The 1,106,566-nt window shown below is 38.4% G+C and overlaps 5 protein-coding genes, 3 long non-coding RNA genes and 3 pseudogenes across 39 annotated transcripts; 6 read left to right on the forward strand and 5 right to left on the reverse strand.

Moving 5' to 3' along the window:
- Window positions 1-512: 512 nt before the first annotated feature.
- MIPOL1 (mirror-image polydactyly 1) lies at window positions 513-363,773 on the reverse strand. Of its 28 annotated transcripts, none has more exons than XM_063697688.1 (16): window positions 363,216-363,392; window positions 348,712-348,838; window positions 341,365-341,503; window positions 321,575-321,697; window positions 314,915-315,052; window positions 314,247-314,325; window positions 295,001-295,232; window positions 293,369-293,504; window positions 291,644-291,749; window positions 276,717-276,846; window positions 254,105-254,138; window positions 253,675-253,845; window positions 192,620-192,727; window positions 129,090-129,184; window positions 48,011-48,241; window positions 513-1,268 (listed from the first exon to the last, which is right to left on the reverse strand). In XM_063697688.1, exons 6-16 carry the CDS (start codon window positions 314,263-314,265, stop codon window positions 1,202-1,204), a joined length of 1,329 nt encoding a protein of 442 aa, XP_063553758.1. In that variant the 5' UTR covers window positions 314,266-314,325; window positions 314,915-315,052; window positions 321,575-321,697; window positions 341,365-341,503; window positions 348,712-348,838; window positions 363,216-363,392; the 3' UTR covers window positions 513-1,201. The 28 variants fall into 28 exon arrangements, 27 of the variants coding, with proteins under 27 accessions (XP_063553758.1, XP_055216752.2, XP_055216768.2 ...); XM_055360777.2 differs by having other exon boundaries at window positions 321,575-321,711; XM_055360793.2 differs by lacking the exon at window positions 48,011-48,241 and having other exon boundaries at window positions 321,575-321,711; window positions 363,216-363,394.
- LOC115930760 (uncharacterized) lies at window positions 117,507-117,607 on the forward strand (annotated as a pseudogene).
- LOC129526519 (uncharacterized) lies at window positions 251,870-295,007 on the forward strand. Its single transcript, XR_008671178.1, has 4 exons — window positions 251,870-251,922; window positions 293,111-293,169; window positions 293,876-293,986; window positions 294,688-295,007. It is a non-coding gene; the product is annotated as an uncharacterized lncRNA (long non-coding RNA).
- A 10,280-nt stretch (window positions 363,774-374,053) lies between the features above and the next one.
- Window positions 374,054-374,151, reverse strand: LOC115930629 (uncharacterized; annotated as a pseudogene).
- A 12,416-nt stretch (window positions 374,152-386,567) lies between these two features.
- On the forward strand, window positions 386,568-884,850 carry SLC25A21 (solute carrier family 25 member 21). Of its 4 annotated transcripts, XM_055361151.1 has the most exons (12): window positions 386,568-386,600; window positions 388,371-388,456; window positions 388,577-389,090; window positions 686,311-686,359; window positions 749,672-749,755; window positions 829,826-829,892; window positions 834,833-834,892; window positions 838,715-838,822; window positions 852,895-853,059; window positions 879,803-879,984; window positions 880,848-880,900; window positions 884,012-884,850. In XM_055361151.1, the coding sequence occupies exons 3-12, from the start codon at window positions 389,021-389,023 to the stop codon at window positions 884,071-884,073; spliced, it is 900 nt and encodes a 299-aa protein (XP_055217126.1). In that variant the 5' UTR covers window positions 386,568-386,600; window positions 388,371-388,456; window positions 388,577-389,020; the 3' UTR covers window positions 884,074-884,850. The 4 variants fall into 4 exon arrangements, with proteins under 4 accessions (XP_055217126.1, XP_055217124.1, XP_055217125.1 ...); XM_055361149.1 differs by having other exon boundaries at window positions 388,371-389,090; XM_055361150.2 differs by lacking the exon at window positions 386,568-386,600 and having other exon boundaries at window positions 388,213-388,456.
- Window positions 711,409-714,718, reverse strand: LOC129526549 (uncharacterized). Its single transcript, XR_008671224.1, has 3 exons — window positions 714,594-714,718; window positions 713,681-713,758; window positions 711,409-711,516 (listed from the first exon to the last, which is right to left on the reverse strand). It is a non-coding gene; the product is annotated as an uncharacterized lncRNA (long non-coding RNA).
- A 518-nt stretch (window positions 884,851-885,368) lies between the features above and the next one.
- On the reverse strand, window positions 885,369-903,018 carry PAX9 (paired box 9). The gene is made up of 4 exons (XM_004055093.5): window positions 902,622-903,018; window positions 901,199-901,825; window positions 898,129-898,268; window positions 885,369-888,536 (listed from the first exon to the last, which is right to left on the reverse strand). The coding sequence occupies exons 1-4, from the start codon at window positions 902,623-902,625 to the stop codon at window positions 888,282-888,284; spliced, it is 1,026 nt and encodes a 341-aa protein (XP_004055141.1). The 5' UTR covers window positions 902,626-903,018; the 3' UTR covers window positions 885,369-888,281.
- A 79,004-nt stretch (window positions 903,019-982,022) lies between these two features.
- NKX2-8 (NK2 homeobox 8) lies at window positions 982,023-984,637 on the forward strand. Its single transcript, XM_004055092.5, has 2 exons — window positions 982,023-982,404; window positions 983,178-984,637. The coding sequence occupies exons 1-2, from the start codon at window positions 982,248-982,250 to the stop codon at window positions 983,738-983,740; spliced, it is 720 nt and encodes a 239-aa protein (XP_004055140.4). The 5' UTR covers window positions 982,023-982,247; the 3' UTR covers window positions 983,741-984,637.
- A 1,983-nt stretch (window positions 984,638-986,620) lies between these two features.
- On the forward strand, window positions 986,621-987,127 carry LOC101136464 (large ribosomal subunit protein eL29-like; annotated as a pseudogene).
- Window positions 987,128-997,251: 10,124 nt separating this feature from the next.
- LOC134757107 (uncharacterized) lies at window positions 997,252-1,023,867 on the reverse strand. Its single transcript, XR_010130718.1, has 3 exons — window positions 1,023,789-1,023,867; window positions 1,017,127-1,017,202; window positions 997,252-997,416 (listed from the first exon to the last, which is right to left on the reverse strand). It is a non-coding gene; the product is annotated as an uncharacterized lncRNA (long non-coding RNA).
- A 14,273-nt stretch (window positions 1,023,868-1,038,140) lies between these two features.
- Window positions 1,038,141-1,041,867, forward strand: NKX2-1 (NK2 homeobox 1). 2 transcript variants are annotated; one of them, XM_063697695.1, is made up of 3 exons: window positions 1,038,141-1,038,217; window positions 1,038,896-1,039,281; window positions 1,040,247-1,041,867. In XM_063697695.1, exons 1-3 carry the CDS (start codon window positions 1,038,141-1,038,143, stop codon window positions 1,040,987-1,040,989), a joined length of 1,206 nt encoding a protein of 401 aa, XP_063553765.1. In that variant the 3' UTR covers window positions 1,040,990-1,041,867. The 2 variants fall into 2 exon arrangements, with proteins under 2 accessions (XP_063553765.1, XP_055217116.1); XM_055361141.2 differs by lacking the exon at window positions 1,038,141-1,038,217 and having other exon boundaries at window positions 1,038,709-1,039,281.
- The last annotated feature ends 64,699 nt before the right edge of the window (window positions 1,041,868-1,106,566 follow it).

Here is a 1,106,566-nt window from a genome sequence, read left to right on the forward strand (position 1 = left end):
TAAAAACGTATAGACTTAGAAAATATTTTACTTCCCTACAAAATTTTTGCTAATTAAATCTCTACTTGTCTATTTCATCCTGTTCCAGGCACAGTCATTTCCTCTTGGTCTTTCATCTGTCTAATCTAAAAATATGAAAGTACTTTGCCTATAACTAATTACATTAAAATCTCAGTTCTACTCATAACTTCATATGACTGCTATGCTGTAACTATCTTATTTCTGGAATAAAATAAAAAGCAGGTAACCTTAACCAAATGGCAAGTTTACTTTTTTCTAAATTCTTATATTTCTACATTACAATTGTATTGAATATTATATATTAGATCCTCCTCCTCCACAATAAAAATCAAATGGCAATTAAAAAAAGATAATAAGAATACTTAATAGGTTTGATGGTCTCTTTTAAGACAGAGGCATGCTAATTTTCAAGCAAAAATGACAGACTTATAGCTTAAGTAGAATTTAGATAATTATTCAGACCCAATATTAAAAAATACTGACAATGTGAATTTATAAGTACACATTAACAGTCTCTTTTTATTGAAAACAGTTTGCATTATTTGTAGTGAAACAAAAATCATGCCTTGATGAATGTAATTTTAATATATCCATCTCTTATTAAACAAATTATACATTTAATTCTTGGCACCTATATTTAATATCTTTTATACTAACAAAGATTACATACATGCATTGAAGGAAGACTACACACTCATGTTTAAGCCTCTCTCATCAGTTAAGAAATATACCCTATATTGAAAAATGCATGTATTTGAAGTTTTGACCTAACACAGTGGATTAAAGCTTAGACAATATTTACTTTGCCGCACTTTGATTCAGAAAGGGCCATATGTGAAGATATGATCCTAACCAACTTTAACATGTTTCTATAATGATCTCTCAGTAAAAAGATTTATATGAAAGATATTGAGATATAAAATAGTTACAAAATAAGCTGTAACCTTATAGCTACCCATTGGTAAAAGTCTATAGTTAATATATTTGGATAAATAACTCAAGTCAGCAGCAAAGTGGTTAAACATTTGTGATTTGATTTTATCTCAGCTTGGAATGTGGTTGGAGTGTCCCACTTCTAACAACTGTTTGCTAAGTTAAGGCTTTAGTGTTTACACAGTGTTGAATGAAGCAGCCTGGTCACCAGATGTGATCGCTTCCCCAGACTGTCGTTTTTTTTCAATCAGATCACTGTCCTCACGGTCCCGGTTCCAACCTTCTTCCTCAGTACATCCACCAGCCTTTCCAACCTAAGTTGGGGTTGGGATGGGGGTGAGAAGGGGAAAAAAAGGGCAATTATTGTTAAGAATGTCCTGGCTGATAAAGGACAGTATTTGCCTGTGACCAAGCAGTCCTCACGGTCATGTTAAGAAACAAAGCATTACTGTGAGAGACACTGCTACAGAGTGCCAAGTATTTGAGGTTAAAAAAACCCAGCAACGACACAAACTTTAACCCAGATCCTTGAATTATGTCAGCATTAGATGCCACACAAAGTTTATAAGACACTTATTTCAATACATTTAGCTACTTGCATTAAGGTTGTGAATGGATCATTTACTATGCAATGACAGGATCACATATTAAATGTAGAATAAACTGATTTTACCTAAGAAAAGCACATATTTCAAAACACAAATACCAGCAATGCTTCACCTGTTACTTAGATAAGTGATTCATTGGTTGGTATACTGTGTAACTTCTATGTACTAAATTCCCATCTTTTCATAGAATCAGCTGATAAACATAAAGCCAGAAATAGTGGTTAGGTGGGAAACATTTCAAGTTACAGTAGCATGGAAATAATTTAAATATACACAATGATTTGATACTAATAAAACCAGACTTTTTGTTCTAATTAAAAAAAAAGTTTCTATTTCTGAGTAGCATAGATGCACTAGAAATTACCTACATAGACATTTTAGTCAAAGAAAATGATTTTTTTAGTTGATTAAAAACTAGTCAATTAAATTGAAAAGAGAGTCAAAAGTTCAGAAGTCCATTCTGCAGTGTTCTTAGACTGCTCTATGAGCGGGAGGTCACATTCATGTGGATCAGTAAGAGATGCTTGACAAAAGATGATAGAATCAGACCATTAATTGGTTTTCTTCTTTTATTTTCTTTACTGAAAGCATAAAACCTCAACCAAAAATCTTGCTTGATGTTATACACATAGAAATCTTCCTTATAAGTAAATATCATGCCTAGCAGTTTTCATATACACAATCTTCCTCTCTCAAAGACTTTACGGTAAGCGGCACAGTCTAGTCTGCTTCACAGTTTGCCTCATTTATATGGATCCATGCATGAGGGTCCTCTGCAAATAAACACAGCACAGAGCTAGACACTAAAGGAATGAGGGTATTCTTAGTGTCACACAAGCTGGTTTAGATGATTTGGAAGTTCCACTGAGGAATGGACAAATCAACGGCATGTAATGCTGAAAACTAGCTGAAGTTTATTGGATGATTTTGTATCTATCAAGAATTCTGTTAACAAAAAACAGGAAAATAAAACAAAATTATTCAGTGCATCAAAAAACTTTGCTTTAAGAACACGGTAATGATCTTAGAGTAAAAAGGCAAATCTTGTCTAAGTTTATTACTACAAACTTTTCTAAAATGCAAACTATACATAAATGTTGTATATCCACTAAAACAGTCTAGTGGTACAAATACCTGAACTAGAAGAGTCATTAGAAAATTCACTGTATTCTCAGATTAGTCTGCAATACTTGAACCTTCCCTAGTGGTTAAAAACTAGTGCTAACTTACACACTCTGAATATTATGACTCATAGGACTAAATGAATCCCTTAAGGCAATGTTTAATTAACTTGAGTTGTGCAATGAGGGGAAAGAAAAATGTGAGTATGAATTATAGAACTACACTATGAAATTTTAAGTTTATTGTTAAAATCTGATAGTAACTTGAAATAACCATTAAATAGCTCCCAGCAGAAATCATTATAAGATATTAGTAGCATTGCTTTGCATATATTGTTAAAAGCCAGAAAATATTACTTGCAAACTGGCTAAATGTATCCCTTCTCCATAATATAATTTATACTACTAACTAGTGATAAAACCTTTTTCACAATATAAAAGTCAGCTCTATTTTGTCTAGTTATTATTATTGTTACTACAAATTCAGAATCACTGGAATCCCAAATTACTGAGATGAATCTGTGTTGTGCTTCTTCTGGCTTCTCCTTTACAGACAGGCTCATCTTACTTTTGTTTCCTTTTTCTACATTAGGACATCTTTCCATTTAGAACTCTTATATCTTGTTAAGGTAAGAGATTAGGAGGAAATAGTTAAATATCATGTTTTGCAATGTCCTCATTGTATTTCAACAATTACCAGATCAACAACAATCTCAATTTATCCAGGTCGAATGATTTATGAAAACCTGATCTCAGAAATGAGAAAAATGTCAATTACTTAGTTTTGTGAAAGCTTACTGACTTCTGTAACACAATGAAGCACCTATTCCTTCCTGTAAGGAATGGAATACACCTGCCAAACATGGGCTGTGCCAACAGGAAGGTAGACGTGTGTGTCTGTTGAAGCACCTTGCAGGATTTGCCTGCAGGCTATTCTTACTGTCCAAATCAATAATGTCCTTAAAAAATTATGTAGCTCACTAAAATAGGCTCCAGCTGCTTTAAATATTACTCAGTGATATCTTCTCAACCGCTTCATGAAACAGGAAAAGGGCTAGAGCTAGGATTAGGATTTCTCCATTTTAAATATGAAGAAACTGAAGAACAGACAAGTAAACCCTTATACAAGGTTGTGAGGAGGAGGAGACAAAGTCACTAAAAATGCTGCACCTAGGGTTTGCCATTAGTATTAAAAGATCTTGCCCTCTCTCAGTCAGAAGGATGAGAAGACTTTAAATATGATTTTTGTTTCTTTTATCACTATGGTTGTTGTTTTGTTGGTATTTTTAATGTTGATGTATTTTATCATCTTTTCTTTTCATTTTGCTCCCTTGATGACACTTAAATGCTCATGACTTCCAAATCTAGACCCCTTTCTCAAAATTCTCTTGAGTTTTAGACTCACTTATCCAACTGCCTTCAAGAAATCTCCTCTTGCTTATACAATTGGCCTATGATACTCAGTATATTTAAAACAAAACTATTTTACTTCTTATGCATGTTTCAGTATTTCTTATCTTGATTAATGTTGCCATCCATTCACTCACTCAACCTTTCAGCTAAAATATTTAAGAAAAACTTGGTATATTGTATTTTTTTCTTTACTTCAATTTGAACCTGTGAAAACTTTGTGATGAAACAACTGATGTAGACAGGGGAACACAATGAAAGGGTTTTAACTCATCTAGTAACATCATTTGCATTTTAGAAAGTTCATATTGCCAAGAATGCAGAGATGGGATGAAGGCAGGTTGACCTGTAGGTCAGAAGACCACATAGCCTTTTATTTAAAAAATATCCTAATGAGCACAATGGTGTGAATGTACTTACTGCCATTAAACTATACACTTAAAAATGGTTAAGATGATAAATTTATGTTATGACATTTTACCACAATTAAAAAATATGTCAGGCCAGACAAGGTGGCTCACGCCTGTAGTCCCATCAATTTGGGAGGCCGAGACGGGCAGATCACTTGAGGCCAGGAGTTCAAGACCAGCCTGGCCAACATGGTGAGATCCTGTTTCTACTAAAAATAAAAAAATTAGCCAGGTGTGGTGGCACATGCCTGTAATCCCAGCTATTCGGGAGGCTGAGACACAAGAACTGCTTGAACCTGGGAGGCCGAGGTTTCAGTGAACTGAGATCACACGATTGCTCTCCTGCCTGGGCAACAGACCAAGACTCTGTCTAAAAAAAATAATAAAATAACTAAAAATAAAAATAAAAAACAATCCCAGTGAGAGCTGAAGGCCTGAATTAGAGCTGTACCAATGTAGATGGAAAGAAGGAGATGCATTTGAAAGATATTTAGGATATGGGATCCAAAGCACTTCATGACCTCTGAGGATAGAATGAGGTTAGGTGGATTGGGCAAGATGGCTGACTCCCAAGATTCTGGTTTTGGTGGCTATGTAGATAGTGATGCCCTAATCAAGATAATGGAGAGGAAGAACAGTAGATTTTCGCTGGGGAGTATGTGTGTGGGGGGAGTATGTGTGTAAGTTAAGTCTTATACATTTGTGGTATCAGTAGGACATAAAAGTGGAGATGTTAAGCAGACACTTGGATATAAGAGTCTGTGTTAAAGAGAGAATATTAGGTCTATTTCAGTTCAATCAACAAGTATTTGTTGGGCAATTCCTATGTGCCAGGCATTGTGCTGGGCTTTGATTATTCAAAGAACAGGACATAGTCCTTACTCATAAGAAGCAGTAAGGTGGGAAAGCAGATCTTTATATGGATAACTCCAGTAAGTTATTGATAAATGTTATAACATAAACACAGGTATTAACAGAACCTACCTTGGGTACGGAAGGAGAGGAAAGGTCTGTAAGGTCTTCCTGATGATGCCTAAGTGTTGAAGGATGAGAAGGAAAGAGTTACCTCAAGAAAGGTGGGAATGGAGACAGGGCATGGATGTGCATTCCAGGCAGAGGAAATAACACACAGGTATAAAAAGCTTGATGTGTTTCAAGTACTGCCAGTAGTATAGTTGCTCAGAACAACAAAATAAGAGGTTAAAGATGGCAGGAAATGGGGCTAGACAGGTAGGCCATACTACATTTTACTTTCGGTTGCAACTGAAGCCAGAGGAGTGGATGGAAATGTTTAGAGAGAGAAGAAATAAAAAAGGAGAAGAGAGGGAGGAAGAGGATAGAACCAAAATGACAACAAATATATAAAGAAAAGAAATTTTAAAAATAAATTGAGAAAGAATGGTCAAAGAAGTAAAAGATGAACCAAGAGTAGGAAAGTCACAGAATCCAGAGATGAGAACTCCAAGAAGGGAGTGATTAAACAAGATTAAAGTGAAATGTCCATTTGATTTGGCAGGAAGTGATAACCTTTTTTGAGTGCAATTGTAATGGTATGATAAAAGTGAGAAAAAGCATGAATGGAATGTGAAAAAGTGAAAACTAAGTATAGGCTGCTTTATAAGAGCTTGGTTAGGATGTAAAGAGAATTGTAGTTACAAGGGGACGTATGGCTGAAGAAGTCTTGTAAGAAATGGAAAACATGTGAATGTGTTGATAGACTATGGGAAAGGAGTCTAAAGAAACAGAAACATGCTAAGGTATAAGGGAGGAAGGAAATGCTTTTTAAAATGGGCTTCTGAGGAATGGATCATAAGCATAACTTGTAGGATTATCCTTGAAACTACGACTGGTTAACTTTTCTTGCAGACTAAAAGAACAGAGGTAGAAAGAATATATCTGTGGATAATTCTGTAGGTGTGGAGGAAGGAAATGACTGATCTCATACGTGCTAGATTCAATTTTCCTCATGGAATAGAAAGGTAAGATCTCTGCTGAAAGCATAGAGTGAGGAAAAACGCTGAAAAAGAATAGTGAGGGTTTAATAGGACAAGAAAGGGAGGTGACCAGGGATTTGAAAAAGGATTTTTAGGTGGTATTGATGATCTAGCTAAAGCTAGATACTACAGTCTTGTAGAAGACATAAACCATCATAGTGGTATAATTTTTCCCCCCATCAGCTCTATACTTTGGGGGTAGATTTGCGGAAAGCAAGTTATAGAAGTAACTCAGAGTTTATGACTTACAGGGCAGTAGGGTGAAAAAGACGAGGACATAAGGAAACTGTCTTAGGGAGAAAGTGATTAAACCCAGACTCCAGACTGAGGGGAGAAGAAAGCAAGTCAACAAAGGGCTGTTACTCTATGGGGAGAATGGAAGGAGCAAGGGACTGGATATTTTGATTTGTGTTGAGGCTAAAAAGCAAGAAGAGTTGGAATAAGACTGTGATTTCTGTCAGAGAGGCAACTTTGACCTTAGGATTTCAGATGTAGAAAAGTTCTGAGTGACAAGAAGATCCAGAGTGAGTAGCTGAAGTGAAAAGGTAAAGGTCATTAACATTCAGGAGGCAAATGAATAATGCAGGTTATTGACATAGATATTGAAGTTTGTCAGCATGAATGCAGAAGCTGGAGTAGAGAGGAAGACACTGAATGAGATGCCCGAAACTCATATTAAATAAATGGCATTGATCAGGAGATCAGAAGCAATTACTGAACAAGAGGGATAGAGAATGATAGAGATGGATGATGTAAACCTCAAAGGGGTTTTACACGGATGCAGAAGGTATGACAGTACTAAAAGGGAACCAGAGCTTTCCTTCCTATTACATGGGGTAAGGGAGAAAGGCTGCTGTCTAGTGGGCTACTGGGAAAAAAGTGTCCTTGGCAAATTCAAGTTTCAGGTAAAATGTGAGTGTGGCACACTCAGTGCAGAAGTTGTGGATAGACACAAGTAGAAACAATGGAAAGAAGGTTCATGAAGACCGATTAAAAGGAGCTGAGGTGTAAGGACAAAAGGAGAAGGAGGGAAAGATGGGGAGGGGAGGAAGCACAGAAATGTAAGGAAGAGGACAGGCAATTGATCGGCTTACCCATTCCTCCATGCAGAAGCTGTAACTAATGAAATAAACTTCTTGTTCAGTTTTAGCCACAACCGAAAGATACATATACAGACTATAATGCACACAGATACATATAAAAATGTACATACGCAGACATATTTATGAATATATACACACTACCATATAAATATGAATACACACAAATATGCTCACAAAAGTACATGTAAGACATCAGGGAATATAAAAAAATGAAATTGATAAGAGAAAAGTAAGAAGACTTCGTATCTGAAAAAGACTGAAGAATGAATCCATAAGTGAAAAGGTGAAGGTAGAAGTAGATGGGAAAATGGGTTGAAAAGTCATACAGAAAGTGAAAACAAGAACTGTTAGAAAGTGGTAAGAATGGTGTATTAGTCTGTTCTCACACTGCTATAAAGGGCAGCCCAAGACTGGGTAATTTATAAAGGAAGAAGGTTGAAATGATTCACAGTTCAGCCTGGCTGGGGAGGCCTCAGGAAACTTACAATCATAAGGGAAGGGGAAGCAAATATGTCCTTCTTCACATGGCAGCAGCAAGGAGAAGTGTAAAGCAAAAGGGGGAAAAGCCCCCTCTAAAACCATCTGATCTCATGAGAACAGGGAGGGGGAAACTGCTCCCATGATTCAATTATCTCCATCTGGTCCCTCCGATGAGACATGAGGATTATGGGAACTACAATTCAATATGAGATTTGGGTGGGGACACAGCCAAATCACATCAAATGGGGAGCTGAATAATAACTATATAGTCAGAGAATTATTCCTTATTTTCATAGAGAGCCTTGTTGGCTCTTCTACCTATCTGCCTACACCTACCCTTTAAATCATTACCCTACTTGATTTCCTTTATGAGGTGTTGTCAAAATGTTAAGAAAATTGTTGTATCTTTACTGTGTTTTACTTTTTTTGAGGCTAACACTTTCAGTCCTCAAAGGGCTTTGTATAGGTTAATAAATTGCTCACCATTATTGGTTACTCTCTCGGCATGTCTAGTGTTTTTAAAAACATAGAGTCCTATACAACAATTCAGTATGGTCATTACAAAGGGAAATGGAACTTATATCTCTCTCAATCTGGGAATTTACTTCTATCTTGATGCTGCCATGTTTCACTATGGGCTTAGACTGAGCGTTGGGGCAAAAGGCTCACCCACTAATACCTGGGCCTGCTTTGCCAGCAAAACCAAGGCAAACACTTCTCTTTTTTTGACATCTACAATTAATATTTCCATATCAGAATAAATCACCCAAAAGTCAATAGCTTAAAACAACTCTATTTTATTTAATCATGTCAATTTGGGCTTGGCTCAGCTGGGCAGTTCTTTTTTTTTTTTTTTGAGACGGAGTCTCCCTCTGTCACCCAGGCTGGAGTGCAGTGGCGCAATCTCGACTCACTGCAAGCTCCGCCTCCTGGGTTCACGCCATTCTCCTGCCTCAGCCTCCCGAGTAGCTGGGACTACAGGCGCCCACCACCACGCCCGGCTAATTTTTTGTATTTTTAGTAGAGACGGGGTTTCACCATGTTAGCCAGGACAGTCTCGATCTCCTGACCTCGTGATCCGCCTGCCTCGGCCTCCCAAAGTGCTGGGATTACAGGTGTGAGCCACTGCGTCAGCTGGGCAGTTCTATAAGCCTTGCCTGGAATCACTCAAGTAGCTGTAGTCCACTGGGGTTGGGTGGCATGTGCTAACAGTTGGTACTGCCTTGTGGCTAGGACTCTCTCTTGATGTGAGATCTCACTCTCAAGTAAGCTGGCCCGGATTTATTCACATGGTCAGCACAAGTCAGCAAGAGGGCAATGCCAGAATCAGTGAGGCCTTCTGAGACCTTGTTCAGAAGTTGTACAACATCCCTTGCTTTCTTTTGTTGGTTAAAGTGAATCACAGCCAGCCCAGATTCAAAGGGTGGAGCACGAGCAGCTCAAAAAAATTTGTGGCCATTTTTTATCCCACTACAGTATTGATCCTAAATTTAATATTTTTACATTTATCTCTGTCAGATTTCATCTTAGTAAATATAGCTCATTTTCCCCAGCAATTCATATCTTTTGGCATCCTGAATTTGCTATCACTTTTTTTTTGTTCTTTTGAGAAGTCTACTCTTTATGTTTTTAACTTGGGTCTTCAGAAAAATGTTGACTGGGAAAGAACCAAAGATAAAGTATAGAGAAAAGCTCTTACAGGCAATTTTACAGAGTATAATATGTATTCTTTTTCAATTAGCTATAAATTCTCAGAACTGTGCAATCATTTCTTGATCTTTTCCAGAAAGTTATTATGAGACAGTTTGTGAAATGACTCCTGAAATCAAGACATATTAAAGTTCATTATTCTTCCTTACCTACTAGCTATAGAGGTTAATTCCTGAAATGTAGCTAGACCTGCAAGGCTCATTATATGGCAACTAGGACTGGTTTGGCTGTCAGAGCATACTAAGTCCTTAGTGAGTAGATCACTGAGTTATTAGGTCAGTCTGCAACTAAAGAAGCTGGACCAGCTACAGGGTATCATCCAGAAGCACTTATATCTATTTCAATTAGAGTATTAAAGGGCTTAATTAGGGCTTTTACAGATATCCAAAAAAGCCTAATAACCTAATTTCATGATCTGTGACACAGAAGCAGAAGTTTCTAGACTGTTATGATACTTGGCAAATACGGTGTGTTTGCAGACCATTTCTTGTTGAAGTTGACATTATGCCTTGTATGGCTCACAGCATACAGCATTTACTTTATTTTTAAATTTAATTTTAATGAGTGGTCTTTCAACATTCAATATATATTCACTGGAAAGCTATATTGAAGAGTCCATGAGTCACTTTTATCAAAGCCAAATCGTGAATTCCAAAATACTACCAACCTAACAATGCTGTGTTTGGTATCATGCATTTTGCCTTATTAAAAATACATATTTTTTTGAACACGTTCACTAATAAATGGATAGGAACTTAAAAATTGATCTTGTTTTACACAATTTTGAGACTAAAACATTTGTAATCTTATTAATAGAAAACTCAAATTTAATAATGGGTTGTGATTGATTCGGCTGTGGGCATAATTTATTTACCTAGAATTGGACATTACAACAATAATAAAGTCAGATTTCAGCTATCATTATACTACAGAAAATGCAAAAAAAAATTGACACTAGCAGGGATGTAGAAAGCCAAAGTAACTATCAACTATGACTTATACCATACATATAAGTGTCTTCCTTGACAAAGGATAGTGTTAAAAATCTTAGCCTAGCTAAGGTGTCATTGAAAGTTTACATGGATATCATACTTAGAATCAAGCATTCTTCTCTTTGTTAATCTTCATATCAAGATCTTTGAGATTAAGTAGAAACCAAAGAGTGCATTTTAAAAGGCCCTCTTACTACCTACTTCATCCACCATGTTCAGGTATCTCCAATATCTTGTGATAGTCATGAGATTTGAGAATTTTCATCAGTACTAAAATGTTGCTAAATTTAGAGCTTTATGTAAGTTTAAGCAGAGTAGATACCTAGGTTTTGTTTAGATACATTTCAGTAAAAAAGCCAACTTTCAGCAAAAGCATTGATTGCATTATCAGTCTAGTTTTTGACCTAAAAATGATGACTCCCAATTCAATACTTATGTACACATTGTTTCTACTACCAACCCCCACTATCCCAAACACAAGGGGATACTCAGGAAATGAAGCTTAGAAAATTATTATGGTTCTTAAAATGATTTTGGGCCACATTTTTTTCTTTTACACCTGATATCAAATAGTCAAAGTAACAATTGTTTGGGCTAGTCATGGGACAGAACTATGAAAGTGGAAAATTTGTCTTTATTTCTCAAAGAGCAAAGTCTAAAATAATTTGGTAATAATAATTAAAATGGAGTTCCAACAGTAATAGAGAATTCTAGAGAGAGCGAGAAAAAACTCAAAACAAAAACTCAATGCTTAGCAGAAATGTACCCGAATGATACTTCACTCATTTCCCATCAAGAATCTAAGTATCCTCATATTCTCCTCCTAATGATGCTTAGCACTTGCCCTGAACTTTATGATGATGTTATGTGATTCACAAAAAGGCATATCTATAATTTATTACAGTACAAAGCTTTAACTCAAATACAGGAATATCTGATGGAGAAATTTCAGGTATCAATTGATAGATATCAAAATAGATGTACTTTGGGATTCACATTTTTCTCTTAAACGACTCCTGGGATGTGACTATCATCTCTGTCTGCATATAAGATTGTCCCTTACACGTCCCTCTTATTGTCAACTGGTATCATTGGCTGGATATACACGTATCTTAGAAAAGGGAGAAAAGCAAGAAAAACTTTGGAGATACAGCCAACAATATTTAGCGTTAAAGCCTCATTACTAATCAGGTATGAATTAGTTTGTTGATTTCTCCTATAACTTCAAAATTAATCAAATCTAATTCAGCCCTTTCCCCCAAACTATTTTGCTATGTAAAAAGTTATCAGCCAGGTATGGTGGTGCATGCCTGTGGTCCCAGATACTAGGAAGGCCGAGGTTGGAGGATTGCTTGAGCCCAAGAGATTGAGGCTACAGTCAGCTGAGACTGTCCCACTCACTGCACTCCAGCCTGGGTAACAGAGCAAGACCCTGTCTCCAAAAGAAAAGAAAGGGACAATAAAGGAAAGGAAAAAGAAATTGAAAAAAGATAAAGAATTACTGGAATAAAGGATACAAAGAAATAATGTAGATAAATTAATTTAGTTCCTAAGATATGTAATTATACAAAGCACTGTCATTCATTCATTTATGCATATTTCTTAGGTAATTATTTTGTGAATAGCACCTTCTAAACACTTGTTCTACACAGCCTTTTAGGTGTTTCTACTGTAGATATATATCATATGAAGTCTTTTTACAAAATTCTCTGTAGGGATGGATTATAAAAGGAGTTTTCATCCATAGCAAGTTATAATGTAGGGAGTTTCACGTTATACCTTTTTCAAGTGGCTGAAAGGTTTTAAATACTGTGAACGGGAGAGTGTGTTACATAGGAAAACAGTGAGAAAGTGAGAATAAGCTGTACTCAGATCTCACAATTCCTGGGTCATTTTATTTACCATGCTGCATTAAGCTTGTCTTTTAGATTTACATTAACATTAAGAAGTTCCTTCACGCCTTGAAATTCAGCAAGAAACTTGGATTTATTGTTGAGATTAAATAGAACACAGAAAAAACTTGATATGTGTATATTCAACTGTGCTTAGATTAGATATATGACATTCCTTTTTCAATGTCATTAATATCAAAAGTAGACAAGGCACCAAAAAATTACCTATATTTTAAACATTGACTAACTACTTTAGGTAACCTTGAAAAATGAAGCTCACCAATCAATCATATCAATTAATACCTACTTAGGTGAATAATAAACATAAACGTTGGATATAAAAATTAAAATATGTGAAACTTTGTTTTATTTACTTTTATTTCACCTCTTTTAAAAATGAGAACATAGAGAATAATTAAAGCAATATTTCCTTCTTTATAGTATCACTAAAGTACTTTTATTTCAACTTTTGGATTTTAAAATACTACCTTTGGTATAATTTTACTCAAGGCTTAATTAAGACTTTGTAAGTTAGATATCTAGATTAAAGTACTACCTTTGGTATAATTTTACCCAAGGCTTAATTAAGGCTTTGTAAGTTAGATATCTAGATTGTCCCCTGGATTCCAGTTGGAACATGGCAGCACTAAGTGTATTAGATGATACTATTAGGAAAGTACGTAACAGAAGATAATGGAGTTATTTTGCTTAATCCCCTAACAACATTAGAAAGTGATTGAGATAATAGAATAAATTAAGATTAAGTTACAATTTTATTGGGCTCCTTCACTTTGTCTCTCAGGGGATATTTAAATCATATGTAACATTCCCAAGAAAACTCAATTCCAATAACAAGCCCATGAGGCTCCATAAGGGTAGGGACAATGTGTTTACCACTGTATATTTGGTAACTAGCCCAACAGGCTCTCAAAAATCAATAGAATATTGCTTATGAATAAATATCACACACATATGTTGAGAATAAGAAGTACATTTACATTTTCTATTCTAAAGTAATGGGTTGAAATTTTGCTGCTGACCTCCTAAAAGTAGATTTCAAGAATAAAAGAAAGTCAATTAATTAATGTGAAGATTTGTAGTATATATTTTGTCAATAACCTTTGCAGAAGAACATTAAATGATAGAGCAGTTATCTAAAAAGAACTGATTTCTCTCACTTTAAATCGAAGGAGTTTGGGAGACTTGGTGAGAAATATGTTAGATAAAATTTCACCCTAAGTAATAACTAAGTAAAGGTTAGCCTTTCTGTATCAGGAGGAATTTATTTAATGTGATAACAATGAATCACTGCTTCTGGAAAACCAGAATTTCAGATCATCATCTTCTTCTTTTTCTTCCTTTTTTTTTTTTTTTTTTTGAGATGGAGTCTCGCCAGGATGGAGTGCAGTGGCATGATCTCGGCTCACTGCAATCTCCACCTCCTGGGTTCAAGCACCTCTCCTGCCTCAGCCTCCCAAGTAGCTGAGATTAAGGGACGTGCCATCATACCCAGCTAATTTTTTGTACTTTAGTAGAGATGGAGTTTCACCATGTTGGTCAGGCTGGTCTCCGCTCTTCTTTAGATTTCATAATTTGTCAGAAGAAAAAAGAAGCTTACAAAGGAATGAAGTCGCCTTGAATGTGTACTGCTTATGCATCTTCTATGGAAGAAGCATCGGAGTCAAAAATAAGCAGGCATGTGACAGAATGTAGGAAAAAACAAATTCAATGTCAACCATTTCAACGATCCCATTTAAAATTATTTGATTTCTAAGAATTGTAATGGGATACATCAGTGGTATTTTTTAAAAAGGATGTAGATTAGTGGGAAAGTCCCTCTTTTTGCCTTATTCTGGTGTTTGTGTTTTACTCCTACTCCCCATATGAGCATTTGCTTAAGTTACAACTGAAGGCTTATAGAGTATCTTGATTTCTTTTAGCCAGAAATGGAGTTTGTTGGTTACATCACTGTCTCATCTAAAACATCACAGTTTCACTATTTTTAGAGGGTCTTTTGTTAAAAATTAAGAGTGATAAGTTGTTTCCTTCTTAAATATTGTTTTGAAAACTGCTCAATTATACTTTCCTCATAGGCTTTTTCTTATGGGGAGTCAATCCTTGGTTTCAAGATAAGGATATAATAAATAGAAATCTGAAGTATAATTTCATTCATGGTATTACTGGACTTTCAGACAGTCACTGCTTCTTTCTGGCAGTTTAAAACTGCATGTTATTGGGCTTAGACATTGTAAAAAGTCCTAATCTTTTTACATAAATAAGAGTGATTCATTTTTCTAAAACATCAAATTTAGTTGTTATATAACCATGAAAAGGCAGATTGCTCTGAAATTATTATGATGCATACTCATCAGAGACTATACTTTATTTAATTAGTATAATATCACAACATAGAATATAGAAAATGTTATAAAGCCTATAACACATATGCTTATATTTTCATTTATCACAAAATAGTGTACAAACATATACACTTTTTTTGTATTTTATAGACAAGGAATTCTGAATGCAGAGAAAGATTGAAGAATTAAGAGGTTACTCAGAACCATCCTACTCTATGAAATAATAAATGAACAAGAAAAAACATATTAATATGTTACTAGCATGATATATATACATAAGCTAATAAGCAAATATTTACAGCAACTACTCATATTATCTAGGTGATTTACTCAAAATAGGTATTTCTATCAAAGTTCAGTAACAAAACACATACCAAAAGAGGTAGCTACTGCATACTGCCCACACCTAAACTAATCTGAGGAAAAATAACAAATTACCATGTTCACATGTCGTGTTTTGTAGAGTTTCTGAAAATCCTTGAGGATTTTACCAGGAGACAGGTTTGAGACTATTCTCTTAGTAAGACTGTAAGACTGACTTTCATTTTTTTTCCTGATTCCTGATTTTCATATGCCACTTGCAAATGTAATTTTCATTCTTTAATATCCATTCACTTCACAGTTAATACTTCTCAAGCACCATAGATGACTTGAAATTAAATCACATACATCTTTCCTTTATGTGTTAAAGTGTTAGTATTAAGGATTAATGGGCTTTATTCTCAGTACCTAGATTATTCTTTGGTAGTAAGTTAGTAACATAGGAACACATTAAATCTTTCAAACTGACAGGACACTAGTAAACTATATCAGGGACTGAGTTACAATGATCTTAAGTGTGAATTACACTTATGTTCAAATTTATTTACTGTGAGTGATCACAGAGATGGACTTTTCATGTGATTTCCTTTAGACTTACAGTATTTGTATTGTTAACAATTTATATAGATCTATATATTCTAGAAAACATCTGGAAATTGGCAGCAAACAATTAAGGCCTCATTTATTTATAATGATTATGATTTAGAGAGTTATGAAAGGAACTTTGTCAATTTACTCAGAAATGGGTAAGTAATACACAGTCACCCTCCATCCCTTAATGCCTCTTCCTCTCCTTTTGAATAGATGGGTAATGTACGGCGGGCATGGGAGGTGGAAAGGACATAAGGACTGGCCCACCACCTTCTCTGTCCACCAAGATGACAGCTTATAGAGCAGAGGAGGCATATAGGTCCCCTTCTCTCCCCTCAATGTACCATATAGTCACCTACAGCGCCAGCTCTGTAAGGCCAATGAAAATTATTGTTTCATCTTAATTAGTAGAACAATTCTCATCTGTGTGCTAAGAGAATAGCCACAAACCTGTCTCCTGATAAAATCCTCAAGGATTTTCAGAAACTCTACAAGACATGACATGTAAAAGTTGTAATTTGTTATTTTTCCTTAGATCAGTTTAGGTTTGGGCGACACGCAGTTATCTGCCTCTTCTGGTACGTGTTTTGTTTCCCAACTTTGGTAGAAATACCTATTTTGAGTAAATCACCTAGATAATATGAATGAATAGTTGCTGTAAATATTTGCTTATTAGCTTATATGTATATATCATGCTAGTAATATATTAATATATATTTTTTTCTTGTTCATTTATTATTTCATAGAATAGGATGGTACTAAGTAACCTTTTAGTTGTTCAGTACAGGTAATACAGAGAGAAGGAAGGCTTCAAGGAAATTGAACTTGGTCCTGTAGAATGGGTGGGATACAAATAAGCAAAGAGGAAAGAAAAGAGGGTAACGTAGAGGAAAAAAGCAGCATAGATAAAGCACAGGTACAAGCGCGAATATAATCTATGAGAGGAACTGCATAGAGGTCAGTCTGGCAGGAACAAAGAGAGGCAAATAAGCAAAGATTTACAACTATTCATTGTCCATCCTTCATCATGTGCCTTCTTAAACAAAATAATTAGTATAATTCTTTCTGGCTGGGCGCGGTGGTTCACGCCTGTAATCCCAGCACTTTGTGGGGCCGAGGTGGGTGGATCACATGAGGTCAGGAGTTTGAGGCCAGCCTGGCCAACATGGTGAAACCCTGTCTCTACTAAAAATACAAAAATTAGCCAGGCGCGGGGGCGGGCACCTGTAATCTCAGCTACTCGGGGGGCTGAGGCAGGAGAATTGCTTGAACTAGGGAGGCGGAGGTTGCAGTGAGCCGGGATCATGCCACTGCATTCCAGCCTAGGTGACAGAGTGAGACTCCATCTTAAAAAAAAAAAAATCCTTTCTACATGCAGCCTCCAGCTGCTTATATCTGGACTTTAAAATATTCACACGTCAGGCTACTTCTGATAATTCTCAATCTGAATGACATCACTTCAGAAAGTGATCTGCTGTTTGCCCAGTAGAGGAGTTACATATTATTGCCTTCGGAAGGATGATACCTCAAACTGCAGCCTTGACATCTGGCCTATCTTTGAACGGCTTGAGATACAGCTCTTATGAATAATCTTTATCATTCAGAATAACTTTGGACATTCTGACTTTTAGCACTAAACTCCATGGAAAGAGTTTAATTATTTGGGAAATGGGGTTATACAATCTAAATTGCTATCATTCCAAAGAAATTCTCATGGGTATTTCTATTATTCCCAGAGAAGAATCCTTACAAGCCCTTCCTTTCTTTTCCTTGTCAGTTTCTAGAAGCCAATTTTGATGAGTTTTATATCTGCCATCTGGCCGTACTTTTCTCAAACTCAACTTAATATTTTTTCTCATAAGTTTATAAGTTAGGGTTACACAAAAGAAAATGAAATTAGTTCTTAGTATTGAAATAAAGACGTTCTATTAATGGCACTGTGTTTTTCCTATCTCTTATGCAGAGAACCTTAAGATGCTGAATTCTTTACCCTTCACATCTAGTTGGTCATTAAATCACATTTTGTCGATAATGTTTCTGATATGAATTTCTTCCTCCCATTCTCACTGCTACCAACCTACATCAGCACATTGTTTGTCTATCTTAAAATACTATACTATCATGATGGCTTCTTAGCTGGTACTCTTACCTCTAACACCAACCTGATTTAATTAATCTTCCAATGCTAAGTGAGAGACTGATGCTCCTAAAATGCTATTTTCATCAAGTAATCACCACTGCTTTAAAAACTCTGCAATGGCTTCTTATTTCCTATCACAGGAAATCTAAATGTCTTTGCATACTTTTGAAAGCTCTCAGTAATTCAGACTAGTCTCGCTTATCTGATCTCATGCTCCAGGAGCCTCCGCTCCTGCCAGGGTGACCTCTGCAGCTCCTCTCATAGATTATATTTACTCTTGTACCTGTGCTTCATCTCTGCTACTTCTCTCCTCTGTATTACCCTCTCTTCTTTCCCCTATGCTAATTCATATCCCACCCATTCTACAGGGCCAAGTTAAATTTCCTTGAAGCCTTCCTTGTCGCTGTATTACCTGTACTGAACAACTAAGAGGTTACTTAGTGCCATCCTACTCTATGAAATAATAAATGAACAAAGAAAATTATGGTAATATATTACTAGCATTATATATATACATACATATACATAAATTACAAGATACCAGATACTTTTAAACTTAATTCTATTTGCAGGCACTTGAACCCTCTCCAAATATTTAGGTACAAGTATGTTTACTGCAGCAGTATTAGGAAACAACTCAAAACCAGTGGTATAAAATTCTCATGGGCAAAGGAGGTATGAAATGCTTTTAATGTATCCAACCAGTAGTGCTAAATACATGACACAATTTTTTTGATTTAGCTGTCTTTATATCTTGTAATAACAGTAACAGAGATGAAAATAAAATCAATTTTGTTGTTTTCTTACACTAGTCTACATTTTCCACTAAAATCCTACATCTTTCCAAAAAGTGATAAAATGTTTTAAATTCCATCCAGCAAGTAGTCAGACTAACAAGACATTTTTTCTGTTAATGCTTACAATGAAATGGCAAGAAGAGGTGTTGCCAACTGTAAAAAGCAAGTTGAAAGAGTTATTCATACTTGTCACCTTTTTGCCAAAAACTTCCCACAGGCATAGTACTTCGAATGCTACATTCCTATACCTGAAGATTTAAATCACTCACATTAATCGGTCAAAAACTCTGGTCCACTATTTTGACATGCTTACTGAGGACAGAGGATGACTGACTATTCTCAAGGAAGTTACTAACTACTGTCCAAACCTTCTCTCTCAGTCTGTGCAAACTATAGCAGTGAAGCTCTTTGATGGGACACACACTGCCTTTTTCAGCTTCACATCATTCTTTTCTATTAGGTACCAGTGTTTTTGAAAGTTATAAAAAAAGCATATTTAAAAAGTACAGAAATTTTGAATAGTTTCTCAGTATTTGTACCATAAGTAAATCCAAATTAAATTCTAGCTATTACTATATATCTTTATGGCTTTTGCAACTTAGATCACTCTTAGAGAATATTATGATAATACACTTTATAATTAGACGGCAAGATGAAATGTTATCTTTATGCTATAAAAAAGTACTGTATTTCTCTCTAATCCATATACTTAAAGGGAGTTAAAAATACACAGTTCCTCAAGGATATCTCTATAAATAGCCTAATTGCTTTTCTAATTGATAGAAACTTTTTCTAACAATTCTAAATATTCTTTAACTCAAGAATTCCATTTGCACAGATATGTGCAAATATCCAGCTTTAAGTATTTTCACTGCAGTGGTATTTGAAAATAACAATTAAATTATAGTACAATCATATAATAGACTTAAAGCCATTTAAATTGTTTATTCTTCATATGTAAAAGATTATATATAATAACATAGGAAGTTTTTCATAATATGCTAAGTGAAACAATCAGGTCATAATATTATATGTATTGTATGAAAACATTTTGTAAAAATGTCAAGTTGCTTAGCTATATTTTAAACTTTTTCTAAAATGAATGTGTATTACTTTAGTAATTTGTAAAAATACGTATGATGGATGAAAAAAGCATTTTCTGATTGGCCAATCAAAAAGATATTAAAAGATATTAATATTTCTTTTGATCACAATAAACACTTGTATATAACTGCTAAAGTGAACATGAGGGTATTTAAAAGGCTAAAAAATGCAACCTTTTTTTTTCATCCTATTCTCATTTACTTTTTGCTGAACTCTCCAAGGGTTTTAGGATCTTATGAGCCTGACAGAGAATTAAGCTCAAAAACTACATGTGGCTGTGTTGCTACAGAGTTTATACTAAATATATATATTAGGCAGGTTTTACAGTTTTACTTCTTCATAGCTAGACATAAATTAAGGGGACATGTGGTATACAAAGATGTTATTTTATTGTTCTTTTCCAACATCATAAGTCAAGGCCCTACAATTTTGATAATTAAGCATTTACAATATTTGAATGAAAAGAAACAGAGTTCTTTACACAGTTAAGGCTATCTCAGAGGCTTTCCTTTAATCTCTCACATCCAAATGAACCCAATATAGAATCTAAGGGTTCAAACCTCTCACTGTGTTTTGATCCTGTTTGTTCTATCCTTGAAGGATATTTGCATTGGAAGAGATGATTTATGACTGAAGAACTATGACAGCTTATTTGCTAAGATAAACAAATCTGAATTAGTATTAAGTTATAAAAACTATTACCTACTGGGCTTCTAATTAATAAAAATAACTCTTTTAAACGGAAAAAAATAACACAACGGCTAAGTTTACAAACAGTTCTAATGCTTTCTCTAGGTAATCATAAATGATAATAATAATAACCTCAAGCAACTCAAAAGAAGGCAAGCTGTTTGTTATCATAAAATACCACAATTTAACACAATTCTGACACTGTAAAAGAAAAATAAAACCTCTCTGTTAAAAAAAAACATGCAAAATTTCAAACAGGAAAAACTGCTTACAGTGCATATAATAAAAAGCTAATTTATTTACTACTCAGAGTTTTTATAAATCAATAAAAATTGATTTATAAACAATTTTTTGTCCAACACAAAAATGGGAACGGTCAGGAATAGGCAGTTCACATAAAAAGAAAAATAAACTGCTAATAAAATATTTTTAAAAGCTTAATCTTATTCCTAATAAAATAAGTGCATATCAAAACAATATAATTTTTTACCTTTCACACTGGAAGGCTAACAACTTACTCAATAGTAGCGAATGCTTACAGAAATAAGCATTCTCTTAGACACTGTTGTTCTCAAATATTGTTCACATAACTTTTTAAAATAACAATTTGACAATTTTCATCAAAATTAAAAGAACACACATTTTTTGAACCTCAAAATGTTCATTTCTAGGAATTTATCTTACAGATTTATCGAAAGAACTACACAAAAATATGTTTGAGGAAGGCTGCTCATTTACAGCACTGTCTGTAACAGCAGATTTTAAAAATTAAACCAGGCCAGGTGCGGTGGCTCTCGCCTGTAATCCCAGCACTTTGGGAGGCTGAGGCAGGCAGATCACAAGGTCAGGAGATCAAGACCATCCTGGCTAACATGGTGAAACCCCGTCTCTACTAAAAAAAAAAAAAAAAATACAAAAAATTAGCCAGGCGTGGTGGCGGGCGCCTGTAGTCCCAGCTACTTGGGAGGCTGAGGCAGGAGAATGGCATAAACCCGGGAGGCGGAGCTTGCAGTGAGCCGAGATTGCGCCACTGCACTCGAGCCTGGACGACAGAACGAGACTCCGTCTCAAAAAAAAAAAAAAAAAGAAAAGAAGTAAAAGTCCACTTTGCCTTTCCAAGTGCCTTCTCACTGTATAGTACAGCAATAATTCTAAACACAGCATAACAAATTCCTTATCAGGAATAATAGTCATTCTGTGTAAAATGCAATTAGTTGATAGGTTTTGTTGTGTTCAGTATTTCCAAAAAGAAAAAAAAAAGCATATACACAACTACACTGACTACAGAGGCTTGATTATGAGAGACTAATATTTAGTCAAATTATTAAGAAATCATATTTTAAGTTATCTATCACATTTTTGGTGATTCTTCTGTCTCTATAATTTTAACAACGTTTGATATGCCATAATCTCTTAGAAATACTATGATAAAGAAGCCATTAAGAGTATCCTCTACTTTTTCCCATTGATTCTCTCCATCATTGAAGAATATTCAATACACACCATAGAGGAACAAATTTAACTGAATGAGTTCTCCTTAATTTCAACAATTAATATGGGCACAAAGCAATGTAAAATCTTCACTGGGTATCTTTATTGTTAATTTATCAGGTCCAACTTTTCTTACGGACAAGTAGGCTATATGCATAATCCTTTAATGTACAATTTCAAAGTTCAGAAAGCTCTGAAAAACAAAAAGTACTTTTATAAGTTTGCTGCACTCCTGTTGCAGCAAAACCTGACCTGATTTAGGGTGACAATTCACATATATCTCATTGCAGAAACATTCATGTGTTTGATTATAGGCTGCTTCCTGGAACAACATCCTTTTATAAGATTTGGAAAATTCTGAATTATGAAACACATATAAACCCAAGGGTTTTAAGTGAGGGATATGGATCTGATTAGGTTCTGTGTTATTCCTTTAGTAGGTGAACAATATTGTTCACATGCCATAGCAAATTCAATATTTTAAAATCATATTTTTGGAGGGTCTAAAATTGATTATACTCTATGGTACACTCTAAAATCTAATCAAGACTTACAGCAACATAGCCCAAAGAGTTAATGGAATATATGGTTTTCACAATGATAAAACCTTCCTTGATTCACCAAGTCGGAGATAGATGTCCTTTCTAAGTGTCCACACAGTACTACACACTTCCCCTATTATGATTGCTGCTTACTGGTCAGTATCCCTTGCTAGACTGTATGCTCAGTGATGTCAGATGCTGCTGCCTTGAATTATATTTAACCAGTAATTCCCAGTGCTTGCCTCAGTGCTTGGTGCATAGCACATGCTTGATTAAAATAATAATTGAATTGGAAGGCAGAAGAAATAAGTTTCAAATAATTCTCTAAGTACCTTCAAATAACTCAAGGTAGGACACGAACTACTCTCATTCATCTTCTATCCTTTCATTATTTAAGGACCCCTTTTATTCTTATTTCGCCAAAATATTTTAGCAGCTGTCCATTCACTGACATTTCTATTGTGGTAATAATCATGCTCATTTTATTTCCAGTTTTTTTTTTTTGTAGTCTTTCAGGTTAATGATTATACTTCCTTTGTCTTTTTAAAATAAGCTTCAGGCCGGGTGCGGTGGTTCACGCTTGTAATCCCAGCACTTTGGGAGGCTGAGGCAGGTGGATCACGAGGTCAGGAGTTCAAGACCAGGCTGGCCAAGATGGTGAAACCCCGTCTCTACTAAAAATACAAAAAAAATTAGCCAGGTGTGGTGGTTGGTGCCTGTAATCCCAGCTACTCGGGAGGCTGAGGCAGAGAATTGCTTGAACCAGGGAGCCAGAGGTTGCAGTGAGCTGAGATTACGCCACTGCACTCCAGCCTGGGTGACAGAATGAGACTCCATCTCAAAAAAAAAAAAAAAAAAAAGACAAAGAAAAATTAAGATGTCAAGAAGAACATCCACCTGGATGTTTTATATACTACTGAAATTTACATACTACTGAAATTCAACCTGCTAAAGATGTCATTCCATTTCACTCTGTTCTTCCTCCAGTCTTCCAAATCTCAGTAAATGGTATTCCCATTTATCAGACTGTTCAAGACAATTATCTGGGAACTCTCCTCAACATCCTGTATCTTTCCAGAAAGTCTACTGTCCAAATTTATCTCATCTCACTATTTCTCTCAATCTCCCCCACCCCACATCCAAATTATCACAATTTCTCATCAGTTCTATTACTTCCTAGTGAGTCTCTCTATTTCTACTCTTGTCTCATTCCAATTATCTTCCACATAGCAGTCAGTGTTAGTCTTTTAAAAATGCAAATCAGAATATATCCCAGATTGAAATCCATCAACAACTTCCACTGCTTGTAAGATAAAGTCAAAAAATGGGAAATAACAGATAAAAACCACAACGAAAGTTAAATGGTTCTATAAGATCTGACTCTGCATACTACTCCATCCTCCTTTTTTGCTCCAAGCAGCCATTATTTTGCTGCAAAAATCTTCCTTCAGTTTCTCCAACAAGCCAAGTTATTTGCTTTGGCTTCCATACAGAAGGCTTTTTCTCCTGGCTAATTCCTATTTATACTTCTGGTCTCAGAGAAACACCTCTTCCCTTACCACAAATCTAAATCTGCCTGTTATACTTTCCTAGCATTCCTAGGAATTTTCCCTCATCATATTAAACTAAGTTATAATTACACACTTCTGTGTATGAATATTTTAATATGTCTCTCCTGAAAGATTTACGAGGTCAAGGTACAGTGAGGTCAAGATACAGTTTGAGTTTGTTCATCAGTGCCTAACACAGTGCCTGGAACACACAGAAGATGTTTTTAAAAAATCTGTTGAATTAGGACATGAATACAATTGATCAACATCTATTATAATTATGAAATAGAAAAATATTTAAATCATGACCTGTTTTGAATGTGCAACAATCTTTCTTCTTTTATCCATTAGGAACTTTTCTCTTTCATCTTTTTTATTTGGAATGAAATAGATTTGTATTTGAGATCTGGAAAAAAAACTCTAATATTTATATTTGGCTTAGCTATTATAACTCATCTATTTACTTCCTGGGATATCTGTAATGATTTGTGTTTAAATTTTCACTTTACAATAACTAATTAGGACACCTAGATCACCATTTAAAAAATACAAACAACCACTTCCAGTAGTCAAAAGGGGCTATTTTTAAACAGACAAAATCCATCACAAAACAGTATCAAAGCTAAGTTTTATCATAGAAGTATGGACTCATTACATAATTAGGCAGACAGATGGGCTAGCTATTATACTTAGAACTTGGCCCAAATTCTAATGAGTAATGAAACTTGTTCATTAAGCCATAAGCAAGGTGACATGACTGTTAACATAAATCTTTGATGCACTGATATGATTCCTTTCTAGAGACATTTACTTAGAGTAGAGTTTATTGTGTTTAAATTGTTACTTAAATGATATTTTAAAGTTCTTTATTTTTATTTTCATATGATATAGAAAATGTATGAAACCAATATTAAATTCAATTACTAAGGATAAAAATTGTATTAATGGGTTCCAGTTTCACTCCCTAAGTAAGAAAATAGGATTCATATCTATTAATTTGCCACTAACATGTAGCTCTCCAGAATAACTACTTGAAATGTATTCCTAGGATGCAAACATTTTTATTATTTTACTATTCACTGGATTCATTATTCAAAAAATTATGAGCAATAGTACAAACAATTTATACTACACAATAAATGATGTATTCTACGAAAGTCAAACGTTTTCAGAGTCAATATAATCACAACATACTTTTTTTGGATTCATGTGTTCATTCACAGTTTGCTTTTAACTGCTTCACAGAGATGGGAGTTTACATATTACAATGAGGATTTATTGATTTATCGGTTACAGAGTATAATAAGCATTCTCAGTAAACTGGAAAAGCTAGCTCTGAGGCTGGTATCATACAATAGTAAGTTGCAGAATACTTCAGAGCAAAATCAGAAGGTTGGCATAAGAGAAAGATATATGGTGTAAACTAGACTAGCAAAGACTAATATTTAGTAAGTCCACTAACACAAACAAATTAGGTTTTTAAGTTGTACACTTTGTCCACGATGGGAAAAATATTTACTTAGTATTTTATGTTATATGGTCAACTATTCTATAACAAACTATTAAATTTCCTTTTTGGGAAAATGTTTTCTTATTTGAAGACGCGTAAAGTAACATTTAACATTAATATGATGTAACACATACTTTTTCTAGCAAACAAGTCCTTTCAATACTGTATCTGAATTTAGCTAACTCAGATAATTTGACTTTTGCATGTATTTGTGGGGTGTGTTTTGTTAATAAATAATAAAAGTATTTAAAAATGTTTTTTAGTATTTCAAAATAAATACTTTTAAACAATAAAACGTGTTAAATTGATGAGAGTAAAAGGGTTGAGCAAAAACTACACAATGAAATTCTCTAAAGCATCATGTAAAAATTTTGTAATTTAAAAATGTAAAGATCATGTAGCCAAAGGTGGTAATGTTCTCTGTTCTGTTTTATTTTTGAAGCCAAAGAATCTATTTATCTATTTTTTCTTTAGATAAAGTCTTGGTCTGTCACCCAGGCTGGAATGCAGTGGCATGATCTCGGCTCACTGCAACCTCTGCCTTCTGGGTTCAAGCAACTAAGAATAACATTTTTATTAAACTTTTTTTGCTTTTTAAAATGGAATAGTTTGAGGACTTCTGAGAGCCCACAAATGAGCAAAGTGGAGGACTGGAAGAGATCCGCAGAGTAGTTCATGACTCAATCAGCTGACTGAGTTGTTTATCATTCAGCTGAAGAGAACTGGCCAACATGTTGTTTTAGAGCGTAATTTTTTTCTTTGGTAGTTGTAACTTGTTTAATTTCCATCGCTAATAGGCCATTGAAGAAGTAAAGCAAGCAGAAAGTATATGGATGTTGAAATACAAATTAATGAGGAGCATAAAAATAAATCTGTAAATTCACCTCAGGATTCTCTTCACGAGATCTATAAATTGTGTTCATTTGATCACACTACTCACATTACCTATTATGTAGCTGCTTCTTAAAAAATGAAGTTAAAGAGAGAACAAATTAGAATAATAATACTCAATTTAGTTTTTCATATGCTGGCATAAAGGCCAAAACACCCACAATGTGCTATTTGTGAAAATATTCTAGAAAATAGAGGCTCTATTGTTTTATTTTAAAAGTAAAATGTGGCTGGGCACCGTGGCTCACACCTATAATCCCAGCACTTTGGGAGACTGAGGCGGGTGGATCACCTGAGGTCAGGAGTTCCAGACCAGCCAGGCCAACATGGTGAAACCTCGTCTCTACTAAAAATACAAAACTTAGCCAGGCGTGGTGGCGGGTGTCTGTAATCCCAGCTACTCTGAAGGCTGAGGCAGGAGAATCACTTGAACCTGGGAGGTGGAGGTCACAGTGAGCCAAGATCTTGCCATTGCATTTCAGCCTGGGTGACAGAGCGACACTCCGTCTTAAAAAAAAAAAAAAAAAAAAGTAAAGTGTTAAGAATTCCAAATATCATCTCACAAGCAGTTATTTAATGTCATAATATGTTATTAAATTTTAATCTACTTTCTTATTTATATTCAGTCCCTAAACCCAACTTAATATTTCATTAAAAAATATAACAAATTGTGATTTTTCTTATATAGCTGAAGTTAAACATCATGTGATATTACATATTATAAGTATTAAAGATTGTTTTAAATAAAAGTTATAAAACAATCAATGTAAGTTAACTTCTTTATCTTATACCAATGCAAAAAATATGTTTAAAACACTACCTAGAGAATATATATTGAAGAGATTCAAGAGGCAAGAAAGGTTCAGAAATGTTGCTTTAACATTGCTAAGGGTTTTGATCATTTTAAACCCAGAAAAGTTTCAATTAATGATGGAGGAAGTGAGTCACTGATTTTTATACTGCCAATGAAATGCAGCAAGCTAGAATAACTGGTTAGTTTTATTAAGGTATCTTATTAAGATGGCTTATTAAGCTACTCACTGTTGTTTTCATAGGGCTTTAGGCAGATACTAAACTTTAAAATGTAGGATTCGTTCCTTCCTAACTTTCATAAAAGTCATATATAATTAGCACTGAATGAAATTTTCTAATGTCAACATTTCAAATTTTGATTAACAGGGAATACAAATCAACCTTACTCAAGTTTAATTCAAAAGACAGGCAACATCCTTTGGGAGACTAGCAGAGATAATATATCAATGCAACTTCAAATTTTAGACTAAGCCATGGGCCTACAAAGTAAAAGTAATATTCAACTTATTAAGCTGGCATCGTCACAGTCATTTTCCCTACCTGATTTAACCATGATTCATAAAAACCATATATTCTCATATTTAGATCAACATTTAAGGTCTAGAAGGCAATCAGGCCCCTGTTGATAGATATGATGATTGATCTATATAGAGTATAAAAGATGATTGAAATAAAGATAAAGTAACAGTTGATAAAAGTGGTGCAGGTTCCAAACATGAATTGAGATATAAAAATTTAGACAGTGGTAAGGTTTATGGACATCATATAATTAAAAACCTGGCCAAATTCCACAAGGTGGAAGAACCACAATTGTTCAAGTCTACGATATCACTATCATTTCTAAACATAAAATACCATTCAATAGAAATCATACAAGTCAGGATAACTTAGCAAGTTAACATTATCATTATTACTATTTTTAAAGAGACTAAACTAGGAGTGTCTTTTGTTCCCCTGTAACAGTCTTTTTTTCCCCCTGTAACAGTGTCTTTTTCATCTTTTATAGGGTATTCAAGGCTAGAACTAGAGTGAGGTGAATGAGGCACTCATCTCAGGTTAAAATTTAAAAGGATGTAAAAAAAAGTAATCAAGACGAGTAATATGTTAATAAAAATAGTTTTGAAATCACAAAACAAAAACTTCATGAGAAAAATACCAAAATTTTAAATAAGGAAAGGATCAGTACCTAGTCTAACACTGACAGTCTCTAAAGCAAAACTTCTTTACCTCGTGGTTTCTTTAAAAGATGAATTCTGATAAAGTGTTGAGTGGTTTAGGTCTATCTGCCATCACTTACATAAGCACAGAATACATGAGTGAGAAAAATACCCAAAGTAAATTTTAATAATAAATCCCTAAATTATTGTTCTAAGGCAGTTGCTATCCTAAATCCCTATGTCTAAACCCACCCTGATTTCTAAGCTCTAAACCCCTTGGTTATACTAAGTAATGTCTCTCAAACTATTTAGACTGATTGATTCTAGTACCAAGGTTGCTTCTTTTAACTAATTTTATAGCTGATTCATGGTCTTTGCTTGAATTAATTATACTGCAAGTTACAAGGTACTGATTTTCTAATTGTATCATTCTCTCTACATTTATTAACTGACATTATTCTGTACAAAAGGCTGTTTCCGCTTTATCCTTCATCTCTTGTTTTTGAGTACGTTTGTAGACTCTAAGATGTAAAATTTCAATATTTTGTAATCAAATAGAGTTTATTTTTTGATTCACAAGTCATCCCAAATTTGGTCAGTGGGAACCTTTTCACGATGGTTTATGTGTCCTTTCTATATAACCCCCATTAAATCTTTGAGCATTTGCTTGTTTCTTGGCACAAGAAGACATCCCAGATTACTCTGTATTTTCCCTGACCCAGACCTAGAAGCTTGGTACTTTTTAATGGGAAATGGTACTTAGAAACTAAAATCTGGATGCTAGAAGTGTGCATTGCTTTTAAGCCCTTTTCAGTGGATAGAGCTAAGAAAAATATGTGTATATTTAAAATCATGCCAGGTGCGGTGGCTCATGCCTGTAATCCCAGCATTTTCGGGGGCCAAGGTAAACGGAACACTTGAAGCCAGGAGTTCAAGACCAGCCTGGCCAACACGGCAAAAACTCATCTCTACTAAAAAATACAAAAATGAACTGGGTGTGTTGATGTGTGCCTGTTATCCCAGCTACTCAGAAAGCTGAGGCAGAAGAATCACTTGAACCCGGGAGGTGGAAGTTGCGGTGAGCCGAGATCCCGCCACTGCACTCCAGAGTAAGACTCTGTCTCAAAAAAATTAATAAATAAAATAAAATCATGAGATTTATTTTGATATTTCTAATTCAAATTTAACATTACAGTTTCTATTTCCTAATTCCATTTATTTTATGGTGGAAATCTTGGTTCCTAATAACATTTATTTCTTTATTTGCTCAATCCAACAATATACATAAAATCATTTCAAAATGTTAATACCAGTAGGGCTAATAACTGTTAACACAGTAAACTTTAAAATTTCTTTGCTTGTATTTCTGTTCTTAGAATATATGCCACTAAGGATGTATAGTCAAAGTATGATGATCAAAAGATACTTTTCTGTATCTTATCAATTTGCTATACAGTTAGGTATGTTTATTTCTATTTATAGTCACTTTTAAGGCTTTCTTTTTATCTTTTTAATTTGATTTCAATTTCTAAATATGTAAAAGATTTACATGGCTCAAAAGTCAAAACTATACAAAAGGGCACACTCAGAAAAGTTGCACTCCCATCTTTGCCTGTATCTCTTTCCCATATACTTCCAAAGGTAATCATTTTAGTTTCTGGCTGATCTTTCCTGTTCCTTTTATTCTTATTTCTCACACAAAAGGCAGTACATGAGAAGCACTTGATTTTTTTTCAGTTAGCAATCTGTCCTGGAAATCACTCAATATCAGTTTATAGATATCGTCCTTATTCTTTTTTACAGCTGCATTGTATTACACTATGTGCACGTACCATCATTTAACTACTCTCCTGTTTGGGTTATTTTTATTTGCTATTAAAAACAATACTGTAACTCTTATGTTGCTTCATACGCATGGAGGTTTACATTCAGGATAGAGTCCTAGAAGTGATTCTCCCTTGGTCAAAGGGCAAAGGCATATGTACTATTGTTAGACATTGCCAAATTCTCCTCCATAGGAGTTTTACCATTTCACGTTCTCACCAGTAATGTATGAGAATGCACAGAACCCTCTTTACTTCCATTTCAAGATCTATGTAAAGAATCCCTTTCAAAAGTTACATGGTTCTTATATAGTTTCTGAGGCTACAATATAATTTTTCTCCCTTTCTGTTTCCAAACAGGTGATCATAATGTTTTAATTAAAAATATGTAAGTTGAAGGTATTAAACCGCTTATGTTTACAGAGCACATTATACTTTTCAAAGCACTTTTATGCACACGCATTTCATTTGATCCTTATAGCCATGTTTTGAACTAGATTAGAGCAAGTATATCTTCCAGATGAGAACACTGAGAGCAAATTTAATGATCTGTACATACCTAGTTACTGACAGTTGAGGGTCCTGTTAGTTCACTAACATTTTTACTCGATACTAAGTTGCCTCCCCTTTAACTTTGAATTTTAGTGTCTTAATTTTCTATATGTTAGTGTAACTTTCTAGATAAAAGTATTAGGAATGCAGACCTAATCATTATATTTACCTCATAAATGGCAGAAACAAGAACGCAATTATTGAGTTATTTGAGCTTGTATTTTAAGTTTATTTTGGATAATAAAGCTTCATTTGTTTGGTTTAGCTTAAATATTTTATGAACTACAAAGTGCTAACCAAGTGTAATATGGTTTATTCTAAAAAAATACAGCATATTTCAATTTAAAGAAAGACTTAGTAATATAAAATAAGTAACAGCTTAAACACAATGAATTATCTTTTAATACATAAGCAATTGCTGTACATTTCTAAAGTCATAGCAAATAAAGTAAAAAGTAGCCAACATTTAATTTCAGGACTGAATTAAAGTTCAAAGTCTTCCTTTGTACTAAAGAATGTCTCCTTGCATTCTGTGAAAAGGTGAGAGAAAAAGTTCTATTCTGAGAATAAAATGTTTGAACTAAATTTTAATTAGATTGATTCATCCTTGAGAATGGCAACATATATTTATCCTATCAAGTATACTTCAATAAAATATTAAAGAATGACATTAACAAATATAAACTGAGAGTCCTCAAATCAGAAGAAATGAAATCATTGAGCATAAATATAAACTCTAATTTTGGCCTCTGTTTCATAATGTAAACTGTACTCCATAAAACACAATCTGTATATTAAAGATGCCATTTATTTTTGAGGTTGAAAAAACAAAAAGACTTTAGACCCACATATAAAAGGTACTCTTTTCATCCTTTTCTGAGACACTGACCTGTATACTCATTTAAAAATGAACACCACATCTTTACGTTATTAAATCTTTGTTTTGATCTATTAGTATTCACCAAAGTGCCATTTTATAAAACCCCACACTGAATAGACAAGGCTGGAGGTGACCATCTGCAGCTTTAGAGTCTGCGTTTGAATTGATGAAAAGAGCTTTGTGTTTTCATTGCCAAGTTTGATTCTTCCAGTCATTAGGCATTCCCCTCAGATCGCATCAATGAAGCCAGACTCTCTTACACCCATGTGTTAAATTCTCTTCTCCTCATGGTTTCCTTTACCAGCTCTACTCAAGAATGACTACTGGGTCTTAGCCACATTCTTCTCACAGCTGTGTTAAAAAAGAGCATCAGAAAGTCTTCCTAAAACCCATATGTGTATCTGATCAGTTCTCTGTCTTAGGGTCACCTCACATTGTGGTGTGATTATACAGAGATTCATTCTTGTTCTTGAACTGTGCTACTCCCATCATTCTGGGAAAGATTTAGGCCCTCTGAAAGTCAGTACTAGAGAACTTCTTGGACGTTATGTGAAATACACATAACTTAGCTAAGAAGGCAGATTAGTTTAACTTAAGAAAGATTTTTCAAGATACTAAAAATGTTTTATGTTATTTTTACCATTATATAGCTTGTTATATGGCACACGGTAACAGAAAGAGATATAACATATGATTTTACATATACACAGTATACTGTTGTATGAGGCAAAGGAAAAACTAAAAAGATGATGACGTTCCAAGAACTATTAGTTTGTATTGTATAAATGCCACAGCAACTAAAAAAATTAAAATTAGATTAGTAGGTTCCAAAATATCATTTACATGAAATTTGTAGAATCTTTTTTTTTGTCGCTTTTGGTCAGTCTTCCTATAGAAAGACCTGCTAAAGTAGTCTACAATAGTATAGCTTTTTTTTTTCATTATATTTAGGTTAAGAAGTGAAAAGTGCCTCTGTTGAGTTGTTCAAGAATGTATAATACTGAAGGAAGAAAGAAGATATGCTTCAGCTGTAACTATATTCAATATTGTTATGGAAAGTTTTTTCTCCTTAAATGTAAATGATCAAGAATAAAGTTAATCTATGGACAATGTTTATGATTTCGCCATCAGACAAAGTTACACTGAAACAAGCAAAGGATTCTTCATTCTGTAAATTTACCAATGGGCAAATATGGACATCGGCAAATCCCTGACCCAGTAGGGATAAATAACCAATTACGGAATCTTAGAATCCAAGTGAAATTTGTATTTCTACATGCTCTTGGGTTCAATTGAGTTTCTCCCAATTATATTTTGGGAATAAAAGCTATACCTAGTATACCTATGTGTCTATTTAGGATAGCTGCACAACTGTGAAATCAGATTTTAGATGAGTATACCTGACCAACATGGAGAAACCCCGTCTCTACTAAAAATACAAAATTAGCCAGGCATGGTAGCACACGCCTGTAATCCCAGCTGCTGGGGAGGCTGAGGCAGGAGAATCGCTTGAACTCGGGAGGCAGAGGTTGCTGTGAGCCAAGATCGCGCCATTGTACTCCAGCCTGGGCAACAAGAGCGAAACTCCGTCTCAAAAAAAAAAAAAAAAAGTGTATATTTTCTATATTAACCAGTAGATACATTATATCTAATCTGTGTGTTTAATAATAGAGACAACAAAGGGGAAAGTTTTGAGTGAGTTATATAAAGTATCAAGTTAAACGATATGTTACATCAAGTCTAATGAGACTGAGCAATGTTTTTGCAGGAATGACCAAAACTTCTAAAAATCTAACTTCTACACCTTTCTTTTCACCTTTACTATAAAAATATTTTAAAGTACACTACCAATTAGTGTCATTTAGTAACCTTTTCCTAGGGAATTCAAATCACTTTATACATCTTATTTTTATCAATTCTTCAATGAATCTCAGGTAAGGTAGTTGAGTACTCCTAACTTCACAGAAGTACCCAGGAGCTATGTAGCCTGTCAAGTGATAAAAAATTAGAAAGCTTTTGACTGCAGCTAAGAACAGAAGCAAGGAAAAGCATACCTGTTAGATCATATATCCCTCTAAGGAACTCATATTTCATGTAAAATAGTTATGTGAAAATCACATGTAAGTGAATCTAAGGTATAAAAAATGTGGTATTTTTCCCTATCAAATTTTAGTTAAAATGTACATGATCATCGTAAGTGGATTCTATAATTTCCCTAAAATAATAAAAATTCTGGTCTTTTACTTTTAAAATCACTGTAGTACTGGCATTAATAAAAACCAAAAGCCAAAACTCTTGTATTTAAACTGAAACAGTATGGTATCTCATATTTAGTCTTTTGTTCTTTTTCTTCCATTCCTCTCTATTGTGTTCATCTGAAACATGTTTTATCTATCTGAGTATGCAGAAACATATAGTAGCTCAGCTCTAGTTCTAATCACTGGAAGACAGCCTCTGAAATGAAGAAGTACATTAAATGCAAAAAGCCATGTTGTAATTTAAAATTTTGATTCCTACTTTTATGCTCATTTTCATTCATTCCATAAGGTTAGTTACAAAAAGGATCTATCTTATTAGGGAAAATACAGAGTCTAGGTTTAAAGAGCCCTTTTTCTTCTTTAGCCTGGATCCTTCACTTTGCACTCCATTGGAATTCTTATATTCTGGGTTAGGCGCCAATCCTAATAATCCTACATTAATCCTTCCCTGGCACAAAGGAGTTAGCCAGATAATTAAAACTATGTTTCTTCTTCATACTAACATGAGACATTCCCCATAGTTAAGATATAAGCCCAAATTCTTTAGTTTTTATAAATAAATGAATATAATTATGTATTTGTCAAACATTGTAGGTATATCTATGTGTATAATAAAATCAGCTCTAAAGAAACCTACTTTATACATAGATGGATGGGAAAGGTGATCCACTCTACAAGCATCTAATGGAATTGGTGATAATTTTAATGAAATGCTTGTTTAAGAGAGTATGAGATGACATATTTCACAAGTTAAATATGTAATCAGATAATTTAACTTTTATGATTCACAAATTCAGAATATTAAATTCTTTAAAAGCATATCACATGTCAAAGAATAAAAGTTAAGCATGTTTAGATGTTGTACATCTTATGATGACTGTTTAGGAGCCATCTGAGTCCATCTTCCACATATAGATGACAATAAAGCTATCTCTAATTAGATTTAGAAGGTGCCTTCCAAAGCTAATTAGGGAGGGCATTTGTTGATAAACTATTACAAATAACTATTTGACTTATTACTTGCTGAAGTACATATATTTCACAGCTTTTAAATTTCAAACACAAGAAAATATTTTAAAGAGCAATTTCTAGAAGTTTTACGTCTCCTCCCACTTATTAATAGTATTAATAAATCAAAGCTAACGTTCAACATTATATAAAATATTGATTTATACCTTCTGCTGAGTTGAGGAATTATGAAACTTATTCTTTGATTCAATCAACAAGTACTTATATTGTTCGGATATGTCTAATTTTGCCTTGACACTTACAGTCCAACAAAGAATTTATAGGAAAAATATCACATGTAAAGTTGACAAGAATTAGAATAATTTTAATGAAAAGACAATGAAATTATTAAAAAAATTCACTGAGGCCTTTCATTTTTTAGCATAATTATTTTTCACTATGGTTAAAATCGGATTCTGGAGCCAGCAACAAAAGTAAAAAATCTAGTAAAATCTATTGATGAAAATAGCAGGCTTTTTTTTTTTTTCAACTGAGAAACTTTAGAAATGCTCTGTTCCTCTTCCCAGCACCCACAGTCATCTATCCTGTTTCATAATTCAACCTACAAACAGATTAAGCAGCTGAGTTTGTGGAAAGCATGTTTGCTCTATGCTAAGAACCCTTGTGTGACACTATGGTGACTCCCTTGACACTTCGAAGAGAACTACAGACGGTTCTTACTCTTCAGCAGGAAAACCAGGCTGAGAATTCACAATTTCTTTGTAACACCAATTTCTTTACAGAAATCAGTATTTGGTCAAATAGCAGAAAAGACTTTAAATAGCTGTGTGTGTGTGTGTGTGTGTGTGTGTGTGTTCGGTCAATAGTGCTCAAAAGATATAGGGTGCCCTATATTTCAAAAGACAATCTACAACTTCACAAAACCTATAAATTGAAATGTTTTAACCTGATCTTTGATGTTATAATTATGTTATAAAAATTTAAGACGAGCAGAACTCCTGTAAATTTTAAATAATGGATTTTTTCTTTTTAGAAAATTATGGAAAGTATGAAAGTTCTTGAGTTGATACATCTTTTCTTACAAATCTGTTTAAAAGTTTACAATTTTTTCCATATCTCTTTGTCTCATCTATTCATTATATAGTTACAGTATATAACTCTTCATATAGTTTATGAGGGAATTTGAATCATATCACTGTAAATCTGGCCCACAGTAAAAATGACATATGACAAAAGTTATTTCAGTGTAAAACCCAGATCTTTAAGAGTTCTAACCTTATAAGCCTGGTTGTAATTACTTTTACTTTAAGTAACTATGTGGAGCTTAGGTATGCTAAGTATAGCAAAATGTATTTTTAAAAGTCCTTTGGAACTTGTTCCAGGCCACAAGAAGCAAGCATACTTGTAGATGGAAACGAAACTATAGCATAAAGAATCACAAAGTTTTAAATCTCTCATGAATAATAAAAACATCTCTTAATGGACTGATGTGTCAGTTTTCTCTTTAATAAATGGAGATTAGGGATAGTCTTTGACAAAACTATTAAGAGAAGTTTTTCCTACCAAGTTTCTGTGCTCTTAGCTGCTCTTTAGTTCCCTTTACCTCGACATAACCCCTCTGTCCAAAACCAAGCACATTCAGTACCAGCAATCTAAAAGCTAAATCACAATGGGCTATTCATCCACAAACATACACATTTTCCAATAAAAGTACATAAAGAAAAGAGAATGAATTTCCACTGATAAAAGATTAGGCTTTATGACAGGTGGGCCAAGAAGATATTTTTTGGTGATGAGGTATGGCATGCACTGACTTTTTCCCTGTAAGTGATGATATGCCTATACTGGCTAGCTTATGGATGGTAATCCTGTACAACTTGTCTTTCTAGGAATACTCCTATAGGCTGAAATATTTCAGAAAATATTAAAAATTTTTATGACTCTGAAAGAAAATAAATTTATAATTCTATGAATAGCAATAGTAGATAGTCTCTACTACTACCAAAGATTTCAGGTCTTCTAAATGTAATTAAATTTGATGGAAGTGCGTGGTTAAAATCTGATCAACAGGAAGTAAGCACTGCCAGCTCCTCGGAGAGTGAAAGGTGTGGTAGTGGCAGTGAGGGGAGGGAGGGAAGGAACAGCCATAGAAGTCATGCTTTTCTATGAAACTAGTAAACTCTGGGCTCTGGGTTGGGAGAAAAAGTATTTGTCATGGGCCTAAAGCAGAGGGGAGTATATCTGAAATTTTCCTGTGTATCTCTAACTTGACCTGCTTTTACTTTAATCTGTTATTCTCTCAAACTATTAAATTGTTATAGTTGATTTGTTCATCGATTTACAGAGTACTTACTTTACAGCAGGTATCTGCATGAGTTTTTAGAAGAGATGGGGAAACAAAGATGAATAGAACACAGTCAATGTCTTAGGAAATCTGGAAGAGAGTGCAGTAGGTAGAAAATAGATATTAAAAAAATACCACCTATGCCTGGTGCAGTGTCTCACACCTGTAATCCCAGTACTTTGGGAGGCTGAGGCGGGCAGATTGCTCCAACCCAGGAGTTTGAGATCAGCCTTGGCAACATGATGAAACCTCATCTCTACCAAAAACAAAACAAAACAAAAAAAACACCAAAAATATTGGCCAGGCGTGGTGACGCATGCCTGTAGTCCCAGCTCCTGGGGAGGCTGAGGCTGCAGTGAGCCATGATTGTGCCACTGTACTCCAGTCTGGGCAACAGAGGAAGACCCTGCCTCATAAAAACCCCCAAAACCAAAACAAAACTATATATATACACATACACGTATATGTATGTGTATATATATAAACCATATATATATACAGTCTATATCTATGTCTATATACATGTAGCTTATAGATGTGTGTATATATAAGCTTTATATATAATATAGACATATGTATAGTTCATTTATTTACACATACATATAGTCTATATGTATATAGACTATACAAAGATGAATAGACTATATAGACTACATGTGTATATATACATATATAAACTATGTATGTGTGTCTATAAACTATGTATGTATGCATATATATATATAGTTTTCAGGTTGAATTACAAAACATGATCAATGACTGTGGGTGCTGGGAAGAGGAACAGGGCATTTCTACAGTTTCTTAATTTTAAAAATGCCTACATATATGTACATATACATAGTTTACATATGTATATACACATACATATATAGTTTATACATAAGTATATAGATATACATACATGTATATACACACATACATGTATGTGTATCACATGTGCATGTGATACACATGTGTATAAACGTACATAAACATGATACATATATATCACATATAAGTATATATACATATGTACATGCACATATATAAACAATATGTGTATATACACATATAAACTATAATGTGTATGTATATATGTATCTGTACTATATATCTACATATATATAGGCTTTTTCTAAAATTGAGAAACTGTAGAAACGTGCTCTGTTCCTCTTGCCAGCACCCAGAGTCATCTATCCTGTTCTATAATTCATCCTGCAAACAGATGAAGCAGCTGAGTTTGTGGGAAGTATGTTTGCTCTATGCTAAGAACCCTGTATGACACTATGGTGACTCCCCTGACACTTCAAAGAGTGATATATACATACCACTCTTTGAGTCTGTGTGTGTGTATGTGTGTGTGTACATATATATATATATATACACACACTCATGCATACATATAATATATATATATATAAAACTCTCAGAATTGTCAGGGGAGGCAGGAAATACAGGAGAATGGGCAGGACTTTACTTTCAGGGGAGTGAGGAGTGAAGAGTAAAGAGTTTTGGAAACATGAGACTGGATCTCAGGGGAGAGGTGAGTACTAAGATAAGTATTTGGAAGTTATTTGGCTAATAAGTAGTAGTTGAAGCTTAAGGAAATAGATGACATTCCCGGGAATTGTGTAGAGGTACAAGAAAAATAAAATCTTTAAGCAACCATTATGTTCGGATAGCTGGGAGATGTAATCCCCGAAACAAATGGAGTAGGAACAGTCAGAGAAGTCATAAAGGTAGAAAAAAATGGTGCTACAGAATCTAAGAAAACAAAAGGCTTCAGGAAGGAATGATGAACAGTACTAAATGATGAGAGTTCAAGTAGGATAAATATTCTAAAAGTTGACTGCATTTGTGATTGGATGCTTGCTAACCTTAAAAAAAATCCTAAAATAATATTACATGAGCACAGGAACCAATATACACAAAGGCATTTAGTCCTGAAAAGGCAGAGACCTTCTGAGGAATGAGATAGTACAGTGTGGAGTGAAATGCCAAGAGAAGGAGGAATTACGTAACACATATTCTTCTAAAAGCATTACATGTATTAGGTCATCAAATTGTCATGGCAACGTTATGAGATAGAAGCATTATTGTCCACATTAGCATAGTATTTTATATCCAGGTTCACATACCTATACATTCTGAATTCAAAGCTTGAGATTTTAAACCACTATGCTATATTGCTGAAGATACATGAAGGTCTTTATTTATTTTCACCATAAACATACGTTCATTGTATAATAAAAATATTGTTTAAAATGAGCCATTGAATGTAGTAGTTAGAAAATTACTGGTGATCTTAAGAAGAACAATTTCAGTATACAAACTAGACATACTGTACTGAGTAGCAGAGGAGTAAATGGGAATTGAAAAATTAGAGATGGTGAATATAGATCAGTTATTCAAGAAATTTGATTGTGAAGGGAAAAGGGGACAGTTATTTAAGAAATTTCATTGTGAAGAAAAATTTGATCGTGAAGAAATTCCTTTAGTTTAAATTTTAAATTCCCTGGAATACTGAAATATTTTCAAAGAACTTTCTAAAACATTTGCTAATAATAATGATTTCAGATTTTTAAGGAGACTATGAATACCATCTTACGAAGTCTTATAAGTTGGCTTCCTTTAAAAGGATAACATTTCTCTTAAACTCAATAAAATAGGCTAATATCCTCATGAAGATACATTTTGCCAAATTGATGGCAATTAAATATGAAATACAGTGGATCAAATATGAAAAGGAAAACCCAATAATACTTCATCTAGCTCTTACTGTTGGAAATCAGAAGAAAAAGGGATTTAACATTTAATTCTTTTAATGACATAGTTGTGCTTAAACTCTGATCCATGGATTAGTGCCATTCCATAAAAAAGTTTTCATCTGTCTATGGTTAAATGCAAAAACTAAGGAAGAGACAGTGAATTTTTCAGAGTTAAAGTTATTTTATTTATTAATTTTTATTATACTTTAGGTTCTAGGGTACACGTGCACAATGTGCAGGTTTGCTACATAGGTATACATGTGCCATGTTGGTTTGCTGCACTCATCAACTCGTCATTTACATTAGGTATTTCTCTTAATGCTATCCCTCCCCCAGACCCCCAGTCCCTGAGAGGCCCCGGTGTGTGATGTTCCCTACCCTGTGTCCAAGTGTTCTCATAGTTTGATTCACACCTACAAATGAGAGCATGTGGTGTTTGGTTTTCTGTCCTTGTGAAAGTTAGCTGAGAATGATGGTTTCCAGCTTCACTGATGTCCCTGCAAAGTACATGAACTCATTCTTTTTTATGGCTGCATAGTATTCCATGGTGTATATGTGCCACATTTTCTTAATCCAGTCTATCATTGATGGGCATTTGGGTGGTTCCAAGTGTTTCCTATTGTGAATAGTGCCACAATAAGCATATGTGTGCATGTGTCTTTATCATAAAATGATTTATAATCCTTTGGGTATATATCCAGTAATGGGATGGCTGGGTCAAATGGTATTTCTAGTTCTAGATCCTTGAGGAATCGTCACACTGTCTTCCACCATGATTGAACTAATTTACACTCCCACCAGCAGTGTAAAAGCGTTCCTATTTCTCCACATCCTCTCCAGCATCTGTTGTTTATTGACTTTTTAATGATCGCCATTCTAACTGGCATGAGATGGTATCTCATTGTGGCTCTGATTTGCATTTCTCTGATGACCAGTGATGATGAGCATTTTTTCATATGTCTGTTGACTGCATAAATATCTTCTTTTGAGAAGTGTCTGTTCATATCCTTGGCCCACTTTTTGATGGGGATGTTTGTTTTTTTCTTGTAATTGTTTAAGTTCCAATAAATTATGTACATTCTGGATATTAGCCCATTGTCAGATGGGTAGATTGCAAAAATTTTCTCCCATTCTGTAGGTTGCCTGTTCACTCTGATGATAGTTTCTTTTGCTGTGCAGAAGCTCCTTAGTTTAATTAGATCCCATTTGTCAATTTTGGTTTTTGTTGCCATTGCTTTTGGTGTTTTAGTCATGAAGTCTTTGCCCACGCCTACGTCCTGAATGGTATTGCCTAGGTTTTCTTCTAGAGTTTTTATAGTTTTAGGTCTTACATTTAAGTTTTTAATTTATCTTGAATTAATTTTTGTATAAGGTGTAAGGAAGGGATCCAGTTTTAGTTTTCTTCATATGGCTAGCCAGTTTTCCCAGCACCATTTATTAAATAGGGAATCCTTTCCCCATTGCTTGTTTTTCTCGAGTTTGTCAAAGATCAGATGGTTGTAGATGTGTGGTGTTATTTCTGAGGGCTCTGTTCTGTTCCATTGATTTATATCTCTGTTTTGGTACCAGTACCATCCTGTTTGGGTTATAGTAGCCTAGTATTATTGTTTGAAGTCAGGTAGCATGATGTCTCCAGCTTTGTTGTTTTTGCTTAGGATTGTCTTGGCTATGTGGGCTCTTTTTTGGTTCCATATGAACTTTAAAGTAGTTTTTTCCAATTCTGTGAAGAAAGTCATTGGTAGCTTGATGGGGATGGCATTGAATCTATAAATTACCTTAGGCAGTATGGCCATTTTCACGATATTGATTGTTCCTGTCCATGAGCATGGAATGTACTTCTATTTGTCTGTGTCCTCATTTATTTCATTGAGCAGTGGTTTGTAGCTCTCTTTGAAGGGGTCCTTCACATCCCCTGTAAGTTGGATTCACAGGTATTTTATTCTCTTTGTAGCAATTGTAAATGGGAATTCCCTCATGATTTGGCTCTCTGTTTGTCTGTTATTGGTGTATAGGAATGCTTGTGATTTTTGCACATTGATTTTATATCCTGAGACTTTGCTGAAGTTGCTTACCATCTTAAGGAGGTTTTGGGCTGAGACAATGCGGTTTTCTAAATATACAATCATGTCATATGCAAACAGGGACAATTTGACTTCCTCTTTTCTTAATTGAATACCCTTTATTTCTTTCTCTTGCCTGATTCCTGGCCAGAACTTCCAATACTACGTTGAATAGGAGTGGTGAGAGAGAACATCCTTGTCTTGTGCCGGTCTTCAAAGGGAATGCTTCCAGTTTTTGCCCATTCAGTATGATACTGGCTGTGGGTTTGTCATAAATAGCTCTTATTATTTTGAGATACGTTCCATCAATATGTAGTTTATTGCATAAAGGTTTTAGCATAAAGGCTGTTGAATTTTGTCAAAGGCCTTTTCTGCCTCTAATGAGATAATCATGTGGTTTTTGTCATTGGTTCTGTTTATGTGATGGATTACGTTTATTGATGTGCGTATGTTGAACCAGCCTTGCATCCCAGGGATGAAGCCCCCTTGATCATGGTGGATAAGCTTTTTGATGTGCTGCTGGATTTGGGTTGCCAGTATTTTATTGAGGATTTTCACAGCGATGTTCACCAGGGATATTGGTCTAAAATTATCTTTTGTGTGTGTGTGTCTCTGACAGGCTTTGGTATTAGGATGATGCTGGCCTCATGAAATGAGTTAGGGAGGATTCCTCCTTTTTCTATTGACTGGAATAGTTTCAGAAGGGATGGTACCAGCTCCTCTTTGTACCTTTGGTAGAATTCAGCTGTGAATCTGTCTGGTTCTGGACTTTTTTTGGTGGTAGGCTATTAATTATTGCCTCAATTTCAGAGCCTGTTATTGGTCTATTTAGAGGATCAACTTCCTCCTGGGTTAGTCTTGGGAGGGTGTATGTGTCCAGGAATTTATCCATTTCTTCTAGATTTTCTAGTTTATTTGCGTAGAGGTGTTTATAGTATTCTCGACGGTAGTTTGTATTTCTGTGGGATCGGTGGTGATATCCCCTTTATCATTTTTTATTGCGTCTATTTGATTCTTCTCTCTCTTCTTTATTAGTCTGGCTAGCAGTCTATCAATTTTGTTGATCTTTCCAAAAAACCAGCTCCTGGATTCATTGATTTTTTGAAGGGTTTTTTGTGTCTCCATCTTCTTCAGTTCTGCTCTGATCTTAGTTATTTCTTACCTTGTGCTAGCTTTTGGATTTGTTTGCTCTTGCTTCTCAGTTCTTTTAATTGTGATGGTAGGGTGTCAATTTTAGATCTTTCTTGCTTTCTCTTGTGGGCATTTAGTGCTATAAATTTCCCTCTTAACACTGCTTTAAATGTGTCCCAGAGATTCTGGTATGTTGTGTCTTTGTTCTCATTGGTTTCAAAGAACATCTTTATTTCTGCCTTCATTTCGTTATTTACCCAGTAGTCATTCAGGAGCTGATTGTTCAGTTTCCATGTAGTTGTTCAGTTTTGAGTGAGTTTCTTAATCCTGAGTTCTAATTTGATTGCACTGTGGTCTGAGAGACAGTATTTTGTGATTTCTGTTCTTTTACATTTACTGAGGAGTGCTTTACTTCCAATTATGTGGTCAATTTTAGAATAAGTGTGATGTGGTGCTGAGAAGAAAGTATATTCTGTTGATTTGGGGTGGAGAGTTCTGTAGATGTCTATTAGGTCTGCTTGGTGCTGAGCTGAGTTCAAGTCCTGGATATCTTGTTAACCTCCTCTCTCGTTGATCTGTCTAATATTGACAGTGGGGTGTTAAAGTCTCCCATTATCATTGTGTGGGAGTCTAAGTCTCTTTGTAGGTCTCCATGGACTTGTTTTATGAATCTGGGTGCTCCTGTATTGGGTGCATATATATTTAGGATAGTTAGCTCTTCTTGTTGAAGTGATCCCTTTACCATTATGTAACGGCCTTCTTTGTCTCTTTTGATCTCTGTTGGTTTAAAGTCTGTTTTATCAGAGACTAGGACTGCAAACCCTGCTTTTTTTGTTTTCCATTTGCTTGGTAGATCTTTCTCCATCCCTATATTTTGAGCCTATTTGTGCCTCTGCATGTGAGATGGGTCTTCTGAATACAGCACACTGATGGGTCTTGACTCTTTATCCAATTTGCCAGTCTGTGTCTTTTAATTGGGGCATTTAGCCCATTTACATTTAAGGTTAATATTGTTATGTGTGAATTTGATCCTGTCATTATGATGTTAGCTGGTTATTTTGCCCGTAAATTGATGCAGTTTTTTCCTAGCATTGATGGTCTTTACAATTTGGCATGTTTTTTGCAGTGTCTTGTACCAATTGTTCCTTTCCATGTTTAGTGCTTCCTTCAGGAGCTCTTGTAAGGCAGGCCTGGTGGTGACAAAATCTCTCAACATTTGCTTGTCTGTAAAGGATTTTATTTCTCCTGCACTTATGGAGCTTAGTTTGGCTGGATATGAAATTCTGGGTTGAAAATTCTTTTCTTTAAGAATGTTGAATATTGGCCCCTACTCTCTTCTGGCTTGTAGGGTTTCTGCCGAGAAATCCACTGTTAGTCAGCTTCCCTTTCTGGGTAACGCGACCTTCCTGGCTACCCTTAACATTTTTTCCTTCATTTCAACCTTGGTGAATTTGACAATTATGTTTCACGGGTTTGCTCTTCTCAAGGAGTATCTTTGTGATGTTCTGTATATTTCCTGAATTTGAATGTTGGCCTGCCTTGCTAGGTGGGGGAATTTCTCCTGGATAATATCCTGAAGAGTGTTCTCCAACTTGGTTTCATTCTCCCCGTCACTTTCAGGTACACCAATCAAGATTTGGTCTTTTCACGTAATCCCATATTTCTTGGAGGCTTTGTTTCTTTTTACTTTCCTCTAATCTTGTCTTCTCACTTTATTTCACTAATTTGATCTTCAATCACTGATATCCTTTCTTGCACTTGATTGCATCGCCTATTGAAGCTTGTGCATGCATCATGAAGTTCTCCTGCCATGGTTTTCATCTCCATCAGGTCATTTAAGGTCTTCTCTACACTGTTTATTCTAGTTAGCCATTCATGTAACCTTTTTTCAAGGTTTTTAGCTTCCTTGTAATGGGTTTGAACATGCTCCTTTAGCTCAGAGAATTTTGTTATTACCGACCTTCTGAAGCCTACTGCTGCCAACTCATCAAAGTCATTCTCCATCCAGCTTTGTTCCGTTGCTGGTGAGGAGCTGCGAGCCTTTGGCACAGAAGACGTACTCTGGTTTTTAGAATTTTCAGATTTTCTGCTCTGGTTTCTTCCCATCTTCGTGGTTTTATCTACCTTTGGTCTTTGATGTTGGTGACCCACAGATGAGGTTTTGGTGTGGATGTGCTTTTTCTTGATGTTGATGCTATTCCTTTCTGTTTGTTAGTTTTTATTCTAACACTCTGGTCCCTCAGCTGCAGGTCTGTTGTAGTTTGCTGGAGGTCCACCCAAACCCTGTTTGCCTGGGTATCACCAGCAGAGGCTGTAGAACTGCAAATATTGCAGAAGAGCAAATATTGCTGCCTGATCCTTCCTCTGGAAGCTTCGTCCTAGAGGGGCACTCACCTGTATGAGGTGTCTGTCGGCCCCTACTGGGAGGTGTCTCCCAGTTAGACTACAGGGGTGTCAGGGACCCACTTGAGGAGGCAGTCTGTCCGTTCTCAGAGCTCAAATGCCATGCTGAGATAAGCACTTCTCTCTTCAGAGCTGTCAGACAGGGACGTTTAAGTCTGCAGAAGTTGTCTGCTGCCTTTTGTTCAGCTATGTCCTGCCCTCAGAGATGGAGTCCATAGAGGCAGTAGGCCTTGCTGAGCTGCGGTGGGCTCCACCCAGTTTGAGCTGCCCAGCCACTTTGTTTACCTTCAAGCCTCAGCAATGGCAGACGCCCCTCCCCCTGCCAGGCTGCAGCCTCACAGGTGGATCTCAGACTGCCATGCTAGCAGTGAGCCATGCTCCATGGGTGTGGAACCCACCAAGCCAGGCATGAGAGAGAATCTCCTGGTCTGCAGGTTGGTAAGACTGTGGGAAAAACACAGTATTTGGGTGGGAGTGTACCGATTTTCCAGGTACAGTCTGTCACGGCTTCCCTTGGCTAGGAAAAAGAAATCCCCCGACACCTTGTGCTTCCCGGGTGAGGCGACACCCTGCCCTGCTTTGGCTCGCCCTTGGTGGGCTGCATGCACTGTCCAACCAGTCCCAACGAGATGAACCAGGTATCTCAGGTGGAAATACAGAAATCACCCATCTTCTGTGTCGATCAACACTGGGAGCTGCAGACTAGAGCTGTTCCTATTCGGTTATCTTGGCCATTCAATAAAGTTATTTAATTTAAAACATTATCTGAGATGATATTATTTCTACTTCTTGGTGTATAAAAATTGTTTTTTTAAATGAAATGATGATGATAGTTGATGAGATCTAAAAAATAAAAGGTTGATAACACATCCAAAGATTTTTTGAAAATCGAATTGGTCTGTGGGAACCACTGTTTTAGGGAATTTTGGTCATGTATAGAAATTAATGGATTATATATAAAGAAAAATTTGAAATTTGTATTTATTTGTAGACTTTAAGCAAACAGAGCCAAATCAGATCCTGTCAAAAGTTACTGATTGTGATTTACAATGAAATGAGATCTACCTATACATCATAGTGTTCTTAGAATATTAACATACATTGTGAATAACTGCATATAGTTTCTGACTGAATATAAACCCCATCTTTAAACTTACAAATATATATAATACCTACATAAATCAAAAGTTTCAAGGTACATGGCTAATAAAGATTAAAATGCACAATTTCTAAACTGTTTTAAAATGGTCTAATTTAAAACTACTGACTTACATAACTTTGGCTATTAATCAAAATATAACTTCAGGGATATTGAGGAAATGGTCAAGATGACATTTTCAAATAAGAGTAGTGGGAAGTAAGAAACCTTGATGTGAGCACTGCTTCATAGTGTAAAACTGACATAAAAATTGTTAAGGAAAAAGGTATATCTTTGAAATTGAAGGTGACTAGATATGTGAATGCTGTAGTGCTGTTAACAATACATAAAGAAGGTTAAAATATATTCTATTACATGTGTTCTATGTATTCTATTACAGTGGTTCTATTACATTAAAGGTGTCTCAGAAAATTCTGCTACAATGTTCAAGTCCATTAAATTAACAAGTGACTTCTTTGCCTGGTAAGCTGTTTGTTAACATTTTGCTGGCTGTCAAAAGGACTGACAGATTATGCAGCTTTATTTACATTTTAATAAAAATGCAAAGATCATTCAAAATAAACACATACAATTACGCACTGTGAAAAGCAGTGTTGAATACTTCAGAAGAACAACACAAGAAAATTAATTTCACCCTACTGGTTTTTATGCACCTACAAGTCTCAGGTTGCAATGTCACAGATGATCTCAACTCAAGCAGGATTATTGTAAAGCTAAATTAGTTCAGGTGGTAACTTGACTGCCTCCTCCCCTTGCTAATAACTTTGCCTATTAACTTGTGACTGTGAAATGATTTAAATAGTATGGCCTCCATGAACTGATGATCAGTTATTAAATAAAAATGGTTTGCCCTACGTGGTAACAATGGTTCCCAAGAAAATGACTTTTTTGACCCCAAATATGGCATATGGTATCCAATCTAAAAAAGTTCACTAGGTTAATTCTACTTTTGTTCTAAACTATTAACATGATCAATAAATACATATTGTTTAGTTCCCAAAAGAAAGTGTTTTGTTTCATGTATTTGAAGTATTACAAGATCATTTAACTTACTTTTGAACTTTTTCATTGGCCACTTGGGAGGCCTCTGTGGCATGTTGAAGTTGTAATTCCATATTTGCTCGCTCTGTCAGAGCTTGTTGCAGCTGAGTAGCCAGTTCCTCATTTTGTTGTTGAGTGATGGAAACAATGTTCTCTCTGTTTTTTAAAGCTTCTTCATATGTACTAAGGGTATAGTTAAACTGATCCTTCAGATTTTCTTCTTGAGATAAAGATTTGTGTAAACTGAGAAAATATTAAAAAAAATTTAAAGAGAAGTAATGTAAACTGAGTGATCTATGATCTATTTAACAAAAACCTCCATTTAGAATCTCTAGTTCTAAAAATCAATAAATACTTAAATGAGCAAATGAAAATAATTTTTATGTCACAACATTATAATTGATAATTTATCTGCTTCTAGGCTGAAAGCTACCCAGACAAATGATTATGCTACCAAAGCATACAAAAAGATGCTGCAAGATGTTAATTTAATTATATCAGTGTAAATATTACATTCAATTTTCTTTAAAAGGAATAGCAGAGAACTGGAAAATAAAGTATCTCTAGGCAAATAAAAGAATGTAATAAGCTGAAAGGAGAAGAGAATGGGCATTGGTTTAGGAGATCGAGGGTCTATTCTGCCAAGCACTTAATGAGAATGGATGAGGTTTATGCAAACACTGACCAGCCTTCTACATAGCATTTTCTACTTGATTTTCTACTTGTCACAGTTGAGATATAAATGAATTTAAAATCACTAGTCAGATTGCACAGAAATAAAATGTATTCATATATACATGTGTATATATTTTTTTTGGCTAATGAATCTCATAACGAATACATCTACTCATTAAGTCATACAGAGAAATAGCATATAAATTAAGACTAAATGAATGCAGAAGAAAATGCAGACAAATAGAATCCTAAAATGCTAAAGGTCAAATCTTTGATATGTCATTACACCTACCACCTGAGGTTATTTTGAAATGGCACCAAGCACCTCACTCAATTAAATAAAGACATTTTGAAAATATAAATATTTAATAAGAGAAATTTAAACTCCACACAGGAGATGTTCTTTTTTATTAAATATCATTTCAGTATATGCATACAAAGGAAATGTCGATTGGAGACATTTGAAGTAAAACAACTTAACTATATAATATAGATTGATAATGGGAAGGAAAGCAATATCATTATTAAACCTGCAAAAAGCTAGTTAGTGAACTTTGGCATTGTCCTAATATCTAGCCTGATACTTTCTTTAAAACTGTTCAAACTAATTATAAATTTCCTCTTTTAGTTTAAGTTACCTATAAGCCTTTACAGTATGCTTATTTTGGAGAAGGCGTCCCATAGAACTAGGATGGACATGAAACAAGGACAGTCAGCATACCAAATGAGATCACTTCAGGATTCAAACCCCTAAGAATACGGACTGTTACTAAGCCCTGGTCAATTGGTTACTACACAGAAAATTAGAATAGTGTGTAGTGCCACATTTGTAGAGTGCAAAAAATACCTTTTTTCATGGTTTGCACATTGTTATTAATCTAACTATCCCTACTTCATTTCTTCTCAGTTTTTTCTACCAACCCATATGCTTAAAGGCTGTCTCTTGCCCATTTTACTATTTTTTCTGTGTTCTCTCACTTTCTGCATTCTTGTCTGTTCCAAGTTCCAATTTTCTTCAGCTCACCCTCTTTATCTCCTTGAAAGATGCAAGAAAGAAAGAAATTAAAAAGAAACAAACTAAAAGCTAAACCTTAAAAAAGGTACATGTTTATGTTCTTTATATTTAAAACATTAGTTATATTTTAATTGTTAATTACGTTTTAAATTACACAAAGTGCATATATACAAAGTATTCAGCTTGAAAAAATGTGAAGAACAAAATACAGAACAAATGCAGAAATCTAGAAGACCCTCCAGTGTTCCCTCCCATTTTTCCCCTCCCCAAAAGGTAAGTACTAATGCAACCTTTATCAAAATGTAAATTGCCTATTTTTAAACTTTTTGTCTGGCTTATTTTCCTCAACAATTGGTATGTGAAGTTCACCTTGCTGTTGCATATAATTAATTGCTTTTTATTGCTATAAAATATTCTGTTATATACATATGCCGTAACTTATTTAACTGTCCACAGTCGTTGCTATGAATATTCTTGTACATGTCTTTTGATGGACCTAGGTATTCATGTCTAAAGTAGAATTTCTCCAAAGGGTATGCGTTATTTTCAGATTTAGTACAATGATAATAGATGCTGATTTAGATTTAGATGCTGCTAATAGTCTTCCAAATTAGTTGTACCAATTTGTACTCCCATCAGCAAAATATGAGTTTCAATTGCTTTATATCCTCCCTCAGAATGGCACTGTCAAATGCTTTTAACTTTAGTTATTGTAATATGGATGCAGTGATGTTTCATTCTCTTCATATTGTCTTATGTATGTGTATATTGATTGATTGGTTGAGACAAGTTCTCACTATGTTTTCCAGGCTGACCTTGAACTCCTGGGCTCAAACAGTCCTCCTGCCTCAGCCTCCTGAGCAGCTCGGACTATGGGCATATGCCACCATGCCTGACTCTTAATGCTGTCTTTTGATGAAGGTAAGTTCTCAATTTAAATAAAGTTCAATTTATCATTGTTTCTTTAATGGCAATGCTTTTTGTAAACTGTTTAAAAAATCTTAGCCTACTCCATTCCCTTATATTTTAACTTTACATATATGGCCTAATTTTTTTTTCTTTTTTTTTTTTTATTATACTTTAAGTTTTAGGGTACATGTGCACATTGTGCAGGTTAGTTACATATGTATACATGTGTATATGGCCTAATTTAAAACTCAGTGAGACAGCTTCGTTTGGGAATTCTGCATTTGCCTATCATGCCTAAAGCAGTAACCAGTATACCGTAACCAATTACATATTAAGAATCAATGATTAAGTTTTAAAAATCTCACCATTATTAAAATTATGAGCATCCTGATTTAATTTCCTAATCACTCCTCACTTTCTAGTCTTCTATCATTTAATTTTTAGGGGGCAAATTTATACCTGATTTTGATTTTTCTCTCAGATGGACATGTTTGGATTGTACCCGCAAGTTCAAAAGCTGCTTAGCATTCAAAATACCTTGGAAACCTGTTAATTACCATCAAGGCTTTCCCAAACAATGGACATGATCTTTTTAAAAAGATGGAAGTAGACAATGTCACTTAAAAACCTGCAATAGCATTTCCTTGCATTCAGAAAACAGTCTCTAAAAATAATAAATGCTGTATTTAACTCACTAAATGTCACAACTTGCATGAGAAGTCTTATTAATATTCCTTTTTTTACTGATAAAAATGGAAACAGAGATACGTAATTTAATACATGTAGCAGAGCCAGAATTTGAACCTACAGTCTTTATGTCTGCACTGGAAACCTCTTCTATAGTTGCTGTGGTCTATAAAGCCCTGCATCACTGACCTCTCCACCTCCTTCCTCACCTTTTAGCTAGGCATTCAGATTCTCAAGCGTGTCAAGTTTTTTCTGCTGAAGGTATTTGTTTGGAATGCCTTTCCATCCATGCTTCTACCTGACAAAGTCTTACTCATCCAGTAAGACAAAGCAAAAATATCACTTTCTTAGATACACCTACGTGGGTCTTCAATCTAAATCTTGATTTTCCTCTTTGTTAGTCTGTCTCATAGATCCTACTCTTCCTTCTCAGAACTTGTAATTTGTAGTTTTTTTCCATTTCATCTTGTGGTTTTCTTCCCAATTCTAACATATTAATACTTCATTTATATATAGCAATTTTATTTTATGGGAAGAATACATTCCTTAAGAACTTCAGTAAATCAAAACATCTATAATTCTAAGGAATTTTCCAATAGGAATAAAGGTGAAGCAGGAGAGCTATATTCCAAGCATTTATAAATCTGTAACCAGTGAAGCACAATTTTTGCTTTAGTACTTCTTCCTCAGAATGGTCTTTCCTTAATTGACAACAAGGCCTCCTTGTTTAGCTTTCTTCACAAAGACATATTACATTTACCCTCTTTCCAAAGTTACTAATTTTCAGGTGCATTTTCAGCGTAGTAGTAGTATTATAACTCCTCAAAGGCACTTAAGTTGTATAGGAACATATTTTAAGTTACAGTAAGCATAAATGATGAAATAACAGCCAAAGAGTCACTGAATCACTCTCAGAATTTCTAAAGCATGTAATCAATAGTGCAACTTACACAATATCCACATAGGATGTTAACTATTTCTGTTAACCAGGAAGTTAATGAGGTAATAAGATAAGCAAAGTTTAAATTCGCTCTTCCAGTTTTAAAATTATATAATTCTTTATAAATTTAAGTTTTATAATTTAGTGTAGAAAGTAAAACTTTAAAAATATTTTTACTTACTAATGTTTGATATGATCATAATTCTAATTCACATCAAATAAGCCTGCACATTATCTCCTTTGTTGCTCACCACATTGAGTCCAATGGCAGGCCAAGGTAGAAAATGTCCTTAATGTGTATTACTCCAGTGAGTGCCATGTAATAGATTTCCTGTCTGAAGTGGTTTCTGTCTTGGTTTCTATGTTCCCTGGTCTATTACTTTATGTCTGTGGCCCTGACTATTTTCCTGGTCCCTGACTGTCTATGCCACCTCAGCTAAATGTAACTTGGAATTATAAGGTTTATGAGCCACTTATATGTTTTGCTTGCAGATATTTATATTCTCTTCAACTTGTCTGCCTACCTGTTCATTGAACTCTATCTTAATTGTAATGTTAAACATGGATTAAGCTTACTTTTGCAATTAGTATTTTTCCATTTATACCAAGTTTTGATGCTACTTTTCCTGACTTCCTCTCTTGTCTCCATGATCAGGTATTGGCCAAGTCCTTACAGGAGATCATTTTACTCATCATCCTACAATATGCACTTATTATTCTGTTTATGCTTCATTTATTTTACAGTAATTGCTCAATCATTAGTGTGTTGTATATATGCTATTTATTTTAATTGGATAAATATTTTTGGATTAAAATTTAGAGATGAGGTACAACAATATAGATCAGTAGGTCTTAACCAGGGGTAATTTTGTTCTTCAGAGGACATTCTGCAACATCTGAAGACATTTTTGTCACAACTGGTGGGGATGGCGGGGAGGGTGAGATGGTACTAGCATTTAGTGAATAGAAGCTAAAGATGCTACTAAACAGAGGATAGATTCCTACAACAGAGAATTATCCAGACCACTACGTCAACAATGCTGAAACTGGTGTAGATGAAGAGATGTTGGGTTGAACTTAGAAGATAAAGATTCAAATTTCAGTCTTGTCATTCGCTCTGAGTGACATTGGAAAAAAAACTTACCTACTGAATATTAATTTCCTCAACTCGAAAACTATGAGAAAAATATCATGGAAATCATGAGAATGAAACGAGGTGATCTACATATGTGAAAATAACTGGCACAATACCTGCCAAAGAATACGCATTCATATCTGTATACTTTTTAAAAGGAGTTACTTATATCTAATTAACTTTGTACAAAATGTTACACAATACTCAAGTATTTTATAAACATTTTACTGAGAAAAACAACTGCCTGTTCCTACAGGTTTTTCATGAATTGGGAGAAGGAAACTAGTTTTCTCAACCTTTGTTCACTTACTGATAACATTCTTAAATCATTCTTTTTTAAAAAATGGGCAGGTTTGGCTTGTTTTACTGAATTAAAATAAATAAAACCTAAGCAAATATGAAATGTAGAAGTATGTGCTGCTTTTTCCTAAGAATACATTTCTGAAAGGATAATGTCTACTTTTATTTCCTGGTTTACTACATCAATTAATTTGCTAAGACCCTTTCAAGAAGATAGTTGAAGCTGAGCATGGTGGCTCATGCTTGTAATATCAGCACTTTGGGAGGCCAAGGCAGAAGGATTAGACAAGGAGTTCTAGACCAGCCTGAGCAACACAGTGAGACCCCATCTTAAATATTATTTTTAATTGAAAAAAGAAAATCACTGACTTCCTCACTTATTTTTAAGGAAATCAGCATATGCTCCAGTATAATAGGCCTTAATTCTGAATGACATACAGAGAGAGGGAAATATATTCAGAATGGATAAGAGTGTGTATGAGGAAATTTAATCTGCAAATCAGACAGTCTAGTAACTTCAATGATTTGCTTCCACTGTTGCTGCAGTTGGTTTAGTTTAATAAAATAACCTGCTAAAGTACTTTCAGAGAAAAAATAATTTCTTTATTATAAAGTAAGCCAATTAATACTGAACTTAAAATTTCAAGAATTTTAAACTGGATAAGTTGTCAATATATTTATTAATATTTATTACAAGTTTTCTGGATGCTATATTTCACAATATAAATTGGGTTTCACTAAATATCTGTTGAATTCATGTTTAGAAATGTAACAACCTATACAAATAATTCTAAGGAAGCATTAAAAAATATCTAAATTTTTGGAGGTTTTTTTGAGACACAGTCTTGCTCTTTCACCTAGGCTGGAGTGCAGTGGCATGATCTCAGCTCACTGCAACCTTCACCTCTGGGGTTCAAGCAATTCTACTACCTCAGCCTCCTGAGTAGCTGAGACTACAGGCACATGCCACCACACCCAGCTAATTTTTGTATTTTTGGTAAAGACGGAGTTTTGCCATGTTGCACAAGCTGATCTTGATCTCCTGATCTCAAGTGATCCACTTACCTCGGCCTCTCAAAGTGCTGGGATTACAGGCCTGAGCCATTGCGCCTGGCCAAAAATATCTAACTATTAAATATACTACAGTACCTGGAATTAATGTAGGGCCAGCTCCTGATTATCTAAGAGTATATTGTGTGCTTCATAAATTTGGTGATGTGGGAAGCAGAGTGGTAGGAGATTATACTCACAAAGCCACTTATATTTATATACCACTGTATAGTTCTCAGGCAACAAAGTTTATCTTGAATTTTGTCATATAACACATAAATATAATTGTATGGGCATCACTAAAATGAAAAAATTATACTGTCAAATTTAATAGAAGGAAGACTTCTGCTTTTGAGGAGATGGAAGAAATAGAAGATGCAATTAAGAAACAAATGGAGGATTTGCTGGCAAGATGGCCAAATAGGAACAGCTCCAGGCTGCAGCTCCCAGTGAGATCAACGCAGAAGGCAGGTGATTTCTGCATTTCCTACTGAGGTACCTGGTTCATCTCATTGGGACTGACTGGACAGTGGGTGCAGCCCATGGAGGGTGAGCTGAAGCAGGGTGGGATGTTGCCTCATCTGGGAAGTGTTAAGGGGTCAGGAAATTCTCTTTGCTACCCAAGGGAAGCTGTGAGGGACTGAGCCTGAATAACCGTGCATTCTGGCCCAGATACTGAGGTTTTCCCACAGTCTTCGCTACCCACAGACCAAGAGATTCCCTCTGGTGCCTACGCCACCAAGGTCCTGGGTTTTAAGCACAAAACTGGGTGGCCGTTTGGGCAGACACCGAGCTAGCTGCAGGAGTTTTTTTTCTATACCCCAGTGGCACCTGGAACGTCAGCAAGACAGACCGTTCACTCCCCTGGAAAGGGGGCTGAAGCCAGGGAGCCAAGTGGTCTGGCATGGCAGGTCACACCTCCACGGAGCCCAGCAAGTTAAGATCCACTGGCTTGAAATTCTCATTGCCAGTACAGGAGTATGAGGTCGACCTCCAATGCACCAGCTTGGTGTGGGGAGGGGCGTTCACCATTACTGAGGCTTGAGTAGGCAGTTTTACTCTCACAGTGTAAACAAAGCCACAGGGAAGTTCGAACTGGGTGGAGCCCACTGCAGCTCAGCAAGGCCACTGCGGCCAGACTGCCTCTCTAGAGTCTTCCTCTCTGGGCAGGGCATCTCTGGAAAAAAAGGCAGCAGCACCAGTCAGGGGCTTATAGATAAAACCCCCATCTCCCTGGGACAGAGCACCTGGGGAAGGGGTGGCTGTGGGCGCAGCTTCAGCAGACTTAAACATCCCTGCCTGATGGCTCTGAAGAGACCAGCAGATCTCGCAGCACAGCGTTCAAGCTATGCTAAGGGTCAGACTGCCTCCTCATGTAGGTCCCTGACCCCTATGTATCCTGACTTGGAGACACCTCCAAGTAGGGGCTGACAGACACCTCATACAGGAGAGCTCTGGCTGGCATCTGGTGGGTGCCCCTCTAGGACGAAGCTTCCAGAGGAGGGAACAGGCAGCAATTACTGCTATTCTGCAACTTCTGCTGGTGATACAGGGTCAAACAGGGTCTAGAGTGGACCTCCAGCAAACTCCAGCAGACCTGCAGCAGAGGGGCCTGACTGTTAGAAGGAAAACTAACAAACAGAAAGGGATAGCATCAACATCAACAAAAAGGACGTCCAGTCAGAGACCCAATCCGAAGGTCACCAACATCAAAGACCAAAAGTAGATAAATCCATGAAGATGGGGAGAAACCAGCAGAAAAAGAGTGAAAATTCCAAAAAGCAGAATGTCTCTTCTCCTCCAAAGGATCACAGCTGATTGCCAGCAAGGGAATAAAACTAGATGGAGGAGTTTGATGAATTGACAGAAGTAGGCTTTAGTAGGTGGGTAATAACAAACTCCTCTGAGCTAAAGGAACATGTTCTAACCCAAGGCAAGGAAGCTAAGAACCTTGAAAAAAGGTTAGAGGAAATGGCAACTAGAATAACCAGTTTAGAGAAGAACATAAATGACCCGATGAAGGTGAAAAACACAGCACGTGATACATACACAAGTATCAATAGCTGAGTTGATCAAGCGGAAGAAAGGATATCAGAGATTGAAGATCACCTTAATGAAATAAAGTGTGAAGACAAGATTAGAGAAAAAAGAATGAAAAGGAACAAACAAAGCCTCCAAGATAAATGGGACTATGTGAAAACACAAAATCTACTTTTGATTGGTGTACTTGAAAGTGATTGGTGTACTTGAAAGTGATGGGGAGAATGGAACCAAGTTGGAAAACACTCTTTAGGATATTATTGAGGAGAAATTCCCCAACCTAGCAAGACAGTCCAACATTCAAATTCAAAAAATACAGAGAACACCACAAAGATATTCCTTGAGAAGAGCAACCCCAAGACACATAATCATCAGATTCACCAGGGTTGAAATGAAGGAAAAAATGTTAAGGGCACCCAGAGAGAAAGGTCAGGTTACCCACAAAGGGAAGCCCATCAGACTAACAGCAGATCTCTCAGGAGAAAACCTACAAGCCAGAAGAGAGTGGGGGCCAATATTCAACATTTTTAAAGAAAAGAATTTTCAACCCAGAATTTCATATCCAGCCAAATGAAATTTCATTAGCAAAGGAGAAATAAAATCCTTTACAGACAAGCAAATGCTGAGAGATTTTTGTCATCACCAGCCGTGCCTCACAAGAGCTCCTGTATGAAGCACTAAACATGGAAAGGAAAAACTGGTACCAGCCACTGCAAAAATATACCAAATTGTAAAGACCATCAACACTACAAAGAAACTGCATCAACTAATGGGTAAAATAACCAGCTAGCATAATAATGACAGGATCAAATTCAAACATAACAATATTAATCTTAAATGTAAATGTGTTAATGCCCCAGTTAAAAGACACAGACTGGCAAATTGGATAAAGAGTCAAGACCCATCAATGTGCTGTATTCAGGAGACCCAACTCACGTGCAAAGATGCGTAAAGGCTCAAAATAAAGGGCTAGAGGAATATTTCCAAGCAAATGGAAAGCAAAAAAAAAAAAAAAAAAAAAAAAAGCAAGGCTTGCAATCTTAGTCTCTGATAAAACAGACTTTAAACCAACAAAGATCAAAAGAGACAAAGAAGGGCATGATAAAATGGTAAAGGGATCAATGCAACAAGAAGGGCTAACTGTCCTAAACCTATATGCACTCAACACAGGAGCACCCAGATTTATAAAGCAAGTTCTTAGAGACCCACAAAGAGACTTAGACTCCCACACAATAATAGTGGGAGACTTTAACACCCCATTGTCCATATTAGACAGATCAACGACAGAAAATTAATAAGAACATTCAGGAATTCAATTCAGCTCTGCACCAAGTGGACCTAATAGACATCTACAGAACTCTCCACCCTAAATTGAGAGAATATACATTCTTCTCAGCACCTACTGCACTTATTCTAAATCTGATCACATAATTGCAAGTGAAATACTGCTCAGGAAATGCAAAAGAATGGAAATCAGCAAACAGTCTCTCCAACCACACTGCAATCAAATTAGAACTCAGGATTAAGAAAACTGCACAACTACATGGAATATGAACAACCTGCTCCTGAATGACTACTGAGTAAATAATGAAATGAAGGCAGAAATAAAGATGTTCTTTGAAACCAATGAGAACAAAGATACAACGTACCAGAAACTCTGGGACACGTTTAAAGCAGTGTCTAGAGGGAAATTTATAGCAGTAAATGCCCACAAGAGAAAGCAGGAAAGATCTAAAATTCACACCCTAACAACACAATTGAAAGAACTAGAGAAGCAAGAGCAAACAAATTCAAAAGACAGCACAAGGCAAGAAATAACTAAGATCAGAGCAGACTGAAGGAGATAGAGACACAGAAAGCCCTTCAAAAAATCAATGAATCCAGGAGCTGGTTTTTTGAAAAGATGAACAAAATAGACTGCTAGCCAGACTAATAAAGAAGAAAAAAGAGAAGAAACAAATAGATGCAATAAAAAGTGATAAAGGGGATATCACCACTGATCCCACAGAAATACAAACTACCATCAGAGAATACTATAAACACCTCTACACAAATAAACTAGAAAATCTAGAAGAATTGGATAAATTTCTGCACACATACACCTTTCCAAGTCTAAACCAGGAAGAAGTCAAATCCCTGAATAGACCAATAACAAGTTCTGAAATTGAGTCAGTAATTAATAGCCTACCAACCAAAAAAAGTCCAGGACCAGATGGATTCACAGCCAAATTCTCCCAGAGGTACAAAGAAGAGCTGGTACCATTCCTTCTGAAACTATTGCAAAGAACAGAAAAAGAGGGAATCCTCCCTAACTCATTTTATGAGGCCAGCATTATCCTGATACCAAAACGTGGCAGAGACAAACAAAACAAAAAGAAAATTTCAGGCAAATATCCTTGATAAACATTGATGCAAAAATCTTCAATAAAATACTTGCAAACCGAATCCAGCAGCATATCAAAAAGCTTATCCACCACGATCAAGTCGGCTTCATCCCTGGGATGCAAGGATGGTTCAACATATGCAAATCAATAAATGTAATCCATCATATAAACAGAACCAATGACAAAAAACACATGATTATCTCATTAGATGCACAAAAGGCCTTCAACAAAATTCAACACCCCTTAATGCTAAAAACTCTCAATAAACTAGGTATTGATGGAACATATCTCAAAATAGTAAAAGCTATTCATGACAAACCCACAGTCAATATCATACTGAATGGGCAAAAACTGGAAGAATTCCCTTTGAAAACTGGCACAAGAGAAGGATGCCCTCTCATACCCACTCCCATTCAACATATTATTGGTATTATTGGAAGTTCTAGCCAGGACAATCAGGCAAGAGAAAGCAATAAAAAGTATTCAATAAGAAGAGAGGAAGTCAAATTGTCTGTATGCAGATGACATGATTGTATATTTAGAAAACCCCATCGTCTCAGCCCAAAACCTCTTTAAGCTGATAAGCAACTTCAGCAAAGTCTCAGGATATAAAATCAATGAGCAAAAATCACAAGCATTCCTATACACCAATAACAGACAAACAGACAGACAAATCATGAGTGAACTCCCATTCACAAATGCTACAAAGAGAATAAAATATCTAGGAATACGATTCACAAGGGATGTGAAGGATCTCTTCAAGAAGAACTACAAACCATTGCTCAAGGAAATAAGAGAGGACACAAATAAATGGAAAAACATTCCATGCTCATGGATAGGAAGAATCTATATCTTGAAAATGGCCATACTGCCCAAAGTAATTCACAGACTCAATGCTCCTATCAAGCTACCATTGACTTTCTTAAAAAAATTGAAAAAACCTACTTTAAATTTCATATGGAACCAGAAAAGATCTGCATTGCCAAGACAATCCTAAGCAAAAAGAACAAAGCTGGAGACATCACACTACCTGACTTCAAATTGTACTACAAGGCTATAGTAACCAAAACAGCGTGGTACTGGTAGCAAAACAGATATATAGACGAATGAAACAGAACAAACAGAGGCCTCAGAAATAACACCACACATCTACAACCATCTGATCTTTGACAAACTTGACAAAAACAAGCAATGGGGAAAGAATTCCCTATTTAATAAATGGTTTTAAGAAAACTGGCTAGCCATATGAAGAAAACTAAAACTGGATCCCTTCCTTACACCTTATACAAAAATTAACTTAAGACGAATTAAAGACTTAAACATAAGACCTAAAACCATAAAAACCCTAGAAGAAAACCTGGGCAATATCATTCAGGACACAGGCATGGGCAAAGACTTCATGACTAAAACAACTAAAGCAATGGCAACAAAAGCCAGAATTGACAAATGGGATCTAATTGAACTAAAGAGCTTCTGTACAGCAAAAGAAACTATCATCAGAATAAACAGGCAATCTACAGAATGGGAGAAAATTTTTGCAATCTATCCATCTGACAAAGGGCTAATATCCAGAACCTACAAAGAACTTAGACAAATTTACAAGAAAAAAACAAACAACCCCATCAAAAAGTGGGCAAAGGATATGAACAGAAACTTCTCAAAAGAAGACATTAATGCAGCCAACAAACATGAAAAAAATCTCATCATCACTGGTCATTAGATAAATGCAAATGAAAACCACAATGAGATACCATCTCACGCCAGTTAGAATGGTGATCATTAAAAAATCAGGAAACAACAGATGCTGGAGAGGATGTGGAGAAATAGGAATGCTTTTACACTGTTGGTGGGAGTGTAAATTAGTTCAGCCATTGCGGAAGACAGTGTAGCAATTCCTCAAGGATCTAGAACCAGAAATACCATTTGACCCAGCAATCCTATTACTGGGTATATACCCAAAGGATTATAAATCATTCCAGTATAAAGACACATGCACACGTATGTTTACTGCGGCACTGTTCACAATAGCAAAGACTTGGAATCAACCCAAATGCCCATCAGTGATAGACTGGATAAAGAAAATGTGGCACATATACACCATGGAATATAAAAAACGATGAGTTCATGTCCTTTGCAGGGACGTGAAGCTGGAAACCATCATTCTCAGCAAACTAACACAAGAACAGAAAACCAAACACCGCATGTTCTCACCCATAAAAGGGAATTGAACAATGAGAACACATGGACACAGGGAAGGCAGCATCACACTCTGGGGCTTGTCAGGGGGTGGAGGGGAAGGGGAGGATAGCATTAGGAGAAATATCCAATGTAGGTAACGGGTTGATGGGTGCAGCAAACTACCATGGCATGTATATACCTATGTAACAAAACTGCACGTTCTGCACATGTACCCGAGAACTTAAAGTATAATAATAGTAAAAAAGAAACAAATGGAAATTTTAGAAGTGAAAATACAATAACTGAAATGAAAAGCCCAGAGGATAGGCTAAATAGCAGAATTGAAGGGACAGAGAAAGAATAAGAGAACTGGAAGAGAGAACAATAAAAATGATTCAATATGAATAACTGAGACATAGACTGAAAAAAACTATCAAACTTCAGGGACCTGTGGACTATAATAAAAGATCTAATGGCTGGGTGTGGTGGCCTACGACTGTAATCCCAGCACTTTGGGAGGCTGAGGGGGGCGGATCATGAGGTCAAGAGATTGAGACCATCCTGGACAACATGGTGAAACCTCATCTCTACTAAAAATACAAAAATGTGCTGGGCTTGGTGGGACGCTCCTGTAGTCCCAGCTACTCAGGAGACTGAGTCAGGAGAATTGCTTGAATCCGGGAGGCGGAGGTTGCAGTAAGCCAAGATTACACCACTGCACTCCAGCCTGGTGACAGGGCGAGACTCCGTCTCAAAAAAAAAAAAAAAGATCTAACATTTGGGTCATCAAAGTCATGGAAGGAGAAATGGAAGAGGATAGAGCTAAAAAAACAAGTACTTAAAGAAACAATGGCTGAAAACTTTGAAATGTGGCAAGACACAGAAACCTACAAGAAGTTGAGAAAACTCCAAATAGGGAAAACCCACGTAAATGAATTCAAAGACACATCACAATTAAACTTCAAAAAACTAACGCCAAAGACAAATGACAGAACTCATAGCTTCTTTTCCAAGGTTGACTAGTATTGCATTGGATATATATACTACATTTTCTTTATCTGTTCATCTGTTGATGGTTCTGATACTTAGGTTGATTCCATAACTTGGCTATTGTGAACAGTGTTGCAATGAACATGGAAATGCAGACATTTCTTTGAAAAAATAATTTCAGGACAGTTGTGGTGGCTCACACCTGTGAAGTCAGCACTTTGGAAAACTGAGGTGGGAGGACTGCTTGAGGCCAGGAGATCAAGGCCAGCTTGCACAACATAGTGAAACCCTGCCTCTACAAAATTTTTTAAAAATCAGTCAGGTGTGGAGGCATACACTCGTAGTCCAGGTACTCGGGAGGCTGAGGCAGGAGGATTGCTTGAGCCCCTGAGTTTGAGGCTTCAGTGAGCTACAATCATGCCACTGCACTCCAGCTTGGGCCACAGAGCAAGACTCTGCCCTTAAAAAAAAAAGATTTCAAATCTTTTGGGTAAATATCCAGAAGTGAGATTGCTGGATCATATAACTCTATTTTTAGTTTTTGGAGGAAACTGCTTTCAGTCATCCATAATGGCTATACAGTTGGCCCTCTGAATATATGGACATACAGTTGGCCCTAGAATACATGGATTCTGCAATTGTGGATTCAACCCACCATGGATGAAAAATATTTTTTTCTTTAAGGAAAGAAAGATTGTTGTTGGCTGTGCATGGTGGCTCACACTTATAATTCCAGCACTTTGGGAGGCCAGGGCACTTTGATCGCTTGAGCCCGGGAGTTTGAGACCAGTCTGGTCAACGTGGCAAGACCTCATCTCTACTAAAAAATACAAAAAATTAGCCAGGCGTGGTGGCATAAGCCCATAATCCCAGCTACTCAGGAGGCTGAGACAGGAGAATCGCTTGAACCCAGGAGGCGGAGGTTGGAGTGAGTCAGGATCATGCCACTGCACTGAAGCCTGGGCAACAGAACGAGACTTGGTCTTAAAAAAAAAAAAAAAAGGTTGTGTCTATACTGAACATGTGCAGATTTTTTTTGTAGTGATTATTTCCTAAACATATAGTATAACAACTATTTGCATAGCATTTACATTGTGTTAGGTATAAGCTAGAGATGATTTAAGGTATACAGGAGGATGTGCATAGGTTATGTGCAAACACTACAACATTTTACACAAGGGATTTGACTATCCATGGGTTTTGCTATCCACATGGGGTGCTGATACCAATCCCCTAACAGATACTGAGGGACAGCTGAATTAATTTATGTTCCCACCGAGAGTATACAAGGGTTCCCTTTTCTCCATATCCTCACTGACACTTGTTCACTTTTGTTTTTTTGAAAACAGCTGATATGGTTAGGCTTTGTGTCCCCACCCAAATCTCATCTTGAATTGCAATTCAGGTGTCGAGGGAGGAACCTGGTGAGAGGTGACTAGTTCATGGGGGTGGTTTCCCCAGTGCTGTTCTCATGATAGTGAGTGAGTTCTCAGGAGATCTCATGGTTTTATAAGTGTCTGGAATTTCCCCTGCTTGCACTTCTCTCTCCTGCCACCATGTGAAGAAGGTCCTTGCTTCCCCTTTACCTTCTGCCATGATTGCAAATTTCCTGAGGCCCCCCTCAGCCATGTGGAACTGTGAGTCAATTAAACCTCTTTTCTTTATAAAATACCCAGTCTTGGGCAGTTCTTGACAGCAGTGTGAAAATGGACTAATACAACAGCCATTCTGACTGGTGTAAGATATCTTATTGTGGTTTTAATTTGCATTTCCCTATAATTAGCAATTAAACATTTTTTCATATATCTGCTGGCTATCTGTATGCCTTCTTTTGAGAAGTGTCTATTCAAATCCCTTGCCCATTTTTAAACTGGGTGTTTTGTTTTCTTGCTATTGAGTTGAGTGCCTTACATATTTTGGATATTAACCCTTTATCAGATGTATGGTTTCCAAGTATTTTCTCCCAATCCATAGGCTGTCTCATCATACTGTTAATTGTTTTCTTTGATGTACAGAAGCTTTTTAGTTTCATGTAATCTCATCTGTCTGTTTTTTTCTTTTGTTGCCTATGCTTTTTGGGGTCAGATCCAATAAACCAACATAATATAGTTTCCCCTCCTATGTTTTCTTCTAGTAGTTTTATAGTTCCTGGCCTTTCATTTAAGTCCTTAATCCATTTTGAGTTGACTTTTGTGTGTGGTGAGAGGTAAGGGTCCAACTGCATTTTTCTGCATGTAAATATCAAGTTTTCTAAGCACTATTTATTGAAAAGACTATCCTTTTCCCATTGTGTATTCTTGGCACATTTGTCAAAAATCAATTGATGATATATATGAGCGTTCATTTCTGGGCTCTCTATTCTGTTCCATTGGTCAATAGGTATATTTTTTGGCAGTATCATGCTGTTTTAATTGCTACAGCTCTGTCGTATTATTTGAAATCAGCTATTATGATTCCTCTAGCTTTGTTCTTTTTGCTCATGATTCCCTTGGCTATGTGGTTTCGTTGTGTGTGTGTGTGTTGGGGGGGGTCCATATGAGTTTCATGATAGTTTTTTCTATTTCTTTTAACAATGACATTATAATTCTGATAATTATTGCACTGAATCTGTATATCATTTTGGGTAGATCACTTGGTGTGACATTTTAACAGTATTAACTCTTCTAACTCATGAACATGAGATATCCTTCCACTTATTTGTGTCCTCTTCAATCTCTTTCATTGACATTTTAGAGTTTTCATTGTGCAGGTCTTACATCTCCTTTTGGTAAATTTATTCCTAAGGTTTAATTTTTTTAGGGGGTAGCTATTGCAAATGGGATTGTTCTCTTGATTTCTGGTTCAGATAGTTTGTTGTTAGTGCATAGAAGTGCTATGGATTTCGGGGTGTTGATTTTGTATCCTACAACTTTACTGTATTTGTTTTTTGTGTTTTTGTTCTTTTAGAGGATCTTTGTCTGCCACCCAGGCTGGAGTCCAGTGGTGCAATCATAGTTCACTGTAACCTTGTACTCCTGGGCTCAAGCAATCCTCCTGTGTCAGCCTTCCAAATAGCTAGGACTACAGGCATGTGCCAACATGCCTGGCTATTTTTTAAAATTTTTAAATAGAGACGAAGTCTCACTATTTTGCCCAGGCTGGTCTTGAACTCCTGGCTTCATGTGATCCTCCTGCTTTGGCCTCCCAAAGTGCTGGTATTACAGACATGAACCACTGCACCCAGCCTGTTTTATTAGTTCTAAGAGTTTTTTTTTGTTTGTTTTTTGTGGAGTCTTCAGGGTTTATGATCCTGTTCTCAGCAAACAATGACAATTTCACTTCTTTCTTTCCTATTTGAATGACTTTTATTTCTTTCTCTTGCCTAATTGCTCTGGCAAGAATTTCCAATACTATGTGGAAAAGAAACGGTGAGAGCTGGCATCCTTGTCTGATCCCAGATCTTAGAGGAGAGGCTTTTAATTGTTTACTGCTGAGTGTAATGTTAGCTGTGGGCTTCTCATATGGCCTTTATTTTATTGAGGTACATTCTTTCTATACCGAGTTTGGTGAGAGTTTTTTTTTTTTAATCATGAAAGGATGTTGAATTTTGTCAAATGCTTTTTCTGCATCTAATGAGATAATCACATGGCTTTTGTTTTTCATTCTGTTAATATGATGTATCAAATGTATTGATTTGCATACGTTTCACCATCTTTGCATCCCAAGAATAAATTCCACTCGATAATGGTGGATTTATAATGTGTTGTTGAATTTGGTTTGATAGCATTTTGTTGAGAATTTTTACATCTATGTTATCAAGAATATTGGCCTGTAATTTTCTTTTCTTGTGATGTCCTGGTCTGACTCTGGGATCAGGGTAATGGTGGCCTTGCAAAAAGAGTTTGGAAGCATTCTCTCCCCTTTAATTTTTGGGAAGAGTTAGAGAAGGATTAGTAGAAGGATTAGAGAAGGATTAGTTCTTCATTAAATGTTCGGTTGAATTCAGCAGTGAAGCTGTCAGGTCCTGGGCAACTTTTTATGAAATTTTTTTTATTACTGATTTAACCTCTTTATAGTCATTACTGGTCTGTTTAGATTTTCTACTTTTTCATGATTCAGTGTTGGTAGGTTCTGTTGTCCAAGAATTCATCCATTTCTTCCAGGTTATTCAATTTATTGGCATATATTTATTCATAATAGTCTCTTACGTTACTTTGTATTTCTGTGTTAGCAGTTGTACGGTCTCCTCTTTCATTTCTGATTTTTATTTATTTGAGTCTTCCCTCTCTTTTTCTTAGTCTAGCTAAGGGTTTGTAGATTTTATCTTTTTAAAAAACCAATTCTTAGTTTCATTGATCTTTTGTACTGTTTTTCTAGTCTCTACTTAATTTTTCTTCTGCTCTGAGCTTTATTATTTCCTTCCTTCTGCTAATTTTGGGCTTAGTTTGTTATTCTTTTCCTAGTTCCTTGAGGAGAAATCTTGTTACTTATTTGAAATATGTCTTCTTTTTTGATATGGGCATTTATTGCTGTAAAATTTCCTTAGAAGTGCCTTTCCTCTATACCATAAGCTTTGGTATGTTGTGTTTCAATTTTCATTTGTCTCAAGATATTTTTAAATATTTCTTTTAATTTCTTCATTATGCATTGGTTGTTCAGGAGCATGTTAATTGCCATGTAGTTGTGAATTTCCTAAAATTCCTCTTGTTCTTGATTTCTAGGGTTCATACTAACGTGGTCAAAAAAAATACTTGATACGATTTCAATATTCTTAAATTTGCTAAGGCTTGTTTTGTGCTCCAACAGGTGATCTGTCCTGGAGAATGTTCCATGTGTGCTTGAGAAGAATGTGTATTGTGTTCCTGTTGGACTGAATGTTCTGTGTATTTCTCTTAGCTCCATTTGGGCTAAAGTGTTGTTCATGTCCAATATTTTATTAATTTTCTGTCTGTATAATCTGTCCGTTGTTTAAAGTGGGGGTATTCTCCAACCCCACTGGAAACAAAAAAAAATAAAGTGGCATATTGAAGTCCCCTGCTATTATTATGTTGCAATTTATCTCTCCACTGATCCTTTAATATCTGTTTTATATATTTAGGTATTCTGATGTTGCATGCATATATATTTGTAATTGTTATAACCTCTTGATAAATGGATCTCTTTACCATTATATAATGTCCTCTTTGTCTCTTTTTTTTTTACAGTTTTTGACTTAAGGTCTATATTGTCTAAAACAATATTTACAACTATTACATTCTCTTGATAAACCCTCTCCTCTATCATTATTATAATGTCCTATTTTTTACAGCTTTTGAATTAAATTGTCCAAGAATAGCTATCCCTGCTATCTTTTGGTATCCATTTACGTGGAATATCTTTTTCTATCCTTTCACTTTCAGTCTATGTGTCCTTAAAAGTAAAGTTAGTCTCTTGTAGATAGCATATAGTTGGGTCCTGTTTTTTTTTTCATTCAGCCACTCTATGTCCTTTTTAAAGATTATTTAATCCATTTAAATTCATGGTAATTATTGATAGTAAAGACTACTGCCATTTTGCTAATTGTTTTCTGGTGGTTTTGTTGATACTTTGTGGTATCTCTTGCTATCTTCCTTTTTAGTTTGATGGCATCAGATTTTCATCAGTAATGTCCTTGGCAAATTTGTCAATGAATTTCTCTGCTGCTTTGTGATCAGATGTTTTATCATCACAAATCTTTAAAAATTTAATACCATTCTTTTTCTGTTTCTGTAACCAGCCTGTTGAATATTTGCAGTTTTTCAATTTTCAGTTCATTGTGCTAGATCTTTGCTTGTTTCATGACCAGTACACTATTACGTGTCATATATTCACTTCAACACTGATGGATCTACTCTTTCAATACATGATTGAGGTCTTCATTTTTAGCTTTATGTAGTATTCTATTTTTCATCACTTTAAGCACAGAACTTCAATGGCTTATCTTTCTGTGACACAGGTCATATATGGTAGTCATTCTAGCACCATACTCTTTTGTAAGACATTTCACACTTACACTGCTGTCCAGTTTCTCCAATAGCATGACTTTCTGAGCTATGGATAAACATAAATGCTTCTTCTTTTTCTTATCATTGTTCCCAATGGGGCATCTGCAGACCATTTAGACATTTTCAACAATATCTTTATACCACAGAGCAGAGAATAAGCAAAGCAATAGAAAACAAAAACACGCAGTGATCAATGTATGTAAATCCTGGCCCCATGTGGGGCATTACAGTGACCTGCTGTTCATGCATCCAGCCTGCACACATGCCACTTTATTACACTTTGTAGGTGTGCTTGTGTAGGGGAATCTGGGTACACACAGAAAAGATACATTGCAGCTGAATGAGCTGGGAGGGTCTTTTTCTCTTGAGGATGCTGAATAAACTGTGTGTTGTGTCCCTGCATTTTGAATGTGACTTGTCACATGAGGTCAGGTGTGTTATTTTATATTTGTGATGTCATGTCAGCACTCAAAAAGTTTTACACTTTGAATTTTCAGATTAGGGATGCACAATCTGTACTGATCTCAGGGACATTAAAAGCATAATAGAAAAATGTTATGAACAACTCCATGCCTGTAAATTTAATAACTTACATGAAAGAGATCAATTCTGTGAAAGACACAAACTACCAAAACTCACACAAGGAGAAATAAATAATTCGAATAAACATTTATGTATTAAACAAATTCAATAAAATAATAACATTCCAAAAATGAAAGCACCAGGCCCACTGGTGAATTCTACCCAATATTTAACAAAGAAATGATGTCAATTCTCTACGATCTCATCCAAAAAAATACAAGCAGAGGAAACGCCATCTAATTCAATTAATGAGGCTAGTATTACCCTAATACCAAAATCAAGTTAAGAGGCCGGGTGCAGTGGCTCACGCCTGTAATCCTAGCACTTTGGGAGGCCAAGGTGGGTGGATAACCTGAGATCAAAAGTTCAAGACCAGCCTGGCCAACATGGTGAAACCCTGTCTCTGTTAAAAATACAAAAATTACCTGGACGTGTGGTACACGTCTGTAATCTTGGCTACCCAGGAGGCTGAGGCAGGAGAATTGCTGGAACCTGGGAGGAGGAGGCTGCAGTGAGCTGAGATAGTGCCACTGCACTCCAGCCTGGGTGACAGAGAAAGTCTCCGTCTCAAAAAAAAAAAAAAAAAAAAAAAAAAAAAAAGACATTACAAGAAAGTAAAACTTACAAACCAGTAAACATAGATACAAAAACCCTAAACAAAATATTAGCAAATTAAATCCAACAAAATATATAAGGAATTACACACTAAGACCAAGTGAGACTTATTCCAGGTATGCAAACCTGGTTTAACATTGAAAAATCAATTAATGTACTCCATCACAAAATAGTCTAAAGACTAAAAATCATTAATCATATAAAAAAGAATTAGAAGCATCTGACAAAATCCAATGCTCATTCATGATAAAAACCTCTCAGCAACCTAGAAATAGGGAGGAGCTATCTCAATTTTATATAGAACATCTATAAAAACCATACGGTTATCATACTTAATGGTAGGATATTAGATGCTTTACCCCTACGATCAAGAGAAAGGTAAGAAGTGCCCTCTCACTACTTCTATTCAACACCGTACTAGAAGTCCTAGCTAATGCAGTAAGACAAGAAAAGAAAGTGAAAGGTATAAAGATTGCGAAGGAAGAATTAAAACTGTCTTTTTCTGCAGATGACATGATTGGCTATGTAGAAAATCCCATGAAATTGAAAAAAAACATTCCAGACCATCCAACCAACCAACCAACCAACCAAACAAACAAAACAACTCCTGGAACTAGTAATAATTAGTAATTATAGTAAGATTGCAGGACATAAGATTATTTTAAAGTCAATTGCTTTCCTATATAGCAACAATGAACAATTTTAATTTGAGATTACATTAGTGCCGAAAAGAGAAATACTTAAGTATACATCCAATAAAATATGTACAAGATCTATATGAGGAAACCTATACACCTCTGATGAAAGAAATCAAAGATGTAAATAAACTGAGTCTTGGATAAGATAACTCAGTATTGTTAAGATGCCAGTTCTTACCAATTGATCTGTGCATGCAACACAATCCCAATAAAAATTCCAGCAAATTATTTTGTATTGACAAACTGATTTTTAAAGCTTATGTGGGGAGGCAAAAGACCCCAAATAGTCAACTCAGTATATAAGGAGAACAATATTGGACGACTGACACCACCTAACTTCAAGACTTACTATACTGCTATGGTAATCAAGACAGCATTGTGTTGCAAAAGAATAGAAAAATCAATCAATGGAAGAGAAGAGAGCCCAGAAACAGATCCACACAAATACTGTCAACTGATCTTTGACAAAGTAGCATAAGCAACCAAATGGACAAAGAATAGTTTCTTTTTTTTTCAACAAATAGTGCTGGAACAATTGGATATCCACATGAAAAAATGAATCTAGACAAAGACCTTGCACTTTTCACAAAACGTAACTCAAGATGGACCACAGGACTATAACAGCAAAACACAAAATTATACAACTTCTTAAAGAAAACAAGAGAAAATCTAGGTGACCTTGGGCTTGATGATCAGTTGTTAGATGTATCACCAAAAACATGATCTATGAAAGAAAAAAACAGGTAAGTTGGACATCATTAAAAGTAAAAATTTCTGTGCTACAAAAGGCACTGTTAAGAGAATGAAAAGACAATTCACAAAATAGGAGAACATCCTTGCAAAACACATACTAATAAAGGACTGGTATTCAAAATACACAAAGAACTCTTTAAAATCAACAATAAGAAAATAAATAACTTAATTTAAAAAATGAGTAAGCCTGTGATCCCAGCACTTTGGGAGGCAGAAGCGGGTGGACCACTTGAGGTCAGGAGTTCAAGACTAGCCTGGCCCACATGGTGAAACCCTGTCTCTACTAAAAATGCAAAAATTAGCCAGGCCTGATGGTGCATGCCTGTAGTCCCAGCTACTCAGGAGGCTGAGGCAGGAGTGTCGCTTGAACCCGGGAGGTGGAGATTGCAGTGAGCTGAGATCACGCCACTGCATTCCAGCCTGGGTGACACAGTGACTCTGCCTCAAAAAAAAAATAAAAATAAAAATAAAAATAAATGAGTAAAGGATCTCAACAGACACTTAAGCAAAGAAAATATATAGATGGTTAAGTAAGCATATAAGAGGCTCAACATGTCATCAGAGAATTGTAAATTGAAACAACAATGATATACTACCACACTAATTATTACAATGGCAAAAATCCAAAAACCTAAAAATACCAATTGTTGTACAACATCCTCATCCATCTCATTCATTGCTGGTGGGGATGCAAAATAGTATAACCACTTTGAAAGATAATTTGACAGATTCTTTCAAAGCTAAATATAGCCTTACCATATGTATTAGTCTGTTCTTGCACTGCTAATAAAGATATACCTGAGACTGGGTAATTTATAAAGAACAAGAGGTTTAATAAACTCACAGTTACACATGGCTAGGGAGACCTCATAATCATGGCTGAAGGTGAATGAGGAGCAAAGGCATGTCTTACATGGTGGCAGACAAGAGACTATGTAGGGGAACTGCCCTTTATAAGACCATTAGATCTCATGAGACTTATTCACTATCACGAGAACACCGTGGTAAAAATCCGCTCCCATGATTCAATTACCTCCCACTGGGTCCCTCCCCTCCCACGACACATGGGGATTACGGGAGCTACAATTCTGGATGAGATTTGGGTGGGGACACAGCCAAAGAATGTCACCAAATGATCTAGCAATCATGCTCCAAGGTTTTTACCCAATAAAAACCTACGTCCATACAAAAACCTGCACAAGTATGTTTATACTAGTTTTATTCATAATTTCCCTAGATTGGAAACAACCAAGATGTCTTTCAATAGGTGATATATAAACAAACTATAATGTGTCTATACAATGGAATATTTTTTAATGATAAAAAAGAACTATCAAGCCATGAACATACATGGAGGAACTTAAAATGCATATTGCTTAGTGAAAGAAGACAGTCTCAAAAGGCTACATACTGTGTGATTCCAACAATATGACATTGTGGAATAAACTAAACTATAGAGACATTAAAAAGATCAGTAGTTGCTAGGGATTCAGAGGAAGGGAAACGAATAAAAAGTATGGGCATGCATAAAAAGCACATGGGTATTTTAGTACGGTGAAACTCTCTATGATACTGTAATAATGAATATATGACATGCATTTTTCAAAGCCATAGAACTGTACAATATAATGAGTGAACTTTAATGTAAACTATGGACTTTAGCTAATGATAATACATCAGTATGTTTTCAGTAGTTTTAACAAATGTGCCACATCAATACAAGACATTAATAAAAGGGGAAACTGTGTGTTGGGGAGGTTATGTGGGAACTCTGTGCTACTTCCTTAATTGTGCCGTGAGTCTAAACTGTTCTAATAAAGAAAGTCTATTAATTGAATCCCTGCTCCACCCCTACTCCCATTCACACACACAGAGTAGGAGTGAAAACTGAATTTGGCTAACCAAATTCAGTAGGAATGAAACTAGACAAGATACAAAGGAACAGTCAAACATGGCCAGCAATAGTATAGTGTCTGTGTTCATTTGCTTTGTGTTGCTATGAAATAATACCTGAGGCGGGGTCGTTTTAAAGAAAAAAAAAAGGTTTATTTGGCTCACAGTTCTTATGTCTGGACAAGTTCAAAATTGGGCATCTGGTGAGGGCCTCAGGCTGCCTCTGCCCATGGTGGAGCTGGCTTGTACAAAGATCACATGGTGAGAAAGGAAGCAGGAGAAAGAGGTGGGAGGTGTGGGATGCTTTTAACAACTATCTTTAATCGAGAAAGAACAAATAGAGTGGTAACTAATAGAGTGAGAACTCACTCATTACCATGAGAAAGGCACCAAGTCGATCACGCAGGATCTGCTCCCATAACCCCAACACCTCCGACTAGGCTCCACCTCCCAGCACCACCACACTGGGGATTAAATTTCAACATGAGGCTTGTAGGGGCCAAACAGCCAAGCTACAGCAGTGTCTAAATTGGACCTAATCAGACCTGAATTCAGTTATGCCTGTTACAATTTATAATAGGGATACATTGAAGCACCTCCATAGGCGGGCTTACCAGGTAGTGAGTGGTCTGTAAAACATATTGGGTTTTATGGAAAACTGCTGAGAAAACATACTGGGCAGGAAGTGAGAAGAAATTAAAGGTCTATGATAAATCTCTTCAAGTATTTGAAGAGGCAGTTTACAGAATTCTGTGTTGCTTCAGAGGGTAACATAATCCAGCTCAGAATAGGACTTATTAGAATTGTACAATAGGATGTTGATGCCTTACAAAAAAAAATAAGATGCTCTCACTATGTTGATGTATTCCTGCCTAGTATTGAAGGCTAGATAAAATTATCTTTACATGATTTTTCAGTGAAGACACTTAGTTAAAAATAAGCTATCATATCATTTTTCATCCTAATTCTACTTAGATGGGGGTACTCAGTCAGAAAAGAATAGTGCCATCTGCATAAGGGTCAGTTCTAGCCAAAAGAATTTTTGAGGTGCTCTGCACACTCTCACTAGTTAGTTTCTCCATAATTGGAAATTATGCCCTATAACATCAACATGAATATATTTTTATACTAAAAATGTATAGGCTGGTGCAAAAGTAATTTTACTTTTGCAAAAACTACTTTTGCACCAGCCTAATAATAGCAAATAATCAATTGTTCTTACATAGGGCCAATATTTTTCAATTTTATTAATGATCCCAACTCCCTTAGGAAAAGTAAATCAAGTCTTGTTAAATACATAGTTTTATTTTACATTATATACAGCTTAGGGACAAGCACTGATGCTGATTTCAGATATGAGGTCTAAATAAACTCATTTTATGAGACTATTACAAATGCACAGTGCTTGTACACAGCTGTTTCTAAATAGCTACTTGATTAATTGAATTGCTGAATATAGGGTTCAGCTGGTACATGCCTACTGTAAGCATATGCTTTGTTTTACTTGGAATCGGGTCACTGCATTGAGATACCTCATGCCCTGCTTCCCTTCCTCCTGTAAATGAGTGACTACTATGTGCTGGGCGCTTTGCTAGGGCTAGAGATGAGTACTGACTAAACACATGTTTCAAATTATTATAAATGCTACAAAGCAAAGGAGGTGACATTTGAGTTGAGATTTAAAGATAAAAAAAGTAGGTATTAATTTGAAGGAGGGTGGATGAAAATTTTTCAGGTACAGGGAGGAACACGTACAAAGGCCTATGGTAAGAGAAAGGATGGCTGAAGAGCTAAATGAATCCCAGTTAGGCAGTGTTCAGAGAGCATTAAAAAAAAGTGGTTGGGATCAGATCACATAGAATCTTCCTGAAATATAGAATATTTTGGTCTTTATCATAGGGCAAATGAGAAACTACTAAAGGATTTTAAAGAAAGCATAAGAATATTTGCCTTTCAAAAAAATTGCTTTGGCTAGGGAGCAGTTTGTATAGCTACAAGTGTTCCCATTCTCTAATAAGACACCAGATCTCTAACTGCTAAGCCTCACCTCGCCCTTCTCTGAGTAGGATAGCTTTGGAATTGTAAGAGAACACGGAGATATACTGAGGCTCAAATCCGGGAAATATAACAAAGTCCAGGAACTTACTTTTTTAGTTAATTGGACCAGACATACTACTTAGAAGATTTTGTTGTCGTTTTCTATCAAGGATTTTGACTCACTAAATTATGAAAATATTCCTGTTTATTCTAAAAGATGGGATTTCTCTTGGACCTGGTTTGGGATCATCTCATTTAGAATCAAATTGTCTATGTTTGCTGTCTTTATCTTCTCAACTTCAATTCAAGGGTCTATAATCTTCTCTGTTCCCAAGTGTTCCAATGATGTTACTAAATACAAAAGACACTTAAAAATTTATTTGTATAGATTCAGTGAGTACATGTGCAGTTTTGCTACATGGATACATTGTGTAGTGGTGAAGTCTGGGCTTTTAGTATACCCATTACCGAAACAGTGAACACTATAACCAATAGGTAAATTTTCAACCCTCACCCACCTCCCAACATCCCTCATTTTGGAGTTGCCAGTGTCTAATACTCTCTTTTGCATTAAAAGACACTTTTCAAGTATCTTATTTGACCTGAGACCAATTCTCTCTAGAAATGCCTTTTTTCCCTGATTTCCATGACAATACACTTCTGGTTTCTGCTTACTTTCCTTGATGCTCTTCAGTCTTCTTTGGGGGCTTCTCGTCCTCTACTCAACCTTTAACTTGTGTCTTCTCATTCTACCTACTCCTGATTGCAACCCACGCTGACGGTGTATTAGTCTGTTATCACGTTACTATAAAGAACTACCTGAGACTGGGTAATTTGTAAGAAAAGGGGTTTAATTGGCTCACAGTTCTGCAGGCTGTGCAGGAAGCATGGCTGGGGAGGCCTCAGAAAACTTACAAGCATGACGAAAGGTGAAGGGAAAGCAGGCACATCTTCACATGGCAGAGCAGGAGAGAGAGAGCAAGAGGAGGTGATACATACTTTAAAACAAACAGGTGTCATGAGAACTCACTATTACGAGAACAGCAAGGGGGAAATCCGTCCCCATGATCCAATCACCTCCTGCCAGGCCCCTCCCGTAACACTGGGGATCACGATTCAACATGAGATTTGGGCGGGGACACAAATCCAAGCCATATCAGGTGTCTTCACTTGATCATCTATATAACTAATGACCTTTTACTCTGAAGTATTTCTCTCCAGCTCAGATTTCTATCCTAAGCAACAGATCCTCATAACCACCTCATAAACATCTCCATGTGACCATTCTTCAAATATCTTAATTCAATGCCTAAAATTGAACTCATGATCTCATTTCATACCCCTCTGCAAATTGGCTCTTTCTCTTCTTCCTCCTTTCCTTAGGCATCACCATCTACTCAGTTGTTCATGCACGAAACCTATACATCATCCTTAATATTTATCTCTCACCTCACAGTCTAATTATGCCGTTTTACACATAAATCTCCTTTGCATCTTTCAATTTCTTTCCATCCCCATCTTAGTCCATTTTCTGTGGCTATAACAGAAAACTACAGACTGGGTAGTTTACAAATAATAGAAGTTCATTTAGCTCTGGAAGCTGGAAAGTCCAAGAGCATGGCACTGGCATCTGGTGAGGGTCATCCCATGGTGGAAGGTGGACACACAAGAGAGAGAAAATGGGGGCTGATCTTATCCTTTTTTTTAGGAGTGCACTCCTAAGATAATTAACCTTCTTCTATGATAATGGCATTAAGCAATTCATGAGGGCAGAGCCCTCATGGCTGGATCACCTATTAAAGGCCCACCTCTTAATATTGTTATAGTGGCAATAATTTCCAATCCATAAACTTCTGGGGGACACATTCAAACCATAGCAAGCCCCATTATCACCATCTTAATTTAGAGTGACCGCCATTATTCTTTCAAGTGAATTACCACATGATATGGTTTGCATCTGTGTCCCGGCCCAAATCTCATGTCAAATTGTAATCTCCAGTGTTGCAAGTGGGGTCTGGTGGGAGGTGATTAGATAATGGGGGTGGTTTCTCATGAATGGTTTAGTACCACTCCTTGGTGCTGTTCTTGTGACAGTGAGTGAGTTCTCACCAGATCTGGTTGTTTAAAAGTATGTAGCACCCCCCTGCTCTCTCTCTCTTCCTCCTGCTCTGGCCATGTGACATATCTGCTCCCCCTTTGCCTTTGCCATGATTGGAAACTTCCTGCGGCCTCTCCAGAAGCAGATGCCACTATGCTTCCTACACAGCCTGCAGAACTGTGAGTCAATTAAGCCTCCTTTCTTTATAAATTACCCAGTCTCAGGTATCTCTTTATAGCAATGCAAGAATGGACTAATAAACCACAATAGTCTTTTCAGTTGTTCTTTGCCTTGAGTGAGTTTTCTAAAGCACAAATATGAATATATCACTCCCTGGATTAAAACACTTTGATGGCTCCTCACTGTTCCTAGGATAAAGTCCAAATTTCTTAAACCTCATTTACAAAGCTTTTCTTGCCTCTCTTTATAGCTCATTTCTCATCATTCACCTATTTACCTCTATACTCCAGTCAGGATGAATAACCTTCAAGTCCCCTAGAACACTGACACTATCTCCCTTTACTTAACTAGCTCCTACATATCCTTTGGATCTCAGCGTGGATAGGAGAGTCTCCAAGAAATCTGACCTAGTGTCCAGCTTAGGTCTTCCCCTCATGTTCTCCCATAGTACTCAGACCTTTCAACTGGATAAAGAGTAAACCCCATGAGAAACTGTCTTTTCACCATTTAATTTCTGTCTACTACCTAGAAAAGGGTTTAATATTTGTGAAATAGATAAATTAATAACTTGTTGCTTAAACCTGTTTCATGTTGTTCTTAATTTTTTATGTTTTAGTGGATGACAAGAATCTGTAATTTGCATATGCCCTGCAGAAGATAAGGTATGGATATTTAGGACTAGTCTATAGTTAACCAATGTGGATTACAGACTAATTACTTTCTGGACACTAAGAATAATTTTAAAATACCCCAAGATTTCAAAAGGAAATGAAAGAAAGAAAAGTAAGCAAAACTAACTTCATGAATTAATGTATCCTGGAAGGGGATGTTACATTGACTCTCATTACTATAATATCATTGTGGATTTCAGTGGTTTTCCTGGAATGCCGAAAAGAAGTGCTATTGGAAGCCCCCTGGCAGTTAAGTAAACATTTACTTGTGGTGAAATAATTCCTGAAAGGGGCATTTATTCAATAAACATTTATTGAGCAACTACACACACACAATTGCACACACACACACACGTATATGTAAACATATGTTTATATACTATATTGTCACATAGAAAATGCTTGGGGATACAACAGTAAACAAAGCAGATCGAAATCTCTAATCTGTCTCTTTTTTTTGAGATGGAGTCTCACTCTGTCACCGAGGCTGGAGTGCAGTGGCATGATCTTGGCTCACTACAACCTCCGCCAGCCGGGTTGAAGCAATTCTCCTGCCTCAGCCCCCTGAGTAGCTGGGATTACAGGCGCCCACCACCACACCTGGCTAATTTTTGTATTTTTAGTAGAGACGGCTTTTCACCATGTTGGCCAGGCTGGTCTTGAACTCCTGACCTCAGGTGATCCGCCACCTCAGCCTCCCAAAGTGCTGGGATTACAGGCATGAGCCACCGCACCCGGCCAAAAATCTCTAACCTTATAGAGGTTTTACTCACCATTTTATCTTTAGCACCTCAAAGACTGCTTCATATTTGTGAATTAGTTAATTAATGTTTCTTAAGACCTGCTCACAATCTGTATTTCCTTAAGTCTTGATGGCCTTCCATTCTAGATGTGCTATTGCATAGCAGATCCCATAGATAAGGAAGAAAGGCTGTGATTCTCCCGAAGGTAACTTCTACTTCCGTTTACATTTCCTATTTTAAAATCACTTCACCATAACTTATTATAATTGCCAAAATGTTAGCCTGTGAAATTTGAAGGTTTCTTTATAGAGAATAGACAGGGAGTTATAAAAAATGATATTTATCATAATTTTGTTGATGATTTTGCCTACAGTAATTATAGAGAAGTTTTAATCATTTACACCAAGATGATCCCTAATTTAAGCAAATTATGCAAGTGCTGTATGCATCTTATTTAAAAGAAAATCAATTTGTTATTTATTTCATTATATTTTTCAGCAGTTTTTCTGTACAATATGTGAAAATTGAACAGTTGAACAAAGTCAACTCAAGGTACTATCAGATTGCTTTATCTACAGGTTTTAGGGTTATAAAGATAAAATTAAGGTTATTGTTTCTTTGAGAGCTAAAGCACTTAGTAAAACATTCATTGAGGTTTCTTCTTTGCAGTCTGATAATGTTAAACATGCCTTATATCACATTTATAAGCAACAGAATTATTTCAAAAAATGTAGCTAATGATAAGGATGAATGTCATTTACTTTTGTTTTGATCGCCAGGAAATATTGTTTACTTTACTTTAAAATTTATGTGAGCCATTTGATTATATGCCTTTTTTAATTAGCTTGAAGGAAGCAATCACTGGGGAGAAAGCGGAAATCAATTCTGATCTGATATTGATAGCTACTGTGCTGTAAACTGTGTGTCCTTTCTAATTAAATGTAAACATGTTCAGTTCTAAAGTCCAGCAGCAATGACAACAGTTGCTAGGAAAGATTGCCTAAGTACTGCTCAACTGATTTGCCTGGGCTTTATTTCTTTCAAAGTTGTGCTTGTGCAATCATTGGTGGGGTGAATGCTGGTTGTAACTGACTTTTTTCAGGTCATCTTCAGCGAAAAGATTTGACAAGAATGTAGAGTGCTCTACATGTAATACCTGAAGTTACTTATTAACTATGTCCTTCTGATAGCTAATCAATGGCATTGCATAGAGTGAAATTTGGTGCACTAAACTGCCCCCCTGTCCAAAGCCAAGTCTTGGTAAATATTTAATGGCTGTAAAGGTGTTTTGCTAGTTATCAAACTGATATGTTAAAGGATTCTTAAAAGCAACTTTATCTTGCCTTCCATTCCATAAATAATTTGCTCAGCAATATACTGTGTAGGTGTAAAAGCATTTGGATTATTTCATTTTATTATCTTCCTCAGAAAAAGAACAAATCAGAATTAATATAAAATCATGTTCACTTTAATCAAGTACTTTGTCACTTAAACATAAGAGGGAAAAATAACAACCACCAAACTTCTCTCTTGGTAAAATGCCAACTTAAAAAGCATAAAACAACCCAACCCCTTTCACTTTACTAAACACTACACTAGACTGGTTCAAAACCTGTTGTACAGCTGCTGTCATAAGGAAATGTTATAAAATTTCTGTTGCAAGACACTCTGGAAAAATCAGAAGGCATTTGGATTTTTGCTTTTTATTCAACATAGTACAGGTTGGGCTTTGCCTATTTACTTTTTAAATTATCTGTTGAGCCCCTTGTTTTGTCTAATTTAACTCCTAGCTAAGCAGAAAAACTAGCAGTTTTATTCTTTAAATAAATAAAAGAAATATCCTAAGATTTAACTTTTATTAGAATACTTGATAATTGCTTAGGTCCTGTCTAGAAATGAGTCTAATTTCTTTAAATTTACACTAATTTAATGCTTACAGATTGGGAAGGGAGTTAGTAGTACTTTTTTTTATTATTCTGGCAGGAGAAACAGTTTAAATGTATTTCAATCTAAAATTTAAGACACTTACTAAAGATTGACTGACTTATGAGGTGGGAATTTTAATAGCCTAATTGTAGAAAGTCACAAATTACATTCCTAAGTATGAAATAAGTTCTGGTGACTGAAAATACTACATTGAATTAATGACTCTACAAGATGCATCCAATATCAACAGGGTTAAAATTGAAAAAATAAAGAAAAAATTATTAGAATAAAATCATTAAAATTCAGTTTTCAGAATGAACAAATATTACAAATTTGCCAGATTTGAGGTGGCAATGGTGCATTTCTCAACACTAGGAAGACCTGCTTATTTTACCTTGTGTTGGTCTGAAAGGAATATTTATATATGTTTTTGCCTGCATAGCTGGTGTATGGAAGAGAAATAGTTTCCTACTATTAGTGACATATTAAGTTAGTTTTTAAGATGCTATTGATGGTCTAAGTGTAATGTAATTGTTCCTAAAATCCTGTCTAAAGATTATTTCGGTATTGTATCACTTTGAAAGAGTAAGGCACCATGTTCCACCATGTTCCAACTTCAAGGAGTTTCATTTTGTACATTGCTGACCACAGTATATCAAAGTTTGGAAAGGCAGCATGGAATATTCATGTTTTTAAATTGGTATTTCTGGTTTATGCCTCCTGAAGACATGTCTATATTGATTTTGATCTCTGAAATGTTTATTATAAAGGTATTTTCCTACTTCTCAAATTTTGGCCAGAGATCAACGTCAGATCAGAACAAGGGAGAGGCCAGCAGATACATGTCTGGGGCTTCAATCTAAAATGATAACAAAACTTCACTGAAATAAGTTGAAAATATGATGCTAATTAACTCAGGCTGCACAGGTAACCAATTACTCATGGAAATAAAAAAACATAAATTTGGTATGCTGATGCTAAAATAGGCACTTTAACAGGAAATTAAAATTTTTTTCTGGCACTGAAACACAATTGCTTATATGTGAAAAGATAAGTTGCATTAACTAACCTTTACCAGCCAGCTTTTTAAAAATTCATTTTTATTTTTATGGATTCAGAGGATATATGGGTAGTTCTGTTACATGGATACATTGCATAGTGGTGAAGTCTGGGCTTTTAGTACACCCACCACCCAAATAGTGAACATTGTACCCAACAGGCAATTTTTCAATCCTCACCTCCTTCTTCCTCCTACCCCACTTTGGAATCCCCAGTGTCTATTATTCTCCTCTGTATTTCCACGTGTATCCATTGTTTAGCTCCCACTTATAAGTTATGAGAACACAGAGTAATTGATTTTCTGTTTCTGAGTTATTTCTCTTAGGATAATGACCTCGAGATCCATCTATATTGCTCCAAATGACATATTTTCATTCTTTTTCATGGCTGTGTACTATTCCATAGTGTATATATACCACATTTTCTTTATCCAGTCATCCACTGGATGAGCACTTAGGTTCAGTCCATGGCTCTACTAGTGTTGAGATAAATGCACAAGTGCAGGTGTCTTTTTCTTTGGGTAGATATCCAGTAGTGGAATTGCTGTGCTGAATGGTAGTTCCATTTTTATTTCTTTGAGAAATCTCCATACTGTTTTCCATAGAGGTTGTACTAATTTACATTCCCACGAAAAGTGTATAGTGGTTCCTTTCCTCCACATCTTTGCTACCATCTTTGTTTTCTGACGTTTTATAATAGCAATTCTGACTGGTGTGAGATGGTATCTTATAGTGGTTTTAATTTGCGTTCTTCTTCTGTTTAGTGATTTGAGTATTTTTTTCATATGTTTGTTGGCCACATGTATGTCATCCTTTGGGAAATATCGGTTTATGTCCTTTTCCCAATTTTTAATTGGGTTATTTGTTTTTGTTGTTGTTGAGCTATTTGAGTTTCTTGTAGATTCTTGGTGTTAGTCCTTTGTTCAATGCATAGTTTACAGCAAATATCTCCTCTCTTCTGTATGTTGTCAGTTTAATGTGTTGATTATTCCTTTTGCTGTCAAGAAGCTTTTTAGTTTAATTGAGTCCCATTTGTCTATTTTTGTTTTTGTCACATTTGCTTTTGAGGTCTTAGTTATAAAATCTTTGCTTAGGCTGATGTCCAGAAGAGTTTTTCCTGAGTTTTACTGTAGGATTTTCATAGTTTCAGATCTTATGTTTAAATCTTTAATCCATCTTGAGTTAATTCCTGTATACGGTGAGAGACAGGGGTCCAGTTTAACTATTCTGCATATGGCTATCCAATTTTTCCAACACCATGTATTGAATAGTGTGTCCTTTCTCCACTGTATATTTTTATCAACTCTGTCAAAGATCAGTTGGTTGTAGGCATGCAGCTTTATTTTTGGGTTCTTTGTTCTGTTCCATTGATCTATATGTCTATTTTTCTGTCTGTACTGATATAATTTCGCTCTGTGTCCCCACCCAAATCTCATCTTGTAGCCCACATAATTCCCATGTGTTGTGGGAGGGACCCGGTTGGACATGATTAAGTTACGGGGGTGGGTCTTTCCTGTGCTGTTCTTCTGATAGTGAGTGAGTGGGTCTCATGAGATCTGATGGTTTTAAAAATGGGAGTTTGCTTACACAAGCTCTCTCTTAGCCTGCTGACATCCACATAAGATGTGACTTGCTCCTCCTTGCCTTCTGCCATGATTGTGAGGCTCCCCCAGACATGTGAAACTCTAAGTGCAATAAACCTATTTCTTTTGTAAATTGCTCAGTCTCAGGTATGTCTTTATCAGCAGCATGAACACAGACTAATACAGTAATTTGGTACCAGTAGAATGGGGCATTGCTGAAAAGATACCCGAAAATGTGGAAGTGACTTTGGAATAAGGTAACAGGCAGGGGATGGAACAGTTTGGAGGGCTCAGAAGAAGACAGGAAAATATGGGAAAGTTTGGAACTTCCTAGAGACTTGTTAAATGGCTTGGACAAAAATGCTGATAGTGGTATGAACAATAAGGTCCAGGCTGAGGTGATTTCAAAGGGAGAAGAGAAACTTGTTGGGAACTGGAGAAAAGGTCACTCCTGTTATGTTTTAATAAAGCAACTGGCAGCATTTTGTCCCTGCCCTAGAGATTTGCAGAACTTTGAACTTGAGAGACATGATTTAGGGTATCTGGTGGAAGAAATTTCTAAGCAGCAAAGCATTCAAGAGGTGACTTGGGTGCTGTTAAAGGCATTCAGTTTCAAAAAGGAAACAGAGCCATTCAGTTTCAAAAAGGAAACAGAGCATAAAAGTTTAGAAAATTTGCAGCCTGACAGTTCAATAGAAAAGAAAATCCCATTTTCTGAGAAGAAATTGAAGCCAGTTGCAGAAATTTGCATAAGTAGCTTGGAACCAAATGTTAATCCCCAAGACAATGGAGAAATGTCTCCAGGACATGTCAGAGGTCTTCACAGCAGCCCCTCCCATCACAGGCCCACAGGCCTAGGAGGAAAAAGTGGTTTTGTGGGCCAGCCCCAGGGTCCCTGTGCTGTGTGCAGCCTAGGGACTTGGTGCCCTGCATCCCAGCCACTCCAGCTGTGGCTGAAAGGGGCCAATGTAGAGCTCAGGCCACGGCTTCAGAGGGTGCAAGCCTCAAGCCTTGGCAGCTTCCACGTGGTGTTAAGCCTGTGAGTGCACAGAAGTCAAGAATTGAGGTTTGGGAACCTCTGCCTAGATTTCAGAAGATTTATGGAAATGCCTGGATGCCCAGGCAGAAGTCTGCTGTAGGGATGGGGTCCTCATGGAGAACCTCTGCTAGGGCAGTGCAGAAGGGAAATGTGAGGTGGGAGCCCCTACACAGAGTCTCTACTAGGGCACCATCTAGTGGAGCTGTGAGAAGAGGGCCACTGTCTTCCAGACCCCAGAATGGTAGATCTACTGACAGTTTGCACTGTGTGCCTAGAAAAGTTGCAGACACTCAACACCAGCCCATGAAGGCAGTTGGGAGGGAAGCTGTACCCTGCAAAGTCACAGGGTGGAGCTGCTTGAGACTCTGGGAACCTACCTCTTGCATCAGCATGACCTGGATGTGAAACATGGAGTCAAAGGAGATCATTTTGGAGCTTTAAGATGTGACTGCCTCACTGGATTTTGGACTTGCATGGGTCCTATAGCCCCTTTGTTTTGGCCAATTTCTCCCATTTGAAATGGCTGTATTTACCCAATGCCTGAACCCCCATTGTATCTAGGAAGTAACTAACCTGCTTTTGATTTTACCAGCTCATAAGCAGACTGTTTGGAGGACTGTTCTGAAGGCATGATTGGTTTTGAAATGTGAAGATATGAGATTTGGGAGGGGGCCAGGGGCAGAATGATATAGTTTGGCTCTGTGTCCCTACCAAAATCTCATCCTGTACCTCACGTAATTCCCATGGGTTGTAGGAGGGACCTGGTGGGAGATGACTGAATTATAGGGGAGGGTCTTTCCCGGGCTGTTCTTATGATAGTGAATGGGTCTCATGTGATCTGATGGTTTTAAAAATGAGAGTTCCCTTGCACAAGCTCTCTCTTTGCCCACTGACATCCACATAAGATTTGACTTGCTCCTCCTTGCCTTCTGCCATGATTGTGAGGCCTCCCCAGCCATGTGGAACTGTAAGTCCAAAAACCTCTTTCTTTTGTAAATTGCCCAGTCTCAGGTATGTCTTTATCAGCAGTGTGAAAACAGACTAATACAAGTACCATACTGTTTTGTTTACTATAGCCTTGTAGTATAATTTGAAGTCAGGTAATGTGATGCCTCCACCAGCTTTGTCCTTTTTGCTTAAAATTGCTTTGGTTATCCAGGCTCTTTCTTGGTTGCAAGTGAATTTTAGGAGTATTTTTTTCTAATTCTGTGAAATATGATGCTGGTAATTTGATAGGAATTATGTTGAATCTGTATATTCCTTTGGGGAATATGATCATTTTAATGATATTGATTTATTTGATCCATCAACATGGCATGTTTTTCCATTTGCGTCACCTAGAATTTCTTTCTTCAGTGTTTTGTAGTTCTCCTTGTAGAGGTCTTTCACCTTCTTGGTTAAGCATATTCCTAGGATTTTATTTCTTGTGTGGCTATTGTAAATGGGATTGAGTTCTTGATTTGGTTCTCAGCTTGAATGTTATTGGTATACGGAAATGCTACTGATTTTATACATTGTCTTTGTATCCCAAAACTTTACTGAAGTCATTTATCAAATCTAGGAGTCTTTGGGAGGTGCCATCAGGGTTTTCTAGGTGTAAGATCATGTCATCAGTGAACAGGGATAATTTAATTTCCTCTTTTCCAATTTGGATGCCTTCTATTTCTTTCTCTTGCCTGATTGCTTTGGCTAGAATTTCCAGTATTATGTTTAATGGGAGGGGTGAAAGTGGGTGTCTTGTTCTGGTTCTTAGGGGAAATGCTTTCAACTTTTTCCCATTCAGTAAGATATTGGCTGTGGGTCTGTTGTACATGGCTCTTATTATTTTGAGGTATGCTCCTTCAAGGCCTAGTTTGTTGAAGGTTTTTATCATGAAGAGATGTTGGATTTCATCAAATGCTTTTTCTGCATCTATTGAGATGATCATAAGGTTTTTGTCTTTAATTCTGTTTATGTAGTGAATTACATTTGTTGATTTGCATATGTTGAACCATCTTTGCCTCCCTGGAATGAAACCCATTTGATTGTGGTGTATTAACTTCTTGATGTGCTATTGGATTTGCTTTGCTAAAATTTTATTATTATTATTATTATTATTATTATTATTATTTTACTATTATTTTGAGATGGAGTCTTGCTGTCATCCAGGCTGGAGTGCAGTGGCACAATCTCAGCTCACTGAAACCTCTGCCTCCCAGGTTCAAGCAATTCTCTTGCCTCAGCCTCCTGAGTAGCTGCGGTTACAGGCACCTGCCAGCCACCATGCCCGGCTAATTTTTGTATTTTTAGTAGAGACAGGGTTTCACCATGTCGGTCAGGCTGGTCTCAAACTCCTGACCTCAACTTATCTGCCCACCCCGGCCTCCTAAAGTGCTGGGATTATAGGCATGAGCCACCACGCCCACCCAGCCTGTTTGCTAAAATTTTGTAGCAGATTTTTACATCTATGCTTTTTAGGGATGTTGGCCTGTAGTTTTCTTTGGTGTATGTGTCCTTCCCTGGCTTTGGTATTACGCTGATGATGGTTTCATAGAACGGGTTAGGGAGAAATCCCTCCTCTTCAATTTTTTAGAGTAGTTTCAAGAAGATTGGTACCAGCTCTTCTTTGTACATGTACTAAAATTTGTCTGTGAATCCTTCTGGTACTAGGCTTTTTGTTGTTGTTGGAAAAATTTTCATTACTGTTTCAATTTTATTACTCATTACAGGTCTGATCAGGGTTTCTATTTCTTCCTGGTTCAATCTGGGGAGGTTGTATGTTTCCAGGAATATATCCATTTCCTCTAGGTTTTCTAGTTTGTGTGCATAGAGGTACTCAGTATTTCTGATGATCTTTTGTACTTTTGTGGTATCAGTTGTATTGTCACCATTATCATTTCTGATTTTACTTATTTGAATCTTCTCTCTTTTGTTATTGGTTATTAATAACTAGCTAGTCATTTATCAATTTTGTTTTTCTTTTCAAATAACCAACTCTTCATTTTGTTGATTCTTTGATTCATTTTTTTCATCTCAGTGTCATTTAGTTCTGCTCTGAGCTTTGTTATTTCTTTTCTTCTGCTAGCTTTGGATTTAGTTTCTTCTTGTTTTTCTAGTTCCTAGGGGTGAGGTGTGACATTAGGTTGTTAATTCAAGACCTTTTTATCTTTTTGATGTAGACATTTAATGCTATAAACTTTCCTCTTAGCACTGCTTTTGCTGTATCCCAGATTTGGTATGTTGTGTCTCTATTTTCATTTGTTTCAATAACTGTTAAGTTTCTTCCTGAATTTTGTCATTTGTCCAAGGATCATTCAGAAACAAACTGTTTATTTTCTATTTATTTATTTATTTATTTATTGACAGTCTCTCTCTGTTGCCCAGGCTGGAGTGCAGCGGCACAATCTCGGCTCACTGCAACCTCTGTCTCCCAGGGTTCAGGTGATTCTCCTGCCTCAGCGTCCTAAGTAGCTGGGACTAGAGGCATGTGCCACTATGCCCAGCTAAGTGTGTGTGTGTGTCTGTGTGTATGTGTGTGTGTGTATTTTTTTTTTAGTAGAGACGGTTTCCCCATGTTTGCCAGGCTGGTCTCAAACTCCTGACTTCAAGTGATCCTCTCACTTTAGCCTCCTGGCATTACGGGCATGAGCCACTGTGACTGGCTTCAGTGTATTTACATAGTTTTGATAGTTCCTCTTGGTATTGATTTCTAGTTTTATTCCACTGTGGTCCAAGAAGAAAATACTTGGTATGATGTCCATTCTGTTGAATTTATTAAGACTTGTTTTATGGCCAAACATATTATCTATTTTGTAAAATGATCCATGTACAAATGAGAAAAATGTATATTCTGCCATTGTTGGATAGAATGTTCTGAGAATGTCTATTAGTTTCATTTGGTCTAGAGCTTAGCTTAAGCCCAGAATTTCTTTGTTGATTTTCTGCCTCAGTGATCTATCTAGTGCTGGCACTGGGATGTTGAAGTCTTCCACTATTATTGTATTGCTGTTTATCTCTTTTTGTAGGTCTAGGAGTATTTGTTTTACGAATCTGGGTGCATATATATTTAGGATAGTTACATCTTTTTCTTGAATTGAACTCTTTATTATTATATAATGACTTTATCTTTTTTTAACTGTTTTTGATTAATGTCTGTTTTATCTGATATAAGTATAGCTACTCTTGCTCATTTTTGTTTTCCATCTGTATGGTATATCTTTTTCAACCCATGTCTGAGTGTATGAGTGTTTACCCATGAAAAACATGGGGTTTTCAACCCATGTTTAAGTGTATGAGTGTCTATCCATGAGGTGGGTTTCTTGCAGGCAGCAAATGCTTCAGCCAGGTAACTTGTGAACCCAAATAATTTGTGGTGTGACACTACAGGTGATTTAGTTATATGTTTCCTCAGAAATTGTCTGATTTGGGTAATTACAAAAGACAAGAACAAGGACATATAGGAATACATACAAGGAGCACCTAACCCAGATTAAGTCTTGAAAAAGGAGTAAGAGTTAAACTAGGAAAAATAAAGGGTGTTTCAGGTAGAAAAGGTCATGTGTATCAGCATGGTGGTATGAGAAAATCTTTGCTGAAAATATTTAGTTCATTATGGGATTACAAATACGGCTAGTCCTAAATAGAAACTTGCAGAGTAGAGCACAAGTACCAACTAGTAGAGTAAGGTGAGTGAGGGAGAGAAGATTATCTTGAGGAAAGGATAGTGTCCTCATCTCACTACTGCCAAGTGTTTTGTGAAACCAAGAAAATAATAACCCATTTTCTGATTGCTGGAAACCCAATGTGTGGAAACTTTTGAGTCTGGTTGAAGCCATGTCTATTCTCATTTATTCAGAGCACCTACTTTCTGCCAGACTGTTAAAGGCACTAAGGAAAGAGCAATGAATAAGAAAGATCAAGAACGCTACTTTTGTGGTACTTTCAGAATGAAGATTTTATCCAGATTTAGGAAACACCCACTTGTAGGTAAAGTCCCTTTCTGGAGAGCTCACCTACAGCCCTGGTCTAAGAGGCTGTTATCTCTCATGAATTTTCTACTGTATACTCTACACCAAAGTCCCCAGATGCCAATGCTTTATAACAAATGCTTTATTTCAAATTTTATCTTTTCATGACGAGTCTTTTTACATTATGTATAGCTCTAAAATAAATTATCAACAAAGTATATATTACTGCAATATGTCCTTTTCAATAGTAAAGATATATCCAATTATGCAAATATTAAAAAGGATATTAGTTACAATTTTCAAGAACTAGTCAACTGTAAAAACAATTCCTTGAAGGTTGTCTGTTGAGTGAGTTTTCATATGTTCATACTTTATTCCAAAAGATTCTATATTTTTATAAGAAAATAAAATTAGAATGAGCTTTTTTCATATTAAGAAAAGGTCTGAAATGTAAACACTAGATTTTGTAGTACTTCAATATCTCTGTCTACCTTCTGGTAATCACTGCCTATATGAAATTTACTTTTGGAAGTGACAAATACAACTACGAGATCTCTTTGAAACAAGTCAATAATAAACACACATAAGCCAATCTAACAAGCAAATTTAAATTAAATTAAATTTTAATTTAGCAGGGTAATGTTTATTGCCCTTATAATTCCATATTTACCTGGCTTGGGATTAAAATAGTGGATTACGGCAAGATAGCAATGATGCTGAGCTTACAAAGAATGTTAGGGTCTTTTCACTAATAAAAATTGTATTTCCTTTATCTGAAAAATTCATAGGTACAATATGCTTGTTTTTCATTTAATACGTGTCTATTATGGTTTTGTATAGAACTTACCCATAATATAAGTATGAACAGGGTCCCAGGCTATAATTTCTTCTTCATCTGGGGAATATACTATGGACAGGTATCATTTAGCAACATTTATTTAGGTTGAGGAATATGTATCTGATCTTGTTTACTATTCAAGAAAATACACATTATTTAAAAGATAGATTCAATTACGGAATATATGAAAGAAGACTAATTTGGATAGGCAAAGGACTGAAAACTGACCTATGTCTTATTTATTTTATTCCTGCAACGAGTATGATAACTTCACAAAAAAGTTACCAATATTAATATCATGTAGAAGAAACCTGTATTTTCTTCTACATGATATTGATAAGACCAAGGATTCTACAATAATGCTGTCAGCACATCCTATATTTTTGCAATTTATTGAAACATATTGAATAACAGAATATAAAAAATAATTAATTTAATGGGAACATATAAATATAATAAATCCAATTTGGTAAACATAGACTTACTAAATCTGAATTATTGACATCACAATGAAACACATTTAAAAAATTAAAATCATGTAATTTTCACAGAACAACACCAAATTTCTAAAAGTGCATGAAGAAAAAAATTCATATCTATAATATAAACACATTAGTTGCCCTAGAGTTACAAACTCAATAAGAGCATCCTTGCCTTAAGAAACTCAAAGTGCAACTTGAGAAGGCAGATAATAATAGAATTTGGGAGCAGAGAAGCAGCACACCTAATTTGACTGGTGAATGAGAGGGGAGAGTGGCAGTAAGTTATTTACAAGAGAACAGTTCCTGAAAAAAAGCAGGAGGCAGCATGAGCAAAAGTATACTGGTGAGAAAAATAACAGTATACAGATAACTAAAGCAGTTTGGCCTCAAGTACACGACAAGAGCAAAAGATGAAGACAAAGAGGCAGTCACGGGTTAGATAATGAGAAGGCTTTAAAACTATAATATTATCCTGTGGAAATGGAAGACTATTATTGAATGGTTTTAAGGTAAATGGCAGTCAAGAAAGAGTGAGGAATGAATTTGAAGAGAACAAAATCAGGTGTAGAGAAATTATTTAGGGAGCTATTTCTGTAGTTTCAAGTGATATATAACGAAGATCTGAATAGGATATTAGGATTAACAATTAAAAGAGAAAACATATTCAAGAAATATTTAAGAAGTAAAATTGATGCAATTTGTTGACTCATAGTAATTCAGAAGAAAGAGCAGTTTTAAAAAGGACATTGCTGCCTTCCATTTTATACATTCTGAATTGGGTTTACCATGAAATATCAACTGAAAATGTCCAGCAGATAGTTTTGATGTACAAACTGAAACTAAAGAGAGAGAGATGTGGCTTCTGCATTTGGAAGTCATCAGCATACAGGTTGGGGTTAAAAAATCCAGAGGAGTATGTAGAGGCAGTTCAAGGAAAAGACATATGATAATTATTATTACAAACAGTGAAAAAAATTCCTATAAGATGGTTACAATATATCACAGTAAGAATTTTTTATAATCGATATTGCCCTTTTTCTGGTATTCTAAATGAAATAATCAGAAACAATTATCAGCTACCTCCCATGTGCTCAGTACTGAGAAAAATGAGAGAAGTAAAATTTATTCCCTAGTTAATACTTTGACAATACTTTATTTACCACATGGATTTATACATACATGCTTCTTTATGCTTCATATGATGAAAACTCTCATGTCATAATAGGCACTTTATATATTTTCATTCTGTTTTTATAATAGGATACTTTTATTATCAACTGTCAGCAGCAGGATCATGAACCATGATTGAAAGTTGAAAACAATATGGGATTTGTAGTAAAAACTTGGGCTGTTTCATTCAATATCACTATGACTTTGGGGAAATTACTTAACTGAATTTTAGATTTCTCAATTGTAAAACAGATAATACTGCTTATTTCACACAGCTGTTACTAGCATCAGCTCAAATTATAAATATAAAAGGACTGCCAAAAATAAGGTCTATGTAAGTGTTAGCTAACACTATCACTACACCTTCTGTGGTAGACTGCCTAGGCAGTATAGGAAACTGAGGGTTAGAAGATCCACATCAACACTGCCAATTAAGATTGGCGTCAGAGAAGGCCAAACTCAGGGAGCACCCTGAGGCCTGTAATCCAGGTGGAGTAAGGAATCTGGAGCCATGAGCATAGTTCTGGTCAGAGGGCACACAGGTCATGAGCAGAGCCAGTATATAGAACACGACTGCATGAATCAGCAGATATTGACACTGGGGCAAATGTATGACATAGTGTGTCAATTCCTTATTTATTCCAGGTCATGGCTAACCAGATCCACTTTGCAGAGTCTCATAAACAGCTGTTGAAAAACTTTTGATTATAAAACAGCTTGATAGTATCCCTCTAAAAATGACCAGATTATTTAAATCGCACACATGGAAAAACTTCTGGAATTGTGGCCTAAATGACAACCATTCAAATCCTGAATTTGGGAGATGAAAAAAGAAAAGTAATGATACTGAACAGTGTGGTTTTCACTAATGAGTAACTGACTAAATAGCCTAGATAATTTCAATAAATAAAAGAATGCATCTGCAAAGAATATTGGTTTTGATTAGGATGCTTTGGTTCTAATTGCAAGCTTGTCACTAACAAACCATGTTACTTTTGCTAATTCTGTTTAACTTATTTTTTTAAGGTTTAATTCCAAATGTGCAGATAATATTAAAATGACACTAATTATTTTAGTGAGTACCTTTTTGGGCACTTATAAACATGGTATTCAATGTGTACAATAATTTTGAAAGGTAGTTACCATTCCATTTAAAATGAAAAAATGGAGCTAAACAGGTCAAATAATTACTCAGAGTCAAGCAGGTTAAGGGTGAAGCCAAGATTCCAGCCATAATATGCCTTCTTCCAAAGACTATATAACTTTTGTTTTTCAAAACATGATTTTCTCAAGACTTTTTCACCCTTAAAATTTTATAAGACAAATGTTTAATCAAATACAATGAGTATAAATATAAATTCCAGGTTGTATTAAGTAAGTATCAAAGGTTAGTTATGGGATCCTGAAAAAAACCACTAAGCGCCTCCCTGTTTCACTTTTAAAACCATTTAAATAAAGATAATTCATGCTACTAATTATCTCACAAGGTGTAGGAAGTAAAAAGTGATTATGGCCTTGAAGACACAAAGAATATGGCTAACAATATAACGGCCTATCATATGCCTAAGAAATCTCTTGAGACTTCTTGAAGTTAAAAAAATCATACTTTTAAAGCTCTATGTATGACTTAATAATAAAGATTATCAGATGGGAATTGAAGGAAATTTCTTTCATTGGTAAATAAAATGCACATCCTAACATCATTCATTTTCCAATCCATTACTGCTGCTTCTTAATACCATTGCCTAAGGTTTCTAAAAGAAATTCCTTAGAAGGACATTTATCTAAAAATACCTAAGGAATAAAGCTTAAGGAAGAGAGAATGAACATCCTGCTACTTGACATTAATCCCATTAACTCTGAGAACCTAACAGACGGCTCTGGCATTATTCCTAACTGGAAGACACTGAAGTTAAAGCACAAGGCTTTAAAGTTAATGGGAGTTGCAAAACTGAAAACACTGTACGTCAACTTGATAATATGCCCCTAAGTTATTTTTCATGGATAGTGCCATTCTTCTGTTTAATCAAGAGTTAAAGCATGTGCAGTAATTCCTTATTTTCACAATATTCTTTCTGACAATAAAGATAACAACTATGAGAACAGTTTTCAGCTGGCTAAACCTGATGTACTGGTTTTGTTAATAAAAAATTCATGACAATTAATGAAATGGATCTATTAAGACTGTCCCCCAAAGTAGTACAGCTGCCCCACCTACAAATGAACTTCTCATGACCTATATTATTCAGAAAGAACTGTAGTAACTTGCATTAAAAATTGTTGCATACAAAAGGTTCAAACCAAATCAAAGCATTACTCAGAAGCTGGCAAGATACTTCAAGTGAAGAATGCTTGATATGGCTACCTTTAATCAAGTTTTCATTTGTTGTTCATACTCATAGAACTATTTCTATAATTGATGCTTTTCTGCTATATTAAATTTTAATAAATGCAACATTTAAAAATCATTTTAAGATATTAATAACACTTGGCTGAGTCCCAGATTTCACACATTGTTATTAGGACTGCTTTGAAAGGAGAGACTTTTTAGTAGCCATATCTCTTTCTTTTCATCTCAAATCTTTAATGGTCAAGTGCTAGGCAAAGAGAATAAACAAAAGAACCTTAAGGCTCACAATGATTTCTTTGATACATTTTGGCAAATACAATTCAGCAGAACATTTACTTTCTACAGGTTCCCCCTTAAAAATAATCCTTTAACTAACTCATGCTTTGATTTTTAAAATCAATTGGATGTCAATGCTTTTTCTATCATAAATGTATTTCTTCATTAAACAATCCTATGATTATGATGAGAGAGAATCAGCTCCATTTCCATGTACAAGAATCACCGTCTACAAAGAAAAGCTCATTGTTTAAGAATAACAGACCCACCCGAAATGGCATGTGAAAGTGTTGTCCATAATAAGAATACGAAACCTTTTGATGTACAATCTTTTCTAAACTAAAAAAGCCTTATCATATTTGAGACTTTCATTTAGAAATAAAAAGTTATTTTTAAAAATTCTCAAAAAAACACAAGTAGAAGAAACACTGGCTTCTGACATTAATAAGGCCATCTCAATAGCTGCCTTCATTCTCTTCCACAAATGTTAGTTGAGCACCCACAACAATGTGCAAGACAGTGGAGATAAGGTACAGAGATGAAGTAGGGGGTGATACACAGGTGAACAAGGAAGAAGATTAACTTGTACAAAGTAGCTAATATTGCCCTTGGGAAGAGGTGTCAATAACTCCATAGAAAATGTCAGTCTTATTAGAGGAGCCAAGATGGCCGAATAGGAACAGCTCCGGTCTACAGCTCCCAGCGTGAGCGACGCAGAAGACGGGTGATTTCTGCATTTCCATCTGAGGTACCGGGTTCATCTCACTAGGGAGTGCCAGACAGTGGGCGCAGGCCAGTGGGTGCGCGCACCGTGCGCGAGCTGAAGCAGGGCGAGGCATTGCCTCACCTGGGAAGCGCAAGGGGTCAGGGAGTTCCCTTTCCGAGTCAAAGAAAGGGGTGACGGACGCACCTGGAAAATCGGGTCACTCCCACCCGAATATTGCGCTTTTCAGACCGGCTTAAAAAACGGCGGACCACGAGACTATATCCCACACATGACTCGGAGGGTCCTACGCCCACGGAATCTCGCTGATTGCTAGCACAGCAGTCTGAGATCAAACTGCAAGGCGGCAGCCAGGCTGGGGGAGGGGCGCCCGCCATTGCCCAGGCTTGTTTAGGTAAACAAAGCAGCCTGGAAGCTCCAACTGGGTGGAGCCCACCACACCTCAAGGAGGCCTGCCTGCCTCTGTAGGCTCCACCTCTGGGGGCAGGGCACAGACAAACAAAAAGACAGCAGTAACCTCTGCAGACTTAAATGTGCCTGTCTGACAGCTTTGAAGAGAGCAGTGGTTCTCCCAGCACGCAGCTGGAGATCTGAGAACGGGCAGACTGCCTCCTCAAGTGGGTCCCTGACCCCTGACCCCCGAGCAGCCTAACTGGGAGGCACCCCCCAGCAGGGGCACACTGACACCTCACACCGCAGGGTATTCCAACAGACCTGCAGCTGAGGGTCCTGTCTGTTAGAAGGAAAACTAACAAACAGAAAGGACATCCACACCAAAAACCCATCTGTACATCACCATCATCAAAGACCAAAAGTAGATAAAACCACAAAGATGGGGAAAAAACAGAACAGAAAAACTGGAAACTCTAAAACGCAGAGCACCTCTCCTCCTCCAAAGGAACGCAGTTCCTCACCAGCAACGGAACAAACCTGGATGGAGAATGATTTTGACGAGCTGAGAGAAGAAGGCTTCAGACGATCAAATTACTCTGAGCTACGGGAGGACATTCAAACCAAAGGCGAAGAAGTTGAAAACTTTGAAAAAAATTTAGAAGAATGTATAACTAGAATAACCAATACAGAGAAGTGCTTAAAGGAGCTGATGGAGCTGAAAACCAAGGCTCGAGAACTACGTGAAGAATGCAGAAGCCTCAGGAGCTGATGCGATCAACTGGAAGAAAGGGTATCAGCAATGGAAGATGAAATGAATGAAATGAAGCGAGAAGGGAAGCTTAGAGAAAAAAGAATAAAAAGAAATGAGCAAAACCTCCAAGAAATATGGGACTATGTGAAAAGACCAAATCTACATCTGATTGGTGTACCTGAAAGTGATGGGGAGAATGGAACCAAGTTGGAAAACACTCTGCAGGATATTATCCAGGAGAACTTCCCCAATCTAGCAAGGCAGGCCAACGTTCAGATTCAGGAAATACAGAGAACGCCACAAAGATACTCCTCGAGAAGAGCAACTCCAAGACACATAATTGTCAGATTCACCAAAGTTGAAATGAAGGAAAAAATGTTAAGGGCAGCCAGAGAGAAAGGTCGGGTTACCCTCAAAGGGAAGCCCATCAGACTAACAGCGGATTTCTCGGCAGAAAACCTACAAGCCAGAAGAGAGTAGGGGCCAATATTCAACATTCTTAAAGAAAAGAATTTTCAACCTAGAATTTCATATCCAGCCAAACTAAGCTTCATAAGTGAAGGAGAAATATAATACTTTACAGACAAGCAAATGCTGAGAGATTTTGTCACCACCAGGCCTGCCCTAAAAGAGCTCCTGAAGGAAGCGCTAAATATGGAAAGGAACAACTGGTACCAGCCGCTGCAAAATCATGCCAAAATGTAAAGACCATCGAGACTAGGAAGAAGCTGCATCAACTAATGAGCAAAATCACCAGCTAACATCATAATGACAGGATCAAATTCACACATAACAATATTAACTTTAAATGTAAATGGACTAAATTCTCCAATTAAAAGACACAGACTGGCAAGTTGGATAAAGAGTCAAGACCCATCAGTGTGCTGTATTCAGGAAACCCATCTCACGTGCAGAGACACACATAGGCTCAAAATAAAAGGATGGAGGAAGATCTACCAAGCAAATGGAAAACAAAAAAAGACAGGGGTTGCAATCCTAGTCTCTGATAAAACAGACTTTAAACCAACAAAGATCAAAAGAGACAAAGAAGGCCATTATATAATGGTAAAGGGATCAATTCAACAAGAGGAGCTAACTATCCTAAATATATATGCACCCAATACATGAGCACCCAGATTCATAAAGCAAGTCCTGAGTGACCTACAAAGAGACTTAGACTCCCACACATTAATAATGGGAGACTTTAACACCCCACTGTCAACATTAGACAGATCAACGAGACAGAAAATCAACAAGGATACCCAGGAATTGAACTCAGCTCTGCACCAAGCGGACCTAATAGACATCTACAGAACTCTCCACCCCAAATCAACAAAATATACATTTTTTTCAGCACCACACCACACCTATTCCAAAATTGACCACATACTTGGAAATAAAGCTCTCCTCAGCAAATGTAAAAGATCAGAAATTATAACAAACTATCTCTCAGACCACAGTGCAATCAAACTAGAACTCAGGATTAAAAATCTCACTCAAAGCCGCTCAACTACATGGAAACTGAACAACCTGCTCCTGAATGACTACTGGGTACATAACGAAATGAAGGCAGAAATAAAGATGTTCTTTGAAACCAACGAGAACAAAGACACAACATACCAGAATCTCTGGGATGCATTCAAAGCAGTGTGTAGAGGGAAATTTATAGCACTAGATGCCCACAAGAGAAAGCAGGAAAGATCCAAAATTGACACCCTAACATCACAATTAAAAGAACTAGAAAAGCAAGAGAAACACATTCAAAAGCTAGCAGAAGGCAAGAAATAACTAAAATCAGAGCAGAACTGAAGGAAATAGAGACACAAAAAACCCTTCATAAAATCAATGAATCCAGGAGCTGGTTTTTTGAAAGGATCAACAAAATTGATAGACCGCTAGCAAGACTAATAAAGAAAAAAAGAGAGAAGAATCAAATAGACACAATAAAAAATGATAAAGGGGATATCACCACCGATCCCACAGAAATACAACTACCATCAGAGAATACTACAAACACCTCTACGCAAATAAATTAGAAAATCTAGAAGAAATGGATACATTCCTCGACACATACACTCTCCCAAGACTAAACCAGGAAGAAGTTGAATCTCTGAATAGACCAATAACAGGAGCTGAAATTGTGGCAATAATCAATAGTTTACCAACCAAAAAGAGTCCAGGACCAGATGGATTCACAGCCGAATTCTACCAGAGGTACAAGGAGGAACTGGTACCATTCCTTCTGAAACTATTCCAATCAATAGAAAAAGAGGGAATCCTCCCTAACTCATTTTATGAGGCCAGCATCATTCTGATACCAAAGCCAGGCAGAGACACAACCAAAAAAGAGAATTTTAGACCAATATCCTTGATGAACATTGATGCAAAAATCCTCAATAAAATACTGGCAAAACGAATCCAGCAGCACATCAAAAAGCTTATCCACCATGATCAAGTGGGCTTCATCCCTGGGATGCAAGGCTGGTTCAATATACGCAAATCAATAAATGTAATGCAGTGTATAAACAGAGCCAAAGACAAAAACCACATGATTATCTCAATAGATGCAGAAAAAGTCTTTGACAAAATTCAACAACCCTTCATGCTAAAAACTCTCGATAAATTAGGTATTGATGGGACGTATCTCAAAATAATAAGAGCTATCTATGACAAACCCACAGCCAATATCATACTGAATGGGCAAAACCTGGAAGCATTCCCTTTGAAAACTGGCCCAAGACAGGGATGCCCTCTCTCACCACTCCTATTCAACAAAGTGTTGGAAGTTCTGGCCAGGGCAATCAGGCAGGAGAAGGAAATAAAGGGTATTGAATTAGGAAAAGAGGAAGTCAAATTGTCCCTGTTTGCAGACGACATGATTGTTTATCTAGAAAACTCCATTGTCTCAGCCCAAAATCTCCTTAAGCTGATAAGCAACTTCAGCAAAGTCTCAGGATACTAAATCAATGTACAAAAATCACAAGCATTCTTATACACCAACAACAGACAAACAGAGAGCCAAATCATGAGTGAACTCCCATTCACAATTGCTTCAAAGAGAATAAAATCCTAGGAATCCAACTTACAAGGGACGTGAAGGACCTCTTCAAGGAGAACTACAAACCACTGCTCAAGGAAATAAAAGAGGATACAAACAAATGGAAGAACTTTCCATGCTCATGGGTACAAAGAATCAATATCATGAAAATGGCCATACTGCCCAAGGTCATTTACAGATTCAATGCCATCCCCATCAAGCTACCAATGACTTTCTTCACAGAATTGGAAAAAACTACTTTAAAGTTCATATGGAACCAAAAAAGAGCCCGCATTGCCAAGTCAATCCTAAGCCAAAAGAACAAAGCTGGAGGCATCACACTACCTGACTTCAAACTATACTACAAGGCTACAGTAACCAAAACAGCATGGTACTGGTACCAAAACAGAGATACAGATCAATGGAACAGAACAGAGCCCTCAGAAATAACGCCACATACCTACAACTATCTGATCTTTGACAAACCTGAGAAAAACAAGCAATGGGGAAAGGATTCCCTATTTAATAAATGGTGCTGGGAAAACTGGCTAGCCATATGTAGAAAGCTGAAACTGGATCCCTTCCTTACACCTTATACAAAAATCAATTCAAGATGGATTAAAGATTTAAACGTTAGACCTAAAACCATAAAAACCCTAGAAGAAAACCTAGGCATTACCATTCAGAACATAGGCGTGGGCAAGGACTTCATGTCCAAAACACCAAAAGCAATGGCAACAAAAGACAAAATTGACAAATGGGATCTAATTAAACTAAAGAGCTTCTGCACAGCAAAAGAAACTACCATCAGAGTGAACAGGCAAGCTACAACATGGGAGAAAATTTTCGCAACCTACTCATCTGACAAAGGGCTGATATCCAGAATCTACAATGAACTCAAACAAATTTACAAGAAAAAAACAAACAACCCCATCAAAAAGTGGGCGAAGGACATGAACAGACACTTCTCAAAAGAAGACATTTATGCAGCCAAAAAACACATGAAAAAATGCTCATCATCACTGGCCATCAGAGAAATGCAAATCAAAACCACAATGAGATATCATCTCACACCAGTTAGAATGGCGATCATTAAAAAGTCAGGAAACAACAGGTGCTGGAGAGGATGTGGAGAAATAGGAACACTTTTACACTGTTGGTGGGACTGTAAACTAGTTCAACCATTGTGGAAGTCAGTGTGGCGATTCCTCAGGGATCTAGAACTAGAAATACCATTTGACCCAGCCATCCCATTACTGGGTATATACCCAAAGGACTATAAATCATGCTGCTATAAAGACACATGCACACGTATGTTTATTGCGGCATTATTCACAATAGCAAAGACTTGGAACCAACCCAAATGTCCAACAATGATAGACTGGATTAAGAAAATGTGGCACATATACACCATGGAATACTATGCAGCCATAAAAAATGATGAGTTCATGTCCTTTGTAGGGACATGGATGAAATTGGAAACCATCATTCTCAGTAAACTATCGCAAGAACAAAAAACCAAACACCGCATATTCTCACTCATAGGTGGGAATTGAACAATGAGATCACATGGACACAGGAAGGGGAATATCACACTCTGGGGACTGTTGTGGGGTGGGGGGAGGGGGGAGGGATAGCACTGGGAGATATACCTAATGCTAGATGACGAGTTAGTGGGTGCAGCGCACCAGCATGGCACATGTATACATATGTAATAACCTGCACAATGTGCACATGTACCCTAAAACTTAAAGTATAATAAAATAAAATAAAAAAAAAGAAAATATCAGTCTTGATGAATAAATGTGATATAGATCTTAAAAATAAATTTTTAGAATAATTTGAGTAGAGGAAACAAATAATATTCCTATTAAAAACTATAATATTATGGCTGAATTAACTTTATAAATACAGTTGTAATACCACTTTATTAAATTTTTAAGTGAAGACAGAATAGTTTATGTTATCAGGGTACAAGGCTTCTTAAAAATATTTTTTTATTCATAGACAACTTATTTCTATCCTAGAAAATGAAATGTTACTTAAAAACAATGAGGAAGTAGATACGATTTTATATTTATACAAATAAATATTTCAAATACATTGATAAAAAAAGACTTGAAATCAAGTTGAAGAAATTTCTAAGTCTATGTTTCAGAAATTTAAAGATGAAAGAATCTGTCCAGAAAGTATAACATCTGTCTATTAGGATACCAGAAAGAGAGACATCAAGGGGAAAAACGAAAGAGAAACCTATCAAATAATATTAAGGAAAATTTCTCAGAGATGAAAGCCAAAGATCTTCAAGTTGCAAGCATCTATAAGTGGAGATCACAGTAAACGAAGGAAGATCCATTCCTAGACACCTCCTTATGAGATTTCAGAATACAAAAATGAAAAAAAATTGAGATTAAAAAAATTATCTTCCATGAGAAAACGTCTACAAAGATTGATTCATTCTGAAATCAGTTACTAGAAGCAAGAAAAGAAAAAGAATAACATCTTAAAAGTTTTGAAAGGATGTAATGTTAAAATATGAATTCTATATTCAGAAAATTTCTCTGTTTGGAAATTACTTGAAGAGGAAACAAAGCAAGATAGAAGATACAGAATCCGAGACACAGCAAAACCAATGCAGAAGAGAAGACAAATCCTAGGATGAAAACTGTGCAGCATACTGGAGAGCCACACACAGGTCTAGACAGCAACAGGGAGATGGACTGCCCTGGCGTAAAGGGAGACCTCATAAAACAGAAATTAAGAGTGACAGGATGGGAAGAGCTGAAATAATGATGCACAAGATCCAAAAAAAAGAAAGGTGGCCAGGCACGGTGGCTCAGGCCTGTAATCCCAGCACTTTGGGAGACCAAGGCTGGCAGATCAGTTGATGTCAGGAGTTCGAGACCAGCCTGGCCAGTATGGCGAAACCCTGTCTCTACTAAAAATACAAAAATTAGCCAGGCGTGGTGGTGCACACCAGTAGTCTCAGCTACTCGGAAGGCTGAGGCAGGAGAATCGCTTAAACCCAGGAGGCAAAGGTTGCAGTGAGCTGAGATAGTACCACTGCACTCCAGCCTGGGCAACAGAGTGACACTCTGTCTCAAAAAAATAAATTAAGTAAATAAATAAATAAATAAATAAATAAATAAATAAATGTAATCAGAAATTTAAGGCAGGATAAACAAAATCGGTACAAGAAAGTCATGGCTCAAGTAAGAAAGAAACCCAAAATATGATACAATTTTAAGTAATTGGTTAAGTATTTTAAAGATTCTTTTGTCTTGATCCAAAGAACATTCTATTTGGCACACAGTTGACAAATTCAATCCAAAGGATAGGAGCCATAATTTTAGAATACCACATGGTTAGCATGGTCAGCAATGTTGTTTCCTATTTTTCAAATCTTAACATCAACTTGTATAAAAGCAACAAATTATTTCATTACTAATTCCACTGAAGGACAGGTGAATGATAAAATTCAAATTCTTCATCTCCATTCAGTTTGTTGAATACTTTTTAGAACTATTTGTGACAATATAAATACTTTACAGATTTATATGTTTTCTACAAGTCTACATTATGTCAACGTTTACACTCATAAATATAATTACTTATAATCTGAGTGTATGTAGGTTTTATTTAAGTACTTTGGCAATTATTTTGTGGACTGTCTCTGCCAAAGATTTCTTCCATTTTTTTTTAATGGTAATATCAACTGCAGAACTTATTAACAGGAAGGTTAAAAGAAAATGGAAAAAGCTATTGATTCTTAGAAATGACTTTGACACGGCAAAAATTTTAGCAACCTGTCTGATCAAGTACCCATGTATGGAATGTAAAAAATACTTCTCAAGTGACGGAAGAATGTGATCTTGCTGCCATTCCCTTCTTTGTTGGCATAAACCAGAAATTATTTTAAGGTAGTTCTTGAGAAGATACAAAGAGTCAAAAATGAGTTAGAAATGTTTGAAGAGTTGTGTAAAAATAAATACCTGAAGAACTTAAACTTGAAGACATAAAAGAAAGTGTCTGTCATGGAATTTGAACACATTATACGTTCATTAGAAAATATTGATTAATGCAAAAACTATGAGTGACCTCCATACATATGAAAGAGTCCGCAGAGTACTGATTTTGAAATTTGAGATTCTGTTTTGTTTTTTAGTATAATTAACAGTATAAAGTAAGACTTTTAGTTATCTAAGATCTTTAAAACTTTCTTTCCCCTTGCACTCTCGTGCTTAACCCCACCTCATTGATTTTAAAAGACAACAGCACAGCAAACGACGACATTAACTTCTTCGTAAAGATTTTTCAGACTTTATGCTATGGAATACAGTGAACTGTTAAGTCTTTGAAAACTGCCAGTTTTATTTTTTTGCTAGCTGTAATTATTTATTGGCAAATAAAACAATCCTTCAAGAAGAAAAAAGTCAATAAATATAGTTTGGCAAGCAAAAAGAATTTTGCTATGTATTAGAACCTATTTAAAACAACATCAATGAAAACAAACAGGATTTCCTGCTAGTGATACTGTGGCCACTTTATAAATAAACTACTACAAATACCAGTTTCAAACTAAGTAGCATGTACAGGACATGTTGATTCACATTTCTTACTTCAGATTCTGTGCTGCCTTCTGCAATGATCTCTACACTCCTGCATTAGCCCACACTGGCTATGGCTGCTAGTGCTATAGTGCAGAGACTCCCTTTAAAGGAAGATTGGCAGGTATTGAACGGTTATAAAGGACTATTAGCACCTAATTGGGGTTCTCTCACTAGTGCAGTGACTGAAGTAATAATTATGAAACAGTTTTGGAGAGAAATATTTTAGTTTTGGTTGATCAGACTTTATTTATTTTTGTCTTTAATTTAAGAGCATATCCAGTTTGCAGCCTTGTAATGAGAGGTACTCAAAAGTATGCACTCTTTCTGCTTGTTTTATAAAACCAGTCAAGAGTCCTGAACTTTGGCTCCAATCTTGCTCTTCTGTGTCAATGGCCAAGTCATTTGATCTCTTTAGTTCACCTACCAACATTCATAACTGCCTATCTACCCATACATTAAAAAGATAGGTACCAATATTCTCTAAGTTCTTTGAGCAAAATAAAAGTCACGTTACATCTATATTATTAAAAAAAACAGCTCACTGGAATTAAAGTATTTAAGATAAATGTAGAAGTCATGTTGACTCTAGCTGCCAGTGGGAGTAAAATGCAAATGAGCACCATCAACAAATAGCACTGAATTACCTCCAGTCACATATCACTGTTCTGCCTCTTGTTCCTCTATTTAAATTTAACATGTTCTTATTCCTACAGCTTATAATACATACAAATGCAATGATATAAAGAAATATCTGTGAAACTATAAAGCATTTCAGTGCCTGGTGAGTGCCTCAGGGAGCTATGATTGGAAAGCTACCCAGATTGACACAGTAAAATGAGGGAACTAGAACCAGTCTAATTTGGTTATATCTTTTTGAAGATAAAACATAAAAGTTCGCCTCCTAAAAGTGTGATGGGCATCTTTCACTGAAATTAGATTCAGAAACTAGGAGAACTAGAGTGTAGTTGTTTATTATTATACAAACCATTACTTAGCACCTACTATCAGCCAGATAGTATACTAGGTGTAGAAATAAAAAGTAAAATAAGAAAAAGCAACTGTCATGGTAATTTTTGTGAAGGATGTGAGGTTAGGGTTAATGTTAATTTTTTACATATAATTATTTACATATCCACTTGTTTTATCACTACTTCTTGAATGGTGGCCTTTTCCCTATGAATTGCCGTGTCTTCATTGTTGAAGATAAACTGACCATATATGTGCAGGACTCTCTTTTTTTTATTATTTTATTTTATTTTATTATTATTATACTTTAAGTTTTAGGGTACATGAGCACAATGTGCAGGTTAGTTACATATGTATACATGTGCCATGCTGGTGTGCTGCACCCATTAACTCGTCATTTAGCATTAGGTATATCTCGTAACACTATCCCTCCCCACTCCCCCCACCCCACAACAGTCCCCAGAGTGTGATGTTCCCCTTCCTGTGTCCATGTGTTCTCATTCTTCAATTCCCACCTATGAGTGAGAACATGCGGTGTTTGGTTTTTTGTCCTTGTGATAGTTTGCTGAGAATGATGATTTCCAATTTCATCCATGTCCCTACAAAGGACATGAACTCATCATTTTTTATGGCTGCATAGTATTCCATGGTGTATATGTGCCACATTTTCTTAATCCAGTCTATCATTGTTGGACATTTGGGTTGGTTCCAAGTCTTTGCTATTGTGAATAGTGCCACTATAAACATACGTGTGCATGTGTCTTTATAGCAGCATGATTTATAATCCTTTGGGTATATACCCAGTAATGGGATGGCTGGGTCAAATGGTATTTCTAGTTCTAGATCCCTGAGGAATCGCCACACTGACTTCCACAATGGTTGAACTAGTTTACAGTCCCACCAACAGTGTAAAAGTGTTCCTATTTCTCCACATCCTCTCCAGCACCTGTTGTTTCCTGACTTTTTAATGATCGCCATTCTAACTGGTGTGAGATGGTATCTCATTGTGGTTTTGATTTGCATTTCTCTGATGGCCAGTGACGGTGAGCATTTTTTCATGTGTCTTTTGGCTGCATAAATGTCTTCTTTTGAGAAGTGTCTGTTCATATCCTTTGCCCACTTGTTGATGGGGTAGTTTGTTTTTTTCTTGAAAATTTGTTTGAGTTCATTGTAGATTCTGGATATCAGCCCTTTGTCAGATGAGTAGGTTGCAAAAATTTTCTCCCATTTTGTAGGTTGCCTGTTCACTCTGATGGTAATATCTTTTGCTGTGCAGAAGCTCTTTAGTTTAATTAGATCCAATTTGTCAATTTTGTCTTTTGTTGCCATTGCTTTTGGTGTTTTAGACATGAAGTCCTTGCCCATGCCTATGTCCTGAATGGAATGCCTAGGTTTTCTTCTAGGGTTTTTATGGTTTTAGGTCTAACATTTAAGTCTTTAATCCATCTTGAATTAATTTTTGTATAAGGTGTAAGGAAGGGATCCAGTTTCATCTTTCTACATATGGCTAGCCAGTTTTCCCAGCACCATTTATTAAATAGGGAATCCTTTCCCCATTGCTTGTTTTTCTCAGGTTTGTCAAAGATCAGACAGTTGTAGATATGTGGCGTTATTTCTGAGGGCTCTGTTCTGTTCCATTGATCTATATCTCTGTTTTGGTACCAGTACCATGCTGTTTTGGTTACTGTAGCCTTGTAGTATAGTTTGAAGTCAGGTAGTGTGATGCCTCCAGCTTTGTTCTTTTGGCTTAGGATTGACTTGGCGATGCGGGCTCTTTTTTGGTTCCATATGAACTTTAAAGTAGTTTTTTCCAATTCTGTGAAGAAAGTCATTGGTAGCTTGATGGGGATGGCATTGAATCTATAAATTACCTTGGGCAGTATGGCCATTTTCACAATATTGATTCTTCCTACCCATGAGCATGGAATGTTCTTCCATTTCTTTGTATCCTCTTTAATTTCATTGAGCAGTGGTTTGTAGTTCTCCTTGAAGAGGTCCTTCACGTCCCTTGTAAGTTGGATTCCTAGGTATTTGATTCTCTTTGAAGCAATTGTGAATGGGAGTTCACTCATGATTTGGCTCTCTGTCTGTTATTGGTGTATAAGAATGCTTGTGATTTTTGTACATTGATTTTGTATCCTGAGACTTTGCTGAAGTTGCTTATCAGCTGAAGGAGATTTTGGGCTGAGACAATGGGGTTTTCTAGATATACAATCATGTCGTCTGCAAACAGGGACAATTTGACTTCCTCTTTTCCTAATTGAATACCCTTTATTTCCTTCTCCTGCCTAATTGCCCTGGCCAGAACTTCCAACACTATATTGAATAAGAGTGGTGAGAGAGGGCATCCCTGTCTTGTGCCAGTTTTCAAAGGGAATGCTTCCAGTTTTTGCCCATTCAGTATGATATTGGCTGTGGGTTTGTCATAGATAGCTCTTATTATTTTGAGATACATCCCATCAATATCGAATTTATTGAGAGTTTTTAGCATGAAGCGTTGCTGAATTTTGTCAAAGGCCTTCTCTGCATCTATTGAGATAATCATGTGGTTTTTGTCTTTGGTTCTGTTTATATGCCGGATTACATTTACTGATATGTGTATATTGAACCAGCCTTGCATCCCAGGGATGAAGCCCACTTGATCATGGTGGATAAGCTTTTTGATGTGCTGCTGGGATTCTCTTATCCTCCGGATCTATATATACATTTACTCTTTCACCAATATCAATGTCTTGATATCTGTGACTTTACAGAATATATCTTGAAATCAGGTATTCCTCCAACTGTGTCTTTTATAAAACTGCCTTGGCAATTCTAATCATTTGCATTTTTATATAAATTTTGGAATTACCTTGTCAATATCTACAGTAAAGACAAATGTAATTCTTATTAGGGTAATATATAGCCTGCAGATCAATTTGGAGAGAATTGATATCACAGCAATATTGAGTGTTCCCATTTATGAACACTATGTAATTCTCCATTTACATGGGTCTTCCATAATTGTTTTCAGCAATCTGTAGTTTTCAGAGTACAGTGTTAAATTCATCCTTAAATTTCTCATAATTCTGTATGCAACCTTTAAAAAGCTACTAGAATAAGTTAATTCAGATCAATATGTAAAAATCAATTGTATTTCCATATATTGGCAATGAACAATTAGAAAATGAAATTTAAAAGTTCAGTTTCTTTTAAAGAATCCTTAGGAATCCTTAGGTTGTGTACAACATATCATCTGCAAATAAAAGCAGTTTTATTTTTCCAATTTTTAATAATTATGGGTTCCTTCAGAAAGTTCAAGTGGGAAGATCATCCTTGCTTTGTTCTTGATCTTACATAGAAATCATTTAGCCTTTGTCATTAAATATAATAGCTGTAAATTTTCTCCTGATGTTCTTTATCAGTCAGACTGAACAACTGAATGGGTTTTGAATTTTATCACATGCTTTTTCTGCATCCACTGAAATGATTATTTTCTCTCCCTTATTCTGTTAACGTGGTAAATTACATTGATTTTCAAATGTTAAACCAACCTTGCATTGCCACCCTTTGTGCTGCAGTATCCTTTATATATGCTGTTGGATTTGGTTTGCTAGTTTTTGTAGAGGTTTTTTTTTTTTTTTTTTTGAGCCTATCATCATGAAAGACTTTGGCCTGAGTTTTCATTTCTTGTAATGCCCTCATCTAGTTTTCATACTAATGTAAAACAGATGTTATTGATTGAGTTGGGAAGTATTCCATCCTCTTTTATGTTCTGAAAATGTTTGTGTTAAGACTGTTATAATGTCTTTCTTATATGGTTGGCAAGACTCACCATGAAGACACTTGGGCCTGAAGTTTCTCTACAAAATGTTTTAAATTATGAATTCAATTCCTCCTCCTCTTCCTCCTTTTTTTTTTTTTTTTTGGTGAGATAGTCTCTCTGTCACCCAGGCTGGAGTGCAGTGGTGCAATCATAGCTCACTGTAGTCTCAACCCCTTGGGCTCAGGCAATCCTCCCATTTCAGCCTCCCCAGTAGCTAGAACTATAGGTACACACCACCATGCCTAGCTAATTTTTAAATTTTTAGTAGAGATAGGGTCTCACTGTGTTTCCCAGACTGGTCTCAAACTCCTGGTCTAAAGCTCCTCCTGCTTTCGACTTCAATTTCTTTAATGGATATTGCACTGCTCAGTTTCTATTTCTTTTTATGTCCACCATGGGTTTATTTCTAGACTCCCAATTCTACTCAATTTCAAGATGTCTATTCTTATGCTAATATCACACTGTTTTGATTAGTGTAGCTTTGCAGTAAGTTGTGAAATCAAGAGGTTTGAGTCTGCCTCCTTTGCTCTTTTTTCAAGATCAGTTTGGCTATTCTGGATTTCTTTCATTTCCATATGAATTTGAGAATTAGAATTCAATTTCTACAAAGAAGTTAGCTAGCATTCTGATAGAAATTATGTTGAATTTGTAGATTCTTATCTTAACAGTATAAATAAAGTCTTCTGATCCATGAACACAGATGTTTTTCCATTTATTTAGATCTTCTTTAATTTCTTTAACAATGTTTTGTTATTTTCAAAGTGTAAGTTCTTGGAATAATCTTTTCTTACATTTATTCCAAAGTATTTTATTCTTTTTGATGCTACTGTAAAGGTTATTTTCTTCTTTTTTTTTATGGTACCTTCAGTAACAATTTTTTAAATTATTTATTTATTTATTTATTTTTATAATTTCAGCTTTTATTTTAGATTTGTGGGTACATGTGCAGGTTTAATAAGCTCTTGATAAAATTCAACATCCCTTCAGGATAAAAAACCTTAACAAACTAGGCATCAAAGGAACATAACTCAAGATAATAAGAGCCATCTATGACAAACCCACAGCCAACATCATACCGAATGGGCAAAAATTGGAATCATTCCCCTTGAAAACTGGAACAACACAAGGATGTCCACTCATCATTCTTATTCAACATTGTCCTGGAAGTCCTAGTCAGAGCAATCAGGCAAGAGAAAGAAACAAAAGACATTTTAATAGGAAAAGAAGAAGTCAAACCATCTCTCTTTGTTGACAATATGATTTTATACCTAAAAAACCCTAAAGACTCTGTGAAAAGGCTCCTGGAAGTAATAAACAACTTCGCTAAAGTGTCAGGATACAAAATCAATGTACAACAATCAGTAGCATTTCTGTACAACAATAACATTCAGCTGACAGCCAATTCCAGAATGCAATTCCATTTACAATAGACACACACACACACACACACACACACACACAACAAAGTAGAAAGAGAAGGAAACTTTTTCAACCTACAAAAGGTCATCTATGAAAAATCCACAGTGGTGGGGCATGGTGGCTCACACCTGCAATCCCAGCGTATTAGGTGGCCAAGATCTCTACAAGGGGAATTACAAAACACAGATTAAAGATACTGTAGCTGACACAAACAAATGGAAAAACATCCCATGCTCATTGATCAGAAGAATTAATATTATTAAAATGACCATGCTAACCAAAGAAATCTGCAGATTCAAAGCAGGCCCTATCAAAACACCAACATCATTTTTCATAGAATTGGGAAAAACAATCCTAAAATTTTTATGAAACCAAAAGAGAGTATGAATAACTAAAGTAATCCTAAGCAAAAAACCCCAAAAAACAGAAAACAAAACAGAACTAGAAGCTTTTTACAGTACATTATGTTACTTGACTTCAAATTATACTACGAGGCTATAGTAACGAAAACAGCATGCCACAGGTACAAAAATAGACACACAGATCAATGGAACAGAATAGAAAACCCAGAAAGAAAGCCACATATTTACAGCCAACTGATCTTTGACAAAATTGACAATAACATACACTGGAGAAGAGACGCCCTTTTTAATAAATGGTGCTGGGAAAATTGGATTGCCATATGCAGAAGAAACTGAACCCTTATCTCTCACCATATAGAAAAATTAACTCAAGATGGATTAAATACTTAAATGTAAGACCTAAAACTATAAAAATCCTAGAATAAATCCTAGGGAAAACTCTTCTGTTCATTGGTCTAGGCAAATAATTCATGATTAAGATCTCAAAAGCACAAACAACAACAACATAGACAAATGGGACTTGATGAAACTAAAAAGCTTCTGCACAACACAATAAATAATTGACAAAGTGAACAGACAACCTGAAGAATGGGAGAAAATATCTGAAAAATATGCATCTGGCAAGGGAAAGAAACTCACATAACAACAGCAAAACCAAATAATCCCATTACAAAGTGGCAGTTGATAAGAATAGACATTTTTTCAAAAGACACACAAATAGCCAATAGGTATATGAAGAAATGCTCAACATCACCACTCATCAGAGAAATGCAAATTAAAATTTCAATGAGACATCCTCATTGACACCACTCAGAATGGCCATTATTAGAAAGTCAGAAAATAACATGTTGGTGAGTTGGCAGACATAAGCGAACTCATATACTATTGGTGGGAATGTAAATTAGGACAACCTCTGTGGAAAACAGTATGGAGATTTCTCAAAGAACTTAAGACAGAACTACTATTTGATCCAGCAATACTACTACTTGGTAACCTACCTAAAGGAAAAGAAATCATTACATTGCACTCGTATGTTTATCACAGCACAATCCACAATGGCAAAGATGTGGAGTCAACCTATGTGTCCATCATAGATAACTGGATAAAGAAAATATGGCATATATACACAATAGAATACTACTCAGCTATAAAAAAGAATGAAAAAAGATTCCATTCATGTAGCAACATGAATGGAATCGGAAGTCATTATCTTAAGTGAAAGAAGCCAGACACAGAAAGACAAATATTGTATGTTCTCATTCATAACTGGGTGCTAAAAAATGTGTACCCATGGACATAGAGAGTGGAATGATAGACAATAGAGACTCAGAAAGGTGAGGGGGTACAAAGGGGGTAGATAATGATAAATTACTTAATGGCTACAATGTACATTATTCAGGTGATGGATACCCTAAAAGCCCTTATCTGATCCTCACTTAATTTGCGCATGTAATGAAACTGTACTTGTGCCACATAAGTTTATATAATAAAAATGTATATAAGTCAATTGCAATGTGTGGATTTTATTTAAATCTTGATTAAAACAAATTAGATATTATGACATGAAACAATTGGAAGTTTTAACACTGAGTGGATATTTGATGATATTAAGAAATTATTTGTAGGCCAGGTGTAGTGGCTCATGCCTGTAATCCTAGCACTTTGGGAAGCTGAGCTGGGAGAAGCACTTGAGCCAGGAGTTCAAGACCAGCTAGGATAACATAGTGAGACCTTGTCTTCACACACAAAAAACCCCAACAAATTAGCCAGGCATGGTGGCGTGAGCTTGTAGTCCTAGCTATTCAGGAGACTGACCCTTGGAGGTGGAGGCTGCAGTGAGCTGTGACTGCACCACTGCACTCCAGCCTGAGCAACAGAGGAAGACCCTGTCTCAAAAAAAATAAATTCATTAAATAAAATACATTATTGTTAAATTGTTTTTAAGTATGTTAATGGTATTGTGGTTATGCTAAAATAAGAGTCCTCATCTTTTAGATGATACTTACTGAAATATTTATAAGTAAAGTAACACTGTACATGTGATTTACTTTAAAATAATACCAGAGAGTGGGGGTATGTGCATGAGACCGTGGATGAAATTTGATTGACCAGGGGTTGACATTTTCAGGGGCAAGTGATGCGTACATGTAGAGTTCATTCTGTAGGCTGTTGTATATGTCCAAAATTCTCCATAAGCTTTTCTAAAATGTATTTAGGCTTTAAAGATGCTTTAAATTTTATATAAAGTATTGAAGTATTTCTTTTGAGTATAAGGTTAATTTTTAATATTTGAAAAAATAAGCTCTATATTCCCAAGGCTCTCCAGGAAACACAGAATAAAAACTAAATACATGTTAACAATAAAATTCCAGCAATTTTCTCTCAATTCCATAATATAACACAATATGTTCATTAAACCTCCACTTTTGCTTATTCTGTTCTTCCAGGCTAGAATGCCCTCTTCCTCCTCCTCTCTATCAGAATCTTATTGGTTCATATACTTCAATTCTCAAGTATTCCATAAAATCTTGTGAAATTTATTCAAGCCTAGAAGAATCTCTCCCTTCTGTGACTTGCCATGGAAGCGTCCAATTATTTCATTTAACAGCACATAGTAACGTATGTTCATTTTTAGTATATATTTTTTCTCTCCAGTTAATTATAATCTATTTGAAGGTAGCAATTGCATCTTATCCTCTGTTAACTCTATGTTTCACAAAAGTCTGCACAGTCTTTAGTACACAGTAGGCTCTTAATAAATTCATATACAACTCAAAATAGCTATTTGGTTAATGGTTACTACTAAATATGATTGTTGTTACGTTAGTGATTGTGCTACAGCACAGATAAAACAACAATATTAATACCACAACATACTAATAAACATAAACTGTTATGATTGTATGGATAAAATTGCTGTTAGGCACAGTATTTAGTTTTGTAGCCTAACATATGATATAATGCTAGAGCTTAAAGGTTCAAAAAAAATCAAAGGGCGTGTATTTATAAATCCAGACATCAACTGTGGTTGTAATTTGTGCAGTTTGGTTGAACACAGACAAAGACTGTTAAACTCCAAAGCAGGTCAGATTCTTTTACTGTGTTAACCTGCCTTTAACATGGTCTCAGTGATGTGTTTTGTGCAATAAACATGTCAAGCATATCCAAATTAGGGAAATAATACTGAAGTACCAGTTTTGCTTCAGCAGTATTTCTGAGGGAGGCATGAGTAGAGGAAGGGGTCCAGTAGCAAAGTAAAAGGCCCAGCTATCAGGAGGATTAGATAATATTTATGCCACTGTCGATGGCCTTAATGTAACCTAGGGGATGTTAGTTTTCTCTCTGTTTCAGTTTTCTCCTTTCCAAAAAGGGATGATGCCTTACAAGGATGTTGAAGGGATTAAATAAGATAACATATGTATTGAACTCCAAGATATAAGACAGAAGGAATTACAAACGTAGCTTTAAAAATTATATCTGTATTTTCTAGGGTAACAGTTTTAACACAAAACATTGAAGAAAATGTTATACTTTGAATTTGTACTCTTTGGAAAACATGTTTTTCATAGGTTAGGGGACAAGTGATGAAAATTATTAGATTTGAATTTCTCAATATATTTTTGAACACTAAAATGTTGCTGTGTGAATAAACAACTCCTGAAAACAAACTGTTTATCAAAAAGGGCCAAATCTAAGTTCAAGCATGCCATTTTGACAAAATATTTTTTTAAATGCCTCACAAGAAAAAAATCAACCATCTTAACTACAGCGAAAACTTGTTCCTAAAGAAAAATCAAATGATTGCATATTGTGTTCACAAAATATTGCATTTAATGCCTAAAAAGCTAAAAAAAAGTTATAAATGTATTAACAGAATCTCAAAAAAGAGCTAATGATAACAATAAAAACTCAACATTGGGATTACAATAATAATGGGTTACCTTTATTACATACCTAAGTGTACCCAAGTACTGTATAAAGCATTGTACATGCATTATTTGATTTGGTTATTCTAAAACAATGATATGAGGCAGGTATAATTACAATTCTTACTTTGCAGGTCAGGAAATTGAGGCTTTGAGAGGTTAATTACCCGTTGATGGTCACTCAGCTAGAAAGGCAGAACCTGCACCATCTGTCTTACTGTGGTGTTAGCTCTGAATTAAAACACTGTATCATACAAAAGAATGAATGGAAAACAAAAGTTTTACAAGTGAAAAGGTGAAGGAAGACCTAATCAAAGTAGATTTAGAAATATATGACGTTTTCTTCATTATTAATTATAATTTAAGTGAACAGTGCGTCCAACTTTCTACGACAAAATCTCAATTTTCACCTTTTTTCATGTAATTTTTTCAAAAATTTTTATTTTTTATAGTTTAGAACAGCTAACCAAGCTTGATAGGACAACTAAACTTTCCATAGGTTAAAATAAATGAAAATCTTTATCATATTAACATTGAACAAAACTAAACTAAAAAGCCAGTCCCTATCTCTAGGCTTTTGAACTTCTTGATTGCTTTACACAGTAACTGAATATTGTTCAGTTGTGATTCAGTCAGAACCAGGAAGTTTTAGAAGATATTTTTGGGGAATAACTGGAACTACATTAATAGAATACTGATTGTCATAAAACCCTTTTAAGCCTAAAGAGAACAAGACATACTGTACAACAACATTTAAAGCTTAACAACTAAATAGAATAGTAAATTAAACCTTAATAAATTCATACATTTCATAAACATCTTAGGTTTGGAATAGTCAGTGGGGCATAATATTTTTATACTGAACTGAACTCATAAAATAATGTTTTCGGAATTATGGGGAAAACATTCAGTCAAGTCAATTTTGACCCTTGCAAACTTCTAAATCATTTAAACTTTAGAGAACTAGTTCATGATTTAAGGAATGAAAACTCTAGCTACCTCACATATAATTGAATCTGGAATATTTACACATTTAAATACCTAACTATAGGTAAACATTTATCGTTTTGGGATAGGGCCAGGTGGAAGGGCCTCATGGCAAAATAACAATGTTAAGTCCCGGATATCTGACTGTACTGCCAGTGCCACCCAGTCTTAAAAATACTGCTGGATCGTCATCATCATCCTCAGTCAATATTTACTAAGCTTTTTATGACAGCAGTGGCATTAGAAAGTTTATAGAAATCAAAACTAGCTTAAAGATCTCAGTTTATTGGATCTTGTACTGTATGTTTAACACTTATTGTTTTTGCAATTAATGAATCAGAATGTTCCTGAACAAAGGTCTTCAATTATTAGCTATTATTTTCATTTGCCAAATATTTTTAACTAGTTTAGATTCAATAAAAATCTTTAATTCATTTATTAATGCATGTGTCATGTAAAGAAAAAGAAAACATCTATAATTAAAATATACTAAATAAACCTAATTAAACTGAGTGAAATTTATTGAAATATGAAGGAATTCTCTCCTCTCCTTATCATTTCTGACTATAGCTGGTGTTCACAGGATTGAATTATTTTAAAAAGGCACCCTCTTCATCTCTAACCAGTCACAGAATCCTGCTTCTGTATCAAGTGGAAGAAGAATGTCAGGTTAATAGTTCTTTTAAAGTTGGTAGTATTTTTTTTAACATCTTATTTTACTTTTAAAAACTGCTTGAATTAGTGCCATGTAAAATACCTTCAAAAACAGTTAAAAATATTTGGCAAACATAAAATGCAAGTGAAGATATCATTTATATGTATATTTTCCATAACACAGGTGAATAAAGTCTACTCTGGAATTTAATTCCCTTATAAATCTTGCCTTTTGTAAAGCACAACACTAATAAAATCCATTTTAAAAAAATTAACCACATTGTCATAAATATACATATACCAAAACATGGATCAGTTTTTCATTATCAATTCTAAGCATTAAGCTTAATTTGTGCAGGTTACCATGCATGAGTCTTTTCAAAACTTACAAACTCATTGCTATAATATACAAAAGTAATACATGTACATAAAAAATTTTTAAATTCAAACACTTTATTAGGGTATGAAATGAAAGTTAAAATGTCCCCTTCTCTCACTTACCATGGATATAAGAAATCTGACTGCTAGACTCAGTCTCACTTCCCAGGCAACCTGCTGTTAAGTTTCTAATGTATCACAATGTTTAAGCATACACGTATATTTAATACATACTCATTCATTCAAAACACTTATTGAGCATCAGAGACATGCCAAGCACTGATTCAGGTATAAGATTCAGCGGTCAAAAAAAAAAATCCTAAAGGACAATCCACTAATACAGTATAGTGTCATGTAAGCATGTCTATTATGAAAAAAATAATAATAAAGGAGGGTAACAAATAGAGTGATGTAGTAACAGGGTACACTATTTTAGATAGTGTGATCTTGCGACATTGAAGCAGGAAGTTGAACAAAGTAAAGGAACAGACTCATGTGACACTCCGGGGGTAGAACACTCCAGGCAGAGAGAACACATGGCAGGGCCCTGGGATGGGAGCACACCTAGAATATTTGAGTTATTAAGGAACCTAGTGTGGCTGGAGTGAACCAAGAGTAGAAACATGTTAACAAATAAGGTTAGAGAGGTAGCCAGGGGCCAGAGTATATGTATACGTGTACAAACATCCATTTTATAAGTAATATCACAACATACATCTGGGGTCATAAAATTAAATACCTACAGGGTCGAGGAAGATGACTTTAAATTCACAAAGTAGGTGGAATAGAAAGTGTGGTGAAATGGCAAGTGCATGCCCCTTTTAGAGAGGGTAATTTTTACCTAGCCCTAGTCAATTGTCGAAATGCACGTGTGACGGTTAATTTTATGTGTCAACTTGGCTAGGCTATGGTAATGAGATATTTGATCAAACAGCAATCTAGATGTTGCTGTGAAGGTATTTTGTTTTTTTTGCTGTGATTAACATGTTTAATCAGTAGACTTTGAGCACAATAGACGGCCTCTATAATTATGAGTAGACCTTATCCAATCAGTGGAAGACAGAGATCCCCTAAGGAAGAAGAAATTCTGCATCTTGAGACTCAAGGCCACAACATCTGCTAAGTGCGGTGGCTCACACCTGTAATCCCAACACTGCGAAGTCGAGGCGACAGGATTGCTTGAGCTCAGGAGTTCAAGACTAGCCTGGGCAACATAGTGAGACCTTGCCTCTATTTTTTTTTTTAATTAGTGCTCACCTTGGGTAAACATACTAAAATTAGAACCATACAAAGAAGATTAGCATGGCCCCTATGCAAAGATGACAGACAAATTCGTGAAGCATTCCATATTTTTGGGAGAAAATTTTTGCAATCTATCCATCTAACAAAGGGCTAATATCCAGAACCTACAAGGAACTTAAACAAATTTACAAGAAAAAAAACAACCTCATCAAAAAATGAGCAAAGGATATGAACAGACACTTCTCAAAAGAAGACACTTATGTGGCCAACAAACATATGAAAAAAAGCTCATCATCATTGGTCATTAGAGAAATGCAAATCAAAACCACAGTCAGATACCGTCTCATGCCAGTTAGAATGGTGATCATTAAAAAGCCAGGAAACAACAGATGCTGGAGAGGATGTAGAGAAATAGGAATGCTTTTACACTGTTGGTGGGAGTGTAAATTCGTTCAACCATTTTGGAAAACAGTGTGGTGATTCCTCTAGGATGTAGAACCAGAAATACCATTTGATCCAGCGATCCCATTACTGGGTATATACGCAAAGGATTATAAATCATTTTATGATAAAGACACATGCACACGTATGTTTATTGCGGCACTATTCACAATAGGAAACACTTGGAACCAACCCAAATGCCCATCAATGATAGACTGGATAAAGAAAATGTAGCACATATACACCATGGAATACTATGCAGCCATAAAGAAGAGTGAGTTCAGGGTTGGGTGTGGTGGCTCATGCCTGTAATCCTGGCACTTTGGGAGGCCGAGGCAGGTGGATCACCTGAGATAAGGAGTTTGAGACCAGCCTGGCCAACATGGTGAAACCCCGTCTCTACTAAAAATACAAAAATTAGCCGGGCATGGTGGCGGGCACCTGTAATCCCAGCTACTTGGGAGGCTGAGGCAGAAGAATCACTTGAACCTGGGAGGCAGAGGTTGCAGTGAGCTGAGATCACGCCACTGCACTCCAGCCTGGGCAACAGATCGAGACTTGGTCTCAAAAAAACAAACAAACAAGAATGAGTTCGTGTCCTTTGCAGGGACATTGTTGAAGCTGGAGACCATCATTCTCAGCAAACTAACACAGGAACAGAAAACCAAACACTGCATGTTCTCACTCATAAGTGGAAGTTGAACAATGAGAACACATGGACACAGGAAGGGGACCATCACACACTGGGGCCTGTTGGAGGTTGGGGGGCAAGGGGAGGGATAGCATTAGGAGAAATACCTAATGTAGATGATGGGTTGATGGGTGCAGCAAACCACCATGGTACATGTATACCTGTGTAACAAACCTGCACATTCTGCACATGTATCCCAGAACTGAAAGTATAATTTAAAAAAAAAATTAGGCATGGTGGCATGTGCCTGTAGTCCTAGCTACTCAGGAGGCTGAGGCAGGAGGATCATTTCAGCATGGGAGTTTGAGGCTGCAGTGAGCTGTGATTGCACCACTGCACTCCAGCCTAGGAAACAGAGCGAGACCCTGAGTCAAAAATAAAAAATTTTAAAAAGTACAACATCAGCCCTTCACTGGTTTTCCAGCCCGATGGCTTGCTCTGAGATTTTCAGACTTGCCAGGCCCCACAATTGTTTGAGCCACCTTCTTAAAACGAATCTCTTGCCCTATTTATATACAGTCTATTGGTTCTCTTTCTCTGAAGAACCCTGAATAATAAACATGTCATACTATAATCCTAACGGTCCCACATTGCCAGATCTCCTAGATCTCATTTTGGCAATGAATTTAATATATTTTTTCCAATGATATGCAGACCAAACAAAGCAACCACGGAAAATATTTTAATTTATTTTTTCATTCTAAGAATAATGCTGCAATGAACAGTGGATAATGATACTATTTCCTAAGTTTTTTTTTTAATTCTAAATTTTAAGAAAGGTAAAATCCAAACAAATGTTTCCAATGATAGTTTTCAAATATGAACACTGTAGGTCTAAAAAAAAAAAAGAAATTTTTTTGGTAGGTGATATATTTGCTTTATTATATGGAGACACCATTTTGACCCACATCCGTGTAAATAACTAACCTACATGCTGGACTAGGTTCATGTCATCTAAAATCATTCATTCATTTACACATTTATCAATGAGTTCTTATTATATGCAATGCACACAAAAAAACATTGTGCAGGTGACACTTTACATCTGAATAAACTTTCAATCTAGTGTTAACTTTGATTGTTTATTCATTTGTTGACATATATTTACTAAAGTCTTGCTATACATAAAGAACGGAAGCACCAGTAGGGGAGTTAAGACACATATTCATAGAACTATTGGACAAGAAGGCATGAGGTATGTATTGCGAGAGAGCCACTGTGAATAACTATGGTAGGAATTTTACATAGTGAGATCACTTCTAACGGACAAGATTAGAAAAGTATTAATAGAATAGCTGTTACTTAAATTATGATGTGAAGCCTCAATAAAAACGGGATAGGCAGAGATGGAGTAGTCCAGGAGGAAATGACGACATGAGAAAGCACTGAAGTGGGAAATTGTCGGGTGTGTCCATGGAATACTGAACAATCTATTTTGGGAGTGCACAAAATAGTCAATTCAGTGTAACAAATATTTGTTGAGCGCTTACTATGTGTGAAGCAGTATACCAGTGACACAAATATGAATGAAACTGGGAAGCAAAAAGATGACTGGTGAAATACTAAATTAGAAACAGGGCCGGGCGCAGTGGCTCACGCCTGTAATCCCAGCACTTTGGGAGGCTGAGGCGAGCGGATCACGAGGTCAGGAGACCGAGACCATCCTGGCTAACATGGTGAAACCCCGTTCCTACTAAAAATACAAAAAAAAAAAAAAAAAATTAGCCAGGCATGGTGGCGGGTGCCTGTAGTCCCAGCTACTTGGGAGGCTGAGGCAGGAGAATGGTGTGAACCTGGGAGGTGGAGCTTGCAGTGAGCTGAGATCACGCCACTGCACTCCAGCCTGGGCGACAGAGCAAGACTCTGTCTCAAAAAAAAAAAAAAAAAAAAAAAGAAACAGAGATGGCAGCAATATCGAGGAAGTTCATGAATGTTACATTAAAGAGTTCGGACTTCATTATATATGTAATGTGGTATTGTTAAATACTATTGATGGCTGAATCAGAGGGTGAAAATAAAGTTTCAGGAATCTTAAGTAAGGATGGAGAAGACAAGTAAACAAAGTAGCAAAAAAAGCTTGGGCATAAAATTATTCAGGTGTAGTCTAAGTAGGAAAAGGCAAAAGTGACAATGATTGCAAGGAAAAATCTAGCAAAAGCTCGTTATAAATTAAATTTAAGAAAGCGATGAATCAAAGATTGCCTATGTAGGAGGCAATTGCCACCTGTGGACCTATAATAATAGTGATTCTGAGTGCCAAGACCAAGGGAAACACTGCACTTTTTTAATCTAACAAAATATAAAACTGTATTTTTCTCAAGCTAATAGAAACAATGTTTAGAAACATCAAATTCCAGGACCTATAATTAGCAAGCCCATTCTAATACAAACTCTGGGTCCTTTGCTAGGCACAACTATTAAGTGACAAAATATTTTGTTAAATGCTCTTAAAAGGAGGTTGAGTCACTTTGTAGAATAACAATTAGCAGTTGAGAGCTATACATGTTGAAATTTAGTTTTATTCTTATAACTTACTGTGTTGAATAAGGCGCAGAAAATTGTGAAAACTGATAATGCCAAAAAAGTCCTTCTGGATAGAAAGCTATAGAAGATACAAATTTACTTCAGTAGCAATAGCCTCTTTACTAATTTAATTGTCTTATGTCTCAAGACAGCAAACATTTGTAAGTGATTTTATAAATTAAATTTATTAATATATCTCCTTTGCACAGTGCTTCACAGTTTTCAAAAACATTCAGATGTATCATCTCACTGATTTTCATATTAAGCAGGTTAGATACTATTGCTGTCTACAGGTGAGGCAATCGACATTCAGAAGTAGCTTAGTAAATGCCATATTCTATAAGTTGAGAGGAAGAAGAGACGAATGCTTAATAAATATAGTCCAAATCACTGGACATACAGAAAATGTATAATTTTTTTTTAAAAAAAACTGTTTTAATTTTCTTTTTGTTTTACATTCCAGAGTCACCAATAAATATATATATAGTGACTTGAACAGTGAAGCCAGCTGTAAATTTTTAAATTTAAAGGCCCTGAAAATAGACACAACTTAATGGCATAAAAAGACTGTTTGACTTTAAATGTTACTAAATAAAAATTTAATCTACCATATAAAGGGGTAACAAATTTCATAAAATGTGAGAAGTAGAAAAAGCTTTTCACGTCAAAATTAAAGAAACTGAAATCAAGCAAAGTTGAAACTTGTCTACGGTAATCAAAAAAAAATCTGATTAATGCCAAAGATGGAAGTGTAATTCAAGTCTTCTTGTGTTCTTTTTAATCACAGCTGTTGCAGTATGGTACCATAATGTAGCTCCATAGATAGTTAATTATTAGAGAAAACAGAGGTGTGACAAAAAATTTATGTCACCGGGTAGGCCAATTGACACCACTGATTAGAATATACAACTAATGAGGTCAGGATCAAGTGTTCAACCCCACTCTTGATGAGGGATTTGCATTGAGAAAAATATTGCTTCATGGCTATAGTTTGCATGCTATAATCACCAGTGACTTTTCTTATCAACTCGTAGTTCTGACCAAGAAAGAATATGGTCCAATAAAAAACTATCACTACCATTAAAACAAAACAAAAAAAAACCCCATGGATTCTAGTGACAGTCAGCAGTATTTCTGACTGTTAAGGACAGTATATACACAGACCAAAAAAAGTATATAAAGAGAAAAGGACCTATACTGAATAAAATTTACTAAAGTAATATAGAAAAAAATAAAGAATTTTACTTTCTTTTTGTGTATATTTCATCTGGCCTCTATCTTTATGGTTTCTATGACTTTTAAATGTATACTACAAACCCAGTAAGTAGGGTTAATGTTTATCCCACTTTTCACTATGTTAAACACTTATTTCATATAATTATTATCAAAAAATACTAGTTCAATCACAGGAAACAAATTACCTTAAAAAGTGAAGCATTCTCTTCAACATTTTTGTTCTAAAATGTCAAATTTACCATATTCTGAATGGCATTACAAATTCACACATGGAATCACACAAAAATAATAAAAATTTAAAACACACTGACTTGTTAATTATAATACGTATAATAAATCCTATACTACTGGCGCCAAACAAGGTCTAATTCTTGTCTAAACACTTTAATTTACACTTTCTTTAAGTGAAAGGAAATATAAGGAAGCATTATAAAATCAGCAAACATTGAAACAGGCATTCCCTCAATTAGAAAAGAGTTTGTTATTATTATGCCTCCTGAACTTAGGAATGCAGCACTACAGGTTTATAACAACAGGAAAAAAATCATTACTAAATACAAATCTAATCCCTACAAGTTTAAGATTCTTTCTTGATGAAACTGTCTAGATTTAGATTAATGAAAGTGTTGCAAATGAATTTAGCATTTGCTATAGCAATCAGGAGGTACTAATATTTACTAATAGCACTTTTATAATATGTGGAATTTATTTTAAATCTTTATATTGTTAGTCCTCTCCTGCTATCTTTTCTGTTTTAATGCAAAAGAGCTATCAGCTACAGTGGTAAGTTTAATATCTCTACCCTCCCATCTCACTGGCCACTGCTCCTAACTGCCAAAAGAAACAAAAGGCCAACACTTCATTTTCTTAGCACTCAAAATATTCTAAAACTCAAAGGAAACAAACAGAATAAAGAAACTCATAAACCTGTATTTCCATATTTCCATTTTCCTTATTTCCATACAAGGGAATGGAATGTTTTTACCAGCAGTAGCTCTTACACTAAACCAGAAAAAAAAAAAAAGACTTTTGGAAAAAAACCCACTTTTTTAAAAAAAGGCCAGTATCACTAATTAGTAAAGAAGAAAAAAACTGGGGAGACAGAGTCTCACTCTGTTTCCCAGGCTGGAGTACACTGGTGTGATCTCCACCCACGGCAACCTCTGCCTCTTGGGCTCAAGTGATCCTCCCACCTCAGCCTCCCGAGTAGCTGGGATTACAGGCACACGCCATGCCTTGCTAAATTTTGTATTTTTTGTAGAGATGGGGTTTGGTCATGTTGCCCAGGCTGGTCTTGAACTCCTGGACTCAAGTGATCCGCCAGCCTCCCAAAGTGCTGGGGTTACAGGTGTGAGCCACCATGCCCGGCCACTAATTAGTAAAATCAAAGGAAAGGTAGAATGAAAGCCATCATCATATTTTAATCTGCCCCTAAAACGAAGAGCTAATCATACATCCTCCATTGTTTTGGCTGTTGGAGAGTTGGGAGTCAGACTTGAAGTTTTCTCTTTTGCTGCTTCACAGTATACATGCCGGCTGTATTCTGACTCACTCCAGGCTCTAGCTACCTCTCCTAATCCTATATTTTCCCAGCCTTATTTTTTTCTTAAATATTGGTAAATAACTTTCTCTAATATGACAATATACATGTATAAATGTATATGTAAATGTAAACTGATTTGGATAGCTGTAAGTATTGCTTACCAGACATAATCCATTATCTATGAGTTCTATCTATCCATTTAATCTATCTGAAAATTACGGTTAGTTTTAGGTTCCTTCACATAAAATGGAACCTTTTCATTTCCTCTATAACACAGGAAAATTAGTAGAAAAACCTATTATTTCTATGAATTAGTTGTGTTTCACATACAGATTTGTAAGCACCATTTACCAGGTGTGTAAGAAATACTGTTTACTTTCATTTAAATCAAATTAAAGTAGACTTTGAGCTTGCAGGAAACTTAAGCTTGGTTTTTTTCGTAATTTCCTCCCCCGTCCTAGAGTTGTACATCCCAGGAATCTTATACTGATCCCATTTAAAATAAATTTCTGTATATCCTCACAGAGTGTTCTCTGTACCTTTAAAAAAATGTGTGGTAAAATGACAACATAAAATTTACTATTTTAATCATTTTAACTGCACAACTTACTGGCACTAAGTATACTAACAATATTGTACAATTATCACCATTATTCATTTCCACAACTTTTCATCATCCCACTCTATGTAAATCATATAATTCCCCACTCTTATAACTCCGTATTCCCCTTCTCCAACTCCGGGTAACCTCTGTTTTATTTTCTGTCTCTATGAACTTGGCTATTTTAAGTACCTCATATAAGTGGAATCATACAATCTTTCTTTCTTATCTGGTTTATTTCGCTTAGCCTAATGTCTTTAGGTTTGTCCATGTTGCAGCATGTATCAGAATTTCATTCGTTTTTGAATAATGAATAGCTGGATAATATTCCATTCTCTGTATATACCACATTTTGTTTATTCATCTGCTGAGGGACACTTGGGTGGTTTCCACCTTTTGGTTAATATGAACAATGCTTTCATAAACATCGGTGTACAGTAACTGCTTGTCCTTACTTTCAATTCTTTTGGGTATATACCTAGGAGTGGGCTTGCTAGATCATATGGTAATTCTGTGTTTGACCTTTGAGGAACCACCAAATTGTCTGCCACAGTGATTGCATCAATTTACATTCCCATCAGCGATGCAGGAAAGTTCTCTGTATCTTTTTGTTTTAGGAGAAACATGGAATCTCCTTGGAAGATGCAACTTCCCTTAAATTTTTGAGTGGATACCAAACATTCTTCCATGCATCACACATTGTGCAGGTCTCTTCTTATGATATATCTTCATTCAATATGTACAATTTATCTGTTTTTGGGTCATGCTCAGAACTGAGTGCTTCACTTCATTTAAGCATTTCACTTAAATAGTAACATTCCACTTTCCAACTTCAATCTCCTGTCTCTTCAGCTCTTGAATTATACATACTTGTGTATATATACATATATATATATATATATATATATATATATATATATATGTATATTTTGAGACAGAGTTTCACTCTTGTTGCCCAGGCTGGAGTGCAATGGTGCAATCTTGGCTCACTGCAACCTCCACCTCCCAGGTTCAAGTGATTCTCCTGCCTCAGCCTCCTGAGTAGCTGGGATTACAGGTGTCCGCCACTACACCTGGCTAATTTTTTGTATTTTTAGTAGAGACAGGGTTTCATCATGTTGGCCAGGGTGGTCTTGAACTCCTGACCTCAGGTGATCTGCCCACCCTCTCATGTTCAGAAGCCAACACTGACCCCTACTTTATGTAGGGGGTTGGAGGTGCGGTTAATACTAATTGTGGCCTCAAATTTACAAATACAGCTATTCTTAACTCCTTTACTCCTGTGTCTGATCACAATTTGGCCAGCTTTTTGTTCAAGGTGAACTTTTCTGCAGATACTCTAAATTCCATCCCTTCCTACCTCCTCTGGAATCTTGCTCTATAAGAATTCTTTATTTTGGCTTCCTCAAATTAGCCATAAATATACTCAAGTATTTGCTATTTTTCAAAAACAAAAATCCTTAACCTATGTTTCCTCTCTTCTCAATTATCATTACCACCTTTCTTACTCAAGTTTCTTCAAGGACTGCTCTATTGTCCAAATTGCTATGCTTCTTTACCTCCTAATTACTCTTCAATTCACAGAAAACTGATGTCTATATCTAATACTCTGTTGACTAAACTACTCTGTGGAAGTCACTAATGGCCACCGAATTTCCAATGTAAAGGATACCTTTGGTCCTTATCATAGTTAACCACTTAGTAACATTTGACTCTTTTTTCCTATGGGAAATCTTCTTTGGTTTCAGCGATATATTTTTTGGTTCTACTCCTACCTCAATGATCTTTTGTTTTAAAAAGAAATATATCTTAACATTGGTTGATCAATAACAATAAACCAAACACTGTGCTAAGAACTGAATATACCTAAAACAACCCTATAAGTAGGTACTATTACTCTCATTTTAAAGAAAGGAAAGGAGCTTGGTGAGGTTCATTTATACACGACCACACATGTCATGGCTGTCTAACTGCAAATCCCAGTGGCTTTATTACATCACCATAAATTTTTTTTAAGTAGCAGTGAGAAAAGTAGTTGTGAAGCATATCTTTGAACCAATAATTACTAATCTCTATTTAGAAGAGATCATATAATCCTACTAGACTCATGTAGATTTTAAAGAGTATTTGAAAAACAAGAATTTTAGCTTTATGATTTTCAAAAATGATTCAATCATCTTCCACAATTCAGCAGAGAAGGAGCTTCAGGAACTGGCATCAAGGTTTGCTTGTTAGGAAGTAATGTCAGTTCATGCAACATTATCATATACCTCTTGGAATTCTCTGATACTGTCACTTCATCAACAGAGCACCTACTGTCTTGTCCCATAAATGTTACTGGAGAATGTTCCATAAAAACCTTCCCCATCAATAAGGTGAATCTACTAATTACCACTTTGCAATGTCCATGGTCAGGGCACAAACCACACGACATTCATGTGTTCATAATTGGTTTAATATCTGCCTCTTTATTACTTTACCAAGAAGAGATCCTAATTTAATGCAGCTAACTGAAATATGCATGTAGAACATCAGCTCTCAAACTTGGCTGCATAAAGGAATTTTCTAGAGAGCTTTAAAAACATACTGATGTAATCAGCATGGGGTGGGCTAAGTGTCAGAATTTTTAGAGGCCATCAGGTTATTCTAATGGCAGCTACAGTTGAGAGTCATTGGTGTAAAAGACAGAGGAAAGAGTGTAATATTCATTTTATAGTCCAAAATAAAGTAGGTTGGTAGGATGTATTCATTCACCATCAGGGTTTTCGTTACCTGTATGCCCACTTATAGACACTAATTCTAATTGCAAAAGCAAATGATTCCCAACAGTCAGTGACCAACCAAACATACTTGATGTTTGATAACTGCATTAGTTTCCAAGGACAGCCATAACAAAGTACCACAAACTGTGTGGCTTAAAACAACAGATATTTAATATCACATAGTTCTGGAAACTACAGAAGTCTGGAATCAGGTGTCGGCTGGGCTATGTTCTTTCTGACAACTGTAAAGGAGAGTCCTTCCTTGCCTCTTCTAGTGTTTGGTGTTTGCCAGCAATTGTTGGCACTCCTTGGCTTGTAGATACATGGCAGTCTTCTCCCTGTGTGTCTTCAGATCGTCTTCCCTATGTGCATGTCTGTCTCTGTGTCCATAATTTCCCCTTTTTATGGGGACACCAGTAGTAGAGGATTAGAGCCCACCCTACTGACTTTATTTTAATTTGATTACCTCTGTACAAACCCTATTTCAAAATAAAATCACATTCTCAGATAGCAGGGGTTAGGACATCAGTATAACCTTTTTGGGGGGCATAATTCAACCCGTAACAATAGCCAACTACTGCAGATGTTAGTAATATTGCTCCAAAGCAGGAGTGCTTAACTTGGGGATGGGAAAGAATTATATCTTTATTTTCACCAACTCTCATGGAACTACAGTATTTCCTACAATTATGAACATGAGCAACAAATTGCTGTAGTAATATCAGTGGTTCTTGAGAGTTTGCACCCATAGAAATCACTGGTATTTTCATGTCACATTTCAGCATTTGCAGTTATCCAAAAATACCACTTACAGTCATCACTGGCTTGAAATTAAAGTTGTTAATGGACTTGCTGCTAGATCTAGTTATTTTATCCATTAATAATGATGCATGTATATCGTGATATATCATGACATAATATTTTCTTAATTATACTTCAGTAAAACTTATTTTGATTTAATTGCATTTTATGCATTTTAACTGTATTCTGAGAAAAGGTCCAAAGTAAAACAAAAATCTTTCAAAAACTTAACAGCACCCTTAGTGAATTCCTACATTTCAGACTTGAGGATTTTTTAAACTTAGTAATGAAAGAATATACATGGCATTGTGCATCGGTGTGTTTTTTCAATGTTTTCTACCATGATCCACTGTAAGAATAGGTGTTTTACACATAACCCAATACACAATCTTTTTTCTCTTTCTCACATACAAACCTGAAACAAAAGTTTACCATTACTATAAGAGATGCATTCTGACATTTCTATTCATTTTCATTAAAAAATACCTACCTTATTAATTTATGTTACAGGGGTAGTTGTGAATACTCCTGTAACATAAATTAATAAGTCTGTCATATTAAAATACATGAAAGGTTATTATTATTGCTACTCATGTGTGTTTTAAAATATATATATTTAAATATATATTACATTTATATGTATAAGTATAAATACATGTATATTTTATATTTATATTTACGATTGTTTTAGAGATGATATTTAGATGGGCAAATAGCTCAACAGCTATCCAGGCTTCATTTAGACAACTGGTAATGGATTATGTAAATTTCATAGTTACAATGAAAGTGGAAATTTAAACTTTACCAAATATAGTAAAGAGAAGAGGTAGAATAACAAATACTATAAGCCTGAATCTTTTTTTAGTTATAAAAATGCTTTAAGTGCATAATATTTAATTTCACTGAGGTATTTCCTCATTCACTATTGTAAAATCAGGTAGAAACATTTCCCAAACTAACAATATTTACTTAACCCCAGGCTAAAAAGAATTTTACCTGTAGTAAACTCGAAGGGTCTGGATTTCCTCTTCCAGTTTTTTGTACTGTTGAACTGCAGTTTCTCTGGCTTGTTGCATAGATAACAACTTTGCCTAAAAGCAATTAATATTTTAAGAAATTCAGTATTCATTTTGGTATGATAAAATACAGTACTACAGTAAGAACAGTAGTCTTAAATTACTGACAGTTAAAAAAAAAAACCTATGAATGTTTTCAGCAGTGTCTCATAAGTTACCAGAAAATAGTCTAAAGGTATTAATAATACAAACACTAAAAACTTGAACATATTAAATTTAGCAATCTTGCTCATTACTAAACTTCAACCTTATTTATCTGTGCCATCAGATATATGCCCTTCTGCAATGTTTAACTTTATACACAGAATTCAGAAAGTGGAACATGGGTTTCAGAGCAATATCTATAGTAGAGATAAGTACAATGGGTGTTTCACATACAAATTTAATGTGGCTCCACTGCCTGAACATACTAGATTTTCTTTTAACTTTATTAATAGTAAAACTCAGAAAATTCGAAATATGTTGTCAAGCCATCTTTGATATTGAATGTGAAAACAATACGGCAGGCTACAGACTGATTCTTACAGTTATGATTTAACCTTTTCAATTCCTTCTCTGTGGGAGAAAAACAAATCCCGAAAGGGGAGAATGGCAGCAACCCTAAATGCTAGTGATACTTTATTAAAGGGGCATTATTGTTCCTTCCTGCTATAATTTTTGAGTTTTAAAGAACAGGTAATCAGTTTTTTTCAATGAGGTTCAACGTAGTAATTTAAAAAGAATTTGCCACCCTCCCACAATCATTCCCATAGGATTTCAAACAACACCAAAAACAGTTTCCAATGTAACTTTGAAAATCTGGCACTGGTAAGTCAGGTTTTAGTATTGTTTATTCAAAGTTAAATTTTCATAAAATGGTTATCTTTCACTTTGCTTTAAATGGTGTTTGAAAGGTAACACAGAGCAAATTGTTGTCACAAACCTCACAAAGTAGGACACCACCAACAATTAAAAAGTAATAGAAAGTTTGGAGCCACAGGTTCAGAATTTTGCTGAATTCATATAATTTCAATGGAATTATTTTATTGTGTAAGAAGTCATAAAAAAATTGTAAAACCCTGATTATAGGAAAATTAATCAATGCAATAAAAGTGAACTTTACAGAATGCTACTTTTCTATTTTGATAATAATTTTAAAAACATGCAGCAGTTTGGACCTTTGCATGTAAGTTTTAGCATTAAGATTAATCTGTTCTCTGAACTGGTAAGTTCTATCCAAGTGTTACTTTATAGTTAAATTTAAGATGTTTGAATGCGTGCTTTAACATGACATAGTCCATAATTAGAGATAAAACATTCTAAAAAACTAGGGAAAAGCATCTAAAGTAAAAATAGATGGCTGATTCTTAACGTCAAAGAATGAAAGCTTTTCCAATTTTCAGTATATCATAAAATGTGATTAAAATGGTAACTTAGAAGACACAGACACCCACTGTGACTAATGGCAGGTCAAAAAGAATCACAAATATCACATTCAACTTTAAAAACTTCAGACTTCAGACATGCATTTAAGGGATATCAAATACTGAACGGGTAATAGAGATTTTACTAAATAAATAGGTGCCAGTGCTACGTATGTACAAATGCTGAAATAAAATGATTGTTTTGAAGTCTTTTACTTGGTACCTGTGCACAGAAAACAAAACCAAAACCAACCAACAAAACAAAAATTCTTGTAGGAAAACACTGAAATGTAGTTTTTGTCTAGAAATTTTCATAATGAAAATGGGACTGTGATAAATTTAAATTCCCATGCTTAAGGTACTATTGAAAATTTCACTTTCTCCTCCCACACTTAGTTGACTATGAAGACTTGGTTGCTTTATAACAGTTCACTCAATTCACTCAATTTCTTAATTCCCAGTATCTAATTTTCTTCCTAGGCCCTAGTGATTATGTTCAAAGCTATTATAAACTTTCTGGCTTTACAATATCCTTACTTTATCAGATATATGCTTATCCAGCAGCATTTCTTTTTTCAGAAATACCCTTACCCTATGCTACAGAGATCTTGTTCAGTCTCTGTGGCTAGAATGAACTTCATCCCCCATCACCTCAGGTATAAGATCCAGGTTGTCTAATTGAAGTACTGCATCCCACTAGCCTCAGAAGAAAACCAAGTCCTGATGATATTATTTCTACTCTTGGATTCACATATGCCAGAAAACAGATCCAGATCTGCTTCCTGGACTTCCAGGGTAGATAAATCCTTTGTTGGGGGGTAAGTTGGAGGGTGACTTAGGCTAGTCTGAGTTGGGTATCTGTTGCATGCATTGTTGAAACACTCAACCAATTTAAATGTGCTCTTTACTTCTATAGTATTTCCTAGATTGATATTTATATCATATAATCCTATCATACTATATGTCAAAAATAAATCTCTTATCAAAAATATCAAGGAAATTAACAAACAAGATATTTTTCCTGTTTTTCTTTCAGGCATCCTATTCCCATATTTCTGGCAATTACTTTTATAAAAACTGCATGCATTCATTTACGTGTATACTTGCAAAAATAAATGCATGCATTAAACAAAAACTAACAAAACTCAGTGTAAGAGAATATACAATGTAAAGTAAATCTCCCACCTCCTACCCTCAGTACTACAAATCCCTTCTCCTGAGATTACTAGTTATCTGTCCGTTGTACCTCCTTCCAGCGATAGTCTATACATATATAAGCATATATAGATACTTGCAAATAAATTACCCCGATTTACAAAATTGATAGCGCTTTATACACACTGTTATACACACCTTGCTTTTTTTTTTTTTTTTCAAAAATTGCTATTTTGCATCACATAAAAAAAAATTCAGCCAGGTACAGTGGCTCATGCCTATATGGTAGCTCATGCCTCATTTCCCAGTGCTTTGGCAAGCTAAGGTTGGGAGGATTACTTCAGCCCAGGAGGTTGAGATCAGCCTGGGCAACATAGCAAGACCTCATCTCCCCCAAAATTTTTAAAATTAGCTGGGTGTGCTGGCATGCACATATAGACCCAGCTACTCAGAAGGCTGAGGCAGGAGGATTGCTTGAGCCCAGGAATTCAAGGCTTCAGTGAGCTAGGATCACACCATTGCACTCCAGCCTGGTCGACAAAGTGAGACCCTGTCTCTAAAAAAGAAAAAAAAAAAATCCCCTACCCCATTCCACATATCACACTCATCAGTCACATCCCTTTCTTCCTTCCCAGAGCCAAAGAAAAACACTTCTATGAATTTGGGTTCATTATTTACAAGTATATTTTATACTTTTACTATAGTATAAACATTTTACACAAGTATAACACTTTTTCTTCTTATACTCATATTTTAGGTAAAATTTTATCAAAGTAAACATATATGCAAGTAAGTACACATATGGATTTTTCAATGTCAGACTTATTGAGTCATAATTTATATAAGGTAAAGATTTACCCATTTTCACTATATAGTTCTGTAAATTTTGACAAAGTTATCCAGTCTTGACACAGAATATTCTTGTTACCCCCAAATGGTCCTTGTGCAACACTGGAGTCAACGCCTTCTTTTCACACTCAGCCTCTGGCAATCAGTGATGTGATTTTTGTCCCTACAGTTTTTCCTTTTTAGGAATGTCATATAAATAGAATCACACAGTATGCAGTCTTTTGAGTCTAGCTTCTTTTACCTAAACATAATTTTTTGAGATTCATCCATATTATTTCATGTACTGGTAGTTTATTCTTTTAAACCACTGAGTAGTATTCAATTGTATGAATGTATCACAATCTGTACATCTACTTACCTGTTAGACATCTGGCTGATTTCTAGTTCTTTGGCAATTACTAATAAAGCTGCTATAAATATCGACATAGAGGTCATTTTTGTGGAAATATAACTTTGTTTCTCTTGGGTAAATACCTAAGAGTGAAATTGCTGAGTCCTGTGGTAAGTGTGCATTTACACTATATATAGATATATATATAGCTATATAAAGTTATATATGGATAATAAAGTTATATACTTTATTTTAAAATGCCCAAACTTTCTGCCTATAATGATATCGCTTTAAAACATCCATGCTTAACCACAAATCAATACTACTTTTTGACCACCTACTATCAGTTAGGCATTCTTTCGAGTGTTTCAAATATATTACTATAGTCTATTCTCATAACCAACCTAGAGGTAGTTCCTATTATCCCTATTTTGCAAGATATAAAACATAGGTTCATAAAGCTTAAGTAATTTCTAATTACAACAGAGCTAGTGAACTCAAATAGAAATTCAGACCCGTTTGTTCCAAAATACATATTTTCTTTTTATACCACTGTATACATTATATATAAATTACATAATTCCAGGTGACATAATGGAATGAAAAGATCATTTGATAACAGAGTTAATGACAATAATCAAAGTTCACAGAATAATCAGAGTGTATTTTATTATACCTTACGTGATTGAAAAATGGGTTGGTTAACTAAGGTTAGTCTTAATAGTTACCTATCTTGATATCAGTCTTGACCAATGCCATCTAAATAGGACAGCCATTTGTGTTGGGACTGTATCAGAAATGAACTACATTGTTTCATTAGAGCTTAATCTAGTAACTCAGAATGACAAAGAAAAGACCACACTGTTCACATCACTAAGCGCTATTCTTAACCAGTATTGTGGATAAACCACTTTTATCTCTCCTTGAGATCTTGTTATGTTTGGTTTAAATGTGTTTTTAATAGTTATAGTCTGATACAGTTAAGCCTTGTTTTAGTAACTCCAAGACCATGAATGGAAATTGGTTTTTATCTTAGAACAGAGACATTTGATGTTATGTGTGATATCTGCTAAATAAAGAAGCATACAGTACAAATTAAATCACAGAAGCAAATAATTTTAGACTTGGAAAGGATCTCAGAGGTAATACGGAACCTTACTTTTATAGAGGAGGAAATTGTTGCTAATACAACATGTTCAGGGAAACATTTGGAAATTGTCCAAGGTTTCATAGCTGGTTAGAAAGAAAGTTGGAACTAACAAGTATCCAGAAAACATTGCTTATTTTACCATAGAAGACCACATTTCAATATGGTATAATTTAATATGTGTGATAGTTATTTTAATAGAGTTATTTCCAGAGTAACCATAAATATATATGATTAAGCTAGCACTATTAAACACATCTATAAAATATATAATTGGGTATCTTCAAACAATACATCAAGTTAGATGATTTCTCAAAGAACATGACCATAGACCTACTAGGATTTTAATTTTTAACCTCAGAAGAAGGTTAAGAACCTAGTAAAAAGAAACATAACTAAGTAACTTGTGTAAGGATACCCAAAAAGTTAAAAGCTATTTTCAAAAGGATAAAAATGACCAGGTTTCAATTAAACCTCCACTTCACAGGAAGGCTTGGATTGCTTACCATTGTGTATTTCCATAGTATATTGTTCCCTACAGCTGATTCCTTAGAGGTTGTTCTATTTTGTCCTGATGTCATGTCTCTCTGTTTATCAGACCACAGATAATGAGGTTCCTCAGTCAAAAGTAGTCATATATACACTGTCGAGTGATATATGAGATAGTCTGACATGATGAGAGAGAGAAGAAAAGAGTTTGTGGTGGAAGCAGAACTCAAAACATTCACAGGCAGAAACTGATTCATGGGCAGTGAGCAGAAGCCATAGAGAAGAGAAAGGCAGGGGAGAGAGATGTATGCCAGAAAGACAGTGCAGCAATGGTGACTAAAAGCATAGTCTATGGAACCAGAAAGGCTGGGGTCCCACCCTGCCTTCACCACTTACAAACTCTCCTATCTTGGCAAGTTAGCAAATCTTTATGTGCCTCAACTTCCTCACCTACAAAATGGGGTAACTGTACTTTATATCTTAGAGGGCTGATGTTAGGAAGAACTAAGTTAAAATCTGTAAAACATAACAGTGCCTGGGACATAGTAAATGCTTTAATAAGTGATTATTAAATAAACAGTAGGAAAACAAAAACTAGCTGGATTGCTCAGCAGATGAAGAAGCAGAAGATGTGCTGCAAAACAAGTAAAGAAAATAAAATCTAGTGTGGATCTAGCTGGTACCCTGAAAACCTTTCCACATAATGAAAGATGTCCGAGTCCCTGAGAAGTCTTGCTGTTTACGGTCTTCCTCATGATTCTATCTTCAGCAGAAAGTCTTGTTGACCAAGGTAACTAGGAGAGTTTTCTTTTTCTTTGTCATAGATCATGTAATTTTCCTTCCCAACAAAATTAGTACAGTCACACACAGAATAACAACGCTTTGGTCAACAACGGACCACATATAAGACTATAGTTCCATAAGAATACACCACCATATTTTTACTGTACTTTTTCTATGTGTAGACATGTTTAGATACATAAATACTTGCTGCTGTGTCACAGCTGAACATGTTGTACAGGTTTGTAGCCTAGGAGCAATAGGCTACACCATATAACCTAGGTGTGTAGTAGGCTATACTACCTAGGTTTGCGTAAATACACTCTATTATGCCCATACAATGATGAAATCACCTAAGGATACATTTCTCAAAATGTATCCCCACTGTAAGTGATACATGACTGTATACAAAATGTCATATTCCTCAAGAATCTCCTTTTACTGTATGTCATAGGATTTCAATGATCACCTGTAAAAAGAGAATACATTTTAAAGACTTGATTTTAATGATATTTTTTATTAAGTATAGTTTAAGTTGAATTCTCTTTATCATTAACACCAATACCAGAATTTATACTTTAAATATGTATAGTGATGTGTGACGTATAAGACTTATACTATATTATCTAATTTCAGATAGTAGGAGCTTGAATACTTTCAAGTATGAATGAATGAATAAATGCTATTTCTATTGTTTTAGAAGAGAGGAAAATAAAAGAGAGATTATCAACTACGTAGATTCTCTGTTAATAAGGGGGCAAATCCTGGTCTTCTTTCAAGTCCTAACAATATGGTACTACAGTTATACATAGACACAGCAAAATAGGAAGACATGCCAGACACTAAGTGCATTCTATATTCATATTATCATTTCTCACAAGATATTGTATAGTAGCTACTATTACTATTCTATTATGTAGATGAGGAAAATGTTACATCACTTACTTGTCAGCCAGTTAATGAATGGTGGAGCAAGGGTTTGAACTCAGGAATTATGGCCCAAGTCTCTCCTTTTAACTACTATGCTATAAATACTAGGCAAAATTTGGTGCTTTAAAAAATCTGTGGTTTTTTGTGTTTTTTTTTGTTTGTTTTTTTTTTTTTTTTTGAGACAGAGTCTCACTCTGTCGCCCAGGCTGGAGTGCAGTGACGCAATCCCGGCTCACTGCAAGCTCCGCCTCCCAGGTTCACGCCATTCTCCGGCCTCAGCCTCCCGAGTAGCTGGGACTACAGGCGCCCGCCACCACGCCCGGCTAATTTTTTGTATTTTTTTTTTTAGTAGAGACGGGGGTTTCACCATGTTAGCCAGGATGGTCTGGATCTCCTCACCTCGTGATCCGCCCGCCTCGGCCTCCCAAAGTGCTGGGATTACAGGCGTGAGCCACCATGCCCGGCCAAAATCTGTGCTAATTTTTATCAGTGAATTATATTATCTAATTTGATTTAAATAAATTGGTACAAGAATTATTTTTTTAAACATAACTCATATAGTTTATTTTAAGATGCCATCCAAACCTTTCCTGGAGGCACATATATAGTTTTTGGATGTTAGTCCATTTAGTGACAAAAGGTCATCTATGGTGTTTCCCTCAACTTTACAGACCCCTGGCAAAAAAGTAGTATTACAGCTTCCCAGAAATATTAGTAATAGTATATAATTTATTTTTAAGGAATAATAATGATAAGGATTTCTCTCTACTGCAATAACTAACTCCCAAAGAAGCCTACTCTGTTTTGGGGGCAGGGGTGGCACAAGTTTCCAAGCATTTATCCATTTACACATATGCAGGTAAGGTAAAGGGAAAAAAATCTCTACTGGATCTAGCAATGATTCAGCAAGCGTTCATTCTGCTTGTTTTGCAAGTGTGTTTTTAAGACACTATTCTCAGTCAACTAGCCTGAGTTCCATTCTGTGCTTGTTTCCTAGTACTTGGCTTAATCTTGAATCCAAAGCTGTGCCTGTTTACTTGGATTCGGTTTCTGCCTAAATTTATACCCTCCAAAGTATTGTATCACTTTGGCTTTTTCAAAACACCAAATAGTAAGATATAGAGGCATAAACATGTAATTGTGCTTCTATATCAGCAAAAACAAAGAAGAAACCTTGAAGCAGTAAAAGGTAAATGATTATTTAAAAGGGATTCTCAATAAGATTAACAGTGAATTTCTCATAAGAAACCATGGAGGCCAGGGGCAGTAAGATGGAATATTTGAAGTAATGAGAGAAAAGACATGAAGAGATATTTCACAAGGGAAGATATCTACATGGCTGACAAACATGATACACATGCTCAACATCACTAGTTTTCAGGGACATAAGATTTAAATCCCAATATGCTGTCACTTCACCCACAATTGAAGAGGTAAAATTACAATGACTAATAATAGTAGGATATGCTGGCTAAGATGTAAAATGACTAGAAATCTCTTACATTTTGGGTGGGTGTATAAATTAGTTTCATGCCTTTAGGAAATGTTTGGACTATTGATAATGGATGGCCTATTATGAAAATATGTCATTCACTAAACTGGCAGAAGTCAACTTATCTTTTCTCAAGTATTATGGGTATTATTAAAGATTATATTATGTTAGATTTGATTTTTAATAAAGTCATTAAAATTATATAGGTTAATAATCCTTTATTCACAATACAAAAACTCCAACACTTCTGAAAACAAAAAAGAACTTTAAAAAAATTTTTGGTACTGAAATCAATTGATGTTAAACCTAGGTAAACTGATGTAAAGCTATTTATGGTCTTCCTTTATCTCACTAATTGTAAATATTTACATTTTGTTGCAGAAATACTGTGTTTGGTTAGTTTTTAACTTATATTTGACTCCCTCACATTGTTGCAGGCCTTTGAAAAGCCCGTAGCCTTGAGGCACTACGTTTATGGGATAAAACAGCCTAGTAAAAAAGCCTTTTAAACTAAGGTGTCTTAGGAACTGCCTTGTTTCCCAATCCCTCACTCCAACCAGATGTTGCTGCTTGATTCTACCTGTGGTCTCATGCCCACATGTAATCTGGGAGGAGATCTTATCCTGGGCATAACAGGCAGAATAATGTCTCCCAAAGTGGCCCACATCCTATTCCCCAGAACCTGTGAATATGTTAGGTTATATGAAAAGAGGAGAATTAAGGTTGCAGGTGGAATTAAAGTTGCTAATCAGGTGACCCTGAGATGAAGATTACCCTGGATTATCTGGGTAAATCCAATGTAGTCACAAGTATCCTTTTAAGTGGAAGAGGGAGGCAAAGAATAAGAACCAGAGAGATGGGAGTGTAGGAAAGATTAAGCTGGCCATTGCTCACCTTGAAGATGAAAGGGGGCCACAAGCCAAGGAACATGGATAGCTTCTAGAAGCTGGAAAACTTGAGACAACTTTAGGCATATCTTCTCACTTTCTTTATGGAGTTCTTTTTTTGCTATTGCTATTTGTTTCAATATTTACATTAACATTTATATTTAAATGATTATTTAATACTATTAAAATAATACATTAATATTTATATTCCTTTTTAAACTATGAGCTCCTTGAGAGTTGTATCTACACACATATGCATGCTTTTATACATGGTACAAATAAAGATGTGTATTAAGTATTTGATAATATTGAAATTAGTATAAACCATTCATGCTGGCATTTAAGGCCTTTCACAATGTGGCATTGAACTCTCTTTTATTCCTTCACGCTCACTTTAGCCAAGGACCTGCCATAAATTCTGCCTAATTGTAACATTCCCTCCACCTAGAACACCAAATCTATGCCATGCTATCAAATCTACATCAATCCTTCAAGGCCCATTTTAATTATTACTTCTTACATAAAGTCCTTTCTTGATTATCTTCCCCACTCCAGAAAATTTTTCACCTGCTAAATCCTTAGTAATATTTTTTAAATTTTATTTTATTTTACATGAATGTTTTATTGAAGTATAGTATACAAACAGAAAAGTTCAGGGCTCAATGAATTTTCATGAAGTGAACACACCTGTTTAACAGGAAACTAGATAAATAAATAGAATTATTTCCATCACCCTCACATATCCTCATGCTTCTACCTAATCTTCACCTTCACTAAAGGTAACCATCATCTTGACTTCTACTATCATAGATCAGTTGTGCCTGTTATTGAAACTTATATCAATACAATAATATAATATATATTCTTTTCTGTTTTTTTGCTCAACATTAATCTTGTGAGATTCACCCATGTTGTTTCTTGTTCCTTATTGTATACAATTATAACTGCTGTACAGTATATAATGAACATAAATACACCACAATTTATTTATCTATTCCATTCCAATGATAAACCTTTGGGTTGTTTTTGCCTTAGTGATTTTTAAAGCCTTTTTTTTTATGACAACTATCTCAACCTACCTTACACCACAGTTATTTACATACATACGTGTCAAGGTAGGGACTATATAGTAGTCCCAAAACATGAATACAGTGCTCAGCACATACCAGATATTGGTAGATATTGTTGAATTACAGTATTACATATTATGTCACAATTAAAACAGATTAGTATTTCACATTTCCAAAGAGCTTCCACATACATTGTTTCACTTGAGATGATACGAGGTAATACCATGAGGTGGTTAAGAGCAAGGTCTTTGGAGTTAAGCAAGCTTGGGTTAGGCTTCCAGGAATCAGCTCTATGACTGAACAAGTTAAGGCTTCTGAACCTAAATTTTCTCACTGGTAGCATGAAAGTGATAATATCCATCTCATAGGATTATTATGCAATGATAAAAAGAGATAACTTACTATCTCATATAGCCATATCAAAGTGAATATGTAAGCTATATAAGAGGCACAATTGAACCTTTGATGTGATATTATTATGAAGTAACTGATGTCTGTAAGGAACAGCACTCTACTAAGTGATAGGCGAATAAGGTGAGAAAGGACTTAGCTTAAACTATAAGTTCAAGCCATGTGGTAGTCTAGACTAGGACCATAAAATAAATTATTAAGGACCATAAAATAAATATTTTAGGCTTGTGGGCCACGCAGTCTCTAGGACAAGGAAACAACTGCTATTGTAACAAGAAAGTAGCCATAGACAATATGTAAATGAACAGATGTGGCTGTGTTCCAATAAAATTTTATTTACAAAAACAGGCAGCTGGTCCAGAGGCCATAGTTTACCAACCATAGAGAACTAGAGTGGCCACAGGTTTACATAGTACCCAGAATCTCTGATGATCTTTATAAGCTTTTGGTTAGTTGCCAGATACCTGAAAACATGAGGAATGGAAAAACTGAGCACATTTTCAATACGCTTGTCCTGTCTAGAATGAACATATTTCTAGGGACAATGAAAGAAAATATCTAAAATACACGCTGTTCTAGAACAGGTTCTTTAGAGTAAATAATGGTAGAATGAGGAAAAAAGAAATTCATAGTGGTTGTGTGAAAGAAATCATGTGTTGTGTAACATCATTGCATTGCAACAGGAAACCATTCTGTCAGGGAGACATGACTTCAGCTATTAAATATAATGCAAAATAAACAAAATGTTAAGACCTCATAGCTTCAAATTGTATTTGATGTTAATATAGCTATAACAGCATTCTTTTGAATAGTGTTTGTCTGATATGTTTTTTATATTTTTTAAATTTCAATCTATTTTATATGCCTAGGTTTAGATGTGACTCCTGTAAACAGCATATTTTCTCCAGTTTAACAATCTTTGTTTTTAAATGGAACATTTGATCCTTTGACATTTAAAGAAATTTCCAATAAATTTGTCTTTAAATCTATCATCTTGTTGTATGCTTTCTACTTTCCTTGCTAGTTCTATGTTATATTTTTAAAATAAAAAAATGCAAACTTTTGAATTGATTCATTTATTATCATCCCATTTCCCCCTATTTACTTCTGAATGCCATACATTCATTTTCTATTCTTTTAACAGTTATCTCAGAAATTACAAGATATAGCTTGGCTTATCAAAAATTTAATATTAATACTCTTGGACAATAAGAGGACCTTAAAATCCTTTAACTCTATTTACTTGCCTCCTAATTTATTTGCTATTTTTAAAATGTATTTTAATTCTTTTTACATAGTTTTAAACCACCCAAAATATTACTATTTTGTTGACCGAATATTCATTTATATTAGTCACTTTTCTTTTGTGTTCCGATTCCTTCCTGGTTGGGAGGTTCCTTATAGAACCATGTACCTGTGTCTAAACAACAGCTCCTGGAAGTTTCTTTAATACAATTCTGAAATTGTAAAAATTCAGTTTTTAGTTGTCTGAAAATGTCTTTATTTCATATTCGTACTTGAGGGTTATTCATGTTGGGTATATAATTTTAAACAGGTAGTTATTTTCTTTTTTTTAATTTTATTATTATTATACTTTAAGTTTTAGGGTACATGTGCACGACGTGCAGGTTTGTTACATATGTATACATGTGCCATGCTGGTATGCTGCACCCATTAACTCGTCATCAGTTATTTTCTTTTAGTATATTTAAAGCATTATTCTAATGTCTCCTGAATTCCACAGTTCTATGTAGAGGTCATCTTCAAGTCTAATTGTTGCTCATTTGAAAGGAATCTGTATTTTTCCTTTGGCTGGCTACTTTTATAATTTTATGTTAGAATGCTAGATGTTTAGAATTCCTTCATGTTAGAATTCCTCAATTTGATTATGGTGTGATTGGGTTTAGATTTCTTATCTTGCTGTGGATAGATATTTTCCATTAGTTTTAGAAAAATCTCAGTCATTTTCAGTTCTAATGATGCTTTTCCTGGATCGCCTGTATTCTCTCCTTTTCGGAGCCCAATTAAATGCTTGTTGAACCATCTCACTGTAAATCTCTTAATATTTGATTCATCCATCTGTGTTGAACTATGGGTAATTTTTTAGATATATTCCAACTTATATGTCTTCTAATGTATGAATTATAATAATTATTATTTTGAGACAGAGTCTTGCTCTGCCGCCAGGCTGGAGTGCAGTAATGCGATCTCGGCTCACTGCAACCTCTGCCTCCCAGGTTCAAGACATTCTCCTGCATCAGCCTCCCAAGTAGCTGGGACTACAGGCGTGTGCCACCACGCCCAGCTAATTTTCGTATTTTTATAAGAGACGGGGTTTCACCACGTTGGCCAGGATGGTCTTGATCTCTTGACCTCGTGATTCACCAGCCGTGGCCTCCCAAAGTGCTGGGATTACAGGTGTGAGCCACCGCGCCCAGCCACAAATTATTTTTTTGGCTGTGTATAATCTGATGGTCAATGTCTCACAGAGTGTTTTAGTTCTAAATAATTTTTTTGTCTTTTTTTGTAAGAACTTGCAACTTTTTTTTTCCCAGATTTGCCTAATGTTTCCTAGAAAGCACCTGTGGATAACTCAGGGTTGTGGTTCACACTCTATTTATTTAAATATCATTTAAGCATTTCATACATAGCTACTTATATTCTTTAGATGACTTTATTGTTTGTTTTTGTTGTGTTGTGTCTGCTGTCACTCATGATGGTTTTCTTCCTGATGTGCTTGATTGATCTTTAACTTTGAAATCATATTTCCTGATAATAATCTTGGGAATCCTGCTGGACTAAACTGGGGGTGCCTTCCTCCAAGGAGTACTTGTGTCTGTTCCATGAGGGAGCCAAGAGAGACAATTCCTAAAGTTCGAGAGGCCTGAAATAATGCAGGAGTTTCTGGTTCAGCTCCCTAGCCTTGCTGCTTATCAAGGATTGGGACCAAAATGAAGATACAAAATATTCCTATAGATGTGTTTTCTTAGTGCAGCTGTGGCCCTTCTGTGTGCTTATCATGGGGAAGGGGGTTGCCTCTGGTTCAACTCTCATTTTTTGGTGAAGTAAAATCTTTAGACATTTCATCTACTTTTTGTGAAACCAGCAATGCTGGCATGGATGAAACTGTTTCATCCAGGGCCTAGCAGTTTAGCAGCAGGAGGGTCCCTGCAGTATCTGCCTGCCACATGGTACGAAGCAGAAGTCTATGTTGAAAGTTAACACATATCACAACCATCAAAAATAGATGAAACTGTTTATAATTCTCACATTTGGTAGATTAGCTTGGTTTATGTATTTATTTAAATAATTTTCCTGACTTTTTTTTGTTTTGTTTTGAGACAGGGTCTCCCTCTGACACCCAGGCTGCAGTGTAGTGGTGCAATCTCAACTCACTGCAGCCTTGACCACTGGGGCTCAACGATCCTGCAACCTCAGCCTCCTGGGTAGCCAGGACTATAGGTACATGCCACCACACCCAACTAATTTTTGTAATTTTTGTTGAGATGGGGTTTCACCATGTTGGCCAGGCTGGTCTCGAACTACTGGGCTCAAGTGACCTGCCTGCCTTGACCTCCCAAAGTACTGAGACTACAGGTGTGAGCCACTGCACCTGACCTTGTTTTTAAATAAAAAGTACACAACATGCAAAGTTTCAGATTGACATTTTCAAGTATTTAATGTGGGGTTTTCTAGGCTAAAATAAAAATATATGAAAAGTAAAATAAAATTTTGGATATAATCACTCTAATAATATTGTTTTCTCTTAACATTGTTTTTTAGAAATACTAGGAGAGTTGAGTGTGGTGGCTCACGCCAGTATTCCCAACACTTTGGGAGGCTGAGGCAGGAGGACCATTTGAGGCCAGGAGTTTAGACCAGCCCAGGCAACATAGTAAGGGCCTGTCTCCACAAAAAATAAAAAATAAAATAAATAAATAAATAAAAAATTAGCCAGGCGTGGTGGTGCACACCTGTAGTTTCAGTTCCACAGGAGGCTGAGGCAGGAGGACTGCTTGAGTCCTGGAGTTCCAGGTTGCAGTGAGCCATGATTACACCACTGTACTCCAGCCTGAGTGACAGAGTGAGACCCTGTCTCCAAAAAAAAAAAAAAAAAGAAGAAGAAGAAAGAAAAGAAAAAATAAAGCATACTGGGAGATATAAAGATTGGTTAGATAAGAATTTTGATTAAATGATTAAGAATAGTACAAGGTAAATTTCCAATATTATCACTTTTAAGCTCAGTATTACCTGTGTGACAATATCCTTCCTGTCTAAACAATGGTCTCTCATGTACTACATTAAACACTACATAATAATTATTTAAATAAGAACTATTTAAAGCAGTTTAATCACTAAAGCAGCTGGTGTGGTTCAGTTGAGTGGTGTGTGTTATAAGTCTCTGATATCCAATAATGGCCACATATTCTAACTTACACATAGTTAGAGGTTATCATAGTGTCACTCTTTAAAAGGTAAATATGACCAATTATATAATTGATAAAATGTTCAAAAATAGAAATTGAAATATTCCTCCCAACTGCCTTTGACAATGTGAATCCTTTAGGGAAACAAATCCATGGTGTAGGAAAACCATTCACTAGGAAATGATCTATTTAAACACTCAGTGTTTAAAGTTATATAGAAAGGTCAGTGGCAGAACCAGAATTAGACTTTGGATTAGTAGTGAGTCTATCTATGCAATAACTACTCTCCCAACTTCTCTAACCTCAAATGTGCCACTATATACTATTGTCATTAACTCCAGAGGTGACACTGTTTAGTCCAATTTTTAGCTCTTGTCCATTTACTATCATTTATTTTAACAACTCTATATTTTTATTTTTAGTGTCTGATATAATTTACTTAAGCCTTTTGCAATTTAAAATATTTGTCTTGAACCATTTCTTAGTGCATTAATTTAGACTGTAGAGACTTTATCTTTTCTTTGTAACTTTTAAGTTGAAAGAACCCTAATTCAAACGATACTAAAATCGTAAATCTGTTGCTAGTTAGATGCCCGTTACTTTACTTAAATATTGAGACTTCTTGACTCAAACTGTGAAAGCCACTCTTACCTATATGTAAAAACCACTGACTATTTCACTGGTTTCACTAGTAGTCTATTCATCATTTAATGAGATTTACCACTTTTGATGTCTAGAACAGAGACTAATCACATAGTATTTAATGGTCTTCAGAAAATATCTATTAAATTATTGAATTTTCATCTACCAAACCAAATGTTCTTGAGGTCATTTTCTCAGGAAACAAAAACAAATTACACACAAGAAAATACTTAAAGCATCAGATGGAATGTGGGTTCCTCAAAAAAGTCCACTCTCCTTTTTCATGGCATGATACATTCCTTTCACTAAGCTCTCTGGTACTACCTAAGAACATGAGCACACAGAGAAAATTAAATTCTTATTTAAACTCAAGAAGCAAACATTTCTCAAAATGACACTATTTCCCTCCTTTACACTTGAGTCGTAAACATTTCTCTACATGCCAGTGCCCTTTTATTTAGTTAGAATTTTAGCAAGCAGTATTTTGTTTATTTGTTCAGGATCATGTATGTTTTTTCACTACATCTACAGTACACTTCATCACCTGAACACATGCTGAACCAAACTTGTCTTGCCAGCAAAAAATTTTGAAATTATGCAATCTGCAATTCAGTCCATGACAAGCACCTGGGTAGAATTTCTTCTATACCATTTCAACATCAATTAAAGAACTGCCTGCATAGAAATATTGCCAAATGAAAAGTTAGTGAAGCAGGTTTAATCAAGTGAACTTGTCTATCATTTTAGCTAAGGACTTGCTGGATACTCAAATAAGCACCATAATAATTGTCTATCAAATTAACCATAAAATTATTCTAAAATTTTATGAATGTATTAAAAGGAAAATCAGTATGATTATGTTATCTTTAATTAATACAAACACATTTTTCATTCATCAAAAAGTTTTTTAGGTGCATAGGCTATAAAGAAAGTGTAAAAGAATATGAAAATGACTTGAAAAAACAGCCATGAAAACTGAAAAAAAAAACTCTTAAAAAAGGAAAACATTTTAATCAATATTGTTTTACAAGGAAACTTTTTAAATTGGAGAAAAATTAGCAAAATTTTTGGCATGTACACATTAATTCATATCTAGCAAAGAATTATAACTGCAGAAACACATTAAGATTTATAATCAAGGCTATATGAAAGGCTTTTTTTTACTGAAACAGTTCACAATTAAATGAAAGTACTAAAAGTATTCAAATAAAAGAAATATTAATTTATAAGTCTCTCATTTGTGAACAGTTTTATTCAGGTGTCCATGTCCAAGCCAGCAAATATCTTATTCATTTATTATAAAAATAAACAAGAAATTATCAAAGTTATCTAATTTAAAAGCAACTTTTTAAAAAGACCAAACCACATTTTAACGTAAAATAAACCAAGCAAGATTTCACAAATACACTAAAAGTTTTCTTAAACACTTTTAGTTAACATATAGGCATTAAAATGAGTAAACTGAAGTTTTTAAGAGATGACAATTAAAATGGTTTTTAACCAAAGGAAGAGGCTTTGATGAACCTGACTTCATTTATGTTAATCACATATGCAGTAATTTAAACAAAAATTCTGTATATGAATGTGGAAATTATTTGGGAGTAGTGTCTAAGCATGTGAAAAGCATAAGAAAAAAGAATCCCCTGTTTCCTTTTGGATGCTTCAGACAACAGCAGCACAGCCTAGGGCACACTGCTGCGGATTTTAACTGTTGTATAGAACTACTCAAAATGCTTTTGATCCATTTTATCTTGCAAGTTAGCAAAGAAATGTTGCAATAAGAAACACCAACAAAGATCTAAAAAAGTTAAGCTCTGGATTACCATATTGTGTTCTCCTGCCATTCAATGCTTCATACAAAAGCAGTGGTGTTCAAAGTAAGAAAAAAAAAAGTGAGGAGAGAGAAAAAAGAGAAACTGGTTTCAGAAAGTGCAAAGCACAAAGTAAATAATATTCTTCTACATCCCTTCTTTTTCACAGATTGGATGTTAAAAGAGTTGCAGCAATTAGGCTTTTGTTAATTACCAGCTGTTGAAACAGATGTGTTGACTATCCTTATTAGTCAACAGCTGGGTAAGAAGAACAATTGATGCTCCCTAAAACCAACAGCCAGCTGCTCTGCAGTAATTATCTCCAATTATTAATACAGGTGATAAAGACAAAAAGCTCCTATCCTTCTCTTTCTATAACTTTGACAGTTTCAGTAACTATAGCTTTATCATTACAAAGCAATAGAGAATGCATTTATTAAAACAAGTAACGGTGATATATTAGAGTGGCATTAAATCTATGGTAGTTTCCATTATGCAATTTCTGGAGAAGGAATCAGACAAGTGCTACAAGTAGAAGCAGACATTCTGCAGGCTTTTATTTATCGTATTTCAAATGTCACTGCCAACTTACTTCTCCAGCACTAACAATAATAGCTAAGCACTTAAGTTCTTTGAAAAAGAGAAGCATAACTAAAATCTGTTCTTTCTGATTTCCAGGTGTTTTCACTGATCATGTTTTATATTCAGTTCACTGAAGCAATATATTTCCTCTTGGTATGACTAAATATCAGTGTCTTGTTCCCTAGCTTATATTTCCTAGGTGACTGGTAGAAGCAATTTTACTAAACCCAAAAAGAATTTATTTCATTGCAGTAAACATTTCATGTATACAAACAACTCAGCAAAACAAGCAAGCAAACAAAAAATAAAAACATTTTAGTTTGTAGACACCACTTTCTGAAATATAATATTCAAGTTTCTAATTATGAGGATGTTAAAAAAGAAATACCATGTTGGACCATACTGATAAAATACCATTAATTACATGTTTTTAAATTACTTTTATATTTCCTATTTTAAATATTCATCTTAAATTTTTACTAACAAGAAATGCAAAACAAAGATTTAGACAAGCCAGGAAAACCATCTCTGTCCTACAAAAGAGGTGTCTACAAGAATTTACAACCATATCTATTCACTAATTAGAGAACACTTAAAGACACTGCCTTTCTGAAAACAAGGATTAGAGCTGGATGAATGCACCCCTTTCACAAACCTTCCTCATGTCCCTGTTGGGTCATCACAAGCAGCTTGTTCTTCCAGCATTAAATAGAAAAGCCTACTGCTTATCAGTTTTTAACACCTCAGTTAGACATCAGGACAATTAACAGGGACAGAAACTGTAAATAACATGTAAATAAATCATTTCACCAAGAAAGGTTGTAATAAAAAACAATGAACAGAACCAAACTTTCTAAAGCAATATTACATAGGTTGCCACTAAAGTATTATGGGTGTCTGATATAAAAAATATTAGCTAGAGGCCAAGCACACTGGCTCATGCCTGTACTCCCAGCACTTTAGGAGGCCAAGGTGAGAGGATTGCTTGCAGCCAGGAGTTCAAAACCAGACTCTGCAAGACAGCGAGACTCCATCTCTACTTGAAAAAAAAAAAAAAAAAAAGCTAGAAACCTCTCTTATCACATTCTATGTAATTATGGCTCCTACAGTAGAAATTTCAACATTTACATAATTACAAAACAAAAGAGATAAGCACATTACCAAAACCAAAAAAAATTTATCCATCTCTATAAAACCAACCTCCCATGAGAATTTGTAATATTTAAGATTCTGTAATTTACAGGGAATCCCCTGATATATAGAAGCTAACAAAATGTGTAAACAGAGGAACAAAACATTAGAATTTATGTTTGAAAATCTCTATTAGGCCATATAATTATTCTGTGATTTCTCAATTTTAAAAAAAGATCTAACTTTCAGCATGGTAGCAGTGAGAGTAAATATCTTCCACCCTGATATTGGGCAGCCCTCCTTCCCCTTCACACTAGGCAGGAATATTGGAAAAGTACACAAGCAATGTAACAGCTAATCGTGCTTCTCTCTCCTCTGCGGAAAGGAACAGGTTGTGGCTACCGCCTAACAAGCCTACCCATCTTATATAACCATGCAGAGCAGCCATGGCTACTACTGAAGAAAGAGGGCTGCCCTCTCCTCATTAGATCCTAGGTTTCCTAAACAGGGAAGGGAGAAGTGAAACCTGTTTCAAAGTCACAGTTCCTAAGCTCATTGCTGTTTAAAAATAAGCCAGGAAATCTATGTCTTCCTTCCTTTGGAAAAAACTAATGGCAATATATAATGAACATCTGATTGCTACACACAATTCTTCTAAATGCTGCCTTTTTGAAATTTAAAAATACTTAGGCCACAATTCCTCTAAAATTTAAAAATACTGGAACAAGACTCAAGCATTCAGAACTGCTTTCAATAGGCTGCACCTAAGATATCTCATTTTCACACCAATTTCAATGCATTTCAATTTAAGAATTTCACTGGATGGCTTAATTACCTGGGATAAACACCTGCATTTTCTCATCCATAATACAGATGCCCACTGTTCAGCATGCCTTTCCTATTTTGCTCATTGGCAGACTCATAAACATCCTCACAGCTAAGTCTTTCACATCTTTTTCCTATTTCATTTCAGCTTCTGCATACATCTATTATAGTACTGATCTAATTTTATATGCATTTTGGGGTACGTTTATCTCCCCAAAAGGTGGCAAATTTTTTCCTTTTCCTTCCTGTGTTTTCGGACTGTAGTACATAAGCTTTCATTAAATGTTTTCAATAATAAATATAAATGCATACCTTAAAATCAGGAAGATGTCTTCAATAACTGTTCTGAAAGTACATTTTAATAAATCATGTGATATATAATCATATCACAGAAAGATATTAATTTAGCTTTACCCAGCATGCATATCCCTATGAATAAGAAAATTCATTCTCTTAACGGAAATAATCATCTTTGCTTTACTGAATGTCATATTCAAGACACTAATTCCAGTTTTGCACCATCTCATAAGTGATATGCCATATCAACAAAGGAAAAAATTTTAAAGCAAAAATAAGATTTTTAAACCTCTTCTATCCATACTCCTACTCCTATAGTGTATTTGGAATAATTTAAAACTGTAGTTCCATGCCATATTTTTTATTTCTTATTGTATGTAACATATTTTGAGAACTCTTCCTCAGCACACATCACAATTAAAGTTATCACTGCTTTAAATTTACCTATAAATTTTAAGATAGACTACCTTCCACTGATTCTTATACAATGTTTTATCCTCTTTGGATATCTGTTTTAATTTTCCTTTAGCTATAATACTTCTTCAAGTAATTCCTCCAGGAAGAATGAATGGGTATATTCATAGTCTTAATTGTTTTTAAAAAGTCTTTGTTTTGCCCTCCTCTATAAATGATATTTTGGCTAAATATAGGATCCTTAAATTGCAGTCTTTTCCTCTAAGATTTATAAACATAGTTGCACTGTCTTGTTTTCCAATATTGCAAGTCAGGAATTCTATGCTGCTGTGATGCTCTTTCTTTTGTAAATAATCAGCTCTATACAATTTTATAACAAATGTTATAAAGGTATAACATTTTCTCTTCACCATTAGTGTGCAGATATTTTGCCCAGATATGTCTATATATTTAGCATATGTATATAAATTTACACGAGCAAAGATGTAATTTACTTATTCTACTCAGTCATTGCTATGGACTTTCACTTTGATAACTCAAGTTTTCCTTCAGCTCAAATGAGTTTTCTTCTATTATTTCTTAGAATATGGTTTCTCTTACATTTACTCCTTTTGCTCCTGCACTTACTCCATTTTCCACAAATTATGTTTTGCTTCTGATCATTTCACTCTATTTCCTTGTGTTTTTCTTAGTGCTTCTCCCTTTGCTGTTCCAAATCATTATTTATATTTTTGTCCCTGATCACTGATATTAAAATCACCTATTATATTTTTTAACCAATGGTCGTTTTTATCACTCCTTCAAAATATCTTTGGTTCTCTATAAGAAGTCTTATTTTTGCTTTTAACATTTTCTTCTCCTTTAAATAAAAAAGACTCAATTGGAGCCAACTATGTGGTAGATGTGGTCTTTCTTCATGAACCAATCAAATTCCCTGAATTACATATGGTCCCTCAAGGCTATTCATATCAGATGGCATGGGTTCCCTGAGCACATTTCAAAACCGGCATATTCAGAATAGTGTTGATGCAAAGAAGTGAGTAGTAAGCAGTTTCTTCATTAGGTAGATTGGCAACTTTCTGTAGGGCACAACCATTAACAGGACAAGGGGTAGTTTCTTCCCAAGATCTAAGAAAACCTGGAGTTTAGGTAGTTGGAGTAAAAATAACTTCCATTCCATTGCTTCTTCTCTATTATTCATTCAAACGTTTAAAAATTGTATTTGTTTTCCTTCCATACAAGTGGAAAACAGTCCTCCTTTTGGATAATATTGACTCCATAGGGAATTTATATTGGTCCCACAGAATGGTCAACTAGGCTTTGTACTATCCTTATCAACAAGCTTCAGTCCCAGTATATTCAAATACCAATCATATATCTTACTTATGCTTTAAGTAAGGCACTTTCTAAACTTAACTCACTTGTTTAGAAAACTCAAATAAACTCAATTTCACTGTCTGTTAGTGACATTATTTCTCTGATTAGTCTTAAAAACCTGAAGTTATCTTCAAACATCTCCTCCATTTCCCATATCCAGTGAGTGAGTCAATAAGTTTTGCTACTTATTTCAAAATGCCTCACATTCTTTCCTATCTCTTCCTATTGCTGTTATTTAAGGGCCCCCCCGCAATCTTCTTTACTTCATTCATGAAATACTTTAATAGCCTCCAAGTCAGTCTTTTCTATCTTCCTATGCCTGCCCTAATTAATGCCATTAAAACCTGTGAGATTACTGTCCTCTGACTCTCATATTATCAAGTTACACATATTACCACTTCTCCAGGCAAAATTTTATCTTCAGGGCTTGTCCAATTCCTCCTTCACCAAGAATAATCTTTGCTTCACTTTCAAGAGCCCACTGTACAATATTAGAGTTTTCCAGTGGGTGATCAATCATTCTGGGAAACTTCTCCATGGGATGTAAAAAGTCCCAGTCTTTGGCAATAGGTGACCAGGTTTGGGGGAAAATGTACAAATCCATATGGTGGTACAAAAAATAGAGCTAAAACCAATACTGGTGTTAGTGTCTAATGGACATGGCATAGATTATCTGCTTTCTGCAGTTGCTGTTCTTCCTGACCATTAATGTGAGCAAGCATAATTAATGGTTGACAATAATGGATCATCCATTGTTGCATCACTCCTAGTGATGTGACTTAAGTGTACAACTTAAGCGCATGGTAAATATGAAAGTTAACAACCCATCTTTGACTTTCTCTGTGGATTAACTATTGTGCTTTGTATCAAAAGAGTGCTAGTTTAATTTTTAACATTGTGAATATTATCACCATCCTTTCTAAGAGCTCAGATAATGAAAATGAGAATGACGACAACTCCAATGCCAGCATGACCCAGATATCATAAAAAATGAACACTAAATGGAAGAACGCATCACTGGCTTAGGGAGATAAACAACAAAAACAGAATATACTGTACACTGTACAGAAAAGAACCTGGGATTGGACATACTGGAGAAGGAGATGTGAAAGCATATATGAAGATGGAATCTCATAGGGCAAGTATTTTTAATCAGTCAGAGGATTGTTTTATTTTTCCTCCCAAAATGGCACCAATACTAGCAGCTGCTCTGTTACCTCGGGTCACATGAAACACACATTATTGTATGGTTTCCATGATTGGTCTATGAAACTGAGTGAAGTTATTAATACACATATTCATTCAGAGGTTGCAACTAAATTGTCTTATGGACAAACAAAAATGAAAATTTTGATAAGAGATGCGTTGGCCCCTTATAGTGTAGAGCTGATTCTGTCAGCACTTAATCGCAATCATGCTTTCTATAGTATATCAAGTGATGTGCCAAAATATGGCAACAAGTATTCCCCTACTTATTAGGTATTCTTATTTCAAAAATGAGGTTTCACATTATCATCTTGATTTCTATGGTTTAAATAAAACCCAAGAAATCATAAAAAAGACTATTGATATCTTGTCCAAATAAAGACTAGACTTTCCTCATTTATCTGCCTTTTCTGGGGTACATAACATGTAAGTAAATTTTGGGAGTTTCCATTTAGTCTATAAACTTCATATCAAAGAAAAACGAAAAGATCTTATCCGTTCAACGTCCTGCACACCTTGTACATAGCACTGCTAGAAGGGGTGTGATTTGCTTACCTGTGATATTGTGGTTTTCATATTATAAGTTTTTGGTCACTTTTCAGTTTCCCAAAATACACAAAACTGTTTAATGATTTTTCTTTATTCTATAGAAATTGAAGTAGTCTCCTTAGAAATGTGCCTGAAATGGCTATTATTGTTGATGGCCAAAGAAGATACGAAAAGGTTGGCCTGGGAAGAGAGATCATCATGGCAGATGGGAGGCAGGACTACATTGCAGCTCCTACTCGGATGGACACAGCAGCATGCAGAGGCTCACACTGCGAATTTTAGCTCCAGAACAACTGCAAGAACAAACCAGGAATCCTAAGAGGACCCACAGACCCTGTGAAGGAAGTGGAGTGCTCCTGCAGGACTCGGGAGACACCCCAAATACTGTGAGTGCCCCAACTGCGGAAGTGGGAAAAGGAGATAATCCGCTCGCAAATACCAACCACCACCGTGCCCCTAGTGAAGGTCTACTTTGTGGGAGAAGTTTCCGACCTTACCTGGAGCTGAGTCAATTTAGAGAGCTGAACAAAACACAGGGGTAGAGGAAGCAGCAGAAGGGCCCTGGGAGCCTGCTGGGTCCCCAAGCAGGCCATTCCTGCCTGGCACCACAGGGATCCAACGAGAGGGCGGCCAAAGGCACAGAATAAAACACCACAGGGAGAAGGAAATCTCCAGCTGAACTTTGTATCGATTTAAATGGGGCAAGAAGCCTCCTGGCCAGAACTCACAGGAGGGCATGAATTCAATGTGCAGACTCCACAGGTTGGGGAAGAACCAAGCCCTTTTCTTTCGCAACTCAGAGGCAGGTAGCCTGGGGTAAGTTCTTAAGCCCGGCTCGCTCACTGCCTGGAAACAGACTTGGGGTTGTTAGAGGGGCCACAGCGGGAGTGAGACCGGCCCTTTAGATTGCATGGGAGCTGGGTGAGGCCTGTGACTGCCAGCTTTCCCCACTTTCCTGACAACCTTCATGACTCAGCAGAGGCAGCCATAATGCTCCTAGGTACACAACTCCATTGACCTGGGAACCTCGCCCTGATCCCCTACCCAAGGAGAGTCTGAGCTCAGACATACCTAGCCCTGCCCCCACCTGATGGGCCTTCCCTATCCACCCTGGTAGCTGAAGACAAAGGGCATACATGTACTCCTGGGAATTTTAGGGCTCTGACCACTGCTGGTGCCTTTACATATTACCACAGCTGATGCTCTCTGGAAAGTGCCACCTCCTGGCAGGAGGCCAACCACCACAAAAATAGAACATTAAACCACCAAAGCTAAAAACCCTCACAGAGTCCATTTTACCCATTCCCCCCTCCCCCCTCCCACCACCTCCACTGGAACAGGTGCTGGTATCCAGGACTGAGAGACCTATAGACAGTTCACATCACAGGACTCTGTGCAGATAACCCCAGTACCAGCCCAGAGCTGGGTAGGCTTGCTGGGTGGCAAGACCCAGTAAAAAGATAACAATCACTGCAGCTTGGCTCACAGGAAGCCACATCCATAGGAAAAGGGGGAGAGTACTACATCAAGGGACACCCCGTGGGACAAAAGAATCTGAACAACAGCCTTCAGCCCTAGACTTTCCCTCTGACAGAGCTTACCCAAATGAGAAGGAAGCAGAAAACCAACTCTGGTAATATGACAAAACAAGCTCTTAAACAACTCCCAAAAATCATACTAACTCACCAGCAACGGATCCAAACCAAGAAGAAATCCCTGATTTACCTGAAAAAGAATTCAGGAGGTTAGTTATTAAGCTAATCAGGGAGGCACCAGAGAAAGGTGAAGCCCAATGAAAGGAAATCTAAAACATGATACAAGAAGTGAAGGGAGAAATATTCAAGGAAATAGATAGCATAAAGAAAAAACAATCAAAACTTCAGGAAATAATGGACACACTTACAGAAATGCAAAATGCTCTGGAAAGTCTCGGCAATAGAATAGAACAAGTAGAAGAAAGAAATTCAGAGCTTGAAGACAAGGTCTTTGAATTAACCCAATCCAACAAAGACTAAGAAAAATGAATAAGAAAATATGAACAAAGCCTCCAGGAAGGCTGGGATTATGTTAAATGACCAAACCTAAGAATAACTGGTGTGCCTGAAAAAGAAGAGAAATCTAAAAGTTTGGAAAACATATTTGGGGGAATAATCGAGGAAAACTTCCTCAGCATTGCTAGAGACCTACACATCCAAATACAAGAAGCACAAGGAACATCTGGGAAATTCATCACAAAAAATCATCACCTAGGCGCATTGTCATCAGGTTATCTAAAGTTAACATGAAAGAAAGAACCTTAAGAGCTGTGAGACAAAAGGACCAGGTAACCTATTAAAAAAAGCCTATCAGATTAACAGCAGATTTCTCAGCTGAAACCCTACAAGCTAGAAGGGACTGGGACCCTATCTTAAGCCTCCTCAAACAAAACAATTATCAGCCAAGAATTTTGTATCCAGCAAAACCAAACATCATGTATGAAGGAAAGATACAGTCTTTTTCAGACAAACAAATGGTGAGAGAATTCACCACTACAAGAACTGCTAAAAGGAGCTCTAAATCTTGAAACAAATCCTGGAAACACATCAAAACAGAACCTCATTAAAAAGCAAAAACAAAAAACAAAAAAAAAACGAGGTACACAGGCAACAAATAGCATGATGAATGCAATGGTACCTCACATCTCAGTACTAATATTGAATGTAAATGGCCTAAATGCTCCACATAAAAGATACAGAACCACAGAATGAATAAGAATTCACCAACTATCTGCTGTCTTCAGGAGACTCATCTAACACATAAGGACTCACATAAAGGAAAGGGGTGGAAAAAGGCATTTCATGCTAATGAACACCAAAAGTGAGCAGGGGTAGCTATTCTTATAGCCCATTCTCACCACTCTTCTTCAACATAGTACTGGAAGTCCTAGCCAGAGCAATCAGACAAGAGAAAGAAATCAAGGGCACACAAATCTGTAAAGAGGAAGTCAAACTGTCACTGTTTGCTGACGATATGATTGTTTACCTCGAAAACTCTAAAGGCTCCTCCAGAAAGCTCCTAGAACTGATAAAAGAATTCAGCAAAGTTTCTAGACACAAGATTAATGTACACAAATCAGTAGCTCTTCTATAAACCAACAGTGACCAAGCAGAGAATCAAATCAATAACTCAACCCCTTTTACAATAGCTGCAAAATAAATAAATAAATAAAATATTTAGGAATCTACCTAACCAAGGAGGTGAAAGACCTCTACAAGGAAAACTAGAAAACACTGCTGAAAGAAATCATAGATGACACAAACAAATGAAAACACATCCCACGCTCATGGATGGGTAGAATCAATATTGTTGAAAATGACCGCACTGCCAAAAGCAATCTACAAATTCAACGCAATCCCTATCAAAATACCACCATCATTCTTCACAGAATTAGAAAAAGCAATTCTATAATTCACATGGAACCAAAAAAGAGCACGCATAGCCAAGCAAAAAGAACAAATTTGGAAGCAATGCACTACCTGATTTCAAACTATACTATAAGGCTATCATCACCAAAACAGCATGGTACTGGTATAAAAACAGGCACTTAGACCAATGGAACAGAATAGAGAATCCAGAAATAAAACCAAATATAGCCAACTGATCTTCAACAAAGCAAACAAAAACAAAGTGGGGAAAGGACACCCTTTTCAACAAATGATGCTGGGATAATTGGCTAGGCACATGTAGGAGAATGAAACTGGATTCTTATCTCTCACTTTATACAAAAATCAACTAAATATGGATTAAGGACTTAAATCCAAGACCTGCAACTATAAAAATTCTGGAAGATAACATCAGAAAAACCCTTATAGATACTGGCTTAGGCAAGGATTTCATGACCAAGAACCCAAAAGCAAATGCAATAAAAACAAAAATAAATAGTTGGGACTTAATTAAACTAAAGAGGTTTTGCATAGCAAAAGAACGGTCAGCAGAGTAAACAGACAACACACCAAGTGGGAGAAAATCTTCACAATCTATACATCTTAGAAAGGACTAATATCCAGAATCTACAACGAGCTCAAACAAATCAGTAAGAAAAAAAACAAACAATCCCATCAAAAAGTGGGCTAAGGACATGAATAGACAATTCTCAAAAGAAGATATACAAATGGCCAACAAACATGAAAAAAATGCTCAGCATAACTAATGATCAAGGAAATGCAAATCAAAACCACAATGCGATACCACCTGACTCCTGCAAGAATAGCCATAATTCAAAAATCAAAAAAACAGTAGATGACGGTATGGATGCAGTGATCAGGGAACACTTCTGCACTGCTGGTGGGAAGGTAAACTAGTACAGCCATTTTGGAAAACAGCATGAAAATTCCTTAAAGAACTAAAAGTAGAGTTACCATTTAATCCAGCAATCCCACTACTGGGTATCTATGCAGAGAAAAAGAAGTTATATGAAAAATTTACTTGTATACGCATGTTCATAGCAGCATAATTCACAAAATCTTGAATTTTGTGAATTCAATTTTTGCAAAAATTGTGGAACTAACCCAAATACCCATCAATCAATGAGCAGATAAACAAACTGTGGATATATATATATATGATAGAACATGGAGATATATATATATATATATGCCACTACTAAGCCATAAAAAGGAATGAATTAACGGTATTTGCAGCAACCTGAATGAGATTGGAGACTATTATTCTAAGTGAAGTAACTCAGGAATGGAAAGCCAAACATCATCATATGTTCTCACTGATAAGTGGAAGCTAAGCTATGAGAACACAAAGGCATAAGAATGATACAATGGACTTTGGGGACTTGGGAGGAGGGGTGGGAGGAGGCAAGGGATAAAAGACTACAAACAGGGTGCAGTGTATATTGCTCAGGTGATGGGTGCACCAAAATTTCACAAATCACCACTAAAGAACTTACTCATGTAACCAAATACCACCTGTACCCCAAAAACCTATGGAAAAATTAAAATAAATAAATAAGTAAATAAATAAATAAAAGTTTGGCCTGCCATAAAATTGTATTTTCAAAGGATAGGACAAAAAAAGTCCTCTTTAATTTAGAAACACAATAAAGGTAAGTAATTTATACGCTTTTCTTTAAACCTGCTTGATGATCACTAAAAAACACTACAAGGAGCCTAGAAAAAGAAGAATGAACCACCCAGGTTTGATGTTGTATGTATGTTGCAACAAGTATTCATATAGTAAAAACAAAACAAAACAAACCCCCACCCCTGCCACACACACACACACAAACAAAACAAAACAAAACCAAACCTTAGTTTTTTGGAAAATAAGAATGTTTTAGAACTCAAAAAAATGTTACCAGAAAAGGCACTGTATTAGTTTCCTAGGGCTACTGAAACAAAGAACCACAAATTGGGTGGCTTAAAACCCACAGAAATGCTCTCACATTTCTGGAGGCCAGAAGTTCAAAATCAAGGTGTCAGCACAGTTGCCTTCTTATGGAAGGTCTGAGAGGGAATCTTCTGTGCCTCTCTCCCGGGTTCTGGTAGTTGCCATCAATCTTTCACATTCCTTGGCTTGTGGACACACTAATCTCTGCCTCATTACATGGCTTTTTTTCCTGTGTCTTTTGTATCTGTGTCCAAATTTTTCTCTTCTTATAAGAACACCAGTCATTGGATTAGGTGGTACCCTAATCCAGTATAACCTTATTTTAAATCAATTACATTTACGAAGATCCCATTTCCAAATAAAGTCACTTCAGAGATACTGGAATTAGGATTTGAACATATCTTTTGGGGGCACACAATTCTAACCACTACAGGCAGCCAGGTTGCACAAGACTTTAATTTCTTTAATAAACTATAACTTACTTGATATCTATTTTTGATTTCATAAATTCAAATTACCTTTGTGCCCAACTGATGCTGAAAAAGCCTTCTACAGAGTTCAACATCCATTCACAATAAAAACTTTCAGCAAACTAGTCAGTGCCTAAAACTTTCTCACAGGGATAAAGGATATTTACAAAAAAACCACAGCTAACAACGTACTTAAGGTGAAATCCTGAATACTTTTCCTCAAGATAGAGAACAAGGCAATGATGTCTGTTCTCATCACTATTATTTAATATACCTAAATAACTTACAGCCCATGCAATAAGGAAGGAAAAGGAAATAAAAGGTATACATAATGGAAAGAAATACAAATGTCTCTATTTGTAGATGACATGATTACATTGAAAATCCCAAGGAATCTTTAAAAAACAACTGTAAAACTAGTAAGTCAGTCCATCAAAGCTGTAGGATACTATTAATGTAAAACTGGAAAGCAAAACGTTAAAATAATATTAATACCATTGTAATAGTGCTAAATATTAAATACTTAGGTGTAAATGCAACAAATGTGCAAAATCCATATGTTCAAAACTATAGAATGTTTATTAAATAAATCAAAGAAGACCTAAATAACTGGAGACACATACACTGTTCCTTGATCAGAAGTCTCAATGGTAAAGATGTCACTTCTCCTATCAAAAGCCCAACTGGATTTTTTTTGTAGATACAGACTGGTTGATTTTAAAACAAATAAAAGCAAGGAAAGTAGAATAGCTAAAACTATTCTGAAAAAAAAAAAAACAAAATTGGAGTAATTGGAACATTTAGTCCACTTGTTTTAACAAATTATTCTTTTTTCAGGATTATGTTTATTACTTTAATATTTAATTTAGACTATTTAAGTATATCCTATTATATCACTTTCCCCCTTCATTAGTTCCTAAATTCAAATTCTTGTCCTTTTCATGGTTATCTTAGAGATTCTAACTTGTTTTCCTGCCTTATAACAGTCTAATATAAATATATCACTTCTCCAGTAATGCTATAACCTTAGAACATTTTGAGTCCATTACCCAGTTCTAGGCTTAAGGGTTATTTTTCTCATGGACTTTAATTTCTACATGGATTTGAAATGGCATAAGACATTATTATTAATTTTGAATAAGTGGCCGGGCACGGTGGCTCATGCCTGTAATCCCAGCACTTTGGGAGGCTGAGGCAGGTGGATCATGAGGTCAAGAGATACAGACCAGTCTGGCCAACATGCTGAAACCCCGTTTCTACTAAAAATACAAAAATTAGCTGGATGTGGTGGCATGCACCTGTAGTCCCAGCTACTTGGGAGGCTGAGGCAGGAGAATGGCTTGAACTTGAAAGGTGGAGGTTGCAGTGAGCTGAGATCACGCCACTGCACTCCAGCATGGTGACAGAGTGAGACTCTATCTCAAAAAAAAAAAAAGATTAGGCTTCATTAGATCAATATTTTAATATTTCCAAACACATTTATCCTTCTGGCTGCTCTGAATTCCTTCTTACATTTCTGTGTTTGTGTTTGGTATCATTTTCCATTTGATTTAAGAACCCCCTTTACTATGTTTTTCAATTCACATCTGCATGTGACTAATTCTCTTGGGGTTTGTTTGTCTGAACTACGTTTACGTGCCACTATGTCACATTCCACTTTGAAAGATATTTAAACTAGGTATAGAATTTTACACTGGCTTTTTTTTTTTGGAGCTTTAACAATGTTATTCTAATCTCTTTTGACTTCTGTTATTTCTATTGAGAATTCAGCAGTCAGTAATGCTGTTCTTTGAACAACTTTTTTTCCTCAGTCTGCCTTTAAAATTTTTCTCCTTATCTCTGAATTTATTACCTTAATTATATTGTGTCCATGTGTCATTTTCTTTTATTTATCCTACTTAGTGTACTTAAGAGCTTCAAGAATTTGTGGTTTGAAATTTCCATCAGTTTTTGGAGAAATCTTGGCTACTATCTTGTCAACTTCTGCCTGTCACGTTGTCTTTCTCATCTCCTTCAGAGACTCTAATTATACCTATATTGTACTGTTTTGAGTTTCATTGTCTCTCAGCTACATCTCCTCTCCCCAAATTCCTTTTTATCTTTGCTATAATTTAAAAATGTACTGTTGATTTGTTATCTAGTTTACTAATCCTGTTTTCTGCTAAGCTCATCTAATTTCAGATATTGTGCTCATTACGATTAGAATTTCTATTTGATTTCCATTTGTTTTATAGAGATTACAATCTTATAATGAAATGCTTAATATTTTCATTTATTTTCTCTCTTATTTCTCCTACCTTTTTGAATATTTTCATTATAGCTATTGTAAAGTCCCTGTCATCTAATGCCAATATTGGATCAACTTTAAGTCAGTTTATACAATGTATATTTCTCTTTGTTTTGAGCCTGTGGTCTTATCTTCTTGTGTATCTAGTAATTTTCAATGGAATGTCTTCAATTGTACATAATATATAAGTGACATTCCAGATATTATTTAGTCTTGAGGTTTAACCTTCATCTCTGCCAGGTAGATAAAGTGGGGCTGATCATTTTAATTAAGAACTGCAGAATATGGGGGTCAGTTAGCCTCTAGTTGTTTTTTGTTTTTTTCTTGAGAAGGAGTTTTGCTCTTGTTGCCCAGGCTGGAGTGCAATGGTGCAAACTTGGCTCACTGCAACCTCCACCTCCTAGGTTCAAGTGATTCTCCTGCTTCAGCCTCCGGAGTAGCTGGGATTACAGGTGCCCACCACCATGCCTGGCTAATTTTTTGTATATATACATATATTTTTTTTTTGTAGTAGAGACAGGGTTTCACCCTGTTGAGCAGCTGGTCTCGAACTCCTGACCTCAAGTGATCCACCCATCTTGGCCTCCCAAAGTATTGGGATTACAGGTGTGAGCCACCGTGCCCAGCCTCTAGTTCTTATAAAACAGCTGCAAAATCCATCCTGCTCTTCAGACTTTTTGTTTGTTTTTAATCTCCAAACCTGTGCAGTCACAGATATCCATAAGGCACTACTGGATGTGTACTTAATGCTCCCTCCCCTCAGTATCAACCAAAAATCTGTTTTTTTTTCTTTAAATACCAGACAATGGCTCTCCATGAGTAAAAAGCTAGAATTTTCAGATTTCTGCCTGCAGATAATCAACACATGCCTACGAGATAAAAGTGGCTGCAAAAATAAGCTCTACTTTCAGGTTCATCACTTCAACTGTTTTAGTCTCTCTAGTCTTCTTACTCCAATGAATAAAAGATTCTCAAGAATCCAAAATCAAGCCTCAGAAGATAGAACAATAAATATATAATACAAAAATTGACAAGAAAAAGAGTAAAGAAAGTCTCAGATTACCAGAATGTCAGGAAATCCAGCTGGAAAACAAGAGATCTAATCTATATCAATCATGTGATTAGGTGCAATATTCGTGTACATATATAAATATTATCTACACATACATGTTAACTCTGGGATTATCTTTCTTCCTTCAAGAGTTGAAAAGATAAGAAATAGAAATGAAGTCTGTTTTACTACATGCCAGCATACATTTTTTAGTCTTATGAAGAAGACATATTATTACAGTAAAAATCTGTTTTTTGTTTGTTTTTACCACCCTTCATTCTTTTTTAGTGTTTCTGGTAGGAAAATATTTCCAATTTCTTTTAGAAAATCATTCTTCCCCTATTCATAACATATCCTTAGGAGCAGACCTAGATTGTCCTAAGGCGGTCAGTATATTTCACTCCATTGGTCACAGTAATCATTTTAGAGATAAATGAATAAGCACATGACCTCCAGTAGTCCAATTCAAGTTTAAAAGACCCAATTCTAGAATTTCTGTTTTTATTTTTGATAAACAACTTTTTTTTCCTTCTAGCCTTCAACTGGTAAGTTGAGAAGTCAGAAGCTTCTACCTCACGAATGTTAAGCCAATACATAGAGGAGAGCAAACAAAACCTAGATACAGAAAAAAAGTTTTGGGGTCCTACGCAAGAATTTGCTGAAGTTAAAAGAGAAATGAGCTACTATTACACACGACATGGATGAATCTCAAAATCATCATGTTGAAAGAAGCCAGACACAAAAGAGTAGGTATTATATGACTCTACTTGCATAGCATTCCAGAAAATGCAAGTGAATTTATAGTGACAAAAAAGCAGATGAGTGGTTGGCTGGGCTGGGGATAGAGGTTGGGAGGCAGCACAAAAAAAATATTTTGGTGAGATGATAGAAATGCTCTGTATCTTCATTACGGTGGACATATATGTCAAAATGCATTGAACTGTATACCTTAAATGGATGAAATTTACTGTCAACAAAATTGATTGAAAAAAGTAAAAAAAAAAAAAATAATAATCTCTGGAAGTTAGCCCTGTCCTTGGTCTTTTCAACTATGTGAACAATAAGTTTCATTTATGCTTGAGCAATTTGGGGTGTGGTTTTCTAACCCTTGAAACAAGCAACTACTATCCAATACAAATACATTCATTTTACAAAATTTACCATGGCAAGCAAATGTATTAATGCATTTTTGAAAGATAGTCAATAAGAGTTGAAACAAAAAGGCTTACAGGTGCTTAAAGTCTCAGTTTTCTTTTAAACAAATAATTGTTAAAACCCCACAATTCTTCAACAATGCTGATTACCTCAAGTTTTTTTTTTTATCCTTTCTAAGATGAGAGTCTGACGATGTTTCTTAAGCTCTTATATTGTTTAGGAATTGTTACATAATGTTTTTCCTAATCACTGATAACATTTTTTTCTGGTTCACACTTATAGTTGGACAAGAAATAATATATAATTTTCCAAGTAGCATCATCAAACATTTGCATCGTTTTAAGTCACATCTTTGCTTTTCCCTTCTCTTGGTTCAATTATCTTAATTTCTACCTCAAGTTTCCTTTATTTATTTATTTTAATACATCTTTTGGATCTTAGAAGTTTTCTCATTTTCTCTTTAGAATTACATAGGAAAATATTAGTTTTAGAGAAGCATGATTGTATAACACCCAATATTTTATAATAAATACATTCTAAAAACAAGACTGATAGCTTCCAGATTGAAAAAACCTGCCATAGAGAAAACTATGGTCTTATAAATAGGGAAGTTAAAAATGTCCTTGAGACAGATACACGTATCACATTTTTGTTAGAGAATCTTAAATTTCATATTATACAATAAAGTGAATATACGTAAATTAGGCTGAAAGTTAGGTCACAGGTATACAGCACTACCAAATGGGAATTGTTACCAGGACAAAACTGATACACTCAATGGAAATACTGTATCAGGTTTCATGATTTAAGTTCAACAATTTGAGGTTCTGGAAACAAAGTCTTAATAGCCCTACGAGAATCCTTCCTCCCCTTTACTTCCTTCCTAGTCACAGAAAATAATGAAAATGGAACACTTGAAATAAAATTATTGTTTCCTTAGTAGTTGTTTCATCTGATCAAAATATTTCTTCTGATCCATGTTAAACTACATACAATACAGAACTATTATAAATCCTTATTAATATATTATAGTTATTTTTATGTAATTTATGCCATTTAAAATAAATTTACCACTTTCCTTATATTCAAAAAATGTTTCCTAAATACTTTCATAGTTTAAAAATTCAGTTTTTAGTAATTTTCCTCACAGTTTCATTATCTTCTAGGTAATACACATTGTCATATATAATTCCTTTAAGGTACTGTCTGCAGCTGAGCATTCTTCACCTAGATGGATATCAACACCACACTTAGGGTTTTTGAATGGAATATTATTGAATACTATTTTTATAGCTTTTATGCAATGACACTTGTTGAATTTATTTTGAGATAATAGGTATAATAGATAATAGCCATATTATCAATTGGCTCTGTTGGGAAAAATGAGATAACTATAATTTGTATTTCAAATCCATTGAAAAGCTGGGATTAGAACACAGATATATGTGTAGCCATTATGGAGTATGAACAATATTGTTAAAATACTATTTATATTTAAAGCTAGTAAGATCAATTATTGCTTTATGCCTTTTAATACCTAACATGGTGACATATTAATTAACTAAGCACTTAATTCTGTATATGACTCAGTGATTTATCTGTTCTCTACTATATTAACAACTGTCTAAGCAACTATCTAAACAATTAACAATTATCCAAATAAAATAAGACCTAGAATACAGTTTCTTAACCTAGAGCTCATCAGTGAGCTTGGGAAGGACATAAACTCCTTGAATTCTATGCAAATTTCTGTAAACTTGTATTTTTTTTAGGGAGAAGACTCGACATTTGCACTGGCTTCTCAAAAGGGTTTCAACTACACAAAAAGTGTTTAAAAATCCAGTTATATGGAGAAACAAGATCAATTTATTGTCAAAAGACAGAATTATTCCTCTTTTACATCAACCAGGCTTGACATAACTGTAATCTCATGGAAATGTCTGCTACTGTAATCAAGAATTTGCATGTAGAAGGAATGCATCACAGAATATATGACATCTTGCTATGTCTACTATAGTAAAAAATTAAAGAGGTTTGAAAATAAATACTGAAACAAATCAGAAAGAAACCTCAATTTTATTAAACTAAAATATCATAGCTAGGAACATCTCAAATTGAGAATAAAGTTTATATAATATTTCAGAGTCATATGAATGTCATAAAATAATAAAAATGTACCATATAATTATTTAAAAAGCACAAGTCTATAAATTGGAAACAATGACCAGCTAAGAGATGACAGGTAGGCTGAAACTCAACCTATTTCCAAACCACTAAAGAAGACATAAATCAATTTAAAGGGAAAATTACATTTGTAGGTTTATAAACATATTTTTAAAAACCACTCCTATAAAGCAAAAGATATAAAAAGAAAACTTGATAAATGATAAAAGGATAAAGGATAAAAAATTAACAAAGCTATATGTTAGGCCACTTTGGTTCATGCAATTTTCTTTTGTTTCTCTCTAAAATGGTATATCAATTTTTATTTTTCACAAACTTCTTTCAATTAAGAAAGAAAATACATTTGCACAGGAAAAAGCGTTTTTCATCAACTTTTTCTAGTCAGTGAACAAAAGGCTGAGAAGAAATCTTTTTTTAAAAAAATGGTTACATTATAGTATAATGTATAGATTATATAAATCATGCATTATCTTACAGACATATATAAGAATGTATAGGGATAAAATGTATAAAATAGAAGAACCAAATGCTTGCAACAGAAAATAAAAGTGTAAAGTTTAGTTCTTTTTCTGTACCATAAAAAAACCAGCCATCCTGAAGGCCTGTGCCATTCTTAGGCCACTTTCAGGCAGATTCTGAAAAGCTGGAAAGTAAACACAGGTGTTTTAAAACTAGAGCTGCTGTCACGGACAACCACAAACACCCTTAACTCTGATGTGGCAACGCCTCTTTCCCGCCCTCTGTTTTTTAAAGCAATACCCGAAAAGAAAATGTCAAATGTTTCACCTTTCAACACCTCAGAATAAGTAAGAGCTTAAAGTGTTGTTCTGTAATCTCTAGCAAATAGATCACTTTTTCACTACTTTTAAATGTAGCCAATTAAATATTAATTGCATAAGATAAAAAGTGGAATTTCTTTAAAAATTTCCACCACCCCAACCTTACACACCCTCCCTCTTCCACCATATTTTACAGCAGTTTCTTTAGTTCTTAAAGAAAAATCTTTTGTTTGACCACATTTAGATTATTTCTTCTATCGTATAGTTTTTACAGAAAATATCTGATTTTTTCTTGGAAAGTTTAATGTACAACTCAGAAAAATGCAGAGCTTTAATTGAAATATGTAATTCTCTTTTAGAAAACTGTATCCTAATAGGTACCTAAGTAGGAGTAGAAATCATTTACAGAGAAAAATAGAAGACAGAAAGTAAAATAATTCCCAAACTGCTACAAAACATGGAACTCAGGTTTTGGAATCAATTCATAAATGGAATCAATTTTCAAACACTGAAATATCAATCTATTACTTATAATTGTATAAAATTGCCCTTAAAAAACAGGGATAAAATTCATCAGGAATTGATAAGTTACAACCTAACTAGTAAATACAAGAACTAAAGAAAAATTAATTCTTTATATTTTACCATATACATGAAGAAACAGGTACTGTTAAGGGAATGGCCAAGTAAGTATCAATCAGTTCCCAAATTAATCTTGGAGGTTATTTAGTCCTACCCTCAGAATTTCACAAATAATTCCTTTGTGCAATCCATGTAAGAAATGTTCTCTGAAATCACACTTGTTTGTATATTTGATAATTTTTTTTTTAAAACTGGTAGTTTCTTTGTGCTGTAAGCTTTAAATAAAGAGATGTCTGCCTTTTTAAATAATAAAATAAAAATTAATGAATAGGAATAAAAATAAAACTGAATGACAATTTTATATCAGTAGCTATATTTTTCCCAAAATTTCCTCAGATATTTTATCATTTTCTATTACCTTTTTAAAAATTGTGAAGAACTAATATCAGAGCTATATAATATTTGGCTAAGCAGAAGCAATCAATAATAAATAAGAGAAAAGTAAAGTTTTGCCATCTTTTTCAGATCCATCCATGCATTGCTTCGTCTCAAATGTGAACAACATTATATAGTATTGAGACAAAATAATAATGTTGTGACAAACCAACGAAGTAAAGACATTTAGAATTAAGTTTGACAATTCTTAACTGAGTCCACTATACTCTGGTATTATAAAATATGTATGTTATCTATGGGCACAAAAGAGCAAGGAAAGGGCAGTGTGTCAGTACTGAAGTTAATTTCCTTGCTTTTGTTGGTTTATATTACCATCTAATAGTACACAAACAATCTGTTTCTAGGCAATGAATTTCTTCCTCTGCCATGATGAGCTGAGTTCATTTGTACGTTAAATATCTTTCAGCATATAAAAATCCAGTTTAACAGCAACAGCAACAAAAGCCAGTAAAGGAATGTCATTTAAAAATCAAATTTACAAAAATATAAGATATAAAACATTTGCTTAATTAGAAAGAAGATTACTACTTACATTTTACAACCTCTCAAAAGGTGAAGGTAATTAACACAGCAGAATTTATTAAAACAAATGATATTAATATATCTTAGAATGCTCAAGTTTTCTTGGTAATTTTTTCTTGGTCTTTCTAAAAGTAAAGTACTTATCTGGGAACTTGTAGATCTAGATAAAAACCAGTAAATGACTAACAAAGTAAGATTCCAGCAACTATTACAGTAAGAAAATTTTTAAAAGAGGCACCTCAGACTTAAAACCTGACCATCATATAACGGAGCAAAAACACAATGGACAAATGTACTTTTTTGATGGCTGTGATCATGACTTAATTTCACTATCCTCCTTTTCTAGTAAAAATAATAGTCTTTCTAGTATTTAAAATGAATAATTTATGTACTAAAATTCAATGTAAAAAATTGTCACTTTTAAGAAAGAAGGACAAAAATGCTGATACAACTTGAGAATAAAATACACAAAAATGACTCTGGACTTAAACCTAAAATAGCAAGTATCAAAAGAAAGTGAAGATTAAATAGTCATAAATCACAAACAATACCTGAAACAACATACTGGATTACACTGAAAACACTTGCATGGAATATGTAAAACTATGTTGCATGATTTTGTGAAATTATTAAGAACGTACAAATAAAAGATAATATAAATGCCATTTAGATACGATTATGGTTGTACACGATTCAAAGTTAACATTTTCTAAAGAAAAGGCTGTAAGTTATCAAAACTCCCAGAGGTTAACATTCATCTGAAAATACACGAAATTTTTTTCAAGACTGTGAAATATATTCTTAAAAAAATTTAATATAAATACAAAAGAATAAAAATCTTGGAAATATGCTTTTTGTATCGAATTTTAAATACTAAGTAATAAATTATAGGATCTATAAAATGTGTCTATGAGTCAGTAGGCAAGAGTGATTTTCCAAGATGCCTTTTTTTGTTTCAGTTAAAATTAAAATCCATGCTGTCTAATCCTTGGAGTCAATTTGTAATTAAGGGGATTTGATGAGAGACCAGGCACTGAATTAATGATAAAATTTAATATCTGTTTTAATGCATCAACATAACAGAAAAACTAACCAACACTGAACAATACAATAAAGTCATTTTGTTGTAGAGGACATATCTATGTCAGTCTGTGAGTGTTATTTTTTTGAAAAGAAATATATATGCTAAAGTTCTTTAGATGAACTGGTAAAAACTGTATGTCTAAACATCAACACTCATGTCAAAAATATTAAAATAAAGATTAGTTTGGTATGAAAACTACATTGGTAAATGCAATTACTTTTACTGAGAATTTTATGTAATCTCTAATGAAAGTCTCAACTACTTTCCATATCATGTTTCAAAGCAGAAATACTTAGTAAAGTAAGTTAATTGCATTTGACAATAGTAAGTTTATTTATTAAAAATATATTTTTAGTTAAGAAAGAATGCTTAAGTTTTAAGATCTAACAAATTAAATTTCATAGTATTTCAAGCAACCAATCTGGACTTTATGCTATGCTTTTCACAGCATTACTACACTGCAATTCATCAAAGAATTTAATATATCACTTATTCCAAATCACTTTAGGGCACAGCTTTACATAGAATTCAGTTACTGGAAATAGTTAAAACTCAAAGAATGAGAAAATTTCATTTGACCAGCATTCACCATGTAGCCTCAACCAATTCTTCCCCCTAAAATACCAAGAAAGCACTAAAAAGACATAAAACTGATAATGCTTCCAAAATACTGACATCATCCTAATATAAAAATCAACTTGAAAAATCAAACAAAACTAAGGTTGAGGAACTATTTTGTCCTTACTTTACCTTCCAAACACAAAGTCTACACTAGGCAAGTTTTCAAATTCAGAGTAAGATATTCTAATTCAGGTCAAGCACAGTGGCTCATATCTATAATCCCAGTACCTTGGGAGGCTGAGCTGAGAAGATAGCTTAAGCTCAGGAGTTCCAGACCAGCATGGGCAAAATAGTGAGATCTCATCTCTACTAAAAATAAAAAAATAAAAAAATTAGCAGGGCACAGAAGTGTGTGCCTATAGTGTCAGCTGCTTAGGAGGCTGAGGTGGGAGGATCACTTGAGCCTGGAAGATTGGGGCTGCAGTGAGCTACAACTGTACCACTGCACTCCAGCCTGGGTGACAGAAGGAGACCCTGTCTTGAAAAAAAAAATTCCAATTCAGTAGACTTTGGGTCGGGCCAGATTTTATTATTTTGGAAACATTTTTTTGATTATTCAAATACATGCCTTTGTAAAGAACGTTTAACCTATATTTATTACCTAACCTGACCTCTGCTAGGTATTGTCTTTAAAGCTATCCAGGACATTGTTTCCAAAAATATATCACAGACACCTGCTCTTCTACACCCTTTTGGCCATTGTAATACGAAAAGTCAATAGGGTCAGAAAAAGAAGGGAGAAGATAATGAGCTCCTTAGAAAATAATTTACATTTTTCTACTTTTAAACTTTACATTTACAAGAGTCAAGGCTTCCACTATCACCAATGAGAGTAGAAGGTAAGGAGGAAGATAGTAATGAAGGTACCTACTATTGATGTGGGCAGAGATAGGAAAGGCCTAGGAGGAAGACCTGGGAACACTGAGAGTCTTACATATTCATTTTTTTTTCCAGGTCAGTGAACATTTTCTTATGAAAACAATTTCATTCTACCACCCAAATTCCTCTCCCTGAAGTACTGTGGCCAAACTGAAAAAAGGACAAGTAGGTATTAGCTGAACAAAGTAAGGGAATAGACAATATAGAGCGTTTCCATCAGAGAAAATGCCGGATACAAAGACCAGGTGACACAAAGGTTGGAAAAGCATTCCAGGATCTATCCAAAGTCAGTTAACATACTGATACATCTGCCTGTTGGGCCTAAAATTCAGCCTCCTACTAAAAATTTGTGCCGTCATTCAAGTATTCATTTTTTAAAGTTTGTGGCATATTACAAAATGTATAAAACAGTTCCTGTAAGGAAGCTTGCAGTGTAATTTTATATTTCTATCATTACTTATCAAAATAAAGTATCAAATTCCTAAAACAACACTGACTACGAGACTCGCAATTAGAAAAACATCATCAGTAACCAATGTTAAAAGCAATTATATGCAAGTATCATAAGTATTACATTTACATTTGTCATAAATAATCTCCACAGAAATTTCTCACAGTAATTCAGTATTCCTTTCATGGCAGAGGTTATAGTTCACAGTTGTTTCATCTGCATCTCATCAGTCTTTATTGTGTCTTGATGGACTTGATGAACCTGCATAGGCTATAATGATTTGACTATACCTGGTGTTATAATCCATGGAATCACCTTTCACTGTAGTTGTTCATTTTAGACAGCACACAATGAATGCTGTTAGAGCAATTCCACATTTGGTATGCAAAGACTGTAAACCTGGTCTAGCTGAGAGTCTTGCTTGTAAAGAAAGACATTCTCTTGAGAAAAAAATTATTATGTGGAAAACAAAGGCTGGCAAGGGAACAGAACGCTGTTAGAAACCAAGGCAGAATTTCTCCCCATCTCCCTTGTTCAAAAATTGGTGTTTTCTTTATATACTGACTTCTTTCTCTCCTCTTTTCCAACTGACTGCTTCATAACTTCAGATTGCCCATAGTCTATAGCTGTCTACATGGACCCAGGCCTACTTCATGATCATTTGGTTTAGCATTCAAAACTGACTTAGCTCCCTTCCCTTTCAGTATCCCAATTCCAAATTATTGAAGGAGTAATCTGACTTACTAACTTTTCAAACCAGGCCATACAGCTCAAGGTCATTAGATGGCTTTGGGTTACACGGCCATGCATCAGATTTCTTATAGAAAGAGCATGGTTGAAGGATGGGTAAATGAATTTGAGTAGACAACAAAAAAGATTTGTTACACTCTTCATTCTTTAAAACAAATCTTCCTCAGCATTACATACACATTATACACTAACCTTTCCACTTTTACTTAATAACTGAGCTCCTCAAAAAATAATTTACATTTTTCTACTTTTAAACTTTCCATTTACAAGAGTCAAGGCTTCCACTACCACCAATGAACTGAAATTGCAATGACAAAGCTACCACTGCCTTAGAAATATGCCTGTTCTGATATTTTGCCCATTTTTGAATTGGGTTACTTGTCTTTTCTTTGCTGAGTTATAAGATTTATATACTCTAGATTTAAGTTCCTTGCCAGATATATGATTTGTAAATAATTTTCCCATTATGTGGGTTGTTTTTTCACATTTTTGATGGTATACTTTAAAACACAGAAGTTTTAAATTTTTATTAAGCCCAGCTTAACTGTTTTTTAGTTGTTGCTTGGGACTTTGGTTTCGATCTAAGAAAGCTTTGCCTAACTGAAGGACCCAAAAATTTGCAGTTATGTTTTTTCTTCTAGGAGTTTTATAGTTTTAGCTTTAACATTTAGATTTGCGAAAAATTTTGAATTACTTTTGTATGTTGTATGATGAGGTATGGATCCAAATGCATTCTTTTGCATATGAATAGCCAGTTGTCTTGAGACCATTTGTTGAAAATGCTATTTTTATCCCCATTGAATTGTTTTGTCACCCCTCTCAAAAGTCAATTGACCATAAGTATGAGGTTGAGTTCTGGACTCTCAATTCTGTTCCACTTATCTGTATGTCTGTCCTTATGCTATTACCATACTATCTTGATTACTGTAGCTTTGTAGTAGGCATTACATCAAGACCCATGAGTCATCCAAGTTTGTTCTTTTTCAAGATTGTTTCGGCTATATCAGTTTTTATATTAGGATTACTAGCTTAATGAATGATATAAATTTCTACCTTTCACTGTGGTCTTGTTTAGATTGCATTAGAATGATCTTGGCTTAAGTAGTAAATAGGATCCGTTTTTTAAATCATATAGTCTTAGTGCCTTTTTATACAGTGAATTTTAAATTACTTTTTCAGTTGTTTCAATATATCCGTCTACTTTTCTGCTTCTTAAGTCAATTTTAGTGGCTTGTACATTTTGCTAGGAAAGTACCTTCTTTCCTTTGACTACCAGATTTGGTCCATAGAACTGTAAATAATTCTCTTATTTTATAATCTCTTCTAGTTCTCTATATTACTATCTCATCTTTATTATAGCAACTTCTTTTTCCTTTTCCTTAGTGCATAAATGATTGTACAGTGGGAAATACAATATCAGGAAATAGTTTGAAAAGGAAGAGAATGATACCAGATCTTGTACAGGTTGGATTCATACCATGGAAATGTATGGGAATATTCAGAGGTCAGATTTAGAAGGAGAAGAGAAATAAAAAGAAGAAACAATAGTGAATGCCAACATTTAAGTGGTACACAAAAATAAGTGGTTCACAAAGGAGACTAAACAGTAATAGAAAGATAGGAGGATAACCAAGAGACTGTGTTATCACACAATTCAGAATAGAATAAAATTTCATGGAGTGGTTCAGTGTCAAATGCTGCAAACAAAAAATATAAAGTGTCCATTTGATGTGCCAGAAAACTGACATTGGTACAATGCTATTTAACTCAAAAGATATAGAACTTATTTGGATTTCACCCATTTTTATATGCACCCTTTTTCCCTTTCTCCCTTCTTCCTTCCTTATCTTTCTCCCTCCCTCTCCCTTCTTCCTTTCCTTCCGTCCCTCCCTCTCTTTTCTTTTATCCCTTCCTTCTTACATTCTTTCCTTCCCTCCCTCCCTCCCTTTCCTCCTTCCCTCCTCCCCGGCATATAAGTCTGTGACATTTTAATATCACCACAATGGGAATACAGAATGGTTACATCACTATAAAGAAATACCCCCTTGTTACCTTTCAATAGTCATAGCCTGTTCCCAAACCTAACTCTTAGCAACCACTGATTTTTTCTCTATCACTATAATTTTGTCACTTTGGGACTTATATAAAAATGGAATCATATAAATTTAACCCTTTGAGAATGGCTTTTGCATCATGCCCTTGAGACCCATCTGAGTCATGGGTGTATCAATAAGTTGTTTCCTTTTATTGTTGAGTAATATTCTATTGTGTGGACATTCATCTGTTGACCTACTACATTTGGTTTCTTTCTAGTTTGGGGCAATTATGAATTAAGCTGCTATGATCATTTATGTACATGATTTGTGTTAAAATACATTTGCATTTTTCTGAGATAAAGATCCAGGAGTGCAATAGCTGGGTTATACGGTAAGTATAAATTTAACCTTATAATAAACTGCCAGTGTTCCAAAGTAGCTGTACCATTTTACACTCCTAACAGCAATGTATGAAAGATTCAATTTCTCCACATCCTGTCAACATTTGGTATATCAGTATTTTTTCATTTTAGCCATTCAATTGGTGTGACATGATATCTCAATATGATTTTAATAAACTTGTAAATTTTTAAAGATAATTTTAATTTTAAAAAGTTTTAAAAATAGTAAAGTCAGAGTTAAAGATTTCAGCTACTTTTGTCAAACATTCTGCTTCAGTAATACTGGAACTGAGTCCAGGAATCTGAATTCAAATAGTCATACTGTTATTCAATTACTCTGCTCTTGGATAATCTATCTTGAAGAACTAATGCACACTCTTAAAAAATTTATCCCTCATGCATCCTTTCTCAGGAAATTACTAGAGAATGTGCTCCATCAAAAGGAAAGAATAAATCAAGAAGGAGAAAAACTGAATCCAGGAAACAGGTGATTCAATAGAGAAGAAACTAAAGGAACCCACAGAATGAAGGTAGGTTCCAAGACCAGTAATGTATTGCAGTCCTACAGAGAAACTGGTCCAGATTCTATAAAAGAAAAAGGTAATAATTTTATGTTACCTAATGTACTTGAATGTATTAATAGAAAATTTATATGTCTAATAGAGAGTATATGTATGTATTAGTAATATAGAATATACAAATTAAAAATCTAGACAATAATCCTGAAAAAGACAAAATATTGAGAGAAAAAAAGGAAATCTGTTTTCTCAAGGACTGCAAAGGGTCTGAGATTTTTACCCTACTTGTAAACCAAAAAAAAAAAGGCTGCCACAGTTTCATGCATGTTGGCAAAGATACAAGAATCCTAGGTCAAGGACAAAAGACTTAACTCAGGCACAGCAACTAGCATAAACTTTATGCTTGCATGGGATCCCTTTGCTCCCCAAGTCCCATGGGGGCAGTGAGGAGGGGCTCAAGGAGATACTGCAAATATAGTGGGTTTACATCACCTCTGAAGAACTCCAAGCTTAACTAACCCAAATCTTTTAAAATATGCTACAAGTAAAGCTGCCCAACCTTTGCCTCAGAGGAAGACATTTTTGTCATGTTGGACAGTAAACATCTCATTTAAAAGTAGATGCTAGCTCTATCTTCCAAGGAATTCACTAAACAAAGATCCTTTAAAACATAATTTGGAACAAAGTGTGTTAGTGACTCTACAAGACATATAGAAACACACACAAAAAAACCATGGGAGAACTGACTCCAAACATGGTTAATTTAGAGGGTCACAACTAGCATTAGTTTTTAAAATATTAAATACAGTAAAAAGTGTATACATACATATATATCATTAGAATATGTAACCTTTTCTTACTTTTTCTTTTCTTTTTTTTTTTTTTCAGACAGGTCCTTGCTCTGTCATCCAGGCTGGAGTGTAGTGGCGCCATCTCACTGCAACATCTGCCTTCCAGGTTCAAGCAATCCTCCTGCCTCAGCCTCCCGAGTAGCTGGAAGTACAGGCACACGCCACCATGACCTGCTAATTTTTGTATTTTTAGTAGAGACGGGGTTTCGCCATGTTGGCCAGGCTGGTCTCAAACTCCTGGCCCCAAGTCATCCACCCTCGTTAGCCTCCCAAAGTGCTAAGATGACAGGTGTGAGCCACTGTGCCCAGCCTCCTTATATTTTTGCTTTAGTTTTATATTTATGTGTTTGTATATTAACTGGTTCTGATAGAAAATAGAATTCTTGCTGAGATGTCTGAATACTATATGGTCATCTATGAATATTTACCAATAATAATGTAAATACTAAACATCGAACAAAAAGGTGAGAAAGCTAAATCTTCATAGTAGGAAAAATAATAACTAAAAATGACAAATCAAGAAATGAGCTTTTTATTTAGACATATAAATGCAGACATAGAAGAGTTAAACAAGCTGACAGTGATTTTTTTCTGTGGAGTAGAAATAAGGAATGGTAGATAAGGAAGGAAACCGCCATTTTTTTATTACAACCTTATAGGATCATTTGGCTTTTAAAAATATGTGCTTTATTGGCCAGGCGAGGTGGCTCATGTCTGTAATCCCAACACGTGAGGAGGCCGAGGCAGGTGGATCACTTGAGGTCAGGAGTTTGAGACCACTCTGGCCAACATAGTGAAACCTGTCTCTACTAAAAATACAAAAATTAGCCAGGCTTGGCGGCAGGTGCCTGTAATCCCAGCTACTTGGGAGGTTGAAGCAGGAGAATCGCTTGAACCTGGGAGGCAGAGATTGCAGTGAACCAAGATCCACCACCGCACTCCAACCAGGGCAATAGAGCAAAACTCTGTCTCAAAAAAAAAAAAAAAGGCTTTATTAAAAACCAAAATGTGAAAAACATTTTTTGTTTGCTAAATATGGTTAGATATTTAAATACAACATATTTTGCACAGAAGTATTCATAGTAGTGCAAAACTGCAAGCAAGCTAAATAATCAAGTTTAAACAAAGTTAAAATTATGATGCATTTGTGCAATGCAAATTATATAGTATTTTAAGAGAATATTTATAAGAACACTTAAGTCCGTCAGGTGCAGTGGCTCACACCTGTAATCTCAGCACTTTGGGGGGCCGAGGCGGGTGGATCACGTGAGGTCAAGAGTTCCAGACCAGCCTGGCCAACATGGTGAAATCCCATCTCTATTAAAAATACAAAAAAATTAGCTGGGCATGGTAGCAGGTATCTGTAATCCCAGGTACTCAGGAGGCTGAGGCAGGAGAATCGCTTGAACCTGGGAGGTGGAGGTTGCAATGAGCTGAGATCATGCCATTGCACTCCAGCCTGGGCAACAAAAGCAAAACTCTGTCTCAAAAAAAAAAAAAAAAAATTAAGTATACTGAAGAAAGCTTAAGAAGCGTTAAGCAGGGAAAGTAGGACACTAAACCACACGTGTGGTATTAATTCGCTCAACAGGTATTTATTTATTTAATGGATACCATGTGTCAGGCACTTTTGTAGGAAATTCAGCCAGGGCTAGTTTGCAGTTGGTATGCATGGGTACAGCCATTCAAATTGTTAACAGCTGGCATCTGTTGAGATTGGTCAGTATCTTTAACTTACTGAATATCAATGATTTTAAATGTCATCAGTAGATACAGAAGTGTACAAAGTAAACAAGAATCCCTAACCTAATAGAGCATTAATTCCTATCAGGAAACTAGACACAAAAGTATAATAAATAAAAAAAATTATCATATAAATTATCATCTTACAAAGTAAGATGATGTCAAGTCATCCTGATACATAAATTATCATCTTATAAAGTAAGATGATGTCAAGTACTTTAGAGTAAAAGCAAGGAAGGGGACAAAGAAAATGCTGTTGGGGTATGGGTTAAGACATAGAACAGGTTGGTCAGGGAGCCCTTACTAGACAGGTGGCATTTGAATAGACTTGAATAAGATAAGAAAGTGAGCTGTGTGAACATTTGTGGGAAATGTCTTCCTTCGAAGTAGGAACAGGCAGTACAAAGTCCAAAGATAAAAGCATGCCTGGTGTGTCTGAGAAACAGAGTAGTGCACCTACAATGAAGTATGATATAAGGGGACTGCCAGATCAAGAGATCATGTAGGTTTATCCTCCAGTGAAATGGCAGGCCATAGGAAGGTTCTTAGCAGAAAAGTAAGGTAATCTAATTTACATTTTAATAGGATCATTTTGGAGGCTGTGCTGAGAATACAGAAGGGCAAGGAAAGAAATGGAGACCATTAGGAGGCTTTTGCAATAATCCGGGCAAGAGATGATAGGGGCTTGAAGGATAGAAGTAGCAGTGGAAAAGGTAGTAAGTGGCCAAATTCTTGATACGTACTAAAAGTAGAGCCAAGAGAATTTGTTTACAGAGAGAATATGGAACACAGCAGAAAGACAGGAGTCAAGGCTAACTCCTGGGATTTTTGCCTAAGCCACTGCTAGGTTAAAAGAATGTTCTGTTCAGACAGAGTCTGCAGAATGACCAAGTTTGGGGGTGGGTAAGACCAGGAGTTTGCTTTCTGGTATATTAAGTTTATGGTGTTTATATACACCCAAGTTTTGATAGGCAGCCTCTAGAATGCCTCAAATGATCCTTGCCTCCTGGAATTCATGTCCTTATGTAACCCATTCCCTTTGAGTATGGGCTGGACTACGTAACTCACATTTTAAAAGTAAGTTTGTATTTTGAAATCATTATAAATTCACAGGAAGTTCAAATGTCCAGGGAGGTCACAGGTACCTTTACCTGATATCTTCCAATGGTTTAACATCTTGTACAATCACATATAATATCTAAATACAACAGTAGAATATCTAAATCTGGCACTGTGACAGAGTCCACCAAGCTTATTCAGACTTCACCAGTCTTACATGCACTTGTGTGTGTGTGTGTGTGTGTGTGTGTGTGTGTGTAGTTTTATGCAATTTTATTACACCACACCATCACCACAATCAAGATACAGAACTCTTCCATCATCACAAGGATCCCTTTGTAGCCATAACCCTGTTGTCTTGGTGTAAATATTAATCATACGCCTTTTGCTCTCAAAAATGTCTTAATGATAAACTATATGGTCATTCTACCTATTACCATACTAGCTTGAAAATGACTGCTCTTAATTCAGAATCTATATAGGCCTAAATTCAGATCAACTCACAAATATATATTGAATAAATAAGTAAAACAATGATACCACACTACAAATTCATAAAATCACATTATTTTGTAATTTAAATGACAGAATGTTATTCAACCTCCTCATTTTGAAGATACAAAATACTTTGACAAACATCATACAGTTTGTTCACAGCAGAACAAAGACAAGAACACGGGTTTTTGATACCTGCACCAAATGTAACATTGGCATATGTCCTATTTTATAATAGATTACACATATATTTTATTAGCTGTAACACTATCTCCCTGCTTTTCTTATCGTAAAAATGTAGGAGCCAATATTCATGGAATTTCTGAATTTCCCAATGCTGCATAGCTAGTAAATGGTAAATTCAGGATTTTTAAATTAAAATCTGTTACCAGAATTATCTTATAAAAAATAACCCACGATCAGCCAGGTGCGATAGCTCACGCCTGTAATCCCAGCAATTTGGGAGGCCGAGGCGGGTGTATCATGAGGTCAGGCGTTCAAGACCAGCCTGGCCAACATGATCAAACCCTGTCTCTACTCAAAATACAAAAATTAGCCGGGCGTGGTGGCGGGCACCTATAATCCCAGCTACTCGGGAGGCTGAGGCACAGAATTGCTTGAACCTGGGAGGCAAAGGTTGCAGTGAGCCGAGATCGCACCACAGCACTCCAGCCTGGGCAACAGAGACAGACTCCGTCTCAAAAAAAAAAAAAATAGTTAATAAAAAAATAACCCACAACCATACTCCATTGTCAATAGAAGGTATCCATCTGGGCATATCAAAGATAGTACATTAACATGGCTGCTATAAGAAAAAGGCTAATAACTCATCTCAATATATGATTTCATCTTTTTTTTTTTTTTTTGAGACAGTCTCACTCTGCTGTCCAGGCTGTAGTGCAGTGGCGTGATCTCAGCTTACTGCAGCCTCCACCTCCTGGGTTCAAGCAGTTCTCCTGCCTCACCCTCCTGAGTAGCTTGGACTACAGGCACGTGCCACCACACCCGGGTAATTTTTGAGTTTTTAGTAGAGACAAGGTTTTGCCACGTTGGCCAGGCTGGTCTCGAACTCCTGACCTCAGGTGATCTCCCCGCCTCAGCCTCCCAAAGTGCTGGTATTACAGGTGTGAGCCACCATGCCCGGCCTCAATAAATGATTTCCTCTTAGCAAAATGTATTATTACTTACTATTAAGTAAAATAAATGGTGCTTGCTATTAGTCTCTTAAAAGAGCTTATCTTGCAGTATACTACAAACAGCAAATGACAAAATGAACAAACAGAAGCTCTTTTATCAATATTTTTAAGCCAGCAGTAAAAACCAGAATTCCTGTAGTGGTATTGTCCAGTTTATAAACTGAGAGATGTTAGCACAAAATAGAAATCCTTCCATAGAGTTTTAGTTGGGCACAGGTAGTGATTATTAAGACAATATTATAGCAAAATAATTCCATGTTATCCATGTCTTGAACACTGTGGATAATAAATACCTTGACTTCAACTAGGATATATTAAAATACATTTTTTATTTAAAAAACTGGTTGTATAATATGATATAAATAATGTGCTAAATTCCAAGGGACTAGCATCATAAAAGTTATGACCCCTTATATCCAAGAAGTTTCTGATTTATGGAAAATGACACTTAAATAATCAACTAATAATGAAGACAGAAAAGTGTAAAGTCATAACAAAAGCAAACACCAGAAGAGACTAAAGAACATGACACATTTAGGAAACTCTTAGTAGCGGGAAATATCTGTGGTTTATCAAAGAGAGAGAAGTAGTTCAAGAAGAAAAAGAAAAAGAAAAGCAGGGTAAAACTACAGTATGGAGTCCTAAATTCCATACTTAGAGGAAGCTTGAATTTTCATTCCACAGGCAACAGAATGCAACCAAATGTTTTTATTTATAGAACTGTTATTTCACTCTTTTTTAAAATTTTTTTATTTTTTTATTATTTTTTATTATTATACTTTAAGTTTTAGGGTACATGTGCACAATGTGCAGGTTTGTTACATATGCATACATGTGCCATGTTGGTGTGCTGCACCCACTAACTCATCATTTAGCATTAGGTATATCTCCTAATGCTATCCCTTCCCTCTCCCCCCACCCCACAACAGTCCCCAGAGTGTGATGTTCCCCTTCCTGTGTCCATGTGTTCTCATTGTTCAATTCCCATCTATGAGTGAGAATATGCAGTGATTGGTTTTTTGTCCTTGCAATAGTTTGCTGAGAATGATGATTTCCAATTTCATCCATGTCCCTACAAAGGACATGAACTCATCATTTTTTATGGCTGCATAGTATTCCATGGTGTATATGTGCCACATTTTCTTAATCCAGTCTATCATTGATGGACATTTGGGTTGGTTCCAAGTCTTTGCTATTGTGAATAGTGCCGCAATAAACATACGTGTGCATGTGTCTTTATAGCAGCATGATTTATAGTCCTTTGGGTATATACCCAGTAATGGGATGGCTGGGTCAAATGGTATTTCTAGTTCTAGATCCCTGAGGAATTGCCACACTGACTTCCACAATGGTTGAACTAGTTTATAGTCCCACCAACAGTGTAAAAGTGTTCCTATTTCTCCACATCCTCTCCAGCACCTGTTGTTTCCTGACTTTTTAATGATTGCCATTCTAACTGGTGTGAGATGGTATCTCATTGTGGTTTTGATTTGCATTTCTCTGATGGCCAGTGATGATGAGCATTTTTTCATGTGTCTTTTGGCTGCATAAATGTCTTTTTTTGAGAAGTGTCTGTGCATATCCTTTGCCCACTTTTTGATGGGGTTGTTTTTTTCTTGTAAATTTGTTTGAGTTCATTGTAGATTCTGGATATTAGCCCTTTGTCAGATGAGTAGGTTGCGAAAATTTTCTCCCATTTTGTAGGTTGCCTGTTCACTCTGATGGTAGTTTCTTTTGCTGTGCAGAAGCACTTTAGTTTAATTAGATCCCATTTGTCAATTTTGTCTTTTGTTGCCATTGCTTTTGGTGTTTCAGACATGAAGTCCTTGCCCATGCCTATGTCCTGAATGGTAATGCCTAGGTTTTCTTCTAGGGTTTTTATGGTTTTAGGTCTAACGTTTAAGTCTTGTTCTTGAGAATTACAATCTCTGTAATATCTAATGCATTATTCTTCTTGTTCTCACTGTATTCAAAGTACTACTCCATTATTGCTGTGGAGAACTCAGTGAGTCTGCTATCTTTTATAAATGTCTTTCTAATAGGTTGTTTTTAAGGGCTTTTCTTTAATTCCTATGTTCTCCAGTGGGTTTTTTTCTCCTTTATTATAATGAGAATTCATTTGGAATTCCTAGATCTGAGGTTTTTGTCATTTGATAATTCTTAAAAATGTTAGTCCTAGTTTCTTTGTATCTTGCCTTTTCCCCATTCCCTTTGCTATCTTCTCTGAAATTCTGAATAGATTTATTTTAGCTCTTTCCCTCTGTCTTTTGTGTCTTTTAACACCTCTTTTATAATTTTCATGTATTTGTCTTTCTGGCTTCCATTTTCATACTTGCTTCCGATCTTTCAGTTTACTAATATTTTCCTAAACTGTTTGTAATCTGCTGTTCAATCTATTTGCTACATGTTTAATTTTGGTTATTTTATTTTAAATTTCTATAAGTTCAATCTGGTGATTGAATTAGATTTGACTAAACATGATTGAGTGGATTTTAAGTCATTTTTAGTCAGTTTACTTGCTCTTGTTTTTAAGCCTCTCTTTTTCCTAAAAGATAATAAACATGTTTATATCATATTGTGACAGACATTAAAATATCGGAACTATTTGTTGAACTATATGATTTTGCTGCCATATGTTTTTGCTGACTTTCATTACAAGTGCCTTTTTCTCTTATGCGTTTTCTGATTTCATTTTCTGTGAGCTCAGGGTCTTTGAAACTTATATATAGTAATTATTAGATGCTTAATGTGAAGACAGTTTCCTTTGGTCTGTTGTCTATGGGCACCTTCAGGGCAGGACCAGTCAAATTAAGTCCTCGGCTTTTAGACCCACACATGCAGCAAAAATTCAGGCTACCTATGTGGTTCTAAACTTGCCCGAAAGCTGGCTGTGGATAATAAATTCTCAGAGATTTTTCCCCCTTCACAGTCAAGAAAGTCAAGTTCCCTTGCTATCTTATTTTTATGAAGGGCTTGCCTTTTGTTCACCTAAACACTAATGGTGTGACCATCAAGAATAGTAGTTTCAGAAGAGGATCTGTCATTATAACACTCACTGGCATAAATGCGCTCTTAGTTCTAACTGCTATCTGTCTTGCCCTTGCAGCCACTAATACGGAAGATCAAATTCACCAAGATTTGACAAATTTATTCAGAGTGAAAGATAGCTTCGGGCAATTACTTATTTCTCATGGTTTTTTTCCTTTTTTTTTTCTACTTTCTTTGAGGCCTTTGCAGATTCCTTATTTTATGGCTTTCTCAAGAGTATATTTTTAAACAACTCTTAAAATATAAATTATCGGGCCAGGCACGGTGGCTCACACCTGTAATCCCAACACTTTGGCATGCTAAGGCAGGCGGCTGAGATCAGGAGTTCAAGACCAGCCTGACCAACATGGAGAAACCCCATCTGTACTACAAATACAAAATTAGCCAGGTGTGTTGGCGCATGCCTGTAATCCCAGGTACTCGGGAGGCTGAAGCAGGAAAATCGCTTGAACCTGGGAGGCGTAAGTTGCGGTGAGCCAAGATCATGCCATTGCACTCCAGCCTGGGCAACAGGAGCAAAATGCCGTCTCAAAAAAATAAATGAAATAAAATAAAATAAATAGATAAATAATCACTGTCCTTTTTCATTATTTTTATAAGGAGGGTCACTCAAGATACCTATATCTTCTTACATTGCAGAAAATGCAAGAATTAGCAAAGGTTTTTGAGTAGAAAAGTGTCACCCATGTTTCAGAGTGATAGCTGATGGCAGCGTGACAACTGCTTATGAGATGAGAAACTGAGGACGAAATAATTAGTTAGGAGGGTACTACTATCATCTAGATCATGAATTTAACATAGGATAGACAATAAAAATGGCAGAGAAGTCTGGGCACAGTGGTTCAGGCCTGCAATCCCAGCACTTTGCGAGGCCCAATTAGGAGGCCTGGCTTGAGGCCAGGAGTTTGAGACCAGCCTGGTCATCATAGCAAGACTCTTGTCTCTACAAGAAATTTAAAAATAAGTGGGGTGTGGTGGCATGCACCTGTAGTCATAGCTACTAAGGAGACTGAGGCAGAAGGATCACTGGTGCCCAGGAATTGGAGGTTATAGTGAGCTATGATCATACCACTGCACTCCAGCCTGGGAAAAAAGAAAGAGCCTGTCTCTTTAAAAAAAAAAAAAAAAAAGGCATAAAAATAGGAAAGAAATAACCACCGCATTCCTGTTAAGACTGAATGCTGAATTGCTTTTTGGTAGGGGAAAGCTTGCGAGGATATGAAGATTATATCAACTATCTTAGCCTACATGCCTACAAGGATGGTAGTACCATTAATTGATAGATGTTAATAGACCAATTTGGCAGTAAATAATAGAAAACCATAAAGAATGATTTAAAATATAAGGCTATTTTATCTTGCCCCCCAGAAAGTTGCTGATGATATAGTTGCTTAACGTTCTGTCAGTGGCTCATTGGCTAAGAGGTTCAATGGTGTTACAGCCAGCTACCCTTGGCCTTTGTCTCATGACTATAAAATGACTGCTGCAGTTTCAGACAGCATGTAATAAGAAGGGAGGAAGGAGTGATGTTTACTTCATCTGCCCTTATCTAAGGAAAACAAAAACTTTTACAAAGATGCCCCTCTTTCCTCCTCCCCTACTGCTGCAGATTCGCTTTTATGTCTCCTGGTAAAAAGAAAAGCTGAGAAAGTATTTAACTTTTCCAGTGTCTATAGCAGAGTCATGCAAAGGAGAGTATGACTGGAAATAAATGTTGAGTTATAAAGTCAATAGTGTTTGACTCAGGTCCTGACTCCTTCCCGGGTAGAAGGCTTACAGAGTCAAATTAGGCATTTGGTTTCAAATTTGCTGTGGTTAAGCAGACATTAAGATATTCAAGTGGAAGAGCAGACATAGAGTCATTAGGACAAAAATGATAGGTGATGCCATAGGAAAAGATTAAATTGAGAAGACTACAAAAAAGAAACATCAACTGCTGGTGAGAATATGGAGCAACAGAAGCTCTCATTCATTACTGGTGGGAAAGCAAAATGGTACAACTACCTTGGAAGACAACTGGCAGTTTCCTATAAAACTAAACATATTTTTACGTATGATCCAGAAATTGCACTCCTTAGTACATACTCAAATGAGTTGAAAACACCTGGGTCCATACAAACAAAACGCACATGGGTGTTTATAGAAACTTTATTCATAACTGTCAAAACTTGGAAGCAACAAAGATGACTTTCAGTAGATGACTGAATAAATAAACTGTGGTATATCCACACAATTAAATGTGATTTAGCTGGTGCTAAGAGTTTAGCACCAGCAAACCTCTTAGCCCATGAGCCACTGACAGAACATTAAGCAACTATATCCTGATTTTTTTTTTGAGCGAGAAAAAAGCCCTATATTTTAAGCACTTTAAAAAAAGGAGCTATAAAGCCATCAAAAGATATATGGGAATTTTAAATGCATATTACTAAGTTATAGAAGCCAATATGAAAAGGCTACATATTCTATAATTCCAACTATATGACATTCTGGAAAAAGCAAAACTATGGAAACAGCAAAAAGCTGGTCAGGAGGGATGAACAGGCAGACCACAGAGGATATTTTGGGCGGTGAAACTGTCCTGCATGATACTATAATGACTACATAACATTATAAATTTATCAAAAGCCACTCAATGTTCAACACCAAGTGAATTCTAATGTAAACTATGAACTTTTGGTTATAATGATGTATCAATGTAGGTTCACTAACTATAACAAATGTACCACTCTGGTGCAGGATGTTGATAGTGGGAGAGGTTGTATGTCCGTGGGACCAGTGAATATATGGAAACTCTGTGTTTTACAATTTTGATGTGAACCTAAAACTACTCTAAAAAGCAAAGTTTATTTTAAAAAATAAGAATAAGGAAATAACTAACCCAGAGAACATTTATCCTTTAGAAATAGATGGAAAAATAAGCACCACCAATTAAGACTAAGTAAGGAAGAGCAAACAAAGAGGAAAAAAAATGGAGATATGGTGACAGAAAACTACAGAAAGCCAGTCACAGGAGTAACTGCCTGTAACTGCCTACTTGGCAAGCTGAGGCAGGAGGACTGCTTGAGCCCAAGAGTTTGAGATCAGCCTGGGTAACGTGGTGAGAATGAAAGAAAGAAAGAAAAGAAAGAGAAGAGAAGAGAAAAGAGAGAAGAACAGGAAGAAAGGAAAGAAAACTAGTGTGTCAAGAGGGTGGGACCCAACAAGACTGAAATGAGCTATTCTTCTTAGGTTGATTGGGATGTAAAGATAATACATAATAAATATCAAAGTTTTATTAACAATCAGAGCTCTTTCATAATCTAAGGAAGATTCACTTTCAATGGAATTACATTGGACTGTTCCAATCGTAGGAAGGAAATGTGTGAGTAGGAAGGTAAATTAATAAATTAAAAAGGAGGCTGGGCATGGCAGCTCATGTCTGTAATCCCCGCACTGTGGGAGGTCGAAGCGGAATGATCACTTGAGCCCAGGAGTTTGAGACCTCGTCTCTACAAATAATAAAAAAATCAGCAGGGCATGGTGGCACATGCTGTGATTCCAGTTATGTGGGAGGCTGAGGTGGGGGAACCACTTAAGCCAAGGTGGTTGAGGCTATAGTGAGCTGTGATTGTGACACTGGACTCCAGCCTAGGTGACAGAGTGAGACACTCATCTAAAAAAAATTATAATAATAATGAAAATAATTCTTAAAAAGGGTAGACAGACAGCCAAATCATGAATGAACTCCCATTCACAACTGCTACAAAAAGAATAAAATACCTAGGAATACAACTTACAAGGGATGTAAAGGACCTCTTCAAGGAGAACTACAAACCACTGCTCGACGAAATAAAAGAGGACACAAATAAATGGAAAAACATTCCATGCTCATGGATAGAAGAATCAATATCGTGAAAATAGCCATATTGCCCAAGGTAATTTATAGATTCAATGCTATCGCCATCAAGCTAACATGAACCTTCTTCACAAAATTAGAAAAAGCTACTTTAAATTTCATATAGAACCAAAAAGGAGCCCACATAGCCAAGACAATCCTAAGCAAAAAGAACAAAGCTGGATGCATCACGCTAACTGACTTCAAACTATACAAGGCTACAGTAACCAAAACAGCAAGGTACTTGTAGGAAAACAGATATATAGACCAATGAAACAGAACAGAGGCCTCAGAAATAACACTACACATCTACAACCATTTGGTCTTTGAGAAACCTGATAAAAACAAGCAATCGGGAAAGGATTCCCTATTTAATAAATGGTGTTGGGAAAACTGGCCAGCCATATGCAGAAAACTGAAACTGGACCCCTTCCTTACATCTTATACAAAAATTAACTCAAGATGGATTAAAGACTTAAACATAAGACCTAACACCATAAAAATCCTAGAAGAAAACCTAGGCAATACCATTCAGGACACAGGCATGGGCAAAGACTTCATGACTAAAACACCAAAAGCAATGGCAACAAAAGTCAAAATAGACAAATGGGATCTAATTAAACTAAGGAGCTTCTGCACGGCAAAAGAAACTACCATCAGAGTGAACAGGCAACCTACAGAATGGGAGAAAATTTTTGCAATCTACCCATCTGACAAAGGGCTAATATCCAGAATCTACAAATAACTTAAACAAATTTACCCCCCGAAAAACAAACAACCCCATCAAAAAGTGGGCAAGGGATATGAACAGACACTTCTCAAAAGAAGACATTTATGCAGCCAACAAACATATGAAGAAAAGCTCATCATCACTGTCATTAGAGAGATGCAAATCAAAACCACAATGAGATACCATCTCATGCCAGTTAGAATGGTGATCATTAAAAAATCAGGAAACAACAGATGCTGGAGAGGATGTGGAGAAATAGGAACATTTTTACACTGTTGGTGGGAGTGTAAATTAGTTCAACTATTGTGGAAGACAGTGTGGTAATTCCTCAAGGATCTAGAACTAGAAATACCATTTGGCCCAGCAATCCCATTACAGGGTATATACCCAAAGGATTACAAATCATTCTACTATAAAGACACATGCACACTTAAGTTTATTGTGGAACTGTTCACAATAGCAGACTTGGAACCAACCCAAATGCCCATCAATGATAGACTGGATAAAGAAAATGTGGCACATATACACCATGGAATGCTATGCAGCCATCAAAAAGGATGAGTTTATGTCCTTTGCAGGGACATGGACGAAGCTGGAAATCATCATTCTCAGCAAACTAACACATGAACAGAAAACCGAACACCACATGTTCTCACTCATAAGTGGGAGTTGAACAGTGAGAACATATGGACACAGGGAGGGGACCATCACACGTGGAGGCCTGTTGGGGGTTGGGGCACTAGGGGAGGAGAAATACCTAATGTGGATGATGGGTTAATGGGTGCAGCAAGCCACCATGGCATGTGTATACCTGTGTAACAAACCCTCATGTTCTGCACATGTACCCCAGAACTTAAAGTATAATTTTAAAAAAAAAGGATAGAAAGGCAATATATATGAATTTTCTTATTAAGTTTGATGTCTACATATTTATATCTAATGCAAATTTATTTTAAAAACATTATATGTTTAAGGCTGGGCTTGGTGACTCATGCCTGTAATCCCAGCACTTTGGGAGGCTGAGGCAGGCAGATCACTTGAGGCCAGGAGTTCGAGACCAGTGTGGGCATTGTGGCAAAACCCCGTCTCTACTAAAAATACAAAAATTAGCCAGCGTGGTGGTGCATGCCTGTAATCTCAGCTACTCAGGAGGCTGAGGCCGGAGAAAGACTTGAACCTGGCAGGCAGAAATTGCAGTGAGCTGAGATCGAGCCACTGCACTCCAGCCAGGGCGACTGAGTGAGACTGTTTCAGAACGAAGAAACAAACAAACAAAATCACATGTTCAAAAACATGTTCTTCCAGAAACCAATTTCTTAACATAAGTAGATAAAATTTACTTTAAACAAGAAAATAAGCTGTTTTTTTAAAAAAGTAACTTTCAGAATATATACTAGTATCAGTTTAATTCAGTCCCTTATCCTATAGATACCACTGTGTTTTACTTGTTATTAGGGAAAATAGAAAACATAAAAGTAGGAGAAACAGTGCTATGCCTTGCAATTTTTTTTTTTTTTTTTTTGAGACGGAGTCTCACTCTGTTGCCCAGGCTGGAATGCAGTGGCACAATCTCTGCTCACTGCAACCTCTGCCTCCTGGGCTGAAGCAATTCTCCTGCCTCAGCCTCCTGAGTAGCTAGGATTACAGGCACCCACCACCACGCCTTGCTCATTTTAGTATTTTTTAGTAGAGACGGGTTTTCATTATGTTGGCCAGGCTGATGTGGAACTCTTGACCCCAAGCAATCCACCCGTCTCAGCCTACCTAAGTGCTGGGATTACAGGTGTGAACCACCACGCCTGGCCTGCAAAATTATCTGGTGTAATTGCCTCCTACGTTAAAAAGAATGCTTATAAATGATCACCAAAAATCTAATCTTAGTCTCTACCATAAAAAGTCATTTAGAAAAAAATCTCTGGTTATTAGAACAAATAAAGACATTATTATTAAAATGACACCAGATTATTAAAAAGTATTTCCTTACGTGATAACTGATTTTGCCATAATTATTTTGGAAAGTTCCATGTAATCTATGACCATTAATTGTGATTGTATTCCCCCAAATATATCTCTAGAACTGAAATTCAGTGTAATTCAATAAAATAAACCATGAATTGCTCAGTTTTTACCCTACTCAAGTTGAATTTAATAGTGATATTAATAACAGTACTATTTATAATAAAATACTAAAAATATTATTCGCAGACTGAAAGCTTTAGAGACAGTGAATCGTTTTTAAAGAGTTGTTCCTGACACTTATTAGATACTAACTAAATATTAAATCAGTTAACCAAAAAATGATACTTACAAATAAGTTGTAAAAGATAAACATATTGCTCAGAAAGGAGGCAAACTGTTCTCACCAGATAGCTTGGTAGTAAACTTATTATTCATAACTCATATGATAACTTAAAGGTACATAGTGCTATAATTAATGCATCAAATAAAAAACAAAAACTTCCTGGAAGGTAAGAGTAATTTTTAAAAAATAATTCAGAATAAAGCAAATGTTTTATAATTGACCTAATTTTCAGAACAAATTTAGAGCTTCTCATGAGGAAATATGGCATAAAATTAATAAAAAATTATTCAGTCAGTGTTATGCAAGACAGACCATTTTAAAACAAGCTTAAATGAACACAGATGCTTAAAAAAGATTGAGTTGATGAGTTTTAAAAAATTAATTCTTCCTCTCATCTTCACCAAGAATTTAAGCTAGCTTATTAATGAATGTTATGAAGGATTAAAAGACAACAGAAAAATTTCAGACTTTTGCAAAAAAAACATGAGCAACTAGAAAAGATTTTAATATAGTATATTCGTCAGGAGTGAAAATACAGCTACATTGTTTTAAATTAGATAGTAGTCTTCAGTTAGCAGAAATTTCTATCTTATGGGGGTTTAATGTTTGTTTTCAACTTATCTATTTCCAGCCTGGCCAACATAGTGAAACCTCGACTCTACTAAAAACACAAAAATTAGCCAGGCGTGGTGGTGGGCACCTGTAGTCTCAGCTACCCGGGAGGCTGAGGCAGGAAAATCACTTGAACCCAGGAGGCAGAGTTTGAAGTGAGCCGAGATCACACCACTGCACTCCAGTCTGGGCAATGGAGCGAGACTGTCTCAAAAAAAAAAAAAAAAATTATTCCATCCATTTCTTTATTTCTCTCCATAAATAGCAGCTATCATTTCACTAAATTAAACAGAAACACACAACCAGAAGTGCCAGAATAAAGATCATGAAATTAATATATACTTAACAAACTAGAATTTTTATCTTAGGTGCTGTTTTAAGTGGAGACTGCCATATCATATTAAGCCCATTAAATCTGTCCCCTAACACTGACAATAAATTAGCACACATTATGGAAGCTGCTTTTCAAATACTGTTTTCTATTTTGCAAGTATACATTTTAAAAATTATTATTAGTTTTCATAAAATAGTAAATTCCTTGGGGGTAATTAGAAATAATCACAGCAATCTATAATTTGTTCCTTTCTCATGTATTGTTTTCATCTATCTAAAGCAGAAAAGTGCATTAGACAAATATAACAAAGTTATTATAAGCCTACCACTAAGAATATCAAAATGAAGTTAAATACATTTTGTGGAAAAACCTGACTTCCACCAAATCTCATACTTCTTAGACAGATTAAAAATATTTTCTACATTAAAATGTCACCATTTTCCTCAATTTTGGTACATGATTCCAGCTTAGTGAATTACACAGCTAATGCCATGATATTGCTCTGTAATATGCAGCAAAAAAACAAATTTAAGACAGCAAAGTAGAATATAACATTCTTGGTAGCAAATCTTTTCTTATTGTACAATAAAAACAATGATGAATCTTTTCTGTTTCTCATGGATTTCTTTTTTTAAACCTTAACAGGTTAGCATGAGAATGCAAGCACCTTGAGGGTAGAGACAACTACTGTGTACAGGCACTATACTGGGAACTAGGCAAAAGATAAAAAGTAGAATGAAAAGTCACAAGCACCTTAAGAAAAAAATACAATTAGTAGAATTAAAACCATGTCCTTTTTCATAATTACTCGATCTATATTACAATGAGACAGAACTTTTTGTCATGAAATGTGTATTTCACTTGTTTAAAGTTCTAGTTGAATTTATTATTTAACATCTTTCTTTCTCTTTTATTGTAACATTCTAAGTACCTCTTCATTTCCCAAACACGCTCTTCAAACACATATTCATTTCCCAAACACATATTCTTCAAGGACTGTCAGTTCTGTGAATATTACAAGTCCTTTTAAAAATTATTATAATAAATATTGATGCAAAGCAAAGGCCCATGATTTAATTTTTTTTCTTTTAGTATGGTCACTTTTTATTAACTACAAAAGGTAATGATATAAAAAAGAAACAGAATAAACATTTACCAAAAGTTATTAATATACCACCACTCAAAATTCAGAAAATGTGTTGTTTTCACATACACATACATGAAATAAAATAATACCATAACAGAAGGGTGCTGTATCTGTGTTTAAAGAAGGGGTTGTTGGCAAACACCACAGCTCACTTCTGCTGAAATGTACACAACTGATATATGCAGCACAGAAAGCTGGCACCAAGGGCTTACAACCTTAATTTGCCTGCAAGAAGGAACGGAGATTTACCTTCAGAGCACGTTCTTGATTGTTTTCAGCAGTCAGATGTCTCATGTTGTTTGCTGAAGTCTGGTTCTGCTCTTTCAGATGATGAAGCTCCTGCTCTAACCGTTTGCACTGCCACAGGGGAAGAATCCCATTAAGTAAAGGAGTTATAGCATTTTTTTTCACCAAGCCACATGAATTAATGTAAATAATATCATTGTATTCTCTAAAAGACAAGGTTTTTTTTTTTTGCAACAAGAATGGTAAGTAAAAGTAATGTTAAATACAATAAATAAAAGCATTGCTTATAGTATTCTAAAAATTCAATTATAATTTTCAGTTAGTTTATTAATCTGAATGTTATATAAATCACAAAAATAGTTTTATAAAATTAAGGTCAAACCATATTTAAAATTATTTACTTCTTTGACCAAATGGTTCTGATTATCTATCTGTTGGTTGAATAAAAGTGTGCTGCTAAAAATCATATTGGATTCTAAATAAACTACAATATGATATTGTATGATCACATTTTATTAATATTTAAAAATAAAAATTATAAGGTATATGTTCAGAAATATTTCTAGATTTTATGAATATCTAAGGAAACAATTTTATAGGGAAAAAAGCAATAGCCAAAGAGTGCCAAGACTTGGAAATAAAGAATTGAGTGTTTTTAATTTCTCCCATTTTGACCAAATTTTACTTTTAAGTAAAAGTGATTAACAGATATGTGAAATGACCACTTTCACCTATTTGGAATACAAGTAAAGAATATAAGAGAATATAAGTAAAAATAATAAGTTAAAGTTTCAATGAGCCAATAGAAGCATCTATGTTCAAAAAATTTTTGAAATATCTTGCCATTTGAATATAAGATTTCAATATAAATATGTAAAACACTTCACATAATAATTACACAGGCTATAAAATGGGGTGCTGCAAATCAGGACAATAGGAAGACACATGGGGGATTAAAGAAATAAAGTACTAAACACACCATTGAGGAAAACATTAAAAACCATTCCTTAATTTATCTATTTTAAAATCAGAATATTTACAAAACAACTAATAAGGACACATACTGATTTAAGATCTGGAAAAAGTTCTTTCTAGATTATTTGACAAATGGATAATTGTCATAATAGATGAATAAAAAATAATTACCTATTATGTTACAATCATGACGCAGCTATCATCCAAAATGACATTTCTTACTACTCTGATTTCTTCTGCCTCTGACTCAAATCATATTAGGCAGTACGTATCAATATTTCACAACTTTGAGTAATATACAAAATGTTTTAGAAGAAAAAGTCTTACCAGACTCCTGATATTGACTTAGATTGCCAAATGATGTTTGTGTACAAATATGAAATTGAGTATACACACTTCATACATATATAATACAATTATAAAATCAAAACACACTTAAAAATAAATAAAATAACCATAATATCAAGGCATTTCTAATCAACATTAATTTAATTTAGCAGATAGTTTTGTTGAAACTAAATTCTCCAAATATGATAAAATACTGACTCAGTGCAGATTTTTTTACATTGCCATGTCTATTCCATCATCAGCTGTATGATAACTTAATTCGCCTATCACATTTTTAAAAATTTACTTGAAAATTTTGTGACACATATTATGTGGTATTTATTTTCAGGAGACACATGATCTACATATTAAACTGTGTCTCTGTCTTTTATAGCCAGTAACAAAATATTTGGTCAGAATGCAATCAAATCACAGTGTGTGTTACTGAGGACACAAATTATGACCCAAGAAAATGAACATGGCATAGCACTAACTGTACTATCGTGTGTACTCACGATACAGTAGAGATATTCTCTACTAAATTATCCTTTATATTTTCAATTAAATTTAATATAAAATTATTAAGATTAAAATGTAATAACTAAGTAGGACCTATAAGGATTCAAAGGTGGGGCAGATTATTTTGGCTATGGGAGAAAGAATGTTTCATGGAGCTGCTGACATCTGAGTTGGGCTTGTTTTGGGCATGTGATTTTGTAAGCTGACATGGAGAAAGAAGAATACAGGAGAAAAGTAATGAAAGTAGAAACTTAAGAAGTGTATCTGAAGAAAAAGGGGAAGCATGGTCAAGAGTTATGTGACCACCTATTATTTTCATTCCAAATAAATTAGAAATCACCCAGGAATAGGGATTTTTCCAAACTACATGGTAGAAACATAAAAAATTCACTCATTCATGCTCAAGAAATAAATGCTAAATGTTCTTGTAAAATAAATATTTGTAGCATATTTAACTACATTAAATGTTTATTTAAATTTACGTAATCCTATATTATTTCTTCATTTGACATTATCCTTGAAAATCCTAACATATTCCCCACAATTGCATATTTATGCATAATTTCTACTGGTTTGTTTCTTTTTACTTTTATTAAACTCTGCAATTTTGAAATTTATTTTGAAGCAATGGGATTGAACAGTTTATTCATCAGGAAGTGGCATAGTATATTAATTACTGTCACTATAATTTCATAAAATAGTTATAAAGCAGATAAAGATCCTATCCTTTAATCACATCTCAAATTTTATTGATATTCTCACCAAATTAATTTGTCAAAATGTTTATATTTTTAATTGTTAAACTTGTCATTAAAATGATACAGAAAGGGCAGGAGTAGCTATGCTTATATCAGACAAAACAAATTTCAAGACAAAAACTCTAAGGAAAGACAAACAAGGTCATTATATAATGATAAAGTGGTCAATTCAGCAAGAGGATACAGCAATTTTAAATATATATGCACTCAACATTCGAGCACCCATATATATATATAAAGCAAGTATTATTAGAGCTAAAGAGAGATATAGGCTCCAATACAATAACAGCTGGATATATCAACATCCCACTTTCAGAGATGAACATATTTTCCATAAAGAAAATCAACAAAGAAACTTCGGACTGAATCTGAACTATAGACCAAATGGATCTACTAGACAGTTACAGAACGTTTCGTCCAACGGCCGCAGAATGCACATTCTTTTCCTCAGCACATGGATCATTCTCATGGGTAGATCATATGTTAGGTCACAAAACAAGTCTTAAAACATTAAAAAAACTGAAATAATATCAAACATCTTCTCTAACCACAATAGAAGAAAACTAGAAATTAATAACAGGAGGAATTCTGGAAACTACACAAACACACCAAAATTAAACAATATGCTCCTGAATGACCAGTGGGTCGATGAAGAAATTAAGAAGAAAACTGAAAAACTTCTTGAAACAAATGATAATGGAAACACAACATTGACTACAGGATACAGCAAAAGTAGTACTAAGAGGGAAGTTTATAGCGGTAAGAGCCTACAGCAAAAAAGAAGAAAAACTCAAACAAACAACCTAACAATGCATCTTAAAGAACTAGAAAAGAAAGAGCAAACCAAACCCAAAATTAGTAGAAGAAACAATAAAGATCAGAGCAGAAATGAATAAATTTGAAATGAAAAAAATACAAGAGATCAATATAACAAAAGCCAGACTAAGAAAAAAGGAGAGAAAATCCAAATAAGTAAACTCAAAGATGAAAAGAGATACTATAAACAATATGACAGAAATTCAAAGGATTATTAGTGGCTACTATGAGCAACTATATGCCAATAAATTGACAAATCTAGAAGAAATGGACACATTCCTAGACACAAACAACCTACTGAGATTGAGCCAGGAAGAAATCTAAAACCTGAACAGACCAAGAGCAAGTAATGAAATCGAAGCCATAATAAAAAGTATCCCAGTAAAGAAAAGCCTTCGACCTGATGGCTTCACTACTGAATTCTAATAAATATTTAAAGAAGAACAAATACCAATCCCACTCAAACTATTCTGGAAAACAGAAAAAGAGGGAAGACTTCCAAACACATTCTACAAGGCCAGTATTATCATAATACCAAAACAAGACAAAGACACATCAAAAAAAGAAAACTGTAGGCCAATATCTCTGATGCATATTGATGCAAAAATCCTCAACAAAATACTAGCAAACATGGTCAGCAATACGTTAAAAAGATCATGCATAATGACTAAGTGGGATTTATCCCTGGGATGCAAGGATGATTCAACATACGCAAATCAATGTGATACATCACGTCAACAGAGAGAAGGACAAAAACCATATGATCATTTCAATAGATGCTGAAAATGCATTTGATGAAATTTAACATCCCTTCATGATAAAAACACTCAAAAAATTGGGTATAGAAGGAATGTACATTAACATAATAAAACCCACATATTAGACACCCACAACAAACATCATACTGAATGGGGAAAAACTGAAAACCTTTCCTCTAAGATCTGGAAAACAACAAGGATGCCCACTTGCACCACTGTTATTCAATACAGTACTGGAAGTACTAGCCAGAGCAATCGGACAAAAGAAAGAAATAAAGGACATCCAAACTGGAATGGAAGAAGTCAAATTATCCTTGTTTGCAGATGATATGATCATATATTTGGAAAAACCTGAAGATTCCACATACACACAAAAAAAACTGTTAGAATTGATAAATTCAGTAAGGTTGCAGGATACAAAATCAACATACAAAAATCAGTAGCATTTCTATATGACAACAGTGAAAAATCTGAAAAAGAAATTTTAGAAAACACTCCCATTTATCACAGCTACAGATGAAATTAAATACCAAGAGATTAATTTAACCAAAGAAAACTATAAAACACTGATGACAGAAATTAAAGAGAACACCAAAAAATGAAAAGACAGTCCTTGTTCATGGATTGGAAAAGTCAATATTGTAAAAATGTAGGTGCTACCCAAAGCAATATACAGATTCAATGCAATCTCTATCAAAATACCAACGACATTCTTCACAGAAATAGAAAAAACAATCCCAAAATGTATATGGAACCAGAAGAGATTCAGAAGAACCAAAGTTACCCTAAGCAAAAAGAACAAAACTGGAGGAATCTCTTTACTTCACTTTAAATTATACTACAGAGCCAGAGTAAACAAAACAGTATGGTTCTGACATAAAAACACATAGACCAATGGAACAGAATAGAAAACCCAGAAACAAATCCACACACCTACAGTGAACTAATTTTTAACAAAAGTGCCAAGAACATACACTGGGGAAAAGACAGTCACTTCAATAAATGGTGCTGGGAAAACTGGATTTCCATATGCAGAAGAATAAAACTAGACAACTAACCCTTGCCATATACAAAAATCAAATCAAAATGGATGAAAGACTTAAATCTAAGACTCCAGATTATGAAACTACCACAGAAAATATAAGGGAAAATCTCTAGGACATTGGTCTAAGCAAAAATTTCTTGGTTTCCGTTCCAAGACAGCCAAATAGGAACAGCTCCAGTCTGCAGATCCAAGTGTGATCCACATAGAAGACTGGTGATTTCTGCATTTCCAACTAAGGTACCTAGTTCATCTCATTGGGATTGGTTAGACAGTCGGTGCAGCCCACAGTGGGTGAGCCAAAGCAGGGCAGGGCGTCACCTCACCCGGGAAGCGCAAGGGGTCAGGGGGATTTCCCTTTCCTAGCCAAGGGAAGCAGTAACAGACTGTACCTGGAAAAATGGGACATTCCGGCCCAAATAGTGTGCTTTTCCCATGGTCTTAGCAACCGGCAGACCAGGAGATTTTCTCCCATGCCTGGCTCGGCGGGTCACATGCCCACAGAGCATGGCTCACTGCTAGTGCAGCAGTCTGAGATCGACCTGTGAGGCTGCAGCTTGGCTGGGGGAGGGGCATCCGCCATTACTGAGGCTTATGTAGGTAAACAAAGCGGCCGGGAAACTTGAACTGGGCAGCGCCCACCACAGCTCGGGAAGGCCTACTGCATCTATACACTCCACCTCTGTGGGCAGGGCATAGCTGAACAAATGGCAGCAGACAACTTCTACAGACTTAAATGTCCCTGTCTGATAGCTCTGAAGAGAGCAGTGGTTCTCCCAGCATGGCGTTTGAGCTCTGAGAATGGACAGACTGCCTCCTCAAGTAGGTCCCTGACAATCACGTAGCCTAACTGGAAGACACCTCCCACTGGGGCCGACAGACACCTCATACAGGTGGATGCCCCTCTGGGATGAAGCTTCCAGAAAAAGGAACAGACAACAATATTTGCTGTTCTGCAATATTTACTGTTCTGCAGCCTCCACTGGTGATACGCAGGCAAACAGGGTCTGGAGTGGACCTCCAGTAAACTCCAATGGACGTGCAGCTGAGGGACCTGACTGTTAGAAGAAAAACTAAGAAACAGGAAGGAATAGTTTCAACATCCACAAAAAGGACACCTACACCAAAACCCCAACTGTAGGTCAAAAACATCAGAGACCAAAGGTAGATAAATACATAAAGATGGGGAGAAACCAGAGCAGAAAAGCTGAAAATTCTAAAAACCAGAGTGCCTCTTCTTCTCCAAAGGATCGCAGCTCCTCACCAGCAATGGAACACAGCTAGATGGAGAATGACTTTGACAAATTGACAGAAGTAGGCTTCAGAAGGTCAGTAGTAACAAACTTCTCCAAGCTAAAGAATCATGTTCTAACCCATGGCAAGGAATCTAAAAACCTTGAAAAAAGGTTAGACGAACAACTAACTAGAATAAACAGTGTAGAGAAGACCTTAAATGACCTGACAGAGCTGAAAACCATGGCACAAGAATGTCGTGACACATGCACAAGCTTCAACAGCCGATTCAATCAAGTGGAAGAAAGGGTATCAGTGACAGAAGATCAAATTAATGAAATAAAGTGAGGGGAGAAGTTTAGAGAAAAAAGAGTAAAAAGAAACAAACAAAGCCTCCAAGAAATATGGGACTATGTGAAAAGACCAAATCTACATCTCATTGGTGTACCTGAAAGTGACGGGGAGAATGAAACCAAGTTGGAAAACAGTCTTCAGGATATTATCCAGGAGAACTTCCCCAACCTAGCAAGGCAGGCCAACATTCAAATTCAGGAAATACAGAGAGCACCACAAAGATACTGCTTGAGAAGAGCAACCCCAAGACACGTAATTGTCAGATTCACCAAGGTTGAAATAAAGGAAAAAATGTTAAGGGCAGCCAGAGAGAAAGGTCAGGTTACCCACAAAGGGAAGCCCATCAGACTAACAGTGCATCTCTCGGCAGAAACCCTACAAGCCAGAAGAGAGTGGGGGTCAATATTCAACATTCTTAAAGAAAAGAATTTTCAACCCAGAATTTCATATCCAGCCAAACTAAGCTTCATAAGTGAAGGAGAAATAATCCTTTACAGACAACCAAATGCTGAGAGATTTTGTCACCACCAGGCCTGCCTTACAAGAGCTCCTGAAGGAAGCACTAAACATAGAAAGGGACAACCAGTACTAGCCACTGCAAAAACATGCCAAATTGTAAAGACCATTGATGCTATGAAGAAACTGCATCAATTAACGGGCAAATTAACCAGCTAACATCATAATGACAGGATCATATTCACACATAACAATATTAACCTTAAATGTAAATGAGCTAAATGCCCCAATTAAAGGACACAGACTGGTAAATTGGATAGAGTCAAGACCCATCAGTGTGCTGTGTTCAGGAGACCCATCTCACATGCAGAGACACACATAGCTCAAAACAAAGGGAAGGAGGAAGATCTACCAAGAAAATGGAAAGCAAAAAAAAACCGGCATTCCAATCCTAGTCTCTGATAAAACAGACTTTAAACCAACAAAAGTCAAAAGAGACAAACAGCACTTTGAAAGGCCAAGGCAGGCGGATCACAAGGTCAGGAGATTGAGACCATCCTGGTTAACATGGTGCAACCCGGACTCTACTAAAAATACAAAAAATTAGCTGGGCGTGGGGATGGGCACCTGTAGTCCCAGCTACTCGAGAGGCTGAGGCAGGAGAATGGCATGAACCCGGGGAAGGCGGAGCTTGCATTGGGCCGAAATTGCGCCACTGCACTTCAGACTGCGAGAGAGCCAAAAAAAAAAAAAAAAAAAAAAAAAGAGAGAGGGAGAAATAAAAAAGGCCATCACATAATGGTAAAGGGATCAATTCAACAAGGAGAGCTAACTATCCTAAATATATATGCACCCAATACAGGAACACCCAGATTCATAAAGCAAGTCTTTAGAGACCTACAAAGAGACGTAGACTCCCACACAGTAGTAAAGGGAGACCTTAACACCCCACTGTCAATATTAGACTGATCAATAAGAGAGAAGGTTAACCAAGAGAGAGAAGGATATCCAGGACTTGAATGCAGCTCTGCACCAAGGGGACCTAATAGACATCTACAGAACTCTTCACCCCAAATCAACAGAATATATATTCTTCTCAGCACCACATTGCACTTATTCTAAAATTGACCACATAATTGGAAGTAAAGCATTCCTCAGCAAATGTAAAAGAACAGAAATCACAACAAGCTGTCTCTCAGACCACAGTGCAATCAAATTAGAACTCAGGGTTAAGAAACTCACTCAAAACTGCACAACTATATAAACGCTGAACAACTGCTCCTAAATGACTACTAGGTAAATAATGAAATGAAGGCAGAAATAAAGATGTCCTTTGAAACCAATGAGAACAAAGATACAACGTAACAGAATCTCTGGGACACATTTAATGCAGTGTGTAGGCGGAAATTTATAGCACTACATGCCCACAAGAGAAAGCAGAAAAGATCTAAAATTGACATCCTACCATCACAATTAAAAGAACTAGAGAAGCAAGAGCAAACACATTCAAAAGCTACCAGAAGGCAAGAAATAACTAAGATCAGAGCAGAACTGAAAGAAATAGGGACACAAAAAACCCTTCAAAAAAATCAATGAATCCAGGAGCTGGTTTTTTGAAAAGATCAACAAAATTGATAGACTGCTAGCAAGACCAATAAAGAAGAAAAGAGGGAAGAATCAAATAGACGCAATAAAAAATGACAAAGGGGATATCACCACCGATCCCACAGAAATACAAACTACCATCAGAGAATACTATAAAAACCTCTACGCAAATAAACTAGAAAATCTACAAGAAATGGATAAATTCCTGGACACATACTCCCTCCCAAGACTAAACCAGGAAGAACTTGAATCTCTGAATAGACCAATAATAGGCTCTGAAATTAAGGCAATAATTAATAGCCTACTGAACAAAAAAGTCCAGGACTAGATGGATCACATCCGAATTCTACCAGAGGTACAAAGAGGAGATAGTACCATTCCTTCTGAAACTATTCCAATCAATAGAGAAAGAGGGAATCCTCCCTAAGTCATTTTATGAGGCAACATCACCCTGATACCAAAGCCTGGCAGAGACACAACAAAAAAAGGGAATTTTAGACCAACATCCCTGATCAACATGGATGCGAATATCCTCAATAAAATACTGGCAAACCGAATCCAGCAGCACATCAAAAAGCTTATCCACCAAGATCAAGTCGGCTTCATCCCTGGGATGCAAGGCTGGTTCAACATATGCAAATCAATAAACATAATCCATCACATAAACAGAACCAATGACAAAAACCACATGATTATCTCATTAGATGCAGAAAAGGCCTTTGACAAAATTCAACAGCCTTCATGCTAAAAACTCACAATGAACTAGACATTGATGGAACGTATCTCAAAATAATAAGAGCTATTTATGACAGACCCACAGCCAATATTATACCGAATGGGAAAAAACTGGAAGCATTCCCTTTGAAAACTGGCACAAGACTAGGATGCCCTCTCTCACCACTCCTATTAAACATAGTGTTGGAAGTTCTGGCCAGGGCAATCGGGCAAGAGAAAGAAATAAAATGTATTCAATTATGAAAACTGGAAGTCAAAGTTTGCAGATTACATGATTGTATATTTAGAAAACCCCATCATCTCAGTCCAAAATCTCCTTAAGCTGATAAATAAATTATGCAAATTCTCAGGATACAAAATCAATGTGCAAAAACCAAAAGTATTCCTATACACCAATAACAGACAAACAGAGAGCCAAATCATGAGTGAACTCCCATTCACAATTGCTACAAAGAGAATAAAATGCCTAGGAATACAACTTAAAGGGATGTGAAGGACCTCTTCAAGAAGAACTACAAACCACTGCTCAACGAAATAAAAGAAGACACAAACAAATGGAAGAACATTTTATGCTCATGGATAGAAAGAATCAATATCATGAAAATGGCCATACTGCCCAAGGTAATTTATAGATTCAATGCTATCCGCATCAAGCTACCACTGACTTTCTTCAGAGAATTGGAAAAAAACTACTTTAAAGTTCATATGGAACCAAAAAAGAGCCCATATTGCCAAGACAATCCTAAGCAAAAAGAACAAAGCTGGAAGCATCACGCTACCTGACTTCAAACTACACTACAAGGCTACAGTAACCAAAACAGCATGGTACTGGTACCGAAACAGATATATAGACCAATCGAACAGAACAGAGGCCTCAGAAGTAACACCACACATCTACAACCATTTGGTCTTTGACAAACCTGAAAAAAACTAGCAATGGGGAAAGGATTCCCTATCTAATAAATGGTGCTGGGAAAACTGGCTAGCCATATGTAGAAAGCTGAAACTGGATCCCTTCCTTATACCTTATACAAAAATTAATTCAAGATGGATTAAAGACTTAAATATTAGACCTAAAACCATAAAAACCCTAGAAGAAAACCTAGGCAATACCATTCCAGACATAGGCATGGGCAAGGACTTCATGACTAAAACACCAAAAGCAAGGGCAACAAAAGCCAAAATTGACAAATACCATCTGATTAAACTAAAGTGCTTCTGCACAGCAAGAGAAACTACCCTCAGAGTGAACAGGCAACCTACAGAATGGGAGAAAATTTTTGTAATCTACCTATGTGACAAAGGGCTGACATCCAGAATCTACAATGAACTTTAACAAATTTACAAGAAAAAAGCAACCCCGTGAAAAAGTGGGCAAAGGGTATTAACAGACACTTCTCAAAAGAAGACATTTATGCATCCCACAGACACATGAAAAAATGCTCATCATCACTGGTCATCAGAGAAATGCAAATCAAAACCACAATGAGATACCATCTCACATCAGTTAGAATGGCGATGATTAAAAAGTCAGAAAACAACAGATGCTGGAGAGGATGTGGAGAAATAGGAACGCTTTTACACTTGGTGGGAGTGTAAATTAGTTCAACCATTGTGGAAGACAGTGTGGCAATTCCTCAAGGATCTAGGACTAGAAATAACATTTGACCCAGTGATTCCATTGCTGGGTATATACCCAAAGGATTATAAATCATGCTGCTATAAAGACACATGCACAGGTATGTTTATTGCAGCACTATTCACAATAGCAAAGACTGGAGTGAACTCAAACGCCCATCAATAATAGACTGGATTAAGAAAATGTGGCACATATACACCATGGAATACTATGCAGCCATAAAAAAGGATGAGTTCATATCCTTTGCAGGGACATGGATGAAGCTGGAAACCATCATTCTCAGCAAATTGTCAGAAGGACAGGAAACCAAACACTGCATGTTCTCACTCACAGATGGGAATTGAAAACTGAGAACACCTGGACATAGGGCAGGGAACATCACACACGGGGGCCTCTCAGGGGGTAGGAAGCTGGGGGAGGGATAGCATTAGGAGAAATACCTAACATAAATGACGAGTTGATGGGTGCAGCAAACCATCATGGCACATGTATAACTATGTAACAAACCTGCACATTGTGCACATGTACCCTAGAACTTAAAGTATAATTAAAAAAACAAAACAAGAAAAAAATATTTCTTGAGCAATACCCCACAAGCACAGGCAACCAAAACAAAAATGGACAAATGGGATCCCATCAAGTTAAAAATCTTCTGCACAGCAAAGGAAACAATCAATAAAGAGAAGAGACAACCTACAGAATGGGAGAAAATATTTGCAAACTATCCATCTGACAAGGAATTAACAACCAGGATATATAAGGAGCTCAAACAACTCTATTGGAAAAGATCTAATAACCTGATTTTTAAAAAAAAGACCAAATAATTGAATAGACATTTCTCAAAAGATGACATACAAATGGCAAACTGGCATATGAAAAGGTGTTCAATATCACTGATCATCAAAGAAATGCAAATCAAAACTACAATTAGATTATTGTCTCACTCCAGTTAAAATGGCTTTTAACTAAAAGACAGGTAATAACAAATGCTGGTAAGCATGTGGAAAAAGGGTGAAAAGGGTGAACATTTCTTGAGCAATATCCCACAAGCACAGGCAACCAAAGCACAAATGGACAAATGGGATCACATCTAGTTAAAAATCTGCACAGCATAGGAAACAATCAACAAAGTGAAGAGACAATATGGGAGAATATACTTGCAAATTGCCCATCTGTTGGTGAGAATGTAAGTTAGTACAATCAATATGGAGAAAATTTTGGAGGTTCTTCAGAAAATTAAAAATAGAGCTACCATATGATCCAGCAATCCCACTACTGGGTATATACTCCAAAGAAGGGAAATCAGTATATTGAAGAGATATCTGCACCTCCATGTTTGTTGCAGCACTGTTCACAATAGCCAATATTTGGAAGCACCCTAAGTGTTCAACAGATCACTGGATAAAGAAAATGTGGCACATGTATACACAGTGGAGTACTATTCAATCATAAAAAAATGAGATCCTGGGGGGAGGAGCCAAGATGGCCGAATAGGAACAGCTCCGGTCTACAGCTCCCAGCATCAGCGACCCGGAAGATGGTGATTTCTGCATTTCCATCTGAGGTACCGGGTTCATCTCACTAGGGAGTGCCAGACAGTGGGCGCAGGTCAGTGGGTGCGCGCACCGTGCGTGAGCCAAATCAGGGCTAGGCATTGCCTCACTCGGGAAGCGCAAGGGGTCAGGGAGGTCCCTTTCCGAGTCAAAGAAAGGGGTGACAGACGCACCTGGAAAATTGGGTCACTCCCACCCGAATATTGCGCTTTTCAGACCGGCTTAAAAAACGGCACACCACAAGATTATATCCCGCACCTGGCTCGGAGGGTCCTACACCCACAGAGTCTCGCTGATTGCTAGCACAGCAGTCTGAGATCAAACTGCAAGGCGGCAGCCAGGCTGGGGGAGGGGCGCCCGCCATTGCCCAGGCTTGCTTAGGTAAACAAAGCAGCCTGGAAGCTCCAACTGGGTGGAGCCCACCACAGCTCAAGGAGGCCTGCCTGCCTCTGTAGGCTCCACCTCTGGGGGCAGGGCACAGACAAACAAAAAGACAGCAGTAACCTCTGCAGACTTAAATGTCCCTGTCTGACAGCTTTGAAGAGAGCAGTGGTTCTCCCAGCACGCAGCTGGAGATCTGAGAACGGGCAGACTGCCTCCTCAAGTGGGTCCCTGACCCCTGACCCCTGAGCAGCCTAACTGGGAGGCACCCCCCAGCAGGGGCAGAATGACACCTCACACAGCAGGGTATTCCAACAGACCTGCAGCTGAGGGTCCTGTCCGTTAGAAGGGAAACTAACAAACAGAAAGGACATCCACACCAAAAACCCATCTGTACATCACCAGCATCAAAGACCAAAAGTAGATAAAACCACAAAGCTGGGGAAAAAACAGAACAGAAAAACTGGAAACTCTAAAAAGCAGAGCGCCTCTCCTCCTCCAAAGGAACGCAGTTCCTCACCAGCAACAGAACAAAGCTGGATGGAGAATGACTTTGACGAGCTGAGAGAAGAAGGCTTCAGACGAACAAATTACTCTGAGCTACGGGAGGACATTCAAACCAAAGGCAAAGAAGTTGAAAACTTTGAAAAAAATTTAGAAGAATGTATAACTAGAATAACTAATACACAGAAGTGCTTAAAGGAGCTGATGGAGCTGAAAACCAAGGCTCGAGAACTACATGAAGAATGCAGAAGCCTCAGGAGCTGATGCGATCAACTGGAAGAAAGGGTATCAACCATGGAAGATGAAATGGATGAAATGAAGCGAGAAGGGAAGTTTAGAGAAAAAAGAATAAAAAGAAATGAGCAAAGCCTCCAAGAAATATGGGACTATGTGAAAACACCAAATCTACATCTCATTGGTGTACCTGAAAGTGATGGGGACAATGGAACCAAGTTGGAAAACACTCTGCAGTTTATTATCCAGGAGAACTTCCCCAATCTGGCAAGGCAGGCCAATGTTCAGATTCAGGAAATACAGAGAACGCCACAAAGATACTCCTCGAGAAGAGCAACTCCAAGACACATAATTGTCAGATTCACCAAAGTTGACATGAAGGAAAAAATGTTAAGGGCAGCCAGACAGAAAGGTCGGGTTACCCACAAAGGGAAGCCCATCAGACTAACAGCAGATCTCTCAGCAGAAACCCTACAAGCCAGAAGAGAGTGGGGGCCAATATTCAACATTCTTAAAGAAAAGAATTTTCAACCTAGAATTTCATATCCAGCCAAACTAAGCTTCATAAGCGAAGGAGAAATAAAATACTTTACAGACAAGCAAATGCTGAGAGATTTTGTCACCACCAGGCCTGCTCTAAAAGAGCTCCTGAAGGAAGTGCTAAACATGGAAAGGAACAACCGGTACCAGCCGCTGCAAAATCATGCCAAAATGTAAAGACCATCGAGACTAGGAAGAAACTGCACCAACTAACGAGCAAAATAACCAGCTAACATCATAATGACAGGATCAAATTCACACATAACAATATTAACTTTAAATGTAAATGGACTAAATGCTCCAACTAAAAGACACAGACTGGCAAATTGGATAAAGAGTCAAGACCCATCAGTGTGCTGTATTAAGGAAACCCATCTCACATGCAGAGACACACATAGGCTCAAAATAAAAGGATGGAGGAAGATCTACCAAGCAAATGGAAAACAAAAAAAGGCAGGGGTTGCAATCCTAGTCTCTGATAAAACAGACTTTAAACCAACAAAGATAAAAAGAAACAAAAAAGGCCATTACATACTGGTAAAGGGATCAATTCAACAAGAAGAACTAACTATCCTAAATATATATGTACCCAATACAGGAGCACCCAGATTCATAAAGCAAGTCCTGAGTGACCTACAAAGAGACTTAGACTCCCACACAATAATAATGGGAGACTTTAACACCCCACTGTCAACATTAGACAGATCAACGAGACAGAAAGTAGACAAGGATACCCAGGAATTGAACTCAGCTCTGCACCAAGCAGACCTAATAGACATCTACAGAACTCTCCACCCCAAATCAACAGAATATACATTTTTTTCAGCACCACACCACACCTATTCCAAAATTGACCACATACTTGGAAGTAAAGCTCTCCTCAGCAAATGTAAAAGAACACAAATTATAACAAACTATCTCTCAGACCACAGTGCAATCAAATTACAACTCAGGATTAAGAATCTCACTGAAAACTGCTCAACTACATGGAAACTGAACAACCTGCTCCTGAATGACTACTAGGTACATAACAAAATGAAGGTAGAAATAAAGATGTTCTCTGAAACCAACGAGAACAAAGACACAACATACCAGAATCTCTGGGACACATTCAAAGCAGTGTGTAGAGGGAAATTTATAGCACTAAATGCCCACAAGAGAAAGCAGGAAAGATCCAAAATTGACACCCTAACATCACAATTAAAAGAACTAGAAAAGCAAGAGCAAACACATTCAAAAGCTAGCAGAAGGCAAGAAATAACTAATATCAGAGCAGAACTGAAGGAAATAGAGACACAAAAAACCCTTCAAAAAATTAATGAATCCAGGAGCTGGTTTTTTGAAAAGATCAACAAAATTGATAGACCACTAGCAAGACTAATAAAGAAAAAAAGAGAGAAGAATCAAATAGACGCAATAAAAAATGATAAAGGGGATATCACCACCGATCCCACAGAAATACAAACTATCATCAGAGAATACTACAAACACCTCTATGCAAATAAACTAGAAAATCTAGAAGAAATGGATAAATTCCTCGACACATACACTCTCCCAACACTAAACCAGGAAGAAGTTGAATCTCTGAATAGACCAATAACAGGAGCTGAAATTGTGGCAATAATCAATAGCTTACCAACTAAAAACAGTCCAGGACCAGATGGATTCACAGCCGAATTCTACCAGAGGTACAAGGAGGAACTGGTACCATTCCTTCTGAAACTATTCCAATCAACAGAAAAAGAGGGAATCCTCCCTAACTCTTTTTATGAGGCCAGCATCATTCTGATACCAAAGCCAGGCAGAGACACAACAAAAAAAGAGAATTTTAGACCAATATCCTTGATGAACATTGATGCAAAAATCCTCAATAAAATACTGGCAAAACGAATCCAGCAGCACATCAAAAAGCTTATCCACCATGATCAAGTGGGCTTCATCCCTGGGATGCAAGGCTGGTTCAATACACACAAATCAATAAATGTAATCCAGCATATAAACAGAGCCAAAGACAAAAACCACATGATTATCTCAATAGATGCAGAAAAAGTCTTTGACAAAATTCAACAACCCTTCATGCTAAAAACTCTCAATAAATTAGGTATTGATGGGATGTATTTCAAAATAATAAGAGCTATGTATGACAAACCCACAGCCAATATCATACTGAATGGGCAAAACCTGGAAGCATTCCCTTTGAAAACTGGCACAAGACAGGGATGCCCTCTCTCACCACTCCTATTCAACATAGTGTTGGAAGTTCTGGCCAGGGCAATTAGGCAGGAGAAGGAAATAAAGGGTATTCAATTAGGAAAAGAGGAAGTCAAATTGTCCCTGTTTGCAGACGACATGATTGTATATCTAGAAAACCCCATTGTCTCAGCCCAAAATCTCCTTAAGCTGATAAGCAACTTCAGTGAAGTCTCAGGATACAAAATCAATGTACAAAAATCATAAGCATTCTTATACACCAACAACAGAAAAACAGAGAGCCAAATCATGAGTGAACTCCCATTCACAATTGCTTCAAAGAGAATCAAATACCTAGGAATCCAACTTAAAGGGATGTGAAGGACCTCTTCAAGGAGAACTACAAACCACTGCTCAAGGAAATAAAAGAAGATACAAACAAATGGAAGAACATTCCATGCTCATGGGTAGGAAGAATCAATATCATGAAAATGGCCATACTGCCCAAGGTAATTTACAGATTCAATGCCATCCCCATCAAGCTACCAATGACTTTCTTCACAGAATTGGAAAAAACTACTTTAAAGTTCATATGGAACCAAAAAAGAGCCCGCATCGCCAAGTCAATCCTAAGCCAAAAGAACAAAGCTGGAGGCATCACACTACCTGACTTCAAACTATACTACAAGGCTACAGTAACCAAAACAGCATGGTACTGGTACCAAAACAGAGATATAGATCAATGGAACAGAACAGAGCCCTCAGAAATAATGCTGCATATCTACAACTATCTGATCTTTGACAAACCTGAGAAAAACAAGCAATGGGGAAAGGATTCCCTATTTAATAAATGGTGCTGGGAAAACTGGCTAGCCATATGTAGAAAGCTGAAACTGGATCCCTTCCTTACACCTTATATAAAAATCAATTCAAGATGGATTAAAGACTTAAATGTTAGACCTAAAACCATAAAAACCCTAGAAGAAAACCTGGGCATTACCATTCAGGACATAGGCATGGGCAAGGACTTCATGTCTAAAACACAAAAAGCAATGGCAACAAAAGACAAAATTGACAAATGGGATCTAATTAAAGAGCTTCTGCACAGCAAGAGAAACTACCATCAGAGTGAACAGGCAACCTACAAAATGGGAGAACATTTTCGCAACCTACTCATCTGACAAAGGGCTAATATCCAGAATCTACAATGAACTCAAACAAATTTACAAGAAAAAAACAAACAACCCCATCAAAAAGTGGGCAAAGGACATGCACAGACACTTCTCAAAAGAAGACATTTATGCAGCCAAAAGACACATGAAAAAATGCTCATCATCACTGGCCATCAGAGAAATGCAAATCAAAACCACAATGAGATACCATCTCACACCAGTTAGAATGGCAATCATTAAAAAGTCAGGAAACAACAGGTGCTGCTGGAGAGGATGTGGAGAAATAGGAACACTTTTACACTGTTGGTGGGACTGTAAACTAGTTCAACCATTGTGGAAGTCAGTGTGGCGATTCCTCAGGGATCTAGAACTGGAAATACCATTTGACCCAGCCATCCCATTACTGGGTATATACCCAAAGGACTATAAATCATGCTGCTATAAAGACACATGCACACGTATGTTTATTGCGGCATTATTCACAATAGCAAAGACTTGGAACCAACCCAAATGTCCAACAATGATAGACTGGATTAAGAAAATGTGGCACATATACACCATGGAATACTATGCAGCCGTAAAAAATGATGAGTTCATGTCCTTTGTAGGGACATGGATGAAATTGGAAATCATCATTTTCAGTAAACTATCGCAAGAACAAAAAACCAAACAACGCATATTCTCACTCATAGGTGGGAATTGAACAATGAGATCACATGGACACAGGAAGGGGAATATCACACTCTGGGGACTGTTGTGGGGTGGGGGGAGTGGGGAGGGATAGCATTGGGAGATATACTTAATGCTAGATGACGAGTTAGTGGGTGCAGTGCACCAGCATGGCACATGTATACATATGTAACTAACCTGCACAATGTGCACATGTACCCTAGAACTTAAAGTGTAATAAAAAAAAAATGAGATCCTGTCATTTGCAATAACACGGATGGAACTGGAGATCATTATGGTAACTGAAACAATCCAAGCACAGAAAGAGATCATCCCATGTTGTCACTTATTTGTGGAATCTAAAAATCAAAACAATTGAACTCATGGACACAGGGATTAGAAGGATGGCTACCAGAAGCCGGGAAGGGTAGTTGAGGGCTGAAGGGAAGTGGGATGGTTAATAGGTACAAAAAAAGAGTTAGGAAGAGTGAATAAGACCTAATATTTGACAGTAAAATAGGGTAACTATAATCAATGATAACTTGTACATTTAAAAATAACTAGAAGAATATAACTGTGTTGTTTGTAACACAATGGATAAATGCTTGAAGGGATGGATACGCCAAGATTATTGCATGCCTATATCAAAACACTTCATGTACCTTATAAATATATACACCTACTATGTATCCACAAAAATTAAAAATTAAAAAAAATTGTTAAATACATAAAGTAAAAAAAAAAATAGGAAAGAAAGAAAAGAAAAGAAAAGAAAAGAAAAAGCAGAATGGGCTGGGCACAGTGGCGCATGCCTGTAACCCCAGCACTTTGGGGTTTGAGGCAGGAGAACCACTTGAGGCCAGGAGTGCAAGACCAACCAGGGAACCTTCCAAGACACCACACCTCCACAAAAATAAAAATTAAAAAATTTGTCAGGCATGGAGTCTTTCACCTGTAGTCCCAGCCATTAGGGAGGCTGAAGTGGGAGGATTACTTGAGTTCAGGAATTTAAGGCTACAGTGAGTTATGCTCTTGCCATGGCATTCCAGCTTAGTCGACAGAGTGAGACCCTGTTTCTGAAAAGAAGAAAAAGAATACAGAAAGAGACAGGAAATAATACAAACTGTTATACTTATCACCAATGTTTACCAAATGTAAATTAATCTTTCATAATTCAGATTTTAAAAAAAACAAAATATTAGAACTATGTAACTAATTTATCCCTGCTTAAATATCACCATTCTTTTCTCCTCCAAGGAATGTCTATTCTGAAGTGCATTTTTTTCAACCAATATTAAGCAATGACTCTGTTCCAGGCAGCTGTATATGGCTGCGGATACAGCTTCTAAGAAGCTAGGTAAAAATGCACTGTCATGGAGTTCACATTCTAGTTGGGGAAAAGAGACAATAAACGAAATAAGTAAATGAAATATATAGAATGATAGAGGTGAAAAATGTTGAAGAAAAACAGGTTAAAGGCATACAGAGTGCCAACAGAGTAAAGAAATTGCAATTTCAAATAGAAAAGACATAACTGAGAAGATATTTGAATACAGAGTCTAAGAAGATATAGCAGTAAATCTTGCATATCTTTGGAAGGAGTGGTTGAAGCAGAAGGAACAGTTAAGTGCAAAGGCCCCAAGGTGGAAACTTATTTGGCATATTTGAGTAATGGCAAAGAGAATCCTGTAGCAGGAATGAATGAAGTAAGCAAGGGGGAGGAGAAGAGTGGGAGATGAGGACAGCAGAGCCTTGAGATTCTTGTAAAGACTACGGCTTTTACTTTGAGTGAGATGGAAAGTTTCTAAAGGGTTTTGAGTAGAGAAGCCACATAATTTGTTTGACATTACTGTACATTCACACTGCCTGCTGTTAAGAATAGACACAGTGGCCAGGTGCGGTGGCTCACGCCCGTTATCTCAGCACTTTGGGAGGCCGCGGTGGGCGGATCACCTGAGGTCAGGAGTACGAGACCAGCCTAGCCAACATGGCAAAACCCATCACTACCAAAAATACAAAAATTAGCCGGGTGTGGTGGTAGGCACCTGTAGTCCCAGCTATTCGGGAGGCTGAGGCAGGAGAATCGCTTGAACCTGGGAGGTGGAGACTGCAGTGAGCCGAGATTCTGCCATTGCACTCCAGCCTAGGCAACAGAGCGAAACTCCATCTCAAAAAAAAAAAAAAAAAAAGAATTAGCCGGGCATGGTGGCACCGCCTGTACGAGGCTAAAGCAGGAGAATCCCTTGAACACAGGAGGCAGAGGTTGCAGTGAGCTTGAGATCGTGCCACTGCTCTCCAGCCTGGGTGACAGAGCGAGACTCTGCCCAAAAAAAAAAAAAAAAAAAAAAAAAGGAAAAAAGAATAGACTAAGGGAAGGGAAGGAGAAGGAAGATGCAAGAAGTCTAGTCTGGAGGTTGTTGAGTAGTTAATCCAGGAGAGAGATGAGATGGCTCAGACTAGGATGGTAGAAGTGGAGGTAATAAGAAAATTTTCCTTTTAGTGGTAGTCATCCTTCTCTTGTTTCTGACCTTAATATATAATATATAATGGTTTAAATATATAACCATTAAGAGGCATTTTTGTTGGTATTCTGATCACATTAGGGACATTATTTTTTATTCCTAGTTTGCTGACCTGTCCCACTCCCCTTCTGTAATATTAATACTAGTGTGCTTAATTTTATTGCATGCTTTTTCCAAATGTGTTGCATTAATATGGTGAATTATCTCAATTTTCTAATGTATAACAATCATTTGATTACTGTGATGAGTCCTAATTGGTCGTCACATCATTTTATTCTCTGGGACCATATATATAATCTATTTCTAGAATAATCAGTAGAAATCCTTTATCAAACCATCTAGTTTTCCTTCCAGGCTGAACGCTTTTTTTCAGAGGTACAGTTTTTAAAAGTTATTTTAGAGGAAATCATGTCCTTTACAGCAACATGTATGCAGCTGTTGGCTATTATCCTATGCAAATTAATGCAAAAACAGAAAAGCAAATACCACATATTCTCACTTATCAGTAGGGGGCTAAACATTGGGTACGCATGGACATAAAGATGGGAATAACAAGACACTAGGGACTACCAGAGGGGGAAGAGCCAGAAAGGGGAATGAGGTATAAAACTACCTGTTGGGTACTGTGCTCCCTACCTGGGCGATGGGATCAATTGTACCCCAAACCTCAGTATCACGCAGTATACCCATGTAACAAACCTGCACATGTACCCCATGAATCTAAAATAAAAGGTTTTATTAACGAAGAAAAAAAAAGTTATTTTACTGAGACATCCGGTCTTTGAAAATGCGATTCTTTTGTTCTCACACTCTTTACTGGATAGAACTGCTATGATAAATGGTACTTCTTTGGCACTTTGAAGATATTATCCCATTTTAGTCTGGCATTGATTGTTGTTAACATAAAGTCACCATGAATTTCACAGTAATTCCTTTGTAGGTTGATATGTTTTTTCTCAATGGTTGCTTTAACGTCTTCCATAGGTTAACTTTGATGTTCTACAGTTCTACAACAATATCTCTAGGAGTGGACTTACTTTTAACTTCTTCATACTCTTTGTGCTTGTTAAAGACGGAAAATCCACAGCTATCATCTCTTGGAATATTATCTTGCTCCCATTTTGAAACTCATATTGGCCATATTAGATCTACAACTCATTTTTAATTTAATCACTTTTAATCTATTTTCAATCTCTACATGTGAATTCTGAGCATCTATCATTAGTGATTCAAGATTCTTGATTCTATCTTCAGCCGTATCTACTCTTCATTTATTCACATATTTTTTAATTTCAGTGATTATAGTTTTCATTTCTTTCTTTTTGCATGCTTTTTCAATTCTGTCCATCTTTTTTTCACAGTGATCCTCTTTTATATGTCTATTCAATGGTTTCTGTTTACATGTATACATTGTATATGCTTTCATATTTTGCTGTTATCTCACTTTGTTGGTAGTATAATCCTTTTAATTATTTTTCATAGTGGATTTTTTATGTGGCATATACATTTTCACTTTGCCCATCTTTAGTAGACATTCCTTTTTCGGTATTAACTTGTGTGTGTAGATGAATTGCCAGATTGGTTTTGTATCTCTTGCTGCTGGACGACCTAAAGTTTTATTAATCTAGGTCAGGTTTACATCTTAATGACTTTGTGGCTTCTCACCATGACAGTTATGTAATGTGTTCACTATACTCCCATATGAAGCAGGTGTGGCTCTTTAATTTCTCAGGATAATTTTTCCCCCTTTGCTATGTCTTGGCCAGAGACAAGCTTCATTATCACTTCTCTGAACCAGTAAGTTGTCTATTTTTTTCTAGAGTTCCTTTCGCTGAAGAGGTATTCTTTCTATGGTCTGGCTATATTCAAGATTCTCCACTCAGCTCTCACCTCGCATGGCCATATCATCACTCCTTCTAACAGTAATAAAAATCAAAGTTCCTAGCCCTTGGGATCAATATCTGCTCTTATATCACTATTTACCCAGTATGTCTATAGCTCTTCAGGTTTCCTCTCAATTTTTAATCCTCATGGTCTTTCTCTTTCTTCAACTTTTCTGGAAAGGCTGTGTGTGTATGTCTGTGCTGGCAGGGGGACTTTCAGGCCAATTTTTACATGAAAAATTGTAAATAAAGAGATAAGCATAACATAAAAATAATAAAGCTGTTTTACACTGAGGGCATTTATCCATATTTGCATATTTGGGTTGTTTCCATGGCTACCAGTATAAAAGGAATGGAAGGTAAGGCCCAGGAATACCCAAAGTGGCAAGTCTCTGAAAGGGCCACACCTTCAGTTATTTTTTTATTTTTTTGAGACGGAGTCTCACTGTGTCACCTAGGCTGCAGTGCATTGGCACAATCTCAGCTCACTATAACCTTCGCCTCCTGGGTTCAAGCAATTCTCCTGCCTCAGCTCCCTGAGTAGCTGGGATTACAGGTGTGCACTACCACATCTGGCTAATCTTTGTATTTTTGTAGAGATGGGGTTTCACTATGTTGGTCAGGCTGGTCTTGAACTTCTGACCTCAATTGATCTGTCTGCCTCAGCCTCCCAAAATGCTGGGATTACAGGCGTGAGCCATCGTGCTCATCCACATTCAGGTATTTTAATGATCTCCCCTACTTTGACAAATAAAAAGAGACAGGACAAATGCTAGAGAAGATATGTGTCCCTAAATCAAGTAATGTATTTTAAGTAAATGCCAACTGTATATATGATAGTATTCTGAAGAACTAAGATTCTCACCATAGGAGACAAAAGATACACATGTAAGATACGTTAAGTAAAAATTCTGCAGTTCAGAATTTGAAACATCAGTATGAACACACGTAAGTTTTATTTTTAAAAAATACGAGTGTTTATGTGTATGTACTTCCTAGTTCTGCCCACTGAAACAGACTAAAAACAACAGGAAATTCAGTAGCAATGAGGACCCCTAGCACCTGGAATATGGGCTACAAGTAGCATTTCCTACTGAAAATAAAGAACTCCATGGATGTTTGGCTGATTCCAGATCTGGAACAAGAAGTGTACAGAATGATCTGGGAACATTTAGTCATAGCAGATACCAAGAAACTATTGAAAAGACTTAGAAAAAACTCAGAGGCCAACTTGAAAAAGTTCCCTGCTATCTAAAGAAAATACAATTTCAGTGTCAATAACTGATAGTAACTGAAGTGCACTGAACAAATAAAATTATTGAGTGTATAATGACAATTTAAAAATTTTAAAAACTTGGCCATGCACAACGGTTCTTGCCTGTAATCCCAGAACTTTGGGAGGCAAAGGCAGGAAGATCACTTGAGGCCAGGAGTCAAGACCGGCCTGGGCAATGTAGCGAGACTTTGTCTCTACAAAAAATGAAAAAATATTAGCCAGACATTGTGGCGTGCACCTGCAGGCCCAACTACTCAAAAGGATGAGATGGAAGTATTGCTTGCATCCAGGAGGTCAAGGCTGCAGTGAGCTGCACTCCAGTCTGTATGACTGTACTCCAGCCTTGGTGACAAAGCAAGACCCTGCCTCAAAAAAATAAAATAAAAAACTAAAAATCAAATAGTTGATGTTGGAGGATATTGGTAAACCAAGTATTTAAGTATCGTCCACTATTTTTTTTTTTTTTTTTGATAAGAGTCTCCCTCTATCACCCAGGCTGGAGTCACAGCTTACTGCAGCCTCGTACTCCTGGGCTCAAGCGATCCTCTTGTTTCAGCCTCTGGAATAGCTAGGACCACAGGAGCACACCGCCATGCCCGGGTATTTTTAAAAATTTAGTCGAGATGAGGACTTGTAATGTTGCCCCAGCTGGTCTCGAACCACTAGCCTCAAGCAGTCTTCCTGCCTGGGCGTCCCTAAGTGCTGGGATTACAGGTGTGAGCCAACATACCTGGCCCACTCCTTATATATAAATTTTACCACTGGTTAATCAAACAATAGATAAGAAGATAGCTCTCTTTAGAGAAATATTCTAACTAATAAAGATAATAGGAATGTTATCTTTAGAATATCACAATTTTGAAATTATTAGTATAGTAACAGATCTAGGCATTGAGATTTGCTAACAACATAGAAAGAAGCACAACTTGACATGTGCTTCCAGATGAAAGAACACAAAACCACCTATAAAGTAGCTTTGCTAATAAAAACAAATCTAAATCTCGTTAAGTCTCTAGGTCAAGTATCCATATTTGGATACTCGGGAAAAAAAGTATATATATGGAAAAAAAGAAAACAAAGGAACATATTAAATGATACTACAGAGATGCAATGAAAAAACTGGAAAACTCGACAAGAAAACTGACTTTATTTTTAATTTATTTAAAAAATAAATTCCAGGGGAATAAAAAAGATGAAGGGGAATCTATAAAAGACAGTTAAGAGTCAATCTGATCATTTGCAATGTGTGATTCTTATTTATAGATTCAAAAGAAACAGGTGAAATTATAATATTTATGAGGTATTGGAATTTGAAAATTAAACTGGATGCTTCACAATATTATAGATTTATTGTTACTCCTTTTGGTGTGATAATGATACTGTAGTTATGCTTTAAACAAGAGTCTATATATTTCTGAGATACACTATAAAAGCCATAGATGAAAAGAATGTTATGTCTGGATTTCCTTCAAAATAATAGGAGTAAATGAATGGGAGACATATATTTTAAAAAGATGGAACATTGTAGCAGGCTGAAAATACCATAAGGATTCATGATACCAGCTCTCTAAGCTCACTGTTAAGAAGGAATTTGTCACTGAAAACAAACAGAAACTAATTCTACAATGCTAGTGAACTAATAAAATCCATGACAAATTTTTAGAAAATAAATTTAGCCAATATTTACTATATGATCTGCAATTTCCTTTTATTGATCATATGAATTCTGAAGAATTATATCATGCAGAAAATCGTAATGATTCTGTTCTATGTTCTTTACTTTCTGAAAGATAAACATGCCTTAAGTTCCTAACAAAAAAGTTCCATAACATCGTCTAAGTTTTTAATAGCTGCTGGTTTTCCTCCTGCACAATCTGCTTTGAGTCACAAATCATCTTGATTATATTATAATCAAATATCTTCCCACTTGGATGTGATACAACTCTTCCCTTTGCAGACAAAAATAATATTAGACTTTTCCAGTCAAAACAGAAACCAAACTTTGGTGTCAATGTGAATTATGCACACTGAACTGCAGATGTTTGAAAGTACTTACGACTATAGAAGTTTTTATTCCTTTTCATTTAGAAGAGTTTTTAAAAATCACTCCATTTTAGATGTAGAAATAATAATTACAATGCTTTTTCCACATTACAATAACTTGGAATAAAGAGTTTTTTTAAACTTGAAAAGGTAACTTGTTTCTTCAAACTCTGGCAAAATATCAACAATTTAATTTAGATGAATACTTATAGAAGAATAAGAGGTTTACAAATACCAAAAATTAAGTGGATGAATCTCTGAAACCACATACACTACAGCTGATATGTATGTGTGTATATTTATACTTTATATATAACATAACTAATTTATTCAATAAATAATTATTGAGCTTCCATCAGGCAACGTATCAGCACCCACCAGGCAATATATGCCATGCAATGACATGTTTCTATATATTTATACATATATATAAATATATATTTTAACTACACATAAACAATCCTAAAATACTATATTAAAATAAATAACTAGAGATTTAATAACAAATATAGTAATTTATATTCATATTTTAAACTATTAAATTATCCACAAAAGACTAATTTGAAGGAACATTTTAAGTTACAAAGAAAAATGAGTGAACTTAAAATTATTAAAGAAGATACCAAGATGTATAGCTATTTATTTAGTAAGCTGTGCTATTATCATTCTTTGTAATACTATCTAAGATTATTATGTTAACTGTATTCATAAAAAGCTATTCATTTAAAAAATTGTGAATTGCGGCCAGGCACGGTGGCTCACGCCTGTAATCCCTGCACTTTGGGAGGCTGAGGAGGGTGGATCACCAGGTCAGGAGTTCGAGACCAGCCTGACCAACATGGTGAAACCCTGTCTCTACTAAAAATACAAAACTTAGCCAGGCGTGGTGGTACATCCCTGTAATCCCAGCTACTCGGGAGGCTGAGGCAGGAGAACCTCTTGAACACAGGAGGTGGAGGTTGCAGTGAGCCGAGATTGCACCACTGCACTCCAGCCCGGGTGACAGAGCGAGATTCTAAAAAAAAAAAATTGTGATTTGCATGTATTTCAGAATAATTCTTAGCATGCTTTTTTTTTTAGACAGAGTCTCACTCTGTCACTCAGGCTGGAGGGCGATGGCACAATCTCAGCTCACTGCAACCTCCGCCTCCCTCCCAGGCTCAAGCGATTCTCCTGTCTCAGCCTCCCAAATAGCTGGGGGGCACACACCACCATGCTCAGCTAATTTTTGTATTTTTACTAGAGATGGGGTTTCACCATGTTGCCCAGGCTGGTCTTGAACTTCTGACCTCAGACGATTCACCCGCCTTGGCCTCCCAAAGTGCTGGGATTACAGGCATGAGCCACTCCACCCAGCCAACATGCATATTATTTATGATAGTCAATCAACTCTTGGTGAGAAATAAGTGTGCACCAGGCCCTGTTCCAAATATATGTATTAAATTATTTAATCTTGATGTGTGCCTTATGAGTTAGATATTATTATACCATTTTGAAGAGAAAAAAACAGAAGCAAAGAATAATAAGTAACTCCTCTAAAGTCAAGTAGCTAATAAGCAGGATTCAAATTCAAGCAGTATAAATCAGTTGTCAACAAATTTTTACTATATGTATACATGTACAATAGCAAAAGGAACTCAAACAGCTAGAACTACAGAAAAAGTTAATGATATTTTAAAATAGGACTTTGGGCTAGAGATGTTGGCTCACGCCTATAGTCCCAGCATTTTGGGAGGTTGAGGCAGGAGGATCACGTGAGGCCAGGTATCCAAAACCAGCTTGGGCAACACAGTGAGACCCCATCTAAACTTATAAAAAAAATTTTAAAAATAATATTAGAACTTTGAACAAACAGAGATACAGATATTTTTTAAGTAATACTTAGGTCTGATACAAGGAAATACTTAACAAAGATAAAAAAGGAACTAGCTGATATACAGAATTATTACCTTTTAACTCAGTTCCTTCATTCCTAACAATGTCTATGGTAAACTAATGAAAACAACCTAAGCAAATATTTCTCACCTTTTAATTTCACATTCTAAGGCTAGCATACTTGCTAAAATCAGAACGCTCTTTTTAGAAATATAAAACAAAAAAATAGCTATAGGCATACTGTAGCTTCATTTTATTACATTTTACAGATATGTTTTCTACATATTGAAGGTTTGTGGCAATCCCGTGTCAAGCAAATCCATTGGTGCCATTTTTCCAATAGCATGTGCCCATTGGGTATGTCTGTGTCACATTTTGGTTAATACTCATGATACAGGAATACACTGCTTAACAATGGAGATACATTCTGAGAAATGCATAATTAGGCTATTTTGTTGTTGTGCAAACATGGCATGTACTTATACAAACCTAGATGGTACAGCCTACTGCACACCTAGGCTATATGGTATAGCTACCTAGACAGCATGTTAGTGTACTGAATACTGTAGGCAAGTGTAACACGATGTTAAGTATTTGTGCATCTAAACATAGAAAAGGTACAGTGAAAATATCGTATAACAGATAAAAAATGGTATACCTGTACAGGGCACTTACCATGAATGGAGCTTATAGCACTGGAAGTTACTCTGGGTGAGTGAGTAAGTGAATGTGAAGGCCTAGGACATTTTTGTACACTACTATAGATTTTATAAAAATTGTACACTTAGGCTACACTAAATTTATAAAAAATATGTTTCTGCTTCAATAAAAAATTAATCTTAGTTTACTGTAACTTTTTTTTTTTTTTTTGAGACAGGGTCTCTGTCACCAAGGCTGAGTGTGGTGGCATGATCATAGCTCACTGCAGCCTCAATCTCCTTGGCTCAAGCTCCTCCCGAGGCAGGAGCTGGAACTACAGGCACGCACCACCACATCCAACTAATTTCTGCATTTTTTGTAGAGAAGGGGTCTCACTATGTTGCCCAGGCTGGTCTTGAACTCCTGGATGCAAGGGATCGTCCGACTTGGCCTCCCAAAGTGCTAGGATTACAGAAGTAAGCCACTGTGCCTGGCCTACTGTAACTTTTTTACTTCATAAACTTTTAATTTGTTTTAACTATTTGACTATTGTAATAAGCAGCTTAAAACATAAACACATTGTACAAATGTACAAAAATCTTTTCTTTCTTTGTATCTTCTTTCTGTAAGCTTTTTCTAGTCTTCAAATTTTTATTTTTGCTATTTAAGCTTTTTTTTTAAACAAAGACAAAAACACACACAACCTAGGGTCAGGACCAACTACATCACAGCAGCAATACAGTAAAGCAAGGGAGGCCAAATTAAGGAAAGACAAAGTAGTAAGACGCCAAGATTTCGCACAGGAAAAAGAAAGCACACAAACCAGAGGAAAGAAGATGCAGGAGTAAAGAAAAAATGTATTAAACAGGGAACTTCTGTAATTTTAACCATACCTTATAAGCCAAATTATTATTTTATAGGGGTTTTATTTCAGGCAAGATTACATAGAGTAAAATGCACACATTTTAAGTGTAGAATTGATTGGCTTTTGACAAATTTATAAATCTCTGTTACTACCACCCTAATTAAGATGTAGACTATTTCTACCAGAAAATATCTTGGTACCCCCTTTTAAGCCAGTCTGCACCAATCTCCACAGGCTACTACTATTCTGATTTGTAATAGCATGGGTTATTTCATCTCTTCTTGAACTTCATAAAAAACAATGAAACTTTTAAGTCTGTAATCCTTTGTCTGACTTCAATTCAACATATGTATTACAGATTCATCTATGTTTGTGTGTGTGGGAGACTGTGAGAGCAGTTCATGCTTTTTATGCTAAACAGTATTCCATTTTCATGCTAAATAGTATTCCATTTTATGCATATACCACAATTTGTATATCCATTTTCCTTCTGATGAAATGACTTTCACATCATTTTCAATAGTTGAATATTATAAATCAGCTCCTACAAACATTCCTTTAAATGTCTTACAGCATATCTATATTTTCATTTTTCCAAGGTAAAGACCTAGAAATGGAATTGCTAAGTCACAGAGTAGACCTATGTTCAACTGCCTAAGAAAGTACAAAGCAGTTTTCAAAACTGGTTGTACTATTTCACACTTCCATTAGCAATGGATGAGTTTCAGTTGCTCCATATCCTTACCAATGTTTGCTGTTGTCTTTTTAATTTCAGACACCATAGTGCATGTGATGTAGTAGCATATTTAAATTTATGTTTTCCTGATCACAAATGATAATGAATCTTTTCAGGTTGTCATTGGATGATTTTGAAGTTCTGTTCCAGTCTTTTGCTCATTTTCCTTGTTTGCATATCTTTTTATTATCAATTTATACATGATTAAATATGCATTTAGTACAAGTCCACTGTTTTATAAATGAATTACAAATATTTACTCCCAGGTTATACCTTGCCAATTTATTTTCTTAAGGTTGGCTTTTGATGAGCTTTTACTTTTAATTTTGTTTAAGTAAAATTGACCAATATTTTCTTTATAGTTACAGCTACTTGTGTCTTTTCTTTCAAATCCTCCCTACCTCAAGGCAATAAAGGCATTTTCCTATGGTTTCTTTAACAGCTTTAAAGTGTTAGCTGTCTTGTTGAGGTCTATAAGCCATTTTGACTCATTTTTTAGCATGGTGTGAGGGAAGGGTCAAGGCTCTTTTTCTGATACCCAGCTATTCCAGCACTGCTTGCTGAAAATATTTTTCTTTTTCAAATAGGCTGATTTGGTACCTTGATAAAAATGGCCAGGCATGGTGGCTCACATCTGTAATTCCAGCACTTTCGGAGGCTGAGGCAGGCAAATCACTTGAGGCCAGGACTTCTAGACCAGCCTGGGCAACATGGCAAAAGCCTGTCTCAACTAAAAATACAAAAATTAGCTGGGCATGGTGGCGCACACCTATAGTCCCAGTTATTCAGGAGGCTGAGGCAGGAAAATCACTTGAACCTGGGAGGCAGAGGTTGCAGTGAGCCGAGATCACACCACTGCATTCTAGCCTGGATGACAGTGCGAGATTCTGTCTCAAAAAAAAAGGGGGGCCAGGCGCGGTGGTTCACGCCTGTAATCCCAGCACTTTGGGAGGCCAAGGCGAGCGGATCATGAGGTCAGGAGATCGAGACCATCCTGGCTAACACGGTGAAACCCGGTCTCTACTAAAAAAAAATACAGAAAACTAGCCGGGCATGGTGGCAGGTGCCTGTAGTCCCAGCTACTCAGGAGGCTGAGGCAGGAGAATGGCGTGGACCCAGGAGGTGGAGCTTGCAGTGAGCCAAGATCACGCCACTGCACTCCAGCCTGGGCGACAGAGCGAGACTCCATCTCAAAAAAAAAAAAAAATTAAAAAAAATAAAGCCACTGTCATATGCAAAAGACTGAAGTTGGATGCCTTTTGTAAACCATACAACAGATGAACTTAAAGTAGGTCATACAACTAAATGTAAAGGATAAACTATAAAAATATTAGGAAAAAACAGGAGTAAATTTTAGTGACCATGAGTTAGACAAAGCCTTCTTATCTTTTGAGTGACTGAAGAAAAAATAAATTGGATTTTATCAAAATAAAAAACTTCTGTGCTGCATATGATATCATTAAGAAAGTGAAAAGACAAATTACAGAATGGGAGAAAATTTTGCAAATTATATATCTGATTAAAACAACTTGTATCAAGAATATATAAAGAACTCTTACAACTCAATAAGCAAAAGAAAAATAACACAATTTTAAAATGAGGAAAGAATCACAATAGACATTTCTCTAAAGAACACATACAAGGCCAGGCACAGTGGCTCATGCCTGTAATCCCAGCACTTTGGGAGGTTGAGGCAGGCAGATCACGAGGTCATGAATTCGAGACCAGCCTGGTCAACATAACGAAACCCCATCTCTACTAAAAATACAAAAAATTAGCCAGGCGTGGTGGTGGGCACCTGTAATCCTAGCAACTCGGGAGGCTGAGGCAGGAGAACCACTAGAACCTGGGAGGCGGAGGTTGCAGTGAGCCAAGATTGCACCACTGCACACCAGCCCTGGTGACATTGTGAGACTCTGTCTCAAAAAAAAAAAAAAAAAAAAATATATATATATATATATATATATGTTTACAAATGAACAATAAGCAAAGGAAAAGGTATTCAACATCATTAGCCATTAGGGAAATGCACATCAAGATCACAGTGAGGAGAGTGATTAGCAGTAAGATAGCTGACAAAGAAGCTCCAAGCCATAGATCCCCAATAGGAACACCAACTAACAACACAATATGGAACAATGTTTTGTGGGAATTCTAGAAACCATTTAAGAAGCCATAGCAACCAAGTGATACTACAACCAAGGGGGGAAAAAAAGACCCATTAGTACTCTTTTTACCCAGTACATCATGTCTAGCTGTTAAGATAAAATTACAGAGGCAGAAGCAGGCAGATAACTTGAGGTCAGGAGTTTAATACCAGCCTGGCCAACAATGGTGAAACCCCATCTCTACTAAAAATACAAAAAATTGGGTGGGTGTGGTGGTGCGTGCCTGTAGTCCCAGCTACTTGGGAGGCTGAGGCAGGAGAATCGATTGAATCTGGGAGGTGGAGGTTGCAGTGAGCTGAGATCATGCCACTGAACTCTAGCCTGGGTGACAGAGTGAAACTCTGTCTCAAAATAAAAAAATAAGAAAAATTTTAAAAAGATAAAATTGCAAGGCATATGAAAAGGAAAAAACAAAAAACACAACTGAAGATACAGAGCAAGTATCAGAGCCAGACTCAGAAATGGCAGGGATGCTGGAATTATCAGACCAGAAATTTAAAACGATTGTGATTAATATGCTAAGGGCTCTAACAGATAAAGTAGACATCAGGGAAGACAGATGGGCAATATAACCAGGGAGACGGGAATTTTAAGAAAGAACGAAAAAGAAATTCCAAAGATCAAAAAACACTATAACAGAAATAAAGAATGCCTTTGTTGGGCTTATGAATGGAATAGACATAGCTGGAAAAGCAACTTAGAAGAGACAAAGAGGGCATTATATAATAATAATAATATAATAATAATTATATAATAATAAAAGAGAATGATAACATGAAAGTTTCACACTTCCAAATTTCAAAATTACAAAGCTATAGTAATTAAAACAGTGTGGTATTGGCATAAAGACAGACATGTAGACCAGTAAAACAGAATAGTGGGGTCTAGAAGTAAACCTGTGCATATATAGACAAGTCGTTTTTGATAAAGGTACCAAAACCATTTAATGAGGAAAGGATAGTCTTTTCAACAAATAGTTCAAAGACAACTGAATATCCACATGCAAAAAAAAAAAAAAACATGAATTTGGACCCTTACCTTATACCATATACAAATATTAGCTCAAAATGGATCAAAGACCTAAACATAAGAGCTAATAACTCTGAAACTCTTAGAAGAAAATACAGGGAAAAAATTTCATGACATTGGATTTGTCAATCATTTCTTGAATATGATACTAAAAGTGCAAGCAGCTAAAGATAAAATTGAACTATATCAAAATTAAAAAACTTGTGCACAAAAGGACACAACCAAGAGAGTGAGAAGACAATTCATGGAATGGGAGAAAATATTTGTAAATCATATATCAAATAAGGAGTTTAATCCAGAATATACAAACAATAACAAATCCAGCTTAAAACTGGGCAAAAAAACTTGAATAGAAGATATTTCTCCAATGAAGATATATAAATTGCAGCATTATTCACAATGGCCAAAGTTAGAAGCAACCTAAATGGCCATCAGCAGATGAATTGACAAACAAAATGTGGTATATACAAATAATAGAATATTACTCAGTCTAAAAAAGGAAGGAAATTCTGATATACACTTCAACATAAATCAACATTGATGACATTGTGCATTATGAAATAAGCCAGTCACAAAAGGACAAACACTGTATGATTCCACTTATATGAGGTACCTAGAATACTCAACTTCATAGACAAAGAAAGTGAAATGTCAGGGGTGAAGTTGTCAGGGGCCAGGGGAGAGTAGAATGAGGAGTTATTGTTTAATTTAAGTCTTGCAATATGAAACAGTTCTGGATATGGATGGATGGTGATGCGAACACTACTGAACTGTATAGGTAAAAATAGTGAAGACAGTAAATTTTATGTTATGTATATTTATGTTATGTATATTTACCACAATTTTTAAAAAGACAAAAAACTAAAAACCACAAGATACTACCTCACATCCACCGGGATGGTTATAATAAAAAGAATGATAGTAACAGGTGTTAGCGAGAATGTAGATAAATTGGACCCTTCATAAATTGTTGGTGGAAATGTAAAATGGTAAAGGTACTTTGGAAAACAGTTTGGTAGTTCAACAAAATGTTAGTTACCACATGATCTAGCAATTCCACTTCAAAGTATATACTAAAGAGAAATGAAAAATATGCTCCCACAAAAACCTATACATTAATGTTCATAGCAGCCTAATAGTCACAAAGTGGAAACAACGCAAATGTCCATCAGCTGATAAATGAATAAACAAAATATGGCATATATCCATACAATAATTTGACAATTTAAAAATGATCAATTTTGCAATAAAAGTACTAATACATACTGCCAGATGGATAAATGTTGAAAAAGTTATATAAAATGAAAAATGCCTGTCACAAAAGACCACATACTCTTATGAATACATTTATGTAAAATCCAGAATAGACAAATATATAGACAGATAGATTATTGGTTGCTTAGGGCTGGTGGAAATAAATTTGGGGGAAATAAATGGAGAGTGTCTATTAATGGGTACAGGGGTTCTTTCGGGGTTGATAAAAATGTTCTAAAATTGTAGTAGTGACTACACAAATCTGAATATACCGAAAAATATTATATTGTATACTTTAAGGGTATGAATGGTATATGAATCTCAATAAAGCTGTTAAAAATGTAAAAAACAATTAAGTAATTATATATAAATGAATCTATTTCTACTGTCGATACAGTTCCATTGATTTGCGTACGGATAAGCTACAGTCTTGACTGTCCCTTATAGTTTTAGGGTCTTAAAATCAGATAGCATAACTCTTCCATTTCATTCTTTTTTAAGATTCTCTGAACAGTCGAGGTCTCATATCTCCATAAAATTAAAAATATTCAATTATCAATATTTTTATTTCAAATGTATCTTAACCCAGATGAATAAATTCTTTGAAAATGCAATTTATCAAAACTTGCACAAGAAACAGAAAATCTAAATAGTTTTAGTAAATTTATTTACACTGGGTTACTAAATGTATTAGCATGAAGCTGTGCATATTATTCAGTTATTATATTTTTTCTAAATTTCCCTTTCTACTTTACATTGATCCTTGAATTATTTAAAAGGTGCTGCTTAATTTCCTATTCTAAATATCTTTTCTAGTTAATTTCTCATTCAGCTCCCTTGTCGACAGAACATATATGCCTATAAGTTCAATCTTCAAATTTATTGTGACCTATTTTAAAGTCCAGCATATAGTCTTATCTTTTTTATTGTTCCATGTGAACTTGAGACGACTGTATTTCTATAGTTGTCAACAGGTGATTGCAAAGTCAAGCCTTCTCTAACGGTAATGAATTTTGTTCAAATCATCTGTCAATTACAGAAAGAACAGCAGTGATACCTCCAATTATGATTGCCAGATAGTGTATTTCTTCCCTTAGTTCTCTCCGTTTTTGCTTCTTGTACTTTGATGATCTGCTATTATTTATATATTCACTTAGAATTGTTATGTATTTCTGGTGATACGTCCCTCTTTATCTCTGGTAATACTCCTTGCCTTTAAGCCTACTTCATCTGATATTAATATAGCCATAGCAACTTTCTTATATTTATAGCTCACATATTATATATCTCCACGTTTTACTTTCAGCTTATCTGTGTCTTGTCTCAAGTATGCTTCTTACAGACAATATATATAATTGAGTCCTGACTTTTCACTACCTTTAATATGTCACAGTATCTGTCTTTAATTGGAGTACAGTTGGTCCTTGAACAACACAAATTTGAACTGTGTAGGCCCAGTATATCAGAAAAAATATTGGAGATCTGTGACAATTTGAAAAATCTCACAGATGAACTGTGTAATGTAAAAATATCAAAAAAGTTAAGAAAAAGGTATACCATGAACACATTAAAAATGTGCATAGCAGTATTTTATTAATATAATTTACTACCATAAAATGTATACAAATTTCTTGGAAAAAGTTAAAATTTATCAAAATATACACACACACACAGATTACACACGGAACCATTTGCCATCAAGAGAATGTAAACAAAGGTAAAGATTTATTAATGCCAAAAACCACAACTACTTTTGCACTGACCTAATAGTATTAGATCATAACTGCATAAAATTATCTGTAGCAATACTGTACTACTATAATAATTTCATAACCACCTGCTATTGCTATTGCAGTGAGCTAAAGTATTACAAGTATCTCCTTAAAACACTGTGGGATGCTACTCATCTCCACAACAGCAGTTCATGTCTCCAGTAAATTGTGTATCATAGCAAAATGATCTCTTGCAGTTCTCACGTATTTTTCATCCACTGCAATACTGTAACTCTTCAGTAACACCATGTGACCATACAAAGTTCCACTAGTGATGTTAGAAGTACTCCAAAGAAGCAGAGAAAAGTCATGACATTACCAAAAAAAAGTTGAATTGCCTGATATGTACCACAGATTGACAACTAGAATTGTGGTTGCCTGCCATTTCGGATAATTCATCCTATAATCAGATGGTGTAAATTTATGGCACTGATAAATACAGTTCAGTATTGTAAATGTATTTTCTCTTCCTTACAATTTTCTTCATAACATTTTCTTTTCTCTAGCTTACTTTAAGAATACAGTATATAATACATATAACATATAAAAGATGTGTTAGTCAACTGTGTGTTGTTAAAGGTAAGACTTCCAGTTAACAGTAGGCTATTAGTAGTTAGGTTTTGGGGAGTCAAAAGTTATATGCAGTTTGATTCAACATGATCAAGTGAGATTAATCTCAGGGATGCAAGGATGGTTCCACATATGCAAATCAGCAAATGTGATACACTGCATCAGCAGACTGAAGGACAAAAATGATATAATCATTTCAATAGATTTCAAAAAAAGCATTTGATAAAATTCAACATCCCTTCATGATAAAAACTATCAACAAACTAGGTATGGAAGGAACACATCTCAACATGACAAAGGCCATAAATGACAAACCTACAGCTAGAATCATATAGAATAGGAAAAAACTGAAAGTGCCTTTTTTTTTTTGAGAGGAGTCTCACTCTGTCACCCAGGTTGGGGTGCAATGGCACGATCTCGGCTCACTACAACCTCCGCCTCCCAGGTTCAAGTGATTCTCCTACCTCAGCCTCCCGAGCAGCTGGGATTACAGGCACCTGCCACCATGCATGGCTAATTTTTGTATTTTTAGTAGAGACATCCTGGCCAGGCTGGTCTTGAACTCCTGACCTCGTGATCCACCTGCCTTGGCCTCTCAAAGTGCTGGGATTACAGGTGTGAGGCACCGTGCCTGGCCTGAAAGTGCTTTCTGTAAGATCTCGAACAAGACAAGGACACTCACTTTCACCACTTTTATTCAACATATTACTGAAAGTCCTAGACAGAGCAATTTGACAAGAGAAAGATATAAAGCATATTCGAACTGGAAAGAAAGAATTGAAATTATCCTTTTTTGCAGATGACATGATCTTATATTTAGGAAAACCTAAAAACTACACAAAAAAACTATTAGAATTGATCAATGAATTCAGTAAAGTTGTAGAATATAAAATCAACATAAACAATTAGTAGCATTTCTATATGCCAACAGTGAACAACCTGAAAAAAAGCAAGAATGTAATCCCATTTACAATAGTGAAAAATAAAATAAAATATCTAGCAATAAACTTAATCAAAGAAGTAAAAAGTCTCTACAATGAACACTATAAAACACTGATGAAAGAAACTGAAGAGGACATACACACACACACTAAAAACTGGAAAGAATCCATGTTCATGGATTGAATGAATCAATATTGTTAAAATATCCATACTACTCAAAGCAACCTACAGATTCAATGCAATCCCCATCAAAACACCAATGACATTCTTCACAGAAACATAAAAAATAAGCCTAAAATTGATATGGAGTCACAAGATTCCAAGAGTAGTCAAAGCAGATTCCAAGAGTAGTCAAAGCAATCTTGAAAAACAAAGAATAAAGCTTCAGGCATTATATGACCTGACTTCAAATTATGCTACAAAGCTACGGTAATCAAAACAGCATGGTAACTGGCATAAAACAGATACGTATGGAACCACAGGATAGACTAAAAAACAAAACAAAACCAAACACATAGACCAATGGAACAAAACTGAAAACCCAGAAATAAATCCACACATTTACAACCCACTCATTTTTGACATAAGGAACTAAAAAAGGTAAATATTCAATATATCCCAGATGTCTGCTCCACTTTAGCCCTTTAGATACAACAAATACTCTCCTGAACACAAAAGTCACAAAAACTAATTTATCACTTGTCTGTTTAACCCATCCCTCTCTGATCTCTCCTCCTGGCATTCTAATTTTCTGGCTGTGTACTCTGTGTATTCTAGTGGTAAAAGAAGGATAGGGTAGAATGATAAGTCTGAGGAAGTAATCTAAACAGGTTGCAAAAAAAAAAAATGAAGAGGACACAAAAACAAAAGCTACACAGTCTCTTAACTTTAGAAGTATCTGATGTTCTGATAACAGCCCTTTTATCACACCCACGGCTTCTCAAGATCTCAACCTGCTGGGATAGCCATTGGGTTTAACAAGAGGAAATGGTAATCCAAACATAAAGGCTATTATATCTCATATTTAATGTATGAACTGTTAATTATATTGAGGACTGTTAATTATATGGAATCATAACTATACTTAATACATTAAAGTTAAATTAGAATTATGTTTGTATAAAATTTAAGAACACTATGTTGGTATTTTCCTAGCTTCCAGGTGTTTAGAATATTTACCTAAAACCTCTTTGGAGACTAAATGGATTTGAGATTACAATTATAGTAGCTGAATTAAAAGTTACAATTCACTAACAACACTTCCTCTTCAAAGTCAATAATAAATGTAAAAATTCAAGAACCGTTCTGAATTTTGTTTTGATAAGAATTATACCAGAAAAGTATTGCATTTCTATAGTTTAATATGAATAATCAGAATGTAATTAAAATGTAGAACAATATTTTATTGCTAAAATGACTAAAATAAAGATAATTATAAAATTACCACATAAAAGGTCTGATTTGGCTTATTCCTTTTTTATAATCTCTTCAGTGCTGCAAAAGCATTTATTTCTAAGATGATGACTTTACTTCTCTGGCTAATACAACTACTAGGATGTGGTATTTTGATCCTTTTTGTACAGTTATAACCTTGTAATGCTGAACTCTGTAGTTAGCTAATGATCAGGAAAATAAAATTCAGTAAATAATACCATTGTAATGAGTTGGTTCTTAAGTAAACCTCAATGTATTTTCTCAAAATCCATAAACAAACAACAGTATAACCTAAATGTTAAGTTGGCAGTTATTGCATAAAAGGACAGAGATGTTTCTTATACTATTTTAAAACACAAAGCAGAGTTCAGGAAAGAGTATTAGTGTTTACTGGATGATAGCCACAGTTTAATAGTTTATTAAGCTCTTTTTCAGTTATTATATTCCTGGAATCACAAGTGCTTCCTCTTGGTTTGCAAACTTTATTTGCCATTATAAATGTTGTAATCTCAACAGAGCTGTCAATTACTTAAGTGCTCATTCTTAATTTTCTTGTATAATGTGTGCTGCCCAAACATTGTTAAATCCTAACAGAAGCAACTCTAACTTCTAAGATTACAACAAGGCTAAAACTAAAAGTTCGTATGACAAATCAAAGTATCAACAAGTTGAATACTGTATAAAAAGTCATTCTCATTAAGACTTCAGACTCAAATTATTTCTGAACATGTAAGTATGATAACTAGTGTTATCTACAGGAAGCAAGTAAATATTTGTGTACTGATTAACCAACTACTGTAGCAAAAGCTTTAGAGACCTCAGACAGTTCTCAGGACACTTTCTAGTTTTTAATGAAGTCAATCATTTACCCGCATTCTTTTTTTTTTTAATGTTCTTAAAGTTGTTTTATGGATGTGTATATGTAAGTCCAGGATCATCATTCAAACTATTGAGTGGTGATTAACTTAAGAGCAATCTTAGTGAAAACAGTCTATCATTCAACTCCCTAAAGTCAACTAGTATTTTAAAACTATAATTTTGTACCCTAAAACTTAAAGTATAATAAAAAAAAAACAAAGTATAATTTTCCTATGACTTAGCTCTTTCCCTTACCTGCCCGCTCTCTTTGTACTTTCATCATCTCTGGCCTTTGGAAGTAATTTTTCACTGCCAAGATCATTCTATATATTCTGAAGCCTAATCCCTTTATTTCCTCAGCTCAATACAAAACTGCCCCACTTCCAGTGACACTTCTCTCTGAACCCTCTGTAACTGAGCATGCTCCTTCTCTCACATACTGTTACTTCAGATGCAGGAGAAAAGGACTTGGATTTTCCTGGTTCCCAACTGCTATTTCCAGTCCGCTAATACTTCATTAAATAATGCTGTCATTTTTGAAGTTTTTGCTATCTCATTTAGAGCAGTGCTCCTCAAAGTGTGATCCAGGGACAAGCACTACTCCAAAACTGTCTGTTACTGACATGAAGCTAGTACTAGAATTCAGAGTTAGCAATTAAACATTTTATGGTAATCTGACAAGAAATTTATGGCTGTTAAAGCCAATAATTTAAAAACTATATGTTTGAATTTTGCATATTTTTTTAAATTTCATTTTTTGGCAATTCATTTTTATTATATGTTACAAAAGTAGTAACATATAATAAAACTTTTAAGAAGCTTTGAAAAAAACTTAAAAAATGGTCCCTCACCACAGCTAGTTTGACTGATTTGGATGATTAGCTTCTCATCTGTGACACTGTGAACTACTGACCACCAAGGTTACTTTCCCATATTTTAATGGAAAATTTTCTGGGCTGGGTATGGTGGCTTATGCCTGTAATCCCAGCACTTTGAGAGGCTGAGGCGGATGGATCGCCCGAGGTCAGGAGTTCAAGACCAGCCTGGCCAACATGGTGAAACCCCATCTCTACTAAAAATACAAAAAAATTAGCTGGGCATGGTGGTGGGCACCTGTAATCCCAGCTACTCGGGAGGCTGGGGCAGAAGAATTGATTGAACTTGTGGGGTGGAGGTTGCAGTGAGCAGAGATTGCATCATTGCACTCCAGCCTGGGCAACAAGAGCGAAACTCTGTCTCAAAAAAAAAGAAAACAGAAAATTTTCTGCAAAAATTTTAGACAAAAGCAATGGTCACCCAAACAACACTCTAATCTCACATTTAACCCATTTTTTTTTCTAATGAAATTTACCTTCAAACAATGTTCACGAGTACTGTATCTTGCTCTTAGGTCTCTTTAATCCTTAATTCAAAATTCTTGCTCTTAGATCACAACTTTCTATTCTTCTGCCTTCTTATTAAAAATACTCTTTAAGAAGAGCAAAATAATAGTTTCTTTTAAAAAGGATTATTTTTTGTCTGTGCTAGACCATCTGGTTCACTATTTTGGTAACACTGTCCCAAGCACCTTCAAATTCCTTACACTAGAGACCCTGTCAACTTCAACCCAGGATAAACCCATTATAATAGAAGGCAAACATATATTTTTCTCCACTTTCACTGTCAGCTAAAGACTGCTTGAATTAGCCAGGCACAATGGCTCACGCCTGTAATCCTGGCACTTTGGAAGGCTGAGGTGGGAGGGTCACTTAAGCCCAGTTCGAGACCAGCTTGGGCAACATAAGGAGACTCTGTCTCTACAAAAAAATTAAAAAGTAGCCGGGTGTGGTGGCATGCACCTGTAGTCCTAGCTACTTGGGAAGCTGAGGCAAGAGGATCCCTTGAGCCTAGGAGATTGAGGCTGCAGTGGGCCATGATTGTGCCACAGCACTCAAGCCTGGGCAACAGAGCACGAACCTGTCTCAAAAAAAAAAAAAGACTTTGAATTTTATTATTTCCAACCTCATGTGGGATACTGCATGCTAATCCATTTCATTTTCTTACCTGGATTTCTTCCACACACTGCACAGTTTTACTGACCTCAAGACCCTAAATCCAACCTTCTATCTCCTAGGCTCAACAAATAAAGTACATCCAATAAGAAATAAGGGATTAAGCATAAACTTCTCTGACTTCATCTCTCTTCACTTCTAAATACAGCTATATATTTATTGGTTATTACTCTTGTCTGAGTTCATTTCTCCCTGCCTCCTCTAAGTCTTTGCCAAATCAAGAATTGTCTCTAGCTACACTCATAGCTTTTTTTTCATTTTCTGCTCTTCCTTAGAATTAGTCCTTTATATTAATTACCAAGATTATCTTAAAGATAATTTACATTTCAAGATAAAGCATTCACATGTGAACACTGAGTATTTGTGTTTCACGTGAGTGCTCACCAAAAGGTGACCATAGCAGAGGAGGGCTTTAATAATCAAGTGGACAGGATGATCCATTTTGTGGATACCAGTCAGCCTGTTTCCCCAGACATTCCTATCACTCCTCAATGAGCTCATGAACGCAGTAAACATGATGGCAGGCATGGAAGTTCTGCAATGGCTTGGCAACATGGATTTCCACTCACCAATGTTGATCTGGCTACAGACACTGCTGAGTCCGCAGTCTGCCAGCAGTACAGACCAGCACTGAGCTCCCAACATGGCACCATTCCCTGAGCAATCTACCAGGGGAATAATGGAAGGGTGATTACACTGGACCATTTCCATTACAGAAAGGATTGTGCTCTCTTCTTATTGGAATAGACACTTCCTCTGGATATGGATCTGCCTTCCCTACACACAATGCTTCTGCCAAAAAAAAAAAACAACTGTCTGTGAACTTACAGAATGCCTTTATCTACCACCATGGTATCCCACAGAGCATTGCTTCTGATTCAAGAACTCACTTGACAGGGAAGCACACATGAGCAGTGAGCCTGTGCTCAAGGAATTCATTAGTCTTACCATGTCCCCCATCATCCTGAAGCAGCTAGCTTGACAGAATGGCAAAATGGTCTTTTGAAGACTTGGTTACAGTGCCAGCTAAGTGGCAGTCCCTTGAGGGGCTGGGTAAGATTCTCCAAAATAACATATGTACTCTGTATCAGAGTCTATTATACAATGCTTTTTTATCCATAGCCAGGATTCATGGGCCCAAGAATTAAGGGATAAAAATAGGAATGACTCCATTCACTTTTACCCCTAGTGATCCACTAGCAAAATATTTGCTTCCTATCTCTGCAAATTAAGATGCTGTTAATTCAAGCATCTTAGTTCCAAATGGAGAAAAGCTTTCGCGGGAGGACATAACATGGATATCACTTGTCTGGAAGTTGAAATTATCACCTGGAATTCCTCATGCCTTTGAATCAACAAGTGAGGAAGGAGGCTGCTATACTGGCTGGGATCACAGATCCTCACTACCAAGAGGAAACTGGGTTGCCACTATCCAATGGGGGTAAGGAGGAATATATGTTGAATACAGAAGATCCCCTAGGGTGTCCCTTATATTCATGTCATATATCTATTCATATCTAGTGAAAATATCCTTCAAAAATGAGAGTAAAATGAAGACATTCATATAAATGAGAACTGAATTCAACAACAGGAGATATATACAATATTAGAAAAAACAGAGAGAATAAGAAGGAGAAAAAGAGAAGGAAGAAGAAAAAGAAAGGAAGAGGAGGTAGAGGAGAAAAAGGAAAAAAGAAAGGAAGGAAAGAAAGAAAAGGAAAGAAAGGGAGGGAGGAAGAAGGAAAGAAAAATAAAATGCTAAAAGGTAGTTATTTAAGTTAAGGAAAATAACAAAATTGAAATTCCTACATAAAGAAATAAAGTGAATTTAAAATAAATTTGTAGATAAAAGAGTATATTTTTGCTTCTCCTAATTTCTTTGAAGGAAATTGTTTTATTTGAAGTAAAATGAATATAAAATATATGTCAACATATCAAAAAGACGAGGGTAAATGGAATTTTGCTGTTTAAAGATTATTACAATTTAAACCATGTAGCGCATTATTAATTTGGAGCAGATTGTGATAAGTGAAATAAATGGAGATATATATCATGGATTGAAAAACTAAAAATTCTTAAGGTGTCAGTCTCCCTCTGTTCCAATGATCTATAGATTCAACACAATGCCAATCATAAGCCTATCAGGTGTTTTGTAGAAATTAAAAATCTGACTCTTAACGATTATAGGAAAATGCAAAGAACCTAGAATAACCAAAACAACCTTACAAAAGAACAAGTTGGAGGACTTTCAATGGTTGTCTTAGAAATTTACAGTAATTAATGCAGTGTGACATTAGCATAAAGACAGATAAATAGATCATTAGAAGAGAATAGCACATCCATAAACAGACACACACTTACATGGTCGATTAATTTGTTTCAATGGCATGAAAGCCACTTAATGGGGGAAAATCATCTCTCAACAAATAATGCTGAAACAACTGGATATTCACCTGTTTAAAAAAACGAACTTCAATCTTTATCTTACCATACATGATAAGTAACTCAAAATAAATCACAGACTAAAAGTGAAAACTAAAACATTAAAGCCGGTAGAGGAAAACAAGCTGTCAGCTTTGCAATCTTGAAATGAGGAAAGATTCCTTAAACAAGACAACTAAAATACTGATAAATTAGATGTCATCAAAATTTAAAACTTCTTCCCGTCAAAAGATGGTATTAAGAAAATAAATAAGCAAGCAAAAACTGGGAGAAAATATTTTAATACACGTATCTGACAACGGACTTCATCCAGAATCAATCAGAACCACATCCAGAACCACAAATCAGTAATAAAAAGTCAAATCATCCAAAATAAAATTGGGCAAAATACATAAACAGATGTTTCAATAAAGAAAATATATGAATGGCCAATAAGTATCTGAAAAAGTTCACAACAGCATTAGTCACTGGGAGGTGCAAATTAAAATCACAATGATATACCAATGCATGCCTACTAAAATAGCTACAATTAAAGACAGTGACAATAACAAGTGTTGATTAGTATGCAGAGCAACCAGAACTTCAGTAAATTGCTGCTGAGAATGTAAAATAATACAGTCACTTCCACATAAACTGTGCTGATGTCTTTTAAAAATAAATACATCCCTATCTTATAATCCAGCAATTCCACTCTTAGGTGTCTAACCAAGAAAATAAAAATGTATGTCCACAAAAAGACCTATACAAGAATTCTCATGGCAGTCTTAATCATAATAGATAAAAACTGGACAAATCCAAATGTCCACCAATAGGTGAATGAACAACAAATGTAATATTAAACAATGAAGTATTACTTATCAATAAAAGAAACAAGATTACTGATAGGAAAATATCACAAATATCTTGCTGACATTACACAATACCACTTATATAAAATTCTAGAAGAAGCAAAACAAATCTGTAATTTAAAAAAATCAGAAAAGTTGTTTGGGTGAGGCAGAGATGATTGATAGAAGGAAATATAAATGAGGGAACTTTCTAAGGCTATGGAAATGTGTATACCTTTAAAAGGATGTGGTTACATGGGTGTATGAATTTGTCAAAAGTCATCAAATTGCCGGTTTAATATTTATGTATTTCATTTGTGCATGTAAATTTTATCTGAAATCAAAATTGTGAGCAAATAAAAAGTAAAGATTAACAGTGAAAAACTCTCTGAATTTTCAATGATTGTTAAAACCAAAATAACAAAAGCACTCATAAAAATCTCTAATACACTTAACTACTTAAAATTTCATATGGAACCAAAAAAAACCCCGTACAGCCAAGACAATCCTAAGCAAAAAGAACAAAGCTGGAGGCATCACACTACCTGACTTCAAACTATACTACAAGGCTACAGTAACCAAAACAGCATGGTACTGGTACCAAAACATATATATATAGACCAATGGAACAGAACAGAGGCCTCAGAAATAACACCATACATCTACAACCATCTGATCTTTGACAAACCTGACAAAAACAAGCAAGGGGGAAAGGATTCCCTATATAATAAATGGTGTTGGGAAAACTGGCTAGCCATATGCAGAAAACTGAAACTGGATCCCTTCTTTACACCTTATATAAAAATTAACTCAAGATGGATTAAAGATTTAAACATAAGACCTAAAACCATAAAAATCCAAGAAGAAAACCTAGGCAATACCATTCAGAACATAGGCATGGGCAAAGACTTCATGACTAAAACACCAAAAGCAATGGCAACAAGAGCCAAAATTGATAAATGGGATCTAATTAAACTAAAGAGCTTCTGCACAGCAAAAAAAAACTATCATCACAATAAACAGGCAACCTACAGAATGAGAGAAAAATTTGCAATCTATCTATCTGACAAAGGTCTAATATTCAGAATCTACAAGGAACTTAAACACATTTACAAGAAAAAACAAACAACCCCATCAAAAAGTGGGCAAAGGATATGAACAGACACTTTTCAAAAGAAGATATTTATGCAGCCAAGAAATACATGAAAAAAAGCTCATCATCACTGGTCATTAGAGAAATGCAAATCAAAACCACAGTCAGATACCACCTCATGCCAGTTAGAATGGCAATCATTAAAAAGTCAGAAAACAACAGATGCTGGAGAGGATGTGGAAAAAATAAATGAATAAATGAGTAAATATTTTTAAAGAAAGAAAATCTAGGTCTACTTCACAAAATAAAAATATTAAAAAAAATCAATCCTCCTGAGCAAAGTACAAGTTTAAAAAAAAGATACCTTTCTTATCTATATAAGAACAGAGTAAAACAAATAAATGTGGTCATCTTAGATATATTGTGATGTCAAACATGACTTTCTCAAAAAGATAAAACTAAAGAGTGATATAAAAATATCAGATCAGTGATTGCTGTTGAGAGGTGGGAACATGAATTGATTGGATAGGGCATGAGGAAACTCTGGGGTAACACTGTAGTAATGTTCTGCATCTTGATCGTGGTGGTAACTATACAGTTGTATGCACTTGTCAGACGTAGAGAATGTGCACTTAGTTTTCTATATTTCAATGTGCATAACTTTTAAATAAAAACAAAATAACTGCAATAATACAGAATTCCATCTAATGATATACTATGCTGAAGGATTTAGAAGCCAATATATTGATGCCTGCATTTACATGAATGCATCATAAGTGAGATGAATTGATGGACAGAGGGATGCCTAATAAATACCTAGATAATGTGATAAATCAAGTTTAGCAAAATATAATAATAGATTCCAAGTGGTATCTATAAAAATTTTCCATATGTAAAATTCATACAAATTTTCCATATGTTTAAAATTTCTCATAATAAGATGTTGGGGTCAAGTCTGAACTTGGAAAAGGATGGAAAAGGATATAACATTCAGATATATAAGTAGACATTAAGGCAAAAAGTATTACCAGAAATAAAAGTGGGCATTTCATAATGATAAAAGTCTATTCTATAGGAAGATACAGTAATCATAAAGACCTTAGTACATAATAAAATGGCTTCAAAATAAATAAAATGAAAATTCACAGAATTAAAAGGAGAAAAATTAATCATAATCACTGAATACTTTAAACACCTCTCTTGATAACTGACACAACATACGAACAATACATCTATGCACAACAACTGGACAACATGATTAACCTATTTGGTCTAAATAACATACGGAGACAATACTACACTCAATAACTACAGAATATACAAACTTCATGAATTGTCTAAGAAACAGGGCCTATTTAGGGTCACAGGGCAAGTATCAAAAAATTTCTAAGGATTGAAATAGTATAGCTTATATTTTCTCACCACCAGGGAATTAAATTCCAGCTCAGTGACAGAAAGATAGCCTCAGAATTTCCTAATGTTTTAATATTAAGCAACATATTTTTAAATAATTCATGGGTCAAAGAAGAAAACAAAATTAGAAACTAAAAAATATTTCAACATATATAATAATGAGACACATATACAATAATGAGAAATGGCATATCAAAAATTTATGGGATGCAAAGCAGTATATAAAGAAAAAAGTAATCATTTTCATGAAAAGATCAATCATTTGGAAGACTCAATAGTGCTAAGATGCCAATCTTGCTATAACTGTTCTTTAGAGGCCATGCAATCCCCATTAAATACTACCAGCTTGAAGCATAACAAGCTGAATGAAGAACTGAGAATAGCTGCAGAAATACTGAAGAACATTTGACAGCTGGATCCTTACACTATCACAAATTAAGACTTACTATAATGCTACAGAAATTAAGACCATGGAGTATTATTGCAGGGATAAAAACCTACAAAAACGGAACAGAACAGAGTCCAGAAACAGATCCACACAATAACCTAAGTCATTACATGGGCTCTACTGCAATTCGTTGTTGGGAGGATGGGGAGACACAATTCATTAATTGCATGATGCTGAGACAAGTTGACTAGGCATCTATGTGAAGAAAATAAATGACTTTGACAATATAAAAAGTATTTTGAAACTGATCAGGACCTAAATGTGAAAGCTAAAATAATCAAGCTTCTAGAAGAAAGTACAGTAGAACATGTTCAGTGCTATGGGAATGGCAAGGGTTTCTGAAACAGGATACAAAATGCATTAACCATAAGGAGAAAAAAATGATAAATTAGACTACATTAAAATTAAGAATTATTGCCATCAAAAGACAGCATTAAGAGAATAAAAATGCAAGCCACAGACTGTATAAATATATATAAATTACATAAATCAACAAGAAAAACAACGAAATTTAATAATGGACAATAGCCTCGAAGAGATATTTCACAAAAGAAGATATCAAAATGGTCCAAAAACATATTAAAAGCTACTAACATCATTAGTCATTAGGGAAACACAAAATACAAAATAAATCAACAATGAAATATGACTATACACCCATCAGAATGATTGACATTAAAATCAGTAAAATCACAACTGGAACAACTCACATTGCTGCTGTAAACTGGCACAACTTTGGAAAAACATTTGGCATTACCTAATAAAGCTAAACCTATGACTCAACTATTCTTTTCTTTTGTATGTGCCTGTATATGTATCAAAATAAATAAATGCTTCGGCCCGCCAAAAGATATGTTCAAGAATCTCTATAATACTTCATGCATAACAGGTTAAAAATGAAAACAATCTAAATTTCTGTCATCTGTTTAACATGTTTAATATGCAAATAAATCATGGCATATTCACACAAGGGAACATCACACCACAATGAAAAAGACACATTATTAATAATTATTAACAATACAGATCAACATACAGTAGTAACACTGGGTGACAGAAATTAGACACAAGGAGTATATAACATATGATTCCTTTTATATGAAGTTTTAAAACTTGCAAAATGACCCATGGAGACAGAAGTAAGAGGAGTGATTATCTTTGGTGAGAAATTCTGACTGGGAAGAGACAAGAAAGAGCCTCCTGGAGTACTAGCAGTGTTCCATATCTTGATCGGGATGCTGCTTTCAAGGGAACACACATATATAAAAATTCATCAAATCCTTCACTTGAGATTACTTCCCTTCAAGTTATACCCTCATTTACAAAAATAGAAGCTTCCATAGCTTTCAAATCTATTCCTCTCCTTGTTTTTCTTGTTTAGAACCTCATCACCTCTTGCCTCAATTATAATAGGTTCCCATAATCATTGGTCTCCTCAGACTTATATTCATATTACTCAAGGCACTTGATAAAGTCTTGCCCAGAAATCTTCCTCAAGAGTAGCACTTTCTGCATTATCAGAAAACTCAAAAACTGCAAGTTTCACATTGCCTAGAGAATTAAGTCTACATTTCTTAGCATTTTATCTGCTTAAAGTCCCCAAATGAAATTTCAAATAACATCTCTAGGTACAATTTTTCTAAGAAGGCTATTTAGAAATATATATTTATTTTTAAATGTTTGTATTCTTTGGTCCGTCCTTTTCATTCCTGGGAATTTTCCTTGAAGAAAGAAACATGGATGTACATAAAAATTTAGTTACAAAAATGTTCCCATTCTCAAAACTCTCAATGGCAGGTGAGTTAAACAAATCTTAACATGTCCACATTATCAAAGCATGAGACCAGGTGCAGTGACTCATGCCTGTAATCTCAGCACTTTGGAAGGCAGAAGCAGGTAGATCGCTTGAGCCCAGGAGTTCAAGACCAGCCTGGGCAACATGGTGAAACCCCATCTCTACAAAAAAATACAAAAACTCTAGCGTGGTAGTGTGTGTCTGTTGTCCCAACTCGTTGGAGGCTGAGGTTGGAGGATCACCTGAGCCTGGGACGTCAAGGCTGCAGTGAGCTGAACCACAGCCATGATCACACCACTGTATTCCAGCCTGGGTAACAGAATGAGACTCTGTCTTAACTAACTAACTAACTAACTAAATAAATAAATAAATAAATAAATAAATAAATAAAATGAAGTAAAATTATGAGAATGTCTAACAAAATGTCAAATCAATGTGAAAAATCAGGCTACAAAGTAGTATATACAATACAATACGTATTGAAAAAAGACAATCTACATATAACTTTCTAGGAAGTGAGCTTGGGGGCAATTTTTTCCTTCTTTTTGCTTATCTGTACTTTCTAAAGTTATATATACTTTCAAGAAGTTGTAAAAATTTCACAATAAGAAGTAATTACAACAGATGAACTATCAACAATATATTTTAGCAAGACTGACTGAAAAACATGCATAAGCAAATAATTGTATGATAGGAAAGCAAATTAACAAACTGACAAGGGAAAAAATTAATGAAAATCTTATAGCCACTGTAATTAAGAATATCAAATATGCTCTCTACTTTTCCTGAAAAATGAAACTCTAAATGTTATGCTTTATTTTCCTTTCGAGTATAACCTTTTTGTCAAATTTCTAATATTTTAAACATCATTATTTTGTATCTATTACATGCTAGACACTATGCTAATTATAAGAAGCACAAAGTAAAGGCAACACTAAAAAAGGAGAGGTTAAGACACTAGGATATTTGATTATTTCCTCTGCTAAAGTGAAAAGATAACCTTGAAGGTTACATCATTGACCAGGATTCTAGGTATGCTCATCAAGTGGGTTTGTTAGCTTATGCTGCACTCCCTAATCTCAATCTGCTTTATCACAGTGACTGCTGGTCATGCAGATGCCAAATGAGGAATTCATAACCAGGCTAGGAAAGTTCTAGCACCCATTTCTGAATCTTGAAATATGTGTCATTATATTATCTTCTCAGACCTTAATTTCTATACTTGTTACAACAAGGAGGAAATTGTTTGCAAGTTTTAAATTATTCATACTTTTCCTTAGATATGCTTCCTCTTTTTAACCACTTCTGAATCAGGCTTACTGACTGTGTGATAAAATATGTATCATTTAGGGTTTTTTTCCTATACAACCACATAAAAATTACACAGAAAAATATCTGGAAATCACTAACCCTAATAATTGCAATATATTCAAAATCTTTATTTCTAGTGCCTTTTTCTCTTGACTGCAAATCACTATAGCACAATTACTTGACAAACCAAGAATTCTAATACATGGACTTACCAGTTTTTTACTATCCGGGACCTTGCCTTCTGTGATACCACACTCTCCTCAGTTTCTTTCTATGTGCCTCATCACTCCTCTTCCTCTTTACATAAGGGAGAGTCCACGGTGAGGGAGAGTCTGGAATTCATTGCTGTAATAACTCTCTGGTCCCTCACCCATTAAAATCTCAGTCTTAGTTAAAATCAAATATCTACTACACCACACTATTCACACCACACTCGAGATTGGAATACTGCTAAAAGAAATCACACAACTTCCCTGACACGTTTTTAAAAATTTAACTACCCTAATTCTTAAATGTGCATTCAGCTCTGCCTGGCAATCCTACATTCCTCTAGTTACGTTCATTTATGTAGAAACAAAGACAATGATTTCAAACTGTCTCCACATTTTAAATCTTCAGCACCATCCACTAATCCACTGAAAATCTAAATTAATCTAACATTTTAATAGAGAATGACACTGCACCCCCAACTTCCCTTTACTAAATTTATCAACTTGCCAGCATCTGTATCTATCCAAATTCTTTGCATACATCTGTTAAAATGAAAGTAGTTTCCCTGTTCCTAACAAAAGCCAATTCTTATACTTATGTTCTAGAACCTATTTCCTATCAATTTACTCATCTACTCCAGGACTTGGTACTGCAATTATCTTTTTTTGTTTGTTTGTTTGTTTGTTTGTTTAGATGGAGTCTTGCTCTGTCTCCCAGGCTGGAGTGCAATGACACAATCTCGGCTCACTGCAACCTCCGCCTCCCGGGTTCAAGCGATTCTCCTGCCTCAGCCTCCCAAGTAGCTGGGATTATAGGTGCCTGCCACTGCGCCCAGCTAATTTTTGTATTTTTCAGTAGAGACAAGGTTTCACCATGTTGGCCAGGCTGGCCTCAAACTCCGGAATTCAGGTCATCCACCCGCCTTGCCCTCCTAAAGTGCTGGGATTACAGGCTGCAATTATCTTTTTTATCCCTGAAAACATCACTTTTCCTTTTTCCTGGTTCATTTTTATCAATACAACAACCACATGTGCTAGAACATCCCATTAAAAAAAGAAAGGAAAAAAAAAAAAAACCTCCCAAGATACCATAAGCCCTCTCTCCATCTAATGCCAATTTTTCTGCCTACATTACAGGAGGGGGAAACAAAGTTGTATTCACTGTCTGCACTTCCTCTATTTCCATTTTCTCCTCAAACACTCCAACGTTGCCTCTGTCCTGGACGGAACTCCTGTCAAAGCCCTCAACATCATCCATGTGATCAAATCTATCTTCACTTTGCTTGAATTCACACCACTCAAGGGAACTGACTACGCTCATCTTTCAGAAACAATTTCTGGCTGGGCATGGTGGCTCACACCTGTAATCCCAGCACTTTGGGAGCCCAAGGTGGGTGGATCACCTGAGGTCAGGAGTTCAAGACTAGCCTGGCCAACATGATGAAACCCCGTTTCTACTAAAAATACAAAAAATAATTAGCCAGGCATGGTGGTGCAGGCCTGTAATCCCAGCTACTTGAGAGGCTGAGACAAGAGAATTGCTTGAACCCAGGAGGCAGAGGTTGCGGTGAGCTTATATCACGCCACTGCATGCCAGCTTGGGCAACAGAGCAAGATTCGGTCTCAAAAAAAAAAACATTAAATAAACAGAAACAATTTCCCCTCTTGCCTTCCCTGACACCACACTCATTTCAATGTCCTTCTACCTCATTCAACATTCCCTTCCAATCTCCTCTCCTGGCTCCTCCTCTTTTGCCCAACTGCTAAATGTTGACACACCACACAACTTGGTCTTAGCCCCTCTTCTCTTTGGTGAGCTTTCCCCAGTTTCATCTAGTCCCACAGTTTTACTTATCCATATCCCAATGGCTGCAATAACCAAGTAACTGCTCAAAATTCTCCTTGAATTTTTAAGAATAATCTCAAATATACCATATCCAAAAGAGAATGTAATACCCCTCCCAAAATATGTTGATCCCACCCCAAAGAAACTTCCCCATCACAACAGATAGAGCCAACACAGTGTTCAAGTCAAATACAGAAGTTAGCCTTAATTCTTTCTGCTCCTTTATGTCCAAATCCAATTTGTCTTCAAGGCCTACTTATCGTACTTTCAAAATATTTCCCAAATCTGTCCACTTTTCTTGATCTACACTTGTTCCTCTGAACCACCATCACTTTCATCTTTTGCTTAGACTATCTCAACAGCTTTTTTCTTTCAGTCCCTTCTGCATTTAGATGCAATATCTGCTCCTGACGATTACCTCCAAGATCATACAGACTTGTCTGCTGCCTATGTCTTCTGCCTTATCACTTATAAGTATCTTCCTTGCTCACTGTACTTCAATCAAATGTAAGGTTGGCACATTTGATTTGATGCTTTAAACACCTAAGCTTGTTCACTCTCTCAGGGCACTGTTGATCTCTTCTTTTCTAATGGAATGCTCTTTCCATAGCTCTCTGCACAGCTGGATACTTCTCTTCTTCAAGTCTTCAAGTCTTAGAGCAACAATTCATCTTGAAAAATAGGCCTGCCTTGATCACCCTATTTAAAGTGATAATCCCACCCCCCAGCTGCTGTCACTATACATTAACTATTTTCATCACACCACTACCTGAAAGTACTTTATTTATTTGTTTGTTCACTATCTACATTTCCATATGAAAATGTAAGTTCCATAAGAGTAAGAACCTTTTATATCTGGATTATTGCTGAGTTCCCAACACACAGCACATAACAGGTACTCAATAAAATGTGGATGAATGAATAATATTTCACTAAATGCTTTTAGTTTCATGTATCTTGAAATATCTAAAATAGCCAAGTTCAATAATTCCACAAACATAATAAGTAACTTCACATCCAAGGGACTGTGATTGACACAAATAAATAAACAGCTTCTATCTTCATGCAAGTTCATGATAGTAGGAAAGCCAGGCATAAAATCAATTAACTGTAATACAGTGTGATAAAGGCCTGTAACAGGATACAAGGTAAAATATGGGCACAAATGACATAGTTATCAATATTGCTTCATGTGAGTGATCTTTACAGAAGAGATGATATTTAAAATGGCTTTGAAGTATAATGCAGACAAGTGAGCAACAAGCAGAGAGGAAGTATGTTCTAGTAAGAGGGAAAAACAGGCTTAAAGGCAGAAAGAGTCAAAAAGAACAGACCAATGCACTTTCCATGCACTCTTCAGCAGTCTTCCTAGAATTTTCTTCATTACATCACTAGATTGGATTCATGTCTTCCTCTTACTTAGTTTACTCCTTCAGCTTGGTGCTTGGTATAGGCTTGCAGCCTATATTGGTAAAGGAATCTGAACAGTGAAATGTTTAGCTGAATTTCTTTAATTACCCCTTGATTCTTCCATGGGTTTTCTATCAATGTTGAACATGAAAGATCTCTGGATCTGTACTTTTCATTACAATATTTGATAAAAAAATAAGCCACTAAATTATCACAAAAGGTGTGCTCATTATATTTCATCTAAAGGAGCAATATAAATATCTTAGAAATATTTTCAACAATAAAACCAAGAAACAAGAGTACAGAAATTAAAAGAGTGATAATAAATTTAGATATATAGAATGACTCATTTCTAGAAAATAGTGATGGGTTCAGATTCTCCGTATAGTGTTCAGAAAACACAAATGTAAGATCACTGATTTGGCCTTAACAGGCAAGAAGAAACTAACACCTAGAAGACACAAAAGTAGAAGGAAACCCAAGGAAAGGTTGAAGGATGCGAAAATACCTGAAAAGCAGAAACAGTGCTAGTTTCTGCTTTGCCTTGCTGTGCTTTGCTCCTAGAAGTTTTTAGCCTGTATGCACCTTTTCATATAGTTTCTGAACTAATTATAATCAAGCCTGGCAATATAATCAAAGCTCCATTCTCATCAGTCGATGCCAATGAAATTCATTGAAGAGTCATAGCATATTTTCCATTACGCCTATAATAGAGTCCAAACACACATGTACATAAAGAATTTACCACTTTCTTCCTTTATACCTGCTGTACTCTAAGTCTCTATGACAAGACTTTTGCCTTCTGTTTTGAGTGGTCCATGTGGTTAAAGTCCATAAAGTCCATACAGTTACCCCCATTCTCATACCTGACTTATTCAGGTCTCAGGGGTTGGGCCCCTCACTTAGGTACCAGCAAGGGTCCAATCAATGAAGAGCTCTACAATATTATCCTTCTAACTACAAATACCAATAAGACCCAAAGCCTCCAGGTGCTAGGCCTTGCCCATTTATGTATACCCTTATAAGTAAAACATAGCCCAGAGCTAGCCTAATTTTGCCAGAATATCTAGGAATAATTACTTGAATTACTGTATCTCCCAATAAAGTCAGCCCTCAAAGCTAATAAATCACCAATCCTGGCTAGTTCAATAATTTTCTGTTGCTTATTGATGTGTGACCTGAGTCCAATTGTGCTTCTAAGCCTAGCCCTCATGACTTAGGACATTACTGATAAATATTTGAATATATTTGATGCAATATGATTTATTTGTCAAATGTTCTGAGACCAATTCTAACACCAATGGCTAGATATTAAGAGAAGATGGGTATTTGACTAAAGTGAAAATTAGTGACAGATCAGATTCCTTAATTTGGTGAACAATTTAACTAGATGGCTCCTAAGGTCCTATGAAATTTAAAATTCTATAATTCTATAAAAATCTTTCCAATTAAAATTCTAAATTTTTTGTTTATATAGAATAATAATCTGAAAGATCCTGGAAAAGGAGAATAGTGAAGAAATGGAAGTTTACAGCTTTATCTTCTGATTCCAGATATTTCTACAATTCGAATAAAATAGGGAAGTGTGAATTGGCCAAAAGAATGATAAAGAAAGAATAGAGGACTGGTTGGTAAGATAATTCCTTGATCAAACAATTGCTAATTATAATTTTTAAATTAATTCTATGAAAGACTTTAAGGCTTTTGGCTCTCAGTTTGAGATAGAAGAGAAATGAAAAAACAATTTGGGATAAATAAAGAGTATAAGGATTTATCCGAAAAAGATAACATTTTTAACTAGGTCAATTAAAGTAAATAAATGATTTTGACTTGATTTGAAAAATAAAGTAAGATATCAAGTGTATCAAAGTCAACAAATTATAACTGAATCTGAAATTTTTAATATCTATATGGAATGTGACTAAAGTTCTCCTAGCACTATACAGAAGACATAATTAGAAAATGTCTGATGCTAAATAATAGCTTTAAAATCAAGGCTGGGCAGGTGGCTCACAACTGTAATCCCAGCACTTTGGGAGGCCAAGGTGGGCAGATCATTTGGGGTCAGGAGTTCTAGACCACCTTGGCCAACATGATGAAACCCCATCTCTACTAAAAAAGTACAAAAAATTAGCCAGGTGTGGTGGCACCCGCTTGTAATATCAGCTACTTGTGAGGTTTAGGGAAGAAAATCGCTTGAACCCAGGAGGCAGAGGTTGCAGTGAGCCAAGACAGTGCCACTGCACTCCAGCCTGGGTGACAGAGTAAGAATCCATTCTCAGAGTAAGTAAAAAGTTAATTAAATTAAATTAAGGCAAAATCCCTGTGGTATTCTTTCCCAAAACTCAAAATCTCACTTTAATCATGAGAAAAACAAACAAACCCAAATTTAGATATTCTATAAAATATGTGAGCAGTACCTTCAAAATTATTGAGGTTATGGAGGAAAAAAATACAAGGAAAGATGAATAGGCTGTCACAGACCAGAGACTAGAAGGACGTGACAATTAAATGCAATATGCTACCCTGGATTGGATCATGGAACATAAGGACACTAATGAAAACTGGTGAATTCTGAATAACATCTAGAGTTGAATTGATACTAATGTACCAATGTTGGTTTCCTAACTTTAACAAACATATCACAATGATTTAAGATAACAAAATTAAAGAAAACCAAAACTGGGTAATATATGGGAACTGTCTATATTGTACTATTTTTGAAACTTTTCTGTAATCTAAAACTATTCCAACAAGTTTATTTTAAAAAAATCAAAGTTAAAAAAAGATTCCATTCAGAAATATAAGACAATAATTCAAAAGTGTAAGTATACAATGACTGTAACATAAAAATTGAGTATTTATTGAGCCAGAGGGCTTGCAAATAAGCAAATTAAAATAACTAAACAACTCCTTTCTCATAAAACATAACCATAAATATAGTGTGGTGGTATTTATACATAACAACTTGTCAGCAAATATTACCAAATGTTAACTTCTTATTTATTTATCCTTTCATACCATGAAAGTCAGTGGAGGGAGAAAAGATAGGAAGAGGGAATGAGTGGCAGTCAATTTAATTATGCTCTATGTGATTATTTTAGTTAACTTACTTCCATGTCTAGACAGCATGGAATCATTTGTGGTGAACCAATGCTTCATTCAAGAACAAGAAAAGCCAGATTTAATGCAAAAATCATCTGCCTAAAGGTATCAGAGGGCTGTTGCTGCAATAATGGCTTGAGTGTCTAAGATTCTGAAGAGGAGTTAACTGGAGAGGAAGGACTGGAGTATCTGCAGTTATTTTTTCCCCCTGAGAGTGTCATATTCTAGGTATGGGGAAAACACTGAGAAATCAGGCTTTAACTAGGCAAAGAGCTCCTGCTGGAAGACAGAGAAACCACCCAAGCTTTTGACAGCTATTCAGGGCTGAAGTGACAAAATGGAGATTTGAGACTTGTTTCTGAACCAAATCATTTGCCAAATTCCAAACTTCTACAGGTCTTTAAGTTAAAAAGCTAAGCCCTCAAACCTCTGAAAAAATATTTGAGTTTTCCACAGTCTTCCAGTGCTAAGGAAACAAACACACACTAGAATACAGGATCGTCCAGGAGTTGGGCCCTTGTAAATACTCAGCTCTCAGTTTGGGAGGCCTCATCCAAAACACAGGGGTGAACCACAACTAGGCCAAGACTTACCAAAACTTCCACTCAGCCTCCATGGGAGGTGGTAAGGCATTTTGGATAGCAATGGAAATGAACTAATATCAAACATTTTATGAAGTAGGAGAGAAAAGGAACAAGTGGTTAAGCGATTACCTTGTGAAGGCCAGAAAAGATGTGAACTAGTATGGAAATAGAGAGATTGTCTTTAAATAGAAGCATGTAGTTAGAAAAAAGTAAAGTAGAAAAGGCAGAGCACATGGGTGCAAATGCAGGTAGGCTAGTAGATGAAATGGATGTGGGCATGCAGAAGTTATCTTTTTAACTGGGAGGAGAGGTGAGATAACTAAGGAGAAAGAAGAGATAAAATAGTCCTCTAGAGGGGAGAGTGAATAGACAAGCAAAAGGCAAGAAGTTGCCAGGCAACACTAAGAACCTAACTGAATATATTAACAGTTGGTCATGGATTTAAGGTAAGCACAGTCAGTAAATTTGTGTGAATTTTCTCCTGCCTTACAAAGCTGTGAAGACACAAAACAGATAGAGAGATTCATTTAACTAGATTTTGATTTTGCTGGGTGAGTAGGACAAAGGAAGAGGGCAAAGAGAAATGAGGGTATATTATGTGCAAGTTGGCGATAATTATAATGGGCTATGGAATTTAAGCCAGATGTGTGTGTGTTGGGGTGGGGGAGTAAGGACATAAGGGGTTTGAGGGACAGAAAAGAGTTAGTAAGATTGATAGAAATAAGCTGAGGCCAGGCGTGGTGGCTCACATCTGTAATCCCAGCATTTTCGGAGGGCGAGGTGGGTGGATCACTTGAGGTCAGCAGTTCAAGACCAGCCTGGCCAACATGGCAAAACCCTATCTCTACAAGAAATACCAAAAAATTAGCTGGGCTTGGTGGCGCACACCTGTAGTCCCAGCTACTCAGGAGGCTGAGACAGAAGAATCACTTGAACCTGGGAGGCAGAGACTGCAGTGAACCAAGATCACACTACTGCACTCCAGCCTGGGTGACAGACCAAGACTCTGTCTAAAAAAAAAAAAAAAAAAATGCTGGAGTCAGAGTTCTAGCATGAATGAGCTAGAAAGATAGCAGCTGGTAGTCAGAAAGCGGGAAGCTTGACATTGAGACTCAGAATGACCAGGAACAGAGTATGACCACAGAGCAGATAGCAGATACAGTGTGCAGCACACAATGACTAAAGTAGAGAAATTTAGGAAATAAGAGGCTGCAATTTTTGAAAGGATTATCTACATAGGAATTTACATCACCAAGAATTATGACAGGAGTAGGCTGAAGAAAGAGATATTGGAATAGGCCCAAAAATTTTAACAAAACAAGAGAAGTGACATAGAAGTGTGTACACGACTACAACAATAGTGTGCACTGGGTGGTACAGTCTGATGCATGAGTTTCAGAGCTGGAGGTATTTAGGGAGTGAAAAAGACATTGATCTGAAAACACTAACAAGGCCAGGTGTGGTGGCTCATGCCTGTAATCCCAACACTTTGGGAGGTCGAGGGAGGAGGATCACTTGAGGCCAAGAGTTCAAGAGCAGCCTGAGAAACAAGGTGATACCAAATCTCCACATACACACTAAATAAATAAATAAATAAATAAATAAATAAATAAATAAAATAACAAGAAACAAGCCTCCAAGCCCAGTGGTATAACTGGTATGAGAGAGAGCACAGCCACTAGTTGAAAGGACTGCACTGGAAGCAGTGGCCTGAGGGAGGTAATCAGGTTTCAGGTAGAACAGGAAGGTGTAAGTAGCATTCAGAAAAAATACATGAATAATTTTGATCCATGAATCAAGGTTTACTAAAAGGTACTGAATTAGGCACTGGGAATAAAACAGTAATATAGACATAGTCTCAGCCTTCAGAAAACTAATTTAAGTAAGAAGTCCCATATAAAAGTGATTAGTTGAAAAAATATAACAATTTCCATAACAAGTTAGTCTGTAATAAAACAAGTTTAATTTTATTAAGAAATGAGACTGCATTAAATTTTATTTAAAATGAGGTTTCATATTTTGAACAGTAGTATAATAAAATACATAATTATTTTAATATAGCTAATCACTGTGGTATTAATTATGTGCTAAAAATTAATGTGAATTAAGAATATCTGGGCCAAAGTCAGTTTTTAATGGTTAAAAAAAGAGAGAGGAAAATGGTAAGTATATGCTTTTACAGATATATGCAGAGTTACCTTAGACAAGGCAGCATCCCGTTCTTCTATTAGTGCACTCATTTCTTCTGCAGTTATTCTCATTTTACATTCCTTGGTCTTGTAGATTCTATCCACAATTATAGCTCCATTCTTCTGAATAGCTATCCCTGTGTCTGCATTGTTTATTCTGTTCAGTAATTCCTGTAATGTCTACCAACACCATTATATGTTAGTCAGACATGAAGTTTTAATATATTTTATTTAATATAGGGTTTTAATTAATAGGCACATGTGAATTGTAAATTGACTGAGTGAAGTTATTGAATTTTCATATTGCAGCAAAGATGTACATTATTAGTGTGTCAATTCTTCTTTTTCCCACATCTTAGTTCTTGAAACCCACTCAATTGAACTTAAGCCTCTAAGATATAAGACTGACATCAAGAAATCTCCTCAGAGAATGGCTTACCATGTCATTTTCTTCAGGGTTAATATTTTCTAGCCTAGAAAAAAGGGACACAGAAAGCCTGATCAGTAGCATTTCCTTAGTGCAGCAAAATGAGTTCGCTTTTTAAATCTTTAGAACCTCAAGTAATTTCATTCGACTAGTCTTTAGAGTCAACCATGACACTGAACATATTAAAGTGCCACCTGCTCGACTCCATCTTTCAATAATGCTCCATATCTTCTGCACTGACTTCAGACTGTTAAGTTATTAATGTTTACTGCTATATATGACTACAAGGATCAATTGTTCATATGTGCTTAGATGAAGAAAGTTCCCCAGTGATAAAAGCACTCATTCTCATCATTATATTTATTCCTGGACTTTCCATTTTTATCAGAAACTGTATTTCCTCTCTTTTTTTGGACACCATCATAAGTAAAACAAGGCTAGTATTTTTATTACAAAGTTTAACTATGTTCCCTTAAAAGCAATGACAAATAATTACACTAAATTTGAAGTAAAAATCTCTTGCTGTTACCTATTTGTTATTATGAAACAAATGCATAGGAAGGCTGACCACAATTTTTAGATGACTGTTATTTTCTTCTTCATAATATATGTAGAATTATTCAACATAAAGACAAAAAATACAAACTGGCTCCCCTCAGAAATGCATTTTGTCTTTTAAGAGTCGTAGTGGCTACTGAAATGTTTGCTGATGTTGAGAAATTAAAGAAATGCAGTAAAGGTAAAGAAAGTAGTTTTAAATTACCTAGAAAATGTCTATAATATAATTTAGGCAACCATTCAAAGTAATTAAAAGAAAATTTGTGATATGTGTTAGTGAAAAGGTATAGATTCTAGAAAGGATCTCAATTATTTTAAAATTATACTAAAAAGTTTAGATACCCAAGTTTCTGTTTTCTCAAGTTTTCCCCGTTTCTGTGCTTCTGTGATTTGACATTTACCATAAAATAGGATACTAGCCAAAGATAATAGAAGACACCTAATAAATATGCCACAAAATGGTTCCAAACTTCACAACTGGATAAAATTACTGCACTCATGGAAAAGTAGTACTTTTAGAACTTAGTATTTTAACAGAAAAAATATATACACGTATATTAAAGAGCTATTTCTAGACATAAATAGTATCAGTTAACAGGAAGGTACAGTAATTTTAAGTTATATATAATTCAGTGTATCTCAAACAACTAACATCCACCTAGGTTTACGTTTCAAGAAGGGTAACTACTTTCATCTCTTATCTTTTTTTCTTCAAAATAAATGAACAATTTTCAAAGATGCTGCCTAACAAAAGTTTGCTCTACAAGAATTGTGAAGATAAACACTTCTTTTCATCTCAATTGAAAAACCTAACAGAAAAGTATAAGATAATAAAATTCTTACATTTATTTACTATCATAGTGAAAATATCTGAAGAAAATGAGTGGCATTTAACCAGCAGTAATTGGTTGGCTAAATACGATTTCTAAGGAAGTTATATGTGGTGAGAAATATTTATCTTATGTTATCTTTTATTGCCATTCTTTTTAGCTAAAATCAAAGTAAGATCTAATTATGGCTGCTACCCAATAAAATCCAATTAAAATGCTTATAAACTTCACAATTACCTTGTTAACCTTGATAATTTAAAATGTGAACAGATACAGGACAATGAAATATTTGACTGTTAGATTCCTCTGGAACCTTTGCAACAACAAAAGACATTTAGTTACCAAGGTTATAAATCTCTATTTTTAGTTTCAAAGAATTTTATATGACCAGGAAGGAAATAACAGTAGGTTACCTAGTCTGTATATTCCAAATAATCAACACACACAAAAAATGTGTATGGAATTTCTATGTAATATTTAAGGCTGTCTTCAGGCATTGCAATGTAAAGCATTACTTTAAGGAGAGGAAGATGAAGAGTTCAAACGTTTTAAATTAACAGCTTTCAATAGGAAAGGTTTAAGATAATTGTATTTAGTCTAATATTAAAATTCCCTACTAATAATTTAAACATTTTTAAAAAATCAGAATCAAAAGTTCTTATCAAGGGCTATTCCAGATCCCTGGCACATGAATTTAGTATTCAGACTTTAAATAATTTGTGTGATTGCTGCTAAAAGCACATAATATATACTGACTTGTCATTTTGCTGATAAGTGAATTTCAAGTATGTTTTTGGTAAGGCTACTGTGCTAGGTCTGACACACAGGACGTAAGTGAGCTAAGTCAGCCACTTAGCATTTGGATCTCAATCTTGTTATTATTCTTTATAACTGATATAATTATAGTGATAAATGGCCAGGAAAAAAATATATAATTAGTTAAAATAAAAAAATGATTACTTCAAGATCTGAAAATCTGCATAGATGCAAGTAACTTTCAATACAAACATGAGTCTGGAAAGACAAAAAGTTGATACTTGTATTTCTCTACTTGTATTTTTTTAAAAGTTTCAGGAAATATCACGGATATAAAAGATATTAAAGATAGATTATGTCATAATTTAGTCTCAAGTAGATTATATAGAGTAGGGATCAGCCAAGTTTTTCTGCAAATGGCCAAATAGTAATTATTTTAGGCTTTACCATATGCTCTCTTATCATAGCTACTAAATTCTGCCTCCATAGTACAAAAGCAGCCATACACAATAAGTGATCAAGTGTAGTTGTATCCCAATAAAACTTTATTTACAAAACAGGTAGCAGGCTGAATTTCAACATAAGTTCTTACTTTGCAAATCCTTGATACAGAGTGTTGGAAAATGAGACTAGATCTTTGAATGTTAATGCACTGTTAAGTGCCAATTTGGAATATTTGCCATAATTTTCTAAGCTAGATCATTCAATATCTAGTTAAAGATTAGGAATCAACAAAAATAATTTTCAGAAAATGAAATTCAGGTCTACAGTAAGTATATCACATACTGTGTCACTTAAAACAACACAAAACTCAGACAACTTGCCTTTTCAGAAAAGAGGTGATTTGAAACAGCTATACATGGCTTTAATTTTCTATTTAAAATGACTTTGGGGAAGGTACTAAGGTTTACTAGTGGTATGTACAACACATAACACTTCACTGATTTAAATAAAAACTTAAAATAATAGTTGGTGTTATATGAAATATATCTGATGAACTATAAATTATATCTCATTAATATGGGGTTTACAATTAGACAAAAGAATTTCAACCTTTTGTAAACTTTAAATTATGCCTACAACAGTCTAACTTGACATAGTCATGATAATTAGTAAGAATTTTGCTGAAGTAAATGTCTATGGGCTCAAGTTTCAATTGATTTCCTATACCATGCAAATTCTGACTGACATCCTTGCACTCTACGTGAAAAGATCCATGTGTGAAATGTCGCATTTCTTGATTTATCCCTAAATCAGTCAATATCACCTTTTTCTTTTCTGAAACTACAGTCGTTCACCTTGTTCAATGCTAAGATGCCAAACGTTGACCTCCAATGATAAACAAATTTCACATTTTTCTGAAAATTCTTATTTGTTGGCTTTTATTCTAATCAGAAAATTCTGATTTGTTTGCTTTTATTCTCTCTCATTTTCTACATACCACCACACTTAACATGTTAAAAAAGTACCAACAATAGCAAAGAGACTGAAAAAAAGGTATCATGATCTGAAAAGCTGAAGTATACAAATGCAAACGTGTATCAGAGTACGTATATGTAGGTAATTTTAACTTGAATCCTTTTTTATTTTTTTCCCTAGTTTTTGATAAAAGCCTAAAAAGAGAAAAAGCATTAAAGCTAAGGGGTAAAGAAAAGCAGAGAGAGGCAGAATAAGACAAAGCAGACACTGTAACAGAGATACAATGTAGATCAGAAGTAGCAAAGCAGATGAGAGAAAAAAGACAACAAAGGATCTGAAGATTATAGGAAGAAAAAATTAGGAATTTTTTTAAAAGATGTGAACAATTTATATAATTCTATCGTATACTCGATGCCCCCAAATATACCTTTCAGTCAAGCAAAAACAGTTATGCATTGGTCCTGTTATCAAGATGTAGTCTAAAACACACTCTTGACGGTTCAGAACCTATAGATTCAGCAGAAGAGAAAAGAACCTCATAGAACCATCTGATACTATGCTGACATAATATTCGTTGTTGCTGTTGCTTTTCTTGCTTGGTATGTGTGGCCTTCCCTGACTCTTCCCACTACCTGAACTCCTAGACTCTGATACAGAAGGAGTCCCTCTTGTAAGCTGTTTCTAGGAACCAAAAATTCTTCAGATTAACTGTTAATTGTTTTAAGCATTTATATGATTACTTACTTATTTACTTAAGTCAATTTGACCATAATGCTGTGTCCCCAGCAACTAGCACTGTACCTGACACAGTATAGTCAATAAATATTTACTGAATGAATTAAAAAGAAAAGCCTGAGAATTGAATGCATTCCTTTTCTCCCATTCCCATTCTTCCCTTAATACTAATACTCTAAAAGACAAAATGAAAAAGATTCTGTCTCAAGGAACACTAATTTCAATATACTTTAATAAAAAACTGTAACAAATAAATGTATAAATTAAAGTAGATATGCAATGAAGGGTAAAAAATAGGGAAGAATGATAGGCTAAATTTAAATATTTTAGTTAAAGAGAGAGAATAAACCAAATAAAATATCAGTTTAATAGAAGTTCTGAGGAAGAAGTTTTGGCTTGGATATGTAGGCAGACGGTTGTAACACTGATCAGAATAAGGGATTAAGGAGGAGGATCAGGTTTTAAGAATGAATTAATAAGTTTCATTTTGGATATGCTAAGTTTGAGTTGCCTGTGTAAATCTGAGGTAGACATTCTGACAATGTGTAATTGATTGACTTTGAGTCTTTGGCCAAGTAGTCTAGCCCTCTAAGCTTCTTTCATCTGTAAAACATGAATATACCTACTTCAAAAGAGTTGTGACATTTTATGAAAAATTGATTTGTTGTCTTTTGGAGGTCAATTTGATTTTTTAAAAGCATAAAAATCTTTTTAGAAGCAAATCTCATGAATAAAATTGGTGACTGATTTATGTAATAAAATTTATGAACATAAATTGCATGTAAATATAATATACCACTGTTTGGTGCCTGATAAATTGAACATTATAGTACCTGCAAATCTCCAAAGAAGAGTTCTAAAGTTTTAATGACTATATTACTGAAATTTTGTAAAAAGGTTATCTAGAATAGCCAAAACAATTCTGTAATAAAAGAGCAAAGTTGGAAGACTACACCTGATTTCAAGACTCACTATCAAGATTATGTGATATTGACAAAGGGATCAACATATAGGTTAATGAAACAGAATAGTAAATTCAGAAATTAACCCACAGATATATAGTCAACTTATTTTTGACAAAGGTGCAAAGGAAATTTAATGTAGAAATGACAGCCTTTCCAACAAATGGTGGTAGAATACAAGAATGTCCATAAGCAAAAAAAAAAAAAAAGATTTTTTGATGTTATCAAAATTTAAGTGTTATCAAAATTTAAAACTTGTGTTCTGCCAAACACACTAAGAGACTCAAAAAAACAAGACATCGACTAGAATATTTGCAAGCCACATATCTGATAAACGACTTATATCCAGAATATAAACAACTCTTTTAAACAAGGAAAAAATAATCCAATTTGAAAAACTATCAAATACCTGAACACTTTACCAAAGAAGATATGCAGATGAAAAATAAACATATAAAAAGATGCTCAATATGATTTGTCATCAGGGAAATGCAAATAAAAATACTAAGATACTACTACACACCTGTTAGAATGGCTAACATCCAAAACAAGAAACAAAACAAAACAAAAACAATAGTTCCAAATGCTTGTATATTCCTTGGATATACAGCAACAGGAACTCTGATTCATTGCTAGTATAGCCACTCTGGAAAAGAATTTGGCAGTTTCTTGTAAAATTAACATAGATTTAACTTATGATTCAGCAGTATTGCTACTGGGTTTACTCAACTGATTTGAAAATACATGTCCAGACAAAAACCTGTATGTGAATACTTAGAACAACTTTACTCAAAATCACCAAAAATAGAAGTAACCAAGATGTCCTTTATACAAAGGAATGAATCAAAAACTGTGATATACAATGGAATACTATTCAACAAGAAAAAAAGAACATTACATAAATTAATGCATTAACATGAATGCATTCTGCTAAATGAAAGAAGCCAATTTGAAAAGGCTACATATTGTATGATTCCATTCATACGACATTCTAAAAAAGGAAAGACTATTAAGGGAAGAAAGCAGGTCAGTAGTTGCCACAGAGTTGGGGAGGGAGGAAGATTTGAGTAGAAGAAGCAGTAGGGATTTTAAAGTGGCAGAACTAATTTGGATACATGATACTACCCATTTGTCAAAACCCACAGATATATACAGCACATAGTGAATCTTAATGTATGCACCCAAAGAAACCAACTAGGAGATCAAAGGACACTAGGATAGAATGCAGACTACGATAAATAACTCCAATTACATTAAAAAATATGGCCTAAACTAACTTAAAGAGGTGGGGCAGAGGAAGGGGCCAATTTAAGTAATTTTGGAAAATGGTGTCTTGAAACTATAAGCCTAAACACTAAAACAACTATACATAGTATATTCTCATTGCTAAAGTTATTTCTCATGGAGGTACAGGTTAATGATTCAGAAAGAGTTATAATGTATACTGGGTTTCAACAAATAAGTAAATAGATGGTGGTTGGTGGGGGCCAGTTTTGTCACCATTGGGTAGAGTAATTTACAGATGAACAAAAGGGGAAGGCTAGAATAAACAGTGTGGTAATGGATTAGAATTAAGAACATCAGTGTGAACTCATGTTTAGCTTGATATAGATACAAATGGATAGATGCATAAATAAGAGATATGTGTATGTATACATCAGTTAGTGTATATAGTATATATACAGATGTGTATACATCAGTTAGTGTGTATATATATACACACACACATATATATACACACACATATATATACTATAAGATACTACTATATATATATATGTGTGTGTGTATTTCCTACTCTGTCTGCAGAAAGGGTCTAGAAGTAGTCATACTCCCCCAACAAAGGGCACAGCCCATACCCAGATCTTGGTTTCTAATACTATTTTCCAATAAAAGGATCTAGAGTTCCTTGGAGGAATGACTGAATCTACTGGAGGGGCACAGCTCTATACATCCTTACATAAGGTGACCCTGGAGCATTCTGCCATGCCAAAAAGAAAATGTTCAAAAATCAGAAGAGACCAGGTGTAGTGGCTCATGCCTGTAATTCCAGAACTTTGGAAGGCTAAGGCAGGAGTATCATTTGAGCCCAGGAGCTTGAGACTAGCCTAGGCAATATAGTCAGACTCTATTTCTAAAAAAATTTCTAAAAATTAGCCAGGCATTAGCCAAGTGAGTACCTGCAGTCCCAGTTACTGGGGAGGCTGAGGTGGGAGGACTGCTTGAGCCCAAGAGGTCAAGGCTGCAGTGAGCTGTAATCATACCACTGCACTCCAGCCTGGACAATAGAGCAAGACCCCATCTCAAAACAAAAACAAATAACAGAAAGGAATGGGGACATGTCAAAGAAATATAGGAGCTAACCTGAAGGAGCTTCCAATCCACAAAGGTAGAACATTTCAAGCAACAACATAAATAACATAGTATTAGATTATAATCCAAAGTATTAAATGAACATCTATGAATCCATACTGACACAAATGGCTGAATAAATGAATAAATGGGAAAAGAGACAAATCTCCTGTATTAAAGTATTACATATAATGTATGTAAGTATTCTCCCCTCAGGAGGTGGGGCTCAACAACCTCCCATCTTCATTCTTTAGTATGGACTGTACTTAGTGATTTACTTCCAAAGAGTAGAGTATGAACAAAGGAATGGAGGTAAGTAACTGTACAGTGGAGAAACTTAGCAAACCATATCTTGGCCAGATGATCAAGGTTAATATTACTGGTAGTAAATCCTATTAGGAGAATATAACCTTCAAATGACATGAGGAAAATGGCACTCACTTCTACAGTCTTCATCCTAAAATCTCATAAACCCAACATAACCATGAGACAAACCCAAATTGAGAAACATTCTGTGTAAAATACCTTGATCAATATGCCTCAAAACTATCAAGGTCTTAAACACAAGAAAAGTTAGAGAAAATGTCACAGCCCAGGACAGGCTAGGGAGACATACAAACTAAATCCAATCCTGCATAGGATCCTAGAGCATAAAAAGGATATTTGAGAAAAATTAGTGAAATCCAAAGAAAGTATACAGTTTAGTTAATAGTTATGTAACAATACTGAATTCTCCCCGTGACAAAAGTATCATGGTAATGTAAGATGTTAACAGTAAGAGAAAATGGGTGAGGATTATGCAGCAACTATCTGCATGATCCTCACAACTGTTCTAGAAATATAAAACTATTCTACACTTTTTAAAAAATATCTAAAAAATTGGAATTCCAAGTAAAGATGGCACAGTGAAATCCGAACACCAAAATCTACTTATCCCATCATATAGACTCATGAACATAATATGCAACTTAACCAAATGGTAAAGAAAGTAGGATGTCGTAGAGTAACTTTTATTTTTTTATTTTTTTAATTTTTTTTTTTATTATTACACTTTAAGTTTTAGGGTACATGTGCACAACGTGCAGGTTTGTTACATATGTATACATGTGCCACATTGGTGTGCTGCACCCATTAACTCGTCATTTAGCATTAGGTATATCTCCTAATGCTATCCCGCCCCCCTCCCCCTACCCTACAACAGTCCCCTGTGTGTGACGTTCCCCTTCCTGTGTTCTCATTGTTCAATTCCCACCTATGAGTGAGAACATGTGGTGTTTGGTTTTCTGTCCTCGCGATAGTTTGCTGAGAATGATGGTTTCCAGCTTCATCCATGTCCCTACAAAGGACATGAACTCATCATTTTTTATGGCTGCAGAGTATTCCATGCTGTATATGTGCCACATTTTCTTAACCAGTCTATCATTGCTGGACATTTGGGTTGGTTCCAAGTCTTTGCTATTGTGAATAGTGCCGCAATAAACATACGCGTGCATGTGTCTTTATAGCAGCATGATTTATAGTCCTTTGGGTATATACCCAGTAATGGGATGGCTGGGTCAAATGGTATTTCTAGTTCTAAATCCCTGAGGAATCGCCACACTGTCTTCCACAATGGTTGAACTAGTTTATAGTCCCACCAACAGTGTAAAAGTGTTCCTATTTCTCCACATCCTCTCCAGCACCTGTTGTTTCCTGACTTTTTAATGACTGCCATTCTAAATGGTGTGAGATGGTATCTCATTGTGGTTTTGATTTGCATTTCTCTGATGGCCAGTGATGATGAGCATTTTTTCGTGTGTTTTTTGGCTGCATAAATGTCTTCTTTTGAGAAGTGTCTGTCGTATCCTTCGCCCACTTTTTGATGGGGTTGTTTTTTTCTTGTAAATTTGTTTGAGTTCATTGTAGATTCTGGATATTAGCCCTTTGTCAGATGAGTAGGTGGCAAAAATTTTCTCCCATTCTGTAGGTTGCCTGTTCACTCTGATGGTGGTTTCTTTTGCCGTGAAGAAGCTCTTTCGTTTAATTAGATCCCATTTGTCAATTTTGGCTTTTGTAGCCATTGCTTTTGGTGTTTTAAACATGAAGTCCTTGCCCATGCCTATGTCCTGAATGGTATTGCCTAGGTTTTCTTGTAGGGTTTTTATGGTTTTAGGTCTAACATGTAAGTCTTTAATCCATCTTGAATTAATTTTTGTATAAGGTGTAAGGAAGGGATCCACTTTCAGCTTTCTACATATGGCTAGCCAGTTTTCCCAGCACCATTTATTAAATAGGGAATCCTTTCCCCATTGCTTGTTTTTCTCAGGTTTGTCAAAGATCAGATAGTTGTAGATATGCGGCATTATTTCTGAGGGCTCTATTCTGTTCCATTGGTCTATATCTCTGTTTTGGTACCAGCACCATGCTGTTTTGGTTACTGTAGCCTTGTAGTATAGTTTGAAGTCAGGTAGCATGATGCCTCCAGCTTTGTTCTTTTGGCTTAGGATTGACTTGGAGATGCAGGCTCTTTTTTGGTTCCACATGAACTTTAGTTTTTTCCAATTCTGTGAAGAAAGTCATTGGTAGCTTGATGGGGATGGCATTAAATCTATAAATTACCTTGGGCAGTATGGCCATTTTCACGATATTGATTCTTCCTACCCATGAGCATGGAATGTTCTTTCATTTGTTTGTATCCTCTTTTATTTCATTGAGCAGTGGTTTGTAGTTCTCCTTGAAGAAGTCCTTCACATCCCTTGTAAGTTGGATTCCTAGGTATTTGATTCTCTTTGAAGCAATTGTGAATGGGAGTTCACTCATGATTTGGCTCTCTGTTTGTCTGTTATTGGTGTATAAGAATGCTTGTGATTTTTGAACACTGATTTTGTATCCTGAGACTTTGCTGAAGTTGCTTATCAGCTTAAGGAGATTTTGGGCTGAGACAATGGGGTTTTCTAGATATACAATCATGTCATCTGCAAACAGGGACAATTTGACTTCCTCTTTTCCTAATTGAATACCCTTTATTTCCTTCTCCTGCCTGATTGCCCTGGCCAGAACTTCCAACACTATGTTGAATAGGAGTGGTGAGAGAGGGCATCCCTGTCTTGTGCCAGTTTTCAAAGGGAATGCTTCCAGTTTTTGTCCATTCAGTATGATACTGGCTGTGGGTTTGTCATACATAGCTCTTATTATTTTGAGATACATCCCATCAATACCTAATTTATTGAGACTTTTTAGCATGAAGTTGTTGAATTTTGTCAAAGGCCTTTTCTGCATCTATTGAGATAATCATGTGGTTTTTATCTTTGGTTCTGTTTATATGCTGGATTATGTTCATTGATTTGCGTATGTTGAACCAGCCTTGCATCCCAGGGATGAAGCCCACTTGATCATGGTGGATAAGTTCTTTGAGGTGTTGCTGGATTCAGTTTGCCAGTATTTTATTGAGGATTTTTGCATCAATGTTCATCAAGGATATTGGTCTAAAATTCTCTTTTTTTGTTGTGTCTCTGCCAGGCTTTGGTATCAGGATGATGCTGGCCTCATAAAACGAGTTAGGGAGGATTCCCTCTTTTTCTATTGATTGGAATAATTTCAGAAGGAATGGTAACACCTCCTCCTTGTACCTCTGGTAGAATTCGGCTGTGAATCCATCTGGTCCTGGACTTTTTTTGGTTAGTAACCTATTAATTATTGCCTCAATTTCAGAGCCTGTTATTGGTCTATTCAGAGATTCAAATTCTACCTGGTTTAGTCTTGGGAGGGTGTATGTGTCCAGGAACTTATCCATTTCTTCTAGATTTTCTAGTTTATTTGTGTAGAGGTGTTTATAGTATTTTCTGATGGTAGTTTGTATTTCTGTGGGATCAGTGGTGATATCCCCTTTGCCATTTTCTATTGCGTCTATTTGATTCTTCTCTCTTTTCTTCTTTATTAGTCTTGCTAGTGGTCTATCAATTTTGTTGATCTTTTCAAAAAACCAGCTCCTGGATTCATGGATTTTTTGAAGGGTTTTTTGTGTCTCTATTTCCTTCAGTTCTGCTCTGATCTTAGTTATTTCTTGCCTTCTGCTAGCTTTTGAATGTGTTTGCTCTTGCTTCTCTAGTTCTTTTAATTGTGATGTTAGGGTGTCAATTTTGGATCTTTCCTGCTTTCTCTTGTGGGCATTTAGTGCTGTAAATTTCCCTCTACACACTGCTTTGAATGTGTCCCAGAGATTCTGGTATGTTGTGTCTTTGTTCTCATTGGTTTCAAAGAACATCTTTATTTCTGCCTTCATTTTGTTATGTACCTAGTAGTCATTCAGGAGCAGGTTGTTCAGTTTCCATGTAGTTGAGCAGTTTTGAATGAGTTTCTTAAGCCTGAGTTCTAGTTTGATTGCACTGTGGTCTGAGAGACAGTTTGTTATAATTTGTGTTCTTTTACATTTGCTGAGGAGTGCTTTATTTCCAACTATGTGGTCTATTTTGGAATAGGTGTGGTGTGGTGCTGAGAAGAATGTATATTCTGTTGATTTGGGGTGGAGAGTTCTGTAGATGTCTATTAGGTCTGCTTGATGCAGAGCTGAGTTCAATTCCTGGATATCCTTGTTAACTTTCTGTCGTGTTGATCTAATGTTGACAGTGGGGTGTTAAAGTCTCCCATTATCATTGTGTGGGGGTCTAAGTCATTTTGTAGGTCACTAAGGACTTGCTTTATGAATCTGGGTGCTCCTGTATTGGGTACATATATATTTAGGATAGTTAGTTCTTCTTGTTGAAGTGATCCCTTTACCATTATGTAATGGCCTTCTTTGTCTCTTTTGATCTTTGTTGGTTTAAAGTCTGTTTTATCAGAGACTAGGATTGCAACCCCTGCCTTTTTTTGTTTTCCATTTGCTTGGTAGATCTTCCTCCATCCCTTTATTTTGAGCCTATGTGTGTCTCTGCATGTGAGATGGGTTTCCTGATACAGCACACTGATGGGTCTTGACTCTTTATCGAATTTGCCAGTCTGTGCCTTTTAATTGGAGCATTTAGCCCATTTACATTTAAGGTTAGGATTGTTATGTGTGAATTTGATCCTGTCATTATGATGTTAGCTGGTGATTTTGCTTATTAGTTGATGCAGTTTCTTCCTAGCCTTGATGGTCTTTACAATTTGGCATGTTTTTCCAGTGGCTGGTACCAGTTGTTCCTTTCCATGGTTAGTGCTTCCTTCAGGAGCTCTTGTAGGGCAGGCCTGGTGGTGACAAAATCTCTCAGCATTTGCTTATCTGTGAAGTATTTTATTTCTCCTTCACTTATGAAGCTTAGTTTGGCTGGATATGAAATTCTGGGTTGAAAATTCTTTTCTTTAAGAATGTTGAATATTGGCCCCCACTCTCTTCTGGCTCGTAGAGTTTCTGCTGAGACATCAGCAGTTAGTCTGATAGGCTTCCCTTTGTGGGTAACCCAACCTTTCTCTCTGGCTGCCCTTAACATTTTTTCCTTCATTTCAACTTTGGTGAATCTGACAATTACGTGTCTTGGAGTTGCTCTTCTTGAGGAGTATCTTTGTGGTGTTCTCTGTATTTCCTGAATTTGAATAGTGACCTGCCTTGCTAGATTGGGAAAGTTCTCCTGGATAATATCCTGCAGAGTGTTTTCCAACTTGATTCCATTCTCCCCGTCACTTTCAGGTACACCAATTAGATGTAGATTTGGTCTTTTCACATAGTCCCATATTTCTCGGAGGCTTTGCTCATTTCTTTTCTTTTTTCTCTAAACTTCTCTTCACACTTCATTTCATTCATTTCATCTTCCGTCACTGATACCCTTTCTTCCAGTTGATCGCATCGGTTACTGAGGCTTGTGCATTCAGCACGTAGTTCTCGTGCCATTGTTTTCAGCTCCATCAGGTCCTTTAAGGACTTCTCTGCATTGATTATTCTAGTTATCCAGTCGTCTAATTTTTTTTCAAAGTTTTTAACTTCTTTGCCATTGGTTCAAACTTCCTCCTTTAGCTCGGACTAGTTTGATCTTCTGAAGCCTTCCTCTCTCAATTCGTCAAGTCATTCTCCATCCAGCTTTGTTCCGTTGCTGGTGAGGAGCTGCGTTCCTTTGGAGGAGGAGAGGCGCTCTGATTTTTAGAGTTTCCGGTTTTTCTGCTCTGTTTTTTCCCCATCTTTGTGGTTTTATCTACCTTTGGTCTTTGATGATGGTGACGTACAGATGGGTTTTTGGTGTGGATGTCCTTTCTGTTTGTTAGTTTTCCTTCAAACAGTCAGGACGCTCAGCTGCAGGTCTGTTGGAGTTTACTGGAGGCCCACTCCAGACCCTGTTTGCCTGGGTATCAGCAGTGGTGGCTGCAGAACAGCAGATATTGGTGAACTGCAAATGCTGCTGCCTGATCGTTCCTCTGGAAGTTTTGTCTCAGAGGAGTACCCGGCCGTGTGAGGTGTCAGTCCGCCCCTACTGGGGGATGCCTCCCAGTTAGGCTACTCGGGGTCAGGGACCCACTTGAGGAGGCAGTCTGCCTGTTCTCAGATCTCAAGCTGCGTGCTGGAAGAACCACTACTCTCTTCAAAGCTATCAGACAGACTCTTCAAAGTCTGCAGAGGTTATTGCTGCCTTTTGTTTGTCTGTGCCCTGCCCCCAGAGGTGGAGCCTACAGAGGCAGGCAGGCCTCCTTGAGCTGTGGTGGGCCCCACCCAGTTCGAGCTTCCCAGCCGCTTTGTTTACCTACTCAAGCCTGAGCAATGGCGGGCACCCCCCACCAAAGCCTCGCTGCCACCTTGCAGTTTGATCTCAGACTACTGTGCTAGCAATGAGAGAGGCTCCCTGGGCATAGGACCCTCCGATCTATGTGTGGGATATAATCTCCTGGTGTGCCGTTTGATAAGCCCATTGGAAAAGCACAGTATTAGGGTGGGAGTGACCCAATTTTCCAGGTGCCATCTGTCACCCCTTTCTTTTACTAGGAAAGGGAATTCCCTGACCCCTTGCGCTTCCTGGGTGACACGATGCCTTGCCTTGCTTTGGCTCATGCACAGTGCGCTGCACCCACTGTCCTGCACCCACTGTCCGGCACTCCCCAGTGAGATGAACCCAGTACCTCAGTTGGAAATGCAGAAATCACCCGTCTTCTGCGTCGCTCACGCTGGGAGCTGTAGACTGGACCTGTTCCTATTCAGCCCTCTTGGCTCCATGTAGTAATTTTTTAAAATAGGGAGGGGGTGCAGGGTGCAAAGATGATTATTTTGGCTAGATTACCTATGAAACAGGTGTTGGGAAGATAGTGAGCTAACAAAACAGAATTTTTCACTGATACCTCACAGCTTAGAAATAATCTGAGAATGAGTTGAGTAGACAGCCCAGAGAAAAGTAAGAAAAACTTTTCATGAAGAAAAGCCTTATTACCTAAGAATCTGTACAGAGGAAGCAAGAATCAAGGCTGGCTATGTTTTACTACAATAGTGAAACAAATAAAAGCCCAAAAGCAATATCCCCATGAAATTAGGATACGTATAGAGAGGCTAGATAGCATGAACCCTTAATGCTTGGCACCAAGCAAAATCCCACAGGCAGAAGACAGAACCTCTAGCAAAAGGAGCATACAGTCCCACAGAGGTCTTACCAAACTCCATTCCCATCCCATTGCCCTAGGGTTATATAGAAAGGTAGCAAGAGCAATGCCTTGCCAAGAAATGGCAGCTCAAAGAAGGCAAACAGACCTGAAAATAAAATGTTTATTAGGCTGGGCATGGTGGCTAACACCTGTAATCCCAGCACTTTGGGAGGCCAAGGCAGGCAGATCACCTGAGGTCATGAGTTTGAGACCAGCCTGGTCAACATGGCGAAACCCCATCGCTACTGAAAGTACAAAAATTAGCCGGGGCTGGTGGCAGGTGCCTATAATCCTAGCAACTCCGGAGGCTGAGGCAGGAGAATAGCTTGAACCCAGGAGGCAGAGGTTGCAGTGAGCCAAGATCACACCACTGCACTCCAGCCTGGGCAACAACAGCAAGGTATAAGACTCCTCAAAAAAAAAAAAAAAAAAAAAAGTTTATTAAGGAAATTCACTTGTACCATTCTGTTCTGCTAAAAGTTTTTGACAAAATTGCCTATTTCAAGTATGAGCAAGATGCAAAGAAATGATGTGACAACTATGAATACACCACAAATACAACACAAAACATGCAAAAGAAACTAGTTCATAATAAAACAAGAAATCATAAACCAATGTGCTATCATTTGAATGCCTGTCCTCTCCAAAACTCATGTTAAAATTTAATTGCCAGCTGGGCGTGGTGGCTTGGCTTCACACCTGTAATCCCAGCACTTTGGGAGGCCAAGGCGGGCGGATCATGAGGTCCAGAGATAGAGACCATCCTGGCTAATACAGCGAAACCCCGTCTCTACTAAAAATACAAAAAATTAGCTGGGCATGGTGGCAGGCGCCTGTAGCCCCAGCTACTTAGGAGGGTGAGGCAGGAGAACAGCATGAACCCGGGAGGCGGAGCTTGCAGTGAGCCGAGATTGCACCATTGCACTCCAGCCTGGGTGACAGAGCGAGACTCCTTCTCTAAAAAAAAAAAAAAAAATTATTGCCATTGTAATACTATTAAGAAGTAAGACCTTTGAGAGGTGATTAGGCCACTAGGCTCCTCTCTTATGGATTGAATTAATGTCATTATAGAAGGGCAAGTTTAGCTCCCTTTTGCCTCTTTTTGCCCTTCTGCTTTCCACCATGTGATGACTTGGCAAGAAGTCCCTTGAAAGATGCCAGCACCTCGATCTTGGATTTCAGGCCTCCAGAACTGTGAGCCAATAAATTTCTGTTCATTATAAATTACCTAGTCCCAGATACTCTATTATTGCGGCAGCATGAATGAAATAAGACACAAGGGAAAGAAGAAAATTTTCCTACCCATGGTTGGCATTTTATAAAGAAAAAGAAAAGAAAATCATTTCAATAAAATAAAAGAGAAGGGGCTAACACAATAAAGTGAAAAGAGAAATATAAAACTTAAGGAAGTAAGTTGAGAATCAAAAATAAACAAATAAATAACATTACATACATTAATTAGAAAGACCATGGAAAAGAACAATGACAACTGGTATTACCAACATAAAGGAAAGATTTGCAATCATCACAGTCAATGCAAAAGCAGATTAAAATATTAATCATTATTGAACAGATAACACGTAAGGACAAAAATGTCCCATATAAGTATATCTGGAGTCTCTAAAGTAGAAAACCAAAACATTTGTAGACCTAAAATTTTCATGAGCCAGTTGTGATTGCTCACAGCTATAATCCCAGCACCTTGGGAGGCCAAGCAGGGAGGATTGCTTGAAGCCAGGAGTTTGAGACCAGCCTGGGCAACATAGCAGGACCCTATCTCTACAAAAAAAACTTCTTTAGAAAGTAAAATTTCCATGAAATAATAGTATGGAACCATAAAAAAGCACAAGATCATTTCCTTCACAGGAACATGGGTGGAGCTGGAGGCCATTATCCTTAGCAAACTAATGCCAGAACAGAAAACCAGATACCACATGTTATCACTTATAAGTGGGAGCTAACTTATGAGAACACATGGACACATATTGTGGAACAACAGACACTGGGGCCTATTGGAGCGTGGGGCATGGAAGGAGGTAGAGGATCAGGAAAAATAACTAATGGATACTAGGCTTAATACTGGGGTGATGAAATAATCTGTACAAAAAAACCCCACAACCCAAGTTTACTTATATAATAACCTGCAAATGTACCCCTGAACTTAAAATAAAAGTTAAGTTTTTTAAAAAAGGTAAAATTTCCATGAAATAAAGGAAGAATCAAATAATCCTTTGAAAAGCATGCTGTGGTCCCTAAAACCTTATTAAAGAATGATGAACAATTGCCCTGATTCAGCCCTACTTTAAGAATAAAGGATGAATCCTTCAGGTATCTGACAAAAAAAGACAGACAAACACACACTCACAGCTGGGCACGGTGGCTCATGTTTGTAATCCCAGTACTTTGGGAGGCTGAGGCGGGAGGATCACTTGAAGTCAGGAGTTCCAGACCAGCCTGGCCAATGTGGTGAAACCCCATCTCTACTAAAAATACAGAAATTAGCCAGGTGTGGTGGCACTCACCTGTAGTCCCAGTTACTTGGGAGGCTGAGGTGGGAAAATAGCTTGGACCTGGGAGGCGGAGGTTGTGGTGAGCCGAGATCACGTCACTGCTCTCCAGCTTGGGCGACAGAGCCAGACTCTCTCTCAAAAAACAAACAAACAAACAAAACCCACACACACAAGGGGATGGGGAATCTGTCAAGACTTCTTTTCAGGCAAACAATGTCAGAAGACAAGAGAGTAACATTTTTACAATGTTTAGAATAAAAGGATATTTGACTCAAGAATTATATTCACAAAAAATTTGAAAACAAGGATAACACCCAGCCAATTTGAAGCATGTTAAATCAGAGAATAAGGTATTTATGAGCTCTTCCTTTGAAAGTGAAATTCATTCACCTGCTGTGATATTGTGAAACATATATTTGGTCATCATTCCACCCTTCCACCCCTTTCCTCACCTACAGGGAATCTCCAAAGTGATGTCTTTTTGTATGCTAATGATTAACTGATAGCTGGCAGCCCTTAGATACCTTCTGGATGGAGGCTGGTCATGAAGAGGGTTGCATGATTAAAACGTTGTGACTTTGAGCTTCAACCCCCAACCTCTGCAGAGGGACCTGGCAGTTAAGTTCATCACCAATGGCCAATGGTTTAATCAATCATGCCTATGTAATGAAGTCTCCATAAAAGGCCCAAAAGAACAGGATTCCTAGAGCATCCTAATAGCTGAACATGTGGAGGTTCCTGGAGGGTGGTGTACCCAAGGAGGGCACGGAAGCTCTGCACCTCTTCCCCCATACCTTGACCTCTGCATCTCTTCATCTGTATCCATTGTCATATCCTTCTTAATAAATGTAAGTAAGATTCCCTGAGTTCTGTGAGCTGCTCTAACAAATTAATCAAACCCAAAGAGGGGACTGTATGAACACTAACTTGAAGCTGGTCAGTTAGAAGTTTCAGAGGCCTGGACTTAACGATTTTTGTCTGAAGCAGGGCCAGTCTTGTGGGACTGAGCCCTCAACCTATGGGATCTGAGGCTTTTTCCAGGTAGTGTCAGAATTTAATTGGAGGACACTCAGCTGGTGTCCACTGCAGAACTGATTACTTGCTTGGTGTGTGGAGGAAATAACTACACATTTGGCCAAAAAAGGATTCTGTGTTGACTGTTGTGTTGAATAAGAGAAAAGAAGCGCATTGAGTTTGTGTTTCTGTTTCCACTGACACACCCAGGGATTCCTCACAATAAAAAATTCAGGGATAAAAATGCCATCTATAATAAAACTTCCAGCAATGATTATTCAATCCTTTTAAAGTTAAGATTAAACAACAGGGCACACTTTGGCTATAAAAACTAACGTGGCTATAGAAATGAATACAACTTTTATAGATTTTTTAATGTGAAATTCATAATGAAAAAAGCAGAGTTTTAAAGTGCTTCTTTCTTTCTTTCATATGAGAAAAGAACTTTTATCTGAGGAATGCAAGCCCTTTTAATTATCAGGCCCAGAAAGAATGAAAACGAGACTGCAATCATGTCCTACTTGCCACCCTCTGAGCTATGTATTCATCTTTTTTTTTTTTTCTTGAGACAGGATCTTGCTCTGTCACCCATGCTGGAGTGCATAGGTTCACTGCAGCCTCCATCTCTGGGGCTCAAGCGATCCTCCCACCTCAGCCTATAAAGTAGCTGGGACTACAGACATTTATCACCATGTCAGGCTACATTTTTTAAATAATTTTTTTTGTAGAAACAGGATCCCACTATGTTGCCCACAATGGTCTTGAACTCCTGGACTCAAGCAATCCTCCTACCTCAGTCTCTCAAAGTGTTGAGATCACAGGTGTGAGCTACCATGTCCGGCCTCTATTCATCTCTTCAAACTGCTTGCTATTGCCACAAGTAGCTATAAATTAACCTAATAATGCCATACCAGACACTATGACCCCACAACCTATAGCTTAACAATGTATAGCCAATCACTAATTAATGTTATTTCTTGTAAAGTAATTACAGTTCCTGACAAACTTTGTATCAGCCCACTCCCTGTCTCTCTTTTTTTGCATTTAAAAATTCACTCCTGGCCAGGTGCCGTGCCTAAGACCTGTAATTCCAGCATTTTGGGAGGTCAAGGTGGGCAGATTGCTTGAGCTTAGGAGTTCAAGACCAGCCTGGGCAACACAGCAAGACCCCATCTCTATTAAAAAACAAAACAACAACCAAAAAAAACCTCAAAAACTTAAAAAAAGAAAACAATTAATAAAAGTCCATTCTTAACTCCTGCTAATAGAAGTGTATTTCAGGGCAACGTGAATCTGAGCTCCCAGGCTGCAATCCTCAAGCTTGGCCCCAATAAACTCTCTACTTATATTAATTTTACTTCAACTTCTTCTTTTAAGGTCAATTCATACTTGAGAGTCACATGATATTGTCAATTGAAACAATTTATGAGAAAATTCTGACCAGGCCTGGTGGCTCACACCTGTAATTCTAACACTTTGGGAGGCTGAGGCAGGCAGATTGCTTGAGTCCAGGAGTTCGAGAGCAGCCTGGGCAACATGGCGAAACCCTGGCTCTATTCAATTTTAAAAAATAAATATAGATTAAATAAAAGAAAAAGAAAAAAATTGATGACTCCAACACCTTTTTTTTCAGTCTCATTTGTTAATATTAGAAGAGCGTTTAGAAAATTAATATAGCTTATTGAGAGAAAATATTGCATGAAGTTCAAAATTTTCTTCAGTTTCACCTCAATTGACTATTACTCTTAAATTCAAGTTAATACTTACCTAGCACCCACTATGAGCCACATATTTTTCAATATTCAGTGATTTGGCTAGGTGCAATGGCTCATGCCTGTAATCTCAGTGCTTTGGAAGGCCACGGTGAGAGGATCACATGAGGCCCAGAGTTTGATACCAGCCTGGGCCACACAGTGAGACCCCACCTCTACAAAAAACTTTAAAAATCAGCCAAGCATGGTGGCATGTGCCTGAAGTCCCTGTAGTCATAGCTCCTTGGGAGGCTGAGGTAGGAGGATCACTTGAGCCCAGTTCAAGTCTGCAATGAGCTCTGATTGCACCACTGCACTCCAGCCTGTGTGATATAGCAAGACTCTGTCTCTAAACAACCAACCAACCCATACATATATATATATTTTTAAATATATATAAAATATTTTACATATATACATATATAGTCAACAAGTAATTTAGTCCTTATGACAACCTGTGTAAGTCCTCATAACCTGCTCTATTATATACATTTTGTAGACCAAAAAAACTGAGCCTTAAAGACTTTGGGTAATTTGTCCATCGCTATACAGCAAGGAAGCAGCAGAACCAATATTCAAAGATAGACTGGGTTCAGAATCTGTGCTCTTAGTCTCCACATTACACTGCTTTTCAAATACAACAACATATAGAGAATGAATTGATTTTTATCCAATTAATTTATGGCTACCTCCAATCAACCCCAAGCCATCTATCCTTCTAGGTAATGATGTTTAGGTATGTAAGAGAAAATATTTGAAATAATATTTCCTTATAGATAAAGATGGTTATTTTGGAATAGGCATTGTGGAATTTAGGTGAATTTTTTTGTTTCTTGATTTGTTTTTTTCAGTGAGTTTAATGCTGTATAATGAGCCTATCAATCTTCAAAAAAAATGAAGCCATTAATCTAAACAAAAAACAAATATTACCTAATCACAACTTGGACACATATTATTAATTATTTATGGCTTTTTGTCTCCCCAGTGAACCATGTTTTAATTAGTACTTTACTCTGTTCCTCCACAGAGCCTAGTACAACACTGGACAAAGTAAACATGCCATAAGTATGCTGATTGATCATTAAATATTAGATTACTGGATTCTATCTATCTGTACAGGTAACATATTTCTAGATATTCTAGGGCCTTTCTACCCAAAGCATATTCCTTAGACTAGCATCATGTGTAACATCTGGGAGCTTGTTATAAGGACAGAATCTCCAGTCCCAACCCAGGCCTAATGAACCAGAATCTGCACTCTGACAAGATCCCCCAAGTGGTCGGATTGTACATTAGAATTTGAAAAGTACATATTTCTAGGGCATTGTTTCTCTAAGTGTAGTCCATCATTTACCTATCAGAATCACCTGGGTTGCTTTAAAAAATGTAGATTCTTAGGCTCCACCCTATTCAAGTATCACTCAAGTTTAAAAAACAAAGCTAAAAAAACTGCAAGTAAAAAGCAGTAAAGAACAGGAACAGGGATATTAAGCAGAGAGCAGTGAAAGACTCAGATAGCTGAAATGAATTTTAAAAGTGATAATGAGGAGAAGAGGAGATAATAAAAAGATGAGTCACATATGAAGGAACAACAAAACTATGAAGAAATAAAGAAAGTAATTGTATTGAGAGTGATGTGCATTTCTTTCTTTCTTTTTTTAAACTGACTGCTATTCCTTACAGGCAAACTAGCATGCCAAAGGTTTTAGAAAAAGACTGGAGAGGCCGGGCGCGGTGGCTCACACCTCTAATCCCAGCACTTAGGGAGGCTAAGGTGGGCAGATCACAAGGTCAGGAGTTCGAGACCATCCTGGCTAATGTGGTGAAACCCCATCTCTACTAAAAGTAAAAAAAAATTAGCTAGGCATGGTGGCAGGCGCCTGTAGTCCCAGCTACTTGGGAGGCTGCGGCAGGGGAATCGCTTGAACCCGGGAGGCGGAGGTTGCGGTGAGCTGAGATTGCGCCACTGCACTCCAGCCTGGGCAACAGGGCGAGACTCCGTCTCAAAAAAAAAAAAAAGAAAAGAAAAAAAGAAAAAGACTGGAGACATGCAATTTCCTAGTGTAACACATAAGCATAAGTCACATTTTTAAATATGTAACTACCACCTAAAGCATGCCTTTTATAAGTGTTCTTAATATCATACAGAGTTTTAAATGTGTACATACACTTTTAGAGACATTTCCATATGCTTGGCTCGTGCAATTGCTTCATCTCTCTCCTCAATGGCTAATTGCAGTCTAGACATAACAGCTTCATCACGTTCCTTCTGCGCAAAATACACTTCTTCAACCAGAGCTACCAAAATATATAAAGCGCACAATCAATCATAGAAAATAAAGGACAAATGTATACCTTTAGCAAAAATAAAAGCCATAAGTAATTATTACTGTAAGGACTACTCAATAAACTGAATTAATATCAATTAATCAATTCATAAAATATTATTTTTAATAATAGGTACTGCAAAACTGGGATACCACTTCATACCCCTAAAAAATTTAAAGCAAAAATTTAAAGGTCTGATAATAGCAAATGTTGTAAGCCTGTGAAATAAAGAAAACTCTCACGCATACTGCAGATAGGCAGATATATTTCTACAACCATCTGAAGAGCAATTTGGCAATGTTTATTGAAGTTGAAGACAGGCCTAGGCTAGCAAATCCCCTCTTTGGTATATAGCCTAGAGAAATTCATGCACATATGTAAATGTAAACATGTATAAAAATACTTACTGTAGTATTGCTTATAATAGCAAAAGCTTAGGCATAACCCAAATGTCCATCAACATTAACAGGAATAAATAAATTACATTCAGAATGGAATACTACCCAGCATTTAAAATGACTTGACTATGGACAAATGGACAAATCTCAAAAACAAAATGCTGACAAAAATAGCAAGTTTCAAAGTAAAATAACTCTACCAACTATTTATGAATAGACAGAATTAGTAAAAACAATACAATGAGCGGGCCAGGCACAATGGCTTACGCCTGTAATCCCAGCACTTTGGTAGGCCGAGGCAGGTGGATCACCAGGTCAGGAGATCGAGACCATCCCGGCTAACATGGTGAAACCCCGTCTCTACAAAAAATACAAAAAATTAGCCAGACATGGTGGTGGGCACCTGTAATCCCAGCTACTCAGGAGGCTGAGGCAGGAGAATGGCATGAACCCAGGAGGCGGAGGTTGCAATGAGCAAAGATTGTGCCACTGCACTCCAGCCTGGGCAACAGTGTGAGACTCAGTCTCAAAAATATAAATACATAAATAAAAATAATAATAATACAATGATCATGGAAAGGATGAACACAAAATTCAAAATAGTAATCATCTCAGTGGGAAGGTGGAAGGGGAGAAAAGAAAATGGGTAAGGGAAGAATAAAATAGGACAATGCTGTGCTGTTATAGTAGTGCACATCTGCACAGAGCAGGGGGCACTGTTGATATAGATTTTAATACAAATGGCATCATCTAGATTTTTGCAGCACTATATCAGGAGGTTTAATGTTATCTAAAATTATCATTTCTTAGGCATAATTTTATTGTTTGTATGTTTGAAATCTTACATAATTTTTAAAACATTACTGCAATGTGGGCCGGGCACGGTGGCTCACGCCTGTAATCCCAGCACTTTGGGAGGCCAAAGTGCTACAGAATATCCTTCCAGTAAGGGCAATAATAACAGCTTGGAGAAACCAACATGGTGTATCTTGCATAGTATGGAAAACAGTATGGTGTATGGAAGAATATGAGTTTTAACTGTGATTTAAGGTACTAAAGGTTAGCAAGCTTGTTTGTGTTAATTTCTTAAATTATTTTAGTTGAAGTTCAGGTATATAAAATGGGTAAAATACCACTATTCATGATGTTATGAAAAATTAAATTAGAAAATATATGAAAGCTCTTGGCCAAATAAATAAAATACAGTGGATCATCAACAAATGTTAGTTCCATTCTACCACTACAGTAACCATATTCAAACCACAGACACACAATGTGACTTAACTCCTAGACATATTAATAATGTGGTTTTGATTAATTTGTACTGCTTACATATTAAAAATCTAAGTCAAAATTCCTCAATTTTTAGCCTTTTTCATTGGCAGGCAAAAATTATGTAAGAGACTGAAAGAGAAATTATTCAGAATCCATTCTATATTGTATGCTGCATACCACAATTATATTAATAATAGTTTATCAAAAATATTGGCTGGGTGCAGTGGCTCTTTCAAAACAGCATGAGGCGCCAGGCGTGGTGGCTCACACCTGTAATCCTAGCACTTTGGGAGGCTGAGGCAGGTGGATCACCTGAGGTGAGGAGTTTGAGACCAGCTTGGCCAACATGGCAAAACCCCACCTCTACTAAAAATACAAAAAATTAGCTGGATGTGGTGGCGGGCGCCCGTGATCTCAGCTACTGAGGAGGCTGAGGCAGGAGAATCGCTTGAACCCGGGAGGTGGAGGTTGCAGTGAGTAGAGATTTCGCTATTGCACTCCAACCTGGGCAACAGAATGAGACTCTCAAAACAAACAAACAAACAAACAGCAACATCAAAAACAAAAAAACAGCGTGAGGAATTGATACAGTAGTCCCGTCTTATCTGTAGTTCCTTTTTCCATGGTTTCAGTTATTCATGGTCTGAAAACATTGTGAAACACTTCAGAAATAAACAGTTCATAAGTTTTAAATTACATATTGTTTTGAGTAGTGTAATGAAATTTTATGCCATCTAGCCCAGGGTGTGAACTGACTGGCTAATTAGATCCATGCTGAATACTCTACCACCACTTTTCCACTACTCACAATTAAGAAATACAATCATAACTACCTTCTTTTTTTTTTTTTTTTTTTTGAGACAGGGTCTTGCTCTGTCATCCACGCTGAGTGCAGTGGCACAATTACACCTTACTGCAGCCTCTACCTCCCAGGCTCCAGCCGGGTTTCACCAAGTTGGCCAGGCTGGTCTCAAATTTCTGGGCTCAAGTGATTCTCCCACCTCAGCCTACCAAATTTTTATTTTTTTGTAGAGACAAGGTGTCACTATGTTGCCCAGTCTGGTCTCGTACTCCTGGGCTCAAGTGATTCTCCCACCTTGGCCTACCAAAATGCTGGGATTATAGGTGTGAGCTACCATGCTGGGCCTAATAACTATCTTGATTAACTGTATATTAATCTGTAACAATCCTTGGGCAGGGATCCAATGTGGTGGTGCATGCCTGCAATCCTAGCTACACAGGTGGCTGAGGCAGGAGATCGCTTGAACCCAGGAGGTGGAGGTTGCAGTGAGCCGATATCACGCCACTGCACTCCAGCCTGGGCAACAAGAGCGAAACTCCATCTTAAATAATAATAATAATAATAATATTACTGCAATATTAGACAAAGAGGGCCTCAAATACCTGAATCGCTGAACCAAATTTTATTTATACTGTCAAACTACAAAATAAACTTCAGAAAAATTTTGAAATGCTCTTTTAGTTTGTAAGTGTTATATACAGAGGGCTTCTTTGGTCCTGTGTGATCAAGAGAAAACACTTTTTTTTTTAATGCTACTTCAAATCCAAAGATGTATATGTGCATTTAAAGGACATTACCATTTATGTATTCTAAGGTTAAAATTTAAATGCCAGAAAACACACATGCACAAACACATAAAATCTGGTTATAGAATTTATAAATGATAAGAATGTTTTTCAAATTAAGGTATTACTCTAAAGATTCAATGCAATCCCTATCAAAATTCTACTGTAATTCTTCACAGAAATAGGAACAGAAATAGAAATAGAAAAAACAATCTAAAATTCATATGGAATCACAAAAGACCCCAAACAGCCAAAGCAATTTTAAGCAACTACCATTTAAAATATATCACAAAGCCAGAGTAATCAAAACAGCATGATGGCTAGGTGCAATGACTCATGCCTGTAATCCCAGCACTTTGGGAGGCCAAGGCGGGTGGATCACCTGAGGTCAAGAGTTCGAGACCAGCCTGGTCAACATGGCGAAACCCCATATCTACCAAAAATACAAAAATTAGCTGGGCATAGTGGTGCATGCCAGTAATCCCAGCTACTCAGGAGGCTGAGGCAGGAAAATCACTTGAACCTGGGAGGCGGAGGTTGCAGTGAGCTGAGATCGCACCACTGTACTCCAGCCTGGGCGACAGAGCAAGACTCTTCTCAAAAAAACCAAACCAAACAAAACAACAAAAAAAACAGCATGGTATCGTCATAAAAACAGACACACTGACCAATGGAACAGGATAGAGCACCCAGAAATAAACCCACACAATTATGGTCAACTGATTTTCAACAAAGTGCCAAGAACACACAATGGAGAAAGTACAATCTCTTCAATAAATGGTGCTGGGAAAATTAGATATCCACATGCAGAATAAAAATAGGCATCATCTCATCCCTTATTCAAGAATCAGTTTAAAATGCACTAAAGACTAAAACATAAAAACTGAAATTATAAAACTACTAGAAGATAACACAGGGGGAAAGTTCCATGACATTGGTTTAGACACAGACTTCTTGAATATGACCCCAAATGCACAGGCAGTGAAAGTAAAAAAGACTAATAGGATTGCATCAAATTAAAAAGCATCTGCACAGTTAAGAAAACAATAATAAGAGACAACCTACAGTGTAGGAGAAAATATCTGCAAATGACACATTAATGAAAAGAATAATACCAAAAATATACAAGGAACTCGAACTATTGAATAACAATTAGGCTGACCAACATGGTGAAACCCTGTCTCTACTAAAAATACAAAAATTAGCCAGGCCTGGTGGCATGCGCCTGTAATCCCAGCTGTTTGGGAGGCTGAGGCATGAGAATCACTTGAACCCAGGAGGTGGAGGTTGCAGTGAGCCAAGATCGTGCCACTGCACTCCAGCCTGGGCGACAGAGTGAGGCTCAGTCTCAAAACTAAATAAAATAAAATAAATAAAAATGGGCAAAGAACCTAACAAATATTTCTCAAAAAAAGACACACAAATGGCTAACAGTTATATAAAGAAAGCTTAACATCTCTAATCACCAAAGAAAGGCAAACTAAAATCACAATGAGCTATCATCTCACCCGTTAGATCGGCTATTATCAAAAACACGAAAGACAACAAGTGTTGGTGTGGATGTGGAGAAAAGCAAACCATTACACAATGTTGGTGGTATTGTAAATTACTACAGCCATTTTGGAAAACGGTATGAGGTTCCACAAAAAACTAAAAGTAGAGTTACCATGTGATCCAGCAGTTCCACTTCCAGGTATGTATCCAAAGGAGTTGAAAGAAGTACGTTAAAGAGATGCCTACACTCCCATGTTCACTGCAGCATTACTCACAATAGCCAAGATATGGAAACAACTGATGTGCCAAACAATAGATAAATGAGTTTTTTTAATGTGGTACAATGGAATACAATACAGCCTTTAAAAGCTAGGATTCAGGTTTTTCAGCTGGAAAAGCTGAAAAAAAGAAGGGATATTCTGTCATTTGCAACAACGTGGATAAACCTAGAGGACATTATGCTAGGCGAAATAAGCCAAGCACAGAGAGACAAATACCTCATGATCTCACATATGTGGAATCTAAAAAAGTGGAACTCACATAAGTAAAGAGTAGAACAATAGCTACCAGAGGCTGGGGGTGAGGGTGGAGGAGGAAAGGAGAGATATTGGTCAAAAAATACAATTTTCAGTTAGACAGGAGGAATAGGTTCTGGTGATCTATTACACATCAAGGTGACTTATAATGAAGAGTAATGTATATTTCAAAAAGCTAAAATAATGGATTTTAAATGTCCTTATCACCAAGAAACAGTAAGTATTTGAGGTGGTGAATACATTAATCAGACTGATTTGATCATTTCACAATGTATGTACATGTACTGAAACATCACATTGCACTTCATAAATCTGCAAATCATACATCAATTAAGGGAATAATATATATGATTATTATTTGTCAATTAAAAATAAAACAAAAAAAACCCTCAAAACCAAAATTAAGGTATTTACTGCATGATAATTTTTAACATCTATTAGGTTAGATGTGAAATTTGTTGGTTATAAAAAATCCTGATTCTGGAATTCAGTACTTTTGAAGGATCAATATGCAACTCTCAAACATTTTTAGTAAAGAAAACTTAATTGTAAACACTGAGCTTTTCCAAGGTAGATGACTATTACAAAGTTCACTAGAAAATCAATATAGCATTTTAGTTGGAATTTGCTCATTAAACACCCACAGCTCTAATGCAAATTATGATGGAATGAATAAAGCAAATACGCATGCTTCTTTCTTTTTATTAAATGTAAAATCTACTGTTAATTGCATCTCGTATGTCATACAAACTTTTCTCCTTAACTGTTAAATAGAAGCTTTAACAAAAGTCATTAGAGATTCTCTTTCTTTGACTTGAATAAATTTCAATATTTGTTCAGTAAAGGTTCACAGCAGTTAAATTACATTAACAAATATTATTAGCTACTATGTAAGCCAACCAAGTAAAATACTTATATTGTAGGTAAAACAAATCATTGGGTGTTTACAATAATATTTGGATATCTCCATTTTTAAACACGGTTATCAAATATCCTATAATTCTTAGTCAAATGAGAAAGATTCAGAGAGGATCACCCGTACCCCCCTCAACCAAATACTCAAATTTGTTTAGTAAGCTAATTGTTTTCTAATATGGGCAAGAGTAAATATGAAGAAGCTGAACCATACTAAGTATGAGTTTATTGAGTCAAGGCAGAGTACATATTTTCTTAGTAGACCCAGGTCTATTGACAAATCCATATTCCACACTTTTCAAACTACTTTTAAAATACAGTACGAGTGAGACAGTACCTTGGATAACATTCTAGTTTAAACATTGGCTCATGATTCTCTAAATAACATAATTGGGAGGATAGACATTTCGCAGGAAAAAGAATCCATCTGTTAACATCTTATGGTAGTTATGTAAATATAAAAGGCTAAATTAAAAAGAAGGAAAAAGAAATCATTAGGATTTTAAAGATATTAAATAACTGGATAATAATTCATGTTGGAAAATTCTAAGCAATATAATATAGACAATAATTTTGTAAAAGACCAGACTTTACTACATATGAAAGAATCTCAAATTCTATGAATATCTACCATTAGTTTTACATGAGAAATAACCATCTGGAGAAGACTTATAATGATGTTAAATTGATTTCTTGCAAATATGAGAACAATTAACATTTATAAAACCACCACATATATATTCTAGAACTACAAACATTATATATTTTAATTTCCTTAATAATTGTAATTTTTCCTTCTTCGCATAAACTGGCTATTAGAAATTTTAAAATAGATGCTAGATGCCCCACACCAGTAGAAAATTAACCAAAACCGACTCAAATTAGTTCAATGTTTCTGTTTTTGGCATAACAATGCTGAATTCAACTTATTACTCCAGAACTTCTTTCATAGACCAGACTATTTGTTTTTTTAAAACTGGACTTTGCAACATTTTATACAATTACTTTGTAAATAACTTTTTCTGATTAAACAGTAGTACAAACTCATAAAAATTTAAAGGAGAAAAATATTTAGTATAGCTTTGTAACCCTGTAATTAAAATAAGCAGCATATGTTCCTATATTCTTCAGTATTCTTAAAAAATATAAAATAGCAGGTGAAATTTTATCATTTGGACATGCTATATGTGATTCAACTAAGATGCTCCTAATATTAGATTGTACACCATTTCCAACTATTGGCTATATAAACAACACTGTAATGGATATCTTTGTATACACATCTTTATGTATATACACACCTAATTACTTAAGAAAATTACTAGAAGTATGATGGCTAGATTAAAAGTCAGCTTTTAAAGCTCTTAATACACACTGTCAAATTTTCCCCTGTAAAGTTGCTGTAAATTTATACACTCAGCATCAGTACAGAAAGTGTTCAAGATTAATTTGAAAATTATGCAAAATAGTATGTCTCAGTAGCAAGACAATGAATCAAAAGCATTTTTTAAAAAACCCTCGATTACTATACACATGTATTTACTACAGAAAACTCAAAGACTATATTAAAAAAGTTTTCTGAAAATATGCTCTATGCTTACATTCAAAGATTTAATATATGTGATATTGGAGCTACCTTTTCCAATGTGAAAGAGAAAAGTTTATCCCCGAAGCACTAAAATCAGTATTGATAATTGTATGTCTTTTGAAATATAACTTAAAAAATTTTTATTTACTAAACAGACTATCAGCCTTAAATTTGATACCAAAATGAAAATTCTTTGAAATATAACTGCTATCTAAACATTCTCTAATCTCATTTCCTCTTTAGAATCATTAGACGTGTGAAAAAGTCTTTAGATAACTTTCTAAAAAGTTTTATTTTTGTTATTTTTATGTTTTAAATACCTTAATTACATATATTTTCAAAGGCTTGACATTATGCTAAAGTCCATTGTATGTTAAACCCAATAAAATATTTCCAGCTGTTGGCTATTCTTATGTATAATGGATCCTCCGTCTACTCCAATTTTATTGCTTTTCCAGAAAAAAAACAAACTCTTCTAGGAAGCAAGGATACAAATTGGTTATATTCTTTCCTCAAGTATTATTTGACCTGGAACTCGTCAGAATTCATTCTGATTCATATCCATAGAATTCTGTAGCCAAAGACAGTAATATAATCAATAGTCTATCAATATTTCTACCTGCTGTGTTTCACAGACATGGGCCTTCATGTTCTTATCTGAAATTAGTGTTCATATTCTTGAAATCCTTTTTCTTTTCAAATTAAAAAAAATACAGATATAAATTTAATGTAGCATTACAATTTAATACTATTAAGGCATTCAAGTATTAGGTTAAACGCTATCACATTTTATCGATGCCCATTATATACACAGAAAAATTAGATTCCAATATGTACTATTTCTTAAAGATAAAAATTATGCCATTTTCTGTTCTGGTAAAGAAAATTAACTCTTGTTCCTCTTAATTAGATGGTCAACATCATCTGAGATATGATACATAGTAACAGATAATCTTTTTACAAGAGAATAATGTAAACATTTTCTATAATATAATTTTTTCCCATTTTAATCCACTGGGGTGTCTTGATATACTTGCTATAATGGTAGATTACAAATCTATATTTTTACCCTTTACATTTTAACCTGAATAGAAAAACTTAAGTTGTAAGTTTCAGGGATTCTGTGACTGATCCTTTGAACAATCACAATTAAACTCCTCTTCTCTTTACCAAAAGAAAATAAACATTCTCTGTAATAAAAAATATATTGACAATATGTTTTTTTAATTTACAAAATATCAGTCTAAATTTGCATGCAGAGAAAGAAATCTATGTTTAAAGAGAAAAATCAAATGCTTGCATCATCAGTACAAGTAAGCTAAGCAAATTATGTAACCATTGAATTACATGTTAAAATGCAGTAAGATAGATTAGATGATAGAGAGAGAGAAAGAGAGAGACTTAAAAACACAAGACTTAGGAACTAAGGAGTTCTTTTGGCTAAAACCTAATATTGGCTTTATTTCAGTTTAATTGGAAGAGGATCTCAAATTCATCTTCTCCATGAGATATCAGGAACCTGGATTTCTCTTTGTACCAAAGGTTAATAAGAAATGTGTCTGCAAAAGTCAAACAGCATTAAATACCAAAAACTGATTATTATTCTACAGGAGTTGTTCTGTCATTCATAATCTCTCCATGCTCCAACCTTCCACAGCTAATCTTTAATGGATGACATGCAAGAAAGAAAAATAACTAACATATAAAGCAGAGGCTCTAAAGTGAGCTTTTAAGAAATAGAAAAATAAGGCTTTTAAAGAAATACAAATATTTTAAATATCACAAAATAACATATAAAACACTATTTAAATACTTTTATGTAAAATTCAAGCATCATCTGCATACTATAAAAGCAATAGAATAGAATTTAATAGAATAACAAAAATTAAAGAGACAAAAAACACTAGATAATGCCCACTGTGACTGTTTAGGAAAAATGAAAGGTTTAATTGAACAAGCTATTTTTAAAAGGCATAAAAACACATCATCACTGATATAAGAGCAAATTAATGGATGCAAATCAGGCCATAGCATACTATGTCTCATTGTTAAACTCAATTTAACTAAAATAAATTTTAAAATGCTTGTGTTTTAATGACTTTTTTTAGGTGAGAAGAGATACATACTCAAAGAACAAAAATGCAATGTTTCTTCTCTGCTTCTCTAAAACATCCCCCAGTATTTGAAGGTCATTCATACAATTTTCAAATAATATTACCCACATGTATAATTTAATGAGCTAAAACTCAGTAAAAAGTCTTAAACAGCTACAGTGAAGTAAATCATTAACACATAAGGAGTGAGATGGTCATTTCAGCTTTCCTAAGACTAAATAAGAATTATTTATTACACATTTTAACTTTTTTTTAGAGATTTTAAATTTTAAAAAAATATTTTCACACTTTTGAAATAAGGTTAATTCTAAAAATCTAGGAAAACTCAAAACTGAGGATCAAATTAAATAATAAATAAAAATTCTTTGTAAACTATTTCAACAAAAGAAATAAAAAATCAATTCCTTGTGAAACAAAACCATATATAAATAGCTATCCCATACTTATCTATATAATTAGTATGGGATAGCAATTTACATAACCACACAATTAGGAACACTTTGAGTATGTCCTCTACTAGATGAAGAAGTCTTGAGAAAACAAGATGGTTACATCATCATCTTATCATCATAATTATTATTTATTGAGTGCCTTCTATGGGTTAAGCACTTCGTAAACATTATCTCACTTAAGCATCACAACAACCTATAGTAGATTTTTAACTAATGCTTAGTGAGGCTGTCATTACACATGATAAGTGTCAAAAAGATTAGAACAAAGGTCTGAATCCCAAGTCTGCGCATTTAACCACTACTTACAACATGTATGGTGTATTATGATTGAGAAGTAATACCAGGCAAAAAAATGCCTGAGATCCCAAATCTGTCTTATATGCTGATCTATATTCAGTGTCTAACACAGTGCCTAGAACATAATGAGTCCACAATATTTGTTTGATTTGTAAAGAAGTAAGCATAGTTCCTCTGAAACATTTAAGTGCTTAATAAACAGTATCAATGATGGTGACAATGACAATAATGATGGTGATGTGAGAAAGGAAAAGAAAGGTAGTCAACCATCAGAGATTTTAACATGATAGGGGACACAGCTGAGTTTCAAACTATCATAAAATCACATTAGAATAACAGATTTGTGTTATGAAAAAACCAATGGGGAAACAAACGAAAAAGACTTGAAGCTAAGTAACAGTCTACATGAAAGTTTATCATAGGTACATATTGCATAAAAGCTGAAATCTTTTGCATCTCATTTCTTTTATTTTGAATTCACATTTGAGTAAAATGTATTAGTGATATTAAATATCTATATCTCAACTGTGATTTTATTAATAATCCAATACTGTGTTTCTTCTTTTGCTTGTCCATTTTTCAGTTTAGTGCCCTTTCAAAATCTATTAACAGTAACCCATTAATTTTTAATTAAAAGCCAAACAATAAAATGTCTTTTCATAACTGCTGGAAATGATGACATCAAAGATTTAAGAATTTCATAAACGTAAAAGCAATAAAATAATATTAATTTGAGACACAATTTACTGAGTACTAGTTATATACCATGTCCTTACATATATTAACACTAATCCTTAAAATAATCTGGTAAGTTGGTTAATATTCACATTTTACATCAGAGAAGATAAACCCAAAGAGGCTAAATAACGTGCCCAACGGTAGAGAATCAATATCAAGTATCCAAGCTGTAATTTGAACCTGGATCAATGTGACTCTAAGGATTTTGGTCTTCCCAATTGCTCCAAACTGCCTACAGAGAACTGGACATCTTTTGTTTTATGTGGTCTTGACTGTACCAGATTCTTCTAAATTATACAATCACCTTGGAAGACAAGAGGGACTAATATATATATAGATACATAATAAACATAAAGACATAAAAATAAATACAAGGAAAAGCTGAAAGACTAAAAAAATGGTGTGGGTAAAAAATGGCAAAACTGGATCACAGCCATCATATGGTTTTCATAAAACCATACTGTCTTTATGTCTCAAATTTTAAGATTAGAGTGCAAGTAATTTCTAAAAAAAAAATCACATCTTTTGAAAGCAATGTTTTTTTAACACTAAATCTATGCTCATTATAGAAAATCTGAAAAAGGCAGAAACTGTTCACTGAAAAATCAATAGTTTCACTTAAAGACCACCAACATTTGCCTCTTATTTTATATAATATACATGTATGTATATTTTTATTTTTATAAAATCATACTATAGTTTTCCCCCTATTTCACTTAATAGTTATGAAGTTTTTCTCATATCCTCAAATATTCTTAATTATTACAAAATGTCTCAAATTATAAATGTATCATAACTTATTTAATAATTCCCTTATGGTTAGACTGTTTTTAATTTTCTTGCTATTGCAACTAATATTATATGAATATCTTTAAATATAAATCTCTATATTTTACATACTCTAAGAAAATGCCTACTATTTCCTTAGGGTACCTCATATTTTAATTAACATTTTATTTTTTAAATCTATAGACAGATTGTCTCCTATTTGCTGTTTCCAATGTTTAGTTCAGATGTTTTTATAAGTATTTCTTTTATTGTGAAATGGTTTGATCTTTTTAAACATATATATTCTGCTTAACTACATTATAATACTTATGTATGTGTGCGTGCTTATAACATATTTTGCCAAATACACTTTTTATTTCAAATATAAAAATGAGCAGTCATAGAAACAAACATCCATACATATGTGGATTATTTGTTCTTTCACATTACAAGAAATAAAGAATTCATTAGGTGTCATCATATTCCTATACTGCTCTTTTTTCTATTAAGATACTGACAAGGTAGTTTTTGTTGTTCTGTTTTGCTTTTTGACTGTACCTCCTATTCATGAGATAGAAAATAAGTTTATTTAAGACAAGTTTATTAAGACCATACATAAAATGGGAAAATATGAAAAGGTTCAAAAGTCCACCAAAGAAAGGGTCAGTTACCAAATTTTTTGTTGTTTTAAACCAATGAATTTCTTCAGCAATTCATATTATTTTGACATAATAATAATAATTCTTTCTAATGTTATAGGCAAAATACTTTAAGTCTCTTCTTAAAATGAGATAGAAGTAAAATATTAAAGAGGAAAGATATACTTTGAAAATTTATCCCTTAAAACAACTTTGGGAATTTTCATTTTGTGTCATTTTTATAAGCAAATGGTTGGACATATCTCTTTTAACTAGATTGCTTTGTTCCAGAGAAACTAAATAACACTGTTATTTTCATCAATTTAGAATGCTATAAATATTTTATTAAACATCTTTTAAATAATTGACGTTTATTAATATAATATTTTGTTATTAATGAGAAATATAATAACAAAGTAATCAAATTATTTCCATGTTATGAATGCCTGATTCAAACTGTTCAAATGGGAACACTTAAATATATACCAATAAATAAATATTTGAAGTATCTGCTTAGCTACATTATAAAAAAAATTAAAGAGTAAATATTATTGCTTAATTAGGTTTCCCCTCCAAGAGATAAATGGGCTGGGCAGACACATTAATTCATGATTTTCAATAGGTTATGAAAACCCTAATCTTATTAAATTATTTCTGTAAGACACATGCAAAGTTAACATTATGCAAATGCATCAAAACAAAATTCTTGTAAGAGTATCCAAAACAAATTTCTTCTAATAGTATCCTAACAATTAGTATATTTATATATGATTATAAAAAGCCAAGAAATTGCCAAATTGTTCAAAATTTATATTTGAAATGCTTATTTTTAACAAACTATTAATTTTCCTTAAAATATGTTACTTTCATGTTTTCCCACACACAAAAATAAAAACATTACGGTAGTTTAACATTAACAGAAAAGCAACTATCTAGTATTCAGCTGGTGTATTTATTTATGGTCATCTTTGTTATATTTTCATAGCAATGTTTAGTTCTATTTTCCACAGTCATATTTTAAAGCAAGCTCTCCTAGTTGATCATATTTCTGACCTAAAATAATTCTTTCACCTATGTAATCCCATTAAGTGACTTGTAAAGCATGATTATGACCTCAGACTAATCACAAAATTCAATTGTTTCTTAAAAGCATTCCAAATGATATAAAAATGTTAAAAATCAGTGATATCTAAAATGGGTCTAAATGCTAATGTCTATTACTCCATGAAATTTCTCTTTCCTTAACATACTAAAACAATGTGAGAGATACATTCACAGTGGCATACACAGATGGAGATCATAGACTACTGTGAATCATTTCATCGTATCTATAACATACCAAAAACACATTTAAAAATTTCTCCTTGCAAAGACCTGTGAGTAAACATAGACTTCAGAATATATTTAAGGTAATCATTCATAATCTGAAAGTTTGGCAACCTTTCACTTTAATCTCAGGGAAAATATTATCTCTATTAGCGTCTACATCATCAGATGAAAACTTATTAATTGCACAAAACAGATTTTTTAATCAAATGTAGGTTTCCATTGGCAATGAATATGTGACTATCTTCATACAAAGGAGAAGTATTTCCTCTCAACGAGCTAAAACAATAAGTGGTATTTGAACTGCTGGTTGAAAGGTAGAGGCACTGGTAATCATTATTTCCCCTTGTTTGTTCAGCCCCTTCCAACAAAACAAACAACCTTTTTGTGATTGGATTGACATGGTGTTAACAATGCATTTAATGCCCAAATCAGTATGAATACAGGTAAAGCTCTCACTAATACCAGTACCAGGATGTTAAAGCCACCTATTTTCTAAGCAGCCAAAAAAAAAAAAAAAAAAAAGGAGAGCTTCCCCTCCTTTGGCAAATAAGCCAGTATGCTAGTATTCACCAAGATACATCATATAATAACCTTGTGTGTGATTCTTCAGGCCATGTGTTAATACTCCTCTACTATACCTGCTGTCTTTTCAGCAATTTTAGCTTCTGTTTCTTTCTCTTGGAGTTCCAGCTTAAACTTTAGTTTTCTCTGTTCTTTATCTTCTTTAGCCAATTTCTGCTGAAGCTAAAGCACATTGAAAAAAATCATGGATTCTTATCTGACAAATGTCTTGCAAAAATATAATTAATTTCAAAGTTTTTGGTTTTTTCTTAATTCTTATATTATATTTAACTTCCTAGATAGATAACTCCAGAAAAAAATTTAAAATTTATTTATAAAGTAATAATTACCTGTAGTTATATATAAATTGTAAAAACATCCCAATATACACTTAATTTATGTGTATATGTGCATGAACAGGCAAATTAAATTCAGAGGACCAACATTATTCTTAAAAATAACTACTGCAGTTCAGATGTGGTTGCTCACGCCTGTAATCCCAGCACTTTGGGAGGCTGAGGTGGGCGGATCACCTGAGGTCAGGAGTTTGAGACCAGCCTGGCCAACATGATGAAACCCTGTCTCTACCAAAAATACAAAAAATTAGCTAGGTGTGGTGGCGGGCACCTCTAAGCCCAGCTACTCGAGAGGCTGAGGCAGGAGAATTGCTTGACCCCAGGAGGCGGAGGTTGCAGTGGGCTGAGATCGCGCCATTGAACTCCAGCCTGGGCAACAAGAGTGAAACTCCATCTCAAAAAAAATAATAATAAAAATGACTACTGCAAAAGCAGTCTCATTCATCCTTTTTTCTTAATGCAAAATATTTGGAAGGGATTTGCCTAATAAAATAACAGATAGCACTGCTTTACAGTTTATCTTAGTAAATCCAATATTCTGAAACAAAATTAAGACAATAATCTTAATATCTGATACGAATCTCCCTTTGAGAATACTACCCCATCATATTCCATTTAAATTGGCACTGACACCTGACTCATAATTTGCATGTAATAAATAACTGCTAAATGAAAGTACAGAAAACATCTCATACAGAATCCCTCCACATTTTTTTTAATTCCTCCCTAGGTTTTTGTCATTTTAGTTGTTTTCCTCCAAACATGATCAACATTCCTAACATCATGCTTCAGTTTGATTAGGTTACACAACTAGAATATTAAAATCAGAGAAGTATGTAGAGGTTAAAAAAAAAGAAGACACAGAAAATGCACATTATTTAATAAAATTATTTAATGATCACATGATTATAACTAGAATAAGAGTCAGAACAGAAGATAAAACATAACGTGACAAATTGGACTGGACAAAATGCAGCAGTATAAGATTAACACAAGGTAAATGACAATATTGCCAAGCCTTGCTACTGAAATGTTTAATTACATGTATTATTGAGGTCAAATATAGGATATGGATACTAATAAAGAAAAAAAATTAAGATAGTAACATGAAACCAGTGCATTCTATCTCCCATTCTCTATAATGCTGAAGCAGAGTTTTACTAAAACTTGAATCTTTTTTTTTTAAAGATAGGTATACAAGGAACCAGGGGCTTATGAAAAAGGAAGTGCTAATGTGGACCAGCAAGGTATGAAATCAAAAAAATGCTTTCATTTTCAACCCCTTAACTCAACCATATCCTGATGGCAAGGTATGGCAAAAACATAAAGCTACTGTTAAATGATTAAAGTGCAAAATAAAACTGAATGATGATGGGCAACAAAGGAAATTTAGAAGATCAACAGCTAAACCCATACTATACAATTATCAGACTTTCCATATTATACCTTTTTATTGCTTGTTCTGAGAATATCCAATTCTTTTAGAAGAAATGCTATTGTCTTCTCTTTATCTGAGTCTGAAGTAACTTGACAAGGAGTCATACATTCATAATGCGTATCATTATGTCTATGTTCCATAACGCTGTAATAAAGAAACTGATTAACATTTCAGAGTAAGATAAACTAATTTTTTGACATTTTGTATGCTACTTGAGAACAGTATCAACTTGTAAGCAAACACCATAAAGGAAGGGAAAGGAAAAGAGATGGGCTGTTTTTTTGAAGGCCTTATATTAAATTTGTAAGCATAGGTAAATTTTGGAGTCACTAAGAAGAAATTTAGTGATGGCTGGGACAGTCAGTGCAGCTCTATTTACCATGTATATCTCCTGTTGTAATTATACTAGATATCTCATAATCTGACTTTAGCCCAATCTCTACTATTTACTTTACCCATGTGGTTATAAAATGTTTATCCCTACTTCATTCTTCTGTGCTTCTACTCCTCAATAGGTACTCCAACCTACACCTTAGTAAGAATCTGAAAAAGGGATGGGAACATATCAATACATCTATTTCATTATATGTTACTATCTATTAACATATCTACTGAATAATTTGAAAGTAAGTAGAATAAAAGTTCCTATGCAAAAATCTGTTTAAAATAGTATGCTGTAAAATATTATTTTGTCTAGACTGAAAATATATTAGTCACTGAAACTTCTTTTTAAATCTAATAATATTTTTCTAGCACATGACTAATTATCAAAGTTCCTTAATCTCATGGGTAAAAGTATCAGGTATCACAAATTCAAATCCTTTCATGAGCTAGGTAGGCAAGGTTACTGGGTAAAAGCTGAGAAAGTAAAATAATAAGGAAGGCAAATGGTAGAGAACAAGGCCCTTTTAAAAGCATCAAATTCATTTAAATGAAAAATAGCGCTAACCCAAACCAAAATGCATGTTTGGGCTTACCTTGTCCTGGAGCTGCCAGTTTTTTACTTTCATGAATGATGTGTCATGTATATCAATTTAACAGTTATTTCCAAATACATAAAGAAAGGTCACAGAAAATAATATTGAATAAAATAGAATTAAACCTCACTGTCTTTCTTCAGATGCACTTTGTGCTTTTTCACTTAGTTAACTAGACATATTATATCCATACCATGGAAACAGTAGAAAACCCTGGTAGATTCGCCAAGTTCTAATAAGTTTAGAATTAGCCAACACCAAAAAGAAAGAAGGAAATAGGAAGAAAGGGAAGAAGGGAGGGAGAAAAAGTTCTTCCAATTCTAACTTTCTCTTTTTTTTTTTTTCTTCAGACAATCTTCCTCTGTCGCCCAGGCTGGAGTACAGTGGCACAATCTCAGCTCACTGCAACCTTCGCCTCCCAGGTTCAAGCGATTCTCATGACTCAGCCTCCGGAGTAGCTGGGATTACAGGCATGTGCCACCACACCTGGCTGATTTTTGTATTTTCAGCAGAGACAGGGTTTCACCATGTTGGCCAGGCTGGTCTCGAACTCCTGACCTCAAGTGATCCACCCACCTCGTCCTCCCAAAGTGCTGAGATTACAGGCATGAGCCACCATGCCTGGCCCCAATTCCTTCTAAATCTAAGGCTGTGAGCACTTACTTGTATTTTTCAGTAGTGCTGTAAACAGACTCATCATCTGGATGAGAACTGATGATCTGAAAATTCGTTGATCTCTGCCCTGGCCATTCTGTGTTCTCACATGTTATTTCATTAACTAATTCAGTGGATTTCTGATGCATACTTTTCTCAGAATTCATAGTCAGTTGCTCATCTGGCTGCGTACTTTTATTTATCCCCGTAGTTTCTTGTTCAAGATAACTGTGGGTTATGTCTGTATTTAAACAAACAAGTAACACATGATATATTAAAACACCATAACTGCATATTAAATCTTTCAGTCAAATATTTTTGGAAACACTCTTATAGCTTTAAACATATAGTTTCTAGTCTTACTCCTACTGTAATCAGATAAGCATTGGGATAAGTTGTAGATAACGGTAAATTTGGTCTCAAATAGACCAAAAAGAGTTGGGACTTAAGAGTCTGAAGCAGTTGTGGGGCTGTCATGGGGACCTGGGGGCTTTTATAGTTGGCAGTGGTCCATGGACCATCCTTTTTCCTTTTGAAGAAACATGGCACTTCATAAACTGAAGAATGTGGGGCCTAAGAGTTTTTTAAAAATATGTCCCTAGGGGCAATTTTTGTTATTTTGATAATGCTTTCAGTAACTATTTCTGATTGCTTTTCATTTGAGTTACTTACAATGTTATGTTAGTGTTAGAAAGCATGGTCTGTTAATGATATAGAGGCTTTCCTTAGTGCCCGTTTATAAACTTTTCTCATTCAGATTTTGAGAGTTTCATTATACTAATGCCAGCCTATTACAGAAAAGTAGCATGGTGACCATCTAACGCAAGCCAAGTAAGCATTTTGAGATGTCAAGAATGAACAAGTAATCTTCAGATGTATCTGTTCCTAAAACTGTCAAATTTAAATGGTTGTTTACTAGTTTTATAGTTCTCTTTCTTTGGCTTTAACCTAATGTGAAATTCTGTGATCCCCTGAACTCTTGATAAATTACCACTATTTAACTTGTGACCACACTATCTTCTTCAATCTTAGAGGAGATGCGGAAGCTTCCCAATAAGAGCTTCCTAATAAGAAGACTCTGTGTTGATCCCTCCTGGGTCTTAGTAATTATAACCCCTTGAAGTTTTATTACAATAAATCCATCAATTTATGACACACTCCAGACTTCCATTCTAAAATTTAATTATAAATGTTTAATATTTTTAAAGAACTCATACTGTGTGACTTGGCTCTATTTCTGGATATTTCTCATTTTGTTCAGTAGTAAAAGCTTTCAGATTTCTATTTCAAAAGGCTCATCAGAAATTTGGAGACTGCTCTGCAAATCAGACTATCCATACTCTTCTACTGAAAATTTATTTAAAAAAAGTTTTTTAGGTCAGGATCTTGCAGTGTTGTCCAGGCTGGCCTCAAACTCCTGGGTTTCAGCAATCCTCCCACCTCAGATTCCCAGTCTGAGAATTTAATTTTACTTTAGAATACACATGGCTGACTTATAAAAATTTTCCTGCCTGTCTTGTTTTTTTGACCAACTATTTTGGCAAGTATGATTCCAGCAAATCAATGTTAAATCCTCTGAAGGCTCTCAATGCTCTCCTCTCTGCCATCCTGAATTACACTATATTAGTATTCAAACATTTGTATAAAAAGTTTGACTCTTCTAATTTATTTATTCATTAATTTACTGATCGTTCATTGAAAACTTACAGTGTGATATGTCTTGTGGTAGCTACTGGGAAAACAAAGATGAATAAGAAACAAACACTCCACTCAAAGACTCTCTAGTACAGTGAGGATGGCAAACTCATCTAATGATCTGAATACGGTATAATAAGGACTATGCTTGGGCTATGGAGGCCAAATACATACAATATGCTAGACATACTAATGCTCGCCTGGAAGACTCTAGGAAGACTTCACAAAGGCATTTGCTCCAAAAAAGGTCAAGTAGGGATATGCGAAGTAGCAAACTGCCAAAGGATAGCCAGAGTTAGATGAAATAAAAAGTTAATAGACTATAAAAATAAGAAGACAATAGGAAGAATAGGAATAGATATAGAGGAGAAGAAACAAATTTAGGAAAAATGAAGAGACATTTCTTGTATTGAAATGACAAGATGTTAAAGTCGGAAGAAAATTTCTAAAATCAGTATTAAGGACAAAGTCCAAGGTATGGCTCATCTGGAAATGAGTTGACGAAATAAATTAAGTGAACATACTTGGAGTGGAGAAAATCAAAAAGTCGAACTGCTGAAAGTACCACCTTTGAAGGCATTGAAGTCATCCAGAAAAATGGCAGAAAATGGAGAGAAGAAATGAGAGCCAAACATCAAAGATTTCAATGACTGCAGAAGCAAGCTAAATGAGAAAGCCGACAAAAACTGACATTAGATAATCCTTCATTTGTACCTTTTCATTTTGAAAAAATTTGTCTCATAAGAAAGTTGCAAAACAAAGAATTACTGTATGCCCTTTACCTAGACTCCCCAAATATTAACATTTTATCATGCTTGCTTTATTAACCATTCTTTCTATAACTATCTACACAATTTTTTTTTTGAGAGGGTCTTGCTCCGTCACCCACGTTGGAGTGCAGTAGCACAATCATGGCTCGCTGCAGCCTTGACCTCCCGGGCTTAAGCAATTTTCCCAACTCAGCCCCCCGAATAGTTGAGACTACAGCTGTGTGCTGTGTTGCCATGCCTCACTAATTTTTTTTTTTTCAGAGATGGGGTCTTGCCATGTTGCCCAGGCTGGTCTCAAACTCCTGGGCTCAAGCAATCCTCCTGCCTCTGCCTCCCAAAGTATTGGGATTACAGGCATAAGCCACCATGCCTGACCTTACAATTTTTTTTTTTCTGAAACATTAATGAGTAAGCAACAGGCATGAAACACTTTGACTTTTCAAGACAAATTTTAAGATACTGCTCTATCATCTTGCATTTTGCCTAATTTTCTTTACCTTATTCATAGCCCAAATTTATTTCTGAATTAGTATCTTTTCTAACCAAGAGAAGATGAAAGCAGTTAGTAACTCTAAGTTCAGACTTCAGTTATTTTCCCTAAACTCTCCAGCCCAGGAGAAGGATCTTTATGAAGCAATAATGAGACGAAGCTACTAAGAGCTTTAGCTGAGCTTATTTGTATTGCCCCATCACTTTAAAAAGAACTGCATACAGAAATATAAACACAAGCCAATAAAATGCCATTAAAGTGAAGCTATTGGTCTGTTTTGCATATTAGTCAATTTAAAAGATAAGACAAATGTTAAACAGAAAGATATTCACTTTCGATTCAAACTCTTATCTCTAGGCAGATGAAAACTTAAACCTAAAACCATCCTGTTGATTCCTCTATCTCTTTCATATGGTTTGAAACGGAAACTCTCTTTAGTAATCCACTTTAGTGTTTAATCAATGTCATTGTTAACTCTTCTAACATTATGACTAACTGAATTAATACTATTCAACTTCATTTATCCATATGGACTTAAAGAATAAACTGTCAATCTCTTCTTCATCATTCAAAAGTTATGAAGTCTGACTTTCTTTTCTCAGAGTTAAACAACAGGAAAAAATGTATGATTACTATCAATCTCTTCATTTGCTTTTCTGTGGGCACTGTTTTATTTAGACATAAGAATTCGACCACTTCAAATCAAATATAATTCCCAACCTTTGCATTTACTGTCTCATACCATCACTACCACATAAAGTTATCCTGCTATCAACTGAAAAATGATATTATGGATTACTACTAGGTATTACCCTAAAATGCCACCTACTGCTATTGCTAGACAGTTTATTCATCTAGGCATAGAATCTTAGTACTTAATACATCTGCATAGACCATCTGCATTATATGCTTTGAGGATCCTGTATCTCTCTAGTGACTTTCATGCTGTTTCCAATGAACCATTTTCATGATCTAATGAATTATTGCTTGCTTCTGGAGGTGTCAGTATTGTTAACTGTCTCAATGCTAATGCTGTTGTTAAACCCTCAATTCCTTAGTCTGGAAAGTTAACAGTGTTACAATACCATTGCCTATTCTAGGAAAGAAAGCTTTGAGATTCCCTTTGAGTTCAATTCTTCAGATAATTATACATTTTTTAATATATACTATACTCAGATTGATGCTACCCAATAAATCATGACTCATTGCCAGAAGTAACTATTATTTAATGACCACTATACAGAAGTAAGGCAGTGGCTAGAATCAAATAGGGATTCTTAGAGGCTGGGAAATTCTGTTCTGCCTGGCTTTGTAAATAGTTTGTGACAACTGGTATCTGTGTAAATGGATTTGATGGTCCCCTGGGGGGTCAATACTGTTTACAGAGCTGTTTCTTCAGAGTGGTTGAGCTAGAATTGTCTCTAGGGTTCCTACTGGGGTTACTCAGAATAGCAACATCCCAGCTACCTGGGAGCTCAGAGACAGGAAAGAAAAAGGGTGGATAGAAGTATTAGGGGCAAATACATTCAAATAAATGGATCGCCCGCCTTTTAAGATGAAGGTGCTACTTAGTGCATATACATCTAAAATGAACATAGTAAAGGCAGTTTGTTAATGTGTTCCCTGATACTTGATAACATAACTTCACTATTTCTGTAAATTCTGTCTTCTGGGGGGTGACAAAAGAAGGTTACACCTTAGCATCTGATTTTATAAATATAAAAAGAACCAAATCGCATGCTTTAATGCTTCTTTCCTTCCTATATGGTCCATCACCATATTATATAAAAACATCAAAATATAAGACTTCCTTTTCCTATTGGAGTGCAAATTTGATGTGATGATGGAATTTCTACAGTAGTTCCACATTTTAAACAAAAGATGTCTTTTTTCAATGGGTAAAAACTTTTTTTTTAATGAACATTAGTTTTGAAATAATCAGAACAATGTCGACTAGTGATTGCTCCCAATGACTTCTACAAATTCCTTAAGTAATTTAAATATAGTATATACTTTCTTTCTGTGTGCACAAATAATATTTATTTCCATTACTAAATATTTCCAACTATGCTTCCCTTTTCTGTGGAATAGAGGGTTAGCTTTCCACAGAGATGCATATTATATGTGCTCCCCCACAACATCTAGGCAATACAGATGCATATTATATGTGTTTTTCCCCCCACATAACATTATCAGGAACTTCTATAACATTATAGTAGATCTGCCTAATATGTGTGTACAAGATAAAAGTTTAGACCATCCAAGTGCTCTAACCACTACACCGCTGATATATTTAGACCTTCCAAGCAGAACCACAGTCAGTGCATGGATTCTGAAGACAGACTACAAGGTTTGAATTCTGGCTCCACAATATAGCTGTACAACCTTTAGCAAAATATTTAACCTTTCATCAATTTTCCTAGCAGTAAAGAGTACAAAATGATAGCATCTACCTCAAAAAAATGTTAAGAGAATTAAACTAAGTTACATAAATCTTTTAGAAAAGTGTTAGCACAAAATATGCAATAAATATTAGCTACTATTATCTTTAGAATCTGCTTTGCTAAAAGCTAGTTTCTCTATTTTGATTTCTCTTACCTTTCTGTGAGATAACATCACCATCTTGGGACCATATTCAAACTTACAATTCAAATTTATATCTTTAATTTCTCTCAAATATTAAGAAAAGCAAGAAAAGTATCTATTTTCCTAGTTATTATTCTAGTTTTCATATTTTAAATTTTCTCAATTTCCTGAACAAATTTATTTGATGATCAATAGTCAGCATATAGCTGCACAGCTAAAATCAGTACAGCTGACCTAATCAACCAAGTTGTTATCTAAACATTTACTTTTTCTTCCAGGAAATGTTAGCAACTATGGGGAAAAAATCTCTCAGAAATACTAATGTATCTAATACTTTCTCTTTTTTTTTCTTTTTCTCTTTTCTTTTGGCCCAAATAATCTTATTCTGTTAACAATTGTATGTAATCCTTCTAAAATATCAGAAGACATGGAAATGAAAAATAAAGAGAATGCCACCTAATTCAATGAGAAACATAAACACAAAGAGAAAATACTTAAGATGGTTAAAACTTGTAATTAATAAATAATGGTTTAATAAAGTTTGTATCACATTATAAAACTAATACATTACAGAAATAATACAACTTTGAAATTTAGAAATCTTGACATTCAGGAAAGATTCTGAGAAAATTCACCGTCAAAGAAAGAAAATTAACAGTAAATTCAATCCCATGGCAGGAAAACAAGAAATTTAAATAACATACTTCTATGTTGTTAATTACAATCTGTTATTAATTACATATTCTATGATATTAATTACAATCAGGATCACAGCTGGTAGACCACAGGCTCCTATCTTCCTGAGAATCTAATTTAGGAGTCACAGGAAATTAGGTAACTTAGCTTAAAAAATGGAAACTTTTTACATGAATACCGTATATTAGCTCTCTCAGGGCTTTTTAAATTTGTATTTTGCCTTCAACGGTCATAAAATAAAGTCATAATTTTACTTTCATTGGTCTACATAATTAATAACCTCTATCTGTGCTTTAAACAAACTTGCCAACATACTTTTAGATTGTTTCTACAAACAGCATAAATGAAATTATAAGATAATCTTTCTGTTTCATCTGTTTTTCAATATCACCACCAAGTTAATTACCAACCACAACTATGTAATTATTCTTCTATAATGTGTTCAACAACATTACATTAGCAACTATGTCCAACCACATTATAGAAGAATAGAGAATAGTTACACAGATGTGGTTTCTACAGTTCACAGCCTTCTCATCTATGTGTGTCTCCCTTTCTAGACTGTAAGCTCCCTAATATACTCATCTTCCTAAAATATACTGGAACAAAACAGTGGATATATTAGGTCTTTCATTCAATGAAATGAAATGAATCAATGAAAGGAGATACTAAATTAGGTTTCCTTTTTTTTTTTTTTTTTGAGATGAGATCTCACTATGTTGCCCAGACTAGTCTCTCAAACTCCTGAGCTCAAGCAATCCTCCCACCTTGGCCTTCCAAAGTGCTGGGGTTACAGGTGTAAGCTAATGCATCTGGCCAGAAATACTGAATTAGAAAATCAGCTAAAGAATATATGGAGAGCAAACAAGTATTGAAAATGAGTACTTTATTCAACACTTATTAAGTACCAACACAGTGCCAGGTGCTGTGTAGGATGTAAAGGTAAATTAAAAACTCTATCTGCTCTCAGGGGAAATGACAAAGAATGAGGGAGGCAGACAATATGAATAACCTTTGCAAACAAGTAAAGAAAAGGTTGGTGGCAGAATGAGGTAGTCCCAGTGATATGTTTAATCATATAGATCAGCACTATCCAAAAGATATATTGTCCAAATTGCTTATACAATTTTTAATTTTCTCATAAGCTCATCAAACAAGAAATAATGAGTAATATTATATTTCTCAAATATGACCATTTCAACATATAGTATTAAAAAATTGCTTTGAGAAATTTACATTCTTTTTTGTACTATAATTACAGCAAATCTCAGTTTGGACTAGCCAGATTTTAAGTGCTCAGTAGCCACATGGTGCCCACAGCTACCACATTGGAAAGCACAGACAGTGATTTCTTATGTTTTTGTTTTTTTTTTTCAAGACAGGGTCTCACTCTGTCACTCAGACTAGAGTGAGGTGGCACCATCATGGCTCACTACAGCCTCAACCTTCTAGGCTCAGGCGATCCTCTAGCTTCAGCCTCCAGAGTAGCTAACACCACAGGCATGTACCACCACACCAGGCTAATTTGTTTTTATTATTTGTAGAGACAAGGTCTCCCCTATGTTGCCCAGGCTGGTCTCGAACTCCTGGGCTCAAGTGATCTCAGGTCGATCCCATCTCAGCCTCCCAAAGTGCTGGGATTATAGGTGTGAGCCGCTGTCCCCAGTGCATATGTAATTCTTAGTAAGGTATATTGTACACATATTGAAGAGAAGTCAAAAACATATTGAATGGTGAAGGCTACGTGTAGCTATAAGATACTGAAATAAGCTTTTATTAAGGTTGAAAAACCAGATAATCACTAAATCTGTCAATATCACATAACTCATTCATTTGAACATTAGAGTTGGAGATACAAAATAAACTGCATCCTTTATACTCCTACACATGGTTATATTTAGATAAACACACATGCCAAAAAGAAGTGGTGAGATTATTTTACCTTAGATACAACAATTCAATGACTTGATGTACCATGTTTCAAACTATCTATTGGCTATTCATGAAAATTCTTTCACTGAAATTTTATTCTTTTTTTTTCAGATAAAACAGCTATTTAAAGTGGTGATACTACAAATTTTTTTTTAAGTTTTTGTTTGTTTCACCAAGTCTGAAGTAGTCACGAATGAATCAATATTCATCCTATTGAGGAAAAGTTCCGATTTCTTTGTATGAACTATTTAAAGTACATAAGTATTTTGTGAAATTCTATCATATGTTTAAGCTTTTAAATTTCAACATCCTTCACCATATGAAGGCAATGAGCACAATATAATAGCATAATATCCTACAGCTTAGGCTATATAATTAACTTATAAATCACATAAATTTAGGGTTTGTACAACTTCTATTACAAATATTAAAAACACTACAAATATTATTTAGGCTGAAATGATTGTGAAAACTATCCTAAAATTTGATTAACATAACTCTTTTTGTTGTTCCCCAGTGATATGAGCTATTTGGCTATTTGTAATATATTTGTAACCTTTTCAGCCTTTCTCAAAATTTCTTATTATTAGAATAATTTGTATAAGTTAATTAAAAACATGAGTGAACTGGAAAAGTCCTGGAAATTTCTACAACTGCAATAAAATAGGTTTAATAATTATGTATTTTTTGTTTGTTAAGAATGAAGACATACCAATTGTGAATTCAACAATTTCATAAATAATCTATAAAAGATAAATTTTCCAATAATAAAGAGGAAAAAACAAACTTTCTTTATATGTGCCACTCATTTTGTTTAAGAATATATTTAGATTTGGAAAACAAAATAGAAGAATCACCAGTCAGATACTAAGCGGGAATCACTGAAACACAATGTTAGTTCTAATGGATGGATGATTGTGTTTGGTCTTTTGAAACTTTGAAGTATAGGTAAGTCTTGATCACACAAATTAATAAATCCTAAAGCTGGAGTTAACAATAACCATTACACCCAAATTCTGCAGCTTAGCCCAGCCAATTTTTCAAAAGGTCAGGTTGTGAACTGGAGAAGATCAGGGAGGTCCACCGCATAGCTTTGTTGCCAGGCATCTCTAGTCTGGATTGTTGCAGGCATTTATTAGTATTCGTCAGCAGACTCAACAAAGCAAACAAGAAATTCAAGCACGAATAATAAAATGAAATGCTGCTATATAACCCTTTGTCATTCAGCAAATATGGGACTTTTTAGCTACATTGTTCCTAAACCTGGGTTACTACTTTAATTTTTCTCCACAGCGCTGACTGAATGAGTATGCATGTGTGTTAAATGCAGAGCTCCCCTAACAACTGCAGGACTGCCATTTAATCTGTTGGTAGATGGACCATTTCCTGTGGGAACCGTAGCTATGATTTCCAGATCCACCAAATAAATCTCAGATTAAGATTCCAAATGAAACCTGCCTTTGGCAGATAAAAAATGTCAAGATGGATATAAACAGTAAAATTATAAATTATCTAGGTGTTGCATGACAAACCAATGCTCAATTTTTTTTGTTGACATGTGCCCAGATATCAAAACTATATGAGACATTCATCAAATGTCACACTTTCACAATATTGGAGGCATCATTAAAACTGTTTGACTAAGGACCTCAAAGTGTTTAAGCAGTAGCTCAAAAGTATATTTGTGCAAAGTAGAAGAATAAATTTACATATCAGCAGCAGCTCATAAGGGATGGGTAAATATTCTGTTTATCTCTCATTGTAATTCAGGTTACTTTAAATACAAGGTTTTAGGAAATCATTATACTCTATATGGCATCATTACATAACTTTCTATGTAAATGATATATTTTATTCAAATTCCCCATTTGTTTCTCAAACACACACACACACACACACACACACACACACACACAAAACCAAGAAACCCAAAAAACAAAAAGAAAAACATAAAAGGAAAAGGTAAGACTGCTATTTCATTAATCAACTGTAACTGCTAAACTAGTCCCTTGTTAGTTACACTACAGCATCATCAGCCCCTTGTTAGAGTTAGCATTTTAAACTTTTCAAAAAAGCATTAAGTACTTGAAACAAAAAAAATAAAGCCTCAGAAAAGTAAATTTGTTTTTTGGTAATGTGTTCATTTCAAATGACTTGGGGGAGGGGCAGAGACTTTTTAAAAAAATAATAAAGGGTCAATATAGAACATCATGGAAAGCAAAAGTCCTATTAAAAATGCAGAGGAAGTCTCTGATGCTGGTTTCTACTGCATTCTCAAGAGATCAAAGACTGCTTTTTTAATGAAAAAAATTTTTTGTCATCTTCTTACCTGGGCTAGTGCAGCCTTGTCCTAATCTTTAACTCTATACTGGTTGATTATAAAATATAAGCAATGAAGTTTTCCAAAAGGAAACAGATTTGCTGAACTGTAATCATCACTTTTTTTAACTTTAAACTCTTAAAAGCAATTGAGTAAAATAGCTTCAGTGACTCCAAAGTTGCAACATTTGGTTTTTTGATAAACATTTAAAAATCATCTGATCTACTTAAAATAGAAATTCTTTCAAATTATAACTTCTTTCCACTTTTATAATAATTCATGGAAAGGACACAGAATATCCATACTCCATATTCCAAATCTTAGGGTTTGCACACAGGCCTGAAACCTTAAGGACTACATATTTGTTCTGTCTTCCCTTATCATATTTCTTTCTTCCAAAACTTGTTGTTGGTTCAAGGAAACTAATGCTAAAGGAACCATACCTACCCTAATCTGCTAGGGATTAATATTAATCTGAAAAATTTGAATTTTCTGGAGTGGGGAGAACATTAATTAAAGAAAGAAATAATGGTATCTTGTGCTTGAATGTGATTATATTTCTATACTAAAACTGTTCATATCAATGAAGATTGTTAACTGTGTTAATTTTACAGTGTATCAAATTATCTTGGTACAGACAGCAAAACTGTATTTAAAAGGAGCATTTAATTGTTAATTTTTAAAATATTGAGTAGCAAAAACATTGTTTCTACACAAGTGTAATTTTATCAATACAAATCCATCAGTTTGTATTGTTCACCCATCAGCATCCTAATATTATAGTACTAAATGGTTATATGTAAAAACTAGAATCTGTCAAAAAATAAATATAAAAGTTTAAATACAATTTTTGAAAATAATTACTTTTTAGTTTGCATCTTTTCAACACAATTTTACCATATGGCAAAGTATTATCAATTTCATCCAAAAGCTACAGATAAGAATATTTTTAATTCAATCATTTACACTATAGTCTACTTAATTTCAAAATTTTGAAGCCTGACTTGCTCTAAATTTGTTTTTTCATATTCCCTAAAATAAGCAGAACACAAAGAAAAGCTGTATCTGAAATTCTCCCAAAAAGATAATAACGTCCTACATGACAGGTTGTTTTGATTCGAATAAAACCAAAACACTAAAAGTTGAAGTATTTGGTGAACTCCTCCAAAAGATTTTTATTCTACTACTACAAATTTATTTACATCCAAAGAGTAGTAAGTAAATGTACATAAAATATATAATTTTATCATTTAAGAAACTTTTTTAAAATGTATTTAAAATACCTTTAAGTCCAGGAAGTCACATTAGTCCTACCCTATAGTCAACCTGGACCAACCCTCTAAAGGGCCTTCAATTCAGTCTACATACCAATGTATATTGATCCAGGTCTCCTAAATCAGCAAAATGCCAATGCACACTCAGATCTTTATATTAATCATACTACGGAGGCCACACAGTCATCTGAAATATGACAAGCTGAAATTCTCATGTGTAGAAAATTAAAGATTCAGTAATATTACGTTAAGCTGCATGTTGTAAATATGTGTTACAAGAGGTGTTCTGGCATGAAAGGCCATAACCAGAAATAAATGAGGATTTTTAGCAAAGATTTATTCAGAATCTTAAGCATGGAGAATTTAAAACAAAGCAAAAATCTTTTGACAAAATCAAGTCATTATTTTCTATTTCAAAGAAAAAAATCTTGTTTTCATGACCACAAATAAATTTGAAAGAATTTGCATATTAAAAGTAGAGTTTGTATTTCCTTAACCTAAAGAAACAGACTCACAAGTTCTACAAAGAGGATCATACCAACAGAATAGGAACGGGGGAGAAAAGGTCCTATTAAAAGGGAAATTTACCATTTTTCATGCTCATTCTTCCTAGAAACGATCATTTCTATAAAATGCAGGAACCAAAGATGTAAGAATTCTGCATGAAGAGTACAGTGTGAACTGATTTAAAACATTATAAATTAGTAAAAACAGAAAAAAGAGAAAGAAATAAAGAGAAAGAAGAAATCCTATTAGCTCACAAATTTTCCCCCTACTAAGAATTTATGGATTAGTTCAATGGTTGTAACAAATGTACAACTGTGGTAGAGAATAGGCAGAGACAGAAGTTGGGTGTTTGTGGGGGTAGGGATGTATGGGAACACTCTGTACTTTCAACTCAATTTTACTGTAAATCTAAAACTGTTCTGAAAGATAAGCTCTATTTTTTAAACTGCCAAAACATAATTTAAAAAATAATTTGTGGCATAAACTCACCAACATGAACTATTCATATAGGAAATTATGAATCTTAAAATTATGACACAACAAATGTCATAACCAGTTAGAAAACTAAGTTGCCCTTGCAAACATTTTTTGTTTTTTCATTCCATTTTTCTACTCAGTCCAAGAGTATTAACAGAATCATTCACATCAAGCTTAAAAAATAAAGAATTCCAGAATCGTATTTAATAAACTTATTTATATTAAAGGAAATTTTTTAAAATAAAAGACTATAACCTCAATCATTCTTCTAAGAGTAGCCTCAGCATCTCCTCAGGAAATGAATCAATCCTTGCTGGCCAGCTGCCAGTATTCCTAAAACCACTCTCTCAAATATTCTAGATGGTCATGTGTGAGAAGCTACTAGCACTCTATTAAGCTAGGTCCTATGGAGATAAGCAGTAAATTTAATCAGATCTCAGACATGTTCTTCTTTTAACCCCCAATGGCACATGGAAAATTTTTTAAATGCAATCTTAAATCCACACTTGCCAAAAGGAAAAGACACATAAAAATACTCTGTGATGCCACTAATCTGGAGATTTTTATTGCAACTGGAATTTCAATACATACAAAAATAGATTTTATCCTAAATGAATATTATTAATTATATACTATAGTCTATCAAATATACTAACTATAAGCATACCATTTTGAAAATTAAAGTTCCAGTGATATTCTGAACATTGTATTAGAGGAAAATAGACTTCTTAAAATACTATTACAATCATTTCAAATACTGTTATTAAGGATTCATAATACTTTTGAAACTCAGTAGAAGGTACCTTCCACAGCTAGAAGGAATAAGAAAGACAATCACCACGATTTACTTAAAAGTCCTTTAAATTTGTCAACCACCTTTGTTTTAATTTTTTTTATTTTATGTATTTATTTATTTATTTTAGCATCTGTAACCTACCACCATCACACTGGTGGAAAGAATTACTCTGGTATGTGAAATACAGATTAAATAAATTCATTTCCTGTTTCAGACATTGTAGTAGGGACTTTACATATAGCATTCCTCATCTTCGCAATGGTCCTAAATAGATTATCTCTCTATTTCATATAAAAGAAAACTCAAGCTTACAAAGATTTATGAAACTTGTACCCACATCCAAGTAGGTAGTAAGTGAAAGATTTAAAAATTGAAACTTATGTTTAGCTCCAAACCTGTGTTCTTTCCACCATAACATTTTACTGACATTATTAAAAGTATTGGTTTTCCAACACAGTCTTCTTTCTACTTTAAAATATAGGCAATAAGCTAAAACCACTAACTATATTTCTTCTTCATGAAAAATACACCATTACTTACTAGAAAGCCAATTATTAAAATTTAAGTCCTGTAATTTAATACAGAATGATTAGTTATCTAGACATTTTCAAAACCTTTAATTTCAAGGAGTATATAATCATAATGTCTAGGAAATAGCTTTTTTTCTACCAGCTTATCTTGCTGGTAGCAATGAATGTCCATTCTAAGCAATTTGTCATTTCCTTCTTCTCCGCCTTAAACATAAAATAGTTTATAAAAGTGATATGAGATTCTATAATCATATTTTAGTCATAATGATCAACAACATTTGAAAGCATCAATGATGTTTTCCTACAGTGGTTCTTCAATGTCTACACTTACAAACTGTCTGCAAATCATGGAATAGTTTTAGTTATAATTCAATTACAGAATTGCAGACAGACAAAAGGTAAAACAGAATATGTACTTTGTGAACAGAGAGAAAGATAAATGAATCAATAATACAAGAGGTTGATGGTGGCACACAGGTTCAAAATGCCAAGGACAAATAAACATTATTCTGACTCAACAAGAAACTACCAAACCACTTGCAAGTTACCTTTCGTTAAGTTTCATTTATTTAAAAAAAAATGTGTTACTGTGTTTTATAGAAAAACCGTAAGAATCATGGATACAAATGATACTTGCCAATCCAATTCTAAAATAAGGAAGAAGACAACTGTTTTTTACTTAAATTCAGTAGGATAAAAAATTTTTAAATATTTACTAGCCTCCAATAAGCTGAAAAATGTAAGAATTCTATTTACACAGCCATTCTATAAGTGCCTTCTCACCTTATTTCAAATAAGTACAATGATTCCTGATTTAGAATCATGATCATGTTTTAAGCTTAAAGATAAATTAAAAATATGTAATCTATATCAAAATTTAGATAATAAATAAAAATAACTACTTGTGTGTAAAATATATATTACATATGATGATCCCCCCAAATAATAAACCTAAAAACAATATTGAACAAACTCATTAAATTGAAAGATTTTGGTCAAAAGCTTCTTCAAGGTATAATTCTCATCATTTCTTACCTTAAATTGGTAAAAAATATATATATATTTACAATATAGCAGATTTAATATTTAATTTTGGTAGGCACAGTAACCTTTTGTAACCTTTCTTAGGGAACACTGACCCCTAAAGGTTCTAAATTTAAATAAGTTTCACAATTTTCTAAATTTAACTGGTATCCAGATCTCATTTTTACCTACAAAATTGCAAGTATGTATACTTAGGGCAGACATATTTACCTGTAAATATGTAAACTATTTGCAAAGAATTGTTGTATGCTATAAAACTACTAAACCATGTATCTGCTAATAAAAATCAACAACATTAATTTAAGAAATGATCAGGAATTTATAACAGTATTCCAAATAATTATTCATATAAGATTTATGATATCTATGTCTTTTTTCTTACATAGTTATGTATATAAGTAAGTACAAAAAAGGGCTAAACAACAATAATTTAACAACTCATTATTTCAGAGGGTATAAACTCCTTTGACTATGACATTTCATTTTTTTCTTTTTTTTTTTCAAAAGAGAACCCTTAAATAGAAGTTTTCACAAAAAGGCAAAACATCCTTACCCCTTAAAAGGCCTGAAGATGGTAACACTTTTTTTGCTGGCAATATATGTTTATTCACACACACATTGTTTTTATCAACTTACAAACTACATTCATTCAGGACTGTTTTTTTAACTCCTTAAAGAAAGTTGGGGGCTAGATACAGTTGTTTTCGCCTGTCATCCCAGGGCTTTGGGAGTCTGAGGCAGGAGAATTGCTCGAGGCTAGGAGTTTGGGACCAGCCTGGAGAACATAGTGAGACCCCCCAACCCCTACAAACCATTTAAAAAAAAATTAGCCAGATACAGTGACTCATACCTGTAGTCCAAGCTACTCAGGAGGCTGAGGAAGGAGGACTGCTTGAGCCCAGTAATTCATGGTTACAGTGGGCCATGATCATACCACTGCACTCCAGCAAGGATGACAGAGTGAGACTCTGTCTTTAAAAAATATACATATAAAAAAAAAACTTGGGTTTATTTTGTAGATGTCATCACCCAGCCCATCTACCAACCTCAGCTTTCCATTTTCCAAAATGTCTACAATGACAAAAACAAAGAAAAACATAAATGGTTCTATATGTTACATTATCAATCTTATCAACTCTTTGACTTAAAATATTTCAGAAGTGTTTCTACAGTAAAGCTAGGAAAAAAATGGTCACTTCAGCACTCTTTAAAATCAAATTTGTAAGATGAAATAAAGGCATATCTGTGTAATACAAGTTTTAATTAACTTAATTTCTTTTAAAGTTAGTAAAATTATACTAAATAAAATAACTATTCAAAGGAACCGACTAGGAACATTTATGTAAGATAGAGCTTTGAAGCAATTTGTGATTTAAGATAAATCCCATGAACCCTGCCATCAGGGAGATGACAATGTGAGATTTTACTGTTTAAACATATCTGTTATCCCAAGACTTGAAAGTTAAAATATTTATGTTTAATTTTATTTCCTAATATTATTTAATTTATTGAGACAGTCTCCCTCTGTTGCCCAGACTGGAGTGTGATGGCATGATCTCTGCTCACAACAACCTCCGCCACTGGAGTTCAAGTGATTCTCCTGCCTCAGACTACCGAGTAGCTGGGATTACAGGTGTGTGCCAAAACACCCAGCTAATTTGTGTATTTTTAGTAGAGACAGGATTTCACCATGTTGGTCAGGCTGGTCTCGAACTCCTGACCTCAAGTGACCCACCTGCCTTCGCCTCTCAAAGTGCTGGGATTACAGGCATAAGCCACCGCATCTGACCTTTTTCCTAATAATGTTTAATAATGGATCCTTATAAAAGGGAATGTCTTATTCCTCTTTCCAATGTCAAAAAGATGCCTGTAAAAATGTAGATTTTCCTAATGCTGTATCAGTCATGTCTGCTGTAAACTGTCTATGCATCTGTATAGTTTACTGTGCCTACTGTAAACTGTCTATGCATCTGTATCTTCAACCATAAAACTTTCCTTTTCATAAGTATCCCAGAGCTTCATCAGCTCCTTCCTTGACATCCTTCCTGATTACTGGACATTTATCAGTAGTACTTCCTCTACAGTCTCTATCTCTTTAGATATATTAAAAATAACTCCTTTGACTCCTTAAAGATCGTTTGGTCTCTAATTTGAATATAACTCTTACAGCAATATGATGTGTGAATGAGAAACACAACAGATGCATCATTATTTGCTTCCTTTTTGTTATTTTTTTAACATAAATTGAGTAAAATGCTTTTGAGCTCTTTAAAAGAAGAGTATCTGCTTACTTACTTGAATAAATGAATAAACATAGCTATAACAAATTAGTTCCTAACTTCATACCAATACATTCTTATCCACAACTTGAATATATAGAGCACACCAAAATTAAGTGTCACATAATACATGCACTATTAACTTTGCACAAAAAACCTTTAACTATCTTACCCAGATAATATATATGACTGTTTATATAGAATTAAATCAGCTATCTGGATTCTAAACTCATAATAAGCAGCCCAGAGTGACAAATAAAAAGAGAAATTACTAATGGTGAGTGCAAAAACAGCAAGAAAATTTGTTAACAGTATAAAAATCAAAAACACAATCCAGAAATCAGAAAAAGGCACTCAGATCTTTCTATAACTCAAAAGAATGTATAATTGTTAACTTATTCAGTACAATGATTATAGAACGGTCCTCAAAAATGTACTTTAACCTTCAAAAAAGGATAAAAATGTGGCTGGACTATGCTGAACAGGAGCCCTGTTGGGGGAAGGGGAACCAAAAAAGGAAGAGATGCACACAGTGTTTTAAAAAGAATCCTATTTTTTAAATTATAATACAAGAGGAAATTTTAAAAGATGTACATGAAGGTTTAAGTTTTCAAATATATGTAATATCACATTCAGAAAAAATCATCTCCCAAGGATTCCAAATTTTCAACATTTTACTGTAATAGATCTTAAATATCTCTTGCCCCCTCCCTTATGTCTGCTGCTCTTATCTGTCTGACTGTCCATCCATCCATCCATCCATCCATCCATCCATCCATCCTTCCTTCCACTTGTTTTTCAGGCCATATCTCAGTCTGTCTCTGTCTTCAGACAGTCTTTCCAATTCTATCTGTCTCTGACTGTTCTCTGCCTCTCAGGCTGTGTTCCTCCACATGTGCATACCTGTGAGTCTCTTCTTCTCTGTCTCATATATGTGTCTTAATCTATTTTTCAATGTATGTATCTTCTGATCTATGTCTTTCTCCTCTGTCTGCATATATACATGTCTGTCTCTCATTCTCTCTACTCTCTCTCCTTACTTTAGGTGTGTCTGTTTCTCTGGTGGATTTTTCTTTTTCACTCTGGCATTTCTCTCTCTGTGTGAGGAGAGAGAGAGAGAGAGAGAGATATATATATATAGATATAGATATCAATATCTATATCTTGTCTCTTTTGCTATATGTCTGAAAGAGCCATATCTTGTCTCTTTCACTATATGTCTCTTGTCTGTATGTACATCTCTTTCTCTGTATCTGTCCGCATCCCTGTGTCTCCATCACTCTCAATGTGTCTCTTTTTTTTCTCTGTCCCTCACTATACATCTGTCTCTTTCTTACCAAGTCTCCTACTGCGGTATCTCTCTTTCTCTATGAGTCTCTGTGTATGCTTCTCTTTCTGTGTGCCTCCAGGTGTCAGTGCCTCTATGTGTTTCCCTCTTCAAGTATCTTCCTTCCTGTGTCTCTTTCTCTGAGGATCTCCTTCTCTGTGTGTTTTCTTTCTCTGAATGTGGCTCTGTACATCTCTGTCACAGTCATTCTGTCTCCTCTGTCTCTTTGTATGTAGGCGTGTTTCTCTTTCCCAGTGTGTCTTTTTTTTTCTCCCTCTCTCAATGTCTTTTCTGTGTCTCCTCTGTGTGCATGTGTGTGTCCCTTTCTCTCTGTGTGTATGTCTCTTTTCTCTGTGTGTCTTTCTTTGTATCTCTTTCATAATCCCTGGGTCTCTGTGTGCATGTTTTGCGTGTGTGTGTGCGCACTTGTCTACCTCTGTCTGATATATTGGTTAGAACAAACACACTTCACTCAGTGCCTTGAACTAGAACAACACCTGGGGCTTGGTATTAATACCTTAAAAGTCCTTACCTTTTGACCAGTTCTCCATTTGTATTTCTGTTCTTGTTTGCTCTGGCAATGTCTCTGGTTTTTGCTCCAAGATTTGCAGCTAAAATAAAGCCAACTCTAGATAAATAAACTGAAAACAATATATCAGAACACACCTAAATCTTACCTTTGTTTAACAGAGAATTTACAGGATAAATGGTTTTCTAAAACATTTACAATGGGACAATTAACTGAGAATTTCAACAGGAGAAATTAAATCTTTTTCTCAGAAAAAGGTTCTTTTCTTCACACTTGTATTTTAGTATATACAGTTCAGGTTAAGTTTTTTAGACATTCATGCTGATTTGGGTAGAGAACCATTTAATTTATTTAACTGAAATCTTCTTCAACTACAATTTTAAGCATTTAAGAAAAATACATTTTTACTTTATTTGCCATAAATTTTATACCAAAAATTTCAAATTTACTGATTTGAATTTACTGTGTATATATTCATATAGATTACTTTCATAAATTTTACTTATAAAAGTAATTTAAGAATATTACTCTAATTTTAAAAAACATAAAGACCACCACTAACTTGTGGAATTACTGATAACTCCTCTCTCTTATTTGTTTTTGTAGTAAACATGATAAAACACTATGCAAGTTTTTTTTTATGCTTTTAAGGAGAATAAAATTAGATTTACCTCACAGATAGAACCCTGCGTTCTTTAAAAAGTCCTCAAATAAAGCTGTAGTAAGCTTCTCCTTTTCCAATTTTCTCTAAATATGTTGATTTGGAGTTGGCAATCTTTTTCTAAGTTTCTCATTTACTTTTGGATTAGCTGAAAATATAGGAAGTTATTAATATCAAAGAAATATGTTCCAGTCAATGAAGCCATTTCCCTACATATTGCCCAAAAAGGTTAATAATAATTGCAGTATTTTAATAAGAGATTCATATACCAAGACATGTAGAAAATACAGTCTTTAATAACCTCTGGAGTATTTTAAAACATGTCTTACAGGCCTTAATGTGCTTAGTAATATACTATTTAAAACCATAATTTTATCCCTCTGCAATATACAGTCACTCTTCCTCATCATTTACCCAGCTAATGAATGCCAGCAATTAGTAAAATGTAATCCCATTGCACAATCATTTTAATGCTTTTAGCACTCAGAAAAGTAAACACCAAATTAATACTGCTCAAGCCATATCAGATCCTAGTTGGAAGCAAGCAATTATAGTTCAGCTCCTCAGGTGTAATTAAATGATTGGAATGATTTAGTTCCATAAATGCAAGTTAATTCATAAGCAAGCAACAAATATACTGGGAGTAATTACAAGAAACATTGACAGTCTAAGCAGGGCAAATTCTTTTGTAAGACTGAGGTAGTAAAATGCTGCCCTCTCCTGGGCATTTAAGGGAATAACTCAGAGCCAAACAAAAAAATTACACAAAACCCAAGTTTTAGAAAGCCTCTAGACAAAATAACCAATATATCAATTTGATTCCATGACTTATAACAAAAACCTAAATTAATACCTATATTATGATAATTTATGGACACTGAGATAATTAATGATTTGTCTAATAAAGCTCTGAGTCCCAAACTACATCTATTTTATATAGGCGATGTCTACACTTTTAATGAAATAAAATAATGCTTATGGCAGACTGCAAGTGAAACTTTTAGTACCCAACGAGACTTCCAGTCAATACCTCTGTTCTCTTAATGGCAAAGCGTAACTTGACTGTTATGGATAATAACTAAACTATGCTTTTATATGTAGTAAAATATGCATGGAAAATGTAAAACAAAATATTCAATACTGTTATGACTTTAAATAATGATCTAAAATTAATTTTTTAATAAACTTCAATAACCAAAACAAAAACCTGAGTACTATTATAACTGTCATTACAGGCATATTTCAAAATGTAAAGAGTAACAAGTACTACACAAAAATGCACCCTGTTTTAGGTCATTCCCCACACTTTACCTTCTTAGGCTAAAATTCAGGACAAATGTACTTATATACTAACTACTCAAGTGGTCCTTAACTTTTCACACTGAACTTTCAGAAGCTTATTTATTATACTCTTAAGTTATGCTATAACCAATAAGCCTGTGTTAAAAATATGTATTAGTAGCCTTAAACCCAAACAGTATCATCCCATTGCCTTTCTGTAATTTGAACATGTTCTCTGATAAAATATTGCAATTAGCACAATAAACGTTTACTTCTTCAAAAAATGCAAATGGTCCTTGGCAGAAGATAATGCTTAACACTACACCAATATTTTTGGAGACGGAGAGAGCAATAAATTAATGTCCTTTAAATTTGCTTTTAAATGCATTAAAATAACCACATTCTAAGTCATAACCAGCACAAACCATAAAAATAAAATCAAAATATTAAAAAGTCCTGTCACTAAGTTTAAAATGTACAGCACATTTGCTTTGCCCTTGATGTCACAGTCTTATTTTTCAATTCATATCTTGTACACTGTAAGTTAATTGCTTTTGGAAAGTACTTATTATTCATGTAAAAATTAATGTGCCAATGTGTTTAAATCCTCTTAAATGACCATTCATGCATCTTTCTTCTTTAAGTACCAATGAAATCTGTCAAAAGACATCAATGCAAAATGGTCTTAAAGGAAAGTTCTAATAGAGATTTTTTTTTCTGCTAACACAAGATTTTCATATTCACCAACTTTACTTAAATTCCATTAATTTTTTAAGCTACTTTTAATAAATTCACCAAGTAAAATTTTTAGGCCCCATAGTCTGTCATTTGTGTTCCAGCTGACATTATGAATATTAATAACAGTGTTATCCTGATTAAATAGGCTTCATATGAAATCCCTGTGAATCCTATAGCTCAGACATCTCATTTTTCCAACTCTTTATGAATTTGAATTCAGACATTAAACTGGAAAAATCTTTAAAAACAGATTTAGTGGCACATTTGCATATTCTTCAGCAAAAATTAGATGTTTTAATGTTTCAAACAATTAAAACATATCTACATATAATAGGAGAAGATTTCTGTAAAGATGCAACATATTTATACTTATTTTTTAGGACAAAGGATTAAGACTAATAAAATACTAACTTCTGTCCTTACCTTAAAGATTTGATATCAAGAATTTGTTTTCAGTCAAAAATTATATGTTCACATTAAAACTAGTGGGATGATTTTACAGCAGACAATCAGATAAATTGGGTTTCTTAATCCAAATGCTAACATTACATTAAAGACAAAACATATAAAGATTACGTTATTACTAATCTACACCAGGTTCAAGAAGCAAAGTAAAATCAATTTGCAACTAAAGTTTGTTTATAAGTTGTGATGGAAAAAATCACCTGTTTAAAAAAAAAACTCTACTATAACCAACAGAAGATATATGAGCAGCTGTTAAATTAAAATATTCTCCATAATAAATTCCTAGCCTCATTCCTCCAAGCTATTTTTAATTCTGAAAAATTTTCAGTATATAAAAAAGGAAGTGGCGGGGCATGGTGGCTCACGCCTGTAATCCCAGCACTTTGGGAGGCCAAGGCTGGCGGATCACGAGGTCAGGAGATCAAGACCATCCTGGCCAACATGGTGAAACCCCGTCTCTACTAAAAATAAAAAAAAATTAGTCTGGCTTGGCGGTGTGCACCTGTAGTACCCAGCTACTCGGGAGGCTGAGGCAGGAGAATTGCTTGAACCCGAGAGGCGCAGACTGCAGTGAGTCAAGATTGTGCCACTGCACTCCAGCCTGGTGACAGAGTGAGACCCTGTCTCACAAAAAAAAAAAAAAAAAAAAAAAGAGGAAGTGAGTCTTACATGGAAGAAAAGAAAAATAAATAATAATTAAGCAAACTGCACACCCTTCTCTCTCTCTAGGTACATAGGAATCTCAATATATCTGATAAAGTTTCCTACATGCACTCACCAAAAAAAAGAAGGTTGAAAAAATTTAAACAAACATCCCTACGCTCTCAAATGTGACTTGACTCTCCTATTTACTCAGCATTAAAACACTTCATGAAACAAAATTTGTTCTTTGACCAGTCTGAAATTTCTAATCTGCCTAAAAAATTGTAAGTAATTCTGACATTTACCCTTTAAAATTAAATAATGCCTTTTTTGACAGAGAAGCATTTAAAAATGGGATTTCATTCCCCAATGTAACAGTACCCAGGATTTTAAAAAACATTTTAAATAGGAGATGCTCTTCCTACCTTCCTCCACAAAAGCCACACTTTAGCAAATGTTTTCAGCTGACTTTGGTTTATGCCATATTTTTCATATTTTCTTAATCACAAATTTGTGTAAATTGAATCCAAGTATCAAACTAGAGATCATTTACAATACTTCATTTTATCCAACGTAATTTTAGAAAAACTCTGAATTTTGTATTTTCTAGCTTGAGAAATGTTGATAATTTCTGCATTAAAATAGTTTCATAAAAAGGAAAGCACGTTATTTCAGAGAGCCAAATATTTTATCACACAACACAATATAAGCACATGTCTTACTATTGGATTTTCATCTTATTATACAAAACACTCAAACATTTATAGCCCCTGACACGTTCTCTCCCCAAAAGAATCTCTTTCACCCAGTGTGCCTACTGCTTACCAAGCTCCAGATAACTCAAGTTCCTCAGAGCTATGAAAAGCAAGAAGAGGTTCAGGAAGAAAGGATAAGGGATAATAGTGGCCCTGTACCACAGCTATACAAATTTAAAAGGCATATATTTAAATTATTTGACCCCACAGTTCCATTACTAAAAATATTTACAAAAATATGTAAGATATTTTTATGTACAAAGATATTCATTGAAGCAGTTTTTATTTGTAAGAACAAACACTTATGCTCCAGTCATGCTGGTCTTCTTTCTGTTCTTCGAACACACCAAGCTTATTCTTGCCTCAGAGCTTTTATCTTGCTATTATACTGTATGCCTAGAATTCTCTCTTCTAGATCTCTAAGCCATTTCTCTCACTATGCAGGCCTTGCTCAAAACTCATCTCTTAATAAACTTTTTGCCTGGCCATCCCATCTAAAGTAGAAACTCTTTTCTCATCACATTACCTGCACTACTGCCTTCATGAAACTGATCTGTTCAGATTTTATTTCATTGTTTTTGATATATCTCAGCAACTTACATGTAAACAGGGCCCTTGATTTTTCTCCTCCATCTCTCTATCCTTAGAAGAGTATCTGGCATAAAATATGGACTCAGTAAACATTTGATGAACAGACAGGTGGATGGACAGGTGGAGGGACATGACTAGCAAGAAACTAGAACTAACATAAATGTCCGTCAATAGAGAACTGGTATAAATAAAATGTGGCTCAACCATATGGAAAACCTATATGGTTTATACCATAAATGCAAGAGATCTATATATACTATGTGTATACTATGAGCCAGACAATATTATAGGATTTAGATATAAAATGGTGAATAAGACAAATAGATTTCCTATACAAATATATCCTTGGTCAAAACAATACAGGCACAAAGTATGGATAAATTAAAAACAGAAAAATTATACTCACATATATATACATGCTTGAATAGGCACATTATTTTTTTACAGAAGTATACATAAGAAACTACTACCAGTGGTTAGTCTGAAGAAAGGGCCTATGAGTTGGGGTGGGGAGACAGAGAGAATGAGGGAAAGAAACATTTATATTTCATTTTATATTTATATGTATAATTTGGTTGTTTAATTGGGTGCATGTATTACTTCTAATTTAATAATTAAATATTTATAAATAATATGGAATTTAATAGGAAACCTTGCAGGACGCTACATTACCACCGAGAGGTCCAAAATGAATAGAAAGACAGTGATCTTCATGACACCCTTGAAACTTTGAAAAAACTATTATTGCCTAATTAATATTTTATAATTATACTTTGTTATGATTGATTGACTGCTTGCTTGCTGGTGTGTTTGCTTGGATTAACTAGACTAAAAAGTTCAAAATAAACTAATACATATGGCAAGAATTTCTTGGAATAGAGAAGTTCAAAATGTAAGAAAGAGTTTCTGAGAATTAAACAAATGTTTCTAAAAATCACATTTCTTAGTTCAATTAGGGACTATTTACAACTGTCTCAGAATTCAGGAGTCTAAATTCAGGATTCTAAAGTTTAAAAAATTTATAATGAAAATAAATTGTTTTGTATTATTACATTTTATGTCTATCACAGATAGTTCCCCTTTGTTTATGCTTCAGTGTTCAAAAAATTACCATGAAAAAAGACTAATTACATCCCATCATTGAAGGTCAATGTAACGGTTTCCGCCCACCTCCCCACCCCCACCCCCTCACCCCACACCCTGCCGCACCCGTAATAGAGACCAGTCCTCACTATCTTGCCCAGGCTGGTCTCAAACTTCTGGACTCAAGTGATTCTCCCACCTCGGCCTCCCAAAGTGCTGGGATTATAGGCATGAGTCACTGAATCTAGCCTAATTTTATGTGTCAACCTGACTAGGCCATGGGCTGGCCAGATATTTACAAGCATTATTCTAGGTGTGTCTGTGAGGTTGTTTCTGGATGAGATTAACATTTGAATCAGTGTACTGGGGAAAGTGGACTGCCCTCACTAATGTAGGTGGGCCATTTAATCAGTCAAGGTCCTGAATAGAACAAAAAGACTGACCTCTAGAAAGCAAGAGGGATCTCCTCTTGCCTTACTGCCTTCGGCTGGGACATCAATCCTTTACTGCCTTCAGACTATGAAATATTCACTCTTTTGGGGCTCAAGCTCAGTAGTCGTTAAACTGGAAATATACCATCAGCTCTCCTAGATCTCAGGCCTTCAAACTGGCAACAGAATTGCGCTACTGGCTCTCCAGGGTCACCAGCTTTCTGACTGCAGATCTTGGGACTTGTTAGCCTCCACAATCACATAGGTCAATTCTTATAAACGTGTTTGTGTGTGTGTGTGTGTGTGTGTGTGTGTGTGTGTGTGTGTGTCCTACTGGTAGTTTCTCTAAAAACTAACCATAAAAGGACATCAAATTAAGAGGAAATTAATACTTGGTGCTTCAAATATATGGCTTCCACATTTTCAAAATTTGGAGGGTAAGACAATATACTATTTTGAATACTGCAGTAGTCTTTAGTGCCAGCTGCAAACGACACTTTGAGAATGAATATGGCACTGCAAAGCCTACTGATAAAAAGCAAAATTGTAAAACTAGTATTATTTTCAGAAGGTAATCGCATACCAGGATTTTCTAAAATATCCTGAAACGTTTTGCCCTAAGCAAAACTAAACTAAATCACTTAATCTAGCACAGAACAGAATATAAAAACAAAGTCATCTTACAGAATAGTTTCTCCAGGGAACAAATAGCCTGTTTTCTTAAGATCCGTGTGGGTGCCAAGCTCTGATGCACTGATACACTCCTTCATACAAAGGTTTACATTTCCATACAGCCACCTGAAGTTCCTGGCAAATCAAAGCTGAAAATGTATTAGAGTAAGCTAAATTTATCTATAATGACAACTGTGATAAGTAGCCACTTGAAATCAAACAAAAGAATAGCTATCAGAAAATGTCTTTCAAAAATAAAGTTAAAAATAATCATTTAGGTCTTTAATTCATCATATATTATAATGCTTACTAACAGATTTTTCTCAAATTGAACAAAAACCATTTAGCGATTTTCCATATTTTCTGTAGTTTAACAATAAATACTAACAAAGAAGACCTTAACAAACAGAGGCATATACGGAAGAATAAATATATCCTAATAACAAGTCATACTTTGAGTTTTAAACATGTAATGACAATTTTATAATTGAGCCATAATTGCACACTACACTCCAGCCTGGGCGACAGAGTAAGACATGTCTCAAAGAAACACCAAAAAATACAATATTTATCTATGTAATTTGCTAAAATTACTGTAGCTAATCAATCCCAAAGGACAGTGCTGCATGCAACCTACGTACTTCATTTTTAAAAACTGTAATATTAAAGTCAGCTTACAGGTTATAGAATACAATTACTAGAAGTGAAGATTTTAAAGATAGTAAAATAAATTACACTTATAGTTCCAATTTCTTGTTCATTATCAAGAATGTCACAGCCTCCTCCATTCATTTTTCTGAGAAACTACAAAAGCTGATTTAATTTCTTGAGTCATTCTTAATAAATGTTTTCATTAATGAAAAGCATGCAGTAAAAATATGATCCCAAAACAGATGTTCCATAACATGGGATAAAAATGCATTATGAAAAGAAAACATAAAAGAAGCTGAACTATACATACAAATTTCCTTGAAGAAACAATTAGTTTTATTCTTCCTGCAACTTAAAATTATAATTTCAACTATAAATTTTATGTAAGTGTTGTACTCTTTTTTTTTTACCACATTATAGTTTCTTAGGATCCAGAAATATATGTTCAACTACAAATTTGTTTCTGAAGACACATTTTTTTAAAAGCTATTTCAAAATGACAAATCAACTGAGCTAAAAATATTATCTATAAAATTAATACTAATACAGTTGCACAGTGTTTCTGTCCAAGTATTAAGTAAATTAAGCAGGCCAGGCGCGGTGGCTCACGCCTGTAATCCCAGCACTTTGGGAAGCTGAGGTGGGCGGATCACGAGGTCAGGAGATCGAGACCATCCTGGCTAACATGGTGAAACTCTGTCTCTACTAAAAATACAAAAAATTAGCTGGGCGTGGTGGTGGGCACCTGTAGTCCCAGCTGCTCAGGAGGCTGAGGCAGGAGAAAGGTGTGAACCTGGGAGGCGGAGTTTGCAGTGAGCCGAGTGCCACCGCACTCCAGCCTGGGCAACAGAGTCAGACTCCATCTCAAAAAAAAAAAAAAAAATTGAGCAATGTATGCTACTTTTAAAAGACTTCCCAAAAGACACTGATGACTTTTCATTTTTCATTAAAAAATAAATATATATATTACTTTTTCTTTGAGACTGGGTCTCATTCTGTTGCCCAGGCTGCAGAGCAGTGATGTGATCTTGGCTCAGTGCAACCTCCAGCTCCCATGCTCAAGCAATACCCCTGCCTTGGCCTCCTGAGTAGCTGCACCACTGGTATGAGCCGTCACACTCATCTAATTTTTTTTTTTTTTTTTTTTTGTAGAAGTGGGGTTTCACCGTGTTGCCCAGACTGGTCTTGAACTCCTAGGCTCAAGCGATCACCAGCCTCCGCCTCCCGAAGTGTTGGGATTACAGGCGTGAGCCACTGCACCCGGCCCTGAATAGCACTTCTTTCAAGAAAGTTTCATCTCTATGATGTGGTGATTTATATAACATAATCATGATTACTACCTGCAAAATGGCTGTATGAGTAACCTGACATTTTATATTATTAATTCATTAAGAAAATCTTCTCTCAAATTCAAATAAAATGAAGGGAAACCAAAACTGAATATTTATCCTGTCATAACTATTAGAACTATTACAAAAAGACAAACATTATATGCCTCCTGAGGGAAGTTTGTTTCACTAATAAGTATTATCCTGGGGTGAGAATGGGAGCTGGGGGGAAAAGAGCAGGATTCACAGGACAGGTAGAATATGGGATATATATGAAACAAGATTAACCAACACAAACCATGAAGGATAACTGTCAAACTTGGGTAATACATATATAGGCATTGTGATTCTATTTCTCTACTTTTGTGTATGTTAGCAATCGTTTATAACAAACAGTTAAAAACATATATTGCAAAATAAAAGAGAATATACAGCATTTACTTTCTTATAAAATTCATTGAATAATTATTTCACAGAAGGGAGAAGATAGCGTTTGCCTGTAACTCTCAGCTGCTTTGGCGACCAAGGAAGGAGGATCACTTGAGTCCAAGAGTTCAAGGTTACAATGAGCTATGATCGCGCTATTGTACTCCAGCCTGGGTAATAGACCGAGACTCTGTCTCTAAGAGAAGAAAAAAATTTCAAAATTTCAAAAAAAACAAGCTCAAAACAAAGAAAGGGAAATGTTCACATACCAAAACAAACCATAACAGTCAGTGAGCAGGACTTAACCAAGCAGTCCACGAGAATATGGAGACCAAACTGGCTCAAGGGTTAGAGTTCAACTACACAGATTCTCTCCTTCCTTAAACAGCAATCACATATCTCTGAGCACCTGCACAGTGTCTTAGCCAGACACAAACCACCCACCAAGTTGGGTGCAAAAGTTAACTACTTAAGATCAAAACTTCAAGGTGGCATGATCATTTAAGGCCAGCAGTTGAAGACCAGCCTGAGCAACACAAGACCCAGCCTCTACAAACAACAACAATAAAACTTTTTTTAAAAAGTCAAAGGGGGAGATGTTAGCAAAATAGTGGAGTAGAAAAATGTATGCTCTTGTTATCCCAGAGAGAATTTTTTAAAAAACCAAAGCAGAAACTGTCTGAACCAACTTTGCTGGCTGGAGCTATAGAAAACAGTCAGAGGTTTACAGCAACCAAAAAAAACATCAAATCAAGAAAAACTCATCTTCAAAATGATAGCACAGTATTATATGGCTTTATTCACTTGCTCTTCCCCCATCCCCTACCTGGTGCAGTGGAGGTCTTGTACTTGAAGCAGTTCCCTCCCTCTAACTAGAGGGAGCAGAGTAGATCTGATAGACAAATTGTTGTGCATGTCTGTGCTGACCTGTCTAGGGGATGTTTAAAGACTGACACAAGGCACTCCTCTGTTTCACCTAGCTCAGAACTCAGGTAGGAAAAGTGGCAGGTACTGCTTGTACAGGCTGCAAAGTGACAACAGATCCACAGAGACCCAGGCCTAGAAATGACTGGGGAAGACATATGACAGACCATCTATGGCCTGAAAGAGAAGCTGGAGCAAGACTTTCTGGGAAATTAACACGTGACCACATGACAAGCAGCCAAGTATACCAGGGAATCTAGAAAGCCAGCACATGCCCAGGCAAGAGGCATTCCCAGAAAAGACCTGAGATCTTAAACTTTCACCTCAGGATGATCCCCTGGATCAGATTAAGCCTAACTAAGGGCTAAAGGAGTGTCCCAGCACAAAGCAATTTGCAAAGACTGAAAGAGGCCCTGGCATTCAAGGAAAACTCTATAAAAACACACTAGCTGAACATGAGCTAAAGGAACAGCTGTCACTGATCACACACAACAAGGAACAGTGTGCACAAATAATTTGGAGGCCAGGCATGGTAGCTCACACCTGTGATCCCAGCACTTTGGGAGGCCGAGGCAGATAGATCACCTGAGATCAGGAGTTCAAGACCAGCCTGCCCAACATAGAGAAACCCCGTCTCTACTAAAAATACAAAAAATTAGCCAAGCGTGGTGGGGCATGCCTGTAGTCCCAGCTACTCAGGAGGCTGAGGCAGGAGAATCGCTTGAACCCGGGAGGCAGAGGCTGCAGTGAGCCGAGATTGTACCAATGCACTCCAGCCTGGGTGACAAGGGTCTCAAAAATAATAATAATAATAATTTAGAAAAGCCTCAAAAGAAACACACTACTACTGCCTTCAATAGACAAAAAAAGTGGGAGGGGGGGCTTGATTAGACATTTCTCCAAAGAAGACATACAAATGGCTAATACACACATGAAAAGATGCTCAACATCATGAGCTATTAGAGAAATCTATGTCAAAACCACAATGAGATATGACTCATACCCAGCAAGATGACTATTATCAAAAAATTGAGGCCGGGCGCGGTGGCTCACGCCTGTAATCCCAGCACTTTGGGAGGCCGAGGCAGGCGGATCACAAGGTCAGGAGATCAAGACCATCCTGGCTAACACGGTGAAACCCTGTCTCTACTAAAAATACAAAAAAAAAAAAAAATTAGCCGGACGTGGTGGTGGGCACCTGTAGTCCCAGCTACTCAGGAGGCTGAGGCAGAATGGCCTGAACCCATGAGGCGGAGTTTGCAGGGAGTCGAGATTGCGCCGCTACACTCCAGCCTGGGTGACAGAGTGAGACTCCGTTTCAAAAAAAAAAAAAGAATTCAGCTAAGTGGACCACATTAGACCTCTATCAGTACTGCAGGGACCAATAAATGAGTAGTAACTAGAATCGAAGCCTACTATATTTTAGGCTTTGCTAACACTTTAACAAAAGCAACTGTCAGGAATTAAATTAAAGGTTTGGGGCCAGGTGTGGTGCCTCATGCCTGTAATACCAGCACTCTGGGAGGCTAAGACAGGAGAATTACTTGAGGCCAGGAGTTCAAGAGCTGCCTGGGTAACATAGCCAGACCTCATCTCTACAAATAATTTAAAAATTAAAAATTAAGGCAAAGCATGGTGGCTCATGCCTGTAATACCAGCACGTTGAGATGCCAAGGTGGGTGGATCACTTGAGCCTAGGAGTTCGAGGCCAGCCAGGGCAATACAGCAAGATCCCACCTGAACAAAAAAAAAAAGAAAAGAAAAGAAAAGAAAAAAAGAAGGGACCAGACAATATTGAAGATGAAGCTCACTGCAGCAGATTGTTCACCTCTATTTTCAAGAAAAAAAAAATTATCGTGACCATGCCCTAACTGAACAGGACCAATGATTAACAGCAGAAACAATAACTAACACCACAGACGTCTCAATGGAATCAGCTTACACAATTCTGATTGAAGAATAAACCTGAGCAAACTTTCTACCCGATGGGTGCCAAAACCATTGTACCCAGATCAGCTGCAGACAACAGCAGAGCTTTCAATGGAAATTTTAAAATAAGTAGGATCAAGATCCTGAAGTATTTCTTTGAAGACTGTAACAGAGATAAACATGGTTTTATACCAGTATGATCCTGAAGACCAAGTCCAACCAAAGCAATGGCTACCAAAAAGTGAAAGTGGTCCAGTCAAAGCAAAAGTGGACTGGTCAAGAGCAAAGGCCATGGCAACAGTTTTTTAAGATGTTCGAGGCATTTTGATTGTTGACTTTCTAGAAGGCCAAAGAATGACAACATCTGCTTATTATGAAAGTGTTTTGAGAAAGTTAGCTAAAGCTTTAGCAGAAAAATACCTAGGAAAGCTTCACCAGAGAGGCCTCCTCCCCCACAGCAATGCTCCTGTTCATTCCTCTCATCAAACAAGGGCAATTTTGTGAGAGTTCTGATGGGAAATCATTAAGCATTCACCTTATAGTCCTGATTTGGCTCCTTCTGACTTCTTTGTGTTTCCTAACCTTAAAAAATATGTAAAAGGCATTCATTTTTCGTCAGCTAATGATGTAAAAATGACCGCACTGACATGGTTAAATTCCTAGGACCCTCAGTTCTTTAGGGATGGACTAAATGGCCGGTATCATTACCAACAAAAGTGTCCTGAACTTGATGACACTTATGTTGAGAAATAAAGTTTATATTTTTTATCTTTTAATTCCATTTTTCCATAAACTTTTTGAAGCCTCCACATATAGAATAAACTTTTTCAAAAAGTTAAAAGCTTTCTGAAAAAATATGAAAGTTAAATACAGCCAACTGACTTCTTATTGGGGCCAATTTATATTTAAATTGCACTCAGGCCACAAGTACCTGATGTTAACCTTTGTAGTGTCTGTATTAACACTGGCCCCAACAATCAAAGAACGACTGGAAATTTTAGGGAGTACTGAATTACTGAATCAAGCCCAAATAGTGTTTTCAGTAGCATTTCATCATGATGAAATACACGTGTTACCCCAAATAGTGACACTAGAGGGTGCTCTCTTCCAAAAGACTGGTCAAGACTGGCATCAATTTAAAAAGATGAAGCCATACATGCATGGAGTGGATGCCTCACTAAGCTGATGAAACAGTATACACCTCAGCTACACTGGAGAAGACTTATATACTCACTTAGGATGACTACTGAATAGTTTAATCACTGTATAATCTGGGAATTTTAGAGTGGCCAGATTTTAATCTTTCTGCTTTGGCAGCATGATATAGCAATGGGATTGCAGGTTCATTAAAAGAAGTAAATGAAAATCAAATTTGCTTGATCTCCAGAATTAGAAAATATGTTGGCAGGCTGATTTAAAGGCCCCAACTGACATGATACTTATGAAAAATTGAGGAAAAAAAGTGAATTTGGTCTTAGAAAAGTGATACATGCAAGTAAATGCCTCCATCAATGCAAGTAAATGCCTCCATCAATACTATAAAAAGGTACAAGTATTGCTGAAAGAGAAGAAAAAAATAGTCAAAATGGTAAGAGGATATTAAAAGGTACAAGTATGTGTTGACAGAAGAGGAAAAAGAATAGTCAGAAGGGTAAGATGACATTAGAAGACTTGTGAAGAGATATAGTTGCAATTTCCATTTTCCCATTGGATGGCTCAAGTCCTGGTGATCACTGGAATACTAGTATGTTTCTCCTTTTATATAAAATATTGAGAAAAAATGTGAGACAAATTATAAAAAGATGACTGAACATGTGTAGCAAGATACTAATAAGGGACAGAGAGTAGACTGTGAAGAAAAGAGTTAAGCTGATCTATACCTTAACCAAAACTCCTTATAAACCCTGATGTATGAAATTTATTAGCTGAGTGATAATTCTTCAGTTAGTAACTTCTTTTAACTTCTATTTTCTAGGTATTACTTGTATTCACAGTGTATCTTTATATCATTGTATACTATAAAACAGTATACATTAGGTACACTGCAGAAGTCAAGCATGATTTATATGCCAAACAATAATAAAATATTTTTTATTTTTTATTTTAATTTTTTTTAGAGACAGTGTTTGGCTCTGTCATCCAGGCTGGAGTGCAGTGGTGTGGTCATAGCTCACTGCAGCCTCAAATTCCTGGGCTCAAGTGATCCTCCCACCTCAGCCTCCTGAGTAGCTTAGACTACAGGCACATACCACCATATCCGGCTACTTTTGTAAAATTTTTTATAGAGATACGATCTCCCTATGTTGCCCAGGCTTTTCTTTAACTCCTGGCCTCAAACGAGGCTCCCACCTCAGCCTCCTAAAGTGCTAGGATAACAGGTGCGAGCCACCACTCCCGGCCTGTACGGCTTTTATTCAGTTTTCTCACTCACACCTCTTTGATAGTAATTTTTTTTTAGTGATTCACCTTTATTGATTGTTCCAAAACATTCATCTTAGTTTTCCTAGAGAGAATGCTTTTTATAATGAAATTTCCATTAGCTTACTTTAATATAATTATATAATTATGATCACAGATACAATTAGTATAAACAGGTTTGAGAACAAACACACCTGATACTACTTTTTAAGTATAGAAATCAACTGGTAAATGCAGAAGTATCTACAAGACATTCATCTATTAGCCTTAGTATCAAGCACACCATAGAAATCAGTCACTATGTTAATATCAGTGGGAATGCAGAACTTCCATTATTTTGGCAAATCATTGAGTGGAAGCCATTTAAAATAATTTCAACTGTATATTGAAAATATTAGCTGGGCACAGTGGCTCATGCCTGTAATCCCAGCACTTTGGAAGGCCAAAGCAGGAGTCCTGCTTGAGGCCAGGAGTTTGAGACCAGCCTGGGAAACACAGGGAGAATCCATCTCTATGAAAAATAAAAACATTAGCTGGGCATGGTGGTGAGTGCCTGTAGTCCTAATTACTCTAGAGGCTAAGGTGGGAGGATCGCTTGAAACCAGAAGTTTGAGGCTGCAGTGATCACACCACTGCACTCCAGCCTGGGCGATACAGCAAGACCTTGTCTCAAAAATAATAATAATAATAATAATAATAATAATAATAATAATAATAATAATAATAAAATCTTTTACAATTTCTTGGTCATTAGAGTACTGACTGAAAGTGTAAGGACAGACCAATAAAAACTCACTAACTCCAACAATCAACTGTACACATTCTCCACAGATAACCGGAAAATAACATATAGATAGATAGACAGAGATATATGGAATAAAATTATATTTTGTCTCTAGTTACATAATGAATAGGTAAAATATTGAATTGTATTACATATTGGTTTACTTAAGTTTAATATTATCTCATCGGCTGCATTCCCTTGTTTGCCATGCAGTAGCACAATATCATTAGTATACAGCGCCATCTACTGGAGAAATAGACTCACTTTGCAAAGCTTATATATCAGTCCTTTTTATTAATTTTGCAGTAAACCTAACAAAACTGACTTTTAGAAAACCCAGCTTTTCATCTATAACATGTAATTACCCACATTTTTCCCAACCAAGATTCTGACCAAAATTTCTCATTTGATAAGTAATATTTATGAATACTTGGGATTTCTTCAACATCTTCTAAAATTTTCCCATAGGAAAAAGAAAAGTGGCAGCTGATTTCTCCAAGGAAAAACTTAGTATTCACGCTGTCCCTTTAAGGAATATGATAAAATATACAAAGTTACTCCACAAGATAGAGATATGGAGCAACACCCTGCAAGCACCACTGTAAAACTCTCTTCAAAGTTCCACTGGTCACAATAACAAACAGCTAGAGACATATACAAAAGCAGAAGCAGCGTTTCTCAACACTTTGTTGACCTTTTCCTATTAATAAATAACATAGTAAAACTTTTTTATTTCTTAAAAATTCGGTGAAAATTTTTAGTCCTGTTAGAGCAGGTTTAAGATTATCAAAATTCACCTCTTAATAATGATTTTTAAATGCATATTTATGTATTTTAATTGACAAGTCACAATTGTATATATTTATGCACAACATGTTGTTTTGAAATATACATTGTGGAATGCCTGCATCAAGCTAATCAACATATGCATTATCTCACATGTCTTTTTTGTGGTGAAAACACAAAATCTACTCTCTTAGCAATTTTTAAGAATATAATACATTGTTATTAACTGTAGTCACCATGTTTTACAATAGCTCTCTTGAACTTATTCCTCCTGTCAAACTGAAATTTTGTCTCCTTTGACCAACATCTCCCCAATCACTCCCATCCCCAACCTTTAGTCCCTGATAACCATCATCTTCCTATTTCTAAATCCAACTTTTTTAGATTCTACATATAAATGAGACCATGCAGTCTTTTTGTGACATATATAGTTTTAATGTAAAAATATTTTAATCCTTAATGTAACTAAACTTTGAGCCAAACCCCATTTTTGAATCATGACATAAAGTATGTAAATTTAATTCAATAAAAGCCCCTAAAATCAATCACCAGCATAAAGAAGTATATAATCAGTAGTGACCGTAACAGATTTTTCCTCCTAATAGTTTTATTTCTACATCGCTGCATAAACTCAATATGGAATTTAAGTATATATCTCTTCATGTTGTTGACTTAATTTAATAATGTTAATTGGTCTGCTACTCTGTAATGTTAATTCATATAACCAATGGGCTTTTTGGTTTTTGTTTTGTTTTTTGGTTAGTTTAGTCTTAGTGGCAAAAATGAATAATGGGCTTGGCTGGGTGCAGTGGCTCACACCTGTAATCCCAGCACTCTAGGAGGCCAAAGGCAGATAGATCACTTGAATCCAGGAGTTTGAGACCAGAATAAGCAATATGGCAAAATCTCGTCTCTACAAAAAATACTAGCTGGGTGTGGTAGCACACGCATGTAGTCGCAGCTACTTGGGGGCTGCAGTAAGAGATCACTTGAGCCAGGGAGGAGGTTACAGTGAGCTGAGATCACACCACTGCAGTCTAGCCTGGGCAACAGAGTGAGACCCTGTCTCAAACACAAACACACACAAATTAATCTTTTAATAATATTTATAAATTTAACAATGCACTCATTCATGTCTCTAGTGCCTGTTTTGCACAATACCTAGAAAAGTATATATATGTTTAAATAAGCTATACACTGTAAAGATGTTTGATGAAATTGTTGACTTATTTTAGAAACTTTACCATTTTCAATCTATTAACTTTTCTTTATTGGTCAGGATACTTATTTTACCAAATCAAATCTATTCATTTATTTAGAGACAGGGTCTCACTATGCTGACAAGGCTGGTCTCAAACTCCTGGCCTCAAGCAATTCTCCCGCCTTGTCCTCCCAAAGTGCTGGGATTACAAGTATGAGCCACTGTGCCTGGCCACAAATTGTTTTCAGTATTTCTTCTTTTGGGTGCCTTGCAACACTAATTACACACGAAAAATGTGAAGCAAAGTATTTTTGATAAGTTGATTTTTTAATTATTGTTTCAGACCTTTAACCCGACCTGAAGAGAGAAGATAAATATAGTATCAGTGGTTGAAAGAAACATAATTTGCTTCCTAAAGAAAGACCTACATTTCATAGGTAACCCAATACAAAGTTTTCTGCTACTCTCTGGGTCATGGTGCCATCATGTCATTACCATCATCCCTAGACCCTAGCAATAAACTGTTTGTTCTATTTACGAGGACAAGAAACTAAACGGTTTTTTAGGTAAGGTAAGGTTGGAGTTTTTGTCCTAAAAATGTTTTAATCAGAAGTCAGGAAGGTGTCCAGTTCCCCTTAAGACAATGAACTGCAAAAGGCTGCCGGTTCTCTTCCCCAAAATCCACCTGGAACTACTAAAAAAAAAAAAAAAGAAAAGAAAGAAATCATTGACCTGAGGAACCAACCAAAAAATTCAAGAAATCTGTGTGTCAACTGTCTTGAAATAGGGTTGGGGGCCACCTCAGGTGAAAGGTAGACACTGGTGATGCTGAAAGAATAGGTGAGAGAAAAATGTGTAATGTGTATGGTTCTTAAGTCCCCGATGTTGCCTTAGGTCAATCATTGTCTGTCCCACCAATACAGAAATCCACAGCAACAGCCCAAGCAGCAAGTGCCAAATGGTACTGTCAAGGCAGGGTAAAAATCTTGCTGGAGTAATGAAAAGAGATGAGATCTAACCATCATTTCCTCTCCTACTCTGTCCCTTTCCAAATCCCCATCCTAGTTGGATTATAACCATAGCAGTTCCTATTAAATGTGCAGGAAAATCATATTTCCTAGCCTTATTTATATTTTGGTCACTTGAATTGTAGACAAAATAGTGTGGACAGATGTGATACAAGCCAATTTCAGGACTTACCATTAAAGGCATTCTATGGGCTCCTTTAGCCTTCTCTTCCACAACAACCTTGAGAACCTTGTGATGGTGGCATCACAAGATAGAAAGAGCTTTAATCTCTAAGCCAAACTCTGTATGAGTGAAAAACTTGTGTTGTATTAAGCCATTATTTGGGTGTTATAAGTGCAAGATAGTCTCTCCTATCCTGGTACACAACTTAAAGAGATTGCCAGCCTACTTCCCTCAATGCTGACTAAAGGAGTTCCCTGTTGCAATAACAACAAATGTCAACAGTGATTCTGTGGTGCCTGAGACTCAATAACCTCCAGCTCACCCCACTTCCACTTGTGAAAATACACACACACATACACACATACACACATACACACACACAAACACACACACCACACACTTCATGTTTTAGACCTTGGATGTGTCTCTGTTCTGCTGCACCACCATTTCCAAACCCCAGATATGAGGAGAGATAGTATACAGTGACTCTGTATAGGTTAAATAATTAACTACACTTAAAAAAATTCGAATTATTGAATACATGAATAGACTATACAGTGTTAATTGATCACCTCTTTGGGGGAAATGCACCATTTCATTTGAACAGCAAGCAGTCTCTAAGAAGCAGGAAAAGGCAAGAAACAGATTCTCCCTAAGAGATGCTAAAAATCCCCAGCCCTACCTCCATTTTCATTTTAGCCCAGTGAAAATTATTTCATATTATTGACCTCCAGAACCATAAGATAATAAACTTGTGTTGTTTTAAGCCACCCAATTAGTGATTTTTTACAGCTGTTACAGCAGCAGTAGGAAACTAATACATATGCCTTATGAGTTCCCTAGCTCTCACAGCACCTCATATATTCAGAGACATTTTCAGCTTCTTACAAAACAAATTCAAGAGGCAGCATCACAGTCAAGAATTAACTGGACACTGAATTCTTAATAATCAGGAAGCTGCCAAAAATCTTATCTCCAAACTCCCAAGGAGTATTTCTCACACTACCCAGAAAGGAGTCCTAAGCCAGCATGTTAGCTGAAAGGTAAAACACTTTCCTTTTTTTTTTGAAATAGGATCTCACTCCACTGCCCAGGCTGGTGTGCAGTAGTGCAACCATGGCTCACTGCAGTCTTGAACTCCCAGGCTCAAGCAATCCTCCCATCTCAAGCCTCCTGAGTTACTGGGACTAAAGGCATGCATGCACCACCACACCCAGTGATATGGTTTTGCTGTGTCCCCACCCAAAAGTCATCTTGAATTGTAGCTCCGATAATTCCCTCATGTTGTGGGAGGGACCCAGTGGGAGAAAATCGAATCGTGGGGGCGGTTTCCCCCATACTGTTCTCGTGGTAGTGAATAAGTCTCATGAGATCTGATGGTTCTATAAGGGGGAACCCCTATTGCTTGGCTCTCACTGTCTTCTCTTGTCTGCTGCCTTGTGAGACGTGCCTTTCACCTTCCACCGTGATTGTGAGGCCTCTCTATCTACGTAGAACTGTGAGTCCACCACATGGAACTGTGAATCCATTAAACCTCTTTCTTTTGTAAATTGCCCAGTCTTGAGTGTGCCTTTATCAGCAGCATGAAAGTAGACTAATACAGCAAATTACTACCAGCAGAGTGGGGTGCTGCTGTGGATACCCAAAAATGTGGAATCAACTTTGGAACTGGGTAATAGTCAGGGGTTGGAACAGTCTGCAGGGGTCAGAAGAAGACAGGAAAATGTGGGAAAGTTTAGAGCTTCCTAGAGACTTGCTGAATGGCTTTGCCCAAAATGCTGACAGCAATATGGACAATAAAGTCCAGGCTTAGGTGGTCTCAGATGGAAATGAGAAACATGTTGGGAACTGGAGTAAAGGTGACTCTTGTTATGTTTTAGCAAGAGGCTGGAGGCATTTTGCCACTCCCTAGAGATTTGTGGAACTTTGAACTTGAGAGAGATGATTTAGGGTGTCTGGCGGAAGAAATTTCTCAACAGCAAAGCATTCAAGAGGTGACTTGGGTGCTGTTAAAGGCATTCAGTTTTATAAGGGAAGCAGAGCATAAAAGTTCAGACAATTTGCCGCCTAACCACATGATAGAAAAGAAAATCCCATTTTCTGAGGAGAAATTCAAGCTGACTGCATAAATTTGCATAAGTAATGAGGAGCCAAATATTAATCCCCAAGACAATGGGGAAAATGTCTCCAGGGTATGTCAGAGGTCTTCACGGCAGCTGCTCCCACTGCAGACCCGGAGGCCTATGAGGAAAAAGTGGGTCAGCCACAGGGTCCCCATGCTGTGTGCAGCCTAGGGACTTGGTGCCCTGTGTCCCAGTTGCTCCAGCCATGGCTGAAAGGGGCCAACATAGAGCTCAGGCCATGGCTTCAGAGGGTGCAAGCCTCAAACCTTGGCAGCTTCCATGTGGTGTTGAGCCTGCAAGTGCATAGAAGTCAAGTACTGGGGTTTGGGAACCTCTGCCTAGATTTCAGAGGATGTATGGAAATGCCTGGATGTCTAGGCAGAAGTTTGTGGCAGGGTGGGGCCCTCATGGAGAACCTCTGCTAGGGCAGTGCAGAAGGGAAATGTGGGGTCAGAGCCCCCACACAAAGTTCCTACTGGGGCACCACCTTGTGGAGCCGTGAGAAAAGGGCCACCATCTTCTAGACCCTAAAATGGTGTAAGTACTGACAGCTTGCACCATGTGCCTGGAAAAGCTGCAGACACTCAATGCCAGCCTGTGAAAGCAGCTGGGAGGGAGGCTGTACCCTGCCAGAATACAAGGGCAGAGCTTCCCAAGACCATGGGAACCCACCTCCTGCATCAGCGTGACCTGGATGTGAGACATGGAGTCAAAGGAGATAATTCTGGAACTTTAATATTTGACTGCCCCACTGGATTTTGGGCTTGCATGGGGCCTGTAGCTCCTTTGTTTTGGCCAATTTCTCCCCTTTGGAATAGCTGTATTTGCCCAATGCCTATGCCCCCATTATATCTAGAAAATAACTAATTTGCTTTTGATTTTACAGGCTCGTAGGCAAAAGGGACTTTCCTTGTAACAGTTAAGGCTTTGGACTGTGGACATTTGAGTTAATGATGAAATGAGTTAAGGCTTTGGGGGACTGTTGAGAAGGCATGCTTGGTTTTGAAATGTGAGAACATGAGATTTGGGAGGGGCCGGGGTGGAACGATATGGTTTAGATGTGCTCCCACCCAAATGTCATCTTGGATTATAACTCCCATAATTCCCTCATGTTGTAGGAGGGACTCATTGGGAGATAATTGAATCATGGGGGTGGTTTCCCCCATACTGTTCCAGTTGTAGTGAATAAGTCTCACAAGATCTGATGGTTCTATAAGGGGAAATCCCTTTCGCTTGGCTCTCACTGCCTTCCCTTGTCTGCCACCATGTGAGATGTGCCTTTCACCTTCCACCACGATTGTGAGGCCTCTCCATCCTCATGGAACTGTGAGTTCACTAAACCTCTTTCTTTTGTAAATTGCCTGGTCATGGGTATGTCTTTATCAGCAGCATGAAAGTGGACTAATACACCCAGCTACTTTTTAAATTTTTGGTAAAGATGGGGTCTCGCTATGTTGCCCAGGCTGGTCTCAAACTGCTGGGTTCAAGCAATCCTCCCACCTCAGCCTCACAAAGTGCCGGGATTACAGACATGAGGCACCACACCTGCCTGGTAAAACACTTTCTAAACAGAGTTCTCTTTCACTCAGTCACTTCCTATAACCAGTTCAGAGATGATTCATATAGAATCATAAAATAAATATTTAGATACAGGTGCTGCCATTTATTAACACTGTAACCTTTGAGAAGTCACTTATTTTTCCTGCTTTAGGGAACTGAGGAGATAAATGGTCATCAAAATGCTAGATTTCACAACCTAGTAAAATCTCCAAAATAAAACTGTTGCCAAGTTTTTATTTCATAAAGGAAGGACTTTAAAAAGAAGGAGCAGTTACCATCTGTAAAAACCAGCCTCTCATAAATTAAAGAACATTTTAGCAGTACATAATTTCAATGACAGCCCTTTAAATTTAATAAATTTAACTTTGTAAAAAACACCCATGAGGGGCCAGGCTGGGCGGCTCACGCCTGTAATCCCAGCACTCTGGGGGACCGAGGTGGGCAGATCTCCTGAGGTCAGGAGTTCAAGACCAGCCTGGCCATGGTGAAACCCCATCTCTACTAAAAATACAAAAAATTAGCCAGGCGTGGTGGTACATGCCTGTAATCCCAGCTACTTGGCAGGTTGAGGCAGGAAAATCGCTTGAACCCAGGAGACAGAGGTTGCAGTGAGCCGAGATCACGCCATTGCACTCCAGCCTGGGCAATGAGAGTGACACTCCATCTCAAAACAAACAAACAAACAAAAAACCCAGGAGGATCCTGAAAAAGATTGTGGTAGAGGCAGTATAGTTTTTGAAACTCCTCATACGTCTATACAGAGCAACCAGGATAGTAGACCCAAACCCATAAACAAAATATTATATTTTTAAATATTAAATATTAATATCTACCACAAAACTAAGTAAACACCAGGCCAGGCACGGTGGCTCATGCCTGTAATCCCAGTACTTTGGGAGGCCGAGGTGGGTGGATCTCTTGAGGTCAGGAGTTCAAGACCAGCCCGGCCAACATGGGAAAACCCCAGGTCTATAAAAAATAGAAAAACCAGCCAGGTGTGGTGGTGCATGCTTGTAATCCCAGCTACTTGGGAGACTGAGGCAGGAGAATCACCTGAACCCAGGAGGTGGAGTTTGCGGTAAGCTGAGATCACATTACTGCACTCCAGCCTGGGCAACAGAGCGAGACTCTGTCTCAAAGGGAAAAAAAAGTAAGTGTGGCCCTCTCTGTCTCACTTTCACCCTTGCTTGCCTTTCCACCTTCTACCTTCCACCATAGATGAAGACCCTCTCTTTATAAATTACGCAGCCTGTAGTATTTGTTATAGTAGCACAGTACCAAGGAGTAGGGCTGTTGCTATATAACAAATATCTCAACATCCAAACGTAGTTTTGGAACTAGGTAATGGGTAGAGGCTGGAAATATTTGGAGGAACAGGCTAGAAAAAGCTTAGATTGACATAAATGGAAAGCTTAGGACAATTCTGTTAAGGGCTCAGAAGATGAGCTGTAGGCCAAGTTTAAAACTTCTTACAAATAACTTAAGAGATCATGATTAGACTCTTGGTAGAAATATGGACAGTAAAGGCTATTCTGATGAGGTCTCAGATAGAAATGAAGAACAAGGCATTGGAAACTTGAGTAAAGGCAATCCTTGTTATAAAGTTGCAAAGAACTTGGTTTAATTATGTCCATGCCCAAAAGGCTTTATGGAAGGCAGAATTTAAGCTCAATGAACTAAGATATCTGGCCCAAGAAATTTCTAAGCAAAATACTGAAGGAGCTGCATGGTTACTTTCAACCAATCTGGGCAACATAGAGAGCTATAACCTCTATAATAAGTTTAAAAAAAAAAAAAAAAGCCAGGCGTGTTGATGCATGCCTGTAGTCCCAGCTACTCAGGAGGCTGAGGTGGGAGGATCACTTGAGCCCAGGAGGTCCAGGCTGCAGTGAGTTGTGATTGTGCCACCACACTCCAGCCACCTGGGAGACAGAGCGAGACCCAATCTCAAAAAAAAAAAAAAAAAGGTAATGTTTTCTCTGTTAGGTTTTGGACTTAATTGGGACCAGTTATCCCTTTCTTCTTATCTATTTCTCTGTTTTGTAACAGTAATGTCTCTCCTATGCCTTTGCCACTTGTATTTAAAAAGCATATAGCTTGTTAATTTCACAGACTCACAGTGGGAGAGGAATCTGCCTTGGGATGATAGCACCTTGAGTTTCAACTGTATCTGATTTGTTTGTTTATTTATTTATTTTTATATCTGATTTCAATAAGACTCTGGAGTTTGGACTTTTGAGTTTATGCTGGAACAACTTTTGGGGCTGCTGTTTATGAGAAGAACATTTTTGTGGAATGAGGAGCAAAATGCCGTGGTTTGAATGTCCCCTCCAAAACTCATATTCAAATTTAACTGCCATGTGATATGGTTTGGTTCTGTATCACCACCCAAATCTTACGTGGAACTGTAATCCTCAGTGTTGGAGGAGGGTCCCTGTGGAAGGTAATTAGATCATGGAAGCAGACTTCCCATTTGCTGTTCTCATGAGAGAGAGTTCTCACGAGATCTGGTTGTTTTAAAGTGTATAGCACTTCACCCTTTCCTCTCTCTCTCTCTTGCTCCACAATGTGAAGATGTGCCTGCTTCCCCTTCACCTTCTACCATGACTGTAGGTTTCCTGAAGTCTCCCCAGCCATGCTTCCTGTACAGCCTTTGGAACTGTGAGTCAATTAAACCTTTTTTCTTCATAAATTATCCAGTCTCAGGTACCTCTTTATAGCAATGTGAGAACGGACCAACACACCACGTGACAGTATTAACAGGTGGGACTGTTAAAAGGTGATTAGGTCATGAGGGTTCCACCCTCATGAATGGATTAATAACATTATCACAAGAGTAGTTTTGTTCAATGGGCCTGCTCTTGTTCTCATCTTTCCACCTGTTGCCATGAGATGACAAGCACAAAGGCCCTTGCCAGATGCCAGCACTATGCTCTTGGCTTTCCAGTCTCCAGAACCATAAGTCAAATAAGTTTCTGTTCATGATCAGTTACCCAATCTGTGAGATTCTCTTATAGCAACACAAGATGAACTAAGGCAGGTACATTTACATGTAGAACCTGAGCTTCCAGAACCAACCTGTTAGTAATCATGAGACAAAATATTTTCAAATGAGATTTTAATTCTTAAAAAAAAAAAAATTAACAAAGCATAGGCATCTAAATATGTGTCGGTACGGCTTAGGCAACACAGCAAGACTCCATCTCTATGAAAAAACTTTTTTAAAACAATTAGCTGGGCGTGGTGGTGCACACCTGTATTCCTAGCTACTGAGGAGGCTGAGGTGGGAGGATTGTTTCAGACAAGGAGTTCGAGGCTGCAGTAAGCTATGATCATGCCACTGCACTCCAGCCCGGGGGACAGAGGGAGACTCTCTATTAATAAGCAAATAAACAAATAGAGACATGTAGGTAGATTTTAATTTAAAATAAGATGAAAATTAATTACCTGCATGAAATAAAGACAATAGAAATTAAGATGCTGAAATCCTAAAACCAGTTTCTTACTTGTAAAGAATCAAAAGGAAATTGTGACAGTGCATTTTTGTACATGAACTTTCTAAGCTGCAGTTCACTTACCCAAATGAATTAGAATAATCTAGCCCACTGTGCCAGCTCATGCCACTGAATAAAATGTTCTACTTTGGGATATCATAAGCTATAACACACAATATCTGCACTCCCATGCTGGCAATAAGCTGTTTGACATAAATTAAGGAAGTGGCTTCAATTTACATTAAACTTAAAAGATAATAAAAGTATTAAAGTACTAATTACTTTCAAGACATGCTGCTTAAAGAAGAAGTTTGTCATACTTCAAAAAATAATTCATTAAAAAGAAGGAATTTTGATGTTTAAATTTTTTTTTAGATTATATGTACATGTTTGAGACAATGCAAAACAGCATTTCAGCATTCAAATGCAAAAAAATATCCACAGGAAATTACCTTTCAGATTCCCTCCAAGAATGTAACGTAATAATACAAAAGTTTTTCTAATTATGTGACGAACACTTATATCCTTATACCTTAAAATAAAATTAAAGGATCTTAGGTCACATTTGATAAAACGATACATTCTAAAATCAAAATGTTATTTAAAATAACAAAAGGCACACAAAGTAAAAACATTCCAAAAACTACCCTTTCCTAACGATGTCTTATTTAGGATAATAGAGCACAATGAAAAAAGCATGCAAATACTAATCAAAAGAAAGCAGCGGTGGCTATATTCATATCAGACAATATAAAACAAAGATATTACTCAAACTAAATAAGTACATTAAAAGTTTCAACTTACTAGCTAAACATAAGCAATCCTAAATATGTAAGCATTTAACAAAACAGCATCAAAGTACCTGAGGTAAAAACTGGTGAAAAGAGAAAGACAAATCCATAATTATAGTTGGAAATTTCATCACACCTCTCTCAGTCATCAGAATACATGCTCAGAAAATCAGTAGGGATACAGAAGACTTAATACCTCAGTGACAGAGATCCTTGCCATAGTCAGATGCAGTGATTCACACCTGTAATTCCATCATTTTGGGAGGCCAAGGCAGGGGGACTGCTTGAGCCCAGGAGTTCGAGACCAGTCTGGGCAATATAGTGAGACCTCGTTCCTACAAAACATTAAAAAAATTTTAGGCAGGCATGGTGGCACACGCCTGTGGTCCCAGCTACTCCGTAGGCTGAGGTGGGAGGATCACTTGATCCCAGGTTGAGGCTGCAGTGAACAGTGATCGCACCTCTATACTGTACTCTAGCCTGTGTGACAGAGCAAAATCCTGTCTCAAAAACATAAAAAATAAATAAAAAGGATCTTGCCTTGACCAAACTTTAATGAGGCTCCTTTGAACCCTTTACTATACTAGCCCTCAACCTTTTGGGTTTCTGTATCTGTCTCTGCATCATCCAGTTTTAGCAAGAATTCTGCTAAGTCAGTTTACCGAGAATCCTCCATCTTTGATCACCGTAGCCTGACTTCAGCAAGAATCCTGTCAAGTTGGTTTAACCACAATCTTCTCTAACCCTGATGATTCCTGTTAGTAACTTTCCATCCACTGATCCCCTCCCTGCTCCTTAGCTGTAAAGTCCCATTTGCCTATGCTCATGGGAACCCAACCCACTTCTATATTGGGGTTTCTTTTCCCCTATTGCATTAGTTCCTAAATAACATCTGCTTTTACCACCTTAACTATTAATATTACCCAGCTCTGGTTTTCTTTTTTCTTTTTTTTTTTTGAAATAGGGTCTCACTCTGTTGCCCAGGCTGGAGTGCAGTGGCGCAATTATGGCTCACTGCAGCCTCAAATTCCTGGGCTCAAGCAATACTCCCACCTCAGCCTCCTGACTAGCTGGGACTACCACACCAGGCTAATTTTTCTATTTTTTTATAGAGATGGAGTCTCTTCATGTTGCCTATGCTGGTCTTGAATTCCTGGGCTCAAATGATCTGCCTAACTCAGCCTCTCAAAAGTGCTAAGATTCTGGGTGTGAGCCATCACACACAGCCTCTGTTTTTCTTAAACATCAATCCATTTGACTTAACATTTATTTAAAAACCCCATTCAACAATGGCAGAATACACTATATTTTCAAGTGCACATGATGCATTTACCAAAAAAGACCCTATTCTGGGCCATCAAACAGACCTCAACACACTTATAAGAGATAAAATCGGCCAGGCGCAGTGGCTAACGTCTGTGATCCCAGCACTTTGGGAGGCCAAGACAGGAAGATCACTTGAGGTCAGGAGTTCCAGATCAGCCTGGCCAACATGGTGAAACCCCACCTCTATTAAAAAAAAAATACAAAAATGAGCCAGGCATTTTGGTGCACACTTGTAATCCCAGCAACTCGGGAGGCTGAGACATGAGAATTGCTTGAATCTGGGAGGTGGAGGCTGAAGTGAGCTGAGATTGTGCCACTGCACTCCAGCCTGGGCAACAGAGTGAGACTTTGTCTCAAAAAAAAAATAATAATTTAAAAAAGATGAAATCATGAAAATTATGTTATCTTACCACAATAACTAAAAATAGAAAAGAAATAAACTAGAAATCAGTAACAGAAAGATAAGCTGAAAAATCCTTAAACAATCCCAAATAACCCATCGTTCTAAAATGGAAGCTAAAAGGGAAACTTCTGAACGAGATAAAAACGGAAACACATTTTGAAAACTAGATAATTTTTTTAAATGTGAGATGTAGCTAGATCAATGCTTAAAAGTAAATCCATAGTACTAAGAGCATATTTTTAAAAAGAAGGAAGGCCTCTAACTAGGACTTACAGTACTATGTTGAATAACAGTGGTGAAAGTGGGCATCCTTATCATGTTCCAGATTTCAGAGGAAAGAATTTCAGTTTTTCCCCATTCAGTATGATACTAACTGTGGGTCAGTCATATCTGGCTTTTATTATGTTGAGGTATGTTCCTTCTATATCCAGCTTTGTGAGGGTTTTTACCAAGAAGGGAAGCTGAATTTTATCAAATCTTTTCAGTGTCAATTGAAATGATTGTATGGTTTTTATCCTTCGTTCTGCTCATATGATGTACACATTGATTGATTTGCGTATGTTGAGCCATCACTGTATCCCAGGGAAAATCCCACTTGGTCATAATGAATGATCTTTCAAATGGATTGCTGAATTCGGTTTTAGTATTTTGTTGAGAATGTTTGCATCAATATCCATCAGAGAGATTGGACTGTGGCTTTCTTTTTTTGATGTGTCTTTGTCTGGTTTTGGTATCAGGGTAATTACGACCTCAGAGAATGAGTTTGGAATATTCCCTCCTCCTCTATTTTTCAGAATAATTTGAGTGGGATTGGTATTAAGTTTATCTTCAAATGTTTGTTAGAATTCAGCAGTAAAGCCATCAGGTCTTGGGCTTTTCATCACTGGGAGACTTTTTATTATGGCTTCAATCTCATTACTTATTACTAGCCTGTTCAGGTTTTGAATTTCTTCCTGGTTCAAACATTGTAGGTTGTAGGTATCTCAAAATTTGTCCATTTCTCTAAGATTTTCCAATTTATTGGTATATGGTTGCTCATAGTAGCCACTAATGATCCTTAGAATTTCTGCAGTATCAGTTGTAATGTCTCATTTTCATTTCTGATTTGGATCCTCTCTTTTTTCTTAGTCTGACTAAAGTTTTGTCAACTTTGTTTAACTTTTCAAAAAGCCATATTGTTTTATTGATCGTTTGTATTTTTATTAAAATTTCATTTATTTCTATTCAGATCTTTATTCTTTTCCTCTAGTAATGTTGGATTTGGTTTGCTCTTGCTTTCACAGTTCTTTAAAAGCAATGTTAGATTGTTCATTTGAAGTATTTCCTCTTTTTTAATGTAGGCACCTATAGTTATAAAATTCCCTCTTAGTACTGCTTTTGCTGTATCCCTTAGGTTTTGGTATGTTGTGTTTCCATTATCATTTGTTTCAAGAAATTTTTCAATTTTCTTCTTCATTTCTTCATTGACCCGCTGGTCATTCAGGAGTATATTGTTTAATTTCCAAGTATTTGTCCAGTTTCCAAAATTCATCTTGTTATTAATTTCTAGTTTTATTACATTGTGGTCAGAAAGGATGCTTAATATTATTTCAATTTCTCTGAATGTCTGAAGACTTGTTCTGTGAACTAACATATGGTCTATCCATGAGAATGATGCATGTGCTGAGGAAAAGAATGTGTATTCTGTAGCTCTTCACTTAAATGTTCTGTAACTATCTATTAGGTCAATTTGGTCTATAATGCAAACGAAGTTTGATGTTTCCAAGTTGATTTTCCGTCTGGAAAATATGTTCAATACTGAAAGTGGGATGTTGAAGTCTCCAGCTATTACTGTATTGAAGCCTATCTCTCTCTCTTTATCTCTAATATTTGCTGTATATATCTGAGTGCTCCAGTGTTGGGTGCATATATATTTTAAATTGTTATATCCTCTTGCTGAATTGACCCCTTTTTCATTATATAGTGACATTGTCTCTTTTCATAGTTTTTGTCTTGAAATCTATTTTGCCTGGTATAACTAGCTCCTTTGTGGTTTCTGTTGGTATAGAATAGCTCTTTCCATCCCTTTCTTTTCTTCCTTTTCTTCTTTTTTTTTTTTTTTTTTTTTTTTTTGAGATGGAGGTTTGCTCTGTCACCCAGGCTGGAGTGCAATGGCATGATCTTGGCTTACTGAAACCTCTGCCTGCCAGTTCAAGTGATTCTTCTGCCTCAGCCTCCTGGGTAGCTGGGGTTGCAGGTGCCTGCCACCATGCCTGGCTAATTTTTGTATTTTTATTAGAGACAGGGTTTCACCACATTGGCCAGGCTGCTCTCAAACTCCTGACATCAGGTGATCTGCCTGCCTTAGCCTCCCAACATGCTTGGATTACAGGCGTGAGCCATCACATCCGGCCGATCCCTTTATTTTCTGTCTGTGTGTCTTCATAGGTGAAGTGTGTTTCTTGTAGGCAACAGATTAACAGGTGTTGTTTTTTCATCAATTCAGCCATGCTATGTCTTTTGACTGGAGAGTTTAGTCCATTTATATTCAACATTGTTATTGATGAGTAAAAACTTACTCCACCTACTTTATTTGTTCTTTGGTTGTTTTACAATATTCTCTTCCTTCTTTATTTCCATCCTATCTTCCTCTAGTGAAAGTGATTTTCATTGGTGATGTCATTCTTGCTTTTTATTTTTTTGTGTATCCATTTTATGTTTTTGGGTTTGAGGTTACCATGAGCTGTAGCGACCAGCCCCACAGGGTCGGAGGGTTTTTCTCCCCGTGTGCGGAGACAAAAGATCGTAGAAAAAAAGACACAAGACAAAGAGATAAAAGAAAAGACAGCTGGGCCCAGGAGACCACTACCACCAAGACACAGAGACCAGTAGTGGCTCCAAATCCCAGGCTGCACTGTTATTTATTGGATACAAGACAAGGGGGCAGGGTAAGGAGTGTGAGCCATCTCCATTGATAGGTAAGGTCACATGGGTCACGTGTCCATTGGACAGGGGGCCCTTCCCTGTTGGGCAGCCAAGGCGGACAGAGAGAGAGAGAGAGAAGACAGCTTACGCCATTATTTCTGCATATCAGAGACTTTTAGCACTTGCACTAATTTTGCTACTGCTATCTAGAAGGCAGAGCCAGGTGTACAGGATGGAACATGAAAGCAGACCAGGAGCGTGACCACTGAAGCACAGCATCACAGGGAGATGGTTAGGCCGCCGGATAACTGCGGGTGGGCCTGACTGATGTCAGGCCCTCCACAAGAGGTGGTGGAGTAGTCTTCTCTAAACTCCCCCAGGGAAAGGGAGACTCCCTTTCCCGGTCTGCTAAGTAGCGGGTGTTTTTCCTTGGCACTGATGCTACCACCAGACCACGGTCCGCTTGGCAATGGGTGTCTTCCCAGACATTGGCATTACCGCTAGACCAAGGAGGCCTCTAGTAGCCCTGTCCAGGCGTGACAGAGGGCTCACACTATTATCTTCTGGTCACTTCTCACCATGTCCCTTCAGCTCTTATCTCTGTATGGCCTGGCTTTTCCTAGGTTATAATTGTAGAGCAAGAATTATTATAATATTGGAATAAAGAGTAATTGCTACAAACTAATGATTAATGACAGTCATATATAATCATATCTATGATCTATATCTAGTATAAATATTCTTATTTTATATTTTTTCTTTATTATACTGGAACAGCTCGTGCCCTCGGTCTCTTGCCTCAGCACCTGGGTGGCTTGCCACCCACAATGAGGCTTGCAAATACTATCTATAACCCATTATTTTAACCTGAAAACAACACTATTCTCACTAACAAACAAGCAAAAAGAAAACTAATAAAAACTCTATGCCCTAACTTCATCTACCTGATTTTTAGCTTTTTGTTGTTTCTATTTACATCTTATTGTACTATGTCTTGAAAAGTTGCTGAAGTTACTACTTTTTTGTTGGTTTATCATTTATTCTTTCTACTGAGAATGAGAGTCGTTTACACACCACAGTTACCGTGCCATAGTATTCTGTGGTTTTCTGTCTACTATTACAAGTGAGTTTTGTACCTTCAGGCAATTATTTATTACTCATTAATATCCTTTTCATTCTAATTAAAGTACTCCCTTTAGCACTTCTAGTAGAACAGGTCTGGCATTAATAAAATGCCTCAGTTTTTGTTTGTCTGGGAAAGGCTTTATTTCTCTTTCATGTTTGAAGGATATTTTTGTCAGATATACTATCCTAGGGTATAAGGTTTTTTTGCCCTCCAGCACTTTAAATATGTCATGACACTAACTCCTGACCTGTAAGGTTTCAACTGAAAAGTCTGCTGCCAGCCACAGTGAAGCACCATTGTATGTTATTTCTATTCTCTTGCTACTTTTAGGATCCATTCTTTATCACTGACCTTTGGGAGTTTCATTATCAAATGTCTTGAGATAGTCTCCTTTGGGTTAAATCTACTTGGTGTTCTATAACTTTCTTGTACTTAAATTTTGATATCTCTCTTTAGGTTTGGGAATTTCTCCATTATTATCCCTTTGAATAAACTTTCTGCCCCTATCTCTTTCTCCACTTCCTCTTTAAGGCCAATACCTCTTAGATTTGCCCTTTGAGGCTATTTTCTGGATCCTGTAGGCATGCTTCGTTTTTTTTTTTTCTTTTTTCTTTTGTCTTTTCTGACTGTGTATTTTCAAATATCCTGTCTTCAAGATCACTAACTTTCTCCTACTTGACAACTTCTGCTATTAAACGACTTAGATGTATTCTTCAGCATGTCAATTGCATTTTCAGCTCTAGAATTTCTGCTTGACTCTCCTTAATTATTTCCATATCTTTGTTAAATGTATCTGACAGAATTCAAATTCCTTCACTGTGTTATCTTGAATTTCTTTGAGTGGCCTCAACACAGCTATTTTGAATTCTCTGTCTGAAAGGTCTCATATCTCTGTTTCTCCAGGATTGGTCTCTGCTTCCTTATTTAGTTCATTTGATGAGGTCATGTCTTCCTGAATAGTGTAAATGTATATTTTCTTTGGTATCTGGGCATTGAAGAGTTAGGTATTTATTGTAGTCTTCACTGTCTGGGTTTATTGTAGCTGTCCTTCTTGGGAAGGCTTTCCAGATATTTGAAAGGACTCAGGTGTGACCTAAGCTATATCTGCTTTAGAGGGAACCCCAAGACTAGTAATGCTGTGGTTCTTGCAGACTCACATAGGTACAACCTTGATAATCTTGGACAAGATCTGGAAGAATTCTCTGAAATACCAGGCAGAGATTCTTATTCTCTTCCCTTACTTTCTCCCAAACACACAGAATCTCTCTCTCTGTTCTATGACACGTAAATCTGGGGGTAAAGTGACATAAGTATCCCTGTGGCCACCACCACTATGACTGTGTAGGGTCTGACCTGAAGCCAGCACAGCATTAGATCTCGCCCAAAGCCTGCTGTAGTAACTCCCTGGCTACAGCCCACGTTTGCTCAAGACCCTTGGACTCTACAGTCAGCAGGAGGCAAAGGAAGCCAGGCCTATGTCCTTCCTTTCAGGGTGGTGAGATCCCCCAGGCCCCAGGTGGGTCCTGAAATGCCATACAAGAGTCAGGGAGTAGAGTAAAAAACGCGGCAAGTCTACCAGGTGTTCTATTGTACTATGGGTGAGCTGGAACTCAAAGCACAAGACTCAGTCCTTCCCTCCCCTTTCCAAAGGCAGAGGCGCCTTACCCCGTAGCCACTGCCACCCCAGGCCATGAGGAGTACCACCAGACCACCGTCAATCTTCCCTTACAGCCCAAGTTCTCTTAAGTTAGCTTGTCATGAATGCTTTCTGGGTTGTGACTCACCCTTAAGGGAAGTGTTCTCCTCTCTGGCCCAGAGCAGGTCCAGAAATGTCATCCAAGAGTCAAGTTCTGGAATCAGGGACTCCAAGAGCCCACTTAGTGTTCTACCCACCGGTGGCAATGCTGGTATCTAAGGTACAAAACAAAGTCCGTCCGCTTTACTTTTCCAACTACTTTTCTCAGACAGAAAGAGTTTTGCGTCATAGCCATCACAGCTGGTAATGTGCTAAGTCTTACCTAAAGCCAGCAAATCTCAGAGGCTCACTCAACACCCTTGATGTAGTACCTGGGTATCACTGCTGATTATGCAGGGCCCAAGGGCTCTTCAGTTAACAAGTGATGAATGCTGCCAGAAATGGGTCCTTTCCTTCAAGGCAGTGAGTTCCCTTCTGGCCCAGGGTGTGTTTACAAATGTCATCTGGGAGCTAGGACGTGGAGTGGGGCTCACAACTCTGACTGGTGCCCTATTCTGCTGTGGCTGAGCTGATATCCTTGATGCAAGATAAAGTCCTCCTCACTCGTCCCTCTCCTCAAGCAGAAGGAAAGGGTCTCTTTTGGAACTGGGAGCTACGCAGCCTGGGGTTACATGAGGGGTGATGCCAGCACTCCATTGGTTGCCCCAGCTGGTGTCTCAGTATGTCACATGCCCCCCAACCACAGTCCACTGTTTCTGGGCCTAGTTTAGCACTAGAACTCTCCTAAGAGTTGCAGTCCTTATGGCCTAGACTACCTTTCAAGTTTATATGGAGACATAGAGTGCTGCAGACCTCAGTGGCAAGGTTTGAAGGCACTCAAATTTGGACCACTGGGATCAGCAATTCCCCTCTGGCTAGGGCTGCTTTAAATGTTCCCTCCGTGGGTGGGCATCAGCTGAGTCTGGTCTGCTTTTCCTTTCTGCCCTAACAGGACAGTACTGAGTTCAATGTTTCATAATTGTTGTGTTTTCTCTCCCCGTTCCCAGAGAAACTCTCTGCACTATGCCACCCCTGCTGGGAGTGGGGAAGCAGTGGCAGTGACTTAGGATTGTTTTTTGATCTCTTCAGTACCTCTTTCAGCAATATGAAGTTAAAACCAGGTAGTATGTGTGCTCACTTGATTTTTGGCTCTCATGAAAGTGTTCTTTTTCTGTGTAGATAGTTAACTTGGTGTCCTTGTCTGGGGGGTGGGGGGGTGGGTGGGCAGTGGAGCTTTCTATTCCATCATCTTGCTCTGCCTCCTCATCTCCTATGCTTGTTTTCATCTTTATCCTTTGTAACATCTGAAACAGCCTTTGCAAAGATTATGACAGTGAAGGAAATCAAGCATGGCTGACTCCATCTTGCTTCTAGCTTCTCAGGCTGGCTGTACTCACCTTTCCTGGGTGTAGGCCAAGATAATCATGGCAGAAATTTAGTTTATAGTTTAATTTTGAAGCAGGAATGATAATACTACCTGCCTAAAATGAAACCCTACTTATTCAGGTACCAACACCACTTTTGTAAAACTAATGAAAGGCCACAGAATTAGGATTATAGGAGAGACCTAAATTCTGCTACAATGTAGCTGTAGTTAAATGATAACCAGACATTGCCATCTCGCTTGCCTTTCTATAATCCCTTGCTGTCAGCAGTCATGTGGCCAGAGGTCACAAGGTTTGTGACTTTCCCTATTGCTCCTTTAGATGACTCAACCAGTCCTGCGGCCCCCACTGAGAGGCCAACTCAGCACACACATTCTCCATATCCCTATGATTTCATCGCGTCAGCAAAACTCATTCTCTAGCCCCCTGCCCACCTAATCTTCAAGCCTAAAGGAGACTGATTAGAGGAATCCCGCCAGTCCATCTACTTGGCTAGTTCTGCATTGATAAACCTCTCTACTGCAACAGCATAGTCTCAGTGAATTGGCTTTGACTGTGCAGTGAACAGGAAGAACCCAATGGGCGATTAAACATCCTTTATAAATAACCACTAAATGACTTTCCCTGAGTTCTGTGAGCCGCTCCAGCAATTTAATCAAAACTAAAGAGAAGGTAATGGAAACCCTAACTTGTGACTGGTGTCAAAAGGGATGAGCCATTAAAAAAAAAAGTGGGGCGATGGGGCAGTCTTGGGGAGTGGGCACCCAACCTGTGGGTTCTGAGACTATCTCCAAGTACACAGTGTCAGAATTGAATTGGGGGATATCCAGTTGGTGTCCACTGCTTGTTGGTGGGGAAAAACTCCCTGACATTTAGTCACAGAAGTCTTCCACATTGATTAGTGTGCTGTGAGAGAAGAGGGAAACACAGTTTGAGCGTTTTTCAAAAACACACACGTACAAGATATTATTAAATTAAAGAGGGAAGCTACAAAACAATAGAGCACATCCATTTGGCAGGGTGCAGTGGCTCACACCAGTAATCAGTACTTTGAGAGGCCAAGGTGGGAGGATCGCTTAAGGAGCAGAGTTTAAGACTAGTCTGGGCAACATAGGGGGACCTCATGTCTACCAAAAAAAAAAAAAAAATTAAAAATTAGCCAGGTGTGGTGGCACACTTGTAGTCCCAGCTACTTGGGAGGCTGAGGTGGGAGGACTGCTTGAGCCCAGGAGGTCAAGGCTGCAGTGAGCCACGTTTGCACCACTGTACTCCAGCCTGGGCAACAGAGTGAAACTCTGTCTCAAATAAGCAAATAAACGAAAACCATGTGTATATATTATCTAATTTCTTTTCTTTTCTGTTTTGAGACGGAGTCTTGCTCTGTCACCCAGGATGGAGTACAGCGACGTGATCTCAGCTCACTGCAACCTCCGCCTCCTGGGTTCAAGCGATTCTCCTGCCTCAGTCTATGGAGTAGCTGGGATTACAGGCGAGCGCTACCATGCCCAGGTAATTTTTGTATTTTTTAGTAGAGACGGGGTTTCACCATGTTGGCCAGGCTGGTCTCAATCTCCTGACCTCACGTGATCCTCCTGCCTCAGCCTCCCAAAGTGCTGGGATTACAGGGTTGAGCCACCATGCCCAGCCTTATATTATATAATTTCTAAAATAACAAAAGGTTAAGAAAAAAGGCAATAATAAAAAATACAAAGGGATGAAATCACACAATTGCCAAATGCTCCAACTGGAAGACAGAGATGTCCCACTGGATTTTTAAAAATCCAAATCTATGCACAGATTAATCAAAAGAAAGCTGACATAGCTATATCAAAATAGAAAGAAGTCACAAATAGGAAAAGACACTGGAAACATAACAACTAAATATAACATCAGCTCTGGATTAGTTCCTAGAATAGGAAAAGAACATTTACAGAAAATCTAGTGATATGTAGATAAAGTTTACAGTTTAATAAGTAGTATTATTAATTAAATTATATTTTGTAATTTTATTCAACTTATTCAAATTTATGCAATATTTAGTGAATTACTCAGTGAAACCACAATATTAGTGTTCTGGTTTTGATCACTGCACTATGATTTTGCATAATGATAATGCCAGAAGTAGAGTGACAAGGCCAGGCACAGTGGCTCATGCCTGTAATCCCACCACTTTGGGAGGCTGAGGCGGGAAGACCACTTGACAACAGGAGTTTGAGACCAGCCTGACCAACATGGTGAATCCCCATCTCTACTAATACAAAAATTAGCCGGGCATGGTGGAATGAACCTGTAATCCCAGCTACGCAGGAGGCTGAGGCAGGAGAATCACTTGAACCCAGGGGGCAGAGGTTGCAGTGAGCCGAGACTGTGCCACTGCACTGTAGCCTGGGTGACATAGTGAGACCCTGTCTCAAAAAAATTAAAAAACAAAAATATTTTGACGGTGGCTACATGGGTGCTCACTTTTTATTCATTCATTAAACTGTCCATGTATGTTTTATATACTTTTCATGTATTACTTGCTATGTTTTCTAAAAGTTAATTGATCTATACTATCTACATTAATTGATCTATGTTTTCTAAAAGTTAATTTCTCTATATTATTTATTTATATTTTCATTTATTTATTTTTTCTGCTTTTCAAAACTTGTTACTCAGCAGTAAAATCCTCAAAACTATGAAGATAGGAAACTGGTATGCTTCAATAGACAATAAAATAATACACAGCATTAAGGATTCCAGTAAAACGATTCTTCTTGTACTCAAGCAGCTTCCAAAACTTATAAAACCAAGCATATTAAAAGTCATTCTCCAAGTACTATTTATACATAATCAAACCATCCTAACACAGAACTGCAAATTCATAACAAGAATAGATTACCTGACTATATGCATCCAAAATAGTATAAAATCTAAATTAAAAATGCTTTCAATGCAGCCAATATCTGAATCAGAGATGCTCATGCCAACAGCCTAAAGCAGATCTAAGGTAAACATGTCATATTGGTCATCTACTATAAAAAAACACCAAATCAATCCTTCAAAGTTATAATTTCTTTACGTTGCCAGCTTAGAAATAAAACAAACACCTAGCAATTAAATTATAACCAAAAACAAGTATGGGATTTATAGTTAAAACTGTTAATAATTGGTTTTTCAAGATATAAAAATAGTATGCCCTCAGCCTGGCATGGTGGCTCACACCTGTAATGCCAGCACTTTGGGAGGCTGAGGTGGGTAGATCACCTGAGGTCAGGAGTTCAAAACCAGCCTGGCCAATGTGGTAAAACCCCATCTCTACTAAAAATACAAAAATTAGCCAGGCATGATGGCACATGCCTGTAATCCCAGCTACTCGGGAGGCTGAAGCACAAGAATCGCATGAACCTGGGAGGCAGAGGTTGCAGTGAGCCAACATCGTGCCACTGCACTCCAGCCTGAGCAACAGAGAGAGACTCCATCTCAAAAAATAATAATAATAATAATAATATCATGTCCTCAAATAAGTTTAAACTGATAAAAACAGATTAAAGCTTTTCTGATATTAATGAATAGTGTAGTTGTCTATTGCTACCTATATTAGTCTGTTTTCACACTGCTGATGAAAACATACCCAAGACTAGGCAATTTACAAAAGAAAGAGGTTTAACAGACTCACAGTTCCACATGAATCGAGAGGCCTCACAATCATCATGGAAGGTAAAAGGCACATTTCACATGGCAGTGGCAGGAGAGAATGAAAGCCAAGCAAAAGGGTTCTATAAAACCATCAGAACTCACCTGGACTTATTCACTACCAGGAGAACAGTATGGGGGAACTGCCCCCATGATTCAAGTATCTCCCACTGGGTCCCTTCCACCACATGAGGGAATTATGGGAGCTACAATTCAAGACGAGATTTGAGTGGGAACACAGCCAAACCATATCATTCCGCCCCTGGTTCCTCCCAAATCTCATGTCCTAACATTTCAAAACCAATCATGCCTTCCCAACAATCCCCCAAAGTCTTAACTCATTTCAGCATTAACTCAAAAGTCGACAGCCCTAAGTCTCATCCAAGACAAGGCAAGTCTTTTCCACCTGTGAGCCTGTAAAATCAAAAGCAAGTTAGTTCCTAGATACAATGGAGGTACAGGCATTGGATAAATACAGCCATTCCAAATGGGAGAAATTGACCAAAATGAAGGGGCCATAGGCCCAATGCAAGTCCAAAATCCAGCAGGGCAGTCAAATCTTAAGGCTCCAAAATTATCTCCTTTGACTCCACGTCTCATATCCAGGTCACACTGATGCAAGAGGTGGGTTCCTACATCTTGGGCAGCTCTGCCCCTGTGGCTTTGCAGGGTACAGCCTCCCTCCCAGCTGCTTTCACGTGTCAGTGTTGAGTGTCTGAGGCTTTTCCAGGAGCATGGTGCAAGCTGTCAGTGGATCCACCATTCTGGGGTCTGGAGGATGGTGGCCCCCTTCTCACAGTTCCACTAGGCAGTGCTCCAGTAGGGACTTTGTGTGGGGGATCCAATCCCACATTTCCCTTATGCACTGCCCTACCAGAAGTTCTCCATGAGGGCCCCATCCCTGTAGCAAACTTCTGCCTGGATATCCAGGCATTTCCATATATCCTCTGAAATCTAGGCGAAGATTTGCAAACGCCAGTTCTTGACTTCGGTGCACTCACAGGCTCAACATCACATGGAAGCTTCCAAGGTTTCGGGCCTGCGCACTCTGAAGCCATGGCCTGAGCTCTACATTGGACCCTTTCAGCCAAGGCTGGTGTGTCTGGGACACAGGGTACCAAGTCCTTAGACATAGCATGGGGACCCTGAGCTTGGTCCATGAAACCATTTTTTCCTCCTAGGCCTTTGGGCCTATGATGGGAGGGGCTGCCATGAAGACCTCTGACATACCCTAGGGACATTTTCCCCATTGTCTTGGGGATGAACATTTGGCTCCTTGTTACTTAGGCAAATTTCTACAGCTGGCTTGAATTTCTCCTCAGAAAATGGGTTTTTCTTTTCAACTGCAGGGTCAGGTTGCAAATTTTCTGAACTTTTATGCTCTGCTTCCCTTATAAAACTGAATGTGTTTCAGGCACATGTATGTTTATATGGTACTATTCACAATAGCAAAGACTCAGAATCAACCCAAATGTCCAACAATGATAGACTGGATTAAGACAATGTGGCACATTTACACCATGGAATACTATGCAGCCATAAAAAAGCATGAGATCATGTCCTTTGCAGGGACATGGATGAAGCTGGAAACCATCATTCTGAGCAAACTATCACAAGGACAGAAAACCAAACACCGCAAGTTCTCACTCATAGGTGGGAACTGAACAATGAGATCACTTGGACACAGGGTAGGCAACATCACACACCGGGGCCTGTTGGGGGATGGGGAGCTGGCGGGGGACAGCATTTGGAGAAACACCCAATGTAAATGATGAGTTGATGGATGCAGCAAACCAACATGGCACACGTATACCTATGTATCAAACCTGCACTTTGTGTACATGTACCCTAGAACTTAACGTATTAAAAAAAAAAAACTGAATGTGTTTAACAGCAGCCATGTCACCTCTTGAAAGCTTTGTTGCTTAAAAATTTCTTCCACTGGCTGGGTGCAGTGGCTTATACCTGTAATCCCTGCACTTTGGGAGGCCGAGGTGGGTGGATCACCTGAGGTCAGGAGGAGTTCCAGACCAGCCTGGCCAACATGATGAAATCCCATCTCTACTAAAAATACAAAAAATTAGTTGGGCGTGGTACTGCGTGCCTGTAATCCCAGCTACTCAGGAGGCTGAAGCAGGAGAATCACTTGAACCCAGAGGTGGAGGTTGCAGTGAACTGAGATCGTGTCACTGCACCCCAGCCTGGACAATAAAAGCAAAACTCCGTCTCAAAAAAAAAAAAACAAAAAACTTATTCCATCAGATATCTTAAATCATCTCTCTCAAGTTCAAGTTCCACAAATCTCTGGGGCAGGAGCAAAATGCCGCCAGTCTCTTTGCTTTTGCTACAGTTCTCAACAAGTTCCTCATTTCTATCTGAGACCACCTCAGCCTAGACTTTATTGTCTATCAGCATTTTGGGCAAAGCCATTCAATAAGTCTCCAGGAAGTTCCAAACTTTCCCACATTTTCCTGTCTTCTTCTGAGCCCTCAAAACTATTCCAGCCTCTGCTTGTTACCCAGTTTCAAAGTCACTTCCACATTTTCAGGTATCTTTTCAGCAGCACCCCACTCTACTGTACTAGTCCATTTACTGTGTTAGTCTGTTTACTGTGTTAGTCCGTTTTCACGCTGCTAATAAAGACATACTTGAGACCAGGCAATTTACAAAAGAAAGAGGTTTAATGGGCTCGCAGTTCCACGTGGCTTGGGAGGCCTCACAATCATCGTGAAAGGTGAAAGGCACATCTCACATGGCGGCAGCAAAAAAGAATGAAAGCCAAGCAAAAGGGGTTTCCCCTTATAAAACCATCACATCTCATGGACTTATTCACTACCATGAGAACAGTATGAGAGAAACCGCCCCTGTGATTCAATTGTCTTCCACTGGATCCCTCCCACAACATGAAGGAATTACGGGAGCTACAATTCAAGATGAGATTTGCGTGGGGACACAGGCAAACCGTATCACTACTTAACACATTAAACCCAAATTCAACAGCTTAAAACAATACACATTTGCAATCTCACCGTTGCTAAAAATCAGAAATTGAGTGTTGCTTAGCTAAGTCCTCCAGCCCAGGGTCTCTCAAAAGGCTGGAATCAAAGTGTCAGCCAGGGGTGCAGTCATCTCAATGTTCAACAGGGAGAGGATCTGCTTCCAAACTCTCTCGGTGGTCGCTGGCAGGATTAATATCCCTGAGGGGGCTGGGTGCAGTGGCTCACGTCTGTAATCCCAGCACTTTGAGAGGCCAAGGTGGGCGGACCACGTGGTCAGGAGATCAAGACCATCCTGGCTAACGTGGTGAAACCCTGTCACTACTAAAAATATAAAAAATTAGCTGGGCGTGGTGGCATGTGCCTGCAGTCCCAGCTACTTGGGAGGCTGAGGCAGGAGAATTGCTTGAACCCGGGAGGCGGAGGTTGCAGTGAGCCAAGATCGCACCACTGCTTTCCAGCCTGGGCGGCAGAGTGAGACTCCATCTCAAATAAATAAATAAATAAATGCCTGAGGTTTTTTAGACTGAGAACCTCAGTTCCTTACTGGCTGGAGGTCCCCTTCAGTTCCTTGACAGGTGGGCCTTTTCACAGGTCAGTTCACAACATGACAGCTGACTTCCTCAAGGTGAGTGAGCAACAGAGTGCCAGCAAAAAGGGAAGTCACAGATTTTGTAATCTAATCTGAGAAGTGACATCACACCATTTTTGCCATATTCTAGTAGAAGTGTGCCTCTAGGTCTAGTTCACCCTCAAGAGGAAGGAACTACACAAGAGTGAACACCAAGGTCATTTTAGAAGGCTCCCTATCACAGGTAGTATAATGGAAAAAGCAACTGGAATAAAAATGAGAAAAAAAATAGGTTCTAGTAATTATGTGACTAAACTGAGAAGGTAGCCTAAATGACCCCTACGGTCTCTTGGCAGTCTTTTGAAAAAGATTACCAGAGATTAGAGATACTTCATCAAAATGCCTCATTTCACAAAAGAAAGCTGAGTTCCAGGAAAAGTTAAAACAAACAGGTAGTGAGCCACACTTATTTTGCTCTTATGCCCAGTGCTCTTTCCACTACAGTAAACTGTTTTTGTAATTAATGCTCTAAAACAGTTCTATCTTCTCTTTATGACAGTCTCAAAATCTAATAAATCCAATAGAGAGAATAATAATACAATGCTGACAAAAGCAGCTACAATTGATTAATCTTGTGCATTATCTCTTTTTCTCTCATCAACCCTAAAGCCATCTCTAGATGGTACGTGAAGTTGCAAGTGAAAGTGAGTCATCTGCCCATCCCCAGTCCCAGGTAGCTGGACGTACTAGTAATAAGATTTGCTGGAAATAAATTATAAAAGCAACAAATAAGCAATAGACAAATACATTCACCTTGAACACACAGTCACCCTAAATATGGTAAACAAGATTAAATGTAACCTAAATAAAGTATCTAAAAACTGCAACCAGAAAAGGCAAGGTTTGTTAGTAATGAAATCCTGGAAAATTGTCCCAGAAGTCAACAATGGCAACGTAGTGCAGGCAATATGCAGGGGAGAAGGTACGGTCGGAAGCTAATGACTACAACTGGACTCACAAATACATCCTTACTAATATGAAAGCATCACCTAAGGATGATGGTAGAAATTACATATTTGTGCCACATAAATTCCCTATTTGCTCCCTTATGAAGTCTGAAGCCCTGGAGGGAGGGGACTCCCTTGTCTGAGAATCCCTTCTACTGGCACATGCCCTTTATTACCCATAATAATTTGTAGTGACTCCAAGCTGATTCAAGGAGTGCCATAAAAAACACTGCATATGAACACAATTGCTTTGTGTGGGACTTATAAAGCAGGAAGGTATTTACATTAGTCATTGTGTGTGTGTTTGTGTGTGTGTGTGTGTGTGTGTGTGTGTAATGAAATGCAGTATGTACTGGATCCAGAATTTCTATATGAGAAAAGCTTACTTAACTGCAATGAATTGATAGTGGAAGGTGAGGCCCCTCTTAAATCTATCTGCATAACAATCAAGTAAGACTAAAAAAAACAATTATACATATCAAAGAAAGGATCACACTGATGAAATTACCCTCACACCCTTCATTAGTATTAGCATATATCTAAATGTGCACTAAATTCACTTCTATAAATTACTTAAAAACAAGAAAGGGGCTGGTGCAGTGGCTAATGCCTGTAATCCTGGCACTTTGGGAGGTCGAGGCAGGAGGACCTGAGGCCAGGGGTTGGATACTAGCCCGGACAACAAAGGTAGACTCTGTCTCAACAAAAACAGAAAACAAAATAGCTAGGTGTGATGTTGAGCACCTGCAGTCCTATCTACTTGGGAGGTTGCAGCAGGGAAGACAGCTTGACCCCAGGTCAAGGTTACAGTGAGCTATGATTGCACCACTGTACTCCAGCCTGAGTGACAGAGCAAGATCCTGTTTCTAAAAGCAACAACAAGAACAACAACAAAAACCTGGAAAGTGTTAGCTAAAAATGTTAACATGGATGGTGGGCTGAATGGTATTAAAGTAAAATTTTGGGCAATACTGAGCAAAAGGCAGGGGGCCAAGAGTAAAAGATGAACTGGGCAGCCCAAAGAGACATTTAAGGAAGAAAGGGCCTTCATCCTGGGAAGAGGTGTCACAGTTGAGCTTCACGGCCCAAGTCAATGGCTATTACTTCCTATATCATGAGTGTACTCAATCACTAGATAAAAATGTCAGAAAACCCAAGATGGAACAGCTCAAAGGACAAAACGCACCTCAAAATATTACAGGCCGGGCGCGGTGGCTCACGCCTGTAATCCCAGCACTTTGGGAGGCCGAGGCGGGCGGATCACGAGGTCAGGAGATCGAGACCATCCTGGCTAACATGGTGAAACCCCGTCTCTACTAAAAATACAAAAAATTAACCGGGCGTAGTGGCGGGCGCCTGTAGTCCCAGCTACTCGGGAGGCTGAGGCAGGAGAATGGCGTGAACCCGGGAGGCGGAGCTTGCAGTGAGCTGAGATTGCGCCACTGCACTCCAGCCTGGGCGACAGAGCCAGACTCCGTCTCAAAAAAAAAAAAAAAAAAAAATATTACAATAAGTATATTATATATTTTTACATATTTTTACTCAAACTATCCAGAACTGTCTAGACATTCATCCTTTTCTTTCCTAGCCTTTTAAATAATATCAAAGAAAGACTGTCTCTTCTTTCTTTTCTCACTTCTTACCTGTCTTTTGTTCTTCAGATTTACAGGGTGAGGAGAAAGTGGGAGAAGTAAAAACAATTCAGACAAGAATCAAACTGGCCTCTAATTAGTCTTAAGGTAAAACTGGTAAACCAAATAAAGTATGTTTAGAGACCTGAAATTCAACACCAAAACACTATAACACATGCTGCTTTACAATACTGGCCAGGTGTGGTGGCTTGTGCCTGTAATCCCAGCATTTAGGGAGGCTGAGGAAGGAGGATCACTTGAGCTCAGGAGTTTAAGACCAGCCTGGGCAACATGGTAAACCCCATCTCCACAAAAAAATATTAAAATTAGCCTGGGCATGGTGGTGTGTGCCTGTAACCCTAGCTACTTGGGAAGCCGAGGTGAGAGGATCACTTCAGCCCAGGAGGCAGAGGCTGCAGTGAACCGAGATCACCCCACTGCACTCCAGCCTGGGTGACAGAGGTACACCTTGTCTCAAAAAAAAAAAAAAAAAAAAAATATATATATATATATATATACACACACACACACACACACACATAGATAGATAGATAGATATAGTATTATGGATCTATATTTCTCTAATATAGCCCATCTCAGTTACTGATTTCACATCCAACCAATTGGCAAAAGATTGAACAAACATTTTTCAATAGAGCAGGGGTTAGTACACTATGGCCCACAACTCAAATCCAGCCAGAGGACTGTGTTAAAAAAAAAAAACACAACTAACTGGGAAACCATTAGGTTGAGACAGCTCCAGCACTTTGGGTTCCTATGTAAACAAACCAAAACCCAACTCAATGTAAACAGTAAAACTAAACTTGAGTTTAATCAATCAGAAACCACCAAACAACTTCTAACTAGAGACATTCCACTGTTACCAATCAAATATTTTCTGTTTCCATAAACACCTTATAAACGTTTTCCCCTCACACCCTCTTGGTGGAGTCTTGAATAACTTGTGGTCTGGTGATACCCAATTTATGAAATTGCTGAATGCTCATATAAACTCTAAAATTTCCATGTGCCTAAAGTTATCTTTTAACAACTGTTTTTGTATAACCCATGAGCTAAGAATGGTTTTTACATTTTTAAAGGGTTGGGAACAAAGTAAAGAGGAAAAAAACAGAAAAGAATGTGTAACAGAGACTGTACAGCCTGTACAACCTAAAATACAGGTAGTCCGAGCTTCACACATTACTTGGTTAACTGAAACTCTACAAAGCGAGGGCTGCCTACACTTATTGTCTGGTCCCTTACAGAAATAGAGGATATCCAAATGCCAGTAAACACATGAATATGTGTTCAATACCATCAGTCATTAGGGAAATTATGGGAAAACCCTAATGTTATGTCACTATATTCCTACTAGAATGGCTAAAATGAAAAAGACAGTGTGAAATGTTGCAAGCATTTGGAGGAACCAGAATTCTCAAGCTGCCACTGAAGTATAAATCGACACAATATGAAAAACTTTTCAGTAGTGTATACCACAAACACACATCTGCCTATCCTGTAACACAGTAATTTTCTAGTAGGCATATACACAATAAAAATGTACATATGGCCAGGCGCGGTGGTTCACACCTGTAATCCCAGCACTCTGGAATGCTGAGGCAGGTGGATCAGCTGAGGTCAGGAGTTCGAGACCAGCCTGACCAACAAGGTGAAACCCTGTCTTTACTGAAAATACAAAACTTAGCCAGGCGTGGTGGTAGGCACCTGTAGTCCCAGCTACTCAGGAGGCTGAGACAGGAGAATTGCTTGATCCCGGGAGGCGGAGGTTGCAGTAAGCCGAGATCGCGCCACTGCACTCCAGCCTTGGTGGCAGAGCGAGACTCCATCTCAAAAAAAAGAAGAAAAAAAAAGTATACATAATTTCATCAAAATATTTCTAAAAATCTTTATAGCAGCCCTATTGGTAATAGCCAAAAACTAGAAATACTATACATAGAGCATGAGAATAACAAACTGCTACATAACTTGAATAAATCTCACAAATAAAATATTGAGCAAAAATCAGAAACTAAGGACTAAATACCATATTACTCCATTTATATAAAGTAAATAATAGGTGAAATTCATTGATAATGTTGGAAGTCCAGATAATGATTACCTTTGGAACCATGAAGTGGGGCTTCCAGGATGCAATAATGCTCTTTCCTGATCTAGATACTGGATACATGGGTATTTACACTTTGTGAAAATTCACCGAGCTGTACACTTACGATTCATGCACTTTTCTGTATGTCTTTATACTTTAAATATTAACGCAATAAAAATATCTCTATAAACTCTACTCCTTTGAAGGAAAATTGTATACATCTCCCATTCATTTTGCTGATTGCCATCATTACCTCCCATCAATGACATGTCTTGATTCCTATTCCTCACATTAAAAATTAAACTGTTTTAATTAATTTTATTGGCATACGATTGCATAGAATGATTATGTAATTGTCATTTTAGATTAACTCCATACCACATCACAAGGAAAAACTTTGAAACGACAATAATTTGTGATAGTATATTCAAGTTATCTGGGGAAGAAAAAAACACCTCCTTGAAATGTAGTTTTGTTTGGCCCTTTGTTTTGGCTTATTTCTATCTACTACCACTGTGATTTAACCTGCATAAAATGCTCAAAGGAGCTTTTCCAAACGCGTGTGTTTGTGGAAAGTTGTTCCTTTCTACCATCCTTGTCTAATAATGCGGCTGTCTTGTTCCCTCCATCCATAGAGCTTAAAATGCTTCCCAAACGTTGCACCAGGTCCAGGGACATTGTGAACCAAAAAAAAAAAAAAAAATTCTAACTATCTTTTTACAGCGTGGCTCAGCGCGCTTAAAGACGCCCCTCATTCTTCGCCCACACTTCCACGTGTGAGAAATGAAATATAAAACGACTCTCTCATGGGCACAGAGTCGATCAGAGGTTGAGCGAGGACTGGAACCTTCTGACTAACCGCGACTTAAGGGAAAAAAAACAAAAAAAAAAAATACACCCTTGAATAAATGCTCAGCTGCTCAGGTCCAGTATTAGGAAACTGGAGACAATACCAAAACCATACCCAGAAAGAGCTGTCTGCCACCTGAGGACCCCACGACACTGACCTTCGAGAGAGCCCCATCACTCCCGGCCACGCGGGGTCAGCATTCACTAAGTACAGACTCCGCGCGGCCCCTTCTCCTTCTCCAAGGAAAAGTCTGCGGCCGAAAACTCCAGGGCTGATCTGTGCCCACCACTATCATTCTCCGTTGCCCAAACCTCCCTGCCCAACCGTTTACCTGAGATGCGCCTGGCATAGCCCGGGGAGTCGACACTGCTCGCTCGCCGAGTTTCTCAGGCCGAGTGCGCAGCCACCGCGTCAGCCAATCGCCACTGCCTCAGAGCCTCCTGGCTCGAGACTCACCCACAGACGATCCGGCGGAGGAGCGGGGCGGCGCGCGAGGGCCTACGGGGCGGCGGCGGCGCGCCGCAGGGGAGAGCGCAGGCGGCGCGCACCGGGCATGCGCGTGCCGCGCTGCCGGGCCGCGAGGCGGGGCCTCCAGGAGAAAAAGAGAACTTGGGAAGAAGGCCTAGGAGGAGTTCGGAGAGAAAGTAGTCGAACTTAGTCGGCTGCGGTGGCTGCCCTAACGGGACGCTTATGGTTGTCGAATCCAAGACGACGAGCGCACAACGCTCTTTCTCTTCTGAAAGAGCAAAACGTTGTCTGGACAAAACCTAATAGGACTAGAAGAGGGAGAACGCGGAACTAAAAACGGTGTCTTGTGGCCTCATACTTGGCCTCGTCGAGTTTTCCCAGGACCTGTCGAAGTTGTGCTTTCCTTCTTTGTGTGTGGTTTGGGATGAGAGGTGGGAGGGGCGTGTTTCGAAGCGGCGGTCGAGTGAAAATGGCACCAGATCGGGCTCCGGTTGAGTGAGCAAAAGTACTATCTAGATCCTGGCCAAAGAACGTTTCACACTAAAACCTTGGAGCTGGTGACTTTTTTTTTTTTTTTTTTTTTTTGACTGAAGTGCTGGATGAGATTACGATATGTGAATCCTCTAAGAAAAAATGTTAAACCTTACAGAATTTAAAAATGTCCAAAGTTTTCAATTGGCCTACCTCCGGTGAACTAAGAATGGTATAATTAACTGCTAGTAATTTAAATTTGGGTTTTTTGTTCCATAGTTCAGAATTGCTTTTATAAATGTCACTTTAACTCCTGTTACTCATGATTCCTTCAGACACCAAATACTTAGTGACCACATACCATGTGCCAGGTACTCTTCTGGGTGCTGAGTAATGAGCAATAATATTTTTTAATACACCCCGGAGAATAGGCATAATATGAGATGCTGACGGGTTCCTAAATTTGTGGTTAAAGTTAATGAAAGGAACTTATCCTTTAGTAAATGTACAGAAGAGAGTTTAAAAAACTGAAAAAGGCCGGGCGCGGTGGCTTACGCCTGTAGTCCCAACACTTTGGAAGGCTGAGGCAGTGGGATCGCTTGAGCCCAGGAGTTCGAGACCAGCCTGGACAACATGGCGAGACCTTGACTTTATTAAAAATCAAAAAAATTAGCTGGGCATGATGGTGCATACCCGTAGTCCCAGCTACTAGGGAGGCTGAGGTGGGAGAATCGCTTGAGCCCCAGAGGTGGAGGCTGCAATAAGCTACGATGGCTGGCGCCACTGCACCCCAGCCTGGGGGACAGAGCATGATGCTGTGAAAACTAACAAAATGGAAAAGTTGGATGTAAATTAACTTGGAACAACAGAGGTTATAATATTCACAAAATTTTCGTTATGTATGCTGTAATGAACAGACAGTGTTCTCAAGAAGTTTGTTACAGATTCAGCTTTGAAATGCTTTTTTCTTTTTTGCTTTACTTCAGTCAGGATTTGAATCATATTTATGAACATAAAGTACCATAAAAATCTATGAGACAAAAACAAAGAGTGTACAGTTTATAGAGTAAATACTCCAATCAGGAAGTATATAGCTTGTGCAAAGGCTTAGGGCCAAATCAAATTATGTGTAAAACAAAGGAAAAAGTTGATTTTCCTGGCTAGGAAATAAGAAATAAAGCAGGATAGTGACTACCACAATGAGAACATTCAAACCATGTAATGAATTAGTAGAATAAATTTAGAGAAAAATTATAATATTTTTCATTGAGTAAAGTTCATTTCCTCCTTTTTTTAAAGCCCATTATCTGGGTGCTTACAGTCTCCGGGATAAAGAGAAACCTCATATTTTCTTTCCTTTTAGTAAGCTGATTTTCTCTCTCTCTCTCTCTCTCTGTTTTATGCAGTGAGTTCAAACATTAGGACTAATTCTCCCTATTCTTTTTCCTTTTTCCCCAACATACCTGAAGTAACTCATTAATGTTCTTTCCCTAAACTTTTGATACCACAACAGGTAAGTTTTCCCCTACTCCCCTCCACCACCACCATAACCAACATATCCATTTCTTCATTTTCTATTGTTCTAACAGTTGCCTGTCTATAAGAAATGAAAGAGATAAATTAGAGCTTTTTTCTTTTCTCAAAATGATTATCAAAGATATTGTCTATGTCCTCATATCTCATATAAGCTGGGCTTTTACAGAAATATGGATGAAGATGAGAAGAAGAAAATGAACCACTCTTTCGTTACAGGGAGAAAAAGAATGTCATATTATTAACATTGTCAAGTCTGTTAATGTCAGATCATTAATATTCTCAAATCTATAAATATTGGGCTCCTGCAATGTGTCACACACTGATCAGTTCTGGAAATGAAATAATGAATAACAATTAGGCACACAAGTAGCTGAGAATACCATATGTATTAATCAGGGTTCTCCAGAGAAACAGAACCAACAGGATATGTGTGTATACACAGAGACTACATAGAGAGAGGGACAGTGATTTATTGTAAGGAAATGGCTCATGCAGTTGTGGACTTTTAGTGAGTCCAAAATCTGAGGGAAGAGGCGGGCAAGCCTCAGAAAAGAATTGTAGTTGGACATACATGGAATGTAATCTGTTGTATTCAAAGTCTGGTGATTTAAATGGTAATCTCATCAAAAAAAAACACCTTCACGGAAGCATCCAGGATAACGTTTCACCAAATATCTGTGCACCATGGCCCAGCCAAGTTGACAAAATTAACCATCACACTGTGTAAACTGAGAAATGGCTTTGGGAGAGGGGAGTTCAGGGGATGAGGAAGACAGAGTCAGGAAAATCTGAAGGAGATAATGCCTCCTGTAGTATGAATAAGACTTAGCAAGGTGAGGAGGTGAGGGTGGAGGTGCAGAGAAAACAGAATTCCTTATAAAGGAATCGATATGGGGGTGAGACACTATAAGGAGCTATAAGCAATTTAGTATCACAGTATAAAATTTAACATGGAAAGTGGTGGGAAATGAAGTTGGAGAGATTATGAAAGGTCTTTTTTAAAAATAGAGTTGGGGACTCACTATGTTGCTGGGGCTGGTATCAAAGTCCTGGCCTCAAGCAGTCCTCCCACTTTGGCCTCCCAAAGTGCTGGGATTACATGCATGAGTCACCATGCCAGGCAATATAAATGATCTCCTAATTAAGTACCTTGGACTTGATTCTATAGTCAATGAATATTGAAAGTTAAAACAGGAGTGATGAGATTAGATTTACACCTTCATTCATCAATTTAGAAATACGTTTCAGAATCAAAATTCTCAAGTTTGCAAGACTAGTTAATCTAATTGAAAAACGATAAAAAGGCTGGGCTCTGTGGCTCATGCCTGTAACCCCAGCACTTTGGGAGGCTGAGGTGGGTGGATCACTTGAGGCTAGGAGTTCGAGACCACCCTATCCAACATGGTGGGACCCCCCCCTCCCCAAACCCGTCTCTACTAAAAATACAAAAAATAGCCAGGCATGGTGGCACATGTCTGTAATCCCAGCTACTCAGGAAGCTGAAGCATGAGAATCACTTGAACCAGGAGGTGGAGGTTGCAGTGAGCTGAGATTGCACCACTGCACTCTAGCCTGGGTGACAGAGTTAGACCCTGTCTCAAAAAATAAATAAATAAATAAATAAATAGATAAATAAATAAATAAATAAAATAATAAAATGTATGCGGTAAAGCAGGATAGATGGAAAAGGGTGGCTTGAAGAAGTAGGAAATAGTTTGCAAAATCTGGTAAATAACTAGTTGAGAAAGAGGAAAGCGTTGATGGTATTAAAGAAATTGGTGAATAAGTAAGTTCAGTTTTGATAGAATGAGTTTGAATTGCTAGGGAAGCATCTTAGAGTAGCTTTCTAGCAGTCATATGCAAGGAAGCATTCTAGACTGGGCTAGACATGAGATTAATGAACATAGATATGATGGATAAAGCTATTTTTTAAATTTTCAAGTCAGTCTCATAGCACTTTGCTTGACTACAGTAATCCTTTTAAAGGATATGAGGATCCTTTAGCTACTACCTGTCTAAAGGATCATGATTCATTTTTTAATAGGCTTTTTTCATACATTTTAAGTTCTAGGGTACATGTGCACAACGCACAGATTGGTTACATCGGTATACATGTGCCATGTTGGTTTGCTGCACCCATCTACTTGTCATCAATATTAGGTATTTCTCCTAATGCTATCCCTCCCCCAGCCCCCCACCACCCAACAGGCCCGGATGTGTGATATTCCCCTCCCTGCGTCCATGTATTCTCATTGTTCAATTCCCACTTATGAGTGAAAACATGTGGTGTTTGGTTTTCTGTCCTTGTGATATTTTGCTGAGAATGATGGTTTCCAGCTTCATCCATGTCCCTACAAAGGACATCAACTCATCATTTTTTATGACTGCATAGTTTTCCATGGTGTACATGTGCCACAGTTTCTTAATCTGGTCTATCATTGATGGACATTTGGGTTGGTTCCAAGTCTTTGCTATTGTGAATAGTACCGCAATAAACATACGTGTGCGTGTGTCTTTATAGTAGCACGATTTATAATCCTTTGGGTATATACCCAGTAATGAGATTGCTGGGTCAAATGGTATTTCTAGTTCTAGGTCCTTGAGGAATCGCCAGACTGTCTTCCACAATGGTTGAGCTAATTTACACTCCCATCAACAGTGTAAAAGCATTCCTATTTCTCCACATCCTCTCCAGCGTCTGTTGTTTCCTGACATTTTAATGATCACCATTCTAACTGGCGTGGGATGGTATCTCATTGTGGTTTTGATTTGCATTTCTCTGATGACCAGCGATGATGAGCATTTTTTCATATGTCTGTTGGCTGCATAAATGTCTTCTTTTGAGAAGTGTCTGTTCATATCCTTTGCCAACTTTTTGAGGGGGTTGTTAGTTTTTTTCTTGTAAATGTGTTTAAGTTCTTCATAGATTCTGGATATTAGCCATTTGTCAGATGGATAGATTGAAAAAAATTTTTCCTATTCTGTAGGTTGCCTATTCACTCTGATGATAGTTTCTTTTGCTGTGCAGAAGCTGTTTAGTTTAATTAGATCCCATATGTCTATTTTGGCTTTCATTGCCATTGCTTTTGGTGTTTTAGTCATGAAGTATTTGTCCATGCCTATGTCCTGAATGGTAATGCCTAGGTTTTCTTCTAGGGTTTTTATGCTTTTAGGTCTTACATTTAAGTCTTTAATCCATCTTGAGTTAATTTTTGTATAAGGTGTAAGGAAGGGATGCAGTTTCAGCATTCTACATATGGCTAGCCAGTTTTCCCAGCACCATTTATTAAATAGGGAATCCTTTTCCCATTGCTTATTTTCGTCAGGTTTGTCAAAGACTAGATGGCTGTAGACGTGTGGTGTTATTTCTGAGGCCTCTATTCTGTTCCACTGGTCTATATATCTGTTTTGGTACCAGTACCATGCTATTTTCATTACAGTAGCTTCGTAGTATAGTTTGAAGTCCGGTAGCATGATACCTCCAGCTTTGTTCTTTTTGCTTAGGATTGCCTTGGCTATGCGGGCTCTTTTTTGGTTACATATAAAATTTAAAGTAGATTTTTCCAATTCTGTAAAGAAAGTCAGTGGTCGCTTGATGGGGATAGCATTGAATCTATCAACTACGTTGGGCAGTATGGCCATTTTCACGATATTGATTCTTCCTATTCATGAACACGGAATGTTCTTCCATTGTTTGTGTCCTCTTTTATTTCGTTGAGCAGTGGTTTGTAGTTCTCCTTGAAGGAGTCCTTGACATCCCTTGTAAGTTGGATTCCTTGGTATTTTATTCTCTTTGTAGTAATCCTGAATGAGCGTTCACTCATGATTTGGCTCTCTGTTTGTCTGTTCTTGGTGTGTAGGAATGCTTGTGATTTTTGAACATTGATTTTGTATCCTGAGACTTTGCTGAAGTTGCTTATCAACTTAAGGAGATTTTGGGCTGAGATGATGGAGTTTTCTAAATATACAATCATGTCATCTGCAAACAGAGACAATCTGACTTCCTCTTTTCCTAATTCAATACCCTTTATTTCTTTCTCTTGCCTGATTGCCCTGGCCAGAACTTCCAACACTATGTTGAATAGGAGTGGTGAGAGAGGGCATCCCTGTCTTGTGCCTGTTTTCAAAGGGAATGCTTCCAGTTTTTGCCCATTCAGTATGATATTGGCTGTGGGTCTGTCATAAATAGCTCTTATTATTTTGAGATACGTTCCATCAATACCTAGTTTATTGAGGGTTTTTACCATGAAGGGCTGGTTGAATTTTGTCAAAGGCCTTTTCTGCATCTATTGAGATAATCATGTGGTTTTTGTCTTTGGTTCTGTTTATGTGATGGATTACATTTATTGATTTGCATATGTTGAACCAGCCTTCCATCCCAGGGATGAAGCCCACTTGATCATGGTGGATAAGCTTTTTGATGTGCTGCTGGATTCAGTTTGCCAATATTTTATTGAGGATTTTCACATAGATGTTCATCGTGGATATTGGCCTAAAATTCTCTTTTTTTCTTGTGTCTCTGCCAGGCTTTTGGTATCAGGATGATTCTGGCCTCATAAAATGAGTTATGGAGGATTCCCTCTTTTTCTATTGATTGGAATAGTTTCAGAAGGAATGGTACCAGCTCCTCTTTGTACCACTGGTAGAATTCAGCTGTGATTCCATCTGGTCCTGGACTTTTTTTGGTTGGTAGGCTATTATTGCCTCAATTTCAGAGCCTGTTATTGGTCTATTCAGAGATTCAACTTCTTCCTGGTTTAGTCTTGGGAGGGTGTATGTGTCCAGGAATTTACCCATTTCTTCTAGATTTTCTAGTTTATTAGCATAGAGGTGTTTAGAGTATTTTCTGATGGTAGTTTGTATTTCTGTGGAATCGGTGCTGATATCACCTTTATGATTTTTTATTGTGTCTATTTGATTCTTCTCTCTTTTTTCTTTATTAGTCTTGCTAGCAGTCTATCAATTTTGTTGATCTTTTCAAAAAAACCAGCTCTTGAATTCATCGATTTTTTTGAAGGGTTTTTTTGTGTGTGTGTGTGTCTCTATCTCCTTCAGTTCTGCTCTGATCTTAGTTATTTCTTGTCTTCTGGTAGCTTTTGAATTTGTTTTCTCTTGCTTCTCTAGTTCTTTTAATTGTGATGTCGGGGTATAAACTTTAGATCTTTCCTGCTTTCTTGTGGGCATTTAGTGCTATACATTTCCATCTACTCACTGCTTTAAATGTGTCCCAGAGATTCTGGTATGTTGTGTCTTTGCTCTCATTGGTTTCAAAGAACATCTTTATTTCTACCTTTATTTCGTTATTTACCCAGTAGTCATTCAGGAGCAGGTTGTTCAGTTTCCGTGTAGTTGTGCGGTTTTGAGTGAGTTTCTTAATCCTGAGTTCTAATTTGATTGCACTGTGGTCTGAGAGACAGTTTGTTGTGATTGCTGTTCTTTTACATTTGCTGAGGAGCATTTTAGTTCCAATTATGTTGTCAATTTTATAATAAGTGTGATGTGGTGCTGAGAAGAATGTATATTGTGTTGATTTGGGATGGAGAGTTCTGTAGATGTCTACTAGGTCCGCTTGGCCCAGAGCTGAGTTCAAGTCCTGGATATCCTTGTTAATTTTCTGTCTCCTTGATCTGTCTAACATTGACAGTGGGTTGTTAAAGTCTCCCACTATTATTGTGTGGGAGTCTAAGTCTCTTTTTAGGTCTCTAAGAACTTGCTTTATGAATTTGGGTGCTCCTGTTTTGGGTGTATATATATTTAGGATAGTTAGCTCTTGTTGTTGAATTGATCACTTTACCGTTATGTAATGGCCTTCTCCCTTTTGATCTTTTTTGGTTTAAAGTCTGTTTTATCAGAGACCAGGACTGCAACCCCTGCTTTTTTTTTTTTTCTTTCCATTTACTTGGTAGGTCTTCCTCCATCCCTTTATTTTGAGCCTATATGTGTCTTTGGACATGAGATGGGTCTCCTGAATACAGCACACCGATGGGTCTCGACTCTTTATCCAATTTGCCAGTCTGTGTCTTTTAATTGAGGTATTTAGCCCATTTATATTTAAGGTTAATATTGTTATGTGTGAATTTGATCCTGTCATTATGATGTTAGCTGGTTATTTCACCCATTAATTGATGCAGTTTCTTCTTAGCATCGATGGTCTTTGCAGCTTGGCATGTTTTTGCTGTGGCTGGTACCGATTGTTCCTTTCCACATTTAGTGCTTCCTTCAGCAGCTCTTGTAAGGCAGGCCTGGTGGTAACAAAATCTCTCAGCATTTGCTTGTCTGTAAAGGATTTTATTTCCCCTTCACTTATGAAGCTTAGTTTGGCTGGATATGAAATTCTGGGTTGAAAATTCTTTTCTTTAAGAATGTTGAATATTGTATTGGTCCCCACTCTCTTTTGGCTTGTAGGGTTTCTGCCGAGAGATCTGCTGTTAGTCTGATGGGCTTGCCTTTGTGGGTAACCTGACCTTTTTTTCTGGCTGCCCTTAACTTTTTTTCCTTCATTTCAACCTTGGTGAATCTGATGATTATGTGTCTTGGGATTGCTCTTCTCGAGGAGTATCTTTGTGGCATTCTCTGTATTTCCTGAATTTGAATGTTGGCCTGCCTTGCTAGGTTGGGGAAGTTCTCCTGGATAATATCCTGAAGAGTGTCTTCTAACTTGGTTCCATTCTTCTCGTCACTTTCAGGTACACCAATCAAACGTAGATTTGGTCTTTACACACAGTCCCATATTTCTTGGAGGCTTTGTTCATTTCTCTTCACTCTTTTTTCTCTAAACTTCTCATCTAGCTTTATTTCATTCATTTGATCTTCAATCACTGATATTCTTTCTTCTGCTTGATCAAATTGGCTATTGAAGCTTGTGTATGCTTCACAAAGTTCTCATACTGTGGTTTTCAGCTCCATCAGGTCATTTAAGCTCTTCTCTACACTGATTATTCTAGTTAGTCATTCATCTAACCTTTTTTCAAGGTTTTCAGCTTCCTTGCGATGGGTTAGAACATGCTCCTTTAGCTCAGAGAAGTTTGTTATTACTGACCTTCTGAAGCCTGCTTCTGTCAACTCATGAAATTCATTCTCCATCCGGTTTGTGTTCCTTGCTGGCGAGGAGTTGTGATCCTTTGGAGGAGAAGAGGTGTTCTGGTTTTTGGAATTTTCAGCCTTTCTGCTCTGGTTTCTCCCCATCTTTGTGGTTTTGTCTACCTTTGGTCTTTCATGTTGGTGACCTACAGATGGGGTTTTGGTGTGGGTGTCCTTTTTGTTGATGTTGATGCTATTCCTTTCTGTTTGTTAGTTTTCCTTCTAACAGACAGGCCCCTCAGCTGCAGGTTTGTTGGGGTTTGCTGAGGCTAGGCCTACTCAGCAAGATCCACTCAAGACCCTGTTTGCCTGGGTATCACCAGCAGAGGCTGCAGAATAGCAAATATTGCTGTCTGATCCTTCCTCTGGAAGCTTCGTCCCAGAGGGGCACCCGTCTGTATGAGGTGTCTGTCGGCCCCTACTGGGAGGTGTCTCCTAGTCAAGCTACATGCGGGTCAGGGACCCACTTGAGGAGGCAGTCTGTCCATTTTCAGAGCTCAAACACCATGCTGGGAGAACCACTGCTCTCTTCAGAGCTGTCAGGCAGGGACGTTTAAGTCTGCAGAAGCTCTCTGCTGCCTTTTGTTCAGATATGTCCTGCCCCCAGAGGTGGAATCTAGAGAGGCAGTAGGCCTTGCTGAGCTGCAGTGGGCTCCACCCAGTTCAAGATTCCCTGCCGCTTTGTTTACACTGTGAGCATAGAACTGCCTACTCAAACCTCAGCAATGGTGGACATCCCTACCCCCACCAAGATCCAGCATCCCAGGTCTGTCTCAGACTGCTGCGCTAGCAGCAAGCAGGGCTCCGTGGGTGTGGGACCCACTGAGCCAGGCATGGGAGGGAATCTTCTGGTCTGCCAGTTGCAAAGACCATGGGAAAAGCACAGTATTTGGGCAGAAGTGTACCATTCCTCCAGGTACAGTCACTCACAGCTTCCCTTGGCTAGGAAAGGGAAATCCCCCAACCCCTTGCACTTCCCGGGTGAGACGATGCCCCATCCTGCTTTGGTTAACCCTCCGTGGGATGCACCCACTGTCCAACCAGTCCCAATGAGATGAACCAGGTACCTCAGTTGGAAATGCAGAAATCACCCATCTTCTGTGTCAATCTCGCTCAAACCTGCAGACCAGAACTGTTCCTCTTCGGCCATCTTGAAAGCGACTCCAATAGGCTTTTTTTTTTTTTTTTTTAAAGCAGCTTTAGCTTTAAAGAAAGGTGAGGCTGGACACAGTGGCTCATGCCTGTAATCCAGTCATTTTGGAAGGCCAAGTTAGGAGGATCACTTGAACCCAGGAATTGGAGACCAGTCTGGGCAACATAGTGAGACCATGTCTCTATAAGAAATTAAAAAAAAAAAAAAAGCCAGGCATGGTGGCTCATATCTGTAGTCCCAGCTGCTTGGCAGCCGGAGAGGGGAGGATCAGTACAAGCCTGGGAATTCGAGGTTGCAGTGAGCTATGGTCACAGCACTGTGCTCTAGCCTTGGCAACAGAATGAGACCCTGTCTCTAAAGAAAAAGAAAGAAAAGTGATCGGATAGTACAGAAGTTATCTTATATCATGTCACCCCCAGAGTTTCCCTTATTATTTTTTGTTTTATTTTTAAATTTATTTTTTTAATATGGAACACTTCACAAATTTGTGTCATGCTTGTGCAGGGGCCTAATCTTCTCTGTATTGTTCCAATTTTATGTGCTTTAGACCCCTGCATTAGTGTTTGTTACAAATGATGAACCAATATGGATACATTATTAACTAAAGTCTGTATTTACATTGTGGCTTGTTCTTGGTGTTGTACAGTTTTATAGAGTTTGCCAACAGCACTCTGTCATGTATTTACTATTACAGTATCATACAGAATAGTTTCAATGTCCTAAAAATCCCTTGTGTTCATCTATTCATCTCTCACTCTCCCACACCCCTCTGGCAACCACTCTTTTTTTTTCTTGTACTGTCTGTATAGCTTTTGCCTTTTCCTGAATGTCATATAGTTGGCATCGTACAGCATACAGCTTTCTTAGATTGGCTTCTTTTACTAAGCAATATGTATTTAAGTTTCCTCCATATCTTCTCAAGACTTGATAGTTCATGTTTGTTTATTTATTTATTTATTATATTTTATTTTATTTTTGCTACAGACAGGGTCTCACTATATTGCCCAGGCTGCTCTTAAACTCATGGGCTCAAGAAATGCTCCCACCTTAGTCTCCCAAAGTGCTGGGATTCCATTGCTCCCAGCAGCTCCTATCTTTTTATGGCTGAACAGTATTTGCTTATTCATTCACCTTTTTTTTTCTTTTCTTTTCCTCTGTGGGGTTTTTTTTTTTTTTTTAGACAGGGTCTCACTCTGTCATCTAGGCCGGAGTGCAGTGGCACAATCTCGGCTCACTGCAGCCTCGACCTCCTGGACTCAAGCAATTCTCCTGTCTCAGTGCCCCTGAGTAGTTGAGACTACAGGTGTATGCCACCACACCAGGCTAAATTTTTGTATTTTTTGTATAGACACGGTTTTGCCATGTTGCCCAGGCTGGTCTTGAACTCCTGAGCTCAAGTGATTCATCCCCTTCAGCCTCCCAAAATGTTTAGATTACAGACGTGGGCCACTGCACCCGGCCTCCATTCACCTATTGAAAGACTTCTTGGTTGCTTCCAAGTTTTGGCAATTATGAATAAAGCTGCTATAGACATCTATGTATTTTTATATGTGTGTAAATATATGTTTTATATTTGTGTAAACATAAGTTTTCAACTCATTTGGGTGAATACCAAGGAGTGCAATTGCTGGATTATATGTTAATAGCATGTTTGGTTTTGTAAGAAACTGCCATACTGTATTCCAGAGTGGAGGTAGTATTTTGCATTCCCCCCAGCAATGATTGAGAGTTCTTGTTTCTGCACATCCTCACCAGCATTTGTCGTCAGTGATTTGGGTTTTCTGCATTCTCATAGATGTATAATGGTATTTTCTTGTTGTTATAATTTGCAATTCCCTAGTGGAATACTGTGTAGTGTTCAGCACCTTTTCATGTACTTGTTTGCCTTCTGTATTATCTTCTTTGGTGAGGTGTCCATTCACATCATTTTGCCTGTTTTTGATTATTTGGGCCATAATTGGATTGCTGGTTTTTTTCTGGCAGTGAAAACCCTAGCCCTAGCCCCTTTCTTTTTTTGCCATCCAAATTGGCTTATAATTATATGTTACATACATACATTTATATCACATCCTTTTTTTTTAAATTATTCACTGCAAGGAAGATAAGGTTAGATGGATACTCTCAAACACTGCCGTTAGACATATAACTTGGCTCAACCTTACTAGAAAATGACTTTGCAGTTTTTAAAATTGGCAGATAAAATTTTACATACTTCTCGGCCAGGCACGGTGGCTCACACATGTAATCCCAGCACTTTGGGAGGCCAAGGCAGGCAGATGATGAGGTCGGGAGTTCGAGACCAGCCTGACCAACATGGTGAAACCCTGTCTCTACTAAAAATACAAAAATTAGCCAGACCTGGTGGCATGCGCCTGTAATCCCAGCTACTTAGGAGTCTGAGGCAGGAGAATCACTTGAACCGGGGAGGCAGAGGTTGCAGTGAGCCGAGATTGCACCACTGCACTCAAGCCTGAGTGACAGAGCAAGACTCCATATCAACAAAACAAAACGAAACAAAACAAAACAAAACAAATTTACATGCTTCTCATGTAAAATATGATGTTTTAAAATATATATGCCTTGTGAAATGGCTAAAGCTAGCTAATTAACACGTGTTACCTCACAAAGTTATCTCTTTTTTGGTGAGAATACGTAAAATCTACTCTCTAAGGCCGGACACGGTGGCTTACACCTGTAATCCCAGCACTTTGGGAGGCCAAGATGGGCAGATTACTTGAGGTCAGGAGTTCAAGACCAGCCTGCCCATCATGGTGAAACCCCATCTCTACAAAAACTACAAAAATTAGCTAGGCATGGTGGCAGGCACCTGTATCCCAGCAACTTGGGCAGCTGAGGCAGGAGAATTGTGGAACCCTAGAGGTGGATGTTGCAGTGAACCCAAATTGCGCCACTGCACTCTAGCCTGGGCAACACAGTGAGACTCTGTCTCAAAAATAAATAAATAAAAATAAATAAAATAAAATACATTTTGAAATTGTTATATCTAGCTAATTAACACATGTATTACCTCATAGTTATTTATTTACTTATTTATTATTTATTTATTTTGGTGAGAATACTTAAAATCTACTCTCTAAGGCCGGGTATGGTGGCTCAAACCTCTAATCTCGGCATTTTAGGAGGCCGAGGCAGGCACATCAGTTGAGGTCAGGAGTTCAAGACCAGCCTGGCCAACATGTCAAAACCCCGCCTCTACTAAAAATACAAAAATTAGCCGGGTGTGGTGGCGCATGCCTGTAATCCCAGCTACTCAGGAGGCTGAGGCAGGAGAATCGCTTGAACCCAGGAGGCGGAGGTTGCAGTGAGCTGAAATTGTGCCACTGCACTCCAACCTGGGTGACAGAGTAAGACTCCATCTCAAAAAACAAACAAACAAACAAACAAATCTACTGTAAGTATTTTTCAAAAATACAATATATTGTCATTAACTGTAGTCACCATGTTGTACAATTGGTTGCTTGTTTTTTAATGCTGAGTTTTAAGACTCTGTATATTTGAGATACATATCCTTCAACAGGTATGTATTTTGTAAATATTGTCTCCCATTCTGTGGCTTGTTTTTTCATTCTTTTAATAGTGTCTTTCACAGAGCAGAAATTTTTAATTTTAATGAACAGTCCAACTTACCACTTTCTTCATTCATGAATCATGTTTTTGGTGTTGAATCTAAAAACTCGTTGCTAAGTGAAGATCACCTAGATGTTCTCAAATGTTATAAAAGTTTTGTCATTGAGTGTCTCATATTTAGGTTTGTGAGTTGTTTTTCATTAATTTTTATGAAGGAATAAGGCCATTGTCTAGAGCCATTTTTTTGCATGTTGATGTCCAATCGTTCCAGCACCATTTGTTGAAAAGACTATCCTTTCTCCATTGAATTGCTTTTTTTTCTTCGTCAAAGATCAATTGACTGTATTGGTGGGGTCTATTTCTGGACTTTCTTTTTTTTTTTTTTTTTTTTTTTTGAGACAGAATCTCACTCTGTTGCCCAGTCTATTGTGCAGTGGCGTGGTCTGGGTTCACTGCAACCTCCACCTCCCAGGTTCAAGCGATGCTTGTGCCTCAGCCTCCTGAGTAGCTGGGATTACAGGCACATGCCACCACACCTGGCTAACTTTTGTATTTTTGGTAGAGACGGGGTTTCACCATGTTGGCCAGGCTAGTCTCGAACTTCTGACCTCAAGTGATCTGCCTGCCTCGGCCTCTCAAAATGCTGGGATTATAGGTGTGAGCCAACGTCTCCAGCCTATTTCTGGACTTTCTATTCTATTCCACTGACCTGTTTGTTCTTGATTATTGTAGCTTTTCAGTAAGTCTTGAAGTCAGTAGATCAGTCCTCTTTATTCTCTATCTTCAGTATTGTTTTATTTTGGGTCTTTTGCCTTTCCATATAAAATTTAGAATCAGTTTGTTGATTTCCACAAAATAACTTACTGAGATTTTGGCTGAATTGCATTGAATCTATAAATCCAATCGGTAAGAACTGACATCTAGTGACATCATAGTGAGCCTTCCTATTCATGAACATAGAATATCTATTTATTTATATTTTCTTTCTTTCATCAGAGTTTTGTTAGGTCTTGTCCATATTTTGTTAGATTTATTCCTAAGTACTTCATTTTTTTGGCACGAATGTACACAGCACTGTATTTTTAATTTCAAATTCCAGTGGTTTATTGCTAGCGTGTAGGAAAACAATTGGTTTCCAAAATATTAAGCTGTATCAAGCAACCTTGCTACGATAACTTATTAGTTTTGGGAGAATTTTAAAAATTGACTTCTTGGAATTTTTCTACATAGATAATCATGTCATCTGTGAACCATTTATTTGATCCTCCCCAATTGGTATCCTTTCATGATTCATTTTCAGTTATCACATATGTAATTAAAAAAAAAAAAGGGCTGGGCACGGTGGCTCACGCCTGTAATCCCAGCACTTTGGGAGGCTGAGGCGGGAGGATCACGAGGTCAGGATATCGATACCATCTTGGCTAACACGGTGAAAACCCGTCTCTACTAAAAATACAAAAAATTAGCCGGGCGTGGTGGCGGGCGCCTGTAGTCCCAGCTACTTGGGAGGCTGAGGCAGGAGAATGGCGTGAACCTGGGAGGCGGAGCTTGCAGTGAGCCAAGATCGCGCCACTGCACTCCAGCCTGGGCGACAGAGCAAGACTCCGTCTCAAAAACAAAAACAAAAACAAAAAAAAACTAACTCAGTCTCCTTCCTGATCTCAGCATCAGATTCTCTGCCCTCCACTATTCCCTTTCTTAAATATCTAATAACAGAGCTTCAAAATACATGATTCCAAGTGTTTTAGAACTACGGGAATAAATCCACAATTAATGATTTCAGCACTTATCTCTCAATAATTCATAGAACACGCAGACAGAAAATCAGTAACGATACAGAAGACTTGAACAACAGTATCAACCAACTTGTCTAATTGACATTTATAGAACAGACCACCTATCAACAGCAGAATACACATTATTTTCAGATTCACATGGAATAATTACAAAGACAGACCATAATCAAGGCCATAAAACAAACACGAATACATTTTAAAAGATTCCAATCATATAGACTATGTTCTTTGACCAGAGTTCAGTAAACTAGGTATTTATAGGAGAATGCTATTTGGAAAATCTCCAAGGGAAACTAAATAACAAGTTTCCAGATCACCCATGAGACAAAGAAGAAATCAAAAGGAAAATTTCTAAGCATTTTAAACTGATAAAAAGTGAAACCACCATTTGTCAAAACCTAAGGAACTGCGCAACACAAAAAGTGAACCCTAATGTAAACTATGAACTTTAATATTAATGTATCAATATTGATTCATTAAGGTACAAAATGCACTATACTTATGCATGATGTTAGCAATAAGAGAAAACCCTATGGGGTGCAGATGGAAAGGTATATAAGAACTCTACTTTCTGCTCAATATTTTGTTTGTTTGTCTGTTTTGTTTGTTTGTTTTTTGTTTTTTGAGATAGGTTCTCCCTCTGTTGCCCATGCTGGAATGCAGTGATGCAATCTTGGCTCACTGTAGCCTCAACCTCCTGGACTCAAGAAATCCTCCCACCTCAGCCTGCCAAGCAGCTAGGACTACAGGCCTGAGCCACCATGCCGGCTGTTTTCTTGTAGTTTTAGTAGAAATGGGATTTCGCCATGTTGCCCAGGCTGGTCTTAAACTCCTGGGCTCAAGCGATCTGTCTGTCCACCTCAGCTTCCCAAAGTGCTAGGATTACATGCTGAGCCACCACGCCCAGCTGTCTGCTCAATTTTTCTGGAAACCTAAAACTTCTCTAAAAAAGTAAAATCCGCCGGGCGCGGTGACTCACTCCTGTAATCCCAGCACTTTGGTGGGCAGAGACGGTTGGATCGCCTGAGGTCAGGAGATCGAGACCAGCCTGGTCAACATGGCAAAGCCCCATCTCTACTAAAAATACAAACATTAGCCAGGAGTGGTGGCAAGTGCCTGTAATCCCAGCTACTCAGAGGCTGAGACATGAGAATTGCTTGAACCAGGAGGTGGAGGTTGCAGTGAGCCCAGATCGCACCACTGTATTCCAGCCTGGGAGATAGAGTGAGACTCTAAAACACAAATAAATAAATAAATAAATAAATAAATAAATAAATAAATAAATAAATAAATAAAATTAGCCGGGCCTGGTGGCATGTGCCTGTAGTACCAGCTACTCCGGAGGCTGAGGTGGGAGAATTGCTTGAGCCCGGGAGGCAGAGGTTGTAGTGAGCCAAGATCGCACCATTGCACTCCAGCCTGGACAACAAGAGGAAAACTCCGCCTCAAAAAAAAAAAAAAAAAAAGGAAAGTCCTATAATTTCGATTAATGAAAAAAATCAAAATTTGTGGGATGTCTATAAAGCAGTACTTAGAAGAAATTTATAGTACTAGACACCAATATTAGAAAAGAATAGCCTCAATAACCTTAGCTTCCACCTCAAGAAACTAATAAAGAACAAAATAAAATAGAGTAAATGAGAGAATGGAAATAATAATTATAAGAATAGAAATCAGTATAATAGAAAACAGGAAAGCAATACAGAAAAATGAATGAAATTAAAACCTGGTTCTCTGATAATACCAATAAAATTAAGTGATCAAGAAATAGAGGAGACATACCCACATAAATGAAGGTTAATTAAAAAAAGAAAAAAAGACAGAAGACTACCAATATCAGAAATTAAAGAAGCGACATCACTACAAATTGTACAGATATTAAAAGAGGAGTATTATTAAAATTTTATGCCAATAAACTTGATAACTTACATGAAATGGACAGATTTCTTGCAAAGGTAAGCAAAGATACCATCTCAGCTATAGTTTAACCTTAGCCAGGTCCAAAGGCAGCCTTGGAGCATGAGTTGCAACACAGTACAGTAGTCTCTCATTATTTGCAGTTTTGCTTTACACAGTTTCAGTTACCTGCAGTCAACCGTGGTCCAAAAATATTAAATGGAAAATCCCAGAAATAAACAATTCATGAGTATTAAATTGTGTTCTTCGAGTGCATAATAAAATATTTGGCCATCACATTCTGTCCTGCCTCGGATGTGAATCATGCCTTTATCCAGCATTATCCATGATGTATACACTACCCAACCTGTTAGTCATTGCTCCTGACATCCATGCACATCATCATTGCTCTATGACCCAGAATCACCAAGAAGCAGATGATCCTCCTTCTTATGTATGGTCAGAAGGTCGGTATTAGCCTAATGCTATGTCACAATGGCTATGTCATTCACCTCACTTCATTTTATCATGTAGGCATTTTATCATTTCACATCATCACAAGAAGAAGGTTGAGTACAGTACAGTAAGATACTTTGAGAGAGAAAGAGGCCATATTCACATAATTTTTATTACAGTATATTATTGTAATTGCTTTATTATTTTTGTTAATCTCTTACTGTGCCCCTGTGCCCAATTTTTTTTTTTTTTTTGAGACGGAGTTTCACTCTTGTTGCCCAGGCTGGAGTGCAATGGTGCAATCCCGGCGCACTGCAACCTCCGCCTCCCAGGTTCCAGCAAGTCTCCTGTCTCAGCCTCCCAAGTAGGTGGGATTACAGGCATGTGCCACCATGCTCAGCTAATTTTATATTTTTAGTAGAGATGGGGTTTCACCATGTTGGCCAGGCTGGTCTCGAATTCCTGACCTCAGGCCATCCACCTGCCTCGGCCTCCCAAAGTGCTGAGATTACAAGTGTGAGCCACTGAGCCCAGCCTTACTGTGCCCAATTTAAAAATTACACTTTATCATAGATACATATGTATAGGAAAAAAATGTACTATTTGCTGTTTCAGGCATCTACTGGTGGTCTTGAAATGTATTCCTCCCAGTAGATAAGGACTACTGTATTGGTCCCACCTTAAGGCAAGGTAAGCATTTTGTTCCCCTTTTTATTTCAGTCAGTCATTGGCTATGGGGTTGCCTCCAGCATAGGGAAGTGGGAAATGGTGACATATGTAACCTCCCAGGTAAGGTAGTGATGTGTGTGACTTCACAAGCTTCTCTTTGGCTGAGGGCATGATATGGTTTGGCTGTGTCCCCACCCAAATCTCATCTTGAATTCTAGCTCCATAATTCCCTCATGTTGTGGGAGGGACCCACTGGGAGATAATTGAATCATGGGGGTGGTTCCCCCACTGCGTACCATTCTCATGGTAGTGAATAAGTCTCACGAGATCTGATGGTTTTATAAGGGGAAACCCCTTTCACTTTGCTGTCATGCTCTTCTCTTGCCTGCCTCCATGTGAAACATGCCTTTCACTTTCTGAGATGATTATGAGCCCTCCCCAGCCACGTGGAACTGTGAGTCCATTAAACTTTTTTCTTTATAAATTACCCAGTCTTGGGTATGTCTTTATCAGCAGTGTGAAAACAGACTAATACAGGACATTTCTCTAGAAAATAAATTAACTATGAGTCCATAGCCATCAACACTCACAGCAGCTGGTATGGGCAGGCCAGCTTAGTAAAGGGATCTGGGTGGGGCACCAAAATCATCCACTACAATGACATTGACACCTTTCTGATAAGAAGAATCAGCTGGGCATGGTGGCTTATGCCTGTAATCCTAGCACTTTGGGAGGCCGAGGCTGGCAGATCACCCGAAGTCAGGAGTTTGAGACCAGCCTGGCCAACATGGTGAAACCCTGTTTCTAGTAAAAATACAAAAATTAGCCAAGCTTCATGGCAACTGCCTGTAATCCCAGCTTCTTGGGAGGCTGAGGCAGAATTGCTTGAGTCCGGGAGGCGGAGGTTGCAGTGAGCCGAGATCGTGCAACTGCACTCCAGCCTGGGGGACAGAGTGAGACCCCATCTCAAAAAAAAAAAAAAAAAAGAAAAGAAAAGAAGAAATTAGCCATGGGAAGGGGAAGAATATTCCTGGCAAATAAACATCAAATGCAAAATCCATGAGGCAGATCAAGCTTGAAATATTCAAATTCAGAAAGAAAACCATTGTGTTTGGATCAGAGGCAAAACAGTATGAGACAAAGACATAGAAATGAGCTGTTCATACAGAGCCCTGAAAGGACCGTTATAAGTTTGATTTGGTTTTTAGGGCAACTGAAAACCTTTGGAGGATTTTTGTTGTTGTTGTTTGTTTGTAAAGCCAGGGTTTTACCATGTTGCCCAGGCTAGTGTTGAACTCCTTGGCTCAAGCGATCTGCCCCCACTTGGGCTCCCAAAGTGCTGGGATGGGCTACTGTGCCCTTTGGAGGATTTTTAAACAAGGTACTGTCATGATCTACTATATGTTAAAAAATATGCTGATTACTGGCTGGGCACAGTGGCTCATGCCTGTGATCCCAGCACTTTGGGAGGCTGAGATGGGTGGATCACTTGAGGTCAGATGTATGAGACCAGCCTGGCCAACTCGGTGAAACCCCATCTCTACTAAAAATACAAAAATTAGCCGGGTGTGGTGGTGGGCGCCTGTAATCTCAGCTACTGGGGAGAATCACTTGAACCCGAGGCAGAAGTTGCAGTGAGCCGAGTTTGCACCACTGCACTCCAGCCTGGGCAACAGAGTGAGACTCCATCTCAAAAAAATAAAAAAAAATGCTGAATACTGAGTGGAGACTATAAGGGCCAAGAGAATAATTAGGAAATGATTCCAGTAGTCCAGGTAAAACATACTATGGCTGGAACACAGGTGGTTGCAATGGAGATAGACGTGAACAAAATCAGGATGTATTTGAAGGTAAAGTTTACAGGGTATGCTGATGGGCTAGATGTGGAGAGATAAGAAAATCAGGCACGAGTACTAGGTTTTTGGCTAGAACTATTCGATGGATAGTGATGCCATTTTCAGAAATAGGAAATATATGGGGAAAAAAGGGTTTGGGGTTCAGCAATCAAAAGTTCTGTTAAAATTAAGCTATCTCTTTTTCTTTTCTTTTTTTTTTTTTAGAGACAGAGTCTCTCTGTTGCCCAGGCTAGAGTGCAGTGGCACTATCATAGTCATAGTTCACTGCAGCCTTGAACTCCTTTCCTCAAGGGATCCTTCTGCCGCATGGGGTGGGGAGCCATTGCGTAGGGCAAACTATCTTTTTTTTGATACTCAAGTAAAGATATAAATAACTGGATACATAATTCTGGAGATTCAGGGACGTTGGTTATTTCCACGGCTGGAAATAAGAACTGGGGAGTCATCAGTGTATAAAAATTACTTTTAACTAAGGCCCTGGATGAGTTTACCTGAGAAGAGAATATGGATAAACAAAAGAAGAGAGTATATACCCAACATCTGGAGCACTCCCATAGATATTAGGTATAGTAGGAGGAAAACAGAAAAAACAAGATCAGACCACACAGAAGTAAGAAATACAGGAAAGTGTGGTATCATAGAAGCCAAGAGGAGAAAGTTTTTTTTTTTGTTTTGTTTTGTTGTTTTTTTTTTTTTGTTTTGTTTTGTTTTTTGAGACAGAGTTTCGCTCTTGTTGTCAAGGCTGGATTGCAATGGCACAATCTGGGCTCACTGCAACCTCCGCCTCCCAGGTTCAAGCGATTCTCCTGCCTCAGCCTCCTGAGTAGCTGGGATTACACGCACATGCCACCACACCTGGCTAATTTTGTATTTTTAGTAGGGACGGGGTTTCTCCATGTTGGTCAGGCTGGTCTGGAACTCCTGACCTCATGTGATCTGCCTGTCTCAGCCTCCCAAAGTGCTGGGATTATAGTCGTGAGCCACTGTGCCCAGCCCTTTAATTTTGACACAGAAAAGAAAGTTTTTAAACAAAGGGTGGTCAGGTTTTTTTTTTTTTTCCCAAATGTTGGAAAGTTAAATAAAATGATATCAGAGAAGTGACCTTTGGAACACTTGGCAATGTCTGGAGACATTTTTGGTTATCATAATCAGGAGGGAGTTGCTACTGGCATCTATTGGATTGAGGTCAGGGATGCTGCTAAATATCCAACAATGCACAGAACAGCCTCCTTCAACAAAAAATTATCTGTCAATAGTTCTTTGGTCTGACTTAGAAAATTCATGCTGGCCGGGGCTCACACCCATAATCCCAACATTTTAGAAGGCCAAGTTGGGAGGATGGCTTGAGTTCAGGATTCATGATTAGCCTAGGCAACTTGGCAAAATGCCCTCACTATCAGACTTTTTTTTTTTTTTTTTTTTTTTTTTTTTAATAACAGGCTGGGCCTGCGATCCCAGCATTTTGGGAGGCTGAGGCTGGTGGATAACTTGAGGCCAGGAGTTTGAGACCAGCTTGACCAACATGGTGAAACTCCTTCTCTAATAAAAACACAAAAATTAGCCAGGTGTGGTGTGTGCACCTGTAATTCCATATACTCAGGGGGTTGAGGAGAATCGCTTGAACCCGGGAGGCGGAGGTTAACGTGAGCTGAGATAGCACCATTGCACTCTAGCCTGGGCAACAGGACAAGACTCCATTTCACAAAACAGCAGCAACAACAACAATGACAAGAAAAAACCCCCATAAAGAGTAGCTTAATAATATAGCCTAATCATAGAAGGTCTAATAATAAACATAGCCTGGCTAGGCCTGGTGTGGCTTACACCTGTAATCCCAGCACTTTGGGAGGCATAGATGGGAAAATTGCTTGAGTCCAGCAGTTCCAGACCAGCCAGGGCAACATAGAAAGACCTTGTCTCTACAAAAGATTGTTTTAAAAATTAAAACAAAACAAAACAAAACAAAAAACCGTAGCCTAACAAATAGAGGGCTTCTAAATTATACTTACGTTCAAATTAATACCTTAGCCGAATACTCAGTGTTATTTTGGGGGAGTTACTTAATCTCAGTGCCAGAGTTTCCTCCTTTGTAAAACAGGAATGAGATAATGGATTACAAAATGCTTAATTAGCCCAGTTCCTGGGAGAAGGTAAAGTCAATGAATGTTGTTACTACAATTGACTAGATAGGTTGAATATGGCCTGAAGGTTGCAGATTGCTCTTTACTTTTCTAGAACCTCCCCTATTCTCCCCAAACAATCCAATTATCTTTTAATATGTTCTTTCTAACCTGATATGAAACAAGAAATCAGATATCCACCCTTTTAAAAACTGGTTCTAAAATTAGTTCTAAATGGGTTTCTGCATGTTGATGGCTTAGAGGCTTTCTTAACTCCTAGATTCCCAGTTATGTTCCTGAAGGGTTTTTTTAGCCACTTGACAAAGAATAGGGAAGTCAATAATCATGTAATTATCAACCAAGATCAGCTAAATAAATCAATAATTTAAAGAATATAATCTTCATACTTTAGCAGTTTTGCCCCTATTAGGATATCACATCATTATTCAAAACAGTAATAGAACAACAATGTGATAGAGGCTAGGGAATCTGAAATAGGTCAAGTAAATATTACCATTGTTTCCCAGTATTAAATCTTCCAGCATTCCAATATCGGCCATGAGCAAATTTAGCTGCAGATAAGAATTACATTCCATTATCAGAGCGTTTAGCAGAGCGTTTAGCACAGTGAGTACTCATTGGCTCTGTATTGACTCTTGTTAACTCCCAAGCTCTAGAATGTTCTCATGCCTAGGCCCCATATCCTCTAGTATTCTAGAGGTATAGGACTGGATTATATGTGATATCAAGTCTTGCTTTTTTCACTCAAAGATATCTCTTCTAGTCTGGAGAGGTTAAAAAGAGGAAGTAACTTTTTAACAAGGATAACTGGGAGTTTTCCGACTGAATCCACAGAGCTTTTTAGAGGCTGGGTCTTAGATACAAACTTGCTCCCACCTACCACGGATAAGATCTTCAGAGGGGAAGACACTCATGGAAATAATTATGTCAAAAGATTGTCTTTAAATCTTGACCTAAAAGTATTATTGCATTTCCTGGATAATGTAGGGAAGGCAAAAATTTACTTACAAGGTGGTAGGATCTCCTCCATTAGATTATAAGTGCCACAGGGAAGGGATTTGTAGTGATATTGTCAGTACCCAGGCAAGTGCTAACACTTAGTGAGCTCTCAGTGTAGAATCTGTTTCAGTGTGTGCACTGGGGTTTAATAGTTGTGACCAAATTTTTAAAAACTAAAAAAAAATGGAATTAATTTGTGGGGGTATTTGTGTGACAGAATGTAGTTTGTTTAGCCCGTGGTTAATATTTAAATCTACAATCCACTGCTATTAAAAGAAGGAATCCTGTGATGGAATTCCAGCTATACTATTACTCCTAGTGTGATCTTGGAAAACTCAGCTTCTGCTTTGAAAAATGAGGAAAACATTTTCTATGAGCTCTGAAATTCTGTTTCTATGCCTAGTATATAACAGGTTCTCAATATTTGTTGAATAAGTGATTCTATATTGCACTCAAGATTCCCTATTTAATTAGTAAAAGTCTGAAAGATATTGCTCAAAAGCCTTTATTCTATCAAGTTAGCAAAATTTCTGAAAACTATTTCTTGGTAAACATTTTCAAACTTAGCAGTTTTAATCAAATATTTAATGAAATGAAAAACTTTATTTTTGTATATCTGATCACATAAGCAGCAAGTCTCCCCAATTCCTCAAGCACTTTAAATAATTTTGCCATATATCACTGATCAACTTTTAATGACTCAGCCTAAGAAATAAAAAATCAAGTATGAAACCAAATTATTGTACTTTGTACATTTGATTAGAAACCACATAAATTGAACCATACTAAATTGCTGATATTCAACGGTTTTTGACCTCCCCAAATGGCAATTTTTATATGGCTCACACTAAATATATTTAGCAATAAATAATGTGTTTTAAGAAATATTACAATAGGGTTTCTAAAGCCTCCCAATTCTCTCTTTTACTCTTATCATCTCCTGTCTGTTAGGGGTGTGGCAGGTATTTTTGGAAAATTTCACAATCTTATATCTTTCCTACATAACACAGGCAACTTGTAGTTTTAAAAGAGTATAAATTAGTAGTTTTGTTTTGGTAACTATCCTAAGGGGCTAGTAAGAATAATCAAACATTTTATTGAGAGAATATACTGTAAGTTCCTTAATGTTCCTCAATTGTTTAAGTCAGTGGTTCACAACCTTTAAAGTTCATGACAATCAGCAGAGAACTTGTTTCTGGGCCCTATCCCCAGAGATTCTGATTCAGTTTAGGTCGGGGTGGGACCCACGAATTTGACTTCCTAACACATTCACAAATTATGCTGATGCTGTGGGTACTAAAACCACTTTTAAGAACCACTGACCTGGGTATAGAAGAAACTATTTGTAACCAGGCTTTTTCTTCTTTTGGTCCTTAGGTAAATAAAACTCAAGTTGATGAGGTATGATTTTACCTTAAATCAAAACCATTTTTGGTAAAGTACTACCTTAGCTCTATTGTAAGGTAAGTGTAAATTAGATTTGCTTTGACTTAGTTGCTACAGATCACAATTATAGGACAACTAACTGAGGAATTTATTCACTTGTCCCTTCTTTTGAACCTCACTGTGCTCTGGCTTGCCAGGAGGTGCAAAGGTCTTCCCCGCTTTGCACTTGGCGCTCCAGGCCTGGGTCACTTCACTTGAGTTATCAGACGCAACGCGTCTAGTTTGACAAACTGCCGGAGGCTCCTGATAGAGAAGGGCGTGGGCGCCAATCTAGGAGACAAAGCCTGATCCGCTGCGGTGAGCCAACCCAAACCCATCCGCGGGTCTTCTTTCCAGAGACATTTTCCGAGCCGAGGGCGTCTCTGCAAGAGCGCTGCGGCCAGGTTCCGACGCGCCGGAGATCGCGCGACGAATCTGCGCCTCGAACCCTAGCTTTCCAGCAGTCGCCGGATTGCTGCTCCACAGGGAGCCAACGCGCCTGAGGACCAGCCCAGCCGGGGCTCTCTGCATCAGTAGGCTGTGCAGGCTGCGAGCTCGTTGACGCATCTTAGCCCACTCCCTTGTCCTCCCCGTTGGCGAAGATGTCCGCCAAGCCTGAAGTCGGCTTAGTGCGCGAGGCTTCTCGGCAGATCGTGGCCGGTGGTTCTGCAGGTAAGGCCACCCCGCCCTGCCCCGCCGGAGGCTAGTCGCTTTCCCCACCGCGTGTCCTGAAACCGTTTCCCAGACAGGTCTCCTTACTGAAGTTCTGCCCTCTTCCTCAAAATTCCGCGCTCCCGGAGCAGTGCTTGAGCCCTTAGAGGCGCGAGAGCAGAGGAGGCCGGGAGTTGATTGCGAGTAGTGTGTGCCCCAAGTAAAGTTGCTTCGGCGTCCGCGCCGGCCGCTCTCGGGTTCCCGGCATTGTCCGTTCCTAGACTGTAAAGCAAGTGGCAGAGCCCCAAGGGCAGCGACTTTGAGGCGATCTTTTTGCCTTGCTACCTATTTTACTTGAAAATGATCCAGTTCGGTCTGACTTAGTTTTATCAATTGTAGAGTCTTTCTTCAAGCTCGCTCAGGTCTTACATAAATCCTGCATTCCTCATCAAAGTACTTACAGGACTCCACAGGACTTCTTATTGCATACTGTGCTTGCTTGGGGATATTCGTGCCTTAAATAAGGATATTAAAATTAAATGCATATGTAACACACATAAACACCTTTGATATAATGGGCTCACGTTAATTTATAGAGTTATGCTGTGGGGAAAAAAATAAACCTTTAGAAAAAAATATTGTAATTAATCTTAGAAATACTTTTAAATGACTCCAGCCTGGGCGACAGAGCGAAACTCCGTCTCAAAAAAAAAAAAAAAAAAAAAAAAGAAATACTTTTAAATGTAGCTGGAGAAAGTTACTAACCACGAGATGTGTTATGTGCAAGTATTTTAAAGCTATTTTAAAATATAAATTATGATTTGGTTTAAAATTTAATCTTACAGTCATGCATTTTTATTATAAATATATAATTAAAATAATTGCCATAATTGGCTCATCACCAGAAAACATTTTATAAATCTAGCCATTCTTTCAATAAATTATATTATAGTAACTCTAATAAATCCTGTTAAGGCAATGACTAGAAAATGTTTAATGTTTAACTTCGACTAGTAAAAGTTTCTGTATTTTCAAACAAATTTGGACTTTTTGTAAGGGATTACTGCAAGTTATGAGTGGTTATCATTATGTCATGATCTACTTGCATCTCAGGAGTAACGTAAGCAGCCACATGTGTCACTTACAATCTGTACACTTTCTTAAAGATGGTATTTCATCAATAACACATTAGAGCCATTCATTGCTTACAGGAAATTGTAAAATCTTTCCCCTCCCCCTCCCCCTCCCCCTCCCCTCCCCTCCCCCCTTTTTCTTTTCTCCCCTTTTTCTTTTCGATGGAGTCTCTCTTTGTTGCCCAGACTGGAAGGCACCGGAGCTGGAGTGCCATGGCGTGATCTCAGCTCGCTGCACCCTCCGCCTCCCGGGTTCAAGCAATCCTCCCACCTCAGCCTCCTGAGTAGCTGGAATTACCGATGCGTGTCACCACGCCTGCTTTTTTTTTTTTTTTTAATTTTTTTGTAGAGATGGGCTTTCGCCATGTTGCCCAGGCTGGTCTCAACCTCCCGGGCTCAAGTGATCCTCCCACTGCAGCTTCCAGAGTAGCTGGGACTACAGGAGCCCACCACCATGCCCGGCTAGTTTTTTGGGGAGGTGGGGGAAGGGGATTTTTTTTTGTAGAGGCAGGGTTTCACCATGTTGCCCAGGCTGGTCTCCAATGCCTGGGTTCAAGCAATCTGACCCCCTTGACCTCCCAAAGTGGGGGGACTACAGGCGTGAGCCACCACCCGTTATTATAATGGCAGTGGCCCCACTGCTTGCTCTTTCAGTTTTCCAGTTGTGATGATGAATTTGCACCAATTTATTTACCATTTTTGGTCAAATTCCACAATGCCTAAGGTTCTGTCTTCTGTACCTGACTCGTTGATTTGTAGTCTATGACCCTGATGAAAGAAAACTCAGCTAGTCCAAAGAGAAAGTGAGGCCAATTGATTAACATCCTAAGCTAAGACTGATGACTCATAAGCACTTGTATGCTAATTTATATGATCATACTATGTATTAGGCACAGCTAAACTCAAAGAATGTTAAAAGTAGATCAAACTCGGCCAGGCGTGGTGTCTCATGCCTGTAATCCCAGCACTTTGTGAGGCTGAGGCAGGTGGATCACCAGGTCAAGAGATCGAGACCATCCTCCCCAACATGGTGAAACCCCGTTTCTACTAAAAATACAAAAATCAGCTGGGCTTGGTGGTGTGCGGCTGTAGTCCCAGCTACTTGGGAGGCTGAGGCAGGAGAATCGCTTGAACCCAGGAGGCGGAGGTTGCAGTGAGCAGAGATCGTGCCACTGCACTCCAACCTGGCGACAGAGCGAGACTCGGTCTCAAAAAAAAAAAGTAGATCAAACTCTGATCCTACTTACGCTGTTTTGTTGAGTGATAAGTATTTGGCATAAATATGTGTGATTCCATCATATATTCTTATAAATGTAACTAATATAAATGCAAATTAGGATATTTATAAGATAAAAAATAGCATAGTTGATTTATATAGTTAATACTATGGAGTTATTAATAAATGATTAGAGTAACTTATACTTTCATAATAGTAAAAAAGAATTATATTTTCTTTTACTTGGCCAAAAACATTTTCATAAAACTTTATCTTTATTGCACTGTAGTACATGTGGGCTAATCATATTATATATACTTGGTCAAGGGCCAGATAGAAATCAATACACAAGAGAGGAAGAATTTTCATAAAAACAGAAAATAGATTTGAATCTCTGGCACTGGAGTTCTAATCACTGATATTGTCCATGAATACAACACTTCTGTGTGTGTGTGTGTGTGTGTGTGTGTGTGTGTGTGTGTGTGTGTGTTATGACCTTTTGTTTGTAAAGGCTAAAGATACATTCTGGCTTTCTTAGGTGAAAAAGAAAAGAAACTGGGAGGTTTATTGGAGAGATACCAGGGTATCTCGTGGAATTCAAGGTCTGGGATGCATTCCTGGAACAAACTGGAATAAGGGGCTGGAGTGCTGAGGATAACTCAGGAAGTGAAGTCTCTCCATCTCTTCTCTTTTAATAGTCAAGTGTTCCTAAGGCAGCAGGGAGGCAGGTAATAATAGGGCCACAAGTATTACTACTACACCTGTCGGGATGGCTTGCAAGACTTCCACAGACACTCGCCTAGTAAGGAGTAAGCAGGCCCAAATGCAGTCAGATAGTTTATTAGTTATACAGACAGCAAAAGCAAGACATCATGGTGCCAGCTCCCTGTGCCCATAGCACCACAGTCAGCACTGAACAGAAGAGACCAGAGGATAGGTGAGATGAGTGGGTCACTCTGCTGTTAAGGATCTACCTCTAAACCACAGCCACGTAGTTTTATAGACTTAATGTTGAGATCTGCAGCTGTAACCTACATGGGGGTAAGGTGGAAAGTCTTGCGTTCAACTGAAACTAGGGAGAGGGATGAGAAGCGGCCTTGTGGCAGTCTTCCACAAGATAGCAGCTCCTCCCCAGGCTGCTTATCTACCCTTTCACTTGGAGAAATCACAGGGCATTCTGCCAAGACTCAGGCCAGACTATGGTCTAACCTTGCCTGCCTGGTCCGTGTGAAGATATAAGAGGTTGTCAGAGTGCCACACTGTGAAGCTATTTCCTTGTGCTCCCTTGGTGTCCTCCTCAGTCCTCTTTCTCACAGTTGACTGCTGGGTTTTTTGTTGTTGTTGTTCTTTAGTCTGTGTATCAGAATGTGATCCCCAACAGCTTCTATGTATATATGCTCTTGACTTCTTTTTCCTGGAGAGAGTGAGAGACTAACTTGCTTTTTTTTTCGGTTCTAGTCCAAAATCCTGGGGAAAGACTAAAAATAACCCAGCATTAGTAGGGGCCCACCTCTGTACCAATCAACTGTAGCTAATCCCTATGCAGATTGGTGGGGCAGGTGAGGTGGGGAACCTCAGGGGAGATTATTTTCCAGAGAAACTAGATACACCATGAAATGGGCAATAGGTATTTTCTATAACGATATAGGTCTGTCTTTTATAAGAAGATGGTTTGTAATATTTTCATTTAAAAGACTAAAGAGATTGATGCACTGACAGTTGCCTGGACAATACATTACACATCAGAAGAAACTGATGCATACATCTAAAGATTGGTCTTTACATGTAAATTTAAAGATTCAGGTGAGAGAATCACAGAAGCCAATAATGAGAGAGTCAGAGAAACCAATGATGAGAGCTTCAGGAAGATCAACAAAGACCAGCATTGCAGAGGGGTTAAAGATGAGAATGAGAAGAGGTTACTGGATCAGACCCTTGGTACTCAAAATATGGTCTATGGATGAGCTGCAGGAAGGAGTATGGTAGCATCTGGAAGTTTGTTGAAAATGTAGGATCCCAGGCCTCACCTACTGTAACTGCCCCAGCAGGTTCACCTTGCCTGCTGCCTAGACCGAGCCGATTTATCAAGACGAGAGAATTGCAATAGAGAAAGAGTAATTCACTCAGAGCCAGCTGTGTGGGAGACTGGAGTTTTATTGTTACTCAAATCAGTCTCCCCAAGCATTGCGGGGGTGGGGGGAGCGGTGCAGCCAGAGAGTCAGGAGTGCTGATTGGTCAGGTCGGAGATGAAATCATACGGAGTCGAAGCTGTCTTATGCTGAGTCAGTTCCTGGGTGGGGGCCACAAGATCACAAGAACCAGTTAGATCTAGGTGATGCCAGCTGATCCATCAAGTGCAGGGTCTGCAAAATATCTCAAGCACTGATCTTAGGCTTTACAATAGTGATGTTATCCTCAGGAGCGACTTGGGAAGGGTCAGAATCTTGTAACCTCCAGCTGCATGACTCCTAAACCATAATTTCTAATCTTTTGGCTAATTTGTTAGTCCCACAAAGGCAGTCTAGTCTCCAGGCAAGAAGGGGTTCTGTCTTGGGAAACGGCTGTTACCATCTTTGTTTTAAACTGTAAACTATAAATGAAGTTCCTCCCAAAGTTAGTTTGGCCTATACCCAGGAATGAACAAGGACAGCTCGGAGGTTAGAAGCAAGATGGAGTTCGTTAGGTCAGATTTATTTCACTGTCTCAGTTACAATTTTGCAATGGCAGTTTCACTACCATATCGGAATCTGCGTTTTTGGAAGGGCCCCAAGTCATTGATTTGCACTTTAAAGTTTAGAAGCACTGTGTAGAAGACCTTTGAGAAAAAAAAGACTCTATAGAGGGGGAAGGTCAAAGCCAAATTGCGCAAGTGAAATCTTTCTTGGTTTTCACTGCTGACCAGACAGAAGAACGAATTTCATACTCCCTGTTATATGCCCTCAATTTAGCTTTCAGTCTTATTTTTCAACCCTCTCCTACACATTTTGTTCAGTTTCTGCTGAACAGGTCTGCTGGCAATTCTTGACTGTTACCAGTACTTTACACCTTTATTCCTGATCCCCTAGAATGTCTTACCCCTTACTTTTTTTTTTTTGAAGCTAATATTTTTATTTGTATGGAGATAAGGGAACAATCTGATTCATCAGGTTTTCTTAACTGAAAGACTAGAGGCTTTCGATCCCTGTTAGAATATATAGCAGGATTAGAGGTAACTGGTGAGATATTGTGCCAAATAAAATACAAATATTTCCTCTCACTAATTGTTTGCCTAATGGCTTCAAAACACCTACAAAGAACTTTCCTAGCTTCATCAAGAAGATATATCTCTACCTATTGAAATTCCATCCATTTTCCAAGGCCCAGATTGAAAATGATTTTCTGCATACCCAGCTTTAACATTTTCATTAGCATATGAATGATGCAAATAATAAAATAAGCTAATATTTATTGAGTAAATACTAAATGCCGGATCCAGTTCTAAGCTTTACATGTGTTAACACTTTTAATCCTTACCACAACTTCACAAGGCAAGCACTATTATAATCCCCACTTACAGACGAAGAAACTGATGTGCAGGGGAATAATGAACATGCCATAGTTGCACATACATGCAACCATTTCTATAGGAGTTGGAAAGACGAAGTCAAGTCTACTCTTATAATCTCTGTAGCTGTAATTAGTTTACATTCCTTAAAATAACTGTTTTACCTACAAATACAATCCATACAGACTTTCCATTAAGTAGTACCTTGCTCACTCCAAATCATTTCATCTATCTAGGCAAACATTATCCTTTAGCCAAGAGAAAATTTAGTTATTTTACTTCTCCATCCATTCAGGGCCTCTACATGTAGTTGGACACATTGTGGACTGAAAAAGGGCTCTGGACATGAGAGCAAGTAGGAATTGAAATCTAGCACATGCTCTGCTCCGTGATTTGTGCATCCTAGAACAGACGTGTTCACTTGGGGGAAGGGACACCTTTTTCTGTTTCTCACAAAGACACCAAATGGATTGACATAAGGTCTGACAGAATTCCCCTAAACATGTTAGGGCTCCCAAGATCTCTGGTCTCAGCAGCCCCTGCATATGACATCATTACTCTGTCTGCATATCAACAGGGCTCTAGGAGGCTCCCCTGTCATGTACTTGATCAACTCTAACTTGGAGCTAGGAGCATGGGTCCATCTCAGACTTTCCCATTCTTCCTAATGATCAGTTTGGACCCTTCCCTGTGTTCCCAAAGACCACGGGGTAGTTCTTATTTCCCATGTCATATAGGATCAGGCCCACTCAGATGGTCATTCTCCCCAGACTCTCACAGGGATTTTGTACCCAACCTCAGAACCTCCCAGGGTCTGTGACAATGTTATCTTAGCCCCCTGAGTGGTCCTGCTCTTGCTAGGACCTGTCAGGCTTCCTCCTGAGGTCACTCCTAGGCCTTGTCCACACTGAATTTTCTTCCATAGTGGCAACTCTAGGACCCTCCTCCTGCCTCCCAGAATCTTTTACTCATATTCCCCAAAGTCTGCCAGTCCCACTCTGAATGCCTTCTACAGCATTATCACCTTCTGTATATCATGCATGTGAGATCACCATCCTGGCAAGACTGACTTATTTTCCAAAATTCCCAGGTTGCTGTTTCATCCTTTCCAGCCTTACCTTAGTCCCTGGTATCTTTTTTTTTTTTGAGACGGAGTCTCGCTTTGTCACTCAGGCTGGAGTACAGTGGCGCGATCTTGGCTCACTGCAACCTCAGCCTTCTAGGTTCAAGCGATTCTTTTGCCTCAGCCTTCTGAGTAGCTGGGATTATAGGCACCCACCACCATGCCTGGCTAATTTTTATATTTTTAGTAGAGATGAGGTTTCGCCATGTTGGCCAGGTTGGTCTCAAACTCCTGAACTCAAGTGATCCGCCCGCCACAGCCTCCCAAAGTGCTGGGATTACAGGCGTGAGCCACTGCACCCAGCCAGTCCCTGGTGCTTATAAGCACATCTCCATCAATTACTCTGTTTTTACTTTGTGCATCTCCCTGCAGTTCATTGCTTTCATTTAAATTCATTGTTTTAGTTCAAAGTTTTCTGGAAACAAGTTTTCCAGTCTTGCACTAAACACAGTTCAAGTACTTTGTGTAGTGTTATCTCATTAATCACCTTCAAAGAGTCAAATAAGAGTGAAATGAAAGACTTTTTTGAGGGAGGGAAATATGGAATTAATGAATAGGCTTTTGGGAGATTAATTATCTGAGAGTATATGCAAATGCTGTGATATTTTAATAGGGAGAGAGTCCAAGGCTTTTAACCTGAAAAGGCTAATAAAAAGATATAGGATGTTTTCAAATTTCTTACATATCTTCATTTTCACAAGATTACTCCTTTTTCTTACTCTAATAGTTAAAATACAGTTAAAATAGATGCCTTAATAGTATGTATACTAGAAGTCCTTTGGATTTTAATTTGAACTACGTAATAAAAGGGCTGATACACCAGGGGGTAATCAAGGTTAAAATTATGATCAAGGAAAATTCTTTTGCAAAATGGTGCAAAGGGGATGCACGTGTGATTTGGATAAATGGCACCTTTGGAAATTCAGGATTTGGGAAACTGTAATTGTTTGATAATAAATAGCAGGTTGTACTGAAACAGGTGAGCCTTTATGACACATCAAAGGGTGGCTGGAACCCATTATCTGGGTAATTAGGGAGAAAAAAATAACCCTTATTTCAAGCACATAGGAGGAAGCAACCCTATTGCTCAAATTAATTATAAAATACCTTTAAAGGATGTATTTTAAGTAAAATGTAATCTTGTCTCTATTTAAGAAAATCTAGTTCTCAAAAATCAGAATTTAAGAACAAACAAAATATGAGTTGCATACCACATTTTAAAGGATTTCTTATTTTACTCTACCTTCCTGAAAGACGTTTTAAAAGTGTAACTACCCTTAATATGTGGCTATATGATTCAACTGACATAAAACTTAAAACAACTTTCATACAATATTTTAAAAACATGTGGTTAAACCAGCCCTTCCTCACCTCCCTTTTGCCCCCAGCCTTGACTACAGCTTCTTAGGGTATTGAGAACCAGGTGTTTCAGAGTATAGCAAGTAGGGGCTCAGAAATGTTTGTTGATCATATTAACAAATAAATATGAAAAGTCCAAGCCATAGAATATTCTTAGGTTCCTGCTCTGAAGACAGAAAAATATTCAGGGATTCTAGTCATTGGATAATACTTACAACAATACTGTATAAATGATTTATACATTTTAAAGTGTTATCATTCTACTCTGCTATCAAACATTGAATTTATTCCTTCTCTCTTCCTGTATGTTATACACTTTAACCCACTTTTATTCATCCTCCCCACTCCTCCCAACTCACCCTTCCCTGGTGGTATCTTTAAAATGGCAATGAATGAAAGGAACCAGGTTTAAAGGTGCAGGATTTTTACAGTTGTACTAGATTTTGCTCGATTTTTCTTACCAATTTCCTTTTTTTTGTTTTCATTCTCATATTGTTATTGTATCTAAATTGGAAGATAGTTATTTTCCAAGTGATTAATATCTTTATTATGTTTGTGTCAATTATTTTGACACTTTGATGTTATCATGGTTTATACACATTGAAAATATTCTCTCAGATATGTATTTTTTCATTATTATCTGTAGTCCTTGTATAAATTTGCTGGGGTTGCCAGAAAAATGCACCACAAACTGGGCAGCTTAAACAACAGAAATTTCTTTTTATTTATTTATTTATTTATTATTATTATACTTTAAGTTTTAGGGTACATGTGCACAATGTGCAGGTTAGTTACATATGTATACATGTGCCATGCTGGTGCGCTGCACCCACTAACTCTTCATCTAGCATTAGGTATATCTCCCAGTGCTATCTCTCCCCCCTCCCCCCACCCCACAACATTCCCCAGAGTGTAATGTTCCCCTTCCTGTGTCCATGTGTTCTCATTGTTCAATTCCCACCTATGAGTGAGAATATGCAGTGTTTGGTTTTTTGTTCTTGCGATAGTTTACTGAGAATGATGATTTCCAATTTCATCCATGTCCCTACAAAGGACATGAACTCATCATTTCTTATGGCTGCATAGTATTCCATGGTGTATATGTGCCACATTTTCTTAATCCAGTCTATCATTGTTGGACATTTGGGTTGGTTCCAAGTCTTTGCTATTGTGAATAATGCCACAATAAACATACGTGTGGATGTGTCTTTATAGCAGCATGATTTATAGTCCTTTGGGTATATACCCAGTAATGGGATGGCTGGGTCAAATGGTATTTCTAGTTCTAGATCCCTGAGGAATTGCCACACTGACTTCCACAATGGTTGAACTAGTTTACAGTCCCACCAACAGTGTAAGAGTGTTCCTATTTCTCCACATCCTCTCCAGCACCTGTTGTTTCCTGACTTTTTAATGATCGCCATTCTAACTGGTGTGAGATGGTATCTCATTGTGGTTTTGATTTGCATTTCTCTGATGGCCAGTGATGGTGAGCATTTTTTCATGTGTTTTTTGGCTGCATAAATGTCTTCTTTTGAGAGGTGTCTGTTCATGTCCTTCGCCCACTTTTTGATGGGGTTGTTTGTTTTTTTCTTGTAAATTTGTTTGAGTTCATTGTAGATTCTGGATATTAGCCCTTTGTCAGATGAGTAAACCCTAGAAGAAAACCTAGGCATTACCATTCAGGACATAGGCATGGGCAAGGACTTCATGTCTAAAACACCAAAAGCAATGGCAACAAAAGCCAAAATTGACAAATGGGATCTAATTAAACTAAAGAGCTTCTGCACAGCAAAACTACCATCAGAGTGAACAGGCAACCTACAAAATGGGAGAAAATTTTCAGAAATTTCTTCTTTCATCGGCAGGGTTGGCTCCTTCTGGAGGCAGTGAGGGAGAATCTGACCCACGCCTCTCTCCTAGCTTCTGGCAGTTGCCAGCAATGCTTGGTATTCCTTGGCTTGTGGACACATTACTCCAATCTCTGCCTCCCTCATTACTTGGTGTTCTCTCCCTATCTTTTAAATTTTTTTTTTTAATATTACATTTCTTTTTTTTTTTGAGACGGAGTCTCGCTCTGTCGCCCAGGCCGGAGTGCATTGGGGTGATCTTGGCTCACTGCAAGCTCCGCCTCCCGGGTTCACACCATTCTCCTGCCTCAGCCTGCCGAGTAGCTGGGACTACAGGTGCCCACCACCATGCCCGGCTAATTTTTTGTATTTTTTTTAGTAGAGACGGGGTTTCACCATGTTAGCCAGGATGGTCTCGGTCTCCTGACCTCGTGATTCGCCCACCTCGGCCTCCCAAAGTGTTGGGATTACAGGCGTGAGCCACCGCGCCTGGCCGTTCTCTCCCTATCTGTCACTATCTTTGTGTCCCTCTTCTTATAAGGACACGAGTCATTGGATTAGGATTCACTGTAATCCAATATGACCATATTTTAACTTGATTACATCCTTAAAGATCCTATTTCCAAATAAAGTCACATTCACAGGTACCAGGAGTTAAAACTTCAACATATCTTTTTCTGGGACCAACCCACAACAGACATTCTATTGTATTTTTCTCATATTGTGTTTCTCAGATTTATAGTCCATATCTCAAGCTATGGTCCTGTGTTCCTCCTTTCATGGTCAACCTTTCTGAAAAGTTCCTCACTCAGTCTTCAACCTGCTATAATTGGCATATCCATGTTTACCTTTATGCCGAAACTGTTAACTGCTATTTTTCATCCCTAATTTTATCTAATCTTTGCAGAATTTCACGTCGCTGATCAGTTTTTCCCTTTAAAGTTGTCTCTGTGATTGATTTTTACCCTCTTCTTTTTATCTGGTCACTCTTTTTTCATTTGTGCAAATTTATGGAATATATGAGAAATTTTTTACATGTATGTAATGAATAGTGATCAACTCAGGATATTTAGGGTGTCTATTACTCAAATATAATACATTTTAAGTATAGTCATCCTACTCTGCTATGAGACATTGAATTTATTTCTTCTCCTCCCCCCTACCCCCTCCACCTCCCCCCCCTTTTCCCCACCCCCTTCCTCTTTCTCCTCCTCCTCCTCCTCTTCCTCCTTCTTTCTTTCTTTGAGATGACATCTCACTCTGTTGCCCAGGCTGGAGTGCAGTGGCATCATCTTTGCTCACTGCAACCTCTGCCTCCTGGGTTCAAGCGATTCTCCTGCCTCAGCCTCCTGAGTAGCTGGGATTGCAGGCACGTGCTGCCAGGCCCAGCTAACTTCTGTATTTTTAGTAGAGACAGCGTTTCACCATGTTGGCCAGGCTGGTCTCGAACTCCTGACCTCAAGTGGTCTGCCCACTTCAGCCTCCCAAAGTGCTGGGGTTACAGGCGTGAGCCACCGCACCTGGCCTGAATTTATTTCTACGATCTCACTGTATGTTTGTACTCTTTAACCTACTTCTCTTTATCCTTGCCCTCCTGCCTCTCTCACCCTTCCCAGCCTCTGTTATCTATTTTTCTACTCTACTTCCATGCATTCAAATGTTTTAGCTCCCACATATAAGTGAGAGCATGCAATATTTGTCTTTTTATGCCTGGCTTATTTCTCTTAAGATAACAACCTCCAGTTTCATCCATGTTGCTGCAAATGACATGATTTTAATATTTTTTAATCGCCAAATAGTATTTCATTGTCTATAAATACCACATTTTCTTTATCCAGTCATCTTTTCATGGGCACTTTGGTTGATTCCATGTGTTTGCTATAGTGAATAGTGCTGCAATAAACATGCAAGTGCAGCTATCACTTTGATATGTGGATTTCATTTCCTCTGGGTAGATACCCAGTAGTGGAATTGCTGGATCGAGTGGTAATTCTATTTTTAGTTTTTTTTGTGTGAAATCTCTGTATGGTTTCCATAGTGGCTATACTAGTTTACATTCTCATCAACAGAGTGTAAGTTCTTTTTGCTCTGCATGCTCAACAACATCTGTTAATTTTGTCATTTTAATAATAACCATTCTAACTGGGGTGAGATGATATCTCATTGTGGTTTTGATTTGCATTTCTCTGATGATTAGTGATGCCGACCATTTTTTCATATATGTATTTGTATGTCTTCTTTTGAGAAATGTCTATTCGTGTACTTTGCCTACTTTTTAATGACATTATTTATCTTTGTCCTTTTGAGTTGTTTGAGTTTCTTATATATTCTGGATATTAGTTGCCTGTTGGATGAATAGTTTGCAAATATTTTCTCTCATTCAACATGTTGTCTCTTCACTGTTGATTATTTCTTTTGCTATGTAGAAGCTTTTTAGTTTAAGTCCTATTTGTCTATTTTTGTTTCTGTTGCCTGTACTTTTGAGGTATTCGTCATAAATTCCTTGCTGAAACCAATGTCCGGGAAAGTTTTCCCTAGGTTTTCTTCTAGTATTTTTATAGTTTTGGGTCGTATATTTAAGTGTTTAATCCATTTTGAGTTGATTTTTGTATATTGTGAGAGAAAGGGGTTCATTTCATTCTTCTGCATGTGGTTATCCAATTTTCCTAGTACCATTTTTTGAAGAGCATATTCTTTCCCCACCCAGAGCCTCTTGTCAGCATTGTCAAAGATGAGTTGGCTGTAAATATGTGGATTTATTCCTAGTTTCTCTATTCTGTTCCATTTGTCTATATGTCTCTTTATATACCAATACCATACTGTTTTGGTTACTATAGCCTTGTATTGTATTTTGAAATCAGGTAATGTGATGCCTCAGCTTTGTTCTTTTTGCTCAGGATTGCTTTGTCTATTTTGCCTCTTTTTTGATTCCCTATGGATTTTAAGATTTTTTTTTTCTGTTCCGTGAAGCCAAATTTTTGATAGGGATTGCACTGAATCTGTAGATTGCTTTGGGCAATCTTGTCATTTTATTGTTACTAATTCTTCTCATCCATGAGCATAGGATTTTTTTTCCATTTGTTTGTGTCATCTTTAATTTCTTTTACAGTGTTTTATAGTTTTCCTTGTATAGATCTTTTACCTCTTTAATTATATTTACTTCCAGGTATTTTATATATTTTATAGCTATTGTAAATGGGATTGCCTTCTTGATTTCTTTCTTGGCTAGATAACTATTAGTGTATAGAAATGCTACTGATTTTTGTATGTTGGTTTTGTATCCTGAAAGTTTACTACATTCATTTATCAAATCTAACAGTTCTTTGGTGGAATCTTTAAGTTTTTTCTAGATACAAGATTATATCATCAGAAAATAGGGACACTGTGACTTCCTCTTTTCCAATCTGAATGCCTTTTATTTCTTTCTCTTGGCTGATTGCTTCGGTTAGGACTTCCAGTACTATGTTGGATAGGAGTTGTAAAAGTGGGCGTCCAGAACCAGTGTTCTGGTTCTTAGAGGAAAGGCTTTTAACTTTCTGCTATTCAGTATGATACTAGCTATGAGTTTGTCATACATGACCTTTATTTTTTTGAGGTATGTTCCTTCTATGCCTAGTTATTAAGAATTTTTATCAAGAAAGTATGGTGAATTTTGTAAAATGCTCTTTCTGCATCTATTGAGATGATCATATGGTTTTTGTCCTTCATTCTGTTGAGGTGATAGAACTTGATCATTGATTTGCGTATGTTGAACTATTCTTGCATCCCTGGAATAAATCCTATTTGATAATGGTGTATTATCTTTTTGATGTGCTGCTGGTTTCAGTTTGCTTGTATTTTGTTGAGGATTTTTATGTCTATGTTCATTAGGGACATTGGCTTGTAGTTTACTCTTTTTGTTCTGTACTGGTTTTGGTATCAGGGTGATACTGGTCTCATAGAATGATAGGGAGAATTACCTCCTCTTCATTTTTTTTGCAATAGTTTCAGGAGAATTGGTATTAGTTTTTCTTTGTATGTTTGGTAGAATATGACTGTGAATTCAGCAGGTCCTTTTTGTCATTGTTGTTGTTGGGAGACTTTTTATTACTGATTCAGTCTTGCTACTTGTTATTGTTCTGTTCATGTTTTCTATCTTTTCTTGATCCAATCTTTGTATGTTGTATGTTTACAGGAATTTATCAATTTCCTCTAGTTTTCCAATTTGTCACCATTTAGTTATTTACAGTCTCTGATGATCTTTGGTATTTCTGTTGTATCAGTTGTAATGTTTCATTTTTGATTTTTGATTTTGTATATTTGGATCTTCTCTCTTCTTGGTTAGTCCAGCTAAGTGGTTTATCAATTTTATTTATCCTTTGAATAGCCAACTTTTTGTTTTGTTTATCCTTTATATTGTTTTCTTAGTCTCTATTTCATTTAGTTCTGCTCTGTTTTTTATTATTTCTTTTCTTCTGCCAATTTTGGGTTTAGTTTGTTCTTGCTTTTCTAGTTCCTTGAGGTGCACTGTTAAATTGTCAACTTGTAGTCTTTCTGCTTTTTTTGCTGTAGTTATTCAGTGCTATAAGCTTCCCTCTTAGCATTGCTTTTGCTGTATCCCATGGGTTTTGGTACGTTGTGTTTCCATTTTCATTTGCTTCAAGGAATTCTTCCATTTCCATCTAAATTATTCATTGACTCAAGTGGTCATTCAGGAACATGTTGTTCAGCTTCCATGTATTTGAATAGTTTCAAAAGTTCCTCTTACTATTGATTTCTAATTTTATTCCATTGTGGTCTGAGAAGATACTTGATATGATTTTTTTTTTTCCTTTTTGAGTCAGAGTCTTGCTCTGTCACCCAGGCTGGAGTGCAGTGGCACTATCTTGGCTCACTGCAACCTTTATTTTCCTGGGTTCAAGCAATTCTCGTGCCTCAGCCTCCCAAGAAGCTGGGATTACAGGCATGCACCACCACGCCCAGTTAATTTTTTTGTGTGTTTTTAGGAGAGATAGCGTTTCCCCATGTTGGCCAGGCTGGTCTCAAACTCCTGGCCCCAAGCAATCCACCTGCCTTGGCCTCCCAGAGTGCTGGGATTACAAGCGTGAGCCACCGTGCTGGGCGTGATATGATTTTATTTTTAAAAATTTGTTGTGACTTGTTTTGTGGCGTAACATATGGTCTATCCTGGAGAATGTGCCATGTGTGGCTGAAAAGAATGTATCTTCAGCACTTGTTGGATATAATGTTTTGTAAATATCTGTTAGGTCCATTTGATCTAATGTGCAGTTTAAATTCAATGTTTCTTTGTTGATATTTTGTGTAGATGATCTGTCTAGTGATGAAAGTAGGGTGTTGAAGTCTTCCACTGTGATTGTGTTGGAGTCTATCTCTCTCTTTAGATCTAGTCTTATTTGCTTGATGAATCTGGGTGCTTCAGTATAGAGTGCACATATATTTAGAATTGTTATATCCTCTTGTTGGATTGATCCCTTTATCATTACATAATGACCATCTATGTCTTTCTTTTACTCTTCTTGACTTAAAGCCTGTTTTAGCTGATATAATTGTAGCTACTCCTGCTCACTTTTGGTTTCTGTTTGTCTGGAGTGTCTTTTCCTATTCCTTTACTTTTAGTGTATATGTGTTTTATTGATAAGTTGAGTTTCTTGTAAGCAGTATATAGTTGGAAGATAGTTTTTAAAAAATCTGTTTAGCCGTTCTGTATCATTTATGTGGATTATTTAATGTTTATGTTCAAGATTATTATTGATATTATTGATATGTGAGGCTTTGTTCTTGTCATATTGTTTTCTGTTTGCTTTGTATACTCTTTGTTCCTTTCTTTTTCTCTTATTATTTTAATTAATTAATTTTATTTTCCCAATCTTTAGAACCTGTGAATCTTTTATTATTTGTCATTGCGGTTTGGTGAATTTCTGTAGTAATACCATTTAATTCTTTTCTCTTCCTCTTTTGTGTGATTGCTTTACTAGTGAGTTTTATACTTTCGTGTATTTTTTTTTTTTTTTTTTTTGAGATGGAGTCTCACTCTGTCACCCAGGCCGGAGTGCAGTGGTGCAATCTCAGCTCACTGCAACCTCCGCCTCCTGGGTTCAAGTGATTCTCCTGCATCAGCCTCCTGAGTAGCTGGGGTTACAGACATGCACCACCATGCTCAGCTAATTTGTGTATTTTTAGTAGAGACGGGGTTTCGTCATATTGGCCAGGCTGGTCTCAAACTCCTGACCTCAGGTGGACCACTCATCTCAGCCTCCCAAAGTGCTAGGATTACAGGCATGAACCATCAGGGCTGGGCTACTTTTGTGTATTTTTGTGATGGTAAATCTAATCTTTTCACTTCCAGGTTTAGGACTCCCTTGACCATTTCTTCTAGGTCCAGTCTAATGGTAATAAATTCCTTCAGCATTTGCTTGTCTGGGAATGCCTTTATTTCTCCTTCATTTAGGAAGAATAATTTTGCTATAATTTTGCTGGGTATAGTATTCTAGGGTGAAAGTTTTTTGGGTTTTATTTTGTTTTTCTCTTGCCACTATCACTATATCATGCCATTCTCTTCTGGCCTATAAGGTTTCTGCTAAGAAATTCACTGTTAGTTTGATGGAGTTTTCTTTATAGATGACTAGAAGATTTTCTCTTGTTATTTTTAGAATTATCTTTTTATCTTTGACTTTAGACAGTCTGATTATAATGTGCTGTGAAAACTTTTTGGCATTGTATCTTCCTAGGTATTGTTGAGCCACCTGTATCTGAATATCCTCTTGCTAGACTTACATCTCCTGCTAGACTTATTTTATTTTGTTAAATAAGTTTTCTAATCTTTTCTTTGTTTCTTTGTCCTCTAGGATACTGATAATTTATAAATTCAGTCACTGTATGTTGCCCCAAATGTCATGAAGCCTTGCTTATTCTTTTTTATTCTTTTCCTTTGTCTGACTAGCTTATTTCAAAAGAACTGTCTTTTGTCTGGGCACAGTGGCTCGCGTCTGTAATCCCAGCCCTTTGGGAGGCTAAGGCAGGAAGATCATCTGAGGTCAGGAGTTTGAGACTAGCCCGGCCAACATGGTAAAACCCAGTCTCTTCAAAAATACAAAAATTAGCCAGGCATGGTGGCAAACACCTGTAGTCCAGCTACTTGGGAGGCTGAGGTAGGAGGATTGCTGGAATCTCGGAAGCGGAGGTTGTAGTGAGCTGAGATTGTGCCACTGCACTCCAGCCTGGGCAACAGAGTGAAACTCCATCTTAAAAAAAAAAAAGAGCTGTCTTTTAGTTCTGAGAATTTTTCTTCTGCCTCATCTACTCTATTATCAAAGCTTTCAAATGTATTTTTTATTTCTTTCAATGAATTCTTCAGGTCCAGCATTTCTATTTGGTTTTCAAAAAAGATATCGGCCGGGCGTGGTGCCTCACACTTATACTCCCAGCACTTTGGGAGGCTGAGGTGGGTAGATGACCTGAGGTTGGGAGTTTGAGACCAGCCTGACCAACATGGAGAAACCCTGTCTCTACTAAAAATACAAAATTAGCTGGGTGTGGTGGCGCATGCCTGTAATCCTAGCTACTTGGGAGGCTGAGGCAGGAGAATCACTTGAACTGGGGAGGTGGAGGTTACAGTGAGTCGAGATCATGCTATCGCACTCCAGCCTGGGGAACAAGAGTGAAACTCCGTCTCAAAAAAAAAAAAAATCTATCTTTTAGTAAAATTTTCCCTCATATCTTGAATTGTTTTTCTGTTGTCTTTGTACTGAGTTTCTTTAAAATCAATATTTTGCATTATACTGGGATTTTGAAAATGTCTTTTTGATTAAGAACTGTTACTGGAGAATTGTTGTGTTCCTTTGGAGAGTCATATTTCATTGATTTTTTTTTATGTTTCCTGTGTCTTTATATCTGCACATCTGGTGTAACAATCACGTCTTCCTATTTTTGAACTTACTTTTGTAGGAGAGGACTTCTTCCAGAAGACCTAGCTTTAGTGTTTGTTAGGTAGGGTACTTTGGCTTTTAATTCTGAGGGCATGCAGCAGTGTAGTCTTTGTATGATTTCTTTGGCTCTAAACAGGATTAGTGATATCTGTGTGGGTTGGGGTGCAATTATTAGTGGAGTCTGTGGTGATGTTCTGCTTGGGGACTAAGATGCCAGGTGGGCCAGTTTCCAGGCACCAGTGATGACAGTGGTGGGTTGAGTATCCCTATCTTTGTGCCCCAGGGTGACGTATGCTGCCAGCTGTACTTGTGGTTACTAGAGGTCTGATTTTTGGGCCTCCAGGTGGCTTGCTCAGATGTTGATAGTGGCAGCAGTAGACTGGGTCATAGAGTGTGTTTTCAATCACCTGGCAGCCAGTATAGCATGGATGATGGCAGAAGCTGTAGTGGGATGATTCTCTGGGTCCTGAGTGGTGTGTGTTCATGTTGACAGTAGATGTGATGTGCTGGGTGGGGAAGTCTCCAGTCTTGCAGGTGGTGCTTGCAGATAGGTCAGCTGAGGAGATAGCAGTCGAGACCCTGGGCTATGTGCTCTGTTAAGGTGGGAGAAGTGAAGGAGCGAAGCTAGGCTCGCGGGGCTTGTGGTGAGAGCACGCACCAGCTGTGGTGGGCAGGATGATTCTTAGGCCTCAGGCTAAGTGCTTGTGTTAGAGACAGTAGCAGCCATGCTGAGGCCCCACCACTGGAGAGGGAGCTGCTCTCTTTGTGGCAACAGCCTGGGCCAGTGGGTAGGGAATGCACGTTTCTTTCTAGCCCCAGTCCTGGGGGTTCACCCCCTACCCTGGCAGTGGTAGCTGATGCTTAGCTTGTTCCCCCACCCCAGCTGTAGGAGCACCCACCCAGCTCACAACCAAGTCCCACCAGCAACTCATTCTGCTCACTCACGTGCCAGTCTCTGTCCTGACAGCATCCGCTTCCTGGCACTGGCTGCTGCAGCTCATGTCTTGCTTGCTTCTTATCCCTGGCTGTGGGAATGCTCCCATCTTACTCCGCATTCCAGCAGTGATAACTTGAGCTTTTGTAATGTCTCAGTCTTGGTGCTGCTGGCCTGAAGGACAGTGTGCAGTTTATGAGAGGCTAGCTTTGAAAATGGCACCTTCCTGTAGCTTCTTAGGTCTTATAAATGGTGTGGGAGCTCCCTCCCTGGAGCAGCCCTGTCCCTTGGTCTCCCATCAACTTCCTGTGTTAGTTTCAGGGCTTGGGATGGTCAAGGGGTTCTCCTGTGGCTAGGATTGCATGATCTGATGGTGGGGATGTGGGCTGCTGGAAGTCTGTCACTCACCCTTTCCTCATGTTAGGAAGTCACTCCCAGCTCTTAGCCAGTCCTGACCAGGGATGCTGCCTCTTTTCCTCCTTCCCCACTTTTGGTGTTTCCTGTCTCTTCTGTGTTGAGCATCAGCATTCTGTCTTGGATAACGTATTTGAAGTGTGACTGTCTATATACTATTCCAGTTCTTCTAAGTAGAGCCAGAAAATCCTACTCAACCATCTTGAACCTTTCTCCCCTATTTGATTAGTCTTCTATTGTCTCCACTTTCCCTTTCCTCAAAAATTGATATTCTACATGTTTGTAAGTTCTTTGCTTTACACAATCTTTTAAAAATTTATTTTAAATTCATTTTATTTAGTTTTTTTCTTCTTGTGCTTTACACATTCTAACTCCCCAAACAAACCCAGCCACTCTTTGGCTTCAGTGTTGTCTGTTTGCAGGTGACTTCCAGAACTGTGTTTCTGACTTCTCTGCACTCTGCAGGCTCACATTTTTAAGGTATATAGCAGAAATAAAATGAAATTAACTGGGCATGGTGGCAGGTGCCTGTAGTCCCAGCTAGTCAGGAGGCTGAAGCAGGAGAATTGCTTGAACCCGGAGGCAGAGGTTGCAGTGAGCCGAGATCGTGCCACTGCGCTCCAGTCTGGGTGAGAGAGCGAGACTCTGTCCAAAAAAAAAAAAAAAATTGAAATAAAATGAAATTGAGAGTCAATGGACTCTAATGGTTTTCAAAGTTGTTTCAGAGATATATTTTGAAACTAATATCAGACCTTCAAACAAATTATCATTTTCTCATTTCTATTTTGAGTTCAGTCTTTTCATTCATTCTTTTTGTTATCTTTAGAAGTCACAATGAACTTCCTGGGATATTTGTTTGGGTTGGGTAGATCCTCCCTAACTATCATAGTCAATAAGTATGATAAGATTTTAAAAAGTAAGATAAATCTTATCTTTTGAGTGCTAACATTTACTGAATGCTTACTATGTGCAAAGCATCTTACTTTGCTTAAATAATCTCTATTATTATTATTATTTTTGAGATGGGGTTTCTCTCTGTCGCCCACACTGGAGTGCAGTGAAGTGACCTCGGCTCACTGCAAACCCCTTCTCCTGGGTTCAAGCGTCTCTCTTGCCTCAGCCTCCAAAGTAGCTGGGATTACAGGCACATGCCACCCTGCCCAGCTAATATTTGTATTTTTAGTAGAGACAGGGTTTCACTATGTTGGCCAGGCTCGTCTTGAACTCCTGATCTCAAGTGATCTGCCTGCCTTGGCCTCCCAAAGTGCTGGATTCCAGGCATGAGCCAATTTGTAATTTCTTGAAGATGAGGAAAGTGAAGCTTAGAGAAATTAAATATCTTGTTCAAGGCTGATGACAGACACAGACTCAAACTCTGCTCTTTGCTTTCAAAGCTTGAGCTCTCATTCATTACTCCACCCTGCCTCTTAGTGTGCAGAATGAGAAATCAGGTAAGCAGCCCCTTCAAGTATTGCCCCCATAAATCTTCTTTTTCTCTCTGGTTATGTTAAATACCACAGCTTTTTCTTGAACTTGAGTGTTAATGAACAAACAGGGTCTGCCCTTGTACAAAAGTCCATTTCTTGTTTTTGCAGATTTTTAAATGCCAGCCATAGCTTAAGTATGAAATTCTCCATATTAACCAGCAGGTCCTCTGTCAGCATTAATGCGGCATCTTTTTTTCTGCCAGATGCTACAGGCAGTTGATCAGGAAGTGGACCAAGCCTCCACCCTCACGTATTGTTAACTGAATTCGCACACAACTAATAAGATACTGGTGTGACTCAGTAGAGTGAGAGCAACCCAAGAGTGGACAGGAGGGGCCTGTCTGAAAAAGGAGGGAATCTTAAGTCGCATGTAATTTAATGTCTGTAAAAACTAGAATAGACTACTGTAGGGAGAACATATAGCCTCCTCTTTGGAGAAAGAAGAATGAAATTCAATAGAATTCAATAGAATTGGATGACACCTAAAATAGAATCATGGCCCAAAGTAATTTTGCAGAATGAAAGAGAAAGAGAGAGAGAGAGAGAGAGAGAGAACCTACCAATGTGCTAATATTTCTTGAAAAGTTACCAATATTTATCGACCATCAAGTATGCCAAATCAGAATAATACAATTGTGAAAAACATTAGTTTTTGTTCTGATCGCTTGAGGCTTCTATTGCTGTTATTATCACTATCATTTTGGGGCATGATTGTAGAGGTAGGTTAAAGCACTTTGGAGTAAATTGCAAGATCCTCTCCAGAGATCTGAGAATGAGCAGCATTATTTTGGAGCGTCCCCCTAGGACAGCACATTTGATTGGCTGGTTTATCACAGTGGACATTTATATCTGAAACTAAGATTACTATTCTGTACTTGTGCAGACCTATAGATGGCGCTGTCTTCCTATAATTTTGGTGATTTGCTTTTTATTTTCTTTTTAAAAGGAAAAACTTCCTGCAGATATAGTTAGATCTAGAAGTGTGTTAACTTCTGATTACATTCCACTATTGCAAAGCATCTTTGCCTTGCATAGATCATAGAGAATTCTACACTTGAAAAATACAGACTGTACTTTGGGAATTAATTTTTCTTTTAATTGTGATTCATACCTGTGTATGTATGGAAAAATAGGTTTATGTATATGAGTAAGAAAGAGGGATGGAAGAAACTGTTTTTATTTGTATAATATTTATTTTCTTTATGTTGGTTCTTGCTGTAAAATTTGAATTAGAGTCCTGGATAAAATAGAAATCATTGATAAGCTTAGGATAAATGTCATAATTTCTTGTAGATCTTAGAGATTACCTGAAACTCCTAGATTCCATAATTTTGATTTTCAAAGTTATTAGGGCTAGGGTATGTATTATAGTCATAATAAATTATAAACATCTCTAAACAGGAGCTACAGTGCCAAATGCGTAGGTTTTATTTATGTATCTGAGACTCAAATGCCATTTCTTGTTTTAATTCAGTGGCCTTTAACATGAGAAATTGGGTATACGTATGAATAATAATTTTTCTTGAATGTAAGTTCTAAACAGGATTTTTTTCCTTCAACCCTACTCCTTCTGTAAGGAAAAAGTTTTAAGTATGATACATATTATGTTGTGGATTTGGTTTATGAATGGGAAATGCCAGAAGTGCTTGCTTCTGTAATCAAACTTTAACCACAAGATGGCAGTATAACTTTCCCATGTCTTTAAAAAATTTTTAGTTAAATAATTACTAAATTAAATTATTTTTTCTCTCTTAATGAGAAATGTATACAGCTAAGGGATTTCAAGATAGTTCTAAGGAGGATGAATATTGAAGGTACTGTACTAAATATAAGAAATATTAAAGACTATTTAGTGATTATTTATTTATTTATTTTTTGAGTCTTGCTCTGTGAGTCAGCCTGAGTCTGTGCCCAGGCTGGAGTTCAGTGGTGCTGTCTCAGCTCACTGCAACCTCTGCCTCCCGGTTTAAGTGATTCTGCTGCCTCAGCCTCCTGAGTAGCTGGGACTACAGGCGCCCACCACCATGCCCAGATAATTTTTGTATTTTTAGTAGAGATGGGGTTTCAGCTTCCCAAAGTGCTGGGATTGCAGGTGTGAGCCACTGTGGCCGGCCCTAGCGATTTTTTTTTTGATGGAGCAGTTTTTAGTTGCCCTAAGAAAACATTTAATTTATATTCTGTAAAGTTGAAATAGGAATATGATATGAAAATGGTAAGCAACTTTGTTTTACAGAGCAATATAGTTTCATTAGGTTTGCCTCATAAAGCATCAAGAAAGTGATAGTAGATTTTCTGTTTCTTTCATGTGTTCATGGACATCTGCATTGGTGTATACCTTGTATTTTGAGCTCATAGCTGGAGATTAGAAGTTCAACAAGAAGCAAGGAAGGGAAGAAAAAGAGAAAAGTAGAGGCACTGGCATCTAAGTTAAAAAAAAAAAACAGTGGTGATAATGATGTCTGTGTGATTCTTGTTGGCTTCATATCTTCCATAGTCAAAAAATGGATCATCTGGGCAGGCACAGATAGCTCACGCCTGTAATTCCAGCATTTAGGGAGGCCAAAGTGGGGAGAATTGCTTGAGCCCTGGAGGTTGAGGCTGTTGCGAGCCATCCTTTGTTCATTCAATTTGGATATTTAAATAGCCGTCATCCAGCATTATATATACTGATAATGTTTTCATTGGTATGCTTACATAATATGTAGTATTCCATTTCACTCTGCAAAAAGGCTTTTCACAAGCATCTATTTTACTTTTCCTTGATTTTTTGTGATTAGTTTAAAAGAATGCATTGGATCTATTTCTTGTTTTTTAAGTCTTATGAAGAGTGAGCCCCTCTAAGGAAGAGACCAAGTCATGTTTATTTTGTATCTCCAGGCCTACCACAGTGCTTTGAATATAGTAGCTGCTCAATAAATGTATATTTATTCAATGCATATGCCACAAAGCAATTCAATTTCATTGAGACCTGTTTTGCTTATATATCCCCATGTAACCATATAGAAATATGGCAGAAGTAAAGAAAATACCTTCTGATTTAGACGTCAAATACTTTGACCTCTTTCATAGCATCTTATTTTACTGATGGTGGAGGGAATGTTTCTTGTAGGAATCATAGTTTCTCAGAGCAACAATGAAGACAAAACATCTGTGTTTTGACCTATGGTGTATCTAAATGAAGATGATCTCATGCTAAATAGTATGATTTGATTTCTATAATAGAAATCTGACATACAATCAATATAAAATGTACAATGTGTAGCTACACACAAAAATATTTTTTACCTTATAAACTCAAGGACATCTTTTACTTTGCATTATTTATATAAGTTAGAAATATATGACAGTATATATAAAATCACATTTGCGGGCAAGTTGAATGAAAAAAGACTCACAGTTACCATATGTAGGAAAAACATATAAGCAAAATACATAAGGAAAATAAGGGCTAGGGGTGGTGGCTCATGCCTGTAATCCCAGCACTTTGGGAGGCCCAGGTAGACCGATCACTTGAGGTCAGGAGTTCGAGACCAGCCTGACCAACATGGAGAGAAACCCCGTCTCTACTAAAAATACAAAAATCAGCCAGGTGTGGTGGTGAGTGCCTGTAATCCCAGCTACTCGGGTGGCTGAGGCAGGAGAATTGAACCCGGGAGGCGGAGGTTGCAGTGAACTGAGATCACATCACTGCACTCCAGCCTGGGCTATAGAGTTGAGACTCTGTCTCAAAAAAAAAAAAAAAGAAAAGAAAAAAAAGAAAAAGGAAATATAGTTACCATGTGTGAGAAAAAGTGTGGTCTCATGTAATGCCCTAAACATATATGTCATGTTTCAAAAATCTGTAGTTTTAGGTGAGTTTGAGGTCAGAATGCATTTCCGCCTAGAACAATGTTATGCAATTCATGGGCAAGCCACAAAAATTTTCTTCCTTTTTTTTTTTAAAAAAAAAAAAAACCTGAAATAAGTGTGAAATACCAGTAATGGCAGCTCTGAGCCCTGGGGCATTTAGGATTCCTAAGCCCAAATATAGGGTCCTCTGTCCTTCTGAGGCTAGCTTCCCTGGAGGTTTTAAGAGCTCTAACTGGTGGAGAATGGGATAGAGATACTCAGATGTGGAGATAGTGTGGTGGCTTCTCGTTGACAATGAGATAGGAAGGTGCCAGCAGCCAAGAAGGAAAGGGTGACAGAGAAGACCAGGAGGGCCATTTGAATAGGGCCTCATATTTCACAGAGGGCTTTATAAATTTGAATTTTTGACATTTCTTTCAAATATGGGCAGATATAAAGTCATTGCCTTTGTCATTGCAATTGTATCTGTTAAAAGAATTACTATGTGAAATGTAAGTCCTTAAAGTAAATTTTAGTAACGCTGTTAACTGGCATTTCTTTATTTTTTATAATAGTATTTTGAGAGTTCCCAATTAGTAGAAGAGTCTTGGGTCTCTTTCAACTTCCAAGAGGCCCTAGTCCTAAGAGACAAGGGTGAAGGAGTTCTAGAGGGTCTCACTCCAGTGGTTCCTAGTACATATTTGTGCAATGAATGAATGGATGGTTGGTGAACAGTCCGACAGCAGAGAAGAACCAAAGGGCAAGTGCAAACCAAAGAGTTGGGAATAAGGAGGCATTAAGGTTGGAGAAAATGGGAGCTGTAGTGATCATTAGTATGTACAGGTTGTTAGCAAATTAACTATTTCTAGATTGGAAAATACCTGCATTTTTCATGTTTTGTGCAGCATATATGAATCTATGTATTCTTACATTTGAATAAACATGAGACACGTCACACTTTTCATATATATTTTATCAGCATTGCATAGCTGAGAAAATGGCTACATATTAAATTAAAATAAAATATCCTAGTTTTTAAATTTTACTGATCTGTAAGTAACATTGACATGTTTAGTTAAGTGTAAGAATGAATGCATAATACTAATTGTTGAATAAACGATGTAAAATAATGACATCATTTATTATATATTAAAACATACTCTTCTTATCTTTATCAGTAGACTATTAGCTTCATGAAGGTAAAACTCTTGGTCTGGGCTGAGTGTGGTGGCTCAGGCCTGTAATTCCAGCACTTTGGGAGGCCAAGTCAGGCGGATCTCTTGATGTCAGGAGTTAGAGACCAGGCTGGGTAACATGGTGAAAATCTGTTTCTACTAAAAATACAGAAGTTAGCTGGGGGTGGCGCCACGTGCCTGTAGCCTTAGCTACTTAGGGGGGTTGATGTGGGAGGATTGCTTGAGCCCAGGAGATCAAGGCTACATGGAGCCATGTTTGTACCACTGTATATATACTGTCACACACACAAAAAAGAAACTCTTGGTCTGTTTGGTACTCTGGTGTATCCCTAGTGCCTAAAAGATAACCTGGCACAGGACAGGTACTCAATAAACATTTGTCGAATGAATAGATGAATGAATAAATGTCAAGTGTTTTATTTATCAATTTTTAATGTGAATTAATTTAAAACTTCAACACTTTTCATCAAGATGGTAGGGAGATATTTCCTAAACAATCTGAAGGAGTGGGTGCCGTTTCCTTCATGCCCAGTGTCATTGGTGGTGAGGAGAATCATTGCTGTTTGCCTGCCACCAAATTGAGACATGACCCTAGGAACCGAATGCTGTAGACGATGTACTGTTCCATTTTATTCCTGATAGCTGCAAAAGGAAATAAAAAAGGGCTCTAGTTTTCCTGCCCTGGTTACTCTAAGAAGGAGTCAATCCCAGTCCCATTGATTCTGCGAACCTAGAAATTTGTCTTCCTGAATTTTGACTGTATGTGGATGGAGACCTGTTTTTTCCTAATACCTGGCTTTCCAGGAATAGTTAGAAGAAGTATAGAGTATCTGATTGTTGAGTTGCTTACAGTTTGGAGGTAGGTTTGTTTTCTCAAGCTCAAATGTCATTGTGTTAGTTGTAGTTTTTTCCAGCCCATCTTTCTACTTGCCCCACATGCCCTCAGGGATATCTGAGTCAATCCCACACATGTGGCAGTCATATGATAGGGGACTTACTCAGTGGGGTCATAGCAACCTAATCTTAATTTTCTGTTCTAGTCTATTAAATTCCTACTGTGGTGTCCCAAAGAGTTATTTAGCTCATCTCTCTCTCTCTCTCTCTCTCTGTGTGTGTGTGTGTGTGTGTGTGTATTTTAGTATTTTAGATTTCACTTCATGCTACAAAGAGAATAGAGGTAAATCTGGGCACACAGGCATGGAGTTCCAGCTACTCCTGAGGCTAAGGCATGAGGATTGCTTGAGCCCAGGAGTTTGACTCCAGCCTGGGCAACAGAGCGAGACCGCATCTCTTAAAAAAAATAGAGAATAGAGGTAAGAGAAGGAGGTAGTATTCTATGGGGATTCTGATGTCTTAATGTCTGATACCAGATCCCAACTCTAATACTTACTAGCTGTGTTACCTTGGGCAGGCAGCTTAACATCTCTGTGCCTTACCCATAAAATAGAGATAGGATGCAATCTACCTCATTGGTTATTGGAAGGATCATATGGATTGAGGCATGTAAAGTGCTTAGAATTGTGACTAGCACTTACTGAATGCTCTGTGTTAGTTATTATTAATGGAGAGGGAAAACATATGAGTAAAGAATCTTCCAAATATTAAAAACAAACAAACAACAACAACAACAACAACAACAAAAACCCAGGCTGGGTGTGTAATCACAGCACTTTGGGAGGCCAAGGCAGGCTGATCGCTCAAGCTCAGGAATTCAAGACCAGCATGGGCAATGTGGTGAAATCCTATCTCTACTAAAAATACTAAAAAAACAAACAAAAAAACCCAAAACAACTTCACATATGAGTGACACATCTTATGAATACATGCATATATGCTAACTATAATTCTTTCTACTTTTATAATATAAACTGTATTTCTGTTTACATTCTAGAAACTTTATCTTATTTCACTTAACTACTGATTTGGGGCAGTAGAATTTTGTTTTGTGCTCAAACCTGGATTTCATTAACATAATCTTCTTTTTCACCTGATGAAGTTGTTTTCCCCTCTGCCACCCCTGAAAATGGAGTCATTACTTTGCTTCTGGAGACTTCCTTTCCAGTATTCCACAGTGGGTCCACAGGAGTGGTTCTTAACTAATATTTTAGTAGTCACTCTATCAAATAATTTGGTTCACTCCCCTCCTCTAAACCTAAATTTTGTAAAAGGAAGAGAATGTATATGTGTGTAGGTATTCTATTTATCATTCATAGTAACTTCTGAGGTGTTAAATTGCATAACATTTTTTGGAACAAATTTGATCAATCATTATTAATTGAGATAAGTAATACAAAGGCCTTGTCTTTAATTTAAATAAATCATTTCCATATTTCACCCCAGTGGTAAAGAGACCACCTAATTGACAACTACTGATTTATAGGTTAAATAGAATCTGTCAGTCCGTTTCCCAAGATTTGACAGTGACATTATTACTCAAGTTTGTAATTAGCTGGCTCTCTTTTTCTCATTAGTTTCTGTATTTTTTTCTAAGCCCTCGACCCCAAGGATCAGTGCTCTCAGTCAAGACCTGTCCCGAGCTTCCCACCGAGGCACTGCATGCTTTTCTGACTCTTGTCAATAACTGCTGAATTTGACTTTCTAAAACCCCCATTTTATTCTAGGAAAACAGCAACTGCATTGATAAATTTAATTAATTATACTTTGTAATGTGTTAGATGTTTCCAACAATTTAACTGCTTTTGATAGATTCCAAACTGTGCCTTTTCCTCAGACAAAATATAAGCTATGATAGGAAAACCAGGAAAAAGAAACTTCGAACCACTTACAGAATAAACTGGCCCTGTCTGCTCCATTGCCCCAGATGCTGGGGAAAGCACAATAGGTGTTTCATGGAACCCCAAATATCTGATCCATGCTGACAATGATGATGAAATCAGTCAAATGCCTTCTTCCCCTTTCATACTTGTTCCGCTTAAACAAATTACAGACACACACACACACACACACACACACACACACATGCTAATGAACAGACACATTAAAATGCCTTTTACCTGGGCTTTAAGCAGCTGTTCTATTGTTTACACGCTGACATTATTATTATGTTACTCTGTTTACAATCTGCTTTTCAGAAGTATTTTTAAAGTTAGTTCTCTCCAATGTCCATGAATTCCTTCGGAAAACATTTCTTGGGTGTTTTGTATAGCCAGCCCCTGTGACAGCAGGTATATGTGGCCATTCTGATTTGAACCACGAGGAATGTGCAGTGCAGAAAGGGTGGGAGCAGTTAGCTAAGCCTGTTTGCCAGCAGGCGGGTGCTTAGTTCACCAAGCTTCACTAAAATTTGATATTTTGCTTTCGTAAGCTGGTTAGAAGCATTGCATGAAAATCCTGCCAAATTTTGTCCCTTTTTGTCCAAACTTTTTTAACTTGAAAAGGAATCTCAGTATGTAAAACTTTCCATTATAAGGCCACCTGTAAACTTAAAACAGGCAAACTGTTTTTTCAGCTGCCTGCAGCTATGTTTCTCAGCTGACTAATACTGACAGATAAAGATGGCTTTCCCCTGAGGAGGACTGTTTTGTTTGTGGTTATTCTGTCACTACCAGGAGGGACAGCTCCCTTTGCCCGTAGGGAATGCAGAGATGCAGTTTACAGACAGACTTAGATGCTGACTAGCAACTAAAAAAATAATAGTCAAATAATGATTTCATTGTTCCTTCCTGTGTCCTTGACAACTGAGAGATATCCAGCTAGACTGGGCCACTGCCTAGGAGTGTTCTTTGCCTCAGATGCTACTATTTCGAAGAAAATTTACAATTCATTCTGACAGTCAGGCTAAGGAGAAAAACGGACATTTCTAATATCTGCCTAATTTCGGTGGTTGTGTATCCTCGGAGGTAATTCTTCTGTCACTTCTATTCATGAACACTATGACTTGCCCCTTTAAAAAAATCTTTTAGGCCCATCATGGTGGCTCATGGCCCTAATCCCAGCTACTCAGGAGGATTGCTTGAGCCCAGGAGTTCAGGATCAGCCTGGTAACATAGTGAGACCTCGTCTCTACAAATAATAATAAAAAATTAACCAGATATGGTAGCACCTGTCTGCGGTCCCAGCTACTTGAGAGGCTGAGGTACGGGAATCGCTTGAGCCCAGGTAGCTGAGGCCGCAGTGAGCTGTGACCAAGCCACTGTACTCCAGCCTGGGCAACAGAGCAAAACCCTGTCTCCAAAAAGGAATATAATATCTTTTTATGGCATGGTTTCTACCTCGATGATAGTCTGTGATGAAGAGCTACCACTCTGGAGTTGGACATAGCTGTTTGAGTTCTGTCTCAGTCAATTATCACTGGTGGGACGTTGGACAAGTTTCTTAATCTTTCTAATCCTCATGTCTTTAAATAGGAATAGTAACAGAATCTTTCTCCATAAGGTTGTTGTGAGTTAAATGAGATGAGGCACATAAAATGCTTAGCCTGCTGTTTGGCACAATTAAGCACACCGTAAATGGGTTTGTTACTGTTGTTATTAATCTCCCCTACAAGACTGTGAGTTCCCAGAGCCGTGGTTCTCAGCCTTGACTACACTTTAGAATCACTTGGGTAACATGAAAAGATGCAGAGGCCACTGTCACAACCCACACTGACTACATCAGAACCTCTGGGAATTGGACCCAGGAATCAGCATTTTTTACGTCGCTCTGAGTCCAATGTGCAGCCAAGATTGAGAAATACTATCCTTCAGGATGGAGCCTGTATCATATCAAAGTACTGAGACGAAAATGTAGAAATAGCTGATTACAGTGGTTATTTTGAAAAATAAAGTCAGTGCAATCTAGAAAAATATAAAAAGTGACATATAGTACCTTACATATTTTGTTTCAGGTATTTTGAGTAATAGAATAAAGAAAAACAAAATTAACTGATTTTTAATGGGGCAACTTGCTACTAACATTTACATAGTAGAGTAAATCTACTAGGAAAAAGATGGAAAATGATAAAATAGCCGGTAACTCAAATTTGAGTGTGTGAGATAAAGTTACACAAATAGAAGCTACACTAAAGCAAAATTATTTTTATATTTCAGTTTTTTTAAAAAAAACGCAGTTAATTGAAAGAAATAATCATAGACAATTCTATGCTATTTTAATACAAAGGCCAGTATAAATGCAAAGATTTCTCACTTAGATCATGTCTGTGGTTGTTTGACCACAGATTTTTTGTGTGTTTTATGTGTTGAGGAAAACACTGGCAACGCACAAAAACATGCTTTACATTGCTAATGCTGAATTAGCATCTTTGGCTAGTCATTATGGTATTCAGCTTTTGGACTGGGAAGGCTAAAGTTTGAGATAAACTCAGTTGCTCAATTGTATTAATTATATAAAAAAGCTTGAATTTCTTCCTCGTAATACAAAAGATGTTAATTATTAAGTTCCTAAGATTTTTTTTTTCTTTTTTCGAGACAGTGTCTCGCTCTGTCACCCAGGCTGGAGTGCGGTGGCGTGATCTTAGCTCACTGCAACCTTCACTTCCCTGGTTCAGTGATTCTCCTGACTCAGCCTCCCAAGTAACTGGGATTACAAGCCTGCACCACCACGCCTGGCTAATTTTTGTATTATTTGTAGAGACGGAATTTTGCCATGTGGCAAGGTTGGTCTCGAACTCCTGACCTCAAGTGATGTACCCGCCTCAGCCTCCCAAAATGCTGGGATTACAGGCGTGAGCCTTACCGTGCCCAGCTCTAAGATCTTATAAAGTTAAAAAAAAAAATGGTACCACCAGACTTAACTTTTCCAAAGGGATTTCTTAGCCCCCAGTCCTTTAACTGTATTTTCAAAAGAGAATTTCTCTGTTTCAACATACCACATATTTTGGAAGCATGTTATTTCAATTTTGAGCTTCTTCAAAAGAATGTTTTTATAAATAAGTACTTCATATAACATTCAGTATCTGTTTTTCTGCATATACAATTTAACCTAGATACATTGTTGATGATCAAAATGATTACACTAGTTTGCTACTGCTAGTTTTACAATAAATTTTTGTGTTTATGCTCAATTCTCCCAATACCTCAGTGAGGGTGCAGGGCAAGAATAAGCCTCATTTTATAGGTGGGAAAACTAAAGCAGTGTATTAGTAGGCAGTTCAGCAGAGCCAGGCACAAGTTTTTGGTTTTAGTCAGATGTTCATTTCATCAAGTCATTCATGCATTTACCAAGAATTATCAAGCTGCAGATATGTGTCAGATGTAGTTCTAGGGAATGGATATCCAAAATTAGTAAGTCATAGTTCTTGCCCTTAAGGAATTACACTCAGAGACCTGTGAATACATTTTAAAGTTTTTATCCTGTATCTACCAAGGCAGAATATATGATCTGAAATTGCCATGGCCAAAGTTAGCAACTTCGGGATATAAGCAGAAAGAAGAAATGCAGTGAGGTGGTTCAGAAAACCATAACTACCACCTACAGTTACAGTTTGCAACAGCCAACTAGATGTGAGACAAACCTGGACATTAATATTCCTTGCAGCTGGGTTCTTTGATGATTTCTGCAGCATTAGGGGAAGCTATGGTGTTTTTCTAAGAATGTACTATTCAGTGATGCTTTAATTTTATTTCCTCCGGTTCTTCAACTGCTAATGTTCATTTTAGTTTCGGCAGAAATTGCTTTGATGATTAAGCACTGTGGTTTATTTTTAATGCGTATTCATCTCAAGTATTTAGCTGGTTTCTGAAGATATCCTGTTGGTGAATTAAATGCTCATACTTACCAGACACAAGTCAGGTGTAGAGTTTAATTAATCATTTAAGAAATACACCGACTTTTTGATGATTATAAAGTCTTGAAGGGAATGTACTGCCTTCACTGTCTTTTGTAATTAGCTACATTCTTTTATTTTAAAGCATAACATAGGAGTCAGTTAAATGGATAGAACTATTTTAGTTCTTCTTGAAGATTCATAGTGTTGCCCTAAAGGAAGGAAAGTTCAGGAAGAATATTGTGTTATTCATTTTTCAGTTACTGAGTGGAAAATTTTATGTCTTGAAATTTTTCCTTGAATATTTTACTATTGAAAATATATGGAGGGATAAAGGTATCAGTTTTTTTTGTGAGTAAAAATTTAAGAGTATAGTGTTGAAAAGTTGAAATATAAGCATTGTTATGCAGCAAATAAATGAAATATATCTCTTACTCTTGTATGAAACTATTTTAACTTAATGTCAATAAAGTTTAAATTAGTTCAGACTTTTCTTATTAGAATAAATGTTTCCTTTTAAAATGCATGATAATCATAATCAAGACAGAATTTGTCCTGTTATTTATTTTCAAAATGATTGTACATGTTTAGCAGACTTTTGATTTAAATCCCCAGTGATATATTGGAGACAGATGTTTAGATGACCTCATATTTAAAGTAATGTTATATTTGGACACAAGATTAAATTTTCCTTAAAATCTTTCCTTATAAGTTAAATGTGTGGTAGTATACAAAAACTAATCAATGATTTGCAGTGGATTAATGCGATTCCTGTATTTTAAATAAAATTTTCTATCTTTTATGGAATTCCACGTAGTACAAAAGAGCTGATTATGAAACAGCTGTTTACAAATGAAAATATTGTTTTTGGCTGGCCAGCTAAATGGGAAACAGATTTCAAAAGTTCCATGAATTTGAATGCAAATTTACCATATCATTTATACTGAACCAAAGAACATTAGTAAAAAACTGCAACACAGTTTACCAAAAAATTCAGTTGAAGACTATTTTTTAGGATAGAATATAAACATTTAAAATAGCTTTTTCTTTTTCAGAACTAATTTTTTCTTTATGAAAATCAATGTAATTATAACATGTTAGTATATATAGAAGATTTTTAAGGAGCTCATAAATAATATTTAACATTTCAATGAAGGAAAATTAGCAGTTGGAGGTATTAGAAATGCATAGGAAATTGAGTGGAGTGAAATAGATAAAAGATAAGAGATATTGTCCAAAGACAATAAATTAATGTATATGAACAAATGAATTTAAGGCAGAGCTATATAAGTATTAACAGACTGTCATTTCTATCAGCAGCAAGAATGCTATATACTAAAAATCACTTTGCTATGGAGATTTTAATTGAAGAAAACATGGTCTACAATGAAAATCTTCACATTTTCTCTCAAATTTTAAACAGTTAATAAGAATTATTTGTTTTGGAACTTAGTTTAAATAAAAATAAATGGCATAAAGGCCATATCTTATAAATTTTGAATATGACTCCCTTAAATGCCAAAGTATATACCTTAATCGAGGTAAGTAAAACTTCTAGAACTAGTGTTTGTTGTTTTTCTTTTTCTTTGTATCTTTTATTGTCTTTCTCCTTGCCTCAGTTTTCTGAAAATGGGATCATATTTCTTGAGTTGCTTTTTAAATAGTCACCTGGGAATAAATGCGTGTTTAGGGGTGGGATATTACATCTGGCTCTCTTGTCACCATCTAACATCCTAAGTGATTGATAATCACTCAGGAGAGAAGCAAGTGGAATATGAGCAAATATTTTAAGAAACAAGTTTTGGGGCAAAATGAAGGCAAAAAGGCATCTAGGAATGTAAGCAACATAAGTAAAAGCACTTTAAAGGCGAATACTAATACTGTATTCACATTGATGAATGTGTCCTTAATGGATGATTCACCTTTAGCATACTTTAATTTTTTCAACATATTTTATTGAGTGTCAGTTGTTAATTAATACCTGTAGAATGAATTCATTGACATACAGACATGTTAAATGGTAGTAGACTATACATTTTAAGGAAGACTTGATGCCTTATGGCTCCATTAATGATATATGTTTTACTTTTGAGAATAGTGGAAATAATTACCACTCTGTAGATTAGGCCGACTACATAGTATTGATGGCTTATACATATCACATCATCCACATTCTTTTTTGCTTTACTCATGATCCTACAATGTAGTAATGTATAAAAGTCAGGCAGCTGGCACAAATGATGCATTTGACAGCTACTAACGGAGGTTTTCTTATTTACTTTATATTTTATCTTAATACAATCTTATACATCTTATAAACAATGACAAAATTCTATAAGAAAATCAGCTGGTATCTATGCTTTTTAAGCTGGCATATATGCTTCTAACAAGAAATTATAATTGTGTTTTTGCATATTGGGCAAAATTAAATTTTGAAAAGAAATGTAATTCACATATTGACATAAATAATAATATTTAAACATAAACATAATACCATTATTTATATTTATTTAATATCAGCATTTAAAGTCAGTGCCAGCCGGGCACAGTGGCTCACGCCTGTAATCCAAGCACTTTAGGAGGCCGAGGTGGGCGGATCACGAGGTCAGGAGATTGAGACCACCCTGGCTAACGCGGTGAAACCCCGTCTCTACTAAAAATACAAAAAATTAGCTGGGCGAGGTGGCGGGCGCCTGTAGTCCCAGCTACTCAGGAGGCTGAGGCAGAGTGGCGTGAACCCGGAAGGCGGAGCTTGCAGTGAGCCGAGACTGCGTCACTGCACCCCAGCCTGGGCGACAGAGCGAGACTCCGTCTCAAAACGAAACAAAAACAAAAAAAGTCAGTGCCATACAGATTTCAGACATACAGAATAGTTCTCACTGCTCTAAAAATTTCTTGTGTTCCACCTATTTTTCTCTCCCCATTCCCCCGCCCTATATCCCCTACAATCACTCATCTTTTTACTCTCTGCACAATTTTTTCTTTTCCAGAATGTCATACAGTTGGAACAATACAATATGTAGCCTTTCCAGACTGGTTTCTTTCACCAAGCAATATACATTTATGGTTTCCCATGTCTTTTTTTTGCTTAGTAGCTCATTTTTTTTCAATTGCTGAATAATATTCCCATGTATAAGTTATAGTATAATTTTTGTATCCATTCAACTATTTAAGAACATCTTGGTTGCTTCCAGATTTTGGCAATTATGAATATTGCTGCTATAAAGCTAACATTTGTGTGCAGGTTTTTAAATGGATATAAGTTTCCAAGTCATTTGGGTGAATACCTGGGAGTATGATTTCCAGATTGTTGAAATATTAATAACAAGTTCTTAAAAGAACTTAATTATAACAACATCTCTGGCATGTAGGAATGTCCACGTCTTTAATTAATAGTGACAGGAAAAAAAATGTTTCCTGAATTCATACAGCTGAATTCTGGATAAGTAAATATTTATTTTCTGTTTCTTTCTCTGTGCATAATCATACTTAGGCATGAAAGGCTATTTAAACTCATGCTTTTCTACTGTTTCTTCTTTTTGATTTGATTTCAAGGTGAGATAAACTCATAATTTGACAAGACCATTTTAATTAATAGTTGAGAACAATTCATTTTAAAGACAGAGGGGAAACTAGCACATACTAAGATAACTACTAGAGTACAGTCAGGAGATCAGAATGTCTCCCTAGTTTATTGAATGTCTATTTCTAATTAGTTGTGATGTTTAGTTCTGTGCTAGGTATCATTCCAAACCTTTGATTAGATGCCCATCTTTCCATTCCATAGACAACCAAGGAATTTATAAGCTAAGACAGATAACATTAATATAGATAGTAAGATGGACTAGTCACTGAACTATCACTATATAAGTGATAATAATAGTTATTATCATAATACATACCATTTATTGAGCACTTATTATGTGCAAAGTACTGTTCTAAGATTAGAGCAGAACCAGGTTTTATGGGACCTACCAACAATTTCATTTAACAAATTAGGAAACTGAGGAGGTCACGTAACGCATGCTGATGTTGTCAGTGGCAGCACTGGGATTCAAACCGAGGTAATTTGGCTTCAGAGCTCTCACGAAAGATTGTAGCACTCTACTATTTTTCCCATTCAACAAAATTGTTAAACTGTTTAGGGAAAAAGTAGTGTCCTTGTTAGATCAATGATGAGGATGCCATAGGATTCAAATTCAGGGAAGACATGCAATGAAATGGAATGGAGGTGGTCCAATAAAAATGATGTCAAGTAAATTTGCCAAGGGCAAGAATTGTAGAGAAGACATAGAATTTTTAGTTTTTCTGCTGGACATGGTGGCTCATGCCTGTAATTTCAGCACTTTGGGAGGCCGAGGTGGGGGGGGATCTTTTGAGCCTAGGAGTTGGAGACCAGCCTGGGTAACTATTAAAACGGTTTTTATTATATGTTTTTAGAGATAGGATCTTGCCGTGTTCCCCAGACTGGATTACAGTGGCACAATCATAGCTCACTGCAGCCTCAAACTCCCTGGGCTCAAGTGATACTGCCATCTCAGCTTCCTGAGTGGCTGGGCTACAGGTGAACACCACCATTCCCAGCTAATTTTAAAAGATATTTTGTAGAGGCCCAGGCGTGGTGGCTTACGCCTGAAATCCCAGCACTTTGGGAGGCCAAGGTGGGTGGATCACTTGAGGTCAGGAGTTCGAGATCAGCCTGGTCAACAACATAAAACCCCTTCTCTACTAAAAGTACAAGAATTAGCTGGGCATGGTGGCGTGTGCCTGTAATCTCAACTACTCGGGAGGCTGAGGCAGGAGAATCGCTTGAACCTGTGAGGTGGAGGCTGCAGTGAGCCGAGATCATGCCACTGCACTCCAGCCTGGGTGACGGAGTGAGACTCGGTCTCAAAAAAAAAAAAAAAAAAAGTAGAGATGAGATTTTGCTATGTTGCCCAGGTTGGTCTTGAACTCCTGGGCTCAAGTGATCCTTTTGCTGGGGTTTCCCAAAGTGCTGGAATTACAAGCATGAGCCACCACACTTGGCCAAGACATACAATATTAAGGTTGATTATGAAGTTCAATTTCAAGGGAATTCATCTGGTAACTCCCTGTATTTCAACATTTTTTCTGGAATAGTCAGGTTTTTGTTGTTGCTGTTTGTTTTCTTTTCTTTTCTTTCTTTCTTTCTTTCTTTTTTTTTTTTTTTTAGAGATGGAGTCTCACTCTGTGACCCAGGCGGCTAGAGTGCAGTGGAGTGAGCATGGCTCACTGCAGCCTTGACCTCCTGGGCTCAAGCTGTTCTCCCACCTTAGCCTCTCAAGTAGCTGGGATAATAGGCGAAAGCCACTGTGCCCTGCTGAAACAGTCAGCTTTCAAGTCCGGAACTTGAAATCTAAAGAATCAGGATACTACAGTGGAAAAAGTACTGAGTGTCAGGATACTTGATTTCTAGTAATAACTCTGCCATTGAGGACGTAAGGATAATTATTTTACTTAGAGGCTCTCTTAATTTTACAATTATTTGAAATAATTTTCACATAGTTTCTACGTAATTTAAGTTGATATAAAAGGACCCATCATAGGGAATAAATGTTCCTAATTTCTCTAGTACTATTCATGAACCATCAACCTTCAGATCTCACAAGTACAAAAATATTGGTTATTCTGATCTTTATTCTATTTTGTATACTCCTCATCAAGACTGTCGCTAACCTTTGTGGCCCACCTCCCTCTCTCCATTTTGATCACCATTATTTTCATAGTTTATAGCTTTTTGATTAGATGATCTCAATAGCTACTTATCTTCCTGGGATGTTTCTCAGGTCTTCATTGAGCAAAAACATTGACTGTATTGAGTTTTTTCCAGTTGCCAGTTACTGAGTTTGGGCATGAGAGGATATCATGGTATAAGTTGGGTCCTGCACCTGCAGGAGCCTCCCAGTACTGTGAGACCTAGAAAAGGGAGCCAGGAATGATTTTACTGAGGAAGTAAATAATTATGTTGGGTATTGAAGGGTGAGTAGGAGTTTTCTGAGCAAACAAGACATGTAGGCAGAGGAAGTAGCACTTGTAGTGGAATGGAAGCATGAAAGCTTATTGTCCACTCATAGAGGGACAACAGGTTTAGCATGATTGATGTGTAGGGTCTGGAGGAGGGGAAGGAGACAGGGAACAGTAATGGAGTTATAGAGGTGGGTTAGGGCAGGTGTTGGTGGTTTTTTTTTTATGGTGTATGAGGTATTTGTTTACGGGGGGGATGTGTAGATTCTATTTAGGGGAGATAAATTGGTGATACAGAGGCTGAATTAGCATAAGGGGACTAGTTGGAAGGTTGTTGCAGTTATTTAGAGGAGGGTGGATGAAAACTTAAGTTAGGGCAGTGGCAGTGGGAAAGAGAAGGAGGACTGCATTTGAAGGAGAATCACATGGATTTGGTGGTAGATTCGATTTGGGAAGTCAGTGGAGAAAGAGCCTCACAGAGACTGTGAGCTAAGGTCTGATACCATTAGGCATGAAAGGGAATGTCAACAGAGGGACTGGGGAATAGTTATCTATGATTTATGTGTCTGAGGTTGGAATTGTTCAGTAAGTGGTTGGGAAATAGATGGGGTGTCCAAAAAAGTTTGATAGTCATCAGCATATTTATCAGCCAGTGATTCTCGTGTTTGTGTGTTTGCATGAGTGTGTGTGTGTGTGTGTGTGCACAAGTGCACACAGTAAGGTGGGGTATGTGTATCAGGCCCACCTGAGGGGATTTTAAAACAACATCCTTATCTGTAATACTTAAAGATACCCCCATCCATAGCCCTGTTAAGAATCATAGCTATCTGGGTCATGCCTGTAAACCCAACTCTTTGGGAGGCTGATGCGGGAGGATTGCTTGAGCCCAGGAGTTTGAGACCAGCCTAGGCATCATGGTGGAACCCCATCTCTAAAAAAAATACAAAAATTAGCTTGGTATGGTGGTGTGTGCCTGTAGTCCCAGTTAGTCGGGAGGCTGAAGTGGGAGGATCACCTGTGCCTGGGGAGGTTGAGGCTGCAGTGAGGTGTGTTTGTGCCAATGAACTCCAGCCTGGGTGACAGACTGAGACCCTGTCTTAAAAAAAAAAAAAATTATATCTATGAGAGAAGCCAGAAAGGTAGAAAAGGAGCACATTCAGAACCCTGAAAAATGCCAGAGAAAATGGAGAGGGAAAAGAAAGAGACATGAATTTGAAAGATGAATCATCAGAGTGGTAGAGAGAATCGAAGAAAAGAGTGCCATGGAAGCTAAAGTTACAGAACATGTCAAGGAAGTCAGTGGCGTCAGAAGCTCTTTCAATCCCTCCAGAAACAGTTGCCTGAAAAGTCTTTCTATTTTACCTCATCTGTGTCTATCACCAGCAAGGTAAAATTCTTGGCCTGTTTTTTCAGACACACCTTTAAATTTGCACTTTCAACCTATGCTGTCCTCTTCCAGCTTTCCTGTGAGTATAGTGGTTAAGACAGAACCAGGCTGCCGGGTTTTGAATTCCAGCTCCTCTGCTTGTGAAGTTCTCCTTCACCCTATGCTGTGGTTTGAATGTGTCCCCCCAAAGTTCCTGTGTGCGAAACATAATCCCCAATACAACAATGTTTGAAAGTGGGACCTTTAAGAGGCAAGACCCTCATGAATGGATTAATGGCGTTTGCGTGAGAGTGGGCTCCTGATAAAAGGATAAGTTTGGCCCTCTTTTGCTCTTGCATTCTCACACGTGTGCTCTCTTGACCTTCTGCCTTCCACCATGGGATGATGCAGCAGGAAGGCCCTCAACAGATGTTGGTATCTTGATATTGGACTTACCAGCCTTCAGAACTGTGAGAAATAAGTTTCTTTTCTTTATAAATTACTCCCCGTGGGCTGGTGCAGTGGCTCATGCCTGTAATCCTAGCACTTTGGGAGGCTGAGGTGGGAGGATCACCCAAGCACAGGAGTTTAAGACCAGCCTGGGCAATATAGCAAGATCCCATCTCTACAAAAATTTTAGAAATTAGCAGAGTGTGGTAGCATGCACCAGTGGTCCCAGCTACTCAGGAGTCTGAGACAGGAGGATTGCTTGAGCCCAAGTATGGAGACTGCGGTAAGCTGTGTTTGCATCACTGCATTCCAGCCTGGGCAACAGAGAGAGACCCTGTCTCAAGATAAAAAACAAAGACCGTTGCCAATTCTTGGAGATCCTCTTTAATTAAAATAATATAGGTGTTTAGTCCTTCTTCCTTTAGCACTTATAATTTAGTATGAATCGTATTATTTTATACTTGTTACTTGTGGAAAAGAATCCACAAGTCATTTTAATCTCACTGTGTGCAGAATACTTCTCTTGCCACAATGGCCAGTGTAGACAGTGCTGTGTATCTATGAGGTCCTCTATATCTGCCTGCTGACAGACAACAGCATTGGTTAGTACCAAACAGTCAAACAGAGAACATCTTGTTTAGTATGCAGCAATGAGTTTGGACTAATGCCACAACAGAATGTTCACAAAGGGACCCAATAAGATGAAATGTCACCACAACAACATGTGTCTCACTCAATGATATGCCTTAGTGTTAACATTGAACAAATTCCTTTTTGTTACTTCTTTCACAGAAACCCACAGATTCTGAGGTTAGTCTCTATGAATCTCAGTTAGGGAGTCCGGCATTTAACTTCCTTTCCTTTAAAAAAATTTAAATGTAACATATATATGGAAAGGTGCACAAATTATAAGTGTAGAGTTTGCTGAATTATTAAAAGTGTGCAAACGTGTTTAGTCATCACTAGTCAAGAAATAGTTTACCAGCAACTCTGAAATACCCCTTGTTTTTCTCTCTGATTATTATCTTCTCCCTCCTTCCCAGTGGTGGGGCATTTAACTTTGGCTTTTTATTTGTAGTGGCCAGATCCCCTCGAACTTCTTTCTCCACGAAGCATATTCTGCTAGCCCATTAGGAGAACCGTTTACAATTTGGCCAAAGCCAGCAGTTCCTTTTCTATGGTTATTTTCCCCATCTGTTTAGAATTCACATCCACATTGTATTGTTGCCTCACCTAATCAAGCAAGGGAATGTCTCAAGAGTATGTGCTCCATAAACTACTTAATTTTCTGAAATACTCACTGCCAGGGGCCTAATGAGAAACCACCAAATCTTCTCTGGCTGTAAGTCTGTCTCAGGGCCTGTGTGTCTCAAAGAGCCATGCACTGCACACAGGCTGCTGCAAATTTAAGAAATAATTTCCATTTATTTTTGCTTAGGTCAGAGTTCTTGTCATAGTTGTAGCCACAGTAATGCACTTTATTGTTTTTCCTTATATTTATGCTCTAAGCATTATAACATGTTGCGTATGCTTATTGTAAGTAGAGAAGTTAAAAAACAATCACAGGATGGATCCAGTTTCCATGTTAACACAGAACAAGCATGTCTCGCAGCTATCTTCAAGGATGTATGTCGTGGAATCTAGGTTGCTTTAATAGCAAGACTTAGTTTTATTTTTATTCTTTGTCATTCTTATGCTATGAATACTGGGTCCTTGTTTAAAATGAAAGTCTTTCAAAAGTTAAAATTTTTTTTAATTTATTAATCTTTTCAGAAACAGAGTTTTTCTCTGTCACAAAAGCACGAGTACAGAGGCCCAATCATAGCTCACTGCAGCCTCTAACTCCTGGGCTCAATCAATCCTCCTGTCTTAGCCTCTCAAGTTAGCTGGGACTACAGGCATGCACCACCATGCCTGGATAATTTAAAGTTGTTGTTGTTTTTTTTTTTTTGTAGAGACAGGGTCTCACTATGTTGCCCAGCTGGTCTTGAACTCCTGGCCTCAAGCGATTCTCCTGCCTCAGCCTCCCAAAGTGCTGGGATTACAGTTGTATGCCACTGCACTAAGCCTAAAAGTTTTAACATAATGCTAAAGGCATTGGTTTTGAGAAAAATTATTCAAATAATTCTCAAATGAATTTGGAGACTTCAATTCAGGCAAGAATTAGGTAGAATGAAATAATTAGAATAGGATAAATATAAATAAATATAAGTTAAATAGAATACATATAATTGAGGAATTAATCATAAAAACTTTGAAGCCCTATAATATAGTTAAAAAAGACTCTAAACCTATTTTAAGGGCTATAGGCACCCAATGGAATATTGATTGTCTGCCTCCTGGGTGGACTTTTTTTTTTTTTTAAATAACTGTTACTTAATGGTTATTTAACACAATGTTTTAACACAATATATCTCAATGAGAGAATATTGGACCTGCGGCAGTTCACAGCTTTCCTCTATCTAGGATCAATCCTTTTATTATCTTGAGTTACTATGGTTGTTTGCAAGTGTAGGATTACGGTTGGTATGAAATGTGCTTCATGGTCACATAGGAACAATCCCAAAAGGAACACTGGGTAAATCGGGGTCATTGGTGAAGGGGGAACATCATGTTTTCCATTTTCTCACCACAACTGTGTTCTAATCCAGACAAATGGAACTGCACAAGATAACAGTTGCCACAGAAAGGACAATATCGTCTCCAAACTAGATGCTGACCTGCCACTGTGCCTAATAAAGTGCCAGTTGTTTGGTTTTTCTAGGTTGTAAATCAAAGAAAGTGATATTTATGAGACTGTGGAGTATAGCTATTATTATATGAGTGTTATGAGTCAGTGTTGGATGAGAAGCCAGGAGTTTCTTTAAACGGAAGCGATAGTTCTCGTATCTCATCCTTCTAACACAGCACTTTCCGGCACACCTTTCTGCATTGATGGAAACGTCCTGCATCAGTCCTGTTCAATACAGTAGCTACTGGCCACATGCGACTGTTGAGTGCTTGAAATGTGGCTGAGGACTTGAGGAAATGAATTTTTAATTTTATTTAGTTTTAATTAATTTAAGTAGCCACAGGTGGCTAATGCTTTTACTGTATTGAACAGCATCATTTAGATTATGAATTTGTGCTAACCAAGAAATCATAATGCAGGGCCGGGTGCAGTGGCTCACACATGTAATCCCAGCATTTTGGGAGGCTGAGGTAGCAGATCGCTTGAGCTCAGCAATTTGAGACCAGCCTGGGCAACATGGCGAAACCCCATCTCCACAGAAAATACCAAAAAATTAGCTGAGCATAATGGTGCGTGCCTGTAGTCCCAGCTACCTGGAGACTGAGGCGGGAGGATCACCTGAGCCTGGCGGCGGGGGTCAAGGCTTCAGTGAGCCATGATCACACCACTACATTCTAGCCTGGGCAACAGAGTCAGACTGTGTCTCAAAAATAAAACAAAGCAAAATGCACACACACACACACACACACACACACGGAGAGAGAGAGAGAGAGACAGAAAGTAATGCTTAACATGCAGAATAATGGGCCATATTGACTTGTATTTACTTTAGAGTTGAAAAATCTCTTTGTATTAACACATCAAAATAACACAATTTAATGTAGCTTATGCTTCACTCTCAGAAATAAAATTCTTGCCAAATAACATAATATCTTTCTGGCTTCAAACAACAGAAAATATATTGTCTTACAGCTCTGGAGGCTAGAAGTCCAAAATGTTGGCAGGGCTGGTTCCTTCTGGAGGCACTAAGGGAGAATTTGTTCTATGTCTCTTTCCTAACTTGGGGTGGTTGCCAGAAATATTAGGCATCCCTCGGCTTAAACAACATAATATTTTTTAATCCATTGGTTTGGGCATTTCTTAAAGACAAATGCCTATTGACTGGGAAGTAAGGAGATGAACAGGCATTTCTGTTTTTATAGGGATGGTTGTATTTACCACACAATAAACAAAAGTACCTTCCAGTTGTCTAAACACAGACTGTAACATAACTTTTCTTGTATAAGTTTTTGCTTGTTGAATTCTTAGGTTTCTTATCTGAGAATCACATTCTCATTGCTTCTTGACTGAAAGATATTTGGCTTCTCCTAGTCCTTATACTTCTAATAGTCTCTTCTCTTTATGACAATTTGATATAGCCTCTGAGTGTCAGTATATTCCATCTTACCAAACAAATTCCACCACCATCTAAAACTGGAATGAAAAATTATGTTGGTTGAAGTCCACTTCTGGCTTCCTGACCAGATCTTTAGTTTTGAGGTTTCCATATGTTAGTTTACATTATTTGAGATAAGACAATTGAATGTAGCAGTCAGTTAGAGACCTGGTCTTTGTGCTCTTGAAACCTGACTTTGCTTTCGATCAATGAAGGGATTGGATTTTATGCTTATACAAGTAAGAAAGAACAATTGGAAACCTATTTCAACTTTGTGCCAACAGTTAGTGTTACACACTCTTTCGAGCTTTCGCCATCGACTAAAGAAAAAAAAGCACTAGAAGTCAAAGATAAGGATCTAGCTATAGAGGAAGTTTAAAAAGAAAAAAACTGAAAAGGTGCTCATAACGCTTTGTGCAGCATTAAACTTAAAGTCAAAGATATTTGTTTTGATCAAATGGTAGGTACCTGCATAGGTATCTATCATCTTTTCGTAGAGGCAGCTGATGAGTGGAAATTTGTGGTGTTTGGAGTGAGACATCCCTTGATTAGAATCCTGATTCTGCTGCAACATGGCTGTGTGACCTCAGGCAAATTTCCTAAGCCCTTTGAGCCTCATTTGTTAAATGAGGATAAAAATGCCCTCTTTGAAGTGTTAATAAGATATGTTTGTGACATGCTTGGGGCCTGGTTGTCATTCTTTGTCCAGTCTAACCTAGCGCTGTTTACGTATAACAAATTCTATCTCTATCACTTTCTTCTTTTTCCTTTTCCCTAGGTGAACCCAGTGTTCTCAGAACCAGGCTGGGGATGGGCAAGCAATAGCCACGTAATATTTATGTTGTAGAAACATAGATTTCAGTATTTTCAAGTAGATCCTGGCTATTTTCTTTCAAATTAGATCAGTTCCATGGTCCTCTTTCCAAACACAGGCTGGTAGCAAAAATATAGTGCCTTAACTTCCAGCAAAAACTCTTACCAAGAACTCTATAAAAAATGAACCATTGACCTAAGTGTTTTAAGTGCAAGGGAAACTAAAATGTCCTTGTAAGCCCCTTGAGGGCAAGGAAGTGATTAAAGAATGCCCTGAATGTTTTCCTGTGCCCTGTACCTAGCAGCTACTTTGTAAATGTTTGTTAAGCAGAATCAGGTTGACATGTTCATGTAGGCTTTTTGCTATAATTGAACATAGTAACTTGTGGAAATCAATGTGCCAGTAGCCTCCTATTTTTATGGTACATTGCATGTATTATATAATTATGCAAAAGTATGTAATTACATACCTATACATAACTCCCTGTAACAAATGTCTTTCAATGACTCAAAAACTTGTAATGTAAAATGTACAGTTGCAATGTTTATCTAGTATCACAAATAGAAATTAAAGGATAAATATTATATGTATAATTAAATAAATTCCACAAAAGCCCTTAATTTAGGTATATTGGCTGGGCATGTTGACTCACACCTCAAAAAATTAGGTATATTATAGTGAGGGCATTGATATTGGCCAAATACCATTTTGGTGGCTTTGGTAAATCACCAATATTGTCAAGTCTTGATGATGGTTTTGTAATGTTGTACTGTTGATCTAATCTCAGTGAACTGCCAGGTCTGTGATAGTCAGCACAACTAATGCTCAAATCAGTCCTTGTTTATGACAAAGCTGTTCAACTCCTGAGTGTGGTATACACGTAGCACATGTGCAGGAAGGAAAGCTATTGCCAGGCCACAGTGCAGCGGTGTCCTGAGTTATGATCAAAATAAAAATGTAGGCAGTATTTTTAACCTGAATTGTGTGTAGGATAAAAAGAGATGTGATGAAAGACTTTGGGACCACATCCTTATATATTACCCATATCTTTGAAAATTATTATATCATTCAGTATTCAAACTATAGGTGGAAAGCATAATTGTTTCTAATTTATATGAGCAAGGAATGTGTCTTTTGAATTGCTACGTACCTGGGATTCCTTCTGACACTTACTCAGTACAATGAAATCTTGCCACAGCATTTGGACAGCCTTAAAAGTAACTGAAATGCTGTGTATCCCAGTTGACTTCTTCCCGCTGTGCTAGACAATAAATACATAATGGTGTTTAATAGGTCTATGGACTTGGAGTCTGCCTTATTTTAACCTAATCATAATGCTTTTTTAAAAGAAATAATTGATATCCTACCATCTACTAGAATATAGTTGTTACTCTCACTTAACCCTCTACCAAATAGCACAATTAAATAAAATCTAATCCTGTATAAAAACAAGGGAAGTCAGAGAATTTAATGTTTACTTTAGTCATTTTTTAAACTTGGTTTCTCTTTGTCCTACCTAGACTCTTCTTTGAATCCCAAATAATAAAATCTAGCATTAGAAGGGACTTGGAGATCATCTCTTCCACCTGCCTTGTTTTACAGTGGTCCAAAGATATGAGATAATTTTCAGAAACTCATACATTTAGCTAATGGAAGACCAGGGGCTTGTGGATTGTAGACTCTGGCCCCTTGGAGAATATTTTCATAGCTGTTTATGTTAACCGAAGTATCACTCCATTCTATATATGACTCCATAATATTTACTCATTTGCAGATGCCATTTGTTCTTTTATCAGAAGAGTCCTTAGGCAAGTAGATCCTTGAATTCCCTAATTTTACATATGTGGAAACCGACACTCTGAGTTATAATTTACCGAGGTCACACAGCTATTTTAGTAGCATAACCAGGACTAGAGCCTTGGTGGCCTGACTTCTACCTAGTCCAGGGCTCTTTCTGTTGGGCATCCATTCAGATCCTGTATTGTTAGTCTGTCCTCACATTGCTATGAAGAAATATTCGAGACTGGGTAATTTTTAAACAAAAGAGGTTTAATTGGCTCATGGTTTAACAGGCTGTACAGGAAGCATGGCAGCATCTACTTCTGGGGAGGCCTCAGGGAGCTTTGGCTCATGGCAGAGGGCAAAGCAGGAGCAGGCATCTTCACATCGCTGGAGCAGGAGCAAGAGAGAGAGGCAGGCGGCGCCACACACTTTTAAATAACCAGATCTTGTGAGAACTCTGTCATGACAACAGCACCAAGTGGGAAATCTGCCTTTAAGATCCAGTCACCTCCCACCAGGCCCCACCAACACTGGGATTACAATTTACCTGAAATTTGGGCGGGGTCACAGATTCAAACCACATCAGATCCCATTCACAGTTTATTTTTATGTTTGCATTTGGTGACATCTGTAACCAAGAGAGGTTACTGATATTTTCAGCCTTGGGAATCAAACCATCGAGCTTAAGAGAGGAATCATTATAGCACAGCCACATGCTTAGGAATAGATTTTTATCTTTGCTATAGGTAACAATAATATATTGGGAAAATCTAGTTGGTGCTGTATATGCTGTGATGTAACCCTAAGTATGCATCTCAGGTCTGCAGTCTTTAAACTAGATCTTCTGTTTACAGAACTGCTGACAAATATTCTAGGGAAAGGATGATATGAAATAGAATATTCTGTTTACTATTTAAGGCCCTAAAACAGTGCCCTCTGAAGGAAAAATAAAATAAGAAGGAAGTATCTTAAAGAGGATATTATTTTTTCTTTATTTTAAAACCAGTGTGACTCTCAAAGTGCTCAATGTGGCTCTCAAAGTGCTGTAATCCCAGCACTTTGAGAGGTGGAGACAGGAGGGTCACTTGAACACGGAGTTCAAGACTACCCTGAGCAACACAGGGAGAGCCTGTCTTGGTGTGAACCCAGGAGGCGGAGCTTGTAGTGAGCCGAGATCGCACCACTGCACTCCAGCCTGGGTGACAGAGTGAGACTCCGTCTCAAAAAAAAAAAAAGATAATGATAAGAAAATGAAACCAATCCAACTTAATTTGAAAAATGGAGAAAAGCGTAGCAAAGAAATTAAAATAACTAATAACTATATCCCCAGTGATAATCACGATTATGTTGATATATTTCCTTATGGTATTTACTTATTTAATTTTTACTTATGGAGACGAGTTCTCACTATGTCACCCAGGCTGGTCTCAGACTCCTAGGGAGCTCAAATGATCTTCCTGCCTTAGCCTCCCAAAGTGCTAGGGCTACAGGTGTGAGCCACCATGCCTGCCCCTCCTTATAGTCTTTAGTTTCTGTGTTTAAAATCCCATTTATAGGATTGTCATGATTTATGTTATACAATTTCATATTTTTATATTATATTCTAAGAATATTTCTGTCATTTTATATTTTGAGCATAAATACCATTTTTTAATGAAGGTATGCCATAATTTATTTAATTAAAACCTTGTTGGCTATATGATTGTTCTTTCTAGTTTTTTACTGTTTACAACAATGCATCATTATATTAAATGGGAAAATGTGAAGGCTTAGTCAGAGGGAGTATCTGGCAGGGCAAACAGCATAGGTGACACATTGGTTGTTGCTTTCTAGTTTTAAAAATTGCTTCCTCAGAAGGAAAATTGCATTCTTCTTTCTGTAGATCTGAACGTTCTTTTCTTGTCAGTTATAGGTGCTTGTTTTCATTTAGTTGTTGGTGACTGAAATCGAGGAATTGGAAGAATAATTAGTCCACAGCAGGTTCACCAAGCCTGGCTCCATTTAAATGTCACTCCTTTCTACCTCCATCTCCCCAACCCTGTAGGTTAAAGTAGTCCAAGAAATCACTTACAGCATTAAGCAATAACCTTGGAGTATTTTCTTTTTCCAAATGCTGAAGATGCCAAAGTGCTTTAGAAAACAACCAATTTACATTTTTAACATTCTTCTCATTCGTAATATTAATAAGTAATTTCCACTTATCTGTGAATACAGGTCCTAAGCATTCATAGAGCGTATGTTTCACTTCAGCTTTTGAGAAGCAAGTATCTATTTGATATTGGATTTTAGATGCCTAAGATATAGTAGTAAATTGTTATCAGCTATATAGACCTATATTTATAAACATACAAATTGTGTTGCAAAAGGAGGATTTTTTGGTTGATTTCTAGATGAGTGATACTTTAATTTTTAGTATTTTGGTAAATAATTCTCAGTTATTGAGGAACAAGAACGTCAATAAAACATTTGGACCACTGTTAGTGATCATGGAAGAGGGAAGGAGGATACAGCTCCTCTTTTATGAATATTCCCTGATATATCCAAATGGAGTTAAATTTCTTTTTGTGTGGAGTGTAAATTTTGTGTAGTGTTCAAATGTTGTACTCATCATACTATATCATATTGTTTCTTTACATGTGTACATTCAAAGCTTCCACGTGAAGCTACTCTGGTTGTATACAGCACTACCATGTGAGTCATAGCTGTGGCAATGTGTACAGTGTATGATTCTGTCTACATCCTCCAGAAAACAGTGAACACTTTGACAGAAGTAATTAATTGAGTCCTGGCCATTTTTGTATGCCCAGCACTTAGCATAGAGCCTGACTCATGGTAGGTGTTCCTTACTTTCTTTTGAACGAATAAGGGAAGGAATGTGCTACTGTTAAGCCACATTCCTCTCTGTTTTCCAGACTATGTTTGGGTAGTTGGTTTCCCCAAGTAAAGAATTTAGACATGAAAATCCACTTGCACAAGCACTGTAGGATAGATGTATAACTGATTAAACAGATGCACTGAAAAACGTTAAAGAGTTCTTCTTAACCTAAAGCATATTTTCCAAAGTGTGTTTGGTAGGACATTAGTCCTGCAAGGTACACTTCAGAAAAAAGTTTCTAGTTAAATAAGTTTGGGAAAAAAGGCACACTATATCCTCCTGTTAAAGATTAGCAATGTATGTTAGCATATTAAAGGTTCTGGAGATAAGGTGGTTGAGTACCTCAAGAAATAAAAATGTTATATAAAACTGATAAAAGGATAGAGAGAGACTATCATCAGAGGAGATGGGTTTATTTCTGTCTCTGGGCATTAAGGGACACTTGTTGAAGGACTCTCATGAGATGGTTCTTCAAAGAAAGGATTGGAGCATAAGATGAGATGGGATGAGTTTCTCCGGCATGAATTCCCCACTCATGGCATTTAATAGAATCAACACTTTTTGGTTTGTTTTTTTTGGTTCTTTTTGAGATGGAGTCTTGTTCCGTCGCTCAGGCTGGAGTGCAGTGACGCGATCTTGGCTCACTGCAACCTTCACCTCCCAGAATAAAGCAATTTTTCCTGCCTCAGCCTCCCAAGTAGCTGGGATTACAGGCATCCACCACCACACCCAGCTAATTTTTGTATTTTTAGTAGAGATGAGATTTCACCATGTTGGCCAGGCTGGTTTCAAACTCTTGGCCTCAAGTGATCTGCCCACCTCAGCCTCCCAAAGTGTTGGGACTACTGTTGTGAGCCATCGTTCCTGGCCAGAATCTGCACTTAAAACAAAATAAAAAACAAAAACAAATTATATGCTGGTATCCACGTGTTGATAACTTGTTTTGTGCCTCTCTCACTCTTTACATTTCCCTCCCCTATCCGCACTGACATGTCATTTTGTTTCCACTCAATAGATCAGTGAGATTAGGAATATTAAATTAATTGAACTCACGTTCACACAATTTATCTCAGGGGAAAAATCGTGCCCTGTCATGTAATCGGCCAAAAGAAAGGACCAAATAACTGGATGTAACCATTCTAATAAGGTAGCATGAAAATTCTGGACTAATCTTTTCAATAATTTTCATGAGCTGTGTCTAGGACAAGTGTGGTTGTTAAGCTTTTTGCCTGGCGCAAGTTCTGAAAAAGTTTGAAAGTCACTTTTAAAGGGTACATTATCACTTTCAGTTTGCCCTTTGGGACATTTCTTCAGGTCACTTAAGGTTAAAAGACCTTGGTCATAATACTTTTTGTGAAGAAATGTTTACTCGGCCCATTTATTAGCTTCAGGTTGTCCTTAATTAGCAAGTGGCCTCAGTTTTATAGCACGCACAACAGCTCTCTCAATTTTCCCCTTGTAAGAGGAAAGAGTGGAAGGATGTGGCTGGCAGTACTTATACCAATTAGGACATTTTCTCTCTCCAAGGAGCAGAATGTGTCTTTCTACTGATTTATATATGGAGAAACTTCTGGGTACTTTTCTCTCATTGCTCAGCTTTCCAATGGTAACACCACCAAGAAGAGGGCACAAGAGAAAACATCCCAGCTCTGGATGTTTTTATTTCACCACCTTTTTCCCCACAGTTGAGCTGACATGCCCGGTAACTAAGCTTAGGAATGGCCCACAGCTTGTAGTGCGCAGTGTCTTTTGGTTCAAGGGCCCAAGGCAAAGCAGTCAGATCTGGTTCTCCTTATGCTTCATGGGTAGTCTCTCCCATCCTCTGCGTTGTGGAGTTTGGCAGCTGTTTTGGTGTTCTTTCTTTCTAACTCTGCATAAAAGGCAGAAAGGACTTAAAGTCACCACTGATTTATTGGAGGACTGAAGGCAGTATTGATGAACATGAAGTAAGTCCCCTTTGGTCATTTAAAAACATGTCATATTTACTTTTTGCAACACATTAATAGTAACTTTGTAAGACATATTCTTTCAAATGACATTACACACATGTACAATATATGCTTTTTATGAAAAGGTCTAAAGCCAAAATGTTTAAAACACATGTTGATTAAAAACTTGGAGGTGGTGGTGAGGAGATAATTTGCTCCAGTGACTTTTGTATAAAGATTGGCAGTTATTAAAGGAAGGGAAAATCTTCTCCTGAGCCTGATTTCATTGCATAGTTTACTTAAAGAAAAAGCTGTCTTGACGTTTTGAATTATTAAATTTAGAAGGTATAAAAATATTATGATTATTTTATTTCTGTGGTGAAATTTTAATAAAATTCTTATGATTTATGTAAAGTATGTTCTTCTTTTGATAGATTCACAGAAATGTTTCCATCTTATTTTCTATTTCTAAAGTCTGAACATTGAATCTCCTTCTGCCACTCGTATCATTGTGGCAGATAGCATATCATATCATTTTCACCTTTATCTTTAGGTAGGAACTTGCTGCCACCCTACCTGAGAACGGTGTACAGTAAGATCTTTGTAGTTGATGCTGTATTACATATTTACCTCTCTGTGAGCTATTTTCATTTTAATAGAGCTGAAATGGTTACCAGAAAGGGGTCCCCATCCAGACCCCAAGAGATGGTTCTTGGACCTCACACAAGAAAGAATTTGGGGCAAATCCATAGAATAAAGTGAAAGCAAGTTTATTAGGAAGTAAAGGAATAAATAATGGCTACTCCATAGGCAGAGCAGCGGCGTGGGCTGCTCAACTGATTATGCTTATAGTTCTTTTCTTTTCTTTTTTCTTTTTTTTTCCTTTTTTTTTTTATGGTGTCTCACTCTGTCACCTAGGCTGGAGTATAGTGGCACTATCTTGGCTTACTGCAACCTCCACCTCCCAGGTTCAAGCAATTCTCCTGCCTCAGCCTCCTGAGTAGCTGGGATTACAGGCCCATGCCACCACACCACCACGCCTGGCTAATTTTTGTATTTTTAGTAGAGATGGGGCTTCACCATGTTGGCCAGGCTGGTCTCGAACGCCTGACCTCAAGTGATCCACCTGCCTCAGCCTCCCAAAGTGCTGGGATTACAGGCATGAGCCACTGTGCCTGGCCTAGTTATTTCTTGATTCTATGCTAAGCAAGGGGTGGATTTATGAGTTTTCTGTGAAAGGGGCAGGCAGTTCCTGGAACTGAGGCTTCTTCTCCTTTTTAGACCATCTAGGGTAACTTCTGGATGTTGCCATGGCATTTGTAAACTGTCGTGGCGCCAGTGGGAGTGTCCTTTAGCATGCCAATGCATTATAATTAGTGTATAATGAGCAGTGAGGATTACCGGAGGTCACTTCCATCACCATCTTGGTTTTGGTGGGATTTGGCCAGCTTCTTAACTGCATGCTGTTTTATTGGCAGGATCTTTGTAACTAGTATCTTGTGCTAAGCTTGTATCTCATCCTGTGACTTAGAATGCCTAACCTCCTGGGAATGCAGCCCAGTAGGTGTCAGACTTATTTTACCCAGCCTATGTTCAAGATGGAGTCACTCTGGTTCAAATGCCTCTGAAAAAACCTTTAAATTAAAAAAAAATTATTGTAATGGTGGATTTTTGGGAATCAATTACTAGGTAAGGAAACCATGGGAGTCAAGGAATGAGTATAAAAACCCTAAAGAAAAGATAGTCCAGGGAATTACTCTGCTTAAATTTAAGGTTGGTTTTATGTACTTCCTTAGTAGTTGTCTCAATCCTTAAATATCTTTTAAAATAAGAAAAATAAGTTGGACTATTATCAATAATAGTGTAACCACTCAATGGGTTCTTCTTACCCACTGCCCAGATAATGCCAATTTATCAAGGCAGGGGAACTGCAATAGAGAAAGAGCTTTACATATTCAGAACCAGTTAAACAGGAGAGCGGAGTTTTATTATTACTCAAATCAGCCTCCCTAAAAATTTGGAGGCTAGAGTTTTTCAAAAATAGTTGGGAGGAGGCAGGTGGCGGGGGAATGGGAGCTGCTGATTGTTTGGGGGTACAATCACAGAGCTGTGGAAAATGGTCTTCCTGTTTGCTGAGTCTGCTTCTAGGTGGGGCCACAGGACTTGTTGGTGGATCTGGGTGGAGCCATCAGTTGTCAGAAATGCAAAAACCTGAAAAGACATCTCAAAAGTCCATTCTTAGATTCTAACAATAGTGGTGTTATCTGCAGGAGTGGTTGGAGAAGCTGCAAATATTGTGACCTCTGGAATAATGGCTGGTAATCCATTACATCTGTACGTTAGTATAATTCGGGTTCCTACCATCCTCCTAACTTGGTGGCCTTTCATTAGTTTTGCAAAGGTGGTTTAGTTTTTGGGGAGGGCTATTATCATTTAAACTATAAATTAAGCTTTTTGGGAGGAGGGGAATCCATACAAAAAAGAATCATTTTGTAGTCTTAAAATATTTGTTAATTTAATAAAGCTTTTAAACTATCTTTAGTGATTGGACTTCCTACCAAAATGACAAAAAACAACAACAACAACAACAACAGCTATGTTTGGTGAATTTTATGTATCCAGTAACTACTTTTTGCTTTGTGATCCTGTATTTTTATCCTCAGATTGCTTATGTATTTCTGCATTTAGGAAGGAGATGGCAGTATTGAGCCTTGGCACTGACTTAACCCCACTATTTGAAGGAGCTTAAAGTTCTTCATAGAGAGGTATCAGTTTCATCTCTTGGGATTTTATTTTCTACACTTCCCCCCTCTCCCTCTTTGTATTCCCATGTGGAGAGAGAAAAACGTACTCTAGTATATGTTATATTAGATCTGTCATACCAGGATACTATTAAATTACTTATTCTCATTTCTACACATCTAAGAATGCTGACTTAAGGGATGTATAGAAAAAACTCTCTTCTAAAATAAAGAGAGCCAGCTCTAAAATGCAAAAGTATGTTTACGATGTGCCTGTTTTCCTAAGGCTTTGACAGGAAGAATTAACTTTACATTTCCAGCATACAAAACACTTGACTGAGCCACATCTTATGGTAAATAAACTGTGCTCTGGGAATAAATTTTTCACCATTTCTTTTTTTAGGGCAATAAGCTACTGCTAAGAAAATGACTTTTTCTAGTGCTGATGCCCTGAAAAAAAGTTTAGATGATGAGAGGAATTATTTACTTAGACTCCATTCACAGCCACTGTTTTGCCTGCATTCCAAATTTCAAAAGGATGATTCATGTACCTTTTAGCTCTATGTTGAAAAATAAAATGAGTCACAGTGCCCTTTGTCAATATCAAGAGTAATTAAAGAGTACATTTTTTAGCTATAAACTATAAGAAAAACAGAATGCTACCACGTAAAGTTGTAGTAAGTTGTTTTTAAAAGTATAAGCCAAGATTAGCAAACTGAGCCGCCATGTCAAAGGATCTGAATTGGTAGTTGGAATGGCACCCAATACTACAAGTTATGTTTTGAAAAGCTGCCCTGCCATGCTTAAAATAAGAAAAAGAAATATTTTAACTCATGAGATTATGTGGCTTTCTTTGAAATCTGGGCAATTAAATCACATACAAAAAGATGTGTAGTTGTTTAGTTTGATTATTATTGACAGTGGGATTTTCTTTGGTACCTTAACTTTTATATGTTCAAAATTGTTGTTGAAATGTTATGTGACAAATAATTTGTGGATTTAACTAAGCCAGCAAGCATATTTGGTTTCTATTATAAGTGAAGGACCCAACAACAACATCTTCATTTCATATTGTTCCGATAAATTTAATGACATTTTTTTTTTTTGAACCAAAAGGAAATTTCTTCTCAGCTGGATTCTTTCACTGTAGGTTTTAATCACAAACTTTGAAAATGAGAACATAGCTATTATTTTTTATTAAAAGGATATGTTCTGGTTAGTTTGGAAAGGTCTGCCTAGTAAGGGCTTTCCATAACATGTCCAAGGACTTAAAATGTAATGCTGAAGTTAGAGAAAGTCACATATGCCTTGTAGTACCATTGTATCTTAAGTGTTGTAAGATGCACACAAAGTGAATGTATAGGCATTGTAAGGTAGTAAATTGTAAATTCCAACTGAGAAGAGGCCGGTGAAAGATTATCTACCCGGAGTGGGACATAGGTCTGTACATGTGGTACCAAGCTCATCTTGAAAGAGGGTATTGTACATGTGCTGTGTGTTATGAAAATTGAAGTTTACAGTGTCTTACTTATAACATGTATTCGCTTAGTGCTTGCTGAGTGATTTAAATTTTATGACTATTCTTGCTTAGTAAGTTTTAGTGTTTTTTTTTTAAAGCCAATACTTCAAAACTCTTTGAGTTTTCTTATCCTTTCTGTTAAAGCAGGATTGATCCCTGGGACAAGTTCAGTTTTACATAGATAAATATAATGTGAATTTCTTTAAAATGTATTTTTATTTAATGTATTATTTGTATTTTCATTCTTAATGTAGTTTTTAAGTAGAAGAAACGTTTAATCTTTAAATACTTCAGCCAAAGTGCTGAATATTACAGTTATGGGATCTGAAACATTCATTGGTTTTTAGCTCAATTAAAATATTTTAGACTTGCTATATATGAAATCTTATACTAGTTTGAAATGAAGCAATTCATTGAAGTTGATGTTTTGGTCATGCCTTAGTCGTCTCACCAGTATTTTAGCCTTGTGAATATCTTTCAGGCTGCTCCTCTCTTTAAGGAGCATTTCTTTAATTCTTTTCTCAGCAGCTTGAATAGGCACATATCAAAGTCAAATACATCTCCTAGCCCTAGATGGATTTCTAGGAGGAACCACCACTGTTAGCAATATTGAATTGTTAGTGTTTTTGCATAAAGTAAATAAACCCTGAGGAGAGCCCTTGAGTTCTTTGGAGTTATGCTGGAATGAGATTAAAAAATTAGAGTTTTCTATTTTTTCCTCTCAGTCTTTCCTGTGTCTTCCATGCAGGGGCCGTCCTCTTGTATTTTTGCTGGTATGTGTGATCCTCACAGAAAACAAATTCCTGTTGTTGTTTATTCATTCAGATGTTTGTCAGACTCTTCTGCAAAGTAGTGATGCAGAGCAGGAGAACTGACAGGGCCCTGTCCTGTTTTCAATACTCCGTAGCATCAATTCTTGGCAAACTTCAGTGGGACCTTGGCGGTGCTGCCCTCCTGGGCCTGGTCTTCATTATGGTGTGTAAAGAGCCACCTTTCTTAGCCAGGCTTGTAGGATATATCCCCGGGCAAAAGATGCCAGAACGTCTAGGACACTTGGTCTCAAAGAAACTCTCTTTGATTGAGTGGTCATGGTACATATATTAGCCAAAGACTTGATGATATTCTGTTATCTGGCCATCCCACATTTGGAGCCAGATATTATTTTGGGTACAAATGTCACTATTTCAGTCTCCTTGGAGCCAGAACAATTGTTATCTTTAGCTGAAATGCTAAATCTGTGTCTAGGTATGTACGTAAGAGGATTCAGATGACATAATTTTACCTGAATTTTTTCAGACTACCATAGAAACTTGATTTGAATACAAGGAGAAAACATCGAAATTCATCTTTTTGAAAAACAAGAATGAAAACCACCAATGAAAACCACCAATTCCCCCCCGCCATAAAAATGACTCTCTGCACCACTAGTTTGCAGAAGAGTCTGACAAACATTTGAATGAGTAAACAACAGGAACTGGTTTTCTGTAAGGATCACACATACCAGCAAAAAAAAGGTTGTCTCACACTTTCTCACAGCGATTTCATACTTCTACATGCTGCTAACTAGAAAGAAATTCTATGACATATTGATAATGTGAAATTAAACAGATTGTTTATTCCCTCCTAAAAATAGCGTGTTTCATTAGAACAACCTCAGAGGACTACTAAAGAAAATGATTTAAGTATTGCGCAGCAACAAATGATTGAGTCTAGTAAAGTGGGATTTTTTTTGCCTTCAAAGTTTCTAATATACTTGGTCTATTTAGAAAACAAACACATTTAATTGCTTCCATCTCTTAAATATGTCTAGTGAGTTCAGTTTTTAGTTGCTGTACAAATAAATTGGTCCTAGTTGCATTGCTTTCTTTCAAACATCATTTCAAATTAGGGCTTAATGTGGTTTGAACATTTTGCCAGAAATAGTCATCCTACTTTTGTCTGAGGGTGGTTGATTACATCTATCTTTTCCAGCTTACGAATGCCAATATATTTAGAGGAATGCAAACCCAACCCGGAGACCATTTGTCATCACACGTTGATTGTAACTCTATGTTTTATTATGGTGCGTAGGAGGAAAAGCAAACAAATAAAAATCTGAAGAAAAATGGAATGTCAGAACATGCTTTACATTTTTGTTGCATCACCATGTTTAACCTATTTTTCTCTACTACTTTTAATGCTTAATTACCCAGATTATTCAAATATTTGTAAATACTTTTTAATGGTAGACTCAAAAACAGCTTTCAATATTTTAGTAGCAAATATACAGGAAGAATAAGTTATAACAAATGAGGGAGAAGTTTAACATTATTATTTCTTTTTTTTTTTTTTTTGAGACAGAGTCTCGCTCTGTTGCCCAGACTGGAGTGCAGTGTTGCGATCTTGGCTCACTGCATGCTCCACCTCCCGGGTTCAAGTGATTCTCCAGCCTCAGCCTCTTGGGTAGCTGGGAGTACAAGCACATGCCACCACACCCAGCTAATTTTTGTGTTTTTAGTGGAGACAGGGTTTTACCATCTTGGCCAGGCTGGTCTCGAACTCCTGACCTCAGGTGATCTGCCTGCTTTAGCCCCCTGAAGTGCTGGGATTACTGGTGTGAGCCAACACTCCCGGTCTAACATTATTATTTCAAAGCATGAGTTACAATAATTGTATATGGTATTTTCTAAAAATACTGGAGAAAAGACTCTGGGGAAAGAAAGCATTCTCAATGATATAATTGTTTAGTATCTACTCACACGATGTGTATCCAAGGTCTGTATTTGCCCAGTTTGTGTACACAATCTTGTAATCTACTCTATCACTCTTTACTTTATTGTCATGAGGAACGCAGCTAGAGAGTGAAGAGGCTAGAAATATTTCCTATTTAATCAATTCCATGCCAAATCCATCCTGCTAAGCAAAATAGCAAGGTAGAGATGTTTGTATGATAGGAAAAAAGGTGTTTTTTTAAGTTCCGTGTAATAAGAAGCTAGCAGATAGCCAGCCATAGGTAGAATGTGACTGTGGTGAATGATTTCAGCATCCTGCTGAAATTTTTTTGGACTGTTGAGATCTGACCTACCTGAGGTGTCTATGGAAACTCTCAGAATCATTTTACGAAGCTCTCTTAGTGTGACTTGACCGAGCTAGAGTTAAGACTCCCTGAAGATTCTAACTCTTGTAACAGAGGCGGAGGCACTTAATGAGTGTCGTTTCTTTGCATCTATTCCGATTTTTTTTGTTTGTTTCCATCTTTTAGTCATTAACAAACTAGAAAAAGCTTATGTTAATTAGGGTATAATCTAAGTTGCTGTATCAAAGACACCCTAAAATACAGTGACTCAGAAAAGAAAGAGGGCATAGAGGAGTTTTCATTCCATAAGGTGAAGGAATTCATGTTACTTCTGTTTTTCCCTTCTTTCCCTAAAATATGACTCCCATCTAATAGTAAAGGTGGATTACCACAACTCTGTTCTTGTCCTAGCCTCAATTGATGGTGGATAGTCATAAGAATGGAGGGAAAGCCACTTCCTTAATACAGATGTGGCCTGAAATTGTTTACATCACTTCCTTTCTTTCATATGTCATTGGCTGGAACTTAGTTATATGGTCACACCTAGCTGCAAAGGACTCTGCGAAGTATAGTTTGGGGATAGGCAATTATGTGTCCAGCTAAAAGTAAGAAGTAATGGGAAATATTCTATTATTACAAGGAAGGAAGAGGAGAATGAATATTGGAGGACAATTAGTGGTCTGTGCCAAAGCACTCTACTTAAAATTTCTGATTTTTGTTACTTCACCTCCCATTTTCTCTTATTTCTCCCTCTTTATTCTTACTCTTTTGTGCTTATTGCCTCTTCTCCCTTCTTTTACACTAGAGTATTGACAATGAGAATGTTCAGTGTAAATAGCTAGTGTTCTCCAGTGGTCCATGTCCTACAAAGGGGCCTGTTGTATTTTGGTGGCGGGGGCGAGGGGGCCTGTTAACTATAGGTTAAATGTTTTATTCTATGGAATGTATTGCCCTATCACCTTTAGTCCTTTCTAGAATAAGGTGAATATAGAAAAGAAAATAATGAAGGAAGGAAAGAAGAAAGGAAGGAAGGAGAGAGGGAGGAATAAAATAAAAAGAAAATGAGAATATAAGCTTCATGAAGGCAAGGATTTTTGTCTGTTTTGTTCACAGTTATACCTCTAGTACCTACAGTACTGCCAGAGTCATTATTGGTGCAAAACAATTTATTGAATGAACAGTTAATTTTTCCATTTCATGATTTGTCCTCAAGTTTGTTTTAAACTCCAGCTCATTGATTATACTAGTTTTCCATTAGAAAAGTCTTTCATAAATTCTGAATAGTAGGCTATCTACAAATTCAACCTGGTATTGTCTCATACTACCTCATAATAGCAGACTTAATTTTGTTTTAGGTTGGATTCCATCTTTGAATAAGATTATAATTAGTTATTTCTCTAAGGGATGTTTGACATAGAATTATGATGAACCAGAGTAAATATATGGTAGCAATCTCTACCTTAAGCATATTTTGGTGCTCCTTAGAGGAGAGTGAACTGGTATAGATGAGAAATATGAAATTTATTACAACAAACATATTCTTTTTAATTCATTCTATTATTTGGCTCTTTGGCTTTTCAAACCAGAAGTGAATGATAATAAAATAAAAGGAGTTCTCTAAAAAAGGCCCCAGTAGCCAGAGTGTAGAACCACTGAGAGAGGACCATCAATTCCTTCCCCCTTTATTTTTCTGTTAAACTCTTTTCCTGAGCCTCAGACAGCTCAGTATCAGTATTTAAAAACTAACATCTGATTTATTTATTCTCCTTGTCATCCATCCATAATCACCGAAGTGATCTTAGAGATGCCAAAGCTTAGTGGTTTGCAGTCTGGATGGGGGCGAGGGGAGAAGACAGAAGACGGTTGGTGACAGCGTGGGTTTCTTGCCGCCTTTTGATCCATAGCAGTGTCATTTTATCAGTTTAACAGGTTGAATTCATTAGTAAATTTGGTTGAAAAAAAGGATTCTCATTCTAACAAAAGTTTAGAAACCTTCAAACTTTTAATTTAGAAACCTTTCTTACTTTATAAGAAAACATTGAGGCATTGAGAGAAGGCATAATTTTTCAAAGGTTTCAAAAGCAGAATTCATGTCTTCTCATCCCTGGGCTAGGTATTATTCCACTGTATTTTGCATTAACTTGCTCAATAGCATTATGATATCTGTGATTTTTTTTTTGTTGCTGTTCAAAAAATGAGTAGTTTTTTCCTCCTCTTTTTTAGAACGATAGAATAAGGTTTGGCATAAAATAGGAAACCAGACAAGTTCTTCCAATGGTTTATAGTCTCTTCAAAACCAAGTAACAGGTAAGATAAGTGCTGGTTCAAGCAGGCTATTCCTCTGTCGTAAATATTATGTTATCAGTCATTGATAAACAGTTGTTTGGGAGTGAAAGAGTTTCATTGCCATGAATTTAACTGAAAATAGTGAGCGCAATATGGTGGTCCCTTATGAAACCGAGTTATAGTGCTGGGAGGTTGTCTAGGTGGAGTTGACCCCGGCTTACTGCAAGGACTGGGTGACCTGGAGAGAAATGAGTTAGAAATGACCTAATTGCTCTCTCTCCTGTGCTCTTCAATCCAAGCAGGCAGTGCCTTCATTGTATCTTTATTATAACTTGTGTCTGTACTTGCTAAATTTTTGCTTCTGAGAAATCAAAGAATACAAAGATTCCTTCATGCTTGGAAGAGGCTGTGTTTTCTATATTTCAAGTGGATGTACTTAGTACTCTAGAGTGGAATGATACTCACCTGTTCTCCATAACCCTATTAGGTGATTTTGGTAAATGTGAAAGTTGCCTTCATCCTGCTATTTAGTGGCTTATTTTACATTTAATAATGAAGCAAGTGCTCAAGGGACTAGTTTTCTGGCTAACTAATGCCTCTGCAAACCAATGCAACCTCTTAACGTAAAACATAAGTAGTAGAAGTTCAGAGGAAATGAGCTCTTGTGTTCCCTCGAGCATGATTAGAAAGTCTGAAGTAGTGTTCACAAACTATTGTTTTACAGCAATTATACATTTTTTTCACAAGTATGAAACTGTTCTTTATGGAAAGCACAGGTCAACTTAAAGTCAGAAGCTCTGGTTCTTGGAATACTATGATGTTATAAAGAGTAACCGTAAACTATTTTAATAATATTGTAATAGTTTACATTCATTATGTACATTTAAGCTGCAATTTAGTTGTGACATGCAATGTTAATAATTTTCTCATCTTTGTGGGAAACATAACTGGAAAATATTACTCATTAAATATTTCCCCTTTTTAAATCTTACTTTATAAAGACCTCAGGTTATCTATAGAAAAGAATTGGTCAATGTATGGCAGTTTTGCAATGTAAAAAAAAAGTTGTAAAGGACCAAAGATATAATCTTCTCATTATTTCTTATTCCGAGACGCCTTAGGAATCATGACAAAGTCCAGGCCTATAAAAATTAGGCGACTAGATTGTGCATGGGCAGTTAATTAGAAGTAGAGCTAAAGCTAGCACATAGGTCTCCTGACTGCACAACATCATTCATTAATACTTTCGCAACCACTCTCTGTGACAGGTAAAGATAAAAAAGATTTTTAAGAAAGCCAAATTTGTATTTATGTAACTTGGCTTTGTATTTCAGATTCTCATGACTAACAAAACAAATTTCACTGAAAAAAGAAATTACGTAAATGCTACAAATCTGGCATTTTTATATTTTTATATACCAAAAAGGTTTTCTTTCCTTTCCTTTCCTTCCTTCCCTCCTTTTTTCTTTTCTTCCTTTCCTTCCTTGATTCTTTCTTTTTCTCTATTTGGCCCGAGATTCATTGCTTAAATGAAGCAGGGTTAGTTGTTATGATGATCCCTTCACGCAACTTTCCAAAGCAAGATAGAATCACGCACACCATTGTAATCTCCATCCTTGTTTCAGTCTGATGCATTTATTAAGCTCTTCCATTCACATGATGTAGTGCTGCATGATCTACAAAGCTGTACATTTCATGGGGATCAACTAATTGAAACTTCTGACTTTACAGTTAAGAGAATTGTAACAAAATTCTGCTGTTGCAAAGTAGGACAAAATTTTAAGGAAAAAATAAACACAACAAATATATTTAGTTTTCTTGCCTTATTTTCAATAAAGAGATGAGTACACTTAGTGAGCTGATAAATTAAAGAGGAGTAGGAAAGTAGCAGGTTGTAATGGAACTGCAATATTTCAGAAATTAGAGCGTGGGGAGTAGGTGGTTGGAAATCAGGGAACAGAAAATTGAAAACTGAGGAAAGGTACAAAAAGATAAAAAGAATATAATATATTTATCCATTTTAGATATTATGACTTGTCCTATTTTTGTGAATTTCCAGACTGAAAAGCCAAAACACAAAGGGATTGAGGCACACAACACACACACACACGCACACACACACACACACACACACTTAACAAAACTCACATCTTTTAATTCCCAGTATGTAGGTGATTTTCCTGAATTTCAACTCATTACTGTAGGAGCAAGGTCTCAATGTACTTTTTCCTTTGTAGAGTGAATCTATAGCTTTTCTGTCTGATGAATTACTTATCAGTACTAGCCTTTTAAACTGTATTTTAAATAACAAAACAGTGTATTCTTTTCATTCTGTTCATTTTTCTTGCTTAAGTGGAAATAATGAGTCAACCGTAAAGTGGATGTTATATAATGAAATTAGCAAAGCTTCCTTTTCAAGTTTCTTGTAATAGTTTCTGGTTCAGTAATAATGGTTAATAGTGACTTAATGATTTGTTTGTACTCTATCCTAGGTTTCTATCATAAATTTTTTTTTGTAAGAATAAAAAAGGCATTGTGTACTCATGGGCAATGAATTCATTAGCAAATGTAAAGCATGTACCTTTGTGCGCTGCACATGATGGCAGCTTAGAAGTTGTAGAAGTTCCCTTTACAACTATCTGACATGTATAACACTTGAAAATACTGCACCGTACATTTACATTCTTCTACATACTGCCACAATAATATCATCTTGGGAGGCAAAAAGAGAACAAATGTTAGCATTTCTATTTCACAGGTGGGGGAATTATGGATGACAAGGCTTAAGAGCCTTGCCCATGGTAGTAGAATAGGGCACTTTGAACCGATGGACCATACAATGTATTGTTCAAGCTTGGACACTATTGGGAATGACAGTGGATACTATTGATAATTCCACTGGGCCAACAGGCATAAACTGGAACTGTCTCAAGGAAACTGAGGCCTATTGTCATTTTTACTAGGACCCACAACTGATTTTCACATACTTCCACTTCTCTGTGCTTCTCAGACTTCCCCTGAACTCTTGCCAAGTATATACAAATACATGTAATAGGTATAGGAGAGGGAATGGCTGGGCTTGAATCTTGGAGCCTTTATTTGTTAGCTATGAGCTCTTGGGCTTACAGTTTACCTCTATGCTTCAGTTTCTTTTTCAGTGAAATGGGGATGATAGCAATAACAATATTTACATTACAGGGCTATGATATGGATTGAATGAGTAAAATGCTTGGAACAGTGCCTAACACTTAGTAGACACTATATATACCTGGTATATAAAATATGAATATTCATCCTGATAATGCTTTTTAAAAATAGGAAATGTTAAAAGCCACTTAGCTAAGAAGATATTTTTTGGCCAGATATGGTAGCTTACATCTGTAATCCCAGCACTTTGGGAGGGAGAGAAGGGAGGACCGCTTGACTCCAGGAGTTTGAGACCAGTGTGGGCAACTTATTGAGATCCCATTTCCAAAAAATAAAAAATAAAAAAATTAGTCAGGTGTAGTGCCCCATACCTGTAGTCCTAGCTACTCAGGAGAATGAGGTGGGAGGATTGCTTGAGCCCAGGAAGTTGAGGCTGCAGTGAGCCATGATCATGCCACTGCGCTCCATTTTGGGTGACTGTATTTCACCCACTGCTGTATTTCAGAGGCTATGCAAGAGATCACAGATAAAGATCCTGCCTATAAAAAAAAATAGTAATAATTAATTTTTTTAAAAAAAGAAATTTCTCTTTTTATTCCAAGAACATTTTTTGGAATAATTTCTTAGAACATTACATTTTGGTGTACTTTGAATTTTGAATATCTATACCTGAAATTACTAATGCCTATGCCAATACTATTGAGTGACACTGTCACAATAGTGAGTTAATTATTTGTTTGTTTGTAAACTATCGGGGGAACCCGCCCCCAATATTTCAACGTAGGTTCTTTCTATTTTCCATAAGTGTTGGCTGGCTGAGAAATAAAGATTACAAAGAGAGGAATTTTACAGCTGGGCCACCGGGGATGATATCACATATTGATAGGACTGTGATGCCTGCCTGAGTCTCAGACCAGCAAGTTTTTATTAAGGGTTTCAAAAGGGGAGGGGGTGTAAGAACAGGGAGTAGGTACAAAGATCACATGCTTCAAAGGGCAAAAAGCAGAACTACTAATAAGGGTCTAACAGATCACATGCTTCTGAGGGAACAGGACAAAAGGCAAAAGCAGAACTACTGATAAGGGTCTGTGTTCAGTGGTGCATGTATTGTCTTGATAAACATCTTAAACAACAGAAAACAGGGTTTGAGAGCAGAGAACCGGTCTGACCTTAAATTTACTAGGGTGGAGTTTTTCCCCACCTTAGTAAGCCTGAGGGTACTGCAGGAGACCAGGGTGTATATCTCAGTCCTTATCTCAACCGCATAAGACAGACACTCCCAGAGCAGCCGTTTATAGACCTCCCCCCAGGAATGCATTCCTTTCCCAGGGTATTGATAATAATATTACTTGCTAGGAAAATAATTTAGCAATATCTCTCCTACTTGCACTTCCGTTTATAGGCTTTCTGCAAGAAGAAAAATGTGGCTCTTTTTGCCCGACTCCACAGGCAGTCAGACCTTATGGTTGTCTTCCCTTGTTCCCTAAAAATTGCTGTTACTCTGTTCTTTTTCAAGGTGCACTGATTTCATATTGTTCAAACACACGTTTTACAATCAATTTGTACAGTTAACACAATTATCACAGTGGTCCTGAGGTGACATACATCCTCAGCTTATGAAGATAACAGGATTAAGAGATTAAAGTAAAGACAGGCATAAGAAATTATAAAAGTATTATTTGGGAACTGTTAAATGTCCATGAAATCTTCACAATTCATGTTCCTCTGCCGCGGCTCCAGCCTGTCCCTCTGTTCGGGGTCCCTGACTTCCCGCAGCAGTAAACAATATGTAGCATTATTGGCATGTACATGAAAAAAATGGCATTAGCAAGCTCACCTCATCTTGGAAGCATTTTGGCTATATGATGAAATGACAGACTCCAAACTAATCTACCATTTTCTGAATTCTACTACTAGAATTCTACTAATTCTATTCTATTCTGCTAATAGACCTTTATGTCTTTCTTTGTGATAAGTGATCTCCATTACAGTTGAGATAACTTGGTTTCTTCATTTTAATATTACTAACTCAGGATATCTGCTTTCACCTTTTGGAATGGATAGCCATGATTCATCCCCACACTGACCCTCTTTTCTTCTTAAAATTAAAAATAAAATTAAAAAGCATATTCTAAGATGGGAAATATGTAGAAAGGCATATCTCCCGCAATTTGCTTTGTGGTGATTTGGCCCTGGGAAAAAAGGCCCACACCCCCATCCCCCTGGGATACCTTAGGCTTCTGTTTTGTATTCAGGATTAGACACCACATTTTCTTAGCCCTCTTGGCCTGCACCTCCTTAGTCAGGACTCCTCTGGCTAAAGTTATTGCTGATTGGATGTCCAGAACACTGTTTATTATCTGTTTTATTTGGTGTATCAGTGACTTCAAATCTAACACTTTCTTATGCTTCAGAGTTTGACATCACATTTCATTATTTGTCCAGCATCAGTATCATTGGCATTATTACTTACCTGCCTTGACACTCAGATAAAAACACTTGTTTATATTGGAGGACTAAGGTCTGCCTCTGCTGTTCATTCATTTCACCTCTGACTTCTATCTGGAATTCTAATATTATGATCTAGACCAAATGTTTAAAAATGTAGGTGTGCCAGTGATGATAAAAACATAAAGAAAAATAAGTTGAATCAGCACCTCTGGAAATGCTTATGGATCATAATAGTTACCTGACTGAGGCTGACTGTTGTTCATGAATATATATATTGAGAATAAATATACAGAACAAATATAGATCTGCTGTATTTCAGAGGCTATGCAAGAGATCACAGATAAATGAGGTGGGTGGTCTGTTCCCTTCTTGGATTTACTAGAACATTAGGAGTAAGTGGAAAACTAATGGTTAAGAACACAGCTCTTGTTAGCTTTGCTTAGGATAAACCTTGGGCTGGGCCACCTCCTACCTGTGTGATCTTGAGCAAGATAATTAATTTCTCTAAGCCTTAGTTTCATTGTCTGTAAAAAGAGGACCAAAAATACTTTCCTAATTTGTTTTGTGTGCACATTCAATGATATATTGCATGTAAAGCCCTTATCACAGTATCATGGTGTATGCTGTTAAGTTTGTGCCATGGGCCATAGTAATATAAATATATAGCTATTTTCATATTATGTTGATTAGAAAATAATGCCAAAGGAATGGCTTTGGTAAAAACAATGTATATTTTTAATAAGTTACTCATTACTTTAAACCTTTGTCTTAGTTTTATTTCCTTATCTTAGTTGGTTCATGCTGCTATAACAAAATACCTTAGACCAGATAATTTGTAAACTACAGATATTTCTTGCTCAATTCTAGAGGCTGAGAAGGCCGAGATCAAGGTGCCAGCAGGTTCTATGTCTGATGAGAGCTAGCTCTCCACCTCATGGCTGGTACCTTCTTGCTGCTTCCTCACATGGAAGGGGTGAACAAGCTCCCTTGAGCCCCCGTTATAAGGGCACTGATACCTCTTATGAGGTTAATTATTTTTACATCCATTTCTGGTAAAGTAAATTATATGTCAGTGTTCTGATTTGGTAGCAGAATTAAACCATTTCAGAACTCCCATTGGTGTCCATTTCTGAAGAGGAGGGAAGTTTGTCATATGGCATTTATCTGTTACCTTATATGATGGCCTCCCCTGACTGCAGTGAGAGTGGTCCACGAGCCGTGGGAAACACAGAAATGGTCCTTCTTTCTGCATGTGCTCTATACAGATTTGGGTTAGGATCACTTCCGATTTGCCTTGTAAAGGATATGAGTGGGTAACAAGTATCCTGAGAAAATTCTGGCAAACAGCAAGTGCTTGGAAAGTGCTTTATGACTGAATGAGTGACATGATTCAGTACCAAGCTCATCCTGAGAAGCAGGTAGAAGTGAGTGGATGTTGTCTGTCTGTTGTGTGCCATGATATTTGAAGCACAGTTGAGGCTTGGGACTTTTGGATAGTCAGATTAGCATGAATATCCTGGTTGGTTGTCTAGACAGCAAGGAAAGAAGGTTTGAGATTTGAAGTGGCAGAGAAATGAGAATGTAGTGGAAAGAACATGGATCTTGGAAGACTTTGAATACCCGCTCAGCCTGCTGTGAGCTCTGGAATGTTAGGCAAGTTACTTAATTTCTATGATCCTTAATTTCTTCATTTTCAAAATGTAGAAAAATTATACTTGCTTATTGAAAGAGTTAAATGAAGTAACATTTATACAAAGCTCAAAGCATGGTAGTTGTCCCATGGTGACTATATTTATTCTGAAACCAAAACCAGACCATGCTTTGGAATATTGCTTAAATCCATGATAGATGCTCCAGTGGTATTTAGAATTCCTCAGTAAGTTAAGAGATCAGGCCCAATTTGGAAGCCAGGCATCAGAAACCTCATCTGTGCATAATTTAGTGTAATCCCTCTAAATCTCTTATCCTTTGGTAGAGGAAGAGATATGCAAATCTTTTCTCTGCCTATTCCTTTTCTTGTTACTGTCAGTGAAGGTGCGATAAAATATTTACTTGCAGTATAATATTTCCCATAGCACCTTAAACATGCATTCCAAGCTAATGGGATATTCTGTTTTACCTAGAAGAGCTTTCAGTTTTCTTTATCCAGTAGTCATAAGTATTGCTGGGATTGATACGATATTTATTATTAAACAGTATGGTTTGACTTTGATTAATTTTTTTTTTTTTGAGACACAGTCTCACTCTGTTGCCTTAGGCTGCAGTGCAGTGGCATGATCTCGGCTTACTGCAACCTCTGCCTCCTGGGTTCAAGCGATTCTCCTGCCTCAGCCTCCCGAGTAGCTGGGATTACAGGTGCCTGCCACCATGCCTGGCTTATTATGTATTTTTAGTAGAGACAGGATTTCACCATGTTACCCAGGCTTGAACTCCTGACCTCAAGTGATCTGCCTGCGTCAGCCTCCCAAAGTGCTGCGATTACAGGTATGAGCCACCATGCCCAGCTAAATTTGACTAACTACTTTCTGAGAGCACACTGGTTTTTCTGGAAGCTGGCAAATTTGGTTAAAATAGGGGCATTCAGTTCTGAATTTTTTATTTGATCCTTTTTCTGTGTTTTGGGTAGACAAACTACCACCCTTCTTAACATTTCCCCAGCCTTTCCAGTAATAATGCAACAGCTAGGAGAGGTAAAGGAACAGGGAAACCTAGGGGACTAGGAAAAGTCTCAGAAGAAAGGGATAAACATTTGTTACTTTTTTTTTTTGAGACAAGGTCTCTCTCTGTTGCCCAGGCTGGAGTGCATTGGCATGATCTCAGCTCACTGAAACCTCCACCTCCCTGGTTCAAGCGATTCTCCTGCCTCAGCCTCCTGAGTAGCTGGGATTACAGGCATGTGCCACCGCATCTGGCTTTTTTTATTGTATTTTTAGTAGAGATGGGGTTTCACCATGTTGGCCAGGCTGGTCTTGAACTCCTGACTTCAAGTGATCCGCCTGCCTTAGCTTTCCAAAGTGTTGGGATTACAGGCATGAACCACCGTGCCTGGCCATTATTACAATTTTACATCTTTTGAACAAATGCAGTTTCCAGTCCTAACTGCTGTTAACTTATACATATAATAAAGTTATACCGTTTTCCAATAATTTAATAAACATTACATTAAAATCTGTTAGTTATTTTTATGTTCATTAACTCATGTGATGCAGCATGATATTTGTGAAACATATATTCTCATTTTCTTCATCTTACAGATGAGGAAACTGAAACATGAGGGGAATCACAAAATGCATTTAACAAAGTCAATAAAAGTCAGAACTGGTACAGTCTTCTTTATCAAGAACAAAATAAAAATCACCCATAATTCATTTAATTACACAGATGTAACCACAACTAAAATGTTAACATTTTAGTGCATTTTCTTTCTATTGCATTTTCTATACATATATGGGCTTTTGTATAAATGTGTTAAATGCATATCATATATATGGTTCTATATTCTGCTTTATAAAAAGTTATTATATTGTAATTTCACTTAAAAATATTTGCAAACCATCATTTAAAATTTATTGCATGACTATAAAGTTTGTTATACCATTATTCCATTACTGAACATTTAGTTTTATCAAATTTTTAACAATTAAAATAATATTATGACAGATGTCTTCATACATGAATATTTTTCATTTATCTGGCTTTTATACTATAAAAATTATCTGAGTTTTTAAAGCATAGGTTGGCATCTTCATCCACTGGCATTTCTTGTCATAAATAGTTTTCATTAGTAACGTTGGCCAAGATTCGGGGTATATCTCACAGCTATCAAACAGGGAATAGGCTGACTTGCAAAGGGAGTGAGTTTATGACCTTGGTCTCATAAAACTTTTGTGTGCTCACAGAGTCACATAAGCTGACTTAGAAGAAGAAAAAAGAAAAATATAAATAAAAATATAGACTGTTTGTAGTGGGAATTTTAGAGGTGAAAAAGAAAAGATATATCTGTATTGGGAGAAATTGCAGTATCTGCTCAACTAATAATTGTGTTTTGTATAAAAATTATTACACCTCTTTGGCCTAGGCATTTTAAAGTTGGATTAACACATTATTTTTCAATACACAATAAAAGGCTTTTAGAAAGATAGTGTATCTGCGAAATCATCATATTAGATTATTTTATTTAATTTCTTAGTTTATAATTGCTAGGTAAGTCGGCTGTCAGCGAAAGAGAAGCAAATGGGCTGGGTGAGACAGAGAATGATAATAATAGCTAATATTTATTGAACCCTAAGTTTCAGGCACTATTCTAAGTTTACATGTAATGTCTGCAATATAAATTGTGTTCTACAATCCCCCAATCACCCAATAATAGGTATTATTTTCCTAATTCCATTCATATGGAAACTGAGGTTAAGTAAATTGCCCAGGCAGGTGGACTGACTCCAGAATCACCCACTTGACCCACTACATTGTGCTGTCTCCATGTGCAGCTGTTCTCTACTGACCTGTCCTTCCAAGAGGATATCTAGATGTAGTCCATAGGGATGGAGAACTTGGCTCTAAACCTGAATGGTGTTGGGTGTGGGAAGTGATCTGCTTGTTTTAACTTGCCATGTTCCTAGTGCCTAGAATTAATTTGAATGAACCAATGAATTACATTTCTACCTCAGTCTTAAGTAAGAAATATTCCAGTTGAGATACCTCAATTAAACATCTACTTTGGGTTGGGCATTAGGATGATCTAGATGAATGAGAGTAACCCTGAACACATGATTATATTGAAGTGTGGTAAGTGGGACAAAGAAGGATGTGTAAGACAGCAAAGAGGGAAGCCCTCATAGAGGTGGTGGCAGCCAGGCATGGTGGCTCACACCTGTAATCCCAGCACTTTGGGAGGCCGAGGCGGGGAAACACCTGAGGTCAGGAGTTCGAGACCAGTCTGGCCAACATGGTGAAACCCCATCTCTACTAAAAATACAAAAATTAGCTGGGTGTGATGGTGCATGCCTGTAGTACCAGCTACTCGGGAGGCTGAGGCAGGAGAACCTCTTGAACCTGGGAGGCGAAGGTTGCAGTGAGCTGAAGTTGTGTGACTGCACTCCAGCCTGGGCAACAGAGTGAGACTCCATCTCAAAAAAAACAAAAGAAAACAAACAAACAAACAAACAAAAAAACATAGAGGTGGTGGCATTTGAGCTGGAATGAATAGAAATTGCCAGGGAGAGGAGGATGTGAAGAACTGCTAGCAAGGCCTCCAGCTGTGGAAGTTGGAGTACCATTTGTTTAAATTTAATTTTAAATATAAATTTAATATATAAAGAGTAAGTGTGGTGTTTGGAGTTAGTAACATCTAGATTCTTACCACCAATATGATTTTAGGAAAATCACTTACTCTCTCAGAGCTCCGGGTTCTGAATCTGGAAAAGGAGGAAAATATTATGCTTACCTCACTCAATGCGAAGGTTAAAGATACATTTAAAGTTCCCAGTATGGAGCCTGCCATTGTTGGTGCACAGCAAATAGTAACTAACATTCTTATTCTATAAATAAAAGAAAGTAAACGTGTATTAGAACAAACACTTTCTTACCTGGGTGAGGGGGAGTCGGTGGCGGGGGGAACATCCTGGCAGGGTCTACCAAAATGGGTGAGGAATAATAAGGATAAGGAACTATCCTTCTGGAGTTCAAATTCCATTTTTGACTACTACATTGACTACTAAGAACAAAAGCCCTTAAAAAGACCCAGGAGGATGATTGAGACAACAAATGACTGTTAGAACGGAATATTTTGATGTGTTCAGTATAAATTACTCAGAAGCATATGGATTAAATTTCCTTCCAGCAAAGTACGGGTTTAAATGTTAAGGGGAAAGAGATGTGAGAACAGGGCCCTCCTTGGTTAGAAACTCTCTGATGGTCGCCCCAGGAGGATTTTAGGTAGACACACAAAGAAAAGGCTGAGAAATGCTCCCTGGGGAAGGTAGGGAGGAGAAGGTGCAAGAAAAGGATTTTATATGCTCTTGGCTCCTGACTTTGGGGAAGCCCAAATTATTACAAATCAATGTGGTCTCAATTCCAGAGGTTAAAAAAAATTTTAAGTCCGGCTGGGCATGGTGGCTTATGTCTGTAATCCCAGCACTTTGGGAGGCTGAGGCAGGCGGATCACTTGAGGTCAGGGGTTCAAGACCAGCCTGGTCAACATGGTGAAACCCCGTCTCTACTAAAAATACAAAAATTAGCCAGGTGCAGTTGTGCATGCCTGTAATCCCAGCTACTCGAGAGGCTGAGTCAGGAGAATTGCCTGAACCCAGGAGGTGGAGGCTGCAGTGAGCTGAGATCATGCCATTGCACTCCAGCCTGAGTGACAGAATGAGACTTTGTCTCAAAAAAAAAAAAAAATCTATCTATCTATCTATCTATCTATCTATCTATCTATCTATCTATCTATCTACCTACCTATCTATCTAATCGTCCTATAAGGAGAATCAATTAGGCAATAGTTGTCAGCCCAGGAAATAGCAAATCATCTTTTCTTCATGTGAACTATACAATTCAGAAGAACTCTTCCTGTTAAAGCAGATAATATCCTGGAAAACCAAACTTCTTTTATAGCAAAAATTGGCTTGGAAAGAAATCATGGTTAACTTCTTATTTTGTAGACTGTTAAAAGACTTGAGGCCCAGAGAGGTGAAATATCCTGCCTAACATTTCCCAGTGAGTTAGTGGCAGAGCTGGGACTAGAAACCAGATCTTTTAAGGAATTCCACCCACAACGAAATTACTTGGCTGGGTCAAGGTCACACCCTGAGTAAAGTGGGAACTGACAGGATTTCAGCCAAGATCTGTCTGTCTCCAAAGGCTACACTTTCTAGGACTCTATACACTGCTGTTTTAAAATTAATTAGGCATTCTAATTACAAACTTAGCTCAGGCTAAGTTATGACAGTAGAGAAAGACATTAGATGAAAGCTGAGTCCCTCTGCCTCTCAACAATCTTACTCCGTCCCACCTGCCAAAAACCCTCTATCCCCATTCCCTAGAGGTAAATACTGTGAATTGTTTTTGGTATATACTTCCTGAAATTGCATGTATATCTTTAAAAAAGATTTTGTTTGGAAAAACATTGAAACTTACAAAAAAGTTGTAAGAACCGTAAAAGGAACTTTTTACCTGGATTCACTGCTGTTGACATTTTGCCCCATTTGCTTTATCATTTCTTCTCTATAGCTACCTATCTATATATCCATCCATCTATTGATTGATTATTTTTTTTTTTTTGAGATGAATTTCAGTCTTGTTGCCCAGGCTGAAGTGCGATGGTGCGATCTCGGCTCACTGCAACCTCCACCTTCCGGGTTCAAGCAATTCTCCTGACTCAGCCTCCTGAGTAGCTGGGATTACAGGTGTCTGCCACCATGCCTGGCTAATTTTTTGTATTTTTAGTAGAGATGGGGTTTCACCATGTTGGCCAGGCTAGTCTCCAACTCCTGACCTCAGGCAATCCACCTGCCTTGACCTTCCAAAGTGCTGGGATTACAGGTGTGAGCCACCACGCCCTGACTGATATTATTTTTGTCTGAATCATTTGAGAGTAAGTTGCAAACATTGTAGGCCTTGACCCCTAAATATTTCAGGGTGTTTTTCCTGAAAATATGGATATTTATGAGGCAGAACAAGATGGCCAAATAGAACCCTTCAACAATTGCCTACCTCCCCCAGGAACATCAAATTGAACAACCCTTAACGCAAGAAAACACATTTGGCCGAGTGCGGTGGCTCACATTGTAATCCCAGCACTTTGGGAGGCCAAGGTGAGCAGATCGCTTGAGCTCAGGAGTTCAAGACCAGCTTGGGCAACATGGCGAAATGCTGTCCCTACTAAAAATACAAAAATTAGCTGGGCGGGGTGGTGCACACCTGTAATTTCAGCTACTCACGTGGCTGAGGCGGGAGAATCTCTTGAACCCAGGAGGTGGAGGCTGCAGTGAGCCGAGATAGTGCCACTGCGCTCCAGCCTGGGCAACAGAGTAAGACCTTGTTTCAGAAAAACAAAAAAACTAAATAAAAGTTAGAATAAAAAAAGCACTTTCGTAAGAACCAAAAACAAAAAACAAACAAACAAACAAAAAATCAGCCCTTTGAATGACAGGTACAAACAAGGGCAGACTGCAAAGAATGAAATAAACACCTAGCTCTTCAATGCCCAGACATCAACAAATGTCCACAAGCATCAAGAACATTCAGGAAAATATGACTTCACTAGACAGACTAAATAAGCTACGACTGACCAATCCTGAGGTGACAGAGATATGAGACCTCTCAGACAGGTAATTCAAAATGGCTGTTTTGAGGAAAGTCAACCAACTACAAGATAACACAGAAAATGAATTCAAAATTCGATCAGAGAAATTTAACAGAGATTGATATAATTAAAAAATCAACAGAAATCCTGGAGCTGAAAAAAATTCAGTTGACAAAGTGAAAAATACATTACAGTGTCTCAGAAACAGAACTGATCAAGCAGAAAAAAAGAATTACTGAGCTTGAAGACTGGCTATTTGAAAATACACAGAGGAGAAAAAAGAAGTTAATGAAAAGGAACAAAGTGTTTACGAGATCTAGAAAATAGCTTCAAAAGGACAAATCTAAGAATTATTGGCCTTAAAGAGGATGTAGGAAAAAGAGATCAGGGTAGACAGTTTATTCAAAGAAATAGTAACAGAGAACTTTCCAAACCTAGAGAAATATATAAATATCCAGGTCCAAGAAAGTAAAAGAATACGAAGCAGATTCAACCCGAATAAGACTACCCCAAGGCATATAATAATCAAAATCTCAAAGATCAAGGACAAAGACAGTATACTAAAAGACTGTTTATAACTACAATTCTGTTATCAACTTCAATAAAAAGGCAATGCATTTGTCATTGATGCAATACTTTTATAAGTTTGATCCAATAATGCACTTTATAGTATTTTTTTCCTCTCTGTATCTGTTATATAGTCTAGAGTCATGTATAGCATTTAGTTGGTATATTTCAATTAGTCCCTCTTAATCTGGAACTGTTCTTCACTCTTGTTATTATTTATAATGTTGACATTTTTGAACAATTTAATAGAATATTTCTCACTTTGGGTTTGTCTGATGTCTCTTCCTAGTTAGCTACTGACAATGCATTCTTTGGTGGAATATCACATACATAAGTGATGTGTTCTTTTAAAATATCCACAACCTGAGGCCCATGATGTTTATATATGTCTCATTTATGATGCTAATTTTGATCACCTGGTCAAGGTGTTTTGTGTGTGTGTGTGTGTGTGTGCGTGTGTGTGTATATAAATATATATATATATATACATTTTTTTAAAGACAGGATATCTCGCTTGGCTAACTTTTTTATGTTTTAGTAGAGATGAGTTCTTGCTATGTTGCCCAGGCTTGTCTCAAACTCCAGAGTTCAAGCAAGCAATCCTCCTACTTCAGCCTCCCAAAGTGCTGGGATTAATAAGTGTGAGCCACCATACCAGGCATTTATATATTTTTTATTCATGCCTTTTCTGCAGTTTGTTTTTACTGAATAGTGTAGTTATTTATTTGTTTGTTTGTCGAAATGGAGTCTTGCTCTGTCGCCCACGTTAGAGTTCAGTGGCACAATCCAGGCTCATTGCAACCTCCACTTCCCAGGTTCAAGTGACTCTCCTGCCTCAGCCTCCCAAGTAGCTGGGCTTACAGGCATGCACCACCACTCCCGGTTAATTTTTGTATTTTTAGTAGAGACGGGGTTTCACCATGTTGGCCAGGCTGGTCTCGAACTCCTGACCTCAAGTGATCGACCCTCTTTGGCCTCCCACCATGCCAGGATTACAGACATGTGCCACCACACCTGGCCGAATAGTGTAGTTATTCAAATTCAGCTATTTGTTGAGTACATATGTGACAAACCTATTCTAAACCATGGTGATATAGCAGTGATCAAAACAGACAAAATTCCCACTCTCATAGAGCTTATGTTTTTAAAATAATATTTATTTATTTTAATTGATAAAAATCATTTATCATGTACAATATGTTGTTTTCAAATATGTGTACATTGTGGAATGGCCAATTTAAGCCAATTAACATATATATCACTTCACATACTTACTTTGTGTGTGTGTGTGTGGTGAGAACACCCAAAATTTAATCTCTTAGCAATTTTCAAAAATACAATGTACTGCTATTAACTATAGCCACCATGTTGTACAATAGGTGTTGTGAACTTATTCCTCTTATCCAACTGAAATTTTATATCCTGGGTACCAGTATTTGACTTCATTCTGTATAACATATACCATAGTTTATTCAGCCAGCTGCTACTGGTGATATTTAACTTGTTTGCCGTTTTTTTTTTTTTTTTGGGCTATCACCAACCATGCTTCGGTGAGCACCCTGTAAAGTGGACTAGTCATCTAGAGTCACATGTGTGTGTATCTGTGTATAAGTCTGCATGTTTGCATGTGATTGTGTGTATTTGTATATATATATGTGAATGTGAATGTAAGTATGTATGTGTATGTGTACAAACTTGCTGCACAATTTCTCCTAGAGGAGAAATTGATGGTCCAAACACATTTGGTTTTACATTTTGACAGATACTTCCGAACTTCCCTCCAATTTTTGTTCTCAGTACAGAGTATGTGAGTGCTGTTATCTCCCCATTCTCGTCAAACTGGGCATTATCAAATATTTTAATTTTTTGCATATTAATAGGCATCATCTTAGCTGGATGGCAATAAAGAATCCAATTATTTTCAAGTCTGGTGTGTAAGGCACCTTTTTGTGTCTGATTGTTGCTATGCTACTAGTCTTATCTTCCAAGAGACCTGACTCTGGTGAGCAGAGATTGATCACAGGATGACTATCTAGATCTTTAGAAAAATTATCTATTTCCTGATTAAAGTCTGTCATGGAAGGAAATCTTTAAAGTCTAAACTCCACTCTTGTTCACATTGCTATGATGTAGCAATGTTATCTAGGGCTTAGGGACATTTTAATAGGAAGCTAATGACATTGCATAACCGCAGACAATTAACTTTTAAAAAGTACATTCAGACATGACCCATTTATGCTATTTGCTATATGCTCTGAGGAATGGGCTAAAATAGAGTCTTCAAAATTGCCACCGTGTCACTCAAACCTTTCTGAAATGTATATGATAAGCTAAAGAGAAAACATGGGATCATGCCAGATGACCTTAGAGTTATTTTAAATGGTTAGCAAATGGCCAGATCTCTCTTTAAGTTACTACTTAGGTTTCAAGGGGGCTGGGAGGGTGTTTGGGTAGAATCCCACCACGTTGGAGAGAAATTCAGATTAAATGGTTTGTTTGTTAAAGCAATCATTAATTTTTCCATCTGCCCCTTATTCCTTCATCCTTCCCCCACTTTTTTCCATGTTAATTCTCTCCCCTCCATTCATCCCCCAAAAGTAGGTGTGGATATTTTGAAAAGGAAGCCTCTTTCTTACACGCAATGAATTTTGCCCACAATGGGCTAATTGCCAAAGCAGTTGGCCACCTGTGGGAGTAATTAGTCACGTGTCAGTCTTCTGAGGTTAGTCAATTGCAGTTGCAATTTATTATACACACAGTTTTGCATCCACAAATAATCATGGCTGTGAAAACCACCCATAGAGAAAGAAAAGACTAGGCGGAAACTTTAAAAAGTTGCCATATTGCTTTATATTTATGAATGAAGCTTGGGTAACATTCAGTTCTATTCATTCTCCTAATCCAGAGAAACTGGAGTTAAGGATACTAAAGAAAAAGTATTCATAAATTATTCTGCATTGTGGGGTGAGCAGGAGAAAGATTATGTTTATATTTGTAATTTTATTTGATAAGCTAAAAAATCGTTCTTGATTGGATGTATTAACATTTTATCCTTGAAACACTTTATACTTAAGGTGAATGTAATGAGAACTTTGTTCTCATCAGTGGGCAGCAGTATGATAGCAGCCATCTTAGCTAATCTTGCTCTGGTTAATGTGGTACACTGTTTATTATTTTACATCCATGGAAGATGTTCCCCCTTGAATTGAATTCAGTATATTTATCAATAGTTGCTATATATACATCAGTCATGATAGCAGGAAGTAGAGCATTTTAAAAAGATGGACAAAAGATAATTCAAGGAATTCTCTCTCTTTCCCCGTATGTGCGTGTGTGTGTGTGTGTGTGTGTGTGTGTGTGTGTGTGTGTGTGGTGTGTGTGTAAATGTCATGGAGCAGGCAGGAAAACTGTATGTAAATATATCAGAATTCTCTTGGGTACAAGAAAAACAGAACCTCACCCATGTTGCCTTAAACAATCAAGACTATTTATTATCTATTTAATTGAAAAATTTAAAAAAAAGGTGGGATAAATTTGAGTCTTTTTCCAGTAGCTCAGCAATATCACCCAGGACCCATTTTCCTTGTTTCTCTGCCCCACTTTCCATAGTGCCTGCACCATCCTGAAGCTGGCTCCACCATAGTTCTCCCAGAGAGGAACCATTTCTTTCCAGAAATGCTCAGCAAATATCTCCTTATGTGTCATTAGCCCAGACAGAGTCATGGGCTCATCCCTAAAGAAATCCCTGTGGCTTAGGGATGGCATACATTAATTGGCTTAAAAGCCAATAATCCACCGCGAGAAACAACCCTACCTAAACAACACTGGGGGGAGATCAGAAGCCTAGGTAGGTAGGAGGAGAGAGGAGATGGATGCCAGCAACAACTACTGTCCACTACAGCAAATAACAGTAATCCAAGTGCTTCAATAGGGTATAGACACGGTACCGTGTAGGATTGGCTGTAATGTGCATTCGCACTATTACTGCAGTAGCTATAGGTGCCATTAAGGTTTATATTTCTAGGATGCTAAAGAAAAGGAACATATCTGAAAGGCTTTTTGGCTTACCATGTTACAAGGAATTCTGTGGCTACCTACTTTATAGTTAGCTTCTGAAGACTTGGCTAGGCTTTCAGACAAAGACCCTTGCTATACTTAAAAAAATGAGAGAGACAGGGTCTTGTTCTGTCACCCAGGCTGGAGTACAATGGCACGATCTTGGCTCATTGCAACCTCCACATCCCAGGCTCAAATGATCCCCCCACGTCAGCCTCCCTAGTAACTGGGACTATAGGCATGCACCACCATGCCTGGCTAATTTTTGTATTTTTGTAAAGATAGGGTTTTGCCATGTTGCCCAGGCTGATCTCAAACTCCTGACCACAAATGATCTGCCCACCTTGGCCTCCCAAAGTACTAGGATTACAGGCGTGAGTCACTGCGCCTGGCTGACCCTTGCTTAGTGAGGGAAATAATCAGAGGCTTTCAGTGGGAAATCAGAGGAGAAAATATGTATGAATGTAGACACAGTTGATGCTCATTATTTGCAGATATCATATTTGTGAATTTGCCTACTTGCTAAAATTTGTTTGTAACCCCCAAGTCAATACTTATGGTTCTTTCTCAGTCATTCACAGACGTGTGCAAAGTGATGGAAAATTTGCATCATCTAATGCACATGTTCCCAGCTGAACAAGGTGATACTCTGCCTTCCTGTTTCCGTTGTCATACTGTAAGAAGGTCCTTTTTGCAGTCTATTTAGTGCTATGTGTTGGGGCTTTTTTGTTCATGATTTTACTGTTTAAAATGGCCCCCAAGCCATTGTGCAGAAGTGTTGTCTATTGCTTTTTTTTTTTTTTGAGACTGAGTCTCGTTCTGTCACCTGGGCTGGAGCGCAGTGGTGCAATCTCAGTTCACTTCAAGCTTTGCCTCTCAGGTTCAAGTGATTCTCCTGCCTCAGCCTCCCGAGTAGCTGGGGCTACAGGTGTGTGCTACCACACCCAGCTAATTTTTTGTATTTTTAGTAGAGATGGGGTTTCACCGTGTTAGCCAGGCTGGTCTCGATGTCCTGACCTCATGATCCACCTGCCTCGGCCTCCCAAGGTGCTGGGATTACAGGTATGAGCCACCGCGCCCAGCCCATTGTCTATTGTTTCTAAAGGCAAGATGCGCCTTATGAGAAAATCTGTGTGTCAGGTAAGCTTTGTTCAGGCTTGAGTTATAGTGCCATTGGTTGTGAGTTCTATGTTAATAAATCAAAAGTATATATTAAGTAAGGTGTCTTTAAACAGAAACACACATAAAGTAAGATTATATATTGATCAATTGATGAAAATGTTGTGACCGGAGACACATAGGAACTTAACTCCTATTTTCCCTAGGAGCAGTGGGTTCAGTGGTGGCTAATGCAGTTTCCACCACAACTTTATTGGACATAACTAGTGCAGATAATTAGAATCAACAGTACATGTGACTATGTTTAAACAATAAAGAAAACACTATCTTGGTTTAATATCAGGACAGGGCTTTACCCACAGATGTCTAGTATGTAAAGGGGTAAACATGTTGTTTTTATTTCTCTTAATTGAAAGGAAAGAACTCAGTTTTTAAGTACTGTTTGAAGGGACATACCTAATCTTTGGAAAGCTATGTTTTTCTCAACTGGGACCCTTCTAACTGTATCTTTTCTAGCTTCTCTGAAATGATAGGCCAAGATTTATTGGCTTCAATGAAATATTGAAAGCTAAGTAGCACTAGCCTCATAGGATGTAGTGAAAAATAACACGTTGACATCCACAGTCTTGTCACCTTCATATCCTTTATTGTCCCCAAACCAAACTAAGCACAGCTTTGAGCTGCAACAGCATATCAGCAGCGTTGAGACCCACCAACTACATGGCGATGGGAAGTGCGAGGAGGCATCCTCCACATCCAGGGCGCTGCTTGCATCATTCCGTTTTACTTTTGCTTTGCTCAAGCTTGGCGCTGTGTTGCCAGCAGCAAGTATGCTGACTGAAAACTGTCACAACAGCAATCATTACAATCCGGGAGTTGAGTTTGACTGGAACATATGTCTTCAATTTTAATAGCTCAGCTTCCCAGATGCCCTAAAGGAGAATATTGCCTGAGAAGGAGCTTTTCATGTAAGAATAATTTGTGTTAAGTAGCTCAGTGATCTGTTTGTTAGGTTACAGCTGACAGTTTGTTTATATTTCTAAAGGGGTATGATGAATGGGGGAGAAGTTGATGCTAATTAGCCTAAATTGTTCCTAAGAATGTAGAGGGGTTTGCCAGTTTCATTGTTTCTGTTTCTTTGCACATTTTAAATAATTGAGTAGAGCTTAGACCATTCATCATAATTTCAGGCAAGATGAAATAAATGAATTTAGCACGGGTCCACATGTGCGATGGAAGATGTCACTTTAAAGGGCAATTAGATAAGACATCAACTTGGGGCTAAAGCAGACTATTTTAATCCATTTGCATAAAAATATCAAACATGAATGTTTTCATTTACTCCATTAGTTATCTCCGTCATCATGGGAGGACACAGCCCTTCTTTTTGAAAACCCACCTATTCCCATTGAAGAAGTAGAGCTGTGGTATAAAATTTGAGCCTTTGCCTTCTGACAAAAGATCCGTGGCCTTACTCTCTAAGAAAGTCTCCTCCCCTCCCCTGATGTCATCAAATGGCTCCAAGAAACCTGTTTGGGGATGGGCTCAGTGCCTGGCCAGGTGGATAATAAAAAAGGCAGCAGAAACGTTTTTGAAAGTTGGGATTCATATAGTAGTGTGAGTTCTACAGTAAGAGCTAATAACATACCAGTGGAATATATTTTAGATATTTCTCAAGAGTTCTCCTATATGTATTTTTCATATTTGCTGGGTTACACGGTGACATGGTCTTAAACTTAGGATGTAACTTCCTATCTGAGTTGCTCCAGCACTTCCCCTAGGTAGGAAGGTTAATGTGAAAGGATTATTTCATAAGACTGTAGAAAATATATATATATATGTTTTGTTAACACACATATTTTGAGAGTTAAAATAAGAAAAATGAACCTAAATTTAGAAAGTCTATGATTTTTTTCAACCTTTTAATCCTCATTGGAGGCCATTCTTTTTTAATTTATGCACATAAAATGCCACAGGAAGAGATGGTATAAATTTGTGGACTGTGGAGAATGAGTGAACATTTTTGAATCAGGATCTTTAAAAGGGGTGAAATTTGAGTATGATTAAGTTAGGAAAAAGCCTCGCTTACGGCGGAAGTCAGAGACTCTGTATACATTATGGGCATGTCATGGCTTTTAAAAAGTTATGTTAGACTTCTATACAAATTGTGAAGGAATTTGTATAACCCCAAACAAAATTCTGTGTGGTTCTGAACTTTTCCTAAGTTGAAAAGAGAGAGAGAGAGAGTGAGAAAGAAATAATGCTGGTTAGTATTCTGATCAGGGACAAGCCTTACTGTCGGGTGGGCCGGTCGTTTGCACTGCCTGGGTGTTTTCCTGGTTACTCATTTTCTCAGAAGGAAATGATCGTATGGCTTATGCTAGCCACGTTTGTGCATATATGCCCTGTAATTGGCATTTATTAAGGAGACCTTCAGTTTGATGGATGACTGTCAGAGCTGAGCCTGCTGGCTTTAAAGACAGTTGACTTTGCTTGAATTTTGTTACATTAACTCATTAGAACTCTGCACTGCTTCAACCCACTCTCTGTTTACTTTCTTATAATTAAGATTTTTGAACAATCGATTTTTAGATACGTGGCAGGAGGCCATTCCACACTTGGAGACTTAGTCTGACAGAAAAATATGCACCAGAACAAATATTCATAATAAAAACCTGTGAGTATTAAAACTGAGGTTTTTGTAGTCTCTTTAATTGCTGCCCAGTTAATTAGCAGCTTTTAAACATAAAATTGCTTATTACTTATCTTTACTTTGTATAATTAGGTGTCTTGTTCCTCTACTTTCTTTAAAAGTGAATCCTATAAAAGCAACAGCTGTAGAAATATTTTCAGTTCGGGATATTTTTAGAGCTTGTATGCATTATGATATATTACCAACAATGTAAGCAAATAATTAGGAAAATGAAAGGCCATCTGACTCTAAAGATACAATTTTAAGAGGAAAAATATACTGTATATACATTTAAACATTTGATTGTAAATACATAATGCATCCCAATTTTATTTTTAATTTTATGATATAAAAATTTCCCAAGCTATAGTGACACATTTCAAGTTGCAAGTTATATTTCATTTTCTCCTTTGAAACCACCCTCCCACAAAAGTGCACATGAAAATGTCAAAGATTAGATGTCCTTTTCCAATAAACATCTGCAGGATGAACCTTATTTCTTGTTAGGCTTGATGTACCCACTCACTCAAGAGGCACACAATGGTCATGTGTTTGGTGTGTGTGTTTCTTGCAATATTTTTAAGCTGACCTCTACCAAAAACTAAATGCTTGAGGGGAAAGGATGCACTTTCACAAAAAACAAACATAGTTGGAGAGTGTTTGCACTAAGATTACAGACTCACTCATGGTTGTCTCTTTTCTGGCTTGTTGTAACTAGCTGATAAGTTGATTATCTGTGAGGTCTATTTACCAAAGATGATAGCTTGGTGAGTAGATGCGTTCGTCACATCATCCCAATATCTAGATGAGCGAGAAAGGAAAATAAAGAATAAATGAAGAAGGAAAAATAAATAGCATCTACTTATGAAAATAAATACTGTGCGGGGTTATAATTTTTAGTTAGTGCTCTAAGAAGTTTTTAAAGTAATCTTGGGTGTAGTGCTACTGCAGAATGGTACCAGCTCCCTTGACTAGCCTTCCCAAAGGGAAAAGGAAAATAAAACTCAGTTGGTTTCAGGTCACAGACAACTTGCTTACTCTCCAAAAGGAACTTGAGTTGGCAGAACAAAATAGACTTCCTTCCCAAGGAAGACAACCTTTTAAGTTTAGTGATGAAGTTGATTTATTCTTATTTTATTCAGATGATGGAAAATACGACTAATTGGCTCCTTATTTGGTCCATGATGCTTAGTTAATGTATTCAAAATTGTTACTGGATTGAAAAAATGAATTCACAGGTCAGAACTTCTTTTATTGTGGAGGAAACTGGCAGTCATCAAAAGGGCCATTAAAAAACAGTTTAATGAAGAAAGATGTGACTGTTCACGAAAAACGTCTAGTCTAAACTTAGCAGGAGGGCCATGGACTCTTTTTTCTCCTAGGTTACAACAGTATAAGAAAACAATCTTGCATCTATTAGGCTTCTGCACAAATTTTACCCTCACAAAGTCATTTCTTTGTGTGAATAAAATATAATTATACATGGAAAGCTTGAAGCTGAAATAAAGTCTTCCTACTAATTTTACATTAAAATGTATGAGATTGTATCCTTTTATTTTTAATTGGTGTATTATGATAACTAAGACTAATTTTAAGTGGCTTTCCCTTTCAACTCAAAAACAATGGCTGGCACTTTTTGGTAGTGTTCCGTGTAACAAGCTCTGTTCTAAGTACTCCACATGGATTAACTCATTTAATTATCACCATCTCTTGATGTGGGTACTATTATTATCCGCATTGTAAAGGCAATAAAATGGAGGTATCGAGAGGATAAGTAACTTGGCCAGTGTCATGCAGCTAGTGAGTGGTACATTGGAGATGTGAATATGGGCATTCTATCTGCAGATTCAAGGCTCTACAATCCAGCCTTTAGTTTGGTTAAGTAGTTGAGGATCCTTATACAAACACTTAAATTTACTGCATTTATTATTCAGAAGACTCTTTGGAACAATGTTCCAAAGAATATTTGATTATGTTGAGAAGCCTAACATGAATATTACACAAACATATCTATACACATAGTAATATCCTTTTATCTTAACTCTCATATCCTAGCACATGACTAACAAAGGAGTTGAAGGCTAGCAGTATGGTCAAGTTTATACCATGTGTGATTGTCATACTGTGGAGGGAATGGGATTTGACCTGTGGCCTAGCCAAACAGTTGTAATATTGAACCATATTATAACAGAGTTCTACTTTGTTTTAAAAATACAATTATTATTTTAAAAAGGAGATGAAGCAACAATAATAAAAAAACCCAGGCCCCCAAAGTAGTTTCTATAAAAATTTGTCAAGTTTTCATTTTTTTTTTGAGACGGAGCCTCGCTCTGTTGCCCAGGCTACGGTGCAGTGGCGTGATCTCGGCTTACTGCAAGCTCCGCCTCCTGGGTTCGCGCCATTCTCCTGCCTCAGCCTCCGGAGTAGCTGGGACTACAGGCGCCCGCCACCACGCCCGGCTAATTTTTTGTATTTTTAGTAGAGATGGGGTTTCACCGTGTTAGCCAGGATGGTCTCGATCTCCTGACCTCGTGATCTGCCTGCCTCGGCCTGCCAAAGTGCTGGGATTACAGGCGTAAGCCACCGCGGCCGGCCAAGTTTTCAGAAGTAAGTGTTTTGAAGTCTACTTAACAAAGTCCAGCAATATTTAGGTTCAATAAATGAGGCTGGTTTTTATCACTAGACTGGAATAATTAATTCTGGGATAATCTACACTTCAGTCGAGTGAATTACAGCTCATAATGCTCATTGAAGATAATGCAAAGGTATAAAATGTCATACATAATTTTTTGAATTTCAAACTCCTAGACAAAGAGATTTTGATTATTCTGACATCTTTGAAGTTTCTAGCAGAATGCAATGTCTATACAGGAAATACTCTGCTGAGAGGATTGAGAATCAATGTGTTCATCTCACTGATGAGAAAAGCAGAAATTATGCACAAAGATAAAATTATATAAACTTTTATGTGAATAAATTGAACCAATATATATAGTTTTTAGTGTTTGTTCACTAAATATTGACAGAATGTTTACCGTACATTGAGGATACAGGGGTGAGCAAGACAGACAACTCTTTAATGAATTAACATTCTAGTAAGGAGCCACAATAAATAAATAATCTAACGTCAGATAATCGTAGAGTTGGAGAAAATAAGGCTGGGGAATGGGGCGAAAACTGATGTCATCCAAGGAGCGTGGAGTGTTGTCTGTTTTAAATAGAGTGGTTAGGGAAGGCGTCTCTGAGATGCCACTATTTGAGCAAAAATCTAAATCATAAGGAGCAACAGTGGCATTTCTTGTATTTTGACACGTAGGATAAATAATTGTTAACATCCCTCTCCACTTCGGACACAATTATTTTTAGTAATAATCATGCAAGAAGAAGAATGATAATAAAGCCCAGTTAAAAAAAAAACAGACAATGAAGAAAGAATTTATTGAACCTCATGTGTCTTATCATGCCAGTTACAAAACTGATGTAAAAGGTAAAAATAAAATAAACATTATGGTACAATAAAGGAAAAAGGAATAGATTAGCACTTTTAAGTTGGGGTTTGTTTCTGGACTCTCAGTTCTATCCTGACCTATATGACTGTCCTTATGCCAGTACTACACAATCTTGAATCTATTGTTTGTGTAGGAATTTTGAATCCGTTTTTTATGTAGTCTATAGCAACTAAGGAGTTGGAGACACAAACTGTACCCAAAGTGACTTATAACTATTCTGAATCGATTAGGAACTTACTCTTGAAATGCATTCAAGTATTTATGACTGTGTCTGTTGGGGACTGACTATATAACTAGAGTTCTCCAAATTAGCTTTCATGTAGAATATAATGTTTATGGAAGGACAAATAACAACATATTTTGGTAGAAAAACATGTTTTGGTAGAAACAACATATTTTGGTAGAAACAACATTTTATCACTAACATTATTTAAAATTGCTGGTGCAGAGTGATAAATAAAAAGTAGACTGAACTGACTTCAAGTTGGTTTTGTCACTGTTTTACAGTTCTCTACCAATAGTACATCTCAAAATTGCCTATAAGCAGGGCCGACTGCCCCTACCACCAGTTCATCCTCAGGTACCATTAAGGAGGAGTATATCGTCTGAGATCTAGAGGAAGAGCCTCCTAAGAAGAGGGAACAGAAATGCTAAAACCTTATATCACAAGCGAGTTTGAGATTTTTAAGGAACCAAGAGAAGGCCATTATTGTAGCTAGAGCATAGAGGTGAGGGTGCATGGTAGGACATAAGGTGGGGGGAGGGACTGCCCTTATAATAGTGCCTTTTAGCTGGGACCACCACGGGATTAATGGTTCAAACTGTGGCACTTCTGAGAGTGAAAGAGACCAGTGTTAATAAGTACATCGTGACAGCAGGCTTAATGGGACCGTCCAGGAAGATTAGGATGAATAGTCACCATGCTTAAAGGATATGGCACAGAGTTGAATTTTAACTAACCATAGAATTCGACCAAAAAGTCAACGGTGATGACGGCTAAATGCATTTATTAAATGCAAGTGAGCAATAATCTGACTTAACACCATTAGTAAGTTATGAATTAGGGAGACTGAGTAGTATGTATAGTGTAGTGGTTTAGAGTAGTGCTTATCAATCTTTAGCATGCGTAAGAGTCACATGGAGGGCTTGGTTAAACATAGATGTCTGGGTCCCGCTCCCTAAAACTATGATTCAGCAGGTTCTGCATTTCTAGCAAGCTCCCAGGTGCTGCTGATGCTTCCAGTCTATGGAGACCAGACTTTGAGTAGTACTGGTTTAGAGACAGTACTTTAGACACTTTAGACAGACTTCATTTAAATTTCAGCTTTCGTGGTTATTGACTGGGTGGCCTTGGGCAAGCTAAATATCCTTTCTGCATCTTTTCTCATCGTCTGGTAAAATGGTAATTATAATCCTTGCTGTATATAAATGTTGTGAAGAGTAAATGTGATAAAACAGTTGGCACTGTGTTTGGCATTATTGTAGTCACTGAACATGTGTGATTGTTATTGTTGTTAAAGAGAAGAATCATGGTGAGTAATAATTATTAGATAAAACTATGAACATGTTCAGATACTGCATTGTAAATCAACCCTAGAAGTATATAGCTGCAACTACATACTCTAGAATAGTGTATCAATACCTGGAAAATAATAGGCTCTTAATGCTTGTTGACTGAAAAAGCATTTGGTGAATTCACTTGATGAAAAAGCAATTGGTGCATTCACTTAACTGGGTGGATAGAAATAATTGATTCTCATCCTATTATACCTCTTTTATTCTCAGAGCTTACGTTCAGCATAAACCAGAGCACACGAAACTCCTGCCTCTCAGCTGTGAACAATTTGATTTATTAAGTCAGTTAGGATAGATTTAAACTTGAAATTGATGAGACAGTTACAGTTGAGCGTTTCCTGGTGTGTGAATGTGGAATGAACTTTAGACAATAATACTAATGCTATGTTCAGATAGAGATGTGGTAGTTGTAGAAGTATCTACTGCAAAAATTAGGTTTACTTAGTTTGCTTTACTGAGTTATAGCAGTGTTGAACACAAAGTTCAAAATATCCTTCTTCAGTATTACTGAAGAAACACTTTTAAAAAATCCTAATTTCTATTGGAAAAATGATATGCCAAACTACTGTGAAGAGGAGCCTACAGAAAGGGATCTGCTAATATTAGATCTGAATGATTTCTCTTTTGTCCAGTGGCCATCTGATTTCCACATGGGAAAATAGGTACTTCAGGATGGGTGGGGAAAAGGAAGAAGGAAAGGAACTAACATTTTTTGAATATTTGCTATGGGCTAGGCACTCCACTGTCTGCTAGGAGATTTATATATTCTAGTTAATTCATTCTTCATAACCATCAGGTATTATCACTCCCCTTTCATTTCTGAGGACTAAAGGTTTAGGAAGACAAAAGGAGAAATAGGTGGTGTCCCTGTAAAGCCCACTCTCTCTTTTTAAAAATGATTTGTATAGTGCCTAATGCTTAATGTTCTTTTTTAGGTTTTTAAAAAATTTCAACTTTGATTTTAGATACAGAGTATACATGTTTAGAGATGCAGATTTGTTACATGGGAATATTGCATGATACTGAGGTTTAGAGTATGGATCCTGTCATCCTGTCACCCAGGTACTGAACACAGTACCTTATGGGTAGTTTTTTCTTAAACCCATTCCCCCTACCCTCTAGTAGTCCAGAGTGTCTGTTGTTCCTATATTTATGTCTATGTGTGCTCAATGTTTAGCTCCCACTTATACATGAGAACATGCTGCATTTGGTTTTCTGTTCCTGTGTTAATTTGCTTAGGATTGTGACCTCTAACCCCATCCATGTTGCTGCAAAGGACATGATTTCATTCCTTTTTTGTGACTGTATAGTACTCCATGGTGTGTGTGTACCACATTTTCTTTTTTTACCACTATCTTTGGAAAGGGTACTTCTATAGGTGATCACTATTATATATGGTTATACAGTTTTCTATCAATATGGAAGATTTGCTACATTTGTTATAGTTTCCTAGCTTGTTACTAAGACAACTTAGGTACTGAAGAGATTCTGTTGTGGTAATTGAATATAACAATTCTTGCTGAGCCTTTTTATGTTTATTCAAAGTTGATTTAATTCTTTCCATAGTTTTGTCTTTATTGCAGCATCTTACTCTATAATTCCTATGCTAGGATTTGAAGCTTCGGTAGTTGAAGTGCACAATAAAAGAGAATATCCAAATATTTTAATTCCTAATTGTTAGTATATCTTATCACTCTAAGCAATATAAAGCAACAAAACTGTTAAGCCAATAATGGTTTTTGGCTTAATAATGTAGTATTTCCCTCTTTGTTTGTGGGCCTTAATTATAAATTAACCAATCAGAAATTCCTGTTTGATATAACAGTCTTGGGAGACAGGGACCATTTGGAGACAGCCACATTCTGATAGACAGAAACAAGAAGCAAATCACTGTAAGTGTATTGAGTGCTGGTCATGAGGTGAGGCCACTGTAGGTGGCATGCCTTTTGTTTGCATCATGTCTTGAGACTCACCTTTGCCACAGTTGAGTCATTTTCCGTGACGTGTCACTAACAACACATCTTCTCAATTACAACTCTCTCAAGAGGTTACATCTGATATTACATCTAACATTAGAGGAGATGTACCCAAGTGTTAGAGATGATTAGGCCATTTAAAAAGTGTTCTAACTTAGGTAACATTGTAATGCCTGTATTAACCTACGGCTTTTCTCACGTTCCCAAATAAAGTTGAGAAGAGTTCACAAAAACACTTTACAGGCATCATGATCAGGGTCTTATAATGCCATTGGTAGTAACTACCCTTAAAATTAGATTCAGGGGATGGGTAGAATATTTCTCCAGATTAATAGCATCTTGACTATCCCCCTACCTCTCTCCAAACTAGGTGACAGGATTAAGGAGAATAGATAGAGGTAGTCGATAACCATTTAACAATTTATTTATTCATTCTACCTACAACTTTTGGATTAGCCAAAGACAATTGTATATTTGGGCCTAGAAGTTGACCCTGCCACCGTCCTGTTATCTTGGAAGAATTTAGGGCAAATGATGGCATAAATTCTATGAGATATCTTGATTATGGAGCATGCTGAATCTTAATTCTATCTGGAATCTCATATTGCCTCTGTGGTGAATGAGCCAGTCACTTATAAGTATACAGCTGATCATGTGCCCTATCATCCTAGTGAAAGAAGACATATACAAATAAATTCATTCATTTGTTCAATTAGTATTCATTAAATACCTACCAAGTACTAAGTAGTAGTTTTTTTCTTGTTTGTTTGTTTTTGAGGCAGGGTCTTGCTCTGTCACCCAGGCGGAAGTGCAGTGGCACGATCATGGCTCACTGCAGTCTTGACCTCCTGGGCTCAGGCGATCCTCCCACCTCAGCCTCCTGAGTAGCAGGGAACACAGGTGCACACCACCATGCTCAGCTAAAATGGTTTTTTTGTACTTTTTGTAGAGACAGGGTCTTACCATATTGCTTAGGCTGGTCTTGAATTCCTGAGGTCAAGCAATCTGCCAGCTTCAGCCTCCCTAAATTCTGGGATTACCGGCATGAGGCACCGCTCTTGGCCGTGAGTGGTTAATAAGACAAAAGTAGTCTGTGCCCTCAGGGACACTGAGCACAATTACAACAGTATATGATGAATGCTACAGTAGAAGTTAGGGTTTTTTTGAGCATTGCCAGGGCCTTGATCTTGCTTAGAGTAAAGAAAGATATCTCGAGTTTAGTCTGTTTGGGCTGCTGTAACAAAATACCGTTAACTGGGTAGTTTATAAACAACAGAAATGTACTTATCAATTCTGTGGGCTGGGAAGTCCAAGATCACTGACAGTTTTGGTATCTGGTATGGACCTTCTTTCTGGCTAATAGATGGTAGCTTCTAGCTGGGTCTTCATAGGGTAGAAGGGGCAAAACAACTCCCTGGGGCCTCTTCTATAAGGGTACTCTTTCCATTCATGAGGCTCCACCCTTGTGATCTAATCCGCTACCACAAGCCCCACATCCTAACACATTACCTTAGTGATTAGGTTTCAGCCTGTGAATTTGGCAGGGACACAAACCTTCAGACCATGGCACTAAGAAAGTGACATTTGGATTGGGGATAGGCAGTGATAATGGCATGTTCCAACTGAATGTTTGTCAGGTTCCAGGAACTGAAAGATGCTCAGTGTGACTGAAGAGCAAGCGAAATCTTTGGTCTGAGCAGGAGGCACAGGCTAGATAGTAAGAGTCTTTCAGGGCATGTTAAGGTATTTAGACTGGATTATAAAGATAATGAGAAATTACTGAAGAGTTTTAACCTGGAGCATCATGTTCAGATTTGTGTTTTATGATGATCACTCCGGTAACTCCAAGGGTTGTGTGGAGGAAACATGGATTGGATAGGAGAAAGGTTAAAGTGATAATGAGGAGGCAGATTGACAGAACTTGGTTATTTATAAAATGAGACAGAGGAGTCAGAGAAATCCCTGGATTAGTGATTTGAGCTACATGGGTAGACACCAAAGACAAGGAGCATTAGGGAAAACCTTGGGGGTGGGGGTGAGAGGTAGGGAAGAAGGAAATGAGTTCAGTTCTGAACATGATGCATTGGAGGGGTGTGTGGGACACCAGGTAGGCTGTTGTTCACTAGGCAGTTAGAAAAGTGGGTCCAAAGGTCCACAGATCTGGGCTGACGATAAAAATGTGAGGGTGACCAGTTGTACGTGGATGTGAATTAAAGTTCTGCAAGTATATAGAATGAAAACAACAGAGGGCCTATGATGGGGCCCTCAGAGGAGCACTGATATTTAAAACATCTACATTTTGAAGTGATGATTTAAAGAAACTATTAGATGAAAACATCTTTAAAAAGTTTTTTAAGGAAAAGAGAAATGCTTGTGAGCCTGGGGTTTTCCTTTCTTTCCTATAACTGATTTCTAGCTTACTTTTACCTCAAGTGAAGTCATACAAATCCCAAACCATAGTCTGTTCTGTTGTGGTTAAATTGATTCTCGAATGCAAACCATTTTAAAACATGCAAAGAGAGAGAGAGAAAAAAAGGAAAATAATGGAAAGCCAAAGCAACAAATTATCCTTAGCTAAAACTTTATGAACATAACGCATAATCAAAGCAACCATAAAGGCAGTGTTGCCAACATTTGATGATGGAGAGAAGGCCGTTGTTTCTTTTCCCCCTTTATACCACTGCCTTCCAGTATCTTTCCATTTTTCAAATCCTTTGGAGATAGGGATCTTTATATTCTGTCTCGCATCTGATTTCACAGGTGTGTGGCAGAAACTAAGAATAATGGCTCCCAACTTGCTCTTTTTTTTAACTGCTTATTAAGGGCCTTTGACTGAATGGCAAAACCACTCTTCTTTTTTATGTGGACAAATCCATGTCCACAAAACCTTGATTTTTGGTGTGATTGCAGTGGAACTCTCCTTCCTTCTTAAATAGGTCCACCATGTGGTGGACCTATTCCTTATCCTGACATATCATCCAAGTTTTTTTCTGTTTTCCCCTGTGGGGAAGGTAATGTGGTTTGCATTCTTTTGGAAGTCTTGGACACCAAGAACTTTGAGGTCAGCTCAACTAGGGAAGTGAAGGAAAGAGTGTCAGCTAACCCAGCAGTGAAACCTCAGGAGTGTGTGCCTTAAAGGCCATTTTCTCTATATTTTTCTTTTTTTCCTCTTGTGTATTAACCACAAATAACCACAGGCTTTAAACCAGCTTCATAAGAAGCCACCAACAAATGTTTAAAGCATCTCAACAAGATTTTCAAGAAAGTCCTGGATAAAATTGTGTTTGAATGATGAGCAATATGTCATCTTTCTTTTTTTTAATCCACTGTCTCTAGTTTATGTAAAATTAACTTAAATCTCAAATTTTAAGAAATTAGGAAATGTAACTCTCACTGAGCATAGAGAAATGTCTTTCGTTTAAAAATTTAAAAAAAATTTTTTAAATGTCTATAGATTTAAGTCATTTTGATTTGGAAAGAAGGAAAGCAAAAGCCCCACAGAGTGGATTAACATTAAGGATATTGTTACCAGCAGATTTTAGTGCCTTTTGTTTTATTTTGTTTTTGGTTAAAACCTTAACCAAAAACTGACCGTTATATTATAGGGATTTACTGACCATTATATTAATATTCTCATTTGAATTTTGACAAAGCACACAAACATACTCATGTATACACACATATGTAAAAGTCTTTTTCTTTAGGAAATATTTTTACAACTACCCATCTAAGATTGCTAATGACATGTAAATTACCCAGTGTAGGGTAGTATGAAATAGAATGATACAATGTTTTGAGTATTTTTGTAGAGGGGTCTGCTCCTTATCTACCTTACCTTTCTTTTGAGGTGTCTTTCCATGTTCTATGTCACGTGTTCTAAAATTCAATTGTTATACATAACATATGGATTTTCATGTAGTCATAGGTTGTGTCTGGGTGTATAATCTAGTGTGAAGGTAGTCAAGTAAAGGGATAGACAAAGAGAAAGCAAAGTAATTCACTTAAAATCCAAGAACTTTACAATGTTGAAAAGTAAGTAAAAGCAGATGTTGTAAAGTTTAGAAAATCAAGACATTATTTTCCTGTTTCCATTGAATTTTTTCTAAACACATTATAAATAAGCTTTGAAGTAATACAAAGTCTTCTGTTTATTTTGCTGATAGCATCTTCTGTAAAAAACTTTATCAATGCTTGTTTAAGTTATAGACTAAATGATATCTCAGCGTGGTGCAAGTATTGACTATATCTTCTGGCAAATACAGTGCTACAGTGCTGAAATTACTTACAATGTCTGAGTTACTCAGATATCTATTTGATTAGGTCTTTGGGGTTTAATGTTAAACAGCTCAAATTTTTTATGCCATCAGAAAATAAACATGGAACCCCAATATTTCATTATTCACATACTTTACGTTAATTTTATATTTTATGGAGACTTTATTTTATTCTGCAATAGAGAGACGTTGCTTTATTAGTCTGTGTAATTGTTCTGACAAGAGTGGCCTAGGAATTTGAAAATAATGCTCTCCATGCTGTACCCTTCCCCATGTTCCATGCTCTAACTCAGGCTCATATTAAACATTAAGAAGTCTTACGGGGGCCAGGTGCAGTGGCTTACGCCTGTAGTCCCAGCAATTTGGGAGGCCGAGGTGGGCAGATCACCTGAGGTCAGGAGTTCGAGGCCTGGCCAACATGGTGAAACTCCGTCTCTACTAAAAATACAAAATTAGCCAGGCATGGTGTCAGGCACCTGTAATCCCAGCTACTTAGGAGACTGAGGCAGGAGAATCACTTGAACCTGGGAGGCAGAGGTTGCAGTGAGCCGAGATCGCTCCACTGCACTCCAGCCTGGGTGACAGAGCAAGACTCTGCCTCAAAAACAAAAACAAAAATAAAATAAAGTCTTATAGGCTGGGTGCGGTGGCTCACACCTATAAACACCAACACTTTGGGAGGTCAGGTGGGCAGATCACCTGAGCTCAGGAGTTCGAGACCAGCCTGGGCAACATGACGAAAGCCCCATCTCTACTACATCTCTACTAAAAATACAAAAATTCGCTGGGCCTGGTGATGCACGCCTGTAATCCCAGCTACTTGGGAGGCTGAGGCAGGAGAATCACTTGAGCCTGGAACGTGGAGGTTGCAGTGAGCTGAGATTTCTCCACTGCTCTCCAGCCTGGGTAACAGAGCTGGACTCTGTCTTAAAAAAAAAGAAGAAAGAAAAAAAGAAGTCTTACAATGTGGCCTCTACATATGAAGACTGTTTCAACTGAATTGTCATTTTTTAGAGTTGCTTCTAAAATTTAATATGTAAAAGAGCTTAGGGGAGAGCCAGAGCAAGGTGTTTGCTAGCTTGGGGAAGCATAGGCTTGGCTCCAGGGCAGGTGCCCATCCTCACAGCTTCCACTGGCCCTCATCATTTGGAGGCACCAAATGTCTTCCAGCTATTAATGAATGTCCCAGGCTCAAAACTGCATCCCTGTGGAGGATATTTTCAGGGCGTAAGCCAATTCTGGAAATGAAGGGCTGTTAAAATATGGAACGAGGGAAATCAGTTCATATCAACGACATAAACCATTATCTGTCTGTTATTACATTCATTCAGCTGGGTCACATATGACTCAATAATCAAATTACCACCCTATGTATCTTAAATCCACATGTATATTCGACCACCATGTGACATGGGAAAACAAAGATAAACTGGGATGTCTTCTCTTTATTTTACTTCTTTTAAATGTGTCTTTTTTTCTGCATACATAAGTAAAGTTGCTTGTAAATTTTGAAGATTATATAATATGGAAAGTGAGTGTCCACGGTGGATGTCCCTCCTTCCCCCGTCACTCTATGTACACTGTTTATAGTTTGGTGTGTGTATCATTGACTTCTTAATCATAAATGGAAGTTTCTATTTTTAATACTGTACCAATACAATTGTGACCTTTTAAAATTAATTTAAATGAAAAATTGTCTGGGTCTATCAATATGAAGTTTCAAAGGTAGATAAAATTTAAGTGGGGAAAAATAAAGCAATCTGTTTTTCTGTTATTTATGCTTCAGCTTCTTTCAAGAAGCATTTGAAATAGCTTCCAGTAAAATCTAGGGCAAGGGAAAATACCACCAAGAACCACCCATGAAGTGTAAATCAGAGAAAGAAAGGGGAAATGTTGAAAGAAGAAGGAAAACGTTAAGTTGAGAGGTATTAGTGGTGGAAAGCTACATTATTTGGTGTAAAACATTGCACGTAGTTTCAAAGTGGTCTTCATAGTCCAGTTTTTACTGGGTTGCAAAAGGAAGCCAGTTCCTTTGAGAAGTATTTGCACAGGAAACCTTCGTCTATGGTCAAAATATTAACTTCACAGGGTCCATGTAATTAACAATGATGCTTTCAGGCAGGGACAATGGCTTCTACAACTTTGTATTTCCAGGACCTAGCACTGTGCTCTCCAATACCAGGCCCTAAACACATTTGGTAGAGTAATGAATGAGTGAAACAGCAAATGAAGCAATGAGTGATGAGTGTAATCATTAGCCGTTTACTTTTACTTTTATTTTTTTGAGACAGAGTCTCACTCTGTCACCCAGGCTGGAGTGCAGTGGCATGATCTCGGCTCTCTGCAACCTCTGCCTCTCAGGTTCCAGCAGTTCTCCTGCCTCAGCCTCTCGAGTAGCTGGGATTACAGGTGCACACCACTATTCATGGCTAACTGTTTGTATTTTTAGTAGAGATGGGGTTTCACTATGTTGGCCAGGCTGGTCTCGAACTGCTGACCTCAGGTGATCCATCCACCTTGGCCTCCCAAAGTGCTGGGATTACAGGTGTGAGCCACCATGCTTGGCTGCCTTTTGAATTCTTGTAGGTGCTTCCCATTGGCTAAACCCAATAGGAAGCCAGAAGGCAAAAGGAAGTACAGTTGATGAAGTTCTTAGAATTCAGCCTTCTGGGAACAGAGCCAGGTTGAAAGAATAGAAAAGAGTGGATTTGGAGAGGCAAATGAAGAATGTCTAACATAAGTGAGGATCATGATTTCTAATTCCATCAAGGAAGAGCGGCCCCATTTTCAGTCAATAGTGGTATAAGTTGTATGTTATGAAATATAGAAAACATCAGTTTCAACCCTAGAAGAGTACCACATCATTAGAAGCAAACTATTGTAGAAAAACAGAGGTTTTTTTTTTTTAACTGCAGTTGATTTGCTTTATTGTTGACTGCTAAAGAAAGGATTGAAGATACTTGTTCATTTATATTAAGTTGTATGTATGGAATAATAGCTCTTTCTTCTTTCCTTTTGTTCTTAAGTAAAATATTACCTGACCCATTTGAACAGAGACGAACATCATTCCTGGGAGGTAGGAAGACTAGTTCTAGATATAATTGACAAGGTGAATTTCTGGACCTCTTTCTAGAGCTTTGTAGGGATGTTTTTTCTCAGATGCACAAAATGATTTTTTTTTTTTTTGGATCTAGAAGAAAGGCAGAAAGCATTTTGGACACTATAGATATGTTCAAAGAGTACAGAAGTATGCGAAAATGGTTAAGTTCCTTGATCAATCAAGGAGCAGTGGGATCGCAGGAGGCTAACCTGGGTTATGCCCAAATAGGTAAGTCAGCATTTGATCTTAAATTGATACCAGAGTGCCTGGCAGAGCATTTAACCTGGACACAAGACAAGAGGGCCTGTTGGCTTCAGGAACGATGCTAGGAGAAAGTCCAGGGTAGCAGGGGCAGACTGGAGGGGGTCGAGGCAGAAAAACACCTCCATTCTCTTAGGGTCCCAGTTGGGTCTGAGAGTTAAATTACATAAAATAGATTAATAGCAGAAAAGCATAATACAGATTTTACTTGGCACAGGAGTCCTCATAAAGAATGAAGACCCAGGCAGGCTGTAGTGGCTCATGCCTGTAATCCCAGCACTTTGGGAGGCTGAGGTGGAAGGATCGCTTGAAGCCAGGACAGGAGCAGCCTGGACAACAAGGCAAGACACTGTTTCTACAAAAAATTGCATATATATATATATATATAATGAATAAAAGAGAAAGAAATGATGACCCAAAGAAGCAGTTAGAGTCAGTTACTTATATAGTGGATTGGAAAAAGAATAGGGAACTGTGAAAAAGTGACTAAGGAAGGATTAAAAGCTAAGAGTTATTCTAACAAGGTCTGTACAATATTCTCTTGGTTTCAACTACTCACCATTGAAGATAAGGATGTTGCTTTTCATTCTTAGGATAGGAGGAGTGTCTGTCACATGGAAATGTCATCTTCTGTTTTTGAGAAACAGCGTGAAGGTCAAAGTGATCTATTTGCACTAGCTGTTTTTTCAAGTGTTCTTAACTTAAATAGTCAATATGCCAGAATAGAATATTTTAGCCCTTTCAACTGGATGACTCTAGGAACCAAGATAAAGAGTGACACGTTGTCCCAGGACTTATGTGTCACATAAATGTGTATAGCTTTTATTATTGTTGATTTTTAGAATTTAAAGATGATATATCTGATGGTGACTATGTTATCTACACATGTATATGTGGCTGAAAGGACTACTTCATAACCAGCGGTTCTTTTAAGCCTGCGAGATTGTTTCCTGATTCCTTGTTTTAAGTGATATTTCTAGAAAATATTTTTCTTTTTTTTCTTTTTTGTTTTTATTTTTGAGACAGAATCTTGCTCCGCCCAGGCTGGAGTATAGTGGCGCCATCTCAGCTCACTGCAGCCTCTGCCTTCTGGGTTTAAGCAATTCTGTCTCAGCCTCTGGTGCCTAGAGGTGTGCACCACCACGCCCAACTAAGTTTTGTGTTTGTAGTAGAGATAGCATGTTAGCTAGGCTGGTCTCGAACTCCTGACCTTGGCCTTGGCCTCCCAAAGTGCTGGGATTACAGGCATGAGACATTGCACCCAGCTGAAAATATTCTTCTTAAGACTCTCTTTGGTTTGTGCTCAACCAGAAGCCTTACCACACATAAGACCCTGCACATCCCCTACTTTAGAGTATGAGGCTACCTGGTAGAGATACAGTTTCCCAACATTCACTGATTTGAAGCTGCCTTTGGCACAGCCTGAGGCTGTGTGGAAATCAGAGTATGGCCCCTGGATGCAGAGTCCTTTCAGAATTTGAGATTGATTCAAGAACAATACAGTGAGAATGGAAATGCTGTTTTACAAATTTCAAGATGTTTTTCCTCCACTTTTTTTTTTTGAGACAGTCTCACTCTGTCACTCAGGCTGGAGTGCAGTGGCGCAATGTTGGCTCACTGCAACGTCTGCCTCCTGGGTTCAAGTGATTCTCTTGCTTCGGCCTCCTGAGTAGCTGGGATTACAGGTGCCTGCCACCATGCCCAGCTAATTTTTGTGTTTTAAATAGAGATGAGGTTTCACCACGTTGGCCAGGCTGGTCTTGAACTCCTGACCTCAGGTGATCCACCCACCTCAGCCTCCCAAAGTGCTGGGATTATAGACGTGAGCCACTGTGCCCAGCCTACATTTTAACATCTCTGAATAAGGGTATATTTAACATTTACTGTGGCCTTCCAACTAATTAGTAGCATTTTTCTTCTTCAGCAGCACATGCAAATGATGATGCATTTGAGGAATGACTGCATCTTAGATTTGACAAAATGCAGAGTAGTTTAAAAAATTGAGTCTTGAAAGCATGCTTATACATACAATTCAGGTGTTTTTCTAGTCTGCCTTGAGTAACCAGAATGTATCTCTGGATCTAGAATATAACTGAAGAAAGTTGAAGTCTAGTTAATTGCTTTCTAACTGAATATATAGCAAATAGATTTTGTCTTATTTTTCAGCTAGATTTGATTTGTAATGATTAGCAAAAACATAGTGTTAAGAAATATTCTGAAGCTACCTTCTAGCTCAGGGCTGCTTCTGTTTATAGGGGTTTTAATGGGTAGAGGAATTGAAAAATGGCAGCATGTGAGCCAGGCATTTGTCTTCTTTTCTATAAACTCATTGAAAAGGAATGTCTTCATTGAGTTTGCATAAAAAAGAGAACTGGAATTTAATAACTAATAAGTGCTTATTCAGTATTGCTCCAGTCTCTAAAAAATAGTATCTGATGAACACAAGTTGTCTGGCAGTAACACTGATGTATTATATTCTGCAGTGGGATTAATTTAACATTTTTAAAAATTTTCATCAATACCATGTATACATCTTTGCTTTGATTCTATACTTGCCAAGAAACCTTCTGAATTAGCTTTCCAGGGGATTAATGCCCTTGACGATCTATTGGATATTTTACAAATGGCTAATCATTTTGGAATGTGGCTTCATGTCAGCATAAATGGACAAATAGCCCAGTGTCTTTCTCCTTTCCCTTTTGGTGCTGTACTTTAGTTTGTCTTGCAAAGCTATTGGAAAATTCTGCTTTCAAAGAAGCTCTCGGTATTTCAGAACCTTGTGTGATGAGTCCTTCCCCCGGGGAAACTGATGTGACAGCTTGTCCAGTGAGCAAAGCAGCCCAGGATTAAGATGAGGTGAACCTGACAGGGGCAGAGCGCTTCTCACCTCTGCACCCTATCTTCACTGACAAGCACCATTTCACCCAAAGCCCTTCTTGATTCCGGTGTATGTGGTGATTCCACAAGTATCTTAATCATTTCCAGGCTTGCTTAGAAATTGTTTTAGAATAAACAATCTCTCTTTGTACCTTGTAATGCCCTGCACCAGGAACATGGTGTGCAATTCTGGTCAGCAGCCGTCAATGAAGACATGATTAGAGTGAGAGGGTACAGAGAAAGTTAACTAACATGAACAAAAGAATAATAATTAGCTTAAGTTGGAGAATTAATCATTAAATATATTTTTTCTGAGTGTAGCATCAAAAGGGGGGGCTATTGACAAAGGAAGAAGACTGAGAAAGGGGATGTGAATAAAATTTATAGTATCATACAAACTATGTTTTCTGATTTATTGAATCCTGGCATACTAGGACTTAGGGCATTTGCAGAAGTTTAAAAGAGGTCTACAATGAATAGAAACTTGTGGAGTGCATTATCCTAAGATGTGATGCAGATTGAAAATATAAGTAGGTTTACTAAAAGTTTAGATAAGCTCATGGATAACAGATTGAGGAAACAATGACAATTTGGAGTATGTCCACAGCACTTGAAGGAAATCAGACCTCTTCCTCTGTCATATGTCTCCTGGTGTGCCCATCAAAGAAGGTAAATGGGCATAGGTAGGATATATATTAGAGTCCGATTAGGATGGTAATACAGTTGCCAAAATGTAAAGAACAAAACAAAACCCTGGATCCTGGATTCATTAAATTACCCAGGTTCCAAAAGGAGACACATGAATGAAATAACTGCCTGTGAATTCTAGGGCACAGGTATGGAGAGCTTCTGTGAAAGAGTGTAACTTGTACACTAGGAACATCTGATCTTTGTTATCAGTGGGGTGAACAGTAATGTGCGTGTGTTGAACACAGGCAGAATTAGGGATCATATAGCCTTCTTTTTCATAGACCACCATGTTGCTTGTGTCAAGCCTTTTCTTGAGCAGAGAACCAGGGTTTTGTCTGCAAATTAATGCATAATAAATGAGACCCAGCCATTTGTATAAAAAGCAGAAATAAAAGTTTCCTTTAAGCTATTTCCTTTTAAAATGTTCCTGGAAAAGGGCCTCTATTCTTTTATTTAGAATAAAACTGGAAATGTGGTAGAAATATTTTTGTAGTAATTTTTTTTACAAATAAATTTTATTGGCATTCTTTGCTGTCTCTCGCAGTATGAATTAGTTCCTTGCATGATTTACTTCTGTTTTCAACGAAGAAGGCTGAAACTGATTTAAATTAAAACAGCCTGCAGTTCTATTAGGATGCATGTGGTACTGTTTCTCACCTTCTATCTTCTCTGATGATAATCATATATTTTTTCTTTCACAATATGCTGGCATGTTTTTAAAGGATGTCTACGCATATGTTCCTAAACACATATTTGTACACACATCAAGGATAGAGACATAAATATTATGAGGGCATAATCTACTGTTGCCACAGATACTCTATAATTTATCACAACCATGTTATACTCTCAGTAATTTATCTTATGAGATGGTGGGTGCAGATGGGTGCTCTTGAAAACCACACCCCTGAATCTGAAAAAGAATCAACTAATATGGTCATACGTTTCAGTGTCATAAACAGTAATAAGAGAAGTACCTTAAGTTTTTTTTTTTTTTTTTTTTCTTTGAGATGGAGTCTCACTCTGTTGCTCAGGCTGGAGTCCAGTGGCATGATCTCGGCTCACTGCAAGCTCCACCTCCCAGGTTCACACTATTCTCCTGCCTCGGCCTCCGGAGTAGCTGGAACTACAGGCTCCTGCCACCATGCCCGGCTAATTTTTTTGTATTTTTAGTAGAGACGGGGTTTCACCGTGTTAGCCAGGATGGTCTCGATCTCCTGACCTCGTTATCTGCCCGCCTCGACCTCCCAAAGTGTTGGGATTACAGGCGTGAGCCACCGCGCCTGGCCAAGTTGTCTTTTTAAAGAGAAAAATTGCTTTTTTTTAGCTTATAATGTTTGGGGAGTCTCAAGAATTGAAAGAAAATATGATTGTGCTCATAGATCTTTTTCTGCCGTATTATTTCTTTATGATCTTTATGCCTGTTACATGGGATGTGCATATCAGGTGTTAATAAGTCAATTTGTATAAATACATTCTTCAATTGAGTACTACCCTTTGTAAGCAAATAAGCAAAGAATTTGCACTGAATTATTAGCATCTAGCAATGTTTTTCCAGACAAGTGACTAAAATAGATTTAAATCAATTTACAAAATTACATTGCATTAAATTTTGATACTAAATGAGTTCAGTATAGCTATGTGATGCAATTATACAAAATGTGTTAATGTCGAAGAATACAACCAAAATTACAGCAAAACACATATAACTCTTTCCAAAACATTCATTTAATGAAAATCTACTGCAAATAAAATCATCATACCTTGAATTGTTATAGTGCTTTCGCAGTTAAGACACACTTTCTTTCCTCTGACCCACAGAGAACTTTGTGTGAATTATCACACCCATTTTATAGACAGAGAACCTGGTTTCAGAGAGGAAAAGCACTTTAATCACTGTCACAAAATATCTCCTAGTTGGCTTCCCTTTCATCAGGCATCTTTCTTCTGTTCCATTTACCATGTGGCTGCCAGAATGACCTTTCTCCTGCTTAAAATCCTTTGGAGCTCCTTATTCCCGGTATGATGGACAAGTCCACAATGTGGTGACTATGAACCCTGACTCTGCTGTCGCGGCCTGTGTTCAAGTCCGGGGGTTGGCAAACGTTTCCTGTAAAGAACCAGATAGTAAATATTTTAGACTTCATGGGCTATACATCTATGCCACCACTATCCAGCTTTGCTGTTGTAGGACAAAACAGATGGTGGGCTAGATTTGGCCTGCAGGCCATAGTTTGCTGACTCCTAATTTTGTAATAGAATCACTTAGAATACGGGAAGAAGATATCAGAAGTTCTCTTTATATTTTGTTCTTAATCCTATCCTTTTAAATTATTTTTGTGCACATTTTATAATATACATAATATTTTCATAAATAAGTAAATCTATGTGTATTCTGAGCAGATGCTTAATTTTAGTTTTTACTGATAGGATTTGTATTTGATAGAGTTGAAAGACTAACTCTCTGCTTCACCAATCTACAGCCAAGCTGCTGGCAATTCCCTGAACACACTAGACTATTTTCTGCCTCCATACTTTTGTTCATGGAGTCCTCTCATATATTTACTGCTTTTTTTGCTTGTCATTACTTCTTGCATCTCAGATTTTTCATCTGGGATCACTTTCGTTCCACTTGTAGTATATCCTTTTGGAATCCATTTTGTCAGGGTCCGATGATAGAAAAAAAATCTATTTGTCTGAAAACATGCTTATAATAAGGATGCATTTTCTGGGTATAGAATTCAAGGTTGGCAGTTATTGTCTCTCAGTACATTTAATACCTATGTATATAATTTCACAGCATCTTTTGGCTTTTGCTGTTGTTTTTGTGAAGTCAGCTGTCAAACTGATGCTCTTTAGGAATAATCTGTCCTTCTGCTGCTTTTACTTCATTTTTTGGAGTAATGCAGTTTTACTCTGATGTTACTACAGGTTCATTTCATTTTATTTGCCTGTTCAAAATTCACTGGGATTCATAAATTTGCGATTGTTATATTTTAGTAGTTCTAAAAAATTGTTAGTCAGTCCTTCAAATTTTGCCCCTCCTCCTTCCCCATTATTTTTCTCGTCTTCTTCTGGAACTCTAGTTAAATATATGTTACTCCTTAGCCCATTAAGCCTAATCTCTCTTTCGTATTTACATTTTTTTCCCCACTGTACTGTATTCTGGATAATTTCTTCTGCCCCATTTTTTAGAGTACTAGTATTTTCCCTCATCTATGTCTAGATTGTTGTTGAATCCATTCATTCAGGTCTTTTGTTTTCTTTTTATCTGAAAATAATTTTAAACATTTAAAACTTCTAGATAAGTTGAAAAAGTAAAACAGTACAAAGAATACTTCTAAACTCATTATTCAGGTACATCTATTATCAATATTTTACGCCTTTATCTTTATTGTTTGTTCTCTGTCCTTCTCTCTCCGTGTGTATATAATTTTAAATGTAAATATACTTACTTATATATACATGTATATACACACATATACTTTTTAAATGAAATATAGTTATTTATATGTGTACTTTTTAATGAACCATTTGTTGTAAATTACATACATCATGGTCCTTAACCCCTGAGTACTGCAGTGTTTATTTCTGAAGAGTAAGGATATTTTCATATAGCTACAGTACAAGTATCAATGTAAATACTTTTTGCATGGTAAATTTTAATTTACCACTTAAAAAGTATTAGTACAATGCTTTTTATTTCATCTGCTCACATAATCCATTTTTTCAATTGACTCAGTGATGTCCTCGATATCATTTTATTCCTCTCCAGTGCCATGTGCAGTGTAGAGTCAGGTATTGCATTTAGTTGTCATGTCTTTGAAGCCTCTTTAAATCTGGAGCATTTTCTTAGCCTTATTTAGTCTTTCATGGCATTTACCTTTTGAAAGACCAAAATCCCCACTCTTACCTTTTAGAAATAGAATATTTCCTAATTGGGGGTTTGTGTGATGTTCCCTCATGATTAGATTCAAGTTACACATTTTTGGCAAGAAGACAGCCTTTGTGATACTGTATTTTTCTCCGAGTGTCATATCTGGAAGTGTGGATACCAATTCTGATGAATCGGTTAAGTTATCTGATTTCTCCACCATCTAATTTCTTTTCCTCTCCTCTCTTGAAACTAATAAGCAGCTTGTGGGTTTGCACTTTAAGATTATACGAATATCCCGCTCCTTATACAAATTTTCCCTCAGATTTGGCATTCACTGATGATCCTTGCCTGATTAAATTTAATCTTTACTACAATCATTGTAAAAACCATTCATTTCAAATTAGTTTTATTTCTCAATTCAAAAGAGTGTTCAATTCCTTTCAAATCTGCTAAGGCACATTTTGTTAATTTTTTTCCTCTTAAATTTTATCCCACTTTTTATTTCTATCTTTAAATATAGTATGCATAATTGTTTTACCATATATGTCTAATGATTCAATATCTGAAGTGTTTGAATGTACCCTTCTTTAAGTGATATAAATTCAGTCTGCACGTTGGCTCAAGGACCACCTTTTAGTTACAACTTCTCAGTGGCATTCCTCCTTAATCTGCTCAGCAATAGACAAATTTCCTTAAGTCCCCTGGTGTTGGGAATGGAATGGAGTAGGACTTCTAATTTGCCCTTTCCCTGAGGGTGTAACCCTTTGGGGAAACAGTTTAATATAGAGAAGCACTTCAATTTGTCTCCTCACCTGCATGAACTGAGCTTTGATGTTGGTTTCTTCTCAGCCTGAGAGGTCTACAATTGACAGATGTCTGGAGCCAAAATAATCTCCAGAGCTCGGTTCACCTCCCTGAGCTCCTGCTTCACTTAGATTTTAGCCTGGTTAAAATATTTTCTTGTCAGCTTTTTATTATTTTAAGAAGATGCTTTTGTACCTTATCCAATATTGTTGTTTTTTCAGTGGGAAGTCTGATCTGAATAACCTAGGCTACCATGTTTTGTCACAGTATAATCTCTGCATTCAGGGTTCTTCTGTACCCCTCACACACTCCTCAGCTTTCAAATCTCAAGTGTCACCTCATCCATAAAGGCTTCTCTGAACAAATCCTTTCCCCAAAGTACCATAGATTATTCCTACTCCGGTTGGTCCCAGCATATACATATATACTGTATTTCACTTCATTGTATGGTTTGTTTGTTTTGTTTTCCTGTCAGTCTTTTCCAAATAGACCATAAGTTCCTTAAGAGCAGGTAATGTGTCTTATTTACTTTTGTATCCTGGGGGTTTGGTAGAGTAGCTGGCATATATTAGGCCCTTAACAGATGTGTGTCAAAGGAAGGGATGAAAGCAGATCTGCCTTCCCAATGTTCTGTACTCTTTTGAGAATATGCATGCCTTGTCTTTATGTCCCTAGTGCTTACTACAGTGTCTGTCTCATAGGTTTCTAATAATTATTTTTGGACAGGAGTTTTTGTCAACCTGGAAGTGAAATAGGATAAGGGACAGAATGAGCAGTACAGTAAACCAATTGAAAGACACAAGTGAGTTAATTTATAGAATGGGGTGTTGGTGATGGTGGTAGCAAAAATGATAGAATAACTGTGAGTCCTGAAGGGGTACAGTCTGGTTTGTGTATCCAAACAGAAGCAGATTTGGACTGTTGTGAATTCACAATTCACAGTTGTTTGGGGATCCAGGCTAGGAAGGAGGATCCAGATAGAATACAGAGTTGAACCAACTCCAGAACTGGAGTAGGTAGATGGTGACTGTATTAGTCAGGGTTCTCCTGAGACAGACCAACAGAAGGTAGAAAAAGAGAGAGAGAGAGACAAGAGAATTTATCAACTGGCTCATGCAATTATGAAGGCTAAGAAGTCCCACGATAGGCTGACTGCAAGCTGGAGACCCTGGGATATGGGTAGTTGGCTCAGCCCAAGTCTGAATGCCTCAGGGAAGCCAATGGTCTGACTCTCAGTCCCAGACCAAAGGCCTGAGAACCCAAGAGGCCACTGGTATAAGTCTTGGAGAGCCTGGAGTTCTGATGTCCAAGGGAGGAGAAGAAGGGTGTCCTAATTCCAGTAGGGAGGGAGAGATAATTTGTCTTCTCTGTCTTTTTGTTCTATCTGGGCTCCCAGTTAATTAGATGGCACCTGCTCACACTGAGGGTTAATCTTCCTCACTCAGTTCACTGACTCATCCATCAATCTTTCCTGGAAACACCCTTACGGACACACCTGAAAGTAATGCTTTACCAGTTATCTAGATATTCCTTAAGCCAGTCAAATTTACACCTAAAATGAACCATCATTGTGATAGTCAGCGGCACTAGGGGTGGTGGTTTCAGGAAGAGTCTTGTTTGGCTTGCATTTCGGTTTTACTGCCTAATTGTTATGTGGGATCATTTTGTGTTTTGAGTCTAGCAACACATGGGCTGCTCCTTAGGGCAAGGCCAACATCTTTTGGGTTAGCTGTTGAATCAAGGGATCAAGGGTCAAATTCTCTGGAGAGAGATTTTTCTTCCAGGAGGCCCGCTTTCCAGACTTCAGAATTTGGCTTCTTGTAACCTGATTCATTTGACTTCCCCTTTCCAGTAAGTGCCGGTCAAGCTGAAGTGCTCACAAATCCACGGTAACTATTACTCCTTACCCTGCCTCCACAACATGCACCTCAGCTGTGCTTTTGCAGTAATGTTTTCCCGTTCTAGTATGCCTTTCTCTGTGCTCAAGGATACCCAGGTGACATGATTTACATAGTCTCCCTTCTGTCACCCAGACTGGAGTGCAGTGGCAAAATCCTGGCTCACTGCAACCTCCACCTCCTGGGTTCAAGCGATTTTCCTGCCTCAGCCTCCCGAGTAGCTGGGATTACTGTCTCAAGCCACCAGGCCTGGCTAATTTTTATATTTTTAGTAGAGATGGGGTTTCACCATGTTCATCAGGCTGGTCTTGAACTCCTGACCTCAAGTGATCCACCCATCTCGGCCTCCCAAAGTGCTGGGATTACAGGTGTGAGCCACCTCACCTGGACCCAAATCTCATCTTGAATTATAGTTCCCATAATCCCCACGTGTTGTGAGAGGGACCCGGTGGAGATAATTGAATCATGGGGGCGGTTTCTCCATCCTGTTTTCTTGATAGTGAGTTAGTTCTCATGAGATACGATGGTTTTATAAGGGGCTTCCCCCTTTGCTGGGCACTCATTCTCTCTCCTGCTGCCCTGTGAAGAGGTACTTTCTACCATGATTTTAAGTTTCCTTAGGCCTCCCCAGCCATGTGGAATGGTGAGTCAATTAAAACTCTTTCCTTTGTAAATTACCCGGTCTTGGGTATTTCTTCGTAGCAGCATGAGAATGGACTAATACACCAGGGTTCAAGGTACCGTGTGTTCAAGGGTACCCAGAGTCAAGGCCTAAATAATGTTTCACCTCTGCTAAGATAGCCTCTCTATTACACCAGCCCACTTATCAAACCCCTATAACTTATCTAAACCTTCAGTATTTTAAACTGATTGTTATGCTTCTTATTTCCCAAGGGTCACTCCCCTGTCCCGATCTTGATGGTTGGCTCCTTGACTTTAGTGTTCACCCTGACAAGCTGTTGATCTATTTATGTTCCTGGTTATACACTGAAGTGTATAGCCACCTGCAAATACTTGTTGACCTGGAGTGCAAACAGCGAGCATCTGAATACCTCTCAAGTCTTCTACTCATACTGCTCTTCATGTGATAAAATTTCAGAGGTTTCTAGGAGTTGGATTAAATAGAGAGTTCTTTTTTAAAAAAAATTATTTTGCGAATATATGAGTGGAGGTTACGTGGTTTGCATTTAGAGATTTGAGTCTGAGCGGCACAGCTAGAATTACAATCTCAGCATGATGCCTGCAGTTTAGGACTTATTCTTCTCACAACTCTTCTGTGAGAACACAGGCACAGCATCATTTACCCTATAATAGGTAAAGTACCATGGGGATGTGGTATGATTTTCCTTTCCTGACTTCCAATGCCTGTAGAATTTGGTTTAAATCAACACATTGGTGAAAGTTATACCAATTGGATTTGCTTAATCCATATGTAGTTAAAATGAAAGAATCCCCAAAACAAAGTATTTTATTACTTCTCTTCTGTTTACAGGTTCTTTTCGGTGTTTTATTTAGACTGTCACAGCTACTCTGCATGTAGCAGAACCTATCAGTGGATTATTGTATGTGGGGTTTCTACAGGGGGGCCATACTGTTTGGACCATTTTCCCATGGAAAGCTCTGCCAGCCCTTACAGTGCCCTGATGCTTTAAGTCTACTTTTGGAGGTGGCCTCCCCTTAGGCGGTCATTCTGAAGAGCCTTTCAAGAACCTGAAATGTTGCCATTGGAGCGTTTCCCAGAAGGAAATTGAACCACAATTTTTTGAAGTGCAGGGAACTCTCTACCAGGAGTATGTCATGTGTCTAGACATATTCTGATGTGTTTTTCATTATAATAATGCAATAACATGGGCTGCACCAAAATGATAGGGTAAATTCATTAAGACTGTTTTCTTGCCTCAGGGAAAAGGACACTATGAACTATGAACTACCTGTGTGTGGCATCTGCCTTTTTTGTTTCTTTTCCCTTCTAACTCTTTGTACTTGATTTTTTTTCTCTTTCCCTATTATTTTGTTCCTCATTGTTCTCTAAATAGAGTAGAACAGTAACAGTTTATCAATTCTACTATATTTCTCAGCTGACTAGAGAGGGGTAAAAAATCATGTTGGCTAACTAATAGAGAGCCAAGGAATTACAGATAAATCAGCAGTTGCATAAGGGAGAAAATGAAATTTAACTAAGGAAATTGGGGCCTCTGTTGCCATGAAGAAAATAAATGAGACAAGGTAGAGTCATTACGAGAAGACTAGGTGGTCTACAAGAAAGAGGCAGATTGTGCAAACTGACATTTGAGGAATCAGCCTGAATGCTGTTGCTTGGGACCAGTTGCTGTTCGTTGGTGTCATAGCGAAATGTGCTTTATTTGTGGAACACTTGAGGGGGCTTGGCAGATGAGGGGGGCTCTGAAATATAGGAGGGCTTAACCTCCTAGTCTCTGAGGTGTTCTTCCTATTTAGAATGGAAAGTTCAGGGACTGTTACCATAAGAATCTCCCTGGAATCCCAGCTGGACTGTCCCTGCTCCAGCAGGGATCAGAGCACACCTGCAGGGAGAGGGCTTTTTCTTCCAACCACCTGCATTCACTTCCTGTGAGAACTGTAATTCCTGGGACAGCCACCCACTACCAGCTTCAGTTTATAGCAAGAAGTAGTAAGGGCAGCTCTATTGGGCAGAGCGTCCCCTGGATGTCCAAATCCAAACATTTGTGGTTTGGATTTCTGGTACCATCATCTTAACCCACTGGCTTCCGGGCTCTCCCCTGCTTTTCCCTTGCTTCTCCTCACCTTGTCTAGTTTTTAAATAATACTCTTTTTAAAAATTTCTGACTACAAGTAACCATGTTTGCCCATGTAGTTGTTTTCTGTTTTCTAAGTGTTGGAGAACTTGGAGCCTCTCTTCCGAGGTTGCAAAGATGGGCAATGGGCCAAATCTGACTTGCAGTTATGTTTTATTTGGTACATCCAGGGTTTATTTGCATTTTATGTGTGTGTGTGTGTGTGTGTGTGTGTGTGTGTGTGTGTGTGTGTGTGTGTGTTTGTGTGTGTGGTGTTTAATGGAATCAATAACTAATGTTGTAAAAATTGGAATATTTCACATTAAAATCTGGATTTTTTACTTCCCATGAAAAATTGAAACATTTGGCAACCAATTCCTGGATGAGTGTTTCAACTTCTCCTTTTAATTCTTTACAGTTTCCACCATGCCCTACTTCTCTTGGGTTACATTATTATTATTATTATTATTATCATTATTATTATTAGAGAGTAGAGTGCCTTAGTCATTTCATTCTGCTATAATAAAATACCATAGACTGGATGGCTTATAAATAATAGAAATTTATTTCTTACAGTTCTGGAGGCTGTAAATCTGAGATCACAGTGTCAGCATGATCGGATTTTGGTATGGGCACTCCTCTGGAGGGAGGACTAGAGCCTTCTTTGTGTTCTCTTTTCTGAGGACACTAATGCCATTCATCAGGACCCTGCATTACCTAAATTACCTGCCCAAGGCCCTACCTCCTAATACCGTCACACTGGGGGCTAGGATTTTTTTTTTAAAGGGGCTAGGATTTTAACATGAATTTGTTACATTTAGTCCATAGCACAGAGTTAAGGGGGAAATGAAATATTTCTCTTATCTCAGTCTTTATAATTTTTCTTAAAAATAAGAAAAGACCTTTATTCTTGTTAGCTTGCTGCCTTAGCTACTTAATGAAACACACTTTTGTTTGTGCCACTACTCAGCCCTCTGCTGGAGTGGAGCTTGTTAGTTGTTTCCAGGTTTGGATCTGGAATTGTTGGTTGATACTCCTCTAGTGCAGACTGTACTGACTCCACCCATGCCCTCATCTGGCCATTCCAGACTAGCTAAGGCACCTCAGATGCTGACATTGACACCAGACCCTGTTTATCCTTGTCAACTCTGTGAAAACTTCCATTATAGAAGAAGTTGCCTGCAGGTGTGCCTTTGTGGGCATTTTTCTCTTGGCGGTAAACACTCAAAAGTCTGTTTCTCATGGTTTTGTTGTTGTTTGTTTGTTTCAGTTAACCTTTCCCAAGTGGAATTAACACTGTATTTAAAAAAAACCAATTCTCCTTTATATAACTTAAGATATCATCTGGAGGCCCAGGTTAGCAAGAAATTCCTTGTCTCAGACGAAGGGGAGAATAATTTGAGTGACAGTATATGACAGTAACATAATGAAAGGTGGTATCATGCAATAATTAACTACCATGTAATAGTTAATAGTACAGACTCGGTTACCAGACTCTGGGTTCATACTCTCGCTCTGCCACTGTCTACTGAGTGTAACCTTGGACAGGTTACTTAACTTTATGATTGTTGCTTCATCTGTAAAATGGTGATGATAATAATAATAAGTGCTTCATAGGATGGGTGTAAGGGATAAAAGTTGATGTGTATACAGTAGCTGCCACTTAATAAACACTCTGTAAATGTGGACTATTACTGTTATTTGAATTTCTTCTTGTGGAAGGCACTTGTGTTAGATACAAAGATAAATAAGACGTGATCCTTGCCCTGAAGATGTTCATGGTTTAACATAAGAAAAGATACTTGAATAATTATGGTGTAACAATAGGTGCATTTAAGTTAGAATAGTAGCCAGAGAGAAAGGGATTCCTACCTGGAAAGGACATGGAAGTCTTCATGGAGATTCTTAACCTTTCTTAAGGGAGGAGTTTGAGGCAGAGGGAAGGGGTGACCATCAGTTCAGATGCCACTTATGTTCATCTGATCCAAGAGGGTAAGACTAAGCAAGGTTCTAAGTAGCAGACCAACCATGGTGCCACTTTGTACATTCCTGAGTGGAAAAGGACTGATTTCCTAGACCAAGTATCAGCCTCAGCAGAACTTGATCACAAATGTTACAGGCCATCCCAAAGAGCTTGCTATGGCCTTCAAACCCTAGAGTCCCCAAATTCATTTGGTATTTCAGATATTGTAACAATGTATGTCAGAGGACCTTCTGTTAGACTAAATAATGCTCTTTCTCACCAGTGGCAGAATAGAATCTATGTGCCCTAAAATTGGAAAAGGCCTTAGACATCATCTTGTCCAATCCCTTCATCGTATGGCTGAGAACATGAAAACTCATGGAGGAAAATGAACTTTTATAAAACAATTAATTTCCATATCTCACAGATCTGGATTTAAAAGAAATATTGAGATGCTTTCATTATTTTATATTGTTGGAAGTCATATAAAACAAAGATTGCCACCAGATGTCCTGTTTCAATAGTTGCATACACAGATGTGTCAAATGAGTTGTATGTTTAACAACCTGAAATCTTCCAAAAGAGTGAGGATCATCCTAATGGTAGAAGAGATACTATAAAGGCTTTGGTAGGTAGTATGAACTGTGTTTTCATCACTAAATTCCTGGCATTTAATAAATATTTTCTGAACTTATTTCAACAGATTACATTGAATTGTATGAATATCTGAATAAGTGCAGAAAACAATTTTTCATTGATAAGCTTCATTCATTTTTTAAATTGTTTAATAAAATTTTGAACCTTTTGGATCAATAGACTGTAGTTTTACTGTGATATGAGCCTGGGAAAGTGCTGGCAATAAGATCTCATGAACACATTCCAAATTCAAAATTGCACAGATATGATTATTGCTGTGTGGGCAGAAAGCTGTTCATATGCCAAATATAAAAATGCAAACCATTCTGGGTACTGTGAGGTAGGGGCTGAAGGTCAATTCTGTGATCCATGTCAGTATTTGTGTTCTAGATATTAATTTATTAAGATGTTAGTGTTCTAGATCTTAATATGCATATGTTGTTAAAAAGGGAAAATGCTCTCAAAATGACAAAAGGAGGCACATATTGATAAGATAAAACTAAAAATCTGGAAATAAAATATTTTACCAAAGGAAAACTTCTACTTCTTTGAAAATTCAAGTTAACATAGCAAAATAAAAAGTGACAACATTGTAATTCGTCAATAAAGGAGAGTAAAATTGGTTTACTGTCAGTTGTACATATTCAGTAGAATCAGTCAATGCTATAAGCCATTTATTTTTTAAAAGTTGTTATTTTTTATAACTGTTGCTGAATGTCTAATGATTTAATTGGGAGAATTTCACACGATTTTCAGATCCAGTCACTTTTTGGTTGAGAGTATGAAAAGGGAGCTAGAAAACTCAAAAGAAATTGTGAAAATCCTCCAATTATAACAATTTGTCCTTTTTGTAGCTCAACTTGCTAAAATTTTCCAATTTAAATTTATCATAAAATTTATTGGCCAGAGGAAAAATATACTATATAAATGACAAGGCACTCAGGACCCACCTGGAATATTGCTTTTTAGGATTCCAACTGTTACTATATCATAGATAAAAGCAAAACAAAATTGCTTCAAAAAATGAGCTGGGTGAGGAACGTCAAGACTGCAAAAGCTAAAAATAGTTAGGGAGCTGGTGACTAAATAGAGATTATTGTAGCCATGTAACATATTTGAAAGTCCTAAATTCAAAGGGAAGAAAATGATAATGCATTCCTTTAGATATAAAGGTTAAAATTTAAATGAGAATTCACATTAAACCCCAAATAAAAAGAATAACACATTTGTGAAATCTTATTTAAAGTGGTCTTTGGCTTTTTCGTGTGATGAGGTTTAAAGAAACCAAACAAATCGAATTCTCAGTGTGTAGAGATTTATTTAAAGGCTTCTAGGGAGAAAAATGAGAAGATTTTGAAGTGTTTCTAGTCTTTACGGATCCAGGGTTAAAATCAATACCATGTCCAGATAAAGATTTTTGGAAGTCTGTATGGGAGAAAGAAAAGCCTGATGGTTTGGAAAGGTGTGATGGATATGGATGAACGTTTGCCCCTTGTATGTAAAAATAAATTATCTTTCAGTGCTGACTTGGCTGCAGACGCCAAGTCTGTGTGTAGTTGGAGGTCAGTGCACAGCAGGGTGGCCAGAATGTAAGGAGGAAAACTGTGGCAGGCTCACTGTGTGTGGATCTGCTGGGAAAGAGTGTGAGTCATTTCACAGACTTGGAGGATGTGTACAGTATGGAGATATGTGCGTCTGCATCTGTATTAGTCCATTCTCATGCTGGCTGTAAAGACATACCTGAGACTAGGTAATTTATAAAGAAAAGTTTAGTTGAAGGCTATGTAGCTTCTGTTTCTGGATAGGCCTGAGGAAACTTACAATCATGGCAGAAGGCACAGGGGAAGGGGGCACATCTTCACATGGCTGGCAGGAGGAAGAGAGAGTGAAGGAGGATGTGCTGCACACTTTCAAACAAGATCTCGTGAGAACTCTATCATGAGACTGCACTAGGTAGATGGTGCTAAACCTTTAAAAACCACCCCGATGATCCAGTCACCTCCCACCAGGCCTCACCTCCAACACTGGGGATCACAATTCAACATGCGATTTGCATGAGGACAGAAAGCCAACCATATCAGCATCATTTTATGGATGTATATATTAGATATGTTATTTTCTAGAATTTATAATACTTGTGAAGTTTCATAATGTCTTCACTGGAGCTATTACCTACTCTTTTACAAAACAGAGTAAAATAGGAATCTGTGTCTCCAATTTACAATTCTGGATGGTCACTCACATGTCTGGGGCCTTGGTGGGGATGGTTGAAAGACTAGGCTCAGCTAGACTGTCACCTGGAAAGGCTACACCTTCCCTCTCCAACATAGACACCTTGGGGTAGGTGGACTTCCATGTACGGCAGCTCAGGCCCACCAGAAAGAATGTTTCAAGAGGCCCAGGTTGAAACTGTAAGGCTCCCAAGTCATAAGAAGTTCTATGGTGTCTCTTCTGCTGCTTTCTTGGGTCAAGCAAGCTGCTAAATCCAGCCTAGATTCAAGGGAAAGGAAATGAGATTCCACCTTTCCATGAGTGGAGCAGTGAAGATATCTGGCCACATATAATCTACTTCAGGCTGCCCTCTGCCACAAAGCATTTACATTTCTGCCAAGTGTGAAATATAGTTATTTCCTTCCCCAGTCCTCCAAAGTTTCATCTCATCGTGACATCTGCTCAAAGTCTAATAGTCATTATTTAAATCAATTTTAGATGCAGATGAAATTCCTTCGGTTTAATTTCTCAGGTGTAGCATTCTCCAGCACAGTTTCTTTCAATCTGAAGGCCTATGAATTAGATAATTCTCTGTCCTTTCCTCTCACACCCCCTATACACCTAACATACAATGATGACAAGGGTATAAGATTTCCACAGTTGACACTTGCAGTCACAAGGGGGTGAAACAGGAGCATAGCCATGAAGGTCTATAGCAATTCTGAATTCCAGCTGGGCAGAAGTCACTGGTTTCTTGATTAGGGCCTCATCCTTCTCCCTGGAAATGTTTCTCTGGCCTTGCCCTCTGTGCATTTTTTTCTCACTCTGTGTCATTCTTTCTTTTCCTTTTCATGTTTGCAGAGTTTGGATTTGATCTTCGCTCCAAAGCCATTCATAACTTTGAGATTATTTTGCTGCGAGAGATTGGGGATCAGAAATTGTTTTATTTAAACCTAGAAAGTTCTAGATCTTTTTATTTCCTCTAAATTCTGTTAAAAAATGGAACAATTCTTTTTTTAGTTCTATTTTCCAAATTACTGAAGGCCACAGTCTTGTCAAACTTCTCAACACCTTTTTTCCAACCTCTATTAGCATTTTCCTCACTTTCCTTCACCTCCTCACCAAGTCTCCTGAGAGCCCTTCATATGTCACTACCACTCTCCTTGAGGTTCTTCCAGCCTTTGCCACTACCTAGTCTCAAAGCTAATGCCACATGTTTTAGGTTTCTGTTATTGCAGAACTCTATTTCCAGATACAAAAATTTGTTCTAGCTTTCTATTGATGTACAATAATTTATTCTCAAACTTCGTGGCTTACAACAACAAAAAAATTGTATTTTATGTCACATGATTGTATAGGTCAGGAGTTTGGGCAGGGCTCAGCTGGATGGTTCTTTTGCTTCATATGGCATTGACTGTGGTCACTTGGTGATATTCAGTTGTAGATAGGCTGGTTTGAGAGATCCTAGATAGCTTTACTCACATGTATGATGGCTTGGTGAGTATGGCTGGGAGGCTAGGCTCAGCTGAGACTATCAACTAGAACTATCCTATAAGGACAGCTCAGGTCTTCCACAGAGAATGTTCCCCAAGAGAACCAGATGGAAGTTGCAAGGCTTATTGTAACCTAGGCTTTGATGTTACTTTGAAGAATGTTGTTTCCACTTCATTGTATTGCTCAGGCAAGTCCCCAAAGCCAGACCATATTAGGCAGAAGGGAAATACATTTTACCTCTCAATGGGAGGAATAGCAAGGAATTTGTGGCCGTTTTTAGTCTACCACGTTTATAGTTCTAAGGTAACCAGTTTTTAAAAAAGTATTATCATTTCATGGATTTAAATATATTTAATTGCAGCTATTATTAATAGCCATTGCAGCTATTATTTTTATTGATGCTCAAATTGTCTTATCATTGGCTAATGTGAGACTCTTTAGTTGACTTCTGAATCTTCTGACATGACCCTAATAGCATTTTTTTCTAATCTATTCAGAGGAAGATACCTAATAGCATTCAATAGCTTCTTTATGACATGGTATAACAAACTATTTCAGGTTTTATCTTGCACATTTCCTCCCTGAAGCTAGAAGGGAAGTTTCTGGTATCTTTTAATGGGAAATAGTATTTTAAGGCTACAAATTGGATGCTTCCACCAAAATGACTATGAGATGAGTTAAGAAAATTATTTTTGTATATGTTTTCTCCATTTTCTCCATTAAAAAATTGTTCTACTGTATCTACATTGTCAGAGGATATACATTATATAGCATTTAACCTTTCTTTCCTTTTAACCTGCTCTTTTAACTCTTATTTGGTCTTAGTTCTAAAAATAGCCTCATATTTAATGTTCATCACAAGTTGATGTCTCTCTAGTAACTTTGATTGCATGAAACTTGTTCTCTAATAGATTCCTCCGCAAAAGCTCATGGAAGCAATAGTTCCTGAATTCTTATATGTCAGTAATGGCTTATTGGTGGCTTTCATACTTGAGTCTGTTAGGCTCTATACAAAATCTTTGGTTCTTATCTCTTTTCCTTTAGTATCTTAAATGTTACTCTATTTTCATAGGATATAAAACATTGCTATTGAAACAAGCCTAACAACAATTCAATTTTATGTTCATTGTAAGTCACTTGGTCTTTTTGCTCATACACTCAAAGTACTTTTTTCAATCTCAAAATAAAACAGATATATTGACTTGCAGTTTATTCTATGTGATTATGCTTCAATAAAGCTGTCAAAAATCATATATTGAAATCTTCTTAGATTATATAAAGGACAAATAATCTTAAAATTAGGCTTGTGTTGGCCAGATGCAAAGGCTCATACCTGTAATCTTAACACTTGGAGGCTGAGGCAGGTGGATCACTTGAGGCCAGGAGTTCGAGACCAGTCTGGCCAACATGGTGAAACCCCATCTCTACTAAAATACAAAAATTAGCCTGGCATGGTGGAGTGTGCCTGTAATTCCAGCTACTCTGGAGGCTGAGGCACAAGAATCGCTTGAACCTGGGAGGCTGAGGTTGCAGTGAGCTCAGATTGCACTACTGCACTCCAGCCTGGGAGACAGAGTAAGACTCTGTCTCGGGGGGAAAAAAAAAAGTTTATGTTGATAAGTCTTTTATTAAATGTATATGGTTATTAATTATTTTGCTGATTGATTTTCAAAATTTGAATTAAAAATGATTCAGATGAATACTTAATTTAAAACAGCACAGAAAGAAGCATGCAAAAATAAAAACACTGTTAAAAGAACAAAGATATTTAACATTTAAAAGGGAAATTCTAAAACATTAGTTCCAAAGTCTGTGTCATCAATTCCTATGCCCCTTCCCTTAAGAGTCAGTGGGGTGGAGCTGGGTGCATCCAGGAACCTGCAGTTTTAAATACTCTTCAGCTGGTTGTGTTGCATAGCCCGGTTTGGAACTACGGGCCTAAAGTTTATACTATCGATTTTTCAGTCTTGTATAACTGTCTCTTTTCAAGTTAGATGATAAAAAATACTTGCATCCCTGGATCACATTTCTTTAGTTCTTCATTTAAATGCTTTAGGAGAACTGTACTTTAATGCTGTGAATTCAGCTTTTGTCCTATTAAGGGAAATTTGTTATGCATATAACTTGCCTTTTTGAATGCAGCAGCAACAATTGTGTGTTTAAATAATTCAAATCATGGTTTTAACCTAAGATTGGAACATGAAGCCTCAGTATAAAGCAAACCACCTTTTCACACTGCATTTCAATTCCACAGGATGTGCTCGGGCCCTTCGGGTCCACTCTTCACTCCTCTCCAGGCTGCTCTGTGTGCCCGCCGGCTGCCGTCTGGACTGCTCTATGAGTTCCCTTGCTCTCTGGCTTCCAGTTAAGTTCAACCAATAGGAGGCCCTTGTGGGAGATCAGGCAGATGGAAGGAGAATGAGGTCAGAGTATTTTCCACTGGCTCTCTCCCTACCTGGTCACACAGGTTTCTTTGTGTCCCTTGGACAAAGACCACAGCAACTATCAGGTGGCCTTTTCCGTATGACTGTCCTTGCAGAGCTCTGGCCGTCTCTTGCCCTTTTAGATTCAGGGGTGGGAAATGCTTTGCTCATCCCTCGGTATTGAAGTAGCCACTGTTGGTTTCCTTCAACCCTGCACCATATTTGTAAATAGTCCCTTTGTTAAACTCTTTTCCAATTGCCCAAGTTGCCTGTGCCATCTGTTTCTTACATATTCTGATTGAATAGGTAAGAATAGTTCACCATAGCCTAGGAGTTCAGTCTGGGTGAATTAATCTACCCTTAAATGAAAAACTTTTTGTAAATGATAGGCTATTTCTAGTATTGTCTTGTAGCTGTGAAATGAGTTCTTCCCTCTCCTTGCACTGAAGCCAGTACATTCATGAGTCACGTTTCCCATTTGTAGTTTGCAGAACCAGTCATGCTGTTCCAAGCCCCTAGTCCGTCACAAACAATATTCCTTCTGCCCCTTCTCCCTCAGGTATTCTTCAATGTTAGATATTTTGAGATTTAGAATTCTGGAATACTTCTTCAGAAACTTACTTTTAAAAATATTTATGCAGTGCTTAGACTTATGGAGTGAGAATAAAACAGTGAACAATAGGCAAAGTCCTTTCCTCATGGAGCTTATATACAATTGGAGATCTTTGATATTAATGATGTAAACTAATACATGAACAAAGTCATTTAAGATAGCACTAAGGCCAATGGAAAAAGATAGAGTAGGGTAAATTGATTGAGAGTAACTGGGGTGTAAGATGTAGTTATTTTAGATGTATTAACCTGAAAAGTAAATATTCTGTGCTATTATCTGAAATGAAATCAATGTACTTTGAAAACCAGGCACATAAGTAGAAAACCTGCTTTTTTTTTTTGTTAGGAAAACTGAAATTAGTATTCGCTTTGTGCCCAGGGAGTGGGCCATTCAAACTTTTCACTAGTAGAGGCTTCAGGTTAATAATTTTGTAGGAAGCTACCTTGGATCTGAGAAGTACTTGGTTATTATTTCACAGTTTTGCATTGTTGAGTATTAGCAAGGAAGAGATGACTTTGGCTTGGAAGATATGGAGAATGGGCCAGATCTGTCATCTATTTTTACTCAAATGAACGCATTCTAATAAAACTCCTTGCACTTCCAAGGCTCATGACATTCACTAGAATACGTGGTACTGTTTCGCCATATTAGAAAAAAAGTATCCCTCTAGGCTGATGAGTTGGAAGAATCCAAGGTACCCCACCCACTTGGTAAGCAGAGAGAGAAATGGCTTTCAGCCACCACTCAGCCTCTTGTGCATGCAAAACTGCTCAACTCTGTGTGCTGCATCCCCAGATAATTATGTTATTTATCAGGTTGAGTTACTTACTGTATACATGAGTATACATGAAAGATACCCGATTTCCTATGAGAATCAATGTTTATTTTACTATTACATACTGTATTAGATAGAAAATGCCATGTATGGAGTACACAAACACAACACAAATATGTGTGTGTGTGTTTAATGTTCTTATTTATGGATATTAATTTTGAAACACCTCACTTAAGGTATAGCATTTTTGCGCTCATAAACAATTTTGAACACACTTCACACTAAAGGCAAAGTACTGCAGTCCTGCCAGTAGCAGCTTTTGGAAATAGTGATTGCCTTTATTACTTCATATGACAGCCAGTCCATGTTGCTGTTGTAGAAGTATGCAAAATTATATTAGTGTAGTCTTTTCAGGTGTTATAAAAATATCTGGCACTGTATTCACAGGTACACATGTATATATTACAGTCTATAGCTGTACTGTCCAATATAGTAGCCATTAGCTATATGTGGCTATTGACCACTGGACTTGTTGCTTGTCCAAATTGAGCTGTGCTTTAAGTGTAAATACATGCCAGATTTTGAATACTTTGTATAAAACAAGAATGTAAAATGTCTCACTAATAATTTTAATAGTTGTTGAAGTGATAATATTTTGGATACATTACATTAAATGAAATATATTTTTAAAATTAATTTCACCTATTTCTTTTTTTAGTGTGGCTACTAGAAAATTCAGAATTACAAATATGGGCTTACATATGTGGGTCTCATTATATATCTGTTGTACAACATCAGTCTGAAGTGTGTACCTTTTAATAATTATTTTCATAATTCTATGATATGTTATTCCTTTCCTTTTTGAGACAGGGTCTTACTCTGTTGCCCAGGCTGGAGTGCAGTGGTATGATCACAGCTCACTGCAACCTCGACCTCCTGGGCTCAAGTAATCCTCCCACTTCTGCCTCCCTAATTGCTAGGACTGTAGGCACACACCACCATGCCCAGCGTATTTTTAATTTTTGTAGAGATGGGGTCTCACCATGTTGCCCAGGCTGGTCTTGAACTCCTCTGGGCTTAAGCCATCCTCCCACCTTAGCCTGCCAAAATGCTGCGTGAGCCACCGTGCCCAGTCAGTATGTCATTCTTGATCTGTGATGGCTCTCAGTCTTTTTTGTTCATTTTATTTTATTTTTTGGTGAAACTTACTGACTTGATTCATTCATTTACTATGTATTGAAATATTGGAATTTCAAGAACATTTCAAGAACATTTCAAGGCTATGTGAGTAGTTCTTAACTCTGGCTGCTTCATAATCTTCTGTGAAGATTAAAAACAAATAAATCAAGATTACCTTACCTCCTGTAGCTTCTGATTCACAAGGTTTTGGGTGGGAGCAGGAGAAGTAGTTCAGCATTGTATTAAGAAACAGAAACAAAAGCAAACCCCCCACAGGTGAGTCAGAGTTGAGTATAACTAGTCTATGAGGTTAGAACATGACACATTATTTGAAGTTAAGCCTGCTTTGGCAAAACTAAAAGTCTTTGGCAAAACTAGTCTGCTCCAGTTATTGGTCTCAGTGGCTAAATCCAAGGCTCCCTTTGAATTTCAAGTCTGCAAAAGGTTCAGTGCTCACTATACATTAGCTCCCTTGATTCTCTCAAGAACAATCAGACAGACTTGCTCACCCATGTTTTACAGGTGAGGAAGCTGACTCAGAGAGTTTAGGTATGTACTTTAACACCAGAGTAAAGTTTTGGACCTTTATGCAAATATTTATAATATAGGCTCCTCCCAGCTGTCAGATGTCATAGGCTTATGACATCTCTAAGGTTATAGGCAAGTTATATTTTTGAATCTGTTGAATAATGTAGGTCAATTTAGGTGGTGCCACTTTCTCCTTAAAATGTAGAGGTACATTTTTTTTTTTTAACTGCAAAACCAGGAAGAGGTAGGAATTTGGTACTGCCTCTTCCCCTCCACCAGTCTCATAGCTTTCATTAGGAAACAGTTGATTCAGATACATAACCCAGTTTATGATGACAGTAATTTCCTACCTATCTGTTATTAGAAAGTGGTGGTCTTGCATATGAAAAATGACATGGCCACTGGGAGGAATATGTATTTGTAGGGTCTGTCTTAATCTTGCAGAATCTAAATGTGTTACTGTTCTCCTGAATTCTCAGGAGGCGGCATTTTTTCTCAACGTTTTTCTTGGCTTCCTTTCAGATATGTTGAGGGTGGAATGGACATAGTGGTCATTTTTCAAATGAGCCTAAATAGGTACACAAACATTGTAAACAATGGAAGAGCTTCATGAATGGACCTGGAAAGGAGCTTTTGAACAATATTTTTCTGTCTAAAACATGAAAGAATCTTCATTCTTTGGATGTAGCTGTGATGGGTTCTGCATTAATTTTAAAATTTGCTTTTCTTCCTAAAAATATAATAAAAACATTTACATGTATAGATTCCTTTTATGAGTGGTATAAAATCCAACACCTACAGTTCTGTGCTGTTAATATGTTCTTGTTGTTTTCCCTGATAAGCCTGTTAAAGATAACTTGGAGGATGGCATGGAGTGGGTGATACATTGGAAATCACATCTACCTTGCATGAAATTCAAGAAGGTTTTGTTTTCTGTCACAACATGTGGGTATAGATAAAACAATTTTGTTTTCTAGGGACAAAACAAGTCAAATGCACCAAGACTCATTTTGATTTTTAATCAATGTGAACTTCTTTACTGACTCATTTCAAAACTCTGCTGGGACTGATTTAATAGTTCTTGTTATGTTACATACCTTATGTGTTTCTGGAATGATCGTTCTGTTTGATAAAGAATTACTCAGCATTTACTTAATTACTTTTGCATTACCATCTGGGATTGGTGAGCAGGGGCAGAACCTCCTGCTTTTGCCTCTTAGCAAAGTTCCGGAAATGGACCATGGTCTGCTGTTTGCTACATTGCCCCTTTAGGTCATGTTTTTCTTATTGCTCTCATACTTCCAACTTTGGTCTGGTTTCACAGCAGTTGATTCATATCTGTTATCCTGTGTTAGTGTACAAAATGTACATTTCAAAACATGACTTAGACATGCTGGGCAGTGTTTTATTTGCATGTTCCGAGGATCTGGACTTGACACCCAGTCCATGTTCCCTTCAGCGTGCAGTATACCCTTGTAAATTTCATGTGAATTGCTGTCCAGATTGGTTTTGAGTCAATACAACCCCACCAATGTGTGTTTGCTTAGCCCCATGTCTCTCCAAACCCTTTGACTCATTGTGACTTTCAAAAGTTGTAGGAGTCTCAGAAGGAAGACTCCGGTTAAATTGTTTCATAGTTCTGTCTGTGTGAGAGATTTCTTTGTGATCAGTGCAACTAAGTAGTTGCTTAGAGGCTTTTGAACTGTGATGTTCTAAAACAAACTATGAAAAGGACAAATGTTCCGGATGCCATTGTCCTGTTTGGCTTGTATTTAAGACAGACTCAGAGGATCTTTGGGGAGAAGGAACCAGGGGTGTTATGTGGGGTAGAAACAGTTCAACATTTGCAGCTGTCTTCCACAACCCACCACACTTTTAATTGTTTTCTTGTTTCTGCTGGGACCTAAAAATCCCCTATCCTGCACAATCTGGTGATAGAACTTCTAATTGGTGGAGGAAATAAAAAAGGGCAGAGCACAGTCATGAATGTGTATACAAGGTTTAAGAAATCAATCCAACATCTGCTTCATGGAAACTTGATCAGAGAATGTCTGCAACAGGTTTCACTTTCAAGCTGTTATCTTGTTGACACTTTGATATTAATTGCAAAGTATCAGTAAGAGAAAGTTCAGGATTTAACAGTATTATCAACATGACTGTAGGGAGTGGTATTTAACAAAATTTCCAAATCAAATCAATTTTTATTCTAAATACATATATATTGAGAAATAGGGCAATTTAGTTAAAAATGCCGTTTTGAAGCTACTTAATCCTTTCCCTGCCCAGCTACCTGCTTCACATGAAGCAGTCACAGCCTTCTTTGGGGGATGGAGGAAATATAAGGCTAATATATGTCATAGTCCATGATCGTGTGAGAGCAGACCTACTTAATCTGATTAGGTAGGCAATTAAGAGATCATATATGCTCTAGCCTTCCCATTCCTTCCCCTCATAGCACTAGATCTGGGAAGGCTTGAGAGCGTCGGTGAAGAGGGAGCATTGCAGCATGGTGAAGAGCAAGAACCCTTGAAGCAGATTGCCTGCCTTGGCGTTCTGGCTGTTCCCCTGCCCAGCTTTGTGACTTTGGGCAAGTTGCTCAACTTCTTTGTGATTCCGTGGCCTTATTTGCAAAATGAGGATCATCATATTCCTCGCTAATAGGGTTGTCGTGAGGTTTCTGCAAGTTAACTTATGTAAAACACTGAAAACAGGTCCTGGCACAGAATAATCCCTCAGTAAGGTGGTAACTTGTTTTTATGTATTGAAACAAAAAACATTGTTAGTAGCGTATTAGCACAACCATGCTTAGCATATTCCCAAGTACTATGAGACAACATAATCTCCATAATTGCTCCATCATCCAGAAGGAAAAGATCATTTCATGGATGCTCTAGAGTGGAGAAATTATGACTTCAAAACCCTGGAGTGAGTCAATCACAAAATCAGATAGAGGACCCAAACTTCTAATTCCTTGTCAGGTGCTAGACCCCGATCAGGATGAATGATGCTGAACAATGGCCTGGCTGTTCAGAGCCTGACCTTCCAGGTCCAAACGGAGACTGCAACACAAACAAACATGAGTTCTTGTTTTTGTTACCCTGGGGTGGAAACTGCTTGAGACTTTGGAGAATTAAGCTCATTACTTTAAGTCGCTGAATGTCTTGGGCTTTCTTGAAACTGAGTTCCTGTCATTACTTTGTGGTTCTTGAAGAAACCTACTCTTTTCACTTCCAATTTTGAAATATTAGTGAAGTTTTTTTTTCCCCAGCAGTTTGTCTTTTCATTCAACTGTATGTGATCTCACAGGGTCCCTTAAATAATGGAAAGTAATAGATTTTTAAAAAATCATTACAGAAACGTTATAGGATCTACTAATTCTATAACAATGTCCAGAAATCTCTCCTTCATAATTGTAGTCGTTCGAAACATACCTATACTGTATTACACCACAAACTTTTCATATTATCTAGAAATTTACAACATAGAGAGTTCACTGTTTAGCCTCGCTTTTCTAGATAACTGCATACTCAGAAATACTGATATATTTTAGAATCATGTAACTTTCTATTTGAAAGAGGTCATTGCAGATCTCACTGACAAGTGGTTTTAAAGTCATGGTGTGTGGAATTCTTGGCACTTTAGAAGCAGCATGGGTGGGAAGAGGAGAGTGGGAAACCAGACTGTCTCCCTTTTTCATCTCCAAAAGAAAATGTTTTTACATTTATATGTATATTGATCACCGCTAAAATATTTTGAAAAGAGAAAAGATTTCTTCAGTTGGAATAATGTTGGGGAGACATTGATCTAGAGCAATTTTGTCCAGGAGGAAATAATGGCAATTTAATACCTTAATCTTCAGGTTTTGGAATTTTGCCACAAATTTAGAAACCAAAAAAGTTGGAGATCACTTCTTAATTTAAGTCAAGACAGGGTTAGGAGAATATTCTTCATTATGTAGCTTCCAAATTTAGCCTTCTTTTCTTCACAAGCCTGAACTCTTAGTTTTTAGTGTTCCATGACTGTATCTACCTTAAGAAAGCCCAATAATGTACATCAAAATTCAGGTTTGTAAAACTAAAGAGAATGATCAATCACTTTATACAAAGCCAGTGTTCCTATAGGAGGGGCAGAAGTTCCTGTGGTACATTCAATATTGATATTATTCCTAAAATATGCTTACCTATAATCTTTCAGGATTTCCTTTTTGTTACATATCAAAGTATATTTGCACTGAAATGTCTATTTAGTTTGAAATAATAGTCTACTATTAGTTTTCAGGAGAAGAAACATGCTTATGTTTGCATTTAAATAAGACAAGTAAGCTAAATATTTATATTTTTCTTTTCTTTTATGTAATTTTATATATATTGGTAACCTAAGATTATAAGGCTATTAAAAAAGGAAAGCCAAACACATTGAGCATTAAAAATATTATTAATAACAAAATGGGGAAAATTTCCTTGGCTTGTGTTACTTTACATACTTTTATTTGTTCCTTTATCTGCTTGAGTGTCTACTATGTGCCAGACTTTGTTTTTGGTGCTGGGGATGTAATGGAAAGCAAGACACACTTCCTTTTCTCAAGAAGCTTGAGAGGGCTGGGTGTGATGGCTCAAGCCTGTAATCCCAGCACTTTGAGAGGCAGAGGCGGGAGGATCATTTGAGGCTAGGAGTTCGAGATCAGCCTAGTCAATATATTAATAGAAAGACCGTGTCTCCACCAAAAAAAAACAAAAAAACATAAAACAAACAAACAAAACAAAAAACAAAAAATGTAGCCGGGCATGATGGTGCACACCTGTAGTTACAGCTACTTGGGAGGCTGAGGCAGGAGGATCACTTGAGTCCAGGAATTCGATGTTGCAGTGAGCCATGATTGTCACTGCACTCCAGCCTGGGAGACAGCGCAAGACCCTGTCTCTTAAAAACAAAACAAAAAAAGAATGGGAGAAGTGACCAAGCAATTTGAATAAAGAAAGGATGATGAGTGCTGCAGTCTTTGTAGGTACAGAGAACTTCCAGAACACATGAGAGGGGCACTGTCTTCTATCTGTAAGGGATGGAGACTAGGGGCAAGCTTCCTGCAAGATGGTAGCCCAAAAAGAGCCATAAAATGCAAGTAAGCAAAGGCAACTGGGAAAGTTTAAGAGGGTGGCAGAATCATATTAGGCAGAACAAATGGTGCTTGCCAAAACCCAGAGGTGATAGTAAGGAGGGCTCACAGAGGACTGCAGGTAGCACTTTATGATGGGAGCTCAGACTGGAGTGTGTGGAGGAATGAAAACAGGTATATCCTAAACGGTCTTTTGGACCATGCTAAGGAGTTTGGCCTTATTCTGGGGAGTTCTTCAAGAATTGAAGCAGGAATGGTTTGCTCAGAATTGCAGTTTTCATTTAAATCATTGGCTGTGATATGGGGGATGGATTACAGAAGGGTACAACTGGATAGTTAGCTGTACATTTGTATAGAGGAAATGGGTCCTGTCTGAACTAGGTGAAAGATGGAGAGGGAGAGATGTGGATGTATTTAAGCAACATTAAGAAGGTGGAAACAACAGAACTTATGTTGTGTCTGTGGCAAAAGGTGGGGAGGATTTCAGAATGACCCCAGTGGGGTCCTGACTTGGGCCACTGGTGGCTGGTTCAGCAGTTTCCTGAAATAATCAATTGGAAAGGAAGTGGTTGGGAGATGGAGTGATGCTGTTTGTCCTGAATGCATCAAATTTGGATTTCCATGGCCTCAACAAGTGGAGATGTCTCATAAAGAGTTTAGTATATGGGCCAGGAGTGCAGGAAAAAGATTTAAACTGGTGTTACAGAGTTGGCAGGCTCCAGTATGTTAGGAGAAAATTGAATATGTAATGGAAAAGGTAAGAGAATGATAGCTTGGTTAGCGTGGACCCATTGTTGTTTTAAAAATTCACACATGCCCTGGTTTACACAATAGGTATGTTTTCCCAAAGGCTGTGTGAACCAAACTTTAATATATTGATTTTTAGAAGTTCACTGAAGAGATTAGTATGTTGATGAATCTTGTAATGTCAAGAATGCTTTCCTAATACAATTAATACCTTTGTAATTTATCTTCTTCAGACATATTTTACATATTAAATTTTTAAATCAAGTTATATCTAAACAGTATTTTTGTAAAGAGTCAGGAAATGTGCCTGGATCTTAAACTACACTGTTATTTTCTATTTTAAAAAAGAAAATGGGAGAGTCTAAGAAATTCCTTTGAAAATTGTTAGACATCTTTTGGAGTCGGCAAAATTAAGTTTATTGTTTTTATTTCTTTTGCAAGGTTCTCCACTTAGAAGAAATTGGAGGGTGTTTTGGAAACAATTTTGATGATATCAGATAAAAGATTTCCCCCTCCCCAACATAACTTAATATTTTTGCTGTTCTTGGAAGTCCAAATAGAAAGTTTGCTATGTCCTGAACTCAGCTTCCAGCTAGCCATGTGGCAGCAGAAGCAAAAAATTTCACATTCTGCCCTCTGTTTGCTCGCCAGCTTTAAAAACATATAAACAAGCTGAGAGTATCAAATTCACATGTCTGTTTTTCTATGGCAAGTAAAGGTTACCCCGTAATGTATTATGGGAGAGAGATCATGGAGGAAAAAACTTACACGGGAAGCACTTTTCCTAGCAGAAATTGCTTAAATCACAGCTTCTCCACTTGATGTGGTGAGAAAAATGAGGATTGATTCATTGGAGCTTTCTTGACCTCCTTACACCCATTTACCTCAAGTTAATCTAGTTTAAAGATGGAATAATATTTACAATCTTTAGATTTAATTTGGATTAGGAAGGCTTTCCTAGTCTTTGTGGAAGTGCTATTGAGAGAACTGGAGTTCCTAATCATTTAAGCAAAAATGTATCCACCTTGTCATCTGCTAAATTCTACATCATGTTCAGAAACAGCAAGATGTTCTGTCTGAATTTTTGTTTAGCTACATATTTAAGCACATGGCTGGACTTGACTGTCATGGATTCTGCTCTAGGCACATTACTATATTTGAAACTAGAGGCACTCTTCTCTTTTACATATTTAGTTAAATATTAGAAAGTTCTGTAACTAGGAATTGTTGCTCTTACTCAACAGAAATAGATCACATTTATGTGCTGCTGATAAGTCATGCCCAGGTACTTCTAAACCAATTGCTGTAACATTTTTTTTTCTTTTTAGAGACAGGGCCTTGATATGTTGCTCAGACTGGACTTGAACTCTTGGGCTCAAAGTGATCCTCACTCCTCAGCCTCCAGAATGCTGGCACTACAGGAATACACCACTGCACCCAGCTTTGTAGCATTTTGATAATGCACATGGGTCATTTTAACAGATGGCTAATTATAGATCCAGATTGATTATATTTTTAAGTTCAAATATGCAAATAATGAATTAGTTTTGAGCCCCTTCTCTGTTAGAGGCACTTGGTTACTGAAAGTTTAAGGCACATCCCCTTCACTGCCTTCCTTCAGGAATTTGCAAACAAATTAAGGAGTAAAATTAAATATATGATAAGATATATGAGCTATCTTTTTCCGCACAAAGGCAGCATTTCCAAAAACTGAATTTTAAGCTTTTTATTCTTTTTCACTCCTATCTTCTTCCTCCTGCAAGCCTATAAATATGAGGAAAAGTATATCATTATCTCTAAACTCCTGCACAGTTACATCCATCTAAATTCTGGACTTTTTTCTCTGAATGTCTCATACAACATCAAACTCACAATATTAGAATGGATTTATCATCGTCCTTAAAGCTACTCTCACTTCTTAAGCTATTTTCTATTTATCTAGTTGCTCAAGCCTCAAACATGGAAATCTTTGCAACTTTTTCCTGTTTCTCACCCACACATTTATCAATCACTTTTAGATTTCTGTTACCTGTCTCTGTCACTTTCTTTCTCATCTGTCCACATCCCCAAGTCTCCACAGCCACCATCTGAGTCTAAGGCTCTATCCCCTCTCATCTGGGCTACTTTGTTAGCCTCTTAGTTGGTGTCTCTGGTCTTGTATTCTTCTAATTCACTCTATACAGAAAAAGTAAATTTAATTATGTCACTTTTTATTGTTATTTAGATGCCTTCAATAAGTCTCACGATATAATTTGCACTTCTTACCCAGCATGAAAGGTCCTTCTCACTAGCTTCATCAGCTCCCTCTACCCATGCCAGTCAACATAGAACTGCTGGTAGCTCTTTGACCTCACCCTGTAACTAATTTATTTATTTATTTATTTATTTATTTATTTATTTATTTATTTATTTATTTTCTTTCTTTCTTTCTCTTTCTTTCCTTCCTTCCTTCCTTCCTCCTTTCCCTTTTCCTTTCCTTTCCCTCTTCCTTTCTTCCTTTCCTTCCTCTGTCTTTCTGTCTCCTTCCTTCCTTCCTTCCTTCCTCCCTTCCTCCCTTTCTTTTTCTTTTTCTTTTTTTCTTTCTTCTTGGATTCTCACTCTGTTGCCCAGGCTGGAGTACAGTGGCTCAATCTTGGTTCACTGCAACTTCCACCTCCTGGGGTCCAGCAATTCTCCTGCTCCAGCCTCCCGAGTAGCTGGGATTACAGGTGCCCGCCACCCCACCCAGCTAATTTTTTTAAATATTTTTAGTAGAGATGGGGTTTCACCATGTTGGCCAGGTTGATCTTGAACTCCTGACCTCAGGTGATCCACCAGCCTAGGCCTCCCAAAGTATTGGGATTACAGGCGTGAGCCATAGCGCCCAGCCCCCTGTAACTACTTTCAACTCATCCACCAAAACCTGCCTCAAGCTTAGCCTCAAGTCTGATTTACATGGTCTTTAATAAGGCTCCCAAACCTCCGTGATTATCTCCCTCATGGCATAGATTAAGCTCTACAGTAATTGTCAAGTTACTTATCTGTCTCTGTGTTAAACACCAAATGAGATCCTTGAGGGCTGGCACATAGCCTTTAGTGACTGTATATTCCAGTGTCTAGCACAGTACCTGCCACTTAGAAGAGGCTCAATGAATGCCTCTTGATAGACACATCCATACAATGAAGGACTACTCAGTAATAAAACAAATGCAGTAGTGATACATTCAACAACATAGATGAATCTCAATTATGCTCAGAGAAAGAAGTCAGACAAAAAAGTATATACTGTATTATTCCACTTATGTAAAGTTTAGGGAAATGAAAATTAATTTATAGTGACAAAAAGCTGATCAGTGGTTGCCTAGGGAGAAGCAGGAATGGGAGTGGGATGTACTAAAGGGAATGAATACATTTTGGGGGTGATGAATATGTTTATTAGTATCTTGAATTGTGATGATGTTTTCACAGGAGTATACAAATGTCGAAAATTTTTTCAATTTGTACGTTTCAAATATATGCAGTCTGTTGCATGTCAATTATACCTCAGTTAAAAACAATGCTTATAAGACAGGCTGCATCAATGAATGCCTTTCAGTATTTTGCAACATACTGTCAATGATTAGGCGAAAAGGCAGGATCCTATCTGCTAACGACAGGGTTGTCTGACAGTGGCACCCACCCCTCACCTTACCATCCTTGTTCCTCACTTGATAGCTGCTTAGCAACTGTTCTCTGCTCCTAAGGTGGTGTCAGATGCAATTGTTTGGGGTATTGGAAGTAACTAAAACTTTGGATACTGTGATTATGCATGACATTCTAGAAGGAGCAAAGAGGGGGCTGGGGAAGGACTTGCCTTTGTCTATGTGGCCTGTGTGGTGTCGGAGATGATGGAGGTGGATGAATGACAGTGAGGCTAGAAGACCCAGGCTAGGAGACCCTGGTCGGCTGGGGCCACAGGACATCTGGCTTCAGCAAATCTTAGGCACAAGAATCTTGGTGTCAAGGAAAATGGGAAGGAAGATAGTCGCTAGTCCCTTACTAAGAAAAGCACCCCTAACAACTAAAGCAGATTTAGTCTATATTCTGCAAAATTGGAATTAAATGCAGCATAATTTTAGGGCCAAGGAAAAGACTACCCCCTCTCTTTACCTCCCAGCAATGTTCTTCTGACTTCCTGAATTTGCGTCAAATTCCTCTGTCAGGAGATAGAAACTTTTATTTCATAATAGGAAATTCCTATTCCTTAAATAGGAATTTAAGAGTTAAAACAGAAAACTCTTAAAAGACTGAATGTATTCATGAAAATTAGTTTTCAAGTAGAAATAATATGTCACATTTTGCTGTTTTTATTTGGAGGAGTTAGAAATTAAGAAGGCAAATAATAACCTGAGTTTGGGAAAGGGGAGAGGACTTTCAGAAGTGCTGAAGGAGAGGCTAGAGGCAGAAAGACAAATTTTTCAAAAGTTATAATTTTGCCAACCCTATTATTCTTCATTTTTCTACCAACAAATATAAGGTAGGTATACCTTATGTCACCTCAGAAACTCTGAGCCCCATGGAGGTAACCAGTATGCTTAGATAAGAACAAAGGACAATGAGTGTCATTTAAGATATGTTTAGCTACCCTACATCAAAGGGCATGGCAGCCAGAAAAGCAACTTCAGACTTCAGTTCAGTAAGGTGGTCATTTGTCTTGATCCTTCTCCATGTAGCACAATAAGCGCTGAACTGAGAACTTTAGAAACACACAAAAAGTATGTGGGTATAAAGTTATTCCATACCCACAGGGAGCTTTAAGTTTAAATAAGGGCAAAATGCAAAGGAAAGAACAAAAGAACAGAAGCAGAGGAATCTTCAGAAAAATATAAACATCTGCAGAATACAGAACCATTTTCCCAAGCGATTTCTCCTGTCAATGTGCAAACAGGATTGTTGAAGTGATTCTGGTTGAGTAGAGCCATATGGGTTTAGTTTGGGAGATGATTCCTGGCAGCATTCTGAAGAAGGAGGGACATGATTTGACATCAATGATCTGTGAAGACTTCTGGGCTGGGGAATGTAGAGGTACAAGCAAGAGACTAAAATGCTCCTCAAATGTGAAATATGTCAAGAATAAGATACTGCTGAAATGTGTCAGGGAGGGCAGGGTCAGAACATAAGCAAGAAAAAAGGGGAGAAATCAAATTCACCACTGAAGTTTGGTGAAAAAAATTTTTTAATAGGATGAAAGAAAACAATGAATATGAATAGCATGAAAAAGAGAGAGAGAAAACAGGAGGAATTCTAAACTCAATTGATAAATTTCAAGTAATGGCTTCTTCCATATGAAAGCAACCCTGGTGATGTTAAGCTTTTCTTGTGTAGAGGATTCAGGTGAAACTCAGAATCAAGTTGAAAGAATGCTTTTTTTAAAAGACTGATCATTAATAGCAAAAGTAAGAATCATGGTGATGCTTCCAGGAAACTCAATAGTGGATACTGAAGAGGATCCCCTGAAAAGATGAAAGTCAGCTGCAATGCAAGAATAACCAAAACTTAGAAATTCTGCCGAGGAAGGGGCTTTGGAGTGGAATGTTTGCCAGGCTAAAGAGTACAATGACTCATCTCTTAGTAAATTGTGTGAAAATTTAGAAATAACTTGGAAACAGTTTTTTCTCTTCCTGACTCACAATCAGGGTCCCCCCACACCCGCCCCAGCCTCTGCTTTATTTGAGATTGTCTTTGGCCTCCAACCTGTCATGATGCATGTACCAGGGCACATTGTAAAATAATTTGATGTTCATTTATGAAGAGAAAATATTTCCTAAATCTTCTTTCCAGGCCACCTGTAACCCAGTGACAGGGCTAGCTAAGTAAACAGGAAAGCCAGCATCCTCCGCTTCAGAAACTAAACACTCACACAAGAACTGATTCTCCGGGTAGATGATGGGTCAGTCAAGATCCACATTTGAACATCTGCTTTTCTCAGCCTTTCTTCTCCCCTGATGTATGTAGTCCTTCACTTTATTCATGTTGAGAAACCACTTCCCCTTATTCATAATGGAATGGAAGAAGATTTAGCAGATTTGGGAGAATTGAACTTCAAAATTTTGGGAAGTGTGGGGAATGGGTAGAAAAATAAACCATATCTATTGATTGTGGAGCGTGCAAAATAACACATTATGATAAAGGGCTAGGCATTTTGGAATTTTTATTTATTTATCTTTAAATTTTAATAGAGACGGGTCCTCCTATGTTGACCAGGCTGGTCTCAAACTCCCTGACTCAAGCTTCCCTGTCTCGGCCTCCCAAAGTGCTAGGATTTTAGGTGTGAAACACTGCACCCAGCCAGGAATTTTTTTTTTTAACTCAGAAAATGTAACATGTTGTGCTAAGTTTTACTGTGTGTGTTAAAAGGCTTAATAGAGCAGGTGAAATTTAAAACTGCTTGCAGCAAGCAGAAATAAAGGTAGAAATTCACATATCATTGTATGGGAAGAATTGGCTTGAACCTCCAGGTTTCACTTCATATTCTTGATCTGCAGCTACTTTTTGATTATAGCACAGCCTTGGCAGAAGAATCCAACTTGCTAAAAGTGTTCCAAAAAAAGGAAAAAAAAATCTCTGGCATTTCCTGTTGGTTGGAAGATGTTTGGCTTTCTGCATTTGTATTTAGTGTTATCATTGGCCAGGCAACTTTGCTGGGTAGAAAAATACTCGTGCAAATTTTACTGGCAAGGTGGGAGTAAAAGCCATAAAAATTCTCAATTTTCCTTTTAAAAACTTAACTCATTTGTCCAAGAGAAATGAATACAGAAGGACAAGAGATTTTAAACTTCCCGTACATCTGGGTATAGCAGTGTATTTTGACTCCAAGCACAATAAAACAACCTTACTTGCTGGTGGTATATGACATAATGACCCAAATATGTTTTTAAAAAATCATTTATTGCTGTACATAAACAGCAAAGTTAGCGCAAGGGATGATAAAATAACATGGGTAATTCTTCCTTTAGCTGGGAACCATTGGCGGCCCATTAGGATTCCAGATGTAGCTGTGTGTGCTTTTCCATTTGTTTTCCAATGTCTAGTGCTTATGCCCTTGGTACCTTGATGGTGGTTGTCAGGCATGTTGGCTTTTCAGCTTGAGGTCTTCCTTGGAGAAACACAGTGATCGGGCTCTGGGCTATAAAGCACACTATTGTCTTGGGCCCAGTTTGTTGAGAATATAAGACCCAGGGCAGCCTCCTGCCAAAGGTCAAATACCAGCTTGACCCAAGTTCCTCAAATCAACACTGGACCTCCCCAGACAAGAGACACTTCAACTCTTCCTGATGAAAAAGTGGTTTTATATTTTTATCACTCTGTAATAACAGAGATTGTTAGCTCAAATGCATTTTGATAATCCATTTATTATAGCTACTCTCGTGAAGAAAACAACTCACAGGGCCAGAACCTTATAGATTAAAACTGATAATAATAAAATGTGTTCCAGTGTTTTCGGCACTTAAAAAGGAAGCAAACTCTGGTATTTCCCAGTCGAAAAGATGGACTAGTAAGCAGCACTAGAGGACTGAGTTGTAAAACTGTACTGTCCAGATAGAATCATCGTATTTTCGGCAGAGAAAGAAAGCAGCTAAAAATAGAATCATAGCTAATTTAGCAAGTGCCCTGACTGCCAAAAATGCATGTCTGAAATCAGGTGGGTGTTTCTTTATGAGTCACTTCGCCAAATGTAAAATTTATAGCCCAGTCTTGTGCAGACTCTAGCAAAGATTCAGAGCATCAGTTTATTACAGGGCTACTATTAAGGATGCTTAAAACTCCCCAGCTTTACACTCCTCACCCCAGGAGTCTAGCCTTAGCTAGTTATGATTGGGCCTGGCCCAAATGCTCCTATTAGGCAGGGATTTAAGTATTCAACAATACGGTTAGGCCCTTTCTGTGGAGCTGAATGCTCTTCCTCATGGGGAGCTCAACTCACCCCTCCTGTGTCCATCAACAACAACTCCCCTTTGCTTCTTACCACTTTTCACCTGTGCCCTGGCTTAGCAAATTGAAGGAAATAATGCTTAAAGAAAACAAAATAAATAGCAGATGGTTGAGTGTACTCTGGGATGAATAAATTGTGGCTGTGGAGGCGAAGAGTGAGTTGGTGGATGCACGCGGGTGTATTTGTCGCTGACATGCAGGATGCTCAGCACGCTGACCTCCACATGTACCAAGCCCACTGCCATTAATCACTCCACATAATCCAAGCCAGAAATTTAATGAGCCCAGGGGATTGGTGATCCTTTGGAGTGGGAGTGGGAACTGAGAAAGTGAACTAGAGGTAAAATACAAAGTACAAAAGTGGATCCAGATAAGATAGCAGAGGTTTCTCAGTGCCCAAGTGATTTTGGATGGACTTTATCCCATATAGGATCAGACAGAGAACGATCATCTAAAGAGTTTCATCCTTTATAGTGGGTTTATTCTCTCTAATAAATTATAAAATAGGCCAAGCACGGTGGCTCATGCCTGTAATCCCAGGACTTTGGGAGCCTGAGGTGGGTGGATCACTTGAAGGTCAGGAATTCGAGACAAGCCTGGCCAACATGATGAAACCCTGTCTCTACTAAAAATGCAAAAAATTAGCTGGGCGTAGTGGCAGGCACCTGTAGTCCCAGCTACTCAGGAAGCTGAGGCAGGAGAATTGCTTGAACCCGGGAGGCAGAGGTTGCAGTGGGCCGAGATTGCGCCACTGCACTCCAGCCTGGGCGACAGAGTGAGACTTCATCTCAAAAAAAAAAAAAAAAAAAAAAAGCAAAATAGTGATCTCCCCAGAATCCCAGAATATCATAGTGCCATTTGGGAACCTTATTCCAAATTGCTAAATGGAACACAAGTGTTCAGCTTCTTGGAAATCAAATGGTTTATCAAATCCATTACCAAAATAAACCATGGAATACCTGTAACAGCAAGTTCCTTTTATAACTTTGAGATGTAAACATTATTTTTATTCATCAAAAAAATTAAAAATCTGAATAATTTGGCACCTTTCTAATCCTCAACCATCCATGTACCCTCTTCCCAGTAAAGCTACATCTCTTACAGCCATATCCCCAGACTGAGGGAATAAAAATATATTCATATCCATCAATATCCTTTGAATAAATATCCCATCAAAAAGGAGTACTAAAATAAGGAGGATTAGAAAACAAAAGTAGATAAATAACAAATTTAATCTCTTACAGACCCATAGACTGATTTTCACTAGGTGTGCTAAGTTTCTTCTAGGCCCTGGAGGATGGATATCAAGTTGATAATAGCTGATGGATGGACTTTGTTCCAGTTACTGCATATCCATTCTTTATTATTGCTGCTTAGCTGAATTTTTCTTACAGTACCTTATACTTCAGTTTCCTCCAAAAATATTATGTTATGATGAAGATTTTCAGGTGAAAGTAACCCAAATGTCCATCAACTAATGAACAAATTTTAAAAATATAGTATATACGTAGGATGGAATGTGATTCAGCCTTTAAAAAGATTGAAATCCTGTCACATGCTACAACATGGATTAACCTTGAGGACATTATGCTAGGTGAAATATGCTAGTCACAAAAAGACAGTATGATTCCACTTTTATGAGGTATCTAAAGTAGTAAAATTCATAGAAACAGAGTAGAATGTTGGTTGCCAGGGGCTGGAGTAGGAAACGGAGAGCTGTTGTTTAGTGGGTATAGAGCGTTAGTTTTGTAAGATGAAAAGGTTCTGTAGATATATTGCACAACAATGTGAATCTACTTAACACTACTGAGCTGTACACTTAAAGATGGTTAAGTTGATAAATTTCATATGATGGGTTCTTTTTTAATAACAATTTTTTTTAAAAAGATGGAAAACTTTATTTGAAATCTCCTTTACCTGTTTACTCTTCATTGTAACAGTCTGCTTGTGTACATTGAAACTTAGGAACTATTTTTCTTCCAAAGGGCAGTACGCAGATTGGTAATTTAAATAAACATTTTATTAGGAAAAATGCTAAATTTTCCTGAATAGTATAGTAAACTCCACATATCCATTGCCAGTTCTAATTTTATGAGAATTATAATTAAATTATAATGACAGTTACAAATTTCCCCATCTTGTTTCATCTGTTCTCCCACTTTTTTTTTTTTTTGCTTTCTGGAGTATTTTAAAGAGTGGATTCTTTTTTTTTTTTTTTTTTTTTTTTTTTGAGACAGAGTGTCACTCTGTTGCCCAGGCTGGAGTGCACTGGCATGATCTTGGCTCACTGCAACCTCCACCTCCCGGGTTCAAGCAATTCTTATGCCTCAGCCTCCTGTGGATTCATTTTTTTGTTTTGTTTTGTTTTGTTTTTTTTGTTGAGACAGTGTCTTGCTCTGTAGCCCAGGCTGGAGTGCAGTGGCACAATCTCTGCTCATTGCAAGCTCCACCTCCCGGGTTCACGCCATTCTCCTGCCTCAGCCTCCCGAGTAGCTGGGACTACAGGCACATGCCACCACGCCCGGCTAATTTTATTTTTTTTGTGGTAGAGACAGGGTTTCACCGTGTTAGCCAGGATGGTCTCGATCTCCTGACCTCATGATCCACCAGCCTCAGCCTCCCAAAGTGCTGGGATTACAAGCGCGAGCCTCCGCACCCAGCCTGGATTCATTTTTAATTATGGCCTAAGCACTTGTTTTAGGAACTCAGAAAACGTTGTTTAAATATCTTATCGCATAAAAATAATCCTTGTGATTTATATGTAATATTTTCTTTAGTACTTTAATTTCTTCAAATATACCATGTAGATAGCTAAATGGGAAAAATGATGGGGAAGGCCTACAATGAAAGAAATAGGAATGTTGAATGGGAATGAGCAAACGCTGTGACTGAGTTTGGTATTGCTTAAAAGTGCTAAAGAGGAGAGGACTGAAATGCTTAATTTTAGGAACTGGGAATTCTTTAAGGAGCCCATCTTTGTCTTTTCTACGTACAATGTGAGATTAAATCTCTTTTAAAATGTGGTTGTTTTACCATTACTTCCCAAAGAAAAAGAAAGTGCCAGTCTGGGCTCATCTCCCAACCAGTTGTGTGACCTTGGGTGAGTCCTTTCATCTTTGAAGGCTTCAGTAGCCTCATATGTAAAATGATGGCTGTGGAATGATAGTTTCTCAGGTCCTTTCCAATTCAAGAATCCTATAATTTGAAAGTAGGAGTGAATATTTTACTACAAAAGATTCTGATAGGTTAAATTTATGGCTGAACTTAATCTAGTAAAGGCCCTAGCTTTCGATATGGTTACCAGTATTCATAGGATAAGAAAGCTGAGAAATTGTCTCACATCTCTGCCAACATCAAGTAACGAGATACCTGTGATATAAAGTAACCTGTAAGTTAGTGTGGAACAAATAGTTCCCTAAAGAGCTTTGCAAGGTCTTCTACTGAAGTTTTATTATAGATGTTTGTATGATAAGCCACATTTTATATTCTAAATTTAAAAAACCTAACGTGAAAATAATATTTAAGAAAATAACTTGAAGTAAAGATTTACTTTGCTGCTTTGAGCCAAAGATTCTTTTTTAAAAATTTTTTCATGAAAGGCTTTAAGAGGAAAAGGAGAAATGAATGGAACATATGCTTTGAAATGGTTGACTGCAAGGGTGTAAACTGTGTGATTGTTTGAACACTGTTGAACACTGTTCAACTTTTATGTGCAAATATTCCTTAGGATAGCCTGTTATCTCATCTTGTCTCTATACAAAGTTTCATGTCATTCTTTAGTAAACATGCGCAGAAGGGCTTGCTGCCTTGAAAGGCTGCAGGTTGTTGGAAATTGCTCTGTTTTAAAGTCCTGAGGAAAATGAGGTAGAAGGCAAAGGAGTGGCTTAAAGATTGTCAATCTTTGGAATTCCATATCCCTTGAAATGCCAATCTTTGGAAATTCCCATTTCCTGCACAATCTCAGGGTAAAAGTAAATGATAAAGGAAACAAAGGAGGTAGAAAAGCATCCTTGGGAGGGTTGATTCCTTGGGCCACCTGGTGCCAATTGACTGCTACAATTTAGAGACCCTTGACTAAACTCAGAAAATCCAGGACTGTAACCTATATTCAACCTGATCAGCTAGGGGTTTCTGTGATTTTAGGAACACTTACCAACGAGTACAAACTGATGATATGAGGCCCTCAGTTTTTATAGTGTGTTCTTTCTGAAGCTGAACACTAGGTCACAAACATAACCTTTTACACCAAAAAATTAATCACCGATGCTCATTTCTTAGCTTCTACTAGATTCGTCCCGGGAATTCTGTCAAAAAGAAGGAACTAACAAGGTATATAATATCTTAGGAGGCTAGTCCAGAAAAAATGGAAAGTATGTACATGGTGCAGGACTTTTTCAGTGTAGATTCAGAAAACATTTGTTCCCAAGCTGGAACTCATGAAGATGTGGCAACTAAAAGATTATTCAAGAGGTGATACCCCAGGTGGAGGAATATCATGAGTAACTGAGAGCTAGAGAGAGATCAGGGACTCAAAAGAAGTACAGTTGACCCTCAAGCGACCCGGGTTTCAATTGATCAGGTCTATTTCTGTGTGGATTTTCTTCTGCCTCCTGCCACCCCAGAGACAGCAAGACCAACCCCTCTTCCTCTTCCTCCTCAGTCTATTCAACATAAAGATGATGAGGATAAAGACCTTTATGATGATCTACTTCCACTTAATGAAAAGTAAATGTATTTTCTCTTTCTTATGATTTTCCTAAAAACATTTTCTTTTCTTTATATAATACGTATACAAAATGTTAGTCAACTGTTCATGTTATTGGTAAGGCTTCCAGTCAAGAGTAGGCTATTAGGCCAGGTGCAGTGGCTCACGCCTGTAATCCTAGCACTTTGGGAAGCCGAGGCAGGCAGATCACTTGAGGTCAGGAGTTTGAGACCAGCCTGGATAACATAGTGAAATCTCATCTCTACTAAAAATAAAAAAATTAGCCAGATGTGGTGGCACATGCTTGTAATCCCCACTACTTGGGAGGCTGAGGCAGGAGAATCACTGGAACCTGGAAGGCAGAGGTTGCAGTGAGCCGAGGTCATGCCATTGCACTCCAGCCTGGGTGACAGAGTGAGGATCTGTCTCAAAAAAAAAAAAAAAAAAAAGTAGGCTATTAGTAGTTAAGTTTTGGGGGCGTCAAAAGCTATATGCCAGTTTTCTTCTGTGTGGAGGTGTTGGTGCCCCTACTCCCCATCTTGCTGAAAGGCCAACTGTATTTCAGAGTAAGGCAAGTGACTTCCAGGGAGGGATCCCCTCTTTTCAGCAGAGGGATTCTGTCTGTAAGTACTGTGCTAACACTACTGGTGGAAACATGGCTACTGAAAACTGAGTAGAGTTTGACCTTATATTTTGACTCAGAAATTAAAGGTGCACTGTTTAAGTGGCACTGAGTATGCCCAGCTTTCGTTGTAAAATTGACATAATAACATTTGCCTATTCACAAAGACTTATGCAGTAACAACAGCAGGCTTTATATTTCTTGAGAAAAAGAAATACGGACTCTGCAAAGGGGTAGGACCATTCCTCTTTAACCCTCCTCGGATTGCAGACTGCTAAGAATGTAGACTGGCTTCATGTGCTCTATCATTTTTGAAGATCTCAGTTAGTAGCATTTACATTAACGGTCTGAAAGGAAAAAATTAAACCTTCCTTTTAAATATTGCTTGTCATTGAGTTCCTCTCTAATCCTTAGGCAAATTGTGCATTGTTGATCTAGTTCCACAAGACAATTTCTGAATCAAAACTCTGAATATGATATAGCCACCTATTTAAGGAACATTGACCCCAAATAAAGATCATAATGTGGAAACATATTGGAGAATAAAACATTTAACTCTGTTGTTTCTGTTATTCTGATGTGCTGGCAAGTACTAGTTAGAATAATTGGCAAGGACTAGTGAGAAATGCTATTTAGACTTAGGAAACCTACAAAACTATATCCCACGGGAAAGGTAAATATGTCATGTTATGTGTCCAACAATAATAGCTGTAACAAGAACATCTGAGACTTTTCCCTGGGCTTTAAACCACTTAAGTAATTTTCTTCAAAATATTAATTTTCTGATGTAATGTTCTCTGTCACTCTCTTTCATTGGGAACTGAGTTGAATGTACCCAAGTGCATTAAAATACTCTAAAGATGTCACCATTGAAGAAACGTTATCCTATAATTTCAATATTTGTTGTTCAAAAATACTTTAATGTTATTTTTTATTCATACATCTAAGCATCCATCCAGGGTTGTAATGGTGGTTAACAGCCAGAAAAGGTGACCAAAACTTACAGTCTTGTTTTCTTCAGGAATTCAATGTCTTGCATCAGATAATATTTTTAGGTTTTTATTATTTAAAAATAAATACTGGAACATCAATAAAAAGATACCATCACCAACCTACCATTGATTTGTCCTTTGTTATAATTGGCAAGCTGAAGCAGAAATAAAGTGCTTCAATTAGAGAGAAGTGACACTAATGATGGTGATAGAAGAATGAAAAGCAAATAAGAAGTAGAATTTGAAGTGACGTGAATAATTTTACTGACTAGTGTTAGATACAGAAACCTCTTCCCCAATGCTATTGCTTTGCTGTGCTTTTTCATTATAATTTTTTTTCTTCTCAACCACTATTGGTATACCAATGTTGAATTAAAAAAAAGATTTACACTCTAAGTATAGGCTTCTTTGGGGGCTCAGAAAGTAGCTTTTCATTGTTTGCTGTTTATACACACGTCTCCTTACAAAAAAATATTTACAGTTATTTAAGAATTTGGATATATCACTTCAGTAAAATTTGAAAAAATTTAGCATTTTAAAGTTAAAATATTAAAATGTTTTCTTAGTTTAGATACTAAAGATTATTACTATAATGTAATTGTGTATCATGTAATTATGTCTTGGAAGATTGAATCAATTGGTATTTGAAAAGGTTTATAGGTAAAGTTTTTAGAAGATTACGTTTCTGGAGTTTTTTATGCAGTGGAATTTCTGATGCTACAGTAAATTAAAAAGTTGGATGATTTTCATGTGATATCTTATTTCACTAATACAGAACAACCTTGAACCGCACTAGAGCAATAATTACTTAACCTAAATCAGAGACCAAGCCAGGCCAAACAGCTGTTTTCATTTTGTTAGGAGATCCATTTGATTTACTCTTTTAGTCAGCTTTCATTACTGTAGAAGACAAAACTTCACTTGAGTTTTTAACCCTGAATTCTCTGCCTTGTTTGCTGCCTGCTATAAAATTGCATGGTTGAGCTGCCACAGCCGCTGAGCACACTCCGGAGCTACTGTAGTATTGTGGGAGCCTCTGCTTCAGCTCAGGGAAAAGAGGAACTTCCACAAAGAGATAAAATCTAGGTCCTTCCCACTGCCCTTAAAAAATACAAAAACAAAAACCTCAAAGCTCATCATCAGTATTCTGATTATAAGAATAGTCTTCTGAGGTCAATGCCTGATTTGAGTTTCTATAGTAGCAGAAACGGTCATCTAACAGTTGTCATCAGCTGTATCATCACTAAACCATCTTGGAAACTAGGGAAATGAATATCAGAGACACAGATAGGAAATTTGAATTCAAATATGATTTACAAAGTAGCTGGATATAGATGTATTAGCTGTCAAGTCATTATCCCTAGAAGTCTCTGACATGCTATAGTATGTTCTCATTTAAATTGTGAATCCAGTTCCCCTAGAATTAGTAGAAATGAGATTGCATCAGTATTTTGTTGTTTGTAACCTGGTTCTTGTAATTCAATAAACACGCTGTCCCTGCTCCCCTCAATGAAAATAAGGTGAGACAATATTAGGACCTTGTGACTTCATGGAGAAGGTAGCTTAAACAATTTCCTAAGATTGCTGTTACTTGGGAAAAAAATTCTTAGAATTGTTAGCACCGTTTTTTCTTCTCTCAAAGAAGTCTGTATGTAGTCTTTAAATAAATGGAGCCTGGCAAGACAGTAGGTTCTCTGTGGCCACATGGATTGGCATAAGTAGAATTAGCCACACACGGGACAACTATTATTTAAATAACAATCTCTTTGACATGTTTTTGCCATATCATAGACCAGCACTTCTTAACTGCATCTCTTCCAGGTTTTTAGAGTCCCTTGAATAAAAGTTTCATGGTCAAATAAATTTTGTAAATACTTTTTTAGACTGTCGCAATACATAATAGCATTTTGCAGCTCTGATAAATTCAACAGAAAAGAAATGTTTAATTCGTAAGTGTTTTCCAAACTTACTTGAGTATGGGACTCTTTGTTTTCCTTCACATAATACCACAATATTTCACAAAATAGTTTTACTTTGAATGCTGGTTTGGGTTGGGGTATAAGCTACATAGATGATCTAATCTCATTGTTTATTTAGATGCAAAAATATGTGGAATTTACAGTTGGTGGCGACAAGGAGCTCCTTTTGGCACCTATTTTTTAATAACAAGCTAAGTTGGAGGTTTTGTTGCCAGTAAGAAAGACATTTGGGAAATTACCAGCTTGGCCAAGAATCTCCATAAATACCTTTATTGGAGAATAATCATTTTTAGAAAACCCAGAGAACTATGGTGATGTCTCTACCTTGTCTAGCCAACTTATAATAGTGTGGGAAAAGAGTGTTATTGAAAATAATTGAAAATTAATGATATGTAGAAAAACAAAAATTATATCTGGTGGTGTGACAGAATCTTTACAAAGAGCTATGGCTTGAAGCTAAAACTGCATCTTGTATGTTAGTAGTTCACAAAAGGGAAAGCTAGTTGAAGACTGCTTCTTTTTTTAGGAAGTCTAGTCTTTAGGAAGATGACTGGTATCTTCTGGGTGCTTTCCTGTTACATAAAACATAGTGGATTATACCTGGGTTAGCTCCCGACTCCCATCGTAAAGTGTAAATAAGTGCATGCCTGGTCTAGGGCTTTTTCCCTTTGCTATAGGTTCTGAAATTTACCACCTGGTTTTATCCACACCAATTTAAATTTATGCACTGATCACTTTATCTTTTCTTTTAAGAAAAAAAAAAACAAAACTCCTGAACAGGCGTTGCTAAATTGCATCTCCAGCAAGGAACTCAAGGAATCCTATGGCTGAAAAACATCTATTTCTGAAGTTCAGCCTTTTCACAGTCAATTTAATAAAATGATTGACATTTGATAACAAGTTTGCCCTACACGAGTGAGTAGGAAGTCAGATGAGAAAAGAACTCTTTTAATTTGAAGGAATGTGCACTAAAGTCTTTTGCTGGCACAGCTTTATAGTATATATGTTTGTTTATATTTTCTATTTAAATTGATATAAGTTGTTCACTTGATGTCAAAACAAACATTTCAGCCTTGCAAGTAACTGAATCTGAACACAAATTAATTTGCAATTATGATAATCACGTTTATTAACTGCAGAGCATTAGCGACACATCTCATGGCAAACATCAGACCCTTGCTTCTGTCATGACCATCAACAGGCACATGCCAAGATAACAATAATAATGTCTTTGCATTGTGTATTACTCTGTAGTTCCCAGAGTTCTTTCATTTATGTTATCTCATGTTCTTCTCAAAACAATCCCAGGATTAGATACGGGTGGAGCTATTATTTCTATTTTAGAAATGAGGAAAGTAAGATTAAGAATGTTTCAGTGACTTGCTTGATGTCACAAGATGCATAACTGGCGAAGCTCAGACTCAAACTTAGATTTTTCTAATTTCCACATTCTTTCCTACTTGTTTATTCTGGCTACGGTAGTGTAGCTCTAACTCTGTCTGATTGTAAGTTGTCATTAAATATTTTGCTTGCCTGTCACTATTTTTTTTTAAAAAGATACTTGTCCCCCACTTTGAAGCCTGTACAGAATAACAAATTCTAGACAGTGTTAATTTTGAATATTATGTATCCAGTGTATCTTTTTTAGTTATTTGCAACTAAATCGTTGTTTATAAATTGAAAGATTTAAATTGACAAATGGAAAGTATTTTCTAATTATTGCACTTTGTTATGAAACAATAAAAACCTTTTTTTCTCCATTTCTGAAGCTAGATATATATAAATAAGGAAATTAATTATGGGATCACAGCGTGACAAAGGATTAAAAGCCAATTATTTAAAATTCTAATCTGTTGCTTTGTTGTTTGAGTAATTTGTTTTTCCTGCTTAGACCAAGTACAAGTGAGCCAGAAAAGGAAAGATGCCAACAAATATGTTCACTATAAATAATAAAGCTGTTGATCTGTTTTTTTTAAAGCAATATTATCTTCTGCCTCTAATAATCGTTAAAATCCAGTAAGGATTTATCTTCCTCCCAAAGGGTAAGTGTACTGAGAGATGCACCTTACTTTTTGTGTATAGGACTACGCAGACTTCATGTGGAGAAACCATGTGCTAAAAGTTGAATTTAGTTTTGCAATCTGCTGACGTTGGTATATAAAGAAGATTCCAGTGACTCACTCTATTAGTGGGGTGTGCTCTTCAAAATGTGGGTCCAATCAGGGGTTTCATAGAACCATCAACACACTGCCCTCTGTTGACCCTGCTTGGAACCAATGACACTACCATTAGACAGTTGACAAGGATTAGGATGCAATTTTTGTCCTGTATGTAAGAGGTGTAGGGTATGTTCAGAATCAGTATTAAACAGGTGGCTCAGTTATAACACAATGCAAGGAGAGAAAAGGACTGCCCCAGAGAGGTCAAATTTCCATTAGGAAAGCTACGCATTGCAATGAAATGATGGATTAGTTCAGTTAGGCAAAATTTTGCTTACTCATTTTGTCCAAATTCGCTTTTTTTTCCTCAGTTATCTGGATAATTACTTCACTTCACTGCTGTCCTCTGTGGAGGCCTGGCCTTAGCCAGTAATTGACATGTCCTGAATTACAATTTGTCAGTACAGTTCAATTCAGGAAATCAATTTATGGAACACCTAGTATATGTTAAATACTATGCTGCAGTTTGAAATTCAAAGGTGAATAAAACATGGTCCTTTGTCTCTTGGGAGCTCAGAGGCTAAGCTGGAAACAAACTCATGCAACCACTGTAATAGAAAGTGGTGAGTGCTCCATTCTCGGTACAGGAGAGAGGCAGATGGCGGTGGGGAGACAGTGTTCTGTGAGAGCACACATGAGAGAATTGTTAATCAGAAGCCAAAGAAGTATTATTTGAAGCAAGCCTAAGTAGGAGCAAAGAATGTTTGGAAGGGTGTTCTGGAGTTCAGTATTTATTATTTGCACTTGAGATTGTAAAGGCCAAATAAGTAGGGAATGAGGCTCTTGGATACAAAGGCAAAGATGGTTTCAGAAGAAAGTTATTGATGAATCAATAGATGGAGAAAAGGAATCCACTGGTCTTAAATTTTTTTGCTTTTGCTAAGGTAAGTTAATGCTCTTTCTAACAGAAGTAGCTATGAACCCTTGACCAAAAGTACAAGGAAATTGGATCTTTCAAACACTGATTTTTTTTTTAAGTTCCTCTTGAACTTTAGCAATGGAGCACCAATTTCAAACAAACACTCCATTCTTAGAGCAGCAAATGGGTGCCCAACTGAGCCCTAAGGCTTTTTCTTGCATTTTAAAAAGTTTAATCTGAAGTTTCCTGGCAGCACAGAGGAATCCCTGCCTAATAATCTATACTAGGGGAAAAGAATGACTTTGGGAACACTTTTGGAGTAAAGATTGACAGCTAGATCCATTCCAGAAAACCAGTTACAGCAAAGATGGTTATAGAATGTCACTCAGCTTATGACCAGAGGAGCCAAACTGAGCCAAACTGGAGCCAAACTGTCCTGGAGATGTGTTCAGCCTGTTGGTAATCACAGAAATCAGAGGCAAAATTTGAGAGTTGTGTTGTGTTGACGGCCTGCAGAAGGCAATGGACCCTATAGGAAATTACCTGAAATGGACGGTCATGTCTGCATCAAGAGTCTTCTTAGGTTATCTCCTAAAACCTCCTTCAGTTAAATAATTATACGCTATTGTTTTTATACTAAAAGGGAAATGTTGACTCACAATTCAGTGTGCTTGCTTGAAGAGGATTGTGTGGTAGAAATGATTTGTCCTAATTGATTCATTCTCTCACTCTTTTACTAACAACAATATTAGTTTTCAGGACATTTGGGCATAGTCAAAAGTTGTTCCCTGAGACCACAGGACTGAGTAAATGCAAATATTTTACATTCCAGACTTCATTAATTAATGGTTAGGGTAATATTTTAGGAGGATTAATCTGCACATAGGCCGAAGAGCTGGGAAAAACTCAAAGCAAAACTCGTAGACAAAATAAAATATGGTGATCTAGGATTGAACTGATGAGACTTCATACTAGGATGATGATTGGGAAGAACTTTGCTACGAGGTTGTTGAGAGAGAGATCTCATACATTGATAATAACAATAAAAGGTAGTTTGTTAACCCCAAGTGACTGGATTTTTTATGGAATTTTTTATGGAAACAATTGGTTTGGGGATGTAGAGTTGCTATCTCTGTCCCTATTCTCACTATTGTTCTATTTCAGTAACAGCTCAATTTGAACATAGTGTTTTCTTTTTTATTGTGAAACATTGAAAACTATACTATGTTAGATTTTTAATAATGGAAATATGAAAGTCTGTTTCCTAATGTGATCAGTGTTAGTATAATATGTGTAAAATTATTATTGCAAAGTAAGTTTTTTTGTGTAATTAGTTATGCTCTACATATTAGCTGTACAAGATGTATTATACAAAAAATAATGGCAGTCTTTCAAATTTCATGTATGTCATCAATGGATTTCTAGAGGACTTTTCATTTTTTGAGTAATAAAGGCATATGAATCCTCGTAGGAAAAAAAAATCTCTATGAAGCAGCTAATTCTCAGAGGCTTATTTTATAAATAATGCCCCTGGCACACCTTTGTTATACAACTTTATTTCTTCAAGATGCTCTAGACCATTTAAATATCTTATCTCCAAGGAGGCATTAGTACAGTTTATGTTTCTGATACACTTTGTTGGGCTTGTTAGAATCACCTGCAAATGTTCTCCTATGGTGAGAATCTCCTTTGTATATACTTTTTTCAATCCCTGCTATTTCTAGAACTCCCCTGTTCTACATCAATGCACAACAGTTACTGGGGAAGACAACAAAAACAAAAATTGTGTTATAAGCTCTTTTCCTGAAACTTATTCTGATACCAAACTCTCCTTCCTCCCCTGCCCCCAACTTTCAGACCAATTTACAAGTTGAACCAACCTAACTCAAGCAGGGATTTAAAATCTGTTAGAGAGCTCAGCCTGTTGATTTACAGAGCTGAAGTCTGCACAGAAGAATCATCTGTAATGGGATTCTTTGCTCCCAAGAAAGACATTACATAGCAGAGTTGTAAATTACTAAAGAAATAGAGGAGGGGAAGAGGAGGGTTAGGAACTATGTTTTGTAAAAATAGAATATATTATTGATCAGAGCAATTGTCTTTTAACTTTTTATTTTTCATCATAAAATGAAGAGGTTGCCCTGAGAAAAAGAAAAGTGGATGTTTAAGAAGTTAAGTGTGCTGTATTTGTTGTCCTGTTTACTTGGTGTAAGAGGTTGTCATTTGTTTGGTTTGGCAGTGGTCTCTTGATAAGTTCTGCCCACTCCCCACTCCCTCTGGCCCTAGGATTTCCTTCTTTAAAGTCATTAGTTCTCTTTACATCTATATAACAATGTAGTGGAACCCTATTTGCATCCAGGAGTCATCATCACAATCGGCCCTTTGCCCACTATACGTTTTCCCTGAATCAAACTATAACACTGGCTTTGAACAGGGTAATATATAAGGTGTAGGAATACAGAGTTCTAAATGAAAATGTCCTAAATACATTGCCAGTGCAGTGAGACTAGCCAACAGAGAAATAGATGACCTCAGGAAACGTCTGGCTTAACAAATGTATACCTTTAAATTGGAAATCTAATTATTTGCCTTAGATTTGCACTGCTGGGAACCTAATGCAAGACCATGTTAAATAAACTTATTATTTCCGTTTTTCATTTAACCTGTGGGTTGTAGTATGACCAATTTGTTTTATATCCTCAATCAACAGATGATTGTATTTGGTAATAATTTATCAAGAATAAAAATCTGTTTTTGAAACTAATCACCTCATGTTAGGTCTGCCCTTTTTCAAAACCACCATCTGATATTCATTTTGTCTGCAAGACAAACATACTGATGAAAATGCATATACCACAGGATACAGCCAGTGGAATGGAGCATTTCCAGTCTTTGTATATATTTAGAACATTTTCTGTTTTCCCGACAGATGGACCAAATTTTAGTATTAAAGAAAAAAATCAATTTTACATAGTACAAACAAATTGAACAAGTACATTGTATATTTCTGATTATTTTGTAACAGAATGTCCATGGAATTTGGAGTCAAATCAGGTCACATCTAAACTCTGTGATTTGAAAAAAAAAAAGTGACTTTTTCATATTTACTGTGTTTTTTTTGAGATTATTAGGTGAATCTCTAAATGGGAAATACTAAGTTTCATGTATTTTGCAAGTCATTAAGCTTATCAATCTAATGACTTATTTATGTACTAGTATCTTGAAATGTTATAGTTTGTTTGTTTTTTTATAAATCAGCAACCTTACTATGTACAGCTTACCAGAGTGATATATGGATTATAATCCTCAAACTTTTTTTATTATTTAGGGCAAATAGCTCTGCACTTACTCTTATTAACTACATCGAGTTTTATTTAACACAGTGTTGGCACTGGTTTCTTTGGAAAATTAGCTGGCATTCTTAAAACTACATTATTTATAAGAGTTTAACTTTAGAATGTATTTGAATTTATACTAAATGTTTACATGTATTATTTTCTTATATATTCAACTTTAAATAAAAATTATACTTATTTTATCTCACATGTTTAGATTGCCTATATTTATTTTATTAGTGAGGAGAGATAGAACTACAGATTTGTCTTTTAGGAGGTTATCTCTGTCTTTCCTCCTTTTATTCCATCTATATCTTGCATCTTTAATTTCACTCTTTTTTTAAAAAAACTTGCTGTGGCTCCCAGTGTTCAAGGATGATCAGAGCCTCCTTAGTCCTTCACCATCTGGTCTTACCTGTCTTTCCAGCCCCAATGTCCCTTTCTAGCCTCAGTGGGCTGTTACTCACTTCCCTTTTTAGGCCCCAAATACCTCTCGCAGTCTCCTGGGATTTGACATCCTCTTACACACTTTTTAAATTTTTTTACCAGTTGTCTCCTTGACCTGGAATGACCTTCCTCATTTCCCCTCCTAACACATTTCCTTAAATTCAAGACTTAATGCTATATTCTGAAATGTCTTTCTAACTCTTCAGGCATGCCCCAGAGCTCCCACTACCAATGCCTTTATTATTGCTATGTTGCATAGAACTTCCAGAATATTGTGAAGACAGAGGACAAACAAGTAAACTATTTCACTTGTGATATGTGATATTAAGGAAATGAATAGGATGCAAAGAAAGAAAAACTGGTCAATGAAGGCCTCTCTGAAAAAGTGGCTTTTAAAATGAGACCAAAAATATAAGAAAGAGCCAGCCGTATAAGGCCTAGAGGGCAAAGTATTTCAAGCAGAGAAGCACATACAAAGTTCCAAGATAAGGAAGAGTTTGGTGTGTCTGAGCAACTGAGAAGAGGCCACATGGCTGAAGTATAGTAATCAAGGAACCAATGGCATGAGATGAGGTTGGAGAGCTGGTGGGCAGGGGCTAGGTCAGGCCGGCATTGACCATTGAAGGCTCTTAAGCAAAGGAATGTCATGAATATATTACTGATGTAAGATGATCTTTGTTGATGCTGTGTGGAGAATAGATTGGAGGGACAAGAATCTCAGGGAAACCACAAGGATGCAATTGCAGAGGATGGAGCAAGACATAACTTTCAAACTGTAGATCCTGGGATAAACACACAGCTATATTCAGAGTATTTTCTAATAGTTCCATCTTTTAAACCATTTTTTTTGAAACCTAAGCAAGAAAATAATAATATTTGGCAATATTATTATTACTGTTATAAAAATAATGTAATTAGTCAGAGAAGTCATTTGTGTTGAAATTATGCAGGTGGTGTAAGCCAAGAAGTGTAGATTTCCTCTAAGTGCAAAGGGAAGCCACGCACTTAGAGTGCATGAAGGGATGTGCTCCAAATTGTGTTTTAAAAACAGATGTGAAAAATAGATGAGAAATTTGCAAGAGTAGACAAGAAATCAGATAGGAAATTATTGTAATAGGTAAAATGTGGTGGAGACTTAGACAAGGGTAATGACAATGGAGACAGTGAAGAGTAGACACATTTGCAACATGTTTAGGATTGGATAGGAGATAGGGAATACGAAAGAGGAGATGTTCCTGATTTCTTCCCCCAACACTAGCTTTATTGAGGTATAACTGACAAATAAAAATTGTGTATGTATATGGAATACAATGTAGTGCTTTGATGTATGTGTGCATTGTGAAATGATTCTCATAATCAAGATAATTAACAGATCTGTCACCTCATGTCACTGGTTTATTGAATGAGCAGGTGAGTGGAGAGAGGTGCCAATTTGTAAGATAGGTAACAGTGTTGAGGGAAAGATCAGTAGCTCAATTTTGGAGGTATTAAATTTGAGACATTTGTCTGTAAATAGAAATTTTTATGGAGGCAGCTAAATTAATTTGGCAATGTATATGTACATGTAAAGAAAAGATTATACTATAAGCATTATTTTACTATTTGTTCTTTCTTATTAAAAAATACCATGGGGATTCCTTCGTATTTGTGATACAGATTTACTTTTTTTTTTAAGTTGAGTGATCATATAGCTCTACCATAATTTAATCAATTTCCATATATGTCATTATTATGTATATCATTGCATAGTTTACAAGTATTTCTGTAAGACAGATTCCAAAAAGTAGAATTGCTGGATGAAAATTTAGGTACATAAAAGGGATTGCACCATTAACCATGTATTAGAGTGTCAATTACCCCAGTGCTGGATTCCTTCAATTTTATATTGTCCCATCCAAAAGGGGAAAATATTATCTTAGTGTTATTTTACCTTCCCTTTCCTTGATGCATGTCATTGAAAATCTTTTCATTTGTTCATTGGCCATTCTGGGTTTTTTTGTTTATTCATATTATGTGAAAAATAATAATAATAAGTGATTTTAGAAATGAAGAAGCAAAAAACATTCAGATACAGGCATACTTCATTTTATTATTGCACTTCGCAGATACTGCGTTTTTTTACTAATGAAGGATTGCGGCAACCGTGTGTCTGGCAAGTCTATTGGCACCATTTTCCCAGCAGCGTGTGCTCACTTGGAGTCTCTGTGTCACATTTTGACAATTCTCACACTATTTCAAATGTTTTCATTATTATTATTACATCTGTTATGATAATCTATGATCAGTAATCTTTGATGTTACTGTTGTATTTGGTTTTGAGCACCATGAACCATGTACATGTAAAACAGTGAACTTAATTGATAAATGTTGAATGTGTTCTGACTGCTCCACTGACTGTTTCTCTGTCTACCTCTCCTTGGGCCTCCCTATTCCAAGAGACACAACAATATTAAAATTAGGCCATTTAGTAAGCCTACAGTGACATCTAAGTGTTCAAGTGAAAGGAAGAGTCAGAGGTCTGTCACTTTAAATCAAAAGCCAGAAATGATTAAGCTTAGTGAGGAAGACATGCCAAAAGCTAAGATAGGCCAAAAGCTAGGCCTCTTGTACTAAACAGTTAGCCAAATTGTGAGTGCAAAGGAAAAGTTATTGAAGTGAGTAAATGAAAAGTACTATTCCAGTGGACACACAAATAATAAGAAAGTGAAACAACTTTATTGATGATACAGAGAAAGTTTTAGTAGTCTGGATAGAAGATCAAACCAGCCATGGCCTTCCCTTAAGCCAAAAGCTAATCCAGAGCAAGGCCCTAACTATTTTCAATTCTGTGAAGGCTGAGAGAGGTGAGGAAGCTGCAGAAGAAAAGTTTGAAGCCAGCAGAGATTGGTTCAGGAGGTTTGAGGAAATAATCTGTCTTCATAACAGAAAAGTGCAAGGTGAAATAGTCAGTGCTAATGTAGAAGCTGCAGCAAGTTATCCATAAGATGTAGCTAAGATCGTTGATGAAGGTGGCTACAGTAAGCAATAGATTTTCGATGTAGATGAAACAGCCTTTTATTGGAAGAAGATGCCATCTGGGACTTTCATAGCTAGAGAGAAGTCATTGCCTGGCTTCAAAGCTTAAAGGACAAGCTGACTGTCTTTTTAGGAGCTAATGCAATTGGTGAGTTGAGGCCAATGCTCACTGATTATTTTGAAAATCCTAAGGCCCTTAAGAATTATGCCAAAAATCAAAAAAGAGCCCGCATCGCCAAGTCAATCCTAAGCCAAAAGAACAAAGCTGGAGGCATCACGCTACCTGACTTCAAACTATGCTACAAGGCTACAGTAACCAAAACAGCATGGTACTGGTACCAAAACAGAGATATAGATCAATGGAACAGAACAGAGCCCTCAGAAATAACGCCACATATCTACAACTATGTGATCTTTGACAAATCTGAGAAAAACAAGCAATGGGGAAAGGATTCCCTATTTAATAAATGGTGCTGGGAAAACTGGCTAGCCATATGTAGAAAGCTGAAACTGGATCCCTTCCTTACACCTTATACAAAAATTAATTCAAGATGGATTAAAGACTTAAATGTTAGACCTAAAACCATAAAAACCCTAGAAGAAAACCTAGGCATTACCATTCAGGACATAGGCATGGGCAAGGACTTCATGTCTAAAACACCAAAAGCAATGGCAACAAAAGCCAAAATTGACAAATGGGATCTAATTAAACTAAAGAGCTTCTGCACAGCAAAAGAAACTACCATCAGAGTGAACAGGCAACCTACAAAATGGGAGAAAATTTTCGCAACCTACTCATCTGACAAAGTGCTAATATCCAGAATCTACAATGAACTCAAACAAATTTACAAGAAAAAAGCAAGCAACCCCATCAACAAGTGGGCGAAGGACATGAACAGACACTTCTCAAAAGAAAACATTTATGCAGCCAAAAAACACATGAAAAAATGCTCACCATCACTGGCCATCAGAGAAATGCAAATCAAAACCACAATGAGATACCATCTCACACCAGTTAGAATGGCCATCATTAAAAAGTCAGGAAACAACAGGTGCTGGAGAGGATGTGGAGAAATAGGAACACTTTTACACTGTTGGTGGGACTGTAAACTAGTTCAACCATTGTGGAAGTCAGTGTTGCGATTCCTCAGGGATCTAGAACTAGAAATACCATTTGACCCAGCCATCCCATTACTGGGTATATTCCCAAAAGACTATAAATCATGCTGCTATAAAGACACATGCACACGTATGTTTACTGCGGCACTATTCACAATAGCAAAGACTTGGAACCAACCCAAATGTCCAACAATGATAGACTGGATTAAGAAAATGTGGCATATATGCACCATGGAATACTATGCAGCCATAAAAAATGATGAGTTCATGTCCTTTATAGGGACATGGATGAAATTGGAAATCATCATTCTCAGCAAACTATCACAAGGACAAAAAACCAAACACTGCATGTTCTCACTCATAGGTGGGAATTGAAGAATGAGAACACATGGACACAGGAAGGGGAACATCACACTCTGGGGACTGTTGTGGGGTGGGGAGAGGGGGGAGGGATAGCATTAGGAGATATACCTAATGCTAAATGACGAGTTAATGGGTGCAGCACACCAGCATGGCACATGTATACATATGTAACTAACCTGCACATTGTGCACATGTACCCTAATAAAGTGTAATAATAATAATAAAAAAGAATTATGCCAAATCTGCTGTGCCCTATAAATGGAACAACAAAGCCTGGATGACAGTACATCTGTATACAGCATGGTTTACTGAATATCTTAAGCCCACAGTGAAGACCTACTGCCAACAAAAGCAGATTTCTTTCCAAATATTATTGCTCATTGACAATGCACCTGGTCACTCAAGAGCCTTAATTGAGGTGTATAAAGAGATTCATGTTGTTTTCGTGCCTGCCAACACAACATTTATTCTGCAGCCCATGGATTGAGGAGTAATTTCAATGTTCAAGTCTTGTTATTAAAGAATTATATTTTGGGAGGCTATAGCTCCCATAGATAGTGATTCTTCTGATGGATCTGGGCAAAATAAGTTGAAAACCTAGAAAGAATTTATCATTCTGAATGCCATTAAGAGCATTTATGATTCATGGGAGGAGGTCAAAATATCAACATTGACAGGAGTTTGGAAAAAATTAATTCCAATTCTCATAGAAGACTTTGAGGGGTTCAAGAGCAGATTTGGTAGAAATAGCAAGAGAACAAGAATTAGAAGTGGAGGGTGAATTGCTTCAATCTCAGGATAAAACTTGAATGGATAGTAAGTTGCTTCTTATGGATGAGCAAAGAAAGTGGTTTCTTGAGATGGAATCTGCTTCTGGAAAAGATACTGTGAACGTTGTTGAAATGACAACAAAGGATTGAGAACATTTCATAAACTTGGTTGTCATATCAGTTGCAGGGTTTAAGTGGATTAACTCTAATTTTGAAAGAAGTTCTACTCTGTGGAAAATGGTCTCAAAAGGCATTAGAAAATAGAAAAATCTATAGAAAAATCTTTTGTGAAAGGAAGAGTTCATTGATGAGGCAAAAGTAATTGTTGTCTTACTTTAAAGAAACTGCCACAGCTGCCCCAATCTTCAGCAAGGTCATCTCTGATCAGTTGGGGCCTTGCCTTCACCAATGTGAAGGCAAGACCCTCCACCAGCAAAAAGATCACAATTCACTGAAGGCTCATATGATCGTTAGGATTTTTTTGCAATAAAGTATTTTTGAAATTAAGATCTGTATATTATTTTTATACATAATGCTATTTAACACTTAATAGAATATATAGCCTCCTACTAATAGACTTAATGGTGTGAACATAACTTTTATATGCACTGGGAAACCAAAAAATTCATGTGACTTGCTTTATTGCAATGGTCTGGAACCTAACCTGCAGTGCCTCTGAGGTTTGCCTGTACTACAGAAAAAGAAATAAAAAGTAAAGAAAAGAAGGAAAGAAGGCAATAGGAAAGAATAAGGAAATAAACGCTGGCCTACTCACCATTTGTTACTGGATGACTTATGACAATTTCAGAGTGGTGAGTGGGGTGAGGGGTAAATATTTTACAAAAAAATCACCAGTTGTACTTTTATATGAAAGTTGTGCACTAACAAAATATTAGGTGTAGTTTTTGGAGGGCAATTTAGCAATCAGTGTTTTGTTGTCTATTTGTGTTACTTATATATTAAGAGATTTTTGAAAACAAGCCTGCAAATGCTCAAGAAACTTTGATGGTTAAGATACAGAAAGCTAAGGAGAAAACTGATGAAGCATTTTCCCCCTTGGAGCATCATGGTGTACTTCACAGAGCAGCTGTACTTTGCAGGCTGCTACAATAGTCATAGCAAACCCAGTAAGAGGTCACCCATAGCCTGTGTATCCTGTTCTATTAATAAAGGAAATGTCGACTAGGACACTGGGGATTAGACACAACTAATTTTCTAAAATGCCATTGAGTTGATCTTTATCTGTAAAGCCAACATAGACATACGAATAGTTAAAACAAGCCCCGTGTCTCTCAGATTTCAGTGGGAGAAAGCCTGGTGTTCTATTTCACACCCATAGAACAGCATTTCTCAATGCCAAGAAGTCTTTAAAAATTATATTTGTTGAAGCTATTATTTTCAAATGCTACTCCAATTATTAGGGTTCTTGGAGTATATATTTTTAAATAAACAATTTAAGTTTTGTTTAGCTAGACTCTGAGCTGCGCAATCCACCACTCTCCCCCAAAGAAGTCTGATACCATGCTCTCCGAATTCTAAGTTCACAGTGGTTGGACCAGGTTGGTGTGTCCCCAAAACACACTGGCCTTCTTTGGAGACTATTTATGATCAAATCAGTTTTGTCATTCTGACAGTGGGAATGACAAGTTAAACACAGCCCCGCACTGTGGATTCTTCGTGGTGATTCTTCTAACTTCAAGAGCAGTTGTTCTACACTGAGTGTCCTAAGTGTTTGGTCTGTTATGAAAATTGAGTCCTTTAAGCCAAATCGCTATTACTAAAGTTTGGGAAATTCGGCTTACCACGCACATTCAGACATGGTTTGGAAAACACTGTAATATGTATATTAAATGATGGAATCATGAAATAATGAGTCAGATTTTCCTAAAATTTATTAAAACTCCAGAAAATACTAAACTTTCTGTTAATGCCTTGAGACTGAGGTTAAATTTTCTGTGATAATTGAGATTTATTTCCTACTTTCTGCATTTACAGGTTATACTATTTATGGGCATGTTTTTACTCAGACATACAGTTCAGCTTCTAGTTTTATAATAATCTAATTTTAAGGGAGCTTGAGACAGAATTTGCAGCGTTAATTTTTCTTATAGTGGGTTAATTTCAAGTTTGATGGAATATGTGAATAACATATAAAAAGAACGCATTTGATGCATCAAGATAAAAAGGAAATTTGATAGCAGTGGTTTTAAACCTTTATTCCTAAATTTTAGAACAATTTTTATTATATAGACTACATATCATGCTACCTTCTAATTTCAGCGGTCATATACAATAGCCTTTGGATTTATTATCTTTGATGTCATTCATATGTGGTTCCAAAGTCCTGACAGGTATTAATTTGTCATTTTGCTGAAGCATGGATTTGAATTATTTGTACTGGATAGGCATAGTCAGAGCATAGCCCACCTGACTATCCTACAGAACTTTTCAGGGTAACTTGGTTCTTCCAGTCTGGTCATCAATATATTGTAACTCTTGAGAAGAAGAAAAACTTAGTTTGTCTGTGAAAAGTAGAGCAGAAAAGAAAGCTAAGAGCTAAGTGGTGGGTATGATATGAAGTAAAAGTTCAAAAGTCTATAAAAAGGGATGTCTCCACAGAGAAATAACAAATGATTTGTAAACCTGTGCTCGGAATGCTCTAGCCAACGTAAAAATTGCTTATCAAGTTAGAAAATTTCAGCAAAAATTGAAAAAAGGTCATTGACTTTTGGTATGAGGATGTATTTATCATTTTGGGAATGAATGGATTCCTATATATCAAATGCTTGCAACAGTGCCTGGCGCATACACTCTATAAACGTATTAGCTGAGGTAATGATGGTGGTAGTGATGGTGATGATGATGTGATTCTGGATGGAATTTTTATTTGAGAGAACACCATGAACCTCCGCAGGCAATTCCTTACACCAGACATCAAGGTGCTGCTGTATTGCCTCCAGTTAATAACAGATATGTAAAAGTAGAATGTTTGATATGGTTTTATCGATTTATTCCTATCAATGCTTATTCCTATAGAAGTTTTTCTCATGAATCACAAAAAACATAAATCTTTATTACTTTTATTATCTCAATTAGAGTCCTTGGAAAAAATGGAAAAAGTATACAATGATGAGTGTTTTAATATGGATGTATAACTTATAAGGATTTAGAATTTAGGTCAGGTGTGGTGGCTCATGCCTGTAATCACAGCCCTTTGGGAGGATCTCTTGAGGGCAGGAGTTTGAGACCAGCCTCAGCAACATAACAAGAATTCATCTTTACAAAAATTTAAAATGTCAGGCTGGGCACGGTGGCTGATACCTGAAAGCCCCGCAGTTTGGGAGGCTGAGGTGGGCAGATCACTTGAGGTCAGGAGTTTGAGACAAGCCTGGCCAACAAGGTGAAACCCCATCTCTACTAAAAATACAAAAATTAGCTGGGCAGGGTGGCGTGCACTTGTAGTTCCAGCTACTCAGGAGGCTGAGGCAGGAGAATTGCTTGAACCTGGGAGACGGAGGTTGCAGTGAGCCAAGATCGCACCACTGCGCTCCAGACTGGGTGACAGAAAAAGAAGTCAGCTGGACTTGGCAGTGCGTACCGCTAGTCCCAGCTACTTGGGAGGCTGAGGCAGGAGGATTGCTTCAGCCCAGGAGTTCAAGGCTGCACTGATCTCTCATTACACCACTGCACTCCAGCCTGGTAGAAAGATCAAGACCCTGTCTCTAAAAAGTAAAAAATAAGGAAAGAAAGAAAGAATTTAGGATTTATATGCATTCAAAATTGTTAAATATACATTTAAACATTTAAAAGTACTTTAAAGGTCATTCTTTAGGTTCTGTCTGGAAGGCCTCTTGCTCACTCTCATAATTGGTAGACTCCTCTGACCCCTAAGCCTGAATCCAAGTCACACTTCTCTCCAAAGCCTCCTGAGCTCCTTCAGGCTCATGTCCTCCTCCTCTTCTGCCTGCTGCCAGTTTAGCACCAGCCTGCTGTTTAGTGGCAGTTACACCCAGGAGTGTAATTGTTTGCATTTCTTTCTTACTGTTAGACTGTAAGCCTCTTGAGGAAGAAAGTAAGTCCAATAAATGTATGAGTGAACTTCAAATCATTTCACCTATGGCAATAGGAGGTAGGAGAATCCTAATATTTCAAGCAAGGCAGATGTCAGGCAGTGGTCATTTCTGAAAGAATATTAGTTTCTTCACACACATACAAGGATTTTAAGTCATGGACTGAAGCACACAAGTTTAGTGTAGGAAAGTTGGTTGTGTGAAATGTTTACTGAGTGTCTACTATGTTCTGTACTGTGCCATTTGGTTACACGTTTCATCTTATTAAATCTTAAACCATCCCATTATATATGTAGTTATGTTTTCCCAATTTTCAGATAAGGAAATCAAGGCTAAAAGAGACAGTAGGTCCAAGGTCACGGGTAATAAATAGCACAGTATAATTTGAAGCAGATATTCTGACTCTAAACGTTCTTCCCACCATTCTGTTCACACACTTGCATATGCCACCTAGATTAGACAATTATCTCTAGAGGCACTTTTCACACTTACATCAAAATTTCTTAAGTTTTTTAAAGCTTGCAAAGCAATGTGTCCTGAGCCCTGTCTCTCCCCACTCTCTATAATGAGAATTTATAGTTGATTGTGCCTGTCCTGTGCTGTATGGTGAACATTAATACCTGAACTAGTTGGACCACTAGATGATGTCAAGATGTTACTCCTTCTGTAGCATCCACTGGGCATTCTATGGCTAGGCTTTTGCTTTTATTGGAAGAAGTAATTTGCTCAGAGGGCAACAAATAAGTCAGAGGATTTTCTTTTCATTTAAACACTATGCACTACTTCAGAAATGTCACCAATGAGATAAGAGAACATTTAGGGACATATGGAAACTAGCTTCTTTTCTTTCTTCTCTTCCCCTGGTCTTTCTGAACTCAGATTTTTCTTACAAAACCAAGCTATCTAAGTTCTTTTTTTTTCTTGAGATGAAGTCTTGCTCTGCTGCCCAGGCTGGAGTGCAGTGGCATGATCTCGGCTCACTGCAACCTCCGCCTCTCAGGTTCAAGCAGTTCTCCTGCCTCAGCCTCTTGAGTAGCTAGGATTACAGGCATGAACCACCACAGCCAGCTAATTTTTGTATTTTTAGTAGAGACGGTTTTGCCATGTTGGCCAGGCTGGTCTCAAACTCCTGACCTCATGTGATTCACCCACCTCAGCCTCCCAAAGTGCTGGGATTACAGGTATGAGCCACTGTGGCCAGCCCTAAGCTATCTAAGTTGTTTATTTCTTAGTATTTCTTAGTTTCAAAGAAAAACATGAAGCCTATTAATAAGATAAATGAATAGAATCTAGGCAGCTGATGATGTGAGATGAAGAATAAAGAGAGAGATGGTGGGGTAGGGGGAGGGGAAAAGAACTGAGAGAGGGCTTTATGTTTGCTCTAATGTGCTCTCGTCTTTACCTGGGACCCCGGATTCCTCTCAAATAATTTATCCCCATGCACTTTCTTCTATAAGTCATGTTACTCTTCTGAACGAAGATTGGTTTTCCATTTCACATTATTGTTTGCTGGGATTTATTTGATCATGCAAAACAGAAGTTGGATTGGAAGCAGTAAAATACATTCGTAGTCTTTTGATACAAAATTATTTTTTGTTGCACATCATCCTTTATTTAACTTCACTATAAGATCATTGAGACATAAAACTTCAGAGAAAAAAAATCTATTAAAAAGGAACAAAAAATCAGCATTTAATCAAAGCGTCTCTCCCTTCTTCACTAACATTATCTCCTAATTGGTGGTGAGTGCTGTACCTCTTTGTAAGGCCATCGCTGCATTATACCAGGTGGTTAAAATTATGGGGTGCTTCTCTAACAGGTGGATTGAGTAGTTGTGACTCTTCATAATAGGTAGTTTAAAAATCAGTGCCTGTATTGATAATTGAATATTTATTATAGAGAAGGTACCTTTGTATTGATGTGGTTCCAGTTGCTGCAGGACTATGTGAGCTTTGGATTTCACATCCTCTATTGCAATGGCTGGAACTCCTCCTTTGCCACTTTCTGTAGGGACAGAGCCATGTCATGACTGTATTTATTTAACCTGTACATTTTTCATACAAATCTGGATAAAGATAGTTGAGGCAAATGTCCACAATTTTGTTCTGTAATTCATCAGAATGAACGCTTGTTGTGGAGTAAAGAATACATGCGGTGACATTTAGAATAAGAAGAAGCCTGGAAAATTAGTTGGATAGTCTCTTTCAACCATGAGTTTTAGGCAGTCTGAAAATCTGTACAATCTTTTTTCACTGGCACAGTGGTTCATGCCTGTAATCCCAGCACTTTCAGAGGCTGAGGCAGATGGATCGCTTAAGGTCAGGAGTTTGAGACCAGCCTAGCCAACATGGTTAAACCCTGTCTCTACTGAAAATACAAAATTAGCCAGCCATAGTAGCAGTTGCCTGCAATTTCAGCTACTCGGGAGGCTAAGGCAGGAGAATCGCTTGAACCTGAAAAAAAAAAATTGTGCAATCATTTTGGATTGGTAGTTTACTTGAGGATGGTAAGTGCAAAATGATGTTGAAAGTTTAAGTGGAAATTGTATGACAAATTTTTTATAATTAGCAGAAGTAAATGCAGAATCCTTGAAATGGGAGAGTTTTTAAAATGGAATTTAGTCTATTTTGAAATATGCCTATCATGCTTTCACTGAAAAAATGAATAAACTATTGATAATTTCTTCCCGTAAAGCGTGCCAATAATATCAAGATCGATGAACAAGCTTTTTTTTCTTACCAAGAGAAATAGATTTCTTGAGAAAGTGGCCTCAAAGTTCTTTATTATTATTATTTTTGTTGTTATTATTATTGTTATTTTTGAGATGGAGTCTTGTCTGTCAGGCTGGAGTGCAGTGGCGTGATCTCGGCTCACTGCAACCTCCAACTCCCTGGTTCAAGCTATTCTCCTGCCTCAGCCTCCCGAGTAGCTAGGATTACAGGCAATCGCTACCATGGCTGGCTAATTTTTGTATTTTTAGTAGATACAGGGTTTAACCATATTGGCCAGGCTGGTCTCAAACTCCTGACCTTAAGTGATCTGCCTGCCTCAGCCTCCCAAAGTGCTGGGATTACAGACGTGAGCCACCGCACCTGGCCAAAGTTCTTAATTTTTAATGCCAATATAAGTTCCAGGCTATCAGACCTAATTTTTACCTAAGGGTTTTGCATGACTAGTTTCTGAAAGTATAGCAGGTAATCTGGCCGACTATTGTTAAGAGCAATTCTTGGAATAACAATGTGTTAGACTGTCAGAGAGTTCCTCTGTAACAGATCATTTGTACTGCCAATTTGGCAACTATCACTTTTCAGTAAGTTTTGCTGTGTCTCTATCATCTATCCTTCTAATATCTTAATCACCCTATGGTGTCTTCACATTGGTGAACTGATAAAATGTCTTAACATTAATTGATATTGTAGAAAAAAGTGTTAAAAATTGATTGGTTCCAGGATTATGCTGGGTTTTTTTGTTTGTTTGTTTTAGGAGATTGTAAAGATTCCACTGTGAGTAGGGTGAGTAGTAACTTAGCAAATATTACTGGAAGAAATTTCAAATTAAAAAGAACAGAGTTTCCCTTGATGAATAATACTATATTTAATATATTTCTGTGCTTCTAAATCTCCATCACTTATCAGATATGACATCAATTTAATATAGCTTTTTTTAAAAGGGTAACTACCATAAAATATATGCATTATTTGTAAGATAATCCCAATTTTAGAAACATTAAAATGTTGGGGAAAATAGGAATTAAGGAAATTAAGGTGTTCTGGGATTCTGGAGTAGCATTTCAGAAAAATGTTGATAGATCGGGCAGTATGAAATTTTTAAGGCCCCTCCTTTTTTTTCCCCCAGCTAGTAGAGCAAAGGGATTGAATGGATATACTAGAGGTTCTATTCTTACAAATCTTGGTTTTGCACAATTTTGGCAAATCTTTTCAGAGGGACTTTATTTTAGCAAGTTGTTTGATAAATATGTCAATATGTATGTTGATATATATACATATATAATATTTTAAGATTAGGGTATATTTGAGGCAAAGAGAGGAAAAATAGGACTCTTATACTTAAAATAAAATACTGAAACTAGTTTTTATTTAACATTTACAAATATTATAAAAAGTTAAGAAAAGGGTGCCAATGACCATTCTATTATTAATGAGACAACAATGGAAAAAGCCCATGTATTCATATTTAGACATATATCTGTTTGAATGTTACATTTTATTTTACATAATGATGTTTATTTTTTATTAAATATCTTTGGAATTGTTGGTGGGCTGGAGCCAAGAATGTGATAAATTTATCATTACTTAGAAAATTATTTTTATACCTTGTATACATTTAGTTTGCCTTGTCACATCTAAACTTGTCCTTGGCTTTTAAAATTTGTAATACCATCTTTATTAGGCATAAATGCAAGTATGCATGATTCTTAAGTCCAAAAAGAGGTTATATGCAATAGAGTTTGTTTGATAACATGAAAAAAATTATTTTTTAGAGAACTGTATTGTTATTTACCCAAATGGATAATGGGCTCTATTTTTTATGAAGAGAAAAGAAAAAATTCCAGAGATACAATGGCCATATACTTTGTTTCACATTCATAGGCAAGTACATGCTGTGTTTTATGCTATAGTTCTTTCCATTTTTTGTGTGGTGCATTTTAATTCCCCAGGCACTTATTTTGCATGTATAGCTTTGAAAAATCTTAACTTTGAATCACATCATGTGTGTGTGTGTATCTACACATGAAAGATATACAATATGTTGATCCATAAGGGAATGTAAATTGCAAGATGTACATAAAACAAATCTAATCCATAAGTGCAGTATTTCACAACTATAAAGTGTGATAACTATATAAGTGAACTCAATTTTTAACAGATGCTGTGTTGCGTTTTATAGTTTGTACAAACCCTTTTTATTTTCTAAAAAAGAAAAAAATTGTGTATCTTTGTACTATCCAATTATAGCTATTTAATAAAGTGTAATGGACAAATACTGACGTAGCTCTGAGGGAATCAATAAGGGAAACGGAACAAGATGGCACATTGGCTACAGATGGGAACCAAGAACCAAAAACAGGAGGAGGTTAAACTTGAAGAGCTGCCTGAGCTTCCTGCGGATGCATGTCCAAATGCAGTAGAATCCTAAGGGCTTGTTTCTCTGACTTTCGTTGTCTCCAGCATTCTTTTTATCGTGGTGTGTGTGTGTGTGCGTTTGCATGTGTGTGTGCGCTCTTGTGTACTTGTGGTACAGATGTATGAAGGTTGGCTGTCCACTTAGCTGGAATAATTTGGAAGGTAACTTTCTGGAAATCAGTATCCTTAGGGGATTCGATTATTCCGGTGAGTACAGATCACCGGAAGCCCTGCCTCCCATTGGACGGCTGGTTGAGAGCCACAGCTGGGCTCTGAAGGGATAGATATGGATCATAAAGCCACTGCACTCCAGCCTGGTGACAGAGTGAGACTCCGTCTCAAAAAAAAAAAAAAAATTCCTTCCCTGCCATTCTTCTTATTCCTCCTTCTGGTAAGAGGGCAAAAATAGGTGTTGAAAATTAGGAAGATGTATGCAGCAATAGCTATGAGATTGGGATTTGAAATCAGTAAACCTGGTTTGAGTCTCAGCTCTGCCCCCTACCAGTTTCTCCACAGCAGGTGCTTCTGACCAAGCTGGACTCTACAGGGTGGGAGGGAGGGTGTGCCCTCCCAGAGACGCTGAACCTGCTCCCTGTTCCAGAGGAGCCCTCAGCAGGCTGATGGCTGCTCACACCTGATGCAGGAGGTGGTCAGAGAACGGCTGAAACAATTCTGGATTTTGTTTTGCTCAGAGGTGTTTACCTAATCATTAGCCACTTGGTGGCACAGAAAATGTTCAATCCATCTGTCTTCCTGTCTAGTGGATTTTTCAGTTACTCCATGAATTACATCTTTTCACTGACTTAACACATAACCTTGGCCCAGGTGTCCTCAAACACAGCATTAACATGAAATGCATGTGTTGACTCTGCAGCCATTTTTATTTCTGTCTGAGAGAGGTTTTAGGTTAGTAGATAAAACATTCTTGACATCTTTAATAGCCTTCATAGGGTCTTTTATAAATAATAGATGTCAACTGATAGTTTTTTTTCCCCAAGCACTGATGACATTTCGAAATAGAATTTGGTGGGTGGCTGCAGGTTGCTTTTGGAAAATAAAAACTATTTATTTGTTTTTACCATCAAATGGCTCTTTCATTATTAATACTTTGCCATTTTAAAAATGTTGTCTTAATGCCACAGAGAACATGTGGCACCAATGAGCTAATCATAGTCAAAGAAAACATTGATTCTAAGAGTGGTTTGCAGCAGTAGTCTCTACTGGAATGATGCCTGGTGAGGGGAAAGATTATTAAAGTTCAAATCGGGTGAGTTCTCATTCCCACCAAATTGGCTTTGGTGGGAGTGATATACCAAGCAAAGTAATCCATGGCTTGGGTGTTAGGCAGTGAAGGGGATCTGCAGCATTTTGGAAGGGAAAACTTTATTGAAGAATAACATACATTAAGAAAGTACCTATCTTCAGTGTACAGTTTGATGAATATTTACCAATTGTACATTCCCGTGTGACTAATACCCAGAGAAAGAAACAGACATAACTGGCACTCCAGAGTCTCCCACATGTAACTTCATTTAAGAAACCTGAGAAACCACCGTTCTAACATCAGAGATTAGTTTTGCTGTTTTTTAAACTTTGTTTAGCTGCATCTTTGAGTATATACTGTTTTATGTCTGGCTGCTTTGCTCAACATGATGTCTATGAAATTCATCCATGCTTTTGCATGCAGTTGTGATTCATTCATTATAACTTCTGTGTAGTGTTGAATGAATATATTCCAACTTGTGTTGATGAGCATTTGGGTAGTTTCAGTTTTTAACTATCACAAATAGTGCTGTTATGAATACAATAGTCCCCCCCTCTTATCCGCAGTTTTGCTTTCCATAGTTTTAGTTTTCCTTGGTCAACTGTGGTCTGAAAATATTAAGTGGAAAATTCCAGAAATAAACAATTCATAAGTTTTAAATGCTATATTACAATGCCTGTAGCGTTCACCTCACTTCATCTCATCATGTAGGCATTTTATCATCTCACTTTGTCACAAGAAGAAGGCTTAGTGCTGTACAAAAGGATGCTTTTGAGAGTGGGATTGGATTCACATAGCTTTTATTACAATATATTCTTATATATGTTCTATTTTATTGTTCTCAATTTTTTACTGTGCCTAATTTATAAATTAAACTTTGTCATAGGTATGTATGTATAGGAAAAAAATGTAGTATATATAGGGTTTGGTATTTTCCGTGGTTTCAGGCATCCGCTGGGGGGTCTCGGAACATATTCTCGATGGATAAGGGGAGACTACTGTATTCTTAGAAATGTCTTTTGGTGAACACATGACTGTTTCTGTTTGGTATACCCTAAGAAGAGGAATTACTGATAACCTTAGAAATATTCAGCTGTAGCAGATAATGCCAGACAGTCTTAAATTATACCTGTTACCTTTTACAAATGTAAATAATCACTGAAGTGCTGTTGCTACACCACCATTTCTGAACTGTGGAGTTACTGGAAAGAAAGCACCAGAATATCATGGACTAGCCCTTCCCGCTGATAAGTACACATGGCTGTAGATCACAGGAAGATAATTCACTAGCACTGTTTTGTACAGTTTGTAATCATTTTACCTGAATGTTATCGCATTTAGTTTTCTGAAAACAGTTCTCAATTTTCTTCTTGTTTTTTAATCATCTTTTTATCCTCAGCACCTATTACTATGCTGTATGTACTCCTATTAACCCCAGTTTACAGACAAGCTATAGAGGAATTGACTCACTTGCTCAAAGTTATATACGTAGGAAGGAGGGAAGAACGTGTGCTCCTTCTTTATATATAAGTCATATAAGAGCTTTAAAAGTCTGACCAGGGTATAATCCTGAAAATCCTACATGCAGATAAAGCTGGTAGGGTTAGTAGAGTCCTCAACAATTCCACAGAAGCATTTGGGTAGTCTACATTAAAATGGCTGAGATGAAAACTTTCTACCTTATATTATTTACCACTACTAAATTCACACCAACTTCTGTGAACATAGTAGAGAGATATGGTGGAGAACAAAGACCCTGGAGCTGGGCTCTCCGTGTTTAAATCCCCACCACTCCAGCTGGAATTAGCTGCAGAAAACACATCATGGCCTGTACTTTCCTTATGGTGCTTTTTGCTTGGTTTCATGCATTATAATTATTTCTGTGTTCCTCTGCCTAACTGTGAACTCATTGAGGAGAAGGTACCATGTCATATTCATTTTAATCCCTCCCAGTGCCTCATGCTGTGCCTTGAGCATGATGAATATCAATAAGTTTTGACTTAATAAATAATGAAATATTTAATATTTTATGTCACTTACTGTTCATGCCAATTTTCTTTCCAAATAACCAGAAACAACTTGCAGATAAATAGAAAGTGCAAAATAGAGTATTTACCTGTTTTGGGGTAATTGAGATAAGATTACAATATTTTAGGCAATGACATTAACAAAAACTTTTTGGAGGTTAGTGCAAAGTGGAAAAGATGTTGAGTAAAATGATTTTCCATTTTTCTAAAATAGAAAACAAATAGATATCTTGAAATTATTTGTTTGTATGTTTGTCTTTCCTCTGGCCAAGTCAGCTCTTTGTGAGTAGGCAATGTGTCTTACTTAAATTTGTATCCCCAGTGCCAGAAGTAGCGCTTAGCAAATATGCCCATGAAGGAAGGAATGAACAAACAAATGAAAGAATGAAAAAAAGGAAAGAAGGAAGAAAAAAATGAAAGGTTGCATGAAAGAAAATACATTTCTGGGAATTATCATAAAAAAGAAGGATATTAGAATGACTGACATATGCTCACCATAGCAATAACAGCAGAATGAAGAGCTCAGTGGTTCAGAACCAGAGTTGGCCTGCTTGGATCTAAATTCTGACTCATTTACTTGCTCAGTGTGTGCCCTTGAGCAAACTATTTAACTTCTCTGGGCATCAGTTTCTTCACTGATAAAGTGAATTGATAATACTGTTTCTTACAGATCCCATGAAACAATGCATTTAAAGGGCCTAGCATTTAATAAGCACTTGACAAGTGCTAGTAATTCACTGATTTAGCATATTCTTATCCAGAGCTATAATGTACCAGGCACAATTCTATGTGCTGAAGCTACAATAGTTAAGCTACTTAGTAAAATAAGTCCCTAGTTTTATGGAGTTTGCATTCTAGTAGGGGATAGGGACAGATATTAAATAGGCATATAAAATCAGAAAGTGGCAAGTGCTATGAAAAAATATAGCAAGATAAAAGGATGGAGTGATTCACGGTGGTGGTGAGGCTGCTATTCTAAACAGGGTGGTCAGAGAAGGTGTATTAGTTTGTTTTCACACTGCTATGAAGAACTACCTGAGACTGGCTAATTTATGAAGAAAAGAGGTTTAATTTACTCACAGTTTCACAGACTGAACAGGAAGCATGACTGGGAGGCCTCAGGAAACTTACAATCATGGCTGATGGCAAAGGGGAAGTAAGCACCTTCTTCACATGGTAGCAGAGAGAGCGAGGCAGTGAAAAAGGAAGTGCCACACACTTTTAAACCATCAGATCTCATGAAAACTCACCATCACAAAAATAGCAAGGGGGAAACCCACTCCCATGATCCAATCACCTCGCACCAGGTCTCTCCCCTGACATGTGGGGATTACAATTTGATATGAGATTTGGGTGGGGACACAGAGCCAAACCACATCAGAGGATCTCTCAGATTGGATGACATCTGTCAGATTGGATGACATCTGATCAGAGACCACAAAGCAGGAGAGAATGAAGGGTCTGGGTGGAGAAGCAGTGAATGTAAGGCCTTGGAGTGCAGGTGGCAATGGATGTATCAGAGGACAGCAAGGAGGCCACTGAGCCTGGAACACAATGAGTAGGAGGAGAGCTAAGGCTGAATTCTGAGTTTGGTGGAAAGCCATTGGAGGGTTTTGAGCATGGTGGGTGATGGTACCTGCAAAGGATAATTCCGACTATTTTGTAAAGAGACAGTAGCCAGGTGTGAGAGAAAATGGGGGAATATTTAGAAGGCTATTGAAATAGGCCAGACAAGAGATGATGGTGGCTTGGAATATGGTGGTAGCAGTGGAGATGGGAAGAAGAGATCAGAATTGTAATACATATAGAGGTAGACTTGATTTGGTTTGCTGATTGATTGGATGAGGGTATGAGAGAAAGAGGAGACAAACTTGAAAGGTTTTTGGCCCAAGAAACTAAGTCAATTGGAGTATTCATTGACAAAGGTGGAAAAAATGGGGAGAATTTATTACAGGTGGTAGGAGAGATCAAAGATTCTGATTTTAATATGTTAGTTTTCTTTTATTCATTTATTCGTTCACTATTGGTGTATCTGCTATGTGTGTCAGGCATTGTTCTAGACTTTTGGAGTAGATCAGTCAGGGTTTGTGGGGAATGACACAAATCTCTTTCCTTGCGAAGTTTTCATTCAAGGGTAAGAAGACAGACAATGGATAATAAGTAATACGTAAGCATTGTAAATAATGGCTCACTCCCCTTGTGAGCCTTCAAGCAATCTGCTTCTATTTGGTCCCCAACTTTTCAGTTGTCTCTGATGTATTTTTTACTTTACAACTTGCTTGCTTTCTCTTCAGCTCTGAGGCAATAATTAGGCTTTAAAGAAAAAAAAGACTTTACTTTTTAAGAGCAGTTTTAGGTTCACAGCAAAATTCAAGAGAAGGTACAGAAATTTCTCATATACCCTCCACTTCCACTCATGCATAGCCTTCCCTGGTATCAACATCACCCCTGCCCACTTGTACATTTGTTACAATTGATGAACCTGCATTGCCACATCATTATCACCTAAAGTCCCTAGTTAACATTCACTCTTGGTGTTGTACATTCTATGGGTCTGGAAAAATGTATAATGTTATGTATCCAAACATGCAGAGATTTTCACTGCCCTAAAATCACTGTTTTCTGCCAATTAATCCCTCCCCAACCTCCAGTTTCTGGCAACCACTGATCTTTTTACTGTCTCCATAATTTTGCCTTTTACAAAATGCTGTATGATTAGAATCATGTATTTATGTAACCTTTTCAGATTGGCTTCTTTCAGTGAGTAATATGGACTTAAGTTTCTTCATATATTTTCATGGCTTGATAGCTCATTTCTTTTTACACTGAATAATTTTCCATTGTCTGTATGTACCACAGTTTATTTATCCATTCACCTACTGCTTCCCAGTTTTGGCGATTATGAATAAAGCTGCTGTAAACATCCCATATAGGTTTTTGTATTTCCAACTCATTTGGACAAATATCAAGGAGAGAGATTGCTGCATTCTATGGTACAAGTATGTGTACTTTTGTAAGAAACCACCAAACTGTCTTCTAAAGTGGCTATGCCATTTTGCATTCACACAGTGAATGAGTGAGTGAGAATTCCTGTTGCTCTATATCCTCTCCAGCGTTTGGCATTGTCGGGGTTCTGGATTTTGGCCATCCTAATAGATGTGTAATGCTATCTCATTGTTGTTTTACTTTGCCTTTCCCCAATGACATATGATGTGGGACATTTCTTCCTAGACTTATTTGACATCCATATATCTTCTTTAGTGAGGTGTCTGTTAAGGTCTTTGGCCCATTTTTCAATTAGGTTTTTTTTTTTAAATTGTTGAGTTTTAAGTGTTCTTTGTATGTTTTGGATAATAGTCCTTTATCAGAAGTGAATAGGCTCTTCTTTGTCACACATTTCACATCAAATGTTATCTGTAGACATTATTTATATCTGATTTCTCCATAATGAAATACACTTATCCAGGCTTAGAGTTTCCTAGATATTTATGGAGTGTGGTTGTCCAGTTTAGTGGCACCAGCCCCTTTCTGCTTAATGGCAAGCTGTTCCAAGTGGATTATTTATTCCAGATTCATCTTGTCATGATTTCTCATGATTCATGAGGTAGAAGAAGAATCACATTTATATATCTCTGTCCGTATTCCAAGTCTGTCAAACTTGCTAAACTCAGTACACATTGGTGCAGTATTTTCCAGCATATTTTATGTTACTCTAAATTTGAGAGACAATCCATGAAATAAGTGTTCTCTGATCAAATAAGTGTAAGAAACACCACATTCTATATCCCTCACTTGGAAATGATCATTTTTAAGGCTCTGAGAAATCTCATAGTAAGGAACCTGTTTAACTCTCTTTACCAGCATGTCCAAGACTTATTTTACCATAAAATAGAAACTTAAAATAATAACACTATGCAGAACTAGTGTTCCAGGGATTGCACTTCGGGAAAATGTTGGTTGGGCTGACATCATCTTGGCAAGAAATCTAGACAAATGAATTCTATTATTGAAGCTGGCTTTGTTTGTGTAACCTTGGGCAAAGAAGTTAACCTGTCTGTTCCTTAGATGTCTCATTTGTAAAACAATGATATCACGTTCTCCTAAGGTTATTATAGGCTTCATTCAGTATCTCTAAGTGTATAAAACTTGGATGAAAGCACTCTCTGAAAGTTTAAATAATAGAGTTTTTTTTTTTGAGACAGAGTCTCACCTTGTCACTGAGGCTGCAGTGCAATGGTGCAATCTGCAACCTCTGCCTCCCGGGTTCAAGTGATTCTCCTGCCTCAGCCTCCTGAGTATTTGGGATTACAGGCACCTGCCACTGTGCCCGGCTAATTTCACCATGGGGTTTCACCATGTTGAACAGGCTGGTCTTGAACTCCTGACTTCAGGTGATCTACCCACCTCGGCTTCCCAAAGTGCTGGGATTACAGGCATGAGCCATTGTGCCCAACCTAAATAATATACTTTTAAATATTACTTTTAATGTCTCTTCCGTCAAACATTTACTTCTCATCTCATGCATATTTCTGAAGTAATATTTATTCTTAACTAACAGTTATTTTATTGCCACATTCAGCTGCCCTCACCAACAGCCTGATCTGTACTTGTTGTCCTCAGCTGAACATAAAGCATCTCCTCAGTCTCACCTGCTCTCTTCTCTTTTGATCACCTGTTGAGAAAGTGTCTCTCCTTTAGAGTATAGCTCTGCGGGGGCATAGACTGTATCATCAGTGCCTGGCATATAGCAGGAGTTTAATTAATATTGAGCTGAATCTCAAATTGTTCCATTTCAAAGAATTATGTCACCCTGTTTTCAATTTTTGTACCCACAATATTGACGAGGGGAATCCCTCATTCTTTTATCCTGAGTGTGTTTATCATCAGGGTTCCCACATCGTAATCCTTGACTGACTTTTCTTTGGTTCTTGTCCTAAGAACAAATTGTCCTATGGTTCAGGGCACAGCCGACTCTCCCACCAAGATTTGGGCTGTCTCTTGCCTCTCATTTCTTCCCTGTCAGCCTTCTCTTACCCTTAGTGAAGTCAAACACTAATGAGTAGAAGTAGGTAAAATTCCAAGGCTCCCCTCTTTCTTCTTTCTTTTGAATTAATTTCTCCTCACTTTGAACTTCTTCATTTTTTCCTCATCTCATTTACTCTGTACATATTTGTCACCACATTCCTGTTGGAACGCACTCTGAGGAGACAGGGCCGTGGCCAAGTCACTTCTCCTGTGAGAATGTGCTGACTCCTCGGCTGACTCATCTCTAAGGCCACTCTCCCTCTCCATCCACTTTTTTTTCTCCATTTATTCCTCCTCCTAATTGTTCCAGTTTCATTGCTTCTAGGTGTTCTATGAGGCCATTTTCTCATACCAGCAGAAAACTTTAGGAGAGGAGATAAACATTCAAACAGTATCAAGAACAAACAGAATGTAGCAAGTCAATGTGCTTAATCAACAACTTACTTTTCTGCTCACAAGAACACATTATTATCCCTATTTTGTAAATGAGGATTTGAGGCACACAAAGGTTAAGTAACTTGCCCAAGCTAGAAAGTAGAGAATCTAGGCTTTGAAACCTGGTCGTCTGGCTCCAGAGACCCTTCTTTTAACCACCGTATTATTCTATTACCATATGCAATAGAAAGTAATTCTTATCTAATGCCGACCAGGTGAGGACCTAGTTAAGGCTGGCAGACATGACTTAGATACTATGATCAAGTGAAGCACAGAGAACTAAGATAATGAAGGTTTGCTGGACCAGGAGTTGAAAGTTAGCTGAATATTAGATACAATCATTTATACTATTAATGAGGGCATTAACCAAAAGAAGGCACAAGGGTTGTGATATACCCTGAGGGCAGGGAGAGTGGGAGCCAGCTATGGTCATGGTGAAAACAGGATGGTTGGAGAGGTAGTATAGGAGGAAGGTCACAAACTTTGGAGACCCAGGTTGGAAAGCAGGTTCTGCCAGTTTTAGCTGGCTTTGGTCAAGTTACTTCTCTGAACCTCAGTTTTCATCTTAAAATGAGTATAGTGATAGTATTTACATCATAGAGTTATTGTGAAGATTAAATGAATGCCTGGTCCAAGGTAAGTGATACCAATTGTTAGCTACAGTATTATGTTGTTGTTCTTCAGTAGGAGCGAAGGAGTAAGGGAGTGGATTGCCCGGGTGTCAAAACTTTTAAAAACTCCCCAGCTGATTTTAACGTAAGTCTTGATACCTGGGCAATCCACATACCATTTAATTCAGAATCTCTGGGTTGAGGCCCAACAGTGTTTTTAGAAAACTTCCAGGTAATTCCAATATATAGCCAGGGTTATAAGTTTTACAAGCTTTAAAGTGTGTGACTTACATTTTTAACTTGGGCAATGACAAGTGGAAAGTTTTTAACATTAGACTTTCCCATCGTAGGCGGGCTTTGTGTTGAATAACTTTGATTTGTAAAATCTTAATAGATTGATGAAAAGCCGGTAGTTTCATTTATCATCAGCAACACATGACCTATAGTCAAAGACTCAAAGGCAACACAGAATAATTTGCATTTTTAGAATAAAAGAAGTTACTTTTTTTGTCATGTTCTCTCTGTCAAAGCCTTTACTATTATAAAAAACAGAAAAGCATTAACATTATAGGTCTTATAAGCAAAACGACCAACAGGCCGACCAGATATTAAAATTGCACAAAATGGAAAAATGATTCACAAACGAATAATTTAGGATAACCATGTATGTAGAATCCGCATTTGTAATTAAGAAATTGTGGAATATTTATTTTTTGTAGTGTGACATTTTGATGATCCTAAGATTTGCCAGCCAGTTATTGCTTTAAATTGGATAAATCAGAACCACTTCAACAACACACTTTGAGAGGTATAACGAGACATCATACAAATCGTCTCAAAAGAAGACTCAGGCCAGACGTGAAAGGGGATCAATTCAGACAAACTTGAGGAGCCAGTTGACCCAGGATCAGGGAAAACGGAAAGAGAATTTCAGTCATTTGCTTATTTAACTATTTTTAAAGACATAATTAGTTCTATTGAATTATTGCAGTGGAGGAAGGATAGAAATATGAGAACTAGTGCAAGGTAAGAAGGGGAAATAAAGGCAATGGTAACTCAACTTGAAATTTTCAAGAGCTAAATAATGTTGGAAACGAGGACTGCATTGGTTTAATGCCACGTTTCCTTTTGTTTATTGCTGTGTGCTAGGCAGGAGGTTCGTGAGTCTGTGATGGAAGAGGTGTTGTTAGGTTCAAGGTACCTGCCTTTCACTAGATCTGGGTGCTGCTTAGGGTCAGTTAAGGGCAGATTGAGACAGATACGCAATATCGCTGGCCTCTGTGTTTGTTCTTAGTCAATGATGGGTTCACCTAATAACCCCAGGCTCCCACTCTGCCTATGGTAAACTGAATTTAGTCCCTTTTTTAGAGTGCGTAAAGCTGCTTTGAGAGAGAACAGCAGGGAAGGGTCCAACTGCAGACAGAAGGTTGAGACTTGTTATTTTCTTCTTTTAAGTAAACATGTGGAAACAAAAATGCATTTTCCAGCCATTTATTGAATATATGCAAAAACTTCCAAATTCCTAAGGACCAGTGAAAAAGAAATGTCTGATTACCTTATTCTCTTCCTTCCTACAAGGAAATCGATTCCTCTCTTTTTCTATACCTTTTGTCCTGTCCTCCTTCCTGAAGCGAATAAACAAACAGAAGAGAATCCTGAATCTTAGGACCATCTTCAAGATAAAATGCATTTTCTTTTTCTAGACTTCTCTCCAAATTGTGAAGCAGGTAACAAGTAGTTTGGGGAAAGACATCTCCCCGATCCCTAATGGCTGGCCAGTTAGGCTTAATTTACTAATCATCACTCAGAGTATACTTGAGATAAATCAGTTACTAGAAAGTGAAGTGTTATCTTTGTAGATAACTCATTATCTAGGTTACTAATCTCTAGGGTTACTAATATTGCATATAGCTCATTCATCATTTTGTGTATATGAAAAAAAATGCTCCTCTCTTTACCAACACAATGCAAAAACTCTCATCGCTTTCCAGTAAATGGAATGTTTTCCTTTTAGACTTATTTTGTTGTTGTTGTTTTTGCAATTCTCATAGAATGTAGTCATTTTCTGGGTTTATGGAAAACTCAGGGGAAGGATTGTCAAGTGGCCACATTTAAGGGATTGATGAGGTGTTCCTTTCCCGCCTTATAAATTTACTCTGAAGTATATAAGTTTTCTGGGGTTCTTTTTCTATGCAGACAGCTGTGTTAGTCCCACATTAGTTAACATTTATGATGAGAATGATGATAAGATGTATTGTCTGGAAATGAAAATATCAATCCCTCATACTCAATTTGTCCCTTGTGTTTTGGTACAACCTCAATCAAAATGGAGTTAATCAGGAGTGACCTCACAGGGTCACTAACTCTAAAATTAATTCTGGTTTTAATGATATATGTCTCCAATTTATACCTAAAAAGTGTGGACCACCTGTGTTGTTGACTGGTTGTGATCATCTTGAGACCTAAGGGATTTGTATCAAGAGAAAACCCAGACATGCAGGATACATGTTTCTTTAAAGTGATGCTATAAAAATTATTTTCTCAATTAAATCTAAGTGATTCACTTTTTATTTTTAAAGCCATAAAACTCGTGGCTTTGAAATGACTGAATATTTGTTTGAGATTTGTTTTCTCTAGCCTCTTTCCTTATTACCATTCTCCAATGACACCACTCATGTAGCGTAACCACAAGTCTGAAAGCACATTTCATAGACAGGGCCACACTCGACACTGGGTTGTGGCTTGCAGTAATATGATTTTATAGAAAATAGCAGTATTAATTAGATATATTCTGGTGAACTGGAAGTAAATGTTTATGATTATTGTCCAAAACAGAAAAACATAAAAGCAGTAATAAATATGTTCACTCTCATTCCAGTATACCAGCTTAGGCAAATTTTTGGCTGGAAAAGCATAAGTGAGTAATTAGATAATTGCTGCCTTGATTGAGCTTAATAGGAAACATTTCAATTAGGCTAAAACTACACAGAAAGGAAGTGGGTTTTTTACAAAGGGAAACATTCCTTGTCATGCAACTGTCAGCTTGTGCCCACACTAAGAGATGGGATTAAGTGGATCTGGGCAAAGGAAACAAAAAGAAATGATTGCAGTAATTAGACCTATACTTAAACATTGTGTCTTCTGATAGAATTTCTTGATGATTCTAGCATTGATAACACAGCCCCTATAAATGTCTTGCCTGTAACAAATTACTGCCTTAAATCTATGGCAAAACAAGTTCCTGGAAAAAAAGAGTTATGATTTTCTCATACTACAAAAACTAACATTCTAGAATTGCAGTCCTCTTCTCCAAGCCACCTGCATGCTAACAAATAATCAGAAAAGCCATTTGGGGCTAGTTTGCATGGTTAATAGTTTCTCCTTAGCATACCTAGAGTATATGTTTCCAGTTGCTGACTCAGGGCTTGAGCCAGATGTAAAAAGGCGCCTTTCTTAGAATTAGTGTCCAAGAAACAGTGCTGTTCTTTAAAAAAAATTTTTTTTATTATTTATTTAATTTTTTATAGAGATAGGGTCTTGCTCTGTCTCCCAGGCGGGGGAGTGCAGTGGCACAATCATAGCTCACTGCAGCTGTGACCTGGACTCAAACAGTCCTCCCACCTCAGCCTCCAGAGTAGCTGAGACTACACAGGTGCATACCACTACCAGGGCAACTCTTAATATCTTGGGGATTGGTTAGTGGTATGACATCTCCAATCTGTCCACACAGGAGTTTTATCCATTTGGAGGGTGCATGGGTCCACCCACAGATAGATTCTCAGGGATGACCCAATTACTGATGCCATTTAATGGCCTGCAGCAAGTTGCAAAGTGCTCGGCCTGAAGCCTCACACATATAGTCACTAAATAAATCATTTATGTTACTGTGAAATTATGTGCTAAACAAGAAATAAAGAAACCACTGATAGAACCCCAAACTACTGTAACACGTCTGTAGAACTGTGATTATGTCACCCAATCTCATAAGGATCTTGTCAAGACAAACAGAGGTGCCATTTAAGATACCCTGAGTAAAAGGCACTGATCTTACTGAAACAGTCCAAGAAGCACTTGATTCTTTCTGTCTATCCTGTGTGGGTATCCCTCTACCTCAGCGTATCAGCCCTGCAGGGGAAGCAGCATGAACAGCCCAGGTTAGTAGATGGCACTGTTGAAGAGACTGTTAATTTCCCTGTATTGTGTATTGGTTATGAGCATGGACTTTGGAAACAGGTAGGCCCAGTTTTTAATGTGGGCTCTGCTACTTGCTGTGTGGTCTTGGACAAGTTATTTAACTTTTCAGCCTCAGTTTCTTCATCTATAACATGGAAATAATAATATTACCTCCCTTCTCAGGTTCTTGTGAATGCTTTAAGGCCTTAATACAATTACACATTCAAAAATTCTTGGCTCCTATTATTATTAGAGGATACTGGTTCTCATAGTTGAGCACAGGGCTCCAGTAATGCTCTCTGAAGTCCATGTTACCCAAGGTTTGCATCCATATGCCCTTCTCCAGGCAACAGCAGGTCCGTAAGTGTTGAATGCCGTGTGCCAGAGCTGCTGCTTCTCTGCTTCACCGTGGCGGAATGTAAAGATGGTGTGAAGCTTGAGGAATCAAAACCAAGATGGGCTGACACCTTGAATCAGGTGGTCACCATTAACAGTCCTCCCATTCTGTTGAGTGTTATTCAGCAACCTGAATGGGCAATCCACTGTGGTCAACAGCTTTGTACAGAAACCAGCACTCTTTGCTCATACCCAGGTAAAGCAGTCAGGTGTGTGATGTTCTTTTGGTGCTAACGACTAAAAATGCTCCACTGGACTATTTACATTATCAGGACTTTAACATAAAACAGGATTCAGAAGTATTTAACTTTTGCATGAGTCCATTGGAAGGGAAGACTGTAAGCTGTTTAATAGAATGATTTGCATAGATTTGTTTTCCAGCACATGAAAGTAAGAACTCCAAGTTGACTGATGATAAAATTAAAGAGCTTGGGAACATGACTGATTTTTTTTTTTGAAGCAGGGTCTCACTCTGTTGCCCAGGCTGGAGTTCAGGCTGGAGCGCAGTGGTGCAAACATGGCTCACTGCAACCTTGACCTCCCGGGCTCAAGCAATCTTCCCACCTCAGCCTACCAAGTAGCTGTGACTACAGGTGCACACCACCACCACACCCATCTAATTTTGTTTATTTTTCGTAGACACGAGGTCTTACTATGTTGCCCCAGCTGGTCTTGAACTCCTGGACTCAAGCTATTCTCCCACCTTGACCCCCCAAAATGCTGGGATTACAGGTGTATGCCCCCGCACCTGGCCTGATTTCAGATTTTTAAAATTAGATTAATATTTCGTACTTTGGAAAGTAGCCATGGCAGTGAAGGTTTTTTTTAGGGGATAAACTTATAAACATTTCATTTCCACGTACAGAATTATTTCTTTTTTTTCTCTCCTCAAAAGCAGTCATGGTGGGTTAAACTATAAATAATTTCAGAGTCTCATGTAATGTGTAAAACCTTAATTAGTTTTTCTTTCTTTGGGGAAGTAGTGTAATCAATGAATATCTGCAAAAAGACCCACAGATCAGTTGCATGGAGAGAGCTGGGGAAACAGCACTGCTGGGGCTGGGAAGGCTTGCATAGCTTGACAGGGCTTTGCTTGTGGGAATTGCTGATAGAGATTTTCACATCCGCTGTCTTAGACAGCTTAGACTGTTTATGACCACTTTTCCTTTCCAGCTTGGAATCTCGGGTGGCATATTCCACTTCTGTGGCAAGACTTAGGTGTCGTGTGTACCCTAAAAAATAGAAAATGCTTGTCTTTTTTCATTCAGCTCTTTCTTATGTGGTTGTGCATTCAGCGCAGCATCCTTTCTCTAGAAACCCCTCGTACTTAGAGTTCTACTTTATGACAGCAGCTTGACTTGCTGCCAGAGAAGCTGGAAATGAAGGAGGTTTAAGATAAATATCAATGGTGATTTTTTTCTTGGTCTCTCTCTCTTGCTCTCTTTCTCTCTCTCTCTTTTTTGAAAAGGAAAGTCATATGCTCATATCCTAACTTGTCCCAGTAGAGAGTCAATTACAACCAGTTGGCCATAAATCCAATCCAAGAAAAATACTGAGGGAAGGAACTGTAGCAGTAGATACGGAGGGTCTCTAGAATCACTATAAATGTTAAGAACTTGTCAGCTGTGAACCCAGGGCCGTTAAGCGATATTTTAGGACTCAGTGTTTCCCAACATGGCCCCAAATGAGTAAAAACCAGCCAGGCATTTTTGTATGGGTTGGCATTTTTTTCCTGGAAAACTTTAAAAGTTAAAATAGTGTTATAGTTAAGACTTCATAAATAATGTGATTAAAAGTTCATTAACAGGCTGTCCATAGTTAAAATTAAACAGCAAAAAAAAAATGATTTAGTTAAGTCCTTTTGTCACCCAAGGACATCATCATACCTCCACTATTGTATACCTAAGCAATTTTTAACATCTGCTACCCCCCTCCCAATATTTAAAGAAGAAACAGTATTAAGGAGAGTGAGGGCATCTTCCCAAAGTTCATGGCAGTATAAGAATTACACTTTAGAAATTAAACAGTTTTAGAGGGGCTGCCAGTGGAGGACCTTTTTCACATCATCTACACCTGGATCATTGCACACTCAAGCAGTTCTGAAAACCAGAAAAGAGGACTGAATGTACTGTAGGAGAGGAAACAAAGACTGCATTGCAGCCAGGAGTGCTCACTTCCTGGGGGAGAGCAAGTGGCAAAGCCAGTATTTTTTGGCCCTTTATCCAAGTGAGAACTGAGATCTGATTTTTTCATCCTGCATATACATACAACATGAAATATGATAATTCTAAAAAGAAAGTGGTAAAGTCTGTTTGCCAAGTGGCAGTAATTGCTTTCAAAAAATTAATTTTTGCTTTCTAAGAGATTTGTCTTTTTGCTACTAAACCTCTTAAAGATATTCTATCAATGTACTATAATTCTAGATTTTCATCCCATCATTATCAAACTATGTGATGTTTGGCAGGTAACTGACAGACTTCAAGCTTGAGTTGCTAATCCATAAATCAAGAGTGTTTAATTAAAGGTTTGGATGACCATTCCAAGCTCTCACATTCCAGAACCTATGAACCACACTATCCATTAAATGTAAACTGTGGCCATGAATCAGAATCAGCTAGGGAGTTTTTAAAATTACAGATACCCGGGCTCCATCTCACAGAGATTCTAGCTCAGTTGGTCTGAGTGGAGCTTTAAAAAGCTTTACAGTAGATATACAATAGGGGGTGAGATCCATTTTAATGAACAGTTAACTCCATGCCAGTCACCTGTGTGTTCCTAGAGAGAGCAACCATATCTTATCAGTTGAAATATCGTGAAATAAATCTTATGAAAATTTCCCATTTTGGCTTCTATATTCCCAGATGTTCCCTCCCCAAAGCTGGTCTTTTGAAGGCCCCATACTTTCACTCTGCAAGATTACAACCATGCAAGCGTTTAATATCTCAACTCGCCAGTCAGATAAATGATGGGAGAGTGTATATGCTGTGACCTGTTGAAGACGCGTACCCTGTTTTATCTAGCTCTTGAAATAGTCCTTAACCTTGATAGGAAGGACTAACCAGGGGCAAGGAAAAATATCAGGCACTTTCACATTTATTCCCTGCAGCAAGATAGGCATCAATATTTCATTTTACAGATAAGGAAAATAAGTCTCGTGAGGCTTACCTCTCTCCCCTGATATTACACAGGTGATGGGTAGATGGGAATGGGACAGGTATGTCAAATGGCAGAGACTGTGCTCTCCACAAGGCCGTGTTGCCACAGGGAAGGGAAGAAAGGCCACAGGGCTTTTCAGGTGCTCCTCTGGTCATCTTTACACAGGTCTATCTACTTGGAAGGCTGTCCATAATACCTCCAACCCCCACTCCATAATTCAAAAGCCCTTTAACTTCAAACTTGAGAAACATAATGAAAAGCAATACTTGAGAATGGCCAAGCCCATATGAAAGAACCATGGTAAGGACATGATGAAATGAGCTCTCTGAAACCCAGCTACAGGTAGCATAAATTGATATTATTTTTCTGGAAAGCAGTTTGACAGTGGATCCTTTGACCTAGTAAATCCTAAGGAAATAATCATTGGTGTGGACTAAAATTGATGAACAAAAATATCCTTTAGAACATTATGTATAATAGGAAAAATGGAAACAACCTAACTATTTAATGAAGGTGAAGAGGTCATGGTGTTTAAGTACATCCATATGATGAAATATTATGTAGCATCAAAAATAATGCTTATGAAGAGCTTTTAATGAGGTGAGGAAATATTAACGATATATTATGTGAAAAAAAGATACAGAACTGTACGGTATGATCTCAGCTATGAAAATAAACCATGTAAGCGTTAGACACCTCAAAATGTTAATAGTAGTTATCTCTACGTAGTAGGATTATAAAGTTTATTTTCTTTATACTTTTTGTACATTTAAATTTTTTTCTAAAATGATCATGTATTATTTTAATAAGTGGAAAACATTAAAATGTACTTATGAAAAAAATTGTAGTGTTTGGTTAGAAAAAGAAGATTGGTTACAAATAAACTAGGGATTGTAGACCAGGGAACTTAATTCTAAATAAATCTAAGCAATCCCACCAAAATGCCATTTACTTTGGTAGAAAACCTTCCTCTCTGGTTGGGCTGCCTTTTTCCCATGTGTCAAATTAAGGAACTGGATGAAAGGAATGTTAATGTCCCTTTTATCTTGAAGATTAAAAAAATACTTACTATAACCTTGCTATAAATAATTCCTACCTTCTGATAGGAACAAAATCAGAGTGCTGCCCAATAATGTCTCTAGTCTCACTTGTTTTTCTGCCTTGAACCAATAACCAGGCTGTAGCAGAGAGTCTCATGGTGTTTCAAGGACATTAATGGTTTTGTAATTTAGGGAAAAATCAGTACGGATAAGCATGTAGACACATAAAGACAAAATATGGTTGATTAGATACTCTGAAGGACTCTACTGCTTAGTACAACTTAACTTGGATAAATCATAAACCCAATATTCAAAGCCTTCTTGGGATTCCAAGACCCAGGGGGAAGTCATTAAGGGCAAAAAACAAAGAAATAAAGAAACAAAGAACACCTAAACATAAAAAAAATGAACACCCCACCTTCAAAAACAATTCCTCCCCTAAACTCCAGAGGACTGAGATCAGAAAAGTCAGCAGTAAATAATGAGATCAGGAGATTCCACTAAGGCTTGCTGTAACAGGAGATTGCTAACCTGAGACTCCTGGATTAACTAAGATCCTCTGTAGGGGGAGCTAACATGGTCTCACACTGAAAGTGTTCTAGGCTCTGGGTAGAAGGAAATACAAATTCTTTCTAAAGGAAAGCAACCTCATTGTGGGAAGTCTTCAGGATTCCCACAGATTAATTCCTATTAAATATGAATTTATGAGGGTCACTTAAGCAGTCAAGTGGAGTGGAGGTCCAATAGGGTCAGGAAACTGGTTACATATAGGGGAACTGAGCAAATAAGTGAATAGACTTAGGATAATGGAAATCCAATTCTCACTTTGGAACATGGAGGTTACTAATATGAAAAGGAAGAAGACAGAATGTGGTGTTGGATTGGAATTGAAAATATTGCTGTGAATTTATGGTTTTTAATATGTAGATTATAGAAATAATTACACATGTAAAAATATGTCTATAGATATGTGTATATATATGATGCATATGTTTTATTGCTCTGTCCATTGAGAGTGCCTGAGAGATTTCAGTTGTAAAGAGCCTCCCTAATACCTAAATCTTGATTTGTAAATACCATTTTCACTAAAAGGAGCTAGACCTCCTTGGAGAAATGGATGATTTCAGAGTTAGGGCAGAGATAATATAAGCTTGTAGTGGCTTATATTAAATAGTAAGGCCATAGTCAAAGAATGGTGGAGACATGTGAAAAAGATATAAAATAATTTGAAGGAACTCTCACTGACCAAATCTGGGACAATTTGAGCATTAAAATAAATAATGATATTAATTATATCACATTGAATATAATGGCAGTTGTTGAGTTCTCTCTGATACAAATAAGTGAATAAATACATGGAGATAAGAAAAGGATCTTTTTACATAAGAATGCTGACTTTTAAATGTAGAAGGAGTGATACAATCGGAAAGTTACGACAACCATTATAGCAGGAATTAATTAAATCAAGAAACAGCAATGTATGCAAACATTTGACATCATGGTCCTCCTGATATGTTGCCCTGAGGTCATAACATAGTAGTTTTAGTGTCTGAATCTAATCGTAAAGAAAGACTATAGAAACCCAAATTGAGATGCATTCTGCAAAATCACTGGCCTGTAATCTTAAAAAAATAAGATAAAGGATTGATGAATTATTTGAGGTTAAAGGAGACTGAAGAGACAGAAGAACTAAGTGCATTGTGTGAGCTCAGATTGGATTCTTTGCTATAGAGTATATTATTATTATTATTTTTACCATGGTTCACATTTTTTTTAAATTATACTTTAAGTTTTAGGGTACATGTGCACATTGTGTGGGTTAGTTACATGTGTATACATGTGCCATGCTGGTGCGCTGCACCGACTAACTGGTCATCTAGCATTAGGTATATCTCCCAATGCTATCCTTCCCCCTCCCCCAACCCCACAACAGTCCCCAGAGTGTGATATTCCGCTTCCTGTGTCCATGTGATCTCATTGTTCAGTTCCCACCTATGAGTGAGAATATGTGGTGTTTGGTTTTTTGTTCTTGCGATAGTTTACTGAGAATGATGATTTCCAATTTCATCCATGTCCCTACAAAGGACATGAACTCATCATTTTTTATGGCTGCATAGTATTCCATGGTATATATGTGCCACATTTTCTTAATCCAGTCTATCATTGTTGGACATTTGGGTTGGTTCCAAGTCTTTGCTATTGTGAATAATGCCGCAATAAACATACATGTGCATGTGTCTTTATAGCAGCATGATTTATAGTCCTTTGGGTATATACCCAGTAATGGGATGGCTGGGTCAAATGGATAAACTGGGACACTTGGTGAAACTCTTGGGGTCTGTGGGTGAAGGGTATATATAGTTCTTTGTATTCTTTCAGTTCTTCTCTAAAGTTGGATTTATTTCAAAATAAAACATTTTTAAAAGTCATCACAATTTTTAAAAATCACCAGATAAAAAATGAGTCAGAAGAAACAAAAAAGCAAAACGCTTAAACCTACAAAGGTTTTAGATATTTGAATTATAAGATTTAAAAATATAAAATATTATAAAATATTTAAACAAGCAAATGATGGCATTTTAAAAGGGCACAAAGAACAAGAGACTTTCAAAACAGGTTTGAAAAATAAGTTTATCTTGTAAAAATAAAAAAGTTGAAGTTAAAAACTGTGTACACATTGAGTTTACATGTTCTCAATGTAAACAGAAGATCAAATGAAATGTAACAGTTTCCCACTTTTGGGGGCAAACTATTTCATACTTCCCCTTAGTCTATGTTTTTCAAACAATATCATGAGCAGCTTCACATAATGTCAGTGTCATTGCAAGTCTTTGTTTACAAAAACAAAGACTGGGTTTGTCTTTGTCACATAAACAGCCTTATTGGGGCAAATAACAGGAGAGGTAATAGATAATCCAGAATCCAATTGCCACTATTCTAGGATTTTGTTGTTGTTGCTGTTACTGTTATTGTTGTTATTTTATTTTACTTTAGATTCAGGGGGATACACGTGCAGGTTTATTACATGGATATGTTGCATAATGGTGAGCTTTGGGCTTTTAGTGAACCTATTATCCAAATAGTGAATATTATACCCAATAGGTAATTTTTCAACCTCACTCCCTTCACCCTTTTGGAGTCCCCAGTGTCTATTATTTCCATCTTTATATGCATGTGTACCCCTTGTTTAGTTCTCACTTATAAGTGAGAACGTGTAGTAATTGATTTTCCATTTCAGAGTTATTTCACATAGGATAATGCCCTCCAGCTCCATCCATGTTACTGCAAAGGATATGATTCCATTCTTATTTAGGGCTGCCTAGTATTCCGTTGTGTATATATATATATACCACACGTTTTCTTTATCCACTTAACCATTCATGGACACAGGTTGATTCCATGACTTTGGTATTGTGAAAAGTGGTGCAATAAACATTCGAGTGCAGGTGATTTTTGGTGAAATTATTTCTTTTCCTTTGGGTAGATACCCAGTCATGGGATTGCTGGATCAAAAGGTAGTTCTGTTTTAGTACTTTGAGAAATCTCCATACTGTTTTCTACAGGGGTTGGACTAACTTATATTTTCACCAGCATTGTGTAAGCATTCTCTTTTTTCCACATATTTTTTGTTTCTTTACTTTTTCATAATAGTGTACTGTAAATATTGGGGTAAGAAAGGTAGAAGTAATGTAAGCTTCTGAGGGGAGGTTTTTGGCTGTTTTGTTTACTGCTGTATATTAGCACCTACACTAATGTCTGGCATATAGTAGGTACCCAAATGTATTTGTGAAATAAATGAATCAGAAGCATAACAGCAAGACTATGGTTCCTTCCTCCCATATCTAATTTTAGAATAAAAGTAAGTGAAAGAAGGAAGCAATGCTATGAGAGTGAACCCAGGAATATGGACTACTCATTGAAAATGCACTTCATAAGTGTATGCTATCTAGAACATCTTTATATCATGTTTCAGGGTTTTGTATTCAAGACTCTTGAATGTCAAGTGAAGAGAAAAGTAACTTTTCTTTTTAAAAACTTTATAGGATTAATGTCTAGAGATAGTTAATATCAAATGAAAGGCCAACTGTTAATTTTGGAGCATTATTCAATCATACTTTATGGTTATTAGCCATTCCTTTAGCCTATTTTGAAAACACTCAAAGGAAATTATCTTTAATCTTTAATTTAGGCTTGGGAAAGTAAAGTAGGACAAACAAGTGTGTTCCTCTTGAAACACACTTGAAGAGGGATATTATTTAGTAAGATATATCTGCATTAGCCTTTTGTTTTGTTTTGTTTGTTGTTGTTGTTGTCGTTGTTGTTTTTTGTTGAGATGGAGTCTCACTGTATGGCCCAGGCTGGAGTGCAGTGGCGCCATTTTGGCTTACTGCAACCTCTGGCTCCCAGGCTCAAGTGATCCTCCCATCTCACCCCCAGAGTAGCTGGGACTACAGGTGTGTGCCACCATGCCCAGCTAATTTTTGTATTTTTGATAGAGATGGGGTTTTGCCATGTTGGTCAGGCTGGTCTCGAACTCCTGAGCTCACGCAATCCATCTGCCTTGGCCTCCCAAAGTGGTGTGATTACTGTACCCGGTACAGCCAATTAAAAAAAAATCAGTCCACCTAATAAATACTAAAACCTTTCATGGTTAAAAATTCCACTGCTTAGATGGCCCTGTGCTTATTTTTAAAATTTTGTTCTTTGTTCCATGTGTGCAAGCCCCAACAGGATGAAAAGGAGGTTACTATGTGGTGGTATTTGAATAATATTTTACTATTTTTGTACACTGCAGGTTTACTCATTAAGGAATGTTCACATTAAGAATGTTAGTCATAATACACGATGAATAATTTGGATTCTCAATGAGTCACACTTTCTGTGATGGAATATTTTGAAATAACTTCCTCATAGCATAAAACTTATTTGAAAATGAGTTTAAAATCTGTTCTATAGTTTGATTCTATTCTGAAATCTGTTCTATAATTTGGTGCTTAACTTTTACTTGTAAATAATGAGATCACATCATATTGACAGTAATAGATACTCTCCATGTTTTGCAAGAACTTCCCAGATATTTGACTATATGGGATCACTATAGTCATACCTTAAAGGACACAAAATCATAGGCATGGCCAATGGAAAACTTAAGCGTGTTGTGTGCATGACACCAAAACAATCATTCAGTTCAGTATAATTGTGAGGATTAAAATCAGTAGATACATCAACTCACCTGTTAGGTATTGAGTGGATCAAATAATTCAACAGTTTTTTATTTATTTTTTAAATTTAATTTTATTTTTATTATTATACTTTAAGTTCTAGGGTACATGTGCACAACGTGCAGGTTTGTTACATATGTATACATGTGCCATGTTGGTATGCTGCACCCATTAACTCGTCATTTACATTAGCTATATCTCCTAATGCTATCCCTCCCTCTTCCCCCCACCCCACGACAGGCCCCAGTGTGTGATGTTCCCCACCCTGTGTCCAAGTGTTCTCATTGTTCAATTCCCACCTATGAGTGAGAACATGCGGTGTTTGGTTTTCTGTCCTTGCGATAGTTTGCTGAGAATGATGGTTTCCAGCTTCATCCATGTTCCTACAAAGGACATGAACTTATCCTTTTTTATGGCTGCATAGTATTCCATGGTGTATATGTGCCACATTTTCTTAATCCAGTCTATCATTGTTGGACATTTGGGTTGGTTCCAAGTCTTTGCTATTGTGAATAATGCTGCAATGAACATACGTGTGCATGTGTCTTTATAGTAGCATAATTTATAATCCTTTGGGTATATACCCAGTAATGGTATGGCTGGGTCAAATGATATTTCTAGTTCCAGATCCTTGAGGAATCGCCACACTGTCTTCCACAGTGATTGAACTAGTTTACAGTCCCAAGAGCGGTGTAAAAGTGTTCCTATTTCTCCACATCTTCTCCAGCACCTGTTGTTTCCTGACTTTTTAATGATCACCATTCTAACTGGTGTGAGATGGTATCTCATTGTGGTTTTTGATTTGCATTTCTCTGATGGCCAGTGATCATGAGCATTTTTTCATGTGTCTATTGGCTGCCTAAATGTCTTCTTTTGAGAAGTGTCTGTTTGTATACTTTGCCCACTTTTTGATGGGGTTGTTTGATTTTTTCTTGTAAATTTAAGTTCTTTGTAGATTCTGGATATTAGCCCTTTGTCCGATGGGTAGATTGTAAAAATTTTCTCCCATTCTGTAGGTTGCCTGTTCACTCTGATGGTAGTTTCTTTTGCTGTGCAGAAGCTCTTTAGTTTAATTGGATTCCATTTGTCAATTTGGCTTTTGTTGCCATTGCTTTTGGTGTTTTAGTCATGAAATCCTTGCCCATGCCTATGTCCGGAATGGTATTGCCTAGGTTTTCTTAAATCAGAGTGCCTCCTCTCCTCCAAAGGAACGCAGCTCCTCTCCAGCAATGGAACAAAGCTGGACGGAGAATGAGTTTGATGAGTTGAGAGAAGAAGGCTTCAGACAACTGGTAATAACAAACTTCTCCAAGCTAAAGGAGGATGTTCAAACCCATCGCAAAGAAGCTAAAAACCTTGAAAAAAGATTAGATGAATGGCTAACTAGAGTAAACAGCATAGAGAAGACCTTAAATGACCTGACAGTGCTGAAAACCATGGCATGAGAACTACGTGACACTTGCACAAGCTTCAGTAGCCGATTCGATCAACTGGAAGAAAGGGTATCAGTGATTGAAGATCAAATGAATGAAATGAAGCGAGAAGAGAAGTTTAGAGAAAAAAGTAAAAAGAAATGAACAAAGCCTCCAAGAAATATGGGACTATGTGAAAAGACCAAATCTACATCTGATTGGTGTACTTGAAAGTGACGGGGAGAATGGAACCAAGTTGGAAAACACTCTTCAGGATATTATCTGGGATAACTTCCCCAACTTAGCAAGGCAGGCCAACATTCAAATTCAGGAAACACAGAGAACACCACAAAGATGCTCCTCGAGAAGGGCAACTCCAAGACACGTAATTGTCAGATTCACCAAAGTTGAAATGAAGGAAAAGATGTTAAGGGCAGCCAGAGAGAAAGGTCGGGTTACCCACAAAGGGAAACCCATCAACAGTTTTTTAATTGTCATTGTGTACACCCAGCCTGTACTTTAGTAAGTAAGCAGAGGATAAATAACAATATGTCAGTGACCTTAAGTCTTCCCTATAGGTAACTACTACTATCATTGAAGCACTGGACTAGCTCTGGGGACTAGGCACTGGACTAGGATCCTGCCCCTGCCCTTCAGGATTTTATATGGGCAGTGGCTTAAGAAATATGTTTTATTTAACTTGAGTCTCTGTGGTCTTACAAATTGCTGGATTATAGTTCTGCAGATCCTTTGCCCTGCAGAGGATACTTCTCTTTCTTTAGAAAGTCAGAAACAAAGATGAAAACACCATGATTAATTTACACACAAATTTTTTAAAGGTGGGTTTTCAGGGTCCGGGTTTTTCTTCATGATCTGCTATTTATGTAACCAGTTAAAAAGTTGTTTATATTTAGACAGTGTAAGCAAAGTTTAAAAAATACTACCTTTGGCTGGGCATGGTGGCTTGCGCCTGTAATCCCTGCACTTTGAGAGGCCAAGATAGGTGGATCACTGAAGGTCGGTAGTTCGAGACCAGCCTGGCCAATATGGCAAAACCCCGTCTCTACTAAAAATACAAAAATTCGCTGGGTGTGGCAGCGCATACCGGTAGTCACAGCTACTTGGGAGGCTGACGCAGGAGAATTGCTTGAACCCAAGAGGCGGAGGCTGCAGTGAGCCACTATCACCCCACTGCACTCCTGCCTGGGCGACAGAGCAGGACTTCATCTCAAAACAAACAAACAAACAAACAAAAACAGTAAAAAAAAAAAAAAACACTACCTTAGTTGGTTATTTTGATTATCTCACAGTCTTCCGTATTAATTTTTTACTGATTTTTAACTGACTTGTTTTTCAATATAGGAATATAAGCTATCAAGACAAAGACCCCATTTTCTACTTCGTTTGAGTAGCTCAAAGGACCAGGAAATTTCTTGAGTTTGACAAGGAACAGCATCATGCTGTCTAACCTGTTAAAGCATACTGTTGTCTTACAGTAAACTGTTCTTTTTGATACAGGGTCTTGCTCTGTCTTCCAGGCTGGAGTGCAGTGGTGCCATATCGGCTCACTGCAGCCTCAACCTTCTGGGCCCAGGTGATCCTCCCATCTCAGCCTCCTGAGTAGCTGGGATCGCAGGTGTGTGGCAGCACGTCTGGCTAATTTTTGTATTTTTAATAGAGACAAGGTATTGCTATGTTGCCCAGCTCAGTAAACTTTTTTTGAAGACTTAGAACAGCGGGTTGATATTAGCACTCCTAGCAATGTGCCTGATTTAGAGTCAGTGAATGGCTTAGGTACTGAGATCATCTGACTCTTCAAAGGGCATTAACTTCTAATCTACTTGAGAGTAACCAAGTCTAAATGGTATACAATATGCAAAACAAAATCCTCCAAGTTAAGTAATTATAGTATTTTAGAACATACTAAAACTATGTCAGTATTTAATTATTGTAAAGTTTTATATTAGATTGTATACTCTATTTTGAGGCAGGAGTGTCATCATAAAATAGAATTAAGTACAGGCATACCTTGTTTTATTGTACTTTGCTTTGCCATGCTTTGCAGATACTGAGTTTTTAGCAAATTGAAGGTTTGTGGCAGCCCTGTGTCCAGCATGTCTATCAGTGCCATTTTCCTAGCAACATGTATCTACTTCGTTAGCATTTGTTAGCAATAAAATATTTTTAATTAAGATATGCACATCTTTTTTTAAACATAATACTATCACACACTTAATAGACTATAGTATAGTGTAAACATAACTTTTATGTGCACTGGGATACCAACAAATTCGTGTGACTCACCTTATTGTAGTAATCGCTTTATTGTAGTAGTCTAGAACCAAACCCATAGTATCTCCAAGGTATGCCTGTACGTAGATGAGAATTATCCATCAAAATTGCTGCCTTAGAACTATTGTAGCAGTTCTGTCACTTCTCAGAATATTGTTGTTGTACCTTAGAGCCAGTTTGAGTCACAGAAGAAAATCACTAATCACTTATATTTTAATAGCACTTTATAATCACATCTTGATTTTATCCAAGTGGTATCCAGCCTGATCGTGTTATTGCCAATGGTTGCCTCCAAATGACAGTTCAGTATTTACAAAGTTCAAACTAATTGTCTTTTTTTTTTTTAAAAAAAAAAAAGCTTTGTAATCACTGAGGAGTGTGTGAAATAAAAGAGAGAAAGAAAAATCTCTGAGCGCATATCCCAAAGAGGAATTCCTAAAGTTCCACATGCAAAGAAAATGCTGATGGTATGTGTTTGTCCTAGTAAGAACACAACTTTGGAGGATATAAAATCTTTTTCAGCTTTGAAAATTAAGTAATACATTAGTTCTTTCTATCCCTTTTTGACAGTAATGTGTGATATAAATAATAGTGTCATATACTGTTATATAATTACTAGGATAGAAGAAAACACACTTTTTTACAAGACCCCCCTTGCATTAGAACATGTAGAGAATTATAGTGTGGTGACATCTTCCTCCTGAGGCTGTCTTGCTGTAACAGAGAATTATAACCAACCGTTCTGTTTCCCCAGGAGTTTGGTAGGAGGCCATGGCAGTGATTCCAGAGCTAGGCCTCCACCAGCATTGGTGTTTCATTTTTAGAGAGATTCTGTATTATTTCTGGTGGTTTTATGTTATAGCAAACATCTTCAATCAGACCTCTCCTGAAATTCCTTTTTAATTTATTCAAGCACAAGCATTTACTATGTACAGGGGAGTCTGCTAAGCAAAGAATATGAGACAGAGTCCTCCTCTCTGGTCAGTGCAATAAGCCTCCTTCATAGCAGGAAGGGGAAGGAAGTGTTCATAGAAAAATGGGCCAATCTTTCTCCTTCCCCCGATAATTACAAAACCAAAACTATTGAGGATAGATTAGGCAATAGATCACCAGATCAGAAAAATAAATTAAAGAGGATGGAACAAATAATTGAATCAAGTTAGAAAAAAAATTAGTGCCTTGAAAGCAAACTCCTCAATAGAAAAATGCAACATGTTTAAGAGGAAATACAGGGCATGCAAATGTTTTGTTCTGCATATCCACAGAGGGAAAACTTATGGTTTTGAAAAATTCTGCATTTCCTGAATAGCATTTGCTCCTGAGTACACCTGTGTTCGGGCTGAGAAAATTACTTGAGTGGATGAACTGATGATTAGCTGGTGGGAAATGGGGTCCAAGGACTTGTGTCCAGCCAAGTGGCAGGACAAGATGACTAGCACTTTTCAAGCAAGGCTCTCAAAGCAAGAAGATGAACTCGGATAGGGTGGCAGTTGTGGCCACAAAGCAAGAGGAGCATGCTTGAGGTGCAAATCTTAAATGACACTTGGTTCCTTCCGAGGTCAAGCTTCTGCTATCCCAGCCAGTGGTTGGCAAGTGACTCAGCAGTTTCCAAGAATTCTGGCTTGCATCAGCCTTGCCGCTTGGGTGAGGTCCTCTTGGAGCTCCTGGTAGTAAGAGAGGTGAGAGGCAAATCCTCTCACCATGTCCTGACCTCACATTGCACAGGCGCTTTGCATTTGTTTTGTTTTGTTTTTTTCATCTACAGGCCATGGCTTGCTCTTAAGGAACTGCTAATCATCTAATTTCAGTGATGCCTAAAATGTAGGCTAAACAAAATCAAATTATATCATAGGCAACAATAGAGAGAAGTCTGAGAAGTAAATGTGAAGCTCTGAGCCTTTGAAGATATTTGAAAGAAGTTAGGGTTTGTCCACTGAAATTACTCAGGTCCACAGACAACATTTTGACTGCCCCTTGCCCAGTACTGATCTTGCCTTATTTGTTCTCCTATAACGTGTATGCATGAGGAGCCCCCACCACTTGTTGGGGACCTGCCTACCATTATTTCGTGGGTACACTGCAGGTTCCTTCTCTCCTATGCTGCATGATTGGTGGTCTGCTGTACACTGTGCAGATGTTTCTCCTGTGCTATTTCATGATTATTTTTCAAGTGGCCTCTTAGTCAAGGGATGGCAGGTCAACACATGGGAACATCTGCTCTTACCATTTTTCTAAGCAAACAGCAGATGGCATTGCTGCTGTCCTTTTGATCTGAAGCAAAAATTCCCATGTCTGAGGTGTTGGTTTACATTGACACTGCCTGGCAAGCGACTGCCTGAGAGTCGGCCTCCCGCAACAGTAGCACTGCTTACAGATGTTTTCTCTGCAATGCTCATTTTTAGTTTGTTTCTTCCTGTGACTCTACTTCTGCAGGGTGTCTTAAACTTTGATTCTTCCTCCTGTGACTGTTGCTCCATCACCTCACTGATGTCAACTATGGTCCTCAGGTTTCCTACCATTTGTCACTTGGGATCACCATTAGAGTTGCCAAAGAGGAGACAGTAACCTGCCTCACATCAGGAAGTAGACACTGGCTATGTGTGTGTGATGGACTACACAAGATTATCTTGGAAATAGCTGAACCACCAACCTTTTTCTAGGTGATTCCTCTGCCAAACAAGACCATCTTAAAATTACATTTTAACAGTTGGATTTATAAAACTTTAATGTATGTATTCTGTAAGATTTGTACTCATCGAACAACTGTTATCTTTACAAACAGTGCAAATATGCAAATGAAATGTCCAGTGTTATTTTCTAGACGGAGTGGTAGCCTGTTAGAAGAAAAAAAAAATCTTTCTTACATTTTTCCTTGGTTTATATTAGATTCCAATGACTGTTTTTACAATTATTATTTTATCTTTCCATACGTTATTGGGGTACAGGAGGTATTTGATTATATGAGTAAGTTCTTTAGTGGTGATTTGTGAGATCCTGGTGAAACCAGCTCAAACGCCCATCAATGACTGTTTGATTATAGGTAACCTTTGGTCATCCACAGTGCTTCCACACCCTCTGGCATCTTCCTTCTGTAGGTGTTTCTTCTTTGACATCATCAGTTAAATTCTTTATATATGTCTTTCCTTCTTCTGCGTAGTCTTGTATATCCTGTCAATCAAGAGTTCCAGGAAGCTTCAATTTCCTTTATCTGTGCAATGAGAATAATAGTTTCCTCATGTGATTGTTGTGAGGATTAAATGAGATAATGTGTGCCTACTGAGTGCTTTAAAAATGGAAGTCGTCATCCTCTTGTTCATCACCATCATCATTGCCATCACATCATTCATAGGTCAAGGAGTCAGAGGACCCAGCTTGAGCATTTCCTAGCTGAAATGTCAGGCACTGTTACCATGTCTTCTGTCTCATCTGAGGTCCAAGTATATTGCCTTTTATTGTACTGCTTGGTTTCTTGTTTTATATATTCAGGCTCTGCATGAATTTTTTGTATTCCTAGAAAACTATACTCAGTGTTCTTGAACTTTTTGTTTTCTTGTGTTTTACTTGACATATATATTATAGCTTTTTGGCTCAAAAATTTCCAGGTTTATACTTGTAACTTTAACATAATATAGTAATTATCAAAGATGCCCAAGGTGCAGAATCTCTATTTCATTTGAATTTCATGCAACTACTGATGTCTGTTTATATTCTTGCCAAATTGGATTTCAAAATGGCCCAATTTTCTAGGGCAAGTAAGTTTTCATAGCAAAGTATTTGGTGCCTCAGAAAATATGAGTTTTCAGAATATTTGGTAGCCACCTAAAGTGATTAGGGAAAAAAGATATAATATGTGTACCTACTGTTTCTTATGGCAAGTTCTTGAATGTAGAAGAGTTGCCAAAAGGAAGGTATGTGTACACACCACGCTTTCAGAATTATATCAGCAAATAGAAATGAAGGAGTAGAGAGGATATTTAAGAGAAAGCATGAGTCATATTTCTAACAAGAAAAGGCAGTCACTGACTTTGTGTGGAAACAATGCCGGAGCATGTCTGTTAACATCTAAGTCATTCTAGAAGTTGGGATTACTGAGAGTCAGTAAACTTTAAATACTGGTGATTAGTTTATGTAACACTGGAAAAACAAATCTCCTTCCATCTTTCAAACAAATATTTCTGGTGAGCCCATCCCAGTGTCCTTTTATTTCACTTCTACTCAATTCTCTTGGAGTTTGTCAAATCCTTTTATTAAAATGTTGCTCTTTTTTTTTCCCTCTCATATGTAGCCTTAGTCACTAAAATAAATAGAGCTGTCCCAAACAGAGTCGTAGCCATTCTTAGCTGACTTCCTTCTTAATATAGCAACCCATTTGACTTTGTCCTTGCAATTTTTTTATTTGAAAATTGAATTTGCTCCACTTAACTTCTCATTCTGCCACAGTTAGGCTCCCAATTTTCATCCTTTAAATGAATTATCTTGCTGTTTTCTTTCCCCCTTTTCCTGTGAGCTTTCAGCTCATTTCTCCATTCCCTTTTATTCCTTAGATCTTTAAAACTCATTTTACAACCTAATTGGATTGACTTAACCACGTATGAGAATTTGTTGTACTTTAATTGTCCTAGTGAAAAACCTATTGTCTTATATAATGTTTTCTAAATCTGTAAGGTGTTTGCTTTTCAACTCTAGGAGATTGGCTCCAAAATAGGCCCCAGCCTCTCTCTTGAGCTCAAATCTGTCTTCCTCATTCCCTGCTGAACACCTTTCCATCGGTGTCCCTCTAATGCAATAAATTCATCATGTCTCTCTTTCTGGTAATGGAAGCAGCCAGTCATCCTAGCTGCAACTTTTCTGTTTTCTTTACCTTAGGGCTTCTCCTTGCTCCATATGTAACTGGCCACCACACCCCACGGAGGCAGCCTCCGCTATGTTTCTCACGTGCCTTTGCTCAGTTCTGTGTTCACGTCACTACAGTTGTTCACCCCTTTTCTCCTCTGTTCCTGACATCACTCGTCTCCCCACCATTGCCATCCCCCTACTACAGTTGCCATCTCCAGCTTCCCTGCTTCCTGCCATTCCTATCTGTCTTAGATACACTGCCAGATTTTTCTAAAATGTGGCTCTAACAGTTGTTTATTTCTGCCCTAAATCCTTTAGTGCCTCTCTACTGCCTACTGAATAAATTTGACTCTTTCCTTCATGATTAAGATCTTGCAAGCCTGAAAAACATAGCAAGACCCTATTTCTACTAAAATAAAATAAAATAAATAAAAATAAAAATTAGCCAGGCATAGTGATGTGTTCTTGTAGTCCCAGCTACTTGGGAGGTTAAGATGGGAGGATCACTTGAGCCCAGGAGTTTAAGGCTGCAGTGAGCCATGATTGTGCCAGTATACTCCAGCCTGCATGACAGAGACCTTGTCTTTGTCTCAAAACAAACAAACAAACAAACAACAAAAAACCCAAACAAACAAAAAAGTTCCACATTCTAACTCTAATTTATTCTTCTATTCTTCCCTCCACGCCACTCTCTATACCCTATATACTCCAGGCTTTTGGATTTCTCTGATCTTGCTTTGCCTTTATGGTCTCTATTGCTTTTTCTCATGTTCCTTTGCTTTGAATTCTCTAAACCTCCCTCACCAATTACTACCTGCCAGGGTAAGTAAGGCCATCCTTGAATCTGCTGCCTTGTCCCGTAAGCCTGCTGGCCAGTGTTCACTTTGATTTTCTTTCCTGGCCTGTTAACCTTTGCCTCCCACTAAAGTTCATTATGTTTACTTCCCTCTTTGTGGCTAGAATTTAAGATCTATGAAAGGGATGACCATGGCCTTAATTATTCTTATATTTTCCTTGGTATCCAGCATATTTATACATCCTTGATGATTGGTAAATATGTATGTATTGAAATATAGTCATGAATCGCTTAATGATGGGAATACATTCTGAGAAGTGCTTCATTAGGTGCTTTTGTCCTTATACACACATCATAGAGTGTACTTACACAAACCTAGATGGGATAGTTTACTACACACCTAGACTATATGCTATAACCTATTGCTCCTAGGCTACAAACCTGTACAGCATGGTACTGCACTGAATACTGTAGGCAATTGTAACACAATGGTATGTATGTGTGTATCCAAAAATATCTAAACCTAGAAAAGGTACAATAAAAATATGTTATAATCTTACGGGACCATTATCATACATATAATCTGCCATTGACCAAAACATCCTTATTTAGCACATAACTGTATATGTGTATGTGTGTATATACACACAATTAAAAAGTAATCCCCAATACTATTTGTGTCCTTTTCTTAACACAGTATTTACAGCCAGTATTTCTTTACTTTTGCTATAATAGTCCAAGACTCAGGACTTGCCTTTCCCAACTAGTACTTGTACTTTGAGGAAGAAAGTAGGAAATAATCTCTCAGAAGCCTATTACCACTTCTACATTAATGGCCATATGAAGCGGCATCATTGTCTGGGGTAAATACCCGAGGTTCGTGTCTGGCGCCAAGAAGATTAGGACATGGACCCATGTGGGTGGGTTAAGGAGTGGAAAGTTTAATAGGCAGAAGAAAGGAGAGAGGAGAGCAGCTCTCTCTCTCTTTCTCCTTTTTGAGAGAGAGGTGCCCGAAAGGGAGCAGTGGACCATAGCAGATTTTATAGGGAGGCTTGAGGAGGTGGTGTCTGATTTATGTAGGGCCCGCAGATTGGTTTGACCAGGTGTGATATTTACATAGGACACAGGAAAGGCTGGTCACCCCACCCTAATCTTATTATGCAAATGGGCTTTCTACTTGGCCAGCGCCATCTTGTCTGCTCCCTACTGTACACATGGCTGGCAAAGAAGAGAGAAGATGGAGCCGCCAGTTAGAACATGCCTGTTTCCAGGTAGCTTTTTCCTATTGGCACGACTGCTGGCATTCACCTGTGCAAGCTTCTAGCTTGTTTGTCTATGTCTGCAGCTCAATTCTACAGGCTGCTCTTTGTTAGAAAAGAAAATGATGTGGGGGCTGCTTTTCATTAAAAAGAAAACCTTACCAAGGACTTCCTTACCCCTCAGTATCTGCCTAAATAATTTCATTTTAACTCCTGTATCACAAATACTGAAGGAACTCGGAAAGTTCATTTCAGTTTGCCTCACCTAATGACCTCACATGTTTACCTGAACTGTAAACATTTTGAAGAGCTTTATTTGCTTATTTATCTCCTCTGCTAAGAAATCTTTGAGTCCCTATGAGCAGGGATTGATTCAGTATATTCAAGGTGTGAATATTTTGTACAAATGAATATATAAACATAGACTCTATAAATGTAAAGAGGCTAGAAATTTTAACAGAATTTCTAAAAGCTCTTCAAAGAATGAAATACTAGTAATATTCCTAACCTATAGTAATTTCTTACATTTACTTGTAGTTCAGGACAAGGACACCTACATGAAAATATTAGATCAAGCCATATAAAACTAAAGATGTTTGAGTATTTTAACACAAACAGCAATTTCACATGGCTCGACCTATGCAGGCATGGAATGGGAACAGTCTTGAATCTTAGAACTTAATGCTAGTGCTCAGGATCGGTGTGCAGCTGGATTTTTGTTCACCCTAACCTGGCTTGTTATTTTACTTTTGACCCAGCCCATGGGGATAGAGAGGTAATTAGTAATGCCATTCTTTCGTCATTGCTGGTAATTGTTGACTTAATTCCCTCTAGTTATTGGTTCATATTAGTTCATAATTAGTTAGGTTTATTATACTAGTAATTAAAATATAAAATTAATTGGATATTTCCTTTACTTTGAAGTTGGCCTAAAGGTGTATACATGCATGACATGACCCTGACTCAGTAACTTCCATGTATGTTAGTGAATTTTGCTCTTAGGCTCATCTATTCATTCACGATTCCATCAGCAAATGTTTCTTGAGCACCTATTCTGGGTATACCATCCTGGACAACCACAGGGTTCCAGACCTCAAGGAGAGAAGGGATGAAAAGTGCCCAGCCTATGATCTTTGTTCAACTGATGGTCACAAATAATCATTATTATGGCGGTGATCACAATCCTGACTGAGAGCTAGCTATATTTTTAAATTTTCTCTTCATAATTAAAAAATCACAGATATATTGTTTGTTTTTTTCTTCTGAGACTTTCATGTCTAAGGAAAGTGAGTAGAATCCAAAGGAGATGGTTTCATTAAGAAAATGCTCAATTGTAACAACTTTATAGGAATTTATCTGGGTCTTTGTTTAAGATAGTCAGAGACAATGGAATCTGGAGCCTTGCTTCCCTTTCTGCTCTTCCCCTATCCTGAGGCTCTAAGGCACCTGAGAGGCATTTTACCTGGGAGAGCAGGACTCAAAACCTGTGCCACCAGAACCCTCCTGCTTGCATCTGCCTCGATCCCCTGCTTGGGCTGGAAGAATTGAAGTATAAAAGTAAGTGTCTGGCTGGGTGCAGCGGCTCATACCTTTAATCCCAACATTTTGGGTGACCAAGGAGGTAGGATGGCCTCAGCCCAAGAGTTTGGGACCAGTATAGATAACGTACCGAGACCCCATGTCCTTAAATTTTTTTTTTTTTAATTAGCCGGGTGTGGTGGTGCATGCCTGTCATCCCAGCTCCCAAGCAGGCTGAGGCGGGAGGATCATTTAAGCCTAGGAGTTGGAAGTTACAGTGCTCTGTGATTGCACCACTGCACTCCAGCCTGGGCCACAGGGTAATACCCTGTCTCTAAAAAAATTTTTGTTTTTTGAAAACCAAGTTTCTAGGAGTTCCTTGGGCCCTAATACTCAGCTCAGTTGACAGCAAAAGTCGAGTATGATTTCAGGCCTTCATGTGTCAGGTAGATTTACTGTGGCCTATAATCACAGCCCCTCATTTCAAGAAGGTCTTCCACAGTCCATGGGAGGACCAGGCTCGAAGACAGGATCTAAGAGCTAAGCACATCTGTTCTTGCTCTTGGAAAAGCAGCTCAGCACACAAGCTCTATTAACAGGGGGTCTGGAACATCAACTTTGGTGGGCGTCAAAGACAACATATTTATTTATTTCATTAATTTTTGTCTGTTTTGTACATAAGAATTATATTTCCTAAAATTGGGATTGTTATGAAAATTATTCAGAAGAGGAAAAAGCTGAATTTTCAGATATATTAATTTCCAAAGTGCTTATTTCTGACATCATCTTTGGATTTTTATGTCTCCGCAACTTCATAATTAAAAAATTAAAGCCTGAATGAACTCAAAAGGCCTTTGGCCTTATTAGACTTATTAAATCTGCTTTATTGAGAAGACTTGACCCCTTGGCTGCATTGTCTTGGGATTGTACTGTATTTCACTTTATTTTCTTTGATATGTGTACAGTAAAATACCAGACCTTAAAATAAAAGTCCCTTGCTGAGCCTCTTCTCCCTGGGAAAGAATACACTTTATGGCCAGATGGAATGGCATCATGTCTCACTGTTGGGGCAGCACAGAAAAGACAACATCGGTGAACGCTTTCCATTCTCATACGGGGGAGGCTCCTTAGTTTAGTCAGGTGCTGTAACTTGGACCCAACGCTGAGCTGCAGCTCAGGAGACAAAACAGTTGGAAAACTTGGAGAAAGGCTCTAAGGGTCAGTGAAATTTACTGTGGGCAGCTGCTGCTTCAAAGCCACTCTCTGTGCAGAAGCCTATTAAGAAGTAGTAGGTTACGTTCCTGCCGTTTCCCCAGCATGATGGATGATGCTCTGAAAAGAGAAAAGACTTCCTGTTCCATGGAGGTGGCTTTCCTCTAGGCTGCCTCACTGCCTTTCTCAGGCTCTCTCCATTCCGTTTCTAACCATTGAATTCACTGCTCCACTACATTTAATAATAAGCCGGGCTTGTCAGGAATGACTGACTGTGACTCACCAGTGACTTCTTGTCAATCAGCAGGACCTCCCACTCTCAGTAGAGGGGCTTAGCTATGCTGTCGTTCCAGGGGAAGAGGCTATGAGGGAAAAGAATCAGGTTGCATGTGGACCAATAACAGGAGTGACTTTAGAGTTTGCTTGATCTTTTTCGCTTTCAGAAACATTTTCACTTTACCTCACGTTAAGAAACTATTCCTCACTGGCCCTCTCTTAGCTTCTGGTATTTGCCAAGCTCTCTTCTACTAGCACTTTTGTACGTGCTGTTACCTCCACTACGTGTGCTCTTCCCTGTTTGCTTTGCTTTCTTAACTGCTGCTCTCTTTCTAGTCTCAGCCTGTAACCCAACCTTCTTGCTTAGGTTAGAGCTCTTAAGTTGAGGTGCTTATAGGATGGTGTCCTTCCTTTGTGGCACTCGTTTGGGTGACCATTTGATGGATGTCTTTTTCACATTCTGCATTATTGAGGATTGTATTACACCCACACGCACACACACAGACACACACACACACACACACACACACACGTGCATGTGGCACCATGTGCAATGTCCATCTTCCCTGCCTCAGCTGCAGTCTCCACACAGGCAGGGAGTGTGCTGTCAGTCTTCATCGTTGTACCTCCAGTACCCACTACCCAATGCACATTTGTTACTGCTGGATTCGGTTGACATTTGATTTGTATATCCTTAGGAAAGTAGAAGCTTGTTACTATATGCTTTTCACAGGCATAAAGATACAAGGCTAATAGTGTGAGGTGCTTTTAGGAGCAAGGCTGAGTTGCTTGCTTAGTAACAAGCGTCATCTGCTTAGCAAGCCGTCATTTTGGGTGTGGGAAAAGTTTTTCATAATTAACAGGTGCACAAAAACTCAGCATTTTCAGGTCAAATGACTATACATACTTCTAATAAAGTTCTTCTCTATTGACTCCATCAAGCACTGGTTACTAAGTGCTCATGTATGGTTAGTAGAGTCTTTTGGTGTTTGGTAGAGATGACTAACACAGGCAAGATCCCTGGCCTCCTGAGGCTTATCATATAAATAGGGGACATCAGGTAAAGACCAGAGAAGAAAGTAGTCACTTGTGGGAATGTGGTAGAACCACAAATATGAAGGAGAGGAAGGTCTGTTTCTCCCCACTTCTAGAGGATCAGATCTGTGGCATCATGAAAGACAGAAATACCATTGATCTTCAGTTAGTAGTGATGTATGTAGACCTACAACCCATAAATCTTGTTATTTCATTCTAAAATTAATTCACCATTCAAAAGGAGGAAAAATCAAGTTCTCATACAAGAGTTGGTTGTGGCGGCAGGTACATTTTGTTGACTGTCATATTTAGATGGAGCTAAGGGGATATACATATATATATATATTTCTATATAGAGAAATAAAGTATACCTATATTTCTTTATAGAGAAATAAAAGTTCACATGGAAGTTTCTTTTTGCTGCCTAATTCAGAGATTTTTCATTCCCTGTAGAATCCCTTCAGAGGCTGCTAAATGAGGTGTCAAGAAAGAAGGAACTCAAGGGATAAAGTTCTGGTTCCCCAAGTTCCCCAACCAGAAGGGCTCCATGTAGAAAAATTTGTTTTAGAATGCTTTAATTTCAGTAGAAGAAAGAATTCTACTGCCACAATTTGCTAACTTTTCTTTAAACTGCGGAGTTCAAGAAACCCTTGCACAGGGCAGATAACAGTTGTTATTCGATGGGAATGTCACGGAGGAGCAGACTTAGTGACCTGGGAGGTGTGAGTACAGTGTGTAGATAGGGAAAGAAGCAGTGACATTTCCTATTAGAAAATCAGGGATGGTCTTTGGGAAATGATAAGATCGTGATGCTGATTTCCTGATCAAATGGGACTTTAGATCAGGATGTGCTGAGTCCACTCCAGGACACACAAGGGCTCTTCTCTGAGGTGTCTGAGTTGAGTAGATAAAAAAAGACTCTAAACAATTCCACTGATCACCTCAAGAATTTCCTCTCATTTGCCTTCACATTGCATGGAGGTCCTTTCTCTATGGACCATCTGGTAGGGAGTTGTTAGGATGGCTATGGAGTAACAGACCACTGTGTTGGGCAACTCCCCACAACACACCTTTTTAGGGGACACTTTCTTGGACTACTTCTTTGGGGATAGCACATGTATTAGAAGAGCAGAGGGAAGAGAGAAGCTACCTTGGAAATGGAAATTTTGCTGTTGGTCATGGCTGTGACTGGGATACCTCAGGTGGACAGTGCTAGCGAATTTCCACTGTGTGTTTCTTATGTTCCATGTAGCTTTTTTTTGTTTGTTTAAGAGTTTAATTCCTTAATTTTTAAAAACTTTTAATTTTGTAGGTACATAGTAGCTGTATATATTTATGGGGTACATGAGATATTTTGGTACATGCATGTAATATGTAATAATCACATCATGGGCAATTGGATATTCATCCCCTCAAGCATTTATTCTTTGTGTTACAAGCAATCAAATTATACTCTTGTAGTTGTTTTTAAATGTACAATTAACCATGAAGCTCTTATCTCAAACCAAAGTATATTCACAAACTGTTCTCAGATGATTAGGGCTCTCTTATGGACTGTGATTTATTTTTTAATCTCTTTGTCATAACTTAATGAGAATCTATTAGGATGAGAGAGTAGAGAATAAACCTGGAAGGAAAATATTTCTGGCCTAGTATTCTCCAAGAAATATTGAACTCACTCCAGAATATTCTACTTTTATTTCTAATAGGAATTAATAAGAATGCTATAGTTCTTATTTGGAAAGTATGTCTACATGGTTTGTGTGTATTTATATGCCAAAAACAAAATGAGACTCTTCAAGCATTGGAATGTTAGAAACTATAACATTGTCTGCAAATATCACAATCTCATGAGATCTATTTTGTTAAACATGAAGAAATTTAAGTTTCTTTTGAAAATTCTTTAAAGTAATAAAAATCTGAATCTTAATTTTATCAAAAATTATAACCAAGATTCACTGATATGATTGAGAGACTTATTAAAAACATAAACCAAGACTTTAAATTTAGTGGAGTATGAAAGATTGATGTACTTGTGGAATTGCATGTTTATTATTTTTATGTGGAAAGTCATGGTGATTATGATATGAAATGTGATGTTATTTGCTTAAAGCATAAGTCTACTTTGTAGGTCAGGATCAAAAGGGACCATTTTTAGTTTGCCTTCAATTTGATCAGTTCTGGGGATTCTAAAAGGGAAGGTAAGTTAACGGATTTTACAAAAAGAATGAAATTAATATGTCAGTTAGACAGTGGGTCCAGATTCTTTAAAAGTAACCACAAACCTTTAAAATTGAACATGGAATAGAAAATTTAAAGACAAAGTCAGAGTCCAACCGAACCATTCCTTCAGTTAATTTAGAAAAGTTTATCATCTATTTATATAAAAATCCACATAGAGGGAAAAAAAACTAAATTAATAAAACAAGTCAGAACTGAATTGGTGAGACAAATATAGGAAGATTGTTACCCTCCCCATCACAAGCGAGTTTGTAATTCTGATATAATAAAGTTGAATAGATGTGTTCATGTTGAATCATTTGTCTTCTTGGAATGTGTAACTAAATTATAGTTCTGGGTGAGTACACGGACTGGGATTATGTGATTATACTGCAGGCCCTGATTCTACTTATATTTATAGTCACTGCTTAATACCTAAATGTATTGTTTGAGTGTTGACAAGGTACCAATAATATTACTTTGTCCTTTTACTGCACTCTCACAAGAGGATCTTTAAGAACTTTACTCACATTAGTGTGTTATTCCCAGGATTATTCTTCCTGTTTTATAACTGAAGAAACTGCTTCTCATGGATATAAGTAACTTGTTCAAACCAAGTTTGTAATGTTGTTACAAAGCCTCTCCTGATTCCATAGTTTGACTGTTCCACCCTGGAGATTAACACTTGAAGTAGGCATTCTGCAATGGCTGTGGCCCAGAGAATGGTCATGTAGACCCATATTAAATTAAGAATTTGTTAACATACATGAGCGATCCACTTTGTTGAGTCTATACAAGAAGAGTTTGCTGAGCAAATGAAATAACACAAATATAGAGAAAAATTATTATCTCACTGTGTAGAAAGTTTGCCAAACTTTTCATCTGTGTTGGCTTACAATCAGTGTGCCAATTACAAATACGCTATTGATTCATAAATCAGGATGCATATACTTAGAAACATTTTGTTAGTATTTGGTTTGAATCCATGATAATTAGTATTTATGAAAAAGTAATAAAACTATATTCATTTAAAAATATATTTACCCATTTTGGTTTTTCATGGATTCACACTGGGAAATTATATATGTGCATAAGAAATCTTGGAAACTGAAGGCACTAAGTAGCCTTTGCAAATATAGCAAACATACAATTTCAAAAAAAAAGGTTTCAAGGGAGAGATGGAGAAGAATATCGTGGAACTGTGAAAGCAGCAATTTTAGTAGACAGGAAGAACCATTCTTTACCGAGCACTTTGAGCATCCTTCCACTTCAGTTAGCAACTTTCTTCACAAACAAAAACAGTGATGTTCTAGCCATGATCCCTCTGGGTTGCGCAGGGTAACGAGGGGTCACTGGGTACTCCTGGCACTCATTGAGCAGGCTTGCGAAGTCGGAGCAAGCCTGGCCTGGCGCTAAGTAAGGATAGATGCACTTCTCTGCATGAATCTTCGGCAGCTCATGTTGCAGATAGGGTTAAAGGTTGTAGCGGCCCCGTGTTCCACTAGCAAAACATCAAAACGTTCCTTCTACTGAGAGGGTTCAGAATACCAGGTGGAATAACCTCTGTGGCCATGTAGGTTGGTTGAACTGTCTGTTTTGATCACAGCCCCGTGCATGGTCTTGGATCGCTTTGTGCTAATGGCAGATAGCACTATTATGGTGCCTTCATGAATAATCTATTATTTTAAAATATAAATTCTCCCATTACTCTGTCAGCCATAAATACCTTCTTTGCTAACATGCTGTTCAGAATCACTATAATCTGGGGAGGGCCATTTTATATTCTCTGTTCACATGATCTAAGCAGCATTTTTGCATGTCTGTGGGGAATAAAACAGGAAAAGGGGGGAAATTTTAAAAATACAATAAGCTTAATGGCTTTTTCACTTATTGTTTCTTTAATCTCTTTAATATACTATGGGGGGATATGTACTAAGCTTTTGTGGAAAGGGAGTCCTATTTTGTAACCAAAGGAAAGTGAAAAATATTTCTGGAACACTTTGACTTTCAGCCTCTTTAATGACTCAAAAAAATATGGAATAATAAAATAAAAACTCAAAGACTGCCAACTTAGGTCTCACAATAACTTTTCTGCCAAAAACTAAAAATACTGCTATTCATACAAAGAGTTCTACCCCACTACCAAAAAGAAAATTTCTGGCTTAGTCAAAACAACATACCTACTATCTCTACCTCAAATTCTAGAGTAAAGGAAAGAAGTAAAATTATAAATTATTAAAAGTGAATTTCATGTGTTTGGTATGTCTAACCCCTAAAAGAGACTGTTATCCTTAAAGGCAAGAAAGAATGGCTGGTTACATGGTATTTTATTATCTTGAATCAAACTGGTGAATAATTTCTAGATTACTTTCTGAATAAAACATAAATTATTATCCTTTCTGGCTATTTTTCCAGATACTCTAGCAACATATTTAAATTTGATGCAGTTTGATTGTGTTTTTAAAAACACAATTTTTATGGATGGATCTATAGGACATTATGCTAAGCGAAATAAGCCAGACACAGAAAGAAGAGTATTGCATAAGTGGAATATTGGAAAAATAAAAAAGAGAGATAGAGAATGGAACAGTGGCTACCAGGGGTGGGGCTATGGGGTGGCAGGGAGAGGAAATGAGGAGACTGGGGAGATGCAGATCAAAGGATATAAAACAGCAGATATATAGGATGAACAAATCTAGAGATCAAATGTACAACATGAGGAATAAAGTTCATAAAATTATATTGTGTCAGAGATTTTTGTTAAAGAAGTAGCTGCTCTTGTCACACACAAAAAAGCAACTGTGTGATGATAGATGTTAATGTGCTTCACCATAGTAACTATTTTACCATCAGTATGTGTCCCATAACATCATGTTGTAAACCTCAATACTCTAATTTTTTAAAGATATTTAAAAACATTATACCAAAGAATAGCATGGGACCTAGTAGACAGAAACAAAGATATTAATGGAAATAATTTATATGTGAGGAAAATGATTTAATAGCAGGCTAGAGAAAGGATGAGTGGTTCGGAAAGAACCACCTTGGAAGTCGCTGCAGTTGTCCAGACAGAAGGTGAGCAGAACTCAGACTGGATGTGGCAATGCAGCTGAAATACTTCCAGGAAGTGGCACCCCTAATTGCCTGTCCTGGGGCTCTATTTCTTCTTCTATCATTGTTTTTATGGGAAATTATGTTTTAAGACACACAGACAGGAGGGACGCATCTGTCCTGGAGATAGCTCTCACAACTGCTCTAGCTCCTGGAGGATTTTAGGAATCAGAGAATACTTACCTCCCCAGGATTAGGGAGGGGTATACCTCTCTACTTTCATGTGCAAAGGGCATTTGCAAGACACTTGAAGAGTTTCATAACTCTGAAAGGACCTATATTTCCCTTGCTCTTCCCCAACATAGACCACAGCCTTGGGTGTTATCTGGAGAGCCCAGTTGCCATCTACCCCTCACCAGCAATGGAGCATGGGTGGTGGGAGAGGAATGGACAAGACTGAGGCTAAGGACAGTAAGGGAGCCAGCACCAGGCCTGGAGCCAAAATGACAAGTCACTCTTAGGACCATGACTTTTTAAAGCGTCTTCCAGGTCCTGTATAATAGTGGTCACTTTCTCGCAAAGCCTCAGAGCACTGTTTTTGAAAACGTGGGCGTTGGATGTCCTTCATTAAAAACTCGTGCAGCGGTGAAATCCTGTCTCTACTAAAAATACAAAAAATTAGCTGGGCGCGGTGGCGGGCGCCTGTAGTCCCAGCTACTCTGGAGGCCGAGGCAGGAGAATGGCGTGAACCCGGGAGGCAGAGCTTGCAGTGAGCCGAGGTTGTGCCACTGCACTCCAGCCTGGGCAACAGAGCGAGGCTCCGTCTCAAAAAAAAAAACCAAAAAACAAAAACACGTGCGGAAGGCTTGCTAAAGCTATAGATACCTAAGTTTTACCCCAGACTTTCAGAATCAGATGCTCTGGGGGTGGGCTTTTTTAATTGATTGTGGTATCCAGGTGTGGGTTTTTGCCAGCTCACTCACGTCATTCTGTAGATGAAAGTTTGAGAACCAACACCTCAGACCTCCTCACTCATCGTAACAGATTGTGATTAGTTGGAGAACTATATCTTTTACAGTGGCGACAGCATGACTGCTGTTGAATTCCATATGAGCAATTAGGTCATTGTGCATACTGTGTGCACTTTCCTATTTCTGATTATTGGCAAAAAGCAGAAGTTCCATATAATGAGAGTGGCACCATATTTAGGGTGGCTTGGAGAGTGGACTCACCGCTACTGTTTAGATAGGTGTTCCCTTGGACTTTCTTTTTTGTTTTGGCTATAACTGTGTTTGGTGCTGCTGAGTAGGGCTGTGCATAGAACTACAGGCCACAGCTTTACATTTCTTGCTTTAGAGGGATTTGCCATAAAGGTACCGGCCAGAGAATAACAATGAGGCCACCTTTAGGCAGAAGGCGGGGCGGGGGAAGGACTGAGGTGGCAGGTTGGGGAAAGGCGGGCAAATTACAAAAGAAAAGAGATGGCAAGAGAATGGTGTCAGCACAGAGTTTGTATTATAAGATAGGAAATTGATATGAAAAAGGCGTCCTTGAGAAATATAAAGAATTATTACATGCAAATCTTACTATGATTTGAAAAACATAGGCATCTATCTAGTATTATCTCTTACTTACCTCCCTCAGTTCTTGCCACCCCTCACCACTAACCCCAAATTTAGAAATCCTAGTTCTCGGTTTTATGAAAGCAAATTTTCTCAGTCCTGAGATATTCGCCATTGTTACCTTAGGAATTCCAGATAATTTTCTCAGTCACAAACACATGTCTATGTGTGTTTTAGTGGTCAAGCTAATGAAAAAAGTATAATTGGATAGGAAGAGGATTCCTGTGACTAAAAATAGGAACAACATAAATTGGCCAGTGAAAATAGGTGAATAGACAATCATGTTTTGTACTAAATGATTAGATTACAGTTTTTCCTTCTAAACTAAAAAACAAAAAGGTACGTTCATGGACCTTTGCACATAGGCTTTTGTGGGTTTCATGCCCACCTCATCTCATTTTATGGGGAACAGTCCTACAGAGAAGCAGAAAGTGTATTCTTGTCCTAATTGGACAGATGGGGGATCTAACAGGCAGACATTATATGATCATTACATGCTGGACATTATATGATCAGCAAGAAGCAGAAGGAGGACTCCAGCTTGTTTCTTCTGGCTCCAAGTCCAGTGATCCTTATTTCAATATTCTGTCTTAACTCTTTTCTTAATATTCCGGGAGAAGATAGATGTTTGAGCCACTTGTTGATTGCTGATAATATTATTACAAAAAAGCATGGGAACAGCCATCATGTGTTGGTCTGTTTACCGGGAACTGGCAGAGGAATTGTGGTCTACATTGTGGAATCCAGATTCAGGAAATTCAGAGATATGAAAACAAAATGAGCAAAAAACCGGGTTGCCTTTTCTTCCTTTCATTTTTTCCTTTTGGTGTCTCAGACCCCTTAGTGACATGAGACCAGTGCCCTTTCTTCCCCATTTCTTTGGCTTTGTGAAGAGCCTACCCTCTCTAGGAACCCTCAGGCCCTGGAAAACGTGGGCAAGGACTGGGCATGCTCAGGTTTGCGGATTTTATTTCTCAGGTTGTAAAAGCAGGTGAAGCAGCACCTCCTCCACCTGCAGTCAGTGGGAGAGTATTGGGGATTAGAATGTTTAAAGACATTTCCTGGGGTTTGTTTTTAGAAACAGTAGATGGGAGCCTGTCCTGATTTGAGTGAGTAAGATCAGATAAAAATTGATGGGGATCTAACAGTCAAAGCAGGCAACCCTACTTTCCTTCACTGCATCATAGGGATCCTAGTAGAGTGGATGAAGGAAGGAGAGCTGTGGGCAGGCAGAGAAGGGAGCAGTGTGTCAGTGTGTCATGGAAACATGGGACAAATCCATTATGGCAGCGACACCCACTGAAAGCAAAATGAGCCTTGAATTCATGCCACATACTCTGTACTCCTCCATAAGACATTTTCACCTGATAGTGAAGGCAACCACGAGAAGCACACGCCAGTGTTGTCCTCCTTCCATGCTTGAATAGGGTGGAACCATTTATTTACTGGACAACTAGAAGGCTAGGAGCTTGTGAGATCAGTATGCACAGTCTCACCAGACAGCTTAAACAAACAGGCCTGCAGAAATGTGTTAATCTTCCAGGAAGCTGGTTGTAGAATACAGTTTTAGAGTGTGTTCTTGTTTCTGGAGGCTCTCTTCAGGCAGGCCTGGTTCTGTCCACTCTGTTTTGATTCATCTTTTGGCTGCCTCATGTAAGTTTTTAACAGCCAAGTGGCCTTGCTCTGTGTCCCCCTCCCTTCTGGCTCTGTTGCATGTGTGTGTGTGTGTGTGTGTGTGTGTGTGTGTGTGTGTGTGTGTGTGTGCACGTGTGCTTATGTGTACATCTCTACACATGTGTGTGAGCCAGTGTTCTGTGGGAGGAGATTGCCAGTCTCCCATATCTGGGTAAGGCCTCAACACCTGGGGACAAGGCTAGTTTCCACAAGGAAGAGTTAATAACTTTTAATATCTCTGTGAAGTTGGGAAGCTTGTCTCTGACTAGTGCTTGGTATTCATTGTGTAAAGAACCATGATGAAACACATACCTGCAGGATAACTTCAAAGGAGTTTAATCTTTGAGATTCTTAAAAGGACAATTTTTTAAATGGCTTGTTCAGACTCACTTTACTTTTTATAATGTGAAATAAATGCCAATTACATGGGACAAAACTTGGAAATGAATGTTGCTGGAGCTGTAGTTGTCCATGTTTCTGTGTGAATCTTGTCTGTCTTAGGAGGGCCCAGGGTGTTGAGTATGATTACCTATTTGTGCTCTTTGGTTCATAGGCAGTTAGGCATTATGGGATGATGGAGGCAGTGGCAGGCTTGTTGGCAGTTTGGTTGTCTAGGCAAACACCTAGAAATGGCTTAAAGTATCCTCAGTAGCTGTTCTTGTGTATGATAAAGGCCTAATGGTTGAGCTAAAAAAAAAAATGAGCCTCAAAAAGTAATTTCTGAAATATTCTTCCTTTATTTTCTGCTAACGTGAACCCGGCCATGTCCTATGTTATATATGTTCAAGTTAATCGCTATATTTTATCATTTCCATTGGAAAGATTAGGCTTTTGCCTAGAGTTACCCAGGAGAAAAAGATATATAGAATAATGATACTAAACAAAACCATACATAAATGAATATCATTGTAAGAACAAGTTCCGTATAAATAAATAAAACCATTTTCACGACCTGGCAGGAGCCTATTCTAATGCTAATTATTAAGTGGACATAGTGAGTTACATTGAAAGGGAAATCATGTAGCGTCCACTTTTTTCTCATCAAAAATATTGCTGTTTCAATGCACTATTTACACCAGCGGCTGCATTTGAAATCCTCATCAGTCAAATTTTGTTTAGGCAATGTGATTGATTTCTCAAATGTGGAGATTTTATGTCATTTTCATTGCAGTTGATGAAAGATGCTTTCTAACTTGGTGCTTGTCTGAGGAGAGGACTGTAAAGTCATAGAACTGTGAAGCAGAAAGGATCTATGGGGATCAACTGAGGTACCCCATCCTACTCCCAACCCACTTATGTTATAGATGAGGACACTGAAATCCAGAGAGCTGAATTTCCTTATCCAAAGTCACACAGCACATTAATGGGCAAGCCAGGACTGGAACTCAGGGTTCCAGCTGCATTCAGCCTGTTTCACCCTAGCATCAGCTCTGAACGCTTTTCCCAGGCATCCCAGTGAATGCTGATTAAGGCCGCTCTTCCTCCCTAGGGTCTTGCTGGGTTTGCATTGCCCCTTCCTTGAGTCTCTGGATCTTTGCTAGCAGCTGCACCAGGCCCAGGAATGAGAGAGAAATGGGAAGTGGAGGAAAGAAGGGCAGGGGGAAAATGACCTTGGAAGAGTAACCTGTGTCTCTAAAGTAATGAGGTGGACTTTCTTTTGTGACCCACAACATTTCTATGATGGTCATAGACGAGAACCAAATACACTTTGGTAACAAATAGCATCGTTAGAATCTGCAATCAGCTTTTCAGTGTTGTACCATTGAAAAACAATATGCATTTGGACGAAAAGCTCTGGTTTGATTCATTTCTGTGCATATAGATAGATGAATTTGAAGTACCTAGGAATTTTGGGCTTTTTTGAATTATTTGTACATACTTCTTTATCATCATGGCCAATCCACATGACATGATGTATAAATGAAGGTGTCTCTTTTTGTCATACTGAAACATAATTGCTAGATGATAAAACATTTAGCACAAACATTTCATAAAACCAAATTTCAGTTCTGTTTTTTTTCCTTCAGCTTTGATGGATATCCCCGTTATTCGTAAGTTAATTCTGCAGAGACTCTTAGAGGAACTGATAAATATTGATAAAAGTGGTTTGAAGTTCCATGTATCTAAAAATGAACCTAATCTCTCTCCAGCTATTTAAAGTAGATATGTGATAAATACTCTCTTTGTCAAAAAAAAATAAACGAATGAATGAATGAGCAAATGCTAGGGAGCTAAGAATGGCTGATTAAATTAACAGAGATTGGGCTGCTTTTTAGAAAAAACATTCCACCACATTGGCCTGATGTTATTTGGTATACACAGTAAGGTACAGTATGCATTACTAACCTCATTAAGTTCCAAATAAAACTCTATACTTTACACCATTTCGACGAGAGGTTTTATTAGATTTCCTTAACTGGTGTCATGTTTTTTGGTCAGGGCATTTTTAACCAGCTTCACATAAATAAAGTTCTATTTTGTCACCATGTCATAGTAAAATAAACTGCGTGTACTATGCATCTCTGCCAAAGCCAGAGCAGACGGGGAAAGGATATAAATGTGTCAGTATTCGGGGAGAGAAAACACATAAATGCACATGGTGACTCTCTTAACTCCGAGGCTCAGCGTGATGCTAATTCATTTGGGTGACATTTAGAAAGCTACTCCCAACATAAATAATACGTATATAGTGGGGGGTATCTCTGACAGACACAAAGTTGAAAAAAATGGCCTGAAAGAATGCACATCAGATTTTACAGGTGCTCAGAACATTAATGTACAGTGATGGATGACCTACTTGCTGAAGGTTGACATAATGTTGAATGGAATGTTTTGTTTATATCTGGTACCAAGTTTATTGACCAGCACCAAAGGGTAGGACCAAGCTGGGATTTGAACAGTCTCTACTTTTTGTATGTGTATGTGTGGAAACTGTTTTCTATGTCCCACCTCCTCACAGGCAACAGTTCTTAAGTTGTTTCACAGATATCTTTCCACAAGATGAATTACTCTCTTCAATGAAAAAACAAAAAACAAAAAAAACAACCTTAGGCCTATGTATTCCTTACCAGAGGTGCAAGTCTTGATGTGTAGATGTGAAAAATCAAGAGAGGGGCTTTTACCACATTTATCATACATCTTTAATCTTGGTTTGTCATCTCTAATGTGCCTACAGTTAAAATCTTCATGACTAATGGTGAGTTGCTACTAGCAGTGCCTGTGGCTAAAAAAAATCAGAAAATCCAGAAATATAAGAGACCAACAAGTCAGCTAGGCCATCTAAATGACAGGATAGACTTGTCCCCAAGTGTCCTTTCCAGTATGAATAAAAAGAGTTATAACAAAAAATAGGAAAACTTTTGGTATCAGTCCAAGTGATAATTTTCTTTCATTACTAAGTGGGAAATTATCACTGTACAAAAGTAATCCTTTGGGAAAATTTTCCAAGTACTTAGCATAAATTATTTCTTTCATAATGTCAGCCATTATACCTAGTTATTATAACCTCTTGAGCAATGGAGTGCATTCTTCTTTTTTGATGATTATACCATTCAAGTGAATTTTACCATGTCCATCTTTAGTTATTTTTAGTTTGTTTGCCCATTCATTCTTTCATTTACTCACCCACTTAACAAGCATTTATTGAATGTCTACACTAGGCCAGGTTTTGAGGAAGGTACAAAGACACATCAGACAGATAACTTTCAGATGGCTTCAAAAGTAGAGTGGAGAAAAAACATGCAAAAACTCCCCAAATATGAAGTATAAAGTGACTCATGTCCTTAGAAAGTTACATATAGGGTTGGGAGGTACATATGCAGAAGTAATCATTGGTTCTAGCTGGATGGCTCTGGCTAAACATCCTAGGAGTGGCAATATTTGAGCTGGGCCTTAAAGGATGCCTAGAATTTGTGCCTCCCATGAATAGGTGGAAGTAGAGGGAAGTCATTGCAGGTACAAAGAAAATGAAGAAAGGTAGAGGAAGGAAAGGAAAGGACAAGTGGAGGAATCAGAAAATAATGGAATGGCTCAATCGAGCTAGTTAACATTTGCATTAGCCCACATATTTATCATTTTTTTGTGTGGTGACAACACTTAAAATCTACTCTCTTAGCGATTTTGAAAATACAATACATTGTTATTTACTATAGTTACCATGCTGAACAATAGATCTGGACTATTTCAGAGCATCATATTATACATGATACATACATATGAATTTTATGTGTCAATTAAAAACATAATTCCAATTAAATATATATTATTTCTTATATATATATGTATGTATGTGTTTTCCTTATAAAGAAAATAATGGAAACCTAAGTTGGGGTCAGATCAGCAAGGACCTTGGGAAGTCAAGTTGGAGATTTCAGGCCTTCTTCTGTAGTTAGTAAGGAGAAATGGAAAGTTTAGCAGACGAGGATTATGCTAAGGAGGACTTCTCTAGGATGTGGGGAGGATAAAGACAACAAAGGTGGAGAGGCCAGTTTGGAGGTCCTGATGAGAGGGAGAGAATTCCGTAAAAGGTGTGGAGAAGAAACATGAGGCAGAAATTACAAAGGACAATCAGAGACATTTTTTACTGGGGATGATGCATCAAGATTGACTTTCAGGTTTCAGCTGAGTGACTATGATAATTAATAAAAATGAGAGCAGGTTTAGAAGAGATGGGACGATCAGTTTGGTTGTGGCCACCAGTATGATAGTCTGGTTCTACAGAATCATGTTGTATTCACCTTTGACTCTCCAGTTTCTAATACATTGTAGATGTCAAATAAAGTCAGAATGTTATTGAAAAAACTAATTATTCCATGTGAAGATGTCCAGTAGGCAGTTGGAAAACCAAGCAATTTACAATTTTCTTCCCTTCAGAGTGTCTGGCACATAATATACACTTAAGCATGTATTAAATATCTAACAAATTTAATATTTCTTAACCACAAGAGTGTCTAAAATGCCTATGTGGTAAGTATTTTTGAAGAAATTCCTCTATTGTGATAATTTCCAAAGTGACAGATTTATACTCTGTCTTTCCAATTAATAGCAAATGTAGTATTTGAAATACTGTTTATGGTCTTATGCTGAAAAAATTTTTATGTTGAAAAACTTTGTGCCAAAATGAGTTTCTGCCAGTAAGGAACACTAACTTTTAGCCATTTGTTTGCGATATGAAATAAAGAAAATTATCTAAGAATTTTTACCTCTGTTCATTTTGTCATCTACTGAATGTTAACCTACATTATGCAGGGATTCATATTTTTTCAGTTTTGAGCTAACCACTTATAAACTTCACAATCGTGTTTTGTTCTGTTTTGACTTTTTCTTTGTATTTCGGATTTCTGACTATATATGCTATCTATATGACTATATAGTGAGATGTATGACTGAATTTTATTAATATCATCTGTTTATGCCATCTTTATGTTATAAACAATGTGAATCTTTTGGGCTACATAGAAAAATATTAGTATGAGCTTTGTTATTTAGCTCAGCCTGCCATTTACACAAAGCAGCCCAAAAAATCTTGCTATATTTATATGAAATTCAAAAGTTGATGATTGAGAAACATTTTAAAGTTCAAGCACATTGCTGATTAGTAATAACTTATAGTACATCTTGTTATCGTTAACTAAATATTTTCTGATATTCAACCCTTGATAACCAAAAGCAGTGTTTAGACATGGACCATAATACAGGCAATTGATACCTCAAAACTAAATAGATAGAGGCAGAGGTAGAATAGCAAAATGATAAAAATCAAATTCCACAACACCACTGAAGGATCCAGAGAACACTGGATAGCCACAGCTTGATGACAGATGAGTAACCAGATCTAAATGCTCTGTAAATACCCCGTCATTTGAGAGAAGTCTTCTTGAATATCCCATTCTTCATTCCTGAAACATGACAACTTGGGAACCAAACCCAAGCTACAGAAGGTGTAGTCTTTTTGCCCAAGGCCACACCCTTGCTGACTGGATAAAAATGGGACCCTTGTATTTGGGGATTTATTGTCACAATGCTAAGGAATCACTGTTTTTGTTTTGTTTTGTTTTTACCCTTAGTTATTTTATCATGGCATTCCCAAGAATTGTCAGTTTAAACCCCAAGGATCTGGAAAATGGTGGGATGTATTTTTAAGTCTAGACTTCTTCGGTCTACAGTATGTTTCTAATACAATGTCATTTGTGCTTGCTCAGGATGAGACTCCTACATTTAGCGACCATTTACATGTGATAATATAGTAATAAAATTAAGAAAAGAATTATACCTTTTAAGAAACTTATCCACAGAAACAATAGACATGTAAATATAAGAATCTTTAAGAACTAATCTTTAAGAAATAATAAATGACTTCCTCCCCACAAATTGAAATGGACAATGTAGATATTTAAGCAGGAAATAGAATTTACATATAAATTTCTATTTCTGTTTCTATTTCCTGCTTAAATATCTACATTGCCAAAAACCAAAGGAAAGAAGACAATCATGTATTTATTCTACTCTGGTTCTTTCTTTTTTTTTTTTTTGAGATGGAATCTTGCTCTGTTGCCCAGGCTGGAGTGCAGTGGCGCAATCTCAGGTCACTGCAACTCCACCTCCTAGGCTCAGGTGATTCTCCTTCCTCAGCCTCTGAGTAGCTGGGATTACAGGCACGCACCACCATGCCCAGTTAATTTTGTATTTTTAGTAGAGACGGGGTTTCACCATGTTGGCCAGGCTGGTCTTGAACTTCTGACCTAAGTGATCCGCCCGCCTTGGCCTCCCAAAGTGCTGGGATTACAGGCATGAGCCACTGCATCCTGCCTGATTCTCTTTTATTGGCCCAAGTTTACTCTGCTTTCATTGTACCTGAAGCAAGACTACCTGAAGCATGGGCAAAAATGAAGTCATTGCAGGAGTCCTCTACTTGTGGTATATGTAACCAGCGAATCATTTTGTGGGCTTTCAGGGTCTTAGCAGTTGTGATCTCTGGATAACCTAGAAGCCTGTATTAGAAGCTCTGAATTGATTCTGTGTTGTTTGTGTGTAGAATTGTGCAATATTTCCACCAGCCAGGCCTAGACTGGATCATCTTAACAGTTATTGAATTGCTTTAGTACTATTATTCTAAATTATTTGTTGATGCTTTTGCAAAACAATTCTTTGCAAAAAAAAAAAAAAAAAATCCATACCTTACACAAATATTTAGACATAAGGACTTTGTTGAATGGACATGTCTGTGGATAAGAGAGGCCCTATTTCTTTTATTTGCTCCAGCAACATGGCTAGAATAATCAAGTTCTGTTCATTGGTTTGTAAGGGGTTTGGCTTTGAGATGCAGAGAGTTCAATAATTTAGAGACAGTGCTGTGGAAAAAATAGTGGAAATAATATAACTAATCAGCAATCCCTACATTTCCTGTTTATTATTATTTTTTAACATTCTCTTTCTATTTTAAGGTATTATGTTGCTTGAATCCTTTTTTTAAACAGAATTGATTGCTTTAAAGTAGGCTATTTGGTTATAGTTTTTTTTTTTTTTTGTAATGGCAGTAGAGAAGGCAAACTATTGTTAAACTATTGCTCTTTTTGTGTATTTTTAAAGAAGTAGTGAGTAGTTTTTGGTTAGTGGTTTAGTTACCAAAACATTGTCTCTGAAACAGATAGAGAAGACTGCCTCTAGGGTATATGACAGATGGGGTTGACTTCAGGTCAGGCTTCGTTTTTCTTCTGGAGAGTTAGGGGGCAGAGAGGGCTCACTGTGGTTCCTGCAGCCATAGCTGAGGAAATGGAGGGTGTAGAGCCTTGAGCTCCTGGAGAGCAGTTGTGGAGGGGAGCCTAGAATATGCATTCCTTGCTGCAATTCCAGGTTTTTCCAGAAAATGAGAGAGAGGTAAGAGGTCCAACTGGCTCATTTCTTCAGCTAGGTATTTGCAAAACAAATAATTTGAGTATTCCCCTGCAATAAGAATGACAGTTGGATGTTAGGTTGTGGGGAAACAAGCTGCTGACTCTGTATCAAGTCATTGATTAGCTTGATACAAGAAACTTACTCAGTGTTTCCCACACTGCCCTTGAACTAGAATGCAAATTCCCAGTAGCCAGGGGCTATGTCTGTTCACCGTTTGCATCTCCTAAACATAATAGCAATTGTGAATTCATTTGCTAGGGCTGCCGTAACAATATACCACAGACTGGGTGGCTTAAATAACAGAAATTTATTTTCTCTTAGTTCTAGAGGCCAAAAATCCAGGATCAAGGTGCCAGCAGGTTGGTTGCTGGTGGGACCTTTCTTCCTGGCTTGCAGATGGCAACTTTCTTGCTATGTTCTTGTGTGGCCTTCAGGAAGAAATATATCTTCGGTATTTCTTCCTCTTCTTATAAAGATATTAGTCCTATTGATGAAGGTCTTTCTTATGACCCCATTTAATCTTAATTACCAACTTAACAGCCCTATCTCCAAATGTAGTCACATTAGGATTAGGATTTTAACCTATGAATGGGGGGGCGCAGTTCAATCCATAACAAGCTAATCAAAGTTTATTGGATAAATAATGAACAAAATCATTGGTGTTATTCAGAAATAATATAAATGTGAAAGGTGACATGTGGTTTTATAAAGGTACCTTGCGACAAATTACATGGTTCAAGGTTTCCCAAAATATGTTCTGTGGAATACTAGTCTCCTAAGATGCTCTGTCAGAACAGCATTTACAGTGTTTAAATAGATTTGGAGAACTCTGCATACTATATCCCCTTCTTGGAGAGTCAGACTGTACATTACCATTATAAAGTCTCTGATATGTACTTTGGAAAAGAATACTGTTTAATTGTATTTAACCCAGAGTTTTCTTGTACAATGTTGGATGCAGAATTTGTTCAGAGCCCCTTCCCCCACCTTTTTGAAGAAACCCATTGTTGTCTATTTGCCTGCTTTGAAAAATGCTTCAACCCATACTGAAGGCTAAAAGTCTCAGAGTTGAGAAAAGCATCTCCTGTTTCCTCTGTTTTCCATTTACTGTCCCAATTCAACTCTAGACTTTTAGAAAATAGGAATCTAGGAATGGACATTAATATATAAACTTAAACTTGATATCATGGCAATAACAGTAAAAATAAAATGTGAAAGTTGTTCAATGAAGGAAAAAAAAATCCCATAAACAGGGAACTGACTGTAGAAAGGAGAAGCCCTTTGAGTAGGCATGGGGCCAGGCAGCGGGCAGGAAGTGCAGAGGAGGCAGGGGACAAGGTGGAGAATTCCTGAGAAAGAAAACTAGAGCTCATGGGAAAAATGACTTAACCTTTATTGTGCTTTAAAGACAAGTTTAAAGTTTATTTTAAATTAGTTTGGTTTACAAATGTATTCACTTTCTAAATAACTTACCTTAATAATGTGAATTAAAAATCTTCATTGGGATACATACAAACAATTTTCACAGTATATAAGAGGCATGCCTTGGGGTGTGTCCATCACCAAGGTCAAGAGGAGAATGAAGATGTTACATAGATGACTATAAGTCAAGATCAAAGCTTCTTATACGTATTACATTTCCAAGGATGAGAAGAGGGTTTTGAAAGGAATGTACTTTTGATTGTGGTGACTGAGACAAGTCATTATCTCTCTTTTTCTCCCTCAAAGAAAGCTGGACTGATATTCAGACACTGGCCTCTGAGAGAATCCAATTCTAATTCTGGCTTAACCAGAGCCCATCACTCGATCTCTGTAAGCCTCGCTTTCCTTGTTTGTCAAATGCAACAGACTGGGCAAGATGATTTGTAAGTTCTCAACTGGTTTTCACATTCTGTGACTTTATCTTTTAGACCAAGTGTTGTCCTATAGGGATATAATGCAAACCATATATGACAAATCCAAACTTTTGAATAGCCACATTAGAGAAAAGTAGAAACAGGTGGAATTTATTTTAGTAATACATTTTATTTAACATAATTTAAAATATTAACATAATATTTAATTTAAAATATTAATGAGGTCTTTTACATTCTGTTTTTAGTATCACGTCTTTGGAATTGGTGTGCATTTTATATCTACAACACGTTTCAGTTCAGCCTAGCCATATTTCAAGTGCACAATTGCCACTTGTGGCTAGTGGCTGACATATTTGGCAGCATAACTTTAGACATAGAGAATTAGAAAGCGAAACTTTTCATCACAATTTGATACTGTGGAGTAACTTTGCTTTTTAATGTTGATCATTTTATGATGTTCTTCTACTAGATGTCTTTTTACTTTCATTATCTTCAAGCAGGGTCTTATTCAATGATTCTTTATTATTACTTTTATCTGTTCTCTGCTTATTACTACAGAACAGTTTTCTTTGAGTGCAAACTTGTTAGCTATGCCAAACTATCTGTGACAGATTTATAACTTATGCCTGCAGAGAATGACAAGCATAACTGAATCCGCTTGTATGCGCTACCATTATATGTAAGGAAAGTAAATAAAGCTATATACTAACTAAGAATTTATTGTTTTCTGACTTGTATTATCCCAGTTAATTAGAGTGGCAAATAAAAAAATCGAAGCCACTGACTTTATACATATAGTCTGCACACCTAGTTATGTCATAAATAAGGCAGTACTTCTAGTTATATTTGTCAGGGAATGTGTACATGGTGTAGATTTAAAGTCAGAATTGCGTTCTTAAGAACTAGGATTTCTAAACTGATGTGTGCACGCTTCTATCAGAGCTAAAGCCCCTTATAATGCCATATATTTTTCTGTGCTGTTATAAAATATTCATACTTTGGAATAATGATGGTCCCTTCTTCAAGGAAAAAGAAATATCTGGTTACTAACTCAACATTCCTTGAGAAGCTTTCACTATTTATTTCCACATACATATCATTTAGAATCAAGTAATGCCTGAAATGTGTTTTGGGTGCAATACCTCTAGGTCTTAAAGACAGTTCCTTCTAAGAGGAAAAATGAATATCGGATTACTAACCTAATAAAACCTGAGATGCTTTTACTGTATATGTTCAGATACATATGGTTTAATATAAAATACCCTCTAAAATGTGTTTTGAGTATCACATTGGAGAGATAAAATGTATGCAGGTGACCAGAACACTCTGGTTTCAGTGGCACAAAAGTAAATCAGACCTAAAATATCATCAGATGTGTGTGTCTATATATGGGAGAAGCCATTCTGAAGCAGTGTGTGTCATGCATTATGGAGCAGACATGGTAAATCATCATAAGCTGAGGACCAGCTCTGTGTTTGTGGAGCAAAAACCCAGCCTTTCTTTGCTGGATAATAAATGATCCCAGGGCTGGAAAGGAGTCAGACATTTCAGACCAGCTGAAGACAAACTATCTTTGAGGCCAGTCTTCTTAATTCACCTGTACACATCCCACATTATTACTCAGGTGCTAAGCAGAAGTGCTTTTTGTCTTCAAGACTGAAAGACTCTTTGGTTTAAATTATGAACCTTCTCTGGTTTTCTTTCAGAAAGTAAAATAAATGCTGTAGTGGTTACTTGTTGTTAAAAGTTGTTAAAATACACAAGTTCTGCCCCATTTCCAGTGAAATGCTGTGACTTAAGAATGCCTGTTTATTGTTACTTGGTGTGCAGCTGAACTATGCAGGTAGATGTAATTGGATTCTGTTTCTCATTGCTTTATGCATTTCATTATCACTTATGGGCTGTTTCAAAAGGCTAGAATTGAAACCGCCAAAGAGTAAAGTAGTTGATGACTTAGAAACTTTTGCTGAACACATGAGGTGGGTCTAGGAGAGCTGGAGGATATAGAATAAAGTAATTTCTTGGCATTAAAAGCAATTATTACTAAAGATAAATAGTGTCCAGAATGAACTGCTACAAGACAGACTGAAAAAATACTATAATATTATGCCAGATAAACACATATAAAATATTAAAACATGGTCTGAGCACAGATTGGTTTGTATAGTAACTCACTTCCTTTATCTGTCAAGTTATGTTTCATGGTCAGGCCATGACAAGCTGACATCCTGGAGGAATTATTGAGATTATGGGGTGGCCATCATTCACTGAACTGCTAGGCTGGACATTCGTTGAGCAAAACCAACTGTTACCTAGATTTTAATTAATTGGTCAGCTGAGAAATGTGACAACACACCTGAAGAAATTATTTAGGGAAGAAAAGTTTCACCTACCTGGTATTTAACATTAAGATATTTTTCTTAATTCTATTTATACCAGGCAGGCAAAATAGAAGTTTAAGGGCACATGTTAATGCCATTGAAAGATTTAAGGACACAAACACTAAACTTTCATTGGAATTACTATTGCTATTATTTACGTATGGAATTATTTATTTATTGGTATTAATAATCAAATATAAGTTTACTCATGGTAAACTTAAGTAATTACATTTAAACTAACTACCCTCACTTTCTTTCTCCTGTACAAATGATGGCTACTGGATACTAAATACAGACATTATTTAGAAACAAGAGGACTTAATTCTTGAACATACCTATGGATTGTGAGATCCTTGACGCTTTAAAGCTTTTAACATTGTATTTTAATGATATAATTTGTACTACACTAGTACAGTATGACAAGAAGTAAATTTGCATTTGCAAACTTGTCTCCTATGTGTTTAATATTTATAAGTAGCTGATAACACCATTCTACTTGCTTCTTGCTATAAATCTAAAATGTTTCTACTTACATCCTTGAGGTATTCACTAATTTATCTGATCCTTTTTTCTTGTGCTAACAGAAGCATTCACATAATAGGTACATCGTACGGCTAGAGGTTATGTTGCTAGCTTGCTTAGGTTTATATATTCAAATTCTTATTTTGGACTTTGAATGGTGAAATTTTTTCACCTTTTTTCTTCATTAAATAAAGTTAGTTTTTTATTGTGGCAAAATACACATAACATAAAATTTACCATCTTAACCATTTTTAAGTGTATAGTTCAGTGGCATGAAGCACATTCACATTATTGCACAGCCATCTCCACCATTCATCTCCAGAACTCTTTTCCTGTTGCAAAATTGAAGTTCTGTACCCACTAAGCGTTAGCTCCCCATTATCTTCTCCCCCAGCCCCTGATGCCAGCATTCTATTTTCTGTTTCTATGAATTTGATTATTCTAGGTATATACCATATATAAGTGGAATTGCACAGTATCTGTCCTTTTAGGACTGGCTTATTTCATGTAGCATAATGTCCTCAACGTTTATTCATGTAGCATGTGTCAGAATGTCCTTCCTTTTTAAGGCTAAATAATATTCCATTTGTATGGCTATACTTTATTTTGTTTTTCCATTCATCTGTTGATGAGCACTTGGGTTGCTTCTACCTCTTGCCTCTCGTGAATAGCGCTGCTGTGAATGTGGGGGTACAAATATCTCTTCAAGTCTCTGCTTTCAGTTCTTTGGGGTATATGCCCAGAAGTGGATTTTCTGGATCATATGGTTAAAATTTGTCTTACATAGGCTAAAAATGAGATATCTCACTTGGGCACATGGTATCAACTTGTATTTCTGCCTCCATTTGTAGCAATATTCTTTACTTTTATGTCTCAGTTTCTTCATTATGTGAAGATAACATACCTTATTTCTCAGTAGTTTGAAAGGATTATGGGGACATTTTGCTGGGGGACTGGGTAACCATTTCTTCTTATCCTCACAGGTAGTCCTGAAGAACTAAAAATAATAATAATCTGAGTCAGGGGAAAGAGGTTTTTGGTTTGTTTCGGTTTTGGCTTTTGGTTGTCCTGAGAAGACTGACTAGGATGAACACTCCTAGGAAAAGGAAGAAATCAACATGATTTGGCATGTTCTCAGCAACTGTACCAGCGGTGTTATGAAAAGGTCAAAATGATGATAAACCATCATATATTTCAGTTTGAAAATTAGAATTGATTCACACAACAAAAATAAACTGTGATGGGATGAGTCAGCTTCAGGCAGTGGACCTAGCTTTAGGGCATCTCATCTTGGGTCAGTGTTTGTTTGGCTTTTGAGGTAAGGCTCATTCTACTCAATAAAATGAGAGAAGATGGGACAAACTGTGAGAAAGGGAAAAATGTGAAATTTATCTTTGTTAAGGAGGCACATATGAATTCTGTGGCTTAGAAATGCTTTACAAATGTTCATGGGTTTTCTTGTGTATTGAATAGGACATTCGTAGTCACTTGTTTATGCTTACACTGGAGCCGGCCCTTGGAGCCCCACCCTTCAGGGAGAAGACTGTGGAACAGATGTCGCTCTCCACAGGCCGTGTGGATGAGGGAGAGAGGAGATCCTCTCACTATCTGCAATGTTTCCTCCCTCAGCATGGTTTACTAAGTGTTAGTCATCTCTCAAGGCCCAGCTGCCTCCTTCAGAAAGCCTTCCTTGATACCCTATGCCCTCCACCCCCAACCTGCCAACTCCTACCGCAAGCTGAAGGCAGTTTTCTTCCTCTGGACTCCCATAACAATTTCTCAAAGCCCACTGGGACAATCACTTTTGTCTGCTACTTGTCCACATGTCTTTCCTCCCCTATTAATGGCAGGCTCTGGGTTTGTCCTTGCCCAACAGTATGCTGGGCTAGGGTCCCAGGTGTCGACAGGATTCAGGATATGACCTTGACAACTGGCCAGAGGCACCTGCATTTACCTCTGGTCACTCTTCAGTACAGAGGCCAACACAGGAGCATGGCTCTGTGATGTAAATGGAGAAGGATTAGAGCAGAATTTTTATATGTATGAATTTGGGATTTCAGAGGGAATTGGGTATCCTTTTCTTGGAGTGAATTAGGCCCAATCTGTTGCCTTTTATCTCCTCTAATAAATTTAGTGGTGATAATTTTATATTTAATATAAACATCTTTTACTATATATTTTTTCAATTAATTAATCAAACTTGTTACAGGGAAATATGTTACTAGGAGGTTTCTTAGCCAGCTTTTTAAACAAAGGCTTCTTGCTAACTGGAAGGCCCAGTCAGGTGGTATAAGACTCATACCCTGTTCTTATTTCCAAGCCTTGCGAAACCTTTCTGACCTGACTTTGCAGTGCTCTCTCAGGTTTGGTACTGTGTAAACTACAAAGAGCCAAGTGGAACTGTCACTGGGTTACCTGGCATTTCCCCAAACTTTCACAAGGACCGATTTACCAGAGGCAGTTCATCTTGGTCTTACATATAGCAGCAGGGCAGGGACTCAGAGGGACAGAAGCAGCCCTCCAATAGTGTGAATACTTAGAATAGTTCATTTGTGTGCTCTGAAATAAACCCCTACATGTCTAAGACATGATACAAAACAAGCCTAGGGCCAGGTGCGGTGACTTATACCTGTAATCCTAGCACTTTTGGGAGGCCAAGGCGGGCAGATCACATGAGGCCAGGAGCTCAAGACCAGCCTGGCCAACATGGCGAAAGGGTGTCTTTACTAAAAATACAAAAATTAGCCGGGTGTGATGGAGCGTGCCTGTAATTCTAGCTAGTCGGGAGGCTGAGGCAGGAGAATCACTTGAACCCGGGAGGCAGAGAGCTGCAGTGAGTTGAGATTGCACCACTGCACTCCAGCCTGGGTGACAGAGTGAGACTCAGTCTTAAAGAAACACAGGGACAGTGACTAAAATCTATCTCCCTATGTAGGAAAATATAATAGAATTCTTTCTTCAGCAAATCATAGAGTCTCACAGTTGGGAAGACTGTAGAGTTCACTTGGTGGACTTGACTGATGTGTGGCTCTCTCTGGCATGTAGTAGTAATTCCGCCTTTGCTCAGATTTGCGTTTCTGACTCATTGCCTTCTAAGGCAGAAGCAGCTCTCTACCGGAACCATACCTTCCCCAGTCCCAAAAGATGGGGGTGGACTAGGGGAGGGGCTCAAATCTAAATTTACCCTCCTACTAAAAAGTGCCATGAAGGGAAAATAACTATACCTCTGCACATAATATTTTAGTTTGAAAACTCCAAATTTAGTGTATAAGTAGTATAAGTACTATTTGGTTACTTATGTCCCAAATACAGACTGAACTTCACACACAGCCGGTCACTTGATTTCATCAAAATTCTTTGCTTGATGGAGAACAGACTAGTGTGACCAGCTTTGGCAGAACATATCAAGGGAAAAGAAAATTGCCCAAGTCTTTTCACCATGTTATATTTTTCACCACAGCTGGTCTTTTTCCTCTCCACCACTTCTACCCCTCCAAATTTTCTTTCTGTCCTTGCATAAAATTAAAATCATAACATTTGGTTGCATAGTTAGGATTAATTACTCCAGATACTTTTCATTTATCTTCCTTTCAAATATGTGTGATAGAAAGCGTAGATTAAAATAATTAAAATGTGTTCTCCCAACGTGCCTGAGAGCCAAGGTAGACAACTGTCCTACCGCCGTCCGCCACTAGGTGCCAGCACGGTTCTGCTCCCTGCTTAGTTCTTGTCCCAAGATAGTTCAGCGAAGCTTCCAGCTTCTTTAAGAACGTGTGCCTTGCATGTATGGCATATTTTTGTTTATTTATATTGTTTCGGAAATTGGACTAGATTTAAGCAAAAATATTCTCAGGACACTTGGCTTTCTAATCGCTAAGAATTTCAGTTTCAAAAAGAATTGAAGGTATAATGAATTTAAGTCAGAAACAGCTAGGTGATTTTTTTTTTTAGTTCAAACTCTTAAGCTCGGTGTTAATTGTAAGAGAATGAATAATAGTCTAACTAATTGAAAATTAAACACATGTGTAATAAAAATAAAGTGATGATGGCATATTTCCGGAGTCATAAGAACAAAATTTTACCAGTTTTGTTATTTTAGGTTTAGCTTTTTACATTGATACAATTATTTCTCGTCTGATGATGTGCATGTAATTTGATGTATCATTGATTTTGCTTCATCTAATTACATGTTCTAAGTTTATTTAAAAAAAATTATTTAAACATTTGAAAAAATGTTTATTTCAGAATATTTCAAATAAAGACACTATTTTCACACAACCTCTAAAATTATGTATTTAAGTATTTTATTGTATGCTTTTAAGTTTCTGTATTTTTAATTTACTTCTTGAGATAAAAATTTGAATTTTTCAATAATTAGTTAATATTTTGACCATTAATGAAGAATAGCATTTAAAATTATTCTGTGAACAAAAGTATAATTATATTTAATTTTATATATTCTAAACTACATAAGAAAGTACAATAAAAAATTCCATGCCATAATTAAATATGCATCACAGATTTTCTGTGCGGAAAATACTGTTAAAATGCAAATTAATGTGGTAAAAACATTTATTAAATGTTGAGACTTATCTGATTCAAGATTTATGTCAAAATTATATAAATATAATTTGAATTTATTTGGTGTAGTTTTCTTGATAATGTAAATTAAAGCTACAATCAATGCTATTGCTACAATCACTCCTATATTTAAAAAAGTCAATGTGTAAGTCAAAATACTCTCTGTACAATTTTGTGCAGCATAATCTTTGAAAATGATAGAAGCCACAAAATGTTGACTGCCTAAACTATATATTTGAGCTAATAAGAGCATGATTTCTAAAAATATGAGATGATTTTTTTCCACTGTTTTGTGATATATTATGGGATAAGATCATTGCTGTCCCTGATCACATGCATTGTAGGAAGGCCCTCTGTGTGCTCCCGGAGTTTGGTTTGATACTAAATAGTGTCAATATTTTGAGTAAAGCTTGAGTAAATTTCAGGAACTTTCCGGACCTATGTAGATATAATATATACTGCATAATTCTTTTACTTCCGTTCTGATGGTTTCTTTTAATCTGTAGGAGTATTTTTGTGTGAAAAAAAAGAAAAAAGAAAGCAATGAAATGCTGTTTAATCTGAAACAGGTTTTTAAGTTCAGTCTCAGAAGCAAGATCAAATGACCTATCCAGTCATTCTATATCTGCAATTCCTTCACAGTACTTTTCTCCAGTTTCTCAGATCAGCCCAAATCTTGGTTGGAATACTGGATTCTGTACTTTGTCCTTTTTCAGTATCAGACAATCGTAATATGGTCAGAGTTCTATCCAACTTCAAAGATGGTCATCTGCAAGTCTGACATTCTTTGTTGCTGTGAAGTTCAATGAAAAGATTTCAGTGTTGAATTCAACCCAGACCACAGAACGATTAAATTCTTTGTTTTTGATACGTTGCATGGTAAGATATTGTGTAATCGAGTTGCTTGCAACTTTCTGACTTATTTTATTTAGAAAAAAATGACCAGGCTATTAACTATATATGGCAATTAAAGGAAAGTGCATTGAACATCCTGGCAACACATCACTTTTTTCTGTATTTGATTTAGGCCTCTGTAAAAGGACACCCTCATGCCTTTAAAGTTAAAATACTGTCAATCCCACCATAAACTCCTAGTTTTAGGAGTTTTGATTTATAATGCAACCTTTAAAAAAATACCAACCTACATTCAGAGTAGTACTTTTTTTAAATCTTAGAGAAAATTTTATTAAAATATTGGAATAAACATAGTGTCATTTCCTTTAATTTGGAAGAAAATGAATGAAAAAGAATCAGTGGTTTCAAGCACATTTTTCTTCCTTTTCAACTCCAAACTAGCTTAGTTGTATGGAAAAGTAATGTTTGAACAGATTAATTGAAAGGGGCTGCTGGTAGTCGTTGTTAAAGTTGACCGAGTTCAAGTCTAATGATGAAACTTTGCAATAAGCAGTTTAGAATATACACGTAACATTCTTTATTAGATTCTCATTCTACAATACTTACATGAGAAAGGAGGCTTGTACATACCTAAGGTGATTTTTAAACTCTGCTCTGGTACACTGCAGACCGCTATTGACAACGAAGATCTCTTTAGCAAATATGAGGTGGAGGAGAACGCTGAATGTAAAACAGATATGTGAAACAATTAGAAACCAGATCTTCTTATTTCTGTGAGTTCACATTCGCAGTGACTAAAATTGTGCATGTTTTCCATTCATTCAGTTTTGATTTTGCTCAAGTGGTTCTAATGGTGCTGATTTTTAAGTTTCTGTGTCTTCTGAATCCATTTTATCCCCTTTTAATGAGCTTAATAAAATGTAAGTAGAATGGTTTGTATGCCATTTATTTTTATATGTATTTAAATATTAAATACATTTCTCTCAAATAAACCATTGGTCTTTCTGATATAAAAAGCATTAAAAAATAAAAGGTTTCTCTCACATAGGACAACAAGAGGCAGATTTTCAAGAAGTTGGGAGAAAGGAGAGAAGTTAGGTTCTGGGAGATTTGACAAAGCTCCAGGTAACCTGGAGATAGTATGTCACAAAGATTTAGATGGACAACAAGATTATGGGTAACAAAAAGGGGACATAAATCATGTTTATTTGACATGGCCATTTAACAAAAAAAAATGCTGTCTTAACAAGCAGTGCACATGAGTATATTCTATTTAATCGTATTGCAGTCAAACGCCTCACAAAATAAAATATGCATGATAGAGAATTCATATTTACATTCCCCCCCACCCCTGGCTCCAACTTATATGATTTGGAAACACAAACTGCTCCCCCAACCCGACTTTTTTTAGAATACAGAAATAAGACTTTCTTTTGTTTTTCCATGGATGAGTCTGACCACAAATTTAGGTTTACTAATGATTGTTACAAATTAGCTGGGAAACACAAAATTTTGCAACAAAACCTGCCTTTTAAGTAAAGCTGTTATAAGAAATTCCAACTCTGCACCAGAGACATGTTTGAGAAGACTTCATTACTTACAAACAGATTTATAATTTAAGCAATAAATTAGTGTATGTGAAATACAATTCAGTTTACAGAACTTGGGTTTACATAAAACTTTTCAGAAACACAAGCTGAGAGTAGTGAACAAGAGTAAGCATAAGAGAGTTAAATCCGAATATATTAGAGACTGATTTATTTCAGTGATGCAATAAGAAATATAGATTTCGGAAGTTTTTTGTTTTTGTTTTTGTTTTTTTACAAATTTATGTTTTACTCATTACATATGCCATGTTTGTATACATGTGCCTTAAATTGATTGGTTTTCATCAGGTTTCTGTTTGGAAGTTTATGAGTCTAAGTTATTGTTCAGGAACCAAAATTCTTTGTGGTTGGTCCTGTTTGTTCATTAATTGAATAAAACAACCAGATGTGAACATGATGATCAGATTGGATTTTCTGTGCAATGATCCAGCTGATTGATTGGCAATCATTTATCATGTATTGAAATATCAAAATCAACCAAGCAGAAGAAAGTGCATTTGATTCTGCGCATAGACTAAGGCTCAGTGGGATGCAGACTTAGAAGGCTGTAACACAGAGATGACAAGGACACCAAACCTGCTGCTCTGCTAAGGCTGTCCAGAGACTGAGTCTCAAACAGAACTTTGCCCTAATTAATGCACAAGGTGGTCTTTGCCTTATGAAGAGCTGTGTCATCCTGCAATGAGTGAACTCCACCTAATTAGAGTCCTAGATCAGTAGACCCCTGTGCAATCTTAGTTAAAGGCCCGGCACAGTCCACTCTGTGCCTAGGGGAGTTGATTTGTTACCATATGTGAGTCTGTTTAAATTGAAATCTAGGTGTTGCCAGAAGGCTTCTCGAAGAAAGATGAAGTAAGAAAGGATTCAACACTAGGGCTCTATATGTAGCTTAACAGCATGCGTTCAGGGAGTATGTTTGAGAAAACAATCTAAATCAAGAGTTAAAATGCAGACCATTTTTGCAGCATTTTGCTGAGCACCCAAAAGAAAAAACAAGCCAAACATTATATCGAGTTGCCATTAAAAAAAAAAAATTAAAAAAAAAGTTGTTCTTCTCTCCAGAAAATGTCTGAAATAATAGATGGATTTAAAAAGCAAACACATTTAATTAACCTATACTTGTTTATTGTATACTTTTGTTCCTTTATTTCTCAGCTTTCCAACACAGACTGAATCATCAAATAACAATAATGGAAACACAAAAAAACTCTTTCCTCTCTGCCATGAGTTTCTGAGCATTTTCTATTCTTTCTTGCCTCATGGCCTTTGCATTTGCTGTGTCCTCTGTGGGGATGGCTTCTCTGGCTCCCTGTGTGGCTGATTCTTCCTCCATTCCCACACGGACTAACCGTCCGTCTCCTCGCAGCCCTATTAATGCTATCCGATCTTTGTTTGTTTCCTTCACAATCCAAAATTATGTTGGCATAGTTTACGTCATTGTCTCCTACCTCTCAACCACCGTAGTTCCATCATCTTGAGCAATGCCAGGCACACAGTAGGTTTTGAAAAAGAAAGACTCAGATGAAGTGAGTGCTACCCTTTTAAATGTACACATCACGTATTTATCACCAATAGGCTGCGATGGAAACCAATGTCACTCTCTACTATGTTGCCTCAAAAAAGGCTGTTCCAGTCACTGACGTTTGAATATGGTTAAGCGTAAGCATGTTTATTTTCCTCCTTGCTTTGTTTGTGAAGGCATTCCTAATTCAGTCTGAGGTCTTCTGGGAGGAAAAGCTCAGCTAGGGAGTACTTGTTCACTCCTTATCAACCCAAGTGAGAACAACGTTGCTAAGAGCGCCTCATTGGCTATATTATTTCTAGGAGCCCAAGACAATGTGGAGAAATGTGGGGCAACGTGCCTTCAGCGTCGCCCGGCTTAGTTAGACACAGCAGTTGCTGCAGTGCAACCTCAGGGTTTTTTCAGCAACAGGCTTTCAATCAACAGCCAAAGGAAACTTAGCATGGCTCTGAAATGAAGCAAATATTTAGCAAGCCATCTGCCTTATTTTCTCTTTTAGTCTCTCAAGCTGAATTATAATATCCATCTGTCCTTGTTGTACCATAGAAAGAGACCCTAGCCATGACCTTATGGCTCCAGGTACACTGTTATAAATGAGCCTCCAGCAGCAGGAATACATGCAGCAAAGTGAAGGGACAGCATTGTGCATTGATCTCCTCCTGTGTGGGGATTTACCATGTTTCTCAATGAATATCAAATTTTGTAGTTCTTCTAGGATATCAGATTTAGAGACTGTATGATTTTCTTCTGGATCTACAAGGACAAAGTGGAAAAAATAAAATTCATTTTAAAACTATCATATTGAAACAGAAAACCCCAATATGTTTACTTATATTACCGTTCTTGGCATTCCTGCTGATTAAAACCCAATGAAATTCAATCTTACCTTAAAAGTCACACGTGTTTTGAACAGAACTGTGGAAGGGGCTCCCAGAGAACCTTTGGGTGATTTCCATTTATTCTGAGAGGTTCTGGTCTGTGGTTTAGTTCTCGCTTTACATTGTCAACATTTCTATCACACATTAGTTACCAAACATGGAAAAGTTGTTAGTGGCTTTGAAAGCTAATGCAGGGTGGTAGTAATCATTTCAGGAGCTTATCTATCTGTCTTGGACAACACAGAAACTGAGAAAAGGCAAACAGTACAAACGGTGGCCCGGGCCGGGAGATGGAGAGGGGTGGTGGGAGGGGGGGCTGGTGGAAAGCATTCCAGTCTGTTTGGTTCCTTCACAAATCCTAATGAGATAATAGCTCATCCAGTCAAGCCCATTCCTTACCGTCAGGAAGTGCCACACAAGTAAATGAAGAAATTATTTGAAGAGGGATCAGGATGGGTGTGGACTGTTTGTGATTCAGCTTGGGAGAAATGCAGATGCAAGTTTCTTTAGCTTGACTAGGTTGATTTCCCTTCACGGTGCTGTCTCAACTTCTGTGATTGTTGGCCTGAGGTTTGCAAAGCTGATAGTACTGATAGATAAAAACCCAGTACCAGTAATTAAAGGAAATGTGGAATAACTTAGCCTGGAGTAACTATTCTATCATTTAGAAATAAACTTGTTTCTGCCTTGACATTCAAACCAAATAGAATTTTACTCTAAACCTGCAGGACTCCATAAGGTTCCCCTCTTTAATAGAGAATCCATACATATGCAAAGGAAAGTTTTAAAAATATGTTATTTTATTGACACCCTGTAATTAAAAATGGAGAGGATGATTGAAAGGAATGTGGGACCATATATACACTTTTGGGGAGCAGAATCTCAGAATTAGATATAAACAACAATTGTCACGATAGTACTTGAAAGATGCCCATCCTACCCCCTAGGTTCCTTTGCTAGATTTGCAAGAATGTTTTATTCTGCTTCAAATACGCTGTAGCCTGATATATTCAAGGAGATGACAGTGAGGACAACTTAAACTATCGAATTGGTCAGATGTTGAACAGTGCCAGTCAGGAGATCATGTGGATCCGCTCCACTAAAAATAGTCATGATAAGTATAGACATTAGGTGGCTTCCACAGAAACCTGTTTGCTCCTAAAAATTAATTGAGTCCCCATTGCTAAACTAAAAAGAGAACCACAGTATGCAGACTCAACTTGCATAGTCCTTGGGGGAGAATTCCTTCAAAGAGTTGCCATATTAAACTTGGGCTTAGGGACAGAGAGATCTCTCAGATCAAGCTCTGGGTCAGTCCCGTGCCTGGTCACAGCTTGTTCCATTCCAGGATAAGTTGAGATGGAAAGATATGGGTGATAAAAAAATTCAATGATGATTCAAGATTATCCTGTTAGGAGATTCCTGTGGAACATTAAGGAGTTTAGACAGAGCAGCATTCTGGATATTGCGTGGGCAGTTAGAAACTCTATACCAGCCAGGGTTTTAGGATCCTAAATAGTTGTTTGGAGGTAGCAGTGGCAAGATATGAAATTTAGAGTGGATTGAAACACTTCTAGGATATTTTGAGTTATCTTCTCCATTTGAAAGAGTGGAGTTTCAGTTGCCTGGTAACAGCCCTCAAAAAAAAAAGATAAGGAACCACAGGTTTTAGCTGTTGGATTTTTTTCTTCTTTCTTTTCTTTCTGCGGGAAAGGTAGTACTTAGGGAGATTATCTGAGGTATCTAGTGGAATGAAACTCATGAAAATGAAAAAGCAAGGCAATTAAGATGGAAATAGTACCTGGAAAACATACTAAGTGCTTAATAAATATTAATGTTTCTTGAATAAAGTTTTGGGAATAAAAGACACCAACATATAAAAAGTTTAAAAAATCTCAGCCCTTCTTCTTTTTTTTTTCTCTCTCTCTCTTTTCTCTCTCTGTGTGTGTGTGTATAACTCTAAGGAGCAAAAGTGAGAATTTTAACAACTATATTTTATAAACTAGAAGCAGAATCCTACCACTTTCTTTTTACCCCATAAGTACTGGTGAATTGGAAGTTAAGTGGAAATGGCATAGGAACTAGGATATTAATTTCAGTCAGTGCTTGGTGGCTGGTGATTTATAGCTTTAATATAAATGAAGAGTTAATTCCCGAGGGATGGCATGCTTTTTATTTTTTTATCTCCCAAGATAAAACAGACACAGATTAAGTGTAAGGAAGAATTTGATTCCAGGAATTTTAAGGCCTTGGAGTATGTTGCTTAGAAAGTTGTGTTACTTACTAGAATTTGTGGGTTTCCTTTTGCTTCAGCACTTCAATTATAGAGATTCTCCTTCCTAAGATTTTTTTCACCTTTCAAGAAAAGCCTATGAGGTCCCCTGGATTATAGTCAGTAGTAAAAGGCATGTACTTTGCCTGAGATTCAGACAGCTGTTCTTTACTCAAGTCCTAAAAGGTTAATAATAATGTAATTTCTACTTATTATCCAAATAAACTTCTTTTTAAAACAATTTGGGCTTAACCAAATACAGATTATAAAAACGCTGTTTTGGAACTTAAAAAAATCTACTTAAATTTTGATATTTTTTTCTAATTAATCATTTCCTTTTATCCACTCTGACTGAAAGCTAGTCTGTAGTCAAAACCATTCCTAGAGATTTGCATTCAACTTTCAGCCATGCTTAGCATCAGAGAACCTTATGGTGCTGAAGTCTTGGGAGTCAAAAATCTTCTCATCTGTCTCTACTGTGTATTCCCTTACAGTAACTGAAAGAAGTATAGTTGTGAGTAAGGTGAAAAGAGAAAGGAAACTCTACTCTGCTCTCTTGTATACGGCTATCTATAGTGCAGAACCAGAAAGAGAAAGAAATACTGTGATCTAGCAGAGAGTTTGTTATTTCCCTGATCAGGAAGCTTCTATCCTGGGGCTGGAGGAGGGGGCTGGACAGTTTCCTGATTCCTCTTGCTCAGTTTAGAGAGAGTTCTGATGTGGAGGCTGGTGAAGGTTTTATTAGTTTAGCTCCTCTGTTTGGTGTTGGTGTCTGCTTTAGCTTTGAGTATTTTAGCCAAACAATTTTCTTGAGAAAGTATCTTCTTCGAGGGCTTGCATCTTTTATAACAACATTTTGAACACCATCTAAGTGTTCAAAATAACAAACGAATAAATTTCATCACAGTTGACCTCTCAAGGTTAACAAATGGCTCTGCTGTTGAAGCCGGCATGCATCAAATATCCCGGTGGTAGAAATGTCTCTGTCTGGTACTGGAGACCTGGTAGCATAGCCTTCAGGGGATGCATGATCCCCACCAAGTAGGAGTTCCCCTCTGAAAACTGCAATCGAAAGAAGATTCATTTTTAAAAATCCAAGAAGGGTCAGCTGAGGTGGGGCTCATGTTCACCTTCCCTTTGCACTTAATCCAGCTTTATAGACACAGACTGTATATCTTGTAAGTTCTGTCCTGTGTGAGGAACTGTCAGTCATGCAGCTAATTCCAGTTTTAATTTTAGTTGTTACCTAGATCTAACTAGGGGTGTGCCCTTATTTTAGTTATTCATCTCACCCTGCTTTCATCTTGGGATTTAACCTTCCATTAAAATAACTACAGTAGGCTTTTGACTTTAATGTGATTTTATGTAATGCTACCAAACGACAATGCCTAACATTTATTTTGTTCTTTTTTTAAGGCTCAGAGTAATTAATGTGCTTTTACTTATTTAATCCTTATAATATCCTATGAGGAATACCAGAAGTAGGCCTTATTATTCCCATTTTATAAAGAAATGGAGTCACGAAATAGTCAAGGAGCTTGCCAATGGTCTGTGAGTTCCAAGTACACACATGATGATTTTTCAGTTTTCCTGCCTTCCCTTCTCGGGGGACTTTGTTGCCTTGCTATATACTATAAATACATTATACAGTGTATAGTTTTACTATTCTCAGGTCCATCAAGTTTAATGGGGTAGCCTGGCATGGTTCCTAGAGCAGGATCATGTATATGATAAATATTACTTTATGAGATGATGTATGTTGGCTTGAATATGGCTTACAGTTAACAAATGCAACAAAATGGAGCATGTCTCATTTAATTTTGTTTCACCAGCACCAATATGGTGCCCAGCACATAGTAGGCACTCAATAAGTATTTGCTAAACAAATGAAAACACCTCATTAAAAGATAACATGATAAAGAACAGAAAAACATTAAAACGAGTAAAAGGAAGTACTACTTCACTCAGCAGGAAGTGCTTAAATAGGACAACCTACCTCCACCGTAAATCCCTTGGTTCTTGTTGAGTATCAACCACTGACCTGAGCAGAACGTGGGCTCCAACTGAGTGCTCTGACTTATGGAGCCATTGATTTTTGGAGCTGAAGGGGCCATTCAAAATTATTTAAGCCTTCTCCCCTTTTAATTCTTTTTTAATAGAGGAGGAAACTGAGATTGTATTTCATATTGCCTTTAGGAAACAGAAATTACCACATAGTCAAATTTACTTTTGAGTTGCTTTATTGACTTACCTGAGAAGCATATATTTTCTTCTTATGTATATGGAAGAATTTATAAGACTGAAGCACAGAAAGATTAAATGACTCTTTGGGATCACACAGAGAATCCATGGTATAATCCAAAAGGGTCATATTTCATGACTATTTCATAGCAAATGGACACTAGTGTCGTAATCATCTCTTGTAAGCGCTATACTCCTTGATTTGCAAAATGTCTCTAGCTCAAAGTTCATTATGAAATTCTCAGAAATCGTTGGAAATTAATTTTATTTTATTTTAATTTGCCATCTCCATTCACATAAGTACTCAGAGCAAAATTCTGAGACACCTCCTAGTTGGCTGTCCCTTATATCCTGTCAGTTACCAAGTCCCATCTATTCTAACTCCATGTCTTTTGAATTTACCTGCTTTACTGCATTAGATTCTTGAGTGCTCTTCTCTGCTTTCTGTCTCTCCTTTCATCAGTTCTCCATTTAAGTCCTCTAACACGTAACCCCAATAATGTTCCCCTTCCATTTAAAATCTTTGAATGGCTCCCCATTGTCTACACAAGAAAATATAATGTCCTTCTCAGAGCATGCAGAGCCCTCTCTTTTCAGGCTTCTGCCTTCCATACCACCCCCACATTTTGCTCTTCTCTTTACACTTTAAAGCAATAGCCACATTTATCCAGGTTTGCCAAATGCTCTCCATTTCTCTCTCACCTCGACACCTTGGCAAAGACTTCTCCTTCTGCTAGGACACTCCAACCCTTCATATCACCTGGTGAGCTATCTGCATCCTTGCCAAGGCTCAGGTTAGAGTGAGTGTCTCTGAGAAGCCTCCCATTCACTTTTAACTTGAATTGTATGATCTTCCTCAGAGAAACAATTTCCTACTCGCTGTTGGGAGTGATATTTATGATTTTTCATCACATCAATGCAAATATTACAGCTTTCAATAAGTATTTCTTTAAGGAATATTTATTGAAGGCCTAAGAAGTGTCAGGCATCCCAGCCTCCCTTACTTTAAATAGTGGGGAGGAAGAAAATTAACTTGAGTGCACTGAACTCACAAGTGAAAAAGAATGCAAGTCTGTGGGAGCCCAGAGGAGAGGTGTCAGATGGGCCAGTTCAGGGAAGCATCTCAGAAGAGGTCATTTCTAAGCTGAATTTTGAAGCATGAATAGGAGTTAGATAGATGAAGAAGCAGGGGGATGGGTGTTGTAAGCAAAATAAAGATCATTTGGGGAAGCAAATACTGGAAATACTTAACTCTCTCAGCCACTTACAAGCAGGTTGCTGTAGTTAGGTGGATATGTGGGGAGGAGTGAGGCAGGGGATGACACTTGAGAGGTATGTGGATGCCAGACCATGAAGGCCCTCATGTGCCAGACCAAGGAATTTGAACTTCATTGTAACAGTTAGTGAGATCCATTGAAGGATTTTATGTAGAAAGGTGAGAAGCTTGAATGTGCTGTGAAAAGATTATTATGGTAGTGGTGTACACTTTAGATGTGAGTTTGGGTTATAGATGATACAGCAGGGGCTGGGGGTGGGGTTAGATGATCTAAAGAAAGGAACACTAGTGTAATCAAAACAATAAGTTACAGATCGATATAAGGCAAGGGCAATGTGGATGAAGAGGAATGGCTAGAATTAAGAGAGGTTAAGGGGTAGACTGTGGAGAACTTGGTTACTGAGTGGATGAGGGGACTGAGTGAAAAAGGAGAGTTTACCATGACTCCCAGATTACTGATTTTAGCAACTTGTGGAATACCGAACATTAATTAGGTTCCTACCTTACATTGTTGTAAAATCCTACTGGCTTTAGCAATAGAATGATATTAAACATCATTCTGAAAACCTGACTAATGTTTTATTTTTGTGTGATATTCTTTAGCTAGCCAAAACTTGGTGGCTTATGACAACAATTTATTAATATGTCTAGTTCTGGGGTTGATAGGCTCAGCAAGGCAGTTCTCACTTGGAATTCCTCAGCCAGCACACCTAAATGGAACTGTGGCTACAGCATCTGAAGGCTTCCTAACTCCCATGTCTGGTGCCGGGCTGCAGTGACTGGCTGGACAGCTCTTTCTTGGCTTGGCCTCTTCACATGACTATCTTGGGTTTCTCAGGGGAGTCAGCATTCTCAGAGAAGTCGGACTTCTTATATGCTGATTGGCTTCCCACAGAAGTGAGTATTCCAGGAGACCAGGTGGAAGCTACACAGCTTCTAATAACCCAATATTGGAGGTAATATGGTGTCATTTTCTATTCATCAAAACAGTCACCACCCAGCCCATATTCATCAGGGTGAAAGGATAGACTGACTGTCAAACGGGAATGGTTGCTTTTCCAGGGAAGGAAAGAATTGACGGTGGCCTTCTTGGAGACGAGCTATAGTACCACCTTTTGCCACTGTTCTTTTTAAGTAAATCAATGTGACTCAATAATTATAGGACCACTTTTTATTTAAAACACAGGATGTTTTTCAACTCTTGGGTATATTTATTTCCATGATGCTTACTCTATTTAACATTATCGCCAAGCCTGCTACTTCGAACCATGCGATTCCTATCACTTTTCCATAATCACACACAAAAAGTCTTCTTATCCTTAATATTCTCTAATTGGAAACAGACTTACCTTTTAAGTAAAAAAAAAAAAAAAAAAAAAACAAAAAAACCAATTGCAATGTTTACTTTTCCTATTTTTCTCCAAGTCAGGGATAGCCAATGAACTAAAGCAATAAAAACACATTAAAAACATTATTAAACCTAATAGAGGATCTCTATAAAAGGCTCTGTTAAAAACTAGTTAAGGTGGGAATCAAGTTTTCTATCTTTTTGTTAGAAACAAAATCCCATGGACTGTGAGTGGGACCCTCCAGTATTCATTCAACAAATATTTGTTACAGACCACTGTGTTCTAGGCATCATGCTAAGTGGAATAGTTTTACCCTTTTCCGGGGACCTCAGTATGTGCTTTGTTGTTCAGAGCAGATGATTTTTTTTTCAATTTATTTTTATGGAGGTCTTACATGGTATTAGTTATGAAATTACTAGTTCTTTGAACTTCCTATGAAACATAATGATATTAATGTAGCTAGTCCTTATATCACAATGGAGTCATATAAGACCGTTTTCTGGTGACTTGAAGTTTTTGAAAAGTGTTCCAAAATAATAAATACAACGTTTCTATTTTCTATGTGTAGTTTTTTATAATAAGCCTGGATTATGCACAATGAGGGAATTCTTTCTTCAATTCCCTTTAAGTACTATTGATGCTTATAGTGTTAGTTTTTCTTGCAAATAAACCCTTTAAACAAGTAGGCAAACTGTTCACATTTCTTCAGAATGATTTTTTAGCCAGGAAAATGGGGTACATTTTAGGAAGAGGATTTTCTCTGCAGGGATTTTGTTCTGACTGAATAACCAAATAGAGAGTCACGGATTTGAAAACGTTTAGCTGAGCAATTCGGCAATCTCTACTGGGTTCCACAGTAGGATGCCAAATAAAAATCACAATTTAAGCTGTTATGAATTAATGAGAGTCTACAATACACATATGCACTCATTGTAACCCAGACCTAAATGTGCATGCATTGTGGATAAATACATTTGAGGATAAGCATAGATCCATAATGTACAACTTTAACCTCCCATTCGTTAGCCGTGTTAAGTTTAGAAAAGTGCTTCCATTATTTAAAACAAAACAAAAAAAATCACTCTACTTAGAAGCTTAATCCTGCCATAAAAGTTGATTGAAATTTGGCAAAAAACAAAATAAGTAGTAATCAAATTAACCACATTTTATTTAAAAGCAAAACGATCATGTTTAATGCTTCTGGCATTATTCCTTAAGTAAATCAGTCCTCTTTGGAGTACCTGTTTATTTTTCATGTGTGCTGATTATAAATTCTTATGCTGTGACTCTTGCAAGACAAATTAATAATTTTGAGTTGTTTTAAAGATAATGATATCAACTTGATGTTATAATGAGCCAGACTATATGAAGGAGGGGGGACCTCTTCGCAGGAAAGGCCAGATGCTTTAGGAAGTCAGCATGACTTCTACTGTGCCTCCAAGGTAATATTAAGAAATCACTGCTTGTTCTATTTAGCATTGTAGCCGTATTTAACATTATAACTTCGGGGGCCCTAGCTACCACTGCCTCGGTTGTATGCTAGGCACCAGGAATTCCTAATGAAGGCCAGTTGATATACAGCAAATGGAATGGAAGGTTTTTTCCTCTCCTAAGTAGTTGCTCATGCTCTGTTATTGAGGCTATTAGCTGTTGGAGTTGTTATTTCAGAATCCAGAATCCACAGAGCAGATATTTCATTATTCTTATTTTTAGGGACATGTACAAAATTGGATTTAAGTCAGCTGGTTGCGATTTCCATGCTTGAATTACGTGAGGGCCCTGTGGATATAAGTCTACTTTAAAATATTAAATTTTTTTCACACAAACCACATACTGGATTGACTCTCCACATTAGTAGAGTTGCCTATTTCCTGATCATCCAGATAGAGATAGCATTATACTGAATAAAATGGAGACACGGTCACCATTTTCAAATGCATCCTATGGCCACAGACTCCCATGGGAAATGCCTAGCCCTGCTACAGACATATCAATATCCTTAGTGTTTCTGAGGAAAACAAAATAAGAGAGAAACCATTTCGTCCCTTCACCTTCAAATCTTAAGAACACCAACTATAGAGGTGACTCTTAGAAGTGAGAATAAGTGATAAAGAATAGGTTCAGGTTATCGCTCTGTTGAAACAGTTAAAGGTTTATTGAAAGCATGCGGATTTGTTCATATGTCTAAAATACGGTTTTATGAATTCAGTAATTTGAATTGGTTTTCATTGTCAGTAGCATTACCTCCTGGGAATATACATTTAGGGTTCTTGTACCTTTGCCAAAATGAACAAATGAGACATATTTTACAAGAGCTTGGTTACTATAATTTTTCTTTTGTTTTAAGACGAAGTCTTGTCCTGTTGCCCAGGCTGGAGTCCAGTGGCTTGATCTCTGCTCACTGCAACCTCTGCCTCCCAGTTTCAAGCGACTCTCGTGTCTCAGCCTCCTGAGTAGCTGGGACAACAGGCACACACGGCCACAACTGGCTGATTTTTGCATTTCTAGTAGAGTTGGGGTTTCACCATGTTGCCCAGGCTAGTCTCAAATTCCTGCCCGTCTCGGCCTCCCAAAGTGCCTTATGCCTCCCAGGCATAAGCCACCAACACCTGGCCTGGTTACTATTACTTTTAAGTGATACAGAATTACTATAGAAATGCCCTCTTTAGATTTAATTGGAAACACAGCAGATAGCTTTCACAATGAATTGTTTTGGTGGCGAGAGTAGGGGGAGCATACGAAGTTTAAGAATGTGTTTCACAGTATTTAATCTGCAAGTGTCAATATAGTTAAATACCCAAACTACTGTGGGATTCAGAGTTATAAGTAATTTCTTCCAAATGTACTGAGTGTCCTCGTCCAAACACTCTTTCACATACTAATTTTAGTGAGTTTCATCACCAGTGTTGTCCTCTCTGCTTTCCTTTACCTGCACTCTTGGCTTTGCTATTTGGCATCTTAAGATGTCACTCCATCTTAAGAAGTTCCTTTCTAGTGTCCCACCCACCTCTCTGATTTATCTTTCTTCTTCTTCTTCCTAAGGTCCTTTTCCTCTGTTGTCTCTCAAATGTCTTTGTTTAAATGTATCATTTTTTTTCTTTTATTCTTAATGTTTCTTGTGACCTGTCTAAAGAATTGTTGCCTAGTCCAAGGTCAAGTTTTGATAATGTTGTGTTTTCATTGTCATCCAGCTAAAAATATTTTCTAATTTCCACTATGATTTATTCTTTGGACATGACTAATTTTAAACTGTGTTCCGTGATTTCCAAATATTAGGGATTTTCCAGATCATTTTTGTCTACTATTGATTTTTAATTTAATTCTGTTATGGTCAGAAATCATATTCTGTCTAATTTCAATGCCATCAATTTTTTTAAGATTAATTTTATGATCCAGCCTATGTTCTATTTTGGTAAATGTTTCATGTACAGACTTGAAAAGAATGTGTATTCTGCAACTATTGAGTGAAAGGTTTTATACATGCCAATATGGTCAAGTTAGTTGATGATGGTTAGGTCTTCTGGAGACCTACTGATTTTCTGTCTTCAGCTGACAACTGTATTTGTGGGTTTGTCTATTTCTACTTCTTTCAGTTCTCTTCATTATTGCTTCATGTATTTTGAAGCTCTGGTTTTGTTTTTGTTTTTGTTTTTGTTTTGAGATGGAGTCTTGCTCTGTCACCCTGGCTGGAATGCAGTGGCACGATCTCAGCCCACTACAACCTCCGCCCCCTGGGTTCAAGCAATTCTCCTGCCTCAGCCTCCCTTGTAGCTGGAATTATAGGCATGTGCTACCATGCCTGGCTAATTTTTGTATTTTTAGTAGGTACGAGGTTTCTCCATGTTGGCTAGGTTGGTCTTGAACTCCTGGCCTCAAGTGATCCACCTGCCACAGCCTCCCAAACTGCTGGGATTACAGGTGTGAGCCACCGTGGCTTGCCAGAAGCTCTGTTATTAGGTGAATACACATTTGGGGTTCTTGTACTTTTTGATGAACTATCTCTTTTATCGTAAAATGTCTCTTCTAATTTCTGATAATGTTCTTTATTCTGAAGTTGACGTTGTCTGATTAACATGGCCATTTATGGTTTTGTATAATTAGTGTTTACACAATATATCTTTTTTGTTCTTTTAGCCTATCTGCGTTTTTATACTTAAAGTGGGTTTCTCCTAGACAGCATATAATTGGGGTTTACTTCTTAATTTAATTGGACAACCACTGCCATGTAATTGCAATCTTTAAACCTTTTACATTTAATGTAATTATTTGATATGTTTGGGTTAAGGATTACTATTTTGTAGGTTGTTTTCTGGTTCTTCCACCTTTACTTATTACCTATTCCCCCTATCCTTGCATTCTTTTGAATTATTTTTTACTATTGCGTTTTAATATGTTTTATTACCCCATTTCTTTGCTTTATTTTTAAAGCACTTGCTTGGGGTTTATGATATATATTTTTTTAACCTTAAGTTAGTCTACTGTCAGCTAACATTGTACCACATTCCATGTTATATAAGAATCTCACGGCAGAATACAATTGTCCCTCAGTAACTGTGGGGAGTTGGTTCCAGGATCACCACATGGATACTAAAGTCTGCAGATGCTCAAGTCCCTTATATAAAATAGCATAGTATTTGCATATAACCTATACACTTCCTCTGCTATACTCAAACCATCCCTAGATTACTTATACTACCTAAAATTGTATAAATGCTATATAAATAGTGTAAATACTCTGAAAATAGTTAGCATAAATACTATGTAAGTAGTTGTTATACTGTATTAGTTTTAACTTATATCTTTTTATTGTTGTATTGCTTTTTTAAATTATTATACTTTAAGTTCTAGGGTACATGTGCACAAGGTGCAGGTTTATTACATATGTATACATGTGCCATGTTGGTGTGCTGCACCCATTACTCATCACTTACATTAGGTATATCTCCTAATGCTATCCCTCCCCCCTCTCCCCACCCCACGACAAGCCCCAGTGTGTGATGTTCCCCACCCTGTGTCCAAATGTTCTCATTGTTCAATTCCCACCTGTGAGTGAGAACATGCGGTGTTTGGTTTTCTGTCCTTGTGATAGTTTGCTGAGAATGATGGCTTCCAGCTTCATCCATGTCCCTACAAAGGACATGAACTCATCATTTTTTATGGCTGCATAGTATTCCATGGTGTATATGTGCCACATTTTCTTAATCCAGTCTATCATTGTTGGACGTTTGGGTTGGTTCCAAGTCTTTGCTATTGTGAATAGTGCTGCAATAAACATACATGTGCATGTGTCTGTATAGCAGCATGATTTATAGTCCTTTGGGTATATACCCAGTAATGGGATGGCTGGGTCAAATGGTATTTCTAGTTCTAGATCCCTGAGGAATCGCCACGCTGTCTTCCATAATGGTCGAACTAGTTTACAGTCCCACCAACAGTGTAAAAGTGTTCCTGTTTCTCCACATCCTCTCCAGCACCTGTTGTTTCCTGACTTTTTAATGATGGCCATTCTAACTGGTGTGAGATGGTATCTCATTGTGGTTTTGATTTGCACGTCTCTGATGGCCAGTGATGATGAGCATTTTTTCATGTGTCTGTTGGCTGCATAAATGTCTTCTTTTAAGAAGTGTCTGTTCATATCCTTGGCCCACTTTTTGATGGGGTTGTTTTTTTCTTGTAAATTTGTTTGAGTTCTTTGTAGATTCTGGATATTAGCCCTTTGTCACAGAATGGAAGAAAATTTTTGTATTGCTATTTTTAAAAAATCTTTTTGCTCTGCAGTTGGTTGAATCTGAGGATGCAGAACCCATGGATATGGAAGGCTGACTGTATTTCCGTTTTTCACATCCCATCCTTTGTGCTACTGCTGTCAGGCACCTTGCTTCTACATATATTATAAACCCCACAACATGTTGTTATTATCTTTGCTTTAAAAAGTCTATTGTTGTTTAAATGAATTTAAAAGTAATAAAAATGATTTTACATTTACTCTCACATTTATCATTTCTATTGTTCTTCAATTCCTTGTGTAGAAATTTCTATCTGGTATCATTTTTCTTCTGGTTGTAGGACTTCTTTTAATATTTCTTATAGTGTACAGGTGCCGGCAATGAATGCTCTCAGATTTTGTCTGAAAAAGTCTTTATTTTACTCTTGTTTTTAAAATATATTTTTCTCTGGCATATTTTTTTATCAGTATTTGAAACATGTTTGTCTATTGCTTTTGGCTTAAAATTTTTGATAAGAATTGTGCTGTCACTTTTATCTTTGTTCTGTTCATAATGCATGGATAGCTACATTAAGATTTTCTATCATTGCTTTACAACAATTTGAGTATAATTTTTCTTGTATTGGTCTTTTTCTTTTTTCTCCTTGGAATTTTTTTTCAGTTTTTTAAATACATGATTTATAGTTTCCCCTTAAATCTTTGACTGTGTTTATTATAGCTGCTCTAAAAGCCTTGTCTACTAATTTCCCCACCTCTGTCATTTCTGGGTCTGTTTTTGTGGGACTGATTTTTCTCCTGGGTCTGCGTCGTGCTTTCCAGTGTCTGTGTAATTTTCAGTTGAATTCTGGGCATTGTAAATTTTACTTGTTGAGGGTCTGGATTTCACTGTCCTCTTTTAAAGAGTTTTTAGTTTGTTTTGCAGGCAGTTAAGGTACTTGTGGGTCATCTTGGATTCTTTCAAAGCTGGTTCTTAAGTTTTTAAGGATGTGTCTAAAGCAGCCCTTATTCTGGTATTAGTTTGAACCTGTGACAAATGTGACCCCTCTGGAGTCTATACTGAATGTTCCATGTTTTCCATGAGGTCTCCCTACCCTGGCTATTTACAGCACATGAACATCTCCCAGCATTGAGTGAGCTCTGAGGATATTTTAGCTCCAACTCCCTCATAGTTCTTTTCCTGACCTTGTAGAATTTTATTCCACAAGTGTGCAGCCAACAAATTAACAAAAAAAAAAACAAAAAAAAAAAACAAGAGGGCCTTTATGAGGATTTCTGAAGCTCCTCTGCATAGCTGATTTCTCCTCTCTATTATTCCGTCCTGCAAATTGCAGCTGCCTTGGCCTTCCTGAGCTCTAATCTTTGTCTCAATTCGGTGAGACCACAGTACTTTGGTTGGGTTGTCCCCTCCTGTTCTTCAGTTTAGAAATTGCTGCCAATTTCTAATTGGAATGCAGGAACGATCATAGAGATAACTTAGGGAAAAGAGCTCTGAACTGCTGCTTATCCATTTTCTGAAAATAGTTGCTCCATATTTTGTCCAGTTTTCTAGTTGTTTATGGTGGAAGAAGGGCAAATTCAGTTGTTTGTTTATAGTGGGATGCCAAATCATGGCCAGAATTCTTAGTTTCAATACTACAATTTTTTTTTTTTTTTTTTTTTTTTTTTAGGCAGAATCTCGCTCTGTTGCCCAGGCTGGAGTGCAGTGATGCAATCTTGGCTCAGTGCAACCTCTACTTCCTGAGTTCAAGCGATTCTCCTGCCTCCCAAGTAGCTGCGATTACAGGCATGTGCCACCATGCCTGGCTAATTTTTGTATTTTTAGTAGAGATGGGGTTTCACCATGTTGGCCAGGCTGGTCTCGAACTCCTGACCTCAGGTGTTTCACTCATCTTGGCCTCCCAAAGTGCTGGGTTTACAGGTGTAAGCCACCATGCCTGGCCTATGCTGTAATTTTTAAAGCAACTTTTGATCAAAGTATGACACACATTCAGAATGGTGAACAAGTCATAAATATTCAGCCTGAGAAAGTTTTCACAAAATGAGCATACTTGTGTAAACTAACATCCCAGAACATAATCAGCACCTTGGAAGCCTGCTCTTGTCCCTTTCAAGTCATAACTTTCTCCTCAGCAAGGATAACCACTATTCCAAAATCTGCCACCCTTGATTAGTTTTGCTGTCTTTTGAATTTTATTGAAATTGAATCATACTGTATGGACTCTTTTTGGTCTGTCATTTTAAATTCAGTATTATATTTATGAGATTCATCCATTTTGTTTCATATAGCTGTAGTTTATTTTCACTGTATTACAATGTAAATTAATTTATTCATTCCATTTCTAATGGCCTCATTTGAGGATATTACAAATGGTACAGTTATGAGCGTTCTTATTCATTGAGGATAAAGGACTCTATTATTTTGCATCTCCAGGGCCCAGGATGTGCCTTTTATGTACAAAGTGCTCAATATATGCACTCTGTATGAACAAATGAACTATGGTACTCTTCAGTGTAAAATCATAGGTACTATTATCTCCTTTGAGTATGGTACAGAATATGACTTGCTGAAGTTCATATAGAAACAAGGTCAATTCACTATCAGTGTAGGGCAAAGTTCATTGGGCCACAATTTCTAGCTTTTATGTTAGGAGAAGAAACCACTAAACAACCTTAAAGGAGGATTCAGTTTTTAAGAACCAGGCCTAAAAATCCATAAGTTGTTTTATGGGATGGTTAAAAGCAAAGAGATCCACCCTCCCATATGATTGATTGTAAATCATGAATCAATAGTTATCAGTGTAATTTGTTTTCCTAGCATATGGTTAATATATAAATAATATTTGTTGAAGAAATAAATGATGAGTGAATTAACTGTAGTTAACTTTAGAATTTCTTTTGGATTTAGTGCCTTTTTATACAACTAGTTATAGCATTAGTGCTATAACTTTGCCCATAAGATATGTGAAATTGCTAGTGCTCCTCTTTTTCTGGGCATTGTGAATGTTATTTGTTGAGTGTCTGGATTTCACTGTCTTCCTTTAAAGAGTTCTTTAGTTTGTTTTGCAGGCAGTTAAGGTACAAAAGTTTTCTGGCTTTTGTCTACTGTAGTTATCTTTGAAACCCAAATTGCAAGAATGGAGGTAAAAATAATAAAAATGTTCATTCAGAGTAGCATCACTATACAAAATACTTTTGTCTTGCCTCTCTTGGGACACTTCTAGGGATGTTTAAAGGAGATGTGGTAGGAAGTCTCTGCTTAGCAATGGCCCAATATTTTTAAGATACACAGCACCTTCTCAATATGTGGAATCCCCCAAATAATATTTGTATGAGTTTGTTTAGAGGTTCTATAAGAGTGACTCTCCTGATTACTAAGAATATTTAACTTGCCATGATTTAAAAATGATGTAAAAGTAAACATAGTTAAACCGACTTGAATCTATATGCTTAAAAATATAACCACATTCTTGTCTCCTATATGTGAATATCAATTTTCAAAAGGAGCCTGACAGAAATAAAACTATAATTGTAATAGAAAGTGTAAACTAAGCCAAGAATTATTTTACCTGAATCCTTAGTTTTTCCATATATGTGTGTCTTTAATAGGATAGAGATTAAGAGAACATTTTGTACTGCCGTAAGTGAAAAATAGAAAAAAGAATCTTAATTAACACAGCATCTGGAAGAAATGTTACTGGACTACTTCCCTGATACAGAAAAACTTCAAAACTTGCTTCTTCAGCTACATTTTGTGTTTGTGTTTATTTGACTGATTTCCAGAGTTAAAATTAGCAATCAAAGGAAAAGTTTGGAGAATTGACAAAATATCTTCAGGACATATCTATATACAAAACGAGAGCTTTCATGGTAGTGTAATTTCACTTACAGAGAATGAAATTTATTGGCAAGATCTTTACTTTCATTCATCACCATTATTTTTCTTTTTGTCTTTAAGTAAGTGATATAATAATGTGGTCTGTGGTCTTTAGTAAGGAAACATTTTGATTGCAAATCAAGTGAGTGTATAACTTTGATTCAATCAAAATTCCTACTGTCTGTTCTTCAGCCTCTTGAGTAATTACCCAAAACTTCAGCCTGTGGATATTTCAGGTCTTTGGGTGATAAATAGAGATAGATAGATAGATAGATAGATAGATAGATAGATAGATAGATAGATAGATAGATAGATAGATAATCTTGAATTTTGCAAGTCTTTAGATTGATGTATGTATATCTATATCTATGTTTATGTAGCTATAGAATATCAAGAAGAAAATTAAACATTTCAGGAGATAGAGAAATTGCTTTAAATGTAGGAAGTGCCATTATGGAATTCTGACCCTGGAGCAATATTTTATCCAAATGTCAATTTGCCATACTTCTTATTTAGCAGGTGTTCACACAAAGGTTAAAATGGCTTAGAATTCACTCATTGCTCCTAAAGATAGCTCAGGAATTTTTACCCAAAAAGATGACTCCATCAACAAATCATGTTCAAATATGGCAAAGAAATCTAATAAAGACATAACCTAATATACAATTTCATAATTTCTAATGTGGAAATAGCTGTTTAAATTTTATTGTGCAGCAATTTAAAATAACGTATCTAATGCTGTAATAGATATGGTAAAGAAGTTTGGGTTTCAAAGGATTTAGAGAGGAGTGTAGTATTTGAGGTTATAAGTATACACCATTCATTCATTCATTCATTCATTCATTTATTTTATATGAATGTTCCTAGGACCAGTGGGAAGAACATGAAATCTCAGTTTTGATCTCTGTGGCTGGACTCTATCTCTATTTACTGTCTAATTCCCTCTGTTTTAGTGACTATCTAGAAGTTCTGACTGATCACATAAAACCTTTTTTCACAGAGGAGGGTTGTTAAATAAGAGAGAGAGAAAGAAAAATTTATGTGTCTTACACTTAAAAGGATCTTTCGGGCTTTTCCTTTTACAGCTTCTCTCTTTTTCTCCCCATTTGGTCTTTTTTGTGAATGTTTTTCATTAGTTATTTTTAAAGGTAATAAAGATGTGTGACAAAGTTATAGCTCCTGCATTTTTTTCTATTTTTATAGTTGGGTTGGTTTCTGATCATTTACAATGAGAAAGTATGAAATTTGTTTGTATTAAATTGAAGCTGATTTCTTAAAATGGCTCTAGATTCACACAATTATTGTGGATAGTATTTCCTTGCCTTTGGTGAAATCCCTTTAAATCCCTCTGTGTTGGGCTTTCTCATCCTGCGATTCTGAAAACAATTCTGATTCAAGTCTAGCCAATTCCCTAGATTCAGGTAGGGAGTCTGTAGTAAATTTTGGTTTTCAGGAAGGATTTAAATTAGCTTAAGAATGATAGCTTTTCAATAAGTTATTTAGGAAACTGGAATGTTTGAGAAATACTTGCTTATCATTTTAAGTTTAGCATTACAAGGGAAAATCATGGCATTCCATACACCAGCCCTTGATTACTGTAAGAACATGTGATTCTGGGATGGGTGACCCATGAGTCTGATGCTATAGCAGGGCTGTTTGTGGACATCTGGAACTCAAAGTATGTCTACCATCTGCTATACTGATGTTTCAGGTTTTTTGCAACTTTTTCAGCTCAATCTCTACAGTAAATCTTGTGGTATAAGAAAGCCTGCCTGAGGGAAGGAACTTAAGGAGGTTTCCATTTTATATTCCTTTTTAGAGAGCATTCATCTGCATCGCAGAGTCACATAAAGTGTCTTTATCTCTTTCCTGAGGCCTAGTGCCTTGAAGGCTGTAGATATGCATATACAAAGAGTAACGCTAAATCACATACCTAGACCCTGAAAACTCTTATAATCATGACATGACAAAAAGTAATAGGACTATGATGCCAGTTTCAGTTTTTCAGATGAGAACATTTAACATCCCCTTCAGTTGTAATTGATTGAAAATAAAAATCTGCATTTTCTGAATCTTCAGCTTTCTCTGTAAGTATTTTTAATATTTTCTACTGATGATAAAATGTAAATGTTAGGTGCCTCCTGGTTTTTTGTATGATTTGCATTATCATTTCATTTTCTTTTTTATAAATAATATTTTATTAATGTTTGCTTAGGAACTATTCAAACCATAGATGCCAGCAATTGACTTTATATTTTTTGTCCTATTGTTGTAGCTTTGAATCCAAGAACTGAAGCATCTCTCGTGGCTCAATTGTTCTGTTTACTTATCTTTCAGCGTTATTAAATTGCCTCCTATGCACCATGCATGTGGTAGTTGCTGAAGAAAAAAATATGAACAGCACATGTATTCTGTTTTTGAGGAGCTCCAAATTTGGTGGGAAAGGGCACAGATATATACAAAATTATTATAAGAAAAAGATATAAACAAGGATGTGGGAAAGGTGCTTAATTATGATTGGAAGCACCCAGATGGCATTCAGGAGGCAGATAAGAAACATGGGCATTTCAACCCTGTTGTCCAGAGGGCCAGGGTCAGATAGAGCCTACAATTACTTTTCTAGGCTGGAAGTCATGAGGCTCACTTAGGAGAAAGAGGCCAGGGTAGGGGTGAAGGCCTGGATGAGGGGAATGGGGTTTGATAACTCTTTCTTCTATGGGTAAGTGTTTGGCAACCACTGAAGAACGATATGTAGTGGAACAGTAATATCAGGTATGTATGAAAAATAAAAAGAAACTGGAAGCAGAAAGAGCCATAGTAGAGAATATTGCTAAAATCCAGGCAAGAAACAATGAAAGCATGACATTTGTCAATAACAGTAGAAATGGAGAGAAGGAAAGAGTTTGAGAGAAACCCAAGAGTTAGAAATCCTAGGCTCTAAAGGCTGCTTGAATGAAAGGGCAAGGACATCTAGGATGAAGTGCAGGCTTCTGATTTGAATGATTGCATATGGAATGTACAGGCTGAGCACACAGAGGAGCAGATTTAGGGTGGGGTAGGAAGAGAGAGGAGAGACTCTATTCTGGTCAGATGGAGATCCAGGTGCCCATATAACGTCCAGGTGGAGCTGTCCAGGGGGAAATGTAAAAGCTGGGTCTAGGCCTTAGAGAGATCAGGCCTAGACATATAGATTTGGAAGTCAACAGTGTGGACGCGGTAGTTATACAGTAATTACCTTAATGGTTGCTATATTTCTGTCAGGGTCTGTACCCATTCTTTCAAAATCAATTGAACTTTTAAATTTATGTCATTTAAACAAAAGCAACAATTTATGCTGTTATGACACATAATTAGATAGCATCTTTTCATGTGTTTCAGTAGACTCCATCGGCATATTTGCATTATCTACAGTTGTTAAATAGTGGATTTAAATGAAGCCTCAATCAAAACTATGTTGGAAATACATTGCATTTGTTTGTTTTGTGCTAAAACAGTATGGATAGCTTTGAACTATATATGCATGAGAAAAAATGAGGAATAGAATATATTTATTCTCCCTGATAGTCAGGTCTAAAATAAATTAGTTTTGAGAAGACAAAGGATAAACAGCCCAAATGAGAAGTGACCTCCTCAAGAGACAACATCTGAGCTCCTTTCTATGTCATTTTATTATCCCTGGGATGCTATTAGCACTGTCAGAGGTCACTCATATTGACGACAGTCCAAATCTTTAGATCTCTGTTCTTTTCTCCATGAAATTTTCTTACGTTGCTGAGAATCTAGGAAATGCTTTAATCAGTTGTTGCTGTTGTTATTTTTAATCTGAAAACCACATTTTACTTCTTTGTTTTCTCAAGTCTTGCAAAAGTTTTGAACATCTCTTTTGTACTTCCATGGTTGTTTCACAGAAATCTTTGTGGATCCACTCTGATATGAGAAAGATTCCAGGTATGCAGCAGCCATGTCCTTCCAGTGTGTGACTTGTGGTCATTTTGACTCTGACAACTTATTTAGAGATGCTGATTAGGTTACATGAGGTCCATGTCCTTCAGGGTCTTTTCTGATTTGTCATATCATTACTGGTCATTTTTCAACGTTACCAGGCAGGGAGCAGTGCTAAGATAAGCCACCATATAGCATGTAATTTGGCTTGAGACAGAATGTTGACCTCTCGTTACTAAAGGGGAGATGGGGTGGATCACAGCAAATCTATTGCCTGAAAGTGTGATGATACCTCTAGGATGTCACAGCAGGAACCTCAATAACTGTTCAATTAAAGTCAGATGTTCCACTGGGGGAAGGCACATGTATCACAGCAAGCTAAAGGGCATGATCCTTTCACTTCGGAGGGATAGAGAGCCTTACGCAGATGACCATATGGTTCTTACTTAGAGGAGCTTGTGCTCTAACAAGATGGACAGTATTATTTTCTGGTTCCATGGTGAAATGTTCATGATAGATTTTGTGTGATTATCTTATCTTTTGGCTATAGAATTGTTTCTAGCATCCCTGCATCCAATTGTCTCCACCCCTTTTGCTGTGCTTCTGCTATAATTAAGTTTTGAAAGAGAAGAGAGAGTGTGGGAGTTTGCCCTTGTTAAAGACAGGTTAATTCTAGACATGGCTTTACATGTTGACATTTCCCAGTTAGCTCACAGCTCGTAGTAGAATTCTGTTGAAACTGTGCCATGATATACTGCCAGCAAGTGGGAGTGGTGAAAAATACTAGGAAGGCTAGTGATGGCTAAAATAACATAAAATAGTACCGCTGTCATCACCTGTTTTGACAACACAGACCTTACCAAATGTGCAATAAGAAGACCCCTACATATTTCATAGTATTTTAAGGAGGAATAGTTAGCTTGCATCATTTTGATCATTTTTAGGGTAAAAAAAATAGTAAGTTTTTTTTTAAAGGAAACTAAATCTTCTTATGTTAAACAAGCTGGCCATCAATGGTTTACCTACCTCCTTTATTTATTTTTATTTAAAATGCCTTGTCTCTATTATTCTTTGCAGTTTGAAATCAACTTTCAGTTTCTTTCCTTCAGGGAAAAGACAATCATTTAGTCGTTTAAAGTACTTGCTTTGTGTAATAGCCAAATTTTAGGGAAATATAAATTAAAACCACTTGCTGTGATTAAATCTGAAACTAACAAATACTTCCATGCCTGCAACATAACTACTTTTTTTTACTGACATGACTATTTGGTGCAAGATACCCTATTTGCAAATGTTTGCACTTGGCTCATCATAAAAGGTGTTTCCTTTTTTTCTCTGAAAAATACCAATTAGCCCTGATTATGTGTTGTCACTCACTTTATGTTCTTTTTCCAATGCAAAGAAAAAATAAACAAAACACAGAAGTTGGTCTTAAATATCAAAGATCAAACAAGATGAAGGAAAAAAATTTATTACCCTATGGACTCTTGGAAATTAAAATACAAAAGTCTCCTGAAACAGCACTGCTTTATGTAATGTTGCTGTGCAGCAGGGGCAAAAGCCTGTTTATATTAATCATCCTTTTCTGTAGCTTCCATTGGCAATCAACTGCTGCATTTCAGCTGTCAGAGTTTACCTTACCAATGTTTTCTGTCACTGGGTAGTACTGGAAAATGTTTCACAAACTCCAAATATACCAGATGGAGACTTCCCTGTCTCCTAAAGCACTGACGAATCATTTATTAATTTTCGTTATGGTGATTAAAACCAGTTAGGTAGAAGGGAATCTGGAAGTAAATTAAACACATATTTATTCTAAGCTGGAAGATTTTCTTGAAGTCTTTCTGATTTTTAGAAAGTTTATATTCATTTGTTCTTGTTCAACCTCTGCTGATTTCAATGTATTTAGCATTTAGCTGTCAGGTTGATTTGAGTTGGAAAAGTTACTTGTTAAGGGAAATTCTTATATAATTGCAATAGTTCGATGTTATATGACTTATGATCACACAACTTAGCAATTATGCTATGTAATCAATCACATATTGTAACAGCCCAATATTTCTTAGTCTATTCATACTTACTAGAATATTCCTCAAGCTTTATTTTGATAATTCAAAATTTCCTGACTTATTCTGAATTTCTACATCTATGAAAGACATACCCATGTGGTGCTTACCATTTATGTTTAAATATTTAACTTGATGATAAGATAATTAATACTTAATATTTGCTATGATTAACTTACTCTGACAATTAAATGATTTATAAAAGGTTCTTTTAACAACATATCATTTGTCATAGGCTTGGAAATCTTTTCACTCAAACTTAACCCTTGTTTTACTCCAATTAACGGTGGAAAGGATTGTAAACATCTATTCAAACAACTCGTTCTTATCCTTCCAAACATGCCTGGTGTGGTGGCTCACACCTGTAATCCTAGCACTCTGGGAGGCTGAGGCAGGAAAATCACTTGAGCTCAGGAATTCAAGGCCAGCCTGGACAACATAATGAGACCCTGTCTTTACAAAAAAGTTAAAAATCAGCTGGGTGTGTTGGCCTGAGCCTGTGGTCCCAACTACTCGGGAGGATGGCTTGAGCCCAAGAGGCGGAGGTTGCAGTGACCCGTGATCATTCACTGCGCTCCAGCCTGGGCAACACAAAAATCCTGTCTCAAACAAACAAAAAATCTCAGTTCACACATGACTACTTCTACCTCTACTTTAAGGAATTTTTTTCGTCCCCAGATAGATTTTGGATTTTAATTATCTAAGTAATATATAGGCTTATACTTTAGCCTTTGTATTAGGAATTTTCTTTTTACATCATTTTCTGATTCTTAAACCCATACTGTATAAGTTAAACACCTTTTGAAATGAAAAAGAAAAAAGCGATTTCAAAATAATGAAAACTTAGTTTTCTGCTGTTGTCTTTCAAAAGAACAAATTCTCTCAGCCAATAGCAGGTTGAAGGACAGCTCTAGTGAGTGGTTGCTGGGAAAAAAAAAAAAGGAGAAAGGTTGGAGGGAGGAACTGATTTTTTCACTAAAGGTGGTATGACAGCATAGATAAAATATTTCTTATTCTCAAGGTACTCACAGTTCAGAATGGGTGGGAGAGCCTGGAAAGGTAGACAGGTTGGTAGAAAATAAGAATTGAATGTGATCCATTGTATGCAAGATAAGATGGGCACCTAACTTGACTGGGTTAGTCCAGGTTAGGTGGAATTGAGCTAAGAATTTGTAGACAGACCCAGACAGAGGCTTAAATTCTTGGCAAGTCTAACACTTGGGCAAACTTTTACCCACGTGAAAGAACTTTATACATTGAACATTAATTTATGTTTGTGTGTAAACTCTTAACTGATTTATAGATTTATCTAAAATTGTACTCTATCAGTTGACATTGAGACTAGGAATAGGCACTTTTGGATACCTTTCCAATGAGACTAGCTCTTCAATAATGCCTTCAGTCAGGTTATAGGACCATAATTGTTGTAATCCACTCAGATTTGTTTAGTGCCTGCTGCTTGTATAGCAGCACCAATTGTAGCAGAATGAGGGCAGGGGCAGACAGGGACCTTGAGGTTAGACTGAGTTGGGCATGGATTCAGGCTCTGCCACTTACCTGCTCTGCCACATGACCTCAGGCACAGTTCCTAGAACATCCCATTCTCATATCTGGTGGCCGTGGGGAACAAAAGTATGTAGACTGCTTAGCATGGTTACTGCAACATAGTATTTGTGCAATAACTGCTAACTATTTGTTGAATGATTGAATAACTGAGTGAACATCATTGCCATAAATTCTTAGCAAAGTTAATGAAATAGATCCTTTCTACTTTTCTTGGCAATGGATAGGCAGTCTGTTAGTTTTTAATCCCCAAAATACATTTTGGATTTAAGATAGAAATGTATAATAATAAGTATATATAGTATACTACACAGAGAAAACATTTTATAAATATAGGTTTAAAAATAAGTAGTTATAATTAGCACACAGCAAGTAAATGCTCAAAAATGATGTATATTTTTATGATTAGGAAAGTAACTTCAGTTTAGGCTAGAAAGTGGTTAAGAGCATGCACTTTATAGCCAAGCTGATTGGGTTTTGTTTTGTTTTCTACTGCTATGTTACAAATCATTCCAAAACCTAGGAGCTTAAAGTGACAACCATTCTATCATCTCTCACAATTCTGTGGGTTGCCTGGGCTCATGTGGGTTATCCTCCTACTGGTCTTGATGGGGTGTTTCATGCAGTTACAATCAGATAGTGGCTGGGGCTTCAGTGGCCAAGACTCCCTTGCAGAGCTGGCAGTTGGTGCCAGCTATTGTCTGGGACTAGAGAGCCTCAGTTCTCCCCCATGAGGCCTCTGCATGTGACTTGTGCTGGGTCCCTAAAAGAAATGGACTAGGCAAACACCAGTGTGAAAGTGGCTTTTCAAGTCTCTGCTTATATAACACATACTAATGTCCTGTTGTCCATAGCAAGTCACGTGGCCAAGCCTGGAGTCAGTGCAGGAGGGCACCCCATCAGGGCAGGAATACGATTGTTGGCTGGGGACCTCCAAAATAACAGTCTGCCCCAGGATGGGATCCGAACGCTGCCCTTTAATGGCTCTGTGACCTTGGGCAGTTACTCTTCTTCCTTGTGGTCTAATAAAATACGATACTCATTGGTACTCTCTTCAGAGTGCTTTTGTGATTACTGTTGCCAGCAGTGAGTTAATGAATTAATACATGTAAAATACATGTAACAGTTTCTGATTCATGAAAGCACGTAATAAAGTAAGCCAGTTTCAGTAGTGGTAGTGGTGGCAGTAGTAGTTATAGTAGTAGTAATAGAATTAGTAGTAGTATCAGCAGTAGTAGGAGTGATACAAGAAATGCCATCATAAGAGTAGAAGGTCCCTGCTTCATGGCCACTGCTGAACCTTAAGAAATCTGTGGTATGACGATTCTTGTGAGAAAACTAATAGGCTGGGTTTAATTTCCTTTTGATCATATTAAAACCTAATTAACTTTTTTATCACAATACATAGGAATAGAAAGCACACTGAAGGATAAGTAACAATTCGTTTAGAGAAGCAAATCAGAATTAACAGAATACAATTAAAAACATCTTTGATTTAGAGAATTAATGTAAAGAACTCTTCCTGGTTCAGTTAAGAATTTTACAGTTCATTAACTAATTGACAGGGCTGTTCAGTGATGAAATGACTGTAATTCCGAAATAAGCCACTAATGAATGCTTAGCATTTTCATGATACTTCTAGGAGAAGACCACAAATAGAGGCCACAAAATGATTAAAATCTTTAGAGATACCTCATATGATCAAAACCATCTATCGAATTCCCCCAGGTAATAACCTCAAAGTTATTTCTCCATTTCACATCAACTTCTAAATATATTTCTGATTAATTCCTTTCTCTCTGTCCCCAGCACCACTTCCAATTCCAGGCACTATTTTTTTCTCATCCAAGCTAATGTTACAAAACCTTCCCAAATAATCACAACTTTTTGCACTCTAATTCTGGTGCAAGAGTTCTCCATTTAGAAATATGATGAGGTCCTGTTGCTACCATACTCTATCTCATCTCCCATCCCTTTAACACCTTTCTTTTTCATACTTGTAAAGTCCAAACTGCTCACCTTGACACTCAAAACCCCCTAGGCTTTGATACTTTATAGACGCTAAGTAATAGAGGTCATTCAATGAAAGAATGACCCAATGCAAGATCAGTTATAATCTATTTATGGAGAAGTGTCTGTTGAATTCCTGAAATAAGAGTGATCCATGATGATCTCTGTACTTAGACTTGCATCGGCTCCTAGTTTTTATAAATATGTAAGGTATAGCAAGTAACATCTCAGTGAATTTATTAGGTCTGCTTTCCCAAATAAGAGCATTTGACAGTCTGATACACCTGAATAATTGAGAGTAGCACTTATATCCCTTTACACTTCGTGATTACAAGTGTCATGTAGAAGCACTGGCACCCTCTTTAATGCTCTGATTTGTGTAGTAAAAACTGCTAATAAACTACAGTTCTTTGGAATGGTACTGCCAATGTTCGTATTTAGGTAGGAGAGTTTGTATTATGCTTCCACTTAAAAAAAAATCTATATATTCCCTTGTTTCATGTTGTGATTACTTGTAGGTGGTTTACTGATGTAGGAGGGGCACTGGACATTTGTTTGATAAAAATTTGCAGGACAGAGATGCACTGGCGGATTTTTTCTTGATAACTGTTTTCTTTTTAATTTATTTTAAAGCATATTTAGTTAATATAGGTTCTGTTACCAGTAAATTTTTCTCTTTTGCGTTCAAGTCTATTCTGCTTTATCTGACATTATGTCCTGAATGAGAAGAAAAACCCATGAATTTGGAATAATACTTTCTGTATGTCAATTTGTCCTAAAAATGTGGTTGACAGTGAGGAGAGAATCCCAAGGACTTGCCTATTTAGAAAGAACTATGAGGTTCTGAGACTGTGAGTTTGGGGATTTTATTTAAAAGGCTCATATCCAGTGCAGTTGAATATGCTTTACTATTTGTCCTGAACAGAAGTGAAAAATGAAACTGACTTAAAAGCAAACAAATCATATCAGGGAATTGGTGTTCCTTGGGGTTTTGTCCTTTGCCATCTTATCTTCTCACTTTCAGACTTACCCTGGAGGGTCTCATCCCCTTGCAAGGCTGCAGTGGCCATCGTATGTGCAAGGCTTCTAACTGCGTATCATCCCTTTTGGTTGCCTACCAGGCCCCTCGTACTCAAAGTGTCCCTGCTGGTTTCATGGATGTCACCTCAAACCTGTTTTTCAGTGCATGGCACCACCATCTACCATTCTCAAGTCTCACGTTATCTATTCCTTCTCTCTCCCTCATTCTTCCAATGCATCGTTCTCTTTATCTCTAAAATGTCCCTCAAGTCCCTCTATTTTTTCCTGCCACCTCCTATCCTGGTTATGGACATTCTTGCCTGGATTATTCAACAGCCTGTTCCTTGGCACTTCTGCCTCCAAGTAAACTATCACCCCAAACCTACACCATTCTTTTCACTGAAGCCCTGAGACTCAAAGCATAGTAAATCAATTATGCTACTTACCTTCTTCATTTTTTTCTTAGTTTCTCGTCTTCCTTGGGGGTAAATTTAATGCTTTTTAACATAACTGGAAGCTCTTCCAGTATCTAGCTACCACCTACTTAACCCTCCATCTGTATTTCTCATGACAACCACCATATCACTCTGTGCTCTGCCCTGAGCTATCCAATATAAGTATCCACAACCACAGCCATGTGGCTATTTAGATTTAAATTTATTAAAAGTAAATAGAAACAAAATATTATTTCTTCAGTCATACTAGCCACATTTTATATGCTAAATAGCCACATGAGGCTAGTGGCTACCATATTGGATAGGATGGAAATCATAAAAGATTTCTATTATGGAAGAAACTTCTACTGGATAGTGCGGTGCATAATAAAATACTCTCATTTCTTGGGACTTGGCAATCTCATTTAGTGTTTTATCCTTTGCTGGGAATGCTTTCTAATTCTTCTTTCATCTCATTCCTCATCAATGCTGTATGCTTTCCCACCATCATTTTTTAAATAGACGACTTTTTAGGGAAGTTTTATCTTCACAGCAAAATTGAGCAGAAATTACAGAGGCCCATGCAGAGATGCCCCCACTGTCAATATTCCATACCGGAGTAGTACATTTGTTACAATGAACCTGCATCGACATATCATTATATCAAAGGCCATAGTTTACATTAGGGTTCACTTTTGGTGTGGTATAGTCTATGGGTTTGGGCAAATGTATAATGACATGTATTCATCATTATAGTATCATGCAGAGTTTTCACTGCCCTAAAAGTCCTCTGTGCCCCATCATCATTTTTTACATATCATTCCACCTCCCTGAAATTCACTCTTTGTCTATTCTCCCAACCATATCTTCTATGTCCTTTAATAACAAATGCGAATTAAACTGTAAAGCTTTTCCATATTTCCCTTCTCTGAAGTCCTGTGCAATTACAAAGTATGAATATAAAGTAAGAAGTACTTTTTAAATAAAGAAGAAATCAGAACTTATTCACTGAATTCAATATTATTCCTTGAACTGTACCTTATTTCAATGTGCTGCCCTAATACAAATATTTTTGGACACCCACCCTTGGAACATTTTTTAGAAATAACTTACCCTACACACAATGATCAGTTTCATTATTCTGTGGCCATATCTCTTTTGGCATCTAAGGTAGTATCATCCAGTCTGATAAGCTTCTGTATTTACCACTCTTAGTTCCATCTGATGCTTGGTTCGTTCCAAAAACCTAATCCATCTTCAAAAACGCCTATTGGTTATTTAAGATTATATACCACAAGCTCAAGGGAATCTTATAAAGACCAAAAATGTTTTAGATGGTGGCAGTGTATTTTTAATATGTTTGTAGATGATAGCCAAGGTGAAAACTTTGAAAGGGTAGCACTCTTTTGTGTCGGTTAGTTCTGGTAGGTTTTTTTAAAAAAATAAGCATCCACAATGTATACATACTTCAAAAAATATGTTGTACATGGTAAATACACACAATTTTATCTGTCAATTAAACAAAACCAACCAACCAACCAACAAAACAAACAAGCCAAAAATATATGCTCTTTACTTCATAGCCTCTTCTCAGATTTTTGCAGTTGATTTGATGGTTACCTTGCACACATCTTACACTGTAAAGTTGAACTTATGTTCAATTTTTTATTGACATTTTATTTTTGTATATATTGTTCCTCCAAGTACATGATAAAAAACTCTCAAAGGTAGGTCCTTATTGATTTTGGTGTCCTCCATAGCATCTCAATTATTGCTAATAATAGATAATAAGTATTACTTTGCAGTTTTCAAAGCCTTCCTAGAGATACGATCCCCCTATTTTCTTACACAATGCTATGAAGCTGGCATTTTTCCAATGATCCCCAATCACCATAGAGGGCATGGTATGTGTTTTTCTGGGTCTCTAGAAAGTAAGTTAACAGGCAGAGACAGGAGCTGTCCAGTTGCTTTGGAGATCATACAAACTGCAATGGCTTTTCTTTTGTCTATGCTGGAGATGCATTTTTAAGGACCAGTGCAGACCCTCACAGCCATTTTCCTGATGCTGATAGAAATTAAATGACTTCCCAGCTGGGCATGGTGGCTCACACCTGTAATCCCAGCACTTTGGGAGGCTGAGGGGGTTGGATCATGAGGTCAGGAGATCGAGACCATCCTGGCCAACATGGTGATACCCCGTCTCTACTAAAAATACAAAAATTAGCTGGGTGTGGTAGCGCATGTCTGTAATCCCAGCTACTTGGGAGCCTGAGGCAGGAGAATAGCTTGAACCAGGCAGTCGGAGGTTGTAGTGAGCCGAGATCACACCACTGCACTCTAGCCTGGCGACAGAGTGAGACTCCATCTAAAAAAAAAAAAAGAAAGAAAGAAAGAAATTAAACAACTTCCCAGAATCTAGACCTGTTGCTTCATCATCCATGCATTAGAGTCATCTTGGCCATCTACAACCATAGGCACTGTGCTACTTTGCTGCTTTTTTCCCTACCATTTGTATCCCAAATATTTTTCTATTGATTTAAATATAAATCTTGACAGAATTCTCTCTGATTTGGGGGAAATTTTATTTTCTTAAATATTTCTGGAATTTTTTATTTTTTGAATGAACATATATTCCTTTTAAACTTAGAAAAAGTCATTGTTTTACTTAAGTGCTTTAGATTTGAATCACTTTTTAAAAATAGGAACAATTATAATGCTTGAAAAATTCAAATAGTGCATACTGTAAGAATATTTTTAATTCATTTTCTTTCAAATCATAGGAGAGTAAGTATTAGTTTCACCTCCCAAATAGTACCTTTTATAATCTGATTACCTACATTTACCTCTTTAGGACAAATTACTTTGAATATGGGAAAGACTCACTGCTTTATAACGGAAACCCTGGGTGACTTGTGCATATCGCCGGTCACTTCACTGTCATTGTGTTCTTCTGCCACGTTACCTCCTCTTTCTTAAGCCACACCCTGAATATTCCTTCCTTTTTCCATTTGTATATAACTTGAGCCGTATCCGTTTCTCAGGTTTGGCGACAGTTCAGGACCAAGGGACAAGGTCACAGAGATTATAGACTGTTGAATGTGTGACAAGGCGGCTCATAAAGAATCTGGTCAGATGTCCTTCATTTGCCTTTAATTAACTACAGCTGCTTTTTATGTTGCGAGCTGATCTTTGATCTGCTTTCTCCTTCAGACCTCTGTGCACAAAGTAGTTAAAAACAAACTAGGAGGCCAATTTTAAAGACAAAAAAAAATCCCTTCGGGGTAATCAAGTGACAGTCGTAGCAGCCATAAGCTGTTAGCTTTATTCATTAGAGAACTTTAAACATGTCAAGAAATAGAATAATGTTCCTGCTGTTAGATCAGCCTCAACAATGAAGATTACAACAGCTTTGGGACGCATGAGTGGGCAAGCTTCTTGTGAAAACAAGTTTATTGAGGAGCATTTTACTACAGTGGCACAGAATCTAGCTTACACAGTTTCATAGCAGGAATATTGATTCAATATGCATTGAGAAAGTTGGCCCTCTAAGAATGGCAGATTTACAGTGCAACCTCACTCTAACCCAAATGGCCCCTGCAATTAGGTTTAGAAAAACTTCCTACAGCCTATTCTGCTGAAATGGGTGGCCTCTGTTACACCACACAGCTTTTGCTGAAGCATTTACCATAGTGCATGATCCAGCATAAATTGTAGTTTGGTAATGACTGTATAAATCTTGAAATCTTTCATAGGTCAAGGTAATTGTTATAGTCTTCTTTGGAATCAAAATTCTAATGCCAGTAGCACCAATTTTAGAAAAATAGAGTGAACCTTAGAACGAATAATTTTGGCCTAGAATTTAACAATTATTTTGGAAGGGAGTAGGATTCATTCTAATCATATCTAAATAGGTTTACCTGGGCCAATTTTGCTACTTCATTGTAATCCACAGTGGCCTCCTCATAATTTGGGGGCCCTTCATAACACGAGTGATATGATTTGGCTGTGTCCCCACCCAAATCTCATCTTGAATTGTAATCCCCATAATCTTCACATGTCCAGGGAGGGACCTGGTGGGAGGTGATTGGATCATGGGGGCAGTTTCCCCCATGCTGTTCTCGTGATAGTGAGTTCCCAAGAGATCTGATGGGTTTATAAGTGACAGTTCCTTCTCCACACACTCACACTCTTTCTTGCCACATTGTGAAGAAGGTGCCTGCTTTTCCTTTTGCCATGATTGTAAGTTTTCTAAGGCCTCCCCAGCCATGTGGAACTGTGAGTCAATTAAACCTCTTTTGTTTATAAATTACCCAGTCTTGTGTATTATCTTTACAGAAGTGTGAGAACAGACTAATACAACGAGAGAACATTTGATTGAAAAGGGAGAAAAATCAAGAACTTCCTTAGTTATATTTTCCATACATTTTCAATTTTCCTAGAGGCTCTTTCTCCTGTTAAGTTCCAGAGAAATTAGGCTTGCAAAAATCTCTTGCAACCTTTGAAATTTAAGGGAAAAACCATTCTGTATTTTACAATTTTCTTACCCTTAAAAGTGGCATTTTTGCTCAAGACAAAACTAGATGGCCCTTTGAGTTGCTGATTTATTTCGATTCTCCCAAATGATATGTGAGCAACCCATTTATTTCTCCATATCTATTGACTTACGTGTGGTCAATTTTTGAATCTGGGTCGGGATTTCCCATTGGCTAAGCCTATAGCTTCCCCCTCAATCGCATCACCTGCCTCTTTCTTGGATCTTATAATTATGTAATGGGTCTTGCCATTCACTGTTCTCGTCAGAGGATGCTCTTTCAAAGGACAAGAATTCAGTCATAGGAAAAGCAGTATTCGTGGAAAATATTGACAGTTTGTCCTCAATTGCCTGAGCGTTTATTCTAACTATTCTGTATTTGAAGTTTGAAAGAACTTTCTAAGAACAAAAAAAGGCAAGAGTGACACTTTCTTGCATATATTTTCAAAGCAAAGTGATTGCGCTCAGTTCAGATTTAGAATCAGCTTTCAGCTTGGACACTTACATGGCTAATCCGAAAGTCAGAGGAGGGAAGCAAGGGAGCCGGCTTCAACTGAGGAGCACATGTTCCTAAACTCAGCTCCAGCAGGTTGTTGAATGGTGGGAGAGTGACTCAAGGAAGCCAGCTATTTACTTTAGTTTATCAAGCAATCTAGAACTCTGATTTTTTTTTATGTGAAAACTCCTGATTTTTAAATTTTGGCCACCAATTTTTTTTTTTTTTTTTATTCTGAGACAGAGTCTCACTCTGTCACCCAGGCTGGAATGCAGTGGCACAATCTTGGCTCACTGCAACCTCCACCTCCTGGGTTCAAGCGATTCTCCTGCCTCAGCCTCCCGAGTAGGTGGGATTACAGGTATGCACCACCAGGCCTGGCTAATTTTTTGTATTTTTAGTAGAGACGGGGTTTCACCATGTTGGCCAGGCTGGTCTTGAACTCCTGACCTCAAGTGATCCACCCACCTTGGCCTCCCAAAGCAATTTATTTTTAAAAGAACACTATGTGTACTGAACAAAACACATCTGTGGGCCATTTTCTGGATACAGGGCCTCAGTCTCCATTGCTGAATGCTTGGGCGAGCTATGAAATGGCTCTTGAAAGAAAGAGAAGATTTTGAGTTCCTTGTTCATGACATTGTGTAAGCAGAAATGTTCACATAAACTGATAAAAACATAATGGCAGCAAGGCTAGTTATAGCAAGTGTTTGTGCAGTGATGATTTATAGTGTACTTCTACACTCTGTTTAAATTGGTTCTCAAGGCAACTGTGTGAGGCCAGCAGGACCACTATTATTTTTATCCCCATTTACAAAGAAGAAAACTGAAGCTCAGTGAGTCAGGTTTGTTTTGGTTTTGGTTTTGTTTGTTTGTTTTGCCCAAGCTGGAGTACAGTGGTGCAATCATGGCTCACTGTAGCCTCAACCACCTGGCGTCAAGCGATCCTCCTGCCTCAGTCTCTTGAGTATCTGGGACTACAGGCATGAGCCTCTATGCCCAGCTGATTTCTTTTCTAATTTTTTGTAGAGATGCCCAAGCTGGTCTAGAACTCCTGGCCTCAATCAATTCTCCCACCTCGGCCGCTAAATAAGCTGGAATTACAGGCATGAGCCACTGTGCCCTGCCACAATAAGTAGTTTTTGAACATTTTGGGAATATAGAAATTTTGAAGAAATTGTCAAACTCATGGCCTCCTCTGCCATAAAAATTAACACTAGCACAAACCAAAATAAACTTAAAAACAAATTTATCATATAATTTCTAGTAGTTTATGAACACCTTCCTTTTTCCAAAATCCGACCACAGGTTAAGAACCCCTGGAACATGTGATTTGTGAAACTTGATACAAAACTCAAACCCAGATTTTCAGAGCTCGTGTGTGTGTGTGTGTGTGTGTGTGTGTGTGTGTTTTACTATACGATACTTCCCTCCTTAGAGAATGGCACAGTTGAGACACTAGCCACCAGAGTAGAGCTAGCACAGGCTGAATAGTCATCTTTGACCCTACCTGTGTAATCACTGAGATGGCTGGACTCTGGGATAAGACTGTGACTGGCAAGGACAACCTAAACAGCATAGCTACAACCCTCATCAGAATAGTCTCTGGAAAGCTTCTCAAGGTTGTCTGAGGAATCCAGTATTTCCACACATTTGGGGAAATAATACAATATGGATTTACTTTCTTCATTCTTCCTGCATAGTGTTATATGTGTCATGTAAAATGAGATATCTGCCAAATTTAAATGGGTAGATGCCAAACATAAGTAACTTACACAAGGTACAGAGTTAATCATATTTTTATGTGGAAAACTCCAATACTCAAAAGTATATCCCCTTAAAAGAATGCATAACTTTTAATGAGTCATGTAAACCTCTTGTTAAATGGATGACCTTGGAGTTCATGGGACTTGAATGTTTGTCATACACAGTGCATAGAAGATTAATTGGCTATGAAGATGACATTTGATGCAGAAACTTAAGCTTTAAGTGAACATTCAGAATGAAGAACAGGAAGTTTTAAAAAATAGTTTACTGTTATTTAAATTATAGAAAATCTAAATAGCCTTTATTTTGCCTTTCTATATTCTTGGGAGTAATTTTCACTTAAACTGATTAGGTTTTAAAGCAGAATTCTATATTATGGATTCAGTTTAAGTACTGCAAATGCCCTGTTATTAGTTAGATACAATTTTCCACTAACTGGTACTTTTACAACTAAAACCAAAATAAAAAATAATATTTTTATGTTTTCTTGAAACCAAGCACGATTCTAAAAGTGTATATTCTAATTGATTTGTGTTAGTATTAAATATGTTTTATAAAATTCTATTTATTTTTAAATGCAGTTCATTTACAGAGTTTATGCTTATGTAGTTAGCTTTAAAAGTACATCTTATCCTCTAATCTATATAGGTAATAGTTTACCATAGTTCAGATTACCTCAAAATACAGAATATTATTGCCTTTATTCCATATGACTATGAGATTACTAATCCATCTACATGTGCTACTATTTGGAAGGCTTATCAGTCTTTACCTCATACTTTTTGTTTATTTAACCTCTTCTACTCCTTTGGATTATATAAAAAGATTGTCTCACAACATTTTCTGGGGAAAAAAGTGTCTGATATATCTTCAACTCATCAAAGATCCATTCCTAAATCTTGCAAATTAATGTGTTTCCTTTCTTATCGGTCTCTGCTCTTCTCCCTCCTTCCAGCTCTACTGGTCCTTACTCCTAAATTCTCCTTTGGGTTTTCATCTCATGACCTAATGTCTTAGATTTTTTTTTCCATGAGGCAATGTTTGCACACAGCTGTTCTGTAATATATAGCATATATTGGCTTGAGAACGGAAATTTCACTTCTGTAAAGTGGTTTGGGATACACTTTTATGTGAGATGCTATGCCAAATTGAATTGTGGATTGTAACATGCAGCCAAAGTTACCTCTATTTGCCCTTCCAGGAAGCAGTTCACAGTTTTAATAATCAAAATGCCCTATTGCAATGGCTCCCAGAGTTGTTATGTAAACCTTTCAAGCAGAGATTATGTCTTCCCTATTTCTGCACACCTTCCCTGACATGATAAATACTTTATAAATGACAAGTTTAGGTGAGCCAGGGCCTTATCCACAAGTTAACATAACATCTTATGAACTAAATGTGTATTTAAAACTCAAGCCATTTCATTTCCTTTCCAAGTTTGCTAATCTCACAGGAACATAGAATAACCAAACTATAAATTAGAATTCCTAATAGGAAAGGTGTTTTTTGAGATGAAGTGCAATTAGTTAATCCCAGTACCATTGTCATTGGTAGTGTGGAAAGGAGTCAGTTAATTAAGATTAAAAGTTAGATAGGGTAGGAAGCAGCAAAAGTGTCGTTTGAATATTCCAAACCCAGTCTTATCATTTTTCAAATTACAAACAAAGAGATGTTGCACAGAGATTTAAAGCTCTGCCCTTCTCAATAGTCCTCCATACAGGAGTGCACATGTGCCTAAAACTCTACCAATGAGATGTCCCTATCCTCCTGGCCACAGCAATTGGCCAGGGATTCACATGTGACTAAAGTGAGGCCAATCGAAGCCCTTCTAGGGATTTATCTTCTGGAGCAAGCAGAGTTCTGCTTGCCTCTTGCATCATAAAGATGACAGGACAGGAGGTGGAGGCTTTCAGAGGCAGTGTGCTTCTCTGAAGCAGGAGTGAATAAAGCAAGCAGGGACAAGCAGATGAGGGCATGCGGGAAAGAGTCTTGGAGCCAAGCATCCCTGCCATTTCCGTCAGTTCATTTATGAGCCAACAAATTCCTCCTTTGTGTTTAGGCCAGTTGGTGTTGAATTTTTTCTCAAACAACCAAAAGAGTCCTGACAAATTATTTTTGTTGGAATTGACTACCTGGATGAATAAGACAGCATTGTTTCTCTCATACAAATTCCTCCAGCTTTTCACTAGTAAGGTAAAACAGAAGACATGAAATATGTGTTCACCCCAGAAAACACCATTTTAAAACACAATTATCCCCTTTTAAGAGTATCTTTCAAGTTGCCTGAAATAAATGCTGAATAAATTAAACCCTGCAGTGGAAGAAACAGTATTGTTTCAGTTTTTGTAGACAATGGCATTTTAGATTCTGCTCATTTTAATAACTATATGATGGTCTAGCATGAACTGTATCTTCCACAGTGAGTTTCAATCTCACATACTTGGACTCAGTTTTCAGTTACTGATGTTCCCAAACCCATTGCAAGGCAAGAGAAACCTCAGATGCAGCTTGAATGAACCCAGTGAAGCCTCCTGGCCCTGGTCTCTGCACACTTCATGATGCTACCATTCTCCCTGTAGGCAAGAAGGGCCAATCCCATTTCTTCCTTGGTGTAAGTTGAATTTAGTTCAGAGACGGTGCCATTTTGTCAATTTGCATTCAAGAGTAGGTTGAAACCCTATTTTGTATGCAGATTTGGTTATTTATAATTTGTCTTCCTTTATTAGACATCATGATATGCTTTGGGATCCTCTTTCCAGAATGTTGTGTTTTGATGTTGAACTCTACTTAAAAATTTTTTTTTCTTTTCATTTTCATTTTATTTTACCTCAATTTTAGTTTTTTTCTCAAATAGAGACAGGGTCTTGCTATGTTTGCCTGGATCGTCTTGAGCACCTGGCCTGAAGCAATTCTACTGCCTTGGCCTCCCATAGTGCTGGGATTATAGGCATGAGCCACCATACCCAACCTTAAATTTATTTTTTAATTGACAGATAAAATTGTCTGTGTTTATTGTGTACAACATGATGTTTTGTAAATTAGTACAAGTGTACTAATTTGTATTAGATACATAGTGGACTGACTAAATCTAGCCAATTGACACATACATTACTCCACATAGTTACCGTTTTTGTGTTAAGAACACTTTACATCCACTCTCTTAGCATTTTCAAGAATACAATATTTTGTTAATTATAGTCAACATGTTGTACAACAGGCCTTTCAAAATGTATTCATCCTATCCAAGGACAGGCTGGGGAAATGGTGTATCCTTTGATCAACATCTCCCTGGCCACTGCACCACCCCACACCCACTGGCAGCTCTGGTGGCCACCATTGTACTCTCCACTTCCATGAGATCAGCTGTTTTAGGTTTATCATATAAGTGAGATTGGGGGGTGGAGCCAAGATGGCCGAATAGGAACAGCACCAGTCTACAGCTCCCAGCATGAGCGACACAGAAGACAGGTGATTTCCGCATTTCCAACTGAGGTACCGGGTTCATCTCACTGGGGAGTGTCGGAAAGTGGGTGCAGGACAGTGGGTGCAGCACAATGAGAGTGAGCCAAAGCAGGGCGAGGCATCGCCTCACCCGGGAAGCACAAGGGGTCAGGGAATTCCCTTTCCTAGTCAAAGAAAGGGGTGACAGATGACACCTGGAAAATCGGGTCACTCCCACCCTAATACTGCGCTTTCCCAACGGTCTTAGCAAATGGCACACCAGGAGATTATATCCTGTGCCTGGATCGGAGGGTCCTATGCCCACAGAGCCTCGCTCATTGCTAGCACAGCAGTCTGAGATCAAACTGCAAGGCGGCAGCGAGGCTGGGGGAGGGGCGCCCACCATTGCTGAGGCTTGAGTGGGTAAACAAAGCGGCCGGGAAGCTTGAACTGGGTGTAGCCCACTGCAGCTCAAGGAGGCCTGCCTGCCTCTGTAGACTCCACCTCTAGGGGCAGGGCATAGCCAAATAAAAGGCAGCAGAATCCTCTGCAGACTTAAATGTCCCTGTCTGACAGCTTTGAAGAGAGTAGTGGTTCTCCCAGCATGCAGCTGGAGATCTGAGAATGGACAGACTGCCTCCTCAAGTGGGTCCCTGACCCCAAAGTAGCCTAACTGGGAGGCACCCCCCAGTAGGGGCAGACTGACACCTCACACGGCCAGGTACTCCTCTGAGACAAAACTTCCAGAGGAACGATCAGGCAGCAACATTTGCTGTTCACCCATATCCGCTGTTCTGCAGCCTCTGCTGCTGATACCCAGGCAAACAGGGTCTGGAGTGGACCTCCAGCAAACTCCAACAGACCTGCAGCTGAGGGTCCTGACTGTTAGAAGGAAAATTAACAAACAGAAAGGACATCCACACCAAAACCCCATCTGTACATCACCATCATCAAAGACCAAAGGTAGATAAAACCACAAAATGGGGGAAAACAGAGCAGTAAAACTGGAAACTCTAAAAATCAGAGCACCTCTCCTCCTCCAAAGGAACGCACCTCCTCACCAGCAACGGAACAAAGCTGGACGGAGAATGACTTTGATGAGTTGAGAGAAGAAGGCTTCAGACGATCAAACTACTCTGAGCTAAAGGAGGAAGTTCAAACCCATGGCAAAGAAGTTAAAAACCTTGAAAAAAAATTAGATGAATGGCTAACTAGAATAATCAATGCAGAGAAGTCCTTAAAGGACCTGATGGAGCTGAAAACCAAGGCACGAGAACTACATGACGAATGCACAAGCCTCAGTAGCCGATTCGATCAACTGGAAGAAAGGGTATCAGTGATGGAAGATGAAATGAATGAAAAGAAGCAAGAAGAGAAGTTTAGAGAAAAAAGAATAAAAATAAATGAACAAAGCCTCCAAGAAATATGGGACTATGTGAAAAGACCAAATCTGTGTGTGATTGGTGTACCTGAAAGTGATGGGGAGAATGGAACCAAGTTGGAAAACACTCTGCAGGATATCATCCAGGAGAATTTCCCCAATCTAGCAAGGCAGGCCAACATTCAAATTCAGGAAATACAGAGAACACCACAAAAATAATCCTCGAGAAGAGCAACTCCAAGACACATAATTGTCAGATTCACCAAAGTCGAAATGAAGGAAAAAATGTTAAGGGCCGCCAGAGAGAAAGGTCGGGTTACCCACAAAGGGAAGCCCATCAGACTAACAGCTGATCTCTCAGCAGAAACTCTACAAGCCTGCAGAGAGTGGGGGCCAATATTCAACATTCTTAAAGAAAAGAATTTTCAGCCCAGAATTTCATATCCAGCCAAACTAAGCTTCGTAAGTGAAGGAGAAATAAAATACTTTACAGACAAGCAAATGCTGAGAGATTTTGTCACCACCAGGCCTGCCCTAAAAGAGCTCTTGAAGGAAGTACTAAACATGGAAAGGAACAACTGGTAGCAGCCACTGCAAAAACATGCCAAATTGTAAAGACCATCAAGGCTAGGAAGAAACTGCATCAATTAATGAGCAAAATAACCAGCTAACATCATAATGACATGGATCAAATTCACACATAACAATATTAACCTTAAATGTAAATGGGCTAAATGCTCCAGTTAAAAGACACAGACTGGCAAATTGGATAAAGAGTCAAGACCCATCAGTATGCCGTATTCAGGAAACCCATCTCACATGCAGAGACACATATAAGCTCAAAATAAAGGGATGGAGGAAGATCTACCAAGCAAATGGAAAGCAAAAAAAGGCAGGAGTTGCAATCCTAGTCTCTGACAAAACAGACTTTAAACCAACAAAGATCAAAAGAGACAAAGAAGGCCATTACATAATGGTAAAGGGATCAATTCAACAAGAAGACCTAACTATCCTAAATATATATGCACCCAATACAGGAGCACCCAGATTCATAAAGCAAGTCCTTAGAGACCTACAAAGAGACTTAGACTCCTACACAATAATAATGGGAGACTTTAACACCCCACTGTCGACATTAGACAGATCAACGAGACAGAAAGTTAACAAGGATATCCAGGAATTGAACTCAGCTCTGCATCAAGCAGACCTAATAGACATCTACAGAACTCTCCACCCCAAATCAACAGAATATACATTCTTTTCAGCACCACACCACACCTATTCCAAAATTGACCACACAGATGGAAGTAAAGCACTCCTCAGCAAATGTAAAAGAACAGAAATTATAACAAACTGTCTCTCAGACCACAGTGCAATGAAACTAGAACTCAGGATTAAGAAACTCACTCAAAACTGCACAACTATATGGAAACTGAACAACTTGCTCCTGAATGACTACTGGGTACATAACGAAATGAAGGCAGAAATAAAGATGTTCTTTGAAACCAATGAGAACAAAGACACAACATACCAGAATCTCTGGGACACATTCAAAGCAGTGTGTAGAGGGAAATTTATAGCACTAAATGCCCACAAGAGAAAGCAGGAAAGATCTAAAATTGACACCTTAACATCACAATTAAAAGAACTAGAGAAGCAAGAGCAAACACATTCAAAAGCTAGCAGAAGGCAAGAAATAACTAAGGTCAGAGCAGAACTGAAGGAAATAGAGACACAAAAAACCCTTAAAAAAATCAGTGAATCCAGGAGCTGGTTTTTTGAAAAGATCAACAAAATTGATAGACTGCTAGCAAGACTAATAAAGAAGAAAAGAGAGAAGAATCAAATAGACACAATAAAAAATGATAAAGGGGATATCACCACTGATCCCACAGAAGTACAAACTACCATCACAGAATACTATAAACACCTCTACACAAATAAACTAGAAAATCTAGAAGAAATGGATAAATTCTTTGACACATACACCCTCCCAAGACTAAACCAGGAAGAAGCTGAATCTCTGAATAGACCAATAATGGGCTCTGAAATTGAGGCAATAATTAATAGCTTACCAACCAAAAAAAGTCCAGGACCAGATGGATTCACAGCCGACTTCTACCAGAGGTATAAGGAGGAGCTGGTACCATTCCTTCTGAAACTATTCCAATCAATAGAAAAAGAGGGAATCCTCCCTAACTCATTTTATGAGGCCAGCATCATCCTGATACCAAAGCCGGGCAGAGACACAACAAAAAAAAGAGAATTTTAGACCAATGTCCCTGATGAACATCGATGCAAAAATCCTCAATAAAATACTGGCAAACCAAATCCAGCAGCACATCAAAAAGCTTATCCACCGTGATGAAGTGGGTTTCATCCCTGGGATGCAAGGCTGGTTCAACATACACAAATCAATAAACGTAATCCAGCATATAAACAGAACCAATGACAAAAACCACATGATTATCTCAATAGATGCAGAAAAGGCCTTTAACAAAATTCAACAACGCTTCATGCTAAAAACTCTCAATAAATTAGGTATTGATGGGAAGTATCTCAAAATAATAGGAGCTATCTATGACAAACCCACAGCCAATATCATACTGAATGGGCAAAAACTGGAAGCATTCCCTTTGAAAACTGGCACAAGACAGGGATGCCCTCTGTCACCACTCCTATTCACTATAGTGTTGGAAGTTCTGGCCAGGGCAATCAGGCAGGAGAAGGAAATAAAGGGTATTCAGTTAAGAAAAGAGGAAGTCAAATTGTCCCTGTTTGCAGATGACATGATTGTATATCTAGAAAACCCCATCATCTCAGCCCAAAATCTCCTTAAGCTGATAGGCAAATTCAGCAAAATCTCAGGATACAAAATCAATGTGCAAAAATCACAAGCATTCTTATACACCAATAACCAACAAACAGAGAGCCAAATCATGAGTGAACTCCCATTCACAATTGCTTCAAAGAGAATAAAATACCTAGAAATCCAACTAACAAGGGATGTGAAGGACCTCCTCAAGGAGAACTACAAACCACTGCTCAATGAAATAAAAGAGGATACAAACAAATGGAAGAACATTCCATGCTCATGGGTAGGAAGAATCAATATCGTGAAAATGGCCATACTGCCCAAGGTAATTTATAGATTCAGTGCCATCCCCATCAAGCTACCAATGACTTTCTTCACAGAATTGGAAAAAACTACTTTAAAGTTCATATGGAACCAAAAAAGAGTCCACATTGCCAAATCAATCCTAAGCCAAAAGAACAAAGCTGGAGGCATCACACTACCTGACTTCAAACTATACTACAAGGCTACAGTAACCAAAACAGCATGGTACTGGTACCAAAACAGAGATATAGACCAATGGAACAGAACAGAGCCCTCAGAAATAGTGCTGCATATCTACAACCATCTGATCTTTGACAAACCTGAGAAAAACAAGCAATGGGGAAAGGATTCCCTATTTAATAAATGGTGCTGGGAAAACTGGCTAGCCATATGTAGAAAGCTGAAACTGGATCCCTTCCTTACACCTTATACAAAAATCAATTCAAGATGGATTAAAGACTTAAATGTTAGACCTAAAACCATAAAAACCCTAGAAGAAAATCTAGGCAATACCATTCAGGACATAGGCATGGACAAGGACTTCATGTCTAAAACACCAAAAGCAACAGCAACAAAAGCCAAAATTGACAAATGGGATCTAATTAAACTAAAGAGCTTCTGCACAGCAAAAGAAACTACCATCAGAGTGAACAGGCAACCTACAGAATGGGAGAAAATTTTTGCAATCTACTTATCTGACAAAGGGCTAATATCCAGAATCTACAATGAACTCAAACAAATTTACAAGAAAAAACAAACAACCCCATCAAAAAGTGAGCGAAGGACATGAACAGACACTTCTCGAAAGAAGACATTTATGCAGCCAACAGACACTTGAAAAAATGCTCACCATCACTGGCCATCAGAGAAATGCAAATCAAAACCACAATGAGATATCATCTCACACCAGTTAGAATGGCCATCATTAAAAAGTCAGGAAACAACAGGTGCTGGAGAGGATGTGGAGAAATAAGAACAATTTTACACTGTTGGTGGGACTGTAAACTAGTTCAACCATTGTGGAAGTCAGTGTGGCGATTCCTCAGGGATCTAGAAGTAGAAATACCATTTGACCCAGCCATCCCATTACTGGGTATATACCTAAAGGATTATAAATCATGCTGCGCTAAAGACACATGCACACGTATGTTTATTGCAGCACTATTCGCAATAGCAAAGACTTGGAACCAACCCAAATGTCCAACAATGATAGCCTGGATTAAGAAATTGTGGCACATATACACCATGGAGTACTATGCAGCCATAAAAAATGATGAGTTCATGTCCTTTGTAGGGACATGGATGAAGCTAGAGACCATCATTCTGAGCAAACTATCGCAAGGACAAAAAACCAAACACTGCATGTTCTCACTCATAGGTGGAAATTGAACATTGAGAACACATGGACACAGGAAGGGGAACGTCACACACCGGGGCCTGTTGTGGGGTTGGAGGAGGGGGGAGGGATAGCATTAGGAGATATACCTAATGTTAAATGACGAGTTAATGGGTGCAGCACACCAACATGGCAAATGTATACATACGCAACTAACCTGCACATTGTGCACACGTACCCTAAAACTTAAAGTATAATAAAAAAAGAAGTGAGATTATGTGGTATTGGTCTTTCTGTTCCTGGCCTTATTTAACTAACATTATGTCTTCTAGGACCATCCATGTTGCAAATCACAGGATTTCCTTCTTTTTATGGCTTAATAGCATTTCATTGTTTGTATATACCACATTTTCTGTATCCATTCATCTACTGATGGGCACTTAGGTTGATTCCACATTTTGGCATTATTGGAGCATTAGATATATCTCTCTCAGAATGAACTGCAAGAAACATTGGAGTGCAGATATGTTTTCAACATACTCATTTAATTTCTTTTGTATATATATACTCAGTAGTAGGATTGCTGAATCAGATGATAGTTCTTTATTTGATTTTGTGAGGAACCTCCGTACTATTTTTCATAATGGCTGTACTAATTTACATTCCCAGCGAGTGTGTGAGGGTTCCCTTTTCTCCACATCCTTGCCAACGCTTGTTGTCTTTTGTCTGACAAACTATGTTTGGACACATAATGTGGTTAGCAAGTCTGTGATGGCACCGTTTGATCAGGGTAAAGCTTAACCACTACATCAGAGATCTAACAATATAGTGGCTTAAGGAACAACAAGCTTATTTCTCTTTCATGTAGCAGCCCTGATTGTAATTTCCAGGTCAGCACAGTATCTCTGTTCTTCATGGTCACTATGGGACACAGGTTCCTGCCACTGGTTGCTCCACAATCCCCTAGACTATTCTTTGTCATTTGTAAGGTATAACTTAAATCACTGCCTCATTGAAGTTCCAGTTAGTGGGAAGGGGAAATCGGGTATTGAAGAGACATATTCATAGTCTTAGGTGCTCTGCCTCTCCTATCCATAGGTGAAAAGTTAGTCACATGGCTACACTCAAGAGCTGCTGGGAAATGCCATCTTGCTGTGACATCATGAAACATGAAAAAAAAGAGGGAATAGATTTTGCTGGTGCTACAGTATTGTTCCCAGGAGTATAAATACTCCTTTTAGTTTCTGCCATTGTGTTGCATGTTGCCTATATATACTTTAGTGTATAAGAGAATAAATGAAGAAATTGATCCTTGTAGCATCAAAGCAGCACATGAAGAAATCAGAGTTATAATAGAAATGTTGCTCTTCACATTTTGCTCTATTTATTCAAAAATTACCTGGTAGCTAAATCCAGTCACTGAGTGAATACAGAATTCATACCTCTCCTATGAAGTCATCAACAGGTTATGAAATCTGGAAAATAGATAAATGTTAATTTACTTTTTTAAGGATTTACAATGCCCTTGGTGACATTATGTTTATTCATCTATGTTTTCAGACTTTGTAGTCACCCTGTAGAATTCCAAGGGAGATTGTCAGAGTTATAATTTTCATCCATCAAGAGATTCTTTTAGTGCTAATATATTTTATATTGATTGACAGAAAGTTAGGGCCGCCGCCTTTCCTAGAAAAGATGATTAGGTCCTTTAAAATAGGTTTTTCTTTCATTGGTATCTAACCTTGTCTTGGATTATGAGTATGAAATGTATCCATTTACTTTTGAGGACTTAATACTGTCGATTACAAGTCTTTCAAGGCAGTTGTATTTTGGTTCTTAGAAAAGTAACCCGTCTTTGGAGGCCTGTATTTGTATACTTGTTTTATTCAGTGTTTCAAATTTTTTGCATTTCTTTACGACATGCATTGACTATTAGGTATATTGACTACTTAAGGTGTACATATTGTGGTCATTATAGGATATTACTTAAATAGTTGTTAAATCATAAACTCAAGTGAACTTTGGAGATCCAATCAAAACAAAGAGAACATCTGAATCTAGTTCAGGGAATGGTGAATGTGTTACTCCTCCACGTGGTTGCTCTTCAGGTACTTGATATTACTCAATTATAAATTGAAACTTTTATTTATTTGACATTTTCATTTACTTCATGGATGTTGTGGTGTACCTTATCCTGGACATTGAGGATACAGTGAAAAAATCCAAATGTTAGTAGTTACTGTAGATGAATACAAGTGGGACTTAGTAGTTATCTTAGTGTTAACTTCATCTCTTATTTTCTGCCTCTCTCCCTCCAGTATCCTGATTCCAGCAGGACCAACAAGCCTCTACTCTTAACACCATGTTCTCATCCCCATCATGTCCTCAATTCCCTCCTTGCAAGCCTAAGTTCCTTGGCCAATCATTATAATTACTCGCTGCCATGCACTCACGCCTTTGCCCTCTGTCATTTCCTCATATTCATTTGGCAAAAGCTTAACCTGGTTAAATGTGAGTCTTCCTAAACCCACACAGCTGAATGTCAATAGACAAAAATGACACTTTACATGCATGACGATTGGCCTCAAATGGATTCTCAGTGCTACTCAGTAATTTTATGATGTTTTCCTGGCCCAATCCCTTCCTCCCTCCTGCAGAAGACTATTTCATACCTCCCCCTGCTCTCTCCAAATCCCCTTCCTTATCCTCACTCTAGGTTGACAACCTTGCTTCCTATTACCCTGTGAAATTATAAGCCAGAAGAAAACTAGCATCTAGAACTATGCTGGAAGAACTATGTACACAGTAGGCACTCAAAAAATATGTGTTGAATGAAAACTGTCCTGGACAAGAGCTTGTCCAACACCTAGAAAAGAGAGATAAAGCATATTTAATGTTGAAAAAGAATTTAATGTTGCAAAGAAGCATCCCAAGGTGCTTGTTGGGATGAAGGCCATAGAGGCAAATATTGTTTAGTGAGCTAGTAATTTAAGAATATTAACTGAAATCAAACATTAATTTTTATTTAAGGCTGAGTGTTGTGGCTCACACCTGGAATTCCAGCACTTTGGGAGGCTGAGGTGGGAGGATGGCTTGAGGAGGAGTTTGAGACCAGCCTGGACAACATGTGGAGATCCTGTCTCTACAAAAAAAATAAAATTAAAAAATAGCTGAGCATAGTGGTACATGCCTATAATCCTAGATATGTAGGAGGCTGAGGTGGGAGGATTGCTTAAGCCCAGGAGTTTGAGGCTGCAGTGAGCTATGATTGCACCACTGCACCCCAGCCTGAACAACAGAATAAGACCCTGTCTCTAACATCGATCAAATTAATTAATTGATTAAGATAATGTTTCCCATCAGTACCAATGTATTCAATGTTATTACAACTAAATATGTATGTTATGAAATGTATCTACCTTTGTATTTCTGTAATTTCTTATACTTTGGTATCCAAATATTGTTCTTCAGCTGGCACTTATTTTACATGACATGCAGTCAGTTTCATTTTGGTAAGTTTTTCTTGTGGAAATAAAGATTAGCCTAATTAATCCACACCTAGTAGAAATCTTGTGTGATTAAACTATATGGCTGCCTATAAAAGGCATCTGTGAAATGGAATCAACCTTCTCCCTCTTTTCCCCCACAAGCCAGACCATGATAAAGGATATGTGTATGGAATTTACCTGGAATACTTGGCTCAGTAAGTCAGAATTCATGGGAGCATAGCAAAGAGGCCAGTGTAGAATAACAGTTCAAAAAGAATTTGTGTAGCTATGGTTCCAGGTCATCAGCAAATATAAAATTAAAAGCTGACACCTAAGGACAAGTATTGTAGCAGTGTGATTAATTAAATGCAAGCAATCTTGGCTACATATTAAAGAAAGCTAATGGTCAGAAGTCATTTACTCTGTCAAGATGAATATGATTGCAAGAAGTAATGCTAGTTAGAGTGGGGAAAAAGCATTACAATTTCATTTTCTTTTTCTTTAATGGTAACAGGTGTCCATGAGTAATGGGAAGGAAAGACCTGGCTACCTGTGACCTACAAATCTGAATTCTTCATTTAGTAAGATGATGTGTATTTGCTTGAGGTCTTCCACCTGTTTCTGTACATCTAATGAATGGTTAAAGGTTGAACAGACTTTGAAGCAACATTTCCTCTTTCTTCTTGTAAGATACACCATAGGAAGGGCACAGAGGGAGGAAGCTATTTTCCTGTGCACACACGTGGACACATTACATATCTCACATATTCATACATATTTATATATATAACATATATATGAATATATAGACATTACAGAACATATATAGATATAATCTGTATAATTTGCTCTCATTGCTTAATCTCTATGTGGTCAACATAATAGAAACTTCTGCACAATAGAGTGGCAAATCACAGGCATGTTGGGTGGGTTGGCAAGTCGGTTGGTTTTCTTGAATATCATTTTCTAAGGAATTTTTTAAAATTCTGATGTAGGATCATAATTTTTATTATTAAATTGTGATGAACAGAGAATATAAGCTAAAGATTAACTTTATGGCACCTTTGGAAATTTGCAATTAGCAAAGTTAAAGAACTACTGGAGATTTTTAAAAACGACCCTCCATATACTATAATTGTAAAGCTATTTGAACCTAGTAGGCTAAGCAACAGAATTTATGGTCAGATTTGGGCAGTAGCCTGCTGGTAAGTGTTTCACAATTGCCTCCCTGGAAAACAAACAAACAAAAACTGTGATTTGTAGCATTTGCCAGCTTCCTTAGTGTAAATACTCCCACCATGGCCAAGTTTGAGCTACTAACATGATGCCGCTGAATGCAAGTGAGAAAGTGTGGCATACACCCTGGCCTGTGAGAGTCAGCTTCAGCACGTCTCTGGAGGGGTGGGCAGGGTGGAGCACAATCTGTTCCTGACTCTGGTGTCAAACTGAGAGCTTCTTTTTAGGCAATTAAATCAAAGAAGAAAGGAAAACTAATTATATAGAAGTTGTGAGAGAGAAAGAAGAAATTCTGAGAAGAGAAAAATATATGTATCTTTCTGGTTGATAGAGAGGTAGAAAGCAAACAGAGTCCCCAGAAATGGGCAAGTCTTCTGTGGAGTTGAAATAGAGGTCCTGGTACTCTATAAGCTGCCCTCTTCCCCAAGCCATAGAGCTTAAACCCCTCCTTCAGCTGCCTTTCTGGATTTTAATGACCTTCCAATGTTGAAATGCTGGTCAGCATGAACAATTTTTTTCCTTTTTTTTTTTTTTTTTTGAGTTGGAGTCTTGCTGTCTTGCCCAGGCTGGAGTGCAGTGGCGTGATCTCTGCTCACTGCAACATCCGCCTCCCAGGTTCAAGCGATTCTCCTGCTTCAGCTGCTCAAGTAGCTGGGATTACAGGTGTGCACCACCACACCCAGCTAACTTTTGTATTTTTAGTAGAGATGGGATTTCACCATGTTGGCCAGGGTTGTCTCAAACTCCTGAGCTCCCGTGATCTGCCCATCTCGGCCTCCCAAGTATTGAGATTACAGGTGTGAGCCACCACGCCTGGCCTTTTTTTCACTTTAGATAAGCAAAATACAATACAAACTTTTTCTGAATGAATATATATATATATATATGTAGACACACATGTGCATGCATTACATATCTCACATATTCATACATATTTATATGTAATATATATGAATATATAGACATTACAGAACATATGTAGTTATAGTCTATAAAACAAGTGGCCCTCTATTTCTCTCTATTTTCTTCACATTTCCTTCTCTTTAAAGACATTTTATATACTCAAAAGAATTTTTCCTTCTGCCAACTAATCCACACCTTATTTTCCCCCTGGTGTTTCTCGTTGCATTGCTGATTGTGGTAAAAGCCCACATATAGCAGTAAGCTTCCATAAAAGACCAACACATCTGAAAATTGGTTCACTTACCCAAGTGTATGTGGAGCTTGCTTGGGGTCTAAAATAGAGTTAAATAACAAAGACGAAGACAAGAATAACTTTTATTGAGTTAAAATACCAAACAATATTTTTTAAAGACATTATATTGAGCTGAAATTGACTTACATAAAAACTTTGTTTACAAGTGAGATTTTCATTAGTTTAATAATTTTCAGCCTATCTTTGCATTCAAAGTGTGAGTTAAAAAAAACTCACTTATTTTAAAACTCTGTCTCAACTTTTCTTCCTCCTTTAGACATGCTCCATTTACCATGATTTCTAGACCATAATGTGTACATATGGTTTATACCTCTGAAATATATTTCCCTAAATTCTTCAGTGAGTTAAAAGTAAACTCTATGAGAATAGGGAGTATACAGTGAGGAAAACGGCATTCCCTATAGACACATGCTAACAGCCATTGCTTAGTGTTAGTTACGTTTAAAAAATATACGCACATGGTAAACTTATGTGAAAGTATTTGCTTCAAGTTTTTCAAGGGAGGCTGTGGCTTGCTCAAACGCATAACTTTTAACAACATCTTTCAAACCTGCCAAATCACATTGCCTATTTGGCCAATTCAGTGTGTATAATATTAATTTACTGTGCCACAAAGGTAGTGCACCTTAACTATTATTAGGGGAGAGTATAATATATTTGATTTCCCTTTATGAGTCTCACATTGCTTATAATTGAGTAGGGCTACTACATTTTCTGGGCAGGCTATCAAATAGGATGTTGTAATGATTTGCTTGACTAGTAGAGCAGATGAAAATATATCAGTTCTGTCTGTAGTTGTTCTGTTTTTGAATCTGAAATCTGCACAGTTTGAAACCATTCATTCCTCTATGGTTCTCTTTAAAATATAAAAGTATTTTTTTATCTTTTAAAGAATTAAGAATATTACACAAAATCAATTAAGTAAATGGTTAAAACAGTGTGAACTTCAGAGAACATAAGAGGGGTCCTGGATTTAATTCGAAAACATCAAGGAAGTGGCAGTAGTACAATGCAAAGATTTGGGCCTGATAAAAAGAAAACAGGTTTCACTTGTAACTGGCATCTCAGGGAATCCTGAATGCTCCAATTGTTGGTCTGCACTGCTTTGCAGTTTACTGAGATGTTAAGATATTTTGTGCTCCATAAAATACTACTTACCAAATTATTTTGGACACATAATTCCTCTGTTTTGCTTACAGGATACATACAGACTCAAAACTTATCAGTAGACTTAAGTTCCTCTTTAAAACAGTATCATGAAGACAATACAAGTAAATGGAAAGATATCCTGTGTTCATAGGTTGGAAGAATTAATGTTGTTAAAATGTCCATACTACTCAAAATGATATACAGATTCAATGCACTCTCTATCAAAGTTCCAGTTCAATTTCCACAGAAATAGAAAAAATAATTCTAAACTTTGTGTGGAACCACAGAAGACCCTGAATATCCAAAGCAAACCTTGAGCAAACATGACGCTGAAGGCATCACACTACCTGACTTCCAAACCTATTACAAAGTTATAGTAATCAAAACAGCATGATACTGGCATAAAAACAGACACATGATCAATGGAACAGAATAGAGAACCTGCAAATAAACCCATGCATTTATGGTCAATTGATTTTCCACAAAGGTGCCAGGAACATACAATGGAAAAAGCACAGTCTCTTCAATAAATAATGTTGGGAAAACTGGATATCCACATGCAGAACAGTGAAATTTGATCCTTATCTCACATCATGTACAAAAATCAACTCAAAGTGGATTAAAGACTTAAACGTAAGACCTGAAACTGTAACATTACTAGAAGAAAACATAGACATGACATCTGTCTGTGCAGAGATTTCTTGGATATATCCCCAAAAGCGCAGGCAGCAAAAGCAAAAATAGACAAATGGAATTGCACCAAACTAAAGGGCTCCTCCTGCACAGCAAAGGACATTATTAAGAGAGTGAATAGACAAACTATGGGTTCGGAGAAAATACTTGCAAACCACATCTGACAAGGGACTAATATTCAAAATATATAAGGAACTCAAATAATAGGAAGAAAACAGATACCCCATTAAAAATGAGCAAGGAACTTGAAGAGATATTTCTCAAAAAAAGACATACAGGCAGCCAACAGACATATAGAAAAATGCTCATCATCAGTAATCATCAGAGAAATGCAAATTAAAACCGCAATGAGATATCACCTCACACCTGTGAGAATCACTGTTACTAAAAAGATGAAAGATAAAAAGTGTTGGCAAGGTTGTGGAGAAAAGGGAACCCTCATACATTATAGGTGGAAATGCATATTAGTATAGCCATTATGGAACACAGTATTGAGGTCCCTCAAAAAACTAAAAATAGAATTACCATATATGATCCAGCAATCCCACTTCTGCGTGTATAGCCAAAGGAAATGAAATAAGTATATTGAAGAGATAACTGCACTCCCATGCTAATCATAGCATTATTCACAGTAGTCAAGATATGAAACCAACCTAAATGTCCATCAGTGAATGAGTGATAAGAAAATGTATACAACAGAATACTCTTCATCCCTGAAAAAGAAGGAAATCCTGTCATTTGTGATACCATGGATGAACCCAGAGGACGTCATGCTAAGTGAAATAAGCAAGACATGAATAGACAAATACTGCATGATCGCACTTACATGCAGTATCTTAAAAAGTTGAACCCATAGAATAGAGACTAGAATGGAGGTTGCCAGAGGCTGGGAGAGAAGAGTGGATGGGGAGAGGGGAGACGTTGATTAAAGGGTACAAAGTTTCAGCAAGGCAGTAGAAATAAGTTTCCATGACCTATTGCACAGAATGGTGACTATAATTAATAATAATGCATTCCGTATTTCAAAGTTGCATAAAGATTAGATTTTAAATGTTCTAACTACAAAAAGTTTGTAAGTATGTGAAGTGATGAATATGTTCGTTAGCTTGACTCAATCATTCCACAATGTATACGTGTATATTTATACGTGTATCAAACATCACATTGTACCCCATAAACATATAAAATTATTATTTGTCATTAAAAAATAAAATAATTTTTTAAAAAAATAAGTAAGATCAGTTTAAAAAATTATCATCATGGGTTCTTTGGATTGGAAGTTCCTTTTCGGTACACTAAATTTTTAAAACCTTATCCTCTACATACCACTGAAATGGAATCCCATAATTGTAGCAGTTTTATTCTCTTATATAATTCAGTTTCTTTTTCAACAAACATTTATTGAGCACTACTAGGTGCCAGGCATGTTCTGGGTACTTAGTGCATATCGATGGATAATGTGAAGGTCTCTGCTCTCATGAAGTTTATTTCCATCAGAAGAGACAGATAGGAAACAATAAACACAATGAATAGATAAATGATATAGTATGTTAGAAGTTGGTACACACTAGAGAGAAATGAAAAAGCAGAGCAGCATGAAGACATTTATCAGTGCTGGGCTAAGGAGGGGCAGGTCTATGTTACAGTGGTCAGGATTACTCTTGGTCCACGTGAAGGATGTTGACCAAGTGGAATGTGGGGGAAGAGCATTCTAGGCAGAAGGAACAGCTAGACCAAAGGCCTATTACTGAAGGCCTGGCAAGGTTGGGAAACAGCAGAGAGCCAGTGTGGCTGGAGTAGAGCCAGTGGAGGGGAGAGTAGTAAGACAGCAGGTGAGAGGAGTAATGAAGCTGGGGTTACAGGTAGCTTTCGTCTGAATATAATGGGGAGCCATTGTTGACCAGAAGAATGACACAAAATGACTTCTAATTTAAAAGGATCACTCAGGCTGTGGGGTGAGAACAGATGGGAGAGGTCAAAGGTAGATGGAGGGATACCTGTTAAGGGCCTGCTACCGTTGATCTGCTGAGAAATGATAATCATGACTTGGACCAGAGTAGGAGAAGTAGAGGTCATGAGGGATGGTAGAAATCTGGATATATTTTGAAGTAGAGTCAAAGAGATTTCCAGATAGATTCGAAGAGAGTTGTGAGAGAGACGGAAGCATCCAGAATGATTCTAAGGTTGAGCATGTTGTTTCCGAAGGGGATGGAGGTGTGCAGGGTCAGGAATCCAGTTTTAGACTGAATATCTAGGCTACTAGGTATCCAGGCAGAGATGTCAAACAGGCAATCAGATATTTAAATCTGACTTTGAAAGGGAAGTCTGGACTGGAAATGTAAATTGGTGAATTGTTTTTTGGCATAATTGAAACCATGGATTTGGATGAGATCACCAAGAGAGTGAGTGTAGGTAGAGAACTTCTTCAGTGGGTTTCAGGTATTTGATGTAATTTATTCAGTGAGTAAAGATAAATGCTCCCTCTTCTCAAAGATTTCATCATTTGTTTTGGCTACACAGATTGTTCACAACCTAGAGATATCATTCACATAGACTACAGTGTCTGGTGTTGAATACTGCAATGGCTGCAATGGCTGGGGAATCGGGGAGCAGTGTGGAGAGACAGAGTATTGTATGATAAATGTTATTTTTTATTTTTTGAGACAGGGTCTCCCTCTGTCGCCCAGGCTAGAGTGCAGTGACATGGTCTCAACTAACTGCAACCACTGCCTCCCAGGTTCAAGCAATTCTCCTGCCTCAGCCTCCCAAGTAGCTGGGACTACAGGTGCACATCACCACGCCTGACTAATTTTTGTATTTTTTGTAGAGATGGGGTTTTACCATGTTGGCCAAACTGGTCTCAAATTCCTGGCCTCAAGTGCTCCACCTGCCTTGGCCTCCCAAAGTGCTGGGATTACAGGTATGAGCCACCATGCCCGGCCAGATAAATGCTATTCTTGATATATGTGATACAATGTAAAATAATCAGTGCATGCAATGGAACTGTAGAGAAAGGAGCAGTCAACTGACTTAGTAATAATAAAGCAGAGTAAATTTAGAATACTCTGTTCTCAAATAATGTATCAGAACAGAACAGTGTATAATAACATTGTGTATAGTAAAATAAACTGTACTAAAGGATCATTCAACATTGTCCTTTAATTATGTTTATGGCTACTACTTTGGGTCACCCGGCTTGTCTTCTACATCCCTTCCTCCTATTGCTGAAAAGGTTACTAAAGCCCGTTGCAACACTGTTCCTAGGTAAAGGCAGAGGTAGTGTGGGAAGGAAAGCACAGGAATGACATCAGCATTTTACATTTTTGTACCTATGGGTTCCATTAGGAGTTGGCAGGGATGAGGTGTGTTCCACAATCAATCAGTCCGTCTATGTAGTTATACACTCACTATTGTCTCTTTTCTGTGACCTAGGTTGTAAAGGAATGGGTAGAAAAAAAGGGCGGGGGTGGAGATAAGATCTTCTGCTTTACGTTGTAAGCATTCTAAATCTCTGAAATGAAAAAGAACAACCTCATGTTTTCTGGGAAGTGATACTTTTGATGTGGTTTTTCCACTCCTAGCTCATAGGAAAAAAGGATATTGTTGAGTTATGAGATATCTATCAGTGGTCATGGGCAAAGTTGGTGACAGTTTTAAGAACTACTTCCTCATGTGTACACACACACACACACACATTTACATTTTAAATGGTCTTTACTTGCCAGAAATCAGCCTTGTGACTTAGGGCAAGTAATCTCAAATATAAAGAATACGCAGGCCACAGATGATGTAACATTTTGATTTTAAAATTTTAAATGATTATCTGTGTTTTCTGTCGTTAGTTTTTGTCAGAACAATAACATAGTTCCTCAAAGAAGGTAGACAGTTTGGGATAAACGTAAGCAGTCATGTAAGACTAGAATTGATGCAGAACATAGGTAACATTTCACACTGTCAACAGCAACACTAAATTACTAGGCCTGAACCATATTTTTATGCGTATTGCTATTTTCTGCTCAATGTCTTCCCTTTACATGTAAAGCCTTTCTCAATGTGTCCCTTCTGTGCTGAGCTTTGAAATCCTTCAGGCTTTCAAGCATCCTTGTTGCAGCATCAGGCTGTGTTCTCCAGCACCTAGCACGTTACTCTGCATGCACACAGCTCTCGACAATCATCTGTCAGTCTATTAGATGCTGATTGATTCGTTGTTTTCCAACATTTACATAGCAGGATATGTGATTAACAATATCATACTTCTGTATTCAGGTACTTACTGTGCTTTATTTACTATCATTTTATGAATGTTTCTCTGTCCTTATCTGCTTATTTATATAAGGTTCAAACTAATGAATTAAATGCAGAATAAATAGCTGCCAGTTCAATGTATCTTGAGAATTAGCTGACATAATGGCATCGGCAGAAACCCTAATGAGCATTAATTTACTTATTCATCAAATACTTATTGAGCATACTGAGTACCAGCCATTGTGCAAAGTGGTGAGGATACAGACATGAAGAGGGCAGATGGAGTCTCTGTCCTCGTGGAGCTTCTAGATAAGAAAAGAAACAGTGGTAGTGTCACACAATAATACAAGTTCAGGGAGCTCCTGTATCAGAGTTAGATTAGCGTATGTGGTAGAAAACCCAAATCGCAGTAGTTTAAGGAAAATAGAAATTTTTCTCCAACATGAGTGTCTGGAGGTAGATAACCTAGAACTCCACTATGTCTGTCTTGTTGCTGTGCTGTGTGTGGCCTCTATGCCCAAAGTTACCTTGTTGTCTAACATGGCAGCCTGTGTCCGTATTCCACTAGTAAGATGGGAGAAAGAGAAGACCAGGCTCCTTCTCTTTAAAAAACTTCCCAGATGTTGCTCAAACCACTTTCCCTTACATCCCTTTGGCCAGAACTTAGTCACATTGTGATGCTGAGCAGCAAAAGAAGCTGGGAAATGCAATTTTTTTTCTGGGTGGCCAGGAAGAAGAGGGGATGCTTACTAAGAGGACAATTAACCATCTTTGCCCCAGGATTTCTGGGAAAATGGTTGCCTAAATTGAGATCTGAAGGTTAGTAGGATTCTCAGAAGTATATGTACATGTGTCCTTACAGAAGAAAAACATTCCTGAGTAAAGAAAAAGTTCTAGGAATTGAACACTGAGAAGAAACTGGTGTCTCACCAATCATGATTAATCATTGTGTGACAATGTTTGTACTTTTTTTTTTTTGGAAAAGAGTGTGGTGCAGGTTATTTCAGGGGAAGGTGGGGGTGGTGTTAATGATCAGTCAAGTTTTGTGGTTGAACAGGCTGACCAGGGGATCTTCTCAGAAAAGATGAAGTCTGAGAGAAGGGTTTATGACATGGTGGTGTTAATTTTTTCCCAATATTGGCTCAGGCAAAGGCATGTACTTGAGGCAGTTCAAGGGCCAGGGCATTCAGGGGCTATCCCAAGGTAAAAGTTCAGGGGATAACCCATGCATTTTTGTGCCTGTGGTAGGGTCAAATTACCAGTTTCATTCAAATCTTAGAGATACAGTCATGCTCACTAACATGACATGAATCTGCAGAAACAATGAAAACATTTACAATATATTAAATTTACAGTATCAGTCTGCTTTGGGGCTTTTCTAATGTTTATAATGTTCAGCCTTATAAAATCAGTATTTTGTCTAGCTTAAACAAATCTAATAGTAATTCTTGTTTACTTGTTATTGTGATAAATCAGCAGTTGCCTGAAATAAAAATAACATATGGAACATTTTTAGCTTTCTGAAATGTAGTATGTTATTTGAGAAAATATATGTTTTATGTTTTTCTAATTATTTTCATACTGTCATGTGGTTATGTTTTGATTCTGCTTTTTATTCCCAAAATGAATGGAAGTTACAAATAGTCCAGCCCATTTAAAATTAAGCATGACTTGAAGACATTTTATCTCTAAAATGACTTTTTTCTGGTTTTAAGATCAAACACCAAATTTAAATCTAAAATCAGCTAGAGAGTCTAAGAAAAGCACTGATCTAAATTTATATTTAGGTTCTTATGTATTTTTTTCATATTCCTTCTCAAATACTATGAAGTTGTAACTTTTTTCCCCAGAGAAAGTGTTACTATGGTTGGTGGTTGGCAGTACAATTTTTATATCATGAATGAGTAGGGGAGATTGAATCATTTAATTCCTCTGTGGCTGGTGAGTGTAATAAATGCCAGGTTGGTAAAAGCAATACTTCTAGGTCTTATTTGTCTTGAGATCAGAGTGTCTTAAAATCGCAATTAGGATGGATTATTAAATGGAAGCTGATATTTCAGAGTTATCTTCTTTTCTATGTTAGATTTTTAGTTTTATGAGAATAGAGAAATTATTAAAATTTGTGCTCACTAGCTCATTATTTAGTTTGTGCCTTCATAGTAGGTCATAGAATTGTCAATAAGCACATGGTACCACTCAGTTTCTTGAGGTCACTTCTAGGCCTATGTAACATGATTAATCTGATTCTATTTCTATGGTTATCTTCATAAATAATAATCAGGGTCTCACAGTCTTTAGCTGTCTGTGGAGGACAGCAAGCATCCATTCCCACTCTGAGTGAATCCAGATTTAACTCTGAACTCTGATTAAAGTCACAGCTTCCATATAATTTCCAACATTTCTGTTCTCTCTGCCTGTAATGCATTTTATCACTAACTTAAATTCTACAAATTACTTGTTTTGACTGAAAATAACAGTGAATAAATAATCACACAGAGATCCTGGACCAAATATGTTATATTTGACCATTTAGGTCCCATTTTCCTTTTGGCCATGTCACAGTTTTGCAGGTAGTTTCATAGATGGCCATTGACTCTCAAATCTAGAGGTGCATGGGACACCAAGACATCTATGCTATGATGAGAGAAGGTGTTTTTACTGGTAAACTGTTTACCAGTGGAGAGAGGGCTGGGACATCAGTGCTGTTGTACTTGCAAGTGAATAACTGTGATTGGGAGCACTGCGGAGATTAAAGGGAGAAGATGATTAGATTATTGGGAGAGCACATTAGCAGAGGTCAATACCACTCCTCTGCTTACAACTCCTCGAAATGTCTTCAATAAACATGGAGTACATTGGTAATAAGAAAAAACAACCAAGAGCTATTAAAAAAAGAAAATCCTTCACTGGCTGCTCGTGGCCTATGGGATAAAGTGGAAGTGACTAAACATGAACTTGAGCCTCACCTGCACACTTCCAGCCTCATCTCTTGCCATACCCTGCCTTCAACCCTAGGCTGCTGTAATGTTCAAGTGCTTCTTGCCTCTTTTCTTCTTTTTTCTGTGCGATATCTTTCCTCCGTGCCTCATGCTCATGCTGTCGTCTGTCTGCCTTGAATCCCTTTCCTACCCCTCACCTGCTCCCATGCTAGGTCAGGGGCCTCTCTCTGATGTGCTCCCATAAACTCTGAGCATCGCACCTCCTCCCATGCATTATTATTTGTTCTTATGTGTCTGTTTGTTCCCCTCACTAGACTCTATCCTCAATACCAGACACGTAGAGGGCAACCAGTGCAAGTTTGTCAAGTGAATAAATGAGTGTTTTGGTGCATACTAGGGGACCATCATAGGGGATTGAAAATAATTTTAAGTAATCACAAAAGTATAATCATCTGATCTATTATCTGTTTACTACCAGAAATGTGCATTAGCACATAGAAAACTGAAACAATTTTGCAAATAGGTAAACAGATTTATATAAATGTGGTCTGATTCTCCAAGTCTTGCTGTAAGCTTTAATAAGTTGTTGGTATTGTGGGTTCTTTTGGTAAACTTTTTGAGAAATGTACCAACTAGCGCTATTTGGTGTGTGTTTTTTGCTTCTACTCTAATGTCAAGTCAGTGGGAGAAGCTTTGTGTACTTGCTTTGGTAAACTGATTCTGAGTATCTTATTTCCTTATGTGCGTGGAAGTGCACTTAATGAATTTCTGCTACAGTGTGTGGTAAGGATGCTATTTTTAAAGTCTGAGTTCCCAGAGTAAATTTTTTAAATAGGATTAGGGTTTTATCTTATAACTAATATAATAAAGCTTAAATTAGAATTATAAATAATATATGTATATGTATGTGTGTGTGTGTGTGTGTGTGTATCTATCTATCTATCTATCTATCTATCTATCTATATATAAAATCCCATCATGGGGGCAAGACCCTCATGACCTCATTTCATATATATATATATATATATTTCATATATATACATATTTCATATATATATATGTGAGTCAGATTCAAAAACAGCAACAAACGTAGAATATTAAACCTCAAAGTTATTCTAGGCCATTTAATCTTTTGCTTTACAGATAAGGAACTGGTATCATCATGGGTAAATGATGAGTCCATGAAGGCACCAGAACAAAAATTCTGGCCACCTGATTCTTACTTTGGGGGTAAATGTGAATTCTCAAGCAAGGAGAAGTATATGGAGACCTTACAGTTAGCAAGGAAGATTTCTGCTCATGCTACCTTGAGTAACAGGGCTTAATAATAAAGCTAAAACAGTACCTAGAGGCTTTGCTGTCATGTCCAGCGATCCTGTGGCCTCTGCTCACCTGAGCCTGTCTCCTCCTGTCTCTAGGCAATGAGACTCCAATTGGGTCCTTGACTTGGGAAGCCTTTGGCACAAACATCATCCATATTGGATCTTATTAGTTGTAGCCAAAGTAAGACAGTTTTGGTCAATACATAGGACTTTGCAACCTAGAGCAGGCATATGCAGGGAAAACTTCCTAAGGCTTCTGCAGAAGCAAAGTGGGCCTTCAGGTAGGTACAGGCCCTTTGAGCTTTCTGGACCTGGTCAGTATGGGAAGGAAAAGACATTTGTGTGGATAAATATGGGATGGGGAAGATAAACTACATCATGGCTAAATTCAAGTTGAGTTAGTTTATAAATGGAGGTAAATGCTCTGCCTATAAGAAACTACTCACAAATACTGTTGTATGGCCTTTGGGCGAATCAGTTGAACATTATCAACCTCAGTTTTCTTATCTTAAAGGAAAGATGATAATGATACTTACCTTGTCCACTCGTTGTGCATATCAGTGACCATGTATGTTAAATGACCATCCATATATAGGTAACTATTACTGTTATTACCTCTATAATACCATAATGATGACTACTATAATTATTTTTACAACTACTAGTACCTAATACTACTGTACTACTCCTATTGTTACATGCCAGTAGTTTGTATTATAATTGAGTAGTCTTCTGTGCTCAGTTGGATGATAGGAGAGAGAGTGTTACAATTTATTTGCAAGAAGTTATAGTTCTTTCACTGCGCAATGGTTAAGATCAGGGCTTTATGGGAATTAAAACTACTTCCTAGATGTAACGTCTTAGACAAGTTATTTAACTTATATGCTTCAATTTTCTCATTTGTAAAATGGGGATACTACATTCTATCACATAAAGTTCTTGTGACGATTAAATGAGGTAATCTAAGTACTGCTTAGAACAATGCCTAGCACACAGTGATCTCACAAGAAATATTCTCTATTAAGCTATTAATGTATTGATATGTATTGTATTTTCATAACTACCTTGGGAGAGAAGAGGCATCATTATCTTTGTTTCATGGATACTGAAACTGAGGTTTCTGATTTTCTATGTTTACTAACATATCAAAGCTGGGAGAGATTCAAAGAGCCTCCTGCTCTTCCTTCTTTTCTTTCCTCCCTTCCTTCCACATATCCTTATTATTGGGTTGGAATGGGAAGCCATAACTCCCACCCAGTTGATTTGAATTAGCACGTCTGATTATTTTTTAAATTTTCTTTCCTCTACAGCCCTACCTCCCTGCCAGAGCACTTGTAAGAAAGTACTCGCTCACATATCTTACTTCCATTGAAATAAAATCATATTATGCTTCTGTCTTTTGCCACTAGCCTATTACTATTAGCTGTCATATCCGAAGTCCCAAGTTCTTTATCTGAACCCTCACACTCGAGAAATCGACAGGATCAAGGAAATAAGAACCAGTGTTTACATAAGTGTTTATTGGACTTTTCTTTATCATCTTTCAGGTCTTGTAGAAATTTGCCTGATGCACCCCCTAGATGTGGTGAAAACCAGGTAAGGTTCTGCATGAACAAGTTTTATTGACTTTGGCTAATATCCAAATTAAGATCTGTCAGAGCACTAAATGCTAGGACTTGTCCCAGGCCGGTAGCTTCTCTCTGTAATGGCAGTTATATTTGCTTCTAAAGAAAGTACTATTTGACAGATAAAATGTGAACAGTGAAAAGCATTTCTGGGTGAAGGTCATCTGAAGTATGTAATATTTTACTGCCTTTATATGACAACCGTAAGATATGATTTGTAGCTATATTGGTAAATGAGGTAAATTTATCAAAATGATGTAAAAACTAAACTATATCCAGTGGATTATGACAGCACATTTTCATTTGGCATTGCCTAACAAATCTCTATTTAATAGTCAGCATTTTGGTATGAGACTTCAAAATTTCAAGTAAGCTTTTTACATAGTGCTTAAATAATTTATTCCTATTACTGTTTGCCAATGCAAAATGCCATATTTTCAGGAAACTGCAGGGGCATAATATGGTCAATGCAAGCCAGGGCAATGTATTAAATCTATTACCAAGAGGGAAAAAAAGAAAAATAACAAAACTTTGTGGGGTATAATATGATCTAGAGCATTTTTAAAAAGTTAAACCTGTGGCTGAATTACTGAACTTTCTATTTTTTCAAATTGGAAGCTCTTGGAGTCTAGTGAAAATTTCCATTTATTTGCACTATATGAAACCCAAAAGCACCATGCCTAGGTTGGAGCCTAACAGCCAACAATGCTGTGCAATAATGGTGGTTAAAGAAACCATTACTGCCTCAATTAGGAAATATTTGATAATTCAGGCTGGTCATTGGATGGATGTGTTACTTACTCTACCTAAAAAGGCAGCAGAATCTTAGGCTGGTTGCTGAAAGCAAGAGAAGGTGACTGTGGCATGCAAAAATAATATTACATTTCTAATAGAGGTAGGGAAGATGGGAGTTTGGCCTCTGTCTTAGATGGAGCTGCTGTAACAAAATATTGTAGACTGGGTGGCTTAAACAACAGACATTCATATTTACAGTTTTGGTGGCTAGGAATTCCAAGATTAAGGTCTTGGCTGATTCAGTTCTTGGTGAGGGCCCTCTTCCTAACTGTAGGGGGCCTCCTTCTTGCTGTATACTTACATGACAGAGAGAGGAAGCTCTGTTGTCTCTTCCTCTTCTTATAAAGCCATTAATCCCATCATGGGGGCAAGACCCTCATGACCTCATTTAAACCTAATCACCCCCCAAAGACCTCACTTCCAAATACCGTTGCATTGTGGGTTAGGGCTTCAACATACACATTCTGGAGGGTCACAAACATTCGGTTTGTAACAGCCTCAAATCACTAAACTCAAAGAGAAAGAAGAAAACCAGGGGCCCTGCGCGGTGGCTCACGCCTGTAATCCTAGCACTTTGGGAGGCAGAGGGAGGTGGATCATCTGAGTTCAGGAGTTTGAGACCAGCCTGGCCAACATGGTGAAACCCCATCTCTACTAAAAATACAAAAATTAGCCGGGCATGGTGGCACACCCCTGTAATCCGAGCTACTCAGGAGGCTGAGGCAGAAGAATCACTTGAACCCGGGAGGTAGAGGTTGCAGTGAGCCGAGATCGCACCACTGCACTTCAGCTTGGGCGACAGAGCAGGACCCCATCTCAAGAAAAAATAAATAAATAAATAAAAGAAAAAAGAAAAAGAAAACCACAAATTATATTCAAATGCAAGGTATGCGCACCCCTGGGCCATCTTTATTACAAGGTTCCGAAACAGAAAGCAAAACTCCCTGGGATTTCCTTGTTAGATTCCATGTTAACCTTCTTTGAGAAGCCAGATTATTGTTGCTAATGTCACTGAGAAAATAATCTTTTTCATTTGAGGGTAATTTCCTAACTTAGTAAACTGTTCCAATGAACATGGAGGAGAAATAAGAATGATTTAATCAAGACACAATATTAGAATTATGGTCACTCATTCACTCAATGTTTAATTCATCCATTCAACAGACGTGTATTGAGCATCTAGTGCATGTGGGTTTCAGGATAGCTCTGCCCTCAGAGAGCTCACAGTGTGATTAGCTAATTGAGATCTCATCACAATGAACTTCAAAAGCTGTATCATTTTGTTGTACTGGAATTGAATTGAAAACTTCTTGAAATGGATATAACAAGTTACTGGGGCTTTATATCTTTTTTGTTACATAAATATTTTCATTAAAATGGCATTCATTCATTAGAGTTAGTCACATGACTTTGCCTAACTTCAGCAGGGAGGAAGATACAGTCCTTCCGGGTGCTCCGAAGGAGAGGGGAATTGGATACTGGGTGGTATTTGACCTGCATAATGATACGTGTGTTGAATAAAGATTCACAATCATAGAGTAAACTGAAAGCCACAAGTATGGGCAACTGACACTGCAACAGAAGTAGAATATGCAAGATTGATAGGATTTATCACCTAGGCACTGACAGAGAGGTGACATCAAGTAGGCAGGAGCAGACTCACATACGGGAACCTCTTCACCATCACATTATACAGGAGATGACTGTGTTTCTAAATAGAAACAAATTCATACCCAGGGAATAGTATTGATCATTTATAGAGTTTTAAAAATCCACTTTAAAGAGGAGTTTGGAAGTAAATTTTTAGAACCCGTTGTTATTCATTCAGCAAGAAAAAGATTAGGCAGAAATAGAACCCCAAGACAAGACCTGACTCCAAAAAGTAGACACATTTATTTTGCCATACTCCAGCACATGAGATATTGTGGAAAATGAACCATATCCATATTTGGATTAATTCAGTATACTTCTCCTTAAGTAATAATAGTCACCCTCACATTTAGGGCCATTTATGATGATAATCCTCCAATCTAATCTTTCAGATTTACTTTCCACTTCTTTTTGATCCAGTTAATTTAAATAGCTTACATGAATGCAATCCTATCTTTCTTAATTCTCTGCCTTTGTTTTCCCAAAATTGCCTGCACTCTCATCCCTGCTGATTGAAATTTTACCTAGCTGATAATACCTAGAAATATAGTTATTTCTGAATGTGGTAATTTTTCCTGTAATTTTTATGATTTTCTGTGCTTTCTAAGTTTTCTATACTAAATTTTTTAAAATTCAGAATAAAACAATAAAGTGTAAAAAAAATAAATAAAATCCAATTAAAAAAATTGTGAAGTAAGGTTTGGGTTCATGTATCCCATGCCCCACTTTGACAATGCCTGCCACAACTTAGAATCCAGTACTCTTGGAATACTGTGTCATTTAAAAAGTGACCTGCTAAAATCACTAATGCTAAGTGGTTTCATGTATTATCTCTTACAGTTTATGGTTTATGTTATTTATTTTAATATTTATCAAAATAGTACATGTATGTTGTATCAAATTCAAATAATACTCCAAGCCTTGTGTCAATTAAGACAGGCTAGGTTATGTGGCTGTAACATCAACAAACTTTAAATCTCAGCAGATTACAAAAACAAGGATTTCATGTCTGATACAACTGTGTATGTTCATCTGCCCAGGCTTCTATAACAAAATATCATAAACTGGGTAACTTATAGACAACAGAAATTTATTTCTCACCATACTGGAGGCTGAGATGTCTAAGCTCAAGGTGCTGGCAGGTTTGATGTCTGGTAAGGGCCTGTTTCCTGGTTCATAAAGGGTGCCTTCTTGCTGTGTCCTCACATGGTGAAAGAGCAAGGCATCACTCCAGGGTCTCTCATATAAGGGCACTAATCCCATTCCTGAGGGCTCTACCCTCATGACCTCCTAAAGGCCTCACTCCTCATGCCATCACCTTGGGGGGTTGGATTTCACCATATGGATTTGGGGGGGCAGGGGCACAAACATTCAGACCATAGCCAGGGGACACTCTGCTCAGACTGAAAGAAGCTCTGTTTGAACGCGTGCTTTCCCCATCCCTGTGGCAGGAAGAATAGAGCTGAACGGTCTCACCCTGGTGGTTAGAGCTCTGACCACACGTGTCCTTTTCACCCAACCTATCATTAGGAACTAGCCACTTGACCACACCTAAACAACCAGAAGGAGAAGAAATATGATACTCCTACTGGCCTGCAGGAAGGGACATGGTGTCAGTGTGCCATAGGTATGTCTTTTCCAAGCCTTATAAGCATGAACATCATTCCCCTACCGTGTCCTCTCCACCCACCGGTTCCCATTCCAGAGGCAAGGACCTTTGACTTTTAGCTGATTCCGTTGTAATTCACTTCAACATTTCTGAATATTATACATATACTGGCTGTATTGAGTTGAACAGTGTCCCTGCCCCAATTCACATCCTTCCCAGAACCTCAGAAGGTGACTTTATTTGGAAGCAGGGTCTTTGCAGATGTAATTATTCAACTTAAGAGGTGGTCATGTGGAATAGAGTGTGCCCTAAGTCCACTATGACTGGTATTCTAAGAACAAGGAAAGAGACTCACAGAAAGAGACATGCTGTAAAGATGGCCGGATGCCATCTTCTCTGATGGCAGAGATTAGAATTCTGCAGCTACAAGACTGTGAATACCAAGGACTGCTGACAATCCCCAGAAGCTCAGAGAGAGGTATGGACCAGATTCTCCTTCAGAGCCTTTAAGAGGAGCCAACACTGATGACACCTTCTGAACTGTGAAAGAATAAATTTTTGTAGTTTTAAGCCACAGGGTTTGTGGTAATTTGTGATGCAGCCCTAGGAAACTAATACATCACTCTTTCTTAATTTGTCAACTGTAAATGTTTTTTATGACGTCTAGAATTACACACTGTCCCCATTTCCCCTTCTTACATCTGTCGCATTATTGATCCATAATCGTTTGCATTATTTTGAGTACACAAACGTTGTTCACTGCTGAACCAAGTAGTGCTCAAGGATTTATTTTTCTGGAGTTAATTATTGCCTTATATTTTCATTATTTAGTTCTCTATAAGGCTATTGTTAATTGCAATGTCTTCCTAAATGTTTCTTCAGGTTCCTTTTCCCTACTATTTCCACATTGTCAAACTCTTAGCAGATAATGTGGTGGGGCTTGTTGAACGTGGAATTTTGGAAATTACTTGGCTTTTTTGTTAGGTCCTCTCTCATCTCTCTTCCAATATCAAGATTTAAATGTCTTTTCTGGGGATACTATTTCTCCAATGAAGAATCTTTCAATCAAGATTGTGTGTGTGGGAGGGTCCCACTGTTAAGGATGAAAATATTATCGTCATCCTCTTGTTTCTGGTATGGGGCCACTCTCCTACCCTCCACTGTACCTAGTGGCTCCCAGTCTGAAGCTGTTCTTATAGTCTCCAAAGAGTAAGCCTCAGGTCTTTAGTGTGAGGTGGGAGAGAAAACATATATGGACTTTCTTTCTTTTTTTTTTTTTTAAATTTTAAATATCTTTGTTTTACATAAAAAGGTATTATAAATTCAGTAAAAAATAATTAAAGAAAAAAATTCTATGTATATTTCCCCTCATCATGTCCCACACTTCCATTCTGCTAAAGAAATTCCTGTTGAAATTATATTTACACCCTTCTAAATTAATTACATTGACAAATATTAACATAGGCATATGTATGTCAATATAGTGATGCATACTCTATAAATTGATTGCTTGTATTGTGTGTGTATGGTTCTATTTATGTGTGCATCTATGTGCGTGAGAATAAGATATTGAACAATTTTAAGCATAAGAGAGTAAGTGCTCACCTGTATAGAATAAAATACGAAATACTATTTTGGAAAAAAAATTTGACTCTGTAATTGTAGTACATATTTCTGAGGTAGATTGACCTCATTCTGAGAAAATTCTTAATGAGGCTTGATGGAATGTTTTGGTTGAGAAAGTTCTGGTCTTTTTTTTTTTTTTTTTAATTATACTTTAAGTTTTAGGGTACATGTGCACATTGTGCAGGTTAGTTACATATGTATACATGTGCCATGCTGGTGCGCTGCACCCACTAACTCGTCATCTAGCATTAGGTATATCTCCCAATGCTATCCCTCCCCCCTCCCCCCACCCCACAACAGTCCCCAGAGTGTGATATTCCCCTTCCTGTGTCCATGTGATCTCATTGTTCAGTTCCCACCTATGAGTGAGAATATGCGGTGTTTGGTTTTTTGTCCTTGCGATAGTTTACTGAGAATGATGATTTCCAATTTCATCCATGTCCCTACAAAGGACATGAACTCATCATTTTTTATGGCTGCATAGTATTCCATGGTGTATATGTGCCACATTTTCTTAATCCAGTCTATCATTGTTGGACATTTGGGTTGGTTCCAAGTCTTTGCTATTGTGAATAATGCTGCAATAAACATACGTGTGCATGTGTCTTTATAGCAGCATGATTTATAGTCCTTTGGGTATATACCCAGTAATGGGATGGCTGGGTCAAATGGTATTTCTAGTTCTAGATCCCTGAGGAATTGCCACACTGACTTCCACAATGGTTGAACTAGTTTACAGTCCCACCAACAGTGTAAAAGTGTTCCTATTTCTCCACATCCTCTCCAGCACCTGTTGTTTCCTGACTTTTTAATGATTGTCTCAGCCGAAAATCTCCTTAAGCTGATAAGCAACTTCAGCAAAGTCTCAGGATACAAAATCAATGTACAAAAATCACAAGCATTCTTATACACCAACAACAGACAAACAGAGAGCCAAATCATGAGTGAACTCCCATTCACAATTGCTTCAAAGAGAATAAAATACCTAGGAATCCAACTTACAAGGGATGTGAAGGACCTCTTCAAGGAGAACTACAAACCACTGCTCAAGGAAATAAAAGAGGATACAAACAAATGGAAGAACATTCCATGCTCATGGGTAGGAAGAATCAATATCGTGAAAATGGCCATACTGCCCAAGGTCATTTACAGATTCAATGCCATCCCCATCAAGCTACCAATGACTTTCTTCACAGAATTGGAAAAAACTACTTTAAAGTTCATATGGAACCAAAAAAGAGCCCGCATCGCCAAGTCAATCCTAAGCCAAAAGAACAAAGCTGGAGGCATCACACTACCTGACTTCAAACTATACTACAAGGCTACAGTAACCAAAACAGCATGGTACTGGTACCAAAACAGAGATATAGATCAATGGAACAGAACAGAGCCCTCAGAAATAATGCCGCATATCTACAACTATCTGATCTTTGACAAACCTGAGAAAAACAAGCAATGGGGAAAGGATTCCCTATTTAATAAATGGTGCTGGGAAAACTGGCTAGCCATATGTAGAAAGCTGAAACTGGATCCCTTCCTTACACCTTATACAAAAATCAATTCAAGATGGATTAAAGATTTAAACGTTAGACCTAAAACCATAAAAACCCTAGAAGAAAACCTAGGCATTACCATTCAGGACATAGGCGTGGGCAAGGACTTCATGTCCAAAACACCAAAAGCAATGGCAACAAAAGACAAAATTGACAAATGGGATCTAATTAGACTAAAGAGCTTCTGCACAGCAAAAGAAACTACCATCAGAGTGAACAGGCAACCTACAACATGGGAGAAAATTTTCGCAACCTACTCATCTGACAAAGGGCTAATATCCAGAATCTACAATGAACTCAAACAAATTTACAAGAAAAAAACAAACAACCCCATCAAAAAGTGGGCGAAGGACATGAACAGACACTTCTCAAAAGAAGACATTTATGCAGCCAAAAAACACATGAAAAAATGCTCACCATCACTGGCCATCAGAGAAATGCAAATCAAAACCACTATGAGATACCATCTCACACCAGTTAGAGAAAACATATATGGACTTTCAAGCAGTGCTCTTGCTTCTAGTTACATATTCCCACTTTTCAAGTCATCTGGTACCTCCGAGGCCTGAGGCATCCCAGGGATATCCCAAGGTCTTTCCTGGCAATCCCTTCTTTAGGTACTTAGAGTGCAGGCTTCTCTGCCCTGCTAGGGTAGTGACCATTCCTCCATCTGTTTCCATCTTGCAAAAATGAGTTGACATTGCACATTCACTGTTACTTCCTGCTCCACCCTCTTTGTCCCTGTGGGTTTATGCTTATTGATAATTATTATTCTTTTGTTGCCTGTGTTAGTCATGGCCCAATCAGGAGAATACACCCACTCTGAGTATTTGAAATTATGCAAAGTCAATGCAAGGAATTCCAGAGATAAGGACCTTTGACTTTTAGCTGATTCTGTTGTAATTCACTTTGATATTTCTAAATATTATACTTATATTGCTTTGTATTGAGTTGAATGGTGTCCCTGCCTCAATTCTGTCCAGATTGTAGAATTGCTAAGGAGCCAGCAAAGGACTGTGAGGCAACCTAGAGATTAGTAATAGCACCACCACCCCAGGCTGAAGGGACAAAGGGAGGAGGTGGTGTTGCCAGAGCCCAGGACCTGGAACCCTGCTGGAAGCTAGAATCATGGTAGGTCTCTCCAGTGGGAGATGGAACCTCAGGACGCAGCCACTGCCTGCCTGAGGTAGAGAGGGATGGGAGAAGTCCTCTGCTTTCTCCCTTCTCTCCCTACCTTCAGAATCCCACTCACCAGTGCTCCTATTTGCTGAACCCAGGGAAGCCTGGGAAACCAGGCTTGCAGAGGTCAGCCCCTTCACATTACAGAGCAGAGTAGGACAAGGCAGGAGTAAGAAATTGATTTGAAGATAAGCAGAATGGGGACTGACATACTGTCGTTTTTGAAGGGTTTGGAGAAAGCACTAAGAGAAACATGCATTTTCAGTTCAGCATGTTGAATTGCCAAGAGGCTTGCTTCAAACTCACTTTGTATTTTAAAAGATGGTTAGAAATTATCATTGATACATATTTTATGGCGAGATTCCAGGCACTGTGGCACTTAATATAGGAAAAAAGTTTATTCTGCTCCATGCAAATATGGCACCAGGGATAGACCTAATGTTAGCAGAGGCCAGCCGCATGACAAGTGATGTGTTCTAAGGGTCCCCAGCTAATTTTAGCAGAGGATATTTGACTGAGAAGCTGTACATATGGCAGTTATGTAGAATCAAGGTCTCCTTTGAGAACCTCCCTGGAGACATCTGTATATATTGTTTTATAGTTCTGTTTATACACAAACAGAGCTGTGTGTACAATTGTGAGTGGACCCCTCATTAAGAACCTATGGCTACAAATGACAAAAGACCTCATTCACTTGTATAAATGGGAAGGCCAAAGGGTAGATTCTGGCTTCATACTCTCCAGCGGTTCAAATAAAATAATCTTTAATTATATTTCTCTGATATGCTCTCTTTCTCCCTCTCTCCCTCCTTTTCTCCACTATCCTTTTCTTATATAGGCTTCATTTTGGGGGAGCTTGTCTCATTTGGCACTAGATAGCCTTGGCAGCTTCAAGTTTGCATGGTCCTTGGTGTTTGTGTGTGTGTAAATAGCTTTGGCTCTAGAGTTAGGCTGCCTGGGTTCAAATCCTGACTCCTCCACTCATTACCTATGTGACCTCATTAAGTTATGTAACTCCTCTGTGCCTTAGTTTCCTCATATTTAAATAGGAGCAATAATGGTATCCACATTATTATGAAAAATAAATGAGCATACACACACACACACGAAAGCATGATATTTAATCCTGGGTTAGCAAAAATGGGGGGAATACAAAGACAAATGGAGTCTACAGGGTAGTGAAGAAACCTGAGTGAGGATACAAGTATGGGAGGGGGAAGCGTTTACTATGCAGTCAAGCAGTTTCAAGTTTCTAAGCTACAAGACTTACGTGTTATGTAAGCACTACATTCAAATCCTTCCTCAACAAGGTGTTTGCAAGTAGAGCATCCTTCTGGGCAGAAGAGCCTTGGTTTAGTGTCTGTGTTCCTGCTGGCCTCGTGCCACACATCGTTTTGGGGCTGTGTGCTGACATTATTCGGTATCCTCCGGAGCTAGCACCGTGCCTGGCCTTCAGGAGGTGCCCAGTGAATGTTGTTGAAGAAATGAGTATTTGGTAATAATCAAAATAATTACCTCAATAGTTCTATAGCCAAACTGAAATGTCTATAAAGTGAATAATAGGTAGTCTTCATTGTGTCGTCTTCATTGAAAAAGGGAAGATTTCATGAAAAAGGTGGGAATTTAGAATCTGTTAAGATGAAAAGGGAGACATTGCTTGACAGGATGGTGGGCGAAAGATTACAAGCCTCTGGTGGAGTTTCAGTGACTGGATTGGGAAAGAAGTAGGTAATGTAAGAAGGTTCCCATTAGCTGTACCTCGAGCAGAGGTGGGTGGACTAAGTGGGGAGAGGGATCGAGGGTGCTGAGGGAGTGTGTGGAACAAGCTTTGAGATGGGAAGTGAAACCCCAGACTCCGTCTAGAGCAGCGCTGGCTCATTGAAACAAAATGCACCACACACATGTAATCTTAAGGTTTCTAAGGACCACATTTAAGGAAGTAAAAATGAAACAGGTAAAATTAATTCTAATAATAAATCCTATTTAGCCTCATAGGTTCAAAACATTACCATAGCAACATGTTAATCAACATAAAAACTGTGAATATTTTCCATTCTTTTGTTTTTCATACAAAGTCTTTGAAATCTGGTGCCTATTTTACACTTAGAGCACATCTCAATATTGACTAATAAGCCACATTTCAAATGCTCCATAGCCACATGGGGCTAGAGGTCCCTGGATTAGACAGCACAAGCCTAGAATGCAATGTGAAAAGGAAGGTCTTTACAGAGAAGGACAGAGTCCAGTGGTTCTTTCCTAAGAAGAATACTCTTGCTTGGAATGAGTTGATGGTCGCAAATAAGCAAGGTCCTAGGTGGGGGGAATTTTGCTACATGGGCATTTCAAGGTTTGTACCTGTGTGGAGAAAGTGGCATTCGAAAGCCCCAAGGATTTATGGAAGTCACAATCTGAGAGAGTTGTAGCTTATATCCCTTTCATATTTTTAATCCCAGGAAAGGAAATGGCCCATTGTGCTTGAGGAAGAAAGAATTACTGAGGTGTTTGTTCTGTTTTGCCCTGAGTCATTTTTTATCATTTTTGTTTTCAGTTTTGAACAGAGCATAAATCAGGTGCACACTACATAAACTGCCAATCCTACAAGGACTGATCTTTTTAAAAGTGCCCCAAAGGTACAGCAGTGGGCCTGTAGTTCCAGCTAGTCAGAGGGCTGAGGGAGGATTGCTTGAGGCCAGGAGTTTGAGAGCAGCCTAGGCAACATCGCAACACCCCATCTCTAAAACAAAAAGAAACATTTTTAAAGAAACCCCGTGTCAAATACCTCAAAGAACTGGAGAGCATGTTTTCTGGTGGTGCTGGGGAATGGGAGAAAGTGGGGTGGGGGGCATTTTCACATCTGCTCATAGACATATAGTTAAAGACTAGTGGTGAGTGGCTAGGCCAATGCATACTTTGGCTGTCATCCTTCTCACCCCCCATCAGGACTTAACTTGCACTAAGAAATCTTTTCATACTTCTCTCAAAACATATTAATCACTGGGTGAATTCTGAAGACTCACATGAGTTGAAAATTTGGCATCCACGTGTTGTTATATATGCACTTATGGGGCTTTTACTCAATCTGTGGAGATTGATTTACACTCTCTATTGGTGGCTCCCAAACCCCAGACTTCTGAATCAGAAACTCTAGAGGTGGGTCCCACCAATATTTATGTTTAACAACCTCCCTGGTGATTCTTATGCAGTGAACCCAGACTGGTCACTGGGTCAGCCTTTGGGAACTACTGCTGAATACCCTGGAGGCAGTTTTGTAAAAAGTCATGTAAATAATTCCTTTTTTTTTTTCTTAAGTGTTGAACCTTTCATTAACCTATGATTCTCATTGGTTTTATTTATGTAAACTGCTGCTTTGTTCGCCATGAGTGGAAGTGGGAGGACAAAACGGTTGCCTTGCAGAGCTCATTCCATGGTTTTTGAGAGTGATATGGAAATATATTATCCACAGCCAGAAACAACACATTCTGTCCTACTGAGTGGGGTACTAGGGCAGAAATCAGCACCAGAGGATGGGAAAGGAGCGAGTATATTGGTTGTTACAGAGGGAAGGTAAATGGCTCTGATGGGTGAAAATGATTTAGAGGCATAAGCCCACCACAAACTTTATTAAAAAGAGAAACCTGAGGATGGGATATGGTGAGAGGCTGCTTTGTGGGGAGCCCAGCAGAGAGTGTGAAGCCAGGGTCTGTGAAGTATCCACTGCCTCCTCTAGCAGGGAGGAGGGGAAACAGCCTTGAACTTTAAAGTGAATGCTTAATTTAGAGGTTGGAGAGGGGATGTTGGGCCAACGAAACAGCAGGGTGGAAACACGGAATGAAGTCTCTTTTCCCCAATAGATCCTTTAAAAAAAAAAAAAAAAGAAAGAAAAGAAAGGAATCTTTTTAAAATGGGGAGAGAATACAAGGAAAAGGTGAGGATGGGGTATAGACAAGAGGCAGTAGAACCTATAGGATTCAAAAATAAATAAATAACAGAGCAGCTGGGAAGGTTATTTCCATATGTTAATGATTTGCCCGTGGTATAAAACATTAAGATCGCATTCAGGGTTAGAACATGGTTATGCCTGATTTCTCACCATGGATAGAAATTCAGGACTAGACCACTGTCATGGCTTCTTTCTAACCATGGATAGAATGTTTCTGAAGTAAAACAAACAAGGAGTAGAACCACAGTTTTATAAACTATATTTTAATTGGGATTTTGTCATGTAGCTGAATCAATCCATGGCAACATATAATGGTGTGGAATGGTTACAGGATCCCCAAATATATTGTGAGTGCAACTTCAACTTTGCTTTTGAAGTTGCATGACCATAATAGGGTTTCTCTGGCATTTGTTTCATTTAACTGAAATGTCTTTTTGTAATTTCTAAGCCCAACAAGAAAGTACTGCGTAGTGGGCAGACCACAATACTGTATTGATGAAGTCATTCTTTTCCATGCAGTCATTAGTAAAGATTTTGTTTAATAACATAATCAAATAAAAACAGGGCACAAGATGGGTAACATATTTGGAAGGAATAGAGGTGCCAGTTGGCCAGGCTCCACTTGGCACATTATAGAGCTGCAGTGAATTATGTGGTTTTAAATGAGTTAATATGTGCTTTAAAATGCCACTTGCTCCAACCTAAGTGCATTAATACAAATTAAATTCATCATTGCCTATGAGTTCATAGCAAACTTTGAAAGGTCTCACATCTGTATAGTGACTAATATAACCTAGGAATGACCCTAAAACGAAGAGAAAATAATCTTACTTTTTGCACTATTACAGAAAGCTGCATGTCTACATTCTAGATGTATGGGACCCTCTGGAGAAAGGCAGAGGGTTTCAGGATGATAGGCCATGACCCTATGAAGAGATTTCATTGGTATTACTTCTGAGATTTTTGCTTTGATAATGTTCCACCTCTCTTTGGGCTAGCAAGGGTTGTAGCCAAACTCTGGAAAGCTCAGAAGAGTCCACAGTAGAAAGTCTTGCCCCTGCATCTTTCTCACATGTTGGAGGTCCTCCCACTGAATACAGACCCAGGCCCTAGGCCGGGTTGGTTGCAATAACTGCCTTATCCATAGGTAGTGGTCCATGCATGCCCACTTCTGCTGCTGCTGTGACCCAGGAAAAAGGAGGAACTGAAGGATTCATTGCCTGAGGCATTGAGGAAAAAATTGGTCCCCAAGATTATGTGCATAAGAATCTTGCTGCTATAGACTAAAATTATTTTTTAATCTTATTAATAAGGAGAAAATCCTCTTTTAAAAAAATCCAGTCAGTTCTCCCCACATAAAATAACAAAGTCCTATTATGTTAAATCAACTGTAACTCACTTTATAATCTGGAAAGGCTGTTTCTAAATTTATTTACTTATTTTTTTGTAAATGGAATTCTTTTTAAAATCACCCCCTAGAGGAATAAGCTATTTTTATGACTCACATTGCAGAACCTTTGTAAAGTGTGTAATCTCTCTTTAATTTCTGTTTTGTCTAAATTTTAAAAATAAAGATTTAGTGTTTGTATAGAGTATAGTAGCTATTATTCCTCGACTAATTAAATGGTCTTAGAAGATTCTCCCTTAGCTAATAAGGAAAGGTATGTTCTGTTTGGATACTTCTTGCTTCTCTTCCCTGCTTAACTGCAAAGCCTTCTCCTGTGCCTACCCCAGCCTGAGGATGAGATGGAAGAGCGACAATGCATTCTTCATGCCTGTCAGTGGGGTTCTCCAGACATCATTTTTTCTCTTTTTTAAGCTGAGAGGTAAATAATTCTTAAATGGCCTTCTTATCTTTGTCATGGGAAAGTGAATTATTTCTAAAATGAGCATCAGCATGGTGACTGTTTCCTTCATTCCTCCCCCTAGTCCCCATTCAGGGTTTTACCCCAACTGCTTTCAAATTTCCAGCAATTTCATTAATCTACTTATTTAGCCAGTGCCCATCACAAGTTTCCCTATGAATAGTTTGCCTAAGCTATAGCTTAGATTCCAATTTGGGTGTTACTGTAATTTAATATAACTATATATGCAAATAAAATAAATTGATGTGGGATTATATTGAATTAAAAACAAACGGGATATTTTTCTAAGTGTTATGCCGTGATAAACTTTTCTCAGATAATCTCCTTATTTTAAATTATACTTTAAGTTCTGGAATACATGTGCAGAACATGCAGGTTTGTTACATAGGTATACACATGCCATGGTGGTTTGCTGCACCCATCAACTCGTCATTTACATTAGGTATTTCTCCTAAGGCTATTCCTCCCCTAGCCCCACAGCCCCTGAAAGGCCCCAGTGTGTGTTGTTCCCCTCCCTGTGTCCATGTGTTCTCATTGTTCAGCTCCCACTTATGAGTGAGAACATGCAGTGTTTGGTTTTCTGTTCCTGTGTTAGTTTGCTGAGAATGATGGTTTCCAGCTTCATCCATGTCCCTGCAAAGGACATGAACTCATTCTTTTTTATGGCTGCATAGTATTCCATGGTGTATATGTGCCGCATTTTCTTAATCCAGTCTGTCATTGATGGGCATTTGGGTTGGTTCTAAGTCTTTGCTATTGTGAACAATGCTGCAATAAACATACATGTGCATGTGTCTTTATAGTAGAATGATTTCTAATCCTTTGAATATATACCCAGTAATGGGATTGCTGGGTCAAATGGTATTTCTGGTTCTAGGTCCTTGAGGAATCGCCACGCTGTCTTCCACAATGGCTGAACTAGTTTACACCCCACCAACCATGTAAAAGCGTTCCTATTTCTCCATATCCTCTCCAGCATGTGTTGTTTCCTGACTTTTCAATGATTGCCATTCTAAGTGGCATGAGATGGTATCTCATTGTGATTTTGATTTGCATTTCTCTAATGACCCGTGATGATGAGCTTTTTTTCATATGTTTGTTGGCCACATAAATGTCTTCTTTTGAGAACTGTCTGTTCATATCCTTCGTGCACTTTTTTATGGGGTTGTTTGTTTTTTGTTTAAGTTCCTTGTAGATTCTGTATGTTAGCCCTTTTTCAGATGGATAATCTCCTATTTTAAGGGCAAGTTTTTGGAGAGAAAATTTGGAACTAATACCATGCCTATTTTCAGTGTCTATTCAAGGTCTATCTGAGATTAGCTCAGCTTAAAATTCAACAAGTAAAGCAAAAGTTCAAAATGTTTGTTGTTTATTTTGCTATTGTAACAGTTTTAAAAATGTTTTCTAGTTAAGCTCTAAGAAATCTGCCATCAGTGAAAGTAAAATTATCTTTATCCAGAGTGTTTGCTCCTTAGCTGCCTCTGTAAAGAGCAGGTGCCTGTCTCAAAAGGGCTGAAATATTCCTGAAAAGTCATGTACCATGGAGAAAGCACTTTAGGATTCTTACTTGGGCTCTCCCTGCAGCGTGAGAAAACCTGAAAGTGTTGAGAAAGAGGCTGCTTGAGAGAAGAAAACTCTAACTGTGAGCTGAACCTTAGAACCTCAGGCTAGGCCCATGGGAAAGCTGCTTTTGAGTCGAGCATATGGGAATCAAGCCGAATGAAGTCTAAATTGTTGAGATTCTAGCACAGCGGAAGGCTATGGCTATCACGAACATTCTAGAAGATTGTTTTTCCTTTATGTGAATCAAGAGTAAAATCATAAGTTTCTTTAGACAAACAAATTTGAGGCTGATAATATAATATAACTGTGAACCTTGACCAAAGATTGATAAAAAGTGTTTAACATTCTTGGAAAATCAATTAGTTCTCAGAATATTCTTGTTGAGGTGGCTAAAATAGCCTTATGCTTTTGCTTTGCAGTCAGGGCACAGCTGAGATTTAGTTTTGACATAATGAAGAAGTTTGCAAGATGATAAATAGAGCTGGATGCAACTCTACATACTCTGGGCCAAGTTCTTACAGGATAAATTTTTCCCATTTGGGGGTTATTGAATAATATTTTCTTCAGTGAAACTTTTGTGAGAGCTTAATAGGTTACATACTTCCCTATTATAGCAAAAACCACACAAAATTATTGTGAATATCATCCATTTTTGGTAATCAAAATCTATCTGGGATATGCATTTCTGTTTTTTATGAAATAATACAACATTGCGATGAACTTCTCATTATATGATCCAACTCAGTACTTCCAAATACTCTCAGAAAAATATACACTTTAGAATTTCTTATCTCTGTATTTGTGTTCTTTTAAATTTTGAAAAGTAAGAAGTACACGTTAGAAAAAAGTTTGACTTTTTCCTAAGATGCTCTCCTAAAGTGAGAACTCGTTAGAATTCTGACCCAGTTTCATTTAGAAAGGTCAGGCGAGCAGACATGATTCCTTTGCGGACAGGCTGTCAGTGTCCAGGGGGAGTGTAATTAACACAGATCCACTAAGGCAATGGATCATGTGGGAAGACACACCCACTAAAGACAGGAGACCAGCGTTCTAATTCAGCGCTGTTGGCCCCACTGTGCAAGTCGATAGAGCTGCTCTGGGACTTCACTCCCCAACCTGGAAACTGAGGGCATTTCCCTACATGGTCTTGGAGGCTTCTTCTAATCTGATATTCTGTTTCCAAGGCAGTGTTTTCATTGTTTAAAAATAAAGTGATTGCAAGTACATACCTCTCCTGTCTCAGGACCTGTGTTCTTGGAATCCCTTCTTCCTGGAGTGACTGGCTTCTTCTCGACCTTCATACCTCAGCTCAGCTGTCATCTCCTCAGAGAAACTTCTTTGGCTGCCCCATCTCCGGTGGCCTCCCGTGTGTCTCTCTTTTTTTTTTTCATTACCTTATTTGGCTTTGTTTTAGTCTTCTGACCTTATCAAAGTTATTTATTTGTGTACATGTTAACTGTTTTTGCCCACTTCCATTGGAGTGTAGGCTTCCTAAAGGCAAGGGGCCTTCCTTCACTGATATATATATATATTACACAGTGCCTACAAGAGTGTTGAGCACAAAGTAGGTGCTCAGTAAACACTTGGTGAATGAATGATTGAATAAATGTCATTTAAAAATGGGCACAGCCATGTGTATTTTCAAATTATGTATTTGGAAAAATAAAACACAAACACACTAAGCCTGTTTTACTATCATGAGCCAGGTTTCACACAGAATCAATTCACAGATTTTTTTTTTTTATATTTCTTTGGCTACTTAGTAATCTGGGCATTTTATAAAGCCTAAGTTGCATTTGTGTGGTTTTACTCCACAGAGAATGAGACATGATATTTATATATTCACCGTGTGTCAGTGGATTTTCCAGGGTCTGTGCACCAGCTGCCCCTGTACTTATTCTGATACCTACAAACTGTCATCTGGACCCAAGATAGTTGAGCCTCTCCCAGTCCTGTTCATTGTCAGCTCAGGTTCAAGCCTCTTAACTCCAGTCCAGTGCATGAATGACCCTCCGCCCTAGACTAGGAAGAGAAGACTCACCCTCCTGGATGGTGCCTGGATGGGTGGCTTGATGCTGGTGACAAGTGGGCTTCATGAGCCCAGCCTGGATGCTCCTTGAGGAAATGTTTTTAGTGCACACAATATCTTATTTTTACTTGCACAACTCATGAAGTAGTTATTTATTTTTAAGGAATCATGCCAAATGGAGTAGGCAGAATCTGTTGCATTCCTGAATGTAGTTCTTTTTGTTAGCTTAGTAGATTGGCCTCTCATTTAATTAAAAGATGTAGAAATCTTTTTATCAAAATTGTTTAGGTATTCTAAACATTTTCTTTTTAAAAGACAACCAGGATTAGCAGAGTAGTGGTGTCAAGCAGGGTTTCAGCTTCACTTTAAAGCAAAAATAATGCTTAACTTCATAAGTAATATTTTCCAGCCTTTTATTCTGAAATCTGAAAAAGAAAAGGAAAGGGAGAGACTTTTTAGGAAAATGTTAACCGCAACTTCTGAGGAGATGATCTTGGAATAACTTTTGGATCAAATTAGAATTTCTATTTCCTTGTTACATTGAAAACCAAAGTCGATTATTTATTTGATTTCCTCTTAGTACTAAAATGGAAACTCATGTTAAATAGGAAGGAAAAAGAAATGACCCTAAAATTTATCTTCAGGTTGAAGAATTGGAAAAGAGCTATTGTTTTATATTTTGATTTCCCAGAGTGTGAGAAAACTGTCCCTGTATAGATGCTTGCCAAGTTCTGAGAGAACACTTAAGAGTGTTTTTGGGTAGCACAGGGAGATAGTCAGGGTCTTGTTTGCGGGTGTTCCAGGTTTCAAGCAGTAACAGGGGAATGGGAGAAAAGAGGGAAGCATTCCCAAATCAAACATAACTCTCAGGAAATGAGCCAGAACACCTGGGAGAGGTCAGGGGTCAGAAAATACAAACTCAGGGTTCAATATTTTGCTCTCATCACACAAAAGAAAATGGGTCATAGACGATAGACAGAAGAAAATCTGGGATTTTACAGAAAAGTTAGGAACTAAGAATCCTGTCATTCTCATGTCATTCTGTCATTCTCCCATGATTCTATGATGTTTCAAAAAATATTTTCAGAATTGAGGCCGACACTTTCTGGTGGTTTCTTGTTGCTTAAACATCAGGTTGAGAAGTTATTTATCTCTTTCTCTGAACTCCCAGAGGTTCACTTCTGAGAACCTTCTGAGGCAATTCTTTGGCCAGTGCATACAAGGCTCTGGAGGGTGGGGGTAGGGGTGGTCCAGCAGGCAGAGATGGAGACACCACAGCCCTGAATCATGGGTCATTCACTTCTGGGGAGAGAAAAAAGCTTTTGCAAACGTTACTTCATGGGACCTCCTAGGGAAAAAGAGGGTGTTTTTTCCATCTCATTTCCCAACTCTAAGTTCTCTGAAATCTACTTGATTTTTGCCAGGTGTCAAATTATAACCCTCCTTGTCAACCAGAAATGACTAATGACTAATGATTAGCCTAATGACTATGCAACGTTTGAAACTCACATTCACATTTTAACTTACTGGCTGTATTGTGTTTTCATTAATTGTGAAAAAAATATTCCCCCCGAAAGCCAATAAAAACAAAGTTTTAGAGTCTTAATTGCAATGTTCACTTGCAATTGTTGACCCTATAGGTGCTCGAGGAGAAACAAGATGGGGGCTGTGGCCCGCCCATCTTTCAGGCCTGTGGCCTCAGCCCAGCAAATGATGCCAATGCCCCTCTCCTAGGGAGAGTTAAGTGATGTCAGCACCTCTGGGCAGAGTAATATTTGACCCTTAAACTGCTTCATATACAAGCAGCTGTTTTCCTCTTTCCACCATTCCCTGAAGGATGCAGGAGGGCTGAAATATCTGATACTCCTTTTCATCACCAGAGATAAAGTAAATTTAAACCTTGAATTAAATGATGACCATTTTGTTCACTGGTCATTTAGTGATAAGTCATGATTCTCAAAAGCCTCGGCATGATTTTCTTTTCTTTACGTTTTGTGGAAAGGGGGCAAGGTCTCAGCAAGTTTTCTCCATATTTACGCCTGGCCCCCAATGTGTGCCTTGAGAGCTCATAAAAACAAATCTGCCTCTCAGCCGGGCAGTCAGTAATGGGATCTGGAGCCTCTCTCTGCAAGGTCACCTGTTTAAATAGAGACTCCCGCAGTGCTGCCTGAAAGGTGTTTGCATCGGAGGGTTGCTCGCCAGCTCCCTTGGTGTTTAGGAAGTGAGTTTCCAGTGTTGGGCCTGCCCTCCAGAGGGGTCTTCCCATTGCAGAGCTCCACTGCAGCTGAGGCTAAGAAATGTTGGAGACCCAAACCCAGGCAGACCAGACCCCAGGTCTAAGATAAAGCATGTCTTAGGCTTTAAACACAACAAATTTCCATTAAAATAAAAACAGGACTTTATTCCATTTGGCTACTAGAGTGTATTCTAGAGTCAAACAGTGGTAAATGTGAAAAGGCCCATGGAAATATGAGGGCTGTAAAAATCATTGCAGAAAAAGATGCCAAGCATTGTTTGCAGGAATTAAATGTCCTTTTGCACCAGCAGTGAGCTTCCTTGGATAGCACAGCAGACAAGGTTCCCAAATTACATGAAAAGAAAGCAAGCCAGATATTCATGTCAACCGTAGCTCTCATTCGTTCTTTCCATCTGATTGCACGTTTTCTATGTGGAATGTGCTTCCAGGCTCCATAGATCTGTCTCCTTCATGCCCCTCCACCCCACAATCAAGCCCAGTTCCTGCCTCATTCAGATTCTAGCAGAATTGCTCAATGGATAGCCCTTGCATGCCGGCCTCTGCTATACCAGCAACGTGCCAGGGCGGATGGAGCTTCCACACATCACTCACACACGTGTCTGTCACAGCCCTAACTAGCTTCTCTCCAGGGTGATGCCAGTGGCCCCCTTTCCACTGGCCTCTCGCAGTCTAAAGAGAAAGCAGTCAGTGGGAGATCATCAAGCATTCTCTGGTGTCTTGGCTTTGGCCAACCCCAAGTGGGGTTGTCCTCCCCAGTCCCCACTCGCAGAATGAGCAGTCTCCAGAATCACCGTTACTCCTCCTCCCTTACAAGCCATGTCTGAGCTACTGGGACTTAACGCTCGAGATCCAGATCAGGACTGGCCTGACCGCTTTGGAATCAAAGAGTGAGGTCAGGATAGAAACAATATACAGAAAGACAAGCTCGAGAGAGGGAGAGCAAACAAAGCCGGCAGTTCCTGGTTAGGGTCATAAAGCGCCTACTTCCTTTACGGACCAACAATAAACAGAGTCAGTCACCAATCAGTAAACATTCCTGCCTCAGGAGCGAGGATTTGTGTTCAAAGACACCAGATTGGATGCCGACTTCCCCACCCTGCTTTTCCCTTCCCCCAGTGTAATGGAGATCCTCCTAAAAAATACCTCTTTCTTGGTAAGGTTAACCAGGGTTTCTCAACCTCGACTCCATTGACACTTTGGTCCAGATAATTCTTTGTTGCAAGGGCCTGTCTGCAGCACTGTAGACTGTTTTAGCAGGATCTAAGGCCTCTACTCACTAGATGCCAATAATACCTTCCTTTCAGTGTGACAACTGAAAATGCCTCCAGACATTGCCGAATACCCGCCTGGGAAACAAAACCACCCTTCACCCCTGTTGAGAACCACTGGGTTAAGGGAAGGAACTATTCGAGGCATACATATTGATATGTGACAAATGTCATAAATATTAGTGAGGCATCAGAATATGATATCATAACCCAGAGGATATAGTGCTGTATTTAGACAGTCGCTCCACATATGGGGAGACCTGTGATTCTCAAACTTTAGCATGTATCAGAATAACCAGGAGGGCTAGTTAAAACCCAGATTGCTGAGCCCCACCCCACAGTTGCTCATACTGTTAGTTCAGGGTGGAGACCAACGATTTGCATTTGGGATATGATGATGCTGATGCTGGAAGTACTGAAAACCACTGGACTGGATCTTTCTGGATTGGTACTTGCCCCACCAATGGTGAGGAAGCCACAGATGAGGAAGGTGTATTGTTGTAAGCCTTCTCCCTCCCCTCCTTAATTTTCTGCATCTGTGTCTATCCTCTTCGCTACCCAATATCCAGTGTCATTGCCTCTTTTTCTCAGGATACCCCTGAGGCTGCCTCCCACTTTGATTTTTTCTCCTCAGGAGAGACCCTAAACTTTTCCTACTACTTGGCCCCTCTCAAACTTTGTGTTTGGCTGTTTGCTCCTCAGGCCCATTTCCTAGTCCTGAATTAACCCATGCCTAAGCGTCAGGAAGTCCTTACAGGATACTCAGCTTCTGGGTGCTTGTTAATCCTCCTTGGAGTTCTCAAAACAAACTACCAAGCCATGGCATGCCAAGGGGTGGCTTGTCCAACAGGGAAGAGCACATTACTTTACTGACATTGTTCAGAATTATCAGATTGTGGTGATAATATAATGCAAACTGATGCTTATTATTTTTAAAAAATTTTTCACAGACAGTGCAGCCCCTTATTGCCTCCACCTTGGGCAAACTGCTGCCACCACTCCAATTCCAAGGATGGCAGAATACCGCCCCCCCAACCTCATGCCCCAGAAAAGAACAAAAGACACCAATTACCCTCCTACACTGCAGGTTTCTGTACACTGTCAGTCTCTTAGCAGGTGTCATCTGAACTGTATGACCATCCCTGGTTTCCTTTTGTTGATGATATCGAGTCCAGACTTTTTAGAATGACATACAAGGCCTTTCATATAGGATCCCAACCAGTCTTTTCCAGAATCCACAATATCTGCTAAGTCTAACACACTTTCATTCTATCTACACCAGACTACCATTTATTATTTCCCAAGCACAACTTGTAAAAACACATCATAGTGATAATGGTAATAAAAATCACTAGCAACTACCTTCTCGAGCATTTGCTGTGTCTATGCATTGTTCTTTACCATATTGTCTACTTTAATCTTTCTAACAAGCCCATGTAGGAAGTACTAGTATTATCTCCATTGAACAGATGAGGAAACTGAAATTTAAAGAGTTCAAGAAATGAGAAAGGAGAGAGCCAGAATTCAAATACAAGCAGTTAACATCTATTACACTACTTGTGTTTGCTACAATTACTCTCACCTAGCTCCATCTGGGGAAAAGTCTCTCATCCTTCAAGGCCCAACTCGACTATAACTATTTCTGTGAATCCTCTTCTATATCTTCAGAGTGAATCAACAATTCGTTTCTCTGACATTGTTTAAAACTGTGTGTATGTGTCTATAATGTATTAATATATCATATGCATGTTTTACATTTTAATGTTAGGTTTTTATGGTTCCCTCTGTTAAAATGTGAGATCATGTCGCATTTATATTTGCACTCCCAGTATCTGGCACTGTGCCTGGTATCAAATAGATATTCTGTAGGTGGTAACTGAATGAATAAGTGAGGGAGGGAGTGAAGGAATGGTCTATCCCAACTTTAAATATTGCTTTAAATGTACACAGGTCACATGGATCTACTAGTTGTCAAACCTGAATTAAAATTAACACTTAAACATATACTTCTGGTTTCTATAGTTTAAAAGATTTTCACCCTACCTACTTCTATATAGAAGGGGGAAAATAAGAGGCTAGATGGACTGTGCTCTCTAATCCAAGTGGAACAAAAGCACTGGATGCATAATGCAGCAGTGTTTGTTGGAGGGTCTCAGAGGACAAAGGCCTCTAAATAAATAGGGTGTTGGCTGATGAAAGTCCCAGGGGTCAGACCATTAAAAAGCTGTGGCATTTGTCGCTGGTCCAGCAGAACCAAGACTAGCCAAGTTGGAGCAGTTGCAGCCGTCAAAACATGTTTTTCTGTATAACCAACTATTTAGTAGAGTAAGCGCATGTTTACATGTCCAAATGGGCTGAGGAGAGGGCCTCTTGGGTGTGAGAGAGCAGCCAGGCCACTCACAGGAACGGGGAGCTGATGACCCGGGCTGGTAGCAGGAGTCCTGGGAGGTGAGGCAATCAAGCTGGTCCTGGGTCTGCCTAGCAGCTTAGGAAATGGTTTCTAGAAGTTAGAAACAAATGCTCAGATTAAAAAAGCAGAGTATGTCTCAGCAACCATACTCCTATGTGAGAGAGGGCTTAAGCATTTGTTTATAAGAGGTTGATAAATTGCAGTAGCGTAGTGTTATGATGAGAAGTGTTCAGACAATCTGCTGTAAAAATGCTTTACTTAAGTACGGCATTCACTGGGGCAGCTCCTCTGATTTTGCAACTTTAGGATTGTCCTTGGGAGATGTCAGTGGAAGCATGGCCCTGCCAAAACACTTATCTAGGATATGTGATTCATATCTTATCATTACAGTCTTCAAATGAACAATTTAATTATCCCATTTCCCCCTTGAACAATTGTTGTTTTGGTCTTAGTGCCAAATTCCTTAGTAATATTCTGTTTTATTTTGGCTACTGAGACAAGCTTATAGTACAAGTATTTTGCAGGCACTCCTGGTTTTCACAATAAGAATGTCACAACTTATTACCAGGGACATAAGTTCTAGCAGATTTTAAATGTTCCTGTTTCGGTGCATGGAAGCAATTTGACTCCATTTCACATTTATGATATTTATTATATTCAAATTCAGTATATTAAGTTTCTATGTAAAATTTTAGTAGTGTTTCCTGTATGGCTTTTAAATATATATATTTAAACCTAAATATGGTCAGCTGTGTGTTTCTCTTGGAACTATTAGAGTAACAATTTTCTTGACCAAAATTTTAAGTATTGTGTCTAACATGTGATGGTAGACTCTGAAGAATACCATGACCAAGCTCTAAACACACGCTCACACATAAACACACACTCACACATAAACACACACACACACGCCAATAAGAATTTTTGATTACATGAAGGTACACTTCATTTTTCTAACCTTTTATAATTTTGTGAAAATTACATATTTCACACTATATATTACTTTCTGGTCCTTGAAATGAGTGGAATCTAGTTCCATAGGCTAAGAACTATAATTATACTTTCAGCTGTGATAGCCACATAATGCCTAGGAATTCCATTGACATTTTAATATGCTGTCACTTTAAGATACAACATGAAGTGTGAACAGGGCACAGGATACTTTAACCAGGTGTGTCTAATTGTTCTGTTCCCCCTCAGCCCCCAAATAGCAATGGTATAGTTAAGAAAAGATGTAGAATCCAGGAAGCAGGTTTAGAGGCTAAAGTAAACTTACCAGGTTCACTTTTGCTGGCTGGTGGAAACAGATCAGACTATGCTGTTGTTCTCTGTGTAGGTAGGTGGTTTTGCATTTTGGCTATGCCTTTTTCTTGTTAGGTCTTTCCTGCTCCATGCAATAAAGAAAATGATACATAGAATGCTCATTTGGATCAGAAAGGGTATGTTCCCAGTACTTTTTGGATTTGAAGTTAAAGACTACAACTGCAAAAATAATCATAAGGTTGGGGATGGAAGTATGTAGATTAACTATATTATTTAAAAAATAATGTAATGGTGTTTTCATTAACTCTTCCAGATGTTTAATATGATTGATACCCTTCCAGAGTCCCATGTTCATTATTTAGAAATTAGAAAAACCTCCTTAAAGTAGCTGATCTGTCCCAGCAAAAGACTTTTTTGAATGCGTTCATATACTGTCAAGCAAGCAAGCAAGCAAGCAAACATCAGTGGGTATCAAGCAACCTTTCATAGGGTTCTGGGGATTAGCAATTCAGTGAAAATGCTTAACTACTCATTTGGAGAACACACATTAAAATTTAAGTCTTTAAAACAGACAAACAAACAAAAAAACAGGAGACCCAACATTTTGAATACCCAGACATTATGCCATTGAGATTAATAGTTTGCAGTTTTTCTAATCCCAATTTTTTGTGTAGTTTATTGTCAATTTATTTTATAAGCAGCCACATTCAATTGATTAATTCTCCCAACACCTGGATATAACATTTTGTTACCAAGCATATTATGTTATTCATAAAAATAGTCTGCCTTATCCCAAGCTAACAGGTGTCCCTGCTCCTTAAAATGACAAAGGTTGGAGCTATTGAATATTCCAAGGTGACTTGTGTTTCTGGGTTCTTAAATTCTTGCTGCCTGATTATAGAAACTCATGTGTATCAACTTGTTAGCCAGCATCTTGTTAAGGTAAAGGAATTCTGATCAATTTTCTCAGAATTGTCTCCAGCTGTGCAGGTTTCCGTCCTCAGTTGAACAGGAGCTCACCAAACTCTCCCTTAATTGCTTGGCTCTTTTTCTTCAGCCACTGAAATTAGGTGTGATTGGGCCCCAACAAATCATGTGACACATATGGCTCCCAGGTTATCTTACATACTTTATTTTGGGCATAAAAAAATACCAAGTTTAGTTAACTATTAGTGACTCCAGCATCTGAAGCCTATTCATAACAAGAATATTTTCCTTTAAATAGAGATACCAAGCAATTCCCTGCACAGAGCATACAGTTGACTTTAAAATCTTGAATTGTATCGCTTGTTTAAAGAGGACTGTAGAATGTCATAATCTTTAGTGACCATTTCCAGGACTAACATTTGCAGTAGAGGAAAAGAATAGGTAGAAGAAAGGACTCTGTTGCCAGCCGTGGTCCCTGTGTGCACTCCCTGTATTATGCATTAAGTCTGAATTTCTAGTAGTGAATGATGGGGTTGGATGGAGCATAATCAAGACCAAAATATTGCTTCTTAAATAGATGCTGAATCCCTGCTCTTCTTGGCTGGATAGTGTTAAAATTCATTTGGAGGCTTTAGTCAGGCTTTCGTGCCCTGTGCTACAGATCAAGAGATCTGTAGATCTTAGATGCTGGTACAGTAGAGGTAATATGGAGAAAATAACATGTTATAACATGTAATGGACTATCAACTACTTTTCCAGGATGGTTACAAGGTATGCTGGTGAACATCATTTTTGAAAGATTGAAAGAAAAGACAGTCAAATCTGAGGTCTGATTAAGTGGCTTTCTGGGATCATAAGCCTTTTTTCTAAGAGACCATGGATGGGACCTTTCTTTTACCTTCTTGCCCTGCTTTCTATACCTGGCAAGCTAGTGTGTATAAAAAAAAATTTTAGCTTTGGAGCAAAACGAGCCTGGGTTTGAATCCTGATTCAGTGTGACTTGACTGATCTCCAGTTTTCTAACCTGTAAAATGGAAGTCATATCTACCTCATGGAATAGTTTTATCACATACTATTATATATGTAAAGTACCCTGCAACTTCTGGCAAAGAGTCAATTATTGGTTGCAATTATTACTTCTTTGCAAATATGAATTGATATGACTGGAAGCATGTATGAAAAGCTTGTTTGCTCTACCTCACTCCTTCCCCCTTCCCATGGCCAACTCTTCATCCTTTAGGTCTCCCTTTATACATCTCTTCCTCTGGAAGGGATGCTACTATATGCACCCCATCCCTAAATTTTCTCTTATCACAGCACTTCACACACAAAGTATTGCCAATTACCTGTTCACTTACCTGTATCCACATGACAAGACAGTCTGTGACTGAAGAAGCTGTACCTCCTTCACTTGATCCCCAGGGACTGACACATAGCTGGAGAATGATAAAGATTTGAATAGGCATATTAATTAATTAATTAACAGTGAGTTAATGAGTAACTAAAAGTAAGTAAAGAAATTCATTTTTAGAAGTCAAAGCCCTAGATTCTGAAAACTTAAGTGAGCAAGATGAGAGATTCTGATGAATTCATTACAGTTCTAGCATGAGTTTTAGCAGGAAATAAGCAGTGGGTAACTGATTTTCAAGGGCCACCAGAGATCTAGATAGATTGTCTCAAATATTGGCACAGCTTCAAGCTTTAGAAATGGCATTTCTATCTAATTTCACCTTGTATTACTAAAGAGTTATTAGCTAAGCATTTTGTGTCCGATAGACAATTCAGAAATTTGTGTTTCATTGAATCGAACTATGAAAGGAAATAAGTTCTTTCTTTTCCCTTGAGGAGGGTTTCGGTAAAATAATTTATGTCAACTGGAGTTAGATTGTTTTGAATTTTTCTCAGACTAGTAGTGATAGTTTTTGTTCATTATGAAACGTAAATATATAAGTCCTTTTCATCAGGATTTTTTCCTTAACATCGGATTTGTTGAATCAGGGTGTCATTTCACAAACGTGTAATTCATTCCTCTGCTGTCCAAAAAGTACTCAATATGGAAGTGTTTCATAAAATCATCCCCCAAAGTCCTCTTCGTATCAAGCGAAAGGGGAACAAATACAGATGGACATATGGGACAGGAAGAAATCAGAGGAGAGTTATCTAGGGATGTACCCCGAGCAGCCCATAGCAAACTCAAACTCCCACATTTTATTTTTAAAGTGTGTTTTAATGTTAAATCACATGCCATAAGATATCAATTTTTATACTTACCTCAAACTTTTGAATATATTAGAAGCTCCAAGAATCTTCACCACCTTGATTTTACAACTTTGCAGATCGCCTGTACTCCTTAGTTGGACAACACAGAATTAAGAGAATATCCTGGAAAGTTTACCATGAATCATCTGGGCCTGCACTAATAGGGCGAGAGATGGAAAGTCAGAATTTTATCAGGTTGCAAAAACAACTCCTCAAAAAACCCAAACTTAGACCAAAACAGACTGGATTTTAGCACATGAGATTCCAGACAGCCTGATTTAACTTAATTCCACAGTTTATTAATCTCTTAATATGTGAACAGGAAATGAGGTTCTGCTTGAAATCACCGTCCCCTTATCAATTATTAAATAAGTCATTGCCAAAGAAATGTAATTTGAAATATGTAATGGATCTTCCTAGGCACGAGACTAGTATTAATTTCCATTCACAGATATATTTTATAAGGCAGAGAAATCTGCTGATCATTTAGGGATAAGGATGGCTTTACTGCATTTCTACCGAGAGTAGATGAGACCCTGTTCTGGGCCAAACTCCATTTTGGGGAATTGCATTCCACAAACCTAAATGCTGCGAAGAGTTCCGTGGAGAATCTGCGTCCTCCCTCTTGCTCAGTCCCTGTTGCAGAGTGCTGCTGACAGCTGTTGGACAGCTGAGGCAATTCACCTCCAAAGTTGCATAATTTGGAAAGTGCTTTGGGATCCATTTGGTTGAAAGGTTGTTAATTATGATGATTTATGACACTGGAAACAAATCTGAGCCTTGACAGTATGGAGAATATACATAACGTATAATTCTTTTGCTTGTCCCATTGGAAAGTCCCTAAGTACAAGTGTTTTTAAAAATCTTGTTGTGCCTTATGAATAGGTTCCACAGTTGTGTAAGACAGAGTATCATTGACTTTTGAGTTAGGGTGATAACCTAAAAAGAGAACATCTAGAGGCTGATGGGTAATACTTAGCAGCACCTTATGATTATCCCAATTCGTGGTGTTTTTCTCCACCTGGTTCTCTCCACCCTGACTTTTCCCTCCCCCTCACTGCACACATCTGTTGGTCACCACGCCATTCGGGGTTTCCCAAATCTGCCTTCTCATCCCCACTGCCCTTGCCTCTGTTCAGTGTGTATCAGCTCTTCCTTAGGGCCCCCCTTCCACTGTTGGTCTATATTCAAGCCCAGCCTTCATACCACTTCCAGAGTTACTTTCCTGAAATTATCAATGAAACAAAGTAAAAGGCTGAGTGTTCACTTACTCCCATGCCTAGAAACATCCTGTACAAATGTCCAACTTCCTTTGCAAGGCTGCAGGCAGCCCTTCTTACAACTCCAGTCTTTCCCACCTCATAGCCGTTTACCCCCAGGCACCCTCTGCTGCGGCCACAGTGACCTTCTCACCTTTTCTCCAAACATGGCACGCCCTTCTCAAATTCTAGGAACCTTTGAACATAGAAATCCACCTCCCAGAGGGTCCTCTCTCACCTTCTCTGCCTGGCAAACACCTCCTCATCTTTCAACGCTCCTCAGATATCACCTCCTCTGCCTGGCTCTCCCAGGCAGAATAAGGTGATTGTGGCATTTATCACAGTGTGTGACATTCTTCTGTTTTCATGTCTATTTCCCCTACTAGACTGTAGCTTGCAAAGGCAGGAACTATGACATATTCATTTTAGCCTCCTCAGTAGACAGTTGCTTCTAAAAAATGAACCAATGACTGTTAGGGCCAGTAACTGCCAAATAACCTAGTTTTAGGCTGTAGACATTGAAAAATGTTTACATCTCTGATGGCTGGGTATTTTAATGGAATTATCTGATTCACCTGAAAAAAATAATTCTAAACATCTGTTTACTCACCCATTCAACCATGCATTCATTCACTGCCTCATGTTATGGTATGTAGACCTAAATTTCTTAACCAAAACTCTTGGGGACAGATGTGTTTCAGAATTCAGATATTTTGTATTTTTAAAAAGTAATATGGTGCACTCATGATGTATGTTACAAAAGACCCCAACAGCGTCTCGGGCAGCATCCCATAATCAATAATTCTGCGGCTAGACGTATAAACATTCACATTGAGTAGAATAAAGACTACAAATAGGCCACGCTTCTTTTCAGGTAAGCTTTTGCCACCAAATGAGTCTTCCACAAACTTAGGAGAAAATCATAGTTTTGGAAGTTTTTTGAGTGTTTGGATTTGGGAATTGTGGAAAGAGACTAAGACCCGTGTACATTATTTGCCTGCTTGTTTGTTGTTCATCTCCTTCCATGGAATGCAAACTGAGTGGGCCACAGACCTTGTCTTGTTCACTCCTGTGTCACCAGGACTAGACCTGTGTCTGACATTTGCTATATATTCAACACACTTTTGTTGAATGGATGGATGGACAGATATGTAAATTAAAAGTCTGGTTTGCTGTGGTAGGGCACAGTAGCTCATGCCTGTAATTCCAGCACTTTGGGAGGCTGAAGCAGGTGGATCACCTGAGGTTGGGAGTTCAAGACCAGCCTGGCCAACATGGTGGAACCCTGTCTCTACTAAAAATACAAAAATTGGCTGGGTGTGGTGGCAGGCACCTGTAATCCCAGCTACTTGGGAGGCTGAGGCAGGAGAATCGCCTAAACCCAGGAGGTGGAGGTTGCAGTGAGCCGAGATCACAGCATTGCACTCTAGCCTGGGCGACAAGAGCAAAACTGAAAAAAAAAGTCTGGCTTGCTATAGAAATAATCTGAATAATGGAAATGATGATGGGTTTCTAAGCATTTATTTTTTCATAGACTGTAGATTCTTATGGATCAGGGATATCAATACGTTGTTCTGGTCATATCTCATTCTCATGCTTCGTATAGAGTTAGTCAGGGCTGTCTCATATAAGGAATTATAGATTCTTTCTCAACTAGAAAGTAGAAGTTTTAATTTTTTAAGAAAATTAAAATTCCTTCTAGAAAGTTCACTAAGTTGCAAGGCGAAGTAATGTGGTTTGGGGGTTTAAATGTAAACACTATCAGTCACTCTTCACTGGAGCTCTGGGTATAAAGGAGCAAATAAATATCCTAATCACCATGTTTTAGAAATATATTGCCTTACACTCTGGTTTACTATCCATGTCCAGTGCTGAACTATAAACTTTTATTTCCTTCAAACAAACCCCCAAACATTTATCGCATTAAAAATGAATCATCTGTTATACTCCAACCGTAAACTGAATAATAAACAGAGGCAGGAATTATGATCTCTGGAAAACTGGAGAAGCGCCGGTGTGCGATCACAAGATCCCACCCCATAAATCTTCAAATCCATATTTACATTGAATTCCCAGACTTGCCTGTCAAGAGTATGTCTAAAATCCCAGCTAATTGTTTTAAAAGAACAGATGAAAGCTGATAGCAAGTCCTATTTGTTGAGAGAAGAATTTGAGGCAAAAATGATAGTTTGTCCATCAATTGGATCATATTCATCTACAGAAATGGTATTTGAAATAGTTCGAATTAAGACTTTTTAAAATTTGGAAATGTTCTTTGCATTCCTGAAAATCCCAGTGCCTCATGCAATACTTGGCACATTTTACACATCTGCTGTGTGTAAGTAAGAACTTTTTTAGAGTATGACTTATGGCATCTGAGTCTGTGTATGAGGTTACTGGCATATCATTTCTACTGTATTTTACAATGAATCTCAAGGATATAAAGTGTGCATTGTGCATGAAAATAGCATTTGATCTTTGTATCATTCAATCCAGTTTTTTCACATGCTCTGAAAATACTTTTTTTCAGAAATCCATCAATTTCTATATTGTTAACCTATGCAATTAGAATAGTCATATTTTAAAATTAATATTTAAAAATCCATGCCTAATTCTTCAGGACAGGTGAATTTTTCCAGGGTGAGTTTTAGTTAAATTGTTAGCCTGCCTTACATGTATATGCCCCCAGAAAAATGGAGAAGCTACTTTGCAGCCTGGCTTTATACCGTGTTACATGATGGCAGTAGGTCAACTCTGACATGGAGTTGAAAGAAAGTTCCTTTTGCAGATAATTAATGAAATGCAGCACAAAGCATGCCATCACCTAATAAAAACATCAGTTTGCAAGAAATGTTTACTGCCCTTTTCAAAAACTTCCCCTTGGATTTTGGCATATGGAATATTACATTTCATGTACGCCTCTGGCTTCCCACGCAGCTTGAGAGTTCTTGCTGTGTCCCAGCTAAAGGAGAGATTCTGTAAGGAAACTATTAGCCCTTGGCCAGTCTCTCAGGCTCATGATTCAAAATGACCAGCATTCATTAAACTTTATTAGTGAGCTGCATGAAGTTTCTTTGGATTAGGATCCGGCATGACCCTCTGTCCAGATTTTCGAATGGTGCTGAAGCTTTTCATTAACCTGGAAGCCTTCTATTTACATGGTTCACAGCCTGGTCTCAGCTCACTTGGAGGTAACAAAGGGTGTTGGGACAGGAGGGCAGTGGGGGGTCCCACTCCTCTAAGGCTTCCATCTGAGTCTGATCAGGTCAACATTTTAACTCCTGCCTCATTAGGTAAAATAAAATGGAAATGATTGAGTGCCCAGGGAGTCATGTTTCAGATTTGTCTTTTTTTCCTTCCTCATACCTCACCTTCTCTGGGTAATCCAGTTTTATGTGACCTGGTTTGCTGGGTTCTCCCCTTGTGTGCTGCTAGCACTGCTGGTACTCACTTGTGCCCAGCTTCCAGCAAGGGCAGGGGAAGGGAACAGCGGTGAGTCTGTGCCAGCATGTTACCAGGAGTGGGAGCAAATTGTCAGACAATTTCACTCTTATTTCTGTAATTGAAGGGGAGCTGTAAATTAGGTAGGATGTGTTCTTACAGTGTGACAAGAAAATGAATGCTGAGTAAATTGTTACTAACCTGATTAATGCTGGATTAGCGTGCTCATAAATTAGATGCCTTTGAAACAGCTGACTTTAGTACTGTAGAGTGTTAAAGTCTGCCTATATGCCCACCTAAACTGAGACAGGCTGGCTTCGTGCCTCCTAATGTGACACACTGAAAAGTACACACATCACCTAACACAATTTTTTATCTTTAAACACACAAAATGGTAAGGAAGCATTTTGGAGGGTCAAATTCAAATGTGGGGGATTTTATACATAACTGATCTGTATTCTTCAAACAGGTCAATGTCTTGAAAGACAACAGGTTAGGGATCTCTCTGAGATGAAGAGATACTAGAGAGATATGACAGTTGAATGCAACATGTTGCACTGGATGCAAAAAACAAACTACAAAGCACATTTATTGGGACAATTGGGGAAATTTGGATGTGTACTGAACATTAGGTAAATTACTGTGTACCAATGCTAATTTTGTGAATGAAATGATAGCATTTCATCAATTTCGTGAATGAAGTGACAACATTTGGCAATGATGGGGAATGTCTTTACTCTTAGGAGACATGGTGAAGTATTTAGGATGAGGTGTCATGATGTCTTCAACTTAGTTTCAAGTGATTCAGCAAAATATTGTCACGTTATGTATCTGTATGTATTGATAGATATACAGAGTGAGAAAGGAAGAGAAAAATGCATGGCAAATGTTAAAAATTGATGACTCTAGATGAGTTTTATAAATGAGATTTATAATATTTACCTTGTAGGACTGTTTTAATAACAAAATAGAAATAAGGTAGGTGAAGTGAATACACTGACTAGCTACCTACCTGCTTAGGATCCTCCCCCTGAATTGTCAGCTCTCGTGCATGTCCTTGCTTGACAATGGACTTTTTAAACCAAGGATTTCTGTATTATATTAGCCAGGCTCCAACCCATTGCCAAATATATCTTCTGGCAATCCGGTTTCTTCCCTCTCTGGCACGATGGAGAAGACTGAATCTCATGCATCTGTCCCCTCGCTCAGGGGTCCCCAAACCCCGGGCCAGGGAGCAGTACTGGTCTGTGGCCTGTTAGGAACTGGGCTGTACAGCAGGAGGTGAGCAGCAGGTGAGTGAGCATTACCACCTGAGCTGTATCTCCTGTCAGATCAGCAGTGGCATTATATTCTCATAGGAGCATGAACCCTATTGTGAACTGTGCTTGTGAGGGATCTAGGTTGCACGCTCCTTATGAGAATCTAACTAATGCCTGATGATCTGAGATGGAACAGTTTTATCCTGAAACCCTCCTGCCCCTTCCCACCCTCCACCCCATCCATATGAAAAATTGTCTTCCACGAAACCAGTCTCTGGTGCCACAAAGTTTTGGGACCGCTGCCGTAGACACATCCTCCTGCCTCCCCAGTCTGAGTTTCCACTTCTGTGGCACCAGGATGAGAGTGCCATGTGGGTGTTCCCGTTGAAATGCCGTGTCTTTCTACCCAGTTTTAGACCTTCCCTACTCTCTCTTTTTCCTGCTTATATCAAAGGTGGTGATTTTCTCCTGTCTTTATGGCACCTTACACTCAAGTCTCCTTCTTTATTGGCACCAATATAAGTTAGAAATTGTTGTTTAACTGCAAATAATAGGCAACTCACCTCCTTCGCAAATAAACCAGGAGTTTAGTTCTGTAGTGTCATATGAGACCCAAGCTCCTTCCGTCTTATGGCTTCTGTAGCCTTTGTGACTTTGCAAAGTCACTTCATGGTGCAAAATAGCTGCCAGAACTCCACCTATACATTCAGCTTCCAGGCAGGAAGTACAAGGAAGGCAGGCAGGGCAAAAAGAACATGTCTCTCAGCTGAATCAGCCCCTCTAAAGTCATCTCTTGGAAGCCTCACCTAATTATTTCTGCCAGGACCTCATCAAGTTACAAAGAAGGTTGAGAAATGTAGCATTTTTCCCTGGGGCATATCGTTGCCCCAGGTAAAATCAGGAAATTGGTTAGGCAGAAGAGGAGAAAGAAAATTGGAAAGCAACTAAGAATCTGTGTGCTAGCGTCTGTTAGTTTATCATTGAATCAGATGTTTATTGTGTACAGATGCTGGGCTGGGGGAATACATAAACAAATAGGACACGTCTCCCACACTGCCTCATCCACTGTGAGCTTACAGTTAATTTAAGGAGGCAAACCATGTGGAAACATGGGAAGAGAATTTAGCACTAATCTAGATGGAACTTAGAGAAGCAAGGGGACCAAAATCTTCAGGTAAGGTTTCTGGCTTTGCATAAGATTTAGATTTAGTTTTGGTAAAAAGAATTTTCCAAGAGGCAGAAACAGCACAAATAAAGCACAGAGGAAGAAATGAGCAGGGTAGTCTGCAGGTGAGTGCCTTGGCCTCACTTGCCTGCACAGGGAGTATGGGTTGGAGGAGAGCTAACATGATAGTTGCAATGGGGACAGATTTTGGAGGTTGTTGAGCCCACGGCACGTGTTTGGCCTTGATGGACTAGGCAATAGGGAACCACCGTACGTTCTTGGGCAAGGTATGCATAGGCGGAAGTGGCACACCAGGAAGACTATTGATAGCACACAGGAGTAAGTCAAGGGGCTGGAGTCAACCAATGAGCACAGCTGTGAATTAATGCAGATCCTGTGTTAGGAAATCAGTGAAAGTGGAGAGGAAATGTCAAATCTGAAAGATGTTTGAAAGGAAGATCAATGGGTGATAATCGAGCAATGAAAAGAAAGGGGAAAAAAAAATACAGGAGGATTCGGAGGTTTCTAGCCTGGCAGACTAAGTGGAGCCTTGGCCGCAAGGTGAGAGTTGTGAGTTCTGGAGGACTGTACATTTGAGGAAGAACTCTAAAGAACGGATAGAAGAGATACATGTAATAAAAGTTGTAAGCAATTCTTACAGAATTGGAAGCTCCAGATTTATTTCTACTGTGTTGAGACCTGAATTATATACTTTTGTGTTTAGCTCTGTGTATTTTTCAGTTGGAACATACTTGGTAGATTTTTTTAAAAGAGGATAATGTCTTAATGAGACAGACAACTGATGTTTTTGAAATCCTTACACACTACATTTAATCAACAAACTAAGGGCATGTTGCTACTTCAGTTATACTCCAAGAAACTCAAGGCTATCTGGGTTGATTTGTCATAAAAGGAGAAAAGGCAATTTCATTTACTCAAAATTTCAAAAAGAAAAATAATTAACATTTATTTAGTGCCTGATTTATGGCAGACGTATTGCTGTACATATTTTTATTCTGTCCTTCAGCTTAGACTCAGAGTGGGTAAGCAGTGTTCTTGGTTACAGAGCTAAGTGGTAGAACCAGCATTCAAACCCTGAAAAACAAATATAGCAGCTGCTGCTCTTTTCCGTGATGTCCCATGCATTCTTATTTCTTCCTCCCTTCCTTCTGACTCGTCGGATATCAGAGCTATTGAAAAGTTATTCATCTACAAATTTTGGAAGTCACAAATTACTGAAATTTAGAAAGACTAAGAAGGTTGTGTGTTACATGATTCCATTTTATAATATTAAACGGGAAAACTTTTAGATAGCAACATTTGGTTGTTCAAAGCCTAGTCTAAGGAAATCGATGTTATCAAGCCATTTGAAGGATGATACATTTTAAGAAAGTTTGTATGAGTGAAGTCTGTCCAAAACAAACTGATTCTTCTGCTCTCATTAGTGAGACTAGTAAGGAATTTGTTCAGGTTACCCATTTGGGGGAAATGTTTTTGTTTTTGTTTTAATGATGTTGAGAAAACTGAAACCTTTGGTAGATAAAAGATAATTCCAACTAGGAATAACATAACAGTTATTTTGCTGCAGAAACAATTCATTCAAAAGATAAGGACAAATATATTTGTGGTTGAAATAAACTCTTCTTTTTGTTTCCAATTGGAAAAAGTCTCTTCCCTCTACTCACACTGAAGGCTTGACTCATATGAGTTTTTCCCAATGACACCTTTGATAATTATTTGATAAAAATAATACTGTTTAAAAAAAAAACCTCGCTTTTATTCTTAACCATAGTTCAGTTTTACTCTGAGATATGATAATGAAGCCTATCAAAGAATGTTCTCAGGGAGTTAGTTCCGTGAGCTCCGGTTTCCCTGTGGAAGGCCACCTGTGTGCTGCTGCTGTGGGAGAATGTAGGGCTTGAGTCATCTCTTTCCCCTGAAGCTGCCATCCATTTCTCACCAACTTTTGACCACCTCCCAGAAGTGAGCTACAGTCATGCAATGTTTTGGTCAAAGACTAACCACTTATACAATGGTGGTCCCATGAGATTATAATACTATAATTTTACTGTTTCTTTCCATGATTATATATTTAGATACACAGATACTTACCATTGTGTTACAATTGCCTACAATATCCAGCAGTAACATGCTGAATAGGTCTGTAGCCTAGGAGCCATAGGCTATTCCCTATAGCATAGATGTGCAGTAGGCTCTACCATCATGGTTAGTGTAATTACATTCTAAAATGTGTGTGCAATGAAGAAATTGCCTATTGATGCATTTCACAGAACATGTCCCCCATCATTAAGTAACATGACTGCAGATATGCCTTGATCTCCAGGATACACATCTCCTTTTGTGTTGGAACCTTTTCTCCAAATTGTATTTGTGTCCATTTGACTGGATTCAAAGCCAGATTGAGAAAGTAGTTTCAGATATGTCAAAATAATTTTTTAGAGCAAGAGTGTCACTTAATGCTATAGTGTGGCGTTTTACTAAATCGAACTATAGGAAAGTTAATTTAGTCCTTTATGCCCAATATTTCAGTTACTGAGATGATTTAACCGTCAAAATAAAGTCCATTACTTAAATGAAACTGGTATGTTCACAGTTCTGTGTTCACTAGAAACAATACCCACCTTATAGTAGATATTGAATGAATGTTTCTTAATTGCCCCCTAGAATATACAAATGCAAATGTTACTTGCTTCTGAAATTTGGTTTCAGAGATGAGTTAAGTGTGTTAATCCTATGAGGATTTCTAATACAATTTGTCAATATTATTTGAATGAGAGTCTGTCATAATTGACTGTAAATGCACTTTAATTACATTTTAATAACCTTCATATGGAAAATGGTAAATAATTGTAAGTAAGTCATCTTGGATAAACTTCCAGTGACTCCTTTAAAAGAAACATCAAATAAAAATAGAGTAAATGTAGTAGATAGTAATTATGTAGATTAAAGAACTTCATTCAGCTAAATGCTTTTTGGCAGGTTGTGGAATGCACACTCCACATTAAGTGGGGTGTTGAACAAGATAATGATACTAACCTTGTAACAACTTGAAATTTCCATTAAGAGGCTGGTAGATGTACTGGCATCATGTACTTAAGCAACTAAAATTCTTATTAAGGGAGAAAGGTGTGTTTCTACTGGCGACTACTAAGAAATAATTAAGACTTTCCACTCCATAACTGTAAAGGGGAGCATCATTTCACGTTACCATGAACAGAAATATTGGCGAATGTGCCAAGTAGTAGCTCTGTGATACTGTAGCCTAGACTTCAGGCAAAGCAATGTAATAATCAGCATTTCCCCCACTCCCTGCCTCCACAAAATTCACTTTTTCCTGTCTTTAATGTTGATTTTCTGTAGCCTAGGCCATCTTTCTGGCATCCTGTTCTGCATACCCCAGGCATATTAACTCAAGTAGGCTATGGCTTGGCAGGAACAGACCATGAAGTCACATTCTGTAAGTCCATATTGCAGTCCCAATTTATTTAGCAAAAGATACACAATCTTAGTAGAAGCTAGGTGGTCACACACAGGAAAAGCAGGTGCAGTGTGTCCCAGTGTGCTTCACAAAGACCCCAATAGGACTAGGTAGCTGCCAGCACTGGTGTTTGAGAAGGTGTCGTGCTGTACTACAGCTCTTTTATAAAGTGTACTTACTTCACTCTTCCAGAAGAAGGCAGAAAATATATACAGACATGTGACCCCTCTGTTCTCTAGCTGAACTCCATATCAGCAAGCCCGTATCCTCACACCGAGGAGAAAGCCGAGTGAGGCCCTGGCAGCCATGTGCACTGTGCCTGCCTCTGGCCAGCCCCATTTCCTTACGTTTCACCTCCTGACTGACTCAGTTCCCTTCATGATTGACCTGGGTGTTTCCGGTACAAGATTCAAGGACCATGACCATGAAAGCACTTGCCCACATCAGTCTTCCACAGGGAAGGTGCAGCAAACCTGTAGCTATAATCACTTCCACGGGCTCTGCGGTGATGACTTGGTTCCTGGTGCTGATGTTGAGTGTGGAGCCCATCTTCATACCCTGCTGTCCCGGCACTGGGAGGTAGAGACAGTAATGGACACTGGATCACAGGACTGGAGAGCTCATTCACCAGTAAAAGTAAAGGGGCAAGACAGCAACAAGGCAAAGTTTGAGATCATGGGAGTGGGAAGTCTTTCAGTGTGAGGAGTTTGAGCGTTAGCTATACAAGTGAGTTGTAGGAGTGTAGTGTGGTGTTGAGAGAGTCAAGGAACTGCAAAGCCAAGGTGTCATTGCTTCCTTGAGCTCTCCAATCCCAGCCTAGGTCAGCCCTACTTACTCCAGCTGTAGCCATTGCTCACCAAGCCTGCATCACTGACTGGACATGGCCCCACAGCCCTCAAGGACTCCAGGGCCTGTTCTCTGGCAGCATCACCAGGCTTTCAACCTCAGTGTCACCCATCACCTAACCTCTTGTCCTCACAATTGTTGCTCCTCCCCTGGCCTTCCTCTCTGTGCTCTGTATTGGCAAAGTGACCCTAAACGCAGCCCCTTCTTGGAATCCCCTTTGCTTGGTCTTGCCCTGGTCCCCTCTCGTGTGTGTGCCGCACTTCCTCTGCACTGTTCGGCAGGCTTGCCCTTCACCTCCTCCTTCTCCTGGTGCTCCACTCCCTTCTCACTGCACTTGGGTCTCAGTCTGGACACCCCCTTGGCCCTTTCAGTCACATTTAGCCCCAGCTCAGTGTTCTCCAGTCTCCTTGCATCTTGGCAAAACCTGTCATTAATTTCTTCATGAGTCCCCACCTCACTCCCCACCGTGGCTTCTCTAGGTTTCCTTCCCACTACAGCCTCCAGCCACACACCTTCCCATCACTCTGCAGGTGGCATGCCTTCCTGTCTACTAAGGAAACTGGGGACATATGACACCATTTTCTTAAAATTCCTCAACTCTGGCTCAAAGTCTGTGTTCCTTCTCTTGTTTTTCTTTAGTCTTGCCTTTAAAGAGGGTGTATCTGGTCTCTTTTCTAAGACGAGTCCCTCCTAATCCTACTCCTCTATAATTTACTTTATCTCTTCTTCGCCTTCAGTTTTTCCTCTGATCTGATTTTCTCCTCTAACTACAAATATGTTCATCTCCTGCATCTCTTAGAACAAAACCAAAAAGAAAAACTTTCTGTTAATTCCCCCTTGTTATCTTGCCATTGCCTATCTTCCCTTTTCTTAACTACAAACTTTTTGATGAAGAATGCTACATTTACTGCCTATATCCATTTTCTCTGCCACCTGTTCATTTTCTTACCTAGGTACCCTGATGCCTACCTCCACCATTCTACTGAAACTGCCTTCTCAACCGTGGGCTCATGGAGTGCCTCAGTGTTGCAGAGCCCAGAGATCAACACTCACATCCATCCACCTTCGTTACATAATGCTTCCATGTTAGCTATCAACACGTGTAAGTAGAGAGCAATAGACTTTATTAGTCTGATAATATACCTGAAATGTAAAGACACCATGGGCTCAATTCTAAAGGCTTCAAGCTGACAAGAAAAACCTTGAATTTATAAAAGCATTATTTACTCATCACAAGACAGTATTTTGAACAGAAGTGCACTAATATATCATAAGAAAACTATATTTTGCTTTCCTATAAGATTCCTGGTTTGAACCAAGTTGGGTTGTAGCAAATGCCAATGATTTCCTGACTATTCTACATTTTCTCCGCCTGCTGCTTATTAGCAAGCAACAGAAGTAGCTGTTCTCACTTGGGCAGCAGTTTGGCCACTCAATAGCAGGACAGCTTTTTAAGAGCACTCCCATTTTATACTTAACACTTCTGAATTATAACTTCCTAGATAACCAGGCCACATATTCTTCATACCTGTTAAATTATCTTTGCCCCACACTGTACGGTGGAATCAGGAGGGAGATTGCCAAATGGAAATACCAGGTAGATTCAATTTTGACAATAGTAGCTGACTGTTCACTCAGCGAAAGATATTTGGTCCAACTCTGGAGGTGAGCCAAAGGTAAGAAGAATGAAAATAAGACAAGTGGCTGGGTACCATATTTGAAGGAAGACAATGGTGAGTGCCACTCAGGAGAGGGGGTCCACCCCATAGGAAAGGATCTACTTTTGGTCATGTAGGAGAAGCTGGCCCTCTGAGAAGGAAGATGGAGAAAAAGCCAGCAGATTTGCCATCCTTGAACATACATATTATTTTAGGAAAAATCTGTTGAGGACAGGATATATTTATCTGAAATATAAGAAATCTCTCTGAACATGTTATATTTTCACAAATGCTAAGTCATTAAGTTCTTATTTAGAAGATATTAGGGTCCTTGTGTGTTTGTAAAAAATGAATTGTATCCTTTGTGTTTTGGGGAGAGTGCCTCTTCTGTGGGCTAAACGTTTGTGTTAAGACTTCCTTACCTTTTGGCTTTGTGGCCATTTAGAGGCTTTATGACCAATGAAAGGTTTCTGCAGCCCAGGCAGGGGCCCTATGGAGATAAAATGCCTTGTGTGTCCCTGCAGGAGGTCCAGCTCTCTCAGACAAGTTTAATAGCCATTCATGCACTGAGAAGATCTTATCTCGTGTCCTATTGGTTCAGGGTCACTTGCTGGCTCACATTATATTGAAATGTGGGCAGAGAGAGGGAGTAATTTGTTAATGTCATGTAGGATGAACTTGGTTAGAAAGGGAAGTGTACCCACTTTATAATAACACAAGTGTTTCCTTGCTAATCCCTTGGCAGGTTCATTATCTGTGCAGCCTCAGGCAATGGTTAGCCTATCGTGAAAGTGAAATTTAACCCTCAGCATGAAATTAATCCTCAAAGACTTATGTCTGCTCAGTCTAGAAATAATACATTCTAAGTGATTTTATAATCCCTGACTCTTTCTTTATGCATGGGTGCTAAATTGTTATCAAGATGTTATAGACCATGCTAGGAAAATGACTTTTGTTTACTTTAGAAAACTGGACAAATCTATAAGAACAAAAAGTCTGATTTCCCAGTTCACATTTGCAGTTGTAAACCCAACATGGTGGGATGACTATTTTTTAGGCATTAATAGGGTTACCATTTGTTGGTGATCATACTTGTGTTTATGCTATTCTTTACCTAATATATCTAGGAAAAGATTTTTTTTTAATGTCACTTGACAAAAAGGCCCTTTCGTTGATCTCATTGACATTTGACATGGAAAAACTGGGAAGCACCATGAGAATGTCAAACCAGTGTGAATGGCTCCTTGTAGAGTCAGAAAACCTTTAACAAGAGTAAAAGGAAGTGAGACTGTGTCCCTTTTCCTGTTTCACAAGACAGGGCTTTATTCTTAGCCTTTTCTTGTATCTTTATTTCCAAAGTGTAAGGGCAGTTGGGAGGGAGAAGTGGGGAGAGAGGTCAGGATTGAGAAAGGTGTGGAAGGAAGCCAATATTTACTGAGAAATCAACGTACCAAAGTACCAAGTATTTTATACACATTATCTCATTTAATCCTCATTGCAAATGGCAAAGTAGGTATCATTTTTTCAGATAAAGAAACAGAAAGGCTTAAATCTCCTGCCCAAGTTCATGCAGTAGGTAGGTGGCATAGCCAGGATTTGAACCCAGGTCTGTCTGACTCCAAAGCCTTTTTATTTCTACCATATTCCAGAACTTAATCCTAAGAAAAGATAAAAAGATGCGAAAAAGCAACTAAAACCTTGCCTGTTGGAAAGTCAGTTTTCCCCCCAATATACAAGAGGTCTTTGCAGTTTACCTAGTTGCAGTTTAGAATATTAGTGATCTTCTTGCTAATCGTGTTTTATTTATGTGCATCATGATGACTTATTTTTACTATACTCTTAGGTTGCTATTATTTCCCTTTGCTGCACTATTACAAAATTAATCCACACCTTCATTTATAGCGTTTTAAAAGATGGTTGTGAGACAAATGACCAAAAGGTCCAAAGGTAGGGCATAGGTGTACACTAGAATTTACAGAATTTTTTAGTTCTAGATATTTCAAAGAAATCAAGAGTCTCCTGAATTTAGGCAATATGTCTGATTTTCTGTTTTAATCCAGCCCATGCACATTTCTTAGATGTCTGCCTACTGCTTTGCTGTCTACCTGACACAAGTTTAAGTAATTTTTCAATAGGGGAAGTTGGACTTTTAGAAGAAGCACAGCTGTACCCGCATATATCCTTACCTTGTCAAATCCCTTATCAAATTTGCATTCCAGATTTTGGTGTTCTCATGGCTGACCTATTGTAACATTCTTTTTACTGTTGCTTCCTGTTGGTTGACATAACCTGTCCCTCTACTGGGAGAGGAAATTAAATTGGTCTGGCACAATTTTCTCCTCACAGAGCCAAGTTCAGTAGAAGCCAGTGCCCTTTCCTAAGTAGATACACATCAACTATTTGATAATTTACTCTTATTTTGGCCTGTTATTTAGGTACTTACTTCTGTTTGAGTCTACAGGTACATTTTTTCTAAACTTCTAGAACATTATTCCTAAGCGTTTAAAGATCACAAGTTTAGTTCTTAGAAAAAGGTTATCAGCCCTGACTGAGGTATACAACTCTCCTTTTAAAGCTCTCTAACAAGGCCCTTTCCTGTGCTGGTTGAACTTCCCCTCCACCCAGGGAGCACCTTGCTCACTGCCCCAGAAGCTGCCTTCCTGGCATCACAAGGGAACTGCTTCAAATTAGTTTTCTCCATTTAACCCCATCTATTCTATCGTCCATCAACTCAGTTGGTATATCCAATGTCCTCTAAGCGTTTATTTATTTTCTCTCTGTGTGTATATATATAGAATTTATTTTAATAGTGCTGTGTATTTACTTTGAATTCCCTTCTCATTACCTCTGATTTTTAAACTTCCTTGTGTATCCTCTTTTTGGTATCCTTAATGCCTGATATAGCTTGCTATGCACTTTATAGATAGACTGAAAATTTAACCATAATGAACTTCTGTGGAAGTTTTACCTCTTAATGAAATCCAGGTTTTTTTTCCAATTTTAAGCAAAATGAAATTATTTAAATGCTGATAAACAATGAGAATTTATTTTAATGAAGTACAAATAGAATCTGATACAATATTCTTTATTGCTTAATCACAAAAAAAGGGTGGAATCCACTTTGTTTTCTGAGATTTGTTTGGGTCATTATAGAGAGTGCTAAAAGATGTCCCTTTGAAGTGATAATTTTCACAAGGGTAGAAACAGTCATTTATAGTGTTTAAAAAATAATCTTAAAAAGGCATAAAGCTGCAAACAGGCAATAACATTTTGTGGCAAAGTAGATTCTTTTGAGTACGCAAGAATGTCTTCCTGTTGGCATTTGTTTATAATCTTGTTTGTTTTTCTAGTTACTTCCAAATCATCAGCCTGCAGAAAGCATGAAAAGGTGTAATAACCACACTTCAGATTCAATAAATTAATATGGAATATTATGGAAAATTGTTTTAACTCTTGACAATCCCTCTACAACTATAAAAGTGCAAAGAAGATTGTCCCTGCTGTTTTAGTCAGGCCCGTGAGCCTCAAAGCAATAGGATATTTATGAGAAAATTCCAGACATTGCAGTGCTGCCATGATCCATACGACCCAAACTTTCCAGTTTTTTGTCTCTTGTCCTGTCTAGGGAAAAACAAAGAGGCATAAAATTTATATGGGAAGATCTCAAATCATTGTTATAACTCATAACTCATTATAATGAAGATATATATATATTATTTTGTAGAATCATTAGGTTGATTTGGAAGAAAAACATACTTTTTGATTTCCGCTATACTCTGGTGGTGATTTTCAAGTCACTGTTTCTTTCCACAAACAGCTCCAGCTCCTCTGTGGTACTGTCTTGAGAAACCGGCCATTTCTGTTTTCCACTGAAGGATTTGGTTTTCTTTAAGACTATACTGACAGTCCCTTATGTTTGGAAGATTCTATTTCACTTTTATCAAACTAACAAAGACACATGCATGGAAATGACTTGAGCGTATCTATGTATTGATCTTTCTAAAATTTTATACTTGGAACAGACTACACTGATCTTTTCTGCTGTGACTAAAATAGCTCGAAGGAAAAGAATGTTGTATATTTTAGAGTCTTTTCCATGTTCCTAATTTGGTTTGAAATTTAATTCAGTAGACTCCATTTTCGATTTCTTAGAACAGTTTGCTAGATTTGTAGGCATGACATCTTCATTCTAAGGTTTGTTGCATCTTATAAAAGAATGTTTGAAGAAACAGCAAAGGAAGCATTTTGATCTTTTCAGTTCCAAGCTGTCATAATAAAGTTATCTTGCTGTGGAGCCTTTTTTATTTTAAACTTATATTAATAACTGAAGTAACGTGGGACTGTACAGTCAGTCACCAAGTTTATATGAGGAGAACTGAATTTGGAAATTCAGGATTCTTCCCTAATTCTTATACCTACTCTATGTACTAGAGAAGTCTCCCCATATACCCTGATAATGCTACATATATCTGGGTACAGCTATATACAGAAATACTAGCATTTTAGCCTTAAAGAGCTTTTCAACCAGAGCTTTTAAGTAGAAATATAATGTGAATCATACATATAGTTTTACATTTGCTAATAGCCACATTTTTAAAAGTACAAAGTACAGCTTCCTACAATACAGTGTCTTACAGGATGCAATGATTAAGTAAAATCTAGTCCTAGAAAAACAATGAAGTTATGTTTAGTGGAAAAATACTTTATCCTTCTTTAGTTCTTAAATTTAAATCAAATTAATTAAAGTAAAATGAAATAAATCCATTTCCTAAGCTGCTCTTGCCACATAACTGCTTGATAGCCACATAACTGCTTGATAGCCACCTGTGGCTAGTGACTGCCATATTGGACGGTGCAGTCTTAAATCTTTATGGATTTTACTCAAAGCTCTAGTGCTATTTTAATGATATTTTGTATGTAGTCATTGTTTAGGAAAAACATGATAAAACAAATATAAATTGCTATCTACAGATCTGCTAGAAATCTGGGTAAATAAAATCAGGCTTTAGCCTGATCTCTAAACACACTTATTTCCCTGATTTTAGCCATGCAAGTGTGTGTGCTGGGTTTGGCAGGGAGCTAAGAGAGAGGGGAAACTGGGGCCATTTGATCAACCTATGACTTTTAAAAACAGATAACCCTCTGCCACTTTGAATCCCATGATGAAGTCCTAGTAAATCTAAGCTTTTCTCTATCCCAAGCCATGAAATTGGTAATATGGGATATTGAGGAGGGGATGATGTGGGTTTCTATGTGTGGTGAAGGGCAGCAGTACTAGGCCTTAGGAATATATTAATTTTGAAAAATAAATATCTTGATACTCAAACTTAATGACAGTTTACATACAACATGCAACTTAAACTTAAAACTAAGTGGAGTGAAAATAGATATTTTCTTCCACTTTGTCTTTTTCCAGAGAGAGGAATATGATTGATGTCTAGTACCCCTTTCCCTGAAAAAAGAAAAAGGATACATGTGTTATCACCAAAGACTTAGTAGTGTAGTAGGAAACAATAATTAGAGAAAAAAAAAAGCTCTTAAAATGGAATGTTTGGATTCTGTCCCTGGATATTCACACAATCTTTGTTACACCTTAGGTTAGACAATTTACTGAACCCTCCCCACTTCCGCGAATGAGACACTTTTCACACTGAATAACAGTGATGGGATGTGTGGAGTAATAATTTCTCATCCAGATGGGTGCTTAGGTAGCATCTTTTGCTGTGAACTAATGCCAGTAAAACAAATATGAACGATCTTCAAAAAATGTGAAAGAGTAAATTGTGATTAGTTCTTTGGATGCAATACTCTATGATATATCTAATGAATTCGTTTGGTACAAAGATTTTTTTCCGCCTAAGAAGTAATGTGGTGAAAATCTGATTCTGTGGTTATTTCTATGGTTTCTCTCTTATTGTTTTTACAAACATTTTCATCTTTAAATGTAATAACTTGGATTCTGCATGGTGTTTTACTAGAAATATGCACTGGTCACAATACACAGTCGTGTAGAAAGCAATAGTCAGCTCTCTCAGTGGTGAAGCAATTCACCAGAAGAAAAAAAAAATGCAACAGCAGACAACATCAGTCATCTAGCTGAGGAGGAGTGAAAAGAGGGAAAGTTTTACCAGAAAATATGAAGGTGTACTATTTGCACACCACTTGTTTTGAAGTGTCTGCAAACGTCCTCCTTGGCAAGCCACCACCACTCAGCCTCTGCTGAAGGGGTTGGGCTTGGTAGCACGTTTGCGTGACGTCCTTATCTCCTGAACATGGTTAAGGGAACCAGCATTAGACAGCTGACCCAAGGATAACCTCCTAGAGAATTGTAACTGTGATATGGTTTTGCAGTGAGAGAAACAGACGGCACTCCAAAAGTAGGATAAATTGAAGACAGTTTGTACATGAGTTAAATGCAAAGGTGTGGGCAGGGTGAAAGAAAACCACAAGGAATAACTCAGGATCCTGGGGCTACCAGCACCAGGAGTTAGAGCTGTCACTCCAAGGCATGTGTGAAGAAGGTGACCAAAACTTCAAAGATGAAAACTCTTTATCTTTGAGAAGGCTCCTTGATAGGAACAGTGAACTCCTGTTGACAGAGCCAGCAAGCCTGAGGAAGCCTTGCGGGAAGGAACCAGATGAATAAATATGCCAAACCCATTCTCCTGCCTCTTGTCACCTGCCAGGGATCTTCATTAACCAAATTCAGCTGGAAGTAGGATAACACAGGAGTCTTTTGAGGCAATCAATTCAAATCACCTCTCAGGGGAAGGAACAGAGTAGAAATGGGTAGAGAGTGACCGGGTGCGGTGGCTCACATCTGTAATCCCAGCACCTTGGGAGGGAGAGGTGGGTGGATCACTTGAGTTCGGGAGTTCAAGACCAGCCTGGCCAACATGGTAAAACCCCATCTCTACTAAACTAAAAAAATTAGCCAGGTGTGGTGGGTGTCTGTAGTCCCAGCTACTCAGGCAGATGAAGCATGAGAATCATTTGAGCCCATGAGGTGGAGGTTGCAGTGAGGTGAGATTTCACCACTCCACTTCAACCTGGGGAACATAGTGAGACCCTCTTAAGCAAATAAACAAAACAAAGAAAGGGGTAGAGAGTGGATCTGGAAGAGCTGATGAAAGATATTTGGCACACGTGGTACAGAAAGGAGTAAGTGGTGGGCACTAGGTTTGCATCATAGTACACCAAGACTTGGCATCAGTCTATCAAAGTCAGTGTGATGAGGGAGCAGGAAGAACGAGGACCAGGAGGAACCGTCTTTAAAGAGGACTCATAGAGAGGCAGAGTCACAGTACAATCCCAATCCTTGTATCAGTTAAGGCACACCCAGTGCAGTAACAAAAAATCCTTAAGTTTCAGCAATTTAACCCGTAGAAGTAGAGTCACTTCTACAATAGTACAACACAGGTACTGTGTTGTACCAGCTACTGGATGGTAGGCGGTTTTCCTCAGTGTGCGATTTAGGGATCCAGGCTTCTCCCATCTGTGTCTCTGCACCCACTAGGGCTTTGGAACCGTCTGCTTCCATCTTGTGAGTGATACAGTCTTGATGTGAGATGTGTCTCGTAAGGTGTATCTTGCAGGTGAAACAAAAAAGAAAATGAAGAAATGCCAATTACTTCTTAAAAGCCTCAGTCTGGAAGTGGTACATGTCACTTCTGCTTATATTCCATTGACAAGAGCTAGTCACATGAGCTATCCCTGGATGTACAGGGAGCCGGGAGTATCCCTGGATATATCTAGCTGGGTGCATGTCTTCTAGAATCAACTTTATATGACAAAAAAGGGAGCAGGAGGTTTTAGTGGACAGTTGATCCCATCTGCATAGTTCCTCATGGATTTCCATGCCTCAGTCCCAGTTCCAGAAGACCTCACATTGCCACACAAGAGCTCGTCATAAACCACCTCCCCCTTTATGTGAGTCACCTTGAGACACATCGGTCCTAGCCACCAAATCCTTTCATGAAGGCATGAAGCCACACTCATTTAGGATAAGGTGTTGCAATGTAACAAAAAAGTCGTCTTGTGCCTTTAACTTTCCAGAATGTTTAAACTTGGGATTTGCAATTGTTTTTCCTGTATTGCACTAGAATCTAAAAGTGTGGTATCTTCAACTGTATACTTGCTTATCTGTGGTAAATTTTAAAAACATTTTCAGAAACCGCATAGCTTTTTTTACATTTATTATTGATTTAACAAAAATTGTATATATTTATTGTATACACCATGTTATTTTCATAACCTTTTAACTCTCTTAATAGTTAACTGAAACCTAACCTGACACAAGTAATACCACTAACAAATATTTATTTGAACCAATCTTCATTGTAGAAAGTTATCTTGGCATTACATATTTAAAGTTGTGAATATACTGATTTCACCACTGAAGGTACTCATTTCTTCCCTTGCCTTATTTCAAAAATTGTCTATATTAAAGAAAATTAAAACACAAAAAAGGAAAGATCTGCCAACTACCCTAGAGAGTATATCAAGATTTTTTTGAGATTTCAAAGTATGAATTTGCAGTTGTTCCATGATTTCAGCCAGAATTTGACCTAATGCACGTGAGTGAGAGTGGGCTTAGTAGGCCCAAAAGCATTTGTACTGGGAAGCAGAACACTTTGTGGTGGTTTTTTCTTTCTTTCTCTTTTCTTCCACCGAAAGGGATAGTGCAATGCCACCAGAGCCAACAGAAGAACCACAGTGATTCGGTCTGAATTCTGAAAATATAAAGGTTTTTCAACAGACATTTTCATACTTTTGTCAAATTGTCAAACTAAACATACATCTATGAAAATCTAAATAACAGACACATACCACATAGTCCATAATGCAGAAGTGAGAAACAAACATAAAAAGCACAGAAGGGCATTTTATTTGAAGAAGCAAACAGAAACACAATCCACAAAACAAACAGGGGAACAAAAGGAAGAGGGAATCATTCAGGCTGGCGTCAGCTGTGTTTTGTGTCACTGTCCTTGTCCTCGTCCTCATCCCCATCCTCATCCAAAGTTGTGATTAGATCTTGTTTGGCTTCTGGGACACTATTAAGCCCTTAGAGGAGAGGGATCCAGAAGGGACAGGCGCACATAGCCACAAGCCATTGATGGCGCATGAGGGGCTATACCTGAGAGTGACCACCTGGGCCTATGGGAGAGAATGCTACAGGAAAATGGAGGCCGTATGACTCCTCCTCCCCCCAGGACAGCCCATTCTCAGGGAATGTTCGAACTTAGCCAGAGGCCACTTATCTTTGAACCTCAACTCTCTGACGTGGAAATGAGAAACAGAACACATACAAAAATGATCTGTGAACAGCCCATACTGATGTTGCAAAGGCCAGACACTAATGTTCATGGACTTCACTCATGGTGTGGCCCCTCAGGCCCTCACGAAGAGCCATAATCAAGCTAGGTTCTCTGGTCCTTAGTCCACTGCTGATTTTGAGTGGTGAATTAAAGCACATAGGAGGAATGTCGCGGAGAAAGAGTGGGAGGAGGCACCCAGAGCAGGGAGAGTGGCTTAGAGGCAGACACACTGATGGGCAACAAATGAGACCTCACTGCATAGGAAAAAGAGAGAAAACAGCACAAAACTATACAGGGAAACAACCAGAAAAGCAATGTGAGGCAATTAGTCTAGGGACTCGCCTGCCCAAGCCTTGCCAAGCTGGAGGAGAACACTGCAGGAGAACAGGAGGGTAATTCCCATTCAAGAGGTCCCCACTGACCCCAAAAATGCTACACTGGGCTCCTTGTGTACTATTCAAGGAGGCAAGCAAGAATAAGACAAACCTGGGAAGACTTGCCTGTTATTAATGTTTGAATGCTACATGTTTGTCTCATATTGTAATGCAAACTTCTGTGAGAGGGTTGGTGTCTTAGTAAAGCAGAGTTTAACACTTAGGTGACCAGTACAGAGCAGGCATTCAGTGAATGTTAGTTGGCTTGAATTATCTGTAAACTCCACTATTTGAGAACACTTTTTGCTCTTTTATACTCAATAATAAGGTATTACTTGGGAGTGACTGAAATTCCAAATGTTTAACTCTGATCTGCCCACTTAAATTTCAGGAGGATTTGTTGAATGAGAATGAGGGGAGTTTCATTAGATTTGACAATTCACCCCAGCGGAAATTTAAAGGAGGAGATTTAACTCTTATGTATTCACTGTAGATTTCTAACTTGGGTCCCATTTTAAAAGCATGCATTATGTTTAATTTTTAGTATTTTAGGAAACCTAGGTTTCCCATGACACCCAATTATCTAGATCTCAATTTGTAGAACAGAGAGTTATTTTCTAAAGGTAATTATGTTTTAAAATGCAAAGTTACATTTACGTAAAAGCTGCTAGCTAAAGTCAGCATTTTACAAAATTAAATGACTTGGACTGTCTTGTAGTGTTTTTGCAACCCAGCAAAGCACCTGCCTATAAAACTGCCAAACATATGAGTTGGTTTTATTAAATGTTTGTTAATTAGTGAAGCATAGTTTTCTTGTTCAAGTTCTATGGACAAGTTGGGCCTGCTACTAGGTCGGATTAATTCATGCATCTCTTCTGTTGCCAGTATTCTAAGTGATTTTTAATTATTTTTAACATGTAATTTGATGATAATGAAACCACACCCTTCCACTGGGTCTCTTTTGAGTATGCGTTCATGACATAATGGAATGTTTATTATTAAAGGCATTTAGTTAACAGAAGGAGAAAGAGGAAGAGATCATGAAAGAGAGAGGAAGAGAAGCTACAGAGCTCATTAGTTTATACTGGCCTTGACGATATTCCTCAGGCATTCAGTACGCACTTAAACACTTGGAAATAAGTAAGCCCTGTGGAATAGATGAATATAGACAGATCTTTTATTGTTGTTGTTGTCCAGAATGTATCAATGCAGTTAGCTATGAAGAGAAGGCTAAAAGAGATCACATGAGATCACATGATGTCTTTTGCTCTCCAAACAGACCTGCGTCTAAAACCTCCTACAAAGATGTCCATCTCTTCTCCCCTAAGGGAAGATCTCTCTCCATTCATAGTCTATACCCCTGGCAGTGAGGAATCAAATTAAATGGACACAGCTTCTTGGAAAGCTGCCTCTCTCTCCCCATCACAGTTCCTTGAGGGCTTTTTTTTTTTTTTTTTTTAGGATTCCAGAGATAAACTTCACTGTCAGCTGGGGGCTATATAAGTGATTCTCTTTTTACTAATGAAAAAGCTTGAGTTCAGAGAAGCACTTTTACTGGTCACTCACTGAACTGGAGATGAAATTTTTAGTACAGTACCACTGGAAGCAGAAAACTGCTTCCTCTAGCCCAATGCCCTTTTAGCTCCAAACTGGCACTTTTTCTTTTCTAAGTGATCTTAATCCTACAAACATAAGGAAACTGTGAAACTAGAGGACACACTGGGATAGATTATATATGTAACAATGCTCTCAACATTGAAAATGATATAAAAGTAAGCAGTATGACTACCATTTGTTTGTCAGTTTGGGGTTCGATCCATCCATGAAATGCTTTTGAAAATTGGGTCCTCATTTGAAACTGGCATTTGAATCCAAATCTTGGTAACATGTGAGGTCAATCTTGATATAAAAATAAAAACCTCCCTTGAAATTTTCCTCAACTATGATAAGAATAAGCATATTTTCTTCCTTATTAGCCAAGCTTAGTATCTCCATTCCCCCAATTTTTTTCCTAGTATAAGCAATTATGCTTATGAATGCAAAGCAACCCACATTCTTTTCATCTTTCTTTGATATTATTGAAAAGCATCCATATCAGTGCTAAATAAGCTATACAGTAGGTACACTTGATCACTTAAAATAAAATGGAATAGTATATTAGGTCTCCAGAGACGCCATATTCTCCAACAGACTGCTTCACTGGGCCCCTGGCTCCTGTTCTCTAGTGCATACTTTCTGTAGAGTGGCTCAGTTCCCAGGGACAGTGAGAGGGTTCTAGCAGATTTAACTACATTCAAATTCCCTGTTCTGGAAATCCATTAAGGAAGCTAGAAACCAAGAACTTCAGTCTCATCCTGAACAATGAGCTAATGTTCAACAGGTAAGAATGGTGTTTTGTGCTTCTTACTCACTAGGCAGTAGATTGGTGAATACAGGAAAAACTTGTGGACTCAAGGGGGTTGCTTGGGAGGATCGGAGAGAGAAGATGCACAGGTAGCTTTTTTGGGTTAGGGGCGTCAAATTTTTAAAACTGTAATTACTTGGAAAATGCAGGAAAACTATGATACTTGTCTTGATTTTGTAATTTTAATAGTTGATTGCTGAGGTTGGTGTGATCCTCTCTATTCTCATTACCTTGACAATGGGTTCTATTTCCAGTCTTTGATTCATCCTTCCCCCATTTCCCAAATATGAGCTGGTTTCATGGTAATTAACCACTGTAGTGGCCAGCCTAGGTCAGTGCAGGTGGGACAATGTAGTAAGAGCATGTGGATGTGAAGTCATTTGTTAGCATTAAATATGAAGTTTAAATATGTGTATACATACATACATATGTATATTCAAAGAGTGGTAGCACTATAATCTGATATTAAGCATAGTTTTATGATGTGACATGTATTTTACAAAGCAAAATAATTGAAATTTATGCTAGTCAAGCTTTTGTTTAATGGAGACCAGTTTATGCTTGGAGCATTTTAATTATACAGCTATGTTAATTAGCCTATTTTATTACTTGTGGTTTAACATTATTAGATTTAGGTTGTAATCTCTAATGATCATTTGCCTCTGACTTGTTAACTAGCATATTGTCATTAAAATAAATTTTAGAATTATATTGTCAGTGTAGTTAGTTATTATCCCATAAGTAATATAAACAAGTAGAAGAACTTGTGCCAGAGGGTGGAATAAACTCTCTTATCACAATTCATTTTGCAATGTCAAATTTTACATAGATTCTAAATACTAGAAATACCATATGTCTTGTAATTGTGAAAGATGTACAAAACTAGATCTATTTCACCATACTCATGAAGGATATGCAAGTAAATGTTTATTGTAGTGAAATCTGTGGTTGACAAAATGATGAACTATTTATAGGATATTTAAGTGTACTGTAAGACTGAATTGTAAAGTGTACAGACACAAAATATCAGTCTTTAAATCTCCTTGGCTTGTGAAAGGAACTGCAATTAGATGTGTCTAGGATCACAGGAAATTACTTAAAGTATATTCAGGCTATCAGGGTTGATCTGATATTTCAGAGAGATAGTATTTTTGAGGCTCTGTTAAAAAACATGTTCAAAATTACATAGCACAGAAGATTTTCCTTGTCTTTGTGGCGTTGCCAAGATGTTGTTACTTTATCTGTGGTAATTATCTAGGCTGACTGAGCACTCCAGGTTACATATTTTTTCAAATTATAAACTGTTTTATAATAACATAGAGACATTTATTGGTCTCCTTTACAGTATATAAATGTTAAGCCAATGCATAGCTCTGCCCACCTACACCTAATAAAGACATATAGATTTTAAACAGTCAAAGAACATCTTAATTTTAACCGGGTTTAGGTTTCTGTGTCCTGTGGAAATGACTAAGCAACAATCAGGAAAAGTATCTATCTTTCCCTAGATTTTTAGAATAATTTGATAAGCAGCCAAATATGTATGAGTACTAATTTTGAACTTCAGTTAGTGATCACTGCTTGGGCAGAGCCAAACTCCATGACCCTGGTGGACTTGTTAGCATTATTTTGGAGTGTTAATTGATGCCAGGCCTAGAATGTGAAAGCAACAAGCAAAGGCAATGCTTAAATTGCAGGTGAACCAAGTTCCTAGAATCTCTATTTAACATGCATATTCTACCTTGTTTTATAGTTAATTACTAACATCTCCTGTCCCCCACCTTGGTTTGTTCTCTTCTATAGGGCAGGACCTGGGTGTTATTCATCTTTGGGGCCCCCAAACCCTTAACCTTGTTCCTTATACAGATGGGGAGCTCAGTAAATGCTGAGACAAAAATTCATGTCTGGAACTATAAACCACACACTTCGAACATGATTAGAGACCCTGTTGAGCTCAGTCAGTGCTAAGGCAATGTTACGTAGTTATTATTATTTCTGTTTTGTTTTGGTTTGGTGTTTTGTTTTGTTTTGTTTTGTTTTGTTTTTGAGACAGAATCTCGCTCTGTCGTCCGGGCTGGAGTGCAGTGGCATGATCTCTGCTCACTGCAACCTCCATGTCCTGGGTTCAACTGATTCTCCTGCCTCAGCTTCCTGAGTAGCTGGGATAACAGGTGTCTGCCACCACGCCCGGCTAATTTTCGTATTTTTAGTAGAGATAGAGTTTCACCATGTTGGCCAGGCTAGTCTCGAACTCCTGACTTTAAGTAATCCGGCTGCCTCGGTCTCCCAAAGTGGTGGGATTACAGGTGCGAGCCACCACACCCAGCCAGTGTAGATTATTATTATATTTAATCTGAAGTGAAAACAAAATACCCACAGCTAAATTTTTTTTAAAACTACCATTCACATTACAAGATACTTCAACTTGGAAGAGTAAAGCTATGGACATAGAGAAATGTTAGAAGGAAGCCATCCCCCACCCCACCCTGCCTAGTACTTGCTAAAAAAAACTATCTTCAAAACCAGCAGTGTCATCTTTCCACCATCTGATGTGCTCTTTCTGGAGGGATGAGAAAGGCACAGTCCCCAGTGGTTATCTCCTGTAAGAAGGTGCTATTTCTTCTCTTGGGTGGTGATTTTTCAGAAAATGGGAGACAAACATACATGGTGGGAATTCTTCTGAAGATGTGCTTTCTAGGGTCTTTGCCCAGAGTTGGTGAGGTCGGTGTGTACACATAAATTTCAAAACCTCAGACATGTCTTTGCATGTTTGGTCTGACTTTGGCTATGCTCAACCAACTCATAAGAAAGCAAACATACTCTGTAGGAGCAATATCTAATTTCAGTAAGAAAGGCTAATTACAGTGAATTAAAATCTTTATTTATTTAATCTTCCTACAGTTATCCTTTTAATGTGTTCTGTAATTGCAAACCTTTAGTCTGTTAATCTCTGATTCATTAGTGGGCTTCTCAAGTGTTTATTGAGGAACACGTGTAATATTCAGGTAATTACTAATAATCTTTGTTCATACCACATTCACAGAAATCTCTGCAGGGAGTTTCGTTAGGCTCATCACCACTTATTATCAGTATACAACTTTTTCTAGCAGTCTCCCACCTCTAGAAAGGATGGAATTTGGGGGCTTCAGAATACAAAAGGCAAGGTCTATTCTCTCTTATGGCTAACAAACTCAAATATTAAGTCTGTGTGCTGCTCTCCCTCAAATCAAATTGTCCCATTTTATTGCTGAGGAAAAAGGCAGAGGGATTAAATTACAAATCTCCCCAGTTTACACTGTGAGTCAGTGGCAGCACTAGAATTATAACCGGTGGCTCCCAGTCTGTGTCTCAGTTCCTCAAAATGCTTCACCTCCTTTGACACAAAGGTGGAATTATTATACAGCCTAGTGCATTGTGGCATAAATTGCCAGTGAAGGGGAAAAAAGTGGCACTTAGGGCTGGCTTTGGTGGTAAGGATCCCCTGCATTTTTATCCTAAACAAAAACAAACCTTCTTATCTCCTTTTTGATAGCTGAAATCCCTATAAGAGAGGACACATTTTGACGGATGGCACATTAAAGTAAAAGTCACAATAAGGATGAATGATGGATGTGAATGTGTTTCCAAAAGCAGAGCTGAATGGGAGAAGGCAGAAGAGAGCACAGGAACACTACTGAACTAAGAAGTGATCCAGGGGTGATGCCAGAAATGCTCTTTACCTATCTCACTGGTTTGCTTAGGGATTGGTGGCAGTGCCAAAGGGGTGGCTTGGAATGGCTTCCCACTGCCAGTCTCCATCAGTTCCCTTTCCCAAAGCACCCCAAATAATCATATGGTCTAACTAAAAAGCAGAGTTGTGTGCTATGCAAATGTAGCCTCAGGACAAATCCTATCATCTACCCCAATCCAACCCTTTGCAATTCAATTACTGCATATTCATATAAAGATAGGAATATATAAGTTATATTAGGTTGGTGCAAAAGTAATTGCGGTTTTAACACCCATTAAAAGATTGGGTGTTAGGCACCATTAAAAGTAATGGCCAAAACCACGATTACTTTTGCACCAAATGTAAAATATGTAAGTTATATATGTATATATACTATATATGCATATATAGTGTATAGTGTACAAATATATTTCTAAAGCCTCCACTCCCCAGAATAGACTCGTTCAGTATTTGTTAAGAAGATGATAGATGTAAAATTACTTTGGAAATAAAGGCACTGCATAAATTTGAGATTTTAGAATTTTCAAACACCCTTGTCTTGAGACTTGTAAGGCAGCAAAGCCATTTTATTTCTTACAGACATATCTTTCTTTTGGCCATATCTTCAGAAGTACTCAAACAAGTGGAAGTGGTATATCTATGCTGAGACTGAGTCACAGACTAGTTTAAAATAGAATATCACTGAGCACACAATGAAGACAGTGCGAAATGCTGCAGTCATGATTCTCAGCTAATTTAGAAAAAACAATGCTTCAATTAGTGCAAACATTTTTTGTCTTTAAAAAATATGCTTGTACATTTGTTTGGGAACATTGAAAAGCCCTTCCTTACCCTGGTGGCTACCACAGTAACTCACTCAGTATTGTGGCTGGTGAATGACAGGGCCTGTTTCCTCCCATTTGTTAAGTGTGTGCAGTCCTTTGGCTATGAGAACAGCGGCAGATAGGTATCTGGCTCCTTTGCAATGCAGCCTAGAGTTTGAGCCACATTCCTTTCTCTTGTGTGTGATTCTGATCGGATGTTAAGCACCAAATATGTCCCAAGTGTTATTCATTGTCCACTCTGTCAGTGTGGCAGCAAGTTTCCATTCTAATAAAAGAAGTTACTCAGATGGATATTCCAGATGTATTTAAGCTGCTTTTATTAGGACAATGGAGAAGTCCAACCCTGTCTTCTAAATGCAATCAAGAGTGGTGTGGCTTTGCCTTTGTAATTTTACAAGGGGTTGTATTACGTAACTGGAAAATTGTCTCCCTGAGTAGAGAGAATTTGTTAGCAGAAAATGCAGCTTGGAACATGCTGATGTAAAGCTTCAATCCAAGAGAGAAACCTTTTAAATTGCTGAAATGTAGAGCAGAGGAAGAAGGAAATTGCTGTTTTACATGATTGACTGAAATGCACTATAATTATATCGACTTGAAACAGATTCCTGAGAAGAACTGATAACTCTGTGATCAGAATAAGTCATGTGTAATGGAACAAAATACTGCAACCAAATACTGCAAGTGCTTTCTCTGCAAAGCGTAGACATGATGTATGTGAGATACACAGTAGAAGAGACAACTGTTCTTGCCTTAGCCTGTGTAATGGGGCCTCTCACTGCTTTAGCATAGTTAAGAATGGAAGGGAGGCTTTACTGGGACATTAGTAGTTACCATGCCTGCCCATCCTTTTGCATTGCTCATGCAACACAGTTTATGGACTCTGCTCCTGTGATGTTATTTTGATGTTGCCGCTCCTGGTTGTAATTAACTCAGCATCACTCATCAGACAGTCAGCTCCTAAGTGAAGCACTCTTCAAGGATTTCATGGACTGCCCTTTCTTGTTGCCTGTTCTAAAATCTGTGGGTAAAGTTTAATTGCAGATATGTAGCTCCAAGATAGTCTCTTTATTTCCCCTCTCCCTTTCCCTTCCATTGTCTCTGCAAAGTACTATTTCCCACCCATAAATAGCCGATCATCCCCAATAAGAGTGGTGCTAGCATCTGATACTCTGAAACACTATTTCTAAACAATAGTTTTTGTGTATGGTAATCATCTATTTGCACATCTCTTTCACTTTACTGAAAGCTTCTACAAGGCAGGGCTTTTTCTTATTTCTTTGTAAGCCCCCAAATAGTAGAGTGTATAATAAATAGTTGTATTCAAGAACTCTTATTAACTGAATGAACAATAGATTGGAAATATCATCTATTTGGTTCTGCAAAGAGAAAAAGAAATTGCAGCTAGTGAGTGAAGTGCCTAGACTTGTGAAATCATCATACTCTGTATACACGTTTGCACAAGCTGTCAGAAAACCCACCTGGGAATTACCTGAGCATGCAGACATCATAGGCAAAGCTGAGGTCTCTGACCACAGAAGGGAAGGAAAGGCTAAGGCTGAATATCTAGACATAGGACGTGCTTGCCTCGCCCATCTGCTGACTTGTTCACAGACCCATCTGGAACCAGGGCCATGCAATTGTGCAATGGCCATCCTGAGGTAGCTGAAGTGCTGAGCTGAGCAGCAGAAAAGGTCAAGTGCTTTATACTGGGCTTTGACTTCAGCTCCTGTATACCTTCTACCAAACCACTTCAGGTCTCCATGCACCCTGAGCAACCAAGTGCATGCAGCAAGCAGAGTACTGTAACATTTTCCCAAAGGAAACACGGGGTAGGCAGCTGTGGTGTTCGCTTCCCCATTAGAAAGGACAGCTTTCCCTCACTGGCCATTGTTCCTGTCATCTCCCCACCTGAAATGCTTCCTCCTGATTTACTCTCTGACTCCCACGAGGAGTCAGCTCAGATCCTTCTCTTCCCTGAAACCCTTGCTGACCCTCTGCAGAAAGCAGTAATTGCTCCCCTCGTGAACACCTGGACAACCCAGTGCCGATGCTACTTCACATTTTGCATATTTCCTCTTATATAGTTATTTTTTTCATATTTCTTTCTTGTGCTTCTTGAGGTTGAAGGTAATACCCTGGGTTTTTGTAAAACCTGTAGCATCTTAAATCATATGGCACACATTAAGAAAATATTTGGTAATTTGGGAAAATGCATCTAGAAAGAAATTTGCTGAGATAAATGAACTTAATTAAAGCTTATTACCGATATTATGAAAAGCATCTATGCCTATATAATACTTTCATAATATATAAAACTATTTTAAATAATTTTTTTAAAGAACAGTTAGAGAAGAGTCTTGGTTTTTCCCACTAGATGTAAAAAGGATTTTATACTCAACAATGAATATAGGTTACAAATATGCAAATACAGAAATGAAGATTCTTATTTGAACTGAACCAAAGTCGTATTTTGGAAATTGCTCTGTATGTTTCAAAGTGATTTGTTGTCTAGGGGTAGTGGCTCATGCCTGCAATCCCAGCACTTTGGGAGACCCAGGCGGGAGGATTGCTTGAGCCCAGAAGTTCCATACCAGCCTGGGCAAGAAGGGGAGACGCCATCTCTACAAAAAAAAATTTTTTAAATTAGCTAGGCATGATGGTGCATGCCTGTAGTCCCAGCTCAGGAGGCTGAGGTGAGAAGATCCCTTGAGGTTGAGCCTAGGAGTTTGAAGATGCAATGAGCTGTGATCGCACCACTGCACTCCACCCTGGGGACAGAGCAAGACCCTGTCTCAAAAAAAAAAAAAAGAGGAGAATATGTTAAATGTGTCATTTTAAAAAATTAAGAAGAAAAAGGACTACCCAACAAGCTTGCCCCTTTCGTTATATTCCTGTCACCTTTATTTATATTCTAGCACCATTATTTCTCACTCAGACTATTGTATCTCCTTCCTAACCGTTCTCCCTGCCATACTCCCTTTCTAATCCATCCAGTTGGTCAATAGATACTCATTTAGAGATTTTTATTGCAAAGAACTCTGCTGGAAGACTGAACTCCCACTTCTCTGAACAGTACTGTTCACAAAATTCTTCACAGTACTGTTCAGTACTTCTTCACAAACACATCTAGCAACTTTCTACTTTACAAAACTAAATGTAATTCCAGCCTTGCTTTGCTTTTCAGTATTATACCACACTCACTCTGGCCATATGCCCAACTGCTTCAGTCAAAGCAGCACACTCATTCTTCTGTCTGATATGTGTCAGTTTGTAGCATAATTCTGTGAGGCCTAGAACTATAAAATATATTATTCCTAGAAGTAGACGTTGTGTTCATATCATCAAGCCAACAATCTAAGAAAAGCATTTTTGAACTAAATAATATCAGAAGCGTTTTGAAAAGGTCTTTTTAAAAAGCAGGTAAAATTGTGGAGGGAATTCCCTCCCACAGAAGGAACAAGAGCCCTAACTTACAACAGGAACAATAAAGTAAAGCACAAGGAATAGGCCGGGTAAAGAACCCAAAATATGGAGAACAACTCAGGTATGGGAGAAATGAGAGTACTTGTTATAAACCTCTTTAGAAACAAACTCCAGAGCAAATACAAAACAAAAAGATAAGACCCTAGTACTGGAAACTTCCACATTTGGAGGGCTAAGAGTTCAGGGATGCATGATCATATGCAAAAAGAAGAAAAAAGAATTTACCTTTCAAAAATGGGACACGTGTTTATTGAGCTCTAATTATATGCAGGGCACTATGCTTCTGTGAAGATCCGGGTAGCCTGAACTACCCAGAATGATCAACCTTGTTCCATCACTGAGTAGCGATAGTAAACTGTAGAGTAATACAACATCAATATACAACCCCACCTCTTGCTTCAAATGCAGATTCCTGCCTGCCAGAATGAATTCCAAATTTACAATCAGGGTTAATATTAGGCTCTATTAGCTACTCTGTATTTTTTTTTTTTTTACTTTAAGTTCCGGGATACATATGCAGAACGTGCAGATTAGTTGCATAGGTACACGTGCACCATGGTGGTTTGCCACACCTATCAACCCGTCTTACAGGTTTTAAGCCCCGCATTCATTAGTTATTTGTCCTAATGCTTTCTCTCCCCTTTCCCCACAGCCGCCGACAGGCCCTGGTGTGTGATGTTTTCCTCCCTGTGTCCATGTGTTCTCGTTGTTCAACTCCCACTTATGAGTGAGAACATGCAGTGTTTGGTTTTCTGTTCCTGTGTTAGTTTGCTGAGAATGATGGCTTCCAGCTTCATCCATGTCCCTGCAAAGGACGTGAACTCATTCTTTTTTATTGCTGCATAGTATTCCATGGTGTATATGTGCCACATTTTCTTAATCCAGTCTATCATTGATGGGCATTTGGGTTGGTTCCAAGTCTTTGCTATTGTAAATAGTGCTGCAATAAACACACAAGTGTATGTGTCTTTATAGTAGAATGATTTCTAATCCTTTGGGTATATACCCGGTAATGGGATTGCTGGGTCAAATGGTATTTCTGGTTCTAGATCCTTGAGGAATCGCCACACTGTCTTCCACAATGGTTGAACTAATTTACACTCCCACCAACAGTGTAAAAGCGTTCCTATTTCTCCACAGTCTCGCCAGCATCTGTTGTTTGCTGACTTTTTATTAGTTGCCATTCTAACTAGCATAAAATGGTATCTCATTGTGGTTTTGATTTGCATTTCTCTATTGACTAGTGATGATGAGGATTTTTTCATGTTTGTTGGCGCTTAAATGTCTTCTTTTGAGAAGTGTCTGTTCGCATCCTTTGCCCACTTTTTGATGGGGTTGTTTGGTATTTTCTTGTAAATTTGTTTCAGTTCCTTGTAGATTCTGAATATTAGTCAGGCTACTCTGTATTTTTAACCTTCGTACTAAATTGCCATCAAGGAACACTTATTAAGATAAGAAATAGCACTACTGACTTTTTTTCATGTGCATCTTCAGAATTCTGAATTCTACATTAAAATAATCTACGATATCTGTGTATGCTTTTCACAAAAGGAAAAAGCACAAATGCCTCAGGGCAAATCTGCCTGGCTAAGAAATAGATGAAAATACATTTTTTTCTGTAGATTTCATTAAATTACAGAGAAATGTAATTTTAAAGACTGTGAAAATAAGGTAAAGATTATGTAAGGCTAATAAATGAATAAAATCCATACCAAAGCAGAATATTCTAGATTAATCTGAAAAGCTGAGTTTCTAAGACTTTAAAAAATGAGAAAAGCCATTTGGCAAAATCTTTAACTTAGAATTTTTGGTTTGATTTTGCTTCTAGGTTTCAGATTCAGAGATGTGCAACCGATCCAAACAGTTATAAAAGCTTGGTAGACAGCTTTCGAATGATTTTCCAAATGGAAGGGTATGTATATTCTTCATATAGCCATTTTAATATGTTTCTACTTAACATGTTTTCTCATTTCGAATGGTTTATTTTCCTAGTCTTACTAGGGGCAAAATACTTAAAAGGGTACCTTTCTACTTTGTTATGTTTTTCCTAATAATGTGATTGAAAACTGAATGTATATATAATGGAAACTACCACAAGAAGATATTAATAACTAGTTTAATGACTAGAGGACAATTCTTAATTTATGCCACTAGGGCTGTTTAAAGTTTCTATAACTGAGGCTATCTAAACTCAATAGTTCTTTATTTTGGTACTGTAATACAATGTCCAAATTCATTCCCCGTTCACACTCTAGTTTATGAATATACAAATAAAACAGATATGTATCAAAAATTGATGCATCAAAGCTGGGAGCAGTGACTCACACCTGTAGTTCCAGCTACTTGGGAGGCTTAGGTGGGAGGATTGCTTGAGCCTGAGAGGTGGAGGTTGCTGTGAGTTAGGATTGCGCCACTGCACTCCAGCCTGGGTGACAGCAAGACTGTCTTTAAGAAAAAAAAAATTGATGCGTCCGATTAATTATCTGATCTATTAAATGATCAAATAAATAGAATATTTCTTTACATAGGCTAAAATTATCTTCAATGTGTAGATTCAGTTAAAAACCATATCCAGTAAACATATGTGTGCGTGTGTCTGTTGGAAGCGAGGGGCCAGGGGAGGGATAGCATTAGGAGAAATACCTAATGTAGATGACTGGCTGATGGGTGCAGCAAACCACCATGGCATGTGTCTACCTGTGTAACAAACCTGCACGTTCTGCACATGTATCCCAGAATTTGAAGTATAATAAAAAAAATTTTTTTAACTATCCAGTATAATTTTTCAAAGAATATTATATTTGCTTTTGGAAATTGTTTTTATAAGAAAATTCATTGAAAATAATAATCTTTCAAAAATGTAACAGTAATAATAATTAGTATATATTTAGCTTCTATTATGTAGTAGGGATTCTTCTTACAACTTTATGATGTAGGTTCTGTTGGGTTCCATTCCAGTTGGACAGATAAAGAAGACTCAGAGAAGTTAGTAAGTTTTACATTTCTGGTGAGTAGTGGAGCTGGGAATCAAATCTAGGTCTGCTTGACCCTAAAGCCCACGCTCTTAACTGCTGTAGATCACTACCTGTCTTGCCAGCTTGCACTATAAATACTATTCTGCTAATCATTTATTTCAGTTAAACTTGTATTATGGATATCTTTCCATGCCAGTATATTCTCTTTAACAACATAGTAATTTATTTTATCTATATGTTGCAATTTATTAAATTAATCTCTATGGTAGACCTTTAGGTTGCTTCCAAATTCTTGCTATTATAAACAATAGTGCAATAAATATTTTTGTACTATCTTTGTACATTTGTGTGTATCTATTTATATATTTTAATATGTAGTATATATTGATATATATTTACATAACTTTTATATATTTTTATAGTTTTAATATACTGATACAATAAAGTACATTGCTAGCTATGGACTTACAGGATCAAATGATATGCATGTTTTATATAACAGATGTTGACAAATTACCTTCCAAAAAGTATGTACTGATTTTATACTCTTAAGATTTGAAAGTTCTTATTTCTTCACACACTCTCAAATACATTATAAATCATTATTTGGCATATCTGTCACTGACATGTATCTCCTGTTTACCATCTGATAGATGAAAAACAGAACTGTCCTAAGTGTATTCCGTTGAATGTTATTGGAATTGAGCATACTTTCATATCATTAGGTATCATTTCTTTTGTGAATTGCCTATTTTGTGTCCTTTGCCCATTTCTCTTAGATCAGATTTTTTAATTTGTAGGTACTTATTATGTATTATAGATACTAATCCTTTGACTATTATGTAGGTTGTAAACAATTTTTCCAACTTGTCATTTGTCTTACAACTATAGTGTCTTATATCTTTCAGAAATTTGTGATTTTTAAAGATTGTGATTTTGTATTATCTATCTTTTCCATCCTGATATCTAATGATGTCACATTAAAAAAAGTTCTCTAACCCCAAGATTATAAACATTTCTTCTGGTAGTTTTTTACATTACAATTTTTAATCCAGCTGATAATTTTTTAATGTGCAGTGTGGTATATAGAAATTAAATTTCATTTTGAAATGGTCAGTCAATTGTCCAAACACCACTTGCTGAAAAATCTATCCTTTACTCACTAATTGGAAATGCTGCCTTGTTTTGTTTTGTTTTGCTTTGGGGGTTTTTTTTGAGACGGACTCTCACTCTGTTACGCAGGCTGGAGTGCAATGGCACAATCTCTGCTCACTGCAACCTCCGCCTCCTGGATTCAAGCAATTCTCCTGCCTTAGCCTCCCAAAATAGCTGGGATTACAGGTGCCCACCACCACACCTGGCTAGTTATTGTATTTTTAGTAGAGACGGGGCCTCACCATGTTGGCCAGGCTGGTCTCAAACTCCTGACCTCAAGTGATCCACCCTCCTCGGCCTCCCAAAGTGCTAGGATTACAGGTGTGAGCCACCACACCCAGCCAATGCTGCTGCCTTTTTCACATATTAAACTTCTACACATATACCCTCTAATTTTCCATTTTGATTCTCCATTTCCTATTCTGTTTTGCTCATTCATCTATCTATAGCTATATCAGCATCATACTGTTTTAATTATTTTATCTTCAGAGTAGTTGGGAAATTTATAAAAATATACCCCATGGTATGGAGTTCAAGCTTCTTGTCATGGTGTGCAGAGCTTTTATGGCATGATCCTTCTTCATACTCAGATCTGCTCTAGGAATAGCAGATGGTTTGCCACACTCTGGTCTCTCACATGCTCAGGGCTTTTCCATGCTCTTCCTTATTCCTGAAGGACCCTATCCCCAAACCTCCCCTAGAAACTATCCCTCTTCATTTAAAAGTGACTTCATATTTCACCCTCCCTGACGCTCTTTTGTCTATCATATGCTGAATTATTTCCCCCACTCTTTTCTTTCTCTGCATATGCTATATAAAATATAGCATGCACCATCCTGGTTTGTGAAGCTCATTTTCTATCTCCCCTTTCCCACCCCAAGAATATATTTCCTAAGGGTCGTGTCCCAATTAGCTCTGTATTCCTTATACTTGTGTCTGGAACTGAGTAGAGACACTCAGTAAGTATGCTAAACAAATGAATGGAAGTCATCACACCAACATCATAATGATGCAAAATGAAACAGAGATGATAACTCTTCTATAGACTAACCTCTCTGAAGTTATGATAATGATCTTGATGCTTGATTAAATATTTTGAGGTCACCTAGTGACAAAAGTCAACAAGTTCTTAGCTATTGCTCTGGTGATGTGGTACCTAAATGCCCTACGTTGATAATATAAACCTTTATATTATGACAAGAAAGTTAAGAAAATCATAGTTTATTACATGCCAATGAAAGTATCCCTTTCCTGCAAAACAGTAATGTCAGCATTACTGAGATCTGTAAGCTGTAACAGATATCCCTGAATTGGACGTGGCAGTTCCTTAGCCAAGATCTTCAATTCATGTGTGTTTTGGGAAGAATTTGATGTTTCTGCCTCTGCTTTGATATCAAATAATATAACAAACATACAGTATGTGTGGTCCTTACATAGTGGAATTGGCCTTTTTCTATACTGTATGTATAATTGCTTCTAGAGCAAATTGACATTCTTCCTGTGATGCCTTTAGATCTGGACATGCTGTTAGCCAAAAGCCAAAGAGCTCTAGTCTTAGAGATGGAAATATTTTTAAAAATACAAAATAAAAAGCTCCCTGTTATTTTTTATACAGAGCAAGAGCATTTCATAGCCCTGGGTTAAACGAAAGAAAAAACAAAAAAGAAACGAAAGAGAAAAGAAGACAAAAGCCTTTTAACACATGTTGTGTTAATTTTTTTCCCTAGTCAAAGAAGTTCTTTTGACTTTCTTATTTAGTTTTTAGAGTCACTCCGTTTTCAAAGATGTCTTTCCTACTCAGGTGCATAGAGGCCAGTTTGGCCTGTGGCCTGCAGGGAAGATAGCACTAGTCAATTTTGACTGTTGACATAATTAGGAGAATTCGCCTCTCCTGGTTTTTCCTATCTCCTCCAAGTTAAAGGTTTTGAGAGTTTGTCCTTTTCTTTTATTTAAAAACATTAAAGTCTGTTAATACACTTAAAATCTGCACAGATCTCCCATTTCCCCAGCATTAAGAAAATGAAATGGTTCTCTCCACCATTCTTAGAGATGCAATTCCTCACCTCTCTGCTCAGAATTCACTTGCTTTCAAGAGACAATAGCTCAACCACATGAGTCCAAATCCCTTTACTGTTTCTAACATTTTTTTCTTCTTAAAAAGCGTAAATACATTGTACTTTTTAATAAAAACCATGTCTTATGAAAGACATGGTTTTTCAACACAGCTTTACAGAAGTGAGATTAAAGCTTAAAAAGAGAGGCATTCCAAACTCCAAGTAAGGATTTCTATTATATGAAATCCTCATACTTAGCTAGTTTTCACAAAAGACACTGTTTTCTGTAACACAGAAGAGAGAACTCATAGAAAATGAAGCAGTAAAGAAATATCACTGTTGAGAGTACTTTCATCATCACCACAACTTTTCTTCATCTGTGTCTGGTTTGACAGAAATAAACTAATAGGTCCATCTACTGTAATAAAGTGAGCCCAGAAGACATAAAGATACAGCCTAGTTAATTAGCTGCCTTTAAAACCAATAGGGTTGGTTTTGTAAACTCACCTGGCAAACAGTGGCAGATATCTCTATTTACCATGTGTCCATGCATCATGCCTCACTTCCCCTTTATCTCAGAGCATCTTATGAAAGTTGGCCTAGTCTCTTTTGTACTTGTTATTCCTTTAAAAAGAGTGATTGAAGTGTTCACAGGTGGGTGAGGGGACTATACATTATGTCAGTGTAAACCCAGAACAGTCTTCCCATCTACCACTCTGCCTCCTCTGAAAGTGCTTGAATGGCCATTCTTCCTGAAATAAGGCAAAAATAGGAGTTAAACAGAACTCAAGATACTCTGGTGATGTAGGTAGAGAAAAACATAAAACTAATATTTATTTTCTTCAGTGTACCATGAACTATGCTAGAATTTTTTTTTGCATAAATTTTTTATCAACACAGCACTATTAACACAACATAGAATCCTCATGCCCATGTTTTGTATAAGGTAACTGAAGTTAACTAACTTACCCAAAGCCACACAGGTATAACCATGGTTTCTCCGTTAGACTGTATTTGATCTTTCACTGAAGATCAAATTTTGTTATTTATTGGCTGGAAAGAAGATAATATGGAAATAATGGCTGTGAATGGCTAATCTTTAAATGGCCATTGTGAAGTCTTTGATATTCCTAGCCTCAAATCACACAGCAACTTAAAGCAGCTTTAGATCCTCCTTCAAGTATGTATGAAAGCTCTGAGACTAGTATATGTTCAGTCAAGCAAATCTTGGTGATTCTGAGGCAGCACTACAAAGCTCTGGCAACTCAAGACTCAATCTAATCATTGCCCCATCCTTTATAATTAGCTCTGTATTTCTGATAAGTTCATGGTTTTCAGTCAGTCGATTTTCATCCTGTTTGTTCCTTAGCTCTCTTATGTGAAAAATTCTTGGGCATTGGTTTGCTCAAGGCAAATAACTAGGAAACAACTAGGTCAGATTAAGCTTAGCTTCAAATGAGAAACATGTTGATTGCTGGTGCCTTCAGAAATATGGTATTCTTCAGAAAGTATTGCTGTAGAAAATATGTGGTTGCATTTGGGGGGCATTTGAACTGTGTTTAGTTTCACGATTTGTTTTCTGTAACCACTGATGCTGCCCCAGGTATCATCTTACAATCAGACCACTTGGTGATTATAATATTTTCTAGTTAAATGACATTTAAGGCCTCGTTTTATGAGCTCGAGCATAATTGGCTAATTTGGTAAACTCCAGATGTGTGAGATAATGTGCCACTCATTTAAGTGCCTTTCAGACGGCACAAATGGCACAGCCCCAGGAAGTATAATCACTCCCTCTTGTTTTCATTAAGAAGGGGAATGAGTGGCTTGTGACACAGACAAAGGAAGTGGGATGCCCACAGCTCTACAACTTAGTAAGATTTGGACATTTTCTTTTTATCAGTGGACTCCAAGGTGTTTGGCTCAATTCAGTGTCTTAGTGGGTCTACTTTTCAAAAAGTGGTTTACCTAATCTAACATGGCTGGGTGGTTTTAAAGCCATGAAAATAGGCTGTCTGAAAATAGAAAGACCTGTCCCTGTAGAAAACCCCCTGAGTAAAGTAGTCTCTGGAAACCGTCCCTCACCCTCATGTGGAAGTGTGGGTGGGGGGATATTGGTTTGAAGAAACAATGGAAGAGCTGACTCTTCCCACAGCCATGAATCTGATTATTTGACCAATCATCCTCCTCCTCCTAAACTTCCAACTTAACAAAATTCCAACTTCATGAAGCCCAGTAGTTGCTGTTGCTTTTTCTCTCCCCTCTCAACTCTCCTGCACCTAACAGAGACCAATTCATCCACCCAGCATTGCCAAGCTGGAATGCAGTAGATGGTTCTGACATCACTGTTGCCTGATCCTGGGGCTGGTTGCTTTTATCAGACTATAGATCCAGTGGAGTTCACATCTGGCTGAGTCTTCGCTCAGATGAGATCTACATCTCAGACCCCTGAGCAGATAATCTGCCATGCAGATTCATTTTGTGTTGATTATTGGGTGTTGATTGAGTTTGTAAGCCTGGTTTGCCCAAGTGAGTTCCTTTTATGGTAGGCACCAAATGTGCACTGTGACTTCTGTGATGAGTTCTGTGAGTGGTGCCTTGACTGCCTTCACTCCCCTTCTTTTTGTTTTAGCAAAGAGGCCCTTCCTGGTACCCACTGGACCTCCCTCGAGTGCTCCCTTGTTTTTATGTGGTGATGACAAGGAAAGCAGAGAGTCCCAGCCGCTCTTGCTCCCACACTGCCAGAGTTCAGCCATGGCCTGCCTGGGCTTTGTAATGATGCTGCAGCAAGTTTCCTCTTTAGCTAGAAAAAAAGGGGTTGGGGGTTGGGGGACAAGAAAAAGGTAATAGAATAAGTTAGAATTTGGAGAATAAACTATAGCAAATTTATCTGGCATGTCTTAAAAGCAATGGACCTAGGTCTAGAATATGGCTTCCATAGGCTGAAGACATTTTCTCCTTCCAAGTCTTCTCCTGATTTGGAAAGAAAATGTGAGAAGAGATTATCTTAATTCAGGCATGGACATACTACTATTATTCTTAAATAATCTGTGTTTCTTTTAAAAATGGTTTGTTAACTTTGGTATATCATACTCATACATTTTAATTGATTTTTTAAATTGACATAGTTGTACAGATTTATGGGGTATATAGTGACACTTCAATACATGCAATGTATGGTGATGAAATCAAAGTAATTAACAGATCCATCACCTCAAACATTTATCATTTCTTGTATTAGAAACATTAAACATCTCTCCTAGCTATCTGAAAGTATATAATATATTATTGTTAGCTATAGTCATCCTACAGTGCTATGGAGCACTAGAATTTTTCATCCCACTTAGCTGTAATTTTGTGCCCATTAACCCACCTCTTTTTAAAAAAATAAAATAAAATAAAAATAAAAATAAATTTAAAAAGCTCTCTCACCCAGGCTGGAGTGCAGTGGCACAATCTCAGCTCACTGCAACCTCCACCCCCACCCCCACCCTGGTTCAAGCAATTCTCCTGCCTCAGAGTAGCTGGCATTACAGGTGCCCGCCACCACACCCGGCTAATTTTTTATATCTTTAGTAGAGACAGGATTTCACTGTGTTGGCCAAGCTGGTCTCAAACTCCTGACCTCAAATGATCCATCTGTCTCGGCCTCCCAAAGTGCTGGGATTACAGGTGTGAGCTGCTGCACCCAGCCCTTTAATCCACCTCTAACTGTTCTCCCCTTCTCACTACCTTTCCCAGCCTCTAGTAACCATTATTCTACTCTGTGCGTCTATTACATCAACTTTTTTAGCTTCCACATATGAATATTCATAAATTTTTAGTCATCAAGTATATGTAATCTCTTTTTACAGAAACGTTATGCTGTGTAGCTAAGAACTTTAAATTTAGATTATTTAGCAATTCGTTTGAAAATTAAAGGATGAAGGGTAAGGAGAAAGAATACCAAAGAAGAACAGGCAGCGACTTATTTCAATAGTTTTAAAAACAACAGGCAGTTGGACCATGGATACGTTATTTGGCATTTCTATCTTACCAGATTATTCTGTACCACTGCTAAGCCACACAGTTGCTGGCGGAAGCTGTACTGGGTTGTAAAGTAACAGTTCCTCCCCAGTCTTCACAATCAGGGAGCAGATGATGAATTTGCAGAGTGCTCAGAGGGCGGCATCCCAGGGCTTCAATGGCCCAGAGTTCTGTTTCCTTTTCTAAATCAGAGGTCTTTTGTTCTGCCACAGAGTGACCTTTAAAATGGTTTCAGCTCCTAGATCTCCCTGCTGTCATCACCACAGACTGCTAGCTGACACTCACACTCCGACTCCCCCAGCCTCTCTCTCACAACGCTTTCCGACTTACTGACTGGCCTTTGGCAAGGATTTAACTGTTGCCAAAGAGTAAGTGAAAACGTTTGCAGTGATGTCAGCCCGTCAGCAAGGCCTGATTAAGAGACCAAACACAGCCTCCCTCAGCGTGTGGTGCTGACAAGAAGGCAAGGAAGACCAGTTGTTTGAGTGGAAATTGTTGTCTTCTAGGAAAGTTGGTGTCTCAGTTCAGAGCCTGAACAGATATTCCCCATGTTTGTGGAGTGTTAATCAAGGTGGAGGGGAAAGGTGGGATTCCATAACCAATGGGGGATATCCCACTGGAAATATTTTTAGGCCTTACTTTTAATTTATTCTGGCTTTCTTATGGGCTAGAAGTACAGTCACATTACGGAGAAAGTATGGCTTTACCAAAACCAAAATTCTTTTTCTAGTGGTCGTTAAAACCGAACATTTTCGAATCAAATGGAAAAAGAGAACTTCCTAAAAGCACTCTTCTACCCATACCTGATTATCTTATTGTAGAAAAAAACTTAGGCATGATTTGACATAGACAAGGTTAAAAGAGTTCATAGTTTATTTTCATCAATGACTTCATGCATTTTTGGGCTGGTTTCATGATTTTAGCTTTGCCTTTCCCGCAGGTCTTCTAGGTGGTTTGGAATTGGAGGAAGGGAGAAGATTCTGACAGTATTGTTATGATGGTCATTAGATTCAAAACCACTGTTACCATTCTGGTCCTTTATCGTTTGTGAAACGTGTCCATGTATATGACCTCCTTGATACTCATAAGAGCCCTAGCAGGTAAGAGGATGAGGAGTACAGTTCTAGTTTTCTGGTGAAGAAACAAATAAGAGTTGTTAAGGGACTTGCCCAACATTCCACAGCTGTATTTGTTGGGGCTTGGATTCATCCAGTGTCTTCCTCATCTTCTAATATGCTGCCTATTTTGTCAATAACAAAAGAGTGGTACTAGCAATCACAGAAGCAGCACCTCACATTTACACCATTCCCTCTTTGGGTTCAAAGCCTTGTCACATATCTCATCTCAGTTGGCTGAATTTCATCTAGGGAGGAAGGAAAGGGATGGTATGACTGCTGACAACTTTTCTAGTCTATGTACAAGAAAACTTCGGCAGAAAGGGGTTTAGTGGGATTCCCAGAAAAATTGATCTTGATATCAGTACTCAAAGAATGCAGAGGTTTAGTTTGTTTGTTTGTTTGTTTAAAAAAGGTCTTAGGCAAATGAAATTAGATTACACATGTCTTCTGACATGTGGCACCATCATTCTATGAGACCAAGGTTTGGACCTGTGGTCCTTAGGACAGAATCATCTCCAAAGAGTAGTTACCAGACAGTGTGAGGTTAAGACTCACTGAGTGAACTTAACTCGGTTATTTCACCTGTTAGAGTCTTGGCCTAACTGAAGTTGAATTTAGTAATAACCAGGAAAACCTCATGAAACATGAAATAAGGCATTTAACCATCATTCCTTGGATGAATTGTCAGATGGGAGTGAAGAATCATCATATGATCACAATGTATGTAAATATATAGTCACCTAATCCTAGAGAAAATGCCAGCCTTATACAGTGGCTTGGTTTTCCTGCTGATAAACAGCTCATTGTGTGGCCACAGAGAACTCAGAGGAAAACAAGATACCAAAAAATCTAACATAGTCACAGTCTCAGTGATGACAAAAAATGAGATAAAGTGTTAGATACATTTTGGAAACTCTTAAAGAGAGGTTGTGAGTTTATTGTTAAATGAATTAGTTTTTAAAATTTTTTTACATAAAACCTCTCCTATATTAGAAGAATCAAGAACCAAAAGGAGAAGTACCATTTTGTATTCTATACATTTTCAGTGAACAGGTCAACATACATTTTGAAATTCAAATAATAAAATTTCCAGAGATTGACACTATTTGTAAAGGAACCAAAATTAAAAGAATGTTGCAATATAACTCATTAAGCAATAAGACATATTGATAACTAGAGACCTGGCTTTATGTGTAAAATAAAATACGTGTTACATTTCAAAAATGTTTCTTAACTACCTGTTCACCCCTTAACCCCATGAACTGGCTCTGTCTACAACCCTGTTTTCAAACTGTTCTCCCAGAGCCTGCCACAGACCTTCTATCTTCTTCCACAGAATCTGAGATACTGACAAGTGTAAGGTAAGATATTACTTCATTAGAGAGAAAAAATGCTGATAATTAAACTCTTTACAATGATTTGACAATGGATGTGGGTGATGAGTAAGAAGAAATTTCAGTAACTTTCTAGTGTTTGGCATTCCAGAGGCGCCTAGCTAAGCAATGCGCAGGTTCCTGATCCATAGATATTATATGATGATAAAATTTTGCCAGTAAGTGTTGGAAAAATTTTTACCCTCTGGTTTGAATCTTTCAGGCTTTATCTCACCCAATATCATTACATGCCTCTTATGTTCCAGCCCTTCTGGCACAATTCTAACTCCTGAAACAATTTGTCTGTGCATATTTCTCACGCATATTCATTAGCCAAGAATACCCTTTCCCTTTTATCCACCTGTGGAAATTCCGGTCATCCAAAGATGCCCAGCTCATATGCTGTTTTCTCTTTGATGCCTTCCCTCATCATCCAAAGGGGAAATAATTTCCTCCTTCTGTTCTCTTATAAGCACTTTGTTCCTCTGTAACAACACTTACCTTGGGGATCAAAGAGACCTGGATTAGAATTCCACTTGGAAGTTTTGGGACCTTGGACAAATTCCTTAACCTCATTGTACTTCAGTTTTCTTATTTGTAATATGGAGACAATAACCATACTTACTTTATTGTGTTGCCAGCACTCAGTATTAATATATGGAATATAAATATACACATAATGATTGTTAGCTAGTTTTATTTTTAGTACCTTATATTGTAGCCAATTACTCGTAACTATTCATAGTTATGTAAATATGTAGAACTCTGATGAAATAATATTTGGGGCTCCTATAGTGTATCACATAGTTCTTTGTATATAATCATATATAATCATCACCCAATTTGTGTTTGCTGAATTTAATTGAATAATTACTAGTTTCATATACTTAGCTATTCTGGACATATTAATATTTAAAAGTGTATAATCAAATCAAAACAGAAAGCAAGAAAATTTACGACACCCATGGTGTATCATTAAGACCAAGATTCTAAACATGATAATTTGTCTATAACCCCAGAAGGGTAACATCTTTATAACAATCTCAGGAATACAATAGAATAATTTTCATGGCCACGCAGGTGTCTGAAGGTGAGGCATTAAATTTTGGCATGTAGTTTTTAGATTCGGGCACTTCACCGCTGGCAAATGATGCTGAATGGCACTGAGAGGGTCTAATTAGGGAAACTGAAGGCTTAGGAAGACCAAAGTGAAATGCAAACTGTCTGCTTCCATGCTTTGAATGTGTTCTGTCTTCACTACTGTTCTCCTTAAAGTACTTCCTGTCTAGAGTTTAATAAGCAGAGGGACAAAAACTGTGTACATAAAACCCAAATACTCCAGTTGATTAAAAAATGAAGTAAGTAAAAGCAAAAGAACATTTAAAGTGAAATAAGAGGCAGGTTGAGTTAGGATTTTGAAAGACAATATTATAGAGACTCTTGGTTTCAGACACCACAGAGTAGCTTGCATCAGAAGAACCCTCCTGCTGAAAATAACAGTAAACAATAGGCAAAATACACAAAACTACTTTTGAAGGCATTGTAGAGATACAGCAGAACTGATGAGAGGCTACAAGACCTGAGGGAAGGAAGTGTAGAGAAGTAAGTTCCACATTCACCCAGGCTTTTTACTTAAAGGCTTTGCTAAGTCTTGTGGGAAGTGTTGGGGGAAAGAGTCAGAGTCACGTCTGGGCTGAGGAGGGAGTTGTAGGTTGGTGTTCAGGGATGCCAAATGGCTGAGACCTGAGGAGTAAAGATCCTGGTGAAGAGGGAAACTGCTGAGAAGAGAGCCCAAAGATCTATACACAATTTCCCCTAGAGGCATTTGCCAACTCTTGAGCCACACATGAGCAGGAGGAAACTCCGAGAAACCTAGGGGGAAAAACTCCAGCAGTTGGAAAGCTATCGAGATGAGCAGAGACTTCAGTAGCCCCTTGAGGCTGAGGAGGCAAGGGTTGGAGTTCAAGTCCAGCCAGGTGGAAGGGCTCTGTAAGCACCCCAGGTCTTCAGTTGAGGCCCAGAATGTCCACTCCCAAGAGTGAGAGCTCTGCCTCAGGAATAGGGACAAAGCATAAGTACATTCTCCCTAACAAAGCCTAAAACCCACCCTCAGCAAAATGAAGGTATTTTCTGTAATCTGTTTGCTTGCTGAGAAAAAAGTGTTTCCATCTTTGGAGGAAAACACCATCATCCAGGGGCTTTTCAATGTTTATGCACAGCGTCCTCTACTCAATAAAAAGTTACAGGGCCTTAGAATAAAAAAGACCAACTAACTAAACATCAAGAGAAGCAGAGACAATAAGTCATTCAAATTTTGGAATTATCAGACTGGGGCTTTAATTTTTTTTTTTTTTTACTTGGGTAAAATGTACATAACATAAAATTTACCTTTTTAAGCATTTTTTAAGCATACAGTTCAGTGGCCCTAAGTAAAGTCAATGTCGTGCAACCATCAACACTGCATCTTCAGAACTTTTCATCTTCTCAAACAGAAAATCTGTACCCTTAAACAGTAATTCCCCATTTCTCCCTCCCCACAGCCCCTGATAACCTCCATTCTATGTTCAGTCTCCATGAGTTTGACTACTCTAGGTATCTCATATAAGCGGAATCATACAATATTTGTTCTTTTGTGACTGACTGGTTTATTTCACTTAACATAATGTGCCTTCAAGGTTCATCTGTATTGTAGCATGCATCATCATTTCCTTCCTTTTTAAGACTGAATAATATACCATTATATGTATGTACCACATTTTGTTTATCCATTCATATCCAGGTGTCAGTGGACCCTTGGGCTGCCTCCACCTTTTGGCTCTTGGGAGTAATGCTGCTATGAACACTGGTGGACAAATATCTGTTGAAGTCTCTGCTTTCAGTTCTTTGGTGTATATACCCAGAAGTGAGATTGCTAGAGCATATGATAATTCTATGTTTAACAGAGAATGACTTTTTTAAAAAAGCTATAAGAATTATGTTCAAAAAACTAGAAGATGGAAAACTTCACCAGAGACTTGAGATCTGCAAAAACAAAATTAAAAAAAAAAGAATTCAAATGGAAATCCTGAAAATGTCAAATTGGTGCAAAAGTAATAGCAGTTTTTGCCATTAAAAGTATGACTTTTAATGTTTTATCCCTGTAGTGTTTGCTGGTAGGTACTCAATATTGTACTTAGTTAATCAAGTTATTTGAGGAATAATAATAATACGTATATTTTTGGTTTGAGAAATAACATTTTTAAAAATTTATTTTAAGCAACTAAAACAATAACTTACCAGGTGCTGAGTGCTTTGCTAAGTGCTCTCATTTAGTCCTCAGAACAATCCTATAGGGGAAGAACTACAATTTTTCCTGTTTTATTGATGAGTCAGACAAGGTCAAAATGTTTGTGTAACTTGTCCAATTTCTCATAGGTTGTAGGAATTTTAACCCAGGTAACCTGGGTCCAGATATTAACCTCTATTTTAAAAGATAAACTTAAAAAAACATAAATTATTCTTTTTTCACTAAGTGGCTACTTTATAGCTTTAGAAAATAAATGGAAAACTGAGAAACTAAATTGGTTGGTGACATCAGTTAGGGCACTAAACTCTTCTTATAATATGACCTTTACATTTTTTCAAATGTTTCTTCAGGATGCGGGGGCACTACTTGATATATTTTGGCATGGGCTCTGTCATGCATGTTTGACATATGAGAAACACCACCACGGTGAATAGAATGTTCCATCTTTCTCCTTAAACTCCAAATTGCTCAGGGCCACAAGATACAAACCATGGGTTTAAGTTTGACACCCTCAATTTCCTTCTTTCATGTTTGTGGATCTCATTCTCAGAATGCTGGCATTTTACCTTTCTACATCCTTGTCTTCACTCCTTCCTCTACCCCATCATCTGTCTTAAATGTTTAATCTTTTTGCTACACCTCCTCAGAGCATGATGGCTTTTGATGGCCATCTCTCCTCCAGTGATGGGGCATTCTTGGGGAAATCCATTTTCTTTCAGCCTTGGCAGGGAAGATCATACATTTATTGTATAGAACAAAGGGAGTATTCATTCAGACCTGAAGATTCCCAATATATTTGCCTTTAGCTCTCTTGTCCTCAAACTCTTTATTCACCCAGGTTACATTTCTAAGTCCCTCATATCCTATTTTAATCTCATTTGTTTAATCAATTTCTCTTTCTCTTTCTCTCTCTCTGTCTCTCTCTCTCTCTCTCTGTCTGTCTCTCTCTTTCTCTCCCTATTAGAAGAAAAAGAGCTGCTCATTTCAGACAGAAAATTAAAATGAACACCTCCTTTTGTAATGCTGGACAATCCCATTATTAAATATTTCTTAATCTCTCTGGTGTGAGACATAGTTCCCTGAAGTGTACAAAGTGTTTTGATATAGAAGGAGATGAAGGGCAAACAACATTACTCTAGCTAAAAAAAGATATCTGCATCTTTTCTGTATTGATGTCATTTTCTTTACCAGCCTTATAAGAATACTTATGACCCAGCAAGCAAACGGTATTTAGTGACTGCCCATGTGTACACAGTCCTCTGTTAGGCAGCATACCAGTTACATAAAAAAAACCCAGCTCTGGCCTTCTAAACACTTAATTCTGCAATAAAACGACTGTATGAGCAAAAATGAGTGTTTCAGTCACATGATTCTATTAGCCTTTGTGGAAAAAATCCTTCTGAAAGCAACTGCAAAAATGTTAGAGATGTGACCAGTTGGAAAATACATTTGCATTTCCAATACCTACAGGTTTCTTCACACTTCTTATATAACCATTCTCAATTACAGGAAAAAAACCCACCAAAACTATGAAGGGACTTTCCAGACAGAAGTAAACTGTCCCCATAGGAAATAAAATCTTCAAAGTGTCCCTTTCATTGAACTTGTTTTTCTTCCTAGAACAAATGGATACATCAGACATAAAATTTAACAGAGACACTAAAGTAGGGGTCTGGCTTACCTGAATAGGAGAGGTTACAGCATTCCACTAAGAGGACACCAAGGCGCTAACAACGCACCGACTACTTTCTATCACATTTTATTGAACTTCTAATCACCATCGACTATATGAACCATCATTTATTTAGGATTTCAACAGCCTCCAGTTAAACTCTATTTTACATTTCTTTTTCTGTGTGTTTGTTTTAATTTAAAAGCCAGTATACATATTGACAATTCTTTGACAGCAAAGGTAAAACCACCAGGAGTATATCTGTTTATTGAGGACTGACAGCTTTATAGCTAACATAAAAATAATCTAATGTTTATTGGGGCAAATGTTTGGACTGAGGATTAAGTGAAACTACTGAATAGAGAAAACCTTTTCATCCTATTCAGGCTTTTCAAATAAGGTTTGGGATCAACTACATAAAAACTTTTTGTGTTGATTTCTTTAATGCTCTTCCCTTAATTTGTCCCACTACTCACTCCCTTCCACTCTGCTACCCCAAATTAGGTTTTACAGCAAGGGTTTTAAAGTAAGTAAAACCTTGAAAAGGAAGATGCTACTGTTCAGAGATTGATTGCTATAGAATTTACATGGGCCATATGAACTTTCTAGATAAGAGCAAAGCAAAATCTAAAGCATACTGCTTATAATATAAACTTTTTCTGCTGTTTCATGTAGCTTACATGTAAGAAGAGCTCTTGAATTTTTTTGTTTGTTTTGCTGCTTTTTAAAAAATTCATTATTAGAGATGAGAAGCAGAACTTATTTTAAACTCTTCTGAAACTGGTTTTAAGGAGTCTTAAGGAGCCTTTTTTTCTTCTCTTTTGCCTTCAGCCACATATCAACAGCGTTAGATTGTTGTCTTTATTTTGAATGTCATGTTTGAAAGGTCTTAAAAAATCTGATCTTTCTATGAATGGAAAATTACTTGTTTGAAAAGAGTTAATCCAACTATGAGATTAAAAATAACTAATCAAACTATTGTTAGATTAACAATGCTTGACTTTAATATTTTGAAATTTGATGTTAGTTATAATTACCACTAATATTTCTTTTCCTAACATCTTTCCTCCAATAAACAAAGAATTTTATACTCATCTAACACATCTTAGCAAGGTTCAGATCAGCTATTGCTACTTCTCGCTTTCCCACACTCCTCCACCTTAACCCATCTCCTGATCCTATGTCCACTGAGTAAAATAGATAGAAGGAAAAAATTAAGCAGCTTGTTAAAGGCCGCTAAGGAGTGGTTGCAGAGTTAGAAATGGAAGCCAGGCTTGCTCGCTGAGTCCAGCTCCCTGAGGCAGTTAAGTAAAGTGCATTGGCTCTTTCCCTTTGAAAAGTCTGTTTATCTTCCGACAAAGCCGACGTGTGAACATTTGAATAGCTCAGTTTTCAATTTCATCACTGGAACTAAGTGTCCACATGGATCTTGGCAGGTTTTTGTGACAGTGTGCTGCGTGTCATACATGTGAATAGACCAAACAGGGTCTGGAAATGTCAGAATCTTGCCGCCACTGAGAGGTAGTCTTAGCAAGGAATTTTATACCAGGTGTGCATCTAAAGCTAATTCACACTTTACTGGAAGGCAAGTAGTGAGCTCCCCAAGGTCAGGATCCTATTGTACACATCTTGGTGTCCCTGGGATCTGATGGAGCGCCTGAGTCCTAGATGGAATTCAACAAAAGTTTGTTGAACTAAACTATATTAAAATGTTCAACTCTGTTTAAAGATAGATTTGGTCCTTTTTAAAAAAAAAAAAGAGAGAGAAAGAAAGAAAGAAAAAGAAAGAAAGAGAGAGAAATAAATAAATAAATAAATAAATTACCATACTGTCTTTTTTATTTACTGAAGTGGAAAATGTGATCTATTCCTCAATAGATTTAACTTATTCTTAATTCCTTTCTGCATCATGTTCATGGTGGTGATGATTGCCTGCATTTTAAGGCACTATAATGCTTCGACATGCAGAGATTGCCAGTAAATTGGCAATTATGTTATCTATGGCATTTTCATTCTGTTCCTAGAACATCAATCTGTTGGCTCTTAGAGACTTGTGGGCCCTTTTTCTGATTTCCACTGTGCAACATTTCATTTTCTTAACAAATGAAGTAAGACATTTCATCTCTCAATCAGACACCATGGTTGTCCTTTATCACATTTCCCATGACTTTGATGAACTGGAACAACTCCTTGGCATTTAGGTTATTCTTGTTCTGAGGTGGTTACATATATGCTGTGTTGCATCTGAACTCTAAACTTCCTCTACCCGCAATCCTCTTGCCTCTTGCAAGCTAGTCTGCATGAGCTGCCTGTTACTTTTCAGGCACAGCTTAGAGTACTGATATGGTTCTCCGATTCGTACTATGGGTTTGGTTCCTGCTTCCTTAGGGGTTGTGACAGGAGTCTCAGCCTGACAAATAATCAGCTCCCACCTGTCATTGTAAGGAAGGATGACTTATTTAAGGCATGTGAGTAATACTGCACAGACGCTTCACAGATCCACACTGTCCATCGTGGATCCACAGTAGCCCCAGTATTAGAAAAAGCCCTTTCTCAGCCTTGGGCTTCTGTGACTAAAAGTCTAGAAGTTATGAACAACCTTTTATAAATCCATCCTTCCTTTAAAACTAAACACAAAGATGTCAAGCAACACATGTCTAAGTGATTGACATTTTATTTTACACTTTCTGCAAGCTGTATGGACCTTTGTTGGTATCTGTTAGGCAAGAAGAATGGTACTGCTAGGTATGCTACATTCTCATCTCAAACAAGCTGGACTTCAGAAGTCAGCCTAAAGAATCATGTGGTACAACAAACCTCTGCCCTGAGCAACATGATGATCAGAGTGGACTGGTTTACTTGTAACTTGAAATTGACCAAAGGGGCTACTTTACTTATGATCCCTAAGACCTTAATAACAAAGTTAAAATCATTTTTCTAATGCTGTATACCTTTCAGTAGCATTTTAAAATCATATTCTAATTTTGATTTTTAAAGAGAAATGTTCTCTAAAGCCTCCATAACAAAAAGAGCAATTTATATAGACTTTCTTTTAACAGTATCTTTAAGGTTATTATAAGGTCTATACTCTTATTAGGGTGGTCTGGGAATTCCCTCATTTCCCCTTAATTGAGAAAGTCATAATAAATAAAGTTTTTACTAGCATGGTCTAGTGGCCCCCAAGTCGTAAAAGCATAGCAAATGATACAAATGCATGTAGTAAAATCCATAAATTAATCCTGTCAGTAAAATTTCAATTATTTGAAATTTATGAGATTTTAATATTTTTACTTTCGAGTCAATTTCATATATGCCCTGAGCCATTAACACAAACAACCCATTAATTTTTATTCCTTGAAGAAGAGTCTTATTTACTAGGATTTTTTTTTTTTTTTAAATGAAGACTTGCTCTGTCACCCAGGCTGGAGTGCAGTGGTGTGAACTCAGCTCACTGCAACCTCTGCCTCCTGGATTCAAGCGATTCTCCTGTCTCAGTCTCCCAAGTAGCTGGTATTACAGGCACGCGCCACCCACACCTGGCTAATTTTTGTGTTTTTGGTAGAGACAGGGTTTGACCATGTTGGTCAGGCTGGTCTCAAACTCCTGACCTCAGGTGATCCGCCCACCTTGGCCTCCCAACGTGCTGGGCTTATAGGCATGAGCCACCACTCCCAGCTTGGGATGTTTATATATATGTCATCAATAAGCAGCTGTACAATAAAATGTTTGACGCATTACATAGTCGTAGTTTCTAATCCTGTTTCAGTCTGAAACAGCATTTACATATTATTGGTGGTGTGTCTATTAAAAGACTCATTGCAATTCATGTTATTAAAACTTTATTAGAAGTGAGAGTTAATTTTTCCCTTCTTTTGAGGAAATAAAAACACTTCTGGAGAGAACTGAAAAAGTAAACATCACTAACTAGGAAACAGCTTCTTACTCATTTCTGCTCCCTTGTTGGCACTCTGTACATCTGCCTTTGATCATATGTGTTCATTGCCTGCATGGTACTTTACCTACACTAGCCTGGGCCACAGACCTTTATCTATGCAAGTGCCTTATTGCTTGCTGATTGACAACTTCATCTCTGTTAACTATGTATTTTCCATTGAATTTTCCTATGAATATTATTCATATTCACTTTCCAAGTCTGTATTCTTTTCATAGCCCAATAAAATAAATGTGTTTCATGAACTTCTTTGATTTGCTGCTTCTTGCCAAGTTTTTATTTTTTATTTTTTTTCCTGATCTGCAAAATGAACATTTCACTCTAGGTTTCTTGAAGGTGTGTGTGAGTTGACGAAGTTTCATTGTATAAAAAGAACCAAGCCAAAACTTGCCATTCAAAAGAAAATGCCAGAGGAGAATAAAGGCCATATGTCAATACAGAGAAAAAGACTGACTGCAGCTATTTTATTATGCTTGGTGTTTATATTATTTCTATGGAAACTGCACGTGGATTTTTGAGGATTGAATTTGACCCTGGGGATGTACACAATCAACTTTGAAAACATTTGATTCATTAACTTTGGGTTCATCATGTGCTTGTCCTCCTTAACTCCTAACTGCAAATAACATGACATGTATGAGACCATCATGATATTCATGCTGGGTTTTTTTTTTTTTTTGGTTGTATTTTCTGGGAGGAGCAGAGGGGAGAAGGCTCATGGAAGAGGCTTCTTCTACTTACAGATGACTGCAAGGTACAGGATAGCATGTTAGCTTCCTCCCCACATTTCCTCAGTGCTTAGAGGCATGAACTGGAGCTTCTTTCATTTATTCTATTAATTCATATTTTTCCATTATTCATGTGTTTCCGTATTTTCCAGGGACAAAAACAATTTGTTTATCTATTTCTTCATTCCCCCAACATCCCATTTATGTTTTCTCTCAATAAATAGCTGATTGGGAGATTTCAAATTATGAGGAAATTCTCCTGTTGCAGTCCCCACATGGTATACAGAGATGATCAGATCATAATATATTTTCCCATATTTTTGCCTGTTTGTAGTCAGAGCTTTTAGCTTTGTTTGTGCTAAACATGTGCACCTATGTATGTGCTTAAAGATGATATTTTTGTTATACTCAGATTAGGAAAAATAATAAATAAGTAATGCCAGTATAAGACGCCATTTCAGAGGGTAAGGGCAGTAGAAGAAGACAAAGATTAGCAAATAAGAACCAGAGAGGGATGTTTGAGGAAGAGATATATGGTGAGGACTGCTTTTAAGATGTGGGGTATAGCATGTGGTAGGATCTGTGATCATTGTAAAATGATTTTTTCTTGATGGAACTCTTGGTGGCATTGGGCACCTGAGTGCTCTTTCAGAATGCATGATACCCAAAATTAGTTCCGTAAATTGTTTAACTTTTTTAATGAGAGAGGAAATATCATATTGAAGAAATGGAAGTAGTAAAGGTTTTTAAGCTGATGGATTAAATGTTAGAGTTTTAAATACCAATATTCATGGAGTAAATGTACAAATTAAGCTCTTGTCACGTAAAGGTATCCACTTAATGTGTGCAATTTGAGATTTTTCAGGGAGTCATTAGCTAGATGGTGTCCTTTGCATGCCCTGAAGTTGCCTGCACTTTGGACATTTCACAGTTTATTAGCAACTCTATCGCAAACCAATCTTTCTATTTATTTAATACTTGGTCCAACATTTTCATGAGGGAAGGGTATGTTTCAGCTCTTGACTGTGGGTTTTCAGTTACCCCTGTGGTCTGCCTCCCATTAACAGGAATAATTGGGAACTGGATGTATAGAATACAGACTCGCAGCCATTGAAGAATGCTGCTAGAAACATGAATTTTACAGGCCTCTGTTAAAGTCCCTTCAAAAGGATCAAGTTTTTATAAAGATTTCAGATAGCAGACCTCAGATACACTTTCTTTTTCTCTCTGGCTCCTAAATGGAAAATATTGCCCTATTCTCTCCTTCTTTAGGACTAGCGTGGGACACATCATGAGCCACTGGCATAATTTTAAGTCCTCTAATCATACATTTCTGTGGGGAAATAGTTGATGGTCTAACTGTCCCTCAGAGTATTTATAAAAAAGAGAGCATTTATCTAGTTACACTAAAAAATGTTTTCATGCTATTATCAAAGACAATTTGTAATTTCTTTTTAGAACTCTTTACTGAAGTGTAATATAACACAGAAAAGTGTACCTAAGTAAACAGTGAATTTTCATAAGCTAGGAAAAAAAAGAAACCCACGTATCCAGCACTCAGACCAAGAAATAGAATATTTTTGGCTCCCAGAAGCCTCCCGGTGCCTCTTTCCAATCTGTTGTGCCCCACTCCCACCAAAGGTAAGGATCATCCCAAAGTTGACTCTTACATTTTCAAATATCACATCATTTTCTCACCAGGTTTATTGGCTGATTTTTGTGGGAGAGCAAAGGGGGGTGGTTAATCCCCTATAACTGGCTTCTTTGCATTGTGGAATTTTCCTAGCTGTTAATTATTAACTTTTCCTTAAAATAAAACTTTCATTGTATAAAAAGAAAAACTCCATGAGCACAGTACATGTGATATAAATCACTTTTATGTCTGTGAAACAGCTGAGTTTACATTTTTATTACATTGTTTGAAAAAGTATCTTTTCATCTGGAAAGAATCAGTTTAAAATGTGATTGTCAACACAACTAAACCAGTTTTCTGTTTAAAATGGCTGCTGGTGGGGCTAAGAACTGTAATTAAGCCAGGTTTCTCTGCATGGACATTAGTGACTAAAACCTAGAAGTTTTCACTGAGGTTTGCCAAAGAAATTTCTTTACTTTAAAAAGCAGGTAGGGTGTTTTTGTTTAGGTAGAGGAAATAAGTAATGAATAAAAATATTACTGTAAAGTGCAGAATGCTTCCTGTGAAAGGTGATTTAGTGGTGTGGTCTTAAGTTAAAGTAATATATGCATTTATAATATGTTGCCTAGTGGGAATACGTTGGTTTGAAAAGATGTTTATGTATTAGATAATTAGCAACTTACAGCATAATTTTCTCTCTGAAATGTTTTAGATTTAAATAATTCTGAAAGGATCCTTCTAGAAATATATCACAGTTCAATTGGATTACCCATTCTAACATAGGTATAAACAACAGTTTTGAAAGCCTGTGGCTATTGCTTATGTTCACAAATTTCTTGCTATTTATTTTGAAACAATAAAAAAAGAAAGATATTTTGCTGAATTTAATTTGGACTCTATTATTAAATGAAAATTGATATATGCCACGTTCCTCTTATTACTGAAATACTTTGGAAAATGTAATAGAGATTTTGACTGCACACTCCCCTTTTTTCCAGTACAGCAGTGCTGTGATATATGTGGTTTTATAACAGTCCAACCTTCCCAAATTCCTGCTTTGAATAGTTTATTTTTCAAAATATAGAGCAATCATCACTGTGCAATTGTGTGTGCCAGCTAACCTTTCATCTTAAACAGGATTTCCAAAATCTCATTGTTTTATGGCTTTCCTAAAAGAGGACTTATTTTCATACCTCAAAAGTGTTGCAGGCTTTGGGGAAAACAAAAATTCTCAATAATCCATCATTAAGTGAACTGGGAGAACTGTTTAAATAGTATGAGTAGAACAGAGAACATTTTGAGTATTTATCCAATATAGGTTCATGTGCAAAATAATTTTTTGAATTCAGAATGCTGAATCCATATTTTTTTCTGTGAGCTAAAGCAGAGTAACTAATTATTCAAGCTAAAGCAGAGTAACTAATTATTCAGCATTTTACCTGGCAAGAGCAAATGTGGCAGAACTTCGAAGGCAGAATGAGAGATAAGGATGATGTATGGATTTAAATAGGATAATGCACCACCTCTCAAAAATTAGAATTAATTGAAATTTTTGCACAGGTCTGAAGCTTTGATGATGATTTATTATGGTTTGGACATTTCCTTTGAGCTAATCATTATTATTCTGCTTATTACCTTTGAATTATCACTGTAAATATACTTATATCCTAAGATGCCACGGCACTTCAGAAAGGACACTTAACCTTAACAAGAACACTTGTAGATGCTGGGGCCAACAGACATCATATACTACCCCATGAAGCCTACAAACCTCAAGTTGAAAGCTCATAACCAGTACTTTATGCATACCTTTCTCTTTTTATCAGCTATTTAGCTGAAGTACTCTTCTCCACTAGGAAAAAAATATGTATATTTTATATATATACATATTATATATATTATATATATATTATATATATTATATATATATTATATATATGTATATATAATATATAAATATATAATATATAAATATATAATATATTATATATTTATATATATAATGTATAAAAATATATTTTATATTTATATACATAAATATATTTTATAATATATATAATATATATATTAAATATATAAATATATTTTATATATAATATATATATAAAATATATATATAAATAATATTATATTTAAATATAATATAAATTTATAATATATAAATATATTATAAATTAATATAATATTAATATAAATAAATATAAATATATAAATATAATATTATATTATAATAAATATAATATTAATTATATTTATAAATTATATATTGTATATTAATTATATTTATAAATATAAATAATATAAATATATATAAATATATATAAATATATAATATATTTATATTAATATATAAATATATTAATGTAATATATTTATAATATTTTATAATATTAATATATTTATATATATAAATATATATATAAATATATATATTTTCATCCTGCCTATATAAAAACTCATCTTCTTACTGTAATTACACACACATATATATTTTTATATATATTATATATAAATATATTATATATTTATATATAAATTATATATATATAATTTATATATAAATATATAAATATGTAATTTATATAATATATTTATATATTTATATATTTTATATAATATATTTATATATTTTATATATAATATATTTATATATTTTATATATTATATATTTATATATTTTATATATTATATATTTATATATAAAATATTATATATTTATATATAAATATATTATATATTTATATATATTATATATTTATATATAAATATTTTATATTTATATAAATTATATATATAATATATATATAAATTATATAAATATAAATATATTATATATTTATATATAAAATATATAAATATATATATAAATATATATAATATAAAAATATATTATATATTATATAAATATATAAATATATTTATATATAATATATTTATATATAAATATATATAAATATATAAATATATTTATATATTTATATATAAATATATATAAATATATAAATATATTTATATATAATATATTTATATATAAATATATATAAATATATAAATATATAATATATTATTTATATATAATATATATAAATATATGTGTGTGTGTAATTACAGTAAGAAGATGAGTTTTTATATAGGCAGGATGAAAAGCTTTTTTCCTCCTTATGTTTTAGGTTTTTATATTTTTCTTAAACATTTTATTTTTATCCTACCGTGCCTACAAACACGTTTGTGCTAAAAGACAGGCATAGGATATAGTGAGTGCTGCCTGTTTTCTTTGAGGATGATTGACAGAATTGAATTTTCAGGAGAGAAAGGTGATAACGAAATGAAAGCATAATCACCACTTTAAATATATATGTATATCAAACTACCAATGGTTTTCTTAGAAAGAAATGGCAAGTTCTTCATTCTAATCCTTTTCCTTTTTTTTCCCTGAAGATACCAGTTTTTATTTTCTCCTCCCCAAAAATCTATGAAATACTTTAAGGAAAACCAGAGCCTCCATAGCAGAACTTCAAATGTCAAATGACTCCTCCTGTTCATTTCACTGCACTTATTTATGAGAAATTATCATAGTAATGCAATGTCAGTATTAACTCCAAATAATTCAACTCCCTGAAAAGTTATTTATTTCTGTCATCAAGTTAATATTTGTATGTATTTTACCATCAGCTTATAAATGAAATTAAGTGGACAATGTTGTGGTCAAATGTTAATGCATAATTGAAATAAAATACAAAAACAACAAGGAGACATTAGTAAATATGTTTTTTTCTGGGAAATCTGCTGATATTTTATTTAGTTGCAGACACAGTAAAAATGAATAAAACCAAATCTACAAAAATCCTGTTTTCACCGGGAATTTGTAAATTTGACAAGTCCCGTAAGCCATAAACCCTGGCAGTTGGAAAACTGATCTTTTCTAGGTGAGTAAAATAACTAGAGAGAAAACGGTGACTTACTTTTCATGAGGGCCAAACCAGTAAGACAAGTTTAGTTCCCTGGAAGATGAGGTTCTCTTAGGAAGGAGAAGACAGATAGATGACAGCAAAGCACAGACTTTCAATATCGTCAGAATCCAAAGATTTCCACCAGAACTGTAAACATGTGTACAGACACATGCCTTAGCTGGTTGTGAAATCAAAGATGCCGTTTAAGTGCTAAACAAGAGAATAATATTTGGAGCCTTTTTGTTTTTCAACACACACAGATCTAGGATGCCTGTCCTCAGTTGCTGTGGTTTTCCACAATTAAAGGGCGGCCTGGTGCTTGGGCTCAGGTGATCCGTAAAGGGGGTGGGCTATGGAGAAATGGCGTACCCAGCCGCCTGCCTCGGTGGCTCAGCCTTTCATGATCGCCACTCTTTGTTGAGAATTGTTGGCAGTGGCAGCGGTTTGCAGCTTCAGATAACAGCCGCCGTTCTCAGGTAATGCCTTCGATCAGAGCCCTGATGACAGACTGTGGAGTGCAAGTTTTTTCAGGTGCTCTGTTTGCTCAGTAATCCTTCAGTGCCAATCTCCTCCAAAGAGTGAGCAAGACCCATCCGTAATGGACATCAGCCATTAAGCTCATAGTATTTGTCATCTATCAGGTTACTGCTTTGTTACTCTCCAGTGATGAATGGATGCTGTTATGGTTTAAGAAAATAAAGCAATGCTGTAAATATGTCCAGACTTTAAAAAGTGGCCATTTTATTCCTTCCATTTCTTGAGAAATAAACAGAGTACTCCTGAAATGCTAGCCTTTTCCTTGCAAAGTACGGAGAGCAATGTGCTTTATGTTAGTGTTTATAGTTGCTTAGCGTCCACATCAAACAAATTACTCTGAGTGTCTATACCGTATTTCACCTTGGTTTGATACAGCTGAGTTTATACTTTGCACAAGCATCTGATTAAAACAAGCATGCTTGCAAAGAACTAGTCACAGAAACTATTTGTACTTGCATGAAAAAAACCCAAACAGGGAATTTAGGTGTTAAAATTAGCATGAGACCAAAGCACCTCTCCATCTTAGTTATTTATATTGGCTGGACATGTTTCTGTATCAAAGGAAGAAGTAATAATTTTTAAAGACTTCTTATTATATTTCAGTTAGAAAGTTTCTAGAAAGCAGTATTTACTCAGTATTATTTTGTACACAACATTTGCATCCATTTTATTAACATTTATAGTTTTTTTGAATAAAATGAATTGTGTTTAATATAAAATGGCTGTATACACTCTTTTCATCTTTTCTAAATTAATGTTAATTTCAACATTAATTTTGAAAGTCTTTAAGCAAGGCTATCCTTTTTAAAAGTGCCCAGAAATTAAATTCTAGAGCTAGCATGCTAAGTATGCTTTAAAACCATTGGCGTTTCATTCTATTTTGTAATTCTTTTCAAAAATGACATTGGCCCTTTTGCAAATAAAAGGAAAATTAAAGATGACAGTTCTGAGGTAATATAATAAATGAGGACCCCCAGCCAGGCTTGGTATAAATTACTGCTTCCCCACTTCACCTTAGTTTTCATGGCTTCTCAAGATATTCTGAGTAGAGTATATTTCAAGAGCCGTTTTACCGACTCTATCTCAATGGCCTCTTCCCTCTTTTCCTCCTCTCTGCTACTCTTGCCAACTAATGCAAAAGTCTTTCAAGCACCTGAGAGCAGGTGCCTGGCATTATGTGTGAATCCAGCTCACCCAGGGCCACTGCAAAAATGTTAAAGAGCACCACCCCAGTCCCTGCCTGAGACTGTGACTTTTATTATCAAGGCTCTCAGTGTTGCTTCTGCAACCCTCAAGCAAGAAAAATCATATGGAGGACAGTGGCTATGTGTGTTTATTTTATTACCACAGGCTCATAATTGCCAGAGAGGTGAGGGGCCTCACCTCCATCAGCTCTAATTGCTGTGAAAGACTGTGGCCTCTCCTGAGACTGGGCCGGGAACATTTCCTGTACAGAGGCTGGGGCCTGGGGTGCAGTGCCATACGCCAAACTCTTTCAGATTTTCCCCACCCCACCCCCATTTTCATGCCATATTTTTTGGTCTTCTTTCTTAGATGGTCCTTAAAAGACATTTTACAACGCGGGGACATTTAATCAAATAAAGGCAGCAGTTAATTGCACAGGACCTCTTTGCTTCAAGAGAAAAAAAATTAGAGTGATTTCAGGACTCAAAGGAAGAGCCTTGCAAAGAGTTGGGAGGATTAAACTCTGGATTTAAGCTCTGCCTGCAAAATAACATCGCTGGGAATTTAGACACAAATTAGGAATATTCTGGAATTCATTTAGCCACAAATCTCCTGACTAGTTGTCAAATGGAGCTGTTCTAATTGGCCTGTTCTAAATGGGCCTGTCCTAATTGCAGAAATATTGCAGAATATGTTTTTAGTAAGCTCTCTATAGAAAGTCACCTCTGAGTTGCTCAGCATTTAGATTCAAATATTCAAATGTTTTTTAAAAATGCCAGCATATCAATTATATTTGAAGAACAGTATAGAGGCTTGAAACATGCCAAACAGCAGGGAACAGGAATAACCTTTAATGAGTGCCTACTCTGGTGCAGGGTCCTTTACACACATTACATTATGTGATCTTCACAACAACCTTTGAGGTAGGTTTTATTGTCCCCATTTTATAGGTGGAAACCAAGGTGCCCGAGGTCCCACAGCTAATAAATAAATCCAGGCGTTTCTGATTCCAGAGCCCACGCTCTTGCTTATACACTAGGGTGCTTCCCAAGGATCAAACCCATGGGCAGGATCTGACTAGGAATATCACATTTGTCCCCAAGAAATAATGTTCAGCGATACCATATTTTTTGTTTCTATCAAAATGCTTCACTTATCAAAGCAAGATTTCAGTATCTATTTCCAGCTGGTCTCAGGTCACATAATCTGTACATTAAGCACTTGACTTGTAAGAGTCCCCCAATTTAACCATGGTGGGACTTAGTAATATAAACACACATTACAGAAATGAGAGCTCAAACATCAATTTTCCACAGGTGTTACCTGTGCATGTCTGTTCTTGCACCATCATTATTCTTCTTGCAAGGTGACTACATCTGGCCCCCTGAATGTGCTTCATCAAAAGAATGCTTTAATATGGTGCCTAAGCATGCAAAGACAACCAGCTGAAATTGAACTTACATTATGCAGGATGCTGACACACTGATCTGTATAACCCACTTTTCATATTGTAGTTTTAAACCACATGACAATGATCATGCTAATAATAATTTGTATTTCAGTAGCACCTTCTGGTAAGAAGCTCAAATAGCTTTATGGCTGTTGTCTCAATAATCCTCTCTCCATCCCTCCAGGGTAGATGAGAGAAAATATATACATCTCTACTATTCACATGCAGAAAGTCAGGTACAGTGAGGTTGCTCCCACGGTGAGTGGCAGAGGGATGCGTTAGATTATTAAATGCATGGCAATGAATTCATCAAACATGCTTTTTGTTTGTTTGCTAGTTGGTTTGGTTTAGTGTGGTTTTGTTGTCAAACCCAAGATCCAAATAGAATCAGAATTCTATGGGGAAAAGATGAAGCAGTTGAAGAGCATGTGGTTCACTTTGCCCCATTCACAAGCATCCACCTGTGTGCCAGAGAGAAACAGTCAGGCGTCACATGGATTTCCCTGACCCAGTCCAGTAGGAGGACTGACTGTACTTTGGCCAATTTTGTCCTCTATGAGGGTACAGAAACACATTATGACATGATGTTGGACTGTCTTCCCCTGGCTACCGCCACTCTGGTAGAACAACTAATGAATCTATCCTTACATATGGGAATCAGGGACAATAAGGATAGATTACATTCACAGAATATCTAAAAGTTTATTTTAGCTACCAGTTCTAATGTTGCAATTCTTTGCTCCCTACATTAAATATTTTTAAAAACAAACTGCCAAATATATAGTATGGTAAGCGCACACAATCCTGGGTTCTCCTTATTTGTAAAATGGGAATCCTGGTAACTGACTCATGGAGTAAGACAGCAAGTGTCTGACACGTGGTAAGACTCACACAGTGTTTCCATTCCTACCTCTCCTTCTCTTTGGTGGAGGGAAGAGAGATACAAAGCCTAACCAATCCAGTTTGGCCTTTTACTTAAGCTACTCCCACTCTTGTCTCCTAGAAGTTGTCTGGTTGGTCTTAGCATAGAGCTCTGTTTCTAAAAGGAAGAGATGTGCTCTAATCTAGGGACACCTAAGGTTACTGCCCTTAACTGAGATCATTTATAGCCCAGCTCTCTCAAACCCTGAGAGAGATTATGGTTAGCCTTAAATCTCACTGGGGCGGGTGAGGTCAGCTCTAGAAAAGACTATGTGCTGCTTAGAAGATGTCTCAGGCCACTACCAAATTGAATCAGTGCTGCAGAGGAGCTAACTCTCAAATATCTCCAGCTAGAGAATAAAGAAAAAAAACAGCCAATGTTCTGGTAGCATATGGATCATCCAGACTGCATGAATGTGTAAGTTTTTATCAGGAACTATTGAATTCTTGCATAGCAAGCCTGATTTAAAACAGGATTTCTTGTGCTAATAGTCAGTGGAGATCAAATGTGTCAATTGAATTATGTGCTGGAAAATGCCTCAAGCCACAGCTTGATCGAAACATTCCTCAAATCTGCCATTAAGAAGTCATCTATGGTGCCTGTGCTCCTTTGCTTAGAACTAATAACTTTCATCAGTAAAATACCTGACGACCTGGGTAATCATTTTGTTGGTACAGACACTTTCAACACAAAATGGGAAAAGAATGTCCAAGCCCTTAAATTTTCTGTCATATTTTAATTAGTTGAAAAAAATTATTCATCTCAGAAATGCAATACAAGTTTGGGCAGTGCGCCTCATTGACTGAAGGCTCTTGGGGTGGGAAGTGGGGTACAGAACACAGAATGTAGTTCCTGATTTGCATTAATTCACACTGACTCCAGGTGAGTGACATCAGCAAGATGGCAGGACAGGAATTTTCTACCATATCTCCCCATAGTGCACTGATTTTGAGCACCACTTACAGACAAGTATACTTTGTCTTCTCAGTAGAGAAGCTTCAACACACTGTTAGAGCAAAAAATCTATCTAGAGAATAGACACATTGAAGAGGATAAGAATAGTTTCATTTTACCCATGTCCCCCTTTCCCAAGGTGGCACAGCTCAGTGCCAAAAGAGACTCTGTTGGTCTATGAATCCTCCTATAGAAGAAAGCGAGAGCATACTGAGTGAGTGCCTGGCTCTCCCAGCTGTGTGGGATGCTGCCAAGGAGGCCAACCTCTTTCTTGCCCCCCACCAGAATACTGAGGATATCAGCAACACTGAGTAGCTGGGAGAGGCTGTGACCAAGGAAGACAGGTGGGAACTCACAGTAATCAGGGCTCAAAACTCAACAAAGGGCCATGCATGCTACTAACTGCTTCATGGAATCTATCAGGGGGCTTGCTGATGAGTCACTTGGTACACCTCACCTGTGGACCACCTACAACTGGCCCACTGGTGCCGCTAATGCTCCACATGCCTCACTCCCCACCCCAACCCTGTAGCTGGCTCCCCACAAATTCCTCCTCCACCCCCCCACCACCCCCACCCCAAGATAGTAAGAGCATTTGCAGATGACTTGCAAGCACACATAATCAGCTAGTTCAACTCTGCAGGATTGAAATAAGGCACATTGTCTTGACCATATCAGGGCACCACCCTAGAGAAAACCTATGAAAGACTCTCAGCACCTGACATGGCTTTGCAGGATCAAGGGAAGGCATGCAATCTTTTTTTTTTATTTTTTATTTTTATTTTTTTATTTTTTTTATTTTTTATTTTTATTTATTTATTTATTTTTTATTATACTTTAAGTTTTAGGGTACATGTGCACATTGTGCAGGTTAGTTACATATGTATACATGTGCCATGCTGGTGCGCTGCACCCACTAACTCGTCATCTAGCGTTAGGTATATCTCCCAATGCTATCCCTCCCCCCTCCCCCCACCCCACCACAGTCCCCAGAGTGTGATATTCCCCTTCCTGTGTCCATGTGATCTCATTGTTCAATTCCCACCTATGAGTGAGAATATGCGGTGTTTGGTTTTTTGTTCTTGTGATAGTTTACTGAGAATGAACTCCCCGTAACATGAAGTAACAAGAGAGATGGAACAGGTACATCCATTGAGAAGGTCTGAGAAAGCCTCAGAATCCCTAGCTGGGCTGGCTGGTGAGGGTGTTTCTTTCCTAAATTCAGTTATTAAAGACTTGAGGAGGTGACTGCATCTTCAAATGCAAAGACAGCAATACCAGGCTTCAAGAAACATAACAATCCAAGGGAATATGACACTACCAAGAGAACACAATAATTTTCCAGTCACTGACCCCAAAGAAAACAAGAAAAGAAAGTTTACAGGATTTATGGGGCACCATCAAGAGAAATAATATGCAGATGATAAGAGCCTCAAAAGGGGAGAAGAAAGAGAAAGCAGTAGAAGTTTATTTAAAGAAATAATGACTAATAACTTCCCAAATATTGGGCAAGATGTGGATATCCAGGTATGGGAGGCCCAAAAATTCCAAAACAGCTTCAACCCAAAGAGGACTTTACCAGCACACATTAGAATCAAAGTATTAAAAATCAAAGGCAGAGGATTTTGAATACTACAAAAGTAAAGAGATTTGTCAAATACAAGGGAACCCTCATTAGACTTTTAGCAGATTTCTCAACAGAAGCCTTGCAGGCCAGGGGAGAGTGGGATGATGTAGTCAAAATGCTGAAAGAAAGAGCTGCCAACCAAGACTCTTACCTGACAAAGCTATTCTTTAGAAACGAAGGAGAAATGAAGACTTTCTCAGGTGAAAGCCAAAGGATTTCATCACCACCCGATCTGTCTTACCAGAAATGCTAAAAGGAGTTCTTCAAGATTAAATAAAACGGTGTTAATTAGTAACATGAAAACATATGAAAGTATAAGACTCACTGCTAAAGGTAAATATATAGTCAAATTCAGAATACTCCAATACTGTAATGGTGATGCATAACTTACTTTTAACTCTAGTAAAAAGACAAAAGTGATAAAAGACAAAAGTTTAAAAGACAAAAGTTAAAAGAGTTAAAAGACAAAAGTGATAAAAGTAACTATAACTGCAATTATTATAACTACAATTATTTGTTATGGATACACAATAAAAAAGAAATAAATTGTGACATTAAAAACTTAAACTGTTTGTGTAGAGAAGTTAAAGTGTAGAGTTTTTGTATGTGATAGAAGTTAAGTTGCCATCAACTTAAAATGACTGATATGGTTATAACTATAAGATGTTTTGTATAAGCCCAATGGTAACCACAAAGCAAAAACCTACAGTAGGTAAACAAAAGAGAAAGATAAAGAAATCAACACATACCACTCTAGAAAATAATCAAATCACAAAGGAAGACAGCACAAGATGTAAAAAGGAACAAAGGAAGTATAGTCAGAAAACAACAAAATGGCAGTAGTAAGTTCTTTCCTATCAATAATTACTTTAAATGTAAATAGGCTAAATTTTCCAGTAAAAGAATGTAAAGTGGCTGAATGGATTTAAAAAACTATAAAATAAGACCCAACCATATGCTACCTACAAGAAATTCACTTTAGCTTTAAGGACACAATAAGCTGAAAGTGAAGGGATGGAAAAGTTATAACACGCAAATGGAAACGAAAACAGCAGGGGTGGCTATCCTTATACAGGCAAAATAGACTGTTAGCCAAAATCTATAACAAGAGACAAAGGTCATTATATATAATAATAAAGAAGTCAGTTCCTCAAAAGAATATAACACTTGAAATATATACTCAGCCAACATTAGAGCATCTAAATACATAAAGTAAATATTGACAAATATGAAAGCATAGATAGATAGCAATACAACAATCATAGGGGACTTCAGTACTCCACTTGCAACAATGGATAGATCATCCAGAAAAAGAATCAACAAGGAAACATTAGACTTGAGCTACAGTTTAAACCAATTAGACCTAACAGACAAGTACAGAACATTCTGTCAAACAGCAGCAAAATACACATTCTTCTCAAGCACACACAAAACATTCTCCAGATAGATTATATATTATGCCACAAAACAAGTCTTAACAAATTTAAGAAAATTGAAATAATGTCACGTATCTTTTCTAACCACAACGGTATGAAACTACATGTCATTAACAGGAGGAAAACCAGAAAATTCACAAATAATGTGGGAATTAACACACTCCTGAACAACCAATGAGTCAAGGAATAAAAAGGGAAATCAAAAAATATCTTGAGACAAACAAGAATAAAAACACATCACACCAAAACTTATGGAATGCAGCAAAAGCAGTTCTAAGAGGGAATTTTATAGCAATAAATGCCTACATTAAGAAAAAGAAATATCTCAATTAAACAAATTAACTTCATGTCTCATGGAACTAGAAAAAGAAAAGCAAATTAAGGGCAAAAGTAGTAGGAGCTTTGAAATAACAATGATCAAAGCAGAAATAAATGAACAAGAGATGAAAAATAATAGAAAAGATCATTGAAGCTCAAAGTTAGTTTTTTGAAAAGATAAACAAAATTGAGAAGCCATTAGCTAGACTAAGAAAAATAAGAGATGACTCAAAATCAAAAATTAAAGAGAAGACATTACAACTGATATCACAGAGATGCAAAGAATCATAAGAGACTACTATAAACAATGATATGCCAACAAATTGATAAACTACAAAAAAAGTGGATAAATTCCTAAAAATTTACAGCCTACTAAGACTGCAATATGAAGAAATAGAAAATCTGAACAGATCAATAAGAAGTACGATCAAATTAAGGAGACTGAATGAGTATAACAGTCTGAATTAAAGAGGAGAAAGTAACTCCAAACTCATTTTACAAGGCCAGCTCAACTTACAACAAAGCCACTGTTGGTAGAATATAAATTGGTACAACCATTACTGAAAACAGTATAGAGGTTCCCAAAATATTCAAAATAGAACTACCATGGTATCCAGAAATCCCACTTCTGGGTGTATATCAAAAGAAAGGAACTCAGCATCTCAAAGAGATATCTGTACTTCCATGTTCATTGCAACATTATTCACAATAGCCAAGATAACAACCTAAGTGCCTGTTGATGGATGAATGGATATAAAAACTGTGGTATGTGTGTGTGTTTGTATGTGTGTATATATACATATATATATATGTATACACATATACATTCCTTCTTTCTTTTAAAAGACTGGAAAATATTCTTTATATATATAAGAATATGTTTATTCTTATATATATGTGTGTGTGTATATATATATATATAATTCCTTCTTTTTTTTAAAGCCTAGATAATATTCTTTATATATATAAGAATATGTTTATTCTTACATATATGTGTGTGTGTATATATATATAGATATATAATTCCTTCTTTTTTTAAAAGGCTGGATAATATTCTTTATATATAAGAATATGTAATATGTAATAATATGATATATAAGAATATATAAGAATTCTTATATATTTTTATATATTATATATTATATTATCTATATCTTATATATAAGAATATGTAATATTATATATATTATATATAAAGAATATTATCCAGCCTTAAAAAAGAAAAGGAGGAAATTCTACCATTTGCAACAACATGGATGAACCTAGAGGACATTTGGCTAAGTGAGATAAGCCAGGCACAGAAAGACACATACTGCATGATCTCACTTATATGTGGAATCTTAAAAAGTTGAACTCATAAAAACAGAGTAGAATAGTGACTAGCAGGGATTAGTGTTGGGGGAAGGATAAATGTTGGTCAAAGCATACAAACTTTCAGTTATAAGGTGAATACGTTCTGGAGATCTAATGTACAGCATGGAAACTATAGTTAATAATGTATGGCATACTTGAAATTTGCTAAGAGATTAGATCTTAAGTGTTATCACTACAACAATAACAAAAAGTAACTATGTGAGGTGAAGAATATGTTAATTAACTTGATTTTGGTAATTATTTCACAATATATACCTGTATCAAATCATCACATTGTACACCTTAAATATAAACAATTTTTATTTGTCAATCATACTTCAATAAAGCTGGGGAAAAATTTAAACTGACTCCTTCAGCCTAGGGTTAGTTCTGCATGTTCTTGGGCTTCCATTCTAATCAATAAAATGGGGGTAATGATAAGGCCATCTCCTTACCCCCACCCTGTGGTTTGAATGTATCTTTATTGAATCTGGCTTGTTCATGGTAGTGCTCAATATTTTAAGAGTGAATGAATGAGTGAACCCTTGAACTAAGGAGATGAAAGTGGGAAGAACTAATACATGTTGAGTACGCACTGAGTAGTTGCTGTACTACATATTTCTCATGTGATAGCTCATTCATTTCTTGGTGCAACCCTATAGGTTGGTGGTCTTGTTATATTAATAGCATAGAGGAGGAAGCTGAAGCTCAGAGAGATTTGTAAGTATTTGCCTTTCTACGCACCATCCCCTTCTGACTGCATGACTGCAGTGGTGGGGAGTAAAGATTTGATGTGAGATACATGTAGGAGATGAAGTCAGAATGCCTCGGAGAAGAGGGTCAAGGAAGAAGCTTGGGTATGCTGCAATTAAGACAAGAAGGAAGGGAGTCCACTGAAGGGATCTTGAAGGAGTAACCAAAGAGGTAGGTGGTAGCCCAGGGGAGGGAGTATCCTGGGGACCAAAGGAGAAGACAGCTGTGAGGAGTCAGCAGTGTGGAACACAGCAGAGAGCTCAGGGAGGTAAGGAATGGGAGTTCTCATTAGACATGGCAGTTGAAAGATAATGACTTTGAGGGGCACCTTCAGTGTTATAGCTAGGATGGGAGACAGTATAGTAAGTATAGATTCTGTTCATGGAAGGGAATTAAACAGAACAAAATCATTAATAAGTAAAGAGGCTTGTGGAATGGGGGATGTACTCATTTCCTAGGACTGTTGTAACAGGTTACCACAAATCACATGGCTTAAAACAACTGAAGTTCATTCTCTCACAGTTCTGGGAACCAGAGTCCAAAACTAAGATGTCTTCAGGGTTGGTTCCTTCTGGACTTTTTGAAAGAAAAGCCATCCCATGCCCCTCCTGCTTTGGGTGACTTCTGGCAATCCTTGGCACTCTTTAGCTAGTGGCACCATAATTCCAGCTCTGCCTGCATCTTCACATGGCCTTCTCCTCTGTGTTTCTTTGAGTATCTTCTCATTTTGTGGCTTCTATAAGAATACCCAGCATCAAATTTAGGGCCCAGTGTAATCCAGGATGATCTCATTTTGAGATTCTTAACATAATTACATCTGCAAAGACCCTGTTTCCAAATAAGCTCACATTCACAGATACCAAGAGTTAGGACTTGGACGTATCTTTTTAGGGCCACTATCCAACTCATTACAGAGGTCATTTTGTTGTTGTTGTTTTTGTTTGTTTGTTTAAGATGTGATGGACTTAAGCTAGGCTTTTTGTTTTTGTTTTTGTTTTTTTTGTTTTTGTTTTTTTGAGACAGAGTCTCGCTGTGTCGCCCATGCGGAAGTGCAGTGGCATGATCTCAGCTCATTGCAACATCCGCCTCCCAAGTTCAAGCGATTCTCCTGCCTCAGCCTCCCAAGTAGCTGGGACTACAGGCACCCACCACCACCCCCAGCTAATTTTTGTATTTTTAGTAGAGACGGGGTTTCACCATGTTGGCCAGGATGGTCTCAATCTCCTGACCTCGTGATCCACCCACCTCGGCCTCCCAAAGTGCTGGGATTACAGGCATGAGCCACCGCGCCCAGCCTTAAGCTAGGTTTTATGTGAGAAAGGGGATAATTGGCAGATCAAGACCTCTCAGGAAGCATGAGCCAACAAGGTCAGTAGAGAAAGACATTCTAGCAGGGGAGGTATCTCTAATTCTCTGAGACAGGATGTGTGAAGGTAAATAGATTTGAAGGTGGGGAGCTGCGTGTTGACAGATATCCTTCTGATAATCGCTATTTACTCAGTGAAATAGAAGGCAATATTATCTGCTGAGAGTAAAGAGGGAACTTAAGAAAAGTGGCATGAAAGTTGCAAATAGCACCTGGAAGAATGGAAGACAGGACCAGGAAGTCATAGCAGGATTGTCAAGAGTCACTGTGTTTCCAGATGACAAGGGAACCCTACAGTTGGGGAGGCATCAATCTTCAGGTCATGTGATATTCTCCAGTGATTATAGGAACAAAGAAAGCAGTTGGGGCCGGGCGCGGTGGCTCACGCTTGTAATCCTAGCACTTCAGGAGGCCGAGGCGGGTGGATTACGAGCTCAGGAAATGGAGACCATCCTGGCTAACCCGGTGAAACCCCATCTCTACTAAAAATACAAAAAAAATTAGCCTGGCATGGTGGCGGGCACATGTAGTCCCAGCTACTAGGGAGGCTGAGGCAGGAGAATGGCGTGAACCCGGGAGGCGGAGCTTGCAGTGAGCCGAGATCGAGCCACTGCACTCCAGCCTGGGCCACAGAGCGAGACTCCAGCTCAAAAAAAAAAAAAAAAAGAAAGAAAGAAAAAGAAAAAAGAAAGCAGTTGGTGGGAAGTTTCAAAGTTTCAAGAATTGATGGATTGAGTGTGGTTGTGAAAAAAAAACAGAATGTACCAAGAGTACAAAAAGAGGAATTCCCCTCTTCCAAGAGAAGTTCCAATAGACTGGAATTAGTGGGAGAGATTAAATGAGAAAGTGTGGATGAGGTTGAAAAGCAGGTATTATTGAACCAAAGCAGTGAAAGTGGTAGGGCAAGGATAGAAAAATGAGGTGGTAACCCTTAGTGTCTCCAAGTATCTCAATTACAGGTGATCCAATGTCCAGGCCTTGGGAACAGGTTGCAAAAATGAGGTAGTGGTAAAGAATTTTGAAATTAAGAGGTCAAGGAAGTATTAGGCCAGGGTATTTGGGTGGAGGTAGGGCACCTGTTAAATAGGATGGCTAGTATTGATGAGTGCAAAGTGGAAGAACTTAATTCCTCATTAAATGTAGGCAACTGGCACAAAGGTCACTCACAGCCTTTAACAACGAGAGAAAGTAGAGTGAGTGCCCCTTTATTTGGGGACAGGCAAGTATAGTTATTTGTTGGTTGCTCGGTTATGAACTATAAAAGATTCTTATCATTTCAATGGGAGATTGGATTTCATACCCACCCATTATTCGAAGTCTTGCTCTTGATGTCTATGCCAGGGACTTTAGCAATGAAAGACCCCGTGCCCCGAGGGCATCAGCAGATGCCCTCCTCCAGGCAGCCCAATGCTCAAATCAGTGTTTTTTTGTTTTTTTGTTTTCTATAACCACAGTTGACTGTGTTTGATTTGGGAAGCCCTTAACTATTTGTCAATTTGTAATATTATATAAATTAGCTGGGAAACGATTTTTTTCGGGAGGGCTGTACAAACTTCACTTCCCTGGTTACTTTAGACAGTTCTTATTGTATGTAGCTCATAAGAGTGAATCTATCTAAATATTCTTGGAACCAAGCTTAAACACAGGACTGAGTTTCTATTCTTCCCCTTTTCTATGTTGATTTCCTGAGTGGCAAGCACTCACCCTTTCAGTAAAGCGAACATGCTTCTTTTTGTAAGTCCAATGGGACTAAGTTCTACTCAAACAGTTCTTTGGAAATAAGCAATTACAGAATTCTCCATATGCAACTATTGAGTGAAGAGAATACCATCTCATGAAGATAAGAATGAGTGTGTAATTACTATTGTTATACTTATTAATTTTATTATGCTATAAAAGTGATTAAAATTATATTGTACATAAGTAGCATTGGAATTAATTCAAAAGTTTTTAGACTTTTATTAAAATATTTTAAATTGTCATTATTTCTAAAATAGAAACATTAGCTTTTTGCTCTAATTTGTATCAGTTTGTGTAAATAAAATGACAAGAGAATTGACACAACACAATATATATTACTAAGGTAAGAAATCCGAGTCCTTATTTTACCTCTTTGTTTTTCATTTAAAAAGAGTCTCTACAGCCTGAGCAACATAGCAAGACCTTGTCCTCTACAAAAAAATAACAAATTAGCTGGGTGTGGTGGCACATGCCTGTCGTCCCAGCTACTCAGGAGGCTGAGGGGGAGGATCCTTGAGCCCAGGAGATTAAGGCTGCAGTGAGCCTTGATCACGCCACTGCCCTCCAGCCTGGGCAACAGAGACCCTGTCTTAAAAAAAAAAAAAAAGTCTCTAAAATAAACTCAACCTGTGTTAATAAGATGGATATAAAGCCTTCTGTTCATCTTAGAATTTGGAGTCCAGAATATATTATCAAAATCTACCTAACGATCTATCAGTTCTTTTCCTCATACTGGCTTTCCCAGAAGTAATCTCAGGAAGAGTACTGAGAAATAAACTTTTTGAATAGTTTCTGCAATGTCACATGGAATATCTGCTAACACATAAGCTGAAGCACTTTGCAGAAACTTAAAATATAATCAAAGAAACCAAGAGCACATGTTAGTTGACTACTAACCTGCTGAGTAATTGATTAGACCACTAGCGTTTACAAATGTCGAGTTTCTATTATATATAAAACACTTGCTAAATATCAAGAAAGCAACCAAATCCTCTTTGTACAAGAGCTTGCAGTCTAATAGAGAATTATAACAACTACATAAATCACTGAATAAATGGTAAAAGGGGACGTGCTACTGGGGGAACACAAAGAAAGCACTCCTAGAAGTTCCCTCCACAGAGGAAGGAGTGTGGCGTTGGAGCTGGTATCTGGGAATTCCTCTCATCTGCTCAGCAGAAGTAGACATATTAACTCAAGACATCTACAAATGTCCATCAGATGGACATGAAACATAACTCATGTGTATTCATTACAAAAAGCATCCGTGAATACCTTTGAACCATCATCTTGATGCAATTCTGTTTTTCCCTACCGTTATGAATGGATGTATATATGTATAATGGATGATGTAATGGGCAAGAGCATGTGCTTTGGAGTCATAGAGACCTGGATGGGTAAGTTATTTAACTTCTCTAAGCCTCTGTCTTCTCATCTCTATCTTGTTGACAACATGAGAACTCTCCACATAGGGTTATCATGAGGATTAAGCAAAACTGCAGTGGTGGATCTCTGGTGAGTCAGTAAATAGTGATTCAGAAAATGTTACTATTATATTTGCTGTTAGTATGCTGCTTTTTGTCAACACAACAAGATTTTGGGCTCTTTTAAGACAAGGATCATTTGTTTTTCTTCTTTTATACCTTATTCAGAATACAGTTCTAGATTTCAAATTAATACTCAATAGATCCTTGTTGTTTTTGCTTTTTAAACTTTTGAACATATTCTCTCTGAAACCAAAGAAATCTGAGGATGAGACAAGCACAGAGTCTTTCTCCATCACATATTCTATTTGTGGCTTATCAGTTATAAGACTTTAGGGGTCCTCCCAGATGGATGTTAATTGATATGGCTTTGGTAATGTGAGATGCCCTAGATGGCAGGCCCTTATCACAGCAGAGTCTGACGGAACTGACTCATCACTCACAGCTGAGAAGACACAACATTCTACATGGTCGTTTAGCCACCCAGTGGCTGGTAGCTGATTTTTTTTTTTTCCTTCTCGAAATCTGTCATCGTGCATGCAACCAAGCAAAGTATTTTAAGTTTATTTTGAAAGAACATGAAATCCTCAAGAATGCTGGTAAATGTGAGATATTTTTTCTTTAGCATAGTACTGCAGCAGAAAAAGAGAACTTTCACCATCTTCTTCTTCTGAACGGTGTTCAGCAATCTCCCAATCTCTTAATTCATAATATCCATTTATCACCAAGCCGGTTCATAGTGAAAATGAGGCAATTTATATAGGCAATTGGTATGTTCATTTTTAAAAACATATTATGCTTTTATTTTACTGTGCTTAGAATTGCAACAAAGGAAGATGTAGTTATTGATTGTTACCATTCCCAACAGCAACCTGGGTTTCTCACCCCAAATTATGTAACACTGAACTGCCAGAGAACTATGCAGGAGAGCCTTGGTATTCACAGATTTAACACTCTAGGTTTTGAATATTTGCAATCGACCATGAAGGTTTGTGATGTGTTAATTGGCAGTTTTGCTGAGGTTCAAATTCGAATCATATGTACTTTGAAGCTAGTGTTAGGGAGTGATTGAGGAGCTAGTGTGTTAGCCTAGTCAGCCACCCAACATCCCTCTCCAATCAGATTTTTTTTGTTCTCTGCTCTTCACATAAGCACTAACTCTTAGGGTGATTAAAAACTTGATTTCTATGAAAAAGAAAAGTAGTCATCCTATGAAAGATAAAACATGAATAAATCTTTCAAAAACATTGACTTGGTGTGGGAAGAGATAGACTTTGGAAATGCATATGTTTCAAAAGAAATCATTCTTGGAAAAAGCCAGAAGCCTGTGCAAATATCTCCATGTTCACGGATTTGGAGATTTTTTTATGTCTCAGGATTTAGCCCTTGCAAATATCAAGGATTTACAAACATGTGTTTTGGAAGGTCTGAATGAGATTTTAAATTTAAAATTTTCCCTTGTTTTGCTTCTGCTACACTTGAAATATGGCTGCTGAGTGCCAGGCTACGAGAGCTCTCCCTTTTCACTTCCTATGTAGGCTCTTGGGCAAAACTTGCTCCTGACAGAGTCAATATGGCCTGTAAGCAGTGCTCTGTGGCCCAGCTCTGGCCGTGAAGTGGCACAATCTAGGAATGTGAAGTCTTAGGGTTTGGCAAACTTTCCTGTTCGTTGGCCCCAAGGAAAATGGTGTGCCCCACCTTATGCTGCTCGCGAGCTCAGACCTCTGTTCGTTGGTCATCAGCAATTATCAGACACAGATGAGGCCCAATGAGCCCAGACACCAGAGTCTGTGTAACAAAATGTTCTTTGGTACAGGGCAAAATGAGAAGATGGAGTTTTTTTGTAAAGCTCAGATGTATTCAATTTAAAGGGCTATTCCTTATTAATATTTTTATGTTAAATGCCCTTTTAATAAAATGATGGAGACAGTAGTTTTGTTTTTTTATGTTTCTTGCTTGGCAAGATTAAAAGTTGGCAACTTTATATAAGTCCCCCAAATGTTTTGAAATTTTGCTTGTCTGGGAAATCTGATAAACTATATATAGTTCTAAAACTATATGGTTTAGCAAGAGAGAAACTCTTCTCTAGAGAGTTCAAGTTTGTCCTCATAGTCAGGAGTAGACAAACTGTGGCCTCTGGGCTTTTTGCACAAGAGCGTCTGAGTCCTTGCGTCACCCATGAACCCATCTCTTCCATGGCACTGTATTTCATTGCCACTCAAGCTATTGGACCAGCTGTGTTTACATATCTTGAGCCATTCAAAGTAAGTGATCTTTGTTCTGATAACAATGGAAGGAGTTGTACTTTGCATTCATAAGTGCCACCAAAAAAAAATCTATTCTTGGCTATCATCCAAAAATGACAATTGCAAAAATAAGATTAAATCAGTGATTTATTTTGTATCTTTTTTTTTAGTTGTAGTGTTTCTGTTTTTGTAAGACTCATACAGTACTTGAAGAATGCTGAGGTTTACAAATTAAAGGAAATATTAGGCAATAATTCTTTAAAAGCATATTAAAGATTTAAATATTTCAGCCAGGCCAAAGACCAGATGGGCTGTCAGATAACAAAAGTTGATCTAACGAGATTATTCTTGAAAACCTACATCTTCACCTCTTGTTTATCACAGTGGAATGTTGACATATCAGTTACTGTACTGTGGAGTCAAAATGCAGCATCTTAGATCTGATCCCAAGAAGGGCCTTTGTATTTACACTTCTTGATAAGGAGGAGAGGTGTACTAGTATTACATGTAAGCATAAGGTGGACACCAGAGTATAAGTTAAACAACGTCTAAATAAAACAGATATGCACAAAGTCAAGAAGGCTACAAGAGTAATAGAATATGACCAACAAGTTTTTAAGACTGATTATACACATGACATAATTATATATGGCAAAATGAAATCCAGGCAGTCTCCAAATCTTCCTACACTCCCAGTAAAGGTAACCTAAGTAAGAAAGACATAAGTCAAGTCTGATTTCCTCATAGAAACAGTTGTAATAGGGGATTATATGCCTCACCAAGAGCCTGATGTCTAACGTTTTATAGAAATCACCAGAAATCACAAATAATCAACAACAAATGCTGTGTATATATAGTGTAATGCTTTCTGAAATAGATGTAAACCAAGCAGGACGATTCTTATTTTTCTTTTATAATTTCAACTTTTATTTTAGATTCAGGAGGTACATGCACAGGCTTGTTACTGTACATGTATAGCATGATACTGAGGTTTGTAGTACACATGATCCCACCACCCAGATAGTGAGCATATTATCCAACAGTTTTTCAGCCCTTGTCTCCCTCCTTCCCTCCCACCTCTAGAAGTCCCCAGTGTCTATTGTTGCCATCTTTATGTCCATGAGTACTAAATATTTAGCGCCCACTTATAGGTAAGAACATGTGGTAGTTGGTTTTCTGTTCCTGTGTTAATTTGTGTAGGATGATGACCTCCAGCTGCATCCATGTTGCTGCAAAGGACATGATTTTGCTCTTTTTATGGCTGTGTAGTATTCCATGGTGTATATGTACCACATTTTCTTTATCCAGTCCACCATTGATGGACACTTAGGTTGATTCCATGTCTTTGCTATTGTGAATAGTGCAAGCAAGGCTATTCTTTATGTTCCAAGCTTGCTCTAGACTAGACCCCATTGACTGGGGAAGGATGGATTCTAGATGGCTTACTACAGATATGTGGCTGCTGCTTTCAAAGATACCAAAGTCTCTGACTTGATGGGAAATGTGGATTGTGCCTTCTTCACACAAGGATCCATGATAGGCCCTGTGAGGATGCAACACTAAATATGGTAGAAAATAATTGTAGTTCCCAAAGAGGTGTAAGAGTAAGAAATCTTAATTAAAGAAACGTAAAAATAGAAATGACATTAGAATTTAAGTATTTCAGTGACGTTTGAGGTTTCATATTCTGAGAGATATCTTCAGTTTTCTTGTCATGAATTCTATTTTTATAGGAAAAATATGAGTCTACATATTTTAAAAAGAATTTTAAGCAAAAAGGGAAAGTTAAAAATCCTAATACACCCTTGGGAGGAGAAAAATGTAAACATGGACCATGCAAAGATAAATTGCCATCCTTGTTAAGCATTTGTAGAATATGGAAAAAATAATATGAAGAGAGTAGATTCTCCTCAGGATTTTTAGGGATTTTTAGGAATTTAGCTTTGTTTTGTAATCACTAGTATTTTTAATTTAAATCATTTTCCAATGGTGCTACATTAAAATTTTCTAAATTCTGAACCACCTTCAAAATTGATAGTTTTTAAAACAGCAATACTTGAAGAGCTATTGACAACTCTTTCAAGAACAAGTTCTTCCATTCGTGAGAATATTGAAGGGAGAGGAAGAACATGCCTGCCCTGACAATTCCCAGAGGGAGAAAAAAAAATTGTCATTGTTGGAAATAGAATAGAAATATTCAAAAGCACCAAGATAGAAAACTAAGACAAATAAACTTGAATTGCATTATCTGAGGAGGAGCCCCGTGATCACACTGCCAAATAGACTGTGTTATCCCTTGACACTTCAGTAATGCCACATCACCTATGTCCCTTATCCACAGCTGCAGCAATACCAGGTGGCATTGCATCAGGCAATGTCACATTGCTTTGTGAAGGCCGTATAAAGACAGTCTAGCACATGAGTTTTTAATTACTTTGAAGTGATTGTTACAGTAAATATAGATATAGATAGAGATAGAGATATAGATAGATAGATAGATATAGTTTTTTTTGTTTTTGTTTTTTTTTTTTTTTTGGTAGAGACAGAGGTCTCACTTTGTTGCTCAAGCTGACCTTGAACTCCTGGCCTCAAGCAGTCCTTCTGCCTCAGCCTTCCAAAGTGCTGAAATTATAGGCTTGAGCCATGCCACCCAGCCAGTAGCTATCCTTTATCAGGTACTTAACCAGGTCTTGTGCTAGCTTTGTCCATGCATTAACTCATTTTCTCTTCTAAACAACCCTATAATATGACTTCCATTGCCGTATTACTTTGCACACATGGAAGGTAAGATTTAGTGCAGTTAAGTAACCTGCCTAATGTCACAGAACCTGAAGAGATTTGGATCCAGGTCTGTCTGAAAGCAACTTTCAGTCAGCTGAAAGCAATTTGTGGCTTATTGCCCCAGCCTGAGGGATTACATATACAGTAGGGATGCTGCAGCCACAATTAGAAAGGCTGTGTATGTCAGAAGAGGCGACGGTGGGGTGAGAATGACAGAGAGATGCAGTGCTATTAAAAAGTTTCATTGAAATCATTTTAATAAAAATTTTAATAATTAAAAAAATTGGTAATCAAACTCAAGTCATTGTCAGCTTACCAATTCTGGTTTTCTCTTTATTGTTTTAAGGCTAATAGAAAGAGGCACAATTGCTTCTCCCTTTGTTCATTTTGACACTGAAACTGATATTAAGTGTATCTCTAGCTTGCTGGTTCTCAAACTGCACCTGGCTCCCTTCTTCCACCCTCTCTTGGTCAACAAGTTAGGCTTCTGCCTGGGCCTCTCCTCTGCTATTTACAATGTAAAGCCCAAGTGTACTGAAGCCAGTAAGCAAAAGCTATTGCCAGTGGGTGAGTCCAGGGCCACAGAAATGTGAAGAGCCAATTGGAATGCCGAAGATTTTTAGAGTACAGAGCTGCAGGCAGTGACATGTTTTTCCACACTGCAAAATTCAGTGAAACTGTGCCACGGGAGCCGGCCCAGATGTGGGCCAGGATTACAACAGCCTAATCACAGCAATATTTGCAGGGCCAGATGTCCAGTCAAAAAGGGTTAAAACTTCAGATCCAAAGCCTGTTTTGCCACCTCCTCACTGGTGAGACAATGTTTTGTGATTACCTCATTATTCATCACCTCCCAGCAGATACCAGCGGGCCTGAATTGCTGGGCTAGAAATCCGTTTGGGTGTCATGTGTCAGCTAAACAGGCTTAGTTACAATAGAGCCTGATTCATTTTCACCTTGGCCTCATAAAATGTGGCATATGTATTAGCATAATGGATTGGGAGGAAAAGAGCATTCGCTACAAGAAGTGAGTAAGTGCAGGCCTGGGATTTACACATTTGATCTTGCACATTTGACTCACTCCAACTTTTCAAGATTTGATGGTTCCCTTCTCCCTAAAATAACTAGTTTCAGATTCTTGCTTTCTACTTTTACACTGACTTTCCCAAAGTACCACACAGAATTTATAGACTTGATCTTCATAGCTTCTCTCTAAGGCAAATAGTAATGCCAGAGTTTATTTTCCACTCTAAGAGGAGATACTCCTGGGTACAGAGACTTTACATGGTGCACATGCAGCCATCCTGTGAGTTCAAAACAAAATCTGAATAAAGAGTCGGGATTCACTTTCGTAGATTTATACAGGACTCACAGATGTAGAACTGTTTTCTCTGGCTAGGATACAGTGTGGTAGCATTTCTGCTTTCAATTCCATTTAATTTTTTGAGCACTTTTTATATGAAAGCCAGTTTACTAAGTACTGTGAGAGATACCAGATAGCTTTAAAAATTTCGCTGATCTAGGAGTTTTAAGTCTGCTAGAAAATTAACAAGCACAAGAATCACTGAATATAAAATAGAATAAAATTAGAAAGCTTGTAGTAAGACAAAAAAGAACATTTTAGTGTTTTCCACAATCCTGATATTATGTCATAATTGTTTGTACTTATAGCAATATGATGGTGGTATATGGTCATGAAAATAGATGTTATTATATCACACAATATTAGGCACGTTGGAGATATTGACTGCAGTAGAGGCTGAAGAAGATACTACTGCCTGCCACATATTGTGCTGAATGCATTATGCGCATTATCTCATGTAATCCTCATGCCAATCCTAACGTCCTCCTCTTAGAAACAAGAAAATTCAGTCTTTAGATTATATAACTTGTCCAGAAAGTAAGTGACAGACCCTGGAGTCAGTTTCCGGTTGGGGCGACTCTAAGGCCTGACCCTTTCCACCATGCCACACTGCCTCTTGGGTGCTGAAATGAGAGTCGATACATGGAGAAACCAGAGCAAATGGAACAGCTTAAACAAAGACCCAGAGGCCAGAAAGCACGGGGCATGTTCAAAGAGCAGCCAGCAACCCACTCTGGGTTGCAGCTTGTGAAGAAAAGGAGATAAATTGGAAAAAAAGGATTAAGATCAAGTCAGTAAGGTTGTGGGACCCAGCATGAGAGTGGCAACTTCCTTTGGTTGGCAGTGGGCAGACATCAAAGGCATTTGAGCAGGAGAGAAATCTGACCAGGATTATACTGTAGGAACTTCAGTCTGACGGGAATGTGTACTTCAGATTAGTGTTTTTTCCACCTTTCTGTGATCACAGCCCACGGTAAGAAATACATTTGTCATTGCAAACATATTTAAAACATATATTTTTAATTAAAACGATATTGTATAAAGTAATACCTTCCCTGGATGTAAAATGTGAACACTTTCTATTCTGTTTTATTCTATTGTATTTGTTTCATTTTTTTAGATGACTTTCATAACCCACTGATGGGTTGCAACCACAGTAAGAAAAACTCTGGTGTAGATCATAGTTGAGAGAAAGAGAACAAGGTGGGGAAATCAACTATAGGCTATTGCAGGAGTCTAGGCAAGAACTAGAGAAACGGGAGGGGTGTGTAGAAATGATATTTCATTCAAAAAAAAAGAAGGGAATGACTTAGCAACTCAAAAGGCTCCAAGGCTGATAACCATTCCTAGAAGTTGGAAAGGTGGGTGGAAAAATTAGCTGTGTGTGGGAAAAGAGTCTTTGAGTTTCAGGTTCCAAGAGGTATCAGTGGGCAGTCCAGATAGGTAGGAACCTGTACTCAGGATATACCTTGAAACTAGAGGCTTAGACCTGCATGTATTGCCATCTGTATGGAGGGGCGAGAAGGTGAAGAGAGTAAATAATATGCAAGTGAGAGAAGGGAAAGTTCAAGGGCTTTGATCCGTTGTTTCAAGATGTTTCAAGATCATTTGAAACATACACGTTGAGGGTAGCAGAGGAAAAGGATACACAGAGGAATGCCAAGACAGTACAGTGTGGAACCTTCTTCCTGTCTTTAACTTTTCATCTTTTCTAGTATAATCTGAGTTTTCCCAGGCCACAGCAGACTGGAAGCACAACAGTAAGCCATGATATACAATGTTGGCTTCTCTCTCTGGCAACCATCTTCTAAATCATTGGTACTTGTACTTTTCCTTCGGGCCTCTGTGTCCAGTCATCCTCTGCTGTGTAGCAAACTACCCCAAAACACTGGGGCTTAAAACAACCATGTTATTTTGTTTACCCTTTTGAGGGTTAGGAATTTGGGAAGGGCTTGGCTGGGTGCTTCCCCTCTGCTCCATGTAGTCAGCTGAGGCAGCTGGAGCTAGATTATCACTTCCAATGTGGTCTCTTTACTTGCGTTTCTGGTCCTGCAATGCTCCTTGGCATTTCGCTCTCTCCACATGAAGTCTCATCCTCCAGGGCCTCTTCATGCAGCCTGGGCTTCTTAGAGCATGGCAGCCTCAGATTAGTCAGACTTCTTAGCAATGCAGGACACTAAGAACAAGCATTTCAAAATATGGAGCTGGAAGCTTCTAGCTGCATAAGGCCTGGGCCAAGTGACTGGCCCAGCATCACTTCTCCCATATTCTATTGGTCAAGGAAATCACAGAGCCCATTGAGATTTAAAGAGAAGGGACATAGGCCCTCCTGGCCTCTCAACTAGTTTTGGAAGTCTGCTCAAAATGCTTATCTGTTCTTAAAAGCAAGATGGCCCGTAATCTTGTGGCTCACCATGTTCTTCCTGCCAGTTCAGATCCTCTGTGCAGAAGGATTCCTGCAATACATGTAGCCATATGAGGTGTCTCTTCACAGACCCTGCTGGGGACCTGCCATCAGAACAACAGTTTAGGGGCACCGCCTCCCATTACTAAGGAAGCTGCAGTTGCTGCCTCCCCTGCTGATGGAATACTTGACATTGGGCCACTGGCTGAACTGCTGGAGCTCCAAACACTTCAAAGCATGCTGGGTCCTAAGCCAGAGAAGGGATGTGTGTGTGTATGTGGGCATGCGTGGTTTTTTTTTTTTTTTTGGAGTGTGTGTGTGTGCGTGCATGGTTTTTTTTGTTTTTTGTTTTGTTTTGTTTTGTTTTGGCTTTTTTTTTTTTTTGGAGTGTGGGTGAGTGTGCATAAATCTGGAATCCCTTCTGTTACTATTACCTCGTTCTTCACGCATGGCAGCTTGTGCTTCAATCTCATGGAGCCTATATAAGAAAACCACTCTCCTTGGGCTGGCTTTTTTTCTCCATGGTTTCTGTTTGTAATTCATGGCTGCCTTCCCCAGGACACAGACACAGTTTCTACTGGGGGCTGGGCCAGGGGAGCCATCTCAATGAAAGGCAAGGCTGTGACTCAGAGAGGTGGCATTGTTATTGGACCAAGTGAGTGTTCCTTGCTGGCTCCTCCCTTGAGATGAGTTTTGTCCTGGGAAGCTAACAGTTTCTTTCTTTCTTTCTTTTTCTTTAACAGAGTCTTGCTCTGTCACCCAGGCTAGAGTGCAGTGGCGCGATCTCCACTCACTGCAACCTCCACCTTCTGGGTTCAAGCAATTCTCCTGCCTCAGCCTCCCAAGTAACTGAGATTACAGGTGCCCACCATTGCACCTGGCTAATTTCTGTATTTTTAGTAGAGACAGGGTTTCACCATCTTGGCCAAGTTGGTCTCGAACTCCTGACCTTGTGATCCACCTGCTTTGGCCTCCTAAAGTGCTCGGATTACAGGCATGAGCCACCTCACCTGCCTGGGAAGCTAAACAATTTCTAATAATGGACTTGATAGGCTGCCTTTTCTGGTCTTCCCGGTGTGCTCTACTGTGTCTGATTCCTACATGAGCACCCACATCAAATCAAGCAAGGACCCCTCTACAACAGTAAAAAGCTATTTCCAGACCCCCTGCCACCACCACCCAAATACCTGAGGTGGTCCAGTAAGCATTTCTTATCCAGCATAAACAGTTCAAAGTTCTTCCTGTTTCCCTTCCCTCCAGTGGCAGAGTGATTAAGAGGCAAAGAGTTCTCTTTGAAAACATTCATCCCCTTTGTAATAGTGTAATATCCTCTCCCTCCCAGTGGACTGGAAACCCCACAAGGACAGGGGAAAAGTTTATGTGATTCACCCTAATATCTCCAGCACTAACTGAGTCCAACTTAGCAGCACTCGATAAATATTTGTTACACAAATAAAAGAGAATGATTTAATGAGTGAGCAAATAGACAAATGAATGTTCTTACAGTCCTAAATCCTTCCAGAGAAAAACTCAGATCTGGGCCTCTGTGATAGTAATTAAATACTATCTCAGAATCAGTGTTTTCATTTTTCATTTGTATTTGGGAGTCTGCATTAGATATAATTTAGTTAGCATGTTTTGCTTGTTTTATAAAACAACTCTTACTTTTTGAAATTCCAAGACCTAATCTCTTTGCTTTTCGTGCTTTAAGGCAGGCATTTTAAACTAGAGGAAGATAATTATGACATGATGTTCACCTTCTTATGGTAGTTGTAAGCTCATGTATCCACATAGCTACCAGGGTCTATATAATTTAGGTAATAGGTTTATTTTTGCTAAATTGTCTGAATAAGTATGTTGGATTAATTCAAGATAATGACGTATTCTTAAACTCTGCTTTATGCTAGAGAGATAGGCTAATACTAACATTTACTGAGGGCTTGCTTGGCACCAGGCACAGGTGTGAGCTCTTTACAAACATTCCTTCAATGAATCCCTATACCAACTCAAGGAGATGGGCATAACATACCATCCCATTTTACAGATGAAGACACTAAACTTAGAGAAATTCATGTCCCCAAGGTGACACAGCTACTAAGTAGCAGAACTAAGAATTGAACTAGGATTCAGTTCCAGATTTAAATGCTTGATAGCCACATTATATTAGAATTGATGATAGTTTATATTTTCAAACTCAGATTAATTTGCAATATTCAGGGAAGTATGAGCCTTTTAAATATCCCATGATTGTGCTGTCACACACTTAGTTTCAAATTCTTGCTATCTGTGTGACTTCGGGCAGATCTCATGGCTGCCGTTCCCAGAACCAGTTTCCATAGGGGCCTGGGCCAGGAAAGGAATGTCAGTGGAAGGCAGCACTGGGACCCGGAGCTGCCTTTCCCCTCTGCCGGGCACTGTTCCTGAGCCCAGTCTCCTCATGCAAAAAAATAGAATCAGGAAACTCTTCCTTGGGGTGATCATGAGAATTCAATGAGATAATATATATAAAACAACTAACCCAGTGCCTGATAGTAAGCATCCAATAGGAATTGTTAGTGATATGATCATTATTACTGTTGAGATACAATTTTCTGAATACATACCAGAGATATTCTATATTAGCACCTCATTTCTGTAAGAGGTCTGGCTAGCATTGGTGGTGTTGCCTTCGCTATGTTTACCCCTGCATGGTACCTGCTCACATATGCAAATAAGTCATATGATTGAAATCTACCTATAATCCCTTGTTTTGAAAGATTTTGACAAGATAAAATGAATAGATTTGAGCTATACATTTTCTTCTTTCTTGTCTAATCCCCATTTTTCAGCAATAATATAAGCAGAAATCTGGCAGCAGGAAGGAAAAAAGAACAAAAACTAAAATTAAACCCAGATATTATCTATACACGATGAATAATTAGCTCCTAGTATCCAGAGGTAACTATGTCCTCAAAATTAGCCAATCTATTATACGTCAATATGCATATCTTTATAGTTGATTTGATAATTTGATCAAATTTTTCTAAATACTGTAATAGTCCATATATTTATATATCATTTGGTATCACTACAGATCTATCCCATGTTAATTCTTAAATTACTTATATGCAAATATATCCTAAGATCAAGAGACCAGTGTAATAATTCACAAACTGAGACCTTAAGCTGGCTCCAGTTAAGATTACTGGCTTGTTACTTTATCAACAAAATGTAGTTTATGATCCTCTGTGGAAATTTGTACAGATTAACTGACTTTCAGTAATTGTTGCAAATCATTTTTAAATGCTCTATAGCAGTCTCTGCAACTCAATCAAGTCAACTTTAAAATAAGCCAACTCTATAGAGAGAGAGGAGCAAATATTTTCCTGGTTCGCATCTTCTGAGAGAGAGGAGCGCAGTCACAGCCCCTTCAAGGAAGTGGCCTGAAGTGAATGCTCTCGTGAAGGACACATGTGGCACAGAGCAGGCCACTAATCTGATAAGTCCTCAAGAGGAAAGCAAAAGGCAGACGGGGAGAGTAGCAGAGTCGCACCCCACAGGCCGGCCGTGCCAACCAAAGCCTGGAGTAAATGCTCCAAGGCTTCTGTTTGGATGCACAAACTGAACGGTGATGTGGCACGGATAACCTTTCACGAGAGAATGGGCAGGAGCTGAGCTCCTTAGAGGCCCCAGATGAAAGGGAAGAGGAACATCTCTGTGGCTGTAATTAAAGAGATGCTTTTAAGCCTGGTCATGACATCCAGTTGGTTTTCAAGGAACATGCTCTGCAGCCTCTAAGAATCTGCCAAGCAACTTTGGCAAGAATGAAAATTAATAATGAGGCAAAAACCACTTTACACTTTTTTTCCTTTCTTTCCTTTCTTCCTCTCTCCTTTTTTTCCCCTTTCTCTTTTCTTGTGATCACCTTTTCTCCCTACCTCTTTCCTTCCCTTTTCCCCTCCACCCTTGATGTGTTATTTGGGAGGGAGCTAAAGCCCTCTCCTGGGGGGTTCCCCTTAGACATGCACGCTGGCATTCCATATCATCAGTAAATACAGACATGAGTGAGGGAGTTAGACAGGAGGTGAAAAAATGTTCAAAAGTTACAATATGTGTGCAGTAGCATTTTGCTCTCCTATATCTCTGACTAAGCCATTTGTTTCAGAACAGAAAAATCTTGTGTGTGTAGACAAACTCAGGGAGTGCCAGTATGGAGCTGGCAGGACCCTCCCCATGACAGGCAGTGAATGGCACTAAGTCTGGTGTTCAATTTTTCTCTCCCACTCAATTTGAGAGGCCTTGGTCAGTAGGGACCAAGCTTCTCCTTGCCTACCTAAGACAGAGCAATAAAAAAATTACTATCTCTCTACTCCAGAGATTTTCTTCATGAGGCCTGCCTTCCTTCCTTCCTTCCTTCCTTCCTTCCTTCTGCCTAGCTGCCTAAATCAACATGGCAATAATGTCACAAGTTATTATTTAGTTGTGCCTTGTGAAATGCAATTTGGGTTGGCCTTGCCATGGTCTGTGATGATGCAGAACAAAGTAGCATCTTGAAGGCTGTATCACAAGGGAGGCAGTTCCTGCTGCCCCTGAAACTGTAGTGTCCACATACATCTCCTGGGCACATCCCAGGAGCGAAGTCCTCAGCGACTGCCAGTGAACAGCCAGCTTCTTCCCCCACTTAACCAGAGAGAAAGCATGCATGGGAAAGATGTACACTGATTCATTTATGAAGATGACATAAGGAAAAATGTGCCCAAGGATGGACTTAGCAATTTCTTTCTATTTTTTTTTTTAGATGGAGTCTCGCTCTGTCACCAGGCTGGAGTGCAGTGACGCGATCTCGGCTCACTGCAGTCTCCGCCTCCTGGGTTCAAGCGATTCTCCTGCCTCAGCCTCCTGAGTCGCTGGGATTACAGGCATGCACCACCACACTCAGCTAATTTTTGTATTTTTAATAGAGACGGGGTTTCACCATGTTGGCCAGGATGATCTCGATCTCCTGACCTCGTGATCTGGCCTCCCAACATGCTGGGATTACAGGCGTGAGCTATAACTGCTTGAGTCACTATCCACTGGAGATGAGAGCTTTACCGTGTGAGGAGGAAACAGGTGATCCTTTTCTACTGGTATTAATTATTCTGTGATCCTGGCCTTTCCCCTTTGGGGACTTGGTTTTCTCCTCTGTAAGACATAAATGAGATCATCTCGGCCAAGGAGAGCTCACTTGTAACCAAGGGTTGTCTCAGAAACACAAAACATTTAGAGCTTGTCTGCTGGATAGTTTGTAAAATCAGGAATTTGAAGAAAAGAATAAGCATTTCTATGTCAGCACAACAAAATGTCCCTCATAAGAACGACAAAACGGAGATGATATTTACAGAAAAAAAGGTCTCCTGGTTTTTTCAGAAGGAAACTAGATACACATTTCAAGATTGCTTTTCCTAGATTTAGATGGCAACCTTACTTTCACACAAAAGACGCTGAGAGCAGAAAGGGTGCCCACTCAAATGAGCATATTCAGAAGGAAAAGAAAACATTTCTGAAGGAGATGTGAAGGCAGGCCTGCTGGGGCAGGTTTGCACTCAAAGGGCTCTTTGCAGGGTTTAAAAAAAAAAATCCTACAAGAGTTGTGCATTAGGGGCTGGCAGGTCACTGACGAAATGCTGAGCCTGAGTTCTCTCCCAGTGTGGGCAATACCTGGGACTCAGGGTTTCATCTCAGAGCCCAGAATGAACATGAGCTGAATAACGAAAATGCCCATGTGTCTCTGGGTTGTTGCTCAAACCCCTCTGCAGCCTCCTTTGACGTGGATAATGCACGTTCCAGAAGCAAAGCTAAATCATCCCTTGCCGAAATGCATCCTTTCTCAATGTAACTCACACTTGATTGTTCTCCTGGACGCCTCTGCTCTGGGCTGCTCTCTTCAGGAGTTTTTGCTTGAAGTTCTATCAGAACCAAAGAATTCGGTTCCCTCAGGATGCATCCAGTTCCCACACAAGAGGCTTTCAGGTCCCTATCAGTCTTTGGGGTATCTAAGATCATTTCTCTTCTCAACTGAAAATGCAAAGGGGAATCATTGCTGCTTCCTCCCATTGGGGTTAACTAAAACCAAGTTGATGAATTTCATGGTACAAACCTAAAACCTCCTTTTTTTTTTTTTTTTTTTGACCTGGCTGACCCAATATAGAAAAGAAAGCTCATCTTTCTGCTTGAGCAGTTTTGCCTTCAACACAGAATCCTTTCCAGTATCTCCAAACATGCCCGGAGACCTGACTAATTGGCTGCGTTGTTGGAGACATCTGAATTATAAACATAAGAAACACTACGCCCCTCTCCTGGGTCATGCCCTGGGCCCAGAGGGAGTCTTCTGTGGCCAAACACTCAGGTTCATCTTGACTAGACCTGCCTGCCTGGAAGTGGTTCACACACAAAGCTAACTGCTCCCATAATCAGCCACTTGAAGCCCTAGCAGTAACATGAAAACTCATGCAGGAGATCATGTAGAGCCCCAGTTCACTTCTTCTGGAAAACACTGAAAAAAAGGAATTGGGAACTAAGCTGAGATTAGTCACCAAGGCTGACCTCCCTTCATGCAGGCTCTGTTGGTGAGGTCTGAGCCACCAGGGTAAGAGTTCACCATTGGCTGAGTGGCTGCGGTGTGCTTTCAGCTTTCTGGGGCCCCTGAGCCAGTCTACATTCATTGCTGCATATTCACTTTTCTGCTACTTAAAGGAAAATGCAAAGGCTCCCCTTGAAGAATTAATCTCCATCCTCTTGCAGTAGGCACCCAGCCCTCACCTCTGGAGAAGGGTGTGCCTTATGCTATGCATAGTGACAAATGCTTGTTCTGGTCATTTTAGCACTGGTGTGACTCAGAGTGCTCAATAAGCTGGTTTGAAGGAGAGGAAACTTTGGCATCAAAAGGTAAACAGAATGAACACCAGTCCATTTCTGGAGGTTATGCCTTTATATTTTCAATGTAAGCAGAATGTAGAAACCACCTGCATGTCCATAAATATTGAGACTAGTTTAAAAAAATTGTAGCACCTTCATACAATGAAATACAAGACAGCTATGAAAAGGAATGAGATAGATCTTTAAGGGCCAGTAAGAAAGATATTAATTAAGTACAAAAGGCAAGTAATGGACTAATCTGTTTAGTATGATTCCTCTTATGTTGATAAATCGATCTATGTGTTCATATATTTGATATATAGATTTTTTTTAATTTCCAGAAGAAAACGAGTGGTCAAAGTGTGGTTCACAATAAGCACAGAAATTGAGAGTGTTTAGAAATGTTAAAGCAATTTGATATTACCATAGCATCCAAGTGTGTGAGCTGTTGAACTTTGTATTGTTTCTAATGAGTTTGTACTTTATATGTATTTGGGTACTTTTTTGTAATTATTTCAGTAATTATTATTATTTTTATTTGAGACAGGATCTCACTCTGTCACTCAGACTGGAGAGCAGTGGTGCAATATTGGCTCCCTGCAATCTCTGCCTCCCAGGCTCAAACAATTCTCCCACCTCAGCCTCTGGAGTAACTGGGACTACAGGCACATGCCACCACACCTGGGTCTTTTTTTTTTTTTTTGTAAAGATGGGGTTTTGCCATATTGCCCAGGCTGGTCTCGAACCCTTGGGCTCGAGTGATCTGCCCACCTCAGCCTTCCAAAGTGCCAGGATTACAGGCGTGAGCCACCACGCCCAACTCAGTAATTTTAATGTATTTTACAAAAGTATTGGTCTATGAGAATTGGAATCAAGAAAGCATTATTTCTACAGCAGAGAATGTTTGGAAAATAGTGTTCTCAGAATGTGAGCAAAAAGTCCCGTTTACACTTTTATTTCACACTTTCCATCCTTATGTGTTGTTTGAATATTTATCTTGAATATGTATTGCTTTTATGATGAAACATTTGGAAATGTTTAAATTTGGTTCTAAGGAACTGTACCAGGTTAATGGTTTTATTTGACTCATTTGTCCTAACACCTCAATCATAGCATCTCTTGAGCCTTCCTCATGCTCAGAAATTGCCCAAGCTTCAAAAAGAAGCATTTCTTTGGGAGGAAGGCCCAAGGGTGCCAAGGGAAATGGGTAGGCAGTGACCAATCAAGAAAGACCGCCCGAATTTTTCAAAAAAGTGTTTTCCGCATCCTTGAGCACAGCTGGAGTGAGACCCTCTCCCACAGATGAGAACACTTGACTCAAATCTCATTAAAATCTCCTCACTGGATTACAGATCCAAAACCTCTGGGGAGCCTTGTGAACCACGTCATGCTTCTCGCTTTGCATCTTCAATTATGCATCTTTGATTTAGCTGACAGATGTGAAGCCGCGTACATAGCCAGGCAATCCCCTGGTGGCCACACATGTGCAGAAGGAGGCGGCCGAACGTCGTCTTCCAGCTCCAACTGGCACCAGCTTCCAATCGCTCAGAACTTTTCTTCTTCATCCACCTTCCCTCAGCTGCCCCCGCTTCCCTTCTCCACCCAGGCCCTGGCAGGGATCACATGGACACACCCACTTTTACTTAAGCCCCCTTTCCTTTTGGAGGGACTCCCAAGGCAAATGAGAATGGTGTGCCAGTCTGAGGGAACCACCTCTTTTATTATGGGATGGCACCACCCCAGCATTCTATCAAGCTTTTCAGTGTAGAAATCAAGCCAAATTCTGGCTCTATCCTAAGCCATAGCTGCCAGGACCATATAGAGAAACATGTGGCTGGACAGTTGGAAGCACTTGGCTCAGCCATGCAGAAAATCCACTTTATGTGCTGAGTCCCAGCCTCTCATTTGCCCTCCTGGTACAGATGCCAGGCCTGTTACATGGACCCACTTGGCCTCCAGAGGGAGAGGTGGAGCTCTGAGGCCTTCACCAGGAACATGCTGTGGAGCTGGTGGCCAGTAAGAAAGATATCAATTAAGTACAAAAGGCAAGTAATGGACTAATCTGGTTTTGATTCCTCTTATCTTGATAAAAACGATCTATGTGTTCATATATTTGATATATATAGAATTTTTTTAATTTCCAGAAGAAAATGAGTGGTCAAAGTGTGGTTCACAATAAGCACAGAAATTTAGAGTGTTTAGAAATGTTAAAGCAATTTGATATTACCATAGCATCCAAGTGTGTGAGCTGTTGAACTTTCTCACCATAGCACAGATGCATTGCCATGCCCCATGGGAGTTTGGGTCACATAGAGATCAGTGACCGCTGCCACAGGGCACTGACAGGGATGAAGGAAAAAAATCACCTTGCCTGTGAGTATGTATATGTGTGTGCACACATGAGTGCTTGTGTGCATACATGTATGGTTCATGGAAATGTTATATGTGCAAAATGCCCACTTTCTGAATACAGTGTTGGTTTTACATGGTGAGTGATAACTGAATTCTTCCCTGATATCACACTGTTGCTTCTTCAGTGAATAGGGAACCTCCATCCCTATAGCTGGATAAAAACTGGAGTCAGACTTCTCTAAAATGTTGTTGGATACCAGATTTGTCCTCATTCATTATTATTTAATATAAATGGGAGTGTGGTTTTAGACCATGGTTTTTCAAGGGTCCAAACTAAGTGGAATTCTTTGTTTCATTTTCTTTTCCTCTTTATTTTAGAATTGTAGATTGTTTGTGTGATTTTAATTTTAAATTTTTATTTTCCTCTACTATTTTCTGAGCATTTACAGTTTTCATCATAATTCAGACTTTAAAGATGATTATTAACTGTGTACTGAGTTTTCTAAATTCAATTTTTCTCATCCCTTAGCTCTCCTGAAAACAATTATTCCTCCTTTGCCACCGATTTTGCTACTGGCAGTGAAAATGCATTACTATGAAAATTACTGAATTCTGTAGGAAGACAAAGTACAAGTAGATAAATTAATAACATATTTCCTATTAAATTTAACTTTTCCTTGTATTATACTTTTATCTCTTTTTTTTTCTCTTTTGGGCACTGTCTTTTGTATGTTTGTGCCATCAACTTATATCATTCTGGAAATTCTTTCAAGTGCCCACAGTGTGTATGCCGTGTGATATGGCACAGGGTACAGACCACAGGCTTCAGGATCAGAGAGATCTGGGCTTCTGTCCCATATCAATTACTTCTTAACTATGTAGATAAGCTACTTAGGTTCCAAGAATCTTTGTTTCCACATCTGTAAATAAAGATGAAATCAAATTGTGTGTTAAGCAACTCTCATCGAATCTTATTTCCCTTCCCTTTTCCCCTTTAATGTACTTGGAAGATATTTATCCTCACCCACCCACCTATTTTTTCTATCATATATAGCCTTAAGGAAGTAGAAGAGTGGTAGGTTTGCAGTCTGAAGGCTATACGCTGCTATAGAACTAGAAGAACTGATATCCCAGTTTAAAGGCTGAGCTCAGGCTGGAGAAGTTTCTCTTTCTCCAGGAAAGGTCAGCCTTTTGTTCTACTCAGGCCTTCAACTGATTGGATGAGACCCACCCACATTTTGAAGGGCTGTCTGCTTTATTCCATCTCCTGACTTAAATGTTACTCTCACCCAAAAACATCCTCACAGAAACACTCAGAATAACATTTGACCAAATATCTGGGCACCCTGTAGCCTAGTCAAGTTGATACATAAAATTAGCCTGGTGAATAGAATCAGGTAAAAGTTTCCAAAAAATGGATCTGGGATCAAAGCAGGATCACTTTGATCTCTCTTTGATCTGCTCGCTTTTTCTCTCTCTTTCTCTCTCTTTCTTTCTTTCTCTCTCTCTCTCTCTCTCTCTGTCCCCAGTGAGAGAGCCATCTCAAGATTGTATGGAAACCCTGAATGTTCTGAGATCCTGCCATCTAGAGGTGCCTCATCAGAAGCCAGGTAACAACTTGGTGGATACACTATAGAGAGAAATCAAGCTTCAGAGGAGAGGACTAAAGAACTGTGACGGGCCCTTTCTAGTTCAGAAGTGCTATGGTTCTGAAATTCTATAAATATTGGCTTTGCTTCTGGTGGATTTTGTCAAATGATTTAGTTTTAAATCATCAATGTCTTTACAGTATGCAACTACTATGCATTAACTTCCCTCTAGGGAGAGGAATGAATCTAGAGAACATGAAATATTTTTTCAGTTAAATTTTAGAACATCCCAAGAAACTGCCTTTGAAATCATGGCTTCTCTATGCCCTTTACATGAAAAGGAAAGCTAAAGCTTATAAAGTGATGGCTGAGATTCTTAAGATGTAGTGATGTGTTCCCCAAACTCTCCATTTTTAAATTTTCTCTCTCCTTTTGATAGATTATACCTCTTCTAAACACAAGGCTTCCTAGCTCAGCCAGTATCTTCTCAGTGGGTCCTTTCCTGGAAACCTAATTGGAATTAGTAGCTTCCTTCCATTCCGAGAGCAACCAGTTACCCTCCTGTTTTATTTTTTTATATCTTTTCACTTTCTGTTATTTTTTATTATGTCATAATATACATAACATAAAATTTGCCATTTTAGCTATTTTAAGTATACACTTCAGTGGCATTCAATAATTCACACTGTTGTGCAACCATCACCGTCATTCACCTCCAGAACTTTTCATCTTCCCAAACTGAAACTCTGAACCCATTAAACCTCTCTCCCCTGGCCACTGGCAACCACCATTCTACTTTCTGTCTCAGTGAGTTTGACTATTCTAGGTACCTCAGAAACGGCATCATACATTTATTAGTTCGTTCTCACATTGCTAAAGACATACCCAAGACTGGGTAATATATTGACTTATAGTCAGTATGTCTGGGGAGGCCTCAGGAAACTTACAATCGTGGTAGAAAGGGAAGCAAACACGTCCTTCTTCACATGGTGGCAGGAAGGAGAAGTGCAAGCAAAGGTGGGAAAAGCCCCTTATAAAACCATCAGATCTCTTGAGAACTCCCTCACTATCACAAGAACAGCCTGAGGGTAACTGCTCCCATGATTCAGTTACCTCCCACCAGGCCCCTCCCACAACATGTGGGGATTATGGGAGCTACAATTCAAGATGAGATTTGGGTGGGGACACAGCCAAACCATGTCAATACAGTACTTGTCTTTTTGTGTCTGGCTTATTCCATGTAGCATGGTGTACTCATGTTATAGCATGTGTCAGAACCTCTTTTAAGGCTGTATAATATCCCCATTGTTTATATATGCCACATTTTCTTTATTCAGACATCAATGGATATTTGGGTTGTTTTCACCTTTTGGCTATTGTGAATAATGCTGTTATGAGCATGGGTGTACAAATATTTGTTCAAGTCTCTGCTTTCACTTCCTGTGGGTATATACCCAGAAGTAGAATTGCTGGATCATATGGTAAATCTATGTTTGATTTCTTGAAGATCCTCCACGCTGTTTTCCATGGCAGCTGCACCACTTTACATTCCCAAAAGCAATGCATAAGGGTTCCAGTTTCTTCACATCTTTTCCAACACTTGTTATTTTCTAGGATTTCTTTATTTTTGTTTTGTAATAACTGTCCTAATAGTGGTAAAATGGTATCTCATTGTGGTTTTGATTTGCATTTCCCTCATGATGAGCAATGTTGACCTGGCATTATTTCATTCATGTGTTTTCTGCCTGTTCTTCGCCTGGCTCCCCAGCAGGACGTAGACTGTTTGTACATGAGAAGTGTGTCTGACTTGTTCACTGCTCTATCCCTAGCCCAGAGATGCATGCCTGGCACATATCAGATACTCAATTATTTGTCAGATGAATGCATGAATGAATTTACTGGAGAGAAAAATTCACATTCCAAATATAGACTCCAAATCTTTAGGTGCTCAGTTATTTGCCTGAGGCAGTAAGTAAAGATCACCTTTCCATCAATCGGTGTTGCTTGAAAATTGAGAGAAAAATATACTTCTGCCTCATGGACAAACTATCCACATTGATAAAACATTGTGGCTGGATCCCCCTAGCTTCTGGACTTGATAACTGACAAAATTGAAGTATGTTTGCTATTTCAATGATGAAATTAGAAGTACGATTGATAACTAGTACCAGGCTCATGAAATACTTGCCGATAAATAAGTGAATGGTCCTGAAAACAGTAATGAAAAGTATAGATTATATCTGAGGGTTGTGGAAGTGCTTGGGGAAAAAGAGCCCCAGACAGTTAGTGGCTTTGGTGGGAAATGTAAACACCAAGATTAGTAGGTAATTCTCAGGTCCTTTTTCTTCAAGTTAGTAATCAATTTAGAAGCTAAATCTGGGGCCAGACTCCCCATGCAGTGTTGCTTCTCTAAAAACCAATCACCTGCAGAACACCAGAGAAGCCTGACTTCTTTGTTGGTTCATTGCATAAAGCATAAGGAAAGCATTTTCCTACATTCTTCAGCTCAAACAGCCGTAGGTGTGGTCCTGCTTGCTTTACAGCAGGGGCTACTTCCTGTTGTACCTGTTCTGCAAAGTGCATGACTCTTAGCAGAATGAGAGAGAAGTATCCTCATTTAAATGTTGTTCTAGCATTTAAACAGTGAGAACATGCTTTATCCCAACCCAGATTTCTACTAGTCTTGATAGACAGAGGTGTAATGAAATATTAATCTCTTTTGAGAAGATGTAGGCAAGACAATAATCTGGTTTTGGCATATCTTAGTGTTGTTCCTAAATAAACAGTAGAGGAAACCAAGACATAGCCCTCAGAGGAACAAAGCCCCTCTAGCCCGCCCATCTTCGGGGGTATGAACTAGTAGTCAGTGATCATGACCAGTGGGAATATTTGTAGCTTCCTGGTCTCAGAGGCCAGAGATGGCCAGAGCAGAGGCATGAAGCACTCCCACAATCAGCAGTCTTTGGCTCAAAAACAGTGAAGACCCTCAATTAGAAAGTGAGGGATGATCTCATGAAACTCCTGGGGAACTGCCTGGCAAAGGTACTGAGTCCTTTGGTCTGCTTCCTAACAGATAGTCATCTGGGTAAGAGCAGCCCTACTTCATCAGTGTGATAGAGTAGTTTTGGTTTTTTTAATATTTTTAATTTTTCAGTGTGAAGTTAGGGGTGGTGTTAAAAATACAAATTTTCAAACTTCCCCTCAGACCTACCAAATCAGAATCTCTGGAGATAAGGCCCAAGAATTCATGTTTTCAGGAGGGAAATAAACATCTCAAAAAGCCCCATCAAATTAGACTAAAATTAAGTCATCTGCTCATGTCTCATACAATGTCTCATACAACCAGGAGAATAAGACCAGGTGACTAAACCAGTCATCCCAGGCCTGGTGATTTCCTGAGCACATGGCCTCAAAGGTGTGAACATTAGGATTAGGTTCTGCCTCCATGGAGAAGGGATGACGTGGATTGGGTGAGTGAAAATGCCTTCATTACCATAGCTTGGTAGTTGATGGGGGATAAAAACTCCTAGGAAGTCTTGGCTTCCTCAGTGGCCATTTATTGAAGTCTACATTTGTTCACTAGATCAAATGCCCAAAACTTTCCCCATGGTTAGCCATTTTGGTAAGAAACCAGAAAAAAATGGACGTTTGATAGGAATGTGAAAGAGATTGATCTTAGAATAGTTCAAAATGCCAGATACGATTTTCCGTTCACAACACCAACATTCTGCGTCAGTGGGAATATAACTCATTTATCCTTCCAGTCAACAAATATTTACTGAGTGCCTCTTATATGTCAGGTCCTATATTTGGTCCTGGGGAGACATCAGTAAATAAAACAGACAGAAATCCCTGCCATACCCTCATGGAGCTGACATCTTAATGGGAACAACAGAGAGTAAATAAAATAAAATAAGCAAGTAAATGATAAAGCATGTTCCAAGGGATCCATTCTATGAAGAAAAATAAAGAAGACAGAAGGAATAGAAAGGACTCAGATGGGGGTGTTGCAACATTAAATAGAATAAAGGGGAGGTAATGGAAGTTAATGTTTGTGCAAAGATGTGAAGGAGGTGAACAGTGAGCCCTGCGGCTTTGTGAGGTGAGGATCCCAGGCAAGGTGCAGCATGTATAAAGGCGCTGGAGTGATGGTGTACCTGGGCCAGGGAACACGAAGAAGGCCAGTGGGTTTGGAGAGGGATCCCAGACCAGAGCACGAGGTGATTAATGGGAAGGTAGAATGCAGTAGGAGGGGAGCAGTGTGCCTGCGCTCTTTGAGGAGACTTTGGTTTTGCTCTGAGGGAGATAGGAAGGCATTGAGAAATTAGGCACAGAAGAGTGACATGATCCATTTTTTATTTTAATAGGAGCATTCTGGTACTGCTTGGAGAAGAGACTGTAGGCAAACCAGTTGGGAGACTATTGCAATGTTTAGAGTAAGATATGATCAGGGCTTACACCAGGATAGTAGACATGAAGTAGAGAAAGAACTCAAGCATGATTTCAAAGATTCTGGCCTGAGTAACTGGAAAGATGGAGTTGCTATTCACTGATGATAAAAATAAAATACTTTAGCCAAATTAAATTTAGAAGAATTTAATTGAGCAAAGAACGATTCGTGAATCAGGCAGCCTCCTGAGCCAGGGTAGGCTCAGAGACTCCAGCACAGCCACAGAGTAGAGGATTTATGGACAGAAAAAGGAAAGTGACATACAGAAAACATAAGACAGGTAGAGAAAACAGCCAGATTGGTTATAGTTTGGCATCTGCCTTATTTGAACACAGTTTGAACAGTTGGCCGCATTGGATTGGCCAAAATTCGGTGATTGGCAGAAGAGTAGGCTGCAGTCTGTTTACACTTCCCTTTAGGTAATAATTCATGATAGACAGAGAAACCTTAAGCTGAACTTTAAATATGTAAAAAGGCAGGCTTAGGCTAAACTTGATTTAACACTGATCTGGAGAATATTGTGGATGGAGCAAGTCTGTGGAGGGAGAATCTGGAGTTCATTTTGAACATGCTAATTACAAGATGCCTGTTAGACATCCACGTGGAGATGGTTAGTAGGTGACTGGAGGAACTGGAGATGTATGACAGTTATCAGCATATGGTGGATAACTAAAGTCATAGGACCCAATGAAATCACCAGGGAAACAGACAAAGTCCACAAACTAAGCCCTAGGGTTGTCTTCTGCATTGTTTTTCAAGTGTTTTGAATCCTACTTAGTTTATCCAGCTCATAGGATATTGACTGAAGGAGTTAGGTAGGGAAATAGCTAACCCTTATTTATTCATTGGTAATAATGTGGTATGAAGGAACTAATTTTTCAAAATGATCTGGAAAACTGTGCATATGCAGAAGTCTATAAAGTACATGTAGACGTTGACTCAGTAAATCCAGAAAGCTCAGTGACTGTTTATTTAACTTGTGTTTTAGTCAGTGAAATAAGGACTTGGGCACTTTTTAAAAAAACTGATGCAGAGGACTGAATGACAAAAGAGACCACAAACCTTGGCTCAGCCGTTCCTCAAAAGCCAGCATTTTAGCTCCATGCAGAAACCAAACAGAGCCCGAGGTGGAGGCCTTCAGCCAACACTAGAGGCATAGTCAGGGAAGAAGCGTTAGAGCCAGGAGGTAGAATGAAATTCCCCAGTGGACTTGATAGTGACTCCTTGAGAACGTGGAAGTCATACGGTGTTCAAGAGCTGAGGTTTTGGAGTCAAATAGACCTTTGTTATTGTCCTAACTCCATCACTTACTAGCTGTTTCACTACTAGGAAAGTTGCTTAACTTCGCTGAGAGAATAGTATGTATGTCATGTAAAAAATTGAATGGGATAATAATTGTAAAGCATTGTGCACAATTGCTATTTTTGTTTCTAACATATCCCTCCCTCAGTAGTCTCAATTCCTGTAGAAATCCAAACGGTCACCACACTTTTCCTTTGGAGACTAATTTAGTGAATTGAAAGTCCACTAAATCAGACTGTAAATTGTAACCTTCAAAATGCGCGGGTCCAAAGCTTGGGTATTTGGCAGGGGTGGGACAATGGAAGAGCTGCTTTTAACTCCGATACCACTAGGGGGCACCTCCAGAAATTAATTTTGGAATGTACTATAATAACCAATGGCCATAGTTAATGCACTTCCAAATGTGAATTATACTTGGGGAACAGTCTGCTTGGTGCACTTAGTGCATGGCATCTTTGGCTTCAAACGTGTATGAATTGGTTGCAGCAGAATTCCACAACAGGGTGTGAATTCCTGAGGCACTGGGTCACACACTTAGTTAAGGTTCCTTTTGTGGGGGACATCTCTGAATTCTGAGGCTTTCTGCCCCAGCTGCCGTCATGTTAGCCCTGTAGCTAGGTCAAGCTGTTAAATCAGGCAACTAACAACAATGTACTAATTCATTTCCATAAACACTAGTACAGAGAACTGGCATAGACTCCATCTTTCTTCCACTAGTAATGCAGTGGAATTAATTTGCTCACTTTTTGTACAAGAGTTTTCCATGCTGGGTAAACAGCTAACATGTGGTTGAGCCAAAATTTAAGGCCAAAGAGTGTGGCTCCAGAGCCCACACTCATATTGCCTTTACTGACAAATAACATCAAATTAATACTAACTGCCAGAGAGTGGTGATTAAAAACAGAAATAACCGTTAAGCAGGTTTATAACCTGGATTAAATATGGTAATCGTGTGACTAATACATATTCAATTCAGTGAAAAATATGCAAGTCATTCCGACTGTTAATATGGATACTGAGTCATGTCTGGGTATATGAATTTATATATATTTGTTGATGTATACATATAGATGTATATGTATAAGAGTGTGTGTGTGCATATATGCATTTAATATAATGTTATCTGAGTGTTACTATGTGTCAGACCTATAAGGTAATATGAAAGGCAACATCTTGGTTAAATAATGCAGGCAGGTACAATATCAACATTTTGTCTACCATGTCAGAGAAAGGTCCTTGGAGAAAATTAAGGTCTTAGTTGATTTTGGACAATAGGATCCTAGAAAAAGGTGTTTATCCTAGTGCTTGGCACAGAGTATATTAATGAAAGAGTGAGTTAAAATGTGAATGATAGTTACTTTATGAATGGGCGGGACAGAAACTAGAAACAGGAGATAAGAAAAGGGGAGCTGGTGGGAAGATGAGAGTGATCAGAATGGAGCAAGGAATTTCCTCAGCAAGACTTATTTATCAGTGAGCTGTCTGGTGAAGGACTTTATAAAAAATAGATTTAGGGGTACTAGCACAACTGGGTTACATGGATATATTGCATACTAGTAAAGTCCAGGCTTTTAGTACCCATCGCCCAAATAAATGTACATTATACCCAGTAGGTGGTATTGTTTTCCTCACCCCTCTCCCATCCTCCCAGTTTTGGAGTCTCCAAAATCTGTTATTCTACACTCTGTATGTCCATGTGTACCCATTGTTTAGCTTCCACTTATAAAGGAGAACACGAAGTTTTTTGACTTTCTGTTTCTAGGTCATCCCACTTAGGATAGTGGCATCCAGTTCCATCCACGTTGTTTCAAAGACATGATTTCATTCTTTGTTATAGCTGAGTAGTATTCCATGGCATACCACATTATTTTATCCAGTCATCTGTTGACGGACACTTAGATTGATTCCATGACTTTGCTATTGGGAATAGTGTTGCAATAAACAGATGAGTGCAGGTACCTTTTTGATATGATGCTTTTTTTTCCTTTGGGTAGATACCCAGTAGTGGGATTGATGGATTGAATGATAGTTCTATTTTTAGTTCTGTGAAATGTCCATCCTGTTTTCCATAGAGGTTGTAATATTTTACATTTCCACCAGCAGTGTAGAAGCATTCTCTTTTTTCTGCATCTCCATCAACATCTGTTGTTTTTTTGACTTTTTAATAGGCATTCTAACTAGTGTAAGGTGATGATATCTCATCATGGTTTTAATTTGCATTTTTCTGATGATTAGTGATGTTGAGCATGTTTTCATATGTTTGATGGCCACGTGTATGTCTTCTTTTGAAAAATACCTATTCGTGCAACCTACAGAATGGGAGAAAATTTTTGCAATCTATCCATCTGACAAAGGGCTAATATCCAGAATCTACAAAGAACTTAAACAAGTTTACAAGAAAAAAATAAACAACCCCATCAAAAAGTAGGCAAAGGATATGAACAGACAGTTCTCAAAAGAAGACATTTATGCAGCCAACAGACATATGAAAAAATGCTCATCATCACTGGTCATCAGAGACATGCAAATCAAAACCACAATGAGATACCATCTCATGCCAGTTAGAATGGCGATCATTAAAAAGTTAAGAAACAACAGAGGCTGGAGACGATGTGGAGAAATAGGAATGCTTTTACACTGTTGGTAGGAGTGTAAATTAGTTCAACCATTGTGGAAGACAGTGTGGCGATTCCTCAAGGATCTAGAATAAGAAATACCATTTGACCCAGCCATCCCATTCCTAGGTATATACTCAAAGGATTATAAATCATGCTACTATAAAGACACATGCACACGTATGTTTATTGCGGCACTATTCACAATAGCAAAGACTTGGAACCAACCCAAATATCCGTCAATAATAGACTGGATAAAGAAAATGTGGCACATATACACCATGGAATACTATGCAGCCATAAAAAAGGATGAGTTCATGTCTTTTTCAGGGACATGGATGAAGCTGGAAACTATCATTCTCAGCAAAATATCACAGGGACAGAAAACCAGGCAGCGCATATTCTCACCCATAAGTGGGAGTTGAACAATGAGAACACATGGACACAGGGAGGGGAACATGTTGGAGGGTGGGGGGCTGGGGAGGGATAGCATTAGGAGAAATACCTAATGTAAATGATGAGTTAATGGGTGCAGCAAACCAACATGGCACATGTATACCTATGTAATAAACCTGCACGTTGTGTACATGTACCCTAGAACTTAAACTATAATAAAAAAAAAAGAAAAATGCCTGTTCATGAACTTTGCCCACTTTTTAATGAGGTTATATGTTTTTTTCTTGTTGAGCTGTTTGAGCTCCTCGTAGATTCTGGATATTAGCACTTTATCATATGCATTGTTTGCAAATATTTTCCCTCATTCTGTAGACTGTCTGTTTACTTGAATGATTATTTCTTTTGCTGTGCAAAAGATTTTTAGTTTAAGTCCCATTTGTCTATTTTTGGTTTTGTTGCATTTCCTTTTGAAGACTTAGTCATAAATTTTTTGCCTCAGCCAATGTTCAGAAGAATTTCTCTTATATTTATTTTTCTAGTATTTTTATAGTTTCAAGTCTTAGATTTAAGTCTGTAATCCATTTTGAGTTGATTTTTGTATATGGTGAGAGATAGGGGTCCAGTTTCACCCTTCTGCAAATGGCTCTCCAATTTTCCCAGAACTATTTATTGAATAGAGTATCCTTTCCCCAATATATATTTTTGTCAACTTTGTCAAAGATCAGTTGGTTGTAGGTATGTGGCTTTATTTCTAAGTTCTCTATTCTGTTCCATTGATCTATCTGTCTGTTTTTGTGCTAATGCCATGCTGTTTTGGTTATTATAGCCTTCTAGTGTAATCTGAAGTCAGATGATTTGATACCTCCAACTTTATTCTCTTTGCTTAGGATTGCTTTGGCTATTTAGGCTCTTTTTTGGTTCCATATGAATTTGGAGATTGTTTTTCTAATTATGTGAGGAATGATATTGGTAATTTGATAGAAATTGCATTGAATCTGTAGATTACTTTGGGCAGTATGGTCATTTTAGCAATATTGATTCTTCCAGTAGATGAGTATAGGATTTTTTCCCACTTGTTTGTGTCATCTATGATTCTTTTCTCAATCTTTTGCAATTCTCCTTGTCAAAGTGCAAATACTCCTTGTAGAATTTTTCACCTCCTTGGTTAAGTATATTCCTAGGTGTTTTATGTAGCTATTTTAAATGAGATTCAGTTCTCGATTTGGTTATCAGGTTGATTATTATTGGTATATAGAAATGCTACTGATTTTTGTATGTTGATTTTGATTCCTGAAATCATGTATCAAATCTAGGAGTATTTTGTGGTTTCTAGGTATAAAATCACATTATCAGTGAGAGATCATTTGACTTCCTTTTCCAATTTTGATCCTTTTATTTCTTTCTCTTGCCTGATTGCTCTAGCTAGGACTTCCAGTACTACGTTGAATATGATTGGTGAAAGTGGGCATCCTTGTCTTGTTCCATCCTTGTCTTGTTCCTTGTCTTGTTCTTAGGGGAAATGCTTTCAGCTTTTCCCCATCCAGTATGCTGTTGGCTGTGGGTGTGTCATATATGGATGGCTTTTATTATTTTGAGGTATATTCTGGTGAAGGACTTTTTTTGCTCCATGATTGGGTTGTCTTTCCTGGTTTTCAGTCCGAGTCCAAGAAAGAGAGTTGTTTTTTTTTCTTAGAGTCCTTTTCCTCATAGTGCCACCCACCTAAGTGAAAAACTGCCCTTTGATGATTATTATTTCCTAGTGGAAAGTGTTCATCTTTATAAGCAAAGTGATCTGTTGTCACTGAAAATTAATACACTTACCATATAGTCAATTATAAATAAGTTTCTTCACTTACAGATTAATGGGGCAATGAACACCCACATTTTACCAATACTGTTCACCTCTTTGGTTGCTTCTCAAGTATCTTTTTCACTTTTTCTTTCCTTAGTGTTTTCCATCAGGGTTCTGGTTCTCATATCACACTAATGCCTTTCTTGGGCTGAACTGAGCAACATGTTTAGTGCATTGAGCACCCTGCCAACTTTCCAGGGAATGGAGCCATGGACTTACCTCCTAAATGATACTGACAGCTACAATAAATTTTTGTATTTTAGAAAATCAAAGTTGTAGTTTATTTCAGTTGCACCCAAAAAAATTTCATTGTTGTGGTAAAATCATACTAAACATTCAGTTTGAAAAGTGTGTTCAGGAAAACTTGAAAGAATTCCTCCATACAGCGTATAATGAAAGTGGTATGGTTTGGGGTAACAAGTCAATCCAAAGACCATATGCAGAAACTTAATTGAATTAATTCTCAGTAATGAATAATGAAAACTATATTGTCTGTGCCTGAAGACCTGATATGAGTTGAGTAGGCAAAACTTTTGTTAGTTTTATGTTAGAATGTTAGCTAAAGCTTATGTGCACTTCCTTGAAATTTATTTGCTGCTTTTAAAAGAAGAATCTGTGTCACTTACTCTCTTTTGAACTGTTTTTCCTCTCCTCTAAAAGATATGTGGTTTTCCCTCCCTCTTTTGCCTCAATGAAAATGGCCCCAAGATGCATGCAATTTTGTGAACTTGAGATTATAGATTCTACATAATTCAAATCAGAGAGCCATGAAACCCCACTCTTTCATTTGGATTCTGTGAACTGCTGACACTTGTGGAGTGCAAATGATGTCAGAATAATGCCCTAAAGGTGTAGTGTGTAGTGTCAGGACCAGAATTCTGGTCTGGGATACACGATCCATCAAGCAATGGAAGCCGTGCACTCATAACCCAGGGTTGAGCGTGGACTTCGTTGTTTTAATTACAGAACCACAGCATGTGGGTAAGAAACTTGGATCTGACAGCAGAAGAAGAAAGAGGATATTGTATGCCTTCAATCAGCTTTGTATTAGGAGATCCTTAAAGGAAAAATTCTGTGAAAAAAGAAAGAGGAAGAAAACAACAAACTAGCAAGATCTATATTTCAGTATAATTTGGAGAAAATGACTGATTTGGGTTGGTCATGTTGCCAGAACAGATGACTCAAGGCTTCCATACAAGAAATGGAAATCAGGAGGAAGCCTGAAGCCTGAAAGAAGAACAAATTGTAAAGACATGATTGACTGTAAGGCTTCAAAATCAACCGTACCAAAGATGAGCTTGAATCATTGCCCAGAACAGAGCTGAATGGTGATGTTCATTTGGGTTCTGACTGTTGAAACAAAATAAAATGTAGTAATTGTACTCTGTTAGGTATACAGACGTGTTAATGCTTTCCAATTTCCCCAACTGGGGATCTGGTGTCACTTTCCCTGTCGCTCCTATTTCATGCTTCACTGGTGAGTATTATTGCTGCTCTGGATGCTTACTGAATGCCAGGTTTTTGGCAAAGAAGTGGGATCCAGGTGAAAGCATCCTTCTCATGCTGTGTGTGAGTGTGTTGCAGGTGGCTTGGAAAATGGCTTTTCAACTTGGAGATCATTTCTGTAATTGATATTTTCAGGCTCAGATAATGTGCATCTCTATCCTGGCTTTCCCAGTGTGATGGTTGCTGGACTTTGATTATGAATATCAGCAGTTTGGATCCTAAAACACTTCATCCCTGACAAGCAGGGAAAGCCCCAGCTTCCATGAGCAGCAAATTTACACATTGATCTTTTCCTCTTTTAGGAGGAAAAATGTCTTGTTCACAGATTTCTTTATATGCATTTTCTCTTTAATGTATCAGTTTAGTTTTATGGTAACATTTCTGATAGACAGCAAGGTTGACTCTTTCTAAAAGTCAGTTGTGAAGCAGCTACACTGTTTTTCTTTCTCATTGGGAGCTACAAATAAGAAAATATTCCATGTTCTTGCTCTTAACACCAGAAACCTAATAGCCTAGTAACTTAGGAAATTTCCCAGCCTGCTTGAAAGAGGAGTTCAACTCTATGGTACAAATGATTCCCAAACACATATTTTCTACATGCTAAATTAGAAAAATACCAGCAAAGCCAACAATGGGGGTGACTCAGAGGGGTAAAAGGAGGGGCAGACAGGACATGTGATTTTTCCACTCCTTTTTAGTTTCTTTACCTGAGTCAAATTTTCAGAATGTTAAGCCTTCCCCTGTCTACCCACTATTTACCACAAAGTCTTCAGATTTCAGTAGCTAACTTAAAGCAAGGAACTTTTTTTAGTCATTCAAACTGACTAAAGATATCAGGTACACAATGTTTAATTAAGGCTCTGTCTGGCTGACTGGTCTCTATAGGTGTCTAAAATTTAGACTTAAAAACAGGGTAACCTAAAACTGGACCCTACTAATGAGAGACAATAAGAAGGCATCTTTGAGGGTTTGCCTTGCTCTACATGAACCACAGAGACTGGACACAAGCTGGAACTCATAGGAAATTTCACATTTCCTTGCTTCCGTACAATCAGCATCTTTTCATTGGTTGCTCTGTGACCTCGTAGCCACCCATATGTTAGATAGCTTCACACTTTTAAGATGGGGGTGTGGGGGGGTTGAATGAGGGATAAAATTATTTTGTAGGGTTTGGCAGAAATCTGTATTTCAAATAAGCTATGTGTGAGCTGTCTTTGAGAAGAACACATGTGATGTAGTTTTTGATCTTCATTTTACAGATGTACATAAGCAATACAATTAAAAACAAATGTGATCCAATATTGTAGCACTGTGTATCTGCTTAGGTTTGTGAAAAATACCTCTCATTAGTCTACAAACCATCACAATCTAGTGGCTTTGGAGTCCTGGTACCCCCTCCTCATATTTGCTGTGTGACTTTGGTCTGCTAGCTTCTCTGTATTCCATCTGTGGTAAGGGGTTCTTTCACAGACAGTCACACTAATGGGATGGGGTTTTATGTGTGATGGGCTCCCCAGCATAAACAATCTGAGACCATTTCTTAACAATAGTTCTCACAGCTTCCTTATAAATGCATTGCTTAAGATTTAACAATTATCTTTAATATAATTATGATTTTAAGAATTTCAATTTAAGGCTCTTTGTTCAGAAAGGGATGTGCTCCATCCTTAGCTTGGGAGCAATGATGTCTCACTTGGCTGCAGTCCACAGGCATCTCACACAGCTAGGAAACACCTAGCAAAGAAGACAGGACTTTTCTTCCTGTGGGCTTCTTTGCCTTAGACTGGAAATCCAAACCTTCCAGCACACCATTCCCTCTTGTCTCTTGGGCTAGGTTTCAGTCATATGTCCACGCCTAACCCTCTCACTAGAAAAGGAATGAGGCCACCATGATGGGCTTGAACAATTCTGCTTTATCCCTTGGGCTGGAGGAGGACTCTCCTCTCTAAGCTTGGAGTATGGGGATCACTTATACTCTGAGGAGCAAGTGGGGTGAGGGGCATGTATCTTTTGGGTCAGTAACCAACATTCTCCCACATTGACAGAATTATCCTGGTGTGCCTCTTTTTTTTTTTTTTTTTTTTTTTTTTTTTAAGACAGTCTTGCTCTGTTGCCAGGCTGGAATGCAGTGACATGATCTCAGCTCACTGCAACCTCCACCTCCTGGGTTCAAGCGATTCTCCTGCTTCAGCCTCCCGAGTAGCTGGGACTACATGCGTGCACCACCACATCCAGCTAATTTTTGTATTTTTAGTAGAGAAGGGGCTTCACCATGTTAGTCAGACTGGTCTCGAACTCCTGACCTCACGTGATCCACCCACCTTGGCTTCCCGAAGTGCTGGGATTACAGGTGTGAGCTACTGTGCCTAGCCTCCTGGTGTGCCTCTTAAGGGCAAAAGTCTATCTTGGGGAGGAAAAAGTTTATCCTAGGGCTCATTTTTTTCTCATTCTAAAACAACTAGAAAATATTTAATCAATATCCCAAAAACTTTCACAAAAATTATTTTATTCATCTTAGACCAGTTCTGTCAGTTATACAGTATTTCATATTACTTTAAAACAGAACTGAATAAAAATTGGAATAGAGACCTGTTTTTAATGGCCTTTTCTGCTTCCTTCTAAAATAAGAAATGATAAGGTATTGCTGTAACATAAACAATTTTTCAAAAGCTTTTATTAAAATAGTTGTTTAAAAAAAAGGCTATACAATATAGCCTAGTGGTCAAGGACATAAAGAACTTGATTTAGGTTGCTATATCTTATTTGGCAATGACATGATGGTAGTCCTTACCAGCAAAATGAGGAAAATAATTATAAATATTTTAAAGGATTGTTGTGAAAGTTGATTGAGATTACTATGTGTACATATACCTACATGTTTTTATTCTTAACACAAAAGCTATTATGTAGTAAGATTTCAACAGATTTGTCTATTTTTACTTACAATAATATTTACAAAAATCCATAAACATGCAAGCTAATACTTTTTTACATAGGATAGTTAAAATCAAACTCACACCTTTTAGAAGTAACAACTTAGAGGACAAAATATAAAGGCTGCCATGTAGTTCATAATACAGTTTTATGGGAGGTCTTGTAGTAGCTCTCATGCCTCTTCCAAAGATTCTTTCTTCTAGTTGGCTTGATGCGAGTCAAAACTTTAGAGTGATGCCTTTGCCGTCATGTCGGAGAGAAGAATGCCTTCACTGTACATAAATGTTTAGAATCCCACGATCCATTCATCCAGCAAGTAGACTGAAAGCAGCTCTTGGCTGCTCGTGACGTAAGCGGGATGACGCATGTTAACAATGGGTGTCACCAATCTCTTAACTTCCTGGATTATGGTCCTGGTAAGCTGTAGGCTCTGCACAGCAAGCCAAAACCACATGAAGGCAGAATGGACAGTGCATGTGAATATAAACATTAGTTCTTTTGCAGAAAAAAAAAGTATCTGCTTCATAAAACATCACAATTCCTTTTTGGTTTCTAGAAAGCTGCATATAATATTTTGCGTTGGGAAAACTTTCAGTAATTATCTAGTCAAGAATAGCTATCAGCTTGAGCCCTTAACCACATGCTCTTACCTGCATTTTATATGTGACTCTTCTGGTCTGCTCAAGGGCAAATTTTAACTGAGAGTGAAGCTCTTCCTATGATTGGACACAGCACAGAGATTCTACAGCAGCCACTTTGGCTGGAGGGACAATGATGCTTACTTTCTGGATCCAGGGCTCTGGGTTATAAATGATGAATGCAACTCAAACTTATTTAAGTAAAAGAGATAATTTAATGGAAATGTCACTGAGTATCTCATAGAATCAAAGGCAGAGGTAAATACCAATATTCGAGAAAGACCAGACCTAACTAGGCTTAAATTCTGGAAGCAGGGCCTCACTCACAGAAACAGAGCTTCTCCTTCTTGCTTCTGTGCCTCCCTAAATGGTGGCTTCTTTCTTTTTTTATCACTGCAGATTGACTTTCTCCAAATGACTAAAAGCATGGCTGCCATTGAAATCCTAGTTTTATATGTTACAGTTTTCACCAAGCAGAGCAAGACTGACCCTGTATCATATTGTATCATATTATACGAATGTGTTTAAAACAACTTGATGGGGCAGTCCTCAGCAGAAGGGGTGCTGACCTGAGTGTTCCATAGTCCTCTATTGCATGGATATACGGTAAAAGCAATGCGAGGAGGTAGGTAGTCCTAGCTTCCATTTACCAACAAAGGCTGCCTATGGTCTTTGAGAACTTCTTGTTAAAATTGCTCATTCTCAATTTGGAAGCTCAGGATGGTGGTATGGGAGGAGGGGAACGATCGCACATGAAAGTAGCTGAGCAGAGAGAAGGGAAGTAGGGCACATCAGTGAAGCATCGTCAACACAAAGCAGAGGGCTCTGGACCTCCCAGCTCTTTTCATATTAAATCCTTATGCTTCTCCCAGCTGCCTCTTCTCTCCTGCATCACACCTCTTTTTAATATTTTACCCCATCACTTTTAAAATGAAGACCTTCTGTGTACTTAGAAGACTTTAGTCCTCTTCCAGAGAAGCAGTGTAAGATTTGATGCAGAAGTCTAAGGTATGGCAGATTCTGTCTCTTCAGAGAAGTGCTTGCCCGTGTCTTCTTGTTCTTTTTCTCAGAATAACAGAATCTGAGGATTGAAACAGATCAGGCTTGAGGGCCATCAAATGCATGGATTTGCTGTGTACCTCCCATTGCTGGTATTCATGACAAGTGGCCATCCAGACTGCTTGATCACATACCAAAGGGGAACTCACCACTTTTCAGGAGAGCCCATTCTATCTTTAGACAGTTCTGACCATTGGAAGTACTTCATTGTGTTAAGCTCCACCTGGGCCAAAAATGTGTCTTTTCTTGTTGCTTCCACCTGTTGGTCCTAGTTCTACCACCTGGAAACAAAGAGAAAAGTGTAATGTCTTTCCTTAACACACACCTTTCAAAAGATCCATCATGTTCACCATATTTCTCCCTAAGATCATTCTTCTCCAGTTGAAGCAACTGTTCTTCCTATAACTGTTCTCTGTAGTGTGGGATTTCAAGTTCCTCTGTTGATCTGGACACTCTGTTTTAAAAGCTTTACTTATTTAAGTGTTTCTCTTTATTTTTTTTTTCCTACAATAATCAGGCATAGTCTTCCAGATGGGGAAAGATCAACACAGAAAGAACAGAACTAATAACCTTTTTCGTTATATATGTAGAACTTCTGTTCAAGAAAATCACGTTTATCTTTTGGGAAGACCAACCTATGCTTGGTCACTCTTTATGCCAAAAATTACATAGTGATTAATTTATAATGAAATTTAAATGAGAAAAGTATTTAAATGTTATTAGTTGCTAGAAGTAATTCGTGTTGATGTGAGAATTTCAGGCATCAGTAGTTCAAATTGGAATGGAAAAGGGGTGGGGACAACTCATGAATTGCCATAGCTCTCCAAATCATGTATCTGCTTTACTTCCTATTCATAATGCTAGCACTACCCATTAAGTCAAAAATCGTGGGCAGGCTGGGCACGGTGGCTCATGCCTGTAATCCCAGCACTTTGGGAGGCCGAGGCAGGCGGATCACGAGGTCAGGAGATTGAGACCATCCTGGCTAACACGGTGAAACCCCGTCTCTACTAAAAATATAAAAAATTAGCCGGGCGTGGTGGCGGGCGCCTGTAGTCCCAGCTACTCAGGAGGCTGAGACAGGAGAATGGCGTGAACCCGGGAGGCGGAGCTTGCAGGGAGCCGAGATGCGCCCCTGCACTCCAGCCTGGGCGACAGAGCGAGACTCGGTCTCAAAAAAAAAAAAAAAAAAAAAAAAATCGTGGCCAGAATAAGCCCATATCAGGGAATAATTTGATCCCTTTCTTCCTCCTTATGAGATCCATAAGCTTAACAAATATTTGTGTCCTGGTTACATACAAAAAAAAAAAGGATTCTGGGATAAGAACCCCAAAGGGTGCGCTGCCCTCAAGTTTCTGTGTAAGCCAGTGAATTGAGGCTGGGTAAGCCCATGAATTGAGTAAAGCAAGCAAGTGCTTTAGTGCCCTCACCAAAAGGTACTGTGTAAGCCAGTGAATTGAAGGAGAACAAGAGGTCGCCGTGTTGGTTTGGGTGGTACAGTGGGTTCACTTGAATAAATTCTCAACTTCTTGTTCCCAGAAGCACAGCTAGAAGTGGACCCAGTTTAAGGGAGTTGGAGTGAAGCTTGGGGGGTGAATCAGAGAAGCTGCAGCCCCATGTTAGCTGCATATCCTAAATTAGGGACATGTTGAGCTCTGCCCTTATCTGTAGTCACTTATGGACTCATCGGGAAAAGTGATTACTCAGAAAATATGCATAATATTCTCTTCTATTTATATATTTTAAGGTTTGAAATGAAGATATGGCATATATATGAAGATTCCAGGACAAAGGAATTTAAAATTTTGAATTCTAAAAATATAATAAGAAATAAATGGTGACTTGTTATAAATCTAACCATATGTCACTCATTCTTGTTTTTTTTCTAAAAATATCTGACCATGTTGCCCGTCAACACTGGCAAAGAAAACTGGCTCATGCCTTGTGATTTTACATATCAGCAAGGGAGTCTGACATTTCTTCTGTTGGCAATACATAGTCCTGTAGCTGGCCCTCTGTGACCTTCTTCCACCTCCATCAAGGAAGCCTGAAAATTATGACTAAATCAGGACGGGGCTGGAAGCTCTAGTACCATACCCACAGAGCTTGTTAGTTCCCTTGTATTAGTAAAGCTAAAATTGAAAATTTCATCACCTCCTTAGCCTCAGAAAGGTACAGTCTAATGGGTTCAGGTATAATCCTAACCTCATTTGGTTGCCACAAGGGAGGAAATGCAGAACTGTAGATAGCTTGAAGCTACCTGCCACACAACTGAGAAAATAAACTCAAGAGCCCTTAGAGTAAGGAGAGTCAGATTCATCGTTAAGGTACAACTAATGATCATGCTTAGCAACTTATCTAAGGGACTCCTGTCTCAGTATCACGTATTCACCTTCTGAATATCATAATGCTAATAGACATAAAATTTATTTCTTTATTTTAGAATGAAAGGAAGACTTCATGATTGGCGTGCTATGTTGAATAATCGGGAATACTTTGGGATTATCTTAACAAAGTCAGACATACTTGTTTCCTAATTTCCTTACTCATAGGAAATCTTTTATTTCTCCAACAGGTTATTTGGTTTTTACAAGGGAATTCTGCCACCTATCTTGGCTGAAACCCCAAAAAGAGCAGTGAAGGTAAGCATTGCATGCGTTCGCACCAAGCAAAAGTAGGGCACAGTAACAGCTTCAGCACAACAAACTCTAAGACATTAAAATGAATTATATATAAAGCACTAAAAATTTTAATGCAGAAATTATAGCATAATTTTTATTATAATTAGACTTGGTCAGTCTCTCAAATATGTAGATCAATTTGTAGATTTTTTTAATCAGGTAAAAGCATTCCATTCTAATGGGGAAATTATTCAAAAAACAACATGGTGAATAAAATTCTAGTAATCAAACCACAAAATAGCTTGGACCTTTCTTCAAAGCAACTCAGAAATTTTCCTTTGGAGAAACAATTATTAAAGAAAGAGAAATGGAGGGAAGAGGAAAGAGGAGAGGAGGGAAAACTTTTCTCCCTAAATCATTCCCATTTCATGAACAGAGTAAACCAATATACCATATTTCTTTATATATGATTCTCATATAACATAATTTTTTGGCATGCCAACTTCATTTTCCCCCTTAGTCTCCTCTGTTAAAATTCTCTATTCTGGTTCTTACAAAAATTATTACTTCCACTACCCTGATTTCCATTTACTTAACCACATAACTGTAGAGGCTTATGTACTACTTGCTAGTTCAGTAGCTGAAGAGGAACAGGGAGATCCAGCAGAATGTCCAGGGGCAAAAGAACTCAATCTGACTACTGTCTTCTCTTAGGCAAAAGTCCTGATCATAGCGACTCTGACAGGCATTGCTCCCCTCCCCTGCACCACTGACATCACCAAATAAGGCTTTGTCCTTCCATAATAATGATAACCTAAACTTAAAGACTTACTTTCCAAGCAACATAAGATTTTTTTTCACATACATTACTCATGTGTGTGAAATGTATTCCCAGTACTCCTGAAAGACAAGAAGGAACAGTTCATATACTTTTACTCAGTAAGTTCAAGAGGGTGACTGGGTTAAAAATTATGATAAAATCACCCACATATATACATGAACATCCAACCTTTATATTATGTCAAAGTGGAAATTTAATAGGATTGAATTAAAGTCTAGAATTTGGAAAACAAAGCTTTAGAACATACTTTCTCTATAAACTCACCCTCTTTGTTGGTATAGGTTTTGTGATTTTATAGTATCACTTCAATACAAATTTTGTTATAAGGATCTGAATCACAGTAATGAATCTGGAATAAGTTCACCAAAGTACACAAAAGAGCTGAATTGAATTATGAAATGGCTTTACTTGATAAAAGATTGCCCAAGTAAACAAATAGAGCAGAGTTCCTGTTCAAAAGGGAAGTCACTTTGTCTGCATGGAATAATATACTCATCTGTTCAGTGATTTACATGTATAGATAAAGTAAACTAAAATTAGAGTTTTTCCTGGAATATTTTTTTCTTAATATTATGTGTTGGAGACAATTTAAACTTTAAGAGGATTAAGACTTATCAACATTAAGCAATCTTTTACAGAAAACAAAAGTTGAGCTTTATAAAACAGGGTTAGTCCCTATTTTCCAAAAGCAATGTTCTGTGCCGGAACAATGGTTAACAGATGAACTTTTGGGCAACTGAATATGGTGTATGTGTCCCAGACATCTTGTTTCAAGTAGATTTTACCTTAAAATTATTGAGACATATGGTAAGTATGTTGGCTTTTTAAGTATAACTTGGAGTTAAGTGTATCTTTGCCAGATGGATAGCACTAGTTTTTCAACACAATTTATGAAAACATTCATTTTATAGATATTTATCTTAGGATTTGTGAGGAAAGCAATCACCTGATTTTAACGATTTCATACATCATAAACTGCTTCATTGTATGTCATCAAAGAAAAAAATATTCAGAGACTGGGGGGAGGGGTGTGTGTGTGTGTGTATTCTTTGGTACTGACACTTTAGTTAAAATCATTACCATAATCAGAAACAGACAATCTTAAGTTTTTATGTACTTTATTCTTTGAAATGAGCTTTATCATTAAAATAATAAGACTTACTGATGCTAAATAAATGAAACTTCTCCTTTCACAAATTAGACAGAGTTAATATTGTAGTTAGCAAAAGGAAAAGAAGACTTCAGAGAGACCAGCTGATCCCTCACAGATGGGCAGCACCATGGTTCCGGCTTCAGGGTCCAGTCTTGAGCTTCACACATACAGAAATACCAGTTTTCCCATGTGCAGTTTCTCAAGGACTGCCTTATGCTAACTAAATTCACAAGAGATTATAAACTATGAAGGCTAATTAGTTCACTACAGTATACCTATACCAATCATAGTATCTACACATAGTAGATGTTCAGTTGATATTAGATGAATAAAGGAAACATATATAAAAAGAAACAGAAAGAAAACTTAAAGAAAGAAACAAAGAAATATACATAGAGAGAAAATTCCCACATCTACTGTTCAGAGTATCTGGAGGGCCAAGACTTCCACTCCTGGTGGAGATAGAGTAACAGGGACCAGTGTGAAATAACAGTTTTCAAGACACTGGACATCAGATGATGAAGGCTGGAAATGCCTGAGAAATGGAAAAGAAATGAAATGAGCCCTGTGATGCCACAGCTTACCACCTTGGGATACTTTCAGGCCCCGGGACAGGGAGGGGAAGCTGAGGCAGAGCCCAGGGGACTCCCTGGGTTGAGAAGGAGCTGAAAGCCAGGGGAGAGCAGGGCAGCCAGAGTCCACAGGACAGAGTACCAGGGAAGAGCAGGCTGCACAGAGATAGAACTCCTGAGATCTGTAGAGGGACCCCTCAAGTGTTCAGCTGAGTATTGACCAGTGCACGCTTGCAAGGAAACTACCAATGCCTGGGAAAGAACCACCCAAAAGGCTTTGAGGGAACAGTGGTCAGCAGTCACGTGGGGCTGGGAACAGTGCCTATTTCCACCAGCCAGACTGGAAAGCTTCAGCAGCCCCAGGGCATTGAGAGGAGTGCTCATATACTTAAGGCCTCTTATGATTCCTTTGGTAACCTAAGTTACAGGGGAATAAAAACTAAGCTTTTTCAAAAGTCTCACTTGTGCCAGTCCTGTCAGGGAATCTTACTTAAATTATCTTATTTAATGATAATCTAAAAGGTAAGTTTTGTGTTCTTGAGAGTTAGAAAGGTTAAGCAGCTTTCCTGTGCTTTCACAGCTAAGCAGCATAACCTGGATTCAGCTCTAGGACTGCTCATTTCAAAATGCCAGCAAGGTGATTGTCAAAGTGATGATGATGATAATCATAAAAATGAAGAAAAATAAATTAAAAGCTAAGATTGCCTGTAATCCCAGCACTTTGGGAGGCTGAGGCGGGCGGATCACGAGGTCAGGAGATCGAGACCATCCTGGCTAACACGGGGAAACCCCATCTCTAATAAAAATACAAAAAAATTAGCCGAGCGCGGTGGCGGGTACCTGTAATCCCAGCTACTCGGGAGGCTGAGGCAGGAGAATGGCGTGAACCCAGGAGGCGGAGCTTGCAGTGAGCCGAGATCGCACCCCTGCACTCCAGCCTGGGCGACAGAGCGAGACTCCATCTCGGAAAAAAAAAAAAAAAACCCTAAGATTATAACACTTTTCCTTCCATGGTTAATGGTTTCTAGTGGTTAATGGTTTCATCAGAAAAGTGGTGGTCCCTGGTGTTTGCTGTTGAGTACTATTTTAACACCAGGGTAGTTTCAGAGCTTTCACTAGCCACTAGAATGTTAGCTCAAGTAGGCAGAGGTTTCTCTTTGTTTACTGTTGCATCCCCAGTACCTAGAATAGGAGGTCTCTAATAGTATTATTAAATGAGTGAATGAATGAATCCCTGTTCTAGAAAACTCTACATTCATAGTGCATTTGAAAGACCATGGCACAAAAGTAGTTCCTGAGTGTTGAAAAGAATCAAAATTTACCAGGTAGTAAAATGATTCTTGGGCTGCCCAAACACTCATTGAAGCCATCTATAAGGAGCTACTTCTTCCTAACAACAGAGTATTTTTGGCTCTGAAATCTGGTTTTGCTTTCTTGCCCCATTTTACTGGGCTATAAAGTAATAGAATAGAAAATATTGGGGACCATATAATACCCATAACATTTTTGGGGTCTCGAGAATCAGACTCTAGCAGAACTTAAAAACATGCCTTATCAGTGGTGTTGACAGCTACCTGAACATGCTACCCAGGAGCAAAACATGTTCAAGCACAGTTGTTGCTCAAAAAGTAGAATACAGGAAGAAAAAAGGGGGAAAATGTATTATATGAAGCAATTGATTAGATTCACCTCCATTGAAATTTGTTTGCAGAGAAAATGATACTGAACATTGTCTACTGAAGAAACCAACAATACCTTCACCATCTTCATCACCATCAGTTTTGAAGGAAGGAATTAGCAGCTTTCTTTCTTCATTCAGGTTGAGGACAGTCTTGCTTTATGGCAGGGGATGGACTAGATAACCTCCTTGGGTCCTTCCCTAGTTTATCATGGCATCTTCATAATTATTTAGTGTTTTCAATTCCATGGAGCAGTGGGGAGACACCACAATAGAAATGCAAGTTAAGGCTGAAAAGTGGATGTCTTCTACAAATGTGTTAGAAAATTGGGCTTTCACTGGGAAAGCAGTTCATAGAGAAAACATAGGAGACCAAAGATGTCAGGTCTCTAGGACTATAATGTTGAATCACTGCCATATATTGATGTCTGGGGAAACTGAAAATGGTCATGGTAAATAGAAGTTGTATGGTTCATTTACTGCTCTAAAGGATTTCATCAGTTCTTCTGTAGGTTATTATAACTGCATTTGAAACTGTGAATGTTAAAGAAAGATCCAATAGCAACTACCCGAGACAGGATTAAAAACTGTATTAGATAGTTTATCATTTTTTGAAATGCTGGTTAACATAATGATTTACCAAAGAAATTTGAGTCAATTAAAGAGTTTGTTGCAGGAAAATTGTTATAAATCTGTGAGTTTGGTTTTGTTTCACAGTTTTTCACCTTTGAGCAGTACAAGAAATTGCTGGGATATGTGTCACTGTCACCAGCATTGGTAAGTGAGAGTATTTATTATACTTAAATGTGTGTGTTATTTCATAAAGCAAAATCTAGAAACAAAAACTCTTTTGATTTCCAAGCCCAGCTACTAAAATATGAATTCGAGTTATTCAATGTTCAGCTACTTGTTGAAAGCCATCTTCCTAATAACTCACAATTTGGCTGTTTTATAGCTCCCAGTGATGAATTTATGATAATAATGATATGTCTGGAAAGGCCCCATATGAGATATGGTCAAGAATATGAAATAAAGAGTACATTTATCAAAGACTCTTTTTAAACCAAGACATGCATGTATTTACATACATACTGCATATATCTGTGCAAAAGTCAACATGCCAAACAGGTCACTTTTCCATCTTTTGCACCAGCTGTAGTAAATATAAGACTTCAGATCGATCCCTTGGGATAAAGTCACTCTGTGGTCAGATGCAGACTGAAGGGCCTTTTATAGGAATGACTGTAAACAACTCAGCTAAGGAGAATTGTAATATTACAATGACATATCTCATGTATCACACAAAATTCACTTGGTGATTTGAACATTTCCCTATGCCATTCCCCTCCTTCTTGGTGACTTTGCTGCTTTTCACAGAAGTTAATTGTATTGACCAAGTGGGTTCTACAAATGTGTGTGCAACAAGAGCCCCTGAGAGAGCAAATGCACTAATTTCTCCTTCCAAGTCTGCAAAGCAAAGCAAAACAAAATCTGCATTGGCCCTCCAATTGGCAATGTACTCCAGCCTCTAGGAAAATGCCCTCATTTGTCCAATAAAATGGACAATATTTGAGAATATGTATTCTGCCAAATAGGCTGTCCAAGAAGAAGTATCTGTTATTTTTAAAAAATCATACATGCCCCTTTTCTAGGAAAAATCCTGTTAGGAAACCTAATAGCATCACTTTTTGTTATAACAAAGCAATGTCTTGTCCAGCCCTTGCCTATACAAGATAGCTGGGAGACATGGCCTCCTAGAGAGGAGCAGTGATAACCATGAATCTCGAAACTAGCTAGGATTTTTTCCTTTTAATTCTTTGGCATCTTCCCTTAATGTCATTCTTAAGTTTGGAAACAGCTTGGCAAAAAAGAGGATTAAAAATTTCCTAGTGAGAAACAATAAAATATTGTCTCCAGAGGGCCAGCTGGCTGTTCTTGTGTCAAACATTGGTACCATGTGAGAGACTGTAGGTCTTTGGACTCTTGAGAATTGAAACAGAAAAGCATTTGGTCACTGCAGCTACTATAACCAAATGCATGCCAACTGTGTACGGTTCTTCTCTTTTCTTGAACTCATTTATTTCAGTTACTTTTTTTTATATGGCTAGACATTTAAACAGCTGTTAAACGTCCCCTGGTGCTCTCACATGAAAAGCCTAGGAGACTGGAAACCCAACAGTAAATGTAGGTTTCTGGAACAACCTACGTAACATGATCTGCTGATAGCTGATCAATTCTTTTGACAAGGGACTGCTGAACACTAGTTCTGACAGCAAATGTAGCTGAGTTTTATAGAAGAACAAAAAAGTGAATTATTTGGAAGATTGCATAGAGTAAGTAATAAAAACCTGGACATCTGGATTTTAGCTTTCCCAGTCAAAAGAGTTTGGGACTAGTATTTTTTTTTTCCACTTTCGGCTTCTATGATGGAAGTCTGAGATAAACGAATAAAATATTTGATGAGTTACCCTATACAAATATGTTTAAAATTATAATGAAGGGAGATGAAATGGAAACATCATCAGTGAGTCTCTCTCTCCTAGAATCTGTATGCAATTTCTTTCTTTTTTTCTTTTTCTTTTTCTTTTTTTTTTTTTCGAGACAGAGTCTCGATCTGTCGCCCAGGCTGGAGTGCAGTGGCATGATCTCAGCTCACTGCAACCTCCGCCTCCTGGGTTCCAGTGATTCTCCTGCCTCAGCCTCCCTAGAAGCTGGGATTACAGGCATGCACCACCAAGCCCAGCTAATTTTTGTATTTTTAGTAGAGATGGGGTTTCACCATGTTGGCCAGGCTGGTCTTGAACTTCTGACCTCAGGTCATCCACCCAACTTGGCCTCCCAAAGTGCTGGGATTACAGGCGTGAGCCATTGCACCTGGCCCATTCTTCCTTTTTTATGCGCAACAAGAACAATGGTGTTTGCATAGCACTCTATGAAATGGTTTCACACATTATTTTGAGCCTTAAAATAACTTTATAAGCAGGGAAATTAGATATTATTATCTCCATTTTACAGATGAGAAAACTGTGGCTCATCAGAGATTCAGCAATGTATACAACAGAGCCACAACTAGCACCCATGGCACCTTTGTGTAAATAGTGAAAAGATGCCCCTTCTCCTGACCGATGCCTCTCCAGGGCTTCTCTTAGCAAGTGAGGGGCAAGCTGGATTCCAGCCTCCAAGCATCCTTGGTTGGGCACCTTTGTCTATGCACAAGCTACTGTGTGTTACAGCTCTAGTCACACAGCCAATAAGTGCTAGAATTGGACCTAAACCTAGACCTCCTGTCTCTGGATCCTGCCTTTGTGCCTCCCTTTCTAAGGTTACACAACATTCCTTTCTCCCTCCTTCTTCTCTTTTAGAAGATATTCCTTTCTCCCTCTGTCCTCTCCTATTTAGAAGATATTAGAGCCCATTAACAAGAGTTACCTGTTATTTAGTCTTCACTGGTTTTATTCTTCTCTTGGTTGTCTATAGTACTGCCTCTTGTCCTGGAATTGGAGGTTCAGCACTAAATAATTACCTTTTTTCCAGCATCTGTTTTGGAGATTGGGGCTTTATTTCATTTTGTTCTTCTGTCTTGTGTGTGCATGTTTTAATTGCTGTGCTTATTTTTGATGCAGATTTTCTGGAAAACACATAAGCATTCTACCTAGAGGAAAATTCTAGAAAATTGTCCTTTCCTAGTGCAGAAATTCTTAACAGATAGCGAATAAGAACTTGACATACAGTCACCTTTTGATAAGTTTTCTAGATTTTATTTGAGCCTTTCAGAATAACCTAGTCATTTATTTGTCTTTGTCTTTCTTTTCTTCTTTTTCTTCTTCTTTTTTTTTTTATTTTATTTGAGACAGGGTCTCACTCTGTTGCTCAGGCTGCAGTACAGTTGTTCAATCATAGCTCACTGCAGCCTTGAACTCTTAGGCTCGAGTGATCCTCCCACTTCAGCTGCCGAGCAGCTGGGACTGTGGGTGCACATCTAGCCATTTCTGATCTCAGCTTTTAGGTTTAGAAGACTGCGTCAATTGCCGGTGTTTTTTAAAATAGGGAAAAGATGAATAAAAAATAATTTTTGTTTGTTAATAGTCCAGAATAGTGACTCTAAAAACATGAACATAGAGTTAAATGTTTCCAGCTATGTTGTTACCTGAAATTTAGCTTTTTAGAAACATTTTATTTGTGGTTCTGCTCCTTGGATTTCTTATATGCTCAATAAAGGAATTTAAGTAGATGTTTAAGAATGAAGCTCTCCTTTTACAATTCAAATTCTCTTAATTGTTATATGTGCAGATGTTTTAGTATCCACCTTTAAATCAGTAAAACAACCTTGCTCTTTGTTAAAGGAAAGAGTCGTTGATGGGGCTTTGACATTTTATTTTGAAATTGTTAGGATGTGGTTTGTGGCTTCTGTAATTTCTTCTTCATGAATTGTCAGCATCTAATCAAGAACTAAAGCTGTTTAGTAATGGAATATGGTGCATTTATGTAGGTTTCTCCATTCTCTTCATAACGTTCAGCTGCATAGTGTAATGAATAGGATGTTTAACCCCATACACATGATAACTAGTTTTAAAGTATTGACTGATTTAATTTTTCTAGACATTCGCCATTGCTGGATTGGGATCTGGACTAACAGAAGCCATTGTAGTTAACCCTTTTGAGGTAGTGAAAGTTGGCTTGCAAGCAAATCGGAACACATTTGCAGAGGTAACCATTTAATGTTTTTCTATTGTTAGGGGCATGTAAAAATGTATTTATTTATTTATTTATTTATTTATTTATTTATTTATTTATTTATTTTGGGACAGAGTTTTGCTCTTGTTGCCCAGGCTGGAGTGCAATGGCACAATCTCGGCTCACCGCAACCTCCGTCTCCCGGGTTCAAGCTATTCTCCTGCCTCAGCCTCCCTCGTAGCTGGGATTACAGACATGCACCACCACACCCAGCTAATTTTGTATATTTTTTTTAGAGACAGGGTTTCTCCATGTTGGTCAGGCTGGTCTCGAACTCCTGACCTCAGGTGATCCACCCGCCTTGGCCTCCCAGAGTTCTGGGATTGCAGGCGTGAGCCACCACGCCCAGCCATAAAAACTTATTTTTAATGTGCATGTGAAACAATGGACACAACTTTTATCCACTTATTAAAGGAATAGCAAATCACTGTTAAGGAAATAGCGTAAGAAAAAATCAAATATCTCCTGCAAGTAAAGTGTTAACAAAAATGCACTGAGATCTAATGGACAAACACTTGTTTATTGTCTATTCATTTTTTATTTTAGAGCTCTAATATAATCTGAAGTGAGTTATTTGGAAATATTCTCCCAGCTGCTGGCAAAACTTCTTTTCAGTTGCTCTAGAATGGACTATAGCTAAACCACTGAGGTGATAACATTATTTTGCTTTTAAAAAAAAACTGAGTCATTTTTTTAAAAAATGACCTCACTCCTTTCCCCACTATACCCACCACCCATCCTGGAAGATTCTGATAATCTGTCAAATTTGTCTTTTGGTTGAATCTGAATGAGCACTTGGACAATGACGGGTCTTGACATTTCATCATTGGCACATGACGTATCGTGCAGACAGCATTCCTTGGTGTGTGCTGCCTTCACTTCCTTCCAGTTACCTAAGAATTCCCTTTCAGCTGCCAAATCCAGCTGTTCTTGTTGTATTCTTCTGGGTGCCAGGCACAAGGTAGGAGGAAAACAAGGGGATTGGCATTCCAGGTCCCTTCTTAGCTTTTTAATTTAATTCCACAACTAGGTAGCATGTGGTAGAAATTGGTTTGGAGTATCTGCTGACCTGATCTTTCTGTAGGAAAGTTTCCCTGCCTACTGCATAAGCAGCTGCTAATGGGTGGAGACCCCCTCACTCCCACCCCACTTCCTGCCTGCTGATGCTGCCTGAGAGCTTCCTGGCAGTTTCTCAGGCAGGGGTATGGGGAAGGAGGGGGGCCTTACTCACCTTTAGCTGCCAAGACCTGAGGGGACAGGGTTGGGCTGTTACAGTAGATGGTATCTACTCAGATGAAGTCAATCCTAATTCAGGGGGAATTTTTTTTACATTTCAAAAGATTGTCTTAAATACAGTGATATATAGCATCTTATAAAAAGTTGAAAATCTCTGTATTCTAGTTTTCGTTTCTCTTTATTCTTTCTTGAATAAACGAAAAAGATGGTGAGGAATAGGGGGAGGGGAAAAGAAACATTTTTTAAATGGCTTATTAATATGGAGCATTTAAAACAGTTCCCATGGAATCTGCTTAAGGAAAACTTGGTTTGTAGGACTGGGAGAATTACCAGTTAGAAGAAAATTGCAGAGATCCCTGTCCGGTGTTCCATCTTACCCCTTGGGAAGCTTGTCTTGAAGCAGCAGTGAGTAAGCAAAGGAATAAACAGGACTTGAGTTGCAATTCTTTATCTAGGCAGCATGTAACCACAAGGACTCAAATGGGACAGAGCATCAAGGGGCACTTGCAGGAATGAAAGTCATGAGTTATCAGGGCACCTCGGCTCATGCTAATATTCTTTTTCTCTCCATTGCCCTCAAGGAGGCTCTGCACTGAGGCCAAGTAAGAGCTGCTAATGTTTTGTATGTGCTAATGACTTGCTAGAATGCAATAAACACCCTTCCTGCCCAACAAAAGAATGTGCATGCTTCCAGTTCATCACTTACACAAATGCAGTCGGTGTAAATTATGTATATTTAGCCATTTTTTAAAGCAGGGGCCAGGGGATAGTGGGAGCTTGTTTGGGGTCATTTCTTTTGCATTATCCACTGAACTGGACATTATCAGGTATTTACTTAGAATAAAATCAATTAGATGCATTATAAAATATTTTAAAAGTGACTTTATTTAGAATTTAGCAAAGTAGTGATAACATAGGTAACATGCATCAGCATTTATTTACAGCAACTAGCAGAATTCAGTAGCTGAAATGAGGTGGTGTTTTGATGTGGCACATTATGGGCAATGTTCATCAAATTGAAGCAGTAGGTGCTTTTACTCAACAGACAGTAATGGGATTGTGCCTATTGTAGAAAATGTCTGAGAAAAAGAGATGACGTGATAAGAATAGAACATTCGGATATTGCTGGTCATTTTTGCTAGTATCTTATAGATCTTTTATCTAGGACTCAATAATGCCGAAGCCTTCTTCACTGACTAGCTCCTTTTATCCAACAAGGGGATAGATACCCTTTAGTTAACCTGTGCCTGTGTTGATTTAAGTCAAATATCAGGTATGCTCACCTCGGCATGTGTATGGCCAGGAATACTTCTTTCTTTCTTCACTCTAAGGCTTTGTGGGTTGTTAAGTATAAAAGGGAGATGTAGAGGAAGAGGAAGAAGAGGAGGAAGAGAAGTGGAAGAAGAAAAGAATTAATTTAATGTCCACTGCCTTTAAAGATTTGACTTAAAAAAATTAATCCAAGCATAAAAGTAATGCATATTTATGTTATAAAGCACCAAAATATATATGTATTTCTTAAATACATGTGTATAAGTGCACTAAAAATGATCTAGACTCTAGAGCAGTGCTATCTAATAGAAATATGTGAACCACATTTTTAGTAGCTACATTTAAAAAATAAAAAGAAACAGGTGAAATTAATTTAATAATATATTTTATTTAACCCAGTATATTCATTTTTCTTGACTATTTTTAGAGCAATTTTAGGTGCACAGCAAAACTGAGCAAGAGGTAGAGACTTCCTATGAACCCCATGCCCCCACACATGCATCATCTTCCCCATGATCAACATCCCCCATCAGAGCAGTCCATTTGTTTTAATTGATGAACCTACATTAACAAGTCATTATCACCCAAGTCCATAGTTTACATTAGGGCTCACTCTTGGTGCTGTACCTTCTATGAGTTTGAACAAATGTATAATGACATATATTCACCATTATAGTATCATACAGAGTAATTTCACTGCCCTGAAAATCCTCTGTGTTCTGCCTATTCATCTCTCCCCACCCCACTTAATCCCTGGCAACCACTGATCTTTTTACTGTCTCTATAATTTCTCATTTCAATGTGTAATTGATATAAAAATTATATGAGATATTTGCATTCTTCTTTTATACTAAATTTAAAAATCTGGTGTATATTTTATGTTAACAGCACATCTCAACTAGGACATTTCAGGTGCTCAATGGCCACGTGGGTAGTAACTTCCAACATGTGGGTAGTAACTTTCATATAGGGTAGTTCAGCTCTATAGGAATTCATACTGAAATTCATACCTCTGGAGAGGAGATTGGAATAGAGGAGGAGAAGGCGAGAGTTTAAGAGAAGGGCTTTGTGATGTTGAATGTTTTAACATGAGAATGCATTCATGTTTTGTCTGTGAACATTTACTTTCAAAAGTAATGTATGCTCATCGTAGAAAATTTAGAAAATATAGAACAGTTTAAAGAAAAGTATGTTATCCAAAGGAAATGCTTCTAACGGCTCTGCCAAGATCAAGCCCTGCCTTCAGGGAAGACCTTCTCAACTGATCAGGTGGGAATGACTTGCTGGCCCATCTTGGAGCTCAACCATGCATAATTCAGGTGCCATGATTTCATTTATAGGAGCAGAACTCTTATTTTTTCCTACTCTGTAATTTCTAACAGAGTTTAAACTTTGTTTGCCAATTACTGAAGAGCATATACAATCAGAGCTGTGTAGAACAGGAAGAACAATCTTGTGGGGAGAGACACACCGAAGTTCTCATTACACTTTTTACCATTGTCCAACAGTGTGGCCTTGAATAGCGTACCTGCAGTTCCCTCATTGGTAAAATGGTAGTGATCAGTCCATCTCCTTACAGCAAGGCATCTGTTTAGCGGTTGGAAGCACAAGACCTGGAGGGAGATCTTAGTTATTGACTATGTGACAGCCTCACATTTCCTACCCTGACCCTAGCCCAGTTTCCTCATTTGTTAGGAAAAAATAATAGTAATAGCCATGTCAAACAGTCAAATGAGGGTTAAATGAGACTATATAAAGCTCCTCAGTATGGCCTGGCATGCAGTGATGGTTCAGTGAATGTTAGTCATTATTATTACAACATGATTGTTATGAGAATTTTAATGTGTTAATATATGCAAAGGTCTTAACACGGAGCCTGGCAAATGGTAGGCATTCAGCCAATGATAACTATTTCTAGATGCAAGGTGATCTTACAAATGCGTAAGTTTAAGTAGAGACAGATTTATTTTGAGATATTGCCCCAATTAATATTGAGCAGTCACAGCTGACTCCAGTTGTGGGCACCAACACAGCTCACTGAGCAAGGGTCTTCTCCCTCAGTGTGCCTTAGGTCATTATCAGATGCCACTGCCATCCATTCAGCCTGAATTCCTTATCAAGGCTTATGGACTGGCAGCCTGCTTACAGTGCCTGTTGATAAGGTCTTTAAACTCAGATAAGGGCCCATTATCATAAATAGCAGTAGCTGGATATCTGTTTACTGTAAATAACTAGCACTTAGCAGCAGAAGTTAGAGATGAAACAAAACATTTGAGGCCACTTTGGGAAGAATTCTACCACAATCAAGAGATTTCTTCCTCTGGAATAGCTGTATAAAGTTAACATGAATTCTCAATTAAGCCTTCTTAATCACTTCACATGGAAGGTTATGAACTAAGCTCATTTTCAGCCTTTTCAGTCAGCTCCTAGTTGTGGTAGAACACCAAATGAATGGGCTACATGCAGAATGGCCAACTGGCTTGACAACACCTTTAAGAAAAGCAGAGCAGGTACCCCGTAGATGCTTATTTTACAGATAGGTAGCTCTTGTCCTGCCAATTGGGAGAATTTCTCAGGCAGCATGTCTGCTGTTCAACCTGTCTACCCTAATGTCTTGGACATAAACCACCATGGTGTTCTACACAGCGTATTTTGGGTTTTCCTATTTCTTCAGCCTAAGGTGGTGAGTCCGTGGGGTCTTTTAGACATGAAATTTCCAAACAACTTCCAGCAAGAAGTTGCTGCAGCTGAGAGGGGCACTGCAGCAGAGGACAGTCGAGGACAACAGTAGCCAATATGATACTTAATATAATACTGAAAGTCTTCTGGGTAAGGGGAGAGACAGCGATGGAACAAAGGAACTGCTACAGTTCCAGGTGCAGAGAGCATGGTCTAGAAGAAGGTGTGGGCGGGCTGTAGGTGGATGTCCCTTTGGCCATGTGGGGTGGGCCTGGCTGGCAGAGGGCCAGAATGGTGCCCTCTGAAGCACAGGGTCCAGATCAAGGGCCCCTGTAGCCGGGATCCAAGTGCAGCACGGCACAGAGCTGAAGTTCCTTCTGTTAGGTTCATGGCAGCCGAATAATAGGAACTGGAGTCCTGGAGCTGCAAGTGGAGTTCCCATCAAGAACGACAGGTACTGTGCATGCTCCAGCTGCCCCGGGCTCTCCTCTCTGATCCTGTACCCAGTCAGAAGTATGTTACCCACAAAATACGCCTCCTGCCCAGTTTAGCCATAAACTGTTTTTTAAAAATGTGAATTTAAAATGTGGTGAATTTAGTTCCTGATACTGCCCTCATATACTTCCAACTTATGTATAAAATATTTTAATAGGTGTGCTTGTCTTGCCTACACTTCTTAAATTACCACCATATTAGTCAAAGATTATAATCCTTGCCACACTTCCTCCAACTCTAATACCAGTGTCTTGGCCAGTATCTTAAACTTCACAGTGAATAAAGAAAACCAGTCTGTAATTTAAATATGCTTGACCTTCTGTGGGGAGCAAAGTAATCATAGCTTTGTCATGCTCTGGTTTGGTTCACTGGGTGTAAAAACATGTGTGGATAAAATTGGGATAGACCCAAATTTCCCCCCATCCTTCAAACTAAACCCAGGCAAAGAGTTGTTCTGATCTGTTGTCTCTTTGGCTTGGGACTAAGCTTGCCCAAGGATTTCCCTATTGGAGATGGTTTGCATACCCAGTCTTGCCAATGTGACTTTGTAGCTTGCTGTCCTTACAGGACCTCCCCAAACTGGGTGCATTGGTTTTTATCTGTATATTTATAAGAACTGGAAGTCCCCTATCAGTTGTGCTAAGGCAAGTGATGTTTGGCTGGCATGCTCTCTGCTAGCCTGGAAAATGTGAATTTCTCCCCAGAAGCAAAATCTTGTATGAATTGTTTCCCAGTTTTCCTCTCCACTTTGAAATCTACTTCAAAGTTATTATTTGGCTAAAGGGTTATGTTTTCCTTCCCTTGAGGTCTATAGGATTTGCCTCTGATGTGTGGCTGGGGCACAGGTTTTCCTTCTACTCTGTCATTTTTTATCTACGTTACATGTGAACATAATCATTCTCACCCCAAATATGAACCTAAACCTATAGGAAACTGTAAAAGCCTGTTTTACCTCCTTTTCTTCTTTAAAGATGTTCAGCCCAAAAAAGAAATAATTAGTGTTCTATCTTGCTCTGATTATAATTTTAAGGATCAACAAACAGATAGCAAATGTGTAACTGATGGGAAAATCTTTAAAGATAGGGATTTTTAAAAAAATTAGCTCAGGGTTTGGTTCTAGTTTGGGATAACACCAATAAATATAGTTCTACACACTTTATCCTGGGAACTTAATAATCTAATAGAGACCAGTTAGATCGTGTATGATATCACAAAGCTTAGTATGTTCTCCATAGAAAATCAACAAATGTTTAAACTTATATTACATAGAGTCAACTTTATGTTGATAAAAGTAAATTGAAGGGCTGTATTTTGTGATCATCTCTTTTGAGAGAGAGAGAAGTTGAGTTATACAGAGAGTGAGCGTGTGGCTCTGTTTACAGATAGTGGGAGAAGCCAGCTTCAAGGGCATGTCAACATTCATGATGATGTATTGGGTTAAGTTCAAATTTTTCCTGCATTACTGTGTAAAACACTGTCTGGCAACAATTCAGGACAGAAATTATTTCTTTCCAGTCTATGATTCCTGTGGGCAGAAAAGAAAATTATGCATATGAATCCATTCCTATAGTTATCTTTCAATAATATCTAAAGCAGCAGCCAAGTTGTCTCTCTATTATCATTTATAGAAAATAGACTTGTCTTCCATTCAACTGTGCCAGGAACCCTAGATTTTTGTTTTCAGAATCAAGACTTTGAAATAATGATAATAGCTACCATTTACAGAATATCTACTATATATCAGACACTCTGCAAGTTGCCTTATGTGAGTTTTTCCCTTTATTTGATTTTTAAAAATATTTATATAATTTTGTAAATTATTAACATAATACTTCTTTAACAAATCAAGTAAGACAGAGCTATATAAAGAAAATTAGTTGATTTTTGCCAACATCTCCCTCTAACCCTATCCCACTGGTCGCCACTGTGAACCCTTCCATTTTTCCTGATGCTCACACTCAGTTGATATTTCAAATCCTCTCTTTATAAGGTTGGTGGCTTTATCCACATTTTATAAGGTAGAGAAAATAAAGCCCAAAAAAGTTAGCTCTAAGAAACTGAACACTAACATAGATGTCTCTTTCTAGTCAACCACACTGTTTTCATTGGGATAAAGAAATCTAGATAATTAAGAAGCTCAAGGGAAAAGCAAAAGGAAGTGTTTATGAGACCATGAAGAAGCAACACCTCCTCTTTGTTGCCAGTCTTTCCTGAGTCGTAACCCATGTGGCCACAGCACTGTCACCTTCCTTCCTCCCAGCTCTGCCATTGGTGCAAGGGCAAGGCACAGCATGAGCATCTCATCACCTGCAGGGTGCCGTGCTCCTCCAGGGCTGGCTATTGAATAGCAATTTGATATTGACATAGCTTTGTGGTTCGGTATCTGGGAGGGGTTTTTGATAGCAAATTCTTCTCCACTCACCGGTTGTTTGCAAATAGACCTGTTCATACAACGTACACTCTGGATAGACTCTAATTATATCTGGGTATCTTTTTTGTTCATAATCATGCCCTATTAAAACAAACTGTAATGATTAATTTGTGAAATATCTAAGCTAAAAGAACTATAAATGTGGACTTTTTAAGCCTGATTCTTCTCCTTTCACTTACATTTTGTTCTCAAATAAAAGGAAGGTTTTTCTTTGATTTTTAAATTTTTCAAATGTATGAAAATGCTTCAAGACCTCATTTGAGTAATGAAAACTATGGATGATTTTCATTTCCTGAAGAACAAGCATATTTTCCTACCTTGGTGGAGCAACTGGGTCCCCTCTTTTTAAACAAAGCAGTGTTTTTCTGAAGGCCCAGATATGGACACTCAGTCCATTGTGTAGTCTCATCCGGTTTGCTTTCCAGCTATGTGATGAAATCCGGTGCAACACCCGTATTCCATTGGCTTTCAAATGCAACCTGTTCACCTTTCCATAGGAATGCACGTGGAGCGTGCTTTCTTTTGACATGCTGTGCCTAGAACTCTTCTTTGGCCTTAGAGATGGAGGAAATCCACTGACACACCCAAGCCTGTACCCACTGGCCATACTCTGACTGGTATTTACCCAGGGAACAATGCCTGCTGCCTAAAATCCTGCCTGTGATCTCATGAGCTAATCAGAGCCAGGTATCGTCGGTAGTCAGATGGAAGAACTCCAGAAAAAATAGTTCGGGCTGCCACAGGTCATCTCAGTGATTCGTTGGTAGTACTGGGCTCTCAGAAAGTAAGGACTCAGTGCCCCAGAGTGGTGCCTGGGAGCTTCATTTACACCAAGGATCTTCTCTCTCTCTTTTTAACATTTTTTGTATTTTAAAATATATTTTATTAGATATATTTGAGGTTTACAACATGGTGTTACAGGATACAGACAGTAAAATGGTTACTATAGAAAAGCAGATTAACATATGTATCATCTCACATAGTGACTATTTTTGTGTGTGGCAAGAGCAGCTAAAATTTACTTATTTAACAAAAATCCCTAAAACAGTACAACACAATTTTATTAACTCTAGTCCTCATGTTGGACATTAGATCTCTAGGCTTGTTCATCCTGATGACGCTTTGCACTCTTCCACCTACATCTCCCCACCTCTCCCCGCTCCTCGCATCACCCCTGGTAACCACTGTTTTATTCTATCTACATGTATATTTGACCTTTTTTGTTTTGGATTCTACATATAAGTGATCATATGATATTTTTCTTTCAGTGTTTTGCTTATTTCACTTAGGATCTGCTTATTTATTTATTTATTTATTTATTATTTTTGAGACAGAGTCTCACTCTGTCTCCCAGGCTGGAGTGCAGTGGCACGATCTCTGCTCAATGTAACCTCCACCTCCTGGGTTCAAGGGATTCTTCTGCCTCAGCCTCCCAAGTAGCTGGGACTACAGGCCCGCACCACCATGCCCAGCTACTTTTTGTATTATTAATAGAGACAGGGTTTCACCACATTGGCCAGCTAGTCTCGCACTCCTGACCTCATGATGCATACTCCTTGGCCTCCCAAAGTGCTGGGATTACAGGCATGAGCTGCTGTGCCCAGCCAAGGATCTGCTTTTTTAATTAAACCTCTTAATAACTTTTTAAACAGAAATTTGATTCCATTTCCCATAACCATTATAGAATACTCTCATAGGTAAATATAAAAATTATCAGCATATCCCTTCATGTAAAAATTAAAGCAAAAAATATTTGTTAAGTCTCATCCCAATCCACTTATTCTTCCATGCTTTTCAGATTGGGTGCAGTCAATGAAGGTACAACCAGGAAAGTTACAGTGCAATTTGGCCCACAATTGGTAACTAAATATGAAAATTGGAGTGAATCTAAATAATAAAAGGAAACTGAGCTAGTGGGTGACCTGCTGGATTAGATAGTATTGGAATCATTTGGCTGATGATGCTAATCAGTTACCATTTTGTTTTTAAATGGAAGCCCCATAATCAAATAAGTTTAGTAAAATTCCATGTGTTTACAGAGATCTAGTCAAAATTATTCTATATTTTCCTATTTAAGCATCCTAGTGGAAGTCATGTTTTGCCTTTCTAATTAAATATTTGCTTACATATATGTGAAACAATGTCCCTGAATGAAGAAAGAAAACACACTATCATACTATTACTTCTTATTTTTATAGGCAATTGAGTTCCGGTTTTTTTTATCCCAAGGCCTCCATTTGCCAGAAAAAATATATTTGTACTATTATGCATCTGTTACTTACATCAGTTGGATTGTCAAACTCTGAAACTCTTATTACCTATGTACAATAAGAATGAGTGTGTAAAGAACAACATTGGATTAGATGCAGTATTCTGCTTAAGCCATTTATCAGTAGCATTTTTTCTTAGGCATGTTGCCTAACAGTCTTTGGTTTCCTCACCTGAAAAATGAGATATACCAGCTGCCCACATTACAAGGTTGCTGAGAGAAGCAATCAGATATGTTAGGATGGCAGAACCACCAAGAGTGTAAAAGTACAGATTTGGAGTCCAAGGAACCTCAGTTGGAACTCTGTTGTTACCACTTACTCTGTAATCTTGGGTAAGTAACTTAACTTCTAAGTCTTAGTTTCCTTATCTGCCAAATAGGGATCATGATAAGACATATCTCACACAATTACTGAGAGGATTAAATGACACCAAAAAGTACTGAGCACATATGATAATGGCTAAAGGTGTTGAGCACTTCCTGTGTTCCAGCTACCTGATCACGTATACAAATGTGTTTTCTAGGCTGGAAAGCCATATAGAGGGGGAAGCCCAATTCATGTGCTTTTCCATTGCCAGCCTTTCTTCCCGTATGGCCTTACTTCTACAGCCCACAGACTTGCCATATGCAGAGATCTTAGCCAGGTTACTCACATTGAGGGATAAGGAAGAGGCCAATTTATAGGATTTACTGCTCCAGAGAGGAAAGCTCCTGGGTGAGGCACTATACCTGGAACAAGATCTCTACCCCAAGCATTGAATTTGGTTGGGTCTCAGAGGAAGCAGAACTGTTATCTTGCATTCTGCATGCATTTCTGGTGGACTTTATCACAAAGTTCTGGGACTCTGGGAAAAGGAAAGGACAGCCAGAAGGAATGAAGAAAAAAAGAAGCTTTCTCTCCCTCAAATCAGATTCCAGCTTTTGGTTGCCACTGCCTTCAACTAACAGATAAATCACCTGTCATTTTATTGTTATAACTATTTTTATGGTTGTCAGCATAATTGCCGTTATTGTTAACACCTAAATGTATAGTGAATGCTTAGAATGGACTAAGTTGTTTACAATGGACTAAGTTCATTGACTTCTTTCAACAATCTCAACAATCCTGTGAGGAAGATTTTTTTTTCTTTTTTTTTTGAGGTAGGGTCTTGCTTTCACTCTGTCATCCAGGCTGGAGCCTGTCACTATGCAGTAACAGGATAACAGTTCCCTGCAGCCTCACCTTCCAGGCCTCAAGTGATCCTCCTGCGTCAGCCTCCTTAGTCAGCCTCCTGAGTAACTGGGATCACAGGCTTGCCACAGCGCCTGGCTAATTTTTTAATTTTTTGTAGAGACTGGGGTCTTACTATGTTGCTCACGCTGGTCTTGAACTCCTGGGCTCAAGCACTCCTCCTGCCTCCGCCTCCCAAAATGCTGAGATCACAGGTTTGAGCCACTGCAGAAGCCACTGACCTCAGGAAGATTCTATCATTATCCTTATTTAGAAATTTAGAAATTAATAAAGTGAGAATTAATCAGAGAGGATAAAATACTTGCCAAAGTAGCAAGTCGTATTGTTGAGACTCAAACTTGGAACTGTCTAGCTCTGAGCTCCTATTTCCAATTACTATGCTACTCTCCAATTAATTACTGACAACTAGAGTCCAAACTCAACAAAGCACTTGAGTTTAAAATGATGCATTACATTTGTTTATACACACACAGCACCCAAGCCAGTGAAAATCAGGAAACAGACAATTAGCAAATGCCACTTGAATATTTGTCAGCTCTCACCAAGATCTAGGAGAAATCTTCTCTTTTCAAGATGATGAGAAAGATGCTATCCAAATTAATCCTTAGTTTAGTCATCCTAATTCTAATGACTTAGCAAACTAAGATTTTTAAACAATAGAAACATCTTTATACCCATGTTTTTAGGGAAAGCCATTGTCATTTGCACTTTATTTTAGAGCCATTGGTTTCTCTGCTGCTCTAAAACTTAGATGGCCTCGGAGCTCCTCCTCCCTCATGCCCTCAAGACCTCGGAGGAGTGAGGATGGAGAAAAGGTTTAGGTTGGGTGCAGGGAGAACCTGTGTTAGTCAGGCAGCCTCACCTCTGTCCTGTTCCTCCCACCCCCAGGAAAGCTGCCCTCTCCTTCCCCCATCTCTAGACTGCCTTCCTTGAAGCAAGATAGCAGTACTTGGGCAGTTTACTCAGCACTTCCAGGGTCTTTCCAACAAAAATGAGTTTCTGCTCAACTTGTCCTATCTCTTTTGAAAACCAAAAAATAATGATTTAGGGGTGAAAGTCAATGTGCTGAAACACAAAAAAATCTCATGTTGTCAAACAGAAAGTAAACTTTAACCTTCAGAAAATTTTTTGGTTTTCCTGTATGATATGTCGTATTGTTTTAAGATGTATTCTAACATGGTTTTTTCATATTACAAAGGAGGGTTTTCTTAAGCTTATTGTAATTGATTGTAATTAGTTCCCTTAAATTAATGGATGAAGTTGAGTGTAGAATTGTAGCTAAGAGTCTTCAAAACCTTTATCAGCAAAAACTATAGGATTTACTATATAAACAAGCTCATTTAAATGTTTCACATTAATTACATAGCTATTATAAATGCAGATTGGAAGAAAAGCCTTGATGGGATTTGTTCTGTTCTATTCTGCTGATGTAGCCTTAATTGCACATGATAAGAAAATACTTTTAGTCTGAAAGTGTGCCAGACTGCCACAACCACGCTAACAACCTGCTTTAGTGAAATATCAAACAAATGTCATGTCAGTGTGTGCCTCATGGGTGGAAAAAAAAAAACGCTGAACAGTTTCCCCTGTTAACTATTCGGTGAAAATATGAGAGAGATATCTTTTGTACAGTGCCTTCAAAAAAGAAACCACTCATACATTTTTTTAAAACCCATGTGAATTGTAATTGTATTGTAATGAATTGTAAATCTCAGGGTAACAGCAGTGAGCTCTTCAGCCAGACTGGATTCTAGCAGTCAGGACATTTCAGCCTTGGGTAATCAATCAGGGGACTGGAAAGGAGTAATTTCAGGTGGTAACCGAGTACTCCCAACACCATTTATGTATAATTTATCACAGCAGTGATACGCACACTGATTGCATATCTGCTTGAGGACGTGTACAATCAACAGCTATTTATTTATGGCCAATTTATAACATAGTGCCAGGTTCAACCATTGAGGCAATTGAATCACAACTGTAACATTAGCTTTAGAAAAACATAATTAGAAAGGTAAATACACTGGATTCAGGAGCCAAATATAAATTCCTTTTGGATAATGTATAGTTATGGATTACCAAAATATCTATATGGTTAATCTCCTTCATTAGTGTGAATAATCCAGAATTGGATGTAATTACTTACGTGTTGAAAGTGATGATAGTTATTATATAACATCAGTTTCACTAATCCTATCAAAATCGTTTGTTCTTTGCCAACAATCTTTTCTATAAAGCCTGTTTTTATGCATGCAATTTTGTTTGCTTCTTGGGTTTGCTGATTTTGAAAAACACAGATCTAGGCATGATTATTCATATCTGGGGGAAAAAAGTCCCTAATAATTCTGGCTTGAAGGGAAGTTAATACGGTAATTTACTGTATTCCACAGTCCCAAAGATGATCATTCTGGCTTTGCTTCTCTCTTCTGCAGCAACCATCCACTGTGGGTTATGCAAGACAAATCATTAAGAAGGAAGGCTGGGGACTCCAGGGCCTCAACAAAGGATTAACTGCAACTTTGGGACGACATGGAGTTTTCAACATGGTTTATTTTGGCTTCTACTACAATGTCAAAAACATGATTCCTGTCAATAAGGTAACTATTTAATAAATTAAAATCCTGGAGGAAAAATCCTATCAGTGATGATAGCTCCGTTTGTAGAATGTTTATCCTGTCCTGGTCACTGTGCTGGACACCTACATCTATTATCTAATTTGATCCTTACATCTGCATTGAGTGCTGTTATCCCTGTTTCAAATCCAGAAGTGGAGTCTTAGATCAAGGAAATTGCCCAGGCTCACATAGTAAACAGTAAAGTTGAGGACTGAACCCAAGTCTGACACCAAAATTTATCTTCTTGAAGAAGCTATTTTTACACCTGAGTGCTTTCCCTTTATTACTAAAAGGAATTTCTAGAAACTATGTTATTACTTAATTTTTATCTCAGGAGCATAACTTTCTCAAGAAAGTTGAAAGCTTTGTGTTTTAAAAAACTGTTGAACTCACAAGGAAAAATCGTTGGCCTAAAATTTAAATTTCACCTGGATATTAATTTTTAATCTAGGTTAATTAGGGTAGTTAGTCAATCAATTCTTCTAGAATCATTTGCTTTTAAGGCAAAATAACAATGATGATAATTATTATCATCATCTTCAATATTATTATTGTGAAATGATAGTTTATAGGCTGGGTGCAGTGGCTCATGCCTGTAACCCCAGCACTTTGAGAGGCAAAGGCAGGAGGATTGCTTGACGCCAGGAGTTTTGAAACCAGCCTGGGCAACACAATGGGACCTCTCTCTACAAAAAATTAAAAAATTAACCAGGCATGATGGTGTGCACTTATAGCGAAGCTACTCGGGAGGCTGAGGTGGGAGGAGCACTTGAGCCCAGGAGTTCAAGACTGCAGTGAGCTATGATTGCGCCACTGCACTCCAGCCTGGCAACAGAGTAAGACCCTGTTTCTTTCATTTTCTTTCTTTCTTTCTTTTTTTTTCCTGTTTCCTTTTTTATTTTTCTTTTCTTTTTTTTTTCTTGGAGACAGAGTTTCACTCTTGTCACCCAGGCTGGAGTACAATGGTGCAATCTCAGTTCACTGCAACCTCCGCCTCCGGAGTTCAAGCAATTCTCCTGCACCAGCCTCCTGAGTGGCTGAGATTACAGGTGCCCACCACCACACCCAGCTAATTTTTTTTTTATTTTGGCACCATGATGACCAGGCTGGTCTCAAACTCCTGACCTCAGGCAACCCACCCGCCTCGGCCTCCCAAAGTGCCAGGATTACAGGCATGAGCCACCACGCCCAGCCAAGTAAGACCTTATTTCTAAATAATCATAATAATAACTTTTTTTAATGGTAACTTACAGATGCAAGCAGCCTTTTTCAACGTCTACAATATAAAAGTAGCACAGGATGTGCTTTTAAGCCATAGTATCACAGAATTTTTCCCTACCATCAAATTGCTTGCTTGCAATTAAAACTGCAGTCCTGGATGTACCAGTTGGGGTAACATTTTTCATGAGCAGGCAGTTTCCCTTAGAGGTCCAGTTCTTCATTTTTCTTAGTAGAAAAGTATTGAAGGACTTTTTTTTAAAATCATAAAACTATTTCTAGTATGGCTAACCAGACTCTTCAGTAAAGTTAGTTGTACCCGTCTTTGCCCAGCTATCCCCTATATTCTAGTAAAGGCCAGGACTTTTCTCAAATGACAGCTGAATCTACACCATGTGTTCCACATTAACCACCTGTTGGCATTGCTTCACTTCACCAACCAAAGTTGTTAACCTGGTTTCCCTGTATTTGGAAATCTCATTTATTGAGTAGAAGCTTATGTTTTTTTGGTCTGAAATCCTTGATTGGCCACAGTGTATATAGACCCCCCTAGTGACTGACAATTCTGACTCCAGGGACCCTCAGAGCTCTTATCTTGTCAAGATACAGAAAATGAGTGCAATAAACACTGTGGTTCTGGATGACACGAAGGAGCTCTCAATACACTGAGATTTTTTTAGAGGAACCTGCTAAATAATTTGTAAGGCCCAGAACAGAATGCAAATGCAGAGTCCTTTGTTCAGAAATTATTAAGAATTTCAAGACAGTGACAGTAGAGCATTAAATCAATTATGGGGCTCATCTCTTCTAAATGCAGGCCCCACACGACAGCACTGTCACACACCCGTGAAACCGACTCTGTTTTTCAGACTGTAAGACAACCACTCCACAAAAATACAAAAATTAGCCGGGCATCATGGCACATGCCTGTAATCCCAGCTACTCGGGAGGCTGAGGCAGGAGAATTGCTTGAACTTGGGAGGTGGAGGCTGCAGTGAGCCGAGCTGGCACCATTGCACTCCAGCCTGGGCAACAGAGCGAGCCTCCATCTCAAAAAAACAAAAAAAAAGATTAATCAGATGTATGTATGGTCATATGCTAAAAAAGAAAATCCACAAGCACAAACTTTATTCTACAATTAATCAATACACTTAAGTTATTAAATGTTCTGAATTGTTTAAAAAAAAAACCTGAGCTGGCACAGTGGCTCAAGCCTGTAATCCCAGCACTTCGGGAGGCTGAGTCAGGAGGATTGCTTGAGGCCAAGAGTTGAGACAGGCCTGGGGAACATAGTGAGACCTCATCGCTACAAAAAAAAAAAAAAAAAAAAGTAACGTTAGCCAGGTGTGATTGTGCACATCTGTAGTCCCAACTACTCTGCAGGCTGAGGCAAGAGGATTGCTTGAGGCTAAGAGTTCAAGACCAGCCTGGGCAACTTAGTGAGACCCTGTCTCTACAAAATTTTAAAAATTAGCCAGGTGCAGCCGGGCGCGGTGGCTCACGCTTGTAATCCCAGCACTTTGGGAGGCCGAGGCGGGCGGATCACGAGGTCAGGAGATCGAGACCATCCTGGCTAACACAGTGAAACCCCGTCTCTACTAAAAATAGAAAAAAATTAGCTAGGCGTGATGGCGGGTGCCTGTAGTCCCAGCTACTCGGGAGGCTGAGGCAGGAGAATGGCGTGAACCCGGGAGGCGGAGCTTGCAGTGAGCCGAGATTGCGCCACTGCACTCCCGCCTGGGCCACAGAGCGAGACTTCGTCTCAAAAAAAAAAAAAAAATTAGCCAGGTGCTGTGGTGAGTGCCTGTGGTCCCAGATGCCTGCAAGGCTGAGGTGGAAAGATAGCTTGAGCCTGGAAGGGCAAGACTGCAGTGAACCATGACCATGGCACTGCACTCCAGCCTGCATGACAGGGAAAGATCTTGTTTTAAAAAAAAAATGTTGACATGTGTCTGCCCAATTTTTTGTAATGATATTCAGTGAAATGTCAACCAGCACTCTTCCAAACAAATTATCTATTAGATAGCACTTCCCACATCTAGATTATACTAGTAAATAAGTGATTCATTTATTAATCAGGACTCTGAAAACTATCTCTAAATCTTTAAATAAAAGATACATTTTGTTCATCATAGTTTTATAATTAATTTTTTATGTTGTTATAAGTTTTACCAAGCTGAGAACCTGTGACTAGAATACCTCATTTCCTCACTCCCATCCAAAGTATCCTACAGTAGGGAGTTTAGTGAAATATGATTTGTCATTATTTTATTTTATTTTCATTTATTTAGTTAGTTTTTTTGAAACAGTGTTTCACTGGAGCCTCCACCTCTTGGGCTCAAATGATCCTCCCACCTCAGACTCCTGAGTAGCTGGGACTACAGACATGCGCCACCACACTCAGCTAATTTTTTTATTTTTCTGTAGAAATTGGGATCTCCCTTTGTTGCCCAGGCTAGTCTTGAACTCCTGTGCTTCAGTGATCCTCCCACCTCAGCCTTCCAAAGTGCTGGGATTATGGGCATGAGCAACCATGCCTGGCTTTCATTATTTTAAAAAGTGAAAGTTGAATAAATTCCACTGTAATCTTCTCTGTACAGTAGTGTTGCACCACTGAAGAATGCTAATGCATTGCTTTCTATGTATTTGACTATTAATAATTTTAAGTCACAAACTTCCTTTGACAGTGCTAACATGTGCCATGTGGCTCAGAATTTCATTTCCAAGCTTTAGCCTCCAAGCTAAAAGCACTGATTCCTTTGCCAAATGAATTCTCTATTAGATAGCACTTCCCATGCCCAGATTATACTAGTAAATATATACTAGATTGTACTAGTAAATAAGTGATTCATTTATTAATCAGGACCCCAATTTAATGATCTAGGCACTGGGGCTCCTTAGGTTGGGGGCTGGGAGGAATGCTGTGCGTAAAATGTGGGGTCAACAGGTCTGAGTGTGACTCCTGGCTTTCAGTCATCATTGAACCCATATTTATTGAGTGTCTAACATGTGCCAAGCACCAGGAGATGCAATAATGAGAAGCTGTCCCAGCACTTACAAGGCAATGGAGGTAACAGACAAAAACAAGTAAACAAACAAACTCACATTTAGGAGCGGTAAAGGAGAAATTCCCCCAGTATAAACCTGATGGTCAGGGAAGGGTTCCCTGAGGAAGTGACATTTGAGCTGAAGAATGAGTTAGAAATTAGCAAGGGACAGCAAATGGGCAAAAACATTCCAGACACTGGAACATCTAGCGCAAAGGCTCTAGGAGAGAGAGAGCTGGGTACCTTGGAGAAAATGAAAAATAGCCCAAGTGATGGAAGCAAAAAGGTGAAGGCAAGAATGTGGCTAGAGAGACACAAGGGGATCAGATCATACTGGCCCTTGTAGGCCACACTGAGGATTCTTATCTTCATCTAAGATTCTTATCTTCATCATTTGGAAGCTGACAAATGATTTTAAGCAGAGGAACAGCCTGATGACTCTGGTTGCAGTGATGACTCTGGATGGGGTGGGGATGGGAGGGGAAAGGCAGAATGTATGCATGGAAATGATTGCAATACAAAGTGGTGGGGTCTTGGACTATAGCGTCCATGGGGTGGGGGAGACAGGGAGAAGTGGGCTGATTTCAGAAGTATTCCAAAGGCAGAATCTGCAGGATGTGGTGATGGACCGTATGTGCATGTTGAGAAAAGTAGGGGGTTCAGAAGGATGCCTAGGTTTTTGGCTTGAGCAACTGAAACAATTGTGGCACCATTCACTGGGAAAGAAAACAACTGAAAGAGGAATGGGCTTATGGAGGAATATTATGGGCTCTGCCTGGAAACTCTGAGTCTAACTGCATTTGGGACTGCAAAGTGCCGACGTTAAGTCCGTTGGTAGGTCCTGTGGCTTGTGAGGAAAAAGCTGAGCTGGAGATAGATGTTTAGAAGTCATCGGTCTACCTCAATGAGAAGTGAAGTCTTGTCCCTTACTGGTGGAATGACCTTGAGCCCATCACTTCACTGCTCAGAGCTTCAGTTTTTTGAATCTGTAAATTGAAAAACAATGTTTTCCTATCTGATAAGATTGTTTTGAAGATTAAAACAAATAATATGCAAAGTACTTTGTGAATGTTAAGGTGGCATAAAAGTGTGAAGTGAGATGGTCCCGATGATGTGATGAGGGAAGGAGTAGTGGAGCTCGTTAGTATGCAGAATTGCAGGAGGAATTTTTCCCCCGGACTATTCCTTGTGTACTTAAATGAACACTGGTGGGTGTTTTGTTTTGTTTTTTTCTTGGCCTAGAACAAAGTCATTGATTTTATGTGTTCTGTAATCTAAGCCTGATTCAAAACTGGGAAACCAGTATTCTTTAAATTTAAACCATAATAAATCAATCCTTTGTGAAGGGGAAGGTATGATAATCATTAAAACATGTTGAAGAACGTCATCAAGTTGTTATAAACCCTGATGAGGAGGTGGTGTTCCTTGAAGGCCTTATTTCGTCTTTGCTGTAGGCTGTCTCTGGCCATTCACTTCGGACAATTTGTTTACAGGGTTATTGTTTCAATTCCCTTACCCAGCAATTGGTCATTCTGTTGTTCCAAGGAAATCTGAGATTTCACGAACTCTGACTGGCATGGGATAATTCTAGATTTTTCTTTAATTTAAAAAAATCTATAAATGTCTTACAGTGTTTTTCATCTTCAAAGTACTTGGTTTTACAAGAAACTGTTCATAATGTTTTTCTCTGGGGAGTGGAAATAGGGAATTGTGTGTGTGTGAGAGACAGAGACAGAGGCAGAGACAGAGAGAGATTAAGTGGGAGAAAGTGAGCAGTGGTGGAGGGAAAGTATTTATTCTTTATATTAATACCATTCTAAGCTGTGGAGAGCTTTTACATTTTGTATGCATTAACTTTATAATAGGAAGTAAATCACTGAAAAATGTAGCAGAACCTCATAAAATAGATCACCTAGTTTACATTTTCACATTTACTTAATTCTAAGGCTATGTTTGCAGACGTAAAATAGGAACTTAAAACAGCAAACCGCCGGGCGCAGTGGCTCACGCCTGTAATCCCAGCACTTTGGGAGGCTGAGGCGGGTGGATCACAAGGTCAGGAGATTGAGACCATCCTGACTAACACAGTGAAGCCCTGTCTCTACTAAAAATACAAAAAAAAAAAAAAAAAAAAAAAATCAGCCAGGCATGGTGGCGGGCGCCAGTAGTCCCAGCTACTTGGGAGGCTAAGGCAGGAAAATGGTGTGAACCCGGGAGGCGGAGCTTGCAGTGAGCAGAGATTGCACCCAGCCTGGGCGACAGAGCGAGATCCGTCTCAAAAAAAAATAACAGTAAGCCCTGGTAACTCAGGTCAGCTATCCAACCTTGAAGTTCTTGACGTTTTAACTTCAGATTAGTGATCTATGGTACATACATTTTTTAAGTTATCACAGAAAAATATCCCGACTTTCTGTGCCACTTTATGCTATTAAAATCATTTTTATAGACTCCATGATTTTGCCTGATCCTTGTCACAATAACTGCCATTTTCAGATAAGGAAACCTAACAGGAAGTTACAGCCCAGAGATGAGTTACTGAAGTAATTCACCTGAAGCCATATGACAGGGGTGGGGAAAGAACCAGAGACCGGAGCTCTTTTGACCGTATCATGTAATGCTTTCACTCTACATTTTACCTTGTTTTTTTTGTTTGTTTTTGTTTTTTGTTTTTTGTTTTTTTTGAGATGGAGTCTCGCTCTGTTGCCCAGGCTGGAGTGCAGTGGCACTATCTTGGCTCACTGCAACCTCCGCCTCCCGGGTTCAAGCGATTCTTCTGCCTCAGCCTCCTGAGTAGCTGGGATTACAGGTGCGCACCAACATGCTTGGCTAATTTTTATATTTTTAGTAGAGACGGGGTTTCACCGTGTTGGTCAGGCTGGTCTCGAACTCCTGACCTCATGATCCACCCACCTCACCGTCCCAAAATGCTGGGATTACAGGTGTTAGCCACCGCACCCAGTCTTACCTTGTATTTTGTCACACATAAATTATCTCTTTAAAAGTGGTTACTAAAATTTAAATAAATGAAGTGTCTGAAATGTCCAGATAACGTAACCGGATTCTCTGGATTCTCTTTCTGCCATGTTCAGACCCATAACCTGGTCCTCCCTTTCGTATCCTCAGTCTGTAATCCATAGAAACACCGAATTATGAGACACGGCCCTGGAAGAACGGGTCATTACCAGTTTGAAAATGATGCCCTATGTTATGTTCTTTCAGATTTATTTTTAGGAGCTAGCTGTTCCTATTGAAGGGTGAATAAGTGACTACAATAGAGGAAAGACTGCTTTGGATATTGACTGACCATGGAATTCACTTAATGGAGGCATTCATTTACATCTTGTAGTAAATGGAATGGGGTGTCAGGATAAAGAATTATCCTTTCTCCCCAGAAACAGGCCATCACTTCTCAAAGTAAAGCACACTAGAAACAGATACTGATTAACTTAAATGCTGACATCTTTTTCGAATATCCATGGGAATAAACTCTCATTGCAAAAATAGTTTCTTTCATTACCATTCCAAGTTGGGGATGTTTAGAGTGTATTATTTGTGATGTTGACATGCAAATAAAAATCATTAAAATATTACATGTCATGAATAATTTTGTCTTCTAGTTCCATATTTACTTCTTTTCATATGTTTCCATAAATAAAATAATAGTGGAAACAGCTGTCTAAAGCTAATGGCTGTCAGCAGTATTAAATGGTGCTTTCAGTTTGCATCCTAATTAAGGATGTTTGCAGGTTATTTTGCAAAAAACAATAGACCTTTTGTGTTGAATTTTGCCATGATATAAATTACATGTGTGGGTTAGAAATATTTTAAAAGAGAACAATTTTTCAAATGTTCAATCTTTCTTATTTAATAAACCATTTAGACCTGTCCCTGTGGTCATTCACTACAGACAGCATTAAGTCAAACATATTTATTTTCTTCCAAGGTAAATTCTGTAGAATGTCTGAGGGTGGTGCCAGACCCACTTCATTTTATCAGAAGAAATGTGGAAATGTGTTAGTTTCATGATTGAGAGCTACATCCCCCCCTAAGGTGTGCCCTGAGCTGAATGAAAAATGCACCTTTGGGTTCAAGGGGAGAACTTAGACAGAGCTGTTTATATTTTGAAAAGAAGAATCTCAATAGAATTAGAGCATAGTATGATTTAATTTATGACCATTTAATTTTCTGATTCTCTCTTACTCCATCATTAGTCTTACCAATCATCCGGTAATGGGAAGGGCAGGAACATTAAAGTTTCATTAAGAACAACTCTCCTTTCTAGAAACCACTGGGGAAAAACTACAAGTACCTATTATCTATAAAATTCCAGGATATGTGACAATATTCTGTGGTAAAAAGGGGTATCTTTCATTGGCAGTTTGCACAGACTCCCTAGTGGGGATATGTAGCGGGGAGGGGGTATGGGAGAGGGCAGAGAGCAGAGAGCCAGGGGTTCAAATACTTCCTTAAATAAATTTCAGGCCAGTCAGACATTCCCCAAGTGGATGGAAATGAGGTGCAAGTAGCTTTAGGTTCTCAGTGGGTCTATTCTATTCATTCATTCCAAAAGTATTCATGGTGCATCTACTGTATGTTGGGCACCCTCTTAGGAAGCATCAGCATTGCTCCTCCCTTAATGATGTTTACAGTCTAATAGAGGAGATAGACAATAAACAAATCATTGCACAAGGAACTGAATCATTCCAATTGTGCTAAGTGCCATGCAAGATAACTATCAAGCTGTGAGAATTTATAAACAAGGATTCTAATCTAGACCCATGATGGGGCAGGGAGATGGTGTAGGGAAGTCCGTTTTCTTTTTTCTCTTTTTCTTTCTTTCTTTTTTTTTTTTTTTTTTTTTTTTTTTTTTTTTTTTTTGTAGAGACAGAATCTCCCTGTGTTGCCCAGACTGATCTCCAACTCCTGGGCTCAAGTGATCCTCCTGCCTCGGCCTACCAAAGTGCTGGGATTACAGGGATGAGCCACCGAACCTGGCTAGAAAGGTCTTTTTTGGAAACAATGTTTGGGCTTGGGCTGAAGGATGAGGACAAACCACGCAAACCTGAAGAGGTTGAATGAACCAGGGAGAAAGAACAGGAATGTGGCTATCCTGAAGCAGAAAGAAACTCAGGGACCCCAGAGAGGATTAAGAATGAGTGTTGCTGGTGCGTGGAGAACCAGTAGAGAAGTAGAAATGGAGGCTGCAGAGGTTAGCTTGACCAGAATGTTTTAGGCACATAATATAAAGGCAACTTACTCCCCTTAAATTATTTAACTGGGGGTTATATGGAACAGACATATTACATAAGTGGAACTAAATGGACATGGGAAAGTTTCATGTATGGAAGTTCACAGGTATAATCTCATTGAACTAGCTTGGTTCAAAGACTTCTTCTTGATTGTCTCCCTACCTCCATGTTGAAGCATCTCAGTGTGCTCCCTCTGGTTTCTCAATCTCTAGAGTTTTGTTTTGGGAACCTGGCTTGCTAGTTTTCCTTGGGGTCAGTGCCTTTATTGAGTCAAGGAACAGAGAGAACAGACTACAACAGAAATATCCTGCTGGATTCCCAAGGAAATATATAAATACTTTCCTGTATTCTATATAATACTCAATACATAATTAATTCCTAGGTGGTATTATCTAACCACGTGAATATATAGGTATATACAATACAGATTATATCTGTGAAATATATACAGGAGATGATATAATCAAGAGATAACTATTATGCCTAAACTATAATCCATTTTGACATTATATATATGTATATTTTATAATTTGAGCTAAGTGGGTAAAACCTTTAAAATTATTCTACATTTTACAATACTTTAAAGAACAGACAACTTAGAGGGAAAAAAAGGAATTTTCATGGCTATTTTCTGAATGGCTACATTTAGATGCAGAGGTTTTAACAAGACTTTGATTTCATTCCAAAGCCCAGAGCCCTGCAAGGATAGGATCTTAGGAATACTCCACATTCCTTAAAGAATGCTTATCAGTTGAAGCATCTCATTTTAGTTAGTGACCTTCTGTGGAGTGGGGAGCTAGCATTTCCCTAAATTATCTCACATGAAGAGAAAACAAACACTGTAATAGATTCCTCTGATAGCAGTGAAGTAAAAACAAATGTATTTTTTAATTAAGCTTCAATAGCAGATATTTTCACTGGGGACGAAATAGCAGGATACCATGACATCGGGAGGAAAATGTTTTTGTCAAAGTTTATGAACAAAACAACAAAAGAGAGCCAAGATTAGAAGGAATGAAAGGTGTATAGTGAGAGCTGACTCTACTTGTAAGCTGACTTGGACCCATTAGAACTAACAATAGCTAAAATGCAAATTTCCTCTTAAAAAAAAAAAAAAGGCAGTTCACTCTCACTTAAGCTGCCTCCTTGTTCAGTTACCAGGAGGCAACTATGATTCCAATGCACCACATCATTTTCATGACCACCATACCCAGCTGTGGGCAAGACAATGATGAGCTGCTATTATTTGCCTTGCGGTCGCTACCAGGTGCTTAACCAGTGTGGGTATCTGCCTCCTTTGTAATTTGCTTCTGGAAGCTTGGTTCTTTGTTTATTATGTTTTTATAAAGGAAGCTAAGATATTTATTACATACCTATGATGTGTCAGGCTCAGTAAATACACAAGAGGAGGGTGACATGGCATATCCCTTTTCTTTAGATATTTTGAACAGGTCTTCAAAAAGAGTGTAAGAGCCTGGTGCCTGTCTCCACTAACTCCTTTCAAAGGCCTGACCCTAGGCAATCTGACCCCAGGGCCCATGCTCTTAATCATTGTACTCTACATACTTCTTCAAATATGTGGACACATGACCCTTTGGGTCTTTCTTTCTTCAGAGTATACCCACAGCTGCCCATTCACTCTTCTGGTGACATGGCTTCCAGTCCTCTGAGCAGCCCATCTGTCCTACTATAGTGCATCACATTTGTCCATATCAATGTGAGATCTAAACAGAATACTGCAGTTTTTCATTGATCAAATGCAGATCACTAGGATCTGCACTAGGATCAACCATTCCTGTGACATGAACACACACCTTTCTTAAATGCAGCCAAAGACTGTGCACAAATAGATTGTGGGGGATTTGTTGGAAGAAGGGGATGGAAAGGAAGGGAGGAAGAATGTGTTTTATTTTTACATCAAGAAGTTGGCATGGTCTGGGCACAGTGACTCATGCCTGTAATCCTAGCACTTTGGGAGGCTGTGGCAGGAGGATAGCTTGAGGTGGTATTGTATTAAATTTTGGTGGAACTTGGTGGGGTGTTCCAAGATGGCCGAATAGGAACAGCTCCAGTCTGCACTCCCAGTGTGATCAACTCAGAAGACGGGTGATTTCTGCATTTCCAACTGAGGCACCTGGTTCATCTCATTGGGACTGGTTGGACAGTGGGTGCAGCCCACGGAGGGTGAGCTGAAGCAGGACAGGGAGTCGCCTCACCCGGGAAGTGCAAGGGGTTGGGAGATTTCCCTTTCCTAGCCAAGGGAAGCCGTGACAGACTATCTGGAAAAACGGGGCACTCCCACCCAAATACTGCACTTTTCCCAAGGTCTTAGCAACCTGCAGACAAGGTGATTCTCCCCCATTCCTGGCTCGGTGGGTCCCACGCCCACAAAACCTTGCTCACTGCTAGTGCAGCAGTCTGAGATCGATCTGCAAGGTGGCAGCCTGGCTGGGGGAGGGACATCCACCATCGCTTAGGCTTGAGTAGGTAAACAAAGCGGCCAGGAAGCTTGAACTGGGTGGAGCCCACCACAGCTCAACAAGGCCTCCTGCCTCTAAACTCCACCTCTGTGGGCAAGGCATAGCTGAATAAAAGGCAGCAGACAACTTCTGCAGACTTAAATGTCCCTGTCTGACAGCTCTGAAAAGAGCAGTTGTTCTCCCAGCATGGCGTTTGAGCTCTGAGAACAGACAGACTGCCTCCTCAAGTGGGTCCCTGATCCCTGTGTAGCCTAACTGGGAGACACCTCCCAGAAGGGACCCACAGACCCCTCATATAGGTGGCCACCCCTCTGGGTTGAAGCTTCCAGAGGAAGGACCAGGCAGCAATATTTGCTGTTCTGCAATATTTGCTGTTCTGCAGCCTCCGCTGGTAATACCCAGGCAAACAGGGTCTGGAGTGGACCTCCAGCAAACTCCAACAGACCTGCAGCTGAGGGACCTGGCTGTTAGAAGGAAAACTAACAAACAGAAAGGAATAGCATCAAAATAAAAATTAAAAAAAAGGTCATCTACACCAAAACCCCATCTGTAGGTCACCAACATCAAAGACCAAAAGCAGATAAAACTGCAAAGATGGGGAGAAACCAGATCAGAAAAGCAGAAAATTCTAAAAATCAGAGTGCTTCTACTCATCCAAAAGATCGCAGCTCCTTGCCAGCAACAGAACAAAGCTGAATGGAGAATGAGTTTGACGAGTTGACAGAAGAGAAGTGGCTTCAGAAGGTCAGTAATAACAAACTTCTCTGAGCTAAACGAGGATGTTCGAACCCATCGCAAGGAAGCTAAAAACCTTGAAAAAAGATTAGACAAATGGCTAACTAGAATAAACAGTGTAGAGAAGACCTTAAATGACCTGATGCAGCTGAAAACCGTGGCACGAGAACTTCATGATGCATGCACAAGCTTCAATAGCCAATTCGATCAAGTGGAAGAAAGTGTATCAGTGACTGAAGATCAAATTAATGAAATTAAATGAGAAGACCAGGTTAGAGAAAAAAAGTAAAAAGAAACGAACAAAGCCTCCAAGAAATATGGGACTATGTCAAAAGACCACATTTACGTTTGATTGGTGTACCTGAAAGTGATGGGAAGAATGGAACCAAGTTGGAAAACACTCTTCACGATATTATTCAGGAGAACTTCCCCAACCTAGCAAGGCAGGCCAACATTCAAATTCAGGAAATACAGAGAACACCACAAAAATACTCCTCAAGAAGAGCAACCCCAAGACACATAATTGTCAGATTCACCAAGGTTGAAATGAAGGAAAAGGTGTTAAGGGCAGCCAGAGAGAAAGGTCAGGTTACCCAGAAAAGGAAGCCCATCATGTTAACAGCAGATTTCTCAGCAGAAACCTACAAGCCAGAAGAGAGTGGGGGCCAATATTCAACATTCTTAAAGAAAGGAGTTTTCAACCCAGAATTTCATATCCAGCCAAACTAAGCTTCATAAGTGAAGGAGAAATAAAATACTTTACAGACAAGCAAATGCCAAGAGATTTTGTCACCACCAGGCCTGCCTTACAAGAGCTCCCGAAGGAAGCACTAAACGTGGAAAGAAACAACCGGTACCAGCCACTGCAAAAACATGCCAAATTGTAAAGACCATTGATGCTATGAAGAAACTGCATCAATTAACGGGCAAAGTAGCCAGCTAACATCATAATGATAGGATCAAATTCACATATAACAATATTAACCTTAAATGTAAATGGACTAAATGCTCTAATTAAAAGACACAGACTGGCAAATTGGATAAAGAGTCAAGATCCATCAGTGTGCTGTATTCAGGAGACCCATCTCACATGCAAAGATGCACATAGGCTCAAAATAAAGGGATGGAGGAAGATCTACCAAGAAAATGGAAAGCAAAAAAAAAAAGTAGAGGTTGCAATCCTAGTCTCAGATAAAACAGACTTTGAACCAACAAAGATCAAAAGAGACAAAGAAGGCCATTACATAATGGTAAAGGGATCAATTCAACAAGAAGAGCTAAGTATCCTAAGTATATGTGCACCCAATACAGAAGCACCCAGATTCATAAAGCAAGTCCTTAGAGACCTACAAAGAGACTTAGACTCCCACAAAATAATAATGGGAGACTTTAACCACCCCACTGTCAATATTAGACAGATCAACGAGACAGAAGGTTAACAAGCATATCCAGGACCTGAACTCAGCTCTGCAACAAGCAGACCTAATAGACATCTACAGAACTCTCCATCCTAAATCAACAGAATATACATTCTTCTCAGCACCACATCACACTTATTCTGTAGTTGACCACATAGTTGGAAGTAAAGCACTCCTCAGCAAATGTAAAGGAACAAAAATCACAACAAACAGTCTCTCAGACCACAGTGCAATCAAATTAGAACTCAGGATTAAGAAACTCACTCAAAACTGCACAAGTACATGGAAACTGAACAACTTGCTCCTGAGTGACTACTAGGTAAATAACGAAATGAAGGCAGAAATAAAGATGTTCTTTGAAACCAATGAGAACAAAGACACAACATACCAGAATCTGTGGGACACATATAAAGCGGTGTGTACAGGGAAATTGATAGCACTAAATGCCCACAAGAGAAAGCAGGAAAGATCTAAAATCGACACCCTAACATCACAGTTAAAAGAACGAGAGAATGAAGAGCAAACACATTCGAAAGCTAGCAGAAGGCAAGAAATAACTACGATCGGAGCAGAACTGAAGGAGATAGAGATCCAAAAAAACCCTTCAAAAAAACCAATGAATCCAGGAGCTTGTTTTTTGAAAAGATCAACAAAATAGATGTACGGCTAGCAAGATTAATAAAGAAGAAAAGAGAGAAGAATCAAATAGATGCAATAAAAAATGATAAAGGGGATATCACCACCGATCCCACAGAAATACAAACTACCATCAGAGAATACTATAAACACCTCTATGCAAATAAACTAGAAAATCTAGAAGAAATGGATAAATTCCTGGACACATACACCCTCCCAAGACTAAACCAGGAAGAAGTTGAATCTCTGAATAGACCAATGATAGGCTCTGAAATTGAGGCAGTAAGTAATAGCCTACCAACCAAAAAAAGTCCAGGACCAGAGGATTCACAGCTGAATTCTACCAGAGGTACAAAGAGGAGCTGGTACCATTCCTTCTGAAACTATTCCAATCGATAGAAAAAGAGGGAATCCTCCCTAACGCATTTTATGAGGCCAGCATCATCCTGATACCAAAGCCTGGCAGAGACACAACAAAAAAAGAGAATTTTAGACCAGTATCCCTGATGAACATCGATGCAAAAATCCTCAATAAAATACTGGCAAACCAAATCCAGTAGCACATCAAAAAGTTTATCCACCATGATCAAGTCAGCTTCATCCCTGGGATGCAAGGCTGGTTCAACATATGCAAATCAATAAACATAATCCATCACATAAACAGAACTAACGACAAAAACCACATGATTATCTCAATAGACGCAGAAAAGGCCTTCGACAGAATTCAACAGCCCTTCATGCTAAACACTCTCAATAAACTAGGTATTGATGGAACGTATCTCAAAATAATAAGAACTATTTATGACAAACCCACAGCCAATATCATACTGAATGGGCAAAAACTGGAAGCATTCCCTTTGAAAACCGGCACAAGACAAGGATGCCCTCTGTCACCACTCCTGTTCAACATAGTGTTGGAAGTTCTGACCAGGGCAGTCAGGCAAGAGAAAGAAATAAAGGGTATTCGATTAGGAAAAGAGGAAGTCAAATTGTCCCTGTTTGCAGATGACATGATTGTATATTTAGAAAACCCCATCGTCTCAGCCCAAAATCTCCTTAAACTGATAAGCAAATTCAGGAAAGTCTCAGGATACAAAATCAATGTGCAAAAATCACAAGCATTCCTATACTCCATTAACAGACAGAGAGCCAAATCATGAGAGAATTCCCATTCGCAATTGCTACAAAGAGAATAAAATACCTAGGAATCCAACTTACAAGGAATGTGAAGGACCTCTTCAAGGAGAACTACAAACCACTGCTCAACGAAATAAAAGAGGACACAGACAAATGGAAGCATATTCCATGCTCATGGATAGGAAGAATCAATATCGTGAAAATGACCATACTGCCCAAAGTAATTTATAGATTCAATGCCATCCCCATCAAGCTACCAATGACTTTCTTCACAGAATTGGAAAAAACTACTTTAAAATTCATATGGAACCGAGAAAGAGCCCGCATTGCCAAGACAATCCTAAGCCAAAAGAACAAAGCTGGAGACATCACGCTACCTGACTTCAAACTATACTACAAGGCTACAGTAACCCAAACAGCATGGTACTGGTACCAAAACAGAGATATAGACCAATGGAACAGAACAGAGGCCTCAGAAATAACACCACACATCTACAACCATCTGATCTTTGACAAACCTGACAAAAACAAGAAATGGGGAAAGGATTCCCTATTTAATAAATGGTGCTGGGAAAACAGGCTAGCCATATGTACAAAGCTGAAACTGTATCCCTTCCTTATACCTTATGCAAAAATTAATTCAAGATGGATTAAAGACTTACATGTTAGACCTAAAACCATAAAAACCCTAGAAGAAAACCTAGGCAATACCATTCAGGACACAGGCATGGGCAAGGACTGCATGACTAAAACACCAAAAGCAATGGCAAGAAAAGCCAAAACTGACAAATGGGGTCTAATTAAACTAAAGAGCTTCTGCACAGCAAAAGAAACTACCATCAGAGAGAACAGGCAACCTACAGAATGGGAGAAAATTTTTGCAATCAACCCATCTGACAAAGGGCTAATATCCAGAATCTACAAAGAACTCAAACAAATTTACAAGAAAAAAACAACCCCATCAAAAAGTGGGCAAAGGATATGAATAGACACTTCTCAGAAGAAGAAATCTATGCAGCCAACAGATACATGAAAAAATGCTCATCATCACTGGTCATCAGAGAAATGCAAATCAAAACCACAATGAGATACCATCTCACACCAGTTAGAATGGCAATCATTAAAAAGTCAGGAAACAAGAGATGCTGGAAAGGATGTGGAGAAATAGGAACGCTTTTACACTGTTGGTGGGAGTGTAAATTAGTTCAACCATTGTGGAAGACAGTGGCGATTCCTCAAGGATCTAGAACTAGAATTACCATTTGACCCAGCCATCTTATTACTGGGTATATACCCAAAGGATCATAAATCATGCTGCTATAAAGACACATGCACACGTATGTTTATTGCAGCACTATTCACAATAGCAAAGACTTGGAACCAACCCAAATGTCCATCAATGATAGACTGGATTAAGAAAATGTGGCACATATACACCATGGAATACTATTCAGCCATAAAAAGGGATGAGTTTATGTCCTTTGCAGGGACATGGTTGAAGCTGGAAACCATCATTCTGAGCAAACCGTCACAAGGACAGAAAACCAAACACCGCATGTTCTCACTCATAGGTGGGAATTGAACAATGAGATCACTTGGACACAGGGCAGGGAACATCACACACTGGGGCCTGTCAGGGGTTGGGGGGCTGGGGGAGGGATAGCATTAGGACAAATACCTAATGTAAATGATGAGTTGATGGGTGCAGCAAACCAACATGGCACATGTATACCTATGTATCAAACCTGCACATTGTGCACTTGTACCCTAGAACTTAAAGTATAATAATAATTTTTAAAAAATTTTTGGTGGAACTTTTGTGGGGCTGATGGGTTTTTTATTTATTTAAAGACCAGCCTAGGCAACATAGTGAAACTCTGTCTCTCCAAAACATTTTTTTTTAATTAAAAAATTAGTTGAGCATGCTGGCTCACACCTGTAGTCCAGCTACTCGGGAAGCTGAGGTGGGAGGATCGCTTGAGCCCAGGAGGTTGTGGTTACAGTGTGCTAAGATTGCACCACTGCACTCCAGGCTGGGCGACAAAACAAGAGCCTGTCTTAAAAAAAAATAATAAATAAAAATAAATAAATAAATAAAAATAAAAAATAAAAAACTAGATATGTGATATGTATAAATCTTTATGATCAATTAAAATCCCTAGATTACATGAACTATAATCAAGTCATCTCCCTCATCTTAAACTTGTATAGTTGTCTAAATTCAAAATTTTACATTCACTGTGCTTAAATTTAATCTTGTAGGTTCAGTCTAGTGCTAAAGCCCATGATGATAATTTTTAATGTTGAGTCTCTCATCTGTCATCCTAGCTTCCCCTCCCAGCCTGTCATCAGCAGATCCATTGAGCAAGCCTTCCACATTTTCTCCCATGTTCATCCAACCTTTCTTCAGGCTGCCATATGTTCACATCTTTCACAGCAGAGCTATTCTGTTCAGCCAGAGGAGAATCCCTCTAACCACGCTCTCATCCATCCTCCATTCAGTGCCTTGTTCAGCAGGATAAAATGGGAAATTTTAAAGTGATTTTCTGAAATTAAGGTGTGCAAAATGATTCAAAAAAATGAAATTTTCAGAAATGTATTACTACAATAAATCTGCAGTTCCTTCACGCATGAGCTTCATGTAGGTACCCCCTCCGGCTTGCAGCCTTAAGGAAATGAAGGACTGTGTTGCAACCTCCACTTCACCTATTGTGATAGTGATGTGCTACAGAGGGCATGAGAATGAGTCACAGAATTGAGTTCTGCAAAGAAATACTTTTGTGATACCCCCAAAATCATGTAACTCCTTGTAGGACCACCCTATTTGGTGCAGTACCAGGAGGAATTAAAGGGTGACTTAATTGCAGAGATCAAAGAAAATGTGATTTGGGCTGACATGAGGTGGGAAGATTCCAAGATTAGATTTTAATGCTGAGTTCCCTTAAATGAAAAGCCCTATTGCTGTCCTCTACTCAACCTTGCCTTTTGCAGAGAAGCAGGCTTCCTGCCCTGTGTCCCTCATCACCCCCACTCCTCACTGGCCGACAAATCCTGCTTTCTCATCTTCCTTAACCTCCTTCTTCTGGCATATCGCTGGGTGAAATGCCTTCTTAAAGACCCCAGACCCTAATCACAAAGACCTCTGAGATGAGCAATGTTTCTGTTTATCAAGCTAGCAGCCAGCTGGCCAGCTAACGAAGCCAGGTGTCAGAGCCCATGCCAGGAAAGGTAAAAGGGGAGGCATATGCCTCTTTCAGTGGACATATTTTATCTCCTCAAGTGCCACTGCCTTAAATTACTTATGCTGTCTTTAGCTCTTGGCTGTATAGTTTGGACTATATGGTTAAATTAGCTACAAATGTGTAGGGTGTTAACTGTTTTGAGTCATATGATCACGTTTCTGATGTTGAATTTTTAGAGCTTGTGGGACATCACAGCCGCCAGCGTTTTGGGATCACTTCTTAATGTCTCTTGTTAAGTCACAAAGAGTCTATAAATAATATGTTCTGTCAGAGAAACTCACTGATCTCCCTGAAGAGGGGCTGGTAAACACATCTCTTTAGCTGTGCACTCACAAAAAGATCACACAGTGTGATGGAAACAGCCAGAGAATTCTAGCAAGAAAATCTGGTGTTAATTCTCAATTCTAGTATTTACTAGTTAGCCATGTGTCTTTGGCAAACTTATACCTTCTCTCTGTCTCAGTTTTCTCATTTGTGAATGGAAATATTAATTTCAGCCTTAAAATGTTTGCAAGGGAATTAAACCATTTTTAAAACCTGCATGAATTGTTTTCCATATTATTATCACAGAATAAAGTCAATGCATGCAATATTCATTAATATTTCAGACTACTCAGCTCCAGTTTAGTTATATCACATGATTTATAAGAAAAATCAGAAAATATTTAGAGGAAAAGATCCATAGATGAGGAAATAATACATACCACTTATAAATAAATATTTAAAAAGAACTTTTTTAAAGTGTACTGGAAATAAAAGGCTATTGCAGTAACAGATTTTATTTTTATTTTTATTTTTTATTTTTCTAAAGACAGTCTCACTATATTGCCAAGGCTGGTCTCAAACTCCTGGCTTCAAGCTATCCTCCCGCCTTGGCCTCTCAAAGTCAATAACAGTTTTTAAATTCCAATGAATTACATCAAGAGTAGTTAACAGTTGCTTGCCCTTGCAATTGAGCAAAGTGTTGGAGTAAAATGGTTTAGGCTTATTGGTGAGGAACATCAATTAAGTACAAGAAACAGTTCCTAATTGGTGACAGTTGGAGCTAATTATGGAATTAAGTTGGAAATTTTTAATAACATAATAGATTTTTCATCAATATAATATTCATTTACATAATTTATATGTGATCCATTCAAAATACTTGACTTAGGCTAGGTGGCATTCTGAATTCACTCCTAGTCTTGTGATTCTGGGATTTTTATTTTCTGTCACTGAAGTCTTCTCTTGGCCTAAGAGGTGATCTCCTTGCATGTTGAATGAGGGTGCAGCCCTGAGAGGCAAGCGCACATGTCTCTAAAACTGGTTGACATGTGGCAGTCTCAGAGTCACCAATACTTTGGCTTCTTCACTTCTAAATAATAGAACTTTAGCTCTCTTTTGACTAATTCAAGATTGTATCCCTTTGTAAGGTAGGAAATTTCTGTATGGCTCAGGTACCTCATCTGCTCTGGGATGTTGTGGGGCTTAAATATACAAAGGGCTTAACCCAGTACCTGACTCAGAGTGAGTGTCTTCTCATTCTCATCTTCTTCCTCCAGTTTTTAAAATAAATTAATGGAAAAAGGCAAAATGATACTCCAGGTCATGTGATTCTCAATTCAGAGAGCTAGCCATTCAGCTAATATGGTGACTCACTATAATAATATGTCTTCTGTTGACTTCCTTAACAGCCAACGACTGGCCAAGCTTTAAGAGGCAGAAGCTAGATATCATCTTACAGGACTCAGATAGTGAAATCCCAGGAGCAATTTCCTCCCCATACTGTATGTTTGCCCTCCATTTTTTTCACACCCCCACTTCAGTACTAATCACATTGAACTAGAATAGTTGCTTAGATGCCCACTCCCAGTCCCCTCTCTGGACCATTTACCTTCATATCCAACTCTAGCACCCAGTGTAGGAATGGACATATAAAGACACCCAATAAATCTTTTTTGGCTGGATTCACAATGAATGAATCAGTCACAAGAAGCAATATGACATAATGGTTAAGAAACATAGGCTTGGGAGTCAGAAGGAGCTGGGCTCAAATCCAGGCTCCACCTCTTACAAGCAGTGTGATCTTGGACAACTGACTTAACTTTTTAAGTCTCATGTCCTTACCTGTAAAATGGTGTTATATGCCTAACTCATAGGGTTTGTTATATCATATATACATTTTGTATACACTTTTTGCACATGACATTGTGCCTGGTAATAAATATTATTAATAATAGCATTATTACTCATAACAGTATGAAAAAATACAAATATTATAACATGTATAGCAATTTTTGTTGCTAGTTACTTTTGCTATTAATTTCCTTGTTATTTATGATTATGGTTATCAGCAGAAATGCTGTACTTGCTGCTAGCCAGTACACAATGACCCACTCAAACTATGAGATAGGTGTCACTCAGATCAGGTGACCCCACTGATAGCCATTCTGGCTTTGGACTGAGCTAAGGATAGGATAGGTTGAACAGAGTTAATATCATTGCCTTCAGTTGTGTAGCCTTGAAGAAACAACCCCTGTTTCCACCAAGGAAAGCTTCAAAATGCTTCCCAACACATCCAGAGCCCCTTAGGGTCAATGATTAAGGTGAATCTTAGAGCATCAATTATCCAGCCCAAGGATCCAAAGAGGGTGAATGATCAACTTAATTAAGCAGTGGTTCTCAGACTTTACCATCCATCAGAATAACTTGGAGGACTTGTTCAAATAGATTGCTGTAGCTGGGCTCCATTCCCAGATTCACTGGTCTGGGGTGGAACCTCAATTTTGATTTCTAATAAGTTCTCACATGGTGCTGATGGTGGTGGTGTGGGGAACACACTTTGAGAATCACAGAGTTCATGGATATGGTTGAGATGTGAGTAACTGGACTCCAGAGCAGGAATGTGTGTGGAAATCATTTCACTTAGGTGGATTGCCTGAGAACCCCTGTGGAAATTAGGGCTTCCTATTTTTAGCCTCTGTTTTCAACCCTGCACTGCCCTTTCCTTACTTCATAAACATATTGGTAGGGAAAATGGTCTCGTGAAATTGTTTTCAAGCTTTTACAAGCCTAATAAAATCAACAGACACACTCCCCAGGAAAGCTCATCTACACAGACACAGAAGCTGATATGGTTTGGCTTTGTGTCCCCACCCAAATCTCATCTTAAAGTTCCCATAATTCCCACATGTTGTAGGAGGGACCCAGTGGGAGATGGTTGAATCATGGAGGCAGGTTTTCCCATGCTGTTCTCGTGATAGTGAATGGGTTTCATGAAGGCTGATGGTTTTAAACATGGGAGTTTCTCTGCACAAGCTCTTTTTTTGGCCTGCTGCCATCCACGTAGGATGTGACTTGCTCTTCCTTGCCTTCCGCCATGATTGTGAGGCCTCCCCAGCCATGTGGAACTGTAAGTCCAGTTAAACCTCTTTCTTTTGTAAATTGCCCAATCTCAGGTATGTCTTTATCAGCAGCATGAAAACGGACTAATACAGAAGCATTGCTTCGAATTTCAGAAGGTTCTTAGACACCTCCCTCACCAACCCACCCACTAACTCTTAGGAGTATAAGAAGAAAAGCTATGCCTTGAGGCAAAGTCTTGGGTTCACTCGGATGTAACAAAAAATCCCTTCTTATATTTAACCTTTCAGTTAACTCATTTGTAAAATAGGAGTAATAATAATAGTTCGTACCTCAAAAGTTGTGAAGATTAACAGATGTATTGCTTAGACATTTGCTCTTAGCAGTATCTGGCACAAAATATGTACTTCAATCAATGTTTATTTTTATTAAAATTGTTACTTCTTCTGTGAGCTGGGGAAGGCATGTTTTAACCTGTAGTGAGGTGCTTGTGGGAAGAGAGGAGGCCAAGAGAAAGGCTGCAAATGTAGGGTTCTGGGCTGCTGGAGGTGGGGCGGTAGGACCGAAGGTGGCAGGCAGCCGTCCTGATGCTGCCTGGGTACTGCCCAGGGGCTTGCAAAGGCATCCACAGGGGTAACAGGGGTCTGAGTAGAGGGGACAGCCCCACTCAACTTGCTTTCTTCAGCTCCGAGCATCTTGGTTTATTTAGCACCTACAGTGTACTCTGCAAAACAGGTGACACAAAGAGGAGTAACACATGCTCCTATGCTGTGCAGACTCACAGCCCTGCAGGGAAGAGAGATACACGCAAAAATATACTAAACACTAAGTGGGCCATAGCAAAGGTGAGGACTGTTGTTCAGACAGTATCTCGGGAGTAGAGGAGAGGATAAATCAATTTTGACAGGGGATCTGTACAACTTTCTTGGGTTAGTGGGATTTAAGCAGAACCTTAAAGGGCAGTGAGATTGCTATAGGTGAATATGATGGAGAAAGACATTCTAGGCTGCAGGGATCATTTGAACAAAAGCGTGGAGTTGGGAAAGTGCTTGGTATATTTGAGTAATTATGAATTAACCAGTGTGACCATAGTATGGATTCGGGGTAGGGTGTAGAAGTGGAAGCTAGAAAGATAAGTTGGAAGCATATTGTGGGTGTGGGAAAGAAATCAATGGCCAAGTGAGGCAGTTTGTCTTTATTCTCTGTGCATCCCAGAAAGTATGGAGGGTCTTTGAGTAGGGAGATACCAAAAGCAGATCTGTTTTTCTAAAAAGAGAACCCTGATATCACTGCGAAGAATAGATCCTAGCAGGCAGGAAGGAAGCAACACTTGGTAAAGGTAACGGGAACTTGATCTAAAGCCAGAGAGGTGGCAGTGGCCAGGAGAGGATGAACGGGAGAGGCATCTGAGATGCTACATTCATTCGAGGATGGCTAGCGGCATGTGACAAAGAAAGCAGAGGCGAGCTGAGACAGTTGTCCTCGCACACACAGGCCCAGCCTGGGATGCTGGATTCAAGCAGGCTGTGTGGTCAAGGAAGAAACTGCCTACTGGCCCAGAAGCTGGTGGTCAGTGATAGCCTCATGGCCATCCCAAGCAAATTCTTTTCCTCCCTAGAATGCCCACAGGGGTAGCAACTGACCATCTGCTTTGCCAGTGTGGAACATCAAAATCACTGATTCCTAGACTTGGGTCCTTATCTGGCAGCCTCAGGAGCCCTGGAGAGCTTTTTAAACAACTTGCAGGCACCTTCTTCTCACCCCCGAGATGGGTCTGCAGCGGGACCCAGGCATCTGTATTTTGTAAAATTGCCAGATGATTCTGAAGCACAGCTGGATTGGAGAACCACTGTGGGATCTTACTGTTGTGCTGGGAAATGTATAAAAAACAAAGGTGGGCCGGGCACGGTGGCTCATGGCTGTAATCCCAACACTTTGGGAGGCCAAGGCAGGCAAATCACCTGAGGTCAGGAGTTCGAGAGCAGCCTGGCCAATGTGGTGAAACCCCATCTCTACTGAAAATACAAAAATTTAGCTGGGCATGGTGGCACATGCCTGTAATCCCAGCTACTCAGGAGGCTGAGGCAGGAAAATCAACTGAACCGAGGTGGAGGTTGCTGTGAGCCAAGATCCTGCCACTGCATTCCAGCATGGGCAACAGAGTGAGACTCCATCTCAAATAAATAAATACAAACAAAGGTGGACACTTACTCCTGCTAGTGAATACTATGATATGATGGCCTGGAGACCTAACCTTTTGGTTTCCAATGCCATATCTCAAGCACAATGACCATCATTGAGTCTCTTTGTTCACCTTCCATCCCCAACTCTGGTCCTCAGCAAACACATCAGCCAGTCTCCCAAACTTCCCAGAAGGACAACATGTATACAAATAATCATTTCCATTCTTGTCCTTAATTGAAAAAGAAAGAGAGCTTGACAATGTCACGGGGATTTCAAAAAAGCATCTTTTCACAGAATGTTTGCATCTTTAGAAAACAGGCTACATAATAATACTATTCATTTTCTGCCAGGTTTGTGCAACGCTTATAACACTTTTACTTATATTATTGTTTTTATTTCTCAGAAAAATGATACAATTTAGAGGTAAGATAGGTGTTAAAAACTTCCCTTGGATACACTGGGCTCTGGGTGATTCAGTGACTCATCAGAGGTCAGACAACCAGAGCTGGTCTAGAATTCACTGTCCTCCTGAGCTCCAGTTCTGCTTCTGTGCCATAATGGAGAGGAGTAACATAAAGGCATTTTTCTCTCCTTGTAAAAGAGAAAAAATGGGGGGAGAGGGAATTATTTAAACACACCTCACTCATACTGCAATCACTGCATTGTTTTTCCTGTTGAAACACCCTGTTGGTTTTCAAATCCCTTTAAACCTCCCCGGCACCTGTATGGCCCAGATCCAGGAATTATTACCAAACCCTTGCTTTTTATATTTAGCCACATAGGAGTTTCTGTGATGGTAACTGGCTCTTGGTTCAGTTGAAAATTTCAGAGCCCTCAGAAGTTTTCTTCTTTCATAGAGGCTGGAAGCATGTAATGCTTAGACCTGAATTTTCTTGTTTAACTGAAGCATGGTATGCTTCCCCTCTGGATAAAACAGTGTTGTGGCACAGCCCTATATTGTTCCTCTGTGATGATCCCTCTAAAATATTGATCAAAAGAGAGGGCAGGGAAAAGATAGGGTGGGGGGTCGGAGTCAGCAGCTTATAGTATGTGATATGACCTGTCTTCAGAGAACAGAAGACTGAAAACATAGAACTGAGGTTGGCAACATAATGAGAACTTTCCAGCAAATTCATTATAACAAATCATAATGTGAGCTCACAGGGCACAAAAATAGGCCAAAGGAAAGTGACTCCCACATAAGACCTAATTAAATACTTTGATGTCAGAAAGCAGTGCAGGGAGGGGTGGAAAATCAAATCAGACCAACGTGAAGGGCCTAAATTCTAACAGAAAGAAGAAATATTTCTCTTTTACTCACTCTCGCTCTCTCTTTCTCCTTTTCTTCCTTTGCCATGGAGGAAGAACAAGATTCCAAAACAATGGATTGTAAATTCTTCAGCCAATTAGTCCAGTGACTTACTACTGTTTATAATGCACAGAATGTCACAGGCTGTTTTGCAGCCGCCCCAAGTTGGTTTGTTAATAACAGGAAGCTAGCACTTCTCAGTACAGTGGATCAGCTACACGTGAAAATAAATGCAAAAAACCTGGCGGGGAATAGCAGCAGACCACGAGTAGCCTTGATTTAATTTAACATTTGGGGGTCCACACACAAATGAGCATTTTAGTAGGCTTCATGGTGGAAGTTGCTGTCATTTGTAAAATATTCTGGCCAATTAGCTAATAGTGTGCTTGGATTTCTCCTGTTTTGATACAGTAATACTAAGTACATTGTGAAGCCCAATTATACAAATCATCCCCATATGCCATACCAGTCTTTCTTTATGAACTGTGTTTATAAATCCTGTGTGAGGAAATGTGTACTTCAGCAATTTAGACCATGTGTAAAAACATAGCCAATGGGATTGTCAAGAAAACAAGTTCCAGCCTAGGAAATCCTAATGTGTTCCGCTGGAATAACAGGAGGGTGCCGGGAGTGCAGTGCTCTGCTTAAATACATATTGCTTTATAGTGTTTACCTGATTTAGGGGCTTCCGCTCCCCTTTCTGTTATATTATTCTTCTTTTCTTTTAGGATCCAATCTTGGAGTTTTTGAGAAAATTTGGGATTGGTCTTCTCTCGGGGACAATAGCCTCAGTCATTAACATCCCTTTTGATGTTGCCAAAAGTAGGATTCAAGGGCCTCAACCAGTTCCTGGAGAGATCAAGTACAGAACCTGTTTTAAAACAATGGCAACAGTCTATCAGGAAGAAGGGTAACATAACACATTCTGATTTTAATAAATGTATGAGGCTCACGTATTGTTGGAACCGTATTGTCCTTCCATTTAGATGAGAACCAGTAAGCCCTCCTAAGTGGAGCTTGTGTCTAAGAAACTCTGCGAATATACATGACAAACTCTCCAAGACGACACGATAGTGAGATGTTGTAAACATGTGCTTACACCATCGAGTGACAATATGCTGCCTGTTTGCCTTAGAATGCCAAGGTGAACTTTTTACTTGGCAGTTGGTATAATTAGTATTGTATATGTCCTTCTAATATATAGGCAGAAGAATAATTGTCTTCTGGCTGTAAATCCCATTAAATTGCCACCTGATTATATTCTTCTAGGAGAATTATAGAGTTCTGTAAAACACTTTTAAAAATTTAAAGTATGTGCATTTTTCTGATTTTTTTAAATCTTACTTTCTGTTTCTTTGCCCCTCTTTTTCTCAAGTAAACAAGTAATATTTTATTATTTTGATATAAACTGCATCATATTTCCTAATGTAAAGACTGAGTTTGTGGTCTTTTAAATTCAATTACAAAAGTCATTCTGTCCATATACACAGCTGTCTTGAAAGTAAGACCTGTCTTGAAAGCAAAAACCATCTCACTGATGAAAGTCATGTTTCTGATTGGACAGGACCAGCACAGTTGGGTAATAAAGAATTCATTAACTCTTTCCCCACATCCAGTTTGCTGCAGAGAATACTAAGATGCTGTCTGCTTTGAGATGTGTGTAATTCCAAATAATTTATTTTTTTAAATGCTGGGCCCCCATCTCAATAAAGCTAAGGTACAACTCCATTTATTTTCAGAATAAGAATGTTTCTCTTTCCCTTCCCATTACAGGATTTTAGCTTTGTACAAAGGCCTGCTTCCCAAGATTATGAGACTTGGACCAGGTAATGATAATTTTGATTATTTAATCCTTCCTTCTTTATTGTTCTAGTGTCTCTTTTTTTGATATTTGTGTCCATCAGCAACAAAATATTTACCACTTTGTAAAAGACAGAAACCTTGAGAATATAAAGTTGTCTATGAGTATTTGAGTTACTGAAGACATCCATTAGAAATGTTCTACCTTTGTTTATTAAGTACTATTTGTGAACTTGCTGGAGGCTAACAGAAGCCAAAACCCAGCTTAAGTCAATAGGAAGAAGCCACAGGCAGTTGGAGTTTGAGTGAGAGCCGAGGTGTGTGCAGTGGCTTCTGGCTGAAGGGGAGGCTTTTCACTGAGTGAGGGACCAGCCCAATCAAACGTTTCCTCGTGCTCCTAATTCATTCTTGCTCCTGCCTCAACTTCATTTCAAAAAAAGAAAAGGAGGACAGCTTGCCTCCATGAACAGCAAAGCCACTCATCTTTACAGTCACCTCTGGGGAGTGGTGACACCGTAACTAGCTGCTTACCTCTCCTGGGCTTTGTCAGCATGACGCTGGAGGCTTCTGGCTCAGGGCCTCACTTCAGGACGCCTACCCACAAAAAAACCGGCTGCCATTCCCACAGGGAGAATCGGCTGCCTCTGTGTAAATAGATAAGAAAATAACTTCTGCAGACTCAACCGCCAGGGCAAATAGTCTCAGATTATAAGCAACCTTGTGAATAAGTACAAAAGTATACTCTAGACCACACATATATTTTTTTAATCAGGCTACACTCACCTACTTATACATACTGGTAATATTTCCTAGAACCTTCTCCTACACCTCCCCTCTCTCCCTTTGCAGTTCCTCCCTTTTAACACTATTGTCCTCCTACCCTGCTACACAAACACACATGCACATTCACCTTTAGATCTCAGCCCAATGAACCAACATTTCTATTAATCTAAGATAGAGAACAAGAGTCTGTAAATTGAAGCTGGTGAACAGCTCACACTTTCATATATTTAGGAAACACTTCCACAATTCCCAACCCATCTATCCCAATCTTTATAGGCCTTTAGACATGGATTTTGTTTCATATTTGGGATTCAGACCTACCTTCCATTAGTCATTGGCCCATGTGTAAAAGCTAACGCAGTAATAGAACGTGGGGAATTTTGTGCATCTCTGCCAGTATGTGGTGTTTTTCCTTCACCGCAGAGTAAAAACCTGCTAGTAGACCTAATATGAGAGAAAATCACAGCACCAGCCCTCAACCAATATTCTCAGAAAGGGATGGGCCTAAAAAGGGTGGTGACAAGGGAGAGGTTAGCTAAAATGGTAATTGACTGGAACCTTCATCCAAAACTCTTAAATAATCTGACCCCAAGTTTTGTTAGAGGCTTGCAAATGTTTGGTTGGCTTTTTAAATGTTTTGCATGAGAGGTCCTGAGTTGCTGTGGTGTTAGACTCAAAGAAAAGGGTTCTTGTGAACTGACTGTCCAGGCTAAGCCAAACTGTGGATATCTGGAAACCACTCACAGACCTGCCCTCCACTTCATTCCAAATGTGTGCATCCCAGCGACTTCAAAGCAAAGAAACCTAGAAAGAAAGGTACCACTGAGTTAAAGATTAAGATTTTTGAATGAAGGGTGAAATTTTTTTCTTTAAAGAATGAGAGAGAGAGAGAAAAAAAAAAAGAATGAGAGAGAGACAGTAAAAAAAGAAAAGAAAGGTGAGCCTGGAATTTTTGTTCTTTGTTCTGGAGAAGCATCCAGCATTTTTACAACAGCCTTAGCAGCTCAATGTGGCTAACAATCAGGTACCTTCCATGAAAGAATCTTGAAGTCTGTGATTTAAACTTCAACTGTTACTAGGCCAAAAACTAACCCAACTCTGCATATTCTTGTCTTACACTGTGAATGGTTAGTAAGAATAAATGCAGCGATTACCTACATATTAATGACCCTCTGTAGTGCAGCTCTTTTTGTTTGCCAGAGTTCCAAGAGGCCTAGAGCAGCTGAGAGGGACTAATAGAGTATCTTCATGGGTTAAAAATGAAAATTACAGGCAGATAATTATCTTTGGTATATGGTTACACAAACGTGCAGCCTGTAGATTAAAAAAAAAAATAAAGTATATGGCAGTGTGTTCAAAATAACTAAGACCCAAATCGAGTTCTATTTCTTTCCATCAGAAGTCAATCTTCTATTCACGCAGCCAAGTCTTCTCTAAGTTGTGTTCAGGATATTTGTCCAAATTTTGATTTTGTGATGTTTTTCACACAGTTAGACATAAAAGGATAAAAAGAGATTATCCTGAAGGGCACAGGACACATGCTATTTACTGCATCAAATAGAACATAAAATGATCCATGTACAAATGCTTCTCCCAGTGGCTAGGTATTCAGCAGCCTCAGTGCCTGCTTTTCTGTATCACATTCCTGTTGACATAATACAGAGCATGTCTCTTCACAGCCAGTTATGTAGCTCTTTTCTTCCAAGACAAATGGTGGTCTCATGCCATCCAACCCCCACTACCAAATTTTCAAGTTCAAATCCATATACAACTGAAGCAGATAAAAGGAATGAAGGTTAGCTTTCAACCTCCTTTTGTTATGTTTTGCAATGCAGATTTTTTAAATATTCAGAATCTAATTTCTACGTTGCAATGCAGTTTGAAAGCCATGACAGAAAACTAGACTCATCCATCAAGCACCATCTTAGAGATTTTCTTCTTGAATGCAATTAAGACTGCTAATTATGGACTGAAAAAGATAAATCCTTTATCTACACATGAAGAATCTGAAGGCTTCTGTTCACAGGAAAGCCACATGCCCTTACATGACTAAATATGCCTATATTTATTTACTTTTAAAAACTAAAAGTGCTTGAAAAAGAATCTGATGACAAATGATGAAAGTTGCAAAAACTCATGGGGAAAAATGTATTTGGAGACTCAAGATGGTCTTGATTTTATCCTGAGAATTTTCTACAGTAGTTTATATCTTTGTATTGAAGCTCCAGAACTGTTGATTCCGAACAGCCTCTGCCTGACAGGCTGTGCGAGACATCATGGATTCAGAAACCCAGTGGGAAAGCCAGTGCTATTCCAGAGGATTTGCAATAAAAAACAGCTCTTTTCTTTTCTAGGTGGTGCAGTGATGCTGCTGGTTTATGAATACACCTATTCATGGCTTCAAGAGAACTGGTGATTGCCTAGGAAGTGTTTTTCCCCCTTGAGATAATGGATATTTGCTATGCAGCACCATGAAGAAGAGAGACTATCGATCGGCCAGGTGTATAATTATGAAGGAGAAAACTGTTCAAGAACAAAATCTATTTTAATACTTTAAAAAATGTCTATAGGCAACTTGAGATTATAGTTTTGGCTGTATAAATAAAACTGTAAGAAGAAAAAATAATATGAAACAATGAGGTATTTAAAGTGAATATAGAAAAATAGCATAGAAATCATATATTTCATAAAATAAATAGAAACTTTGTCTCCTATGTTCCTCTTCAATGCTTCACAATGAAAATTCATTGTATTGATCAGCATTTTTCCTAAGAGGTCTAGAAATGCTTAAACTATTGAAAATAAATCAAATTATTCAAAGACTGGATTAAAAAAAGTTAAGCCAAAATTTAAGCAGTTTTTATAATGAATTAAATTATTCCATAAATAATATTTAAAGAGCACAAGAAAAAATTTTTAAAGTGCACTAAAATGACCTTTTAAGAATGTTTAATTTTATGAATACTATGTTAAAATGTAAATCTGTTGGTTTTCTTTAGTAACTATGCACATATCAGCTCTATTTTCCTACATCTACTTTATATCTCATATTGCTGTAAGATAATAAATAGGTATTTTAAAACATTGTTTAAAACAGAATGTTAAAACACTGTTGTTTAAGCATGTTTAAATCATGATATTCCAAATCTCTTCTAACAAGTAGGAAACATGAAATAAAATTTACTTTCCTCCACATAGTTCTCTTTGAAGACAAGTTTTGTTGATGAGATATTTTCATGTTAAATCACAAATTGGAAACACCTTTGGACCCATTTGTCAGCCATCAGTATTTGCATCCAAATACCTTTGTTCAGCATGCCTACCTGTGCCATTTTTAGGAAGAATGTATAGAACAGAACTGCATTTTCAGGTTATTAGTTTTAAACGACAACTTCAGGTGGGAAGTCAGCTGTCTGCAGTATTAAAATATGTATGATGAAGGGGAAATGTTCCGAAAAAGAAATACACTTAGCATTTCTAAGGATTACTATACTAACAAACAAACACATATCAACAAAAATATCTCCTTGGTCTTGATGTAACCAAACTTGATTTTATATCTGCATCCAGAGATGATGCTGATTCAGTAAAGTCAACAAGAATAACTGAAAGTCCATATGACACCTGTCCTAAGTTACTACCGAGGGCTATTTCTACTACGGGGCTATTTCACTAAAGCATTTTGAAAATAAAAAGTAAAAGATAACATGGTAATTATTACTTTTTATTAATTTAGAGCATTTGAAGTATAAAAATAAAAGGCTTTTGACATACTGTATATACATACATAGCCTTCTGTTGTACATCCTTTCCAACGTGTTTTTTAAAATTTATATTTCAGTCCAATATTCAATAAAAGGGTCATTAAAAACAAAACAAAATTGTGAAAAAAGAGAAATAAGAATGTGTCTCTGTTGCACAACTGCATTCTATCCTTGCAGGTAATATTCTTAACATCCAATGAGAGCGCTGCCTGCATAGAGGCCATGAAATTGAACCTTTAACCTCTCCACGTGGATCAGATAGAAAAGGATTTCTGAAGAGTGCATTTGCCAGTTTAAAAGGAACACTTTTACCATCTATGAGATAGAGGAAATATGTCAACATTAACCAATAATAATAATCTTTAAAAGTTAACCCTTTAATCCATCCTGTTTTCCTTCTCGTATTTTAAAAAGTGGCTTTAAATCATAATTTTCTTTGAATAGCAAATTGTATCTGTTATATTTTAAAAATTACTCCATGTGAATTCACTGTTAAGACCTAGAGGGAGAAAAGGAAACTTCAATACCATTAATATTAGATTTTTAAAAATACAAGAACCAAAAAAAAAAATTATAAATAGCACAATAACAAGAGATTTCTTAATTTAGATAAAGAAAATAACATTATTTGCGTTTCCACACAAGCAAGTAATATTTTTTAAAGCCCCCTAACAGCCACCTAAAAACATTTGATAAAGAATAGTTCTGTACCTTACATCAGTTTTTCAGATGACAGGAGAGTCCCTGTATGGTATGGTTTTAAAGTCTCCACCAAAATGTTGGATTGGATCTTTGTTCCATTCAGTTTATAGTCTATTTTCTCACCAGACTGGGAACTCCAGATGTCAATGGAAGTTTTACAAGATCAAAGGAAGACTATGGCCCTGAGAGTTCATCTGCTCCTTCTGCTTATTCTTCTCCTGAAGTTATAATCCTCTATTTGTAGCACTGAATTTCGGTTGCTTTAGAAATAAATGCAGTTCAAAGCTCTCTATAAGATATCTGCTGTCTGAAAAAAGGAGTCACTCTAACATAACGTGTGTCAGAAATCTGCTTACTGTTTACATCCTAGTGATTTGAAAACCTAACTAATCTAGCCATCTGAGTTTTAAATGAAGCCACGAAACCGATGTGGTGGAACCGCATTGCCATGTAGACTGTGCACAGCACAGACGGGAAGAAATTAAAATCACCTAGGGAATCCATCTTCAACATCCATATCCAGTGAGGTGCTCTTTTAGTTATTGCACAGAATTAGTACCACAAAACCCTCAATATGTTAATTTTCCAACAGCTGAATTGTACCAATGTCCTAAAAACATATTTTTAAGCCTATATTGCCAAACAAGAACTTCCTCAACAGAAGGGATTAAAAACTGTAGAATTTTGCCCCAGAAAATCAATTGTTTTAAAATACAACACATACTCACGTGCTCACACACACATATACTCCACAACTGTTATTAACATTAAAGTGAAAACTAAATTGGTCTAGAAAGGTTTATGAGTTAAACTGTGTCCTGTAATTTCAGAAATGAATAAAGGGAATTTGTTAAAATTAAATAACATTGTATTTCTAGTACCACCACCAGTCTACCTGCATGCGAAACATGCTTCTGTACAACAATGTAAACTTCACAGCAAGCCATTGTTACATTCATTAGAGCAGAACTTTCCATTTTCTTTAAATTACAACATAATTTGGGGCTGAGATTGCTGAACACACAGGTAAGCCAACAATAACAGTACAATTTAGTTTCACAGTGGTTTTCTTTACACAAAGTTCATTTTAAGCATCTTTGCAAAACATTTCACATTAAACTTAAGTTTCTAAGTGACTTCCTTTAGAGCCTTCTTGTTCAGATATTTTCCACCCTCTTGTCTTTATATGCTTAGCATGTGTGTTGTTTGATTAGGTACAAAATGGGAGACTGGCTTGTTTTATCTGTTTTTCGTGTCCTCTGCTGTAGAAAGAAAGTGTCCTTCATGAGATGTTGAAGCCTTCACTGCATACACAAAATTTGGGGGCAAGTCCAGGTCCAGGAGCCCGAGCAGCCCACCACCAAACAGAGACAAAGACGTTGCCAGAAAGTCACCTTTGCAAAAAAGAAAGAAAAAAATAGAGAGGGGGTGGGGCTGCGGGGAGGGGAATATCTTACGGAATGAAGACACAAATGCACCATCCAGAGTCCGTATTTACAAACTAATAGAAAATATAAACATTATTGTGTTTGGAACCAAGTCAAAACACCAGGGAGAGCTAGATTCAGATATTGCTTGGGTTCTACATATATTTTTCAACAAAATAGGTCATGTCTTAAAGATAAACAAAGGATCACTCAAACAAGTCACTTATTGATTTGTTTCCTAATGATGAATTAAAGCTTACTTGGTTACCATATTTGATTAGAGGGTGTAGCATAATTTTTTCTATAAGTATTTTCCTTTATTGATTTTGCAAAATCTCAACAATTGCACATTTCAAAATTCAGGACGATTTAGAATAAATATACACATGTGGTTTTACCAAAGACTAGTTTGTAAAGTTCCTTAAACCCTTTGAAGGGTGTAGGTTTCTTTGTTATGTTAAGACAGTATGTGGGCAACACAAATGTCTCATTCAATGCTTATTGTTGCTCTTGTTTTTAAATCCTAAAGTCATGTCAGTTTTTCTGCAAGAGAAAAGTTATGGCAAGAAATATGTAAGTGTCATTAGCACAAAGGATGTGAGTCCGTACAGCCAGCTTTCAAGTCAGGAGGGTTGGAGGGCAGGAGGGGTGGGATGTGAGACCTGGGAATTGGGGGAGGAGGTGCTGAGACAGGGAGACCCGGGTGAAGCTGCTGGAGACGGAATTTCCCATCAGAGCGCGGAAGCCGTGACAGAATGACTACCTTCTCTGGCTGCCTGCATTCCCTTGAACGCCAGCGATGCCGGAATGTCACAGTTGTGGGGAGACAATGAGGTGCCCCCAGCATGTTGCCACCCATGTCCAGCAACATAACCAGAAGGAGCAGCGCTGTAGGTCATGTAAGGCGACACTTGGGCTGGGGTAGGGTAAGGAGCCATGCTGGATGCTGACACAAAACTGCCCACAGCTGGGAGACCATTTGGTGCCTGAGAGGAGTAGAAAAGAAGTGAAAAATAATCACATTATAGGAGTGAACATTTCACACGTTCTTAGAAAGAAGCAGAACTTAAGTCTGAGTAAGCCAGCAATGCTCTGACTCTACTCTCCGACTTTTTAAAAAAATTTGAGCTTTATTATATTCTAAAGACATTCACAGTCTTGCCACTTAAACAAACATAATGACAAGATATTATTCTTTCCACAAACATTTAGAGAAAGCTGCAACCAGAAAATTCGTAGTATTTGCTTGTGCCACTTGGAAGTACAGGAAGGAGGTGCAGGGTGAGAAAAGAATTAATGGTAATTAAATACTCTTAGAATCTGTTCGGCTGTCCTCATTGCCTTTGTCAACCTTCCTGGGACTTGGATTTTGTTTGGCTCTTTTGTTGAGGCACTTGTGACAGGCCTGGTTGGTATAACTTTCATTTTCAGTAAAGAAGGGCACAGACTGCAGCCTGTCATGTTAAAAAACGCACAACAAACACGACCTTCGTTAGAGAAAATATAGACCATATTTTAAGAGATCATATTGAAAATGCCCGTTGGACAAAGGACATACAAAAATCAGGCACTTTGTCTTGTAAGGATTTTTAAATGAATATTGCAAGTACCTTTTCCAGGACTGTTTTATCAGAAAGGAAACTGTCTTTCCCCATATAAAAGAACTGCATATGCCTGGTTTTGAAATAGGAAATTTTGCTTGCAAAGTTTTTGGGTCCTGTGATGTGAGTTTTTAAAAGCCACGTGGATAAATCTCTTGAAGTGAATTTAGAAATTAAAATCTTTGTTTGCAAACACAATGCAGCAGTCCCGGCAGGCGAGCCTGCCGAGAAACCAGTGCTGTCTTGGCATCCAGTGAATTATTGTTGGTATCGTTACTATTAACAACACTAAAAACACCCTGATTTTTAATCCTGATTCTGGCATGAACACTGGGCATCCTTCTTCAAGTAGTCTAATTTTTTCCCCTCAATTTTTATACTCTTTAGAAATAAAGTGTAGATGCTGTGTCCTGATAGTTACATGAATGAACTGCCATTTCAACATATTTCCTAGTGAAAATATGATGTAAATACTAGAATTTTATGAGGAAAATTGATTTAATCCATAGAATTAAGTTAATCAGATGTATGTTAGCTAGGTACTTTTTCCCGTTCAATTGCAACACAGGAATTACTTTCTAATTTAATTTATTTGGGCTATTGTTTTCACTTCTGCATCTATGAGAATGCAATGGTGGGGTCTCAAAAACTATTTTCTCAATGCAGAGTAAATGAATATGTACATGGAATAGAATACATACGTGGGTATGACAACATTACTCATGCATTTCTGACAAAAAAAGAAAAATATTAGAGGGGTTAGCCTTGTGTCTATGCTCTGTAAGAACAAACACCTCATGTTGTGTTTTTCAATGTTGGTTCTTTGAAAATAGGGAAAGGGAAAGGAAGCTAAAGTTTCTTAAGTGTGTCCTATGTCCCAGGCACCAAGAAATATCCAACATATTTTACTGAGTAATGAGTATTAATGAATTATATAGTTCATTATAAATGATTGAGTTTATCATAATTACAAGATAGTGTGTCACAAATACAACACAATGTTCAACTGAAATTAAAGTGTATTTTAAGGGTCCCAGAGAATGATGCTGCTGCATTTTTTAAATCAAGAAACTACCGCACATAACTGTTGAATACAAATGAAATCTTATCCTCTTTTTATACAAGGATATAGATTAAGAGGTTTAGCCATGTACCCTCAACCAATTGGCAAGTCAGTGGCCATGTGTTAAAAGAATTTATCACCCCTGCCCAATGCAGGGTCCTCTGTAGCATATCATACTGTTTTTCCTGAACACTTAAAAGATAGATGCAATTTAATTTAAAACTAGTGCATCTTTTGAGACAACATCTGGTAACAAATTCTTTTCTCTCCTAGAACATGATTCTCATTGTCAGATCCTCATCTGTTTCTTAGCTTCTAAAAAAAAAATAGTTTCTTCCACTTTTTGAGAATGGCTGATTATGTCTCAAAGGAGACACACTTTAAGGCTCTCAGGAGATAGGTATCAAGGTAGAGAACTATCAAATTACAGGGGAAAAAAATCTAGTTTTGCATAGTGATTATAGTTTTAATCATTTTTATTTAGAATTGTCCCAATAATCTATGATAAATGAGTTTGGAAAGAAATAAATCCTATTCAGTTATGGAAAGGTGTTCACATCTGTATGTGGTGTTAACTAATATTTTCATTTCCAGCATTGACTAATATTTTATACTACTGATGCCAATGTGAACTAACAATAATGAAATAGGAATGCTAACATTAAAATTACCTCTAAAATAATAAAAATCTTTGGCCAACATCATATAGGGACATAAAGTTAAAAAATTTAATATTATACATGGCAGAAACAATGTTCTAGTTAGCAGAACATAACTGTTGGCGAGTTCTATTTTTCATCACAGCTAAATTTTTCCTACCCATTCTTTTTTCTTTGTATTTTATCTATCATTCAAAATTACAGTTCTCTCTGAAATCCTTGCTTAGTCATCTTCCATTTTCTTACACCTTTGCCCTTGGAACTCTTGCTCATTGATCTGCCCCATTTACTTGGACTCTTGAGTTGTTTTGTTGCAATGTCTATGGTCCCCTTACATGGACTCACTTCTTTTTGCCCAGAGATGTTCCCCCTAGAAGATGGCCCTCAGAGGCATGCTGCATTGAACTTTTATCTTAGATAATGATCCTGGAATTTAGGTGCAGGCAGGACATTGGATTTAGGCCTGTATTAACTTCTAGTGCCTTATTTATTCCATAATTACATTCATTTATCAAGTGTAAAAAAATGAGCAAATTTTTCCATGTTTGTCCAATTTCTCATACTTAATGCACAAACTTGCTTTATGTCATTATTCTTAGTACTAAATATTTCAAAGTTCTCTTAAATCCACAATATTTATTTAGTATCATTTTAGTGAGGCAATCCCTTTGTACTGCAGAAAGATAGGGTAGGAAGAGAAGCTCGGAGATGGTTGATTTCATCTCATAGAAAAAGGTGGCCGGGCACGGTGGCTCACGACTGTAATCCCAGCACTTTGGCAGGCTGAGGCGGGCGGATTGCCTGAGGTCAGGAGTTCAAGACCATTCTGGCCAAAATAGTGAAACCCCGTCTCTACTAAAAACACAAAAATTAGCCGGGTGTGGTAGCAGGTGCCTGTAATCCCAGCTACTTGGGAGTCTGAGGCAGGAAAATTGCTTGAACCCGGGAGTCGGAAGTTGCAGTGAGCCGAGAGATCGCATCATTGCACTCCAGCCTGGGCAACAAGAGTGAGACTTCATCTCAAAAAAAAAAAAAAAAAAAAAAAAAAGGAAGAAAGAAAGAAAGAAAAAAGAAAAAGGCAAGGAGAGGCTAAAGCGTTTGCTTAAAAAAAAAAACAAATCTTTAAACTTAAACAGTATAAAAATAGCCCTTAGTTTTCTCTCAGGTTAAATTACGACCTAGCTTGGGGGTCTGGAGAGTTTTGTCTTAATTTTACTTTTTACTTTTGAAGTTCAGATTTATAAATTTAGAAAAAAAAGGAGCAAGTAAACGTGCTTTAAAATTTACCTGCCTCCTGCCGCCTTCATTATTTATTCATTTTAGTGACTCAATAAACACATCAATTTTCTCACTATTAATTTTGACACATAACATTAGTAAAAGATATAAATCTCTATTGGGTCAAGTAATTGTTATTTATGAAGCAATCACTGAAAGAGTAAAATTTTCCACCGCAAAGGAAAACAACTACAGGTAGCACTGATGTTTGTTTATTCTTTCCAGTAAAAGAGTACATGACTTAAACGTCCCAAATCGGTTTAATGTTTTCAGTGAAGGGCATGTAATTAATCTGAAAAGCTAGTTAGGCTGAGTAGAGACTACCAAATGTACACTATAAATAAGTGGGAGCAAACATGCTAAATTACTCTATTTAATTGGATTGTAAATATGATTTATAAATCAACCAACATACGGAATCCCCAGGGAAGAGTAAACAAATTTTCCAAATGAAACCCCAGCAATGGGCATGTAATGGAAATCTCATTTTTGAAAATGACTTTACCTAAAGATTCCATAAATAAGACTTCAATCCATCAACTCCTTTCTCATGTGGATCTTCCATGAAAGGCATGAGAATTCTTTCCCCTGAAAGAACTGTGCAAAGGTGCTCTCTATAGCAAACTATCTTCTACCTAAATTTGAGAAGGAGATTTACTAATACAAAGCAAAATAGACTAAATTGCATACCCTAGAAAAAAGTAAGTTACTGCTTTGTTTTAATACTTTTAGGAAAAGACCAACTTCATCACACTGACATTAACGGAAATAGTCTAGAAAAAAATATATAAGATGCAATGTAGTTCTTCTAGTTAAGGTTATCACAAGAAGAATGAAAGTACAAGTTTTAATTTCATTTGTTCCAAATGTTCAAAATACAGATTTACCAATTTTTTAAAAGTAACTTTGGTGAATATGTTGAGGAACTGTATTGGCAGAGGGCTAGATTGTAAACTGTCTGAGGACAGGGACTTGCCTTAATCATCTTGTATCCCCACAAAACAGGATACATCATAAGCATTCCACAACCATATGTATACTTAAGTTAGTATAGGTTTGTGAAAGCAAAAGATGTGACACTGTGGCTTAAAAAACAAAGCAAAAATGTAGGCACCGTTTATCACAAAACAAGCATTACACTTGAAGCAAGCAAAATGAATAAAGCTGTTGAAAAAAGTAAACAGAAGTTCTAACCTAGCCATTTATTATTTGATTTATGGTTATTCCATTTATCCTCCCTCCTCCAAGTAAAGGAAAATACGTTAGTATCAAAACACTTGTGACCACCATAAAACTGGTATGGCAAATGTCTGGCAATTAGAGGTTATAGACCATTATTCAAATTCTGGGAACTGTCTACTCAACATTATTTATCGTGAAGATAAATGCAAATAACAGTGCCAGGTCCTCTACCCGCAATCTGCTTTCACTTATCAGTTCAACCTGGTCCTCTTATGATAAAATGAATTTACCTTGGCTTTATAATAAAGTAGATTTAGCCACAAATAGAGATGTGCTTCACCTAGAATTTCAACCTCGATATCATAAGCAAGAAAAAGTTTTGGATCTGAAAATAAACAAGATTTTCTCTTTTTTGGTGAACTCATTTTTCTGTCATTCTTCCATTTTTAATGCATTATGCAATGACCTAGTAAAACATACCTGACAAAATGAAATGATGGTTATAAATATGGTTTCAACATTCATCCAACAAGATCTTAATTATGCTTACTTATCATATTGTAGATCTAAATGTCTCTAAGAAATGGAAAGCCGCTATTTAAAAGCTTTTCTAAATTTTATAATTTTCCAAATTATTATTAAAATTGACATAGCCTTGAAAATTTTGCAATTACCTTTCCCTGCTATTTTATACAATACATTTTACTGATATATGATCATTAATTTTATTTTGAAATACTACTGGTTAAAATGTAACCAGGGCAAAGAATGTTTTTCATAACACATAACATTATGAATTTCAAAGACACTCTGCTGGCATTTGCCTAAGATTTCATTGTCTATAAATCATAAATTATTTACAAAAATTAACTTTAATATGAAGACAAATTTAGTGCAATATCATTTATATCTTCCTGAGAATAGTACATCCACGAGGACAGCCAGTTTTTAAAATAATACACTAGAAAATCACATTCAGGATTCTAGAAGACTATCTTCACTTCAAATGCATGTGCAAGTAAATGCTTCATAAGAATTTCAGATTATATCTTTAAATTCAACTATTTTCACAACTTAATTCTGAACTTTTAAAAAGTTCAAGTATTTATAGACTATTCTCTATTTCTGACATCTCAATCTGTAGCTAGTGTTATATTAAACTTGCCAAATTAATATCTGCAACCCCAAAATGAAGATACCCAAAGCTTATAAATCTGTCACTCCAATTACTTTAGAGTATCAGATATGCAATGTATCTTTCTTGAGACAGTATGCCCATTTGTAGAAAATTTTTCAAGAACTATACAATTATTTATATATAGTTTGAATAAAATTGAGGCATTAATTCATGAAATACTTCCTAAAAGGGCAAATGTATTCCAGTCCCTATGATTCTCTATATAAGGTTTTTTGGCCATTCAATTTTATTCCATTGGAGTTTTATGCTTTCAACAGAAGAGAACCGGCCATCAGGAAGCAGAGAACATTGTTGCCATTCAGAAGTAAATGGAATTAAGTACTTCTAGCCCCAATATTAACTGTGGGTATGAAAAAGCCAAAATAAATATTCTATCCTCAGAGACAATAAGGACTTCTGAATGGCACTGCAAAATATTAATTACAATGTAATATTAATATGTAAGACAAGTTAGAATATTCTAAACTGAATTTTCAAAGACAAAAGATAGGTATATGCATAGCTGAAATGTGCATACAGTTTTAATTACTAGGAATCAGGACATCTGTCTTTACAGTTTAAGCTGAAAATAGAAACTCTAGATTATGGTAATCAATAGTATCTATACTCAGTTGCATAGTTTAGCCCTTTGGTAATTCTACAGATGTCCTCAAGAAAAATATGCTTTAAGCTCTATGATTCTGAATTCTCAATTTCCTTCTTTGTATAATAAAATTAAACTAGTATCATATAATTTTGCACTATTTAATAACAATCACAAATGCCCTGAAAGTGGGAAAATTTTTAAAGCTTTTTTTTGGCCAAAGACATTCAAGTTTTTGTCCATAATATAAGCAGAGGGAAAAATACGTGTTACCAGAGTTTACATTTTGGTTGAAATATGCTGATTCCATTTTGAAAAATAACTTTTAAAAATAAATCTGCCCTTTGAATATTGGTAAGAGAAATGCACATATATGGGCAACACTTTACCTTTGTATGTTTATAAACAAGTATTAATGTGCAATTTAACCTTACATGAAATCAATGTCTAAAGTTCAAAACTGCTCAGAAAAATGGCACGGCTGAACTTGGCACATCTTCAACATTAAGCACTATTTTCATAATTATCATAGAGTAGCCACTAATTTATATTATTCTTAGAAACTTTTCAGGTTTTGAAATTTTACATCATTTGAATTATCTAACTATTAAGTACATTGCAATGCAGAAGATTAGCCTATTGCAATTAAGAACTTCGCAAGTGTAAGTTTCATATAAATATTTTTATTCTGGAAAAAATAGCTTATTAAGTATTTAGAGCAATATTTATTTGGTTACTTATTTCTTTAAATTATATTCTTTTATAAATGTGATAATTTAGTGATTTAAAATTTAGTATATAAAATGTAATCTATTTTTAATAATCAGAATATCAATTATTTAAAACTTCAAATTTTTTATTTTAAATAATTTGTCAGTTTAGTTTTGAAGTGTATTATAAATTAAGCATTTCCAAACAAATTTCAATGTTAGATCTATAATTCAAGGAAGAGCAAATAAAAATAACTGGCCGGCACGGTGGCTCACGCCTGTAATCCTAGCACTTTGGGAGGCCGAGGTGGGTGGATCACGAGGTCAGGAGATCAAGACCAGCCAGGCCAACATGGTGAAACCCTGTCTCTACTAAAAACACAAAAATTAGGTGGGTGTGGCGGTGCGTGCCTGTAATCCCAGCTACTCGGGAGGCTGAGGCAGGAGAACCGCTTGAACCCGGGAGGCAGAGGTTGCAATAAGTAGAGATCGTGCCACTGCACTCCAACCTGGCGACAGAGCTAGACTCCGTCTCAAAATAAATAAATAATAAGTATAAAGGGTTTTTTTGGGATTATGACTGCTTGATATATAAACTGGGTTCATCAATGACATGTGGGAATTAGAAACTTTTTCAACTCTATACTTCACAATGTTATTCCAATAAATGATGACCTAATAAAAAGCACTGAGCACCTATTAAATGCTTGCTTCTATGGTAGGTGCTTTATATACACTCTTTCTATTGTTTGTAACAAAATCCCTTGAAGCTTTTTGACTATGGTCTCTCAGAACGAAGTATACTCTGATAAATATTACTTACTTTTACACGTGTCTTTTTAACTGCCACTTAGAACCACAGGCAATACTGAATAAATGCTTACTATGTGCCATATGGTTGCATTATCTCATTGAATACTCATAACATCTCTGGGTTGTTATGACCCATAACATCTTTTCTCTGTTTTAAAGATGAAGAAATAGAGACTAAACATTAAATAATTTCCTAAGAAGTCGTACAGCCAGAGATCGGAGCTCCTAACCATTGTACTATTCTGCCTTTTCTTTGCAAATTACGAATTAAGGGTGGGTCGTTTAGTAAAAGAAAATGACAAACTTCCTTATCATTTCTCATTGACATTCTTCACAGTAGAAACAGACTAAGGAAAAGGGCTCTCTTTCCTTGCTATTTTCTGTGTTATTTGCCATTGGAGAGCCACTAATATGTATTCTGATTCTATTTCAACAAAATAAGAGAGGGAAGAGGAAGTGGAAGTGGAATTTGTTACAGAAAATAATGACTAAGATGTTTTTTCAAGTGAATAAGAGGAACAAATTCCACTTAATTTTAAAAGCTGATCTTGACAGACAAGAAAACATTAAAAATTTTAAGTCTTCAAAATAATAAAACGAAAACTGAATAGCTTGAGGCTTTGGAATTGAGTTTGGGATTAAGAGATTTGCAAACCTACTGGGGTCTGCTGGGGAAACTTTACATTGCCTTAAGGTCCGGTTTTTGAGAGTTTTGAACTCTTGACTCCAGGACGGTGATGAATTTAGACTTAAATCTGGGGCTTTTGTTGTGGTGGTTGTTTAGCTTTTCTCGGGGGGGGGAAATAAAAACACGAGTGTTTTAAATTTTCCTTTGGAGACATGAGGGAGGGACGGAGGGAAAGAAAAATTAAACGGTCCACAGCCAGTCCGTATAATTTGAGGTTTTCTCACTAACTTCCTTGGGAGATTACAATGTGACCTTTAGTCGAGAAAATGGTAGCTTTGTTACGTTTATCTGGGTGCCCCTCTCCGCAGGATTGGCCAAGCGTGTTTGTCCGAGAGCCACCGGAGAGAAAGTCCGAACGTGAGGACCCTGCAGCCGCCGAGACCCGGGGCGCGCGTTTCGCGGGCGTGAAGGCGCGGCTCTGAGGCCCCAGGGCTGCTCCGCCCGGCCCTTCAGAAGCGCCTTCTTTGGTTAACTCTACCCCCAATGACAGCCGCCTCCCCAAGCCCCCGGAGGCCGACAGGCCTGGAGGCGCTTCCCAGAGCCTCGCCCCGGGGAGCTGCCGCCCCAGACCCCCCCGCGCCCTGACGAGAGCTCCCGGCCCCTGGCGGGGGTCGAGGTCCCAGCTCCGCCTTCCAAGGCTCAGGCCTCTGCTTCGCCCCGGTCCACGAAGGATCTGGCTCGTAGCAGCAAAGGGACGCCAGCCTGGGCTTCTCTCGCGGGAAGCTCAGACAGGGACCCGAGTGTTCCATCGCCTAAATCCCCGCCGCCACGCGGCCCACCTGGCCGGACCCTCGCCTCCTCACCTGACCGTACTTGGCTTCCTGCTCCAGGGCTCCCTTCTCCAACCCGTTCACCGCGTGCGGGGCGGCGGCGGGGAAGTTGTTGCGGCCCAGGCTGCTCCACTCCTCCACCTTGGGGCTGTGGTAGGGGGAGCTGTCGCTCACTGATGGAGAGAAGAGAGGGTGTCAGGCCGGAGGCCCAGCCCGCGCGCCCCACTCTTGAGACGGGACCCAAACCCGCGACGGAGAGCTGGAGGGCTTAGACCTTGGGTCGGCTCCCTGCCCTTGGCCTCCCGAGGGCGCTGGGCCCAGCCGCGACCTCCTGTGCTGCCAGCCCAGGGCCTGGTGAAGTTTTACTCCGCTCAGAGTAGGCCTTTCCAAATTCTCTGACCCACGCCTGAGGGAAGATACTTTTTTCTTTTTCAACCGGTTTTTGATTTCCCTCCGCCCCTTTGCTCTCCCAGGGCAAAGGAGTGGAAGAAACCTAAATCAGAGAAGGAACCCTTAAGGCTGCACGTGCCGTTCTCCACCTCCTCATTCTTAACCCAAGGCCGACTGGGGGTTGACAACGTTTTGGCAGTGGGGCTGGCTGAAAAGAAAGAGAGGAGCGTCTGACCTAAGGGTGCCTGCACTGGTGCTCACTGCACTGTGGGGATCTGGTACTTATGTCAATAGCGAACAAAAAGACCTGCACAGTCCTTTGCAAACAAATAACTAAATTATTCCCACGATACAGTGCAAAATATACATGCACAGATTTCTGCTTTGTGTGTGCATAGGGCTCCCCTTGATACTCTACCTCTACACATTACATATGTGATATGTGCATATGACTTAAAAATAAATCTTGCAATTACCACTATATATGCCATGGGTGTTAGTGGCAGGGTTTTCCTGAAAGAGTTTAAAATATATATATACAAGAAAGAGAAAATGAAATAGGTTAAGAAAATGAAAGTAAAATTAAGTGTTAAGGTGTAATGCCATCAGTTATTCTTTCTGTTCTTGGTGGAGATGCAAAGAAAATTGTATGGTGTAAAGTAATTACTATAATACCTGGGGTTGAGAATATTGAATTATTGGCGTTTTTCAGTGACCAGGTATAGTTTCAAAGAGATATGTGAAGGCTACAAACAATGTATGTTTGTCTTTGGGTCCTATGGGTGGAGGAGTGGTTTGGCAAAGCCATTGTAACTTGATTTTAAACACTTCCATCTAACACAGTGCTTTAAAAGTGTGAGCATTTTTGTAGAAATGATCATTTTTATAATCACAAATGTGTCACAAACTGGGTTGTTTAAAGCTGGCATCCAAAATCACAATAATATCTGAAAGGAAAAGTTGCTCCTTTCCATTCTCCAATACTTTCCCAACTGACATTTGCTCTGATGGTAGGATCCCTAGGCAGGAAAAGTTTTCTTTTAAACTCTGTCAGCCTTTTTTTTTTTTTTTTTTTTTTCACTGTGTCTCCTCCTCTACCACCCCCAAGAATTAGATTGAGCCCCATTTGCACCAGGAAACTGTGTTTTGGTCCAGAACTGCCTGTCTGTCTTTGCCTTCCCAGACAAAAGGCAGTCGGTGGGCACAAGCCTGAAGTTATCTTAAGAAATTGAGATCCCCCTGTGAGCCCCCATTTCTGCTGATCTCACACTTTCCCATGAACAGGGGCTTCCTTTAAATGTCAGTGAGGTCAGTTTATCCTATAAATCAAGGGCAAACTCTCTCCAACTATGGCTCCAAGTAGCTCCAAATAAGACAAAACTGGGCTCTTGTAAACTTGCAGTCAGAAAACAAGAAGATGAGAAATCAGAGCCCTGCTTTAATTACTTAAAAAGATAATTGTGCCAATGTGGTGGCAACCAAGAAAGGCAGGAAGTAATTAAAGAAACTATTTCCCCCTTTCCTATTTAATTTTTCCTCTACACTTTTAAAACTTTAGGCTGAGAAATTAAGAAAGTGGACTATCTACACATTATTTAAATTCTGCATCTAGGTCATTTAGACTTTCTTTTCTCCCTACCAAGAAAAAAGTTAACGCCTTAAAAAAAAAAAAAAACTCAGTAAAAGAAAACAAACTCAGGTCTCCTGCGGAAGCCGGACTGGGCAGGAGGGCTCGGGGAATCCTTCTGACTAGGCAGAAAGGACGCTTAGGACTAGGCAAGGTCAGGGGTGAGAAAGGAAAGAAACAGTGGGGTGGCACTGCTTAAAACATGCAGGAACTAGATAGATATCCACTTGCATTCTCGGGGACCCGGGGACCCGGGGACCCCAAAGGAAAGTGGCAGGCTAACTGAAAAGAACAGTAAAAGGACAGCATGGAATTGCCCGCATTTTATCTCCATCACTGCAGTGGCTGATGCCACTTCCCTTCCTAAGATATATACAGTGAAGTCTGTTAAGTTAGAAAGTGAATGGAGAGAGAAAGAGAGAGAGAGAGAATGTGAATATGACTTCGTCTGGGAATGAGTTACATGCAAGTTACTAGTAGTAACTTCAGGACCTCCATTTCCGAGGAAAATGAAGTGAAGCATAAGAACGAAACCAATTAGGTGACATTTGAACTTCCTGCCTGAGCAAATTTGGCCTGATTACCAGAATCGGAGAATACTTCAATTTCCAAGGCCTGCTGGACTCCTCCCGGCCAGACTTCTCCCGGCCGTAGTGATCCCCAAGCAAGCTGCTCTGCCCACAGCGGAGTCTGCAGCCGGCAGCCCCAAGCAGGCTCGGGCCTCCCGGGCTGCGCCCCAAGTCCAGCCCCGGCCGCACTCTCCAAGTGAGCAAGCCGGGCTGAGGCTGCCTCGGCGCGAGAGGCGGGGGAGGGTGGAAAATGCGAACCATGTGTTGGGGATGGGGGGATGTTATGGGTCTGGTAGTTTGAGATGAGGCAGAAGACTGTGTGTGGCAAGGAAACCAGGGGCATGAGTTTCAAGTTAATGAGATCAGAACACCCCCTAGGAAGACTCCTTACGTTTCCAAAGGAAAAAGCCTCAGATGGTGGGAAAGACAGTGTCCCTGAGGCTGCAGATACTGGGACCTCCGCGAGAGTGCGGGGGCAGACGCTGCACATCCACACGCCCAGCCTCTGAGCCCCTACCTTGGTCGGTGATGGAGCGGATGCCCAGGATGTCGGTGACGGAGTGCGAGGAGGGCCAGGTGCGCGGCATGGCCACCGAACCGGGGATGGCAGGCACCCCGGGTGGCGTGGGCACCTTGGCGGCCGCCGCCGTGATAGGGCTGGGGTACGAGTAGATGTGGTTGTAGGGCAGCGCTGGCTGCGGCGTCGGCTGGTGCTGCTTGTATGAGTCGTAATGACCCTGCTGGGCCAAGTTGCCGATCTTGTTGCGCAGAATGCGGCTGATGGAGCTCACGGAGGGCACATTGTACTTGTCGCACACGCCGTCCGCCAGCAGGCGGTCCCGGATCTCCCAGGCGAAGATGCCGGGGTCTCTCTGCTTGTAGGTCCGGATGTGTTTCACCACAGTGGGGGTAGTGACCCGGGGCTTGCTGCCCCCGATGGCTCCTGGCAAGATCGAGCCCGTCTCGTTGTATCGCGCCAGGATCTTGCTGACGCAGCCGTGCGAGACCCGTAGCTGGCGGCTGATGTCACAGGGTCGGATGCCCAGTTGGGCCAGTTCCACGATGCGAAGCCGGATGGCGTTGGGCAGCGGCCTCCCGTTCACGAACACTCCTCCCAGCTGGTTCACCTCCCCGAAGGCTGGCTCTGCAAAATGAACACACAGCGCGCAGGGACGCGCACCCGCTGCTTGGGACAGCCGCCTGCCACCGGGCCTCCCTACGCATCCGGGGGCTGGGCGAACGCACCCGTCCCGTACTAACGACTGGGGCTGTCCCCAAACCATATGGTCCCTGAACATAGCCGAACGGCCCCAAACCGTCACGGTCCAATCGGACCCCCTCCCTCATTCCTGCCGTGCCGGAGGCCCCTACGGCCAAGTAAAGTGGTGAGATGCCGGGCCTCTCCGAGCGTTCAAAAGTCTCCCGAAGCAGGGGGAGAAATCGGTCTTGACGCCTGAACGCGCTCCTTCTCGCCTGCTCCTCACTAAAGTCCTTGAGCCGTTCCCTCTCTCCACCCATCCCATCCCCAGCGTTCCTTCTGGAGACCCGGCCAGTTAAACAAAGTCTAGGGGAAGCTAGAGGGTGTTTTATTTGTTGTTTGTTTTCTTTTCTTTTCTTTTCCTGTTTTGTTTGCATGTGTGCGCGCGTGTGAAACAAAACTTGGTTTGCTACTCGGGCTGAGGGGCTCGCTGATGCCACAGCTCCCTTCTCTTAAAATCAGAAAATGGCATCAACAGCCACCCAGTAGCCAGCGTTCACATTGAACTGCTGTGCGCCGCTGACCCTTAGCGTGTTCCTACAACTTGTAGGAACACGAGCAAAGTCAATAGAGAATGTGAGCGCTTAGTGGCGCGCGCCCTCGCGCTCCCTCCCTCCCTCCCTTGCCCGCTCGCTCCCTCCCTCCCTTCCCGGCTCTGACAGGGTCCCCCGCCGCCACTCACCCATTGCTCCGAGCAGTACACCAACCCGGCCCCAGTTCCGCACTCCCAGACAGAAACTTTCCGCACAGCCTCAGTGGCCCGGCCTGTTGCTATCCCGGCCGACCGCCGGCGCCTCCGCTTCTTCCCAGGAGGAGGAGGCGAGAGGGCAAAAGGAAGAAGTAAAAGGAAGTCTGTGCCCCGATGAAAGAGGCTTGAGTTCTGCATTTCAATCTAAGCAGCAACGTGGGCTGGGCTGAGCAGGGCAGGGCGGCTCCGTCTATCACTCACTGGGGACACGCCCTAAAAGGGGCGGGTCCGAGGGCAAGCTGCATGGTGATTGGTGCGGGTCGGTGAGCGACAGCGCAGTCCAGGAAACTCCTTCCGCTGTCTCTTTCAGACTAGCTCCCCACCTGGGTGACTAAATACAATGAAAATGGGTGTTTGACATCTTCCCAGAAGCGGCACAAAAAGACAGCAAAATCAGGCTGGTAAAATGCTGAATAAACAAATGAAAGCGTTTGGTCTGAATATGAATGACTCGAAGGGAGAAGGGGCCCGAGGAGACCTCCTCCGGGGAACGATGGACATCTCAGAATTGAAGTTAAGACTATAGGTGGGAGGCGGGCGCCACCGTGCACAGGGGTGAGGGAGTTGTCTTAGCAAAATCTGTCATGCGGGCCTCTGGGGACTGTCAGGAGAGGATCTGTGTCACCTGCCGATTCTACCTCACTTCAGTCCATGCCAGGTGGCGAGAGCGCAGGTGTGAGAAGATAGGCCGGCCAAAGAAACCAGGAGGTGCGGGGAGCCCGAGCCACAGGTGGGGGCCACTGTTAAGGCCAGGGAGGTTCCTCCTACCGCCAGCTTCCTGCGGCGACCCCCCAGTCCAGGTGGACCGGCCAACCACTAGCCACACAGGCTCGAGGCACGGGCCACGGCGTGTGCGGGGAACTGAACCACAGGCGGCTAACGCTAGCGCACAGCCCCAAGTCGACCGATTGCCAGTGCGTGGGGCACTCACTATGGAGCCCAAGGCTCTGCCACATTCAGCCACTGTCCTGGGCCCCTGGCCCTCGGTGGCAGCGTTTGTGAGGGTTCTCCAAACCAGCGAGCCCTCTCGAAAGAGTTTTGTTTAAATATGAAAGAGACTTAGTCCCAAGACAGTGGACACCGACGCTGCACATGGATGTAATTCCCTCGTCTTCCATTAAGCTCCCAGAGGCCCTGTGGTTCTGCCTACTTCTGAATTTTCACTTTTATTCACTGTAAGTCTAATCTAAAGTGTACCGTATGCTTTTTTGCAGCCAAAGTTATTAATATTTGCAGTTAGTGTTGTGGAGAATGTGAATCAAAATAATAAACAAGAAGAGAAATATTTTCGTGAATTTGGGAGTTTGTACTGCTCGGGGTCGTGAACTCTGTCACTGCTACTTGACAATCCAGAAGGCTCCTTGTGCACACAGGATTCAGACTGCTTCCCCAACAGTCCCCAGGGATGTGTGTGGCTGCGGTCTACACCCAGGGAAGCTGACTGGTCCCAGATCTCAGGTTAGTAAGTTGCAAGAACCCAGGAAAAAACTGTGATCAGCATGCTTCTGCAAAGGAACAGATCTCCAGATTCCCACTTCTATGGTTAGGATGCACTCTAAATTCAAAATTACCTAACAGAATGGAGGATGTGAAAGGTAAAGATGAACTAAAACACCACTCTTTAGAATCGGAATCTTGGGGGAAATCCCACAACTAGACATACTTGAACTTGTCCCTTTTTGTTGGTTGGTTTCAAATGTTTAAAATCTTCTTGAAGTTTGACTTGATAGCAATTTCACCCTGGTCTGACCTCCAATACCTGTTGGGTGACATCGTGTGGCACCGCCTGGCATTTTTACACAAGGAGAGCCTTCGGAAATCTAAAGATTTTAGAAGCAGCAGCTCCTTCTTAAGGCTGGTAGATAAATTAGTTGAGACTTTGCCGCATCGGAGGGGAGCTTATGACTCTGCCTTAGGCTTGCGGGAGGGAATGAACATGCCCGGCAACTTGATCAGGAAGGAATCCTCCTCCCCCCTCACAGACAGACAGTGAGTATCGACCTCTGCGCCAAATCTGCTCTACTTCCGTGCACCCAGGGAAAATTTGCAGTCTGCAGGGCTGCTAGGCGGGTACAAGGATGTTCGCATACGAACAGGCAAGACCTCATGTCCCGCGGGGGGTCTGGGGACTCTGCGAGAGCTTTAGCAGTTCTGCAGCACCAGCCTAGACTGGTTCAGAAACTGATATGGTTTAGAGCTCTGGTTATATGGAGGTAACATACAACTCCCTCTTGTTCCTACCAACTCCTTCAGCTGCCACACATCTCCCCAGTTCTCACATAGGTTCAATGCCATCTCTCCCTTTCCACCTGCTGAACTTGGCTGTGACCATGTGGCCTCAGCTGCTGCGGATCCCCTGGGCGTGCCAGGGGTAGCAACTCAGTGGGCAGGGGGCCTGTCCGCGGCTCTGGCGGCTCCCCGCAGGCCCCACTCATGCCGGCGGTTGCAGGTACTGGGTGCTCTTGGCATTCTCAAGAGCGCAGGAAGAGTCAATTTTAGGTGTTTTGGGCCACTAAGTATCCGCGGCAAGCCGAAGACCCCGCTCTAGGAGCAAGAGAAGCCGAAGCTGCAGACAGGGTCAGCGGGATCCCCGCAGAAGAGGGTGATGCTGAAGCCTTCCCGGGGCGCGGGCCGAGTGCTGGGGCGAGGTAGTCAGCGACCCGCTGAGACCGACCGAGAGACGACGGATCTGAGGCAGAGAAAGAGGATGAAGGAAGGAAAAGAGAGAACACTAAGGTCTGGTCAGTCCCGATGAATGTAAGGATGCAGGACTTAGAACAAGAACAAGGGTCAGCTGGAGTCTGCCGCCTGGTTACACTGCTCACTCTGGACTCAGAAGATCTCAAAGAGATCGGAAGAATTTCGACTAAAAGGAGAAATTTAAGACCAAAACCAAAACACAATCAGTAAGGCCCGCAGCTGGCTCAGGCCAGGGAGAAGCCAAAAAGCCTTTCCCTAGCCGCGTCGAGGCCTCCTCCGAGGGGCGACTCGCTCTCTGGATAAATATTTACTCAGTGGGAGACTGGAAGCCGGGCCCGAGAGTGTGAAGGAGGGGGCTACACCGGGTGGGAGGAACCAGTACACTCGGCGCTGGCCGGATCCTTGTGTACACCCGCCCAAGGGGAGCAGGGGCCGGGGACTCTGGGGGCGACTCGGCCAAGGCGTGTGGCTGGGGAAGCTTTAGACCCCAGCATCGGATCGGCCGGACTCCGCCCTGCCCTCGCGGACCCCAGCCAGATGCTGTGAAGTCTCCATAAATCTGTCAGCCGTCCCAGTGCCGCGGGCAGTCACCTGCGGTGCCCCCTTCCCGGCGCTAGAGCGGCCGGCGGAGAGACGCGGAGAAGCAACGGGAATCTAGCCCGGCTGACTGTACCCGAGGGCTGCCGAAGTCAGACCCAAGCACTACAGGTTGTACGGAACGCAAGGACCCCTCCCTGTATCCCCAACCTGGACCGACGCCCGGAAGCCTGCTCCTCCGGGTCTACAGGTCAGTGATGACTGTGGATGGGAGGATAGGGCGAGAGTTGGGGGTGCGTATGCATGGGAGAGGTTGTTCTATTCCGAGTTGCAGTTATGACAAGCAGAGCTAGCAGAAAATATTAAGGAGCTGATTCCTCCAACTTGCCCCCTGCTGGGGACAGGACCCCCCCCCCCCAAGCGAGGCCCAGGCGACGGTGCCCGCCTCTTGTCCACTCGGAGGAGTTGCAGGGATTGTAAGACAGCCAGAGTCCGAGGTCCGGGACTGGGATTTTCATAGTGCATTGACTTCTAGCCGTCTGGGGGCAAATGCACTAAAGGCAAGACCTTTCAGGGTCAGTTGGGGCATCGCGCGCGGTGCAGAGAGAAAAACAGGCCCAGCTTCTCCAGAACTCGGCCCTCTGCTATGTCCCCGTCTTGCAGGGTAAGCGGCCAGCTGAGTTTCCCTGAAACTGCAGCGGCAAGTGACAGCCAGAAGCTCGCCCCGCGCCCAGGGCGAGGGAGGGTCCGCCCTGGACCGCTGGCCCCTGCAGGATCTGCGCTGCGGGTGGGGATGGCGGCTAAAAGGAGCAGTCGCGGGGATTGGAGATGGAGACAGCCCTCAGGGGTCCTCTGGTGGGAGAGGAGGACAGGAGGCGCCCGCACACTGACCTGCGGCCTGGACTCGGAGGGACTGCGGACGCGCCAGCCCAAGGAGAAGCCGCAAGCGCACCGAGAGGAGCAGAGCTCGGCCGGAAGATGCTCGAATAGCCCGGCAGCCTCTCCACCTTCTCATCAAGGAGCCTCACGGTTCAAGAGTCTCTCCGCGGCTCCACTAGGTAGCTAGAATGGCAGCGGGTTGGGTCGGGCCCGAGCTCGGAAATGCGTCCCGGCGTTCTGCGGGTCCGACAGCGACGCGGCCGGAGCCCTGCGGGAGGTGGGATCAGCCCCACGGGCTGCGAGCGCTCGTCGCCCGCTTTCTCCTTGCGAGAGCAGGGGAGGGGCCTGTTGCTGTCTGAAACCCGCTTTTAATTCTCCGCCTGCCTGTTTCCGATCAGCCGGGGTTGGTTTTTCTGTTTGCTCACTCCTTCTATTACAATAAAAACAATCGACATTTCTTTTCAGTTTCCCCATATTAGCGTCACTCAGTAATTGTTCCCCACCCCCCCTTACCCCACGCGTTGAAGGCGAGCGGGATTGCTGGTATTCGCGCATTTGGAAGTTTTCCGAGCATATAAGCAAATCTTTCCTAAAGACTTTAAAGTAAAAATAAATAACGGCCCGGGAAATTGCCGTGACCCTAACATTACTTTCTGAAAGCAAATTACACCCATTTTTCAGTTTTCAACAGCGGAATTGCTTTCAGAAGGACAGTGTGGAGCTCCATGTGATATGGTTATGTTTGTTTATTAAATCTGCAAATGAAAGAGAACATGTTTTAATTCACGGGGCAAAACTCCGGGCTGCGGGATTGCAAGAGCGAACAAGGATCGGATCCCAACAGAGGAAGCGGGGAGCGGCCTAGGGGTAGGGAGGGGCAGGGAAGGTCCCTGAGGGGACGCTGGGCTGATCTAGCCAGAGGGAGGGGGATTTCTCTTGCCAGGGTTGCAGCATTAGCAGAAGTTGCGCAGCTTGGTGAGGAGGACGCAGTCCGTGGTCACTATACAGCCATCAGCTGCAGCGCTCAGGAGAGGTGCAGCTGCGTGTGGGAAAAGCAAGATTGCCGGTTCTTCAAGCACAGCTGTTTGAGACCCTGCCCTCAGGTGTCGGCGTGAGGGCTTTGGGGCTGCCTCCTTTCAAAGACCCTATTGGCCTAAATGCTGTCTGGAAAAGATAAACGAGAACCAGGCCGCGCCTCTAAACTCTGGTTTCGGGACTCACATGAAGCCCTTCGGGGGCTCCCACTGCGGCCTGAGTTATGTTGAATGCAGCTTTATTGCAAGGTCCAGGTTGCCTGCAGGCTGCCAGGCCCAGCCCGCTGTCCTCTGATCAGAGCCGGACGTCTGCCCCCTAGGCCCCAAGCTTCGGCTGGGCCCGAACTACTGACGGAGGGACCAACCCACTCTAGACCCAATTTCTGGCTTCCGAGGAGTCTGAATGAACTCGCAGGCCGGAGTCATCTTGACCGACTCGAACGTTCTCCCATTTTCAGTGACCCAGGGCTCACTCACTGCGCGTTTCCTCTAGGTGTCATGATGCCCTTGCAAGTCGCCCCCAGTCCTGTGGCGTCTGGCGAGTCCTCGCACCTGAGCAGCGGACGGGGCGATAGGGGGTTGGTGCGCTGCAAAGTCGAGGCGCTGCGTTTCCAGCCTGTCGCCTTCCCCGAGTTCATCCCGCCATCCACCAGCCCCCGTGCCGACTCTGAGAGCGGAGACTGGTGTTGCACAGTCCTAGCTAATCCCTCGAAAACAGGAAGCGGAGGCTGGGAGCAGCGGGTTAGCGTCGGAGTCGCAGAAAATTTCCCGCAGTCTTCGAGTCCCCCAGCCGCCTCTCCCGGCCACCGCACCTTGTCACAGCGCCACCTATAGGAGCCAGATTAGATCGCGCACCCACTGTAGTTTTTGACAAGGTTGGGAACCGCCTTTGAAAATCCACAGAACTTCAAAGCCCGATATTTTTGGTTCCCCCTTTCAGATCCCTCTGCACCCTCAACTCTCCATTGACCCCAAGGCTCCGCATCATTCTCCACCATGCTCCAAGGGAAACCCGATCATGTCTTTTCACGATTCACCGAAAACCCATCTTCTATGCCCTACCAGGCTGGATTCTCTTGCGGCCCCCAGGGGCTACTCAAGGACACTGGTTGTGAGCTGTCCTTGCGTCAGGGCGGGAGAGCTGGAGACAGCAAAGAAGCTCTGCAGGGAAGGGTGTGGGGAGTGATGGACCCATTCTTCTCCAGTTCATCCTACCATTTGTTGAGGGCTCACGTCAAACACAACAACCATACCAAGGAGGTATTATTCTAGTTCCCATTTTACAAGAGACATTAAATAAGAGCACAGAAGACACTTGGATTAAGCGAAATCATATTGTTAATTAACAGGGGGAAATCTGAATTCCACCATGTCCCCATTGTTGTTCTCTCCATTTCCCTAATCTGCAGGAGCAGCTCACGCCGGAGCCCCCAAAGAAGCCCCCATACCGCAGGTGTCTACACTGAAAGTGGACACTCTTCTACCCACCTCCACACTTTAGAAGACACAATGCCGCCCAAGGCCGGACCCAGAACCCGCAGCAAAGAGGATCTGCAACCTTGTCCTCCTCACTGCTGGCCAAGAGTCCACGCCGCGGAGGTCGCAGCTGACTAGGTGAGGGCGGGAGACTGCCTGCTCGTCTCCTCCTGGCCCTGGCTATCCAGGGCGTCGAGGTGAGGTCCGCAGCCACTCGGGCGGTGCACAACATGTTCCAGGAGTCCCGCGGCCGAGCGGCGCACAGAGGAGCAAGGAGAGGACCGGAAGAACCCTGATCTTGGCTGCAATTTGTTTCCAAGAGTGCCAAGACATGCCCGAGACTCTCAGCGCGCTCTCAGAGCATCAATTTAAGCACCGAAAAAATCTACCTTTGCCTTCCCGGGGATTCATTCTGGGGTATGCCTGTGTGTGTTTCTTTTTAAGACCACTATAGTGGGAACAAACCAGGAGGTGCCGAGTTGCAATAAAATTAGAACCCATAATTAAAACAGCTAGCTGGGCCCAAGTGGCTCGGAAGTGCACGTAGTGGAGTCAGTTGGCCTTCCTCCGCGGAGTCGGGGCTACAGTTGCGTTTTCTTTCTTTGGAATGCATCTTGGAGTCAGGATCAACTCCTTTCATTCCCTGCAAACAGCGAATAAATAAATCATTTCATTTATAAAAAACGATAACGATAAAGAGATTTCAGCGCACCCTGCGAGAGGTGGTAGCCAGGAGAAGAGAAAGCCCAAAGGTTGTTAGGTGCAGGGGTCACTTTTACTGCCTTGGGAAAATGCATTTTAGCCGCGGAATTCGTTCCGTGGGGATTGGGGGTGCGCCTCCGAGGCGGGCCCGAGGGCCAGAACTGCGAAATCCCAAGTTAGTGTGAAACAGGTTTCGGACAAAAACTGCGATCCATACGAGGACCTTACCGTTCGCATCTTGGCGGGGATCACGAAAGCTCTACAGGCCAGCAGGAACCTTGCGGCTAGCGGGGGCATTCCTGCAACCTCCTGCGCAGGGATCCTACGCCTCAGGTCTTCTTACTGGCTGGGGTTGGCCCTCCCGGGAACTGGGCAGGCTCTAATAGGCCCCTCTACCTGCAGGCTGTTTGCTCCAAGAGGCGGATTTGTGGGGTCCAGGGCGAACCCTTTCCTCCCTTTGCCAGTCAGTGCTCCTCCTGCCTAAAAATTTTACCCTCACCAGGACCAACGAAAGAGCTGACCTCTTACCTCCTCCACAGCGGCTGTGGCTTTCTAGACAAGCTGCGTGTCTGAGCCACTGGGAGAACAGAGTATAACCACCTCTCCATGGACACGATTGGAAGGCAGTTCTAGGAAAATTGTGAAAGGACCCAACAATGTTTTCAATGGACACACAGAGGCTAAGGAAGAGAAATGTAAAAATGAAATAAATATAATTTCAAAAGTGTTTAACTCTTTAATAAGCCAGGAGGGGTAAAACACAGTACCATCCTTGCAGAGTAAACCAATTTTGCCACCAGGTACAAACTGTTGTGTTTTTTTCTAACGAGAGAGGAGGGGAAAAGGCTGCTTGCATATGATTCACATTTTTCATCAATAAAATGTTTTTAAATTAATATGAATTAGCCATTTTTTTGGTGGGGGGGGGGGAATCAAGCAAGTGTTGCTGGTTTTCTTCAACAGATGCACTGTCCTTTGCACAGAAGTAAAAAATAATTTGTAAAGTGTTGTTTATTCAGTGAAGCTACCTACACATTTTTAAATCTTAAAGATGTTTAAGTTCATAATGTCACTGCGTAATCCATTTTGGTAGTGCATTTAATAAAAATCATATTACTGGCAGGACATTTAATAAAAATCAGACTAATTAGCAAGGAAGGGCATAGTAGACAAAAAGGACAAAGAAATCTCTTGAGCAGAAAATTTAGAAAAATAAAGAAGGGTTTTTAGACAATACTAATCCTTCGTGTATTATTCCAATTCCTACAGTTCTGTTTACTGCAGTTCCTATGCATTAAAGTGCTACAGTTTGGGTTCTGTTTCTATGCCATATTCAGACTGTAAATTTAATGGCTGCAGGGGGGAGAGGAAGGATTGCAAAACCAGAGATTAGCACCAGAAATGCTGGACCAGTGTCCTATGCATGATGCAGCCATACCACTGAGGCTACCATTCTTGTCAGACTCCTAGGGTGGATATAGAGGATTGGGGAAGAAGGCTAGTTCTATTTCCTGCAGGATCAAAATGCCAGCCCAATACATTGGCTGACCAGTGAGCCACTTCTTAGAAGGACAGAAAACCAAGGTCATGGCCACAGGGGACCTTTAAAAAGCCCCATAGCACCTTCCTGCAGGACCAGAGGTGTGAATCTGATGTTCTGGCGAGCTGACAACACAGATTCCCTTAGCAGTTTTTATTGCCTGAGTGATTCATATTCAATTCCTCTGGGATTGAGTTCTGCCCTGCCACATGTTTCCATTCTTGGAGACACCCCTTTCACTAGGGAAAGAAATAATGATCCCATTACTCCATGTAAAAAACCTTCATAATGCCAGTTTAAGGCTAAAAATTAAATCCCTGAAAGTCAGAACATAGAAAAGTCAAAATTCTTTTAGTCTGTCCAAATCACCCTGCTTCCCGGGCTGTATAATGCATGGTACATTTACAAGCCTCCCCAGCAAAGCTAACAACCAGTTCCAGCAACCAGGCACTGCTGCTGCTGTGTTTTAAAGGGGAAATGCTGGAGCACCACCTGACTGGGCAGATTTTCTATTTGCAGTTTGAATGTTTCATGCCAGTAGATTTTAGCACTTTCTTGCTAGATGAAAGTACTATACTGCATGCATTGGCAAATGGATTTAAAACTTAAAGAAAGCAAATTAACTTATAGGTAACCAAAAGCAATTCAAAACAAGAGAGAGACACTGTAAATACCTCGAAGATTTTCCAGGTACCTAAAACTCTCTAAATCCAGCTGTATCATTCTAGATCAGTGCTATGCATTTCTCCAACTCTGATACAAAATGAAGTTCTTCAATGGTAATTGATGTAAGTAGGTATATTTTCTTCAATGCTTCCCCAATTTTTATTTTAGAATTTAACATTTATCCATCCAGTTTTCCCAAGAGGAAAAAATAGTCAGTAGAAAGATGTGTTATTTAAATTGTATTCTGAAAATTCAGACATAGCTCATATATGGATTATAACTTCCAGAAAAAGTCTTCCCTACTTCTTCTTTCAATTTTAAAGTAGCTAAAAGTATGAGTTTTCTTTTACAACCAGACTTATCTATAATATTTTGGCTGTGAAACAAAATTACTTAAGACTTTCTGTTTCTCTTACCTCAAAGCGTATATATATATATACACACACAGAAAACAGAGGGTTAACCTGGTAGAGTTGTGTGTAAGTTGAGCCATGGCTTCTGGCCACAACATGGACATGATCTGTGTGTTTCATCATGGAACTGCTAAGGCACATGAGGGTTTTGTGGGATAAAGGTATTAGGTACATAGGAGACATCATTATTTCTATTAGAGCAATTAGTCTCATGGAGAAATATATACCCTTAGGGCAAAATATACATTGAGTTCTGTAAAAGGAATGAATAACATACACTTGGATATCACTACATAAAAGCTGCACTTTTTTTCCTCTACAGGAACATTTTTTGTGTCAATAAAAATGATGAAGGCAAAGCTAGGCAGCCTGGACGTGTCACCAGAACTCAAGGCATAATTTGGGATTTCACAACTCTATCACCCAGCTGTCCAAAAAAAATCCCAAACATATATTTTAAAGCCCTCCTGAAGACATGCTTCTCATTATACAGCTAAGCCTCAATTAACCAGATAACTCAGGAAAGTATTTGAAGGAGGACATGGTGTCTCGTGAACATTTTCTAATGTCTTTGAACAAAACAGAATATAAGAAAAGGAAGTGTGTGCATGATGTACTGTCCCTTATGATTTTTTGACATGAAAAACACTTTAGAAATCAACTCAGGTCATTTCCATGCCTTCCCCAGAATATAGTATAAGAGGGGTAGTTCAGAAAGGTGAATCCAAATGGACGCTTCTTTGATAACTACAACTTTCTGGTAAATATAATACTTAGGTAGAGCAGAATGGGGATCATTATATATTACTGTGACAACAGTGAAAATCAAGATAGAGAGTCTGAATAGCTGGTTCTTGGGCGAAGAACAGTATTTTTGAGAAGGAAGATGAAAAGGGAAGATGGAATTGTTTTTGTCAAAGATTAAAGAGAAGACATTTTTTCTCCCTTACCTTACTCCACCCCCACCACTCCAGGCATCTAGGGAAACCCAAATGAATGCTGGGATTAATAGCAGAGGGATATAAACATTGTAAATTAAATTCACTGCTATTTTTGCTACAACAAATATTGCCAACAAGTTTGCATATATATGTGTGTCACAATACATTTAATCAATTCATTTATAAGAAAAATTTGTCAACTTATCTCTGAAGATAACCCACAGTATGAGATTTTTCAGAAACATGTCAAGCTCAAAGGACTGAATTTAGACCCCTTATTTGCTTCTTAAGTCTGCTAAAGATATGTGTTCAGCCTATGGGCTGCATTGTAGGTCCATAGGCCCTTTCTTCCCTGTCCTTCCTGGAAGTCAGTACTGACTTGGGGAAACACAAAATCTTTATTTTGATGCATGTTATCACTTGTGTCTGAGAACCTGGCATTAAGAAATGGTAATGAAAATTACTGCAAACTGTGCCAGCCAACTAGAGAAAGTTATGGACACTAGGAGAGTTTGCTTTTTATAGTACTTTATCCAATACTTCTCTCTTCCCTTAGCTCCATCCTTATTCCTTTCTCTGAGATTCTTTCTCTCTTTCTTTTTCTTTCTTTCTCTTTCTTTTTCTTTCTCTCTTTCATCTCTCTCTCTCTCACCCCCCTCACACACACACTCTGCACCCATACACTCCCTAGAAGAAAGCAGCATTTTACATAAGATTTTGGTTTTTAAAATGTTGTTTTCTCATTAAAATTCCATGAAATACTTGAAAGCACACCAGGAAACTAAGCATAACATTACCAAGAAGAGTTCCAGCGAAGTCCTAAAGAGTTAGCTTTCTTCATCTAGATTCCTAAACCCATCATAAATGCATATATGCCTGGATCAATCTTGGAGCTTATATTTTAAACAATCCGTGAAAAAGTATATCCAGACTTTTACATGTTTTGGAGAAATCACCATGCAGCTAACACAAAGTCAACCTTTGCCATCTGTACTTGCTCACAAATCCCCAAAAGCAGGTAGATTGGTCTTAGCTACACAGCATTAAGGAAACACGAGCTTCAGCCAATCCAAAGTGGAGTTTGGAGCGATGAGAAGCCACTCAAAGTTATCAGTGTTCTGTGACTGTTCTCTGGTCTATGGTTTAAGTCCACTCATACAGTTGGACCAGAAATGATGATTTTGACAAACTCCAGTTTATCTCCTGGAGCTTTCTTGGAACGTCAGTCTGGGTTATTTTCTGTAGTATAGTTGTACGTGCCAATCTCAGGGCAGCTGCCTTTCTTTAGGCTCATGACTGAGGGTGGCGAGAGGTAGTGATTAGTCATCTAACCTCTCAATAGCTGTAAATACTAATTGAATATTTTGAACAACTCTTCAGGTCACATGACAACATGTGGCCATTTGCTTCTTAGACTTCTATTGCATAGCTCGGGGAGCAAATATTCTTTAATAATTGTTAAATATATCTTACAAATCTTCCAAAGAGGAAAAAGTCTCCATCCAAAATTAAACACAGGTTATGTGCTAAAAATGGGCAGTTGGAACTAAAACATAGCTGTTATTATCTTTTCTACAATAACATTTACACACTATTAACTTTTCTGCAATAACGGAACATTAAAGAATAAAATGTAAATTTTACTGCTTTATTTGCAGGGATGAAGGTCAGAGTGTCAAATTGCAGATTTTGGATCCTCAATAATGGGCCGCTATATTTAACCTCTTCAACTTCTTTTCTCCACTTATAAGAAGGAACAAAATAAAATGTTTTGTGGAACTTTATATTGAAATGAGGTCAGGTAAACTAATGACTGCTTGGTATTTTATGACAAGTTTTATAACCTTGGAGTTGCCATAACTTTCAAACGATCATCAATAAAGTTTTATTGCAAAAGGGTCGCCATGTGTCTGAATGCTTTTGCACATAGTAAAGCTATGCTGCCCCATTGGCGTAGCTCACCAGCCCCTTTTCACCCCAGCCATAAAGTCCTCTTCTTTTTTATTGGAGGTTGAAAAGTCCTCGGGTCTGCTCTCCTCCATCAAGTTGGCAATGTGGGAACAACACAGAAATTAAACTACATGATTAAATGATCGTACACAACCAAATCTTCAAGAATATGTAATAAGACTGCTTTTTAATAATTATAAATTTGGATTTTAAATGGGTTCCATTTAATAAAATAAATGACAGTGGGCGGCGGGTGGGGAAGGAGGAAGTCAGATGAGAGTTTCCTCCAGAAACTTGTGTTTGAATGTTGGATAAGACCTATCTGTCTACCCGATATACCCAGAGGGCTGCCATTAAATAATTAGGTGCTTAGGGACCGATAATGGTCTCAAGACAAAACAACGAATTGCTAAAGACTCTTCGAGCTGACCCGAGGATCTTAAAGATTTAAGAGGCCTCGCATTGCGTCCTAACTTGAATTTTCCCACGGAGGGAAGGGTTGGGCTACAGCTCATGCTTGCCTGATTGCTGCCTAACACATTCCCTAAACGCTCCCTAAAGCCAAACCAAGAACTTCAAGTGTCCACTGTGTCACGGCATCAGCTGTCAGGTTCAGGTTCGGGTCCGCCTACTCCTTGTCCACTGCCGAATGCTATGTGGAAATGAAGCCGAGAATAATGTCCTGTGATTTAGATGAAGAGAACAGTAAGAAAGATAGTATGAAACGAAGCTTCTACTGACGCGCCCTTCAGACAGGTATTCCGCAGGCGAGGGTTGTGACCCAGGGAGAGCGTGCAGGAGCGCTAGCAGAGCGGCGGGAGCGGAAGGAGAGGCTGGACGAAAGTTGGAAAATCATCCCATCTCGGGACTTGAGTTGCGAGAGCCCGCCCCGGAGTCGGGCAGGTCTCCAGGGTGAGAAGGCCCTGGCTCCAAAGATTTTTGTCCCGGCTCAGGCAGGTCCCCCACCTCTAACCTTCCCCAATTTGCCTGGTTGCTCTCGGGGAAGGGACTGGTAAATACCGCCCTCTCCCGGATTTCCTGAAACTCTCACCAGCTCGCTGAACCCGCTCCTTCCCACGTTCGGCGCCCCGCACTCTGCGTCTGCGCCCACTGCGCGTCACCTTCCCTCCGGCCGAGACCACTAGAGCCCTAGATCCGGAATCTGCGGAGGGAACAGGACCTGAGCCCCTGCTGGACCCTGCAACTTGGCTGCGGAGAGCGCGCAGCCACAAGCGTCGTTCCTCACTTGAGGGCTTCGCGAGAGCTGGCTCAGCCCCGCGGGTCCCCGCCAGTCCTCGCCAGCCCCGGTCGGCCCCACGCTAAGTCCGCAGCAGGCGGGAAACCCCGCAGGCCTTCCCGGACTCACGAACTGCCTACTCCCACCCCTAAAGAGCTCAGACCTGAAGGTGCTCTTATGGTGCGTGGCCGCAACCCCGGAGCGGAATGGAGGGGGGGCCTCCATGGCGAAGGAGACGCCGTGGGCGAATCGACTCCCAGCTCGCCCCTCATGTCCTAGAGGTCACTAGCCGAGTCCCTACCCCGGGCGCTCCCATGAGGCACCAAGAGCAGCCACGGCCCAGGGAAGGGCCTGGGTCTTCACTGCTGGAGCGGGCCCCAGTCGAGGGCGCGCAGGCGCGCAGGTGTCGGGGTCCCCAGCAACCTCCGTATGCGCGGAGAGCCGTAAACGGGGTTCTGAGGCCGGCGCCAGGCACATGGATCACCCCGCGCCACGGGCCACGGCTCAGAGCGCCCACGAAGCCCGGCTGCCAGGTCCAGGCCGCGGCCGGGCGGGGCCCACTCGCTCCCCACGGTGCTGGCGCGGCGGGAGTCGGGCTGGATAAGGCGGGCGGGCGGCCGGCACTGCGACGGGCTGTGGCGCCCCCTCCCGAAGACACCTCGCCGGAAGTGCGGCTCCCGCGTGGCAGGCGCTGAGACTCCTCGGCTGTAGCGCGAAGGCCCCCGTCCGCTCCCATAATAACGCCGCGAAATGCCCCCAGAAATGCGTGTGTGGTATGGTGTCTGAGCCAATGGTGGGCATTCGTCTTCCCCAAGTGCGGAAAGGAGGATCCCAGCTCCCCGGGATGAGCTACGTACCCACACACGCACGCTGGCCCCCGTGCCCCCGCCAGGGGAAGCGCAGAAAGGCGGGGACTCCCCGGGACGCGACTGCCTAGTATCACCTACCAAGAGAAGTTACTTTTTTTCCGGGATCACAGAACCCCCCCTTCACGTCCCCAAGTCTCCAGCAAGAAGTGGGAGAGGACGTGTGTGGCTCCCCAGAAGCAGGCTCCAAGTTGTCCGGGGGGCAAGCCCTCTGGAAGGAACCTTGCTCTGCTGACCCAACTTGAGCAGGGCCAGCCTGGCTGCGGTCATCTCCACTCCGGCCTCAGGGACGAACCCAGCCGCTCTCTACACCACCACTGGAAAGGAGAGACCCTTTCCTCTTGCATATGCCAAAGAGGTTAGACGTTCTTTTTTCAGAGTAACATTTAAAAAAGAAATTAGGTCAGACAGAGGGAACAAAACTTCTCAGAAATATAGAAAGCACAGTTTTCTGAGTTAGGTTTCTGATGATAATAACAGTCAAGACTGTTGAGGGGAACCTCGTTCAGGAGTTCTTTTCGATGGCTTCATCTTTGACGCAGTTTGAGAACTTGGGCTTCTCTGTCATTGAGCACTGAATAGAAAAATAGCAGAGTGCTAGGTAATTTCTGCCTCTGCACTCATGTAAGCTGCTGTAAGCCCATCTTATTAAGATCAGCTAAGGCTGTGAAGGGAGAATCTCAGTGTGGAACGCAGGAGATGGATCCTCCTGTCCAGTTAGCTCTGCAGAACAACTCTGGGTTTCTTCTTGCTGTAATTATGCAGCCACTTTAATGCTGAACTGAGGAGGCATAGCTGCCCTTTTAAAGCTTTGCTCAAGGAGCCATAAGTACCCATTTTCGTTAGTCTAGAATAGCACGCTCATATATTTAACACATATTTATTGAGAGCTTGGTATGTGTCAGGCACTGTGTGAGGTGCTGGGGTACAATGACAAAGGAGAAAGACATGGCCTCACAGACAAGATGAAACATCTGGCTGACAGGATACTCCTCTTAGCTCAGGTTCTCTGTAGGGCTGGCTGTTTCTTGCTGGCAAAGGCAGATTTTCTTTTCCATGCTTGAGGACACTGAAATACAAATCCTCTTTAGAAGTCTAGGAGAAGGAGGCTACAAGGGAAGTGGATTTTCCAGCCGAGCTGAAACCTAGCTTCCAGATTCCTGAACCCAGGTGGCTGAGGACCCTTCTCTCGTTTGGATGATTCACCTGATGTGGTATGGTCTTCCTTCCTTCTTGTAGCTTCCTTCCTTCCTTGTAGCTTCAGGAGGACAATAGTATCATCAAAAGGCAAAAATACCCAGCCAGAAAAAGAGATGTCCATAAATAGTGGCAGGCAGTTGGTACTTCACAATGATACCCTGTTGTAACACAGCAAACCCTGCACGTGCTGCTACCCAGTCAGTAGGGCAGGGCCACCTGACTGTTCATCTCTCTGCTTCCTTCTTTCCTAAAGACAATTCCCCATTCACACTGTGTACCCTTTGATGTCCTGCTGAAGATGTTCAACAGGCCCACTCAAACAAGGATTGGCAGGAGACCGTCTCTGGACCCTTCAACACGGAATTTGGAAAACCCCAAAGGCCAGCCAAAAGGAACGGTCCTGGATAACAGGCATCAACTTTCATATGGGGAGGGGGGCCGGAGGAGAGGAGTGGGAAGTGCGGTAGAGCCTGGGGAGGGGGTTGTGGTGGATTTGGCTCCAGGCTTTATCCCTTTAACCTTTCCCTGTCACTCTTTTCAGAGGGCTTGCTTCCTGCCCTTAAATGAAAGCCACAAACCACAGCTCTTGCCAGGCCAATAAACATAATTTTCTTTTTTGATAAGGCTGCTAGAATGAGGGTATGCTTATATCTTACTTTTGCACATGTTGCAGTTTTGTAAAGCATGTTTACATATATTATTTCATTTATTAATCTTGATAAACTTTCACTGTCTGCATATGGGGAATTGGAGACACAGAGAAATAAAGTGACTTTTATCTAAAGTGGAAGGTAGCAGAGTTGGGAGAGCTACAGACTTGTGTTTCAACAAGGCATTTGATAAAGCATTTTATGGTAACCTTGGGACCGATGTGGCCTGGGTGACATAATGGTTGAGTGGCCCATTCATTCATTCTTTGAAATAAACAGCTTTTCTTTTAAGCATAGCCTATGTGTCAGGAACTGAGCTTAATAGTGGAGATACAAAGGTAGATAAGCTATTGTGCTTAACGAGCTCACAGATAAGTGAGAGAAGAGACACGTAAAAATATAATCACAGTAAGGCAATAATATAATGTAATGGAGTTAGATACAAAATGCTATGGAATACAAGAGAGCACCAAAGGGTGGTCTTAGGCTGATGAGAGCTTGTTGGAATGCTCTCATATGTAGAAAACATGACATTAGAAAGGATAAGAAATTTGAAGGCTGGGTAGGGTGGCTCACATCTGTAATCCCAGAACTTTGGGAGGCCAAGGCAGGAGGATTACTTGACCCCAGGAGTTTGAGACCAGCCTGGCCAACATAGACTCTTTCTCTACAGATTTTTTTTTTTTTTTAATTAGCCAGGCATGATGGTGCATGCTTGTGGTCCCAGCTACTCGGAAGGCTGAGGTAGGAGGATTGGGCCCAGGAGGTCGAGGCTGTGGTGAGCCATGATGGTGCCACTGCACTCCAGCCTGGGCAACAGAGTAAGACCGTGTCTCAAAAAAAAAAAAAAAAGAAAAAGAAAAAGAAAGAAAGAAAAAAGAAATTAGAAAAAGGACACAATCATACAAAAACAGCTTAATAGGCAGAATAATTGACTATAAATAACACTAATCAATATATGAGTAAATATAGAATTCTACACTCAGATACAAAATAATTGAACCAGTGTATGAAGATACTGTCAGGGATGGCAGTTTAGGTAATCTCAGGGCCTACAGTTGATTGTAAACTCAGCATGAGACTAGAATGTTAATGTTCTTAGTTTGTGCAAATAGAAGTGGAGTATTCAGCATAAGGGTTATTTTCTTTACCGGGGTGGGAGCGAGTCTTGTCTCTGGTCTCCCCAAACATTGATAGGTTGATGGTATGTATGTGCAAAGGGAAGCCACACATGGTAAAGGATTCTAACCAAAGTCATACTCTATGGCTTATGGAACTAGAATTTTTGATAGAGACTGGAAGGCTTAGAAAGTATGGCATAGCTGTCCTCAAATATTTGAAGGGCTCCCAGGTAGAAAAGATGTTGAACTTACTCTGTCAGAGGAGCTCAGCAAAGCTTTTCTCGGTTTATAATACAGAGCCTAATGGAGCAAAGTCATCCTCTATGAGTTTGACTATCCTTTCCTGCTGGATTCTAAGCTCCATGAATGCAGGAACCAACAGGTCTGATTCACTCTGAAACTCCTGTGTCTTGCACATAGAAGTTAATTTTTTTTTTTTTTTTTTTGAGAGAGAGTCCTTTGCCCAGGCTGGAGTACAGTGGCACGATCTCGGCTCACTGCAACCTCTACTTCCCAGGTTCAAGCAATTCTCGTGCCTCAGCCAACTGAATAGCTGGGATTACAAGTGTGCACCACCATATCCAGCTAGCTTTTGTATTTTTAATAGAGACGGGGTTTCACCATGTTGGCCAGGGGTTTCACCATGTTGGCCAGGCTGGTCTTAAACTCCTGGCCTCAAGTGATCCTCCCACCTCAGCCACCCAAAGTGCTGGGATTACAGACATGAGCTACCGCACCAGATGAAAGTCAATGAATTTTTTTTTTTTCTTGAGATGGAGTCTCACTCTGACACCCACGCTGGAGTGTAGTGGCACAATCTTGGCTCACTGCAACCTCTGCCTCCTGGGTTCAAGGGATTCTCCTGCCTCAGCCTCCGGAGTAGCTGGGATTATAGGTGTGTGCCACTACACCTGGCTATTTTTTGTATTTTCAGTAGAGACAGGGTTTCACCATGTTGGCCAGGCTGGTCTCGAACTTGTGACCTCAGGTGATCCGCCCAACTCAGCCTCCCAAAGTGCTGGGATTACAGGTGTGAGCCACCGCACCTAGTGGAAGTCAATGAAATTTTGATGTAGGAATGAATCAATAAATTATTCCATGTGGTTTCAAAGGAGAGAACTGAGACTCAAGGGCAAAAGTGTAGAGTTGGATGACAAATGAACCCAACTAATTTGGCTATTAATTAGGATCATTGGTATAAATAAAGATACACTGTTTAGATGTTTAATTTCAACCTTTGCTTACCTGTTCAGCAAGAAGCTTTTATTACCCTTAAACCTTTTCTTCCAGAAATGATGCTAACTAAAGAGGTACATGGGCTTTAATGGCCCTTAGGTGGCATTTCAGTTCCATGAGAACTGGAGGACACACTATACATAGGTTCTTAAGCATGGGAGGAACGTGAGGAGGGGCTAGATCAGATCTTATTTAATTTTAGCTGCAATTTAGATCTGTTAAGTTGTGGTCCCTAGAGTACCTAGGTCATTTAGGTACCCCAAAATGTTGTTGGGGTTTGGCTATGCTCTTTGCTAGTTCAGTGGGTTTTGAACTTTTTCAAAGGGACCACCTGCATGTTGTATAAAGAAGATAGCAATGAACCCTAGTTGTGGAACTGTAGAACCTCTGAGTAGCCCTAGGGTTCTGAAGGGCTCAGTCCCTGAAGCGCTGGCCTGTTTTACCCCAGATGTGATGGCCATATGCCCTGACCAAACTGCAGTACAAAATTAAGCTTATGTGGAATGACTTTCAGCTCTTATCAGACCCCAAACTCCTAATTTTTTTTAGTCATCTATTACACTTTGTTGTTTTTTGTCTACTGATCTGTATCCAGAGTTTTAGCAAGTAGCATCTTCCTTAAATAATATACGTTGGTCTGCAGATATTGGAGGCTTGCTAGTTCTTAGAGTTCATGAAGACAAATGAGAGATGATGAGGAATGTCACTCAGGTGCCAAAGGATGCCAAACTCTGGCCTTTAGAATACTTAATTTTTCCATAATCAAGAAGCCACACATCAGTCCCCTCACTGCCTGTTGCCTACAGCAATAGCATTCTCTTTTTACTGAACATCTCAAAATACTTGTGGATTAACATTAGACTCAAGGAAGAGAAAGGAAAGGCATCATTATTGCTACTTTGCTGAGGATGAAATAAGTTATTGTCCTCTCCTTCCCTACCCCTCCATGCATAGAATTAGTTATCTGAACAATTGCTTAAATGTTGCATGTAAATATCTCAATGAGAAGGCTTATAAGTAATAATAATAATTATTATATCCTCTGTGCAAGGTATTGTGCTAAGAACATCTCTTACCTTATTTCATCCTCACGATAATCTATGAGAGGCTATTATGATCCTTATTCTATTAATGAAGAAACTGATGTAGGAATGTTAAGTAACTTGCTTGAAGTTACATAGGTGTTGTGTGGGGGACTCATAATCCAGAGCATCTTCATAGCCAGGTAGAGTTACATGATTTATTTCTCTTATCTGATGCTAGCATCATGGAGGGATGGAAACCAAAGGAATGCAACTTATTTTTTTTATCCAGCACTACTTTTATTTAAGAATTTATTGTGAAAAGGTATTTTTGCCTAAGAGAGTTCATCTTTTACTTCAATTGGTTTCAATTACTTAGATTTCTTGGTGATCCAGCTGCCTTGAGAAACAAAATTCTGTAATACTTAGTCCAGAAAGTGTTGAATATGATCAAATAATATCCAGGTTAATCACATTTTGTATCTGATTCTGTCTGGGTCATTATTATAGAGTTAGAAAGGCTATAAGACAGTCAGACTGCTTTCCAGTTTATCTTCCAAATTCTAAAAATAGTACCTACATCCTGTTAATAATAAGAATAGCTAGCAATTATATAGTGCTTGCCTTATGTCAGGCACTTCTGACTGCAGTTCTAAGCCAGGAATTGCAAAATCTCTACTAGATCTTATCCATTTTAGGAATATTTAGTGGCAAATGAAAGGTTCTAATCTGGAGTTCTGAGTAACATAATTCCTTGGTGAACATGATAGATTATCCCCTTGAAAGGGAAGAAAGAGCCATTCAAAAAATGTGACTGTGCTAATTTACTCATTGATCTAAAGTCATATGTTCTTTCTCTTCTGTGCAGGGGGTAAAAGGGCAAAGAGATAAATTTAATATCCAAGGGTTTCCAACACATGGGAAGGAATAGCCATGCAAAAACTAATTACAAATAATGCAATGAGGAATGCAAAACTTTAGGATGATAAAGAATGAAATTATTATATTAAAGGTACAAACTATTAATATGATAAGTGCTTATGTGAGAGAATATAGGAAGATATCATTAATTCTGTCAGGCTAAAATCAAAGACCTCTATACTTTATTCTAAGGATGTTTGCATGTTTAAGTTTTTATTGGTACAAATTATTGTGGCAGAGCCTTATGGTTGTCCTCAAGGGAAAGGTTGGTTGGTTTGTGTATGAAGGTGGGGTGGAAGGTGCGTGTTCTTGGGATTTTGTTCATTTTTGTTTTATTTTGCTTTGCTTTACTCAGAAGAGGACGAAATTAAGCACAATGTAAGATATTTCATCTATAAGCGATTGTTAGTGTGTGCGGCTCATTGTAAGTATTCTGGACTTAGGATTTAGGAAAGCTGAATTCAGGTCTGGATTTTGTCACTAGTTACTTTGGGAGGCCATTTTACCTCCCTGGATCTTCTGTAAGACTTGAGGCTTGTAACAAATGATTCATAAGGACCCTTCGAGTGCTAATGTCCTGAGATTATTTGGTGAGAAAGATGAGGGAAAGTGAAGCTTTTCACTAAGAGGCATTTTTATTTTGTAAGGCCCTTAGACTTGATTACTCACGTTGAGAATGGAGATAAAGATGGAGGAGCTGGAGGTCAGATTACTATCTGTTGTAATCCGTGTGGATGAACTGTTCTACCAAGGCTTTCCTGGATCTAGTTGCAGTAGACTGGCTCACGATGCACCTGAATCATGGCACAACCGGTGAAGCTATAAAAGAATCCGAATTAACTTTATTTTGCCTAGCTCTTAATTCTTTGGAACTGTATGTTACAATTGCAGACAAGGGCTATGGTGTACAAGAGCTTCTCTAAACATGAGGATCTTTCTCATCTGAAATGCCTATCTTCACCTGGACTTAAATTTCTTAAAATTTTTTGCTCATTCTCACCCTCTCTATCATTTCTGGTCTCCCAGCTGTCCAACATACATGGTCTAGGGATCATTATGTGTTGCTGCTTCCACTGACATGACTTCGCTTACACAAATTCCCAGAGGGGCAAACAGGATATCATGAAAGTTTACAGATCACTTTTTCCCATCTTCCCCCGCCCCATGTGGAATTCTCATTGGTTGCAAAGAGTTATAAATACACTTGTTCTTTGTGTCTTTTGTGAGTAAAGAGCAAAAGATACAAAGGAAAGAGCTGTTTCAAAAAAGCTTACCTTTAACATCCCTGGTGTTGGAAATGCTTAGGGGTCAGACTCAAGTGTGGGTGCACATGTGCAGCTCACATTGTGAGGCGAGAGGGGCCTCTTGCTAAGTCTCACATGCCACTCAGAACTCGTGTTATTTTTTGTGACAGAGGAAGCCTTAAGGTTTTGATCAGCTATTTGTCAGCAAGAGCACAGGAGATGTTAATATTCATCTTAACTTGGGTGCGTTGTTATGGTCTGAAAAATGACTGTGCTATGTCTCGACCGTCAGATAGTCATGTATCTCCCATGGTGATGCTGAGAAATTAAAAACACAAGGTGTGCACGCGCATGTGGTGTAGGAGTCTACCTAAAACAGGGTGAATTTGGGAAGACTCCCAGCTGTGTGACTCACTGGCTTTAGCCAACCAGCTCGCTTATTCATACAGCCTCTGTATTTCCAAGAACAAAATACTGATGGAGAGAAGGGAAGCCTGTTGGGAGGACCCATTCTGTTCCTCATGCATTAAATGTTGATAGAGGAGGAAGGAATCCAAGATCAAGGCAAAGGCAATAGAGACAAGAGTTCACAAAGTAAATTCACAGGGGAATTTTATAGTTCTTTTATTATTACAAAAGCAGTACATATGGCAGCAAATTAGAAAATAAAGACAAACATATTTTAATAATTAAAACATCATATTCCTAAGCAACAAGAGCCACTATCATTAATTTTTAGTGTATATTATTCCAGATCTTTCCCTCTGTGTGTGTGTTTGCTAAATGAGTTCATACTATACTTGCATTTTTTAGTCATTGTGTTAGTCCATTTTCATACTGCTATGAAGAAATACCCAAGACTGGGTAATTTATAAAGAAAAAGAGATGTAATGGACTCACAGTTACACATGGCTGGGGAGGCCTCGCAATCATGGCAGAAGGCAAAGGAGGAGCAAAGGCACGTCTTATATGGCGGCAGGCAAGAGAGTTTGTGCGGGGGAACTGACCTTTAAAAACCATCAGATCTTGTGAGACATATTCACTATCATTAAAACAGCATGGGAAAAACCCACCCTCATGATTCAATTACCTCCTACTGAGTCCCTCCCATGGTATGTGGGGATTATGGGAGCTACAACTCAAGATGAGATTTGGGTGGGGACACAGCCAAACTATATCAGTCAATAAGCTCCACCTTTCCATTGGGATATTTTCAGTTTTTATCCCATACAACAACTAGATCAAATCAAATTTCCCAGTGACCCTAAAATGTCCTTTACAGAATCTAACGCAGAACGCTGTGGCATCTTGCTGTGTCCCTTAAGTCTTAATTTGAACCTAGCACCAACTGCAATGTAGACTAATTGAAAAGATGAAACCAGTTGTCCTGCAGGCTGTCACACCTTCGGGATGTGCTTGGTTGTTTCCTCATTATGTTGTTTACCCTCTTCCTATACCTCCTGTGCATTTTCTACATTGGAAGTTTGACTTTTGATTTGAAAGTGTGGAGTGGAAAAAAAAGAAAGTCTGGAGTGGGAGACAAGAAGTACTTGAAGATATTTTAAAGATAAGAAATGATGACTGTCATTAAAAATGATGTGCAAGAATATATCAAGTGCCAAGAAGCAGAGAAGAAAGAACGCAGCAAAAGGGACCATGGTGGCTGGAGCTGAAAGATATTTCTATGCCTATGTGAGAGTGATTCTTTTAGGGGCCCCAAGAAATAACTGGGAGGCACTAATCTACTCATCTGACAAAGGGCTAATATCCAGAATCTACAAAGAACTCAAACAAATTTACAAGAAAAACAAACAACCCCATCAACAAGTGGGTGAAGGATATGAACAGATACTTCTCAAAAGAAGACATTTATGCAGCCAACAGACATGTGAAAAAATGCTCATCATCACTGGCCAGCAGAGAAATGCAAATCAAAACCACAATGAGATACCAACTCACACCAGTTAGAATGGTGATCATTAAAAAGTCAGGAAACAACAGGTGCTGGAGAGGATGTGGAGAAATAGGAACACTTTTTACACGTTGGTGGAACTGTAAACTAGTTCAACCATTGTGGAAGACAGTGTGGTGATTCCTCAGGGATCTAGAACTGGAAATACTATTTGACCCAGCCATCCCATTACTGGGTATATACCCAAAGGATTATAAAGCATGCTGCTATAAAGACACATGCACATGTATGTTTATTGCAGCACTATTCACAATAGCAAAGACTTGGAACCAACCCAAATGTCCAACAATGATAGACTGGATTAAGAAAATGTGGCACATATACACCATGGAATACTATGCAGCCATAAAAAAGGATGAGTTCATGTCCTTGTAGGGACATGGATGAAGCTGGAAACCATCATTTTGAGCAAACTATCGCAAGGACAAAAAAACCAAACACCGCATGTTCTCACTCATAGGTGGGAATTGAACAATGAGAACACTTGGACACAGGAAGGGGAACATCACACACTGGGGCCTGTTGTGGGGTGGGAGGCTGGGGGAGGGATAGCATTAGGAGATATACCTAATGTAAATGACGAGTTAATGGGTGCAGCACACCAACATGGCACATGTATACATATGTAACAAACCTGCATGTTGTGCACATGTACCCTAGAACTTAAAGTATAATAAAAATATATATTTATATATAAAAGAAATAACTGGGAGGCACTAACTGGGAGCTAAGTTCCTGCATGAGCGAATGAAGACTTAGCACCATTACAATTTGGGCATAAATATAAATGTGATTTCAATTATGTCCACAAGCTGGTAACATTTGGGTTACACCTGGAAATAGGTTCAAGATATGTAACTGTGAAGGTAATGCTACACATGGTTAAAACAATCACACTGTATAGGGATATGTGAAATGAAAACTAAGTTTTCCCTTTCCCTAATCCCCACTGCCCCCTCTCTATGCTGCTAATGGTTTCTGCTTCTGATTCTAACAGTTTTAATTGTAATTTTCAAAAATAATTACGCTTCTATTTCTTGTTTTTATCAAATTCAGGCATTATCCATTGGCCTCTAGGTACAAAATGTGAGGAATTTAGAACTTGAGTGGCTTTTCATCTTTCCTTCTGTTGAACTCCTACTTTTTATTGTATCAGCATTTACAGTCATTACAAGCTTTTAAAACCATAATTTAGTATTCTGTTCTTTGTCTATAGGTTGAGTATAATAAAAAACCTATGTGAAACATTTATAAACATTATTACCATTAGCCAGGCATGATGGCATGTGCCTGTAGTCCCAGCTACTCGGGATGCTGAGGTGGGAGGATCACTTGAGCCTGGAAGGTTGAGGCTGCAGTGAGCCATGACCATGCCACTGCACTCCATCCTAGATGACAGAGTGAGACTCTGTCTCAAAAAAGAATTAAAATTACTATTACCTTAATATAATCTCTCTAGAAATAAATATGATTGAACCTATAGAGAAGAAAATATAATCCTTAATTTAAAATATTTTGTCACTCAAACAAGGATAGTACATGTATCTACGTGTATCCCTCTCTAAAGGATGACCTTTAAATTTCTTTTTTACTTCTGTAAATCTTTCTGGGTCATTTCAGGTAACTGAAGCTTCTTGTATCTCATCTTTTTCTGCTTTCTTGGCTTATTTTTTGGTTTTGCTGGGTTACTTCACAAGTAATTTTTTCTTATTGTGTGTATAGTTACTAAACTTACTGAATTCTTATGTGTCTACAAGTGCTGTCTTTTACCCTCATACTTGATTGAAATTTGGCTGAATATAGAAAATTAAGTTCAAAATTGCTTTCCCTCAGACCTTTGGGTACACTGCTCTGTTGCCTCCTGGAGCTCTACAATTTTGGAATGAGTCTGTAATCAGGCTGAGGTTCCTCAAAAGTTGCCAGAGTCAGGATGACTTATCTCTGGGGTGAAGGTCATCAGGGTTATCAATGCTGAGTGGCTCTGTCTTTTTTCCTGAGCTGTTATGGGGGTCCAGATTATCTCAAACTGAAGTCCCTTTTTCTGACCCACAACTCCCTCATCATTGGCCGTCCTAGACGTATTTCCTACATCCTTTGGAAGGCAAAAGCTGCCTCACTAGTTATTCTATCTGTTGAGAGACAGACCCCACCCATCCCAGCTATCCCAAATGCAATTCTTTAACATTTCAGGCTAATTTGTAATTTCTGAACTAGGATTGTTTTGGGGGCAGTGGGGGTGGGGCTTGCAAAGGTCGGTCTTTATCTCTGGAGTTTGGGCTTCTGTCACTTCTGCCACAACTTCTCCACTTACCAGATGCCTTTTCTTTTCTATGGGTGATAATCCTTCAAATTTTCTGATTCACTGACCACTCTCAGTTCCATTTTTCACTGCTACAGTGGTTTGAATTTAAAAATGAATCTTTTAAAAATCATTTCAAGGGAGGCTTAGAGACAGTGGGCAGATGTGTGCAGAAATGCAAGACACATTTTTAACTGAACAGTACAAGATAATATGGATATACACACACATACAGAAATAATAGAATGATAGTGCAGCTAAACTTAATACCAATGATCATAGGTAGTATGAAAAGGCTTATTTATGTTTACTAAATTTTTTGACTATGTGCATGTTTTACTTTTGTAATTATAAAAAAAAACAAGGTGTGGGTGTGTGTTTTAAAGAAATAAATGATGGACTTTATTATGTGAAGATAGAAAGCAACGGTGTAAACCTAAACAGGAATGGAGGTTTTTCAACTGGTTCTGTAACTGTCTGCCCGCCTTCCATGCAATGGTTATATCATGCAATCCAGTGCAAATCAAATCGTTTGTATCACATGCAAAGCACACTACCTTTAGGCTCCTCAGCAAAATTAAATCAAGAATACGAAACCTTTACTGAGCACTTTTTATGTGCAGTGCTAGGCAATGCAACGCAAGGGGGCTGCCATAGATGGGGGTGGACCTCAGGAGGAGATGGGAGCAAAAGCTGGCTCTGAGTTAGATCCATCCAACAAGGTCCAGTCTGCTTTGTACTAGAAGGTCCCCAAGAGACTGGGTAAGTTCTGGGCCTCTTTCCAGGTGTTCTAATCTTTGAAACTATAAATGTCATGTTACCCGTTTAATCAGATTCTAAAAGGGCTTCTTGGCAGAAAAATATGGGAACTACTGTGGCAGATCAACTACAAAGACAAGCCAGTTTATTGGTTCAAGCTTCAGAAGAAACTCTAGATGAAACTAAAATTTGCTGCTAAGAAAAATGTGATAAATCTAGTATTACTTAAAAGCTTCTAAAGCAATGGCAAATAATGATAACAATAAGTTGCATACCTCTTCCACGTGCACAGCTTCTGCCCTGTGACTTCAAAGAAAGCTCCTCAAGTCCAGGGGGAGACACACAGCTCTGCTGAGGAGATATTTATGGGGCTGTTATGGCGCCTAGGATGTTCCTATTATACTCACCATTCAAACCTCCAGATTTCCAGGACCACAGCAAACAAAAGACTTGAGGCATTTTAAGAAGGGTTTTGCTTTTTCCTATAACACAAATGATCAGGTTTGCATTGTTGTCATTAATTTTGAACTCTTGTCATTAAGTCTACTTATGTTATGCTTCATCTATTTTAAAATACAGAGAAACAGACTGGAGAAGTCCTTCAAGCAGCCTTAAGTGGAGTAGAGAGCTGGTAGCTATGTGACTAATTTAATAAATGTCACCACACAAAGAATATCACAATAGAGTTTAGCAGAATAAATGAAATCTCATAACCTGGTTTGGTGTAGTGAAGGCTGTCCCTTCAGTACTGATTTAATCTGCAAAGTCTGAAGGCATCAAATCATTTGTGAAGCGGTTTGACTTCCTTTACGCCTTTCCACCCACTTATCCTTTGCCCCTACCACAACCTTGCAACCATACAAAAGCCAGATGCAGTGCCAGAAGCACCCAAGCTTCCTCAATCACTCAGTTCAAGGCTAGCATCTATGAATTTAATGAAATGTTGTTACAGAGAAATAAGTGTGGGAGCTTCCTTTCCGATATTCTATGTTTACAGTTTTCTTTCCTCACCCCAAAATGAACTTAATTACAAGAAATGTTTCACCTTCAAAGAGTTGTGTAATCGATTTTGTGTACCAGAGGAAAGGGGAAAAATGAGTAATGCTGGCTTTAAGATATGGTTGTAAAATATGTCTATATGTGCACACTTTTTTTGACTTCAATTTTTTTCCTTTTATATATAATTTATTCGTTTTTATTTAGTATTTTATTTTATAGCAATCTCAAATATTAAGTCATTTCTTTCTTCTTCTTTTTTTTTTTTTGTGTGGAGTCTTACTCTGTCACCCAGGCTGGAATGCAATGGTGCAATCTCAGCTCACTGCAACTTCTGCCTCCCGGGTTCAAGCGATTCTCCTGCCTCAGCTTCCCGAATAGCTGGGACCATAGACGCGTGCCACCATGCCCAGCTAATTTTTGTATTTTCGGTAGAGATGGGGTTTCACCATGTTGGTCAGACTGGTCTCGAACTCCTGAGCTCAAGCGATCCACCTGCCTTGGTCTCCCAAAGTGCTGGGATTACAGGTGTGAACCACCGTGCCTGGCCACATTAAGTCATTTCATTCTATAAGTGCTAAAAAAAAAAAAGGGACATTTTATATAAATGTATATTGTTATAACACCAAACAAAATTATCAATATTTCCTTGGTATCATCCAAAACACCGACAATATTTAACTTTCCATGATTATCTTAAAAATATGTTACAAGTGGTTGTTATATCCAAAGTCCACGCGTTATTTGGTGGTTTTATCTCTTAAGTATCTGCTAATACTCTTTCTTTCTTTCCCTTTCTTCTTTATGCCATTGACTTGTCTAATAAATCAGATCAATGATCCACTAGTCCCTCTTGCAGTAGTTTTAATCAGCCAGATGTAGAATAGGGCATCTCCCCACATTTTGTTTTTTGAGGTGGAGTTTTGCTCTTGTTGCCCAGGCTGGAGTGCAATGTTGCAATCTTGGCTAACTGCAACCTCCCCCTCCCAGGTTCAAACAATTCTCCTGCCTCAGCCTCCCGAGTAGCTGGGATTACAGGCACATGCCATCATGTCCAGCTAATTTTTGTATTTTTTAGTAGAGTTGGGGTTTCACCATGTTGGTCAGGCTGGTCTCCAACTCCTGACCTCAGGTGATCCACCCACCTCGGCCTCCCAAAGTGTTGGGATTACAGGCGTGAGCCACCGCGCCCGGCCACCTCCCCACATATCTTAAAAGGAAATCCTTTGAAGCAGGTAGAACCTATACTAGCACAACCTTACTGATAGAAAAACAGGGCCACAAAGACTTTGAGTGGTTACCTAAGAAGATCTGAAACAGAATCTTCTTCTCTAATTGTTTATCTAGTTATTTTTGTTTTTGTTTTCTTTGAGACAGGGTCTTGCTTTGTCACCCAGGCTGGAGTGCAGTGGCGCCATCTGGCTCACCGCAACTGCTGCCTCCCGGGCTCAAGCAATCCTTCCACCTCAGCCTCCTGAGTAGCTGGGACTACAGGCATGTGCCACCATGCCTGGCTAATTTTTGTATTTTTAGTAGAGATGGGGTTTCACTATGTTGGCCAGGCCGGTCTCAAACTCTTGACCCCAAGTGGTCCACCGGCCTCAGCCTCCCAAAGTGCTGGGATTACAGGTGTGAGCTACTGTGCCCAGTGTGTTTATCTTGTTATTTTTAAACTAAACTTTCCTGACTCTTGTTTTTTGTGTTAAGGGTAAGTATGGTAGAATGTTGTACATAGAATGGTTTCAAAAAGTGGGCTTGCCCATTTCACTTTGCAAATACTTTGTTAACAGACTTGACTATAAGTTCCACGAAGACAAGGTCATGTCTGTTTTATTCACCATAATATTCCTAGGCCTTGACAGGGTCTGGCATAGCTTAATGCTCAAATGTTTGCTGAATAAACGGCAAATGAATGAGTGCATGTTGTGTTGCACCAAAGTGTGACCACACCTTAAGTTTGAATAGCTCCTCACTCTTTACAAATCTCTTGTGTATAGTCTTTTACTTGATCATACAACAACCACATAAAACGAATACCGTAATTCCCATTTAACAGACAAGAAAAGAAGGTGAGAAGCATCACTCAGTTATGTGTTAGGCATGGAAAAAAGTGAGCCTAGGTTCCAGGATGTTTTAATCTCATAAACTGTCTTTTTAAAAACTTTTTAAAATTTTTTTAAGTTCAGGGGTACAAGTGCAGTTTGTTACATAGGTACACTTGTGTCATGGGGGTTTGTTGTACAGAGCTTTCATCGTCCAGGTATTAAGCCAAGTACCCATTAGTTATTTTTTCCTGATCCTCTCCCTCCTCCCACCCTCCACCCTCTGAAAGGCCCCAGTGTGTGTTGTCCCCCTCCACATGTGTCCATGTGTTCTCCTCATTTACCTCCCACTTATAAGTGAGAACATGCAGTATTTGGTTTTCTGTTCCTGTGTTAGTTTGCTAAGGATAATGGCCTCCAGCTCCATCTATGTCTAACTCTCTACACAACTTCACCTACTCTGATAAGGCAGACATGCATGTTACTTCACAACTTGCAAAGCCTCTTAGCTCATTTGGTCTCTTCAGCAACCATTCAAGGTAGGAGTGACTGTCTCAACTTTGAAGATGAGGAAACTAAGTCCAAGTCACATGACTAAGATGAAAAGCCTATACTAGACCCCAGATTTTCTGACTTCAAATGTAGTTTGGTTTCTACTACACAACCAATGATACTGCTCCCTTGTCTGTCCCCTGCCTTATTCCACTGTACAGGCTCAAGTCCTTTCTTTTTCCCACGTCCCCAAGTATATTCATGTCTCTCTGGGTAGCCATGGTGGGTGTTGGTGTGTTCATATATTACATCTTCCTCCCATTTATATCACATCAACCAGTTTCCTATCATTGCCCACTACCCCCCTTGAGGCAGAAGCAGAGTTTTCTCCTTCGTATGCCTAATTCTAAGCTCTTAAGTAGACAAGGCCCAGCAGTTGTTGTTGACTCACTGGGCATTTAACTCGTCAGCATTTTGGATGCCCTTTTCTTCTAATAGAAATCTAAAAATGAATGAACTAGGGAATTTTGCTATTTGTCAGGCATAAATTATCATACTTCAAAAGTGAATAGCTGTTTGAAAGTTAGACATTAAATAATTTCTATTTCTAAAATTAAATTAAAAAAAAACAGCATTAGCAAATGATTGGAGAAGGAGCCATTGCCTAAATGTTAACAGGATGACAAGAATCTGGCCATTTGGAGAAGACATTCATCACTCTGGGCATATATTTACACACACACACACACACACACACACAGAGAGAGAGAGAGAGAGAGAGAGAGAGAGAGAGAGAGACCTTGTGTTTTTCCTTGTGAGAAAACACTAGCTGTTCACTAGCTATTTAAAACTTACATTTTTTTCTGGATTTGTTTTAAAAGATTATTTTTAAAGGGATTGAATACATGTACTTCCTCAATTTGATCTTGAATTCAGGTCTCAGTGATGTGAGAATATAGGATTTGGGGTATCCACCCCCATTGCACCTTTGGAAAATTACTTTAAAACATTTGGAAGGTTTGCATTGAAGGGAGGATTGGCGGGTGGGAGCAGTTTTATTATGCATGCTCTTTTATGGGTTGTGGCCAGATATTTTCAATGTGCTATTATCCTAGGTTTTATGGAGTTCTTAGACCCTGTGGATATAAACATCTGGGAATAAATGGTTGAATGCGAGCAAAGCTACATACTATTCTGCCAGGGAAGAAATACATTTGTGCAGCATTTAAAATGTAATGAATTATCTGCAAGGGAAGTAATAATTTAATAAGTATACTAACTACCAATAAGCCAAATAAAATATTTTTTTAAAAAAAGCTCTTCTACTAGCTGTATTCAAATGTTTTACATGTGTTTTATCTACATGCATATGATCAAATCATACAGATTCTTGTCTTCACAAATTGTCACATCTACCATTGGAGGCTTGATGAAGGAGTCTAATTGGCGAATGAAGGAAAAGATTCTGCCACTTAATTTATTTCAGGGGTAAGGCTGAGATAGGACATGAAATTGGATTTCATGGTACTCACTTTAGGAGAGGAGAAAATCAATATGTCTATGATGAATTCTTCTTTTATTTTTTTTTCTGAGGTGGAGTCTTGCTCAGTCACCCAGGCTGGAGTGCAGTGGCGCGATCTTGGCTCACTGCAACCTCTGCCTCCTGGGTTCAAGCAATTCTCCTGCCTCAGCCTCCTGAGTAGCTAGGATTACAGGTGCCCAACACTGTGCCCGGCTAATTTTTGTATTTTTAGTAGAGATGGGGTTTTGCCATGTTGGCCAGGCTGGTCTCGAACTCCTGACCTCGTGATCCACCCGTCTCAGCCTCCCAAAGTGCTGGGATTACAGGCATGAGCCACCATGCCCAGCCCCTATAAATTCCTCTTTTGAAAGTCTTCTTGATTTTATTCTTCCTCAGACTTTAGTGCTATGATTAAATAACAATATTCTTTTAGTACTGATTTCTTCTTTTAGCCTTATTTTCTTCCTCTCCCCCTTTCTATCTTCTTTCCTTCCCTCTTTTCTTGAACTCTGTGAGAAGCTCTGACACAGTTCAGCATGCAGAGGATGAGAACACTGGCTCCCATGTCACTGATGAGCCCACATACTCCACCATTGTGGGTTCCAGCTCTGTTCAGCTAGTCTCATTTCTGTGATAATTCTGATTTGAGTATGGACAGTGATCCCTTTTCAGCTTTGTAGCTCTTCAGGCAGAATGATCCCTCTGGCCACTTCATCTGCTGTCCAAGGAACAATACTCTTCATGTTTGCACTTGGCCTGGGACAGGCCATTGAGGATGGAGCTGGAAGAAAGAGTTACTCCTGTCTTTGGTGACTGGAGCTCTAACAGGGAGCTATCGTCATATAATAGATCCCAAGATAACAGGAGCTCAGATACTTATGGGAGAATTGAGCCTGGGTTATATCCAGCTTTGATTTTGCTCTTCAAATTGAAATTGATCCAAGCTGAGGAAAGGAAGGAGTGATAGAGGGAAGAAAAAAGAAGAAGAGAGAGAGAGAAAAAAGGAGGAGAACACATGTGCATGTTCAAAACCCTAATAGGATTGGGTGAGAGCCATTGAATACCTGGTCCACTGCAATTGTAAAGTCTGCTTTCACCATCAGGAGTGGGTTTAGCATCTGGAAGTGATTTCATTCTGTGATTACCTTTGGACTGCAATGCTTGTTGGTTCTTTACTAACAAGCAAGCACAGACCCAGGGCAAGCCTTTCATGCTAACAAGCAAACAAGCCATCAGGCTGCAGATTTCAAAACCAGAGGCAGGAGGCGGATGTGAAGTGGGTCAAAATCCTGTTGCTTCCCAGGGGAAAAAAAAGTTGGGAGAGAGAAAAAGAAGTGGCTTTGCCCTCCTAAGCCCTTTTTCAAAGCACATGGAAAGTCAACAATTATTCCATAGATCATATATCTGCCCATGTATTTCAAAACTTTTGGAATGCAACTAACACTGCCTCAGGCAAGTAGTAAGAAACATTCAGCTCTGTTTAACTCCACAATATAACATTGGGGAGCAACGTGTCTGTGGGCTGTCTTCCCTCTAAAACACTTGGACCCTCCAACCCTAGTAAGAAGATCTGAGACCATATTCCCCTTCTCTGTGCAGATTCCCTCAAATTTGCCAAACGTGCCCAAGTAGCCCTTGGTTATTCACATTCACAGAATGTCCCTTTAAAATGTGTGTGATGATTAAAGCAACGAAATGTGAAAGATCAACTTTGCATTTCCCAATCTGTAATGTTTTGTTCCATGCAAACTTTCTCAATAACCTGTTCTATTAAAGATTTTGAGAAGCCTTATTTTGATGGAAGCCAATTACCAGCGTTAGGCCTCCAAAGACTGATTATAATTTACATATATTGGTGCCATAAAAAGCTGTCCATAAGTTTTTAGCATTGACCAGCTTTTAGAAATTCTAAAAGGAGGCAAGCTAGGTTTTAAGTGCGGAAGTCTTGAAGGTCAATACATTAGATTAAAGAGTAGCAGTGAATAATAATGATAATGATAGGCACCAAGATTTGTTTAGTACCTAGAATGTGCCAGGCACTCTGCTAGGCCCTTGTGTATGTAATCACTGTTATTTAATCCCACCACAAACCCAGTGATATGGATTCTATTATTACCCCTCATTTACAGATGAGGCAATGGAGACGTAGGGAAGTTTCTTGCCCAAAGTCCCACAACTTAGAAAAGGCACAACCAAAACTGAAACCCACAGGTACCAGGACAATATGGAGAAAATATTTTGTTTTTGTGTTCTAGGCTCACTCTTCTCGATAAGCTACAATGGGACTCAACTTTCCCTAGGATTTGTATATAAGGTGTATGTCCACGGTACATGCGTGTAAGTACATCAGGATTTAACTTTTGGAGGAAGATGGTAGCTATCAGAAATTATGTGTACTCCCAGCTTCTTCAAAGAGATGAGCCAGAGTTATGTTCAGAGTGAGATGACCATTTCATTGCTGCTTGTGCCCCTTGTGGGCACTGAATAGCAAGGCTGGATTAAAACTGCCAACGGTCCTCACCTCCTGGCATACAAGCTTTGTGACATCCCTTCCCATTGAATGTGGGATGGACAAAGGGACTTGCTTCTAATTAATATAATAGGGCAAAATCAGTGAGATGTCACTATAGAGATCGGGTTACAAAAAGACACGCTTTCTCACGGGTTTGTTCTGAAGGAAGGCAGCCGCATATTGTGAGCTGCCCTTTGGAGAGGTCCACGTGGCAAGGAGTGATGTCTCCAGTCAACAGCCAGGGAGGATGTGAGGCCTGGCAACAGACAGGAAAGCCAGTTTGGAAGTGGATCTTCCCCGGGTTGAGCATTGAGATGACTGCAGCCTTGTGAGAGATCTTAAGTGGGACATACAGCTAAGCTGTGCTAGGACTCCTGATAATGAGAAACCTAAGATAGTAACTTTTCTTTTTCTAAACCACTAAGATTCAGGGTAGTTTTTTACACAACATAGACAACTAATCCACTTCTGTAGTGTGAAGGCAAGAGATACAGCCTACCCTCTAGGAGGAAACACTAGGATAGCTGACTGAGAACCCTGGTTCAAGAAGTAGGGTAAGTGTCTTCTTCTGGCTGTTTCCTGTCACTAGAACACCAGCATTGCTGGAGCAAGCTCGGGTTGCAGCCTCAAGAGAAGTCCTCTGTATCTTTGCTAATTGGTGGATTTCTCAGCTTGCTTTCACTCTGCCTGTTACACTGTGATGAATTAGGCTGAGTGGCCCAGGGGAAAGTGAAAGTGAGTTAAACAAATTTGTCTCTCTTGAAAAAGGAAGCAGGACTAAGGCAGAGACATTCATTCAACAACTAGTGAGAAGCAAAGCATGCCCTCACCCTGCCCTCAGGTATGATGGGAGGACAGAGACCATAATCCTGCGAATGTGAGCATCCGCAGAGAGGCCTGGCAGCCACATGGCTCTGCATGACACAGGCTCAACTCCAAGCATCAGAGTCTGCCAACCAAAGAATAACAGAGAATATAAATCTTTATTCAGTTTCTCGAGGTAATATCCAAATGCAGAATTCATTCTCAGTGTATCGCAAAACATTTTAAAAACCTCTCCCAATTTCAGCCACTCTCAAAATCCTCTTTACTGCTGGCTGCTCCTAATTCCCTCCCAGTTTAGGATTCTTTTAAATGTAGCTCTTTACCCTGCTACCCCCTCCCTGTTTTTCCGGGTCCTCTTCCGATGCATACCCTCTTGCCCAGAAGTCACATACCGGCAGGCGTGGGCCACAACCGGCCTGTAGATTGTTTTGTTTGATTTCCACGATCATCAAGAAATTTTGTATAGACTACCAACTTGGGGGCTTGAGTTGAAAGCTGGTTAGATCTGGCCACATGGGGCCTACATCCTCGCCTGGCAACAATTGGCCACACTGAGCTTAGCTCAGTGCTTCCCCTTCCTTTATGTAATGGGCCCCAACTCTCTGCTGCTTCTCTCACCTATCACATCCCTGCTCTGGAGACCCAGGGAGTCTGGAGAGCGCACTCAGACAGCATTTGCTCTGCGGAGTGTCAGGGCTCTGCTCTGTTTGGAGAAGGAAGCCAGGAATGAGCTGATGGGTTTGCTCTGGCAACAAGATGCGGAGCTGGCTTAGGAAAGGAAGACCAAGGTTTATTATTATTGGGCAAAGCCCTTAATTGCCACTTTGGACGAAGCTTAGCTTTTAAATTCATATTCTGTAGCTAAAGAGCCTCTCTTTATACAAAAGTACTACAGCTAATTAGTGGCTGGCCATCTTGTAAGAAATGGCTATTTGCTTTATTTTTAGTAAAAGCTTCTTGGAATTTTCCTGACTCCTGCCTACTTTCAGTGCCCCTGGCTACCAGAGGATGTTGACAGAAATGAGCAGGGTTGAACTTTGCTCACTGCCAACTGGCCTTTTCCATTGACCTGGGTTTTTTTTCCCCCCCTTTTGGGGAAAGAGCATAGCTTCTAGCTCTTTCTGGTCTGCTCTGCCTGGTGGCCCAGCTGTTTTGACAGAGCCGGATCCCAGTGATTGGCTCCTTGCCTCCACTCCAGAGAGGGCGAGAACTTAAGAGCTTTTCCTCCCAGAAAACAGATGCCAAGATAGGCATGGAGAGATGCATTTGTCCTAGTGAAGAGGTCCTGGAGGTATGGAAAAGGCCCTGAGGTTCATAGCTACTCACTAGTCTTCCTTTATTTGTCCTCTGGATCCACTCCCACCCTCACCCACCCTGCTCTGGGCCTTAGGGGGCTCCACATGTGGACCACATCAACTGGCTCCATGGTCCTCTGATTTCCCTTTGGGTTAGGCCAGTGTGGTATACCAGTAGGAGATAGAAGAAGGAGGTGTATTTATTCCCTGGGTCCCATACCATGGGATCTCCTCTGTATATACATATACATATACATGCTCCATATAGGTTGTAGAAGCCATGTCCTCCTATTTTTCCCTTCAGGCTTGGGGCAATAATGAAACCCCACTAGTACTAGCCCTTGCATGGTATCCACATACCCTGCTTGCATCTACTAAACTCTCCTCAGATTATCCTAATTTGAGTGTGCCATCTGTTTCCTGCAAGAATTTTGATGAATACAGCTATCCTACCCTAACCAGATCTTTAAGAACAAGATGGTCTCTCCTTGGAAGCAAGAAATGAATCAACTAGAATAGGGGCCTGAAATGCTGTGCACAGAGAAGATGCATACTTCCTCATGCCAGAGGGAAGGGATGGACCCCACTGCCTACATCAGTGAAGTTGAGTGGGCCCAGATCCCCTCACCTCTGGCAGGACACGCCTTCCCTTGACTAGATGAGAGCCACTCTAGGACTGAAACCAAATCTTCTGATTTGAAGGCAAGTGCTCTTTCCCTGGCCTGAGCCCTAAGGCCCATGTTGGTCCCTGTGGGTGACCTAGGGAATTTAGACATACATTGGTAAAGAATCTTGAAGGCATATGTATTTATTAATGCTTATTTCTGCTGTTCTGCCTTCACCAAGAAATGGTAATTTGTAGTATTTGTCCCCCTAAATGAATCTCACCTGGACTCCCATGTGCTGCCCAGCAAATCTCCAAAAAGAAATCCCATGTATGTGGCTTTCCTCCATGGGTTTCCTCTCTACCATGAAGAGAGAGGCAGGAGGGTGAAAGAGGGTGAAGTCAAGGCTTATATAAGGCCCCTTCCCTTTTGATCCTCTTCGGTGGCTGTCACTAGCCTCATCTCTGCCAAGTTTTGAGACAATAGCAAAAACAGATGGATTCTCTAAGGACTGGCCTGTGTATTTAATCCGTCTTTGAATATAAGTTTGTTCCAAGCCTGAAGGGTTTGGTCTCACTGGAAAGTTTTTTATTTCAAAGGAGAAGGCTCTTGAGGGTAACATGAGTGGATGGAATCACACTTAGAGAGCAGATATGAAGTTTTTCTTTGGTACCACAAGCCCTTGTCTTGCTTAAAGAAGTAGATTTTGATATAACTTCCTTCCCTTCTGAAGGTAATAAGGAGCCATTGTCCCTGTGAAGCTGTGACACATGGTGCCTTTTGTTGGTTTCCTTCAAGGCTTAAACACCGTTCCCTATTTTTTTCTCATGTCATACAATCATTCCTGAAAAGAAGCACAGGACCTGTGGAGCACGAGTTTTCTAGATGTTAGTCTCCTATGGTTGAATGACATGTTTGTATCTTTCCCTGGGCAAAAGGTCTACTTCCTTCAGGCACTCTGCTTCTGGGCTCTTATTCCAAGATGAATTCTGACTTCTCCTCATCTGTTTCATGGAAAATCTGGGCAGCTCTTCTTCCCTAACACACATACACACACACACACACACACACACACACACACACACACACACACACACGATCTTTTCAGGGACTTTGAACTTCTCCTGTATGTAGATAATCTTTTTCTTCTTAGTTCAGTAAAGACAATTTTAAAGTATTTCAAAGAATCATGTACAAAGGAATTGAGGTAAGGATGGAGGAGCAGGGGCAAAATGAATAGAAATAAATGAGTTTTCTGATGCAGGTTTTACACAAACTCTTCCAAAAAATAGGAGAGAATACTCATTTTATGAGACAAGTATTACCCTGATATCTAGACCAGACAAAAGATCTTACAAGAAAACTACTGAACAATAAGCCTCGTGAACATACATGCAAAATCCCCAACAAAATATTATCAAATTGAATCCAGTAATATATAAAAATAATAATGATCAGGACTATTAATAAAGGGGATTTATCACAGGAATGCAAGATTAGATCAACATTTGAAAAATCAATATATGCAATTCACCATATTAACAAGTTCACAAAGAAAAATCATACAATCACCTGAGAAGATGCAGGGGAAAAAAACCACCTGACAAGTCCAAAAGCCACTCATAATAGAAACCTTCAATAAACTAGCAATAGAAAGAAACTTTCAACCTGAAAGAGGGCATCTACAAAAGCCTACAGTTAACATCAGATTTAATGGTGAAATACTGAATGCTTTACCCTAAGGTTGGGAACAAGGTCATCACTTCTAGTCAGATTATGCTGGTGGTCCTAGCCAGTGCAATAAGGTAAGAAAAATAAATAAGATCCATACAGTTTGAAAAGAAAGAAGTAAAACTATCTTTATTAGCAGCTGTTATGATTATTCATGTAGAAAATCTCAAGGAGTTTAACAATTACTAAACTACTATACAAGTTTAGCAAGGTCACAGGATATAAAGTCAGTATAAAAATGAATTAAATTGCCATAAGCTATCAATGAAATTGGAAATTAAAGTAAAAAATACTGTTTATGATAGCATCAAAATGACATATTTGGGAATGAATTTAACAAAACATGTACAAGACTTGTATGCTTTACATGACTCAGAAAAACCAAAGAAGACTTAAACAAATAGTTATTTACTGTGTTTATGTCCTGGGAGTCTCAATATTGTTTAGATGTCAATTCTCCACTAAATTGATCTCTATCTCCAACATATGCCAACGAAAACCCTAGAAGCCTATTTTTTTTTTAGAAATTGACAAGCAGATTCTAAAATTTATATGGAAATGCAAATTCTAGAATATTCAAAACAAATTTGAAAAAGAGGAATAAACATGTTAAATTCATACTATTTGGTTCCAAGGCTTACTCTAAAGCTACAATAGTAGAATAATAAAAACAGTATGGTGTTAGTGTATGAGTAAACACAGACTGACAGAGGGTTCAGAAATAGATCCACACATATATAGTCAATTAATTTTTTTTTTGAGATGGAGTTTCACTCTTGTTGCCCAGGCTGGAGTACAGTGGCGCGATCTCGGCTCACCACAACCTCCACCTCCCAGGTTTAAGCAATTCTCCTGCCTCAGTCTTCCTGAATAGCTGGAATTACAGGCATGGGCCGCCATGCCCGGCTAATTTTTGTATTTTTAATAGAGATGGGGTTCCTCCATGTTGGTCAAGCTGGTCTCAAACTCCTGACCTCAGGTGATCCATCCGCCTCAGCCTCCCAAAGTGCTGGGATTATAGGCGTGAGCCACCACGCCCGGCTGGGCAATTGACTTTTTTACAGAGGTACTAAGGTAATTGAAAACAGGAAAGAATAGACATTTAAACAAATGGAGCTAGAATAATTGGAAGAATTAGGTAACCACATGAAAATAAAAATCTCAACCCTTACATCATACAAAAATTAAAATGTAATGGATTACAGACCTAAATCTAAGAGCAAAATCTATAAAGGACTTCATCAAAATTAAAAACTCTCCTTTAAAAGACATTGTTAAGGAAAAGAAAAGCCAAAGGCTAGAAGAAACTACTTGCAAAACACATAGCTGATAAAGGACTTGCATCATAAATACATAGAACACTTACAAGTCAATATTAAAAAGACAAATCATCTAATAAAAAACACAAAAGATTTGAACAGATACTTTACCAAAAAAGATATATAAATGGCAAAAAAAAAAAAAGTACATGAGGAGGTGTTCAACATCTTCAGTGTTTAGGGAAATGAAAATTAAAATCACAGTAAGATATCACTACATACCCACTAGAATGGCTAAAATGTAAATGATTGATAATAGCAAGTGCAGACAAGAATGTGGTGTCCCTAGGAAACTCATGCATTGCTGATAGCAATTCGAAATGGTGTACCCACTTTGGAAAACAGTTTAATAGTTAAACGTCCACTTAACATGCAGTCCAACAATCTCATTCCTGGATATTTACCCCAAAAAAAACGTGCAGGCAAAAATTGGCAGAAACTATTTATTAAATTCAAATGTCATCAACTGGCGAGTTAGTAAACAAGCTGTGGTACATTCACATATGTGAATTCCATCCACTGTGGAATACTACTCAGCAGTAAAAAAGAATGAGAACAATTGATACATTCAACAACATAGGTGAATTTCAAAAGCATATGCTAAGTAAAAGAAGACAGACACAAAAGACTACATACTGTGTGATTCACCTTATATGACATCCTAGAAAAGGCAATACTATGTAGTTGCCAGGATTTGGGGGTTGGAAGGAGAGGATTGATTGCCAAGGGAAAGAAGAAAAGCTTTTGGGGTGATGGGAATATTCTGCATTTTGATTGTGATGGTGGTTACATGATTGTGAGCATTTATCAACATTCATCTAACTATACACTGAAAATGGTAAATTTTATTTCCTCTGTAAACCCAACTTGAAAAAATAATAAAATACAAGTTTCTGCCTGTTACTCAACTGAAATCTAGCCACACTGGCCAGTCTTCAAGCGAATGAAAACATAACCCCTAGTTCCTTTCTCTTTCTTCAGCCCTGTGTTGAAAATCCAGTAAAATATTTCTTTTTAGATTAGTAGATTTATTCTTCTACTTCCATCTCTACCTCTTGTCTAAGCTCTACCTTCCACCTCCAAAAGGGAGAGGCAAATGATGGTGGAGCTATGCTCACTTATTTAGCAAGACTGACAATAATCTGTTAAGTGGCTAAAGGGTCCCACTCATTTCCAAGTCCTCATCTCTGCTGGAGAAATGAACCACCGAATTCTTATGGGTACATGTCATATCAGCTCAAACCCACAGGTCAGTGACTCTGAGGAAGGGTAAAAGAGCACCACCCCACAAAATTGGCAGCTGGGCACAGAGAAACAAGTAAGGGCTTTGGAGTGTTCTGGTCCGGGTTCTGTCATTTACTAATGTAGCCCTTGAGCAAATACTTTAAACCTCTTGAGCACCGGTTTCCTTTTCTGTAACATAGGGAAATAGTATCTTCCTCAATGGGTGGCTGTAAAGACTAAATGAGATAATATATATCAATAATATGGCACATAGAATCTCTCAACCAATAGTTGTTATCATCATCATCCTTATTAATCATTTAATCAGCCTTGATAAACAGTGCCCTAAAAAGTCAAATGAAATGTGTGGTTAGGCAAGAAAGAGGTGAAATTGGAGTAGAGATGGTTATTTAATTTTATTTATAACCAAGCCTTGTTCTGTGAAGGATTTAAAGCAACTAACAAAAATATGTACAAATTAAAGGGTAAAAATAAATAGAAGGAGCTTTTGAGAAGAAAATGGGTAGAAAATAAAAGAAATGAATTAATAACAAGAAATCCATATCCAAAGATATTGGTAGTTGCTAGGGGTAAGTCACAAATTTGGCTTTGAAATTTTTTCGATAATTCAAAGTAAAGAGAAATATACACTGAGCTTCAAGATTCCCAGTCCCCCCTAGCTACAACCACCAACTGGGTCATGAGGAGAAGCATGTCTTTTCCTGCACCCAAGAGATCTCATGCAGAGGAAGCACAGTCAAGAAGTGGATGGTTTCTCAACCACAGCCCTCATAAATTCAACAATGAGTCTCTCATAAAATCCTTCAATGTCAGCCAAAGCACGGATCTACACTTCTACAAAATATTGGAGACTCGTGTGATCTGGTATAATCCTAAGGTAAAATTTAAAAATATCTAAAGGAATGTCTGCCTGTTTTTTGAAGCCAGCCTCTATAAATGTGTCTTGAAACTGGCTTTTGATAAGCATTGAAGAACAGAAAGTTGAAAATGGTAATATCTGGCAAGCATCTGAGCAGCAAATATTTTTAATTAGTAATTAAGGGGAAAGAATCACTGGACTAACAGTAGGTTTAAGATCTGAAAGTTAAGGAGTCTAAGCAAACCCTGCCACTGCAGGGAAGTAGATGAGGGACAAACTATACATGGGATTGAAACAGATAAGAAACAGTCCTGGGGCCTCTGACACACTGAGGAACACGTCATTGAGAACCAAAGTTCTAAGCCATAGCATGAGGCCATCATGATTTCAGCCTGGCAAATTTTCAGTGCAGATGTTAGCAATCACCCACCATAGGCACTGAAAAAAGAAAAACTCAATAAAATACACATAGCATTTCTAATTTTAAGCAGTGTAGATCTGGTCAAACACTTCAAGATGAATTAGTTTCAAATAGTATTCTCAGATAGTGAAATGATTTGACCAGTGGCAGGGAATTGTTGGATATCAGCCACATGAAACACGGAGCACATCTGCCAAGGATGATGAATTTGGGTTAGAGTAGTTGATCTTTCCTTCTGGCAACATTTAAATAGCAGGGTCAGTTTTTTTTGTTGAGGCCACTTTAGTAATGCCAGAAAAATCTCTGGAAGGAGCTGTACTCGGTCATCTTGAGAGAGGCTCAGCCCAACAGGGCTACCTGGAGGGGTGAGGAGACCCCAACAGAGAAGCAGACTTTGAAAGGAAAGCTGTCAGACAGCTTTAACTAGAGGAGACATCACCCAAGTCTCTAAAGAATCAATAAACCCCATGCAAGATAAGGAATTGGCATTTGGAATCTATTACACCCAAAGGGTACCGATGTCCTATTGCAACTATACCAGTTGTAGTGAATGCTGTTGTTCTCTGCCCAGACTCTCCCAAGGCACTCATTCCCCAGCTCACAGTTGAGTCCTTCCCCAGGAATTGCTCTTGGCAGATGGTGACGTCCTCTCCTTGGAGGCCGCTTGAACCCAACTGCCTTTACAAGCAGTGTCTGGTCCCCATGGCATACTTGAAAGGCCATTCCAGTTTCAGAGCTCCCCTGGGAGTGGCTGCGACCTCTGTGGCAACTGCACTGCAGTTCACCACCTCCTACTGCCCAGACCTGCTTCTCTCTCTCCCTTATGGTGTGTTCCTGAGAACACGCCTCACAAAGCTCTCCTGTGCCAAAACCTCAGTCTGTTTCCCAGGGACCTACAACACTAGGCAAGAAAGACTTTTCCTGACCCCTGCCTCTCCTCCTTTCCCTCTGCTCCAGCCCAGGTGGAGCCATGAACAAACAGTGGCTGCTGAGTGGGGGAAGAGGTAGAATAATAATACATGAAGAATCAACCATAATTTTCTTCCCCACTGCAGGCTCTCAAGGCTGAGATAGTCCTGAGTTGGGTGAAGAGAGGCACTTTAATTAGATGAGCTTTTGTTGTTATGTGATTATTGTGTCAGACTTTATAATAGTTAAATGTGATTGCAAAAACTATTGAACTACTCAGAATTTCAATCAGGAGCAGAGAGAAATGGGCCTATGTAGGAGGTCACTACATAGAAAGCAAGGGTGCAAAAAAGAGTTGCTTTCCAATTATACCCTATCTCGTCCAACGCATTCAGTGAGCTAGTGAGACACACCAGAGGCATTGGGGTGAGGGTGAAGGCGAGAGGAGCCTCTGTGATACTGAGAATTCTTCAGGTCCTTGAAACAGGGGAAGAAATGAAGTAATTCTGACACAGATCTGAAAACTGGCCAAGAGGCCTGCATAGCAGTGCTGATGAGTGGTGGGTGTTTTTTTGTTTTTGTTTTTGTTTTTAATTTTAGGGACATCTGCTCCAAGTGCCTTTTGGTCCTGAAAATATTTTTTACCTCCTCATGACAATTTCATTTCTTGAAGCAGCAGTATATAACCCTTGCTTAAGTCAGAGAATCAGAGGAAAACACATGCAGCAACATGGCTTACAGGATGTAATCAGAGAGCAACTTTCTTTGTATTCCCTCCCTTCCTTTATGCCCACCTTCTGAGGCTATTTCTTCCATTGCCCTAAGATGAAAATTCAGGCAGGTCTTGTGATTTTTCTGGTCATGCAGTCACTTTAACCCATTTATGCCTGGGGTTGCAATTTTTTGAATTTTTGCAATCAGACCTCAGCGATGACCTTGAGTGGTAGGATGTAAATAACTCCCACATGCTTAACGTTCCAATAATGAAACACTAGGCATAAGTTTAAGCACAAAGCACCATCTCAATTCAGTAACTAAAATCTTCATCTCCTGACTGGGCATAGTGGCTCAAGCCTGTAATTCCAGCACTTTGGGAGGCCAAGGCGGGCAGATCATTTGAGGTCAGGAGTTCGAGACAAGCCTGGCCAACATGGTGAAACCTTGTCTCCACTAAAAATACAAAAATTAGCCAGGCGTGGTGGCGCACGCCTGTAGTCCCAGCTACTCGAGAGACGGAGGCAGGAGAATCACTTGAACCTGGAAGGTGGACGGTGCATTAAGCCGAGATTGTGCCACTGCGCTCCAGCCTGGGCAACAGAGCAAGACTCTTTTTAAAGAACTTAAAAAATATATATTGTGGTAAAAAACACTTAACATAAATTCTAACCTCTTAACTTTTTAAGTGAACAGTACAGTATTAACAATAAACAAAATGTTGTACAGCAGATCTCTAGAATTTTTTCATCTGGCATAACTGAAACTGTATGCCCATTAGCAGCAACTCCCCGGTTTCTTCTCCCTCCTGCCACTCTGCTCTGTGCTTTTATGAGTTTGACTACTTTAGATAACTTATGTAAGTGGAACCATGCACTATTTCTTCTGTGACTGGTGCATTTCCCTTATTTGGTTGGTACAAAAGTGACAGCAAAAACTGCAATTACTTTTGTACTAACCAACTAGTATAATATACTTAAGTTTCAGACACATACTAGAATATGACAGGATTTTCATCTTTTCATGGCTGAACAATGTTCCACTGTGTGTATATAATGGTAAGATTTTCTTTATCCATTCATCCATCAAAGGACATTTATTTTTGTTTTCACCTCTTGGCTATAGTGAATAATTCTACAGTAAACATGGGAGTGCAAATATCTCTTCAAGATACTAACTTCAATTATTTTGGATACCTCAGAAGTGGGATTGCTGGATCATATGTAGTTTGAGTTTTAATTTTCTGAGGAACCTCCATACTGTTTTCTATAGCAGCTGCACCATTTTATATCCCCACCCAAAGTGTACAAGGGTTCCAATTTTTCCACATTCTTGCCAATACTTGTTATTTTGTGGGGCTTTTTTTTGGTAATGTTCATCATAACGGCTGTGAGGTAATAACTCATTATGGTTTTGATGTGAATTACCCTGATGATTAGTGATGCTGAGCATATTTTCATATACTTGTTGGCCATTTGTGTCTCTTTTTGAGAAATGCCTATTCAAGATTGGATTATTCATTGTTGTTCTTGTTTGCTATTGAGTTGTAAAAGTTGTTTATGTATTTTGGATATTAAGTCATACAATTGCTTTGGTTTTTTTGGTTTTTTTTTTTTGTTTGTTTTTGAGATGGAATTTCACTTTTGTCACCCAGGCTGGAGTGCAATGGCATGATCTCAGCTCACTGCAACCTCTGCCTCCCAGGTTCAAACGATTCTCTCCTGACTCACCCTCCTGAGTAGCTGGGATTACAGGTGCCCGCCATCACACACAGCTCATTTTTGTATTTTTAGTAGAAACAGGGTTTCACCATGTTTGCCAGGCTGGTCTCAAACTCCTAACCTCATGATCGACCCACCTCAGCCTCCCAAAGTCCCCAGTGCTGGGATTACAGGCGTGAGCCACTGTGCCTGGTTTTTTTGTTTGTTTGTTTGTTTTTTGTTTTCAGAGACAGCATCTTGCTCTGTCACCCAGGCTGGAGTGCACTGGTGCAATCATAGCTCACTGTAGCCTCAAACTCCCGGGTTCAAGTGCTCATCCCACCTCAGCCTCCCAAGTAGCTAGGACTACAGGAATGCACCACCATGCCCAGTTAATTTATTTTTGTAGAGATAGGGTCTCACTATGTTTTCTAGTCTGGTCTCAAACTCTTGGCCTTAAGCAATTCTCCTCTCTCAGTCTCCCAAAGTGCTGATATCACAGGCATGAGCCACCATGCCCAGCCCCACAACCGATTTTTAATAAACTTTTCATTTAGAATAGTTTTACATATACGAGAAATGTCAAAGATAGTAGAGTTCCCATATATCCCAAACCTAGTTCCCTAACCCATATTTATATACATGTCTATAAATATTTCTATATGTAACTGTCTTAGTCTTTTGTTTTGCTATAAAAGAATACCTGAGGTCAGGTAATTTATAAAGAAAAGAGGTTTATTTGGCTCACAGTTCTGCAGGCTGTACAAGAAACATGGCACCAGCATTTGCTTTTGGTGAGACCTCACGCTGCTTCCACTCATGGTGGAAGGGGGAAGGGAGCTGGCATATGCAGAGATCACATGGCAAGAGAGGAAGCAAAAGAGGGAGATGGGAGGTGCTGGATTCTTTTTAACAACCAGCCCTTACAGGAGCTAATAGAGTGAGAAATCACTCATTACTTCCAGGGCAGCACCAAGCCATTCATGAGGGACCTGCCCCCATAACCCAAACACCTGCCATTAGGCCCCATGTTCAACATTGGGGATCAAATTTCAACATGAGATTTGGAGGGCTCCAACAAACCAAATGATAGCAGTAACCATCTGTATTTAGCCAAACATAGTTTATAGTGTTTCCAACTCTAACCCATAACCACACAAATCAGTCTAGACTCATCCCCTTGCTTCTCTGTAACCTCCCACTCCAACAGTGAGAGACCTGGTTCCTCTTGTATTTTTGCAGGTTTTGTGGGGGTCCCTCCCAATTGTTAGGGATCTCTTCCCCGGGATTCCCTTGGTGAGGGCATGTGCTTCTTCACTGGCTGGTAACACCCCTTCCTCAGCACTAGGTTTTCAGGATACCAGGAGCTTCTCCTAGATGAGTTTGAACAATTCTCCAGGAAGTTCTCCAGACTGAGCCCCAGCTGTCTCTCCTTTGCATGGCCCACAGCTAGCCACAGGAAACACTCACACAGGTTTACTCTAACAAACCCAGGCAATGTTGGGATCCAAACCAGGCTCCTCTCCTTTACGCTGTCACCCAAGAGGGTACCCAGCCCATCTCTTACCTTGTAGATCTTACAGATAGGATTCAGACTGGGGAGATCAGCTCTGTGAGTGTTCTCTTAAGGAGTCCCTCTTGATTTGAAATGAAATACAAAGCAATTTCCGTTCCTCCTCGTGGAACAGTGCCTCAAAGCACAGCAATAGGCATCTCCAAATATTCTTTCCTAATATCACCTTTCTCACCCGTCACCCTCCAACCTTCTGTATGTGCCTGAAGGATTTAGAGTTGTTTAACCAGTTTTTGGGCATCTCCTTTGGGAGACTTCTTCCTTACTTTGGAAGATGTTGTCTGTGTCATGGTGTTGAAACTTCCATTTTTAACACTGTGTGGTCTCTCATCCCAGAAAAATGCCCATAGACTTAAATTTTTACATATAACTTCAAGGGGTCTTTTGACCCCTTGAAGGTGAACTTAAAGGTTAAGAACCCCTGTCTCACAGGGTAGGAAAATAACTAATGTCCCTGATATAATGGACCTTACTAATTCTACCAGAAAGTGGGAAATTACTGGCAGAGTAGAAGTTACAGAAACCTTGAGAGATGACCATGCTCCCTGTGTGTGTGTGTGTGTGTGTGTGTGGACATTTAATTGAGGTTAAATTTATATAACATGAAATTAACCATAAACCATTTTAAAGTGTACGATTCAGTGGCATTTAGCACATTCATAACGCGCAGCCATCACTTCTGGTATGTTGTGGATATAGTTTATTTGTCCTCACCAAAACTTTTGTTGAAATTTGATCCCCAGTGTGGTGGTTTGGGGAGGTGGGGCCTAGTGGGAGGTGTTTGGCTCATGGGGGTGAATCCTTTGTGAATTGCTTGGTGTCCTTCTCGCAGTAATGAGTTCTTGCTCTCATGAGACTAGATTAGTTCTCTAGGAATGGATCAGTTCCTTGAAGAAAGAGTTGTTAAAAAGCAAGATTCTCCTCGTTTAGTCCCTCTTGTCATGTGTCTGCTTTCCTTTTGACCTTCTCTGCCATGTTATAATGCAGGACAAAAGCACTCACCGGAAGCCAGGGCCACATCCTTGAACTTCCAAGCCCGCAAGTCCTTGAGGTAAATTAACCTCTTTTCTTTATAAATTCCCCAGTCTTGGGTATTCCGTTATAGCAACACAAAACAGACTAAGACAACTTCAATCTAGTTCTAAGAAATTTTAATTATCACAAAAGTAAATCTTGTGTTCATTAGGCAGTCACTTCTTATTCCCTCTTCCCCTGCCCCTAGTAACCATTAATCTGCTTTCTGTCTCCATGGAGTTACCTGTTCTGAATATTTTATATAAAGGGAATTATACAATATGTGACCTTTTTATCTGGCTTCTTTCAGTTAGCATAATGCTTTCGAGGCTTCTCCATGTTGTATCATGTATCAGTACTTCATTCCTTTTTATGGCTGAATAATATTCCATCATACAGACATACCACATTTTGTTTATCCAGTCATTAGCCGATGAACACTTGGGTTGTTCCTACCTTTTAGTTATTGTGAATAGTACTGCTATGAACATTTCGTACAAGTATTTGCTTGAATACTTGTTTTCAGTTATTTCGGGTATATCGAGAGAAGTGGAATTGCAGAGTTATTTGGTAATTCCATGTTTCGCCTTTTGAGGAACTACCACATTGTGTTCCACATCAGCTGCACCATTTTACACTCCTCCCAGCAATAAACAAAGGTTCTAATTTCTCCACATCCTTATCAACACTTGTCATTTTAATTTAATTTAATTTTAAAGTTCTGGGACACATGTGCAGGATGCACAGGTTTGTTACAAAATGTGTGCCATGGTGGTTTGCTGTGCCTATCAACCCATCACCTAGGTATTAAGCCCCTCATGCATTAGCTAATTATCCTGATGCTCTCTCTCCCACTGCCCCCCACAACAGGCCCCAGTGTGTATTGTTCCCCTCCCTGTGTCCATGTGTTCTCCTTGTTCGGCTCCCACTTTTAAGTGAGAACATGCAGTGTTCGGTTTTCTGTTCCTGTGTTAGTTTGCTGAGGATAATGGCTCCCAGCTCCATCCATGTCCTGCAAAAAACATGATCTCATTCCTTTTTATGGCTGCATAGTATTCCATGGTGTATATGCACCACATTTTCTTTATCTAGTCTATCATGGATGGGCATTTGGGTTGATTCCATGTCTGCTATTGTGAATAGTGCTGCAATGAACATACATGTGCACCTATCTTTACGATAGAATGATTTACCGTCCTTTGGGTATATGCCCAGTAATAGGATTGCTGGGTGAAATGGTATTTCTGGTTCTAGGTCTTTGAGGATTGCCACACTGTCTTCCACAATGGTTGAACTAATTTACATTCCCACCAACAGTGTAAAAGGGTTTTCATTTCTCCACAGCCTCACCAGCATCTGTTGTTTCTTGACATTTTAATAATCGCCATTCTGACTGGCATGAGATGGTATCTCATTGTGGTTTTGATTTGCATTTCTGTAATGATCAGTGATGTTGAGCTTTTTTTCATGTTTATTGGTCACATAAATGTCTTCTTTTGAGAAGTGTCTGTTCATGTCCTTTGCTCACTTTTTAATGGGGTTGTTTGTTTCTTGTAAATTTGTTTAAGTTCCTTGTAGATTCTAGATATTGGACTTTTGTCAGATGGATAGATTGCAAAATTTTCTCCATTCTGTAGGTTGTCTGTTCACTCTGATGATATTTTCTTTTGCTGTGCAGAAGCTCTTTAGTTTAATTATATCCCATTTATCAATTTTTCCTTTTGTTGTAATTGCTTTTGATGTTTTTGTCATGAAATTTTTGCCCATGCCTATGTCCTGAATGGTATTGCCTAGATTTTTTTCTAGGGTTTTTATAGTTTTGGGTTTTACATTTAAGTCTTTAATCCATTTTGAGTTAATTTTTGTATAAGGTATAAGGAAGGGGTAGAGTTTCAATTTTCTGCATATGGCTAGCTAGTTTTCCCAGCACCATTTATTAAATAGGGAATCCTTTCTCCATTGCTTGTTTTTGTCAGGTTTGTCAAAGATCAGATGGTTGTAGGTGTGTGGTCTTATTTCTGAAATCTCTATTATGTTCCATTGGTCTATGTGTCTGTTTTGGTACCAGTACCATGCTGTTTTGGTTACTGTAGCTGTGTAGTATAGTTTGAAGTCAGGTAGCATGATGCCTCCAGCCTTGTAGTATAGTATAGGCTCTTTTTTGGTTCCATATGAATTTTAAAGTAGTTTTTTTTCTAATTCTGTGAAGAATGTCAATGGTAGTTTAAAGGGAAGAGCATTGAAACTATAAATTACTTTGGGAAGTATGGCCATTTTCATAATATTGATTCTTCTTCTCCATCTCTCTTATTTCCTTGAGCAGTGGCTTCTAGTTCTCCTTGAAGAGGTTCTTCACTTTCCTTGTTAGCTGTCTTCCTAGGTATTTTATTCTCTTTGTAGCAATTAACACTTCTTATTTTAAATTTTATTTTTTTACTTTTTAGATGGAGTCTCACTCTGTCACCCAGGCTGGCATGATTTCGGTTCACTGCAAGCTCCACCTCCCAGGTTCACGCCATTCTCTCACCTCAGCCTCCCAAGTAGCTGGGACTACAGGCACCTGCCACCACACCCAGCTGATTTTGTTTTTGTATTTTTAGTAGAGATGGAATTTCACTGTGTTAGCCAAACTTGTGGACACGAAGTGGTGTCACATTGGGTTTTGACTGATGACTAACATATTCAGCATCTTTTCTTATGCTTATTGGCTTTTCTTATATCTTTGGCGAAATGTCTGAAGTCCTCTGCCCATTTTCAAATTGGGTTGTTTATCTTTTTGTTGAGTTGTAGGAAATGTTTATATATTCTGGATACTAGACCCTTATTAGATATATAACTAAATATGATTTGCAAATATTTTCTTCCATTCTGTGAAGAGCCTTTTCATTCTCTTGATAGTGTCCTTTGATGCACAAAATTTTGACAAAATGCAATGTGCCTTTGTTTATGCTTCTGGTGCCATATCTAATAACCTATTTTTATATCTAAGGTCATGAAGATTTTCTTCTCTTTTCTTCTAAGGGTTTTCTAGTTTTAGCTCTTTATTTGGGTCTTTGATCCACTTTGAGTTAATTTCTACATGTGGGTAAAAGTCCAACACTGTTATTTTGCATGTGGCTATCTAGTTCTCCCAGCACTGATTTTTGAAACGACTGAATGTGTATTTTTGAGGACATAACAGGACAAGATTGAGTATGGTTTGATGTGTCCCTAGACCAGAGGTTACCACATTTTCTTAGTTCATAATGCCCTCAATGTCTCAATGATTTTTTCAGTTTCATGTATTATAAATATTTAGGATCAAACAACTTAAGAAGTATTTATGCTCTAACAACTTAGTCATTCTTGGGAAAAATGTTACACATTAACTGAAAGAAAATGTATTTATTTCATTTTTAAATAACCAACAATTACTAAGTGTACATGTTTGGCACTGTACAACTTCTCAAACTCTGGACTCATATAGGACACTGCCACACTCATTTCTTGCTCTACATTGATTTCCACATGACACTTGCTTTTTATGACAGCAATCACTGAAAACCCAACCAAAGATATGATGTCAACAAAAGGAATAGAATGTGATCTAATGCTGAAATTGTAAACCATCTTGAGCCAGTAGTTCTTACCATATGTGATAGATGTTGGTATCCTTGTGTTTTCCTCCAAACTTTGCTGTAGTGTCCAGGGCATCTCAGCACACAGTTTTGGAGCCATGGTCCTATTCTTAAGGAAAACTGATTTTAATGCATAAAAGGGCAAAAAAAGGCATAGTTCTATCACACGAAGCTCTAAAAAGGAAGGCTTCTGATTTGCATTTCTCTGATGTCCAGTGATGATGAGCATTTTTTCATGTGTCTTTTGGCTGCATAAATGTCTTCTTTTGAGAAGTGTCTGTTCATATCCTCTGCCTACTTTTTGATGAGATACCATCTCACACCAGTTAGAATGGCAATCATTAAAAAGTCAGGAAACTACAGGTGCTGGAGAGGATGTGGAGAAATAGGAACACTTTTACACTGTTGGTGGAACTGTAAACTAGTTCAACCATTGTGGAAGTCAGTGTGGCGATTCCTCAGGGATCTAGAACTAGAAATACCATTTGACCCAGCCATCCCATTACTGGGTATATACCCAAAGGACTATAAATCATGCTGCTATAAAGACACATGCACATGTATGCTTATTGCAGCACTATTCACAATAGCAAAGACTTGGAACCAACCCAAATGTCCAACAATGATAGACTGGATTAAGAAAATGCAGCACATATACACCATGGAATACTATGCAGCCATAAAAAATGATGAGTTCATGTCCTTTGTAGGGACATGGATGAAATTGGAAATCATCATTCTCAGTAAACTATCGCAAGGACAAAAAACCAAACACCGCATGTTCTCACTCATAGATGGGAATTGAACAATGAGAACACATGGACACAGGAAGGGGAACATCACACTCTGGGGACTGTTGTGGGGTGGGGGGAGTGGGGAGGGATAGCACTAGGAGATATACCTAATGCTAAATGACGAGTTAATGGGTGCAGCACACCAGCATGGCACATGTATACATATGTAACTAACCTGCACATTGTGCACATGTACCCTAAAACTTAAAGTATGATAATAATAAAAAAAGAAAAAAAAAGGGAGGCTTCTTAAGAATGTTGAGAACTTTAAAAAATGCAGTTGTTCAGACCCTGACACAGAATAAAGGGGAGTTCACAAGAAAACCCTGGTGAGCCCAGACTTGAAAACATGTACAAATGATGGAAAGTAGCAGCAAGAGGAGACATAATATTAAGTACAAACTTAAGAGGGTGGCACAGACATGTAATGGCAGGGCTCGAAAAGCTGATATCCCCAATGAGGCAAGTCTGGCAAAAAGTACAGAAGATCGCTAAAAGGGAATTTAATTTTTAGAGCTAGGAAATAATTTTTGGAGCAAGATGTGGGTAAGCCCAATAGTTGGGGTGTTGTCATGTTTCTCAAGATCAGACAGAAATATGAACTTCTGATTGATTCTGTCTCCCTTGTCAAGGAGAATGATGTTCAGACAGAAGAGGCTCATTTTACAGGAGCATGAAGGCATGTACTGATCAAGAGAGCCTAGGTACGCTGCAGTAACAAACAGTGCCAGAACATCAGTGGCTTAAACAGCAAGGGTTTACTTCTCACTCATGTGAAGTCCTTTATGGGTCCCATCAATGCTCTAGTAAGCTGTCCTTTGCATGGTGGCTCAACATTCCAGGTTACTTTGATCTTGTAGCCTTGCTGAATTAACATGGTCTCCCATGCAGGGGATGAGGGGCACTAAGAATCTTACACAACTCTTGAATGTTTCCACACTAAAGAGATAGTTTTCATGTCTGCTCACATTTCATTGGCCAAAGCAAGTCACGTGGTCACTTGACTTGGAGGGAATGGGGAGGGGCAATCTTCATAAGCATTTGGAAGAAGAGGAGACCTGGAAAAATCACAAGTAGCAGCAGTGTCTGCCATAAGGTATCTCTATCTCTGCCTCTTCTTTCAAGTCTGCTACAAACCTACATTTCCTGATGCTTGGAACAAGGTTTTAGGTAATGCACAATGCAAAGATACAGTCAACAGAGGGTTCAAATTCCACTCTTTTCTGCACAGACAGATTGTGTCCATGGCTTGCTTCTCCAGTCTGTTCTCCTGAAGTCAGCATGGTCTAGCTGGGTAGAATGAAGGATGTTTCCCTAGACCTTGCCAGGGAAAATGGGCCAGGACTCTGGTGGGGTTGGGGGTGGGACTGGGGCATAAAAGCAGAACACATGGCCAGCAACAGAGAGCAGGTTCTTGCAAACAGGCTAGGTTACTTGATAGTTTCTGTTCCCTGAGGATTTAAAATATGCTTGGCTGAAAAATGGAAACTACTATGATTAGGCTGACCCACTAGCTGCATTATGGGTAAGTAATAAAAGCCAAATTTAAGGGCAGTCCTTTTAAAGTTATAATAAATACTAATAATTTCTTAAGATTAACCATTGTAAGGTCCTTTTATGACTAGAAACAGTAAAGAACATTTACAGCTCTGCAAATATTTTCTCTGATGCTTCCTTCATTTCTTGATGCACTGGTGCCTAAAAAACTTTGTGTGGTCTCCACTGTGCCTGGCTTCACACTCTGCAGGGGTCTGACCCTGGAGTGGATTAGACTTTGAATGAGGCTGTAGATTAGGTAAGGAGTCTTGGGCCTCCTCTTCAGCAGTAATCCTGAAAGGGCCTTTGCGTAAATTCTAGGCATCTTCAAACTGATCTCATTCAGTATTTGGGTTTATAATAGGTCACTATCCCACTTTTATTTCTGGCATAAATTTTGAAACAGATCACTGCTGTTTTACACTGTTGTTTTATCAACAGCAGGAGTCCCACTCAGGGAAAATCCCAACTGAACAGTGCTGTTCTTGCCTAAAATGGAGATTTTGCCAGAGTTAAGAAAGATGCAGCTGGCAAAAGGCACTGTTGCCACTTTTCTCGAAACTTTGCTTTAGGTACAGCCCAGCAGATTGGATGGATCACAGCTTGGCTATGGTTCTGAGGTAATTCAGAACTAAAACATAACTCCAAAAGAAAGACTCAAAATGTGGCTCCTCTCACTAGTGTAAGTTTAACAGCTCACTAGGCTGTTAAACTTACACTTAGCTGTCCTGTGTTTCTTTGGCAGTTTTGTAGCAGAGTTCTTACTCTGTCATACAGCGGGCGGGGGCTTTGGTGCACACATTTCTTGGAAGTGACACAAGAAAAGAAGCTGGGATTACTTTTTATAAGCATTGGCTCCAGAAATTAGAACAGATAATCCTCCTTAGTGCCACTGTACAACTTAATCAGAGGAAAAACATTTATGGAGCAGAAGATCCTTTAGAAAAATTGGCCCCTTTGTCCAAATAAATGGTGTGGATTTTACTTCAAACAGCTGAAAGCCATAAACAGGGAGAGTTGGGAGAGAACTCTGGAATAAATGGTTGAATTGAACTGAATTGTATCAGAATATGTGTATGAAGCAAGAATAGAAGGAATGAAGAATATGCTGCAGAAAAAAAAGTGTGCCTTGAACTTCAGGGAGCTGCCAGCCTCCAACTCTTAAGCAAGGAAGCCTCTCATTTGGGGGATTTTTATATAAAATCCATGCAGTTTTCAGGCAGAGCTCTAGAGGGCAGAAAAGATATAGGTTCCTTGATGAAGAAAGCCACATTCACAAATTCAGGGTACCAATATTTTTTGCATACTGTGCCTTTTTTTTTTTTTTTTGACTAATGGCTCGGTTTAAATAGACTCTAGTTTACTATAGAATCACAAAATTTGAGGTCTTAGAAGGCTTGTAGTGTTGACAAGTTAGTTCAGTCCTATCATTTTATAACAGAGAAACAGTCTTTAAGGGGTTAAGTGATTTTCCTAAGGTCATCCAGGTAGAGAGCAGCAGTTAAGACCAACCCTACTTCCCTGACCATCCTCCCCACACTTGAACTCTTACACATTTAGTCAAGGTTTAAGAATGCCAACTTTTTTTCATCCTAAAACAATCTGGTCATAATGGAGACTTGAGTTCAAACTCATATTCTTGTCCTATGAAAAAGGACTGACTGGATTGGTAAGCCTGAAGCCGGTGCTGTCATTAAACTTGGACAGAGACATTTCTCCAAGGAGCCGGATCTATTTGAATTTCCTCAGCCAATACTTCCAGGCTTTGGACTCTAGGTGGCGACATAGGACCTTCGTTTTGCTTTCTAGGGAAACTGGACAAACCCTTCAGGAAGAAACCTGATTATCGCAGTTCTTCTTGACCCAAGGCAGACTGACAGCATTTTCTCTTAGCTAAGCTAATGATCAGGGCTGGGTGCTCACTTATCAGATACTATAATTATTTTCACTATAATCCTGTGACAATGACTGTTATTTAACAGGTCTTCCAGTTGTGTCATATGTTTGGCAGGGTCATACCTGGAGAGAAGAGCATTTTTATTGATTTTTAAGCTTCACAACATTCTTGTGGCAGCTGCCCCTCCTTTTCACTGGGCCACCTCTGCCTCTTCTCTACTCTCCCCAGCCCAGTCACGCTGCATGACCTTACCTGCCTCCAACCCCCACCAAACATACTAGTCTAGTGGAACTGGCTTTAAATGAACATAATGAAGCACTCTGAAAGAAAAAAGCATTCAGAGGGTGGTCTGGTAAATTGAGAAGGGAGAGGGTGGCACTTCACGCATTTGATTTCTGGCTCCTTAACATCTCTAGAGCAAGGTGCTTCAAGAAATGGCCTAAGAATGACATGGGACATTTTCTTGTAAAAATGCAGAATTTGTGGGTACACTCCAGACATCCTTGGTCCCAGTCTCTGGGGGTAGGCCTCGGAATCCGTCTGTTTAGTTCCTAAATAGATTGTGTTGTGAACCACAGCTGCAAAGAAGCTGCAGACATTTTAAAATCAGCTGATGGTGCTATCTCCCTCACCACCTGATTTGCTGGCCTGGTGCCTGATTTCCATTGCTGAACTCAGAGCCTTACTGTTTCTTTCTTTCTTTTTTTTATACTTTAAGTTTTTGGGTACATGTGCACAACGTGCAGGTTTGTTACATATGTATACATGTGCCATGTTGGTGAGCTGCACCCATTAACTCGTCATTTACATTAGGTATATCTCCTAATGCTATCCCTCCCCACTTCCCCCACCCCATGACAGGTCCCGGTGTGTGATGGTCCTCACCATGTGTCCAAGAGTTCTCATTGTTCAATTCCCACCTATGAGTGAGAACATGCGATGTTTGGTTTTCTGTCCTTGTGATAGTTTGCTCAAAATGATGGTTTCCAGCTTCATCCATGTCCCTAGAAAGGACGTGAACTCATCCTTTTTTATGGCTGCATAGTATTCCATGGTCTATATGTGCCACATTTTCTTAATCCAGTCTATCATTGTTGGATATTTGGGTTGGTTCCAAGTCTTTGCTATTGTGAATAGTGCTGCAATAAACATATGTGTGCATGTGTCTTTATAGCAGCATGCTTTATAATCCTTTGGGTATATACCCAGTAATGGGATGGCTGGGTCAAATGATATTTCTAGTTCTAGATCCTTGAGGAATTGCCACACTGACTTCCACAATGGTTGAACTAGTTTACAGTTCCACCAACAGTGTAAAAGTGTTCCTATTTCTCCACATCCTCTCCAGCACCTGTTGTTTCCTGACTTTTTAATGATCGCCATTCTAACTGGTGTGAGATGGTATCTCATTGTGGTTTTGATTTGCATTTCTCTGATGGCCAGTGATGGTGAGCATTTTTTCATGTGTCTGTTGGCTGCATAAATGTCTTCTTTTGAGAAGTGCCTGTTCATATCCTTTGCCTACTTTTTGATGGGGTTGTTTGATTTTTTCTTGTAAATCTGTTTAAGTTCTTTGTAGATTCTGTATATTAGCCTTTTGTCAGATGGGTAGATTGCAAAAATTTTCTCCCATTCTGTAGGTTGCCTGTTCACTCTGATGGTAGTTTCTTTTGCTGTGCAGAAGCTCTTTAGTTTAATTAGATCCCATTTTTCAATTTTGGCTTTTGTTGCCATTGCTTTTGGTGTTTTGGACATGAAGTACTGTTTCTTAATAAAGACAACCACCCCATCTCCCAGCCCCTGCTCTCCCGTCCTTTTTCCCTCACAGGAACCTGACCCCATAGCACCCAGGGACACGTGACTAGAAAGGCAATATGGAACGGAAGGGATGTGAATACTGTAGTCATTTCCAGTATTTTTTCTCCCTTCTTTCTCCCACTCTAAATTTTTAAAATGTGATCTTAAATTTCATAATATACAAACAGATTCTTATTACAGAAATTCAAATTATACAGAGGACATTATAGCCCCTTTCAACCTTCCCCATCCAACATTCCCCCCAAATAGGATTGTGCTGCACATTATTTTGAAACGTGCTTTCATGATGTAATGTCATGCTTTAGGAATTTTCCCACATGAGTAGTTAAATTTACTTTATTCTTTTGAACTGCTGCAAAGCAGTCTTTTCTCTAGGATACCAATTGTTAAAAAATTACACCCACAATTTCGCATACTACTTTTTACATTTCATGGTGTGTCATGAACATTTTCCCATCTCATTATACGTTCTTCATAAAACATGGTTTTTAATGATTACATAGTATTCCAGCATACAATTATACCAAAATCAATAATTAATTTAATAATTCTCCAACTCCTGCATTTTTAGATTGTCTCCATTTTTTTTTCCTCGAGACAGGGTCTCACTTTATCGCTCAGGCTGGAATGCAATGGTGCAATCACAGCTCACTGCGGCCTCAATCTCCCCGGGCTCAGGTGATCCTCCCACCTTAGCCTCCCAAGTAGCTGGGACCATAGGCACACACCACCACATCTGGCTAATTTTTGTATTTTTTTTTAATAGAGTCGTGGTTTTGCCATATTGCTTGAACTCCTGGGCTCAAGCAATCCGCCTGCCTCGGCCTCCCAAAGTGTCTCCAGTTTTTGATAATCATTCCTTCTCAATAATGAGTTCAATGTCTCCTTACACTTGCCTTCCCAGTACTCCCTTACTTAGGGATTGTAACCAACCAAAAAACTGAGGTCCCTGAAAAGTGGCTGATGGCGACAAGATTATTCTGTAGTTTATGTGCTCCCTTCAGGCATGAATTGCTGTATTTATGACTGTGAATGGGTGCTGAATTTTAACTTCTTAAACTTCTGCTGAAACTCCACTCTCCTCACTTAAATAACTGAAGCAAAATGAAGGTATCTTTCCCAAACTGTTTACTTTGAGCAGGTGAGCATTTTCACAATTAGAAGGGAAGTTTGCAATCAGTTTTTTTAATGGGAAAGGTGCTCTTATAGAATTAATACATGCATGGCTCAGGGGAAGTAAGAATCTCTGCAATTGATTGGCTTAAAGGGGCTCCTTAAAATCAGAAATACTTGGGCACTCATCGCCTCTGCTGGGTGATTGACAGGGGTCTTCAAACCATCCTCCTTTGTGGGAGGTATTTGGCACAGAATCGTGATTTCAGAGCCTTCTGGATTAGAATCAATTAAATCCATAAATAGAAATGAGCTGCCATTATTGTCCCTAAAAGGATACACCAATACCTCCACCCAGCATGTTCCTGTATCACACCAGAGTTTACAAACAGGCCTGCTGCATCTGAAGGGACACAGCTAAATGCAAATTCTGGGAATAATTGTTACAGGAAAGCATATGCTGAGTTTTAAGTGAAACATAAACTTGAATTTCCTTTTTGTCCCTCTAAAAATACAAGGCGAGCCAAAGATGTAGCCTCTGCTCTTGATGACATTTTAACCAAACATCACTGCACTACAACATTTCTAGCACTAAATTAGAAGCCTTTACAGGCAAAATAAAGTGCTACAGTAACTAAAACTAGCTGCAAATTATAATGACATTGAGAAGGTAATGAATAGTGTTCCTATTTGTCACATGAGAAAAGGATGTAAGTATTCCAAGTATCCAATGTTTCTCCTAGAATTTCAATGCTCTTTGACTCAGAAGTATTTAGAGAATTTGCAGTTCGATTTAGGCTGTAGGATTTCCATTATATAACATCTGCTGTATCTGGGAGTGTGATGAGAGGAACAGGTACCTCAGCAGAGAGGACACTGATGTCTCTGCTTCTTTGTCTCTGTATCTCTCTTTCCCTTCATCACACCCCCACCAGTTCCACCTGACTCAAGGAGAAAGACGAATAGGCCTTTGGACACTGGATTTATACAGCACACTCACTCACAGCATCTGTGGTTCTCCTAACACCCTCCATGATGTGGGGAACAGGCATTGCTCTCTCCATTTTACTGAGAGGAAAATGAGGCTCAAAAGAGTGAATGGCTTGCTGGCCACCCAGCAAGACCACAGCAAAGCCAGGATTAGGACACAGCGCTTCCTGAATTTCACAGTCCTCCTCTTTTCTCTTTACCCCCTTTTATAGTTTGGGCCCAAAGCTTGCTTGCTTTCTAGTCAAAAACATTTCTTTCACTTGTTTTTAAGCACAAGTCAAAAACCTACCCTTTGCCCATGTCCTGGGTGGAACTTTGTTTTTAGTCATTCACTTCTAACTCCACAGGGTGATAAGACACTGAGTCTCCAGGGAGTCTGTGCTGGGAGCCTGAGGGTGAAAGGTCAGACCCCCTCTAGCCTTTGCTCTTCCTTTGGTGAGTTGTCAGGCAGCCTCTCAACCACTGATCAATCAACCTCCGACCCTGACTGCCTATCGTGTGGCCAGAGCTGATTTCTGTCAAAACAAAGGTCTTCCTCCCCAGCCCATGGCCTCTCCCAGCAGCTCCATGCCTTTCCCACCATTCTTTCTCTATTAAAATTTCTTCTTTCTACTCCCAATTGCACTAAATCTAAGCTCAGGAATTAGTCACTAACTTTCTGCTGACGTTGATTTGGCGGTTTCCACAAACTCGCACTCAGCACCTCGTGCAGTGCTGCCAGATTATCTATAAATTAGGGTGCTATGCATCTGAGATAAATAGTGGATAAATCAACGCATAAAGTCCTCCTGACTTTTTAGAGTCAGGAGGAAACTCAGGAATCATCTGATTCAACCAATTTGTTTTTACAAATGAAGAAACATAGACAAAGAGAGGCTACATGACTCTCCTGGGTTATACAATTACTAACATAAATATTATTAACTAAATCTTCGGATATCTAATATGCATTTTTCTCCCCATGAAACCATCCAGCTTCTACTTATTATAATTATTTTTATATTCATCTAATTTCATTCATTTTTAAATCTTAATGGTATTTTTTGTTTAATTAAGAAATTACATGTTATCTTTCAGCGTTGTTCACTTATCTTATATCTCATACAGTATTTTAAAAACCTAAATTTGTTTCCCAAATACTTAAATAATATGCACTCAATGTGTAATCTCTGGAAAGTAAAAGTACCTATACAGAAAAAAAAATACTCAATTTCACCAATCAGAGATCACTATTAACATTTTAGTACATTTCCTACTAGTTTTCTTCCTCTTTTTTTTTTTTTTGGAAAGAGTCTTGCTTTCTCACCTAGGCTGAAGTGCAGTGGTATGATCTCAACTCACTGAGGCCTCAACCTCCCAGGCTCAAGCAATCCTGCCACCTCAGCCTCCCAAGTAGATGGGACTACACGTGTGTGCCATCATGCCCGGCTAATTTTTCTATTTTTTGTAAAGACAAGGTTTTGCCATGTTGCTCAGGCTGGTCTTGAGCTCTGAGCTCAAGTGATCTGCCCACCTCAGAGTCAAAGTGCTGGGATTACAGGTGTGAGCCACCACGCCACAGGCATTAGCCACTGCACCTGGCCTTTCCTCCTAGTTTTCATACACTTGTTACATTGTTGAAATCATGCTATTGATAGAATTTTATATTCTAGGGCTTTGTTTGTTTACCATATCTTAAGCCTTTATTGTGTCATTACAAATGTTTTGTACACACATAATGCAAATAGCTACATAGAGTTCCTAATTTCATGGTGACACAATTATCTTTACTATACCCTAAGCCTGGAATTTAGATTGCTTCAAACTTTCCATTCTTTTAATTACTGCTGCAATTCTTATGCATACATATTTCTATACATTTCTCATTTTTTTCTTGGGAAAAAAGCCTAGAAGTAAAAGAGTCAAAAGCTATTTACATTGTTAAGGCCCTTGATACATTTTGGCCAATTGTTTTCCTGGAAGTTGATGCCAACAGACACACGAATCAGCAGGCATCATAGTACTTTTTAGGGTATTTTTCCACAACCAGTATCTCATTTCTATAATCAATTCAGTCTTGAATGGCCTATTGTCTAAAATAGTTGTTGCTAAACACCAGTTATAAATTAAAATTGCAAACCAGACCCACAGCCCCCTTTGCCTTGCATTTCTTTAGTTTGCTGGTGCTCCCCATGGGTTAGACATGTCCCCACCACAGCACTGAAAAGGTAGGTCACCAGCTTTTATTGATTTGCTTTCTGACTACACACATTTTTTGGGGTTAAATGTTTTGAAGTCTGACTAAGTGGGCCATGCGCTAGAAACAAGAGATAAAAAATAGTTTGTAGCCTCAAGTTGTTCTCAGCATAGAGGGAGAGGTAGCCAGGAAAACCACGGTAGCTCATGCCCCCTTGACTGGATGCATAGGGCGCTGTGAATGCCCAAACTTGGCATATAAGACTCAGCCTCTGGAGGCACTGCCAGCTTTTCAGGAGGCACAGTATGCAAACTCTGGCTTCCAAGGTGATGAGTACACCAGACACAAGACCTCAGGTGATGGTGGTCTACACAGAGGAAATATCCTGGAGCGAACTGCACACTCTCCTGGGTAGCCTTGGAGCCATTTGAATTTAGAAAAGCTACTTAACCTCTCTGTTACCTCAGATTCCCTATCCATAAAAATACTACTAACAGGAACTACTTCATAGGACTGTGAAGAGTAATTGAGATAACACAGGTAAAATGTTAGAAACATGTGGGGTACATCCTAAGAGCTCCAAAGATGTTCGATATCCTCATTATCATCATTATAGCTGAAGCACTGAGTTCAAGTAAGGAAGTGGTGGGAGATGTGTGATTGGCGGGAGACAGGGTGAGCTCATGAAGACCTTCTGCAACATTCTGAGGATGTACTTTACCCTCACACCCATAAGTCCCTTAGAAGTATGTTTGGAGTTTTGGAGTTAACTGTCTAGAGGCAGGAGGCTGAACCAATAATCTCCTCAAATTCCTTCCAGCTCTGAGACACAATTCCCGCTTGACAGCAAACAAACTCAGTCTCAATCTTGGACACACAGTCTTAAATAACACAACTGCTTCCATTCAGCCTTGGGTCAATAACCAAAGACAGATACCTTCCCTGCCCTCTGAAATTTTTAACGGTTTACACTCACCTCATGGGAATAATTCTTTTAATAATATTAAACTGTTTCACTAGAGAATAAATTCCTGGTTGGGGGTGGGGAGTGTATTAAAAAGACACCCAGCCCCCCTCCCCCCCCCCCCAAAAAAAAACTGAAAAAGATCTTGGGAATTTTCACGCACTGCAGGGCTGGGTTTCACTGGAAGCGAATGTGAAACCAGATGGGCTGATTTTGTCCAGAGGAGAGACAGTCTGCTCATTTTCCCTCTTTCCTCTTGCAGCTTCAACTAAGCAACAGGGAGACAGCCACAGCCCAGCTGCCCACCTCCATAGCAGCCCCCGTCCCTCCATTTGGGTTCATCTCTGGCAACTTGGTTAGTACATAAGTCAGTCCAGATACTGTTCCATGCTCCCTCATTCCTGCCCCTCTGCCTCAATCTCTCTGTGCCCCCACCTTCACACTAGTTGGTTATGCCCAGTTCTGTGAAGGCAAATGTCTCTAGAGATTCATTGTTGTCTCCTTGAGCAAACAGGCTGAGAGATAAGGGAAAGTGGCAGGGAGTAGAATAACCATCCATCCCAGATGGCACCAGTTGTCCTGTTATAATTATAGTACCTCCTTTCCTTCTTAAAAGTGTCCTGGTCAGGCACAGTGACTCATGCCTGTAATCCCAACACTTTGGGAGGCCAAGGTTGGTGGATCACCTGAGGTCAGGAGTTCGAGACCAGCCAGGCCAACATGGCAAAACTCTGTCTCTACTAAAAAAAAAAAAAGTAAAAAAATTAGCCAGGCATGGTAACGCACACCTGTCATCCCAGCTACTCGGGAGGCTGAGACAGGAGAATCACTTGAACCCCGGAGGTGGAAGTTCCAGTGAGCCAAGATCGCACTGCTGCACTCCAGCCTGGGCGACAGAGCAAGACTCTTGTCTCAACAACAACAACAACAACAACAACAAAAGGTCCCGTTTGGATACTAAGTTATATGCAAACCCTATGATTACGTGCATATTAAACATTTAGCCTCATAAATCCAGGGCTGGGTCATTTTTCATTATTGAGTCTTCAGAACAGTGCCAACAGAAGGTATTTGATAATCTTCTGCACTCATCCTAGCTTAATCTTGAATGACGGTCCTACCTGCATCAAGTCTTTGGGATCTGAACCTCAGCTTTTACATCTGAAAAATAGAGATAATCATACTTACCTAAAAGAACTGCAAACGAAACAAAGACAATAGCATATTTTATGTTCTAGAAACTGTAAAACATTAAGCAAATATCATTTTTCAGAACACAGCTACTGTCACATAGCAAGCATGCTATAAATGCTTGCTGATTCAACAAATAGGTGAATAAGCTAGTAATAATAAATTAGCAGCCCTCAGTGGGTAAATGACTGATTCTCCTTAAATTAGAATGCCATATTTAGCAACCAAAGCTTCGATTTATCTCTAAATGAGCTATCAAAATAAACCTCTCCCATAGGCTTGCTATGAGAACCAGAAAGGAAATAAATAATTGAAAACATTAGGGAAAGTGGTACATGTAGCTGAAGCTCAGCTAAATGTAACACGAGGAGATAGGTCCCTATAAGCTAGCCCTTACTGTAACCCCAGAATTGACAGGTGACAAGAGAGGGGCAGGACCTGCTCTACCTGGTTTTCTGGTAAAGGTTATAACCTTTAGACACTGTTGAGCCAGGATGGTGATTCAAGCGGGAGTTTCTTGATTCTCGTTTCACTTGGGACAGTTTAGGACCCAGAGGAAGTTCATTGTTACACCAGTGTGGAAATTCCTCTGCCTGGTGCACTTTTATGACCTGACTGGTCCCCCACTAATAGACACCATAAAATGCTAATTCATCTTTTTTTTCTGATTGGAAAAGGAAAGGACACTTAGAAAACAAAGCATTGAAGTGCGTTTGTTTTCAGCCTAGGTTTTAGAATATATGATTTTAGAGTCACAGAAGTCTGAGTTCCACATCAGATTCGATTGTCAATGGCTAGAACTAAAAAAAGAGAAAAGAAAAAAAGATCCTGACAAAGAAGCAGGAATCTCAACTAAACAGCACTAAATACCAATTCTGCATGTATCTCCTAACAATGGAATTGGCCATGAACCAGTCATCTGGCATTTGAGCCTCACATAAATTATAAAGGCTGCGAGATCTTTTATTGAGCGACAAGATGTTGGGTGTGAACAAAGCATGTCTTTTAATAGCAAAGCAAAATTTTCAACTTGGAAAAAATTACTCACCCAGCTTGTCAATTACAAATTTCCCATTCATTTGTGTTCATCAGATGTAGCCCTCCCTGAGTGTCAAGGACTGGGGATTGAATGAAGAGCTCCACAAGCACCTTTGGTAACACAAAATGTAGTAGGAGAAAGACCCTCCTCAATGAGCTTGCTGTCTAGTTGGGCTGACAGGACACATACATAAGACAACCATTCAACTGCTTTCAGAAAACTAGTGAGAAGCAGAGAAGTCGCATGATACAGGCAGAGAAGCAAAACGTTACCCAAATTAAGCTGAGAGAGGATGCAATACTTTTGGGCCATGATAGCTGCAAATTTAGGCATGAGATTTTCAGTACTTCTTTCCTGCTTAATCAGTATCATCAGCCACCTCCTGGTGTGGGATAGGCCCTTAAACTGCCACTGCATCTTAGTCCTGATTAACTCATTCAGATTTCTGATCTTGCTCACCAAACTCTAAAACCAACTCCTATGCCTGTGCTCAGACTCCAGGGCTTGTTTTTTCACGTATGAACTACTGTGGTACCCTGCTTTGATTTTCACAAGGAACCCATTGATAAGGGTCTTTTAAGAGGTGATACCTTCTGCTCTCTCCTGATCAATGCAGGTTTCCAAGTTCTTAACCCAGTCATGTGGGCAATGCTTCCTAGGAACTAGAAGTCACTCAGTAGAGGTGCAGAAACATGGCAAAATCAGCAGAGCTGAAGTGGCACAGAAAACATTCCTGGACAGGTCGGGGAGTATGAGAGCCCAGGAAGTAACAGCATGCAGCCAGGCACACTGTGCTTTCTTCCAGAGAGAAGGGCTTTAGCAACAGGCATCTGTGGATTCACATCTTGTGTCTACCACTTAATGGCTGTCTGATTTTGGACCCTTTCAGGGTATCAGTATTTTCACCCATAAAATGAGACTATCATAAAACATAACTCCCAAGGTTATGAGGTCTGAATGAGCTACCTTTTATAAAATGTTTACCATGGTAACATACAGTAGTTCCTCTTCCGAAAACATGAAAAAAAATGTATAAAGGAGTCAGCAATTGACCCCTAACCTCAAGGAAGAGCTGCAGAGAAAGATTGAATCCACCTGGGAAGGCTTGTCCACAATTAGTATACCAAAAACAGCAACAGATCCTTGAAGAAAAGCACTAATATCAAGGAAAGATCATGAACTTTTGGTTGTCAAAAATAATGGAAGAATGAGGTGCTCTGGTTAAGAATGGATAGTCTGGTTAAGAGAGAGTTCACATTGTTTTCCTATAATGGAAATTGAATAAATATTTCTTGAATATACCATACGATAATATTATATATACCTTTTTTACAAAGGAATTCTCAATTTTTAAAATTATGTAGTATAATATTCTGTCTATAATATAAAAACCATGCAAAATACAAATTACTCTTAGGGGAATGGCAATTCAGACAATATTTCAGAATCCTTTAGTAGTTAAGAACCGTACTTTGCATATTAGTCCTCACTGGGTGTAGTGTGATGAACTGTGTCCCCCCAAAATATATATTCAAGTACTAACCGGATATGAGGGCAATCTGGCTGTGACAGCTGTCACCCCATTGATCGCTAGGGTGGATTCGGCTGATCTGGCTGGCTAGGCGGGTGTCCCTTTCCTCCCTCACTGTTCCATGTGTGTCCCTCCTGAAGCTGTGCACTCAGTGGAAGAGGAGGACCATACCCAATAGAGGAGGACCTGTCTTCAGTCAAGGGTTTATGACTAGCTGCACTCCCCTGCTAGAACCTCTAAACAAGCTCTCAAGTACTAACCTCCAGTACCTGTGAATGTTGACCTTATTTGAAAATAGGTTCTTTGAAGAGGTAATTAGTTTGGATAATGTCATACTGGATTAGGGTGGGCCCTAAATCCAAGGAGAGGCCATACAGAGACACAAACACACACAGAGGAAGGCCATGTGACAATGGAGGCAGAGATTGGAATGAGGCAGCTTCATGCTGAGAATACCAAGGATTGCCAGCAACCACTAGAAACTACAAAGCAGCAAGACAAGATTCTTCTCTAGAGCCCTTGGAGGGTACAGAGCCCTGCCAACATCTTGATTTCAGACTTTTAGCCTCCAGAACTGTAAGAGAATACATTTTTGTTGTTTTAAGCCACTAAGTTTGTAGTAATTGGTTATGACAGCCCTTGGAAAATTAATATATTAGGTAAACCTGAATGGAAGTTTTGATGTCCACATTTTATAATTTGCTTTCATAAATGTAGAATAGTTATATATTAAGGAGAGTTGTTCCTTAATACACTTGGAAGCATACTCACTTGGTAATTATACAATTAAAAGATAATGATATATTATTGAAGAATTATGTGTATATCAAATTGTAGTACATAAAATATGCAAGAGAATTCACCATTAAACATTTGCATTCAGTGAAAGCAGCTGTAAAACAATTCGTCAGCAGAATTGCTTTACACAGAAAATTTTCAGGAGTAAAAGCAGCAGGGTAGTATGACCTCTTTTATTATTTCTCAGCCAACCACCTTTCAAAGTCTTGCTCTTTTCTTATTAAATTAGTGATTATTTGGACCTGCTAGAACTATCAAAATTAAATACTGCTTTCAACAAAACGCTCTTTTTCTCTGTATGGCAAAAACTTAGCATAAAACTCTAAGCATGAGAAAGTTCGGGTTGCCTTTTATTTACAGTCTTTATCAAGCAAATAATATTCATATTTTGAATTATGCAAATAAGCATTTACATGATAAATCGTAATTGCTCTCAGACAGCTGTTTATAATTGGGTAAATGAGACACACTTTTAAATTGTCTAAATACATACTTACCCATGTTTACATATTTATACACTAGACTATTCTCAATCAGCTGTTATCATCTATTGTGTCTTATACAGATCAAGGGAAAAGAACTTCAGAGTATAAACAGCAAAATCCCTTTTAACTTGATCTGAGACCAGAAGGACTCCCATTTCTTTCAAATAAAGGGTGATCTCTTTCAACACACCCCTTGCCCATGGCATTCCACAATACCTCTGGCAGAAAATGCTTTAATACCACTTCGCTTGGGTGGGAAGTTAATCCCGGTCCATACCTTCATCTGATTAGATGCACTGTGGCAAAGAAGAAACATGTTGTCCCTTCTAATGAGGCAATTTTACACTCAAAAAGCCCATTTGTCATATATTTACCAATGTATTCTGTGTTAACCCCCCAAAAATCAAGTTTTTCTTTCAAGAATACAGAAGAAATACAGAGCACACAGTGCCTATCCTGGAGAGGCTTACAGTCTAATTAGGAAGATGGAATTAGCACATTTGAAATGCTCAGAAGGCAATTAAGAGGAAAATCAGATGATTTTGACTGTAAGAGCTAAAGGAACTTGGAAAACAAAATAATATGACCTTGATTTTGAGGACAGACTGGGAGCCAGCTGGCTTCTCCCTGCAGAATGGGGACTCTCCAGCCACTGTAGGGCTGGCACAGATGAGGGATGCAGGAGCCTGTCCCCCACCCAGCACATTCACATTGTCCTCCAGGTAAATCCAGGAAGACAATGATGTGACACAGCTTTCCTTTAATTTGCCATTCTCTTTTCCCTTTTCTCTAATTTTCTCAGTAGGCGAAGAATTATACCTTAAAAAAAAAAAACTCAAAGCATTTTCCTTTGCCTTTCGAAAGCAGTCAACATTTGCCTGTTTCTGGTCCTTTCCAGGTAAGTGCATTTGTTTCCAATTCATCTGATTCTGTTCTTATGTGGTGTTTCACACGTGCTAACGAGAGAGAACTTTTACTACAAGATGCTCTGGCTGAATTGAGAGGATTCAAATGCTACTTCAGGAACTCACTCACATGCTAGAAAGAATGAATCCTGAAGCACAGAGACTCCAGGGGAAAAAAACCTGAAGCAGCAACAGAGCCACCCAGAAATGAAAACATTAGGGCTTGGGAGCCTCTATCCTACCATTAAAGTGAGATGAGAGCCTTTGCATTGCCAGCAGAGATCTGAGAACCAGGAGAGCAAAGGAGGCCTGAGGCCAAAATCTGAAACTGGAGTGTCTGAGTAGTGCTGCTGAGTTTAAAGACACCTTTTCTATAGGCAGCTTTCCCCTTACTCTGTTAGGAGGAGAAAGGCTATTCAAGGACTCATGATGCAGGTATGCTGAAGTAAAAAGAACCCTACATTAGGAAAATCTGGGCTCCAAGCCAGGCTCTGTGAGATGCTGGGCAAGTCACCCAATCTCCCTCTGTGCCTCTGTTTCTTCTGTGAAAGGAAGGGGTTGAACTAGATAAAGTTCTCTACAGCTCTGTCACTGAGAATCCTAAAGTTAGTATAGGACAGCTCCAAGTTGGTTATCTGGGGGTAAAACTCAGCTTCTCCATAAGCATCTCACTTCTCCCAAGATACATTATTATTACAGCAACAATTGCCACACTTGAGTACCTACTAACTGTGGGCAAGCACTATGCCAAGCAACTAAAACAAATATCTCATTAATCCTCATAATCCCTGTATGAATTTTTATTTCCATTTATACATGAGGAAACCCCGGCTCAAAGAAATTACAAAACTTGATCAAGGTCATTTACGCACTACTGGGAGAGCCAGATGACAAACCCAGATCTGGTTCTATTTGATCCCCAAATGTGGTGCATGTTGGAAAGAAAAATCAGGTTGCTTGTTACGGACTATTAACTATACTTGACTAGATCAGCCTCAGTACTAGCTTAGTGCCTGGTGCTCCTGAGTTACTTACCATATATTTGTGGATTATAATTTTCTCAAAATTCTGCCCCTTGAGAGACCTGCATGCTACTGACAATAAAGTGAGGTGTGTGGGCAGTCTTGTGGTGGGGGATGGAGGGGGTTGTACATTTTGCATAATTCCATGACTCTAGTTAGTGATTAGCCACTCCAATGAACAGCCTTCCGGATCCACCAAGAGTGTGATCGCTGGCCACAGCAGCCAGAGTGCAGACCTCCTGACATTTTGGTCATACTTGGAAGAAGAAAATTGGCTGTGGATACAGCGTAGCTTGGAACAAGAATATGACCATTCCCCACCACCTTGGCTCCCTCCTGAGCAGAACTCTGGGTGGCTAGCCTGGCCCCCAGGCTCCAGGTCTCTGTCGGTCTCCAGAACTGACACGAGTCACCTTGGGTGGTCCCTCCCATGCCCATTGTGCATGTGCAGCTTTCTGCCTATTGACATTAAGGGATGTGCCCCCACCTTCCCTTTGTTCCATCCTCGATTTAAGAGACATTTGTTCTCACTGGCTTTTAACTGATTTTCAATCTGTGTTCATTGCTGGGGTAAGTTAACTTTTAAAAAAAGTGTTTCTGTGCTGCCCAATTAGCATTGTAACAGACGAAGCTGTTTGGAAACAAATACAACTTAGACCAGATAAAGCCACACTGCTAGTCACTGAGATGCTGGAAAAACAAAACAAAAACCCCCAAAACCACACACACACACACACACACACACACACACACAAACAACCAAACAAAAAAACAAATCACAACAGGATCCCTACAGATCAGACTTTGTTCCCTACATGGACTTTGAAAATGTACAGGCCTTCAGGTCCCTTAATTGGCATCTGAACAAACCACCAAGCCCTTTCTCCTCTACACTTGGTGGTGTGGTACTTCAGAGGTGATAAAACTGACTCCCTGCCACTTGCCTTCCCTTTACCATCCTCCAACTGGTAAAAGCCCTGGCTGGCTGGAGATGGGGGATCCCTAAGCTGAGACAAGCACTCACTCTCTCACTTTCTCCTCCCTTCCTCCTTCCCTTCACCCTGTCCCACCCACCTCCCTTCAGTGCAAACTACCTTAGATTCAGTTAGAGACACTTGTAGGTTTCTGCCTTCATCTCCATCCCCATGCTACCCCTTAGGGATGCTCTTGTGATCAATCAGCTGCCTGGAGAATCAGGATCTCACTCCGACTTCCCTAGGATTTGAATAATAGAAAATTTCAATAACAGAAAAACAGTGTAATTCATAAAAGGAGATATTCATGTACTTTTCCTAATGGTTCTATAAAAGAGATGACTAAAATAATTCATGGAACTTGAGTAGTTTTTTTTTTATTTTTATTACAGAAAAAACCAGAAGGCTAAATTCACCAGGGATGACCTGCTAATGATCTTGGATAACCCCTGCATTCTGGCATCTGAGCTTTCACAAAATTTATCATTATAAAATCATTTTAATAATACGTAAGAAATAGAATGTCTAACTTTAGGTACATATTTATACTTTTGATTTTCCCCGTCTAAATTGGCCTTATAGCCCAGTCCTTTCATGTAAGAAAAATTTTTAAAAGGAAGGTTTTGTTTTGGTTTTAAAGTAGCCAAACCTAAAGAAGCAACTACAATAGAATCTGTGACCATCTATTTCTTTCTCATACTACAAACTGACTGAACATATCCTTACTCCCAGTGCCCAAGAAAAAAAAAACTGTGTTTTCATTATGTATAAAAATGTGCACATCCTGATGGCATAGCCATCCAAGAATATATCAGTCGAGTTTATGTAAACTGACTTGATGTGAGGAGCTGCTAATGAAAATGAGCACTGGAAACACGCTGCTCATGGGTGGATGTGTCAAGCACAGATGGTCTTCACGGTGAGTTCATGTGGACCACGGACAGAGGAAAGCTGGAAACAGACTAGCTGGAAACAGTGGGGAAGTAACCTGGGGTTGGTTATAAATTAAATGAGAGCTTGACAAAACGTGGAATCCAAAAAATGCAATGAAAGTTTTCTGAGATGCTGTCTTGTTTCCTCAGGTTTGTGTTACAAAGCAAAATGTTACATTTTAAGAATAAGCCAAGGACACTTTAGGATGGAGCTTGTTAACAAAAGGAATGTGGTCAGCATAGAAACAATTATGGGGCTTTTTGTTTGTTTGTTTGTTTGTCTCACTTAATTAAAGGCCATACCCGATTAAAAAATACAAACATATATTAGGATGAATTTATTATCTTGGGGATACTGAAGCTATCATTTAAAAATAATCTACCTAAAGCACAGTTTTACTATACCTAAGTTGTGTTAAACATGGCATATATATTTTTGTGCCAGAAAGAATTTCCTTAGATAAAGTCATTTCTTAGTTGTTTCCTAACTTAAACAAGTTCAATTTATGGGTTTTAAGATTCAGAGCAAGGCAAATAGAACAATAAATTTCTCAAGAAATTCTAAACGCCCTTCTTTGTACCCTGTCGCTAAACCTAAAATGCCCAGCGTGGAGCTTTGTCGTTTATATATTTGTCTGATGGATCCAGAAGTAGTTTCCATGGTAAGCTCCCTGTGCACAAGAAGCAGGGTGAGTGGAATGTCTCCTGCCAATGAAGAACTTTTCACTGACAGTGATAAAGGCCAGGAACCTCCTTCACACAAATGATTGAAAAACAGAACACGGAGGACATTTTTATTTTGTTTTGTTTCCTTTGTGTGGTATGTGACTTCAGTGCAAATACCCATTTAATCAAGAATACAAAGACAGCCACCTTTGCTGGTTAAGGGATTTCCAGAGGCTGCAATAAACATATATAGTTCTTTTACTTTTTTTGTGGGGAAATTCCCACAAGTAGTCATTTCTTGCTTCTGTTGTGTATTTGTGCCACCTCTTGGAAGAGGGGAAAAGATTTTTCCAAGGGAAAATTAAGAGTAAACTAGATAGGATCTAGAAAAATTTGAAGTGTTTTAAAAGCTAAAGCTTATCTATTGTCGTAATATTTAGAACTATAAAGACTTTGGGAAAGAATATAAAAGCTACTCTCAACTGGAACTTTTCCATCCATGCTTATCCTCTTTGAGTTGAGGAGATCAAATTGAACCTGTAGCTTCTAAGCTAGCACATGCTGTCTTTCTCTTTCACTTTTTACTCTTTCTTTTCTAATACCTTCTATTACAATGGACTCTCTTTCTCTTATTTAGGTCCTCTTCATCCTCCCCACTGATTTCTTCAATTCTAGGGATATCTCAGTCTATCTCGCCTTTAAGTCCCTCTTTAAGTTTTCCATCTTCCAGATAATCTTTTGCGACTGAGACTAAGTGTGAATATACATTGTAAATATTCTCAAATGTGGAAAATATGAAGTGATATTTTTATTACTACTATCGCCGACATCGATAAGAAAATTGAACATCTGATTCTTTGGCCCTTTGAAAGACTGGGATCCCTGTCTTCACGGAATATTAACAAATACTTCTCCAGAATGATTGGTTTAGTGTTTTGTTTAAATTTCTGTCAGGTAAGACAGAAATAATACCTCACTTTAATGATGGGATCCTTTTAGAATTCCAGAGATGATCTAAGAACAAAGTAAAGGTATATTTTAAAAGACCCCATTATAATGCCTGGGCAATTTAAAAAATAATAACTGGCTTGAACTGAAGTGTTGATGGTTAGTTATAAGCACGCACTATGGGTAGGCCTATGTGAGATACCGGGGCTGAGATCATCGAATATGTTCCTGGGGTCAGTCTACCCTGTCAGTGTCTGCAGGTAGCATTAAATATGACTTAGGGCCTGGAACTTTATTATGTAAACATCAATAAGAATTCTGTGTTATAGAAACTACATCTATATCAGTTGAGCAAAGGAGTATAACATGGTACTTTAAAAAAAAGCTTAGACAAAAATAGGAGGTTCAGCTCTGGACAAATAAGATCTGACACCCCTCCTCCAAGGTGTGTTGCTATTTTTATTCTGCTAACTTACATATCATGCCAAAAACAGCTATCCTTATTATACCATTGTAAGGCATAAGGAAGACTAGAATATTTAATAAACTAAAATTTAAACAGTTATTTGCTGGCTTTTTAGCAAATGGTAAGGATGGTTATTTAATAAAATAAGTTTATTTTTCAATTAATTGAACCATTTTACTTCTATATTTTTTTCATGTACATACTTAAACAACTAGAGAAACATATTAGGAAAGAAAAGCTTTCCCTCTAGAGATCAAGAACAATAACAAAGTCAATGTAAAGTCATTATTTTAAGAGACTGAAGGTAGGATCATTCAAATCTTGTCATTTGGCATTAAACAATAAAATCTAAAGCCATTTCAAAAATGGACTAAATTTCCAGCCTGAAAATAATTGCTGTTTTTTCCTTGTCCTGTGTGTATATATCATCGATATAACTAAGAAAGAATCACAGCCAAGCCTGGACTACTGTCAAGCAATTGATTATTAGCCATTCGAAGGGAAATGTTTACTTGTTTTTAGAAAGAAAGGCAAAGAGATCTGATTTTAAATGATACCTTTTCCTTACATCCTATGACCAATCAAGATCATCCACTTCTTCTTGGAAGTGTCAGAACCCCATTTTCATTTTCCTTTTGCTATTTTAACCAGAACAGTGATAAAGACGGGGGAGCAGTTGCTATGAGGCAAAGAAAAATGTCCTGGCAGTTGAGGGCCCTCCATCTATCAAGGGGAATTTGCAGTGTTGCCTCTCTTCAATACTGTATAGATTTGCAGGATTTTGTGAAACACTTAACCAAAATGGAAGGATTTAAAAACGGAATGCAAGATATAGACACAATCATTTTTTTCAAAATCAAGATGCTTTAGTTTTATTTCAGAATTTTCTAGTCTTAAAATCTTAAGCACGTGGTAGTGATAATCATCTCTGGATAATACTTCTGAAAGGATGATTATTGTGGACAGCTTAAACATACTCATATATTACAGGTGCCTAAACATTAAAAACTCTTACTGGAATTGAGATATACTACATCCAATTACAAGAAAACAACTACTTAGCTAATTAAATAATAATATTCACATGGTATGTTAAGTTGCAAAGAAGTTCAATTGTCCAGAACACCAAATAATATATGAAAATCTGGAAATAATGTCCAGTTAACTGCTTACTTGTGATTCTAAGAATCTCTTGGGAATTGGAGGCAATTCGTATATATCTCCAATGTGTAAAAAACTTAAGATTAGCTTGACTGTCTTTTCCTATTGACCCAATATCAAAACAATTTTCCCCTCCCATGTCTGTGAATTTATCTGATGTGAAAAGGCAATATAGAAAGTACCTTTCTCTAATTCTGGCTTTCCTGCATTTCTTCAGAAGGCACAGTTTATATTGAACAATTTCTTGGAGTCCCCCGGTTCTAGCTCTCAGAGATAATTCAGCTAAATCCGCGGAGCAGAGCTGAGAGGAAGGTTGGCCTGTGGCAGAGGCACTTATGGCAGAGGAGGAGGGAATCCAAGATGAAGCAGGTAAACTGCAGCCCTTTCTAGAACCAGGAGCTACAGGGTTTCCATGGGACATCTAAAATGCAGACCAAGGCCCAGGAACACTGTTTCCGAAGCCCGTGAACATGAAGCTAGAAGTAATATTTGGAGCGAATCCCAGAGCAAAGTCCTTCCCAGAGCACAAGTGCTAGATGGGGCCTGTATCTCTGCTTTGGAAGCCAAACACTAAGAGTAAAAGCAAATATTTGATGCTGAAGAGCTCTTAAGAGCTGAAGAGCGCCATTTACTTATTTCTACACGTCAGTGTGGGCTTAGGATGTTAAATAGATTAAAAGGCTAAGAGAGGTCAGTCACTCAAGGAAAGACTCTTCTTTTGCTTCTCCTGACTTGGTTCTCTTCCCTAAATTGTTATCCACCCCACCCTACTCCTGTGGAGGATCCTTGGGAAACTCAAAAGATGACACCTCCTCTCCTAGAACATCCTGGAGAAGGAGTCAGTCCTGGGGCTAAGAATTCGAGAACCTGAGGGAGGAGGGAGTCTAAATGACCGGCTGGTACATGCTACAATGAAGATAGGTTTAGAAAAATTCCTGAGATACGGAATCATAAAACTGGTAGGGTCCTTAGAAATTACCAAATCTATTCTCCTATTATCTTCTGTATCAGATTAATTTAAAAAAAAAAGGAAAGAAGAAAGCTTAGAGAAATGAGGTGGTTAGAGATAAGTAGGGGCAGAGCGAGGATGCGAACCGATTTCCAGGCCAGAGCTCCTTCTACCTTACACAGTCTCATAGTTCAAGACCGAATTTGGGAATCAGTCTTAACGCTTGCTTCCCCAGGACGGTCTTTGTCAGTGCCTCAGCTTCTCACTAGGGAGGTGGGCTGGCAGAGATTGCCAGGCCTCGGGCTCTGGCCAGATAAGTCCGCGAGGCCTGGAGCCAGTCTGCGACCTGCCCACTCTCTAGACGCTGGGGGCTCGGGAGCTGAGAAGCGGTGCGCGGCGGGTTTCCGGACTCCGCTGTCCCCTGCCCACTCCAGGCTCCCGCCCCGGCCCCGTCTGCAGAGAGGACAGCCAAGTCATTTCAGTTTAATCTTATTTAAAAAGACATAACTAATAAATCTATTGCCGGGGCCGCGGAAAGACGGCCAGCAGAGTCGATCGTGCTCCCAATCCCATTGAACCCCATTGAAAACCATGACAACACCGGACAAGCTCCGATTTATCCCGGCGCGTTAAAGCGCATTGTGAGCAGACGTCAATCATGCATTATTCCGGACTGAACAAATGCAAAATCTTGACTGGAACAAATGCTTCCAACAGGTCCGGGGCGTCGAGCTCCATTTCCCCTTTGTCCGCGGCCTAGCAGTTGGCCTGTATTGGGGTTGCCTCCGCCCGACCACCCAGCGCGCGATGCAGCTCCGGGCACCTCGGGCACGCTTGATAGGGAGGCTGCTGGGGAGGGTGCGCGGGGCTTGACAGGGCCGCCGCCGCCGCATCCGAGCCAGGTTCGAGTTCAGCCCGGGAGGAGCCAGGACTTCTGGTGCAGCCACCCAAGTACAGAGCCCTTCGCTACAATTTAGCAACTAAATATCCAAACTACTAGTTTCAGTAGGAGAGGCCTCTGAGAGGGCGTTCCTGAGCTGTAGATTGAAGCGCGGCCAGAGCTAGGCCATGGCCCAACAAAATGTATCCACGGCGGCCTGTTCCCTGCGCCTCCTACATTGATCATTTTCTAGGGTGGAACTGTGGAAACTAGAAGATCCCAGAGAAACCCATGGCCGGTGGTATTTTCTGCCGGGTAGGCCCTGTCCTAATTCTCCCGATCGGTCCATTCCCGGACCAAGGTGGGCAGCCTCGTCAGGGTCTGCCATGCTGCGAGCGGGGAGCGTAGGCCATGGGCAGGCTCCTGGGCAAAGACCAAAGCCCAGGCAGTGAGACTGACGTTGAGGCTATGGGGCCAAGGCGCACAGGCGGCACCAGTTCATCTGGCGACTCCAAGGAGGCCTCAAAGCCCTCACAGGATGCCTTGAGAAGCGCCCCCGCCCAGGGGCTCTAGAGCGGGCCTGGACCCAAATTTGTGGAGCTCGGCCTCCGAGCTCCGCGATCGGCAGCCGCCGGGCGAAGCTGGGCCAAAGAGACCGGCACTGTAGACCTAAGTAGCTTGGCTACAAGCCTCTTCTGTTTTGCCGGCCTGTGGAGACGTGGAGCTGGGGCTCCGAATGTTGTCTCAGCCCTTCCTCAGCACCTCTGAGGCTGTTGGGGGGATGTATGGTGTGATCACAGGCTCCCAGCGGCCGTTGAAACCCCTGGGCCTATGCTGGCAGGGCCAGGCTAATCTTTACGCCCTCCTGAAACTTGTCATCCTGAATCTTAGAGGGGCCCAACCAAAAAGAGAAAGGGAGCGCGCCAGAGTTTAACGCCGCTTTGTAAATCACTTTCTGGATAATTGCGGGAAACTACCACTCCAGCAAACAAGCTCGAAGAATAAAGCAAACAGGGAATAAATTCCTGGGTGCTAATAAACCCACCCCTGCCGCCCCCACCCTTCCCGGCGCTCCCGCGGGGCCTGGCCTCAAGTCAGCCCAGGAGGAGGAGGAGGAAGCTGGGGCTGGGTCAGGCGGGTGGTGGCCACCGCTCGCCACCCAAGATGTTATTCACTGGTAACAATCCCCATTATCTGTCCCCACTTTGGGCTAATCAGACAGAATCGCTAATGCCGAATGCTGCTTCCTGCAGCCTCTGGGAGGTAACTGGGCGCCGAGGGGCGGGGTGCGGGGCGGGGCGGGGGCGGAGGTGGCACCTTCCGGGCTCGCCCCGGCTCTGGTCCAGTGCTCATTCAGGTACTTAACACCCTGGAGACCCGGACCTCGGCTTTCAAAGCGGCCTGGGTGGGAAGAGCTGTTTATATAAACAGAGATTCCGCTGTAAATGCGCTAATATCCCGGCTGCCAACGCATGGCGAGCGCCTCCCACGCCCATCCGTAGGAGCGGCGTCCCGGCCGCCCCTCCGTTCCCAGCCTGCCCTGCCCCCGCCTCCTTCCCCTCCTCGGCCATGGCCACCTCTGGACGCCTGAGCTTCACCGTGCGCAGCCTTCTAGATTTACCCGAGCAGGACGCGCAACACCTGCCGAGGCGGGAGCCAGAACCACGCGCCCCCCAGCCCGACCCCTGCGCCGCCTGGCTGGATTCGGAGCGCGGCCACTACCCTTGTGAGTGCGTGGTGGACTGCGGTGCGGGGTGGGAGGTAGGAGGCGTGGGGCAGCAGAATCAAGGGCCCAGCCCACGCGGGGCCGGAAAGCCGAAATCCCAGCCCAGAGTCTAGATTTCCTCAGTCTTGGAAACGGGAGCCCTGTCCTCGAACCCCTAACGCATTCGTCCCGGTCGGCACATCCTAAGAGCAGATCCCTGCCTGGCACTGGTACTCCGAGACTTGGGGTTTCTGTGTCTGACGATTTCTAGAGGTCGGAATAATTGAAATTTAAAACGCGCCGCCACCTGCCGCCCCCACCCCACCCCACCCCCCGCCCCCTCTCCATGCCTGAAAACACGGCCACGATCTCCAGGCCTCCGTCTGGGATGGCCAGTGTTGGCGAGTTTACCCCCACCCCCTTCCCACTCAGGGCTCCGCAAACCTCGGCACACTGCAGTGCAGTCGACCTGGAGGAGGCCGGCGCTGGTGACCCAGCTTGTGATAAACTGGTCGGCCAGCGCAACTACCGGTGCGGACATGTTAAGAGGGCCCCGGGGTGGGTTTCTTCGGGGCACGATCTCAGGCCCGCTGATGACCGCTGTGGTATGAATGAGGTCACCGCATTCGGAGAGGTGGATGTCCAGATGTGGACTCAGGAAATGGCCTCATCCCGAAAGTCTCGGGCTAGTGGGCGTGCCCTCCGGCCATTGCCTCCACGCCCGCGCCAGAAGGGCAGCAGGCCCTCGTAGGGTCCGGCGTCTCACCCACCCGTGTCTCCTTTGCCGTCCCTAGCCTCGGACGAGAGCAGCCTGGAGACCAGCCCGCCAGACTCGTCGCAGCGGCCGTCCGCTAGGCCCGCGTCTCCGGGCTCGGACGCCGAGAAAAGGAAGAAGCGGCGGGTGCTATTCTCCAAGGCGCAGACGCTGGAGTTGGAGCGGCGCTTCCGGCAGCAGCGGTACCTGTCTGCGCCCGAGCGCGAGCAGCTGGCGAGCCTGCTTCGCCTCACGCCCACGCAGGTCAAGATCTGGTTCCAGAATCATCGCTACAAGCTGAAGCGCGCTCGCGCTCCAGGGGCGGCGGAGTCGCCTGACCTGGCAGCATCCGCTGAGCTGCACGCCGCGCCCGGCCTGCTGCGTCGCGTGGTGGTGCCAGTGCTTGTTCGCGACGGGCAGCCGTGCGGCGGCGGCGGCGGCGGCGAGGTGGGAACCGCCGCGGCCCAGGACAAGTGCGGCGCCCCTCCAGCCGCCGCCTGCCCTCTGCCGGGCTACCCTGCCTTCGGTCCCGGCTCGGCGCTTGGCCTCTTCCCCGCCTACCAGCACTTAGCATCCCCCGCCCTGGTCTCCTGGAACTGGTGAGGCCGCAGGGCGGCACCTGGGGCTACCCTCGACTTTGGAGCGCGCTCTGCGGTTGGAGCAGGGCCGGAGCCGAACGCCTGGAACGCTCTCCATCCGCCTCCCTGCAGCCCCATCTCCTTGGGCGCCAGGGTCCCTGGCACGCCCTCATCAGCCGTCGCGCAAGCACACACGAGGGGCGTGTGCCAGAGCCCCCTCCCTCACCTTCCCTCCACCGCCAGCCCCAGAGTTAGATTTTATGCTTGGGCCTTATTTGTATATTTTTAAATAGCGATTTGTATGGGAAGCAAGTTATTTTTTTAAAAAATAGAGTATTTTTCCTCGTAGTTCGAGAATAAAATGTGTGAGGTTGGGTCCCCTGCGCGCCTCCGGGGAACGTAGGCGGGAGTCGTGCCCCCCAGACCGGTGTTCGCATCGCTGGCTCGCCCCTTGACTGGCTAAGTGGGGCCCGGCCCCAGCTGGATCGAAGGGCGGATTGCAGTCCCGACACGGCTTTAGGAAAATACCTGGGGGATGGAGGGGTGGTGGTGTCAGGGTTGGGCGCGGGAAGAAAAGGAGAGGAGGAAGCTGAGGCAACTTTGGGATTCTTGTCAGCGGGAGGCGTCACTGGCCCCAGAGTGACTCCGACTCTCCGCTGGGCTCCCAGAGCTGCTGGCGTTTCAAATACCGAAAAGTCAACCCTGTGGACCACGACAGGGCAGAAGGAGTTTCTCCGGAGATGAGCCGGCGAGGCCAGGTGCGTGGCGCGCTGCACCGGAGCAGCCCAGGCCTGGCCGCAAGCTGTTTCCAGAGTGCAGGAGCCAAGTGCTCGGGGACCCTTTGAACAGTGCCTGGGGACCTGAAGAGCACCGGGGAATTTGTAACCCCTATTTAAGCCTGCAAGTGCCTAAGTTAGCTGTGGTTTCCTGTCTCCTCATGGCGCAGTACCTGGCCAGGGTGGGGAGGAGGACGTGAAGACATCAAAGGGTCGGGGGAACGACCGGCACAGGGCTTTTCCTCTGGGCAGATCCGGGAGGACGCGACTCCCAGCTGAGGGAGGGCCGCCTGGGGGAGCCTTGGGAATCCGAGATTGGGGCAGGTTCACCCCGGCCAGTGCACACTAGCACCCCTTGGGTTTGTAACTGCCCCGCTAGGGCCTCCTGTGCAAGCAGTCACTTTCTCACAGAAGCGACGACCTCGCTCCCAGGCACCCACTGCTGGGAGATGCGCCAGAGGAGAGCAGTTGGGGCATCAGGTGCGGGGAAGGGAGCCAAGGGCCCTTATGGAGGTCTCTAAGGAGGAGTCATGGGCCTGTTAGGGGCTCTAGCTTTCTTGTCCAAGGAGGAAGAAGGGGAGGATGAAGGGTGGCTGAGGCAGTGTTATCACCTGGGATTTTGGGGGGTGGAGAGAGAAAGAGAGAAGGGGAGAGGGGGAAGGGAGTGGGGTGTTTGGGTCTCAGCTGCCGGCCACCTTGCCTTCCATATGGATGCGGTTATCTTAGAAGAATCTCGATCCTTAAACCTCTTTTTGTCTTGGGAACTGAAAAGGGCATTGTCAGGCCTGAAAAGGACCTAGACAAAATCCGCACTGTTTGGATTCAGGACTCTGTTTAATCAGTCCCTGGTGACAATGTAGTGGGTGTTAGGCAGGACAATAGTATCTTTTTAAACCTTGTGGCCTTCAGGAAGACAAAGGGCTTGAATTTTATGGGCTTACAACTTCAATTAGAACAGTGCCAGTGTGCATGGGAGATTATCAAATTTGTATCATAAAACCCCTTTCTAATAAATGATTGCTGGGGAGGGAGCCTGAACATTGTAAGACAGATATTGGGACCTGCCAGGGGGCTTCCCAGTTAGCTCTGGCACAGCAGATGTGAAAGAAAAGGAGGTAATGATTTCTGAAGAAGGCTGGTGTTGGAACTGGCCTCTGGTCATCTGGCTGGGTGCTTGGATTTTCCATGCTCTTCCTGCATAGGGGTATTTTCTCCAAGAAGGGGGGTAAAGATTGGTAGCTTGTTTTCTACTATTGGTGGTGACAAAGACCGCCAGAATATTCTTAGGGAGAAATGGAAAAATCACTGCCTGTCCAATTCCTTGACTTTTTCTAGAGCTCCAGAGAAAGTAGGTCTTGGAGTGTGCAGTGGAGAAGGCCTATTACATAGGAGGCCCACAGGACAAAGGGATTTAGACTGTAGAGAGGGCCTCTTTCCAGGAGGCTCTTTGTGGGAGCACAGCCTTAGTCAAATTCATCCTGGTCCTAAATGGTCAGCAGAAGTCTAACCAAGAAGCCACATTCAGCTGCTTGCCAGTGGGGTGGTCAGAGCCCCAGCAAGATGCCCACTCAGGAGCCAGCTTGTGTACTGGGCAAGAGGAGGGCAGCAGTTTCCTGTGACAGAAGCACTGGCAGCCATAAGGTATAAACTGTGGCCACTTCCTTTCTCTCCTTTTCCTTTAGGCTGATAAGGTCCTTCCTTTAAAGAGGAAAAAACCTTAGGGGAAGGTTTAACTAGCACTCTCATCACCATCAATCCATTTCAGAGACCTAGGCTGTCAGATTTTGGGGGGATTTTTTTTTTTGTTCACAAGATAAGCTGGAAAAGATAAATGTCAATCTCCTTTGTGGTCTAAAGATGAATTCTTACAATTTCTGACAAAAGCTGAACCCAAGGCCTCTCTACCAGCCACTGTGAGAACAGTTAAGATCTCCCATCCTGGATGAAAGTACTTCAAACCCATCACCAACATCACAAGGCAGATTCACACTCAGCAAACTTTTATTGAAACGTACTGTGTTGCAGGCATTTTTAAAGGTACTTTCACAGTTGATCTCACAGAAACCTTACACTGTATACATAATACTCCCATTTTATAGATAAGAAACTGCGGCTTGGGGACCTGCGGCTTAAGGTGCAGACATGGCCAAGTACAAGAACCACACCACACACAACCAGTCCCGAAAATGGCACAGAAATAGTGTCAAGAAACCCCAATCACAAAGATACAAATCTCTTAAGGGGATGGACCCTAAGTTCCTGAGGAATATGTGCTTTGCCAAGAGCACAACAAGAAGGGCCTAAAGAAGATGCAGGCCAGCAATGCCAAGGCTGTGAGTGTATGTGCCGAGGCTATCAAGGCCCTCGTAAAGGCCAAGGAGGTTAACCCCAAGATCCCGAAGGGTGTCACCTGCAAGCTCAAATGACTTGCCTACATTGCCCACCCCAAACTTGGGAAGCATGCCTGTGCCCGCATTGCCAAGGGGCTCAAGCTGTGCCAGCCAAAGGCCAAGGCAAAGGATCAAACCAAGGCCCAGGCTGCAGCTCCCGCTTCAGTTCCAGCTCAGGCTCCAAAAGGTGCCCAGGCCCCTATAAAGGCTTCAGATAGATATCTCTGTCTATCTATCTGGACATGAGGACATGTCCATGAGGACAGGACTGGTGTGACACCCCCACCCCCAGGCTGCCGTCTGCATGGGGCTGGGGTTCTCCTGTGCTATTTGTACACGTAAAACTGAGGCAGGAAAAAAAAAAGAAAGAAAGAAACTGAGGCTCAGTGGGTGTGGCTAAGTGGCTTGCCCAAAGCGGTTATAAACCTGAAGGAATGTTACTGTTGTCCTCAGCTTAACTCATATTTAGTCACCCTACAAGCTGCCCTTGAGAACAATTGTAATCTGGAGGTAAGGATTATATACATATAAAAATGTGGCTTAACTAGGGGTTACAAGTTCGCCGGAGCTCTTCAGGTCCCCAGGCACTTTTCAAAGGGTCCCAGGCTCATCTCCGGAGAAACTCCTTCTGCCCTGTCATGGTCCACAGGGTTGAATTTTTGGTATTTGGAACGCCGGCAGCTCTGGGAGCCCAGCGGAGCCTTGGAGTCACTCTGGGGCCAGAGACGCCTCCCACTGACAAGAATCCCAAAGTTGTCTCAGCTTCCTGATATATATACATATATATAGTCACACAACCCTTATAAGCTCTCTTATGGATTGTCTGAAAGGATGAAAAAACACACTTAAAAGTACACAGCTCAGGGCCACTCACAGAGGCTGGCCACATATCACAGTAGTTGCTAGTATGTACTGATGTTTTCTGTGTATCAGGCAATATTCTAAGACCTTTACCTCATATTAACTCATTCAATTTTCACAACTCCACCAGATACTACTACTCCCACTACACAAGTGGGAAAATTGAAGGCGAAAAAGGTTAGAAGAGACTTGTCCAGGGTCATACGGCTGGTAAGTGACATAGAGGATCTGAACCCAAGCCATCTAGTTCCAGATCTTACACCTTTGGCCACATGGTGGGAATTGTTTCCCCTTCTTTGTTTTATTTCTCCCAGCTGACAGTTCTGGTTACCTTCCTCACAGATGCATCTCTAAAGACATGTTCTTTAGCATCTCTATGTCTCTCTGTCTTTCTCTCTCCCCCTGTCTACCAGACTTCCAGTTTTTGGACACAGCTTCTGTGTTTCTGCTAAGTCTTTGTGAGCATTCTTGTCCAGCTGTCAATGAAACAGAGCTCTTGTCTGCAGCTTGCAACATTCTCCTGTGACTATCATTCCACCATTCTTCTTCCAGAAAAACATCTGCTGCTGCTGCCTTGACACCAGTTGTCCACTCAGTGTTGGGTAGAGTCGCTGCTGACTCTGATAAGCTCCCCTAAGCTCTTCCCCAATCCCAGGCCCAGGTCCCTGTGGAGCTTGATGGCTTTGGCTTTCCTAACCCTCTTCCCAGTCATCTTTTTCCTCCCTAGGTCTCCAGTTTTATTCTTATTATTAAACATCATCCTCTTCACATTTTCTCTCTCTTCTTCCATTGTAAACATTTTCACTTCATCTCACTTAAGTTTCTTGCAGGCGGAGATTGCAATTTTCACTTCAATTTTCTTTCTTCATTGTTCAATGGATCTTACATCTTAGCACGTCTCTTATCTGACCAATTTAGCACTTCAGTATCTTAAATAATGTGCTCCTGATGGGTTAGAAGGAAGTTATTTGAGCCCAGGTTAACCTATACTTTCCCTTCTGACAATGGTATTTAGACATTTATTATTCTCTTGCCTTGTTGACACCATTAATTTGTCTCTTTCTCTCTCTCTCTCTTCACTACCTTTAAAACATTTTTGACTCATGAATAAACTGCCCAGACAGGATAGTTGTGGGCTTAGCATGGCTGAATATTTTGTTAAACATGTTTATCTTTTCTGGGTGTATCAGTTAACCAGCCTAAGCAGGTTATTTGTAAACATGAACAATAGTCAAGAGAGTTTTCTGAATGCCGAGAAAGTACTGTCCCTACCCCAGGGCAAGGTGATTTCTGTGACTGTGATTCCATCAGTTAGTATTCAAAATTTGCATGAGAAATTGTATCCCTTTGGGTCACTTATCATTTTTCCAAGCCATGCTGTGGGAGAGGGCTTACTAAATAGTATCTTAATTATTTTCAGAATTCCAATTCTGTACCTGTTTATTTCCCTCCACCTCCATTTCCCCCCATAACTAAAGGTGTATGGTATTTCCCTTTCTCCTTTGTACCCACCACTCATGTTACTCAGTCTGTAAGTCCAACAAAGAATTGAACAGTATTCCTTTGATGCTGAGCCATAGAGTGGTGACTTAACTTTAGAGAAAAACCAGGAAGAATTGCTTAGGCTATTAAACAGTCGAGTTCTCCTTCAACCCCAGATTTTTTCCATATCTGTCTCAAATTCTCAAGCACAGAGATTCTCATTTTTTCCAACCATGTCCAGTGGAGAGTTTTATTATTTATCCAGGAAAGTAACATTATCACATATTAGAGGTAGAGATCATTTCTCTTCAATAACCTGCCCTATGGACTAATAAAAAATTTCTAGGTCTTTACTGAAGTCATGTAATTTCAAAAGCTGCTATAGTTTCACAGAGCTTCTATCAGTAGGGTGCTATGGAAGAAACCTCTGAGGGGGCTTTGGTCATGCTTTATTTCTTCCTGTATTCTGACTGGGTGGTCCTTTATGAGTCAACAGGTTTTCAAATGCTTTACCCTAGCTAAAAGCTCTGAATTGGACTGTCCCTTTTCTCTACTCCCAATACCAACTGCATTCTCTCTCTCTCTCTCTCTCTCTCTTTTCCCAGGGACTGGAAAGGCTATTTGGCAGAATTCACTAGGAAGGGAATGGAGTCTGTTTGCAAATTAAAGTAGAGAAAAAAGTGTCCAGAAAAAAATCGTGAAAAGAGTCCTTGAATCTCTCACCTGAGATATCTTCCTCCTGTTATATCTTACTCCTCCGGCTTTGCTGAAGGATTGTGTATTAAGTAGCTATTCCTCCAGCCCTAAAGAAGTTATCAGCTTTGGTTTAAATGATCCCTTGGTAGGTAAATTCTCAACTAGAGCCAACCCCAATTCATCATAACGTGTCAGGGTCAGTGGCAATCAGATAAGCATCAGTACAATGGCAAGAACGCATTTTTACAACAAAATTGAAATGCAGAGTAAGAAACCCAAATTATCAGGAAAAGACAAAGAAACCTGGTATGGTGAGTAAAGAAAGAACTGCTTTCCTGGGGCACTGTTTTTACTGCCTCATCACACTGGTAGATTTAGTCATCTATCTGACCAAGTGTTCAGTTGTGCTCCTGATTCACTGAGAGAAGGTTTCATTTTTAACTCAAGTTAAATTGTCGAGAAAAGGGAGGATTTTCTTATTTCTCATTTGTGGATGGAACATTATCTTAAATAAGGCTAGTCAATTTACCAATGTGGTGCTGCATGGGAGCAGAGAGGACTAATAAAATAAAATAGATCTGCCAGAATTTTGATGTTCAGGAGACACTACAAGAATCCTCCCTCTCCTCACTGAGCTTGGCACTGATTAAGAGAAAAGTGAATATATATTCAAATAGCACAGGTATGCGCAACAATGGGAGGACCTAATTCCACAATTGCATTTTAATTATATAAATATACTATGCATGAATGTACTACACATATAAGTGGGTATGAAACAGATTTTGGAAATGTTGGGTTCTTTTAATAAGAAAGAAAAACTCTGATATATAATCCCACTTATCAAACCCATATAGGACGAATATTTTCTTTGTAAGATAATATGGAAAGCACAGAAATGTGTAAATAAGCTATGCTCTTAAATCTATCTGTTTTCATAACAACATTTGCTCTCTCATTAGTAGAATAGTAGTGTAATGAATAGGAGACCCAGGTAAACTATTAAAACGTAAGGGAGGAAATCTCATTTGCATCATTGTAAACTATAACCACAAAGAGAAGTTACTGAGACCATATTGACGTGGTGGAAAGAACAATTCCCCCTTTATCCTTGCTTCCCCTTCTCTGCAGCCTCTGATTGTTCCCCTCTTCCAAGAATCATGTATTGGAAACCACAACCATTTCTGCCATTAACAAGGTGAAAACTAGACTATGGAGAAGGTCATAAGGGTATAGACAGAAGGAATTGGCTGCTTGTTTTTCACTTGGCAGGATATGTGAGTTTGGGCAAGGCTATAAGGTTTTCAGGGAAACTCTACCTTACAAGCACCACTACCTAAAGCTTGTGTCAAGTAAGCCTTAGAACATATGTGAATGATTCATTCTAAACTGATTTCAGAATGTTTAGTTGCCTTCAATCCTTCTGAAAAGGCATCATTGCAGTTTGTGTAGCATTAACTTTCTCCCACCATTGTCACCATATGATATCTTAGTCAACTGATCTGCAGCTACAAAGGAGGACCTAGAATTCTAACTTCTTAGCAATTAATGATGCTGTGAAGCCACAGGCAGATAAGTAATTTTCTGATTTTACTTACTCAGACTTGATAGAGGGCAAGAAAGCAATTTCTGTGAAGATGGGATCATAGCTCATTGTTTGCAAAGCAAAGGAAGCAAACAACAAAGTGCAAAGGCAACCTACAGGATGGGAGAAAATATTTGCACACTCTATATGTGATAAGGGATCAATATCCCAAATATATAAATAACTCACACATCTCAATAGCTTAAAAAAACCCAATTATAAAATGGGCAAAAGGGCTGCATGCAGTGGTTCACGCCTGTAATCCCAGCACTTTGGGAGGTCGAGGTGGGCAGATCATGAGGTCAGGAGATCGAGACCATCCTGGCCAATATGTTGAAACCCCATCTCTACTAAAAATACAAAAAAATTAGCCAGGTGTGGTGGTGGGCACCTGTAATCCCAGCTACTCGGGAGGCTGAGGCAGGAGAATGGCGTGAACCTGGGAGGTGGAGCTTGCAGTAAGCTGACATCGTGTCACTGCACTCCAGCCTGGGTGACAGAGTGAGACTCTGTCTCAAAAAAAAAAAAAAAAGGCAAAAAATCTGAATAGATATTTCTCAAAAAAAGGACATACAGATGGCCAAAAGATACATGGAAAGGTGCTCAATATCAATGATCATCAGAGAAATTCAAATAAAAACCACAATGAGATATCACCTCATGCCTATTAGGATGGCTGTTAGCAAAAAGTCAAGCAATAAGTGTAGGCTAGGATGAAAAGAAAACGGAATCCTAGTGCACTCTTGGTGGGAATGTGAATTGCTATGACCATTAAGAACAGTATGAAGGTGCCTCAAAAATTAAAAATAGAACTACCATATGATCAGCAATCCCACTGCTGGGTATACATCCAAAGGAAATGAAATCAGTACCTTGAAAAGACATCTGTACCTTCATGTTCATTGCATCATTATTCATAATAGCTAAGAGGCGGCAACAACCTATGAATGGATAAAGGAAATGTAACATTTTAATGGAATATTATTTCACCACAAAAGAAGGAAATTCTGCCATGTGGGACAACATGGATGAAACTGGATAACATTATGCTAAGTAAAATACTCCAGGCAGAGAAAGACAAATACTGTATGACCTCACTTATATATGGAACCTAAAAATGTCTCAAACACATAGAGACAGAGTAGAAGAGCAAAGGTGGGGACTATGGAGAAATGTTAGTAAAAGGCCACAAACTTTCAGTTATAAGATGAACAAGTTCTAAGATACAGCATGGGTGGTGATGGGTATGTAAATTAATTTGACTGTGGTAATCATTACACAGTGTACCCATATCAAATCATCACATTGTACACCTTGGATATATACAATCTATATTTGTCATTTAAATGAAAAAAAAGTAGTTCATCATTTCATATTTTTTTTAAAAAAGCCAAAATGTCTGCCAAAAAAATTCAAATTAACTCTCTTAATCATTCTGTTGACCCTTAACTTTATGAACATAGCTATCTATGGCTGCTCTATCCAGCTGATACTTTCTCATAACCTCATGGCTCTTGCTCGAGACTTTCCTTCATCCTGTTTCTAGGAGGTCCTCACCAAGACCTCCTCGATTCCCACGTTTGATTACACGCTGATGACCTTGGAACCCTCAGGTCATCTCAGGGAAGTCCACTGTGCTTTCATCATCCAGTCATCACACTTTTGCCCTGGAACTTTTTTTAGACTATACGTTTTGCTAGAAAATGTTCTCCTCTATAAGTCACCAGACTCTTTTCTTCAAGTGGTTTCAGTTTCAGAACTTCTACTTTGTCCATAAAGCTTTCCTTAATGAATTGAAAGAGAAGAATTCTTGTTAGGTCTATCCGGTCTAAAGCTGCAACTAAATTCAAAACTCTTTCACTCCAAAGGCAGTGTGATAGAGTGGATAGAGCATGGACTTGGGCATTAATGAAGCCTTGATTCTGAAGTAAAAAATTTCATGTTGGCTGTCACACTGATTGTGTGCAATTACTTTTAGTCTCGATGTCTTCAAACTTCATCTAGAGATAATGTCATCTACCACATATGGTTAATACCCATATTAAATGCATGTATACATGTATAGTATCTGATACTTGGCACTGAATAAATGTAGTCCCTACTCCATTCTATAGAATGCGTATCTTTTACATATATCCAATATAATATTCAATTTGTTTACTTGATTACAGAGTCAGCCTGGACTAGGTTTTGTAGAAACATACAACCCTAACACAACAGTGGTTTAACTACAAAGGTTTGTTTCTTATTTATGTTCCATGTCCCTGCAGCCTTGCTCCATTTTGTTTTTATTCTAGGAACTGAACAGAAGAAGCAATTCCTTATATAGGACATTTCAGTCTTATGGCAGAAAGGAAAGAGAACGTGGCAGAACCATGAGATGGCTGTTAAAGCTTTTGATTGAAAAGGGCATGTATCACTTCTCACATTTCACTGGCTAAAGCAAAGCCACATGATCAAACTTGAGATCAGCATGACAGGGAGGTGTATTACAGATAAGACTTTGAAAAATAATACACTCTATGACATTTGTATTTTTCTTAAATGTTTAATTTATAGCCAAATATTATGCATGCTTGCAATGTTAATTATCTTCTAAACTTCCAGAAGAAGAACTATGGCAATGTGATATTTCACACTATAAAGCATATACTACATGCATGATATACTTTACACTATAGACTCCAGAAGAATGCGGGAACTATGTCTTTTCCCACTACCTTGAGCAACATCTACACCACAGGCTCTTGGTGACATTTGGGAGAGTGTTCATCACTCAATTTTACAGGCAGGTCGAATGGCTCCAGAACACAGTCATTAGGAATGAGGAAAGGCACTGTGTTTACCTGCCTAATTTGAGGGCTGTTCCTGTGGAGACTATTCTATCATGACTCATCTGTAGGATGATAAAAACCACTGCAAGGACCCAATTGCATTCTCATTTGTTTTATTGCTTAATCATTCTAGACAGTCGACTTATGTTATGATATGGGTATCAGAACAATGCAAGGACAAACAACAGTAATTCAAAAAACAGCAGATAAATTTGTCAGTCTAGTTTCCAGATAAATCCACAGCATAGCCTGGTATATTACCTGACAGAGATAAACACACAACCACACAAAACTTGTTTTTAATTTAGGCCCACAATTTTTTTTTTTTTGAGATGGAGTCTCGCTCTGTTGCCCAGGCTGGAGTGCAGTGGCGCCATCTCAGTTCACTGCAACCTCTGCCTCCCGGGTTCAAGCAATTCTCCTCTCCCAGCCTCCCGAGTAGCTGGGACTACAGGCACACGCCACCATATCCGGCTAATTTTTGTATTTTTAGTAGAGACAGGGTTTTACAGTGTTGGCCAGGCTGGTCTCAAACTCCTGACCTCATGATCTGCCCGCCTTGGCCTCCCAAAGTGCTGGGATTACAAGCATAAGCCACTGCGCCCGGTCTTAGGCCCACAATTATTTTTTATCCAATTGTCAATTGATGAGTATTTATATAATTGTATTTTATATAATTTTTATTGTTACATAAAACACTGAAATGAACTTTCTTATAGGTGTTGAGCATCTGCATCAATATTTCTTAAGGATAAATTTCTAAATGTGGATTGTTGGCTGAAGTGGTGTATATACATCTCTAGGGCTTTTGATTCCAAACCATTAGTCCTTCCATCTTTCACTATCTCCCAGTCCTTTGATGCTCTCACTTCCCACCTTATCCAACTTAAGTTTCACAACAAATCATTATTACTCCCTTGCACATACCCTCAACCCCCATTCCCCCTCACTTTATTGTACTTGTGACAAAACTATAACTCTTGTTAAATCTAATTCTCATCTACTCTGTACCTGCACTCAGCTACTCTCCAATGCCCCTCTCTGACATGTCTATTAAGCTTGATCATGTGGCTTTGCTTTAGCCAATGGAATGTGAGAAGTGAGACACACCCTTTGCATTCAGAAGCTTTCACGGCCATCTTGTGGTTCTGCCATGATCTCTTTCCTCTCCGCCACAAGACAGAAATGTCCTATATGGGGAATTGTTCCTTCTCTTTGGGTCCCAGAATGAAATGTATAATAAGTAAACATTTAACTGTAAAACAAACTTCCCAACTATTTTCCAAATTGGCTATATCATTTTGCACCTGCAACCAGGCAGCTGGAGAAAAATGCACGACCATATTGACTGGTCTCATGTTAAAGTTATGACCACCAACTTCAAATGAGTCCTTAATGTTGGCAGGTCATCATGCTAGTTGTTTTCAGACCATTCATTCTCCCACTATGCTTCTTGGCTATTTCACATGATTTTATTTTTCTCAACTGCCTCCTCTCCCATCCTTGCATTCAGGTTTCTACCTCACTGTGAAAACTGAAGCAACCAGAAGAGAGAACAAACACTCAAGGCTCCTCCCACCACATTACTATCTTCATGGCAAGTGTTCTATTACACTCTGTCTTCCCAGCTGTTACTACAGATGAGTGGTCCCTGCTCCTGGCTACTCCAAGGATGTCACTCTAGCAATACTGCTCTCTTGCTTCTTTATTATCATTTTTCATCTACTGCCTCATTCCTATCAGCATACAAACATGCTGCCATTCCCCCATCTTAAAAATAAAACTGTTTTCTCTTGACCCACCTTCCTTGCCAACTATCATCCCCTTAGCAAAACTCTTTAAATTCTTTTGTCTGTACTCAGTCTTCAATTTCTCCCTTCCATTTTTTTAAATATAGTCATCATTGAGGTAGACTATAACAAAACTATAGAAAGAATGGGGTTTCACCATGTTGGCCAGGATGGTCTCAATCTCTTGACCTCGTGATCCACCTGCCTCGGCCTCCCGAAGTGCTGGGATTACAGGCGTCAGCCACCGTGTCCAGCCATCATTTTATGTTTTTGGCATTTTTATAATTTTAAGATTCACAAAAGACAGTTAACTCTCCTTCAGAACTCATAAAACTATACAGATGGCAGAAGTAGAATGACATGTAAGAGCACTGAGTAAACCTATTTAGCACTTTATTTTTATTTTATTTTATTTTTCATTTTGGACACCTCAAGACCATTGAGTACTGTTTAGCACTTTAAATAAAATTAGTCATGAATTCTTAAAAGTTTCATAGACAGCGTGGGGCTTACCTAAGTGAAATGCACTTGTTTGGAAATGCACCTGGGATATTGTTTTTATTCAGGTATGGTGAGGCCAACACATGAGGAGACAGTTGCCACTGAAAAGGTAGTCTGTTTCTCACAGTTCTCAGGAGGAGGGAGCTTGCAGTACCACACAGGGACACATAGATTTCGAAATGTGGGTCAGATGAGAGGCAGAAAGAGAAAAGGGAAAGCACGGGCAGAAGCCTTGATTGTGGTTGTCATGGGAAAGGATGGGAGAGAAAGGGTAAGGAGCCAAGTAGCGGTAGGATTGGATGGTTTGAATAATTTCTATGGGCTCTGGGCTATTGGGGTGGTCCTCAGTTGTCCACTGCATGGCCCTGGAATGATTAGAGCAGAGGAATATTGCCTTCTGAAGTGTAAAAACCAGCTAGAGATGGTTTGAAGTAAGAGTTCTGGACTAGTTAGTTTGCATACGAAAGGCATGCTCACAGGCAAGTTGTTTGCTATCTCAGAAATTAATTAACCCTGGGAGGGGCAGGTCCCAAGTTGTCAAAGCATCATAAAATGCAGAAAAAAAAAAACATGACTAATACACAACTATAACAAACTGACCAACCTCACAGAGACTTGTCTTCATCAGGGAACGAGAGAGGGGAGAGAAAGTGATTCCTGGAGGGCTTGGTCCAGTCATGAGTCCAGAGGCCAGAACCCAGAGCCACTGTAGTGAATGGGCCGCTGTCTTCTCACAGCTGGGTCTCTATAGTCTTCTTGCTGCTGGTTTTACTTTTCCTCTTCACACTGTAATCATGGTAATGTTTATAATGTATGTCTGATCATGTTGCTCATCCACTTACACTCTGCAGTGGCTACCCATTATTCATAGAATCAAGTTGAAACTTCCTAACATGGGATTCAGCTAATATTTAGTCTCATTTCTTGCCATAAGTCACTCCCCCTCAGTGCCCTACATGCACCAAATCCTGTCCCCCACCAAACACACAATGTAATCAGCTATACTGAATTTCCCCCAGTTCTTTAAAAACATTGCTCTCCTTTTTCTTTCTTCATACTTGTTCCCTTTTGTTCTAACTTCGAAGAATCCTTCAGAAATTGACTCAAGCATATCGTCCTCAGAGAGGGTTTTCTTGACCGTCCTCCAATCCAGGCCGGCTCAAGGGACCCACTCAATCTTCACACAGCACTCTGCTTCCCCATGATGGCTCTAACCACACTTCTCTAATTGCCTATTTACTTCTGTCAGTTGCTACGAGGACAGCGCCCATATAAGTCGTGTTCACCTCTGTATTTGCAGCACCTAGTACAGTGCATGGCCCATGGCGGTCTTTCAGGAAACATATCTAAAATGCATGTAAATGAATGAAGTAGCAGTGCTATAGGACTAGGCCTGGGTGGGATTTAGGTGTTCCCAGAAGGGGCCTGAGCTGACACTGATCTGAGAAGTGCCTCGGGCTTCTAACACTCTTTCTGCTGGGATAACTGCAGTTGGGGCTAGGTTGGGGAGGCCGTAAACCATTCCTGACACTGAATGAGAACCAAACTAGTCTCCAGGGAAGAGAGAAGAGGAAATAAAGCATTTTGTTGGGAAATTTGTCCTCAGTAAGTTCACTCTGGGTCATTTAGTTCTTTATGCCCAAAAAAGTTAACACACCCATCAGTAACAGTGAGTGCTCTGATCTTAAATTTGTTTAAAATCAGGACAGGGATGACTACATATAACAAAAGAAGTGAGTCACAAGAAATCCAGTGTTATTAAGAAAATATAGGCCGGGCACGGTGGCTCACACCTGTAATCCCAGAACTTTGGGAGGCCAAGGCAGGCGGATCACGAGGTCAGGAGACTGAGACTATCCTGGCCAACATGGTGAAACCCCATCTCTACTAAAAATACAAAAATTAGCTGGGCATAGTGGCACGTGCCTGTAATCCCAGCTACTCGGGAGGCTGAGGCAGGAGAATCACTTGAATCACGGAGTCAGAGGTTGCAGTGAGCCAAGATCGCGCCACCGCACTCTAGCCTGGTAATAGAGCGAGCCTCCGTCTTAAAAAAAAAAAAAAGCAATAACACTTTATAAACTTTGTGATATTTATTTTCATTTTCAGCATTAACAGAGGTGACAAATATTACGTGTCCATTTTTCTGAACCTATAGCTAAAGCCATCTTTTCCAGAGAAAGAATGAAATTTTTAAAATATTTGAGAAAGAAATCTCCAAATGCTAAAGAAACCTCTGTATAGGAAAGGAAGTTACTCACACATCTACAAAGGAAGAAGAGATGGGGAAGAAGCTCTGGAGGTGCTGAATAGCTCTAGTACATTTTGATTGAGGTCTAGACTAGAGAAACTAGCCTAAAATTACAGTAGGACGTATTAGGTTAGACAGCAGAGGAAGAGATCAAGAGATCCAACTGTCTCTATCTCTCTCTCACACACACACACACTCACACACACACCCCTCACACACATTAGCAGATTGTTGTATACTGAGTTTGTTTAAAAGACAGGGGTATATCCAGGCTACTTTTTCCAAGGCAACTTTAAACATTAAATGACAGATGTTTTTCTTCCTCTAGCAGTTCCTTTTGTAAAAGGAGGGGACTCTACACTTTTAGATTTCTCTTGTTTGGAACCTTGTCAGCATTGCTTTGCCCATTTCAAGAAAATGTTTTCAGAAATTGTGAACATCGCTGATACCATCAGTTCCCTCATCAGAAAAGCAATCAAGCTGGTGTGCATGCACTCTGGATGGTATATGGGGGTGGTCACTGGGAATGGTAGGCCTCTTCCTTGTTATTATGTGTTACTAACCAGAATTTGGGAAATGTATTTGACTATAAATTCTTGATATCAAATCTGCCTGCACCAGCCAGAGATAGGAATAATAGATATCAAGTTAAAGGCAGATTTAAGTGACTGTAGTTTAGGCAAGCACTTGCTAAAAGTTAGGGCAGGGGTCCCCAACCCCCAGGCCCCAGACCAGTACCAGTCCATGGTCTATTAGGAACTGGGCCGCACAGCAGGAGGTGAGCAGCGGGCAGGTGACTGAGTGAAGCTTCATCGGTATTTACAGCTGATCCCCATCGCTGGCATTACCGCCTGAGCTCCACCTCCTGTCAGATAAGCAGCAGCATTTGATTCTCACAGGGGCATGAATCCTACTGTGAACTGTGCATGTGAGGGATCTAGGTTGTGTGCTCCTTATTTTTGTTGCTGATGTTGTTTAGTGTGGTCTGGGGGTGGGGCGGAGGGGAAAGGAGAAGTGTTCTAGCTGGGAGCACCCTCCGGGCATGGAACACAGGTCCTACCTGGAAAGGTCTAAGATTCTCTCATCTGCCCTCCTATGGTGTATTAAGCACCACAGCTGCAGGAGATCAGAATTTTACTGTTTAACTATTTAATGCTGGTTTTCTTACAGCCTACCCTGTATCTCCAGTTTTAGTTCCTATTATTATAAGTTTTTCTGGCCTAGTCCCTGAATCTTTAGAACTTAAATTTCTCTCTGGCTCTTGGCCTGTACTATGACACGAATTTTCGTATTTGTTTTTCTCTCTATGTGTGTTAGCAAAATTGAAGTTTTGAATAAAAGTGTTGCCAAATGATAAAATGTATGGTTGTCAAATATTTATCTATAAGTCTTTTCCTTTATTAAAATAAAAACTCAATTCGTGATTATTGTAGAAAGTTGGAAGCATAAAACAGTCAAATAACCAGTTGTTTGAAAAGCTAAGGGAAAGCCAGTTGTGTTTTGCTGGTGGCAAAATGGAAGGTGCACTGATTCTGGAATAAGAAAACACGGGTTCAAATAGAGGTTCTGCAGTTGCCTGGCTTCGCGGTCTTTAACATGTCAGTAAAATTGAGGCAAAAATTAAATGCCTTACTCTGAAAAGGCATGCATGCGGGAGGGCCCACAGAAAGTAGCCACCCAGTAAAGGTTAAGAGACTTGCACTGAATAATGAGAAAATGGGCGATTAGAGTTTTTAACATGCCTGCACATTTTCTCTCTGTTCTGACCCCACTTCATGACATACAGCAAATCTTAAAAAGAGAGAAAAGAAAAAGAAATAAAGGGAAAAAGAGTATATCGATCTGATATTGCTTTAAGGCCTTCAGAATAGTGATACTTTATATCGAAAGATTGAACCAGTTTTATGAAAACTCAAAACACTTCATTCCCTCCGAGCACTGTGCCTCCACCCCTAGAGGGCAGCATGCCCCCAAAGAAATTCACCCAGGGCCCAATTAGAATCCATCTAAATGGCCAATTACCTTCAATTGAATTATTTCTCATCGACCTTAAAAATAACCCTTGAAACTCATTAGGCACACTATCCAGAATTTAAGGGAGTGTTACCTGCACTTTCTAATGACTCCCTCAGAAGCATGTTTTATTGAGACTGTTAAATAAATAAAGTGCCCAGGAAATTAAGAAACCTGGTGACCAGGCATCGCCTTTGTGGAAGGACTTCTACTCAGGAGGAAGCCCCTGCTGGTTTCCCAGATGAGGCTGCTCCTTTGAAAGTGATTTTCTGCCACAACCTCTCCTCTTCCAACTCTCCTCGGAGCTCAGAAGTGACAAGGTGAGAGCTAGAGGTCCTTGCTCTTCCTCATCCCACCCACCTGCCTCCTTCAGGTCCCTTCATTCCTGGCCCATTAGGTTAAGGGCGCTTAAGGCACTTGAGCCTGGGCTCTTACCCACTGTTCTTTTGTTTCTAGAATTAGCTTTCACTTTCCTTCACTAACACCTTCATCACTGCCTCATACATAATGGAGAAAACACAGGCCTCACCCACTTTCAGACCCCAAATCCTCCCAATAATATGATGAGGCCCACTGCACACAATGCTTCACAGGCTCTCCAGCCCAGCAGCTCTCAAGCATTTGGGGCACATAGCACTGGTGTTTTACACCCAAGTCTCCATGCCGCCTCCTTAGTGTCTTTCTGTCTTCAGGAGCTCTGAGTTGCAATCCAGGCCCAGCTGCTAATCAGAGCCTCGTGGTTCTAATATGCAAAATGAAAGAGGATGCCAGCTGCCTTCACCCAAGTCCTAGAGAGGCAGATAGGGATTAACAGTCACTTTGATGCCACAGTCATCTTGGAGAAAAGATGACACAATTTCTTCTATTCATAGAGACACATCAGTGAGGTTTCTATACTCATTCTGGTTTGATTTTTGGATTTCTAGTGACTTTTTCTCAAAAAATATGGGGTTTGGGTGGATAAAACAGTTTTCATCTATGTATGGGATGTTGTCAAAACAGGACACTAGAGTTGTTTTTGTTTTAATGAAAAATAACACTTCCAATATTGAAAGGCAGTATCCATTAATTCAATCGAACATTATTTCATAAGCAAATATGTTTGAAAAAATTAGCAAGTAAATGCATAAATAAATTACCTACATTGAAAGCTGATACTGGCAGATATGATAACATGTTTCCTGCTAACTAGTTTACATTTCTTTTGAAGTGAATTTCTGGCTGACAGTGTTCATGTCACAGATGCTATCCTCACCTGCTTCATTAAGGCCTGTTTAGAATACAGTTCTAATGTAGGTTTTATTCCATGTAAAGCCACCTAGAGATAATTTTAAATGATGATATCGACTAACAAACACGTAATCAAGAAGCTCTTAAAAATTTATTAAAATTCAGGTCTTTCACCATTAGCAAACCTGCTTCATTAACATATTAATAGATAATGTTCCTGTTCATAATTAGCGTGTATTTTCTTTGCATCATTGTAGTTGAAAGAATTCAGGTGGGGTTTGATAGAAAAGTTTTTTCTATCTCTGCCAACAAAGCACCTGGGGGAATAACCGAAGCTCCTGACCACCCATTTCCATTTTAATCATCTGCTTCCTTCCTCCCACAGAGTTTTTCTCCTTAAGCTCAGTTTTATTTATTTACCCCATATTCAGCCCTCTGTGAATTACAGACATGTTAAGCCATGGACTACCTGCAAGTGAGCAAGGATTTGGCCTACTTACTGAAGGATGAATGCTAACTGCAAGAGAAACTCCAGGTGTAAAAATATTTTCATCCAGAGGTTGAGAAAAGCTGGAATCTGAAAACTGAAAATAAGCTCATCTTTTTCTTCAAAATAATTAAAAATCTTACTTGTTCCATGAGAGTGTACAGAATATAGAATATAGTCCACGTCACGTTTTTATGAAAAGAGTGATGTCCATTTCAAGGAATGATGTTTTACAGAGAGGAATAATTGAGGGATCTGCCTAGGGAGGCTTTTGTTTTTGTTTTTGGAGTGACCACAAAATGAGAGTAAGTCTATAACTGAGGTCTTTGGAATAAAGCTACAGGGTTATTTTGAAATATTCTCACTGCAGTGATATACTACTGGTAACTTATTAGCAATAAAGAATGGAATTGGTACTATCCCTTAAGATGAAAATCTCAAATAAAAGGGAAAATAATATTTATACTAAAAATAGCGATTATCTTCTAATGTGGTCTAAACTGCCAGCCAATTGTGTTGACCACTGCCATTTTGGAGCAACACAATTCTGTGACTTCAGAGCACGTCTTGACATGAGGCAGAAGCCTCCCACATGCTCTAGCATACTGGAACCTCTTGGATGGGTCAGAGATTAGTTTTACTTACAAGGAGCACACACAACAGTCCTGCTGCACTGTGGGTATGGGTTCAAGTGTTTGAGGTCTTAGAGAACATCTAATTGCCCACTTATTTCATGCAGGAGCAAATGCAGGCCCAGAGAAGTCCAACAACATTCTCTAGAGCTCTCAGTTCGTTAGGCGTAGAGTTGAGGATGGCATTAAGGCCTTCTGATTTTTTTAACCATATCTCTTTCTTAAAATTTGCCAGCCCTGATTTTCTCAATAAGAGAAGAATTGAAATTATATCTATGAATTATTAAAATATAGTGATACAACGTGCTGGTTGTGAGGGAAGAATAAGCTGAATATGATCACAAAGAACATTGTCATCGTCCACCCAGGATACCACCTGGATAAAGGGAGGATTCAGTTACAGTACAGGAGAGATACTGCCTCTTTGTCCTTTTAACACTGTGATCCTGAAATGCTATTTCTACATTTGTGAGTTAACAGAACTTAGTGTAACATATCCACTTGAACTTTTTGCAGTGGTGGAAATGTTAGATATCCGTATTAGCCAATACTGGAGCCAATAGCCACATGTGGCTTTGAGCATTTAAAATGTGGCTAGGGCAGCCAAAGAACTAAATTTTTAATTTTATTTAATCTTAGCTAATTTACATTTAGATAGCTGCATGGGGCTAGTGGCTATTCTATTGGACCGCACAGATTCAGCATAGCCTGTTGGAAGAGCTATTATAAATTCAGATAATGTCAGTGAGCTAGAGACCTCTGGTGGAGGGGACTGTTACCTGCAAGACGCTGAGCACAACTTTTTTTTTTTTTTTTTTTTTTTTTTTCTGAGACGCAAACATTTCAAGATTGGTCACACATTTTAATACCAACACCACTGCTTAATGTGACATGCAAATTCTCTAGGCAGTAAGGGATGGAATAACAAAGAATGCAGAGACTAACTATTATATTGATTAATATTTGCTGTGGTGATACCAAGTTTCTGTTACTAGGCTTAACAGGACCCTAGAAGGATAGTTTAACTAGAAGGATAGCTGTATTGTGGTTCTCTGGCACGAGAAATGGAATGTCCCAGGTCCCTAGGCAGATCTAGAAGCATTCTTTGTGATGGGAGATAGTCTCAAGCTGTATCAATTAAGAGGTGATGTAGCTTGGCGGAAGTCTGCACCAAATTCAAGACAATGGCTGTTTGAGCACGTTGCTAGAAAACAAATGCCAGTGCTGTTTCTACCTCCTCGCCGACACACAACCACACACGGTTGCCTCCATAAAGCTAAGGTAACCTGTTGCTCTTAAGGTAGGTTAAAAAGAGAGATTTGGGGCCTTTTTACCCCTCTTAAGTAGCGCTCCCTACAATGGAGTTCACCGATGTATTGGGTTCCTTTCTGACCCTACTGTTTTCCACATCGCTTGTTATACTCTCCAGGAAATTTGAGGCCTCCTTTTTCCTTCTCTCGTAATTCTTACCTCTTCTCAAATTTATCTTTGCTTGGCTTCAATCCTGCTTCCATGACTGAAAGCTACAAAAGTGCCTAAGACAGAGATTGCTAGCTGGCTTTAATAGTTGTCAAAAGTAATAGAACTAATTTTTAGCTAGCATTTTCTAGGCATTTTCTAAATGTAAACTACTTAAAATAATGCTCAATATATGCTGGTTATTATTATTCCTGAGAATTAGAAATATCTTATATAGCCAAGTTCGTCATTTATGGCTTTTGAATTTCTGGCTTATGTAAGTTCCCATGAACCTTAAAGGGATCCAAATGTCTTCCTAAAGACCCATGGATGGTTTGACTACACATTTAGAAAATCAGTGACACTCTATTAAATATGATTGGAATTAATAACTTAAATGGGAAAAGTGGCTAGATATAAAATTTTAAAGAAAATATACTAATCAGCCAGGCATGGTGGCTCTTGCCTGTAAATCCCAGCACTTTGGGTAGCCAAGATGGGAGGATTGCTTGAAGCCAGGAGTTTGAGACCAGCCTGGGCAACATAGTGAGATACTGTCTCTACAAAAATTTTTTTAAAAAATTAGTTGGACATAGTGATGCACACCTGTAGTCCCCAGCTACTTAGGAGGCTGAGGTGGGAGGATCCCTGGAGCCCAGGAGGTTGAGGCTGCTGTGAGGCATGATCGCACCACTGTAATCCAGCCTGGGCCACAGAGTGAGACCCTGTCTCACAACCAGACTTACTGGTTGTGTGATCTTGGGCAAGTTACTCAGGCTTTCCGATTGTGGTCTCTTCCTTTATAAAATGTATATAATAGCAATCACTTCAAAGAACTGTATGAGAATCAAACAACACAGCAAATAAGCCACCAGGCAGTTGGAAGAGTCTCAGGAACTAATCATGGTACATGCCATGATTAACAGTAAAACAAATGGATGATGTTACAAGGCAGTTATAAATAACACAGAATCAGGCACCAATATTTGGATTAGAACCAAACTTATTACTTACTAACCTTAACCTTAAAACATATACATGGCCAGGCACAGTGGCTCATGCCTGTAATCCCAGCACTTTTGGGAGGCCGAGGCAGGTGGATCACCTGAGGTCAGCAGTACAAGACCAGCCTGGCCAACACAGTGAAACCCTGCCTTTACTAAAACTACCAAAAAAAAAATTAGCTGGGTGTGGTGGCCGGCACCTATAATCCCAGCTACTCGGGAGGCTGAGGCAGGAGAATCGCTTGAACCCAGGAGGCAGAGGTTGCAGTGAGCCGAGATCATGCCATTACACTCCAACCTGGGCGGCAAGAGCAAAACTCTGTCTCAAAAACAACAACAACAAAAAACCATAAACACAACAACTCTTATTTTCAGTTTCCTTGTCTATAAAATGGAAATATTTATCCCTGTGTACTTCAAGGGATTATTCTGAAACTCAAATAAGATAATGTTCCTTGAGGTACACTGAAGTTTTAAGTCCCAAATGCTTGGTTTACAATTTTAAATAAATATTAAGAAAATGCTGATTGACAACAAGGATTTTTCTTTCTGATTTGCCTTGACAGTTTAAGGTTGAAAATGACTTTATACCATGAGAGGACCTTTCAGCTTAAAAAATGGTATGAAGTTGAACAATCACGTCAATGTTTTACTCTTTCCTCTTGCCTGGGAATGGAAGGATGAGAAGATTATACACATTTCAGTGGATGAATGTCAACAGTAAATGGACAAAACTGTCATATGGTGCTTACTTCACATTATTTTTCTTCTGAAACTGGACGTATCTTGCCTCTCTTTTTAAACAGGAATAAGTAAGACAGAGCATGCAGCAGATTATCAACAAAGCGGTGGTTGACAATTTTTTTCTGTAAAGGTCCAGACAGTAAATATTTTTGACTTTGCAAGACATATAGTTTCTGTCTCTAAGATTCAACTCTGCTATTATAACAACGGCAAACATGGACAACAAACAGATGAGTGGGTGTAACTGTGTCCTAACAAAAGCTTATTTACAAAAACAGACAGAGGTTGGCCTGTGGGCCAGTTTCCCATTACTCACTTAAACACTCGTTGGTTGGCCACTTGGACCTCAAAGGGAGTAAAGATCACTAATCAAGGTTATTAAACTAAGAGAGCAGGGAGAAGTTGAAAATCATAGTGGCAGGGTATTGTTCTCTTTTAGATCCCATACAATCTTGGATATTTAGAAATATCAAAATGTGGCAAGATATCTGTAGATTTTTAACTCTCCCCAAAGTTTAGTAACCTTAAATAAATATACTTATCACATTTTAACTGACAAATGAAAAAGGTGGCAGTAATAGAGAGGAAATAATGCACTTTCTAACATGGCTTTTTCCATGTTATTTATGCCATGGTAACTAAGATGAAAATTGGAACATAAATGCTCAGCACAGACTAAAGGATGATCTCATCATGACCAACAAAATCAGGGATATTTTCATCACAATGCTCTAGGAGTTATAAGTATAAATCCCTCTATATCAGGGAAAGAATACATTGAGAGGCATCGTAAACTGAAGAAAATGTGGAGTTCAAGGTGGAGAACTACATCCTTAACTTAGGAAAACTACATCCTTAACTTACTGAGATAAACTGGAATTTTGACAGTATGCTACCACGGAGGGAAAGCGAAATAATTTTGCTAGCACATGGGAATACTAAATATCAATATTGGAATATAATAAGTTGGACTTTGGATAAATTTTTCAGGCTTTATTCTGAATTAATGTGCCTTTGAAAATAAATACATTAACTATCAAATATTACTTAATATATATTATATCTGATATGAGCACTTCCCACTTTTGTAGTTGTTTGTGTACTAAATTAAGGCTCCTTCAAACTTACATTTACAATTTGATTCTGTTAATTGGACACAAAGAAAGTAAGTTGCTTTTATCACCAAATAATAATGTTAAGAGTCTGCTTCCTGTGCTGTTGTTATTCCTTGATGTTGGCTGAATAAAAGAACAAATATATGTAAGGACAGATGTCAGTGGGGTTAGCAGAATATGTACACATTCTGGAATTCTTGCAAAACATTTCAAAGGCCTTTGATACATTTTCTTCCTCATCTTTCATTTGCAAAAAGTAAAATAAAATAAAATTTACCCTCAAAGTAAAGGACCCCTCACCCATAAGGTGCTGGGTTTTCTGGCAGTATGCACCCTCTCCCATGTGGGTGTCCACAAATCAGCCTATCTCCCATAAGTTTTGCCTTTCACGTCCATCACTTGTGGGACCCATGACCATCAAGTTGGCCCTCATCTGGTTATTTTGTTCTCTCTCAGGTCAGTCGTGGTGGCTAGCAACCAGATCCTTCTTCCTTAAACGGGCCCTTTTCAGAGCCCACCAAGTGCAAAAAAAAAAAAAAAAAAGCCAGACGCTGTGTTCCAAAAGCAGGGAAAAGGTGACATTAAATCTATTGAAATATAAAATATTTTTCTTTCTTCCTCAGTCTCTCTCGTCATGATGTTTTATTAGATATTTGGTGTTAATATTAGATATTAATTAGATATAATCTAATATATATAATTAGATATAAATATTAGATATTTAATGTCCTCCCTTAGGCCTTAGGGTACTCACTGGGCAAGTGCAGATCCCCACAGATGTGGAGTTGGGGTGGGAAGCACCCCACGACTCAGCATTAGCTGACCATCTACCAGCTGCACTGGTCTCCGAGTGGGGGCAGGAAAGCCAATCTCCCCTTCCCATGGGCTCCCAGCCCCAAACTAAGTGAATGGACGATCCTGAAAAATTGCAGCTTTCATGCTGAGGACACACTGGGTACCTGAAGGTGGCACGGATGAGAGGCTCACCTCACTAAGTCACCCAGTGAACGAGTCATGGAGTTGCCAGCCCCAGCAGACAGCTGCTGACATTCCCCACCTGAGACACCAAGAGGCAAGTGCCTAATCCCAACCTTCCCTGCAGTGGGTAATGACAAAATCCCCCCCTTCCCTGCTGTACCCCCACTGATGTGGCCAGGTCAAGGGGAGACACAGAACCCCTGAGGGAGGTGGGGAGGTGAAGAGAGGTGAGACCACAAGTGAGCAAAGATCCCAAGCCTCTGGTGCATGCTCCATTGTCCCATCAAAATTCACTTAAATAACACAAATAAAAAATAAAATTGTTAAGAATTTCAAGATGAAGATGACAGAATATGAAATCCCAAGCATGGGGCCCTTTGAAGCCACGGCCTTTAGGACTGCACTGGTGGCAAGCCCTTGAAGCCTACAAAATCTGCTCCATATGCCAGCTTTGCATCCTATTCACCAGCTTGAGAGAGGAAGGTACTTCTAAGTGTTTTTAGCCTGGCCTTTGACCCTGCTGTTTGCTACTTGCTCTTCTAAGAGCAAGGACAATTCATACATGGCTTTAAAAATGATTAAAGTTCAACAGGAAGTGGATTTACAATACAGCAGACCAATCCTGGAATAGCTGAGGATTTTAGCTGCAGTTTGTCTTCAGGACACATAAAGGTACAAGCCAACTCACTGGCTTCAAGGTTGTTTTTATTCAGAAATGCTCAGGTCCTCAATTATTTTTATAATGCTGCTGCAGCAAATGCTACTACAAATGAGTCAGCAAATGAAGTAAATTGTACTTGTCATAGACTATAGGCACTTACCATGTATCTTTTGCTAAATTTCTGAATATCTTTTTCCTGTACTAATGAACGGATTGATTCCATGTGATAAACCCTTGTGACACTTGACTTAGCAATAGAGTGTGTTTGAGAGCATCGATCACCAACACTTCAGATTTGGCAGATGTGACTCTGCTCATCCCCAAAGGACACTTCTGTGGACATACAACTTCGGCTGAGGTGACCTGGTCACTCAAATTAGAGTAGCAGCTATAACTTCAGCTAGGCCATGGACTCTGGCTTACCTATCCAGGGCTCTGTTACAGGTGACCACTGCCACCTCCTCTGGCTTGGTACCTATAAAATAAAATTTGTGCTTCCTGGTACATAAAGGAGTTTTGCTCCTATAAACTGCCACCACTATTCCAGGATTGAGCCCTGAGGATGCACGGGCAACTTCTGTCATAATGAGTGGTTAGTTCATTTATGTTTAAAAAATGGCTATTTTTCTATTTCTCTTTTTGGTTTACAGCTGTGAAACAGTGAAATCATATATAATTTTCTAAATAGTTTATCATTTAAAATATCTAATTAAGTCCAAAGCTTGTTCCAGAAATAAATGGGTTGCTTTGGGAACTAATTAAGTTAGCAACTGGGTTCTGTTTATGTTTTAAAATAAAATATTTTGAAGTTGTTCAAAAAAAGTAATGTGCAAATAAAAGGAATGAAAAAGAAACCCTCTCCTGCGTCCAAGATCTCCCTTAACTGTTAAGGTGCCTAATACCCCCAAATTAACAATCACTTCTTAGAATTAAACACTATCTTTCCCAGCTGCTAAAAATATAAATATCTGTGGGTGGAGTAAAAAAAAAATACTAATTCATTAATATCTTACTGGTAGTTGGCCAGTCACATCTATTTCCCCCAGGAAAGTACAAAAATGACCTAGGAAGGGCAAACTAAAGAAGGTCAGAGAACGAGAGTGCAGAAAGAAAAAAATGGGAGATGAGGTCATCCGCCAGCAAACTTTGCCCATTATTCTTCCTTTGGTGCATTGCGACTACATCTTGTATTAGTTATTGATTCATCACGTTTCTTTCCAAGAGTCCACGGAAACTTTCAGAACTAGATTTCACAATCTACCACCCTAAGCTCTGTTCAAATTGCCCATAGGAAGATTCTCTTTCCTCTACCTTTTCTAATTAATTCCTCTAGCTAGGTATTCTTCTCAACTACTATTAGTATCAGGCAACCCTTTTTACCCGTTAGTGGTTAATCCTACAGTCTTTTTGAAACTATTTCCTCTTTTTATTCAAGTCATCAGGACTTGACTGACATGTGCTGGTGTATGTAGATTTTGTTACTCTTTTATAAATTACTGTATCGCATATCTTACATTTCTCAGCAGAGACAATACTGAACATTTTCACTTGAAAATTAAAACAAAATTATAAAATTTTCTTTAAAAAAATCAGTAGAAGGAAGAACTAACACATGATCCAATGTGGATAAACTTTAAAGACATTATGCTAAGTGAAAGAAGCCAGACACGAAAGACCACTTATTCATGATTCCATGTATATGAAATGTCTAGAATAGGCCTGTCTATACAGGCAAAAAGTAGATTAATGGTTGATTATATGGGGAGTGACTCCTAATGTCCAAGAGGCTTCCTTTTGAATGGAGGGAAATGTTCTAATATTGGATTGCTGTGACGGCTACCCAACTCTGTAAATATACTAAGGCCATGGAATTACACATTTACAGTGGGAAAATGTTGCGGTGTGTAAATTATGTCTTAATAAAGTGGTTTAAAATATAATATCAGTGGACATTAGCTTTTGCTGGAGATATATATCTAAATCCAGTTCCCCATCTTCTTCACCTCTCCTTTTTCTTTTGGTCAGTGTCTACTTTTACTCCTCCTACTGTAGTATTCTAGAACTCATCTGGCCATTCTATAACCAAGAACATCCCAAATTTTCTTTAAAAATGTATTAAATACATAGAAATATATAAAGCTAAGAAAGTAGGGAACAATTACTAAAGTATAAATTTAGGATTTGTTTTATGAACTCTTCCTTAGTTCCTTTACATTGACAAGTTTGCCTAATAAACTTTAAGTATGTCTATAGGTATGCAAGATTTATTTAAGCCCTTATTAAAGTACATTTGTTTTAGGAAAGACATCCAGGAAGAGGTAGAGAGGTGAGCTGGCCCAAAACAGGGCTTCTAAGGCCAGCGGAGCCAGAGTTCCCCAGTGCTCACAGCCACTGGGACAAGGAGCTGCCAATAAACCTTTGGATACATACGCAGTTCCTAAACATGTATTACTTGGCTGCAGGAATTGAAATGAGAAAAAGAAAGTGGGGAAAGCTAAATAGAAATTAATAATATCAAGTGCTATTATTGGCCATTACTGTGCACTAGGCACTGTATTAAGTGCTATACACACATTCTAGTAATCCACACAACAATCATATGGGGTATTTGCATCTCTAAAATACAGACGAAGAAAGTGAGGGTCAAGGACATAAACTGCCTGAGGCCTCATAGCTAGCAAAATAATCCCTATGTACTGTTATAAGAAGAAATATATTTATTTAATATGTTATGTAACATTATATATATATATAGTGATATATATAATGTTAAGAAGATATAACACCTCTCATTCAGTAAAGAACCCCAGAAAATTACCTGTGCATTCTAAATCCCAGAGAATGTGTGAGAACTGAAGTTCCATTTTGAAACCCACTATTTTAATGTTATAGAATTAAGGCTGGTGGTATCACGGATGGGCTAGTTGTTTATATATATATATATATATATATATATATATATATATATATATATATATATATATATATATATATATATGCTTATGCTGTTCTAGAGAGCTGAATTGCTTCTCCCAGAGTATAAAAATGAGCTTTAACTTATAACAAAGGGAAATATGTCATATTACTACTTATTTTAAACCGACCCCTGGAGTGTTGTGATTTGTCCATCTTTGATTAAAGTTCTTCCCAAGCAGGCTGATTTTATGAATTTTCCTGAACTGTGTTAGATGGCATCACATTAGCATCAACATGAATGAGTAGCGAGGAGTGGGCTTGGCACAAAGGCGTGACCTCGTATTAGCTGCTATTCTGATACTTTATTTGTCAGCACTGATTCAATAGCGGGCAGAAAAGGCTCATAGGAGACTATGCAGAAAGGCTAGGCTACACTTTACAGCCTTTCTCAAGCCATCAGGGCAAAGAATTCATGCTTACTTACATCCATAATTATATGTGGCATTTTGGCTCTGTAATTAAATTCAAAATAAATCACATGCAGCAATTTGTTAAATTTAAATGCTCTTACAAAAAAAACAAGAAGATCAGTGAATGAAATGAGTTTCTGAACTTAGGGGTATGATTTGAAGAAAGATTGTCATTCACTCGAACTAGCAGGGTTTGTGGCTGCAAAAATAAACCCAGTAATAATTCTGCTGCATCTAGGATGTGATGAGGCCATTAGAATCTGTGCCATTGGGCCGCGTGCGGTGGCTCACGCCTGTAACCCCAGTACTTTGGGAGGCCGAGGTGAGCAGATCATGAGATCAGGAGATCGAGACCATCCTGGCTAACATGGTGAAACCCTGTCTCTACTAAAAATACAAAAAATTAGCTGGGCGTGGTGGCGCGTGCCTGTAATCCCAGCTACCTGAGAGGCTGAGGCAGGAGAATCACTTGAACCGAGGAGGCGGAGGTTGCAGTGAGCTGAGATCCTGCCACTCCACTCCAGCCTGGGTGACAGTGAGACTGTCTCAAAAAAAAAAAAAAAAAAAAAAAAGGATCTGTGCCATTGGATTGCATTATACAGGAAATAACTGCAGTAAACCCTCATGTATGAGAAACTCAAAACTTTAAGTTCAAAATAAGTAATGTTGGCAACCCCCTTTGGATCCCCTCCCTTTGTATGGGAGCTCTGTTTTCACTTTATTTCACTCTATTAAATCTTGCAACTGCACTCTTCTGGTCCATGTTTGTTACGGCTCAAGCTGAGTTTTCACTTGCTGTCCACCACTGCTGTTTGCCGTGGTGGCGGACCACCGCTGACTTCTATCCCTCTGGATGCGGCAGGGTGTCCGCTGTGCTCCTGATCCAGCGAGGCGCCCATTGCCGCTCCCGATCAGGCTAAAGGCTTGCCATTGTTCCTGCACAGCTAAGTGCCTGGGTTCATCCTAATCGAGCTGAACACTTGTCACTGGGTTCCATGGTTCTCTTCCATGACCCATGGCTTCTAATAGAGGTATAACACTCACCACATGGCCCAAGATTCCATTCCTTGGAATCCGTGAGGCCAAGAATCCCAGGTCAGAGAACACGAGGCTTGCCACCATCTTGGAAGCTCTGTGAACAAGGACCCCCCGGTAACATTTTGGTGACCGTGAAGGGACCTCCAAAGCATTTGTCTCTTCCAGAATCAGAGCTGAAAAACTACGAATCATTCTTCAAATGGAGCCCAGATGCAGTCTTTGACTAAGAGCTGCTGCGGACCCCTGGACTGGCCTGCTAGCCCATGCTCCGATGTTAATGACCTCCAAGGCAACCCTCCCGAGGAAATCTCAACTGCGCAACCCCTACTATGCCCTAATTCAGCAAGAGCAGTTAGAGCGGTCGTCGGCCAACCTCCCCAACAGCACTTGGGTTTTCCTGTTGAGAGAGGGGACTGAGAGACAGGACTAGCTGGATTTCCTAGGCCGACTAAGAATCCCTAAGCCTAGCTGGGAAGATGACCGCATCCACCTTTAAACACGGGGCTTGCAACTTAGCTCACACCCAACCAATCAGAGAGCTCACTAAAATGCTAATTAGGCAAAAACAGGAGGTAAAGAAATAGCCGATCTATTGCCCGAGAGCACAGTGGGAGGGATATAAACAAGGATTGGGAAATAAACCCAGGCATTTGACAACCCCCTTTGGGTTCCCTCCCTTTGTATGGGAGCTCTGTTTTCACTCTATTTCACTCTATTAAATCTTGCAACTGCAAAAAAAAAAAAAAAAAAAAAAAAAGTAATGTTGATAGTCTGGTTTTAATGTATTTTCCAAAATAATTTAAGGTCTCTTAAGAATTATATGTAATATTTATTAAAATCCAGTATAATTTTTCCTAGTCCTTCAGAAGAAGCTAAGATACAAAGAAGAGAATTATCCAAATCGGCATCAGAACCTGGATAAATCAAAATAACTATGTATAGCACCACTACTTCATGCTTACTGAAGCATGTTGTAGCATGTTTTTAGCATATTTTTCAGCTTAAAAGCACTCTTACATACATTACATAGGTATAGGTGTCCCTAGAGAGTCCAGAAAAAGACTTTTAATTTTAGTCATCTTAAGATGCTTGCTGTCAGTTGGGGAAGTCTGACTGGGTGGGACACGGTGAATGGGGCAGCCTAGGGCCAGACTTGCCCAGTGGACTTGGAAAGTAGGACGGGGGTTGATAAGGGGATTTTTCTAAGTGTTGTCATTGAAAGAACTTCACGTTCCAGAACCTGGACATTATGCATGAACGATGTAGCAGAATTATTACTCTGTGCGGAGGAGTGTAGTGTGTGCTGGTGTGGTTGGGGATGTAAAAGTCTTCACTTTTCCAGCTGGGTGCAACATCTTGCTCTGGGCACGCTAACAAGAGGGGCTACATTTCTAGTGTGCCCCCCCCCCGCCATGGGAGAGAGGCAAAGGAAAGCCATATTTGTCTACCTACATCTTTCTCATGTCTACAAACTTTGCCCTGCTTATTGGCTGCTTTAGGAGTAAATCAAAGTAAAATCAACCTTGAACCAAGTCTAAGTTATTGTTCTTGCCCATCCGTGAACCTGAAACAAACTTTGTGGTCTGCTGAATGCAGTGTCGTCAGCTTCCATGGCTTCCATGCCTGAAGCCAGGCTCCCAAAATCTGAATTACAGGTATTTCAGTCCATTCTAAAGTTATTTTTAGAAAACAAGCAAATATAATGCTCCAACTTCTCATGGAAACAATCCACAAAAGACAAGCAGCTTCTGCAATCAGACTTTTAAAAAATTCCGTTTTACCTAAGAAAACTTGGTGGATACTTACTTTACATTTCTTTTTAACCAAAGGACTGATTCTTATTTTCCCAAAATGAAAGGAGTCTTTTCTAAAGGTTGATATCTACCATATTATATCTGCCATATTCTCTGTTAGAGGCAAGACAGTAAGTCCAGCCCACACTCAGGAGGGGATTGCACAAGGAAATGAATCTCAGAGAGTGGGATCAGAAAGGGGGACATCTTCCATGCTTCTTACCACAATATTCAGGGTCACCAACAGTCAAAGAAACACAAACAAAGTACCATTTTAATTGTTTGTATTAAAAGACTTTGGAAATAATAATATCCAGGAATTGCCAAAGTATTATGAAACATGCTTTGTTAACAGCAAATATAAATTGATATGGTGCTTTGGAAAGCAATCTATAAATACACATTAAGATCCATAAAATATTCCAATCTTTTAAATACTGTAATCCTACTTCTAAGAATCTATCCTAAGGAAATAATTATAAAAACAAAAAATAAAACAAAAAATCTGTATGCATGGACATGTCTATTGCAGTATTATATATAATAGTAAAATTGAGGGCAATGGTAAAATACTATCAGAAAGGATCAATTAAATAAACATGTTCATCTACTTTATAAAATGTTATATAATTGTTTTTAAGATCATGGTATAACTGTGAAATACTTATAATTTAATATAAAATTTAAAAATAAAGATATAAAACTTTGTATAAATAATAATTATTATCAGGCAAAAATATATGTAAGAATAAAAGACTAAAAGAATTATTCCCAAATGCCATCAATAACCGAATTTGAATGGTAATATCATAGATGATTTTTGCCTTCTGTTGACACCTTTTGACTTTTTTTATTGTAATTTTTTAAATAAGAAAAAATTAATTATGTAGGAGTTGATTCATCAATGCACAGTTGTGATTACAGGAAACCAAACTCCTCTGAATTATGGGACTTTTTTGCCCAATTATTCTTTCTGTGAATTCAAGTGTTTCCTAAATCTGTTTTGTTTGCCTTAAAAATATCACTGTATATCTATATACATTACATAGTGCATCTATAGTTTTCCAAGCATTTTACAGCTACTCTTCAATTTTATTGTCACTGCATTATTTGATTTATTTTTCCCACAGCAGAGTCAGAAAATTTAGCCTCGAAAAGGTTGCTGGTGAGATTGCAGAGCAAATAAAACTCACGCACTGCTAGGAAAAGCAAGATGGTACAGCTGCTTTGGAAAACAACTTGGCAATTTCTTATCCAGTTAAACATGAACTTATCACATGACCCAGCATGCAATCCCATGCCTACAGATTTACCCAAGAGAAATGAACACTCATGTTCACACACAATATGTAGCATATTCCTAGTAAATTTGATCTTAATCACAAGAAAACTGGAAACAACCTAAATGTTCTTCAACTGGTGAATGAATAAACAAAGTATGGTACCTCCATACAATGAAATACCCCTCAACAATAAAAAAAGAAAGAACTACTAAAATATGCAACAATGTTAATGAATCTCAAACATTATGCCAAGTAAATGAAGCCACCCTCAAAAGGCTATGTAATGTATGACTCCATTTACATGACATTTTGGAAAAGGCAAAATTATAGAGTCAGAAAACAGATCTGTGGTTCCTAGAGGCAAAGGTTGGCTGCAAAAGAATGGCACAAAGAAATTTTTGAGATGACAAAATTGTACTGTACCTTGGTTCTGGTGGTGATTATATGATTATGTCTTGTCAGAACAGAACTGTGCACCATGAAGACTGTGCTTTACTGTCTGTAAAAAGAGAAGATTAAGTGATTTGCCTAAGTCCACTGGAGTAGGATGGCACTGTTTCCAATAAAGAGTATTTATTGCCTATATCTCTTTACCTTCACTGCTGCTATTCATAAAATAGAAGTATCTTTTATTAAAGATATGTCAGGCACCAACAAACAGGTTGGGAAATTTTGGTGAGTCATGGTTCCTACAACGATGACCCTAAAAAATAACCATTTTAATGGGTTTGAGTGCCTGGGGGAATTGGATTTCAGTGGTGTTTCCTTCCTATTAAGGATCTCTTGTGTTCCTGCAGAGAGTGGCCTCTAGTTACTATAGCATCAGAGTTTTTCCTCTGGGAAAAGAAGGAAAGGAAAACTGACATTTTATTGAATTCCTCCTATGGTGGTAGAAGGAGCAGAGGATACAAAGTTTTATTTATATTATCTCATTTTATCATTTTATCCTCATAACAGCTTTTTTTTTTTTTTAAAGTAGGGACTTGCTCTGTTGCCCAGGCTGGAGTGCAGCGGCGTGATCATTACTCACTCCAGCCTTGATCTTCTGGGCTCAAGCAATCCTCCCATCTCAGCCTCTAGAGTAGCTGGGACCACAGGCCCTCACCACCATGCCCAGCTAATTTAAAAAAATTGTGTAGAAACTCCTCACCATATTACCCAGGCTGGTCTCAAACTCCTGGGTTCAAGATCCTGCCTTAGCCTTCCAAAGTGCTGCATTTACAGGTGTAAGCCACTGTGCCTGGCCTCAACAGTTTGCAAACCAATATATTATTATTTTACACACAAAGAAACTGGGGCTCCTAGGGATTAAGTAATCAGATGAGAGTGAACTCGGTCACCTCTATTCTTAATAGGATTCCAGTTTACTTGAGCATAGACAATTGACTCATAGACTTGTTTCTAGTGCTGAATGGACTAATAGTAAACCTAGAGTCTCTCATTGGCCTTGACTGACCTCCTTGCCACTGCTAAGTGATCATGTTTCCTATCTCTGCAGACCATTATCATCCCAGCAGCTCAGTTTCCTCTGGCTTAGTGGATGAGACTTTTGTCCCATTATAATGCCCAGGCTGAAATGCAGTGGCTATTCATAGGTACGATCATAGCACCCTACAGTCTCTAACTCCTGGCCTCAAAGGATTCTCCTGTCTCAGACTCCCAAGTAGCTGAAACTACAGGCATGTGCCATCATGCCCAACTCACAAGATCTATGCTTATCTGAGATTTAAAGGACACAAATGAAGCAAAAGCCAATTTTTAAAGTGACATACACATTGTCACCTACCTTCTGGCTCACCTATTAGTCTGTAACAGCTCCACCTTCCCCTGAATTCTCCTTCAGCTTCTCTAACTCCTAGGCTAGGTGTGTCTTCAGCTCCATGACTAAAGGCACCAATTTCTTTTGCAGGGTATCCATGCCATCAAGATCAGCATCAGTAAGAACTAACACAAGTTTTAGCTTATCCTTTCGGGTTTCAGGATGTGCTTGGTGGTTCTGGCTTGTCCTTTCTCTCTTGAAGTTTACATACCTTCCTAACTGCCTGTCCTGAGAAACTTCAAGCTCTAATATCACTTTACAGAGACTTCTCGACCAGCTTTCACAATTGAGGTCAAATCTCTGTAACAAAGTTCTCTGTTTGTGTATGTATGTATGTGTGTTAAATATATATCCGGGATATATGTCTCAATATATCTATATTTATATCAATCAATCAGCCATCTCTCTATCTATATTTTCTAGTAGCCCTGCTTCTCTAATTGAATCTTGACTAAAAAAGCTTTTCATCTGATCCATGACCCACTTTGCTTCCTGTACTTCATGTCAAAGTTTGAGAATATTGGTTAGTTTCTCTCAAAGTCTCTTTGATTTAATTCTCTGGTAATTTTGTTGTTTCTCAGAAGGGGCTTTCGCTTCAATATGCAATGACTTTGTTCAGTCCTATTGAATGTACAATTTATTTAGCAGAAATTTATTTACTTTTCTGGCACATGTTATTATCTTTGCTTAGTAAATTAGAAGTAACAATCAATCCATAAAAGATTTAGGTGCTGGGGCTTATGTAACCATTTTCTCCAGCTGCCTCCTAGGAAAAAAAGATTGTCAACCCAAGTCCAATTTTGTCTGTTCTATGCTCATACAAATGTGACTCCATTAACTCTAGCTCTTGGTTTGAAGAAAATTGCTGGGGGTAAAAATAATTAGGTCACTGGTACCACTTCCAGCTATTACTAACTAGTGACAAACATCTCCAACCACTGTAGGCAAGTAGAAAACTAGATAAAACATATAAAACAACTTTTCAGACATTAGGTCACAAATAGTTCAGGACTATGGTCCCTGAGAAAAGAGAAACAGATGACGAGAGCCTTACAATCACCCAAGCTTTCTGCCTGCAATAAGAACCTGGACAATGACACAGGAAAGGAATCCCAAGACCATATGGCAGTCTTGCTAAGTTGAGAAGACAGGGATCAAAATTTGAGGAGGGTGAGGTGGGTGGAATGTGTGAGAGCACTAGAAGAGAGCTATGCCAACAAAAGAGCTCCAGAAATATTCATAGTGTCCTCTTGAGTCTTTGAATATAAGCAGCACATAAATAGGATGAGATTCCAGAAGGCTAGGCAATGAATGAAGCTGTAAATTAAAAATTTCCCATAGCTTACACTGGGCTGGGAAGTGTTTGGGTTCTAATAAGGCAGAGTAAAGAGATTTTGTTTGCACTGGTCATTCAGTAGAGATCCTAGAAATGTTACACCTTAGTAGTAGAGTTAAGCTAACTATATAGGGTAAGGCTACTCTAGCTTTGTTCTAAAAGCTTAAAAGTAAGTCCTCAAATGACCAAGCTGATCAGCAAGAAACTTGTCTGTCTGATCAAACAAAATCCAACACTCAATGAGGAAAGTAACAAAATCTTAACACACAACAGTGTAATATTCACAATATCTAAAATCCAATTTTAAAATGATGGCAAGTAAAGAAGCAGGAAAATGTTACTCAGAAGAAAAAATTGGACAATAGAAAGCAACCCAGAAATAAAGGAGATGTTGGGATCAGTAGAAAGGACTTTAAAATAGCTATTATAGGGCCTGGTGCTGTGGCTTATACCTATAATCTCAGCACTTTGAAAGGCCAAGGTGGAAGAATCGCTTGAGGCCAGGAGTTCAACACCAGCCTGGGCAACATAGTGAAATCAAAAAATTAGCTGGACATAGTGGCACATGCCTATAGTCCCAGCTACTCAGGAGGCTGATGCAAAAGGATTACTTGAGCCCAGGAGTTTGAGGTTACAGTGAGCTGTGATTGCACCACTGCACTCCAGCCTAGGTGATACAGAGACTCTGTCTCAAAAAAACAAATAAACAGGGCCAAGTGCGGTGGCTCATGCCTGTAATCCTAGCACTTTGGGAGGCCAAGGTGGGCAGATCACCTGAGGTCAGGAGTTTGAAACCAGCGTGACCAACATGGCAAAATGCCATCTCTACTAAAAATACAAAAATTAACTGGGCATGGTGGCAGGCACCTGTAATCCCAGCTACTCAGGAGGCTGAGGCATGAGAATCACTTGAATCTGGGAGGCGGAGGTTGCACTGAGCCAAGATTGGGCCACTGCACTCCAGCCTAGGCAACAGAGTAAGACTCCATCTCAAAAACAAAAACCAATTAAACAAACCAAAAAAAAAACCACACACATACAACAGATATTACAGATGTGTTCAAAGATTTAAAGAAAAACATAAACATAATGAGTGAAGAAATAGAAGACATGAAGACCAGCAAATGGAACTTCCAGACATGCAAAACAAAATATCTGAAATCACTAATTTACTGGAAGCTTAAAAGAAGATTAGACAGATTAGGGGGAAAAAATCACTAAACTTGAATACATGGCAATACTATTCAAACTAAAGCACAAAGAAGAAGAAGAAAAAGAACAAATATTTTATGAACTATAAGAAAATTTCAAGCAGTCTAGTGTCCTTAAAATTGAAGCCCAAAAAGAGAAGGGACAGAAAAATTATTTAAATAAATAATGGCCAAAAACGTTTCAAATTTGTTGAAAACTATAAGCCCACATATCCAATACATTCAACAAAGTTCAAGCATGATAATCACAAAGAACCATGAAGGCACATAATACACAATTGCTGAAAATAATAACAATGAGAAAAATATTAAAAACAGCCAGAAAACCAAAGATAAGGATGACAGAAGCCAGGTCTGGGGGCACATGCTCGTAGTCCCAACTACTTGGAAGGCTGAGGCAAAAGGATCACTTGAACCATGGAGTTAGAGGTTATAGTATGCTATGATTGTACCTGTGAATAGCCAATGCACTCCAGCCTGGTAAACATAGCAAGACCCTGTTTCACAAAAAAGAATACAGGTGAATTCTCATCAAAAATAATAAAGGCAGAAGAAAATAGAATAACATCTTTAAGGTTCAAAAAGAAAAGAAATTTTCAACCTAGAATTCTATAGTCAACAAAAATATTCTTCAAAATGGAACACAGGAGAAAACATCGTTTGACCAACAAAACCTTGGTTGTCAGCAGACTTGAACTACAAAAACGTTAAAGGAAGTTCTTCATACTGAGAGAAAATAAAAGCCACACAAAGGAATAAAGAGTGCTAGAAATGGCAAATATATGAATAGGAATAAAAGATAGTTTCCCTGGTTTTAAAATTTATTATTTAAAAATAATAGACTGTTTATTATGTATATAGAAGTAAAATGTATGACAACAGAAATATTGAATTATACTGTTATAAGGTGTTTACATTATATGTGAAGTGCTAAAATATTATTTGAAAGCAAACTATAAGTTAAAGATGTATATTGTAAACTGTAGATCATTTCTTAAGAGTTATAGCAAATAAACCAATGACAAAGATAAAACTGAATACTAAAGAAATACTGAACTACCAAAAGATGGCTGAAAAAAGGGGTAAAAAGAACAAAGAACAGAGAGAACAAATATTAGACAAATAGAAGTATGATAGAATTAAAACTACTGTACTAAAAATTACTTTATATGTGGTCTAAATACACCAGTTAAAAGGCATGAATTATCAGTCTGGATAAAAAAGCAAGACTCAAGTATATGTTATCTACAAGAAAAAAATAAATGTAAAGACACAGACAGATCAAAAATAAAGCTAGGCACAGTGGCACATGCCTGTAGTCCCAGCTACTCAGGAAACTGAGGCAGGAGGATCACTTCAGGCCAGGAGCTGGAGGCTGCAGTGCTCTTTGATCATCCCTATGAGTAGTCACTGCATTCCAGCCTGCTCAACATAGTGAGACACCATATCTAAAACAACAACAACAAAGAAAGATGAAAAGTAAAAAAAAAAAAAATGCTTCTCATAATGGCAAAGTAGCTTCTATTTAACCAATTCTTTTTCAGATAACTGTAAATTCCAGAAAAAAATATAAAAAGACTACCTAAAAGCCCCAGAGAATAACTCAAAGCCGACAAAAAGAATAAGAGCGTCAACAGTTGGATGAAGAGAATGGAATTGGAGAAGTATCTCTCTTTTATGGCTTTTTCTTGAAGAGACTCCACACAGTAGCAAACTCACAGAGCCTCCACAATGAATTATTCACAAGGACCAGATGCAATCCAATGTTACTAGAAATATGAAGAAAAAGGAAAATGAGACCCATACACAATTGATACCAACCCCAAGATGATCCAGATGTTAAATTTAGCAAACAAGAATTTTAAAGCTGCATTATAACTATGCTCAAAGGACATAAAGGAAAATATGCTTGTAATAAATGAAGAAATAGAAACTATAAAAGGAACCAAGTGGCCTGGAATGGTGACACATGCATGTAGTCTCAGTTACTCAGGAAGCTGAGGCAGGAGGATCACTTGAGTGAAATGAATTAAAACATGAATTCATGAAATACATTTTTCATGAATTTCAAAAATATGAGATTCAACTAAAGGAAGTTGAAAAACAACAGGAGTTCAAGACCAGCCTTGGCAACATGGTGAGATTTCATCTATAAAAAAAAAATTAAATAAGAATCAAATGTCAAGGGAGTAAACTGAGTACAATGGTAGGAGTGTGGTATTCATGTCCAAAGTGACCTTGGAGGTTTCCAGGCCAACCATTAAGTTTAGCTTGTGATGCTTATGATTAGATTCACTAATTTGGCATTGCCAGCTCACTTGATGGAGTTATATCCTCTTTATCTAATTTCTTAAGGTCTATCTCAGTTTACGAGCCTCTTAAAATAATTAATCTTCCAAGATCTGATAATTAAACACTGTGTGGAATAAACTGGATCATTTTGAAATAACTGTCAACTCAACATTGCTGCAGTTTCAAAGTCCAACCACAGGTCTTTTTCCCATTAAATCATGTGATGCTGACCAGAATATCAAGATAAAGTACAACCTATACTGTGCTTCTAGGGCTTGGGCTTTAACTTTCACATAAAGGCACATTAATGATGACCAGGAAGGACCCATGAGCCCAGCTTTAAAATGTATGAGAGTTATTCCTTTCTGTTGCATGCATCAGGTTGATAAAGTCCACCAGTTTAAGCAGGACCCAGCTTAATACCTACTGAACTTTGCTTAACTTCTGTTGGAGGTTCTCCAGCCGCAACAAAATGGAAGACGTTGACTGAACAGGCATCAAATTGATAAGTCTTTTAATAGAACTTTCACTGAGTTCTGTGACCAAGCATGGCAGATTCTGCAGCAAACACTTAATAGTATCATGGTAACTAGGAATCAAATACCATAGCAACCAACCTGTGAGATACAATCATATATGAAGAGAATATAATTGGAGGAGTGTCTGGCTTCTAGGAATTTCTTTCTTCTTGTTGAAGATATGTTGGGAAATATTAACTAGCTAGTAATATATAGATACAGAAAGATAGCTGTGGAGTTACTAATGGTTATATCCGTTATACTGAAAACAAAATTCTTAGTTGGACTTTCAAGACAAAAAGTAGATCTAGACAAACTGATGAAAGAAGCATTTCATGAATTTCAAAAATATGAGATTCAACTAAAGGAAGTTGAAAAACAAGGTGAGATGACTTACTTTAACAACAGTGTCCCCACTCCCCCAGAAAAAAGAGAAATCTATACAGCATATTTAACAAAGGTGTTGATTAATTTTCTGCTGGAAGGAGAAGCCAAGCCAAGCAATAATGATTTCTGTTTGGTTAGCTAGTGAAGCAAGTAGAAGAATCTCTTTTGAGGTATATTTTCTAGAAGTGTGTTAAGTTTTATTCTTGAAGCTTAATCAAGGCAGCCATAAATGATAGGACTGATCGTGCTTTTGAGGTATTTGCCACAACATTGGTGGAGTGATTGAATTTCTTCCATGCTATAACCAATCCAATGTTAAGAAATGCCTTTATTCAGAGGTAAAAATTTTGATGGCCATGCGAACAACAATAATAATATTCACTGAAAGATACAAATAATTTATAAATGTAAAATTCATCTCTGCATGTTTTTTTTCTTTTTTTGGGACAGAGTTTCACTCTCGTCGTTCAGGCTAGAGTGCAATGGCGCCATCTCCGCTCACTGCAACCTCCGCCTCCTGAGTTCAAGCGATTCTCCTGCCTCAGCCTCCTAAGTAGCTGGGATTACAGGAATGCACCATCATGCCCGGCTAATTTTTGTATTTTTAGTAGAGACAGGGTTTCGCCATGTTGGCCAGGCTGGTCTGGAACGCCTGACCTCAGGTGATCCGCCCGCCTCAGCCTCCCAAAGTGCTGGGATTACAGGAGTGAGCCACCGCGCCCGACCGATCTCTGCATGTTTAATGATCTAATAGGGCATAAAATAAATTTGCTTTATGTTTCTGATCATTTGATATTGTCCCACAGATCACTGGGGCTGTTTTTGTTTTTAATTTTTATTCCTTCTGCTTCTCAGACTGGATAAATTCTATATTCAAGTTGGCTCTTTCTTCTCCTGTCACCAATCTTCTTTCAGCTCATCCCAGAGATTTTTCTTTTCCATTTCAGACGCTATAGCTCTTTAGAGAATTTTCAATTCATTTTTAAAATAGCTTCCATTTCTCTGATAGAGTTCCCCAAGGTTTGTTCAGTTATTGACATATTTTAATTTGTCTTCGAATATATATATATTATATTAGCAGAAAAGTACATTTAAAGAGGTATATATATTATATATATATATTATATATAATATAATATATAATATATATTATATTATATATAATATATAATATATATTATATTATATATAATATATATTATATATTATATTATATATAATATATATTATATATTATATTATATATAATATATAATATATATTATATTATATATAATATATATTATATATTATATTATATATAATATATATTATATATTATATTATATATAATATATATTATATATTATATTATATATAATATATATTATATTATATATAATATATATATAATATATATTATATTATATATATATACCTCTTTAAATGTACTTTTCTGCTAATTCCAAACCTGGAGATTTGTTTCTATTGACTGCATTCTCTTCTGATTTTGGAAATTATCTTCTATGTCTTCACATGGCTAGTAATTTTTTATTTTAATCTGCCATTGTGAAAAATACATTTTAGAGTCTCTAGATTCCTCTGTTCCAGGATTTCCCTACCTTAATCTTTCAGATATTCTTTCAGCCCCTAACTCCATCCTCTGACACTTCAAATAAAAAACACTGGACTTTTTCGCTCACCTTCTATTTGCCCTGTGCTGTGTGGTATGAGTATTGTCCTCAGTGGAATATCCTTGTAAGCTTAATTCTTACCCAGTGAGTAGTTCCATTTATGACTAGAAACTTCTTCAGTTTCCTTCTGCTTTTGACCACTTTCTGGTGCCTTCAAATAATTGTGTGTGTGTGTGTGTGTGTGTGTGTATTGTCCAGAGTTTATCATTATTATCTGAAAAAGGCATAGTCAGATAATGTACTTTTTATTACTGGACTCAGAACACCCGTTCAAGAATATACACTTAAAACAAGCTTTTTGGGTTATTCTTATGCACTCCAAAGTTTGACAGCTGCTGTCTTAGATTAAACTTCCATGCTTAACTTTGTCTTTTGAGAAGTCGTCTTCCTCACTATGAACAAGAATTTAAACTCTTCAGGTACATTAATCACACTCCCTTAAATCTAAAAGTAAAGTCATATAAACTTGGTAAACATACTCTTACCCACAGTGTTTTCCTTATTACTACATTTTCCCAAAAGGACTGGAAACTATTTGTTGAAAATTAGAGAAACACTGAATACAGTGGAAATAACACAGTGTGGTTCCATAACAATCAGTTGTTAGGTTTAAAATATGACACTCCTTAAGGTAAAATTTAATAATACCAAAAGTACCCTAGAAAACTCATAAAATGGTAACAAAATTTGAGATTATACTTCGATAGAATAATTTTTGTCCACATTAAAGTTTGACATCTACAGAGCTAGACAAGGGAGTAATACAAAGAAACTCCCCAAGCAGATGAGTAGATATTTGAACTATCTTGCTGTCAAAATAACTGTAAAATTTCAAGATGCTGAATGGGGGATAGGTAGAGAATTCTTTAAAGGTCTGATTATTTAGGCAATGACTCCTCTTGTGGTTTGGAATATGACATGTTGACAATCAAAACTTAGTTCCACTACTTACTAGCCATGTAATCTTCAGCAATTTACTTAACCTTTCTGGGCTTTGGTTTCCTCATCTATAAAAATAGGGAATATATTACCTCTCTCTTGTAATATGAATGCCAAAATGCCTGGAATGTATCTTGCCAGAAGGAAGGGTCCAGCCAAGACTATTCCTTTATCTAAGAGTGTTCCCCAAGCTTTGGTCTCAAAAGGCCTAGGCTAATGCATTTCTTACTATTGGTGTGAAATTCTATGTTCTCCTAAGACATAGTTTGTAAGACTTTAATGAATAACTTCAATTAAGCACAAGGTAACCTCTTAAAAACATATGCTGTAATTCTCTCCTTGCATCCTCAAAAGAGTACATCTTCATGGATCATTTTAAAAAGTCTTAGGTAAGAAAAAATAACCATTTAATAATGGCAGTTATATCCTGGAAAGGGCTCAAAATTGGGATGATAGAATGTCTAACTCTGACATGTGCCGCTGCTCTGGAAGCAATTGGTGGGAGTTCCAGAATTTCCATGTACAGTGAGGATACAGCGATGGAAAACAATCTTGTGTGCCATTTAGGCAGATGGGAAGCAGGGCTATAAAACTTCACTTACACAACCTACTAAAAATTAATTTTCCATATCAGAGATTAGAGAGAGTTTGTGGAGACTGTTGAGGTAGAGGTGAAGCCCTCCCAGTGCTCCACACTTTTGTGCTGTCCCTGGAAACAATTTAAGCCAGAAAACACTGGGACAACATCTTCAAAGTGCTGGGGGAAAAAAACCCAGAAACATTGTGAACCTATAACTCTATACCTAATGAAAATATCGTTGCAAAATGAGGATGAAATAAAGACAGGCAAAGCTGAAAGAATTAATCAACATCAGACCAGTACTACAAGAAATGTTGAAAAGAAATTCTTTGTAAGAAAATAATACTAGATGGAAATATGAACCTACACAAAGGAGTGAAGAGCACCAGAAATAGTAACTATGTGTGAAATATAAACACATTTTTTTTACTATTTACATCTCTTTAAAAGATTACTGACTGTGTAAGACAAAAATAATAAACATTTATTGTGGATATATTTAGAAGTAAAATATAAGACAATAGCACAAAAACCAGAAGAGAAAAAAATAGAAGTGTGCAGTTGTAAGGATCTTCTATTATACATGAGGTGGTATAGTATAATTTGAAAGTAGACTGTGATGCTAAATTAAATCTCAAAGCAACCACTAAAATAACACATGAAAATGTTTTGTTAATATGCAAAAAAGGAGATATAATGAAATTGTAGAAAACACTCAATCCCCCAAAAAAAGGCATAAAAAGAGGAAAAGGAAGACATAGTTGAAGTCTCAAATAGAACACAAACAGCAAGATAGTATATTTAAACTCAACATATCAATAACCATATTAAATGAAACTGGTCTAAATAATCAGAAAAAGACTTCAGAACATGGAATATTAGCAGAGATAAAAAAGAGATCATTTCATAATGATAAAATATTGAATTCAAGAGGACATAACAATCCTAAGTGTTTATGAACCTAGTAACAGATCTTCAAAATACATGAAGCAAAAGCTGATAGAACTATAAGGAGAATAGTGAAACTCACAATTATAGTTGAAGTTTTCAACACGTCTCTCTCAATAAGTAGACAGAATAACAATAAGGGCATGGAAGACTTGAATAACACTATGGAACAAGTTGACCGAATTGACATTTATACACACTCCACTCAACAACAGCAGAGCAAGCATTCCTTTCAAATATGCATATACATCCACCAAGACAGATCATTTTCTGTGCCATTAAACAAGCCTCAATAAATTTGAAAGGATTCCTGTCATACCAAGTACCTTGATCACAACAGAATCAAATTAGTAACCAATAGCAGCAAGATCTCTAGAAAACCACCATTTCGAAATTAAAGAACATAAGTCTCTATAACTCAAGAGTCAAAGAAGGCATCAAAAGGGGAATTTGAACATGTTTTCACTGACTTGAAAATGGAACTGAAAACATAACCTATAAAAATGTGTGGGATGCAGCTAAAGTAGTGCTTAGAGGGAAATTCTGAGTACTAAATACCTGTTTAGAAAAGAAGAAAGGTCTCTGTGTGGACTGAATTGTGGCTTCTGGAAAGATAAGTCCACATCCTAATCACTAGAACCTTTGAATATTACCTTATTTGGAAAAAGAGTCTTTGCAGATATAATTGAGAATCTTGAGATGAGATCACCCTGGATTATCTGAGTGGACCTTCAATGTCATCACAGCATCTTTATAAGAGACAGACAAAGAGAAACACATACAAAGGAGAAGGCCATGTGGAAATGGAGACAGATTGGAGAAATGTGTCACAAGCCAATGAATGCCAAAAGCCTCCAGAAGCTGGAAGAAGCAAGGAACAGAATCTCCCCAGAGCCTCTGGAGAGAGTACAATCTGCGGACACCTTGATTTCAGACTTCTAGCTCCCATAACTGTGAGAGAATACATTCCTGATCTTTAAGCCTCTGAGTTTGTGGTAATTTGTTACAACAGCCATAGGAAGCTAGTGTAGCCTCAAATCAATGACCTCAGCTTATATGTTAAGAAACTAGAAAGAGAAGAGCAAATTAAACACAATGTTAGTAGAATAAAAGAAACAGAAATGAGACCAGAAATCATTGAAATGAAAAACAGAAAAACAATATAGAAAATCAAGCTGGGCACAGTAATTCACATCTGTAATCCCAGTGCTTTAGGAGGCTGAGGTGGGAGGATTGCTTGAAGCTAGAAGTTTGAAAGCAGCCTGAACAACATAGTGAGACCCTGTCTCTACAAAAAAAAATTTTTTTTAACTTGACTGTGCATGGTGGTGTGCACCTGTAGTCCCACCATTCAGGAGGCTGGGGAAGGAGGATCTCTTGAGCCCAGTAGTTCAAGGCTGCAGGGAGTTATGATCTGGTCACTGTACTCCAGTCTGGGTGACAAAGCAAGACTGCATCTCAAAAAACAAAACAAAACAAAAAAACACACAACAACTCCCTCTCACTCTCTCTCTCAGTTATACTTTAATAAAGTTGTTCAAAATGAAAAAAGTGAGAAGTTTAGAGTAGCTAAAAAGTAGGTTATGAGGGGGTAGGCAGGGAGGCAGGAAGAAATTAGTTTGGAGAGATAGGTTGGACTCTGTCCTGTGGACAGGATTGTGGACTAGACTGGGAGAGCCTAGGGTAGGAATAAGAGCTAGACGATTAGGTATTAGATGATGGATGGCCTCGGTTGAGGCAGTGAATGGAGAGAACTGGTGAGGAAGAAGTGGGGCTGGATTTGGGAAACATCTAAGATGTGGAATGGAAATGACTTTATGACCAGTTGGATCAGGGAGAGGAAAAGGTTGATATCGAGGTATTTGGCTTCTGAGCAGGTATTGAATTGTGTTCCCCTAAAATTCAGATGTTGAAGTCCTAACCCCCCCATCCCCCAGTGTTACTCTCTCTGGAGATAGGATCTTTAGAAGGTATCTTAGTCCATTTGTGCTGATATAACAGAATAGCTGAGACTGGGTAGTTTAAAAACAACAGAAATTTATTTCTCACAGTTCTGGAGGCTCGGAAGTCCAAGGTCAAGACGCTGGTACCTGGTGAGGGCCTTGTAGGGAGGAACACTGTGTCCTCACATGGGAGAAGAGCAAGACTGCAAGGCAGCCAAATGTTTCGTGAAGCCTCTTTTATAAGATCCTTAATCTCATTAAGGAAGAAGGATCCCTCATGACCTAATCACATCTTAAAGGCTGCACCTCTTAATACTATCACATTGGCAACACTGGAATTTTGGATGGCACACATGCAAACCCTAGCAGAAGGTTATTAAGGTTAAAAGAAGTCATAAGGGTGGGGCTCTAATCTGTTAGGACTGTGGCTTATATAGAAAAAGATCTCTCTTTGCTATGCAAAGACATATGGAGAAGGCGTCTCTCTGCAAGCCAGTAAGAGTGCCCTCACCAGCAAATAAATCCTGCTAGGCTTTCATATTGGACGTTGCAGCCTCCAGAACTGTAAGAAAACCAATTTTCATTGTGTAAGCCACCCGGTCTGTGGTGTTTTGTTATGGCAGACAGAACTGACTAGCACAGGAGCTTGGTGAAGGAGTGGGGTGGCAGGAATTGGGAGATGTTCATGACATTCACCTAGATCAAGAACACAGGACAAGAAGCAAATTGGGACAGTGTAAGTTCAGATTTGGATACGTTAAGTTTGGCAGAAATTCACATAAGGAGGTAAACAACTGAAAACATAGATTGGAAGCTCTGAAGAGAGGTTGGCTAGAGGTATGGATTTAGGAGCCATCAACAACAGGTGGCAGCTGAAGCCACGGGGATGGGTATACAGTGCAGGATGGGAGTTCAACCCTGGTCTCTGAGAAGAAATGTCCAGAGATGGAGGAAGAGAACCATGATAGAGTGGTGACTCTGCAGCCAATGAGAGAATTTTAGAAAGGGGTGATTAACATTATCAAATGCCTCAGAGCACTGGGCACATTTCTAGGAACATGTCTAAGTGTTTTTGAGATGGCTCTTAAAATCAAGGAGCTGGACAGGCACGATGGCTCATGCCCGTAATTCCAACACTTTGGGAGACCGAGCAGGGAGGATTGCTTGAACCTAGGAGTTTGAGGTGGCAGTGAGCTATGATTACACCACTATACTCTGGCCTGGGCAACAGAGAGAGACCCTGTCTTGGGGGAAAAAAACAAAACAACAAAAAACAGAAAATAAGGAGCTTACGGTCTGCCTAAAAAGAACACAAACACATGGCAATTAGGAAATCATTCAATTAGGATGAATTGCTTATTAATGTAACAGAAAAGTGTAATAGAGATTCATCCATTTATTCTGCACACATATATTGAGCTCCCACTATGTGTCAGGCATTTAGTTGTCAGAAGAGGCAATTGGATTTTTAAAGAGAAGGATATGACTTAGTTGTGGGGCTGGAAAGAACGATTTTTCTGGCTAAGTGAAAAAGAATAGCAGAGTAACATGTGCATATTGGCTGGGATGGGTTTGGGAGGGTGGAGAGGATCTGGTTTTGACCAGAGTCCAAAGAAGGGGGAATAATTTGGGGGAAAGCCTGACTGAGTGAGTTGGTACCATAGATTGGAGAGCTGGAAGGCACCCATCGAGTGTAGCTAGTCCCAGAAGTTTTCCTACTCCAATATTTTCTAAAGGTTATGCTCCTACTGCTGCAACACAAGGCAGAACCCCCTTGTGTCAGGCTGTCAAGCTAATAGGGCCACTGCCTCCTCCAGAAAGGACATGCAGAAAGTGCAAGCTACTCCATTGGTCACCAAATATGCCTCCAAATGCCCTCTGACTTGGACAGGACATTCGCATAACAAGATTCCGAAGCAAAGCATAATTAAAAGAGGGTTTTAGGCATAAGAGCAGCTTCCAAGCCCTGATCTACACCTGGGCTCTTTCAAATAGCAGGTGCAAGGAGACTGGGTGATTCAAAGAGTCAATCATAACTTATATTGGCTTTGGGTGGACCGATAGACAGCCTGACGTATGGTCGGGCGGACAGTTAGAATGAGCGAATGCGTGGATGATGTACTACCAGTCTCTGACCACTACCAGTTTTCCCTAGCCGGAAACTAGTAGCAAAGCTTCCCCGAGACCGCTCTAAAGCTGCAGTTCTCCAGAAGGCCGCCGGAAGAGGGCGCTGCGGACCGCCTCGGTCTGCAACCTTCAGACCACAAGTCCTAGGCAGCGAGGGAGAATTCAGCCTCCCTCAAGTCCCAGAAAACCTTGGGCCTCGGAGATTCCCCCTCCACCCTTCCCTCACCCCCACCCCAATGGCCTGGGGTCGATACTGCGGCCACCGGAAACTGCCTGGGACAAGTGTTGGGGATGTGGGGGAGACGGGCTGTGGTGGGAGGTTGGAGAGGAGGAAAGGAGCGGAGGAGGGAACCCCAGCGCTGCTGGCAAGACCGCGGGAAACGCGAACACCCAAGGCCCACGGGCTCCCACTGTTGGGACTGAGATTTGTTGGGGAACAGGGAGCAGAAAGAACTATAGATTTCGACTACCTAAAGCTGAATGAGGCTGCACAGGTCCTGGGGCGAAAACAGCCGCGCCGCCACAAGGATGCTTCGGGAATCTGTCCTTTAATTATCAGGAGCAGCTGCGAAACTTACCTTAGAGCAGCACGAGCTCTAGAGCGCCCCCGAGGGTGTCCCCGCCCCTTCCGACGGGGGCGTCTGGCGGATTCGCGGCGGAGCACGGCAGCGCGGGCCTCACAGGGTCGGCTGACCGCTTCAGGCCCGTGCTCCTACCTCCCGTCTCCGTCTTGGTTTCCTCGCAATTCAAAGGGGGCTGCTGAGCTCCCGCTGTTCTCTGCTTTGTAACCCTCTCCCCCAGGTTCCCTCCTACCCCAGGCCCCTTCCCGCCAGAGGGCGCCCCTGGAGTCGGTGGAGAAGGTAGGGGCTCTAAATACAAAAATTCAAGACGAGTTTAATCTTGGCTTGAACTGTGTGACAGGAAAATAGGCAAGTTTGGAGACCACAGGTGTTAACTTCTAGTGGGGCTTGACCCGACAGAGGAGCAGATTCTTCAACACCAAAGGCCTAAGGGCCGGACTCTCTTCGCGGACTCTGGCCCTCATAGACGCGCCCTCGTCTCCCATACCCTCCGTAGCGCATGCCTGTGAGGGAAAAGGAGAAGCAGAAGCCGCGCTCGGATGTCTTGGCGCCCCACCCCCAGCCTGCCCACAGGCCATGAACTGAGAAAAGCGTTCCCAAAAGGAAAGTCCTCTCAAAGGCCCTAGACGGTCAAATCGGGAAAGGGAGCAGTAGAGGGATCCTTCCTTCCGCTGCGTCTGTGAAAGCCGCCTGTCTGCACGCCCCGGGCTCCCGCGGTCCCTCCCGAGGATTTCGGTTCTGGTGCCTGAGAAAGCAGCGCAGAGGGGGCCCTGCGAGACCCCTCCAGAGAGAAATCATCCCCCGGAGGCATTCCTCGGATCTTGGGGTTGCGGAGCAGCGCCCCCCAGCGCCCAGTTACACTCCTGCCTTCCGCTCCCTGCGCCTGGTTGCCTCGATGGCACTCGCGAGCCCAGCTCAGCCCGGCTTAGAAGCCTGTGCCTAGCTGTGGGAGACTGCGGGAGCAACTGAGGGGCCCAAGTGTTTCTTGTTGAAGGTCAGAGGCCTAGAATCACAGTTTCTCTAAATCCAAAATACAGAATCAGAAGGAATAACTCCTTCTATTAGCGACTTTTGTGAGCTACAAACTCAGGCACATGATCTCATCCTGAATTGTTTGGATCCCTAGCACAAACCAAGCAGGTACACAGGGCAGGTTGTGACCATTTTTTACAGCTCAGGAAACAGGTGCTCGGAGGCTATGTTTCCTTAGCGTTTCTCGAGGCACTGGGGGGTTCAAAGATAGATAAAACAGGGGCTCACCCTCAAGGAGGGAAGCCAGAAAACACACACTGGTTTACTCTGGCTGTGATGGGAGTGACTCCAGGGTGTGGCGGGAGCCCACAAGAGTAGTACTGCACAGCTGGAAAAAGGCAAAACCAGGGTTCAAACCTAGGACGGACTTCCACTCAAGGACTCCTCTCACGACCTTGGAATGCTGAGAGATGAAGAAATGGTGCAAAAACCCACACACGAATCTCCATTACAACCCTCTCTATCTCACTGGATCCTCTATCTCACTGGAACATCTGTCAGAAAGTAATTACATATTATTTGGGTGATTTATTGTGAATGTGTAAGTTCCGTGTGAGTAGGAGCTGCATCTAGATTAAGTTTGAATTTTCAGGCCTTGCGTAGTCCCCGGCACAGAGCCCTAGCTGAATAAATACTGTCGAGTGAATCAAAAATTGCGATAAAACTTGGAGCAAAATAACACTACCAGGAGACAGAGTGGCTCAGCGCCCTAAAGAGGTGTGGAGGACCACAAAGGGAGTTAGAAAAAGCAGTTGGGGGGTGGGGCGGTGAGACAGGTGGTTCCTCCTCACAGTTCCACCTGGTCCAAGCTACAGACCCCAAATTAGCCTTCTTTTGTATGAGCCCTCTGTTCTTGTCTCGCAAAGTGACACTGGAGGGAGAGAAAGGAGTTTCCCTGTGGCCACGCTGGTGTAAGCAAAGGCTGATGGCGATTCCGCGCATCTAGGGCCGAGCCTGGGCCTGCACCCCCTCGGATTCCTGGCGGAGCCGCAGCCAGCGAAGCAGAGCGTGGTCGGAATTGAGGCAGCGACCGTGTGAGGCCGCGCCAGGGAAAGCTCCGCGAGGGGCCAGCGTTGGGCCCTGCCCTGCCCTGACCGCTCCCCACTGTGCCCACTCCACCCGGGAGCAAGCTAGTTGCGGGATAAAGGAATACGCGCAGACTTCGCAAAGTGCAATCGGGGTTCTTCGTATTCATGGAAAAAAAAAAATCACTGGTTTAGCCCGGGTCTGCCCTATTTAGGATGAGTCCAGGAGGCGGCTGAAAGAAAGGACGCTCTTCGGTCAGAGGGAGGTGTTTCGGGCCATGGGAGGGACTCTGGAGGCCTTTGCTTGGATAAGCTTGGAGATACAGATGCCCTTCTCTTCCCTACAAGGTGCCTTAGTCTCCGGGCTTATTTTCGGCAGTGCAGTGGTACTGGGGAAGAAGGCAGAGCCGCGTGTTGAGAAGGGGCTAGGGTAGTAGAGGCGCTGGAGCCTGGGCGGCAGGGCGCTGCAAAGGCCCAGGCGAGGTGGATAGAGAGCTTGCTGGTGCGCGCGAGAAGCACGCCTGCAGGCAGAGGTTGAAGCGCCGTCCCAGTTGTGTCCCAAAGTGAAGCGGGAGTCTTTGCCCGCCCCAGCCACTTCGAGCTCCACTCCAGTTCAGCTCCCAGAGTCGCCACTTGCTGCGCGGTTGTTGGGGAGGGGGTTCCTGGTCCAGAACGAGAGTGGGGGGCGGGGGGTTTCCTCGAGAACTGCAGGCCCGGTTGCCCCCGGACTGTCAGAGCCGGAGGCCGGGGAGCTGCCAGCCACGTGCGCCTGTGGCCTGCTGAGAGGTTGAAAAGCTGCCAAGGGACGAAGGCCGAGAAGACAGGACCTAGGGGCTGTGGAAGATTCACCCAACTCTTCCTTTTACTCAGGTCTTGGGACCTAAAGAGGGGGTGGGGATAGTCATGATAATAACTACCGCAATCTCCAGTGCTGGCACTGAGCTGAAAAACATTCAAAGCTTTCAAAGCATTTTGATGTGCTTCATCTTACTTGAATCTCACAAAAACCTTGTGAAGATTGATCTCCATTTCTAAATGGCGTTGAGACTGGAAGAGATGTACAACATTCTACACTTGGTGTTCCTTAAACTTACAAACAACTATGAAATAATGGCGAGTGAGAGAAAGAAGCTGGGTGACTGGGAAACCCACCCCGCCTTCGCAATTAGACCCCATTCAGGACTCAGGCCCGGCCAGGTCGCGCCTGCAGACAAGGTCTGTATTCAGCGTTGCCAGTTCTCCTCTGTGGTTCGCTTAAGCCCGGCGTCGCCTCCCCTCCTTGCTTAGCCACCACAGTGATCAATGTTCAGTTCGTCGGGGCCTGAGAGCGCCCCCCAGAGAAGCCCCTGGGAAGGAAGGGCAAGGAGCCGGGCTTCGCTCTGGTCTTTCGCAACACCAGCGGCGAGCGCGTCTCCCTGCGCAAACGTAGGGTGGCCTCCCCAGCTCTGCCGTGGGGACCGCACAAAAACGCGGGCGCAGGTGGGAGGGCGGAGGGTGTCCTGAGCTTTCTTTCGCCTGGTAAAGAAGGTAGGCGGTGAGAAAAGCGAATGTTATTATAGAAGTTGGCTTTGTATTGAGGGAGTAAGAGCTCTCTTCAAGGAGAGGGCTGAAATCTTTAAAAACAAATAAAACTTTCTCTACTGTAATTGCTATTAATAAAAAAAGGGAGCCCGGATGAATTAAGTAGCTCAAAACTGCCTGTTCGTCATGATCAGGAGCTCCTTCTCTACAAGGAGGGGAAAGAAAATGTGAAAACAAAAACTAAATTCAAGAAGCTCCTTGACCAGCGAGGGTGTCTTGGAGGCACCTGCCGGGGCCGGCCGGGGAGCGCTCCGCCCTCCCAGCCCCTGGCGCGGAGAGGAGACTAAAACAGCTAAGGAGAAAGCAAAACAAAAACAATGATAAAAACGTTTAAAATCCAAGAACAAAAACCGGAGTCGGTCTCAAAATCCGCGCCGTTCAGTGCTCAACTCGGTAGTCGACTCGGCTGCAGGCCCCGGCCTGGCCGGAGCAACGCGGGGGACACCCCCGATTCCGCTGGGGAGCGCAGCCCACAGCTCCCCCTCGCCAGGCGCCCAAGGACCCTCAAGGCGCGGGGCACACACTTGAAGCCTGGGAACGCGCAGACAGGAAACCCTCTTCCTCCTAAGCAGTTTCTTGCTCGTCGGATGAGAGGCGCCCAATTGAAGCAGAATGATCCTCATCTACTAATATCCAGCGTGGCCACAAAGCGACTGGCCATTTACGCCACCACTTTAAACAAAGATATTTGGTTATTCCCGGGAAGCAAGAGCACTTTTGCATGGCTGAGCTGCGGGCGGAGGCGAGCCTCGGCCCAGCCTCCCGCCCGCTGAGCTGCCCGCACCTCGGCATTCGCCCCCTCCTGGCCAGCGCTCCAGCCGCCGGGGTTCAGGCTCAGTTCCGCCCGGCAACAGACAGACGGGCACTCACGCCGCTCCCTGCTCGCGCGCTCCCTGAAGCATCAGAGGGGAAAACAGCGTGGCTCTGGGCTCGGGTGCTGGGGCTGTGATGTCCTCGGAAAGTCAGCTCCAGCCCCAGATCCCCACGTGTCTGGGAGATGGGCGAGGGTCAGGGACACCAGGTTTGTTCGAGGTGGGGCAACTTCAGTGACGGACCCTCCCGTAAGACCCCTTCCCATCTTCCCAGCTCTGGGGGCCAGTGCTGTGTTTGCTCGGCCGGGGGTGGGGGTGGGGAAAGACCTGGGGGGAGGCGTGTTGGCGGGGGTGGCCCACTGAAAAACCCCTGAGCTGCGGGGGCGGGTTGTGGCTCGGGGATCCGGGACAGCCTCCGGGAGGCAGTCGATCCCCTACTCAGCGCCCCCTCCGCCCGCTCGGATTCTCTCGGGTAGGGGGAAAGGGGGCGGGGAGCAGAGGTGTCCCTCTGACGGCGGCAGAAGAGAGGCAGACAGACTGACAGACACGTAGACCAACAGTGCGGCCCCAGGGTTCGTCCCCAGACTCGCTCGCTCATTTGTTGGCGACTGGGGCTCAGCGCAGCGAAGCCCGATGTGGTCCGGAGGCAGTGGGAAGGCGCGGGGCTGGGAGGCCGCGGCGGGAGGGAGGAGCAGCCCCGGCAGGCTCAGGTGAAACCCCCACCCTGTCCCTCAGCCCCCTCCTCCTAAAGACCTGTCCGTGCCCGGGGAACCCCGACCGAATTGGAAAGTGGTTCCACTTTGTAACTCCGCAAGTTGGTTGCAAAGCAGCATTCACCTTCCTTCCTCTCAACCATCTCTCCTCCTCTGTTACTCCTCCACCCCACCTCCTGCCCTCCCCGCTCTCGGTTCCCTCCTCCTTCCCCTCCCCTCCACCTCCTCCCCGCGCTCCGCTGGTACCCCACAAAAAATGGGGGTGGGGGTGTCCAAGGGAGGGGGGAAATGCTTTGGGTCTCGTCTCTGCCTCTCTCTCTCTTTGAGACCTAAAAATCCTGACAAGTGAAACTTAAAGGTGTTTACCTTGTCATCAGCATGTAAGCTAATTATCTCGGGCAAGATGTAGGCTTCTATTGTCTTGTTGCTTTAGCGCTTACGCCCCGCCTCTGGTGGCTGCCTAAAACCTGGCGCCGGGCTAAAACAAACGCGAGGCAGCCCCCGAGCCTCCACTCAAGCCAATTAAGGAGGACTCGGTCCACTCCGTTACGTGTACATCCAACAAGATCGGCGTTAAGGTAACACCAGAATATTTGGCAAAGGGAGAAAAAAAAAGCAGCGAGGCTTCGCCTTCCCCCTCTCCCTTTTTTTTCCTCCTCTTCCTTCCTCCTCCAGCCGCCGCCGAATCATGTCGATGAGTCCAAAGCACACGACTCCGTTCTCAGTGTCTGACATCTTGAGTCCCCTGGAGGAAAGCTACAAGAAAGTGGGCATGGAGGGCGGCGGCCTCGGGGCTCCGCTGGCGGCGTACAGGCAGGGCCAGGCGGCACCGCCAGCAGCGGCCATGCAGCAGCACGCCGTGGGGCACCACGGCGCCGTCACCGCCGCCTACCACATGACGGCGGCGGGGGTGCCCCAGCTCTCGCACTCCGCCGTGGGGGGCTACTGCAACGGCAACCTGGGCAACATGAGCGAGCTGCCGCCGTACCAGGACACCATGAGGAACAGCGCCTCTGGCCCCGGATGGTACGGCGCCAACCCAGACCCGCGCTTCCCCGCCAGTAAGTGAGGCCGCCCCACTGCGGGGCCGCGGGCTGAGCTCAGGAGGTGCGGCGAGAGCCGTCCAGAAGGCGCGGCGCCGGCAGGCTGCGCGCTGGGCATCAGGGAGGGCGGCCCGGCAGCGGCGCCAGGGACTTGGGTGCGGGAGCTGGGGATGCTTCCCCCTGCTCGGCTGGGGGTCCAAGAACAGGCACTTGGTAGCGCTGGGGTCCTGCGGTCAGATGCGGGTACTCGGCGTCTCCTAGGCGCGGTGGACTGGCAGCTCTGCTCGGCGCAGAAGACCTCGGGGAGCCGAGGGAAGCGACCCCGAGCTCAAGGAGCAGGGGCGAGCAGAGCGCGGAGAGTCTAGACCCGGCCAGGAGGGAGGCTGCCCTGTTGGGAGGCACTCGAGCGCCCGGCCCGGCCCTCTCTCCAGCGGAGTCTGGGCAGGTGGGAGGACTCGCAGCTCCAGAGGGGACTCTAAGGGTCCGAGCAGGTGCCCTCACTGGGGCCTGACAGGAGAGAAGCCAAGAGGCAAAGCGTCTGGGGGCTCCAGCTTTTGGAAGTCAACACCCCCTCTCCTAACCTCTCCAAACTGGGGTCTACCGTCGGACCCCAGCTCCCGGCCTGAGCCCAGTTCGCCGCCTGTAGCCAGCTAATCCTAATGCTCTGACCCGGGCTGGGCACGAAAGGAGCAGAAGCGGCCTTTCCCCCACTGCGTCTTTTGGTTCGAAAGAGGGAACTGAGACTGAGGGAGGGCAGCCAGGGTTGAGGCTGTGAGCGCTCCAGTACAGCCCCCTCGACGGCACGGCCTGGGGCAGGCGCTGGCAGTTCCCCGCGGATGGGCCTCTTGGGCCCCAGCGCTAGGCTGCCTGGGTCAGGAGGGCGCCGTCGGGTTGGGGCGGGCCGGGTGGGCCAATGGCGCGGAAAACAGGGGTGGCCTGGCTCGGCCTGGCCCCGGCCGACGCTGTGCGTTTGTCGCTTACAGTCTCCCGCTTCATGGGCCCGGCGAGCGGCATGAACATGAGCGGCATGGGCGGCCTGGGCTCGCTGGGGGACGTGAGCAAGAACATGGCCCCGCTGCCAAGCGCGCCGCGCAGGAAGCGCCGGGTGCTCTTCTCGCAGGCGCAGGTGTACGAGCTGGAGCGACGCTTCAAGCAACAGAAGTACCTGTCGGCGCCGGAGCGCGAGCACCTGGCCAGCATGATCCACCTGACGCCCACGCAGGTCAAGATCTGGTTCCAGAACCACCGCTACAAAATGAAGCGCCAGGCCAAGGACAAGGCTGCGCAGCAGCAACTGCAGCAGGACAGCGGCGGCGGCGGGGGCGGCGGGGGCGCCGGGTGCCCGCAGCAGCAACAGGCTCAGCAGCAGTCGCCGCGACGTGTGGCGGTGCCGGTCCTGGTGAAAGACGGCAAACCGTGCCAGGCGGGTGCCCCCGCGCCGGGCGCCGCCAGCCTACAAGGCCACGCGCAGCAGCAGGCGCAGCAGCAGGCGCAGGCCGCGCAGGCGGCGGCAGCGGCCATCTCCGTGGGCAGCGGTGGCGCCGGCCTTGGCGCACACCCGGGCCACCAGCCAGGCAGCGCAGGCCAGTCTCCGGACCTGGCGCACCACGCCGCCAGCCCCGCGGCGCTGCAGGGCCAGGTATCCAGCCTGTCTCACCTGAACTCCTCGGGCTCGGACTACGGCACCATGTCCTGCTCCACCTTGCTATACGGTCGGACCTGGTGAGAGGACGCCGGGCCGGCCCTAGCCCAGCGCTCTGCCTCACCGCTTCCCTCCTGCCCGCCACACGGACCACCATCCACCGCTGCTCCACGCGCTTCGACTTTTCTTAACAACCTGGCCGCGTTTAGACCAAGGAACAAAAAAATCACAAAGGCCAAACTGCTGGACGTCTTTCTTTTTTTCCCCCCCTAAAATTTGTGGGGTTTTTTTTAAAAAAAGAAAATGAAAACAACCAAGCGCATCCAATCTCAAGGAATCTTTAAGCAGAGAAGGGCATAAAACAGCTTTGGGGGTGTCTTTTTTTGGTGATTCAAATGGGTTTCCCACGCTAGGGCGGGGCACAGATTGGAGAGGGCTCTGTGCTGACATGGCTCTGGACTCTAAAGACCAAACTTCACTCTGGGCACATTCTGCCAGCAAAGTGGACTCGCTTGTAAATACCAGGAATTTTTTTTTTTTTGAAGGGAGGACGGGAGCTGGGGAGAGGAAAGAGTCTTCAACATAACCCACTTGTCACTGACACAAAGGAAGTGCCCCCTCCCCGGCACCCTCTGGCCGCCTAGGCTCAGCGGCGACGGCCCTCCGCGAAAATAGTTTGTTTAATGTGAACTTGTAGCTGTAAAACGCTGTCAAAAGTTGGACTAAATGCCTAGTTTTTAGTAATCTGTACATTTTGTTGTAAAAAGAAAAACCACTCCCAGTCCCCAGCCCTTCACATTTTTTATGGGCATTGACAAATCTGTGTATATTATTTGGCAGTTTGGTATTTGCGGCGTCAGTCTTTTTCTGTTGTAACTTATGTAGATATTTGGCTTAAATATAGTTCCTAAGAAGCTTCTAATAAATTATACAAATTAAAAAGATTCTTTTTCTGATTAAAACCCTCCTTTTTGTTTTGTTTTGATTTGGCTTTAAATGGCTTTGAGGGGCGGGGGCTTGGGAGGATCTTGTCTTTGGTCTGATGAGATTCAAATTGTTTGGGTTTGAGCTCAAAGGATTCTGAACCGGTTAAGGAGGTAAGGAGGCCAGGCCCAGAGTCCTTGCCCCACAGGAAGAGGGAGTTTTGTTCTGCCTCAGAAATTGTGTGGAAACAAATCTTGAGCAGTCCTGAGACTGCAGTGGAGGACCGAAATACCAAACTACTTCCACGAAGAGGGAGAGGGAGAGAGGAAGAGAAAGAGACCAAAGAATTCATTTTCTGAGTCAGACTTCTGTTGATAGGAGTCTCAGAACTGTCTACTGTGGTCTCACAAAGCTGAGCCAAAGTTTTAAAACAGTGAGAGAGGACACCCATTTTAAATAAGTCTGAGTGAGTTATGGTTTTCAGTGAATGGATCACCTCTGTAGATTTGAACATCAAACCTTTATTTCTAATCAGTGGCTGAGATCCTTCACAGAATTCGGTGGGAGGCTGTTTTCGAAAGTAAGGAAGTCATTCAGGGGTTTTGTTTCTGCCCTAAAACAGGGACCCCTCTAGGGGACCAGCAGCAGACGCCTCCAGCCCCTGCTGCTTTTGGCTCCTTTGGCCTCCAACGGGGTAACACTGGGTGACAGGCCTGAGGACATCCCAGGAAGGGCTGTGGGAGCTGAGATTTCACTCTTTGTTGTACTGGTTTTTATCTCTGGGATCCTAAATTTTTGTAGTAATGAATCTTTCTCCTGTTTACAGTTCTTCACCTCCCAGCCACTACCTCCCACGCCAAGCAAAAAAAAAAAATAAAAAATAAATCATTTTTGATTCCTTTCTTCCAACCTCTAATTTCCTGGTTTCCTCAGCGCTCAGTGTTTGTGTTGGGAGACCCATTAGGGATGAGAGGGAGGGGAGAAGGAATGGTTTTGAACACAGAAAAATTGTAGTCCCTGGGTGGGCTGTAGCCCCTTCCGGGTCACTCTTGCCAAATCTCCGGTCGAAAGGCAGCTGAGCGAGCTGCGGGCAGACGCCCCTCCCAGCACTTTCCTCTAGGCCTGGAAGTATTGGATTATGGGCAATTGATTCTTATTTGGCATGTACTCACTTCTCGCCCAGGTTTTCAACTTTCTTTTTCTTCCTCTCTTCCCCTCTCTCATTTCGTTATTCGTCTGCATCTCTTCCCAATCCCTCTCTCCCGCTCCCCCACCAAGAGCTTGTGAGGAAAGCAGACTGCCCGGAGTCCTCGCTCCGGGCCCAGCAGTCCTCTTTGTTAACTTCCTGGAGCCTCTTCTGGCGTGGTGCCTTAAGACTGTGGGCTAGGCCAGGCTTTCTCCCTCAGAAACCTGGGCCTCACTGCTGAGACACAGTTTCCAACAGCCAGAGGGACTGGAAGATTCCCAAGAGGATGGTTGGGTCTAGTGAGAGTGCTGGTTGGAAGGCGGGGAAGGGAGATTTTAACAGGTCTCACGTTTTGGAAAACAAACAAAAACCCGTAAATTTGACCACTTGCGTTGGAATGGTCGGCTGTGGTTCCGGGACCGGGAGTGTAGGTGGCTAAGGCACCCAGATTAGGCCGGCCGGGCAGGGGACATGGATACTGCAGCTGCTGTTTGGCTCTAGGTCCGGCTCTCACGGAATTGGAGCTTCGCTTAACCTGCCCCAGCCTAGCCCAAGCCCGGGCGGGGACCTGGCTGGCGGTGCCCGGCTGTGGTTCGGGCGGCTGCCCCGCACCCCATTCTAGCTGGGAGCAAGCCTTTGGGAGTCACAGTTTTAGTAGGCTGTGGTACCCTCGGCCTTATCATCTTTGCACTGGATGGAGTTTCCATCAAATACATTCTTCTCCTCGCCGTCTACAGTCGGCATAGTTTGAAGTCTGTTTACTTGTCCCGGGGAAAGGTGAACTCGATCGGGTTTGCGGACCGAGACAAACAGGACCTCAGCCTCTTTCTCGCCATCAATCACGCTGGCTCCATCCGCTCCCGCTCCCGGCTGGGGGAATTGTCGCAGCTGCGGGAAGAGACCTAGAACGCAATCTGAAGCGTTTCATTAGGGAAATAGGTGCGCGCTGGGAGCAGTGCAAGAAGGTTCCGCAACCTGGGGACACCCTCCGCCCCTACAGCACCGTCGGCTTCTGGAAAGCCGACCGTCCTCCTTTCTGGGAATCTCCTGCATCAACTCGTGCCCAATTTCTGGCCTCCCCTCTCGGAGAAATCAGCATTCTGAGGATGCCCCTGGCGCTGAGGTGCTTGGAAGCTTCCGAGGTTTGGGAGCAAGTACAGTTCACCCCGAGATCACCGCGAAGCTTTGCCTCCGCCAAAGTACCCTACCCATCCCTAGGCCCCAACGGCTGAGAGGAGTGGGGGAGATTTTGCACACTGCACCCCCCTTCCTCCTCTCCCCACCCCCACTTCGCCATGTAAACACGAGGACTTTCTCGAGAGCCTTGGAGAGCCGCTCTAGTGGCTTCGGGCCCTGAAACCCCAGGCTGGGCTTTTTTGATGTTTAGCATCCCAAAGCGGCTCCCCACCCTGGCCCCAGCCTGGGAACTGGGAGCTGTGGGCAGGAGAGGAAGGAAAGCAGCTCTCTCAGCTAGCGAGGGGGTCAGGGACTGGGGCCAAGCTCAGAAGCGGGGAGAAGAGCGAGACAGAGATGCTCTGAGCAGGGGAGACAGGGATCCCGGGCTGCTGCCGCTACCAACAAGGGTACACACTGCGGTCCTCAAGGCCAGGAGGGGGGTGGGGGCAGGGAATGCCTCAGCCAACAGGGCAGCGGCTCGGTCCTGCTGCTGGCCCGGTGGGAAGTAGCCTGGGGCCCCGCGACTGAAATCCGAGCCAGGCCTGGGCAGTCTCCGCTAGAAACGCTCTGGGCGCGCACTCCTGGAGACGCGGAGGCCTGGGCGCTCCAGACCAGTGTCCTTGTAGGAGGCTTCTTCCCGAAGCTTAGAGTTTGGCCTTTCATAGGGAAAGACTTGCTCGGGAGCCTTCTAAGGGATTTTAAATCTTCCTGGGCCAAGGCTAGGGAGCTCTAGTGACAGTGTCTTGGTCTGGCATCCAACTCTCCAATTTTGAGGCCGCAGGGAGGAATTCTGAGACTTTAGAGGCCGCACAGCCTTCAGCGCGCTCACCGCGTCCAGGCGTCAGTGAGGGGCTATCTCGAGGCGCGAGTGCACAAAAGGTAGCGCGAGTCTCTTCTCAGGCGATCCAGATAAGAGGAAATGAGAGCCGGGTTTTCTGACTTCCAACTCATTAGGGACCAGGTAAGGTCAATTCTTTCTCTATTATGTCTTTATCTTAAAAGCGGGTCAATTTAAGATAAGGGAAAAAAAATCCAGGATCTGTGTGAACCGTGCTGATAAAGACTGACCCCTTTTCTGAACTAAAAGCAAGCCAGGCAGACATTCATTTTCTATAAACAAGAGAGTTGTGAGAAGCTGCCTTGAATTCTGATCATATGTCTCCAGACATCGCTCTCCCTTCCCTGCTCCCCCCTCCCCCCCCCAATTATTAGCGCGAGGAAGCAGAGTAGACGATTTTATTTGTGGAGAACTAGAAAGCCCATTGGGAGATGAGAATCTGAGATGATATGATTCTTAGGCATGGGTTACTGGCTTGTTTAGTTCAACTAGGACTTTCTTTTTGAATGGAAAGAAAGTGACAGACACGGGTATTGGGAGGGAGGAGGCTGAATGTTTTCTCTGCTCGGCTAGATCCTGGTTAGGAGACGCTGGACACCATGTTCCTCTGGCTCTCCCTGCCTTCTGGCTGACGCGTTCCTCCTTATGCAGCCGTGTTTCTGAGACTTCAGGCCACCCTCTGTGGGGCCCAGTTTGGTAGCTTACCTCAACTTGGAGCATAGAAAGTTTTCTGGTGCCCCTTCGGCCAGTTGCTTCTAGAAGGAGTATCTTATTTTCAGTCACCCTCTCTGGAAAGTTTGTCCACCCAAGCTGAGGGAATTGGATATGGATGGGAGTAGATGAAAGTAAGTTTTATTGAAGGGGGTCTGCATATGCCCTTATCCTCACCTCATGTAGTTGTGTTTCTGAACTTTCTTTAATGAATCTCAAAGGAACGGAGAAAGAGCAGGTTCAGCAACCTGGCAGCACAGCTTTTGCCTCAGCTGAAGCCATAGCTGAAGTGGCTGGCTGCATTTCTCTCTGATAGTGACCTAATGCCCAACTTGGTGGGCATCGAGGCATGATCCTGGGCTCCTGCGCCTCCCCTCGTTTGCTAATGTTTCCCGTTTGGCCTCTGCTTCGTAAGCATTTATTACCCTTGTTATTATGAGTTGTAGCAAAGCTTTGGAAAGGGTGAGATTTAAATTCATTTTCCTGTTTTATCTATTTTTGTTATTTGCAGGACCCTTCAACATAAATTGATCACTGTTAGTGCTCTGCCTGAAATATAAATAAAACATAACATAAAGGTGGCAGGCAAAGGACTTGTTAAAGAAAACTCTTGCCTCCCACCTAAAATCCACATCTGATTCTGCCTACTCTGTAAGTGATTGCACACAGATTTCTATGTATATATGTATGTGTGTATAGAGGTATATATACATATGTATCTCTCTTATACACATGTATATATACATATGTATCTATCTTACACACATATCTATTTTATAAGATATTCAAAAACTGTAATATAGAATTCTCAGAGATTTTACAGAACCTGTTAGATGCAAGAACATTGAATAAATTCACTACCTCAATTAAGGTGTCTCATGAAAAAGTTTCCCTGAAAAATTCAAATAGACCAAAACCCTTTAGTTTTACCCACTTTAAGTCAGAATGTTTATTTATTGTCATGTGAAACTCTGGATAACTAATTATGTTTTAGGAAATTTTAAAATTTGTTCCTAAAGAATTTGAACTTGGTGTCTGAGACACAGCTGTGGGTAAGACTTTTTGAGACATTCTATAACAACAACAAAAAAATTGTCCCTTGCCGAACTTATATTATCCATCTATAGAAATCATTGGTATAAATACCAATGATTGTTGCCCTGGGGCAACAACGGCAACAAACAAATGAAAACTGTTCCTGCTCCGCATTTGTTGCAAACGTCCTCTTGATTTCAGACTTTAAGCCTTCACATAGTAGTGGAAATAAGAATGCAGGTCTGAGTGTTGTCTGACAACAAGGAAAAAGACAAACTTTTTTTCTTCTCCCTTTTCCCCTCTATTTCACACATTTCTGGAGAATCCGGTCTTTGATTGTTAGATCTTGCTGCTAGTAACAGCAGACTGTTGGTGGAGTGTCAAACATTCTATTTCTAGAGTATTGGTGATTGTTGATCATTCATTTATATAAAGTCAGAGCTATCAGGCCACCAAGTATCTTTGGATATCCTTCCCCTGTCCCTGTGCTCTGGATCCAGTCTATGGAAAATGACCCACAACAGGTTGGCGTCTACCTTGCCTAGCATTCTCCCTCCTAATGCTGCTGCTCTAAAAGTCCAAAGCTCTAGGAAAACAAGGCTTTATTTGGCCCGCGTGCTACTGATTTACCTGATCTCACCAGCACACACGGGGCTGAGTGCGCGCGCGCAGAAGTAAACCTGGGAATTACCGTAATGACACGAAGAGGACCGAGAGCTAGTTCCTCTGAGCTGACTGCACGCTCTGCCACAACCCAGGAGACTCAGTCAGTGTCTAAGGAACTGGATATGCCTATGTGTAAAGCGAACCTCGCAAAGTTATGGTCCCAACAGACGCTTCCAGAGCATTAGGTCTCTAAACAGACTTGCAGCGACAGACTTCTAGAGCGGACTCAAGCCGCAGAGGATTAAATCTCTCTCTCTGCCTGGCCACTTGATGGTGCCTCAAGGTCTGCAAGGCCTGGGTTGGGACTAAGGGCCTGGGGGGCTGGGCAGTGGCAGCTTCTTCCTTCCCTTCTGATTCTACTTCAGAAAGAATTGCAACTCTCAAACCACCGTGGTGCACACAGCACACATTCCTACCTCAAGCCACAGCAGACGGAAATTGTAGCTAGTTCATTACTACCCAGTGACCTGGCAGTATTAACTGAAATGTTGATTACTACTCCCTGGCAGCACTGTTCCCTGGCAGGACTCCTGAGCCTCGACCTGGGTGCAGTAAACTTTGGAAGTGCTGCATTGTATCATACCTACAACTCACGCAATAGATAAAACTCAGACATCTCTCTACACATCTACATAGTCCATTGGCTTCGTACTGAAATCAAACAGAAGAAGTTTTTGGAAATATTTAACAAAAAGCCAACCCACTCATGGCCATCATTTAGCACTGGGTAGGGGTAAAGAGAAAGAGAAACCCTTTGAGGTATGTGGTAGCATACAAACATGTTCACAGTAACCTTTCTGTATTAACCATTTTCTAACAATTACAATGCCACATCAACACAGTTAGTTGTTGAAAATTCTCAACATGGCTAAATACTTAGATTGCATTGGTGGTGTGCCTGTGAAAGCTATTTGGGGGTTGTGTATGTGGTTCTGCTCATTGGAAAGACAGAAGAGAGAAAGGGGGCTGAAAGGATACTGGGAGAAAACAGAAACAACTATTCCTGGTGAAAGTGTGTGGGCTTCTGAGGGCGGTTGTGGCAGCTGAGAAGTGCTGGTTATATATAGCTGGGTCACAGTGATGGGGAGGTGGGGATGGTGGTGGATGACTGTGTCGTGTGCCTGTGGTGTTTAGGGGGTGATCCTAGTGGGGAGGGCCTGGGAGACGGCTGGGAGGTGGTGTGTGTACCCTGTCTGAGCTTTGGGCCGGTAACACAATGGCAACGTAATTATCTGGCTGAAACACACTCAAATGGCAAAAAGTTGCAAAATAGATCGACCTCCCAGAGAAGAGACAGAGCTGGTTACAGAGGTCTGCAGCCATCATCCTTTTTTCAATACATTTTAAACAAGAGGATCTAGCGAGTGATTCTGATTCAATACACATAATCAGTTTGCAAGTCTTATTTCCATTTGAAAACAGGGCCATTTGCAATCATAAGAGCCGGACACGCTGAAAGATACGGAGCGCATTCCGAGCAGATGATGGGTGACAGAATCTGTAGGCAAGCACTAAATATTTTCTTCCAGCTTCAGACCTTGTGCATCAGTCTTCTGTCCCGAACCATTTTAAATGGAATATTCCTGTTGAATATATAATTTAATTGCTTAGAAAATGGAGACTCCATGGTTGGGAGGAAAAAACCGGCAAGAAAGGTGACAGAGAAACTATGTTGATTGTGCTTCTCCTCAGTACTGGTTAACAGTCATTTAACAGAGTCTACCCATTGGGTAGAAGACTTGATGGAAAAAATGAATTGGTTTTTAAGGGAACAACCGCCAGAAGGGGTTGCCGGGGCTAACATTCTGAGGCTGGAGCTGCAAAGCCCTGGCTGGGTGTGGCCGGGACTGGCGGGGAGTCTGCGGGGCCTTCAGGGAAGCCCAGGGACAACTCCGCGGCCTCCCAACGACGCCGCCAAAGACCTGGGGGCCCCTCGCGGCCCGGCTGTTCCGAATTGGTTGCCAAGTGTCTAAACTAGAAGTGTGGACACTTGAAATCTCGAGCTGTCTTAGGGTCTCTCGCTACGAAAGTTTGGTTTCTCGGACCAAAAGAAGCAGCTGTCCCAGGCCCTTCGTTTCCTGTCCGCAGCCTCATCCTCCCCGCACCCCCCAGCTCTCAGTCTCCCCAGTCCCAGTCCTTACCCCGCCCACCCGCGGCCTCTCTCCCGACACCCAGCCGGCAGCCTCGCTCTCGGTGCCCGCCCGCCCCGCGTCTCCGCGTACCCAGGTCCCCGCGCCCCGCCCCGCCCCGCCCCGCCCCTGCCCAGGTTCTCCCTCCCGTTCCCGTGCTGGGAACAGCCTCGGCCGCGCCCCCTGAGGACGCGGCCCCCAAACCCTCCTGGAGACCACACCGGCAAGTCTGGTGTGCGGAAGAGCAGAAACTTCCTCGGAATTTCGATCCCAGAATATACAAATATTAGTTTACTAGGTCACGACGATGATGCAAACTCTAACTTGCAGGGATTTTTAAAAAAGATCTTAACGCACAATCTTTCTTTGTACAAATAAACGAAACCAAACAAAGCCAGAGAACTACTGCTGTTTCCCTCGTGAATTTTCTTAAGGAAAAGAGAGATTCCGTCTCTCCCCAGATATCAACATCTAACGAGTTTTCTAGGAGACTGAAACTCAACCTAATAATAGTATGTGCTTAATGCTGATTCCATTTTTGTTTCAAAGGGGGGTAATTTATTAGCTTCCTCAAAGTGGTGCCTCGTAGGCAGGTGTTGTGTTTTTTGATATCCTTGTAAAGCGTTTTTGCGTCTGGGAAGATCTCAGAAGAACCAATAAATAAGATGTGTGTATGTTGGAGGGTGGAGGTGGGATTCTGTACAGCTCATGGCCCTGCTTGTTCAATTTCATGCAAAACTCATTCTAAAAGCCCCAGGGTTCTCTTTAATAGGGGCCAAATGGCAGGAACCCCGAAGATCTAAATGTTTCATTCTTCCTCCCTGTACCTCCCTCACTGCGCCTTCCACCCCCAGCTATAAATTCTAGATTCCCCCCCCCCCCACCCATCCGGTGGATAATTGAGTGGCTCAGAGGCACTAATCTGCCCTGGGGTGAGGTGGGGCTGGCAGTGGAGGTAAGGCCTCCCACAGGCTCCCTGGTTCCGCAAAATGGGAGGACAGAACTCCTACAACTGGCAGGAGGTGAAGGGGACGCTGGGACCCACAGGACCTAGTCTGCCAGGGGAAAGGGAAACAGGCTCCCCTGACTGAGGACACAGCCTCAGACCAGGCTTGGCTGGGTGGACAGGAATGTGGTGCCCAAGAGCAGCAGAGATCCAGGGTAGGAAGTTGCAGCCATCTGACAACCCCATAGAGATATATTGCCCACATGACTATTTCTAGAAGTGGTGGTTGATTTGTGCTGATCCCTTCACACCCTCCCGGATCCAGGATATACAGCGGCTCGCTAGCCCAAGTCTTCAGGTGCAATCCCAGTCAGGGAGAAGAAACTTCAGCCTGCCCTCCTCAGGGAGACCCCTCCTGCCTCCCCAGTGTAGGTGTGTGAGACCTCATTAGGACCCCAAGATCATGTGCAGGAACATCAAGCATCTTATTCTTGTATTTACAACCTGGTGTGACTTTATTATCTACTTTTCATCTGTTTCTTCATCCTTCCCCATTTTCCATTTCTTTATTCCAATGCCTATGTTTTCTTTGCTTTCTTGTCCAATTCCAGTCATGGCTGCAGTCCTACTTTATAGGCAATTCGGTATTGTTCATCCTAATGTCAGTACTAAAAGGAAAAGTAGAGAAAGTGGATGGGCTAAGTAATAAAGAATGAAAGCCAGTAAGGTCCATATGGGAGACCAGTTGGGGAGTAAGAAGACCAGAGAAGAGCCAAGGTCAGCCTATCAAAGGACTAGGGAGAAAAATGATAGAAGCAAAGAGAAGCCGCAGCCTGGAGAAATTCAATTAATGTCAGTAGATGGGGAGGAGGGAGTACAGCCGGGACCCAAGGCATATGCCTCCCCTGGAGGGGCATAGAGAGGGATAAGGAGGAAGCAGATGTGTGTATGGCAGTCTGTCTCTGAGCTGAGGCGCAAAACCTAGAAAAGCTTGCCTTCTCTTCTTCCGGGCTTTAAGAAGGGGGACTGTCCTGCCAGAGCAAATTGAAAGACTGTGGAGCCCAGGGGTCAGGACCGGGAGTTCTCCTGCCGAACTCCAGCCTGCTCCTCCATCCTGGACCGCTCCGGGTTCTGTACCCCGTGTAGGAACAGAATCAAGGGAACCTGGGGGCAGAGAGCAAGGCCAAGGGGAGAGGAAATAGCTTCTAGAAACTTCTGTGGAGACAGGCAAAACTCTTTTTCTGCACACGTGTCCCATTCCTCCTCCCTGTACTTTGGAGAGGGCATTTTAGAAAAAGAGTCCCTTGGTTTTCCCCGAACCTGAGGTTGGACAGCGCCCCCTTTATTCTCCGCGAGCGCGGCCTGGACAAAGGCGTCACTTGGAGGGCGCCCCAGCTGCCTGGGAACTCCGAGCGGAGCCCACCCCGCTTCCCTAACCCGAGTCGTTTCCCAGGATGGAAGGCGGATCCCGGCTCCCCGCGATCAGGCTAGGCCGCGGGTTCTGGCTGGGCTGCACCCCCCAGGTCCCCGCCCCCCAGCCCCCACCCTCTGCCCCTCTGGCCGGGCTCCGCAGGGCTCTCGCAGTTTCGGAGCCCGGCGACCCCGGCGCAGGAGGAGGCCTGGGCTTGCCTGGGGGCTCAGTGTGGAGAGAAGGAGAGGGGAGTCCCCCACCCTCCAGGCTGCTTGGGGACTTCGAGGGGCTTGGAACACGGGTCATCCCTTTTATGAGGTTCACACACACTGTGAGATATTTTAGCTGCAGCACAACCCTTTTAATACCCAGCATGACACCGACTGTGTGAGCGAGGCCCTTATTTGGTTGGTGAACGCCGGGGTGCACATCAAGACGCTTCCCTGCCTGGGAGGCACAGACCCCTCTCCACGGGCCCCGAGGCGGGCAAGCGAGGTAGCTGAGAGGGACCGCGGCCCAGCACCGGCTGGTCTGGGTGGGAGGGCGGCCGCCCAGACTTCCCGCGGTCGGCACCCCCTGCTCGGCCCCAGCCCAGAGGCCGCCAGCATTTGAGTCCCCGCCGGGCCGCGGCTCCGCCGTCGGGGCTTTCGCCCGAAAGGCCCAGGCGCCACCTCGCGAAGTCAGCTTGGCTGGCTCCTGAGCCCGGCTCTGCCACCCCAAAGCAAGGGGCCGTACCCGCGTCCTTCCTCGGCGACCCGCGCGCTCCCCTCCCTCTCCGTTAATATTCTCCGATAATTTCCGAGGCAAAGATTTCTATCTTTTGGGCGAATTTGTTTCATCTCTCTTGAATTCAGAAATGGAGCCTTCAAAAGTCTTAATGTGTGTTTATTTTTTCTAGCATTCAAATGAATGCGAAGCCACGGATTGAATCCCGTCACTCTTTGGGGGTTAGCTTCTCCCGATATTTCACACGGAAAACAAAACTGGGTCCCTCTTATTTGTACTTGTCCTTAACCTTTGCAGCAACTGCTGTAGATGCGGCTCTGTCCATTCTCTAATAGATTTTACCAGGGGCTGGTGACAGAGAACTGATTTCTTTTCTATTAGGGTTTAGCACATCTTTGTTGAAGGCCTGTAGAATGACCAGGGATTAGATTTGCATCTCTTAGACGCCCTGTGTGGTCTTTGTGCGAAGCTTGTAACTGTTAAAAATGACTTGTTAGGAAGCGTGTGGGCTCTCATCGCTCTCCTTTTGACAGAATGATTGTGAAATTCAGATTGGCCCTGTAGGATTTAGCCCACAGATTCCACCTGAACCCTAAGCAATTAGACCCTAATCTCACTGCAATCATATTTGAGTTAGGATTTGTTGCACTTTGTTTACTTCACTTAAAAGCAGTGGAATAATTTTTTTCCAGCTTTTAAAGTGAAATCTCCAGGCATAAAACCTTAGGACTTCTTAGAAATGCTTTTGGTAGTGATGAGGATTTCTTTTCCGTGTGGTTTCCTCCAAGTCCTCATGACCATCGCCTTCCTTCTCCCACTTAAGTGACTCGTTTTTTCCCCTGTTGCTCGCCAATGCCCAAAGCGTCTTCACAGGGGCTGAATTCGCGGCGCATGGGAAGAACTGTGTGGAGATGACGCCCAGCTGGAGGGGCGCCCAAGCTCAGGCCGTCGCCCAGGTCCCCGATGGGGATCCTATGTCCCGCTGCCGCGCGGAGCTTTCCCAACCCGGCCCGCTGGCTGACTGGCCCCCGCGTGGGTTCGGGCAGTGGGCGCCTGTCGGGCGTCTTTCTTCCTGCGGCGGAGCAGGCGCTTCTAAGGCGCTGGCCGCCAGCCCCGCGATACGGCGACTGAGGAGGCGGCGTGGTCAGCCTGACCTCAGCCTGCGTTCCGGGAGCCTCCCGCCCGCGCCCTCTGAGCTGCCCGCGGGGACCGGCTGCGGCCCTACTGCGCAGGGTCGGCTCCAGGGGTGGGGGCGAGCGCTCTTTTTTGCAGGGTGTTCCTCTGAGCCCGCACTGGCCCGGCGGCCATCGAACCTCCTGAGAGCTCGAGGCTTGACTTCTTCATCTCCTCGCTGGGCCCCAGAGGCCCAAAGCCCAGGATTCTGGGCGCAGCCTCCTGCCGGGCTGCGCAGGGACGGTCGCCCAGGTCGTCAGGATCTTTGCCGTTTAACCCCGATGCAGTTCTCAAAAGCTGCCTGCAATTACTGTCAAGTCAGGTCACTTTAGTAGTATTTCTTGATCTGGGGCATCTATCTTCTACATTTGTTTATGTGGTACGACCTTGTCACTTTTATTTACCCAGAACATCTCTTCATTTGGGAGACTTGACAATGACTCTGGCTTATCGTTTATTCCATTTTGATTCAGGACCACTTATTTGCTCCTAGTGAGTTTGATTCGATTCCCTAAATTACTGCTTCACCTTTCTCAGTTAATATTCATGAGCGAGCCAACTGCAGGATCTAAACAAGAGAAACGGAGGACTTCAATGCCATTTATTTTTGAAGGGGGAAGAGGGAGACACCGCTTTTTAAACTACCCAATAAACTTTTAAATAACAGGTGCTCTCATGGTCACTTGACTCAAAGAAGATATTTAAAAAAAATTATTGTATTTAATTCCGTAAGAATAAAGTCAGCCTACAACCTATCTCTATCTGTATTCCTGACTAAAAAAATTTGAGGAGGAAACACTTTGCTGAGACTTAGTATTATGCAAATGCAGAGCCATAGTAACTGGTTTAAGCAGGGAGCCCTCTCTTCCAATACTTTCTGAGGTGCAGTCTGCTTAAAAACAGACCCACCTCTTTAGATCATTCTTATAGCTAGTTACTCTTAACTTTATTAAGAATCTTCAAGAATTCAAGGGAATAAATGAGAGAGCCTCTGTTTTGAGATTGGGTGGTGGGAAGGTGGGAAAGGAGTTTTAGAGAGGAAGGGGAGCAAGGCCGTGGTGTAATAATCTCTTTGAGATTTACCAGGAGAAGTCTTGGTCTCTTGATTGAGGATTCCTGCTTCAAACCAATTCTGTGTGTAGTTTAGTGCAGTTTTTCATTTGTGAATAGGAACTGTATCAAAACCCTAGTGTGACCATGACAATTGGGTAATCACACACAAGGCATCTTTGCTAATGGAGAGATTCTGTAAATATGTTTCTAGTGAATACACAGATAACAGTCACAGTGGAAGGGTCAGGTGCCACAAATCATAGATTACTCTGCCAAGGGTTGCCAGCCATCTGAGGCTTGGAAGGACATTAACTGCCTTTGCATTCTCAGAATACTCTCCTCAGTTCATGATTTCACTTACTTGACCCTACTTCTGTTATTAAAAAGCTGGCAGGCACAATTAAGGGCAAGCAGGTTGGCTACCTACCCCTCTGGCAGCTCTCCAATATTCCCATTTAGCTGCCAGGAGACATGGAGAGGAGTGAATCACTCATGAAATCCTGTGGGAGCATGTAAAGTGTATGAGGAAAACTTCAGTGGCAGTGGGCAGTTCCACCAGTCAGCCCCATCTCTAAGTCTGCTATCTCATATAATAAATCACTGGGGGAATTCATTCTGGGAAGGGCAAGGAGGGGAATGATAAGAGGTGACTTAGGTATAGGAGCTCTCACTCAGTTTCCTTGGAAAGTAAGTTTAAGCGCATTACTTGATAGTTCTAGTTTTGAAAACCGTCACAAATAGAAGTGGGATTCTCGTTACTAATAGGGAAGAAAAATCAGGAAGAGTTTCCCTTATCAGACAGTAATAAGGGGAAAAAATCAAGAGCTTTCAATGAAATTTGGAGGACTATCACTTTTTTTCGACAGAGCAAACTTCTGGCTTTTAACAATTACTCCAACAGAGAAATTATTACTACATTGATAAGATTTAGGTACTCAATTTTCAGAGTAATGTGAAATTGAAGTTAGATAAACATAGTTTTTTTCTTCTTCAAATTAAAACTAGCAGGTATCTTGCAAACAGGGGCATTGTAAAAGCAAAACACATCTCTCTCAAATATTAGTGTTGTGTTCTTGAGGATGTAAAATCTGGGAATGTAACATAAAAGAATTGTAAGGCTGAGACAAGACATCCTGGGTTCCCTTTGTTGGTAGATAGGCTCTTTTCTCATACTCTTACATTGGAAGTGGTTTGGGGATCTAAAATGAACTACCATCACTAAAGGCAAAGCCATAACATTTATTATTAGGTACCATGGAAAGTAGGCTGGTTTCATCAGTGAAAGGGACTGGCTTGTATGAGAGGCCTTGTGGCACTTTTTGAACAGAAAAGAAAGGCACAGTTTATCGAAGTATGAGTGGCCAGGAGGGCTAGCAAAATGTATTTTTAGAAGAATATTATATTTTCTAATATGCCAAGGGGTCTTTAGATGTGAGATATTAAAAAACTAATTTTCCCCAAATTATGTTATCACATTATCATATTCTTTGAAGAATAAAGATAGACATTAGTCATCTACATTACCAAGCGAGAAAAATATTTTAAAATCAGATGACAGATTTGTGCCTTGTAATTTAAACAATACTGAATGATGAACAATCTTCCAAGTTCATTTAAGCAGGAGTGAGAGGGAATGTCTATACAAGTGAATTTAAAAAGACCTTATTGTACAAATATGCCTAAACCCCCATTTTATTAACTTATAATACAAATCATTACTTGCTCTTGTTACTAAAAGTCATTTTAATGTAATGGATTCATTTCAGACCTACAAGAAAACCAAAGCCCTTGTCTTTTTATACATTTATGAAGAACTTCAAATGGCCCCACCTGAGTTGGAGGCATAGCTATACTTTTTCTTACTAAGTTATAAAGTTGAAACTTATCCTAATGAATAAGAATAAAGTTTTTTCTTTTAAGAGAGCAGAGAGCAAGTACACAGAAGGAAATTCCAAGACTATGTGATTTGATAGGTGGTCACATTTTACATTCTTAAATTTAGAGCTGTAAACAACCATATTCTTTCTCTCTTTATCTGCTGTAAATCTGCTGTTAGTACCTTGTTATAGAGCCTGGTACATAATATTTGCTCAGTAAATATTTTCTGAATCAATGAATTTAGAAAACATTTTTCAGTACTTCTCTTGTTGTAATCCTTTCTGATATGCAAAATATAAAAGTAAGGAAGTATTATTAGCATTTTTCTTCTTTTTATGTAAACAAAAATTATTAAAAGTCTAGGTCAGTTTGATTCAAAAATGACAGAAAAGAGGGCCAATTCTTTGTTAGTTAGTAAGAGAAGTGTCTTTTATATTTCCCTGGCTACATAAATTAAAACTATGTGAGGTGATGCTGTACTGTTTAAAACAAACAAAATCCCAGATACAACACAAAATGAATTCTAACAATTAATAACTTAGAAAATCCTTAGAGTTCATCTCTTTCTACATTCCAGACTTAAACTTTCCTAACACACCCACCATTCAAGACCTTTAAGATTCTAAAGGGTAACCATCTTCTAAAATGATGAGGGGTTCACAAATGCTATCATTCTACAAGGAGTAGAGGTGGGAATTGACAATTTCTTTTTATCTACCAGAAAAGAATTTAAAAACCAGCATTGATTGTTAATGATAATGCCACACAGGGCTGCTCTGTAGAGGTGATCTGATGACCAAGGGGAACCCATTACACAAGAGCAATGTCTACTATTACTGCCCTCCTAATTGCTGTCCCTTGGTGAACATTCCTCACATGTGAGTTGGGGCTATAGCCTTGGGGCACAATGGAGCCAGTGGCATGGAGTCAGGCAGGGGGAACCATAAGATTGGAAGTGGCTTCTGGATTGAGATGCCCTGTGCCTTATAGTAACCCAAACAACTGAAGAATCTCTTCATTGACTTGGGGGCCTGGCTCAAGATTATCTACATGTTAGGGGAAGAATATGCTGGCAAAATCTTTTTAATTTTAAATGCGAATTATCTTACCAGTAAATATGAGGGTATCATTGCAAGTGGAAAGTGTGTTTTTGTATCAAGGGCATCCCTGGCTTCAGCTGAGTAGGCTCCTTTAGAAGACATTTGCATCATTGGCAGTGCCTGTTCAGCAAAATGCAGAAGACTGGAGAGAGTCAAACAGCAATTGAACCTCAAATAAGCTAAATCTGAAATCTAAGTTCCACTAGTTTAAAACAAAAAATTCTCAGCCAGTCATGGTGGCACACACCTGTAGTCCCAGCCACTTGGGAGGCTGAGACGAGGCAGGAGGGTTGTTTGAGCCTAGGAGTTCAAGTCTGCAGTGCACTGTGATCACACCTGTGAATCGCCAATGTACGGTAGCCTGGGACCCCGCCTCTAATAAAAAAAAATTCTCTTTTAAAGCACTCACTTGGCATAAAAATTCTGATACCACTTCATGTTTATACCCAAATATGCATTTACAGTCTTAATGGGTTGCAGGTTATCCTGTAACTTGTGTTCCTAACAAGAGATGGAGCCGTAAAAGGCAATTCTCTTTACCAACATCTGCAACAGCAGTGGCCCACTGTTTACCTGAGAATTCTCCTCTTCATTCACATGAAGATACCAATTTATATTTCGCTACCAATTTGATGCCAAAGTCAAGTCAATTCACTATAAAGCAAGAGTGATTTAAAAACTGTACTTATAGGCAACAGTTAATATAATAGAAACCTTAAAAAGAGGTTGGTAAAAATATTCTTTTGTCATGTGCACTCACTTTAGATATTATAAAAAAGAACTGAGGGATGTCACCCCAAGGCTTACAGATTTTGTAATAAGAAAACAAAATTGGTGGTCTCTTTACATTGATTCATTTATTTAGTCAGTAAACATCCACTCAATGTTTACACCAGGCAAAGTACTAGGCATGGAGGGAAAGATATGTCTTTAACCTCAAAGATAATGTGTGTGGAGAGATAGGCATGTAAATAGACACTTACAGTTCAATGCAATGGGTGGAGCAATGTGAGGTCTGTGCAAGATGCCGTGGAATCCCAGAAGTATTTATATTTGGCAGAAGGAGAAAAGGTGGTGCTTGAGCTCACTCTCCAAGGAGGAGTAGGATTTTATCAGGCATTGCAGGTGGAGGGAACAGCATGCACAAAGGCCCAGGGGCAATGAGGAGGCATATCATGTTCAGGGAATCATTCCTAGTTTGCATTGCCAGAACATAAAATGTGAGGAGAGTGTTAGAAGTGAAACTGAAGGGGTGGTACAGGCTAAACATTTCAAAGACCCCTGAATGCCAGCCTAAGAAGTGTAGATTTTACCTTATGCAGCACATGGAAAGCCACTGAAAAAACTCAAACATCATCAGATGTGCATTTTAGAAAGGCCAGGCAGTCAGCAGAGTGAAGAATGGAATGGAAATGGGGGCAAACTAGTGACAGTGAGACTATATGGTGATTGTTTTCACCTGCATGCTTGGTGTAAGTGTGCTAAAGAGAACCACCTTTCATTAAATAGATATAAATCCTCAAAGCCTGGCAAGAATGAAGGCATAAAGATATTCTCTAAAGAAACATCTTTTTAAAGAAAAAGACTTTACACTGTGTAAAGATGGCCAATTAATTTGGTAAGACCTGCACATACCTTTTACATACATACTTTGTTTTGCTTAACTATATGACTGACTTCCACCTGAGGACATTTTTGTTACTGCGTTAAACAAAAGAAAGACTGTGTAGTATTGTAGAAAGAGTATTACCAGGACTCAAGAGACTTGCCTGTAGTTTAACTTTACACCTTCGTCTTTGTAAGACCTTGGGAAAGTCACTTTACCTCTTTTAGCCTCCGTTTCCTCGGTTGTAAAATGAGGGGCACAATGTAAATTATTTGTAATGGCACTTTATTTATATCAATTTATATTGGCAGCTTTGTTTGCACTTATTAATCTCTCCTAATGTTTATGTCTTACCCCATCTTAATGATTTTTTTAAAAAACAATTTTAAGAGGGACAGAAATACTTGGAAGATAACCTTTAGAGGTGTTATGTGGGGTAAAACTCTATGTTGACTCTACTCCACTTTATACAGGTAGCCTTTCTCCTGGAAAGAGTAAGGATGTTGGTAGCCATTTTGAAACACTGGACTGCTCACGAGTCACATTTTATCCTTACACGAACAAAAAGAAGACTATTTAATCACTTTTAAGGTCTACTAGGCTAATGAATGATTTAGCTCTAATTTTTAGATTATAGATTTTCCTGTCCAAAATGATTCTATTTCTCGAGACAAATAACTGCATGTTCTCCAAAAGCTAGTGTGTGGATACAATTGTGACCATTAAAATCATAGAAAGGGTGCTGCTTCTAAAAATAGCCTCCTTAATTTAAATTCTGCATTTCTTTGGAAATTTCCTGTTATTTAATTTTTTTCCCACTTAAGGGCCTGTTTACATTAGTAATATATCTTCTAGAGCCCTGGGAGTTTATAGGGTTTGTACCTAGAAAACATCCCAGCACTATTACTATGCTTCAGAGACATACAGGGGTCCCAGGGCAAATCAAAATGTTTTTAAATGTATGACATGTGTGAAGTTGATGAAAATTCATGACTTCTCTCTGTCAGAGCTGCTTGAGTTTAAATCATCAGAGAAAGGTGAGTGCAAAGAATTTTATTTGATACTTTTATTCTGGAATCCTTCTCATTCCTTGCTCATGGTCCCAGGTTTTAGCTCTGTTCTACTTAACAGTCTGATTACAAAAATAAAAAATTAGCGGTGTGTTCTAAATTGCTTTTCAGAATTTTCTGCTTAAACTGCTGCTCAGATATATAACTTTTAAAGAGGAATTGAAATGTAGTTTGAGAATATAGTCACATACTACAGAACATGCAAAATACATGTGGAAGACCACATGATTGCTGGTAATTTAACTGGTTATACTTTATGATTTAGAAATATTTTCAAATTTTTCTTTTAAAATTGAAAAGAAAGCATTGCAGGGAAATTCACAAAAATAAAAAATCCCCAAATACTGTGGTTACTGAGATCAGCTGTTTTTAAGTAAAAATCCATTCAAAGCAAAATAAAAGGCATTGTGTGGTGTACGCCGGCTAAAACTGAGAACACAAGAGCATTGCAGTTAATTAGAACAAATCAACAGGATGCTTTGCAACATTTCTCACATCAGTGCACCATCTGATCTTCATAATACACATTTCCCACAGTCTTGATGCAAAAAGGACTGGAAATAAATATTTGACTCATCAAAAATATATGATGCTTTTTAACAGTGCTTTCTAATAATTATTTTCAAGTTACTGTTATGAAAATAAGATCTTGAAAATCCCCAAAGGCTGTTCTACTTGCACTTTAAGGGGGACAATCTTAGTTACCTTTTTTTGTTTTGTTTTAATTTTATCTGTATTTGAACCTGAGAAAAATACTGATTTTTAAGAATAATATTAAGGGCATGAATTTGAATTATTATATGTTTTATATATGGCTGTTGTACTTGTGAAAGATAACTGAGCTTTTCATGGGTAAACCATTATATTATGAATGATTCATTAGTACACTATAAATAACGAAGTACTACATTATAGCAGTTTTCATATTAACAGAACACTGAACTAAATTAACTGCATTAACACCTACATCATAAATGTTTTAAACGAATATGCAATATTCAACACTATTCTGTTTCTACAATTCATTCAATGCCTGGTTCAACCCAGAAAAGTTTTGCTTTAGTTTCATTTATTATACTCACTAATTGTTCTACTAGGAGAAAATATTATATTGCTTTTGTCATATTTTTGTTAAGTTTGTAATTTGTTCCTTATAGACATTTGTTTCCTTTTTTTTCTTCCCTGCATCTTACTTTTTTTTTTTTTTTCTTTTTTTTGACAGTCTTTGTTACCTTGTCTGTATATTAAAGCTAGAGCTCCCTCTGGGCCGCTGAAGTGCTTCAAAACAGATTCATAAGACAGTTTGTTAAAAATATGTTTAACTTGAATCAGAAATATATACAACTTGACAATAGTTTGTCATCAAGTTTTGCTTCCTCTTAAAAGCTAATTTATGGATGTCTAGCAGGTATCCTTTTTAGAGACAAAACTAGCTGTGAAACTGTTGCTATTAAAAAGAGAATTGTCCTCCAAATGAGTTGATGATCCATTCTCCTAAATTTATAAGGTACAACTCGCTGATGGAAGTAATTTACTCTTTGAACTCTGCAGTCATCTCTTGCCAAAAGAAAATGTTTGTTTATTTCGTTGTGGTCTGTATGTTTTCTCCCTTTACATCACACAAGATGTTTTTCTCCTCCCAACCCCCAAAAGCCCATTGCTAAATATTATCTTTCTTGAATACTCTGGTTTCTGTATAAAAAAAAAAATAGTTTCAAGAAACTGTCTTCACACTAGCAATAAATTTTCTTTGACCTTTTCTTTGAACAGGTTTGATCTACTTCCATTGCAAGAGGTGTCTCTTAGCTAGGTTCTCTTTAGGAAAGTTACTCTTTCTACTAATTTACACAGAGAGCTTTGATGACAAATACTTTATTTAGAGCACTCATCTTACAAACACAGAAAAAAGCCCATGTTAGGATGTAAATCTTTTTCTTACTGAATAGCCTATTAAAGGCAATAATATTTGTGTTTATATTTTAAACATTTGATATATTTGCCTGTTAGGATTGAAGCATTAGCTCCAAATGTTAACTGCTCCAAAGAAAAGCAGTTTCAACAAATAACCTGAAATTGGCTCTGTTACATCTAGTTTGATTTATAGGAATTTAAATAATAATGGCCTAAAAATGCATATTACAATAACTCTGCTTATCTATAATATCTTAAGCAAACAATTTAGGTAGAAAAGTCATTTGATAAAGATAATTGGTTCAGGCAAAATAGAACTCACATTCTTCTGCCAGATAATAATTCAGTGGCTATTCTAACTTCAGTAGTGGTTTATTAGACACAGTTCTCATTCTTTTTAAAGACAAGAAAAAAGACACATTCTTTATCTTTAAACAATTATTTAAAAATAAGTAAACAGCAGGAATGGGATAAAAATTATCGGATTTACTTGCTGTTATTCAATTTCTCAAAAATTTTCTTAGGGGACAGGAGTGTCATATGTTTAGTTTCAGGACAAAGGCACCTTTTAAAATGAAAAGCTTAAAGAAAATCTATAAAGAAGTTTGCTTAACAGAGAGTAGGCTAACTAAGCTTTTAGTTGTTAAAATTATCTAGATTACAAAACCAGGAGGAAAAAACTAACATTGAACGAACTTTAAAACTAAGATGAGGCTAATTTTTAATAAAGGACATCTTTTAAAAATAATAAAAGCAATTATGAACAACTTCTGGAATTCACTTTGGGTAACATGTTGAGCAGGCACATTGTTTTACTATTCTTCTGTGATTTTCTTAACTTCCAAATTAAGAAAAATTATGTAACTTCGGAGTGTATCCAGCTTAAGGAAACATTTTTAAGCAGGATGGTACGCAGTTAAAACAAGACAAGACAAAATCTTAGAGTCAAACAACATTAATTAACTCATTTGGCAATTATGTATTATTGTTGCTATTATTATTTTGTTTGATAAATGACCAAGCTATTAAATAATTCAAATAATTCAGATTTCTAGCTGTGTTATAAAATGTTCTTTTAATAATTTAGCAATTAATTATAAACCCCTTGCATCTGATTCATGAATAGTCACTTTTATATCTTGAGACATGCATTTAAATGTTACAGTTTATTAATTGCTTTTAGCTGCATGTTGTATTAAGGTGAAAATAATCTATTGTAAGCTGGTTGAGTTCATTTAAGAGAGTGTTTACATTTAATGTTGCTTTTTAATAGACAGAAATAAAGTTGATAAATTCAATACAAGGCAATTGTTAATTTGTTAAAGTTGAAAATATTTTGTTAAAATGTTCTGGCAGCAAAAAATTTCACAGATATTAATAAATCTTCACTTTATGACTTTCTGTCCTATACACTTTTTAATTGCTTTAAATATATAAATATATTATTTGTTTGTAAAGGAATGAGCAAATTAGAATTCCAATTCACTCTAAGGAAAGAGAGTTTAAATTTTTCAACAGGATAATTAACTATTTGCTTGGCTTCAATTTATCTGTCTTGTACATACAGTGATTTGACAGAACTAACTAGTGAAAACTAACCAAAGCTAGAGATCAACGGAGAGAGTAGTCAAGAAGGAAAAAAGGAAGAGTTTCAGGAAATGATATTTTCCCATCAGTGGATAGGCATGCATACATTAAAGGCATAAAAGGAAGCGGGAGGAGAAACAAAAGCTGTAAGCTAAGAATCCTGCAAGTCTGAATTAACTAAATGGGGAAAAAAATGAAATCATTCTGTTTAAACCTGTTCACTAATAAAAGGAGAATCGCTTTTGTTAAATATGCTTGGTGTGATTATCAAGCAAATTTTTTTCTCCCAGACATCTATGAATAAAACATGCATTTGAGCACTAGGTAAACAAACAATAAATGGATGAGTTCAGTTACAACATAATAACATTTTATTTAGAAAACATATATAATCATATTTGTATTGGCAATCCAAATTTAATGACTTCTTTCAGTAAAATCAAAATGCCTCACAAATAACATTTAATGCATAAGGATTGCTTATTCTTTGTCCATTTTTTTCTGTTTTCTCAAAGAAACAGATTTTTAAGGTCTCCGCTGAACCATACATAAAGTAGGTGAAATGTGACTTTTCAGAAAAGACTTTCTTTTGGATCTTCTTAATTTTAGGTTACAGATGTTGTAAAAATAAATTTAAAAATACATTTTTGAGATGGGGTGAAAATGTTTTCAGTCTATGTAGCCTGGGCTGATTTGAACAAGACTCTGTGTATAGCTGAACCACAGTCTTTGGCTTATTAGCCATTTCATTAACACGACATCATCTTCTGCAAAATATGAATGAGGAGAAACCATTTACAATAAGAAAAGCAAACAACAGAATGAATTTCCTCTGTTGGTGTTTTGTAAGACTGTTAAACAGAAAATGGAGGGAAGAACTCTCTTTAGACGATATCACTTAATTAAGTAAAGCATCCTAATCAGAGTCCCCTCCAATTGTAATGACTGTAGGGAGTCAAGTACATTTCTGTCTATATTAGAGTATCTAACTGCAATGATTTATTGATATTTATTTTAGAAGTGCAACACAAAAGCAATAAAACAGAGGAAGCAGGGAGAGAGGGAACAAGCCATTGCTTACAGCAGTTACAACCAGAACACAACAAAATTCCTGATTTTCATGTGGGAGGTTTTGCTTTCCAAAATCAGAGCCCACCTTTATAAAAGAATGTTCCTTTCTCTCATTTGATTTTTCCAAATGTTCACTGTGGCATTTCTTTGTCCATTAGATGAATCATTGATTCACTTTCTTCACTGCAAGAATCACTGCAAATGAGTGGATGAGCACCTGCTGTTTTCTGCAGTGACATTACTGGATTGCATTCTACACTGATTTTAGTCTTAAAATACAGCTTCTCTGTATGGGAGAGAGATTTGAGGAGGGAGAGTAAATATACTGTATAGGCAGACAGACATTGGCTGCCCTCCAAGTTGCACACAGCATAAACCTGTTTATCTGCTACATTTCACAAATCTCAAAAACATGCGAATAATCAGGCAAGCAACTGGATAAGTGATTCACACTAGGGAACCTAACCAATATTCTGATGAGCGGATACTATGATGTTAAGATGTTGAGGAAAATAGGCTTATATTGTAGAAACTGCACATAGTAAAGTTGATTAGTGGTTCAAAGGAGAAAACAATCTGTACTAAAATGAAGTTGAGGCAGTATCCCACCCTGTGGTCTTTGGTTTGGTATATTTATGTGCAAGTTACCTGGATAATTGAGTTTAAAAATATACATTCATCCATACCATTCCAATAACTGGGGCCAGTATACATTGGCCTTCATGTTAGTTGTCACGATAATTTATTTCTGGAGACCAAGATCTAAATATTGAGGGCTAGTGCCTTAAAACCCCAAATTATACCAACACATCTATTTGAAATTAAATTACCAAATATGCTTAGAACCTACTCATTTTGAAGAAGCAACTTTTCTTGGAAGGCTACAATCATTTTTTATTATTGTAGAAGATGAATTGTCTGATAATAAGTGAACTAGGCATGTAAGCCTCTCCTTATTGCTACATCACTGCTTTCTCTTTCTCTATTTTTCTCTGTTGTTTCTTCCTCATTTACTGATCATTTAATCTCCCTTTGCCTTATTCCCATGATTATTGTGCTTTAGCATTTGGCTGTGAAGTGGAAGCTCTTAAAGGTTTTGAGGCTAACCCCAAAAGCAAACATTGGTTCTGAAAATTTCATGAGGTTGTTTGTGAAGTTTAGGCTTCAATCACTTCCATAAACTATATCTGGTTAATTACAGCAAGATGAACTATCAGCTTGCTTGATATGTCTGTCTATTGGCTTATACGGTAGACCTGTCCTCACAGGTCTATACCAAGAAAATGTAGGTTTTTCTACATTTGCAAACCGAAAATACTATTCCAGAAAGAAGAGCAATAAAACAACAAGGCAATTGAATAAACATTGCACATCCTACAGCTTTTCTTTTTCCTGCACTGCAGAAAGGCAAATTGCTAAAACTTTTTGATACTGGAAAACTTTGTTAAATTATAGTAACAAAAGACATCATCATCTTAGCAACAGAAAGTCTTGGAGAAGGTAGGTGACCTGGAAATTGGTGTTCCAAACAATATTCTGCTACATTTGAGCTGCTTCATTAAAGCTTTGCCTCAAGAGAATGTATGTTGAGTCTACTGCCAATTGCATTTGCCAAATGTTTTTTATTGTCTTAACATTTTCTCATCTTCTTGCTTTTCGTCTCAGGTTCTTTTTCTTCAGGATCAGGCACAGAGACTGACTGAATGGCTCCAATTATCAGGATTTGAAAATCCAGTATCAGAATCTACCACCTTGTGTAAGTCTGCCCTGAGCAGTGTTTTCTTTAGCAACAGGACACTTGCATAATATGGGATCACCTTTGCTTCTTTACTTCTCTCTGACCTTGTAAAATATGACAATTTTTTTTTCATGATTAATAAGTCCACCGCATGGGAGATTTTGCAGGAAATGCAACGTAAGAACTAAAAAGCATTCCTTAAAAGATGTGTTCAGGTAAGTGACAAATGGAAGTTTGTGGGTGGTCAAGGGTGTTATTAAAATTGTTGACAACATAATCAATAGTCTGAAGACTCAACACATTGATTTTTGTAATCACAGAAAATTATACTAGGCTTTCTGTGTGAGTCGGGTTTTGAGCATATGTCCACAAAGCTGAAGTTGGTTCTGTTAACCTCAATTAAGGTCAACCATAGATGTTTTACCCAGCCAAGAAGAACCTTTCTAAATTTTTTTTTTCTAAGCGATAGCTATTCTGATTAAAAAATGATCACTAGGGGCCGGGCACAGTGACTCATGCCTGTAATCCTAGCACTTTGGGAGGCCAAGGTGGGCAGATCACCTGAGGTCAGGAGTTCGAGACTAGCCTGGCCAACGTGGCAAAGCCCCGTCTCTACTAAAAATACAAAAATTAGCTGGGCATGGTGGCAGGCACTTGTAATCCCACCTACTTGGGAGGCTGAGGCAGGAGAATTGCTTGAACCCGGGAGGTGGAGGTTGCAGTGAGTGGAGATTGCACCATTGCACTCCAGCCTGGGCAACAAGAGCGAAACTGTCTTGGGGGAAAAAAAAAAGACAAAAAACAATCACTAGGGCCGGGCATAGTGATGCACACCTGTAATCTCAAAACTTTAGGAGGCCGAGGCAGGCAGGTCACTTGAGCCCAGGAGTTCAAGACCAGCTTGGGCAACATAGTATGACCGTTAGCCGGGCATGGTGGTGCACACCTGTAGTCCAGCTACCTGGGAGTCTGAAGTGGGAGGATCTCCTGAGCCTCAGACGTCGAGGCTGCAGTGGGCTGTGATCGTGCCACTGCACTGCAGCCTTGGTGACAGAATGAGACCCTGTCTCAAAAAAAGAAAATCACCAAATCCTACATAATCTATATACCACAGGAATCTTAGAAACAATATATGGGCTGCAAGTGAACTTTTTAATTCTCAAAGGCAATACAAAAAGGATATGAAGTTAAAAAAATAAAAAGTTGTTCCTTTCTTTTGCCCTAGTCTCCTCAATCCCATTCCCCAGTGGTGTCCATAATAGTCTCTCATATATTTTTACCAAATTAAAAAAATTCATATGCAAGCACATCATCTTTTAAATCACAAATAAAATCATACAATATATTTACTATTTTAAACTTGTTTTTATTCACCTCAGTGTATGTGGCTGTTGCTCCATGCCCTACACATGGGTTTATCTCATTCTTCTAGAGCTGCAAAAGATATTACATAATATAGTATTATAGATATAGCCACTACCATGTTGATAGATACGTAGGTAATTTTTATTTAATTTCTTTGCTTTTACAAATAATACTTCAGCAAACATATGTATAGTTTTTTTGTTCTTCTATAAGTGTACTTGCAGAATCAATTCCTTGAAGTAGAATTGCTAGATAAAAACACATTTGCAATTTTTAAATTATATTGCCACATTATTGACATAAGAAAATGTAACCATTTATTTTTCACCGACAATTTTTGAGAGGTGAGTATTTTGATGAGGACTGACACGAGTTCTGTGTGTGACACATCTGCCTTCTAGTCCATGTCTTCAAACTTGGCTAAACAGAGTTCAGTGGCAGCCGGGAGGCTTAGTGATGATCTCATGGAAAGAATCCTCCTATGGCCTTATGTGTTTAGATAGCAGCTGTGGCTGGGAGGAGCAGCACTGGGATGAGGAGAGAAATAGCTAAGGAAGTACGGCTGCCATCGGTTTGGGACTGGGCCTGAGTTTTTACCAAGGTCACTTCCTAAAAGCCTTCCTGACAAGAGTGGGGGCAGAAGAGCAAAACCAGGAGCCATTCCCATAGGCTGTCGTGAGAGTGGAGAAGCAGCTATATTAGCACCATGTGCACCCTTGCTTTCTCTGGCACAATCTCCATCTCTGCTCAGATTCTAATCCAAGTGCACATTTACCTTTTCTCCATAGCTCATCCTGGCTTTTAGGGAAGTGCTGTTCTCAGTCACCTGTGGCTGCTCATCAGCAGGCAGGAGTTCTCTAGGCTTCCTCTCTATTTTACCATTTATTTTGTCTCTGTGTGATTAACCCAGAAAATTTGCCCGACATTGACCCAGTCCCCGGATTTGAAGAGATAGCCTCATCCTTGCAACTTTGACTCCTTATTCAATACTTTTATCTTTATAAGTCCTATTTTCATCTTGAAATAGAAACTGGGAAGTGCCTCTTAATCTACACCTAGATCTCAGCCTTTACGTTGAGGGGTTACTTGAATGTTCTCAGGGTTACAGTTACACTAGAAGTTTGGTTTGTATTTAGCATTGACATGCTAGGCACTATGGTAGCCCCTGTGGGTGCAAAGATGAATAAAACACAGTTCATGCCTTCAGAAGTGTATACCATGGTGAGGAGGAAGCACTAACAAACCCAAGCCACTCTGAGAAGCATTAAAACAGAGGTATTTAATAAAAATTCTATGAAGTCTCAATTCTGGAAATTTATCCTACAGACATACAAAAGGACTTATAGACAAGTTGTTCACTACAGCATTGTATGCTATGGGAAGAGTTAAGAAACATCCTGTCAACAAGGACATTTTATGAGTCCTATATACTGACATGGAGTGATCTGCGGGATATATTTTATACGAGCAATCAAGCTGCAGAACACATATGGTGTATGTTGCTTTTTGTATAAGAAATCTAGGAATTAAAAATATGCATTAATGCTTGTACATACATAAAAACATTGGAAGAGCCCGGAGGAAAACAGGGCAAGTGCTAACCTATAGGGGTTAGTGGGGTGGACAGGAAAAGGGAACATAATACAGCTTTTCAATGTATACCTTTTAATGTCATTTTAATTCTTGAGCTATATGATTGCATTATCTAGTCAAAAATATTACATTAAAAACTTAAATGATAAAATAAGATTTCCCCCTCTTCAACCTCTGCATTTCCCGAGGTATTTGGAAGTGCTTGGCTACATTTATCCGGGATAAAGAACATTACATGGGACTGGACAAGGGAGGCTCCGAACAGGATAAAGAAACTTTCTCTTTTATTATTATTATTATTATTATTATTATTATTATTATTATTATACTTTAAGTTCTAGGGTACATGTGCACAACATGCAGGTTTGTTACATATGTATCCATGTGCCATATTGGTGTGCTGCACCCGTTAACGTTAACTTGTCTTTTACATCAGGTATTTCTCCTAATGCTATCCCTCCCCCCTCCCCCCACCCCATGACAGGCCCTGGTGTGTGACATTCCCCACCCTCTGTCCAAATGTTCTCATTGTTCAATCCCCACCTGAGTGAGAACATGCGGTGTTTGGTTTTCTGTCCTTGTGATAGTTTGCTCAGAATGATGGTTTCTAGCTTCATCCATGTCCCTACGAAGGACGTGAACTCATTGATAAAGAAACTTTCTTAGAGTCCACTGAATTTTTCTTACCACATTCATAAATCCACTATCTCATGGAGATGATTTTGGGCAGAGCTAGGATAAAGAACACTATTCTTCACAAAATTCTGAGAGATGGAATTTCTGGGTTTTGTTTGTTTGCTTTGTTTTGTTTCGTTGTTTTGTTTTGTTTGAGACAGAGTCTCCCTCTTGTCACCTGGGCTGGAGTGCAGTGGCATGATCTCAGCTCACTGCAAACTCTGCCTGCTGGATTCAAGCGATTCTCCTGCCTCAGCCTCCCAAGTAGCTGGGACTACAGGCGTGTGCCACCTTGCCTGGCTAATTTTTTGTTGTTGATTTTTTTTTTTTTTTTGCTATTTTTAGTAGAGATGGGGTTTTGCCATGTTGGCCAGGCTGGTCTCGAACTCCTGACTTCAGATGATCTGCCTGCCTTGGCCTCTCAAAGTGTTGGGATTACAGGCATGAACCATGACACCCAGCCTGGAATTTCTTATAAACAGGACACATGTAAGATGTGGGAATAATTTCAGGAGATTTCATTCTTTTAGCGTCCTACAGGCAAGGCTGTGAGAGTGGCCACTTCAGGTTTCCCATGGTGATGTGGTAGGAAAGGCACGATTTACCTATACCTTGAGTTGACATGCTTAAGTCATGAGGTTGAGCAATGTGAAATTTTTCTTCTTAAAGCTTTAAATAGGCTGGGCATGGTGGCTCGCGCCTGTAATTCCAGCACTTTGGGAAGCCAAGGTGGGAGAATCACGTGAGCCCAGGAATTAGAGACCAGCCTGGGCAACAAAGTGAGACCCTGTTTCTACAAGAAATCAAAACATTAGTGGGGTGTGGGGGTGCATGCCTGTAGTTCTAGAAATATGGGAGGTGGAGGCAGGAGGATTGTTTGAGCCCAGGAGGTGGAGTCTGCAGTGAGCCATGACCGCCGGGGTAATAGAGCAAGACCCTGTCATACCCACACAAAAAGCTTTAAATAAAGGTCTCATGCTGATCAATGAATAAGAGAAATTGGCTGCCTTACCGAAGAAATACCTCTTTTCTTTAACAAAGATATGTCCCATAAATTTTCTAGAACATCACATTAAAGTGATTTACAGAAAGGTTGTGGGATAGAATTAGATCTTGAGATTCTCTAGTCTCTTCCATAAAGTGAAATCAGGAAGCTTTGAAAGAAGGTGGTAGAGAATAAATAACTTGTGAGGAAAAATGTTGATGATGATTTCATGACTATAATGTTAGAAGATTGTTAAAGAGTGATATAATCATCACAGGAGTCACACAAGGACATAAAAGTCCCCTGGTGGATGAGGAGGACTATACTTCCCCGTACGTCTCTGCACCAAAGCTCATTACTACATGACTGCCCTGACTTTCCAGTTCATTTTAGTCCTTTTTGGCCATAAGACTATACCCAGGTGATAAGCCCTGGTTACCCAGGAAGCTTGGGGGTGGGTGAGCATGAAGGGGTGAGTCCCTGCCTTCCATTCACCAGTTTCTCTCATTGCTTCCCTCATCCCCCACAAATGTCATTTCGTCTCTCAGCTGGTCTCAAATTCCTGTGACAAGAGTCTGAAAAATCCTAGTGATTTAGGAATGAGACTTTCAGATATGATAAAGTGACCATATAACTCATCTAGCCTACACCTAGTATCAGTTCCTTTTTTGAAGTATTAGTGAGTCATTTTACTTTTATGTGATTATCACACAAATGTGAACATGTTAAGCAAGTTATTGCTAGCAATCAGGACCGCTTGTTACATAACATCAGTAAGAGGGACTCAGGTGAGAAACAACTCTGATTATAGGTATTTAGCCCAAATGTACATCAGTTGTAACTCCTTCAATGTATTCTTTTAGCAGCTAATTGAAATACTTTATCAGTGAAAGTCTTGACACAACAGTTATACAAACATACACATAAGAACATGGGGAAATTAAATAAGACTTATAATATACACCTTAACAAAATGATGGCTTAATTTGTACTCCCTTTGTAATTTTAACTAAATATTGTGGTGAGTAGTTGTTACTTTAAATCCTAAGTATATGGGCATTTATTACACACAATATGAAAATACTTCAGGAGGCTTGTGATTAACGCTGTGGTATTCAGGCACAGTTTATAGAGACTTTCAATCAAAGACAAAAGGCCCAAGCAGATGATGAAACACTTAAAAAAGATGTATGTATACAACCAAGGACTTAATTCAGACTTTCTCATTTTAGCTCAGTTCTAGTTCTTGGCTTATCAGGGATGGCACCAAAGAAGTATTCTCTGAGCCTGGCTCAGGGATGCCCTATGGATTAGCCCCTAGGGTAGGTTGGCCAGAAAAAATGCAGGATGTTCAGTTAAATTTAATTCCAGATAAATCATGAAAAATTTTTAGTATAAATATGTCTCAAATATTGAATGTAACATACTATATTTAAAAAGTTAGTTGTTTATTAGAAATTCAGACGTAATTGGACATTTTTTATTTTTATTTTTTCTAAATCTGGCATCCCATGGGTGCTGAAGAATACTCAAATACCTCCTTTCCCTGCCCGCCATTACTGAACTTGGATCTTTCAATCATACAGACACATGCTCTAACTCTTATGTACTCACTCTCTGAGATAAAATGCCTTACAGATTTGAAACCCTCAAATCCAAAATTTCAGTCTAGCTCCATGGTCTGGATCTCTTATTGGATATTCCCTATTACCTAAGCTTGCTCCCTTCCCATAGAACATTTTGTTTATACTACATATTTTCAAAGACATTTTTAAACATTAGTTTTCGAAGAGAAACATCAGTTGCCTTGCCACTAAATGTAATACAGAGAACACGTGAACACCTAAGTTCCTCTCTCTCTCTCTATCTCTCTCTCTCTCTCTGCCTGAACTTAAATGCCAACTTTGATTTTTCTTTCTTTTTTTTTTTTCAGACAGTCTCACTCTGTCACCCAGGCTGGAGTGCAGTGGCGCTATCTTGGCCCACTGCAACCTCTGCCTTCCAGGTTCAAGCGATTCTTATGCCTCAGCCTCCCGAGTGGCTGGGATTACAGGTGCATGTAGCCACACCTGGCTAGTTTTTGTATTTTTAGTAGAGACGGGGTTTCGCCATGTTGGCCATGGCTAGTCTTGAACCCCTGACCTCAAGTGATCCACCTACTTCGGCCTCTCAAAGTGCTGGAAATACAGATGTGAGCCACTGCGCCTGGCCCAATTTTGATTTTTCAAAAGCATGTCCCTAAGATTTGGTGCCTAAATTTTAAAGGGTAGACAGATGTGAAATGAGATAGGAGACTTCTTTTCAGACTAAGTTTGTACCTCTAGATTGGTCTCCTGGAACTGTGGTAAGGTAGCTACTCAAAGATTTAATTTAAGATTTTCTAAGTCAAACCAAATGCCACTACTACTAAAACATAGGAACTAAAGAAAAGGAGCAGCAATATGGTAGGATAAAGAATAAAAAATGTAGAGTTAGCAGATTTGAGATCAAGTCCTAGCTCTGTACCAGAAGTAGCTGTGAGATCCTAGGCAAGCCATTTAGCCTCTGTGACTTGCCAGTTTCCTCCTCAGTACAACAGGGATAATAGGGCCACCCTAAAGAGACATACTATTTGTAGAAATGATTTGTAAACTTCAAGTCCAATCCAGATGCTTGTAGTGGTGATGATGAAGATGATGGTCAAGATATAAACATTACAGAAGTCAATTATTAAAGAGATTTAAATTTAGACTCTCAATTTTTTTACTACCTACTCGGTTCACAAAAACTATATATATAAGAGTATCGTTCTTACATGGGTTGAGAAAAGAAAAAAAGATACCAAAAACTAACCCAATTTCATATACTTTTAGAAAACAGCTAACTAAAAGGTTGTGTGTCTAAAAATGGGATGTTTAGAGTAAAATATTTAGGATCACATTGAAATCATGGATAACAGAGAAGAACACTGAGGAACATTTTGTTTAAAGCCATTTACTTTTATTTTTGGGTCAATACTGATTCAATACCCAGCCTATCTATTTTATAAAAAGCATTAGCAAGGTCTTTTCAGACTCATTTATTATTATTATTGCCATAATCAGCTTGGAGTTTTCAGTGCATAGTGAAGGCTTTGAGGAGATATTGAGTGTATCGATTTGTTCAGTGATAATAGAGAGGATGGAGCAAGAGAAGAGGCTGGGCTGTATGTCCTAGGGTTCCTTTTTGGCACTTGTGTCCTATGCTCAAGGAGAAGGGTGGAGGGAGCTCCCAGGCCAGCTCTGGTGAAGACTGCAGGAGGGCTGAGCTGTCTGAGCACTGGGTGCCAACTCTTATTGGAGACTATTTATCCTTGTTTAATTTTACTTCAGGCTTTACTATATAACCAACACATACATGTTACAGAAAACTAGTAAATATAGATAAGCAAAAAAAGAGAACATAACAGTCACCCCTAACTCTTCCCTCCAGAGGTTTGGAATGCTCGTGAGATGTTAGTTTGTGTTGCACTGTATCCCCATGTGAGCTGTGAGCTCTGTGAGGGAACAGAGTTCATCCTGCTCTGTCAGAATCCCCCAAAGAGGCCTATTATGGTGGTCTGCATGGAGGTGTTACTCAACACACACATTTTAACCAAGGCATCTAGGTTGGTGCTAAAAGTCTTTGTCACCAAATCCTGAGCTCCATCCTTTACAGGGTCTTGAATTGCTTTTCTTTCACTTCCACTTCCCACACTTGGTCATAAAAGTAAGGGAGTTAGGGTTCCAGCTCTAGATTAAAAGTGTCTACCTTTAGAACTCAGAATCATCTGACCTTGCCTGGGGACTGAGTGGAGAGGGATCAAGTGGGATAAGCCTGGCCCAGTCATGAAACTTTACTTGTTGGAGTGGAGCAGTTACTCTAAGTACCTCAGGTTGTTTGCCTTTGCCCCAGGTGCAGATTTCAATGGACTCAGTTCTGGATCCTGGGAGAAAGAGAGATGGTACATAAAAATCAGAAGACACATCTTCACCCAAGCCTCTGAGACTTTGGCGAGCCAGGCAATATTGCTTTGGAAGTACCTGATGGAGAGAATAAATAGAAAGAGGCATTCTTCTCCATTGCACCATAAATCACTGAGCAGAATTGGCCCATCTGTCCTCTGGGGTATTGGTGGCAGTGCCATTAGAACATGCAGTGGTGGTGGCCAGCTGAGGGGCAAGTGGCCTAGTGCTATACAGGAGGCAGTTGTTTCCAGAGAGGCACAGACATGGTAGAGCCCTGAAGTGCAGTGGGATCTAGAGGTATTCCAGTTTACATATAATGTAAACTGGAAGGTAAGGAATATAATGTAAGGAAGTATTATATGTAAACTAGAAGTATTCCAGTTTACAGTAGATGTGGTTGTATCTGTAGGACACAGTGGTAATCAATAGAGCAAAACAAAAGCATAAGAGTGGCATCTTTCACAAGAATTATAACCAAGTACTTGCGAGACACAAACCAAGACGTGTGTTGCATGTGTGTGTCTGTGTGTGTGCGAAGAAGGGCAAAAACTCTAGAGAGGGCTCCATTACAGACATCTGACCTGACTTCCTCTTTCCTAAAATCAGTCCTAAAAGTTGTTACTAAAGTAATAAAATAATTGTCCTTTCCAGTCATTTGACTGAACTATTTTTGGACTCACAGCCTTCCTCTGGTGTCCTATAATACTTTAATTGGATTCAGGCATCTCTGACTCCCTCCCCAGAATTTGTGGGTTAATAATAATATTGATCTTGCAGGGTTGTTAGGAGGATTAAACAGTGTAATACTTGTTAAGAGCTCAGCACAGTGCCAGGCATATAGTAAGCACGTCTCAGTATTAACTCTAATATGACTGCTGCCTCAGTTCACCTCCCACACAGCTTAGTGTGCTGTGAGAGAGACTTAAGCTTAAATTCTGACTCACCATTAATGTCCTTGGACATATTACTTAATTTCTGGGTAATCTGAATTAACCCTACAAATATGGAGCCCACTGTGTGCCAGACATTGTGCCAGGTACTGAAGACCCATGGATAAACAGCTCGAACATGCCCCTGCCTACAAAGCGCACAAAGTCTGCGAGGCAGGGGAGGCAGTGAAATGAGCAATGTTAATACAGAGCTGCAAGGAAATCAGATGTGCAGATGCCCACTCATCCAACTTGGGTTGGACCAATAGTTAATAGACTCATCCAAAAAGTCAGTAAAGTGGAGAGTCATTAAAAATGTTATCTACATGCCTTAAATGTTCTATTTCAATTTAAAGCAGATTAGAGGTTGTCAGGAGACAGGGGAGCAGGGGAATAAGGAGTGGTTACTTAAGAGTACAGGGCGTTTTTCTGGGGTGATGAACAAGTTTTGAAACTAGACAGAGTTGGTAGTGGCACAGCATCATGAATGCACTAAATGTCATTGACTTGTATACTTTCAAATGGTTAATTGTATGTTGTATGAATTTCACTTCAATAAAAATATAAATGTATATTATTTTGCCAGTTTTTTGATGCAAGGCTGAGGACTTTTCCTTAAATATATGTCCAATAATTGAAGTCCCAGGTCATCTTTCTGATTTAAACCATATCCATAATATATACACACGTTTTACTTCTATTTTAATTTCTTTAAATTGGAGCAAGAACTTAGATACTGACAAATCTATGTCAGAGTAGAATCTGTTTAGATTTTTAATGATTTCTTTCCATTTACAACTTTATATCCATTAAAGCAACTTTTAGAAGCTTACATTTATGTCTTTGTACATTATAAAAACAACTTTCTGTACTTATATTTTATTAATTTACATAAGATTTCCTCAAATAACATAGCTATAACAATAAGTAAAATTGTTATAAAAGAACTTAGACCAAACACATCTGACTCTTGGTAGGCATACAATGCAATTCAACTGGTGAGAGCAGTAGTAAGATGAGTGTATAGACAGCAGCTTATCAGCTTTGAGCGTTGGGGAGGGCAGGGCTGTAGTCAGTGTGCTTTACAAAGGAAATTATGTGTATCAAGTAAGCTGGTTAAATAGAGGCCACTTTAAGAGCATTTGTAATACAGTGGATGCCCAGAAGAAGGATACTTAACCTGGACTGGGGTTTGAGGAATGTCTTTTCAGGGGAGGTGACATAAGTTGAGATCTAAATATGTGGAACGACTTAGCCAGAAGAAAAGTCAGAAGATCTGTTTCAAGCACTGGAAACAACCAGAGAGAGAAGACAGCACCTACATTGGAGGAACAGCAAGAAGTATTGCTGGAGTGTGGCGTGCAGAAGGGGATGTGTTGAAGATGAAACTTGGAGAGGATCATGTTAACCATGTTAAGAAGTTTAGACTTTATTTTAGGGACAGTGGAAAGCCACGGAAAATTTTTAAGTAGAGGACTGACATAATCAGACTTGTGTTTTAGAAAGATCCCCTGGACTGCATTCCAGGGACCAGAATAGAGATGGTGGTAGGGCAGTGGAGGGGTGAAGGGTAGGAAGTCCAGTGATGGGGCTACCAAGGGAGTGGTGATATGAGCCTAGTACTATAGGGATGGAGAAGAGTACACCTCAACTCTGAGAGGCAGGTAGGGGGTAGACTGTACAGGGGTTTAGTGGCCAAGTGTATTTGGGGGTGAAGGAAAGAAGGAAGACCAGCTTTGGTGATGGTGTCATTTGCTGAAATAGAGAACATGGAACAAGAGTAGCTTTGGAAAGAAGATGAGGTAAACTTAGAATATATTGAATTTGAGGTCTAATGAAGCTGTGGGATGTCCATGAAGTAGCTAGACATGTAACTCTAAAACTGGATCTCAGAGGTTAAAGTGGCCAAAAAGTCATATAATGTAAGGAATGGAAAGTATCCAATGAGTTTTATCAATGAGGAGGCCCCTGGTAACATTGGTGAAAGCAGCTTTAGAAAGCAGATAGGCACATGAGCCCAGTGGTAATGGGTTGAGGAACCTGTGGGCATGAGGAAATGACCATGGGTACTTAATCATTTAGAGAATTTGGGCTTTGAAGGGGAGGACAGAGTAGGGTAATTTCCAGAGTAGCTGAAAGAGGAGTAGGGGATGAAGAACATATTTAAGCATGACTAAGATGAGTCAGTAGAAAGGTAAAGACTGCAAACGTAAGGGAGGAAATAATGAGGGGGTTAGATGCAGAAACCCACACTTAGTACAGAACGCTGTTGTGAGGGGATAAGTGAGTAAGCCCATGTAAAGCATTATGCTCTGCCAGGCACGGTGGCCCACGTCTGTAATCCCAACACTTTGGGAAGCCGAGGTGGGCGGATTGCTTGTGCTCAGGAGTTCGAGACCAGCCTGGGCAACATGGCAAAACCCTGTCTCTGCAAAAAATACTAAAATTAGCTGGGCACGGTGGTTCACGCCTGTAGTCACAGCTACTTGGGAGGCTGAGACATGGGAATCACTTGAACCCAGGAGGCTGAGGCTGCAGTGAGTGGTGACTGTGCCATTGTTAGTTCCTTTCATTCTCTACGCACTGCCCATCCCCTATTTTGTTTCATCTGTGCCCTGATATCATTACTTTGGCCTGTGCCTTTTTGGCTGCATACCTGTGGTTTTAGATAGTTACTCATGCAATTCTGGATGGGAATCTAGGTTTAGAAACTAGCAGAGACTGGTTTAATGACTTGCCTATCCCCTCTTTCCATATATGGCCTCAGCAAATCCCATTTCTCAAATGTGTACTCTCATTTTCACTGTCATGTTTAGCTGCTCAGCAGAGGTGATGGGCTCCTAACCACACCTGAGTCATCTCATGTACTCATTCAGACTTCAAAGTGTCTTAGCTTTCCATTTTTCCAACTAAGCCAAGATGGGAGGTTTCTGTTCATTGTGGAAAGAGGCTCTTTTCTCCTCGTAGCCTTACTCCAATGTTTATCTTTAATTATTAACAAGAATTATTAAATGCTTATTTCATTGCTTGCACAGAGTATTCAAAAAACTGAATTTTCCTTTCCTTAGTTCTGTTTGACACATTTCATTTCCTCATTGCTCACCTCTTAGCCATTTTTCTGCCATATAGGCCCTCCTCCTCATGCCCTCTTTTTTTTTTTTTAGCATTTCGATATGTTTCTTTCCAATTATTTCTATACTTTGGAAAAATATAATTGAAAAAAATACTGCATTTTTTTTTCACTTGCTATTTTAACATAATTATTTTCCTGTTAAAATTATTAACTATAATTTTGATAACTGCTAGATATTTTATCTTACAGCTGTACTAAGCTTCATCTGGCCATTTTCCTATAATTAAGCATCTAGGTGCTCATGTGTTTACACATATATCTTTGTTCACATTGTTTATTATTTCCCTACCTAAGGCTTCTAGAAGTGGGATTACAATGGTAAGCATTTTAAGAGGAATACAAAAGCTAGTTTCACATTAAGAACTAGAAGTGATACTGCTGTTTTCTCACCAGCAGAATACTAACTTTTCAAGTCCCATTCATATTACGGCAAAAAAGAATGGCTTCACAAATCTCATTCATTTTATAAGTAGCATCATCTTCATCTTAAAAATATAAGTCATCTAATTGTTTACAGTGTTACACACTGTTCAGAGAACCACATAGCTCTGATTCCTTCCTTCCAAAAATTTACATTCCAAGGAAGATATACCGATGTGAAGATTCACCAAATGCAGACAAGAACTATTAAAAGCACCCCATGGATGGACCTCCAAATGAGTTTAGGGTAATTGCGCTTAAAATATTAGGACCAAAGTACATTTATTTTATAGATGGAGGAGGGGAGGAGATGAGTGGGGACCAGCTTGACATCCAGTCTTCACCTGGACATATGGAAAGAACAAATGTGCGATCTGCTCATTCCCTCTGAAAGTCTCTGTTACGTATTTCCTCCTCTCTTCCAGAGCATAATAACCAATGACTGCTCTCAGAAAGGTACTGTGACCACCACTTGCTTGGCTCTCCAACTTCCTCCCCCATTTCCCTCTTGACTCCTCTTTGCCATAACACCTTCTGTCCCCTAGCCTTGCCTCAGGTCCCCGACGAATCCTGCCCTTAATCTGTGGGGGTGGTAGGTGGCACTGGTTTGAAGAGCTTACTGGATCTCCCTCAGTGAGTCAGCCTGAAGTTGCGTTTGAAAACCACAGGCCCTGACTGTGGCTGTCAGACCTCCCAGACACCACCTGCTGCTGCCTATCATCATCTTCAGGTGCTGGGCTCCCCTGTGGGCCTCATCCGCCCACCCTCTGCTGCAGCTGTCCCATGGGTGCCCGCCCTCTCTGACACCACAAGAGAACCCATCTAGATTCCAGGAAAAAACTCATCTTTATTTGCCTTCTTCCCACTGAAGGTAAAAGCAACATTAATAACCACAACAAATACTTAGTGAGTGCTTACTATTATTCATTTAATTGTTGGCCCTTCCATCCCTGGCCATGATGAGAGACATGCCATAGCTTACTCCTAAAGAGACCTGAGGACACACGTGCACAAACATATTGGGCATATCATCACTGGCATCAAAACTGATTTTCCCTGTCTACCCAGAACAGGCCCGAGGGAGAGGGAAAAGCGGATATCCACCTGTGTCGCTGTTTGCGTGCCAAGTCCAGGAACAGTCCATACAGCCCTGCTGCATCCCACGACGCTGTCACAAAGCAGGAGTTCATCTGAGGCCGAGGTGTTGTCATCAGAATATTCATTAAAGTAGGGATGCTGACTTTCTTCTTGGGCAGATTCTCTTCCTGTGGAGTATCCAGCCTGTTTGCCTAGTTTTCCTGTTCTTCTGGGGTCTGATCTCTATCTGTTTTACTGCAGTCCAGTTACCAAAGTGGTATAAGTAAAATTGAAAGAATTCTAAATAGCTTTTCCCCCCATGTTAGCTGCCTCACGTTAATGTGGTCTTATGGTCTGCAAATAAGTGTTTTGATGATTTGGCGACTGCAGTTATCCATACTAGCTCTCCTACCACTCACTACTGACAGTTAATTATTATCGAATATCCACCCACCCAGGGTGAGTTATAAGTTATACCAGGTGTTTTGGTTAATAATACTAATGCAATTAATTTACTGTTTACTCTCTCATCTTAAAGTAATCAGCTGGTAAAATAAGATGGATTGGGTTGGCCAGGTGCGGTGGCTCACGCCTGTAATCCCAGCACTTTGGGAGGCTGAGGTGGGCGGATCATGAGATCAGGAGATCGAGACCATCCTGGCTAACACAGTGAAACCCCGTTTCTACTGAAAACACACACACACACACACACACACACACACACACACATTAGCCAGGCGTGGTGGCGGGTGCCTGTAGTCCCAGCTACTCAGGAAGCTGAGGCAGGAGAATGGCATGAACCCGGGAGGTGGAGCTTGCAATGAGTCGAGATCGTGCCACTGCACTCCAGCCTGGGTAACAGACCAAGACTCTGTCTCAACAAAAAAAAAAAAAAAAAAAAAAAAAGATGGATTGAATTGGTACTTAAATTTTTTTTCTTTGCGAGGCTTTTCCCTTATTCATATTAAATTTAAACTGTTTTTCAAATTTATTTTACTATTCATATTTCCTGTGCATGAATCATATAACCATGTCCTTTGCCCATTTATCCATTGGGAATATTATTAGTGTTCACATGTATGTTTGAATAAATTTTCATATACTTGGTGCTGATAATTCTATTTTTCATGTGTGTTGATTTTTTTGGTTTTTATTGCTAGTTATTTCTATTACTTACAAGTTAAAAATTTATGTAATTATATTTGACCATTTTATTTCATTTCTAATTTCTCCATTTGCTCCAATTATAAGAAAATTATCACTTTAAAGTGAGACTAAAAGCCCTATATATTCTTTTAGGTCTCTATTTCCCACCATCCCTGAGATTTTACTCTGACATTCTCTGGGCCTTACAGCCCAGGCCCTATAATTATTCAACACATTATTTTCACAAAGGTTAGATGCTTGCATTATGACTTCAATTGAGCAGTTACCTTAGAGTCTACTACCTACCTATTTATCCTGTATTTACAACTATTTCCCATGTTTTCTGTTGTCCAAGGGGCTTACAACATTCACACCCAACTTCACTCATTCACTTACTCATTTACTTATTCACTCACTCACACTTTCATTTATTCATTCATTTACTATATTTGGCACACAAACTCTAGGGTGACCACCAGGGATCCTTGCTTCCTGGTGTGTTCACTCGTGTGTAGGCAGGACCTGGGACTTGCTTCTAACCAACAGAATACGGCAAAAGTGGTGGGATGTTCTTCCTGTTATTGTGTTACATAATATAAGACGCTGTCTTGCTAGTAGACTCACTCCAGACACTCTCCTTGTTGGCTTGATGAAGTAAGCAGTCATGTTGAGGGAGCTCTCATGGTGAGGAACCTTGGGCAAACTCTAGCCAGCAGTCAGAAAGAAGCCTGGATACTTGGTTTTAGAGCATCATGGAAATGAATTCTGCCAATAACCTGAGTGAGCTTAAAAGGGGTTTCTTCCTCAGTCAAATCTCCAGATGAGAACACTGTCCAGGTGTCACCTTGATTACAGTGTTGTGAGACTCTAAGCAGAGGGCCCATCTAAGCCATGCCCTTACCTAGAAACTGTAAGATAATAAGTAGTTGTTGTTTTGAGACACAAAGTATGCAGTAATTTGTTATGCAGAAATAGAAAACAAATACACGGTGCTGTGCTAATGATCACATGCATGATCTCTTAGTGCTTCAAGTAACGTCATAAGCCTGATACTAATATTATCTTCATTTACAGATGGAGAAACTGAGGCCCAGAAATTGATGTCCAGAATGCTTTGCTCTTAGCCACTATACTATTATGGCATATTTTATCTTTATGTATTGCATCATTTCATGGATTCAAGTTTATCAATGTCCTTTGACAAGTTTAAAATCTGTCTGCTAAAATCTATCAAATACATTAAGGAAAAGTCCCACTTGGCACATCTCCCACACCAGGTAGATGTTTTTATAAGTTCAACTCCATAAAGACATTTCATGTAACTGTTTTGTGCTGTACTTATACCATACATCTTGTAGAAATAATATTAGATTAATGAATAGGAAAGGTTTTTCTTAAAAATGATGGACTGGCTGGGCATGGTGGCTCACGCCTGTAATCCCAGCACTATGCGAGGCCGAGGGGGGCAGATCACGAAGTCAGGAGTTTGAGACCAGCCTGACCAACATGGTGAAACCCTGTCTCTACTAAAAATACAAAAAATTAGCTGGACATGGTGGTGCAGACCTGTAATCCCAGCTATTCAGGAGGCTGAGGCAGGAGAATCGCTTGAACCTGGCAGTCAGAGGTTGCAGTGAGCCGAGATGGTGCCACTGCTGTACTCCAGCCTGGATGACAGAGAGAGACTCCGTCCTAAAAAAAAAAAAAAAAAAAAAAAAAAGTGATGGATTATGAACTATTTAGAAGAAAGAATAATCATGGCAGACATGAGTCCTAAATGCTTTGAATTTATCTGGAATTAGAACATTCAGAAAAACATTAGTTAAAATGTGCTGCCGCTTGGATTCTGTCTTTAACTTTGCTGTATGACTAAAACATTTGTGTCTTAATATTAACATTTCTGATCAGGTACAGGGAAAAACATAATATAGAGAGATTTAGAAACACTTTTGTTTAACTGCTAAAGTCCTATTTGGTTCATTGTTCTGAGGAGTTAAGGTGGAATTGTGATCCCAGTACCATGTCTTCTAATAAAAGTCATTTTTGTTCTGCATTTTCAGATGTTAATTATTCATGCTGCATGACTGAGGATTTTGGAGGCAGAGAGAGATTCATCTGCAATATCTGGAACACCAATGGAGGTCTACGTCAACACAGAATTTATACAGCAGCTGGTGCTAGTCAGAGCTAATGACAGAATTTCAGTTTAATAAAAAGACCCCCAACTGAGCACACCATCTTGAAAAAAGTATACTTATCAAACAGCTTTCAATCAGTTCAAGAGAGACACCTTAATTGGGAGGAGGAAGAATTGCAGAGTAGTTTGTAATCATGCCAATTCCAGATCAATAACTGCATGTCTGTTCTTTGGTAGAAATAGCTTTTGCTTTATATTAAGTAATCACGTATATATTCTCTCTATTTGGATAAGGAAACCTTTGCTTTATTTGACAATGTATAATGATATACTCTTCTAATTCACCTCTGTGTCTTCACAATAAACATGAGTAAAATTTAGACATGTGATGGTAAAGGTCAATATAATTATTTATTTTTAAAATAAATTTTGTATCTAACAGGAAAGCAGTGCTTACAAAATTTTTATATTTTCAAAAATTGTTTTGTTCAAATAAAATTTTATGAGTAAAGTTAAATGATGGTGGTTTAATTATAAGAAGAGTATACTGAACACTGATAATCTGATTTGTATGCAATTACTTCGGGGAAGGCTGTACAGAATAATCTAAAAAGCAACAAAAAGAAGGCAATTTACTTTTTGAAGGAAGGATTTGGAATACTAAAGAAGAATATGATTCAGTCATCAAGTCTTAGTTTCCTTTTGTTAAAAGGAGACAGTCATTCAAACTGGTGGCTTTCAACCTGTTCGTAGGCTACTAGTCTTAGTGGTGCCTTACAGGGCACTATAGGGCAGGCAGGGCAGGGGGAGAGGGCAGTGAGGGGAGTATGGCCCAATAGAGAGGTCGAGGCAAAGCCTGCAGGGGAGGGCTCTGCAGTTCCCTTTCTCACATCAACAAGAGCATATCTTTTCTTTTTTCCTGCCTGCCTTTTCCCCCTCTTCCTTCCCTCCCTCTAAACTGTATCTATTTACATAGACATACATTTTTGAATGGAAATATTGGGCCTCTATATAAAATTTCTTTTTGCAAAATAGGGTTCCTCTGCTAAAATACAGTTTGAAAATCACTGGACTAGACAATTCTAAGTTTTTTTCTTTCTATGTTTCAATTACTGTTAGGATTTCAAGATCCAGGAACAACACAGCAAGGGAGATTGAAAATCTTTTAGGACACACAAAAAACACCTACCTTGCATAAATGGTAGTTCAGCTAAGAGGCAAAGCTATGGATGAAATGGCATCTTACAACGATTTCAGATATATGGGACTGTCTTAGTCCGTTTGTGTTGCTTTAAAGGATACCTAAGGCTGGGTAATTTATGAAGAAAAGAGGTTTATTTGGTTCACAGTTCTGCAGGCTGTACGAGATGCATGACACCAGCATCTGTATCTGGTGACCATGGCAGAAGAAGAAAAGGAGCCAGCACATACAGACCACATGTCAAGAGAGAAGAAACAAGAGAGATGAGAAAGCGCCAGGCTCTTTTAACAACTAGCTCTCGGGGCAACTCCCATGGGATCTAAGAGTGGAAACTCACTGTTTACTGTAAGGATGGCACCAAGACATTCATGAGGGATTCAACCCCATGATCCAAACACCTCACACCAGGCCCCACCTCCAACACTGGAAATCAATTTCCAAAATGAGATTTGATGGGACCAAGCAAACCTTAGTAGAAACTATGATTAATAGGTTAAGTTTTTTTTTTTTTTTGAGTAATTATGTAGAGCAGAGCCATGCTCACTTAGGCACTTAATCTACTCAATGATGTTTGGGCAAAGGAAGACTATGACCTAATTTTAAAAATAAAAGCCTTTTGCATTTAGAGAACCATATGCTGTTAGAGCTGGTAGGATATTTGAACTCATCTTTCTCATTTTATATATTTACTTATTAATTAAATTAATAAATTTTTACTGAATTTGAATATGTGCCAGCCATCATGTTAGGCGTTAGGTATATAGTATATTGTCCCTATCTGTATAGAGATTATGCTTTAGTGGAGGAGATAGGCAATTAAACAATCATACGCATAAGCATATAATTACAAATTTGTATAAGTACTATTAAACAAAAGAAAAGGGTTCCCTGAGATCCTGTGTTGGAGTATACATGAGAACACTGGGCTGTAGAGAGCAAAAGTGACTTGCCTCAAATCACTGAGTGTATGCTGTAGGGCTGGCACTAGACTTGGTCACATGTTCTCTCTGTCTCATTAGCTTAGCTGTTAAGTTTAGGTCCATAGTAAGGGCTGAGTGATAGAAATCAGAAAGCCATGAACTCCCACCTGGGCTTGCGCACTACTTTAGAACCTTGGGCAGCCTGTGAGACGCCTTGGGAGACACCCAATGATCTGCACTAAGAAAGGAAACTTCGAACTTTTGAAAATGGTTTTCTTCATTGGTTAAGGTCCCCGTGCTTACAATGTGGTTGACTAGAGGCTGAAAATGGTCTGCAGGGATAGCAAAGTCCATAATTAAAGAAGAACAATTCCTTAGTAGCTACAGCAAGACTATTATTTATTCAAAACTTTCAGGCTGCAACCAGGTTCAACAGCTTTCTCGAGTCTACATTACTGTGAAACAAGTCGTTTGTTCCTTTTACAAACTTTTGCCCAGATAGGTTTGCCAGACCTATCAATTAGAAGAAAACCTAAGTTAAACCATCATTATTAAAATTATTAGCTAAGAGCCACTGTGATGAGGCCATTCTCCTATTTGAAGACAGCCAACTGGCATAGCTTTCAGCCCATGTGGCTAATGGGGAGTGTGAGGTTATTTTCTCTGATAAGAATCTGAAGAGTAGGGACAGAATTAGTCTAGTTGATTGCAGAGCCATAAACTTTGGAGATCCAACAAATACACAGCGAAGCTGGTATCCTTTTATGAGCATTGAGAAGCTTTGCCTGCCTACATGGATGTCATCTACCTCTGGGAGGCACCTGACATCAGGTAGTTAACAACAATTTAAGTCCTTCCTAGTGTTTGCTGGGATAAGCGATTGACCTTCCTCAATCTAAAGCCTAAATCATAGTCAAGTGAGCACTGCATTAACGAATAGATGGGATTATAGCATACATGCTGGGGTTTTTTTTTTTTGTGCAAACTATCTTTTTTCTTTTTCCTTTTGGCAAACCTCCTCCCTCCCCATCTCCTTTCCTGCTGCCCCACCCCTGCCACAACCCATGCTACAAAACTAGCATGTATCTTCAAGTATTTAATTTTTTTCTTCAAGTATTTCAAAAATGCATGCTCATATAATCCTATCTAAGCATATATATGTATAAAAAATCTATATACATTCCCACACATAGAATTTTGGGGCCATTTTTTAGGAAAGCAGGGTTATATTATACACTCTTTTCCCAGATTTTTCATTTTCACGAGGAAATACAGTTCTACTTCATTTACTGTATGGCTGTATCATGATATACTTTGTTTCTGGTTTTCTGCTACACTGAATAATGCTCAGATTAATTCCCTTGCACATGTGTCCCTGTGTACTGGGACTTTCATTTTTATAAGTTAGATTTTCTGAAGTATAAATTCTGAGTCAAAGAAATGTGGATATTTAATTTTAATAAACATTGCCCATAGTGAGGGATAGTGGCACATGCCTCTAATCCCAGCTACTCAGGAGGCTGAGGAGGGAGGATCACTTGAGCCCAGGAGGTCAAGGCTGTAGTGAGCTATGATTGTACCACTGCACTCCAGCCCAGGCAATAGAGCAAGATCCTAATGTCTAAACAAGTTAACAATAATAACAAAATAAATGTTGCCCAATTGTTTTCCAAAAAGGATTGTAACAATTCTTATTTCCAACAGCAATGAGAACACCATTTTCCTCCAGCAGCCATACCAAAATGGATATTATCACAGTTATATTTTTACCAGACTGATGAGTTTAAACGTCTTGTTACTTTATTTTCCATTTTCCTAACTACTAGCAAGTTTAGACACCTTTTCACAAGTTTGTAGGCCACCCGGCTTTGCTCCTTTGTGAGTTGTTTTCTTTTTATTTTGGGTTGTATGTTGGAAGAGCTCATATATTAATATTGTATTTTCCATCTGTGTTAAAATATTTTTAATTTATCACTTGTCTGGTTTTTATTATTATGTGAAACACACATATTTTAATATATCTAAATCTGTGAGGGGTGTCCAATCTTTTGACTTCCCTGGGCCACATAGGAAGAAGAATTGTCTTGGGCTGCACAGAAAATACACTAACACTAATGATAGCTGATGAGCTTTAAAAAAAAAATCACACACAAAAAAATCTCATAATGCTTTAGGAAAGTTTATGAATTTGTGTTGGGCCAGATTCAAAGCTGTCCTGAGCTGCAAGTGGCCCACGGGATGCAGGTTGGACAAGCCTGCTTCTTTTACATTTTTTTTTGACAGCTTCTAGGTTTACTGTTTTACTTATGGAGACTTACCCATATACATACATTCTCGAAAAACTCTTATTTTTATGTCTAGTTTTTAATCCATCTGAAATTATTTTTGTATATGAGTTCAACTTTAGTTTTCTATACTATTTTTAAAACAATCACCTTTCCTACTGAATTGAACTATCATTTTCATCATGTATTAAATCCTCATATATATTAGGATCTATTTCTGGGTTCTATGTCTTGTTCCACTGATCTGTTTATTCCTCTGCAAATACCTGATTTGTTTTTAGAGCCTTTATAATATCTTCTGATATTTGGTAAAGCATGTCCTTCCTAATTATTCTTCTTTTTCTTTTATTTAAAAATGATATTTTCAGGCATTTGTTCATTTAAGTAAATGTTAGGGTCAGTGAATGTGAACAGAAGTTATGTGTGTTTCTCCTGGTCAGAAGCTTTAGCAGCAGTATGTGATTTGCTTCCCTCTCTTTTCTTATCTCAGTGATGACAGAAACACTTGTTGAGATAAAACTTTCAGCTTGGGTTTTTGAGTGACAAAGATGAGCAGAGCCACCCTGATTACCCATGTTGGACACACAGAAGGAGCAAGAAATAAACTTCAGTTGTGTTAAGTCACAGAGATTCTGAGCGATTTGTTACTGCAGTATCGCCCAGCTCATTCTGACTGATGAGAATGCTGTGAGACTTATGTCAGATGACATACATAAAAACACGTATTCAAAGTCACAAATCAACTTGCATATCAATAAATACTGGCCAATATAATTAAAATTATGAGCAAATAACAACAATAATAAAGCTACCCTTGTGTCTTGAGACAGGACAGGACTTTCCCGCCGGGTGGTTTAATTTCAGGTGGTTAAGAAGATACATGTACCAAAAGAAATACCTGCCCTGCCTGCTCAACATTGCTCTATACTGTAGTTAAGAGTTTAATTCCTGCTAAATGCAAGCCACTTCACCTTGCTAAAATGAAAGTCCATGAATATAAGGAAGGAAACTTAAAACACATTTGAAGATAATGATTTATATTAGGAATTGCAAACTAGTAGCCTGTGGGCCAAATCTGGAGCATACATGTTTTATTTTGATGACAGTATTTTAAAAATCAGGGAAAAACACACACACATTCACACTCACACACACACGGTCTCACACACACTTACTTCTGGCTTCTCTTGAAAAAACTCTTAAGATCTTACAACCCTAAAATCACATTTCTGCATGACCAAAATCTCTGGAGCTAAGTAACTGCATTGTCTAGTTCGCCAGAGTTTCCCTACCCCTTGCTGTCTTTTTTTTTTTTTTTTTTTTTTTTTTTTTTTTTTTGAGACGGAGTCTGGCTCTGTCTCCAGGCTGGAGTGCAGTAGCATGATCTCAGCTCACTGCAACCTCCACCCCCCGGGTTCAAGCGATCCTCCTGCCTCAGCCTCCCGAGTAGCTGTGACTACAGGCACGCATCACCATGCCCGGCTAATTTTTTGTATTTTTAGTACAGATGGGGTTTCACCATGTTGGCCAGGATGGTCTCAGTCTCTTGACCTCGTGATCCACCCACCTCGGCCTCCCAAAGTGCTGGGATTACAGGCGTAAGCCACCGTGCCCAGCCCTACCCTTTGCTGTCTTACACCCACCTAGTTCACTTCACCTGTTTGCATTTCCTATTGGTTCAGAGTTGCATAGGAATAGGTGACCCCTGCGGATTTATAGTAAATTAAAATTTGATTACACTGTTCCCCCCTTATCTATGGGGAATAGGTTCTAAGACCTCCAGTGGATGCTTGAAACCACAGATAGTACTAAGCCCTACATATACTACGTTTTTTCCAGCTGATAACCCAGTTGACTAAGTGACTAACAGACAGGTAGCTTATACAGTGTGGATAGGGTGGACAAAGAGATGATTCATGTCCCAAACAGGACAATACAAGATTTCATCACACCACCCAGAACGGCTCACAACTTAAAACTTATAAATTATTTATTTCTGGAATTTTCCATTTAATATTTTTGGACCATGGTTGATTATGGGTAACTGAAACTACAAAAAGCTAAGCCAAGAATAAGGGAGGACTACTGCATTTCTTCAGCAGTTTGGTATAGTGAGCTCTAGGTACAAAGAAGACAAAATGCTACAATGGAGGGAAAAGTAGGGTACTGATAACTAAGCCATTTGGTATCGTTTTGATAGAACCAGTTAGCGGAGGAAGAGACATTTCTCTTCCTGCAGAAAAGAATAAAAATAGGTCTTTGATACCTCAGCAGCAATTTTCATCATCAAATCAGTTACAGACCACACAGGCTAATTAATTCTCTTGGCCCCCTCAGAGGGTGAGAATCCCAGAAATACCATTAGTCAGAAATGAACTTAGGAAAACAGTTGAAAAACATCTTGTTGCTTAGGAAGAATCTTAATACAACAAGCTACTGAATTGCTTTTTAAAGTTGCAAACTGACCCTCCCCCATTTTGTTCATTTAGGAAGAAGGATAACAGAAAAGGGATTGGACAGAAAGGTCTAGAATCTAGATTGTTCAATGTATAATTTCTATGCAATTGCTTGAGCATTATCTAAAACCTTTCATGTTCATATCCCTTGAAATCCCTCTTATGTTAATCACTTTTATCATTTTGGCTCCATTTTCGTTAAAAGAAAAAACATCTTCAGGCCACTCCTACTTTAGGGTCTGCTAACTGACCCAGTTTTCAAAGGCAGAATCTCCCAGTACAAATATGCCTCTTGTTTTATGTTCAACCAATGAAACAAAAACAGCCTTTAAAGTTTAATGTAATCTTCCTGCAGATTTCCATGGTACCTATCACAATTTTATTAATATCCTAAATTAATTTAACACATTGGAAACCGAAGGTGAGTGTCAGATAGTGTGCCAAGGTAACGATTGTGTCTTCTGAATTATCTGGCACTGACAGTGGGTTTGAGAGTGGGGCATCCTAGGATCTTCAATGAGATACGTCTTTCTGTTTCATATTTTAAAGGTCATGAGGAGTTGGCTGAGAAAGAAAGGGACATGAAGTATCTGGTTTTAAATCATCCCAAACTCAAATTTATCTCATCAATAAAATATCACTTCAGCTCTGTTTCTTTGTTGGACTGGAAAGAGGAGGAAATTTAAAAAGGCCTGGAGTAAACTTATAGACTGAAAAGAGACCTTCTCAGATCAGAAATAATTTTTCCAACGACATTTTTCAAACACAGACGTTTTTTAAAAAATCCCCTTAGAAAATTGCATTATCACTGGTAAATTATTAAAATAACTTTTTCTTTTTCAAACAAAATACAGACTGTTTTTATAGATCTGTCATATAACTTCAAATGCAATAAATAGACTAGATAAGTGAGCTTTTTATTTTCATTCTAGTTATAGTGGAGGCATTTTTTTTTTTATTCTGGGTTAGCAGTTTCCTCTAAAAATACTCTGGAAACCCTTTATAAATGAAAGGAATGTGTATAGTATGTAAATTCAAAGTGTGCTGTCCTCATTTACCCAGTGGAATTCAAAATAAGCCCCAACTTGTGAACATATTAAAGCAGATTGAAATGGATATTAGCGGGATTTGTAAGGAGAAGCACTCCAGTCAGTCAAACATGCTATGCACGAGAACTTTGATAATGTTGTTTTACTGATAATTACCTGCCGGCTGCCACCTCAAAGTGGGATTTCATGCAGGTTCCAGTATTTAAATATTACGTTCACGGCCAAGACTGCAAAGACACTTACACCAATCTGGCCATGCCCATTTTATTTCACAATTATCTCTGTCTTTCTTCATGAAAAGCATGCACTTAACTCCCTTTTAATTGTGTTTGAACTGTGTGGGCAAGAGATCTTCAATACTATACTCTCTCTTTCTTAGTCCAGAGCAGGTTCTGCACTCTCTCCCTCTCATATGTCAGCAGACATCAGAATTACTGGAAAGCAGCACTTTCTAACTTGCATGAATATTCATCTGACCTCAGAAACTAGTCGCTGGGCAAAGTAAACACCCCACACTTACATTAACTAAAGGTGGTTTAAGGAAGGACCAACTTACATAGTCCTCCTGGGCTGCTAATGCCTGCTGGTCCTCCAGCCCTACAGAGAACTTCCTTTTCTCTGCCACCATCACCGTGCACGGCCCCAACAACACTTTTTTTTTTCTCATACTGAACTCCTAATTAAATTTAACAGTTTCAAGAGTTTAAACTGTATACCTTTTTAATTGTGTCCTACTTTGTATTGGCTGATGCACAAGTCTGAAAATGGATATTACAGCTTTTTATGATATAATATCACCCTAATTGGTGCTTCATAGGCCGTGGCTGAATTCTTTTCAATTAAGCTCTAACATACAGTAACTGTTTCTCTCTGCAAATGCTGGAAAGCCATTCACAAGAGAGGACTGGTACTGCACAATTCCAAAGCACCTTAATGTGTCAAAAATGTTTTGTGAAGAAAGCTACACTGTAAATGCAATCACCTACATTGGTGTTCCCATTGTTAACTGGGAGTGAAAGTATTGCTAATTGTCCCGCGTTTTAGCTGGGTTTTTAAAGCATTATGTAGTAAGTACACCGGAGGGTCAATTTGTGAAGTGAAATACTTAGCATGCAAAGCGTAATACAAGATGCTGTGTAATACTTGACCTCTCAGCATAATAAATGTAGCAGTGAAACGCTGTGCATTCAGTATTCACTGAATAGAGCCTTCGCAGTGGAACAAAACCAGAAAATGTTCTCTTCATTCCTTTTTTTTTTTTCACTAAGCGAAAATTATTCTTTATAATGGCCATTGCAGCAATTAGCTGGCATTTGGTAGAATAAATGTGCAGAAATAGCAATTTCTTATTTTAAATGAGATTTTGTATGGAGCCTGCAAATTACTTGAGGTATATGAATAATTGTGCCTTAGCTTTATGCTACAGAATAGGGTGTGGGTGAGTATAAAGATTTCCTATTTGCAGTTAAATGTTTAGACATTTTATTATTTTAATTTCACTCACAGTCTGCCTGGATTGACCTGCTTTCCCATTGATCATTTCATGTGCGCCTGGAAGCAAGTGTGCAGATGGCGGGAGACTCCCAATTAGTGCACCATGTTTTTTATGAATGTGACATGTAAGTGCAATCAGGTCTCCTCTGGAGGCAATAGCAGTGTTTAGAGTTTGGGATCCTAAATCAATACAATTTAATAATCTGCATGGAGTGAATACTTATCAATATTCTCTGTGGTCAATTGGAAACTTCATTAAATTTTTATCAAAAGTTTTTCACCTTATTGAAATGCAGTCTTCCAGGCATCCATGATCCATCTAATTAGCCTTAAGTAGGGTATTTTTTTCTCTCTCAAAGTGATTCAGTTAATTATGTCCATATATTCATAATTATAAGGTAGATGAGTTGGGTAAAACTGAAATTATGAAAGCTGCAGAGAGATTCTATGAGGCTTAGAATGTGGAATATAAAAAAGGGGTGAGTAAAAAATTTAGAGCAAAGAAATACTTTTTAAAAATCCCCCTCAGCCCGCCCTACTCCCATAGCCTTCTTACAAGGTTTTGTGTATTTAATTTTTCATTTATCATTTATACTCCAACAACTTCTGAAAATTGATTTTAGATAAGCACATAGTAAATAATAATTTAAAAGGCAAACACTACAAATACTAAAAACATTTGACTAATGCCTTGAAAGTTATTTTTAATTTAAAAGAATTTAAAGATGAACAATTCAAACAGTTTTTTAAAAGTCCCTTTTGCCCACTGGCTACCACTAGTCCCTAGTTCTACCGGTCCTCAGATCGCCTACAAGATGTAACCACTTTAGTCAGTTTCCTGTGTTTTCTCTTTCTACATTTCCAAATTCTTTCTTCTTATTCCAGTCCCTCACACATTCTACTTATATATTCTAATTTCACATATTCTGCATCATATCTTAAATTTCAAGAACTAAAAAAAAATTCCCTAGGCAACTTTTCAAGCCCAAGAATTATTTTTATCTCTAAACTTACATTTTTAGTTTTTTTCACAAAATTAATTTGTCTACCTTAATTTTCATTTTACTTAAAAGCTAAGCATATACAACTTTTTACTCAAACTACTGTTCTTTCCACAATTGATACCAAAAATTCCTCTGCCAAATACTATCATGAAGGCACGGATTATCAAATGATGAAACTCATCTGTTAAATCCAACCTGTGTTTCTACAAAATTAGAAATAACCCCAATTAGTCACTGTTAATTTAATCTGGGTAAAGTGATGTTCTCATATAGCAAGTAGATACCTATCCTTCATTGCTCAATAAGCAAGGCTTATCAGTTGGACTTCACATCAGGCCTCAGGGAGGGTACTGGGCCATTATATTACTGTCTTTGCCTAATGATCATGCTCAAAATCTTCAGAAAATTGCATAGCCACTGGCCAGAAAGAATTGTATACGATTTCTGTCCCACTTTAATGCCTCCACATATTTTTCCAATGGGGCAAATACCAAGTCACAATCAATCATATTTTTAATATTTGAAGTGATTTACAGTAGACCCAGGTAGTTGACAAGAATAAATTTAATTTTTAAAATTATGTATGTGAAATGAAAGAACATGAGATATAACATTTTTCTTTCTAATTATTCCTTTCTGAAACGTTCCTCATGAAACCTTCCAAAGGAGAAGAATGTGGAGGACTAAGGGCAAAATTTCATCCACATGTTCGTGAGGTATAGGTAAGTGCAATACAGATAACTGTATGGGTAAAGATATTGGTACGTTAAAACACAGAAATGTTAACTGTGTTTTCATATTGTTGCTGTTAAGGAATGATGCCTTGGACAATTCTTTTCTTTTTTTTTTTTCTTTGAGACAGGGTCTTGCCCTGTGGCCCAGGCTGGAGTACAATGGCGTGATCATGGTTCACTGCAGCCTTGACACCCTGGGCTCAAGGGATCTTCCCACTTCAGCCTCCTGGCGTGCACACACCTCTGGAGTAGCTGGGAATAGAGGCGTGTGCATGCCCGGTAATATTTGTATTTTTTGTAGGGTTTCACCATCTTGGCCAGGCTGGTATCAAACTCCTGGTTCAAGAGATGTACCCACCTCGGCCTCCTAAAGTGCTGGGATTACAGGTGTGAGCCATCGCACGCAGCTGATAACTCTTTTCAAGATATTTCAGGTCATTCTGGTCATCTAATAGCTCTTTAACATATCCTGAGAGGTAAGCAGGTGATTTTAAGGATAGTTCATTCTAAAAAGGGAGGTACAAGTAGTGAAAATTGGTTGTACATTAAGCTATTATTCTCAGTATCATTGAAAGTTTTACATTATTGCTATAAAATTAGATGACAGTATTCTCACCTGGAACATTTACTTGGGTATAACCTTTCGCTTTCAAAAGTGGAGCCGAATATCTACATAGCGGGTGCTTCCTGCTTTGAGTGTCTACTTCAAAAAAGAAACCTTACTTTTTCTGTCCCAAGGAAACTCTAGGAAAGGGCTTCATCGCAGTTCACCCAAATGGAATGACTCACCATTTTCCCTCTCTCTTCATGCTCCCTCATCCTGCCTTCCCTTAGGATGGGTCTCCACTCTGGAGTCTTCTCTTCATTCCCACCCCTGGTTGTCCAATTTCTTCTCTTTCAACACCTAGGTCAAATGTTCTCTCCCCCATTAAGCTCTCTCTGCTGTCCTAGTTAGAAGGAATTCCTCTCCTAAACCAGAAGAGCAATTTACCTTTCTTCCTCTTGTATTTATGTACACTTGACCACCCCCCTGCTTGACTACTGGCTTCTTGGGAGTAGGATTCAAGTCTGCACAAATTCCAGTGCCTTATACTTTGTGAGTGTACAAAAAATACTTCTTGAATGAATAAATTGGTAAAATTTAATGCTGGTCAGTGATCCATTATTACATATTGTGAAAAGCTCCAAACAACCAAGGAAATACAAACATTCCAGGAATGACTTTATCCATTCTCTAGAACACAGCATTGAGCTTTTCTAATATTCTCATAAGTTTCCAGATAGCAGGGTGCTTTGGATTTATCTGGACCAAAGACAAAATAGCTGGCAACTCAGCTGGGATCTTTTGCTACAGGGCTGCTGTGCAAGCAATTCAAAACATAGATTAACAATTCTTTTCAACCAGCCCTCAATCATGAATGTCACAGAGATGGACCTCTGTGATCCTGAACAAGTTATATATCTTGCTAAGCCTTAGTTTCCCCAGCTATAAACGGGGGACAATAATACTTGTTTCACATGATTAAATTAGATTAAATGAGATAAAAGTGCCTAATGGATAGAAAAAATGGTAAAATTACGGCAAGGCTGTCAAAAATAAGTTCTGAGGAATCAGCCCACTTTTGTGAACACATATCTCATTGTATTATAATAATCAGAAAACAGTCTGTCTCCAACACTAGACTATGTAACATGTGAGGGCAAGGCCAAACTCCTATTTATTTCTGTATCCCCAGTGCCTGAGTCCTGGCACATAGTAAGTGCTCAGTGAAATCTAGTTAAATGAATGAAGAATTGAGGTTGTGTCTCCACCACAATTTAGCTACCTGTTTATTCTCAATACAAGCAAGAGGTAGCAGTTGAGATGTAATTATCGGAAAATAAGTCACACCCACAAAGGTATACATCAAAGTGAGAGCTCATTCACATACAATCAAGAAATACAACTTATTCTATTTTAATCCTGGATTATTGAGAGATGGTGCCATTGAAGGAAATCAATCTTCTCTTGTATAGGGTATGTATCCTGTGATTAAAGTGTTTTTTAAATGTTTATCAAACAACCACAGGCTGCTACAAAGGGCTGTGAATCTCTGAAATTAACATCCTGAAATTCTGCATAGTGTTCTAAATGGTAGGGATTTGCCACTTCCTTGTCTTCAGGGAAATTACATTTCTCTTACTTTTGGCTTTCTGGTCACTTCTCTGGGGTGGGATTTCTGGAAAGATATCAGAACAAGTTTTTGGTGCATATTTCAGAAGGAAGGCTGTGGAGGTGTGCAGAGGAGGCTTATCAAATGGTCTTCCCATTGGACTAGTGTTCTAGGCTCTGAAGACCTTTCCAGAGGAGGCTTATCAAATGGTCTTCCCATTGGACAAGAGTTCTAGGCTCTGAAGACCTTTCTAGACTTGGTTTTTCCTTCCCTCAAAATTTTAAATATTTTAAGAAGCAATTTCTATATATTGAATAACAACAACATAAATCTGAACATTTTTCAATTCATTCCTGATGCTAATGCTTTATAGAATCTGGTTTTTCATGCTGTTTAGAGTCTGAAAGTTTCAATTGTGCTTCTGTTATGCTCCTTTCCTTGAGAAATGGCCGGGTTCTAAAGTGCCCCTCCTCCTATGGCAAAACAAAATTGGTGTACAATATGGGGTGACATTGCGGCAGTCTCTCCCCATGGCTTATTGAAGGCGGACAATCCCTAACAAACCCTGGCTTCTTTCATGAATGTTTATTTGCATCTGGCAGAAAACGTCATTTATTAACAAAAATAGTAAAACCTACCTAACATTTTTTGAGGGCTGCGTGGCAAGACTTTACAAAAATTGTCTCATTTGGTCCTCACAACAGTCACAGGAGGGAGAGATTATTCTTCCTCACACGTGACTGGTGAGTAAACTGAGCCCAGAGGTTGGATGGCTTTCCCAAGTTCTATGGCAACTCTGGGAGAGAGCAGTGCAGGCCCCAGGTATGTGCAAACCCAGAGTCTGAGCTCTTAGTCCTTACTCTTCCTTCTCTCTGGCTTCAAAGTTTCTTCACCAACTCCAATGGCCTATGGGCAATGACACATGAGGAGACCAGCAAAACACCATTTTCAACCAAAAACAACTGTCACAAAATCTCATGTTTACTTAATTCTTGTCACAAAATCTCATGTTTACGTAATTCTGTGAAGGGTGAGTTGTGTGGGAGGGGCAGTTAAGGAACAAAAGGAGACAGGCCAGCTGCGGGGGGTGGTTCCATAGCCCACAAAGAATGAAGGCACAGACATTTCTCTCCACGCCTGAGGGACAGCACAGTCACCCAGATGAGCAAGAAATGGGTTTACACCAGAAAGGAGGGCCCAGGCGTGTAGAAGGGGACTTCCTAGCCCAGCTATGGCTCTGAACCATCTGAGGCCCAGGATACTCCAAACCCTGGTGTGGCCAAGGTAGATCCATGCTGACCCATGGAGCCCAGAACTCAGCTCCTGGAGAGGACTTCTAGGTATTAGGAGATAATACCTAATACTTAGAGCACGTAGGGGGAGGAAGGGAAAAAACAGTGACGACCTTTGCCCCAAAACACATTTTCCAATATGAGGGAGGGAGTGAAACTGAACAATTCTCTCAAAGAAATAGGTCAGACCACAGCTGGTAAACCCTGCCACAATATTCTCTTCAAGTTTTATTTATTTAGCATTTATACTAACAGTTCTCAAAATTTAGGGAGCAAAATAACCTGGAGAGGTTGTTAAAATGCATTTTCCCAGTTCCTATGCCCTAAAATTCTGATTCTGTGGGTTTGCGGTGGGTTCCTGGACTCGGTTTTGGACAACACCCAGAGAGATTCTCATGTACCTCATCAGAGAGGTAAATACTAAGAAAACAACCCTGGAGTTGGTGAGTCCTTGGAGAGCTGACACTCTGTTGGGCTAAGGTGAAGCCTATTTATGTATTTATTTAGAGATGAGGTTTCACTCTGTCACCCAGGCTGGAGTGCAGTGGAGCGATCATAGCTCACTGCAGCCTAGACCTCCTGGCCTCAAGGGATCTTCCTGCTTCAGCCTCCAAAGTAGCTGGGACTACAGGCCCATGCCACCATGCCAGGCTGTAAAGCCTAATTAATTATATTATTCTCCAGGAATGCTCATTTTTGAAGAACTAGCAATGGTTGACCATGTCTGTGGCTACTGCCCCAAAGTTTTCTACATTCCTTCAACATCCACTTGTAGGAAAAGTTTTAGGCAGGACTGAGGGTGGGTGAGATGACACTCTGATGTGTCCCCTGCTGGTCTTGGCTGGGCAGGCTTCCAGGCACACTCTGAATGAGGCAGCACCCCTTAGCTTTCAAGGAGGACTGTCTTGTGAAGGAGTACTCAGAGTATCTTAAGTCTCTGACAACCAATCATTCATTCACTCTGCAGTTGTAGAGAACTTCTTTCGTTTGCACTATGTTTTAGGACCTGGGCCTTGCTTAAGCTTCTCTTTCTTCCTATCTTCCAGCTTTGCCCAGTCAACTTTACTCCCCCAGGCCTGCCCTCCCTAATGAGGTCAGTTCCACCAGGCTGTGCCCCGATGGCATCATAAACCTGTCAAATGTGATTCCTGAGTTAATGCCCTTCTCCCCACTGCTTGTAAACTGCATGAGGGCAGGGATCATGTTATTTTTAACTCCAAGTCACTTAAAAATAATTTGCTAAAATACAGTTTTCTAAATAACACTTTGCCACATTTAGCGAGGTACCAGTTTAACAGAGTAGATTATTTTTCTGTTTATAAATTAAACACCAAACTCTATTGGATAGAATGTTTTTACAGCTTTTGACGATTTCTGTGAAGGTTTAGTTGATTCATTTTAATTTTGCCTTCATAATATCATTTTAAAGAGGTTCATTTGTTAATAGCTAAGAGTGATAAAATGGTTTCGCCTTTTAGAGTATATATTTAATTGTTCAGGAAAGGGTATTTAGAAATCAGTAATCAAAACTTTATTCAAGATTAGTATCCCAATTCTGATATTTATTTCCCTAAGCATGAAATTACTAAAGAAGGATTCAGAGCAACCAAATCAATGTGAATTACAGAGATTTAGGGTATTAATTATTAGTAATATAAAATCAAGGCTGATCTGCCATTTGAGGTATTGGTGAAAAAATATAACAGTGCTGGAAGAGAAATTGTAAATTACATTTAGAAAGATAGGGAAAAACTCTAAGTCAATTGAAACAATCTCATTCCATGTGTCATGCTGAAATTTAAAATTTTAATTGCTACAGGCTAAAATTAAGTCCACCAGCCACTGAACAATTACAGAAAGAATATTAATCATTGTTATAATTTGAAAAAATTAGAAAATCACAGAAACTAGAAGTAGAAGCTGAAGATGAAATGCTCAGTTTTATTTTCTAACAAGGAGAAATTGAGATATTTTTACCTGGTTTTAATGCACCAAAAGATTTGAAATGAAAGGGCACATATGTTTAAAATGCATAAAAGAAGTGAGGAGAATCAGAGGAATTGGCATAATGAAATAAATGATAAAACCTCAAATTTGATTTATATATTACCATAACTCTAAACTTGCAAAAACCAAAAAAAGATTTTAAAAGATTGGTTTAAAATCCTAAAAATGCTAAAAGATAGGCAAAATGAGAAAGAACTAGGAAACAATGAAGCAATAATATCATATACTAAGGCCACTATCACTCTCAGAAATTAAAATTAAAATTTTTAAAATATTAATTAAAATTAACAGAAAATATTCGTGTTAAGTGCTAAGTAGTTGACAAACCTGTAAATGACTTTAAAAAGAAATCTATTTAAGGCTGAATATTTCTACAGAAAATAATTATAATTTTGCGTAAAAACATTAAATAGTTTATGACTATAAAATATATTCAACTCATAGGAGTAGAGAGTAAAATGGTGGTTATCAGAGCCCAGAAGAGTGAGGTGGATAGGAAAAGGGGAGACGTTGATCACAGGGTACAAAATTTCAGCGAGCTAGGAAGAATAAGCTTCAGTGATCTAATTACACAGAACTGTGGCTATAGTTAATAATAATGAATTGTATCTTTCACAATTGCTTAAAGATTGGACTTTAAAAGTTATCACCACAAAAATGATAAGTATGTGAGGTGATGGGTATGTTAATTAGCTTGAGTTAATCATTCCACAATGCAAACATATAGCAAAATATCACATTATACCACTTAAAAACACGTATATTATCTGTCAATTAAATATATAATAAAATTTACTCATAAGAAGAGTAAATTATTCTTAGTTTTGACAAAAATAACTATTCCTTAAAATGCTGCTATAAAAAGCAAATAACAACTGGTCAACTAAAACAATCCTATACAAATTGTTGCAAATTTTAGAAATAGTTAAACATGTTTTTGGTAAATCATTGCATTTGGTAACTTTGGCAAATTAGTGATTCAGTAAATTGATCACTTATTGATTTTGTGTGTTGATTTTTGGCCAACTTGTCAAGTTCTTTTATTTAGGATAGGGTTTGTATCTCCAAAGTCTGCTGCAGTGCTTGGTACAGTAGGTACTCCATAAATAGTTGACAAATGAATGAATGAATGGTTTTGAGTGAGGCGCATATTGGTGGTTAAATATAACCACCAATGCTCCTGGCTTCATAGAGCTTACATTCTAGTGTAGAGTGAGTTATAGTCCAACCATATTTCTGTTATTGGTTATATAACTACAGTGCAACTTCTATATGTTCACTTATTCTTGGATTCATAGCAACAGGTTAACTTTACTGTTATACCATATTTGGGAACTATTTGAATGAAACTATAACTCCATTCCATAAAGAGACGAAAACACCTTTTCAAATAGGCCAGAGTGAGGCAATATTCCACAGGGTTGTTTGAGGGTAAAATTTCTAATAAAATGTTTAAAATCCTAAAGGTAAGTTCTTGCATACGTGACATTTGCACAGCAATTCATTCTGAAATGATTGCCAAGCTGACTTGAGTGAGAAAAGCAAGCAGAGGAAGGAAGTGCCTGGCCAGGCCTATCTACCTCTGTGAATCAGAGGAAGTGCTCAGGCAAGCATCATGAAAAAGTCATGGCGGGACTTTTTCTTTTATTTTCTTCTACCCCTTCAGCTCACCTCCTTGTCTATGATCAGAAATGAAAGGAAATGAGGTAAAGGTAAGTCTGTCCCTAGCTCATAGAGCTGATAGAAGACAGGTTGGTTGTAGAGAGAGCTGGGCACTGTGGGCACAGCCCATGTTATTGTGAGCTGGTGTGGAACTGGTACAGTAAGAGCAAGCAGCTTTTCCTGTGCAGTGAGTTGGAATTAAACATGCTAATTTGAGGTCTCTTTTAAGTATTTTGTTTAACTCCATTGGCCTTTAATTCCTTTATATTACATCATTTAATGTAACGTTATTTATATATGAAGCATGTTATGCTTATTAACCAATGTGCAAAAATCTAAAGTACAGATTTTCTATAATGGGCTAATTACAGGACTTTAAAGCCACCTACTGAGTTTTGCTGAGCTTCACAACAGGTTCACTGAACTGGATAAATTTATTCAAACGTGTGGAAATGAACCCCATTCTATGTGCAACGGTACTGGGAAAACACACAAATTATACCTCAATACCAGTTTAATGGGTCAAACAGTGAACCTGAATACTGAACTTATCTACATCTTAAAATAGTGGGGAAGCCAGTGGTAAAAAAGGAAGTGCCCATTCAAGGGAGTTTCTCCCTGTTTGTAAACAGTGGCAATAAAACAATAAACCTGGCCATTAGGAGCAAGTTCCCCATGCTCAGAAAACAGAGGTGGTTGCCTTTCAATGACCTTTGAAAATATACAACTTTCATAACCAAACCCAAGAGTGGAACGAAGTGACGAAAGCTCGGCAAACACACATCCCAAGTGCAGCCCTTTAATCTTTCCTGAGAACAAGAGGCGTGTTTTCTTGTGTCATGGCTTAGGAGGAATTCAGCACAGAGTGTTCAGAGTTAGAAATACAAATAAGGGCTAAATATGCAGTGAAATTAAACAGTCTCTTCAAACCAGTTTTTTCCCTGAGCTTGATCAAAACAGAGAGATGTTGATTAGTTAGTATTATTTCTTCATTAATCCATCCTCAAATGTTTTCTTTGAGAGTTCCAGAGAACTTTAGACTTAAGTTTCATAGCACCATATTTAGAACTATTATTCTATTATTAATAGAATATGGATTATGAAAATACAAAGATTGGGAAGAAAAAAAGAAAATGGAGGTAGACAGAAGTCTGAGAGCCAGGTTAGGAACAGAGGTGAAAGGAAAGACCCTATTTCCTATACTGCATCTTTGTCGATGAAAGTTCTGCTTCCAATTAGACATATTCTCTCTCTCTCTCTCTCACACACACACACACACTCTCTCTCTCATGTGATCATATATGCTATCAGTGAAAATAGATATTGCTTTTTTGCTTTTATAGCATCTTGTAGCAATGATCTACTAATTTTGTCATGAAAAGGAAAAGAATATTATTTCCAAGGCTGCAAGAATTCCGGTACTGTCCTTAGGGCACCCTATTGACAATGTATACTCCACCCCTTGGCTGACAGTAAGTAGGGTGTTGATAACCTAATCCATGCTTTTCTCTTCAGGGTGATGCTGGCATGCCTAGCTCTGGAAGTGGTGAAGCCTGGATTTAAACAGCACTCTCTGCAAGTACCACATACACCAATAAAAAGAGAGTTCTTCAGGAAATGAGGTGTGACGCAGGCCAGCTTCGCCAAGACTCTTGGACCAAGAAATAAGGATTTAAATATGAAATACTAAAATTTAACACATGACTGAAACAAAATAAATGGTGTACTACTGAAAGCATTTGAGGTAATTAATCAATGCTGTGTTTGTACATATCATTAAATATATTATGCTCAGTTTAGATTTGATTTCTATGCTCCTTTTATAAAGAGTTAAAAGAAAATACATTTGAATTCACGCTGATACCGAAAACATGCTCCTAGCTTCTAGTTTTTTGGATTTCAAATCATTTCCATTAACAAACAGCTATTTGCCCTCTAATAAAATATGTCATTATGCTTTATTCACGACGCACAAAAGAATCACTGAAAAATCGCCCCAATGATGGCCAATAATTACACATTTTGCTCCTGTGCTAGCGATGAAGAAATCTGTTCATTGGAGAAAGCAGGTGCTAGGGCGTCAAGCTAATAGTCAATGTGTGCCACGGTAATTAGCCACTGCGATCGCTAAAATTAACAATTAGCTAACATGCAATTCTCTTTTTTGCAGGCTGCAGTTTACTTTGTAGAATCCTTGCATGTTCTTAGTAATTATTCTGACAGCTTATTATTTTTATTTTTTCTGGTTTGAACACAGCTTTAACATTTGCATCGGGCGACCCAAATGTTCAACAGGCAGAAGTGAAACAACTGCTTGACTAGGCATTTTTGTGAGGCACGCATTTGGTTGTTTTCTGAACTTTTCATTGTTGGGGAGGGGAGTGGTAGGGGTGAGATCTGTGATTCTCTCACAGCTATTGTCTTCTTCCCTAGGGCCTTCCTCCAGGCCGGCACACTCAGCCATCCTGAAGCTTTTAGAAGGAAAACTGCCCAGTCAGCGGCAATTTAGACTCTAGGGAACAACTCCAGGGATGAAGTGCCACAGTCAAGCTGGTCAAAACATCTTCCTTTCATTCTTCTTCCCTGGAGTGTGTCTTTGGTTAATGCATTCACTGCCCCCGCACAACGCCCCCCACCCGCCCTTACTGAGAAAATGTAGCATCCTGTGTGGCTTGTTCTCGCCAGGGGTGTATGCTGAGATAATACTGCTAGAGCCTTTGAATGGATAGAATAAGGAAGGCCTCAGCCTACATGCCGAAGGAAAAAATTAAAGGCAAAGGAACCATTTGTTTCCAGAAATCCTCTGGGAAACAGAAACGTGTTTAAGGCACTTACAGCATTCAAGTAAGATAAATTGTGGCAAAAAATTTAACGAATTGTAATTCCAAACTATATTAGTTTCCTATCGTGTCCAAAAAATTACTATAGATTTAATGGCATAAACAATACACATTTATGAGCTTACAGTTCTGGAGGTCAGAAGGCCAAAATGGGTCTCACTAGGCTGAAATCCAGATGTTGCCAGGGCTATGTTCCTTCTTAATGCTCTGGGGCTGAATCTGTTTCCTTACAGTTTCCTCACTCCTTGGCTCAAAGGAGCCAAACACCATTGCATCTTCAAAGCCAGTAACATTGCGTCTCTCTCACTATTCTGCAGCCAAGCCTCCCTCTGACCACAGCTGGGAAAATTCTCCAATTTTAAGGAACTGTGTGATTACATTGGGCCCACCTGGGTAGTCCAAGATCCTCCCCTCCTCTCAAGGTCCTTAATTTAATCATGTCTGCAAAGTCTCTTTTCTCATGTAATGTAATGTAACGGGTTCCAGGGATTAGGACACGGACGTTTTTGGAGGGCCATTATTCGGCCTGTCACACAAACCAATAAAAATATACATAGAGTAAGTTTGTGCTTTTCTACCCTAGAGAGTCAGTGCACGTTTAATGTCAGGGATTGAATTACTTGGAAGTGGTGGGGAGGGGGTGGGACAATGGATTTCAATGGTTGCCATAGACAATAAACGCTGGCCTTCCTGTGCCAGGTCCCCCAGCTGAAGACGGAGCCAGTGCAGGTCATGCTTTGTCCTACTGCTCCCAGGCTCCTGAGTTTGGAGGGCCTTCTCACCCTCTTGTTGGAAGTGGCACTTTTCAGAGTGCAGGCTTGGCCTGGCTAAGAGCTATCATCATGTGTTCTGTGCTTTATTACAGTGTTGGGCTGCAGCACTCTGGCTTACTTACTGTGACAATGAGTGATACAGGCTGCTGCCCACGGAAACCCTGAACAACATAAGGAACATTGCCCACTGCAGTCCTAACTACTAAAATGTAGCGACAGAGAGGTACAGCTGCATTCCTGAGAAGTGCTGCCACCTTGTCCAGGTGTAAGCTGATTTTCAGGGCTCAACACGGCTTTGACAGATGTTTCTCAGCAAGGCCCAGAGAATCTGGACCTTGGGACCTGCTGCAGGCTGCAGACTCAGGAGGGCCCAGTTTAGCAGGAGAGGTCAGGGAAGTGAGCTGTGGAAGAGGCTGGAGCCAGCCTTGTGG

This window comes from Gorilla gorilla, chromosome 15 (genome assembly GCF_029281585.2).
Source record: "Gorilla gorilla gorilla isolate KB3781 chromosome 15, NHGRI_mGorGor1-v2.1_pri, whole genome shotgun sequence".
Lineage (NCBI taxonomy): Eukaryota > Metazoa > Chordata > Mammalia > Primates > Hominidae > Gorilla > Gorilla gorilla.

Excerpts from the sequence above, each read along its gene's own strand:
- NKX2-8 (XM_004055092.5), top strand. The coding sequence starts at position 982,248 with ATGGCCACCTCTGGACGCCTGAGCTTCACCGTGCGCAGCCTTCTAGAT. Across the intron at positions 982,405-983,177 it reads GGAGCGCGGCCACTACCCTT|CCTCGGACGAGAGCAGCCTG; the intron begins GTGAGTGCGTGG and ends TGCCGTCCCTAG.
- PAX9 (XM_004055093.5), bottom strand. Across the intron at positions 898,269-901,198 it reads CCGCTCCATCACCGACCAAG|TGAGCGACAGCTCCCCCTAC; the intron begins GTAGGGGCTCAG and ends TCTCTCCATCAG. Across the intron at positions 888,537-898,128 it reads AGGAAGCCAAGTACGGTCAG|GCACCAAATGGTCTCCCAGC; the intron begins GTGAGGAGGCGA and ends TACTCCTCTCAG.
- NKX2-1 (XM_063697695.1), top strand. The coding sequence starts at position 1,038,141 with ATGTGGTCCGGAGGCAGTGGGAAGGCGCGGGGCTGGGAGGCCGCGGCG. Across the intron at positions 1,038,218-1,038,895 it reads AGCAGCCCCGGCAGGCTCAG|CCGCCGCCGAATCATGTCGA; the intron begins GTGAAACCCCCA and ends TTCCTCCTCCAG. Across the intron at positions 1,039,282-1,040,246 it reads AGACCCGCGCTTCCCCGCCA|TCTCCCGCTTCATGGGCCCG; the intron begins GTAAGTGAGGCC and ends TGTCGCTTACAG.
- SLC25A21 (XM_055361149.1), top strand. The coding sequence starts at position 389,021 with ATGTCCGCCAAGCCTGAAGTCGGCTTAGTGCGCGAGGCTTCTCGGCAG. Across the intron at positions 829,893-834,832 it reads CCCCAAAAAGAGCAGTGAAG|TTTTTCACCTTTGAGCAGTA; the intron begins GTAAGCATTGCA and ends TTTGTTTCACAG. Across the intron at positions 879,985-880,847 it reads ACAGTCTATCAGGAAGAAGG|GATTTTAGCTTTGTACAAAG; the intron begins GTAACATAACAC and ends TTCCCATTACAG.
- MIPOL1 (XM_019039995.4), bottom strand. Across the intron at positions 276,847-291,643 it reads AATTGCTGAAAAGACAGCAG|CTCTGGTTGAAGAAGTGTAT; the intron begins GTATAGTAGAGG and ends ATATTTTGGTAG. Across the intron at positions 129,185-192,619 it reads ATCAAGAACGTGCTCTGAAG|GCAAAGTTGTTATCTATGCA; the intron begins GTAAATCTCCGT and ends AATTGCTTTTAG.